This window comes from Canis lupus, chromosome 8 (assembly GCF_011100685.1).
Source record: "Canis lupus familiaris isolate Mischka breed German Shepherd chromosome 8, alternate assembly UU_Cfam_GSD_1.0, whole genome shotgun sequence".
Lineage (NCBI taxonomy): Eukaryota > Metazoa > Chordata > Mammalia > Carnivora > Canidae > Canis > Canis lupus.
The window spans coordinates 23,952,058-25,105,490 of record NC_049229.1 but is presented as its reverse complement, the minus strand read 5'-3'; the positions used below and the strand labels follow the sequence as shown (position 1 = coordinate 25,105,490).

Below are 1,153,433 nucleotides of genomic sequence, written 5' to 3'. Positions count from 1 at the left end.
TAATGTATTTTATTAAGATGGATGTGCTTTAGTTTGTTCAACCAGTCATGGTAAAATATTTGGCTAATGTTTTTATTGCAAACCATCTGTGTGGGCAGTAAGGTTGTCCAATAACACATGAAATGTCACTGTTTTGAATAGACATCTAATGAAGATTTAATCAAATGGATATTTTACATTAATTAAATGCCAGCTGATTAATGAAAACATATTTCTCTATTTAATAACTATGTAAAAATGGAACATGATTAGCTCAAAATTCCATGCATTATGCACAAAATGTAGACTTTCTCATGAATACATGCATGCAGAACTGTGTAATAGAATCTAGATGCATTTAAATAGCATTAAAATAAATGTCATCCTGCTATTTAAGAAATAGCAAGCACTATGTGTTTGGAAATGATTCTCTCTAATATCTGGATCTCTTTGACCCCTCTTTGTACTGTCATAAAGCGGCATATTTTTTCTCCACCACCAGGAAGAAATTTAAATGAACCCATTCCTACTGTGACAAATAATCAGTTCCATATACACAAACCCAGAAGCATTGCTAACTACCAAAATGATTGTAAGAATCACAGGAGAAAAAAATTAGGCAGATGTTTTGAAAACAAAACAACTTGCAGAAATTTAGCTTCTCTCAAAAAATATCAGAGAAACGAATCTGCTTCACTCTTCATTTTCTTTCCTAATCATTTTTCATCTTATCTCCCAGCAAAGCCGATGCTTTGGCGTGGGGGCGGGAGGGCGGGGGCGGGGGGGTGGAGGGGGCGTGGAGGGTGGGAGGGGGGGTGCGGGGGGGCGTTGGGGCTTTTCCTGCCTTCCTTCCTTCCTTCCTTCCTTCCTTCCTTCCGTCTTTCTTTCTTTCTTTCTTTCTTTCTTTCTTTCTTTCTTTCTTTCTTTCTTCTTTCTTTCTTTCTTTCTTTTTTCTTTTTTTCTTTCTTCTTTCTTCTTTCTTTCTTCTTTTTCTTACATTCTGGCTATATTTCACTACATCTACCTATCTCAGATTTATCCAAAATTCATTCTGTATTGCATTCTCCCATTTCCCTGAAATATGTTTCCTTACTTGACTCTGTAAGAAAAATTTGTTCAGAAGAGAGGACAGCTCTTACATACATTTCTTATCATTTATATCAGCAAAATTCACTTCTCCCCTCTTTGCTTATGTTTTCTCCCAAGATTAAAGATAAATCAAAGTATAAGATCAAGAATTGGATGACCCTCACACAAAATCCAGCGCAAGTCCATCCCTTCAGGGGATCCAGATTGCTAGTGACTCAGAGTACTCTTCCCGTCCAGGTAACACTAGGTAAAAGGTCATTTGGGGCTTTCATTCACATTTTAGCAACTGCAGACCCTGGTCATTAGTAAAACCATGAATAATGGGAAAGAAGTAATACATACCTGCACATCTGTCCCCATTTAATGTCTATATGGCCCTTGAGAACTAGGGCAGTTTATTTATTTTCTATCTCTAGTAACTAACACACTAAACCAAACTAACACTAAACCAAAGGCAGGTGCTCAACCACTGAGCAACCCAAGCGTCCCCACAATATTGTTTAAATATTCAAAATAATGGCAAACCTTGAGATTGACTTTCCTTTTCACAATAAGGGATACCTTATCCTAATCCTATTGGATTTCATAGATAATGCATTTGTTACTAATTGAAGGCTCGTGGCAACCCTGTATCAAGCAAGTCTATTGGCACCATTTTTCCAACAGAATTTGCCTACTTTTTGCCTCTGTGGCATATTTTGGTAATTCTCAAAATGCCTCAAAATTTTTCATTATTATTATATTTGTTAGGGAGATCTGCCATCAGTGGTCTTTGATGTTGTTACTATAATTGTTTTAGGTTACCATGAATTGTACCCATATAAGTTAGCATATTAATTGATAAATGGGTATGTTTGGATTGCTCCACTGACCAGTCCTTTCTCCATCTCCTTCTCCTCCGGTCTCTCTATTCCATGAGAAACGATTTTGAAATTAGGCCAGTTAATAACCCTTTTCTTTGGCAATATACCTGGTCACCTAAGAGCTTTGACAGAAATATACAATAAGAGCAATTTTGTTTTCATGGCTGCTAACACAAAACTCATTCTGCAGCCCATGAATCAATGAGTCATTTTGACTTTCAAACCTTATTATTTAAGAAATACATTTTGTACATCTGTAGCTACTATAGATAGTGATTCCTCTGATGGATCTGGGCAAAGTAAATTGAAAACCTTCTAGAGTTATCATTCCATATGCCATTAAGAACATTCATGATTCATGAGAAAAGATCAAAATATCAACATTAACAAGAGTTTAGAAAAAGTTTTTCCAAGCCTCATGGGTGACTTTGAAGGGTTCAAAACCTCAGTGAAGGGTGTAACTGCATATGTGGTGGAAATAGCAAGAGGACTAGAAGGAGAGTCTGAAGATGTAACTGAATTGCTGCAAACTCATGATGAAAATTGAAAACATGGTTTACAGTGAAGCATCACAACTGATATTCTGACATCTAGATATATGAACTCTTTTAATTCCTGTCTCTGAGGAATGAACATCATAGAAAAAACCTCCCCTACATAGAAGTATTTCATTATCTTTGGCAAAATAGATAATTAAGTTACAATAAAATTTTCATTTCAGGTATATAACACAGTGATTCACCAATTCTATACATTATGTTATGCTTACCACAGATGTTGTATGTCAACTCTATTCAAATAAAAATATTAAAATTGAAAATAATCAAAGAAGTATCATCAAAACTAAACAAAAATTTTTCTTTTCCTTTTTTTTTTTTTTTTTTTTTTAAGATGGGTCTGGGAAAAGGTACATTAAATTCAAGAAAAGCCTGTGTTAATGGGAAAGGCCTGGAGTTCATTCAGAAGACCTCTGTCCTTGATCCTGATGTTACCTATTTTATTAACTATGTGTATGATCTTGAATAAAGCTACTTGATCTTTAAAAGTAAATAGAATAGGGGCACCTGGCGGCCTTAGTTTGTTGAGCCTCTGACTCTTGATTTCAGCTCAGGTCATGATCTCAGGGTATGAGATCCAGCTCTGTGACTCTGGGAATCTATGCTAAGGAGGAGTCTGCTTCTCCCCTCTTCCTCTCTCTCTGCTCCTCCCCCACTGATGCTCAGGCTCTCTGTCTCTCTGTCTCTCTCTCCCCCTCTAAGATAAATAAATCTTAAAAAAATAAATAAAAGTAAATACAATATAATAAAATTTAGTACAGTGTACTATTGCTTACAGAATTCAAGTTGTTTTTTAAAATGTAAAAAGATCTATGATCCCTCTTTTTTTATACATTCCACCAGCATGGACACCAAAGAATCAAATCTCAACAACTGTATTTGCAGAGTGTCTTCTAGATGTCAGTCACATTGGCAGACTTTTTGTGCTCTGACACTGTAGTTTTTGCTCCAACAGGTAATTCATTTTGGCTAACAATTTCACAATTTCACCCTTCAGTTCTTTTAAAACTCTTGGGGAAATTCCATCATATCCTGGTGATTTATTTACATCCACTTTCCAGATTTTCTTGTGATTGTATTTCTTTTTAACTAATTATTTTCTCCTATTATGTTTTCTTAATATCTATTTATTGGGCAGCAATGTTAAAAAATAGATGATGATGGCATCAAAATAATAACTTACAAAAATAATGTTTGATAGCAGTATGAAACACTCCAAACTTAAGGTATATTACTAGTATGTTTTCAATTTTCGTATTTTTCAAGTGGAAATGGGAATTCATACATATTTTGTGGTAAAAAGATAATTATTTCCCATACATGCAGACCTGAACACACATAATAAATACACACAAATTCAAATCAGTTTTCTATAGAAAGTGTATAGTATAGATAGCATATTTGAAAGAGAGCAAAAGAAACGATTATAACTTTCTAATTTTTAAGAAATTTTCTACTTCTTATTCAATACTTTGAAACAAAAGACACATCAAAATTCACTTCTGTATTCAATCTAGAAAATTATTCTTAAAATGAAAGTTAAAAATAATTTTAATTGTTGGCCATTTCAGATTTAGAATGACTTTTGTTCTAAATTATTGATATTTACTTTAACAATTTCCCTTTAACTTTTTTAGTCTATAATTATTCCAACTATGTCATTTAAAGTAAGATTCTAAACTAATAAAGTTATGCTATATTTTAAAAAGTGTGAATAAGTTCAAAACTTAATACCATGGTATTAATGTTCATGGTATTGATAATCATTAATGTTAATGGTATTAACATTTTGATAAACAATACAATTTTCAAAATATTGACTTAGTATCTGTGTTAGGCTAATCATTTAATAATGTTCTATTAAATTATTTTCATTTTAATGTCATTAAATTTAGGGTATATATTTAATTTCAACAACCCACTAATTCTAGGTTATTTAATGTTAGTTTCATTTTACACATGAGGACACTAAAGTTGATAACTGATCATCATCACACAGCCACAAAGATCCGGAGTGTAGATCTGAATCTAGATGTGTCTAATGCTGAATTCCATAGTCTTTTCATCATGATGCATTGCCTCCCTCAATTAGCCTCACACTTCCTTTACAGCCATTTACTACATTAGAATCCCCACATATCCAGGTATTCATGGAACATGTAGAGCAAGAGGCATAAAGAAAATTAAAAATTATTTAAGATGGAGCTTTTTTTTTCCATAGAATTGAAACCATCAAAGTTGCTTTTAATTGTGTGTATTAGGATGGACAGTATAGGTACAGTGGAAAAAAAAACATTGAAAGACCTCTAACACAGTGAAATTCTTTAGAAAGGGAGACAAATTGGTAACTAGAAAGCACATCCAATCTCATCATCTCTTTCACTTTTCAATATATTTTGAACATTTTATTTCATGCATCATTTTCAATCCTGTGTTTCTGGTTATCAGATTCCCTCAAAAGATTAGAGCCAAGCAAAACTAAAAGATTGACGGCTTGCCTCTAGAAAATTTATTTTACTTATAGGATCCCCTTGAAATGTTAAACAAGAGGCTGTCATACAGAACCTGGTTAGATTATGCAAGTCATCAGCTGTGAAATTAGTGTATTTAGTTTAAATCACTCAATTCTCCTAAGAGGTTCTCTCCTCCACTCATGGAGATTTCTATAAAGTATTAATACATCACAAGTCTCTTACAGATCTAAATTGATTGGCTCTATTGGACCAGTGTAAGAAGTATCAGAACAACATTTCAGGAAAAAAAATATAAGATCTCAAACTAGAATTACTAGTTTGTTAAGTAACTAAGGGAAATGCTCTGTTTCTGAGTCATTGCTTTTCCTCCTCTTGTATTTTCCAACTCAGTGAATCACAAAATCATTCAGCTCACAAAAAATAAAAAATCTATGAATCTGATCTCATTTTCCCCATTGCTTTTCTTCCTACATTTAACCATTAAATCCAGTAGTTTAAATCTCATACTATTCCTCAAATCTCTACCATCTCCTACATTCTTTCAACTACTCCTGACTTGGTCTCTTACTTGGCTTTCTGCCATAGCATACCCAGTTTTGTCTTCACATAAAATCTAAACTACCGTTGACAGCCTGGTGTGAAAACTTTTAAATTATGTTACTGATAATATCAAATTCAAAATATTTTCATTGTTATACCCAAATAAAATATATCGTTATTTCTTCTTATGACTTTTTGGATAAATTACACGTTTCTTAACATTTCTCATGAAGTCTGACATGATCCAGTGCCATTATCTGGTGCCTGGCCTCATAAATCAGAACTTTACTTTCCCTTCCACTTCCCTTCAACCTCCACCCCATAGAATTTGCTAATTCATGAATCTGTGATGTGCCAAGTCTTCCTGTTAATTAGTGATAGAGCAAAGATTATGAAACAAAACACTATTTTTTTCAATTTAGAAGTCTGTCAAATGTACCACCCTGTTGCTGATTTTATCTGTACTGCCCATGCCATGAATTTCTATTGAGATATTCTATTCTACTTTTTATGTAAGATGCCAGTAACACAGCAGGTATACTCTTTAACTTTTATTGAACTTTAACACACATAAAGTATAAAATTCATAAGCATGTGGCTTAAATGATCAGAAAAGATACACTACTGCATTACTACCTTATATATCAGGATCACTTCAGTTATTAGCCCTAGTCTGTTCTCCATAGAAAACACTCTAAGCTGTAAAATTATACATTAGTTTTGACCTGATTTTGCACTTTATTTAAATGGAATAATAATATATTTTCTTTACAAAAAAAATGAAAACAAACTTCATGTACTCAGCACTATGTTGGTGAGGCTAATCCATGTATGTAGCTATATTTACTGATTTTAACTTACGTATAATATCCTACTTATATATCTATATCTACCACAATTTTTTTAATTCTATTATTAAAAGATATTTGAACTGTTTAAAGTATGGGGCTATTGTGTTTCACCATGATGAATAACTTGAATATCTTCTCCATGCTTTTGGAGAACATTGATCAATGCATGCATATAATGTGTATATTCATTTCTTTTTGTCTTTTGTTGTCTATTGAGAAGGCAAAAGTCAGTTTTAGTGTTTCTTTTGAACACATATACATAAATATGCTCAAATATGTAAAAAATAAATATAAACTAAGTATATATTTATTATAGTTGTATATATTATGTAATATATAATATATTCCTATAAACTTGTATATATTTATATAACTAAATATATATACATATATAAATTTATTACTAAATATATAGTACTAAACAGTTCTTCCATTAGAAGGAAAATAATCCCAGATAGAAGCACAAATATGAAAGATGAGATGAAAAGGTAAAATAAAAATAACTATGACACTGCAGATATAATCATTAGTTTTAGGCATGAAATGAAGAGAGAATTACTGCATGGTAAAATTGCATAAAACATGGGAGAACATACATGAATTTTTTTGAGAGATACCCTATTGTATTTTTATATAAGATGCCTAGTCTAAACACAGTAAATGGAAAACATCATTTTAGAGAAAAACAGTGTGTATTTTAAACATACACACATACTTGGGGTGCCTGGCTGGCTCAGTCAATAAAGTGTGCATCTCTTGATCTCAAGATTGTTACTCCAAGCTCCATATTGGCTGTGGAGAAGAAAGAAAGAAAGAAAGAAAGAAAGAAAGAAAGAAAGAAAGAAAGAAAGAAAGACATATACACACACATATATATAATTACATATATATATGAAATTATCTAGAAGTTGGTAACATAGTTGTGTTCACCTTTGATATTAAACTGTATGTTTCTGATTTTTATATTCTTCTGTATTTGTACTAAACTTGAATATATATATAGAAATAAATACACAATCAGTTCCACATCTGTTATAATATATATTATTGATTTCTTAAAGCATAGTGTAAATTTTGCTTTACTAATCTCAGTCAATATAAGGACTTTAAAATTTAATTCATACATGGTCTCCCAAATATTATGCAATTTTACCATGTAGTAATTCTCTCTCCATTTATACATATGAATACATTATCATACCCTGCAGCTTGTCATAAATTACTCCTTATCACATTTCCCCTTTTCATGCCTTTCTCATATTCTTGCTCCATCTGGAATTATTTTCCTTTTGATGATGGAAGTGTATAATATTCTCTTATTACCTTTATGTTGCTGATTATCTCATTTTGATATCAAAATTTCCTGATTTAACACTAATTTGTAGGATAATTTTGCTGGATATGGAATTCTAAATCTGTGATTTTGTTTTCTACCTTTGATGATGGCCATTTCATTTCTTCTGCCTTCTGGTCTGTTGAGAAGGCCAAAGTCAGTTTCCGAGTGCTTTGTGAACATGTATTTTTCTGTCTGACTTTAATGTTTAATACTGCTTTTGGTTTTCACAAGAGATATGTTTGATGTAGCTTTTTTTGCATTTATACTGAAGCTATGGCTTAACATAATTTTGAAATTTTTTCATCAATTATCTCTCCAAATATTGCTTCTGTCAAATTCATTCTCTTCCCTTCTCTGGATTTCCAACATATATATGTCAGAAATTTTCACTGTATTTTATATATTTCTTCATTCTATCTGTACTTTTCACTCTCTTCTCTAAATATTACGGTTAGGATTTTCTTCTAAGTTCTAGTTATTTTCTTTTTCTTTAGATTTTTCTACAGTATACAAAATAAAGTTTCAATTCGGGCAGCCCCGGTGGCACAGCAGGGCAGCCCCGGTGGCGCAGCGGTTTAGTGCCGCCTGCAGCCCAGGGCATGATTCTGGAGTCTCGGGATCGAGTCCCACGTGGGGCTCTCTGCATGGAGCCTGCTTCTCCCTCTGCCTGTGTCTCTGCCTCTCTCTCTCTCTCTCTCTCTCTGCATCTCTATGAATAAATAAATAAAATCTTAAAAAAAAATAAAGTTTCAATTCTTAGTTTCATTCATGGTATGTTTCAATTCTAGAATTTTCACTACATACATTTTTCATATTTTCCAATGGAAATTGTTCCGAGTGTTATCTAATTTCTTGAACTATTATTCTCAGTCATTCTATTATGGCTTATGTCATGACATTTTGTCTCTTAGCATTCTGATTGATTGTCATGTACATTGAATGAAAAGCCATAGAGACAATTTGTGCCTCTATTTGATATTATATTCCTCCAAAGAAGATTTTATTTTACTTTTGCTCACAAAACAAAAACACAAAAACAGACAGACCTTAATTTTATTCAAAGAATGGGAAATTAGCTCTATTTCAGTCCTTTAGAGGCTTATTTTCTGTTCCTCTTGTTTCTAGGATATAGGCCTTCACCTTTGCTGGAGTTCCCTGATAAAACTCTGGGGCATTAGCCACACGGATCCTACTCCTCGGTAGATTTTAAGAGTTCCATGCTCTTTTATCTAGGTCCTGTAAAATTACCAGCAGGTGTATTCTGCTGTTTAGCCTCCAATTCTGCTCAGCCTCTCTTCACAGTTTTCAAATCAACAGATATCTAAAGGTAGGGGGCAGGGGCTGTATTTAGCTACTATCTCTCAAGAGAAGCATTTACTTTTCCTTCTCTAAAGGATTACAGTCTTATGAGATTTGATTGCCTTAGAAATTCCCTGGTGTTTTAAAAACTATTTTTTGTTTGAGATTTTTCATGATGACATTGATAGAAAGGTTCGTCTGTGCAAAGCTTGCCTGTCACTACTGAAGAAGTAAGAAAATATATACATATATATATGTGTGTACATATATATGTACAAAACTATCATTTTCAATAGAAGTTATATTAACTTCGACAGAAGTAACATTTAGCTATAATAAATCACAAAGGTATTTAGTTGTTTATCATAAATTTACCATATAAACATAAATCTTTAGCATTAGGATTTTTCTTGAATATCTGTCCACTTGCTACTAAGTTGCTACTTGTAACTATAGAGATGATAGTTTTTTGTCCCCACAATCATGTTCTTGCAGAGATGATTTCTAAAAAGCAAGGTAAATATACACTGCTTATATATGACAAATACTCTTTTTTTTTTACAAATATTCTTTTATTCCAAGTTCTAACTGTTCTCTTTCCTACTTTTAACATCATCTATAGGATGAAAAGAACAACTAAATAATTTTTCTCAGGTCTGGAATACAGCCAATACATCATTTCCTTCTTGATTATTCCTAGAAATGACCAATGAATAAATGACAAGGGCCATTTTGAGAGATAAATTTCAGAGACTAATTCAAAAAAGGAAAGGATAGAAAGCCCCTGGTCAAGGGTTACAGATCTGCATTGTAATTCACTAAGCAAACACCAGCTCCTAAATTTAATTTTTTTTCTTGAACTCAAGAGCCAGGATATAGAACCCTCGATGTTAGGAAAGCTATGGAGAGAGATTTTTGAGACTCTTTGAAGTCTATTGAAATAGAGATTTTGTTTCTTTTTTTTTTTGTCAAACATAGCATTGCTTTTTCAGCAAATGCCTTGCTTGAGTTGCAAATGACTGAAATTATTTTTTTTTGACATTGACATATTGAAAGAAATTAGTTCATATGGTCAAGTGGTAAGTGAGGGAATATAAATCTAATAAGTCTGGGGCCTCATTCCTAAAATCTCGGCAGGAATTAGAAGACAGAATCTTTGTTTATTTGTTTATTGAGTACAGACTCTTCAAGTAGTTGTAATTAAATATAACAGGTCATAATGGATCATAAATTCTAGAGTGTGGAAGGTAGTCTCCTAATAGAACATGGAAGAGACAGTCCCCTTCACAATCTTTGTGTAGTATGATAGAAACTGACAGGTACGAGACCACAGTATACAACTAGAGGATTAGTAGGGGGATAATAGAAATTGTAGCTTCAGCTGCAGCTATAAACAACTCCTGATGCTATTTGTTGTATGACTATATGTGTATGTATGTGTAAATATGTCAACACACATGCAAACAAATACATGTATATCTCACATGTTTTTCTCTAAGCATATAGAACTATAAAGATGAGGAATCAGTCAGAGAGGTTAACAGTTTCCCTAAACCAATAGCCACCCATTAAACAGCTAAATATCAAAAGTGCCACGATTTTTTTTAAGATTTTATTTATTTAAGATTTTATTTATTTATTTATTCATAAGAGACACACACAGAGAGAGGCAGAGACAGAGAGATAAGCAGGCTCCCTGCAAGGAGCCCAATGTGGGACTTGATCCCGAACCCAGGGATCACACCCTGTGCCGAAAGCAGATAGATGTTCAACCGCTGAGCCACCCAGGCGTCCTCCAAAAGTGCCAGAATTTAACCCCACTTTTCACTGCCTCAGATCACTACTACTTCTATATTTAATACTTTACCTAGCATTTTGCTTCTTACAATATTTTACAAAAATTTTCTTTCCTACATATTATATTTTTCTTATTCTAGCTTTTCCTGAATTATTAATTCCCCCAGACTTTTTCTGGAATCAGTTCAACCCTTTTCTCTGTTTGGCTTTATTTTAGGCATTGTTGGGCCCTGATGGCCAGGATGATCCTCATGCAAGTGGAAAGCTGCCATTTCTCATTTGCCCCTGCTGTTTATCACAAAGCAGCTTCAAGGTTAAGCAATGTATACACGGATCACTAAGGTTTGTCCTTACTTTTTGCATTTGATGGAACATTATGAACATAGACCAAAGCTAGGCATTCACTATTATCTTACTATTCTAAAACACAGAAGAAGAAGAGCACAATTTAATGCAACAAATAAACTAATATATTTCAGATATCTAGGCCATGATACTCACAATCATATTTTATCAGTCGCTTCTAATTAGGAAATAAAGGACATTCCTGCATCTTTACAAAGAAAATCAGATTTGTTATAAATGCATTTGTAACCCTGATGTATTGAATATGTTACAGTTAAGCAGCCTATTTAATCAGGAGTGACAAAATATGTTAAGCCTTAGGGAATTAATATGATTGCCTCACAGGAAGGATGTTTATGGTGAAAAATAGGAAAGAGCAACAAATCTGGGATTACCACTTTAAATACATACAGAGGCCAAGTTGTTATCAATTATAAAAGACAAAGCCAGTTGTTTTAGGTCTATAATAGAAGTAGTGGAGGCTTGTCATGAGCTGAGGAACTCATACCCTCATTAATGTGGCAGTCACTGCTCATGACAAAATGTTGCTAGCATTGTAAAAACTCTAAATTTTGTAGAAAAACCCAGAAATTACTACTTCTGTCAAGTCTTCCCATTTTTGAATGTTGGAAGTAGATTCAGTTTCCTTTAGAAAAAGAGACCAACTGTGACATTAGTGACTTTTATACCAGAGTGTTTTGAGAGCATCAAAAAGTATAAAATATGGCCAGTTTCCTTTCAAAAATCCACAAATATCTACAGACACATTAGCCAAGGCTTCCATATTATATAAAGCTTGAAGTAAATTATAATGCATAGAATCATCTCTTATCTTCCTCATTGTAAAAATTTGTACAACAGGAGGTATAAACTGAAATATTAATTGTATACAGGGTAGACATAATGGAATATATTTTTTAGAGAAAATAGACACTTCTTCAAGAGACTTTGAACACTCAGAAATTAGAATTTAAGCACTTAAATATTAAAAGCAAATAATGCAACATGACCAGCAGAAAACTCAGGACAAAGGCAAAGATAAAAGACTCCAATATAAGGACCTTAGCTTTCCATTTAATATATGAAACTGTTACCTTAATGAACTAATATCATTAAAGTAATGTTTTGCGTTACATGGAAACTAATCTGAAATGATATACACCAATCATTCTCAATCTCTACATGTAGTGTTTGATGGGTGTATGCATTTGGTTATTTTTCTTATCTATATTTGCTATTTTTGTAGCCTCATTTCAAAGATTCTTAAACTTTTAAATTGCTTATTTTTTCTATTTTTATTCTGATTGTATATGTTTTAAAAGAGAGAGAGAGAAATGTCTGAAATCATATCAAGTGCTTCCAAACTCTGAAACTAAATACTTAGAAAGAGACAAAAAGGAAACCTTTTGGGAATTTGAGAGAATTTTTTTATTTTAAGTGGAGTGAATTATATAAACTGAAAGTTATACTGTATCATAAAAGATATTTCATAAATACTAAGGCAGAACTTAACATTCAGCATAAAAGGGAACTAAATTAAAGTCATGCATATGTAAGACAATTTATCAGAACTTTCAGGGTTCCAGAGATCACAGTAAAAATGGTAAGAAGAATTATATAGAAAATGTCTAAAGATCCAGACCCTCAGCTACAGCCAAGCTATGAGAAATTTCACAATTAAGACCTAGAAGGAAGGTATTATTGGTATGATTATAAAAGAATAGGACAGATGTTAAGCTATTTCCTTGCAGGGCAAGTAGCAAAGGCTGGGTTCTGCTATCAGCCACATTTTGAGAGCCCTCTCATGGTTATGGACCAGTGGTCAAAAGATGGAGTGGAGACCACTTTTCCATTAGTAATGGAATTCCAATGGAGTTCAGTAATTGTGAGAATCATCTGGAAAAGCATAGCAGCTCCACTTTTTTTCTCCTCAGATTCTAAATATGCTTTATAAGGAGGGAATACACTGCTTATATAGCATGCCCAATATCCATGGCCTTTTTATATTAAATGGATTTCAAGGCACAGAGACATTGAAGGGTAGATGATGTCAAAACACTGCAGACATTCAAGTAAGTTATCTATGCTGAGTGTATCATGAATCTTCAGAATAAAATAGCAAATAATCTGTGAAATAACTAGCAAATATTCTATGCAAACCGGGACATAGTACCTTATTTTTTTATTGTTTACTGGTTTGCATAGAGGTTTATTGCAGAGTCCTACACATAGAGCTACAGGGCTTAGATGGGATGGGGGCAAGTAGGCCTTTAAAATTAACTATCCCAGGACCCCTGGGTGGCTCAGTGGTCAATTGTCTGCCTTCAGCTCAGGGCGTGATCCTGGAGTACCAGGATTGAGTCCTATATCGGGCTCCCTGCATGGAGCCTGCTTCTCCCTCTGCCTCTCCCTCTTTCTCTCCCTCTGTATCTCTCATGAATACATAAATAAGTAAAATATTTTAAAAAATAAATGAATAAAAAATAAAATTAACCATCCCTAAAGCTCTGCTGACAAGATTTGTGTAAATTTTAATAAAACACTATTAAGTTCAAAAGTGCTTATAGTGAAAGATAAATGCTGTAAAATAAAACACAAAAGCAAAATCAATGGATAAAAATTAAAAACCGAAAATAAAGAATTAAAAAAAAAAAAAATACAGGACAGCCCCCGTGGCTCAGCGGTATAGCGCCGCCTTCAGTCCAGGGTGTGATCCTGGAGGCCCCGGATCGAGTCCCGCGTCGGGCTCCCTGCTTGGAGCCTGTTTCTCCCTCTGCCTGTGTCTCTGCCTCTCTTTCTCTCTCTCTCTCTTTCTCTCTCGCTCTCGCTGTGTGTCTCTAATAAATAAAATAATATATAAAAATATATAAAAAAATACAACAGCTCCCAAAGGAAGAATTAAATTTTCATCCAAAATAGTTAATGAGCATTTTTAAAGGAAAAGAGAAATGAAATGTTAATGTCACAAAAATAGATGAAAAAGTAAAGAAAACAGAATAAGTTATCAAGAATTAAAACTAAAATATTAAAACTAAAATATTTTAAAATAATTATTAAATGAAGAGTAAGGAAAAGTATAATAGTTTATAAACTTTAAGTGAGTGCTAGGAAAAACTATCACAAACTTAAAATCATGTGATTGTATAAAATAATGAGAAAGAATTTTTACCATATCATAAAATATATAATATCAGCTAACATTTATTGTTTGTTCATTTTCTGTCATGTATTGTAAGCATATTTCTATAGCTCCTGGCTAACAAAATCCTAGTGACATTCAAACTTTTTACCTATATGTTTTACATTTACCAATAGACTCAGACTGTTACCCCAGGTCAAAAGAATACATGGCATGGCCAATAGGTAGAGCCTGATCTCTCTTCCTCCTAAAACATGGACTCTTTCCACAAGAGTATAATAAAGATATTAAATAACAGCAGAGGGAGGGCTTGGCTATAAAGGAAACATTGATAATCCATATCAAACATACTGTATGTACATGAGGATGGCGTTGGTGATTAGCTATTTATATGTACTTAAGTTTCATAAAAAGTTTCATGTAAGTCAACTTCCTTTAATTTTCAATACTTATAAATTTCTGTGTAAGAACAATGCCATTATCATTGCAGACACTGTCTTGATGCCCTTTCTTCCTCATGGTCTTGACTGGCCCTCCAGATTCTTAGTCCATTCTTAGCACACCTAATTTCTATTGCAAACTTTCACAACATTTTTAACAATTTTGCTTTATTCATGTTTCTTACTCATTTGACAATGATCTTGAGGCTAATTCCACCCCTTTATCTGGCTCCTGCTTTCATTTTCATATGTTCTTCTTGTGTGTGTATGTGTGTGTGTGTATATATATAAATTATTTAATTATTTATATTAATTATTTATATATATATATATAAATTCACAGAAAGTCCCTACTCAGGTTTGTGCACATACATAAGGCAACCATTGAATCCACCTGCTCCTGCATTTCTAAAACCATCTCAAATTAGTTGGTGAAGAGAAACAACTCTTCCTATTCTGAGTAAGAAAAATGTAGCATCAGAGAGTACTATTCTTATATTTGTCTTCACAATAAGAAATATTTGAAATGGAATTCTATTTAGGAAATATTTGTTAATATTTATTAAATGATTTCTAAAGAGACTTGTATTAATTATAGCAGTGACAATACATTAGAAATACGGCACGAAAAAAAAAAAGAAATACGGCACGGCACTTTTCAATAGAGATGAATTCATATTGGGTTTTTTTTAGAGATTTTATTTATTTATTTTGAGAGAGACATCATGAGCAGAGAGGAAGGGCAGAGGGAGAGGGAGAAGCAAGCTCCCTGCTGAGCAGAGATCCTTTGCAGAACTTGATCCCAGGACCCTGAGACCATGACCTGAGTCCAGAGCAGACATTTAACCCACTGAGCCACCCAGGTGTTGGATGGATTTATTGTGGACCCCAAGGAAACAAGTTTTATCTATTAGCCCACAGTGGAAATATCAAAAAAATACAATTATTTATTAACAGCTTTGTAGCTCTGTTTGTGTCCAAGGAAACCAAAAGAAAGTTTTGTGAAAGTATCCAGCTTTCATGGATGTCATAGCTCCTAGAAGAAAAGAGATCTAGGGAGCCAGAGGAAACATGTTCACATGAGAATAGTCAAACCTCTTAAAGAGTCTAGAGCTGAACAAATGAAAAGTTGGGAGTTTTTGAACGCCTTTAGGTCTCCGGGTTGATGTTCTCTGCTTATTGTGGAGCATCAATATTGGCTTTCACATTAATGACTAGACATGTTTCTGAGCCATTTCTTTTCTTTTTTTAACTTAAGCTATTGTGTAGATTGTTGTCGTTTTTTGTTTTGTTTTTTTTTTTTTTTGACATGTTTCTTAGACCAGTGTTCAAACCAAAAGTGACGATTCACCCTTACATATCTGGCCTCTTTGATATTAGGATTATTAAATTTTGTTTTGTTTTCTCTTCTTATGATTTCAGTTTTGTAAAAGAAGGAAGCAAAATATTGGGACAAGAGCACCCCTTTTTACATTCGATAGAAATTTCTTCTATTTTTCTCCTAGCCTCTTTGCTGCACACACATATCTTTTTCTTTCTTTCTAAAGCTCAACTCTCTTTGCTCCTCTGTTCATTAATTCATTATCCATTGAATAACACAATAAATGTATTGCCCCCTACCGTGCTCTTCAATAAATAATGAAAGTAACCCGATAAAGGGCCTCAGCAACACCCCAGAGGAGTGAGGAGATGAGAATTCTTCGAAACCACAGGATTATTTCTTGAAAGTTTTTTTTTTTTTTTTTCTCACTTGTGCAGTGCTACAGCCTTGAGTTTCCTTATTTCTCCTCACGGATTCCATGAGCTTTTAGTTCTAAAGTTTTATTGAGAAGCACAACTGGGGACTTCTGAGGGATCCACACTGATCTTTTCAACTGACTGGGCTGTGAAAAAAAATTAGTGACGGAGGGATGACAGGAAGGTTGTCAGCAGCCAAAGTGTCAGCTGAAAACCAAGTGAACAGACATGTTTGAATTAAAGGAGTCATGTTCCTGACTAATACAGCCTTAGACTGCTTCCCTAATGTCTTATTCATAGAACTAAAACAAGACATAGGTGTTTATGTCAACTGGGTTCCATTTGCGATTTGTTCAGCAAGGGTGTCTGGTTGGTTGGTGAGCATCTCCACACTGGTTTATACTCTAATCACATCACTCTGGGATAATAAAATGAGATTGTAATTTGTACAGGCTTAATCAGAAGATATTCTCATGTGTTAAATTCCATACGTAAAAGACATAGTCATAGCATTTTACATCTCTAAAATTTCACCAGAAATTAAATACAAATGAATTAAATAACTTGATGGGAAATTTAAAAAGGAGCTTCTATATTTACAAATTCTCATCACTATGCACAACGTCTACTCACCTTTTTATGTTTTATTTATCATGTTTTATTCATCAAGAGATAAAAGGAAAAACACACTAGCAAATTTGAAGAATAAGGCTATAGGAGTTGCTAAGATGCACCTTTGTTTTGAAATAGGAATGCACTCAAAACTTACTGAGGGAAAAGACAGCTGCTCACTTCTGTTCTGAAAAATAAGCAAATTAAAGTACATCCCTTATTATTTTTTTTTGCTGCTTTTCTTAGCATCCTGCATCCCTTAAAATTATGATTTGTTTCCTGAAATGAACAAGTAATCTGATGAGTTAGATAAAGGAGCAATGTTTCTTGTCTTGGTTTTTGGTTGAATTAAAATAGCAACAAATACATAATACTTAGATTCCCATATACAATCAAGCCTTGGTAGTCCAGGTAGATCCCTCTGGGAGACTCATCACTACCACCACCATCACCTTCTATTCCCCACCCCTGTAAACTTGCACCTCTAATTTCCTTTGAAAGAGATTTCACCAAGAATAGAAGTCACAAATCAGTATAACCAAGGGGGTTTGGAAACTTTCTGGATATACAACATACTGAAATGTTGCCCAGAGAACTCTGCCCCAGTTTCTGATTAAAACTCAAATACTCATGCTAGAAAAGACTTGATTCATCTTAGTCTTGGCACTCGTTTTCCTAAATTGTTGTAGATGAGGAAAATATGGGATAAAGGAAGATAAAAGAGTGATAAGTCTGTAATTAAATTTGTTTTGTAGTTCACTTTTTTTTTAATTTTTTTAAGGTATTTATTTATTTATTTATGATAGTCACAGAGAGAGAGAGAGAGGCAGAGACACAGGCAGAGGGAGAAGCAGGCTCCATGCACCGGGAGCCCGATGTGGGATTCGATCCCGGGTCTCCAGGATCGCGCCCTGGGCCAAAGGCAGGCGCCAAACCGCTGCGCCATCCAGGGATCCCTGTAGTTCACTTTTAAGGTCATCTGAGCTTATGCAATGGTAGAACATGGGCTTTTAAGAATGATAACTTGAGTTTAAATTCAGCTTTGCTGTGTCCCTTGGGTAAATTACTTAAATTCCAAAGGGAGACAGAACGTAAAGACTGCTAACTCTGGGAAACGAACTAGGGGTGGTAGAAGGGGAGGAGGGCGGGGGGTGGAGTGAATGGGTGACGGGCACTGGGGGTTATTCTGTATGTTAGTAAATTGAACAACAATAAAAAATAAATTAAAAAAAATTAAAAATAGAAAAAAATTCCAAGTTTAAATTCCCATCAAATAAATAAAGCTAAATCCATCATCTTACATGTTTCCTTTTAGTATTAGGAGCAATTCATATCAAGTGCCTAGCACAGACCTTGCTGTCTAGTAAATGTTCAATAAATCGTAGCTAACATTATTATACATCTTCTTATGCCTTTAGAATATTATTAATTCACCTAATTTCAGCTACCAATCTGAAACACATAGAAACTTTTCTTTTTAAATATGAGCTCTAAAATTCTTTATTATATATGTATGCATTTTTGAAATTACTGAAACAGTGATTTCTTTATTCTTAAAACACCTGCCTCCATTACTGAGATTTTGTCAAATAGCATCTTACAAGAACAGAAGATACTTCTGTCTTCTTCAAGCATTTATTACATTTGTCCTTTTCAACATTTAGCCATAAAAGTGATTTGTGAGTTGAAAGTTAAAAGCGATAGCTTGATTTCTCAAAATTAAACAATCACTCAAATCTATGCAAATTGAAATGTCCAAATGTGATAGATGTAAAATGCTAACTGCAAGTAATATTAAAAAGGCTATTATTTTAATAAATTAAAGACCAATGTTATCAGCATTGTTAACAAAAGACATCAAAGAACAGATTCCTCTGTACTTCATTTATCTAATTCCAAGGAAGGTGTGACAGGGACTAGCCCACCTTTTGCTCTCCCTACCTTGCTTCAAATGGCAGTCACCAACATATGAAGAGATCCTATAAAAAATAACAAATGTTGCAACCATCTGTATATTTTTGTCTTTTTAAATAATATTTTAAATTTAGTCCTCTAGTTCTCATTTGTTCATGTATGTAACATATTTTCCATAATAGCATCATAATCACATTGTGCTAGAGACAGTTTTATCCATTTTAGTAGCTTGTACTGACACTCCTCTTAGAAAAAAAAAAGCCATTTTGATGGCTAATGTAAAAAAAATCACATATTGAATATGAACATATGAGCAGCTCAGAGCAACCTCTTTGTTATATTTGTCAGGAACTGAGAGTTGCAGTCGGAGCTCTTGGAGCTCAGGGCAGATGGAAATACGCAGTTTCTCTGTAAGAGAAGTCGTGAATATTCAAACCTGTAAAGGGTATTAAGAAACAATTCCAACTAAAATTTGGGCCATTTGTAGCAGAATTAGTTTTGATTTTTTTGAGCCTTGTCACCAAGGAAATGGGAATATTTTTCTTCTTAGAACCCTAAAGAAATTCATGAGAGAATACTAGAAAGATGTTTGAATTGTATATGTTAAATTTGTTTTTCCTTTTTCAGGGAAATTTTATAGCAACTAATCAGCAGATTCTTCAGACTTGTCAATAGCCTTAGACATAGAAACTGAGGATTCTTAGCAGAGACTTGCTATTTGAGATGAACTGTTACATTCTGCTTTATAGGGGCCTTTCTTACAACCAGAAAGTTCTAATTTCTTGACTAACTTGAATACAGTTCTGCATAATTTGGTCTAATGCAGAAGTCAGCCATGATGGAAAATGAGATATATGAGAATACACAAATACACACAATTCTGTGAATTAGAGTAATTCTTTTGGTGTATTTTTCTTTAATTCCTATCATCTACCTCAATGAAGGCATGGTCAAGCAGAATCTAGGAATTTTCCATCCTACTGTTAGTAATGCCTGAGATAAAGATTTCAAAGCTCTTCGGTGTATATGTATAAGAAAAACCACTGAAGTTAAAGTGACTTCATGAAAGTTAAAAATGCAAATGTTGGAAAAAATGCAAATGTTAGAGTTCTTCATTTGTTTTTATTTTTTTTAATTTTTTTTAATTTATTTTTTTTATTGGTGTTCAATTTACTAACATACAGAATAACACCCAGTGCCTGTCACCCATTCACTCCCACCCCCTGCCCTCCTCCCCTTCTACCACCCCTAGTTCGTTTCCCAGAGTTAGCAGTCTTTACGTTCTGTCTCCCTTTCTGATATTTCCCACACGTTTCTTCTCCCTTCCCTTATTTTCCCTTTCACTATTATTTATATTCCCCAAATGAATGAGAACATATAATGTTTGTCCTTCTCCGACTGACTTACTTCACTCAGCATAATACCCTCCAGTTCCATCCACGTTGAAGCAAATGGTGGGTATTTGTCATTTGTTTTTAAAAGTAAATTTTTTAAATGGTCAAAATAATTACAACAAAAATCCAAACTTGTATAGGCCAAATGCTATACAAAAAAATTCTAAATATATACAGGTCTTAATTTTCACAACCATCATTCATTTAAACATCTTTTGAAAGAATAATTGCCTAAAGACACAGACATATGAGAGTTTTCCCAGCCCACTGACAGAATATTGTAATAGTTCCATATATTTTCATAAAGAAACACTTAGCCACAATAAGACAGCCACTGAACCAAAGTTATAACTTAGCATATTGCACTAAGATATATTTTAAAATATGTTTTATATTCAAGTTTTAAAATAATTAAGATCTAGTAAAGAATTTCTGTTCATATTTAAGTTAACTGAAACTGCATTCCAACTTTACATAACTATAACATAATATGTTATTTGAAGAGATAATTTGGTGGGAGGGAAGGGGAAGGAAAGAAAGGAAAAAAAATAACATTATCTCCTAAGTATACATATGAATAAGAAACAAAAACGTGTATCAGGGGAAGAAAACCTTGGCTTTAGGCTTTACAAGATAATTAAAGGAAAAAAGAGACCTTGAATTCTGAAAAGGTATCTGACAAGATCTTACCTTTTAGCTTTCTACTGTATGTTTAAAAATGACATAGGAGTAAGAAAATAAATCTTTTTTATAACATTCTTTAAAATAGATACCTAAAAAAAAAAATAAAAAAAATAAAATAGATACCTAATATTTTTAAATCTGTGTATCCTACTATCTTCATCTAACCCAATTGCCAATAATTAATATTAAAATCATGTATTTCTCTCCTATTTCCCCATAATTATATATCGTTTCCATGAAATAAAACTAAAGATGCACGCAAACCAGCTGTGCTCTCTTTGTTAATAGCCCATATATTATACAACTTGGAGTTGATCCCGACAGGTTATTCATTGTTGGCTTTATTCCAAGGATAGAAAATAGTATAACAGTGTGAAAAAATTATATATAGAGAAAAGAATAATAAAGCAAAGACAAAAATTAAAAAAGATTGCAACCGTGCTACCTTTGTAAATGTGCGTGGAACATAATTTGCTAAAGTAAGCACAACACATACCAGATAATGATACCAGAAGTTTGTTGGAATTTATATTTTGAATTTTTTTAAAAAATGAAGTTTGGTTATAATAAAAATTATATTTATATTCTAATTATTTGGATTAAGTCAAGGAATTATTAATATCTTTATTTCAGTAAGTAGAATTATTCCCCATAGATTTAAGTAAACAGTTATTTGTTTCTCTCTAATTGAAATTTCAAAATAAATGCCTCGCCTATATATTTTTACTAATAGTCGATGAATAGCACAAATTATTTTTATTAAATCTGACTTTGCTTATTTAATCAATATTTTGCTTCTAACAGGCTAATCAGACTGAATGTTTTCTAGAGTTTCTATAGCCTGGTTTCTCAAACCTCCCGTAAACTTGGATTCCTGTCTGTCCTAGCTATTAAGGTGAAGAAAAATTGATATAGTAATTAGCAAATCAAGGAGAGCTTCAGATTATGCACATTCTTTTATCTTCTGCAGTTATTCTTCCCTACTTGTACTTTTAGATGAATATAATCATATGAATTCTTTGTGTCTTTTTTCTTCAAGAATTGTTACGTTTATGAAATTCAACTACTCTTTATCCTACATTGCTTATTAATTTTTTCTGCTTACTTTGCATTGAATGAATGAATATACCATATTGTATTTATTCACTTTACTGGTGAAATAGTGAAGTACTTATTATAATGCTGTTTACCTTTTTTTTTTTTAATGTAAACACTTCTTTTTTTTTAATTTTTTTTATTTATTTATTTATGATAGTCACAGAGAGAGAGAGAGAGGGAGGCAGAGACACAGGCAGAGGGAGAAGCAGGCCCCATGCACCGGGAGCCCGACGTGGGATTCAATCCCGGGTCTCCAGGATCGTGCCCTGGGCCAAAGGCAGGCGCCAAACCGCTGCGCCACCCAGGGATCCCTGTAAACACTTCTTACTTATTCTGGGGACTAGTTCATTGTCTATTATGTATTTAACAAGTATCTTTTTCCATTTGAAATCTTGTCTTTTTAAAGTTCTTTTGGCATTTCACATTTTTATTATGTTTTATTATTATTTTAATTTGTTTTTAGTGGTTTTCTCTTCTTCCTTCACATCTTTTTTACCTTAAAATATTGGAAATGACTTCCTATAGTACTCGCTAGAAAGATGTACAATTTTGGATATCAGACTCATGTATTTGATCTGACTAGATAAGACTTACTTTGCACGAGGTAGGGGTTCAATTTCACTTTTTTTTCTGGATGGATATCCACTTGGAGCTTTTTTTTTAATTTTTAATTAAAATGCTATGTTGGCCCTATGGTGTACTATAGCACCTCATCATATTTCAATTGTCTGTATATGTGTGGATCTATTTCTGAGCTATTATAAGCTATCAGTCTCTTTGTCTTAAAAAAAAACTATGTTGGCTTCATTACTGCAGATATATCTTTAGTGTTTATATCTGATAATGTGAGTAATCTTTGTTCTTCCTTATGACTGACTTGGCCTTTTTTCTCCATTGCATTTCATATGAATTTTAGAATCAGCTAGTCAATTCCACAAAAACATGTTGAGATTGTGGATAGTGCTCTAATAAATCTAGAATTAAATTATGGAGACTTGGAATTTTTAAAGATTGAAAATTCCATTTTGAAGATTAAAAATTCCAATATATAAACATGCTGTATCTTCCCACTTATTTTGCTCTTGTTTATCTCTATTGATTTTTTATTATACATTTTCTTTAAATTAATTCCTAGGTACTTTGTATATTGATATTAAAATGGTATTTTTAAAACTTAAACTCAAAGTTAACATATAAAATCTTAAATATCTAAAAATGAAGAAAATATAAAGGTCAATTTTTTTCTAGGACTCTCTCTCGCTCCTTCTGTCTCCCTCTCTCCCTCTCTGAATTTAAATTGATCTCCATAATAGAAAAGAAACTATTGTGTTATTCCAGTTCTTGAGCAATTCCATTTCTCAGTGCCTGAGTAAATTCTTTGAGATTTCTGGCTTAGTTTGAAAAATGGAGCTACAGTAATGTGAAAATAGTGACATAATCTAAGTGTAAAAATGAGTAATTTTGATTACAGTAGGGTTGATGGGATAATTTTAGTAGCTTCTAGAGCTGACAATTTAAATGCAGTCATATTAGTAACTTACAAACATTTTAATATTGCATATTTCATTGTCTATATAACAGATTTGCTGCAGCTGTTTGGTTAATTCTGAGCACCTAATTGCTAAAAATCAATTTACAATCTCAATATTTTATTCTTAATGCAGCATCCCATTAAACTCAATTATCTTTTATTTAATAAAATATGTTCTTTTATTGAAGTAGAAATTTCAGACACACATCTGAAACAAAAATTTAAAAAAAAACTAAGTATATTACAGCATGGTTTTTAAGGCATTGGACAGCATGCAACAAACGTCCGTGATCACTGAGACAAGGAACAAATGGATTAGACCTAAAAATGCCCCAGGTCCTGACTTGAAAATTTTACAGATCCTGGCACAGAGAAGGGGAACCAGGGTGGAGCCCAGCTCTCTCCTTAAATTGAGGAGATGGATGTTAGATTCCTCATAGACCAAGGTAGCTGGAATGATAAAACAGAGCACTAGAGAGGAGAGAACTACACACAGAATCTAATCTCTGCAGAGAGTATCTCTTGATTACACCTCATTGATCAGTATGTGAATATGAAGAAATTACCTGAGGCCAAGGACAGAATTATCCAAAAGGACCAGTAGAAATAGAACTCAGAGATCAAAAGAGACAAGAATAATATCTATTACCCCTAGCCAGTGTAGAAAATCTAAGATTTTAGTGTTGGGTCAAGTATTGAGAATGGTATTATTTCAGTGGCAGTGAATGTTTAACCTTAGCCTAAATGTTCTTTACTGCCTAACAAATTTTAAGGATATTGTAGCTGTTTATAAATAACTAAATAAAAATATCATACTGTTTCCAAATACTAAATTGTGTCCCAGAATAAAGCCCTAGAATGCTTATAGGAATACAAAAGTATGCAGCAAACAATGTAGAATTCACACTGTCTAGACCAATCAAAGATTTGAACACAAAAGAGCAGGACAATATATCCCAAAGTGAGAAGGAAATCAGTTGATGACATTGATGAGAAGTGAACACAAATATTAAATTGATAAAACAAGGACATTTAAGTAGTTATTAGAACTAAATTCCAATGCTCAAAAAGTTGGGTAAAGACATATACCAAAGATTCAAATCAAACTTTAGGCTTGAAAATACAATGTTTGTAATAAAGAATATACTGGATGAGATTAATTACAATTAGACATTACTTAATAAAAGATTAGTAGTTTTAAAATCAGGAACAACTAGCAAAAATTAAGGTTGAAAGGTACCCAAGTTTGATGAAAAGTATAAACTCAAGCTAAACAAAAATTAATCATGAGACATATGAATCACAGTCTAATTGCTCAAGCCATTTGCAGCAAGAAAAGCCATCAAACAGCAAAGGACAGACACATTATTTACAAAGGAATAAAGATATGGATGACAGCAGATTTCTCATTGGAAACAACGTAACTCAGAAGATATAGAGCCTCATCTTTAAGCGTTGCAAAGAAATTCAATTTGAGATTCCATGTCCAGAGAAAATATCTTTCAAAAATTTGAGGCAAAATAGACTTTTTCAGACATATGAAAGTTGAAAGAGTTCATCACCTACAACCAGCATTACAAAAAAATGCTAGTCTTTCAGGCAGAATGAGATGAGAGCAGATTGAAATATAAGATCTCCACAATGAAATAAAAGCACAAAAAAGGGTAACTATGTGAGAAATTTGTAGGGTTGCCTTATTTTCAATTAAGTCTTTAAAAAATAATTGACTTAAATTTTGATTTAAATATTTAAATATTGACTTAAAATATTAACACCTACTGAAGTTTATAATATATGTATAAGTAAAATATCAGACAACAGCAATGCCAAAAATCCTTATGGAATAGTATTATAAATACTACTTTTACCTTGCATATTCCCTGTAATTAAGAAACATGAGGAATCATTATTTCCTGAAATAATTTAGTATAAAGATGCTCATATATAATAAATTTATAGTAAATAAATGCTAATGATAATAAACCGATATGAACACATGCTCAGTGAAAACTTTATCCTATAATGATGTCGAAATGGAAACTTAAAATGGAAACTCATTAATGAAAATGAATATTAAACCATGTTACTGATTTCAAAGGTTTGTCAAACAAAAGTATAAATAAGTCAGAAGTTGACTGAAAAAATAACAAACATTCTTTGATATATCTATTGTGTTTTCTCTGTATGATGGGGAAATTATTCTACTATAGTTAAATATACATAAGCATAAGGTCCTAGTGAAGATGATAATGATGGTATTGTAAATGCAGGTGATAAGATCATTTTCGGGGATATAGTGAAAATGTGTATTCTGTTGCTCTTTTTGAACAACCTGAATTTTTTAGTAAGAGATTCATGACTATTTATTCAACTAGAGAGGGATTACTTGGAAAACCATGTGATTGGGCCAGAAAACAATGCTTTTAAAATCACTATTGTAGTGCCGTTTTATCTCTAAGAATCCTGTCTCGTTATTACAAGATGTCCAACTCCAGTTTGATGACAATGGCAATAATAATGCTTCATCTCCAATATTTTTAAATAATTATAATAAATGCATACTGCGTTAGTATGTACAGATAGAATGTGGTTTGAATCTATATAAATAAAAATGTACTGAAAATATTTCTTAAAAATACGTGTTCTAGGGATGCCTGGGTGGCTCACCGGTTGAGCATCTGCTTTCGGCTCCTGCTCCGGGGGTGATCCCAGGGTCCTGGGATGGAATCACGCATCCAGCTCCCCACAGGAAGCCTGCTTCTCCCTCTGCCTGTGTCTCTGCCTCTCTCTCTCTCTCTCTGTGTGTGACTATCATAAATAAATAAAAATTAAAAAAAAAACTTAAAAATAAATTTAAAAAAAACTTAAAAATAAAGCAAATGCTAAATCCTAAAACATATCTGGCCTGAAAGATCTCAAATATGACACTCAGAGGACTATAGTTTCCCTCATATGAGTGAAATGGTCCATCCTGGGCTTTCGTGTTTTCTTCTACTCTCTGGAATAATATATATATGGAAGAGGTTTTATATCCCCTGGGATTTTGATATTTTTTATCTGTAAGCATTTTGGAGGGTTCATTTCTACTAATTTACTGTTTTACTATCATTGTATCTACCAATGATACAATTTAATTATTGTAGATCTATAAACTTCCTTTGTTCCTCTAGAAATATTTGTGGTAATTTATAAATACTAGTTTATAAATTTATAAATACTATAAATAAAAAAATATTTATTCCACGTATCTTGTTTTAACTTAAATACATAAAGCTTTTATTCTGAGTTTTGTCCCCTTTCTCCCCTTTCTCTGTGTTTAATTTCTTAGAGAAAATACAGTCAAGTCCTTCCAATCAGACATATGTTGCCCTACCCATGTGTCTTCCATTTGTCTTAATCTTTCTTGACAATATTTCATCCCTTTATCTGATTCAGATGTTTTAAATAACTAATTTTCTCTTAAACAATGTCTAGCATTCTACACATTCATTATAATGGTGATTTTTCTCCAGAAATTTTGTCCTTTTTCCATGTAATTTCTTTTTCCCAAAATCCTGTTCTTTTTAAAACAGATAAATTACTATTATAAATTATTTATAAATTGTTTATGAACTATTATTTATAAGTAGGTATCGCTATTATTAAAAATAAAAATGGCAGATTTCTTTCTGTTCCATGACACAACAGCAGAGTTTAGGCAACTTCTGTTGCCTAATTCAATAATAGTTCTCCGACTGCCTACAACATTTAGGACATCCTTCATTTCTTTTCTGTATTGCTAAAACTGCAGCAGCCAACTGTCAAATTTACTTTCAATTTTGCTTTAATCAAGCCCATATTATTATACTGATTCTTGATGTCAGTTAATGTGATCATATTGAAGTAAATATCTTCTCAGTAAAGGTTTGGACATAGGGCATTTAGGATTTTACTTCCTAGCAACAGTAAATTTTTAGATTTGTAGAAATTAGATTCAAGCTCTTCAAAAATCTCCACAAACACTTTGCATCTACAGGACTTGTCCTGGTGGGCCAGCTGTTTACCAGTCAGGTTCTTTTACCTCTATGTGGGCATCACATAGACTACCCATATCTAAAATATCCTTCATTTTTAAATTCTTAGAAGCATATTAGATATCATCATAAGTTTAATCCTTCTTTTCCAAGAAAAATGATTTTAAAACAGAATACTTTGAATATGTGAAACTGAAATTGGATTCCAAATACATCTTTTTTAATGGGCGCTCTAAAGTGTCTTTAGGGTAATTTTGTTATGTGTATTTCTAATTATTTTGTCTCTTCTGATGGTGACATTTTTCTTATTTATTTCTTTTTATATTATAATTCTCTTTTTGAGCTTCTCTTCAGTATGGGATAAATACATACACATTTTTTTTTTTTTAAGAAAACTCATGTGCTCTTAACTGAAAATCTCTCTCTTGAAAAACTTTGCTATCGATTTTTCCACGGTCCCAGCAGACTACAAGGTCTTAGACAAGTTGCTTTTAATTTCTCAGTTTAATATTCCCATAGCACATAAACAATATAAATAGGGACAGTACACCAGCAGATGACAGGAGCTTGTTTTTTTTTTGTTTGTTGTTTGTTTGTTTGTTTGTTTACAAGTGATTTTTATTTTTCTTTCCACCCAAAGTTCAAGGAAGAAAACAGTCTACTCTACAATATACCTGAACAAGTGGGCAAAGATTTTCAACTTCTTTTCATAAGTTCAATAGCTTTTGAAGGTTCTTGATTTATGAAAACTTCTAATTCTAGCCCCATTTTGAGTAGATTCAGTTATATCTTATATTACTGTTCAGTCATATCTTATATTACTAGTTCCCTGCTGTAAGATCTTATATACTAATCTTCTCCCCACACCATCCTAGGCTAACACTCTATTTATTTGTGCATGAAGCACTCATATAAAAATCTCTCCCTTTTTGTGCATGTAAGGATATATCTTTTTTTCCCCCTTTGTTCACTTTGTAGCTACTGCGACGTTTCCTTACAAAGGCTAACAGGTCGGACTTTTGTGCAGTGTCTCTTGCTTAACTCTGAAACTGTGGCCCAATATATTTCTATTTTATGTGAGCTACCATTAAGCATTTCATGTTGACCCAGGATATTGTCTTGCCAGGCAGTCACATTCTTATTCTTCTATATCATAAATTTTCAATTTATCTTCTGTTCTTGTTTGGAAAAAGGAAAGATTAAAGGATGAGCTATTAGAAATCTTCTTGAAATAAAATCATTTCTTCTCATTATTCTCTTTTCTCTATTGTGTGTGCAGATGATTTTGGCTGCTTATCCACTACGTAACTAGCATTGCCCATTTCGTTCCTAATAGATGTTTTTTTTTAAAGACTGGATACAAAATGGTACACATGCTTTCTAACCTCCTCTTTTCTTTGGTAAAACTGAATGCGAACATATGAATCCTTTGCATTTTAATAATTCTGCTGGTTCCTACAAGAAGGAAACAAACAGGAATAGTAACACACACAAACACACACACACACACACACAAAAGCAAGAGAACTTGACAAAAGTTAATATACCCCAAATGTTCTTACAATCATGGTCTTGGAACTCTATTTGTCACTTCTTCTATAATCTCACTTCTACTCTTATTTATATATGTGGCACTGATATCACCAATCCTCATGAGTTGTCTGAGATTCCCTCTGCTAAATCTATAGCCCCAACATTTAAGCTTATTTAAAACAGCAATTTATCCCTTGCCTCAGTTGTGCAATTTCTTACTTTTAGAATTTCAAAACTAAATCTAAAATTGTATCACATATTAGGTATTATTGTCTCTCAACACTTCTTCAAAAGTTCATAGGAAGACTGAAAGATAAACCTGCCTGTACTATATCTTGCCTGTACTAACAAAAATTAAAACAAAACAAAACAAAACAAAAACAACCAACCAAACAAAACCTGTCAGTAAGGTGGTAGGTAAGCCACTTCAAAAGACACCATCACTTTTTGGAGTAGGCTAAATCCAACACCAGCATTTTCAGGAGAGATAAGTAAACCTATTATAAAACTCTTCCAAAATTCTGATCCACAATATGTTGATCTGCATAGCTCCCTCTGATAACATTCCGCAATTTGAAAAACTGTCAACAGTTAGTGATTGCCTATCACAAGCCTCAAGGCTTTAGTCAATCATATCCCCAGTCAAGAGGCACTTAAGAAGTCCTAGATGACACTTGGGTAACTGCATTAGAATATTTCTGATCCTAGTTTACCTTCATTACAAAGCTGTCTTTCGTTTTTTTCACACCCCTGTTATACTGCATTCAAAAAAGTTTTCGTATAGATTTGACTTTACCATCCCCTCTCTATCCTCAAAATACCTAAGTCAAGCTGAGAATACCTGATGTCATATCTTATTAAAGACCATGGTTTTGTCTGTTTACTTAGTCTCAAACTTCAATCTCCACTACTGTTTACTTTTACCTACAGCCACATCTCCTGACATAGGATAATTGATATATTGGGTTTCTGTGTATTTCTCTTTGCTTGACTTTGAAAGTACAGTCCCTTTATGTTCAGGATCTGGAAGCTGTCATGTATAACTAGATATCAACATAATAATAATAATTATGACAATAATAACTAAAATATACTGTGTCCATTATATGACAATAACCGTGCCAAATAGTTTGGAAGCCTTATCTTATTTAACCCTTATAAACCTATAATGTATATATTATGCTCATTCTATGAAGAAGCCAAGTTTCAGAGAATAAGTAATTTAACTAAGGTCATACAGCTAATAATTCTGGAAAACATGATTTCAATCTAGTTGTCTTGAACTCCAAATCTCAATCAAACTAATCACTTTTAAATATTTTCCTGATTGGATTTTCACCACAAATGATATTTTTAAAAACCCCTAGCTGTTAATCCTGACTCAAAACTTCACAATGTGGTTCTTACAGTATGTTGTGTACCAGATGTCTTATTTGTCAATTAGAGTTACCCTTGGCTTTTTTCAATTCTGGTGACCAATAGGGGAAAATGAAATAGCAGGACTAGAATCATTATCTTTATTGTTTTAAGTTGACTTCTAATTGGGTGGCTCAGCTGGTTAAACCTCTGACCTCGGCTCAGGTCATGATCTCGGGGTCCTGGGATGGAGCCCCACATAGGGCTCCTGCTCTGCAGGGAAGCCTGCTTCTCTCTCTTCCTCTGCCACTCCCCCTCCCCCTGCTTGTGCACTCTCTCTCAAATAAATAAATATAATCTTTAAAAAAAATTTTAAATTAAAAAAAATAAGGTGACTTCTCTTAGTCTAGTTACTGATTCTAGGGAATAAATGTAGTGAACCTACAGTATAAGCTCAATGTGATGATTAAAAATTATAGGTTCTTTGTACCAAGAGCAGCTTCCTGTATTTTCTGTGCCACTTTTAAATTTTCTTTTAATTTTTAACTTTTTAAAATTTTAGATCTTTTAAGTTTTGACTTTTCTCTTTGTGTCTTTCTTAATCCTGTGTTCTTGCTTGGTTCCTGGTCCCTGTCGCTGTACATTCTGCCATTCTCCCCACTCTTCCTTCCCTAATGCATCCAGAACTACCCCTGCCCTCTCTGTCAAATCAAAGTATCTTTAAGGAGTTTCTTTCATTATTATGTCAGTGGAGGCTCTACCAATCTGCATATTCCCAGATGGCTAAGAGATACTTTCAGATCATTTTAATCATCTGCTTTCCATATCCCAAATATTTTGATGCCTATAAGAGGAGTATCTCTCATGAATAGATTAGGTTAGAGAAGAAGCTGTTAAAATTACATTATTTCTTTCAACTGTTGTTATAACTATGGCTGCAATGAGAATAAAGTGATTTGTTTTTTTAGAGTTGATTCATGAAACCAAGTTAGGGAAGAGGTACGGCATTTCCCTTTCTGAAATGGAATGATGAAATATGGTCAAAATATGATCAATTCTTTGAGGCATGACTTCGCTTCTATAAACTCGGTCAGCAAGGCCATGGATGAATGTGATCCATAGCATTTACCTCTTGCTAAGACTCATAAACAAGGTTCCAATCTCAGATTATATATTCTATGATTTTAAATATGCAAATGGAATGATTTTAGCTCACAGTTTATGTGATAAATTGGCTAACTCAAGCATATGACATTACAAAGAAGATCAAGTAAAGACACACTTAATTTCCAAATTAGCCAAATTTCTAAAATAATAGAGATCATCATATTGCAACATATTATAAGTTTTGGTAGTGAGAGGATTGGAGGATCAAAAAACATTTAAAATAATAAATATGAGATTTTTTTCAATGGTCTGCAACACTACTAAATAGGACAACCAACAAAAAATTGTAGGAGAAAATTAATTTTATATACAGGCATACCTTGTTTTATTGCACATTGGTTTAATTGAAGGTTTGCCACAACCTTCCATTGAACAAGTCTATCAGTACCACACTCCAACAGCATTTGTTGTCTTATTGTTCTTTTGTCACATTTTGATAATTTGTGGAATATTTCAAACTTTTTCATCATTTTTATATTTGTTGTGCTGATTAGTAATCTTTGTTGTTACTATTAAAATTATTTTGGGGTGCCACAAATTTCATCCATATAAGACAATAAACTTAATCCATAAGTGTGTGTGTTCTGACAGCTTCATTGACTGGCTATTCCCCCATCTCTCTTCCTCTTCTTGGGCCTCTCTATGCCTGAGAAATAACAGTGTTGAACTGAGGCCAATTAATAATCCTACAATGGTCAAGTGAAAGGAAGAGTCACACATCTCTCATTTTAAATAAAAAAACTAGACATGATTAAACTCAATAAGGAAGGTATATTCAAAGCCAAAATAGGCTGAAAACAAGGCCTCTTGAGCCAAACACTTAGCAAATTATGAATCCAAAGGAAAGGTTCTTGAAGAAAATTAAAGTGCTACTCCAGTGAATACATGAATGATAAGTGAAAGAGCACTGTTGCTGATATGGAGAAAGATTTAGTGGTCTGGACAGATCAAACCAGCCACGACATTCCCTTAATCCAAAGACTAATCCACAGCTAGGCACTGAGAGAAGTGAGGAAGGTATAGAAGAAAACTTTGAAGCTAGCAGAAGTTGGTTCATGAGGTCTAAAGAAGGAAGCAATCTCAAAAATATAAAACTGCAAAGTGACACGGCAAGTGCTGATTAGAAGCTACAACAAATTTTCTAGAAGATCCAGCTAAGAAAATTAATGAATGTGGCTGCATTAAACAACAGAGTTTCAAAGTAGACAGTCTTCTCCTAGAAGAAGATCCTATGTAGGACTATCATAGCTGAAAAGAGAAGTCAATACTTGACTCCAAATCTTCAAAGGACAGGCTGATTCTCTTGCTAGAGGTTAATGCAGCTGGTGACTTTAAGTTGAAGCCAATGCTCATTGATCATTCCATAAATCATTCTAAAATCCTTAAAAATTATACCAAATCTACTCTGTCTATGCTCTATAAATGGAATAACAAAGCCTGGATGACAGCACATCTGTTCACAACATGGTTTATTGAATATTTTAAGCCCAGTGTTGAGACCTAATGCTCTGAAAAAAAAGATTCCTTTCAAAATATTACTGCTAATTGACAATGCACCCTGTCACTCAAAGCTCTGCTGGAGATGTACAATGAGATTAATGTTGTTTTCATGCCTGCTAACACATTCTGCAGTCCATGGGTCAAGAAGTCATTTTGACTTTTAAGCCTTATTAAGAAATACATTTTGTAGCTTCCATAGCAATTCCTCTGAGGAATCTAAGCAAAGTAAGTTGAAAGTTTTCTGGAAAGGATTCACCAATGCCATTAAGCATATTTGTATTTAATAGAGGTCAAAATATCAACATTAAAAGAATTTGGAAGAAGTTGATTTCAGCCTTCAGTAAAAGAAGTAACTGTAGATGTGGTAGAAATAGCAAGAGAAATAGAATTAGAAGTGGAGCCTGAAGATATAGTTGAATTGCTACAATCTCATGGTAAAACTTGAATGGATGAGGAGTTGATTCTTATGGATGAGCAAATAAAGTGGTTTCTTGAGTTGTAACCTACTTCTAGTGAAGATGCTGTGAAGATATGGAAATAACATAAAAGGAAGCAGAATATTCCATAAACTGGTTAATGAAGCAGTGGCAGGGTTTGACAAGGTTAACTCCAATTTGAAAGAAGCTCTACTGAAGGTAAAATGCTATCAAGCAGCCTTCCATACTACAGAGAAACCATCTATGAAGAGTCAGTGGATGTGGCAAATGTCATTTTTCCCTTGTTTTTTTCAAAGATGCCATACCCAGGCGTCCTTGGATGGCTCAGTTAGTTAAGTGTCTGACTCAATTTCAGCTCAGGTCATGGTCTCAGGTCATGAGATCAAGCCCTGAATTGGGTTCTGCACTGAGCATGGAGGCTGCTTAAGATTCTCTCTCTCCCTCTTCCTCTGGTCCTCCCAACCTCAAGCTCTTTCTCTCTCTAAAAAAAAAAGCTACATGGGATGCATGGGTGGCTCAGTGGTTGAGCATCTGCCTTTGGCTCAGTACCTGATCCCAGGGTCCGGGATTGAGTCCCACATCAGGCTCCTTGCAGGGAGCCTGCTTCTTTCCCTGCCTATGTCTCTGCCTTTCTCTCTGTGTCTCTCATGAATAAATAAATAAAATATTAAAAATAAATAAAATAAATAAAATTAAAAAATAAAAAAGCTACAGTTGCCCTAACCTTTAGCAACTGCCACCCTAATTAGTGAGCAGATATCAGCATTGAGCCAAAAGATTGAAACTTGTTGAAAGCTTAAATTATAGCAAATTTTAGCAATAAGAAGTTTTTAAAAAATTTATTCATTTATTTTTAGAGAGAGCATGTGAGTGGAGGAGGGGCAGAGGGAGAGAATCTTAAGCAGACTCCCTGCTGAGCACACTGGGCTCTGTCTCATGACCCTGAGATCATGACCTGAGCCAAACCAAGAGTCAGACTTTCAATCAACTGAACCATTCAGGTGCCCTAGTAATTGAGTATTTTCAAATTAAGGAATGTGCATTATTGTTTAGACTTAATGCTATTTCACACTTAATAGATTGTATTATAATATCAATAAAACTTTTAAGTATAGTGGGAAACCAAAATATTTATTTGACTTATTTTATTGATATTCACTTTGTTGCACTGATATGGGACTGAACCCACAGTATCTCTAAGATATGCGTTTCATTCCAGTGTTCAGTAGGAGTCATTTAATTAGGAATTTGTGTTACAATTTGAAAAAAAAAAAAAACCACTTAAAGTTGTTAGGTGTTTATGCCTCTGTCCTTTCAAAATTTAGATGTGTGACCCATAAGGAGAGAGAACAAACCGATGGCTATCAGAAGGAGGAAGGGTAGGGGCTGGGCAAAACGGGTGAAGGGGAGTGGGAGATATAGGCTTCCAGTTATGGAATGAATAAGTCATGAGGATAAAATGTATAGTATAGGGAAAATAGCTAAAGAGTAACACAATGTATCAAGAACTTGAATCACCATGTTGTACACCTAAAACTTATGTGTCATGGTGTATCAACTATACTTCATTTAAAAAAAAATTAAATGTAGGGGCACCTGAGTGGCTCAGTTGGTTAAGCATCTGACTCTTCATTTCAATTTAGGTCAGAATCTCAGGGTCATGAGATTAAGCCTGGAATTGGGCTTCACATTGGGCATGAGGCAAGCTTAAGATGTTCTCTCTCTCTCTATCCTTCTCCCCTAATCTTTCTCTCTCTCTCTTTCTCTCTCTCTCTAAAAAACAAAAATTAAATGTCTGAGCATTTTTATAGTTTTTTGAAATAAAACCACTAAAAAAAAAAAGAAATAAAACCACTAACCAAATTTCTATAAGGAAATAGCAAAATATATTTTAAAAATCCAGTTTCCATCTGGTATCTCATGGCTTGGCTTTTGTTTCAGAGTGATTTTTTGAAGTATATGCTACATAAAGATAGTATGGAATAATGATACAGAACTACATGTCGACTAATTTATGCCATAAACACTCGTTTGAGCAGGCAAGACAGAAACAAATCATTATTATGTTCACTTATTATAGAATCAAACTACTATTTAACACAGCATCCTGTCCATAGAGTTAAAACAACCAAAAAAAATGCTCATCCACTTTTTTAATGGAGATATGGAGAGTCAAATAAATCATATATTAGAAATTCTTAAAAAAAAAAAAAGAAATTCTTATATTTAGTAAGCTTTAGAAATTTATTATAACATGGCAAAATAGAAAAACATTATTAAATCAGCTATAAAAATCTAGAAATGCTGCCTTTCTTATGATCCTTTTAATCATGTATCTCATGTTATATATTTAATTTTATACACATATGCACAGATGTATATAATACGTCCATTGCATCATTTTATTTTCCATTTCATACACAAGGAAATTTTACATAGAAATCATCTCAAAATACAAGTATATAAACTTTATCTGCTACTTCTTTGAGTTAGTATATTCTAATTTAGAAGATATATCTTGCAGTATTTAAAGCTAAATGTGGTCACACAGTTTTTAAGTCATATATTATCTAAAAACTCCCAGATATTTTATAATCATCCTCCTTAATGTGAAATAAAGATGAGTAGAGTTTTTTCCTTTAATAAGTTAAAATGGCTATTCTTTACTTGAATACAGCAGTCAACAGCCAAAACAAGCTTATTATAAGCATCAAATTTTCAAAATATTTGCATAACGTGTTGATGTATTTTTCTCTCATTAAAAGCTAGGATCAAATTTAACAGGAAAATGTCCAACACTTTCCATACAATTAACAAAAAATTAAAGGTAACTAATACTCTAAACAAGCGAGCAAAATAGGGAGCAATAAATATGCATTCAAAGGCTTACCAATAATATTTTTTAAAGGGTGATATTTATAAGAACTATTAAAAGCAAAGGGATAAAATAGTCCACAAATAAAATTCACCCACAAATCATTAAGAAGTGCTAATTTTCCAACATACATGCACAAATCACATAAAGAAAAATGACACAAAAGATGAAAGAAATTAGTTTAAAAGCTATCAACTTTACGTTTAAGCAAATAAAAATGATATTCATAAATGAATTTTTTAAACTTTCAATGACTAAATATAAATATCATGTTTAAATATTTGTTAGAGAGTTTATGGTAGTGAAAAGTGAACAGTTTTGGAGGAAGTCATTTGGAACTGTAAATGAAGAGCCTTAAAACTATTTGTTCCTTTTATCCAGTAATTCAATATCTGAATAACTAGCTTAAGAAAAAAAATATATTTACCTCTGCAAAATTTAATGCACAAAGATGCTCAGTTCATTGTGAATAATTAAAAAGCACAAAGCCCTAATTGTCTAACATCTGGAGAACTGCTAAAGAAATCAAAGTGTTTTCTTCTTATTTTGACAACAGAAGAACCACAAAACTCACATCAACCAGGAACAAAAGAGGCTTTAATCCTTAATCCTTGGTGAGTGAAACTGTTGTTGTTCCTTCCCTATGCTCACATGTTCTCAAGAGGTGGTTATCTCCATTGGTGCCACTTTGGTTTTTTTGTTTTATTTTTTTGTTTTTTGTTTTGTAGGTGGAATTTATTGATGTTGAAAAAACCATCACCCGATCACATTTTCCCAGTGTCTCTGCAAGCTCACACATATGCACATCTTTATAAAACATGATTCTCAGGACCTTGAGTAAAGCTTCCAAGAGGAATGAGAACCTGCATTAAATAAAGGTGGAACCTACAACTCACCGCACCCATATCACTATGACCTCTCTCACAAACAGTATTGGAATTCAAGGAACCTCCTAAATCTCAAATCAATTGGCTATTCTCATTCTCCCTAGGAGAAAATCAATTTAATCTCTCTCAGTGAATTTAGACATATAAAAGAAGTCTCCTTGATGCCCAACTATACTAATGGAATTTATTGCTTTATCCTTAAATGACAACTCTCCAGCCAATGGTCTCAGATTTATGAACTTGAATGCAGAAAGAAAGATTATAATTCACTCAACAAATTTCTTTTTGTGGGTTGACAAGTATCAAGCACTACTTTAGACGTTGTAAATATAATGTTGAACCAAAAAAGTGTTTATTAAATGAGTTTATTCTAGTAAGGGAAGACATGTAATTAATAAGTAAATAAATGAGTAACATAGAGGAGCAGTGTTTTTCTTTCCCCTCTAATGAGTGTAGAGCTGAGAAAAATAAGACATTTACTTTCTCAAATGGTTATTATGGCTATATAAAATTCTGAAATAGTCTTCTTAGGAGTAAAATATTAAGGAGATCCCTGGGTGACTCAGCGGTTTAGTGCCTGCCTTTTGGCCCAGGGCGTGATCCTGGAGTCCTGGGATTGAGTCCCGCGTTGGGCTCCCTGCATGGAGCCTGCTTCTCTCTCTGCTTGCGTCTCTGCCTCTCTCTATATATATATGTCTACCATGAAAAATAAATAAAATATTTTTAAAAAGATTTAAGAGTAAAATATTAAGAATAAAAATGTGTGCACAATTTTTATAACTTAAAATTGTGGCAATATCTTCTCATTTAAAATCATATCTAGCATTTCCTGTATCAAATTCCAAATAAAATTATTTTAAAGACATAGAAGAAATTTAAAAATATACTGAGAATCATAGCTATAAGAAATCATAACAGCAAGAACAATGGAATAGAATGAAAAATTACAATCTAATTGCTGATATGCTCTTCAATCTAAAATGCAATCTGCCAGATAAAAGAAATGGAAGATATTTTTCTTCCTCTCTCTGCTGTTTGCACCATTGTTCAGAGAATCATTTATGTAACAACCAAAAAGCTAGACAGAAAACCTAAAAATGTGCATTTTGTATAAGAATGACTTTTGAGGTATCAATATGATTCCTTCTACAGACATTTTTAGACTAATATTTTTGAAAAACAACTGAAAGCTAAGTATGTGTGTGGTGGTAGGGGATGACTGATATAGAGGTCAGCTGGAGAAAAGGGGAATTACTATTACTAGCTTATTATATGAGGCATTTTCAGTTCACGTAAATTAAGCATTCAATATAGGACAAAAACAGGAAGAGCCTTGGCAGCATGCATTCTAACAACTGTCATTTTTGCATGCCCATCCAGTTTAGTATCATAGGATCTAGAATGAAGGTTAAGGAATAGCCCACTTCAACTCTTGTAAGCTATATGAACTGAGTCTCTGCTAGGTATGGGACATTGGAGAGAATATTGAAATACTACTTCACACTCTAATTCTATCTGTGAAAAGGATTTTTATCTAAACTAAAAATGGAAAATAAGCAGGGCAAATCACCTATTGGCAAACCCGTGGTCTGAATAAATCTATTTTCAACAGAGAATAATTAAGTAGAAGGACAAAAAAATGAAGATTTCATTGTTGAAAACTTACCACAGTGCATGGAAAATGGAATGGCCTCCTAATGTCTCAAAAGAAGATCTCAACAGAAAAAAAAAAAAAAAAAAAAACAGTGAAGGAGAAAAGGAACTTTACAAAACCTCTTTGAAATTCTCAACATGGAAACAACATGAGGTTCAAGAAAGATAATCAAAATCATAGCAAAAAGTGAGCTGAGGTTTATATATGCATATACATGGCAAATAAGTATTTCAAATTGAAAAATGTTTTAAGAAAATTAAATCCCAACTGCAGAATTCACTCTTTAGTAAAGTATGTTACTGGCATGGGGGAAAAGTTGAAAAAAATTTTTTTTCAAAATTCAAAGTAAAGGAACAGAGAAATGAAAATGATTTTTAAAATGTGGAAGATAGACACAGGGGACCATAAGAGAAATGAAAAATTAAGCAATTCTATCTAAAAATAAGAAGCCAGGAAAAAAAGTGATAGAAAAGCAAAAGTAAAGCCTTCTAAAACATCTGAAACTAGAGATCTGAATCTGTATCTGTTAAGAGGGTATTAGTGATTGCTAGATTAGAGACTGTTAAGAAAGTATCTAACTAGAAAATAAATCAAGATCATCTTATTTTTATGTGTAAAATTACTTTTTTATAAAGCCGTAGGTAAAGAAATTTGGGCATAGGAGTTGCTAAGCTCAAAACACTTCATGGGGTGCCTGGGTAGCTCATTGATTTAGCATCCAACTCTTAATTTTGACCCAGGTCATAATCTCAGGGTCCTGAGATTGAGCCCTAAATCAAGCTTGCATTGGATGTGGAGATTGCTTAAAATTCTCTCTCTCCCTCTCCCTCACCCCTCACCCTTCCACACATGCTCTCTCAATTTCTCTCTCTTTAAAGAACACTCCAGTTAAGACTTAATCAACCAATAATGACTATTTTATTTGTTTTCAAATAGTAAGTGTAACATTTGCTTCCAGGTATGATGGATTAGTTCGTGGCATATCAATGCTCCTTTTGAGAGCAACTATAATGGAAAAATATTCTAATGCATATCTTGACAGGCACTGGAGAGCTAATGAATCAACCTGGAGTAGAGGAGACAAAATTCTCCACAGAGAAGATTTATGAAAGATAAACTGAGATTCTGTAGCCTTTTTCCTTGAGGGATTTTCTGGCTCTGGCCACCAGGTAACTGAAAATCTGGACTTTGCCTGGGTAGAACTGTTGGGACGCAGAGATGGAATAGGGTATGGTCACGCAGAAGGTGGAAAAAGTCTTGAGAAATGACAAAGAGAGGAAAGAGAATTGAGTTTAATGAGAAGGAAAGGATAAGTGTTGAGCAATCACAAGCCTGTTTTCCCCTCAAAATTTGCTGAAAAGTAGAGGTACGTGGAGTGTGAAGATTAAAAACTAGTCTCTGGAAAGGAAAGCAGAGAGTTTAGTAGTCTCATCAAGTTAGGAGGAGGATTAGAATCTACAACCTTCCATGTGAAGAGGTCCTGGTAAAATTAGATGGAAGTCCTGCCATGTTTGGACCATAAGTGAAGACAAATCAGAAAAGACAATTGTGCACATTATGAGCAGAAGGGTAAGAGCAGTATTCAATGGTTGACATCCCTAGGGTGAAAATAGATGTGCAGTGTGCTACCATTTTACTTAAATTATAAATGACAAAAAACTTTTATAGGGACATTTGTTTGGCTTTATTTTTCCAAACCGAGGACTTGGATCGCCACAAGACAGAGTCAGAGGAGGGTGACTATACATTAGGAAAAGGAAATCTCCTGGACTTTTCAGAAATTACTGGACTTGGGAACTGACATTAATCCTTTGGAACCCAAAATGACATTCTGGTTTGCCACTCCAGTAAGAGCCAGTGGACTCAGTTTATTAATGAAGTTTTGGTTTAAGTCCATCTCATGATAGGGTCAATGAGTTTCTAAATGCACCTGTGGTTATTTCCTCACTTCTAGAAAGCAATATACGTATTCATAACTAGAAGAATCCCCTTACTGGCTCCATGACCTATGAAATAAGAACTATTATGATAAGATTTGCTAGGATAAACTCACTATTACTGCTTCTCTCTGTAAATAGTTTACATGAACAGACAAAAGATCCTGAACGGTAACACAATATTGAAGGAGAACAAAGATAACTGACACCACCTGATTTCAAGACTTAATATAAAGCTACAGTAAGAAGCTGTGGTGAAGAAACTGTGGTATTGGTGAAAGAATCAATAAATAAAGAGCTCAGAACAGATCTACATTAATATAGGCAGCTGGTCATTAACAAAAAAAGCAAAGACCATACAACAAAGATAGAGCTAGAACAATTGGATGTTCACGTGCAAAAAAATGAAATTAAACCAAAGCCTTATGTCCTTCCTAAAAATTAGCCCAAAATGGATCACAGACATACATGTAGAATGTAAAACTATGAAATTCCTAGAAAATAACATAGGAGAAAATCTAAATGCTTTTGGGTTTGGCAATGACTTTTAGATATAACACCAAAGCATGACCCACAAAAGAAAGAACTGATAAGCTGGACTTCACTGAAATTAAAATTTCCTAAAATATAAAATAAAATAAAATTTTATGCTCTGCAAAATACTCTGTCAAGTGAAAGAGAAGACAAGCATCAGAGAGAAAATACTTGTAAAAGATATATCTGATAAAGAACTGTCATCCAAATTATACAGAGAACTCTTAGTATTCAATAATAAGAAATCAAACAACCAGATTAAAAAATGGGCCAAAGATCTTAATAGACACCTCACCAAAGAAGATATACAGATGGCAAATAAGCATATGAAAAGATACACTACATCATATGTCATCAGGGAAATGTAATTTAAAACAATGAGATACCACTACACATCTATTAGGATTGCCAAAATCCACAACACTGACAACCAATCCTGCCAAGAGAATGGAGAGCAACAGCAAATTTCTTTCATTGCTGTGGGAATGCAAACTGGTTCACCCACTTTGAAAGACAGTTTAGTATGGTTTTACAAAATAAACATATTCTTATCATACGAGCCAGCAATCATAATCATTGTTAGTTACCCAAAGGAGTTTGAAACATACTCACACAAAAATTGGTACATGGATATTTATACTGACTTTGTTTATAATTACCAAAACTTGGAAGCAATGAAGATGTCCTCCATCAGGTGAATGGATAAATAAACTGTAGTACATACAGACAATGAAATAGTATTCCACACTAAAGAGAAATGAGCTATCAGGCCATGAAAAGACAGAAGATTTTTAAATGTATATTATTACTCTACATGAAAAAAAATTTGAAAAGTTTACATAATATATCATTCCAAGTATACAACATTCTGGAAAACGCAAAATTATGAAAGTGGTAAAATGATCAGTGGTTGTCAGAGGTAGGGTGGGTGACAGAGACAAATAGGTGAAGTACAGAAATTTTAAGTGCAGTGAAAATACTCTGATACTATCTATAATGATGAATATATGCCATTATACATCTGTCCAAACTCACAGAATATACAACACCAAGAGTGAATCCTAATGTAAACTATAGACTCCAGAGGATAAGGATGTGTTAATTTAGGTTCATCAATTGTAACAAATTACTACTCTGGTGGGAATATTGACAATGGGGGAGGCTAGGCATGCATTGGGGCAGAAGGTATATTTTAAAAAACTATACTTTCTATTCAATATTGCTGTGAACTTAAAGCTGCTCTAAAAATAAAGTCTTAAAATTTTTCAAAAAAGCTACTACAGGTTGTGAAAAAATATATTCAGCACTAAATTAACTTCATGAAGTCAGAGCTAGTAGACTTCCACGTAACCCCCATTCATGTGATATGTAACTCATGGAGCAGACTGTGAGGTCACCATGCCTAGATGATGATATTGCATCTGTCAAAGTCTCTATGTATGACAACCATGATCTCTTCAGAATAATGGTTTCTGCTTTACTTCTGGTTTCCAAATCATGAGAAAGTTACTTTTATTGGTAAACTCTAAGAGGATGCTAATGAAATATTTCCAACCTTGCCCATGGTAGTTGTACCAAATAGGCAACAATCCAGCATGCCCTTGTCTGCTCAGCGTCCATACACAGCCCTGCTGACTATGTGAATATAGAAAAAAAAAAGATTTTGCTTTTGCCTAGCCTGATATAACTACCCCTTATAAATGCACTAGAATTACATAAACAAAAAAGTAGCTCAAACAAATGTTCATTAGAAATCCAAAATAATTTATGGAGTGCCTCAAATGGTAGCAGTTGTAAGTAAATTTTCCTATCTTCGCTTGAGGTTTCTTACTATATTTGGAATTATTTTGTGTCTGCTTTAGTTTTAAAATAAACTAATAAAATTTAAAAAGCAACTGAGCAAATGCCTTGTGAAATTATTTTACTCTACTTGTTCATTCCTTTATAAATCTTCACTTTGTCAGAATGCTCATCTGAAAATACTAAAAATATTTTTGGTGCTTTTTTTATTGTTATTTTATTGTTTGAGTAATATGGCTTCCAAAGTGAACTGAGATGGATATTTTATAGTAGAAAATTCAAATAAGGGATCCCTGGGTGGCGCAGCGGTTTGGCGCCTGCCTTTGGCCCAGGGCGCGATCCTGGAGACCCGGGATCGAATCCCACATCGGGCTCCCGGTGCATGGAGCCTGCTTCTCCCTCTGCCTGTCTCTCTTTCTCTCCCTCTCTCTGTGACTATCATAAATAAAAAAATTAAAAAAAAAAATAAAAATAAACTGGTGAAATTTAAAAAAAAAAAAAAAAAAAGAAAATTCAAATAAGTATTTTGTAGGTGGTTTTCTCTGTCTTGTAGCTTACGATCCATCACTCACATCCCATTGCCTTCCTTATATAAAAATCTCCAAAGAGCCACACCTGATTTTTACCTTGCCCAGTGCCCCATTTGTAGTGGATATATTCTATGTTGGATTATGGATGGATAGATGGATGGATGGATGGATGGATGGATAAACTAATTGATAGATTGATGGATAAATTAAGATTGTTACATATTCTATTTATTTTTTACTTACTTCCTTTTGTTCCTTTAGTACTTTATAATATCATCTCTTTCCCCTTTCAAATATCTCACACATATATCAACTTCTCAATTATGAAGTTATATTAATGAATCTGATTGTTATAAGCTTCGTGCTTAAGACAAAAAAGCCCATAAAATTATGGATATCATCTTTTGGTGTAATATTACTGTTACATTTAAGAATAACTATTTTTAACAATTTTTTGAAGAACAGAATATGGCTAATCTTGTTTAACTCTGTTTTTTTGTTTGGTTCCCTAAACTTTTGGTGTAATAAAAATGCATTGAAAAGTTAGTGAGCACTAACCCATCAATCCTTCTCTCTTTACCCTGTGTTCTTGGTTCTATGTATGCATAATGCAATTATGCATATGAGAATGTTTTTGGCAGGTATTTTGACAATTCACTTGATACAGTTTACTTATATCACCTTACATTCTTCTAAATTATTCATTCTTCTCAATTAAAAATAAGTTCCTTTTTCCTTTTTTCTTTTGAGGTATCCCTTTTACCCTACTCCCTCTTTTTTTCTTTTCATTTTAGTAGAAATATTTCACTGTTTCACTTTCATGGAAGAGTCTTTTGTATGTATCCCTAGATTGTCTTATACTTGCATTATATACCATGCCCATTCAGTACTTACTTTTGTATATAATTTTTCTGAGCTCATACATAACTATTCCTCCAACTTAACCATCAATTGGCTATTAACGATTTCTGATAAACATTATAACTAGTTTGGGTTTTTTTTTCTAAGTACCCTCACTGCACAATATTTCTAACAATTTTAAATATTTCCAACTAAGTGGTTGGAATGTATACTTACTTACTCTATAGAAGGAGTCTATCTTTCTATCATTCTATCTTTTCATCAAAAACAACATTCTCTTCTTAAACCATTTCCAAAAGTAGGTGTTATCTTTTGGCCATATGTTGTCACTGTATAACAAATACTGGTCATAGACTGAAATGCTGTTTTTCTTTGTTGTATTTATAATTCAAAGATATCTATTTATAGATGATTCTGTTCTCTAAATCCACATAGCTATTTACTCTTGTGTTTCTATATTTGGCAATATACTAGGATAAACTAATTTTCACTAGTTTTAGGCATTAAGTATATGAAATGGAATAACAAGTAATATGTATCTAATGTGTCTACAGGATACCTAATATCAAGTATGTGAATAAATATGAAAGCATAAATTATAACAGACAACATGCTAAAGCAAAGTTGGCTAGTCATAATCCTTTGAGCAAACATCTGAAACATTTAATCACTGGTAGAAGGCTTGGTGAGTAGGCTAAGAATTTATTTTCTTCTAATCAAAATCAACTAGAACACCAACAGTTTCTACTCAATTGTTATTAGGGGGAAAATATTTCAGTAATGACGGACTTCATAAATATATTCTATAAAGAGATGTTACAAAACACTGTAGGTGTTATTGTTCTATTCTTTATTTGGTGTCTCTCTTCTTTATTTTGGGCTTAGGGGTGGTCAAAATATCTGTTTCTGGGGAATGAATGCTTTCCAGTTGACTTGCTCTCCATTTTGACGTATGGTTATAAATTAACTCCTCCAGCCTCCACAAGCTCTTTTTAAGTACCGAACAGTAATAGACCAACAGATTTGCTTCTTAGTTGGAGTTACAAACTCTTGTCCAATTACCTAGATGTATGTTTTCCCAAATCCTAGGTGACTTTCCAGATCCCTCAAGGCTTCACTTCTTTCCCATAAATTCCAGCTTTCTGCTGCCCTCTCCTGGCATACTATGGCATATAGCTATTTATAAATCTGAGTTTCACATTAGAAAGAAGTAAAATAATTATTTTAAAATTTAGTGTTTAACAAAATCTCCTGAGAAGTTTGTGAATAAAATTTACATTACAAAGCCTATCACCCAGAGATTACAATTTTATATATCTGAGGTAGTGGTCAAGGATGTTCGTCTTTAATAGACAGTGTTATTCTAATTCATGTGTACTATAAATACCACACTAAAAAACTCTGGAATAGGTAAATTTGACTCAAGATCTTAGCTACAATATTTTGATTTCAAGAACCAGCCTTGATGATATTAATTTGGCAAAGAAGTTTTTTGCATGTTTTTCCATTATTTAATTTTTAATATAATAGCTAAACAAAAACATTATTATTTTAGATTTATGTATTTGATATTCACAATTAGAGCAAAATTTAAAGGACTATAAATACCTAGGTACAAGTAGAAATAATGGCTTCTAACTTTTATATATTGGCTAACTCTTTATTCTCAAAACTATCTCCTCTGGCCCAATTTTTAATTTGGCTAGTCATGATGCTTTATCAGCTCTTTCTTGCTACAATCAAAAATTCTAATACACTTCATTGATCTTATCTGCACATATTGGGTCTTTAAAGATTGGATCTATCTACAAAATAAAATACATAAAAACTTCTCAAATGAGCAAGTAGGCACAATAAAATTCCCTTGTCACTGATGCCCTATAACAACATTTCTGTCTCAGTCTCTAAATTTGTGATTCATAACCTGAGTCGCATGTCAGAATTATCTGCGAACTTTAAGAGTATATCCATTCTTGGGTCCCCCTCCCAGAGATTCTGATTTGATTGATTTGAGAGAAGTGTATCAGGACTTTTGAGAGCTCCCTAGGGGTGGTTAATGTGCTCTAAAACTCCTTTTCACTTTGACTTTGGTCAAACACTGGTTGTTATTAATATGCTTTCCCAGGTTCTTGGGTACCTCCTATGCCTCACCTTCACTTAGTGTCATCCCTATCCTGGAAATACTGATAGAATATGCAATCTCTAAACATACAGTAAACCTGACTGGAAGATATTTATGATTTTGATAGCTTGTTGACTCAGCATTAAGGGGAAAAAATACCATTAAAGCAGTCTGTTATTCTTTTATCATCAATCATTAGAAGTCTGATATTTTCCAAAATATTGCTAGTCAAAGGATTCTTAAGTTCTTGATTTTTTTTTCTCAAATGCAGTTGAGAAAATAAAAAAGGTACTACAACTTTTTTTTTTTTTCTGTTTCCATTGCTTTTACTAATAGCATAAAGCTATCTCACTTTCCTAATTCTGATTCTGGAATTGAAATGTATTTTTTGTTAGTCCTTACTTGCATGGCAGATGCAACTTGCAACCATTCTGTATAAAGACTGGAAACAAATAGAACATCATTCTATAAAAAATGAAATTCTAAAATATTTATTATACAGCTAAAGTTTTGAACACATTGTCAATAGGAAGTAAAATGGCTTTATATCACATATGAACAAAGAAACTTTCAGAGTTTGGGCTCAGGAGTATGAATTTGTCTAGAATATGGATTTAGTATATTAGAATAAAATAGAACTTTAAATAGTCATCAGTCTCTAATGCTAGAATAAAGTTACAGTTTATTAACTAAACAAGTTAGTATATTTTTAGTACCCTTTATTACTAAGCAATAATAAAGTGCAATGCACATAATGTGAAAGATAATGCTTATCTGAATCTAAAACTTGGAAATATCACAGAAATGTTAAAATTCTGCATTAATTCTTTAAATTATATTGTGTAAGGGAGAAGAAAACTCTGGTTTTCAGGTTTGTACTTAAGTCTTTATTAAATGTACATTTTTAACTAGAAGAGATAAATTTAAGTAGAATTTTGGACTGCCTCTTAAAGTCAAAATGGCTGTGAGAAAGGCCCTTATCATAAAACCTGTGCCTAGTCCCTTCTAGAGATGAGAGTACACCCATGAGATACAAAAATTGCTATACTTAGTAATTTGCAAACCTTCTCTTTTAGAGATAATCCACATTTGTGGGAAAAGTTCTCAAAAAGCACTTTTATCTTGAGACTGTTGGAAAAATGGGATTGTTATCCCCAGAGAATCAGGGAGTCTATAGATAAAAAAATATATATTTTTATATATATTAAGGCTGAGTAAGAAGAAGCAGTGGAAGACCATTATTCCCAGGATATTATTACAGTCAGAAAAATTAGTGATGCAAGTAATCTTTTATGGAAAATAATAAAGCATCCGCTTATTTCCCACACACCCGTAGAGAGCAGAGTGGTGACAGAGGACTATATAGGCATGTTAAGTCTAGGCAATTCTCCAGAAATTACAGGGAGACCTCAAGATTCTCAAACATTACAAACTATGTTTAATTAGATTTCTAGATCACAAACAGGGTGCCAGTTTACAAGTAGTTTATTAACAAATTAACATAATATTTTTAGATTTGGTAAATTTCATTTACTTCTATTGTTTTGTTATGCGGCACTGCCACTGGTAATGTATATAGTCACTGAAAGCAATGCTTCCCCATATACACATGTTCTAAAGAAGTGTATTCCGAAAATGACCTTACCTTAAATGACCTTACCTTCCTGAAAACGGGGAGAGCTTAGAAACCAGAGTTTTGTTGAACCTCGATGTCTGCTGATGTGACACCACTAAATGCCAAAGCCTCTAGCTTAAACTAGTGAGCACAGAATGGAGTAGGGAGCCTGAACTGTGGGGGTCCAGACATGTGAATGTATATATAATATACATGAGATGTCTGGTTATCTATTCTATATCCATTTTATATTCACTTTCAGAAAACTCTTCCCTTTCTAGGCATATTTTATCTCTATCCTCCACATCTAATTTTCATAAAGGGCTATCTGTATTTAGTGTCCATTTACCTCTTTTCTTCAACACTGTAATTTTTTTCTACCCCATTATACCTTTAAAATATATTTTAGCAAAGTGATCAGTGATTACCAATGTGGCTAAATCAAACTGGATTTTTTTTAACTCATAAGGTTTTTCTTTTTTTAGGATTCTCTTTTCCATCTACTTTTCTGACACAACCCTTAATTAATTTTTTCTGCCTCCTCTCACTTCTATTTCTGCCTTACCAACTCATTTTCATTTATGTGATACAGTATTTAAGTTCAGGATCCTAGCTCATGGGTCAGCAAACTATGGCTCATGAATCAAATCCAACTTGCTTTCTGATGTTGTAAATAAAGTTTTCTTTTAGATCTTACTTATTTGAGAGAGAGAAAGAGATAGCAACAGAGATAGCAAGAGAAACCATGTGCAGGAAGGAGAAGAAGAAACAGGCTTATTGACATGGGGCTAGATTCCAGGACCCTGGGATCATGACCTGAACTGAAGGCAGACACTTAACTCCACCCCTGTAAATAAAGTTTTATCAGAACGAAGCCAGGTTCCTTCATATATATACTGTCTATGGCTAATTAGGCACAATAATGGCAAGATACATAATTGTGGCAGAGACCACATAGACTTCAAAGCCTAAAATATTTATTATTTACATAACCCTTCACAGAAAAAAATATGTTTGTCCCAGCCCTAGATATTGGACCTTACATTATTTTCTGGTAATTTTCTCATCATTTTGTTTTAAGATTTTATTTATTTATTCATGAGAGACACAGAGGGAGAGAGAGAGAGGCAGAGACACAGGCAGAGGGAGAAGCAGGCTCCATGCAGGGAGCCTGATGTCGGTCTCCAGGATCACACCCTGGGCCAAAGGCGACACTGAACCGCTGAGCCCTTGAGCCACCTAGGCTGCCCAATTTTCTAATCATTTTTATAAGATATCACATTGACTCCCTGCCTCCAATTGTATCTATAAACAGGATGGCTTTCAAATTTTTATCTTCAGTCTAGACAACACTTTAGAATTTCATATTTTTATATCTAGCTATATGTTTGCTAGTTCTAATGGAATGTCTCAAATTTAGGTTCAAAGCTGGATTTATAATCTCACACACACACACAAAGCTGACCTCAGCAGTTTCCTTTCTTAGTAATGGCAACACCATTGATTCAATATCTAAAATCAGAAGACTGCCATTCACAACACCTCAACTCTCTTCACCATGCCTAAGGCAGCCAGTACAAAGTCTAATCAGTTCTACTATTTAATATCTCTTAAAAGTATCTAATTGTACCCAAAACTCCATCTCCATATAAGCACCTCTAATCTTTCACCTGGACTATTGGGATGACCTCCTAATTCCTATGTGACCCTGAATTTACTGATATTTCTACTACTCTAACTCCTCTGTATAGAACAGAAGGATACTTTTTCCAAAATGTAAGCCTAAGTATTAACTTAGACTCTAAGATGTGATTATAGTTAACATATTTATGGTACTCCAATTTGATGGGGGTTTTTTGCTTTCACTATGGGGAAAACATATGGCTTATAGAACTGATTCTTAAGAAATATATTTTTGTTATTTTTTTCAATTTATATTTGTTATTGAAGTTCAATTTGCCAACATATAGTATAATACCCAGTGCTCATCCCGTCAATTGCCCCCCTCAGTGCCCATCACCCAGTCACCTCATCCCCCTGCCCACCTTCCGTTCCACTTCCCCTTGTTCCTTTCCCAGAGTTAGGAGTCTCTCATGTTTTGTCTCCCTCTCTAACTTTTCCCACTCATTTTGCCTCCTTTCCCCTATAATCCCTTTCACTATTTCTTATATTCCCTGCATGAGTGAAACCATATGATTGTCTTTCTCCTATTGACTTACTTCACTCAGCATAGTACCCTCCAGTTCTATCCACATTGAAGCAAATGGTGGGTATTCATCGTTTCTAATGGCTGAGTAATACTCCATCATATATATATATATATATATATATATATATATATATATATCTCACATCTTCTTTATCCATTCATCTGTCAATGGACATTGAGGCTCCTTCCACAGTTTGGCTATTGTGGACATTGCTGCTATAAACATTGGGGTGTAGGTGTCCTGCCATTTCACTGCATCTGTATCTACTGGGTATTTACCCCAAAGAAATATCTAAAATAATTGTGTACCTATAATAAAACTTTTAAACCACCATCTAAATACTCTAGTGGCATACAACTACATATTGAATGGTATGTTCTGCATATAGCTTACATTCCATTCATAGTAGAATGCTTTATTTATAAAGCCAAAATTCCACTGCAAACTATTTCTAGTAGGCATTATACATCTCCCAAATTAAACCTCTCTGGATTACCCTTAGCAATCCTACTCTTTCAGACTTGTATATTTGCAAAAAGCTATTAGATATGAAATATGAATTTAAAGGACTTAAAAAACCCCTGCCCAGAATTCTGTCCACAGTATCAGGCCTGAGTTTTAAGCACATCAAATCTGGTACTTGTCAAACCAACCACCCCCTCATTTCCCTGGATCCTGGTATATAACTTTATGTGTGTCAGCCCGTTCCTCAACTCCCACATCATTTTCAGAAAATGGCAGGTTCTAAATCACACACTGAAATCTGGCTGAGTATCTCCAATAATGCCACAGAATAACATTCCATTCTGTGTCTACAATGCAAAATAAGCAATTTGTCATTTATATAATGAGTTTAAACACTTATCCTTTGTGACCTACTATGCAGCACCACCTAACACTATCTCCCTTCTGTCTTTGTTTCCAAATTTATCTTAGGTCTCACTAGTTCCCCCAGAGACAAATTCTACACTTTTTAAATGGCACAAGACTATTCCTATGCCTCCAGGAATTAAGTCACCTGCCTCTCCAATTTTCTGAGTTAAACACATGCTTGATGTTTCGAAAATTTATAGTAGTACAAGAAATGGGTTGAGATCAATAAAGCCTACTATATCAATAGTGGATCTAAGCTCCTATATAAATTCAATTGATTAATTATTCATTCACTCATTTGGCATGAATGCTGAGTTCCATTTTGTGCCCATCACTTTTCTAAATTTGAGGAATAGATCAAGAAAACAAAATAGTGGGGCACCAGGATGGCTCAGTGCATTTGGCTCAGGGGGTGATCTCAGGGTCCTGGATAGAGTCCGCATTGGGCTCCCCACAATGAGCCTGCTTCTCAATTTGCCTCTCTCTCTGTGTCCCTAATGAATAAATAAATAAAATCTTTTTAAAAAGAAAAAGAAAACAAAATAGAGGTGGAAAATCCTTAATTTTATGATAGAAGGAAACAGGTGATACATAATGCATAAGTCAAACAAATAGCATGCACATTGTAATATTTGTTTTCAGAAAAACATAACAGGAATGAAAGGGCAAGGAGTGCTTATTCTTAAATGGTAAATGAAGGGGATAAGTGATGTTATTAGAAAGAAATATCTTGGTCAATCAAACATAGGTTGTGGGCACTTGGGTGTGTTCAGGAATATCATGAAGACTAGTGAGTTTAGAGCAGTTTGAACAAAGGAGAGAGTAAATAAAGCCATTATCAAAGGGAAACAGGGAGGATCGATTATGTAGGGCTCTATAGGGCATTATGGGGCCATTGGTTTTTCTTTTGAGTGAGAGGAGAAGTTATGAGTATTTTAAACAGAATATTTTTAATATTACATGTTTTTTTTTAAAGAATCACTCTAGATCCTATGTAGAGAAGAGTCTATAGAAAGATAAGAGTGAAAACAACAAAACCAGTTAAAAAGCTATCACAAAATTTCTATTGAGGAATGACAGTGCTTGTATCTCTTGCAGAAGTAGAAATGAAGTAAAGTATTCAAAGTCTGAAAAAACAAAACAAAGTCTACATAAATCTTGAAAGTTCGGTCAACAGGGTTTGCAACTGGAGTAGAAGTTAAGTACAAAATGAAGAAAAATCAAAGAAGTTGCTGGCATGAACAAATTGGAAAGATGCATTTGACAATAACTAGGAATAGAAAGATTGTGGGAGGGACAGATTTGGGGGAAAAGTAAAGAGTTTTATTTTGAACGTGTTAATTTTGAGACAACTATTAAATCTCCAGTAGAGTTGTTATGTGTGTTTTTGGATATGAGAATCTAAAATTCAGATGAAAGTGCCTATATGGAGATATAAATTGAAGAGTCATCAGAGTACAGATGGTGTCAGAGGCCATAAAACCAAATGAAATTGCTGAGGGAATTAGTATAGAGATGTAAGAGGTAGGAGGATTGAGGTCTGGGTCACTCAAATATTAGGAGGTTAGGGAATAAGGAAAACCAGCAAAGGAGACTGAGAAGACACAGCCAAGAAGGTAAGAGGAAAACGTGGAAAATGTGATACAAGTGAAGATCGTATTTCAAAAAGGAAAGAGTAACCAACTCATAATACAAGTGAAGATCGTATTTCAAATAGGAAAGAGTAACCAACTCTTAATTCCTCCTGATAGATCAAGTAAAGATTAGAATCACCATGAGAGGGGCAGTAGGTGGCTCAGTAGGTTGAAGAGCTGGATGTCTGACTCTTGATTTAAGCTCAGATCTGGTTCTCAGGATCAGGAGAGTGAGCCCCACACTGGGCTCAGCACTCAGCAAGAAGTCCCCTTATCCCTCTCGCTGCCTGGCTCCCCTCCCCTCCTTCTCTCCAATAAATAATTTTTTTTAAAGGATCACCATCATACTTAACAACATGGAAATCATCAATGATCTTGAGAAGCATATTTTTTGTAGAATGGTGAATTTAAAAGCCTGATTTAAATAGTTTGTGAGAAAGTACAAGCAACACTTTGGAGGAGTTTTTGTTGTAAAGTGGTAGATAATAAATCAATAACTGAAGGGATATGTGAAGTATTAAGAATGGGATTTTCTCATTAAATATGGAACCATGTTTCATTGCTAATAAAAATGCTTTTGTAGAGAAGACAAATTGATAATATGGAAATTAGAGAGAAAAATTGCCTTCAGATGGTGAGATGGGGCTAGAAGCGGTGAACCAGTAGAATATTGCATTAAATAGAAACACAAAAGCTTCTATATTAATAGGAGGAAAGGCAGTGTATAAGAGCATGAGACTAAACAGATGTGTAATATGTTTAATATAGTTGTGGATCGGGCGTTGCAAGTTCTCTTTTCAGTGGAACAGAAAGAAAAATGATTTACTGAGGGTAACACTGGGGGAGGATGCATTGAAGGCTCAAAGAGAAAAAGGATATGATATGAGATAGTTTTCTAAAAAGATAAGGGAATAAGAGATTAATAATATCTGGTGCCACTACAGCTCCACTGGTAACTGATATTTGGTTTTCTCTAAGGTTGTGTTTTTGCTGTATACATACAAAACAGGAAGAAAAAGGCAAGGGATTCCAATGATTGTGCATGGAAGTGATTAGTATGACAAACCATGGACCTAAGTTGTGCATGATGATGGGAACAATTCATTTTTGCTCAGCTATTACATCAAAGGTTAAGCTTAACAAATTTTATTTAGGCACTGTCATGGTATTTACACACTAGTAAGTTTCTAATACGAGAAGCAGATATTAAAAAAATAATCAAAAATGTAAAGTTGTTATGGTAATAAGTACTACAAAGGAAACATGCATACATATTCCTATGAAATAATATAGTAGGAGGATTTAAACATTTTGGAAGTCCAGGGCACTCTTGGTAGTCAGGTTGTGGTCTGAAGGACAAGGAGAAATTGTTTAGGCAAAAAAATAATAATAATAATAAAGGGAGAGATGGAGAGGCCAGGGTAATGGAGTCTTAGACATAGCAAACAATACAGGCAAATGCATTGTGGGAGGAGAGTGTGGCCGGTACCAAGGAATGAATAAAAACGGGAGCTATGAGAAGAAGGAGCCAATTTCAGGATGGGACTTAAGACATAGAAAGAGGCCAGACAATAAAAAGTCTTATAATTAGGGTAAGCATATAATTTATTGTCCAAACTATGTACCGCTCTGAACGAAAAGGGATGTGAATAAAACAATTACACACTCACATAGCATGTACAGGCCCTAATATTTTATACTAAGAGTAACAGAAAATCATTGAGCATTTTTAATGCAGAGAGGTAATGTAAACAGTCTCAAATTTACAAAGATCACTTTGTCCACAGTGTAGAGATTAAAACGGATAAAATGCAGATTGGCTTTTTAAAAGGTAATTTAAGCAGATCATACAGGAAATAATAGAAAAGTGTTGATACAAATAGAGAGAAAGAATCAATTCAAGATATCTTTTTAAAAATTTTATTTATTTATTTATTCATGAAAGACACAGAGAGAGAGAGAAGCAGAGACACGGGCAGGGGGAGAAACAGGCTCCATGCAGGGAGCCGGATGTGGGACTTGATCCCAGGACTCCAGGATCACGCCCTGGGACGAAGGCAGGCGCTAAACTGCTGAGCCACCCAGGGATCCCCAATTCAAGATATCTTTATGAGGCAAAATTGATCCAACTTTGGAAATGTATGGTGTCAGAGGGTGTTAAAACAGACGACTGTATTTATGGCTTCAATAACTGTATGGGTTGTAGAAATATTTCTTGAAATAGGCAACATTAAAGGAGAATAAAATTAAGAGAAAGGCTACAAGACTAATTTTGAAAATGTTGCTTTGGGGGTGTTCTTGAGGCATCCAGAAATAGATATTTAGTAGACCGTTGGATATATGTGTGTAGAAAATAAACTCAGATTTTACACTGTATTAATTTTATCTGCTTCTTACATCAAATTAATTTCCAATTCTAAAGAGTAGAGATTACCAAAATGCTAAGAAATTTAATCTCTAATAGTAGAGATTACCAAAATGCTAAGAAATTTAATCACTAATAGTAGAGATTACCAAAATGCTAAGAAATTTAATCTAATATTTCTGCCATTTTCCTTCATTACTGGGTTTTGCTGCCCTTTGCTTCAAATATTCAACCACCTTTACCCTCCACCTCCATCCATGCTCATCACACACACACACACACACACACACACACACACTCTGAACCCCTGCAATCATTTATTCCTTTTATGTCTCTATAATTTTGTCTTTAACAGACTATCACTAGAATGGAATTACAGAGTAGTTAACGCTTTCAGACAGGCCTCTTACCTACAAATATGCATTGAAGTATATCCATGTCTTTACATGGCTTAATACAGTTCATTTCTTTTATCACTAAATAATATTGCATTATTATGCTATACACATAATAATATATTATGTATTACAGTACAGATGCATCAAAAGTTGTTTATTCGCTCATCTATTGAAGGACATATTGTTTGCTTCCAATTTTCGGCCACTATTAACAAAGATTCTACAAATATTAACATGTAGGTTTCTGTGTTGAACATACATTTTCTAATCAGTTGGGTAAACTCCTGGGTGCACGATGGATGGATTGTATGATAAAACTATGTTTAATTTAGCCTCATAAGAAAATGCCAAGGAGTCTTCCAAAGCGGCTGTACCATTTTGCAATCCTACCAGTAATGAATGAATTTCTGCTGCTCTATATCATTATCAAGAATGAATTTGTCCATTTGGAGATTCTACCCTTTCTGAGATAGTTGGTTAGTTCTATCTCATCGTTGGTTCAACTTACATTACCCTAATTTCAAGTGATGTTGAGCTTCCTTGGTGAGGTCTCTATTCAGACTTTTGTACACTTTTAAAATTGGATTCTTTTCTTGTTGTTGAATTTTAAGAGATTTTTTTCAATACATCTGGGGTACATGTCCTTTATCAGTTAAGTGTTTTGCAAGTATTTTCTCCAAGTCTTTTCATTCTCTTCACAGTGCCTTTCAAAACATAGACCTTTTTTAAAAAGTCTGACTTCTCAGCTTATGTTTTCATGCACCATATTTTTGGTATTTAAAACCTCATCATCAAACCCAAGTCCTCCTTCTAGAAGTTCCATAGTTTGCATTTTATACTTAGGTCTATAATCTATTTTGATTTAAATTTTATGAAAGATGTAAGATCTGTGTCTAGGTTCAATTTTTGCAAATGGATATTCATTTGTCCCCAATGCTATTTGTTGAAAAGACTTTCTTTTCTCTAATTTTGAAAGAAATTTCAATTTCCTTGAATTGACTTATACTTCTTAAAGATCAGTTGAATATACTTATGCAGGTCTATCTCGTGTGTGTGTGTGTGTGTGTGTGTGTGTGTGTAGGTCTATTTCTGAGCTCTCTATTCTAGTGCATTGATCTATGCATTAATTATTTTGCCTGTACCACATTGTCTTAAATACTATAACTTCAAAAGAAGTCTTGAAATCAGATGGTGTGACTCCTTCGGCTTGTTTTTTTTTCACTACTGTGTAGACTATTTTAAGTCTTTTGCTTTCCATAAGGACTTTAAAATGTTTGTTATTGTCTACAAAATAATTTTCTGGGATTTTAATTAGAATTATATTGAATCGGGGATCCCTGGGTGGCGCAGCGGTTTGGCGCCTGCCTTTGGCCCAGGGCGCGATCCTGGAGACCCGGGATCGAATCCCACGTCGGGCTCCCGGTGCATGGAGCCTGCTTCTCCCTCTGCCTGTGTCTCTGCCTCTCTCTCTCTCTCTCTGTGACTATCATGAATAAATAAATAAAATCTTTAAAAAAAAAAAAAAGAATTATATTGAATCTATAGGTGAAATTAGGGAAAATGTTAATAATACTAATGACATTTAACCTTCAAAACCATCAGAATTATTTATTTGAATTTTTTTATTTCTTTCATCAGTATTTTGTAATTTTCCATATTTAGGTATTCAAGTCATGCACATATTTTGTAGATTTACACCATAGTATTTCCCTTTTGTTTTTTGGGGTTACTATGATAAGTGGTATTGCTTTTTTAAATGTAATTTCAAAGTGTAATCACCAGTGTTGGTATACAGGGGAAAAAAAATTCCAGGCTTGCATATGTGAATTAATCCCTTAATTATACACCAATTATCTATGCTGTATAATTTTTTAAATCATTGTTGGATTGAATTTGGTAATATTTTGCTGAGGTTTGTTGCATCTACAGTCATGAGAGATACTGGTTTATAGTTTTCCTTTCTTGTGATGTCTTTATTTGTTTTTGATATTATAACACTGACCTCATAGAATGGATTAGGACATGGTCCCCTAGGTTCTATTTTCTGAAAGAGATTGTGAAGAATTGGTATTTTTTTTCTATGAATGTTTGGAAATATACATAAGTGAAAGCATCTGGACCTAGAGCTTTCTTTGTTTGTAAGGTTATTAATTACTAATTCAATTTATTCAGTAATAATAAGGCAATTTATGTTATATATTCTGTGTTAGTTTGGATTCTTTGTTTCTTTCAAGGAATTGTTTTTTTTTTTTTAAGATTTCAGTTATTTATTCATGAGAGACACACAGAGAGGCAGAGACACAGGCAACGGGAGAAGCAGGCTCTACACAGGAAGCCCAACGTGGGACTCGATCCCACATCTTTAGGATCACACCCTAGGCCAAAGGTGGTGCTAAATGGCTGAGCCACTGGGGATACCCTCAAGGAATTGTTCTATTAAATCTAAGTTATCAAATTTGTGGGCTTAGAGGTATCCATTCTATTCCTTTATTATTCTTTTAATGTCCATGGGATCACTAGTGATGAACTTCTCTTTCATTTATGTTATTGGCAATTTGTGTATCATTTCTTTTTCATCTTATCATCAAGAATGAATTTGTCCATTTGGGGGATTTTACCCTTTCTCATAGTTGGTTAGGTCTATCTCATCGTTGGTTCAACTTGCATTATCCTAATTTCTAACTATAGGTCTACCAAGTTTATTGATCTTTTTATTTTTTATTGATCTTTTTAAATACCAGCTATTGGTATTGGTTTTGTTGATGCTCTTATGTCTTTGTTGTAAATTTCATTAATTTTTCTCAAATTTGTATTTTATTTCCTACTTCTGCTTAATTTACATTTTAATTTCTCTTCTTTTTCTATTTTCCTAAGACTAAAGGTTAGGTTATTTATTTTATATCTTTCTCTTTCTAATATATTCATTTAATGCTATGAATTTCCCTCTAAATATGGCTTTCTTGTATCCCAGAAACTTTAATAAGTTGTATTTTTGTATTGATACAGTTCCAATTTGTTTTAATTTCCTTTAAGACCCCTTCTTTGATCCATAAGCTATTTAGAAGTATGTTATTAATTTCCACATATCTGAGAATTTTCCAGCTATTTTATTGTTATCGATTTTTTGTTTAATTCCACTGTGGTCTGAGGACATATTTTGTACAAATTTTATTATTTTTTTAAGATTTTATTTATTTTAGAGAGAGAGAGGAAGAGCTTGAGTGAGGGGGAGGGGCATATAGAGAGAATTTCAAGCTGACTCCATGCTAAGCATGGAGCCTAACACAAGTCTCAACTTCATGATCCGAGCTGAAATCAAGAGTTGGATGCATAACTGACTGAGCTACCCAGGCACCTCACAACTTTCATTATTTTAAATGTATACTCGTGTTATAGCCCAGTCTATTATGGTGAATCTTCCAAGTGAGCTTAAGGATAAAGCATACTATGCTCTTATTTGATGGAGTATTCTATAAATGTCTCTTAGATCATATTAATTGACAGTGCTGCTAATGCCATCCATGTGCTTAGTAATTTTCTTCTGGCTTGATCTATCAATTACTGACAAGAATGTTGGAATCTCCAACCATAATTTGCCCACTTCTCCTTTCACTTCTATCAATTTTGCTTCATATATGTTGATGCATAGTTATTATATTCATTCACATTAAGGGTTGTTATTTCATTTTTTGAGAATTGACCCCTTTATGATTATCCTTGATAATATTCTATGATAAATCTACTTTGTTTCAAATTAATATAGCTAATCCAGCTTTCATTGATTAGTGTTATCATATTATATCTTTCTTCATCCCTTTGCTTTTAACTTATCTTTGTTCTATTATTAAATTAGGGATCATATAGACAACTTACAGTTGGGTCTTTTTTGTCTATTCTGATCATCTCTTTCAATTCATTTATTTATACTATTCTCATGTAAAATAATGGGTTACATATATTTTTAATTAATGTATATCATATTTGTTATTGCTTTCTATTTGTTCCATTTGGGGGTTTTTTTGTGTGTGTTTCTTTCTCCCTCTTTTTCTGCTGTCTCTAGTTTTAAGAGTATTTAAATAATTCTATTTTTCTCCTATTTGATCATATCATACTTCCTTTTGTAAAAAAACAGTGGCTTCCGTACAGTTTATAACACACATTTTAATCTAAGTCCACGTTCAACTAACACTATATCACTAGAGGTGTTGTATAGGTGCCTAATAAGATCTTTCATGTTTCTGTCACTCATCACTTGTAATAATGTTTACATTTATTTCACCTATTTATATGCTATAATCACCCAATAAATTGTTGCTGTCATTATATTAAAGTTACCTTATAGATCAAGATAAAGAAAATTCAAGGTTTTATTTTGCCTTTATGTAGGCCTTCTCCAATGTATTTATTCTCATTATAGATCCAGATTTCTGATCTTTGTCATTTTCTTCCTGCCTAAAAAGTTCTTCTAACATTCCTTTAAGAGAAGGTCTGCTGGCCATAAATTTCTTCTTTTTATCTGAGAAATATATATATTTGTTTTATTAGAAGATAATTATTCTAGCTCTAGAATTCTAAACTGCTTCTTAAAAAATGTTAAATATGTTACTCCATGTTCTTCTTCCTTGTGTTCTCATAAGAAGCTATGAGTCTTTTTCTTGTTCTTTTATTGGTTATATTCCCCTTCACTTTCCTTTCTGGCCTCTGACAAGATTTTTCTGTTTAAATATGAGTCTGAGTGTGGGGTCTTGGGTATTTATACTGCTTGGTCTTCTATGGTCTTCCTGTGGTTTTATGTCCTTCTTTGAGACCTCTTCACCATTATTACTTGAATATTTCTTCTGCTCCATTCTTTTTTCTTTCTGATATTCTGATTATATGTCTATTACATACTTTGAAATAAGCCTACAATTCTTGGGTGTTCCTTTCCTTCATTCTTTTTTTCTCTTACATTCCAGTTAAAAGTTTCTATTGGTGAAGTTCACAAATTCTTTTTTTAACCATGTTAAGTCTACTTATGAGCCTGTTGAAGGCATTTTTTCATCTCTCTTGTAATGTTTTTAATTTATAACGTTTCATTTTAATCTTTTCTTAGAATCTCTATCTCTCTGCTCACATTACCCATTTTTCCTGTATATTGTTTAGTCTTTCAATTAGAGCCCATTTGTTGACATTCATAAATGTTTCTCCAGTGATGTAGCCTTCTTCTCTATGTCCATACTCTTCCCTGACTGTATCATCCTTAATCTATTTCTTTGAATACCTGATATCTCTTAACTATCTTCCCCCTGCCACTTATTAAATGAGATAAAAAGGCTACAGGAGGCTGAAGTGGGAGGAATTTCCTTCCTCTTCCTCCAGTGAGCTAAGGTTCTAGCAAAGTCTTTTCTGCTGGACACTAGTCTTTTGTTAAGGACAAGGTTTGAGGGTATTTTATAGTGATTTCTCTTTCCCTCCATGAGGGGGTATTCTCGAATCTTCCTTATGAGGATCTGGTGAGGTTCTTTGAGAGAAAGTCTACAACAGCCTTGGGTCCACCAATAACTAAAGTCCACAGGATTTTCTCACTCTCATTCTCATCTACATGCAGTCTCCAGCAAGTCATTAATTAAAATTACCATTTAGTGCTAATATAAGTTTATGGCACCGGAGGTTTTATTCCATATAAACAGTTTTGGGCTGATTTCCTAGATGTGCCTGTCTTTCCAAATTCTGGAGTGGCAGTTTTATCTGAAAACCAAGCTCTCTTCTGGCTCAAAAAAATACATATTTCTTTTCATTTGTCCAGCTTTTTCTTGTAAGAATGGAAATGATGACTTTCAAGCTCTTTACATATAAGAACTGAAAGCAAATTTAAAAAATTTTAAATAATAATATTCGTCAAAATGTTAAGTAGTTCTGTAGTGATAGACCTTATGAATTATTATATTTTGTTATTTATATATTTTAACACATTTCCAACTTTGTTCGCTGAGCATCTAAAAGCATTAACAATAATGGGACAAATATTCCAAATTTATGAAAATAATTTGATATGGAAGTATCTCTGGGAAACTGTATTTGGAGCATATTAACACATAAAAATAATAGTATTCCTTTTAAAAGCAGGATGTTTTAACTTTTTATTATCTCATATAAAAATAATGGATTTTACATCTTAGTTTCATCTTAGTTACATCTACTTTTTGATAAAAGACTATTATCCAAGCATCTTCAGAAATTGTTTCTACCTTTTAACACATTGTTGCCCAATTAAGATGTTAGTCAGTTTTATGCATAGGTTTTGTTTCTTTTTAATTACTTTTCCTCAGGATATAAAAAGTTATTGTATAACTAGAGGTAAAGTTATTGTATATCTAACCAAGACACAATGGAAAATACAGAAGTACTGAGCAGAATGCAAAATACTTGTAAACTAACCTAAATACATTTGAGGTGTGACTATATGAATTTGCTTCTGATTACCACTTTTCCTTTACCATTGCCTTAGATCTTTTAATATATACAATCATAGCATTTCCATGTGAATATCTGATTCCAGACTTTACTAGGTATTTGAGAATTCTTTACTAGATTAATGACAGTATTTACTTTCCACTGGTGATAATATGACTGCCAACACTTCCCAATTACCAGTTCTTCACAGGGGTTCTTTTGAACCAGAAATGAAAAAATATAAACAAATAACTAGGATTTTTTGCATTAGATGTCATGAGCAGAATGAGCATTCCAGGTGTATGTTTTCTCATGTGGCCTGTAACCCAGATTATAAGGTTTTTCAGAGGAAAATTAGATTTCATATTGTGAAATCAATCATTTCCATGTCTCCAACACATATCCACAGTTCACAAAATAAAGTAATGATCTTAGATAAATCCAACCAAACATTTTATTATAAATTTTAATGAGGCAAATGCAAGAGACTGCTGAGTCAAGCACTATATTTTGTTTGTTTGTCATTGCTTCAGTTATCAGCAAAACAAGATTTTGTGAGTGAAGATTGTTCAAAGATTTAAAGCTTAACAGCAGTTTAACAAGGGATGTTATTAAAGATATATATGCAACAATAGGCATCATGGATTTCATATTTGTCCCAATAATTGCTGTAGATAAAAACCATACCACTTGTTCTTTCATTTAATAAATATTGATCATCTAGTAAGTACCATGCAATATACATGAAGGATTTAGCACTTGTAAAAACCAATATAACCTCTTCTATCATAATTTATAGTCCTGGTTGAAAATAAATAAAAAGGAAATAGGCAATTAAAATATAGTCTAAGTGCTCTTAAATAAGAGATAAAAGCTCACCTAAATATGTCTTTCATTTTATAAAATATTCCTAATGATAAAGACTACACAGAAAAATCACACAAAACTATAAGGAAAAATTTCTTTTTCATTTTCAAAAGTGAAAATATACATACAATACAAAGTATATGTTAGGAAGCCAACATAGATTAAAATGATATGTTATTCTAGTAGATCTTATTTAATTACATAGAAATGTCTTAAAAATCAAATGTTTTTTATGTCAAACACTGCACTTAATTTTACATGTTTAATGTTTGAACTCTATTTAGTGCACATTAATAAATCGTGAAAATAAACTTTAAAAATAGAAAAATATTTGAGATGTTTTGTGAGTCCTTAGATACTAAAAATATATATGTAACATAGATATAGGTTGTGATTACCAGATGGAAAGAAGTAAATATTGGGCCATAAAGAGAGAATGATGGGGATATATGGTTGCTTGAGGCTTCTCCACAGAAGCAAATTTTAAACAGAAATTTGAAGAATGAGAATAAACCTGTCATTGAGACAAATGATGTAACATATTAAAGAGCTTAATGCATTTCTCAGAACAAAAAAAAAAATCAAAGCGAATGGGAGAGTGAAAGGAGATGAGGTTGGAAAAGTACAGGAACTTCAAATCATGTAAGCAGTGTAGGGCACAGCAAGGAGTTCAGAATTTATTCTGAATAATAAAGAATGGAATTAGTTTAAGCAAAAGTATGTCATAATTGTATTCATATACTCAGACAAATGAGTGAAGAATAATGACAATGGGAGGTAGAGAGAAGAATAGAGGCAAGGAGACCAAAAATTCTTGGTGAGAGATGATGGTTGTTTGAAATTGGATGGTGTCCATAGGGACTGAAAAAAATGGTAAGAATTTTTAAATGTCTCTGGGAAAACTCATTTGTTTTTCACACTAGTAACTAGATAGGAGATGGTTCCATTAATTGAATTATGGAATCTTGGGGAATGGCTAGGTATGGAGATGAGAGAAAGAAATCTCAAGAATTTCAATTTGGGTATACTAAGTTTAAAATATTTGCGAGATGAGAGATCAGAATTCAAGTAGGCAAGTGTGCATCAAGTCTGCAGCTTGAGGGAGACATCAAGGCTAAAGATATTAAGTTGAAGTACTTAGCATATAACTAGCACTCAAACACTTGGGAATGGATGATAGTACCTAGAAAAGGAGAGTTAAAGTAGAGAAGAGCACCCATGAGCAAGACTTGATATGCTCCATTCAGAGGCTATGGGGGTAAAAGAGATTAAGAAGCAGTCAGTGAGCTGGAAGGAAAATTAGAATGAAGGATGTTCCAGAAACTGAGAAAAGAAAATATTTCAAGCACAAAGGAATGAACAAATAAAGTTTTTGGTTTAAAGCTTTTTTAGAAGAGATATTTCAAATTTTTTTTAATAAAGACTATGTAGGCTATTATACAAATGTTATCTTCCAATAGTAGTTTTAGGGGTAGATTAAGATAAAGAAATTGTAATTGAAATTTTTACATGACAAAAATTGTGAAAATATTAAGCTGTATTATCTCAAAATGAAGTATTTCCATTTTTTTTAAAGACTTATTTATTTATTCATGAGAGACACAGAGAGAGAGGCAGAGACATAGGCAATGGGAGAAGCAGGCTCCATGCAGGGAGCCGGATGTGGGACTCAGTCCCGATCTCGGGATCACGCCCTGAGCCAAAGACGCTCAACCGCTGAGCCACCCAGGCTCCTCGAAGTATTTCCATTTCTATATGAATTTCTGTTTAGAAGATTTGGTCATTCACTCAACAAATATTTATTGAGCATCGTGTGTGTGGGTGGGTGTGTGAACGCTGTTCTGGACAAAAGCAAATATACCACCAAAGAAACAAGCTAGATACCCTTACTACTCTCAAAAATTTGTATGTTTTAATATATAGGCCTGAAGGGAGTGAGATATGTGTAATTTTCAGTCTACTTCCCTAAATCACTAACACGCATAAATCTCTCAATTCTATAAAAATGCTATTAATCTGCAACGATAAAGAAGCTATGAGCCGGGTGCAAGAATTGACAGATCAATGGAACAGATTATTTAAGCAATTACCAATAAAAATGATCAAAGGAACAGTCTAAGTAGGCCATATAAAATCAACAAAAATACTTACATAAAAGTCAAATGCTATGAAGCAAACAAAGAAATTATGCAAAACTAAAAAAAAAGAGAGAGAGAGAATAATGTGTGGCTATGTCCCACAGAGAAAGCTATTTAAATTATGAATTTAGAAAGTAATTTTTAAAATGTTCTTTTTATTTACCTAATTAGAATATTACAATTTCATTTCCTATTGACCAAAGTGGAATTTCACAAATAGTTGAAAGAGTGCAATAATAATTACAACCCATAAAACCCATAAATTTATTTCTAAAAATATGCCTATGCCCAATTGGAAGGGGGAATATCCATAACTTCTCAACTACATGTATAAAAAAGAATGAGAACCAGAGGTTAACCCCAAGTTAAGCCCAACTTCATTATGTATTAGCATTGACTTGTGATTACCCATAGAGCAATTGCAACTGAAAGACATTCTGATAACTGCTTAGAGAATAGATGAATACACAGTTTAGTGTCAGTTCTGCAACTCATAACTCAAATTTGGAAACAAGTTTTTAAAAATTATTTTTGAAAAATCCGGGCATAGTTTGCATAACACTAATTTCCAGTACTCAATAAATGCAAGCATCCTTGCATTCATATAGTAATAGAATGTGTTGCTATATACACAAGGGGTTCAGTTATTTCCACAATATATCATAGGTATTTTAAAATTAGGACTCTAAATTGGTGTTAAATTCCAATAAAAAACTTAAAATTTTTTACTTGAACAAGACAAAATGACTTAAAATAAACCACCAAGGTAACAAAATGCTAATATATTTTTTTTATAAAGCAGGCAAGTAAACCATAAAAGTTAAAAATTCTTGAGTAATTACTGGGTACCAGACACTGTAATGAGATATCTTATTTCAATTAGTATGGCCTTACGTCTAGTGTGCCAGGCACACTCCTGGTTTATGCTGTTGCTCCAGCATAAGAGTAATAGTACCCCCAGACACTGTCAAAATGTCCCAGCTTAGATAATAAACTGTATCACAATCAATATTTAATCTCTATCAGATAGATACTGCTATAATCATTCTCTTTTTTATAATAAGAAATAACTGAGGCTTAGAGAAAACTTATCCAATGTTCACACGAAAGATAAAGCTAGGCTACAAACCCATGTAGAAGCAAATCTTCCCCAAGTTTCTCAGTGCTTCTGTAAAAAGCCCTAGCCTACTGAGATACTGAGATGTATATGAATAGAAACATGTGTCTACACTTCCTCTGGAAGTATTTTTTTTTCTTTAAGTATTTTGTTTTTAACATACTCTGAGGATTATAATGATCTGTAACCACTTGTTTAGTTAATTATGCTGATCAAAAACATAGTAAAATGGAGTACCTTGGTGGCTCAGTTGGTTGGCTGTCTTGATTTCAACTCAGGTCATGATCTCTGGGTTGTGAGATGGAGTCCTGAGTCAGGCTCCATGCTCAGCAAGGAATCTGCTTGAGATTCTCTCTCTCTTTCCCTCTGTCATTCCCTCTGCTCACTCGTACTTGCACACACACACACTCTCTTTAAATTAGATAAATATTTTTTAAAATGTAGTAAATTTTTTGTTCTCTCCCCAAAAAGTCCAAGTGGTTATAGGCTAGGCTTGACTCTTAAACTAATCTCTTAAGGGGCCACAAACATGGGGGCTCTATTTCCTTAGATATTTACATTTCAAAGAAGAATGAGGTCCAGAACCTTGGAAATATCTCTAGGTCATAAAAGTCAGAGACACTGGAACTTATCATGACCTTGGAAGGATGAATTTACATTCCAGAAGGTTAAAGTGGAAACCTAGGATCCTTCCCACCCTATCTCCAAAGATGAAAGGGGAGGAGGAGGCTGTTGCCTCTCATCCCTGTACATTACATGCAAAAAAAGAGAAAATCCATGTTTCTCCATCTTTTACCTATGGGGTAACTTTCACTCATGTAGGGGATTATTCCATCTGGCTTTCATCATGTCACCCTAGAAGTAAGGACCAGAACTAGGGAAAGCAACACAATTATTATTGTACATGTAATTATAATAACTAATATATATGTCTCCTATCCAGAACACCCTATGTGCACATTTAGGATAAAATTAATAAAGATGAATATTAAAAACTCAACAAATCCAAGCAGTGCAATTCAAGAATTTGTCAAACCACATTCTTTACTCATAAAACTAAAAATGCCATAAAGCCACAATAAAATAATTAATATATTAACAAAAAAGAGAGATTAATTGAACAAAACACATGAATAAGATATAGACATTAGCGTAAGAGAATTTTTAAAGGAATAATCCACTTTAAATTGATAGATATTTCCATTAATACCTTTGTATTAACTAACATTTTTTAAATATCAACTTAGACACTTATATATTGGATTTTTTTTATTTTGGATATTTTATAATAGCTTTTATGCATTAAGCCACAGAAAAAAATTAAAGGCAACTGGGTAAATTGTAATTAAATAGGAAGGAGTAAGTTATAGGTTTAGGAAGAATAAAATAAATTATAAAGCTAAAACATAAATTTTACAGCAAAAAATAATATATATGAAGAAAATAAAGATATATTAACATTTTACATTTGCCAAGTAAATGTGATAGTATTATTAAATAATATCTATGCAAAATAATATAAAAATACTTTAAAAGACAAAAACATAAACTTACAAAATGGTGAATTGTACTAGCCATATAATATGTGAATTAAAACAATAATGGAACAATACTATTGCATAGTAAACAAAAAGTGAGGGATCCCTAGGTGGCGCAGCGGTTTGGCGCCTGCCTTCGGCCTAGGGCGCGATCCTGGACCGGGATCGAATCCCACATCGGGCTCCCAGTGCATGGAGCTGCTTCTCCCTCTGCCTGTGTCTCTGCCTCTCTCTCTCTCTGTGTGACTATCATAAATAAATAAAAATTTAAAAAAAAAAAAGTAAACAAAAAGTGATAGAATCAATTTTTTAATTAACAGTAAAATTAGTACATTAATTCATAATTACAGAAATATGATCAGAATATTGTTTTTGAGAACAATATATACAATATTTAAAGACAAATAAAATATGTATAAAATTTAGACCAGAAATCTCATTTTTGTTATCCTAATAGAACAATAGATCTAAAATATCAAAACTTGAATTTTAAAATTATATGACCTATATCACTCAAGTTTGCTTGGTATTTATTGATGTTAACTTTGTGGTCTAATAGCCACTTTTTAAAACCATCACATGTGCTTTTGAAAAAGGATGTACATTCTCTACTTTGGGGCATAGAATTCTATGTCTACTGTCACATCAATGTCCTTATAGAATTCTATGTCTACTGTCACATCAATGTTCTTAATGTGTTACTCATTTCTCCCACATATTAATTATTTATCATTTTTTAGGGTTTTTTAAAGATTTTATTTATTTATTCATGAAAGACACAGAGAGAGAGAGAGAGGCAGAGACACAGGCAGAGGGAGAAGCAGGCTCCATGCAGAGAGCCCAATACAGGACTCGATCCCAGGTCTCCAGGATTGTGCACTGGGCCAAAGGCAGTGCTAAACTGTTGAGCCACTGGGCTGCCCCATTTTGTTAGTTTCTATCCATTTCTGACTTATATTAAATTCTTTTAGTTTGATTTTTTTTTAATTCTCCTTATAGGAGAATTCTTCTATGTTTTTCTTCTTTGGAGGATTCTTATTCTCAAATAGGAAATATACACTGTCATATGTATATGCCTATATATCATATATATTATACAAGCATTTTAGATGTTCTCATTACTCCTTGGTGTTCTGATATCTCAGTCAAGAATGTATTAATATTTTAATACTACTTAATACTTAAGGTTCTTATAATTCAAGTATGTGTCTTATTCAGTTTTAGGCACTTTTCCTCCATTGTGTCCTTGAGGTTTAACCTTATCTTCATTTCCTATTCTGTCTTTCTCAAAGTTCTTTTTACTAGATGTTATCAGTTTGGAAGCCATCTCTCCCATCCTTAACTTTTCTTCCATGCTTTCTATTTTACTCTTTCATTGTTGACTCAGTAAGAGTTTTTCCTATTGACATTACTGTTGATTAGTTTTCTCTTCATCTGTTCCAGTTGTGTTACTAAGCTATGTTACTGTTGCTGCTATTCAATTACAGTAAATGAGAATTATGAGACAGACCTGATGAAGCCACTGGAAGCATCCGTAAGATCCCTAGAATGTAACTCAGGAGAAAGTCAGAATTTCCTGGGATAGCATTAGAAAAAAAATTCCAGGATAATAAATGTACTATAAAACTGAAAGAAAGTAATTCAGGCAGAAAAAAATCGAGACTTCAAAAGGGAATATCTCCAAAGGAAAAAGAAAGAAGAAGACCTATTGTTATAGGGGTTGAACTGTGACACCTCCCTCTTCAAACATGTTAAAATTCTAACCTCCAACACCTCAGAATGTGACTTTATTTGGAAAGAGAAGTGTCTTAGTTGTATTTAGTTAAAATGAGGTCATACATAAGTACAGTGGGCTCTTAATCCAATATAGCAGATGCCATTATAAGAGGAAGAGAGACACTGGGATACACACAACAGGAGGTGGGGAAGGAAGGTTGCAAGAGGGTGGGAATAGAAAGCCATGGAAGGAAGTAGAGACTGAAGTGCTGCAGAGGCAAGCGATAAATAAAGATTGCCAGCAAACCGCCTAAAACTAGGAAGGGGCAAGGAAGATTCTCTCCTACAGGTTTCAGAGGGGGCATTGGCCCTGCTGACACCCTGATTTTGGAATTCTAGACACCATAATCATAGACAAGAAATGTATGTTTTAAGTCACTCAGTTTGTGATAAGCTGTTATGGCAGCTTCAGGAATCTAATACATCCCATCAATCACATAATTGGAATACAACATGAAGAGAAAAATATTTTAAGAAGGTACTGAAAGTTATAAAAAAGTTAACAGTGAATACAAAGAAAATTAAATGAATTATGAAATAAGGTGATTATTAGCTAAACCAATAGTATTAAAGAATTATATATACCACAGCACACAAAAATGTTTAGCTATAAATAATGTTTGAATTATATTAACATAAACATTCAATATAGATTTAACACAAACAATATAATTACAGTAAGATACTGGGGGGGAAATGCAAAAAGAATAGCACTGCCAAAGATCTAAATCCACATGTACCATAATAGGAATTTAAGAATATGAAAGTCATTGTATATATATACCACATCTTCTCTATCCATTCATCTATAGGTAGACACTTGATTTGCTTCCATTTCTTTCTACTATAAACAGTGATGCAATTAATATAAGGGTGCATATATCTTCTTAAATTAGTGTTTTAATATTCTTTGGGTAAATATTCAGTTGTGGAATTACTGGATCATATGATACTTCTATTTTTAATTTTCTGAGGCATTTAATTTTCAAGATATTTTTTGATTTCACCTTTGATTTTTTTCATTGACCCATTGATTGTTTAGTTATTATGTTATTTAATCTCCACATATTTGTGATTTTGCCAATTCCCTTCTTGAATTTGATTTCTAGCCACATAACATTGTAGTTGGAAAAGATACCCAATATGATTTCAGTTTTCCTAAGTTTATTGAAACTTTTTTGTGGACTAAAAAAGTCCACAAAAGTCTGCTGTTTTGGGATGGGACGTTTTATATGTATCTACTAAGTCCATCTGTTTTGATTTTTTTTTAATTTTTTAAAGATTTTATTTACTTACTCATAGAGACAGAGAGAGGCAGAGACACAGACAGAGGGAGAAGCAGGCTCCATGCAGAGAGCCTGACGTGGGACTCGATTCAGGGTCTCCAGGATCACGCCCTGGGCTGCAGGCGGCGCTAAACCGCTGCGCCACCGGGGCTACCCTAAATCCATCTGTTTTAATGTGTCATTTAAGTCTGAAGTTTCTTAATTGATTTGCCATTCCCTACAATATGATCCCTGTGAGCACATCAATAGCATCTAGATATGTGGCAAACCTGAAGTCTGTCCCTCAGTCTAAAGCTCCAGGACAAGTAAGTAGGACTTTTTCACAGAAAGACTGGTGGTGCATTTCAGTCTGCTGTCTGTGAAGTGATCCGGGGATGGTAGCCTGCCAGGAACTGTCTTTCCAATTGTTACATTCCCATGGAACCCAAGAACACAGGTTCCCCTGGCCACCCATGACAGGTGATCAAGAAGTAACCCCTGTGTGGACTGCACACAGCTGCTAGCTTTAGTATGGCAGTGAGAGAACATAGCGTCATGGCATGCTCAAAGGCTTTTGCAGGACAGCGGGCAAGCACAAAGCTATCAATATAGAGTAAGTCATATCAAGATAGAGGAAGAGCATAAAAATGGCACATGCCAGTGCTCTCATCCACGGAGAGATTCCCAACAGGTCCCTGCCTCTCGGGCAGATGCTTAAAGATCAACAAATGAATCTTCTTCACACATAGCCTAGATGCATTTCAAACTGCTGCTTTAGCACTGGTCCTCAGGGCAAATGAATCTGTCTACAAGCTCTCTAACAGAAGTTTCTCAGTTCCTTATAGCTCTTCAGGCCTTCTGGATATGAGCCCCAGCGGTTTTCAAAGGCAAATGTTTTGAAGGCTCATCTCCCTGTTGCAGATCCCAAGAGCTGAGGTGTCCATTGTGGAGCACTTCAACTCCTTGCTCCTCAGGGAGAAGCTCTGGTCTTATGGGATTCTTCGCAATTGTGGGTTTCCATGCCAGGAGTGGAGTTTTGGAGAAGACCATGTCTCTGCCTCTACTATTCATCTTCACTTGGCCCTTTCACCATTTGTGGGGAAGGAGCTGTTCAGCTCCTAACCATAAATTTGGTAGGTCCACGCTAAGAGGTGAGTTCAGAATCTTCCTATGCTGCCATCTTGAACTGCCTCCTCCCATTCCTTAATTTTAAAATCAGTGGTTCATCATCATTTGTATACATCTGAAAAGAACACATACATCATGGTTTTGGGTTTCAAAACTATAATACCCATGAGCTATTACTGAGGGAAAAATGTCACGAGAGATAGTATCACCTAAAAGAATCACATTTAGAGCCTTATTCTTTAGACTAAAATATTCTTTTTAAATTTTTCAGGTAATCTACACCAAACTCATTTTTGCTAATTATTCAGACTGTGCCAAATACCTTAGAATACATATAAGGCACATTATTATTGTCTTTTTAACTGACAATGATTAATATATATATATATATATTAACTTCCTTGAACAAAAAGATATGAAACAAGGATAATATTGTATTTTTGCCCTTCTGTCAAAGCTTTTTCAGTCTAGTATATCAGATTTAAATTCAGCTCAAGTTCTTAGAATGTCTGCTTGCCACCTGGGAATGGTATCCCTGGGGATTCTGCAGATACACTGAGAGATTGATATAATGATAAAGTGCTCTGAGCATCTCAGAAAAATATTCTTAGATGGAAATAAAAAGAAAAGGATAAGCAAATAAAACACTTTAAAAAAACAATATTGGGAATGCATTTACATCTAAGCATATAAATACACCCGATTACCTAGCACTCTTTTGAATCACTGTCTGAAGAGTTGAAAAATAACTCAGAAGTGAAGACTGAAAATTCAGAACTCCTTCTTCATTGATTGCTGTTTAATAGTTACATCCTCATTTACTTTAACACTCTGAAAACTTGGTGCTCCCATTCCAAACCGGTCCTTAATATGGACATAACATTTTAAGGGAAAAAAAAAAAAACACTTTGGAAACTGAATTTATTTTTCAATGATTTCATTTTCAGATTACTTCTATGAGAGGAAAAAACAAGGGTTTATTTACTTTCTTAATAAAATTGACTTTCTACAGATTTGTAAGTAATGTTGATGAACTAGATCTACATATTTAAGAGCATTATCTTCTAGATATTTTAATTCATGTTTTGAATATATTCAGGTGACACATTTGTTTCAAGGATAAGACATACACATGCTGCACTTCTTAAGATATATTTTATATATTTTATCAATTATTACTAATTTGCAATATAAAGAAAACTATACTATACCCCTTTATCTATGCCTAATAAATACTATGGGCCACAATTAATATGGAGATATTTTCCCAATTTAAACTGAATGGCAGCAAACAATTGTATAGCTACTTTTCAGGAAATTCTGGCTAAACCAAGTCAAGTTAAATCTTTTATATTTTTAGATTATCAGGGCCTATTACAGCTCTCTGTTAGTCATAGTTTATCTTATGTTTATTTTTTAAAAGCATCACAAAAAAATCAAGATTCTTAAATGTGTTTCTAGTCTTTATATATTTATCTGAAAGACAATGTGAAGTACAAATTGACTCCTTTAAATGAGCCACTTGGAAAGTAATAGGGACTAACTCCAAATAGTAAGAGGTCAAATTCTGTCCAGGAAATATGTTTACTATCTTATGTTTTTAAAACTCTTTTTAGAAAAGCCTGTTAGATTGGGACCCACGTTAAGTGACATGTCAAATGCAAAATGGGAGTTTCTGCCAGAGGCACAGTGGTGAACTGGAACATTAGCTAACTCCAGGTATAAAAGGAAACTGGCATTGCAACCTGTATCCTCTACCTTGACAGAATGTAACATTTTGAAAATGCCTAAGGGGCCCCTGGGTGACTCAGTTGGTTAAGCGTCTGCCTTCAGCTCAGGTCATGAACTGGGTCCTGGGATTGAGTACCACTTAAGGCTCACTGCTCAGCACGGAACCTGCCTCTCCCTCTCCCTCTGCCTGTTGCTCCCCCTGCTTGTGCTCTCTCTCTGTCAAATAAAATTTCCTAAAATGCCCAGTAAAACATTTGTATCAGTGAGAAATGTGGAATTATAGGAAAGCTCCATTTTCTTATTACTACTGGAATTCAGCTCAATGAGATTTTGCTTACCAGATTGAGTTAAAAAAACTCAAATTTAAAACTCATGTTCAGGGGATACCAGGGTTGCTCAGTGGTTTAGCACTTGCCTTCAGCCCAGGGCATGATCCTGGAGACCTGGGATAAAGTCCCACGTTGGGCTCCCTGCATGGAGCCTGCTTCTCCCTCTGCCTGTGTCTCTGCCATTCTCTCTGCATCTCTCATGAATAAATAAATAAAATCTTTAAAAAAATAAAAATAAAACTCATTTTCATTCATATTAACTGGTTAATTAATCTACAGCTAGGACAGTCCTCGTTTTTCAAACTCATTGTTATTTTGTTTTCACTGATTTTTCTTTCCTTAAGATCTAAAATGGTATAATGTTTTAACAAGTGTTTAGGAGTTAGTACCTAAAAGTGGTGTAACATTTTTAGGTATTTTTTTTTTAATTTTGTTATTTAAATTCCAGTTAGTTAACACACAGGGTAATATTCTTTTCTGATGTACAATAGAGAGATGGCATTTTAAGGCTGCAATCCAAATGGCAGCCATTTTTGCCATTTTCTCCTCTTTTTGAAAATTTATGACTGCAACACACCAGTGGGCTCTATTTAGGATGACATTCACTATCAGATAGATTTTTAATGTTATTTTGCTCTTTAGCCAGTTATTTTATTAATATTGATATTAACCAGGTCTCATCAAAACATAAATGCCTTTAGCAAAAAAGCAAATAACTGAGCAGTAATTGTTTGTGTTTGTACTCCCAAGACTTAACACCTATTTAATAGAGGCTATCTATTATCAAGACTGTGAAAGTGCTGGTTGATCAGAGTTCTTCTCCTCCTGTGAGATACACATCATGAGTCACCCAAATGTTCAGGCCTCATGAACCTGTGAATTAATATAAAGTCATGTTCCCATATTATAACACCTTAGTCCCCTCTCATAATCGTGGCATCTCAAACTTCTCAGCAAAACAGAAGACTCTCTCAGTTTTACTGGGAGCCTACAAAGGAAGGTGTCACTTGTTTTTACAGTGCCGCAGTCCCCCAGGAGTTGCAACTCAGGGTCTTCCTTTACTACTGATCCAGTTCCTCCTTCCTTCCCATGGCCTGTTGACCCTTAAATCACTCTAAAAAATAGCCTCATTCCAACTTCCAACAGAGTTTCTTAAGAAATAATTGGCAGAGGACCCATGAGCATCTGCCTTTTGCTTCAGAGTGTAATACTGGGGTCCTGGTATCAAGTCCAGCATCAGGCTCCCCACGGGGAGCCTGCTTCTCCCTTTGCCTATGTCTCTGACTCTCTCTGTGTGTCTCTCATGAATAAATAAATAAAATTTTTTTAAAAAGAAAAGAAATAATTGGCAGGGCCATGGTATGAAGATGAACATTCTGAATTCTGAATCCAGAAATAAGTAATGTCCTTGCCAGAGATGTTTCTCCTGAAACCCTGAAACTTCCCACTCTCTGTGATAGGAGAGAGTGCCAGGTTCTGAGTAGAGTTGGAAAAAAATGGCTACCTTCTCAACTCAGAACTAAAACTATTTGTATCCGTCTCAAACCACAATATTTGGGCCCAAAATCGCAAGAAATTTCTCCCAAAAGTGAGTCTTTCTGCCTCTTCTCTCAGCTTCTCAGCTTCTGCAAGGAACTCTCAAAGTTAAAAATCAACAACAAAAACCATTCATGAATAAAAATCAGCAACAAAAACCACACACTCACTACAGAAATAAAGATTCTCCATTCAACCACACACAAAAATGTCTTTCTCCTACCTTCCCACTCTACTTCATATAGAAATAACACACACTCCCTGAGACATGCAGCTCCAGCATATCTACACCTTACTCTGGTATACATGTTATCTTCTGATTATCTGTAACCCTAACAAGTGATTAAAGCTAGAGGCTATTCAGGTAATTTGCCTAAAATGAAGGGACACCCTGCTCCAGATATAAATTGAAATACCTACCTCTAGAGACAAAAGAAAATACAGCTTTCAAAGCTTCTTTTGTCTATCTGTATACCACAAATAATAGGTTACAATCTCATCCAATGTCCCACTACAGGTGGAATTCAAATGCCATTATTCAACTGAAGTAGTTTCATTGGTTATGACTCCACCTGGTTTAACTCGCAAAGTGTGCCAAATATTTGTTTATCCTTGCATTAATAAAACACTAGTTCAAATCATTCATTGTAAATTATTGTATTGGAATACAATATATCTAACAACTTGACTATTTTCAGGAGGACTGCACTAAAAATATAAACTAGAATTCATCAAATATTTAAGCATATGACAAACATTGTGCTAATAGCTTTCCAATATTATGAAAAATACATGAAAATCACCAAATGAAATGGTGATTTGTGGAACTTGAAATGCAGTGGGTATGAGAAATTGGAAGTCATCGGGACACCAGAAGTAGGAACAACAAACATAGGGCAGCACAGAAACCAACAGAAAACGGCATGAATGTCAGCTTGTTATTATTGCTTCTAACTTAATTGCATCATCAACAAACATGCTAAACTTATACGCTACAAACTTTTTGTGATTTTTTTTTTATTAGTCCAAACCACTTGCTACCCTTGAAGCACTATCTCACAGAGCTTCACCTTGGAAGACTGCTTTCCATTTGGCCACAGCTCACTGATGTTCTCTTTTGTTAAGTCTTCTTGCTCTGAATGTCTCATTTTAGATAGGTCTATTGCTGTTTCCTTTTATAGCGTTTTCTTCTACGATTTCTAATTTCTCATTAATTGCAATCAGTATATATTTCATCCCACTCATTGTAGTTTTTATTGCTTTTTAAGATTTTATTTACTTAGGGATGCCAAGTGGCTCAGAAGTTGAGAATTTGCCTTTGGCTCAGGTCATGATCCCATGATCCCATGTCCGACATCAGACTTCTCATGGGGAGCCTGCTTCTCCCTCTACCTATGTCTCTGCCTCTCTCTGTGTGTCTCTCTCTTCTCATGAGAGAAAGGGAGCAGGAGTAGAGGGGCAGAAGGAGAAGGAAATGGAAAAGTAGACCCCTTGCTGAGCATAGAGCCCCAGCAGAGCTCCCACGCAGGGCTCCAACCCAGGACCCTGAGCCAGTCAGATGCTTAACCAATTGAGCTACCCACACTTCCCAGTTTTTATCTTTAAAAATTCAATTCAATCTTCCATTTCTCTATTTAGCATATTGAATTACTCTCAGCCTTCCAGAACATATAAAATATAGTCATACTGTTTTAAAGATCTTTTCTACTAATGTTATCATTGTTATCAGTTTGGGCAGGTATTTCTCAAGTGAGGATTATAACTTTTTTCCCTTATTTTTTTCATGCCTGTAAATTTTCATTGCATGATAAATTTGGCTTTGTTAGGTGCTGGATATTTTTGTATTCCTTTAAAATTTTTGAAATTTATTCTGGAATATAGTTAAATTTCTTACTTGGAAATAATATAATCTTTTGGGGCTTTGTTTTTCAACTTTTTTTGGATGAGACCATAGCAGCATATATTTGAAGTCTCATTTTTTCCTACTACTACATACTCTAGAGTATGTCCCACGAATTATAAAGTTTCCCACTCTGACTTATAGACAAAGGCACTATTTCTGGTCATGTGTCAACTGTGGAGATTATTTCCTTTAACTGTTTTTGGCAATTACTTCCCAACTTTAGGTAGTTCCCTCACATGCATGCCTCCATCAGTGCTCAATAGAATACTCATGGGGTACTGGCATCTCTGTATTTCTGTCTCTGGGCAATTGTCCTTTTTGGTACTCTAGGCTGCAAACTCCAGCCATCTTGGCTTTTTCAAACTCCCAGTTTTATCCCTTATGCCCAAGGACACTAGCAGGCCCCATTTATTTACTTTTGCTGTGCCAACATCTGCTCTGTCTAAGCAGTAAACCAGAGCAATTGAAATGGCTAAAGGGTTAATCCTAAAAAGTTCGCCTCATTTGTTTTCCATCTTTTAAGAGATCATGGTCTTGCTGCCTATGCTCAGTGTCCTGAGAACCATTGTTTAATATATTTTTATTGTTTTTTACATTGTTTTAGACAGTTCTATAGACTGAATGTGCCCCTAAAATTCATATATTGAAGTCCTAAACCACAGTGTGGCTATTTCAGGACCTCGACCTCATAGGAAATTTTTAAGGTTAAATAAAGTCTTAAGAAGGGAGCCCTACTCTGACAGGATTCATGTCCTCATAAGAAGAAACACCAGGGGTTCCTGAGGGGCTCAGTCAGTTAAGTGTCTGACTCTTGGTTTCAGCGTGGGTCATGATCTCAGGATCATTAGATTCCTGTGTCTGACTCCACACTCAGCAGGGAGTCTGCTTGTCCCTCTCCCTTTATTCTCCTGGTTTTCACTCTCTCTCTCTCTCTTTCTCTTTCTCTCTCTCTCAAATAAATACAATCTTTTTAAATTTTTTCAAAAGAAGAAACACCAAAGCACTCTCTCTCTTTCTTTCTCCTCTATCTTTGTCTCTGTCTCTGTCTCTCTCTCTCTCTCTTTCTTTCTCTCTCCTTTCACAGGTGCAGAGAGGAAAGGCCATGTAAGGACACAGTGAAAAGACGGCTCTCTACAAGTCAGAAAGAGAGCTCTTACCAGAAACCAAATCTGGTAGCAACTTGATCTCAGACTTCTGGCCTCTAGAATTGTGAAAAAATAAGTCTCTGTTGCTTAAACCACACAGAATGTGATATTTTGCTGCAGTAGAGCAAGCAGAGTAATTCAGGAAGGTAAGTAAACCTGCTCCCTGTTACTCTATCTTGGCTGAAAGCAGAGATCACAGTTAGATAATCTAATCACATGCTCAAGACACAAAATATAGAAGCTATAGTGATAAAGAGAACATGGAAGTGAAAGCATGGATCTTGTATCAGCAAAGATCACTAATAGGAACACTAGTAACATTCATCAAGTTTTGAATCATGTATTCAACACAATGCTAAGTGCTAAGTGTTTTGCTTTCATTATATCACTTGTCTCTCTTCAAAAATCTATAGAGAAATCAAGAACTTCTACTCTAAATGAGACAAACTCTCCCTGGACCTCTAAACCACCACAGCAATAGTGAGAAGAGGTCTTGAGACTTTTGTGTGCCTCTGGTCCCGGCCAAGATCCATATGCTTGTTTTTATCTCTCATTCTTGACATTAAAATACTGCCTTGAGATATACAAATTAGTCTCTAAATAGCCAATTGCACCAAAAAATTGCAATTAATAAACTATAGTCAAGTAAATGTGTTAGAACTAAAGAAATGTTTTGAATTAGGAACTCAGCAGATAGAATTAACAGCAAATTAAATACAGCAAAATACAATTGACCCTTGGACAACATAAGTTTGAACTGCATCGGTCTTCTTATATGTGGATTTTTTTCAATGAATACAGTTCTGTACTGCAGTGTATTTGTACTGTAAATGTACTCTACAAATGTGTTTTCTGTTTCTTTTCTTGATAACATGTCTTTTTCTTGAGTTGAATTTATTATAAGAATATAGAATATAATACTATAACATACAAAATATGTATTAATCAACTATTTATGTTGTCAGCATGGCTTCTGGTCAACAGTGGGCTAATAGTTAAGTACTTGAGATGTCAAAATTTACATGGGAATTTTTGACAGCATAGAGGTCAATGCCCATAACCCATCTGGTTGTTCAACGGTCAACTGTAGCACATTTAAAAACGAAGTCAGAACAACAGAAAATATTGAAACAGCAATAAAAAAGAAAAAAGTATGGGATTAACATAAAAGTTATAGGATCTTGCTTCCATGTTCATGGCTGCTGACTGGTCAAGAATGGTAGTTGTCAAAGGCTGTGGTGATTGTTGCAATTTCTTAAAATAAGACAATAATGTTTGCCACATCCATTGGCTCTTCCTTTCATAAATGATCTCTCTGTAGCAGGGGATACTGTTTGATAACATTTTATTCACAGTAAAACTTTTTCCTAAATTGGAGTCAATCCTCTCAAAGTCTCCTGCTGCTTTATCAACTAAGTTTATGTCGTATTCTAAATCCTCTGCTGTCATTTACATAATATTCATGACATCTTCACCAGGAGTAGATTCCATCACAAGAAACCACTGTCTTTGTTCATCCTTTTGAAGCAACTCCTCATCTGTCCAACTCTTATCTTGAGATTGCAGTAATTCGGACCCATGTTCAGGCTCTACTTTTAATTCTAGTTCTCCCACTGTTTCTGCCTCTTCTGTAGTTCCTTCCTTCTCTGAAGTCTTGAACTCCTCACAGTCATCCATGAGGGCTGGGGTCAACTTCTTCCAAATTCTTTTAATGGTCATATTTGGACCTCCTCCAATGAATAATGGCATCTAGAATGGTGAATCATTTCCAGAATATTTTTAATTTACTTTGCCAGATCCAACAGAGGAATCATTACACTTAGCAGCTTTAGATTTAGATATATATATTTCATAAATAATAAGACTTGAAAACAAAATGATGGTTTTGCAAAATGGATGCTGTGTTTCTAGATATTAAAACAACATTAATTTCATTGTACATATTCAACAGAGCTCTTTGGTTTACTAGGTGCATTGTCAATGAACACTAATATTTTGAAAGGAATCTTTTATTCTGAGCAGTAGTCTCAACAGTGGGCTTAAAATATTCAGCAAAATTAGACTGAATTGTGTTTACTGTAGCCACCTTCCTTAATTATCTTAGCTAGATCTTTTAAATAATTTGCTACAGCTTCTATATCAGCTTGTGCTGCTTTACCTTGTTATAAAGACAGCTTCTTAAATGTCATGAACCAATCTCTGCTAGCTTCACATTTTTCTTCTTCAGGTTTTTCATTTCTCTTAGCCTTCATAGAATTCAAGAGAGTTGGAGCCTTGCTCTGGATTAAGCTTTGGCTTAAGGGAATGTTGTGGCTGGCTTGATCTATTCAGACCACTACAACTTTATTGCAGCAACAAGGCTTTTTCACTTTCTTATCATTTGTTTATTCCCTGGAATTTTTAATTTCCCTCAAGAATGTTCCCCTTGCATTCACAACTTGGCTGTTTCACACAAGAGGGTTAGCTATTGGCCTATTTTGTGCTTTTGACATGCCTTCTTCCACTAAGCATAATCATTTCTAGCTTTTGATTAAAAGTGAGAGACTTACAACTCTTCCTCTCACTGGAGCACTTAGAGGCTGTTGTACGGTTACTAATTGGCTTCATTTCAATTTTGTTGTTACTCAGGCAATAAAAAGGCCCAAGAAGAGGAGAGAGATGGGGAAAGGGCTGGTCAGCAGAGCTTTCAGAACACATATATTGATTGATTAATTTTACCATCTTATATGGGTGCAGTTTGTGGTGCCCTAAACAATTACAATGGATCATAGATCACCATAAAAATATAATAATGAAAAAGTTAAAAAAAATTGTGAGAATTACCAAAATGTTACAGAGACATGCTGTGAGCAATTGCTGTTGAAAAAGTTAATTTTTAAAAGACCTTTTTATTTGAGAGAGAGAAGGAAAGAGAGAGAGTGAGTGGGGGGAGGGGCAGAGGGACAGGGAGAGAATACCCAGCAGACTCCCCACTGAGTATAGACCCCAACAGGGGATCAATCCCACAATCCTAAGCTGAAACCAAGAGTCAGATGCATAACCAACTAAACCATCCAGATGCTTCTCGAAAAGTGACTCTTACAGACTTGCTCATCAACACGGGATTGATATAAACTTTCAATTTATAAAAAAAATACAATACCTGTGAAGTGCAATGAGGTAAGCACAAAGAATGAAGTATGCCTGTATTATCTTCAAAGAAACAAGATAGAAATAGAAAATATATCATAGAAATTTCTTAACAGAAATTATGACAGCCAAAAGATACTGGAGGGATCCCTGGGTGGCGCAGCGGTTTGGCGCCTGCCTTTGGCCCAGGGCGCGATCCTGGAGACTCGGGATCGAATCCCACGTCGGGCTCCCGGTGCATGGAGCCTGCTTCTCCCTCTGCCTGTGTCTCTGCCTCTCTCTCTCTCTGTGTGACTATCATAAATAAATAAAAATTAAAAAAATAAAAGATACTGGAATGACACTTTATAATGCAGAAAGAAAATAACTGTCAATCTAAAAAGGGCATGATCAATGGACTAATCCTTAAAATTATAGGTGAATTAATACATTTATGACAAACTAAACAAAGGAGAAAGTTTTTTTGTTTGTTTGTTTGTTTGTTTGTTTGTTTGTTTTTTTGCCAGAAAACTAGTACTAAAAAGTAACAGACAAAAACCCACTTACGTGAATTATGCGGGAAGGAAGCAATTGTCCAGAAGGAAAATAGGGAATGAAGGAAGGAATGCAGAACATAATGTTAGACGAGTAGGTATTAAAAAATCAGTAGGCATGTATTGGTCATATAGTGTATATGCATAGGACCATTCCTCCAATATGAGTGCCCATATAACAAACTTTTGTCTCAACATCTTAAGTCTAATATACATCTCAAACTTAATTTGTACAGAACTGAAATCATGGTCTTCCCTCCAAATGATGGCTTCTTCATAGTTGTCTGTATCTTAGCAAATGGAAACTCCATCTTGCCAATTAAATATCTTCAAATCAACTTTTACTCTTGTAATTTTTCTTTTACATCAATAATCCAAACTTTCAACAGATTCTACCTTCATACTATTGCCAAAATTGGATGATGTGACTTCCACTTTTACCATTCCAATTCATCTTTTATGTATCCCAGTAGCATTTTAAGTGGTATCTGTCTCTCCCTTTCCTCCAGTCTATTTTCTAAGCAAAAGCTAGAGACATTCTTTTCCAAACCTACATCAGACCTTGACCCTGCTTAAAACTTTTCAGTAAGTTTCCATTGCATTAGGAGCAGAAGTAGGGCAGCCCAGTTGGCTCAGCAGTTTAGCACTGCCTTCAGCCCAGGGCCTGATCCTGGAGACATGGGATTGAGTCCCACGTCAAACTCCCTGCATGGAGCCTGCTTCTCCCTCTGCCTGTGTCTCTGCCTCTCTCTCTCTCTCTCTCTCTATCTCTCTCTCTCTCTCTCTCTCTGCGTCTCATGAACAAATAAATAAAATCTTTAAAAAAAAAAAGGAGAAGTCACTTTTTTTTCAGTGGTATACAGCATTCTCTTAAATATACTTATTATTCCATTATCTATCTTGCCCTCTCTCATGAGGTATCTCTCTTTTGCCATCTCTGCTCCATTCACAATGTTCCCTAGCCTTAATGTTTCCCTGCTTTTTTTTTCTCAAAACTCCAAAACTGTGCTTGATTCAGAGCCTTTGCAAATGCTACTTCCTCTACCTGGAATGCTCCTCCCACAGGTATATGCACAACTACCTGTCTCTCCCCTTTCATCTCTTTCAAATCTGTCCTAGGATATCTTCTTTTTGGGCAAGTTTCCTCACCTCCCCATTTTTTTCTCACCACCCCATTTTTAACACCAACCATACCCAGCATTCCCTATCTTTCTTCCTTATCTTATTTATACCACAGGACTTACCACCATCTGAGGATCTATGTATTCTACTTCTTGTGCTATTGTTTTACCCAAATAAAACCTAAGTCCCATGTAGGCAGTTATTTGACATATATATTATTGCAACTAGTGTATCCACACCATGGTATTAAAGCCATGAATATTTTGGCACCCATCTATATTCTTTCAATTAAAAGAAAGTCTTAGTAGGGCCCTTGAGTGGCTCAGTAGTTGCGCATCTGCCTTTGGCTCAAGTCATGATCCTGAGGTCCTGGGATAGAGTCCCACAGCAGGCTCCCCACAGTAAGCCTGCTTCTACCTCTGCCTAGGTATCTGCTTCACTCTGTGTCCCTTGTGAATGAATGAATGAATGAATGAATGAATGAATAAATAAATAATCTAAGAAAAAAAAAGAAACCCTTAGCAATCCTAGAAAATAAGTATTATTTTTATAATATACATTTTACAAATCAGAACACAAAGAAAATGTTTTAGTTAGATTCACCAGAAAATAAGTACAGAAGCCACAAGTAATACTCAAAATACTATAATTCCTAGTCCTTTCTTTTTACCAGAATATAGTCTATACTATTTCTCCAAACCTCACTTCAAACTTTTGATAGGGAGACTTTAATCAGTCCTTACCAGCTGAAGAAAACCTGAAAGCTAGTGTACACAGGGGGATTTTAAGACAACGATGCGGTACCTATATGTTACTTTTAATCATTTTATCCCAGAGAGCTATTCTCTTAGAATATCTCTACTGAAATGAATCTGCTCATTAAGGTCTTTTGAGGAGAGAAACAATAAAAGGTATTTGAGGGACTTCCTAGTCTCAAGCTGAATTAATCAGAAAGTTTCACTGGGATTTTTGAATTTGACACATAGTTAATGGTGCCTAAAATTTTAAGTGATAAGCCTTGGGAGATATAGTAGCCATGTTTTCCACAAGAGAAGCTAAACGAAATGGCCTCCAGAACAAAAAACTAAAGGTGAAGCCGAATCAGAAGGGGTTGGGGGCACAGGAGAATCCTTGATTAAGTTTGAGATGTACTAGAACAAACAAGATGCTGAGACAAAAGTTTGATATATGGCACTCAAATTGGAAGAGAGACCCTATGCATATACAATATACTACCAATACATGCCTATTGATTTTTAATTTTACTCGTTGAACATTATTTACTAGAAATATTTCTAGCGTGCTTTTCTTATGCTTAGCAGTTCATAAAAATTTTCATCTCTAATATAACCTAAACATTTTTGAGGTTCTTTATATATTAAATTGGTGTTGGTTTGAAATCTCTTTATTTGCATGAAATATATATAATTTTATATATATGAAAGTCAATTGCCAAACTATCATTTATTAAATTGTTTATATTTTCACAATGATTTGATATTTAATCAAAACAATTTATGTAATAAAATAAGTTTTACACATTTTAGTATAATATACTTTCTAGATAAGAGCTGAGGTACTGGATAGAAAGAAGGATTTTTTGTTTGTTTTTCTTCTTTTTTATTCTTGGGCATACAGTGGTTGTTTTGTTGCCCCGAGAACTTTAAAAAACCTATGTTTCAAAGCAAAATATATTTTTAAATTATTGAACAATAATCTTGCACATTATAAAGGACAATATATTCTTATTTTTAAGCTGTTTAATGAATCTATTATATGATTAAATTTATCCATTGATAGAACTAGGTACATAATAAAATGAACAGTTTTTTTTTTTTTTAAGGTTTATCTATTTACTTGAGAAAGAGAGAGCACTGAGAGGAGGGCCAGAGGGAGAGAAGAGAGAGAGAATCTCAAGCAGACTCCCTGCTGAGCACAGAGACCAATGCAGGGCTCAATCTCAGGATTCTGAGATTGCAACCCTGATATCATGACCCTGAAATCATGACCTGATCCAAAATCAGGAGTCCAATGCTTAACCAACTGAGCCACCCAGGTACCCCTGAACATTTTATGTTAAATAAGCTTCACCATAACACTTATGCACTCAAAATAAAAAGGAAAAAACTTAAAGCTTATTAAAAATGTAGATTATTCCATAATTAAGTAGTGATAGGCCTGTTTCTATATGTGAACTTTATGATAAAATTCTTGTTTTCTATCACTGTAAAAAACTTTCTGATTTCTCATTAATGCAGATATGAAATTTTAAAAATGATAATCATAGAAGGAAATGGTAGTGAGTTGTATATTTCCACATTTTTAGCACATATCTTACATTACATCTTAAGAAAATATAATATAATTAAAATGTATATAATATTTACTTCTGTAATAATTATTCTCTATTTGGAATAGTATTTCTTATTGTTTAAAAAGAATATCATGCTACTATTATTTCCAGAAATAATATCATTTCCTATACATCATTCAAGAAAGTATTATCTGAATATATACCCAATAGTTAGATGATAACCAACCTGTAATACCAAATGGAATTTGACCTCTAAACGTTGGAGAGGTCTCTTATCTAGGTTTAGAGAAGGGGATGTATTTATGATTAATGCATTTTCAGTTCCCTCTGAAAATTTCCAGTAGCATTCAATCAATATTCATTAGGTTCATCAACCAAACAATTTTGTTTAATTTATACATTTCCTCATATCTCCTTAGCCATCTGTCTTCTCAAAGATATGTTTTATCAAAAACAAAAGTAGGTCTTTATTATCCTCTTTTAGAGATAAGATTTGTATGAATTTCTATTTGTTTTTTTCAGGTAGATGTTTCTACTTTAAATTACCAAAGAGAAGAAACACTGGTTATATTTGATCTACCTGTATTTGAATAACAATGCATGTAATCTTATGACAATATTGATTCAAAATTATACAATTGCTGAAATCCAAGTTAATGATGTTCATCCAGGTGTTGCCAAATACCTTTAAGACATAGAACACATTTTTCAAGTGAAATCAGGAATATCTCAAAATATTTAACAGAGAAAAAAATAGATTATCTCTCTGTGAAACAGACTAGGAGAATGCAGGTCTGGGAATTTTTCTCCATCTGTATCTCCAGACCTCCAGCACTTACCTCACAAACCCTAAGGCACCTCCAGAGAAATTTATATGGTGAGAAAATCAACTTTGTTTCTTGGGAAAGTGGGTATGGAGATGTATGGGTTAGAGATACACATTCAGAGGCAAATGTATCTCTAATTCACATTCAGAGGCAAATGACTGGCCTATGCCAAGTGTTAGTAGAATGGTGGTTAAACACACACACATACACACACACAGGCACACACTGGTTCTGGAAGTATTCTGTAGATACAGACCTGCTCCCAAGGAAGATTTTACTCTGCTAGCTATGATATGCCAAAGCACTTTTCTAATGGATTTAAAAATCTTCTTTGATAAATCCCATTTGTAATTAATTCCATATTGTGATTTACACACAGGACATATGAATCATTTTTGTGCTATACTTATTTTTCAACTGAATTTAATGTGTTCAACATGATAATAGGTTTCATATATCATTGGAATAAATCATTATTCTAAGGGTGCTTTATGAACAAAATTTATTTTCCTCATTTTTCAAGTAGCTGTACTAGAAAATCCTAAGCTAATACTTAAGTGAATCCAAATAAAGAAGTAAAGTACATAAGAAAAGGACATTTTTGAGAGAACTTCTCTGATATCTTTTGAAACTAGAAGCATGGAAAAGAATATAATTATTTTATTCTTTTTCTTTAAAAGAATTTTTGTAAGTAATCTCTACATCCAATGTAGGGCTCGAACTCAAAACTCTGAGATCAAGAGTTGCATGCTCTACTAGCCAGCCAGGCACCCCAAAATAATTCTTTATCAATGTAAAATTAGGAGATCCCTGGGTGGCTCAGGGGTTTACCACCTGCCTTTGGCCCAGGGTGTGATCCCAGAGTCCTGGGATCCAGTCCTTCATCGGGCTCCTCACAGGGAGCCTGCTTTTCTCTCTGCCTATGTCTCTGCCTCTCTCTGTGTCTCTCATGAATAAATAAATAAAATATTTTCTAAATGTAAAATTAAATAATAACTGTATTTATACAATGAGATTATATAAAAATATAGTTATTCTCATATATAAGTAAATGTGCATAGTTAATAAACAGTGGTTTAGAAATATGTTATCATTTTTAGGAACATGTCATCAATTTCTGGATTATGTAGCTTTGCAAACTTAGGTTGTTTGAAAAGTATATTACAACTTTCATTGAAAGTTAAGTACCACATACTTGGCAAACTAAAAATGTTCTATTACAACTCATGTCATTTTGTATGTTTTCTTTCCTGAACACTTGCTTATTATATTTGACAAAGCTTTGAAATTAGATGTATTCTCTATGTAAATGCACATATTTAGTTAATGACTTTAATTATTCAGGACGAAAGCTAATTTTTTTCCTCTTAACTGTAGTCATAGTTTGGAAGTGAAACAAACATAATTACTAGATTTAAGGTTTTTTGACAATATTGTTAAGTCTATAATATTAAGGTTTATTAGTCGGGGCCTCATTTAGGCCAGGGAAGACAGGCACCCACTGCCCTGGGGCCAGTGCTTTAGAAAGCCTGGATCTAGCTTTCCTTCACCCATGACTCTTACCATGTCCTTCTCTATAGTATAAAGAATCTTAAGTGTCAAGGATATGATATTCCCATCTGAAATCCTGGCCCCCTTTTATTTTTATTTATTTTTTTTTCTGGCCCCCTTTTAAATCCTCTCTATGGATTTACAGAAACCTAGAATTTCCTGTCTCAAGGACTGTTGCCAGTGCACTCTGACTACTGCAAAGCTGTGCATATCTCTTAATCTCAAAGTACCTAGGAGGCACCTGTTGGTGAGGGTAGAGTAATTGGAGGTGGAGAGTAAAGCCCTGGGAGTATAAAAGTAGCAGGAGCACAGTAGAAGGCCATAGGAATTTGTAGCAGTTCTTCCTTAGCATTAACTCTTTGGCATACAACCCTGAAAAGTTTCAAGCAGTATAAATTCAAGTCAGAACTTCCAGGTTTTTATGAAGATGTCTATCAAAGTTGAAGGATAATATATATATATATATATATATATATATATATATATATATATATATAATATTTTATATTGTAAATTGTTGCCTTAATTTATAACTTTCAAATATTTATGAATATAGTATGTGGGCCTCCATATGCACTCTGGCCCTAGGCACTCCAGTATTGGACATGAACCTGACAATGACGACAGTCTACAGAGCAAATAAAAGAAAGAAAACATTGAGAATAAAGCATCCTGACAATGAATTTGAATAATTTAGTCTCCAAATATTTATTTTTAGCTTTTTTCCTCTTTTTAGATGAACTTAATTGGAAGTCCACATGATCTAATATGGATGGATAATCTCTTGTTCTATTTCAGAATGGGTGACAATTAAATGAATAATATAAAATTATTCCTTATTCTTTTTAATTTTTATAATCATATATAAATATACATATATCTCATGATAGTTAATATATTTGAGGATCTAATGTATTTTAGAATGAATTTTTCATAAATTTTATAGTTTAAAAATCTGAATAAAATTATCTTGATCCAAATGGTAAATGTCACTGAGGAAAAAATCTCAATTTACATGAAGTCTTACATAAGAAAATAGAAGAATTATAAAAGATGATATTACTAATATATATCCTAGTAGATATTGAGTTACTCTTTAGAAAATAGGAATTTTAAAAATATTTTCTGAGAAATTATTCATGAGGTAATAATAATTTATTAATATAAGAATTCTGAATGATGATATAAATACTTCTAGTCTCAAAGTATATATATAATAATCAGATTTTGTTGATCATGAATCATATATGATTATATTTTCATGGATATTGCCAGAGCTCCAATTTCATGTATGATTGATCTTCAGAATGTGTTGAATGGAATACATTTTCAAGGTCCATTTATTCAAGATGAGGTTCAATTCACATAAAACATAATTTCTCATGAATTATAAAGACAATGGAGTCCCCTAAAACACCAGTTCATAAGGATTCCTATTAATAGAGTTCCTTTATTAAATGGTATAATATTTTTAACCAATTCTTTTTAAAAGTTAATACACATTTTTAAAAGTGTACTCTATAATCTGATTGTTTAACTTAGTTTCCTCAACCAGCATCCAAGAAACAATATTTGTTTCTCCTGAATCTTTCTGCACTGAATGAATATACCAAGGCTGCCCCATTTCATTCATTCATCTATTCATAGATCTATTCATTTACTGAACAAATTGTTAATTGAGACAAATTGTTAATTGTTAATACTGGACACTATTCTAGGTGCTGATATATAAACACATGTATACATATATGCACATGCACTAGGTTATTAAATAAGTTGAGAATGTAGAAAGATAGGTAAGTATTGTAGATTGTTAAACCTTTAAAAGAGGAATGACCCTATCCCCAACAATGTCTCTATCTGCTATAAGTAACCAAAGTAACCTCATCCTCTCTTCAACATGGACAATATTATGTCTTTCGGTATATTAAATTTACCTCGTGGTTGTATATATTCTATACTTATATTCTGAATTTACATGCACACACCACAACCGCAAAACAAATGAATCAACTGAAATTAACTGACTCAGATTTGACATACATGTTAAAAATTAACAAAGGACATAAAACAGTTATAACTATTTTCCATATTTTCAGAAATTTAGCATAGACATGAAAATTTTTTAAAAGATTCATTTATTTATTTTAGAGAGAGAGAGCATGAGCAAGGGGAGGAACTGAGAGCAGACTCCCACTGAGTGAGGAGCCCCATATGGGGCTTGATTTCACAACCTTGAGATCAATACCTGAACCAAAATCAAGAGTCAGACAACCAGCTGAGCCCCCCAGGCACTCCCATGGAAGATATTTTTAAAAGCCAAGCTTATAAAGATGAAAATTTCAATGTCTGTTATAAAAAAATACTAAGTGGGATTAATAGATTAGAAATTTCAGGAGAAAAGAATTAACTTGAAGACATAGTATCCAAAAGACAGAAAAAAATGCTGTCTTGTGTTTAATAGCATTTGTTAGTTCTGGGACAAATTTAAGTGGCCTAAAAATTATGTAATTGGAGTTCCTAAGGGAGAAAGTATGGGGAGAGGGATGTCAGAGAGGAAAATACATGAACAATCTTTTATTATGAAGAATATTATGTTTAAATATTTTTAAAAATCCAAGAATCCCCAAGCACAACAAATAGAAAGAAAACTATACCAAGGCACGTCTTAATCAAATTAGTCAAAACTAGTGATTTTGAGAAAATCTTATGGCAGGAAAAAAACATAAAGGACATACATAAAAACAAAGTTAAGAGTAGTGGCAGATTTCTTGTGGGAAACACTAAAATTGAAAAGAATTTGAAGTAGCATTTTTAAAATACTGAAACAATTTGCATAAACCGAGAATTCTATATCCAGTGCAAATATCTTTCAAAAACAAAGCTGAACTAAGGGACATTTTTGGATATTCCAAAGATAAAAGAATTAATCTCTAGCAGATCTGCACTATAAGAAATATTAAAGGAAGTTCTTTATGCAGAAATAAAGTTATACCACATGAAAATACAGATCAACATACAGGAATGAAGAATGCTGAAAATGGTAACTATGTAGCTAGAGATAGAAGGGTTTTTATTATTTTTTAACGTTAAGATGAGTATTTAACAAAAAATGATTTAACAATGCATCATGGGAGATTAACATATAAAGAACTAAATTGCATGATAACGAGCAAAAAGCTGGAAGAGAAGGAAGAGAAGTATACTGTTATAAGATTTTATAATATATATATAAAGTAGAATAATATATTTTAAAGGTTAATTGCAATAAGTTAAAGATACATACGGTATACCTTAAAGCAATCACAAAAATAACAAGAGCTATTGCTTATAAGCCAACAAAAAAGGTAGGCAGATGGAGTCATATTCAATTGATCCAGTAAAAAAAGGAAGCAAAGAATGTATAAGACGAATACAAAACAAATAGTAAGATTATACATTGACTTGTATAATTACTTTAAAGGAAAAGTGATCCATCTATCACATTTAAAAAGCAGATATGTTTAGATGAGATTAAAAAGTAAGGCCCATCTATATGCTGCCTAAGGAAAAAAAAACCATTAAATACACAATTATGTAAAAAAGTAAAAGTGATATATATTGTTGGCTCCCCTGAAGCTCAAATGTTTAATAAAACCTGCCTTGTTTTTTAACAATGAAGACAGAATCTGTGGTTTACCATAGAACCCATTCCCACAGGTAAACGTCAAGCACATAACTAGCAAGTAGGTAACATTGGCCCTTTACCTATTGTTCCAAGTAGACTTAAATGTATTTGTGCATATTCTGGGCTTGGCACTGAATATATCTAGTGACTGAAGTCAATGCTTGATATGCTATAAAGGACCGGAAATATTGAACCAATTTGAAACTCTTGGGTACCTTTCATCAGATCCAGGCACTTACTTCACTGCCTACTCAGTGCAACATGGGAGAAGAAATATCACATTCAATGGACTAATGATATTCTTTATTACCCTCAAAGCAATCAATTAGTAGGGAGATGGAATAGACTAGTGAAAATCTGCTATAAAGGTGGTGCTATAAAGGAGTAAGGGGAGACAAAGGATCAAAGAGCTGGCCTACAAACCTCCAGTGTTATATGTTACAATGTAATGTGAAAGCATCAACATCATATAAATTATTAGATGTACATTATATGAATTGTTAAGCTTCTATTGAAATTGGGGCACAGGGGATGAAAGATGATACAGGAATATAGTAGAAATCTTTCTTACCTTACCATAACTGTTTTTTCAATGCAGATCTAATATTCCTTGTACCCAGCTATCATTAAGGATCCCAAAGGCTAGCACTTTTTAAAAATAAGGGACTTGTTCATTAAGCTGAACTTCTAACACTCGAGTTTTATTTTTATTGATAAGGCAACTTTTTAAATTTTTGAATCTAAGTATACACAACACAATAAAACAATGCCAAGGGATCCCTGGGTGGCTCAGCGGTTTAGCGTCTGCCTTTGGCCCAGGGCGTGATCCTGGAGTCCCGGGATCGAGTCCCACGTCAGGCTCTGGGCATGGGCCTGCTTCTCCCTCCTCCTGTGTCTCTGCCTCTCTCTGTCTCTATGTCTATCATAAATAAATAAATCTTTAAAAAAAATAAAAAAAAAACAATGCCAAGTGAAGAAATATCAATCTATTTCACAAAACGTGTGACCTAGGTAATAACACTGAAAATCATATGGAAATCAATCTGTGCACATAACACAGATTAAGTATCTAATAAAGTAAAAGCACACGGACTTTGGAATGAGAGAAGCACTGGAGACAGACCCAAGTCCTTTGCTCAGTAACTCTTCATTCATCTGTAACAATTAAAATCATGATATTTTATTTAGTCACTTTCCAAATGCGGTTACAACAGAACTTCGTATTGCACATGCTCTTTGACAGGGTCTTTTCCAACTCTACCTTCAGGAGGTAGGTAGAGATTCATCCCTCTCCACTTGAATATGGGCCCACCCTAGTGACTTGCTTGTAACCAATATCATGCAACAGAAGTGATGCTATAAGATTCTTGGGACTGGGTCAGGAAGAGGCTTATGGCTTCTGCCTGGGTCCCATGGAATGTGGTTTCATGCTCATGAGAAGCCTGCCTCATGAAGAGGCCCCATGTGGGATCTCCAGTAGACAGCCCCAACTAGCTTAGACTTTTACTTACCCTGGCCCAGGAGCCAGACATTTGAGTGAAGCCCCCAGATGATTTGCCCCAGCAGTTAAAATCACTCCTGTTACTGAAGCAGAAAGCCTCAGAGGCCTCAAGTCATCAGAGAACAGGCACAAGCCCATATTCATGCCCTGTCTGAAATCTTGTTCCAGAGAATTTGTGAGTGTAATATAATAGTTGTGGTTTTATATTATCAAGTTGGAGGTAGTTTTGAGGATTGAAGAACTAAAGATAAATTTTAAAGATATCTAATTTATTAAACAGCCCAATGGTCAGCCTTGTTAAGGGTTAATCTCCTTTTACTTCCCCTTTGATCAAGAGCTTAGCCAAATTAGAGTTGGTAATACATTAAAAATGTGAAAAGTCCAAAAAAGAAATGATGACAAAATATACATCTATGGGTAAACTACTACATACATGAACGAGAAAAAGAAAAAAAAAACTACTGTTTTCTTAACAGCTAATAAGCTTGTTATTTTAAAGTATACAGAATGAATGAAATAAAAAAATCAGTTTAACCTACACTCAATTTTTCTATGTAGTTTTGCGCTCTCTCTCTCTCTCTCTCTCTCTCTCTCTTTTTTTTTTTTTTTGGAAAGACTGTTTTCTTTAGAATGTTAGAAGCCAGTAATAGCACCAACTTTGTTAGTTACACAGTTCAGGGAGTAGGCCTTGATTCATAGGAACAGTCACAAGCTAAGTTGGGAGCCTGCAATTTTCTCAGCGTGATCCTTGTATAGTGAACTCTTTGGGACAACATGCCATTTCATTAAATCATTTCTCTTCTAACCAGCTTAACTCCTATTTTCCCACACTGCTTTCCCTAAAAATGCAATCATTCTGTTACTTTCCATTGTATATACTTCTCAACATATAATGTTTGAATTTAAAAAAAAAAGTTAGGTGGCATCAGTTTTGTTCAGGATGGAAGACCAGTTCTAAGACCAACATGAACTGTCCTTTCTGTAAAACAGGACCTGACAGCCCACATTTACTCTACTTCTTATATTCTGGAGTCACAGTTAAGTTTATACTTCTTAAGAAAATGTTATAGCAGAATCTGAAATTATTGATGTTTATTGAATTTGAATATTAACATTTGTGCATGTTGGAAAAGACTCAAATTCCTAAACATAGGTAAAATGAAATGGTAAAAAATTAAAACTTACCTTGAATAAAAATAAAAAGAGAGAAAAGACTTTAATTAATATCAACTTTGGAAGTGGATACTTTCCTATAGTTTCTTTAGGTATCAAGTAATAATTTGTTAATATTATAAACAACTTTATGCTGGATAAATTCCAAATCTTTGATGACTTGGACAAATTTCTTGGAAGGCACAAATTAACTATGACTGTTCCAGAAAAGTCCAAAACTCTGAATAGCTCATATTAATCAAAAACCTTGGATTCATAATCAAAAACTTTCTCACAAACAAAACATGGATTTCTGTTCACACTGTTTCTATCCTGCTTTGTACTGAAGATGCTAGCAGAAACAACAGAGGAAACAAAAGGTGTGCAGAATGGGAAAGAAATAGTTAAAGTGTCTTCTTCACAGATCACATGATTGACTATATACCCCAAGGAATCTATAACAAAAGGCATGTGAGCCTCCAAATGAAAATACAAATATTGTTAAGGGAAATTAAAGAATATTTAAATGAATGGGAAGTTATACTTTGTCCATAAGTTGGAAGATTCAGTCATTAATATGTAGATTATCTGCAAAATTTTCTATAGTTTTGATATAATCTCAATTAAAATATCGACAAGTATATCTATAGACAAACTGATAAAAAAGAGTTGGTAGAGTTGATAAAAAAAAATGTCTATGGCTGTGAGAAGGACCTAGAATAACCAAAATAATCTTACAAAATAAAAATGTTGATAGACTTACACTATATCATTTTAAAATTTAATTAAAGCTAGAGTATTCAAAACAGTGTATGATATTGATGTAAAGATAGATGAATAGATCAAATGAACAGAATATAGAGCCCCTAAATGGACCTACTTATGTAAAGTAAGACAGATTCCAGAGCAATGCAGTGGGAAAGAAACTCTGTTCAACAAATGTTGTGGAACATCTGCATAAATGCAAGGTCATAAATTGCTTATCAAAAGTATTAAGGAAATGACAAAAAAAAATCTCACAGACTGAGAGAAATATTTACGATGCCTATAAATGACAAAATACTTTCATCTAACATGTAAAGAACTTCAGCAAATCACTTAAAAACTCCAATTAGGGGGGATATCTGGGTGGCTGGGGGATCCGTGGGTGGCTCCGCGGTTTAGCGCCTGCCTTCAGCCCAGGACGTCATCCTGGAGACCCCGGATCGAGTCCCACGTCAGGCTTCCTGCATGGAGCCTGTTTCTCCCTATGCCTGTCTCTGCTTCTCTGTGTGTGTGTGTCTCTCATGAATAAATAAATAAAATATTTTTTAAAAAACTCCAATTAGATTTGGGCAAAATAATTGAAAAGATATTTCACAAAGAGATATTTAAATGGGAAATAAGTATATGAAAAAGAGTTCTACATCTTCAGTCATCAGTGAAAAGACATTAAAAATACAATGACATAGCACTTCACACCTACTAGAAAAGTTAAAATTGAACGTCAACACCCATATTGGCAAAATTGTGGAGCAACTGGAGCATTCATACATTGCTGAAGCAATGTAAAATTGTAAAATCATTTTAGAAAATTGATGGTTTTTGAATCAAGCTAAACATGTATTTAGCTTATGACCCAGCAATTCTACTTGTTGGGCTTACCCAGCCTTCCCCAAAAACAAAACATATATAAGTAAAATAACTGCATAAAAAATATTCCATTCGTTTTATTATTTATTGCCAAAAAACAAATGTCAATCAACAAGAGAATGGATAAACAAATCCTGATATGTTCAGAGAATGAAATATTTAGAAAAAAAATGATCTGGTGAATCATGCACCATGTGTGAACCTCAACATTAGGTTAATATTATGTTGAGCATAGAAGCTTGCTACAAGAAAGTACACACAGCATGATTACATTATACAAATTTTGAGAATTGGCAAAATTCATGTGTTTTAATAGAATCTGTGTGATTGCTCATAGAAGTTGAGATTAAATTGTAGAGTCAAAAGGAAACGTCCTGGCATGATCGAAATACTCTATACTGTAAAATTCCTCAAATAGCATTAAATTATACAATTAAATATGTGTTATCACTCAAAGTTATCACACAAAGTTTCCCTCAAAAACATATGAAAAGTTCATGTGTTGGTGAAGAAGGTGAAAAACTGCATTTCTGTACATTGCTGGTGGGAGTGTAAACTGAAACAACCAGTTCCAGATACTCTTTGCCAGTATCTACCGAAATTAAACATACACAGACCCTATAATCTAGCATTCCCACACCTAATTATCCAAGAAATATGAATACATATGTCTCCCAAAAGAGATCTAAAAAATGTTCAGGAACGCCTGGGTGATTCAGCAGTTGAGGGTCTGCCTCCGGCTCAGGGCGATCCTGGAGTCCCGGGATCGAGTCCCACCCACATCCGGCTTTCTGCATGGAGCCTGCTTCTCCCTCTGCCTATGTTTCTGCCTCTCTCTCTTTCTCTCTCTCTCTCTCTGTCTCTCTCTGTCTCTCTTTCTCTCTCTCCTTCTCTGTGTCTCTCATGAATAAATAAAATCTTTTTTTAAAATATTCAAACTATTTCTTTATAATTGACATAAACAGGAAACAAGCCTAATATCCACCAAAGAAGACTAAAATTTCTCAAGAGTAGCAATATTGACATTGTAGATCAAATAGTTTTATGTTGTAGAAACTATCTTGTGTACTGTAAGATGTTTAAAAGTATCCTTGGCCTTTATCTATTAGGTATCATTAGTAACCTCACCGTTAGTGATAATCAAAAATATCTTCAGACATTGCCACATATACCCTGAGGGGGGAAACTTCCTTATTTGAAAACCTCTAAAATAAACAAAGATAGCATATTCACCCACTGGAATATTACTCAGCAATAAAAAGGAGTGTACTATTAATAAACATTTAACATGCATGGATGTAAAACAAAGTAGTATGTTGATAAAAGTTTAATAATTCCTCTCTGAGATAGGGTGAGGAGAGGCTGTGATGTAGCATTTGCCAAACTCTGTGGTTTCCACAACTATTCCGAAAACTAGCTTTTTTTAGTGGTATCAGATTTATGTTTTTAGGGAGAACATTTCTAATAATTAGGCTATCCAAAAATATTTGGAAAGGTGGCATACCTTCATTAGTGAGTTCACAGATACTGTGTGACAATCTACTGAGGATATTATATAAAAACATATGAATCCATAAACTTTGGAGTCTTCTAATTTTGAAATTTTATAATACTAACATTTGTTTGCAGTATCCACTGCTCGTTTTCTATTTATGAAACTAAATGGACTTAACTTTTACTGATTTATTTTTTTAATTTAAATTCAAACAGCCAACATATAGTTTCATTAGTTTCAAATGTAGAGTTCAATAATTCATCAGTTACACATAGGACTCAGTGCTCATCAAATCATGTACCCTCCTTAATGTCCATTGATTTATATTTTTAAACATGTTCTCTTTATTTGTAAATTGAATATGTATTCTTTTCTCTCAAAAGAAATTACTATATATTTTCATAAAAGACATTTATTTATTATATACGTGTATGTACGTAAAAGAGTCTTTTTGTACTTACAAGTAAGTAAAGGTCATAGGAGAAAGGGTCTTATTCAGAAGCCGAAGATAACATTGAGGCCATGGTAACTATTTTTTCTTGAGACTATGGTGCTGGGTTGCTAGTAATAAGGATATAAAATGTAACACCTGATTCTACTACTTAGAGATGCGCTAATAATAGTAAAAGGATTCAAGAATGGTGATATAGTTTTTGACTCTAAAACATCTGGCATCAATTTGTACCTCAAGTCCAAATGCCAATAATCCAATGAAAATTTTGTTATATGGGTATACTATTTAGATTTTAAGTAAATATCACATGTGGATTCTTAACATTTGTCTTTCATTTTCTATGTCCAGTTCACTACTTTTTTCCTCCACAAACTTAAGATAGATGCTGCTTACAAACTACGTTTAATAACTAAAGAATTATTTAGTAAATTATGGTATTTGAAAGGTTCCCAGGTAGAGTCTTTTAGTACCTACCTCATAAACAGTCAATGAAGCCACCAATGTTAATTTGCAAACTGAGGGTTATTTTGTTACATAACTCCACATCAATGTCATTCAGTAATGAGATGTGGGGGCGGGGGGAATCCCTCTCTATAAACTACATTCACTCACATAACACCATGTACAATTTCTTAGAAAACAAAGGAAATATTGGGGTCCACCCTTTTCTTCATATTAGTTGGAGAATATAAATTAATATTAGTAAAATAGACTTGTGAATAACATTTGAACATCTATGTTACAGTCTTCAATAGAATTAAAAATATTTAATTTCAAGAGTATTTTGTAAAAGTTCTTTAAATTTTCAATAATGGTTTAGGCAATAGTTGTGTATCTATTTTCAAATACCTTAAATTCCACTAACAGCCTCTACTGCCTCCTCAATTAAATTAGCCTCTTGTGCATTGAATAACAATGCACATGTTTTTATTTTTCTAATTTTAAATGTGTTTTTATAATTGTGAAATATTGTTTATAATTCACCAATAAGTCAAAATAAAACATAAGAAAAAGTCTGGTGATTTTGATTACACTGAAGTAAAGATATCTTTATTAGAGAAGACAGAGTAATCAGAATGAAAACTAGGAGGAAAAAACTGCAAAGCAAAAAATTCTCACAAATCTAATAGCAACTGGCCATAGCTACTTCCAAATTGGCTTTCAATTCTAATATTTCATTGTATACTCACCAATATTATATGAGAGCATATGTTTAAGTCCTCACATTATTGAATATTACCAAAGTTTAAAATTTTTGTCAATCCAGTAAATGTTAACAGACATTTTAAGTGTGCATAAAAATAAATATCTTTTCACCTTTTATTTGGCATCTATGCTGTATCTCTATGAACTGTTTGTTCACTTTGAGGTATTAACTTCATGATCTCTTCTGATGTAACTTTTGTTTCTAGATGGATAAAAAGCTATAATTTACAATGAAGCATATATTAAGGGGATAATTGTAAGCAAGATGCATAATTCAATGACCTAAGTATATCTTTGGGAAAATGTGTAGGATTTGAATTTTATCCGAATTAAAGGTAAATGATATTTTTTGCTGTTCTTTAATTCTTTTCTGTAACTTTGAAATGAATTTGAAATAAGTAGTAAAAAAAAAAAAAGGAAAGCAACAACACAAAATGTTTTTAAAAGGAAGGAAATTGACATTGGTCTGGAAGTAACACTTCACATAGGTATATGGATATTTAAGTGTCTTTATTAAGGCAAGGCTAAGTTTGTCATGAGAGTAAAGTGTGAGCCCCTTCCAAATAAGGGAACATAGATTATTACACCTGGTTATAGATGTAACAGCATGCACTTGATTTGTGTTCAGAGTACCATACTATAGCTATAGTGAGCAGATTGATTTCTTTGAAAAACTTAGTGCCAGGTGATTAAAAAATCTTATTTCGTGTAACTTTTTATGCATTGTAAATATTAATTTTCACCTTTGTCATTGCATGCATAACATAGTTACTTAGCATTTCTTAAAACTTTGTAAAACTCACAATATTAAAATAATTTCAAAACATTCTCAAAGATATGAAATGCATTAAACTTTCTTATAATTCAGACCTAAATGCAATTTGCTTTATTCGGGGTCTTTCTGCCTCAGTTCTTCAGAATATGACCACAATGTCCCATAATTATGAAGTATTTCATACATTGAGCAAGTTTTACAGCCCACTAAAAAGCTAATTAATGTTAAGTTCAAATTGGTTCTCTTACACTGACATTGCTATGAGTAGTTGGCTTGGCTCAAATATGAAGTGCACTTTCCTTTTTGACCTTATATAACTGAATGCAAGGGTAGCTCATTAAGAGAATTTTAGCATTCCTCTTGCATGGATATATTACTAATGCTTGGCTTTCAGAAGCAAAAAGGAAAGTGGGGACAGGGGTGCAAAATAGTGAAAGTTCAGACAAGGGCAAATACCACATGGAGTTTAATGTCTTTATAGTTTGCTCTTGACATTGGGCAGGAAGCAACTCTAGAAGTCAGATCTCATAAAGGAAAGTGCTTATGGTCTTCCCTGTGCCGATCTTTCTAATTTTGGTCTCAGAGCATTCAACCTAAGGTTATTTAACCTTACTGAGAATTTACACAAAGCAGTATTCTTACTGTGCCTTCTAAAGAAATGTCTTTAAATTATATATATATATATATATATATATATATATATATATATATATATATATATATATGATGCATCTGATGGCCCCTTCAAATCATCCTGGTCCCATCCTTCCTCCAGCCTATTCCTGCTTACCATTTGTTCGAAGACTCTGACCAGCTTTGTGAAGATAAAATGGAAAGAACTTTACCTCATGCTATTGCCCTGTATTTCTTCTGTTCTCCTCTCGGATGCATAGGTTACCTCGAACCCCGAGGAACTAACATTCATGAAACCACTCTACTTAATGAGAATAAATTATTCTCCTTTTCTTCTAGCTGCAGGGAGTTGTGCACTAATTTCATGAGACTCCTCAAGATGTCCACCTGGATAGAGCTCATGTGGCCAGTAGCAAATGCCAACTTAGTATTGCATCCTTGGATGATTTTCTCATTCCCCTGTTTTGTCTTGTTTTGTTTTGTTGTTTCCTTATCTTCTGTTCCCTGAAATCACTTACCACATAATCTGCATACATGCTAGAGTTTCTCTTGGTCATAGCTTTCAGGAATTACAGACAAGACATAGAGCAATGGACATATAGAGAGATTTTATTAAACATAATTATCTTGTGTTTTATTGTATGGCAAATATTCTGAGTGTAGTTTCTAAGGTTTTTTTTTTTAATTTCCTTGAATGGTAATCTTTCAAGTAAAGGATTAATATAGCCTTGTCAACATTTTTTAACAGGTATGGATATTTAAATATCTTCCTAAAACCCTAGATTCTAAAATTTTGCCTACATGTGAATCTAAGAAATGCCATTTGCTAGAGGTATGACTTTGGCAAGCTGTTAATGTCTCTGAGCCTCTGTTTCCTCATTTGTAAAATAGAGATAGTAATAGCATACTAGAAAGTTATATGATGGTGGTCTCCCCTTATCCACAGGGGGTATGTTTCAAGACCACTAGTGGATGTCTGTAACTGCAGATATTACCAAATTCTATATATGTTTTTTTTCAAACATTTATGCCTATGATAAGGTTTAACTTACAAATTAGGTTCAGTAAGAGATTGGCAATAATAACTAATAATAAACCAGAACAATTGTAACAATATATATAATAAAAGTTATGTGAATGTGGTCTCTCTCTCTCAAAATATCTTATTGTAGGGGCACCTGGATGGCTCACTGCAATAGAGCCCCACATCAGACTCTTTGCTCAGTGGTAAGCCTGCTTCTCCTTCTCCCTCTGCCATTTCCCCCACTTGTGCTCCGGTTCTCTCTCTCACTCTCAAACAAATAAAATATATTTTTAAATATCTTATTGTACTATATCCACTCTTCCTGTGATGATGTGAGGTAATAAAATGCTCAGGTGATGAGAAGTACGGTGAAGGGAGGTAAATGACTTAGGTGTCATGACAGAGTTAGGTTCCCACTGACCTCTGATGATACACCAGAGGAGGATCACCTGCTTCCAGATCGCTGTTGAAACCACAGAAAGCAAATCCACGGACAAGGGAGAACTGCTGCAGTGGCAAATAATGATGTATATTATATAGCCCCTGTTGCATAACAAACCACCCCAGACTAAGGGGCTTGAAAGAGTAACCATTCAGTTTGCTCAGGATTCAGCAAAATATTCCTTTTGCCCTCTCTCCTGGGATCATTCATATAGTTCATCATGTCATCATCAAGAAGTTGCAAAGCTAGGTACTTCAAGACGGTCAGACTCACATCTCTGGTGGTTATCTAGGGTACTTTGGTCCTCTCCCTGTGCCCCTTTGGAGGACCACTGGAGGCCCTTACATTGAGGTAAGCAGCATTTCAAGTGAGAGAGAGTAGAATCTATAAAAGCACCTTGAGGCTGAGGCTGGGAAGTAACAAAAATATTACTTCTGCCACTTTCTATTGGTCATAGCAAATCACAGAGATTTCAAGGAAAGAAAGTAAACTCCACATCTTAAAGAGAGAATCAACAAATCATATGTGGCCATTTTTTAAGATATTCACCTCCAGGCTAGTGTTTATAAAAAAGCTAAGAACAGTGCCTGGAACATAGGCTCTGGTATTTAAAAAAAAAAAAAAAAAAAACACAGCTATTTTCACTACTTAATTTTTTACTACTATTTTATAAAAGAGTGATTTATTTTATTAAAATACAGGCAATTCATTATCTAAAAATAAAGAATAATTCTTTATATTTAATAAATTTACTGAATATTGAGTATATTTCTTTTTCACATTTCATGCAAAATATTAAGTACATATTCATAGATACGTAGGTATATATGTATGTGCATACACGCACACACGCGCACACACACACACACACACACATACAATTAAGACTAGTCCCAGCACCAGTGTTTAGTAGTTACTGGTCAAAAGCATCATTTTTCCTTTTAAATCCAGTCACATGGAGACAAGTGTCCTAGTTTTTGAACAAAAGTTCTTATCACAACATGGCCATTCCCAGGATCCCCATATAATTTTCTGCCTCATCAGACCTATAGTATCCAAATATAAGAAGAGCACATCTATCCTGCTTGGGAATGGAAACAAATTACAGGGTTGGAGTTGTGTGTTTTTTTGTTCCACAAATGTTCCTGAGCTTCCTGTGTGAGTTCAGGCATTCACTTAATTCTGGTGATGAGCACGAGACACGTAAGCTTTTGCCTCAGAACACACAGTCAAGTGTCAAGCTCCATTCTTGTTCTGACTTCTTGCTTCTCTCCTCAATGTAAGAATAACATCTTCCTTGGGTGGTTTTAAATAATGGATGATAAAATTATCACAATGTGTGGTGTCTTTGAGAACATTTCATTGTATATGAAGTGATATATATAGATATCTGAATGTCAGCTATTTTTACTATGCAATAATAATACACTCCATGCCTGGTTGTGAGTTGCTGAGTTCTCAGACTATGACATGAGCTCTTGACTAAATGGGGAATGTTGGTTCACCCATGTTTCCCGTGGGCATTTGATTTCTGCATCACTTGGTTTGCCTAATTTCATACTTCATATTTGTAGCCCTGAGTGCCTGACCACACCTTCCTGTCATATAAACCTGATCACTAGCTTAGATAACCTGTTTTACCTGCTAGCTTCCCCTTGGTTAAGTTAAACACACCTTTTGCCCCGTCCACTCCTGCTGGATGACCTTGTATCATCTGTACGGCGGGAGGATTCCGGGGACTTTGGCACTCAGGGTGGATGACCTTGCCACTCCACTGATATCTGTTGTATGTAGTGTAGATAATAGGATTGGCTATGCAGAAGACTTACTATAAACAGCAATAAAAATCCACCAGACACTCTAGAAAAAAAAAATCCCCCAGACACTCTAATTCTTATCCTAACACTGTAAGTCTTGTGATCTTGGTGGAAATCAGTTAAAAATCTTCTATACTCTAAAGAACCCACCTTTCAATTATTTACAATTCAGAATTTTTCCAGGGCACCTGTATCTACCTTCCAAAACTGATATAAAGCTGATAACATGCAAACTCCAAATAATATGTGCCTATTCACCTGGTTCTTGCAAAACAAAACAAACAAACAAACAAACTGGAAGAGTCATATGACTCTAATTCCAAATCAGCCACGGTATTATCTAACTACATTTCACTTTTTGCTTTAAGTGCTTATTTAGTAGGACTTACTTATCCAGAAAGTTGGACTTTGTGAAAAGTGTTCAGAATTCCTACAGTTTTTTAATGACCCTTATTTTATCTGGTATATATTTTCAAAATAGAAAAGCAAATGGGTCAGGCTTTTCCAAGTGTAATTTATAAGGGGATTTTTTTTAACACTTAGGGAATTTTAATCAAATAATACTTTTTTACGTGTGTCTATGCAGAGGCAACGGGGAAAGAAATGAAAGAGCTAGCAATTCAAATCATTGAAGCACTCAGATTAAGAAATCTGGCTCTTTACAAATCATTCCTGGTTATCACTAGTAAGGCCTTACATGGGTTTTAGTTATTGAAAAAAATTGAAGCTTTGTATTATTTTTCAAACTTCATTACTAAGTTAGGGCAAATAATTTCTATCAGGAATAGTCACAAAGTCTTATGTAAGAAAGGTGAACAGATGTAAATGCAGGTGGATAGCAGAGAATTAAAAAGACAATTCACCACATTGGCATTTCTGTCTAACAACCTTTCAACTACTTATGTAAAGGTTCTTGGAACAGAAGGTGGTTTAAATTTGAGGAGGAAAAAAGCCACATGAGGACGGTTGCACAGATTTTGAGAGAATTTGTTTTCCTCACAGGGCTTACTCAGAAATAAAATGTTTCCTTCTAAATATTGAGGTTTTTAAAGGAAAAGAAAGGATCCTTTACAAGATGAATGGAAACAGAAAGTAAAATACCAGTACAAGAAGCAAAGTTATAGTGGGAGCAGATGACTGTGGATAGAAAAGCAAGGAATGAAAGTGAATTGTAGGTTGTATAGAAGAACAAGAAAGCAACCTGTAAGACAAAGTGCAGAAGAAGTGGAAATCAGGAAAAAATTAATCTGGAGGACTATGTTGCAGGTGTAAGAAAACCTTAGAAACTGTGGTGATAGTAGGACAGCGAGACATTTGTGGAAGCAGCATTTAAGCCTTCTGAAACAAGACAAGAGGAAAGACTACAGATAAATCAACACAGTTCTTGAGGGACCATTACTACAGTCCCAGTGAACAGCACTTGGAGGCCAAAATTTAACTCACCTCTGAGTACTGCTGTAATTGAATTTGGAATATTTGCGGTGATAAATAGTCTACTAAAAATATTGATTGGAAGAATGGTGCAAAATGGAAAGCCCTAGGAATGTGCAATATGACCCAAAAAACTGGGGCTTAAATTCCAGCTCCAGCTCTTAATAACAATGTGACCCTGGGCAAATTATTTCAATTTTATGCACCTCAATTTCCTTATCTATGAAATGACATTTTAAATGTTGCATTCTGTTGTGAGTAAAATTATTAAGTCTAGTAAATTGAAATAATTAGAGATGCCCTATCTGGGCACTGCTTGGAGGAGAAATACTTGAGAGAATAGAATATTCCTTCAAATCAGTACTGTGTTGTTCATCACTAGAGATTTCATCTTCCCTCGTGTTTCTTAAAATTAGGAAAGTTTAAATAAAAATGATGGAAGTGACTGAATCTAATATCATTATCATTAGAGTATTTAAATTTGTGGAATGATAATTATATTACAGAATTTAAAATAGATTTTTAGGAATGCTAGGCAATAAACTACTTAAGTCTTTATTCCTTTTATAGTTTAGCCTATAATACAGCAATTTGCTATTTTATTTTCTCTCTGTTTTATTCAGTATTCTTAAAAGACAAGTGAGCACAAAAAATCCTATTAAATAGTTGCATAATTAATTTTCAAAGGTTATATTTTACTTTCTACTGTAAAACTTTTAGAATCATAGTGACTTAAAATAATTAGAAAAAGACGTTTTTCTAAATTCATAAACCAAATGTTAACCTTATGAAGAGTTTCTTAGAGCTTTGCTTTTCTTTTGAGTCATCAGTATCAGATAATCAAACAGCCCAGAGATTTTTCCTATAAGAGAAGGTATTTTGTTTTTCTTTACTCACTGCCCATTCCGCAGCACTTCCAGTTGAGAAAGGAAGAAGTTTTAGAACAACCTCAATACTATTTATCCATCCATAATGGAATTTTGGTAATTCAGGAAAGGCACATGTGAAAATTATTGGGTTGTGACATGATCAGATCTATATTTTTGTACTGTCACTGTTGGTAATCCTCAGGATAAATTACACTGGTGTGAAGATGGGTAAAAAGGGGCCAGAAAAGAGATGATACACTAGTATAGGAAGGAGACAGACTAAATCATGAGATCATTCATAACATAAGCAGCATATTACTCAGCCTTGTATTTCCCTGTACAGAATCAATATAACAGTTCTTCCATTAATCTATTTAAAGACCGAACTAGAACTACGTGAGTGGGATTGCAAAGAATCTGAGGTTTAAGAAATGGTAGGATTCTTGCTAAGGAGCATCTGAAAAGATGCAGTGAAATGGCAGGACACCTGCACCCTAATGTTTATAGCAGCAATGTCTACAATAGCCAAACTGTGGAAGGAGCCTCAGTGTCCATCGAAAGATGAATGGATAAAGATGTGGTCTATGGATCAATGGAATATTACTCAGCCATTAGAAATGACAAATACCCACCATTTGCTTCGACGTGGATGGACCTGGAGGGTATTATGCTGAGTGAAATAAGTCAATCAGAGAAGGACAAACATTATATGGTCTCATTCATTTGGGGAATATAAAAAATAGTGAAAGGGAATAAAGGGGAAAGGAGAGAAAAAGAGTGGGAAATATCAGAGAGGGTGACAGAACATGAGAGACTCCTAACTCTGGGAAACGAACAAGGGGTGGTGGAAGGGGATGAGCACTGGGTGTTATATTATATGTTGGTGAATTGAACTCCAATAAAAAAAAATATATACAAAAAAAAAAGGAGCATCTGAAAAAATGGTTAGCTATAGGTTTCCTCATCAAATGGAAAAGACAGTTGATTATGAAGCTTCAGGAACATACAAGGAAAATCAAGTGAATGAAGAGACTAAGATTAAGAAAAAAAAAAAAAAGGAAAAGTAGAACCAAGAATGGGTATGGAGAATGAACTATTTTTACAGGTTGAATTTGAGACACCAAAATATTCAACAAAAGTGTCTAGCATGGAGTTGGGAAAAGGTTAAGACTAGGAACATCCTTACAAAGTTAATTTATCTAGAGCTAGTTAATGACCTAAACTCCTTTGATCTGACTCAATGCTCTCGAGCAATCTCCTCAAATGTCTTGGGACTACTTTCCCTGTTATCATGATTAACATCAGACTATCAGTTCTTAACAGAAAAGTTGAAAGGAAAATGAAAACTTATTCTCAAACAATGTAATATGTGGATGTCCCTAAGCCACAGAAATTTCCCTTCTGTCTTCTTCTCGTACCACATATAAAATATAAATACGATGTTTTTCTTTTTGGCACTTTTAATTGTCTCACTCAAATATAAAATACCCAACTTTACTGTATATTCCATTAATGACTTTTATGAACTCCAAAAGCTCCACTTTTCCTGTTTTGAATACACCTACTTCCTCAATCAATTACCCTTTATTAGTTAAAATAAATTATAGCGCAATATAATTCTCATGACTCCCCCTATTTTCTAAGATAACTTTTCTCTGAAAGATGAGTCATTTGTGGTTTCCTGCCTTGTTAATTTTCCCCATTCTCACTGGTGTGAGGTGGTACCACAAATGTTGGAGAGGATGCGGAGAAAAGGGGACCCTCTTACACTGTTGGTGGGAATGTGAACTGGTGCAGCCACTCTGGAAAACTGTGTGGAGGTTCCTCAAAGAGTTAAAAATAGACCTGCCCTACGACCCAGCAATTGCACTGTTGGGGATTTACCCCAAAGATACAGATGCAATGAAACGCCGGGACACCTGCACCCCAATGTTTATGGCAGCAATGGCCACGATAGGCAAACTGTGGAAGGAGCCTCGGTGTCCATCGAAAGATGAATGGATAAAGAAGATGTGGTTTATGTATACAATGGGATATTACTCAGCCATTAGAAACGACAAATACCCACCATTTGCTTCAACGTCGATGGAACTGGAGGGTATTATGCTGAGTGAAGTAAGTCAATCGGAGAAGGACAAACATTATATGTTCTCATTCATTTGTGGAATATAAATAATTGTGAAAGGGAATATAAGGGAAGGGAGAAGAAATGTGTGGGAAATATCAGAAAGGGAGACAGAACATAAAGACTCCTAACTCTGGGAAACAAACCAGGGGTGGTGAAAGGGGAGGAGGGCGAAGGGTGGGGGTGAATGGGTGACGGCCACTGAGGGGGGCACTTGACGGGATGAGCACTGGGTGTTATTCTGTATGTTGGTAAATTGAACACCAATAAAAAATAAATTTATTTTTAAAAAAAGATGAGTCATTTGATTTCTGCTTCTGCTAAGTGTAAACTCTACTAGACTCCTTATTGTGTAGTAGAGCATATTGTTTAAGACCATCGCCTTGGGAGCTAGATTGTCTGGGTTCCTTTGATCCCATCCTTTGCTTAGCAAGTTGGTGGTAGAAATTATACAACCTTCATTGTGGAGTCTTTTTTCTTCTTCTGTACCTGAATCTAACAATAATTCCCATTCCATAAAGTTTTGTGCTATGTATCTTATGTTTTCCCACCAGATTCCCCTCTCACATATCCCTAGCCTACTCTGTGCTTAGAAAGGCCTACTCATATGAACCAAATCATTGAATTCGCTTGCCTTCTACCTTAGACCAGAGATGGAGATGGTGGAGTGTGATGTGGGGACATTTCTCCTCCTCTCTTCTTTCCATGTAACTATAGATTGGCTACAGTCCCCTATCAAAAACCACAGTTTCTGGTTGGCAGCACTCTTTATATAGTTACATGTACTAGGTCCAAGTAACTCCATTTGCTCCTTCAGGTCTAAAGCTGGTAAAAATACCTTGCTATGCTAGCCCTATAAAATCCATATTCCTTAATAAGGTAGATTCAACTATCCTTACATTATGTTTCGAATCATGTTCCTGTTGGCAACTAGAAAGTAATTGAATGGATTAAATGAGGTAATATATGTCAAGTGCCTGGCACAGAGTAAGTTCTACAAAAAGTGTTACGTATTATCAATATTCCTGGGTATTTGAAGTACTTCTGACATAATTACAACTGTCATTTCTATAGAACAGGTAAGTTCTCAATGTTTAACATTAAATAAATATTTTAATACTATAACCCAATGAGGTAGCTTCTATTATTATATTTTACCAACAGGGAAACTCATTTAGAGATACAAAGATACTAAATCACTTGCCAAAGAACATACCTCTAGTAAGTGGGCAAACCAGAATTTAACTTGTGAATCAGACTTCAAAGTCAGTTCTCTTAACACTGCCTATTTTGTCTCATCTATATCCTCTATAGAGCCAGTAATTTCATCAAGATCAGAGTGCTGGTTATAGCAACCCCCTCCCCCTTTCCCAGTCACAATCAGATTCCTCATGGTCAAGCCCCAGAGAGTCCTCTGGAATTTCTGTGGAATGAGAATGGATTCAGAGCTCCCAAGAAGTAACCCACAACACTGGGGAAGCTGGATGTTTACCCTTGGCTCTCTTTTCCCACTGGAATACCTGTATGCTCAGAGAAGACCTCAGCCTGGGGTAGAGAAATGTCATCATGTGTAGCCACTCCTCTTACCTTTTTTTTTTTAATTTTTATTTATTTGAGAGAGATAGCACAAGCAGGGAGAGGGGCAAAGAGAGAAGAACAAGCAGACACCCTGTTGAGTGGAAAGCAAGATATGGGGCAACATGGGGCCAAATCCTAGGACTCCAAGATCATGATCAGACACTCCCTGATCTAAGATAGTTTGTCCTGGTCTTTGTAGCAGGAGGGTGTTTCAGCCTTACCCCTGGGTTCTAGGATTCTCTCAGTGGTGTCCATGTTCCTTGTCCTCCACCTAAAGAGGAGTCAATTCAGGAAAGAACTAGGTCTCCCACTATCTTGATGATACCACTGCCTTCTAAGCCAGTCATTTTGAAGTCTATTTTCACTCTGAGTGTCTTTAGTATTACTCTATTCCTATCTTCATTTATCTCCACAAAAAAATAAATAAAATATTTTTTTTTGTTTTCATGCACCCTTGGAGTTAATATGTGCGCTGATATAAAATTTATTGACCAAATTCTAAATTATTGTGCCTTCTAAAAAATCAGGTGATATGAATGTATTCATACATCCACAGTGCACCAAAGAATAGAAGCAAGATTAAGTATTGTAAGCTCATGTTTTAGTAATGGACCTTGAACATGAACAAAAAAAAAAAATCATATAACATTAAATGGTATTAGTACAGGAAAAAAAGAGTTACTGAGTTAATTCAAGCATCTTAGAGAAAAGTATTAGAAAGAAATTTCCAAGTGCAGAGAACTTCTTGCCATTTCAAAATATTAAACACCATAGCATGATCTTAGACATAATTCCAAAACTCAATTCTAATATCTTACTGTTTTGAAGTAAGGAATATCATTTAATTTTTATTGCATTTAGTTTAAGTAAGATATAGTTATCAAATAATAGCATATGTTTATGGTACATATTCAGCATGTTATTAATTCAAAAGTATAATTCTTTTATTTCCTAGGTTGATTTGTACTATATTTGTCTTAGTAATTGGTGCTTTTTGTGTTTTTCTCCAGTAGAATCAACTTCAGAATTTTAGACATGAAGGCATACTTGCTTTTATGAAATAATTCTTTACTTAAAATATAATTTTCTTTACCTTTAATTTAAGGTTTAACACACAAAGATTTATATAATTATTAATATTTAACAAAAATAAATGTCTTTTTTACATTTGTTTTTATTTAAGTATGATTTGCCAACACATAGTGTAACACCCAGTGCTCATCCCATGAAGTGCCCTCCTCAGTGAATTTAGTGTCACTAATTCTTGGAAGCTCTTTATCTCTCCTTCTATTCTGAATGAGAGTCTTGCTGGATAAAGTATTCTTGGCTGCATGTTCTTCTCATTTAGTACCCTGAGTATATCCTGCCAGCCCTTTCTGGCCTCCAGGTCTCTGTGGAGAGGTCTGCTATTAATCTTTCTCCCCATATAAGTTAGGGATCTCTTGTCTCTTGCAGCTTTAAGTATTTTCTCTTTATCTTTGAAACTTGCAAGTTTCACTATTAAATGTCGAGGTGTTGAATGGTTTTTATTGGTTTTGGGGAGGGATCCTGTCTATCTCTTGGATCTGAATGCCTGTTTCCCTCCCCAGATTTGGGAAGTTCTCAGCTATAATTTGTTCAAATATACTTTGTGGTCTCTCTCAGCCTCTCCTGGAATCCCAATTAGACATATATTCTTCCTTCTCAAGATATCATTTATTTCCCTAAGTCTTTTTTTTTTTTTTTGTGGGCTCTTAATCACTTTTCTCTTTTTTCCTCAGCTTTCTTTCTTACCATCAACTTGTCTTCTATGTCACTCACTCTTCCACCTCATTAACCCTAGCAGTTAGATCATCCAGTTTGGATTGCATCTCATTTCATCTATTTTTAATTTAAGCCTGATTAGATCTCAAATCCTCAGTAATGAAGTCTCTAGAATCATTTACACTTTTTTTCAGAGCCACCAGTAGCTATATAATTGTACTTCTGAATTGAATTTCTGACATATTTAAATCTAAATTCCGTAGCTCTGTGGCAGAGAGTATTGTTTCTGGTTCTTTCTTTTGTGATGAATTATTCCTTCTAGTCACTTTGTCCAGTGCAGAGTGGCTGTATGAGCGGGCTGAGTCAAAAATATCAACCATGACATAGTAAAATACATGCTAAATGATTCCAAAGAGGTCAGAGACCAGGAAAAAAAAAAGAAAGAAAGAAAGAAAGAAAGAAAGAAAGAAAGAAAGAAAGAAAGAAAGAAAGAAAGAAAGAAAGAAAGTAAAATAAGGGCAGCCCGGGTGGCTCAGCAGTTTAGCACCACCTTCCACCCGAGGTGTGATCCTGGAGACCCAGGATCGAGTCCCACATTGGGCTCTCTGTGTGGAGCCTGCTTCTCCCTCTGCCTGTGTCTCTGCTTCTCTCTCTCTCTCTCTCATGAATAAATAAATAAAATCCTAAAAAAAAAGAAAAAAGAAAAAGAACAGAACAAAATAAAGCAAAGGACCACTAAAGTGAAAAACAAATTTTAAAACAAAGTAGTAAAAGTAAAAAGCCAAAAACCAAAAACAAAGAAGAAGAAAAAAGTAAAGAAAAAAAATGGGGGGGGGGGATGGTGGTGGTGAGGAAGTCGTAGTGGAGAGAGTGTAGTCTACATGAGGGGTCCTAGAAGGTGATCCTCTTAGTTCTGAGTGTATTTTCTTCTGTGTGTTAGAAGATGCTCAATCCCAAATTTATATAAACCAGCAATACTTATATAAATCCCCAACATTGACCACAAAAACATAAAAAAAGATAAAAGATGGGGGGCAGAATGGGAAGGAAGAGAGAATATAATCTCACAGAATGAAGCAACATAGTGTTCTACTTGGTTCTGGGTATATTTTGGTCGTGGGTTAGAGGGTACTAACTTCCACCATTGTAAAACAAAGCGAAGAGAAAAAACAAAAAGCAAAAACAAATACCCACATCTTGTATTATCTACCAAAATTAAATTGAATACTTTGAAGGGAATACAGAAGTGAAAAATATATCTAAGACATATAATTGTAGAAATATTAAAGTCAAAAAGGAAAAAAAAAACTTAAAAATGAAGAGTTGGTAAAATATTGTAAGTAAGGTGAGAAAAGAGAAAAAAATATTGGATATTTTTAGTCTGATATAAAAATGAGTCATGGATCCCTGGGTGGCGCAGCGGTTTGGCGCCTGCCTTTGGCCCAGGGCACGATCCTGGAGACCCGGGATCGAATCCCACATCGGGCTCCCGGTGCATGGAGCCTGCTTCTCCCTCTGCCTGTGTCTCTGCCTCTCTCTCTCTCTGTGTGACTATCATGAATAAATAAATAAAATCTTTAAAAAAAAAAAAAAAAAAAAAAAAAAAAAAAAAAAAATGAGTCATAACGGAGGTCAAAGAGGAAAAAGAGGAAGACCCTGTACTTCTATATACTATTTTCCCTCAGTTCTGGAGCTTTCCAAAGCTACTTGTTCAGTAAACTTGCTCTTCCCTTGTTCTCCCAGCAGTTCTTCTGGGGGAGGGGGCCTGCTGTGCTGATTTTTAGGTGTCTGTGCCTGGGCAGAAATGCTCCACCCTTGCCAGGTGCGGGGCTCAGTATGAGCTATTTATCCTCTGAGGCCTCTGTTCCTTGGGGCCCCGCCTCTCCCAGGTACAAGGTGAAACAAAGAGGAAAAAAATGGCGGGGGCCAAATCCAGCTCTGGAGTCCAGCTCCCCGCAAGTACCTAACCAGAGTCTCCCAGTCCTCATTGGCCTAGATACTCCTGGGACCAGGCACAGGTGCACTAATCTGCACAGCTTGCAGGGCGCTCAGTGCAAGAGAGTTCTCACTTTCCTGTGCCCTCCCTGTTTCTGCCTGTCCCAGGGGGAATGGAGGATTGCCAGCCTTGCCGACGTGGGTACCCTGGTATCCAGGGCCTTGCGCAGCTGGACTCGCACTCCCAGGGACCGCCTCTCCTGAAGGGAACAGAGTAGCGCCACCTCTGTCCATTGCTGGTCTCTATTGTAAAGGCGGCTCCAGAGCCCACCCACCTAACTGACTGGCTTCTCCCAAATGCCCTAGAGGGCTGCGGCACTCCAGCCCTTTACCAATATCGGACCGCAGTTTGCGGTGATCTTTCCTTTGGGGGCCCCTTCTCTTATAGTGACTCCAGGAATCTTGAGGCTTCACTGCCCCTCCTGCGATTCTGTCCGATTTTCCTGCTAAGCACTTTTCCATCATGGAAAACTCTGGCCTGGATTTTTAAAGTTCCCACTTCTCCAGGGCTGGGCTTTTGTGCCGCAGAGGCTTTCATGGCTCAGCTTTAGCCCTGCTAGTCAGGGTTTCCGTCCCCCCATTTTATTCTTTTTTGTTTGTTTGTTTTTTACTGCCTTCCTACCTTGTTAAAAGCAAAAACTTAGGATGCTTGGATGACTCAGCAATTGAGTGTCTACCTTTGGCCCAGGGTGTGATCCTGGAGTCTCAGGATCAAGGCCCACACCCGGCTCCCTGTGTGGAGCCTTCTTCTCTCTCTCCCTATGTCTCTGCCTCTGTCTCTGTGTGTCTCTCATGAATTAATAAATAAAATCTCAAAAAAAAAAAAAAGGAGCAAAAAATTTTCCCTCTGTAGCATTCCAACTGTTCTCTCTTTAAATCTCAGGTTGAATTCGTAGGTGTTCAGGATGTTTTGAAAGTTATCGAGGTAAGTTTGTGGGACCAGATGAGTTGAGGACCCCTACTCTTCCACCATCCACCCTCCCTCCAAAATAAATGTCTATTAAAGGCCTACTATGTGCCAGGTATTTTGCTAGTTATGGTGGTAAGAACTAAAAATAAGATTAGGGGGGATCCCTGGGTGGCGCAGCGGTTTAGCGCCTGCCCTTGGCCCAGGGCGCGATCCTGGAGACCCGGGATCGAATCCCACGTCGGGCTCCCGGTGCATGGAGCCTGCTTCTCCCTCTGCCTGTGTCTCTGCCTCTCTCTCTCTCTCTCTCTGTGTGTGTGACTATCATAAATAAATAAATAAATAAATAAATAAATAAATAAATAAATAAATAAATAAAAAATTTAAAAAAAAGATTAGGGATCTGCTCCACAAAGCTTAACACCCAGTAGGGGAGATTAGATATAATAATAAAATATTTCAATAAAGGAAGAATGAAATACCCTGTGGGAAGCCCCAAAACGAGACACCTGAATAGTGACTGAAAATTATCCTGGAAGTTTAAAAGAATTGATCATTTGAGCTGTGGGGTTTTTCTTGTTGTTTTGTTTTGCTTTGCTTTGTTCTTAAAGATTTTATTTGTTGGGATGCCTGAGTAGTTCAGTGGTTGAGTGTCTGCCTTCAGCTCAGGGGATGATCTCGGAGTCCCAGGACTGAGTCCCACCTCAGGCTCCCTGCATGCAGCTTGCTTTCTCCCTCTGCTTATGTCTCTGCCTCTCTCTCTGTATATCTCTCATGGATAAATAAAATCTTTAAAAAATAATAAAGATTTTATTTATTTATTTGTTTATTTATTTGAGAGATAGACAGCATAAGCAGAGGAGAGAGAGCCAATCTCCAGAAGCCTCCCTGCTAGGCACAGAGCCTGACACAGGGCTCCATCCCAAGACCCTGAAATCATGATGTGAATCAGACCCAAAATCAAGAGTCAGATTCTTGACTGACTGAGCCATCCAGGTGCCCCTCATTTGAGCAGTCTTTAAAAGTTTAAAAAGATCTCAAAAGGAGAGAGCATGGGGATGACGAGAGAAGAACTATAGTTCTTCTATAGAGAGAGAGCTTAAAGCACAAGGACAGTGTCAGGGAAATTAAGGACACATTCAGCCTGACCAACCAAACTCACCTTCTTCTGAGGTTCATGGAATACTAAGTGGAAGAGTGGAGAGTAGTCCAGAACAGCGGTATAACTGACAAACCTTCTAGATTCTTGAATGCTAGCCAAGGGGCTTAAGTTTCCTTGTTGAAAAACTGACTGTTTCAGCTTTGGAAAATGTGTAACATCATTAGTATGTGGAATAAATTGAGGGTAGGAGAAAATAGTGGCAGAGATATTGGTAAGAAAGCCACTGCAATAAGCTCTTGAGTTCTTATAATGTCTTTGTGAATGTAAAGTAAGGGGAATGTGTAAGAAACATTAGTATGTCCTGTTCAAAGAGCCCATAAAGACTACATGGAATAAACTAGCAAAACTTCTCCCAATTAAGAAGTTTATTATTTGACTAGATGACTTTCTATTTTTCACTCAAGAACCCTGATGTGTAATTAGTTTGTATTTACTAAGGCAAAAGTGAAGAAAAACTGAGTAAGAAGTAGAGAGCAAAGTTCTGGGAATAAAATGATTTTAAGCAAAGGGGCAGGTATTACAAAGAATAACCATATGGACTTTACTCAAGAACTAAAGAGCTCCCTGAAGTGAAGCAAAGATGATGCTATAGGAGGGCCTGTGCATTTATGAATACTCACTCACTCTCAGGCACTAGAGCACAGTGGCTTGCTTGGATGTTGTCACTCAGACCCATTGTATTTCTGTAGGACCAGCGTTCACATTCTTTTTTGGTCTTTTTCTAAGATTTTATTTATTTATTCATGAGAGACACAGAGAGAGGAAGAGACATAGGCAGAGGGAAACAGCAGTTCTTACCTCTTAACAACCATTATGACCCTGAGCCCATGCCGTGCATGAGCCTCAGTGATTGGCTTCAGTACCCTAAGCCTGCTCTCAACACTTATCTAAAGTCATTTTTCTGGACATCCATTATCTTCCAGCACTTAAGGAATTGGGATTCTCATGATACCAGCAAATAGGGAGGTGAATGTCTTGCTCTAGGCAAGTCTTAAGACACTCAGAGCAAACCCACAACCCTTAAAATACAGAGAGCAGATAAAAATAGTCTTTAGTATGGTTAATGAACAAGTGCATTCTTTGCATTCAGACAAATTTTTATTTCTTAGGAGGAGAGTAAGCTTCGAGAGTTTAAAGACCTACTTTAAGAAAAAAAAAAAAAAAAACACCAAGCTGTAGTACTATTGTTTATTTTCCTATGGAAATTTTTAAAATCACCCACCATTTTAATGTTTATTGAAAATATGTTCTAATTTCTTTATATTCATAGTAATATGATGTATGCAGCTGTTTATTCATTAGAGACAGTTGGCTTATGATCAGTTTGTAAATAAATGTGAAAAAACATAGTTTTAACAACAATAATAGAAAAGAATATAACCTATAAATTAAATTTATGATTAATGCATACTATGGTTTCTCTTTTAAATAACTATTTTAATTAGTTGTTTATAATACCAAGAGTATTTAAATTCCCTTTATTATGGAAATAGATAATGAGAATATTTTCCATAATTTTGTAAATATTTAACTTATTTTTCTATCCAGTTGTTACTTTATTTTTTTATTTATTTTTAAACCATGGATTAATTTTTACATACGTTATGTTAGTTTCATGTGCACAGCATAGTGATTCAATGATTCTATACATTACTCAGTGCTCACCACAAGTGTAGTCACCATCTGTTGCCATATAATATTATTATAATATTGACTATATTCCTTATACTGTACTTTTTGTCTCCATAATTTATTTATTTCACAATAGGAAGTTTGTATCTTTTAATCCCCTTTACCTATTTTGCCCATTCTTCTAGTCCCTTAACTTCTTTTTTTTTTTTTTTAAGATTTTATTTATTTATTTGACAGAGAGAAAGAAAGAGCAGGCATAAGAAGGAGGAGCCACAGGGAGAGGGAGAGGAATAAGCAGACCCCCATGGATCAAGTAGCTCAATGTGGAGCTAGATCCCAGGATCCAGGGATCATGACATGAGCCAAAGGCAGACGTGCCTAACTGACTAAGCCACCCAGGTGCCCCATTAACTTCTTATTAATAAATAAAAGTTTGACTATTCCCAGTTGAGTTATTGTTCAAATACAGTTTACAATTCAAACACTCTAAAGATTACCCTATTTCTTAAAAATAGTTATGTTACTGTTATCACCATTATCAAACTTAATTGCATATATTAAGACAGATGAAAATAACATATGTCAAAAGACCACTCAAGTCAAAAAGTAGTCCCTCATTTGAAATGAAAAATCAAAGCAAAGATTTCTACCCACCAAAATGGATATGTTTGCTAAAATGATAGAAATGAAAGAGCAATAATTTTTACATTGATTTTCATTCACCATACTCAAATTTATAAGAATTTGAGAGTGGAAATGGAAAATAGAAATTGTATGTAAATAACATAGACATAAGAAAAAAGAATACAATATTTCCTAAAAAAGCTTATTTTACCTTACAGTAGAACCTACAATTTTCTTCATAATCTTAAGTACATCATACAAACATCCATAGCTAAATTAAAAACCTAAAAATAAAATGATTCCTCAAGACTAGTATACAAAAAAACTTCATATTTTATATTTCGAATTCTCCAATGACATATTTTAGGACACTGGGCTGTATATAAATAAATTTTATAAACATACATAATATACCTCACTAAAATTCTTTGAATATTTAAGGGGATCACATTATTACATAAAGGAGAACTCTTCAGTATGGCATTTTCAGGTGAAAGAGTTTATTTCCCACATTCTAATATAAGTATTCTGGGAAAATCTATCTATTAATTCAGTATTTTCAAAATCTCCTTGTATGAATTTGTCTAATGTATAAGATTTATGTGATATCACTTTCTAGAAATAAGCTAGGAAGGAAAAAGTAATATGATTTTACTTCTTAAGTGAAAAAAATAGAAAAAGTTAAATAATGATGTTTAAAAATATCATAATGTTGCCACTATTAGAGTATCTTACAAATTATGTGAGGATAAAGTAGAAAAGAAAGTTAATACTTACAGTCAGAGAGGAAATGCAAGAAAATCAAAAAGTCAAATATATAAAACAAAATGACAGTAGACCAAGAAGAGTTATAGCAATGAATGTAAATCTGAAATTATGACATGAGCTGAAGTCAGATACTTAATGGATTTAGGCACCCAAGTGCCCCAATACAGAATTATAATTATATCACTATGAAACAAGTGGAAATGAAATATCTGGTAAAATGTCTAATATCTAAAAAAAGGAATCCACCTCAAGATATAGTTACTAAAATCATGTCATTGAAGTAGATGTAAGTTATAGGAAAATTCCCAAAATATGACGAGTAAGAGTATCCTAATGTTATACATTATATTATATTATATTATATAGAGAGTTCAACTGTAATGTATATCTAGATACTGTAGATAGCTCAATATGCAGAGAGATATGGATATAAAGAGTATATATTTATATAACAAGGAAAGCAATAAAGACACACACCAAAATATTAATGGTCATCATATCTGAATAATAGTAGTCATCTTCCTCATAGTTTCCTAATTATACTTCCTGCAAAATTTTTTTTTTATGACAGACCAAAGGGTGAGGAAGGTACAAGTTTTCTTTGTTTCTTCTTTAAAAAGGGAAGAAAAAAAACCATAATCATTTAAAGAAAGAATTATACAGTTATATCCTGGACTCAAAATTTAGTGACACTACTTTGTTTTGTAGAAAAACGTAAGCCACTAGTGCTTAGCCACTAATGCTTAAAACAATTAAAGAGAAAGAAATTACATTTTATTTTGCCCAAATTTTCATTTGTTGATATTTGGGAATGTTAGATTTCATAATATAAGCTGCATTTTTCTATTGGTGACCGTAGACATGTCATAACATATTTCTACCATTACTGGTCCCCACTTACACAGATAATTGATAGAATCTTTGTTTCAAATTTACTGCTTATACCAAAAAAAATTTTCTTGCAGAAAAACATAGTATTTCAATCTAAAAAAAATCAAATTTAATTATGATAGTTAAAATATCATATATGTATTAAAGGATAATTTTGTAATGTATTATAATTTAGATCTCACCTTTAGTTTGAAAATAAGTAGAGTTATACTATATGTTGACTTATTGAATTTAAATAATTTTTTTAATGTAAAAAACATTCTTAACTTGCAAGTCCAACAAAAACAAGAGTGGGCCAGATTGGGTCCATGGGGCATTGTCTGCCAACTTTTGTTTTATATGACAGCACTTCACGTGTTTGGAGAAAATTGTAATAGACTTTCTATAATTTCCAGTTGCTAATAAATATTCTTTTTAAATAAAATGTTTTGAATTGGCATGGGTATCAAGTTAGCTGAGGTGACTTACTACACAGTTATATAAGCAACTGAACTATAAATAAAAATGTAAGTTCATGAGTATAAAAAAAGAAAAGAAGTGAAGTTATGTCCTTTCATAAATACCACTTTAAATCAGAATTTCCCGGGGACGCCTGGGTGGCTCAGCGGTTGGGCGCCTGCCTTTGGCTCCGGGCGTGATCCCCGGATCCGGGATCAAGTCCCGCATCGGGCTCCCTGCGAGGAGCCTGCTTCTCCCTCTGCCTATGTCTCTCTGCCTCTCCTCTCAATCTGGGTCTCTCATGAATAAATAAGTAAATCTTTAAATAAAAAAATAAATCAGAGTTTCTCGTTACTGACACTATTGACATTTTGGACTGAATAATTCTTTGTTGTGGGGTGCTGAGTTAAGGATAGAATGATAAGAATTAGAAAAGGTTTCTTAGATATAAAAGATTGTGGAAGAAGGATTTGAGAAGCAGTGATTCATATCATTTACTAAACCATGTAGATTTCAAGGTTTCTAGAAATCTAACAACCATGCTAGGGTTTGAATTTTGATTTAGTAGATTGATTTTACCAGGAAGATTCCTTCTGACTCCAGGCCGGGCTTCCATCTGATAGATCACCAAAGAAGCCTGTTAATAATACATTATTATTAATACATCCAAAAATACATCCAAAGTGTTTTTTAATAGAGACCATCTCCTTCAGAATTGCCTAGAGTGGAGGCAACCATCACACATAAACATTAATGTTTGAGAGCTGATACTTTAGAGTTCTCTCTCTAGGTATGCCAAGGAACACCATTTTATGCATGTGTCCTAAAATCATTTTAGAAACATGCAGAACACCTCACAGGACCACTAAATAGATTTGGAGATGAACCTCATGAAAAAATATAGATAACAAGAGTTCATATATATTTATTTCACTGCCAATATGAGTCATTTCGGTGATGTTGTGGTATTATTTTGAAAGCTCTTCTAGGATTTGCAACACCAATCAGCATATCGGTGATCCTGAATTTTTAACTTTGGAAGTTTACCCAAAATATAAAAAGTTCTCTGTGTCTACTTACATCTGTACCAGAGCACGATCACTGCAAATGAAGACATTTTATGACAAAGTATGGTAACAAGAGACCCTTCTAATAGTTCACCATCTATTATCTACCAAAAGTAAAGTCTCCTCGAGAATAGCAACATCACAAGAAGATAGGTCACATGGCTGTATACTCTAGAAAAGCTGAGAGGAATCACAACATACCTTTTGAATCTAACTCCCTTTTGAGTCTTCTATTTTCAAAGATTACAGAAAACTGATGTAAGCTTTTAGCTCCTTGCCCTGTGTCAGTCCTAAATATACAATGTAAATGAGAAGACATTGATAGGTCAAAGAATAAAATGTTTCTCAGGGTGTGTAAAAATGGGCAGCACAGAAAAGTTGGCTAGTTATCCCAGATAAAGAATACTTGGGTGGATCCTTCAGTTTTCCTTTCCCTATATTTGCTAGAGAAGTCACTGCCTTCTTTAAAAATGAGCAGGTGGTTGTGATGGCTAATTTTATGTGTCAACTTGGCTAGGCTAACAGTACCCAATTATTTAATTAAACGCTAATCTAGGTGTTGCTATGCAGGCATTTTGTAGATGTGGTTAACATCTATAATCAGTCAACATTAGTAGAGGACATTATCCTCGATAATGTGAAAGTTTCACCCAATCAGGTAAAAATCTTAAGAGGGAAAACTCAAGGTTTCCTTGACAAGAGATTCTGCCTCAATACTGTCGTATCAGCTCATGCCTCAGTTTCCAGCCTGCCAGCATGGCCCTACACTCGGACTGGCCAGCCCTCCCACACAACCTACAATGATGTGAGCCAATCTGCCCTCTCCCTCTGTGTTTGTTTCAGTGTTTGTGGTCTCTTGTGCCTGTGTGTGTAACTCCTATTGATTCTGTATCTTTGGAAAACCCTGACTGATACAAAATATGGTACCAAGAGTGATGTTTCTAGAAGAACAGAATCTTAAAGATGAGTTTTTCTTAATTGGTTCTGTGAATTTACAATTGGTTCTCATTCTGATTATATTTAAAGATACTAATGACTATGTTTCCAGTGGCAAAGAGGGCACTGACTCAATAGAGGCAGAGAGAGTTATAGAGAGATATCCTATTCATTCTGCTTCTCTGAGAACTCTGTCTTGATACGATAGCCTAATATTAAGATTGCAATCAGCTTTGTTGAGCTAGAAAATGGATAAAATGGTGCAGGCAGATTCAGTTGCCTTTGATCAGCCCTCCACAGCCCCCTCCAGGCTCAACAATCTGAAAGATTAAAAACCCTATGATAAAAGCCTTAGAGGAAAGAATTTTCAGAGAAGTTTCAAATGAGGAAATTCCGATTAGAGAGAGTGTCACGTGGATCGTGGAAAATGGAAGTATGCCTTTCTCTTCCAGACTCTCTTTTCGGGCCATGCCAGCAGCTGAAAACTCAAGAAGCAGCTGATACTACAGTATTGAGGGAAAATGTCTCCTTCTCAAGGAAACCTCAATTTTTCCTCTTAAGGCTTTCAACTGATTGAGTGAAATTTTTCCATATTATGAAGGAAACTCTCTAATTTCTAATGTCAACCGATTATAGATGTTAACTCTAATATGCCTTCTTCATTCACCATCTTCAACTCCAAACTTATGCAGAAATGTACCAACCACAGATCAAACTTTAATTCATCTTTGCTCTTTTCCTCAAAGAAATATAGTCTAACCAGGAAAACTAATGAGACCTCTGAAGAATAAAACCTCTACAGAAGACCATAAGCTGAGCAAAAATAAAAGGTGAAGAAAATCAATGAACCGGTAAGAATAAAAAGTTAAAATAAGCAAAATGAATATCCTCAAAGAGATCAAAAAAGTTATATTATCCTCAAAGAGATCAAAAAAGTTATAGTAACATGAAGCAAGGTCAGATATTTATCCAAATGGACAAAGTGTTATATATAAAACACATAATAGCTGAAGTGAAAATATCAAATATGAATTTAATAGCAGAATAATAGTTACGAAGTTAAAAGATCAGGTCAAGAAATTCTAGAAAATACCAGAAGTGGATAAAGATAAATAATGTAAAAAGGAAAAAGTTAAGGATATAAATGGTAGAAGTATAAGAAAAAAACATGAGAAAAATTTTAAATAATAAAACCTGATAATTTCTAAGAAATAAAGAAAGACTAAAACTTTAAAAAGACTCTCATACACAAACACAAATCAAGAGAAATTATAATGAAATTCAAAAATATCTAAAATAACATGACAATCCTCTGGGTTTCTAAAGAAAGTAGATGTGCCTTAAAGCAAGCATCAGATTGCCATAGCAAATTATTGACACAGTAGGAGAGAAAACAGTATTACATTATTCTTAAATTACTGGAGACAAATAAATTAATGCCATAATTTTATAATAGCAGATGCTCATTTAAAGAAACACACAAAATAAAAATGTTTTCTAATACACAAAGTTTCAAAGTTTTCAATATAAAAGAACCTACTTGAGGGAACCCTGGGTGGCACAGTGGTTTGGCGCCTGCCTTTGGCCCAGGGCGTGATCCTGAGACCCGGGATCGAATCCCACATCGGGCTCCCAGTGCATGGAGCCTGCTTCTCCCTCTGTCTGTGTCTCTGCCTCTCTCTCTCTCTCTGTGACTATCATAAATAAATAAAAATTAAAAAAAAAAGAACCTACTTGAAATTCTACATGGGAAAAATAGTCATAAAGGGTAGAAATAAATCCAGGAGGATGCTAATGCATAAGTGGTAAGGGTGAGTAATTAAATTACTGAACTGACTATTATCTATGTGCAGTAAACAAAAAACATTTAAAAGAACACATAATCAAACTCAAAATAGTACCAAAATTATGGTTTTGGATGTTGGGATAGAGAATGAGCAATCAGAAAATAAATTCATGCCAGGTATATAGAGAGGAAAGAAAATATTATAATGTCAAGAAAGTGATAGAGAGCATGCTTTTAAATGATCTTGATTAATTAGACACCAGATGAAGCACAAAAAAAGAGGAATTTATAAATTCTGCATACCTGCAAAAGAAAATTATATCTATTAACTTTTACACAATGAGGGGAGAGTGATGGATTTAAAAAGCTTATAGTAGGGGCACCTAGGTGGCTCATTCGTTTAGGCCTCCAACTCTTGATTCAGGTTCAGGTCATGATCTAATGGATACTGGAATTGAGCTCCATGTTGGGGGGGAGGGGACGGGTCCCTGCTCCTCAGGGTCCTTCTGCCCTTCTCGCCACTCTCTCTCTCTCACTAAAACAAATAAATAAATCTTTAAAAAAGCTTAATAGTAAAGGAATAGAGGAAGACATGCAAGGAGAGAGGAACCAATGGAAGGCAAGAGTAGAAATTTTAATAATAAACCCTCATTTTAAAAAAACCTAATAGTATAAGTAATCCTTAATATAAAGCTTCTGTAAATAAGCAAAGGAGGAATTTTTGGGACCTTCACTTTTTAAACTGTAACCATTTTCTTACAGGCCACAAAAATCATGAATCATTAAAGTAAAATCCAGACTATATAAACAATTCTTGCAATTCACTAATAAAAAGACAAATTCAATTAAAACACATGGGACAAAATCTTGAATGGACAATTCAAAAAAGAATGTATAAAAATGGCCAATAAGAATATGAAATATGCTCGACCTCATTAGAAATCAGGGAAATCAATTAAAACCTCAAAGATCTCTTTGTAAACATCTAGTAAAATGGCTAAAATTAAAAAGATTGACAGCACCAACTGTTGGCAAGGATTTGGAGCAACCAGACTCAAGTATAAACCATACAACTGCTCTGTAAAACTGTGGCGGTTAAACATCTATTATTTGACCAAGCAGGTTCACTCCTCGATATTTACACAAGAGAAAAGAAAGCATGAGCCAGAACACATCTAAAGGAGTTTCACAACAGCTTTATTCATATTTCTGTAATCTGAAAAGAGCCCAAACAATTGTCAACAGGACAATGGATGAGCAAATTATAGTATATTCATTTACTAGAACATTCTTCAGCAATAAAGGGGACAAATTACTAATACAAGCCAATGAAGATTTTCCTGCTGTTTTTATTGTGAAGATTTTAGTGGTTTTTTTTTAGCGTTCTTTCTTATTTTTTGATGATTCTCAAAAAGATTACACTGAATAACAAGACAGATACACTAAAGAACAAACGGTGTAATATCACTGTGTGTCAACTGCCTCAAGTGACAATTCCAGATGAGGCAGAAACGGCTTCACAAGAGGGGGAGTGGTTGCCTTTGCTGGCAAGAAACACTCACTGGACTTCTGACTGCAAGTACTAAGAAATATCTGAATCTACCAAAGTTCCCATTTCAATTCTTACACTCCTACTCATTTTCCACAAACACCCCAATTTTAAATAAGACCTTAAAGGAAGCTATGAATTCAACTTACTTTGGAACTCAGCAACCCAGAGGATTAGACTCTGTTTCTGGTTTTTTATATTACCATAAGTCTTCAAGGATAAGATTCTATCAGGAGGATAGAAGATCGCTCATCTTCTGATAATTCAGTGAGCAGAGATTTTAAAGCTTTAAGCTTATCCTTTTTTTTTCTAAGTCCTCTAAAGGAGCTAAAAATATCCAGCCCATCCAACACACAGTATTTATATTACTTAACAAGCACTTCATTCTAGATGATTCCGGCCCATGACATAAGTAAGTCATTCACAGTTATGTGCCATAAACTACCATTGCATTACTCTCTGATTTTAAATTCTGGAATCTAGAAGGATATTTACTATTTTAAAACTCTACCAGATCAGTTCAGCTATCTCAGCCTTCTATTTTCTTAAGAATCTGACCTCCAACATCTCCAGGTAATATTTACTCTCTCAGTCTGTATTTAGTACAAGAAAGAAGAATCCATTCTAAGTTATTTATATAAAAAGAGATTTATTGCAGGGTATTAAGTGGCTTAGAAAAATTTTGGAAGGGATTATAAGAACCAAGTTTGAGCTGGTAGGAGTGAGCCAAAAGCCATCTCAAAGAATTAGACCTCCAACCACTCCTTTAGCCAGGATCAGGTGGCTGCCTGTCAAAATGGAAGCTGCCACAATGTACCCTCTGCTATACTCTGTGTTTCCATTGCATGAATCTGCTTATATATTAGAGTTAAATTAGGTAATACAAAAAGTATAGTATAAAAAAAAAAGTATAGTATAAAAATTGCATTGGTTTACAAGAATTTTTCCCAGTTTATTAATCTTTTATACCAAACACCTGAAGGCCAAGTACTCTTAACAAGTCCAGTACAGCAAACACCAATAGGTGGCACTCTCTCCCTGAACATACTATTCACCCCATCTTCTTCCTCTTGAGCTCAGTTTGCTAGGTATTCTTGGAAGGCTCTAGTGTGGGATTTTCTCCTGTTTCTGTGTATGTTACCCTTACTTCAATAACATAGCATAACACAAAAGGTTTGAGGAACACATAGCCATTTTATATCAGAAAATCCTATTCAATAGCCTCTGTTAGAAGACACATTATTAAAGTGAATGCCATTACACCTATTATTCTATTCATTTTTTGCATGACACTTTGGATTGCTAGAACCTGAATCATATCCAGAGCACGAGAAATGAGACAGCTGAGCTACAGTCATTTTAGCCCTTTTGTTTGTTTGTTTTGTTTTGTTTTGTTTTTGCATATGAGAAAGCAGGGGAATGGTTGTTGAAGCAACCAACCTAAAATATCTATCAAACAGGGGGCTGTTGCCAGCTGGAACCAAAGAAATATAGAAAACCACAAGGAAAGAACTCTCAAAAAAAAACTAACTAAAATCTTCACAATAAAAAAAAAAAAACAGGAAAATCTGCATTTGTCTCACAAAAGAATCTGATGTCATATCACTACCATATTGGTTATTTTGAGATGTTTTCTGTCCCCTACTTCTCCATGACTTCCATCAATCCTGAAAGCCTTCAACTCCACCAAAAAAAAAAAAAAAAAAAAAGCACCTCACAAGTAAGAGAATGTGGGCAAGAAAGAGATGTCAAACATCAACTCCTCCTTATATTCCAGACTTCTATTTCTAGATAGGGTTTCCCTACTAAGGAGGGAGAAAGATTTGAATTATATAAACGGTAAGGTTACTATTTTAGATGTCATGTTGACCAAAAGAAGCATGGGATATATCTAATATTTCACCCAAAGCCAAGAAAAGTTTCTGCATATGGAAATCACAAAACTTGGAGGGGAAAACATCATCTTTTGCTTGGACCCTACTATGTACATCTCATTCAACAAATCTCTTATGTTACTTTAGATGATATTTATCTTAGATAACAGAGTGTTTTCAATTCTTTACATTTCTATGCTATAATCATGCAACTATGACCATGATATAGCTTCCTTATGGGTAAAGTATACTTGCCTTTATCTTGACATTGGATTTGGACACGGAATTCCTTTGGCAAATGGGATGTTAGTGGAAGGTATAGAAGTAGAGACTTGAAATATGATTGTGGAGTTTGGCTTGCCTTCCTTAACTCGGGTGATGAATCATGAAGTAAAATGACTTTAGCAAGCCATTTTCTTTCAAGCTGGATCACAGAACAGAATACATAGAGATATCCACATGCACTGAGTAATTGCTGGAGCCAGAACATTGAGCATCATGGGGAACAGACCTGAACCCAGTCTGTAGTCTGAGTTGGAATCCTGAAGCCTAGCTTCTGGAACACAGCCTAAACCAGCCATGTGTTGTCACTCAATGACTCATGAGTATGAAAATATTTTTTTCTTTTCTTTTTTTTTATCTTTAAACCATGGAGTGATGTGTTATAAAGCATTATTGCAGTAATAGCTGACTGATACACATCAGTATTTCAATTAAATAATTTTATTCCTTACCAAAATACATTGTGATGACTCATCTTAGTTTATAAAATCAACATAATATATTTGGGTAAGGAGGTATGTTAAAACCACTGTGAAAGAAATAAGTAGAAAATAATAACTTTTCATAAGTAAAAATGAGAGTAAGACCACCCCACGGTGAGTGTTTGTGATGGATGCCTAGGGCACTGCTGCCCTCAGGGGGACTTGCGCGGCTCCCAGACAGACCGTCCTGTCCCTGGCTGAGTGAGCAGCAGGGCCATGACCTCTCTAAAAAAAAAAAAAAAACTGACAATACATTTTCTAACCTTGCACAAATATTTCTTGCTTCTGCAGAGTATCTCTTTTTTGTTAGTTAGAAGATCAGGTGAAAATGTCTTCACAGAAAAAAAATCTGAACTAATAGTAATAAATGTATAGGGGGGATTTGTTGTTTGTGGGGTGAATTTTATCAAAAACTGTCTTTACATAGAACTTATATTAATTATGCCAATCATCAAATGCCATCGAATGAATGCCAATCATTCATTTATTTATGAGATAAAATATATGCAAATTTCATGTATACGTTAAATTTCATATATTTTTTCTTTTGATATTTTATTACAATGCTGAGAAATTCCTCTTTTAATAATGATTCCTTTTTCACAGACAGGAAGACTGAGGTTAAATATTTTTGCTAAAAATGTTAGTGAACAGGCGGGGGCGGGGCAAGATGGTGGAAGAGTAGGGTCCCCAAGTCACCTATTCCCACCAACTTACCTAGATACCTTTCAAATCATCCTGAAAACCTATGAATTTGGCCTGATATTTAAAGAAAGAACAGCTGGAATGCTACAGAGAGAAGAGTTTGTGCTTCTAACAAGGTAGGAAGATGGAAAAATAAATAAATAAAAAAGAATCAAGTGGCAGAGGGGCCCCCAGGAGGAGCCAGGCTAAGGCCAGGCCGCCAGAGCCTCCAGAAGAGGAAAGCCCAGTCCCGGAATGCAGAAACTTTAAAAATCTTCCCGGATGATAAGGCACTCACAGGGCTCGGGCAGGATCCCAGGAGGCACAGTGGAGTCCCCAAGTTCCCAGGGTCACTAACAGAGGAAGCGAGCCCCAGAGGAGAGCGCACCACACACCACAGGCCAAGAGCAGTAAAGGGCAGGAGCCTACTCCTGGCACAGCCCCAGAACAGCTCAGGTGGCAGCTCCACGCAAAGGGGGGTGCATGGCCCCAGGAGTGCGATTCCAGCAGCGCAGGCCCCAGATCCCAGGACGCCATGAAACACAGTCCAGGATTTTGTGCTCCCCTTGGGACAGGCGAAGGTGGGGAGGGCACAGGACAGCGAGGATGCTCCTGCTGCCAGGTGGCCCCGAGCTGAGCAGGTCAGCACCCCCCACCGCACCTGGGAGCATCCAGGCCAGTGCGGACTGGGAGCTGCGGTTGTTACTGCAGGAGCTGACTCTAGGGCTGGAGAGCTGGCCACTGCCACTTTTGTTGTTCTTCTAGGTGTCACCCTGTGCCTAGGACGGAGCTGGACCACCAGGAAGAGATGCCTCATGGGATAAACAACTCCCACTGAGCCTTGCACCTGACAGGGGCGGGGCAGCTCCCCCAGGTGCACACACCTGAGAATCAGTACAGCAGGCCCCTCCCACAGAAGACCAGCTGGAAGGACAGGGGAAGAGCAAGTCCTTGACCAAGCAGCACTGGAAAGCTCCAGGGGAAGTTAAGGGATTTACAATATATGGAACCAGAGGGTACCCCCTTCTAATTTTTTTCTTTTTTTCTTCCCTTTTCCAAAACAACTCGTTTTTATATCAGACTCTAAATTCCCAATTTTTTTCTCTTTTCCCACCTTAACTACAATAGTTTACCACCTCTTCATTTTTAAGATTCTTCCTTTTTGACTTTCATATTTCTACAATTACAGGTCCTAGATGTATTTTCTACTTCTAGATTCCCTTCAACATATTCAACTTAATTTTTGGAGATATACAAGATACTTTTGTTGTTGTTGTTGTTGTTTTGTTTTGTGTTGTGTTGTTTTCTATGCCTCACTGTGTTCTACAATGGCGGAAGTTAATTTCTAAAACATGACCAGCATGCACCCAGAACCAAGTGGTATACCGTGCTGGTTCATTCTGTGAGATTCCTCATTCCCATTCTACCCCTTCTTTTATCTCATTTATGTTTTGGTGGTCAATGTTGGGGCTTTCTACAAGTATTTCTGGTTTATATAAATTTGGGACTGAGCATCTTCTAACATACAGAACTTAATATACTCAGAACCAAGAGGATCACCCTCTAGAACTCCTCAGGTAGACTACGTTCTCCCTCTACTTCAACTTGTTCATGACCACCATCTCTCAGCCCTCCTCCCTTTATTCTTCTCCTTTTTTTTTCCTTTTTAACTCTTTATTCCTCTTTACTTTTACTTTTTTCTCTTCTTTTTTGTTTTCTCTTCTTCTTTGTGATTCTTGGCCTTTTATATTTTACTACTTTGTTTTAAATTTTATTTTTCACTTTAGTGGTCTGTTTTATTTTGTTCTGATCTTTGTTTTCAGTTTCTGGTCTCCGACTTCAGCAGAATCATCTAGGGTGAAGTTTACTTAGGTGATGGTTGATATTCTTGACTCAACCCGTTCATACAGCCACTCTTCACTGGACAAAATGACTGAAAGGAAGAACTCACCACAAAAGAAATAACCAGAAACAGTACTCTACGCCACAGGGTTACAGAATCTGGATTACAATCTGATGTCAGAAAGCCAATTCAGAAGCACACTTATAAAGCTACTGGTGGCTCTGGAAAAAAAGCATAAAGGATTCAAGGGACTTCATGACTGCAGAATTTAGATCTAATCAGGCCAAAATTGAAAATCCATTAAATGAGATGCAATCCAAACTGGAAGTCCTAACGATGAGGGTTAATGAGGTAGAAAAAAAGAGTGAGCGACAGAGAAGACAAGCTGATGGCAAAAAAGGAAGCTGAGGAAAAAAGAAAACAAAAGATCATGAGGAAAGGTTAAGGGAAATAAATGACAGCCTCAGAAGGAAAAATCTACATTTCATTGGGGTTCCAGAGGGCACTGAAAGGGACAGAGGACCTGAAAGTGTATTTGAACAAATCACAGCTGAGAACTTCCCTAATTGGGGAGGGAAACAGGCATTCAGATCCAGGAGATAGAGAGATCCATCCCTAAAATCAATAAAAAACGTTCAACACCCCACCTTTAATAATGAAACTTGCAAATTCCAAAGATAAAGAGAAGATTCTTAAAGCAGCAAGAGACAAGAGATCCCAAACCTTTATGGGGAGAAGTATTAGGTTAACAGCAGACCTCTCCACAGAGACCTGGCAGGCCAGAAAGGGCTGGCAGGATATATTCAGGGTCCTAAATGAGAAGAGCATGCAATCAAGAATACATTATCCAGCAAGGCTCTCATTCAGAATAGAAGGAGAGATAAAGAGCTTCCAAGATAGGCAGAAACTGAAAGAATATGTGACCACCAAACCAGCTCTGCAAAAAATATTAAGGGGGACTCTGTAAAAGAAAGGGGAAGTCCAAAGAAACAATCCACAAAACAGGGACTGAATGGGTATTTTGATGACACTAAATTCATATCTTTCAATAGTAACTCTGAATGGGCTTAATGATCCCATCAAAGGACACAGGGTTTCAGACTGGATAAAAAAGCAAGACCCATCTATTTTGTCAACAAGAGACTCATTTTAGACCTAAGGACACGTACAGCCTGAAAATAAAAGGTTGGAGAACAATTTACCATTCAAATGGTCCTCAAAAGAAAGTTGGGGTAGCAATCCTCATATCAGATAAATTAAAGTTTATCCCCAAAACTGTAGTAAGACATGAAGAGGGACACTATGTCATACTTAAAGGATCTATCCAACAAGAGGACCTACAATCTTGAATATTTATGCCCCTAATGTGGGAGCTGCCAAGTATATCAATCAATTAATAATCAAAGTTAAGACATACTTAGATAATAATACACTTATACTGGGAGACTTCAACACGGTGCTTTCTGTAAATGACAGATCTTCTAAGCACAACATCTCCAAAGAAACGAGAGCTTTAAATGATACACTGGACCAGATGGATTTCACAGATATTTACAGAACTTTACATCCAAACTCAACTGAATACACATTCTTCTCAAGTGCACATGGAACTTTCTCCAGATAGACCACATACTGGGTCACAAATCAGGTCTTAAATGATAGCAAAAGATTGGGATGTCACCTGAATATTTTCAGACCATTATGCTTTGAAACCAGAACTAAATCACAAGAAGAAATTTGGAACAAATTCAAACATGTGGAGGTTAAAGATCATCCTGCTAAAAGATGAAAGTGTCAACCAGGAAATTAGAGAAGAATTAAAAAGATTCATGGAAACTAATGAAAATGAAGATAGAACCATTCAAAATCTTTGGGATGCAGCAAAAGCAATCCCAGAAGGAAATATACTGTAATACAAGCATCCCTCAAAAATCTGGAAAAAACCTCAAATACAAAAGATAACCTTGCACCTAAAGGAACTGAAGAAAGAAGAGCAAATAAAACCTACACACAGCAGAAGAAGAGAGTTAATAAAGATTCGAGCAGAGCTCAATGAAATAGTGACCAGAAGAACTGTGGAACAGATCAACAAAACCAGGGGTTGAAAGAATTAATAAGATAGATAAACCATTAGCCAGCCTTATTAAAAAACAAAAAAGACTCAAATTAATAAAATCATGAATGAAAAAGGAGAGATCATCACCAATAACAAGTAAATACAAACAATGTTAAAAACATATTATGAGCAGCTATACACCGATAAATTAGGCAATCTAGAAGAAATGGTTTTCTGGAAAACCACAAACTACCAAAACTGGAACAGGAAGAAATAGGAAACCTGAACAGGCCAATAACCAGGGAGGAAATTGAAGCAGTCATCAAAAACCTCCCAAGACACAAAAGTCCAGGACCAGATGGCTTCCCAGGGGAATTCTATCAAACATTTAAAGAAAAAACAATACCTATTCTACTAAAGCTGTTCTGAAAGATAGAAAGAGATGGAATACATCCAAACTCATTCTCTGAGGCCAGCATCACCTTAATTCCAAAACCAGATGAAGACTCCACCAAAAAGGAGAATTATAGACCAATATCCCTGATGAACACTGATGCAAAAATTCTCACCAAGAGACTAGCCAATAGGATCCAACAGTACATTCAGAAGATTATTCACCATGACCAAAAGGAATTTCCTCCTGGGATGCAAGGCTGGTTCAAAACTTGTAAAGCAATCAATGTGATAGATCATATGAACAAGAGAAAAAACAAGAACCATATGATCCTCTCAATAGATGCAGAGAAAGCATTTGAAAAACTATAGCATCCATTCCTGATCAAAACTATTCAGAGTGTAGGGATAGAGGGAACATTCCTCAGCATCTTAAACGCTATCTGTGAAAAATAAAGCCATCTATGAAAAGCCCACAGCAAATATCATTCTCAATGGGGAAACACTGGGAGCCTTTCCCCTAAGATCAGGAACATGACAGGGATGTCCACTCTCACCACTGCTGTTCAACCTAGTACTAGAAGTCCTAGGCTCAGCAATCAGACAACCTAAAGAAATAAAAGGCATTCAAATTGACAACGAAGAAGTCAAACTCTCCCTCCAAGCAGATGACGTGACACTGTACATAGAAAACCCAAAAGACTCCACCCCAAGATTGCTAGAACTCATACAGCAATTTGGCAGTGTGGCAGGATACAAAATCAATGCCCAGAAATCACTAGCATTTCTAAACACTGAGACTGAAGAAAAAGAAATGAAGGAATCAATCCCATTTACAATTGCACCCAAAAGCATAAGATACCTAGGAATAAACCTAACCAAAGAGGTAAAGGATCTATACCCCTGAAAACTACAGAACACTTCTGAAAGAAATTGAGGAAGACACAAAGAGATGAAAAAAATATTCCATGCTCAGGAACTGGAAGAATTAATATTGTGAAAATGTCAATGCTACCAAGGGCAATTTACACATTCAATGCAATCGCTATCAAAATGCCATGAACTTTCTTCAGAGAGTTGGAACAAATTATTTTAAGATTTGTGTGGAATCAGAAAAGACCCCAAATAGTCAGGGGAATTTAAAAAAAAAGAAAACCATAGCTGGGGGCATCACAATGCCAGACTTCAGGTTGTACTACAAAGCTGTGATCCTCAGGACAGTGTGGTACTGCACAGAAACAGACACATAGATCAATGGAACAGAATAGAGAATCCAGAAATGGGCCCTCAATTCTATGGTCAACTAATATTCTACAAAGCAGGAAAGACTATCCACTTGAAAAAGGACAGTCTCTTCAATAAATGGTGCTGGGAACATTGGACATCCACATGCAGAAGAATGAAACTAGACCATCCTCTTACACCATACACAAAGATAAACTCAAAATGGATGAAAGATCCAAATGTGAGACAAGAATCCATCAAAATCCTAGAGAAGAACACAGGCAACACCCTTTTTGAACTTGGTCACAGCAACTTCTTGCAAGATACATCTATGAAGGCAAGGGAAATAAAAGCAAAAATGAGTTATTGGGACTTCATCAAGGTAAAAAGCTTCTTCACAGCAAAAGAACCAGTCAACAAAACTCAAAGACAACCTACAGAATGGGAGAAGATATTTGTAAATGACCTATCAGATAAAGGGCTAGTATCCAAGATCTATAAAGAACTTATTAAACTCAACAGCCATGAAACAAACAATCCAATCATGAAATGGGCAAGAAACATGAACAGAAATTTCACAGAGGAAGACATAGACATGGCCAACAAGCACGTGAGAAAATGCTCTGCATCACTGGCCATCAGGGAAATACAAATCAAAACAACAATGAGATACCAACCACCTCACACCAGTGAGAATGGGGAAAGTTAACAAGACAGGAAACCACAAATGTTGGAGAGTATGTGGAGAAAGGGGAACCCTCTTGCACTGTTGGTGGGAATGTGAACTGGTGCAGCCACTCTGGAAAACTGTGTGGAGGTTCCTCAAAGAGTTAAAAATAGACCTGCCCTATGACCCAGCAATTGCACTGCTGGGGATTTACCCCAAAGATACAGATGCAGTGAATCAGCAGGACACCTGCACCCCAATGTTTCTAGCAGCAATGTCCACAATAGCCAAACTGTGGAAGGAGCCTTGGTGTCCATTAAAAGATGAATGGATAAAGAAGCTGTGGTCTATGTATACAATGGAATATTACTCAGCCATTAGAAATGACAAATACCCACCATTTGCTTCAACGTGGATGGAACTGGAGGGTATTATGCTGAGTGAAATAAGTCAATCGGAGAAGGACAAACATTATATGGTCTCATTCATTTGAGGAATATAAAAAAATAGTGAAAGGGAATAAAGAGGAAAGGAGAGAAAATGAGTGGGTGACAGAGGGTGACAGAACTTGAGAGATTCCTATGTCTGGGAAACGATCAAGGGGTATTGGAAGCAGAGGTGGGCGCGGGGTTGGGGATGACTGGGTGATGGGCACTGAGGGGGACACTTGACAGGATGATCACTGGGTGATATGATATATGTTGGTAAATTAAACTCCAATAAAAAAATAATTAAAAATAAATAAATTAATTAAATTAAATTAAATCACACCAACCCTTAAAATAAAAATGTTAGTAAACAAAATTTATCTGTTTGCTACTTGGATAAAATATGCTCTTAATATGTTTAATAGATATAATTGAAAACATGTGAAGTTTTTTAAATTGTTAATATTATTTTCACCCTTTTAAAATCTATTTCAGCCATTTCCTAAACTTCAGTACTCCAGATGTATCAAGGTGATGATGGATAAAATATACTCTAAAATTTCTATCAAAGAAGTTCTTAGAAAAATTCTTCAAAGTAAGAATATAATGCCTATCTTTAAAATAAAAACAACAAAAAATAACCTAGAACTATTAGTTCCTTCAAAAACATGAGTGTTCTCCTCTGTAAGGCAAACATTTTAAGGAAATTAATACTGCTATCATCTTTACTTCTGTCCATGAAACTGACCCACGTGATCTAAAGAGAAAATATATTTAACTTAGAAATCTGTGAGCAAGTCATAAAGCCTAACAGGCAAATGGCTTCATGTGCTAAGAGCAAAGTGAAAGTAAAGGGATGTAAGAACGACAAGTTTTGGAGGACCAATGTAATTGGAGTGTGTATCTGAAAATAGTGAGGTTCTTTGCCTTTGAAATGTAACTACAGCCTTGTCATGCTCTAGTACTCCACAAGGCAGTAGAATGATTGGAGCCAATATTAACTTGGACAGTTCTGGGGAGTCTCTATTTAGCAACAGCTGTATGACTAACACAAACCTAATATTCTACAACCAGATAGATAGTGAAACAACACATAATCTTTTGGTCATAGGGCATTGTTACATAAAAGCATCTATGTTGTTCATTTGAGTTCTGCCAGCAATGGTTTATTAGATTAAAAATAAAGGGCCAGAGTAGAAACTACACAGCATGTGACTGTAATAATCTTCCCTTCCATCCTACACAGATGTGTTAGTGTAGAGCATCATCTGTCTGTTAAAAGCCCATTTTCTATTTCTTTGTGAGGTAGTGTATCAATGCTTAGGATCAAAGATTTGAGAAACTAAAGATCTGAGTGTGATTCTCAACTTAGCTATTTACTACTGATCTGACCTAAGACAAATACCAACTTCTTCAATCATAAAAGGGGAGAAACAATTATAGTTTCTTCAAAGAGTGTTTTGAGATATGTCAACTAATATGTTAAATCCTTAACATAGTAACTTAAACATAGTAAGTACTTGAATGTAGTTTTTCTCATCTTTTCATTCTCATACTATAATTAATCCTCTTTTTATGCTTTTCTCAGTATTTGAAGTCTTTCTCACTTCATGTTTTAGACCACTTAATTAGAAGACATTCTGATGTGCTCAGAAAAAAAAAATGTGAAATGGACAGAAATGATGTCAAGAGGAGAGAGAGAGAGAAGAATCAAAGAAAGAATGTCAGTGTAATAGCTGTAAGGTTTTTGCTATGTTCAGATTGGCACTGATGTAGTAGTTTAACAAATCTGGAAATCAATCAGTGATTCTCTCATTAAAACACAGTAAAACATGCCTTGTTCTTCCTGCCTCATACAGAAGAAAACCACCATTATTGTATTCACACAGATCAGTGGTTCCAAACCATATAACAAGTATTTTCTTAAGTTCCTTTATTGCCCAAAGACATTACCAGAAAACATAACCTAAAACTGCTCATTAGAATAATTAAAAGTCTCACATTATTGATGCAAAATCATACATTATATTGATTCTCCCGAATTTCCTAACTGTGAAGGAAAGAAAACATGATGTATAGTAAAATAATTGGCTGCAATATAAGCACCTAATGAAGTACTTACATTCCTATGCTTCTTTACAGCAAGTTTGGACTTTAAAGAAAGATTTTAATATAGTAAGTTCAGGGAAATAGAAGATCAGGGATGTGTGTGGATAGTAAAATAAGAACTATGTTAGGCTGACTAATAGTTGTTCATTGTTGGGATGCCTGGGTGGCTAAGTGGTTGAGTGCCTTCAGCCCAGGGCATGATCTCGGGGTTCTGGGATTGAGTCCCACATCCGGTTCCCTGCAGAAAGCCTGCTTCTCCCTCGGCCTGTCTTTGCCTCTCTCTTTATCTCTCTCTCTCTCTCTCTCTCTCTCTCTCTCTCACTCTCTCTCCAATGAATAAGTAAAATCTTTAAAAAATAGCTTTTCATTGTTGGTAAGAAAATGGATAATAGTAATAAACTAAAACTATAGACCAGTGATGTCCAATTTGGTGACCAATAGTCTTGAGTGACTATGGAGCCCTTGAAATATGGTCCAGTGTCTGAAGAACTGAATTTTGTATCAAGGTGAAACATTATTAATTTAAATTAGGCTTATATTAAAAAATAAATCAGTGAAAGTATTTCCATAATGTTTACATTGATTATAGGTTGAAACAATAATTAAGAGATGTAGTACATTAAACATAATATATAATTAAAATTAGATTCCCCAGGTTCTTTTTACTTATTATAATATAGCTACTAAAATTTTGTAAATATATATATTGTTCACATTTATGGCTTGCATTATGTTTCCGTGGCACAGTGTTGCTATACAAATGGAATGGTAAACCCTTGAGGGTAGTACAATGAACAATTAGAAATCTTTCTAATTTACTTCAAAATATAATTTCTATAACCAAGACACATCATTTCAATAATTATTTTCTACAACCTAAATTTATTTCCGCGTTACAAAAAGTAAATTACATATATATAATTTTAAAACAATTATTAATGAAATTCAGTGAGAACCCTGAATTTTATATATATTATTGAAGTTGTTCAAGGTGTGTTAAAAGGAATCTCATATTTCCTTTGTTCTATATACATATTGGTGATAACACTTTTGCCAGAATTACACTACAGCCTGACAGCCATTTTGACCCAATATGTTACTGAAAATCTTGAGTAATTTGCTTCCAAAGAGTGTGTATAAATTTTAGCAGCATCCAAAATCTTCATAATTAGATTGATTAAAGTGTGCCTTGGCCCCAACATTGGATTTCAGTTCAATTAAAATTTTCTGAAAAATTTTGGCTAACATGTTCTTCATCTGCTTCAAATGGATTAATTACTCTATCCAGTTTTGTAAATTAAACCAAATTCTTAAAAAAAAAAAAATCATCCTCTTTTAGTAGCCATTCAAATGAAAGCAACTTATTTACATTCATCTAACTTCCGCAAAGATAAAAGGTGTAAAAATGTTTGATGCAAAAAAATCTTAAATAATACATGTTTGTTGAAAACTCCTATGATAAAAAAAAAAGAAAACTCCTATGATTATTCTGTTCTCTCTGAGATTGATCTTAATTTCTAGCATCCTACAAAAGATCCCATTTAACTTTGCAAATTTATATCTGTAAGATAAGTCGTATCAATTAAAGATATTTGAATTATGATGCTTATTTTTTGTTGAATAATCAAAAATTCTTTGATTATTTTAAATAATAAAAAATTAAGACTGTACACTGAAAAGTCAGTTTAGTTTCTAGTACAAACTCTCTATATTACCAATTTCAATTTATTCTTAATTTTATTACTAACACTGAATACATTTACTGACTTTGGAGTATTTCTTTAGCATCCCTGATGTCAGTAAAAAAAAAAAAAATGAATTACTAAAGCACCTACAGCCGTTAATGTCAACTTTAAACTCCCATTTTAGACTCATCGTAGCTGCTATTGAAGCAGTGATATTCAGAAAGCTGATGTTTTCGCATGAGATATTTTTAAGGACATTGTTAGTTGACAATCACTGTGTGTCCATTCTCAGTAATTTTGAAAGCTACATTCTCTTCATGTTTTGACTTTTTACAAGCCCTACATATATATGAGCTATAATGATTCATTTTCACATAGGATACTTTTACATATTGTATGAAAATTTACTTGACTGCTGTTCATTACACAGCTGATTTTCAACATTTTCACAGTCTCATCAAGCCTTCTTGATAAAATGTCATTGCTCAGTAAAACACAAACATTTTTCTCATTTGAACTTCTTTCTATAAACAAAAATAAACTCTTAAACAGCTGTAAAGATTAATTTTCTTTAATTTTTTAAATTTTACATATCTTGTAATACATTGTGCTATTCTGTAAGAATTAATGAGATCTTTATTTTCTGATTAGGATATATTTAAAACAGTCTGGTTATAGTAATCCAGTTTTCGAACTTTTCCTATAAAGTTCATCAGTATGATATATCCTTGCTAATTTAATCAACATGTTCATGAAATTTGTATTAAATTTCACTAGTTTAAAGGCTTCCTTTTAAAATGTGTTGTTAATATTAAGATTATTGGGGTACCTGGGTGACTCAGTCAGTTAAGTGTCTGAGATCTGCACAGGTCATGATCCCAGAGTCCTGGGATCAAGGTGAGAATCAGGCTCCCTGCTCAGTGGAGGGTGGGCTTCTCCTTCTGCCCTTTTCTCCTGCTCATGCTCTCTCTCTCAAATAAATAATTAAGATATTTTAAAAATAAATAACTAAAAATTTAAAAAATGTGTTGTTAGATTAGTAATATGAGAAATTGTTACCTGATAAACTATAAAACCCAATGTTAAATGATCAACTGAATATCATTGATATTATTCAATATATATATTTATTGAATATATTTATATTGGCATTTTAAAATAAGAATTTTAAATAGTACATTTATCTTTATATAAGGAATTTCTATAAGAATAATAATTCTAAATATAAATTGACACAAGTATTTCACGTTGGTGACTCAAAATATTACAAGCAATATTATCTTGTAACCTAATTTCCCAAAATGGAGAGTGACTTCTGGCAAAATTTGAACAGGACAGTGGATAATGTCCCTTTAATTTATAATTTATAAATGAGTTCCAGAAAAAAAATGGTATATATAAAACCATGGAAAATATTTTGTATATTCAATGGAGTTAGATTTTAGGCAATGTGAGACATTCAAAATTTGTCCTCAAACTGAATTATTTTTAATTATGCAGGACTTCTCCAAGCTTTACAGTATAGCGATCTTGGTCTCTACCTACTAACACATCGGTACCTCCTAATAATTTAATAATTGAGGAAATGCCTCCAATAAATTTCCAAAATGACCACAAGGGGTGTACTTCTGCCAAGAGAGCACTAAGAAAGAAAACTGAAATCTGCTACCCGTATGCAAACTATTGCAAACCATGTCTTTTATCCGCTATTTAGTGTCCTTTTATATTTAATGAATAATATTTGGTAAATCTCAATCTGTTTCATAAAAGCAGGAGTCATTAAAAATTTAGCCTTTGAAAGAAACGTAGGGGTTTGTCACTGAAAGATGATATTGGGGGAACTTTTAACAAGTTCATGAAAATGAATTGTTTTTCTTAGATATCTTACATGAAATCTGTAGTGCCAGATTTATCTTTTTATACTGTTATACATAATGTATAGGTTCATCTTTATACATCTTTTAGACAAAGACAATAATTTTTAGCAAATGTTGCAATGATCACTGTGTGTTTTAACATGAGAAAAATCAACATGCCTTTCTCCTATGACACATATATAAAAAAGAATCATAGACTTGCTTCTGCAGGCAATATTTACATCTTTGCTTCAAACAGAGAAAGGAAAACTAACATTTAATGTGTACCTCATATTGACAAAAATTTAAAATACTTATTTAATTCTTACAATAGTCTCAGGTTGCTTTTTTTTTTAATGAAGAAATAAGTCTCTGGGAATTAAATTACTGTGATGAAGGCATAGTGAAAATCAAGTTTAGTTCAGCCTTTTTACTCTACCACCTTGTCTATCATCTTGAATCCTTATAAAGCACTCTAAACTTTTCCTTTTAAAAGATCCCCTTATACTTGTAAAAATACCAGAATTCTTTTTCCCAGAATATCAAAATGATTTGGGAAGTAGTATTTTAGTATATTCGGTGATGATGATCATGGTGACGATGATGATTTCCATGTTTTACCCCCTTTACTCATTGTCCTTCTATTTAAAGTGTCCCCTGGTGAAGTATCCTGCTATTCTTAATTATGTCCTCTTCAATATAATGAGCACTGAGGTTATGGGATAAATGATATATGCATATGCGCCCTAAAATATGTTTAGTATAGTCTATGGATTAACAATATGGATTTTGAAGATAGAGCTAAGGTTACTGTGTTTTCTATTTACATGTAAATATTGATTTTCCTTTAACAGGTAAATTTAAAAGTTGTACTACAATGGAAGAATTTTAAAGATCTTGATGATTTCATCATTAGAACTGTGGGGAAATTCCATTTGTGAAGGCTCATCACACCTCTTCAACAGTAAATCTCTTTACATCTTTTTAGACTCCTGCTTTTCAGTATTTTATTCTCCTGAGATCCCATCTACAGCCACAATTACTTTGGAATACCCATAAATCATCTATTCTATTTGCATTAGTCTCATTGACAAGCACATATATGATGGGATAATTTGGAAGGCTATTTCTCAACTTCCTGCGCTCACTCAGGCTTTTATCCCTTTCTTGTAGCCACATTTCTTCTTACCTTTATAGGGAAAGTTTCAGCCTAACCAGGCTATTCATTAGTCCCTGTATAAATTTGGGTTTTTAAGTACTTGCCTCTGTGAAGATTTATCCAATTTCTCTTGCAGTTTTATTCTGCTAATTGGTCCAGTCAATATTCCTTCCCACAGCCTCTTTCCCAATCATCTTCCCTTAAATTTCTCACCACAGAGTAATTTTCCAATGTTACAGAATAATAAGCAAGTCCTCCCTCTGATTCTGATTCTGCTGTCAGTTCCTTAATACCTAAAATACTCCACATTCTATTCCTAGGCAAAATTCTTATCCTTTAAAAAAGAACCAGTCAACAAAACTAAAAGACAACCTACAGAATGGGAGAAGATATTTGCAAATGACCTATCAGATAAAGGGCTAGTATCCAAGATCTGTAAAGAACTTATTAAACTCAACAGCCATGAAACAAACAATCCAATCATGAAATGGGCAAGAAACATGAACAGAAATTTCACAGAGGAAGACATAGACATGACCAACAAGCACGTGAGAAAATGCTCTGCATCACTGGCCATCAGGGAAACACAAATCAAAACCACAATGAGATACCATCTCACACCAGTGAAAATGGTGAAAGTTAACAAGACAGGAAACCACAAATGTTGGAGAGGATGTGGAGAAAGGGGAACCCTCTTGCACTGTTGGTGGGAATGTGAACTGGTGCAGCCACTCTGGAAAACTGTGTGGAGGTTCCTCAAAGAGTTAAAAATAGATCTGCCCTATGACCCAGCAATTGCACTGCTGGGGATTTACCCAAAGATACAGATGCAGTGAAATGCCGGAACACCTGCACCCCAATGTTTATAGCAGCAATGTCCGTAATAGCCAAACTGTGGAAGGAACCTCGGTGTCTATAAAAAGATGAATGGATAAAGAAGATGTGGTCTATGTATACAATAGAACGACAAATATCCACAATTTGCTTCGAAGTGAATGGAACTGGAGGGTATTATGCTGAGTGAAATAAGTCAATCGAAAAGGACCAACATTATATGGTCTCACTCATTTGGGGAATATAAAAATTAGTGAAAAGAAATAAAGGGAAAGGAGAGAAAATAAGTGAAAATATCAGTGAGGGTGACAAAACATGAGAGACACCTAACTCTGGGAAACGAACAAGGGGTAGTAGAAAGAGAAGTGGGCGGGGGGGAGTTGGGGTGACTGGGTGATGGGCACTGAGGGGGACACGATGGGATGAGCACTGGGTGTTATGCTAAATGTTGGCAAATTGAACTTCAATTAAAAAGATTTAAAAAAATAAATAAAAATTAAAAAGTAGACTTAGATCCATTTCTGAGGGAAATAAAAAGATAAACTATTCCTGGCCTGGGCATCCTGGAGTAAATATCTATGTTTGGTCGGAGTTTAAGATTGTCTTCAAGGGCTGACTGGCTAGCTCTGTCACTGGAGCATGTGACTCTTGATCTTGAGGTTGTGAGATACAGCCCCATGCTGGGTGGAGAGACTACTTAAGAAAGAATAAAGTCTTAAAAAAATTAAAAAGGTTGTCTTCAAGATAACTGATTATCTTCATTATCATGCTTTCTGGTTTCTCATTTTCCTCTCTTCCAAAAAGTTAACAATTTACCAGTCTCTCAAATCCATTGCGGGGGGGAAAAATGTCCTCTTTTTCCTCAGCCTCTTTTCCTCAGCCTAGTATTGATACGCTTAAGATTCTCTTTGTGCATGCAAGCATCATGAGGCTAGATAATTGCTTTTTTAAATTCTTTATATCTATAAAGCTCCTTTATTCAGTGCATAGTCCATATGTGTTTGATTTTTATTAAAAAAATTAATTAGAAAAAAAAATTAATTAGAACAAATACAAGTAAAATTACAAAACAGCTTCTATCATTTTCCACCTTAAAAATACTTATAAATTGGCTTCTGTGTGTATATTTTGGTTTATATGACATTGACTGATGAAAGAAGAGATGTGACAAGTAGAAATTGGAGGGGGAAAGGTAATTCCTGTGATTTTTAAGGATAAAAGGAGAAACTAATAAGGAAGGGAATTAATACAGCCTATTTTGTCCATAACACAAAGCAACTAGTGTGGTTAAAAAGGAGAAAAGAAGAAAAAGAAAATCATATTACTGACTTTATAAGTTAGGTATAATATCAAATTCTTTATAGGAACAAAAAGTCTCATTTAAGATATATAGCAGAAAGTAGGTATAGAACTCCTAAAATTAAACTCACATTTATAATTAAAATATAATGTAAGGTAACTAAAAGCAAGAATCAAGAAAATAACTATATATATATATATATACACACACATACTGTACAAGAGTAAAAAAGAAAAAGAAAAAAAAAGACCTGAAATGTCAATTCACTTTATGTTAGCAAACACATACATTGGGATACTTGTTTTCACATAATTAAAAGCAAGAACTGAAAGCAATTTTAAAACATTTTATGCTGCAAACAAAGGGCTGTTCATAATAAGAGGACAGTAGGAAAACAAACATTCCAGAACAGATCCTCCACAAATACACCTTTTACTAAACCATTTCCACTTCTTACTTATATTCACGTTCTCTGCAGTTTTCTTTGATTTCTGTGGAACAGAGAAAACATACATCTGCCTGTTAAGGTACGCTTCATTTCAATGACTTCTGGAATGAAATGTGCTTGGACAACCAAACCTATGCAATACATTCAAAATGTTTAACTTCATTAAAAAAAAAAAAAAAGAAAAAGATTAAATATCACTAAAATAGCAAAGATCTAAATGTTCAATATCACAAATAAACAAATACATGCACATTAAAACAATGAGATAACATCATACCCTATTAAATTAATTAAATTTAAAATACAATTTATTTAGATTTAAATGATTTATTTTATATATGATTCTAAATAATGTTTGTAAAATATTATAGCACAATATTGCCTTAAACATATATATTAAAATTGTCTATAGTATCAGAGTAAAAAAAAATTGTGTGAATCTCCAAAATTGATGCCAATAAAAATAAATGAGTAACCAAGGAGACCATGTGCTGTGGATGGTTTCTGAGTGGCTGTGGAGCACAGCCCCCTGATTATCCATTAGGAACATGTATCCTCAGAGAAAATTCAATGTAGCTTCCACACACTGAAATTGTGGGGTTATTTCCTATTATGACTCAGACTCCTGAAATGAGAGTTTGAAGCATATGTGGATATGTACTACTTCCTGAAGCTCTCCAACCAGAAGACCCTGTCCTTTCCTCTCAAATGAAAGAGCAGGACCTTACTGAGATCATTGCTATTTCCAAAGAGTTAAAGTTAGGATTAGTCGTAAATTTAGGGTTTAAATTAAGTCTTAGTTTAAGATTCTCACAACTTAATAGGCCCTCAGGGAACAACAACCTCAGAGGTACATACTTCTAAGTCTGAAGATAACATTAGGATATTGAAGAAAAATATACCTGAGTAGTTAGAAGGGTAAGTTTTGGAGTCAAGGAAATATGGATTTAACTATTTATCTCACCATGTATGAGCCTTGGCCGTGTGAACATGAACCTATTATAAAATATCTGCAATCTCACTCTGCTTACCTGGAAAATAGGGATAACAAATCTGTTCCCATGCAGCTGTTATTTAGGTTGAGTAAAGTAAAATAGGAAAGTGCTTGGCACAGGATCTAGTGTGTAATAAGAACAAGCAGTCATCATGTGCTTACTAAGTGCTCAATAAATAGGAAGTATTATCAACATACCTTGATTCTTCCACAGATTTTGTTCTATAACTCATATGTGTTGTAAAGAATTAGTTTTATTCTGCCTTTTCTCTTCTCCTTAGAAGTCTGAGAGAATATTAATTTTTATGTCATTCTAATTAATACTTTTACAGATTTCAGACTTGTATAATAAGATTATTACATGTTGGTAATTAAATATTTAATGTGGTCAAAGATTTCACAAAACTTAGCTATGATTTTGGCTATGAGTTTAACACAGTTTCTGGCCCATGGTAGGATTCAAAAAGGGTAGCTTTATAAACAAGTCAATGAATATTTTACTTGCAATTTTAACACATTAACTGAATAAATGGACATGATATCCTCTGGCTTTCATTATTCAGCATAACCTCAAGATCTCAGTCAAACAAAACAATAACCCTCTGGACTTCAAGTGGGGAGGTGGGGGGAGGGTTGAACCAAGCAGGAGTCCTTTTTGAGAAATGAGGTAAGTGAAAAAAATTCTAATTAGCAGATCTGTAATCTTGAATCATTTTCCTGTTTTGTCCAACAAACTTCTCTCACTGCCTGCCATTGAGCTGTGAGCTCCACTCCTCTTCTGAGACCTGCTTTACAACAAACTGAAAGTGTCTGGGTCACCTGTGTCTTTTCTCTACTGTCCCATTTATGACAATTTTCAATGATCCATCCATGTCACATTCTCTATATGTGACAAACTAGCACCTCTCACCTACAAAGCTATTTAAAGTCTCACATTATTCTAGAGTGTTATTTCACTTCCACAAAACACAACTCATATTTCAAATGGGATCACTGAAAGGCAAAAACACACAGTCACATTTTTTTTCCTTTTCTTTCTTTTTTTTTTTTTTTTTTACTATAAAATGTGTGCAGGTTCTAGATGGCAGTGTGTAGTCTCTTGAAAATCTGCTATGTTTTGGAGGAGTTTAATGTCAAATGATTTTGTCAACAGAATTTGGCACCGCCCTGGGCTGTGTTACATGTTTGTAGTGAAATACAGCTCTGAAACATTCCGGGAAAGCAATCACTTCTGTATTGTCTGGCCTGAGGAATCTACCCTTCTTGTTTCTCTAGCTCATCTCTTACCTGCTGATTGTCATTTCAAGAAGGACCTTGATTACAAGTGGCCTTCGCGGCAGGATAGCTCTGGAGATATATATTTTTCTGTTTCTGGTATATGTTTTCTATCTTCTAGTTTTTCTGTATACTTTGGATTCCTGGGGGAAAAAATGAATATACATGATATGCTGTTGGGAAGTTAAATTATCATGTTTACATGATCACCAAAAAAAAAAAAAAGTTTTACTTTTTGTTTTTTTTCCCAATCTCATAAAAACAATCTTATTTTGAATTCTCTTCAACTTGAGTTATTCCACTTCTCTTTTAATTCATTTAGGAATCACAAAGCTTTCCAAATCTCCCTTAACATTTTTTTTTTTTTTAAGATTTGTATGTAGGAAACATAGTCAACAATGTAGCAAGTAGGTCAGATGGAAACTCCCTGGAGGAAGTAGAAAACATATCTATCAGTTTCATATGCTTATTACCAGGAGCTCATCTGAAATCTTATTAGTGCTGAGTATGGGGATTTTTTATTTCCTTTTCCCTTTGGCTAATGACTTATTTACATACTGACTTATCCCATGGGATTCGGGAGGTGAAGGGGGGCATTAAATGGGTATTCGTCTGAAGAATATCACAGCATTCAAAAGTGTATTCTTCTTCTAAAATCCTGCTTTTGTTGCATTAACAACTTTGAAACGATCATTGTGTCATGAAATAATCACTAAATGACATATGGCTCCTTAATCAGCATTGTTCACTGCTGGCAGGATCATGGAGTCATTGGACTTGCAAATGCAGGTTTTGACTTATGGTGGCTTAGTGTAATGTATGAAAATCGGTGATGGGGTGTTTCAAACCAGGAAAATTCAACTCTGATTTTACATGCATGGATAGCACTGGCCTGCACAGCAAAATGAAATCCATTACCCATTTTATTGTTTTCTATTTTGTGTGAAGTTTGGTTCAAAATTTTTGTGTGAGATTTTATATGGAATGAAAGATATATATATATATATTTTTAATTCTGTATATTTGAAGGTAATGCTGCTAATAATATAGTTAACATCACCATAATGTTGATTCTCCAACCTACATACATTCTTCATATGATTTATAGAAATGCATTTCTTTCCAGGAAATATCAGCTCCCAACGTTGGTCTAAGGTTATCACAAATAGAAATACTGTTTTTGATTAAAGACATTATCTCCATAAAATCAAATTTTTACCTAGATACAGTAAATATTAGAATAAATTGAAATATTATCCATCTCTAATAACTTGATGCTAAATACAGGAGCATTATAGTTTTATTTTTAAATGGCAACTGTATTACTGATATCAATAGCTTTTACAAAAAGATATTATTGATATAAAAATATATTAAGGATTATTTCAGTAAAACAGCATTGCATATATATTTATAAGGTGAATAGAAACTGCCTAGCACAAAACATAAATTTTGCTTGTATTACAGATACAATAAACAAGGTGATAGCACAAACTAGAGGTTACCTCAAAGTTGCCTCGATTAATTTGCAAACATTTTTGAGATAAACCAGGCATTATGAACATATGCTTGTTTTAATGTATTTATCTTATTTAAATTTCAGTTAAAACACCCAGAAATACTTTGTTTTTAAGAAAAATAAACTTTCACCAAGGTTAAGTGACTTTCAGAAATTTATACAAGTAGTCAATGAAAGAGTGAACATTATCATCAGTTCTGTGTTCTTTTCTAGCACATTTTCCATGAGCCTATTGCAAATTGAAGGGAGTAAAATCAATCTACAATAAGAACACATCAACTATGTCTATAATAAACAAAACCTGTATTTCCATTAAAATCTCTAAGAAAAATATCTTTGTGTAATGAGACAAATTTTGGCTTGCTGGCTTCCTGGATTACTTTGTTGGAATGGATTTTAAGAACTCAGTTTATTGCCATAGTTTAGAGTAAATATCTGGACACATATGCTGCTCCCTGGATTTGTTTCAGGGCCACAATTTGGCAGCCTGAGGCCTAGCTGGGATTGGTAACAAATTAAGAATGCCGTTATGGTAAACTTTGTTTGTAAGCTTAGGGAGAAGAAAGAAATAAGAAGTCTGTGAATTCGTATCCTTATTATTCTGTTTATTTCTAACTAATAATCTCTGAGACACCGTGGTTCAAAAATATCTATCTTACCTCCAGTAGCATTTATGCACACAAATCATGGAGTACTGGTCATGAGCCACTTATAAAAACTTTCTTTTGATATGTCTTTCACCTTTTCAGACTATAAGCTTTTTGATATCACAACAGTATTTCATGACTTTTGCCATTCATAGTATACCTAAACAAAGACTTTTCACAGATTTTTAAATATTTCGTGATTTAATTTTTGATTATTTGATTTTTGGATTTGACTTAACTTATTTAACATTTAAAAATTTATCAACAGGGATCCCTGGGTGGCGCAGCGGTTTCGCGCCTGCCTTTGGCCCAGGGCGCGATCCTGGAGACCCGGGATCGAATCCCACATCAGGCTCCCGGTGCATGGAGCCTGCTTCTCCCTCTGCCTATGTCTCTGTCTCTCTGTCTCTCTCTCTCTCTCTCTGTGACTATCATAAATAAATAAAAATTAAAAAAAAAGATGTTGTTTAAAAATTTATCAACAGTTTGGAAACATTGTTATTTTATCATGTATATCCAGATAAAATTGTTTAAATCATATTGCCTAATTTTTCCAATGATAATTCTCTCCATTTGAACTAATTTCAATATTTCTTTATTTCCAATTTTGTTAATTTGGTAATAAAACTATAATTTATTATCCTTTGCTTCACTAGGACTCTATTCATGTAACTATAAGAAATGAGTACCGTTAATTTACCAAAATTTTATACATATCTTCCGAGATTCGATTTTAATTAAACAAGTCACTATTAACCTTTAAAATTATATTTTAGTGCATAATTTATATAGCATACTTATATATTTTCAAATCAGTATTCATATTTTCCTTCACTAAATTACTCCATGTTTATTTATAAACATTTCCTATAATTGTATCTTAGGCATAGCTTTGAACAATTTATATCTTTTGAGATCTATTGCCCTAGAAGGGCCTGTTATCCTGCTTCTGATTCTATTTTATAAAACAATGAGATAATTGATTTAAGGCAGCAAAATATCCAGTGATACTTTTGAGCTTCCACAAATAATGTTATAAAGATATTCTTCTTTTTATTCCTCAACAGGCTTTTACTTTTAGCTCTTGTGTTAGATTTGTTATTCAAATTCTATTAACTTGTGAATGTGCAATAAGACAGAAGTCAAGGTTCTTTTCTAAAAATATGTATGGATACACAGTTGTTCAGGCACAATTTGTTGAAAAGAGTTTTTGTTTCTACACTGACTTGCTTTGGCTACTGTTTTATTTGAAGGGCTTTTATGAAGGTATTTTTTTTAATTTTCTTCTATTTTATTCATTTATTCTTTCACCAGTATCACACGATCATGATTAGTATAGTGCTATAGTTAATCCTGAAATCAATTAAAGTAAGTCCTTAAATCTTCATTCTTCATGTCAAAATTATTTTGCCTCTTTTCTATATAAATTTTAGAAACAGCAAGTCAATATCTTCAACTGTGCTTGCTAAGATATTGATTGTAATGATATTAAATCTATATAGCAATCTGGGGAAAATTGAAGCGTTAAGATATAAACCCTTTCATCCATGTACATGGTATACCTTTCCATTTTATTAGGTCTTTTTTCATTTGTCTTCCATCCCTAAAATGCCCTTATTAGATATTGATTGTAATGATATTAAATCTGTATAGCAATCTGTGGAAATCAAAATATTAAAATATAAATCCTTTCATCCATGTACATGGTATATCTTTCCATTTTATTAGGTCGTTCATTTCTCTTTCATCTCTAAAATGCTTACTTCATGCTCTAAACAATGAGTTTTCAGGGAATAAGTTTGCATATCTTTCACTAAATGTACAATGAAATATTTTATGTTTGAATGTTACTATAAATGCTATTTGTAAAATGTGTTTTTAATAGATTATTACTAATAGTAGAAATTCAGTTGATTTATGGATATTGACTTAGTGACTTGAATTGCTGCTTGAATTCACTTACTACTTCTATTGGGTATTTTGCAGATTTCATTTTTTTCTAATTAACTGATTACATTAAAAGATAATTAACTTTTATGTATTCACACTATGCCCTTAAGCACTGGTAAATTCACTTTTAATTCTTCTAAGTATTTTTTTTATTGTTAGATTTTTCAGGATTTCCTATATATATAGCAATAGGTCATGCAAGAAAGTCAATTTATCCTTTCTTTTTAATCTCTATGTCTCGTTTCTTTTTCTTGCCTTATACTAGCCAGTATCTCCTTACAGTGTTGAATTTTAAATTGACAGAAAAATTATTTGTTATGTTTCCAATTGCAGGAGGAAAGCATTTACTATTTCTCATCAAGTATGATATTAGCCACAGAATTTTTTAATCATTTCATTTAAGGATATTTCCCCATATTTATAGTTTGGTGAGACATTTACCCAAGAGAAGATATTGAATTTTGCCACATTTTTTAATCAGCTGAAGTAACTATATGATACTTTTTCTTTTTTTAATTAATGTGATGGTTACATTAAAATATGTTTGAATACTTTTTTCATTAGATGAATCTTACATTCTTGGGCTGAACCACATTTCCTAGTAAAATATCTTCTCATGTATAATGTATCTTATTGCATTCAATTTGCTAATTTTTTAAAATAATGTTTGATTCTCAAAAAAAAAAGGTTGCTCTGTATTCAGGAGGGATATTTGTCAGTAATTTTTCTCTGTTGAACATCCTTTTCTGGTTTTTGAAAGCAAAGATATACTTGCCTGATAAATTCAAAATACTTTTCCTCCTCTATTTTCTAAAATTATTTATATAATGTTACCATTAATGTTTCCTTAAATCTTTGAAATTTACTAATTAAGCCTAATGGCCTAGAGTTATCTTAGTGGAGAACTTTCATAATTAAAATTTTTATGTCTTTAATATATTTAATGCCTTTGAGATTTTCAATATTTTATTTTGGCAATTATGTCTTTCATGAATTATTCCACATCATTCAAATTGTTTAATTTATTCACGCAAAATTGTTTATTACATTTTTTATTATCCCATTAGTATATGTAGTATCTGTTTTGGAATCCATAGTTTCATTCCTTATCTTGGTAATTTATGGCTTCTTGCTATTTAGAGGATTCCAAATTTTATTAATTTTTTAGAATCAGCTCTTCACTTGAATATTCTGTTTATTCAATTTTAGTTTCATTGATATCTACTCTTATCTTTATTTTTTGCCAGCTCATAAAATGCCAGCTCATAAACACAGTTCATAAATTTTACATGTTTTTAATTTTTAAACATAATTATTTAAAGCTTTAAATTACCCTGTAATGAATTTTTTGCTGCATTCCACAAATTTTGATATTTATGTTTTTACCACTATTCATATCTAAATATTTTCTAAATTTCCTTGTGATTTTTCTTTTATATAACACATGGGTCATTTAGAGGGTTTTATCTAATTCCCAACAAGTTGTAGTTTTTCAAAATATCTTTCAGTTACAGACTTCTATTTTAATTCCCATGTGGTCAGAGAGAACATATTGTGTTTATTTCTGCTCTTTATAACTTATGTTAACATATTTTGTTAGATTTACATCTGAGTGCCTCATTATTTGTACTTTTGCAAATTGTATTTCTTTTTCATTTCAAAGTACACAATGGTATCCATTTGTCAAAACTCATAGACCATTACAGCACAAAAGTAAACTTTAATATATGCAAATTTTAAAAAATTAGCCAGAAGACTATATCTAACACAACAAATACCTTGACAAAAAATTCTAACTGTACTACGAATTTATGCATATGCTCACTAAAATGGATAGGCAGAAAAGGAGCCAATCTAAGTAACTTTGGAAAATGGTGTTCGATTGGAAACTATAGGACTTAAGATAAAAGAAGCTGTATGTAAATGCTGTACTCCAGTTGTTTCTCTCAGGGACTTGGGTTAACTATTCTGAAAAAGCTGTATCTGTATAGTAGGTTTGAACAAATAAGGAAATAGATGGTGGATGCCATCTATTGGACAGGCAAGTTACACATAAGCAGAGGGAAGTGTGACTAGAATGAACCTTGTGGTAATGGATTTAGTGAGAGACTAATATGCTTAGCTTAATATAGATACAGAAATACAGAGTAATAATTGTATATATTTGTGTATACATGAGTCAGTGTACATACATATTTTTTCTGGTCCTGTCAGGTGAGAGGGCCTAGAAGCAACAATGCCCCAGAAGATTGAGCCTGATTCCCAGGTCTTGCTTTCTAAAACATTCTCCATGGGATCCCTGGGTGGCGCAGCGGTTTGGCGCCTGCCTTTGGCCCAGGGTGCGATCCTGAGACCGGGATCGAATCCCACGTCGGGCTCCCGGTGCATGGAGCCTGCTTCTCCCTCTGCCTATGTCTCTGCCTCTCTCTCTCTCTCTCTCTGTGTGACTATCATAAAAAAATTTTTAAAAAAATTAAAACATTCTCCAATAAAAGGTATCAGGATTCCTCAGAGAAATGGCCCAATCTAGGGATGGGGCAGGAAATATACAAAATGAACCTGGAGCATCTCATAGTGCTAGAAAGTGAAGAAATGATCAGAAAACCAAAAGGACTGGTACCTACAAAAGGGACACAGCTGCCAACATTAAAAGGCTCCCAGTGGCCAAAGCTGGAATAATTTGAGCAACAAAATAATGGCATAGTACTTTAATTAGATTGGGGATGGTAATACAAAGTATAAAATAAATATCCATGAGTCCATATTGATATAAATAAGTAATTTAATGAATGAATGGAGGATAAGACACAAATCTATTCAAACTAAGAACTCCAAATAATTTATGTTGATATTCCTCCCTCAAGGAGGTGCAGCTTAACTTCCCCACACCTCTTGAATGTGGGTTGTACCAAACAGTAACTTGCTTTTAATAAAGCAAAGTATGGAAGAAGAGAGAGTACTTTTATAGTGGAAAAACTTGCCAAACACTACCTTAATGAAGGTCAATACCATCAAGAATAAGTCACGTTACAGGCACCTGGGTGGCTCAGTGGTTGAGCGTCTGCCTTTGGCTCAGGTCATGATCCCAGGATGCTGGGATCAAGTTCCACTTCGTGCTTCCCATAGGGAGCCTGCTTCTCCCTCTGCCTATGTCTCTGCCTTTCTCTGTGTGTCTCTTATGAATAAATAAATAAAATCTTTAAAAAGAAAAAGTAAGTCATGTTGCATGTGCCCTTGTTATGATGCGAAGTAAATGATACTTCACAATCTGAAGCACTTTTTACTTAATTCCACTTCCTTTTATTTCTAGTTTTACTGGTATTAAACATATATTGGCAACATGAAGACCTTTCTTACTTACTCCTAATGACTCTCCCTTTTATTATTCACAGGTATTGCCATGAGTAAATATTTTGAGCCTCTAACTCTGTCTTGAGTAAATTTCCTGGAGGAACCAAATGACATTTACTTCTAATGTAATAATTGATATGTTTGTATTTAAGTCTACCAAATGGTATTTGTTTTCTATTTGCCTGTCTGCTCTTTCTTATTCTGTTCCTCTTTTCCTGCCATCTCTGGAGCGAATTGATATTTTTAGTATTCCAATTTACCTCCTCTGTTGACTTTTTAGTCATGTCTTTTTGTGTTATTTATTTTGTAGTTTCTCTTAATACATTTTTAATTTATCAAGTCCACCTTCAAATATAATCTACTACTTTACAAACAAAGCAAGAATCTTACAAATGTATCCTTCAAATCACCACCCTCCTGTTCTGTGTGCTTTCATTATGCATTTAATTCTACATATGCTATACATCTCACAATCTTTTTTACTTTAGAAAGTGGTATCTTACAGATATTTAAAGAGATAGATACAGGCATTAACACAAAGACATGGGCATATGTGTAGATATTTAGAAATATTTTTAAATATATGTTTTTTATATTTACTTATATATTTTCTTTTTCTGGTGTTCTTTATTGCTTCATTTTCTGTAGGTTGAAGAACTTCTTTTAGCATTTCTTATAGTGCAGATTTGTAGGTGATAAACTCCATGAGCTTTTGCTCATCTGAACAATTATTTATTTTACCTTTATTTCAAAAGGATATTATATTTGAAAGTAGAAATTTTTGTGCATAATATTTACTCTTCTGACACTGAAAGGATGCCATCCAACATCTGCCTTTAATCATGTCTGGTAAGAAATCAGAAATGCTCTTAATGTTGTTTCATTGTAATTTATTTTTCTCTATAGGTATTTTTACTTTTTTTTCTTTTCCTTTGGTTTTCAGAAGTTTGACTATCATATGTCCATGTATAGTTTCATCGTATCTATCATATATATTATGCTTAACTTTTGAAGTGAGGCCATGTCAATCTTGCAAAAATGTTTGCTATTATCGCTTTAAATTGTTTTTTCACTACATTCCTTTCTCCTGGTTGGGCTCCAAATAGAGGTGTTTAACCATTTTATATTCCTATAAAACTTGCAAGCTTTCTTCTCTCTTATTAACTCATTTTACTTTTGGGATTTCAATTTGGATACTTTCTACTGACCTATATTTAAGGACTCTGATTCACTGATTGTTTTCTCTGCTGTGCTCAGTCTGCTGATAAGCTCATCAGATGAATTGTTTCTGTTACCATATTTTTCATTTCTATTTTGACTCTATTTTTTAGTATCTTTCCCTCTGATGATATAACCAGTTTTTTCATGATTGTCATCTGCATTTTGCTCTAAATCCTTTCATATATTTATCATAGTTAATTTAGTATAGCTGGCCTTTTCCATAAGACCCTTTAACATTTTTATTAAGTTACTTGTAAATTGCTGATTGATAATCCCAACAGCTCTTGACTGCTTCTTTGTTGGTTGTGAGTCTCATATTCTTTTTTCTTCATTTGTCTAATAAATATTTAAAATATTTTTAATATTTTAATATTAAATATTTTAATAATTTAATAATTTAATAATTTAATAATTTAATAATTTAATATTAAATAATATTAAATATTAAATATAAAATATTTAAAATATTTAAAATATTTTTAAAGGTGTTTTTATTATAGCACCAGGACAGGACCTGTGGACAGAAAGAGCTGCCTAAAGGGGGAGAGATTTTGTTTTGCTTTGTTTTTCCCCTTAGTAGGCTCCATACTCAGCATGGAGCCAAATGCGGGATTTGAAATCAGGACCCTGAGATCAAGACCAGAGCTGAGATCAAGAGTCAGACACTTAACTGATTAAGCCACCCAGGCACCCCATGTCTAAAAAATGTATCTTAAATGCCAATTTTTGAAAAAAATATAGACATAATATTTACGTCTAGAGAAGAGCACTTCCATCCTCCTGAGTCAATCTTATCTGTTATTAAACTTCGTCTTGTTGCTTTAGTTAGATTTAGTTCACCGAGTCTCAAATCATTTGAGGGTAAGTTCAGAACCTTTCCTTTAATGGAGTTGGGATCAAAGTATCTGCCCTATTTCTCTACTTTCCTGTCCTGAGACTTCAGCAGGCCCCATGATCATGCAATGCTTATGTACTCTAGAGAGTTTCATTTCCTCGCTCTTTCCCATACCCAGCCACACTTGACTTTTGCCTCGTGCTCACTGTAAGACATAGATGGTCTATAGAGATCCCCTCCATTCTTCTGCATGGTCCTTAAACTGTAGAAATCTCTGTGCACCCGCACCTTAAAAGTTACTCCAGCTCTCCCCCAGGCAGAGACAGATATGGCTCCTGACTCAGTATAAGGCATGGAGGGGCTGGAGGCTCTTCCCCTGCCTTCACATGTTAGCAGGACCTTCTTATCACTGCACAAGGAATACCTGAAATACCTAAGGGTTTCTCACAGTTTGATCATCCTCCCCCTCTGACTTCAGCAGCCTCTATACACCTGAATTTCCTGTGAAATCTGTTTCAGAGCTCCTGTGTTATTCACAGTGTTTCCCATGAGGGCTCTGTGAAGCTTGTGCAAAAGAGTTGGCAGGTAGTTGCAGATTTTCTTTGTCTCTGCCTCCCTGGGATTCTAAACTGTCATACCAGCCCATTATCAGTCTTTAACTTATTATAAGTATAACTGTTTTCCCTTTAGTCACAGCTATGATGGCTTCTTCCTCCTCCTTTTGTTTCACAAGACATGAAAACAGCCATGGATCACTTCTCTTCTAGGAAAGGTTAACCACTTAATGGGTTATAATTCATATCTCTGATGTGCTTTAGAAACTATGATTTTAAGATTCTTATTACCAAGGTGGAGGGAAATTCTCTTGCAATTCTATGTATCCTATCTGGAAGCAGAAATCCTCATTTGTTTATTTGTTTGTTTGTTTTTAAGATTGTATTTATTTATTTGAGAGAGAGAGTGAGAGCACAAACAGAGGGAGGAGCAGAGGGAGAGGGAGAAGCTGACTCCCCACTGAGCAGGAAGCTGTGAAAGCAGGAAGCTCAGTAGAAGGCTTGACCCCAGGACCCCAAAATCATGACCTGAGCTAAAGGCCAATGCTTAACCACTGAGAGACCCAGGTGCCCCCCTCATTTGTTATTTTGAATGGACTAGTTTCTTGAATAATATCTTGAACAATGATTTAAAAAAGAGATTTTTTAAATATTAAAATATTTGTAATTAAAATATCTTACTCCTAGAAGTTTATTACTTTTAATTTCTCCAATAGCATTATTAAGATGTCCACCATTGGGATTTCTCAGAGAAATATACAATTTCTAGATCCTAGGTTTATGAAGCCTCAAATCATAAATCCAATATACACTAGCTGAGTAGCATACATAGCTAAATGCTGAGAGAATCCTTATGAGGGATATTCCCCTATATGTAAAACTAGAAAAAACTAGAAAAATATTGTTATGGAACTAAGAGAAGATTATGAATTCTGAAGTGTAAGTACAAAGGTTCAGGTGAGATTAAGGTAATTGTGGAGACGGTAAAAGTCTTGTTGAATACAAAGATTTATTTCTAAGTCTAATCCTAGGATAATAGAAAACCAGTGCAATTTATTGAAATAATAAAGGGCTCATTTCTTAGACCTCATATAAAGTGATGTATAAAGCTTAAGGGAAGCAAAACAATATGCTTGACATAACCTGAATATAAAATATTGTCTGCATTTTGAGATACAGTCACCTTGAATATAAGCTTGAACACTTAAAGTTGCTAAAAAATTAATAAATGGTTTGATCATCAAAATACATATTAAATGAATTCCAAAATGCATGAAATCACCCCAATATAATAACAAATTGATACTCCTGTATTTCAACATTGTTACTAGTTGTAAAGATATCTAACTGTTCAATCAAATCAGGAAAGTTCTGAGTTACAAATTAACAAGTTAATTCAGAAACAAAGCAAAGACAAATACTTGATTAAATATGAGTATAAATATACAACAAATGTTGACTGAAAATCACATTTGTTTTTTTAAGATTTTATTTATTTATTCATGAGAGATACACAGAGAAAGGCAGAGACATAGGCAGAGGGAGAAGCAGGCTCCCTGCTGGGAGTGCGAGGCAGGACTCGATCCCAGGACCCCAGGATCACACCCTGAGTGAAAGGCAGACCTTCCACCACTGAGCCACTCAGGTGCCCCAATTACATTTGTCCTTAAAAACCCCGATGAATGAGACCTTCAATACAAAAAGACTAATTACAGGGACTGCCTAGGTGGCTCAGCAGTTGAGCATCTGCCTTTGGCCCAGGGCATGATCCTGGGGTCCCAGGATTGGGTCCCACATCGGGCTCCCTGTGTGGAGCCTGCTTCTCTCTCTGCCTGTGTCTCTGCCCCTCTCCTGTGTCTCTCATGAATATATAAATAAAATCTAAAAAAAAAGACTAATTACAAATACAATAGGAGTAAAAGGGAAGTAAAATGTACTTACCTAAAGTGCATTTTATGGAACTTGTGGCTCAGAGGTCAGTGTCCTGGCTTAAGTTAAACACAAATAGGGCTTAGTTTCGAAATCAGGTGGGTATTGACTTTTAATTTCATGTCCTGAGAGAAAGAAATTTGGAGGTGATAGTATCAGAAAGAAAAGTAGAGAAGACCTAACTTCAAAAGTAGGAAGTTCCTATGAAACCACAGAAGGCATACATCAGAATGAGTAGAGCCATGTCGTACAGTACTATTCTCTCAGGTAGCATAAATCAAGTTTCGACCACAGAGAAAGCCGTACAATATCCTGGCAGCTCTATACACTGGTCATCTGAGAGTGAAACAGCTTGTGCAGGACTTCAAGTGTCACCAAATCACTGAGGGTTATGACCAGAAGCATCAGTCCAAAGGTGGCATAAAGAGGCCTCCTCGTTGGGTCTAGGGACTTTTGATAAAATAACGTTTGGTTAAAACACAGCTAGAAATGAGCAAATAGCTTGAATATCCTCCAGCAACACTCAAGGCAATTAAAGAGTTGACTATGTTCATATTCAAGCTTCAAGATGTCAGAGTAGTAGCAGTAAAGCTAGCAATTTAAAGACAGAATGACCCTGAAATACAAATCAGCTGGAAAAGAAAATGACCTTTTACTTTTCTGAATACTTGTCTTCCTCCTGCCACTTATTGCCTCCTGAACATTCTTTATGAAATTAATTAAAAGTTAACTTTATGCATATTGATTTTATCAACTCGGTTCACAAGCCATAATCTTTGTGATATACAAAGGCTCAAAAGAATGCTCTACATTTGGATCACAGATTTTATTGATGCCATTAAAATGTAGATGTTTGGGAAAAAATTAAGAGCTTTTTATCTGGCCCATATCATAGAACAAAAAGCATAAGTGACTAGAAATAGAATTTTGAATATCAGAATTCAAGCACATAGATAAATACACACATACATATGTAAAGTCAAGGACCAAATTAAAAGGAAGCTTTCCCATGATGCCAGAAAAATGCATAATATATCTAGGTTTATAACTCTCTCTGGAGCTTTCCTGGTGTAATCTGAAAATAGCCCCCACATGCTGAGGGCAAAGAGAGCCTAAAGAAAGAAGCAAGCCACTCCATGTTAGTAGGTGGCAGTTTCAATAACAGCAAAAGAGACTTACACACAAGGCTTGTCCTGGGCTACAATAAGATGATTAGATTTCCGTACCTGTCCTCCAAATCTTAAAAGCTTATAAAGAGGCCCTAACTGGGCTCAGTCATGTGTATGGCACAGGTGTTTCCAACACCACATCACCATCTCAAGTTCCTTGGAGCAGGCTCTGGGATCAGGAAAGGCAAGTGGAACCCACATTCCAAGGACAGAAGAGCAGGTGAGAAGCCTCTGAGTGCCCAGGTCTAGCTCATAGGTCAATCTATGGTCATGATTTCTTTGGTCATGTTCACCAACATGCTATAAAATATGGAAGTTTAAATACTATCTTGTAAGCAGGCTTATTCTCCTTAAAAGATTTGCCTGTAAAAATAGGCAAAATAAGTCAATAAGTTTGTTTTGAAGTATGGTTCAAAATGTATCACAGGAGAATCAAACCTACTAAGTTTTTGTCACAGTTCTTTTTCTCACAGAGACAGTTTGTTAATACAAATAATACTAATTATCAAAGTCTACGGACAGATCTGTGAAGATTTTTTATTTCTAACCATGGTAAATTATTTCCCTGCAAATAATAGAAAAAATAACCAAGATGCAAAACCATACTTATTTCACTTAGTAAAAAATTCCAGTTAAGCAGTTACTCTTTCCACGATGTGACAAAAGGATCAGAAATCTGAGTCAGCATCAGTATAAGCTAAGATTAGTTTGGATTTAAGGACAGAAAACCCAAAATAAAATGGGGGGTAAAAATACAGTACATCTTAAATACATAAAAACTCAGGTACATGGTCCTTGGCCAGGAAAGCTCTTATGGAATTGGAAATCTAAGCTCTTCCTGTCTTGTACCATTTTTTATATGGCTTTCCTTCCCAGTTCACCTTATAGAGGATTGTTTTGGCTGGCCATATAATCTGCATTCCAGACAACAATAGGAGAAAAAAGGGAGAAAGAAAACAATCAAAAGTTGCCAATCTTTAGTCAGAGTTTAATGGTGCAACAGTGACCAGCATCAAGAAAAGTTGGTAGATACAGCCTTTATTCCAAGCAGTCATGAACACAGCTAAAAGTCAGAAAGTCTGTTATAAAGAAAAGGTTGGAATAGCTGTTTTGACTACAATATTCCTGCATTTTTTCATGTTTTTCCCTGAAATGTTAAACGATTATTCCAGCAACCACATATGAACAAGACTTTACTCAATGGCAGGAGTCTGGAGAGGCAAGAGCTATCTGCACATACTTATCCCTCTATTCTCTAAAGGGTGAGGTTGTATCTATTATCCTTTCCCAGTGCCAATTGCACACAGCCAATTGCAACTCATTTGGACAGAACGAGGTCACATGTTCACCTGTACATTCAAGGACTTCTGGCAGAGCAAGGGTCTGTCTAGGAGAATGAGAGGGGCTTTTTTGAGCAAAAGCAGTAATAATCCCTTTAGACTCTGGAGTCAGAACAAAGTTAGAGTTTTGTTAGTAAACAAGACTGGAGAATGGCATTGGCTAAGTAAACCATAGCATTCACCATTATAACCTGGTGTTTTGTGTGTGCTGTTAAAAATTAAAGTAAAACTCAATACCAGTTAAGGTGATTGTTCTCAGATACTGTTAAAAATTCAATGACATAATAAAGCCAAGAATAAAAATATTCAGCACACATTTTCAGTTTTGGAAAATGGTATTAGAAAATGGAAAGGAAAAACATAAAGAAAGAAAATCAATTTTTTAAAGTTCTTCAAATTTGCTTGGATTAAATAGGAAATCAAACTGTATTGTAAACTATTAGAATTGAACAAAACTGGGAATACAGCATATAAAATTACTACATTTTTCAGAAGGAAAGTAAAAATCTTAAATGTTATTGGAAATTAAGAAAGAATGAAAAATAAACTAAACATTTCATTTTGGAAGTAATAAAAACAATGTATTGAATCAAATTTTTTAAAGATACACAAAGATGAAAGTGAAAATTAGTTACTTAGGGGATAAAATCCAAGAACGTTTTAGAACTAAACATCTATTAGCCTAATTTAATATATTATTAGGTCAAAAGATAAAAATATTGAAGATGTCTCTTGCTACAAGAGAATTTAAAACCATCAATATGCATTCTTGATCTTTTAAAAACAATTCTTTGAAAAAAAAAAACAATCCTTTGACAAACTAAGAAGAGAAAAATACGTTTAAGAGTATTATGAATCAATAGGAAAAACCTTAAGGGTGAACAAATAAAGCCTCAAATTATCAATTATTATTCACATTATTGTTCTAATAAATATAGTATAAAAATAAGAGAATTTAGTTATCTAGATAATGGAAAGTTAATAAAAATGATAATTGTTATTACCATTAACAATAGAAAATAGAGGTACATTATAGGATATAGTATCATATTTGGGATAATGCTTGTTTTTCTGGGTGTCATTCTTACAATTTCCTTTTTTTTTTTTCATTCTTACAATTTCTAAAGGTATAAACTTGTGTACCACATACTCATGCTTCCAGAGATCCTTGGGAGCCCAAGAAGCAGCCGAGAACATTCAGCTATCTGGTATCAAATCAAGTTCCACCTTAAGAACCTGAACTGTCAGCCAGTGCCTGGTTATAAATCGTAGATTTAAACTGAATATCTCTAGGTCTCCAGCTTTATTTTATACACCATTCTCAAACTTGAAATAAAATTCTAAACACTGAAACAACAGAAGAGTTTGATTAGCATAAAGTAGTCAAATTTACAAGAGAACTCAGAAAGATGCAAGACAAAAATACACCATACTCTATATTGTATCTTTGCTCTATACCATGGATCTCTAAAATTATGAGAAATAATCATTTTTTTATAAAGGTAATGTAGAAGTATTTTACTCACAATACAAATAAATAAGAGTAAAACAAACTCAACGTTAAGATACAACACTTCTATGAAGAAATAATAAATCTTTACTTTAAAACATACAACATGACCTTGAATAGAGAGATATCACATTTCTAGAAAAAAAAAAAGAATCAGCGTGGAAAAGATTTCACTTATCTTCAAATCTATGTAATTAAAGTACAATTAAGTCTTATCACCCAATAGGAAAGCTTATCACCCTAAAATATAAGCTTTACAGAGTTCCTAAAATTTAATTTGCAGATCCTGGGGAGCCCTCAATAAATAGCTGATCTGAGAAGCAACAAAAAACTTTGCAAGACTGCCAATTTCAAAAAAATGCATTAAAACATCATAGTTATGCAAAATAAGCCATGATTTCTATTATCACCACCACCCCTCTCCACTACCATCCTTGCATGCACAAAACACTGAAGACCACAAGTCCAATATTCATATATTGTAATAATTTGAGATATAGCTGCTGTTCACAGTAGCTGGCTCCATATTGAGAAGCCATAGGACTTATTTTCAATAGTGGGTGATAGTTCCACTGAGCCAAGCCAACTCAGTAAATAGTAAGTTTAACATAACACCAATGGCAATCTCAAGATAATTTTTTAAGTTGAAAAAATGATTCTAAAGTTACTCTGGAACTTGTATAAATGTATAAACTTTATAAATGTATAAAATATATACATTTTAAAGAACTTTATAAATGTATAAAATATATACATTTTAAAGAAAACTCACAATGGGCCATTTGCCCTACCTGTTAAATTCTATGAAGATACTGTAAATAAAAGGTTCAGTCACAATACCAGACAGTGGGACAAAACAGAAAGCACAGAAACAAATTCATAAGGAAATCTAGGATTTGATGAAGCATTGAAGTTAATGATATTTGTTCATAAAATAGTGTTGGAACAGACAATCACAAATTTGGGGAATAAAATCATTTATATCTGTTCTTCATATCATAACCAAAAATATAGTAAAGTAATAAACAGTTAAGAAACAAACAAAACACAGGCAAATTTTTAGAAAAAGTTATGCCAAATATTCTGATGGAAGTTTTTTCTAAGCATAGATGATCAGAGACAGCAAAGGGAAGACAACAAAAGAATATAAATTTCCAGACCCTTAACACTCTCTAAGAAAGCTCAAGATAAATCCTTACAGGAGATATCCCAACTTTTTTCTTTCCTAGAGCATGATAATTTGAAATTTTCATCAGCCCTTTAAAATACATATCAAATTATCTGATGAAACAAATATTTGGTGTTAGAAGTCAGTATAATGGTTTCCCATAGCAGAAGAATAGGAAAGAAAGAAAGAAAGAAAGAAAGAAAGAAAGAAAGAAAGAAAGAAAGAAAGAAAGAAAGAAAGAAAGAGAAAGAAAGAAGAAAGAAAGAAAGAAAGAAAGAAAGAAAGAAAGAAAGAAAGAAAGAAAGAGAAAGAAAGAAAAGAATCAGTAAGCTCTTCTTTAACATTTAGAAATCATTTTTCTTTTTTCATCCTGAACTCATATTTCCATTTTATTTCCACAACTAAATTGCAAGCTAATATCATTTTATGATTAAAGATTTTTTATTTCACCCCTTCTTAATTCTATCACAAAATATGTATATGCACTAAAATTTTACATTTTATTACAGAAATCTTTGCTAAACTGTATTTCTTCTGGATTAAGTTGCATTACAATTATTTGTAGTAAATAATTGATCTTAGTAAAAATATTACAGATTTATTATTTTAAGATTTTATTTATTTATTCATGAGAGATACAGAAAGAGAGAGTCAGAGACACAGGCAGCATGAGAAGCAGGCTCCATGCAGGGAGCCGATGCAGGACTCGATCCTGGAACCCCGGGATCACGCCCTTAATTGAAGGCAGACGCTCAACCGCTGAGCCACTCAGGCGTCCCTATTACAGATTTAAAAGTAATTTTAACATGAAATTAAATATTTTAGAATGCATATGAGATTAATAAAGTGATTTTTAATTACTGAACTTATCCATGGATATGTATGAATTATTGCTAGAATATGAGTGTTTACAATTAATCCTACTGATATTTTTCATTTTATTACTTGAAGTACTAAAGAAACTTTTATATGTATATTGATAAAAATGAAAAAGTTTGTAATAATGTCACCCAATTCTCTGAACTCTTCAGAATTACATGCCAAAATAAAATAATACTCTATGATCAAAATTGTTTTAATTATAAGTCAATTGGCAAATGGATTAGGTAATGCTTCTGATTTGTGGAAAGCAAAGGACATGAAACAACCTTAATTACATTTTTAACCCAGATATTTTTAAAAATATTTTATTTACTTATTCATGAGAGACACAGAGAGGCAGGGACACAGACAGAGAGAGAAGCAGGCTCCTCATGGAGACTCTGAGGCGGGACTCATCCCAGGATCCCGGGGTCACACACGACCTACACCAAAGGCAGACATTCAACTACTGAGTCACCCAAGTGCTTCTAACCCAACTATTAGTATCATTCTTATCTTGAGCTGAGGGAGGTATGATGCTTAATTTTAGGTATCAGCTTGACTGAGTTAAGGGATGCCCAGATAGCTGATAAAACATTATTTCTGGGTGTCTTTGAGGTGTTTTTAGAAGAGATTAGCATTTGAATTGGTAAAGATTGCCCTCAACATTGCAGGTGGGCATCACCCAATTCACTGAGGACCTTCATGAATAGAGCAAAAAGGCAGAGGAAGAGCCAAGTTTATTCCCTTTGCTTGAGCTGAAACATAACATCTCCTGCCCTCAGATAAAACTCCTCAGGTTGGGGGCACCTGGGTGGCTCAGTGGTTGGACATCTGCCTTTGGCTCAGGTCGTGATTCCTGGGTCCTGGGATCGAGTCCTTTGTAGGGCTCCCTGCAAGGAGCCTGCTTCTCCCTCTGCCTATGTCTCTGTGTCTCTCATAAATAAATAAAATCTTTTTTTTTTTTTTTTTAAGAAACTCTTTAGGTTCTGGGGCCATAAGAATTGGATTGGGACTTACACTATCAGCTCCCCTGGTTCTTAGGCCTTTAGCCTCTGGATTACACCACAGGCATTCCTGGTTCACCAGCCTGCAGACAGCAGAATGGGGGACTTCTCAGCCTCCATAATCATGGGTGCTAATGTCTATGATTAAACTCTTTTTACATATGTCTATGTATAAATTATTGACAATGCTTCTCTGGAGAACCCTAATACATCAATACAATAAAACCCTAGGTTTAAAATCATCATAAAATGAGGAGTGCCTGGGTAGCTCAGTTGGTTGAACATCCAACTCTTGGTTTGGCTCAGGTGGTAATCTCAGGATCATGAGACTGAGCCCTATATTGGGCTCCGTGCTCAGCGTGGGGTCTGCTTAAGATTCTCTCTCCCTCTCCTTCTGCCCCCTGACCCCACAAGTCTCCTCTCTGATAAATAAATTCTTTTTAAAAAATCATCATAAAATGCTTATGGTTTATGCACTTGGTTAAATTAGTCATGCACATTGGGTGAGTTAAGTGGGAGAACGATCAGGAAAACAACACCGGCCAACAGAAACAGTAACACAAAACTTTTATTAAGTTAGGAATTGTATATCCATTTGAAACCAACACTCAATGGCATTTTGAACTATGAAACACTAGGAGCATTCCAGTTAGAATCTGAAACATGGTATCACCAACATTTCTTAGTTTTATAACAGAAGTTCCTGCCAGTAGAATCTCACAAAAAGAGAAAAGTAGGGATGCATTACTAGAAAGAAGCAATTGATATTATTCTTGCAAGCTATATGATTCCTCCTTGCTGGTAAACTTAAGACAGGAAAGAAAGAAAAGAAAGAAAATAAAAGAAAGAGAGAAAGAGAGAGAGAGAGAGAGAGAAAGAAAGAAAGAAAGAAAGAAAGAAAGAAAGAAAGAAGAAAAGAAAAGAAAAAAGAAAAAAGAAAGAAAAGAAAAAAAAGAAAAAGAAAAAGAAAAAGAAAAAAGAAAAGAAAAAGAAAAAGAAAAGGAAAAGAAAAAGAAAAAGAAAAATAGACCTAGTAACTGATTTCAGCTGATTACCCAATAAAGTGATTTGCATCAGACTGAGTAAAGAAGATTACTCTCACCAATGCAAGTGGTCATCATCCAATCTATTGAGGACGTGAATAGAACCAAAAGGTCAGAGAAAGCATAAATTTGTTCTCTGCTCCAGCAGGGACATCCAACTTCTCCTGCCCTCATACTGAGTGTTCCTAGGTCTCAGTCCTCAATATTGGCCTGACACTTAAACAACTGGCTCCCCTGGTTCTCAGACTTTTTTTTTTTTTAAGATTTTATTTATTCATGAAAGACACACATGGGGGGCGGGTGGGGGGTGGGCAGAGAGAGAGGCAGAAGGAGAAGCAGGCTCCATGCAGGGAGCCCAACATGGGACTTGATCCCGGGTCTCCAGGATCATGCCCTAGATCGAAGGGTGGCAATAAACCGCTGAGCCACCCGGACTGCCCAAGGTTCTCAGACTTTAGCCTGGAACTACCCACCAGCTATTCTGGGCCATCTTGCCAACAATAGAATCTGAGACTTCTGAGACTCCACAGTCATGTGAGCCAACTCCTCATGATAAAACTCTTTCTATATATTTAAAAATAAACAGATAACCTATTGGTTTCTCTGAAGAACCCTCACTAATACAGGAAGGATACCCAAAAATGCTTTATCCCGATTTTGCAAAGCAATTCATTGTACCTGTTATTCTTTCCCTTAGATGCATCTTGTTGAACTTGATATATTAAGAAAGGCCTTCCATTAGGTAACTTCTGTGTACCTTCAAAATTTATTCTCTCCTCTTTGCTCTGCTCTCTGTTCAGTTGTACCAAGTAGTCAGTGGACTTACACACCTCTTAATTTCTTTCTGCTTTGGCTAATAGGAAGCCTTCACAAATTATCTAAAAGAGAAAAGTGAGTGAAGTTAGGGTGTTTATTCTCCAGGATTTTTCCCCTTCAAGGCTGCCCCGGACTATGTCCCTGACCAAAAGTCAGTGCTAACTTCCAAAAGGCCTTGTCTACAAGATTAACTCTCTTTCCAGGTTCCAATAAGCTCTCTCTTCTTTTGTCCCCTGGGCTAAGCGATGGCAACAGCTTCTCTGCTCCCTGGCTCTAGTTCCCATTTTACTCCATTGTTTCCTTTATAACCCCGCTTTTCCCTCTTTAATTAGTCCCTTTGTAAATGAACTCTCCTCAAAAAACTAAATTCTGTGTCATCTGTTGACATCTTGAATGATACAGAATTGGAACACTGAAGATATTTTAACTATATTACAATTTTATAAACCTAGCATTTTAAAATATTCTTGAACTTGAAAGATATTTTTGTCAAGATATATTGGAGCTGCAGATTAAGTTCATTTAATCTATTAAAAATATCCATAATACAACAGAATTAGCAAAGCCAATTCTCATTTCTAAGCCAAATATCCAAGTCTTTGTCACATAAAGTCTGATTTCACTTATCAATTTGCATAAATATGTTATATGTTTCAAGATATATTATTAACAATACTAAGAAACTAATAGTGGCACACATCTTGAAAGATAAGTTGGCAAATGCTGCGCACTCAAGATTGAAATGTTACATATATGATAAAAATTAGTTTATTCATTCATTAAAAATTATAAAAATTAGATAATATATCAACATACTATCATATATATACAACAAACATGCAATCCCTACCAAAATACCATGGACTTTCTTCAGAAAGTTGGAACAAATCATCTTAAGATTTGTGTGGAATCAGAAAAGACCCCGAATAGCCAGGGGAATATTAAAAAAGAAAACCAGAGCTGGGGGCATCACAATGCCAGATTTCAGGTTGTACTACAAAGCTGTGATCATCAAGACAGTGTGGTATTGGCACAAAAACAGACACATAGATCAATGGAACAGAATAGAGAATCCAGAAATGGGCCTTCAACTCCATGGTCAACTAATATCTGAAAGACTAGCCACTTGAAAAAAGACAGTCTCTTTAATAAATGGTGCTGGGAACATTGGACATCCACATGCAGAAGAATGAAACTAGACCACTCTCTTGCACCATACACAAAGATAAACTCAAAATGGATGAAAGATCTAAATGTGAGACAAGATTCCATCAAAATCCTAGAGGAGAACACAGACAACACCCTTTTTGAACTTGGCCACAGCAACTTCTTGCAAAATACATCCATTAGGGCAAGAGAAACAAAAGCAAAAATGAACTATTGGGACTTCATCAAGGTAAAAAGCTTCTGCACAGCAAACGAAACAGTCAACAAAACTAAAAGACAACCTACAGAATGAGAGAATTTATTTGCAAATGACCTATCAGATAAAGGGCTAGTTTCCAAGATCTATAAAGAACTTCTTAAACTCAACACCAAAGAAACAAACAATCCAATCATGAAATGGGCAAGAAACATGAACAGAAATCTCACAGAGGAAGACATAGAGATGACCAACAAGCACGTGAGAAAATGCTCCGCATCACTTGCCATCAGGGAAATACAAATCAAAACCACAATGAGATACCACCTCACACCAGTGAGAATGGTGAAAGTTAACAAGACAGGACACAACATATGTTGGAGAGGATGTGGAGAAAGGGGAACCCTCCTGACTGTTGGTGGGAATGTGAACTGGTGCAGCCACTCTGGAAAACTGTGTGGAGGTTCCTCAAAGAGTTAAAAATAGACCTGCCCTATGACCCAGCAATTGCACAGCTGGGGATTTACCCAAAGATACAGATGCAGTGAAATACGGGAACACCTGCACCACAATGTTTCTAGCAGCAATGTCCACAATAGCCAAACTGTGGAAGGAGCCTCGATGTCCATCGAAAGATGAATGGATAAAGAAGCTATTACTTACAACGGACTATTACTCAGCCATTAGAAATGACAAATACCCACCATTTGCTTCAACGTAGATGGAACTGGAGGATATTATGCTGAGTGAAATAAGTCAATCGAAAAGGACAAACATTATATGGTCTCATTCATTTGGGGAATATAAAAATTAGTGAAAAGGAATAAAAGGAAAGGAGAGAAAATGAGTGAAAATATCAGTGAGGGTGACAAAATATGAGACACCTAACTCTGGGAAACAACGATAGTGGAAAGGGAGGTGGGCGGGGGGTTGGGGTGACTGGGTGATGGGCACTGAGGAGGACACTTTGTGGGACGAGCACTGGGTGTTATGCTAAATGTTGGCAAATTGAACTCCAATAAAAAAATTAAAAATAAATAATAAAATAATAAAAATTAGATAATATATCAACATACTATCGTATATATACAACAAATATCATTTAACTTAAAATAAGGCTATGTAATATATGTAGCCAAAATGAGTCATTTATGAAGCAAAGAACATGATAAAATATATCATAGTATGAGTACATATATTTTTGGCTTTTAGAATGACTAAGAATTAAGAATAAAAAATAAGAAATAAACCCATTAAGTTTGTTATAATCAGGATCAAAATTTCTTATGTATTTAGTGAAAGAAACCACATCTATTGCTAAAGCTAATAGATCTGATAGCCAGAATATAATTTAATTTTTGCAAATTAGAGGTAAAAAATTAAATATTTTATAAGTAAGAATAAGATAAAAGTTACTTGTGATTGGAGATAGGGCTTTTGATATGGTTTAATAAAACAGATTTTAATTTCCTTATTAAATAATCTGAAACTACAAATCAGAAATCTCTCTCTCACACACACATACCACACACAACCACACACACACACACACACACGTTTACTTTAAGAACTTTTACCTTGAGAAATTTGTTGTACAACATTGCAGATTCATTTACATTGATTTTACAGTTTGATAGTGCTTTCATTATAAGGAAGAGTATTGAGAATAGCTTATAAAAATTGCTTATGTTTAAACACCTAGGGCCAGAGAGGATCGAAGATGTTGGTAGCATTCAGTAATTTATTTATGCTTTTTCTGTGCTCACAGAATTCTCCCTTAAGTATGATGAATTCCTTACTAGTAGCCAGTGGTCAGAAGAGGTGACGTTATTAAAGGAAATTTGTCATCATACAGACCACCCCATTCTACCAAATATCAGATTCATTACATTGTATCAGAGGTCAAATGTCCTCTCGCAATAAGCATGTTTTGTATGCTTCATATACTTCACTCTTAAAAGGTATATTTATGACAGAAGCAGACAGTAAGACCTTTGGGTTTGGGGTGTATTAATTAAATCATGAAAAGTAGTTATTTTTTTGTATCAAGTTTTTATTGAAATTCTGGTTAATTAACATAGAGTGCAATAGTGGTTTCAGGAGTAGAATTTAGTGATTAATCACTTACATGTAACACAACATTCAGTGCTCATCACGACAAGTGACCTCCTTAATACCCATTGCCAGGTATGCCTGGGTGGGTCAGTGGTTGAACATTTGCCTTCAGCTCAGGGCGTGATCCTGGGGTCCTGGGATGAGGTCCTGTATCGGGCTCCCTAATGGGAGCCTACCTCCCCCTCTGCCTATTTCTCTGCCTCTCTCATGAATAAATAAATTAAAATAATTTAAAAAATACCCATTGCCTCTTTAGCTCCTCCCCCACCTCCTCCCTCCATTAACCTTCGATTTGTTCTCTGTATCTAAGAGGCTCTTGTGGTTTGCCTAAAAGTCATCACTTCTGTTTGATGTCCTGAAGATTGTCAAATAATACATTTTTACAGTTAAGTAAATTCTCAAAACTATCTTGCCAGATTACATTTGAAATGTGTGTAATAAAGGGTTTAACTTTAACCTAAGAGAGGTTTGGCCTCTACCTTCAGCTATTGGGCAGTAGAAGGTGATCTACAGAACCTTAGAATGTCCTCCCTGATAAAAGCATCTTTATTTACTTGGAGATCTTTGGCACTAGACATCTAACAAAGTGAATTGTGATGAGGCCTTTGGGCCATATGGTATTCACTCTGCTTCCAAAAAGCTTGAGACTAAAATTTTGCTTCAGTAGAAACTCTGGATACCACCTCTCATATGAGCTTACCTGTTTGGCAATATTCTGGTTGTACTATTGCATGTTGATGCCAGGAGAGCAATATATCCTAAAGAAAATGAATGCTTCATGTTTAGAACCCTCTCTGACTCTGCCCTATCTCTTCCCTTAACTGATTGTAACCTATATTTTTTCCCTGGAATAAACCATACTGTGTGTATACCTTTGAGTAAGTTCTATGGGTCCTTCTAGTAGTATAGTAAACCTAAGAGTGGTCTTGGGAAACACCAAACTTGTGATTAGTTTTAGGTGTAAGAACAGTCTTGTGGACTGTGCTTCCTAGTTTCACAAAAAAATATCTTACAGATTCCCCCTCACAAGTGTTCCCTTTGATGACATTGTACTATAGGATATTTAATGCATGTAAATTCATGCCTAACATACATCCTTAGCATGTTGTTAAGAAAGTAATAATTTGAGGTGCCTGGGTGCCTCAGTTGGTTAGGCGTCCAACTCTTGATTTCAGCTCAGGTCAGGACTTTAGGATTATGAGATTGAGCCCTATGTTGGGTTCCACGCTAGGTGTGTCACATGCTTAAGGTTCTCTCTCTCTCTCTCTCTCTCTGCCCCTCTCCCATGTCTCTCTTCCTGTCCAAAAAAAAAGTAATAATAATAATATTGAGCTGTCCAGGTACCAAGAGATCATAAGGTGTAAAAAGATTTTCTTAAAGTCTTGTTCCAAAGGTACCAGTTACTAGAGGAAAGAGGAAACACTAGATCACAGAAGATACTGCTAGCAACTGCTATAACCTGTGCTGCTGGTATTTACTGACTGGGGCATCCACTGGGAAGACAACAAGCTAGAGAGACATTATTGACTGGAGGAGCCTGGTGACGTCCATCATCCCAAGGTATAAAACAATGAACATCCGGGGGAAAGGCTAAAGATGCCTGGGCTAAAAAAACATTGCTTCACAGAGGAAAGCTTCACCCTCCAGTAAGGTTGGCCTTGGGAGAATTGTACAAAATCACAGAAACAAGGTTGTAGCCTAATATTTAGGTTTTTAACAGATGATGTGGTCTACTAAAAGAACCCTGTAGTGCTATTTTCTAATTGGATTTCATATAAAATTAGAAATGCATTCATCTGGAAAATAATTTCCTCCTAAGAATTACAATGTACTTAACACCTTATAATTAAGTTAAAATTTAAAATTTACATACATGCATATATGAATATACAAGTGTTTAAAAATAATTCTAATAAATTAGTAATAATATTTAAGTAGCAATATGAGCTGTAATTTACATTTGGCAGAGTGGCTAAAAAGTCTAGACAAATCAATATAAGCTCAACTAAAAACAACAAAACTGAACTAAGTTCCCTTTGAATTACCTGACTTGTGTGACAGATGGTGAACATGTAGCATAGTCTTTGGTGGATCCTGTTTAATTGTTTCTGCAATGATGGGTTTTTACTAAGAAGAAATTTACTTTGGGCTTAACAGGGAAATCAAAATGCTGTGTCAACAATAAAAGATAGGGCTTTACTACTGTAAGGGAAGTTAAGGAAATAATGGGAGAAACATTTACTTTCAATAAAAGATAGGGTTTTACTACTGTAAGGGAAGTTAAAGAAATAATGGGAGAAACATTTATTAAAGTATGTGAATTTTTAAATATGTGATATTGACTCAGGCAACGCATATTTAACCAGGCAATGTTTAAAAATCCTATGACAGTGTATGTCTGAGTATTGTTTCCATATAGTAAGGTATAATTCAGTATTCCTAACAAACTACAAAAGTGAGGAAACCTATAGATGAATGTCATCTATCAACTTATTACCCAAGAATCCCCAGTACCGAGGCTGAGGGGAAAAAATTAGCCACTGAACGTGGTATTCAAAGAACCATTAGGAGAGGAAGAACTGGAAATACATTTGTAATATTTAGTAATAATTGATCTCTGATTATAAGTGCATTCCATGGGCTTCACACACACACACACACACACACACACACACACGCTATTAATAATGACATTTGATCGAACTGGTAAATTATATGGAGTACTAGTTAGTGGCACAATCTGACTCTCCCACTCTCCAGTGGCAAGAAGAGGGATAAGAAATTTGCATTTGCCATTTTGAGAGCTTTCAGGGAAAGTGATCTTTGTCTTTTGATAAAATTAAGAACTGTATAACTTCCTATTATGCTAGGGGTTGCGGCTATCTTTCTTGGACTTCTGGAAGTTGTCATTTTAATCGCAAGGTCATAACCAGGCATAATACATGTTTCTGAATGGGCATAGTAGATTTTTGCAATGTTCTCATACTTAGAGATATAAGGCCATGAATGACAGCAGAATGACAAGGGTTGCTAAGGAATAGCTCACCAAAAACCTTCAAGGCAATCAGCTACTGAAGAAATGTGATCCAATATTTCCACTGGGCTCTTAAATCATTGCATTTCGGCAGGAGACTGGGGAGAGAGGGAAAGAAGGAAGTGGAAAAAAAGAGCAATGACACAAAGACCAGAAATAATGAAGCTATAGGCATCTTAAGTGATTTTAAATAACTCCCTTTTATCAAATTTCACCTGTGTATGCAAGGCAATGTTGTCTAAGGTAACAGTTGAGAAGTAACTGTTTATTATTGATCGTCATTCAGGCTCTTTCAGAGGGAGGCAAATCTGAGCACTTCTCCAATGCAGCCTTATCTCTGTGAAGCAGCAGCCCTGAGAATATAGGCGCTCCATCTGTGTTATAGACTCTGATCTTTGCAGCTGAGAACAGCAGGTGATAGACTCTTAACCTCTGGGGAGCTGGAGCAATCAGACAGCAAAGAAATAAATACTCGGCACAAATAACTCATTGCATCATCACTGTTTACCTACCTAGAGCTCTTTAGAAATTATGCATTATCAGTTTCAAATCATACACCTTAAGTTGCCTGATGTTGTGGTGCTTGGCTGGTAGCCTGAATTTCAGTGGGTTATAGATTCCAAGTGTTTTATGAATATTGTGTCTTTGAGGCTTGTTTCATTTCATTATGAAGGACAACTCTCACATTATTTACTGCATTGCATTTTACACATTTGCCCCGTGTGACAAAATGTGATGTTTGGGTGAACATTTTTTGTAAAAGTAAAAGGAAGAATTGAAAAATAATTTTGGTTTTAAATTGCATATTATTATTTGTTCAGTTATTGTTGCTTTAATGAACTGTTTTGATTTTTGTCTTTGCTTTTTGCCTATTATTTGCTCTGTTTGATGAAGAGAGGAGCAGGTGTTTTTTTTTTTCCTTCACACATAAGTAGCCTGATAAAACATCCCAGCTGGATCAGGGAGAGAATATAGAATGCCTTGGGACTGAACAGTGGGTCTCTGTAATTATTTTAGGTACTCATTTTACTGATGTCTGTGACACAGAAATATATTGAATACTTTTTAAAGGGATACAGATTGCTATTTGTGATGTAAAAATTATGCTTTCTGGGTCATGAAAAATTAACAAAATGAGAAAGAGTAATTGTTAACTATGAGCTGGTGATAGTGAGTAAAGAATGTTTTAGTATGTTAGGACTGGTATGTCAAGCTTTTCCCTAGACAAGTGTTCATATCTCACTGGCTTCCCTCCATGCGCTAGCTCTGTGAACTTGGGCAAGTTCCATAATCTTTATGTTATCTCGCAGTTTCCTCATATGAAAAATATGCAAAAAGAGATTAAACAAGATTTTCATGAGGAGTAAATGAGATAACCCATGTTAACAGCCTACAATCATACCTGAGACATGGGGAGTGCTTAAAAAATGCTAGCTATTATCTCTGTCCAAATTCCCTTCCCCAGGTCACCAAGAAACTGATTTAACCAAATTATCAATCCAGTCATTCTAATTATTGGGATTTAGTAACAGGAAAATGTTCATTTTGTTCACTAAAGTCTTTTTTATTATGCTGTTCATAAAATTTGTATATAATACCTAGCATTCTATGTTCTTTCTAGTTTTTAATGACAATCATTCAGTTTTCAGGGAGTATAACATATCCATCGTGAGAGAATAAATTTTGTGTTTAAATTGGTAAACATTTGACATATGAAGAGATTTTTGAAGTTCTTTTGTAGTATTGGCACACATTGCCTATTTTGGATTTAATTAAAACTTCAAAAATGTAATTTTCTTAGAAGTGGTCTTCTGAATGTCCACTTCCAGATACATTATTTTTATAAGTAAAACTCTTGGCTTTGTAGGATAGCAGACTATGCCACCCTAAAATATGCCACACTGGCATAAGGATTATTTTGAGCACAAGACAATTGAGAAGCACATATAAGAAAAGCTCTCTGCCCTCCCACTATATGACCCAAAGCAGGCCATAAGCTTGCAAAGGTGCTCCCCTTTCCCTCTCCATCAGGAAAGACAGAAGTTAATTATCAGAGATAACTCTATGTAATTTCTGAGGAAACCAGTTACTGGAACAATCTGTTCTAGCTTCTAGTTCTGTCGGTGAGGGCGGGAGGACATGGAAGGAAGGAGGCGAGGCGGCTTAGTCCGGCAGGCCGGAATGAAGGAGGTCAGGCTGCTTCGTGGCTGTGAGTTCGGGATTTGTTCTGTCTTTTTCTTCTTTCTTTTTTATTTCTTTCTTTCTTTTTCGTTTTTTTCTTGTTCTTTCTTCGTTCTTTCTTTCTTTTCTTTCTTTCCTTTCATTCTAGTAATCTCTAAGCCCAAAGTGGGGCTTGAACTCACAAGATCAAGAGTTGCATGGTCTACTGACTGAGCCAGTCCCACATCCCTGTTAGAGACAACTCTCTACTCTTATCCACCTGAAGTTTGCACCAGGGGAATCTCCGTCACAAACTGACGGAGCCCTAATCTACCATTAGTTTTCTTTTTTTATACATTTGCCTTCCCACAATTTGACTCCCCAGAAATTCAAAGTCCTTTCCCTTTCTTTTCTCAGTTCTCTAAAAATATGTTATTCTTTTGTTAAAATGCTACCAAGCCCAAGTTCTAGCCATCCCTTAGAGTTACTCAACTCTGGCTATTCTCAGGTGTATGCATGATGCACATGCTAATAAACTTGTGTTTGTCTTTCCCTTGCTAATCTGTCTTTGGTTGGTTCCATTACAGAACCCTCACAAGAGATCTAATTGGGTAGAAGGGAGAAGAATGCTTTCCTCCTCTGCAGCTTTTTAGGAAAAGTCATTATGTGTTTATAGTTTGTTATATTCCCAAATTGACTTTGTGCAGAGTTCAAGAAAAGGTAGCTGTTACAAAATTTTAAAGGGTTACAGGAATTTATTAAAGGCTTTATATGTTCACCAACCAGCTGGCTTATACTTCAGATTTAATATTTAGGGTTTTATTTTTGCTAGCAAAACTTTAACATTTGTAAAACAGAAACTCTTTCTGTACAGAGTACATAAAGCCCACTCAGCTGACATAGACTGTTTATACTTCAGAGTGAATGAGTTTATTCCACAAATTTCTTCAATGTTTAAAGTTGATAAGAGAGTAAAGTACTATGAAAAAAAATGTGCATCAGTGAGTGGGAAAGGAGCATAATTAGGAAGTAAAGTGATATAAAGGAACATGATAGGAATCTGAAATACTATAAAACATCTCAGCCTAGTTCATAATTCCCCAGGTCTGCCCTTCTGTACTTTGAAGGTCAGGGGAAGGAGACCCCACTGGCTACTGCAGAGGGACAGTGCTGGGAGGGAATCAAATCTCATAAATTTAGGTCATTGTGGTATAAAGAAAAGACTGTGGATGTAGTCCAGGACTGGGAAATACCAGGGACAAGGAGAATATAACTCATCATCAGTGTCATGCTGAGCCATGCCTGTGCTTGACAGGCAAAAAGCAAGATGTGCTCCCTGATATGCACTCATCCAAAATATTAACAAATTCCACTTGTTAAACCAGTAAAAAAAGGCTCTACAATAAAAATTATAATTAGATACAAAGCCCTACATTGCCCAATGTGGTCCTATGATATTGTCAACCCTTATTAGCCCAATTCATGTGATGTGAGAGATCTGAAGCTCTGGTTGGAATTAGGGCTCATTAGAAACAACTTTTCCTCTTGCATAACACAGGGTGTTGAAGCAAACGATAGCCTGTCTTTATAATGTATTCACCATAGTTTTTTTCATTAACTTTTATTAATAAAATGTTGCATTAAAATATTATTTCTCTGCCAATTTTTTGGTTCACTCTTACATTTTAGGTCAAGTTGAGTGCTCCACCTGACTCACCCTAATCACGGCCCTGCTGCTCACATACAAGTTTCCAGACTAATAGAGGTAAGGGTAAGAGATTAGGACAAAACAATTACATAATTTGTGACTATTATACAACAAAGATATATCTATATCTTTATAACATGATTCATGTTTTTTTTTCCCATCAATACTTTTGTTTTTTTTATTCTTGTTTATTGTATTTCTGTAGTGATTAGGACTCCTATTACCATATTGATTTGAGGCTGACTTACTGCATCTTTGTCATATTCACAGTATTAATAAAATGTTTCTATTTTTCTTTTAAAGATTTTATTTATTTATTCATGAGAGACACAGAGAGAGGCAGAGACATAGGCAGAGAGAGAGAGGCAGGCTCCCTGCAAGGAGCCTAATGCGGACTCGATTCTTGGACTCCAGGATCACACTCTGGGCCTAAGGGAGACTCTCAACTGCTGAGTCATCCAGGAATCTCTAAAGAAATGTTTCTAATACCACTCACCATTAGAAATCATTATTACTGTAGGATATTGTTACTGTTTGTCAGGTTATGGAAGTCTACTCTTATTTAGCTAACAGTTTTCATCAGACATAAGTGCCAAATTTTATCGTTTTGCTTTTTATTTGGCTACTAAGTGATATTTCTCTTTAATTTATTTTATAATATAAATTACAATAATTGATCTTGTAATATTAAACAACCCTGTCACTGTTTTGAATCATGCTGATTAAATTTCCCTGTATTTTATTTAGGATTTATCCTTCTAATCAGCTTGTTATTTTATTTTCTCATACTCTCAGCTGATATTTATATCAATGTTACACTGTACTCAAAGGAGTTGGTAATGATGGGGTTTAGGGCAGGCTGCCCCAGAATGTTCCACTTTGGCATGCAGATTATTTCCAGCTGAAGACAATCAAATCACAAGGGAGTCAAGAAGAGCCTTTTACTTCTCCTTTAATTGCTTAAAAGAATTTAGATAGAGGGCCTTTACCAGGAAGAGGGCTATTACCAAAGATAAATTATTTTTTTTAACATCAAAAAGACTTCTCTCCATTGTTTGTTGCCCCCATCGTCCTGTGAGTTGTTCCCCTCCCTTTTAAAGTCCCAGACCTCCACTCCCTTCCCCTTAGCTCAGGGTGCCATATAAGCCTCATTTGCTTGCCCTGTGGTGGGTGTCTAAAGGGAAGAAGGCTTTCATTCATGCCAACCCCTTTGAGACTTTAAAAATAAATAAATAAATAAATAAATAAATAAATAAATAAATAAATAAATAAATAAATAAATAAATAAATAAATAAATAAATAAATAAATAAATAAATAAATAAATAAATAAATAAATGGAAGAAGGGAGAAGTTTTCCCTCCCTACAGAAAGCATTCTTTCATTTTCTGTCCTCTAGAATTTTGTATGCAATTTAAATGATTGATTCCTTAAAATTTTGGTAGAATTTACTATAAAACCATTGAGTCTCTTATTTTCTTTATGAACATATTTTTTAACATTCTGATTCTATTACTTAAAGTTATGTCTGTCTATGTATCATTTTTTCTGTTTTCAATTTTTTTTTTTTTTTTTTTTTTTTTTTTTTTTTTTATTTATGATAGGCTCACAGTGAGAGAAAGAGAGGCAGAGACACAGGCAGAGGGAGAAGCAGGCTCCATGCACCGGGAGCCTGACGTGGGATTCGATCCCGGGTCTCCAGGATCGCGCCCTGGGCCAAAGGCAGGCGCTAAACCATTGCGCCACCCAGGGATCCCTGTTTTCAATTTTTTTAGTGAAGTTCATTATGCTTCTATTTCTTTTAACATCTGTTTTGGTAAATTATGCTCTTCAAGAAGTATGTCCTTATCAAATTAAAAATTTTATTAGGATACAACTGTTCATAATACCCTCTTATTATACCTTTAACATTTTCAGGCTCTATAGTGATGTCCCCTAGTCAATTCCTGATACTTTAAATTTGTGTTTCTGTATTTGTTGGTCAGTCTTGTTAGAGGTCTATCATTTTGATTAATCATTTCAAAGAAAGGACTTGTTCCCTTGTTGATTCTCAACAAGAATGTTGTGTTGTGTCAAGTTTTGTTGTGTTTGTTGTCAAGTTTCGAAGTTGGGGATCATGGTCCCTGGAAAGCAGACTATATACAGGTGAAAGCACTAGAGGTTGACTGGGTAGTGTTTATAGAATTACCAGCTGCAGAAGGGAAAGGATTTAAAAACAAAGAAGTTGCATGCTGCTTCTTCCACAACAAAGACTTCAGTCAATCCCACAGAGAGTTCTGTGGATGGCTTTTAGAGTTCTGAGTTGATAAAACTGGGCCAGGATTTATATCCTGCTTTCCACAAATGTTGGATATGGTATGCTTTTGGGAAGGAGTAAAGACTTCCAGCAAGGCAGCTTTACCAGGCAGCAGGGCTCCAACAGCTCACAGAGTAAGAATCTTTTGGTAGACAGGTGATGAAGTACAATGTCCACTTTAGACTTTAGAATGTCTACGTTTAGAATTTATTCTTCTCTAATCTACCTCCACATGTATGTATGTTGGAAGCAGTAGCTTCTCCGTGGTTCTGGTGTGCTTTTGTTTTTGTTTGTTTGGGTTTTTTTTTTTTTTTTTTAATATTTACTTATTTGAGAGAGAGAGAGAGAGAGATCATGCAAGTACATGCATAGGAAGGGGAGAGAGGAGGGAGAGGGAAAGAATATCCAGGAAACCCCTTGCTGAGTAGGAGGCATATGGGGGCTTGACCTCAAGACCCTGAGATCTTGACCTGCACTAACATCAAGAATGCAGTCAGACCCTTAACCAACTGAGCCACCCAGGCCCCCCAGGTTATGTTCTTTTCTGTTGCAGATTCATAAGAGAAAGGCACCACAGCCATCAACTTCACAGCAGAGTCAGAGGCTACAGTTGATATTCAACATTACCTACCTTGTTATGGACTGAGCATTTGTGTCTCCCAAAATTCATGTTGAAGCCCTAACACCATGTGATGGCATTTGGTGGTGGGGCCTTTGGGAGATAATTAGTTTTAGATGAGGTAATGAGGGTAGGACCCTGTGATGGGGTTAGTGTCCTTATAATAGGGGGAATGCCAGAACTCACTGACATTCTTTCTCTCTCTCTTTTTCTCTTTCACTCATATTCTCTTTCTTCCACCATCATATGAGAACATAGCAAGAAGGCCTCTGTCTGCAAACTAGGAAGAGGACCCTCACCAGGAACCAAATCTGCCAGCACATTGACCTTGAACTTCTGGCTTCTAGAATTGTGAGAAATAAATATCTGTTGTTTAAGCTAGCCAGTCTAGGCCTTTTTTTTTTTTTTTTTTTTTTATAGCAGCCAGAACTGACAGGCACTCAACTCTCCATTTGCATTCCCTTCAGTCTTAAATAGCACCTCCTTTGGTCCAGATGGCCTAGCTTGGGATGACTCAGAACGTTATCCATGAGGGTAGTCCAGGTCGCTGTATCTTCTCAGGCCATGGCTGATGTATTATTACATTTACTCTTCTCTTATACAGGAGCTCTACTTTTTCCTGACATTCAGATCAATTAGCCTTATTAGTATGGGAATTCTCACCTGGCTCCTTGAAAAAAATTGCCTGAGAAGAGGCCATAGCTTAAGTTCATTAGCATTCTTGTAGGGTCCTGGGATCAATACATTTTATCTTTGTCAATCAGAACTTCTACACCATTCGAGCTCTAGGATTGTTCACCTGAAAGCTCCCAGTTTACTGAGTTTCTTCCATGGAAGTGCAATGTAGTATTTAGCAACATACTCAAGGGGACCCCTGTGTGTGATCCTGGAGCTCCTCCTTCAGATATTCTTTTTCTCTTTGGTTATCTGCCTTACACACTCCTCATTGCAGATATCTCAGCATTTCCTTATTCTGTAACTCAGTGTGATCATGCTAGGGATTATCCTTCTGCACCACTGTTTGGAAAATGCTTCCAAGCAGGTCATAGGGCTCACCTTGTTTGTTTCCTTTTCCCTTGGACTACAATTCTATGTTGCCTATTGTCTTGTTTCTGAAAGGACTTGACTCATACTTTTTCCATGTTTCCATATTTATAATTTTAGGAAAATTGTTATGCATCACAACCAGAGCAGAATTCTGTATCTTCTCATTCTCTATAACATTTTATAGTTCACTGATTTTTGTGATTTCACCCTTTGTTTGTTTCAACAGCTTATACATGGTCTTTTTGTGTTCTATTTGTGATCATTCCAATATCTGAAACCCTTAGGAATCTAAAGAGGTGTTTGTTGTTTCTACTGTTGCACTCACTTTGGCTTGATTTATTTAATTTCAATCTCTGGATATTCTAGGATCAACTTTTTCTCCAGGAATTGTTGGAAATGATTTATTCTGGAGACCTGGTCCCAGCTTACTAACATAATGCCAGGTTCCTAGACAGCTTCTTCAGGTTTAGTCTCTAGAACACAATGTTGATATCAACTTTTGTGTCGGGCTGGCTCCTTCTTCCCCTTTTATGTCTTGAAGGCAGTTCACTATTGATTCTTTCCCAGGATTAAGGTCATTTTCTGTATGTTTATTAGGTTATCTATTTTGTACGTTGATTAGGTTATCTAATTTTAGAGATCTATTTGTTTCTGTCTAAGCACAGCAATACACTGAAATGTAAATTTTATGAAAAATCTAACAGTTGTCCTCATGGGTGATTTATGTTGATTCTAAATATCTCCTTTATGTCTCGAGTGTTCTGGGTTTTCTACAATATATATGTGTGTGATTTTATTTATTTTATCTATGCTTCTCAAAGCTTAAGATTCACGCAACTTAACAATTTTGAAAAGATCATAATCTTTCTTTCACTTGTTGCATCTGTTCTATTTTAATCTGTTACTTTTTTTGTGTCTTTTCTCTCTCAAACTTGATTTAGTCTTTGTAAAACTTCTTGGCTCTTTTTTGCTAATGATCTCTTGTGAAGTGTCTTATGTGGTTTTTAACCATTGTGTCAGAGACACAATAGTCACATTCCCCTTTGTAGTAATGCAATTTCTACATAATTGAACACCTGCCTTGAGACATTTCCCAGCCTCAACTGCAACTACTTTATGGCCATAACAATGGGAAATAAGTAAAAATGATGTGCAAAACAAGAATCCTTCTGTTTTTCTCTACCACTCAGGTACAGTGGGGTGCAGATGCAATGGCAGGATGTGAAGCAACTTTGCTGGACACAGATGTAAAAGCTTAATGGGAATGTTACACACACACACACACACACACACAAACTGGTTTGTTTGATAATGTAGAAATGCCTTATCAGTCACAGGAGCCCTGAATTTCTTGCATTTATGAGAGAGAAATAAATATCAATCTTATTTGAATTACTGTTTATTATAGTTTCCTATACCCTGTTCAAAGTGTATATCTTACTATTACACCCATGTATTGGAAGATTCATGTTTATTTAATATATCTTTCATTTTTATAACTTCTATTTGGCCTCTTTTATGCCATCTTATCTCTTATAGTAATTGATTTCTTCTTTCCTGCTTCATTCAATTTAAAGACACTTATTTTATAGTCTCTGTGTCAGTCAGAGTTTGATCTGAAAAGCAAAACCACAAGATTTGGGTATAATAAGGGATTTATTATAAGTATTTGCCTTTACATATTCGTGGGAGTTGGTTAAACAATCTTTGTGAAGCTGTCATTCCTGTGTCTTGTGCTAAGCCTGAAGTCATTGGGACATACAGTGAGGAAGAAAAGATGGGTATGAAATGAGACAGCAGGGACAACCTACTACCTGCAGGAATAAGCCAGAATCCATCAGAACAGACTGGAGCCAGGTTAGTCTTTTACTGCTTCTAAGTCTCCAGCCTCAAATTTGGGGTAAATTGCAGGAGGCACTGATGCCAGTTAAAACACATGTCATTCTGAAGGCAGAGAAGTTTCAAGGGGGTATCTGGTAGGTGTGTTATTACTGTGAGCCCAGCTTATTCCACTTCAACAAGGTAAGACAGCACATAAAAAACAACCTGCTCCAATGGCAGTAGTGCCTCATTGATTTCTGAGAATAAAGGGAATATAGCTCCTGCTTCATTTCATCCTTCCAAATCTCAAACAAAATATCTCTCATGGCCCTCACCAATGCAGAACTATGCTGAGAGAGGAATTCTGGGGAAAAATTGAATATAATTTGGCATAATACAAAACTACCACAGTTTCTGGGTTTCCCCAATAGTCATTGCCTCTGAGTATTCACACCCTTGTGAAGTCCCCTTGCACATTTAATAGGACTGACCAAAGTCAGAGTGTGTGATTTACTAGCTTAGGTCATTAAATACATTATAAATTTCCTCTTGGTTTCATCTCTTAAACTGATCCTTCTGGGTTACAGCTAGCTACCACATCATGAGGACACTCAAGCAGCACTATAGAGAAGACCATATGGAGAAGAGCTCAAGTCTCTTGCCAACAAGAACATCAGTTTCCTAGCTTTGTAAGTGAACCATCTTGGAAGCCTCTCCTCTAGCCCCAGTTAAGTTGCTATGGTGTGTGAGTGTTTGTGTCCTCCCAAAATTCATATGTCAAAAACTTAAAGCCCAAAGTGATGAAATTCTAAGGTGGTGCCTTGGGAGGTGATTGGGTAATGCCTGTGGAACACTCACGAAGGGATTAGTGCTTTTATAAACAAGGCCTCACAGAGTTCCTTTGTCCTTTCTACCTAATATGAACAGAGGGAGAAAGTGCAATATAAGTGGGCCCTCACCCAACACTGAATCTGCTGGGACCACTGACTTCCAGCCTCCAGAACTGTGAAAAAGAAATTTCTGTTGTTTATGCACTATTCGGTCTATGATATTTTGTTGTAGTGGCCCAGACTAAGCAAGTCTTCAGGTGGTTCCAGGTGTTGAGCCCCCAAGGCTTCCAGCTGATACCACAAATGATTTAGAAGCGGAGACCAAGTGTCTCCTCTTCACTGTGTTTGTAACCTATAGAAATTGTGAAATCATATGCAACAATTAAATAATAATTATAATAAATAATAAGCAACAATTAAATAATAAAATCCTTAGGTCTCTATACTGCTTTGAATAAATCATATCTTTTCATGCTTTATAATTTTGTATTTTGAGGGGCTTTATCTGAAATGACCTTAGATGGCTTGGTTTGAGAGTGTTTACCACTAGAATGTTTTGCATCTTTTTCTGTCAGGTGAATGAAGGGATTCACTGATCTGATAGAATTTGACATTGACACTTAGCTTGAGAATTCACATGAGTTGCATATATTTGAACCCCAAATTTACATGAGGTGAAAATCCATTGTTTTAATTTTTATTTCTCTGAAAGCATTACTTAATACAATAACTTGTATATCAATGTCATATTTGGGAGGCAAATATCTAGGCAGTCAGATTGAAGGAGTAAAGACAATAAGGCAAGGAAGGATGTAATACCGGTAATGGGCATGCTAGTGAGTGACAGTGGTCCATGGAGGCAAGTCTTCGATCTTCCTGGAGGGGTGGTCTTCTAAGAAACAAGGTGGGATATTCCTCAGAATCTTCCCTTGGAAAGGAAGGAGTTGAGAAATGTTTTTCCTGGCTCTCCATCTATTGATTAAGGATGGCCAAACATGTGCTATGAACTTTAGAGAAAAGCTGGGGGTAGGGAGCAGTAATTTGAGGTGGGAAATCTGCTAAATGCATGGAAACTGAATAACACAGTTGAAGCTGAAATTGAAGACAGGCCCAAAGCATAAGATATAAAGCATCTGCTATATAGATGATTTCAAATTCTAAGGGGGATATTTTTTTTACTCTCCACCAGAGACCAATCATAACTTTAAAAGTTTTTGGATTATCTTATTGTGCCAGTCGGAAGATTGTTTTTCAATTCCATTATCTCATTGAAGATTTAGTACTTTATGGATCCCAGTTTTACATGGCAGACTTAGCTGCATTTCCACTACCATCGTCCCTACTTCATCTATTGTGATGTGGACACTGAGAACCAAGCTACTAAATAAAGTTCCTTTGTTCCCTGACAGTAAAGCTGCAACATTGGCCTATAAATTTACCACTCTAATATCTCATCCCATCATCAATCTGAACCATAGAGATGTTCTTTACTGAAAGTTCAGCTATACAGGTACAAGATTTGTTTTCCAATATTTTTATCCAGTATTTTAAGTGTTTTGCAATAGGAAGATATTCAATACATCTAGTCCAACACATTAGTAGAATGGAAAACCCCGGTCTTCTTGATTGATTGTAGTATTGAAATTGTCTGGGGAAAGAGATACTACTCTGTCAATAAATTCTAATCACTCTTCAGTGATGGGGAAGGCATTCTATAAATAAAAATCCTCATATTACCCATGAAATAAAATTTTGGTTAGCGGGGAAGTTGAGAGGGAATGGACAAAAGCTGTTTTGGCTGCAAAGTTACTTCTCTAATGTTTAGCCTAAGATTGAAACCATACACAATGTCAAACTAAATGAAGTAGAACATTGCAGTGATCATCTAAATAATTCATACCAAAATAATACATAAATATGTTTTACATATACTATCTATTTTTAGAAAGTCATGGCACGGAAAAAATTATCTCATTGCTCTAAATTTCTACAACTATATTCTGTAGTCATATTTTATATAGTTATAGTATTTAGTTATATAGTTATAGTCTACATAATCATACTCTATAATTATATTTTATTTCCTTCTATCAGGATATAAGTTGAAAAAAGCACTTACTTTTCTCCACTTCATTTTATATTTGCTCAAGGTTCTTAGCCAAGTGTCTATCTTCCCCTCTTCCTTCTGTAGCTAAGGAAGCTTAGATCTCTTTACTAGGTCTGAGAGGTTATCTTATCTAAATTGTTAATCACAGTTGAGGCTCTCCTTTGAAGAAATGCATATCCTTGATCCTATAAATTGATGCAAATCCACCTTTCAATATTTTTCTAGTTCTTACTTATTGCTTCTAAAGAAGTCCTAAAGCTCAAAAATGACCAGTGGTTCCCAAGACTGCCCATGCATTAAGTATCAGCCCAGGAAACCTTTTTAAAAATGAAGGATTCCCCACCTCTGATAGGAATTAGAATTTACAAGGAAGTGGATCAAGAACTGATAATTTTAACAAAACTTTCCAGGTGATACCTCTAATTTCCTGTTGGTCCTAATCCTCAGATTAGTAGTGAGAATCAATGAATTAAAACAGGTAACCTATTGTCCCTCAAGGATATAGACTAAATCAGGTAGGTATTCTAAAATCAGAGGTTTTATACAGACTTAAAATGTCCTAGTATAATGTATTCTTGAATGAACAAGGGAACTGTGGCTTAGAGGAAAAAGTCAGAATTATTAGTGTCAAAAAAGGGTCCAATCACTAAAAAGATTGTTTAAAAGAAAGCAATCATGGTCATTTTTAGATAGAGTAACTAATTTGCTGCTTTATTTCTCTCTATAGTGTTGAGACTTAAATCATATTAAATTATATGAAAACATAAAAAATATTCCCCCAGAGCAAAAAATTCAGGTCAATTTCAGTCATTATTATATGATCTAACTGGATTTATATGTGAGCACAACATATGCATTTTTAGAATTAAAAGGCTGATTTTTTCCTTCAATTTTGAGGTATAATTGATATATATCAACTGCATGTATTTATAGTTAAAATTTATTTTTAATTAAGTTTTTAATTTTAATTCCAGTACAGTTAACATACAGTGTTATATTAGTTTCAGGTGTACAATATAGTGATTCAACAATACTATTCAGTGTTCATCATAATATTGTACTCTTTAATCCCCATCTACTATTTCACCTATTCCCCTACCTGCCTCCTCTCTGGTAACCATCAGTTTGTTCTCTATGGTTAAAAGTCTATTTTGGGGGTTTATCTTTTTTCTTTGTTGGTTTGCTTCTTAAATTCCACATATAAATGAAATCATATGGTATTTGTCTCTTTCTGACTGACTTATTTTGCTTAGCATGATACTCTCTAGCTCCATCCATGTTGTTGCAAATGGCAAGATTTCATTCTTTTTTATGGCTGAATAATATTCCTGTGTGTGTGTGTATCCTCTTCTTTATTCATATTTCAATGGACACTTGGGCTGCTTCCATAATTTGGCTATTGTAAAGAATGCTGTAATAACCATAAGGGTGCATATATCCCCTTGAATTCATGTTTTTGTATTTTGGGGGCAAATGCCCTGTAGTATGATTACTGAATCACAGGGTAGTTCTATTTTTTAACTTTTTGAGGATCCTCCATACTGTTTTCCACAATGGCTGCACCAGTTTGCATTCCCACCAAAAGTGCACAAGGGTTTCTTTTACTCCACATTCTTGCCAACACCTATTGTTTCTCATGTTGTTGATTTTAGCCATTCTGACAGGTGATAGGTGATATTTCATTGTTGTTTTGATTTGCATTTCCCTGACAATGAGTGATGTTGAGCATCTTTTCATATGTCTGTTGGCCATCTGTATGTCTTCTTTGAAGTAATGTTTATTCGTGTTTTCTTCTCACGCTTTGATTGGTTTATTTGTTTTTTTTTATGGTGTTGATTTGTTTAAGCTCCTCATATATATTTGATACTAACCCCTCATTGGACCTGTCATTTACAAGTATCTTCTCCCAGTCAGTAGGTTGCCTTTTAGATTTTTTTACTGTTTCCTTCACTGTGCAAAGGCTTTTTATTTTGATGTAGTCCCAATAGTTTATTTTTGCTTTTATTTTCCTTGCCTTGGGAGACATATCTAGAAAAATGTTGCTATGGCCAATATCAGAAAAATTATTCTCTGTGCTCTCTTCTAGGATTTTTATGGTTTCAAGTCCCACATTTAGGCTTTTCATCCATTTTGAGCTTATTTTTGTGTATGGTGTAATAAAGTTCAGTTTCACTTTTTTTTTTTCTTTTAAGATTTTATTTATTCCTGAGAGAGACAGAGAGAGAGAGGCAGAGACACTGGCAGAGGGAGAAGCAGGCTCCATGAAGGGAGCCTGACATGGGACTCGATCCTAGGTCTCCAGGATCACACCCTGGGCTGAAGGCTGCGGTAAACCACTGAGCTGCCCTGGTTGCCCCAGTTTCACTCTTTTGCATGTAGCTATTTAGATTTCCCAGCACCATTTGATAAGGAGACTGTCTTTCTGCCATCATATAATCTTTCCATGTTAAAGATTTATTGGCCATATAATAGTGGGTTTATTTCTGGGTTTTCTATTTGTAGCATTGTTCTATATGTCTATTTTTATGCCAATACCAGACTGTTTTGTTTACTAAAGCTTTGTAATATAACTTGAAATCTAGAATTGTGGTTCCCTCCAGTTTTGTTTTTCTTTTTCAAGATTGCTTTGTCTATTCGGGGTCTTTTGTGGTTCCATACAAATTTTAGGATTGTTTGTTCTAATTCTATGAAAAATGCTGTTGGTATTTTGATAGAGATTGCATTAAATGTGTAGATTGCTGAGGGTAGGATAGACATTTTAATAATATTTGTTCTTCTAATCCACAAGTATGGAATATCTTTCCATTTCTTTGTGTTGTCTTCAATTTCTTTCATCAATGTTTTACAGTTTTTAGAGTTCTTCACCTCACATCTTTCAGCTCTTTAGTTAAGTTTATGCCTAGATATCTTATTGTTTTTTTTGTGCAATTATAAATGACATTGCTCTCTTAATTTCACTTTCTACTGCTTCATTATTGGTGAAATTATTAGTGAAATCTGTTGCATTGGAATGCAACATAGGATTTCTGTACACTGATTCTAGTTGTTCTTTGCTGGAGTCTTTAGGGTTTTCTAGTAAAATTTGAACTCCTTAAAAACTGAGATATATTTGGCATACATTATGTAAGTTTAAGTTATATAACATACTGATCTGATACATTTGTATTGAAATATGATTCCCTAATGGAAGCTCTAGTAAATGTGGATTAGACCACTATAAACCAGGAAATCTCACTTAAATATGTGCCTAATAAGTTTGGAAGGGCGACAGTAGAGAAAAGGCCAATATATTAGCACTGTAATGCCTCAACAGTATTAATTAATAACTATAGAAATTAGGAACATCCATCTATATTGGGTTGCTATGAGAAAATTTGGGAGAAAGCAAGCAGGGAAATGTGGAAAGGCTGACAGAAATGGATTTTAGAAGATTTAGAAGAACACGGAATTTGAAAATGGTCAGTAAGATTTTCTCCTTTCCTAATAAAGGGCTAAGGGGAAAAAAAGAAACTCCTCACAGTTTGGTTATCTAAACTATGTTATTTACAAAATTGCAGACTAGTTCAATTCCATTAGTAATTTACAAAGTATTGTCACATTTCCTTAGTTCATGTTAGCATCATAAGATTGTTTTGAGCTAGGAATATTCAAAATTACAAATCTGGCAGTAATTATAGGTTCACATAATCAATGATATCATGTTTCAATCTCACTTAGACACTTTAGAAATAATATTTTATTTCATTCAAACAAACTGAGCTGATTGGTTAGTAGGGAAAAAAATCCCTTCATCTGCTTAATTATTTGATAATCACTGTAATTATTCCCTTTAAATGTTAAGAAGGCTCTATAATGTGATTGATCCATTCTAACTAAACTTTTCATGTAGCAAATATTCAATATATTTCATGCCATTAAATTTATTCTTTCGTTTTTCTTTATATTCCATGTAATCATTTCATCTCTATTTATTTTTCCCAACATGTTTTTCTCATTAACAAATAGCCACATGGAGGGGCTTCTAGGTGGCTCAATCTGTTAAGTGTTCAACTCTTGGTTTCAGCTCAGGTTATAAACTCGGGTTGTAGGCAACCCCGGGTGGCTCAGTGGTTTAGCGCCGCCTTCCGCCCAGGGCGTGATCCTGGAGACACGAACGGGATCGAGTCCCATGTTGGGCTCTCTGCATGGAGCCTGCGTCTCCCTCTGCCTCTCTCTCTCTCTCTGTCTCTCTCTCTCTCTCTCTCTCTCTCTCTCTCTCTCTCTGTGTGTGTGTGTGTGTGTGTGTGTGTGTGTGTGTGTGTGATGAATAAATCAAACAAACTCGTGTTGTGAGATTAAGCCCTGTGTAGCGCTCTGTGCTCAGCAGAGATTCTACTGAAGATTCTTTCTCTCCTTCTCCTTTTGCCTCTATTCCTCTCAAATAAATGAAGAATAAATCTTTAAAAAGCCATATGGAAATCCAAATAATATTGAAAAATATAAGGAAGAATGTGAAATACATAAATATAAAGAATAATGCTAAAACTACCCAAAATTTCAAAATTGCAAAGTTTTTAATGATTTTTCTATACATATATAAACTCTGTCCAGAGCCAAACTATTTTCAAATAACGTGATCTTAGTACTAAGTATAGCTAAAAATGTTATGTCTTCTTTAGAGTAATTTTCTTCTTATAGGCCTCTTTGAGTTTTCCTTCACAGGTCATTATGATTCTACTTATCAAATATAATTTAGTATATTTGAACCTCTACTGGGATGCAGAAGAGTGTCCATTTGTAGTCCAGAAGTCTTTTAAACTTCACAGATGCAAAGACAGAAGAGGAGCACCTCCATACTTTGCATGGCAAGACCAAAACCACCAAACTCCACCTATAGAAAACATGTCTAAACTATGCCCTCAAAATGGTGGGGAGGAGCAAGCAATAGAATCAGTGTCCTTCTCCACTGCCTGTCTCCCTCTACTCCCCAATCTCTAAATTTCAGTCTCTTGGAGCATCTTTAATGATTTTTAGAGCAAATACATTTGTTGGTTGCAAATTTGGGGCTTACAGTTAACAAGCATTTTCCTAAAAGACACCACAGTGAAACAATCTTTATTTTCTTTTTTTTTAATCTTTATTTTCTTTAACTATCTTTGTATGGTAATTTCAAACATCAGGAAAAATAAGAAACTTTCTGTTTTGTTATCTAATCATAACCTGAAATTTTGGCCAATTTTTCCCCAAGAATGTTTATTTTCTTAGGAAAATAAAATTAAAGGGTCTTTCTTCTTGGCTATACACATAAAATCTGTTATTTAATTTATGTTGAATTTAATGAGGAATTAGCCAATGTGTTATAACATAGTCTGCTGTTAATGGGGAATGGCAGTTCTGTTTAATGATTATTACATAGCTTTATTGCCAAAATGCATCATTAATACACATTACTAAATTGGCATGGAATCTGAAACACAAACTGCATTAATCGTTTTCTTTTCATCTTCTCCATACTTTCCCTCTGCACCATTGCAAACAAGTGACACCTACAGAGAGCTGGTTGCAATGTCACCAGCTTTTTTGAAGCAGATGTCCGCCACAGCTTGGTAGGCACAATATCACTCAGGTTCACTCACATATCATATTCCAGAAATTAATCACAGAGGATGGGAAAGTAGATTATATGTTTTTTTTTTCTCTCTGGAAAATTTAAGTTCAAAAAGAGAGTTAATGCCAACATCATGCATCACCCTCCCAAAATAAGAAGAAAGGCTAATAACTAAATATAGTTTAGGAAAAGAGTTGATTCCGCCCTGCAGCATAACTGCTTGCAAGTAGCAGGAAACTATTTCCAAAATATGAGAGTCATGACAAAATGGAGTTGAAATACTAATTTTTTTCCTCTTGTTGCATTATTGGTACTCTGTTAGAATTCTCGGTATTTTTTCCCGGTGCTGTCATACTTCTGTAAAATGAAAGCAAATATGATTCAATCATTATAAAATAAGCACAACCACAGAGGGTAGCTAAAATGATATATCAGGGATGACATGGAAATGTGATTTAAGGAGAAAAAACTTACTTGCTTTTAAGCAGTCATTGTCGAATATATTGGTGAACAACGACAGCTTTCTAGTGTTTTCCAGGGCTTCCATTATAAACTTCATGTGAGCTCTCCAACACTCCCAGCAGGTTCCTTCCAGTTATTGTTACTTAGTGTTTTTATGGGACAGAAGGTTAAACACATACCATTCTTCACTTTTCACTAATATATAAAAATGCAATATAAAGCTGTCTTATCATTGTTGTGAAGCAAATAATATATTGAAAGTTGAGAAACATTTTCTTTGTGAATCTGGACCTGAAATCATAGGACAAAAACAGCATTCTAAACTTTATTGCCAGATAATAGTAAATTATGAAATATTTATACTTCTCTTTCCCTCTCTTTCTCTGTCTTCTCTCTGTGTCTGTGTGTGTGATGTATAAAATTGTTTATAGTTTTGCTTTCTTTTCATTTCCATATTTCCATTAAAATGAAGCGGTATTTCCCCAGAAGACTCTATAGTTTGTTAGGAACTCATAAAATTAGAGACTAGAAGAACTGAAAAAGAAATGAGGAGAACCACATTTAGCTTCTCTTTATTGCCTATAACAGCATCACATAATACCAGTGATGAAACAGCAGTTCTCATTTCAATCTTTTGAAGTCCTATATGTGTACTGTATCTCAGCTTTGGCAATCATAGTTGTGTTTGCTAAAGATTCATTATGTTCTTTTGAGTAAATAAATACTATAATTTGACCCAAAATTTTACTTTACTTGTATTCAACTCTTATTGTCTTCAGTGATATTCTATAGCAAAATGGAAAGCATATCTCTGGGTTTACTGATGCCCCAATGATAGTATAAAAAATGTTGGGTACATTTGGATGTGAAGTATAACTCAGTGATTATTATTACATTTCGGATTGTAGTACACCTTTTTCTACACCTTTTTGCAACTCATAAATGTAAACAGTTTGGATAACTGGATTAATGTCATTTTAGACCACAGGATGGAGATAGGTTTCTATCTAAAAAAAAAAAAAATATTTCCTGAATGATAGCAACTAACTATTATAAAATAGGAGGACAATTAAAGCACCCCTTTAGTTTAATAATGTAGATAAATGAGTTTGATATAGATACATAGATGATGGATGGATAGATAGATAGAATATATATAGACAAGTTTCTAATTCATTCCCTTAACTCAGTCACTCTACAACTACTTCCTAACTTTGTACCCAGGTTTAAGTAATCAACCAATATATTGAGATGAAATGCAATCCACTGTAGTTATCTCTTACCTGACCTGTCTGCTTTGTTTCTAATGTACCCATAGAGTGAGATCTTGCTTTGACACCAGAACTATACACTATCTTGAAAGTACAATTTCCATGAATGAGTACCCCAATGCCTGCTGCAAATCTCTTTTGCTTTAACATATGGCTTTCTGTTGTCAGGTCTGCTATGCTTTTCTCTGTCCATTTTAGGGACATGCTTCTTGCATACTGAATAATTTGACTAACTCTAACAGCTTTTCTCCTAGAGAAAAGTTCTAGACTTCTGTGTAATATTCATATAACCTTTGCTAATTAGCTGCCCTGGAGTTGATAAAAATTCTGTCTGGATTAGTTTTCAGAGACTTCTAAATCTTTTTCTTAGTTCCTGACTGAGCCTAAATTCGGTTTAACTACAATCATGCTTGTCATTATAGTCTTTTATCTTACAGAGATGTTTACCAAAATAGACAATGTTTATGTTAATAATAATAGCAAATGTTTATGTTAGCCCTTTTGTTTTAAATATAATTTATCATGGAAAAGAAGATTTTTTTTGGAAGTATTATCCCATTGCAGAAACCCTTTCTATATTATAATGTTTTGTCTCTACATTGTACTTCCCCAATTTAAATACAAACACTTTTAAGAAAGAGACTATAGTAGATGAATATGAAAAAAAAACATGTTTTGTATTGGGTCATATGGAAAGGCAGATTTCTGATCACATAAAAAGCGTTTTTTAATGGCTAGAGATACTTTAAATGGAATGAGATAGTTCAAGAACAAGTGGGCGAACTTGAGGAAATTAAAATATGGAATAGCCAATTACTAAATGATAATGCTATATGTGAGCCTTAAAATATTAGAGCGAAAATAGTTTAGGATATGATTTCTAAGAAAACTCTAATTTGATGATTATATAATATTGTGGAATGGTAAAAGTATAACCAAGATTACAAACCAAGTTTTTTCCACATGCTATATAGTTCTTTGCTCAATCTGCTAAGCTTTTCTGATCTTCCACACTCTCATGTGCAAAAATAATGCTTTCTTTCAGGGTTGTGGTGAAGATGAAAGAGTTTGTAAACTTCTCAGATACATTATTTGTAGGCAACATTATAACTTCATTATAATTGTTATTGAGTGTTTGAAGGTGTTTAAGGACCACCTAATTCAAATACTCCTTTAAGTACTTAAATTTTCTTTACAGCATTACTGCCAGATGATTATGTAATTCGGTAGCTGTAAAATTTTAAACCATAGATTTTTTTTTCTCTTTTAATCTTACAAAGGCTGGATACATAAAATATATAAATGTGGAATTGTTTTTATTGAGTTAGGGATGGAGGTCCCTTGTCCTAATAATTTGCCTCCTTAGTTCCATAATATTCTCTAAGCTTGAAATTATTAACTATTAATATATTTTCACAGCAGTATAACACTCACTACTTTTTAAGCTAGTCCTTTCCTTATTTGAATAGCAACCAGTATTACGCTTTTTCATGTGGTAAAAAAAAAAATCTGCCTCTCAGGCTCGTCCTCTTCATGATGGTGGCTCAATAATTTGGGGACAAACAGGACAAGTCTACATGTCCCTCCAGTGAGCATTCTCAAATGTTTGTAAACAAAAGTTAGTTTTCTCCCAAGTGTAATTTTCAATGGTAAAATTTCTCAGTATTAAGGAACATACTTCATACACATTTGTAAATGACCCTAAAGACTATCAACATTCTTTTATTTTGTTTTATTTATCTTATTGTTGTCACTCTAACACCTAGGACATTCTGGGACAAAGTATAATAAGACTATATCCTTTCTTATTCGCAAAATACAATGTAAATGTGTATTCTTTTTAGTAAGCATATACCATTATTGAGTAATTTTGAGTTTCTGTCAACTAAAAGTCCTAAGATTTTTTTATACACTGTGTGGCTAAGATTCACCTGTCTCATCCAGAATAGGCAGGTTATTTTATTCTTTTGACCCAAATCTACTTTATTTTTTTTAAATCTGTAACTAGGATAATAAATATGATAAACTCTTAACTCTAATTATTGATTAAAAGTGTAAAGACAGATGTAAATGCAAAGCTCACAGTGACAACCTCTGTCCGGGGTGACAATGAATGGTTCTGAATGTCATTGAACATGGTTATTTCAGCCACCCAAAGCATCCATGAGCATTCAGCTTTTATTTCTTCATCTTATGCATAAAGAACAAAAAAAGACATGTCCATAAGTTGATTAAAAAATGTTCATGTATTAAATTTGTTGTGCCTTCATCTACTTGTACTATGATTATTGATAATGACAAATGCAAAAGGTCAGCCCAAGTAAAATCTACTAACCATTTGTTAAATATTCACATCTTAGACTAACACAGAGTTAGAACATTTATTATGTGAGTAAAAAGCAAGGATGCTGAACTTTTGACATATATAGAATCTGAGACATGATCACTGGAGGATGATACAAATGCATATTTTGTATTCTAACACAACATTCGAGCTCAATCATTTATTATTATATTAATCGTTATGTATATCTATAATAAAAGCTTCATGTGAGATAATTGCCTTGTTAAAAAGATGTCTATAAAATAATTTCAATAATAAAAGTTTTTACCATTGCTACAGAATTAAAATTTATAGAGGATGGTCAATAGGTATACAAAAAAACCTTCAAGTTAACTCTAGTACTTAGGAAAATACTAGAAATATTGCATCTCTATTCCTGAGTAAGAAAATAGGCTGTGAGACCAATGGTCAATCATTTGAATTTAGATAAATAGACTAGTTCTGAAAACATCATAAACATGTAGAATATTTCTACAGAACATCATGCTTCACCTTTTGAATGATAAACATTCATTTTCTTCTTCTAGTGGAAGTAAAGCAAAGCATTTTTAAAGAAAATAGTTGTCAGGATGGAAATATAGGTGTCTGGGCTTATGCAAAAATGTATGTCAAAATCCAAGAAGAAAAATTGAAGATGTCTGATGCCCAAAAGGATATATGCTTTAAAATCACAAGTGAAGCCAATGGAGTTTATTTCCTCTGCATTAATGATGATCTTTATGCATAATTCATTTCAAAAGATCAAAATGTCAATCAAGCTTAGTATGTAGAAACTATTATTTCTAAAATTCAGAATGATAAAATTTTGTCATCTTTGAGTCTGTTTTTAAAAAGAATATGTCACAGGTTCTGAATGTAGTTTATCTGAATATAAAGAAAACATTTAAAATAGTTAGATCAACATTATTTTTAAATGTATTTATGTATAAATACATATATTTAATTTATTCTTGTTTCCTTTTCCAAAAATCTTTAAATGCAGGAGCAGCATTTTTTGAAGACATGAATAGTCTCTCAAAGTGCCTGATACCTTGATAAACAGTTTTTAATGATATAAGCTTCTGGAAAGTCTATTTTTAAAAATCATTGGCATTATTTCACTAAAATATATTAATTTCTTTAATTACAATTTAGAAATAGTAAACACCATAGAGACAATTTTTATGGTTGAATTAATACGGATTAATATGCATTAATTTATATTGTCAGTAATTTATTTTTTCTTATATTATTATGAAATTAGAAAAAGAGTTTATGCCATTTAAAAATTATGTGACTTCAATAACTGTTTATCTTCCTTTATTTAAATAATTTCTGAAATGGAATTTACTATTTTAATGGACTTCTGTAGAATTAGTTTTTAATAATCTATTTTTAACTATAACTGAAAAGATTTTATTTTTTAATAATCCACAAAACAGACAAAGTTTCAACATAGTAATTATTCATGTGGCATTTCATTATGTATTCCATTTTATAAGAACTGGCCATTTTATTCTGATGGGCTATTAACATTAGGGCAGATAAATTGAGTGTTATTACTAAATGTGTATATCTCCATGAAAATAGGGTAGATTAAGGAAAAAAATGTTATGACATGAATATTTGATATTTTTATGCAGTAGTTCCAAGCAAACTATTTTATAACCAAAGTGTTTAAGCTGCTCTATTTTGTCGTCTGTGTTCTTTAACCCTCTGAGTTACAATATAATATAATGGGACATAGAAAAACATTTGAATAGCAGAGTTTGCTTGTCTTGAAATCATTTATTGTTATATTAATTGTTTTATTTTAATAATCAAGAAGATTATATTTTGGGCAGCCCGGGTGGCTCCGCGGTTTAGTGCTGCCTTCGGCCCAGGGCTTGATCCTGGGGACTCGGGATCGAGTCCCACGTCGGGCTCCCGGTGCATGGATCCTGCTTCTCCCTCTGCCTGTGTCTCTGCCTCTCTCTCTCTCTCTCTTTCTGTGCCTCTCATTAATAAATAAATAAAATCTTAAAAAAAAAAGATATTGTAAATTCATTCAACAAATCTTACCACTAACTGCTATGTTTTTGGGATCTGGAGAAACCTCATGAATGAAACAATTGAAAACATTCCTGTCCTCAATCTTACATTCTAGTGTGTATGTTTGAATAAATGGGCAGGAAGTGTATGTCACCTTCCTTGTACACAATAAATATTTTGATGCTGTTGACAACTCCACTTTCTTGATAGAGTCTCTCTTGGATCTACTTTATTGCCAAGCCTCATTCATGGTTCTTCTTTTCAACCTACTTGATCTTAGTATTCTTTGCAAAGTCCTTCTTTCAGTATTGTAAATACTGGTGGTTCTAAAATTATGTCCCTTGGTACCTTTGCCCCTTTATACTCTTGCCCCAAACATTTCCATTTACTCCCAATACTTCATTTAACATCTTTTGCATGTGATGTACAATTCTAATCTCTTTTCTAACCTATGCTTTTTAATTCCAGATCATTGTTTTCCTGATCATATTCCCCTATGTATCCCAGAGTAAAGTTCAAGGCAAAAGCATGCTGTGAGGCAAATAGGGTAACTATAAGTGATAAATAGTAAATTTAAGAGAACCTTAAGTACCTAACAACATATCCTATGTAAAATACAAAAATTGACAAAAATATATGCATGTATTGAAAGGATAGCAATAAGTAGCCTTTAATATATCCCTCAATCTGTGATAGGCTATACTAATAAATGATCAGTACAATTACCAAACATCAGAATCCATTAATTAGGAGAAAGATATATATTTGTCAAATATTGTAATAAAAAGATACTAGATTTTTTCAAGAACTTGCAATGCCTTGACAAAATTTCAAATATAGAAAATGTGTTCCCATAAAAATCTGTAACTACAACAACAAAAACAGAAATTATATGTGAAAATTAATAACAAGATTCTGCTACATAAGAAGTTTTTTTTACAACAATTCCATTTCTTTTTTTTTTTCTTAAGATTTTATTTATTTATTCATGAGAGACAGAGAGAGAGAGAGAGGCAGACACATAAGCAGAAGGTGAAGCAGGCTCCATGCAGGGAGCCCAATGTGGCACTTGATCCCAGGACTCCAGGATCACACCCTGAGCCAAAGGCAGAGGGTTAACTGCTGAGCCACCCAGGCATCCCTACATGGGAAGTTTTAAATATTCTCTAAACAACATTTAAGTCATGGTTAGAAAACTAAAGCCCTTAATAATTAAAATTAAATACTAACAAATTTATCTCAAAAATGTTTTTTTTTAATTTTTATTTATTTATGATAGTCACAGAGAGAGAGAGAGAGACAGAGACATAGGCAGAGGGAGAAGCAGGCTCCACGTACCGGGAGCCCGACGTGGGATTCGATCCCGCGTCTCCAGGATCGCGCCCTGGGCCAAAGACAGGCGCTAAACCGCTGCGCCACCCAGGGATCCCACAAATTTATCTCAATAATGACTTAAAACACTAAGATATTAACAATTAGAATCCATTATTGAAGTTAAACAAATGTACTAGTGTTATTGATCATATCTATAGTGAAAGTAGAATAATAATTTTTTAAACATTAAACTTAAGTTTGATTAAATTTATCTATTCCTCATAAAACTCTTGACTGATTTAAAATAGAAGGTAGGGATCCCTGGGTGGCGCAGCGGTTTGGCGCCTGCCTTTGGCCCAGGGCGCGATCCTGGAGACCCGGGATCGAATCCCACGTCGGGCTCCTGGTGCATGGAGCCTGCTTCTCCCTCTGCCTGTGTCTCTGCCTCTCTCTCTCTCTGTGAGTGACTATCATAAATAAATAAAAATTAAAAAATAAAATAGAAGGTACTTCCATAATACATTAAGGAATAACATTTAAGACATGTAAGGAAGGCTTGTCTTCTCCTGCATCCCCAAAACTAGAACAGCGCCCAACCCAAAACAGGTTTGTAATAAAAATATACTGTGCTAGTCATTAATCAATATGTCTAGACACATCTCATCTCATAACTGGTTGGTGAAATCTCTAAAAGTTGATTTGTAGATCCACTGGTTGAAGGAATGTAATATCTAAGCCTGGGAAGAAAGAGTAGAGACTGGAGGAAAACTGGGTCTGTTTTGAAGACTACTCCCAGCTAGTCCTCACTTCTGCAGGAACCTTTAGGAGAGAGAAACTGAATGCTGCATCTGAGATCACTTTGGCCAGGAGGGACTCTGAAACACAGGCTTACGGATTGGTACTTCAATATTGTGGTGAAAATGTACGTGAGAGAAAGAGAGAAAGGAGTTGTCCATGTGTATGCAAAAAAAAAAAAAAAAATACCGTGTGTCCTTGGCAGATTGAGAACTCTCAGTATTTGAATATTGTTTATAGTGTCTTAGGCTTTTTAAATTTTTCAAGACGTAATAGACAACATACCTGGACTAGCTGTCGTTATCAAAGCGACTTTAGACAAAATAAGAATGAACGCATGTAGCAGGTAACAGCCATTAACAGCTTCTAGTGAGGTACACGTATAGCAAAGAATCCAGGAAAGCTGAAAAACACTATGCCAGATATTTTAAAAGTTATATGTGATTAACAAACTACTAGAAAAAGTTCAGTTAACAAACCACTTCAAAAACACATAGATAATTTGTATAGCCTATAACTATTAACAAAATAAGTTAGCAAGTTAAAGTCTTCCCACAATAACGCACCAAACTTACATGGTTTTATTTGTGAGTTCTACTAAATATTTAAAAAAAAAATAGATGATGAGTGGTGCCTGAGTGGCTCAGTGGTTGCGTGTCTGCCTTTGGCCCAGGGTGTAATCCTAGAGTCCCGGGATTGAGTCCCACATCGGACTGCATGGAGCCTGCTTCTCCCTCTGCTGGTGTCTCTGCCTCTCCCTCTCTCTGTGTCTCTCGTGAGTAAATTAAAAAAAAATTGTTAAAAAAATAGAGGATGAGGTTTTCCACAAAAAAGAAAAGGAGATATATGTCACAACTCATTTATGGTATTAGTATAATACTAATAACACAGATTGGGACACCATGAGAGAGAAAATTTTCAGATCAATCTCATTCTTGAATATAGATATAAAAATCCAAAAGGAAAATCAGCAAACAATAGAAAGCGTGATGAAGAATTTGAGGTTAACCCAGAATTTCAGGGTTGCTTTAACACAAAGAGTTTGTTAATGTAATTCACCACATTAAGAAACTAAAGGGAAAAATCTAATCATTTTGATAAATGCAGAGAGAAAACTGTAAAATACAAATCCCTTAACATAAGGGAAAAAAGAAACTTTCAAAGTATAATAATGAATATTTACCCTAAACTTACACAAAAATATATTTAAATAATTTATTCCAGATATTATAAATCCAGACTATGAACTTCCACTGTGAACAACAACTGAATCCCATCTTTTACAGAAGGTTCTGGCAGAGTAAGAGGAGAAAATAAAAAAAATAGTATGCAAGAATTTGAAAAGAAGAAACAAATATTCCAAAATGGGCACATTATGATACTTTCAATAAGAAACCAAAAATCTACAGATATTTATAATTAATATCCAATTCAAGGTATTGTCAGGAGAGCAAAGATGAGAGAGAGGGATTCAATGCCAGCAATTAAGTTACTAAATTGTTGGGTGGAGTATAGAAGCAATGGGAGTTTACACAGAATCAAGAAGAGACCAGGCAGGACAGGGAAGGAAATCAGGAACTATAGGAAGCAAGTACTACACCAGAAAGAGATATGATGATCTACCCCAGTGGTGGGCACTCCTGTAGGAGACTCCAGCCCTTTGCTACCAGCCCTGCCAAAGTCTACATTCTTCTGAGCCCAAGTGCCTCTGCCCCAAGATACTATCTAGTCACCACAGAACCAGAATTTGCTTCTAGTTACCACCACCACCTTTGCTAGAATCCACAGTTTCTTATTAAAGTCATTCATTGTTCCTATGGCTGTTGCCATTATGAAAGTTTGCAGTTGCCTGTGGAAGCCTGTGGCTTCTACTTTACCCCAGCCTCCTTCTGTCTCCTTTCCTGACAGCCTTGCCTTTGGCAGCACCTAATCATAGCCTGGTTCTCACAGCATTCTGGGAAATGCATTTTTCAAGCATCTAGCTCCAGCAGTAGAGTAAGTATAGAAAGGTGAGTGTGGGCCTAGAACCAACAGAAAATGACAGGTGGAGTTGATAAAAAAAGATGAGGACGTATGGCTAGATTAAAGTCACCATATGAAAATAAATAAAATTTTCATATAAATCATCAGAAATTAAGCACTAAAATAGTATTTATAATACTAATAAAAATAGCATAGCTATGGAAGATGCTAAAACATTTAAAATAATTGGACTAAAACTAAAATTATAAAACTTTATTATAAGACATTAAGGACTATCTAAATGAATTTCAAATTATGGCAAGATTAGGCTCATCACTATACCAGCTATTTTGTCCGGGTTTTTTATTTGTTTGTTATAACAACTCTAAAATTCATATGGAAGATCTAGGTCCAAGTCACACCTGGAATAGAATTGTGAAATTGTTCTGCTATATGTTGACATGAGATATACATAGATATAGATAGACATAGGTATACAGATATTAATTCAGACCAAGTTATATGTGTAACAGACTGCAACTAACTGCAACTCCAAATTTACAGATATATGCCAAATTGATATATTATAGAACTATCACTCCCAACCAATAGGAAAATTACAGACTATTAAAAATATGCTAGCAAGATTAGCTAACATTACTTTAAAAACTAATTGAGATTCCTATCTCACATACTATACAAAATCATTTCCATGAAGACCAAATACATAGCAAAATTAAAACTTTTAAAACGAAACATGAGGTAGAGAAAAAATGATGCCTGTTAATCAAAAGTCACTACCAGACAAAATGCAAGTTGAAAAAACAAATATTTTAACAACAGCTGACAAATATTGGTACCCAGAAACTACAGAGAATTTTTACATATTAAATACAAATAATTGATTCAATAGAAAATTTAAAAAAAGCATTTCATGAAAGAGAAAATACATCTGTTCTTATAAACACATGTGAAGACACTCAACCTAATTAGTCCTTGTAAAATGCCTCTTAGAGCCACAATGTAATACAATCTAATACCCACCAGACAGAAAGTATTTAAAAGTCTGACAATATTAAGTGTTTGTAAGGATGCAGAATGAATGTTGCTAAAATGTAATTTGACAAAATAACTTTGGAAAATGATTTGACATTATTTGGTAGAAATCAAAGATCCACATATCCCCTGACACCAATATTCAACTTCTAGAAATAAAGTCTTGAGAAACTCTTGCACATATACATAAAGAGACATCATACAGATGTTCATGGAGGTCTGGTTTGTCTTAGCAAAACCTGAAAACAACCAAAATGTTTATTGAAAGGAAAATGGTTAAGTAAATGTTTATACAGTTGATGTACTGGTTCACTATAAAGCATAGAAAATTAATGATGAATAAATTTTCCAGGAATCTAAGACACTAAAATGCAGGTGTAGAGAAAATATATTTTTCAGACAATGACAGCAGAAGTACATATGGTTAAAGAATAAACTTAGATTACTTTATCCTATGGTCTAGCCATGCCAGATAATTTTCCGCAACTCCTTCCCCCCCACATACTCACACCCTGATCCCATCCCAAAATGTACTTTTTCACTGGTGGCAGCAACAAACTCTACCTCAGTTTTCTTTTTTAATTTTTATTTATTTATGATAGTCACACAGAGAGAGAGGCAGAGACATAGGCAGAGGGAGAAGCAGGCTCCATGCACCGGGAGCCCAATGTGGGATTAGATCCCAGGTCTCCAGGATCGCGCCCTGGGCCAAAGGCAGGAGCTAAACCACCGCACCACCCAGGGATCCCTACCTCAGTTTTCAAAGGAAGACTACATTTACCAGTCTCTCTCCCAGGAGGGTTAGTGGCCATGTGAATACATTCTTGTCAAAGTCCTTACACTAATTTTCACAGCTGTACACATTCTAACCACCATCTATCTCTTTGGCTCTGATTTCAACTCTATTTCCTATTTAGCTTTTTCTGTTCTATATTACTCCTCGAACCCACTCGGCAAGCTGCCAGCTCAGGGCCTTTGAACTGGCTATTCCTTGTGGCTAAAAGCTATCCACAGGCTCGCTCTCTGACTTTATTAAGGGCTTTTCATCACCACAATAATGCTTCTTTGATTACCTGATATAAAGTTGTAACTATATCCTTCATCCTCAAGAGTCCGTATACCACGATCAATGCTCTATTTTTTTTTTAAATATTGCCAGTCAGCTTCTAACTTACACTTTTGTTTTCCTTTTTACCTATTTATTCATTGGGTCTCTCTTCCAATTACAATATATTTGTCATAAAGTCAGGGATATTTTTTTTTCCTCTTTGTGTAATGATGTATCCTTGCTCTACTTTAAAAAGTATCTTAATGTTGAATGAATGACTTATCAAATAGATATGATTATACCCTTATTAATTCTGGCTGTTACTATCAAGAAATGCCATCACTGTCCCTACTGCAATGAACAAATACAGCTATTCTTTATGTATATTTAATGTCACATTCCCATATTCTGGGATTATGCCAAATTACAAACTCAGTGAAGCTATTTTGCAATCAAAATTTGTTTGTTTCAGTCTTATCATGAATCACAAATCCTTTATCTGTAAAATTATCTGGCCCACAGATCTGGGCCAGAACATACTCCCCACTTGATGAACTTACTTGCATGCTTGTTGAAACACATAATGTTGGGCTACAATGCATTCTGTCCATGGGAAGCATTTATTCCAGTATAAGAAATAACTCTTCTGCTTACAATTTTTGAGATAATAGTTAGATTGCCACATGTCTATTTTCCCATGTATTGGAAAAAATCCTCCTAGGAGAAAAGTTCAATAAAACTTGCTCATCGCAGTAAAAAAAATAAATAAATAAATAAATAAATAAATAAATAAATAAATAAATAAATCCTTGGCTTTGTTTATTTTTTGTAGATAAGAGAAATGAAACCTATCTAAGTTATCAACAACAGAAGTGCTAGATGACAAGTTGAGAACAAAACTGTAATAAATCTGTGTCATAGGGTGGCATTTATCTGAGAGTTTTAAAGATTCTAAAGTACAAACACATGTGCCTCCTGGACATGGACTCCCCATCCATCACGGCCCGGGACACTGGCATCATCTGGACCATTGGACCAGCTTCCCGATCGGTGGAGACGTTGAAGGAGATGATTAAGTGACGGGCACTGGGTGTTATTCTGTATGTTAGTAAATTGAACACCAATAAAAAAAAAAAAAAAAAAAACTGAGAACTGATTTCCTCAGAGAAAAAAACTGTCCTGCTGACCTAAATCTAGCTCATTAGGAGTAAAATAAAAATTGGCTTTAGTAAGTTAGATTGAGAAAAAAAAAAAAAAAAGTTTGGAATGAATGTGGCTCGCCTGAGCTTCTCTCATGGGGAGCACGAGTACCACGCAGAGCCCATCAAGAAGGTGCGCGCAGCCACAGAGAGCTTCGCTTCTGACCCCATCCTCTACCGGCCAGTGGCTGTGGCCCTGGACACCAAAGGCCCTGAGATCTGAACCGACCTCATCAAAGGCAGCGGGACTGCAGAGGTAGAGCTGAAGAAAGGAGCCACTCTCAAGATCACCCTGGACAATGCCTACATGGAAAAATGTGGCGAGGACATCCTGTGGCTGGACTACAAGAACATCTGCAAGGTGGTGGAAGTGGGCAGCAAGGTCTACGTGGACGATGGGCTTATTTCTCTGCAGGTGAAGCAGAAAGGTGCTGACTTCCTGGTGACGGAGGTGGAGAAGGGCGGCTCCCTGGGGAGCAAGAAGGGTGTGAACCTCCCCGGGGCTGCTGTGGACCTGCCTGCTGTGTCGGAGGAGGACATCCAGGATCTGAAATTCGGGGTGCAGCAGGACGTACGTAGGGTGTTCGCGTCTTTCATCCGCAAGGCGGCTGATGTCCATGAGGTCAGGAAGGTCCTGGGAGAGAGAGGGAAGAACATCAAGATAATCAGCAAAATTGAGAATCATGAGGGAGTTCGGAGGTTTGATGAGATCCTGGAAGCCAGCGATGGCATCGTGGTGGCTCGAGGCGATCTAGGCATTGAGATCCCTGCAGAGAAGGTCTTCCTTGCCCAGAAGATGATGATTGGGCGGTGCAACCGAGCGGGCAAGCCGGTCATCTGTGCGCACAGATGCTGGAGAGCAAGATCAGGAGAGCCCGTCCCACCGGGCTGAGGGCAGTGATGTGGCCAGTGCAGTGCTGGATGGACTGACTGCGTCATGCCGTCTGGAGAGACCGCCGACGGGGATTACCCCTGGAGGCGGTTCGCAGGCAGCACCTGATTGCCCGTGAGGCAGAGGCCGCCATCTACCACTTGGCAATTATTTCAGAGACTCCGCTGCCTGGCGCCCATCACCAGGGACCCCGCAGAAGCCGCCGCCCTGGCGCCCTGGAGGCCTCCTGCAAGTGATGCAGCAGGGCCGTAATCGTGCTCACCGAGTGTGGCAGGTCTGCTCACCAGGTGGCTAGACACCGCCCCCGCGCCCCCATCATTGCTGGACCTGGAACCCCCAGACTGCTCGCCAGGCCCACCTGTACCGCGGCATCTTCCCTGTGGTGTGTAAGGACCCAGTGCAGGAGGCCTGGGCTGAGGACGGGACCTCCGGGTGAGCTTGGCCATGAATGTTGGCAAGGCCCAAGGCTTCTTCAAGAAGGGAGATGTGGTCATTGTGCTGACCGGGTGGCACCCTGGCTCCGGCTTCACCAATACCATGCGTGTGATGCCTGTGCCCTGGCGGCCGACAGTCCTTCCTCCAGCCCCTGCCCCACCCCCTTCTCCCAACCCATCCATTAGGTCAGCAATGCTTGTAGTGCTCACTCGGGGGTTGTCACGTGGCACTGGTGGGCTGGGATGCCAGGGAAGATGAATGCCTCTGTAAAACATGACTTTTTTAGGACCCTGTTCGGTGCAGGTGGCCCAGAGCTGGGCTGCACATCAGGTGACCTCACCCCAGCAACCAACGAGGGAAGGGTGCAAGACTGGAAGCCCCAGAGCTTTAACACGGAGGGCAACAGCTCCTGCTTCTCCTCCTCTGTGTACTCCATTCGGTTCCTGTAGAAAATGGATAAGCAGAGAACTCCCAGCCCTGGCCGGGTCTAGAGACAACCGGCAAGAATCGCAGCCCAGGGCAGTGGTTCCAGTTACACTGGCTCAGGCCCTTACTTGCTTCTCCATCCCCCTGTGTCCCCCACTCCCACCTGCCCTTCTGTTCCTATGCTCAGCTGTTGCTGCAGGCAAGAACACCACCCTCCATTTCCCCCCTCCTGCAGCTGCCTCCAGGCCTGTTGCTATAGAGCCTACCTGTGTGTCAATAAACAACAGTTGAAGCAAAAATAAATAAATAAATAAAAGAAAATAAATTTCATGATTTCTTAATGAAAATATGAGAAAATAATTAACCATGCACTATAGAAAGTCATTGATTAAATACTAACTGAGAGCTACAATACAAAACTAAAACCATCAACTAAACCCAAATTGGGAAAAAAAAATAGAATAGCATAGCAGTCATAGTCTCTATATTTGGGCTTCAATTCCTAAATATGAATTTAACACATGTATATATCTCTCCACCATGTATATTGAACCTTTAAACATATATGGTAATATTTGTTTAAGGACATTACATAAAATTATTTAGTTTCTCTCTTTTCTTAAAAGATTTTATTTATTTATTCATGAGAGACAGAGAGGCAGAGACATAGGCAGAGGGAGAAACAGGCTCCATGCAGAAGCCCGATGTGGGACTCGATCCAGGAACTCCGGGATCAAGCCCTGAGCCAAAGGCAGACGCTCAACTGCTGAGCCACCCAGGCGTCCCTAGTTTCTCTTTTATGCATTAAGATTATTGTATAGAATAGTGAAAATAACAAGTTTAAATAGTTCTTAAGTTCTTAGTATAGATAAGTGTGGTAAGCAACCTTTTAAGATGGCTCCCAAGGATTCCTGCCTCCTTATTCAAGTCCTTCTATAATTTCTCTCCTTGAGTAGGCTGGACCCAGTGACTTGATTCCAACCAATGGAATATTGCAAAAACAATGGGATATCACCCCTTCGATTAAGTTATAAGAGATTGCGACTTCTATCTTGCTAGCATATGTTCTCTCTCTATTGCCTTCTTGGCTTGTGCAGTTTGATGAAGCAAGATGCTATGATCAAAAGGTCCATGGGGGTAGTCCCAGGCCAACAAGCAGCAATAAACAGAAACTTTCAGTCCATCAACCTTTAAGGAGCTGATTCTTGCCAACAACCACCTAAGTAACATTGAAAGTAGCTCCTTTCCTAGTCAAGCCTATATGTAAGGACCCCTCCACCCACAGCTGACATTTTGATTGCAGATTTGTGAGAGAAGCAGAGAACCAATATAAGCTCTGTTGAGAATCTTGACCCATAGAAATTTAAGGTAGTAAATGAATTTCAAGGTAGTAAATTTTGAGGCAAGTTGTTATGTTCAACGGATAACTAATGCAATAAAAAATATTTATTTAACATTTATAATGTGCCAGGTATTTTTCTAAATGTTTACATCATTAAACTAATTTAATCTTTTAAACTCCCCTGTGAGATGGATACAGTTATTATCTCAAACATATGCTGAGACAAAGACACATAGATGAAACATCCTCAAAGTAGCATTCTCAGTTGTCAAGCAGAAGATAAAGAATGCAAACTCAGATTATCTTGGATAATCTGACTTTGTTCATTAAAAAAGACAGACATAAATATGTGGTCTTCACTATTCTATAGCACCATTCACTTCACTCTGACATCTGACATTTGTATATTTCCTTGTGAGAGATTAAATTATTTAGCTTATTTCATTCAATCCATGAAATAACTGAGTATTTTAAAAATCCAGTTTAAATTTTTTTTATTTATGATAGGCACACAGTGAGAGAGAGAGGCAGAGACATAGGCAGAGGGAGAAGCAGGCTCCATGCACCGGGAGCCCGACGTGGGATTCGATCCCGGGTCTCCAGGATCACGCCCTGGGACAAAGGCAGGCGCTAAACCGCTGCGCCACCCAGGGATCCCAAAAATCCAGTTTAAAGAAAGATGGAGGAGCTACCCTACCTGATTTCAAAGTTTAAGTTAACAGTAATCAAGATAATGTGGTAATGCTGAAAGGATAAATAGATCAATCAGAAAGAAAGAGTACAGAAAGGAATCCACAGGTATATGTTCAACTGATTTTTCACAAAGTCACCACATGAAGTCCATAGGTAAAGGAAAGTCTTTTCCACAGACACAAAATTCTTGAATAGATAGATAGCATTATAGAAAACAATTATCAATTCCTATTTCACACCATACCATACCTAAATATTAATTTGAAATGGACTATTGACTACCATGAAAGTCAAAACAATAAATCTTCTAAGAAAAAAAATAGTGAACAATGTCTTCACAACTATGGTAGGTAATGATTCCTTAGGTCACCACCAAAAGAAAAAGTAAATTGGATGTATTCATCATGAAATTTTGTGTTCATCAAGAGATACCACTAAGAAAATAAATAATAGAGCCGCAAACTAAGAGGAAAATACAACACACAGAAATGTCAAAGGATTTAGATCTATAACATAACCACTATAACTTATATCCCCCAAATAAAAACAACCCCCATTTAAAAGTGGGCAAAACCACCTCACACCATTGAGAATGGGGAAAATTAACAAAGCAGGAAACCACAAATGTTGGAGAGGCTGTGGAGAAAAGGGAACCCTCCTGCACTGTTGATGGGAATGTGAGCTGGTGCAGCCACTCTGGAAAACTGTGTGGAGGTTCCTCAAAGAGTTAAAATAGATCTGCCCTACAACCCAGCAATTGCACTGCTGGGGATTTACCCCAAAGATACAGATGCAGTGAAACACCGGAACACTTGCACCCCGATGTTTATAGAAGCAATGTCCACAATAGCCAAACTGTGGAAGGAGCCTCGGTGTCCATTGAAAGATGAATGGATAAAGAAGCTGTGGTGTATATATACAATGGAATATTACTCAGCCATTAGAAACGACAAATACCCACCATTTGCTTCAACGTGGATGGAACTGGAGGGTATTTTGCTGAGTGAAATAAGTCAATTGGAGAAGGACAAACATTATATGGTCTCATTCATTTGGGGAATATAAAAAGTAGTGAAAGGGAATAAAGGGGAAAGGAGAAAAAATGAGTGGGAAATATCAGAAGGGGAGACAGAACATGAAAGACTCCTAACTCTGGGAAACGAACTAAGGGTGGTGGAAGGGGAGGTGGGCGGGGGGTGGGGGTGACTGGGTGACAAGCACTGAGGTGGGCACTTGACGGGATGAGCACTGGATGTTATTCTATATGTTGGCAAATTGAACACCAATAAAAAATAAATGTATAAAAATAAAAAAATAATTTAAAAAGTGGGCAAAAGCTTTTGACAGAAACTTCACAATAAAAGGTGAACAAATGACTAACAAGCACATGAATAGAGACAGCATCATCAATAGTCAAGAAAATGTAAATTAAAAAAAACATTACAGAGTATCTTACAAATACTACATTAGCTAACTTTTTAAGTTTGAAAATACTGAATATTTCTGGGAACGTAAGCACCTTAAATCCTCATGTTTTTGATGAGAAAGTATAATGGTTTAACCACTTTTACAAAGTGTTTGGCAATTCCTTAGATATTTCCTACATCTCACCTGTGATCCTGCAATTCTGTTTCTAGATATATATCCAAGAGAAATGAGTGCAACTGCCTTCCAAAATAAAAAGGCTTGTGAAAGAATGCTTGTGGCAATTTGCTTCATAATATACCCAAACTGAAAATGTCCATCAAGCAGGAAAATGAATTAACAAATTATGATATATTTATACAATGAAACACAAAGAAAAGAAACAAACTACTAATCACACAGCATACATGAATTTCAAGCACCTGGAGCAAAAGATTATTTGCATAAACTATGTAAATATTGTATGATTTCATTTATATAATTTTCTTTTAAAAAAAGCAAACTAGTGTGCCTGGGTGGCTCAGTTAGTTGAGCATTTAACTCTTGATCTCAGATTAGGTCACCTAGCTCAATGTTGATTCTTCTTGAGATTCACTCTCCCTCTCCCTCTGCCTCTCCCCCTGCTCATGCTCTTTCTCTTTTTCTCTCAAATAAGTGAATATTAAAAAAAAAAAAAAAGCAAACTAGTCTATGTGATAGAGAGATAGAGGTAGCAGGTGGATGGGATTCACAAACAAAGTGTCATCAGGAAAGTTCTGGAGTAATGAAATTATTCTAATATTGATCAATATGGTAGTTGCATGATCCTAACACTTGTCAAAACTTAATAAAATATATACTTAAGATCTGTGCATTTTTTATGTGTTAATAACACACACAAAAAAAACAAATAAACAAAAAGCTTTTCATATATTAAAAAAAAAAGAAACTCTGATAGATTAAGTAATTTGCCCAGCATCATACTGCTAAAACATGGCAATGTCTGGCCTGTGTCCTAGGTCTGCTGTTTCTAATTTATTGATATTTCTTATTGCACCAGTTGTTTTCTAGTGTGTTTTAAAATAAACACTTTTCACATAGATCAATGGAACAGAATAGAGAACCCAGAAGTGGACCCTGAACTTTATGGCCAACTAATATTCGATAAAGGAGGAGAGACTCTCCATTGGAAGAAAGACAGTCTCTTCAATAAATGGTGCTGGGAAAATTGGACATCCACATGCAGAAGAATGAAACTAGACCATTCTCTTGACCATACACAAAGATAAACTCAAAATGGATGAAAGATCTAAATGTGAGACAAGATTCCATCAAAATCCTAGAGGAGAACACAGGCAACACCCTTTTTGAACTCGGCCACAGTAACTTCTTGCAAGATACATCCACGAAGGCAAAAGAAACAAAAGCAAAAATGAACTATTGGGACTTCATGAAGATAAGAAGCTTTTGCACAGCAAAGGATACAGTCAACAAAACTCAAAGACAACCTACAGAATGGGAGAAGATATTTGCAAATGACGTATCAGATAAAGGGCTAGTTTCCAAGATCTATAAAGAACTTCTTAAACTCAACACCAAAGAAACAAACAATCCAATCATGAAATTGGCAAAAGGCATGAAGAGAAATCTCACAGAGGAAGACATAGACATGGCCAACATGCACATGAGAAAATGCTCTGCATCACTTGCCATCAGGGAAATACAAATCAAAACCACAGTGAGATACCACCTCACACCAGTGAGAATGGGGGAAATTAACAAGGCAGGAAACCACAAATGTTGGAGAGGATGCGGAGAAAAGGGAACCCTCTTACACTGTTGGTGGGAATGTGAACTGGTGCAGCCACTCTGGAAAACTGTGTGGAGGTTCCTCAAAGAGTTAAAAATAGACCTGCCCTACGACCCAGCAATTGCACTGTTGGGGATTTACCCCAAAGATTCAGATGCAATGAAACACCGGGACACCTGCACCCCGATGTTTATAGCAGCAATGTCCACAATAGCCAAACTGTGGAAGGAGCCTCGGTGTCCATCGAAAGCTGAATGGATAAAGAAGATGTGGTCTATGTATACAATGGAATATTACTCAGCTATTAGAAATGACAAATACCCACCATTTGCTTCAACGTCGATGGAACTGGAGGGTATTATGCTGAGTGATGTAAGTCAATCGGAGATGGACAAACAGTGTATGTTCTCATTCATTTGGGGAATATAAATAATAGTGAAAGGGAATATAAGGGAAGGGAGAAGAAATGTGTGGGAAATATCAGAAAGGGAGACAGAACATAAAGACTCCTAACTCTGGGAAATGAACTAGGGGTGGTGGAAGGGGAGGAGGGCGGGGGGTGGGGGTGAGTGGGTGACGGGCATTGAGGGGGACACTTGACGGGATGAGCACTGGGTGTTATTCTGTATGTTGGTAAATTGAACACCAATAAAAAATTATTTTATTAAAAAATAAAATAAAATAAACACTTTTTTCCCAAATGAAATCTTATTTTAAGACTTCGGTCATATATAATTTTGAAGAGGAAAACACAGCTCTTACATGTGTGTATCTATGTGTGTGTGTATGTGCAATGTGTAAACTAGCATAAACTAGTAATTTATCATCTATATATGATGATAAAGAAATATCCCTGAGACACAATAAGTGAGAAAGCAGAGTGCTTAAGAATTTCTGTATGGCAACTGTATTCAACTGGATATATAAACACACGGGTATATGTAAATGCATAGAATACTTCTGAAAAGATACAGAGGTTATTAAGGGAAAAGAATGGAAGGAGGACTCATTTCCACTGGATGACTTTTGGCCTGTTAAATATTTTTTAACAGACTACGCATATTTTTCTTTTGCAACAACTAAAAGAACACTGAAAGTTTATCCCAGCCAGCTCATAAACAACGGTTTCTTTTCTGGGGGGAGGAGTGTGTTGAGGTGGGTCACGTTCATGAGAGCAAAGGAGTCTCTAACAGCCATATGACGTGTTCCTTTCAAAAGCAAATTGAAAATATGTTAAAGATTGATTATTCTAGATGATGAGAATAGGAGTGATTGACATTTAATATTCTATTGTCCTACAGTTTTTTCTCCAAACTCAGGAAGAGAAGGAATGAATAAAAGAAGAAGAAAGAGGATAAAGAGGGAGGTAAGAAAGAGAGGACAGAAGGAACTAAAGAGAGGGAGAGTGGAAGAGGCCTATCAATAAGGGAAGAAGACAACGTGAAAGGGAGGAAGAGAGAAAGAGGGGAAAGGATCTTATGTGGAACTCCATGCAAAACAGTACAGAGCATCACGGTTCTTATTGAAGCTAGGAGGAATTCAGATCCCCAGGCTCTTTATCTGGTTCTATTGCAGCCCCTATGGTATCTTTCAGAATTTCCACACTCTTCAAAGCACAGTAAATAACCTCTGTTCTGTACTGTAGCACCTCTGTGTTTGTAGTTAGCATTCAGTCACTGGACACGCTAATATGGATAGCACTGGGCGATCTCCAGTGATAGGAGACTTGTTTACATGCAAATTCTGATCTTGAGAGACCACATTGGAGTTGCTTACCCTCTGCATGTATTAAGTTTTCCATTGGAAAGTTAATAAGGTACGCAAGGTCACACATTCACCTCATAATACTGGGGCTGGGGGAGAGAGGGAATAGAATTAGATATAATAAAAATTATAAATTCTATAATATAACCTCTATGGGGAAAAATGGTTGCCTTTAGTTTGAAGGATATATAAGTTAGCATTTACTCATAATGGTCAATTTACAGGAGAAACCACAATCTGCTGAATTTTTAAACACTGGATAGTTGTAGAAAAGTAAAGAGAAAGAAATTTTATCTCAAGTAAGTGAGTTAACTGCTGACTTAGCTGGATCATAACCTGAATAATCCCCAGATTCAGCCATTTTTAGAACACTTTTAAAGAAAGCTTTCCTAGAGCCCATTTATATAAGAGTCTGAGAAACTTTCCTGAAAAGGAGTCATTCTATGGGAACATGAATTCAATTTGTACAACATCCTACAAGGTAAGTAGCTGGCCAGTACTGTGATGTTCTTGCTTGAGTTTTAGGGCAAAAAGTCTTCAATAAAAACACAGGCAGGGGCACCTAGGTGGCTCAATAGGTTAAGGGTCTGATTCTTGATTTTGGTTCAGGTCGTGATCTTAAGGTCCTGGGATCAAGCCCCACAACCAGCTGTATGCTGGGATGGGCATGTAGCCTGCTAGAGATTCTCTTTCTGTCTTTGTCCCTCTGCCCCTCCCCCACCTCCTCACCCTCACCCTCTCTCTCATGCACACATGCACGCTCCTTCTCTATTAAAACAAACAAACAAACAAACAAGTAAAACCTTTCTTACTCTGATATTGAGAAAGCAAAGAATACAACAAAAAATGGGTTCAAGCAGCTTCTCTGCAAGAAGTGGTAATGCTGGTAAAATTTGCTCTAAGGAACTGTGTCCAAAATAGCCAACAATAAGCCTCAGTTATAGACAGGCAGCAGGAGGGGGGCAAGATCAGTGATGGCAGCACCTTTGATGGGCTCTGGCAAGAATAGTTTCTTTGTTGCATCACTAGAAACAGGAAGTATCACTACAGAATGTTGGCATGAGAGAAGGATAAAATGGTATAGGTGCTAAAGGGAAAAATTAAAAGTTCACATCTGAAAGATTTAGTTTTAAGCACCATTCCATGGAGATTAACGATACATAAATAGAAATATATTTCCTTACTTCACATAATTAAATTAAAATTAGGGGAAGACTAGTATACAATAGATAACAAATATTAAAAATGAAGTGTTTGCATAATAATGTAAAAGAAATATTAGTTTACGGTGCATTGGAAATAATTTGTTGAAACTTGTAAGAGATAAAGCATCAATGAATGGTGGCATTTCATGGATATCTGATATCCTTTTCCAAACAGACAAGTTTTTTGCTTAATTTTATAGTTCCTAAGTCCCTGGTGTTTCCTCTTTACTCTTTCCGTAGGGAAATGCATCCATAGCCCTGCCTCATTTTCCATCTGTCCTATGACTTTAAAATGCATACCTTTACTGCAGGCCTCTCCTGTCTCTCCTCTGGAGCACTGTGGGCTCCAGACCCATAAAGCGAAATATCTATATTTCAGATACTAAAAAATATTGTAAGATGATATGTAGAATAATTAAGATCCTTCCCATACCTTGAAGATAGACATCTTCCAATGTTCCTTCCTTAAGTTGCTGATGTCGCTATATTTCCTGTGGTTTATGCTATAAACCTACAACCCACTTTTGGCCCCTCTATCATTGTTATCCATTGCAAACTCCCTCAGTACCTTTCTCTATCTCCTTAGTCTAAGCTAAATGTATCCCCTTAGTTTAAGCTAAAGTATCTCTCACCATGAATCTTTTTCCAGCCTCCTGATTCATCTGCCCTCATCCATCTTGGCCCCTCCCACCAATTTTTTTTTTCACAAATTGCAAAATATAGAATTATATTTTCAAAATTCAAGTATAACCATATTCCTGATATTTAAAACCCAACAGTAGCATCACATAATTTTTTGGATAAAGACCAAAATCCTTAACCTGGCATGACATGGCCTTGCATTGTCAGCTCCTGACGAGTTTTCAAGACTTACCAACACTTGCTAATCATCTGCTTGTTCCAGACGGTCTGGTGTTCTTTCAGAGCCTTAGATTCAACACTTTGCTCTCTACTGCAAGACCATTTCTCAGATTCCCTCTTCTGTTGGGAACATTCTCCCCTCCCCCAAGACCACCAGGCTTCTATTCCCAATTCACTCTAACTCCTCTATAAGATCATGGCATATAAAAAAAATATATATATATTCCTTGAGCTTTCCATTCTAAGCTAAATACTTTAATACATACTTTCAGAAGAAAACACAACTTTCCTCTCAAACATTTGTGCAAATGTGAATTATACATTAATCAATCTGACCATTGGTTTAACGTGTGCCTTCCCTATGAGACTGTAAGTTCTACAAGGGCAGAGATGTCCTCTGGTGTTTATATGAGCAGTAAATACCCACCATTGCCGAAAACAAGTCTTTATATAAGTTATAGATAGATATCATAGAAACTACTTTGTATTAGTCCTCATAGCTTCTAGAATAGTGTAGTAATATGAAATAGATCCTCTCTTTGTCTTTGAAACAGGGCCGTACACATAGTAAAGCATTCAGCACAATCCATTCCAATAGAACCTGGTGGCTTTCCTTTATTCCTCTCTGTGCACCAAATACATAGTTTTCTGTTTTGTGGATTTATATATTTCTTGAACCATTCAAAATTAGATATGCATAGAGGGTGATTCAAATGGTTTGCAGCAATTCTTAAAAGTCAGGCAGGTACTACCTCTGATGAACAATCCATAAGCAACATTCAGGCAACTGTTGATGATGACTGTCACTAGGCATAACCAGCACAGCTATCATGGCTTCTCAAAACAAGTGAAATATAGAACTAGCTTCCATGGCATTGGGCCATCTGCAGATGTCTTACAGATATCTCAACTTTTCTTAACTTCCCAATAGTACCAAACGAATGTAGAGACACTTCTCATTGCTGACTTTGTCTGCCTACATGGTCAATCAGATCCAATCCTTTGGGGTAGCCCAGAGGGCTCAGCGGTCAGCGCCACCTTCAGCCCAGGGCATGATCTTGGAGTCCCAGGATCCAAGTCCCGCATTGGTCTCCCTGCATGGAGCTTCTCCCTCTGCCTGTGTCTCTGCCTCTCTCTCTCTCTCTCTCTGTCTCTCTCTCTGTCTCTCATGAATAAATAAATAAAATCTTAAAAAAAAAAAGATTCAATCCCTTTATTGCTAGACCCACTGACCATATAGTCATTCTTGCCACTTCTCAGTCTAGATGATACTTACCTACTCTTCCTGGGGTCAATGCGATATTCATCTTATTCTATGCTAATTTCAAATCTATCAGATAATTTGACTTTTTTATTTTCAACAGCATTTTTCCCCTATATTCAAATACTTGTAGTTTTGTTTTGTTTTAGCGGTGGGGGGGGGGGGGGGCGGGCGGAGAAGCATGCATTTGTGCCGGTAGGGAGGAAGGAGGGGCAAAGGGAGAGGGAGAGATAGAATCTTAACCAGCTTAGCTCAGCTCAGCTTGGGGCTTAATTTCAGGACTCTGGAATCATGACCTGAACTGAAACCAAGAGTTAGACACTTAACTGACTGAGCCACCCAAGCATCCCTATATACCTGCTTTTTTTTTTTTTTTAATGAAGAGTTTCGACTTTCAGAATGATTATATTGATGTGGCTTCTGGAGCTTACTTTAGAATTTTAAAACAAAGTATTGACTGGATCTTTCTCTTCACATTCTTGCCATAACAATTTTATTCTCCTACATATGATTTAAGTATCTTTGCACAGAAAAGGAAAAGGTATTTGCAAGTATTATAGTGTATCATCTCACTACATATGTTCATTAAGCACCCTATGCCAGGGAAATGGGACATGAATCTCAGGAATTTCCTCTCAATGAGTTTGTTCTCCTTCACTCACATGGTCAGCAGGGTAATACTTATGTGAATGATTTTAAAACTGAAAGTAGCCAGCCTTCATTTGCCACATGTGTGACACTTACAGCATGAATAAATGGAATACATTAAAAGAATATTCCTCCAAAGAGAAATTTAAAGACCATTTAAGTTACCATAAACAGGAAGAACTGTAATCATCAAGAACATTACATTTAGATTATGAGGTGGCATGCTCTATTTTTTTATATTAGCTTCATTTTAGATTTCATTTTATGTTCCTACTTTTGTGTTTTCATATTTTTCCTGTCTCATAGATTTCTAAATTATGTTGTATATATTATGTGTGTATCTTATGTTGTATAGTCTCTGTATTATTATAAATTTTAGATTTCCTTTATATATTTTTGGAACAAGAGAGTATATAAGTAACTAGGCCTTTGATACATAAATAGCTTATTCCAGAAAAAGTTAAATATATACACATGTATGTTAAGAGTGGAGAAGCAGATGAGCAGCAAATCTAATTGAACAAATCTTTGGTATATCTTACCCAAGTAATTACTGTCCCTGGAGGGACAGTATCCTTTCATAAGGGTACTTTTTATTCTTTCATAAAGTGTACTCTCAACCAAAATTTCTCAGTATGCATGGGACACCTGGGTGGCTCAGGTGGTTAAGCATCCAACTTTTGATCTTGGTTCAGATCCTGATCTCAGAGTCATGAGATTGAGCCCCACATTGGGCTCCCAGCTCAGTGAGAAGTCTACTTGACATTCTCTCCCTCTGCCCTTCCTCTGCTTATGCTTTTCTCTCTTTCTATCTCTCTCTCTATCTCCCTCTGAATCTCTATCTCTCTCTCAAATAAACAAATCTTTTAAGAAAGTAGTTCTCAGTATGCATTAAAAGCAGATGCAGAGATGACTGGGTGGCTCAGTGATTGTCTGCCTTTGGCTCAAGTCATGATCCTGCGGCCCTGGGATGAAGTCCCATGTCAGGCTCCCCACAGGGAGGCTGCTTCTCCCTCTGCCTATGTCTCTGCTTCTTTCTCTGTGTCTCTCATGAATAAATGAGTAAAATCTTAAAAAAAAAAAAAAAGCAGATGTGGACAAATTCACATGGGCTGAAATATATGAAGTAAGTTGAGAAGAATGTCTCCACATTGGGAACCTGACAAGCATTGCAGCCAAGAGAATAACTATTTGACAGGAGTTTAGGTCACTGGAGAAAGTAAAAGAAATGTTGATATCAGATCATCAAGAAGAGAAACATCAATGTCGGACATATACGGAGATAACAAAAAGAGATTGCCAGACTGTTGGTCAGAATGATGCACACCATCAGAAAAAGTACAGAAAACAAAACAAAACAAAAAAGTAAAGAGAAGAATACAATTTCAATTTCTTTTTATTGGATTAAATGGTGACAGATACAGCACAGGGTTAAAGAAAGGAAAATGGAATAATAATTGAAAATATTTAAAACATGTCTTAGCTCAGACTGCTCTAACAAAATACTGTAGACTGAGTGACTTAAATGACAGACATTCATTTTTCACAGTTCTAAAGACTGGAAAGTCCAAAATCAAGGTGCTAACAAATTCAGTTCTTGGTAAGGACCATCTTCCTGGCTTGTAGAAGGCTGCCTTCTCATGTATCCTCATATGGCACAGGGAGGAAGCTCTGGTGTCTCTCTTCTTGTAAGGACACTAATCTGATAGGGGCTCCACCTACAGGATCTCATCTAACTCTAATTACCTTTCAAATCCTCACTTCCTAATGCAATAACATTGGGGATTGGGGTTTAAACTAATGATTAGGGACAGGATCCTTCAGTTCATCACAACAGAGCATGTTGCAAGAAAATGAGGTAAAGATAATGAATCAAGGCAAGAATCTTGGACACTTACAGAAAACATCATGGGAGAAATGCCAAAATGGGTAATGTTGTAGGATACTGACAGCATGTATCTTTCAAAGGATCAAAGGCCTGAGAACACAGTGAAGTCTTTCAGTTTGAACCTAGACTTCCAGAGAGCAGCAGAGCTGACTTTAGCAACAACAATTTCCCTGGAGTGATGCAGGAAGTAGCCAAATTGGGCAAAATTGTAACTGTGAAAGAAATTTAGCAACAGCGAGAAGGAAGATAGGAGTAGAGAGAAGTACTACTCACTAAGTAACATCTTTGCACCAAGTTCGTGCTCAATACTCTGCTTGTGCTTCTCAGTCATGTCTCAAATATTGTAGTCACTAAGAATATTGTAGTACTAAGGGGGTAGAATCAAACAAAAACATTTATAAACTAGGAGACAGTTGGAATGTCACCAATAAGAAAATGATCATTTATTTTTAATATTTAAAATAAATTATCAGTCAAACCAGGTTGAGGGTTCAAAAAACAACTGACCTAGAATCTTTAAAAATGCTAAGGTCGTAGAAGACAAAGACAGAGGAATGGTTCCAGATTAATGGAGACTAAGGAGACATGGCAGCTAATGGTCTCAGAGGGTTAAATAAAATACTGGAATTTTTCTAGTTTATGAGATCCTGGTAGTATTTTTAACTTTTTAAAATTTGTAATTTGTTATGATTTTTAAAATTTTGAAATAAATATACACTCACATATTTTTTTGTAATGCTGTATTCTTTTTCTTCTGTGGGGCCCCTAAAAATATCTGAGCTTCAAGCCCTCCACGGCCTTAATCTTCTCCTAGAAAAGGAATAAAAGAACATAATAAAAGGGGAAATGTTTGTATAGATAGTCATGTAGTGTAGTAAAGAAGAAAATGGGGGTGTTCATCCAAAACATGTGTTCATCTTCTGGCTAAAGTGATTCTAGACCTTGAGATGGGTATAGTAAATTCTAATCCTGAAGATCAATGCACAATATTTAAATGATCAGTTAATGTATACAGAGAATTTACAGATATAGTAGAGAACTATTTACCTATATTAGAGAATAGTTTTACAGAATGGCGCTTTCACTTAAGTGGAATGAATCATTAGGGCTCTACTGGAGTGTTTAAACTGTAACAGAAAAGAACTAATTTAAGGACTGCAGAAGTTAAAAATGCATAACTATAAAGTAGGATTACCCCAGATATTTGCATTTAATTTTCTAGGCTCTCTTTTCATCCTTTTCATCTTGTATTAGCCAATTCTATAAGGACCATGTGAGCATCTATACATATAGGCCCCACACAGAGGTTTAGTTACCCAATGCTTAAAAAATGAAAAATGTTCATCAGTGATTATAACTGTTAGCTTTCCTCTTTTATACAAGTAATCAAAAGAAGATCTGGCTTTCTTCTATTGTCAAATACTTTTTAAAAGTTAGCACACATGTTCTTTAACCATTTTAGTGCTAGTATTGCTCAGTAATCATTTTGTCCTTTTGGATTCTTGAGCTGTATCTTGGTGTTATTGTCCTAAAAACTAGGCAGCATTTATTCTTCATTGACAGAATTGCATATTACAGAATCTATAAAAGTTGATATATAATAGATTTTATTGAATTATATTTTTGTACACAGATTTCTGTGTTTTGCCCAAGTAAATGAATACTTTGAGTTTCAATAGCTTCTTCAGGGCTTTAAAATTACACGTGAGCCCCCAGAAGATATTCTTATACAATATTATGTCTTAGTCACCTGTAGGAGTGTTGGAAAGATTTGAGTATAGTTTCTAAGAAACAGTCACTCATTATCTTAAATATGTGGTGCTAAACTTTAAATTCATCAGCCACTCCATGAATGTTGTCTTGTTCAAAGAATGTCTTGTTCCTGGCTTTTCCCCTGAGTAAATACGATACCAGTAGGGTATTAGTACATTTGTTTGTGACATCAGCCATCAAACTCACCAACAAACTGTGACTCTGAAGGAAGAGATGGTCCTTTAGAAAAGAGCATTAAAAGCCTGTCAAAATTCCATTAAGTACTGATTCCTCTGGGAAGGCTGCCTTTTTAGCATCCACTCTCTGACATTGATTAGAAGCATGGGATCCAAGGGCAGCTCACTGTTAGTTAGCCCCAAAATTGCACTCTGGAAAGAGATACACAGCATCTGGCTGAATTCTGTCAGAAATTCTTTTAGAGCAGGGCCAGAAAGAAAGATTCTGTATCTTATTTCTGTGGCCAACACACTGCTAATTTCTAATCTGGTACAAAGATCTGATTAGTCAATGAACATATTTTGTTGATAAAAGTTCCAGAAAACAATTAAAATGCAAACTACTTTGTTTTGGAAACTATTGATGCTGTCTAAAAGACTTGCATCTGGCACCCTAAACATTTCAGCTTTCATCAGACTCCGCATGTCCCAGTTTTTTGGCTATCCCAGTTCATGATTATTCTCAAAATTTTTGGAAATAACCAAAGGACTAATTAGGTCATTTGTAGCTTGGCTGCAGTGCCAGGTCCAGGATCCCAGCTGGAAGTGAAGGCACTTAGGAGAGCAATCACCATGTCTAACACTGCCGCCTGGCTTTGGGGATGATTGACATTTCAAGAGCTGAACAAGCTTAACATTGAATGAAATGCATTGAGGCAGAGCTGACACTAGGAAATGAACACATTTGTTCTACAAATATTTGCCAGGCATTTGCTATGTGCTATCCATTGTTCTAGGTGCTGGAGATAGAAAGGTTAAAATGAAATACCCCTGCCCAAAAATAACATAGCTTATGGATTCAGACAAGTATGTGATTTGCAAGTTAGTATGATAAACGTCACAACTGAGGCAAAATGAAAAAAGGAGTGTGACCAGGATATAAAAGTAGGAGCGTAAAATTACTTTAAAGGGAAAAAAAAGAGGAGGGTTCTGTGGAGGGAGAAATATCATTAGGGGTAGGGGTTTGCTAGGAAGGAACAACACGTTTGTAAAGAAGTGTGACAATGGAAAACATGGCATCTTCTGGAGAATCAAACTGTTTATAGAGTATGGTGTACAAGCATCTTATCATGACTCTTAATGCTCTGCATTGTTCACCAGTTTCTCACATTTTTAGCATCCTTTAGCTGTTCACTATTCTTAAGTTGCTCAGGCCTTCCTGCAGATCCTCCAACACTTCATGCTCTTTGCCCACGTGGTTCTGCCATGACTGAGTCAATCTTATCATTCACCTCAGCTTATATATCACTCCTGCAAAAACATATTTAAGTAATAAAATCCCCCTTATGTTATTCTCCAGCATGACAACCTAAAGAATCCCCATAGTACCTGTATCTCATTTTGTAATTACTTCTTTTTGCATTTACTTATTACCTATTTAATGAAAATCTCTATCTGAAACTTGGCCTTGTTGCTTTCTCTCATACCTCTAATTTAGAGCAGTATTCAGATAAATTTTGAAGACTGACTTAATGGTCCCAGATGAAATGATCTACTGTTTTGTTATGTCCGATAGAGATGGCATTCTGGTTGTAAAGTTTACTTAATATAATGTACATTTCAGCATCCACTGTAACAAAAAATAGTGACAGGTTCCCTGAAACTATCAATTTTTAATATCTAGATAAGCAGAAGAGAAAGTTATAAGACTATATATAACTTTTAATCTCTTTTTTAGGATACATGTATATACCATGTAAGTGTGGTATATGACCAGAATTTCATAACAAGTTAGCAGTAGAGCTTAGGTTTGAAAGCATAATTCTTGTACATAGACTTTGGTTTGGTCTTAAACCAGGATTGGTTTCTCTTCATTTCTCTTTGCTTAGTATCTCCCAGATTCATCAGAAGAAAGAAAAATAAATGTGTCTCTCAAAGCCTTCCTTATTTAAAGAAGTTCTTTTTGCATTGCAGATCCTAAGTTTTTCATATGAGCATCTTGTAAGAGCTGGTGCCTAAATAAGCTGCATAGAACTATGTATTTATAAATCTCATTGTCTCATAAAAATTCAGAAGTCCTTAAGTGTGATTCAAAAACAACAAGTAATCAGGAAAGATACTTTTAAGTAAACAGTAAGAAAAAGTGATATAGCAAGTGACTAACAACAACAAAACAGTAAAATTTGACCTACCAAACTAAAGTAAGATAAAATCGAGAATATCTTAAAGATAACAATTTTAATAGCTTTTAATTGTTACAAATCTTCCATTAACAAAGGATATTCGCTCATTTTTTAATTTGTGCTTATATGATCCATAAAATTAGAATCTGCTTTCCATAAGCTAAAAAGAAGACATCAGGGCAAGAAAACATTATGACTATGCACTTTTGATGTTCTATGACCTTATTAGAATATTCTAATTCTGAAAGGCAATTTAGTTTTATTTACTGCTATTATTTATACATCATTGATTTCACTTGTCAAGATCAAGTTCATTGACAGAAATCTTTACAGGATGGCTAAGCACCTCCTAAGGAACACAACCTGAAAGTGTATCCTACAGTTCTAACACAGTGCAAACACAGAGAAGATTGGACCTAAATGTCTAAACGTCTTTTGTCAGGGACAAAATATCATAAGGCAGTTTTCCATGGAGACAAGAAAATGAGTTACTGAAGCAGTAAGTCAGCCATATCACCCTTCTTTACAGACACTCCATATTTTATTGTCTGTCCAGAAATCTATAGGAACAGTAACTTGAATTAGGGCTCATGATCTATTTTGTTGTTGCATTTACTTTCTGGCTTTTTATAGTAAAATACAGCTTTTAATTCCATTTAAAGAATAATAACCTTCTATCTATTTTTAAGAAAAATAAAATTTGCCAAAAATAATAAGCAAGAAAGTGGTTTTTATTGGATATTATTCCCACTTTTTGTTATATCATTGATTATTACATTTAAAAGACATTAAGAAAATCAATTAATAATACGGTTTAGGTGGGGGGAAGAGTTTCATACTGTTTCTAAAGCCTGTATCCTGAATTCATTTCTATGCCACAATAAAATGTTGTGATTGACTGAGTATTACAACTCTTAGGAGTGCAATCTAATGGGGCAGAGGGCAACAACTGGACAAGGGTCTTCCCTGTGAAGTCTAAACTCCACTCTTTTCCCTGGAAGAGAGGCAGAGTCAAACCACCACAGTGTTTCCTTTCTTGGAGAGTTCCCCCACCTAATAAAATAGAAAGATTGTAACAATATACCATAAGGAGAGTAATGTGAATGTGGTCTCTCTGTCTTCAAATATTCTACTGTACTCATCCTTCTTATTATTACGATGTGAGATGATAAAATGCCTACACAATGGGTTGGAATGAAGTAAATGGTATATAGTCATAGTGATATAGGGTTAGGCTGTTATTTACCTTCTGAAAATATGTCAGGAGAAGGATCATTTGCCTCTGGACCCTTAGTTGCTCCAGAGTAACCTAAAAGGCAGAAAGCAAAACTGTGGATAAGAGGGATAGCCACATTCTAGGGATTACTTCACCTTTCAGTTCCCAGCCAGCAGAGTACAATCAAACATATCTTTGCTGGCAAAGTTCTCAAGAAACAACTGATACAGTTCTACTACTTTAACAAATGCTGGGTTTAGATGGTGGAGTGTTTAGATGGAATACTGGTGAAATACACAGGTGCTTTCTTTTTAAACCAAAGGGAGCATTTAATACCATTGTTGATGTATTGTTTAATATGTATTCTTCTTTCCTCTCCCTCCATCACACTACCCACACCCCAACATACATACACCATTATTTGTGGCCCACCTCAGGTTCCATGAATCAGAATTTTGATAGATTCAACTGAAGGAATCTGACATTTTATTAAGGAAATAAAAATTTGAAAATCCACTGCTCCAAGCTTTTAGTAGACAATAGGCTATCTGCCTATGAATTTTAAGAATTTTTTTTAAAGATTTCATTCATTTATTCATGAGAGAGAGAGAGAGAGGCAGAGACAAAGTCAGAGGGAGAAGAAGGCTCCTTGCAGGGAGCCTGATGTAGGACTCGATCCCCGGACCCAGGATCACACAATGAGCTGAAGGCAGACACTCAACAGATGAGTCACCTAGGTGTCCTTCTTAAAGGTTAAATTACCACCAAACACAGAATGAAAGGATTATCTTACATCCCTAGTTAAGTTCTGAGAATATTATAAAATTTACATAATCAATGAATAACCACAATTTAAGCCATAACAGAACCAAATTTATTATATAATCTTAATGACAATACTACATATATTGACTTTATGTAAGTTTTCCCAAATAATAAGATGCAATCATGTAATCATAGTTCTTTAAGTTATCAGAAATGTGAACGCTTATGTCTATCCTATCCACTAACATCTAACAACTGATAAGTGTAGTCATTTTATTTTGCACATTTAAATGTGATCCCATCATTTTACTCATCCGTTGTCCACTATCAGTGCAGTACTCCTAAATGAGCAACCTTAAAATGTTCTTTTAAAAATTTTAACATCATGAAGTTCATTCTATTTATTACTACATATGTTTTGAGTGAGTATAAAAATGACTGCTAGCAGCTATTCAAGGTTTAATAAAACACAGAGCGATTGGGAAAATGGTTTAAAGTTCACTTGATTTGACTTGATTTAGATAAATGGGATAGATTAAAAAATTAAAAAGGTGATTTTTATGTTTATGTGAATTGGCAGGAGAGGTGAAAGGTAACTGACCTGTTTAACCTTTCTGTAATAGACTGATAACATGTTGTAGTTGAATTAATAATGGCAGGCACAGGAGGCTCATAAACACAGGATGATTTGAACCCTTAATATTAGAAAAGTAAATGGCACTGTAAAAACAAACTCTTTTCAACTTTTAAATTTAGAACATACAAACGATTAATAAATGAAAAACATGCATTATACATAAAGAGACCAAAACGTTGCATTAAGAAACAGTCTGCCTTGTGGAGGCGGGGCAAGATGGTGGAGGAGTAGGGGTCCTCAACTCACCTGGTTCCACCAGCTTACCTAGATAACTTTCAAACCATCCTGAACACCTACAAATTCGACTTGAGATTTAAAGAGAGAACAGCTAGAATGCTATAGAGAGAAGGGTTTTTTCACTTCTAATAAGACAGACACACCTGAGAATTAGCACAGCAACCCCTCTCCCAGAAGATCAGCTGGAAGAACAAGGGAATAGCAAGTTCTTGATCAAGCAGCACTGGAAAGCTCCATTGGAAGTTGAGGGATTTACAGTATATAGAACCAGAGGGTACCCCCTTCTATTTTTTTTCTTTTTTTCTTCCTTTTTCCAGTACAACTCGTTTTTATATCACACTCTAAATTCCCAATTTTTTTCTCTTTTCCCACCTTAACTACAATAGTTTACCACCTCTTCATTTTTAAGATTCTTCCTTTTTGACTTTCATATTTCTACAATTATAGGTCCTAGATATATTTTCCACTTCCAGATTCCCTTCAACATACTTAATTTTTGGAGATCAAGATATGTTTTTTTTTTTTTGTTTTGCTTTGTTTTGTGTTGTTTTCTCTACCTCACTGTGTTCTACAATGGCAGAAGTTAATACTTTCTAAAACATGACCAGCATGCACCCAGAACCAAGTGGTATATCATGCTGGTTCATTCTGTGAGATTCCTCATTCCCATTCTATCCTTTCTTTAATCTCATTTATGTTTTGATGGTCAATGTTGGGGCTTTCTACAAGTATTTCTGGTTTATATAAATTTGGGACTGAGCATCTTCTAACATACAGAACTTAATATACTCAGAACCAAGAGGATCACCCTCTAGAACTCCTCAGGTAGATTACATTCTCCCTTCACTACAACTTCGTCATGACCACCATCTCCCAGTACTCCCCTTTATTCTTCTCCTTTTTTTTCTTTTTTTCTCTTTATTCCTCTTTACTTTTACTTTTTTCTCTTCTTTTTTGTTTTCTCTTCTTTGGGATTCTTGGCCTTTTATATTTTACTACTTTGTTTTAAAATTTCTTTTTCACTTTAGTGGTCTGTTTTATTTTGTTCTGATCTTCGTTTTCAGTTTCTTGTCTCTGACTTCAGCAGAATCATCTAGGGTGAAATTTACATAGTTTGTGGTTGATATTCTTGACTCAGCCTGCTCATACAGCCACTCTGCACTGGACAAAATGACTAAAAGGAAGAACCCACCACAAAATAAATAACCAGAAATAGTATTCTCTGCCACAGAGTTACAGAATCTGGATTACAATCTGATGTCAGAAAGCCAATTCAGAAGCACACTTATAAAGCGACTGGTGGCTCTGGAAAAAAGCATAAAGGATTCAAGAGACTTCATGACTGCAGAATTTAGATCTAATCAGGCCAAAATTGAAAATCCATTAAATGAGATGCAATCCAAACTGGAGGTCCTAACGATGAGGGTTAATGAGGTAGAAGAAAGAGTGAGTGACATAGAAGACAAGCTGATAGCAAGGAAGGAGGCTGAGGAAAAAAAAAGAGAAAAAAAATGAAAAGACCATGAGGAAAGGTTAAGGGAAATAAATGATAGCCTCAAAAGGAAAAAAAACTATGTATAATTGGGGTTCCGGAGAGCACCGAGAGGGACAGAGGACCAGAAAGCATATTTGAACAAATTATAGCTGAGAACTTCACAAATTTGGGGAGGGAAACAGACATTCAGATCCAAGAGATAGACAGGATCCTTCCCCAAAATCAATAAAAACCAATAAACACCTCAAAATTTAATACTGAAACTTGCAAATTCCAAAGATAAAGAGAAAATCCTTAAAGCAGCAAGAGACAAGAGATCCCTAACTTATATGGGGAGAAATATTAGATTAACAGCAGACCTCTCCACAGAGCCCTGGCAGGCCAGAAAGGGCTGGAAGGATATACTCAGGGTACTAAATGAGAAGAACATGCAGCCAAGAATACTATATCCAGCAAGGCTCTCATTCAGAATAGGAGGAGAGATAAAGAGCTTCCAAGATAGGCAGAAACTGAAAGAATATGTGACCACCAAACCAGCTCTGCAAAAAATATTAAGGGGGACCCTGTAAAAGAAAGAGGAAGCCCAAAGAAATAATCCACAAAAACAGGGACTGAATAGGTATTATGATGACACTAAATTCACATCTTTCAATAGTTATTCTGAGCACGAATGGGCTAAATGATCCCATCAAAAGATGCAGGGTTTCAGACTGGATAAAAAAGCAAGAGCCATCTGTTTGTTGTCTACAAGAGACTCATTTTAGACCTAGGACACCTCTAGCCTGAAAATCAAAGGTGAGAGAACCATTTACCATTCAAATGGTCCTCAAAAAAAGCTGGGCTAGCAATCCTCATATCCGATAAATTAAATTTTATCCCAAAGACTGTAGTAAGAGATCAAGAGGGACGCTATAGCATACTTAAAGGGTCTATCCAACAAGAAGACTAACAATCATGAATATTTATGCCTTTAATGTGGGTGCTGCCAAGTGTATCAATCAATTAATAACTAAAGTAAAGACATACTTAGATAATAAAACACTAATAGTGGGAGACTTCAACACGGCACTTTCTGTAAATGACAGATCTTCGAAGCACAACATCTCCAAAGAAATAAGGGCTTTAAATGATACACTGGACGAGATGGATTTCACAGATATTTACAGAACTTTACATCCAAACTCAACTGAATACACATTCTTCTCAAGTGCACATGGAACTTTCTCCAGATAGACCACATACTGGGTCACAAATTAGGTCTCAGCTGATACCAAAAGATTGAGATTGTCCCCTGCATATTTTCAGACCATAGTGTTTTGGAACTAGAACTCAATCACAAGAAGAAATTTGGAAGAAATTCAAACACCTGGAGGTTAAAGACCATCCTGCTAAAAGATGAATGTGTCAGCCAGGTAATTAGAGAAGAATTAAAAGGATTCATTGAAACTAATGAAAATGAAAAAAGAACCATTCAAAATCTTTGGGATACAGCAAAAGCAGTCCTACAGGGAAATACATCACAATACAAGCATCCCTCAAAATATTGGAAAAAACTCAAACACACAAGTTAATCTTGCACCTAAAGGAGCTGGAGAAAGAACAACAAATAAAATCTACACCAAGCAGAAGAGAGTTAATAAAGATTTGAGCAGAACTCAATGAAATAGAAAGCAGAAGAACTGTAGAACAGATCAACAAAACCAGGAGTTGGTTCTTTGAAAGAATTAATAAGATAGATAAATCACTAGCCAGCCTTATTAAAAACAAAAGAGAAAAGATGCAATAAAATCACAAATGAAAAAGGAGAGATCACCACCAATACCAAGGAAATATAAACGATTTTAAAAACATATTATGAGCAGCTATACACCAATAAATTAGGCAATCTAGAAGAAATGGACGCATTTTTAGAAAACCACAAACTACCAAAACTTGAACAGGAAGAAATAGAAAACTTGAACAGACAAATAACCAGGGAGAGAATTGAAGCAGTCATCAAAAACCTCCCAAGACACAAAAGTCCAAGGCCTGATGGCTTCCCAGGGGAATTCTATCAAACGTTTAAAGAAGAAACAATACCTATTCTACTAAAGCTGTTCCGAAGGATAGAAAGGGATGGAATACTTCCAAACTCATTCTATGAGGCCAGCATTACCATAATTCCAAAACCAAAGACCTCACCAAAAAGCAGAATTATAGACCAATATCCCTCATGAACACTGATGCAAAAATTCTCAACAAGATACTAGCCAGTAGGATCCAAAAGTACATTAAGAAGATCATTCACCATGACCAAGTGGGATTTCCCCCTGGGATGCAAGGTTGGTTGTTTCAACACTTGTAAAGCAATCAATGTGATAGATCATATCAACAAGAGAAAAAACAAGAACCATATGATCCTCTCAATAGATGCAGAGAAAGCATTTGACAAGATAGAGCATCCATTCCTGATCAAAACTCTTCAGAGTGTAGGGATAGAGGGAACATTCCTCAGCATCTGAAAAGCCCCAGCAAATATCATTCTCAATGGGGAAACACTGGGAGCCTTTCCCCTAAGATGAGGAACATGACAGGGATGTCCACTCTCACCACTGTTGTTCTACATAGTACTAGAAGTCCTAGCCTCAGCAATAAGACAACCAAAAGAAATAAAAGACATTCAAATTGGCAACAAAGTAGTCAAACTCTCCCTCTTTGCAGATGACATGATACTGTACATAGAAAACCCTAAGGACTCCACCCCAAGATTGCTAGAAGTCATACAACAATTTGGCAGTGTGGTAGGATACAAAATCAATGCCCAGGAATCACTAGCATTTCTAAATACTGAGACTGAAGGAAGAGAAATTAAGGAGTCAATCCCATTTACAATTGCACCTCAAAGCATAAGATACCTAGGAATAAACCTAACCAAAGAGGTAAAGGATCTATACCCTAAAAACTAGAACACTTCTGAAGGAAATTGAGGAAGACACAAAGAGATGGAAAATATTCCATGCTAATGGATTGGAAGATTTAATATTGTGAAAATGTCAATGCTACCCAGGGCAATTTACACATTCAATGCAATCCTTATCAAAATACCAGGGATTCTCTTTAGAAAGTTGGAACAAATAATCTTAAGATTTGTATAGAATTAGAAAAGACCTCAAATAGCCAGGGGAATATTGAAAAAGAAAACCAGAGCCAGGGACATCACAATGTCAGATTCAAGTTTTACTACAAAGCTGTGATCATCAAGACATTGTGGTACTGGCACAAAAACAGACACATAGATCAATGGAACAGAATAGAGAATCCAGAAATGTCTCTCAACTCTATGGACAACTAATATTCAACAAAGCAGGAAAGACTACTCACTGGAAAAAGGACAATATCTTCAATAAATGGCACTGGGAAAATTGGACAGCCACATGCAAAGAATGAAACTAGACCATTCTTTTACACCATACACAAAGATAAACTCAAAATGGATGAAAGATCTAAATGTGAGACAAGAATCCATCAAAATCCTAGACAACACAGGCAACACCCTTTTTGAACTTGGCCACAGCAGCTTCTTGCAAGATATATCTATAAAGGCAAGGGAAACAAAAGCAAACATGAACTATTTGGACTTCATCAAGATAAAAAGCTTCTGCACAGCAAACGAAACAGTCAACAAAACTAAAAGACAATCTACAGAATGGGAGAAGATATTTGCAAATGACGTATCAGATAAAGGGCTGGTATCCAAGATCTATAAAAAACTGATTAAACTCAATACCCAAGAAACAAACAATCCAATCATGAAATGGGCAAAAGACATGAACAGAAATCTCACAGAGGAAGACATGGACATGGCCAATAAGCACATGAGAAAATTCTCCGCATCACTTGCCATCAGGGAAATACAAATCAAAACTACCAGGAGATACCACCTCACACCAGTGAGGATGGTGAAAATTAACAAGACAAGAAACCACAAATGTTGGAGAGGATGTGGAGAAAGGGGAACCCTCTTGCACTGTTGGTGGTAATGTGAACTGGTGCAGCCACTCTGGAAAACTGTGTGGAGGTTCCTCAAAGAGTTAAAAATACAGCTACCCTATGACCCAGCAATTTCACTACTGGAGATTTACACCAAAGATACAGATGCAGTGAATCAGCAGGACACCTGCACCTCAATGTTTATAGCAGCAATGGCCACAATAGGCAAACTGTGGAAGCAGCCTCAGTGCCCATTGACAGATGAATGGCTAAAGAAGATGTGGTCTATATGTACAATGGAATATTACTTAGCCATTAGAAATGATGAATACTCACCATTTGCTTCCACATGTATACAACTGGAGGGTATTAAGCTGAGTGAAGTAAGTTCATCAGATTAGGACAAACATTATATGGTTTCATTCATATGGGGAATATAAGGAATAGTGAAGGGGATTAGGGAGGAAAGTAGAGAAAATGAGTGGGAAATATCAGAGAGGGTGACAGAACATGAGAGACTCCTAACTCTGGGAAATGAACAAGGGGTAGTGGAAGGGGAGGTGGGTGAGGGGATGGGGTGACTGGGTGACAGACACTGAGGGAGGCACTTGATAGGATGAGCACTGGGTGTTATATTATATGTTGGCAAATCAAACTCCAATTAAAGTATATACAAAAAAAAAAAACAACAACAGAAACAGTCTGCTTCAAAGCAAATTAGGTAACCCTTTAAAAAAATCAAGATTAATAATGTTTATGAATTGTGGTGAGTCAAATAATGCTTTTTATATTTATATAATGTATTTTATATTTGTATAATGCTGATTGATTATATACATTTCATGTTAGTGAACCTGAACTATAAAAAAAATGTCATCTTACCACATTCACTATTGCTTCTTGCTTGTTTCTGTTTCCTGTTTACAAGACTGAGGAAGATGATTGAGCAAAATTAAGCCATTTAGAAATTCAGTAAAGGAACTAAGAATAGAATAGTCTTTACTTTTAGAGGGTTTTTTAAAAACTAATCCCTAAAAGAAGTCAAATTTTGAAAATTGTAATTTAATTATAAAAATTGAAGTTTTTGCCCTAAATTATAAAATATTAGGTATGACAACGATTAGCTGTGATGCATGGATTCCCACAAAATCAGGTGCTAAACAATTTTTGAGAAACTCTAAATATTTTTTTTAGAGAGAAAGAGACACAATGAATGTGAGTTAGGGGAATGGACAGAGGGAGAGAAAGAGACAAACTTAAACAGGCTCCGCACCCACCACGAGCCAGCCTGATGAGGGGTCTCAGTCTCACAACCCTGAGATCATAACCTTAATCAAGACCAAGAGTCTGACCGTTAACTGACTGAGCCACCCAGGCACCCCGAGAAGCTCTAAATTATAGCAAAACAAAATAGTCAACATGAGAATTATGTTTTGGCCTCAAGCCCAACAGCTTATGAAGATTTCCAATAATGATTCTCAGTAGTCATTTGATCAGCTCACTCTATTTTTGGAGGATATGCTTCAGTGTCATCAACTTTGATACCAAGATCTCATTCTCCTTTGAATGCAAAGTAAATCAGTCTTGTCATTGGTTCAGCCAACTTCAGCCCCTTTCCAGGAGACCCTCCCATTCTAGAAGCTATAGAGCATTGGATTATAGACCCAATGAATCATAAAATCATCAAGACCAAGGCTAGCTCCACTGAGTTGTTCTTCATACTCTGCAGAGCCCATTTCTCTGTCTCCTGTTTCTCACTTAGGTAACTATTCAGAGCACCATTCAGGCTAATGATCAGGTTGTTACTGATTTGCCCCCAGACAATGGCATAATCTCTGTTGCCTGAAAAAAGACAGTGAAATGTCCTCCTTATTTTTATTGTGAAATGTCTCCCTTATTTTTATTGTGTCTCCCTTATTTTTATTGTACAGGAAAGCCTCAAATACAGACTTGAAGAACATGGTTCTTTCAGAATTTCACACAGCAGCTTATACCCATGGCATATACCAGCTTCCAGAAAGTCTAGGTGAAGACTGCCTCAGACCATGTTGTTAAAGCTGCCTCATTGTGCAGTACCTCACACATTCCAAGATAGAATTCTCTCTGAAAACTCACAGTCTTGCCTCCGACCTCCATTCTTATGTCTCAACCTATTCACTTTATAAGTCTACACATACCACTTTTCTATGAGGCATTTCAACTTCCATGTAAATCAGAAGTAAACATAGTCTAGGTGTCAGGAAGATAGGTGAGAGCAAGTCATTACTCATTTCTATAAGCCATTCTTAACATTCAACTATCCCAGTGCAAAAGAACTTCGCTGCTACAATGTACAAAGAAATATTTACAAATGAGTGTTATCAACTTAACAAGGCTTGTGTTGTTGCATATACAATTTTTTAATCTCTTAGAAAAGAAAATACTTACCTTTCTCAAAAATTCACCTGGAAATTATTTTCATGGTACAATGTCATCATCATGATTTTTTTAAATTTATTTTTTATTGGTGTTCAATTTACTAACATACAGAATAACCCCCAGTGCCCGTCACCCATTCACTCCCACCCCCCGCCCTCCTCCCCTTCTACCACCCCTAGTTCGTTTCCCAGAGTTAGCAGTCTTTACGTTCTGTCTCCCTTTCTGATATTTCCCACACATTTCTTCTCCCTTCCCTTATATTCCCTTTCACTATTATTTATATTCCCCAAATGAATGAGAACATATAATGTTTGTCCTTCTCCGACTGACTTACTTCACTCAGCATAATACCCTCCAGTTCCATCCACGTTGAAGCAAATGGTGGGTATTTGTCATTTCTAATAGCTGAGTAATATTCCATTGTATACATAAACCACATCTTCTTTATCCATTCATCTTTCGTTGGACACCGAGGCTCCTTCCACAGTTTGGCTATCGTGGCCATTGCTGCTATAAACATCGGGGTGCAGGTGTCCCGGCGTTTCATTGCTTTTGATTATCTTCTCCAACAACATCAATGAGAAAAACAAGCTTTCTGGCTTATACTGTTCTTTCCTCCATGGTAATAACATTTCACATATATTTTAGGATGCTCTGCTTTGCAACATCCCATTTTCTGGAGCTAGGAACATATCTGGAGTAGAGTGGACATTCGCAGTAAATATTTTTGAAATAAATAAATGAATAAACTCTGTCAGTTAGCCAGGTGCACCATAATAAAATATTACAGACTAAGCAACAGAAATGTATTTTCTCACAGTTCTAGAAGCTAGAAGTCCCAGATCAAGATGTTGGCAGGTTTAGTTTCTCCTGGAGCTCTCTCTTCTTGGCTAGTAGATGGTAGCCTTCTTGCTGTGTGCTCACGTGGTCTGTTCTCTGTGCACACATCACTGATGTTCCTTTGGGTATCAAAATTTCTTCTTCTTATATCACTAGTCAGATTGGATTAGGGCCTACCCTACTAGCTTCATTTTAACTTAATCACTCCTTTCCAGGCCCTATCTCCAATTACAGTCACATTCTGAGATATCAACAGTTAGCACTGCAACATATGAGTTTTAGGACACAATTAAGCCCATAACATGAACTATCAACATTTATACCATCCACTCAAATGTTACGATTATAATATGAGAAGCAGATACTAACTTCCTAATTAATATAATTTCATTACTGTTTGGTCAATATGCAGGCATATTCTACAAGAAATATTAACTATTTCAACAGAGAAAAAATTCAGTAAATATAATGAAAATTTAGTCCAAATGCCAATGTGCATGCAAAGAAACCAGTTAATGGTTTTTAGCAGTTTTCATAAGAACCCTTTACAAGTATATTAAGAAAGTAATCCTGGGAGAAATTGTGAAGAATGAAGAATACTAGACAAAAGTGGAAAGTGAAAACAAAACTCTAGGGCATCTAAACCCAAGGCAACATTTATAGCTCAGAACTTAATTATGTGCATGGGTTTAGTAAAAAAAAAAAAAAAAAAAAATCCTGAAAGCATTGGGAAAGAGAAGCAAAATCCTGCAGTGCTTAAAAGCAGCCACAGGGGAGACAGCAGACCTGTGCCTGAATCCCTGACCTACCATACCTGGCTGTGATTTGGAGAGCTGTTTAATCTTTCTGAAACCATTTCCTTTTCCATAAAATAAACAATGATTGGAAATTAAGGAAAGAAGTTAAGGGAGGAGTTTGCATAGTGGCTAGAAAACTATGAATATTCAATGAATGACAGTGAAAAAGAATGGAATGTTTAGCATTCCATTTAACTTCTATCCATTACGCCATGCTAACATGATTATGGACATGTGGTTCATTTGACACATATGTAGCTCTGTAGCACAGGTACAGAGCCAGAGATATAACAGATTGAATCATTGTCTTCAGCAGCAGCAGCAACAACAATCTTTGTATGTGATTTATATGTATTGAAGATTTACTCTGTGACACAACATTCTTGAGGTTTTTACATGTTCTAATTTAATGCCATTTCTCTCTCTCTCTCTACACACACACACACACACACACACACACACACATACACACCCCTATGAGGTAGTTACTACCATCATCCACATGTTATAAATGAAGGAAAGCGATTTTCCCAATGTCATACACTTATCTGCAAATTAAGTCTTTATAATTACAGACCCCGAACTTTGGCTCAGCATAGTTACTGAACCAATATTCAGATTGAAGCATAATAAGCCAACCACAAAGTATATTAATCAGATTATTTAAAATGTCCAAGTTTAAAATATATCTAAATTATCTCTCTATTGGAAATTTTAAAAAAGTCAAATGTTTTCTCTTGTGTCATATTTTACAAAGAAAACATATCTCTCAGACAGAAGAGTTCACTTTGGACACATACTTAAGAAGGTAACTAATCTAAAGCTCTTTCACTGAATTGGAATGGGCTATGGGACAATCCTCCTAGAGGAACTGCCTTTGCTATTCACCTTGAATAGAACCTTTGCACTAATAAAGAGATAGCTAGTCAAAGAGAACCCACACCCTTTCTTCTTGCCATCCTTGGTCACTATTTGGAAAGACAAGATGCTCGGAGAGGCATGAATGAGCTTGTCAATTGTCACTATGATAGGTAAAGCCAAGAGCTTCTCAGAGGTGTTGAATTCAAAAACTCTGAAACAATAGGTATTAATTTAATTCCTAAATTAATTGTCCTTATTTTTTAGGCCAGGTTTAATTGAGTTTTCTCTTAAAGAGAGCTAAAAACTTCCCTGAATGACCCAAGTTTGCTTCTCTGTTCAAAAATATTGACTAATCAAATGCGAATTAATGGTGATAGCTCTGTATATTGATTGATTTTTCTCTCTAATTCACATACAAGCTTTCTATATTCCTTCCTGGGGAAAAGTAGATTATAATTTTAGAAAAGAGAATATGGAAAATTGTTCTTACACAAAAACTATTTTTATATATGATTAAATTAACAGAAAGGCCCTAGGCAAAAAATGAAAAATTTCAGCAAAAATAATTTCATAGATGATGTGAAAATTTTCCATGCAGCTCTAATTATGAGTATATTGCCCATAAAACAATTGTCATTTTCCTTTTTTAGGTCAATACCATGCCACAAAATAAAAAGCAAAGAATGCCTCTTGCCAATATTTTAGATAGTTTTGCTAGCAAGAAATTTAGTTTTGTATATACTGTCTCATCATCAATAATATAAGAATCCACTCTACCTTTCTGCAAAAATTGTCACACAATATATTCTCAGTGCAAACTGTTCAGAATTCGAAGGCTTGGTTGCCTATGAAACGTGTGTAATGATACTGCTGATATTCTCCGTGGCGCTTATTATCTCTGAAACACTTTCCGAAGTTTTCAAGCTATCATCACAGAATGACTCGACACCATGGCCTCTGCACCATCATTGAAATTTCTTCTAAGGGCAATAGAAAGAAGAGAAAACATTCAGAAGCCAAAAAGACATTCTTTTTCCCCTAAGAGGTTTAAAACTATCACAGATTCTCAAGCAGAACTGGGCACACGCAAATACATAAAAGTGGAAACGCATCACAGATTTGAAGTGTATATCACCCAAAAGCTAAATAGCTATTTTAATGCAAACATTTAATATACATTAGACACCCATGAGAATTTTCATAATTTACCACTTTCAAAAATGGTAGACTTTCTTTTTCCCCTCAAACCCTTCCCAAACTACATCCATGGTATACTGTAATATCCCTGAAGATAGGTAATGTGCTGTAATACAAAATAAAATGTTATGTGTTCACCTGTCTGCAACTGAGGTTTTAGACGTTTAGGATATATTCTTTTATAACTCTCTGAGTTTGACAACTCTTTATCAGGAGAGATTTTCCTTTATATTATGATTATATTTTCCTATTACATATTCAAACATAATTTCCTTTATGTTAATTATGGCAATACTAGCTGGCAGTTTGAGTGAATTGAGGCCTGCCAATAACCATGTGAATGAGATTGAAAGCTGATTCTTCAACCCTAGTCAAGTCTTGAGATGAATGCCTATCTAGTCGACAGCTTGACTATAACCTCATATGAGACCCTGAACCAGAATCTCTCAGCTAAATTGCTTTAGAATACTGGAACTTCAGCAGCTGTATGGGATAATAAATACATTAAGCTGCTAACTTTTGAGGAATTTGTTACACAGCAACAAATAACTTATACAGACAAAACAGGAACTATTTCCTTGGCCATATTACTTAAGAATAAATTAAAAAGGACTTGATGACTGATAATCACATTATAGCATTCACAGTTCATGGTGAATGGGTATTGGTAAAAAAAGTGTTTATTTTAGTCTTCAGATTTGATAAGAATCAACATGTCCTTTTGTCTTTGCACAACAAAGCCCCAAGGTAATAAGGTATTATATGTTTACTTTTCCATCTAGTTGGTTTTCTGCCTATTTATCTATCTACCATCTATTTTTTAATCTATCTATCCATCAACTGATCTAAATTTCTGTCTAGATATTTGGACCAAGTGAACCCTACCTGAATATTAGTCAGGATTATTGGGTCTAGAGAGGGAAAAATCTTTTTGCATTACTGATTCTATCTTCAAGAGTTTAAATTCTTAATGTGCTATTCATTATATAGTGATACTTTATGGTGTTAAGTGGCAAAATCATAGCATAATATCTTGGGCAAACAAAATGAAAAAAAAAACAGTTGAAGATCAAAAATATTCTAAGTAATAATAAAAATATGGCAAATACACCTGATCAGTCTTATTGAAGCAGGTATACTATGGGATCTTTGCTAACATAGAAGGTTTCCTTTAACCAAATCACATTTTATTTAAACTTTTCCTGTTTAAATAATATAAAATGATAATTTTAGATTCATTAATGTTAAAAATGCAGAAAACAAAGCCCTGAATTAATTTTTTCACTGCTAACATTAGCTCTCAATTGTATATTGCAGCATGGCAAGCCAACACAAAACTTAACAGCTTGAGGTACCTGGCTGGCTCAGGGGTTAAGCACCTGCTTTTGGCTCAAGTCATGATACCAGAGTCCCCGGATTGAGTATTGCATTGGTTTTCACTAGGGAGGCTGCTTCTTCCTCTGCCTATTTCTCTGTCTCTCTCTGTGTCTCTCATGAATAAATAAATAAAATCTTTTTAAAGAAACTTAACAGCTTAAAATACTAGCAATGTATATATTATTTCTCATGATTCTGCAACTAAGGCTGGGTATATCTGTTTTATTATTATTATTATTATTATTTTGTTTGTCTGTTTGTTTGTTTGTTTTGGTCCATAGTCATATGGTCTGACTTTTATCCAAGATGGCTTTACCACTTAGGATGGGCACAACAGCTAGGAATTGACAAGGCTTCTCTCTTTCATCATAGAGCCTCTAATATGCCTAACTTCTTCACTTAACAATGGTCTCCGTGCAAGATTTTTCACATTAGGGCTGACTTCCAAAAAAGAGGAAGCGGAAGCTGTCAGTCCTCTTCAAGGCTAGATGTGAAACTGATAGCTTCCTTTTTCATGAATTCTACTAGTCAAACCAGGCCAGATTCAAGGAGAAGGGTAACAAACTCCATCTCCTGATGTGAGGAGCAGTATGTACATGCAGAGAGGGAAGGAATCAATGGTAACCGTCTTCAGGGAACATCTACTGTAGTCCATCTGACCACACAATTCATAATCCTCCACATGCATAATGCATTCTTTGTATGTATATACAGAAGACATTCTAAGTCCTCCCAAACCTCAGTCCATTGTGGCATCAGGCTCAGATATGCTCAACCCAGCGTCTCATTATCCATGTTAAATGCAGAGACACAGAAATGCAATTCTTCAGGATCAGAGACCTGTGAAGTAAGATAAATTAGCTTTCATCCCTACCCAATATACAGTAGTAAAACAGTGTATTAGTTTCCAATGTCTTCTGTAACAAATTACCAGAAACTTAGCCGTTTAAAACAACATAAATATATTATCTTACCATTCTGGAGATGAGAAGTCCAAAAACAGTTTCATCAGTTTCATAAAATCAAGGTGTTGGGTGGCCTGCCTTCCTTCTGGAGGCTGTAGGAAAGAATCTACAGCTTTGAATCAAAGCTTTTTCCAGCTTTGAGAGCTACCTGCATTGACTGGCTAGTGGCCTTTCCCTCCATCTTTAAGCCAGCAATGTGATTAATTCAAATCTTTCTCTCCTTCCACTCCCTTCTCTCTCAAATCTCCCTCAAAACCCCTGCTTCCATTGTCACATTCTCTTTACTCTGGCTCTGACCTATTTGCATCCCTTTTAGAGTTTGGCTGACCTGATTAATCCAGGATAGTATTCACACTTTATGATCTTTAATCACATCTTCTAAGTCCCATCTGCTGTATAAGTGAACATAAGATGCCATATGTTGAATAGTTATGATAACTCCCATTTAAGAAGGGGAAAGGAGATGACTCATATCAGTCTCACTAGACCATAGCAATTCTGAAATCCTGCAGGGAATATTTCCCAAGTTTTCTCTGTTCCAGAGTCAGTATACAAGGTATTTCCTTGGCTGGGGTCTCTGTATGCTCTCTGCAAGGTTTTGCGTGGCTCTTTAGTTCTTCCTGCATGTTGTTGGTCCTACCCTCTGAGATATTTTTTTTTCTTTTTCCATATGAAATGGTTTGTGCTTTCAACTAAATAACTTTCTCAATCTGTTTCCCGCCCATAGAAGTTTTCAAGCCCAAAGATTTTTTTCCTTTTTTTCTGCCTCTATCTCTTTAAGTCCACATTTGTTGGCAATTTGACCAATAAAATTCTCTTGAAAACACTGTGGATATTCTATAAGTCTTAGTGGGTTTTATTTCACTAGATCAAAATTATACTCAGATCTTTTTTTGAGGCAAGATCTTTTATACTTCATTTTGTGAGATATGGTGCTGAAGATCTGTGACCTTAAGATGGTTAGAAATACCTTTCTCTAGATAAGAGGTTTTAATTCTAGGCACTGCCTTAAACTTTTCTGAGATCTTAACTCTCAGTTTGGAACTGATGCTGCCTGACTCCATGATTTACTACTAGCAGCATCTTGGATTGGGTCTTTGTTCTAAACTCATTTTTGATTTGAAAATCTTTTGCTGTCTGGAGAAGATGGTGATTTAACTCAGAAAATTCTTGCATAGTCTCCTTGACTACGGAAGTATACCTTCTTTATGTCATTTTTCTTCTGTAATATGCTATCATAGGCAGTTAAATGTGGCCAGGTTTAGTTGCAAAACTCTGCCTGGAAATATATGCGTCCAGATCCACAACTTCACCAGCCTCAATTTTTATTTTCCATATCACCAGAGATGACAGTCTCAGCAGGTGTTTCAATAATACCTAACATAGGTTTCCCTGCATTCCAGTTATGTCTTCCCTTCAAATCTCCAGTTTCTTTGCTGCCTTTCAGGCCAAAACTAATTCTATATGTTTCAGGGTTTTGTCATGACAGTATCCTACTTTTAGGTACCATTCTATCCCAGTTATCTAATACTGAATAAACAAACCCAAAACTTAGTTCATTTTAAAAAGCTCAATTTATTATTTCTCATGATTCTTCAATCTGACCTAAGCTCAGCTGTGCAGTAAGTCTGTTCCATATGGTATCTCATGGAGCTGGATCACAAAAGATGGTTTCTTCATTCTCAAGTCTCGTGCCTCAACTGGAAAGGATTGTATGGTTTGCAGTTGACCACTCATTTTTCTTTCCCTGTTTGGACTATTCAAATGTCTAGCTTAGGCTTTCTAAGAGTATAGTGATAACAGACTTCTCATATGGTGTAAGATTATGGAAATTGGGGCAGCCCTGGTGGCTCAGCCGTTTAGCGCTGTCTTCAGCCCAGGGCATGATCCTGGAGACCCAGGATCGAGTTCCTCTTCAGGTTCCCTGCAGGGAGCCTGCTTCTCCCTCTGTCTGTGTCTCTGCCTCTCTCTCTCTCTCTCTCTTTTAAATAAGATTATGGAAATTGAAGCAGCTGGTATTTTTAAAAGCTAGGTCCAGAACTGACACTATGTCACTTCCATCTCATTTGATTCCTCAAACAAGTCAAAGGCCAGCTTAGATTCAAAGGGAAGGGAAGTAGTATATATGACTCTTTCATTTTCTAGCTTCTCATTCGCTCAGATTTTATTTAAGAGAAATATATGTGGTGGATAAACAAAATTGTAAGGAAAACTAACCCCAAAATTCAATCCACCAAGTTTTAGAGAAAGTCCTATTTGCCATCATTCTATTTTACATAACTGCTTATGACAATCATTTTAATTGCTGCCCACTAGTATCTTTTATTTAACTAGAGTCTCGGAGAACACAGTTCTCGTGTATTGAAAATAAACCTGAGGGGCACCTGGCTGGCTCCTTAGAATCTGCAACTCTTGATCTAGGGGTTGTGAGTTCAAGACCCACATTGGGGGTAGAGTCTACTAAAATAATAATAATAATAATAAATACATCTAAGCAGTTGTTTTTCTTTTTACCTGTAATGTGAGTTTGTTGATTTTTTAAAATTAAGCAACAGCTAGACAGTCTTTCTATTTTATGTTAGTGTTCATGAGAAGCAGGGACTATGATCAATCAAATGTTTCCACTTGGGAGTTTGAATCTTGAAATTGTGAAGAAAGAAAAGAAAGAAAGAAAGAAAGAGAAAGAAAGAAAGAAAGAAAGAAAGAATCCTCAAAGAAAAGACCTTCCTCCTCCTCCTTCATCCGATACTACCGCCCTCCCTCCATCCCACTCCGCCCTCCCTCCCTCCTCCTCCCGCCCCCCCCCCTCCCTCCCCCCTCACTCCCCTCCCCTCCCTCCCCTCCCTCCCTCCCTCCTCCCCACCCACCCTCCCCCCAACGTACCTTTGTCCCCTAACTCTCCCCTTGGTCCGATAAGTCTCAAGTGGAAGTCATTTTGGTGACAATTCAATTCAAGGGCCAGTATGAAGAGTTTAATGGTATATGGCAGTAGTAATGTCCTAACCAATGATTTCCATGACAAGACCTTAAGCATGACCTATGCTACCAGTTTCCACTAGAATTGACCTAATTTCTGAACTTCCTACCTTCTTTTTCAGTTTTGCTGAACAACCCAATAATCTTCCAAATTATTTTCTGCTTGAGTTACTAAAGATAAGTTTTCTTAGCCTGCAACCAAGAAGCCTAACTAATACACATGCTTAATCACAGTTTAACCCAATTTTATGTATTAATACAAAACCAGAGTATATCCAAGATGTTTCCTTTAATAGCTACACATTGTTCTCCAAATATTATTAGTATATTCTCTAACCAGTACTCTATTGTACCAGCAGAGCCATTGCTAAACTGTGGTGAAGATTTTTTTTTTTACAAATCTCAACGGTTTTATTTATTTTCAAGTGTCCTTAGATGAAAAGACCTCAACAGCTATTATGAACTAGTGATCAGCAGTAAGATGTTAAAAAGAAGCTAACCTTTGGCAAGTCCTATAAACTCAAAAACAATAATGAAAAACCTTTGTTTATTTAGACATTCAGTAAATTAATTATTAAATTAGTAGAATTTTCTGGAAAGCTAAGTATGTATCCTTTCCCTTCAAAAGCCAAAATATTATTATTTTTATTATCATTATTACTTATCATTTATCTTGAAGTATTTGTTGAAAAGTACACCAGTCATAAGTATTTAGGTCAGTGAATTTTCACCAAATGATCACATCTTATAACCAGCACCAAAATAAACAAGCAGGCTGTTAGAACTTCACAGTAACCTTTGAGTAATCCTTGAATAATCCTTGGTTACTTTTTTGTGTCTGATTTTTATTTCTATGGTTGTTTATTCAATTTGTTTTCTTCTCTGCTTAACTATAATATATGTGAGAAAAGTAGTATTTTGCTCCCTCATTTTTTTTTCACTGTCAAATAGGACATGCTCAATAAATGATTAATGAATGAAATAATATGGTGGGGAGTGGATGGAGGTTATATGAATATTATAAATTCCCTATTACTATTCAAAGAATATTTGATTCCTGATTTTTACCTGAGTCTCTAATAACTAATTGCTATTTTAGTGTCTTATCTATTGGAAACCCTGTTTCTGTACTCATCATATAGTAGCAGTTGTTATTTGTAGACATATATATGTGTATGAACCTGTTGTCTTGTGGTCAGTAGAGACGACTTTTCCCCCCTCCAGGCCCCACTAAATCTGTGCACAGTGGGTGTATTTCAGTTAGTGCTTTTTAACCTTCCTCCAGCAAGTCATTATTTTCTTCAGGTTTCACGAAGTATCTGTTTCCTCCAAGGACTTTTTTTTTCCTTAATTCCTAAATTTTAAATTAAGTTGAAAAAAAGTAGAATGTAAGTTAGAAAGCATGCTTCATAGGAAACATTCTCATTGCAATAAGTGAGTAACAGAACCTCTTATTACTATTGTGATATTTTTTCTGATGCCGTATTATCTTTTCTGATTATTTCCAGTACTAATACATTCCATACTGGCAACACCAGGTAAATAGTCACATATGTCAAAAGTAAGAGGTGTACAAGTCACCATTTTATGCTGACTACAAAAATATTATATTGATTCTGTATCACTAAAGCCAAAATGTATCAAAATGCATTACCTCAAATCATTCAGGATTATATTATTCAATCGACTGATTATCTAATTACTCTCTTTGGTAATCAGAACAGATATCCTGGAACCATATTATGCAGTAATTAATATACACTCATGTTAATAACAAGTGTGGCTAACGATTTTTTCATACTTTGTTATTTGACTAATGAGCCCATACCTTAGAGATTTGAATAGAATTTGTTCAATATTTCTGTAAAAAGATTTCCAAAATAAACATATATGCATAGCAGGCATTTCAGTATCTGGGAAGCTGCTTAGTATCTGAGTCCTCTTCCTAATTTTTGGAGACTTCTCTATGAGTCTTGACTTGGTTATATTAATTAATTCTCAAATTCATTTATAGGTCTGTTGGACTTACCTTAGGATTTATTTTTTTTTTTAATTTTATTTATTTATGATAGTCACACACAGATAGAGAGAGAGAGAGGCAGAGACACAGGCAGAGGGAGAAGCAGGCTCCATGCACCAGGAGCCCGACGTGGGATTCGATCCTGGGTCTCCAGGATCGCGCCCTGGGCCAAAGGCAGGCGCCAAACCGCTGCGCCACCCAGGGATCCCACCTTAGGATTTATAAAGATAGATACCTAAGTATCTGTCTATCTACATATTTATTTATCTACCTATCTATATACTTTCACCTTCTCTATCATTCTATAAAGTTCATTGAAGGTTAACTCTTTAAGTCTTCAAAATATATATTATTTCTATAATTGACCATGACGAAATACCTATGAATTCATTCTCCCAAAACTATATTTTAAATTTCCTTTCCAACCTCAGGGAGTTTTGGTGCTTTACCTAGTAAGGTACATCAAATTGTCATTTCCGAAGGATCTGAGTACTTAATGGTTTTGACTTTTTGTTGTTTGTAGTCAGTGCTGTCATTTTCCATTAGCATTTATTTACCCGTGGTCATAGAAGCATTGAAAGTCCCCTCAGAGACTCCCCTGTTGTGTGGCAGCCAACTAATTTCTCTTTAATAATTAGGATCGATCCAATCACTCCACTCAGTGATATCAGAAACCTTAAAATGTGTGGTCTTCTCCTCAAAGTGAATGGAAGAATTATTGTGTTCCGTGGTGAAAATATTCTCTCTCTGGGAGCTAAGATCTCTAGTCCAGAAGATTTCAAGGTTTACAGGATAGGAAGCAAACATTCTGTGACTGGATTACTAGGTAAAATAGTTAGAGCCCCTTCCTACCTTTGATTGTTGGAGCCATGTACTCTGGCTATGGGGGAGACACAACCATATAATATTGTGTTTAACTCAAAGTATATTCTACATCCTATGAAACTATGTCACTTTAAACTGGTATCTTACAACTGCCACCATAAATGACTCCTCAGTAAGCCATTTCATCTTTGTATTAGGTCAACTGTGTCTAGGTGAGAGGGTAAGTAATAAGAACAATTAATTCCACAAGACAATTGTAGCTCATGCTGAGAAATTAGTTTCTTGATCAGAATCAATGCTGTGTAAAATCTCATGACAGTGATTAAGGTACTCGGTGAGTCTGCAGATGGTAGTACTAGAAGCATCATGGGTGTTGAAGGAAAATTCATATTCAGAATATATTTCTATACCAGTAAAGTTAAATCTTTCCTGCTTTCTCATGGTTAGGGTTCAATGTAATCAATCTACTTCCAAGTGGTAGATTCCCTATGTGAATGGTGCCATATAGAAAACTCAATGTTATCCTGTATAATGGGCAGATTGGGCACTCAGAAGTAGCACTATCAATATTAACCTTGGTAAAAGGAAGCCCATGTTGTTAAAGTTTATATTTCATCCCTACTGTCATGATTTCTTTGTTCATGGGCCCATTGAGTAAGCACTGGGTTAGCTGGGGAAGAGTTTACTGACATTCATAGAGTGAGTCATTTGTCTACCTTATTATTTTGAGTGTCCTCCAAAGAGTCTGCCTGTATAGGCATCCACAAGTAAAATAAAATATCTTCACAGTCTATGCCCTTTCAGAGAGTTCCACACATACTTCTTGACCCAAAAGCTCCTTCTTACCAATCATTCCTTCTTTTTTCTTCCAAGTTTGTATTCATCCAGCCAACCCATGAACAACCATTGACAACTATTGTATCAATGATATAATACATACCTCTGCTTATCTCTCAGTCTATGCAAAGTAAAATATATTGTTTAGAATTCTGTCTAGTGGGATGTTACACTTCACTACAGTCTTCCAGGGCCATTGTTGTGGTGACAGTAAATCTTAAGTGTTCATTTCCAGGTGACATGAGCATATTGTCCAGAATCATCTACAAAACAGTATAAAGAGATTTTTTTTCCCCTCTCAGTCTAAGAATCATAAAGAACTCCTCATTGGGACAAAAAAGTGATTGAAAGAGTAGATTGCAGTAGGAGTTGTTTCAAGTAAGTCTGAATCACCTACTCATATAACTCTTTTGTATCTTCGGGATCCACTTAAGCCCAGTCTCTTCTATACTATTTCCACTTGATAATATATTGTTTTTGTTCATGCCCAGCCTTTAGTTTTATAGATGAGAAAACAACAGTTCATGACTGAAAACCCAGACTCCATGGTCACCTGCTATCCCACGGTTAGTATTAAATCTCTACCAAAGCCAAGTAGCAAGTCAGAAGTTGTTTCTCATAAGAATAGTTATCTGCTAAATGCATGAGTTATGTCCAAAATACTTAAGGCTTATATTGCAATTATGCTCTGAATTCTTGCCAGATTCTCCATACAGCATTCTTAGTTGCCACAAATAATTTGAGTATCTTTGGATCTCCAGGATTATAAGGCCCAAGGGGAAAAGCAGATTGCATTGAAACCTGGACTTGTTTCAGAGCCTTCTTTGGGCCTGAAAGAGCAAATTTTCAGGTAATTTGTATATCGGTTAAAGCACAACACACAAATATATGTTTTTTTTTAATTCAAACATAATGCCTCTTTTGTGTGTGTGTGTCTGCGGTAGGTTGTATGAAATAAAGTAAACTGTGTTTCACCTTAAAGGATAAATCTTGTGTTCCAGGCCATTGGTCTTCCAAAAACTTCACTGAGGTGATAAGCTCCTGAAATTTTGTGGCATTTGTCTATGATGCTTTGACTCATATTTGTCTTATTAAGGCATCTAAATTATATACTACTTCCAGCTCATCCAAGCCAACCAGAATAATATCAATTTACAGAAACAATGTGATATTTTATAGAATGCCAACATGATTAAGATCTTTGCAGACTATGTTATGGCGAAAAGCAAAGGAGTAGACATCACTATAAAGTATAAAGTATACATACTATAAAGTATGACCCTGAGAATGTCCTAAAAAAAAAAAAAAAAGAAACTTTCTAGTGGTCCTTATAACTTTTTGTATGACAAAAGAATGGATTGGCCAGGTCTATATTTGCAAACCAAGTCCCAAAAGCTGTGTTAATTTCGGCCAGTCAAAATGCTATAGCTGTATTATTGGCTACAAACAGAGCCACCAAATTCATTCTCCAAGATCTATCCAACTTTTGCACAGGCCAAATAGTCAAATTAAGTAGGAATGCGATAAGTATAACCATTTTACATCTTTACAATCTTTGATGACAGTACAGATCTTTGCAATTCTTTCAATGATGTAGTACTGTTTCTGGTTTAATATCTGAGTAGAAAGGGAAAGGCACAAGGATTTACTCTCATCATGGCCTATATACCCATGGGTCACAAAGCTAATGTAGAGATTCTGCCAGTTGCAAAGTTGTAAATAATTTTTTTAATAATTCTAATTATATATTCATGAACCGGAAAAATTCCTTTAGGATTCATATGCTAACCATCTATGTGTCTATGGTGAGTTAAACTTGGGCTAAGAGTTGAGATTTCCCCTAACTACCATTAGCTTCTGATTTGACTGGTGAACCACAGTGGTATTTAGGATGGAGGAGAAATTTTCTACAGAGCGGGGGTTTCAGAAAAGCAATGAAAGTTGCTGCTATAGGATGGAAAAACTTCCCAGAAGGCATGGACTTCTAATCCATGAGAGCTGGTGCTATGGTGAATCATCCCAGGATCTTGCATACCAACTCAGTGGCTGCCATGTTGAATGTAGCACACTAGTAAAGGAAAAGAAGTCCCTTCCTCCTGCTCTGATCTGCAATGGCCTTCCAGTGCCCTCTATTGGAAAAGTCTAACATCAAGCCAACTGGCAAAGTAGAAATGTCCAGAAGGTCCAGCTCCAGGATCACAAAGCAAAGCAAAGAAAGGTGAATGTGAAACTGAGAAGTAAAAAATAAATGACTGGCACAGGTGGCAAGGTTAATTGAATGTAAATTGTGTGAATAGATCTCTCATAATAGATTTAGAAAGGAAGAATAGATATATCCCAGGTAAGTAATAACCCAAAGACTCTTATTGCAGTAATTATCAAGTACAGAAAGTAAGCTTCTGTGTGGATATCATTTGATCTCTCTCCCCTGCCAACATGATATTTTATGAAATTTTAGGGTTTTTTTGTGTAACACACACAAATGAAATATCTTTTTCAATCCTTTAACTTTCACCCTATTTTGTGTCTTTGTATCTAAAGTGAGTCACTTGTGGACAGCCTACAGTTGGATAGTTTTTTATAAAACCCATATCTGCTTTTAATTTGGAGGGTTTGCTAGACATTTAAGCTAATTACTGATAAACAAAATCTTATTTCTATCATTTTGCTATTTGTTTTCAATAAGATTTATATATTTTTATTTTTTCAATTCTTATTTTGCTTTCTTTTGGCTAAATGCCCTCTGGTATACCATTTCAATTTCCTTGTCATTCTTTTTACTATATTTAGTTATCTTCTTTAGTAATTGAACTGAGGATTACAAAAAAAATTAGTGATAAAGGAGTTTTTTAAAAATCACAAATTTGTGGAAATTAAACAACATACTCCTAAAAACCAATGAGTCAAAAAAAAATCAAAAGGAAAATTAGAAAATACTTTTATATGAAAGAAAACAAAACACAACAAACAAAAACATATGTAATTCTTCAAAGCCAGTACCCATAGGAAAATTTAGAGGTTAAATACATGCATTGAAAAAGAAGATCTCTAATTAATAACCTAATGTTCTACTTTGAGAAACTAGAAAAATGAAAGGCAAACTAAACTCAAAACATGAAGAAGGAGGGAAATAATAAAGATTAAAGACTTTACACTAAAATTTCTCAAACTCTTCAAAATTTTTTTTAAAAACAAAACAGAGAACGCTTTCTAATCATTCTATCAGGCCATATCACTCTGATACAAAAGCCAGATGAAGACAAGAAAAAAACCACAGACAAATACCTCTCATGATGATAATCCAAAAATCATCAATAAAATACAAGCAAACCAAATACAGCAATATATTAAAAGGAGTATACATCACAATCAAACAGCATTTATCCTAGGAATACTAGGATATATGAAAATAAACCATTGTAAAAAACCATGCTAATAGAATGAAGGACAAATCCACATGATCATCTAAATATATGCAGGAAAAGTATTTTACAAAATGTGACATCTTATCATGATAAAAAAAAAAAACATTCAACAAACTAGGAGTAGTAAGATGCTTCTTTCATTGGACAAAAGGCACCCAAGAACATATACTAACATCACACTTAACAGTGAAAAATTGAAATCTTCCCTCCCAAGATGAGGACAAGGATGTCTGCTATTGCCACTTCCAGTCATATTGTACTAAAAGTTCTAGCTAGAGAAATCAGGGAAGTAAATGAAATAAAAGACATCTAGATGTAAAGGGAGGGAAAAATCCTGGTTTGCATTAAACATGATCTTATACATTGAAAATTCTTAAGAATTCACACACACACACACACACACACAATTTAGAGCTAACAAACGAGTTCAGACAACTGGCAGGACACAGGATCAAAATATAGAAGTCAGCTGTATATCTACACAATTTATTTTTATTTATTTTTATTTTTTTATTTTTTTTATCTACACAATTTAATTGAACAATCTGAAAATGAAATTAAGAAAACAGTTCCATTTACAATAGCATCAAAAGAATAAAATGCCGAGAAAAGAATTGACCAAGGAAGTGCAAGACATACACCAAAAACTATAAAGCATTATTGGAAGAAATTAAAGAAAAAATAAACAGGTGGAAAGATATCCCACATTCCTGTACTGAAATATAACATTGTAAGTTGACAGTATTCCCCCAAATTGATCTCCAGATTCAATGCAACACTTACCAAAATCCCAATTGCTTTTTTTGAAGAAGTGCACAGACTGATCCTAAAAAAACATGTGAATCTTAAAGAGACACTAAGCAGTTAAAACATACTTGAAAAAAAGAACAAAGAGTCACACTTACAATTTCAAAATTCATGGGATCCCTGGGTGGCGCAGCGGTTTGGGGCCTGCCTTTGGCCCAGGGCGCGATCCTGGAGACCCGGGATGGAATCATGGAGCCTGCTTCTCCCTCTGCCTGTGTCTCTGCCTCTCTCTCTCTCTCTCTCTGTGACTATCATAAACAAATAAATAAATAAAAAATTTCAAAATTCACAAAGCTAAAATAACAAAAAGATGGTGATTCTGGTACAAAGACATATATATAGGTAATAGAATAGAATTGAGAGTATAGAAATAAACCTTTACTTATTTGGTTAATTGATTTTCAAGAAGGATGCTAACACCACTCTTTAGGAAATGAGGAAGAAACAATGGATATCTACATGGAAAAGAATTAATATGGATCCCTATCTAACACCACAAAAAGTAACTCAACATAAAGATTTAAATGTAAGATCAAAATAAAAAAATCTTAGAAGGAAACATAGGTGAAATCCTTACAACCTTGGATTAGGCAACAGTTTCTTAAATATGCATCCCTTCGCAATTTTTGCTTCTTCCAATATAGCTGAGGGACATTGCCTTCAAGTTTCCTAGAGGCCATAGTGTGATTGAGGGGACCTTTGATGAACCCCTTATCATTCAGAGTCATGTTGTGTGATCTATATACACAGTCATTGAGATCTTTTGATGTCTCTGATGTTTTAAAGGAGGACTTTAGGGTCATCCTTAGTATTTACTCTAGAGTATTCCCTGACAGCATATTTCTTAATTTTGACTTCCTTTGTTATCTTGGAGGACCCATAATTTTCCAAATTATCACTTTTGGGTTTTATTTGTTTAACCATTTTCTCAACTTATGTGTTCCCTCAAATTTTACTAGAAGCCTAAAATAAATGAGGCCACATTTTCAACACTTAGCTTGAAAATCTCCTCAGCTAAATATCAGACAAATACAATAGTTTATTCAATCAGTCCCTGTTAATGGATATTAAGTTTTTTTCTATTCTACTATTACAAATATTACTGCAGTAGAGTTTCTTGTACATACATTTTTTTATATATTTTGTCAGTAGGTATTTCAGATGGATTTCTAGAAGAATTTGTTGATAAAGGAAAATTGCATAAGTAGTTTTGCCAAATTATTTAATTTCCATCCATATTTTTTATGTGATTTTGTAGTACATGTTAGTACCTATTCCACAAGTCTTGCTTACAAAACATTTTCAAACTTCAATCAATGTTTGGCATTTATTTATTTATTTATTTATTTATTTATTTATTATAAGTAAAATATGAAAAGTTAGTGCAGTTTTATCTTGCATTTTGTGTTATTGTAAGAGTAAATATTTTTTTATTATCAAGATCTCTTCATTTCTCCATTTTTTAAGAGTATTTTCTCTGTGTATAGAATGGTTAACTTCTTTTGATACTTTGAAGATCTTATTTCCTCATGGTATGGCTTCAATTTTGTTTTTTCTGTTTCAGATATCTAGCTTCAATCTTATTGTGACTGTTTTGTGGGTACTTTTTTTTTCTGGATGCTTTTATCATTTGTCTGTCTTTTCATTGATTTCTTTTTTTAGCACATTTACCTTGTTATGTGTAGGTACACTTTCTTTACTTCTTTTTAATCTGAGGCTTTATATTACCATCAGTTTGTTAAGTTCTCAGCTATTATATACTCAAATATTTAATATTTTTCTTTCCCCTTGGATCCAGTTATATTTGTATAGATCTTTTTTCTTCTTATTCACTTGTTTCATATGATTTTTTCTGTATTTTCCATCTTTCTTACATTTTCATGCTTCATTCTAGATTTTTTTTCTGAACTTATATCCAGTTCGATTTTCCATGTCTATATCAAATATGTTATTACATTCATCTCTAAGTTCTTAGTATCAGTTTCTGAATTTTTCAATTGGCTCAGCATAATAATTTTTTTATTTTAGTTCTTTGAATATATTAAGTTTAATCTTTTTTTTAAGTAATGGCTGAAACTCTACTATCTAGACTCTAGATATACTGTAGATATTTCTGTCTTATATTGACTTTGATCATTGTAAGGGTGTGTGAGGGCTATCACAAGAAAATGTCATAGACTGGATGGTTTACAGAACAGAAATATATCACCTTATAGTCATCTAGAAGTCCAAGATTAAGACGTTGGCAGGTTTGCTTCTTTCTAAGCCTCTCTTCCTGGCTGGTGGATGACCATCTTCCTCTGGCATCTTCACATGCTCTTTCCTTTGTATGTGTTTACATCCTAATCTCTCTTTCTCATAAGGATAAGTTATATTGGATTAGGGCCTATCCAAATAACTGCATTTTACTTTAATTACCTCTTTACAGACCAGAACCTATCTATAAACTGTTATATTCCAAGGTACTAGAGATTAGGACTTCAAAATATGAATCTGCAGGGACACAACTCGGCCCATAATTATCTCTTTGTCTTATTCTTCATATCTTTATAGGACTTATTTGAGACCTAAGATGATAGTGCCTTTCTCCAGAGGATTTATAGTTGTCTCTGGCATGCAGCCTGTGCATTAGCAATTCTAGATCACCTAATCCAATATGTGTTGGAGTTGAGTCAAAGCTGTGATTTAGTGAGGGCTGTTCTATTTCGATTTCATCCTTACTCCTAACCTGCAGTCTTTTGGGGTTCCAATTCAAACCTGGTATTTTATCAGTCTCTATTTTTTGGTGGCCCAAATTCTGCCCCTTCTTGGTCCTTGAGTTTGTTGAAATTTTTGCTTAGCTTTTCAGTTTCTCAGCCACTTGTTTAGGAATATGTTATTCTTCAGGGAAAGTGGATACTAATGTTGGACTTGGCTACACTGGGTTACCATCTTTTCTCAGCTCTTGGCCTTGAATTCTCACTGTACTGCTAGTTCTCTGTTGTCTACATAGACAGACAGATAGATATAGATAAAGATATCAATATGCAGAAAGTCACATTTCAACTTCACTTCCACTGTCAGTGGAAGTACTGATTGAAATTACCTAGACTGCCATTGCCAGGAACAAATTTCTACCCCAGCAATATCACTTTTAAAAAAAAAATTATCTTATATTTTTCCAGCAATATCACTTAACAGGCTCAAAGTAGACATACAAAATGATTCTTAGAAAGAGCAAAAACATTTAAACATTAATTTTATTTTTCATTTATATATAATCCAGTGTTAAAATCATTATTTGAGAGCTAGAAGATTAATGCTAGGGACTTTTACCATATCACTCTTTTTTGTGTATAACATCCCTGGAGATGTATATTCTTAAATATTTTCTTCTTTGGTTGATTTAGATGGACAGATTGGATGTCTGTGAGTAAGTAAATTTGGTAGAGACATGTGTATATTTTAGATATTTGATAAGCTTAAAACAATAAATGGCAAGTATATGTTATCTGCAGAATAAACAAGGTAAATGAAAGAATTTTCAATCCTGTATGCTGAAAGTCTGTTTCTGAGAATGAAGTCCTTAGATAGTTTGAACGTTAAGATGAAAATAATAGTTACTATAAATTATTTTCAATAATTAATAAATCTTGTGTACTTTGTACTTATTAATTTTTAACAATGCGTAAGAAATCAATATTTTGTGTTTACTTGAATATTTTATTAACTAAAAATGATAATGGTATTAATTTAATAATGAGGAAATACATTTGTTCCATATAATTAAAGGAAGAAAATATGAAAATTTTATTATGGGCCTAGAATTTCCAAAAGGGTAATGATTAGTCAGATATGTTTTTATCAATTTCTTTTTGTTTTTTTTTAATTTTTTTAATTTTTATTTTTTTAATTTATTTTTTATTGGTGCTCAATTTACTAACATACAGAATAACCCCCAGTGCCCGTCACGCATTCACTCCCTCCCCCCGCCCTCCTCCCCTTCTACCACCCCTAGTTCGTTTCCCAGAGTTAGCAGTCTTTACGTTCTGTCTCCCTTTCTGATATTTCCCACACATTTCTTCTCCCTTCCCTTATATTCCCTTTCACTATTATTTATATTCCCCAAATGAATGAGAACATATAATGTTTGTCCTTCTCCGACTGACTTACTTCACTCAGCATAATACCCTCCAGTTCCGTCCACGTTGAAGCAAATGGTGGGTATTTGTCATTTCTAATAGCTGAGTAATATTCCAATGGCCACGATAGCCAAACTGTGGAAGGAGATTCGGTGTTTTTATCAATTTCTTATTTATAATTTAATTTTTCTTTTAAAAAATTACTAATTCAAGATGTAAAAGGAACATAAAAGTTGGGCATTATTCTGAAATGCCAATAAGTAGCTTGATAAAGTTTCCTATCAGTTTTTCATATCTGTATTAACAAGAAAGAAGTCTATATTTTATCAGAAAAGATAGTACACTGAGTCAGATGCTGTAATACTTGTTTCTTTTTGACATTTTTCCATAAGAGAGTACCGGGTGAATATGGAAATACTTTCTTGAAGAGAATGACTGCTACAGAAATGTAGTGCATTATGTTACTGTTAAAATTAATTACTTTGAGCTCTTCATAAATTTAAAACTAGTTTTTTAATCAACAGATGTATCCTAATAAAAAGGAAATTATCATTCTGAAATGCCTCTAGTCATCCTAAAATAAAACTGTCAACATAGATTATGACTTAAATCCAAATTAAACAATTACTTGCAAACCTAGGTTAAAGCTAGAATGTAATACTTCAATATTAGAAATTATTAATGAAAATAGCAAAATAATCCAGTTCAAGGTGGGAAGAGGTAGGGACTCTTAAAAAGTCTCTGAATTTATTGTATGACCTTTGAATATAAGACACAACTTCCCCACTTAGTTCAAACTCATAGAGTGAAAACATTTTTTTACTCACTTATATATCTCTCTTCAATTCACTAAATCCAGGTTTTAGTTCATTTCTAATTGAGGAACGCATACTCCGACGACATTTTTGGAAAAATTTTATTATGTTTATATGTAAAATTTGGTGGGGTGGGAAGCAGGTACATCTTTAGATTAGATTTAATAATATACAATAAAGCAGGAATGATATGAAGTTAAAATGACAGGATGTGTGTTACTTGTTTAAAAGACTCATGCAAGGCAGAGGAGTGTGTATCTTTGTTAGTCTGAGTAGTAACTGAAAAGGAATGTGTAAGTTGGGAGGGGGAATTGGGGGGTGCTAGTTCTATTTATTTTATCTGGGCACTGGTTCCACAAGTGTGTTCAATTTGAGAAAATTCATTCTGCTATATGCTTACAATACGTGCAGTTTTCTGTATGTATACTGCAACTCCATGAACATTTTAAAAAACAAATAGGATAAGATATGTAAATCAAGCCTGGTAAATATTGGTATTTATTGAAATTGGGTGACAGTTGCAGCATTATTCCCAATATCCAACAAATATCACAACCTAAATGTTTATCAACAGATGAATGGATAAAAATATTATTCAGGCTTAACAAAAAGGAGATGCTGCTACCTTTTGAAACAACATGGATGAATTTGGAGGACACTATGTGAAGTGGAAAAAGCCAGACACTGAAAGAAAAAAAAGAACTGGATATGTGGAATTTATATTTGCTTCACTTAAATGTGGAATCTATAAAAGTTGAATCTGTGAAAGCAGAGAATAGGAAGAACAGTGGTTAGTAGGGGCTAGGAGTGGAGGAGAAATGAAGAGATGTTTGTTAAAGGATACAAGGTTTCAGTTATTATGTAAGGTGAGTAAGTCTAGAGATCTAATGTAAGGTATGATGATTATAGTTTAATAAAACTCTACTGAATACTGTAAATATGCTTAGGGAGTAGTTATAGGTGCTCTCATTACCAAAAATAATGATAACTATGAGGAGATGATATTTTATTAGTTTGAGCGCAGTAATCATTTCATTGTATACATGTATATGAAATCATCATGTCGTACATCTTAAATATATTTAATTGTTATTAAAATAAGATAAAGACTAAAAAAGAATTGGATGATGGAATATGTATTTCTACTCTACATTTAGAATTTTAAAGTAGTATAGTTTTCAAAATAAAAAGATTGTTTGTTTATTTATTTATTTATTTATTTATTTATTTATTTATTTATTTATAAATTTTAAATAGGCTCCATGCTCAGCAGAGGGTCCAATGCAGTTCTGGAACTCCTGACCCTGAGATCAAGCCCTGAGCTGAGGTTAAGAGTTGGACACCTAACTGACTGAGGCACTAGGTGTCCCAAAATAAAAACTTTTAAATGACAAAAGGCAGGTAGCTGATTCAGCAACTGTTGTTGACTTCCTGGTGAGAAGCTTTTACATGGAAGATTAATACTACTGTAATTGTGTAAAACAATGACTTGGAAAGAGAAAAATAAAACATTTTTAAAAACAATGACTTGGGGGATCCCTGGGTGGCGCAGCGGTTTGGCGCCTGCCTTTGGCCCAGGGCGCGATCCTGGAGACCCGGGATCGAATCCCACGTCGGGCTCCCGGTGCATGGAGCCTGCTTCTCCCTCTGCCTGTGTCTCTGCCTCTCTCTCTCTCTCTCTGTGACTATCATAAATAAATAAATAAAATTTAAAAAAAAAAAACAATGACTTGGAATAAACATTTGGTAAAACACTTTATGCTTTGATTGATGCCTCCCCCTAGTATTTATTTGCTATCACATATGCTTCTTGGACTTTCCTCCCTTTTTTGGGTGGGGTTCCCCTAAAAGCAGTACTAGGAAGCACTTTTAGGAAACTGAGATTAGAAAGGAAAGAAAGTCAATAAGAAATGCATTCATGAATGGGCCCTGCTGTGGACAATTAGAACTCAGACTCACTAACTATTCACTGAGAGAATTTTCCCACCAAAGAGTGAAGAAGCCGAGGTATTTCTCTACCACCAAACATCCTTTATTGTTGGGAGGCTGCTTCTATGGTCATTAACTCCCCCACATCTCTGACCTGCTCCTTGGCAGAACTAATGTGCTTCTACAGCAATAGAAAGTCTTCAGCCTGAGGTGTTTGAAGTGGGAAGCCATTCATTCCTTCAATGAATTCTTCTTTATAACAGCAGGTGACCTCCAGAGTGGACCAAGAGCCTAAGGCCAGAGCCTTACACAAATATTACACTTTCCTATATATAGGTTTAATGAATGAGTATCACTCCCCATCCAATAACTTTTAATTCATGCTTTGTGGTTTTGATTCCTTTTCTTTAATACAAAGCTGATAAAAAATAAAATAAAAATTTAGAGCATATTAAGTACAGGGATTTTGCATGTCTTTATGGTTCTGAGTATTTTCTTCAAGAATTTGAAATAAGAATTCTCCCGCTTTCAAAGCTGATGACATGGACTGACTCCACCTCCATTTCATTTCTGTTGCTCAAGAGTCAGATTTGTATTCTAAAGGATTTCACTTGTGATTCCATCATTCTCTTTATAGGTCTCTTGTAAGCAATATGAATAGTTTAATTAACAGAATTCAAAATCACCTGAGGAGTAAAAACCAAGGAAAACTCTTTATGACTACCAAGTAACATTATGAAGAATGATACCAACTCATTCTAGGTTGCCTACAAAATGGAAGTACAGAAAATAACTTTAAGTGAAATAAGTTTAGAAAATTAAATGTGATAATCCCCATTTAAATAACATTTGGCTAATAGGCACTAATACAGCTTCCTTCCTATGGGAAAACATGCAGAAAAAGACAAAAATTAATAAGTAAGTAAAGCAGACACTTAACCTCAGGCTAGAATCTGGGAGAAACTGGCATACTTAAAATATAAATAGAAATAGTTGAGGGGGGAAAATGAAAGAAAGTAAGAAACTTACTGTGGATTTAATTCTTCATGTAAGTTAAGAGACTGACTGAAAGAAAGAAAAAAAGAACTAAGAAAGATGCTTTATCTGTTCCCTAACTAAATGGCACATTTCAGGAGCTATTTGGAGACAAAGCACCACAATATATGCATTTGGAAAGTATAGCTACTGCAAGCAAGCACTGAAGAGAGGACAAATATTAAAAAATCCTGTTGGGACTTATAATCTTTACCTATTTTTTTTTGGTTTAGAATCACAGAAGCAGATTACGCAGGCAGGAGAAAAATCCTTAAAGTAGTGGGGAATTGCATGACCTACTCCAGTAGTATGTCCTTTGCTATCACTCTCAGATGAGAATTCCACCATTACTCAAGTAGAAAGGGAGAAGGACCTAAGACAATCCCTATCTTCTGTGAAGAAAATTACATTCTGATGGATCTAAACTCATTTAAGAAAAATAATCATCATTGGGCTAATAAAAAATTACTGCAGCAAAAGAGAAAGGGAATAGAGCAAAGATGAGGACATCTCTGACAATTTATTGCAAGATCTAAAAGAAAATTACAATTACTTATATGAAAAGGCTTAGAGTCTCACCACTGTCAGGTGAAGACATGAGAACATAGGATGAAGAAAAGAAAGCTACAAATGAGTTATCAGAGGGCTTTAAGGACAATTATAAATTAGTGATAAAGGTAAAATTTCCATTTGACCCTGGTCTGGATATCCACTGCTGTGGAAAATCAAAGCAGTGATGTGGACCAGAAGCATGGGAAGTCTTCCCAGGACACAGAGAAAAATGACAGATTTGATGAAAGAAAGTGAATACTCATGTAATATACATATATCAAAATGAATGTATATGGAGAGAAAAAAGAGAATAAAGATAAAGCCAAGAGAAGTTGCTCCCCAAACAATATAACCAGTCTAAACAGAGAAGACATAAATAAGAGAAAATAGTTCAGAGGTGAGAAAGGACTTACTACATACAAGGTATAATTTCTGGGAAAAAAATCCTCATCCAGATACATTCTGATAAAACATATGAATCACGAACATAAAGTAAAAACACTGAAACCACCTAAGGAGGGAAATCAAATGTCTATAGCTAATAAAAAATCAAGTTCACCACAGACCTCTCCTCTACAGTAATGAATGACAAAATACATTGGTGCAACAGGCATCAAAATATTATTAAAATATAAAACATGTAAATAATCTAATTGAGAAGTTTGGTTCTATATATTTAAATGTAAAAACTTTGTGTCTTACATTTAAGATTACACAGTTATTTTCAGAGTCCATAAAATATTTACTTAGGAAAGATCTTCTAAATGGCCACAAGGAAAATTTCAACAAACATAAAAAAGTAGAAATTGTATAGTTCACATTGTCTTATTATGCAATAATTAACAGATATTTATGCAGATAATTAACAGATATTATGCAGATAATTAATCTCAGGCAAATATTTAAAAATTTTTCCTTGGCAGCTCTTTAGTCAACCAATATTTCAAGACTATAATTATTGCAATCTACATTGAAACTAACGAAAGAGGCAACATGGTATGTCAAAAACAGAATGAAACAGCAAATTCTATACTCAGGACAAAAGGTATAAATCTAAATACTCTCATCAGTAAATAGGTAAGAATAAACATAGATAAACCAATTATTCAGTCTAAGAAGCTAAAACTGATATGCCAAAGCCATCCTAACTAATTTGAGACATAGGAATAAGAACAGATGAAAACTAACACAAGACTTACTTAATTATAAAGCATACAATGATATGATTGACAAATCTGAAAACTACTAGACTGAAGGGACCAAAAAAAAAGGTGAAAACTCGAGAACTCACAAAACATATACAAGGATACACATACACACAAAGAAAAGTATAAGTTTTAAGAATAAAAAAGTCATATAAGCATAGATTTAGAAGAGCTATTTATTAAACTTTAAAACTGTGCTACTCATAAAATTATATTTTAGTAAAAATTAAAAAAGACATGACTTACTATGATGCCACAAATTGAACAGACTAACAGGGAGTTCCCTTCAAAAATACGCAGGTCCAGAGGACTAGCAGGTGAGCTTTTTGAATCTTTGTGTAATAATTTCTATGATATTCTGAAGCTCATAAAAATTATAAATTCCCAGTGAACCTAAAAAGGAAATTTCAAACAAGTTTGAAATGAGAATATAAATATGAGACAATTCTAAATAAAATTATTAGTAACTCTAGTACCTTATTAAAGTCTTAATACAGTATTACAAGTTGGGTTCCTTCCTGATACACAAAGATATTTCAATATAATAAGCCCTCTGTGCCTCAGTTTCCTCATCTATGAACTTAATAATGAGAGGTTTCTACCTTTATTGTGATTTCAAAGATTGAATGTATTAAGTTTAAATGGCTTAGATATTTTATATGTGTGTGTGTGTGTGTGTGTGTGTGTGTGTGTGTGTGTGTGTTCTGCTTCTCAGGAGAACCCTAACAAATAGATCATTACAAGAAACCTAAGTTTAAAATGATTAAAAAAATAATTATAACTTATACCAAAAAGGCATTTGCTTAAATTCATTAGTCATGTTGGGAGACAGCCTGGAAAAATCAAACCTAGAGCTAGAAACAATAGCACAAACCTTTTCATTAAACTAGGAATTGTATATCCATTTGAAACCAAGTCAATAGCATTCTGAACTATGAAACACTGGAAGCATTCCAATTAAAATCTGAAATATATAATCACTATTTTTTTTCAGTTTTATGACACAAGTTCCTGTTAATGAAATCACACAAAAAAGGAATGAGGACTCATGACTACTGAAGAAAAATCAATAAAAATTATCACTATTGGCAGATTGTTTCACTAACTAATAAACTCAAGAAAATTGAAGAAAACTATCAAAATTCTACTACTGAAATTAATATAACACTATAGTTAAGTAACTAGAATGTATTTATTTTTTAAAAGATTTTATTTATTTATTTATTTATCCATGAGAAACAGAGAGAGAGAGAGAGAGAGAGAGAGAGAGAGAGAGAGGCAGAGACACATGTAGAGGGAGAAGCAGGCTCCATGCAGGGAGCCTGATGCTGGACTTGATCCGTGACTCCAGACACCCTGAGCCAATGGCAGGCGCTAAACTGCTGAGCCACCTAGGGATCCCCAGTAACTAGAATTTAAACAAAAACTTGAAACAAACAAACAAAAGAAACTAAAATCATAAACTCTGAAGTTGACAATAAGTTTTATATGGCCAGTACCCAAACTGATTCATTCATCCATAACCATATCCAGTATACTTGTTGACTACAGGCTTTTTTCTGTCTTGGGATAATTCTCTTTCTCTTCTCTCTTTCTCAATCTCTTTCTCTTCATCTTCTCTTTGTTTCTCTGAGTTGTCTAGAGACTTTCCCCTGCATGGAGAATAAAACCTTCTTCATGAGTTCTCCATAGTTGGTCTCTAACTACTTCTCAGAAAGCTATCTTCCTATTCCTTCAATGCATTAGACTCCTCGAATCCTTGTTTTTCCCTGTGTCTGCAGATCTCTACTTGTATCAGGTCACTCTCAAAATCCATTTTCTGATGATATATCTAATATAATCCCCAATCTTTTCATACTCTATTACATCACCTTTTCAAAAAGTACTTCTTGCAATCTGCAATTTTCCTGTGGTTGGTTTGTTTGTCTGATTATTGGTTATTATCTGTCTCACCCTATTAGAATGTAAGCTTTTGAAACAAACCAAATGCTCAACCAAGGGAGCTTGGTTAGATGATTCCATTGCATTTACACTTTGGGATTATTGTTCAGTCATTAAAAATGTTGCTAAAGGGGCATCTGCGTTGCTTAGAAGGTTAAGTGTCTGACTCTTGATTTCAGCTCAGGTCATGATCTTAGGGTCCTGGGATTGAGCCTCAAGTCAGGCTCTGAACTCAGCGCAGAGTCCACATGAAATTCTTTCTCCTTCTCCCTCTGCCCCTCCCCTCATTCAGTCTCCTGCTCACTCTCTCTCTCTCTCTCTCTCAAATAAATAAATAAAGATTTTATTTATTATTTATTTAAAATGGTTTTATTTATTTATTCATGAGAGATAAGCAGAGGCATGGACAGAGGGAGAAACGGGCTCCTCACAGGGAGCCTGATGCAAGATTCAATCCCCAGACACCCTGAGCCAAAGGCAGACACTCAACCACTGAGCCACATAGGCATCCCTAAATAAAATCTTTAAAAATTCCTGCTAAGGATGATTGCTTATTACCAATGAAAGAAATGAAAAAGAAAGAATACAAAACAGGTAAAGAAGTATATCATTCAAAATATGTATCTTTAACAATGATCCCTTTTCCAAAGGCTAACCAATAAATTTTTTGTTTCAGGACATGAGAGATAGGATATATGCTCTTTTCAGAATTTTTCATTAGAAAGAGAAACTTTTTATTACCATCTTTAACAACATTTTTAAGCAACATTTCAGCATGTCAAAAAGACAGGCAATTTGCACTAAATATGCCGCGTTGCACATTAAAGAGTTATAGAATAAATTTAGTATGATTGGATCATACTTTTTAAAAATAAAATAATACAGAAAAGAAAGGAATTAAATAGAATAGAATATATCAAAATGTGTTGCTGCAAAGGGGAATTGTACTATGAGGAAAAAAGGTGGTCTGCATGTGTGTGTGTGTACTGAGTCAGGTTATAAAATATATTTATTATTGTGGGTTGAGGTAAATAAATGGCAAGAAAAGGAAGTTTGAAAGCTGCTGCTGTGAGTTTCACTTAAGGAGGGTTAGATGGGAAAAAGAGGGAAATTCTTCTCTTCTGGTTATGGGAGAGTAAGGAAAAGAGTGTGAAAGGGAATATGAAAGGTTTCCTCTATCCCGGGCTTTTGCTAAGTAGAGCGATAATGTTATTAGATACATGGAGAACAGAGGACAGAGCTACCCCTGCTTCTATTCTTTTCCAGGAGATCCCAGGCTTCCCACAAATATCTGGGAGTAGTTGCATCAGATTGAACTTGGAAAAGGAAGACTTCAAATCTAGTTTTCCTAGTTCTCTCTGGTTTCCTGAGAAAGGGCATAATCACCCACGTTTTACTAAGAACTATTCCATTTAGCTCTCACCAATATTATTATTATTCCTTCCTCTATCTTATTGTATTCTTCCTGGTTAGCCCTCCGACTACTTAGCCACATGTTTGGCTGGTCTTATTTTCTTTGCCACTTTGGTTGCAGGCTGGGATACTTGCTTGTTCAATCTCCTAGTTACCACTTTTCTGCCGACAGGGTTTTTTTTTTTTTTTTTTTTTTTCTTCCCTTCCTTCAAGGCACCTTTCATGAATTCCCCCTGGAAACCCCTAACCCTCCACTTCTTTGGATCTGCTCTCGAACTTTGAACTTGGCTAATAACGCTTTGCTTCCTTGAGCCCCCTGTAACAGGCAGGACCTGGTCGTACCTCCTTGCTGACCTATTTATAGAGGGTTGGGCTATACTAAGCTGTAAGTCATATTTTGAAGTATTATCTTATATTCAACTTGTTTCTGATTTCCTGTAATTCTTTCTACTCTAAGGTTCTACACTTATCGAAGCTGAGCATACCTTCAGGGAAAGGGCAGAAGCCAGGGAAAAAGAAGTGTCAGGCATTTGAAAGAAAAAAGATTTTTTTGGGAAGACCTAGGCTTTAAATTATTAAGCTCTAGCTTGGAGAATTCAGACCACAGCAGTTTTTCTATAAAGCAAAGAGTAAAGGAGAATGCAAGATTCAAATGACTTTCATTTTTTCCTTTGGAAGGATAGTCAACTTCCCTCTGGCCTGGTGGGAGGCTTATGCCCAGGGAGAACAGAAAGGGTCCTACAGAGAGGAAGGAAAAAGTTGGCAGAGTTGGAAGATAGGGATATGTATGTTCCTGAGGAAACTTCCCTGTCCTCTCTCATAACTGAAAGGGAAAAATAACCTTCATATACTTTAGGGATTCCATGATATAAAAAGCTTATTTTTTTAATCTTGCCTTAACTACTATTGGATGAAAATGCCTCAGAGTGCATATCAGGGAATCTACAAGGGAATATAAAGATCAACATGGTATATTCAGGTAAAGAGAGAATGAAGAATAATACGGGATGGTTTCCCAGTGTGAATGGTGTAGAGGAGATTCAGACTTTCTTTATGGCCTCAGAAAAGAACGAGAAAGTTTTTCAATGACAAGAAGGCTGGGAGAAGTCTGAGGTCAGAATGAGGCAGGCACTATGTTCTTATCACTGAATGCCATTCAGTGAAGAAATGAGCATTGGATGCAGTAGGGCAAGTGGCAGACACCCAAAGATCAAATGGAATACTACCAATGGAAGATAAAAGAAGATACCTCTCTCCAATATAAGGACAAAACATGAACCAACCATTCATGGGGTGAGGACAAAGAGACATGTATGTTAGAGAAACCCTGAAAAACCAGGTACTTAGATAAAAGGTATTATTGTTATTTTTTTTTAAGAGAGAGTGTGTATGTGTTAGTAGGGGAAGGGGGAGTGCAGAGGGAGAGGGAGCAAGAGAATCCCAAGCAGGCTTCATGCTCAGTGCAGAACCTGGCATGATCCCATGACCCTGAAATCATGACCTAAGCTGAAATTAAGAGTCAGACAGCCAACTGATTGAGCCACCCAGGTGCCCCAAAACGTGCTAAATTTTAAACCAGGAAAAGACTGTGCTTCCTTGGGTTTTTCCAAATACTAGCTGATATGGGCAGCTTGTTAACAGGTCGTGTTTAATTACAAGGTTTAAAATTTATGTGATGTTATGGCATATTATATTGTATTGATTGTATTGGTGTTGTGAATCCAAATTTTGAACCTACTACCTGATAATGACCCAAATTTCCTTTCCTTTATTTCCTATTACCTGTACATCTATAAATTGCTCCAAATATAGAATCATGGGGATAGTTTTAGTTCAACTCCCTTTTAGTCCTTTTTATCCTATCTATAGCTTAATCAAATCACTTCCTTGTCAGAAACAGTGAGGCTTTTTATATTTCACCACAAAATTGCTAATCCAACTTTGATGTTGATCTTTATTCTAGTCTACTGGGAACCTAGAAGTGTAAGCATTACTTCATACCAAATATGTTTTTAAAAGATTGTAAACCAAGAAAAATGATAAGAAGAAAGTTCTCTGTGTTAATATTTAAAGTGTGGAGTTTTCCAAAGAGACATCCATGTGGTACTTTCAAAAATAATCTTGAAGTAGAATTGTACTCGCAAATTTTCAAGTTTTCCGAAGATATCAAGCTATTCCTAAGTACCGAAATGCCAAACCACTACAGATAAATTGTAGAAAGACTTCAGAATTCAATGTGACTGGACAGAAATGGGACAGAGGAACTTTGAATGCAAGCAAGTGACATGATGCTTTTTAGAGAAAAACACTTAATCATACTTATGAAACTGAAGGTTCTGAGCTGTTAGCTAACCTCAAAATGGCAGAGATTCAAGTTACTGGCCCCATATACTAGTGATGCTCTCTAACAACCAACACATATTATCAACAAAAATATTAAGAGAAATACTGTATTATTTGAGCACTATGTGCCAGGTGCTATGTATCCTATGTGTATTACTTTAATTAAAACTCTCAATAAGCTCTTGCTCATTTTGTTTTATGAAATAAGGAAAATGTCAAGGTCAAACTGACGTCAGAGATACAAGCCCAAGGCAGTCTAGTCTGATGTCAAATATCAGACATTTACCTACTATGTGACACTGCCCTGAACTGAACATCTTCTACTCTGGAACAAATCTACATCTTTTCTGTTCCTGAAATAGTGTCAGAATCAAGGGAGACGTGCCAGAATAAGAATAGATCTAGGGCAGGGCTACTAAAATTGTCAAGGCTATGGTATAGGAGGGTAGGCTTTTTAAAAAATAATTATGAGTTCAAGATACAAACTATAGAAAACATGAGCAGTTCACAAAATCCTGGAGGTCTAGAACTACAGACTAGCCTGTATGTCTTAAAGAAAGAGGCTATATGAGAGAGAATTTTCTTTACCAAATCTCAGAGATTTGCTGCTTTTAAGCTGAAGATAGAATAGCAAGACTCTAAAGACCCTTGCCTCATGTTTTCTGCCTCTACCTCTACTTTCCTGAGTTTGTCAGGTACTCCTCACTTGCAGCCACAATGTATCTGAGACCTTAGCCCCATCATCTGGTAACAAATTACCTTGGCATCCTCTCAAATCAGCCTTTCCTGGGTACTTCCGTTTTTACTTAGACCCTGGATTTGCTACCTCTAGTGATTATCCTTTGGGTATTTTGCTACTTCCTCAAGCCATATATCTCTCCTTGACTTCTCTCAGTCCATACAATGGGGATTTGATGTGCGTCTTTATTTCTAATTTAGCAGTTGCCTTTCTCATTCCACTTTTTGTTCTCACTAAAGCCCTGTTGAGGGACAATCCTGTTTCCCAAAATGAAATCCTTGTCTCATACTTAACACCACCGTCTGAATTCTGCTGTTTATGAACAAGTGTCTCTGGCCTGCCTCCTAGAGTTGACTACATCGGCAATGCTATGCTTTGTCTCTCTGATAGTAAATCATGTCTCACTGACATCTGAAACAGTCAATTCTAGGTGACGCTGCTTAGGTTTTTTTTTTTTTTTTTCTAAGCTTATGTGTTGCGAAGCTATTACTAAGTAGGAGGAAATGAAACTAGGTGGACAGGTATTTGGCTAGAGAAAACTTATTAGGATAGAAAATTCTATACCCTACAAAAATGGTTCCACTTTAGGGTTTAATCAGACCCTGTTATAATCTGGGTTAGCTTTATTTATTTTTTTAATTTTTTTATTTATTTATGATAGTCACAGAGAGAGAGAGAGAGGCAGAGACACAGGCAGAGGGAGAAGCAGGCTCCATGCACCGGGAGCCCGACGTGGGATTCGATCCGGGGTCTCCAGGATCGCGCCCTGGGCCAAAGGCAGGCGCCAAACCGCTGCGCCACCCAGGGATCCCTGGGTTAGCTTTAAAGAGAACTGGTCCATTGGGCAGAAGTTGAGGAAGTCAAAGTTTGGGGTCCCAGATTCATGTGTGAGCCACAGAAAAATGGAGTTTGTCTTAGCTGATTTTGGAAATATCAGAAGTAGATTTAGACTCAAGATAAAAGGATTAAGCCAGGGGTCCATATACACAGACACCTGAGGTATGATTCAGGGTGGGTTATAGTCCCAGCAAGCTGTGATATAAACCAGGAATCTGTGGCCAAGAAGAATAAAGCAAGCACAAGGAAGTGTGGGGCAACAGGTTAGGATGTACAATTTCTGAGGGATTACCTATATACCTGATGACTTCTATATTCTTGTTTGGTTTTATAAAATGGACAGGGTATAGTGTATGTATGATTTAAAGGACCCAGAGGGGGGGAAAACAGGGAGGAACCATAAAAGTACACAAGACCTCGTATTTACTTTGTGGGAACAAGCTAGGTTAGAAAGAAAGGGCAGATTTGCCATTGATAGTCTGCCTTTGCCCTATCCAGCTGTATCTCCAGAGTTACTAGTTTTCCTCTTTCTGTCCCACTACCTTGGGTATATCTTGTACCAAGCCCTGACTCCCTCCATGACATTGCCTCCCTCTCATTACCTAGGTTGGAATGTCACACTCATACTGGAAGATGGGAGATAGACATTAAAGAGAAACCATAGTCAATAAAACAGGTTATTAAGATAATTAGGGTTGTCAGAGGAGAGCCCCTAAATTTTCATGGCCCTGTAATCACAAATGATAAAATGTTCATCGCTGCTCCTGTTAGAATACTCCTGAGTGGTGCCTGGCAATAATGCAATGTGGGGTTCCTTTGGGCTCTATGCAACATCCATATGCACATGCTAAATCCAAGAAGCTAGTGTTCCATAAAGTTATTTATACTGCTCCTATAGGAAACTATTCTAATTGGGCTACAGAGCATCTTGGGTTTGATTTCCTTGCAGCATTTGGATGTGTTTTCTAGAGCTCCTCTCCTTCTTGATAAACCATCTCCCTGCCAATCCTTAAGCCTCAGCTCAGGCTCACCACCTGGAGGCCTTTAACAGCTAGTGCTATAGGTGTGGCCGTATACATCATGCCTGGTTGGTCAGGGCAGGTAAAAAAGAAAATGTTGAATTTTAAGAAGAAGAAGGAAAAAAAAAACAAGAAACAAGAACCTTGATTGGTTGAACTGGCCATTTGTTTCCATAAGTTATCTATCCAATATTTTCATAGAAACAACAACGAAAACATATTAAATCCAGTGACATTTTTATTCTCATGTCTTGTTACACAATTAATGGCTGCATGTAAAATCTGCCACCCTATGCCCTGCGACTGTTTATTTATATAATACTCATAGTGTCAGCAGAAGTGCATGTGTTGACCAACCCACCCTGTCCACTACGAGTTTCTTAAAGGAAGGAATTCCATCTTATATACCTTTGCATGTCCAATATCCAGAATTAGGCCCGGCCCAGCACAGATACACCTGGTTGTTAGCTCAACTGAAATAAATTCTACAATGTCCGGGTTCTCTAAGCTCTCTCTAAGCTCCAAGTAGTTCATGCAGGAGCTCCTGAGGGTTCCATGGATTTATGGTCCTCCCCAAGGCAGAGACGTGCACTACGTGGAAAATAAAGGCCCTGGGTTCCTGAAGCTTAGATCCTAATATGGGAGGTTAAGGAAAATAATCCCCATTAGGGATAGTCACTTAGTCTGGATTCCTTTGTAAATGCGATACCCTGACATTCTGGGATAACAAGACATTTCAATCTAGAATCCTGCAAACACTCAAAGAGCCTATGATTCCATAAATACGAGTCCCCCTCCCCCCAAAAGGGACGGTGCCAAAATGCAGGTGAAGTACTATTTGCACAACACGAGCAGCTAAAATCTGGATGTGCCTCACCGACAATACGCATTGTGAGCTGCCATCTGAGAGTTGCGGCTTACTGTCCCTTAAAGCTGCTGTGTTGTACTATGCAGGAATGATTTACTTTTAAAAGACAGATCTTCAGAAACTTAAGACAATTCCTATCCCTCACCCTTCCTACACAAATGACTAGGGAGAACTCCTCCTCTTTTCTCTTCAGAAATGCTATATGTTGAGTTTTACTTCTAAAATGATAATTAATTCCATCCACGAAAGTGGCATTTCATAAAGGGGTCCTCAACACCATGTGAGGCATTCATCGAGACCCTCTCAACAACCTTGATTCCTCCTATCTTGGAAATCCAGAGGGTAAGCACTAGATCGCAGCCTATAAAGATAATATACATATTTCACTTAAGTGAGTTAAAGGACCTCGGTGGAGACAATGGGGACTATTCATTTTTCTGGTGCTTGGAGTTCCCTCCCCACAGCAGAAGTAGCAGGGGAGGGGAGAGGAAACTGCAGTGTGTTATGCTAATTTGTTATGGGAGCAGATAAATGAATACTATGCTCCAGGTTTTCCATAGCAATTGCTTTTGTTTCACATGTATAAACGCACATTTTTAGCTATTTTAATGACTCCCCTATCCGTATGCTGCTTGAATGGTGAAAAAAACATATTCAAGAAAGTGAATTGCACGCAGGAAGCACTAATAATTGTGGTCATAGGAACAAATCACAAACCACTACCATATTCCCAGTTTTTCCCTATCAAAATTTGGTTAACTATTTCTACTCTTGCTCCAGGATAAATCAAAGATGCCTCGAATCTTTGAATCCTTTCGTAACTGTGAATTTCTTAACGCTCAATAGCAGAGCCAGCCAGCTTTGCCCCAATGAGAGACGGTCTCTCACAAAAGAGAAAAGATTTCCAGAGCGGCTAACTTTAGGAGGAGCCACTGCATATTAAATAAACTAAGCTCTGAACTCCCAGTGTTTCTCCCTAGGGAGGAGAGACACCTCATTGCCACGATGCCCACATTTCCATTTAAAGGGACGGAAACGGGAAAGCAAGCCAGCCCCTCGCAGGTGCCGTGGCCTGTTCCGCGCGCTAGTCGAGCAGCACGGGTCCCGGGAGACCCTGGGCGCGGGGAGCGTGCGCGCTGTCATTACCCGGGCCTGGGGTGGCCGACGGCCTTCGGCGCGCGAGCGCACAGGCTCATCACCGGAGCGGGTCCGCCTCGCCGCGCCGCTCCCAGCGCCGGGGAGGGCCTCCGCGGGGGAGGCTGGAGGCCGGGTGCCGCCGGCCTCGCGGGGCCTCTCGGCGCCGTCCGTACAGCTGAGCCCCTCGGCCGCCGCGAGCAGGCGGGGCGCGGGCGGAGCGGAGCGGAGGCGGCCGACGAGGCGCGGAGGCAGGCGGCTGAGCCGCGCACCCGGCTTTGACGTCGCCCAGCTGCGGCTGGCAGCTCGCGCTCTCGGCACGTAGCGCACAACGTGACCACACACAGCCTCCCTCTCCGGCAGCCCGGCCGCCCGGCCGCCCGCTCTCCGCGTCGCCCTCCTCCTCCTCCTCCTCCTCCTCCGCGGCGCGCACCCCCGCGCACACCCAGGGATTCCGGCCGGCGTCGCCACCCGGGCGCTCGGCCGCCCGGCCCGGCACCGCTGCCGCAGCTGGGGCCCGAGCGGCGGCCACGCGGCCCGGCGTCCTCCTCCCGCGGCCGCTCCCGCGTCCACCTCCGGATGCCACCGCTACGTTAGTCCAGGCGGGGAACCCCGTCGGCGGCTCCCTCCTGCAAACTCGCGCCCGTCCCGACCGCCCCCGCCCCCCCACCCCTCCACTTGGCGGGGGCGGCGCGGAAGCGAAGAGGACGCGCGCGGTGCGGGTGGGCACGCGTGGACGCGTGTGCGGATCCGGTCTCTGCTTGGCGTTCTCGCTCTCTTGCGAGCGGCGGTGCCTGGACTCTGCTCTCGGCTCCCGGAGTCGGTGCGGCCGCCCGGAGCCCCCCTCGGCCGGCGGGGCGCTAGAGGCTATTTTGGAGAACGGCGGCGGCGGCGGCGGCGGGTGCCGGGGAGAGCTCCAGACGCGCACTCCGCTCCTCGTCGCTCCCTCTCCTCCTCCCTTCCCGTCCTCCCCACCCCCGTCCCCAAGCCCCACTCCTCCTCTTCCTCCTCCTCCTCCTCTTCCTCCGCTCCCCGCTCGGCGATGCGAGCCTGTATCGTGTAACGGGATTGGCGTTGCAATGGCAACTGATGGAATGGGGGAAGGCAAGACAGCAGGGCTGGGGGCTCCGGACTGCGGGCGGGCGGGCCGCTGCCGCCGCTTGACGCTGCTCCGGGGACCTTCGCGAGTTACTTTGTAAAGGCGAACCGAGGCGAGGAAGCCCCTGCTCGGTGCCCGGAGTCCGAGGCCACTTCCTGCTCCGCGGCTGCCCGCGTCAGGCTCGCAGCGCCCGCGCCCCGGCCCCCGGCCCGCGCCCGCCGCCGCCGCTGCGGAGACTCGAGCCCGCTGCCCTCCAGAACACTTGGGCTCGCGGCCGCTCCCCATCACGCCCCCCCGCGCCTCCCCGGCGTCTGCCATCCCCCGGCGCCCGGTGTGAGTGCGGCGTGCGTGTGAGTGTGTGTCAGGGCATTGTGTGTGTGTGTGTGTGCGTGTGCGCGTGTGTGCATGAGTGCGGGGCGTGCGGGGCTCCCGCGCTCCGCTCACGGCCGCCGCCGGGGAAGGACGGACGGACGGCGCCTTCCGCCTCGGCGAGCGGTGCCCCGGCACCTCGGCTCGGCCCGGGCGCGAGTGGGGCGCGCTCGGCCGGCCGCCGGCCTCCGGAAGGTCCCGCTGCGTGCCCCCCGGGCTGGATATGTTCATGTTCACGTGAAGATGGATTTAGTGTACGGTCTCGTGTGGCTGCTGACAGTCCTCCTGGAGGGGATCTCCGGCCAAGGAGTCTACGGTGAGTGGAATCGCGACGCTATCGTGACCTTGTGCTTCTTAGGCGATCCGGCTGGCGAGCGAAAACGCACGACTCGCGCCGCGCCGCGCCGCGGCCCCTCCCGGCGTGCGGTCAGATCTGCACCCTTGGCGGGGTGCGGAGCGGCGGGGAGGCGGCGAGCGCGCTGCGGATTGGGCTGCGAGCCGCTCCCCCAGCGCCTCGGCTCGGGCCGGGACTTGGGGCGAGCCGGCCACGTTGCGCTCCTGCGAACGAGCGGCTGGCACCGGATCTATCCCCGCCGGGGGCCGGAGCTCCAGCAGTCTTTGATTTAATAATGATTTGGCTCCTCGCGTCGCCGCCGAGTCGGTGCCGCGGTTTCCCCTGAAGGGAAGCCTCGAATGTGACCCCAGTGAGCTCCCCGTCCCTCTCCGTCTCCCGCCCGCTCGTCCTCTCCACCTTATCCTTTTCTTTTTCTTTTTTTCTTTCTTTCTATTATTATTATTATTATTTATTATTATTATTATTATTATTTTTTGACGAATGCCTATATGACTTGATTTTCCGGCCCAGGAAGTGGGGTGACAGTTGAGTTGCGTTCTGCATCAGCGTTGCCATGAATACTGACTCGGGGAGGGGAAGATAGCGGGCTAGATTCTCGGTGCCAGACACAATTAAGGGACACGTTTGTGTGAATGGATGAGCAAATGCATGAATGAACGGATGGCCAAGTCCGCGCGTCTCGGCTCCGGGGCAGGACACCAGCTCGCTGCAACAGGAACACAGCCTCAGTTCTCTGGAAAAACCCAGATCTGGGCAGGTCAGGACCGAGAGAAGGGCGAGCTTGTTAATTGGGAGATTTTTAAGTCCTCAAGAGCAGATCCAGGTTCCTCTGCCTGTCAGCAGTTGGCACCCTTGGCTTTCAGGACTGAAAGATACACACACACACACACACACACACACACACACACACACACACACAGGCTCTGGTTGAAATGTGCGCCTTTTCCTGGGTAGGACAAGCAGCCAGTGCCACAAAGGGAACATAACTTTTGTGATCTCAAAGGTATGGTAGCGAGGTTAGGAGAACGGCTCTTGAGGGTACAGCGGGCCGAGAATCTCCCACAGTTCCCCTATGTGTGCTGGAAGCACAACCTACTGCCTTTAGTATCTATGGCTGCTGGGTTTGGACCCCAGCCCTGCAGTAGTGCTAGGTCAATGGCTCCCCGGGGCAAAGGGCCTGAGCATTTGTGGAAATGTCAGAGCTTTCCCTGCAGACCCTAGAACTTACTGCAGAGAGGGTTGTGGGTGCAAGGGGACCTTGAATACTCAAACTCTGTGGGAGTGTGGAGTGTGTCCTGGGTAGGTTCTGGGAAAAAGATGTGGAAGATCTGACCAAACCTTCACTGTCTCCACTGTGTTCTTCCTGGGCTGAGCCAGTCGGAGGGGGTGGTAGGGAGGGGGTCTGGAGCATTGGCGTTCTGGTCCCTCCAGCAGCAAGCGGTCCATCTGCCACTCCTCTTTCCTGTCTTCCTAGTTCCCTTTTTGGCATGGGCCAGGAAAATTTCACTTTCTCCCACTTACACACATCTCAATTTCCTGTCTCTACCCACCCCCTCTTTGCCAGATGAAAGAGAACTTGCTTGATGGTGGTAGTGGTGGTGGTGGTGTGATGTAGAAAAGAGTGTTGAGACTCCAGCAGATCTTACTGCATGGCTGACAGGGGGAGGTGGGGCATTGAGGAAGGAAGGAATTCATTTAGTGCTCTTTTGACTTCTGCTGGACTCCGGTGTCCCTGAGCATCTGAGAGTGGCTGAGAGTCTAGGGAAGGAGGAATGCTGGCTATAGAGCCTTCTCCAGGAGCTATTCCTTAAGCATGAGGCAGTCTAGATTCCTTTTATCCCATGTCTAAGTCTTTTCTTTCTCTTCCATTTGTTCAGGCCATCCCAGCCAGAAGGATTAAAACCCCTACAAACTGTGTGTATGTATTTGTGTGTGTGTGTGTGTGAGAGAGAGAGAGACAGAGAGAGAGAGAGAGAATGAGAAGTTAGAAAGATGGGGGTGGGCAGGACGTGCTAGAACTGTCTGTATTAGAAAAGCATGGTACCATTTTCCTGTCACTTTTTGTCATTCAGATTATTGTCCTGGCAAGTTTCCTGTTGGGCAGTGGAAAAGGTAAGACCTAGGAGTGGAGATAGGAAACAGTTGCATTGAAATAATGACCCTGTTGCTTAACAAAGGGGGATGTGATGAAAGTGATGGTCTTTTTTCCCTGTTTTCTTTTGATATTGATGTGATATTAGGCACCTGGCTTGGAATAGAATGGGCTTTGTGTGAAAAATAATCAACATCCCTAGTCGTTACAAATGTCACAGCTAGGGGGTGGGTGAAAGAACATATTTATGTATTACTTTTTAAATATGTCTTAGCACAAGTTAGATTCTCACAGTATGAACCCCTACCCTTCAGCATCAGCATGGCTTGTTAGAAATGCAAATTCTTAAGCCCCTCCCAGACTTTCTAAATCAGAAATTCTGAATGTGAGACCCAGAAGTCTGTGTTCATTACCTTAGGCGATGACTGTGATTCTTGCTGAAGTCTGAGAATCACCAATATGGACTTCAAATTTCATTGCTTTGACTTTGTAAATCATGAGCTTTCTTAGTCTAAAGTAGTTTGAATTTTGTTTGGGAAAGTGTTTATAGTGAAGAGAACAGTTTTTTAATTTAGGTATAAAATATTGATGAATTATGAAAAGGATGTAGACATAAGATTAGTGTAAGGTTATAGATGTGTTTTGGACATTTTACTTGAAGAGCAATTATAATTAAAGCAGGGCAATTAAAAACAGAGACTTTAAAGACCTACATAGGAACTTGCTACCATAAAAATCTGTATCCCTTATCCCTTTGTCTGTATTTACAGATGTAAACTCATTCATGTTACACATAAAGTATTATTTCTTAATATTGTCTTCTAGTAGCCAAGTTAAAGGAGAAATAAAAATTATACATAAGCAAAGCAAAATTATTTCATTGTATCTTCAAATTAACGTCGTGATTTAGTAATTCAGTTTTTGTGTGTGTTTGTTTTTGCATTTAGGAACTGAGAATATTTGTTTTAGTACATGGGTTATAGTGTCTTGAGCTACTATGAATCTTCTTTCTCTTGTGCTCGGTCAGCTTGGTACTACTATGTGCAGTACTTATGTGTAAAAGCTTGTGCTATAGACCTAGGAATTTACTGTCATTTATCTTGGAATATTTTCTTAGCAAACTAACTGCACAATAGCTAAGATTTGCACATGTGTGGCATTTGGATAATGCCACCAATAATTCTAAGGTCATTTAAAAAAGACATTCAAAAACTGACTTTTTTCCTATATATTATTAAAAACTCCATATCAGAGATGGCATTACAGTGATATAAATTGTTTGAAAACACTCTGAAAGGAAGATTGCAAAAAAAAAAAAAAAAAAGAATTCTTTATAATAGAGAAGCATCAAAAAACTTCATGTGGACTTCCTAAAACAACTGTTAACCGATTTGATGGGTTATAGTCATTTGGAGATATCTGTATTTGTATAGGTTTTAAAATCCATTTTCTTCAGTTATAGTTTTGACTTTCTTGAATTTTAGAAAGTTACTTGTATTCAACATTTTTTTTCCTGAAAATACTCTTGGAATTTTAGTGTCATGTTTTAACTTTGAAAACCAAAGTCATTAAATGAACAACAAAAGATATACATTTTTGGCATTATTTTGTTGGACCTCCTTTGTATTAGGTTTAGGATAAGTGATTAAACATAGCCTCAAGGGTCATAATAAACCTCATCTATGTGTATAGTTAACTGTAATACCTAGAATCAAGTGATCCAAAACATTTTCCTAGTTTTGAAAATTTTCTTTGTAAGTTATTCTATAGTCATAAATTGGGCTATTTAACTATGTTTGCTTTTTTTTTTTTTTTAAAGATTTTATTTATTTCTTTAGCAGAGTTGGGAGAGGAGCAGAGAGACAGAGGGAGAGAGAATTTCATGCCAACTTCATACTGAACATGCAATAGGTTGTGAGGCTCGATCTCATGACCCTGAGATCCTGACCTGAGCCAAAATCAACAGTTGGATGCCTGACCTACTGAGCCACCCAGGCACTCCCTAACTGTATTTTCTAGAGGTCCTGTTGATAATGGCATCATATTGAGAATTGTATCTCCCATAAACTTCTGAGTTATTTTGCTAAAAAAAGAAAAAAACTGCTCCATTGCCACATACTGTATTTTTACTTCTGACCCATCATGCCCTTAATTTCCAAGGAGGCTCATAAAAGATTATAACTGCATTAGCACAAGACATATCTATAAATGAAAAAAAAAATTAAAGTCTAAGTCTGAATGATTTTTAATGGAAGCCAAATCAACCAATGACTAGGTATCCTGAAATGGTTAATGCACCCTCTCTATAAATAGCTCCCAGGATGTGCTGGAAGCAATAAATAGAGTGAGTTTATCAAACATATGTCTATGACAAACTAGCAAGTTATATTCAGTCAATTCCGGTAATATTAATTAATATCATGTAATTTAGGAATGACATCCCAGGCAGTAGCTATATAGAGAAGACTTGGTGGAATTGAGAATCAGGGAATAAGCCAGATAGGAAGGATCTGGAAGGTATTGCAGACTGTCTGTGGGTTGAATCTGAACGGACAGATCAACCCAGAAGGATAAGGGTGCTCTGGAATGTCTGTTGACCATTACATCCAATCCCAGGATGTTGCTGTCCTCATGGCAAGGTTATCCCAAGTGCACTGAATTGTGATTTTTTGCCCAGTTTGAATTTGGAGAGACCTGTTATCATATGCCGCTTTTGACTGATTTAGAGTTTCAGCCTATGGGAGGAGAGGGGGATATGACTTTAATAAATGTTATTGAAAAAATTGAATTGAAGCTGTACCACATATAGTCAGCTCTTTCTGTCTTTCCACTCCTCACCCCACTGTTCCTACATGCACCTGCACGTACACAGACTCATACTGTCACCACCTTGGCCACCATCACAAGGAAAAGTGGGATGTCTTTTTTATAAGGATTATTTTTGTCCAAAGTTGTCTCTGTTGGCCATGTTACTGAGAATTTGCATGGAAAATGGGCAGATGATTTTATATATGATATTACTTGCTCATGTCTTGTAAGTCCCTGGTAAAGTCCTTAAGTAGGCTATTAAGTATTTTAGATGGAGCAGGTTGTACATCAAGCCTAAGGAATAATTTTCTAGAAAATAAGTTGGAAAGGATACCAGGATTCAGGTAATTCAGAATCAGAAGTAAAAGTTCAGAGATGAAGTTCTGGTGAATAGATGTCACAAAATTGAATTGAAGGCACTTTTGATAATCTTGATTTCCTGGCCTAATTTTATTGTCTCTAGTTCTGACTCTTCATATTGATACTGTAGAATTACTTTTGTTTTTGTTTTATAAAGTGAACCACCTTCAGTCTTTTTTGAAAAGCAGGATACAAGCAAACTTTTCGAGAAAAAAAAATGCTCTGTATTATTTTAAACTGTACTGTTTTACTGTGGTTGTGGTAGGACTCACAGAGATGAGAGTTACCAGCATGAACCTTAGGAGTTTATGTCTTTTTAAGAGAGTGTTAGAAACTGTGGGCCTGGGTTGCCTTCCACTTGTAGAGGTGATTCGTCATTCACATCATCTGGCCTGGTCCTGGTGCTTTCGAAAGAGTCTTGAGAATTAGTTTTGCAGCTAAGGCTTGCAACCCAAAAAGGCAAAGGCAAAGAGCCAGATATACCCGCCTGGTCCTGGAACTGCTGCTCTTTGGCAGCTGCGGTAAACTAAGAGTATGTGCTATCAGCTCTGAGTTAAATTGGAGTGTGTCTTACTCTCCTTTTTGGTTATTTTGGAAAGACAAACAAAGTATTATATTGAGTGCAATTCACATATGAATAGGGTGAACATTTTCAGCTTCATTGTAATTGCCGTTAACTGAATAGTCGCACAAAATGAAATTTCATTTCTTTGTTTCAGTAACTGTCAGCGTAAATATGTAAATATACTGCTTATAGCAGACTGAAGAAATGATTGCATTCATAGAAAACTGTATCCTATTTTTATCTTCAAATCCAATTAATAAACTTTTAGGCCTATATAATCATAAAGTAGTAAATGAGAAGAGACTTTAAGATGTTGTTAAATCTTCCCACTAATTTAAGGTACAATATGGCGGTCAAATGGTGGTCCTATATAGTTGGTGAGATTTCTTTACAGAAAGAAATTTCACAACCTTTTTCCAGAATCCAGGCACATCCATTGGATGGATATTTTTTTCTCCAACTTATTAATAGAGTCCCTCATGCTCCCTTATTGGTGCTTGCACTTATCTTCCATTTTATACTAGTATAATTCCATTTCTTTCCTAACTATACCACCTTGCAACTGATCCCAGGTAAGATCTTCTTATAAAGGTTTCTTACTACTATTCAAAGATACTATGCCTTCTCTAATCTTTGTTTTAAAACACTTTATTTCCTTTTCTGTTGATACCATTGATTGAATTCAGTAAGAAGATGACTTGCATTTCAAAATCTAAATCATGTATTCCCTACAAGTTTATAATCACATAAAAGGATTTCAAATATTAGGAACATATTTTTGGTTTATTATACATTTACTATAAATATGTTAATTAAAGACATATTGGTAGGTAAGGAGCAAGGGTACTGAAAATTATGATATAATTATGATGTAACTGATATATCAGTTTCTTACTGTTCCCACTCAAAACTATACTAAAGATTACTGTGTGGTTGACAGATGGGGTCAAGCATGTATACATGTTACCATATCTACAAGTAGAATATTTTTTGTCTTGTTTTGGATGAGAATGGGAGGAATAAAAATAATTGAGTGATTCTGTGGAAAGGGAAACACATCTGTCTGAAAGAGGAAAAGTTGGTTCATAGCCAGGCCTCCCAGAGTCCTAAAGGACAGCACAATAGGCAGCTGAGATCTCAAAGAGGTAAGTAGAAAATAGGATGTCAGCTTGAAAATTCTGTTAGAAAAATGTATCTGCCCTTTAAACAAATCATTTTTTTTCAAGATTTTATTAATTTATTCATGAGAGACCCAGAGAGAGAGGCAGAGACACAGGCAGAGGGAGAAGCAGGCTCCATGCACTGGGAGCCCGATGTGGGACTCGATCCTGGGACTCCAGGATCATGCGCTAGGCTGAAGGCAGTTGCTAAACCACTGAACCACCCAGGCGTCCCTGCAAATCATTTTTTTTTTTTTCTACAGTAATCAGAACTTTGTTCATGTGTGTCAAACAGAAGAAGTAAAATGCTTGCTGTTTGACTGAAGGACATCTTCTGGGAGATTTTTCAAATCTGAAAGGAAAAGATGAGGAACTCTTAAATAGAGCCTGTGGTCCCTGTGGACCAGATTATCCTGCCTGCTAATTAATTGTATGACTAGGGTATATAAGGAGAGATAGGCACAGATGAAGGATCAGGGCATTCTATCGGTTGTTCTTAGTAGAACTGTGTACTGAGTCTTGTCTCAGGTAGATTTCCTCCTGAAGAGTAGGAGGCCCCTGTGAATATCCCAAGAAGAATAGAAAAATCTGAAGAAGATGTGCAACTTCTCAGAAACTATGGCCAGTGGGAATTCTGCACAGATTCTGGGCAGATGTAGGGTAAGTTCTGGTAATTCAGTCAACAAATTAAAGTATAACTGCTGTGGATGACACATGTTCAGCTGTGTAGTATGAGGGCTGTGAACTCAGAGTTTACAAGTTAATTGAGACAAAGCTAAATAGGAAAAAAAAATGAAGTAAGACTGTGAGAATTTTATAAGTTTGTGCCTAAAAAAGAGAGAGCAATTAAAATTTGGAGGAAACCTGGAAAAGCCAATACATCATAAGTCGAGCCTTGAAAGTGGATTGGCATGATATAGGTAAAGAAGAAAGAAAGGACACTGCTACAACATGGATCCCAGGTGTAGGAATAGTGGTGTAGAAGAAAAAATAACTCTAGAATGCATATCTAAGAAAGCCTGAGCTATTTCTCCGAAGTACAACCCAACTAGAAAGATGTTATCTGTCAAAAGTCTGTAAGTCCTGGAAATAAATTTCATTGTGTGATACTCTAGAACTTGCTCAGTTATTTAGGTCCACCAAGATTTTGGGTTTGTTTAGTTTGAAGCCAACTGACTACTCATTAAAAGATAAGACAGTTGTGTTTAAAGTTCCTGGGGAATACTAAGTCCTCCCCAATTCTAGGCAACCATGGAAAGCTTTGAACCTACACAGCCCTTCCTCTTGGACTTAAAGTCAAAAGACTTTCAAAGCCTTTTTAGAGTGTCTACTACTTAGAAGCAGAGGACTATGCATCCAAAATGACTTGAAATAGGGACCCCTGGGTGGCTCAGCAGTGGAGCATCTGCCTTTGGCTCAGGGCATGATCCCAGGATCCAGGATTGAGTCCCACGTTGCGCTCCCTGTCGGGAGCCTGTTTTCCTCCCTCTATGTCTCTGCCTGTCTCTCATGAATAAATAAATAAATCCTTAAAAAATGACTTGAAATATCATGTTGATTTTTATAAATGTATAGCCTGGTTGATGAATGCATTGCCCTTAGGAAAAGAGAGGTGTGTGCTTTCACTCTTGTTTTTTTTCATCATTTTGCAGAGCAGCATAATGTGGTTGAAAACTGTCAGGGAACTTGGGCTCACTTCTTGTTCAGCTATTGCTTTACTGGATGACCATGGACAAAAGTCTTAATCTCTCTATCCCTTAGTTCCTAGGGAAGGGAAGCTGAGCTGTTACATAAAAGAAAGCAAGAATAAAAATGTATGGTGGCTTTTTTATACCTGGGATAGAGGGAGAGTGCATGGAAAGTGATCCTCATCTTCTTTTTTAAAAATATTTTATTTATTTATTCATGAGAAACACACAGAGAGAGGCAGAGACATAGGCAGAGGGAGAAGCAGATTCCCTGTGGGGAGCCTGATGTGAGCTAGATCCCAGGCGCTCTGATCATGCCCTGAGCCAAAGGCAGACACTCAACTCCTGAGCTACCCAGGTTCCCTGTTCCCTATCTTCTTCTTAAGAAAGTATACTCAGGTGCTCTAGCAATTGGACCTCATAACAGGGTGGCCATTTGGTTCTTAGAACAGTGTAAGGGGCTAGAAAATAAGAGAGCAAGTAATTTTTTCTGGAAAAAAAATATTCCAGTGCATCAATCTAGTAGAAAATTAAGTGGTATATTTTAAAACAGTGTATCTAATATTAAGCTGTGCATGTAAATGCTACTTGATATTGCATCTCATATGCCATGTAGGGGTATTGCTCTTCAGGCTAACCTTCTTCCCAAGTCTGCATAACCCTGGAATTTCTTCTTCTCCTTCCTACTTGTGAGGGTGGCAGTGGGAAACTGCTATCCCTTCTCATGTAAGAGCTCCACTGAATATTAGTTTGACCTAAACTTTATGAGTTTATTTACATAATATGTGTTCAAATGTATATATAAATCTTTTTTTTATGTCAAGGAGCAAGCATATTTCTAATGTCCTGTCATTTTGAGTCTAATTGAAAATTAGCAGTTGATAAATGAAAACTATCCAAGTGGAAAAAAGTAGGAATTATTTGTAAAAATATAAATATTTGATAGTGTAGGGAAAATGAGAATAAATTATTAACTGAGGCTATCATACAATTATTGTGTGGCATCTAATTTTGATCCCAAAGTGACCAAAATTGCTGTTTCTCACCTACTCAATCATTAAAAAGTCTTCAGAATCAACTGAAAAGCTCGGGATCTTTTCAACATTAAACTATGACATATATAAATATATATATATGAAAACATTCATATATATATATAAAAACATTTTTCTACATAATGCATTTTAATTATACTTGGAAAACATTGTTTTTTGAGGGTGAAAGATAATTCACATCAGTAATCCCTATTCATATAACTAATTACATGGGAAAAATTAATTAGGCTAGTCATTTGAGTATAAGGATATTAGGTATTTCTTGGGAAAATCGGTCAGATATTTCTGTAACGAAACCAAAAGATCATATTTTCTCACGACTTTAAATAAACAACAAAATTATTAGTTTAGAATAATTTTCCCTCTTATGTGGAATGAACAATACTAACTTTGTGAAGGAAGGCACCATAAGTGTTTACATGCAGTAGGTTCAGTAATGTGCACAGATTTAACTGATGTGTAGTTCTGCATAGTTTTGGAGTTGTCAGTCTTTCCTCAGTATCTCAGAATTAGTGAAGTTATTGTCAACATGCAGTATAATTAATATTTTTATCCTGGTTCTGAACTTGCTCCTTGTTTTTCATGGTTATTCTACACTGTGCTGTGATTCTCCCCTTGTTCTTTTAGTCACTTCTATTTATCATTTGGTTCATCGTTCATACTGGACCATTCCACCTGTACCCTTTCCCTGTACAGAGCTGCTATATTAATTTTAAAGTTTTCAGTTTTATTTCACAATTAATCAAAGTGTCTTTGGCTAATTTTGTTCTCACTTTGTCATACATAGATTGATCTATGTATAATTGCATAAGGAGATGCAGCTCTCTTCCATTATGACCATTTCCTACAATATTGTAAGCTACATGATGACATCATCACTGTGAAAATTCGGGTTTAGAAACTTTCCATTCTTTATTTAAGACAAGAATATCTCCCAATGGGCTGCAGCTTTTTTACTCAGAGGCGACTTATTCTCTGATTATTTCCTGTGCTTCTCTACAAGCATCCCTCCTCTTGCAGCAGCTGGGATTGAAAGTGGCCTTCTTTCTGCTCACTGTGATTTCATAATTTTACTGTTGAACTCTATTCTAATTATATGTGATCTTGGTTAACATTTCTAAAAGCATTTAAGTTTTTAGTTTTCTGTCATCATTAAAAACTGGCTTATTAATGCCTCAATTCTTTAAGTTTACCTATGCAAAGAAGTACTTTGAAACCTTTATGCTTAACCACCAGTTTCAGAGAAAGGTTAAAAAGAGTTTTATCTATCAATCAATGTCTGTCTAGATATAAATAGTTATATAAACACTACAAATATATATTTATTTGTAGAGTATATATGTATGTGATCTAAAAATATATTCACATATATTAACTATATTTAAATATGTGTATATGTGTGAGTGTGTTTGTATATACACAGACTGGATGTCCTGGATTAGTAGTTACACTTTTTATTCAGCTGGGGTAATTGGATGGCTTTCCTGCTTCCCTCCAAAGGTGACTCTGATTCAGTATTGATAACAGGGCATGCAGTCTCTTACCTAACCAGGGTGCCTGGTGGTTCAGTCGGTTGAGCATCTGCCTTCAGCTCATGTCATGATCCCAAGGTCCTGGGTTAGAGCCCTGCGTCAGGCTCCCTGCTCAGTGGAGAGTCTGCTTTTCCCCCCGCCCTTCCCTCCTGCTTGTGATCTCTCTTTTTCATGGGCTTTTTCTCAAATAAAATCTTTAAAATAAATAAATATTCTTTTGTGATACTTTTATGTTCTTGTTGTTCACCAGTTTACAAGACTACCTCTAGGAACTTTATACAAGTTATATAAGAAGTTATACACTTCTCTTCACTCCTATTTTTTGCAATGGTTAGAAGAGAAATGTTTCTTAGCTACATTGCATGTGCAGCTTATTTTACTTGTGGTACAGTGATGAATACACTTGAAGCTCAGTGTCACTGGTATACTAAGAAGACCATCCCACTTGTTTGTTAGCCAAATTTTTATAGTAGGTCTTTTCCTCTTTTCTAGTGAGCTTTTAGAGCATCGGACATATCTATATTCAAATGAGGATGCTAAAATTCATGCATAAACTAAATTTAAGTAACTTGGATTATCTGCCTTCTTTTTCCATCTGTTATTGAGAAATAATAAAAAAGATATAGTAATTGTTTCATAAAATTATTGCTATTTATTAGGTGCCTACTATTGCTACACCTTGTACTAAGAGTTTTATATATATTGTGCTATGCTCTAATCCTTGAGATAAATGAGAAATTAACCATTGGTATAGTTACTGGTGGCTAAATTAGGAATCAGATATGAAGTATATGTAAAAATAAGTATTTGCATACATATGCGTATTATTAAAGTACATCACGTATCTGTGTGTTTATAACTTACTGTGATGAAAACATGCAGGTCAGGTCATGTTGTGCCATACATGAAACTTACCTCAGTGTATTTGGAATGCAAATTGGGTGGTAAATTCCAGCCTTTTGCCTGAGAAAAACATAGGTAGCTAATGTCAGCATTTTATATCATTCAGTTTTCTTAGAAAAGATAGGATTTATAAGTTGGGGTTTTTTTTTCCCCTTTCTCTTTAGAATCGAAATGCCCATACTGAGGGCTCTCTCTGGTATAATTTATTTTTGGACTGGTAGGATATTTTAAGTTTATTCATAATTAGTGACCTGTAAAAATGAAGACATGGTTCTGCTAGATATTCTGCAGAAGTAGTTCTTTTCTTCCATGTAAAATAGTAGGCATGTGCTTATAAAAAATAACCACTGTCAAGTGTACTACTTTATTTTCCCCCAGGCTGATTAACAATCACTGGCCTTGGTAAGATTGATAGTTAAATGTCGTATTTGGCCTGATTTTGCCTTGAGTTCCCTCCGGGTATTGCTTGGGCATTTTTCGCGCAGAGTTAATTGAGGAGACTATATCAGCGGGTTCCTTTTCTTAAAAATCTTGTTGTGCTCAAGAGGACAGTTGATTGCAAGCTCTGTCCTTCTCTTAGCTGCCAGTGAGTTCCTCAAACCTCAAAGCTTACAAATTAGTGCAGTTTAGCGATTTGTTTTAGGCTTTTAGCTACAGCATTTGCTTCCATAAAAGCCATTTTTTTCCTACGCTTTTTGAATGCAGTGATTGTGTCATATAGTATAACCCTGTACCATTCTGGCTATTGTGTGATTGATACAGAAACTGCTTCGATAGGAAACCATTTCAAGAGAGAACAGGAAAGGTATTATATTCGGCTGTAGTGCCATGCATTTCTAAGCAGCTGATGTTTTCTTTAACTGATAACCACCCCCTAAATTTTCAGAGGCAATTGAGCCTTTAGAACTTTAACTCTTAATTCATTCTGGCTGCAAAGAGCAATGCTCTGAAGTTCATTATACATTCATATTTCATTAATTCATTAACTCATTCTGTAGTATGACTTGTTGTATTTTCAAGTCAAACCTCTTAAAAAACATGCAGAAACATTAATTTAGTGAATTTTTCTCTAAACAGTGACTTCTTCATACCTGAGCCAAATGCTTGAAACTCTTGAGATACGACTTTTTGCACACGGAGAATTGTGATAATATTGTCAACTAGAGCGGGCCATCATATGTAGTCTTTCTTTAATTTTTTTTAAAGTAAACTCTATCGACAATATAGGGTTTGAACTCAGCTCCAAGATCCAGAGTCACATGCTCTACCAACTGACCTAGCCAGACACCCCATGTGTTTTGTAATCTAAGAATCTCAAATTAAACTGCAAACCTTTGTAAAGGCATAGAGTCAAAGATGAGTCAAATCAAATTTTGAAAGAGTTTAATCATAGATTTTATATTTTACTAACTCAAACATTTAACACTATATTTGGGAGTATTTACAGAAGATAGTACATCCTATTTTTTGTCTTTCTCCACTTAAGATTTTTGTATTTTGTGATCCCTTAGATACATACTTTATTGTGGATGAAGGTGGATAGTGTCTTAATGATTAAGATATAAAATTATATACCGAACATTTAAGTGCATCTGTATGTTACAGTTTATCATTTATTTCAATATTATATAATATTAGCAATTAATAACCATTCAGTTGAATGTCTAAAGAAACAGGAATAGAGATTATTAAATAAAATAAAGGCTGAAATATCTTCTGATTCAGAAAATGTCATTTAAATATCTTTGTTGTGACAAAAGTTAAAGTCTAGATATTTTCAAAGATTATTCTAAGATTGCTTTAACAATATTTTCTGGTGGCTTAACTATTGACTGCTCTCATTCACTGTACGTAGCTGTCCTCTTCCCAACAATTTTGATGACATTGCAGAGGTTTTCTCATTAGTAATGAAAGATTCAGCATTTCTACATATGGGAAGTTATTGATAAAGCAAATAAATGAAAGCCATTAATGCAAACTTCCAACATACTACTGCATGCTGCTCTAGGGGATTATGTTTCAACTTGCATGTGGAGAAGCAAGTATTTTAGACTGGTCACAGTGTTGGCCTAGATATAGGCAGAATGCACTGGAATAGATTTACTGTTATTACAAGAGATAGTTGGGCCAAGGTCATGGGAACTAGTAGGATGGATCAAGGCAAAATGAGGTGTTTACATATTAGAGACTGGTTTCCCTAGGAAATGAACACTGAGAGGAAGACTTACGTGCAGATATTTCGAGTGTTCTTGGAATAACCCCTGTGAGATAGGGAGGGAGCCTAGATTGAGTAGGAGAAGTTGAACTGTGATTCAGTTGCAACATAGTCCTAAATTGAGCTAATGGGACTCTGAAGCTGAGATTGACCTTCACAGATGTCCCAGATAGAGGAAAGGCCCTTTGTACCCACTTTTCTACCAGTTGTTGGATGTATGCTGCCTCTGGGTGAGGTGCTCCTTTTGGCTGAAGGCAAATCCTGGGAGGAACTCAACTGTAAGCAATCAGCAGGTAACACTCTCAGAAGCTGGGAGAATGAATCTTTTCATGCATGTAGAAGGGATGCTGAATGATGCATCACATTTTCTAGATGTCATTCTTTATGGTGTTTGTATTTGGTTGCTTATGGGAGTTCATTGCGTTGGGAAACTGGTCCTCTAGAAGCAAGTTTTTTTTTCTTAAGGAAACAGAAGAAAGAAGTTAGTGGAATGAATTTCAGCCGTTGCTGCTGTGCCAGATCTCAGAACCACTCCTGATGTTCATCACCCCTTTTTCTACCACCTCTTCTAGAACTCCCTCTACCCACAGCTAGCAACTCTGAAGTGACCAGGAAGGACCTGGGATCCTGGTCACGATGCCCATCTTGGGCTACTTCTACAGATAATGCATTAGTCATTTTGCTTTCAGAATCAGTAGGGGAGCATAAACAAATATTTAGGCGTGTTCCTGTGTACCAGCTATCATCCCCCCTGCCCCGTTGTGTTACAGCAGTTTTGCCTTTTCTTAATAGTCGGGGTTAATTATCTCTGTGTGAAAGGTGTCTCTTTTCTTGGCATATTTGTCTTTAGCCCATAGTGGCTAGGTGGCAGTAGTCACAGGAGTTCAGAGCTCTTGCTGTTGTCCCTGGGGGAAATGTTCCCTCTTTGGGAAACGGGGGAATTTAGAATTATGGGTATGGAAAGCACAGGTACCCCATGTAGGTTACTAGGAATGAAGTTAAATGAGGCTCTTGGATTTGTGTATTCTATTTACTAGGGATGCAGCTCCACATAATGCTCATTAATTTAGGGTTGTACCATATACTGGGCGAATGGTGCCCAGTTCACCCAGGGCATTGTCTTCAAGCTGCTATATCAGCTGCTCCTTCATAAGGCTGTTATATTATTCTTTCAGGCCAACAGCTTTTGAGTGGCACATGATGTAATATAGCCAGTGGCTTTTATGATCATATATTCATTGCTGCACATTTTTATCCTCTTCAGTGGATCCCTTTGTTCAGTGCAGTTTTATTAGGGCTCCTGTTTGGGTTGATCACGTATCCAGAAAGATCTTGGATTGAGGTGCTTGTAGAGACCCTTGAGGCAGTAGAGATAAACCCATACCCAGAATATGTGTCAATTCTAATCAGGATGACTCTGCTCCTTAATATATTAATGGCATCCAATGTAGTCAGTTACCACCAAATGGCTGGTGATTTTCCTTGAGGAATGGTGTATATTAGAGTCTGTCTTACTGCTTAGTTGGATACTTAGCAGTAGTTATAGCTAGGAGCTTATGTTGCACGGTATATGCCTGTTGCCCATACTTTTCTCTATGGCTGCTTCCTTCTTGCACCTATTGAACCAACACTGTGGTGACTGATGGCAAGCTGACTAATTTCAGCTGGTCAAGTCATTCTGTCTATTAGGCTGTTTATTGCTTTACCCTAATTACAATTGCTCTGTAAAAAGCCATCCTAACTTTAGTGGTATAAAACAGCTATTTCAGTATATTCATGGATTGTGTGGGCCAGGAATTCATACAAAGGACAGTCAGAATGGTTTATCTTCTCCCCATAGTTCTTGGGCTCTTACCTGGGAAGACTTGAAAGCAGAGAAAGTCTCCATCTGGAGACTGGAACCATTTGGAGACTTCATTCATGTGCGAGGTAGTTGGTTCTGGCTGGCAGCTGGGCCTCCCAGCTGGGTTGGCAAATTGGAATGTGTATAATTGACCTCTCCATATAAGCTCTCTCATAGTTTGAGTTTCATCACAAGAATGATGGCTGAATTTTAAGAGCATGTATCCCAGGAAGTTAGAAGTGATCTTTTGATTTTATTTGAGATGTCACATGCATCAGTTCCATGGTATTCACTGTTTAAGGCAGAGACAAAGGTCCACCGAGATCGAAAGGAGGGGACTGTAGATCCTACTACTTGATGGGAATAGTGGCATGTTCTCATTGGAACATTAGAGGGATTAGAGAAACTGTTATAGGCTTGATCTTGTATGATTTAACTGACAAAATAGCTTATAATAGACATTTTTGATTCTAAGGTCTCTTAAAAGCCTATGGTCAGGCATTCTGCCTAAATAAGGCCTAGGGGTACATCATAAAGTAATTTTCAAATGATTTATAATTCTCTATTGCAAACGGCATAGGCTTGCTCAAAAACCTTAGGTGTCTATGTTGTGATTCTCTTTCTGGGTCTTGCCATGAACTCTACATGGTAACTTCTCCCACCAAAAATACTTCTCATATCATGGAGTTTATGGGGTCTTATGGCCCAAGCTTCAGGATGTCTTCAGTGCAACGTATATCTCCTGTAAAGTCTTTGATTTGCCTAGACCGTATTCCTCGCCCAATTGTGGTTAGCATCCTTCTGTGGCATATGGTAAGTGGGTGAGAGTAGTATTTCTGGCATGGGATATGTCCCTCCTGAATCAAAAGAGTCCTGTTAGATATTTTGCTTCCTTCTTATTGATGAGCAATGTGAGATGCAATAATTTGTTCTTTGGAAGAGCTGTCCTTGCATTACTGAGGCTTAGATCCATAAAACTTTCACTGATAAGGTGTTTGTTTTCTATCCTCAGGTTGCATGTGTCTTACGAAAACCTGTAAGATACTTGCCACTTTTTGCTTATCTGGCCCCCTAAATAGGATTTTATTGAAAAAATGGATTACTGTAATATTTTACACCATGTTCAGTAAGTTCAAATACTTCCAGAATATATTATGGCAGAGGATGAAAAACTTATAGTTTGAGTCAGCATGATAGTTCACTGCTGTTTGCCCTATACTGGTTCTGGTTATCTGTTTGATAGAGATGAACAAAAATGCATTTGCTAGATCGAGTTGCCAAGTACCATAAAGTGGTATCAGTCTGCTTTAGGAACAATACCACAACTAGCCAAGCACTTACAATTGGGGCTTATGCTTGGTTGAATTTTTGGTGGTCCACTCTCATCTTCCAGGAACAATCTGGTGGTTGTATTGACCAGACTAGCAATTGAAATTAGGACATAATGCTTCCTTTTAGGGTTTTAAGAGTGGTAATACTATCTTCTATTCCTCCCAATAAATAATATATTTGTGATTTGCTATCTTGATATAGGGTGGGGATAATAGGCATTTTAGAGAACCCTCTCACCCTGGCTGCCAGTCTGCTGCTCTTATGACTAATGGTGCCAACATTGCTTCTGATGCTTAAGTGCTTCAAACTGACCCGTGTTATTTAGAGACCCTGTTGATCCTGCTGCCATGAGGATATCCAGTTCCTTTTTTTAAAAAAAGATTTTATTTATTTATTCATGAGGGAGACAGAGAGAGAGAGAGAGGGGCAGAGACATAGGCAGAGGGAGAAGCAGGCCCCATGCAGGAAGCTCCGTGTGGAACTTGATCCTGGGACCCTGGGATCACTCCCTAAGGCAAAGGTAGACGCTCAACCACTGAGCCACCCAGGTGTCCCAAGAGTATCCAGTTCTGTATGATACTTACTGGTGGTCATCACCTCAGCAAAGTGGAGACCCCCCTCACTAGTCTCTTACTAGTCAGCTGGTGAGTTGTCTGGCTTTAAGTAGAATATGTACTCAAACTTCACCACTTTCTCTTGATCTTTTAAAAATAGTCTTTCTTAGTCACTCTATGATAATAACAAATTGGTTGGTTTGTCCTATTTATAGAAATAAAACAATAATAAATATAAAAGTAATAAACTAATACTTTAAAGTATTAAAGTAATAAAACAATAATCATACCCCCTTTGCCCTCCTCAAATAGCCAGAAGTCTTGGTAAAGTTTTAAAATGTTTCATAGCCTTACACTATATTTCTACATCTGACCAATCATACTTTTGATTTCCAAGGGGGTTGTTGTGGACCAAATCATGTCCCCTCATTTCTTATGTGGAAGCCCTAACCCTCAATGTGACTGTATCTGGACATAAAGCCATTAAGGAAATAAAGTTAAATGAGGTCGTAAGGGTGGGACTCTCATCCAACTTGGGCTGATGTCCTTATAGGAAGAGGAAAGACACCAGGAAAGTGTTCACACAGAGATGAGGATACAGCAAGAAGTGGCCATGTGCAGGCTAAGAACAGAGGCCTCTGGAGAAGCCAACCCTGCCAACACCCTAATCTTGGATTTCCAGCCTCCAGAACTCTGAGAAAATAACTTTATAGGTCACCCAGTCTGTGGTATTTTGTTATGGTAACTCTTGCTAATACAGGGGGTCAGTAAAAGAAAGTGACTACAATTGCATAAAGCCATCCCCCTTATTAGGACTAAAACACACTCTGTCTTATGATCCCATTATACCATTGCCTGGATTTCTGTTTCACCACTTTCTGGATTTCGGTGACAGTGTCACTTGCAAGCCAAATTTGCAAGACTTTCCTACCAGTATCAATGCACCGTTTCCTGGGGTCCTCACAAGGATGTTAATAAATCCTTTATCCTGAGAGGATTCTCCCATATAAAAAAACTCTCCTTTATCCACCTTTTTATGCTTTCCCATCTTAATCCAGCATCCTCAGGATCCATTTTTGTACATATGCTCCCAACTCCTGCTACATTATGGGCTACATTCATTTCCTTCAGAGCATATGTCTTTTTTTTCCCCCCTTGGCAGCATTAACATGCCTCCATGGCTGGGCTGTGCAGTGTTTGAACCCTGGTTATTGGATTGGACACCAGTAGGGGATTTAGGAGTAGATGCTAAGGGAGAAAAGAGTTGTATCGCTAGGCAGAAGTCTCAATCAATGAACTCTCAGTTTTCCAACTTTATGTTCCATTCTCTGTTGCCAGCATCTTCACACTCAGTCCCAAAGTTACTCTACTGACTTCAAGGGAAGTGTTCCCTAGATCCTGGAGCTCTTGTTGGGCATTGCTTGTTTATTCCTTTGCAGGCTTAGCATGTCCCCAGCTAGGTGTGAGTGACTCCTAGGTTTTGGCCTGTTAGGCGGGAGAGGACATGGTGGCAAATCCTGAGTAGAGCTTGTGTTCTTTTGCAGAGAATTGTCATCTGAATTGTCTTTGAAGAGGTACCAGGAAGCACTAGCCTTGGAGAGGAGGGAGTGTACCACTTCTGTAGGCACATAGAGTCTAGGGGAGCCTGATAATAAGATTGTTGGGTGTATCAAACCCAATGTTCATTTCCCGAATTTCCAGGGCTCCATATTTTCCCAGTTAAGCCCTTTATTTTGGTGTAGCAGGCTTTTCAGATGAATTCAATTGTATCCAGAACTCCTAACCTTATAATTAAGTTCTGGACATGATCCTCAGGATTTTTTTTACTCTCTGTAGGAAATGAGATTGTTTTCATTTACTGACAATCATTAAACTGATGATTGTATTAGTTTTCTATTGCTGTTGTAATAACCAGGAACTTAGTACTTCAAAGCAATACAATTTTTCTTATAGATCTGTAGGTCAGAAGTCTGATATGGGTCTCACTGGCCTAAAATCAACGGGTCACTATCATTGATTCTAGAGGCTTTGATTGATTCTAGAGGCTTTAGGGGAGATTCTACTTCCTTGTCCTTCCCACCTTCTAGAGGCTTTAGGGGAGATTCTACTTCCTTGTCCTTCCCACCTTCTGGAGGCTTTAGGGGAGATTCTACTTCCTTGTCCTTCCCACCTTCTAGAGGCTGCCCTTATATCTTGGCTCATGGCTCATTTTATTTTTTTTTCATTTCTAAAGCTAGTACTGTTGCACCTCTCTGTTCCTTTCTTCCATAGTCACATCACCCTTTGATTACATTGGTCCAACCCTGATAATCCAGGATATTCTGTTTTAAGGTCAGCTAATTAGCAACCTTAATTACACCTGCAACCTTAATTTCCTTTTGTCATGCAACCTGATATAGTCATAGTTTCTGGGAATTATCAAGTGGACGTCTTTGGGGAGAGACAGTTTTCTGCCAAACACAGTAAAAAAAAAAAAAATAAATAAAGTCAGCTTCCCAGTGTCTTTCTCAAATGCATTGGTAGTCTTGAGAAATAATCATCTAATTCTGAACTCCCTGATAATTAACTACTTACCCTAACCTCTCAAGTACCTAAGACATTATACACCTTCCTCTGGTATATCATTTCAGTTCAGCTAGGTAAGACATAGATAAAATTTCGTGGAACTCAGGCAATCTCCATTGTAGATCTCAGCAAATCTCAGCAAAAGGCTATTGCTTCCACAGTGTTCACCTTTGTAAACAAATTTATTTTTTTGGGAAGTTAACTATTATCTTGTTTATATTTTTTGTGCTCTATAGAAAATGATTTTTTTTTTACTCTAAAGAACCTTAATTGTGGCAACTTCAGTTCTTATGGTAAGAATTTCTTTTTGTCCATTTAAGATTTTTACTGAATAATAAGAATCTGCCAGTATAGCACTCATTACCACCTGTAGCTCCATGAATTGGTTGTTAGAAGTTAGGGAGATGAAAATGGAGAGAAGATAGTCTGTCAGATAATACCTGTTTCTTCTCAGCCTAAATCTGGCTCAGACTTTCAGCTACTCTCTCTATGGTGTAGTGATATGTTGGCCACATGTGCCAACTCCTTAGGGATTTTTAAGATCCTTATTTCTGAGTTTGAGTCATAGTCCTTATTAATTTTAACTTTATTGAAAAAGTTAAAAGTGATATATTTTCTTTCCACTATCAATTAACAATTTCTGGAGGTGTGTATGTGTGTGTGTATTATGTGTGTGTATTATGTATGTGTGTGTGTATTATGAGAAAGATATTTGCATTTTTAAAAGTTATTTAAAAATTCCAAGATATTGTTTTCTTACCCAACCTCCATTTTTCTGGCTTGCTAGTATTTGACAGGACTTGTTTTCCCTCAAGAAATAATCATATGAATTTGAAACGATTTTAATGCCATCTTTACAAGCTTTACACTTACAAATCAGAGTTTAATTCTGTTTAAGAACATGTAAATATTATAAATGTTGAAGAAATTAATATGTGAAGATAAAGGAAAATCACTCAGTGAATTTCCCACCATTGGAGGTAGTCTTCTTTATATATAATTTAAGAACATTTATGTGTCATCTGATACTTTTATTGGTTGTTATGTATATATAATGAAAGTTCAGGTTTCTCTGTGAATAATTTATTATGTCTAATAGAACTTTTGATCTCAGGGATAATAGATGAGAAGAATATCAGCCATATTTAAGTTTTCTGTAAATAACTTTCCTTATTCCAAAGGAATTTGAGATGTCCTAATAGTACTTTATAGGAAAGGGAAATAATATTACTAACAAGAAATTCTTTCGTAGATAATGCTTCTCTGTATCTTTAGCTAGTTCTTCCTCTTCTTAATTGCAAGATATTGCTGATTCTCAGAGTTCTGTCCTTGTCCTCTTTTTCCTCCTCACTCTGTACCCTGTTGCCTTAGGCATTTTAAATACCATCTCTGTCTGATGACTTTCAGACTTGCACTCCATATCAGATCTTTGTTCTGGGCTCCAGACCAATATAGGTAATTGCCTTATTCACATTTCCACTTAGGTTGCTTAAAGGCATCAAAATTAATATGTCAAAAGTTGGACTCTTGATCTTTGCCTAAATCTTTTTCTTCAGCCTTCCTCTTCTCATTAAAGGTCACCTGTGTCTATACAGTTGTTCGTATCATCTACCTGGAAGTCATGCTTTTGACCTGGCTTCTCCTTTATGCCCTATAACTAGTCAGTCACCTTTGTTGTGGATCAGGCCTGCAAAACAGGTCTCAACTCTATCACTGTCACCACCCTGATCCATGCCATTTTTATATTTTGTCTCTGTAGATGCAGTGGTTTCTTAACTGATGTCTCCCAACCTCTGGACAACCTCCTGCCTACTCCATACACCTCCATACGGACATCACATCCATACATAAAGCCTGTATGATTTTTGAAAACATAAGTCAGATTATATCATTTCTCTACTTTAAAAACCATTCTACAGTTTTTCATTTTTCTGAAGATAAATCTGAAACTCTACTCTCATCCTTACACATTTAAGATGTGCCTACCTCTAGCCTCATCTTGAATTGCTTTCTTTCTCTATGAACTGTGCTGGAGACAGAATTGTTTTTATTTCATCCTGTAAAATAATTAACTCTTTCCTGCTTTACAGTCATTGTACATGCTTATCTCTTGCTCTTACATTTTCTCTCCTGTATTAGTCAGGGTTCTTCAGAGAAGCAGTCCCAAGAGAATGTCTGCATCAATATCTGTATCTGTATCTATATATCTGTATCTTTATCTATATTTTAAGAGATTATTATAAAAAGTTGGTTCATTTGATTATGGAGACTGACAGATCCTAAGATCTGCAGTTGGTAAGCTGGAGACTAAGAGAGCAGATGGTATACTTCAAGTCCAAAGGCCAGTAGCCTTGAGACCCAGAAACAACCAGTATTTCAGTTTGTATCTGACGGCAGGAAAAAAAAAAAAATGAAACTGATGTCCTCAAGGACAGTCGGACAGAAGGATTTCCCTCTTGTTTGGGGGAGAGTTAGCCCTTTTTTTATTTTTATGTGAAACTTTCAACTGATTGGATATGGCCCACCAATATTAGAGAGAACTCTCTGCTTTACTCATTTTATGAACTTAAATGTTAATATCACAGAAACACCCAACAGTGTTTTACCAAATAATTGGCCACCCAGTCAAGTTTACATATAGAATTAATCATCACATTTTCTTCCCCCCTCCCAGTCCTCTCTGCTTAATTCATTCTGATTTTTCAATTCTCAGTGTAAAAAGAGAGCAGCCTTCCATGACCATCTACTTGACTAAATTTAAGTCCACTGTTAAGCCTCTCATAGCTTTGTATATTTTATCTGAGTGCTTTTCATGGTTCATTTTCCTGTATTTATTTGTGAAATAATTTGTTTGATACGTATCTTCCCCACTAAATTGGGTGACCCAGAAGGACGGAGACTGCTCTGACTTATTCACCATTTATGCTACATAGAGCACTTTGTAGTTTGCCTGACACAACAGTTATTTTATTGGGGCTAGAGAATGAATGGATAGATATGAATGAATTCTAAATTTGTCATAGACATGGTCATCAAACAAACAGGAGGATAACAAACAGTAGGAAAGTTTTTCCTAGGTCAATGATTTTCTCCCTTATTCCTTAAGAACAAATTACCACATAGGTCTTTTAGTGAAAATTTAAAGTTACTCTGAATAACTAGGACTATAGTAATAATGATTAAGTCATCCAATGAATATACAAACATTTTGTAGAATTAATTTTAGAAATTTTCTAATGTATTAATATGTCTAAGGAATTAAGTGATCTAGATATAAAACATGAGGTTGGAAGACCTAGATAAATCATCTCTGTTAACATAGTGGCTCTAGAAATGACAACTGTTATTGGTATATTTTTAGGTAAAAATACAGTATCTTTCCTCCATGTCTGTTTGCATTCTAAAGAAAATTTGCCTAAGATGGTTTATTAAAGGAAATTGAGCACACATTAAAAAAACAGAACATTAGGAAACCTAATTTATGAAAACTTCATTTGGGTTGAAATACACTTTCCTAAATGTGTTCTGTGGAGATCACTCTGAATTTTATTTATCCAGTCTTATTCTGTCTGGAAAAGCTTCCACTTTCCAATCCTGGTCCCATCTACCATTGATCGTTCTCCGACTACACTATCCCACTTAGATCCCATCCTTTGAGCTTTTCTTGCATTTGTTTTTCAGTGCCTTATGGTTTAGCACTTAATTGTTCTCTATTTTTGGTTACAGTTGTTCACTGAGTAAATCATTACTAGACATAGTATGTTGCTTTCTAGACATACAGGAAAATGTTCTAAGACTAATAAGAATGATATTTGTCCTCTAAGAACACATACTCATATTGAAGAGGCAAAGAAGTTTATAATCATGCCCATAATAGTACCAATTATTGCAAATGAACTATGTGGTAGAAACTTTATTTTGTAACTTCTCAGAATACTTCTTTAATAGTATCCCAGAATTCAGAGGAAGAAGCTGAGTCTCAGACAGATTGTATAGTTTGTGAAAAGTTGTGCAGCTAATAAGTGCCAAAGCCCAGATTAGAAGCTGAAATGTCTAACTCTACAATCTGTATTCATATCTCTTTAACGGTGTGAAATAGCACATCATGACATAGGCAGAGAATCAGAGGATTCACATAAAACATAGTTGGAAATTGTGTTATGTGAGTGGGTATTTGAGGACACAATCTGACATGGTAGTCATAGCATATTGTTTTCTAGGCTTTTAAAAATGTGTCTATATTAATCATGTGATTACTTGAAAGAGTTGAAGAAAAAATAAAAGGATGACAAGGTTGCTGCAATGCATACAGCTGATTCTCTGTTTCATTATATTCCAAGTTTAATGTTCCAGAATTTTTAAAACTGCTTTAAAATATGTATTCACGACATGTAGATATTAAATTTCTATGTTATTTTATATTAATAGAAAAGAGGCAAGCCACCATATCACACCAATATTTTTCTACACATAGGATGGTATAATTAAGTGTCAAAATGGGTATATGGCTACCTTTGTCCACAAAAGGTGATCATTTGGTCTGCAGTGTTTATAAAAGATTAAAGTTTGTTACTCAAGTTCAGTTTTACTCATACAAAATGAGATATCTTATGATATCCAGTCCCTAAGTCAAATGGTAAAGTGGAATTGAAATAAATTGTGATTTTTTTAACCTTATTAGCTTGTATCCAGTGTTATTGCATACTATTATAGGGAAAAGCTATCCCAAAGATGACATTACAAAGATGCATGCAGTGCAATAAAACAAAGAATTCCATGAAAAAGGCCACATGTTACTATTGATCATCTAATATAATGCACTGAAATTAATAAGAAACCTTTGAGACAAATTTCATCAGGTGAGGCTTTAAATTACACATGCAGACTCAAAAGACACTTAAACAATTAAAAATAGACTTTTAAATCTTCCTGGTTTATGAGTGGCATGCATTTTGCCAAATGGATGTGACATTTATATATTCTTTTGAGATATTGGAATACCATATGTAATACTAGAGCTAGAGATTAATCCAAACAACATTTTCTATCAGCAGCCAAATTTCCCGTGAGAGGGCAATGCGTTTTATTAGAAATCTCTGATTTAGATATCCATGCAAAATTGTAGTGCAGTAGCATATTCCTAAATAGTTGAGTTAAACTTAGACCAATGGAAACATGAAATTCAAACATAATTCATCAGCTATATACACATTAGAGAATGTAGACGTAAGAAACTAGTAGATTCAAGCTTCAAATTTCAGATTCATGGCTCAGCTGTTGAGTGTCAGCCTTTGGCTCAGGTTGTGATTCGAGGGTTCTGGGATCCAGTCCCACATCGGGCTCCCCGCAGGGAGCCTGCTCCTCTCTCTGCTTATGTCTCTGCCTCTCTCTGTATGTCTCTCATGAATAAATAAATAAAATCTTAAAAAAAATTCAGATTCACGAACAATTCCTGCTCTGACACTTCTGCCTAATTCTTAGAGGAATCCTTGTGACTGTAGGATCCTTCCATTGCAAGATAATCCAGGATAATCTTTGCATCTCAAGATCTTTGAATTAATCACATCTGCAAAGTCTCTTTTGCTACATAAACTAACGTATTCATAGGTTTCAGGTGTTAGAATGTAGACATCTTTGGAGGACTTTATTCTGTCTACCACAGCCAGTTACTAAAATATAGACTAAATAATTGTTTTCATATAAAAACATATCTTTGTAATTCTTATTGCATGTGTATAGATGCTCTAATAAAGTAATTTAAAATTAGCCGTGAGAAAACTCACCTGCTCTACACTCTGATCTACTGAATGACCTTTTAATGGCTCATTTCCTCCTTTTCACTATGTAAATTATACCCAACAAGGAGAGTGCTTGGTAATGAGCTTTTAGTGATTACTGCATTAAAAAAAAAGACCCATTTAATCAGTTTCCCTCACATTTTTTTTTCTGTTTAAATAAAGAAGAATGGAGGATCAACCATTCCATTTATATTTTGCATAGAATTTTCTTTTATAGTAAAACAAAAATGTAAAAACATTTTTGGTGTTCTGTATAAGGAAACTGCCAGTCAAATTATGACTTCTTGATATTTTTATGTGTACAGCAGAGCTTTTAAGGAGAGATTAAGAGTTTCCATCAAGTATGCTTATGGTACCAGCTTACATCCCATATTTTGAATGGCTGGTGATAAAAAGATGCAAGGTTTTATTCCAGTAACTAGGATGCTATTCCCTTGCATATTAAACTACTTCTGAGCGATGAGTATTGAGGAATTATTGGGAAGAAATTGCCATTTCATATTTACATCATTAGCCTCTCTACAGTAAACCTGACAGGCTTAGAGAAATCAGTGATTTGCATATGCATGTAGAAAAATGGTGAATGCTGGTGATTTCTGCATCTTTTTTATAATGATTGACAAGAAGTACCAGAGATGCTAAAATAGTCTGCTCATTAAATATCTTTTCAACTCGATAGACATTTATTAAAATGGTATAATGTAGTACTTTAAAATATTTTCCTTTTTTTTTCCCTTTTGCTTCGTGAACAGAATTTAAAATAAATGAACATGCACAGAATCCATAATGTATTTGGCTGGATTTTTTACAAGTAGAATATGATTTCTGACCAACAAAAGGAAGGAATATAGTCATTGTGCTTTATGAAGAATAACAATCATGCTAATAACAAAAGCTCACTTAGCACTTGCTATTTGCCAGGTAATATTCCAAGTGCTTTATATACATACATCCATACATATGTACGTACATACGTTGTTATCCTCATTTTATATATGAGGAAGTGAGGCAAAGACAGGTTAAGTCCGAGTTTCATAACTAGTAAATAATGTAGCTAGCATTTGAACCCAATGTGTCTCAAGACTCTGAACTCATAAGAAAGTAAGTCATTATTATATTTTTTAAAAATATTGTTAAACAGTAATTCTGTAAGAGATTTTTAAAAAATATTTTATTTATTTATTCATGAGAGACACAGAGAGAGAGGCAGAGACACAGGCAGAGGGAGAAGCAGGCTCCATGCAGGGAGCCCGTTGTGGGACTGGGTCCTGGGACCCTGGGATCACAACCTGAGCGTAAGGCAGACGCTCAACAGCTGAGCCAACCAGGTGTCCTACTAAACAGTAATTCTAATGAATATGCAAGTAGTTCCCTCCATATAGAAATCTTCTCATTATTAGATTTACAAAGTTAACTTTATTTAGTTAGCAGAGGTGAGAGCATGGAATTTACAATGTTTATGGTACCATGCAGTTATTCAGGAACTGTGAGGAGCAGTGAAGGCTCCATGAATTCTATGTGGTAAAGGTGCAGGAACACTGGAAGGAAGGATATGTTGTGTTTGCCTAGCAATGTGTGTGAGGTTGAAAAGATCTTGATTTTTGATTTATCTGATGGATAATGAATGGGAACTAAATCTCTAAGCCCTCCTGCAGAATTGCTGCTGGATGTAGGTTCTTGCCTGTTTTTTATCTGTTGAAAGTCATGTTTTGAGCTCATTTTGTTATCTTAAAATGCATATATGTTTACTTAACACACATAGTTGTATAGTGCTCATTAAGTACCAGGGCTGTTCCAGTTGCCTTGAGAATATTGATTTATTTAATTCTCATAACATCCAATGAGATAAGTACAATAATAATCCCCATTTTACTGGCAACTGGGAGAAATTAAAATACTGCCCAGGGTTGTCTGGGAAGATCCAGGATTTGAGTCGAGGCAGTCTGCCTCCAGAGTCCATCCTCTCTTTATAAATAAAGTAGTCCAAATCTTGAGAATGATGAGTCCTTTTAGGAGAGGAGTCTTTCCCCTTCTGATTTTACCCCAGGTCACACTTTTTCCTACTTTACTGTCTCAACTGGAATGAGATAATTAAATACTATGGCACTCTTCACCCACTCTTTACTCCTTCCTTGGGTTCTACTGTTTAATGGTACTGATTCCTTTCTCTCTTTTCTTCTCCTTTTTCCCCTATCTTTGCCTCTCCTTTTCTCTTTCAAAAAAGTTGAAGAAACTAAGGGGCTGGTAAATGAATTTGTAAACAGTAAACAATTTTACAGTGGTGTTCTATGTAAGGTACCTGAGAAGCTTCACTAAAGTTGTTGCATGGGGATGAAGAATTACTGTAAAACTTTCTGTTTCCTGTCAGGTTTGTAGGGTTATCATAATACCAACTTAAATTGATTTGTAAGAGGATTAAATTCTTATGATGACAAGTAACTAGTTAGAGGACAGCCAGCTGCCCATCGGTCTTTCCATTGATCTCTTACTGAATGTGATCTGGACTTTTGAACTCTTAGTCATCCTTCAGCTTGCTATTCAAATGCTACTTCGTTTTGGTATCACTTTCCTCCTCTTGAGTTTCTCTCACAGTCCCCTTTTTCTCTAATACTTGATCCCTTGTTATAGTTTTTTCATTAATTTACCTACTTGAGTCACATTTGCCTTTGGGATCAAGTAAGTAGCAATAGTGAGGCATCCTTAGAACCTTAGAAGCATTCACTGACTCAGAGATTATACTCTCAGGGTGGGAAGAATTGATAATGTAAGTGAGGAAGTAATCTGTCATCTCTGGAATCAGACTTACCTATACTTGACAAAGGGACCTATTTTATTCTTTTTAAAAAAATATTTTATTTATTTATTCATGAGAGAGAGAGAGAGAGAGAGAGAGAGAGAGAGGCAGAGACACAGGCAGAGGGAGAAGTAAGCTCCATGCAGGGAGCCTGATGTGGGACTCGATCCCAAAACCCCAGGATCATGCCTTGGGCCAAAGGCAGGCACTGAAACGCTGAGCTACCCAGGGATTCTGGGACCTATTTTATTTTTTGCACCAGGCATGGTAATAAAGGAATCAAGGTAGTGATCCATATCTTTGATTATACTATGAACTTCTTGGCTTGACTTCAAGTATATCAAGATGAGACATACTTAATTTGCATTAGATGTACACATTTGTATAGGTGCATTCATCTACTTTTGCGATTTCTTAGTTGAATGAATTAAAAAGAATTGAATGCCTGCTTGTTTCATTCACTGGGAATAATGAAATGAGTATCTCGCCTTGAAGAGCTACTTGAAGAGAGATAGAAAAGTACAAAAAAAAATTGCAAATTTGTTTACTCAAGAAATGTTTGGTATATATTTTAGGGGTGCAAGTCATACTAAACTTTGTATATGTAGTTGAAACCAGGGAGATAGTACTCCTGCCTCTGTTGCACATATGCTGTGATTTTATGTCATATGTACAATAAAAGAAATGCACAATGGGATTGATGATAGCACAAGACAGGAAGGCTTTTTCTTTTTTTTTAAGATTATTTGAGAGAGAATGAACAAGCAAGCATGCACATCCAAGTGGGGGAGGGGCAGAGAGAGAAGGAGGAGAGAGGGAGTGAGAGAGAATCTCCAGCAGACTCTCTGCTGGCCTGAGATCATGACCCGAGCTGAAACCAAGAATTGAACACTTAACCAACTAACAGATCCATGTGCCCCTAGACAGGAAGACTTTTTAGAAGAAATGATGTTTGAGCGAGTGTTTCTAAAAGCATCAGTATTATTGAGTGGGGAGAATGTATTTCAGACAGAGGAACAGCATGTGTAGTAAGTTGGCCTTTGGGAGACTGTAAATGGGAAAACTACTGGGGAGTGGATGGATGTTGGTGATTGAGAGAGCAGGAAAGAGACATGGGAGATGGCTAAAGAAGAGGTGGGGCCCTTAGGATGTGGGGCTTTATGTTGTATGCTAAAATCAAACTAGAAGCATTTTAGGAGGATGTAGGAAACTTCACAGATTTTTTTAGCAAATAATATGACATAATTTTACCTTAAAAAATAGTAGCAACCACAACAACATAAAGAACAGCCAAGTGGAAGATGATTAGGGTATAACTAGAGTCAGGGAGGACGCTTAGTCATTGCATAAACCTGGTAATAAGTAATTAAGGCCGTGAATTGACATATTTGTGTCAATGTTAAATGAGGGAGGACTCACTGAAAAAGCAATCAGAAGAAAGAGCCTATTAGAAGTTGAAAACTGGGTATGCATAATTAGAGAAGAAAGGTGATTCTTCAGGGCTTGGTGTGTGTGGATTTCATTTCTCAAGATGTGGGATGTAGAACAAGGGTCCATTTGAGGTTAAACCTAAGGATGAAGGAAAAAAAGAGTTGGGTCAATATATAACTTATTTTTGAACATGTTGTGTCTTACATGTTCAAGAACATTCAAGGTAAAGTCAGAAGACCCAATCAGTAGGAGCTATGGCTCTGAAAATCAAGGGAGAAGTCTGGCTTTGAGTTATGTAAAATTAAGCTGAATAAATCTGAAATAGTCTGGGAGATCTGTGATTCCTACTCCTATATGGAGGATTGGGGATTGCAGGCATTAGAGAGCCTCACACATGGTAGGTATTTGATGAATGTTTGCATTAGATTCATTTTCACCATCAAGGAAGCCAGAAGAGAAAGTTCTGTTTAAGGTGCTAAGAATCACTCTAGGTACTGTTCCTTGTTGAATTCTCTCATAGCAGAATTGGATTTCTAAACTGTCATCTTCCTATGAATCCTCTCTGCCCCTCTCTCCTATTGCTCAAATTAAATTTATTTCGAATGATTTCAGCTGCACAATGGATTTTACATTGATATCTAAAAATTATGTCTGCACACACATCCGTATGCACAGACGTATTTTGTGGATGTGCATTGAGTTATTGGCACTAATTTCTTCACTACTGAGTATTTCTGCCTCTGGAAGTCAGGGGCTTCATCTAAATTCTTTGTGTTAAGCATCATTAGGCCAGCTTCTTTGACTCTGTTGTAGCTTTGAAGACCGTAATCACATGTTCAAAGCCTGGCAGGATTTGATTGAGAATGATGATGACAAAGGAGACAGTAAGCAAAAGAATCAGAGTTGTGTCATTTCATCTCCTTGGGTAACCGCATAGACATTTAATCTGAACGTGTTGCTGTTTGCTTTGCCAAAGGCAGTGTGGAACAGAACTATGCAATTAGCATGATAGTTCATTCAAGAAGAACAATGAAATGAGATCAGCTAGCATTTAGGATTATATATATCACGTCTGGAATCTGACATTTGCCCTATCTAAAACCATCTTGCAGTCAAAATTTGAATAACACTTTCTGTGGTGACTTTATACTAGTTTATATTTCATATAATCACTACATGAAGGCATTTTTATGCAGAGCTGCACATTTAAAATAACAGTATTTTGATTTCTTGGAGGTAGGAGTGGTGTGTCCTTTTTAGGGCATTTTTTGACTTTTAAAAGTTCTTTCCGTAAAGTCTTTACAAGGATATTATTCTTAGAAAAGTATTTAAAATTATTATTTATACTAGTTATTTTAAATGACCATTTTGACTATGTTATTCCAGCGGGGACTAAACAATAGAAGATGCCATTTTCTCTCAAGGTATTTTGATATGTCTCTCACATTCATTTTCTTTATTGACATTTATGCTGATCAGTTATTTTAAATAACTTGGTGCCCAAAGTTAGATAGTTTATCTCTAAATTAAGATTGTTTATACTGAATTTTTAACTATGAGCATCTTAATTACATAGACAAAATCAGCACTGCATACTGCATAGAGTTAGAAGTTCTGGGCTGTTTTATTTGGATTTGAATTTTCTTTGTACATTTAGCCAGCTTGGTGATCTTGGGTAAGTCATTCAACTCTGTGTTCTTATCTGTGTGTATGCATGTATTTTATGAGACTCTGTTCCCGTACTGTTTCTGTTCCCATATGGATAAAATGTGAATATAATACTAGATTTTATAATGTTGCCATGTAGACCGAAATGAAAACAATCATGATTCTTAGCACATTGCAGGTACTTGGGAATGTCTTCAGTTGTTTGAAGTTGTTGGGTTTACAGGTGTACACGTTCATTTATTAAGGCTGATTTGTGGGAAATAATACCTTCAAATTGTGTAGATGTCTCTAGCTTTACAATAATTTTAGTAGATTTTGCTCTGATGATTGATTCAAATTTAGAGGTCTCTAGAGGGAGCAAAAGCTCCCTCCCTAATTTGTATTCAGTGAAGGCAGATTGGGCTATGTTGTGGTTTCATATATTTTCTTTTCACTTTTACTTAGAAGTTGTTGCTTTTAATAGTAGGATTAATATTCTGTGTTATCTTTTTGTTGAAGTTCAAGTTATACCTTTAGGAGGATATCTTTGTTTTCGGAGTTTTTGAGTCTAGGGGAAACAAAGTACTTGAAAATACTGTATTACCATGAAAAGATCAGATGTAGTAATAAGATATCCATGTTGTAAGAAATTATTGTTCTTCGCTGGCGAACCTTATTCCCTCAGCAGCTTTTTGAAAAATATTTCTATGTATCATGCTTTCTCTTAGTTGCTCATGGAGAGTTTTAAAGTAAGCAGCTTTTCAAATGAAGATTTACTAGCACCTATGTTTTTTTTGTCAATAGAGTTTAACCTCTGACCTCCATTCCTTTAGATTGTGTATTGCATAAGCTGTGTCCGTTTTTTACCTTTTCTAAAGTGATACCTTTCCACAATTTTCTTGGATGTCTTATTCACTGCTTCGGATGAAACTTCTACCCTCTGGAAGGTAGCAACAAGACATGGATATTTTTCCTGACCAAAAAAAAAAAAAAAAAAACAACAACATTTAAGGCGCTTATTTTTCCTGAAAGTTTGAGTTGCCAGATTCCAAAAATTAACACTAGTGATTTCAAAGACCATTGAATTTTGAGGGCTAATTGTCTTCTGTAAAGATAGATTTAAATCAGATAATGATGACAGCCCTCTCTGTCCACCTATTGATATTTTTTTATATTCTTAAAGGAAAGTGTTCACACTCTGGCATCAGAGTACGTTAAATATGTAAGGGATAATGACAAGACAATTTGACTGCTTAAAAGTTTTTGAAAAAGTAAATTATATCCATGTCCCCTTGATAAACTATGCTTTTGCACATGTAAACCTCCTTTTAAAAATTATTATTTGCAAGCCATCTGTTCTCCATTAGAACCTATGCTAGGCCACATAAAATTTAAGAAAGAGTAGATTGATTACATTGCATTGACTTCTGTTATATGTCGTATTTAATCCTATCTGAAACTTATGATGTGGTATTTATCCCGTTTTATTAATGAGGAACCGGATTCTAAGTGACCTGCTTAGGTCAACTTTAAGATAAGTAGGGTTCTAGGGGTTTCTCTTTGTACAACAGCATAAAATTTATTTTTTGCTGTGTACTTTGTAGAATACTTTATTTTATTTTTTTTAAAATAAAGAAAATTTATGTTACTTACGATAGCCTGTTACTGTTCTAAGTGCTTTCCATCTAAAAACTATAGTTTTATTTTTTATTTTTATTTTTTTTAATTTTTTATTTATTTATGATAGTCACACAGAGAGAGAGAAAGAGAGAGAGAGAGAGAGAGAAGCAGGCTCCATGCACCGGGAGCCTGACGTGGAATTCGATCCTGGATCTCCAGGATCGCGCCCTGGGCCAAAGGCAGACGCTAAACCGCTGCGCCACCCAGGGATCCCTAAAAACTATAGTTTTAAACTATAGTTATTAAACTCTAGTTTAATAATGAGTAGGCATTATTATTATGCACAATAATAATCTGAACAAGTAATTTGAAACACAGAGATGTTAAGTAACTTGCCTAAACCTCACACAGTTTAATAAGTGAGCTGTGATAAAGTTTCAGAACCTGTTCTTTTTTTTTTTTAAGATTCTGTTTATTTGAGAGAGTGTATGAGTAGGGGGAACTGATGGGGGAGGGGATGGGCAGAGGGAGAAGAAGAGGGAGAAGCTGACTCCCCACTGAGCACAAAACCCAAAGCAGGAGCTAGATCCCAGGACCCTAAGATTAAGATCTAAGCTGAAGTCAGCCACTTAACTGAGCCATCAGGAGCGCCTCAGAGCCTGTTCTTAAATTTATTTTCTTTTCACATTAATGACTTCTTTTGAAAACAATTCAGTTAAAGGACAAGTACATAATAATGATTTTTATAGAAGATTCTGTGAACAGTGTGTCTTTTACCTAGGATCCTACATATTGTTCATTTTCACAAAATCAAAAAACAAAAATAGTTTACATGCTGTATAAACTGTGGCTGAATAACTCACAAAATTATATGAACTGATATTGAAATTAGCCTTCTTAGATGAATCAGTCTATGGTTTATTTATTTATTTATTTATTTATTTATTTATTTAAAGATTTATTTATTTATTCATGAGAGACACAGAGACAGAGAGGCAGAGACACAGGCAGAGGGAGAAGCAGGCCCCCTGCAGGGAGCCCTGTACTGGGACTCCATCCCGGATCTCTGGATCAGGCCCTGAGCTGAAGGCAGACACTCAACCAATGAACCACCCAGGTGTCCCGAAGTCTATGGTTTGGACATGAAATATAGCAGTGATCGTTTTATTTTACAAAATATGATTTCTAAAGCTAAAATAACCTTTTTTTTTTTTTTTTTTTTTTGCTGGAAACTAGGCTTACAAACTACTTTTTTTTTTTTTTTTTCAAAATAATCCTATAGGGCTGATTTTTACATTTGGGGAACTTTAAAAATGGACAGATATTATAACAAATATGCATATTTTATAGAATTTATTACAAATGGCTGTTCACAGTTATACAACTCTAATAAATTATTGCTATCCATATTCTCATCTGTTCCTCAAAATATATCATTTCCACATAATTGAGATCAGTATATTTAAAATATGCTTTCTAAAAAAAATATGCTTTCTATTTGAGAATACATAGCAACATAATGCTTATGATGTAGACATAATTTTAATTTTAAGGGCTGCATATTTTCTGTCATGATACAAAACTGTTTCCTCATTTTAAGTATAGTTTCTAGTTTTTTTCCCCATTTTTGATAAATACCAAAGTAAACTTCTTGATGCATTTGGCTTTTTATTGTTTCAGAATATTTCTTATTTTTTTAAAATTTTTATTTATGATTATGGTAGTTACACACACAGAGAGAGAGAGAGGCAGAGACATAGGCAGAGGGAGAAGCAGGCTCCATGCACCGGGAGCCCCACGTGGGATTCGATCCTAGGTCTCCAGGATCGTGCCCTGGGCCAAAGGCAGGTGCCAAACCGCTGCGCCACCCAGGGATCCCTCAGAATATTTCTTAATGTGAATTTCCTGAGGGAGGAGGACCGGGTCAGACTATACAAACATTTTCCAAGAAGACATGTACCTTATTTTCTTTCTAAAGGATCCATTTACTGGTTAGGTATACATTACTCTGTATTTCATCTTAGAAAAGGATAAACAAAATACAGAGTTTCTCATTTGAAATTCTCACCCAGTTAATATAGTTGGCACTATCCCTCAAATTACAAAAGCTCAGAGATCTTGTCTCTAACCTACAGGATGCATTATTAAAGGTGATTTGGGTAAGAATCCTAGGAAAAGGATCTGCTTTTACATTTCTTTACAAAGGACAACAGAACTGTCTTGCTCTGTGACCAACAGCAGTTACTTAATGTTTCCGTTTCAAATGTTGAATGGTCCTATAGGTGGGCAAACAGATTAAAACAGCTAGCAAAATCTTTAGAACATGGTAAATTCTCATAAATATAGGTTCTGTTCTTTGTATCCAAGTAGAAAAGAATCTTAGAAATGTGTTTTATTTCTAGTATCTGGCTGTTTCAGGTATTCAGGACATTAAGACAGCTATATTGAATGAAGGGAACAAATTCTGGATGTTCCTCCTCTCTTTAGTACTATTATAATAATCCATTTTCAGACTTACACAGCGCACATGTATGTATGACTTGTTTTGATGTTTGGCTATGTTTTTAATATTAGGCTCTTTAAAGTATAGATTTCTTCTTAGAAAGTCTCTGTATTGTATAGATAACTCCTTAAGCACAGAAAAAAAAAATGAGATTTTTACAAAACAAGAGTAGTTTGTGAGTAATCAACTTGTACTGTCATTGTATCCCATAACATTTGGCATACAAAATTTGATACACACATACACACCATACATATATATCCACATTTCATCTTGAAAAGAGTTTCTGCACTATGAAAATAAGCTCCTGAAGTTCTTAATTGTCCCATGTAATTCATACTTTTAAGACGTAAATTTTTGTGGTTTACATTAGAGAAGTGGTTTTCATTTAGTCCCCACTATTCATTAAGGCTGACTGGGTTTCTGGTGTATGCATTTTTTAAAAAGATTTTATTTATTTATTCATGAGAGACACAGAAAGAGAGAGACAGAGACATAGGCAGAGGGAGAAGCAGGTTCCCCACAAGGAGCCCCATGTAGGACTCAATCCAGGATCCTGGGATAAGGACCTGAGCCAAAGGCAGACGCTCAACCCTTGAGCCATCCAGGTGTCCCTGTTTTATAAATTACAGTTAAGTCGCTAAGTGACTTTTTTTTGATATATGCTTGTTGTGTATATGTGTAATTTTTTCCTTCAAAAAATGTTATGTATCCTTTTTTCCCCACTGAGCAGTATATCAGAAATACTGTCTTCACATTCTGTGATCCTTAGTCGCATGTTTTTGCATTTTTGTATACCCTGGCTTCTCCAATTATGGTCCAGAGACCAGCAGAATCAGGGTGTTTGTTAGAAATGCAAGCTCTCAGGTCTCACCACAAACCCCCTGAATTTGAATCTGCATTTTAATGAGATCCTTTGGGTGATTTGTGTGCACAATAAAGTTTGAGCAGCCCAATTGCCTCAAGGGAAACCTGTTCTTCCCAGGTAGACATTTTCTAATGAGTCGCAGAAGAAGAGTGTATATTCCTTTAGAAGAATATGTGCCTAATTTTAATTGCTTAACTACAGAATATGCATAATTAAGGTACAAAACAGAAAGTAATAAGAGTTAAATTTTAGCTTAGCTAGCTTGCAGAAAAACAACTGCCAAAGTCAGCTGGATAATTCTTTTATAATAATAAACACTTATATGTTTTTTCTTTTGTGTAAGGAATCCCTTCTTATTATGAAACTAGTTACATCTTTATCCCACCACATTTATGCCTTTATAAGGGTGACCTTTTATTTTCTGGAAAGGTAAACAAATCACTGTGGTATGGTACAAATATGGCATATTTATTCTCTGTTATTTCCTCTCTTGACATGAAACCATCTTCAAAAATGTATTTGTTCTCTTCAGGCAAATACAGACCTCAGTGCCTTAATATTAAAGAAATCTTGACAGTAATGTTAATATATCTGTAAACATCCATTCAGCTCAAATTAATCCAAATTGCTATTGATATCATGCTATTGAAAGAACTTAATGGTATCCTGCTAAGAGCTTTAAACATTCTTTAGTAATAATATATACATCTCCACAACACTGATATGCTACATGTTCTTTATCTACCATTTTTATCCATATAGAATGCTTATGTTTTTTCTTGTCACAAATGGGTTTGCTGTGAAGTAGACCTTGAAATGGAGTTCAGTATGCAGGATGTATGTATGTTTCACATGCCAAGGTAATGGTCCAAAGGGGCCTAAATGAGGATTCCATTTAATTATGATTCTAATAGAAATGTCTATGTGGATGAAGGTAAAGTCAGTTTGTACAAAACCAACTTACCCTGCATTTGAAAGCAGTTTCATATGGTGCCTGCCATGTTATCTACTTATTTCTATGTGGTACAGTCTTTGTTTTATCTGAAAAGCATTTATTAGGTGTAAAGAAGATAAGCAGAAGTGTTTATTTCCCAGTTTGAGATCAAAGGAACTAGATTGGGTTTTGACTTCCACCAGTTCAGTGTGACCTCAATTTTAATTTAAAATTAGAAGCATGTAGGAAAATTGTTTACCATCTATTTCATAGCCTGGAGCATTTTTCAACTGATTGGATATAGGAATATTCATTTATTTTCAGGTCCTGAAACCAACCCCTTAGTTCTATTTATATCCTTATAATTTGATAAGATGTATAGATTTTTTTTTCTTAAGGGAGAATAAAAAGATCTCTCAAGCAAAAGGAACAAAGATCTTGAACTTTACAGGTTGTAGACACATTTTTAAAAGTTTACGATGATGAAATTAAAACACTATTTGTCTCAGAAGGGTAGACATTAAGGCAAAATTAGTGCCTCAAAGAGGATGTTAAAACTGACATAGATTAATAACTTCCTGAAGATACAGTGTGTATGAACACATTTATCCCTGGAGTGACCAGAAGCCAGCCATTGGCCTGTGGTTTGGGATGTGTTTGAGGTGATGGGCAATTTCAGTTTATACTAGCTTTTTTTTTTTTTTCAAAGATTTTATTTATTTATTCACGAGAGACAGAGAGAGACACACACACACACACACACACAGGCAGAGGGAGAAGCAGACTCCACGCAGGGAGCCCGATGCAGGACCCCATCCTGGGTCTCTAGGATCACATCCCCGGCCGAAGGCGGCGCCAAACCGCTGGGCCATTGGGGCTGCCCAATACTAGGTTTTTGTCAAATGGTTAGTCTTCTGCACTTGAGTTTTCTCCAAAGATTTCTGCTTTGGGGGGCATGTATCAAGAGTAATAAGCTTGACTCATAATCTATCACAAACTTATCTTGGGAACTTAGGCAAGTTTTAAAATTTGCCTAAAGCTCAGTTTTTACAAGTTACAAAATGGAGATTTAATATTGCTCTTCCATTTCTCACAACACTGTAATGACAGTCGAATGAGGTATTTTCAATGAATGTTAAAGCACTTGAAATAAAGAGAAATGCTATGCAAGTAAAGTAATAATAGTCTCTTAGATCATCTAAGTCGTGCCTGTGTTTGATGGTTTACAGAGAGAAGTGTTTAACATATCCTGATGATACTGGTAGATAGCAATTCTGTTAGACAGTGTATGGAACCTGAATTAAAACAGAAAATCCATGCTTAAGCTTCACTGAGACCTCTGGTTCCTTGAAACCTCTACTTTTGCCATATCTAGGAGTAGAAATGCCTTTCTTAGTTTCCTGGCTTAAACGTCATGGTCCATAGCAGCAGCCACATTTGCCAGTCTCAACAATTCCACTTCCTTGTTGGCTTCAGTGCAACCATCTGGCATCAGAAGCTAGTCTGGCACAAGCCACCTGCCTGCTTCCCTGTGACTAAAACCAGTTTGAGTGCCACTTTCAAAAATCATACCACTCTGTAGATCAGTGCTGCTCTAATGCTATGCTTTCCAATAAACCAGCAACAGTGCCTAGAAAACTTCTCAGTCACCAGTCGCTTTCTCACTCATCACCTGTAATGGCAACCTCAGACCTTATGTATAATTTCTAGAAGATCAGCTTTATTTCCTCCACCCCTTTTAGTGACAACAGATGGTTTTCTCTGGGAAATAATAACCATCAACTTTGTTCTGCTTGAAACATTGTTTCCATATCCACATTTTCTCTCTTTCATCTCTCTATCTCCCATTTATTCTTGAGGCCACAACCTGAAGAAAACGTCCTTGATCCCTCTGTAGGTTTCTGAGTCACTGCTTTTCCACATGGAAGGACACATATAATTGCTGATTACTTTTTATTATTTTTGCATCTTAGTGAAGGCACCCTTGCCTCATTCACAGTTGTCTCCTTAATGCATATCACTGTATTTGACTCGTAGTTAAGTGTTCAACAAATATTTATTGAATAAAAAAGTGATGTCCACAGTCTTTCTTCCCTCCTGCCTCTAAATGTTATTCTTCCTACTGTGGCTCTCTTCGGGTTACCTTTTTTTTACTTTCTACTTTGACTTTATTTAATACGTATTTATTAAGTACCTGTCACTCTTCTAAGCATATCTGGAATTACTCTTTACACAACACAGTTCTCTTTGAAGAATGTGGAAAAATGAAACAGATACCTCTGGAACGTTGCCAACTTGACGATAGCTCACATATATTGAATATTTCTTGTGTCACCAGCATAGTGCTTATTACCATTTACATTATCACATTTAGTTATCACTATAAATCTATGCAGTAAGGTACGAGTTTCCTCTAAATTATTCTGTACTAACAGATAATCCCAAAATTTCAGGAGCTTACAACGACACAAGCTTATTTTTCACAGTACATGGTGAGTGTGGTTTGGCTGTGACTCTGCCCTGTGTTCTCTTCCCTTTGGAGACTAATTAGGAGGAGGAGCCCCTATTTGGGACATACCTTCCTTGTGCTCAGAGGTCAGTGGCTAAGGCAAGTCACACGGCCAAGTCTTGATACCTATGTTTCGATGTGTTGTACATGAAAATAAATACTGTTTGCTAGGGGGACAAGGTCGAGAAAATTTCAGGAAAAGAAGAAAGAATTTGTAATGAATAGGGGTTTGGCAGGATCCTCTGGGTATCTGAGTACTGAGAAGAGTAAGCTGGAAGAATGGAGAAGAATAATTGCTAAGGACTAGATTTTACACATATCTGTGGGGGATTATAGGGAATCTGTGAAGGGATTAAGAATAGTGAAAACGGGAAATTAAAGTTCAAATAATGAATGTTTAGGTCTGAATTGTGGGAAAGGAGAGTTGGAGTTAATGAGAATGGTAAGTAATGACAAACGTATGGATTCAGACATCAAGATTATTGAATTTAGCAAGTAGGAGGGTGGCCAGATTTTCAAATGATTTGCTCCATTTAATCTTCAAATATTTGTTACATTAAAGTATGCTAGAAATAAGTGACTGAACCTAATTCTCAATATTGGGGATGTTCAGTGATTATAGTTGTACTTAAATTTTAGGTGACAAATAGTGTGGACAGTTTTGCTGCACATACTTTTCATTGCCTTGATTAGGATGATGAAGCACCTCAACTAGCCTGACCCAGACAGAGTGAACACAAATATCCAACCATGAACTGCTGGGGGAAATTCATGTTTGCTATTCCAAAAGACTTGAAAGCTACTGCCTTTAATTATTTCATTCTCCCCTCAAAGCTTTATCCTGAATGCAAGCCATAAGGTTGTGATTTAATTCTTATATTCTTTACAAGTTTTGACACTTAAGAGCTAAATGTATATTTGCTAATCTTACATTTTAAGATAAGCATATACAAAATTTTAAATAAGTATATACAAAAATTCTGAGACAAAGTTTACAACACATTAGGCATAAAGCATTTAGGTTCATCTGCTCTCTTATCATTATTTGAAGGAGGAAAAGCAGTCATAAGCATGGAACATATACCTATAATTAAGTGAAATGTATGTACATAGAAGCAGATCTTTATGATTTACAAACTTAGAAGTCAAATTTAAGAAATTTAAAAAATTATTATTCATATAGAATCAGTAATCCTTTCTCCATTTCTTTTGAGAAAGAAGTATATACTGCATTGATTTAGTATGATACACTGGGAAAAAGGGGAACTAAATGTGTTACTTTTAAAATTCAGAGGCTTTAACTTCATGGAATAATTTAATTTGCATTTGCCTTTATATGCGTTAACATCATTATATAGTACACTATATATCATATTGTTCCATATGGCCTTGAATAGGCCACAGTATGTTAACTACTGTTGTTCTAATTCAGAAACTGAGAGCAATTAATATTTATCTCTCCAATCAGAAACAATGATTAATAGTTTGTTAAAACATTGATATTAGCTTCTTGATAATTCATTTATTTTTAAAAGTTGGCATTTATTTGGTGCCTTGATTGTCATGATATAGTACTGTCAGAGCTTACTTCGTTCCATTGTCTGTTATTTAACTCTGGGTCTCAATCATCAGCATTAAGACAAGGATTGTATATACATCCATCCCAGAGCTTCCTGGGAACCTTTTGTCAGGGCCTCATTCATGGCCAAGATATAAAGGAAGGTTGAAGGAAGCAGAATGAAGTAGATGGCTGTATGCTGTGATGAAGACAGCAACAGATCAATCTGTGTATCAATCATGTTCCACTGTGGAGAGTGGAGCATCTGTGGCTAACAAAGTAATAAGTGAAATTGCAATCACATTGAGTATCAGTGTTGAAAAACTCTTCAGATATTGACTGTGTGAGGAAGAGTGTCCAATCAGATGGCTGAATTTGTCATAGGAAAAAAAACATAAAATTGACAGTCTTTTTAAACGTCAGTACCAGGCTCAAAAAGGGCAATGTAGTTCCTTATGCTCAACCTGAGTACAAGGAAGTACCTACTCAGCTGTGAGTTGTGCTGTGTGGTTTCTTAAAAACCTTTCCAGTCATTCTGAGATTCTATCTCTTCCAACATAAAGCTTGAGCAGTGTTTCACTGTGTTCTTTATCTACCTCCTTATACACATTCCTACTGAATACACATCCCTGATTCATGACTACTTCCGCCTTTCACTTGATACGTAGTTTTAGAGAAGCCTTTGATTTACCTAAAATTACTAGTATTAGCTTTAATGTACTTCAAGCTCTTTGCTTACTCATTCAAAAAATCAATCACCCTGTTCTGTTAGCAGCCTACTTCATAGTGATGACAATGCACCTGATCACTATTCCATGAATAATACAGTTTTTATTAGTGTGACTTATATTTTGAATATTGTTATTATTAGGCACTAAAATTATTAGGTACTATTTATGAGTGTCTACTTAGAGTCTGACACAATGGTGGGCGTTTTACATATATTTTTTCAGCCATCTCAGTGCATTCCCAAAGTATTGCTATATATAATTAAAATTATTAATGTATCAAAAGTATCTAACTCAGATATTTCCATTTTTGGCTTTGTACTAAGACCTTAATTCTTTGAGCCTTTGAACATCAATAGAGAAGCCTGGGGAAGCCAGAGCCCCTGGATGGATCTCACTTGACTACCACAAAAGAGTTTTTTTATTACGTTCACTTGCTTTACAGATGTGGTCCTTCTCTATGAATGCCGTCAATAGAAAGTTTGTAAAGCTTCAAAACCTGCTAGGTTCTGGTACTGGAATTTCAGCTTAAGCCTGTCTAAATTCAAAGCTGCTTTATTTTGCCCTATCATGGCCAATTTTGTTTTTTGTTTTGAAACTCTAACTTTGTTTATGCTCTGAGTTTAGGACTCTGATTTTAAGGCTGATTAAAAGTCCTGGACCAGCCCTGTTTGTATACCAAAGCAATGAAAAGAAGAGACCCAAAGTAGTTAGAATATGTTCCAGGCATTCAGAAAGATTGCAAAGATGAGCAAGATAGGCTGCCTACTTACAACAGATTGCAAATGTATGATTTAGTACATGTTGTGTTAAGAAAGGTATAAAGGTTTAGAGTATTGAGAAAGGGTACATCACTTTTAGGGAAGGGATTGATTGGTGGAAGCATCTTGATTGATATCCAAACACATACATATCAACTTATATTAGAAACTGTTTACATTTAATGTTCTTTAGGCTCTTCCCCAATGGCGGCATTGTTTTGATATAAATTTTGCATTAATCCATTCATTTGTGTACAATGGATATGAAATGACCTGCTACTCCCTCCAGTTGAATTGTTGTTCTTCAGGCTGTTCCGAGCTCCATTCCTGTGTCTATATAGTATTTGGTGTGCACACACATGTTGTATGCAAATATGTAAGCATTATGCATCTTTTTAAAAAATATTGTGTTTATTTATTCATGAGAAACACAGAACGGCAGAGACAGAGGCAGGCTCCATATAGGGAGTCTGATGTGGGACTCGATCCTGGGAGCACGGGATCACTCTCTCTAAGCGAAAGGCAGATGATCAACTGCTGAGTCACCCAGGCATCCGAGCAATATGCATCTGATCTAAGAAACAGGCAATAACTATAAGTTAGTTTGCACCAAGCAATCCAGTAACATTTATATTTTTACAAGTCACCCATAAATTGTCTTAGGACAGAGACAACAAAGAACCTCTCTCTTTGCACCTCCACTCTCTTCGTATAAATATACATATATATATATATAGTAAAATCTATAGTACTTGTGATAACTATTGATAGAAGCATTCAAGTTTGCCATTTCTTCCTTTGAAATAAACTAATAAAATTTAAATTAGAAAATTAGAAATGCTTTAGTATTCACCTAGCTTGTCAGTTTATATCCACTCTTCCCTATATATAAGAATGTTAGATCATTTGGAGGCATAAGAGTTGAACTCCTTCAAGTCTGTCATTTAACAATTAGGTTATTCCAACAATTAGGTTAAAATCAGTGCTGTTGATTAGAACATATTTTGATGATGAGTGTTTTCTATGTATTTACTGTCCAATAGGATAGTTGCTAACCACACTTGGCTTTTGAGCACTTTAAATCAGGCCAATGCAACTGAGGAAGTGACTTTTAGACTTTATTTAATTTTACTTATTTATTTACTTATCAAAATTAAAAAAAATTACTTGAGAGAAAGCAAGAGAGAAAAGGAGAGAGAAAAGAGAGAGAGAAAAGAGAGAGAGAGAGCACTCAAGTGAAGGGAAGCGCTGAGGGAAAGGGAGAAGTGAACTTCCTGCTGAGTGGGGTCCTGATGCAGGGCTCAATCACAGTACCCCTGGGATTATGTCCTGAGCTAAAGGCAAACACTTAAGCGACTGAGGTACCCCTAAATTTTGTTGAGTTTTAATTACTTTAAATTTAAGAAGTCATTTGTAATTAGTGACTACCTAATGGATAGTGTAGCTTTAAAGTGATAGATAAGGTCATATTTATAAGGCTTTAGGACAAATGTGTGTACAAATGAGGAAACTTGCAGTCCATTTTCTTAAAATTGCTGTGTTTGTAGGTTCTGGTTACTTAGGTACAAATTTTAGAAAACCAGTGGGGTTTCATTTACTCATTTGTGTAACAACCTTCAAAGTAACAGAAGCCACTGTGTGGCCCATTATATTGTGCTTAAAGCAGACTCAGTAATTAGCAGGAGAAACATAGAGAAGAGTATTTGGAAACTCAAACATGCCTCAAGCAAAAAAGGTTTCTGAGTTAAAGTGGTATGAACCTCAAAACTACACTGGCAAGTGAGGAAGAAGGAATGAGTTTAATGGCATTATAAATTTAGAATTTTTTTTGGTCCTGTTAGTCCAATGTCTAGGTAAGTAATAAATCGCCTGTCTCAGAAATTTTATAAAGTAACCAATGCATAAGCAGATATTATTAAAACAAACCTTTTAAATAGCTAATGCAGAGTTTACTGCCAGGAACAAAGTAATCTGGGAATTTTAGCAGTACATCAAAGGAGGAGCAGAAAATGCACAGATACTCACTTTGATTCTTCCGTCAAATGTGACAGTAATGCCCCATCATATTTTATTGTCTGCTTCAAAAGTCAGAATCAAATGTGTTTTAGTGATAACATTTAAATGCATAATGCTTATTGGTCTTAGGCTGAGATTTTAGTGTCCTGATCGCTGCTCCTTCTCTCTCACTCCTCCCAGAAGAGATGGGGTGATTTCTCTTCTTGGTGAGATTTGAAGGAGAAACAAGGTTTATTCTTTTATGTTCTCAGGTCCTCCACTCTAATGTCAAAACCCAGCTCAGAGGGTGGAGGCCCAGACTGTTCCACTGATGTCAGTGTGGAGATGGTTAGCCTGTTCAGTTCTGGGGTCAGCCTCAGGAAGCCCATTTGCTGGCAGATCTCAGCTACATTTTTCAGTTTCAAATTTATCAATAGTAAAGATGAAGTTTGGTCTTACTTCTCAGTTCATAAGTCAGGTGGGAAAGAGAAGATATTTATTAGACTCCTTTGAAATCCAGTAGTTCTCACCTGTGCTAGGAAGGAATGAAGTTGAAGGTTGGAGATTGTCCATTAAAATCACTGGAGTTGCTTTTTCAAAGTGTATTTGTTCTCTTCCTTCTCTCCTCTTATCAACTAACCTCACTCCACTTCAGCCCCTGTACTGCCCCCATTGAGAACTGGCCTAGATATTGAGAAGACCCAGTTACAATTTTGCTTAGAGTAGATCTGCACACCCCACAATTCCTACTACACCAGGCTACTCTGCCATGAAACATCCTGTCTTGTTGGCTTGGGCTGGTCAAATATGTTAGGTTTACCTGGGCAGCCCCTCAGTACTTAACATAGCCATTGATCTAGGTAACTGGAATTATTGTTAAAATGTTCATGAATTTCAAATCCTACACTTATTTTAAATAACTAAGCATTATTATAGAATGGTTAAAATCATTATTTTGGTAGGAATTAAAAGCACCTCTAAGTCAAATACTATTCTTTTATATTCTTAATAGTATCATTTTATATTAATTCAGGGTCTATTCCTGAGGAAGTCAAGACAAATAAAATAAGTGCACTTGTCTTTTTGATGGCCATAAGTACATAAAAGAGAACCTAAAAAATAAAACAAGAAGTAACACACCAGGAAGATGGATCAACCTTGCTATAGGGTATTTTTCTAATGTATATAAATTTTTTTTCTAAATGAGTTTTTAGTAAGTTTTTAATCAGCCTACCAATTGGAGATTCCACTTTGTAACTACCAAATGATGATGATGATGATAATAATAATAATATTAAAGTCATGGGGAACCTATTGTGTACAAGATGTTGAGCCACCTTATAGAGACAATCTTTTAAAAATCCGAACCACACTTGAATTGAGTACTGCAATGGCAGTTTTATGGAAGAGAGACACAGAAGAACTTTGTCACGACTAAGCCTTTTAAACACATGAATGTTAACATCTTCCAGATGTTCTGAATGGATTGATATTTGAGATACATTAAAAAAAAAAAAAACTGCTACCCTTATGTACCATCTCCTTCTCCATTTGCTCTGACTAGGTTGTGTTTTAGATACTCGCTCTACTAGAAGGTTCTAAATCAGGAAGCTTGACATTTTTTCACCTTTGGTATTTCTGAGGATTATCACTTAATGGTGATCTAATTAATATGGAGTCATGAGAGGATATTATATTAGAATTAATCCATAATTGATCTGTTGACTGGCACAATGAGTATGAACATAAATAACAGGAATATGCATAACAAAGCCAGTATTGGCCTTAAGTATGCTTTCTGCTCTGTAAAATTGAGTGGAATGCATCTGAGGAAAACATTGATTTAAAAAGTGAATAACTGATTTCTGGCCATACTTATCCAAAATTTTATTATGGGGAAAAAAAGAATTTTTCATGGGTCAACTTTCATCAGTTTTGTTTGTATACTTTTTACTATATTAACAAGTTTGTATACTTCTGAATAACATATATATATATATGGATATGTATATATATCTATAGATATAGATATATTTCCTCTAGACTGGTACAAATTATGTTCTCAGTTGCTCCAATAAAGTTATAGAAGCTACATTTAACACAACTTCAAATATAGCAAAGATGCTTTAAATGTGTTCATATCTGATGAAAGGAATTTAAAATATTTCATATAAAAGTACAAGTAAAATAATCCTAATAAATGCATGAAGGTTTATTTTTAGTGTGATATGAGAAGTTAAACATATGAGATTGAGATCTTTTACTAATAAAGAAAATAATATTGTTAACTTGTGTGAAGAATATTGACCTGGCAGATATGTATTATTCACAAAGGAAATTAGGAAAGCTATGTATGAATAAATGTATGTGCAGGAAACATACAGTTGACTTATGAGCAATGTGGGGATTAGGTGCACCAATCCCCTTGTGCAGTGGGAAATTGGTTTATAACTTTTGACTTTCTCAAACCTTAACTACTAATAGTCAGTCTATTGTTGACCAGAAGCCTTACTGATAACACAAATGTGTATTTTATATGTTATATGTATTATGTACTATTCTTACAATAAAGGGAGCTAGAGAAAAAATGTTAAGAAAGTCATAGGGAAGAAAAGATACATTTACAGTGCTGTATTTATAGAAAAAAAAAGTTATGTATAAGTGGACTGCAGAGTTCAAACTCATGTTGTTCAAGGGTCAACTATAAATCCATATTCTAGAATGGTTGGATGATATTGACCCTAACAGTATGAAATGAATCCCTCTTTCATGATAAATAATACTGTAGCAAGTTCAGGATTTGCTTTTTGGTGTGTGGATGTTTTATGTGTGGGCATGCATACATGTGTAATAAATTAAAGTTGCCAGCAAAATGTGAATTGAGAACATCTCTTCCAAAATAAGTATCCTCATCTTCTGGTGAATGTTTGAAATTCTACCACACAGCCTGCTTTATTTCTTTAGTTTAAGACTGTCCTAAGTGACTAAAATGCAAAACTCATTGATTAGGAGACCCTTTAGGCAGTTTGCTATCTAATGAAAACAAGGCCATTAGGGTCAGATAGGCTGGCTGAATGGCCATAGGCAAATTATTTATTGTATAAAGCCTTTAATTTTCTCTAGGGAAATAAGGAGCAGTAGTTATTCAGATTTGGTGTGAAAAAGAAATGAAAAAAACTGTAACAGTAATCACTAGCTGGCATGTGGATGGTGCTTAAAACTCACTGTGAATGGCTGTCTGAAATTCTTGTGACTTGGTTTCAAAACTAGGTAATAAGGGAAAGAAAACATGGTATCAGGTTTTCAAAGGATGCTCAGAAAGAAATGTTAGCAAGGCCCTGGAAGGGGAAATCCTATAGTCAAATTTGGTCTACTTTTAAGTATGGTCAGGCAGATTTATAAGAATACATTTGCCTAACAAGTTGTGAACCAGCCCCATGCTTTAAACTAGATGTGAATCTTTGAATTTTTTTTTCCTGTGGAAATCGAGTATGTTAAAACTACACTTTATTTTCTGTGTATAACATATTTTCTGAGTCAGAAATGTTATTTTAACACCTTGTTTGGAAATGTTAACCTTAAAAATAAAACTCTCAATTATGTTACCTGCAGAAATGGGTTTATTTGGGAATAGGGACTCATAATTCTAGACAAGAAAGCTATGGTAAAACCCTAGGCAAGTCCAACAAACAAAGGAGAGCAACCTTATTTTACGGAGGAGGAGGAGAAAGCTGAGAGGGTTTTACTTTGAAGGAAAGTCCATTGGAGGAAATCAAGCTTTTGGGGTAATGATGTAGAGTTGCTGAGGTCATTGATTTCTTGTAGGAGATGCAATATACATCCTCTCCTGTTGTGACATGTAATTGATGATCCTCTCCAGTTGATCATTCTTTTGTTGTTTTCTGTAGCTGACAGTTCTTTTGTAATTGGCATTGGGTGGTAAGGCCCTTCTGGCCTTGGGACTCCACGATAGTGAGGTTTCCCTTTATTAATTTTCGCAGAAAAAAATACAATACAAATAGTGCTTAAAAGGCATAAAGAGTGGGAAATTGCTTGGAGAAGATTTAACACTTCACAAATAGAAGCACACTCAAATAGTTTTGCACAGCCGGTAGTGAAAATAATTGAATAGTAAACGCAGCCTAGGAAGCTTAAAGACAATTCACTCTTTGGTGTTAATAAAATGTAAAATTCACCTGTCAGCAGTTATAACCTTGGACATCTTGAAGTTTGAACAGCTTAGAAGAGTTATAGAGCCTGATTTTTTTTGTTGTTGTTATGACTTATATTTGATGAACGTTTCTATTTTAAAGTATTTCTTATATAAATTATTCTTTACACCTCTGATCTTTCTTCAAAGGTGTGTAACCTTTTAAATTACTTATGTGAAGTCTATGCAATAAGACTTTATCCTGCACTTAGTAGATGTTACATTGCATTCCAGAGACTGGCAACTAATAAAACACATAAAACAGGTACATAAACATATATTTAAAATATAAAATAGAGGGGTACCTGTGTGGCTCAGTCAATTAAGGATCTGCCTTTGGCTCAGGTCCTGGGATCAAGCCCAAGTTGGGTTCCCTGCTCAGTGGGGAGCCTGCTACTCCCTCTCCCTTCGCCCACACTCATGCTCCTTCTATCTCAACTAAATAAGTAAAATATTTAAAAATTAATTAAAAAATATATAATAGAATGTGGTGAGTGCAGTGCAAAAATAATATTGGTTTACAAATTAGAGGAACCATTATATCTTCGATTAAATATTCATTTTGAGACTTGGAAAATATTTCCAAGTAAGATAGCCAGAGTTTTTCCCTCTAAACGCTGTGAAGATACCCAAATAATGTTTTATATTGTCTGTTCTATGCTACCAGTGTCTTGTGAAGCACATGCTTCTACTCTTGGGAAGTAATAGGCTATGGTGTATCTCTCCTCACTGTAAAGGTACTATTTTACACGGGTGAGACACTGCTTGCTTTCCAAGATTGCTGAGAGCTAGCAGTTTTTGCCTGCTATGTTGGGTTTGTTGACCAAGAAGGAGAAGCTGTAAAACAACCAAAAGTGTTTATTTAGGGTTTTAGAGATTGCAATCTGGGAGATACAGAGTGGACAAAAATTGAAAATGTGCTCAAATGGCAAGTGAAGAGTATAGGCTTATAGAGGCAAAAAAACCCACAAAGTTACATAACTTGCTTTGCAGGAATTATGATTGGTGCTGACTACATGATTGACTATTTAGCTAATAGGTGTTACATTATCCTTATTTCACCCAGAGTACAAAGGTGTGTTCCAAAAGTGTGTTCCAAAAGGTGGTCATAGGTGCAACTTGCAAAAGTCAAAAGTCCAGGACATTATAAAAATTGAAACCGATGTTCATGGGTCTTCCCTAGTATCCTCCCAGCCCTATTTTGAATGAATTTCTTAGCATGCTTGCTTCACTTTGGAATCTTCTTTTGCAGGTTTTTGGCCAAACAACTTGAAATTAAATTGTTCTATTATTCCTGTGCCAATTAAAATTTAGGATGATTTGTTTATATTAGTGCATGTGTTTTGTTTTCTTTACTCAAGCTTCCTTGTGTTATAACCTCTCCCAACACATGACATTCTTCTTATTCATTAAACTGCTAATAAAATGCTGGAGTTTAAGCAGTAGGCAAAACTGGTGAATTATTTAAAAAACAAAAACTAATTCTCAGTGGTTCATGGAGCAAGGCAGTTTAAATTTGCACAAAATGTGTGCTTTCTGACTCATTCACAGCAACTCTTTTTGTCCTACAAACCGTTTCTTCCCAGTGGGAAACAAATCAGATCATACACCTTTGTAAGTGTATTGTGTGCTATAGGGAAAGGTGTTGTCTATTCACAGTGATGTGGGTGGATCTGCTGACACAAGGCAAATAATACCTTTAGTATTTAGCCTTAGATGTAAGGTGTGAGCTAAAGGCCATGATTCTGGTGTTGCTGTGTGCAGTTAGGTCTCAATTACTTCTGCAAATGGAGAGGGGCAGGGGTCTCATGCCTTGACACAGTGATTACTAAAATACATTTCAAATATACAAGGTGTATATTTAGTTTTTGGATTCAATTATGTCTTTTTCAGTAGATAACATTTAAAAATAGTTTTGTGGCCATGTCAAAATTTTGCTTTCTTTTCTGAATAGTGGTTAGATAGAAAAGGGAAGTGATTCCAAATGGTGTTATGTGGTAGAAACTACATGGAATTGATTTTAGCCTGGTTATGCAGCCGACTCTGTACTTCTTATGTAGTTCATTTACCCATTCATTCAATAAATGCATGTATTCTCAGCATTAAGGACATAGTAGGGAGCAAGTCTCTAATTTCATTAACTGTATCATTTAGTTGAAAATAAAGAGATAAAATAACAAAAATACAACATGATTTCAGTTAGTCATTTGTGCTTTTGTAAAATTTTATAACCAGATTAATATGTACAACACTAACTGGGAGTGGGGGCACCATTAGCTAGAGCAGTTGGAACTGGCTTCCTTGAGACAGCAGCATGAAGGAGGTTTAGAGGGTCTTCAGGAGACAGTGGTGCAAGTGGGCTGAGCATATCAGAGAAAGACCATGACCTTGAAAAAGAAGGGCAGAGTTGAAGGACAGCAGGAGAGAAGGGGAAGGAGCTAGCTTCCTTAAGGTGTGACATTATGGAATACATATGTACCATATAAATCACATAGCAATGGAGACTGTGGGAACCTACTGGAAAATCTGTTTTTCTTTGTACAGGGGATGCTTAGTCTTCAGTTTGTGAGAAGGAATTTCACAGATTCCCTCAGAATTCATGTTAAAGTTATTTTTGGGTATTCTGAAATTCATTTCTTTCATTGTAGTCATTATAAAACTTACCTAGGCTATGGGGACATTGCATATTATTCTAATTTTGTTTCCTTGAATATTTGGTGGATTGATTTGATATGGTTTTCCCCATTCTTGTAAATAATGTTCTATCTGTAATGAAAAATAAGAATAAGAAATAAGAAGGATACAACAGTTTCTAATACCTTTTCTATCAGGTGACTCATACAAACCTGTATATCCATATGCCCCTCCTATAGATAGAACTTCCTATGTTTTACATAAATTTCTTACAGCTATAAGCAAAAGTGCATGTGTGTATATGTGTACATAAACTCAAGCACACATGTTTTGCCACATAACTATTTTTGCATCTTATCTGTTAAGTGGAAAAGTAGTGATTGCTTTCATTCTATCTCAGTGAAGTTAAATGTATTGATGGGTTTATGATTAATGCTGTGCTACTCATTAAAAAATTATTTAGGGGATCCCTGGGTGGCTCAGCGGTTTAGCGCCTGCCTTTGGCCCAGGGCGCGATCCTGGAGTCCCGGGATCGAGTCCCACATCGGGCTCCCGGCATGGAGCCAGCTTCTCCCTCCTCCTGTGTCTCTGCCTCTCACTCTCTCTCTCTATGTCTATCATAAATAAATAAATAAATCTTTAAAAAAATTTATTTACCAAAAACAAAGAAATAAATGCAAGGACACTCTTGTGACTAGACACATGTCAATAACATTGGTAGCACAGGGCATTTTAAATCACAGAGGAATAAAAAGAGAGCAAGAATGAAAGAAAAGACAGAAATCAGAGTGTAGTAGTTGTATGTACCTCTGTAACAAACCACTCCCCAGTGCAGTGGCCTGAAAACAATTTATTACTACTCGTGACTTTGTGGATGGTGTGGTGGTTCTGCTGTTCTTGCCTGCATTCTGTTATGCACACGCATCAAGCAGGCTGGTCAACTGTGATGGTGGTCCTCTCTCTGTGTGGCCTTTCAGCCTCAAGTAAGCCCGACCAACCTTTTCAAGGCATAATAATCTCAGGATTGTGAGAGGATGAGGACGAGACCTTCTTGTAAATTGCAGGATATCATTTCCATGGAAGTCACAGAGATGGCCCAGATTCAGGGGTTGGGAAAATAGACTCCCCTTCTTAATGGAAGACTCAGCTAACTTTTTAATCTGAGAGAGCTTGAATGAGATCATGATTAAAGAAGAAAGAAGGAACATGGTGAGTAGTATGGGGTAGGGAGAAGAGGGAAGAAGGGGGTGGGAAAGAAGTGAGAAGGGTGACATTTAAAATACTAAAGTGAAAGTTGCAAATATTTCTTCCATGTTTCATCCTGATTTGGCTCAATTACATGTACAAAGTCTTCCAAGGGTTTGGAGACTGGACCTGGAGCAGAAAAAGGAAATGAGAAAGGGGGTAGTGGGCAGAGAGAGCAACAAAGGGAGAGAGTTACTGAGAGATGAGTAGGGGATCTAGAAATGAACCCACATCTAATTTTAGCTCAGTCCTTGGACAAAATCAAAGCATTTGCTAGGCAGCATATTATAGAATACAGATCTCTTGTTCAGAGGAGCAACCTGGCACAGGAACACTTTTCAGTGTGACATCAAATAGTACCCTTTTTTGAAGTAGCTTTTCTTTGAGCAGTGATGATTTTATGTCTACTGTACATAATTTGAGGATGGACTCTCATGCTTTGGGCTAATGCATCACTACATGGAACTGGTGCAAACTGATGTATTAGTTTGATAAAGCATTCAAATGGAATCTGATAGTTTCATTAATGTCTGAGAAAGGACTATAAAAGCAAAATCAATTAGTAGTGAGGCAGAGGAAAAATTAGGATCCTTTTATTTAAATCATTGAAGATGGAAAGAGTAAAAAATATTGCATGTCTCTGTTTGTATCTTGGCAGACAGACTGTATTGTTGCTTAGAGAGCAGTGGTCCTCATTCTCATTAGGGTAGATTATATAATAGACCCATTAATCCTAACCCTTAAATTGACCAGCTGAATCTGTGAAGATAAACAGGCTCCTATGGCTTTGCGTGGACAATCACTGGATGGAAGTCGTATTTGGATTCTATTTAACATATTACTTATCTTTTTTCTTTCTCATTTCTTTTTCTTTAAGCTTTCAGACTTACCAAGTACTTCACTTGGACTCCAGAGAACCAAGTTCAAAAGTCTTAGGCAGCATTCAACCTCACTTTCTGCACTCTGGGGCCACTTCTATGTAGCACAATATATTTCACAGTCCCTGAGTCCTGTGCAAGGGAAGTATGGTTGTTGGGTTGTTGTTGTTTTTCCTTCAAGGTCTGTTTTTCATCAGTTTTGCATACTACAGACAAACTGTTGGTAAGTTTTTCAACCATTGGAGATCTCAAAGCAAAAGTCCGATATGAGAACTTTGTCACTTTTGTCCCACAGGGACAAAAATAAATTCCTGTTTAAAGTCTTCTTTGCTGGAAATAGTTTTCCATAGAGATATGATAGGAAACTAAACATATACAAATTTCAACCTAGTAAGAGAGGAAATATAGGTAGTCACCTTTCCTCCAGCTACAATTCCTACTGGAGGAATTGTAATTGTTTGTATTTTATAGTGCTCCCGAGCTCTGAAACACCCGCAAAAAATAAAGTGGAATTATTCTATCGTTTTAATGAGTGGTTCATCTGATCAAGATGAGTGCTCACCCCTCTTGGCACTATCTGATCTAAAACCATGCAATATTTCATGCTTCCACTGCATTCACTCTGTATTGGGCTTCTTGGTCTCCACTATTCTTTTGGATTTGAAATAGCTGGTATTCACAAGACACCTTTGTGATTGGGCCTGTCAGTTTGTTGGCTGGTTGTATAACATGATCATTTCATTAAAAAAAAACATTAAATTGCTGATACAAGAGAGAAGCAAAACGTGTGCCACTTATTTAAAAAAATATTTTCTATTTAGATTTAAAATAGTCATAAAAAATAAAAATAAAATAGTCATAGGTCTCTACAGTCTTAGAGGAGCTTTTTTAGATTACATATATTAACATAATTATGGCATTCTTGTTCTTTCTAAATGAGTGAATTTCTTATCATTATAGGAAATTCAGACCTAAAACAGTAGTTGCTGAGTCCAGGAGAATAATCCCAAACTAAAACTCCAAAGCCACAGGAGAAAATATAATTTTTGTACATGCATGAATTGAAGAGATTTCAAGTTCAAGTTTTATTAAAGAGGGCTCAGACATACACAGGCTTGCTTTTATTCCCAGAACTACATATACACTGGGCTAACACATCCAAGCACTATTCATTGATGTTTCTGGATCATGACCTTTGACCTTGCCTTAGATGCCGCTGAAACTGGAACAAAAAAATCTTTTACTTTTATCCACACTTTAAGAACAAAATTTGAGTTTCATCTCAGCTATGCATGTAATTCTGATTGAGTACTTTCTTTTTTAAAGAAAGATTTTTTCATAAAGCCATTTAATTTTAATGTTAAATAATGGACAAGGAAATGAATATAGCTATTTTATTCTAGACAAGTAGCTTAGTAATAGAAAATAGGTTTATATGTAAGGACCCTTTATAATTTAAGGGCCATATCTTAAACTCTTGCTCCCTAACCTTTTATAATTTTCTTGGATAACAACTGCCCTGGATCAATACATTTATTTTTTCTTCTACCCAGGATGCAGAGAATTGTTGGGAAAGTCACAAGTGTTGATTTCTAGTACAGTAGACACATATTCTTCTCCTCAAGTTCTTGATCTTACTCTGTAACCAAACCAAAGCTGTTCAAAACAATGCCACCTGATTACTCTCTGCAGCTATGAGACACCTTCAGTGTTTTTTTAATGCCTTCTGTCTGACTCCTCAGATCTAGCTGATGGCGTCAACTAGTATTTACTCTGCAGAGTAAAAAGACATCAATATATAGCATTTTGGTGCTCAAAAATACGTGTTAAATTAAATGCTTAATATGCCTGTTTGAGTTGAAATCATGTATATGTCAGCCTGGACTCTCTTTGAAAATCTTACGAAGGCAGGCTTATCCTATTACTTTCTATAGCTATACAGTCTTATAAATTGTAGGTATTCAGTGGAATGTATCTCTGTATGTTTTAAGAAGATGCTAGTAATAACAGCATGTAAATTTGCTACCCCTAAGTTAAAATTTCTTGTTAAGGTTGCCCATTAAATCATGGAAGACTTACTGGCTAACATGACATTTTTCAGTGTTTGAAGATAGCTATCAGAAAGACCCTTAATTTAAAGGTATTTTTTTTTTTTTTTTTTAGCAGCCATAATGGATTTATACCAATTTGGTGCAGTCTTTCCTGCTCTTTTCTTTGAGGTGATGTACAGACATACATAGTGTGGTTTGCAAAGAGGACAATCATAGAAGCTGTGTATCCCCACTGATGGGTTTTGATGCATTTCTTTTGTCCCAAAAGTCTGAGACTTTAATGAGTCAACTACTGACAGCCCTAGAGAAGGTGTGGATAATAATTCCTATTATGTACAAAAGCAGATATATCATGAATTCATAAGAGCTATGTAAAGTATTAAACTATCTTTCTGGGGCAACTGTATACAATGTTAAAGAAGAGAGAACCCACCAAGCCATGTAGCCAATATGACCACAAATCGAATATATCTCATTTCCTTGTAAATTTGAATTGTAGCTCTTTATTCCCTGTTGTATAAACTAAAAGTTAAGTCAATTATTATTTTCTCTCTGTGGTAGTAATATTACTTACTCAGGATATTCAGAACATACAATAGGTTATCCACCTAAATTTATATTAAATTTTAACTTTTATTTGAATGTATTTTAATTTTTTTTTTTTATTTATGATAGTCACACAGAGAGAGAGACAGAGAGAGGCAGAGACACAGGCAGAGGGAGAAGCAGGCTCCATGCACCGGGAGCCCGACGTGGGATTCGATCCCGGGTCTCCAGGATCGCGCCCTGGGCCAAAGGCAGGCGCCAAACCGCTGTGCCACCCAGGGTTCCCTTGAATGTATTTTATATTTCAAACAGATTTATTCTTTATTTCAAAACACAATGAGGTGAGTTTAAAATGACACAGAATAATTCCTCAGTGACTTGATGCCTAACCTAGCTCTATCCTTATCTAGCTGGGTGATTTTGAGTATGTAATTAATCCTCTCCTGGCTTGATTTATATGTGAAAGGGGGTAGGAGCAAGCTTATCTCTTAAAATCCATTCCAATTATAAATTGATAGAATTTTAAAGCACAGGGTGTGAAGTGCATAAAGGAGGTATTATATTTTCCAGATGGGGAAATCAAGGCAAACAAAATCATTTTTTTATTTAAAGCCATTTTTTTTGGGTGTGTAGTAAACTCACTGATGGACTTAAATGGAAAAAAAAAAAAACCAAACTCATGACTCTTTATTCCAAGCACATGTCACTTTACTACTTCTTGGAAGAAATATTGAATGCAGTAAAGTACTCAATCTCAGCTGTGTGTAAGTGCTTTGAGTTCCGTGTATTGCCTTTTCTTTTTGTGCCTAAGTATACATCAGTAATTATCTTAATTTGATTTGCTGCCATTTGAATAAAATGGAAGAAACCAGCACTTGTCTTAGTTTCCAACTGACTTCATTCTTTCCTGCTAGCAGATTTTCTGTCTGGTTGTGTTTCAGATGGAATGACTTGACAGATTCCTTTTAAGTTAGAATCATTGACTCAATTATGGAATATCCTTCTTGTGCATAATGATGTTGTGAAGCATACTAGCAGAGGACAGACATGATGTCTTCACAAAATGATCATATTATCTAGTTTAGCAGATGAAACAGACGGGTAGGAAGCAAAGGCTGACACACTACTGGTGTAGCACCTCAGTTCTGTGCTTTGAACGGAGATTCCTTCTACTAACCTGCATTCTGTCCAGCTATTAAAAATAACTCTTCTCTCCAACGACAGCTCATTCTGAGTTTATTGTGTCTGTGGAGAAAGGCTCTGAACCACATTTGGGTAGAGAAGAGTCTGGAGCTGATTGTGTCTTTCTTTTTTAAAATTATTATTGTGGTAAAATTACATAACATACTATTTATCATTTTAACCAGTTATAAGTATACAAATTCAGTGGCATTAAATATATTCTCAGTGTTATATAACCATCACCACTATGTATACTAAAAACTTTATTGTCCCCAACATAAACTCTGTACCCATTAAACATTAACTCCCCTTCCTTTTCCTAGCCTCTGGAAACCTCTTCACTTTCTATCTCTATGAATTTGTCTATTTAGGTTCTTTATTTAAGTGAAATCATACAATATTTTCCCTTTTTATGTTTGGCTTATTTCACTAATTAAGCATGGTTAGACCTATTCATGCTAAGAATGTATCAAAATTTCATTCCTTTTCGTGGCAGAAAAATGCCTCATTGTGTGTGTGTGTGTGTGTGTGTGTGTGTGTGTGTGTGTGTCACATTTGTTTAACCATTCATCCGTGGACTGACACTTGGGTTATTTCTATATTTTACCTATAGTGAATAATGCTGCAATGAACATCAATATACAAATATTTGAATTCCTGCTTTCAGTTATTTTGTATATACCTAGGAATTACATTTTTGGGACATATAGTATTTCTGTGTTCAATATTTTGAGAAACTACCAAACTGTTTTCCACAGGGTCTGTACCATTTTACATTTCCACCATTAATATATGAGATTTGCAGTTTTTTAGCATCCTTGCCAACATTTTATATATATATATAAATGGCCTTCTTAGTAGGTGTGAGGCAGTATTTCATTGCGGCTTTGATTTATATTTCCCTAATGACTAATGATATTGAGTGCCTTTTTATGTGCTTATGAAAGCCTTTTTTTGTAGCATGTATAATAAAGCATACTTTGTGTTTATGTTATATAGATACATTACTTGATAAGCTTTATACACACTCTTGATGTCTTAATCAATCAATATCTGTCCTTTCCCTGGGCTTGGACAGTTCTATCTGGCAAGTCTAGACTCTGTGATTTTTTTTTTAAGAAATCTTCCATATATTTCATTTTCTTGTTGACTCTAATCTACTATATTGGAACCTGATGTGGGGCTTGATCCCAGAACCCAGGGATCAGTACATGAGCCAAAGGTAGAAGCTTAATCAACTGAGCCACTCAGGCGCCCCTACTATATTTTGTTAAAGAAAGCCATCTGTAGCAGCTCTTGAACCCAACCAAAGATATGTGAAAGCATTTTAAAGTTTTTGTAGTAATGATGGTTAGTGAGAAAGGTGTTAAGCAAGGGTCATTCATTTTGAATCAAATAACTATTAACCTGTCACATTTATGTTTATAAAATATCTCTTTGAAAGGGAGACATTATAAAATTATTTTTCCAGGTTTCAATATCTGAGATACAAAAATACAAGGTGAAGGCTAGTCATATAATAATTGGAATATTTTACCAACATTAATTATTTGTAGTTCATGTCGGAAAAGCGTGTTGGTGAATTTTTAGAAGAGAAAAAGAATGTGGGAAAGTTTCATCAAGGATATTTTTCCCCATTGATTTGAATTTTACTGAAGGAAAAATATACAATTAAAATATTCATTTTGTTTAAAAAATGGGCAGATAACTACATAGATATCATTTCTTGATAATGGAAACAGATAACTTTGATAAATCTATAAGGAATATCCTTAGTAATTTGTTTATTTTGATGGTTCCTTTAGTTTTTTTTTTTTAACTGACTACCTAGAAAATTTAACCTTATAGGGAAAGTTTATGACCTCAGTTTCATAGTGATAAGGTCTCCTGACTACTTGAGTACACCTGTCTCTCAGAAAACATTTACATTTTCTTTCGAAGACCTTGTGGGATTTTAAGTGTAGCTTTAGTGTAGTAACACAGTGAGACACTGACACATTAGCGTGAAGGCTTTATTTGGTATAGCTACCACTTAATGCAGAGTAGAGCTCTTATAGAATGGGCTTAGGCATCAGAACACTTTGGTTATGGATACAGGCTCTTGATTTGAAGTTGAATCAAGATTCCCTAACTTACTAAATTTTAGAAATTTGGGAAGTTGCTTAATCACTACGTAACTAGTTTCTTCATCTTTATAATAGGCATAACAAAAATACTGACTTTGGAGGGACATTTTGAAGATTAAATAAATGAATCCAAGTAGCAGAATGCCTGATAAATATGTGTTGAGGAAGCATTAGCTGCTAATGAAATAGTAATAATTTTGGTAGGGGTATAAAGAGAAGAAGAAAGGGTATAAAATGCAATTTCTAGGCACTTGCTATTCCTTCATTCCAGTTGGAGCCCTACAGACAAGACAGAAGAAATGGATTTCCTGGGAGGAGACGGTGTAGAAAGTTATGCTGGAGGTGGAGCTGAACGGTGGGCAAAAGCAGACTTCCCTGCTATAATAATTCACCACGGGCCTGAGTATATGAAACATTGAAAACCATACATAAGGAAAAACATCATAGAAAATGACTTTCCAAAATGAGTCAGAAATGCTTTCTGAAGATGATGAAGAAAAAATCCACATGTTTTTAGGTTTTGGTTCTTAGAGTGAATCATTTGCGTGAATTTCTCATCAAGTCCTGTTCCTTGAGTATAGAATTACAAGGACAGAACTGAAGGCCTTGTTTTTTTTTGTTTTTTTTTTCAACTTTAAAACAAATTTTGTTGAACTATAATTAATGCACAATTAAATCCAGCCCTCTTGTGAGGTACCTAGGTGGCTCCGTCAGTTAAGCACCTGACTCTGTTTTGGCTTAGGTCATGATCTCAGGGTTGTGAGATAGAGCCCCATGCACAGTATGGAGAGTCTACTTCAGATTCTCTCTTGCTCTCTCCCTCTACTCCTCCCCCTCATGCTGTCTTTGTCTCTCAAATAAATAAATGAATAAATAAATAAATAAATAAATAAATAAATAAATAAATCTTAAATAAATCTTATATATACCTGTGTAACCACTTCAACAATCAAGATATAGAAGTATACTTCTATTACTCCCCAAATTATCTGGTTTTACTTTGTAGCCAGTCCTCCCCACCATAGTTTCAGGCAATACCTGATCTACTTTTTGGAATTACAGACGAGATTGGATTTTTTGTTGTTCTAGAATTTTATTTAAATGGAATCCTATAGAATATACTCTTATATTTGGCTTATATCATTCAGCAAGGGAGTCCTATTAAAGTAAGTTTAAAAAAAATAAAGTAAGTTTTTTTCCTGTAGAAAAGGCATTGTACCTTATACAAATTCAAATTTTTAGCTAAGGCTTTAAAAACTACCAAACTGTGCAGGAAAATTGAAAATTAAAGGACAGAGATTACTATATGCCTGCATGGTTCTATGTAGCATGGGTATGGCCTTGGTGACTCATTCCAGGTGTTAAAATGCATGGCGGAGGGTGGCTTCTTCCAAGAGTATAATTAATGCCTCTCCCTCCATTATGCTGTCATGTCTAAGTAAATTCTTCACTTGAATTCAACTGGAAACATGGTAGGATGAGTTTCTGTGGTTTGCTTCTCTTTATTTCTTAGAGTTGATCAGTTTTGGTATTTCCCTTTGTGCTGGGATCAACAAGGGAAATGTCTAATCATCTTGAAATTCCCAATTATCATGTTGGGTTGTGTCCAAAATAATCAGTGCTCTACAGTATGCATAATTTTTTGTTAGGCACTTCAGTTACAGGCCTTGCTCTAGAAAAGCATGTATACATTGGGATGGGATTTGTGAAAGAAATTTAGGGATTTACCTAGACCTTAAAATTGATAATGTTTTAATTGTGACAAATAAGGAGGCATTCTTAGATGAGGGGGAAAAATAGCAATAAAAGCTAAAATGTTGGAAGGATATGGAAGAAATTGGCAAGACAGGTAATATATGATGTATACCATATAATCTGTTTTATCCATTGTACTGGAAGTAAATTGAGAATGGAGATGCTGCCTTCTTCCACTTTATTTGCAGCATTTAGCACAGTGCTAGGTACATAGTAGGTACGCAATAAACATTGTTTGAAGAAATGAAGGAGTGCATGGAATTTCATGGCAAGCACTGGGCCTAGTGGGGAGTAGCTCTGTCTTTACTGTGCCTATACAGTTAAGAACCAAGACCATAAGATACCTAGGAATAAACCTAACCAAAGATGTAAAGGATCTATACCCTCAAAACTATAGAACACTTCTGAAAGAAATTGAGGAAGACACAAAGAGATGGAAAAATATTCCATGCTCATGGATTGGCAGAATTAATATTGTGAAAATGTCAATGTTACCCACGGCAATATACACGTTTAATGCAATCCCTATCAAAATACCATGGACTTTCTTCAGAGAGTTAGAACAAATTATTTTAAGATTTGTGTGGAATCAGAAAAGACCCCGAATAGCCAGGGGAATTTAAAAAAAGAAAACCATATCTGGGGGCATCACAATGCCAGATTTCAGGTTGTACTACAAAGCTGTGGTCATCAAGACAGTGTGGTACTGGCACAAAAACAGACACATAGATCAGTGGAACAGAATAGAGAACCCAGAAGTGGACCCTGAACTTTATGGTCAACTAATATTCGATAAAGGAGGAAAGACTATCCATTGGAAGAAAGACAGTCTCTTCAATAAATGGTGCTGGGAAAATTGGACATCCACATGCAGAAGAATAAAACTAGACCACTCTCTTTCACCATACACAAAGATAAACTCAAAATGGATGAAAGATCTAAATGTGAGACAAGATTCCACCAAAATCCTAGAGAAGAACACAGGCAACACCCTTTTTGAACTCGGCCACAGTAACTTCTTGCAAGATACATCCACGAAGGCAAAAGAAACAAAAGCAAAAATGAACTATTGGGACTTCATCAAGATAAGAAGCTTTTGCACAGCAAAGGATACAGTCAACAAAACTCAAAGACAACCTACAGAATGGGAGAAGATATTTGCAAATGACATATCAGATAAAGGGCTAGTTTCCAAGATCTATAAAGAACTTATTCAACTCAACACCAAAGAAACAAACAATCCAATCATGAAATGGGCAAAAGACATGAACAGAAATCTCACAGAGGAAAACATAGACATGGCCAACACGCACATGAGAAAATGCTCCGCATCACTTGCCATCAGGGAAATACAAATCAAAACCACAGTGAGATACCACCTCACACCAGTGAGAATGGGGCAAATTAACAAGGCAGGAAACCACAAATGTTGGAGAGGATGCGGAGAAAAGGGAACCCTCATACCCTGTTGGTGGGAATGTGAACTGGTGCAGCCACTCTGGAAAACTGTGTGGAGGTTCCTCAAACAGTTAAAAATATACCTGCCCTACGACCCAGCAATTGCACTGTTGGGGATTTACCCCAGATACAAATGCAATGAAACGCCGGGACACCTGCACCCCGATGTTTCTAGCAGCAATGGCCACAATAGCCAAACTGTGGAAGGAGCCTCGGTGTCCATCAAAAGATGAATGGATAAAGAAGCTGTGGTCTATGTATACAATGGAATATTACTCAGCCATTAGAGAAACGACAAATACCCACTATTTGCTTCAACATGGATGGAACTGGAGGGTATTATGCTGAGTGAAGTAAGTCAGTCAGAGAAGGACAAACATTATATGTTCTCATTCATTTGGGGAATATAAATAATAGTGAAAGGGAATATAAGGGAAGGGAGAAGAAATGTGTGGGAAATATCAGAAAGGGAGACAGAACGTAAAGACTGCTAACTCTGGGAAACGAACTAGGGGTGGTGGAAGGGGAGGAGGGCGGGGGGTGGGAGTGAATGGGTGACGGGCACTGGGGGTTATTCTGTATGTTAGTAAATTGAACACCAATAAAAAATAAATTAAAAAAAAGAACCAAGACCAAGTCCTTGTTTCAATAATGAGCAGAATTGTATATGACTTCTCAGAATATGAAGACCATGTAGGAGGCAGCAATGCCCCCTCTAAACTCTGAGGAACGCTAAACCTAAAAACCTTATTTGAAAAAAATGACAGAGACCTACTTTTTTATTCAGCCTGAAACTTAATGTTTATATTAACATATACATTTCAATTGAAATAACTTTATGGGTCCTTCCCAGGAATCTCTGAAACAATCTATACTCCTATTGCAAAATTGAATTTATTTACGAGTTCTCAAGACTTAAAAAAAAAAAAATGAGCTCCACACCCAGCATGATGGAGCTCAACAAGGAGCTTGAACCCACGACTTGAGATCAAGACCTGAGCTAAAATCAAGAGTCAGACACTTAACCAGCTGAGCCACCTGTGTGTCCCTCTCAAGGCATTTTACTTTCCAACACTTTAAGAAAAAAAAAAATCAGAATAAGATCAGTCATCAGAAATAGTGAGTTATTGTAGAGAATAAGGTAAAATAGAGAAGAATATCCGTATCTGTGTCCTTACCATGTCCCAACAAGCTGGCTCTTTAAAAAATATGACCACTTAATTTAATGTTTATCCTAGACAAAACCATGAACTCCTTGAAAGGAAGCAAGCCTTAATTTAGGAGTTAATTATACTTTGTCCAATGACTATTGTTTCCAACCCACACTAAATCGGCATTTCTTACTAAGAGAGAAAAGTACAGTGATTAATTTATTTTGAAAAATTTGTAAGTTTCAGTTTAAAAAAACCTCCTGGCACTTCTATAATTTGACTACTGTTTTTAGTTTAATTATATATATATATTATATATTAAAGATTTTATATATATAATAATTTTATATATATAAAATGTATATTTATATATAATTTATATATAATTATTATTTAATTATATATTATATATATTAAAGGTTTTATTTATTTATTCATGAGAGAGAGAGAGAGAGGCAGAAGGAGAAGCAGGCTCCATGCATGGAGCCTGATGTGGGACTCGATCCCAGGTCTCCAGGATCAGGCCTTGGGCTGAAGGCAGTGCTAAACCGCTGAGCCACCCAGGGCCTCCCTAGTTTAATTATATTTTAAATGCCATTTAGGATGTGCATGTTACTGATAAAAGTCTCTCCTCTAGAAAGTATCTGGAGTTACTAAACACAAATAATGAAGCAAATGAAACAGAGTCTTTGGGGATCCCTGGGTGGCGCAGCGGTTTGGCGCCTGCCTTTGGCCCAGGGCGTGATCCTGGAGACCCGGGATCGAATCCCGCGTCGGGCTCCCTGCATGGAGCCTGCTTCTCCCTCTGCCTGTGTCTCTGCCTCTCTCTCTCTTTGTGTGACTGTCATGAATAAATAAATAAAATCTTAAAAAAAAAAAGAAACGGAGTCTTTTTTATTTTAAAATTTTTAATTTAAATTTTAGTTAACATATAGTATAATACTGGCTTCAGTATTCAGGAGTAGAATTTAGTGCAGGGTCTTAAATAAATTGCTGCCTTTACGTGAGACCGAGTGTTTAAAATTATTGAAATTAATCTCAAACTTTAGCAAATAAGTGTGAGAGCATCAATGGCAGATGCCCAATCCCAGCAGTAAAACCTGGGAATTTTCACATCAGAGATTATCAGTTTTCCTTTGCCATAAGGATGAGCAAAGAAAGAAATTTTCTTTTCTAAAACCGGCACTAAAATTTTATAAGATTTCCGTAGAAAAGAGTAATTTCTTATGACATATGAGAGTACTAATCATTCTAAGTATAAAGATGAAATGTCCTGTCCTATTCCAAAATTAGTTTGTAATTGGGTTAAATTTTCTTCAATAGTTCATCATTATTTGTTGGTTAATCATCATATTTCAAAAATATTTCTTTGTGAAGTCACTGGAAAAATTTCCTCGTCCTAACTGTGGCTGGTCAGTGAGCATATTATAAATATTGCTCAGTGCAGTATTGTCCCAGATACTGCATATGAAAATTACTTGGTTTAAGTAATCTGTACTATTTTCTTGGTATTTTATTTTATTTTATTTTATTTTATTTTATTTTATTTTTATTTTATTTTATTTTATTTTATTTTTTTTTTATTTTTTAGATTTTATTTATTTATTCATGAGAGACACACACACACACACACAGAGGCAGAGACACAGGCAGAGGGAAAAGCAGGCTCCCTGCAAGGAGCCCGATGTGGGACTCGATCCCAGGTCTCTAGGATCACACCCTGGGCTGCAGGCGGGGCTAAACCACTGCGCCACTGGGGCTGCCCTGTTCTTGGTATTTTAATAACCAAATTGAAATATTGAAGACAGACCTTCTTTTTCTCTGTTCTATAAAAAATTCAGATATACCTAGTGTTGTTCATAGTCATGCCCTATACCTTTCTCCCTAAATATCTTTGCTTACACTTTTGCCTCTGCCTAGAATGTACATTACCTTGTCAAAATCCTACTCATCTTTTAAGATCCATTCATATTCTTTTATTCTTACTAATAAGTGATAACTGCTCTCCTGAAACTTTAGTTATTTGCATTTTCTTTTGACAATTATTGCATTCTGCTTTTCATTTATTTGTATTGAACATCAGCTATTAACCATACCATGAACTAGGCCACTGCTGAGTTTATATTGTGATAGGAAGGGTGGTTAACTTAACATACTATTAAAATAAAGGATGATATCTGCTGTAACAGATATCTGCTGTTCTATTCAAAATTAGGGTCTAGCTGGAGCAGTTAGTCAAGAAAAAGAAATAAAAAGCATCCAGATTGGAACTGAAGAAGTGAAACCATCTTTATTTGCAAATGACATGAGTTTGTTTGTAGAAAACCCTAAGAGAGACGCCTGGGTTGCTCAGTGGTTGAGCGTCTGCCTTTGGCTCAAGACCGGATTCTGAGGTCCTGGGATTGAGTCCCACAATGGGCTCCCTGGGCAGAGCCTGCTTTTCCTCTGCCTATGTCTCTGCCTCTCTTTTTCTGTGTTTTTCATGAATGAATACATAAAATCTTAAAAAAAGAAAACCCTAAGAAATAGATGTATAAAAACTATTAAAACTAATAATTGTATTCAGCAAGGTCACAAAACACAAGGTCAACATACAAAAATTAATTGCATTTCTGTAAACTGGCAATGAACAATCTGAACATGAAATTAAGAAAGTAACTTCATTTATGACATCATAAAAAAGAATGAAGTATTTAGTAATAAATCTAACAAAAGAAATGAACACTTAACCACTGAAAGTTGTGAAACATATTTGAATTCCAGGTCATGCCTCAGCTGCTCAACTACCTGAAGGCCGACAGACTGGGCAAGAGTGTCGATTGGGGTGTCCTGGCTATCTTCACCTGTGCTGAAAGCTGTAGACTGGGGATTGGCTACACAGAGGAATTTGTTTGGGAGCAAAATATAACAGATATACCCTAAAGACCTAAAGACACTGTAAAGCCTCACAGATGCTCTTAATCTCTTAGACCTTGCAAGTCCATTTCTACACTTTATCCTAAGAGACAAAAGTACAAAGTTGTTGTTTTAGGCGATGTGTAAATATTAGTGAAACAATAGTGTCCAGTGACAGGTAATTAAATAAATGTTGGTGAATCCCTTAAAAAAATAGTGAATAAAAGACAAGTGAAATAGATGAGAAAATGTTTGATGTTCATGGATTAAAAGATTTGCTATTGTTAATATGATAGTCTGCAAATTGATCTACTGATTGAACACAATCCATCTCAAAACCTACACTGCCTTTTTGCAGAAATTGACAAGCTGATTCATAAACCCATATGGAAGTTTAAAGGAACCAGAATAGCCAAAACAGTCTTGAAAAGGGAGAACAAAATTGGATGACTCAATCTACTTGGTATCAGAACTCACTATAAAGCTACAGAAATCAATACAATGTGCTATAATATATTAGTATAGACCAAGGGAGTAGAGTCTGGCAATAAAACCTTATAGTTTTGGCAAATTGATTTTTGACAAAGGTGCTAGGACAATTTTTTGGGGGAAAGAATAATCTTTTGAACAAATGGTTCTGGAACAACTGGATATGTATATGCAAAAGAATGATGTTGAACCTTTCCTTCAGACCATATACAAAAATTAATTCCACATGAATTATAGACTTAAATATAAGAGCTAAAACTGTAAAACTCTTAGAGGAAAATATAGGCCTAAATCTTTGAGATCTTGGGTTAGGTAATGGTTTCTTACAAATGATACCAAGAGCACAAGTGACAAAAGAAAAAAAAAAATGTGGTAAGACATCTCCACAAAGATTTCGGTATTCACATCCCAAAACCTGTGGTTACCTCAACTCACATGATAAAAGAGACCTTAGAGATATGATTAATTTAAGGATCTCAGCATGGGGAAATTATCTTGGATTATCTGGGTGGACCCAATGTAAACACAAGGGTCCTTATGAAGGAAAAAAAGGATGCAAGAGAGTCAGAGGAGGTATTGTGAAGACAGCAGGGGAATTTCAAGTGATGTGGGACTATGAGCCAATAAATGTGTGCAATCTCTAGAGGTTGGAAGAAGCAAAGAAACAGATTCTCTCAGGAGCCTCTAGAAGTAATGTAACCCTGCCAACACCTTGATTTTTTACCCATTGAGGCTCATTTTGTACTTTTGATGTCTACAATTGTAACTCAATAATTTTATGTTGGTTTAAACCATTAAGTTTGTGGTAATTTGTTATAGCAGCAGTAGAAACTTAATACATAGATAAAATGGACTTAATTGAAAGTAATTTTTTGTGCTTCAAAGGACATCAAATAAGTGAAAGACAGCTTCCAAAATGGGAGAAAATATTTGCAAATCATATATCTAATGAATTGTATCCAGAAAATATGAAGGACTCTTACATTTAATCATAAAAGACAAATAACTCAATTACAAAATGAACAGAGGCTCTAAATACACATTTCTCCAAAGAAGATATAAAATAGTCAGTAAGCACATGAAAAAATTCTCAACATCATTAATCATTAAAGAAATGTAAAGGAAAACCACAACGAGATACCACTTCATAACCACTATAATGACTATAATAAAAAAGATGGGCAATAACAAATGTTGGTGAAGATGTAAGAAATCGAAACCCTAATACATTGTTGGTGGAAATGTAAAAATGAGTCAGGTATTTTGGAAAATGGTTATTTGTTCCTCAAAACGTTAAACATGGAATTACCTATGATCTACCAGTTCTGTTGTTATATACCCGAGAATTTAAAACCTATTTTTATACAAAAATGTGTACATGAATATTCACAACACTTTATTTGTTTAAGGCAGTACATATTTCTTTCCTTTTGTTTTGCTAAGTGGTTTGCTAAAATTGATGTAACCCTGGAACTATGGGATAAGAAAGACATATACAATGGAAAAGAATTGGAACAATGTACAAAGGGATATAATGAAGAGAAAAAGATGGCGAGGGGTAGGGAGAGGGAAACTGATTCTGAAAAAGAAAGAGAATTAATAAATTATGGCAACTTATTAGGCACTCTGTACTTCCTGGTAATAGGAACCAGTCAATCAATTCTTTTTGGCTTTTGTTTACATCAGTCTATGAATTGCTACTGAGAGTCCTAACTATCAAGTAGCTATCTTTCCTAAGCACCTACTGTGTGCCAAACTGTTTTCTTAGTACTGTGTATATATTCTCATTTAATCCTTAAGCAGCTTTGTGAGATATGTACTTTATATTCTCTATTCTGTTGATAAAAAGACAGGTTTAGAGATCAGTAGTTTGCTCAAGCTTAGAGAGCTGTTAGTGGTGGAAGTAGGCTATTAAACATAGAGTGCAAGTTCTTTCACTTGCATTTCACAGCATTGTTCTGGGATGAGTGGTGCTAATGCCTCACAGAGAATGTTGACAAACCTACATCTGGAGAGTTGGAGAAATGGCAGCCATCACAATTCATACATATTTTAGTTCTCTATAGTACCTGTATGCTGTCTTTCAAATAGTCATTTATTCTTCAACATATTGTCATTGAATGCCAGATTACCCATGTAGAAGAAAGATCCTAACTCCAACACATTTATTCAACCAGGAAGGGATATACTTGTGTGCATATATATTTAAATGTATGTTAGAGTCTGAGCATTGTGATTTAAATCCATATTAATGTTTATAAGGAGCATTCGGGAGGAAATACGTTTTTAATTGAGAAGGGAAATAGAATTCAGAAAAAAGCTTTATCAAATGGAGTCTTGATGTAAATAAATCTGTGGTATTCAGGGTGAAGAGGAAGACATTCCAAGGAGAGAAAGAGTAAGTGACAAAAGCATGAAGCCATGAAACAGAATTCACATTATGGGAACTGTAAGGTGTCAGCTTGGCTGAGTTGTGGGGCATTGATGGGATGTAGACAATGATTAATTCATGGAGGAATGTCTGTGTAATTCTAAGAAGTTTGAACTCTACTCAGTAGAAAAGAAGGAAGGATTAAAAATTTGTATTCACAAAGATGGCATACGGAGATAGACTTAACAATGGAAGGTGATTTTGGCTTAAGCAAGATGCTTGATGAAGAAGTCATTTAGAAGACTTTGTGATAATCCAGACAAGAGACTCAAAGTTTCTGAATCAACATTGTGGGAGAGGGAAGGAAAAGAGGGGATGAATGCAGATGTGAGGAATTTAACTGTGGGCTTTTATTTCTGAAATGTGGAATTTGGTTATCTGTACTGCAGTAGAACAAAGTTTTCCTCCATATACTTGTGAGTAAAGCTATATCATATTTGTGGTTCCAATACTAAGATTATATCTACATAGCAAAATATTATCAGTAAGCAAGTACTGACTGAACAACCATCCTGTGTCAGGTTAAAGGTTAATCTGCAGCAAACATTTAGATGGTTATTCACAGGTGTGATCATGTTTTACACTGTATAACATTACATTAAAAAAAAAATACAAACAGTGATTGCCAGAAGAGACTACATTTAGTTCACGTTTCTGTCAACAATGCTTAACAGTGTCTCTGGATAATAGACGCTTGTCCACTGAAAGAGAGATGAACAAAGTTTTTGAACTGCTGCATTAAAAAAAATGAAAAGTTTTATAAAAAATGGAGTGTTTGACTCTTTAAATAAACACCTATAAATTTCTTAAATATCCAGCCTGTTGTTATCAGGAAGGTAACTAGCTAAGGTGGTTACTTTCTATCCAGATACTTTGAAACTATGAAAATACAGACTAGGCTAATCAAGAATAAGTAATTCAATTGCCCAGTGCCTCAGTTTACTCATTAGAATAGTTGGGATAAGATTGTTTTCCCTCTACATTACTAAGATGTGTTGAGGATTATTTGGGTTTAAAGTAATTAAAAATAAGTCTGAATGGATGACTAAGCTCTTCAGAGAAAATACTGTTTACACACAAGGTAATCATCTCAATTTCTAAAGTTGTCTAATAAAGAATTTGTCTTAGAAAATAATCACATGTTATCTGGGGATCATATCTTGGCTTGAAAACAGATGCCGTTTTATACTATTTTAATCCAAGATCCAAATACAGGGATTTAAATAAGTAATAGGTAGCCATTAATAAACATATATTTAAAATCTCCCATTTTCTCCATCCTTCTGAGAGTTAAAGGCAGGTAATTTTGTTCTTGGGACCTAAAATTTTCATCAGTTTTTCAAGGTAGAGAGGATTCAACATATGTATTTGAAATACAAATATACAAATATGTTTCAATAAAATCTTGATTATTCAACACTCTAAAGGCTGGTACACTAAAGTCTCCAAAAATAAATTAGAAATCAATTATATAGTTTTAAAAAAGAATTGTCAAGATGAATCAGAAGCTCTAGTTCACATTTAAGCCAGGAGTTGTAAAACTGTCTGTTTCCACTGGATAGCTGAGCTGCTGCTTGTCATTCAGAGCTCAGTGTACATCTCACCTCCTGAGAGAGATGTTTTCCTCGGCCTTCTAATCTAATCTAGTTGCTCTCACAGCATTCTGTCTTAAGTTTCTACATCACACTACATTTATTCATTTATTTACTTGCACATCTGTTTCCCCTCAAGCTCTGTGAGACTGGAGACCTTGTCTGTCTTGCTTTACCTCTCTCTCCATTTCCCAAAACAGTGCATTGTGGGTTCTTGGTGAAGGTCTGTTGAGTTAATGAAATAGAATAAAAATCACAGCTTTGGATCTGTTGTCTTTAGAATAAATATCTTAAGTTTTCATAAGATGGTGTTATTTATCCACCAAAGAGAGTGCTGTGGCTAGTACAAGGAGATGCACAAGATGCTCAGTTGCCATAGTTAGAAGTTTATGGGAAACTGAGTTGAATAAGCCCAAGCAGCTGAAGTGGTGACTAATTCTAAATTAAGAGAAATATTTTGAATGATGCTATAGTATTAAAGGGTACTGATAAAATATAATTTTATTAATAATATAAAAGAACTTCAAAGAATACTGATTGATCCTTTGATTTACTAATTAGTTTGGGTTGAAAGATAGTCGTATGGTAGCAGAAGTCTAGCAACTATACATGCTGCACTCAACTTTCATCTAAGGTAAGCAAAGGAAAAGGTGTTATATAGAGTGTATATAGGAATGTAAGTTGTACCATCAGTTCTATAATCAGCATTGATGTCTCAAATTTATATTAAGATATAAATTATTGTAATTGCTAAAAATAAACTAAGACAGTCATGAAAAATGGTTAAAAACTTGAAATCCATATTCAAAGGAAAGGAGTTTAGCATATAATTAGAAACATTTCTATCAAAAGGATTAAAACTCAGTGGGAGAGAATTCATATTTAATCATATGTGAAAGTCATTTATTCCCAACATCACATTTTAAAAGTGCAAATTTGGGTGCCTGGGTGGCTCAGTCGGTTAAGCGTCTGCCTTTGGCTCAGGTCATGATCCCAGAGTCCTGGGACAGAGCCTTGCATCAGGCTCCCTCCTCAGTGGGGCGCCTGCTTCTCCCTCTCCTTCTGCCTGCCACTCTGCCTACTTGTGCCCTCTCTTTCTCTCTCTCTGTCAAATAAAAATAAAAAAAAATAAAAGTGCAAATTTATTATGATTCCTTTTTTGTTGCATTGTTTATGGAAAATCTTGAATGAAGTGTCCATTCTCATTGTATGGCCATGGAAGATTGGCCATTGGAAAGATGCCCAGCCCTTCCTTCCTCCTGCTTTCACTTCCCATTTCCTACCTAGGCCCTTATGCAGCTTGTGCCACACTAGTGTGTCAATAATTAAGACACAAGTAATTAAAAAAATAACAATACTGTACCTAACATTTTTTGGATGCCTACTGTATACCAAGCATTATACTGGAGACTCTATTATCCGACTTAGTCTTCACAATAATAATAATAACAATGAAATACATACTGTTATTATGCCAGTTTTACAATTGAATACATAGGTGTGCAGAAGTTAGCTTACTGAGGGTCCATCTTATTTCAGAGCTTGCATGCTTAACTGCTGTTGTTTTGCTTACTGGAATGAATGTAGCTCAAGGCAGAATGAGAGAAATGAATATGGAGAATAATTCTTGAAATACAATGTTTATTAGTCAATTTTATATAGTAATGGGCCCTGACTCACAACTTCAAAATTTCAGAGACTTATAAAAACAAGAATATTTATTTTCTCCTTATGGTCAAGTCCCTCCACATGTTTTTATTTGGGAACTGGTAGCTGCTGGGGCATACTCTTCCTGCGGAGGTGCAAAAGAGCAGAAGAATTTTATACTAACTGCAGCCTGTGGTTTAAATAGACAGACTGTCACTTCTGTTCAGATTCCAGTGATCAACACAAGTCATGTGACCAAGCCCAACATCAATGAGGCAAGAAAGTACACTTCCCCCACAGAGTGAGAACTGTGAATGGGGTGATGTCTTCTATGTATTTTCATATGGCAGAACCTTCTTTGTTCTCTCCACATTTCTCTGTTTTGTGGGTCCCATAAACCTTCTCATTCTTTTTAAAAGACTATTTGCACATATTCTCATAAAAATTTGATTGCTCACAATCCCCGATTCTCATCTCCTTCAGTAATCAAAATAGTGGTCCTCAACCAGGGGCTGGAAAATTGGAAATTTAAAGATTGAGCAAAAGTAGCAGGTGGAAGTGGTATGGAAATGCTGCTTCCACATCCTCCTCCTCCTCCAGATTTTGTTGAGTACGCTTTCTTAAAAAATACTACTTTTATCAAGTCAGGAAGTAGGTCCCAATGAAGAAAGTAGCATAGGATAGCTTAGAGACAGAGTTTTCTTTTTTATATGTCCATGGAGAAACACGGGTAGGGCTTTTATTAGCTTGAAAGCTGAATTAAGGGTCAAAGTCTTATGAAAAGCAAATTGCTGAAGAAATATGAAGCAAGGTGATAAGTTTTAAGTGCTTCCTGATTTCAGATGATCGAAATCTTGCTTTACCCAGTTAATGAGTCATCATGGCTTTAAATTTATTAGCAATCATTTTTCTTTTCTAAAACAATATGAATTAGAGAATTCTGCTAAGCCAGGCAGCTGTTGATGTGCCTCTTTGACCATTGTTGATAAGTTGGCTAAGAGGTAACAGGCAGCGTATTATGTAGCAGAAGCATTATTTCTCATAATTGCAAACCCATGGTGCAAGAAATCCAGGGCCTTGTTCTGACTTAAAACTTCAGGAAAATATAAATCTATATCGTTTCAAAGAAAAAAAGAATGGCTTCCCAGGAGCACATTGGCATTTTTCTTCTTTGTGCTTTCAAATATGTAGAAAACCCATATATTCTACTCTTTTCAGAGATTACTGGTAGGTGAATATTTTCTCTTTATATTCCTTTTCCACAATTTAATATTATTTCTTGATATGCTTTATAATAGTGTGTTGAGTGGAATCCTATTTATATGGTTACATTTTGTGCAAATGAACTCTCCAAAACTTGAATTTTGGAGAATAAAAGAAATATAAAATAAAATAAAAAATATAAATAAAATAAGTTAGAGCAAAATAAAATAAATATAAATATAAAATAGGGTAAAATAAACATAAATACAAATACAGTAGAAATGTGTTCATATAATTGCTCTATCATTTAATTTTGATGTGAATATAACAAAGAAAAGCAATTTCTTTGGATCTGCTTCCCCATCTGTTATATGAGAATTGTAATTTCTCCCTCTTGGACTTTACCTTATAAATGAAATAAAAGCATATTGCCTTATATATAGTGATAAGTGTCTAACTGTCTAACTTCTGTCTCTTCCTTAAAAAAAAAAAAAACTGTTTTAACTAGAAAATGAACATATAGGAAGAACTATCTATCCTCTGTATACCATTAGGGTCCATTGGATCCAATTTTAGATTTTAGTGCCTTTTAAGAGGAGTTCTAACTCTTTATAAGGATTGATATATCATTATTTTTACTGTTTCTGAGAGGTCTTCCAAAGGAAAAAGAGAACATTTACATTTTTTAATTAAAATAACACTCATCCTATCTTGTAATTATCATATGAATCCATTGAACCCTTTAAGATATATTATGGGGATTTAGTGATATTATTTTTTTCCATATCTTGAAACATTTTGCTATTTCATCATCCCAGGAATTATTTCACCATTCATCTTTTATTCTCAATAACTCCAAAAAAAGACTTAAAAATAAAATTAAAAGGGAAGATATTTCACAATTAAGTGAGTCAGAAGGTGAATGAAAAAAGAGTGTACTATAGGTTTTAATGATGTTGCTGAAATTTTTTATGTACGTGAAATCTCAGGGCATGAATCTTCAGATTATGATATTTTATGTAAAGTTTCTCCAAATCAAGAATAGGTGTATGAATAATTCATTTTTAAGGACACAAAAATGGCATTCTCACTTCATTAGCTATTCAACTGGAAGGACTTAATCATACAATACAACAAAAACATGATCCATCCCATTTCGATAAAAGTTTATTTTTTATAATATTTATATCCCAAAATTCTCTTAAGAGGTTGATATGTTTAAATTCTTGTTATAAGTTATAATAAATTTTTCACTATTTATGCTTCTGTAAATTATTCATAAAACTTAAAAATATATATTAAAAAATTGGATGCAGATGGTAAATGGTGATGACTAATTTTCCTGGCATGGTGAGGGTAAAATATTCATACAGTAGTGCCTGGGTAGCTCAGTCTTTTCAGGGTCTGATACTTTATTTCAGCTCAGGTCACGATCTCAGGGTTGTAAGATTGAGCCCTGAATTGGGTTCTGAACTGGTCATGGAACCTCTTAAGATTCTTTTTCTCCCTCTTCCTCTGCCCTTTCCCTCTAAAAAAAGGGTATTCATATACTTGGACCTAATATAGTACCCTCAGAAATTTGACCTGAGAAAATATTTCAAACCAAGCAAGAAGAAATTCACTGTGCCACAAAATGGAAACAAGTTAAATATATGACATAGAAAATGCTTTAATAAATTATGGTTTGCCACAGGATGGTACATCATGTAGTCTCCAACAATAATAATTATGAAGATCATGGAAATTTTAAAAAAATATTTATGATGCTAAAAATCCTACAGTATGTTAATGGATACAAAATTATTATAGATGGACTAAAAAGGCAAATATTAACCATGCTGTTCCAATTATGAAAAAGAAAGCAAATTATCAAAATTACCTAAGCTTAATTCTGCTCTTAATTATGTCTTACTATCATTGCGTGTTTGGGGAGCTGAACTCAGATTTTGAAAATTTCTACAAAGTAGAACTTCACCATATTTTTGGGACATTATTTATGGTTAAGTAGGTGATTCTACTCTTCACTTCTGTCTCCTCATTGACTTACTTCTTTCCAGAGATAGCACAGTAGCATGAGTTATTTTGCAAACTTTCTTCAAGAATACTCTGGCTTGGAAAAAAAAAAAAAGAAATAATCTGGTTAGGCAGTAATGTGGATGGACTTTCAAAGAAGGCCAGCATCTTTTTCTAAATTTGAGAACCTAAAGAATTTCATTTGATGCACAATAATGTATTCTGGCCTGTTTTTTTCTGCTTCCTAATTAGGTTATATGGTTTTTGAGGGTAGAGATGGTTTCCTGGTTCGTATATGACACATGATTAAAACACACACAAATATTTTTCAGATTGAATAAATGTTAATGCTTCTGAGACTATAAACCTAGTGTGATGAGAACAATACATCTTGAGACAAGGGAAAATGACTGAAGAAAACTGAGATGTCTTGAGTACTTGAAGTGAGCCAGCCATGAATATGAAAATTCTGTCTCTTCTTCCAGTAATCTTCACTAAAATTTGTAAAATACATATTTTCATCTATATTTTTAATAGATAAAGTTTTGGTTCAAAATGTTATATGTTAAATATCACACTGTTGTTAAGCTTCTGAGCCAAATTCCTAATACCAGTCTCTATGTTCCACACCGTGTACATACTATGCACTGCTCCATGCTGTGAAAAAGTAGAGAAACAAAAATATTGGTCACCATTCTCTAAAATTTTGGCTGTTCTCTAAGATTGAGGACACTTACACCATTAAACGTTAAGTTAGCTGTCATTTTTTAAAATAATGACAAAAACCTAGGAAATGTGCAATGAATTTGACTAGCCCGAGGTTGTAGAATTGGCCACTGCGGGTTTTAATTCCCAGTTTTATGTCCTATAGAATACTAGACTGTTTGATCTTATTAAACATACACATATACACACGCACAAACACACACAGGCCACTGTGATATCTTTACAGTGAACCATCTTGTTATTACTTAAAGCTGTTAAGCTGGATGTAGCAGCTCTATGGACATATGTTGTTCTGTGATAAAGTTCAAATAAGTGGGAATGAAAATAGGCTATAACTAGGTTACTACGACAAATGTTTTGGGACTTTTTTCCCCATTCTATTTTTATTTGGAAAACGTATAGCAGGTCATGGGTTTGTGTTAGCATTTTTACAGTCTGCACTCCAGAGAATCCAGTCACAAGTTTACAAAGCACTGACCTTGCAGTGGAGTCGGGAGTGCATTTATGGAATTTCACTTATAAAGAAAGGAAAAACTACGAATGTGGTGATTTGGAATAAATAAAAATTGGGAAATACTTCCAAGTTAGTTTTTCCTGACCTTACTACATATTATCTTCCTTTCCTTTTTTTTTTTTTTTTAAATCTCCCTTTCCTATTGGATTTAATACCGTTTCCCAATCTCCATTTGCCTACATAGAGCTTCTGGTTTGGGGAGAATCTCTGTGATATGAGCATTTTTTTCTCAAGACTATAATGCTGAGAAAGAGGAAAGATGAAACATACTGATGGAGAGACTGGAGTTAGCAACCATAATCTTGCATTCTTTGGAGTTGGCTGATAAGAGGTTATCAGTTAATTGAATATTTGGCCCACAGTAAGCTATTGGTGCTATTGCTATTATTGTCAGTACTAATATTTTATTTTCTTCCCACAATATCCATCCAGTGTATTTATGCAAGGCTCTCTTCTCATATTTGGTTGTCATTGGCTCCTTTTTGTTTGTAGTCTTTCCGTATTTCCAGGTTTACTTTGGGACTTAACACACTGGAACTATGGCTCTTGGGTTTTTATACTGATTGAAATGGTATTTGTACCATCAAGTATAATTTGATTTTGTGATAAGTATAAATAGATGAAGAGCCAAAGTTGCAAAAAAGAAGGATCCTTCTATTTTTAGTTCTTAAGCTCGTATCAGTTATTCATATTAAGAGTACATTATAACAGCAGTTCTTAAAATATTGATCTGTATTCTAGAAAGATAGATTATTTTTAGGGTAAACTTATTTTTGCATTTATTTATGTTAAGGGCATCCTGTTCATTAAAGCTCTGAAGCTGGTGTTAAAAAAAATGAGAATCTGTAAAATATAAAGATGCCAAATTAGAAGCATACGGATACTCTCTGTGATTGACACTCAGATTTTGTTCTTAGCTTCCAGAAAGCAGGAGTTTGGGTTTAGGAAAAAGCAAACGTGGTATAATTATGTAGTTTATGATACTGAACAGAAATTTATATACCTGTTCTTCAGAGAAAACACAGATTTCTTTAGGACTGAATTCCAAAATGTAACATGTGGGTTTTTAATATTCTTGGATATGAATTTATATAATAGAGCCCTGAATTATATTTTATGTAATATTCAATATTAAATTTCATATATATTTTATATGCCACTCAAAAAATTGTTAGGGTCACAATATTAAAATGTCTTTCAGGAAAGCTGATTCTGTGAGGGGCATAATGGATGTATGTCAAATATACATACTTACAGGAGCTAATTTTGATTTCTAATAAAATGTAAGGTACTGAAAAACAGATGACTTATACATCTTTTTCTTAAACATCACTTCTCATCCTTGAAGGTTTATTTCTGATGATAACCTATGATGCTGGCATGACAGAAGTAATTTTTTTCCTGGAAATACTTGAAAGTTTATATTAACAGTCACCATGTTCAGCCAGTTGATTAGTGGTTCCAAGTGGTCTGGTCCACTTCTCTGTGAGTCTGATTAGTTTTTAACAGAGACCAAATGATTTTAGATGTTTGCTGGAAATAATGCTTTTTCTTTTTGATGGGATTCATGTTGAGCTATTACCTCTTTAAATATTTCGATATTGAGACTATGTTCGTATTTTTCGCTACTTTATTTGAAAGACATCCATTATGATAAAAAGATAAAGCATAGCAGTATTCAAAAGTGTATGATTCTTCACTATGACAATTTTTACTGTTTTTTTAGTTACTTAACAAAATGTTTCTGTATCCTTTCATATACTACAGTGGTGTCCTCTACAAAGTTAATATATTGATTGCCTTTTGTATGTTGGACATGGTAATTAGAAATTATCTTAATCCACTTACTCAGAAAAATAACTTGGAATGGAAAAGTCAGAAGCCACTCTTACTGACAGAAATAGCTAGGGGTGTTCTACAAGAGAAGACTGTTAGCCCTGCACACACACACACACACATACACACACACTCATACACTCACGTACTTCTGTCCTACAGTGCCATGGCATAGCCTCAGTCCCTGCTGCAGTACAAGTAAAGAAGGAGTGGTGGATAGCCGTGCCACGTAGCAGCTGGAATGGAGTGGTGAAGAGCACACACACTGTGGCTAGACTTGCTGGATTCAAATTCAGCTCCGTGTGCCAACTGCATGACTTTAGGCAGGCTGTGTACTCTCCAGTGTGTCAGTTTCCTCACGTGTAAAAGGAGATGCCAGTAGCAACTACTTAGAGGATTAATGTCCAGATCCCATATTTAGCACATATATGTAAACTGTGTCGATCCACAGTAAGCATTCAGTAAATGTTAGCAGTTGTTTCTCTTAGTAGTAGTACTAGAAATGAAGGCAAAGAATATTGGTTATTTTAAGAGAAGAGTGTAGACAGTACAATTATGCTGTCATGCCTAGATTAACTAGAATTGGGTTACAGTTCATGATGAAAAAAAATCAAAGTAAATTGTTTAATTTTAAAAAGAATCATTGTAAGTTGTAATCAGGCCATCAAATTGGAGTCGTAAATACAAAATTGGGCTATAGGGATAAATGAAGTAGGCTGAGAGATCAGGGGAAAACAGGTGAAAAGTCCTGTTGCCTAACTAAGGACAATAACCCAGGGGAGCAGAGAGGTACTTCTGAAGCTGGCTGATGCACAGGATTTGGGCATGGGGATCTTATCTTAGGAAGGAACCTGGGAATACGAAGGAATAGGGAAGTATCACAACTTAGGCTCATGATATGGTAAGGCCACAGATGCCAGTCTTTAGCATCCTGAGTTCCTAATACATGCTTGGGTTTAATCCATTCTCCTCTTGATCTAACTCTAGTTTGCTAAAAAGCCACAGTGCACAGAATCCATCTTCTCCTCCCTAATAATTTACCCAGTGTCTTTGCTTGTACCAGTATACATCATCTGAATTTTATCAGCAGAACAAAGAAAAAAGAAACAGTGAAAAACCACAAATCATGTCAGTTTGGGTTCAAAAGCACTTTTGGTAGAACCCATGGAATTCCAAGTATTTTTTTCCTGTCAGTGTTAAAGCTTTACCCTCCACAAGGTGGTAAAGTTTCACCTTTCCGGAGTTTTAAAGATAGCAACATCATACAATGAAAACACTTCTTAATTTTTAAAACAATGTTAACAAATTCACGAGTTGTAAACACTCCTTCCATGTCATTTCCTCCAATCAGCTCTTCACATGCGTTTAGCTGATTTCCTACCGCTTATTAGGAGCAGCTGTGTTTAAGCAGCTGGCACACAAGTTGGCCAGTAAATGCATGCTATATAGATATTTAATGCCACTTAGTGCTTTATCAGGCTTTACAGCCTCTAATTAGTTAAACCACAGAACACCCGAGCACATTAAGTAATTATTACTTTCCTCCCATTTCACAGATAAGGAAACTGAGCATGAGAAAGATTTGCTTCCTACCAGATTCTAATAAATGAAGATGCACATAAGCCGCACATCGGGTTTGTGAAAAAATGTGGTGTCTAGTGAGATGGCAGTCCTTGGGGGCTCTAGCAATGAGAGGTATAATAACATGTCTCCTGCATTATCCAAGGATTTTAATGTGATTAATAACACATTACTTTTCCAGGGCTAGAAATAGTCTATGTCCATTATGCTCGATTCTCTACCCAACAGTTCATGCTTAACTGCTTGGAAAACACTCCCCCAAAAGAATAACGCTCATTTCTTCAGTGTTGTTATCTTAATTAAGTCTCATAGTATTTTATACTTGCATTGATAATTTGATGGAATTGATGTCTATTAATGTTTCCAGAGGTATAAAATAAAGAAGCATATTCCTTGATGAATATATTCAGTTATAGAATTATGTGTTAAATGAGAGAAATAACCAGTTGTAGAGGGGATTGGTGCCCTCTACAATCAATGGGTCATCATTTCAAGGGACCAACATGTTCAAGGAAACAAGATTATGGTAAATGAATTAAATTCTTGATTCTTAGCACTATTTCTGCTTTTAATTATAGCTTTGTACTGGAGACAATATGAAAATAATCAGGAGATAAAGAACGTTTGTATCAAAATGCTAATCAAAGTTGAGTAAACTTCTTTTTTTTTACTAAATTTATTTTTTATATAAAATTTAAAAGAACCTGTTGGTGTGGTTGATTTACACTATTGAGTAGTGCTGCTGAGACTAGAATGTCCAGTCCCATTTTTATATTGACAGGTTAATTTTCACTGAGGAAAAAAGAAAACTTTTCTGTTTCAGTAGTTTGTATCCCCAACTCCAGCTCTTCATCTTCCCAGGAACATGTCCTGAGCACGGAGGTGTTGAGATCCCCCAATGAAGAGGATTAAAAAAAAATGATATAGTGCCTATTACAGGTTGTACTGAAGTATGTTGTCACCTCAGCAAAAGCAAAGTATTCATTGGGGGAATACTACTAGTTCATCAGGTGAACAACTTAGTGAATGAGTCTAATGTTTTAATCAGGTCAGAATTTTAAAAATTTGTCCAACTAAAGCTGGAATCATATTCAGATGATCATTATAATTAATAAAATTATCACACATATTTCTAATTCAAGCAAAATATATGGCTAGAAATTATGAGGCTTTTACTGCATAAAGTATGGCTCATGATTTATATAGCTTAAAGTTTATATAGGGATGTTAAAACTATATAAGTGATTTTTATAAAGTAATGAGTGACATATAGAGGTCAGAATTATTGCTCATGGTGACTATCCATACACATGCTTTGTATTTAGTAGAGAAGGAACTAACAAAGTAATGAATTATAAATATCAGACACAGTGTAAGAATTCAGAGGAGCAAGGGACAGGCTTGGCTAGCCTAGGATTCTGTTTGAAACTTTCTAAAGTAGAAAGTGAAGTGAAAGGTGTGAGATGCAGAGGGAATAATCAGAGTAAATGGTGGAGGCCAAAAACCAGATACTGTATTATTGCTCCATTGCTTTTTAGATTTGACACATGAAAATGTATATGTGTATGCATAAGAATGTGCTATGTTAATGTGTGTGTGTGTTGATGTATGCTGTACATTTTTAAGAAAAGATGTGTTTTCTTTTGAAAGTTTGAAATAGAAATGTGGAAAAATACATTTTGTCTCATAAAGTGTGATATGTCATTTAATCTTCTAACAGAACTCCATAAAAGAGAGGATATAATCCTGATTTTACACGAGTATGCTGAGTTTGAAGCATTTTTTGTTCATTTTTTTTGTTTGTTTTGTGAGAGATAGAGAACCTATTCCCCAACTATGAAATGTAAATCCTCTCTTTTATGTGACTGGGCCAGATTAAAAAACAGTTGCCATGTTAATGCAGCACATTGGATAGCTCAGAGTAATCAAGATCCATTTCCAGGAGGCAGTGATGGAAAGGATATCTGAACAAAATTAGATTACAAAGAGGAAAACAATTATTAGATTTGGCTCTGAACACTACATATATGCATTTTTAAAAATCTGGTATCAGTGTTACTCTGATATCTACCCAGTTTTTCTATAGGATCTGTGATTGTGAAAGTTATTTTGAAAGGCAAATGTAGGCATTAACAACACAAGGAATACAGGATTAGGTTTTATTGTTTATTTCAATAATCAGCCAAGTTTATGTCAGGAATGGCAGTACTTTCATGTTTTAGATAAATGTGAGAGGAGAAACTTAGGTAGCAAAAAGAAGTAATAATCTCCAAATACTGGCTTAGTTCATGAGCATCAGTGCTATCTTGAAAGGTGTATTTCTTATAACCAATAAAGCAAGTGCCATCTAAAATTGATGATATAATAATTCTGCGTTTAAAAAAGTTTTTTGATTCCAGTAACAATTTCAAATATGCCAGGCTTTTCTTTTTACATACCATACCCATTGACAGAAAGACAATTTTACCAGTCTACAATTATTTCTTAACAGCAGTTATCTAAATGTTCTTCATCTTTATTCTTCCCAAAGAAAATAAGTTGAATAGTTTTGGGGGCAGTTTTTATGATATGGAAATTGGAATAAATGACCATATAAATAGACTTCCAGTGGTGTTACTCATCTATGTACCTTCTCCAAAGACACATTTTAGAGTTTTCCTTTTTTTTTTTTTTTTTTTTTTGCTAAAAATTGTTAGTCTATATCTTGTAGTGTCATATTCATTACGTAGAAGTGGTTGTCACAAGAAAAGGATTCACAAATAATTGCATTTGTTACATTGGAGTGATTCATTCAGTTTTATATTTTATTTTAAAATAACCAGAAATGACTGATGGTGAATACTTTAAGTGGACAGGAATAAAGGAAGTTGAACAGCCTTCGTACTCTGACTTGTAGTACCGGAGTAAAATTCCCTAGAACAGCAGTTGGTTGATGACTTTAGTCTATATAGATGGCATGAGGTCCATAAAATCCACATGTGATTTTTAAAACTTTTGACTTTAATGACCTTCCTTGTGTCATAACTCAGGCAGGCGGGAACATAATCCATACTGTTAGGGCCCCAGCAGTACTCACTAGTGAAGAAAGCAAGGGAACCAGGATCCTTTTTGGAAACATGGGAATGAGCCCAGGAAAATTGAGGGTTGGCTCTGTATGGGAGTAACCAGGAAAGCCCATAGTATCCAGGTATTTGGTGCTTGCCAACAAGCAGAGGGACAGGAAGTTTTAGTGAATCTGATAATTTAGAGCAGAATTCCAGTCAGATGTGGGAGTGCAGCAAATAAAATATACCTCACCGACAAAAGGGATTTCATTTGTTTATATATATGTGTGTGTAAATAAGTACTAAATATATTATATTTATATAATTAAATATGTTTATATTACACATCATATTTAACATCTAAATATATATATAAATAACATCTAAATACACACACACACACACACACACATATATATACATGTATATACCCATACACAGAAAACAAAAACAGAAACAAAGGTACAGTGTCAAGTTAAGTGGGCTGCTCTAGGATCAGACCTCCTGTCCCAGCTAGAATTAGAAGCCTAGGCATTCTTTGGGTCAATCAAGTGAAGATGGTAGCAGCTGCCTAAAGGGAATGTGTGACACTCAGTTCTCCCACCAGTGCTAATGCTGTGAGCACTGGATAGCATAAAGCAAGACTCTTAATGTCACCTTACCCATGAGTATTGACTGTAAAGGTGCTCCCAGTAGTGGTTGGGATGTGCTCAGAAAGTGGCTGAAATGTCACTTCTTGACAAGGAGTACTGATGCTTGGGCAAGCAGATGTTGAAGAGTTGCTAGAGTTTCACCATTTGCTGTCTCTGTGATAATATATAATATATGTTTGTTTCTCTAAGTTGATGTGTACCTCATTTTAGTAGTTATAGGTAAAGCTTACCATCTCATTCTACTGCAGACACTGATTCGGGACAGAATCTAACATAAGGATACATTGCAAATGCTTGTATGTGATGGATGTCTGAATTACCCTTTTAAATATTTTAAAATAGGGCTTTATTTTAACCTTTTATCTATAATCTTGGTCATTAACATTTAAAAATGCTTAAAAACTTGAAATATTTTGTGCAAAGCTTTTTTTTCAAAACTGTATATATACACATACATGTGTAGAACTTTTAAGAACATGAAGTAAGATTTACAAATTATAGCTGCCTATTTTACTCTCTTAAAAAGGATAATATCTCCAAGCAGGAAATTCTCTAATCAGTTTCCATGAAAAGTTCTATTATAACTGTCATTATGTAATGTATATTCCCAGTCTGCCCTAAGGGAAAGAGTAAATTTATATGCACTTATAAAAATGCAAGCATATTACCATTGACTGGCATGCAACACTTATTGTAACAGAGGCAGAAAACTCATCGAAATGGACAAAGATGTGCATATATATGTTGTCCCTGAAGACAGAGGCTAATTATAAAATTCACTATATAAGGGCCTCTTTTCTTTTGTTCACATCATTTATTCCTGAAACCCAGAGATGTTTACTCATTATTTTTGGAATCTTGACAGTTGTTCTTCATTTTGTTTAGGTACAAATAATGCACTCCCCCAGAAAACTGCATGGTGAGTCAGTCATTTTCAGTAAACATTACTTTTCTATTGAAAATATAACTTCCTCTAGATGCTGGGTTAAAATCAAAACTGGCATTATACCAGACTAGACCTAAAATTTGAGGATATCAGAGTGGACTTATTTTCCAACCCCTCTCCACCTCTACTGCAGATCTCTTTAAACCAGGATTGGAAGTTATTTCAAGAATAATGTTATTTTTGGAAAGCATTATACTTTTATCCCAGGCATAGAGGAGAATAGTCAGAATCTTTGCCCAGTTATTAATCTTGTTTTCTGGGGGTTCTGGAATCATGGTCTCATTTATTCATCTATTCTTCCTGGCCCTGCTCTCCACTTGTCTTCTTGTTCACTGTTAGCTATGCCATAGGATTCCTTTTTTAAAAATTCATGACAATTCCTCTTTTTTTTTTTTTTTTAGCAATTAGACCATTCTGATTGGTATCTTAATCATATAAGTGAAAAAAAATTAATGAAAATTGTGGACAATCCAGAAATCAATGTACTTAGCTTACAGATGTGTTTGTAATTCTTTTGATATGTGGAGAGGTGGGTTTTGCATGTATAAGCTATCAAAGTGAAGCCAAATCAAAATGGGTTATTTTTTTTAAAGATTTTATTTTTTATTTATTTATGAGAGACACAGAGCGAGAGAGAGAGGCAGAGACACAGGCAGAGGGAGAAGCAGGCCCCATGCAGGGAGCCCAATGTGGAGTCCCATCCCAGGACTCCAGGATCACACCCCGGGCTGCAGGTGGCAATAAACCGCTGCGCCACTGGGGCTGCCCTCAAAATGGGTTAAAGATCACTCCCCAACCACACACACACACACACACACACACACACACACACACCAATGGGTGGACCCTAGGGTAAAGCATACTGCTTCCTAACAAACAGATCTTTTGTTCACTGTTATAGCCATAGTGTCTGATACAGAATGGCACATGATAGGTATGTAGTAAAATTTTGTTGAATGGATGAATCATTTAACAGATTTAGTTGGACACAATATAACATTTGTGAAGAGTTGTCTCTGATTTGAAATTTTGAAAGAAGACTCAAGCTTCCTAGTATTATGTCTTTCTACCCTCCTCTGGTCCCCCACCCCAGCTTGCCCAGGAGCTGGAAATATAATCTCTCATTCTCTAGTTCTTAAAGGCCTATTGTACCAGCATCTTTTCTCACATTTGATTTGTGAGCCTGGACTATCAGGAAGTTTTATAGACCTAGGACCCCAGATTAGAGACCCTAAAACCAAATTTACCAGGTTTATAATGGATTACATACGAAAATGTGTCCATCCTCATTTTTTTAAATTTTACCTCCATTTCACTTCTATTTCTATTTGTAAATCTTACCTCAATCACAACGCTTTTTGTTCCTATTTTATCACTGAATAATAAGTAATTCATGAAATGTGTATTACGTACTTGCTTTGGACAAAACAATGAGCTATGTGCTCTGGGGAATAGAAAAATTTGGAAAACATGGTCTTTCCCTCTCAAGGAAGCTGTGCCATGGGGCAGAGTTTGTTGAGACAGGAGTCAGGGTGTGTAGTATTAATGAGGTATGTGTTTCTTTGCATCAGGCACTTGATCTCTTGGAATCTTAGTTTTACTTATTGGTGAAATGGAATAACTTGCAGATCACAGCTATTATATGGATAAAACTTTTTTAAAATTTGGAAATTTTCCCAACTATAAAATACCACATAAAGGTATTAAATGTCCTAGAAAAGCTTAGAAAAGGAGAAAAGTATTGTATACCCATTAACGTGTTTTATTTTTCTTATAGTAAAAGTATCTTAGAGATTTAATGTTAACAATAGCAAGTATTTATTAGACAAATGTTATATGCCAGACATTTTTATTTTAAACTCAGATTATCATTCCCAGAACTCTATGAAGTTGAGATTGTTACTATCTCTACTCTGCAGATTGGAAGATAGAGGCTAAAACAAATGACTTGACCAGTGTGTTCCAGCTGGTATTCTAGTGGACAAGCAGGGATTCAGACATAGATAGTGTAGTTCAATACTGTTTTGCTCAAGGTGGGAAGGTTTTGGTAAATGAGAGTTTCCTTCTGGGTGTACTCTGGAAAAGTGGCCTTTTGCAATCTAGCCTTGAAAAATGTATGGGATTCTAACAGTGGAGATGAAATTCTGACAAGGGTTTTCTCAACTCAGGGAATTGTACAAGGGAAGCTACAAGGTGGGAAAGCTTGGGCAGAGTTTGGAATCACTGAGGCAGTTGTCTGGAGAGAAGTAGGGAGGAAACAAGTCATAGGTCAGATTGTAGAGTCTTAAATGTCAGTGAATGGAATTTTGTTTGATTTAATGGGCAGCATGGTCCCATACACTGTGCTTTGTGGTACTTGCAATGACAGAACCAAGTTTGGAGCCAAAGATAGGGCACAACCTAATGACCAATACTGGGAAACGCAAGTGAGCCTACCCACTTGAATGCAGCCCTGGTGAAAGTAGAACTGGGAGTCAGATAACAGGTATTTGGATGGAAGTCATTCAGCAAGAGGAATTGTGAGAACCTGAGCCAAAGAGAGGCTTTGAATTCCAAAATGTCAGGATGCAAAGCAAAGGAGATCTTTGAAGTTAAGCAGCAATTTTATTAGGTTGCAGCCTGTTTGCTGAGCCAGTGCCTGCTCTCAGTGATGGGCGGGAAAATGGAGGACTTCTGGGGTTAAGAAATGGGGAGACATGGAAAGGAGGGTAAATGATAGAATTGTGTCTGTGGAAAAATTAACTAGATTATGAGATAGGAGACATTGAAGTCAGAAGGAGCAATTTAAAAGGTAACCTAGCTAAGTTTTGGCCAACTAAGTTATTTCATTGTGGTTGGTGGAGAAGATATCGTAACTCTCATTTTCATTGGCTCCCTCTTGCTCTCTTATTTTTGAGAAAAAAAAAGTGCCTTGCAGTATAGAAATAATCATTTAAAAAACTTAAAACATCACTGCAATGGATTATTACTTACACTTCTATACACTCCTATTTTTGAGTCTTCCTCCTGAAGATGTAGTCAAGTGTCCCAGCACACATATTGGTCAGAGTAAAAATGCTGTCCTTCCTAGAGTTAGGAGTATATATTCTTAGCTCCATTTCATACCTGATTTGAACAGTCTCTCTTAAATATAACTCACAAATTCTCCACAGCCCCACACCCCCAGTTTTCATGAGTATGAGAGTCTAGTGACTGAGAATGTCACAGTATTGATGAATGAAAAGTAATGGAATGTCAGGGTTTCTGGATTCTAATTCTAGTGCTAGTGCTGGCTAGTGTATGACCTTGGCTAAAAACATTTGCCTTAAGTTTGCCAGTTTAAGCCAGAGAAAGCATCAGTGATCCCTTTTCCCCCCCTGTGAGAACACACAAAATACTAAGCCTATCTCTTGTGGCCAGCCTGTGCTTGGACAAGGCCAACAGTCCTGCTGCAATAATCTTCTTCCCATAAGAGATATAGGACATAACTGAGCACTCAGAAAATTGCTTTTGGCTAGGTTGAACTTATTTATTTGTGTAGATTTGGCTTTATTCTGTAATTCTACTGGGGGAAATTAGAAAAGAGAAATATGAGAATAAGGAAAAGAGAGGTGAAATAGTGCCATGGCAGCGTGTGGAAATAACTTTTGGCCTCAGTTTTCACATCAATTAAAAAAGGAACTAGAGGTGATTGCTCAAGGTTACTCCCAAGTATAAAATTCTAATATTCTGTATTTGAATATAACAAAAGTGTCCTGAGAATAGTGGTTTGGGATACAAAGAGTCCAAGTTCAGTCACTGACTCAGGTAAAATGAAAAATGAATTTCTTTATTTTTAAAATTAGAAGATTGGATGAGCTTATTATTAAAACACCTACCATTTATAAAATTCTTTATAATGAATCCACTTAGGGAAACACAAATGTATTGAGAGTACTGGTAATAAATATAACCTACTCCTTGGAAAATTTTCCAAAGAATCATTATTAACTTCTCAGCCACCCAGTGTACCAGTATATGCACATCTTCATCCATCTGGGATAGTTTATTCTAATGTTGATGGGGTGGTCTGTAAAGACAAGATGATTTTCCAGATTTTTATTCCATTCTTCTGAGCTTATTTTTCCATTCTTATGTGCAAATATAGCCAAAACAAACATATATTTCAAAAATAAGTTATTTTTTTCCTAGCAGCAAAATTTCCATCCATATCTCTGTTTCCCTGTGAAATAAAATACAAACAAACTGCTAGGTGTGCGACATACTCATCAGACAGTCAGATGGCAAATGTAGAGTCTGGCTCAGAGAAAGGAACTCAGCTCAAATCAATAACACTCGTAATGGAACTCCCACACTGAAACACAGGACACAGGCATCCAGGGAATCAAATGCTCTTCCATAATGGACAGTGATTTCAGCAACTGAACCCTTACTGAAAGTAAATGGATTTCTTAAATGATAATAGAAAAAAAAAAGGAAAAAAAAATAAGAGGAAGGGTTAAAATAGCAAGACCCAAACTAAAGTGTATAGAACTGCCATAACTCTACCTGAAAATCAACAGAATGCTTGACTTCATTTTATCTGTGACTTTGATATTAGGAAAGCTTAGGGTGTTTTATGTTATGTTTATTACTAGTAAATATGTATTGAGTACTTAATATGTAGAAAACATTGGAAAGTTCTAGAGATGTAATAAAGTATAAAAAGGCCTGTAACTTCATATGCTATGAATAGGTAAATTATAGTTCTGGGAAGTCTTTGATGAATGATTCTAAGTGAATACAGACCAATTTGGAATGGTACAGTTAGCAAAATTATGTGGAAGGTAATTGGACTTGAACTGGTCTTTCAGATAGTGAACTTTCAGAAATGGTCTTTCAGATAACCTAAATTTCAACAATGTGAGATTGCCTAAATAAATTATGTCATTCAATGGACTTCAGTGGCAGTATTAAAATTCTTTTTTAGAAAAAAGATTTATTAATTTATTTCAGAGAGAACGTGAGCAGAGGGGCAGAGGGACAGAGAGAGAATTTTTAAACAGATTCTCCTTTAAACTTGGAGCCTGTCCTGTGGCTTCATCCCCAGACCCTGATATGACCTGAGCCAAAATCAAGAGTTGGCCACATATGCAACTGAGCCACCCAGACACCCCTATTAAAATGTTTTTGACAAATAGTTAAAGACCTGATAAGGTCTTTAAAATTCATTGTATTTTTCTTATTATGTATGAATTATATCTTACAGTATTGATGTAAGTATATAAGTATATTCACTTATATGTGTATGTGTGTGTATGTATATACATATATGCATGTGTAAGAGAAATAACAAATATTTCAAAGTATCAATAATATTAAGAGTGACATTATCTTTTTACCTTTTGCTATTTTCTAAAACTTTTTTTTAAAAGAATTTATTTATTTATTCATGAGAGACAGAGAGAGAGGCAGAGACATAGGCAGAGGGAGAATCAGGTTCAATGCAGGGAGCCTGATGCAAGACTCCATCCCAGGAGCCTGGGACCACGCCCCGAGCCAAAGGAAGATGCTCAACCATTGAGCCACCCAGGTGCCCCTCTAAAAACTTTCTAATGATCACATAGTTTGAAAAAAAGGAGCTATTTATAATTTTTTGAAGATTTTATTTATTTTGAGAGAGAAAGCTCTCATGGGTGAGTTCATCTGAGCAGGAAGAGGGAGGGACAGAGGGAGAAGGAGAGAATCCCAAGCAGACTCCCCACTGAGTGTAGAGCCCAACTTGGGGCTCAACCCCGCAACCCTGAGATCATGACTCAAGTGAAACTGAGATCCCACATTCAATGGACTGAGCCACCCAGGTGTCCCCTAAAAAAAGAGCTATTTAAAAATTAAATAATAAAAGTTGTATATATTTCAATATAACTTATATAATTATCTATTTCAGTCACATAATGATACAAATTGTTGAATATCTAGCAGTGGTTAAAAGTGGCTGACCATAATATACTTGTTGACTTCCAGATGTCTCCATGCCTCATCACCATAGTTTATTGGGCATCTCCTTTCTGTCAACCCCCCCCCCTTTTTTTTTTTCTGAGAAGCAATAATATAAATAACAAAATAGAATCCTTTGCCACCAAAAACTTCACATTCTAATGGAGAAAGTTAGGTACTGATAATTTAGAACACACAACAAAAAAGGCACATTAGATGATAAATATACTGACAAAGCAATAAAGTGGCACAGAGAGTGCCAGGAAAGAGGTCAGGACTGCACTTTAAAATAATGTGATAAGGGAAGGTCTCACTGAGAGGGTAATATTTCAACAAAGATCTGAATTGTTTGAAGGAGCCAGTCAGCCAGCATATAGCTGAGGGAGAAGAAATTCATAAAGGAAAGTGCAAAGATCCTGAGGCAAGAGCTTGCTTACTGTGTTTGATGTATGGAAAGGAGCCAAATGCAGAGTGAAGAAGACTAGGTTGAGAGTGGTAAGATTATCTAGTGTTTCATAAGAAACTTAAAGAATTTGACAGTTACTCTGAGTATAATAAGCCATTGGTGGACTTTGAGCAAAGGAGTGACATGATCTGCCTTTCTCTCCCTTTCTTTTTTTTATTCTTTAAAGGCTAGAAAGAGAAAAACCAGTTAAGTGACTATTGCAATAATATGGTGGGGAATGAGGTGGTGATTTTAGGGCTTGCGCCACTGTGGAAGTTGTGGGAATTAACAGATGTAATCAGATTCTGAATGTGTTTTGGTATAACATATAGGATTTGCTGAAGGATTGGATATAGGTCAGAACAACAGAGAGGACGTAGTTGTAATTTACAGAGGCCAGTGAAACTAGGGGAGAGCTCTTTCTTCCCTATTCTTTTTTTATTTTCTTCTCCCTTCCCTTCCCTTCCCTTCCCTTCCCTTCCCTTCCCTTCCCTTCCCTTCCCTTCCCTTCCCTTCCCTTCCCTTCCCTTCCCTTCCCCTCCCCTCCCCTCCCCTCCCCTCCCCTCCCCTCCCCTCCCCTTCCCCTCCCCTCCCCTCCCCTCCCCTTCCCTTCCCTTCCCTCCCCCTCCCCTCCCCTCCCCTCCCTTCCCCCTTTCCTCTTCCTTCCTCTTCCCTCTCTTCCTCCTTCCCTTCCCTTCTCCCTTCCCCTCCCACCATTGATGATATTTAAAGCTTAGAATCAAGATAAGATCTCTGGTAGAGTGAGTGCTTATCCAGTAGTAAAGAAGGTCAGGGCTGGTTATGGAAGCACTATAATCTATAGGGCCACTGAAATGAGACGAAAGCAAAGGAGACTAAGATGGAATGGCTGGGGCGGGTGGGGGGAGAAGAAAATAAGGAGAGTTGAAATTTTGAAATATTATTTTTAAACAAATGTAAAAATAAACTCCAAATGACTGTAAATCTTTTAATAAATGAAATATACTTTCTTATTGGAAAACAATAACTTGAGTCCTTTTGTAATTGCTGTTGTGGATGTTATTTTTGCTGCTGCTTCTCCCTTTCCTCCTACACATATAATAATTTCGTCCTACTGCTCCAGTAATATAAAGATAGATTATATTGGGAAAGGACAGATGATTTTTTACCTCATAAACATTCCATAAAACATAGAAATTTTTAAAAATATGCTTACAATTCCTTTTGAAGTTTTGTTTTCCACTATGTCAAGGAAGAGATGTGAACATGTTGTAATATTAAGATCTTGGGAAGACTGGATGTTGAATCTATTTCTATTATTTTCTATTTTGTGTCTTAATTCTTGAGAGATGCTAGATTGTAAATATAGAAAACATCTGATAATGCAGAAACCTCCTCATTGGAGTTTAGTAAGAATCAGATTGGGAGAATAGTTGGAATTCTTACAAAACAGTGTCAGGGATACCTTTAATTTAAATAAAATGCTGTCAAGGGATTTCAGGGCTACTCAGAGGAGGAATATGTATCTACTTAGTTGGAGTGTGAAGAAGTGAGAACATCATAGTATTCAGCCTGAACTGTAGCTGAATTCAGTAGAAATGTTTTAATAGAACAGAAAAACATAGAAAGCAAAAATGTGTATCCTCAGGCAAAGAGCAGGCTTAGCGATTTCTGAGCTGGTAATCAGAAATCACTCAGTAGATTAAAGGCTGGTTTGTGATAAAAAGTAAAATGAAAACCAGCCACGTATCTGGAGACAGGATTTAGAGGTATATGTATTTTGAAATATTTTTTGAGTCAAACACAGTCTCCTCTGCATTATATTGAATAATTATTATTTAGAAGATGTCATACTGTTTTAGTTTCTTTAGAAACTGGTTTTGATTTGTATCTTTATTGGAAATTTAACTAAATATATATTTTAATAATACATAGTTTAATAGAAAATGAATGTCTCTCATTAAAAAATAGCAAAAAATGAGTGAGACTGTACCTTAAAAGGACTGGGTTGGCTTTCCTCCTTGATACTTCATAGGCACCACTTGGGTGGCCCAGAGTTAGCTTGTAAAGGGAAAGAACCCCTCAGGGAGACTCTACTACTCTTTCAATGTGTACCTTGAGCCAATGTATGAGCTTTTTTAAATTTAATGAGAGAATGTTTCTTGATAAATGCAGAACAGGGTCTATTTACAAAGGAACAGTCTTATGAAGACTATAGTAAGGTAGGAATTTGGTCATATTTATTATGTGTTTTCAGAAAAAAGTTAAAAAGTGGAAAAGAGAATCAATAAATGAAGCATGTATTGACTTACATAGCAACTAAGGTTTGTTGTGATTTTTATTCTTCACCAAACTGTCAGTTTTACTGGTAGGTTGTTTGGAGGTGAATAGATACACATTTAATATTAAGTCCTCATATGCATTATTAGTGGTGGTGATCACAGTTTTTGCCTTTGTATGCTTGATGATATTGATTCTGAAGACAGTGGTGGAATTATTAACATATTGAGCTGTCTTGCCAAACACATCATACTGTATCTTATAGCCATAGCCTCCAACATGGGGGAGAGTGTGCTCATTTTTTTTACTAAGAAGTCACAAGAAAAAAAAAAGTGCTATGTAGCCTTTAATCCCCTTTTTTAGAAGTGGTCCAGTGGTCTCTGGAAAACATTTTTATAAAATCACCTCTGCTACAGTAGGAGTCTGGTTAGCTTAGAGTGAGAATCATTAGTAAAATTAGGAAAGGCAAGAAGAGTGCTGATTTACAGTTATCCGTTCTCGTTGGAACATGCTGAGATTATGAGACCAGAAGGACATGGAAGAAGTGATACCCAGCAAGAAGTTAAAAATATATGCTGGTAATTTACAAGTGAGTTTAGGAGCTGAGAAATAGATTTGGAAGATAGTTATATTCATCAGGTTGGGCTCCCAGAAAAAACTACCACAGACTAGGTGGCTTGTTTTCTCATAGTTCTGGAGGCTGGAAGTCTGACCTCAGGGTGCTAACATGGCCAATTTCTGGTGAGTTCTCTTCCTAGCTTGTAAATGATTGCTTCCTCCCTGTTGTGCTAATATGGCTTTTTTTTTGCACACACACACACGCATACATTTGTGTGTGTGTGTGTGTGCGCGTGTGTGTATGGAGAGAGCTCTCCATGGTGTTCCTTCATATTAGGACACTAGTCCTATTAGATTAGAATTCCGCTGTTATGTCTTCATTTAACCTTGGTTACATCCTTAGGGGCCCTGTCTCCTAATAACAGTTGCAATGGGAGTTAGGGCTTCAATATATGACTCTGAAGGGATGTAGTTCAATCTGTACCAGCCAAAGTCAGGGAGTAAGTGGAATCACTAATGTTTTATGTATAAAGAAGTAAGACCCAAAGAAAAAGTCTGATAGCCAAGTATACTGAAGACTAAAGAAAGCCATTGACTATAGATATTAAAGTGTCATCATGAAAGAAGCACTTTTAGAATGGCAAATAAGGACTACTCTACCCCCCCCCCCCACCACCACCAAAAACAAAACAAAACAAAATCCTCTGCTATTCTATTAAGGGAAAGAGAGAGTAAGAGATACACAGAGAGACACACAGAATAAATACTGGCAAAAACTGTCAGCCTGAACTTTTTCAGAATTTACAAATCAAAAAGTTGCAATAAACTGAGGAGTATTTATTCAAGAAAGATCATTGAATCTCTCTATGAATAGAGAGTTTTGTGGTTATTTTTTTTTTTTTTTACTTTTTCTGTATACATCCACCTCTCTGTAGCTCCACAAGAGTTATGAAAACCATCAGCTTCCCAAATGCAGTAGCTATGAGAACTAGCAGCCTATTAGCCACTGGAGGGGGAAGACCATTTTGGAGCCCCTCAAATGTTTCCATCCCTTAAAACAACAATGATATACTACTATACATCTATTAGGATGGCCAAAAACTGGAACATGACAACACCAAATACTGGTGAGGATCTGGTTCAGTGGAAACTCTCATACATTGCTGGTGGGAATGCAAAACGGTACGGCTAGTTTGGAAAACATTTTGGTTGTTTCTTACAAAATTAAATATACTCTTACCATATGATCAGCAGTAATGCTTCTTGGTATTTACCCAAAGGAGATGAAAACTTATGTCTACACACAAACCTTCACATCAGTGTTTATAGCAGCTTCATTCATAACTGCCAAAATTTGGAAGCACTAACATGTCCTTCAGTAGATGAACAGATAAATAAACATTGGTACATCCAGACAACAGAATGTTATTCAGTACTAAAATAAATGAGCTATCAAGCCATAAAAAGACATGAAGAACCTTAAAAGAATATTACTAGATTTTAAGAAGCCAATTTGAAAAGGCTACATACTGTATGATTTGAAATATATGAAATTCTGGAAAAGGCAAAACTATGGTGACAGTGAAAGTATCAGTGGTTGCCAGGGGTTGGGGAGGAGAGGGGAAAGAAGGATGAATAGATGGAGCTCAGAAGATTTTTAGGGCAGTGAAAATATTCTTCATGACACTATAATATTGGTTACATGTCATTATACATTTGTCCATACTCTTAGAATGTATAACACCAAGAATGAATCTTAAGGTAAACTGTGAATTTTTCATGATTATGTGTGTTATTGTTGGACCATCAGTTGCAACAAATATACCACTTTTGTGGGGGATATTGATAATAGGGGAGGGAATGCATGTGTGGGAGCAAGGGAGTATAAGTGATATTTCTGTACCTTCCTCTCAATTTTACTGTGAACTCAAAACTGCTCTAAAAAGTAATGTGGTTTTTGCTTTTGTTTTTGTTTTTGTTTTTGCTTTTTTTAAAGTTGTATCAGCACTGAATTGCCACTATCTGACCTGTCTGGTAGATTCCTTGAAAAAGTCCATTATACGGCCTGTCTTTTTTTTTTATTTTTTTTAAGAATCATTTATTTATTTTAGAGAGAGAGATAGAGTGTGTGCAAGAGTTCCAGGAGGGACAGAGGGAGAGAATTTTAAAGCCTGCTGAGCCCATAGCCCAATGTGGGGCTTGACTTGGGGCTGGGTCTCAGGACCCATGAAATCATGAACTGAGCCAAAACCAAAAGTCCAGTGCTTAACTGATTGAACCACCCAGGTACTCCAATAGGACCTGTCTTTATTTGACCTGATTCAGAAGTTCCTTGGTGAGGAAAACCCTATCACCAAGGAGTCCGTTGAAAAAAAAAAAATTCAACTGCACTTGTTAACAATTGAGATGATGATACTAGTTGGGTAAACCAAGAGGCTGACCAAAATCTATAGAGATAATCTGAGGAAGAAGAAGTCCATAGGGGATATGAAACTCTCTTACATACTTCTGGGCAACTAGAAGCTCACAACTATATGTAAGGCTGCATGTGTGCTGAGGAAGTAATTCAGGAGACCTTAATTTCTTACCTCTGGCTGATCTTTAGGCTTTGCATAAAGAAGTGAAGTCTAAGAAAGAGTTTAAAATTGCTGTAAATTTTTTTAAAAAAATTTATTTATTTGTTTCAGAGAGAAAGAGAGTGTGAGTTCAAGCAGAGGGAGGGCCAGATCAGGGAGAGGAGCAGACAGAGAGGAAGAGGGAAAAGCAGACTCCGCAAGGAGTCCGAAGTGTGACTTGATCCCAAAACCCTGGGATCATGACCTGAGTTGAAGGCAGACACTTAACTGACTGAGCCATCCAAACTGCTGCAGTTTTAAAGGCATTCCTCCAATGTACATACAAAGCCTATCTTCAAAGGTTTAGAAACTTTATTGGTTCAAGGCATTTAAAGAAATCTCTATTAAGTTGAAACTTCAATGGCTACATATGACAAGGAATACAGACTTCCAGAATTAGTTTAGGAGATTCATTAAACAAATAGCAACAATAAACTGTGGGAATGAGGGATCTGATTTCTTAAATAGTATAGTATAGTTTCAATAGCAATATGACATATAGTGGGAAAGCATGACCCATATACAAGTTAAAAAAAAAAAAGTTGAAAGAAACAGTCCCTGGGGCACCTGGTTGGCTTAGTCAGTAGAGCATGCAACTCGTGATCTTGGGGGTCATGAGTTCAAGCTCCATGTTGGGCAAAAGATTACTACCAAAAAAAAAAAGAAAAGAAAAAAAGAAACTGTCCCTGAAGAAGTTCAGATGATGGGCTCACTAGAAAGAAACTTTAAACCAACTATTATCAATACATTTATCAAACTAAAGGAAATCATGCCTAAAAAACTAAAGTATGAGAATGATGTTTCACTGAATAGAGAATATTCAGCAAAGAGATTAAACTTAAAAAATAACCAATTAGAAATTCTAGTGTTGAAAGTATAATCAACTAAATTGAAGAATTCATTGGGTGGGGTGGGGAGGTGGTGGTGATTGGCTCAACAGCAGATTTAAGTTTTCAGGAGAAATAATGTGCAAACTCAAGAGATAGGTGAATTGAGATTATTCATTCTGAGGAATAGAAGAAGAAAGAAACATGAACAGAGCCTCAGAAACCTGTGAAACACTATCAAGTATTCCAAGATACACATAGTGGAAATGCTATAAGGACAGGAGAACGGAATGTAAGAATATTTGACAAAATGATGGCCCAGAACTCGCCAAATTTGAGTAAAAGCAAAACAAAACATCAGTCTACACACCAACTCCAAGTAGGATAAACTCAAAGAAATTAATACCAATACACATTGTAATTAAACTGTTAAAAGCCAAAGACAAAGAATCCTAAACACTCCAGGAGAAAACATAACACACACAGAGGATTCTTAATAAGACTTTCAGGTGCTTTAATTAGGAACAATGGAGGCCAAAAGAGAAGGACATATTCAAAGTGCTAAAAGAAAAATATCAACCAAGAATTCTAAATCTTTAAAAAACTAAGGTGGAATTAAGAAATTTACAGAGAAGCAAATTGAGAGACTTTATCAAGAGTAGACATCCTACAAGAAAAACAGAATAAAGTCCTTTAGGCTGAAATGAAAGAACACTAGACAGTAACCCAAATCCATATGAAAAAATAATGAGCACAGAATAAGGTTAACTACATACATATAAAAGACAGTATGATTATATTTTTTTTGTTACTCTTCTGTTTGACTTAGAAGACAAATGAATAAGGCAATAGTTTTAAAACTGTGCTGATGGGTTTATACTATATTAAGTTGTAATTTGTATGACAATAATAGCACAAAGCCAGGAAGGAATCAGCTATCTTGGAGAAGAGTTTTTGCATACTGTAAAATTCAGCTGGTATTAATCCTGACTAGATGGTTTTAAGTTAAGACACTAATTGTAAACCCTAAGACAACCACTGAGAGAATTATTCAAAAATATAAAAAACACCAAGGGAATTATAATAGTCCACTTGCTAATGTCCATTTACCACCAAAGAAGAGAGTAATGTAAGAATAGAGGAAGACAAAAATATAAGATGTGTAAAAAGAAATAGCATGATGACAGATGTAACTTCAATCTTATTGATCATGACATTGAATGTAAATGGGTTAAAGATTCCAACCAAAAATAAAAATTGAAAAATGTAGCACAAAGGAAAATAGAAAATACCATGAGATGAATGAAATGAAGATAGAACATACCAAAATATACTGGATGCTCCTACAGTAGTACTTATACAGAAACTATAGATTTTTAGTTGTGAATACCTATATTAGAGAAAGAAAATATTGTCAAGTCAACAACCTTTCATCTTAAGGAAGCAGGTAAAGAAGAGCAGACTAAATGGAGAGCAAGCAGAAGGAAAGAGAAAGAAAGATTAAAATGGCCATTAGAAACGACAAATACCCACCATTTGCTTCAACATGGATGGAACTGGAGGGTATTATGCTGAGTGAAATAAGTCAATCGGAGAAGGACAAACATTATATGGTCTCATTCATTTGGGGAATATAAAAAATAGTGAAAGGGAATAAAGGGGAAAGGAGAAAAAATGAGTGGGAAATATCAGAAAGGGAGACAGAACATGAAAGACTCCTAACTCTGGGAAATGAATTAGGGGTGGTGGAAGGGGAGGTGGGCAGGGGGTGGGGGTGACTGTGTGGCGGGCACTGAGGTGGGCACTTGACAGGATGAGCACTGGGTGTTATTCTGTATGTTGGCAAATTGAACACCAATAAAAAATAAATTTATTAGAAAAAGATTAAAATGGAACTAAGTGAAACAGAGAATGGGAAAACACTAGAGAACTTCAACAAAACCAAAAGTGGTTTCTTTGAAAGATCAACAAAATTGGCAAACCTTTAACTAGACTGACCAATGGAACAACAATAACAACAACAACAACAACAACATAAAGGGGAAAAAAAAAGAGGAAACTCAAATTACTAAACCAGGAAATGGAAAAAAGAGATATCACTATCAACATTGTAGAAATTAAAAAGATTCTAAGGAATGCTTTGCATTGGGCATATTTGGTTGCTGATTCAAATTACCACAAATTTAGTGGCCAGGAAACAACAGAAATTTATTATCTTACAGTTCTGTAGTTCAGAAGTCTATAAGGAGTGTCACTTGGTTAAAGTCAAGGTATCTACCAGGCTGCATTTCTTTCTGGAAGTTTTAGGGAGAACTAGTTTCCTTGCTCTGTCCAGCTTCTACAGGGTACCTACATTTCCTTGCTTGTGGCCCTCTTCCATCATCTTGAAAGCCAGAAACAGCAGATGGAATTCTCATATCATAGCAGTCTGACTTCTTCTGCCTTCCTCTCACATTTATGTAATGTGGCATCACCCAGATAATCCAGGATACCTTCCCTAATTTTAAGGTCAGCTGATTAGCAACCTTAATTCCATCTGCTACCTAATCCACTTTGCCATGAAAGGTAAAATATTCACAGATTTCAAGGATTAGGACATGAACACCTTTAGAGGACCATTATAATGCCTACTAATTTTGTAAACAACCATATGCCAACAAATTACGTAACCTATATGAAATTGACAAATCTCTAGAAAGACAGAAACCACTGAAACTGACTTTAGAAGAAACAGAAAAACCTGAATAGTTATATAACAAATAGATTTTTACCTGTGGGAAGAATTTTTAAAATTCCCACAAAGAAAAGCCTGGGTACATATAGCTTCACTATGTATCTACTAGACTTTTAATTGATAATTATATTCCTTCACAAATTTCTTATCCTTCCAAAAAGAGTAGGAAATACTTAGAAACTGATTCTATGAAAACAGTATTATTGGTTACTAAAACCAGATAGATACCACAAGAGAACTAAAGGCAAAAATCGCTTATGAATGTGGATGAAAAAACCAACAAAATGCTAGCAAACCAAATCTAGAAACATTTATAAAAGATCAGATAGCATGACTAAGTGGGAATTATCATAGGAGTTCAAGGTTGATTCTGCTTCTGAAAATCAATCAATATTAGTAAACAACAAAAATTACATGATCATTTCAATAGGTAAATTCAACAGTCTAGGAATAGACATGAATTTCTTCAACCTGATAGAGAAGATCTACAAAACAAACAAACAAACAAACAAACAGAAAAGGAACTAACATTATACTTAATCATCAAAGATTGAACACTTTTCCTTTATAAACATAAGCAAGAATGTGTGTTCTCATCACTTCTATTCAACACTATTGAATAGGACTACAGGTCCTAGGCAGGGCAGTTAAGCAAGAAAAGGAAATAAAATACATTCATATTGGAAAGGAGGAAGTAAAACTATCTCTGCAGAGAACTTGATCTCATTTTTGGAAATGTGTAGGGAATTCTCAAAAATTTAGAGCTAGTAAATGAACTTAAGATTGTAGAGTACTAGATCAATGGAATATATGTAGATCAATGGAACAGTATTGAGAGTTGATATATTTTTTTAAATTTTTATTTATTTATGATAGTCACAGAGAGAGAGAGGCAGAGACATAGGCCGAGGGAGAAGCAGGCTCCATGCACCGGGAGCCTGATGTGGGATTCGATCCCAGGTCTCCAGGATTGCGCCCTGGGCCAAAGGCAGGCGCCAAACCGCTGCACCACCCAGGGATCCCGAGAGTTCAGATATTAACTTCTACCTTTATGGTCAATTGCTTTTCAGCAAAGATGTCAAGACAATTTTTTTGTGGGGTGGGGGAGAATAATCTTTATAAAAAATGATTCTGGGACATCTGAATACATGCTAAAGAATAAAGTAGGACCCTTACTTGACACCATATACAAATATGATTTCAGAATTGATCATAGATTTAAAAGCTAAAACCATTAACTCCTTAAAAGAAAGAAGTAGATTTTCTCAACTTTGAGTTAGACATTAGTTTCTTATAAACAACACTAAAAACAAAGCAACTTATTAGTAGGTACATTTGACGTAATTAAATTTGTGTGTGGGGGGCAGCCCTGGTGGCGCAGCGGTTTGGTGCCGCCTGTGGCCTGGGGTGTGATCCTGGACACCCGGGATCGAGTCTCGCATCGGGCTTCCTGCATGGGGCCTGCTTCTCCCTCTGCTTGTGTCTCTGCCTCTCTCTTGCTCTCTCTGAATGAATAAATAAATAAATCTTTAAAAAAAAAATTGTGTGTATGTTGTAAGCACAACATCAAAAAGAAAAAAAAAACATAGAATGGGAGAAGATATTTGCAAATCATATAGCTTACAAGGAAATTTATGTAGAAAAAATACATTCCTTACAATTCAAAAATAAAAAGAGAAATTATCCAATTTTCAGTGGGCAAGGGATTTGAATAGGTATTTGTCCAAGAAAATATATAAATGATTAATATACATGAAAAGATGCTGAAGAATTAAGTTCTCCGGGAAATTGAAATGAAAATCATGAGATACCACTTCACAACTGCTAGAATGGCTTATAAATTAAAAACGAAACAAAACAAAAACATAGAAAATAAACAATATTACTGAGAATGTGGAGAAACTCAGATCCTCATAAATTGTGAGTGGGAATGTAAAATGTTGCAGCCACCATGGAAAAGAATTTGGAAATTCCTCAAAATATTAATCAGTTATTGACCACATGACCTACAAATTCCACTCCTAGGAATATATCTCAGGAGAGTTAAAATGTATGTCCCCATAAAAATGTGTACACAAGTAGGCATAGCTCTGGTATTCATAACAGCCAAAAATTGAGAACAACCCAAATAGCTATTAACTTATAAACTGGTAAATAATATATAGTATACCAATACAATGGAATATTATTCAGCAGAAAAGCGAACGGAGTAATGATACTTGCCATAACATAAATGAATCTTGCCAATAATATGCTGAGGGAATGAAGCTAGTCACAGAAAACCACGTTTTATGATTCCATCTATGTGAAATGTCCTAAATACACAAATCCAGAGAGAAAGAAGTTCTATCAGTGATTGTCAGAAGCTTTGGGAAGGAGAGAATAGGGAGTGACTGAATGGGTATGGGATTGGTTTTGGGGGGTCATGAAATATTCTAAAATTAAATTTTTATGATATTTACACAATTCTGTAAAATTACTAAGAACTCAGTTGTACAATATAAAAGGGTGAATCTTATTGTATGTAAATTGTATCTTAAAAGCTTTCGGTTGAAAATGTCATCATAAGACATTTGGCTAAAAGGATGGTGAAGAGAAAAGGAAAATTGCAGAGAGGTTGAGATTGAACCAGAATAAAATATACTATCACCCTTTTAAGAATTTTCTCTGTAAACAAAGGAGAAAGAGGATGGTAAAGTTTAATGGAGAAAAGGAATCTTTGATAAGTTCTGTGGAGGCTGAAAAGTTTGCAGACAGAAGAGAAGAAACTAAGCAATGGAAAATGTAAGTGAGAGCGCATATTTTGATCATTTTATTTCATGTGAAAAAATCCCAACTTTCTTTAATACAGATACACTGCTTCTAATTATGATTGATTGCTGATGTTATCAAAGTAACTTATCTAATTATATAATTTATGCTTTTTTTCCCTAAAGTTTGCATGACATGTAACCCAAGCCAGATAGGTGAGCTAGGTCTATGCTGATGCTGTGATTAGAATATTTTAGAACTGAGTATTTTCAACCTTGACCCTCTGAGTCATGAGAGGTGGCCATGCCTGGTTAAAGTCTTCATGGTTTTCTCATCTTTCAGATATGCTGGTTCTTCAGCCTTTGTTGAATGGTTAACAGTTATAAAATGTTGAAAAAAGGAATATGTGAATTTCATTCATCTACTTCAACAATTTCATTGTTCACTTTAAAACTCCTATCCCAATGCTGTTATTTTTTGTAAATTCTAGGCAAAAAAAAATATATTAAGTATTTATTATCTTATTAGAGTGTGTGACCTTTGTATGTTTAGTCCCTGGTATCTACAAACCTAAAATTTCTTGAAATCCAAGAAAATATTTAGAGGTTTGTGGCTAGCTGTATTTTCAATATATCAAAAGGACTAATGGAAGCCTACATTTACCTCTCATAAAGCTACAAAGAATACCTAAGGAACCAAGATAATTTGTTTAAACTGGAAATATATCCATGCAATGTGGCAATGCAGTCCTGTGGTTACATTCTGCAGAATAGATGCCTTGATTGTGTGTCTAGCTATCTTTCTATCAATATATTTAAAATGGAAAGTTTGTATGTTATTTCAAAAACAAATAAGTTGGTTAAAAACCCCTTTAAATCATTTTTAAAAAGACAATATAGAAGTTATATGGGGTGCCTGGGTGGTATAGTTGGTTTTGGCTCAGGACATGACCTTAAGGTCCTGAGATGGAGTCCCATGTCAAGCCCCATGTAGCATTGAATTCCATGCTTAGGAGAGAGTCTACTTAAAGATTCTCTCCCTCTGTCCTTCCCACTTGTGCACACTCTAACTCAAAAGAAAAGGGAATATAGAAGTCATAAATGAGAAGCTTCAGATATTGCAGTGATATTGCAGTACCTACCTTTTTAGAATGGAGAAAATGTGGACAAGTGTATCAATATGTAAATCAGGTCTAATTTTTAAAGAAATGATTGGCAACCACTTTTAAAATTAATACATTTTTGACATAATGAGTTCATTAAATATTTCTGGAGTGTCATGGTAAATTTATAAATAATGCATCTCAACCAGTATTTTTGGTTTGCTTGTGAAGTTTTTCAGTTGTAGTATAGTTTCTGTTATCTATGTTTATTTATTTTTATTTTTATTTTTTAAATATTTTATTTATTTATTCATGAGAGACACAGAGACCGAGAGAGGCAGAGACACAGGGAGAGGGAGAAGCAGGCTCCATGCAGGATCACATCCTGGGCCGGAGGCGGCGCTAAACCACTGAGCCACCCAGGCTGCCCTGTTATCTATGTTTAATGATAATGAATAGTTAACAAAAATTGTTCTCCCCAAATCTGGAGAGATTATGTAAGTTTACAATAAAAGCAATAAGAGTTAGTTTATACTCACCAGACAACATTCTAAGCATTTTTCTTTCCTTGTTAGCTCAGAAAATCATGATAGCAACCCCATTATCAAATGAAACATGGAAGACCAGAGAGGTAAAGAAGTAGTGAAAAGCTTGCCACTAGTAAGTGGCTGAGGTGAGATTTGAATCCAGACAACCAGGTTCCGGTGCCTTCCTTCATAATCATTATTATGCATTGCCATTTTTTTCTTTGCTTTCATTAAAGCAAAATATTTTTCTCAATCCTCATTCCTCTCAACTTTACCAACATCCCCAAAGTAAATGCATTAAAAATATGTTAAAAGTGTGATTATGTATTCTTTTTATTCTTATAGGAAAAGTATTATCTAAATTTTATGGCATTAAAATTGTTGAGTTAGTCACATGATTTCATTTTATTTCTTGCCCAGTATAACACATGCACATTTAATGTTTAAATTACTCCAACAGATGAGCAAGTTCAGACCTTTTTTAGAAATACTGTGTGAAAGTGGGACTCAAATGTAAGAGATTCATTTTTCATTCTGCACATGAAAATCAATCTCATTATTAGCATGACTGTAGCAATAGTTGATTTTAAAGGACACCACTGATTATAGAAGTATATTTATATTTAACTTCTCTAAAGAATTAAATTTGACATAATTTTAAATTATAAAATAATTTTGTTCAAAGCTTGTTTAAAAATGACCATGCTCCTTTGAAACTCAAAACATTGTTATTCAAGGAAATGAGGGCATAACATTGGCACTATATTATTATCTCATTTTAAGGACAATGTGTGTATGTGTGTATTTTTAAAATTTAAATTTATTGAGCAGTTAAATGTTATGATTACTGTTAATCAGATATAAATTCTTATATTACTGGTAAGATTACAAATATGAATTTAGCTTTAGAAAATATACTATTAATAGTTTTTTAAAATATTTTATTTATTTGAGAGAGAGAGAGAGAATATGAGTGGGGGAGAGAGGCAGAGGGAGGGTGAGAAGCACTGACACAGGGCTTGACCCCTGAACCCTGAGATCATGACCTGAGCTGAAGGCAGCTGCTTAGCCTACTGAGCCACCCAGGTGCCCCTACTATTAACAGTTTTTATTCTGTATATTAAGATGGGACATTAAACAGTTTTCTAACATGAATAACCATTCTTTTAGATCTTGAAAACTATTGATAGCACTCATACATGTACCATAAAGTAAGTGAATTGCGGTTTCATTTTGTTTGTTTATTGGTTTTAACCCAAGTGCTTTTGCTCTCATCACATTTACTCTATGACACAAATTTCTGACCTTGGAACTAGGGACGTGGTTTATAACCAACAATTGAACACAGATTACTGGTCCATCTATTTATTTAACTGGTTTTCTTTTCATCATTGTTAAGTGTTACATAAATGTATTTTATTAAGAATCTGCCATAGAAGGGAGAAGAAATGGGTAGGAAATATCAGAAAGGGAGACAGAACATAAAGACTCCTAACTCTGGGAAACGAACTAGGGGTGGTGGAAGGTGAGGAGGGAAGGGGGTGGGGGTGAATGGGTGACGGGCACTGAGGGGGGCACTTGACAGGATGAGCACTGGGTGTTATTCTGTATGTTGGTAAATTGAACACCAATAAAAAATAAATTTATTATAAAAAAGTCTGCCATACATAAAATATAATATATAAGCTAAACTTTCATTGTCAGACATGAATCTTCATTTAATAACCACATAATTAATGTGTTATCCCTTTTTTTAAAGGTTTTATTTATTTATTTATTTATTTGAGACACGCAGAGAGAGAGAGGCAGAGACATAGGCAGAGGGAGAAGCAGGCTCCATACAGGGCGCCCGATGTGGGACTCGATCCGGAGTCTCCAGGATGATGCCCTGGGCCAAAGGCGAGCGCTAAACCGCCACAGTATGATTATATATTTATGTTAATGGACAATAATAGCAACAATATGTAATACATGGTGTTAGTGCATTCTCCTTCAGTGCTACGTATTTTAGATTAATCATGTTTAGGGATCCCTGGGTGGCGCAGCGGTTTAGCGCCTGCCTTTGGCCCAGGGCGCGATCCTGGAGACCCCGGATCGAATCCCACATCGGGCTCCCGGTGCATGGAGCCTGCTTCTCCCTCTGCCTATGTCTCTGCCTCTCTCTCTTTCTCTCTCTGTGTGACTATCATAAATAAATAAAAATTTAAAAAAAAAAAAGATTAATCATGTTTAATAACAGCATGTTTTTAAAAAAAAAAGATTTAATTTATTTATTCATGAGAGAGAGAGAGAGAGAGAAAAGCAGAGAGAGAGAAACAGAGGGAGAAGCAGGCTCCATGCAGGGAGCCCGATGTGGGATTCAATCCTGGGTCTCTAGGATCATGCCCTGGGCTGAAGGCGGCACTAAACCACTGAGCCACCCCAGCTGCTCAATAACAGCATGTTTAAAGTGAAGGATATGTCCATTTACAAATACTCAGCTGATGCTTTTAGAATTTAAGTAACTTGCTCACAATCCTACCAGGTGGAAATAGGGCTAGATTTTCTATCGAAGACTTCTTATTCCAGAACCTCTATGTTTAACTTTTTTAAACTTTAAACTTTGAAATAATTTACTAAAGCAGTAGCCAGCCTTCCTTCTTTCCCTTGGTTATACCTGGGAATGTCAAGTAGTTATGAAAATACCATTTCTCCCTCAGCCACAGCCAATTTATCTCCTGCTGTCACCTTACTTGGCATTCTGATTCCCAATTCCTACTCTCCCTTCTTCATTCTCTCTGTAGGCCAAATCCTGCATGGAAACTCGTAAGAACACCTGGGAAAAGAGGAAGATGAGGAATTTGAGGAGATGAAATTAGTTGAGTTTCCTCATTCACGTGTTGATTCTTTGGAGCACCAACACAGTGATAACAAGTGGAGGTAGTGGGATGCAATGACAAGGGGCAAGTGTTCAGGGGTTCCACAGTCTGTAATTATGTAGGCAGCAATTGTTGACTGCAGTTCTGTCCATGCTTTTTATTGCCTGCTTGCATAGCCCTGCCCCTGTTCGGTCCTGAAATGACTAGAATACACCGAGCCCAGTTTTTCCTCTGAAAAGTAGCTGAGTCTTCATTCATTCTTGAATATACAGAAGCCCATGACAAGAATTTTTGCATTATTTGACTTCCACTATCTTATTAATAAAGAAAGAAAAAAGTTAGGTTGGGATTAAACTGGAGCTCTTTTATTACAGAAGCTCTTTTAGTGATGTTTATGAGACACTCTCATGAAAAACCTAAGGACCTAAGTACATGCTTCAGGAGAATATGCCTTGGGAAGAATTTGTGAAAGCAGTCTGTGCAGTTCCTCTGTGAGTAATGAAGGATAAATAATTTTGTTTAATATAAAAGTGAGACCTTCAATATTAATTCATTCAGTTTACTTTTTTGTCTAAAATGAATTAGGTACTGTTCTAAGCACTAGTTCTTAAAGTGAGCAAATTAAAGTCTTTGACTGTTTGGGAGTCTGCTAAAGAAATGAAAGAGGATAACCCAGGAACCACAGGGATCAAAAAACACTTTTGAGGTTTCAAAGTAATAGAAGCCTCAGACACTTAGTCCCAATCCTAGAGCTGTCCATCCCTCCTCTGGGATGACTGGGTCCCTGGTGAAAACCAGAGGCATTTTCTATATGCCTTACTTTGGATAGTTTCCATTTCTGATGTACTTTAGGTAGAGTTGGAAACAGAGAAAAAGTTCTTCACTTGTATGGAATAAATGCTTGATGGTCCAAATAGGGCTTTGAATTTGTTTTCCCATAGAAATGTGATGGCTGTCTTCATATTCAATGTTCAGTGAATATTGGAGTCTACTTCAACAATGCTATGACTTTTAAGTAGATTCTAAGTGAAGAGCTCTGTGTGTATATATGTGTATGTATCTAAACCCACACACACGGACACAACCTTGAGTGTGTGTGTGTGTGTGTATCCACAAACTTTTATATGTTCTTGGGATCATATAGTCTGAAGAAAATAGCCCATAAAATCAGTCCCTATTATTGGTTGATGAATAATTGTGTGTTCTATGCCTTCCCCATTATGGCCACCTGATACTGTTCAGTGCTCTCTGCCAGGACTCTTCCCAGCATACATGGTTACATGCTGCTCTCAAGACTGTGCTTTATTAGTTTCCGTTTTTTGCCTTTGCTAAATTATCCCCCCATAGTTAATTAAACTATGTCATTTTGAATGAACCGTGTTTTCCAAGTTCCCATCGAAAGGAACTTTCTCCTTAAACTATTTCCCTCCACCATCTGTAACTCCTTTTCTTCTCAAGAATTATACAGTTTTGTTTGTATTTATTTCAGAGTAGTGCTCATATTCCATTTGATTAATACTTTTTTGTTCTTTTAGACTCCATGCATTTTTCTTCATTTCATCATCATACTGGTCATTTAAAAGGCAGGGATTGTGTTTTAGACATCTAAAATTCCCTCCAAGTGCCTAGCACAGCATTGTATACTTAAGTGAACACTTGAAACACAGCCTTTTCATAAACTGTGCTACGTTAATCCTAGGAAAATATCTCAGTCAGCTCACAGCATTCTTAAATCATTCACGTCAATGATGGACATGGCTGGCTTTCAAGTCTCCCCCAGAACTGTCGCCTTTATTTCTGTTTGTAGCATACTGTTGTACCTGAGACTGCTGCTGTTTTTTCTTATTCTTAGTTTTAAAGATGCATTGTAAGGATCCAAGCAGGGTTTTTTTTTCCACTTTGACCATGACAGAGTTGTTAAATGTCATTTATTGACACCGCAGATTTGAAATGTATTTTAAGGAAGAAAGCCTTGTTGGCAGAAAGTCACCTGTGTAAATAATATATCATAACTAGTACCCTGCATAGTTTTCATTGGCTTTTGGTGTGTACAGAACTTTAATCTATGGCTTTCATTCTTGTTTACAGGGTATACCAAATCATGAACCTATTCCTTTTTGAAAAATAAAGTGTTACCTAACACAGGATCTCTGCCCCCTCTCTAATCTTTTCTAATCTATAAAAACATAAGATGCTTTCAGACCAAATATTGAGTTTAGCTGACCACAAAATGGAGATTTCCTCTTTCAATAAAACTGTGTGTTGATGGATTTTATAGTGTGCAGTTTAAACTGCTTCCCAGCCATTAAATATGGACACTTAAATACATTTAGAGCTTAGCCATCAGCTTTTAGTGGTATCAGACTTCTTTTTTGTTCTTTTATTTGCGCAAATATTATTAAACACAGCCAACAGTGGCTTAGAATTAATTCATGGATATGAGACTCATTTTTTACAGAATTTGACAGATTTTCACAATACCAACACAAGGCCAAATTTTTTCACTTAAATATTGAACTTAACGTTTCATAGTTGAATAACAGAAATGATTCTTCTCTGGAAAAAATCAATTTTGGTTGGCAAAGATCATATAGATCATTATTATTATTTTTTCTAATAAATTTATGTTTTATTGGTGTTCAATTTGCCAACATACAGTGCTCATCCTGTCAAGTGCCCCCCTCAGTGCCCGTCACCCAGTCACCTCCACCTCCCTTCCACCTCCCCTTCCACCACCCCTAGTTAGTTTCCCAGAGTTAGGAGTCTTCCATGTTCTGTCTCCCTTTCTGATATTTCCCACTTATTTTTTCTCCTTTCCCCTTTATTCCCTTTCACTGTTTTTATATTCCGCAAATGTATGAAACCATATAATGTTTGTCCTTCTCCGATTGACTTACTTCACTCAGCATAATACCCTCCAGTTCCATCCACGTTGAAGCAAATGGTGGGTATTTGTCGTTTCTAATGGCTGAGTAATATTCCATTGTATACATAAACCACATCTTCTTTATCCATTCATCTTTCGATGGACACCGAGGCTCCTTCCACAGTTTGGCTATCGTGGCCATTGCTGCTATAAACATCAGGGAGCAGGTGTCCCGGCGTTTCATTGCACCTGAATCTTTGGGGTAAATCCCCAACAGTGCAATTGCTGGGTCGTAGGGCAGGTCTATTTTGAACTCTTTGAGGAACCTCCACACAGTTTTCCAGAGTGGCTGCACCAGTTCACATTCCCACCAACAGTGTAAGAGGGTTCCCTTTTCTCCTCATCCTCTCCAACATTTGTGGTTTCCTGCCTTGTTAATTTTCCCCATTCCCACTGGTGTGAGGTGGTATCTCATTGTGGTTTTGATATGTATTTCCCTGATGGCAAGTGATGCAGAGCATTTTCTCATATGCTTGTTGGCCATGTCTATGTCTTCCTCTGTGAGATTTCTGTTCATGTCTTTTGCCCATTTCATGATTGGATTGTTTGTTTCTTGGCTGTTGAGTTTAATAAGTTCTTTATAGATCTTGGAAACTAGCCCTTTATCTGATACGTCATTTGCAAATATCTTCTCCCATTCTGTAGGTTGTCTTTGAGTTTTGTTGACTGTATCCTGTGCTGTGCAAAAGCTTCTTATATAGATCATTGTTTTATACCCACCGCTCTTCATACCATTTTTTTTTTTGAAGAATTAATCCAAATTTAGAAAAACATTGGTCTACCTTTAAAAGTAAACCCAGCCTGAACCTACAGATCTCTGCTGATCTAAAGTAATTATAGGAATCACTTCTTTCATATTGGTCCTGGGATATGACTCTTACATTTATTTTTCTAGACAGGTTTGATTCCATTAGATAATCTTTGTATTCTCCAGTACAGATGGGCTGGAAGAACAGGACTGATTAGTTTTGCTAATTAGCTTCTTTCCTCTGGTGGGAAGGAAGAGTCCCTAAAGCCCAATACTTAGAAGATATTAGTCTGGGGATTTGGGATTTAGCGCACACCTCTGGACAGATAGTGACCATCCCTCTGTGAAACAAACAAACTAACAAATTAACAACAAAGCAAACACAAAGAAACCAAAAGCTCAGCACTAGATACAGTAGGAGGCAACTTAGTTGGGGGGAGATACTAGGTTTGGCAGACTTATGATTGATACATCCAGTGTACCCACTCATTCAGAAGTGGATTTGAGGTGGCTGTGATTATTTCATGTTATTTTTTTTTGGCTATGTAAAAAAAAAATCTGTGCAATTCAGGAAGCATGTATTTTATTATAGTGTGAGCCCATGACTACATGTTTGAAGTACACAAATCATGCATTTTACATCTAGAAAGCAGGTTAATAAATAAAGGCCATTCTAACCTGTTAATGCTTTTGTAAAAATCAGAGGTGCCTAAACACTTAGTTTTATAACTGGTTAAGCCAGTACATAATTACATTTTTGATTACTGTTATTTTCTCACTGGTGGTATTAACCCTGGCATTTAGTCTAGGACACATTTTCTATAATCTTTATATTTTAAATCTTTGGACATTAATTTGTTTGAATATATTTACTATTAGAACTTTATATGAACCAATTTCAGACCTTGAAGATATTCCTAAAGAGTAGTGAAAGCGTTTGGCTAAATGGTTCATGGTAAATATAATGGAAAATATACTGGATTAAGTAAGTGGTTTATCACATTTTCTCAGAGCCTTTTTATGTTAATGTACTTTGAGACTCTTGCAGGGTTAATAAACTGTCCCTGACTTCTCACCTTTTTTTTTTTTTTTCTTAGAAAATCTCACTGGACTATTCTGCAGTATTCACTTTGCTGAATGATATTTTAGTGCTTAATATCTTACATAGCATCTTTCAAACACATCTCTCTGGTGAATTATAGATTTTTATGAGTCTGGTAGCTAGATTAGATGATTTAAGACTATTAACTCTAACAGGCTGGATGAGAGAACTCAAGATACTTTTGAATTATCTGAATAAATTCTGAAGTGCCAGAATAAAGGTCATTAACTTATTAACCACAGGAGAAAATTGGAAAATTAATGGTGTCACCTGCTCAGAAGTTATATTCCATTCACTGTTTTGGACCATGTTTATGTCCTTAACTTCCTTAAATCAGAGCATTATCACCTTTACCAACTTTCTCCTGTTTCAGAGTTAATGCTTACTCTCTGCTTGACCATTTTAGGGCAGTAAAGTGTTAATTATAGTAACTCATGACACAGCTTTGTATCTGAGAGGATTTTCTTACACTTTTGTAATTGAAATTATTAATCATATTATTTTCAGCATCTTTTTAATGTTTTTCTACTTCTCATACTTTCTTTTTTAAAAGATTTTATTTATGTATATATTTATTTTTAAAACATTTTATTTATTTATTAATGAGGGGCAGACAGAGAGAGAGGCAGAGACATAGGCAGAGGGAGAAGCAGGCTCTTCACAAGGAGCCTGATGTGAGATTCGATCCCCAAACTGGGATCATGCCATGAGCTAAAAAGGCAGACACTCAACTGCTGCGCCACCCAGGCATCCCAAAAGATTTTATTTTTTTATTCATTAGAGACAGAGAGAGAAAGAAGCAGAGACATAGGCAGAGGGGCAGGCTTCCTGTGGTGAGCCTGATGTGGGACTTCATCCCAGGACCCTGGGATCATGACCTGAGCCAAAGGCAGATGCTCAACCACTGAGCCACCTAGGTACCCCCTTCCCATAATTTTTTTTAAGTGTGATGCATCACTTTTATAACCTGAAAAAGTGCTTTTATAAATCTATTTTTAAAGGTTTTATTTATTTACTTATTTGATAGTGAGAGCGGGAGCACAGGCACAAGTAGGGGAGTGGAAGAGGGAGAGGAAGAGGGAGAAGCAGGTTTCTCACTCAGGGAGCTTGATATGGGGCTTGATCCCAGGCCCTTGGGATCATGACCTGAGCTAAAGGCAGACACTTAACTACCTGAGCCACCCAGGCACTCTTATAAATTTGTTTTCTAATTCAACACTAAAAATGTCACATCTTTGCATTACCAGTTGTCAATATCCAGAAGTTAATAATATACAATATAAGAACATTTTTAATAGCAACACTTTAAAAATTCTGTCTCAAAAATATTTTAATTCTGTCTCAACTGCATTACCAGTTGTCAATATCCAGAAGTTAATAATATACAATATAAGAACATTTTTAATAGCAACACTTTAAAAATTCTGTCTCAAAAATATTTTAATTAGACTAAATATTTTAGTCTAATTGACTACAGATAGAGAACAATTTTTCTTAAACTTTTTTTTATCAACACAAACTTACTGTTGTTAAACAAACCCTAAATGATGTCCTTATGTTTTCCGCCTAGGCATGATTTTAAATCATGTCACTCTTGACTGTAGCTATACTAGTCAAAGGCTGTAATAAGTGTTGATTCTGAATTTAGCAGCAATAACATGAAATATCTCCAAGGTGAAAGGAAAGCTGAAAGAACATCAAATAGACCTGTTGTAATCAACCTCTGACTTCCCTTGTGTGCTAGCAGTCTAATCAAATTTGCTTCCCAGAGGTTTTTACAAAACCCATGGAGAATTTGCTACTTGCACATCTTTTCAGAAATAAACACAAGTTTTTAAATGTCTGTTAAATGCATAATAAACAAAAGATATTGTGAGTAGAATACCCTTTTCATGGACTCTAAAGGAGAAACAACTACTTTGTTGAAAATAAATATTTTGGCTCTATAAAATACTATTTCCTCTCAATTAGTTATTATGACCATGTATTCACAGAACCATGGAACACAAGTAGTGCTTTAACACCATGGAATCCATTCTTTTGCTTTTAAAAGGAGCTACTTTGTAAGAAAATAATTACTGATTTCTTCTCCCCCCCTTCTCTCTCTTTCCGGTCTGTCTAGTTGTCTTGTGTTAAGTGTTGAGGAAAGTAGATGATAATGAATTGAGAGAAGAGTTTGATAATTCTCAGTGTTAGTTGGTGGAATGGAGTTATAGTGCCAGATAGTTGACTTGTATAAGAGGACAAGCCTTCTGTGATTCTCTTATTAAGGAGAAATGGACTTAGGTTCCTCAGGGGAAGAGCAGACAGTGGCCTGGGGGAAAAACTAAAGGATTATATTGGGAAGTGATGGAAAAGCTTGAGAACAAAATGGCAAAGTTTCCAGGGGAATTCAAATACTGTGAGAATATTAAAGGTTGGACATAGAGAAATTTATCCAGGTTCTCATAACAATCAAGAGGTAGAGCTGTAATTCAATTTTTTTAATCCCAAATCCATGTTCCCTCTGAAAATTTACTAAGTGTAGGCTACTGGTAAAATAATACTGAAAGAATCAAGGATATAAAGAAGTCAGAGGGAGAAACAATGCTGTCTTTATAGGGGAAAAACTTATTTGATATGAGAGAGGGTTGAAACATTAAGAATTTGAGCATAAGTACAGAAAGAATGAATTTTGAAATCAAACATGGAATTTCCCTAATATATCAGTGAGAGAGAGACCTATGTGGTCTCCTGACTCTTGTGACTGCATTTTGCCTCCAGGTATATTTTGCTTATCTTTGAAGTGTTTAAGTTTTATTTTTGGTTTCTTTTGTTCTTAAATGTGTTTTTAAAAAGATTTTATTTTCATTTTTATGAGAGAGAGAGAGAGAGAGTGAGAGGGAGAGAGCCAGCACAAGCAGGGGAGGGGCAGAGGAAGAGGGAGAAGCAGACTCCCCACTAAGAAGGGAGCCAGGTGCCAGACTGGATCCCAGGATTCTAGAATCATGACCTGAACTGAAGGCAGATGCTTAATCAACTGAGTCATCCAGGTGCTCCTGTTCTTAAAATGAATTAGCACCTACTACATTTATAAGCCAAAAGATTATGCCTAAAAGTTCTTATTATTTCCTGCCTCTTTAGAAAAGTCTGAAAATGGCAAGACTTGGTTCTAATTCTTGTGTGGCTACAATTTCCAATAGATATGATGGATAGCTGCTCCCTTTGGACAGGATGTGCTATCCTCACTTTACCCAACTACTCACCTCAGCCAGTTCATCTATAGTACCTGTTTGGCATATGTACACATTTGGATTTTTTTTAACCTGTAAAGTAAGGAGTGAACAATAATATGTGCTTAGATTATAGAATAAAAGTCATTCCACATGTATTTATTGATTACCAAGCATTTGTTAGATACTAATCTGGTACCTGAAATACAGTGTAATGAAGACACCAGAAAAGTTCCTTATTGGAGGTTATATTCTAATGGGGGTGGCAAGCAATTCCCAAAATAGTCAACTAAAATATGTGGTGTGTTGGTGATATACGCCAAGGAGAAAAAAAAGAGCAGAAAAGGGGACAGTTGGTATCAATGGGTTGCTATTTTAAGTAGGGTAGTTTAGGAGTCTAATGAGAAGAGGACATTGCTCAGAACCTGAAGAAAGTGAGTGAACAATTCCTGTGGCTCTTTGAGAGGTGAGTGTTTCAGGCAAAGGGAAAAACCAAGTGTGGTGGTCCTGAATGGATTTCTTAGTGTGTTAAAGGAAACTTTAAGAGGCCATTGTGGGGGGCATGCAGTGAACCAGTGGGAGACTAACAAGGATTTGAATCTGATCAGGAATGTTGTATAGATGATTGTTAGTGTCCCACCTTTCACTCTGAATATGAACTAGATGACCATAAATAGTAGGCCCTAAAGGAAGTGAGTTTATGCCAAACCTGCTCTAAGCTACACCATGAAGCTGGACAGGATTTGCCTTATCTGAGTACCCCCAGTTCTCTCAAATACAAGTAAAAGTAACTTGTGCCCTTTCAACTACCTAGATACACCATTGCTATAGATTTGTTGGAATGCCAGTAGGTCCAAAAGATAAAAGATAAAAGAATCAAAATGATCTGGTGCTAATAAGAGGTTTTTGTTGAGGACAAAACCTCTGGTGTCTGGAATTCCTCTTTTGTTAGTGATGTTCCAGTTTTTGATTCATTACCTCTGCTTTCAAGTCCACCCTTAATCACCTGCTCTGCGATAGTGGAGTTAGACCCTATAAGTATTTTTTTTTTTCTTTCACAGTGATCTCAAAATTAAGCTTTGTCAGTAGAGGGCACTAGAGCAAAGTTGCAGAAGGAAGAGTGTTTCCTTTCTGGTTCTAGTATGAATCTGTTTTCTTCTATTACAAGAATGCCGGTTTAGGAATGTGCAGTGTTACTCTGCTTCAGCTACAAACCCAGAGCATGTGGTCTGATGTACCACTTTGCTGTGGCTCTCCCTGTGGGATACCATATATAGTGGTCTCCTGCTGATCTGCTGGTAAGCAGGCTTCTAGTGCTCTGACTCCATCTGTATGCCCAACTGCATACACCTCAAGAGATGTATCCTGCTTCCCTGTCAACTGTAGACCAGCTCCGGTCTGGACAACTCAGCAGATTTCACTATCTAACAGGTTGCTACCATAAGTACAGAAAGGTATGGTTGCAACCGAACCTTTTCCACTGAGATATGAATTCCAGACATGAGGAGTTCTCCTCACCTATACAAATTGTGCCTTCCTTGGGTACACTCCCTCAGCTTGAGAGTTTTCTTTAGCATTCTTGTGACACCTTTATAGTTAATTTATATTTAATAATTTTTATTTGATAATTTAAAAATTATTTAATTTTTCTTTGCTCTACAAGTAATTCTTTTACACTTTGCCTATTCAAATCATGTTATTTCTGACTCCTGATTAGATCCTGAATAATACAGATGGTAAGAGCAAAAAAATAATTCTGAAACTTACAGACACATTTTTATTTATTTATTTATTTATTTTAGTATTCTCAAGGGTGCATAAAGTTGAAAAACTCAGCCAAAGTGTTATTTGAGTTATAGTTATCAGAGAAGTGAAGAGTGAGACTAGCATGACAGGTAGAGTAAGAGAGGCAACTGACATAAATGCAAAGGACTCTTGACTAGCAAAATGTTGTGCACTTAATAAGGGATAGATAGAGGTGGTTTAATTCAAGACCGTGCACATTTATTGAACAATTTTTTATATGCAGAGCAACTGTGTCACTTGCTTTGAAATGTACAGTGATCCATTTATTCAATATACAGTTGACCCTTGAACTGTGTGGATCCACTTATACATGGCTTTTTTATAGTGTATACTAAAAATATGTTTCTGTTCTTTATGTTTTCTTAATAATATTTTCTCTATTGTAAGAGTATGGTATGTAATACATATAATATACCAATTATGTATTAATAGACTAATAGTATTAGTAAGGTCAACAGTAGGTTATTAATAAACTTTTGGGGAGTCAAATTATACATGGATTTTTGACTGCATGGGGGTGCCAGTATCCCTAACCCTTGTTATGGTTAAAAATCGACTATGTATTTATTGAGTGTCAAGTAAGTTCTGGCACTGGATAAGTACAGGGTAATTACTATGATAATCACACAGGGTAGATAGGGAATTTTTACCTTTCAAGTAACATAGAGTTCTATGGGGGGGGGGGAAGAGAGAGAGAGAGAGAGAGAGAGAAATAATCTCATCATAATATGATAAGTGATGATGGAGGTGACAGAGTAGAAATGTAATAGAAAGATCGTGTATGCCTGTTGCTAAGACTTAGAGATATTTTAAGTGCAAGCAACCCTTCCATTAATGACCCTAGTCTAGAGATACTGCATTGTCATCTTTACATGGTGTAACACTAAACTTCAGTGAGAAAGGTAATTTGTGAGACCACTTACAAGACTTGGACCTTTTGATGTACCACTCACTGTTCTAGAACAATAATTTACTGAACCACCTGGTAGTTGAATAAGAAGTCAACTTCTGGGATGCCTGGGTGGCTCAGCGGTCAAGCGTCTGCTATCAGCTCAGGGTAGGATCCTGGAGTCCTGGGATCCGCATCGGGCCCCCTGCATGGAGCCCATTTCTCCCTTTGCCAGTGTCTCTGCCTCTCTCTGTGTGTGTCTCTCATGAATAAATAAATAAAATCTTAAAAAAAAAAAAGAAGTCAATTTCTTAGATGCTACTCAACACACATTGACAATTTATGGTCCAGATTCTGCTAATTGGAGAAAAAGATTGATTCACAAATTTGAAATACCATGCCAATCAATCAGTCAAACTTGAATGAAACATGAGTGCAGGAGAAGCTTCTAATAATTTTGTTACACCAATAAAAAAAAAAAATTAAAAAAAAAATTAAAAAAAAATAATTTTGTTTCATCAATAAGCCATGTGTATCCAAGGCATACATTTGCTTATGGTTAAAGTATTCTAGCACTGACTCAGAATATCATATCTTTATTTAACTACTGTCTCTTTTAAATAATTAGTACATAAAACAGTCTAACATTGTAATTTAAATTGCAATTAGAAAAACACAGAGGACCTATTTATCTGAATCTGTATTGTTTTAAACATCAGTGCTGGTAACAGTGCTTTTCATTTAACAATATTTTTTCCTATCATATAAATAATACATTAGAATATAAAACTGCCCACCTGTGCTATACATGGTTATTATTCATTATGTTATCCTGGGAAGTGTGGTTCCTAAATATTTATTAGTATGAACTCATTGAGTTGTTTTAATCCTGAAGGAGTGTGTTGAAATCTTAATCCTGTTCTTTTAAGACTCAGCGAACCCTAGAATTAATGTGGTAGCCAAAATAGGGGGAAGTTTAAATTGCAGTTCTTTGGCACAGGATCAATGGATCTGTTCCATTGTAAACAAAGGTTGGTTTAGTCAAATCAGCCATCTGTCTCTGATGAATTTAAACAGTTATGTGACATATTTCAGTAGTGTTACAAGTTTTGCTTATTTTTATTTTTATTTTTTTATAGAGAGAAGGTATCAATGGATAACAGGGCCCAGGTTTCTTCTTCAGATTAATTCTTGAATTGCATAGTGGCATCCCTCTTCTATGTCAACAATTGGTGCAGTTTTTTATGGTTACATGTTTGAAGAAACTTCCATTTCTAGATTCTGCAGTCCTTAAATTATTTCAGTCACTTCTCTTTAGTCTTTTTTCTCTGTGGATTTAACCAGTTAAGTCTGCCATTCTTTCATGAAGTGGTCTATAAGCTTTAATTACATGCTTAGATTTTAGTGCCATATTAAACTTATGAATAAATAGCAAGAGCAAGAAGGTGTTTATTTACTTTGCTCAATGAATAACTTTGGGGCAAGAGCATATATTTAGAGAAATTAGACTATCGAAATACCATGATGGCCAAGATATAGGGAATAGCATACTGAGCTGTCAGTATTGTTGGTGCTTAAAGAAAAGCCTTTTACTTCTTATAAAGAAGTTAGTAGTAGTCGTGGTTTGTCTACTGGAGGATTTTCACTTTGTAATCAACTTTCAATTATATCTCACAATGATATGGATGTATTCTGCTATTTATTCTATTCCACTGTTTCAACTGGTATTATTGACTAGTGTGATTAATCAATGGAGTATTTGTAAAATCTCACTCTGAGTAATAGAACACTTGGAAACTCTCACGTGATCTAGAAATGTAGAACTCCCAGAAACTTTATACTTTAAAATAGACATATGTAAGACAATTATTACTTTGTGTGGTTAATGTTTACATTAGATTTGTGCATATAACACCCAAGGTTATAGCTGTGCTTTATAAATATTGGACTACCTGCTGGAGGAGAAACCTATGTTTTAGTTCATTTGGGGCTACTGTGGCAAAATACGGAAGATTGGGTGAATTTTATTTTATTTTTATTTTTTTTAAAGATTTTATTTACTTATTTGAGAGAGAAAGAGAGTGAGCCAGTGAGCCAGTGAGAGAGCACAAGCAGGGGGAGGGGCAGAGGAAGAGGGAGAAGTAGATTTCCCGTTGAGCAGGGAGCCCAATGTGGGCTTAGTTCCAGGACCCTGTGATCATGACCTGAGCTGAAGGCGACAGTTAACCCACTGAGCCATCCAGGGCACCCTGGGTGAATTTTAAACAACAGAAATTTATTTTTCACATTTCTGGAACAAGATCAAGGTGCCTGCAGATTTTGGTGTCTGGCAAGGACCCACTTTCTGGTTTATGGATACTTGTCTTTGGCTGTGTCCTCAGATGGCAAAAGGGGCATGGGAACTCTTTGGGTGTGTTTTATCAGACACTAAAACTATTTATGAAACCCACCCCTTAATGACCTAATCACTTTATAAAGGCCCCACCTCTAATTACTGTACATTGGGAATTAGAGTCAACATATGAATTTGTGCAAGTAGGGGAAACACATTTAGTGTAGAGCAACATTTGTATACCTTTTACTTGGTAATTTTCATTCATTTGACTATGTTTTTGTGGTAGATTAAATTATAGACCCTGATCCTTCCCTCTGTCCTATGTTGTCTGGTTCCTGGCCCTGAGATGATTAAGGAACAGGAATACTGTCTCCTGGGATTCAGTGGTCAGGTATAGGAGATATGGCTCTGAATTACCTTGCATATGGAAGGCATGCTCCTGGCTCAGCCTTTGCTGTTTCTAAGAAATGGCTAGCCCAGGAAGGGTCATTCTTTCCCCAGCCAGAAAGATTTTCAAAGACGTGAAACCATTATAATATATAGAGAGAAGAGAAAAAAGAACACACATACAAGGTACACTAGTTGTCAAGTCTTCAGGAATAAGAAGGTCTAGTTTTAGCATATCCTATTATATGAAAGAAATTGTGTAAGTGATATAAATGGAGTTTATATGACTACTTTTTAATTTTTTTTTCATTTTGCTAGACATAGCCTAAAATATAGCCTGAATCAATAGACAATACCTGGCAATTCTGATGATGACAAAGTAGATTCTAAAGAAACAACACTGAAAAAAACATGTTGTCATATTCATATGGTTATCTGGCACATGACTTTTCACAACTCAGTTTCTAATTTGGAGACACCAAGCTGTGTTTCCCTAGTTCTTACCTGAGTGGCATTCACAAAGGGCTACCATAAGAACAGCAATATTGTGTTTTTTGAGCTCTCTCCAAACTTATCCTTGAGACATCCAGGCACTTCAGTTTTTCTCCATATAGTTTGGGAGTTCCTGGGGAGATTCTACATGATGTGCTTCAGTGCAGTCCTCTAATCTATTAAATGTTGTTGTCTGACATTTTCTGCCTTTCCTGCTTTTGGTGCCCAATACATTCTCTAAAAGTCCACAGACCTGGTTCAGAGAGCCAGTGTTCTAACCAAGACAGACTGTGCCTAGGAAACTGCTGTGTTTGTTCTTGCCAAAGCTGTTGAACCCAAAGTCACCCCTTTTCATTGTTACTTGCTTTTTTATTGAAGCCACCAGCCTCCCAGTCGCCCGCACCTGCACTTTGGGATTTATGTGTGAATTCATGAAGAGTGGACTATAGATCAATTACAGAAACAGAATGTTTTCCCCAGTTTAAAGCACTCCAAACTCTTCAGCACTATCTCACTGCCCTTGAAACTCTTCTGAACCTCACATCTCCATTCATAAGATATTTTTTCCCTATTTTCTCAGTTCCATGAAGCTCTCTAGGCATATCCACACCCATTTGATTATTACGGTATAAGATTAGGCGGCTTAAACTAGGACCTCTTGTGAAATACAAAGAATATCTCCCAGGGATCAAGATTTTTGACCATTTCAGCTATATTTACTTGATTAATACAATGTCAAATGGTACTCTTTGCTTTTTGTCTTTACTAATTTAAAGAATAGAATAATAATTATTATTTAACAAATAGGTATTTGGGACTGATTATGCACCGTGTCTTCTGCTGAACTCTAGAGCTAACAAAATAACCAATAATACATGATTTATTCTTCTAAATATGTGTACTGTCTACTAAGGACACATGTACTAAGGATACATGTATGTATTTAAAATATATGGAAGTGATACAGTGGGTATCAGGGCATAGGCAATGTAATGAGGTCATAATTCTCAAAATTCCAAATTAGAACACAGGCATGATAGTATATACTGTTTTCAAATTATATTCTAGGCGTCCAATTGTGTTTTGAGCATCCTTCCTGTGTTTCTGGAGGTGGAAAAGATGGATGGACAGACATACACTCTTCAATTCTCTTGTTCCCCCAAGCATCTAACCTAGTCCTAGATGGATTTACATAAACCATTTGCTCCAAACATATCTATAGGTTGGATATTGTTCGATCCAGTAAATCCCGGCATATGTATTAAGAATCAAGTAATGGATGCTCTGCAGTATTGAATATTGTGGGAATGCAGAAGTTTATAGGAGGGAAGGTTAGGATTTATACATGACCTATGTTCAGAGTTTTTAATCTGATTGGTACGTCTCAGACATGTGTTGTCTTTTTTCCCAGTGCCTGTTTGCATTTCTTTCAACACAGTATCCAGATTTTCCTTTGAGGGCTCCATCTGTTTCCATTCTAAGCCTTGTGTTGTGGGGAAACTTGAAGCTGCTTCTGACTTAGTAGACCCGTCTCTGATCTCAGTGATTGATTAGGGGGTATACATGTGACCTAAATCAGACCAAGAGAGAAATAATCCTAGGATTTGTGTGGAGGCTGTCAAAAAAGGATGCAAAATTCTGCTGTGGGGAGTGTGATGTGGGAATTGGGGACTTACAGCTAATGCAGCCACATTGCTACCATGAGGAAGGGTGTGCTGTTGCTTTAGTAGCCACAGTATGAAGGCTCTGATGTAATTCATTCTGTGAAAGATAGAACAGGGAAGTGCAGTGAAATCAGATCCTTGATAACACTGCTTGAGGCACTGGATGAAACCTCAAACCAAATCAAATAATTTGCTTGAGCCAGTGAATTCACTTAGTAAAATGAGTTTGGATTGGTTCTACTGTTACTGGCAAGAGAAAAAATCTTAGCTCTCAGAAAGAAAATATATTCAGAGGTATAAATAGTAGATAAGAGCTTAATATCAGGAAAGTTAAAGAAGAGAGCACCCTGGAAAATACAAATTAATTCTAATGGGACGGTGCATGGAGATGAGTATGATGTAGTAGAAACAAACTAAAGAACATTTGCTCTGCCAGTCCCTGGAAATATAGGACTGGAGTAGGGATGATGGCAGGGCTAGAGATAAGGATTTGTGGGTAACAATTAGGATGATGCTTAAATTCATTAGAGATGAACTCATAGAAAAGAAACAGTAAAATGCAGTAGACTTCGAGAGGGGACTTCACTGCTAAGGCAAAACTGGAGGGTGAGAAGACCATGAAGGCAATAAAAAGAAGGAGGGAAAGAAGACAAAGTCAGGAACTGTCAAAGTTATAAAATTCAAGGAAGGAAGTTTTCATTTCCTGGTAAAACTGAACATTATAATGCCAGTTAAAAGGAATAGACCTAATGCATTTCTTTAAAACTATAGCTGTATTAGTAATTGACTTGGATAAAAACTGGATGATCTTCTTTGCCTTCAAATCAGTGCAGAGGGACTTGTAATCAATCCTAAGTGTGTCAGAATCAGAGGCTGCTGGGTGAGGTACAGTATAGGCTTCTATAGCTCCTCCTCCTCACTCATTGTGCTCTGTTAGCCTCAAATTATGTGAAAGGCTTCACAGCCTTGAAATCACCAGCTCTCTTCCCCAACCTCCATGTCCTACAGACTCCAGAAAGGGTGATTTGTATTGAATAACCCATAAAGTGGTCAATTTTCTACAACACTTATTTTGATCATAGAACTATAAGTGCTGGCCTTGTCTTCAAAAAATCACTTTCAGGATCTATCTCCCTTGATATGTCATTCTTCTGAATATTTATGCACACAATTTCCTGAACCACCTGGGGTATTTAACTTCAAACCTAAATGGTTTTTATCTAGATGGAGATAAGTACCACAGATAGGAAACCATTATTTCCTTAATTTCAAAGGGTAAATAAGTTCAGTGTTGCCATCAACATTTGACAAATCTTTACCAACGTGTCTTATGTATAAGCTCCCCAGTGTCCCAGTAAGATGAAGCAATACTGCTTAGTTTAATGCCTTAGAATAACAACACCAGGCATACTGTGTCCTCAGCACTGTTGTAAACGCTTCCTATACATTAATTCATTTAATCCTCATAACTGTTTTAGAAGGTGTATTATAATCCACTTTTTATAAGCAAGGGACTGAAGCTCAGATAGGTTAGGTCACACATCTCATAGTATTGTTTTTATCCAAAGGCAGCAAAAAATAGTTCAGATACTTCCCTTTGTCTTCTAATAGGAGTCTTTGTTCATACTGCCTTTGAAGGACAGTGTAACAGGTACACATTTTGTGATTATACATCTTGTATCATTTTGAAAGTGATCATGTTTGAAGTTTTGCTGAAAGAGAGGTATCAGACTCTGAGAGTGGCATCTTCTACCCTGGAATTCAGTGTAAATTTCATGGGCATTTTTTAACCTCCTTTGCAAAATTAATTTTAGTCTGGAAACTTGATAGAATATGGATTACATGGGCTTAATTAACATAACTTGGATAAGGAAACCTTTAAGGTGAATGCTATAAGAAAATTACTCTGTTTTATTTTAACTATTATTCTGACTGCTGCTCCAAATTTCTAAGCAGCAAAAATTCAAGCTAAGGAAAATATGATTCACATAACATGTATGGGAGATGCTTGGGATTGTCTGTTATAGCCATACATACCCTGCAACTTCTGTGCAACTGTACAATTGTTTTTTTTTAAGATTTTTATTTATTTATTTGAGAGAGATAGCACACAAGCAGGAGCAAGGGGAGGGGCAGAGGGAGAAGCAGTCTCCCCTCTGAGCAGGGATGCTTAACTGACTGAGCCACCCAGATACCCCTGTACAATTGTTTTTCATGACAAGATTTTCAAAATAGAAAAGTCTCCACCTGCATCTTGTATGACAATATTTAGTTAAATATAAGAAATGACTCCTACCTGCCAAAAAAGATTGCCCTTCTAAATGTAGCTCTCCTTGACCATTCTCAATATTTTTCATGAAAGAGAAGAATTCAGAAATTCAGGTAAGGAGTTCAGAATGCTGAAACAGAGCTCTTTATTGAAGGTCACTAAAAGTATGGAAATAATGAAAAAGAGGAATAACATTTTCCATTTTACCTTTAGAAAAATACTTTTTATTAATTAAATATCTTTTAAAAATGTAAATAATAAATATTCATGGTAGATTTTCTAAGAAAGGAGGCACCTGGGTGACTCAGTGATTGAGCGCCTGCCTTTGGCTCAGGTCATGACTGGGGTCCTGGGATATAGTCTCACATTGGGTTTCCTGCTGGGAGCCTACTTCTCCCTCTTCCTATGTCTCTGCCTCTCTCCCTGTGTCTCTCATGAATAAATAAATAAAATCTTTTTTAAAAAAAGAAAACTTAAAGATTTTCTAAGAAAGTATGGAGTTCATATTTTTGTCCGATTTGTAGTTTTTCTGGAATGATTATCCACGAGGGACTCTATGGCTGTACGGTAATAGCTGTGTTTCTGATGTAGTTTGTTATCGCTGATTTTAAAGGAGGTAATGCTAACGGCCCCTTGCTCAGAATCCTTTCTAAAACTTTTTCACGGAACACACATAGTTTGTCCCCAAGAATGGATGTTTAGATAGATTATTTTCTCTGTGTAGTAGAGAGGTTGTTTTACAAAATAAAAGCTATTGGTAATCCTTCTTCATAAGCTTTCCCATTAGATGCAAAAAGAGCATTTTATTTTAAGCTAGGTAAAATTATAAGAGCATTATTTGATTTGGCCAGTTCAGTCTAAAAACTAATGCATTTGAGAGAAAATAGATATTAACCTAATTGAACATTTCTATTACAAAAATCATTTAAAAAATCTGTAATTGTAACGTTTTAGACATTTGTGTCACTGAATAATAACTATGATTTTATTTTTCTAGTCTTATTACCTAAACATCTGCTGGAAACCTACTCTCAGGCAATGACAGAAGAGACCATAACTTCTTTCTATAATTGGAAGATGGAAAGTTGCTACTGGTTTCCACAGTCAGTGACTCAAGAGCTTCCATATTTTGGACATTCCTCAATATGGTGGTCTAATGGGAACATATGCCATTCTATAAGTGCTAGAAGGGCAGGAATGTGTCCATTTTGTCCATTACTAGATTCTGCATGCTAAGCATCACGCTCTGCTTCTAGGAAGCACTGATGAAATATTTCTTGAATGAAAGTACTAGTCGGGCAAGATGGTATTTAGCAATGCTGTGTCTAGTTACAAGAGAAAAAATGTGAACCTACTTAGGCACAGACAGATGGGGAAAGGCCTGATTTAGTAGCAGTTCTTCTGAAAAAGATGTGGTTTTATTTAGTGATAAGTTTGATGTGCACCTGCTCTGAAATGTGTATACCAAAATAAAACAAAACAAAAAGAGAGAATCATGTTCTCTATTATAACATCCAAAGAAAGGATCTTATTTGGTGAGCTTTGTGTTCTCTCTCATTCATTTTCAGTTTATGCCTTCTGATTGTTCCTTGTTTTCAATCTTTAAACATGCCCACGTCTCTCTTTCCAGAGTAAGAAGTAAAGAAGTGTTTGGGCTTTTACCCACTGCTTTGATCTCTTTCCTTTTTCTCAGGTCCAAATTATGAAGGGGAATCGTCAATGGTTGATGTCTTTTACTTCTCCTGTCTCATTTCTTCTTACTTTTCTCCAATCTAGCTTTGCCACCACTGCCCTGCTCAAAGTATTTCCATTTAAGCCTAACATTGGCATTTTGAGGGTCAAATACAGAGGGTATTTGTCAGCAGTTGTTACTATGCTGGAGTCTTCTGCTCATGTCCTCTTTCCTGAAATTACTGTCCTCTTGCTCACCAAGCACCTTCATAGTCTTCTCTATCTACTTCACCCTCACCACTCCCCAGGGTTTCCCAAGATTCTTCCCTGAGTTTCTCATGCACTTGTGCTTCAAAGATAATCCTCTCCACTGTGAGTATGTTCAGCACATCCTCTGTGCTTTTGGCTGCTCTTTTCTTCCTTCCATACCTCCTACCCTTTCTTTCTCTTTTCCTTCTGTCCTTCCTTTTGTTCTTTCCATGCATCTAGCTGTAAGAGTCTTGGTGCGTAGAGGATAAAACAGTGCCTATCTCCTAGTGGGAATTAAGAGGTGATTTCTAGTTTCTTTTTCCTAGTTTTATTCATTTTTCTGATACTTTCACAATGAATATGAATCACCATTTTATCAGAAAGAAAAACTAAAATTATTTCTAATTAGAAACAAACAAAAAAAGAGAATCTGCTCAAGAATAAATGCTTTTCTGGACTCACCAACAGTCGCCTCACACACTTAACCTTGCTCTCTCTCTGTTAAACAAAACGAAGAGTGGGTGGGGTCCATATTGTAATCATCTTTGTAGATTGTTCATTGCAATGCTTAGGAATTAGTAAATGTTCATTAGACATTTTCAAACTATGATAACCTCATTGCATGCTGCACAATTAAAATAACATTAAAATCTTGAAGACATGAGTAAAAACCCAAAGCAGATAGAACTTGGGCCAATATTCTAGAGAAGGGAGACCATCATGATGATCCCAACAATCGTCCTACTTTTCTCTCTCATAGAACCTGTAAATTTTCAGTAAAGAGAAGAGAGACCAAGGAGCAAGCCCCAGCCAAAGAATTGTAACAGATCTGCTGGTCTAGAGGGAGAATCTAGCTTTCAGGGCTACCAGAAAAATAGGACTTGATACAAGAAAGCGATCTCTGAAAACTGAACTGAAATGATGTTTGTGGTTTCCACTAAATGCATTTTCAGTTTTTAAGCTATATATTTGTAGGGTGAAGCTCCTAGAAATCAAGGATAAATCTGTTCCCAGGAGACCAGAGAGCTTCATAGGGATATTGACAGCCTGGTGGTCTTAGGGAGAAAACAGTGAGGTTAGGACCCAAGAAAGTGGAGCAGCCTTTGTAAATTCCACAGGCTTGCAGTCTTGATCCTAGAAGTACTATGACCTAAGAAATGAAGACAAACTGGAAAAAAGGTCAACCTCAACAAAACCCCAAACCCACACTTAGATGGACATGCCAGGATTCTTCTGTCCTTTCAGAATAAAATAATACTCTCCGGAAATTGTGCCATCCTTGAGCATTTACAATATTTTATATATATTTAAAGTTAGCTGGCACGTGCAAAAACAAGTCCAGATCACCGAAAGTGAAAACAAATTTCTATAGACAGAGTCCCAAAAGATGATTTAGATATTGGAGTTATCATATAGGAACCTCTAAATAACTATGATCAATAGGTTCAAGAAAATAAAGGGAAAAAATGTGAAATTTCCCAGAGTCCTAGAATCTGAAAGATGTAGTGCATAAGAATTAAGGATTCGGTGGATGGATTAATAGCAAATTTGAAATGTCAGAAGACGGGATTAATGAAGTGAAAGATAAATGACGAGAAATATCTAGATAAGATCCTAGAGGGGAAATGAGGAAGAATATAAAAACATATGTGATATGTGATGATATTTGGAAGTTTTGGGGTTTGTGAGTTAATGGCCAAGAAAGAATTCTTGAGACATTTTTGGTGGAAAGAGGTGATTTCATTATAGCATAGGGCAGGACCCATGGGTAGAAAGAGCTCCCCTGGGGTTGTGAGGAGTGACTGATTATATACTTTTTAATTAGTGGGGGGGGGGGAGTTAGGGACAGTGGAAGTCTCTAGAGAATTTGGAAGCAAGGTTTTCAGGACCCTGAGGGGCTAGCTGCTGTTAAGGTAAGGTTACTTTTAGTCTTTAGTAAAACATAAACATTAAGGCAATGAGGCAGCCAATGAGTTCCTTGAGGAAGGTCATGTTCTGCATGTTTCATGAAGTAAGCTATGAAGACACAGATTAAGACACAGATCCAAAACTCCTCAAACTCCAAGGGGTAGATACAATGAAAAACCACACCTAGATGCATTGTTTTAAAACTGCAAATGAAGAGGAGACTTTCCTTTTTTTTTTAACGACTTATTTATTTATACATGAGAGACACAGACTGAGAGAGAGAGGCAGAGCCATAAGCAGAGGGAGAAGCAGGCTCCTCGCAGGGAGCCCGATGCGGGACTCAATCCCAGGACTGCAGGATCATGACCTGAACTGAAGGCAGGCACCCAACCTCTGAGCTACCTAGGTGTCCCAAGAAGAGAACTTCTTAAAAGCAGTGAAACTACATTTTAATTTTGTTCATTTTTGAGCTCCACATTTATAAGTGATTGAAAAACTGGAGTGTATCCAGTGCCAAGTGAATATGGCAACTGTCCAGAAATCATAAAAGACGTAGAGACTGGACCTGGAGGAGAGAAAATAATAAAAAGGCGAGAGAGATAGGAATGTTAAAACCAGAAAGGAGTAAGAAAGACGATTTTGGGAGTCTTAAAAAATTTGAAGTGTTGTCAGGCTGAAAAGGCAATTTACTTGTTCTGTGTTATCCAGGGGACAGAGCTACGATGCAAGTTGAAATGAAGCAGTTTGTGAAGTTCCAGGGTGACTAAGTGTCTGCCTTGGGCTCAGGTCGTGATCTCAGGCTCCTGGGATTATCCCTCAGTGGGGAGTCCGCTTCTCCCTTTCCCTATGTCCCTCCCCTCTCCTACACTCATGCTCTTTCTTTCTGTCTCTCTCTCCCCCCTCTTTCTGTCTCTAATAAATAAATTCTCTTTTTGAAAAAAAAAAAAAAAGAGATGAAGCAGTTTTTGACTTAACAGATGAGAGTAATAAATAGACCTGAATGAAAATGGAACAGTGAACTCTCAATCATTGAGATTGTTAAACCGAGATTTAGATGACCCAGCTTCAGAGGGGAAGAAGGTATTCTTAAACTGAGTGTGAGTTTAATGTGCTCTCCTATAAGACTCTTGGTAACTCCAAGGTTAAATAATTCTGTAACGTGCATTCTGGTGAATGATGGTTGTATTTTCATGACTGCAACTGATTTAAGAAGCTGTTCATTTAATCATTAACTCGGCAGATGTTATTGACTATCCACATCATGTAAGGCCCTATCACAGACAGAGGAGCTACCAAGAGACATAAGACCCAGTCCCTGCCATCATCTTGATCGTGGCACATTGAGAAAAGCCAATTCTGGAGAGTTTATAACTTATTCAGGTCACTATAATATAACTTAGTACAAGGGAAGACAGGACATATATTATCAAAATGGAGCTGAATAGTGTAAAAGAATAATTCATCTCCACTAAATGGGTATTTTATTCCTTTTTACAGAGGAGATTACATACTGTTTGTCAAATTGAACACAACTGCTATAAATATAACCCTTTTCAGGACAACTAGATGATTTTAGCATACTATTGCTTCAATGCTCTAGAAGGCATGCTTGAAGCCTCAGTGTTGTTGAACCATCTTGTGTATTTTCAACAGTCCCTAGTTTCTGTGTCAGTTGTTAATGCAATGGTTCCAGTTCTCTGTCATGAAGTGATCAACTATGTCCTTAGGTAATGGTAGAAGAAAGATGTTATTAATAGTAATTTTTAAATGCATTTTCTGTGCTGTTAAATCAAAAGACACTGCAATGTTTTCAACCCCAAATATTTTCTCCTAAGTCTAATGGGATTGAGGGTCTTTGATCCTATCATTTTAATAACCCAGGCTGAGTGGTTGGCTTACACTGTAGTCTAAAAAGAGAATGACACATATCTTCAAAAACATTTCATACCAAATTCTGTCTTTAAAACTATCTTCATAGTAGAAAATATATTTTATGTTTTAAAAGCACCTTTTTAACTAGAAGGGGAAAATAGGTTGGAAATATCACATGCTTTAGGGCTTTTTTATCTGTCCTTGATTTGCCCTCAAGCATTACTGAAAAATATTGTCCGTTCCACTGCCTGAAGATTGTTTTCTGGGGAAAATAAATGTTTCAACTGTGACATTGTGTTCCCATTTGATACACCTTTCAACTTGTAAACTGCTGAAGAAAGAAATAGGGATATTTTGTTTCAGTCACAAACTAAGGCAAAGGCAGCCTTTGATATGATAGATAGCAAAATAAAAATGGAGATGTCCTTTTGTTGGAATCATGTGCTGAAGGCTTAATGAGCCTATGCATGGTCCAGCCATATGCCCGTGTGCAGGAGACATACAAACTAGGAATTCCTGTGGGACACAGCTCCACTGACAGGGTGTCTGGAGATCAGAGCAAAGGGGGCTCTTGCCTTCCCTTCCTTCTAAATGAGACTTTCCCGTAGTCATCTCTCTAAGTTCAGGGGAACCTTGGTCCAGAGCATCTGACAATTCTGTGGCCTAGTTACAGATGTAACCTTTGTGTGTTCCCATTTTAGTCTCTATCATCTCCATTTTCCACTGCAAATAGGAGATTATGCTAAAACTGTACTAACCTAAGGGCCTTTTCTAATACTTCAAATATTTAAAAAGTTAAAATAATAGCTGATAATTTAGGGTCAGTATCAATTAAATTATATTCCCTCATTGTTTGTGTTAACCCCCTATTGTATGTCCAAAATGATTTTGTTGATTCTGATGAATGTAGGTTTTACTTTAATAAAATTGTGTAATTTTGGAGTGCTTTGTCATTTCAAAACTCAATGAGCAAGATAAATAGACTTGATTATATTTTCATCATTTTTTTTTTGTCCTCCTTGGCCTTTGCTTAATTGGCATGCCCAGATAGGGAGGACAGGCTGTTTCCTATTTCAGGAGCCTGTTGTTAGTGTTTGATAACTATATAATGTACACAACAATACTGATGAGCCAATGAAATTAAGCTTTTCAAAGGGCAGCTTTAATTTGTTGATTTGGAGCTTGAAAATGTGGGTTATTTTATGATTGAATAACATTCTTGAATGTTTAATGCATGGCTCCATTTACCTTGATTAGCTCAGCAATTCCCTACGCATTATTTCCAAAGATGCTAATCAATTTTAAATCAAAATAGATTGAATTGCCTCTGAAATTGTGAAGATTGCCCGAAAGTGTCAATCTCTTTGGGAAATTGAAATTCTGGCATCTTAATGAATACAACCTAGTTATGGAAGTACTGTATAAGAATAATGGGTTTTGGAAATACTGTAAGCCAGGGATAAATTTCTGAACATAATAGTTAACAATAAGTATCGATTTCATTCCACTTGCAGGAAATACCTATGGTATTGTTGTAGATCTTAGTCCTTGTAATTGATAAAATATGAAATTTAGAATTGTCATCTCACTACTTATTTGTTACCTCATTCACTTCTTCTGGACTGTTTAAACTTTATGATTCTAAATATTCTCCTTTATCAAACATCAGTGACATTGCTCAAAATTGCACATTTAAAATTAAAGCAGAAAGAGGAGACAATTTCTTTAGTGAACATATCCAACTGTGAATATAGCATTTCTTTTTTTTAAAAGATTTTATTTATTTATTCACAAAAGACACACACAGAGAGAGAGAGAGAGAGAGAGGCAGAGACATAGGCAGAGGGAGAAGCCTGATGCAGAACTCGATCCCAGGACCCTGGGATCATGACTGGGGCCAAAGGCAGAAGCTCATCTGCTGAGCCACGCAGGTGCCCCTGAATATAGCACTTCTAGTTACAATTAAATATAGCATTTAACTGTTTGTACACATATATATGTATACATATGTATATGTAAATACACATATTAACATATTTGGGGCATTCAAATATGGGAAGACAACATCAAGCTTTTTTATTAATCTATTTAGCATCTTAAAGATAAACATTTATACTGCAAAAGAAAATAATTTACTTGTCTATAGAAAGAAATGGCAATGCAAAAGCTTCTGACCATGACCTTATATTAGTTCATGTGTTTATTTTAGTTTAGAATATTTAAAATAAGAAGGGAATGAAAAGAGAGAGTGTGTTCCCACTGAAGATTTATTCAGTGTCTACAATATTAAGAAGTGGAAGGACAGGTTTATCAATTTCTTGAAAGATTTTATTCTTAAGTAATCTCCACCCAGTGTGGAATTCTAACGCCCAAACTCAAGATCAAGAGCCACATAGTCCTCCGACCGAGCCAGCCAGACACTCCTTGCTTTTCTTAAGTTTGGAGGTATTCTGAAGAATGGTTGTAGCATTTTGGAGTTCCTAAAATCCCATTTTAATCTTGAGCTCCTCTCATTACTGTCTTTGTTGCTTTAGTCAAATTATCAAAATCTCTACACCTCATTTTTCTCACCTATAAAGACCAATTATAGTTCTGTATAGTTTGCATGTATGTGCATGATTTTTCTTTCACTTTTTTGCAAGAGAGAGGATAGTGGCAAGATCATGATTTAATACAGTATATGTAAAGAACTTAGCACTGTAGCTGTGTAGATGTTCTTCTAATAAGTGCCCTTAATGCATGAATGATGAGCCAGGGAACTTTGCAAAGTAGAGTGAGTAAGGTAGAAAAGAAAACGTGTGCGAGCATCCAAGAAATAATTCTCCAAATCCAGTTTCTGTGGTCTCATTCAATAATTGAATATTAGGAATAACAGTCATTGTGCCAATCATTAAGATTCTCTGGAAGGAGGAAGCAAGTCTTTTCATGAGAAGATTGAGAATAGATTTGAAGGAAGTGGGAAATCAATTTTGGTTTTTGTGTATGTATGTGCCTGCAGAGTGGAAGTTATTTTTGTTAATTATTATATCTATGGCAGGTTTTGCTATCCTTGAATTTAAGTCACTGACAAAGTATCAATGCTTATCAATAAACATTAGAAAACAAATTTCTGATGTGAATTACAGTTCATTCTGTATTAAATTTTCTTACAGATTATTTTTCCTTCTTTCTGGATGACATGATTTCTATACTTTAGGAATGGTTAATACTTTAACTTGGACTCATCTTTAATTTGGGGGAAATTTATTTGTACCTTTCATATAATGGATCCAATAGTTTGGAATCATATTTGAAGGAATGGTCACGGATTCCTTCAGTGTTCTGAAGTGTACATTCATTTCTAATGTGTCAAGTGCTTAATTTAAAACACTTATTGATTCTTGATTTTTGCTTGGCTGTGAGCTCATTTATTTTAATGGAGTTGTTAATAAAATGTCAACTTTCTCCTGTTCTGTGTTCTGTATCTATTTTCTGACTACACTTACTTGTGATCTGTCATAGAAAAAAAATGATTAATACAATTTCTCAGGGCTTGCAAACTACTTGCACTTTAATGTCCATCTTATAGATTTTTACATTAGAAAGTTCACATGGGTTCAGAACAGGCAGTTTTACTTATCATTGACATCAGCCTTTTACGGGAAATTAATCCCATGAGTAGCTTAGTGTGCTAATAGCCACTAAGGTTTTGGACAATTATTTTCATTTTTTTCAGATTTTAGACTTATTTATGTATTTATGTATGTATGTATTTATTTATTTTCAGGTATCCTTGAGTGCACTGTGTTTAGCAGGTTTCTGGAAGGGCAAACTCATTGAGTCTAAACATCATTAAAGACAGAATAGTCCTCAGTGCATGCAAATCCTTAAAGAATTCTTAGTGCTGAGAATAAGTGAAATAGGGTGATTCAGTGGAGTGGTACCTCACAAGGAGCATGGCTTAGCTATAGACCCTTCATAGATCTAGAGTCACCCTATCTATCAAGCCAAGTGCACAGACATAAACAGCCTTTGCCAAATCAGAAATGAATTTTTAAAAACTATTAGTTCTGGTATAGTGCTCTTCTTCTCACAGAGTGAGCTCAATTGTTTTAGTATCTGGCTTCATGGAGAGAGAGGGTGTGTTATCAACCAGAATGATGGCCTTCCAACTCGGTCAAGTGAAATAAATTTTAGAGAGATAGGGGGGAAATAGTTGGAGTTTTGAATTAGTTTAATTCCAGAAAAGAAGTAAAAAATAGTTCTTACTGAGTCAGAAGTCATTATCTCACCAACTATATAGCTGATTAGAGACCCAAAAGTAAAAATGCCTATAAATGGTATAAATTCATGATTTGTTTCCAGCTAACAAGCTGCCTTGAGAAGGTCCAGGCAAAGGGACTTGGAAGGTAATCAGAAAGATTAATGAGGGATAGAATACCTCCCCTGCTCTTCTGACAAAAGAGAAAATAAAAAACGTCAAGTGAAATCTTGGGAGAACTTAATCTTTGCTATTTCTGTACTTTTAACCACCCATTTTTCAAAGAAAAGAAGTTTTTCAATTAGGCATAGATGTAAAATCAAATTCTTTCTCTTAAAATGGAGTTGGAATTTATTTGTTCAAAACGAGGAGTATTTTTTTTAAGATTTTATTTTTTTATTCATGAGAGATACAGAAAGAGGCAGAGAGAGAGAGAGAGAAGCAGGCTCCATGCAGGGAGCCCTATGTGGGACTTGATCCCGGGTCTCCAGTATCTTACCCTGGGCTGAAGGCAGGTGCCAAACCGCTGAGCCACCCAGGCGTCCCAAAACAAGGAGTATTTTTAAACCATAAACATAAAGTTGCACTTGAGAAGAATTACGTGAGAAAACAAAACAAACAGGTGGCCCAAGGCATGTCCATCTCCTATTCTATGAAAACCTGTGGAGAAGACTGAATAAAAAAATCTAGATCAGCTCCTTAAAGTAGAATGTAGTTATACATGAAATACAAAGCTAAAAATAAAATTGAATAAAATATTTTTAATTTGAAGGAATTTTAAAACTACTAGAGTAATGATGTTCTATGGTTTTGAACATTCTACATAAAATAAAAAGGAATATTTCATAAAGATACTCACCAGTACTTGCTAAATATGAAGCAAAATAGCACTAAAACATTTGGGTCTAATAGCGTGTTTTTCAATTAAAAAAATAACATGTGACCACCAGAACAGGCAACAGCAAGTGAAAACAGTAAAAATGATGATGGCTTAGCACATGGCCTGTGTGTCTCCTGAACATGTGTTTGACAGCTTCCCCTATCACCAGACCTTATAGAAAGCAGATTGCTGCTGTAGGTGGCTTGGTAGTTTTAAGTAACTATTTGTCAAATTCCTTTAACTGTTTTTAACATGTTCTGCTTATTTTTGTAAAGAAACCTTTTCTATAGGGATATCTAATGTTGTAGAATATCAGATAGAAAAAGCATATAGGCAGTTGTAAGATATCAATTATGTTTTCTTGGCAAATGCACTTGCAAATTATGCACACTTTCACATCTGTTCTGGTGTGTGATGTGTAGATCAAAATAGAAAGTCTAAATAGTGTTTTGTTTTGTACTAAACAATTATTGTCATGAAACAGTTTGTACCTATTTTTATACCTATATAAACGTGTATCTATGTATATATATGTGTGTATATATATATATATATATATATATATAATTTCAGCATGCCTTTTCTCCAGAGATTGTCATGTAGATATGTTTAAAAAATTGTTGCTATTATTTTCTTTTTGTTCAAAGGGAATTAACCAAATCTTTTTTACCTTAGTATCTATGCAGATTGTTGACCTTACCACCACCAGCCCATCCTCCACAACCACAAATTTAATATGATTTTTGTAGGTAGAATATTCTAGAATTCTGGAGTACCATCAGTTGGTTGCTGGGGAAAGATTATTTCTTTGATCAAGAATTATTTCTTGGGGATCCCTGGGTGGCGCAGCGGTTTGGCGCCTGCCTTTGGCCCAGGGCGCGATCCTGGAGACCCAGGATCGAATCCCACATCGGGCTCCCGGTGCATGGAGCCTGCTTCTCCCTCTGCCTGTGTCTCTGCCTCTCTCTCTCTCTCTCTCTCTCTCTCTCTGTGACTATCATAAATAAATAAAAATTTAAAAAAATAGAATTATTTCTTGATAACATAAACAATAAAAATAATTTGACTTAAGTACCTACAAAATAAGTGATTTTACGGACTTTGACACAGTTTGATTTGAATGTTCTCAATGTCATCCTGACTTTGGCTTTGTTTCTCTGTGATTCTTTAGCTGTGTACACCCTGTCTGTAGGCATAATACCCAGGTTAGCTTCCCACATGGTGATACACAGAAGTCAGATTTCATAACTTCATAGTGAAGTCCAGAGAAGAGAAGTTTCCCCTAAAAAAAAAAAGGAGGAATATTGCTCTCCTGAGAGCCCCGGCAGATGCTTCCTTTATGGATCATTGGCTTATAGTCATTCCCAAACCAAAGTTTGCAACTCAGAGTATAGAATTTACTATCTGGGTGAAGCAGTGTGCCCTCCTGAACCTGTGACTCAAAAGGCTAGGGGCAAGGGCAAGGGAATTTGCCAAGTCTGCTGAGAGAAATGGGGCTTAGATACTGAGGAGGCGACTGACATGTGTGTGCTACAGGTCTATGTATAAAAGACTGTTTTATATCGCTGCTTGTGAAAACCAATCACTGATGCACTAATGGTTTTACTTGGTAAAGTGTAATGCAGAGGGAAGATAGGGTTCCAGTACAGGTATTATTAAGACTTCGTGAGTATGTAAATGGAAGCCTTCCACAGTCATAAGCATCCTCTACAGGATAAATCTCATTTCCAGTAAACTATGGATAAATTCAGTCAGTGTGTAGGAAAATATACTGAGTCTTTCAAATTGGGGTTGATGATTGAACTATGCTTCTTTTCCATTGACTCTAGCAATGAGGGGTTTCTAACTATGTTTCAGATAATTCTATTTAAGTTCCTAGCAGTGGAATTCATGCAGTCTTTGCCTTAGTAATTGGCTTTGATAACAAGATATATTTAGAGGTTCAGAACTTGTAATGAGTATGCCATTATTGATTCTGTACTATTTTCAGATGAGAAAACTGAGGTTCAGAAAACTTAGTGATTATGCCCAGGGTCACAAAGCTAGTAAGTGGCAGAAACAGTATTTACACCTGTGCAGTCTGTCCTGTTATTCAGCTGCATACACTGTCCTTCAAATGTAATGTGCTTTTCTCCTAAAAAAAATAGGTGGTACTTGATGATTCATATTTCCAGATTTGCCTGTGATGGCTTATTTATTTCTTCATAGTGCTAAAGCATGCTTGCTATTCTAAGACTTGAAATTAACCCTCCCCTCAATAAAGGAGACTCTCATATCTAAAGTATTTGTTGATATTTGGCACCTCGTTACTATCTATTTTATTTTTGCTGTGTCTGTGTGGATTCCAAAAAAGTCAGGAAGCATGCCCCACTGACCTCTGTGCAAAGACAGCAGGTATTTAATTTCCCTGTTTTCTATTTGCTGGAGTACCATTAGGTGAAGCAGCTTTGGCCCATCCACTGTGAATTTTGTATCTTGATTGTATGCAGGTTGTTCACAGGTTATCCCCGATATGGTGACTTAATTGAGAATCCGGCAGCACTGCTGTAAGTAACTGTATTGATGGTAGTGGCAGGGTCCTAAATATCCATTCCTGTGACATCACCTTTCTGTAAAATCAACTACGGAGCCCTCTTATCCAGGCCTAATTCTCTAGTCTTGTATGCAAGTCTTTGAGCCACCTGAAATCCTGAATTTCTTTCTGCTTCAGCTCATCATCGTTACTTTCAACTGGCAGAACCACTTTTTGTACTCCCTGTTCTTCAACTAACCTCTTTACGCAAGAAGCATCTATAAGTAAATAAAAAGTGAGAATATTTACATGGGTCAAACTTTGCATATATGAAGACATAAAGTATAGTTAGTCGATATTTCAGAGATAATTATATTTAGGTTATCTAGAGCATTTCATCACAAGAGATGGAATGAGCTACTGGTTTCTTGGGACACCAGAACAACTAGAGAAGTGAAAAAAAAGGAAGAACGTGGGAAGAATTTTTAACATTGTTTGGAGTCCTGATAATCACAAGTTTCTGCTGATAAAAGGTTTATCTGAGAGTTGCAGAGACGTAAATGGAGAGGAGAGGTGAAATAAGGAGAGGGAGACAGCTCTTCACTGGGACTGTTATTCTTAGGTGGCCATTCAGTCCTAAGGGAGAATTTACCTTATGCAAGTAGAGGTTAAGTACCAACCATATAAAATGTGCTGCAAGACATGGGATAGAACAGAAGATACTGATGATAGAATTACAAGGTATTCAGACCCAGTTCCTGGTGTTAATAGGTTTATAATTTGGAGCGGGGGGAGGAACATTTCATGAGTTTTCAGTGTTCTCATTTGTAAAACAGAGATCAGAGTCATCCATATAGATTCTTCCTTCTGGAAAACTCAGAAGAAAAACAGAATTCCAGAAGTTAATTTTAGCTTGGGAGGGCTTTGCATCTGAATTTGCTTGCTTTCTAAACCCACCAGAAGCTCACAAGTGAAGGCTGGCTTGTACATACCACCTTCCTCAGGAACTTGGGGACATTACCCATCTCTCCTTTAGACTTTGAAGAAGGCACGTTGTTAAAAGTGGGAAAATAGGTCAGGTGGAGTTTTTTTTCTTACCCTGCAGCTAGTAATGATAACAAATACCCTTCCACCTTTTGTGAAAATCAAAACAAAACAAAAACTTAGTAAACATATGTTAAGGTGCCCTGGCTAATATCGGAACTCCTTAAGTGTGCTCTTGGTTGCTTTGTTTCTGAGGTGCACTTCCCCATACCAGTGTCACTACATTCTAAACCACCAAGGTTTGTTGAGCATTTGCTGTATTTCAGATATTACACATTATCTCCGTATATCCTAATAGCATCGAGATAAAGAGGAAAATACATAATACAGGTATGCTGAATTGATTTACAAGTTTCTGTTTTAATTTGGACAAACCATATAAATATTATTTTTATAGCATTAGAAAGAGAGGTCAATTAATTCCTAACTGAGGACACAGGGAATGCTAACTTAATGTGCTTTTCAGTTCTTTGAATTTAAAACATTCCGTGGCTATCACTTAAGTATGGTTATTAGCCTTAGGGACAATATGTATTAGAGCTTACATGCTAGGAAATGTTTACATCATAATTGATTCTGCTCTCCATTACTGATGAAATGCTCACTTACCCATTGATTTTTTAGACCCCAAAATTGCCACTCTATTTTTCTTTGTGGGTAGAAAAAGGATCACTAAAGATACTAAGTGGGAAAGAGCTTCATAATTCAACATTTTTTATATCAGGAGCCACAGAACAAAAATATTAAATTATTTCATGAGGATATTATAATAATTGTTTTAGAATGTTTCCTTCCTTGGAAGCTCCATTAGTACATAAACTATACTATTGCTGTTTCGTTCACTGCTATATTGTGCATAGAGAAAATTCTCAAAAAACATTTGAAGAATTTGAGACACTAGTTCTCTTACATAATTTGTTGAATTTCCTACTTTCAATTAGCTAGCACGTTCTCCCATCGCAGGTTTTACTTTAGTAACACAGCTATCTAAGAAAACTATTTTTGTACAATTCTTGCAGTGTATTAGATTTGTTTCAAAGAAATGTATATACTACAAACATTGTATGAATGGATATATCAGGACAACATAATAGGGTTCTAACCAAGGTGTACATGACATAAATTATATAATAATTAGGTCTTGGAATATATAGTATTATTAAAATTTTCTTTGTGATGACATTTAGTCAAATTTTTCATGCCATGTATAGAAACGAAGCAGAGTTTCAATAGTCAGCTCTGAATTGTGGTGAGCTTTAGAAAAGAAGATACGTTAAGTCATTATAATAACATGGACCATATTTTCTCCCCATTCTTTCATCCAACTCAAAGATGGCAGACATCCTCACAGTGAGAGAAAGCCATGGATTTTGAGTGGCTGTACAGGAAATCTGCTGTATAAGAGACTGACATTAATAATTTCAACATTATGCTGTCATCTCTTAAGAAAATCATTGAACTGTGGATTTAAATTAGCATTTCACAGTTGAAGTACTGTTAACTATGGACCTTGGCATAGACTATGATAGATTTATGATGTCGATAGAACAAGGCATCTCTTCATAAGTCATTCAGATCTTTGGCACTTGAAAGGTTGATACCGTTTCAGTAAGTAAAGTGGATAATTTGATTTATGATTTTGTAGTCCTCTAATTTTGGAATCCCTTAGAATCTTTATGAACAATTTTGAACTATAGCCAGATTGAGGTCATAGTAAATGTTTATATCCAGTGAATTACTATGCATACCAAAATTTTTAGTGATGTTTCTAATGTAGAAAATCAGGAGGAAAAATCTACAAGAAGTAATATACAAATCTGCCTTTTTTTTTTCCAGTCTGACACTTGATTCAAATTTGAATCATTGTTGGGAGGTCAAAGTCAGATTTTGCACTTTAATATTTTTATGTGTCTGAGTATGTTACCTAAACTTAAAAAGGAAATATTAAACCAAGTAATATGCTGTGTTCACTGGGCAGTTTTTAGTAGGTCCCATGGTGTCCGATGAAACAGCAATGCATACTAGCTCTGTCTTTGGCCAGGACTTTACTAAGCCCAAGGTTTATTATTTGTGTGTTGTCCTCATGTATTCAAGATGGCTAGAACAGTATGGGGTATTGCAGGTGTTCATCATAAAAAAAAAAAAAAAAAAAAAAAAACCCAAGGAAATAGAAGAAAAAACCTTCTGTTTTACCGAGGAATAAATCTGATTTTGTGCACCCATAACTTGTTTAGCTGTAAACTTTATCATCATCCTTTTTCCTGATCTTCATGTTTTTCCTGCATACTCAGTACAATGAAGATATAGACTTGCTGCTTGAACTGGTTGCTTTCTCAGTTACATTGATATTTCTCATTTGGAAATAAGTCTGTATGTTTATGTGGAGTATGTGTGTCTTTCCTACCATTGCCTCCTCTCTCCCTATGCAATATCCAATAGTTACAAGTAAAAAATTGGTGGAAACATTTTTATTTTCAGGAAAATAAATGTCATGATTAGTTACACTAGAGTTGAAACAGTCAAGAAAGGGCAAATGAAAACAAAACCAAAGTCTTCTAATATTAACTGCTTGTACATCGAATATTTTTTAAAAGATTTAAATATGTAATAGATGATTCCTGTATTGTAAATTGTTAGATTTTTATACAGATATATTTGATACTCACTTTATGGTTGGTATAGTCTTTCAAAATTCAGTTTCCTTTTCTCCAGTAATGAGGTTTCCATTGGGCCGTAGTTATAAGTTGGCTTCACTTATTTTAAGCCATTTTTACATGATTTGTTTATGGAGGGCTTTCTACTTGTTCAGTACTACTCCAAAGTCTGGAAATATCCTAATGAATAAAACACAGTCCTTGACTTCATGGAGTTAATGTGTGTAGGTGGATTGCTAGACACAAATGAAATGAATAAAACTCAGGAAATTGTAGATGATGATTATATCTGCCATAAAGATTTTAAGATGGGGTACTGGAATAGAGAGTGACAACTTGTAGGGGGAAATCAACTTTGGCTAGGATTATTTGTGCCAAGAAAATAACATTTGAGCTGAGATCCAAACTATAGGAAGAAAGCATTCACATTCCAGACTGAATAAACAACAAGTGCAACATCCCTCAGGCAGGAATACGGTGAAGTATGCCAGGGACAGAAGAAAGGCATATTTGATGGAAGGTAAAATGTGATGAGATCAGAAAGGCAGGAGCCAGATAATGTAAGGACTTACGGACAACCACAAGGAGTTTGGATTTTATTGCAATAACAATGGGAAGACATTGGAGGGCTTCCCATTTGTCCTTACATCACTTGGATGACATCAGTCTTCAGTTCCAAAGAGAAAAGAGGAAGGAGGAGTAACTAAAGGAAACAAGATTGTTTGAGGAGGTGCTGATTATGTCAGATTTTTAAAAGAGACAGTGAGGTAGAAAATAAATAAAATTGCACAGAACTCTCAAGCTAACATCCATCAGAAAGGCTAAAGAGCAAAATAAGATGAGGTTCTTAAAACTGCTGACAAAAAGGGCTTTTTTTGAATCTTATTTATGCATTTATTTTTAAAAGATCTATTTAATTTATTAATGAGAGACACACAGAGAGAGGCAGAGACAGAGGCAGGGGGAGAAGCGGGCTCTCTGTGGGGAGCCCAATGCGGAACTTGGTCTGGGACTCCAAGATCACGCGTGGGCGGAAGGCAGGCACTTAACTGCTGAGCCACACAGGGATCCCCTTTCAAATCTTATTTGAAGCAACAAGCTAAACAAGGAGAACTTTGCCTCTTCTGTCTTTTTTCACTATCTGCCTCTCTTCCATATTTCATTGCCTTCCCACTTTTGAAATACAGGGACTACCCCAGCCTCTCTCTTCTGTGCACAACACTGCTTCCCTTGAATGAACTGATCCACTCTCATGGGTCACAATTGTTTATAATCCCCACACTGGTATCTTTACCTTATTCTCCTTTGTTACAGAAAAAGTATTCTAGGGGTGTTATTAGATATAGATATATCCACAGTCAGTCCCACCGTGTCTCAGAAAGCCTCTTCTAGCATTCTCTTCTCTGTGGTACATTTCTATTTAAGCACATTATATAACAAAATGGCTTTTGGATTAATTTGCTAATATGGAAAAATAATATCTGGATGACAGTGCATTAGGTTGATTTCATAAGTAGTTTGAATTGCTATACATGAGCTCTTATGAATGAATGTAGGTCTTCGGTGCTATCCTGGGTTTAAATTTCAATTTTGTTGTTCAAAAATTCTTGTTTATCATTTTGAAAGGAAGATTGTTAGCATAATGGTAAGATAGGCGGATAAAGCAGTAATGAATAATCTGGGTACAAGATTGGGGTCCACCTACTTTGTGAATAGTATGAAATCATTAGAATGAGTCATCAAGGTAAAATTGAATAAGAATAAATGTATTTTCCTTAGCTAAAAATTTAACTTTACACATACAGTCTAGCATCAGCATATGTTTTAAAGACCTGATAATTTAAAATGAGTATTTTCCTTGTGATGTTATTTGTTGTTATACAGGAAGAGCCCCTAGTAAGTTTTAAGGGTTGCGAAATATTGAGCTGGTTTTAGCATAATGGTTTGGTAAAATAATGATTCCTAACTGTCCACTGATCAAACTCTCTTTCAATATCTGAATTGTAGTCATGTTGAAAGAGAATTATTTTTTTACTGGGAACCTTCTATAGAGGATTGAAATGATTACCACTTACTCTATCAGGAAAACTTCCTAACAAATAGAGCCATTTGAAACTAGGATTCTCTTTCTCTGATGTCAGGAAGTGACTGGTGATATTTAGACAGAGGCAAGACTTATCAAGAGAGGTGTAGAGGGATTCAAGCATGAGGAGGAGTTGGACAACATTAGATTTACAATCACTATTTCAATCACTGCTTCAGTGATTGCAACATATTCTGTGTTGCAATGGAGTAAAGAGCAACCTAGGCAATAAACTTTAAGCCAAAAATTTAATTTTGTCAGTCACCGATGTAATCTTGGCAGCCACAAAAAATTTGTATGAATTATTTAGGCAGTTCTGACAATGAAGATAAGGCCTATGTGAGTATTATCTGGAAATAATCCTTTAGGTATAAAGAACACTGAGAGAATAATGCATTACCTTTATCACTAGGGAAAAGTTGAAATCACTATTCAGCACCTTTCCTCTGCTGTCTGATAATCTATAGCTAACATGTTACAGCTACTTGAAAGGAACTTAAAGTGAGAGGTTTATCAGCTCCTTTTTATTTAGGATCAGACATGGATAAGTGAAATCTTGTCCTCTTCCCTATTCAGATCTGGCCTGGCTTATATGCTGTTTATGTTTGGTTTTATACTAAGCTTATTTTCTCAGCTTATTTCTATGCAAAGGGTTTCTAAACTGACTTTTCAGTCCTACTTTGTTCTAGTTCCTCTTCTAATTTTTAAACTCACTATTGAAATTTTTCATGAACTATATTAATAATTCACTCTTTTAAGTCCTTTTCCCTATTCTGTTACCTAATCTGAAAGCAGCTGAATCTTTCTTATCTCCTAGGTTAAAATCCCAGCTAGATTGACCATGTGTTACAACCACAATTCTGAATCCCCTAGTTTCCTACTCTCTTCCTTCTTTTACACTCTCATCTGTGACATTAACTTAATTGATCTTGTAGTCTATCCTCACTTCACTTCATTAAATACACAACTGCCAACAAATGGTTTATCAAATTATAATGGAGTGCTAGGAAGAACACAGTGATGACACATTGTAAGGGTACAAAAAATAATTAACTACTTTGTTATTTCTTTTTCATCTACCTATTAAAAACTACAAAACAGAAAGAAGATCTAAACTTAGCCTGGCACATCAAGTCTGGATATCAGAGGTCTAACTTGGCTCCAGGGATCTTGGTTCCATTCTTCTCATGGCTCCATTATTTTAGAACATTTTTCTCACATATGTTCTTGAAGCCTATTCAGATGCCAGAAACTTCTAGCCGGTGAGAAAGAGAGAGTGAGAAAAACAAAATTTAGGGCAAGAATTTCATTTAAAGTAATGAAAAGGGATTTGCACATGATGATTGTATTTGTGTGCTATGAAAATAAGTTGGTCACATGGCCACATCCAGCTGCAGGTCAAGAAATATAGTTTCTAGATGGGTGGCCAAGGTAAACATATATTTTTCAGGGGACAGTTGACTGTGTGCTCTGTCCTTCATCAGTTCTATTTTCCATGTTTCTTTTAATGTTTATCTTATTCCAGTTCTATGTCTTTGGTCATTGTGATCAGTCTACTTGAATGTAGTCTCTGACATCCAAACTCTTATTTCCTAAGCACCTCAAACTGAATGCTACTTTCCCCACCAAGAATATGCTGATCATTGCAGACAATAGTAATCTTTTGAACTCCCCTGGTTCTTTATCTGTACTTTCTCACTACTAAAACCTTTTACGTTGTATTAGTTATTTATGTGCATATTTTCCCTTTCCTACAAGATGTTTGTTCAAAGATAATATAACCTTTGTCCTAGTAATAATTTTCTACTACTCCACTGAGAAGAGTATGCCATGTATATCATTTCTGCTCAATATTCGTTCAGGGAATACGTGAATAAGGTGACTTTTTTTTTTTTAAACATGGGTTCAACAGAAGGAAAAAAATAGTAAACAAGACACATAATAGAAATATACCGAGTAAAGGAAGACCTTTCTAGAGATTGGGAATTATTCTACAAATAAATAACTCTGGGTTCCAATTCCAATTATATACCAACATTAATTCTGAATAAGTGTCACAAAAGATTGTACTATATATAGGATGAAATTTGGAGTTTAACTGAAATAAGGGCAGGATTAGTCTGCATTTTGCAAATAATGGCATAAAAATCCCTAGCATTTTTTTACTAGAATGGATTATAATAACCTATATTATTCACTTGCAGGTTCATTAATTTATTCGTTCAACAATTATCGAGTTGATGATGCAACAGGCATTTTTTTAAGTGTAGTGATCTAGCATAAATAAGACAGATGCCATCTTTGAATTCTCCTTCTTAGATTATAATGTGATATAGTATGAGGGAGGATAGAGAAGATTGGCATTAGAGGATACATATATATATATATTTTTTTTCCACCTTAATGTTGTGAATGTTATCAGAATCAGTGAGTGTAGCAGTTTCTTAGTTCATAATCTAGTACTCAAAAATGATTTCTGTGTCCAAAGAATAATTTTGGGACTATCTACTAAAAAGACAACTTTCAGAATGCAATAGTGAAAAAATGAAATCACTAAACCAGTTAAAGCACCAAAATCTTGGAAGAGTTGATGTAGAATTTTTTTTTGAATGAGTTAACAGAAGTCCTTGGCCTCCCTCAGATATATTGGTTTTATTATAGAATAAACATTAAAGCACATCATAAAGTTGCTGTGTATACTATGTTATTAAGAACAATTTAGGGTTATACAATTTATGCATTTCTTCTTAGTGCCAGGCAGTATAAAGGATGAGAACCTTTATTTGGACACAAAACTTAAAACTAAGTATTCACAAATGGGACATAGGCTAACTCTATTTTAAAAGAGAGTCACAGGTAAGTATTGCAAAAGAAGGTGGTGAACAGGACATTAAATATCAGTATGACTCAGACATATTCCAGAGAACATGTATCGGTATTGACACCAGAGAGGGATGAAAAAAAAGCACTAAAACCCCAGAATGGGCTTGAGATAGTAGAAGGTAGAGTAGTGGGAAAGGGATGAATCAATTAATTTTGTTAATTACATTCCTTATATAAGACTGTTTTGGCTAAGCTACCTAAACGTGCCTTAAAAAAATGTTATCTAAGGCATTTTTTTTCTCTTTGACCCTTTGGTTGTCTTGAAACTTATTCTGAACATTCAACTCACTGCTATATTGTCAATAAAATTTTAAAACAGCATTATATTTCATATATATATATATATATATATATATATATATATATATATATATATGAAAAAAGAGGGAATGGTCTACCTCTTTTTAATGTAGTCTGTTACCACAGTGGAGAATTGTCAGGGAGCTCAGTATTCCTTTGTAAGTTGAACTTGAGTCTGTATATTTTTAAAATGTTTCTAGTTCCTCTGAAGCACTCCAGAATGTTCTTTATGAAATAAAATTTAATTAGAAAAGTGTCTTTCATATTTAGTGTTTTGTAATGGATTGATAAAATATCTAAATTTTTTTCATAGTATTTGTAAGAACTTTTTCAGAATGTGAGTTACTAGAGTCAGCTTACCAATATTATAAAACAAATGGATTTGATAAAAATTGTTGTTATAGAACTAACAAATGACACTTTTCTGGCTAAATTCTTTGGTTTTATGCTTTTATCCTATACACATGAATCCAAATGGAGTTCAGGAAGGAAGACTTAATTTCAGCTGTATTTTGATGTTTTATCCTTTGCTTTTTAAAATCTTTGTTATGGATCTTTTAAATCACACCAAATAAAACAATATAGTATAACTAATCTTATGTACCCATAACTCAGCTTCAATAATTAAGAAGTTTTCTTATTTCAGTTCTTCTCTCAGCACATGTTTGCCAGATTTTTAAAAATATTTATGTTTATCTGAGAGAGAGAGGGAGAGGAGGTGAGAGGAAGAGGGAGAGAGAGAATGGGGAGAGCAGAAGGAAAGGGAGAGAATCCCAAGCAGACACCCCACTGAGTGTGGAGCCCAACGCAAAGCTCCATCTCATGACCCTGGGAGGATTTGGGGAAATTTGTGCCACATGGTTTTTACCCTAAATTTAAAATGGTATGAACCTCAGACTTAATGTGTAATTTTACATATTTTCACGTGTATTTTGTCATGCTTTATGATTATCTGCAAATGATTTTTCAGTAGACTAGACTCACAGATAAACAACAAAAACAACAAAACTTTAAACACTTATAGTATTGGTGTATTTTCCAACACTGCCTACCACTAAATTTCACATTTTCTGTCATCTTTGCTTTAAATATAGGTGAGTATTTCCCTGTGGTTATCTGGGCAAAGATAAATGCCAAAACACAAAACCAGATAATGCACAGTTTTCATAGACTAAATTAGATCTGATTGAAAAAAATCTATTTGTAAATTCTGAAGCCTGGATATGTGGTGCCTATGAACTATCTTTTTTCAGAAGGCAGTTCTTGGCTGTCCCGATTAAGTAAATACAAAAACTCATCAAAAGATAAGTGTGGGTTCTGCTTCCATTGTCCCTCTCATTATCTTTGGAATAGCCAATCTGTGCTCATCTTTGTTGCTGGGAGCTATAGGGATATAGGCTACAGTGGTAGGGAGCTGTGGCACAACTGCACAGTTAAGATTTTAGTAAAGCACATTAAAATTGATTAATTATTTGCTCACAATTTGTAAAACATTTTCTTGGTCTAGAAGAATAGAGAGGAATAGTTTATGTATTCTGTAGGTATAGATAGAAGGGCATTCGTCTGACTGGTTATAACTGCATAAATAGGAGAAGGCAAAACTATCTTTGTATATTGGACCAGAAAAATAAGATAATTTGTCAATAATTTTTCAACAGTAAAAGATAGATATACAAGATCTACATATAAAGGACAAAGCTCCCCTTGATAGCTCCAATATTCTAGGATTTGCTATTATGGGTCTAAGATATCTCAATCTAGCAAGATCAACCAGTGGGAAGAGAGCCAGGCACTTTTATGCAACTTTATTCCATTATATTATGGACCAGCTCCAGCTGGAATGATTAGGAAGAAATATGCCTAAATAATGAACATACACCTTTGGTTTTAAAAATGGACTAAGATTAGTTATCCTGAAGAAATATGAACATATTAGCACATGATACAATGAAAAGAAATCTTACCCAAGAGAAAAAGTGCCAAATTGCTAAGTATTAAAATCCTGGGTGACTCCTTTCCTGCTACATGATTCAGAAACTGTGGTTTCATAAACTGTGGTTTCATAAACTGTGAATGGTGATGTCATGACAATGAATAAGAAAACTCTTTCTTTCTTTCTTTCTTTCTTTCTTTCTTTCTTTCTTTCTTTCTCTCTCTCTCTCTCTCTCTCTCTTTCTTTCTTTCTTTCTTTCAATTTCAGACCAAAATATGTGATGATACATAGGATATTTGTATGCCAAAACCACTGTACTGGAATCCTTCCCTTTATAACATTTTCTCATCTTCCAGTGCAAGTCTTGACATGTGTATTTCTTAGTATTTTTATTTTGCTAAACATTGGGCACTCTTATTTCATATTTCATTTGCTACCATGGAAATAGTAGTTCCATTGCATTTAATAATAATTTAAATAATGCTATTATTTTTTTCTGATTTAAGAATGTATTTTAAACAGATACTTTATTAGGGAACTCCTGATGGGAAGTTTTCCTCTGTTCCCTTTATGAAACACTGTTTCACTTGTATCTACTATGGTGGGAAAGGCATTGTTAGCTCATGTTTTTATTTTTATTTTTATTTTATATTTTATTTTTTTAGCTCATGTTTTTACTAACACTAGATTATAAGGATAAGAATTCCTTCCTAATAGTACAAATGTGACTAAATGAAGATCTTCTATATCTATATTTTTCTAGTAACAGTGTCACTATAAAAAGCTTTTGTTTGCTCTTTGCTCAGGATTTTATAGTAGGAGTATTAGCTAAATTAACAGGTTAGCAATACATAGAATTGATAAGAGGGGGTAATTGTCTCTAAATACTCCATGGAAATGCAACAAAAGTAGGTACATGTAGGTGATGCTGGTATCCAGATGTTGATATATAAGTCAGAGATTTACAATTACTGTATCAGTTATCCTGGTCCATGTCCTGTTTCATCTGTACTCCTTCTGTCATTTGTTGTTTTCTCCTAATGGAGCTTATTGGATAATTAAGTAACTTTTGGAAAGCACACTCCAAAGAGAATATTATAACTGATTCTTACTTAAGAGAATTTTTACCAAAAAAATAATATACAAAATGCATTACTGTGAATTACCTTGTATTTTTCTGTTGATCTACACCCATCAGACCTATTTGTTAGCATTTGTAATTTATCCTCAGTTTTAAGAGCCTCTGACCCTGTATTTTTATAGCTTCCCCAGATTTGCAAACATCAGAAATTAGTGGTAATAGATAGTTCTTAGACAATACATAATTGATTTAAAGAGATTATTCTGATAACGTAATCATAAAAGAAAAATAGTCACACTAGTAATTTTACACTAATATTTTTACTTTTTAAAAAAGATTTTATTTATTTATTTATTTATTTTTTAATTTTTTTTTTAAATTTATTTATGATAGTCACAGAGAGAGAGAGAGAGAGAGAGGCAGAGACACAGGCAGAGGGAGAAGCAGGCAGAGGGAGAAGCAGGCTCCATGCACCGGGAGCCCGATGTGGGATTCGATCCCAGGTCTCCAGGATCGCGCCCTGGGCCAAAGGCAGGCGCCAAACCGCTGCGCCACCCAGGGATCCCTATTTATTTATTTGACAGAGAGAGCGAGCATGCACAAGTAGAGCAGCAGGCAGAGGGAGAGAGAGAAGCAGACTCCCCGCTGAGCACAGAGCACCATATGGGGCTTGATCCCAAGACCCTGGGATCATGACCTGAACTGAAGGCAGATGCTACCAACTGAACCACCCATGTCCCCTAATATCTTTATTTTTAAATTTGAATTTTAATACCCTGTTGTTTTAAATGGAGCATATCCTATTCATAGAATATAAAATCAAATTTTAAGCCCTCTATTAAATTGAAGCACAAGTAAAGTCAGTGAATTATCCAGAATCCCTCACAAAGCCAATGAGTGGTAATGAGTGACTTGTTTTTTAATTGAATTTATGCATTTAGATACTTGATATTTAAAATTTCAAGAAGAGACAAATCTCATTCTCAATGAACAGTTTTTAGGGTTGCTAAATTTATGAAACAAAAATGACCTGTGGAAAGATAATTGAAGCAAATTTCAAGCTTTTCATGTTACTGAGATTATTATGCTTAATTAAAAGAGGATATGTCAGTGTATTTAATTTCTAATTAGAATGCAAATCAAATGTCTTCCTTTTAAAATGCCTTGCATAAATTTTCTCTTTACCTTTTCAAAACTAAAAGTTAGAATTTTGTAAAAAATAAGTAGGTAATAAGGATACCATTTGTTCCCTCTGCTTGTGATCCTAAAAATTCCTTACAGGCACACATTCATTCATTGGATCAAAAATGTTTGACTCAGGAAAGAAAAATGATGCCAATTATTAATATATTTAGTATATAAATACTAAAGATATATACCAATTAGTAAAGGTACCAAGTATATGAAATAACAATTTACCCCAAAATACAAATATTGAATAAAACCTTTGAAAAATTAGACATCTGACTAATTTTTCAAAGAGGTTACAATTAAAATTTTAAGTAAGTTTTCAACCACCAAATTAACAAATGTTTTAAAAAATATATAACTCAGGGCCCCCTGGGTAGCTCAGTCGGTTGAGCATGGGATTCTTGATTTCAGCTCTGGTCATGATCTCAGGGTCATTAGATTGAGCCCCACGGGGAGCCTGTATGGAGCCCCTCCTCGGGCTCTGTACTCAGTGATTAGTCTGCTTCTCTCTCCCCCTCCCTTGTCCCTTCCTGCTGTGCAAGCGTATGCACACTTTATTTCTCACAAATAAATAAAATATGTAACTTACTGATTCTGAAAGAACAATGAAATGGACATTTGTATACACTGTTACTGAGAATGCAAATTTGTTTCCTCTTTTGATAAACAACCTGGAAATATGGATCTAAAGTAATGATAATTTCTCTGTCCTATTGAATGATCACCATCCTTATCACGTGTACTGTAAAATAACTTGAGTAGTTACACAACTACTTGAGACATAAAATAATGTTTAATCATCACAAATGCCATTCCATGATAATAAGGATAGTAGCTCTATTCCATTTTGGGGATAGAAAACTGAAGCCATGAAGAGTAAGTAAAATTGTTCAAAAAAATGAAGATGATAAATAGGGAATACATGATTTGAAAATAGGGTTGTTTGATTCCAAATGTGGTTGCTATGGCTTACTAGGTAATTATATGTGGAGGACTTATAGATAAAATCAAAACAACCTGGTACCTAATTTACCATAGCAGTATTATCAACTGTCTTTCCTAAATTTTGTTCATGATCCTCTGAAATAATGTAACATTGGCCATCAGCTGTAATTTCAAAATAGTAGGATAATTACCCAACTATGATCATTATGGAATGAATTTTGGGGAAACTAAGTTTATATAACATCCCTTACATGGATTTATGTAAAACTCAATTATATGTTTCACAGTGATCCATACCTATACTTTTCTCTTGAATGGCTTTCTTTCTGAAGCCTTGCAGTTTATATTTAAAATGTTTAAATCACAAGTTCTATTGGATATGTCTCATGTATTAGTAATGACAAAAATAACCAGTAATGTAAGTGTTATTAATTAATCTATGGGATAGGAAAATATTCCAAGGTAGAATTTTAAAAATTCGAGAGTTACTTTTTGAATTATAATTTTAAACAGATTCTTAAAATCTATTGTAGATGAGTTTAATATATCAGTGTTCCAGATACATTTTAATATAAAAGTATTGTACATGTGTATTGAATGTCTGAGGTGGAGAAATAATTGGATAAATTGTAAGTACTCTATATTTGGCTTTCTTTAGAAGTCTTACCTGAAAGTATTGAAGTAATTCTATTAAATGTTTCATTGATAGTTTAAAATGTAGAATTAATGAATTAAGTTAGGAAGCCACATTCATGAGAGCTATCACTGTATTATCATGATTCTGGTGATAAAATGTTATTGTAAGAGGTACAGTGTTTCCAAAATTTGTTTTAAGAGTGTAAAAAGCAATTAAATGACAAATGTCTGCAGTTTTGAGAAAATTAGAAAGTGAAACACAATTTCTCTAGATTCATGTAAAATAAGTATTATGCAAGTGTTTTCAGTTTGATTCATTTAAGATAGTGCTAACTCACCTTGAATTATAAACTAAAAGACTATGTATTACATAAATCTCGTATCATGGAAATAATATTCTGTTATTACTGATATAATTCAATAGGGTTTTACATGGGGTTGAGAACATTTTTTAAAGTTTCTTATATGTTTTTGATAATCTACTTACAGAAGGAGTTGTATTCAATGCTTATTAAAAAATGACCACATTTTAACTTATATACAGTGATGACAAATCACTTAAAGGCTAACCTTTATTTAAATGAATGAACAAAGCCAACAAGCCATAAATGATCTTGGCTTCCATTGAAGTACCATTTTCTCTGAATCTCTTTTGTCCCTTTTCCATTCTCTGTTCCTGAATTACAGATTTGTATATATATATATATTGTGACCACTCTTATTATAAGCTTGTTGAGAGCATGATCTTTTGTCAGATTAATGCTTATATTGTATGGAGAACTGAGCTTGAATGTTGTATTTAAATGTGATTAAGGAGGTACCCTATTCCAACATGTGAAAGTGGGTAAAGTTTTCCATACAAAAGCAAGCCAATTCTTCAACATCAGCTGGTTGTCCTACAGTTTAACTCCATTCTGACACTCTCTAACTGGAGATAATGATAGATCCCACAGGTTAAGGGGTCCTACAAGACTTCCCCCTGCATTAAATGATAATTGCAACCCCAGATTGTTACTTGTGCTTCTGTATGATCGACTGGCTATAGACTGGAGGTTCTCATGAGTTTCTCTTTGGGTTTCAGATGCCAGTCAGAAGTCCTGGTTGTTACTTATACTTTGACTGACTGGCTATAAATCAGAGATTCCCATGACCCCTGCCTTGGGTTTGGTTAATTTGCTAAAGTAGCTCATGGAACCCAGAGAAATATTATATCTACTAAGTAATTGGTTTATTATTTTAAAAAAAATGTAACTTAGGAACAGCTAGATGGAAGACATGCATATGGCAAATAGGAGGGAAGTGCAAGGAGCTTCAATAATCTCTCCCAGAAAGCCATTCTCCCTTAAATCCCTACATTTTTACCACCTGGGAAGCTCTCCAGACTCCATCCTCTTACGCCTTTCTGGAGCTTCATTACAAAGGCATGATTGATTAACTCATTGATTCAACCATAGCCCCTCCTTTTCCCAGAAATCAGATAGTGGGACTGAAGATTCCAATTCTCTATTCATGGTAGGTTCTTCAGGAAACCAGCCCCCATCCTTTGGTGCTTTCCTAAAGTTACTTCATTAACATAAACCCAGTTGTGGTAGAAAGAGTCTTGTTATGAATAAGAAGTTAGTCATTTCATCTCTATGGCTCTGGAGGAATTTTAGAAACTAAGGACAAGAGGCCAAATATCCTAACGAAAGATGCTCTGCTCTTATTGCTCTCATCAGTCAGAAATTCCAAGAGTATTTGGGATCTATGAGCCAATAACTGTGGATGAATACCAAATAGATATGAGAAATATAATTTGATCATCTGAATGGCCAACTAGAAATATCTTATAAACCATAATATTTCAGAGATAGAGGATTAATACAATTTTTAAAATAGGTGAAGAAATAAACTATTTCCACCTTCTGTTCAGCTCTACATGTTAGCTTTGAGACCAGAGATAGCACATTTGATTGGCATCTTTGGTTCTTTATAATAAAATCAACATTATTAATATATTAATACTGAAATAATAAAAATTAAATGAAAGTTGGAGACAAATGTGCAATTACAAAAACTCATTTGGGTGTTCTTAGCATGAAGAAACATTAGAAGGAAAGAGGAATTTATGTTTTTGTATTATCTAGGTCAAAGTGTTTAAATGTTCTTGAATGGTCACAGATTGATAGAGACTCTGTGGACAAATCCACTTGCTGATCTAATGTAGCTTCTAAACAATGTCATTGCCATAAGTAGAACTATTTATTTATTTATTTATTTATTTATTTATTTATTTATTTATTTATCTATTTATTTATCCAATGAAGAATGGATATTACCAGGAATGCGAAAATCCTATCATCATTCTGTGGTCTACTGTGGTAACATTTTGTTAGATTTTCTGAAGTGAGACTACTGTAAACTTTGAAAATTAATAATAGCTTTAAGATTTCTTTAAATCAGATGTATTACATAGCAACTATAGTATACACATAAAATAATAATTGTTCAAAGTTACTATTTATTGACAACAGATTTATCACCTTGGTAGTATTCCTGGGGAGAAAACAGATCATTGTTTCTTAATCATTGCTATACATCTGGGTCACAGTTCATCTTAAAAAACAAAACAACAACATAAAAACAACTACATAGGGTGCCTGGGTAGCTCAGTGGTTGAGCATCTGCCTTTGACTCAGGTCGTGGTCCTGGGGTCCTGGGGTCCTGGGATCGAGTCCTGCATGGGATTCCCTGCAGGGAGCCTGTTTCTCCCTCTGCCTATGTCTCTGCCTCTCTCTCTGTGTCTTTCATGAATGAATAGATAAAATCTTAAAAAAAAAAAAAAAAAAAAAAACCAAACTACATCTTCTTAAGCCTTCATTTTGAATTGATCTCCATGTTTGTCATCATGAGGTCTGCCTTATTTAGGCTAAGAAGCAAGTCTCTTGCTTAAGTAGAGATTCTGGAAGATGAAGTGTTAGTCTCTCCTCTGCGTAAGCGCTTAATTTTCACGATTGATATATTGGTGTCCTTTCTCACCTTTTTGTAGCGGAAAGCTCCTCTCTTCCTTTTTTCCCAGAGTGAAAAGAAAATCTTTCTCTTTGTGAAACCTGCATTCGTCACAAGACATTCTAAGAAACTCTGGGGAAAAGTTGGTGCATTGGCATTTAGTGGTTGTTGGTCCAACTGTGCCCTCCTCAGTAAACTCAGTATGACATTTGGTCCTGACTGTTTGAGTTCTTGTGTAATCTTTAGAATGTAAACTAATTAATGACTTTCATTTTTAGCTAAATTTCATTTTCAGTCATAATTCTAGGGTGAGAGAAAAACTTTTCATCAGTATTCTGCTATAATTATTTCCTAAAAATCAGCCTTTATTTAGAAAGTGATATGAGGGACACCCGAATGGCCCAATCGGTTAAGTGTCTGCTTTGGCTCAGGTTATGATTCCGGTGTCCTGTGATTAAGCCCTGTGGTGGTGGTGGTGGGGCGGGGGCGACATGACGGGGGTGTCCCTGCTCATCAGGAAGTCTATTTCTCCCTCTTCCTCTGCTCTTCTCCTCCTCTCTCAAATAAATAAATAAGATCTTAAGAAAAAAGAAAGTGATCTGATTTGTTTATATAGCTATTCATCTATCTGTAAATTATCCTACTGTCAAAATACAAAGGGCCAGTTGTCCCAGTTTTTTTAACAGACAAATAAAAAACATGTAATTATTAGTCTCTAAACAAAGAGGATTTTCAACGTGAATCTTGTCACAGACCCTGTGAAATGTTTTTCTCTCTTATTGGATATTTCATTTTATCTCAGGAAGTGGCACCTGCACTAGACCTAACTAACTATCTGATTAGTATAGGAAAGGGAAACATTCTATCAATAGCAGAGAATTCTCTCAAAAGTGACAAGGTGATATTTTGCTTATTACATCTAATCTGACTTTCTTCATTGCCACCTAAGTCATATTTTTAGATTTTTGAGGTATTTCTTTTGTAAATTCTTATTCTATATTTCCTTTTACTTAAATTCTAACTCTACAGTGCAATAATTCCTCTCTTGTTCCTATTATAGCTTTTCAGCACCTCTTTCTTGTTCCCACAAGTACACATAACATTGTGAAAATGAGATTTGGCAATTGTTGAGTTAATAATGTGATCTGCATAGAAGAGATAGACTATTCTATCTGATTTGGTTTTAAAATGAATCTTCATTTAGTCCTCAAAGAGATATTATATGATGCTGTCAGTCACCAGTTATTGAACAGCGGCTTATTTTCTTGAAATGTATTCAAAATAAGATTCTTTCTCACAGCTTTTTGATTTTTTTAGGTTTCCTGATAGTATTTTCTTTAAATAAAATGTTTGCAAATCACGGAAAATAATTTCTCTCTATGTATAACGTATACTATTGTTATGGTAGTTACTTAGAGTTCAACTTTTCTGCAAATAGGGAAGTAATTTTGTATAAATAACAGTAACAAGTACAGAAAGCTGAAATTCAAAATATTTCATATTAGCTAACACCAAGAGTTAGAATTTATACACAGTTTATGGGCAAAAAGCGGCTCACTAGGTATTTGTCAGGGGAATAGATCTTATCCTGCTGTTGAGAATACTATTTCTCATTAAAGCAGCTATCAGAGTCTCATTTTCATTTTCCAAATTAAAAGTAGGTACACATAGTCATTCTTTGTTAAAATCCCTGTAGGAAACAACTTTATGCAGAAGTGTGTAAGAATGTGAAAACTGCTGAGTAATTTCTGATCTTCAAAGTTGTGTAGTTTTCAGATAGTAACCCATTAAGTTGTAAAGAACACCGACGATTAGCTTGAGCAATGTAAAACCCATCCCGATGAAAACTAAAAACTTACTGAAACTTGCTAAAATGTGCAGAGAACCAAGTGCTACCCAGCTCTTTCATTGAGTGCTTGTGTGACTTTGCCAGCCTTAGCTTTCTGTTTATTTTATTTTATTTTTTTAAAATTTTTATTTATTTATGATAGTCAGAGAGAGAGGGGGTGGGCAGAGACACAGGCAGAGGGAGAAGCAGGCTCCATGCACCGGGAGCCCGATGTGGGATTCGATCCCGGGTCTCCGGGATCGCGCCCTCGGCCAAAGGCAGGTGCTAAACCGCTGCACCACACAGGGATCCCCCAGCTTCCTGTTTATAAGATGGAAATAACTGTCCTGAATGCTTACAGACTTTTTAGTAGATAAACAGCATAAAAAACTAGAAAATTTTAAAATTATATTATGCAAATATTACATATGTAAAGTACTGTTTGGATTATCGTCTCATTGCCTCTCTTCTTCTGATGGTTTAGGCATTTCACCAACCACTGTGACCTCTCTGGGCAGAGAGTAAAAATGATAACCAAAAAGTAGCATTCACAAAATGTTTTGTCTGTTCTTGTCAACTAATTTACTTAGCTGTCATTTTTTTGGGTAAGATGCTCAAGGATGAAGCAAAAAGTGAAAGGCTTGTTCACTTTGTAAATGGGTGAATCCTTAAAGATATACCAAGAGAAGATGATTGTGCATTCATTATGTGACCTAATTTAATGAATCTAGAGAATAAAACATTTAAGATGTTTTGGTTTTATAAATACTAGCTTTTGTTAAAGTCATCATCCTAGATTTCTCTAGAGTTACAGAAGTGCTTGTTTCTCTCTCGATATTTGTTGTTAAATCCCATCAATCTCGAAATTGTTTTAGCATAACAAGGAACTTCAGCTGTCCATATCTCTAGATATAGTTTTAGCTAAACCCACATTAGAATAAATACCAGGACTGGTAAGCTTAACACAAACTACTCAGAAAATGCACAAGAAGAACCATATTTCCTAATTATATTGTTTGGTCAATTATGAGATCATAACTTTGTCTTGTCCCCTATGTGAGGGACACCTCTTAACAGCTAAGAAGAAATACTTTAATCATTTCTTTATGATATCTGTTTTTCATGGCATATTTTTTTATTTTTTCTAGTAAACCTGTGTCATGCAGAAGTGGATTAATTATCATCCTTGGTTCATTACATATTTTCAGTATTTTCAATGCATAGCTTGTATTTACTTATTTATTGTTTATTAACTTTCTTATTTACTTCTAAATCTTTTTTATAAGTGCTCACTAACTATACTTCAAATGAAAACTAGGACCTTGACCATGACCTACTTCTAGTTATGTGGTCCTCCATTATCCCATTCCTCCCGTATGTTTATTTTTCTCGTTCTTTTTCATGTAGTTTTAAATTCATTAATATGTATGCATTAAAAATCTATTTATGTCAATTGTTTTTAACTTCATAAAAGGAGTAGCATGCCTTTTCATGGTACATTAATCATAAGAAGTTTTCAGACTTGTTGCAAAGCACACCTGTAAAGCAGTAAAACCATAGGAGGCAGGATGTCAAGAGCATAATCATTTCTTTGAATTTAATCTATAAACAAAATGCACAGACCAGATGCTTCATTGGGAGAAAGAGCTAGCCAGTTTATGTCTCATGCTTTGGAAAAGATGGCTTTGCAAACAGATTTTACTTACTGTAGTTTTGAAATTCAGGGGGTTCTATTTCTTCTCTGGCCAAAGCATATTCTGTCTTGGCTTGAAATTTCACATGTCAACTCATGGCATCTGACTGACAAGACAGCTCATAGAGTGACCTACTGGATTCACTAAAATAAGCACTTATACTTAGAATACACAAGGGTCTAACTAAGGTAAAGAATGAGTGGCCTGGAGCATGAAGATAGCCCAGAGAGCTCCTAGGACTCTATAGCATTAAATAATTCCTACAAGGTGATATGGATAGTTGGTATTCAAACAGATGTTCCTAACCTACCAATAATTTTATTTTCCTGCTATAGAAATCAGTACCCCATGGATAAGAAAATCATTGCATGATATATGAAAGTAAGAGGTAATTTTAAATCTCATTCATTCTCTAAAGAGCAGTGCAAATTAGACTTTTATAATGGACATTTTTGAATTATTGCCAATACTAAGTAAAAGAAGAATTTTTAGTAAAGCTAGGAAAAATGGTTAGTTATGAATCCAGATTCATGAATCAGCAAATGTGAAGGGTTAAACATTTTCTATTTCTGGTACTGCTTCTAAATTTAGAAATAAGCCAACAATGCATTTGAAAAGTAACATTAAGGACTATTAGGATCAAATAATTGTGTGATGTTCTTTTCCATTATTCCACTCTTTGAAGAGGACATTTATTTTTTATTTATTTATTTTTTAAAAGATTTATTTATTTATTTATTTATTTATTTATTTATTTATTTATGATAGACACAGAGAGAGAGAGAGAGAGAGAGAGAGAGAGAGGCAGAGACACAGGCAGAGGGAAAAACAGGCTCCATGCCAGGAGCCCGACGTGGGACTCAACCCCGGGACTCCAGGATCGTGCCCTGGGCCAAAGGGCAGTACCAAACCACTAAGCCACCCAGGGATCCCCAAGGACATTTAGCTGACATAATAATGGAGCCAAAGTGCTACAAATAAAACAAAAACAAAAGCAAAAAAAACAAAGTGCTACAAATCTGTGAATATTAACCACCTGCGAATATTTAAGTAAGAGTGATAATAAAAGTTTTCATTTACCATTGAGTCTTTTCTGTGCCACACATTCTACTTAACTTACTTCATTCAAGCCATACAACTGTGTTGGTTATATTGTATAATTTTTGTTTCCCACATGAGGAAACTAAGGCTGAGAAATATTTAGTAAACCACCCAAGTTTTAAATTTTGATAATGTGTTACCCATATTCCTTTTTATGGAGAAAATGATGATCTCTTGAAAGTCAGACCTAAATGGTTATAGCCTTGTGTCTGATTGAATGTGATGTACTGTATCTCTCATGATCATCCACGGTAATGTTGCAATGCCTGAACATCTATTTGGGAGATTTAAGTAAAGCAGTATTGCATAAGGTACTTATGATCCTTGTTTTGAACAGACTCTGTGATACTGTTTGTTTTCTCAAGGTTTGCCTTAGGAAGACATGATTGAGATGAAATTAGCAATCATTCAAACTGAGCAGTTATTTTTCATAACATATTGTAAACACAGAGATTTTTGTGTTTCTAATGTTGTGAATTGATGATGAATGCATCAACATTCTTAAATACATTTACACATGAGAGTGAAAAAGGAAAACAACAACAACAGCAACAACAACCCGTAGTGTTAATTTGGTATTTTTATGTTAGTTTTATTTTATTTATTTTTAAATATTTTATTTATTCATGAGAGACACAGAGAGAAAGGCAGAGACACAGGCAGAGGGAGAAGCAGGCTCCCTGCGGGGAGCCCAACGTGGGACTGGATCCCAGGACTCTGGGATCACGCCCTGAGCCAAAGGCAGATGCTCAGCCCACTGAGCCACCCAGGTGCCCTCATGTTAGTTTTAAAGAGCTGACTTGGACTGCAGAAATAGCCATGAATTTAACAACAAACAGGAAAGCAAAATTATTAGATAGTATTACATCCATTGACAATTTGAAAAAAACTTTGTTTTTAAACACTCCTTAAAAAAATAGGAGGGCGGGGGATGGGAGTGAATGGGTGACGGGCACTGGGGGTTATTCTGTATGTTAGTAAATTGAACACCAATAAAAAATAAATTAAAAAAAATAGGCCTATCCACAGATTTTTAACATATCTTCCCTTTTCTTATTAAGCATTAGTTTATGAATCATTCCTTTTTCAAAAATATTTTACTTATTTATTCATGATAGAGAGAGAGAGAGAGAGAGAGAGAGAGAGGCAGAGACACAGGCAGAGGGAGAAGCAGGCTCCATGCCGGGAGCCTGACGTGGGACTTGATCCGGGGACTCCAGGATCACACCCTGGGCCAAAGGCAGGAGCTAAACCACTGAGCCACCCAGGGATCCCCCAAATCATTCCTTTTTATTAACCAGTTTCCATCAAAAGCTGCTCTACTGAATGGACTTGAATGCTGTACTTTATTTTGCAGCCATATACAATATACCTCTATAAATGTATGAAAACTGAAAACCAACATGCATTGTTTCACATCTACATGTATCTTTGGTAGTAAATATTTTGGAAGTATATAAATATCTGACCCATAATTTTTGTATCATATTTATGGTGGCTTGGTATGATAATGCCAGAATTTTGTTAAAAACAATGGCTAACTCCAAAATATTATAAAATGATAAATGTATGTAGACATATACTTTTCATTTTGAGGTTTCTCCCACTCATTTACCCTTGAACTTATAGTTTAAAGATTAAACTGAATTATTAAAACAGTTAAACAACATTTAATTTTAAAACTAATGAAATATAGGTGCAACAGCTGCTGAATAGAGGGAAATTGTACTCAAGGGTTTTGACACAACAAACATGTATACTTGTCATCAATTCTGAGCAGTTAAACAAAAAAGTTGCTGAGGAGTGGGAATACTTGAATCCTTCTTGGGGGCTAGGATATGTCCTTGGCACTTGTCTTTATAATATCACACTGTTTAGAAAGTGGAGACTCAAGAACTACTACATGATGAAAATAGATGCCAACCACGCACTGCCTGCTGAGATCTGCCAGTGTGAGTGGAAAGTAAGGAGGAGTACTTGTAGGAAAATGAGGTAAATATGAATATGTTAGCAGATGGAAAGCCACTGTTATTTTGACTTCCGTGATGTACTCACGAGCTTTCAGCTTTGTCTGTCGCCATCTGTACTTCTTGGTACATACATGGTAGACCTCAGTGCTCTGTGAGAGGAGATCTAGAGCAGCTTCGTGTTGCAAATGTTTGAAATGTGGTATCTCAGATAATTAGAATAATCCTTAAAATTGAAGCCTCTCAGAATTGAAAGTTGGCTTTGGATGTGAGAATTATGGGGTAGGAAGAGTTAAAAGAAATGAACAAAGCAGCTGTGGTGGTCATGATTATGATGATTGTGTGTGTCAGTTGGAGGGAGGCTCTTGTTCATCAGCATTTCTGATTGAGGGTTTGACAGAGGCAGAACAGTTGGTGTAAAGGGAAGAGGAAGAACAACATGGAACATACAGAGTACATGGTCATTGAAAGTAAATGCAATATGGAATATCAGTAATACAAGAGAGTTAAAAAAAATTTTGAGAAGTGTTTTAGAATTTGGAGAGGGAAAGATGGGGTCAGTAGAGAACCTGAAAATGATTGTTCTCTGGGGTTCCATCATGTAATGGTGAGCACTCTTGACTCTAAAAATGATGTTCTCATCCTTATGATTGCCATGATCTAAAAAATGTAAGTGAAAACCTTTTTAAAATGCTATTTTTTTTTTACTTTTTAAAACTTGAAAGTATGCCATGAATGTCAGTCAATTCAGTATTGCAAAAAAATACTGTCATCAATTTGTAAACCTGAAAAATAAATGTCTGTAGAAGAGGAAGGGTTGGGATTGTAGAAAGGGACATTGTGGTAATATCCTCTATTTCTTTCTTTCTTTTGTTACCCCACATTCGGTCCCTCAGCAAATCTTATTGGTTGTATGTATCTTCAGAATATCTCAAGAAGCTGACCACTTTCTCACCACCTCTGTTAGAACGTCCTACTGCAAGCATAGGGTTGCACTATATATAGCCTCTTATTAGGTCTCCCTGATCCCATCATGCTTCTTATAGGCTATCAACACAAAAGTCAGAAAGATAGTAGCAGGAAGTCAATACTATTGAATGAATGATTAAATGAATGAATGAAAGGAAAATGAAAAGAATGATATTATATCTTGTATCTTTGATATCTTTCTTTTGTTTCACAATGTAAAACTTAGTTTCAAATTAAGTTTTGTGGAACAAATTAGTGTTACTTTATATTTAAAAATGAGAGATATCTGGACTTTTCAGGATTGGGATGAACTCTAGTCCTATGCTCTCTGTGCTAAATGAGGAAGCTGAGGGCCATTGAAAGAGGTATATGTAATATGTACTATGTCATAGTTTTATTTTTATCATGGAACTAATATCCAGTCCAGTGTTCCAATATGTATAACCACTACCAATATGGAAATGAAAACTGTTGGTAAAAAACTGGTTGGTATCCTTCCTGTGTCATGCAAAATACTGCTTTTGTATATGGTTCTATTGTAGAACTGTAATCCTTTATATAGCTGTTTGTTTTTAAATCTTACGGAAACTTTTGTCTATTCCTTTTTTTTCTAAATGTCTGTCATTCCTGAGACCATGTAATTTTTTTCCAAACTTGGGAGTCAAAGTTTCCAGAGCCAAAGGCTCCTTTTTGGTTCTTACATAGGAAAAATAATGCCTTTAAGAACCAGCTGTGGATCTACATTTCACTCACTATTACAAACCCATGATAAATTCTAGCTGTAAAATCTAGGTTCACCCTACAGAATCTGTTAATTAATTATAATATTTTACTAAAATGATGTCATAATAAGGCCTACTTCTGTACTACAGTTCATGCATATCTATAACATTATGAAAGTGTGGGGTAACAATATTATCATTCTTAGTTTTTAACTGCTTACTTCTGACAGTTTATTATTATTCCTTCATATACAGTACATGTTGGATATTTTCTTTTTTTATTTCTTAGAAATAATCTATTGCACATAGATTAGTAAAAGTTCTACATTTTCTGTGATGTTTTATTTTTCATCAATGAAAAAAAAATAAGTGTGATGCAACATTTTCATTACAAAACTTCGGAGTCAAATGTAAATTATTTTTGAGCCATAGGTCTTTCTCTGTTATTGAAGGCTTTCTCCTTAGAATGGACAAAATAAGCAGAATTTATTTTATGAAATAATAAAAAGGACTTAAGCCATTTGGTGTGGTAAGTGATTATATAAATTGAGGATAATTTGGTTACTTTTGTCTGTAGGTAGACTGGTTATTTTTAAAGCAGAACTATTTTGCACGGTGTTAAGGCACAAAGGACACATACTCACAATTAAGGATATTAGTATCTGTTTGAACTCATTCCTCTTGGCTATTAATATTTTGGACAAATACCTTGCATCTCTAAACCTTCTTTTACACTATGGTCAGCCATATCATTTGCAAATTTCATTTCCTGTAAACTAGTGTATCATGTAAACACTGTCAAACAGAACCCTGATAGTCTGCTCAGTTAGATGTTGTTTTTAAAATTTCTAAGTTGAAACTGTTTTCTGCACCCTGGAAATAGTACTGGTTCCTTGCCAAGTCAGATTTCCTCCTACGCTTACCACTTTTTATGTGGCAAAGGGAGTAAAAGAGTAGGAGGAATAAGGCTGGTATCTTTTCTTAGCATCACATTAACTTAGGCAAGGAATTGGATCTACTTAACTCACATTTGCAATGGCAGTGTCATTACTTATGTACCTTTTAGGGATATTACTAGTTCTCAAATGTTAAGGTGTTCTTATATAAAGACTTAGAATATCTTGGTTTTTTTTTCCCCTTCTTTATCCATTACTGCCCTCATACAATGTGAAATTACCAATATAATAGTGAGATAATTATTGCTATTGGAACAATTCTCTGGGGTGCTTCTGCCTATCAGAGTAAAAGTGAATCATATAATCATCCTATAGTTTGAGAATTTTTACAATAACACGTTGCCCTAATTACTACAGTAGAATTTACAATATCTCATTCTTCTTAAAGATTCCTATTAGGGGAAAAAAAAGAGTCTTTCCTAGTTTTTCTTAAAACTAAATTTCAGAAGGCAAAATGAATGTTTGGGGACTACTTTTGGTGGACTAAGTTTATCTATCTCTTCCTGTTTTGTGAATGATAGTTAAACAACAAACAGCATCTTCATCAATTTTTTAAAAAAAATGAGAAAACAGTATTTTTTCCATTCTCTTAATATGAATATCATAGTAGACAATCCAAACTGTTTTTGATTTAAAACATGGATTACTAGGGGGCATCTGGGTGGCTCAGCCAGTTAAACATCTGCCTTCAGCTCAGATCACGATCCCAGGGTCCTGGGATTGAGCCCCACATTAGGCTTCCTGCTAGATGGGCAGCCTGCTTCTTCCTTTCCAATGCTTGTGCTCTCCTTCTCTCTCTCTTTCTCAAGTAAATAAAATCTTTTTAAAAATTGGATTATTAGTACTTGTTGCTTTAAAATGTTAATTCTTATCATTTTTACTAACTGATAACAGAACTGGGGACTAAATGTTAATGCTGTTGGCAAAAATCATTTATTGTAGATACACTATAGATATTACTTAGAACTATGGCTACTTAGGCTTAAAAGATGTGTGTCAAGATCATTAATTATTTGTTATATTAAAATAGTCATCCAATACTTAGGGTAAAGGCTACTAGAGGCTATTTTACCTGAACTCATACAGTTCCTAACTCAACTATAAACATTAATATGTTAGGTTCTTTTTTCTGGGAATGTTTGACTTTATGTACATGTTTACGAATTGATTTTTATATGTGTTGAAGTTTGGCTAATTTTTGAAGAGTTGTCCATTAGAAGTTTTTAAATAAATGTTAAGGAGGGAAATGCACTACATATGGTATAATTTCCAAATAATGAAAATATTTGAGCCTTTTATTCTGTAATGGGTCTGCATTTTTTACAATTTTTTATGCCTAATTGAACATACACAATTTAAAAGAGATGAGCCTGGATGGAGAGAGAACAGAAAGAATGTTACTGCATAACCTTTGGAAGATGAATTGTGAATCTGAACAGTGAAAAGGGCCGTAGAAGTGGAGCAGGTGTGATGTGATTTGAGAAATAGTGCAGGAATTTGGAAATACTGCAGAAATACTGCAGGTATAAACTGGCAGGTGTAGGAATAACTCTGAGGTTTTTGTGTGGTTAGCTGGAGGCGTGATACCATCACTGGGGGAAAGAATATAGGATATGTTACAAACAATTACTATCTGGAATAATTTTTTCTTAAGCTATGTGAAATTGTTTCCTTACTTGTGAGGTAGTGAATGTTTACAGTGGTTATTTAGAAAGAAATTTCACCAAAGATAGTGTTTATATCAGTAAAAATTTTATGTTGTATGTTTTGGACAAGAATTGCTTCTAGGAAATATGCCTGTAATTAAAATTAGATGCCAAGAGGAGGCAGAGGTCCTTCATTAGATTGGATAGCTTGCACTTTGGGTTTACAGGTGATAGCATTAAAAGTGTTGTCAAAGTGTTTTCTTACCTAGAAAAAGCTAGACCTAGCTTTTGAGTTGATTAGAGTTTCATTTGAAACTTTTACGTTTAGCATTACAAATTATTGTTTAACTTATCGTCATTCCATTCTATATCTCAAAGGAGATGTTATTAACTTTAAGCTATTTCTTAGTTCATATCAAGATCTAAAAAAAAGATGTGCAGAGCACTTTGAAATTCAGTTTAGTTGGTTAAAATCATATTTATAGGTATGCTACTATACAGATCATGTATATAGTTCCTACTGTTATTATTCTCAAAAAAAAAAAAAAAAAAAAAAAACAACCCAAAAACAATTGTTTTAAAGTGAGCAGTGTGGATATTTCTTTCAGATGGAGCAGGGTACAGGGAACGACTGCCAAATCTGACTTACCTAGAAAGAGCCAAAGGTGAGGCTCTTTAGAAATTAGTTGCCATTTCAAAGGCTTCAAGATGTCAAAAGATCTCCAACACTTCAAAGCCGTTTCTTTTCCTCATCTATTTAGCATGATCTGTCATCCCCTGGTGAAATATTCTCCACTGAGTTCCTAATTTATGAGAGATATTTCTTAATGTATTCTCTATCAGAAAAGTGTCCTTTGGGCAGCCTGGGTGGCTCAGCGGTTTAGTGCCACCTTCAGCCCAGGGTGTGATCCTGGAGACCCAGGATCGAGTCCCATGTCAGGCTCCCTGCGTGGAGCCTGCTTCTCCCTCTGCCTGTGTCTCTGCCTCTCTCTGCGTCTCTCATGAATAAATAAATAAAGTCTTTAAAAAAAAAAGAAAAGAAAAGTGTCCTTTGAGTTGATTGTTGCTAGAGAGGTACTACTCTTGGATATGAAGACATATAAAATAATATTTGTAAATACAATGGGATTTCAGCTAAAGTATCACTTAATACACTTTTTGATATTGCATAACTGTCTTTACTTTAGCCATCAATGTATCCATGTAGAATATATGCACTATATCTGTGTTTTGTTCTTTTTTTTAAGATTTTATTTATTTATTCATGAACACACACACAGAGAGGCACAGACACAGACAGAGGGAGAAACAAGCTCCCTGCAGGGAGCCTGATGTGGGACTCGATCCTGGGTCTCCAGGATCACACCCTGGGCTGCACGCAGCGCCAAACTGCTGAGCCACCTGGGCTGCCCTATATCTGTGTTTTGAAAGATACGCTTCCCACAAGAAAGTTCAGCAATGAATTTTGGTTTATTTAGTATATGCAAAGCAAAATTTCTACCAAGTAAACTGCAACTTTTTAAAGCAGAACTAAGTTTTATTTTCTTCAGAAAATATATATAGGGTTCTGCCTTAGGCATTGTGAACTAGAATACCAGAAGTCTTGTCCATTTTTAAAACAAAAGCAAAGAGTGTGAGTTATTTTTAAGTTGCTTAAAAGCAGAAAAAAAAAAAAAAGAAAAAGCAAGATATTGGGGGAAGTGCAATGGCCTGGGAATAAAAGGGCCTGAACTCAGATCTCTTACTAATTAGCTGTTTAACCACAGATAGGATGCTTTAAATTTAGGGGCCAAAGTTTTTTTTTTTTTTTTTTTTTTTTTTCTGTAAAAGAAACAGGTTGTGCTGGATGGTCTGTCAGGGTTCTTAGCCCTATATGTATGTTTCATATGTATGGAATACCATGGATATTTTTTTCTTTACTATAGCTAGGCAAGATCCTTCTAACACATAGAGTCTATTAGGAATTCTCTCTCTTTGCTTATACATGAATGAATGTCATTCTTCTATCTTAGAAGATTAGCGCAGAATGACAAAAGTTGCTACGATGGAGGGATGTTAGTCAAATATCACATGTGCTTCAGTGTACAAACTCCATGGTGGAAATCAAAGTTGAGATCCAGTAGTTACTTAAATCAAGTGAAGACAAAACCCTTGTGGAGTAAAAAATTCAGAGAGTCATTAATGAAAGTTTGGGTAAGAATCTGCAGAGTCAAAAGAATCAGGTTATGGATTTTGGCTAAGACATTATATGTGCCAGGAGCATGCTTTCCATATCATGTATTCATTTTTTTTCTTCCACTTAACAATTTTTTTTCCATTTAACAATTAATTACACTGTATTTGATACTTAATACTTCAGGATCCAGGGATTTTAAAATTATTAACATATTTCCTAACATCCGAAACTTATATTTCCTAACATATTTCCTAACATATTCGAAACATATTTTCCTAACATATTCGAAACATATTTCCTAACATCCGAAGCTCTTATAAATCAAGTGCCTAAAAACTGAACAAATATTTATTGAATAGTCAACTGTATGCCAGTCATTACCTCAAGCACTTTACATGTATTACCTCATTTAATATATATATGACTCTATAATATGGATGCTATTAGTATATTTTTTTAAACTGAGCTTTAAGTAGATTAAGAAGATTGTCGATGGTAAGACTCGCTCTCAGTGCCTGATTTGACTGTGTCCAAAGATCATGCTATTACGCCTTCAATAATATTTTGTCTATGATAAATTTATGTACACATGTCCACATTTATTATTAAGACTATAGAACAAAACATTAATTAGGGAAATCTTTCCTGCGCACACATTTATATATAATTTATGCATAAAAAACAAATGCCACTAGGTGTATTTTCTAATTTCCTTTCTTCACTTGAAAATATCTATTTTTATATGTCAATAAGAATTTATAAATTCAAGTTCAATATTAGTAAGCATTTATATTTTAATAAATATAATAAAGATATTATTTAGTAAGCTTTTCTAATAAAGTTCTAAGTATATTGCCTTTGTATTTAAACCTTTAATAACATCCTTATTTTACTGTTTAGGATACTTTAGATAAAGTTGCATGGTTACTTTTAAGAGCTTTGTTACATTTTGTCAAATTGTGCTAAGTATGACTGCCTCTTTCCTCATGTCCAACACTAGAGTTTTTATACATTCCATATTTATGCATTTTTGATAATATGCAATTTTTATGTTCATGGACCTTTGACTATTACTCAGGTTGAACATTTTTGTCAATGATTTTTTGTTACTCAGATTTTTTTAAATGAATTTTGTCCTTTAAGCTTATCCATTTTTCATTTTTTCCTTCATCTTTTTTCTTCCAGTTTTTTATTTAAATTCCAGTCAGTTAACATACAGTATAATATTAGTTGCACTTGTAGGATTTAGTTATTCATCACTTACATATAATACCCAGTGCACATCACAACAAATGTCCTCCTTAATGCTCATCACCCATTTAGGAATCCCTCACTCACCTCCCCCCAGCAACCCTCAGTTCTCTCTAGTTAAGAGTCTCTTTTATGGTTTGCCTCTCTCTTTTTTCCCCCTTATGCGTATCTGTTTTGTTTCTTAAACTCCACATATGAGAAAAATCATACAGTATTTGTCTCTCGCTGACATATTTTGCTTAGTTTAATACTCTCTAGCTCCATTGACATTGTTGCAAATGGCAAGATTTCATTCTTTTTGATGGCTGAGTATTATCTGTGTGTTTGTGTGTGTGTGTGTGTGTGTGTGTGTGTGTGTGAGTGTACCACCTCTTCTTTATCCATTCATTGTTGATGAACATTTGGGTACTTTCCATAATTTCAGAACGTTCCATAACATCAGAGTGCATATTTCCCTTTGAAACAGTATTTTTGTATCCTTTGGGTAAATACCTAGTAGTGCGATTGCTGAATCATGGGGTAGTTCTATTTTTTACTTTTTGAGGAATCACCATACTGTTTCCCGGAGTGGCTGCACGAGTTTGCATTCCCACCAACAATGTAAGGGGGTTCCCTTTTCTCTGCAGTTTGCCCATTTTTTCTATTGGAGTATTATATTGGAGCATTCATTTCAGAATTTGCTTTGTAAGTCTTTTTACATGTGATAATATTAACCCCTTGACACATTATATTCCAGTCCCCTCTCCCAGTTTGTCCTTATGCCTTTTAAATTGTCTTCATGATGCTCTTTTCAGGTGTGAAGGAAATCAAAAGTAATGTAGGCAAGTTTGCTGAGGCTTTCTTTGAAATTTCTGCCTTTGGTTTCTAAGAGTTTTATTTAAAATTTGAAAAGACTTGTTCTCTCAAAAAATTGTTCTAGAGGGATCCCTGGGTGGCGCAGCGGTTTAGCGCCTGCCTTTGGGCCCAGGGAGCGATCCTGGAGACCCGGGATCAAATCCCATGTCGGGCTCCCGGTGCATGGAGCCTGCTTCTCCCTCTGCCTGTGTCTCTGCCTCTCTCTCTCTCTCTCTGTGACTATCAAAAAAAAAAAAATAAATAAATAAATAAATAAATAAATAAATAAATAAATAAAATTGTTCTAGAATATACGCGTATTTTATTGGGCACTGGTAAGGCTATTATATATCCAACTTAAAAGTCTACAAAACTAGACAGTTGTTACATCCATGGTTTATTGTAAGAACTATCCCACTCCATGACTTGAAGAAAAATTCTGATGTCTTAACTCAGATGAACAGAATTAGGAGTGGCCAGCAGAGCTACCAGCTGACAGAACTGGTGGCCTTTGCCTGCTGTTACGGGTTTCTTGCTCTGATCACTCATCCTCCCTATTGGTAACTGCTCTATCATATCCTCCCATTTATTCTGCTGATCTCAAGGTGTGCCTTACGTTCAGGTGTCCTGTATTATGAGTGGGTTTTCCTCTCATGTAAATTTGCTTCTCCTCACATTTCCTGAAATGAACCTCCTGGTTTCTCATGCTCAGTCATAAAACCCTAGACGTGGCTCTTAAACTGACTGAAGAATACTACCAACAACAACAATGAACATTTTTGTTTGTTTGTTTAAAATGCTCTAGAGACTCCAGGAAGCACCCTTGATGAATAAACTTGTTCAGTCTCATGACCATTCAATGAAGTAGGTATTCTAAATTTATTTTCATTCCACAGTTGAAGAAATGAAGGCTTAGGGCTTTGAAGGTTGCCTGGCTGGTGAAAGAAGTCTTCCCCCAGCTTGTTGGCCTGAACATCTTTATTCCTTCTCCATATACTTATCCTGCATGAGGATCAGTTTACCCAAACCTTACCTTGCCCTTTGCTTCTGCTATTTCTAGGCCATCCCTGGTTAAAATACTAAATCCCCTTTAACCATCCCATCCTTCACTACCACTGACATTAACTGAACATATCCTACCTGTTAACGGCTGTATAACTAATGGTATACTTCCTTGCTTTTGTGGAATCAATTACATATGTGTTTTGAAGAATTTTGTCTTACAAATTATTTTACCGTCCACTGTCCCTAAAATTAAGCAGGCATTATATATATATAATATATATTATTATTATATATTATTATATTATATAATATATTATATATTATTATAATAATATATATTATAATAATATATATAATTGTGTGTATGTATATGTGTATATATATATATATATATATATACATACCAGGAAAAAGAATAAAAATCTGAGCATCTCTGACAGCCACAAAAATGTTAATGATAACATATGGTTTATGGCTACAAATAATCAAGGAACTATAATTGCGTAAACGTTGCATTAAATTATCATTATGCTTTTAAGCAATCTCATGTTTTAGTTAAACACTTATAGGCTAGTTATTTCATAGAGTAGTATGTAGCTATTATTAATGGCATTAGAACATGGAAAAGCAAATGAAATAAATATTAAGTGAAAAAAAACTCTAATATTGTATATATACTATTACTGTAGCTAGATATTTGCAGCTAAAATATAGGCATAGCTAAAAACTGAATAAGCAATAATAAAGCCATTGTATTGGTATAATAGGATTATCCCCCCATTTTCTGGATTATTATTTGTTTTGATATGTTACTTTTACAATTTTAAGGGGAAAAAAGGAATTATATTGTTTTTTATTTATTTCCTGTTCCTCAGTATAGCTTCCTACATTACCTTGAATAAAATGAATAACCTTGAAGAAAATATAAACATAAACATTTCACTTGTAGAAGTTTGGCCTGTGACAAGCTATAAGTTATTTGAAGAAAGATATAAATGTTTTCTAAGCTCTCATCTTCCAATTAAGTAAATGATTTTCTGATAGAAAATTAGAACTCATGGAACAAAAAATTATTGTACTTACCGAGCCTTTAAAGTTTTCTACATTCACAAAGTTTATTACGAGGTTAGTTCCCAAAGAATAAATATGCCACTAAAAATATTAAGGCAGTTTTAAAATTTGGAATTGCATGAACATTAACTGAACAAAATTATTTAATACTAGTTATTTTATTTTGATTTGAATAAATCAATTTAACTAAGATTAGGTGTTTCTAAATGAGAAGTAGAAAACATTTTGCCAGAGAAGATCATTCTAAAAACGGAGAAGAGCTGCCATGATATAACTATTTTTTTAATAAATCAGCATTTTGCTAAATTATATTTCTTAGACTTGTTCACACGATAATTTTTCCTCCTCATTTTGCCTTACGTGATTTTAAAACATGTTTTAACTAGTTTAGAGTAAAAATAAGGTGATACATCTTTAAATGTCAAGACAGTTTTACAACTTTCTAAAAGACAGAACGAAAATCCAAACAAGCAAACATGCAAACAAAAGATCTTTAGTTAATGTTATTAGTCACATGATATAAAAGAATGCTCAAGAATATCTCTCTCTTTGGGGGGCCTGACTGGTTCAGTTGGCTAAGCAGCTGACTCTTGGTTTTGGCTTAGGTCATGCATGGTCTCTTAGGGTCATGAGATCAAGTCTTGCATCTAACTCTGGGCTAAGATGGAGCCTGTTTGGGATTATCTCTCTTCATCTCCCTTTGCCCCTCCCCCTGCTTGTGTGCTTGCACTCTTTCTCTCAAATAAAAAAATCTTTAAAAAAAAAAAAAAGAAAGAAAAAAGAAAAAGAACATCTCTTTCCTTCTCTTGTATTCTATTCTGAGAGCTGTCCGGCTTTTACCTGGCAATATAAAACAAACAAACAAAATCCCCGAAAAGGGGGGATCCCTGGGTGGCTCAGCGGGTTAGCACCTGCCTTCGGCCCAGGGTGTGATTCTATAGAGTCCTGGGATCGAGTCCCACATCGGGCTCCCTGCATGGAGCCTGCTTCTCCCTCTGCCTGTGTCTCTGCCTCTCTCTTTCCCTCTCTCTCTCTCTCTGTGTCTCTCATGAATAAATACATTAAAAAATCTAAAAAAATAAAATAAAAAAATAAAATAAAAAAAATCCCGGAAAAGAACCCAACTTACTTGTTTCTCGCACTATTCACCCATAGTATTTGGGGATATTAAAACAGTGGTAAGAGTGATCTAGAGCTACCTCTCCAACACCACCCCAAGTAGGAAGGACAGTAATCTTCCCTCACTCTTCCCTCACCAACTTTGAGATGAGACATACTGCAAACAAATCCACTGTTGCTGGTTAATTCATAACACAGGAATTCACTCCATGAAAATTTCTATTACAAACTTTTGAGAAAAAATGCTTTCTCTTTAGCTAAGTATAAAATCAGCTTCATTTCTATGCTTTCATTGATGCCAATATGGCCACTAGATATGTCTACTCCTGGGAGAATTTTTCATTCTTAATCTTGACATACATACTGGCTAATCCTTTAGTGGATGTCCCCCCAAAAATGAAGAAACCAGTCCCATGAGAAGTCTCATAAAATCCACCAGCTGACACAATGATGGAACCAGACCTTAACAGTGAGCCTGGCTTTTGTTCACTGGATATTTTAATTTCATACAGAGAGGGGAGGAGAGTAGGAGGAAAGACTTTAACTACCTTTATAGACATTAATTTTTAGGTTGCCCTTCGAATATAACAAGAAGATGCTAACTTCTTCCCAAATCTAATTCAAAATAATGCTAAATAAGCCTGTTGAGATAGCAGTTTTTGAGTATTTATATCATGCTTTCATGTAGGTCATTGTATGTGATTTTCATATTTCTCTGGGGTATTTTACATATATAGCAATCAAATAGAATAGAATCATATTTATTTCTAGAGATCTCCTATGGGTGTAAAACCTGAAAAAGTTCTTTTTTCAAATTTCCAGTCCTCGGTGTGAAACAGATTTGACATTTCAAAGGCAATTTTAAGTGATTATTATTTGCATAGTAAATTCGCAAGATGCCCTATATGCTCAGACACTTTGCAATGAGCTGAAGTCGTTTGAAAAGGAATGCACCTGGCATTTATATCCAAAAGAGGTGCCAAATTTAACTAAAATATACTTTTAAAAATTTCCCCATTGGTTTAAGCTGGATTATGATATTTAAACTCTTTTGTTAAGGGAAACAGTTACCCCAAGAAATTCGATTTTTGAGGTCAGGAGAGCCTCTGCTGGGCATGGCTAAGGACTCCGGTCTACCTTTGTTTTATCTGATCAAGTATCATTTAGAATTGGATTAATTTTGGCCTCCGCTGCCAACCCTCATCACAATCAGTTGGTATCCACCTAAGTCTTTCCTTGAAGAGGTTTCAGGAAGAAAAACTACTTATTCCACTCAGCTGTGATTAAGAGTTTTCTAGCATATAGGGACAAATAATCAGTGTCAAGCTTTTCAGGTTAGAGAGAAGATGTAAGGGCAACAAAACCAATATGAGTGCCCATCTGCTTTGAAGCTACCGTAATTGTATTCAGTTTGTAATTTCCATAAAGAACACATAAAAAACAGGTCTGCTTATCTTTTGTGTCATTTTCTTTCAGACATCATTTGAAGATCACAAATAGGTAAGGGCTTTAAAAATTGGATCGGGTCTCATGACGTTAATTTGAGGCCATCCTATGACTGCATCCTAGGACTGCTTTTGTCACTTCTACCCGCCTAGAAGTGCTAGGATTTAGAGTTTTTGCAACATTCTCTTGATGGCTGTCACTCCTCAGCTATTTGCTTTCCTGTACCTAACTGATAGCAGTGTAAAAGCAACATTCCTTTCACTATGCCACCACTGTAAGCTACTAGCCCTCATGGATACCCTTATGGTGGGATCAGGTCCAGTTTTCTTAGCTGCTTATCTAGTGTTTCCCATTTTCTGCTCCATCTTTACATAAACATTTCATTATGTGAGAGATAGTGTGTTAGAATTTTCAACATCTTAGTCATCTATTAAGTATGGAGCTGAAATTTATTTTATATACATTATGTATAAGATGAATTAAGGTTGAAATACTAAATAATACTAAGTGATATATATATATATGTAAATAATGTTTAAGATGTATTAGGCTCTGTTCTAAATAGACACACACACATTCACTTGATCGTTAGAACAACCTCATTTATTCCTCATTCTGCAGATAAGAAAACTGAGGCAAGGAGGGCCAAATACCTTGCCCAAGGTCAAACAGCTGGTAAGTAGGAGAGTGTGGTTTCATACCAGCAGTATGGCTCTAAGAGACTCTCCATTTACTTACTGCATTATGCTGCCTCTTGGGCTACTTTTGAATATTTAAAACCATGCCAAGCCATCCAAACCTTTAAGTGATGCCCTCATTCATGCCATTGTAGGGCACATTGGTGGAGGAGGAGGATGAAAGAAGACAGTCTCCTTCCCTGGAGTTCTTATCCAGAACCTTTATTGCATGTCATGCTACAAAATTGGTGTCTCTCCACTCCCAGATTTCCTGTTGACACTTGATTGTGATATGTTTGCATTCCTGTAACACATGTACTTTGTCATTATTCTGATCACTCAGCTACCAACAGCCACTGACAAATACTAATGCTTAGTCTTTGAGGAGGGTAAAGGAAATCTTTCTCACATACTAAGAGGCTTCATTTTTTCCCCCTCTCTTCCAGCCTTATTTTGGCTTCTCCTTTTTACTGTTTTTGCAAGTGTTTATCATAAATCTTCGTGGCTTTTTGTTGAGAAAGTAGGAATTTATGATCATGGTGCCATTTTAAAGAATAGAATTACTTCCTTAGTGGCACCTTCACTATCTGTCTTTAGTATTAATTGCTTCAGTTCACACCCTCTGAGTTGTTGGCATGTCCCAAACATTTGGCTTTGTTCCTTCTAGAAGTGATTCAATTGCCCTTCCTCCTCCTCTGCAATTCTCTCTACTACTTACATTGTGCACAGTCAGGACTAAAGCTTTAAAGAGTGAAATTGAGGAAACCTATAGAATGAAGGAATGCATATGTGTGTATATGTATCATGTTATATGGTATTATGTTATTAATATACATTAGTAATATATTATTAATATATCAAATATATATACATCTCATGTACATGTGTATATGTACAGACTAACATATTTCAGAGGAAGATTTTGAGGACTTCGTGTTTTTAAGATTTTATTTATTTATTCATGAGAGACCCACAGAGAGAGAGAGAGAGAGAGAGAGAGAGAGAGAGAAGCAGGCTTCATGCAGGGAGCCTGATGTGGGACTCCAGGATCATACCCTGAGCCAAAGGCAGACACTTTCACTGCTGAGCCACCCAGGCATCCCTTGAGGACTTTGTTTTGAAATGACTTTTCTCTACAAGTATCTCTGTTATTCAAGGAACGGAATCCAGTCTTTCTAGCATAAGTTGAAAGATGACAGCAAGTTATCTCATGGACATCCACTTCCTGTAAGTACAGCGCAGACTTCTTAACAGAATGACTGAAACTGAAATTGGAAAATCAGAGAAGCCGACTCCTCCTTCTACCTCTTAAGGATAATAGCAGCACTCATTCTCTTTCTCTCTCTGTCATCTGCCTGTCTCATCTCTCTCCATCCTTCACTCTCTGTTTTCACACAGTCCCAAGTGACTATGTAAATCCCAGTCTGAGTATCCTAAGTCTGTGAGTATCAATTAAAGTAGCAAGAGAGAGAATTGGATTGATTTTTCCTAACCTCTGGGTTGTTTCCTCTTGGATGTCATGTCCACCTTTGGTCCATTGGTGGTCCAATGAACTGTGGCTCCTGTTTGCTGTCAACAGCAAAGCAACAGAAGCTGTGGTGGGTGCATATGCATAGTAAGTTAGAAATGAGTTTTAAACTAAACTACCCAGTTTATCTTGCAGTAAGTGTTCTAGGGAGAATTTGTAAGTATTGTTATAAAATTCTTATATTAGGTAGTTTGGGTGATCCGTCCTAGTGCAGTCCTCTCTTCAAGCATTTCGTTATTAAATTGAGCTATTAGGTACAGTATTATACTCGAAGTCATACCCATTATAGACTAAAAGTATATCATTAAATAAGGAATAATTGGAAGAACACTAGAGCTTCCATGCTATTGCACGAAAGGAGTCAAAACAGTAATATGAGGATTAAATGAGATGAAAATTACTTGGCACAATGCATGGCATTTAACTGGTGATCCAAAAAATAGAGCTATCATTTTAACAATGCTGTATGTATATATTCCTCTCCCTAGAAGTTTGCTTGACATTAAGAACTCTTAATTCCAGGGGCACTGGGTGTTGCAGTCCATTAAATGTCTGACTCTTGATTTCAGCTCAGGTCATGATCTCAGGGACCTGGGATGGAGCCCCACATCTGACTCTGGGCTCAGTGAGGTGTCTGCCTGAGGATTCTCTCCCTCTCCCTCTGCCCCTCACCAATCTCTCTCTCTCTCTCTCTCTCTCTCTCAAATAAGTAAATCTTTTTATAAGAAAGAATTCTTAATTCCAAAACATTCCTTATTCATCTGTTTGTGTATATGAATTTTCACAATTTTCAAAATTCACCTTTCCTATGTGAAGATTTAGCTGATCAGTAAGGCTCACATATGTGAAACTCCGTTCATTTTATTTTTCATTAGATGCCTCATTTGGATGATACGCAGTGTTTATATATTTAAACATAATATATAATATTCACTATAATTTGTTCGTATATAATTATTTGGAGTCTTGTGTTATCATTGACTGTTACTGTTATTTTAGTGTCTGGATATCTGTGCCTCCTTTTTCTCCACCTAAATTATGAACACCCTGAAAAAAAAAAAAAGCTACGGGATTCCCGGGTGGCTCAGCAGTTTAGCACCTGCCTTTGGCCCAGGCATGATCCTAGAGTCCATGGATTGAGTCCCACATCGGGCTCACTGCATGGAGCCTGCTTCTCCCTCTGCTTCTCTCTCTCTCTTTCTCTCTCTCTCTCTCATGGATAAATAAAATCTTAAAAAAAAAAGAAGAAAAAACAAAGCTAAAACCTATCCACACAGTATCCACCATTGCACCACTTGCTTGAAGCAAGCATTAACATGATTTCTTTCAGGAATTATACATAAATCATACTCAAAATATCACTAAAATGGGACAGAAAATATTAAAATAATTTTAATAGAAATTCAGTTTAAGATTCAATTGTTGAAAACTATTGTCTATGACATAATGTTTATTTTCATCAATTCTATGCTTAGTTTTTAAGGAATTATAAGTTTACTGAATTATTCATGATCTTTTTCATGTCGTAGAGTTTAATTTACTTTTTCAATACACACACAAACACACACATATGTATATTAGAAATTTCTTTTCTAAATCTATCATTAACTTACCTAGGATTTTTTTCTGTCAAACCACAGCTATGAATAAATGCTTTGATTTTACTAGTAAAGTCCAGTTTTGAAGTCTTACTCTATGTGCTCTGAGCATCTGGTGATATATTGCTAATATGTTTACTCATTTTAGTGTGGGAGGTGGGAAGGGGAGAAGCCAAAATAATCATTTAGTATGGAAATCTTCTAGGCCAAATTATAATTTACATTAGTTGATTATTTCCATTTAAAACATTACATTATTGGTATCAAGTAAATATTTCCAAAACTTCCATGTTGATGATACTTTCTTGGGGCCCTGAGCATTCAGCTTTTTGTCCCTTCCTGGAGGATTCTGAGTCAGTGTCTCTCTCAGATGGAAGTTGCAATTTTAACAAGAATTTGTATTTTTAACCATCATTTCTATTCTGGTAGAGTCTTATATTTTTAAAAATTACTTCAGGCAATTCTTATCATCCAGGAGGTTTAGAAAATCTCTGTATGAAGCAGTTATTCTCCTTGTCTGCTCCCCTTCATTCCTACCTACAAATCCTTGTAGACGTCATCTACCATAATCACTGGTTTTATTAGGAACATCTCTAGTGAGTTGGATTTAAAGGTGGCAAAGTGATTAGAATTTATTAAACTTCTTTTTATGGCAAAGACCTAAGAGTGCTATTAGCTGGTGAATTGTCTCATCACTTTTAATATTTTTTTTCTTTTTTTAAGATTTTATTTATTTACTCATGAGAGACACAGAGAGAGAGGCAGAGATCCAGGCAGAGGGAGAAGCAGGCCCTCCGTGGAGAGACCAATGTGGGACTCCATCCCAGGACCCCAGGATCATGAAATGAGCCAAAGGCAGACACTCAACCACTAAGCCACCCAGGCACCCACTTATGAGATATTTTTAATTAGAACAATTTACTGTCCTCCATAAAACACATAGGGATCCCATAGGTTTGAATTTAGGGACTGTTACTGAAAACACATTACTCACCTGTGAATTTCTTTTGTTCTTGTTGTTTCCGTCCTTTCAAAGAAGAACACTTTGAAATAACTTGAAATTGGGTTTCAGGAAAAGTGAATGGCTTTGAACTTCAGTAGTATCGTTCACTTCACATGACAATAAGAAAACCAGGATCATGTGGTATTCAAATCTCTTTTATATTAAGTATCCATCTTTGGTCTTTTTTTTCTTTTTTCTTTTTTGATGCCTTATCGTGGTTCAGTCTGTAGTCTACAATCATTACAGGTATTTGTGGGGCTTGAATATGTTTGAGCCTCCGAGCACAGAGTCTGTGAAGGAGGGAATGCTCACAGTGGGAAGCCACTTTCCTGAGAAATAACTGTACCACAGAAAATTTAAATTGCTTCTATTTTTTTTACTGTGCTATTCTGTTTATAAAACTAAGACATGCTCTCCGTTGTTATTTCCAGGTCTGAATTCCCCCTGTTCTAAGATTACAATTCTCTTTCTTATTTCTATTTTGAATAAGAAGTTTGACCAAATGTTCTTCCTGGCACAGCTGCCTAGACCCTGCTGGCTTTCTGCTTCCATCTCACACTGTAGATATTTTTTAACTTAAGGTGCAAGGAACAATAAAAGTACTTAATTTTGACTCTAAAGGAAATAATTAAGAAACTCTGGGGTTTTTCTGATTGGACTTCATGTTTAGACTCCTCCCTTCACCAACCTTAGCTAGAAATCGGGGTAGCAGAGCCAACTGTGCAGGGAGAGCTCTTCAAACCGAGGTGTAACTGATAAGCAGTTTTACGCTTGCATGACCAAGGTTTATTCCTTCAGATTTGGAAATATTTCCCCTCCCCCCTTTTTAAAAAATCAGATTGGAGGCATATCTTTGGTAGAATGTGAAGCTATGTGAAATGAATAACATTATACACACTCTTCTTATTTACATGTTTATAATTAATGTTTAGACAATTCTGGGGCTGCCTGAATTTCTACGGATGTGATTTGTGGACCGCTGTAGTTGGCTTGGGAGGTGTTCCTAGATGAGTAGATATGGATCAAGAATACTCACATTATCCTTTGTTCTAGACCATTTGACGGTCCCCATGTCAAACCAGTAGCTTCCTGGGCTCTGTGCTCAGTGCATCATGGCATGCCATTATCTAATAGTTCATCTTCTCACATGATTAATTATTAAACACTGCAATACAGTGCTTTTTTTTTGTATATGCTTTCAATTTTAGCACATTTTACTTCATTCCTGTTTTATTTTCAAACTATTTTGAAATAATTTCTAAGCTCCAAATTGCTTTTTCTTTCCTTACATATTCATATTTGCAGGCAGAACAGTGAAAGTATTAATTGCATATGATTCAGGATCATTTGGAGAATCAGACCCAAAACAGGAATGAGATGCCCTCAGAACATGTTCTGTATTAGGGATAGCTAAAATAGAATATTAAATCTCTTAGGAGTCAATTTTAATAATGACTGTGGATGAGAATGAAGAAAATGGCATTACCTTTTTTTCATAAAAGATTAGAATCAGATCAGGTAAAAATATTTCATTTTGTAATTTTGAAGTTCAAAATAAGAGATTCAAATTAATGTACACAGCGTCTACTATATTGAAAAATCTATTTTGGATGACACAATAATAAATTATCTGGGTTTGCAAATTATGAGCACATTCTTTTCCTTTTCCTATTTCTTCCCCCTACTCTGAAAATAATTCTTTTTCTTTGCATCTTTAACAAAACTTGGCAAGAGTAGCTACCATAAGACTTACATTAGTTCATCTTTGTATTAATTAACTTTCATAAAATTTTTGGTAAGATCAATAGAGTTTGAGACTTAGAAAATTATGAAATAAAATACATTTAGATTTCTTGGCATTTTCTTTTCAATGTATCATTTCAGTTTAAGATAATATACCCTTTCTACAAGTTTCTCCTACTGAGGAACACATACACATACACTAGAAAAGGAAAGAAAACAGGAAAGAAAAAGAAAGAAAGGTGATTGAGAGATAGATCTATGTCATAATTCTAGAAAACAAATGAAACTAATCATTGCACTGTTTGATAATGTACAGTGCCATAATCGAGGAGGAGTTCTTCACCTTTTATAAGATATTACACCTAGAGGTGCCTGGTGGCTCAGTTTGTTAAGCATCTGCCTTCAGCTTGGGACATGATCTTTGGGTCCTGAGATTGAGCCCAGCGTTGGGGGGAATCCCTGCTCAGTGAGAGGTCTGCTTCTCCCTCTCCCTCTGCCCTCCACTTTTGTGTTCTCTCTTTCTCCAATAAATAAATAAATAACATCTTTAAACATATGAAATAAATAAATAATATAAATAATAAAAATGATAAATAAATAATATCATTAACTAGTCCAGCCTAGTGCCACCAGCCTCCTGTAAGTAATTCTTCATGGGGATCCCTGGTGGCTCAGTGGTTTAGCTCCTGCCTTTGGCCCAGGGCATGATCCTAGAGACTTGGGAATCAAGTCCCCCATTGGGCTCCCTGCAGGGGGCCTGCTTCTCCCTCTGCTTGTGTCTCTGCCTCTCTTCCTCTCTCTCTCATGAATAAATAAATAAATCTTTAAAAAAAAGTAATTCCTCATTGGCAAGTCAGAGAAGTTTCCCCTTTACTCACAATCAATAACTGAACAATTCAGAGATATTACAGAGAATAATAGAGGGGGATTGATGACATCACTTTGCCTTCTGGAGGTATTTTTCCAGCAAGTTATGAACTACAGAACAGTAGAAATAGGCTGGGCCATGATGATTTAGACATTCTTCTGGTCAAAGAATATAGTCTGCCTTAAATTCACTAGGACATAAATATATCTCCTCCTAGTTAAAAAAACATCGGAAAGCAGAAGAAAATATACCTTCATTCCACAAAACCATACTAGTTGAATTCCTGGCCATTACTGGAAATTGAACTGGAAGCTCTGCATATCAACCCTGCCAAAAAGTGGAATATTCTTGCAGTCCCAGAGGACAGTGGATGTGAAAAGATTGATTCTGTTAGAAGACTTTCCGAATATCATTAACCCAGGATATCAGAGCAGGATAACAAAAGTTGAGTGGTGTGGTCTTATGGAAAAGAGAAAATGGTAAATATTAACTGCATAAAATGGTTAATATCTTCTTAACCACTTGGAAGAAGAATACACTTTGAAAATAATAATATAGTAAATCACTATAGTAACAGTGGGTGATTTTAGAAAATATCTGCCTGTGCCATTTGAAAAAAGAAACCAACAGAATTCAAATGAAAAGCAAAATAAAACAATAAAGATGACCATGTGACCTAAGAATAGGTGTAGCTATAATAAAAGATATATTTAAATATATATATATAAAAATATATAAAAATTATATTTAAAAAACATAGCTTGACTGAAGCTAATTTTTTTTAAGATTTTCTTTTATTTATTCATGAGAGACACACAGAGAGAGGCAGAGACACAGGCAGTGGGAGAATAAGGCTCCATGCAGGGAGCCTGATGGGGGGCTCAATCCTAGGACTCCAGGATCGTGCCCTGGGCCGGAGGCAGATGCTAAACCCCTGAGCCACTCAGGATCTCCTCAAGCTAATTTTTTTTTTTTTAAAGAAAAAAGCTAAATGTTTAAGGTAGCAGCAGAATTAAATTAAAACAGCATAACTAACTACAATTATGGGGCAAGGAACAGCACAGTTAACAGAGCAGAAAATCAAGGAAGTAATACAGAGGAATACCGTAAGAAGCTTTTCAGTCTTCTTCAGAGAAACTATTATCTTCTCCCTGTCCAATTTGTCCCCTAAGTTACTGTTTATAGCATTCCCAAACCACTTATCCCATGGCAGCTTGAATTGGAATTTCTCATTTTCATGTATTAATTCATTTCATGTATTAATTAAGCTATGGAAGGTAGTGAGTTTGCATCGGTTCATGTACTCTTCACTGCATTTATCAGATAGTTGCAGAAAGCTTGTCTTCTGAAATGCATGCTGATTACTAAAATATGATTAATACTTTCTCTTCTGGAAAACCACATACCAACAAAGAATGCTAAATTTTTTCAGTCTGAAATGGTTAAACATTTTAAAACATTTACAGTTAGTACAATTTATCTAACTTTACCAAGCAATCCAGTTCCTTTTGACTATATACCCCTTTGTTAATTCATGTATGCTTTATCAGAATATTCCTCATTCATCCCTGCAGCAATTAGATTCAGCCAGTTGTTGCAAGATATCCTATTTGGTTCTAAATATCTCATTATACTGGCTAATCCAGGACATCTGTAGTGCTGACATATTTTTATCCAGAGTCTACGCGTGGCATGACATTTTTTAGTATGTTTTAAGCTTTTCTTAAGTAAACTTGCTCAGTAAGGCCTAGTGCTGTTTTTAAAAAGAACACATCCATAAGCTGAGAGTCGTCATATTTCTACTGCTCCTGTATAAAACATTAACGAAAGAATGTCCTTGAAAATTTTCAGACATCATATTTCTTTCCTAAAAGAGGTTACTCCATTTAATCATTTGCATTTATTTATCTCTCACATAGGGACATTCTAACTTGCCATTTGTCTTCTGATTCATCCCTCACCCTATGGTTTCACATCTCTCTAACTCTTTAAAAATGTATACAACTTTCTTGCTAACGCTGACTCAATTGTCTATTTTAGTAGAAGCGTTAAAATATGTTCTTGAAAACTTTTCCATGAGCTCTTAATATTCTAAAATGTCATACCCTCTAAAACCTTGTAAAAAACATTTGAGCTTGAAGGCTTCTTCTTCCCTACTCATCTCCTTTCAGTTACAATATTTGATAAAAATCCATTCAAGCAACTTCATATTTTATTTACCAGAGCCCATTCTGACTCATATTCTAATATTTAACCATAAGAGTAAAATACAAAACAAAAAATCCTGTGTTTCTGTGGCATGTACTCAAGATCCTAACTTTGTGCATCAGAATTATTCAGTATATCATTTTATATTGTTTATATTTATATTATTTCTTCCCACTTTTTAGTGTAATGTGTACCTCTTTAATACACTTCTATTTCTATGAATTCTTAAAATCTAGAGAATATGTATCTATAAATACCTTCATAGTCATTTCATTATTTTATACTACAGAAATGTTACATCTTGCTCTGTCATTTTTGTTCTTACATATTGCCCATGCTTTACGTAGTCTAATGTTCATAGTTTTAAAAGGTGTTACATAATACTGTTTCCTCATCTTTTTAGATTGTTGAAAAAAATTGAACAAAATGTACCCATGCATCTTCAATCATATAATTTAGTTCACTTCTCCACTTCATTCTTAGTGTTCATTTGTTAGTGCTACCTCCCAAAGTTCTGCATTTCCAGGTGTTAATGTCTCCTGATTCTTCACATTATATCTTTTCTTGGTGAAGTGCAAAATTATCTTACTCAGAAGAGTGAATTCCAGATCTGAAGAGATCCTGAAAGATACCGTATTTTTTCTCATTCATTACTTAAGGCAGTCATTCAACACCCTTTCAGGTCCCCTAATTCCAGCTGTCATAATAGGTGCCCACTAGCCAGCTCCATATTTGAAATCTTTTTATCTAGACCCCACTATTGAAATGAGAAATGACTATATAGCTCAGAGGATCAGGCATATATGTAAAATCTTACTCTTACTGGGAATGAAAACTATATACACAGTTTAAAAAAATGGGAGAGTGAATAATAATTTTCATTGATCCCTTAAGGACATTAAGTATTATAGAGTTAGCTTTTGGATAGTTTTGGTACTACATTTTATATACTTTAAGTGTTAAAGAAATGCTGAGGTTATAAATATACTACAGACTACTCATTCTTTCTCAAAAGCAGAATGTAAAACTTCATGATTTATGATAAGCAATATTGCTTTTTTTCACCCAACTTCCCCTTCATCATAAATAAATGTTGATGCAGTTTGGAAGGGAAAATAAAGTCTGTCACATGAATTTCATTTGCTCTGTCAGACATCAAAAATTACAGAGTCTGCTGCCTACGACTCTCTCCCACCTCCCCGAATGAAATAGAAGCTTCAATCAATCATATGGATCAGCAATCTGAAGAACAAAGCAGCTACATTTATTAAGCTAAACCTCCCTATTGGGGCCTATTTCACAATTCTAGTAACAGAGGGAGTGTGTAGCCTATAATATGACAAATCAAAGATTTTCAAATACTCTATACTATAATTTCAGCATGACATTTAGCATCTGTTACCTCATCTTCTTAAATGTTCATCTATGTGGCTTGACTTTTCCATGGGATTAAAAGGCTGGCAGAAGTAGAGATAGTCTTTCTTCTACCATCAGCTAATAACACCTGTTTAGGGAGCTCACTGCACCTGTGGGGTGTCAGCTCCTGCGCATAGTAAGATCTTATCAGATGTTTCCAGCTCTTTCCAGCTCTTCAGGCTGTTTTATAAATTGGCTAGGGGTTGCACATTTATTTAGTGGTTACAGAAGTGTTTCAAACATACTATAACTCCATGATTTAAACAACTCTTATCAGGAGGTCTCTTCTAAAATTTAGTTAACTAATATTCCAAAGATTGTTACCCTTTTGGCTTGAAATTGTATGGGATTTCAAACCTTGCATTTTTCAATCTGGCCGATAGATGAAGGTAAGAGATGAATTTCCAATAGGGAGGGAAGAGAGTAGTAAGTATAGTGAGAAATACAAGTAGACAATTTAAAAAAAAAACACAAAAAATAAACAACTTCTAGAATATTCAAGATTTAAATTAAATACTTTGTACTTAATACATGAGGAAGATGCTGTAAAACTTGTTTCTTATCTTTCACTGAGTAACAAGTTACCCCAAATTTAATAATTTACAACACATTTTTATTATTTTCCAGAATTCTGCAGTTCAGATCTTGAATTTGTTAAAAACACAGCCCCCCAAAATATATTGAAACTCTACTGCATTCCTTTGTCAGGAAAATTTTTACTTTAAAACTAAGAAGGCAAAGACAAGGAAAATTAATATATAAGAAAGCTATAATGACCAAAAGCTAAACCCTAGCCTGGTCAATAGTTGACCATACTTGAAGAGGATAGATAGTTTTTACTTAAAATTACTCTTGACATTTCTTGCATTGGCATTATGGTGCACAGTAATAGAGTACCCAGTACATTGCAATATTATTAGAGCAAGCCTGTGTGAAATACTTTAAACTTTACTAAAGAAAGGAAAATTTTCTTGATTTCTATTACTCAAGGTGGACTGTTCTAACAAATAAACCCCAAAATGTGAGTGACATAACAGAAATGTATTTCTCATTAATGTAACAGTTACTATAAAATGCTTGTAAAGTTGGTGGCCTTCCACAATGCCTTCAGTTTTATGTCCCTACCATCCTCATAGTGTTGGAGTTTTTGCCTTTCTGCCAGAGGACAGGAAATAGGAGCATGGGGAGGGAAGGCATTCCAATTTCTTAGCCTTTCATTTTAGAATTGACATATATCACTTCTGTTAAAGTTCCATTAAAGAGAATTAGTTCGGGATCCCTGGGTGGCGCAGCGGTTTAGCGCCTGCCTTTGGCCCAGGGCGCGATCCTGGAGACCCGGGATCGAATCCCACGTCGGGCTGCCGGTGCATGGAACCTGCTTCTCCCTCTGCCTATGTCTCTGCCTCTCTCTCTCTCTCTGACTATCATAAATAAATAAATAAAATTTAAAAAAAATAAAGAGAATTAGTTCTATGATCCCATGTAGACACAGTGGGGCTGGGAAGTATGCCCTTGACTGAGTTGGTATTTTATAGCAACAGTTATTATGGTTTTTGGAAAGAAAACACAAATCTTTGTAAGACCCCTGTCATCACTGTTGCAGTATGATCAAATCTGTTTTAGGAAGGATCCTAAAGCCAATCTAATATAAGTCTGATACTTGAGTCCTTTATATGGAATTCAGTAAAGTGGTCACCTGTCTCAGAAGTTCTCAGTGAGCAGAACCTACTGGTGTATATCTATCTACCAGTCAGGACATAAGTTGAAATCAATGTTGTAAGTAAAAAAATAGTAAAGTACTGAAGTTTTCACAGGATTTACTTATGTTATAAAATTTACTTATGTTATAAAATGAGTGGATAGATTCATGGTTACTTTCACTCATATTTGTTCATGTTCTTTCTTTATTCATGTAACATGGTGGAGAGTCTACATAGTTTATAGGCTGCTTAATCTGTATGTTGGTTTCCTTCATCAAAGTCTGGGGAAGTTTGTGAGCATTTTGCAAATATCCATTTATATGTGTGTGGTTGAGGGAAACACTGAGAAACTTTTAACCTACCTATGGTAAATACCATACATGGTTGCGTACTTATTATCACTCAAGACTTTTTTTCCCCATTTTTAAGAAGATTATTTGAGGGGGTGGTGAAGGGGCAGAGGAAGAGGGAGAGAGAGAATCCCAAGCAGACTCCTTGTTGAGTGCAGAGCCTGATGTGGGGCTCAATCTCAGGACCCCGAGTTCATGACCTGAGCCAAAAATCAAGGATCAAATGTTTAAGTGACTGAGCCACCCAGGCACCTCTGTTTTTTTCCATCTTTAAAGGATTTTACTAGGTGACTGGGTGACAGGCACTGAGGGGGGCACTTGATGAGGTGAGCACTGGTTATGCTATATGTTGGCAAATTGAACTCCAATAAAAAGAAATTTTTTAAAAAGGATTTTACTAGAAAGTTATCTTAGTGATTAAAAGGCCTTTTTGAAGTCTTTGGCCCCAAATGTATACCATGTTTAAAACTTCTCCACTTTGGCCTTCTTCAGATATTTCCAAATAAATTATCTGTGTTCCTTCATCCTAATACATCTTATCCTCTGTCTTCATTATTTTCCTCTGAACCTTGGCCAGTCTTTCCAAGATCTTCTACTATTGCTCTATGTCTCTGTTTGGTTTTGTGTCAGTGTGAAAATGGCAAACATTTTATTATGTTATTCAGCCGTCATTTACATATGAAAGGATAAATAAAATCTATTGGCCAGGATCAAAATCTCATTACATTGAGCAGTGAACTGCCTAATGTATCAACTGTCACTTTTATTAGTTAACAAAGAATAGATGCATGGAGAAATCTGTGACTAAACTCTTTTTTATTCTAGGTTTTTGGCCTATTTTCTGCATCCATTTTCCCCTCCTGGTAGCCTGGTTGACGTATATGTTAGCATCACAGGTTCCTTTAGGTCAAGATTAGAAGGAGGTTTCATTGAGAGGTTCCATATTGCCTTTCCCCAGAACCAAACCTTGCTATTTCTGTGACTTTCAAATGCAGGGAAATGCAGGTGGACATTTTCTCAGTCTATGTGGTAACATCAGGTACCTATAGTGGAAATTATCAGAGTGATCAGAAAAAAAGAAGAGAAACCAAACCAAACCCAACCAAAACACAGAAAAATAATATATGCCGCAGTTGCGAATTATATGTTCCTTTATTACTCCCACAAAACCACTGTACTTTCTCCCTTTATCACTGTGGTCCACTTTGGGTGTTCTTAAAGAATTCTTGGTGGGCTTGGTCCTAATCAGGGGAGCTCCCTTCCTAGGTAGGAGAGTTTCAGCTTAAGGTTTCAAAGTGTGCTGTTCTAGCAGGTCTTTAGAATCTGCAGATAATAAGCATTATTGTCATATTTATGGAAGGGAATTTGGGATTTGGTGGAGTGATATGGTGAATAATCTCCTGAGGTACTTTCCTAAAGTGGCTATCATTTTAGATCCTTCTGTGGTAAGCTATGGTTACTGGCCAATGTATGTCTCTCTCATATTCCTGTGATGAATTAGGGAGTAAAAGAAGTTGAGAGCACCTGCACTATAAAAATGTTAATTCAGTAGTGCCTCAGCTAACTATGAATTTTGAATTTGAATTCTTAAGGTTATTTGAAAAGCAAGTCCTTAGGTTCTCTATTCCATTAACCTTTATTATAAATTCCAATAGCAATCACTTGAAAAAAATTATACTACTCACAATTTTGTGCAACAATTGCGCTTCCCTTCAGCTCGAAAATAAGCAGTCTTTATTCATATTCACTAATGCGACATTTCTTCCATTGTCATAAAAGCTATATGTAACTGCTCTGAATATTCTAATGCATCACACTGGAGTCTGTTCTCAAAAATGTCTTACTAAGTACTGGTAGATGAGATAAGAAAAATCCTAAATGACAGGCAATAAAAGATCGCATTATTTGACATTGGCATTTTTTAATTTTACCCTTACATTTATTCTGGAGGGTCTCTTCAATGGCTTTAATGGTGACAAATGATGTCCATGTAAATGTAACTGCTGGGAAGTTATTTCCCAATTTCTGGCCCAGCAACTCCCCTCTGCAGCTTACTTTAGGCTGGAAATACATGATGTTCCCTTAAGTCTGATCTGTGAGATAAACCCCTTCTCTACTTGCTTAGCTTGGAGGCAGTTAGTGTGTCTTTCAAAGGACTTTGCTCAGAGAAAGTAAAAGAAAAGTGCCAGAACCACAAAGCTATGTTTAAATACATTGAGAATCTAATATTTACTACCAAATATTAAGAAGCTCATATTTAAGTAAGGTGAGAGTAAACCTCAATAAAATGAAGAGCAATTTATTTTCAGATCTTAACAGGAAGATATGAATTAAGAGCATGTTGGTTGTCTTTCTGTCCATGAGGACTGCAAAAGCAGTATGAAGTGATTTGAATTTATGAAGTCCTGTTTAGACGGAGTAAATAGTTCTTGACATTTTTAGATAGTAATTGTTTTAAACCACTATTATTATTATTATTAATTTGCATAAGAAAAAACACATTTAACAGAGAACAACTTGGTGGTTCCCAGAGGGAGGTGGTTGGGGGCTAGCTGAAATAGGGTGAAGGGAATTAAGAGTACACTTATGGTGATAAGCTCTGACAAATGCTTAAAATTGTTGAATCACTATATTGTACATCTAAAATTAATATCATACTGTATGTCACTTATACTTGAATCTAAAAAAAGAAAAAAAAACACATTTATAGGAAGTTCTGATCGAGATCTTTTCACAAAGATGAAAGGAGTTGGTGTCAGTATCAGCCAGGAGCTTTGCTTCTGCTCTGCTGTTATGTATAATTAGAAATTTTGAAACTTAAAAAAAAAACAAAACAAAAAAAAACACAACTTTTTTCCACCCTTATTATTCTTTGGCTCTGTGATTGTTAATGACAAAATAATGTTATTGATCTTTCGAGTTTTCACTTTTTTAGGTAAATCTAAATTATTAGAGGAGGTAAACTAATTATTTCTAAGTTCACTTCCATTTCTAATCAAAAAGTTGTGTTCCTTTGAAACAACACACCCATGATGGGTCCCTTCTCATTTGTCCCTACCAAATGAAAAGAATTTGCTTGGCACAAAAATTAGTTAAGAGCTTGTCATAAACTTATTTGTAATAGGAAAGAATTTAACTGTATTTCTGTAGCAAAGGTCTCATGTATTCCTGCTTAAGACCATGTAATTTGGGATCCCTGGGTGGCGCAGCGGTTTGGTGCCTGCCTTTGGCCCAGGGCGTGATCCTGGAGACCCGGGATCGAATCCCACATCAGGCTCCCGATGCATGGAGCCTGCTTCTCCCTCTGCCTGTGTCTCTGCGCCTCTCTCTCTCTCTCTGTGACTATCATAAAAAAAAAAAAAAAGGCCATGTAATTTATAATATGAGTTTAAAATATGAAATACTCTTTCTTTGGTGTAATAGACTTTTTGGATATAAATAGGAGTGAGGTTCAGAATATAAAGAACAAAATAAGTTTCAAGTACCTCCACGTTATTAAGAACTGGACTGGACTGCTATTTCAGGACAGGCAAAGGCAGTGGCAAAATACCAGTTTTGTAAGTCTTCACTGCTCATCTTCTTCTGAGGTATATAAGAAGATGAAGAACCAAATAGAGTTAAGATCTCTTTGGAAAGAATTGGGGCAATGTTACCTTCTCACTCCCAATGAAATGAGAGGGTTTTTAAGGTATCTTTCATAGATCTTGCCATGGGTCACCTGGAATTTAGAGGAGCCCAAAGCCCTGATATTCTGTTTCTGACTGAGCAATTTGTAGGCAGTAGGTTCTGACTCTGGGTGCTGGCTTGACTGCCTCCCAAAGAGATTACTTATAGCATAAGAATGAAATCACTTCTACTAATGGTGGGAGCAAAACTCCTCATATTCTATGAACTATGGTGGAATACAGAGGAGGGGATCACTCCAAGGTGAATTTAAAAGGGATTTTTCTAGGAGTGCAGGCCGTAAGTACAGTTTCTGTGGAGTGAACTCCTGTATAGCCTAGTAGAATGATAAGGATTGATATCAGAAATGGCCAGCTGGTCAAGTACATTGCCGCATCTCCAGTCACAGTGGGGGATTTCCATGTGACCCACTTAAGCATCCAATAAGACTTGGTATTAGTACTGAGAAAGTACCTTGGAAGGGAGCCCCATCGCCTGGTGGTATGTGAGGCAGAGAAGGCCCCTCCTTTAGCCTTTTCCTTCCCTCAGTGTGACTCCCAAATAGATTCAGGGAGTAGAGGGAGGTAGTAGAGTAGGCATGAGAGAAGATTCTGACTTTTCCTTTGTCCTCAATGAAAAAGGCTAAGCAGTACCAAACTGAGATGGTGGAGATTTCAAGGGAAAGCCCTAAATTCTGTTGAGGAGAAATTAGGAGTTCCCTGGACTGGACATTGTTATTACTAAAATGGTGATATTTAGCATGTAAGAGCAGCATGGAAATATTTTATTATCTGGAAGTAAAAGGAAAATATTTCATCTGGGGGTTAGGGAAGCATGAGTCCGTGGATCAGGTTTAAGAGAAAAGTAAATGGTTTTCAGATTATGTTCCATGGAGTTCACCCCATTCTGTATAATGATTAAAGTCACTATAAAGATGCATGAGGTTCAGTCATGGTATGTAAATAGAATTCTGGTCTGCCATACTTATGTCTACAATAGAGGGGGATGAAATAAATGTGATGGATATTAACATCACGTACTGAAATTTGACTTTGGAAAGCAGCTCTCCTTCAATCTGATGCTCCCCCCTTTGTTTTTACTTCTCTATTTTGTATACCCATGTATCCTGGTTCAGGCTCTTTAATTTAACTTAATACTGGGTCAAAGATAAGGAGATGCAAAAGAAGAGCGTGGATGATATCATTGACAAGTGGGGAGAAACATCTTTTTGTAGGTTATATATATTTTATTTTACTACAGTCTTTCAGGTCTTCATGAAGTGAGAATGTTCTCTTTCCTTTTTTTTCCCTGACCACACTCTCTGCTTTCCTTTTTACAGAGAATTATCATTTAGGAGAAACTCCAATCAAAATGTTTCTATTTCCACTTCTTTTACTTGAGCCACACCCAAAATGGAGGGAAAGTTCACAGTATAGCTGCTTAGATAGAAAGCAGCAGCTTTCTATCCATATTGTGAGTTGTATGGAATTTGTATAAATTATGGATCATAAACACATTATTATTTTCCAGTAGCCACTGACTGCGTGATTTTCCACTCAGATTTCCTGTATAGTCTGCTCAACCATAATCACGAGAAATTTTTGCTTTGTTACAGCAAACCAGGTGTTCATACACATCTTCATATAAAGTTTCCTTGTTGGCAAACAATTTCCCTTAAAAGCTCCACACTGGGTTGACTCTGGTACGAGTTCTTTCTTTCTTTCTTTCTTTTTTTTTTTTTTTTTAAGGCAGTAAATATAAAATTGTGGCCAATGATTTTTATATATTATACTATTAACAAAATTTTTTTGAAAGTTGTAAATAATTACTTCCCCTTCTTTTGGCACATGGAAATAAACTCTGGGGCATGGAGAAGGTAACCTTGTGAGAGTTTCTTGAAAAAAAAATAACTAAGTGATTTTTCAGACTAAAACCACAAAGCTATGCATTTGTCACATGAACAAAGTATTGACTCACATTGCTTTCTGTGTCCTTACGAGGGTTATGAAAATAAATTATATTTTGCTTCATTGTGTTCCTTTCTTTTCTATTTTTGCTCCTTTCTTTCCTATTTGTCAGCCATCATGCCCTCTACTATTGTGGTATCAAGAAATGGAATTTCATTTCTGACTCATTGCTTTGCTTTTCCTATTTGTGCTTATCATTGTCCCAGACCATTTACAAAGGAACCACATGGCTTCCACTGAAGCTGGTGTGCAGCAATTTTGCTCTTTTCCTATCCTTCTCTCTTATCCCCCCAATAACTTCTTCATTTTCTTATTTTCTCTATTTCTTATTGCCATCTCCCTCTGGAATTTTTTTTTTAATTTTGTCTTATTATGTTTCATGATCTCAAAGGTTGAGAAAGAATGGGTAAGAATGCAAACTGAGAAATTAAAGTTCTGTTTTTTAATAATACTTTTCCATGAAGTTTTTCCTTGCCATCTAATAATAAAAAAATGAAGTTGGTGAAAATGAACTCAAATAATTAAAAAGAAAAAGTGTTCTTGTTACAATGTAAATAGAATTAGACTACACTAGGTGTGATTTGCAATCCTAATCATTACACCTTTTATTCTTTCAAATTGGGGGGGGGGTTATGAGGGGAAAAAATTTACTTTCAGAGCACATAGACTCTTATTACCTGAATGACATGCATACAGCAAAGGTAGCTATAGTCAAGTGATGGTGAGGTGGCCAAGAGCATATATTCTTTCATTGTCATTATGGAGCTTGACTGTGAGTACCAAATGCCCCAACCCCGAAATTCACTTATCTTCAGAAAGGGAAATCCAGTAACAGTGGAATGAAGAGATGAACAGAGCTATGCTTCTTCCCCTCAATTTTGTCCATCTGAACCCCAGATGCAGCACTTACTGACTTTCCTCCCTTCTTTCTCCATGCCTACCATATAAAGCAAATAACTCATTGTAGAGCAGATATAGTGAAGACTGTTTTATTCTTTGAAATATTCATCTTCTGGTAGCCAAACTAGGTATTATGACAATACTCAATGAAACTGTGATATATAATTATTTCAATGTGTAACTAGTACTTTAAATTTGAGAAAGGTGAGGCTTAGGTGATAAATCCAGTCTTAGTGACCCTTCCTGTAGTGTATGATTGCATACTGTTACAAGGTAAAACTATGAGGCTAAGTTCCTAGTGTATTTAAAACCTGCTGTCACCAAGTATGCTCTTCCTTTTGTCTGACAAGTCTGGTAAATAACCAAAGCTCCAATACAAGGAGACTCTTTGGAAAACTCACATGCATGCTTTACAGGCAATAAACCAAGAAGTTTTCATCTTCAGCAAGGAGATTCCAGGAAGGGAAGCTACCATCAAACGTAGATTGATCTCTTAAGGCAACTCGGTAGCTCAGTCAGTTAAGCATCCAATCTTGATTTAGGCTCAGGGTCATGAGATCGAGCCCTGCATTATGCTCTGTGCTCAGCATGGAGTATGCTTGAGATTCTCACTCTCCTTTCCCTCTGTCTTTGCTCTCTCTCTAAAATAAATAAATAAATAAATCCTTTTTTTTAAAGTAGGATGATCTGTCCTTTAGTAGATACTTCTTTGGTGTCTCTAATGTCACAGAACCTGTGCTATGGGTGGAAAAAACCTGCCATCACTGAGGTTGTGATCTAGTGAATATGTAATAGAAATGAAACAGAAAGGGTAACTCTAGAACCTATGTAGGGTGGAAAAGAAAGACTGCCAGGGAGAGCCTGGTACTGAAGAGTGTCCCCAGGTTTCCAAAACAGAGGACTTGGACCTTCTCTCTTACTACGTAGATATCTGAATTCCAACCTGTGCAGGAGACCCCCTCATCTGGGGCATCCCTAGTCAGTTGCAGGTGAAAGGTGTTTTCCCTTGCTGGGAATAATTTACTGGTATCACAGTTTTGACTCTGGATTTATTCTTCATCAAAACATTGTTGTATAACGCTGGTAGTTTCTATAGAATTTCCAAACCATGAAATAGTGAAATTTCATATTCCATATAATGAAATTTCAATACTGAAGTGTTTAGAGAAATAGAAACAGAGACAGAGAGTCTGAAAGAGAGAGACAGAGAAATGGAATCCTTTTCATTTTATGAGCCTGTTAACACTGCTATCATTTCCCAGTCTATTTTGAAGCTAAAAATCTCCTAATGCTTTATACACAGGCATGGTACCAACAAGGAGGTGGTGACTGTGGGGGTTAGGGCACATAGTCTTCACGCCATCCCCTGTGCCACTTATTTCATGTCTTTAAGCTTTTGTCCCAGTGGAAATATGTGATATAATAACACCTTTTGTACAGAATCATTGTGAGGATAAATACGTTAATGCTCAGCTCCTGCCTTCTCTACCGACTCATAGGCTACTCACTCTTCTTGCTCACAGCACCCCTGAGCACAGACCTTCAAATTGGCCTTTGGCCAGGTCAATGTGTCCCTTACTCCTGGCTTTCCCCCCTCCTCTTCCCTCTCAGAAATGCTGAGCCTTCAGCCTTCCTTCCTCTTTCATTTAGGTCTCTCTTTATATCTTCAGAATGGCCTCTCTTTGCCTCCGATTGACTCATTATTCTCTTATCCTACTCGATTTTACTTTCAGTGCACTTGTCATTGGAATGAAATTACATGCTTCCTCTTTTAAGTATTTCTCCCTCTCTCTCTACCACTAGAAAGTAAGCTCCAAAAGGACAGGAACTTTTTGCTGTTTATGCACCATTATATTTGCAGCATCTGTGACAGGGCCTGGCATTGAATAGACATTCAATAAATATCATTTCAATGAATAAAGGAATGAATGTTTAAGTATTCCTGAGCAGAATGCTTGTCATATAATTGGAACTCAAATTATGTTATCCATTACCTTTATTACCAGTATGATTATTACAAATTGATGCCAATCTATGATAAATCATATGATGAATCTTGTGTTTGATTCTCAACAATTTCTGCACATGCTCCTGTTTATCTTTACTATCTGGAGTTTTTTTTTTTTTTCTAAGTGAAAACTGGAATCAATATATTTGACTGGTTTATATATTTTCTGAAATCAAATAGAAAAATATTTATTCTGCTGCACAGAATGTGTGTATCTGACATTGTGAGTGTATACTGGGATAGACTGTGGCAGTTGCTTTGTTATTCTCAGCTTTGCACTTGTGGTATTGTGTCTCCTTGGTAGGTTTCATTTAAATTTCAGATACTGGTTTATATTTCCGTTAAGGCCATTCTGCCTATTAGCATAATAACCTGTATGCATATATATATGGTTTATCCACCGATTATTTATTTTGCTACTCTGCTAATTGTCATATGTTGTACCCATTATTAACCTGATTTTTGCAAAACTGTAAATTCTATGAGAAAAGGGAGTCTTTCTACATCAACAGTTGAACCCTAGTGTCTGTACTATAGGTGTTTAATATATGTTTGTTGACATAGTATTTGATGCTGATTGAGGTGTTTAAAACTAAATTATCCCTTAAGTTTTCTAATATATTCTTCAATGTAGCCAAAAAATGTCTTGCTTCAGTTGCTTATTTGACTATTTAAGAGATTTACATTATCAAATGATTTTCTGTGTTTTATGCAACTTTACTTTCCTCACGTTTGGAATTAGCTACCAAATGACTGTGGTATTAGTTATAGTTATAATTTCTCATCACATTTTAATTGTTTAAAATTGCTGTAATTTATAACTGATAATTATTTTGTTGGATCCACGAGTTTTTCCGTATGAAAAAAAAAAAATGGTTAATGTGAATTGCTAGTGTTTACTATTCTTCTCTTCTTCATCACAAGGAAGAGTACTTTATGTGTACATTTTGCTTTGTTATTCAATACAGTTTATGGCTATTGCAAATGCCTGGATGAAACTTTCAAAGTTTTAAGTGTGTAAAGTGTGTTTTAGGTTCCCCTGACTCTGTTTACTGCCTCACAATGGCCTAAGGAAGGAGTGACTTCATCAAATCCTTCCCTCTATCAAATCCAGCTGTGACTCAAAATATTTCAGAAATCATTCACTCTAAGATAAAAATCAGAGCTATGCTAAAATTACCCTTCTTTGCATTTGTAATAACCTAAGGTCAGTGGAATTCCAGTCACAGTGAAATTCAGCCAGGGAAGTCTTTAATGCATTCCTGAAAACTTACTACAGCTGCTGCCCTGACTCCAGTCTTGCTTAAACATTTTAAGCTGATGCTACCCACATCACCCATTCTGTCTCTGCTCTCAATATTTGCCTTCCCCCACCTGCTGCCCAGTTTCCATGCATCACATCATGTCATATTATTCTCACCTTGGATGCCCTCCTTGACTCATCTTGACCAAATCTCTTACATGAAAGGACTTGGAGAGCCATCTTGGCCATGTTGCTTTGCCTGACTACCCAGTTGTGAGTTCATCCATCTCACCTTTCAGTTCCCATAAGCATTTATTTGTGTTTCTCTGTGAGGTGTGTATTTTCTTCCTTGCTTTATAGTCACTGTGCACAAATCTGTCTTTCCTATTATACTGTAATACTGAAGGTAGGCAATGCTTTAGAATGTGAATGTGCAGTCCCCAAATGGAATCAGGGCTTGCCATACATATTCTGTTATTGGCTGTGACCTTGGATTTAATTCTACCTTTGGAAGAGATAAGGGGCTGAGATAGAAGAAGTGATGAATTTCTATAAAATAGTGCTTTGGATTCCAGGGAAAACAATCATATCTTTCCCTCATCTATGCATAGCTATGGAGGCAAAGGGCACCCTCAGAATGAGAGGAAGGTCTGTTTTCTTTCTTCCTTTCTTTCTTTCTTTTTTTTTTTTTTTCTTTGACACTTCTCTTCCCAGGGAGTCTCTAGAAGCCCACAGCAAAGGTAGAATCATGCTGAGTAAAATCATGGGGTTTATATTAGCTTTTCTTTTATGAATTGGGAGCTACCAAGATATACACTAGGATAGTCTATTCTTTTTCACTTTCCTCTAGAACAGAAGAGGATAAAATTGTCCAGTGATTCTTAGTTCTGCTAGGTCTTGGTGTAACACTCATGTGTATCTAAGTTTGCCTTAATTCTCCCCAGACGCAGACCCTAAGACAAGGTTTCATGAAAAAGGGAGTAAGAAATGGCAGAGAGATAGGAAGGTCAATAAGGAAAGATGTGAGATCAAACGGCCCCAGGACTGTGGAGGAGGGAGCCTAGACCCCTGTCTACTTGGCTCTCCTGCCTCCAGATGCTACTGAGCCTCATGGCCAGCTAGTCCATGACAAAGTCATCCTAAACTGGTGAATGTCTGCTTTGGTGCTCAAAGCTTAATAAATGTCTGTGGGCTGAAAAAAAAAAAAGTACCATGGAAAGTACCTTGGACTCAGGTCCCTCAGGGGGCTCTGGAGAGTGGAGATTACATTTCAGAGCTGTCCTTTCAGGGCATGGTATCTATATGTTCTCACTGAGATCTGCCCCCAAGGGTTTATCTCTTCCTGTGTGCAGGCAAAGCCAAGTCCATAGCTTGAGGCCATCTCTTCTATCAAGATCCACAGGTGCTTGCTGTTGGGAGTGAAAGCACATTGGAGCTGATGTACAGGACGGTAAAAGAATCCGTAGCAGTGTAGGTAGAGCAGTGGCATTGCCTAAAATACCCAGCCTGTCCCTGCTTTAGGTCTGTGCAGAGAATCCTGGCCCCAGGGGAGAGCTGATGGGAGCAGTGCACTCTAATGGGGCGGTGCAGGCAAGAAAGATGTACACTGTCAGTCAAGAATTTACAAACAAAAATAAAATAAAATAAAATAAAACTGGCCAACAGTCAGTCAGCTTTTTATTATCACCATGCACCAGCAGTTCCCAATACTTTAGCTGATAAACCATTTCCAATTTCCTTCTCCCCATCCCTCATACATTCTCTTGGTATGCCACTGTCCTGGCTTCCTATTAGGTACCCAGGGGTATCGAATGTGAATCCTGCCATGTTTAAAAATATTTGCATAAAATATCTCTTTAAAATTGTCACTCATTTAAAAAAGGTCAATAATTACCCCTATAGTTACAAATTATTTAGTATTCTTTTAAACCACATGAACAAAAGGAACATTTTCTTCTGTATTTCTGAAGTAAAATGTGTCTTCCCACTGCTGAATCATTGCAGGGATAGAGGGGGCAGGGGTAGCAGAGAGGGAGGACCTATTGACTATGTGGGAATGTTAACCTAGCATTTCAGTTCATCCATTTCACAAGTGTTTCTTGAGCAACTGCTGGGCAATTGCTGTGCACATTTGTTTTAAAAGATTATGTAAGTATAAATTATTGTATAGATGTGTATAGGACACACACAACATATATATGTACACCAATTATGCACATTTCCATCTGAACTGTGGTTCATTTCCTTATTTGACTTAACTCAATGCTGTGTCTCTCAATATAGCCTGCTATATTTATCTCCATCATACCAAAGTCTTCTAAAGAAAGACTCTTCTTGCCTTTGGAATAACTTTTCTCCTTTTTTTTTTTTTTTTTTTAATTAACCAGAGCACTACTGCAGTTCATTTCAGCATCCTGAGCAAGACAAAAGGACCTAATTCACTACAGAAACCTAATGCATAGTTAAATTCTGCAGATTATTTGCTAGTGAGTCAGCCTATTTACCAAGATAATTCAACTTGCAAATTAGTCATGTAGAAAGATTTAGTTGGCGAAGATAGAGTAGGCACATTTGCCCTAAAAATAGACACACTATGCTTGTTCCTAAAGCAGTACAGTAGCACCACACATAAGAGACAGTGAGGCAGCGAAAGACTTTTTTTTTTTTTTTTAGCTTATCTAAACGATCAATTCGTTTCCCTGATAGAGCTTGGAGCACATTGCCAAGCATTTGTGCCAGCTTTTCTCTACACTGGAAAATAACCCCTGGCCCATGCTAATGAATCAGGCACTAGCAGTACCAATTGGTCTGGTTCTTCTTTTGCTTTTTGCATTGCTGACATTTCCTTCTTCCAGCTTGTGAATCGCAGCTGCAGAGATAGAGACACAGCATATTCTCAACTCCTGTCTCTTGAAAATGGCATCATGGAGCTAGAGAAGTGAAGTAGCTATACTGGCTTAAATATCTCAGTGGTGGAAACTGTTTAGAGCCTGATTAGAAATATTTGAAATCCTTTGTAAAAATGTATTGTGCTGGGCTGTAAAGGTCAAAACACAGGGTGCCTCTACTGGGTTCTATCCAGTGGTATTTCTTTCAGGGTTGTGGAGTACATCTGAAGCTTCACGGACAAAGGTGCCAACTCTTCTTTCTGGAGCAGGACATTTGCTCCTGGTATGCTCTTGGCTCTTCTTCTCTGTGTCACTGCAAAAACTGTTTTTCTCATCTTGGAGATGAGCTAAAATATTTCCCTTTAGATTATTTTTTAGGCTTTAGGTTTGCAAATGTGGCAGGAAATTAAATCAATACACAAACAGCTAATAACAGAGTGCAGTTGGTAAATGGATAGGCTGTATGCATCCATCCATTGGTATGTCTGAGTCATGTCCAAATGTGGCCTGTAATGTAACAGTTCAGTTGAGGTACTTCAGGATGGGGTGCTGACACATGGCCCCATGTGTATTTGATAAGCCATCTATAATGGGAAACGATTCTTGACTAAAAAGACTGGTATTTTATGGGGAGAGACACTGTACGTAAGATATGACCTTATGTAGTACGCAGGAAAATGTTGCCTTTATTAGAGTATAGCATGACTGCTCAGAATAAACCAGTGCTAGAGCTCATTAATGAGGCTTCTTCAGTAAATTACTCCTACTGTGGATATGCTTGCATATTGCTGGACCAAAATATCAAAATTTGCATGTGTTTTTCCAGCTGTGCTTGTTTGTTTAATTTAAAAGATCAGCTGCAAAAGAAATTCTGATCATATTCTTAAATTACAAGAATGGTCTCAGTTCCCTGATCACATTTAAAGGCTGATTTGTTTCACTCAGTGCCTTCCTGTCATTTGTTGCCTCCACTTTACCCTGTACTCCATTTGAAATTTGGTGAATCCATTCTATGTACAAACTATGGATGTGTGTATGACTCTGATGAACACACAGAGGAGCATGAAAAACCCAGAGTAAGCCCTGTTCTCCTGGCAGGTGTAGATCAATGAGCTTGGATGGAGAATTCAGATCAGAGCCAATGCTTTCTTTAAGAGATGATCTGTCTGTGGGATACTTTGTATTGTTTCCCTGGAAACCTGAGGTATTACAAAGAAATGTGGAGGGTTGACCCATAAAGTATAGTATACTGTAGCAGATAGTGTATCCACTTTCCTGACTTTCTCCTTGCAACTCTACATATGAACTCCACTTGGGGGTTCCTTCTTTATAGATATTATATATAAATGTATATGTAGAATTAGGTATCTATGTATACAGTTTTATATTTTTTTTAAATACAATTTTTTATTTATTTATTTTTTATTTATTTATGATAGTCACACAGAGAGAGAGAGAGAGAGGCAGAGACACAGGCAGAGGGAGATGCAAGCTCCATGCACCAGGAGCCCGACATGGGATTCGATCCCGGGTCTCCAGGATCACGCCCTGGGCCAAAGGCAGGCGCCAAACCGCTGCGCCACCCAGGGATCCCCAGTTTTATATTTATATAGTTAAATTGTATAGTAATTCTTAATATACAATGTATAGTAAGAATTACAGTAAGAATTATATATAGCAATATACAGTGTAAGTAATATTGTATATGCTATACAAAAAAACAAACTGCCATCTGCTCTGTTTTTCCGGACTACTAGAAATAGGCTACAGTTCATACATAAGCATGAAGTGTATATAGTCCACATTAGACCTATTTCTAACCCCCCTTCCTCTCGAATGCCTGAAGTGTTCATCCAGGACTGAAACCTCCAGCCATTTTTTCAAACCTTATCTCTTATCTTTCATTTATCTATATGAGAAGAGCAAACTTTTAAGTAGAGAAAAGAGAAGGCTCTGGATATTAGAGATGTATTCATGGACGTCTTTTCTGTGAGATGACCCAGTTTAAAGAACACCATAAGCTATGTTCTTAATTTTTGAAGTAATGGGTGCTCAGAATGCAGAGTCAAGCTTGAGGAGTCCTTTCCTGACAAGGATAAGCTGTCAGACAGAAAGAGACCAGCTTAGGGAGAGAGAAAGAGAAAAAGTCTAGAAAATGGCTTTTGATAAGTCAGGTGGGAGCAGTGTAGATTTTCTAGAAGATGCTGAATGATACAAAAACTGTTTAATGGGCCATGTTCTGCTAAGTTCATAAGGAATGAATTTGAGAGGGGTGAGTCCAAAGCATAAAGCCTCAGGGAAGTTTTTTCAGTAACCTGGTCATGAGGGAATGTGGTCCTTTATCACTGCATAGGTGGCGGGGACATAAAGTCATGTGCTCCCCAGTGGAAGAGAGATTCAAGATGCCTAAATATGCCTTTGATATCTGCCAGTTGTTACCATGAATACAAATGGCAACTTATGGTGACCCTAGAAAGTTTTACAGAGCAAATTAAACATTATTAAGGCAATGGCAGCTTTACTTCATAGGTCACAGAAAATGCTAAGTCAGGTGGTTAAACGGACTAAAGAGTTTTGTGAGTGAAAATAATTTGATACTCAAGAAGGCTGATGACCAGGTGTGCTAAGACATGCTGGTCTACATGTCATAGCCCAAACTTTCACTAATGTGTGGGTCTAGTGAGGTGAAAATCTGCCCAGTTCCCCATTTAAGAAATGATGGAAGCTCTGGGGAGAAATAAGCAGCAGCCAATACTTGCATTTCAGAAATGCATTCAAGAAATGTCTGGCAATACACAAAGGAAATCTTGGCTAAAAATTAAGGGAATCTGGTATTTTTAGGAATGTGCAAACACTCTTCCTCGTGTGTGACACTCCTGCTAGAGCTAAGTATAGTAACTGAGTGCATTGCTGTCATAAAGTACAATTTTATAATGCAGGATTGGTTTTAATCAAAAATTGCTTTCCCTTTCTTACTGGGTGTTGATGTATTGATTGGGACCTAGAGTAAGTATAAAAAATTTATATATCCCATACTCAGATGTTGCTCTTCAAATACTTATCTGTGTATGTGCCATACATAAATAGATGATAGATAGATAGATAGATAGATAGATAGATAGATAGATAGATAGGTTTTACCTGTAATTAACACCAGATGATTACCTTGTCTTTTTCTTATCACTCATAAGTAAGTGGCTAGTCCTCTCTTTTATGAATGGGGAGTATATTTTTATGATTAGGCACTTTCTTTTCTGGTATTAAGATATATGGATCCCCTTTTCTGTACTTTTTTCTTCCAAATGACTCCTATATATATTTTTTTTTCTCCTTTCTCCACACTAACTTAAGTATACTCAATTAGCTATTTGTAATGACTCAGAAACTAGTATGTATTAATACTAGTACCCATGTACCAGATAGTAGCTTTACATGGATTGTTTATCTCATTTTAATATTCAGAGCAATTCATTTGACAGGTGAGGAAAGCGAAGCTCAGAATTTATAAGTCATTTGCCCAAGATAACACAGGTACTAATTGTCAGAGCCTTGATTTAAACTCCTCTCTCTCCCTCTCTCTTTTTCCTCTTCTCTCCTTCTCCATCTACTCGTCTTCCTCTGTCTTTCTCCCTCTTTTCCCTCCTTACTCCAATACATGTATATATGCTTTTCTGTCTTTCTCTTCTCTCTGTACTGTTCAACTTCAATATGGAGATTACATGGAAATGCAAAGTTAAGGATATATTCTTTGTATATGAAGATGCTTTATTTTCCTAAGTAGTTTTTAAAAGAGTCATATGGTAGAACTCAATATATTATTTTCTACTGAATTTTTTCAGTGACTGAGATTGTTAAAGCCAAATGTTATGTGTGTATATGTGTACACACATACGTACATACATGCATATACACATGTGTTCCAAGAATACTCAGTTTATCTCCTTTCACCAATTTAACCTTTATTTAATTTTAGGAGAGAATATAATTGAACTCTAGAAATATTATCCAGTTTTCCAGAGATCACTGAGTAAGTAGGTGGACACTTGAACCAAAGGCTCTTGACTTAAGTACTCTTTCTACTACCTAACTTCTCATGTGCATCAGGACTTTATCATCACTGAAACAATATAATTATATACATTAGAAACTGGAAGTACATCACTCCTAAGCCTTAAAATTGTGATCATGGTGATTATGATTATTACATAAGCAACTGGTGAAATTCTAGATGCTACATAGACTCTACAATAGTGTATAGTCAATGCAGTGTCGACCTACAGGCTCTTATACAAGAGCATTTCATATCTATGTGGTTTGGGTAACTGGTTTCTTCTTGTTTCTGTTTTCATAAGTTAATTAATTTCATGATTTCATAGACTAACCTGAAAGCTCACATCCTCCACTTGTCCATCCATTTCCCAGCTATCAATAATCCAGAGCAAACAACAACCAGTAATCTCATAGCTTTAATTTTTATAACTTTAAAGAAAACTGATGATGAAAAGGCATTATGTGTAGGTAAGTTGCAGGAGAAGCCAACCTGGAGTGTGAAGAAAGAGGTGGGGTATAAGAACATAGAGAGTTAGGGAATGCAGCAAAGAAGTAGCCCAAGTGTGATGGGAATTATAGCAGCTCCCAAGGTAGATCCTCAAACAGAAATTCTCATTTAAAGTTATCAGACGATTTAAATTTAGCTTATCTGATAAGTCTCTTAATCCCTTGTGTATTTCTGTAAATTTGCAAAATCCTTGTCCTTGAAAAATATGGTTCAATGTTAATGTCTTATTGGGAGAGGCTGCACCAACACTGACCTTCACATCACAAACTTCAGATTTGGGGATAGATCTTTTAGTACTACCTGAGAAAACTGGTTTCAAATAAATGTGTGCACATCTACACAATGAAAATAAGCAAATAAACCTTCACTTAATATTAGTAGGAAGTAAATGTAGAAAAAGTCACCTAAAAGGACAAAATAATAGTAAATTTCATTATAAAATCCTCAGAAGAGTTTCTAATGGGAACTGTTGAGAACTGGTCAATATCATGTCAATAAAATTTCTAGCAGTAAAGGCAATATCAAATACACACACAGAAATACCACAGAGGTGAGAAACTTCCAGGAACAGGAAGTAAAACTGTATAGGGAGGTAGAAGGATGTGAAGATATTTTTCACTAAACTGTTACTTTAAAAAGCCCACTTTCTTCAGAGGATTTAAGAAAAAATGTTCATTTTAGTGCAATTTTGACATAATATTCTGAGCCACTGTATATGTATATGTGTATGGATATGTATGTGCATGTATATATAAATTTTGACATGTTAGACTTCTAGAAGAGTTGAGAAATAGTGTAGTGTTCCCATATGCCCTCCACCCATGCCGCTTGCCCTTATGCTAACATTGCCCATAGCCACAGAATATTTATCAAAAATAAGAATATAAGCGTTACATGATACCAGTACTAGCTAACAAAATTATAGAACTTACAAAGATTTCACCTTTAAAAAAAAATAATGCCCTTTTTGTGTGCTAGAATACAATCCAGTATCCCACATTGAATTTAGCCATCACATCTTTGTCTCCTCCAGTCTTTGATGATTCCTTGTCTTTCATAGCCTTCGTACTTTCAGAATATTGCTATTTATTTTATAAGTATCAATTTTGGTGTGGCTGATGTTTTTTCGTGGTTAGATGTAAGGCTATGCATTATTAGAAGAATACCAGAGTGATAATATGTCCTTTTCATGACCTCATATCTGGGGGTGTACGGTGGTGGTGTGCCTTAATGACAATGTTAATCTGGATCAATTAGCTAATTTGCCAGGATTCTCCACTATACACTTTTTTTTTCCTTTTTGTAATTACTAAGTATATCTTGTTTTTAAGTCACTGCCATAATAGAGTACCACAAACAACTTAAAACAAGATACATTGATTGTCTTACAGTTTTTTAGTATTATACATAGGTCTCACTTGAATAAAATCAAGGTATCAATAGGACTGTGTACAGGCCCTAGAAGAGAATCTGCTTTCTTGCCTTTTTTAGCTTCTGTAAACCATCCATGTTTCCTTGTTTATGACCCCATAGCTTCCATCCTCAAAAGTGGTAAAAGTGGATCAAGACCTTTTTTTTTTTTTTTTTTTTTTAAGATTTTGTTTATTTATTTGAAAGGGAGAGAGAATGAGCAAGAAAGAGCACAAGAGCGGGGAGGGAGAAGCAGACTCTCCTGAGCAGGGAGCCCTATCTCAGGACCTGGGATCATGACCTGAGCCAAAGCAGATGCATAACCAACTGAGCCACCCAGGCACCCAATGAAGACCTTTTCACACTGCAACACTCTGACCTCTTCCATTTTCAAGGACTCTTGTGATTCCGTTGGGGCACACCCAGATAACTCAGTATAACCTCTTTAGTTTTAAGGTTAGCTAATTAGCAACTTCAATTTCATCTGCAGCCTTAATTCCTCTTTGTCATGGAGAATAACATATTCACAAGTCTCGCGATTAGGATGTGGATATCTTTGATGGATTCTGCTTAGTGCGCAGAGTACTTTTTAGATGTCCTGCCCACTAAATTCTTGCTCACTAATTTAACTTCCATCAAAAGATCAGGCCTATGGCACTTAATTACAATGGTGATATAATGATAATTTTTAAATTCTCCCATTTCTTCTACATTTTACTAATTGAAATTTTATTTAAGAAATAATTGTCATTTCTCTTCATTTATGTATTCAGCTTTTTATTGACATAAGTAGAGAATCATGGGTATTTATTTTATTCTTTGGGTTATAATCTAAAACCATCATTATTAATTTTCTTCATCAAGTTGTTTCAAATCTGATCAGTGGGATGTGTTTCAGGTTGGTTTCTGTGCCCTTTTGATATGCCCACACTTTACCTTTTTAGCACTTTTTTTCTTTGACCACTTTGTTACTTTTTGGCATCACAGGATCATCTAGATTTGAAGTCCTTTTAATACAATTATAGTGACCCTTTGAACTGTGAAATTGCTTAAAAATGGAAGTTTCTAGAGCTAAAATACAGAACCTAAAATTAGTTTCTATAAAGGCAATAGGTTAATACTTTGGAAAAATATATCTTTGAAAAAGTCTCTCTCTCTCTCTCTCTCTCTCTTTCTGCATATAAATTCTATGAACAATCTAAATGTCCAATAGAAGATTAACTAATTTATAGTATTTGATACATGTAGCCTTTAACTTATGATAAAGATCCATATTTACAGAGAAGAAGGACATTCATTACATGCTGTTTGGGTAAGAATAGCAAGCTCTGGAATTCTCTACCTATTGCAAATTATCCTGTTACTTTTGTAACTTAGAATAAAATGTCTGGAAGTAAACACACCAAAGTAATAATAGTAGACCATGGCTGGTGAATGTCAGCTCTTAAAACTGTGTGATAACTTAAATAAGAATGTTACTGAATTTGATTGTTTTTAGATTGGCAGTATTTAAATAAATCTGCTCTTAACAAACAACCTCCCCATAAACTGCCATCATGCCACCATTTGTCAATATAGTAAAATGTTATGAAAAGCTATTACTTTTTTTGTACTTTTACAGAATGTCTCAGATGTGTTCTCTGAAGGCAAAAAAGAAAATAGCACCTATTATTTCTCCCAAAAGAGACTGATATTGAGGGGAAAACAGAGAAAGGTTTAAAGAAAATGGCATTTTTGGTTACAGAATAGCAAGAGAGCGCTGAGGGGTGGTAGGTAAAGGGAGAGGGGGGGATTACTGTGATTTCCCAGGGTTAGGGTTTGCAGAAAATATTTGGAACGCTATTCTAAATACTCCTAGCTCTCACCAATTTGATAGGTGTAATAAGGAAAAAGAAGTCTTTGGACCTGCTTCTCCATGACACTTTGTTACTATCTGTCCAAACATAAATTCCAAACACACAATCTCCTCATTCTCTGAAGTCTTTCCTCTCCCCCCCGCCCCCCAATGTTCTCATTTTAAGCAAGACTTAATTGCAACTGAGTAATTGTCTCTAAACTAGGGGAAGAAACAGAGTCAGAAAAGCAGAACCATTTTTCTCTTTCCTGGGACTTAATGTGATGCCAGATACTTCCTCAAGTGGTGAATTTGTTTCAATTGTCTAGCAATTCTTTTCCTTAGATAGTGCCAATGAGCGGTGAGTTAGGGGGAGCTTCACACAGTTCTACTAAACATTTGATTCAGCGCAGATTGTGTGAGAGATGTTCTTCTCATTATTGAGAGATCTATCGTTGGAACATGCCAGGATTAAAATTTATCATGCAGTTACTCTAGATCTATGGATTAGCTGCACCTAAGAAAGAAATAAACTGGTGCTAAATGCCTAAGAAAGATAAATTATTCCTTGATTTGACTAAAGTAGATTTATTGATCTTGCCAGATTTTTCTTTCCTTTTTTTTTTGAATTGGTATTTTAATTTGATGATCAGTTCACAGAGAAGCTTTTTAAGGGATGTGTTGCATTGAAAACATATCATTCTATTTTGTGTGCCACTTCAAACTGAATCCTTAATTGGAAACTGAAGAGAAAAATTTAAAGAGCCCCCCGCCCCCGACACTTTGTTGTTTGTTATTACTTATGAGTTAGGATAATTGATCAGGAGAATACTATATCAGTATTATCTAGTCATTCTCATAGTTGAAAAGTTTAATGTGCAGTTCTAAAGTTTGTGTTTCACAGAAATTGTTGTTACGGATTGTTTTTAGTTTTCAGTGAGGTATTTTCTCCTTACATTAGACAAGTACAGAAATTTTCGTGATGAGTTATCATGCATTCTCACCCCCAAATTAGGAAATTCTGGTTAGCCTGTATAAAGATTAATTTTCAGAATCAAGTTTATAAAACCAGAAATCACCATCACTTCTGAATGTCTTGTTTTTTTTTTTTAAGATTTTATTTATTTATTCATGAGGGATACAGAGAGAGAGAGAGAGAGAGAGAGGCAGAGACACAGGCAGAGGGAGAAGCAGACTCCATATAGGGAGCCCGACGTGGGACTCGACGCGGGAGTCTGCTCCTCCCTCTGCCTATGTCTCTGCTTCTCTCTCTGTGTCTCTCATGAATAAATAAATAAAATCTTAAACCCAAAATAATAAAGGCTTTTTAGGCGTAACTCAAATCACAAATTGGAATAGGACCATCCATATGTTATTGTATAATATCATTGAGGAAATCATATAAATATAAAATACAAGGATGGATGTATATATAATGCATATATTTTTACATATATACCTACATATACACACAAATCTCTATATATATTATCTATTAGTCTCAGATAATGGTGAGATAATATAAAGAGATAATATAGAGGTCTTTAATGTTCATTTCTAATTCTTTCTCACTAAGGAAATTGTAAACATTTTTTGCAATTGTATGTCAAGGAATGATTTTGCATCTTCTGGATTTCTCCTTTATTCATGTGTAGCATTCTTTTCTAGGACATTCACATTTTAGAGTATTCTGTTCTGGAATGAGCTTACTCTTGTTATAAAGCATGCATCATCATCTGTGTCTGTGCATTATGGGTTATCAAATGCTCAAAATTCACTTTAGGTACAATCTTTCTAAATTAATTTGTGCAGACTTGCTTTTCCAGGCAAAATTATTAATGCAGTCTCATTTATTACTCACAAAATGGTGTATTCATTCATTGTGAGAATTTTTATTTCTTTCCTCAATTTCCCAGGCACCATTCTTCATACTGAGGATAAATCAGTGAACAAGAGAAACAATATTGATATCCAGTGGGAAAGATGGAGCATTAGCAAATAATTTCGCATAGCAATGAATCCTAAAAAGAAAAGAAGATAATGTGATAGACTGAGTAGCTAAGTGGGAAATGAAGGGTGGGTATATCACAGGATAATGTAGTCTGAGGCCTGAAGATTGATTGGTGACCTGAACATTAATAACAAGAAAGAGCATTCTGGAGGGAAAAGCAAGGACAACATCTCTGAGGTGGGAAAGCAATAAGGACATTATATCTAGAATTCTCCCATATGTGGGAGAATGGAGTAGAAGTAAGAGGAGGTAGGCAGGGTATAGATTCTGTGCCCTTTGTTGACTCTACTAAATATGGTTTGTATTTGACTCTAAAAAGATTTAATATAGTTTTAAGCAGAACAGTGACATGATCTGTGATACATTTGTAAAAGACTGTTATTCAGGGAGAAGCAGTTAGGAGATTGTGGCAGTAGTTTGGGTGATAATTCAGAGATATAAAGTGATTCAGAATATATTTGGAAGTAGAGCCATTAAAACATGATGACTAATTGAATCAGCATTCATAAACGAAGAAAGGAATCAATTTATTTATTTATTTATTTATTTATTTATTTATTTATTTAGTTTGAGCAAATGAGAGATGGTGGTACCATTTATTGAGATGGTGAAGACAATATCAAGTTTCCATCCTTGTCATTAGCCAAGTAGCATTCTGTGACCAGATTTGTCTTATCTTGCATATGATCTCTGCCGTGATCTGTGTTCCTTAATACTAGGCTGAAGAAAGTGCATATTTAGTTGATTAGAATGGGAAGCAACATTTTTATTGATGTTAGAATTTTTATTTTATTTTATTATTTTTGTTTTAAGATTTTATTTATTTATTCATGAGAGACATAGAGAGAGAGAGAGAGACAGAGATACAGGCAGAGGGAGAAGCAGGCTCCATGCAGGGAGCCTGACGTGGGTCTTGATCCCAGGTCTCTAGGATCAAGACCTAGGCGGTGCTAAACTGCTGAGCCACCAGGGCTGACCATGTTAGAATTTTTAGATATCTAAATAAAGGAGATTTATTCTCTCTGGGGATGAAAGTGAAAGCAGTATCATTATTTAAGGGAATCATGATTCAAAATCCTGCTCTAGACCACATAATAGAGCTACTCAAAACTCATTTCTGTTTAAAAATGTAAGATACTGTATAAGTGTTGAATGATACTCTTTAAGTTTAAAGTCTCATTCAAATGATGGTGTCCCATCCATTCAAATAGTGGCAGTGCACAAGATGACCAAGTGTGAGATTATCCAAATTCAAATCTTGGTATCACCATTCTAACTGTTCAGCCTCAGACACATTATTTCATTCTGTTTCACTTTCATCAAGTGTGAAGTGTTATCTGTCTCATAGGGTTGATTTGAACACTGCATCAGTGCACATATGTGAAGGGCTTATAATTATTCATAGAGTAGAAACTCATCAGGCATTTGCTGTTGCTATTATTGTTTTAATATTATTATCTGTTTTGATTTGAAACTGTCTGTGTACACACACACACAGATACACATGATCTCTAGTGCAAATAGATAGTCATTAAACAAACAGAGGCTAAAAATACCAACATATGCAGTGGCAACTCATTTAATCTTGAGTACTGATTCACAGTGTAAGTTGCTGTTTTTTGTAGATTTTATTTTTTTTACAGCAATTTTAGTTTCACAGCAAAATTGAGCAGAAGTTAAGCAATGTAAGTTTTAATTACCTGGTTTAAGGAGGAGGAGGAATAAAGTTACCATGCAAAATTTTCTAACTTTAGTAATAATATGCGTAAAAGACATTTATATATATATTATCTTATCAGTCAACATAAATATAGAGTTATGGTACCCATATCATATGTGTATTATGAGAATTTTATGTGGTGATACATAAAATGTTGATCTTAGTGTCTAGCACATTAGATTTCATTAAATATTATGTTTTTATTGTTGTTATAATGGAAAAAGCATAATATTAGAGTTAAGTTCAAGTCCTGGCTTTAGAACTAATTATCTCTTTTTTTTTTTTTTTTTTTTTTTTTTTTTTTTTTTAGAACTAATTATCTCTTAAAGAAATGTGATCCTAGGGGTGCCTGGGTGGCTCAGTCAGTTAAGCATCTGCCTTCAGCTCAGGTCATGTTCTCCAGATCATGCGATCAAGTCCCATGTCTGGCTTCCTGCTCAACAGGGAGCATGCTTCTCCCTCTCCTACTCACTTGCTATCTCTGACTCTCTCTCTCAAATAAATACATAAATAAAAATCTTTTAAAAATATTTGCCTAATGCAGCTTTCTACAACATACTTGACTAAACTCATCTATTTCAAATACTGTTGCTAACCTCCTGATCCATTACTACTTCAGGGAACAAAGAGGGAGATAAAAACATAGCTAGTACATTATTTATATCAACATTTTTTATCCAATGAAGATTAACATAAAGAGCCAGCTCTTGAAAGAGAATGTCCATTATGTCTAAATACTCTAAATAGTTTAGCCAGTCTATGGGTGTTTGTGCACATTTCTGTCTCTGACTTTTTAAAAAAGATTTTGTGGAATAATGGAGTTTCATATGGACATTTATACCTCATGATTTTGTGATAAAAGAAAATTATTAAAAGTCTATGACACAAAATAAAAGTGTATTTAATATTTAAAGTTGAACATATACTTGAATTAACTTCCATTTGTGATGATTGAGGAAATCTCACCCCTTATGTAAGGTCACAGTTCTTAAATTTTGCCCAGCAGTTGAAATGTCTCATATTATGTTGTCTCATGTATTTCTGCCAAATTATATTTATAAGCTCTTGGAATAACAATCTGTATATCCAAGTGATTTCAATGTGCACTTTCTGGCTCCTCCTCTTTCTCCATTATAGGAGGAAGGGATTTCTCCACAGTGTATCTGGCTGAAAATACATGCCAAAAATTGATAGGATCTCAGTTTACCAATATTTCCATTTTCACTTTATGAACAAAGGCCTTATGAACTACTTGATACTCTGTGTCTCTCTGAAAAAAAAAAATGAATGCTGTCTCAAATAAGAAATGTGAAGAGAAAAAAATAATATGAGTACTTTGAAAATTGCCCTCTCCGTCTCAGTATCACTAATATATGTACCAGTTAAATAAATCATATTCTAAATAATGGGTTTTTGGAGGAAGACATTTTGGAAGCTTTAGTTTAATAACTTATTTTATTTTGTCAGATGACTTAGGTAAATGCAGATAAGATTTTGAAAATTAATGATTATTGTGGGGGTTGTTTGCAGATCAGAAGGCAATTATTAACATAATTTTATTCATTCATTTCTTTCATATGTTTTGAGTACCTACCATGTGTCTGGAGTGGGGCCAGGTACTGGAATACAGAGATGAAGAGGAAGGACCCATTTTCTATTCTCTCAGGGAACTGTCCTCCTGGTTATGTGAGGAAGAAATGTACTAAGCCAGCGATTACAGATATAATTACTTTTTTCAAAAGGGAAAGGACAGGAAAGAACAGAGCAAGGAACTTGTAGAGCAAAAGTGTTTGAGGAGAGATATTAATTCGAGTAATTAAAAAGTGGTCACAGTGACAACAAACAGTTTTTCATTAAAAAGCACTTTGACAATATTAGACATAGAAAGCTTAAAATCATCAGAGATGCCTTTCTAAAAATAGATTCACCTCTTTATACCACGTGGTATCTTAGTCAAGACTGTCCTCTGGCAACATTAGACACCAATTGAGAAAGCAAGCGGCCTTCAACCTGATTGAATTTTTTAGAGAGTTTTCTTTCCCCCAACTAAATGCATAAGAAAATTCAGAAGACAAGAGGACTACAATAATTTAAAATCACTTTGAAAAATATTTATAAGTTATAAAATAATCAACATGACTATTGCCGGTTTTGAAGTAAGTAGCCTGATATCTTAATGGAGATATTCCCTAAAGCTTTACAAAACCTAACTCAGGACTGAAAAGACATTTGGAAAGCTATTCACTAAGGGCAATTAGAAATTCTGGATTCAAGACATCAGGGAATTGAAGTGTCATGGGGCCAGTGCTACCATTTACATTGTTATTCCATGAAAATGACATAAAGCTGTAGACTTGAATTGTAAGCACACTGAGAAAAATGAAATCATCATTTTGTTATTCAAAGCAGACAGAGCATTCTCTGCTATTTAAGTATCTCATCTGTTGTGCAGAAAACAAATGCATGTGCTAATTCAGGAATGTGTTGAAGTTTTACAGAGCATAGCCTGAGATATGGTCAATAAAACAGTTCTCAGACATTGTTGAAGTTTTGCATGTGTCTGAGAGCCATGGTGGACATATCAAAAATTAGCATCTGTACCCATGATTATTATTTTCAAGGTAATTTTGTACCACTGCTAAATAAAGGCAAAGTAAAATAAACGTATCTATTAAAAGATAAATAATAGACCTTTGGTACCTGAAGAGGAATCATGATATACAGAAGTCCCTATGCTAGCAAAAAAGGAGCTCCTTGGCTGTGAGACTGCTGTTAAGTTCCTCTATTTTAGGATCATTTAAGAACAACCTATCAGTGGGGCACCTGGGTGGCTCAGTCTGTTAAGCATCTGACTCTTGATTTCAGCTCAGGTCATAATCTCAGGGTCCTGAGATTGAGCCCAGTATGGGGCTCCATGCTGGATGTGGAGTCTGCTTAAGATTCTCTCTCTTTCTCGGGAATCCATGGGTGGCTCAGCGGTTTGGCGCCTGCCTTTGGCCCAGGGTGTGATCCTGGAGTCCCGGGATTGAGTCCCACGTCGGGCTCCCTGCATGGAGCCTGCTTCTCCCTCTGCCTGTGTTTCTGCCTCTCTCTCTCTCTGTCTCTCTCTCTCTCTCTCTCTCTGTGTGTGTGTCTCTCATGAAAATATAAATTAAAAATCTTAAAAAAAAAATATTTTCTCTCTCTCTCCCTTGCTCCTCCCTTCCCAAAGAACAACCTATCATTTATTGAATAGAAATATCCGTTTTTTCCTGCCAGATGGCTCCATTTTTTCTATCTTCAGTTTTGACCAAAGTTCAATTGTAACAATAGTATTCAGATACAGACTGCCTTGAAAATGTTACTTAAAACACCTTCCAGTAATTTGCCAGCTGTAGATGTCTTATGCTACTGGGACTATCACTGTTATCCTTTAATTTGCCTCAATAGTACAACACTACATTTTATAGGATGGAGATTATTTGTAGCATTATGAAACTCTCTTTTGAGTTCATAGATTTCCAATTGACTTTTCAGTTGGAATTTCAGTATATGGTTTATGCATTTATTAAATGTTTCATTTGCTAATTTTAGACTATCCACTTAGGTCACAGAGAAGGCAGTATATATCCTAAGTGTGCCAATCTGGATTTTTATATTTACTGCCTAAACAGTATTTTTCCCAGATAATGATAGTGTCTCCTAAGGATGGCAGGGATGTTCATTGAGCACACCACAAAGATATGTGGGAAATGGAGATATAGCCACTTGTGTTGGATAGGCTGATGTTCTTTCTATCTCCTAGACTCTTTCCTCCTGCGCATTGTAATTCAATCCTTATAAATGGCCTGACACAGAAAAGAGGCAGGAATTGTGGCTTTCATGGTGGTGGCATTTGAAAGGATCGGACTTATTTTTTATGCAAAATTTTTAGCTAAATGCTTTTAAACTTTATGTGTGGTGTAACCTGCTGAATGGAGACCTCGGAATATGAAAGTAGAGACTGAGAGAGATACAAAAAGTGTATCATAGAAGTTATAACATAAAAAGTTAGAAAACTTCAGGCCTAATATTTGAATGAGGGAAACAAACCTCTGCTCAATGTAAACATGCCTTGAAATAATTTGAGCTACTTTTTTGCTTGAGCCATACTTTTCAAAGTTCTTAAGATGCACTTCAGAAATATCCTGGCAGTGTTGTCATTTTTGGTGAGATATGTTCGTCTAACTCATTTTACCTTTGATAACCTGAAATCTGAAGAAGGGAAGTGAAGGTGGCCGGGAGACCAGAAAGGTCTGCCACATTTGCCTTGCTAATCGAAACCAATAGAAGACCTGGGTTTCACTAGTAAGAAAATTAATTGGACCATCAACATCACTCGTATATATATTTTTTTAGTCAACAGGAACTTTGCTTATGAGTAAACTCAAATCATGAAATTCATTGCTATTACAAAGTGCCTAGAACGCTTATTGTAATAGAGAGCATAAAATGTGAGTTTAGAGATAAAAATCAGAAAAATGCATGTCTGGAAATGTAGTAAACAGAAGAGAGAAGGTGAATATCTGTGCCATAGCACATGGAGGGAAACTTCTAAGTTTTACAAAGAGATGAATATTTTGTTTAGTGACACTACAACTTCAAAGGATAATGTAAAAGTTGTAAAACGCTTTATTACAGTCATCACACCTCCAAAATTGTCTGGTACGTGATTTCTTTTAACTCAGAAAGATGAATTGCAAAGTCACCACAATTTGCAGACAATTTAACACCAAAGCAAACACATAACAAAACACACATTCTGAAATATTTGACAAAATTAAGGATGTTTTGGAATAATCTGGTGTTTGCCATGGAAGTATTCAAAATGGTCTTCAGAGAAGATGCTCCATATATATTTCTTCTTTCCGGTGAAAGAAATAGTTTGTGCTCTTGTGACTTTATAATCTTTCATTTGTTTGTTTGTTTATAGACATTGCTTTTACACCTAAGGAAAAATAGGAGTCCTTATAAAATTAGTGCCTGATATTAAAAGTAAGGGCCCTTTTCACCTCTCAAAGCCTATCATCCCTGTGACTTCATGAAAAATGAGTTACAATGAAAAAGGATTCTTAAATGTTCATAGTCTTTGAATTCTTATGGCCATAAAGTTTACCTTTTAATCTGCTGTAAATGCTAGTGTCTTGTGTTTTATGACACCAAGAAGAAAGTGCCATTACATAATCAGATGACTCCTCTTCCATTTCCTTCCCATCCGTACCCCTCCCAGCCTCACTCCTCCCATGTCATCTCCCTTTTTTCTCTTTTCTATTATCCTAAGGTTCATTGAAAGACCTAAGGCACTTTTCATACTAATTCGTTATGTGATTTTATTCCAAAATACAGAATTTTTTTGAAATTGCAATATTGTCATGCTTACATAACATAGAATAGTGGGAGCTGTCTTAGACCTAGTCTGTTTCTTTTTATATTTGAACTTTTTATCATCCATCTTTATTTTTTTACATGGACAAGATTTATTTTTTGAAATGATTTATGTGAATGGATGAGTTGTTATTTGTCAAACTTGAATTCTTTATTGACTTTCTTTAATGATTAAAATAATCATTCTGTAAGTAATCTTTAAAAAATGGTTATAAATATATATTGTTACCATACATGTTGTATGTGAGTGCTGTACAGATAAAAATGGGCAACCTTTGGATTCTCTGATTACATATCTAGTACCTGTTTTGTTGCCCTTCCTTCTGTCCAACCCCACACTTACATAGTCTGTCCTGTTATCTTCCTTATAATCAGAGCTTGTCATCCTTTTAATACTTGAATCATTCCTTATACTAGCTTTTATTCACACTAGAAGGCTTTTTTTCTTATTACCTTTGTATAATTTTTGGATTATCCTTCTTCACATTTGAATGTTCTATGTGTTCCCTTACAGAGATTTCAGGCTTTAGTAAGTATGCATCCCAAAGAAATGGTCCTGATGGAAAAAAAATTTCTTATGCCTTATTGAATTATTAAATCAACTCTACATTTATCAATCTAAAATTTAAATTTAAATTCAAATTTAAATTTGAATATATGGTACATTTTGCTGAATAATAGACTTGATCTTGATCTTTCCTGTGCATATGGTATATTTTCTTTCCAAGATTTAAAAAAAATTAATTAAACAAATTCACTTGATGCTAGAATCATACTAAGCATATGTACATGAGCAGTGATCCTGTGTAAAGGATGTGTAAGGAAAGGCCAGGAGTAGTGGATATGAGAATATGAGTATTAAATTCAGTTAATCAAATCCATTCTTCTGTGCTCAGGTATGTTATTTAGAAAAGATACTTTAAAGAGATATCTCATACATTTTTCTTATGATTACTGAAAGCTTAAACATCTTTCTTTGCATTGTGTTGGTATTTCAACATCTAAATCCTTGATAGGACCAAGAGAGAGGACCCCATTTTGCTAAATCTGTCTCTCAAGTGAGCAATAATGATAACATAGGACAGTGGTATTTATTTATGGTCCTGTGCCTTTGCATTTAATACTTCAGCTTGGAATCCTCTTTCCCTTACAGATATATCTTTGGCAATCCCAGTAGTCTTTCATAGCATAGGGGTATTAACATAAATACGAATTCCAACACTGGCAGATGGATAACTGATATACCTATGTAGAGTGAATGACTTGCTTAAAGCTGTGCTTCCTAAAAATAAATTGGAATTACTTAGTTATGTGCCCGAATCTCTCTTTAATTTTAATTTCCCTTTAATATCTCTTTAATCCTTTTTAAATCTACAATCTCTCTATTTGGCAGAAAAGAAATATTACACTACTTTTTGTCACCAGAATTCATAGGGTGCTTAAAGTATAGTAACATGATTTTTATTGGACAACATTTCTGACCTAATACTCTTCCTGTTTTCTCAGACCTAGTTTCTGTTCCTCTAATACCAGCTAAATATAATGTGAAGTAGGAATGTTAATTGCAGTAAGATGTTAATAAAATACGTCGGAATATGTTTTTCTTATTAAAATTATGTTTGTTTTACTTTACCAGAAGTTGGGCTATTTAATTACAAGGGGTAAATCTCTACTGGTGAAATTTCAGATAGTCTGATAAACTGTCCATGAAGATAGTTTGATTAAATGAAACCTTCAACCTGGAAATTCTCCTATTTTTCCTCAAATTCAACCAGGATGGTGACAGCTTACTTCATTTGTGCATGGTACTTTTGGGATGTTTCAGTTTATGAAGGAAGTTCATTTTGCACAATGTCTTGAGTGTGTTCTGTTAAGATTTATACAATAATTCTTAAAGGGTTAGCAAGATTGGCATATCTGCAATGAAAGAAGAGTCTCATAGGTTTAGAAGAAAAGTTGAAAATAAGTCCTGAAGAGGGAAATATTTTAATTTACAGTATTTAGTAAGATTATATTTATATACATAATTATCTAAATTTTTTTACTTTTTTCTAAATTTTATACAATATATATATACACAACACATTTTAAACTAGATATTATGAGTAAAATTGACTAAATTGTAGAATATGTGAAGGTGTTTACTGTCTGTGACTATGAGGCAAATATAAATTACTGAGTTTGTCACTCGGAAGACAACTCTGCTGATTAATCCATATTTCTTCTTTATATGCTACAAACTAAGATCATATACACCCTAAAAAGATTATTGGTGTGTAGATTTCTCTGCACTTGGATCCACTGGGTTTTATCAACCCAAGATTTTCCAAAATAGGTTTCATCATGCCAGACTTTATGACATTAGTTAATTAGTTTTAAAGGGAATGCGTGAACTAAATAAGTCACACTAATAAAAATACTCTATATTATATGTAACTTTATACAAACATTTACATTTTAACCAAAGATTCTTTGAACAAAAATGAGTTCCTTTTTTTATTCATCATAGAATTGAATTTGAATCCTTACAGCCTTAGTAAAAATAATGATTGCATTAATCTTAATGATTATTCTTTTGACTTGCTTTTATCTCTTTTTCAATATCTGTTTTGTTGTATCTAAATTTTTGTTGGGTCCTTGTTACATGGTATGAATTTCAATCAGGATGGAACTTCATAAATCTTTATAATGGTCAAATGTTCAACATAGTAGTGATGCACACAATGAAATATGAATCTGAGAAAGTACTTTTGAAAACCCAAAGCTTGGCAGGGTTTATATCTACAAGTACAATGTGCATTAGCATTTTGCAATGCTATTTTTTTTCAGTTTTTACTTGAATTAATGTATTAGTAAGTATTTAATCTGGCTATAGTTATTTCCATTTTCTTGTGTTTCTGTATATATATCAAGAAATTTATTTCTAGGCACTGATTTGTAATTTGGCAAAGAACATTATCCTTGCTATTAGTAGCTAACATTTATTAAACACATTGATATATATAGGTATTATTTTTATGAATTATATAATTTAATTATAAAAATTAACCTATGGAGTATAAGTCTTATTATTCTCATACTATGTTGAAGATAACTAGTGTTAGAAAGGTTAAGTTATATGGCCAAGGATCCATCTTAAGGGATGGATCTTGAGTAATAACAAGATGTTATTTGTTGTTTGTCAGAGGTCTTGATTACCATGTTCATAAAGCTTATGGAGATGAAGAAATTTGATTCAGAATAAGCAGCTGATTATTACCCTAGGAACATAACTTCATTTCACAGCCCAAATCCACACTACCTTGTTTCACTGGGATTTCACCTTAATTCCTGTAATACAGCTTATCATTTTCACCTTTTGGCCTTTAAGAAATGCTACTTATCATTTGATAAATGCCATCTCCTGAATACTTTCAAGTCCTAGAGAGTCTGCATCATTTCTTCTTGTCTCCTTGGAACTTTAAAGAGTCTGGGATATAGGCCCTCTGTATTGTTAGTGATGCTGATAACACAACCAGAGCTTAACTTCTCTCTGTTCACCAAATTATTATTATTATTATTATTATTTTATTTTTTATTTTTTTGTTCACCAAATTCTAAAACACTGGTAAACTTGCTGTTGCCACAACCGACACACTTGCTCCGTCTCTATTCCCTTGTTTTCATAAAGTCCTTTTGCAGCATAGGTTTCTTTGAGCAGGTAATTTTGTTTTTAGTTCAAGCCCAATGAATTGGTATGATGCTTTGCTTTTTCAATTTTCATTTTTTTTAGTGTTTATTTTTTATTGACTATTGCTTGTAATAAATAGGCCCATCAATCAGGCTGACCAGTCTGTGTTATCATGTGTTTGTGGTTTCCTGGTAAGTGTTTGAATTGATCCAATTATTTTGAAGGCATTTTATAATCTTTATCGCATAGAATTGTTGAGAATATAGGCAATGGCTTTAATGATTTTTTCATTCCCTCTTTCCATGTAGCTTCTGTTGTTACCACTACTCTCCCCTTAGAAGCAGAGATGACATCTTTTCCATATATTCTCAAACACCTAATACAATGCATAAAACACTATAGGGGCTTCAGAATAATTTTCTGAGCTTAGCTTTGATAAAGGACATGTTCACAACCTCAGACATTTGGCAGGTACAGGTTCTAGCCTGTGTACCAAGAGTTTTAAGAATGTGCTTTCCTTGAGGTCTCATGTTTACTTCCAGTCAAATATTTTACAGTCTTGTGAAAACTTTTGTTGTTTGATAGATGTTTAGTATTGGCAGGCCAGGTTTAATAGCACCTAAAAACCCTGAAATACAGTTCAAATGTATAATCAGTGTGATGGAATGGTATTACTCACAGGGAGTAAAAAGGTTTTGACACAATACAATTTTCTGGACTAACACAAAAACAGTTCTGAAGAAGATCAAATGAAATTTTGATGAAATGTTGATAGTTTTCAAAAGCACATTAATAAATCTCTGGGAGATCAGTTTCCTTAAATTTCAATATTTCAACTTTTAAAGAACACATGGATGAAAATCTATGACTTATGATTAAGGATGAATGTAAAACTGTTTAGCTCAAAAAGCTTTTTTTCCCAAATCTCACCTTGAGATTGTGTGAGCAACATGTGGTTTGGTTTCTGTGTGCAGATCAACAGCAACTGGAAACCTTGGGTCCTCTTTCCCAAGGAAGTTTAGGAATCTGATATTGATGACAGCCTCGAGCACTACTTTCATTCCAGCCTGTCCTTCTTTAAGCAAATCTACTGTCAAAATAATTTATTTTACTGCATAATTTATACATTATCAGCAATCTACAACATTTCGAAAGTATTTTTGCACCTTCAAATATTTCCATTTCTATTTTGTTTATCTTCTAAATAATTGAAGAGCTTCCTGTCTCAGGCTTTCCCTGCCTCACATTATTCATCCTACTCCTTTCCCATGAAGATTGACAGACATATTATATCAGACAAACTGAAGATTATTGTGAATGCTTTGATGGTTGCATTTTCCTCCTTCCTTCAGAAAATATTAGCAAACTAATGGGAACTATATTGTATTGGGTTACTAGCTGTAGGACTTTAGGGAAGCTTCTTAATTTAGCTTTGAATTTCAGTTTCCCAATCTGTAAAATGGTAATACTGCTAATAAGGGTATTGCTAATAAGAGTACCTACTTCTTAGTGTGATTTAGTATGTGCAACAGTGCCTGGCACATAGCCATATTCTGTAGGCAACATGTCAGACCTTTAGAATTTTATCAAATGCCCTGGCATGATCAAGGCTCTGGTTCAAAGATAAGAGCCTATGTCTGAGGATCCATCCTAGAATATACATTGATAAGCAGAATGTACAAACATAAAAGAACAATAGAGCAGATGGCTGTGATCTTCCTGCTTTCCACATTGATTACTGTTGACATTTTTCTTACCTGCTCCTTCATGAGCCTCCCGCCAGTTAATATTTTTCATTTTCACATGCTTTATTTTCCTGTTTTCCAGTCTTCCATGAATTTTATTTTTTCAGATGTTGTTTCTTATTTCCTAAGACCAACTCTTATGGTCCCACAAAAGTAATGAAATTTAAATGTTAGCAATCAAAAGTTTGGATAAACTTATACTTAATCTTTTTAGGGCACACAACATGTGGCCACAGTCTTCCTACCCAAACTTAGAAGTAAATGGCCTTAATTCTCTCCATAATTATTTTATTGAGAGTTCCAGGGCATTCTGGAATCTTCCAATCCAATCCACATGTGCCTTTTACACATACTTTTGCTTTCTTTTTCCAAATAGCTTTATATTCTGTAGTGTACTTTCAAGGCTTAGGAGTAATTTTTGACCATTTCTGTCTAATCGCTATATATATACACACACATATATGCGTATACACATATGTGTACATAAACATGCATGCACACATCACATCTTCTTTATCCATTCATCAATCAAGACTAATTTGGGCTCTTTCCATAGTTTGGCTGCATATAATGCTGCTATAAACATTGGGGTGTATGTACCACTTCCAATCTCTATTTTTGTGTCCTTTGGGTAATAACCTAGTAGTGCAAATGCTGGGTCATAAGGTAGATCTATTTTTAACTTTTTGAGCAACCTACATACTATTTTCCAAAGTGTCTGTACCAGTTTGTAGTCCCACCAATAGTGCAAGAGGGTCCTCTTTCTCCACATCATGCCAACACCTGTTGTTTCTTGTGTTGTTAATTTTAGCCATTCTGACAGGTGTGAGGTGGTATCTCATTATGATTTTGATTTATTTCCCTGATGATGAGTGTTGCTGAGCATCTTTTCATGTGTCTATTAGCCATCTGGATGTCTTCTTTGGAGAAACATCTATTTATGTCTTCTGGCCATTTCTTAACAGGATTATTTGTTTTTGAGGTTTGAGTTTGGTAAGTTCTTTATTAATTTTGGATACTAACCCTTTATCAGCTATGTCTCAGGAAAAAAAAAAAAAAAACTCAAAACACAACCTAACAGTATACTTAAAGAATCTAGAAAAGGAACAGCAAATAAAGCCTAAAGCCAGCAGAAGAAAGTAAATAATAAAGATTAGAGAACAAATAAATGATATAGACACACACACACAAAAAGAAAACCCAGTAGAATAGATCAGCAATACTAAGAGCTGTTTCTTTGAAAGAATTAATGAAATTGATAACTTCTTAGACTTATCAAAAAGAAAAGTGAAAGGACTCAAATAAATAAAATCAGAAATGAAACAGGATGGATCACAACCAACATCACAGAAATACAAACAATCATAAAATAATATGACAAATTGTATGCCAACAAACTAGGCAATCTGGAAAAAAAACGGACAAATTCCTAGAAATATACAAACTACCAAAGCTGAAACAGGAAGAAATAGAAAACTTGAACAGACTCATAACCAGGAAAGAAATTGAATCAGTAATTAAACTCTGTCAACAAACTAAAGTCCAGGGCCAGATGGCTTCCCAGGGAAGTTCTATCAGATATTTAAAGAAGAGTTAGTACCTATTCTTCTCTAACTGTTCCAAAAAATGGAAATGAAAGGAAAAGCTTCCAGACTCGATTTCTAAAACCAGCATTATCTTGATTCCAAAACCAGACAAAGACCCCATTAAAAAGGAGAATTACAGGCCAATATCCCTGATGAGTGTGGGTGCAAAAATTCTCAACAAGATACTAGCAAATTGAATCCAATGGTATATTAAAAGAATTATTTACCAAGATCAAATGGCATTTATCTGGGCTGCAGGGGTGGTTCAGTATTTGCAAATCAATCACTGTGATACACCACATTAATAAAAGAAAGGATAAAAACCATACGATCTTCTCAATAGATGCAGAAAGAGCATTTTACAAAATATAGTATTCATTTTTTATAAATACCCTTAACAAAGTAGGGTTAGTGGGAACATACCTTAACATCATAAAGGCCATATATGAAAGACCCACAGCTAATATCATTCTTAATGGTGAAAAACTGAGAGCTTTTACCCTAGGGTCAGGAACAAGATAGGGATATCCACTCTCACCATTACTATTTAATATAGTACTGAAAGTCTTAGCTTCAGCAATCAGACAGCGAAAAGAAATAAAAGGCATCCAAATTGGTAGGGAGGAATGTCCATTTTTTTGATTACTCCCATTTCTGGAAGAGATTTGCTCTTTCTCCCTCATAAACTGATGCATCTCTGTCTACGGGGAAAAAACTTATACCCCACATATGAAGGAGCCCTAAACCAAGTTAGTCAATGATCTGCCAAATACATTATGGTGAACTTTCAAGCCCCATAGGACTTATATTTCACCCAGAGTTGAAAGCTTATTTACAGACTACTCTCAAATTAGAAAACTTGAGTTCATCAAAGGCAAGGCCTATATCTTAAACATATTTCGTTTAATTACTGGCATAGCTTGATGAATAGTAGTCATTGTATAAATACTTATTAGTTCAATGAAAAATAAGTAAATTCAATATTAAAGATTTTTTTTTTATTTTTATTTATTTATGATAGGCACACAGTGAGAGAGAGAGAGGCAGAGACACAGGCAGAGGGAGAAGCAGGCTCCATGCACTGGGAGCCCGACGTGGGATTCGATCCCCGGTCTCCAGGATCGCGCCCTGGGCCAAAGGCAGGCGCCAAACCGCTGCGCCACCCAGGGATCCCGTAAATTCAATATTAGACCAATTTTATGTATGCTTTCTAGTAAAAGCAATGTTTACTACATAGAAAAATCAGGAATGGAGACACTTTGCAAATATTTTAGAGTAATATGCTTTTGAAAGTTCTTGCTCTCTGAAATGCAAACTTTTTCTATCTCTTCACCCATGTAAAAACAAAAGGAAAACTAGTAAATTCCAGTATCAAATTAGTACAATAAAGATGAAAGAAAAGGATATGGATGTTTTCTTCATCTCTTTAAATGGCTTTTAACATTCTTGTTCATAAAATTTTCAAAGTAGTGATAATTTTCTTGTCTTTCTTTCCTTCTTCCTCTTTTCTTCTTTTTTTCTTTTCTTTTCTTTTCTTTCTTTTCTTTTCTTTTTTTTCTTTTCTTTTCTTTTTCTTTTCTTTCTTCTTTTCTTTTCTTTTCTTTTCTTTTCTTTTCTTTTCTTTCTTTTCTTTTCTTCTTTTCTTTTCTTTTCTTTTCTCTTCTTTTCTTTTCTTTCTTTTTTTCCTTTTTTTTTCTTTTCTTTCTCCCTACCTTCTCTCCCTATTTCTTTCTTTCTTTTCATATTTCATCTTCCTATTAAGTAAGCTATAAAAAAGACCAGCTCTGGATTAATGCTTCTCTGGGTACTACATGGTTATAGCTGTTAGTGCCGGACATTAATTTATAAGTATGTCTTCTAACCAGTGAGTAGAATGCAAAATAGTGCTTATTCACATCCTGACAAGCTTCCTGTTTGAAGATAACATAAATTAGTTGACTTTTGTTATTGTTAGATTATTGGCAGGGAAAAAAAAAGTTTGTAAAACAAAATGAAACCCATAGACTATGTTGCTTATGATTGAGCAGTAATCTGTTGTTACATGTATTTCAGAGACTTCAAACATTTTTTGTCCTTGACTCCTCAGGGCTAGGTAAACATTGTGCTACTGCCTACTTTTTTTGTTTGTTTGTTTTTCCCTCCTGGGCTTTTTCTTCAGAATGCTCCAATCCAAGGAGGAGAAAATAGTGAATTGAAATCAAGGAAGCAGTATCCCATTTGGACTCTCTACTGATGATTATACTAATCTTGAGGTTTTCTTCCCCCTAAAAACAAATCAAAATAATACGAACCTGGTTTTGATATCTAGGCTCCATCTAAGTTGTTTGCAATGATATAACTTATGAGAGAAGAGGCCTGGAGGACTTCTGGTGCGTCATAAAAGATCACTCTTCTCAGAGACCTGGGCTGTACCTACAGTACAGATTAAAAATAGAGATGGATGCATGCAGCTTTTTATTAGGCTCACCTGAAAATACACATTAGGCTTTTTAAGGGTCCAGTATGAAGTTAAGAAAGAAAGAATAAACAGGTAATTTTAGATCAGTGTGATATGTGCTATGATAATGGTGTGATGTGTTAGGATAATTAAGTAAAACTGTGTAGAGGTGTCATGGAGGCTTCCAGGAAAAAGAATCTCTTAAATGTTTTATGTAAATTTAAAAAATTATTTCCTGAGTGGGATCCGTTCTCATCTCCATTTTTACTACTTTAGTTTCAGCCATTGTTATCCTTTGTGTGGATTAGTGAAGTAACCTCTGAACAAATCTCCTGGCTTCTGCCTATCCTCTGTATAGAAGCTTGATTGTTCTAGAAACATTTAAGTTAGATCATATCACTCATCCACTCAAAATCTTTTATTAGCTTCCTATTTCACTCAGAGTAAAAGCTGAAAGTTTCCCAAAGCTGAGATGGCACATGATACTGGTTCTCCTACTTCTCTGGCCTCCTCTCCACCTACACTGTCTAGCCCTAACCCACCCTACTTCAGCCACACAAGACCCCTTACTGTTTTTGAGAGATACCAGGTCTGTATTAAAGTCTTTCTTTTAGCAGGTTCCTCTGCCTGGAAAGACTTTTCTCATATGTCCACTTGGCCAACATCCTTACCTCCTTTTCTCAAATTTCACCTTTTGTGAGGCCCAACCTGGCCACCTATTTAATGCTCCATCTGCCCACACAAGCAGTCCTGATCACTATGACCTTGCATTAATTTTAATTCTTCCTAGAGTATTTGATGCCTTCTAATATATTATCTAATTTACTTATTTTGTATTAGTTTTGCATCGCTGTCAGGAAAATTACCACAGGTGTAGTGATGGCTTCTAAGAATACCAATTTATTATCTTGCCATTTTGTAGGTCAGAGGTCTAGATTGGCATGTTCGTTTCTCTGCTCTGGAATGCATGAGACTGAAATCAAATTGTTCATCACCTGGGCTTTTTTCAGATGGCTCTGGGCAGAATAGACTTCCAAGCTCATTCAGGGTCTTGGCAGAATCCAGTACCATGTGTTTGATGGAACTGAGGTCTCATTGACCTTGCTAGCTACCTACTTGGGGCTACCCTTAGCTTCTAGAGTTCTTTCTCCAGTTCTCACAAGTGGTCCCCTACCTCTCAGAGCCAGTAATTGCTTATCAAATACTTCTAAGGTGTAGATTATCTCTGACTTTCCCTCTGCCTCATCTCTCTTCCACTCCCAACCAGAAAGTTCTTTTTTTTTTTTTTTTTTTTTTTTTTTTTTAGGGCTTATCTGGATCTGCCAGGTAAATCAAGATAAATTCTGTTTTAAGGTCCAAGACCTTAATTATATCTGCAATGTCCATTTTGCCATATAAAGTAACACATTCACAGGTTCTGGGGACTAGGTTATGGACCTCTCTGGGAAACTGTTATTGCCTACTAACCATGTTGGTTGTTGACTATCCCTACTAGAATGAAGCGAAAACTCAAGCAGACAAGAATCTCCATCTGTTTTGTTTATTGATGTACTTGAAGCACCTGGAAGGAGGTCTTTCACTTATTAGCTGCTTACTAAATACTATTGCATGCATGCATGGAGAATAATAACTATCATTTTTGCTATAATACTAAATTATTATGCAGTTGCTTAATGGTGAAAAGAAAGTTTTAATTAGCATATAGAACATTTAACCTTACTTTGAAAATATGTAGAATTTGATTACAGAAATGGTAATCTGATTACAGAAATCTGATTGGTAGAATCTGATTACAGAAATGCATTCTCATACTTTTGTCTAAGAAAAATTAATATAAGAAAATCTAATAAAAGCCAAAACACCTCTAGAAATCTTGTTTTTAAGGTTAAGAACTATTTTTGGTAACATTTGAAGATATCACTGTAATCTATAAAGAATTTACAAAAATTATAGTTGGAAAGGCAACATATGAATAAACAATCATAGAATTAAAAGATACCTAATAAAAATAAATGATTAACTGCATTATGAATTGAATGATTAAAAAAACAAAAGAGTTCAAGTATCAAAAGTAGTAAACAACTTGTAAATGATTCTACAAAATTTTGGTTATAGTGCAATGAATATATAACAAGTAGGAGTATAATTTGCTAGATTTTACAAGGAAATAAAAAGAATATACCCTGAACCTTTGAATGACTCCTAAGTTTAGCCTATAATGCACAATGGAGGAAACATACCTAATGGAACAGAAACTTGAACCAAAATTAGTATGCAGATCTATTCATTGCAGTGTTCCAAGAAATTAGAATCAGCCTACATCATGTTCTGTTAAGTGAATGAATGGCATATTACAAATAATGCAATAGTTTTAAGTGACTTGAGAAAATGTTCAGAATATAATGTTAAATTAAAAATATAGAATTAGGGATCCCTGGGTGGCTCAGCGGTTTGGCTCCTGCCTTTGGCCCTGGGCATGATCCTGGAGTCCCAGGATCGAGTCCCACGTTGGGCTCTGGCGTGGAGCCTGCTTCTCCCTCTGCCTGTGTCTCTCTCTCTCTCTCTCTCTCTCTCTCTCTCTCTCTGTCTCTCTCTCTCTCTGTCTATCATGAATAAATAAGTGAATCTTTAAAAAATATAGAATTAAAAGTGTATATATAGTATAGTGTATGTTCTTCTTATTTGTATATCATATGTAACAAACAACATCAAAATGTCAAACTGTGTGACTGTCTCCAGAGAGAAAGATTGTGAATGCTATTTATGTTCTTTTTACCATTATGAAACTTTGTCATTCTCTTCATTGAGAATGTATTAACTTAATATTCAGGGGGACGGATGTTATTTAAAATATCGACAGAGAATACATATTATCTTCAACATAGGATGGAAGATTTATTCATTTAACTACATATGTTTCATCAGCTAAGTGCAAAGAATAAACACAGAGGAAACAACAAAATTATTAAGTAAAATATTTTGTAGCTATTTCTGTATCTTCTGCTTAAGGAATGCATGGAAGAAGAGGAAAAAGAAATGTAACAGGATGCAGAGGCTAGAAATGTCATGTTTTCTCTTTGTTTCAGCCTTTCTCAGGTAACTTCTGTTCCTCAGACTTTTTGTTTTTGCTTCCATGTTACTGCCATTCTAGTAATAATCTAAGAAGGCTTTCTAGATTTGTGCCACAATTAATTAAATGGATACCATACTGTCAGTCATTTGCACCATATATAATCAACACTTATCATAGTTTCAAAAATTTATATTGTTTTCATAATTTTGCTATCTTAAAGGATGCAGTGATGAATTATTTAACTTATATATGAGTTTCTGATTATAGTTTTGCTAGGACAGATTTCTTAACTGGGTAAAATTTATTAGGTTTATTGAAAATTATTTCCAAATTTCTCCAAAATGAAATACTAATTTGCACTCCTCGTGCAGTGTGAGAATATAACTTTTTCATGTTTTTGTTAATTCTTACAATTACAATTAATTTCTTTCTTGATCTTGGCCATGTCTTGCATGAAACTACTTGTAGAGCATTTCCTCATGAAGAGATTAATGAATTTCAGTTCCTGTGGACCACATAACCCACGTTTGGAAATTTATACGTTATAGGAGACTGTTAGTTTGTACTGAAAACTGTTGAAAAGCTGTGCCCAAGTTTGAAGTTCTTAATTATTTTTCTTTTATTCAAATATGGACTGTATAGGTGCTGTTAAAGTTAAGTCATGCATGTTCATAGGTTAAGTTTTTAGGAAGCTTCTTTATAATGATAAATCTTTTGACTGAATTTATGTGATTACTCCATGTGTCGTTTATCCTCGCATAATTCAAACATTTTAAATCTCCCTCTCATTGTCTTCCTGCTCTAAGTGCTTGGAAGATTATGCAAAATGATGTGACAAAGGCAAAGATTCTAAAATTAGAATCTGTAACTGTCAAAGTGATTTTGCAGTTCATAATTCAGGAAAGGTGCTTGAAAGAGACTCTGAAATTGGACAAACTATTGCACCTTCAAATTCAAGTGTGTAGCTTTGTTTGGGGATTGATAGTTCCATTTTCTTCCACTGGTGAGGATAGCAATATTGCTTAACATTACTCCTCGCCTTATCTTTGAAAAACATGCAAAGCATAAAAGACATGTCAGGAAAGGGAAATAAATGATTAATTCTCAAATATTTTTTTAAAAAACAGCATGTAACCATTTTTTTCATAGTCCAAGACTTTGTGGAATTTATAGATATGATAGAATATTACACTCTAGCAGTAATGCATCAGAGTTCATATTCATCAGGAGAGAGCCAAGTGGAGAACACAGGATGAGGATAGGACTTAAATTTTATTTAGGAATTCAGTAAAGAACTGTAAGATGAAGGATGTGTTACAGTTCCTTGATTTAAAACGTAGTTTAATTAATTACTTTGTACCCTTGACAAAGCTGCATCGAAGCACACTTGTTATTAATCATTTTTACATAAACACAATACATGTATACATCAGAGAATAAATATATAAAATAAAAAGTTCTTTGAGGTAATTGCTTAGTGCTGTTTAATTAATGATTGCTATAAAGATCAGTCATTGCTCAGATTCCAAAACTTAGGAATTATTTTTACTATGTACAGAAACCAAGCTGAAGATTTTGTTTTTGTGGGTTTTTTTCCCCCATTATTGCTGTCTTGGTTAAAGACTTTATGACACAAACAGATTATGTAAGATTCATTTTGGGATAATATAACAAGTTTGCTTAAAATCCTTAAAAGATATATATCGTAATTGCTTTTGTCAAAATTTATGGGAAAGTTAAATAAACCAACAATTCCATAATAGATTAAAAATGGTGAAGGACCCAAATTCAAAATTCAATTTAGGAATTGAAAGCTTTGATAAGGATATGGCAGTTAAGCACAGGTCTCTGAACACAAGTAATGGAGAGGACGTTTCTCGTCTTGAAGACATGAGGAAGGAACATGACGCCCCAGGGGAGAAAGACGTTTAGGTGAGTTAGACTAATGATGGAGGAAACTAAAAAGAGAGAGAGAAAGAGAGAGAGAGAGAGAGAGGAATAAGACCTTAGAAAATTTGCTTGCTATTTTGAAGAGTTCATATCTTGATTGCCACATAAAGTCGGAAACTAGTCATTTTATTTGGATCTGCACAGAGGATAAATGAGTGGCATTGATGGTTGGTGGTGTTAGAGATGGTTGAGAAAAAGCAGGAAGAATGGTTAGCAAACCATATAGTGGTCCCAGTGATAGAGGGTGATCAACTGAGCTATGGCAATGGTAGTGGAAATAGGGCAAATTGCAATTTGAAGTGATTACCAGTAGAATGGATAGTCCCTGGTGATCAGTTGTTTGCAGTGGAGAAAGGGAGAGCAACCCGGACTTGAATGTGATTTAACTAACATTCATCTAGAAAGCAGAGATATGGGAGTTTGCAGAAGAGATTGATAAGGAGTGTCCAATGTGGGGGAAAGGTGAAGAGAGTGGTTTTCAGATTCTGGGATGGCAAATGAAAAAGAGTTAAAGGAGGACCGCATTAAATGAAGCAGAGCAATCAATGCGGATAAGAAATGAAAATGCAAAGTTGAATTAGCAGTTAGGGAAGCTTTGGATTTACCAAGAGTGCTTTGATAGAATCGGGAAGGGTGAAATGGAGTTGCAGATGAACATGTTCCAGCGTCGGGGGATGGTGACTGGAGGTGAATCCCAAAAAGTTCTGAAGGCAAGAAGGGAGCACATGGCATGATAGCTAGGGAGAGAGAGTTGAGAGGAAAGGTGTTCTTTTTTTAGCAAGCTTTAGAAAATGCTCGAGGATGATTTTGTATCGAGGAGAATAAAGCGTCAAGAGGGAAAAAGTACATATTGGAAGAGAATTAGATGGTGCCGAGTACCTAAAAAAGATAGAAAGGTGAATAATATTAACCCATAGGATTAGGAACTCTTTTTTTATAGAACAGAAGAGAATGAGTTTTGAAATTAGCTCTCATTCTTAATGGACACATTTTTAATATTCCTTGTGTTTTAGTCTCCTCATTTGTAATTTCCCTATTGCATTTAGTTTTTAAGGCCAAATGAAATGTGTTTATATAATATTTTATAAATTATATAATGCTATAGGAATGCAAAATACCATTTTTTAAAGATTTTTTATTTATTTATTCATAGAGACACAGAGAGAGAGAGAGAGAGGGGCAGAGACACAGGCAGAGGGAGAAGCAGGCTCCATGCAGAGAGCCTGACGTGGGACCCAATCCCGGGTCTCCAGGATCAGGCCCTGGGCTGCAGGCGGTGCTACACCACTGAGCCACCCGGGCTGCCCGCAAAATACCATTTTTAAGGGAAAACAATACATACTCTTCCTTCTAATTTTGTTTGTTCTTTTATTTTTTACAGTCTCCTCTGCCATTTCCTTTTCCCATGTTGTTCCAGAAGTATTATGGAATAAACATGCTTTGTAGTCAAAAAGAGAGATTCTGTATCTTTTATGGAATTGCATTGGAGGGATAATGTACTCCTTGGTGAGATGGAAATGTGGCACCTGAGGACAATTTTACACCCTCTGCTTGTAGCAAATAAAAAGGGTGTGTTAGTATAGCAAGCTTTTTTTTTTTTTTTCCCCTTCTTCTTTTCCTTTTGTCTGTAGGACTTATGTCCTAGCATAAACCGGTCATTTATTTTCGGGTTTGCAGAATTATAAATTTTGTGGGTTTGTGGAAACATAGTAGTAACAATACCACTCAGTTTGTGATTTAACTTTCTCCTGACTTTGGAAGTATACTGGAGGCCCCTTGAGACCTTGAACTCTTGTCTTTAGTCGCTTTTTAAGATATGCTGATGCTACCCAGTGCAGATCTGTGAATCTGGGTGTAGAAACAAAGTTTAATTTGCTGAATGAGAAGCAAACCATGGGAAAGGCTTAAGTACTTCTCCTGGCCCCTGTAAGATAGACATTGATAAAATACATGTTGTGATCACTTTTGACCAAAAACTGGAACGTGATGGCCATTGATTTTTCATACATTTATGCCATATCCTAAAGTCAGACTGTCACTTGTTCTGAGGAATTCGAATAGTGTTTGTTCACTGTCTCTCACCTGTCATTTCTTGGAGATTCATTGCATTAAGTCTGCTTCACAGTAAAAGAATTTTACCCCACAGCAGACATCATAATTTATTACTTAATTAAATCAAAGAGAATATGCAATCAGTGGCCCAGCCAGGCCTAACATTGGCTGTCATGGGTTTCCAGAATAAGATCTCTCAGATGACTGTGCTGGAGATGTGGCTTAGGAAGATGGACCTCAGGTTTCTGAGTGAATTGATCTAGTTGAGTACATAGAAAGGCCACTCAGCAACTGTGGGATATGATCTGTGGGTTATGGTCATTTGCTGCCATGTAGCCTGATACCTAACATGATCATGACCCAAACTCATAGTTTGATTCCATTTATTCATTTAATGTTGACATGTAAACATAACCAAACTATAGGAATTTATTGGTAAAAATCCAAGCATTTTAGTTAGTGAGTACCTAACACTAAGATTAATCATGCTGGTTGTAGATGATAGGCTGCCTTATTGCCTTTCTTTGGCAAGCAAACAAGACCTGGTTTGCGCGCTCTCTCTCTCTCTCTCTCTCTCTCTCTCCATAACTCCCATTTATCTTATGGCTCTTAATATACCCTAAGCTTTCCATGTCTATTTTAATTATACATATTCCTGCCTTCTTCAATAATAGGCTTTCACTGCTTCAAAGGCTGGAATTCCATTCTCTCTTTTTATTCCAATAGTCCTGTTGGAATAAATGGATATGAGAATTAATGATACCTAAAAGATGAAACAAAAATGAGCAATTGTTTTGTTATTCTATTTATTTGGCATGTTTTGATTCAGATTCTGCTATTTATTAGGCAAGGAGAGCACTCAGAGCAGTTACTGGGAACATAGAAAAATATTTGCCTTGCTATCCCACTTTAAAACTGATTTTTTGTTTTGTTTTTTTTTTTTTTTCCCCAATGTTCTGTCCATTGTTGTTTTCACCAATATAAACGTATAAGGTGTATTGTATTACTGGCTAAACAAATATCATTGGTAGATTTCCAGTTGGAGCCAAATACAAATGTAGAAATACAGGGGTACACACGGAAATCTAAAAGTCTATTCTGCAAGTGATGAGAGAGGAGTTGCAGAAAGTAATTTTAAACAGATAGTCATGAAAAGCAGAAAGTTAAACATTGAGTATAGTGTTGGATGAGTTTGGGGGAGAATTCAGATTAAATGGTAACTTTGGAAACCTGAAGCTAGGAGAATATATACTGCTGGAAAGTAAGATTTTTAACATTAAATTGTGCAAGAAGCAGGGGGGGAAAAGGCAGTATAAGAATATGAGTATTTCAATAGATTTTTTTTTGTGATAAATATGCATTTTTAAATGCTCTAGACTTTGACTTTTTTCCCCTGTATATGATTGTTCTGTCAACAAGATTATTTTTACCAGAGCATTATGCATTCAAACTGGCAGAACATGGTCAGGAAAAAAAGGAAGTAAATTGGAGATACATGCTATTCTTGTGCCATGGGTCAGGCTTTTAGGTGTCACAGCTTAATTATATATTCCTGGTACCACACTAAGAGACTTGAATGATGACCAGACCCACCTCCTTATGGATGCCTTCTTTGACCATGTCAGCTGACCCATGGTGATTTTCCTTTCCTCTGAATCCTAACGCTTACTATTTTTACATCCCTAATTTGATACTTGCCATATATTGTTACACAGCATTGTTTCCCTTCTAAATAGGACATAATTTGTTTCCTGAAGTCTGTATAAGCTCCTCCTGGAAGTAAAGAAACATTTCTTGAACATCTAGGCTTTACTGGGCACCTCTCCCTGTAACATGCTTGGTCAGTCTCCTCCAGCACCTAATTAATATGCTCTGTGTGCCCTTGGGGAGAGAAAGGCATTTCCCCTAGAGCTGGACGCTGCAGTGGTATCCAGCTGTGGTGTTCAAATGTTTTAGAATCAGAGTCAATCATATTAAGAGTTTTCTAAGGTCTCTAAACAGATGGAAATAGATCTACTTCTAAGATAACAGAGAAGCGGTTACTTATTTTGAGAACAAAAAGGCAAATGCTGGATTATTTATTATTCCCCATTCTCCCTCTTCCTGCAAGGCAGATAGACATTCCCAATCCCAGGTTTCTTTACCTGTTTCCCATTGTGTAATCTCTGTCATTCTTTTATCTTCTAATCCCCACATGGTTGTGTACGATGCAATTCCAAGTAACACCTGTTCTTCCTTCTGTTCCTGTCTCCTACTCCTTGCTTTCTCGTCATGGTCCTTCTTTATGCTACTCTTTAAAATGGATGCTTCTTTCCCTCTTTTGTCTTTCTTTTGACCTTTTTCTTTTGCGTGTCTGACTGAACATTTCCCTTCTGTGTTGCCCATGACATCTGAAACTATTTTCAATAACAAGATTCCTGGTGTAACCAGGTATTCCTTCTTGGCTGGAGGGGAAGGAATGTCTGGAGACGCAGAGGTCCAGTCAGATCAATTAAAGTAGACCCACACTGTTGGTGGAAAGAGTAAACATTGTTCTATAATAAAATATGGTAAAGTTACTTGTTGAGTATACAGGTACCGTTGTGTAGAGATATCAGTTATTTTTCCCTTAGGAAATTTGCAGTTTTATGGCAGAAGCAACACTATACAAAGCTGCAAATAACTTAAGTACTAAATTGTAACTTTATAAACTGTATATATTACATAAATATTCAAAATCAAGAAAAAGTGATAGGAAATTAAATAAATAAGGGAGAGAATGAAAAAGATGAAGTTTATAATTTGCACTGAAGGAATTTTTGAAGCCATGTGGTGCCCTACAAATAGCATGGAATATAGCATCAGAGAACCTGAATTCCAAACCCACAACTCCTACGTAAGAGCTGTGTGCTCTTAGGGAAATCCTTTAAGCTCTCTGGTCCTTGATTTTCTCATCTATAAATGGTAAAAATAATGATGGTTTAATAATAGCTATCATTTATAAAGTATTTAGTTCTGTGCCAGAAAATGTATATATAGTTTCTCTAATCTCCATAACAACCCTTCTAAGAACACATTTTCCCCATATAGTATAAAATGGTAAAATGAGGCTGAAGAAGGTTAATACATTTAGTTGGAGTAATATGCACGTCTGCTGGGTTTCATTCTGCCTCTTCTAAGACTGTGGGGAGAATAAATACAGATGAAACTGCACCTCTCAGAATAACTTCAATTTCTGTACTTCAGTAGTTCCTTAGTTATAAAAAAACTGGATACAGTATGTTTTTTTAAGTTTTTATTTATTCATGAGAGACACAGAGAGAGAGAAAGAGGCAGAGACAAAGGCGGAGGGAGAAGCAGGCTCCACGCAGGGATCCCGACGTGGGACTGGATCCTGGGTCTCCAGGATCAGGCCCTGGGCTGAGGGTGGCGCTAAACTGCTGAGCCACCCAGGCTGCCCTGGATACAGTATGTTTAAACTCTAGGTCTGTATCATGAAAAATTTGGGTGTAGACAGTTAATTGAGGGACAATATAGCATAATGGTAGAGAGCATGGACTCTGATGCCAAATCACTTACGGGTTTGATTCCTTACCAAGGACCTCAGTAATGTTGCTTAAATTAATAGTGCCTCAGGTCTTCTTTTGTAAAACTGAGATATTAGTGATACTGTTCTCAAAAGGGTGCTTAAGATAAAATGAGAAGATGTAAAAGTGCTTAGAGCAGTGCTCAGTAGATAGTGTTAGCTACTGGATACTACTAATTGTTGTAGCATCTAAATAATTGAGAAAGATGCCCATAACTGATAATAGGAACTACATTCTTTGTATTACACCTTCTTAAGCTGGGTCTCTTCAACCAGCTCCCAATGCTACATTGTTGCATTTGGAACAAAATTATACAACGTTGATTTTAAAAACAAGTGTGTGTGTGTTGTCTGCATTTCTATGAAAATATTTATCTACATTTGCATATACAAAATGAATACATATTTATATAAATATCTATTGAGATATTTATCTATTGATCTGTAGAGAGAAGAAACTCTTGATTTGCCTACTCTCTGTTTTATTTTGGCTTTTGAAAATCTTCTAGATAGTGTTGTAATTCAACGTTAGGTCTTAGTTCCATTACAGAATACATATAAAAGTCTTGTGAGTACAAATTGGATTACAATAATAAAAGCCTTCTGAAATATATAAAATATTAATAAAAAAAACCTTTAAAGTACCTTAACTTCGATTACCAGAAAATTTTTTAAGTGTTTAAAGAGGCCTAAATAAATGACAAGATATAACATTAAATTTTTTTCTTAACTTTGAAAATATACTTAAGAAAAGTTTGCATACTCACTTCAAGTTATAGGCTGTGTTTGGTACTGGAAATTGATTTGTGCACCCCTCTTACGAATATTAACATACAGTTTACTATCTCACCTCGATTTTATCCAACCTAACACTTATGAAACATGTAAGTTACCACATTAGTTGGAAGATATTTAAACTTTGCGTTTAGTTTCTTCCTTCCTTGCTCATTATACACAAAAATAAATATGGCAAGTGGTGTCAGAAATTGCTGCTTACCTCCCAGTTAGGAGAACAAGTCTTTTATTTATTTTGTAAGTAATATACGATTAAACATTCTGATTATTATAATGAATTTAACTTAAAATGGGTGACTATGCTGTTTTTATACATCAACATGGTTTAAAAGTTATGATTGTATGTAAGCTAATTTTTAAGTCTCAGAGAAAATCTACGCAGTGGGTATTGCTCACCTGATAATTTTTAATAAGTGAATTATTTTTTTTTATTTTTTTAAGTGAATTATTAATATATATATTGTCCATGATGTGGTCATGTTTAATGTGCTGTCATTCTGTATATTTTTAAATTGTCCTACAGTTTTCTCTGTAGTTTCTAAGAATTATATTCATATGGAATAATACCATTTTCTAATAACTCACTATTTATTTTAGACTAAAAAATTAACAATTATTGCTCACCAACACATTTAATATTGTATTTGTTAAGTATCTTAAAATAAGAAATTTAAGTGTATTACAGACAAAATGTTCTATGTAAATATATATTGTCATGTGACTCAGTGTTTACTGGTTCTATGCAGAACACTTCAGAGAAATACATGTACATCTGTACTTTGAGACAACTCCACTTTGGGAATTTATTTTCAAAACTGTTAGAAATTTTTTTTGTATATTTTTTTATTTGAGTTCGATTTGCCAACATATAGTCTTAACACCCAGTACTTATCCCGTCAAGTGCCCCTCTCAGTGCCCATCACCCAGTCACCCCATCCCCCCGCCCACCTCCCTTTCCACTACCCCTTGTTCAGTTCCCAGAGTTAGGAGTCTCTCATGTTCTGTCACCGTCTCTGATATTTCCCACTCATTTTCTTCCTTTCCCCTTTATTTCCTTTCACTATTTTTTATGTTCTCCAAATGAATGAGACCATATAATGTTTGTCCTTCTCCGATTGACTTAGTTCACTCAGCATAATACCCTCCAGTTCCATCCACGTCGAAGCAAATGGTGGGTATTTGTCGTTTCTAGTGGCTGAGTAATATTCCATTGTATACATAGACCACATCTTCTTTATCCATTCATCTTTCGATGGACACTGAGGCTCCTTCCACACAAAACTGTTATAAATAATTAAAAATATTCTTTTTATTCTGCACCAAGCTAATTTGATTAGGGGCCTTATTCATTAAGTCTGACATTTACGTTGCAATATATTAATATCTAGATATATCAGAAATTTTTTCAAGCCATTTATACATAACTTTACATTTGTAGTCAGTAATGTTTCATTTTAAACTTCTGATTAGTTGTGGTTTTCAGCATAATTTATGGTCATAATGTATTTTTGTTCTAATTGGCCACTTTATATTTTAATCATTTGAGTAAGTCCACACATTTTAATAGTTATGTGGTTATCAAATTCTCAAATAAAACTGTTATAATTTTTTAAGATTTTATTTATTTATTCATGAGAGACACAGAGAAAGGCAGAGACACAGGCAGAGGGAGAAATCCTATGTGGGCCTTCATCCCAGGACCCCCGGATCACGACCTAAGCCAAAGGCAGATGCTCAACCACTGAGCCATCCGGGGGCCCCAAACTGTTACAATTTTAAAGAGAGGGCAGCCCCGGTGGCGCAGCGGTTTAGCGCTGCCTGCAGCCCAGGGCGTGATCCTGGAGACCCCCATCAAGTCCCACATCAGGCTCCCTGTATGGTGCCTGCTTCTCCCTCTGCCTGTGTCTCTGCCTCTCTCTCTCTCAGTCTCTATGAATAAATAAATAAAATCTTTAAAAAATAATGATAATAATAATTTTAAAGAGAACCACTGAACACAAATAGGAAAACATGAGTATAAGGGATCCCTGAGTGGCTCAGCAGTTTAGTGCCTGCCTTCCATCCAGGGCGTGATCCTGGAGTCCTGGGGCCGAGTCCCACATCAGGCTCCCTGCATGGAGCCTGCTTCTCCCTCTGCCTGTGTCTCTGCCTCTTTCTCTCTGTGTGTCTCTCATAAATAAATAAATAAAATCTTAAGAAAAACATGAATGAGTATCAGAATGTATGAAGGGAAATAATATGTATTTTTTGCATTCAGTGTCACATGTATCCACTCAAATGGCAGTATAGAGCTTCTCTGGTTGGGGTTAATATATGCTTTGAGTTGTAATGAAATAACCATTCGATGTGAAATGTTTTCTGGTTTGGTTAAATGGCTAGCACAGTTGAGATTAACTTTACAATGATTTTTAACTGGTAAATATTTGGAGTTTAGGACATTTTCCAGGATGTATCAGATGACTTGTTGCTAATTTGTTGTGTTCAAGAAGCTTTGGTTCTGGTCCAGGCACTAATTAAGCATCATCCTTCAGTTGGTCATTCAAAGCCTCGATAATTTAGTTGCCTTAATATTAAAAACAAGTACAATGTATTGTTCCTACCTTGATAGATTGTTCATAAGCTCAAATTAATGAACAGATGTAAAAGCTATTAGAAAAAGAGTGTCAGATGCTAACAAATACATGTTTATTACAAATAAAGTTTGCTTTTTCTTATGATGTTAATTATCTTTGCAATGGAAGAAGTTGGGAGCTTACATTTTCATTCTCATGGTGGAGGGTGGTGGATAGAAGGCCAGAGAAAGGCAGGTTAACAACAGTTTGTTTTTGGAGAGCATGGCTAAACAGATTTAGTTTTCCTCTTTCTTCTTCCTAAACTTCTGCCCAGCCCAAAGGTGTAGTGACCAACTGGCCTAGTTTTTAGCACTGAATGGCTCTTTTCCTGAGAACACTCTCAGTCCGTGGGAAGGCAATAGAATGAGTCAGGGTGCGGATACATTTGTTCACTTCCTGTTCAAGCATAAATCACAGGAAATTCACTTTTGAAAGATAGACAAGTAGCAGAGGATCATATAGGTAGAATGTTAATTCATCACAAGTATCACATTCAGATTTTATTGGTCCCTGAAGCTTGCACAATTTTGAAGTTCAGAGGGAAAAGCTCCTGTAGAAATTGCATAAGGGCCTGTATAAATGAGGCATCTTAAGCTTAAGCTTCATGGAAAGTTTGCTTTTGTGGATAAATCCACATTTTTCCTCCTTCCATACACCCAGAATTTAAAGGAAATAGCTATTATTTGTGGTGTTTAATTTTTAAATATTTATTTTAGTATTTTAAAGATTCTGGTCTGAAGGTTACAGCGGTATTATTTAGAAGTAGATTGCATTGCTGCAACATGTATACAGATTCTTAAGGGGTAAAAGGAATGAATGCTTTGTATTTTGCAGTTAAAGCAACTCTAAAGTTACTTTTTTCCTCAAGCCTGTCAATTTAGAAAACAAAGTTTTTTGACACAGTTAGCTATTTGCATAACTTGTTGTAATTCTTTATTATTGTCTAGTCTATTTAGCTAGTAGCAATTTAAGGCTTATCTAACCAACACTTAAGTTTCTAAGACTTTGGAAGACCAATTTCCCATTTGCCACAAATGCTTTTTAGGTAACACTGGGCTCATCTGGTGTTTCTCTCCAGAATTTTCTTGGCTGATGAAGATATGAATAGTGAGACCCCCAAACTCACATTATTCCCATGCTCCTGAGACTTCATTTCTCTAATTTCATTTGCACAGGAACAGACTTGTGTTCTTTTTTTTTTTTTTTTAATTCAGAAGTCTCATTCATCAGATTTTTTTAAAATGTTTTTTGTTAAAAAAATATACCTGCTTCTGCATAGTAGGCTTATATTTAAGTGGAAATATAAGCTAAGCCAGGCCACCATGCATGGCTCCTCTTTCTCTGCTCTCATGAGATGCTCACAGATCTTCACTCTGGCACTTCTTGTGTGCCAAGTCGAATTGAAGGGCATATACAGCTCAAAAGGCCTCTCTGGACTTTTCGTCCTGAAAATCCACCTGCTTCTTAAAGGCAGGGTGGATTTTTATTATTACTTTATTTATTTTTATTATTACTTTTATTTTTACTATATTATCATTGTATTTTCCACTCAATGATGTTTATTGAAAGAACAAAGCTTTTTGTTGAAAGCTGGTCAGTGTTCAAAGGCCCAGTTCCATGAATCTATATTATAATGAAGGCAAGACACTCAATCACTGAGCCACCTAGGTGTCCCCGGGGGCGGGGGGGGGGGGTTCATAGAGCAGATAGGGAAGCAAAACACGGGAATTATTTGATTGGCTGTGGCTTGCTTAAAGGGGTTGCTTTAGTTGAGAAAGCCTTGTTGACTGTGACTTGCTGTTCTTAAATGTCATTGCCTCAGATTCCAGGGCATTGACACTGGCTTGGGTTTTGGTTGCTATCAAGGCATGAGAGCCACCTCAGTCTAATAACCTCTTGTTAATTACTTTAACATCACAAAAGTGGAAGGGAAAGAAAACAGTTTTAGTATCAAATAAGCATGAAACCAGAATGTGATGTACATCACAGGCAATCTGCTAAGAGATTGCAAAGACAGAAAGAAGTCACATACTTTTAGATGGCTCTTGCATACATGCTGTCAAGATAAACAATAACTGGTCCTTAAGTAAGAAGACTTGACAATCCCACTTGGCTCACACAGTTCATCCTAAATTCACTTGGTAATTGAGGTGACCATATGTTAAATGACTTGGCTCTATACAAAGGAAAAATAAATATTTCATTATGACTTCAGGAGTTTTGGTGCTAGGCACATGCCAAGGTTAGGCTTCTATCTGGCCAGAGACTAGGGGATAGGGATGCTATTTCCTTGATGATTACATTTCAAAGAGTTGATTCCCAGGTCCTTGAGAAAGACATTACTGGGTTGTAGAGCTGGCAAGAGGCTTATCTAGATTTAAAAAAGAGTTGCATACATTTCAAAGAACTTTGAATAAGAACTTAAAATACAAGTTTTCTAAAGAAAATACTCTAAGAATAAAGAGTGGGAAGCAGTGTCTTCCTTATATTCAATTGGGAGAATTAAGCCCTTAATTTATATTTGCCCTTAAGGGCAGGAGAAGGTATATAGTTGGTCAGCTACTTTTGGCTGATGTACAGAAATTTTAAAAATTGGGAGGGACAATAGAGAGACTCAGAGAGAGTCCTATTTCCAGTTCAAAAGAGGTCCATCCTTTGCTTCTGTGAGTATTGCATGAGCTTACTAAAAGAACCAGACTGCATTGTTTCTCTGTAAGAGCCAAAAAATTTACCACTAAATTAAATGGCTCTTTTTTTTTTGACTTTTTAAAAATCTTTTTAAAGTCATTTGGATTAATTCTTAAGATGTTATTTGTATTTGAGGGCATTATGTGGGAATCCTCTACCCTTAGGCATTTTGAAGTACTTGGCAGTGGCAACAATCTTTATTCACAACTCCCTGGGAAATTCTCTCCACCCCCCTTTTCCTTACCCTGAGGCCCAGGGATTGCAAAGTAGGGCAGAGATCTGCCTTATTTCTACATCTGCAGGGGGGGTGAGTAAGGCTGCTTTGCTGTCTGAAGGCTTTATTTTTTCCCCCAAAAGGGAAATCGTCAAGAACTTTGTAATTGTTCACACAGCATTTTATTTTTCATTTATTCCATTGTCTAAACACAGTCGTAGACAGCAGTTTTTTCAAGCCCCCATTACAGCATTAATGATATCAAAAAGACTCTCTATTTGGTTGAAATAATTATTTCTGTATGCCTTTAGAAATAACAAAAATTAGTAAGATCAAACTAAGAAACCTAAGCGGTGTATTATCACTTTTCTAGTCACTATACGTTAGTTTGGAGACTTTAAAAAATTATTTGTATAATACCTCCTCTCTTTTAGGGGTCAGAAAAACACAAATGGTTTTTTATGCAAAATTCCTATAACATCTATGTTTCCATTTCATCAATCAAATGTTAACCGTGAATATTAAAAGCTATTATGAAATAACAACTATTTGCTAGTACCATGATGTGTATATTGAGAAATAGAGAAAAGTAAAGACTTCATGTTGGTGGCAAAAGCTTATAATCTAATGGGTGAAATGTGACTACTAGATGTAGACTGTGCATAGCCCTGTATCATTAATACAGACTTTTGTGACTCAAAGCCTCTTTTGCAATGGAATTTCCAAGACTGAGGAATCAATAAGCGAAATCCAGGAAACTTCATACAAATGGTACCTATGACCTTTAGTTTGAATGATAGTCAGTGCCTATTTTGGGGTGCATGGTTATAACTAACAAGTTGACTCAGCAGGTTTAGGCAGAGTAGGTCTTTGTGTGACCTGAAGTGATGATTAGGCATCAGGAGCTAAGAACCAGTACAACTCTGCTCTGTCCTCTTTTACTCTGGGGCCACCTGGACTTTTCTATGAATACTCTTCCACTTTCTCTTTTTCCTGGAATCAGTTTTGTTGACTTTCTGCACATGTGGTAGATTACAACTCTCCTCTCATCCTGAGTTTTTGTATCCTCAGTTTAAGTGCCTATGCAAATGCTGACTGGCATCGCACACTTCTGATTTAGTATCCTGAGACAAACTGGGTGTGACTTGACCCAGCAAGGTCGAAGGGGCAACAAGACTGGGTGGATACTGATGTAGGAAAGACTTTACAGTTCAAAACCAACTGCCAAGAAAGAATTCTTGAGATGTCTTTGGTGCAAAATGGTGGTTTTATTTAAAGCACAAATACAGGACACGTGGGCAGAAAGACCTGTTCTGGGGTCATGAGGAGTGGCCTATTATAGACTTCCAGGCTGGAAGGGGGTTAGGGATAGTGTAAGCCTCCCAGGTTGTTTGGAAACAATGTTTCCAGGATCCTGAGGGGGCTAGCTGTTGGTAGGAAAGTCAGTTATTACTGTTTAGTAAAAACTCAGTCATGACACCCTTCAGATGTATATCAGTGGGCCATATGCTTGGGGATGTTTGCCAACATATATCTTGGGAGGTAGAGATAAAGGAAGTTTTCAAAGGAATTGTATATGTTAAAGTAGATTTACAAGATCCTGGGGGTTGGGCTAAGTAAGATTACCTTTTGCCCATAGCAAAGTATCAAGATGGAGGAGACAGTTTGAGCCTTAGAGGAATGTCACTCTGCCAGTTTCAAGGACTTGTCAGTGGGCTGTGAGTAGTAAGGAAAGTGAGGTAGGCAGGAGACAGAGCATTCTGGTAGAGATAGAAGTTGTGGGAGTGCAAACAAGCAGGAGGAACATTGATTGGGATGTGTGAGGGAACATAGCATTGTAAAACCCAGTATGCCTTTCTATGAAATGTACGAATCTTTCACAGAAGAATATCTTATTGAAAGTCTGTGGAATCTGACGATGTTCCAAGCTGAGAGACAAATAACAAAGTCCATTAAGGAACAAGGTGGTACAAGTCATCTCCACTATTGCCTCTCCCGAGGGCCTCTTAACACTGCCCCTTTGCCCCATTTAAGAGCAGAAGATACTGGATTGTTTGAGTCTAAAACTAGAGACCAGGCTCTGGGAGGGAATTGGGCTTTCTTGAGTATAAAACAAAACAGGGTCTAAGTCAAGGTTCCAAGCAGATTCAAAAGACTTAAAAGATAGATTTGAACTCAATAAATCAGGCTAGTCAGTGTGTGAAAATAATGGACTTAAAGTTACTAAGATCAGTAACCCATATGAGAAGTTTTGTCCATAAGGGAGATAATCCAGGTCAGGATTGAGCAGCCTTTTAAGTGTCCTCTGTTAACAGCAAGAGACGGTCTTCATGGCCTGAATGAATCATTGGCTCATGGTTTTCTTGGCTGTAGAATGAAAAGTAAAGGGATGAAAAGCAAGATATTTCCTGTTGGTTGGTAGAGCCTGATAATTCAATAGAGTTGAGAATCAGCATAAAGACAAGGGTTGAAATCATGAAGAGAAATAAAATATACATTATGAGTAGGGGCATGCAGAGCAAGAGGAATAAAAGATCTAGGATTAGCCTTGAGGAATGTTCATAGTTAACAGGGAAAAGAGGACACAAATCTTACAACAAAAAAGGGATTTGTCAAAATGTCAATGGAGAATCAGGATTTGAAACATCACACACACACAAAAATGTAATTCAAGGAAGAGGAGAATATATGTGTAATGCAGCAGAAAGATGAAGAAAATGAGATTGGAGTAAAGGCTATTGCATTTGGCAGTAAGGAGGCTGTTAGTGACCTTTGGGAGAGTAGAATCAGGAGACTGATTTGTTCAGAAACCAGGTTTCAACCTGGTTAAAATGGGTTAAAATGATGAATGGATGTGAAGAATGAAGGCAGCAAGTAAAAATCAATGGTTTCAGATACTTGTCAATGTAAGGAAAGAAATAGGGAGTAATAGACTTTTTTTTTTTTAAGTAGATGAAACAAATATTTGAAAAATGTGTCAACCTAGCTCCACCTTCCATAGTGTTCATTGTCAAATATCCTAGATTTCTCTAATAAATTGTTAGTAGTACAAAGAAGGTGGTTCCGACCTCTTTGTGCTACTTATTTCTCTACTGGTTTGTATGACCTCCATTTCTCCATTACTGATAAAACTTCAAAGTCAAATTACTAACCTATACATTTTTAGGAGGAGTTGGAACAAAGTTTCAAACAGTTGATTTAGTGCTACTAAGGAATTACCTGAGGATTCAATTTAATTTACTACTCTTAGCATGGAAAATTGTGTGTAGTAATTAATTTCAAACTAGATTTAGAGAAGAAATTCTCACTAAGGAATCATTTGTACCACTACTTATTACGTGTATCTCCATATCCAGTACAATTTCAACTAGCATTCTGGGAATACTTAATGGAAGAAAGGTAACAAAAAACAAATGACAGCAACAGACTCTCAAAGCATCTAATGATGAGTTCTCAGGATGAGAAAGGAAAATATGCTATTACTTACTCTAGTTTGTGGTCTGTCAATAACCAGATATTGAGAATAGGGGACACAAGCAGAGTGGATGTGGCAAATGTTCAAAATTATGGTTTATTGATCAAAAGGTGTGTCTGATCCACATGTTGTTTATCATTTTCCCTCATAGTAGAGACAGTAATGTGCTTGAGCCAACACTGAATGCAAACTGGTTTAGAAAGAGACAAGGAATCTGCTTATATATAAATATACCCTCAATCCAGAAAGATAGTAATATCAGTGACTTTCAGAGATGTCATATACATTCTACAGAGGGCCTGGGGTGTGTGACATAAGAGTACAGGGTGTGTTTGCCCTGACACAAAGATATTTGAAGTACAAATATGTTAATCAAAATTATGCCCACATGATGACTTTTGAACAAAGACATGTTTTCTGTTGCAAAAGTTTTTAAAACAATCGAACACCAAGATGAGTTTACTAAACTCAATTTAGAGCAACTTTTAATATTTTTCTTTTTAACATTTTATCTGGCTGAAATTATATCAAGAGAGTAAAAGAGAGTAATACAAAGAAAGTTTGGGTCAACATAAGACACAACTGGTAGACAGTGATGAGAGACAGGGAGAAACAGTGAGCTGCTCTGGTATATTGATTAGAAATGAGGCAATAAAATCAAAACATTCTTAGTTCCCACCTCCAGCCTCTAACCATTCCCCCAAATGGTGGCATGAGGTATGGAAAGCGGTGGTGGGGCCAAAGCAACCACTTTACTTGTTTGTCTTGGTCTCAAAGTATCTGTTCATGAATTGAGAAAGGAAGCCAACTACAGAATCAATTTGGCCTACAAAATTTCAAAATACCTATTAGAGAAATCCTTAATATTTCCTGAGGTTGTACAGTAATGAATTCCTAAAAAAGGAACTCTAAAAATAGTATCAAAAATGGCAAAGTTTGCCCTTGGAAGATGACTTTGAAGAACGGAACTTACAGAGACATATAGTCTGCTCATACATGTTTGGTTGTTGTTTTGAATTCATTATGTATTAAGAGATGTCATTTATTGAGTGTGCTTTTCATGCATCAAATATACTTTCTGACATTTAATCCTCATTTAAAACCCAGTGAAGTAGGTTTTAATGTCCTTATTTTGCAGATGAGGAAAGTAAGACACTTTCCAAGATCACATGGTTAGTGAGTGGGGAGCAGGATTAGAAGCCAGGCAGACTTCCTTGTGAGTTCATCCTTAGCACCACTTGTTTACACTGAGCCATTCCATGATTCATGTATAATCTCTGAATCATCTAGAGGCCATTGTGGATAACCTCAACAGGTATTGGTAGCGTTGGTACTTGACTGTTCATTTGTTTCTTTTCTCTTTACTTTTTCATTCTGCTTCTGCAGCTAATCAGTACCTTTCAGCAAGGTTCACATTTTATATTGTCATTTCCTAAGGACTCTTTCCCCTTGTAATTGTTACTTTTGTTGCTATTTTTTCTGAAATGATTACTACGTTCACATCTGTGAGGAATGGTGGCCATTTTATTGTGAAACTAATGGTGATGATTATCTCTTCGTTAACTGCATGTTATCAATCAATGGTTGCATTTTTTCCTTTGATAGAATCAACTATAATCAGTTCCTATGAAATCAGAATTATTGAAAAGATTATAAATGAAATCTATATTTTTTAAATTAAAAAAGTAACTGATGGATATAATATGGGTACCCTTATTTCATCATACTGTTCTGAATGATAATCTGCATTTATTATTTTCCCTGGGTCATGCATATGAATGAATGGATACAGCCCTGGGATTTATTGACATTATACAGATGAGGCAGCTGCTACCATTGTAATCATCACTGACTTTCTTTAGAACATCGTAGGGATAATTTGTTTCTTCACTGTGGTCACACAAAGCTCTCCATCTCTCCATTCCTTCTTTCTTCAAAAGAAAGCAAGTGTATGATTTCTCTGCTCCTAGTTTTTAGAGAGGGAAGGGGAGAGTATTGCTAATGGGCAAGTGAGGGGAGCATGAAGGAAGAGTCATTGATGGCCACTTGCCTTTCTTTTGAACTATCTAAAACACTGGAAAGAAAAAAAAATAGCTATTTAATTATCATTGTCTGTGTCTTAAGTTACCATATTATAGCCCTATCTTTGAAATGATGACCTAAGGTTCATTCTTAAAAATATTTCTTTAGGGATCCCTGGATGGTGCAGCGGTTTGGCGCCTGCCTTTGGCCGAGGGCGCCATCCTGGAGACCCAGGATCGAATCCCACATCGGGCTCCCGGGGCATGGAGCCTGCTTCTCCCTCTGCCTATGTCTCTGCCTCTCTCTCTCTCTCTCTGTTTGACTATCATAAAAAAAAAAAAAGAAAAAAGAAAAAAAATTCTTTAAAAATTTTTAAAACATTTTATTTTTTTTAAGATTTTATTTGTTTATTCATGAGACACACACACACACACACACACACACACACACACACACACAGAGGTGAGGGAAAAGCAGGCTCCATGCAGGGAGTCTGATCTGGGACTCGACCCCAGGTCTCCAGGGTCATGCCCTAGGCTGAAAGCGGCGCTAAACCGCTGAGCTACCCGGGCTGCCGCTAAAACATTTTATTTTTAAGCAATCTCTACACCCAAGGTGGGGCTCCAACCCACAACCCCTTCCAACAGGAGTTAAAGTATTCAGCTGACATGACCGTGAGTCAACACTCCACCAATTAAGCCTGCCAGGCACCTCTCTTGAAAATATTTCTGAATGTGTTTGAATTTTCATCTGATAAGTGCTTTCATTTGCAAAATGTATGCTGTTTAATGTTACTCAAAATCAATTACCCTTCTCACTTATTTAGAAATTCTTTTTCAACTTTTACTAAAAAACACCTTATACTGTCTAAGGGAATGAATAACAACTCCTAATCTCAGTGTATATGACCATTTTGTTTGGATCCAGAAACTATCAGTGACAGTGTAGGTATTTATATAGTTAAAATCCTTAGGTTTAACATGCAGCTTACTAATAATATTTATAAAAACTCTTAGAATTTAAAAGTGTAATTTTATACTTCTAATTGGTTCCCACAGAATACACGTGCATTATATATGTGAGATGGGTCAGTATTATCACCTCCTTGGACTCTGCAGATTGCTCAGTTACTTTGCCCGAGGTTGTACAAACAGCTAATAATATAGCTAGGACCTTAAATCATGTCTTTTCACATCAAGAACAGTATTTGCTCCCTTTTAGGAAACCCTGGCAAGACAGATTTGAAATAGCCAAAGGCATCAGAAGTGTTCATTGTACGGCTCCTCCATTGTTACAGGCTCAGCTATCTTTGTGTTCCCAGGTTACATAGTTTCCTGATTAGCTCTGCAGTGTTCTGTTCATCTGGTCCACCCCACTGGGCTTTAACACCCCCATTTGTTCAGTGACTTTCAATTTGTTTTGCAATATTTTCTCCTGCACTGGGGAGTCTCTAAGTGGGTTTAACAGGTGGGATGGAGCCACTGGGAGCTGTGTGGAAGTACTGTGGCACCCACCCCAGCAATCAAGAGCAGTGATTTTGATGGCAGTAGGTGGTAAACTCGCTCTCTCAGCCATACTGCAGAACATAAAAATATGAGATATTCTAGGTTGTAGAGGAGGGGATGCAAATAATGGTAAATCTGATTAGTAGTTACAAGTGTCATCACTACAATACCAGAGAGAAAATAGAAGGAGCAGGGGAGGAGAGGAAAAGTAACACAATCTAACAGTTCTATGAGAAATGATCTTAGAAAGTTAATTTGAAGAAAAATAAGAAAGAATGTCTACATTCAACTCTTTCTAGGTGTTAAGATTATGGAGTTTAAGATCATTATGAGTTTGCATTAAATGAATTAGAAAAGTGAAGGGAATTTACTTAGCTTTGGTACAACCTAACACAACTTCGGAGTTGTTTGGATATTAGAGCTCTTCTCATAGCTTGGCAGCAACTCTCGTAATATTCCATCCTCTTGACTCAGTCCCAATGCCTCTGTCAGAGATACCAAGTCTGAGGTCTCTACTTTCTTCACTGCTTCCTGAACTTTGCTGCTATGACTATAGGATTATCAGTTTCCATTTTGCTGTTATTTATAAGCCTCTGGGTATGTTTCTTATATTTAGATATCTGAGAGACTGATGGACTAGTAACTAACCAATAGAGCACACCGTATTATGTCTGTTAGTCTATGGAATACTATACAAGAGTACTTGCTGTTACGCTGCCTTTAACCACTGGGCAGTCCATAGATCACAGCGTTTTATCTGAGGCATGATCACAATCAGCTGATCATCCACCCAATGATAGAGTTACTTGTGCATAAGAAATTCTTAGCAATCTGTGTTCAGGAGGATGTGTTGTCAACCACGTTTCAAATAGAATTTTATTGTTTCCTTAAGTAATCACAAATTGCATGCAGTGGTGAGTTAATTCATAGACCTTATTAGACAAACATTTAATATGTACCACTAATTAACCTAGTATGTTCATCTTCAACTTTATCATCTTTGATCTTCTGAACTTTCTGCTTTCACCAATTAAATGTGTTATGCCCTAAATTTCAGTTTTCATATTCCTCCTCTCTACTTTTTATATACCTTCTCCCTCTAAATAGCCATCTCTTCCTTCCACAGAAAATCACAGCTTTTTTGTCATGTTAATTTATCTCATTAATTGCAGGGCTCACTACTCTAAAATTTCCCTCTTTAAAGCCAAAGAAACTAACCTTTTCTTTATCCAGTTCTTTATGTCATATTTCACCAATGCTCTTAATGAAAAATTATTCATGATGCTTATTAAAGACAATTTAAGACAGACTTTATCCAAGAGGCCCAGTACATGCAGTTTTGTGTTAGAGGACAGAGATTGGGCTCAACTCCAAATACAATAAGAGTAAGTGGGAATTACGCCAGAAAAGCAAGGCAGGGATCAGTGGATGGAAAAATCACTAAGAGGAAACATTAGGGGTAAAAGGTAGGGTGGATTCTGGCTAAATAACCTAATAGAATTCTTGCTAAAAAGCAGGCCAGGAAGACCAGACATCACCTGGAAGATGGTAGGGAATGAGGAACTTGTTCACATATTATAGATGGGGGATTCTGGTTGAACTGACTCAGCAGGATTCTTGCTAAAATTGAACAATGCAGAGCCAAATATGGAAGCTAAAAAGTCAGGGCCTAGTGGAAAAGAGAATGCAGAGGAGCCTAATTTGACCAGGGAGAGACTGAATTTTCATTGTTACTCTAGATATTAAAATGTTGGGTTTTTCAATTGCTTAAAATTAATCTTTAGGAAAGTCCACGTTTGCTTGCTTATTTTTTTTTGCCCCAGTTGAATTTGAAAGCTATTCAAGACTGTGCACTTTTATTTTTCTTGAATCCTACAGTACCTAAGTCCAGTTCCCTACACAGAGTGGCTGCTTAGTACTCTTGCTTTGGAAGTAATTACATGCTTTGCTGGAATGGCGTGGTATACACAACATGGCAACAAGGAAATGTACTGCCTTTTTTTTTTTTTTTTCAGTTTAACTCTTGGTATTATGCACATTGATAATCGAAACAAAATATGAGGGACACCTGGGTGGCTCAGTACTGTGGTTGAGAGTCTGCCTTTGGCTCAGGGAGTGATCCTGGGGTTCTGAGATCAAGTTCCACATGGGGCTCTTCCCCCCAACCCCCATGAAAGGAAGATGGGGAAGATGGAAGGGAGCCTGCTTCTCCCCTCTGCCTATATCTCTGCCTCTCTCTCTCTCTATTATGAATAAATAAATAAAATCTTTTAAAAAATGATGAAAACCCTAAAACTAATTAAAATGCAAGTAACATGAAATAAAATTGATGAACATGCTTTGAGATTGAGGCATTGGAATAAATTGTATTTGCTGTTCAAGTGAAATGTGCAAAATGCCTTTTCATCATTTTAAAGATATTTAACAGAATCTTCTCTGTCTTATAAAGTGAATGCAATGGAATTTTTTTTTTTTTTTTTGCTGGTCAGAAACATGCATTACCACTTCATCTGGCTTTGAACTGAAAGGAAAAAGACAAAGGAAGAGAAAATCAGGTTTTCCAAAAGGCCACTGAGCACAAAGTACTTTTTCTATGTGTGTTGTGCTTTGTGTCTGTGTGCGTATGAAAAACACAGGGAATCCCTGGGTGGCTCAGTGGTTTAGCGCCTGCCTTCGGCTCAGGGCATGATCCTGGAGTCCCGGGATCAAGTCCCACATCGGGCTCCCTGCATGGAGCCTGCTTCTCCTTCTGCCTGTGTTTCTGTCTCTGCCTCTCTCTCTCTCTCTCTCTCTGTCTCTGTCTCTCTCATGAATAAATAAATAAAATATTGAGAAAAAAGCACAAGAAGACACAAAAATGAAGAGAAACTATAGAAAGAAAATAACTTCTGAACACTTAATAATACAAAATTAACTTATGAACTCTAAAAACTACCATTTTAGAAGTTAGAAATAGAACATACGGCTTCTGGTTAGGATAATTAGGACGAGTTTTACAAAGTAGGTAAAACTTGCAATCTGGATAATTGTGATGATTGTTACAAGTAAAATGTCATTATATTGTTTAAGGGAAAATAAAATTGTAAAACATATGTAATCACAGAATTAGTGGTAAACAAATTAAAAGTTAATATTCCTTTTTTTAAAAGACTGACATTAGGAAAATGGCAGATTTAGGGGAGAACAGATTATCTCAAATATATATCAGTTTTACTGAAATGAAAGGAAGATGAAGCCAAATTAAGAAGGATCTTAAAGGTCAAGCTAAAGCATTTCCAGTTTATTTGGCAAGATAATCTTATAACCTGGCATTGAAGATTTTTGAGCAGTGAAGACATGAAGTATATTTTTAGAAAGATAAAACTCACAGTAGTATGTGGTATAGACTAAAATTAAGTCAAGTATAAGATTTGAGTAAGATGGAAATCACAGGCTAAGGACTTAAGAAAAAGAGAATTAACTACATTTGAGTGATTTTCTGGGGGAAGAGACACTGTATTAGACTTTTTTTTATTAATGGTGAGTAATTTAACCCCTTTGCAGAACTACAGAGTAGTTCTAAGATCCCTAGCAGATACCTGAGACCAATGGTAGTACTGAACCCTATGTATACTGTAGTTATTCCTATACATGCGTACCTGCGATACAGTTTAATTTATAAATTAAGCATGGTAAGAAATTAACAACAATAACATAATAAAATAGAAGAGTTGTAAAAATATATTGTAATAAGATTGATGTGAATGTGGTCTCTCTCTCAAAATCTTACTATAAAGCAACTCACTTGGGTCACCTGGGCGGCTCAGCGGTTGAGCATCTGCCTTTAGCTCAGGTCGTGATCCCAGGGTCCTGGGATCGAATTCCACACCAGGGAGCCTGCTTCTCCCTCTGCCCATGTCTCTGCCCCTCTCTGTGTGTCTCTCATGAATAAATAAATAAAATCTTAAAAAAAAGGCAACTCACCCTTCCACTTGTGATGACATGAGATGATGAAGTGCTTACGTGGTGAGATGAAGTGAGGTGAATGATGGACACGCTGTGATGTAGCGTTTGGTTTCGGTGTACCTAACAATATGTCAGAAGGAAGATCATCTGCTTCGGGACCACGGTTGACCGCAGGTAACTGAAACAAGAAAGTCATACTTTGGGTAAGGAAAGACTGCTGTAGTATCTTCTCCATTTTTATAATGAGGAAATACATTTGGGAACGTTAAGTAAGTGATCAAGTAAATGCTTGGATTCTAGCTGAGCTAGAATTCAAGAGAAACTCTATTGGACTTCAAAATTCAAGCTCTTACCACTAGAACACACTAAAAAAAATTTTTTTTGTGGAAATGTTGATAAATGATTAGTTATGGGGATAAGGTCAGGTTAAAAGAAAATTGAATTGAAGATGACTGTGCCTGGGAGGGGGCACACTGGGACAAGTAATAGGTTTTATATTTAATACGTCTGACTTCTAATAAATGAATAGGTATGTGTATACATTTTGGAAGACATACAACTGCAAGTACAAAATTGGAACAGAAAGGGTCACATACATCAAATTCTAAATAATAACTTACACCAGCTTGAGGAAGCAATGTGCAGGAAACCATAGAAGCAAATCCAGTGTGTGTTTTTTCCAGCACCTGCGACTTTTTCTTGCTCACGTATAACACCCCTAAATTGATCTGTCACAGATTTTGAAACCATTTTGATGTTTAGTTTGAAAATGTTAGTGGCTGAATTCATTGCTGAACAAACCATGTTTTGAAAGCTGCAGTCTGAAAGTAGATATCCTGACAATAATTTTAATCCCTCAAGAAGTAAAAATAGATACGAGTATTTTAGCAATTTCAATACCAGACAATATCAGGAGCCTTGCCCAGATTGAAAGTTGGGATACTATATTCCATTTTTCTTATCGTTTGACAACCTTACTTACACAAAGCAGAGAAGAACCACAATTTGAGGAAAATGACATCTGAATAATCAAAACTAATCACATAATATATTATGCATTTAAGGTCAGGTACATTATTTGTGGAAACTTGGGCTTTCTCTTAAATGAGATTTATTCTTTTACCCTTATTTAGATGTATATTTAATCAGCTCTACTATCAAAGAAAATTAGTGGGAAATCTTAGGGGAACTTTTTTTTGTAATCTTTATATTAATAGATAAATGATATATCTTTTATTTATATTAATATATAAATGATATATCTTTATTAGACATTGTTTAAGAAGTCAAGTAGGTTTATAACAAAGTTTCAAAATTTTCATAACTAAAATAATCTAAAATTGAAGAGAAAATATTTATATTTCAAGTGGAAGTGTTCAATCAACAAGAAATTTTACTTATATGGAGTACTTTATTCTTGTTTAATGTCAGTTATAGAGTATGTGGTTTAATGAGCATGAACATTTAAAACTTAATTTGTTACGAGACATTTTACATATTCATAAAAGGTTGTTATTTTTTCAGCTTTCTTTAGCTATCTTTTGAATATCATAGAATCCACCTACTAATGCGTACCTTTGAATGTTTTTTATATATTCACAAAATTGTGCAACCATCACCACAATCTAATTTTAGAACATTTTTATCATCATCAAAAGATACCCTCAACCTTTTAGCAGACTCTCACCATCCTCCTCTTGCCATCCTCCTCAGTCCTAGCCAAACACTAATCTACCTTCCTGTACCTATAGACATGTCTTTTCTGGACAGTTCACATAAATGGGATAATATACTATGTGAACTTTTGTGATGGGCTTATTTCACTTAGCATAATGTTCTCATGGTTCATCCATATTGAAGCGCGTATCAAAACGTTATTGCTTATTATTATTAAATGATACTCCATTATATGGATATGCCATAGTTTATTCGTCAAATTGATGGAAATATGGTCTACCTTCTGGCTGTTACAGATAATGATGTTATGAATGTTTACAAATTTTCATATGGATGTATACTTTCATTTCTCTTGGATATATAGCTAGGATCATAGATATTTTTGAACTGATATCCTGGGATTTATATACTTTATCTTTTACAGTCTTAATTTTAAAGGTGTCAAAATATTTTCCAAAGTCATTACATTGAATTAGTGTTGATACATATAAAGAAAAACAATAATCTCCCTCACTCTTCCTTTTCATCAGACCCTCCAAATAAGCAAAGGTAATTGCCTATTGTATGTCTATCCCATGCTGGTCTCACATGCTTACAAACATATAAAACAAATAAACTTATAAAAATACAAATTAATACATGCACACATATGAAGGGTTATTATATGACTTTTTAGAATGGGATAAAGATGGTGTTTGAATTACTCTGCAATGTAAATTGTTTTTCTCGTTTAAAAACATACCATGTGTATTCCTCCAAGCCAAAAAAAAAAAAATGTCATAATTCATTCTTAATAATGACACAATATTCCATAAAGTTGGTATAACAAAATTAATATAAACATTTGATAATCAAAAGTAGTTATTTCACCTCTTAATTTTTTGCAACTGTAAGCAAAGCTACAACAATTATTCTTGTACATATGCTCTTTATAAGTAATGTATATATTTCTATAGGCTAGACTCCCTGTTTCTCACAACTATAAACAAAGCTACACAATACTCATCCTTGTATATATGCTCTTTATAAGAATATATTAATTTCTATAGGCTAGATTCCTTAGAGCAGGGTTACTGAATCAATATTATCCTTAATTGTAATATATGTTGCTAAATTGATTTTCATGAAATAATTAAGTAATTCATACTCCCAACCAAGAGTTCACGAGAGTAACTGTTCCACAGTGTCTCTACCAACACTGGATTTAGTAAATTTTCTTAAGTTTGCCAATTTTATATGTATTTCACTGTTGACTTAATTTACATTTATTTCTCTGACTACAAATAAGAGGGAACATTTTTCATGTTTTTCATCTTTCATATGTTGATTAGCAATTTAAAAGACTTCTTTTGTGAATTGCTAATTCTTTTCCTTTGCTCTTTCCTATCAAGTTTGTTTGCTTTCTTCTTAAAACTTATTGGAGCTGTTTATATATTAAGGATATTAACATTTGCTTATCATTTGTGTTGCAAATATTTTATCATTTTTTTACTTTGTTTTGGTTGTCTTTTAACATATAAATCTTAATGTACTCAAATATATACCTATTTTTTTCTTTCAGTCATTGTAGTTTGATCTTCTACCCATTAATAATAGAAATATTTTCATGCTTTTTTTTTCTTAAATGCATTTCAGCTAACATTATGTTTAACAAAGGGCATGGGGATCCCTGGGTGGTGCAGCGGTTTGGCGCCTGCCTTTGGCCCAGGGCGCGATCCTGGAGACCTGGGATCGAATCCCACATCGGGCTTCCAGTGCATGGAGCCTGCTTCTCCCTCTGCCTGTGTCTCTGCCTCTTTCTCTCTGTGTGTGACTATCATAAATAAATAAATTAAAAAAAAAAAAAAGAAACAAACTAAAAAAAAAAAAAAAACAAAGGGCATAATGTTTCTAAGGTATTCACTAATTAGAGATAATGTAATCACCACCATTTTCTTCACAATTCTTTTCTAAGTATTGAATGCTTTATAAAATCTTAGAATATTTTGTAAAATGAAATTATATATTTTTATGTAAATTATATTCAAAATGAATAATGTAAATTTGCATCATATATTATAAATGTTAAATTCAAAAACCAGAGTACTTAAAATGTTATCAGACATAAAATAAAAAAAAAACAGACATTTTATCCAAAAAAGGAGAAATATGATTCTGTGATATAAAATAAAATATCAAGTTATAGACCTAGAAATTACCTTGGTTTATATTATTTTCTGTTACTCTTTCAATGAAAATGAGAATACATTGTTGTTATAATGTATTCTTAATGGTTGGAAAACCATTAAGGCTATGGAAAATTTAAAATTCAAATGCAGCCTCTCAATTAGCACATTTTGGGGATGAGGAAATTGCAGGAATATTACTATCTAGGCAACTACTTTTTGCATTATTATCCTCAAGCTATTTATCTGGTTCTGTGCTTCTCTTGGTTCTATTTAGAATATAAAAATGTGCCTGGGGCCAAAATGATTAATTACTATAATGTTAATATTTTATGAGAATATATTAAATTCTGCCTTGAATACAATTCATGGTTGGAGAGAGTCAGTACATTAATTTAGATGACTAAGAGAGATTGATATTTCCAAATAAGGAACTTGGGTGTGTGTTTGAGACTTTATGTACTAACTTTAGATTTTATAATTTTATACTATATTTTAGTAATTCATTGAATTAGAAAGGTCAGTATTTGAAAATGTCTTATGCATAATTTTAAAAGGTCATAATTGTACTCTAATAATACAATAAACTAAGTTTAATTAAACTAAACTTCCTGTAGGAAAAATCCAGTGTCATATCACTGACTTCTGGCTTACAATTTTGTTTGAGAGAAGAATAAAGGTATCTCCGACTTCCCAAGTTTATTTTAAATTGTAAAAATCATTTTTATTTTATGTGACTCCTTTTTCGCCTATTTTATTTTGGTGTCTTTTAAGGACTATTTCAAGTCAAGAGGTATTTTTTTTCCCAAGCCAAGACATATTTTTAAATTTCAGTTTTGCTGTCTACTAGATAAAGGTTATATCCCTAACTCTTGATGAATTTGTTATAAGGTTGGAGATAAAAAGCATACCCTCAGGAAGGTATTAACCAGAAAAACAGGAGACAAGATTTTATAAGTGTTTAGGTAGTATAAAATCAACTTAGTAAAATGGAAATACAGAAAAGTATGTACCATTTGAGGTTTGAGGTTTAAGTTTAACTGGAAACTTAAAGCAAGTATATGATTTTCATTAGTGTTTACATAAGGGGTGTCTTACACAGTGGGTATTGCCAGAGCAAAAGAAGAAAAGAAGAAATGATTAGCTACTATGCTGAGAAGTTGGAGTAGGTAGGATATTTGAGACTAGTAGTTTGCAAAATTGCAGACAGAATTCTATGAATTTAGCAATGGTGAATATTTCAATGACTAGAATTAGTTTGAATAATACACTATTCAAACTATTTTGTTGAGTAGCACATTATTTAAATTTATTTGAGGAGATTATTTAATACGGAATATGGTAACTAGTATATAAGTTTCCCTAGTGTTTGTACACAAAATTTTACACACATTTATACAGACATAAATAAGAAATAGACCTACAAAATATTTACCCAAATAGAGATCAGTGATCTAATCTAGATGGAAGAAGTATTTGATTTGTGAATGCATTTTGGTAAAGTCAGCATTCGCTAGGTCTGAAGCATCATTTATTCATCTCAGTTTCAGATTTTTTTTTCCAGTTTCAGATTAATGTGGCGTAACTTCCTTTTTTAAAGAGTGTGGGTAACATAGGGTAATTTACTTTGATCCTCAAGGGGAAAATAATAAATCTTACATTTCAAGAATATCTTACCTTCGCAAAGATATATTTTTATTTTCCCTAATAATAAGAATATCACCTTCGTAATTGACGGTCTTACTTAGAGTCATTAACCTGAAGTCAGGTTTGGAGAAATGCCAAAAGGAAGACTGGCCAAGCAAGGAAACTGAATTTCAGAAGGGGATTAGGAGGTCAAGATGCACATGCATGTAATTGTTGCTCTTGTTTAAATTAGATTTGTTTTGGTGTTAACAAACCGCAGAAGAAAAAGAATAACAATTTTTAGAGTGGTTCCCTCACAGAGGTCTGGTAGTTAGTTTATGACCTATCATTCTGTAGTTTTACTTTGCGAATGTGTTACCCACAACTAGAAAATCTACATTTGCTTACCTTAGAAATAGTATTTTTTTGGTAGTACTAGAATCAAATTAATTCTGTATGAAAAGTAGAAACTAATTATAACTTTAAGTTAAATGTTTTCCTGGCTAGTGAAAAGTTTGCTACACATTAGTCCTTTACAAGCATTTTGGTATCTGTCTTCTATTATTTACTGGAAAATGGTGGATTTCATGAAGAGTTTGTTTTGCTTTTGTTTTGTCTCTTAAATTTAATTCAAAAGCTAGTCTATTTTTCCAGAATGAGAAACTTAAAACACTTTTCTGCCCTTTCTGAATGTTGTTTAAGACGGAAAGTATTTTAGGACTTTATATTGAGTAGTATCTACTCCTAGTCAAAAAAGTGAGATAAAAATTGCTTCAGCAATTGACATCTGTGTACCTAAATTAAATGGGAGTCAAAAGCACATGATTTATGATTCAGAAGAGGTGGGTTGCAAATGGAGTAATACTGAATAAAATATTACTGGCTTGAAGACATTTTAAGAGACATACATCTGTAGGAAAGATATAAATGATTTTGAAAACTCTAGGCTTTATTATATGCTGAAGCAAAGATGGATGGGCTGTTATTGCAAAGACACGAAATTTAAGTTTATGTGAAATTACTCAAATAGTTAATGGATGAATTAATCCCACTGTGTTTCATCTGTTCCTGTAAAGTTAAGAACAATGAAGATAGCTCAGTTATGTTTGTATTCCTTGGTGATGTTAGCTCATCAACTCCAACTGAGTTCTTATTTACATCTCTCAGTCCTTCATTTGATGACAGATGATTAGATTCTGGAACTCATCTTTTATCACAGTTCTGATAGATTGAGGTTTCCGTATAGATTGAGGTTTCTGTTCATCAGTTCTTATTTTTACACACAGTTTGTTTTCTTCCTTTTTTTTTTCTTTTTTCCCCTTAGAAGCAAAACTAGTGGGCCAAAGTGAAACTGAAAATTATTGCAATATACCTAAATTTGGTAGAATACTCTATCACATATAATTTTTAAGGAGTTCAAATCTGCTTAGACAAAAGTATTGTTATGTGGATGGAGGTATATATAACATTTTTTAAAGCTCTGATGAAATAATATGTTCACTTTGCAAAGACAAATAATAATAATAATAATAATAATAATAACAACAAAAGACCTCAATCTGTATTGATTAAAGATAAATTAGCTGGAAGGTAAAATTTAAGTAATTATATATACTTTAAAAATATATTACATATGGGATACCTGGGTAGCTCAGTCGATTATGTGTCTGACTCTTGGTTTTGACTCTGGTTGTTCTGATCTCATGGGTTGTGGGATCCAGCCCAGTGTCAAGCTCCACACTCAGCACAAGTCTGCTTGGATAGTCTCTCTCTCTGACTCTTTCCCCAGCTGGGCTCGTTTTCTCTCAAATAAATATATAAAAATTTTAAAAAGGAAAATTTATAAAAAATAAAAAATGTATATTACGCAATATTTGTAACAGATGAACATGTTATATGGACCATTTTATTGGCTAATAAATAGACCACTTACTACCATATAACTTTCTGATATATAAGTAACCAGGTGAAGGATGAAGAGAATTAGGAAGGAATATCTATTTGACTGTTATTTTAGACTTTACTAAGAGAGACCATGGAAAACAGTTTCATCCTGGCCAATCCTGAGATGAGAAAGAACCACTCTCTCTAGGGAAACTCTGGAACAGATCCCTTTTTTCTTGGATATTTTGTGGACTAATAAATCATACCCAGAGTCCCTGGGGGCATTGTCATTTAACAACACCCTCTCTGCTGAAAAGATACTCTTACCCAGGAGGGATTGATACATGGGACTCTCCAATCCAGCACTCCCTAGTCGTTTTCCTTGCCTCCCTCATAGAGCCCTAAAGCCTTCAATGTGGGAAGTTCTCTGCTATGTGAAGGGACACTTGAATGCCCCTTGTGCTGCGGGAAGAAGAGGTTGTGTTGCAATGATTGCAGCTACTGGAAGTATGACTTTTAAGAATGGTTTGGAGCTGTTTTTTGTTTTTTTTTTTTTTTCCCTCCCCTTTTCTTTTTTCCTGCATGCATGGTTATTGAGATTGCCTTTGTGATTGAGTTTTTGGCACCTCAGCTCTAAAAAAGATTTAGATAAATTAAAAGAGCTTCCGAGAACAACCACAAAAATGATGAAAGAGTTGGAAGTATTGATTTATAAGGAAAGATTAAAGGAATGAATATGTTTTGGCTTGGCATCAAATTAGGCTGTGGTGGCATACTATATCTATAAATATTTGTAAACAGAAGGAGTAGGGAAACTTCTTTACAATGGGCCAGTGAAGCAATATGCTATGCAAGAAAGAGAAGGTTAAGACCATGTTTAATGCTCTTCCTTCTGGGTCTCCTTTCTACCATGGTCTGGTGATATTTCTACTTAGAGACAGAGTAAGTGACTACTTGCTATCTAGAATGACTGCCTTCTGTTGCTTAACGTGGGGGAAATAAGAGACTAAAACTGAAGAAATTACTATTTGAGTAGAAATGCTGAGCTTTCTTGACCTTTCCCAAGTTTCTGCCACCAGGGCTGGTCATGGCACCAAGCAGCTTAGCAGGAGCAAGGGGTCATGTGGTCAGCAGCATGGCTCTGGTGGTGCTGCCCATTCTAGCACAGTCAGCTCTATGCGTTTCATGGAGTGAAGAGCTTCACTCATTTTATTCTGGGCAAAGTTATCTCTCCCTCAACAGCTATGCATACTGCCAGCTACAGCTTCCATGGGTAAACCTGAGCAGACGGGAAAGGCAGGGCTGGGACACCAAGAGGCACATTTTCCAGCTGTGCTCACAAAGGCATGTCTTTCTTCTAATCCAGAAGGAAAAAAAAAAAAAAAGAAAGAGCTCCATCTTGTCTTTCAGAAATAATATACTATTGAGGAATGGATGGAGGTGAAGGAATTGAATTTTATTTGATTTCTATGATAATATACTTGAGCACCTGTTTAGTTGAGATCCCACTGAATAGTGTAGAAAACAAACTGCAGATTCCCCCAAAGGAACTTTATTGTGTTTACAGTTAGATTTTGTTCAGATTTTCTTAGTTGTTTCTTAGAATCCATGCATATTATGTCATGAAAGCTGTGTTATACATGCTAATTCAGTTTTTAGGTGAGACCATGAAATCCCATTTTACCTATAAACTACTAATAATTCCATTTTGACTTTACTAGGCAACTCTTCTCACACTGTTTATATAAAAAAGTAAAGTCCTAAGATCCAACTTAGAAATCAAGGAGGACATTTCTCTGGAGGGCTAGTACCCTCACTGAGGATTTGTGCAACTTAGATTAGCATCAGTCACATTTGCTTTAAGGGAGGACCTCATGTGGTTGTCACTCAATCAGAAAATTGTACTATTCTAATACAATTCAGGAATAGCAGAATAGTGGGTTTAGTATACATATATAGAATTATATATACCTACTCTTTAGAGATGATGCATCCATATTGTTGAAATAGAATTGATAAAACTCAGAGAGATCACCACAGTAATTATGTGAAATAAAGATTGCAAAGTCAAACACTTGGTATGTCCAGATTCTATTTGAACTTCATCTGTAATCAGGTAACTTGATATAGGTGATTTTTCTTTTTTCTTTTTTTCTTTAATTCAGAATTTTTAAGAAGCTCATTTTTGTTCAGGCAGCTACTGTTTTGAAATATGTGAATATTTAGGTCCTAGGTTTAGGTCCTTCCTTCCTTCCTTTCTTTTTTTCCCTCCTTCCTTCTCCTTCTGTTCCTCCTGTTTTCCTTTGTCTCTTTCTTCTTCTAGTGCCTGTTTATAAAGTAATTTAAGTGTTTACCATTTCATTTACCATGCTGTGTGAGTTTCTGTTATAATTTAATAAGCAGGAACTTTGAAACTCAGATCTGGAGTCAATATTTGGTGAGCATACAAATTCGATAAAACCCAGATACTAAAGCATTCTTAATAAAAGTGAAAACCGGGGATCCCTGGGTGGCGCAGCGGTTTAGCGCCTGCCTTTGGCCCAGGGCGCGATCCTGGAGACCCGGGATCGAATCCCATGTCGGGCTCCCGGTGCATGGAACCTGCTTCTCCCTCTGCCTATGTCTCTGCCCCTCTCTCTCTCTCTCTCTCTGTGACTATCAAAAATAAATAAAAATTAAAAAAAAAATAAAAATAAATAAAAGTGAAAACCTGAGAGTGTATATAAAAATATATGAAAATAAGGTACATACAAGTGGAAGAAGACATTCTTGCATAGCTTATCCCATCACCAAGATGATAAACAAAGACTGTAATATCTTTAGCTCCCACAGAGTTTTTCCTAAAGGAGAGAAAAGGAGGCTTTTTTTGTGATCATATGAAGTTGTGCTACTCTGATCAAATTTTTAACTGTTTTCAAAAGCTTTATTAATTGCTTTCACATCAGATGCATATATTTAATTCAAAATAAAAACTATCAGACAGTTTTAGTCCTAAGTGCTCTTCCAGAATGTGAGAATACTGTTTGTTAATGGTATTCAATCCATTAGTGCTATAGTCTTTGATGCACTTATTTTGAAGTAATTCAGAATAAGTAAAATAAAATAATACATATTTTCAAAACTTGAAAAAAACTTTTGAGAAAGCTTGCACCTTGAATATTTTAATAACAAACAAAATGTCATATTGATAGATAAAAAATATGAAAAATAGTTTTACTAAATATGATGAATTTTGGGGAATACTTAGCAGCTGATGACTTTTAACTTTTTACCCAACAATTTTATAACATTATAGAGTCAGATAAATCTTTTCAGAAGAAAAATACAAGGGAGGGAAAATCTGTGTAGGCAGGTCAAAAAACAAAAGTGAAAAGTAAATGCACCTAATGCAGTCAATAACTAGATTTTATTAAGCATATTAAAACTATCAATACTCGGGGATCCCTGGGTGGCGCAGCGGTTTGGCGCCTGCCTTTGGCCCAGGGCGCGATCCTGGAGACCCGGGATCGAATCCCACATCGGGCCCCTGGTGCATGGAGCCTGCTTCTCCCTCTGCCTGTGTCTCTGCCTCTCTCTCTCTCTCTGTGACTATCATGAATAAATAAATAAAAATCTTAAAAAAAAAAACAAAAAAAAAACAAAAAAAAAACTATCAATACTCAAATTATCATTTCTTATAATATACTTAGTATGACTAACCCAGGTACAGTAAAGATAATAAACACCATATAATCAATAATTTGATTGAAAAAGTAATAAATTACTATGTCATTGTGTATGTACACATTGAACATCTTCAAAAGTATTTGATTTTTATTATTTTAAAAGTCTATTTATAATTTCACTCTAACACATATGTGGAAAGGAGTCTTGCTTGAAGGACAGGAAAAATAAACTAAGGATACTTCAAAATTCAAGGAGATGTTAGTACTCTCTTTATGGGATTCAATTTAGTGATGCAAATGTCTTTGAATGAGCATGCATTAAATCCAAGGCCGCTTGGGACAGAAGGCCAAACCAGGCTTCTGGTTTAGGTCTAAGGACTATTGAATTTAATGGTAAAGTGATATATATGCAGATATATATTCTGTCTGTCCTGAGGTTTCATACTATTTATTTAGCTAAGTACGATGTTAAAAACAAAAACAAACCCTACTTATGTCCTTTCAAAGAAAGGACACATTTTATCAAAAAAAAAAAATTAAGTAAATAGAATTATAATATCTTGGAATAAACAAAAGTATTTCAAACTGTATTACTAGATTTTTAAAAAAACCTTGCAATATTCTTATTTTTGTCTAATTTTTCTGTATTCTGGTGAAAATCTTCCCAGAGAGGACGCCTGAGTGGCTCAGTCAAGTTAAGCGACCTACTCTTGGTTTCCACTCAGGCTGTGAACTCGGGGTCCTTGGATCGGGGTTCTGAGATCGAGTCCCTGGTCAGGCTCCCTGCTCAGTGGGGAGTTTGCTTCCACTCTCTCACCCTCTTTCCTTTCCCCTGCTCATTCTCTCTCTCTCTGAAGTAATAAATAAATCTTTAAAAGAAAAAGAAAATCTTCCCGTAAATGAGACCAGGTGTATAGATTAGTGATTCAGCCAAACTTTTACTTATCTGGTTCAAAATCAAAGGATTCAAGAATGGCAGCTTGTGTAAACAGTCTAAGAGACTCAACTGGTCTAATCTCTTAATTTTAAGAGTGAGGAAACATGTTCTGAAGCTCATTTAGAAGGCATTGGAGAACAGTCATGCTTTAAATCTGAATATGATGAATCACAGGTATGTGGGACAGAATTAGTTATTTTTGAATAAAGTCAACACGCCTTTTTTTTTTTTTTTTCCTAACCTGAAATCAGAAAGAACATTGAGAGTTTTAAATGAATTTACAACTTTCACTTCTTTTGGACATGGTATATTAGTTTGCTAAGGCTGCTATAACAAAATACCACACGTGAGGAAGTTGACAAAAATCTATTTCCTTATAGTTCTGGAGGCAGGAAGACCCAACATGAAGGTGCTGGCAGAGTTAGTTTCTTCTGAGGCCTCTCTCTTCTTGGCTTGTAGTTGGGCACCTTCTTGCTTCTCTTCACATGGTTGTCTCTTTCCCCAGATTAGTCCTTGATATCTCTCTGTGTGCCTTACTTTCCTCTCTTACAAGACTACCAGCAGTTTGGATGAGGATCCATAACAATGGCTTCATTTTAACTTAATCACTTCTTTAAAGACCTTATCTCCAAATATGATTACATTCTAAGGTACTCGGGGCTAGGACTTTTAACATATGAATTTGGGAGGGAAAGAATACAGCCCATAATACATGGTTTATATGATTATTTGCTAAAACATGAGGCATTGTAAAATAAAGGATTTCTCGAAAAGGGCTTTGAAATATTCACCACTCAGTATTAAAATTTAATGACAAAATGGGTGATATTAAAATGTAGGGAATAATATAGTTACTTTACTAAAAAGTCTCATTAATATCTGTTTAGTAATTTATAATCTACAAAGAGCTTTTATATACATAATCTCACCTATTCCTCACAATAATCCTGTGGGATAGGTAAGCTAAGTTACGGATATATATAAAAAATATGACATTTATTTTTTGAAATCACCGTGTCGGGCATTATGCTGGGCATTTTATAAATGTTATCCCGACTATCCTTTTTTTTTTTTTTTAAAGATTTTATTTATTTTTTTATGAGAGACACAGAGAGAGAGGCAGAGACACAGCCAGACGGAGAAGCAGGCTCCCCATGGGGAAGCCTGATATAGGACTTGACCCAGGGACCTGGGGATCATGCCCTGAGCCGAAGGCAGAAGCTCAACCACTGAGCCACCCAGGCATCCCATCTCAACTAATCCACTTAACTTCTTATCTCCACCTCCCATAATAAACCAAGACTGGAACACCTGGCTGACTCACATGCTCATGGAAGAACATGTGACTCTTGATCTCTGGGTCCTGAGTTTCAGACCATGTTGGGTGTGGAGATTACTTAAATCAATAAATAAACTTTAAAAAAAAGGAATAAACCAAGACTCAGGATAGCAAACAAATTTCTTTCCTAAAATATCATACTTTGAATTATAGGTCCTGTGGAATTATGTATTCATTTTAAGGGCATATAATATTGATAAGTCCTGTAATAAGAGGCTTTGTGTGGACATGATGAGGCTTACTAGTTACTGTTGTCATTTGTAGCTTCAAGTGTTTTGGAAACATCTGATTTCCCTAAAAGCTATGAAGTTATTTTCTTTGTAAGTCAGTTGGCAGTCCATCACAATTAAAGGAAAGCTCAACTTATTCTTAATATGAAACCTATGATGAAATGACATAAGCAATGAAGAGCTTTTCAGATACAAGATGGGGATGATGATTATACAAGAAATTCATCAATTTATTTATTTATTTTTTTAATTTTTTTTTTTTTTTTTTTTTTTTTTTTATTTATGATAGGCACACAGTGAGAGAGAGAGAGGCAGAGACACAGGCAGAGGGAGAAGCAGGCTCCATGCACCGGGAGCCCGACGTGGGATTCGATCCCGGGTCTCCAGGATCGCGCCCTGGGCCAAAGGCAGGCGCTAAACCGCTGCGCCACCCAGGGATCCCGAAATTCATCAATTTAAAGATGTCTATGAATCTAAGCAGATGATATTCAGCCATTTGTATCTCATTTAAAACTGTTTTTGAGCCTTAACCAAGTAAGGTTATAATCTTAAAGATATTGAATCCTTACCCTTGAGAAGTTTACAGTTCACTAAGGTGAAAGAACAAAAATCCAGTCATAATGATAGACTTTTTTTTTGGCACCTATCAGCTTGATACAGACTATGAAATTCAAGAATACCTGATCATATAATAGAAATCTACATGCATAGGGCATCACTCTTCTTTCTCTGATTCTCATTTTCCCACTACACTCTGAGAATTCCCTTATCTTCTATTGAAACCTCTGATTGAAATTTCTTCCTGCTCCCCAGACCCAGCAACCAAATGAAACCACTTAGGAACTTGAGAGCTACTGAAATGGAAATTCATTAAAATTATAGGGTTATGTGTCTTTACCTTAAAGACATATTCTCTTGGTAGGATTAGGGAATTCAGAAATTCTTTGGAAAGTTTTCTGAATGAAGGCTTTATGTATGTAGGTATGAGGAATGTCTATATAATATATATTACAAAAATGACCAATGCATTTTGAAAACATGCTCTATTTTATATATTTGGAATTTGATACATGACATGATGTTTAAATATGTAATTTTGCATAGTTCAAATGTTCCATCAATGTTCTGACTCCTTAGAGTCTTAATCTTCTCACCCTCTATTTCCAAATCTCTGCCTATCTTTCAGCCTAACTAGAGAGCTCTACTTAGTCTAGAAAATGCCCTGTTGGGACACCTGAGTTGCTCAGCGGTTGGGTGCCTACCTTGGACTCAGGTCGTGATCCTGGGATCTGGGATCCAGTCCTACATCGGGCTCGAGGAGCCTGCTTCTCCCTCTGCCTATGTCTTTGCCTCTCTCTCTCTCAGTCTGTGTCTCTCATGAATGAGTAGATAAATCTTAAAAAAGAAAAAAAAAAAAAAGAAGGAAAGAAAAGAAAAGAAAATGCCCTGTCTTCTTTGACTTTACTATTACTCTTGTTAGAAAAGGAGGGCCAGTAGATAGAAATCTTCACTTTTTTTACTGAACCAGAAAATGCACTAGTGCCCTTGAGTGGATTGCCATATAAACAGGGTTGCAAATCATGGGTCAGAGGGGCAGTGACAAGTGACTGTTTAAAAGAAGGCAGATTCAGGATCCCTGGGTGGTGCAGCGGTTTAGCTCCTGCCTTTGGCCCAGGGCGCGATCCTGGAGACCCGGGATTGAATCCCACGTCGGACTCCCGGTGCATGGAGCCTGCTTTTCCCTCTGCCTGTGTCTCTGCCTCTCTCTCTCTAATTGTGTGCCTATCATTAAAAAAAAAAAAAAAAAAAGGCAGATTCTTAGAGAAGTGATAAAGTTAACAAAAAAGATTTCCAGAATGGTATCAGAGCAGAAATAGAATAAAGTCAAGCACATATTCAGAGGTTCATATGGACACACAGTCATCTCTATGCTGACTTTAGGATATTAAGGTCTAGGTCCCAATATATAAAAAGAGGCTTAAATCAGGACAGGTGCTATCTTTGAGACATTGATATATCTAACATGATGTCAAAACAACAAGGAAACCATAGTAATTGCTTAAACAACCATGGCAAAAAAAAAAAAAAAAATAGCAAATGACCTCAGCAAGGTAGAACTATCTCTGTGGTGAAGAAGCTAGAAGTCTGTTGAGGATTAACATAGTTCTTCATGATGTCAGAGACCAAGAATTATTTCATCTATTCTCAAAGCCATTTGTTATCCACGGTAGCTGTGGGAACGCTGATCATTGTTACCTGTTTTTTAGTCATCAGGGTGGAGGAAATCATGAAGAAGGGCTTGCTTCCACCCCGTAAAGACTTTCTTGGAGGCTATATTTGTAACTGTTACTTATATTCCATTGGACAAACCTTAGTTATGCAGCAACAGATAGTTCTAAAGGAGATTGGGAGATGGAGTCTTTTGTCATATCTAGTCCAACATTTCTGTGGCAAGTTAAAAAATAAATATAAAATCTGAAGAGAAAAAGGATAGGAAATAATGAGACTAATTGGCAGTTGGTCACATGAATGAGATAGAAATCACCCTTCTAGAAATAAGATGAGGCTAACCTAAGGCTGAGTCATCTGGCTCAGTCATTTGGCTGATCTAGGTTTTTAAAATTTTCCCCGGTAATAAAGGACTAGTCTCAGAGCTTGAAACATACTGAATTTGTAATCGGAGATCAAATATCTATAACTGGAAAGTAGAGTTTTATGGAAACAAGAAATCAAATAACTCACTTCTAAGATCTTCCTCTGGGATTGGGATGATCAGAAATAGCAAAATCTTTTGGAAGAGGGATACTTAAGAGACCTACAAATTGGCATCTTTTATAAATAAATCTTAATGAATCGTTTGCTCTAGCCACATCTGTTGAATAGAATTTCACATTAAATTCTGCTTTTTATTCACCAAAATAGCAAGGATAGGCTTTCTGCCAGAAAACGATTAACGTTTAATAAGGTCTAGTTAAAAGGTCAGCATATTTTGCATACTTTCAGATGTGACCTAATGAGTTCCCTAAATCTAAATGGATAAAGCCACCCTTATGCAATATAGGGTCCCAGCAGAGTTTATTCTTTAGTGTCTGTCCCATCTTTCAGGGCTATCACAATGTTCTGACAGTCTAGACTTCTAAGATCATACCTCATAACTCAATTATCCAATAATAAAGCAACTGTTACCTCTTTTGTTGATTATTTACTACATCTAAAGAACAGGAGTGTGTATTGATAAGAATCTCAGCAAGAAACAGATGGAGCAAACAGGGTAATTTTAAAAAATTAATAAAAAGAGTCAAAATAAAGAGGGTGAAAGATAGCTGGCCCTGATAGGACAGGAGAAAGAAGTGGTTCTTGCCAGCGTGTGAGTGCCATAGCTGAAGGGGAGTACTGCCTAACAGGAGTTCTGGCCTTTGGTAGAGAAACCACAGCCAGTACAGAGGAAGCCAGGAGAATAAGTTCTTGGGTTTGCCTCTTCTCCTGCCCTCTCATATCCTGCCAGTACCTCCCACTGGCTGAGCAGAGCTAAAAGGCAGAGGAGAAGGGAGAGCCAGGTTGATGCCTGAACTGAAAGATCAGCCTTCTGGAAATACTGCACCACGTGAGATGGGGAAAAAACAGGCATGGAGAGGTCAATTGTTCTTTTATAGCTCAGAGAAAAACACAAAGAACTGATTTTATTACTCATTTTTCATTTCTAACAGTGCATAATTTATCTTTAGGTGATAAGACATCCCCCCCATTCCATTAGTCACCAAAATTAATGATCAAATCTCTTGGATTATCTCCTGGATTGCAGTTGATTTGTAAGAATCAGGATGCAAACAAAGCCCACATGTTTCATGCAGTTGATATTTCACTTAAGTCTCTTGTGATCTGTAAATGCCCCTTCTCTCTCTCTCTCTAAAAAAAAAAAAAAAAAAAATGTATTTGTGGGAGGACTTGGGGAAGTTACCTTCTAGATTACCCCTGTTCTACATTTTGTGTATTTCATGTGTGTGAAATTTAGCATGTCCTCTATCCTTTGTATTTCCTGTAGACAATAAGTTAGATCTATTGCCATGAATAGATTTAGGTTTATAATTTGCTGAAATTACTTCCTAGGGAGTGTTGTGAAGCAGTGATTCTATCACATCAGCAGTGAGATGACATCTGATTATGACTGAGCCTTTAATGGGAAATGTCTGGAGATGGTGGCATTCTCTGATCTCGAATTATGCCACATGGGTTACTTGCAGTTTTTTGCAGGAGCTCTTCCTCAGAAGTGGGCTATTAAAATGTTTGTTAAAAATGACTTTTGGGGACACCTAGGTGGTTCAGTGGTTGAGTGTTTGCCTTTGGCTCAGGGTGTGATCCCAATCTGGGGATCGAGTCCTGCATCAGGCACCCTGTGAGGAGCCTGCTTCTCCTTCTGCCTATGTCTCTGCCTCTCTGTGTCTCTCATAAATAAATAAATAAAATCTTTCAAAAAATTACTTTTGTTTAGGTAGATAACATGTCAAAGGTCAGATGTGTACATTTTCCTGAGTTAAAATCATGCCTTTGTATAGGCATTTCTCTTGCCAAATGCTTTCATATAGATCATCTGATCATCATAATTAGCAGATAGGGTGACAGAGAGTCTTACTTTGATGCTAATATCGTTTAATACAAATCTGCTCACTTGCTTGAGTCTTTTTAAAATACCATGTACCATATTTGACATATATTTTTATATATTTTCATAAAGAGGGATCTCTTTTATTTTGTAAACCTTTGGTACCACAAATCCTGAACTGGCTATTGTTGATGTGATGAAAGATGAACATGTTTGGTTACTCTCTAGAATCACTGAAAGTAAAAGAAGACTTCTTTACCTTAAGATTTCCTAGGTCTGGAAGGCATCCCTTTGAACCTAGTAGAAGATGGTTGTTGAGAGAACTTCACTTATGTTCTAAGAAAAATCTAATAGTCTTCTCTGATACCACTGTTTTCAAAAGACAGCTATCCTCCAGCCTTTGCAGCATCTGGTCTCCAACCCAGGCACTGTAGCCCTGACTAGTTGGCTTTGCCTTCTATACCTGCATTTTCACAAAAGCAGTGAAAAATGCCAATTGTCCTCGTCCCCCAAATGGGATTGCTTTTGTCATTGTTAAATTATAGTTCAGTCTGTAAGACCATGCTCATGCTGAAATTCTACCCTCCCTCCCTCCCCGCTGTCATGGCCATTGATGAGAATGTGGCTATTAGTGCTTTTTCCTTTCTCTCAGAATGCAGACATTGCAATTTTATCATTATGCTCTCACCACTTTCAACTGACTAAAGTCAGTATATTTTATTCTGCAATTCATGTTATTAAAAAAATAATTAAAAAAGAAACCGGGGATCCCTGGGTGGCTCAGTGGTTTAGTGCCTGCCTTCAGCCCAGGGCGTGATCCTAGAGTCCCAGAATCAAGTCCCATGTCGGACTCCCTGCATGGAGCTTGCTTCTCACTCTGCCTGTGTCTCTGCCTCTCTCTCTCTCTCTGTATCTCTCATGAATAAATAAATAAAATCTTCTTAAAAAATAAAAATAAACCAACAATCAAGTCATGACATTCTTCTAAAATAATGTTGAAGCCAAACAAGAAAAGTCTATTATTTTGAGGAGGTAGCATAATTTCACTGAATGGTTACATATGTTTTTCTAAGGAGGGAAGCTTATGTTCACTTAACTAGTTGGCATTTGGAGATACTTATTACATGGTTTCTATTAAAAACTTCCTTTTCATTGGGACATTTATGATGGTATTGACTTTGTCAGCAGCAGTAATGATGGTAATCTTTGTTGAATGTTTGTTGTATGTCAAGCACATAACTCTTACCTAATCCCTGTGTTGCAAAACTGTAGGGGCATTTTCCCATAAATTACATGTTATCTTACTTAATCTCATAACCACCTTATTAGATAAGAATTATCCGTCCCATTTTTCACACCAGAGAATTTACAGAAGTGTTAGTCCACTCTTGCAGGTCCAACAATTGGAAAGTGACAAGGAGGCTTTGAACTCATGTCTTTGTCAACCCAGCTCCAGTATACCTTACTGTGCTCTTATGGCCCTCTCCTGGTATTCCTTCTCTCCCTGTCCTCTTTAGATGTCTTGGTCTCTCACTTCAGGTAGGCTCTTGGAATACTTTCAGCTCCATTTCCTATTAAAAACATCTAAACATGTTAAGGATTCTACTGTCACAGCTGCTTGTCGATACCTGAACCTTAGATCAATTCAAGAACTTAGTTTCTTCACTTTTACACCATTAGTTCTGTATATAACCAGTGGGAGTCTAGTATACAAAAAATCTGATTTCTGTATGAGTTTATTTTCTCCACTTGTTCAATCTCAACCAAATTCTCAGTACATAGGAATTCTTTTGTATTTCTCAGTGATTTTCTCTCTTTCTTCTTGGGAGCTTTTTCAAACTTCTTCAACTTTTCTCTGCTTGCAAACTAGTTTCTTACTCTATCATTAAGTTCATGCCACCATATCTACAAAGATTTTTGTTTCTGTGCTCTTTTTCCCTCCCCCCACCTCCCTCCCGTTCTGTTAGAGTTGAGGAAGTGTTCTATTACTTTCTAAATCAAATCCATCAGCTGTACTATGGATTTTATCCTTTCTCTCTTTCTCCAGGGAACTCTCTCAAGAAATTATCTTGGACCTTTCATTCTCCTATTTCCCTAATTATCACTTAAACATGCTGAGGGATAGTCCTGTCTTAAACCCCCACAAACACACACACAGCAATAAAATGATTTCCTTTAATCCCAAATATTCCTACAACAATAAGAGCACAGTTTTTCTCTCCCATCACAGCCAGGCTTATTCAAAGTATGTTTACGTTCTAACTTTATTTTCTTACCTCTGAGTCCCTACTCAACCCTCATCAGTTCATGTCTTCACCTAAATCTCCACTCTTGCCTTTTTCCTAGGGACCTTTCTTTTTTTTTCTTTTTTTTTTGGGGGGGGGACCTTTCTTAATTCTTATTTTACTTGATCTCTTCCTAGCATTGGATACTGTTGAATATTTTCTTTTATCTTGGATTCCATAACATCACACTTTCCTCATTATATGCCTATGTATCAGACTATTTCTTCTCATTTTGTGGACTCTTTCCTTTGCCCATTCTATACATGTTGATGCTATTCATAATGATGTCTTTAACACTTTTTTCCTTTGCTTCATATACTGTCAATGAACCATTCGTTAAATTCCCATGACTAACTTCCACTGTATGCTGATGATTTTCAGTCTCTATCTTCAGTCCAAATCTCTAGCCTGTGCTTCAGGTTGAGGGGCTATATGCATCTTAAATGCAAGATATTGAAATTTGAACATATAATCTTCACCAAGCCTGTATTTCCTCTTCTGTTCTCTGTCTCAGTGAGTGAATGACAACACCATCCACCTAATAGTCTAATAAGCCAGACACCCTGGGATCATTTGTCCATTTGACTCATAACTGATTCTTCCCATCCCTTATGTCCTTTCCTACTCATAATAAATAATAATGTAGGTTCTTTAATACTACCATCATTTAAACATCTGTTAATATTTGTCCCTTTTATGAATTCACACTGCTACTTTTTCTGCTTTTTTTCTCTAATACCTACCACCCTCATTTCTTACTGGAGTTATTCCCATAGTTTCTTTTCTTTCTTTTTTTTTACTTTTATTTTTAAATAATCTCAACACCCAACATGGGACTCAAACTTGCAACATCACAATCAAGAGTCACATGCTTTACTGACTGAACCAGTCAGGGACCCCTGTTGCCATACTCTTAAATAGTGTCCTGACCTTCACTCTTACTGGCTTAACTTATTACCTACACTTGCTCTCAGAATGAGTCTTAAACTTGAAAATCTGACTCTGTCACTTATAACCTTAAAATTCATTGCTCTTAAAACAAAGGCCAAACTTTTTATTATGGCCACTGTGCTCTGTTTCGGTGGCTGCCTGCTTATTTCTGATAACTCCCCATTTCTTCTCTCTACACTTCAGAACCCACTGTGCAGACATCTCAGTTCCTCAAGTGTATAGTCTTATGCTCACTCTGGGCCTTTTATATTGAATGTTCTCTCTGCTTGTGGTGCACTCCCCCAACCCACTTCTCCCTCCACCAGGCTCATCATTCCATTCTCAGACATTAATTTCTTCTCAGCCTTCCTTGGGCTCAAAGACATGGAAAACTGCTCAAAGACATAGCAATACTGCTTTATAATTGCCTATTTTTGGTGTTTATCTTATTTGAATTGATTCTTTATGGATTATAAGCCTTGTGAGGGTGGAAAGTATGTCATTTTCATTCACCATTAAATTCCCAGCACTTAGAACCGTGCCAGGCACAATAAGTGCTTAATAAATATTTTTTGAATGAATTCATAAAAATAAGCTATGTGTCATAATCCAGTGGGAGGATTCATGTGTCATATGTAAAGTGTTTTATATACCTTATAACATGCATTCTTAAAAACAGCTTTCTGAATAGGAAAGACTGCTGTTTTACACGAGGACTTAGACTTTTAAAATGTTCACTGTCTTGCCTAAGGTCGAAAAGAAAGGGATTTAATAAAAGAAGAAGAATTAGAACTCCAGACTTCTGGTTTAGTGTTGTTTTGCTGTATCACACTGGCTGAAATTCTGAAAGTACAAAAGTTGAATACATTGTTCCTTTAGACAGATTTATATGATGCACAAAACTAGTGGGGCCAACTGATTACTGGTAACATTAAAATAAGAGTAATAGTTACCATTTATTGAATGTTTCCCATGTTACTTGCCAGTTGTTCTCTAATAGATGTCAGCTTAACTATTCGAATAGAATGACTTTCAACTTACTAAGTTAACTATATGCAAATGTATTTGTTTATATTGAGAAGAAGACAGACAACACACACTTCACTTCTGCAGAATATAAAACATCTAGTATTTGGGTTAGCTAATTTATGACTATTCTTTGAGCCTCATTGTAATTCATCTGTAGTCTTACAGTGGAAGAATTCTCATGCTGTGGAAATTGCCAGATCTCTATGGTTTTACAGTTTAACCAAGTAACTCTATTTGTTGGGAGATGGTGGTGGATGGGTGGGGTGGATTTACATTTGTAAGTTGTAAAGGTACTATATAGTTAAGAGTTGTCATCCAGAAATTACTAGAAGTGGGAATTCAAAAACATCTTTGAGATTTTTAAAAATCTTTTATCCTTGTGATACTTCACTTGCAAAGGGATAATGTAAGCTGTTGTTTGGGGAGATTTTTATTTGCATAATGACTATTGATTCAGTCCTTAAACTTATTGTTTTATAGACTGAGGTTGTAATTCTCACCTTCCTATTCATAGCACGTGTGGGAAGTATATTTTAATAGAAAAGGGACAGTCTGAAGACCATCTTTGTTTCCTGTTGGGGCATTTCCAGATTGGATGAAATTGAAGGAGAGCCATCTGTTGAATATTTAGTATTCAGAACAGTAGAACTACTCCTGGCATCTGGTTTTGCCAAGTCCTCGCTAAAAATAAGTATTAAATAGAACTTGCTTCCTTTTTTCATTGGTTTTGAACTCTTTTAGAAAAGGTTGTAAATTCCCAAAGGAAAGAAATGTAGACATTTAATTTTCATTTTTGTTTATAAAACATTAGGTTGAATTTTAGGATCAAATATGTTAAGACATTTCTACTTTCATTTCTCTATTTCTCCTGTGAGTTTTTTTATAAGTTGTTATGAAATAACGGTTACCAATTCATTGATACTGCATATATCACACTGACACACCTTTTCCATAGTCTTACATTAAATTGCAATTCCATGGTAATATAATAAATATTTCAAATTATGCTATTTTGCTGGTTTGGGGGAAAGTATTTTTCATATTTAACTCATGACCATTAGTTCATTGTCTTAACTACCATCTAACTTACATAAACCCCTTAAGACATTAAATAAAATGCTTTATTAATAGAAGTATCCCACTAGATGTGAAGTTACATATAAAAATAAGAGACAAACTGAAATAATGCATATGTTTATATAGGTTAGTAGATACTGAACTCCTTCTGTACAGAATAATAATCTTATATGCTGCAGAAAAATTAAGAAGTTTCATAGAAATTATCTGCTCTCAAGGAGCCAAGGAGATAATTTGTTTTTTAAAAAGTGGTACAAAAATATTTGTATTTTCCTGTTTTATACCAGACTGTATATAGTTTGTTGATATTAGACATCATATACCTTGAAAAATGTTCCCTCATATTGACTAGGGCTTTGATAATAGAATTAAAAGAGAAAGAGAGTGGCTCACTCTTCAGTCATCTTTCTAGGATACCAACTACTGTTTAAAGGAAGAATAAACTATTTCATAATTGGCTGTGGTTTTGCTAGGCAAAACATTGCATCAAGACTGATTGTTCTTGTATTATTGAGGGGAGGTTCTTTACACAAAATAATGTCATAGGCCCCATCCTCGCTAATCTTTAACAGTAGGGTGAGAGGCAAAACATTTGTCCTGACAATATGGCATTGTGAAAAATACTTGGCTTATGCTCATGCCAAAACTAAAAATGCTTTCCTCTTTATGAAATAAAGAATTTTCTTACTCCTCTGAAGAAATGTTTTTGATAAATGCCAAGGATAAAGAAGGCAGAAGGAGATTGGGAAGAACATGAGGGAAACAATTGTGGTTGAGCATGATTGTGTGGTAAATAATAATCAGCTGTTGGCACTCAGGGAGGCTAGCAATGACAGTTTAGTTAATTCAACAAGTGCAGAGGTACACACTCTTCTGATTTCTCCAAGAGTCAGGTTGTAAAGTAGTGGATTCCACTGTTGAGTTGAATACTGAAAAAGTTTGTTGAATTTTTAAATGCATATGGCTATTTTATTCTAAATTATTGCATATTATTATAACCATTTTAATGCATTTTAAAATGCATACAAGTCATATAATTCTGCAATACTTCAATACACAGGGGGTAAAACAAAAATAAAGACACAAAGCACTAGAGAAAGCTTTAACAAATCAATTAGCAAAACAATATGAAATTATCATAACCTAAATGCAAAACTTTTTTTTTTAGGAAGAGAAACAACTTTGCTGTTGTGTCATTATAGTTAGATAAGGAGTGAAAATGGCATTTTTGTTCCTTAGGGTCTGCCTTCTTTGTTATAGAAACTATTTTCATTCTGTGGCAGTTAATAATGCCATATCAATTCCAGATAAAACTAAAAAGAAATCGTCGTGAAAACATTAGGAGCAAAATGACACAAAGGAGAAAAGAATAGGAATGGTGGTTTCTAGATGAGACTGATAAGTGAAATCCACTGATGTTGATAGAATGGATGTATTATTTGGGTTTTAGAGTTGGGATTTTTTGCTCAAGGTTATGCCTTCCTTTGAAATGTGGACGCAAATTCATTTCATCACAAATTCACGTCTCTTTGGCTAATAATATATGGCTACTCATAATTTAGGTGACATTGCCTTCCTGATGTAATGCAGTGCCCAGGATTCATTAGTCTGTCCCTTAAGAATTAGACCATGTCTCCTTTTAGTATCCTAAGATGTTACCAGAAGGATTATCAGAAATAGTCCTTGTCAGAGTAACCTCAGTTATTTCATTAATCCATCCACAATATCTTGAGCACCTGTTCCCTGAGATGTGACCTTTCAGTTCAGTTAAGGATCCCTTCAGATCTGTCCTTCACCTGCTAGCCAAGCTGCCTGCTTTTCCCACTCTGTGGCAGGCTCCCCTGAGGGAGTGTTCTGCCAAACTGAGCTTTTCTTGCTCCAGCTACTCTGACTTCAGAGGAAAGGATGTGGCTTTTACTAATCTATATCAAGTATGAAAAAAAATCCTCCCCCCCCCACAACAGCAGAAAATAGCCTTTAAATCTTTCAGGAATTTTTAATGGATAATAGAAGTACAATATGGAAATGACCTTACTAGTACTGTTGTGAGTGGCTCCTTTCTGGCCACCTGAATCCAAACCCCTTTTCACAGTCTCTTAGGCTGCCCTTTTGCTCTGCTCATAAACTACTTCATGCTTAGGTTTAGGAACTTTTAGTTCCTCGAAGGAGGATAGCCTCAATCAAGTGACCATTCTCCAAACTGCAGGCCCTCCTGAAAAACATTGCTCCCTTTCTCCATGTCAATACTGTCACAAGACTCCACATGTTCTGTCCTTTGATAGACTTTTTCCTAGTAAAATAGGTAATGCTCTCTTGAGAGGAAAACCATCACCAGCTTCATCTTCAGATGAAAACAAAACAGTAATCTGAAAGGAGTACCTGTTTCTAATTCTGGGTTATTCAGTAAGAGGCACCAGAGAATGTAAGAATTTGATCTTGAAATACAAAGGTTTGTATTGAGCTCCCCTACTCACCAGCTATGAGCCTCATTTTCCTCATCTGTAGAAAGCTATTAATTATTATTCATTCCACACAGAAATACACATATAAAATATTTTGTCTGATGGGGCACCTGGGTGGCTCAGTGGTTGAGCATCTGCCTTCGGCTCAGGGTGTGATCCTGGCATGATCCTGGCATCCTGGATTGGTTGCAACATGGGGCTCCTCACGGGCAGTCTGCTTCTCCCTCTGCCTATGTATCTGTCTGTCTCTCTGTGTCTGTCATGTGTAAATAAAAAATTAAATTAAATTAAAATGTTTTATCTGAGCTAGGCATACATTTTCATGAACTGTCAGCAAATTTAAATAAGTAAAATCTCTAGGTGGGAACTCAGAGTGTTCTTATGAATCTCTAACTAAACCAGGTCCTGATCCTAGTCCCAGCCTCTCCTGCAGGGCCTCCATGCTGTTCTGTCCACTTCAGCTCTCCATCTTCTACACAGTGCTGCCCAAAGAATAACTACACAAGAAAAGTCCCTTACTTCTGGGGAAAGAGAAGAAACAAGTTAACACTTTTCCCCAGGGAAACATCAAAGCTTGCTGAGATAAAATTTTAAAACTCTTAAGGTAAGGCTGATTTGTCAGGTATATCCTAAGGTAATGAAATATGCATTATCAAAACTAACCTTATTTGCACTGAGGTATCTTCCCTTTTTCAGACTTTCCCAGAGAATTGAGTATATTTGTTGCATTTTTGTGATACAAAAAAAAAAAACCCACCCCAAAACAAAAAATGACAAAACAACAAAACAAAACAAACAAAAACTTGACTTATGATTTACTCCAAAGTAAAAAATTACATATCAAGGAACAGATATTTCTTATACTTTTAATATGATTTATTTTCCATTTCATGATTACCAGTGTTGAAAAAAATAGCATTAATGACTCCATGACATTTAAGGAAAAGGCTTATTTGGCCATATACTATTGTATCAAAAAGCTCAGAAACTTTGGATTTTTTTTATGGTAGATACTATACAAGTGAAACTTCACTTGTATTTCCTTAAAGATAGTTCCCCAGTCCAACCTATTATGCAGAATTCAACTGTTCCTTTGCAGATCATTAAATCGCGATGTTCCTTAAAAGGAAAATTTAGAATAAGATCAACGTGGGAGGAAGTGCAAGATTATGTGATAGCAGATGGTACTAAGTACATAGAAAGCAACAGTCAGCTGCCCCCCAAATTTGAAGATAAGACATTCATTGAAAATGAAGTTACAGAGTATTAAATATAGAGGGTGAGAACAACTATGTGTATAAGAGGAATCAATATTCTGTGAATGATGGGTCTGTAATCACAGAAACAACATACCACAAACTCGGAGGATTCCATGCCATTGAATCTTGGGTGTTTGAATACATAATGCATCTGAAACTGAACTCTAACTCTGGGATGACAATTAAATTTCAAAATGACGTTTATAATCAAATGATAGAGATTCCTTGCTACTGTGAGAGAGTCTAAGACTAAGTCCAGATTTATCAGAAAAGAAGGCTGTAATTAACATCTGCTATGCTATAGCATCAAAGAATGGCAGCAAACAATTAGCTTATCCTCTTGACTTTCTCTCTTATAAAGGTTAAGTTCACAAACTCAAGGAGATCAGTAAGATTTTGTAAGGCAATTTTGAGATGAATTATTGGTTGGATTCTAGTGCTAAAAAATGAAAATGCCATTACTATTAGAAACCCTCCTGGAAGGTTATATCCCTGTGATTAAAATGAATTCTACAAAATGGCATAACTAGATAGTACTAACTACTGATGTTATCTAATTACCTTGGGTCCTGAAATCATGATTAAAGTCAGTACTCTGGATATTTTTTATACCCCATATTGGTTTACTCAACGGGAAAGACCATTCTGATCAAGTATATATAATGAGTATTTAGTTCGTTTGACACTCATATTTCTCATAATACATTAATAAGTAGGAAATATATTTATACCTTGGTTCATGATGAGTGTCTTTAGAGTTTGGTTACCCAAAATCCTTCCAATTAAGTATACCCTGCTTGATCTCTGGTTATGTGACAAAATCATGATATCTATGAAACTGAGGACCCTAAGCTATGAGTATCCTGTCCAGATTGTCTCTGAAAAACCTCCACAAGTGGCCAGCCAGTGTCACTGCAATAATATCTTTATTTTCTCCTAATAAAATTCTAAAATCAAAAGCAATTCATTAACTGCCCATTTTTGGAAGGCATATGTTTGATGAATTCCATTATTACTATATAAATCATGGTATTTGTTTTACATAGTAGGCATCAGTAGGGAAAACATCTATGTGTATACAAACTTATTATTATATATGTACATGTACATCTGGTTGTGTAAATGTAAATTAGTCTCATAATCTTGTTTTCTCAGTTATAAAAGTTTTAATGTATACTATTTCCAAACTTTTATTAACTTATGTCCCCTCTTTATGAGAAACATGAAATCTCCTTTAATAATATTAACTTATTTGATATCTAATAAAAATACTAAAATAAAAACTATCCCCCAAATAGTGATTCATTTTCTTACTACTCATGCCAGTTCTCTCATTCTGTTACAACCCCTAAAGATGCTATACATACCCATGAACTGGATGATAACAAAAGAAGACATTATAGCCTATTTTAAATGGACTGTCCCTATAAAAGATATGGTGTTTTTTTTTTTTTGAGATTTTATTTACTTACTCATGAGAGACAGAGAGAGGCAGAGACATAAGCAGAGGGAGAAGCAGGCTCCCTGTGGGGAGCCTGAGGAGGGACTTGATCCCAGGATCTAGAGATCACAACTTGAGCCTAAGGCAGACACTCAATCACTAAGCCACCCAGGTGCCCCCAAAGATATGTTTATTACCAGTGATTAGTTTCAACCAGAATAAACTAGACATGATCACGATTTTTTTCCCCTAAAATACCTAATAGACTTATAGAAATTTTCAGAATATGCACCTCCTCGTGAAGGTAATGGCTGTGTTAATTAATTTAGAATTTTGTGAGCCAGTCATAAAGGACTGTACATATATGAACAACAGTGCTTCTCCTAATATTGCCTAACACCAAGTTTCAGGAATAAAATGCTTACTTTTGGGCTTCATATATTTGGAAATGTTTCAGAGTTAAGGATATCAATCATAGTATACCATAGATCGAAAAGCCTATGTCTTTCAAATTGCAATGCTTCTATGAAATGCCCTTATTTGAGTCAATAGATATCTTTTGTTTCTGCACAAAGAAACTGTCCTGTTGTAGGTAGAATTTTGAGGTATGCATGAACCTACAACTGCACCTCCACAGGGACTCTTGACTCAACAGATTGACCAAAATGGCCACTCCTGTTCACCAACTGGTTTGAACATTTTCCTAGACATGGTTCTTTGTTTAGGTGTTACGTGACCACTGCCTTATGTTGTTAATTCCAGCATACAACTGGGTTAATGATGTGCCCTTTTAAAGACAGAGACTAATATTTATGACTCTCAGAAAACAAAGAACTGGAGCTTTAGTAACATCATACTACTGTAGAGCAAAACCAATCTGCTAACGCAAAGAGGACAGCTTTTCATTTTCAGCTTTGAGCATGAGTCAGTGGATTTCTGAATGATAGCTAACACCACTACTATCAGAGTCTGTAGATGTGCATAAGCTGTTTAGGATGTAACCAAGATTTTTGCTATTTTCTTAAAACCAAAATCTAATAAATATGTCAAATCCATCTCCCTTGCAGTGCTTGAAAGCTTTACAAGCTCTGAAGCACTTAACAAATTTTATTCTTATTTAATTGCACTATAAATTTGCATAAATCATTGAGAGTGTGATCATTCTTTTATGCTCAGAATTGAATATCTGGAACACACACACACACACACACGAAGATGTTGTAGTTCACTTACATATATATTACTAGTGACTCTATTCAGATATACCTTTTGTCTTTTTAGCAACATGTTCCTTCCTCTGATGCCATCAAGCTCGTAAGAGAGTTCTTCAGAAACTGTATTTGATATATTCTATCTAAACAATAAAATTATTTCCATATACTTAAACTGCCTGTTTAAAGCAGACCAAGTGAAATACAATAAAATCTAATTTACTCTGGTCCTCATGATCTAGTTTGATGACATGCTAATTAAAAGGAACAAATACACCATTAGGGTATAACAGTTACTGAAAACTTGGCTTGTCTCTCCTAGATTATTTGGAAGAATAAAGTAAATATACAGATTATTTTAAGATACTTTAAGAACAAAATTGTTCTGTTACACCATAAAATTATTTAAGTAACTCCCAAAGGAAAAATCAGACTATGTAATAGAAACTACAGTATAGAGTTCTGGGTGTGTATATAATTTAAAAAATTGTATCATGGGGTCTGAGACATTTTAAAAATGAATGTTTATAGATCAGCTTATTTCAAATAATGGGGAATATAGTGACATATTTCTTGATATCTCCCAAAATATAATCATACAATAATATGTGAAATCTGATCATGTGCTATTGAATACTGTGTAATCCTAAATCTACAGCGTTCGATATCATAGATTATGACATTGGGGGAAAATTATTGATGGTACCTAGGCAATGGCTACCGTATGAACAATTTATTTTCTCCTTTTGTTTCTTTCTTTTTTTTTTTTTTTACTATTTCCCAGCTGTTTTATTTTTTATTTTTAAATTTTAAATCCAGTATAGTTAAGATGCAGTGTTATATTAGTTTCAGGTATACAAGATGGTGATTCAGTATTTCTATACATCACCCGGTGCTCATCACAAGTGTCCTCCTTAATGCCCATCACTACTTCACCCATCCTCTCCATCTTTCTCCCCACTGGTAACCATCAGTTTGTTCTGTATAGTTAAGAGTCTTTTTTTTTTTTTTTTTTGGTTTGTCTCTTTTTTGTTCCCCTTGTTCATTTGTTTTGTGAACATGGGGGAAAAAGTTTTACTGAAATCATATGGTATTTATCTTTCTCTGATTGACTGATTTCGCTCAACATTATACTCTCTAGCTCCATCTATGGTGTTGCAAATGGCAGGATTTCATTCTTTTTTATGGCCAAATAATATTCCATTGTATACTCCACATTTTCTTATCCATTCATGAGTCAGGCATTTGGGCTGCCTCCATATCTTTGCAATTGTAAATAATGCTGATATAAACATAGAGATGCATATATCCTTTTGAATTATTGTTTTCATATTCTTTGAGTAAATACCCAGTAATGCAATTACTGGATCATAGGGTAGTTCTCTTTTTAATTTTTGAGGATCCTCCATACTATGGAAAACAGTGGCTGCACCATTTTGCATTCCCACCAACAGCACATGAGGATTTCTTTTTTCCACATCCTCGCCAACATGTGCAGTTTCTTGCCCCCCTTTCCTTTTTATTATTTTTTCCTACCTCATCAAAGTTCTTTATGATTTTTCTCAATTTTATTTTTGCAGCTCCTTCCCCAGTAAACAGTATTGTATTATCAGTTGCTAGGGCTCATATGTTGAGAAATTTAAAAGTATCACTCCTCTTTCCCATTATTTTCTTTACATATTTTTCTATCTCTTTTTTACTTAATTTAATTGGCATGAGAGGTTGTTATTCTTGTCAACTTAGTCAGATAGATGGGAACTTCAATTTATAAGCAGATTTATGTCCACATTGGTCAGAAGGAAACATGGCCAATAAGGCAAGCTGGTACCTACTTTTCTTCTTTTTCTCATGATGTGAGCCTTTGTTTTTTGGTTTGTCAGTGGAACCCAAACCATGTTCTAACTGAAGACTCTCTATGTTGTAAATACTATAGGTGGAGAATGTGGGCAAGAGAACGATGAACAGCAAAATTAATTGTTTATTGTTTGGAGCTAATATAATTCTTTGGGCAGATGCTTCATAAGTAAATTCCTGTGAATAATTCTTATTGTGGCTGTATATGTAATATTGTTTAAAGTGTTATCATTACTGAAGTTCTAGAAAAATGAACTAATTTTAATGTCTGCATGTCTTAATTTAACATATTCTATTGACATTTCAAACATTTTTCATTTTTTTTGTACTTTTACTTTATTTCACTGGTTATTTTTTTGAGAAGCTGAGTGAATAATAACAGTTTGTATAAAAACATTATCACTATAATTTAATGTAATGTCACATTCACAACTAGTATTATTGTTTGAAATATAAATGAAATCAGATTTTAGAAGAGAACTAATAAAAATTTGTAATTATTTTTTCTGCTAAAGATAAGATAGGTATGTATTCCTTTTCTCTATATTGGCATGACTGTGTCTGGAGTGAATAAAGAAAAGTTATTAGTTATTCATTCAGTGAATGTTTACTGAGTATATACTAGCATAAGCATCGTGCTAGGTACTGTGAAAAAAAAATATGAGCAGGTCTGAAAAGATTCCTGAATTCATTTATATTTGGGAAACTAAGTAAATAAGCAAAAAATAAAGAAGTGAAATAGCTGTACATTTTCTCCAGTACTGCTACAGAAGTGTAGTCTATGATGTGGTGGAGTTTTGAGAGGGCCTACTCTTCTTTAAGGTGTGACATTTAAACTGAGTTCTTAAGTACCTACCGTTTTAAAGATTTTTATTTGACAGAGTGAGCAAGAGAACACAAGCAGGGGGAGCAGAGGGAGAGGAAGAAGCAGGGAGTTGGATGTGGGGCTGGATCAGGACCCTGGGATCATCACTGAAGCTGAAGGCAGAGCCACCCAGGCACCCCAAGCATCTACCATTTTTAAGCTATTGCATTAACATTAAAACTCTCTCCTCAAATCCTCACATGCTAAGACTCTAAATAATTTATCTAAGGTGGTGATTCAATGTAGCACTTTGCTTTTTTATTTTTATTTTTTAAAGATTGTAATTATTTATTTTGGCAGGGGGGAGGGGCAGCGGGAGAGAGAAAATCTCAAGCAGTCTCCATGATGAAAGCAGTGCCCCATGTGGGGCTCAATCTCACAACCCTGAGATCATGACCAGAGCAGAAACCAAAGGATGGACGCTTAACTGACTGAGCCAACCCACGTGCCCTTCAAAGTGGCAATTTAATTTAAATAAAATAATTTGTGGTTAGATACTGTTTCAACTTACTGGTTTTGTAATTTGGACCATGTTACTTGAACTTTGTCAGATAGGAAAAATAATGCCAACGTCAAAGGATTTTTATGAGCATGCAATTATTTCTTCTTCTCAGTGATACCTTTTCTACCATATTCTCCTTGTTCCCACTCTCCATTTTCTGTTTCTCTACTCAGCTAAATTCTTGAGCAGCTCTGTAGTTGCTGATGTTAATTTCTCTCATTCCTTTCTTTCTCAAAATCACCACGGCCAGGCTTTATCCCTCTCCACTAACATTATTCTGTTGAGGTCAGTTATGACTTCCATGTTAAATGTAAAGGTAAATTTTTAGTCATCATTTTATTAATTTATGAGAATCACTTAATATCATCAAGTCAATCATTGGCTTCTCTCTGGTTCTTGTTCACTTGACCTCCAGAACCCATGAGTCTGTGTTTCTTCAGTACTGCTCTTTATTATTATTTTTTCCTTTATTTCTTCTTTACTTTTGCTTCCTTTCCTCCCTCTCTCCCTTCTGTCCTTCTTCCAATATATGCCTACTTTAGTGATGCCCCCTCATTTACCCAGGATGCAATCCTCTGACCTCTTCCCTCCTCTGTCTGCATGCACTCCAGGTCTAAAGAGAATTGATACATGAATAACAAACATCTAAACACATTTCTTCAGCCTAGACTTCTCTTGGAACCCCTGAACCATAGATCTAGCTACTTCCTTGGCATCTCTCTGTGAACTCCAAAAGACATCACATCAATGCTGATGCATACTTACAGACCTTTCCCCTTACCCTGAACCTTCCTCTCCTACACTTTTTCTTATCGGTATTAATGGAAACTCCAAAACTTCATTGTTCAGGTAGAAACCTTGGCGTTATCCTTGAATTCTCTGAGACTGTTAACCTGTGCAGTCACACCAGGCTCCATGCTCAGAAAGTCTCTGTGCTTGGTTTAGTGTTCTGATATCACTGTATTAAAATGCTTCAATTTTTTTTTCAACAAAGACCTTACATTTTCATTTTTCACTGAGCCCCACAAATAGCTGTCTACTCCTCCTGCTTATACTCTATATTCAACCTATACATCCACTATCATGTCTTGTCTGGATAAAACTGACAGCATCCTAATTGGTCTTCCTGCCTCAAGTTTTGTCCCCCTCCAGTCTATTTTCAACAGAGCAGCCAAAGTGATCTTGCGTGTGTGAATCATATGTAATGATGCATATATAATGTGTGTTACGTGTGTGTATTACATCATCCCACTGTTTAAAATTATTTAATGACTGATGGTTTCCCATCGTGTGCAGAGTCAATGTGGTTAGCAGAGAGTCCTAAGTGACCTGATCTCCCATAACTGTTGGCTTCATTTGATATTACTCTCCTCTCAGCTGGCCTCATTCTATAAACACTCTCCACCTCAGGGTTTTTGCATTGCTGTTTCTGAAGCCTGTACGCTCTTCCCCTACATACCCATGTGGTGTACTCTTTCATCTACATTAAGACTAAGTTCAAATATCTTCTCTTCAGGAGAGTCTTCCATGATCACTCTATTTAAAATTGTAATCCCGGAACCTCCTGATATGCTTTTCTTTTTTTTTTTTTTTTTTTTTTTTTTGCCTTTCACAGTATGGATCATCACCAAATCATATAGCAGATATTTTATTTATTTGTTAGTTTGTTTAAGATGTCTGTCTCTGCAACTACAGTGTAGGAGTTATGAGGGCAAGGATATTGTCTGCTTTTTCACTGCTGCCCCTCACTATTATAAAGAGTAAGGAGTTCACACATGATGGATGTTCAGTAATAGCTTTGAATTAATGACATTAAATGAGGCAAGATACATAAAGGGCATGCTATTTGGTTTATAGTAAATATAATAATATATGACAATAATAATTTGATACTTTCTTTAAAAACATCCAATTTTAAAGCTAAATGTGATCAATTTTGGCAATTATGGAGCCCAACATTCCTAACAGTCTTCTATGTGGGAAAACCAAGTGTTAAAGATTTTAAGTGCTTATTTAATGGATATTGCTCACTCACTGCTGTCAGATCAGTTCTTGACTCTCCCTGTAGGAATCCTTTCACCACATCAGACTAGCTTTCTGAGCACTCACAATCCCTTGCCTTTGATTCTACTTGAATGATCAATCATGCCACAGCCTGAATTTTTCTGACCCTCAAAATATGCCATGGAAGACACTAGTACAATGTTTACAGAATTAGCAAAATATAAACAATTCAAATAAACATAATTTTCATTTGTTTTTAACATTGAGATAATGAAAAATATTGAGTAATGTATTTAAGTAAACCTGAAAATATAGCCACTATTCATGGTATGCAGTTCGAAGGGATTATCTCATTAATCCTATTAACTATTCTATAAGGTATCACTATTTCCCCACTAAAGCAGAAACGTGATACGTAGGGATGTTCAGTGACTTTCTTTTCTTTTTTTTTTTTTTCAGTGACTTTCCTGTGATTATTTAAGTAGTAAATAAAATTTGAACTTACAACCATGCTACCTTACTCCTTGCATTTTAAAAATGACATTAAACAAAACAGATTCAATCTATTTTAGATGCAGATTTCCTACTAAAAGGATTTTTAGAATGCATAATTTGTGTTTTATCATGGATGAGCCAAATTCGTTTGACCCAGAGTTTGAAAATCTCTGCTTGCTATATCTCAAATCTACATGATTTTTATATTTTTCCCCTTTTCTCCAATGAGTCTGTACTATAGAGCTTTCCCTCAAAAAAACAGGAAGATTTTTGCTTTGTTTTTATATGTCACCTGAAGATTTCAAACAGTTCTAGGTATCACCTTTTGAGTGTGATGAGTCATAACTCCATTATGGACTTATTTTTAGGTTGTTATTATCATCCCAGTTGAGAGCTGTGATTCCCTCAAATTCTGAACACCAGCATATTGCTAGAGGGAATATCTTAACCATAACTTAACCTACACAGGAATCCAGAAATTTTAATTATTTGTTAACCTGGAACTGAGAAATCCTTTCACATACAAACTATTACAACTAATATAATGAATATTTTAAAATGTGGGCTTAGGATACTCTTCTCATTCATTTGTCAGATCAAAACAGAATTGAATATATTTTTTGAAGATTTTATTTATTTATTCATGAGAGACATAGAGAGGGAGGCAGAGACATAGGCAGAGGGAGAAGCAGGCTTCCTGCAGGGAGCCTGATGTAGGACTCGATCCCAGGACTCAGGGATCAGGATCTGAGACAAAGGCTATCCAGTTAAAGGCTCAACCACTGAGCCACCAGGTGCCCCAACAGAACTGAATATAAACATTAACACATTTTGCTTCTTAAATAGATTTGGAATGATTATATCTGTGAAATCACTTTTTTAGGTTATATAATAGTGAATTATTGAATTTGTGTATGTGTGAACATCAAGGTTGAAGATGGAGATTGGGAGAAATGAAGGAGAAAGGTTATTTTTGTCATTTGATTTATCATTGATAGAAAAACTATAATTAAATTCAGTAACTCTAAAAGCTAATTCTGTGTTATATCACTAAATCAAAAATTCATATTGTTGAAATAAAAATTGTTAGATCATTGGATTCTAGTGATCAAGACATCATAGCCAAAATAAAGGATTTTTTTTTTCAAAATAAAGGATTATGATATTTGCTATACCTTGGAGATAAAGCACAAATCTTATTCTGTTTGAATTATCTGCTATGGTTATATATTAGAATGTAACTAAATTTAAAATTCTTGGAAAAAAATGAATCCTTTACTATTATGATACTTTGTGACACTTTATCTTCTTTTTTTTGTTTGTTGCTATCAAGTTTTTATTTAAATTCTAGTTAGTTAACATACAGTGTAATACTGGTTTCAGGAGTAGAATTTAGTGATTCATCACTTATATATAACACTCAGTGCTCCACATAGCAAGTGCCCTTCCCTTCTTAATACCGTCACTCATTTAGCCCATTCCCCACTCACCTACCCTCCATCAACCCTGAGTTTGTTCTTTATTATTTAGAGTCTGTTTCCTGGTTTGCCATTCTCTCTTTGTTTGAGGTGGGGGGTATTGAGTAGAGGCAGAGGAAGAGGGTGAAAGAGAATCTTAAGCAGGCTCCAAGCTGAGCATGAGCCCTGCACAGAGCTTGATCTCAAGACTCTGAGATCATGACCTGAGCCAAAATCAAGAGTAGAGCACTTAACCAACTGAGCCACCCAGGCGCCCCTGCCTCCTTCTCCTTTTTTTCCTCCTTTCTCCTGTGTTCATCTGTTTGGCATCTAAATTCCACATATGAGTGAAATCTTTGACTGACTTATTTCACTTACACTCTAGCTTCATCCATGTGGTTGCAAATGGCAAGATTTCATTCTTTCTGATGGCTGAGTAATGTTTCATTGTATGCATCAGTGTGCATGTGTGCGTTTATATGTGTATACACATGCACATCACCTCTTCATTATCTGGTCATCAATTGATGGACATTTAGGCTCTTTTCATTTGGCTATTGTTGGTAATGCTGCTATAAACATTGGGGTGCATGTATCCCTTCGAATCAATATTTATGTATTTTTAAAAATTTTATTATTTTGGGCAGCCCTGGTGGCTCAGTGGTTTAGTGCCGCCTTCTGCCCACAGTGTGATCCTAGAGACCCAGGATCGAGTCCCACATCAGGCTCCCTGCATGGAGACTGCTTCTCCCTCTGTCTGTGTCTCTGCCTCTCTCTCTCTCTCTTTCTCTGTGTGTCTCTCATGAATAAATAAATAAAATCTTTTAAAAATATATTTATTTATTCATGAGATAGACAGAGAGGCAGAGACATAGGCAGAGGGAGAAGCAGGCTCCTTGCAGGTAGCCCAATGCAGGACTTAATCCCTGGACCTCGATCACTCCCTGAGTCAAAGGCAGACTCTCAACCGCTGAGCCACCCAGACATCCTTGTATTTTTATGTCTTTGGGGCAAATGCCAATAGCACAATTGCTGAGTTGTAGGGTAATTCTATTTTTAACTTTTTGAGGAAACTCCATACTGTTTTCCAGGGTGGCTGCACCAGTTGTCATTCCCACCAACAGTATAAGAGGGTTCCCCTTTCTCCACATCTTTGTTACCTAGACATTCTGATAGGTATGAGGGTGTATCTCATTGTAGTTTTGGTTTGTATTTCCCTAATTATAGTGATGTATTTGTTGGCAATATGTATGCCTTCTTTGGGAAAATGTCTGTTTGTGTCTTCTCATTTCTTAACTGGATTATTTGTTTTTTGTGTGTTGAGTCTGATAAGTCTTTTATTGATTTTAGAACTTTAACTTCTTAAATTGGTTTTTAATTTAATTTTGACTTCAAATTTAAGACTGACAATGTTTTTCTTTTTTTAAGTTTTTTTTTTCTTTTAAATCTCTAAACTCAATGGTGGGTTTGAATTTATAAGCCTTATAAGCCCAAGATCAAGAGTCACATGTTCTACCAACTGAGCCAGCTAGGCAACCTCACAATGTTTTTCGAAAGAAATTTTACATTAGTGTTGAACTGGCTTTGTATTCAGTCTTGGATTCCTTTAAAGTACTTTACACCTTTTTCTTTGCATATGACTTGGTGAGGACCAAACTTCCCTCTCTTCTACATTGTAAGACATATGCTGTTCTTTTTCTTGACAGGGTCACATGTCTGAATTTTGATAATGTGTGCTTACATGCAGCTGCCAAGATTGACTGGAGTAAGGCCTATGTGGTTACTTGGCCAATTACTGAATACCATCTAATCACCGATTAACTGAATGTGAGAGTTTATGGAAGACTTCAGAGTTGTCTATGCTTCAGCCTTCCAAATGAGAAAACTGAGGCTTAGTGAATATAACCAGCTTGTAGAGAATCAACAGAGAGTTATTGGAGGAGTTTTGACTTAAATCTAGGATTTATGGGATGACCTAAATGGGCATAGGCAAACTTAATTATGTGCAGAAGACGTAGAAGATTTTATGACTAGTCATGAGAACAACTGGATTTTATTTCCTCTTATTCCATTATCTGTGTCTCCTTAGTTAAATTGTTTGACTTCTTTATGCCAAAATATCTCTTTATACTAAATGAGAGTTGGAAATTAAAGTTCACTAATGGACAGAATTAATCATTAGTGGAAAATTAATCATTAGTGGTGTCATTGATCCAGTTACTAAGTATATACAAAATAAAGCACTTATTAATGGTCTTTATTAATCCTATTATCAAATACTCTAATAAACATCTCCCTCTTATTATCCTAATAGACTAATTTGTTAGCAAAAATCAAGCAGTGTTAAGGAGACTCCCAGAAAAGTATTAAAATAACCCAGAATAATGTCAAGTGATTTGAGAAAAGTGAGGAAATATGTTTGCTTGAGGTATGAGATGAGAACATAAGAGAGTTTACAAGGTGTGTGTGTGTTTATCAAGAGGAACATTTTTGTGGAATAACTTTTTTTAGATATCTCTGTTTATAAAATAAACAGTATATGAGTAGATTAAATTTTAATTTCTACAGTATAAATTTTATTTTAGCGCCTTTTCATTTCTTGGCATAATGACATATAGAGTAATTTTTCTGTTGATTTTTCTTCCATGCTTCACACCAAGCTGCTCAGGGCTAAATACAGAAAATTACATTTTCTTTCTAATCTGAGTATTTGATTGAAGAATTATGTCATCTTATAAGAAGAGTGTTTTTTCATAAAATATGATTTCTTTTAATGTTGGAAACAGTTGCTTTTTAATTTTTAAAAGAATTTATATAAGTAATGCAGCTATGTATGTTCATCTTTAAAATAACATAACTTTTTGTCATTGATCTTTAATGAAATTTTTCATGGACTGGTACAGCAATTCACAAAACTTTCATTATAAAAAGAAAACTTTGATTAGTAAACTTATCCTGCATTAAGAAGAATTGGATTTTTAAAAGATTTCATTTATTTATTCATGAGAGACAGAGAGAGAGAGACAGAGACATAGGCAGAGGGAGAAGCAGACTCCCTGCAGGGGAGCCTGATGTGGTACCCAATCAAGGGCCGCAGATTATGACCTGAGCCGAAGGTAGACTCTCAACCACTGAGCCACCCAGGTGCCCCAAGAATTGGATTTTTAAACATCAATAAAAACAAGGTTGGCACATTTTTGAGGCCCCTTTCTGCCCTTCCTCACCTTCTCTCCTCCCTGTCAACCACCATTGTATTTTCTGCTTTTGTGAATTCGACTGTTTTAGATATCCCGTGTAAGTGAAATCACACTGTATTTGTCCTTCTGTGATTGGCTTATTTCACTCAGTATAATGTCCTACTGGTATATCCATTTTTTAAAGGCTAAATAGTATTTCATAATGTGTATATACCACATTTTGTTTATTCATTCATTTGTTGGTAGACACTTTGGTTGTTTCCATATCTTGGCTGTTGTGAATATTGCTGCAGTGAACATGGGAATGCAGATTTCTCTTTGAGATCTGATTTCAGTTCTTTGGGATATATATCCAGAAGTGGGACTGCTGGATCATATGGTGGCAGAAGGGAAATGGAGGGTCATTGTTCTGTGTGTATAAAGTGTCAGTTCTGCTATATGGATAAGTTCTAGTTCTGTTGACTATAGTTAACAATACAGTATTATACACTTCATAATATGGTATAAGAAGACATCAAATGGGGATCCCTGGGTGGCGCAGCAGTTTGGCGCCTGCCTTTGGCCCAGGATCCTGGAGACCCGGGATCGAATCCCACGTCAGGCTCCCGTTGCACGGAGCCTGCTTATCCCTCTGCCTGTGTCTCTGCCTCTCTCTCTGTGTGACTATCATAAATAAATAAAAAATTAAAAAAAAAGAAGACATCAAATGTTAAGTGGTCTTACCATATGCGCACCAAAAAAACAAAGGGACATAAGGAAACTCTGGAGGTGTTGGATATGTCTATTCTCTGAATTGTAGTGATGACATCATGGATATTTGCATTTTTCCAGATTCATCAAATTGTACACATTAAATATGTACATTTCTTTGTATATCAATTATATCTTGATAAAGTTGTTTAAAAAAATCCTCTAAAATTAGCCCAGTCTAAAGTTCAGTAATAATGGCCAAATATAGGTCTAAAACTCACAAATATATGCAGAGAGGTTACATAGTCCATAAATATATAATTCTTTCATAAAACCTGCCTTTCTGTCTTTCTTTTCTTTTTGAAAGATAGGAATTTAGATAGGAAAGAAATCTGGAAAATGTCCAGTAGAACTATTTGAGTTGTTTCCACATTTCACTCCTATATATTTTAAGTGTCACAGAGGAAATACATTCTACAGAATTATTTGAGAAATCATTTACATAGGTTTTTGGATCTAAGTATCATATCTTTGATTTTTTTCTGGTAGCTGCAGTGAAGTATGAATCATTATGATTTGGTTCTCTGCCTAATGTCAAGACTGAACTTGACCTGGGAATACAAGTTATTCTGATTATATCTTGTCGTAGATGGAGAAACACACATGGCACATTTAAACACCCTTTTCAAAAGCATAACTGCATTTCACTATCAGAGTTCTGCTTTTCCAATTTAAAATTTACCAAATGTGTGTGGATTATTCCCTTTGACGTTGTGTTGAATTATGAGGCATGTCACGTAAATACTGTTTGAAAGATATATCCTTCTTTCTCTGTATTTCATTGTATATTCCAGTTATTTAAAGCATAGTCACATACCTGAAACTATGGCAGTTAATGCTTCGAGTAGAAATTGCGTTGTAGACTAATGTATCACAAACAATAGAGGAATAATAGTGATTCCCAAAGTGTATATAAATTTAAATCTAGGTTTGTAAAAATAAATCAAATTGACGTATAAGGTACCTGATGTAAATTAAAATTTTGATTAGGTAACCTGTAACTTGTAAAAATGAGCGAAATTGAACCCATTTAAAATCACTATTAATGAAATATACATATAGATGTGGATATATTCATTTTACTATTCTTCCTTTCAAATTGCTCTGCCTTAGTATTTCTGGTCCAAGTGGTTTCCTGGCAGCTATTTCAAGAAAATAAAATAGAAAAATAGCAGTTTGAATAGTATTGAAACATTTGATTTGTGCATTAAAAGTATTTGTTTTTTTCTTCTCATTGTAAATATAGAGAAATTCTTTCACCTCCTATTTAGCATTTTGAACTTTTAAAGCCTATACTGTCAAGTCCAAAGGAGTGACTTTGGGCAAATCACTTAATTTTCTTTGCTTCAGTTTTCTCATTATGCGATGATTGCTAGACTTCTGTGATTCTTGATTTGATATTTGTTTCTGACTCTCCCTTGACAACAGGTTGTACATTGTCACTAGCAGCAATTAGTTCATAATTGTTAACACCCAGCATTTTTACTGTGATAATTTAAGAATGTACAATCCAGTATTCATGACTTGTATAGTTTTTGAAATTTCTTAGAGGTCACAAAAAAAAAAAGAACCTATTGAGTGACTATAAACACCTCTACTTTTGTATCTGGAAGAAAAGAAACCACCCATGAATCTTATAGACAAGCACTATGTTCATTATCGGGATGTTTTGAAGACCATCAACCTTGAGCAGCTTGTACGGAAGCACCTATTTTTCTATGCCAAGAACTATGTATAGAAGGTTCACTGGAGCCTTCTTCTAAGCAGATTGGCACCCTCACCTATGTTCTTATTCTCTTCTTTTTTCTCTTCCTCTTTTCCTCCCTCCCCTCTCTCCTTCCTTCCTTCCTTCCTTCCTTCCTTCCTTCCTTCCTTCCTTCCTTCCTTCCTTCCTTTCAAAATAAGCCATATTTAAGAAAATAAAACCCCCATGGGATGCAAGTGCTAGTCTAGCGATGCTGCACAGTTTGACTTTAGGAAGGTCTTACATGGAATAAAGAGTGCGAGAAATAATAACTGAGTCACCTTGAATCCAATAACAACAGCAAAATTTTGCTTACCTTAGACTGTAAATCATGTGAAGAATGGTTTGATCCAGTTACATAATTTGTTAACTCAAAGTGAAAATCAACCAACCAACCCACAACAGATTGTGGAGGTTTGTTACTGGAAGATAATCTGAAACCTAGAGATCTGAAATGGAGAAAGTTACCTTAAGAATCAAGAAACAGGGCCGCCCTGGTGGCGCAGTGGTTTAGCGCCGCCTGCAGCTCAAGGTGTGATCCTGGAGACCTGGGATCGAGTCCCATGTCAGGCTCCCTTTCACGGAGCCTGCTTCTCCCTCTGCCTGTGTCTCTGCCTCTCTCTCTCTCTGTCTCTCATGAATAAATAAATAAAATCTTAAAAAAAAAAATCAAGAAACAACCAAATGACAGAGAAGACAGTTGCAGACATAAGAATGATGTCTTTTATTTATAATTGAAGGCACAGCTGGGGGTCTGTGGACTATTGCCCACCTGCACATGTGTGTGGCTTAGAGTACTGAATACTTGTGTATAAAGTGTCTCAAACATTTTTGCATCAGTTGCCAATATTAAAATGGGAAGTTTCCCAAAGAATATGTATATATCTTTCTCTCTTCTTAAAAAAAAAAAAATCTGTTTCCTGCATTCCATCCATTCTGGTTCTCAGCAGAATCCATCTCTCTCTCCTTATTGTTTTTAATGCCTAGTCTCTTCCAGATGATACCTGATCTCTTCCCTTAGTCTTGTGAATTTTTCCTCTAGTTTAAATAATATACACCATTTTAAAAGTATTGATTAGTTTAATGGGCTATCACATATGTGGTATTTATCAAGCAAGCAATTAAGATCAAAACCAAAAATAAAGAAGTGTGTAACACCTCCTCTGTTTACTTTATCCAAAACGTGAGTTACCCATGTTGCCGTAATTCTTATCTTCTTTTTTTGGAGGACACAGCATGCTCCAAAACACTTCTATTCTTCACAATCTGAGTTGGTTAATGGGGCAGCAGGTCCTAAACAAATCCTTAACTTCTATTTCAAAAACACTGGAGTTGTATACTTGTAGTTTTTGTCATATATTTATAATGGGAAATGACTCCAGTAACATATTTTGTGCCAGGCTTCTTCTTTGATGATTGCTTGCTATCAATCACATCTGATACCTGGAAGAATAAAAACAAGGACAAATTTAAAAATATCAAAACCAGCTGCATACATACACATTGAGGACAGGGTTCTTTCAGATAGACCAATGAATTCACAGTTGCCACTTTGTTCCAGGAGGATAGGCAGTGAGAATGTAGTGTGAACAGCGGCTCTTCCAGGAGCACATAAAATGTGCACATTGTAAAAATTGAGTTGTATTACTTACCATCTTTAAAATGAAGCATGATATTAGCATATATTTAGATTGTAGACTCTAGAAGAAAAACAATAGATCCCCTCATACGTGATTATCCTCTCTTCACACTTTTTTCTACTGCATCAGCTGATCATTAAATTTTCCCCAGGTTGATGGAAATACTGGGTTTCACAGTGAGTGACCAACACAGGGTGGAGAAAATCTTTCCTTTTTATTTCCTCAGGAATTTCTGTCTAAATGCACATTGTCTTCCAGATGGTGATTTTGTTTATTTCTTTTTGCTATGGTGGAGTACTCAGATCAAAAAAATAAAAACATGTAAGGTGATGTTTAAATAATCACTTCAATCCTTTAATCATGAAAGAGATTTAAGAGAAGACTGAATTTGTTTTTGTTATCATAGGGTAAGCAGCATTTTTGTTTGTCTCAGAAAGAAAGGTATGATAGTACATTTCTCTATGTGATTCAGCAGTTATAGGTGGGAAAATGTTGTGACTAAGAATGCAACTTAGCATTAGGTTCCTGTGATTTGAACTCTAGCTTCCACCTTTTCCTGAACTTGTGAACTTTTTTTTTATTTGCTACCTTTCTTCAAGCATCAGGATTCTTCTGTGCTAACTATAGATGATATACATTATCCAGAGTTATATGAACAGTGAGTAATTTTATGTGAAATATATAACAGAGAGCTGGGTATATTTAAAAACATGAAAACATTCATGCACACACATATATGTACATATATTATATGTATATATAATATGTATATATAATATGTACATATATGTGTGTAATTATATTTACGTCTTGTGTAGTAGTTTATATTATACAGTGTGAATAAATTATCTCGGTAGCAATTCTAAGAGCCACTAGGGGTAAAGAAAGTGGTATTTCTGGAAGAGGAGTACACTAATCTGGTTTTGCTCTGCATTACGATTTATTTGTTGGCAGTAAGCATTTATACATGTCTCTACCTGCCAAAAATCCTTGATTTTTGTGTAGGTGAGAGGCAAGACGAGTCTAGCAGTAAGGCAAATGGGAAATGGAAGCCCAACAGGCCTTTCTATTGATGAGTGTCAGATGCTATGCTTGTTTCTTATATTCACATAGGCCTTAATTTACATTATTTATTTTTTTAATTTACATAATTTAATGTCAAGAACAAGACTGGTATATATCAAAAACAAATGGCTGGATATTCATCCATTAGTGACTCCATTCACACTCTCCACTGTTGTCTCCCTTCCTCTGTTCCTTGAGAAGCTGACCTGTGTGGGCTGACTCCAGTGGGCCCCCTTATCTTCCAGCTTCTAATTCCATTAGACTAGTGAGACCAAAGGGGATGAGATTGGTTTGTAGGAGACTAAGAATTTATTCACCTAGCTTACTCTCTGAGGAAGCCACAGTTTGTTAGTAGCTCCATTCCTCTGCCTTAACAATGGCCCTTGTTCTGGTGCCCTGTCTGGCCACTGGTCTAGCCAGGTGTAGATATCCTTGTATCTTCAGACCCCGGTTAGGGATTGGCTTCCCACTTTCACTAGTCCCACTCTTTTACTTCCTTGCTTTTTCCTTATCTTTGGCCTTTCCTTGGTAAACAGTCTCTTCATTAATACATCTTTAATCATGCTTTTTGAGAGCGGCATACGATTCCTGACAGGACCTTGACTGATAAAAATGTCCTCGGTGAAACAAAATTAATGATTTCTCTGTAGAAAGAAACGAATAATACATTATTCTACTCCAGGGATCGTTAACACTTAATATCTCTATTTTTAAAGCCAAGACAAGCTATAACCGATTTGCTTGAATTTCTCTCTGTGATTAAGAGTTTATCAGAATGCTACAATGGTGTGTGTATGTGTATACTATTGTATTCGCCTAAGGGCAGAGTAATGCTGCGGCTTGCATTTCAGAACAGCTGATGTAACCGCATAATGGAGAGTGGCTTGAGAAGGGATAAAAACTAAAGGCTGAACAGCTATTCAGAGACTGTTGTGTAGTTTAGGTAAGAGATGAGAGTAACTTTGACTAGGTCAGTGGTAGGAAAATGTAGTGGAAAGGAATACTTTAGAAGGTATTTAAGGCAAAGAATAGTACAGTGGTTACTTCTTACCAGCTCTGTGACCCTGGGCAGGTTCTTTTACTTTTCTGAATCTCTATTTCTTCTCTATCTGCAAATTGAGGAGAATAGTACCTCTATCAGAGAAGTAGTGTGAGGATTAAATTGATATGTATAATGTACATAGAACAGTTCCTAGCACATGGCAAGCATATAACATCCACTTTAAATATTACTAGTAGTATCTTTATGGATGCCGAATATGGGTGGAGAGAATGTGTCTGGATAATACAATTCAATGGAGTATGTGATTTTCGACATCATTCATCATTCTGCTGAATAGATGATTTAGCAGAAATTTGAGATCTTTAAGTTTTTCTGTTAATTCCACATAAATTTATTTTCAGATTCACATTGCTTCCATCTTGCATTACTGTCTGTTGCTGTCATCCCCATGCTTAACATATAGCTAAATAAAACCCACATTCCTTAGTCTAGAATTCCAAATGCATTTGAGGGATCTTCCACACCGCCTGTGTCTTTTAAAAAAAAAAAGATTTTATTTATTTGTCACAGGGAGAGAAAGAGAGAGCACAAGCAGGGGAAGAGAGAGGAGCAGAGAGAGAAGCAGGCTCCCCACAGAGCAGGGCGTCCTATGAAGGGCTCAATCCCAGGACCTTGGGATCTTAACCTGAGCCGAAGGCAGAGGATTAGCTGACTGAACCACCCAGGAATCCCTTGACCTGTGTCTTAACTGAGCCTTTTATCCCCAACAGAATCCCCCACAGTGGTCAAGGGCATTCTCTTGCAGTTCGTCTCACCTAAATTGGCCTCCTTATAACTTAATCTGATTTAGTCGTATGTATCCTCAGAAACCTTCTGTGGTTCCTTGTTTGTGCAGAGTATATGGTCTTAGATCCTGAATCCAGAATTCATAGCCCTCACTAGTTTGGCCTACCTGTCATATTGTTTGATTTTCTCATTCTCTTCCATTATTGGATATTTACATATCCTTCAGAGTTTTGATTTATTTTGTGGTAGCTATACCCTACACCTGATATCTATCCTCCTTTCCTGCACGTGCCCAATGAAGTTCTACTTGTCTTGAAAAGGTCAGCACAGTCCCAGTTTCTCAGAGAGATCACCTTCAGAATTCCTCCTGTTTTCATTGTGTTTCTTCCTCCCTTTTCCCTTTGCTATGCTAAGTGAAGATCTATTACAGTACTTTCCAAAGTGTTTTTGTATTAGGAAACAGATTCTCAGATTTTATTGTGAATGTCAGTCATTAATACAGCTTCTTGGGTCACCCGATCCAGAAGATAGACTCTTTAAGTCTGCAGGTTTAAAAAAAAAAAAAAAAAGTCTGCAGGTTTTAATGCAGATGCTTATCTTAGGATGATAAATGGTCAAAGAGAAAAAGGATTGACCCTGCCTGTCACCCAGCCCCACAGCTTCTTCTCATGGCATGAAGCCATGATTCTCATGATTGAGATGTCTGCTTTCTGGGATGAGTGAATGGTACAATCATCCCAGTGACAGATTCATGACTAAGCATTGCTGAATTCTCCATTTCAGTTTCTTAGTTAAGGGTAATTTGAGAAATCAAGTCAGATCCTGAGTGTCCAACCCCCAAATCAGAATCTGTGACCTGTCATGCCCATATCTTCCATGTGATTTCCCGATCTCATTCTTAGCACATTCTACTTCTTATTCTTTCCTATTCCCTCTGCTGCTTAGGCTCGCCTGTACTTCCAAAATTTTGCTGGGACACTGTTGTCATGCCCTGTTATTTAGTCTTGTAATAGTACTCTTCTGTTTTTTCTTAAGATACATGAGCCTATTTTTCCTTGCTCTGTCTCCCCCAAGTTTGCTTTGTCATATATGGAGCCTGCATCTTTTTTATTTAATTATTCTGAAGGCTGTGTAATTTCCCCTCCCTCCCTTCTCACTCTCCTCTCCTTCACTTCTTCATATGATGCTGAACATTGATAGCACTTTGCATCATTTCTTTTCTAACCAAGGTAAGATAACTAGTGAGCAGAAATCAAGACAAAACCCTTCACATTTTAAGAATTTCAAACAACTTCTAAAAGATGACAATTTAAACAACTTACAGAACTTACACAACTTAAACAACTTATATCTGAATCTAAATGAGGCAGACAGAGGTTCCTGGTGAAAAAATAAATGTGAATGAATTTCCTTTGCATAATCATCATATTTGTCAAGCAAACCAGAAAGGAAAAAGTCATGAAAAAATTTCTTGTAATAATTTTGGTAAAACAATGATTTGGTTCAACACTTCTTGGCCAGAAAGTCCACAGAAAATTCCAGGGTCTGTACTAATTTGCACTGAAGAAAGAAAATATTCTGACTTTCTCTAGATAAAAGGTAACTGTAATATTTTCTGAGTGAGGGATCCCTGGGTGGCGCAGTGGTTTGGTGCCTGCCTTTGGCCCAGGGCGCGGTCCTGGATATCCAGGATCAAATCCCACGTCAGGCTCCCGGTGCATGGAGCCTGCTTCTCCCTCTGCCTGTGTCTCTGCCTCTCTCTCTCTCACTGTGTGCCTATCATAAATAAATAAAAGTTAAAAAAAATATTTTCTGAGTGATTAATATAATGTCATTTTTAACATGCATTCCCAGTGATTCTGATACAGCTGGTCCATGGACAACAATAATGCATTTACTCTTCTTTCTTTTTAAATTTATTTTTTCTTTTTTAAAAGATTTTATTTAAATTCAAGTTAGTTAATATATGATGTATTAGTAATTTCAGGGGTAGAATTTCATGATTCATCAGTTGCATTTAACACCCAGTGCTCATTACATCACATGCCTTCCTAATGCCCATCACCCAGTTACCTCATATTTGTCTTTTCTAATTATATTTTGAGCTACAAGAGAAAATGTTTTATACAATTTTGTCTTATAGATCTTAATACATTTTGGATAAAGTATCTGCTCAATTAAGTATTTCCTACATTGAATTGAATGGAATTATTCGGCATTGAGTTTTTCTAATACCTATTTCTTTCATGCTATTTCATGCTCTTATTCTTACTACATTCCTTTCTAGTTAATTTTACATTCCCTCTGTTCCTATTCCCACCTCACTTATGCCAACCTCCACTTTCAAGACTGCATTTTAAGCTAATTCTAACTGAGGATGCCATTTCAGTTGAAAATGTTTAGCAATTCTTTTAAAGTTATAGGCAACGTTTTTTTCTTTGTCTTTTTTCTTTTTCTCCTATTTAGGGAATGAACTGTTTATTTTATCACATCTATTAATCAAGTCTAGGCAAAGGTCACTTCAGAATAACTATGATTGAGCCCTTTATTTTGAATCTTTGCATAAAGTCACTCAAAAGTGTTATATGGAAGTATATGCTGTATACTATATACACGACTTAACAAAATTCATTCCAAAACAGTGGCTGGAGTTAATCTTTGAATGAGGAGAAGAATCTTATACTACTCCAGAATTTGCCCCTATGCTTCTCTGACAGTCTTAAGGCTTTCTCTCATTTATTATTTGAGGCAACCACAAACTTCCTATTAATACTAAGCAGTTCCCAAGGGAGAGAGATGTATGTGTTTGTGAGAGCAAGTGAGAGTTGTGCTAGAAAGCATGGTGACGAGGAGTGGTGTGGGGAGCGGTTATGCTAATATAATCCAATGCTGGTAAAATATCTCATGTATTTGTATCATGGCTCACGGTGCTGAAAAAATATCAGATTTTAGTTAAATAAACAAAATTTAAAAAATAATGCTAGTCTACACTTCATAAAATCTAGAATTATTGTACTCTGTCAATCCAAATGGAGAATCTGAATACCCACAGATGATGCATAAAATCTGAGATATGGATATGGCATTGAAATTACTTTTTTTTATATGCAAGCCATGTTTTTTTTGGGTAGTGTTGCATTAAAAGCCCTGCCTCCAAAAAAAATTTAAAAAAAAAAAAAAAAAAAAAAAGCCCTGCCTCCTCTATTCCAGCCTGTTCCTGAAGGATAAAATCAGATTGAGTTGTTTCTCCAGGATCTGTATCTCCTTATCAGGTTGCTTGAGTTCATTAAATTTTAGCAGTAAGTTTTATTTTTCAGTCTGTTATTTTCTTTCTAGAGATCACTAATACTAAAATAATGATAATGATGATGATGATGATGATGGAGCAGTAACAAATTACATTGCAAACCTATTTCCCAAAACTGCTATCAGATGCTGACCTAATTTTGACACTTCAAAACATGTCAGTAAAGGAAGATTAAGGAAGAAAAAATATTATTTTATATGTAGGGCCCCTTGGCTCCTCCCCTTACAACTGGTTAGTCTGCCATTTATGGCAATTTCTGCTGCCTAAGTTTTTAAAAACACATGCTTTGTGACATATGGGCCCCTGTCTGATCAGTCTGTGTCTCTGATGACAGGGAATCAATCCAAATAGAACACTGTGAATAGAAATACTTTTCTTTATATAGAATATCTTGGAATCTCTCTATTTCTTTCCTTACTCACTTTACTATTACATGTGAAGTTCAGTATTTTGGAAAAAAGTCATTTTTAGCATTTTAATAACAAACAACCTAGCTATTTCTGTCTAAGTAAAATGCATCAGGCAGTTATAAAATCATAATTTCCAGAACTGAAAGGGGCCTGTTAAATCATTACAAAACAAATTATTAAACAATTGCTATTCTCTTTCTGAAAATAGTGATCAATAGCTATTAATGGCAGAGAAGATGAACAAAGGAGATATCAATTTTCCAGACTAAAATATTGTAGGAGCTTATTTTGGTAATGTAGTGTGACTACATCCTTATAAAGATCTTGTGTCCTTTTTTATAAGCATCTTTAACTTGTATAGCCAAACTGTTACTTGTTACATAGTATGGCAATTTTTCCTTTTTCTCTGGCTCAGATAAAATCATAGTAAGTTTAGTACCACAGAGTACTGGATAACTGTTAGTTAGCTTTAATAGTTCTTGCGAGATCTTTCTGTAGTACAGGAGGATCCACTCAAAAGGAGAAGATAACCTCATTCCCAGTTTGAGGACAACTGGCATTGAACACTGGCAAGGCCAGCAGCCTGATGTCGGGTTTCAGTTGACAGTCTTTAAGGCAACCAGGGTATGACAACTAGCAGTGGAATGCATCTTTTGGTCAAGACATTTCATTTGATAAATAAAATTTGTGGTAATTATTACATGTGATCTTAATGCTCTATTGAATACAAGCTATGTCAAAAAGCAATGAATTGAAAGACAAGTAAAAATACCAATAAACTATGTCCTAATTGCCATGACCTTGGTTAGTCCTGCCACCACACAAGAGAGAACCTCAACAGCCAATGTATAGGATTACCTAGAACTAATTGAAAATTCACCTTGGGGTTTGTGTGTGTTTGTGTAGGTGTGTGTGTTTGTGTAGGTGTGTGTGTTTCCACTCTCAAGCTAAGAAAGAAGAGCCAGCTAATCACTCAGAACCACAATCTACTCTATCTGCTTTCTTTCACCTTCAAATATGTCATTTTGAGACACATATGTGTTTTCTGTTTTTCCTGGAAAGGTGTAATCATTTCCATAGTATTCCATAGAGTGTTCTTAGAACTCCTCTGACAATGAAATCTGTGCTTATGTCCCCTTTGGCCTTTAACTCTTATAAGTTTTGGGTTAGTTTTATATGGGTTAAGTGTTTTACGAGTAAATGGCAGAGATAGATGGCTTTCTCCTAACTTTAGTATAAATACAGATACTCAAGTTAGTCTTAAATCTCTTAAATCCAGGCTATTCCCCTCCAGGAAAAATAGAGGAGAATTTATGTTTTTGATAAAATTTTTAGATTTTAACTATTTCTCCTTTATTCTTACTGCATTTAAGGATAAAATAATGGACTTCTCTACTCAGAAAACTCACGTTTCTTTTTTAATAGCATTCTTGGAGATTGAGACTGTGATATTCATCATGCTATCTAAAAGAAGGAAGGAAAGAAGGAAGGAGAGCAGAGAGAAAAAAAATAGCACAGGAGGGAAGGGAGAGTGGAAGAAAGAAGAAAAAAGAAGGGGACAGGGAGGAAGGAAAGATGAATGGATGTGTTGCTATCCCCTATCCATTTTGGTGACTGTATCATCACATTATCAGGGAAAATGCCAAGTTGTGAACATCTCACCTCTCCCATTAATTGTTCAGTAATGTATTAGTTTCCTAGGGCTGCCATAAGAAAGTACCACAAACTGGGTGGCGTGAGTAATAAGAAATTTATTGTATCACAGGTCTGAAGGCTAGAAGTTTGAGATAAAGGTATTGGCAGGATTGGTTCCTTCTGAGGGCTGTGAAGAAGAATCTGTTTAATACTTCTTCCCTAATTTCTGGTGGTTTGCCGGCGATCTTTGGTGTTTCTTGGCATGTCTGGATGCATCAATCACCTCAATCTCTGTCTTCCTATTCACATGGTGTTCTTCTGGTGTGTATGTCTGTGTCCAAATTTCGCCTTTTGATAAGGACATCAGTTACATGAATCAGGGCTCATTCTAATGACTTCATTTCAACTTGATTACCTCTGTTAATTTCTACCTCTAAATAAGGTCACATTCTGAAGTATCGGGGGTCAGGAATCCAACATATTTTGGAGGGGTTACGCATTCAGTCTATAATAAATAACATCTTTTTTGTTATAATACAACAACTTTGAAAGCATTTGAAGTATGATTCTTTTACTGCTGTCATAACCCAACATAATTCAAGGTAGTAGGCTATAATGTTACCTTATCCCCACCGCCCCCCCCCACATCAAAATTAGTAGTTTAAGACATCAGTGAATATATCCATCATTGAAAAATAAACCTCTGCTAATTTTTAGCAGGTCTACAGAAAATGTAGAGATGAACCTGAAGAGATGAAATATCCCTGACACCTTCTTTCTGAAAATTGGAGTTCAGTAGCATGTGCTGATTGAAAATGGGGTATACTTTCAATTTTTTAGTTTATAAGATATTGATGTACTAGAAGGACTGACATAAACTTAACAGGCTAATAAATATCTAACTCTAGGTAGAAACCATTTCATTATTTGAAAGCCGATAGAATTTTGTAGATTATAATAGATATTTTACAGTTTGTGTGCAAGTCGGAAATGTACCATTTCAAAGACTGATTGGGAAGAGATGGTTGATTTGAATTTTGTCAAGCTCAAGGATATTATTTATAAATGTCAGTATTTGTGCTTTGCCTTCATAAGGCAGATAGTCTGTTGTTCTAGTCCAGAATAACAGATGACTGAAGATCCACCAGCCAGTAAGAAGGATATTGTAATGTAACACTTAGTAAAGATATTATATTATAAATCACAATATGCATTTTAAGCAGCACATTCTAAGATATTTCATATGTAGAAATAGCCACATAATAAAGAGACTATGGGGAAGATAGCAAAAGGCTGTGCCTTCAGGCTAAGGAAAATTATGATGTAAATTATTTTATCAGGAAAGATATGAACCTAAATTAGTCCCATTTGTCAGAATGACAATCAGTGAGGAAAAGATAGAACTTTTGAAAATAATCATCTGAGTAATCTGTAAAATTATACTTCTAGAGTATGTATATAGTCAGGAATTATGTGTAGCTTTTTTGCAATGACCTTCATTCCTTCCTCCCTTTCCTCCCTCTTTTGTACTCTATGTCTTTCTATGCTGTTGTTTTTCACTGCATCATACATTTATTCAGTAAACATTTAAAGAAATGTATCATGTGCTAGACACAGTGGTAAGCATTTGGGATATAATGCTGAGTAAAATAAGTCACAGTTCCTGCTATTATGGAGTTTACTTCTAACTGGAGGAGACTCACATAATTAATAATAACCACATAATTACATTATGGAAGTGTATGTAGAATTGTATCTATGATGAGTGCTATGAAGAAGAGGCCCATGTTGTTCTGAGGGCCCATGAGTAAAGGATTTGATTTATTCAGAGGAGCCAGGGAACATGTTCCTGGGGTGAAAACACTGGAAGGAGTTGTAAACAATAACTAGCATAAGGTCAGAGGAAAGGACTTTGGAACCAGAGAGAACAATATGGGCAGAGGCTTTGGGCCAGGATGAAATCCGGCAAGTTCAGGGACTGGAAGGGAGATGAGGAGAGTTTGAATGCCATGTGGAAGCAGGGAAAGAATTATCAGGGTTTCCACAATCCTAGTCATAGCCATTTTATTTTAAAAGCATTAGGGAACCACTGAGGATTTTGTTTTGTTTTGTTTTTCTGAGGATTCTTAAGTAAGGAATTGATACAGTCATTTCAAAATACCACTAGTGTGTTGTCTGGAGATGCAATTGGAAAGGGGTCATCAGAATGATTTTGTAGTCGCCTGCATGACAGATGATAGTGGCTTGGGATGGTATGCTTGTGCTGAAACTGGAGCAAAAGAGTCAATTAAGAGGAAAAGTCAACAGCTCTTGGTAATGGTGTCAAGGGTGAGGTCTAGGTATCTAGTACAGGAAATTTTTCTGATGGTATTGCCATCCAATGACACAGAGAAAGCTGAAAGAAGACATCTTTTTTGAGTAGTGAGAGGTGTTGAGTTATGGCTATATTATATAATATAGGTAAATTAATTTAGGTAATACCTAAATTATAGGTATATATTATATATTTTGGATGTATTAGAATATATTAAGATATTCAAGAGAAACTGTCAAGTAGACAGTAAGATTTAGGGACCTGGAGGGCAAGACCACAGTCTATGTTGGCAGTTTGAATTTGTGAGCCATCATATAGATGATACCTTGGCCAAATCATAGGTTAATGCTTGTGTACTCTAGAATAAGAATAGATGAGAAGAGTCTAGAGTAGAACAGGCCTTACAGTGTTTGACACTTTTTCCTAGATAACCAAATTGAGACCCCTCCGCCTGTAAATGGCTTATGGAAAATAAGATTGTTCCAGGGGAAGACTTCCTCAGTGCTGACAAGCACTATAGGAAGCTTTTCTTGAGAAAATATAATTGGAAGCTTTAGACAAACTCTTTCAGAAAGTATAAAAGCCCTTACCTCCTCAGCATGCTGTTTAGCAGTCTCCATTTCAAGAATGTTAAAAGGTCACATATCTTAACCTGTCATCTTATATGAAGAAGAAAAAAATAGGGACAAACGTCACGCCAACCTGAATTTTTATTTGAGGTTCTCGTGGGCATATGTATACATATATCATATCAAAGACTTTGTACTTAGATCTCTCAAAATTATTTTTCATTTACTTAAAGAGAAAGTTTAGCCTCTGTACTAAACCCTAAGTAAAAAGAAAAAAAAAGATTCTGAGCATCTCTAAAAATATTTATTATATTCAATTTTTCTCTAATGTCTCATCAAATAGAGTTGAAGCAGAGGTATTCATGTTTCAATGCTATTGAGGTGCTCTTCTAAATGTTTGACTAGAGATTGTAATCTGAATTATTATTGTGTGAAGCCATTAATTTGCTGTCATATTTGATATACTAATGTAGGTCAGTGACAAAACACCACTTAAAGGTACTGGTAGCTAATAGGAACATATCGACATGAGAACCTGTCAAAAGGCCTTTAATTGGAAATTAAGGAACATTTGATATATGTCAAAATAGCTCTGGATTTAGACCCTCAGATCTCTTGTTCTAAGCCCTTATTTAAAATAGAGGCTTCATCTGCATAATAACATTTTTGGCTTGTGTCATTCCTCCATTATTCATTTTAGTTCTTGAAACCTCAGTATTGAAAATGTCATTTTATAATTGTTTGGTATGTCTTTGAAATTTTTGCAAATGTTTGTGGGTTTTTTTTAAGATTATCGTAGCAAAGCAAATGCATGCTTTGCACTTTGAGTATTAAAATATATTTCTAAGAATGCTGATTAGGTGATTAATTAGATAAAAGCCTATCTGAAATACTTCTCTGTAAATATACCTACTTGTTATTCACTAAGTTTTTTTTCATTTTTATTTATTTAAAAATGGTTTATGATACTAAGTCAATTTATTCTTGAAAAGCACCAGTTTCAGTTGAAATTTTCAGCTATAATTTTCATTTATTTACTTTATCAATGGGCCTCAAAAAGAGACGTTTAGATTTGTTGACAAATTTGATCATTTCATTATGTGGACAGTTTGTCTAAAGTTAGTATCATTTTTACAGATTTTTTTCATTTTGTTTTAGGTAAATTACTGGGAAGAAAATGTAATGATTTTACTAATTAGCAGTAATATTCCTTCAACGTTTGTTGCATACATGGAAATTTCAGGCTGCCAACAACTAAAACTTTGAATGCTTAGTGCTATGAGCCAGGTGCCAATGTAATCTTCAGATACACATTATCGAATATGATTGCTACAGCAGTGTGAAGTAAAAAGTTTTATTGTTCCCATTTTATACACAAGGAAGGCAAGACTACCCAAGATTTTATGCTAGTATTTCCAACGCAGGAAACCCAACTTCAAACCCAGTACTTTATTTATTTATTTTTAAAGATGTATTTATCAATTTATTTAGAAAGAGAGTGAGAAAGAGCATGCAGGCCTACACTTAGGCGGGGGGGGGTGGGGCAGAATGGGAGAGAGAGAGAGAGAGAGAATCTGAAGCAGAATCCAAGTGCAATGCCAATCCCAATGTGGTGCTCGATCTTACGACCCTGAGATCATTACCTGAGCTGAAATCAAGAGTCCTAACACTTAATTTACTGAGTCATCCAGTGTCTCCTATTTATTTATTTATTTTTTTGAGGTTGGGGGGAGAGAGAGAGAGAGAGAGAGAATGCACACATGCATGCAGGAGTAGAGGGGAAGAACAGAGAGAGAAGACAGAGAATCTTAAGCAGACTCCATGACCAACATGGAGCCTGACTTGGGGTTTGATCTCATGACCCTGAAGATCATGACCTGAGCTGAAATCAAGAGTCAGACATTCAACTGACTGAGCCACCCAAGTGCCCCCAAACCCAGTACTTTAAATTAGCAACATTAGAAAGATTAAACTTTTTTATCTCTAGGAACATTTTTTTTTTTAGATTTTATTTATTTATTCATGAAAGACAGACAGAGAGAGAGAGAGAGAGAGAGACATAGGCAGAGGGAGAAGTGGGCTCCATGCAGGAAGCACAATGCTGGATTTGATCCCGGGACTCCAGGATCACACCCTGAGCCAAAGGCAGACGCTCACCCGCTGAGCCACCTGGGCATCCCTAGATACTTTTCTTAATAAAGATTTTATTTATTAATTAATTATTAGAGAGATAGAGAACAAGCATAAGCAGGGGGCAGGGGCAGAGGGAGAGGGAGAGGCCTAGTATGGGTCTTGATCCCAGGACCCTGAGATCATGACCTGAGCCAGAGGCAGCCTCTTTACCTACTGAGTAACCCAGGCACCCGTGGAGACTTTTTAATTAAGGGGATACATACACATTCATTGTTTTTATTTACCAATAACGTTAAACAAGTGTGGGAGAAATTACTTGTGGCAGAAAATTGCTGTTGAAAGAATAAATTCCAGTTTTCTTTGCTTAAATCTTTGACAGTTTTAGTGATTTATTTAAATTATATTGATAATGTAAAATTATAATATTTGCCTTGGTAAGGTAAATCCCTAAGGAGAGTGGGCCAGTAAAAGTTGAGGTGTAAGATAATACATGAGTGATGATTCATTATAGGGCACCTGGAAAGGTGGACACAGCTAGTGATCTGAATCACAATTAGCTTCGTCATTCATTGGAATTTTATCTATCAAACGAACTTGGCAGGGCAGGGAAGACAGTGGGATATTTAAATCCAGAAACATAATTTAAGAAAAATCAGAAGACTCTAAATCAATTTTTTTAAATGGCCCTAAGTTCATGAGGAAAAAAAAAAAAAAAACAGATAAATAAGCGCCACCTTTATTCATTGAGATTAAGAAAATTAGTGCAATTGTGAAGTAGAAGCAAAGAATGTATGTTTTTGAGATTGCCAAAGCTTAAGATTTAAAGAAAAATATAAGGTGAATGATATTTACTAAGAATTGCTTATGTTTCACATTGCATGATTTAGACAGATGTTTTTACTTTGGCTCTTATGGTACCAAGTAATTTTTTTTTTAAGATTTATTTATTTATTCATGAGAGACAGAGAAAGAGAAGCAGAGACATAGGCAGATGGAGAAGCAGGCTCCTCAAAGAGAGCCCAATGTGGGCTCAATCCGGGATCCCGGGTTCCGGGATCATGCACTGAGCCAAAGGCAGACGCTCAACCACTGAGCCACCCAGGTGTCCTGGTACCAAGTAATTTAATAAAAATATGTTTTTCCTATCAGTATATACATGACTGATAATTTTATTTCTGTATTCCCTTCTTTCTTCCTAAATTCCAAAGATATAAAGGAATATCTGGCCTTTTAAAAATGAAGTTGCAGCATGGCAAAATGAAACAAAACAAAATTTGTTTTTTAGAGTAAAATTAAAAATAGACTTTGAAATTTACTAAGCCTCACTGTAAAGTGTCTCATTTTGTTAAATGGAAATAAAAAAATATATACATTTTTGAGTTAGAGAACTAGAGATTGTCAAAATCACATGTGTTACCCATGTTCTGGTGTTTGCTAAATTCTCAGTCCGGGAGAGTGGAGTCTGACTCATTCTTGCTTAGTGATAATCACTCTTCTGCTCTGTTTAGAAGGGGACTTTGGGTGTGGGTCACTGTCACACTGATTTCTGCATTCTGGGTTCTGAAAGGCATTTTTCTGACAGGCTGGGGACGTTGTCCTTCTTGGGGTTAGTCACAAGCAGTGGCAGTGATTTCTCAGTGGAGAGAAACATTGGGGAAATTGGCAGGCCAAATCCTAAAGATTCTCTGCCTGCCATTGCCACTCTGGAAGAAGCAAATTGAAGTTTTCATTTTTGGCATATTCTGTAGTAAATCTCATTTGTTTCCTTGATGAGCTAGACTGGAAGAAATAATGGCCATCTCTAAATACCCAATTTGTGATTAAGGTAACAGCACAATGATGAGATAAATTTCATTTTAGTTAGTATTTGCTGCATGTAGCTTTGTTAAGTTCTTTCCAAGAAAGCTGAAAAACTCTTAATTTCAGATAAGGACAAGTGTATTTAGGTATACATTTCAGCCTGAAGGGGTAAAAAATGATGTAATAATACCTGTAGTTTCAGGACTCCTGATCTCATAAGATGCAGTGATAATTCATAAGAGGCAAGGAAGATGTGGTTCAAAGAACCTTGGAGGGTTCACTGACTGCATGATACATGGCTTCTGACATTATTAGGAGGAAGCCATTTCACAAGTTTGATTTAGAGGGAAAAGACCTAATCAAAGGTTTTAAAGATTAAATGCTGCTCTCTCTTGCAGTGTTACAGTAGTTTCTGTCTCCTTCACTGTGCCCCCACACTGACTCAATGCCCATAAAGAACAGTGCCATCAAAGCAAGAGTGTGTTTATTTCAGATTTTTGTTTTTGTTGTTGATAGTCTAAGGCTTAGCCCTAGAAGTTTCTGGAGTAGTTATTTTTTATTTTTCTAAAATATACTATTTGGAGACATGATTCAACTTTTAGTCAGAAACCATTTGGGAAGTACCATAGGATCCAATAGAAAAGTTGTGTATAGAGTATCTCATTCATACCCTGGGGCTGGGGATGCAATTCCCCATAATATTTATCTTCAAGTTGAGGTACCCAGCTTAGTTCATACAAATCCCTGTGAGCAAATTATGAGATTAATGAAATGTTTGATGGGCTTTCAAATATTCCCACTGTGCAGATCAGCTGCCCCTGAGAAATACCAGGAAGAATATGGTGAAGGGTTGATGTGAGAATGTCCATGTAGATACAGGAGGGTGTAGATTACTGGTGGCTGACTCAGACTGGTTCCTCTCGGGCATACACACATACAAGAGGTCATCAGATGTTCTATTTTGAGAAAAAAAAATGTTAACAACCTTAGATTCAGTGAAATGTGTATTTTTTCCATCTATAAAACATACAAGAGTATTTAAGGTTTTAGCTGTAGATATTAGTAGATTATACTTCCAGGTGAAAACAATGAAAAGTATATCTGATGAACTTCAAAGTTGCAAATGTAGAAAGCTTCATGTAATAAAACTTCAAATTTTTATACTATTTCCCTTAAGAAAAATAGGACACAAAAATGTCATTTTGTGGAAGATATTTAGATTAATATTTTGCTGTTATGTGTTCAGTTTTCTATAAAGTTAAGACCTTGATTGGAGAATGACATTACAAGATCGTTCTTTTATACAAAAACATTATTGCTTTTACTGTTGTTTTAGCATTACATTTTAAATTGCACTTTGCATTACTGCTTTCTTTTTTTTCTGCATTACTGCTTTTTGTATTTAACTTCAAAGTTTCTTGTACATAATTATATTATTATTATTATTGAAGGTGATTTTCTTTTCTGTTCTTTTTTTGCTCTTCTTCATGTGTTTCACTGTTTTTCTACACACCCCACTCTGGCCCCCAGCAGTTTGTCCTCTGCATTTAAAAGTCTGGTTTTTTTGTCTCTTTTTTCTCTTTGTTCATTGTTTCTTTTTTTTAATTATTTTTAAAAAGATTTTATTTATTTATTCATGAGAGACACAGAGACAGAGAGAGAGGCAGAGACACAGGCAGAGGGAGAAGCAGGCCCCATGCAAAGAGCCCGACGTGAGACTTGATCCCTGGTCTCCAGGATCACACCCTGGACTGAAGGCGGTGCTAAACTACTGAGCCACTGGGGCTGCCCTCATTTATTTCTTAAATTCCACATATGAGTGAAATCTTATGGTATTTGTTTTTCTGTGGCTGACTTATTTCAGTTAGCATTTCACTCTGTAGGTCTATCTGTATTATTGCAAACAGCAAGATCTCACTCCTTTTTATGGCCAAGTAATATTCCTGTGTGTGTATATGTGTGTGTGTATGTGTGTGTATACCACCTCTTTACCCATTTCCATTTATCTAGGGATGAACACTTGGGCTGCTTCCATAGCTTTGTTGTTGTAAATGCTGCAGTCAACATAAGGGTGCATATATCTTTTCAAAGTGGTGTTTCCATTCTCTTTGGGTTAAGTATCCAGTAGTGACATCAGTGGATCATATGGTAGTGTTATTTTAAATTTTTGAAGAACCTTATTATTCTCTTCCACAGTGGATGCACCGATATGCATTCCCATCAACAGAGAACAAGGATTGCTTTTTCTCCACATCCTCACCAACACATATTATTTCTTGAATTTTTGATTTTAGTCATTCTGACAGGTGGACGGTGATATCTCATTATGACTTTGATTTGCATTCCCCTGATGATGAGTGATATTGAGCATCATTTCGTGCGTCTGTTGGGCATCTCTATGTTTTCCTTGGAAGAATATCTGTTTAGATCTTCTACCCATTTTTAATCAGATTATTTGTGCTTTTTTTATTTTGAAAGAGAGAAGGGAGGAAAAGAAGAGGGAAAGTGGGAGAGAAAATCATATGCAGGCTCCATGCCTAGCACAGAGCCTGATGGAGGGCTTGACTCTATAACCCTGAGGTGAGGAGCTGAGCCAAAATCAAGAGCCAGATGCTTAACTGACTGAGCCACCCAGTGCCCTATTTATGCTTATGTTTTTTGATGTCAAGTTGTATAAGTTCTTTATATATTTTGGTAAGTTCTTTATATTTTATAATCCCTTATCAGGTATAATATCATTTTCAAATATCTTCTTCCATTCAGCAAGTTATCTAGTTTTATTGTTTTCCTTCACTTTGCAAAAGCATCTTATTTTGGTGTAGCTCTAGTAGTTTAATTTTGCTTTTCTTTCCCTTACCTGAGAAGACATATCTAGAAAAGTGTTTTTATGGCTAATGTTAAAGAAATCATTGCCTTTGTTTTCTTCTAGGGTTTTTATAGTTTCAAGTCTCACATTTAGGTCTTTAGTCCATTTTGAATGTATTTTTATGTATGGTGTAGAAAAGTGGTCCAGTTTCATTCCTTTACACATAGCTGTCCAGTTTTCCCAGTATCATTTGTTGAAGAGACTGTCTTTTCTTCATTATATATTCTTGAACACTTTGTAATAGATTAACTGACCATATAGACTACGGTTCATTTATGTATTCTTTATTCTGTTCCATTTATCTATGTGACTGTTTTTGTGCTGAGGTACTATTTAGAGTAGTCTTATAGTATATCTTGAAATCTGGGATTGTGATACTTTCAACTTTCTTCTTCTTTTTTTTAAAAAGATTTATTTATTTATTTGTAGAGGTTGGGAGTTGAGGGACGGAGGGAGAGGGAGAGTGAATCTCAAGCAGATTCCCACTGAGCACAGAACCTGACATAGCACTTGATCCCACAGCCAGGTGATCATGACCTGAACTAAAGTCAAGAGTTGAAAACTTAACCAACAGACCCACCCAGGCTCCCCTAACTTTATTCTTCTTTCACAGATTACTTTGGCTATTCAGAGTCTTTTGTGGTTCAATACAAATTTTAGTAGTATTTGTTTTAGTTCTGTGAAAAATCTGTAATACAAATTTTAGTAGTATTTGTTTTAGTTCTGTGAAAAATCTGTTGGCATTTTAATTAGGGATTGCATTAAATCTGTAGGGTAGTATAGATATTTTAACAATACTGGCTTCTCTAATCTATGAATATGGAATATCTTTCCATTTGTTAGTGTCATCTTCAGTTTATGTCATTAGTGGTTTAATGTTTTCAGAGTACAGGTTTTTCACCTCCTTGGCTAGGTTTATTCCTGGTTATTTTATTATTTTTGCTGCATTTGTAAATGGGATTGTTTTCTTAATTTCTCTTTCTGCTACTTCATTATTCATGGATAGAAATGCAACAGATTTCTATATATTAGCTTTATATTCTTCAACTTTACTGAATTCATTTATCAGGTTTTGTAGTTTTTTGGTGGTCTTCAGGGTTTTCTGTATAGAATATCATGTCATCTGCAAATAGTGAGGATTTTACTCTTCCTTACTAATTTAGATGCCTTTCTTCCTTGTTCAAGTGCTGTGGCCAGGACTTCTAGTACTGTGTTGAATAAAAGTGGTGAGAGTGAACATCCTTGTCTTGTTGCTGATCTTAGAAGAAAAGCTCTGTTTTTCACCGTTGAGTCTGATGTTAGCTATGTTTTTTATAGATGGCCTTTGTTATGTTGAGGTATGTTCCTTTTCAACCTACTTTGTAGATGGTCTTTATTATGAATGGATGTTGTACTTTGGCAATTTTTTTTCTGTATATATTGAGATAGGCATATGGTTTTTTAACCATTTTCTTTTTTATGTGATAGATCACACTGACTGATTTGTGAATATTGAACCACTTTTGCATCCCTGGAATAAATCCCACTTAATTGTGGTGAACATTTTTTTAATACATTGTTGGATTTGTTTTGCTAATATTTTGTTGAGGACTTTTGCATCTGTGTTTTTCAGAGCTATTTCATATACATAATTACATTGTTATTGAAGGTTATTTTCTTTTGATGACAAACTTTCTTCCATCTTAAATAGTATCTATTGCATATAAACAGATAAGTTTAAATTTTTAATTCAAACTGCTTTAAATTCCTGGCTAACATTAACCTAAAAATATCAACACCTGTTATTTAGAAAACATTAATAGCTCCTTTCTAAAACTAAAGGCTTCAAGGTTTAATTTTCTTACCTTGGGCTTTGGAGTGTCTCTCAGGGAAGTTCAATTAATTTATAACAATGCTACTCAACATGCACTGAAGAAATGATGCAAATATTCAAAACTTTTCAAAATATTAAGAGTCTGTTACCAAAATCATATGAGATAGATGTGATATCTTTTAAAAAGATTTTATTTATTTATTTCAGAGAGAAAGAGAGAGCATGTATGCATGAGTGGGGGAGGTGCAAAGAGAGAGAGACAGAGAAAGGGTGAATCTTCAGCAGACTCTCCACTGATCATGGAGCCTGACATGGGGCTGAGTCCAGGATCCTGAGACCGTGACCCGAGCCAAAGTCAGCTGCTTAACCAGCTGAGCCACCCAGGCGTGCCTAGATATGATTTTCTTTTGAGTAAATCCAGCATAATCAATAGGATCTTAGTACTTTTATTTTATAGGTCATCAAATTAAATGTGAAAAATTATTTCTCTCTAATAATATGGGACTATTGTGTTAACCAAATATCAGGGTTGAGGGGAAAGAGGTAGGGAAATAAGTTCACATTGATGCTGAAATAGAAGCTAATTAAAAGTAACTGATGAATCAGACAACTCAAATGAGCTAAAAGGTAAATTATTTATTTTCTTGAGCTAAAAGCTGAGTAAAAATAATCTGTATGTTGTTTTTGTATCAAAATATTGCCCTATTTGGGGTTACTTAAATGACAATGACAGAAGGATTTTAACTATTTTTTGAGGACTATTAGAATATACATACAAATTGAACATTCTGTTTATGTGCATGTTTGGATGTGTGTTTATATTCATAAGTGTGGTAAGTATATTAGTGGGATGTAATAAGTTTATATTGTTTTGAAATGTAGAGTAAGAGTATAATTTCCTAAGATCTTTACAATTTCATGGAAGCAAAGGCAGATAAATTAAGATTGAAGGAGACACAAAAGATCAAAATAATGACAAAAAAATAGCACTTTACCATCTCCTCTTTTCCTGCCTTATTCTTTTATAAATACAAGCAAAAGACAGAATCCAAGCTGCTGTGGTCTGAGGATTGCAAAGCAGGTGCAGAAGGATGGCTTACAGAGTGTACCGTTATTTCTGATCACTAAACTGTAAAGGAAAGACAAGAGGAGGCTGCAGTGGGAGGAAAAAAAATGCTGTTGTTTTATCTCTATATTTAAAATATGGGTTCATGTAAGCATATTTATATGCTGGGGCAATTAACCTTGATTGTATTTTTATAGAAGGGATTCGATAGTTTTGCAAGAGATTTCTGCATATGTGGTACAAAAGTTGGCAAAGCTAAACCTGTACAAGAGGAAACAGGAAAAAAAAGGAAGGAAAAGAAAAAAAAAGATGGAATTTTAGGGAAGTTAATTTTAAAATAACGATGAACGACAGTAGAAAATAATATTGCAAAAATTGGGCCTGTGGGAAATACAAACATTATGGTTTTATTCTTACACTGTAAATTGTCTTTGTGATACTGAGATGGTGGTATAATATTGTTAAAGTATTCCATTTTATATTTGCCATTCTATTTTACACATAGGTAAAACTCAATAGAAGTTTTGCTTTTTTCCCCACACTTGGTGACCTACTAAGACTTTTCTCCTTCTCAATCAAACCTTATTATCTCATTTGTCTTTTGCTCCACTACTCTACCACCATATCTCACTCAAAATTCACAGACGCCATCCTAGCTGTCATAGGCAATGACCTTTTGCCTGTGATCTTCCTAATTTACAACTTTGTTGTGACAATTTTGGACAGTTCACCATGCTTCAGCTTCTCTTTATGTAACTGTTAAAGCCCTGCTTTTTCTTTGTTTTCCTTCTATTTCTGTGACTTTAGAAACATAAGTCTTTTTCTATCGCCTTTATTAAGAATTCATGCTACTCATGTTTCTATCATTATCCTCTTAATTTCTCATTCTACATTCTCTGTTTTAGAGATTTCTAGTATTCTCTTGTCAACCACCCACTATTATTTAGAAACTCTAAATTTTTGTGTCCAGAACTGATTTTTCGGCTAATAATCAGCTTATCATCAGCATCTTCACCTCCTCTCTCAGCTCTTCCTACTTTCTTCTTCCCTATCTGTGTTTGTGATATCAGAATATGTAATATAATGAGCCTAAGGAGAAGGATATTAAACAAAGGGTTATAAACAAGAAGAAGAATAATTATGGACTATGCCTATAGACACAATATTTAATTTAAAAGTTGAATTGGGAGATCTTTGTGAAAAAAGGTGGGAGGAGAAGACTTATCCAGTACCTTAAACTAGTAACTCGGGTAGGAAAGACAAAATAAGAAAGGAAAACATCATGTTTTTATTTTTAGAATTAGTATTCAAATGTACTATATTGGAGATTGTGAAATAAGCAGAAGAGTCCAATTATTGGCAATGTTCATTAGCTAAATGTAAGATATTGCAGAAAACTGAGAAGTGTTTTATGAAAGCAGGTAATCACTTAAATCAATAGAAGAATGGAAAGAAATTTGGTTATTGTTATGTTCACTTTAAAAGCATAACCGAATACTTGCTGAGAGAATGGTGTTAGTAACAGTGTCAACTGTATTATTTCTTGCCGCATGAAAGCAGTAAGGTGTGAGACATCCCCTGTGTCTCTCTGTCTCTGTGTCTCTGGGTTTCTGTCTCTTGACAGAAAGTGTGAAGGATGCTTGTGCAGAGTGGTTCACTGATGTCTTCTGACAGTGAGCATCCCTCTCTCTACACTGCCTATCCCAGGAGATCTGTGACCTATGTCAAAAATAAGCTGTCTTGACCTGGTGTTGAAGAGTGTCAAGATTATATTGGCAACTTGAATTCCCAGAGAGTTGTTGCATCAAGGATTTGAGGGATTTATCAAAGTACAAAGCTCTTACTTGGGGTTCTTAGATGAGAGGAAACTCCTAATACCAAACCTATTTACTGGCTATTAACAGTGTATCCTTCAGGAACAGTGCCTGCTGCCTGAAAAAGTGTTATCTTTCAAAAAAGCTCACCCTGATTTGGACTCAGAATTCCTCATCTCAAAATCACCCACTTGAGAATAATGTGGAGTCCGTAGTGATCAAGAGAGCATTTTCTTTCTTTCTTTTTCTTTCTTTTTAAGTGGGGTCTGAGCTCAACATGGGGCTCAAACACATGACCCTGAGATCAAGAGTTGCATATTCTACCAACGAGTCAGCCAGGTGCTCAAGAGAACATTTTTCTCTTAAAAACATGATCTTTTCGGGCATCTAGGTAGTGCAGTCAGATAGGCATCTGACTCTTGGTTTCGGCTCAGGTCATGGTCTCAGGGTTGTGAGATCGAGCCCTGCGTTGGACTCTGTGCTCAGTGTGGAGTCTGCCTGTGATTCCCTCTCCTGCTCCTCTCCCCTGATCTCTCTCTCTCTCTCAAAAAATGAATAAATCTTTTTAAAAAATCATCTTTCACCTAGTTAACTGAGGTATAAACTTCAGTGTCATCTTAACTCCTCTTCCTTCACCCCACTTCTGTTAACCTTCAATTCCTGTCTTACAAAACCTCTAAAGTAGGTCTCTGCCCTCATTTCCATTCCCAGAGCTATGCAGCATCTCTGCTATGTCTGGAGACATAATGGCAACTTGAGAGAGTGGCGCCAGTGTCAAAATTCAGAGTAAGTTATAAACTACATGGACCACATTTTAATGTAGTTATTTCCTAAACACTGCAGGCAGTCTCTTACAGACGTGCCGTGCCTTTGAACACACTGCTTCCTCTCTCTGGAATGCCCTTCCCCTTTGTTTCCAACCACATGTATCTTTCCAGTCCTATGTTACATGTCATTGACTCCGTGAAACAAGTTAGAACCCTCCAGGCAGATTTAGGCATCTTCTGTTTTGTCCTCTTACACTACTCTTCACTTCGTTCTGTTAAGTACATACCCCATTCAACTTCAATCTTCCTTCCTTCCTTCCTTCCTTCCTTCCTTCCTTCCTTCCTTCCTTCCTCCTTTTTTCCTTCCTTAGAAATTGTATAGACCCAATAGGCTGTAAGCTGCTAAAAGGTACAGCTCAAAGCATTAATTTTTATAGCCCCACAACATAGCCTCAGGCCTTGTCTATAGTTGTTCAGTAAATATATGCTTGAAAGTCTGTGTATGAGAATGAAAGCCTACAAGTGCTCCTGGTTGTTGCCATTGGAGAATAATTTATTTATTTGTGTTCTTTCTCTGACAGAATACAGACAGAATTTGGTTTAACTTTCGAAAGTATACACTAACAAGGTAAAAGAATATCTCTCTTTTGCCCTTTTAGGCTGACCTTTTGAACCCAAAGCCAATTCACTCGAATTAAGGGAGTTGATGTGATTAGTGTTAAGAAAGATTTTATGTAATGGGATTTGGTTTACTTCAAACAAATGTGGATGAATATGAGTCTCATGCAATATTTTAACATTTTAATTCATTGCTGAATCTATAGGGCAAAGGGGATCATAACCCTTAGTCCAATTGCAGGATGATGAATTGAGGCTTTTTTCAACAAAGCAGAGGATAAAAGATTACTTGCTTCGGTTATAGTACTGGAAATTGCATTTATATTTAGAGTAAGTAAATTCAGTATGTAATAGTTGATATGTTTCCTAAAATAGGATGTTGGTGTCATTATAGTGATATTTACTAAAATATAGATTACAAATTAATTATTAAATTAAATTATTAAATATAAACCTAGTCTGTGCTCTGAATCATGTGATATGAAGCAGATGCCTAAAGGGGTGCTCATCCTGGCAATGATGTGCTTAATATACAGTTAGAGCGTTAAGAAAAAGGAGAATAACTGGACAGTACCTATCTCCGGAAGACAAGAAAAGAGAATCATTGCTAAATAATCCAAGAAAGTGTCAGGAGCATTGATCTAAATATCAGTCTGGGAATTCTAGATGGGAGAATATTGTGAGTAAAGGCTCTCATGTCTTATGTATAGTAATTGCTCAAAAAATATATGTTTGGAAGTCTGTATATGAGATCAAAGGCTTGAAATCTCATTGCTTTTTACTTTCCCACTGATGTTGGGCTGATGTTACAGAAAAGTAGGATTTGGGTTCTATAGTCAGTTTGAGGACCTTTACAGAGCACCTAGAAGCATTAGACCTCTGGGAAGTGTCATAGAGAGACATCAGGAATCCTTAGGCAGGAAGAGGACATGATGAAAATAGGAATTAGAAAATATTTTGGCAGTTGTGAGATTTTGTGGGTTTGTCTGGGACTGGAGGCAGGATGGTGAATTGAAACAATGTTACATTGGTTGTTTGCAGCAATTATGATATTTATATTGCTCATCTACTTATGGTGCTCCAATGACATCATAAACAGTTTCTCAGTCTTTTTTTTTTTTTTATTATTCTCCTAGTCTATTGAATGTCTAGTTTAGGAGTTATTTAGAATCCTAATCTAACTATGTCAGACATTGTTTTAATAGCAAGAAGTAGTGCAAAAGAACAAAGGACCACTGGTTCTGCTCTCATTTAGGCCACAACTAGCTACAGGCCTGTGAGCAGGTCACTTGATGTTCTCAATTTGGAAATAAGAGCGTTGACCTGGATGAGCTAAGACCTTTTCAGTTGAGCTTTCTGCACACCAAAGGAGTCTTTGGAAGTTTCCAAAATATTCACCTTATCATTGAGCAGCGAAAAGTACTCAGCACATACTTAAATGCATACTAGGAAAAATGTATCTTCTACTCCTAAAATTTGGCAGAATATTCCATCCTCCCATAAGAGAGATGGTAGGTTCTTAATGATTACAATATATAGGCGATTCCCTTTCCAAGAATGTGTTAAAATATAGAAGAAAATAGCTGAAAATTAACCCTTCTAAATGAACACAATGTGCTTCCTGTATAATTTAAATGGTTTAAATAAAGCTACTTATTTGCATAATGATACTTTGGAAAGATGTATCTTAAAAATAACAATACTATTCGTTGATTTGAAATTAAAGCAAAGATAACATGTAAATTTATCTGGAAAAAAATGTGTGTCATGATACTCTATAATTAGAAGCATTAGTAAACATGTGCTATCACTTATGAAGCTAAATTTGGCATATTTCAAAGTAATGAATCTGTATTATCTATTTATATTTTGCAGATGTTTTGATTGTCATCAGTTTGTTAACCTCTATAATATGTATACAGTTTGTATGATAGATGTTTAAAAATAAGTAGCTCTCTAGTATTACTTATCTAAATTGAAGTTTAAATTTGATTACTGTAGGCAATGATTTATAGGAAACATTGTGTGAAATATATCAGAATGCTCAGAAAAACATTGCAGATAAGGATTTCTAAAGTCATAAAACTAAACAAATTATTAATGTCTAGACAGAGTCCAAAGACATGGTAAAAATTTATTTGATAAATAAGTTTTATAGACCAAACAAAACATTTGATTTGTTTGAGCATCATTTAATTTTTCAAACCAGTAAAATAATGCATAACATGAAGTTTAGTTACTTGAAAATATTAAAAGGAAAAGTATATTTTACCCCTTGGAGTATTTTCTTTAGTCAACAAATACTTACAAGATTTAGAAAATTATTCCTAGTATTCTGGTCTAAGCACTGGTATTGTTATCATTTTGGTGTTTGGCAAAAATGCAGATCCCTGGGTTTTTCTGTATATATATTTCTGGCCATGCCACTGAAATCTGTATTTTAAGCAAGTTTCGGGGGAGCTTTATGTGCATACTGAATGTAAAAACTACTAAATCCTCCTCTTATTCTTCTTCTGGAAATTTTTCCATCATTTGCTATGGAGCATTGGAGAATGGGATCCTGAATTTGAAAGTTGAAGAACAGAACTCTGCTTGGATATCCAAGAAAATCTTGAAATACCCAGTTGTTTTATTATCTATAAATAGGATTTTCTGCACTTCATTTCTGCTTGAAATTGAGAAGGATAATAAAATCTGTTCTTTTCAGTTGTTAAGTGCTATGAGTGTTCTATACATTTGGCTGCATAAAACAAAGCATTAGATATTGGAAACTTTCTTTTGTATTACTTACAGGATGCAGATTTTTCCAGTTTTCCCATAGCCTGTACTTTATATTCATTTTATTTCCTCCATAGAATCACCAAGTTTATCCAAATTCTGCAACATTCATGATCCTTTTAATGTTAAACAAAAAATTCCAAGTGTGTTCTCATTAATTTTTAAGCAACCATGGCCTCTGCTGACAAAAATGATGTTTAGGTTAAGATTGCTATAGGAAATTCTAGAGATTATTGTCCTTTACTTGTAGATCTAACCTTTCCACTAGCCTTTAATTAAAATAATCCTTTATTCTCCACTCCCAAATGTATTTTTTACAAACAAAATTGCTGAATTCACAAATGGGATGATATCCACTTTGAAGCTAATAACTGACAGTCATCCCTTGGGTGACAGGAAGCATATCCTATTATCTAATTGTTACTCCTGACCAAAAGAGTTTTCATATAGTGGATTTCCAATGACATGTAAATCACTGAATGCTCGTCAAGTTTTATTGGCCTTTGTGGTATTAAAAAAGGAGAATTATACTTAGGAATTTAGACAACTTCATGAAAACTAAATCTCTCCAATCACAATTTTATACTTGGGCATTAATGATTTATTGCCTTCTTCAGTGGCTTAATTCAATGATCATCTTTTGCTCATAGCAACACAGGAGCCTATAAATATTGAAAACTAAGTTGGCTTCAATTCCTACTATAACCAAATCTTCTCATTTGTTAGCTCCCTATTTGCATCATGAGACTTATTAAATGAATGGAAAACTGCCAATATCTTTCATTCAAATTCCTTTTTCCTTTCTAATAATCTTTTGAGTTTGCACTACCTAGATTTTGGACAGCATCCTTTACTATATTAAATTTGGGGTTTCAGAAATAAAAAGACCTGTCACATTTTAGCAGTCAGATTTTATCGTGTAGTCTTATAATGATGATGATTTCCTAAGTTACCAGTTTTCTCCCACCATCCTCTTCCCCTTTGCCATTTTCAGATTGCACTGGTGACTGTTAGATAAATTTGAAGCTTTCTGTACAGCAATATCTTTAATCCCGGGGGGTTGCTCAAAGTGTTAAGACTGATGGATCTGACTGTGGTAAAGTCTAATAAGAATTGCTCTTACAACCAGGGTGATTCATGGAAGGACGATTGACTTATTTTTTTAATGTATCTTGTCTCTCTTCTTCCTGACTCGACAGCTCCCCCAACGGTTCGTATCGTGCATTCAGGATTGGCCTGTAACATTGAGGAGGAGCGCTACTCGGAAAGGGTCTATACCATACGGGAAGGAGAAACCCTAGAACTGACCTGTCTGGTCACAGGACATCCACGTCCACAGGTGAGTCCCGAACCGTGTCATTAAGGGAAACTCTTTTTGACCTTTCTTGAAATCAGAAATGTATATTTTAGAAGATTTAGCTAATCGTGTGTGTGTGTGTGTGTGTGTGTGAGAGAGAGAGAGAGAGAGAGAGAGAGAAATTCAAGTAATTGTGTGTGTGCAATGCAGGATAAGGGTGGTGATATCTGAACATTCATGCTTGATCTACTCACTTGGATAAGATGAAGAAAGAAATTTTTGTTTTGGTATTGTGAGAAATTTGGGAGACACTTCTAAGGAAGCTGTTAAAAGACAACTACAAAAATATCTCAGTAAGATAACAATTCATATGGCAATGAGTTTATTTTAGAATGTGGAGCATGATTTCATGATGACATAATTGCAGCCAAGGAAGCATTTGTTCTGAAGAATGTGGTGCATGAGGTCACATGTACTTTCCTTACTCCTAGTCATTATATTCACAGAAAACTTTGAAAAATAAATGTTTGCAAGTGTATGCATTCAGGCTTTCAGAGTCATCTACTACAGCTTTCATAAGCTACGTTAGTAGCAGGAACAGAAATTGAGACTTTCAAAGAGCACTAAAATGATAAATAATAAGCAAAGTAAAAGTTTGTAGGAGTGAAAGAAAGGGTTAGGCAGAAGGTAATATAGTCTGTGTATTCATTATGTAAAAATTTAATTCCGATGTAGTACAGAATATTCAGGATATCTTAGTCATTAATTGGCAATTCTTATTGTTATATATTTAACCTGAGTAGTTCAAAATATACACAGATAATCAACACAAACACTATGATGGAAAAGAGGTCTCAATTGGTAGAGAAATTACATATTTTAAATATTAGTGTTGCAGGAAGAAAAAAAATCCAGCTAACACCACTACATAGAAGAAAATAAAGAGCAATATAGAGATTTTATGAACTCATTATTTTAATCTTGTGTTTTGCTCTTACCACCCTTAACTCTGATACTCAAAGATGTTTGACCTTACCATTTTGACAGAGCAACAAATAAAAACAAACATCTGGACTTCACAGAATGAAGCAATAGATTGATAGATAAGACTATGACTACAACTAAAAGGGTAAAATATATCTAATAAAACTTTACACTGTTGGTAAAAAGTAATATATAATAATATTAAAAATTAAAATTCACAGTGGCTGAGATTGCAAATTATACCATTTGCTTTTAACTAAAAATTGCTTAAAGAATAAAATTATTTTAACAAAATTGAGTTCTATAAAATTTGACCTATTATGATTAGATTATGTAGAAAAAATGATTGTAAAGCTAAACATATAAGGACAGAAACAATAGTTATTAAAATTTGATATAGATGAGTTGATATGTAAAGCATTTTTATTTTAACATTTATACAGGAAACAATGGAGTCCAGTGAAAATGATTTTACTTAAATTAAAAAAAAGTGATAGCATTAACTCAAGAATATTATCTCAAAGAAAAAATTTAGTGTTGTTAAGATTTTATTATAATTTTTCAATTCATATACATAGTGCAAAAATTCCAAGATCAAAAAAGGATTGTCCAAACAAACCTAAATGAAGCCACAGACTGCCATATGAGAGGCAGTTTATGTCAAGAGAAAACCCATTAATGCTTCTGTTATTCCTGCACTGAATGTGCCAAATTCAGCGTCTTCTAAACTACAAATTTTACTTTAAAATACCACTTTTTATCTATTTTAAGGTTGCCCCTGCTCTCCCTCATCTCCATCCTTATGTTCCCTTAATATTAGGAATTTCTTATTTTCTCCATACATTTTCTCTGTGATGATTCATTATCTGGAATGTAATCTCTGATGTCTGGCCAACTCAAAATAATTCTAAAACAAAGGAATAGGGATGCCTGGGTGGCTCAGCGATTGAACGTCCACCTTCAGCTCAGGGCGTAATCCTGATCCCAGGATCGAGTCCCACATTGGGCTTCCTGCATGGAGCCTGCTTCTCCCTCTGTCTGTGTCTCTGCCTCTCTGTGTGTCTCTCATAAATAAATATAAATCAATTTAATTAATTAATTAATTAATTAATTAATTAAAATAATACAAAGGAGTAGATTATTGCCCTATTTATTTTTTTCTAAGCAATTCCATTGCTGGAACCATTTCAGTGTGTTCTGATGCTAAGTAAAATTTATTTCAGTATTGTTATTTCTTCATTCCTAGAAGTAATTCAGGTATTTACAGGTGAATCAGTTTCAGTTTATATTGCCTGTTTGAAAAATTAACTGGGCCTCTTCTTTGTCAACAAACTGTATAAAGAAATCTGACAGAACAGCTGGGCCTGGCATCCTGGCCAAACACTAAAGGGCATGCAGGTGGCAGCTGGTCCTGAGGATGGGTTTTCTTGGCTGATATCATGAAGCTGGAATGCCTTTCTTGCTGCCTTGTCTAACCTGGATTTGATCATAGTTGGGGATGCAGTGGGAGAGAGAAGCTCCTCACTGCACTCTTCAGGAGATTTCTCAGTTTGTTGCCTATTCCTGTGGCAACAATAATTAAAGGTCTCCACTTCTAGAAGGATTCAAAGGCAGCATTTTTTTTTCTAGATTTAAAACATTTTTCTTCAGAAATACATCATCTGGCTATGTGTAATGGCCTGAAGATATTATTGTCTCCAAGGGAAATTAGAAGTTACGATGCAGTAGTTCATAGTGTGGCACTGGAACCAGACTGCCTGGATATAAACCTGGAAGCACTGGGCCTACTAGTGTGACTCTGGGAAAGGTCCCCAACCTCTCTGCTCTCTCTGCCTCAGTTTTCTTATCTATATAAAAGGTAATCATCATGCCTAGATCATAGACTCCTTTTGAGGGTTAAATGTATATTGTAAATATATAGGGGCATGTATTTTGTATATACGTACATATACATATGTACTTAGCATGTAATGAGCATTGTATTGACACATAATAAAACATATGTTGGCATTTTATTATTTCTAAGTAACTTATACCTAGACTCTAAGGTTTAGAATAGAATGTGCAAGTATGAAAATAAAATAAGTAGATTGAAAAAAATGGTTCTTAGCATTCTACTTTAAATTAGATGCATTTAAATAAATTTCAGTATTTTTGTATTGAAATAAAATACTGATTTTTAATACTCTTTAGAGCCTTTACATCTCTGTTAAAATTATCTTTTGTTTTAGCTTGCAAAGACTGCAACTATGTTCAGACTACTTCATTTAATGAGGGTTTATTATAAAGATAGATGGAGAGATAAGAAAGAAAGGAGGTAAAGATTTGTTATTTTTTTTAAACTTTTTTTTTTTTTAATTTTTATTTATTTATGATAGTCACACAGAGAGAGAGGGGCAGAGACACAGGCAGAGGGAGAAGCAGGCTCCATGCACCGGGACCCCGACGTGGGACTCGATCCCAGGTCTACAGGATCGCGCCCTGGGCCAAAGGCAGGCGCCAGACCGCTGTGCCACCCAGGGATCCCAAGATTTGTTATTATACCTACCAACCTAATAGTACCTCTCCATGCCCATAATTTCAGGATTCAGTTACCCATTCTCTTTCTCATCCTTTGTTTCTTTTCCCCCCTCCCTTTCTCCCTCTACTTTCTTTCCTTCTCTTCTTCCTCAATATTACCACTTCAACACCGAATGAATTGTGAATATAATTCTCTTGTAAATGATTTAAGCAATGAGATATTTAACCTGAATGTTCCCCATTACTCTCCCACCCACCTCCCAGAGGTTAATATTAAATAGTTTGATGTAATGTCTTGTAGTCCTTGTTCAGTGCATTTCTATAAATATGATTATATATGATTATATTTTATTTTAATTTTTTAAATTAGATAATGAAGAGTATTATTTATTATTCTGTGACTAGAATATTTCACTTTGCTATTTGTCCAAATCACCAAGTATGGATCCAGCCTACTGGTTCTCAATGTGTGATCCTTGGAGACAACTTGTTGGAAATAAAAGTCCTTATGCCCATCACATCAGGAACTCATGTGTTTGGGCCAGCAATCTGTTGTCACAAGCCCTTCAGGTGATTCTAATGTACACTAAAATTTGAGAGCCACTGACTTAGATAGTAGCATTATCCTCACAAGGGCTAAATTGTACTCTGTACGTGTGCAATAGGTATATGTAATTGCTGCTCTTTTGTTCAAAATTGAATTACTTACAGATATTTACTATTACAAATAATAATTCAGTGAACACTTCTGGAATATGAATGTGTTTATGCACATCTTTATTATACATATGACAGCATCATTATAGGATAGTTTTCTTCTTTAAAATGAAATTTAGCCAGGATCCCTAGGTGGCTCAGCCATTTAGTGCCTGCCTTAGGCCCAGGGCCTGATCCTGGAGTCCCAGGATCTAATCCATATCGGACTCCTTGCATGGAGCCTGCTTCTCCCTCTGCCTGTGTCTCTGCTTCTCTCCCTCTCTCCGTGTCTCTCATGAAGAAATAAATAAAAATACTAAAAAAATAAAATTAAATTAAAAAATAAAATGAAATTTAGGGCATTCCAGGTGGCTCAGGAGTTTAGGCACCGCCTTCAGCCCAGGGTATGATTCTGGAGACCCCGAATTGAGTCCTAGGTCAGGCTCCCTGCATGGAGCCTGCATGGAGCCTGCTTCTCCCGGTTGGCTGCTTGACTTCTTGAGGAACTGTGGGGACTTTCTAGGTACTATAAAGATAAATTCAGTATCTGCAAAATATGTTCCAAATTTTATCTATGAGGATATATTGGTCTTTTAATATTGTTTATATTACTTTAACCAGAGATTTTGTTTTTAAAAGATGAATCATTATGATTTTTCAACTTTAATTTCTAAATTTTGTACCTACTTTAGTAGATCTCTTTCATATCCATGTATCTTACATTTTATGCTTTTTTCCAATAACAGTTTATATAGTTGCTATATACTTGATAATTTAATCATTAGGAAACATATTGTCCATAATATGAATATTAGTCTAGTGTTCTCTCTCCTTCTTCTTCCCTCTGTTCTGATCCTGACAGGGTAGTCAGCATTCCATTTTACAGCTTTAAGGTGCTGTTTTTATTCACTTTTTTAAAAAATCGAGGTATAATTGACCTATGACATTATACTAGTATCAGGTATACGATGTAATGATTTGGTATTTGTAAACATTGAGAAATGACCACAGTTAAGTCTAGTTAACATTGGTCCCCAAATGTGGTTATAATTTTTTTTTCTTGTGATGAGAACTTTTAAAAACATTTTAACATTATATAATGTTTAATGTTAAATATTAAAACATTTTTAAAAGTTCTTAAAAACTCTATTTTTATCATTTACAAAATTGTGTTGTTCTTTCATTCTAGTTATTCCTTCTTATACCATACCATGCTATTTTAATTTCTATAACTTTATTTTATATTTTGCTATATAGGAAAACAAGTTACTCCTTTGTTGTTGTTTTCAGTATTTCCTTGCTTGGCCTCAAATGTTTTTCTCTTCTCCTTGATGTTGAAAATGAGCTTTTCATAACCCCCCACCCAAATAAATGTTGAAATTTTAATTACATTTCATTTATCTTGCTATGAAACCATGTGGTAGAAAGTATGGAAAATTTTACAAAGAACTTTTCAGTAGGACACTATTTCAGACTTCTCAAAAAGGAAGATAGTTTTATTATAATCAGTATAATATGAAGGTCTTTGAATTTGTTTTAATAACAAACATGGGTATGCATAGTTGGGAGGCTTTCTTTCTCTTTTTAAAAACAAAACAAAACAGAGAAGAAAATATGCATCTAACCAAAATAGCTCTGCATTTATATGTCTTGTATGTTGGCTTTCTGGGTAAGATTTCATTTGAATATTATTTTTCATCACTAAAATATTTTTGAAAATGATTCTTTAAAAAGTAATTATGTATATCCAAAATGTTAACCTAAGAAGCATTAAAATTGTCTACTAGTTTGTTACAGTTCATCTTTAGGGATTGTTAATTTTTTAGATTAAAAGTAATAAGGATAAGACCATTTCTCAATTTCAAAAAGGGGTAATATTCAGTCATTTGATTGTTTTATACATACATACATATATATATATATATATATATATATATATATATATATATATAATTCTTGACTATCAAGACTCTGCTGAGCTTTGGTGTTTTTATCCTTGTTAATTTTGTATGCATATTTTAAAGTGATAAACTTACCATAATGACAATCTTAGCAAACCTTGGTAACAGGTTCTTTCATTCAAAACCATTACTACCATCTGTGTGGTATACTTTGCAAATATTTTGTACATGATGTTTCATGTTTCTGTATATTTTTTCTAATTCAGTCTGTTAAATTTCTTACAATAATAGTAATGGATGCACATGAAAAATTGATGTATTAGATTTTTTTTATTTATGTCCAGTGAAATGGGCAGAATTGGAACTTGTTACCTAATCAGAAATCATCAAATATTACACTTATTCCTTCTCATGGTTTATGGAATTCAATACAATTTACTATTTTCATCTATAATAAATCTATCTAGACTGGATCTATCTGCTACATCATGTAAGAGACTCTCCAATTAAAACAACTAATATTTTTTCAGTGAATCTTTGGATAGGTTATAGGAAAGGCTTAAGGATTTATCGTATTCAAAAATAATCACAAATTCCATTATTAATAACCACCCACCTTCACAGTCTGTCCTACACATATACACACACCTCTTATTTTCTCCTGGCGATCTACATCTTCATCAAGTTCATGGTTACATGACTAAATGTACTCACCATAGCTCATTTAGGAGGAAGCACTTATAGTCTTTTTGATCGTTGAAGTCATACCTTCAAATAGTTTTGTTGACACTGATTTTTATACAGAATGTGGGAAATCTTTTTTGGTTCAATACTTTCTAAAACTGCTGATACCTTTTATTCCCAGTATATTAGCAGTAACCAATAATTTTTTTAAAAATTTAATGAAAAAATTTAATGAAAATAGTCATTACATGAGGATTACATTACAAATAGTCATTTTTGCTCCTTAAGACATCTGAGTCTGTTTACAGTTATTTCAGAATTCATCTTTTGTTTAATTCCATGGACAGTCTTTATACATATAAGAAACATTTATCATACGTTCTAGATGGTTACTAAAAAAGTGTTAGTTAATATACTTAATGAAAGCTCGAGGAGAATGTTAGCATAGATTTATTATATGAGATTTGTTTTAGAGTTCCCAAGGAATGCTCCTGTTACTATGAGAAATGCCCTGGTCAGATGAGCACTGGCATCTTTGAGAAGCTCAGGGGTGACAGTCCATGGGAGACCAAGGTTGCAGTAGGGGATGCTGCCATACAAGTAGGATCTCAAAAATTAGCAGAATAATAGGATTCTAGAGTGGCAGAGGTTGGGTGGTACACTTCACCAACAGACTCAATGTAGATATAAATAGTGTAATGAGCAGCAAGGTTGGAGTAGCAACCAGATGCCTTTATCTACAGGGCTTTGTGATGAATGATAGATTATGGTGGCTTTAGGGGTAAAATAGGGGTAGCTGACTAGAGTGGTACTTGACTCATAAACAGACAAAAAGGAGATGAGGAGGTTGATATTTTCCAGTGTAATAAAAAAAAAATCACAATCACTCATTCAGTTTCCAAATCTAAGTTAACTCACAGAGCCAACACTCATTGTTTGAAAGAGAAGCCAGGTTTCTTCGAGGAAAGATCTACACATATTACTACAAGCTTACACCAAAAATAGTATCTAAATACTTCCTTAAAGGGATTTGTGGCCATTTGTCATAGTAATTTACATTGGAGAAAGAGAAATATCAAGACTTCCTGAGGGCTTTTCAAAGTACAGAGATTGACCTGGCACTGAAATCAGTGGATTTGTAATACCCACATAGAGTAGAGGCTTCAGAAGCCAGATGATAAATGGAGTCCTGGCCCAGAGAAGTGCGTTTATGGTTATTTCTCAAGACTCCCAAATGCATAATTGGGAGGAACATATTTAACATCTGGCAGGATCCCCACATTGATTACCTGATCTGTGGAGTAAGTCAGAGTCATTATGGTAGGAAGGACCCAGTGGAATCCTATAAAATTGCCCCTCCCAAACCAAAATATTCTGCATCTCAGAAGAAACTTCAGAGCATAGGTACTGCCATCCAAGCTTTGACAAGGAAGGAGCAGTAGTCTCTATCATATTCTGATTTCTTTCACTTATAAGGTACCTAAAGAGCCAGGCAGATTATGGCAGATGATGATGGACTATGGTAAAGAATCAAAACACTGCTGCTATGCCAGATGTCGTGTCTTCATTGGAGCAAATGAGCTGGTATGCAGCTAGTCATCTGACAAATAGATGCTTTTCATTTCTCAACAAGAAGATTGTAAAGTTTGCTTTTATGTGGGATGGACAGCAATTCATATCTCTGCCCTGGGTCAAGATTAACTCTCTCACTCTATGTGACGTTATAGTGCACAGGGAACCTGACTGTCTTGGTAATCTACAGAACATTATATTGACCACGTCATGTCATTTTGACCTAAAAAGGAAGTAACAAGTACTTTGGATGCCTTAGTAAGATTGAAACATGCCAGAGGGTGAGAAATAAAGCATCCCAGATTTTACTGATCTGTCAAATTGGTTAAGATTTTTGTAGTCCAATGACGCATGCTAGGATCATTCCATCTAAAGTTATAAAAAAGTTATTGCTTCTCACAGCCGTACCACTAAGAAAGAGGCACAGCATATGGTGGGCTTGTTTGGATTTTAGAGTCTCCATATATTACTTTTAAAGTTATCCAAAACAGTGACTTGGAACAATATTTCCAAAAGTTACCAGTTTCAGAGCAAGATAGGGCTCTGCAGCAAGTCCAGGTTGTGGTGTAAACTGCCTTGCTGTTCAGACAATCCTACATTCTAGCAGATTTTGTTTTGGATGAGTATGCTTTGTGGATTCTTTAAGTCGTAAGAAGAGGTCACAGCTCACAACTTTAAATTCCGGAACAAGACTAAACTTTCTACAGCAGAGTATTAGTCCTCTTTGAAAAGCAGCTCTTCAGTCAATAGGGAGTAGGATTCAATTGATATGTTCCTTCTTGGTCAGGCAGTTCTGTGACACATTCTACATGGCTCCTCAGAGGGTCATGGTAGAATGGAGCCCCAGTCACTCTCAGCAAAGACTAACACAGCAGTTTGTTGTATGTTTTTTCTTCCTCCTCTGTGCCACTATTCACAATTCCAGAATTCTGTTTACTTTGTTTACCCAGAATTAATTGCAAAAATAAACTCTTTGTAATCGCTTATCTCAGACTTTCTTTCTCCCCGGGGCAATTCTACAGACAATACACATTTCCTGGACTCAAACCTAATGAGAAATGCATTTACTATCTAACCCTAGATTCTTCTTTGCTGCTAACTTTATTTGCTTAATTGTGATTCAGAATTATTGCACTTTCCCTGAAGACTTGCAAAAGAAAGCCACAAGTCATTAGCAAAGGTAGGATGTTCAGTCAAATTTTACTTTTATTTCTTAAGACTTTAATTAATATAATTAGCATGGATATAGACTATATCTTCATAATTTATTCTCCTAATCTTTAAAAAAAATGTATCTTTTACTTGAATTAAATCTAAGCAGTGAAAATTTGCAAGTCCCTGCATAAGGAATTTCATGTGATGGTGATTGACTATAAATGCAGACTGAGGACTTGTTTGGTTATGACAGCTTTACCTCTCATGGTCAAAATTTGATCTTCAGAGAGATCAGAAAATGGATCTCAAAACAGAGTCAAAATTTTAGGTGTATAAATCATATACAAGTTTGAAATTGGATATCTTCTTTTGAAATCTACATATTTAATGAAAATATTATAAGTAGTAGTGATAAAGCCATAATTGTTATTTTATTATTATATTTATGTCATTGACATAAAATAAGTATTTTTAAATTATCAGGGCACTTCCAGGAGATAGAAGGAACTCAATACTACCTATTAACATATAATTGAGAATCTGTTGGTTGGGTTGTTCATAGTTGAAATGTATCATTTTAAGGTAAACAGTTGCAGTTCTTTTACTGTAGAAGTTCTGAATAATTACATGGACATTGATGAATTGGATTTTATATGTTTATTATTAGAATAACACTCCTATTGGAATGTTTTCAGATAGTCTTATTTAGCTGGGGTGGTCTCCAAATGGTAGATATCTCACAGTAGTATTATTTTCCCCTCAGATTTTACAATCTTTTTTCCTAGTAGTTATTGAACTGTCAACAAATCTAAATTCACAAACCTTATATAATCTGAAGTGAAATTTTTTCATGGTGCAATAACTAATTTATCTATTTTTGGGTCTATATTAATTATATACATATGTATGTATATCTACACACACATACTCACTACATATATGTGTTGACATATATGTACAGATAAAGATAAATCTACAAAGTATGAGTCATTTGGGCATGTTCAACATGTTGTAAATAATCATTTATAGTTATATCTGACCCCTACTATTTTCAAAAGGTAGCATGTGGGATCCTTGGGTGGCGCAGCGGTTTGGCGCCTGCCTTTGGCCCAGGGCGCGATCCTGGAGACCCGGGATCGAATCCCACGTCGGGCTCCCGGTGCATGGAGCCTGCTTCTCCCTCTGCCTGTGTCTCTGCCTCTCTCTCTCTCTCTCTCTCTCTCTGTGTGTGACTATCATAAAAAAAAAAAAAGGTAGCATGTAAACAAATATAGTAGCTGTCTATGTGTGATCCTATTGAGTGAAATTTATTCTCTGCACTTATGGCTAGGACATTAATGATACCAATTAAGAGAATTGGATTTACTTAAATTTTCAAACTCCAATCTAATGGAGCATTCCTTAAATTGACTTTAAAATGTACAGGTTTCAGGGATCCCTGGGTGGCACAGTGGTTTGGCGCCTGCCTTTGGCCCAGGGCGCGATCCTGGAGACCTGGGATCGAATCCCACATCAGGCTCCTGGTGCATGGAGCCTGCTTCTCCCTCTGCCTATGTCTCTGCCTCTCTCTCTCTCTCTGTGACTATCATAAATAAATAAGAAATTTAAAAAAAATAAATAAAATGTACAGGTTTCAAATTTAAGTTTAATAATTTCAATAAAATAATAGAAAACACCCCCTATCTACTTCTATGCTAAAGAATAACCTGTCACTGGTAATTAATAATCTATATCACTGCTGGTTGTAAACATGACATATTTATTCTGAATTAGGCTCATCAGTGTTTTTCCTGAAATGCTCAGAGATGCTTCCAAAAAATCAATAAAGAATAAAAACCTTTCTGTGATCTGAAAAAGTTAACTGAAACTACACAAGGAAAGTGCTTGTAAAATATGTGTATTTCCAGGACTGAAAAATGAGAAAACAGTTATTAGGAATGACTCAATCAATTCTTTTTTTAGGAATTATTAATCTTTTATTTTTATTTTCTCTTGGTGCCAAAGTCTTAACAAAAACCTAAAAATAACATTTATTTTCCTGACAGTTTTATCTTTTCCCATCAGCAAACATTGATTTCTACCTTTTTCTGCTCCTCATGGTACACAAGGAAACATTATCCCATACAACCTGGCACCTTCTTGTTTTCTTACTTGCCTTTGGCAGAAATCATTAAATGATGTTGGATAAGCTTGAGCAGAGCAAAATCCTTAGTTAATTAGTACTTTTTCTGTTGAGTGTCTGTATTTTTTAAGATTAACTTTTAGTCATCCAGGTCTGCAGCATAGTGTCAAATCTAAGTGATCATTTGCATTGACACCATGTATAATTAGAACTGACCATTTTAAATAACTTTTCACAGTGCCATCAAGAAGATAGATTATGGCCAATCATTTTGGAAGGAGTTTTCTGAAATAGCACAGGATCTCTGCATGTTGTTATTATATAAAATGCATGTAAACACATTTTATGAGATCTATAAATTCTACATCAGCTAAATGCGTAATATGAGCCTAAACAGTCCCTAATTCCAAAATGGTACAAGTGCCTGAATTGCATGATTGTATATCTTTAGGTTTCTAAGGCTGCCATAACAAAGTACCACAAACTGGATGGCTTAAAACAACAGAAATTTATTCTCTCACAGTTTTGAAGGTTAGAATTCTAAAATCAAAGTGTCAGCCAGGCCATACCTCCCTCTGAGATTCTGCATAGAATCCTTCCTTGCCTCTTCTAGCTTTGGGTGGTGGCCATCAATCCTTGGTGTTCTTGTCTTTCACCTGTGTCATTCCAGTCCATGCCACTGTCATCGTGTGTGTCTGTCTTTGAATAAAGAAACTAGTCATATTGAGTTACAGACCCAACACTCTAGTATGACCTCATCTGAACTAATTACCTCTGCAACAACCCTATTACAAATAGCGTTACATTCGAGTTACTGGTTGTTAAGACTTCAGCATATCTTTTTGGGGCACACGATTCAACTCATGACATATGTTCTTTTAACTTAAATAGTTCATACCTTCACTGGGCATGTTTGGGGCTGCCTTTAAAGGGCACATTATCTATATAATGATTGCTGCATACCATTGATCTTGAAGAAAGCTGCAGTGTTTTGCCTACAGATTTTATATGTGTTGTGCCTTCCACTTGTCTGCACCCCTTGCTATTGACTAATTGAATAAATGACTTATTTGTCACCTCTTCCTGAAAGCCTCACTTGGTCTAAGAAACTTGCTTAAATGCCATTTCTATGTGGCCCCAGAATACCCAGCCATTTCTTACCATAATGAATGCATCATAGGATGCTGCTTCGGGAAGTGAATGAGATTTTAGGCTCCAAACGCAAACTGCATGGTTTTGAATGCCACTTTCTCCACTTTCTAGCCCTACGAATGAGAGTAATTTATTTAACCCCTCTTTCACTTATTTTCATCATGTATAGAATGATGACGATAGTAATGATACAGTAAGCTTCTTACTGTATCAAATAAAATCACACAAGGGAAGACTTTTAAAATATCTTGAAAAATGAAAAGGATTATAAATATAATAAAATAGAATAAGTGTATTGTTTTTGTATTTCCTATATTACTTAGTCAACTCCTAGAAATGAAGGACGGAGTCTTGCATTCTCATTTTCTATCATCTTATAGCGAACCTATGTTATGATTTGCCTGAGATGGTGCTATTTTATGGCTACTGTGCTGATACACTTACTAGTGTTATTCTCGTTCAATCCCTAAAAATGTCCTGTTGTGGAGAATAAAATGTATGGGACATTAAACATAAAAGCTTTACACATAGAGGATCTCAACTAGTTATCAAATGAGTGAATGTGGCAGGCATTATCACTTTGGGCTAATTCAATATTTCAATTAATTCTGTTCTCATTTAAAAAATACTAAGTTTTTTTTTGCCTGTACCTATGCCATTTACCTCTTAGTATTAGGCATTTAAGGAAACCTTCAGATTCATTTGTGTAGGCACCGTTGGAAACCATATACCTCAATACCTGCAGGAATGCATTAAACATTCTCTTGGTGGTCTTGAAGACTTAACATGTGTTCTTATTTTACTAGCCAGCAAGAATTTAAAGACACTTGGAAAATGGGACTCAATAATATGAAACTATTAAAGTCCTTCAGTAGGAGAAGATTCTAAGGTTAAACACTCCATGCCACTTTTGACAATGGTATACATATTTAATTACAGATGTTACAGTGCAACAATGGGATCTCACATGACTGGAGCAAACTCACAAAGTATAAGACAGAAATTCAATTCATTGCTTGGAATTTGTTGCTGAAAACCAAACTACAGAGTTGTAACCCTATATTTAAATAATATAAAGATGATAGATCCTAGTTTTCAGTAGAAAAAGGGAAAAATCAGTATCAATAGAAAGTAGAACAGAGTTTGAAAAAGTGTATGCTAAGACAGGTTCAACTTCATTTTCCCAACTAGTCAGAGTTAATTTTGCTAGAAGCTTTTCTTTTAGAGGGCAAGCAGAGGGAGGGGGAGAGAATAAGCAAGCAGGCTCTATGCCCAGCATGGAGCCCATTGTGGGGCTCCATCTCATAATCCTGGAATCATGACCTGAGCTGAAATAGAGAGTTGGATGATTAACCTACTAAGACACTCAGGCACTCCTAGTAGCTTTTGAGGAATATAGCCTCTGTTGTTCATTGGGGTCTAAACAGAAAGTCCAAGGATAGAGTTACATACTTCATAAGTGCAGGGAATCTGGATGCATGAAGTAAGATGGGTGATCTAGAGATTTTTTTTTCTCACATATCTTTGAATCCCCTGCCTGGAGGCCAGTTAACTTCCTTGGCCAATATGTTAATTAATCAAAGTGGTAAATGTCCCAATATTGTGATCATATCCTCTAATACCATGTTTATCAGTCTGAATATTGCCAAACATTTTAGACTAGCTCTCTAGTGATATAATATGCTTACAGATTAAACTAAAAACTTCATTTAGTTTGTTATTAGACATACACATAATCTAAGTCTGCCCTTACAGTCTTTCGTCTACTTGAGATTTTTTTAAAAGATATATATATATATATATATATATGTATATATATATATATAGAGAGAGAGAGAGAGAGAGAGGCAGAGACACAGGAGGAGGGAGAAGCAGGCTCCACACCAGGAGCCTGATGCGGGACTCGATCCCGGGACTCCAGGATTGCGCCCTGAGCCAAAGGCAGGTGCCAAACTGCTGAGCCACCCAGGGATCCCCCTACTTGAGATTTTGATTCTCTCTGACTATTCTTTGATCGCCACCATGAGCCACATACTTGGCTCTTGACTACTTAATGTGACTGTCTAGTATAATTTACCAAAAAGGTACAAACCAGAATTTCTACTGGTTTATATGATTTTATAATGAATCTCTATGTGTGTGTCCATGGTCACATGGGTTGCACAAGGAAAACAGAAACCATTCTGATTATTTAAAACTCTGAGTTTAGAACCGAATAAATTTAATGTAGGAAATGAGTTACATCAGGATAGCAGAGGCTGAGAAGTGGGAGACATATACTTGGCTTTCATTTTTCTGTCTTCGGGTTCCATGCTACTCCTAATTCATTGGTTAAAACCAGTGAGATTCTGGGGAACATAGTCTGCAAGTGTTTAGTCTTTCCCAATGATACATAGTAGAGCAGAGGAAGGTTTAAATGTTTAAAACATGGATTTGTGGGCAAACTGGCCACAACCAGCCCTTATAGCAGTGCAGAGAATACCACCTGGGGAACTCTGGGTTGCTTTCTAGGTAGTCATTCACAAAGGGACACTTTTGCCTTGGTAAGTAAGGCCATTCAGGTTTTAAAACTCATTTTGCAGGTTCATACACCTGATTTTGTTAGTATAATGAAAGCAGATTATGGATGACTTTGCATTTTTTAGGCTCATAAAGACTCTACATGTACAAACAATGCAAAAATCAGGTTAGACATTTGTAATGGGAAGTGTAATTGGAGATCCTAGCAGATTGTTCCACTTATAAATCAGTGTAGGTAAGCTATAAATAAGGCTAGATTATGATCAAAGTGCCCCTTTTTAAGCCTATAATGGCAAATTGATTGGATATTGCTCTTGTCTAACAGGTTCACTTCCCTGATAGGCAAGCCAATGAAGAAGCCAAATAAAAATCATGTTGGTGGGCAGCCCCTGTGGCGCAGCGGTTTAGCGCCGCCTGCAGCCTGGGGTGTGATCCTGGAGACCTGGGATTGAGTCCCACGTGGGGCTCTCTGCATGGAACGTGCTTCTCCCTCTGCCTGTGTCTCTGCCTCTCTCTGTCTCTATGAATAAATAAAATCTTTAAAAAATAAAAAAAATCATGTTGGTGAGCAAGGACATTCAACTGAGGTAGCTGAAGGCCATCTAATCTATTATGGAGTAGAAAACCATAAGGCTTGAGTCCAATAGTTATGATTTCCCTTTTTGGACAGTTCCCGAATAGTTATCACTTGCCAATTTATTCTCCTGAAAGCTTATTTTTCCGTTCCCAAGGCTGACCAATTCCTGTTTTGATTGGCACATTCTTTCTTTAGGTATATGAATATTAATACATTCAATCACATTATAGTCAATTCCCAGAGATGTGTTAACAATTTGCCTTCATTATGCTGACTTTGCATATCTCTATTCTGAATTGCTGTGCTTAATTAATTATAACTGCATTCTCCAGGGAGTCTTAGTTTCTATATTTCTAATTTCTTTAGAATGGGTGCACCTTATTATATTTTATTATAACCCTAAAACTCTGGTGAAACTTCGAATATCGCTTATCCTTTCTTCTGTAATGCACACATGTGCAGGTTGAGGCTGGAGAAGAGTGACTAAGCCCAGGCCCCCTGGATTGTTGGGGTTAGAGGCTGGATTACTAGGTGGTTGTCAAACCACTGACTTCATACACCTCCACTCTACCTGTCTGTGTTTTTGGAAACATCTGTACCCATTCTCTCCCCTTTTAGGAATTGCACACTTTTCAGCTTGGTAGCCTGAAAGTGATCTTACTTGATCATTACTTTGATCAGATTTTATTGGTACTCAACCTAAGTTATGGTGCCTGAGACAATGGTATCAGTATCATTTGGGAACTTGTTAGAAACACAAATTCTTGGGCCCCAACCCAGATTTACTGAATCAGAAACTCTAGTGGTGGGGCACAGCAATGTATATTTTAATAAGTCTTTGAGTGAATCTGATGCATTTTAAAGTTTGAGGGTCATTCATTTAATGGACTTTTATAGTGATGTATCCCAGAATATCTCCAGAGATGCTCATATGTATTATCAGAATACCCCTTAGACTACAGGTGTATACAGGCCCTAGATATTTACTTACCTTGTAAGAGTCACAGGGTGGTCACAGCTTGCATCGGTTCATTTCCACATGCGTGCCATTCCCCTGCAGTCAGGGATGGTCCTTCTGCTGCTAGAGATCAGCCCTTCACAGAGGTCCTCCTACTGAGCACACTCATTGGTCCTTTGGAGGCACTTCTCTTGCAGCGCACAGTTAATGCAGGATGACACTTCATAGATTGTTTCAGACTTACTCCCTTGCACATAGCAGAGTGCAGTGGTTCATTACAGGCTGTAGGGAAAGATAGATTTAGGTTCTAGTTTTTACTTTGCCTCTTAAAAGGTTTATATGAGGATTAAATTACATAATGTGCGTAGGAAATTTTAGCATAATTCCTGGCAAATGTTAGGCACTAATGTAGATGCTAATGTCATTACTGCTATTATTACTAATACTACACAGAGCGCATATTGCTACTGGAAACTACTGCTGTCTTTGACACCTATGCCTGCTTTTGCAGCTGAATCACGGAGATTATTTTTTCTTGTAGCCCCCAATGATGTTGCCTCAAAAACGTATTCTCTTATATATTTATTATGATCTCAATAAAAAAATTAACATGTTTTTTAAAATTAGGCAGGTTTATTCTAAAATATATGTGGAAATAAAGAAGAAAGCTAAAATGGCTAAACATTTCTTAAAAAGAAAACTAACTTGGGAGGATTTAACCTACCACTTTTTAAAACCATATAAATAATGATTAAATAACATGTTGGTCTGTTGCATGAATAGACAGACTGATAAGCAGATTATAAAATACTGGTAAAGAATTTTACATAGTAATGGAAAATAAAAGCAGCATTTCAAATGATTAGAGGAAAGTTCTATCATTTAATAAGTAGTTTGGGCATAAAATGCTATCTTTCTAAAAGAAAATACATTTGAATCTTTACCTCAAATTTTACACTACTGGATAAAATATGGTCCAACTATTTAGTGGAACTCTAAGCATCTATGAAAGAAATGAGGAAGATCTCCATATATTACAGTAGAGTGATCTCTTACTGAGATCTATCTATCAATCTATCATTGGTCTATCATTTATCTGTATTAATTTGTCTACCCAAGTTTTTTTATGTTTTTAGAAAAAAATAATACAAAAAAAAAAAAAACTAATGAAGATTGTTACCTTTAAGAAATAGAAGGGAACACGGTTGAAAGAGTAGAGATTAAGCTAGATACCTTTGAATGTATCTTATTTTATTTTATTTTTAAATTTTATTTATTTAGTTCAATGATAACACATAGTGTTATATTAATTTTAGGTATGCAATATAATGAGTAAAATATTCTATATATTACTCAGTTCTCATCATGATAAGTATACTTTTAATCCCCTCCATCTATTTTCACCCATCCTGCCACCTACCTCCCCTCTGGTAACTACTAGTTTGTTCTCTGTGGTCAGGAGTCCGTTAATTTTGGTTTGTCTCTTTTATCTTTGTTCATTTGTTTTGTTTCTTAAATTCCATATATGTATGGAATCATATGGTATTTATCTTTCTCTGACTGACTTATTTCACTTAGTATTCTACCCTCTAGATCTATCCATGTAGTTACAAATGGCAAGATCTCATTGTTTTTTTTTTATGGCTAAGTAATATTCTAGTGTGTATATTTGTATACACACAGACACACACACTACCTCCTCTTTATCTATTCATCTGTGGAAGGACCCTTGTGTTGCCTCCATGTTTTGACTTTTGTAAATAATGCTGCAATAAACATAGGTGTGCATGTATCTTTTTAAATTAGTGTTTTTATTTTCTTTGGGTAAATACCCAGGAGTGGAATTACTGGATCATATGTTAATTCTATTTTAAATTTTTTTAAGAAACTGCCATTCTGTTTTTCATAGTGGCTGCAGCAGCTTGCATTTTTACCAACAGGGCATGATGGTTCCTTTTTCTTCACAACCTTGCAAGCACTTGCTTTTTATTTTAGCCATTATGACTGTGTGAGGTGGTATGCAGATATGATTAAGTTAAGGGTCTTGAGATGGGAAAATACTCTGGATTATCTGGATGAGCCCCATGTAATCATAAGAATCCTTAAAAGAGGAGGTCAGAAAAAAGAGAAAATGTATGCTGCTGGCTGTGAAGATGGAGGAAGGTAGCCATTATCTAAATGATGTAGGCAATTGCTGGAAGCTGGAAATAGCAACAAGCAAACAAACAAAACAAGAAAAACCAGATTCTCCTCTGGAAACTTCAAAAAAAAAATCAGATTTGTAATTTATTTTTTCCCTCCAGAAATGTAAGATAATAAATTTGTGTGTATTTTAGCCTCCAAGTTTATGCTATTTTGTTACAGCAGCAATAGGAAACTAATACAATAGGCTGAAGAACATATAGAAGAGATATGTAAATATGTACCTAGGCAATTTAAATGGAAACTATGGTTTTAATTTTAATTGGCAATGTCAGTATGAACTCATTATTTTTCTTTTCTAAAATATATGCATTTCCTCACTCAGTCTAATGAAAAGTTCTAAAAGTAATGTAGTGAAGAATGCTCATGGCACCTGGATTTCAATCTCTAAATACAATTTTCCAGTAAATGGGACCAAGTCTCCTTGGAAAAGTGGTTGATTCCTTTCCTAGGGGAGAAAATATATAAGGTGAACCTTAGGTTTTTATTCCAACCATAAAACAAGGAAACAATCAAAGATGACTGCAGATCATTTCCAAAGAACACAAAAGCCTATTGGAAAGGGCTTCCACTGGTAAAATAAGAAATAATATGAATCTTAGAATGATTGTATTAATGCCAAAAGAAAAAAAAATCTTTGATATATAACGATACTGACATGCTGAAACAAGCAACAACAAAATGAAACAACTAAACCAACAAAAACTTAATGGTACATTCTGAATTTGCTAAGGCATACACATGTTTTTCTCAAAATTGAAAATAGTTGAGCATTTTTCTTGATTTTCTCTACAAACTGCATTTCAAAGTAAGCAAATACTTGTTGACAAAAATGTCTTCTTCAGAGATGAATTTCAGCTAATACATGCTGAAAAATGATAGAGTTCAAATATTACCATTTGCAACTGCCTCAAAAAATAATTGTATAGGCAGGGATCATTTACAATGGGTAACATCATTAGGTGAAATATGTTGAGGAAATTTAAAGTGGATGACTCAGTATAACAACACCTGCACTCTCTGATCAGTCTTAACCTAACTAAAAATAGGACAACAAATATTATATGCCTCTTGATGAGAAGGACTAGGAAGTACACAGTGCCATCTGTGAATTATTCTTGCTGTTTTCAAATAAATTACGAATGAACCTATATAAGGAAGCTTCTAGAACTAACTAGCAATTTCTAGAAAATATAGGGTTAGAGTGAACAATGCTAAATGACATCAGGATGCAGTCACCTAGATACAGAATATAGGAAAGTGTACAGGACAGATCACCTAGTAGACAATATGGGGTGGGGGGAGAGGGAGAAATGTTACTGATTAAGATAGCTAAGGGTCATATCATTCTTATGCAATATATAGACTTTTTCAGACTCTGACTGAAAAATACATATATTTAATATGACGTTTTGAGGAATTCAAGGAATATTTAATACAACCTAATTATTTTATATTCTATTAAGGATTTTTTGTTAATATTACAAGGTGTAATAAATGGTATTATGGTTATATTTTTAATGTGCTGTTTGATAGAGGTAATATGACATATTTCTAAAGAATATGATACATCTGAAATTTGCTCACTTCAAGAAAAAATTAGTGATTTTTTCTTTTTTTTAAGATTGTATTTATTTATTCATGAGAGACACACAGAGAGAGGCAGAGACATAGGCAGAAGGAGAAGCAGGCTCCCTGAAGGGAGTCTGATGTGGGACTCGATCCCAGGGCCCCAGGATCACACCCGAGCCAAAGGAAGGTGCTCAACCACTGAGCCACCCAGGTGCCCTTGATTGTTTCTTTAAATGAGAAGGATAGGAGAAACTGAATGGCAAACTATTGTTTGTTGAAGCTGTGTGATGGATATATACAGATTCGTTAGACCATTTTCTTCACTTTTGTGAAGGTTTAAAATTTTCTGAGATACGATAATAAGCATCAAAAGTAATATTGTATTGCCTCTAGTACACAGGTGACCAGAGACTGACCGTGCAGAGTCCTATAACTCGGAGCTTGGCAGTCAGAGTTTTAGCCTGGAAGACATTTTAAAGCAGAAAATGCCAAATATCTAGAACATTTTTTAAAATTGTGATATAATTGACATATAACATTGTGTACATTTAAGACGCACAGCGTATTGATTTGACATACGTATATATTGCAATATGATTTCATTCACAATGTTAGCCAACACCTCTATCACATCACATGATTAAATGAAAGTCCATCTTTTTTTTTTTTGTGGTAAAAATACTTTAAAATCTAGTTTCTTAGCAACTTTAAAGTGTATGATATAGTATCAATACAGTGACTACAATCACTGTGCTGTGTATTAGATCTGCAGAACGTATTTATCTTCTAGTTGCAAGCTTGCACCCTTTACTAACATCTTCCCAATTCCTCTACTTCCTCTACTACCTCTCTGGTAACCACTGTCCTGTTCCCATGAATTTGCTTTCTTTTTTAGATTCCTCTTGTTAGTGATACCATACAGTTTTTGTTTTGCTGTCTTTCTCTATCTATTCTGTCTCACATAGCTTAATGCCCTCAGGGTTCATCTATGATGTAGCAAATGGCAGGATTTCCTTCTTAATTCACCATGGGTGAATAACATTGGTAGATAGGGAGAAAGAAAGGGAGAGAGAGATAGATACCATATCTAGTGTATTTACTCTTCTCTTGATAAACACTTAGGTTGTTTCCATATCTTGGCTTTGGTAAATAATGCTGCAATAAACATGGAAGTGCAGGTAGCTTTTTTGATATCCTGTTTAGAAAATATTATTTTTAATCCCACTAAAACACTCATAACAGTTTTAACCTAAACATAGTAACTTCCTGTTACATTTATCATACAATGAATTATAAAATATTTAATAAATTATATGCAAGATTTGACTTGCTTTTTAGTAACTAGACAGGTGGATGTCTGAAAATATCTTTCGAAAAGTAATTAGGACTTTGGATTTAGAAATAATTATTCTCTAGTCAGTCCTTTTTATTACTAATAACTAAATAGCAAGAAGACCTTTTTGGTAAAGCCATATCTAGAGTCCAAGATAAACCATTTCATCTGAATTTTTAAAAAGGAGGTGTGTCTGTGTCTGTATGTGTATTCTGAAGCTATCTAAGAGCTAAACATAAAAAAAAAGAAAAAAAAAAAACGAGAGGAAACCAGGAGGTTTTTTAAAAAATCTCAGAATAGATTAAACACTGATAACATTAAACCCTGAAGCCATAAATAAAGACTGTTTAGTTTGAGTACACTAAATATGAAGATGATGATGGTAATAATAATACAAAGTAAGTTTGAGGGAAAATCCTAAATTAAATTAAAGGCAAATGTCAAACAGGAAAATATTACAATATTTACAATTTATATCCAAAATAATGTTTCAAAAAAAGAAAGTAAAAGCACAGCATATATAAGAAAAAGTACTACAGCTGAAGAGAAACATAGTCAAAAAAATGTGAATAGACAGAAAAAGAAAGACAAATGTCCCTTAAATAGACAAAATTAGTTTAGTCTGACATTTATATAATAAGGTTGATGAAAATTGAAAATAGAGACTTGAAAAAAATCCATTAGATTGACAAAGATAAAAATCTACATGATAATGCAATATCTGACAAAGATAAAAATCTACATGATAATGCAATAACTGCAATATGTGTGGGAATGAAGTCTATATTGCTGGTAGGAGCATAAATTGTTAAATTTGTGGTCAGTTTGGAAGTGTAAATAAAAATAATGCACCTAGATTTTGTCAGTTACTTCATTTCTATATATTCATCTTACAGACACACTCACATGTGTTTGTAATATTACATATTACATACATATATCTATCAAGGATATACATTACAACACTTTTGTAGTAGCAAAAACATGGAAACAACTTAAGTATGCAATAGAAAAGAACTAGATGAACAAATCTGTAACAACAACAACAACAAAACCCCACATATATAATGGAATACTATGCACTTATTAAAAAGAATGAGGTCTTCATATATATTTTGATTTCAAACTGTTGCAAGATACATTGTTAAATAGCTTGGTGGGAGGAGGAGGTCAGACATGTAGAAAAACAGTGCTGGCATTTGTTTGAAAAATTCATGAAATAGCCCCCAAAAAACAGAAAAACTAAAACAGTGTGTATTATCTTAAGCAGGAGAGCTGTGAGGCAGAGGATGCAAGGAAGAGTATTTATTTTTAACTGTATATATTTCTTGTTTCTTTTGAATTGTGTCTGTATGCATATATTAACTATATAATAAATTAAAAACAGGTAGTATTTCCAAAGGGGTTGCCGGGAATTAGAAAAAGAAAAAAAAAAATCTTATTCTAATATGACCTCCTTCAGTAAGATCACTACCTAGTGCAGGTCTTCAGAAGATTGGACCAATGTTTGGGGTCCCCTTTGAGATTTCATTGAGGATCCCAGGATGCTTGGCAAGTCTGAGTCTGTCTCTAGGCTACTATAGGCTACTACTATTTTTTTTTTTTTTTTTTTTTTAGGCTACTACTATTTGTGAGGGAAACTGGTCTCTTATATAGGACCTCTAGGGGGCAGTGTTTCCTAACACCGCTGCAAGGCCTAGGGTAGCAGATCTAGCCTTTTTTTTTTTTTTTTAAAGATTTATTTATTTTATTCAGAGAGAGAGAGAGACAGAGACAGAGGCTGAGAGGCAGAGAGAGAAGCAGGCTTCATGCAGGGAGCCCGACATGGGACTCGATCCTGAATCCCCAGGATCACACCCCAGGCTGCAGGCGCCAAACCGCTGCGCCACTGGGGCTGCCCCAGATCTGGCCTTCTCAAACAAAATATCTTCCAAGAGTCATATTTTCATTGTTACTACTATTATTTTGCATATATAAGTCATTCAGCTACTTCTCTGGTTTTCCACATTCATTCTTCTAGCTATGTAGATTTTAAACCTTAGTTGATTTTCTTTCCCTTCTCTAGCCTTTACCCACTTTGATAGCTTTGAGTTTTCCTTCTCAAACTCTGCTTTCCCCCTTTGTTAGCAGCTGCCTGTAACCTCCTTCCTCTTTTTCTTTCTCTTCGCTTCATCCCTGGGCCAGACCGGAGTGACTTCTCACTTTATCACACAGCAGCACAAATACAGATAATTTTTTTTTTATTTTTATTTATTTATTCATGATAGACACACACAGAGAGAGAGGCAGAGACACAGGCAGAGAGAGAAGCAGCCTCCCTGCAGGGAGCCCGACATGGGACTCCATCCTGGGTCTCCAGGATCAGGCCCTGGACTGAAGGCGGCGCTAGACCACTGAGCCACCCGGGCTGCCCGAAAAATTCTTTACTTAGGTTGAGGTTTAGAGTAATCAGCCTTTCCAGGAAAACGGGGTGATAAGATTGTCAGCATGCTCAAGGCTATCTAATTCCTGGTGCCAAAACATTCAGGAATGGTGCATGAACAATTTAGACTTCTCGAGTTTTGAATTCATCTTAGTCCACTTCCCACTGTTTCTTGCTCCTCTAATTTCTGGGGGAGAAACATTTCATAGTTCTGACAGATTAAGTCCGAGTGATCTGTATGCTTTACCATAATTGATACATTTAATTTCCACTAATTAGTATTAATCCTGCCTTCTGCAGTTAAATAGATTTCTTCTCTGAAATCCCTCTTGGTCAGTATTGCTCAATCAGAGGCATAGGGTGTAGTCATCGGGTATACATGTTTTATAATTGTACATGATTCTTCACCCCACACAGACTTATGGAGCATTTGCTAGTGTAGTGCTAGTTAAAGCAAGGGGATAGATGGCCTCATTGTGCAAAGAGTTCTCTAAGTCTAGCTTCCTTGAAAAATGTAAATCTGTCTTGTTTGTTGTGTATCTTCATGGGTGGATCGTGTTTCTATGTTTTTCCTCTATCATTTAAATTCCCTAAAAGCAATTCCCGAGGTGAGGTTTGGTGTGTAAGTGATTTGTTAAGGAAATGCTCTGAAGGAAGACTGGAATGGTGAAGCAGGGTGGGTGGGGGAGGAAACAACTCCAGCCTGTGATACCAGGCAAAGGCCCTTTAAAGGGTCGCTTTGCCGAGACCCTGAGGGGAGCTCTGCAGTGTAAGCTATGACTCCATTTCCCTGGCTCTTGTGGCATTCAATCTGACTTTGTGCCCTACACACAGTGATTTAGATCTTATAAATATTTATTTGTTAGATAAATGAATGGAAAATAGACATGCTAGGAAATATCAAGGAGCTTGGACTCTAATCAAAGGTTAAGATCAGGAGGAGTGTGATCAAAGCTGTAAGAGGAGGCCAAATAAATATTGGGTTCAGAGGTAGAACAGATGTCTTTTTCTTACCTACCATCTTTTTCATATAATGATGATATTTTTTAAAAGCTCTTAAGGTATACTTGTCAGTCTCCTAGATATAGTGCAGAATCCACAATTAAAACTAAAGATATGTAAACTGGGCTTCGCCTCTGGGCCTCCAAATTAGAGAACACAAATCTTTTAATTATTTGAAGAAATAGAAATATTTTTTTAAATGTTTACATTATGTCGACCTTCTTTCCACATGTCTTGTGGAAAAGACATTCACTCCTTGAATGAGTGGAACCTGCAGGTAGCAATAGGATAATGTCAATAATATCCTTCTGGGAACCACATTGTACATCCTAAAGCTGGTATATGGTGTGCCAAAGTTGCTCGGTATGGCTCTGTGGGACTCTCCTTTATTCTAAACAAACAGAAAAGGATTTCAGTGTATTGCTTGTTCTATTACCTCTCCCTGGAATGTGCTTCTACTATTCTTAATCTGATTCTTTCTTACTCATTATGCAAGGCCTAATCTCAGATATTTTCTTAGGACATCAAAACACAAGTAACAATAACAACAACAAAAAACATAAATGAGACTGTAGGAAAATTAGAAACTTGTGTGTTGTAAATAAGATCAAGAAAGTGAAATGACAACCCACAGAGCTGGAGAATATTTGTACAAATTATCTATCTGGAAAGGCTTTTGCATACCGAATCTATAAGTAATTCTTCTAGGGGCACCTGGGTAGCTCAGTCAGTTAGGCATCTGATTCAGTTTCAGGCTCTGGCTCAGGTCATGATCTTGCATTCCTGGAATCAAGCCACATGTGGGATCCCAGGACCCTGAAATTTTGACCCACGCTGAAATCAGGAATCTGCCACTAAACTGACTGTGACATCTAGTCTAGGTGCCCTGACACAGATGTTCTTAAAGTATTACTTATTTCCATCCCCCAAATGGAAACAACCCAAATTTCATTAATAGTTGAATGGTTGAATAAACTAGAGTATATCCATATGATGGGAAGTTATTCAACAATAAAATAGTAATAAAATACCACATGCTACAATGGGATGAACCTTAGAAACACTATGCTAAGTAAAAAACTCAGTAACAGAAGACACATAGTGTAGACTTCCATTTATATGTAATAGCAAATCCCTGGAAACAGAAATATTAGTAGGGGGTCAGGGCTGGTGGGGTGGGAGTGGAACCTGGTAGTATATAGGAAGAGATGATAAGTGACTGTTAGTGGCTGTTGGGTTTCTTTTAGAGGGACAGAAAAGTTCTAAAATTTGATTTTGGTGATGGTTACACAGCCATGGGAATATACTAAACATTGAATGGTAACTTTTAAATGAGTGGATTGTATAGTATGTGAATTATGCTGCAATAATATCTCATAGAGCTCTTAAAAAAAAAAAAAAAAAAAAACCTGAACCTTAAAGTATCCCCTAGAAAAAAGTTTTCTGAGGGGTGCCTGGCTCCTTCTCTTCTTCCTCCTTCTCCTCCTTCTACTATTGGTATATTTTCAGAGTCTAGAGTAGTTTCTCATGTATAGGAAACAAACAACAGAGTTTATATTATTCCTTACATTTGTACAGCCTTTTGAGGCTATTTTGTAGTATTAACACCAAGTTTAAAATGCTTGTAGACAGGAAAAATCCCTTCCTAAATGTTAGAAAACGCTATGTACAGTACTCCTTTTTCTTTCTTTGTTTCTTTCTTTTTTTTTTTAAATGGGGGAGCTTTTTGCCTTGAAATTGGTGATGATAAAGACAAATTACAAGAGTATATAATCAATATTTGCATACAAAAAGCACAGCATGTACTGGGCCATTAATATTATTTTATGAAGGACAAATCAGATCAGACTCATTTTACTTTCTTCTCATAATACATACCTTATAAATTAAAAAAAACTTATGATTATTTTATCTTGTTAAAGGACTATTAAGCTTTTTCAAACACTTATTTTGCTCTGACTTTGCCTTGTGTCAGTGTACTTCAGTGAAAGAGGCAGATCAAACCACTAAAACCTTGCTACTTAAATATTATTATATGGTTTTACTAAAGAGTTCATTGTCATCCTGGTTTCATTTAACACCAGAATATAATTTGATGGGAGCTTTGAAGACAGTGTTAAGTAACAACTATTAATTGGTTTTATATTCAAAATTATGTTTGGAGAAAATGAAAGTCCCTTACCTCAGTGATTTTCAAGATTTTTTGAACTGAACGGTTTCTTAGCCAAAATCTTACTCAAATTCTGGTATATAAATCATGTAGGAACAGAGTCACTCTGCTAATTAGAGATTGAAAAAGAGGGTCAAGAGACCCAACCTCTAGCTACAGTTGTTCCCTAGGGCACCTCCAAAGATTGCTTATGGCTCCTGAGAGTCAAAATCACTGCCTTAGTTAGGTGGAAAGTAGGTCTACGCATCTCCCTGCACCTGGGGAATTATATTTTTTATAGTAACCAATTACCTTGAACTAAGCTAAATTAATGGCATTTTGCTAACTGATTAGCAAACACTGGAACCTACCTCATATGCATATTGTTTAATATAGACTTTTTTTTAAGATTTTATTTATTTATTCATGAGAGACACACACAGAGAGAGGCAGAGACACAGGCAGAGGGAGAAGCAGGCTCCATGCAGGGAGCCCGACGTGAGACTCGATCCGAGGTCTCCAGGATCACACCCTGGGCTGAAGGCGGCGCTAAAACACTGAGCCACCCAGGCTGCCCTATATAGACTTTTAATAGAAAGGCAGTATTGGTTAACTCTATGGAACACACTGAGGTGATGGAAACAGCTATGAAATGGGTTAAATGTAATTAGTTACTACTAGTGATATTTAAAGTGCCAATTTTTGCAAATGGTTCACTTGAAAAAAAAGAAAATTCAAGGTTATTTCTATTAAAATTTTCATTCTTTTTATTTTCCTTCACTGAAAGCACTAATTGGAGAACAGAGAAAGAAGCAGAATAACAGCTGGCGTGGGAATTGCTTATAAGTTGAATATGAATTTGGAAGTGGGGGAAGGAAGTGAACAGTCCATCCTCTTCTTATCTTCATCTCCATCTCAATCTCTCTGTCTCTCTCTCTTTTCTCTTCTGGATCACATACATGGCTATCTGTGTAGGTCTCCCATTCACCCACAATGGAATCTTCAACAAGACTTAGCTTTCATTTCAGTTTTCTTCTCTAAGCAATTTATAATCATGTTGCCTTCCACTTGGGGGAGTGTAGGAACTATATTATAGTCCATGGAAAGCACTTAGTACAGTGTATGGCTTGTAATTGGGGTTCATTGAATAGTAATCATTCAATGGTTGCTTAGCTGCTTCCATTCCCTTTGTCCTCCCTTACTTCCCTAAATTTCACTTGAACATTTCTTTTACTTTATACTTACTAAAGAAAACAAAAGCACTAGGCATTTTTGTTTGACTCCTTAAAGTTTTGGTTTTGGTGTGTTTTAATTTGTAAAGAGAAAAATACAAAATTGTGTGCATGATTTATAAGAGAAGGACAAAGCATTGTTACTCATGAATGTCTAGATTATAAAAACTAGGAGAGCACAAAATAGTAAAATATCAACAGAGATTAACAAGTAGTGATTTTCAGTATACTGTGACTCATCTAAGAATTAGGTCCTAGATTAAACAGTTTTTATGGGAGTCCATCACTCTTAATGGAGCAAGAAAATTATTTCAGACATCCGGGGAAAAATAAGGAACAAATATTTGCTTGCAGGGGGAATCATTTATGAGCACAATTTTATTAATAATTAAATTATATATAATTCCAATATTTCTTTCATTTTTACACTTTTTATTTAAAGTTGTATATAGATTACTTTATCCCTACATCTCAATTGTTTCTTCCTTATATTTGCCCTTTTCCTCTCCTTCTTGATGGGATTTGGCTTTATGTTCAAAGATCTTTTTGTGATCTCTGTCCAGTTTTAGTCTAGTGATACCACTTTGCTGGAGTGAATGCCCACATGGTCAGTTGCACCATTTGCCTTCTCTCACTGTACTCATTCCTATAATCCTGGACTACTTTATACCAATTTGCTGACCTTTGTAGTGTCCTCACACTGTGTGTAGTTCTATCAATCTTTTGGATAGTCATGGATCAATGTTTCTTCTGTCTCAGCTTTTTGTAAAGGGAGGAAGACAACATATTACTGCAAATGTGGAAAGGTGCATTGAAATGCCTTTTATAGTTTTTGTTCCCATCAGAAAATCACCAAGGGATTGAACTTCACTTTGGCTACTGGCACTTCAGCGATGGTGGCAAAAAGAAAGAGAAATTTTAATAAGTTTTAAATAATTATCTTCTAATATTATTGGTGTTGCTGTTTCTAAAGTGAGAAAATAACGGTCTCTTCAGCTTCTGTGATTTATCCACAATCAGGAGATTGTGGAACCAGCCACAGGGCTGGGGAGGGAATTCTGACTTTATCATTTCCTGTACTACCTGATGCCTCTATACAAGGTGGTTCTTCTAGCATCTTCGCAAATTGCAGGCTCTGTGTTTTTCCAGGTTCTACTCGTACTCATTTCTCATCCTGTTCAGAGATGAAGCTCTTGCTAATATCAGTACAGTGAGGATTGAAAGGGGGGTTGAGCCAAGCCTTTGGGAGAAGGAGAAGGTTAATTGTGTAGATATTGATATTTGGAACCATTTTGAATTTTGATATCCTCTCTGATAGTGAGGATATCCAGATTTAGACTGACTCCTATCAGAAATATGACTTCACTTCTAAGGAGAGGAATCCCACATGGGAAAGAAAATGGGCAAGTATGACAGAAAAGGAGAAGTAACCTCATCTTCACCTCAAGAAAGCATTAATCCTGCTAAATATAGATTTTCTTCACACAATTATTGTAGTGGAAGTCACTTGAATAAACAAATCTCCAAATCTCTGGTTTTGAAAATCAAATCAAGTAACATATCTTCCCTAGATATCTCTATTATTTTGAGTGTATATTAACACACACTCTCACATACGCAGTCTGTCTCATGCATAATCAAATATATACTAGTTTACTAATTTGAAATATATATATCAAATATATATATATATATGATTTGTAGTGTTCTTGCTATGATGATTACCCTCTATAAAATATTTAATATTTAAGTAGCTTGGTGTTTTTCCATCACTAGATTTTGTCTTAAAAACACTGTCAAAAAACTTCATCAGATCTCACTTCTCATCCAAGGCTATCTTGTCATTTGAGTGACACATAAAAGAAGAATAGATGTAAAATAGTATCATAATTCCCTTTCCCTATTAACATTAATCTATATGCTTTGAATATATTTGACTTTTTTTTTTTTTTAATTTTGTACTTCCTGGGCCTGTTACATTACAGCATCTAAAGCTTTTTTTCTCTCTGGTTTCCTAAATGGCATGTGCCCATATTACCAAACATGAATATTAATGCTTCCCTTCTCAGTTCTGCCTCTTTAACATAACTAGTGTTCTCTAGTTTATGTAACCAGTTAGTCTGTTCTATAAGGCAAAATCTGGATTGCATATACATGTGATAGAAAATTCTCATCTTCTGGAATGAGAATAAAAAAAAATTACACAGCCTTTTTTTTACAGCACGAATAACCTCAATATAGTGTTTAAGTGTTTAATATTGCTTAATGGAAAAATCCATGGTACAGTTCAAACTAAATGAAATAATGATGTAAGTTAGGGTTCTCCTTCAAACAGCATCTTAAGTAGATACTTATGTACTTCTGAGTTCAACCACACAGCAGCCATGCAGCCTTAGAGCTTGTTATGGAATTTCATATTCCTTTAATGGAGATGGCCCCATGCCGGGCTTTTACTTTTCCAACTGTGGCAATAATAGTTAGTAATCAAGTCATAATGTAATAATCACAACTACAGGGAAATGCTGGCTGATGTAATAGGTTGCAAGACAAAAAAATATTGGTGTTTTTCCAGACCTTATCCCGTCTTTCTTTTTGTTGTGTGTTGAAAGAATCTAGGCTTGTAGGTGTAAACAGCCCCTCAAAAGTACCTACACAGATAAGACTATATCACTTGCATAATCCTAGTGAATTTTTTTTTTTTCATTTGTGTACTCACAAAGAGTCATACACATGGGGATTTTATGTTGAAATCTGAAGAGTCTGCTCTGAGCAACAGCCAGAACATTCAGAATTCTCAAGTCCCTTGCATATTTAACTGATATTCTAATGAAACAGTCATCAATAAAATATTTATAATCTGTATCTTGAAATCATCTGACTTTTATTAAAAACTGCTTTGATTCGTATAGAAAATTGCTACTTGTTGCTTAGAAAGAGTTATTACTACTGCTTCTTATATTCTGGTCCCCAAAATTATCTCAATGAAAGTACAAAGTCTTCTAACTTAGAAATGTTATTTGTGCATTCATTCTGTAAAAACTGCCTGGTCCATTCTTTTTTTTTTTTTTTTTTTTTTTGATAATGGCCCCTGGGAAGTTAAACTATCCTTGTGTTTACTTGCAGAGTGATACTAATGAATATGGTTAATTAGATCATCATAATGGATCATTTCAAATGGCTGATAGCTTCTCTCCTATAAGAACAAATATATGATATAATCTAGCTGAAGAAAATGTTTGTGCAAGGGTCCACTGAATTCCTGCCATATGTAGTGCTTGGCACCAGAAATTTTAGGTTCAAATTTCAATAATTAACCATATCAAAATGAAAGTGTCGGGGAAGGGTAGGAACAGAAGATTAGCCCCTCAGGTGAAGAATATTCTTGTTTAAAAGCCAGTTGGTAAGAGCTTGGCATCTTCCGAGAACTAGAAGGTGGTCACTATAGAAGAGGAAGTTGCAATATCAGAGCCTGAAGAGCATATCCTGAAGAGCTTGGAGAAATCCTTTTAAGGACTTTGGTCTTTGCTCCAGCCCTCCCTGAAATACTTTAATGAATATATTGACATAATCAGACTTTAATTTTAGAAAGATTATTCTAACTTCATGCTGAGAATGATTGAGCAAGAAGATGCAGGGGATTGTGGCAAGATGGAAGGAATGGAAACCAAGCAGAAGATTATGGTAGTTTGCTAGGCCAGAGAGGAGGGTGGCCTGGAACAGGATAGGAACAGTAGGGACAAATAAATTTGAGACCTATCTGGAAGTATAACATATTGGTTTTAGTGATTAAGTGTAAGAGACAAAAGACTACACAACATTAAAAAGTTTAGGGTTTCTAGTTTGAACACGGGGTGGAGTACAAATGAGATAAAGATCACAGGGTAGAATTAAGAAACATAGTGGAATTAAAGAAGTGCTTGGGAGTTAGGTAAGCCTGGGCTTGGGTTTCAGCTTTATTCCCAGCATTATTTAGTCTAATTATTTAATCTATGTAAACCTCACCTGTTTGCTCACCTTTACAATGAGGATGATAGGGAGTGCCTGGGTGGCTCAGTGAGTTGATCATCAGATTCTTGATTGTGGCTCAGGTCTTGATCTCAGGGTGGTAAAGATTGGCCCTGAATCGGGCTCAGTACTCAGTGTGGAGTCTGCTTGAGATTCTCTCTCCCTCTGCCCCTCTCCTGTGTTCTCTCTCAAATAAATAATAAATAAATAATAAATAAATAAATAAATAAATAAATAAATAAATAAATAAAATCTTTTAAAAAAAATCAGAGTAGCAGAAGTACCTCCTCCATGTGGTTATGAGGATTAAATGAGGTGCTATATATAATAGCCAAACCAGTGCTTAGCAACAGTGTTTGCTACTAATAGCATTAGTTGCAATAATTATAGTAAAGAATTTTGGAGTGTGAAGATTATGATTTCTGTATACTTTATGAGGAAGGTATTATGATTTGTGGCTTTCTTTTTAAAGCCTTGGAAAATGCCTGATTAGAAAGTACTGAACTTCTGTGCTAATAGGAACTTGAGCTCATTAGTTTAGTTTGTATTGACATCGAAGGCTTCTGAAGTGAGAAAAGATTATTCTGATCATCATTGATCCTCACAGTGGCATTGTGATTTTTCTGGGACTTTTCAGAGATTTTCCCAGCCAGTTTTATTTTTTTAACAACTTATCATATCATAAATCAGCCAAAGAGAATGTAATTTCTCAAACAAAATCAAACATTGACTTCCACAGTAATATCAAGTTCATGTCCTGCATTTAGTCTTTTCCTCCATGAACTTGAAAGAATATAGCAACATATTCTAACTATCATGAGTAGAAATATAGCAACCAATAAAAAAAGTGTATAGTATATTTAGATGAATGTTTAAAATATGGATTTTACTATCATGAAGAGAGTATAAGCTTAAATCTTGATTAACTGTCATAATAGAAGAAGTGGTGTACTGGAGCCAGCTCTTAATGGCTTGTGAAAGATGATTATTAAACACATACATTATTGAGAATTAAATATGATCTTACAATTAAATAAATTATATGAAAACGAAAGGTAATACATCTTCAAAATTAATCACTTATTAAATTATTTTATTACATCTTATCAACATTTTTGACATTATTTCTGTTGTACCTATATGGTAGAGATATCTCTTCCTAACTCTGCATTCAATATCATTATATTGGTAATTTGAAATCAGCTCTGTTGGAAGTATCTATACCACCGGAATTGGCAGATGTTATTAGGGAAGGCTTTATGTTTTATTGTGTTTGTTTTTGTTTGGAGAACTGGTTGTTAAACATTTACTAGCACACAACTGAACAAAGATAACCACTTGCAAATATAACCTGAAAGATAATAATTTGCCTTTTCCTTGAGGCAAGAAATGGAAAGGCACTAATCATGAAGAAAAAGTTGAAAAATTCTTTGGAGCTTCCTTAGAAGATAAAACTTAGAATGCAGAACACTTAGGTAAGTCTTGTGCTGTAGGTAAGATGGAGAATATATTGGACATCAAACATTTTTCAAAAGGTACCCTCTTGGGATCCCTGGGTGGCGCAGCGGTTTGGCGCCTGCCTTTGGCCCAGGGCGCGATCCTGGAGACCCGGGATCGAATCCCACGTCGGGCTCCCGGTGCATGGAGCCTGCTTCTCCCTCTGCCTGTGTCTCTGCCTCTCTCTCTCTCTGTGACTATCATAAATAAATAAAAATTAAAAAAAAAAAAAGGTACCCTCTTTCAGCAGTGCCAGAGGACGAAAATTTTATTGTGTTCAAACACTTCAAAAAATGTAAAAACTACAGTTAACCCATTATTAACCTACTTGGAAGAAAGAATTATGAATTTTAATAACAGTTACTTTATTGGTTTTCGTTCACCACCTTTTGATGGTGATTTCTATAAAGACATGACAATTTGCAGTGATTTGAAAGCAGAGAAGTGAAGATTTCTTTGTGAAGTCATTTTCAGCAAGACATGAGTTTTTTAGTGAGCACCATAGAGATGAGGCTCAGAAGTACAAATATAGGGGAGGTACTCAGAAATAGGACTGCTCTGCTCCTTGAAAGTAGTCATGGTTATTAAATTATTTATTAAATTATTCTCCAAGGATATCTTGACTTAAAGAGTTTGCTTCTTGATTTTTTTCACGGGTTCAAGGAATGGTAATAATGGTAAATTCTGTGAAATAAAAAGTACTTCGAGTATCACCGCTTTTAGATAAATCTGTTACAAAACGGAACATGACTTTGAGAGTTTACATAATGAATGCCACAGAGGCAGGCTGACTTAGTTACAAGTTAGTGTTTCTTAGGGTTTTTGAACTCAGGGTCATATTGTTATTTTTCTTTGTAAAAGAGAAAAAGAGACATCGTGACCAATGACAAATTATAAAACTTAGGATAAGGTGAATCTTTGTTGATTGTAATGTACGGATAGCTTACAACATAGGCTGTGAGTGGATGTTCAGACAACTGTAAGGCAAATGTGAATGCTTTTGCTGTGTTGTGATCGCTGCAATGATGTGAGGTCTGGAAGTTGGCCTAAGAGGGTCTGATACAGTACCAGTGACCTTGTTGGAGCTTTCTAGCTCCTTTCCATGTGATGACATCGTAGTAATAGTCCTAAATATAGAGCATCATCAGTCATTTTACTGTATGTGTTTTTAAAAGATATCTTTTTTTAAAATTTTTTTAAGAGATCTTTCTAATACAAAGGATGACCTCTCACAAGAAAGGATTTTCAGGGCCTTGAAAAATATTGTTCAATATCATTATTTAACCATGGCTGCCTATTTTTCTTTAGCTCTTACCACAATAAGATTATAAAACTGAAAAAGGAAAAATAAACTTTGTAATTTGAATCTACATACCTAAATAAATCTAGATTCCTTAAATTCTAAAGTTTGAAACTACAGAGTGTCAGTTCTCTACAATTCCACTTACAGGAATTTAAGGCAACTTAAGGTATCTTAGTAGCTAGGATGTCACCAGGAAGAGGCAGCCTGGTTGGTGAGCTGGCAAGTACCACTAGGAGGGATTACCCTGGCAAATTTGCCCCCACCAGGGAGGGGTTTGCCCCACAGCCTGCTAGGCCCTAAAACTCAAACTTTTCAGTGAATTTGGGAGACTGATTCATGCCCACAAAGATCACAATAATTTGAAGTTTATAAGCAGAGTGACATTAGATTTCAGAAATCTATTCTAGTCACATGTGTGAGTGAAGTCCAAGATACCAGGTACTGTCAGGACAAATATTAGCACCTTTTTGTCTTATCTTTCCTGGTCATTGCTTGAACAGGGATGGGCATCTTCATCTTTTGACTATCCTTTGTTCCCAGGTTAAACTGTCCCTCAGATTGTTGTCAAAGGTGGAGTTGTGCAAGCAAATTCAAATATTAGAATTTTCATTTGTGCTTATCTTCATTATGTACATAATATATAATGGTAATATAAATGGTTTACGGTGAACAGTATGTATTGGTCACTGTTCTAAGGACTTTAAATCCATTAGCTCATTCAGTATTTAGAATAGCTTTGTGAGAAAACATGCAGATGAAGCTCAGGTTAGTCACCTGTTTTGTCCAGAATAGAGATGCTCAGATTCAAATCCAGGTTGTCTGGCTCTACATTCCATGCTCTTAACCACTATACCATGCCACTATTCCAAGGTAGTCCCTAGGCATAATGTATACATGAATAATAAATCCAGATCCCTGGGTGGCGCAGCGGTTTGGCGCCTGCCTTTGGCCCAGGGCGCGATCCTGGAGACCCGGGATCGAATCCCATGTCGGGCTCCCGGTGCATGGAGCCTGCTTCTCCCTCTGCCTGGTCTCTGCCTCTGTCTGTGTGACTATCATAAATAAATAAAAATCAAAAAAATAAATAAATAAATAAATCCATATATGTTAGTGAATACTATTTATTGATAGGGCCATACAAGTGAATCATTCTATAAATCTCAGACTGTTCTTTCTGATTTGGGAGATTTTTTTCACATGTCTTTGCATTTACCATGCTTCGATCTGCTTGTTGTGTGCTGGTCTTGTAATAGAAATATCTGTGGGTGATCATAGCTCACTGCTCACACCCATTCCCATGTGTGTCCATGTTCTTGAAATGATTTCCTGGCATCACCTTTAATAATCTTAAGGTCACTCCAGCAACATTTACTGTCACAAGAGATAATGAATGTTTCTTTCTTCATAACTAATTCAAAGACCAGAGAATTCTCCAGTCAGCTTGTTTAATGTACAAAAAAATTCTCTGTAAGAGAATTCTACAGATAATTCTCTGTAGCACTTTCTTCTAGGTTGTGTGTTTAGTTTCCTCTTGTTTATCTCCATCACACAGGTAGGCTCATAAGATAAGGAGCTCTCATTCAAGGAGAGAGGTTAGTTTCTTTCATCTGAGCATGGCAAGTACCCAGATGCTTGAACATATGCAACAGACCAAGAGTAATTTAGAAAATAGCATCAAGTGTAAGGGGGAAAACCTTTTTCTGAAGTGAGATTCTTCCTAAAGGTATTTTTGCTGCTGTACTTGGCATCTTGTTAATAAAAATATTACTTGGGCTATTTTAGTTCTTGTTTCCATACTTATGTGATGTAGCACTGTGACTTAGGCCATCTGTTTTTAACATCTTATATCATTCTTTGCCACTTTTAGCAGATGAATTTTCCAAATAGCAGTTCATGAAACTTGATCCTTTCTTCTTTGTTGCATCACCTTTTTCTTTGTTAAAATCCTCTGGATATCCGAGAGCTAACTCTGTATTCCACCCTTGACCATGTGCGTGAAGATTAAAACAAGGAATAGTTAATAAGGTGAAGACCATAGAGTTCTAAAATATTTTAGCTAAGTATCAATTTTTTCCATTCCATTTTGACTATTTTACTTTGTTTTGTTTAAATTCTGAACTTAGATTTTTTTTTTTAAGATTTTATTTATTTATTCATGGCAGAGAAAGAGAGAGAGAGAGAGAGGCAGAGGGAGAAGAAGGCGCCATGCAGGGAACCCGACATGGGACTCGATCCCGGGTCTCCAGGATCACACCCCAGGCTGAAGGTGGCGCTAAACCGCTGAGCCACCGGGGCTGCCCTGAACTTAGAATTTTAATGAACATGAAGAATATGGTAGGCAGAAGACGTCAATAATATGCCATAGGTTTCTAGATCTACTGATTGATTTGTCCTTTTAACTATGTTTCTCCAAACCCTCTTAAGCCCACATGACTTTCACTGTCATTGCTATGTGACATGACATTGAAGTAATTTGCTTTGCTTAACTTTTATGCCATTCTTGTCCGTATTATTAACTCAGTGGGCTAGAATGCTAATAATGTTAAATAGCCCATTGGTTGTCATAGTAACTGATATTAAAGCTAAATATAAGTCTGTCTCTTGGATTTCACATTTAAACCATTACTGGGATTTGCATTCTTTAGGAACTCATTGGACTGACGAGAGGACTTTGTACAAAGGGGGCTTTGAAAATTTAGGTTTGAATTAGGAAATGATTCAGTGACATCTGTTTTCAGCCCAGTTTATGATTTGTTTAGACTCAGTCCAGTTCTATCAGATATATGTTCATAGAACCCTAAGAAGGATGCTCATCTAAATATTACAGGGGTTATATAGACAAAAGTGTTACTTTTCTAAATTGTTGCTATTCACTGTGGGTATTTTCCATGCTGTTTTTTTCTTTTATTTACCAGTGTGATGATTTCTATAATGTTCTTAAGCGATTTTTAAAATGACACTCTAAGAAGGGGCGCCTGGAAGGTGCAGCTGGTTAAGCATCTGACTCTTGGTTTCAGCTCAGGTCATGGTCTCAGAGTCATGAGATCAAGCCCCATGTTGGTCTCTACACTTAGTATGTGTCTGCTTAAGACTCCCTTTCCCTCTGCTCTTCCCTCCCCCTATTATCCCATCATACTCTGTCTCTCTAAAATAAATAAAAATAAGTCTTTAAAAAATAAAATAAAATCACAGTCTGAACACTGAGATGTTCGGTGTTTAGATGGCTGTTAGATGCAACCTATGCTTGTCTTGGGTGGTTTCTGTTCCTCCTATCTAGGGGCTTAGTAAAGATTTCACCTCTGGCTTAAAGCCTGACTGTCCTGTTTCACTTCTCTTGTGTCACTCTTTTCCCAAAAATATGTGCACTGCATTGAGCACACAAAATTTTGTTATAGTTCTAGGCAGTTTCTGAGAGAAAGCTGACTAGATATTAATTTATGTTGCATTAATTTAAATAAATCATTACTCTCATCCTGATTGTGTAATCTTTCTTTCCAGGTAGTTCACACATAGCATTATATTTTGGGCTGTGCTATCCTTTTTTTCCCCCCGAAATTAGCATTTTTTCCCCACCTAGCACCAGTTTGAGGCTGAATGAATTTTCTCCCTTAATCTCTGGAGATGCAGAGTTATTTTCTGTCTAGGTTCCCACCCCCAGCTTCCAGAAGAAAGAACACTCTGTTATCAGCAGCAGCTTATCTGCTGAATATGTATGAAGCATCCTAGATGTTGGACAGTCTTGTCAGTCTCTTATATAATAATTTGGTGGTGACATTGAATCTTCTCCCTTCCCCCATATTTCTTGAACTAACCCTTTTTCTGTTCTGAATATGCAATATCCTGTTCTGCTCCTGGGTCCCCATCTACTCTCTCAGATTTCTTAGTTGCCTGAACTCACTTTTCAGTGGCAGCAAGATCTTATTTTCTAAAATGTCAGGTTTTTTTTTTTTTTTTTCTCAAAGTTCCTATTTTACACACACACACAGACCCATGTCTTTCATTAGCAACGTCTAGCATACTGTTAAACATGTATCAATGGAATATTATATCTGTGGGTTGTCAAATCATGTTACGGGGGAAAAGGTTCTGTGTTCAAAAATGATTTAGAAAACCTGAGTTAAAAAAGGCAAACAGGTTTCCTCACCAGAGATCAATGAATATTATGAATCTCTTGAGAGGAGAAGAACAAAAGAATTTCTGAGACATGTCTACCTCATAAACATTTTAGGGCTTTGATTTCTGAGATTTCGTTTTCTTTCCTCTCTCTCTCTCCCTCTCTCTCTTTTATTGGAGCAATCTTCAAACAAGGGTCTGTGAGTAGAGGGATAGTTTTAAGGGAATCAGTGTTAATATTCTCAACTTCCCTAAAATTGCTATACTTCAGAGAGGATTGGTGGGATTTAAGTTTTCCCCCCTTACCACCCTTGATAATCACTCTTACCTTTTTATACAAAACAAACAGCAAAACAACACCTACATCAACAGAGTTAACAGCCTTAATCTTATTATGGGTGCATTACCTCAGGGTGAAAAAAAAATGGAAATTAGTTCTGGAGTTGAAAAGGTGTGTGCCTTCTGTTTGGTTATGATTCTTTTGCAGCTAAGATAGTTTCCAGTTTTTTTTTGCTTTCAACAAAATTGGAGGTGATCTTAATAAAGTTGTCAGTAGGCAGGCTACCAGAAATAATTTTTGATGGTGTAGCATGGCACTGTATGATATTCTTGCCAAAGCTAGAATTCCAAAGAGTTAAAATTCTTATATTCTTATTTATATGAGCACATTTCTCCCATGTGAATTAGGAGAATGAAAACTACAAATAAGAATGATGTTGAACATTTAGTTTAATTCTAGCCATAAGTGGTGATCATTTAGTATACGTGGATTAATTTGGAGAAAAAAAAAAGTAGCCCTGTTCATCAAATTAAGAGTTGTAGTTCCAATAAATACTTTTCAAAAAAGTAAAATATTTATATTGTTAGATCAATTATGTACTAGTATCATTTTAGTGATAATTCAAAGAACTTTAATCTCAACCTTAAAAAATATATTCCATTTCTCCCACAGGTAATATGAAACATTAATCAGTGAATGACTTTCAAGCACTTAAACATATTACTTCAAGATAAAATTATCTTGAGAAAAGTGGATTGAAACATGATTCAAGGAGAAAATGAAATGGTGTAAAATGTCTATTATGAAGACCATGTTTTCTTTTTGTATTTTAATAGATGATATTGAGCATCAAATGGTTATATATTCATGAATCCCTTTTATTTTTCCCAATAAGTCACAGCCTTTTATTGAGCAAAAAGTTGTTACAAAGCCTTTTTCATCTCATCTGGAAGAATAAGTCTTCCTAAATGTAAAATATCAAAGATGTTATTGTTAAAAGTGGTTGCTAAAAAAGGGAAAATAATGAAAACATAAATGTTCTCTTTTAGTTATGGGTGAATTTATTTAATCTCAAAGTCAGAACTAGCTTTATGTTGGCAGAATTTAGTTTGGAGGCAGGCCCAATGCATACTTGCTTACTTTGTCTTTTTTTATGTTAAAAAAATTGAAATTAATGTATATTTCATATTTCATAAAGTTCACCCTTTTAAAATGCAACAATTCAGTGGTTTTAATATCATCACAATCCATGGATCCCTTTAATTGAATGGTATGATCATTTTATTTTCAAATCTCAATAGTTAGAGTGCGTCTTTGCAACTAAGCTTATGATATAATGTTAGAAGTTAACCTGAAAATATGTGAGAGATACCTGGATTTTCAAGTCTTTTAAGAGACATGTGGGCAAAAAATGTTTGAAGGCCACAATTCTGCTCAAGATTTGGGAAGCATTGATCTGAGACTCCAGGTTATTGTTCTGGTTCTTAGGTTTTCCATGTCCTTCCACTCTTTTCAGGCTAAGTAACTGTTTCTTTGTAGAGCTCCTGAAGGACCATAATGGATTGATTATGCAGTTTATTTTTTTTAAGGTTTTATTTATTTTTTTGACAGAGAGAGAAAGAACACATAGGCAGAGTAGCAAACAGAGGGAAAGGGAAAAGCAGGACCCCTGCTGAGCAGAGAGCCCAATTTGGGGCTCCATCCTAGGATCCTGGGATCATGACCTAAGCCAAAGGCAGACACTTAATCGACTGAGCCACCCAGGTGCCCTGATTATGCAGTTTATATAACAGGTAATAGACGTAGGGTTCAACCATTACAAATATTTTATTAAGCAACCCAATGTATCAGGTACAGTTCTAGGCACTGGAAAAACCAGAAGTGAATAAAATGACATGAATCCCTGTTCTTAAGAATATTCTGATAAGGGGACACAGATAATGCACAAATACCTAAGGAAAGTATAAGAGTAGGAGTTGTGGAGAGCTGGAAGAGGTATATTTCAAGTTGCAATAAAATGTTTAGGGAAAGCCTCAGTGAAAAGCAGATTTTTGAGCAAATACTTGAAGGGAGGTATCAGGGTGTACCAAAACATTTTCAGAAGAGGACATAGCAAGGACACTATCCCTGAGATGAGATCACACCAACTGTTAATGAGGAAAAGGTCAGAGCGGCTGGACTGGTATGAGCTACCAGAGTGTAAGAGACAAGATCTGAGAGACAAGAAGGGCAGAAGCACAGGGTCGTATTGGCTGTTGAAAGGACACTGCTCTTTATTCTCAGCTAGGAAGTTATTTCGAGTGTTTTGAGCAGAGGAGTGTATATGCTGCAAGCCACAATGTCAATTATCACTAAATTTATTTTAAACCTGAGCTTTCTTATCCTAACACTATCTTTATATATGTCTTTTTCTCTCCCTGTCTTTACCTCTCTATCCTACTACTGTCTCCTTTATTTTTTCCACTTGTTCCCCCACTCTTTCTCTTTCCCTTTTTCACATCTCTGTCAATATGTAACCAAATTTTTAAAATTTATTACATTTAATAATATTTTGTGTCATTTTCTCCCACGTTAAACAGCCAATGACTTTGAAGCCAATCAAATATGAAAAAAAAAATACTCTATTTAAAATCACAATTAAGTAGAATCACTTCTTCCCCTAAGGTGTATCAGATTTCTCTTCTAGAGAAATGATCTTTGTGTAGCAATATTATCTTTCATAAGTATATAATATGGGCTCTTGCACGCCTGGTTTGGTTGGAAGGAAGAAGCAAATAGGTAAATTGTTCTACTAGAGAAATGCACTAAAATTTGCTAGTAAGGGAAGCCAGAGAAAAGGAGGAGGGGAGTCAGGTGATGAGGCAAAAGGAGAGAGCAAATAGAGACAGATGGGTCACTGAGCATCAAGGGAGAGGAGGGCAGTGTGGGTTAGTGACAGCTACTGATAAACTCCTGATTGGAATGGAGGGAAAGTAGCTGAAAGATTTTTGGAGCTATGAGTATTTAATATTTTATTTTCAGCTCTTTGCTTGGTAATCCTACAATGTAACCAGTGCCTCTTCTCCCAGTTATTCCAAAATTCAGTCTCCTCCACATGTTCTATATGAATCATTTTAACATCAAGGTAAAGGGAATGTATTATAGGTTGGTGTGGGGCATGTAGAAAAAAAAAAAAAAAAGGCCATGGGAGTGAGATATAAGTGAGATCAGGGGTTCAGAAAAACCTAGAAATTTGAATTAAAAAAACAAAAACAAAGAGCTAAAATAAACCAAGCCTTGAATTCATGGAAATCTGACAATGAGCCTCAAAATTCCCACTAAACATAGATGGAGGAGTGAGGAGACAGGGTAAGGGTCAATTTAATTTTATGTAAAACTCTTAGTGGGCAGAATGACCTCAGCTGGCATCTGGGCTACGTGTACAATATAGTAAGTACTTGCTTCCAGTTAACACCTATTCTCTAATCTCATGTACTAGACAAGCAGGATTAACATGAATATGATGCTCAGACACAAGAATAGTGCCCTGGGAACTTGATTTATGTTAGAAATGCATTGAATGAAACCAAGAAATGTGAATAGGAGAAGGTATAACTAGCAGATGCCAAAATGTGAGCCATACAACTATGAAACCAAATTGCTATTTTTAAGTAACAAGGAAAAGAAAAATCCAGTTTCAATGACATCTTGTCTTGTGAAAATTGGAGAAGTCAGCAAAAAAGTGATCATTAAAAAGAGGATAAAGAGGGTAGATTCTGGAAAAATTCCTTTTGGAGATGGTATTGCAAATACATTTTAAAAAGTTCCTGTAGATGATGGAGGTATAGGCCAGGTGGTTAAAGCTAAGTGCTAACAACCTGGACCTAGACACATATATACACTAAATAAACACACAGATCTCATGTCAATCCTTGCTTAACAGCACCTGTTGGACCCACACCTGTGGGTGACAACTCTTCCTTCATCCCTCATGACTCTGTGTTCCAATCAAACCCATTGCCAGGCTCTTCCTCTGACATCCAGTTTTCCTTCACAGTGCGGTATTTTGGCTAATATTTGGAATATTCTTCTTTGGCTATCTATAGCGTCTTTAACACCTTAGGTATTTAAACATTTTGAAATCTTTTGATGTTTTAATAATTTGGAAACTTCAATTATTTACTAATTTTCAAGGATCACAATATTTGAATTAAACTTTTTCTCCACCATTTACTAGCTGAAGACCAGAATCAAGTTACTCAACCTCTATAAATCTCTCAGTTCACCTAATTTCCTCCCTTACCAACTGCAGTGGCAAATTCAATTTTATATAATGTTGAGATAATTAAATGAGATAATATATATGAGGATCCACCAGAACAGTACTGAGAAAACAGTGCCTACTAAATAAATGTTTGTTTTCTTAAATTACTGAATTGCCATTTTTCAAAGATGACATACCATTGACCAACAAATATATGAAAAAATGCCTTATACCTCTAATCATCAGAGAAAGTCAAGTCAAAACCACAATGAGGTATCACCTCACACCTGCCAAAATGGTTAAAATAACAACTCAGGAAACAACAGATGTTGGCAAGGATGGGGAGAAAGGGGAACCCTTTTACACTATGGTTGGGAGTGCAGACTAGAAAACAGTATGGAAGTTCCTCAAAATGTAAAAAATTTAACTACCCTCTAATCTGGCAATTGCATGACTAGGTATTTATCCAAAGGATACAAAAATACTGATTTGAAGGAATACATGCACCCTGATGTTTATAGCAGCATTATCAACAATAGCCAAATTATGGAAAGAGCCCAAATGTCCATTGACTGATGAATGTATAAAGAAGAAGTGGTATGTATATATGTTTTATATACATATATATGTATAAATATATATATGTATATATATGTGTATATATATGTATATATGTATATATATAATGGGATATAACTCAGATATTAAAAATAATGAAATCTCACTATTGGCAATGACTGAGTAGAGCTAGAGAGTAGTATGCTAAGTGAAACAAGTCAGTCAGAGAAAGAGGAATACCATATGGTTTCACTTCTATGTGGTATTTAAGAAACAAGAGAGAAAGGGGAAGAAAAAAGACATGCAAATCATAAAACAGGCTCTTAACTATAGAGAACAAACTGAGGGGTGCTGCAGGAGAGGTGGGTGGAGGATGCACTAAATGGGTGATGGGTATTAAGGAGGGCACTTGTTGGGATGAGCACTGTATGCAAGTGATGAATTACTAAATTCCATACCTGTAACTAATATTACACTATGTGTTAACTAACTGGAATTTCAATAAAAATGTGAAACTAAGAAAAACAAAAACAAAAGAATAAACCTCACACTTATTTGGATGACTGCTACTTAAAATACAGAAAATAACAGGCATTAGTGTGGATGTGGAGAAATTGGAACCTTTGTGCACTGTTGATAGGAATGTAAAATGATGCAGCCTCTATGGAAAACAGAATGGAGATTGCTCTAAAAATTAAAAGTATAATTGCTATCTGATCAAACAATCCCACTTCTGAGTATATACCCATAATAATGAAAGCAGAATCTCAAAGTAGTATTCGCACATCTATGTTCATAGCAGCATTGCTCACAATAGCTTAGAAGTTGAAGAACCCAAGTGTCCAGCAACAGATGAATGGATAAACAAAATGTGTGGTATATACAGGGGGATATTATTCAGCCTTATAAAAGGAAGGAACACTTGCCACATGCTGCAATATGAATGAAACTTCAAGGCATTATGCTTAGTGAAATAAGCCAGTCACAAAAAAGGTTAATACTGTATGATTCCACTTATATGAGTAATCAAAATCTCAGGAACACAAAAAGGAACAGTGGTTGCCAGGGGCCAAGAGTAGGGATGAATGGAGAGTTGTTTAACAGATATGGAGATTCAGTTTTGCAAGGTAGAAAGGTTCTGGAGATCTGTTGCAACACAATGTGATTATGCTTAATAGCATTGAATTGGTAACACCTGGGTGGCTCTCTCTATCTCTCATGAAAAAATGAATAAAAATCTAAAATCTTCATTAAAAAATATCATTAAGCTGTACAATTAAAAATGGTTTAAAAAATTAGTCACCAAAAAATTGTTAGTTTTTCTACTATTTTGATTTCACTCTTACCTTGTCCTGTTCTAATCCCTTTGAAAACTCCTTCTTCTTTATTAGCAATTGTTCTTTTTTTTTTTTTTAAAGATTTTATTTATTCATGATAGACATGGAGGGAGAGAGAGACAGAGAGGCAGAGACACAGGCAGAGGGAGAAGCAGACTCCATGCTGGGAGCCCAACGCGGAACTTGATCCCGGGACTCCAGGATCACGCCCTGGGCCAAAGGCAGGCACTAAACCACTGAGCCACCCAGGGATCCCCTATTAGCAATTGTTCTTATGCATAATAATAACCTCTTTACCTATTGTATTTCTCACAAAAATCTAAGCTTCTTGAAGGTAGAATTCAAGTCCTATTTCCCCTTGCATTTCCATAGCTTAGAAATGAATGACTCATAATACATGCCTAGCATTATCTTGATGATAAGTGAATGGCAGTAAAGAATAAAATCATCAGCCATTTGCCATATCAACCGTCAACCCAGATTTTTTTGAGGATTTATTTATTTATTTGAGAAAGAGGGTAAGTGGGCCCTGTACTAACAAATGGAGATGTCCTAGGTAGACTTTTCTTTATATTCATTATATTTGTTGGCCTGAGGTTGTGTTTTGTTTTTATATGGAAATATTCTTTTGTCTTGAATGATATCCCTTTATTTCCAAACACCTTCAAACCTAGCCATAGACTTCTATGCAAATATGAAAGTCTTAATGGTTCACTGGTAACCTAAGCCTCTTGGGGTGCTTTGTGTGAAAACAATGAACAAGTGACATTTACTTATAGTCACCATGTGATAACAGTGCGAAATTTATATGATAGTTCACTTATTTTCAGAATAACAGTGCCCAAGGTATGGCATATATGCTTCAGGGCTAGTGAGTCATACTAGACAAAATACTGTGTTCCTTTTATTCATATAATTGGTATTATTGAGGGCACAGACAAAAGCTTACATTTTAGTTGAGGAGACAGTGGATAATGAACAAATACAGTAAGTCATAACTTGGAATGGTGCTAAGTAGAATAGAGTAAAAAAAGTAGGGGAATGAAGTAGAGAGGGATTGGGGAGTGGACAGGGGTACTACTCCAGATGGGAGGGCCAAAGAAGGCTTTCAGAGATGGTGATACCTTGCTGAGATCTAAGTGATGAGAAATTGCTGAGCCATGTGAAGATCTTGGTGAGGTATATGAGGCAAGAGATTGAAGGGAGACTTTCTAGATAGATGAGCTAGTAAGCAGAAAGGCCCTGAGACAGGGACTGGCATTAAGAATTCTAGGAACAGAAAAGCAAATATGTATGAAAACAAAAGGTGCTATAAGCACTTTAAAGCTCCATTACAGGTAGGAGTTATGGGAAGAGCGTAATAAACGTATCTTGGTAAGTATTTAACAGTGTTATTTTTCTTTCTTGGTGTGTGAAGAATGGAACACAGGGTGAATGAATTTTTAGAAGATCTTAGTTTTCAACCTAACCATTACTAGTTTATTGTGATCTTGAAAAACTCATTTAACTTTATCCTCCCCTCCCCCTGCAACATGGGGCTTGAACTCAGGATTCACATGCTCTACCTACTGAGCCAGCCAGGTGCCCCTCATAATAAAAATGATCAAAATATTTGAGAATAATAACATGAAGGAACTAATTGACTTTCTGTGCATTCTTTTGGATCCAGAGCCCAATCAGAAAACAGAATTATATCCAACTACAGCCAATCAGAGAACTCATGTCAATGATACAAATCCTTTTTGATTCTGATGGTCATGCATGAATATCTTACCAATGACCCTCAAAATAATTTATAATATTGGGGCAACTGGCTTAATCGGTTGAGCATCTGCCTTCAGCTCTGGTCAGGATCCCAGGGTCCTGGAATCGAGTCCTGCATCAGGCTCCTTGCTCAGCAGAGAGTCAGCTTCTCCCTCTCTCTCTCTGCCACTACCCCCTGCTTATGTGTGCTCTTCTCTCTCTCTCTCTCTCTCTCTCTCTCTCCCTCCCTCTCTCCATTGGGTAAGTATATAAAGTCTTTAAAAATACAATTATAATCTTATCAGTGGAATAGAACTTTGGGGTTTTAATCACTCATTCATTAGGGCAGTAAAGCAAATTTAGAAAGTGAATCTTAGCCCTGTCCATAGATTTCTCTGTTCGCTTTCTGGTAGAGGTGTTTTCCCCTTTCTTGAGACATAGACTTGCTATACTCCATAATTTTCCTTAAAGAATGTCAAACAATCTGTTGGCTTCTGTTGGATGTTAAAGGATATATGTTAAACCATATAGGAACATATTTAGTTTGCAATGTTAAATAGGTATACACTGGACCTTTGACAGGCAATAAAATTGAATTCACTGCTCCTTATCACCATCCAATGTATTTATCCAAAGATACATGAGAAAGCTTTGTTTTTTAAAGATTTTATTTATTTTGAGAGAGAAAAAGAGAGAGAGAAAGCATGTGAGGAGGGGGGAGGGGCAGAATCAGGGGGAGAGAGAATCTCGTGCAGACTCCATGCTAAGTGCATAGCCCTATGCAGGGCTCCATCTCATGACGCTGAGATCATGACCTGAGCCAAAATCAAGAGTCAGACACTTAAGTGACTGAGCCACCCAAGTGCCCCAAGAAAACTTTTTAAAGCCATTTTAAGGATTTGTTTTCAGTAATACATTTATTCCATTCTGTCAAAAAGTATATATTAAACAGGTATTCTGTGGAGACATTGTTCTAAATGTTGAGGGTATAGTAGCAAATAAGTTGGACATGACTAGGACGCTTGTGGAGTGTGGAGTCAATAAAGGAATGTAAGAACATAAGTGTCTCATGTTCCTGCATGTATTAAAAGCAGAGGCAGAGTGTCTGGGTGGCTCAGTCGATTGTGTCCAACTCTTGATTTCAGCTCAGATCATGATCTCAGGGGCTTAGGATCCAGTCCCGCATTAGGCTCTGTGTTCAGCAGAGTCTGCTTACGGATTCTCTCTTTCTCTCACTCTGCCCCCTCACCCCACTTGTGCATGCACTCTCTCTCTCAAATAAAGAAATAAGTCTTAAAAAAAAGCAGAGACATTGACACCTTTTGTTCCAGACTATCTTTTCAAAGGTTTTTATATAGCAAATAACCTTGAAAATGAGAAATAGTGTTTGTCTGAAATAATAGACAGACATGCTTACTATCTAGTATTAAAAATCTGGGTTCTTTGGGACAGGAAAATGATGTGGATCAGGGAATTTCTCCCCAAATTCTCATGGCCGGTTGTTCACCATATGGGTGAAACCTGGGGAAAATGTGATGTTTCTTCATGAGAACATTTATATGTGTCCAGTCCTCAAGTGCTCAGAAAGGCATCCTCTCAACCACTGGCCATTCGACCAACTCTCCTCTCCATGGGACTCCTACCAGGCCCCAAAGCACTAGATAAACTGATGGATAAACCCATAGGTAGCCTCACTGTGCCCGTTGGATAACTGATAGCATTTGTCTCAACATAGAAAATAAAAAGCATTTCATTAGGTGAAAAACAAACAAAAACCTGGACCTCCTTGTGCCATTGTCCTGTGGGAATAAATACTCAGGGAACTGAAGCAAATATGGGCACACTGATGACTGCTAATGCTGTAATAGCAATATTGGGCAATTAATTTCTTTGTCTCTTACCCAAGGGTAATAATGCCTTTTGTCTCTTATCCAGGAGCCTTTGTCTTCTGCCAGCATTTTTCAAAATGTAGCAGGCTAGTTTAGCTTGTCAGTTTGCAAGTAGGGTAAAATAGTAGCACTTCTACAGATCTTGATATCAATTAATAATACTGAAGAGTTTGTGCTATGCTACAGAAGAGAATAGGGAAGACCAAAGTTTGGGAAGGGCACTCGTGGAAAATAATATTAAAGTTGAGACATCAAGGATAGGGAGCCTAAGAATGATAGGGTCTTGATGACAGTAGTGGTTCCAGACAGAAGTAGGTAAGTAGATAGATAGATAGATAGATAGATAGATAGATAGATAGATAAATAAATAAATAAATAAATAAATAAATACAGTGCCATCCAGAATTCACTAATAGAAGTCCTGCTGCCTGAATCATGCATGGTCTGTTCCATGTTATCTGCCACAGATGTTGAGTACTCTGCCCCCTAAAAGTCAAGAGACTTGTCCTGTCAGCAATAGGGTGTTTTCATGGAAAGGTTCATGCAAGCTTTGCATTCTTTGCTATACCCTAGGTAGGAATCCATTGACTTGCTAATATAATATAAAATGTTGTGATGCTGCAGATACAGGTACAGTGTTAACAGTGATAGAGACACTGCCCTTCCACCCCAGAATTTCCCTACATAGCCCTGTGTCTCTGACACATCTTCCTGAGGAGTTTAAAAACATTTCTTAGGTCCTTTAGATATGACCATAGTAGACTGTGAGTATTCTCTTACAGCTCTCACAGTGTCAAAGTCTGTTTCCCTGCCAGAGAAGTGCCAGGTTATAGGTGAGTGTCTTGCAATACCTTGTCTAGTTAGCGATTCTCCAGGAACAGGATCTGCTACACAAAGGGAAATATAAAGATCAGTTTTTGAAAGTTTTTTTTTTTTTCTTCAAATAAGTGAATGTCTTATTCCTCAGCCCTTGAGCTGGTTCCTGTCCTACTTTTTACAGGAATATCTGGAGCTGTTTCTTTAAAAAAAAAAAAAAAAAAAAGCCTATGTTAATCCCTTTCTTGTCTTAACAAACTCTGGAGAAAGTAGAGTGACCACAAGATTTTGGTAGAAAAGATTAATTGAAACATAGATTTAACTTGAGTTTCAGACAATGGTTTTAACATCAAATATACTAATTTTTCTAAATTCTTGTAGCAGTGTTAATTGTAGTTAGTCTAACAGTGGTAGTTGAAATTATTTAGCTATTAGAGACATAAAAACAAGATTTTTTTATTTGATAAGTTTGATATTGTGTTGCTTTGAAGCAAACTATTTTGTTTTCCAGCCACTAAAAGCAAACATAAACAAAACGGAGACACTATTATTTTCCTGACACCAACTGGTTGCCAAATATAAGACTCATTTTGTTACTATGAAACTATATAACTTCAAAGGACATTAGGGATTTGTCACATAACTTTATAAACTGATGTTCTTTTTGGCATTTGTTTGTTCATGTTCTGAATGGGCTATAGAGTGGCAAGTGTATAGCAGTGTGGTGTAGTGGGTGAGCTTGGAGGGCTCTGGACTCTGAGCCCAAGTACCTTCGGCTAAAGCTCACCTCCACTCCTGTGACCTTGAACAACATACTTGATCTCCCTTTCCTCAGTTTCATCACCTGCAAAATAGAGGTTACAAAGACAACTACTCCATCGTGTTCTGAATATTAAACGAGTTAATATTATAAAGATGTTTAAAAAACACCCTTTCAGGGAATTATAGCTTTATAAATGATTGCCATTATTATTTTCTTTAGGAAAATGGTTGCATAGAAGGGCAGAACATGGTAATATTTGCTGGAACTGTTGAGTGGGTGATGAGCTATTTTAATGTTTCACAGAAGTATGATATTTTATATTGGAAGTAAGGATAAACTTAAAATCCTATATATTTACAAAAAAATATAACCCCTCTGTACCTACAGTTTTACAGCTTTTTTTTTTTTCATTTAAAATATATCTTTGACATTTTTCCATGTCAGAACATATAAAATTTTCTCTACTTTCATAGTAGTTTAGAGTTTGGAAGGAACTTTGAGATAATTTATTTTACCTTTCTCTCTCTGTATCATGGATTGATTGTACTTCTTGAAGGAACTACAGTTTTTCAGATTTTGTATTGCAATACGCAGTTTGCAATTCTCTTCAATGTGCCATAGTCAGCATTCGGTTCTTTCATTGTTTAGTGACTCCCCAGCCCCTCCCGAAGAAGAGAAAATGTCTGTTGTTATTAATAATACCCTGAGTTCTTTGTAGTGGATCAAGCCTAAGCCTGTGTAATCACCTGATATATTGCACACAGAGCAGTGGCAAAAGTTAATGTGGTGCAATATAATCTTTTAAAACCCGGTTAAAAATAATGGATTGAACACGTGCATTAAGACTGTTTTGTTAGAAGGTTATAAAAATGACAATCAGAATGAAGAAGGAGATTTCAGCAAACAAACCATTGGAATATAAACAACAGCTTGTCAGCAGAAAGAGGAAGCTAGAGCTGAACTCTGAGCCAGCAATGTTCAAACAGTAGGGAAATGTGATTTACATTACAATGTCCCTCCACACCATCAAAAGCTTACAGGAACTCAACTCACAGCACCCGGTACTTGTGAAAGTCGGAGATAGCAAGGCTACGAAACTGGGAGAAGGAGATAAAAATCTGTTGGAAAAGCCATTGGACCCTGATTCTCTCTCCTTGATTCTGTGTATTTGAATGATCACTCCTCTCATGCTCTGAAAGAAGATGAAGGTCTTATATTCTGGAAAAGGTAAAAGAGAAGATCTCTTTCTAGATAAATGAGAGGGGGCACTAAATTAAAATAGGGAGAGTAAGTGACCACTGAGGTGATGAAGTTGAAATACCTGGTGCCCTGCCCTATCCTCCTGCCACTTCACACCAGGATGCTGGAAACATGCATCCTTCAGGTATGAAACTGGAAGGTAGTTTCACTGGGAGTCTGAGGTGGGTGGGGAGAGAATCTGAAATATACTTACTGACATCAGAGATCCCCAAGCAAGTGGCCCAGGAAATCATCATATAATGAAGACCGTAGTTATTAAGTCCCATTCATGGGCATGAAATTTCCAGGCAGTTTTTTGGTGTTCTTCTCTTAATATGAACAAGCATAATGGATCACTACATATTTATGGAAGTCATCTGAGATGAAAAGTGGAAGCCAAAAACCCACAAACCCTCCCCCGCCAAAACCCAGAAACCCATGTGGGAAAAAAACATGCTAGAGAGTGAAGATATCTTCAAAACTTTTTTATTAGTAATCTTGAGTGATAAAACATATTATAGCATCCATAAAAATAAGAATAGTTTGCTATTAAAAGTAGTTATCGGGATCCCTGGGTGGCGCAGCGGTTTGGCGCCTGCCTTTGGCCCAGGGCGCGATCCTGGAGACCCAGGATCGAATCCCACATCAGGCTCCCGGTGCATGGAGCCTGCTTCTCCCTCTGCCTATGTCTCTGCCTCTCTCTCTCTCTCTGTGACTATCATAAATAAATAAAAATTTAAAAAAAAAAAATTTAAAAGTAGTTATCAAACATAAATGAGTTCTTGGCAATTAAAGATCAAATAGTTGTGAGGGAAGTCTCAGTAGGAGGTTTGGAAATTAAAGAAATCTCTCAGAAAGAGCAGATAATGAAATGGAAATTAAGAGACAAAAAAAATGGAAAATTTTTCTAAGAGGTCCATATCATTTGAATAACATGAGTCTCAGGAAAAAAAGTAAAAAATGAAGATGGAGAAAAAGTGATTATAAAGAAAGGGCAAGAGACCTTCCCAGAACATAAAGAAAGAACACAGGAGAGAAGCAAGTTGAAACTGATAATGGTAAAGAAATATCTAAGATTACAGCTGCTAAGCAGATTCAGAAAGCAACCCATGCAGACAAGAGACATAGACTCTTTTGGCAAGGATTTATTTCACAAGAAGAAATGAATGAAATACTTAATGTATTTATATATACTGAGACACATAAGTGCTCTGATGAGAGTTGAGAGTGAATTAATGATAACTGTATTTCAAAAAAGGGATCAAACAAATAGAATCACAATTATTTATTTCAAGGAAGACCAGAAGCGGTGCAAGAAAGAAGATATTTCATAGTATACTATATGGCTCAGCAGTGAATAGCATCACCCAGTCGCAATACTACAAATTCTGAGTAGTGATTAAAACTATGATATAACTACATTTGGGAACATAGGGGGATAAAGAAGTGCATTATGTGTACATCTGTGTATCTTTGTGGTGGGGTGGGTGAGACCGGACAGGATAGCAAAGTCCCCATTGTCCATAATGGAAAGCCAACACAGAATGCTCCAAACAGAAAAACCTAGAGGAAACAATATGAATATGTTGTATAGATTTATGGAGGCAAATATCATAAAAATATACTGAAAGAGTTTGAAGTTATTCCCTCTGGAATGCAGGAAATGAGTTTATAGGACTTTGGATGACATTCCAATTTTACAAACAAATAATGTAAAAATCATTTGATGTTAAATTGTATATATAATTTTGAAAAATAAAATTATAGGAGAGAAGTGGTTGGCTTTCTTCAACTTTATAATACAGATTCCTCATAATTAGATTGTAGGAACAAAATATGAAGGGGCCCTTCAAAAATTTTTTTCACTTATAAAAAAGGGCCTTCATTTTCTGCTGTCCTATTCAGGAATTTGAGGAAAATACCACAAGAAAAGATTATAAGAATTCTCTATCATCACTTACACCACTGTTGGTCCCAGAACTAATTTCTTTAGGAAGTGAGGGAGAGAAACTTAAATATATTTCTATAATGCATGGGAGAAACCCTGGCATAAATGTGGTACTAGTTTACCTGTCAACATATGTTTAAATCTGAGACTACCAATGGTAAATCTCTATAAAACTTAGTTACAAAATAGTAATTCATATCCAGCAGTCATTGTTCTCTGCTCCCTATTCCTCATCTTGATGATGAAGAGACTATTTGTGCTTAGTCTGTTTTTATTATTTCATAGTATTATTTTTAAGACACCAAGGGAACCAAAGACTGTTTGGGAAGTGTATATCAAAATATACAGAGAGCCCACATTTTCTTTTTTTTTTTTTAATTTTTTTTGAGCCCACATTTTCAATTGCTTTTTCACAAGATAGCATAGTCTACACCTTTAATCAAGATGTCATGTCACTGAAGAATGCCAGTTGGTCTGTGTGCTGTAAACTAAACAACACTTTTTGCCATAAAGACTTGACTCTATTTTATAGCAGCTTTGAAAAATCAGTATTGACATAGATACAGGAATCAAATCTGAAGGATAGAAGGAAAATGATCTTAAAGGATTATTATAATATTTGTACAGATGTAAATAAGATTTTTTTACTGAACATTCATTATTATATGTGGCCAAAAATCATGTTAGATACCAGAGGCCAAAAACAGGCTTTCAAGGAGCTAAGCAAGTCTAGTATAAAATATTGATATATAAATTACAGGAGTATAATATTATATATATAGTCTTATTTATTTTATTCCAGGAAATACATGACTTCTACTGAAAATAGATTGCATTATGGCAAGTAGAAGAAATAACAGCATTGAAATTAGTAGACTTGTATTCATCTTCTCTAATATGTTAGGTGTTTGTTCATTCATTAAACTATTTCTTTATAATTCTACAGGTAATTTTTAAGAACCTACTATGTGTCAGACAGTTTGTTGGCTGCTAAGGATAAAATATAATCAAGGAGAAAGTTAGGTTTCTTCCTATAAAGGCAGAATCACAAGGGAGAGACAAATAAAGAAGTGATTATCAGACTGTGGTAAATGCCATTAAGGGAAAGTCATCAGGATGGAAATGGATTCTTTATGGACCTTACATTTTTGAATTTTAAAGGTTATATAGAATTAGTGTATAGAACCATGGAATTGTAAAGAGCTGATGTGGTCATCTAATTTTTTACAGACCAGTAAAATGAAACCCAGAAAAAGTATAGCTAAACAATCACATACATGTTCTGATACCACTGTGATGTGGTCTCCAGTCACCACTTGGAATGGTTGGAATGTTTGGCTACATAAGAGTTTAATAACCGCTATGTAAGGCAATATTTTATCAAGCTATTCAATAATTACATAATTACTGAAAAACAATGGCAAGTATGTGTGGCAAGGGATTGCAGTTTGAATGAAATGTTAGCAGTAGTAATTATTAGAAGAAAGTGTGAGTTTTAGTTAAGTGCCAGGGAAACAGTAAAGATACTAAAGTGAATAAAAGTATGTCTTATTTTCATTTTCCATTCTCTATCTCATCTTTTTTTCTTCACAGTAGTCCTATGAGTCAAATATAATTGTCTCCATTTTACTGATGTGGAATGTGAAATTCTGGAGAATGGAAAAAAGAGTAATTTTCCCAGGATCACAAAGCAATTTCATGGTGGACAAGGGATTTCAATCATAATATTAGCAATGTTTTATTTTGTTTTGCTTGTTCCCCTGTTTAAAAAATGTGGGCACACATAACTTTGTTAATTTGAATACTGTGTATTGTGACCCCAATGGAAAAATCTTAGAATGTATGCTCTAAGGTATTATGATACAATGAAATATTCTGGAAAACAGGACAATTAGAGAAAAGAAGGTTGGAGGATGGGAGGTTTGAAGAAATCTTCATATTCCCTCCCTGTAGGATTTCATACAAATACTTTTGGCCACGGGCACCTGAGTGACTCGGTGGATGAACAACTGTCCCTGGCTCAGGTTGTGATCCTGGGGTCTTGGAATCAAGTCCCGCATCATGCTGCCCACAGGGAGCCTGCTTCTCCCTCTGCCTATGTCTCTGCCTCTCTCTGTGTGTCTCTCATGAATAAATAAATAAAATATTTAAAAACATACTTTGAGCCAAAAATAATTCACAGGATACCTAGTCTTTTAGTTCAAGGACTGATCAAGGACTGATCTTCAATAAAAAGAAACACCCTTTGTTAAAGACAAGCAACTAAGACCTTTTCCATCATTAACAAAAATCAATATTTGAAAAAAATCCTTTTTGTTTCTATTGACTTCAGAAGAATTGACATTTTAATGGAGAAGATAAGATTTTTCTGAAGCTAGATGGGAGTGTACCCAAGAAGACAGCCTGAGATAGTATGAAGATGTTTGGTGTGTATCAAAAAAAGAGATGAGAGGCTGAAGACGAGCAGTGGCTTTATTATTTTGCTTGTTGTAAGCCAAACACACTTGTTTTTGTTATCATCAACACACTACCCAACCCCCAATACATAGTAAAGGTCCCAATAGTTGAGTCACACCCGTTTTTAAGGAAGTATTAAAGTAGCATTTTAAATGCTTAATCCTGTGACATCCAATGACTCTGAATGCCCATCTCCTGGATTGGGCATCCAGTGATAAGCATTAGGTGAATAGAATTTGAAAACCCTCAATGATTATCACAATACCACACACACACACCTTTTCACACTCTCTATAGGTATAAAATTACCTGAAATCAGCTGATTCAGTGAATGTTCTGAAGAAAGCATCTGATTAAAGCAATTGGCAATAAAGTATGAATAATCAACTGACACCAGCCTCCTTAGCGGCATTTGCTTTCAAGAGGTTGGCTAAGTGCTCACTAACTGGTGGATCAGGAGAGAGCAACAGCAATTTAGCTGGCTGCTTCTGCTCTAAACTGTCCTTTCTGGATAGCGTGCTTTTATCTAAAACATCTCAGTTGTGTATCTTCTGAAACATGTACTACCTCCATAGCAATAATAGTTCATTCATTTTTGTCATAATTTTCATTTCTTTTCAAATATTTCTTTTTTTTTTTTTTTTTTTCCCACTGCCACACTGTGCTCCTTCTCATTTTCAATTTGTACCTTCTTCCACATGGGATATCCACAGAGACAGGCACATTTGATGGTTCGTTCCTTGACACTGCCAATGCACTATGCTTATTAAATCCTTCTAATTACCTACTCATTGTTGTGATGCTTATTTTATTGAGTATTCACTAACTGAACAGATTCTTATGACCTGAATTGAGAAACAGAACATAGCACATTATTCTCCTGAAAAATTTTTCTTATTAAGAATAGTGCCCATGCTCCCATTATTTTTGGTGAGATCACTTTGTGTTTTATCTGATATTTAATGACAAGATTAAAACAACTGAATGTGCCCAAAATGTTTCAAGAACTGAAATACTTAGGGAAAAAGATCACTATTGTACTTCAGAAAAAATAAATGTATACCCAAAAAACGGTAGTATAAAATTTTTGTATTAAGTCCATCGTTTCAAAAAGTGAGGATGTAGTAGCAATTGTGAATGTGCAAGGGAAAAAAAAACTAATAAAATGTTTGTTAAAATAGTGTCTTTTTAAGTAGATAATTTAATTTAGAATGATCTGATTTGTCAAGAATTGAAGCCTTTTTTCCATAAGGAAGACACATTTTCAATTTATTGCAAAGGTAGTAATAAAATAGCCATTTGACTTACAGCTGTTTTTGGTATGTGTTCCCTTGAAATGTTAAAAATTAAGAAAAATTGTCCTTAATTAAATTTGTATGCCTGGTACCTGCTTAATACGAAATAAGCCTTTTATGTTTCCCAGCAAGTTGATCAAAGCATATTGCCTGGCTTTTTCTAAGCAAACACATCTTTTTGAGAAGGCTGATTTTCTCATCTATATGACAGTTTATAGATCATTTTATAAAATGAAAGTGATTTACATTAGACATGTTAAAGTAGAAGCCTATACTGAAATATTTAGCACTAAAATATTGATATTTTCCCTTAACTCAGCATTACTAGTCCTTGAAACTAATGCTGTATGGCATAACTTGTCCATAACTTAATTGAGCACTTATCAGAGCCATTCTCTCATAAATTTGGGCTTTCTTATTGTTTATGGTCCTCAGGATCACAGAGGATTCTTGTTTCCCCGAGCTGGTCTGAACCTCTCATTAGGTCTTCAGTAAACCTTTGAGTGGTGGCAGTAGTTGCAACAAACTTGTGGCAGATCTTTGGTAGCAATCTAAAAATAGCCCAACTGTATTCATAAATGCTCATGATGGAATGTTTGGTAAAGAATAAACAGAAAATTGCAGAGCTGGTCAAATTAATTTACATAAAAATTATAGATTTTCTTACTTATTTTGGGCTTTCTATCTCTTCATCTTTTTATTAATTTAAAACTATTCTTCTAAATTATTCTGTATTATTTAGTGTCTCTAGGATTGGTCACATTTGGCTAAAAATATTGTTGTTGTTGTTTTAGTTTTGCCAAGTTTTATTTGTTTTTACATCATTAGTTGTGGAGAAGTTACTAGAATACATTTCTTTTTTGTTCCTAAACTTTCACTTTATTTTCTTCCTAAAACTGCTGAGTTTTAAAGTCTTTTCATAAAACTTCTTCTGTGAATAAAATGCCCTTCTGGGAATACGGTGTTTCTACATTTATTTGGAGAGGTCTATAGGGTAACTTAAACCACAAACATTTTAATTAATAATGTTGATGCTTTTATTATTGCTGAATGGGTAACCCCTTTTTCTTGCGAGCCTTTACAAAGTTGAGTTTTAAATAGAGTGCACATTTCTCTCAGAATTATACAAAGCATTAATGGGGTCATTTATACTTTCTAATGCTTACCCAGGGAGTTGTAAAAAAAAAAAAAAAAGGCAGCTGGATGCCATATGGAAGGAGTTGAGCATTAAGCATCTACTAAGTGTGAGGCACTATTTTGGTCTGGGGATATAGCAATGAACAAAACCTACCAGAGCCTAGCCCTCATGAAGATTATACTTTCTAGAGGGAAATGGGCAATAAACAGATATACATATATATTCTGATCTCTGCTACTGATTAATATCCTGAAGAAAATTAAGCTAGAGAAGATGACTGTGAATAACAAACCACTATTTTATTATATTAGGATGGTTAGGGAAGGCTATAGGGATAAAGGGGTATTTAAACAAAAACTTGAGTAAAGTAGAAAGAGGATAACAAAGGCAAAGGCCCTGAAACAAGAGGAATATTGATGTGTTTGAGGAGGGATTTCAGTGTGGCTGCAGGGCAATGACTGTGGGGCCATTGGAGATGAAAAAGGATACAAGGCCTGATGAAAAAGAATTGGGTGCCATCCTACTTGCACCCAATTTGGGAAGCCAAAGAAAGGTTTAAGCAGAAGCTAATACCTTGTGACTTATGTTTTAACAGGATCAATTTGACAGCAGCGGAGGGGGATAGATTAGAGGCATTGAGAGTAGAAGCTGGGTGCTCTAGTCAGAGAGAAATGATGGTGACATTGGCAATGGAGTTCATGTTGGAGGTCGTGAAAGAGAGTAGTCGATCAAATATATTTTGAGAGGTTTTGAGGATTGATTGGATATGAGAGTGAGAGGAGAGTCATCAAGAATTCAAGAATTTTAGTCTGAATGATAAGTACCATACATATAGATAAGGAGTTTTGGTTTACTATTTTTTAAAGGTTTTATTTATTTGAGAGAGAGAGAGAGAAAGCAGCCGAGGAAGAGGGAGAAGCAGACTCCCCACTGAGTAGGGAGCGTGACAGGGGCTCAATCCCTGGAATCATGACCTGAACCAAAGGCAGGTGCTTAACTGACTGAGCCACCCAGGTGCCACTTGATTTACTAATTTTTTGGCAATTAACTTGAAGGTCATCTACATCCATTATCAACAGAGATACTTGCATAACAAATTTTACTTTTCTAATACTTCTGTGCTATAAAGTAATAATCTGTGACTCGTTCCAGAAAGATTATTTTGGCTTTTGTTTCCATTTCACCCCAAATTGGTTTTTTTTTAAAGATTTTATTTATTTATTTTAGAGAGTGTGCATGCACACACTCATGCACAAACTCACAAGAGAACACAAGCAGGGGGGGCGGGCAGAAGGAGAGAGAGAAAGACAAGCAGACTCCCCAGTGAACTTGTTGCCTAATACAGGGCTTGATCTCAGGCCCCTGAGATCACGATCTGAAATAAAACCAACAGTTGACTCATAACCAGCTCTGTCACCTAGGCATCCCCCATTTCACCTCAAGTTTTAATAACTGAGGAGGAACATAATTTTTACCTATAAAATCAGGTGTAGAAGACCTACTCTTCATTCAGAATCATTTCTACTATGTTGTCTCAGGTGCTTTTGGAAATGTAAAGAACAGCTTGCATGAAAGGTAAAGCCTGGGAGACCTGCGTGTGAAATATATTTAGTGTGTATTGCAACTCAGTTGATTATGTCAGAAATTAGGTTTCTTAAATTTGCTTAATGTGACTTTAAATTTTTTTATTAGGAAATTAAGGTGTTTTAGATATCAGGACCTTACTTTATTCAATCAGACCCAAGGAGTAAGTGACTTCTTTCTTTGCAAAGCTCTCCTTTTTATGCACCAGATTTTCTGACATTCTGAATTAATAATAAGCATGTCTAAATTAGATTTAGGTTGTGGGAAAGGGAAAGCTTGCCTTACTCTAGGGGAGGCAATAGCTATTTTTACAGGAACCTGAATATTGTAAGTACTGCATAGTTAGGGTGTTTGCACTTGTAAGTTATATTAATAGGTGACTTGATATCAAATTTCTGAGAACTGGGTCAGAGAAAAATATTAAATTGGTGCCATGTAAGTTCTTCTAATAGCTTGGCTTATTTTGCAAGCAAAATTAAAGAGTGCATTTTCATGGAGGCTCTCCTTTATATTTTATGGCCTGGCTCAGGAAAAAGTTTCTTGAAATATTATTTTTTCCTTCCTCACTTTCTTCCTTTCTCCCTGCCTCCCACCTTCCCTTCCTTCCTTCTTTTCTTTCGATATTACATGTTAACGTGTTTTAACTATTTTTAAACAAGTAGATTCCACTAATGTGGAAAAAGTCACCATATCCTTTCATCCTCTCCCTGAAGTCATTGAGGAGGCCATTCACTCATTTCACCATCACTGAAGGGTGCTATAAGATGCCTGCAGTCATTGCATCATCAGTCCTTACCCAGCACCTAGGGGGGCATTTGGGAAGACATCAGTACTGAAGTCAGGTATTTGAATGTAAGCAGTTTGAAAGACCTTATTGTAAGTGATTTTTGAATCTTTTCTCTTTCAGGTGTTTAATAAATAACATGCACTCTTAAAATCAATAAGATGAAGATTTGATCATTTCAATATACTCTATAATTATATAATTAGATATTATAATTACATGTTCAAATGATTACATATATGAACCCCGATTTCTTAATTAAAGACAATTAAGCTGTGTAAATATACATTAATTGACTAAAGTGATAAAATCAAATAAATACATCCATCAAAAGAGTATTAAGGGAAAGTAAAAATACAGTCATTGAAAATACCTTTCAGTGGAATCTTTCTATTTATTAGAAGTTTGATGTGAACTGTATTCATTTTGCAGTGAGACTTGTAACAAGATGCATCATAACTGAAATTGCAAATGTATAAATTTATTAGAAGAGGCAAAAATCGTTTTCTTGAGGTGTCATAGTAGCATCTTGGAATGTGTGTCATATTGTTACCAAATACCAGATAAATTCAACATACATTTATCTCCTTTTGGTTTTGTGTCCTCCACATGTGCTATTGCCAGAATAGCAACATTCTATTCCTATTGGCATCATGGCACCAGGCATAGAAGTAACATTGGTGGATGCCTTTGTATATCTGAATAATGAGATCTTAGGTATTTAAAATTTTCTTTACTTAATAGAATATATGAAAACCACTGATAAAACTGAAGTATCAGATGTGTTCAAATCTTAATTGATATTGAGAACTAGTGTCTATAATTGGTCTCATATTGTTTTGTATGTTTTCAGGATTATACTAGAGGATGTATGATTATAGTTTTATATGTATGCATATATGCATGCCTACATATATTTATATATAGCATGAAATATAAATAAACATTTATAATGAGTATATGTTTATACACATGTATTACTGCAGCAATATTCATTAACTATGAAGAGGCTGGTTATTGTATCTGTCACTTACCATGTGACTTTAGTTTTGTTATCTAAATGTATAAAATGAATAAAAAAATAAATGTATAAAAAGGAATCAGTAAAAAGAAAAAGGTGTTTAAATACGATATTTTACATTGTGTGTACTGGTTTTAATTTGAATTAGCAAGATAGGAAAAAAAACCCAAACATTTTAAGGGTTACCCTTAATAGCTCAGGAAGCAATAGGCTGAACTAGTTTCATTTGTGTCACCTGTTTTCCTAAAGGACCTGAATTCAAAGTATGGGCTACAGGTGGCATTCTTTGGTAAGGGCCCTACTTCATGATTTCAGAAAGATTCAAATTCTCCCCCCGCCCTGAGGGTAGAAGTGAAATATTCTCAGAAATTTCTCGGTGTGAGTCTGAATTAAGTCATGTATGCTGTTAGGTTAATATTCTGTCTTTTGTTAGGGAATGTTGTATCATTCTTTAACAAACGTAAAGAAGTATAGTTTTCCTGTGCTTTGTATCACATTTTCTAGAGCAGCTTCTTGTTTCCATGTTCAGCAGTCTTTCATGTGTTTTCTCCACCTGCCGGGCTTTCTGTAATGCCTCCCTTCACATCCTACACGCCCAGACACTCGTATCACATATCACATGGAGAGTATTCAAACTCTGACATAGACTTAACAGAATGGCAAGCAAGGCCTAAAAGTGCAAAGTCTGTCTTTATTTATTTAAAAGTAAGGACAATACATTGATATGAATTAAATATATTTCCTTGCATTTGCTGGCTTGAAAAGTAAGTTTGTTTGCGGGGAGGGATGAACAAATCTTTATTGTAGGCATTGTGTTTTTGACCTACCTGGTGATAGTTTAACTTTGTCGTATTTTATTTCTATTTTACCTGAAATATAGTTTAGTTTTTCATGTGTAGTTGATTCCAAATATAGTGAAGTATATCTTAACTTATGTCAGGATTAATCTAAGTATTCATGAGGGTTTTTTTGTGTAGATATTGGTGTTAACTTCATATGGGTAGATGAACTTATAACATGATTTAGTATCAAATAGCAAACATTTATTTTTAAACTTCATAAAATAATTTATTGAAACGTAAATACAGTAATATTTTAAATACTGATTATGAAACTCTCTTAGAGTAGTGCTTAACTTCCATTGAAGACACACTTAAGTCTTTATGAATCATGCAGAGTAGCTTCTGTATATTTCCTGTAGCCCCAGGTACTGTTTCTATTTAGCAGAATATGACTTCTGACTGCTTACACTCTGTTGCAGGTGCCATTTTTTCTTTCACTTACCAGTGCCAACCTCTTCTCCTTCATTTCTTTCTCACTCATTAAAACTAGAAAATTGGAAAACATCACTTAAACTTGCAAATTGATAATATTTAGGCAGCCAAGAGTTTGTGTCAATATAGTAATTCCACTGGGTCCTTAGATTTTATGGTGCTTATTATATTTGTGAGATGTTGAAGTCTCTAGCAGATGCTAAGCCAGGTAATTCTAAGGAGTTGAGCATTCATCCTGGAGAATTGAGGCCCCTGAGAAGACATAGTGCTGACCTTATACTATTAACTCTGTGTGGCCTTGTTTGAAGGTAAACCTGATTGAGGACAAGTGATAATGAGGAGAAAGGAGGTGTATCAACCAAGGTTCAGTTATAAATAACAGAATCTGTTCTAGCTAGTTTAAGCATAAATGAATTAATCTAGATAAGTTCCTTACAAAACTAATTATAAGGGTTGCCGGTGAAGGCCATTAGGCTAGACCTGTAGGAATGATTCCTACAATTAACATCATAGGGTCTGCCCACCAACAGCACTGCTTCCTGCATGGGAATCACTGTATAGCTCTCCCAGCCCTTGACTTCAAGAGAGACATACCTTAGTTATGATCAAGGGATTGAGACATCTATTCCAGAACTGTTCACTGTTTCATAACCAGGTCTACTGTGATTCACACCTGTAAAAATTGATTCTCACAAAATACCTCTCTTCCCATTTAATTTGGTTTTCAGAATTATTATTGATAAAACTCAATTCTGTCCACAACCTTAGTGCAAGAGAATCTAGTTAATATATCTAGCTTTCTAACTTTTGAATTTAAGAAGGCATCCTACTCAAAAGTTGGAGGAGATAATAAGTGACCAATGAACTGTGTCCTGGTGGTCATATGGGACAGTTATATGGGGTAGTTTCCCATCCATCTATTCCCATAACCCATTTGATTTCTACTACATTTGGACAAAAGTCAAAATTTCTAACTTGCTATTGAAGACCTATCTTGAAGTTATTAAAATGTTGAAGATTATATCTTATCAATTGCCTATTGTGGACACCACTCTATTTTAGGACAGGCCTGTCTGTTTCTAACTTTAAAATTCCTAATCTTTCCCTTCTCCTCCCAGCATACAGATTCAAGTTCCTTTTCTTATTTCTTTTCCTGTCCCAGGAACATTAAGTCCTAAAAATCCTAGGTAGTAATATGATTTTCTGCTTTATTCTTCATTTCCATTTCAATTAGGAAACATATTCTAGTAGAAATATAAATACGTGCAGAAACTGTTACAATGGATGGGTAGTCAAATGTGTACTTTCTTTGCTACGAGTTAGAATAACTGTCTGGTTTCACTTGCTCTTGGAGGAAGGTTCTCAATCTGGCTTGAATTAAAGCCACCAGAGTTGTTTTCTGTCAACACATCAGAGTGAGACTAAAAGCAGATTCTGACTTTAGAAACAGGGAGACCCTTGTCCTAGTTCCTCCCATATATTAGCTATGGGATCCTGGGCAAATCATTTTACTGTCTTCAGCATCAGTTTTCTCAGCTGTAAAATGGAGATATAGTACCTAATTGATATGACAGTTATAAGGATTAAATGAGATACCTTCAGAAAGCATTTGGGAGAGTAACTCCTTAACATATATTGGCTATTTTTAGTAGAAATAAAGAGTCATACAGATGCTTGCTAAAATCCTGGAACTACTATTTACTAATTGCATGGTTTTAGGAAAATTAGTTAACCCTTTTGAACCTCAGTTTAGTTATCTGCAAATTGAAGATCACTGTATTTACCTATAGGGTTGTTATAAAGAGACAATAACCCAGATGTGCCTACTTACAGAATCTGAGGCAATACTACTTTCCATTTCTTCCCTTTCTAATGTTTATTCAAAACTGAAACAAGTTAAATATAAATACTTGCAATAGTTAACCCCAGAACTAATCTAGTAGGCTGAGATGTTTCACATGTATACAAGATTAAGTTTTTATGGGTCCTGAAAAGGGGCACTTGCATGAACATTTAAAATAGTCCATTTTCATAGATATTATTTTTGATGCCTCAGTTTAGTTCTGCATGCCTTCTTGTTGATAGCTTTCAACTGCCTGGCTGTCGAATGAGTTTAAGTTCCAAATTTGCAGCTATGAGTAAAGGTCCATTGCATCTGTGAATGTTGCAAGGTGTCCATAAAATGCATTATTGTTCTTGTGTTTTCCAAAAATTGCTCAAATATTTTAAGGAATAAGTGTGAGATAAGATTTTTCCATAAAATTGAAAATGTACCCATAGGAATTGTCCATTTCTCTTATCAATCAGTTCCAGGTGCCTAAAATAATTCAGAAAGACAGTTAATTCACTCTAAAACATTTTTTGGGCCAATTAAATGTAACTTTTGGGGGGTATTTTAGATGAATTATTAGAAAACATGAAATGGAATCACACTGAATTATTTATTTGGCACATCTGGCTGAATTTATCTGTTAGGGGAATCTAGAATACTGTAATTACAAATATCCTTGTCAAGTCTATATGCCAAAACACATTCTCATTTTTCTATAAGTGTGTGGGTGTTTTCTTAATGCCTTAAATGGCAAAGTTCATTTGGTTATCTTATGAATAAATTTAGTGATGGCTTCAGTAGAGCACTATACTGGAGTGAGTGGAACAGAGCAATTTATTTTTTATTACATTTCTAATACTCTGCAGTGTCTGCAATACTGTTAATTTAGATTATATTTTATTATAAAAATCATTAAGGAAATTACTGTTTCACTTTCAACAAGACTGAGAATGATGGTAAAAAAAAAAAAAATCCCATAAGAAACCCATAAGGAAGAAGATGGGAAGCTGTTCAATGGCAACAATTTAAAATAATCCTTAGTTAGTAAAATTTGTGGTCAAATAAATATTGATTATTAAGTATAAATGTGCTAAATTTAAATTAGGGAGCTCTTTTAAAAGTCCTGGAAGAAACATAGAGAAACTTAACTACCCTCCTCTATTTATTCACTCCGATTACAAAAAAAAAAAAAAAGAAAACACATGCTTTTGGGATATACTGTATGTCATTACAGCATCTCCCCCTTCATAAAAATGATGTATGGATGATTAAGTTGTAAAAGCCCAGTTTAATGATTTTATTTTTTAACCAATAGTCTATTCTCATGAATTGGCACTCAGATTTTTTAGATGCTTTAAATATGGCATTTCCAATGCATGCAATTTATTTCTTTGAGTACTTCTAGTTTCTTCAAGAGTATTACTTTCATTATTTCATATTTGAAAAATAGATCTTTTATCTATAGAGTCTACAGATGTACAGATGGATTTCCTATGTTTTGCTTAATTTTTTCATGGCAAAATGCGTTTGGCTGCTAATTGCTGAATGCAGAAATAATAGCTTAAATAAGATAAGCATCAATTCTGCCTAGAAAATAAATTTAGACATTGAGAATACTGAAATGGTATAATGGCATCATGGTGCCATAGGGACCCATCCTTTGCACATGACTTCTACCTTGGAGGTGGCCCACAATCTGAGATGGATCCTGGAGCTCCAGCTATCACATTGGAATCTAAGGTAACATGGAAGAAAAGGGGAAAAATAAATGAACCCATGCCATTCTCCCATAAGGCGCTTCTTCAGAAGTCCCACACAACATTTCTGGCACAAGGTTTATATGTATACAGAAAAGCTTAACCTAGCAGGCCTGAGAATACTATCCTCAGAAAGGCTGACTTGCAAGGTTGGCCCTTGGTTGTCATCTAAGAGCTAGGATTTCAGGAAGGGTCCCACCATTCTCTGATTAGAGTGGCTTACTGTGCCTAAATTGGTATCCAAACAGTAGGATGAATGCCTAACACTGGCTTTGCTTCTGAGGCTCTACATTTTGGTACATGCTAGGCAGAGGGTGCTTATGTGACCAGCCTTCTATAAAACTGAGACTCGAATGCACTTCTGTGGTAGACAGTTTACATGTGTTGTCATAATTTAATCCTGGGGGAATTAAGTGCCTCCTGTGTGACTCCCTGGAGAGGGGACTTGTAGCTTGTGCCTGTTTCTCTCTAAACTTCTCCCCATCTATCTTTCCTTTTGTTAATTTTGCTTTGTATCCTTTTACTATCTATCAATAGATCGTAGTCCTGACTATGTAATGGGTCTTGTAAGATTCCTGTGAATTATCAAAGCTAGGTGTGGTCTTGGGGACCCAGACAAAATGTGAAAATTTAGTAAATGGTTATTTTACAATTTCTCCAGGTATAAACCAAATTTTAAAGTTTATCAAAGGTCTGGTATGATTTTTTAACTAAAATTAATATGATTTTGTACTTTTATTCACTTCTTTTTTCATCAACATAACTGCAAATTGGGGGTCTGAATGACTGGAAGGAGGAAGTTGCTATTAACAGAAGTGGGAAAGACTGGGCGAGCTGGTTTTGTTGCAGGGGGCTGGTGGGGAGAACAAGAGCTCATTTTTGATATATTGTGGTGGAGATGGTGGACAGATGATGGTGGTAGGAGACTGGCCTGAACTACTAACACCAGCTTAGGAGTTAGCATCATGTAAGTGGTCTTTAAAGTACTGGAGGAGATGGCCTGGAAGTGAGTATAAATAGAAAAGGCCATGTTTTAAGGTACGCAACCGTTCAGAGGTCAGGAACATGAGTAGGAACTGCTAAAAAAAAGCCTAAGAAGGAGTGGCCAGGGTGGAAGCAGCTAAACAAATTTCTTACCATCTACCTTGTGAAACACTTGGAGAATATCATATACTTTTTTTCCTATTTTTCTACAGCATGTATGAAATGTAATCTTTAAACATTTAGATGATGGTAAAAAATGAAGTCAAAATTTTACATTTCAATCATTTTTTAATATATTTAGCAGAGTGTTTAATATTATACCAGCTGTATTGTACTACTGTTGGTTCACTTAGTAGTCTGTGTCTATTCTAAAACTTGAGTGTAGTGTTAAGATACACGATTTCATAACTCATGTCATCTATTTTTATTTTATTTTTGTATTATTTTTCTTCAATATTGCTGGTTCCCTTGAATAAATATATCTTTACAAATTCTTTTTTTTCCCCATCTATCCTACTTGATTTTTGTCCTGCGTAATATTGCTAATTGCTGTTCAATAATAGTTCAAATGCTAATTTGACACTAAAAAGGTATCATTTGATATCTTCCTCTAACTTCAACCACCCATGTACAAAATAAAATCCTAGGCTTATAAAAAGTAAAGGGCAAAATATTTAGACAAAATGATAGAAATTCATTAAAAATATAGATTAAATAAAAATACTTTGGTGTATTATTTCAAAATGAAAGTGGATGAGTAAACTCAGCTTACATTTGAAGTATGTATTAAAAGCACATCTCAGTTAACCGAAACTTACTATATTGTAAGTGCCTTGTGGAGTGGGATTTTTGTCTAATTTATGTTTGCCTTGTCAGCAGAATTATAGTGCTAGGAATTTATTCAAGCAACAGTGATTTTGTTAATGACTATTATGCCCCAGACTCTGTGCTTTGGGCAGAAGACCTCAAGATCAAGAACAATGGTTTAGGGCAGCCCGGGTGTCTCAGTGGTTTAGCGCCTGCCTTCGGCCCAGGGCGTGATCCTGGAGACCCGGGATTGAGTCCCACGTCGGGCTCCCTGCATGGAGCCTGCTTCTCCCTCTGCCTGTGTCTCTGCCTCTCTCTCTCTGTGTCTCTCATGAATAAATAAATAAAATATCAAAAAAAGAGAACAATGGTTTACAGTTTGTTAAAGGTAAAAGAATTGTGTCCTAGGTCTGGTTCTTTGGCAGTAGAGCTTGAGATAAGCATTCACATGCCAGTGATTTATTGAGGAAATGCTCTTAGGATAAACTGCTAATGGGGCAAGAAAGTGGGAGGAGAAAAGGAAGAAGGAGCGCAGGAGTGTGACTTTGGGCGATTAGGCTCAGCTGGATGCTGCAGCGGAACTCTGGAGGGCAAAAGATGCTTCTGAATCCATCCTAATCAGAGGCGGGTGTGCTGAGCTTTCATGTCCACTCCACTGTTTCATTGCTTAGAGCCACAGGATGAAGGTAAACTCTGAAGCTGCCTCTGAGAGCAAAGTGGCTCCGTAGCCCAAGGACCTTCTTGCATTAAAAACAGAGAATCCTAAGGAGGCACATATGAGGAGGATAAAGGGGCTCAGAGAATCAGGCAGAACCAGTTATCTGTGACAACATATAAATAATTTCTATAGCACGTGATGAATATACTCTCATAGAGGGAATTGCAAGGTGCTATGGCCACAGACAGATAAAATAGAGATTTCTGGGGGAGGGAAGGCTTTCTAATAAAATGATATCTAGATGATCAAAGGGAGTTAATAAGATTAATAATAGCAAGGAAAAGAACTTTCAGGTCAAAAGGAGCCCAGTGAACAAAGGCACAGAGTCATATGGTCCCAGAAGAGCTGGAGCTGTGAAATGGGGAGAAAAGATTTTCCTATCCTTTAAAGCCTGCCATGGGATTAAAATAATATGATCAAATATAAAAGCATTTTGTAACTAAAAAAAAAAAAAAAAATGGGGCTCCTGGGTGGCTTAGTGGTTGAGCATCTGCTTTTGGCTCAGGGCATGATTCCTGGGTCCTGGATGGAGTCCCACATCAGGCTCCTTGCTTTTCCAAACTCTGCTTATGTCTTTGCTTCTCTCTCTGTGTCTCTCATGAATAAATAAAATCTAAAAAAAAAATTAATTATTGCTTAAGTACTGTCTATAACCAACATAGGGCTTGAACTCACCACCCCAAGATCAAGGGCCATGTGTCTACCAACTGAGTCAGCTAGGTGCTCCTGTAAATTTTAAAGAAGTAAAGTTTTATTGCTGGTTGTTTGGAGTCCATGGTTAATATATTGGTTATGCTACAAAATAAAAACCCTTCCATGAAGCAATCTACATTAACCCCCAGCATTTTTTACTTATGAGCATGTATTTTTTTGCACCAAGATGTACTACCCTCTCTATCAACTTTGGTTTGAAATAATGCTTATAGGCCCTACTGTAGTGTGCTGTATACATTAGGAACCCTGGCATTGTCAAAGGTAAGCACTACATTTGTTCACTTTCTCTCATAGTTTAGTCACATAGGAGTAAGTTGTTGAAAGTTTAAGTCCAAAGAAAAGCCACAGCCAAAAAGAGTATCAGAAAATAGATCTTCAGCAATTGCACTGCTGGGGATTTACCCCAAAGATACAGATGCAATGAAACGCTGGGACACCTGCACCCCAATGTTTCTAGCAGCAATGACCACAATAGCCAAACTGTGGAAGGAGCCTTGGTGTCCATCGAAAGATGAATGGATAAAGAAGATGTGGTCTATGTATACAATGGAATATTACTCAGCCATTAGAAATGACAAATACCCACCATTTGCTTCAACGTGGATGGAACTGGAGGGTATTATGCTGAGTGAAGTAAGTCAGTCGGTGAAGGACAAACATTATATGTTCTCTTTCATTTGGGGAATATAAATAATAGTGAAAGGGAATAGAAGGGAAGAGAGAAGAAATGTGTGGGAAATATCAGAAAGGGAGACAGAACATGAGAGACCCCTAACTCTGGGAAACGAACAAGGGGTGGTAGAAGGGGACGTGGACTAGGGGGTGGGGGTGGAGGCGGGGGTTACTGGGTGATGGGTAGAACTTGATGGGATGAGCACTGGGTGTTATGCTATATGTTGGCAAATTGAACACCAATAAAAATAAATTTATTATTAAATATATATATATATATCTTCTCTTCTTTATAGCATATCAGTGTTCAGAAATATCTAAGTCCTCATCCCACGACTTTCCTTCCTTTTCCAGTGAGTTTACCATGATGATCCTTTCCCCACCCTCCTATTCACTGGTGGGTGAGAAGATCCCTCACTGATGCTCAGACTCATGTTTCCTTATTGCTTCTCTAAGCATATTTGCACTACTTACACTGAGAAATTCTTTCTTATCTCACTGTGAATAGTTATCAGTAACTCTAACACATAGAAATTTCTTAAAGATGTCTATTATGAAAAAAAAAGATGTCTATTATGTTGTTACTGTAGTAGTAATGCTGGTAGTAGTAGTGATCTCCAATATTCTGAGCATATGAGAATAATATGATGTTTTATGCAGAGTATAGAAGTTTTCAGGTTAAATTTTGTTGCTTTGTCAGACAATTGTAGTTCTTTTTATATAATTGAATTTAGAACAAGTATGACATTTTGCTATAATTTATGGTAGATGGATGTGACTTATTAAAAATTGAACCTATAAAAAAAATAAAATAAAATAAAATAAAAATTGAACCTATATGATCTGGAGTCTGTGCCACTCAGAATTCTATTTATTGTATTTAGTAATTCAAAGAGAACACATTTCCTCTGTAATTTTCCCTGATATTAATGCAAGATAATGCATATTTTTCAAATGTAATGAATACTGTCTGCTCATACCTACCATAGATATCCCTTTATGCTCCTTCAGGCTGATGCCCTGTAACCAGCTTTGTTTACTCCCAAAACCTTTGATGGCAAGCCACCAATATTTAAGGCAGATCAGATGATCTTTATCTTATTTTTTCTTTGGCTTCCTTTTATTGATGAGGGGTCATCTTTCAGAGTACAAATAAGGCTGGGACGAAGCTCAGATTTGTCTCTACAAGTTGACCTGAGTATATATATGCCCTAACTACTTGACTACTGTTAGAAAGTAACTTCATTTCACAAATCCTCATTCACTAGACCTTAATTAAAGAGAGGAGAAACCTACAAATCTGAGCATTATTAAAGTCTAAATCCTTATTGGGTTCATAGCATCTATGTAATATACTTTTTTAGGTTTATCCCGGTCTATCTTCAATCTATGCTTCAGGTTCTTAACATTTTCTCGAGTTATCTCAGTTCACACTGGTTTTATTTAAGGCTACATAAAAGCAATGATGTTCCAGAAATAGTCTACCAAAAAACAAAGTAGAAAATTCTTTTTTGGGGGGATCTCTGGGTGGCGCAGCGGTTTGGCGCCTGCCTTTGGCCCAGGGCGCGATCCTGGAGACCCGGGATCGAATCCCACATCGGGCTCCCGGTGCATGGAGCCTGCTTCTCCCTCTGCCTGTGTCTCTGCCTCTCTCTCTCTCACTGTGTGCCTATCATAAAAAAAAAAAAAAAAAAAAAAAAAAAAAAAAGAAAATTCTTTTTTGGGAGTTGGAAAACCCTAAGTTAAGGGTTATGTTCTGCAACCTAAGAGGATCTCCATGTTGTTTGTTCAGATTAGAGAGTTACAATAAACATATTTCCTAAATTGTAGTATCTTTCTTTTTTCTGTTCATGTTATTTTAAGGAAATGATTATTTAATGTTGTTACAGGATTTAAACATTAATGTCATCATTACAGGATTTAAACACAATCATATTTAATAATGCAGCTGATATGAACATTGGACATGTTTTATCCCCACTGTGGGAGCAGCAGTAGTCACAAATATTCTCCTTCCTCTTTTCCACAATTTTCGAACCATCAGATTATAGCAGAGAGTTGAGAGGGTAGAGTGCTATATAAGGTAAAGTATACATTTCCCAACCTTCCTTGTAGCTAGGGATAGGATACAACTATAATGATATTAGCAGAACTGTCATGAGGCAACATTCTAGAAACTTTTGTAAAGGACAAGTAGCAGGCACATTTTGTTCTTCCATCTTCCTTCTGCTGGGAATGGAAAATGAAAATTAAATGTCTGGCTACTATTTGAGGTCTTGAGCCCAAGCAACAGATGGTAGAGAGGTTCTAAAGAATCTGAGGCCCTGATAGGGCCATAAGTCAGCACTGGCTTGCCTCACTCCAGATATCTTTTACATGACAGAATTTAACTTTCATCATGTATAAATCACTGTTAGTTTTTCTGTCTTATGGCTGAACCTAATCCCCACCATTATATCTACCAATCTCTCAAGTTCAAACTAAAGACCCATATTTTCATTCAACATATCTGTATTAGTAGTAGTACTTGGAGCACTAGTACTAATCTACAGACTTTGTACCGAACTAATTCCTGGGGATGCAGAGTTGAATTATCCAGAAATCTTCCAGTGGTACTTCCTATTTTATTGTCTCCCCAATGACTCTCTGTAAATCTGTGCCAGGCTAGCTCTCAAGAATCTCTGGGAGAAGAAATTAAAAATGAAGATGAATTAGTTCTACTTGTATGGCTTAACAAGCAGTAAGTTAGAGTAGAGCCCAGCAACTTACATTAAATTAAAATAAATTAGATGAGTACTTGTTTTATTTATTATTTATTTATTCATTCATTCATTCTTAATATAGAGGTACTTTCAGTTTATATTTTCTTCTATGTTACTCCTTTCACTGCATTCACAGATTTTAGTGTGAGATGATTTCTGTTCGTTGACTTTTAGATTGCTAGCAATTCTCCTTTTAATTTTCTCTTTAACAATGACCAGATTTCCCTGTAGTAGTCATCTTTTGATAACTTATTTATAACTGTATTTAATTGAGACTAGAAAACATCACCTGTACTGTCTCTGCTTTTTTAATTAAGATTTTTTTCTGGTCTAACTACATGATCAATTTTTGTAAATGTTTAATGGACATAAGAAAAAAATTTGTTCTATGAATGAAAGATTTTGTTATATTTTATTAGTCATATCATACATGTTGATTATATTTTTCAGTTCCTCCTTGTCTTAGTTATTTTTCAAGTTAAGGAAAAAAAAATGTTTTACCTAGAACTGCCTAGTTTTCAGAGAGATGTATTGTAATTTCCCAGTGCAACTTCATGTTTCTCAAATTCTTCTGTTTCTAATTTTGTTTGTTATGTCTTTAGCTTCTCTGTGCTTTACTGCATACCAATTAATGATAGTATATATTTTAAAGACTTTATTCATTTGAGAGAGAGAGAGCACTTGTAAGGGGGGAGGAGCAGAGGGAGAAGGAGAAGCAGACTCCTCACTGAGTGGGAAACCTGACATAGCACTTTATCCCAGGACCCTGAAATCATGACTTGAGCGAAAGGCAGACACTTAACCCACTGAGCTACCCAGGTGTCCCGTGACAGTATATTTTCACTGTTAGTTATGACTTTTAATGTTACACAAAGTAATGACATTCTTTCCAGTTAGTGTTTTAAAGTGTTAATTTGTTCTTATTAACTTAACCTTATTGTGTATATTGTCACTTCTGATTGACCGGTTAATTGATTTTAGTTTACATATTCTTGTTACTACTTTGTCCATGCCTTCTTGGTTTCCACAGTTTGATTACCAATCTTTTATGGTCACTTTATCTGCGTGTATATATGTATACACACACACGTTTTATATATATCCCTAAGTCATTAAGTTTCATGTCCCCTTTGTGTCCTACACTCTCCTCAAACTCTAAGACTTTGCTGAGATATTACAAGTCCCCTTATTCTATGTTTTTTAGGTTTAACAAACTTTATTTAATACTTAAATTATTTATTACCTAGAAAAACTATACTTACCCATTAACTGGACATGTATGGACTGCTCACCACCAGATGCTTTTCTGTATCTTCTCTAAAACCAAACCCTCAGATCCAGTTTATTTGATGGGTGATTAGAGTATTGTTTCAAGTATTTTTGTCAAGTGGGATTATTAGAACCCTGAGGTTACTACATGTTTTTATATCACTGAATATTTTCTTTCACACTAGATGAATGAGATATTAATTGTTTGATATGGAGATAGAAACCTTCCCACCAGCTTTTTGAGTAAATTCTGGTGCTATTCCACTGTTTTCAAGCTGTCAACATTGGAAGTGAGATTCCAGAGGACAAGCTGACCTTCTGTACCACCCTAGGCTTATCAGTTAAATTTAAATTTGGCTGTAAGTTCCAGAAAATCTCCCTCAAAAGTATGATGTAAACAAGTATGAATTTTATTTCTCTCTCATGTAGAAGGCCAGGGCTATAAATAGTTCAGGGCAGGTAGGTGCAACTCCATGATGTCAGAGATTCAGATTTCTTCTGTTTTATTGCTTTGCTGCTGGACTTTCATTCCAAATCAACTTATAGTCCAAGATATGAGCCAGTGGAATGTGCAGAAATGAGCAACATGTAGATTGCTGCTTCCCCATGAGGACATTTCTGCTAGAAACACTCTGGCAAGAATATAGTTGAATAGATAGCAGAGGAATGTTGTCTTTGTCCTGGGCAGGCATGTGCCTGATTAATAATTTGGGGTTCCATTACTGTGGAAGAAGGAGAGAGTCAGCTTTAGGACGTGAGCAGGCTCTGACAAATTATAACAGTTTGTTCCTTCTACATGGAAGTCTATACAATTTTCTTTGTAGACTTTGAAGTTACAGCTTTAATGATAGTATATCTGGAGGTTTCTTTTCTCATCATTGAGATATATAACTTGGTAAGCCTTCTCAATGAGTAGATGTGTCTTTCTGGGGCTCAGTAGTATTTCCTTTTAGTATTTAGTTTTTTTTTTTTTAAATAAAGAAAAAGAAAAAACTTTTTCATAAGTGATTATTTCCTTTTTTCTCTATTCTTTTTTAGCTTCTCTTATTTCCTACATTTCACTACAGAATTATATTTCTTTTTTAAAAAAACTTATAATAAACACAGTATTTGTTCATGGTAAAATAAATTGTAAGTAAGAATTCTAAATAAGAATTTTAAAAAAGAAAACATTTCACTATCTTCTTTGTTCCAGCCACACACATAGTTAATCTTGTTAAATTTTGTGTTTCATTGTTAAATTTTGTGTTTCTGTGTATAATTCTAACAAACATATTAGTATATGTGTGTGTGTGCGCATGCACACATACTCTTTTTATACAGATGAGAATATTTTCTTTTGTTCCGTTTTTTATTTAATAATATATTTTGTATTTTAGTTCTTTTGATGACTACATTCAATTTAATTTTAGAATCAATTAATTTACAACTACTCCCCTATCATTTGATATTTATATTGTTCCCAGTGTTATACCATTATACATACAATTTTCCGCATTCTTATGGAAATGATAGTAAGGTAAATTTTAACAGATAGTTGCTAGATCGGAATGTGTTACCATTTTTTTGACAAAGTTTTCTTTCAAAAAGGAAGCTCCTTCCAATTTATCCTTCCAGTCCTTCTGACTATGAAACCTCAACAATACAAAGATATTATCAGTATTTGTGACAATTGCATCTAGAATTTATTTCAGTGTGATGGGTGGGTTGGAGAGTCAGCTATTTTTTTTTTTTTTATTATTTTAATGGATATACAGTCAGTGGCCCTGACACCATTTATTAAGCAATAAATGGCTAGAGATACAGATAGAGATATGGCTGTTTTTCTATTCTTAACAATCAATGTTTCTTGGAGTGATGCTGCTAGATCTCTAAGGGGACCTTGTGATCTTTACAGGAAGCTTAGGAAGAAAATGTTATTTTTTTCACTGTTGCATTGGCAGTGATGGTGCAAAGCAATGTTGGATAAAGCAGGCCGCACCTTCGCACAAAACAAAGCTACAGCCCGGAATTGTACTTGCAGTCTGTATCCTTCCCTACTTTTTTCACTAACATACCCTCACAGTGAAAAAACAAACAAAAGCAGTATCACTCAGAATATCTTCAATGAATCAGTAAAAATGATCACATTTTAACAACTTCAAACTTAAGTGCTGTGTTTTTAATATTTTGTATGACAAGATGAAGAAGTCCTGTAAAGCATTTCTGCTACTTCCCGAAGTGCAGAGTCTGTCTTAAGGTAAAGGACTTGTATAATTGAGTTTTGTACTGAACTTGCCACTCTTTTTCATAGAACATAAAAGGATGACTGTTATGCAAACTATGGTTATTCAGACTTGGGTATTTAACAAATATTTTCTTAAAAATCAGTGAAGTGAACCTGTCGTTCCAAAGAAAACACCTTAGCTATATTTCTTACTAAGTATATAATTCAGTTTTAAGAGAAAAATTCGAATTTTGGAAAATCTGCCCATATAAGCATGATGCCTTCCCAACACGTAACGACTCTCTCTTCTGAAGCGATTGGCAGTGAAATTCATAAAATATGCTCCTTTTCTGATATTACATAATGAAATGTGTCAATATTTGGAAGATCTGCATAACTCAGTAAATTCTTATTTTCAAATGACTGATGCATAATGTTACAAAATCATGTATGAGTAAAAGATCCAATCAAAGTGCAAGATAAACCAGTGAATTTTAATGTAACAGAATACAAAAAGCTCACTGATATAGTTTGAGAATTTACTTTGCAAACAAACATTAAGAAACTACCATTGGGGAGTTTTAGTGTAGTATCAAAGAAGATTATGCACAGTTATGTACTCCTCCCTTTCAAAATATCAGTGTGAGGCCAGATTTTCTTTATATTTGAAACAAAGCAACTTGTTGCAACAGATTGCATGTGGAAGCTGATATGATTATCTAATCTAGTTAGCTCTTTTTCATTAAACTGGATATTAGATTTGCAAAACTATAAAACAATGCCATTCTTTTTACTCAATTATTTTTTTGTTTTGGAAAATAGTTTTCTGACTAAAATTCTCCTTGTCAGATGTCATCAATTTATTAATTTAATTTTAAATGAGTTAATAATACATAGTCTAACATTGCCTCAGTTTTAATTTTTAATAAAATAATTATGAATGGAAATTATCAGTCTAAATAAACAAAAGTTATTTAGGGTTGCTCATAATTTTTAAGAGTAGAAAGGCATTTTAAGGCCAACAAGGTTAATAACTGCTGGTTTGCATCACAGTTTTTTCTCTCCCTGTTTTTCTCTCTGCCTTCCTCTCTGTCTCTCTGTTTCTGTCACACACACACACACACACACACACACACACACTTGCTTTCTCTATCCATAATTCCTGAATGATTTCTAGTACTGTACTAGTATAACTAAACTTAATCATTGTATCTTAGTAACATTTTTAATATCTAAAAGGACTAGGCCATTTCCAAAATTGTTTTTATTTTGAACTCCTTTTTATTATCTGATATGTATATTATTTAAAATCAATTTTAGTATTATATTATGATAGTCAAAGAAAACTTGATATCTTAATAGGAATTGTGTTTTACTGATCTCAGATTATATTCTAGAAATGATTATTGTAGAATTACTATCTGCCTATACAAGAACAAAAAAACCAATGCCCTGTTAAACGTTGTCTGTTTATGAGCATATTAATAACCAGCTTATAAATTGCCTGAAGTCAGGAGTCTTGCCATTTAGTCTTGTGTGTATTCCATGCACATGAAAGACGTTGAATAAATATTTGATATTTATTTTTGTGAATTAGTTCTAAGTAACATTTTCATTTCATTCACAATTAAGGACAGGCATGCTTATATTCATACTGATATTTTAATGATTGGAGAACTTTTGAAAGATACTTTTAATGTCATTAGATTATAAATTTTAATTAACATTATAGCATAGATGGCAGTATTATAGGATTTCAGTTTTTAAGAGTCAGCCTTTAGTTCATTTTTCCATGTATCTCTTATATGTTTGACCAAAGATTTCTATTAACCATTTCTCCATCCAAATATAAAAACAAACAAAAATAAACATTCTGTACAGCAGGGACAAGGAGAAAAGTAAAACCAAATCCTTTTTATTTCCTATTTTGTATCATTTTGAGTACCATTATGTGCCTTTTGTTCAGGTTTCATATACTAAGATACACAAAATTGGAGTTGAATGCCAGTCTTTATTGCTAGCCAAAACTAAGTCTATTGTACACAGCTGTGTTTAAGAGAATGTTATTGTTTATAATGAAATGTTTTAGATATTCCAAGTGTTTTGGCAGTTTAATAGAAATGCTCTCTTTGGAAAAGTTTGCACATTTTTTGAAAATAATTATTGATATAAAGTGAATTCTAATTATCAAAACAGACAAATCATTTGTGGACTTATTAAAGCAAAGCCATAAAGAAACCCACTTTTAACATCCAAGTATATATAATTACACATAATCTCAATAAGCTGTTATAGGGTTAGCATTCTTAAATTATCCAAATCAAATAGGAAATTTAAAGAAAAATAACAAAATATATCTGACAAGACATTAGGACCCTGTCTGCTCTAAATAAATATAAAGTACCTTAGGAGGGTTTGAAAAATATGAAAGAAAGATTTAAATTCTCAACAAAAAGAGAAACTAATCCATATTTTCAACATATTACATATACTTAATTCTAATTCCCTTTATATTTATATTGCCCCCCATAAAACTATTCATGAATTCTATGTAATTGAATTAGAATTACATACACAATACACTAATGACATCACATTCAAATTTTTATAATTCCATTGTGCATATAAATTTAAATTTTTTCCAGTATTTGCCAGGAATGACATATAGCATCTCCAAAAGCGAACTCTTTAAATGAGTAATGCCTATTTGATTTTTCTTTGAGAAAACCAACCTAAAGTAACAATCTTTGTTGATGCTTGCTCAGATCAGGTGGACCAAAACAGCAGGAAGTGCCTCTGACAGATTCCAAGACTCAAGTGTCTTCAATGAGACTTTGAGGATTACAAATATTCAGCGACACCAAGGAGGCCGGTATTACTGTAAAGCAGAGAATGGCTTGGGGTCCCCAGCGATAAAGTCAATCAGAGTGGATGTATACTGTAAGTAACTTTCCCAGAAAACTACAATTAAGTCTTCTATGGCTTTCTGTCCTACAACTTGAGATCTATTTTTTTGTTTATTGAGAAAAACTATGATTTGTTCCAAAACGTAGCATTCTGTTTAGTTGAGGATAAAAAGTATATAAGACAACTCTAGCTTATATAGTATATTTACTGAAGAAAGAATCTCTGATAAGAATTTTCATAATTTTTATGAGACAGTAATACATTTTCATCATAGAACCGGAGTCACAAGAAGACAATAAATATTATTGCTAATCCCACCAATGATCATTAGGGTTTGAACATATATACTTTCTTTCTTTATATAGAGGTATATAAGTGCATTTTTATAACTGCATAAAGAAAATATTAGGCTATACATACTGTAACTTGCTCTGTTAACTTTACCCCTATGTGAATTCAGCTGTTCTTGTTTTTGTAAAGGCATAAAATGTAAGAGGTATTATTTGAATTGGCTTGTGAATGACCCAAATCTCCAGGTAGAGTCTGTTTTTGATCTACCTCTGTTGAAAGTAATCAGTACCTTGGGCAATGCTGTGCCACCTAGAAAGTGTTTGTTGATTTATTTTGGTTCTTACTCTCATTTTTCCACTCTTTGCTGTTAGCAAATATACTTAAAATTTTCTTGGTCTCCTTACTTCTTCCCCACCAAAACAAATCAAGGGCCTATATTCAATTTGTTCTTTTGCACAGGTTTAATCCATCATCATACTGTCTTTTTATGAGAACTTGCCTTTTTTTTTTTTTTTTTTTTTTTTTAGTTCTCTACTGTTAGAATAAAAAGATTTTTTCTCTGCTCTAAGTAATTCAGACATAAGTAACAAATGAGGAGTTCCTGTTTTTCTACCTATCTTGCATTGGGTCCCTTTCTTTTGTTTTTCAATGTGGGACAAGTATTGCATGGTTAGGAAGGTGACTGGAATTGTACATGATCTATTGATTGCACCATTTGTTGGATCTCATTTAGTAGTTCAGGTGAATGGGAGGGCTGGAAAGGCCGCATTTCTGATTTACCTTGCACTCAGATGCTTGTTCCCTTCCTGGAAAGGATAAGAGAGAAGTCCGGTCCCATTCTATCTAACCTTTTCTAGTGCCTCAGGCGTCCCTTGGCATGACTCAGGCACCGTCAGCCTATGTGCTATACTCAGGGCATACAGGTTGGCCTTACCCATGCATCACCTCACTACAGTATAGCCTCTGACCCTTCTCCTGATCAAATATTCCCAGTTATGTATACTTAAAAACAACAACAGCAACAACAGTATTTTTACTAGTTTTGTTCATATGTATTACTTTAAAGGGGGTTTCTTTATTTATTTATTTGTGAGAGAGATAGAGAAAGCACAAACGAGGGGTGGAGGGCAGAGATAGAGGAAGAAGCAGACTCCCCACTGAGCAGGGAGCCCAATGCCAGACTCGATCTCAGGACTCTAGGATCATGACCTGAACAGAAGACAGATATTTAATGGACTGAGCCACCCAAGCACCCCTATTTTAAAGTTTTTATTTAAATTACAGTTAGTTAACCTAGAGTGTATTATTAGTTTCAGGTATACAATATAGTGATTCAACATTTTCATATATCACTCAGTGCTCATCATAACAAGTACCCTCGTTAAAACCCATTGTGTGTTTAATCCTCCACCTTCCTCCCCTCAGATGACCATCAGTTTGTTCTCTATAGTTAAGAATCTGTTTCTTGGTTTGACCCCCATTTTTCCCTTTGTTCATTTGTTTTGTTTCTTAAATTCACATATGAGTTACATTATATGGTATTTGCATTTCTCTGACTGATTTTGCCAACATAACACTCTTTAATTCTACCCATATCATTACAAATGGCAAGATTTCATTAAAATTATATGTGAACAGCCACTCTGGAAAACAGTATGGCTGTTCATATCTAATTTTTAATTAAACTGAATTTAATTTAAATAAATTACATATTTCTATAATAAAACTTTCTAGAATATGTAACTGCTTTTTTTTTTAAGATTTTATTTATTTATTCATGAGAGACACAGAGAGAGAGAGAGGCAGAGACACAGGCAGAGATAGAAGCAGTCTCCCTGCAGGGAGCCCGATGTGGGACTCGATCCTGGGTCTCCAGGATCACACCCTGGGTCTAAGGCAGGCACTAAACTGCTGAGCCACCCAGGCTGCCCTGTAACTGCTTTTTTGTTATTATAGTTTTGATCATTAAATTTAAAAAAACTTATTTATTTGAGAGAGAGTGAGCAAGAGTGAGTGAGAGAGAGAGCATGAGCACACAGGAGCAAGAGCTGGGGCAAGGGCAGAGAGAGAGGGAGAAGCAGATTCCCCTGCTAAGCAGGAAGCCTGACACAGGGCTTGATCCCATGACCCCAGGATCATGACCTGACCCTAAGGCAGATGCTTAACCAACTGAGCCACACAGGTGCCCTTTGGTCATGAAGTTTTAAAACACACAACTCCAATACCTTAAACACAATTCTAAAATCTAAAAAGTTCTGAAAATTGAATGAGCATATTTGCTACTTGCTTTGTTGGGCTTTATGGATAAATGTTTTCAGCAAAACCTGATGTGAACTAGTTTGGTGGCAACATCTGATTTTAAATTACTCAAATAGAAAAATAGAAAATACTTCATGTTCTTTATTTACCCTACTTTGTATGAATAATCATATGTTTTGCTTAGGAAATAATGTATCTGATTACACAGTATTGCCACAAAGCCTGCTGGGTATATTATGTAATACATGGTATATGTACTGTATTATCTTTTGAAAATCTGCAATATTCTGAAAAACATTTCCCAAAGGTTTTGTACAAAAGATTGTGACTTTCACTGCTGCCACAAAAGGTATGTTAATAATATATATAATATTATAATTATTATATATAAATATTATATAAATATATATATTATATATATAATTAAACAATTATATTGCTGGGTTAAAAATCAAATACAAAGGGGGAAAGGACATTTTTAAGGACTTTAAACAATACATTTTTTTCTCCTCCTCTTACTACAGAGTCATTTCTGTACTATTCTGCATTATACTCCTGCATTTCTATCTGTTCATATCTCCTGCTCTCCATCCTCTGTTGTACCCCAATATTTTAGTTTACATCGCACACTTTGGTAGAGATGATAGCACTGCTCCCTCCAGCACTCCGAAGCCTTGTTAATCTTTTAAGACTTGGGTTCTCCTCCAAGCAGCCAGGACTCAAGGCACTAACTTGTTTCCTTCTTCTTTGACTTCCTTTGGGATTTTTCCCTTACAACCAGGACTTACAGGGATTTTTTTTTTTTTTTCAGGGATTTTTCCCTTACAACCAGTCAAGTCCCTTACAACCAGGACTTGACAAACATCTTATTTTATGTTGTTTAAGTGAAATGTCACTGGGATACATGTTATAGTGAAGTAATATTTCCAGTACTTTTCTTTGTGCCCAAGATTTATTAGAAAGCTTTCTAAAATTATATTATTTGAGAAAATAACATGTATCAAATTATGGGCCCTATGAATAAATGTGACATTGCTCTAATCTAAATTTTCCATATAATGCCTTGCTTTCAGGAAAGAACTTTCTTATTGGGATCTAGACATGTGTTTCAAGTGGTTATGCCTATTACTAAAGGTTTGGAGAAATAAATTCCTCCAGATAGTAAATTGTTAAATGTTTGACTAATAAGAATACTTCATAGTAGAAACAGGTAGTCCTACTTGAGAAATCCATGGTTCCATATATAACTTTTATTGGAGATTACAGTTTTTAGGCTCAAGTGTGTGTTCTCTACAGGAATCTTTAGAACTTAAAACTTGTTCTGTCATTGTCAATAAAAACACAACTAGCATATAAGTGCTGCATTTAAATTTAGCAATTCCATTGTCTAAAATCATTATTGTCTTAAGATTCATCTGTGCTTGGATTTTGATTTGCTGTTGGACTACTTGATTGAATAGATACTCATTTTTATAAACCATAAACAAGTGAACAACTTTATTTCAGGTACTTTAACTATTTTAGAAAACGCTAAAATAACAGCACCAATTTTTCTGTTTGGAGCCATGGTATTTGAATCATCACCTAAACTGTAGATTTCTATTTCTTTTCGTAACTAGTTCCCTGAGTGGAACCTGTTATCAATATCAGTAGAACTTGGAACATAAGATGGGCAGAGAATACAAAATACAGAAAAATCAGCAGATGAAGATTATATTTGTAACAAGAAACTGAGGCTGATGATATCTTGAATTTAGCAAAAATCTTAATAAATAATATCGGAATTAAACCTTGAATCCCCTGTAATAGATTGTCTCTAAAATGTGCACCCAAAAGTATTACTTTTAAAGTCACCATTTTTATGGAAGTTTTCATTTCAGTGAAAATGTAGATCTCTCATTATCTAATCATAAATTTCTAGACCTTAGAGCTAAATCCTACCTAAGATAAAATTTAGTGATAGCCCATCATTATTTTCATGAGGAGATTTAGTTTCACAAGAAGCACCTGCCAAAATGATGACTGATATAAAATGAGGTGGTTTTTATTAGATATTTTGAAATATTTGTGACACTGTATTAACATTTTGATCAATTTGGGAAGATTTATTAATCTGAATTAGCAATTTTTCCCACAAAATTTTCTTAAATTTCATGTAGTAGAAAAATTGGACCATATAAGTTTTATAAAGCAACTACAAAATGTAGTTTTATTTATTTTTACTATTTCAATCAAGAATACTGTTTCCACTGTTACTATTTTGAGAAAATATAATGATGTTCTTTAACTTCTGTGACTTATCATTTGTTTTTTTAAGAGTTATAAAAACATTCCAAGGGTTCTAAGGGCTATAATTCTTAATAAAAGTATATTTTATACCGAGGCAGATTTCATGACCACATAATATTTTACTTTTTTTTCTAAAATCTGACCTATCATTTATACATTATTTCTGATCAAAAGCTAATTGATTGCAAGTCTTAGTTTGCTGGGATATGGCTTCTGAGAGTCTAAAACTAATAGTTGTATGCTTGACAGAAATACGTAGAATTAGTTCCACTTAAGCCACTGCTTTTTTTAAAAATAAATTTATTTTTTATTGGTGTTCAATTTGCCGACATACAGAATAACACCCAGTGCTCATCCCATCAAGTGCCCCCTCAGTGCCCATCACCGTCACTGCGTTCTTCTTGTCTTCTCCCAAGACCCACGCTAAAACTGGAGTAAAGGAATAAAACTACAACAACAAACCCAGGATAGAGACAATGGGAGAGGAGATGAAGGAAAAACCATTTTGAAGGAAGAGAATCAGATCAGGAAATGGCCATTGCTTAGCATACTAAAGAAAGCTTAAAGCCATCAGTTTAAAGAACATTGGCATTCTCATGCTGTGGAATCCTTAAAAAGCTCAGTAATTGGAGACACCACTTAATTCTGAAGTAGGAATGTATTTAGTGTAAAAACAGGAGAATTAACTAAAAGTCTGTGTGAGAAGAGTTACATACCCAGATGTCCTTCCACGTTTTTCACAATTGTGTGCCTTAACCACCTCCTTTTCCCTGCCAGCTTGCCAGTCAATTCCTACAAAAGACTAGAATTTTTTTTTTTTTTTTTTAATATGAGATGTTGAACTGGAGAGACTTTGAACTAAGAAACCAGGAGTCATCAAAAACAAGAGGCAACATACTGTAGTTAAATCATGGTTATTAAGTGAAAGTTTACATAGTCAACATGGTCCCTTCTCCAGTTTATTTCTGGGAATGCCTTCCAGGCATAATATTGGAGAATTCTTGTCTAGGAAAACTGATGAACTCCAGAGGAAAGGTTGTGGATCCTGAGAAATATGGGACTTGATGACAGCAGTCCAGCTAATACACTTAAAATAAAGCCTACTATTATTGATCAACAAAACTACTAGTAGTAAGCTCTTTCATAACTAATTCCTAAACGGGAATATACCATATACCTCAAAATTTGAGACAAGCTTCTAGTAAAAAAAGAAATAAAAAGAAATAGGAAAGGGGCACCTGGGTGGCTTGGTGATTGAGCATATGCCTTTGGCTCAGGTATGATCCAGGGATCCTGAGATTGAGCCCTGCATAGGGCTCCCCACAGGGAGCCTGTTTCTCTCTCTGCCTATGTCTCTGCTTCTCTCTTTGTGTCTCTTATGAATAAATAAATAAAATCTTAAAAAAAGGAAATAGGAAAAAAATTCAGAAAACAAGGATAAGTCAGGGGGCCAAAATACAAAATAAAACACAATTATTGATTATTTTAATTAGTTCTCTCAGAAAAAAAAAAAAACAACATTGCACACATGTAGCAAGAAACAAGGAATTTTCAGAAAACATCGAGGAACTCTTGGAATATTAAAAATGATAACAAAAATCAATAGAAGTTATGAAAGATAACATTGAAATCTTAGAGTAAAACAAAATTTAATAATCAAAGAGAACAAGAAAGAGAAGATAAGAAAATTAAAGAATTAGTCTAGCTGATCTAATATTTGAATAAAAATTCCAAACAGAGAAAATGGAGGTGAAGAAATTATTTTTTTAAAAAATAAGAAAATTTCCCATCATAGTTGAACAGATGTTTTCAAATACTAAGTGTCTAGTACAATGCAATAAACAAGATCCACACCAAAATATCAATATGCAATTCAGAACACTAGGAGGAAAGTTAAGATCTTAAAAGTTTCCAAAGAGTTTTTTTTTTTCCCCAGAATGATCACATGTAATAAATTAGGAATTAATATGGCACAAGTCTTCTCAAAGAAATGAGAAAGCTAATAAACAACTGAGTAAAAGCTTTTGAAATTTGGAAGAAAAATTATTTCCAACCTAGAATTTTTCACATGGCCAGACATTGTTTTTTTTTGTTGTTGTTCAAATATCAAAGATCTTTTTTAGGAGACATTTTTAGACCTTATAAAATTTTCATTTTTTTTTCCTGCCTTGTTCCCTTTCTCAGGCCACTGCTTTTATACATGTTGCACCAAAACTAGAAATTATATCAAAAAAGAGGAAGAGATATAATAGTAATAATAACTTTAAAAAGGAGATTGTGTATAGGAGAATATAGAGGGGAATCCCAGGATGATAATGAAGCAAGACACCACGATGATAGCTGTGTATTGGGTCTCAAGGACAACCAAGACAGACTGAAGCTGGAAGAGGCTCCATGAAAGATGTTTTCATAAACCAGACACAATTGGTGGGTTGCCTGGTTTTAGAGAAGAATTTTATGCTTTTCAGGGAAAGCTTAATAATGGGGTGATGATAGATAAATACACAACTAAGGAAACAAAATACGGGTGTTAATAATAGAAAGCAAAAAGAAAGTTGTGTAAAATGAAATGTAATTAAAATATATTACAAGGTTCAACTGTGAAGAATACTTGCATAGTGATCTATAACAACAGCACTTGACTTAAACAAAAGAATAATATAAGGAAGATGGGAGAAGATTAGCATAAAGGGGTTAGTATAGTTTGTAAAGGCTTCTCTTGAACAGGAAATAATCAACAAGACAATAGGAAAATGAAAAAAATGCAGTCTATAAATAAACATTTAGAAATATGAAGGCAAAACTAAGACTGGTTAAGTGATGAATTAGAAAAGCTTGCCTCTGGGTATTAGAAATACTTGAAGTTGTGTTTTTTATAATTATTTGGATTTATAAATGGTGTGCATGTATAATTTGTTGTAGATTTGAAGATTTTGAAGATTTTGCCTTGGAGGCCCTTGTTATTAAGTCTTTACAAGTCAAAACTGATTTCATTCCAAATTGTATCAGAAGGTTATTATCTTCTAAAACTTAAGATGAGATTTATATTCACACTTTTCTTTAATTCTTCAGAAGAATTGATACTCCTTGATTTTTGACACCAAATAGAATTGGCTGAAACGATATCTTAGATAGGCAATAACAAGGGACATTGATAGCACATTCTAACGAATTTTACCCCAGAACTTGATAGGTTAAAACTGGGGTTAATCCACTCTACCATTTATTTGCATGTTGTTTAGGATGAAACTTTAACAGTAAGTTTTGACTCTTCATTCAGCAAATGTTTAAGTGGCTGTTCAAAATATAATTCATTTAAATTTGTGAGGCTACAAAGAATTATCACATAATTTGTATCTTCATTGAGTTTAAACTGCTTAAAGAGACAACATGAAATATATAATTCATTTAAGTAGAATACAAATGTTAAGCAAGAAGATAAATAACATAAATTATACTACATAACATGGATGATGTGTCATATGGCACAGAAAATGTAGTTCTGGGAGTGAGAGGGTCCTATGGACTCTTAACCATAAAAAGAAGTGGGGTTTACATTGTAGTTTGAAGGATGAGATTTCAGAGAAGATTCGTCATGATATTTCTACATGTCTTTTGGCAGTTTTTGTTCTGAACTCTCTTTTCACAGATGTCTGTGTAGCAAACAGCCTCTGATATTAGAGATGATGTCTGTCTCCAGGGCAGAGGGCAATTTGTTTCCTGACCAGGATAATAAAGGCAATGTCTTCCTCAGGAGCAAAGATTGGGCAAGTTTGCTGGCAGGAACTTTTAAAATTGGAAGTCCTAAGCTCAGGATCCCTTAGCTGTGTCACAAACTGTATGTGCAGCATTCATCTGGACTGCCCCAGATCACTCCCCTGGAAATTGAGGGAGAAGAATCTATGAAAACAAGAAGCTCATATATCCATTGGAGACATGAGTCATAAAGTCCTTTGTCTCTGACCCGGATATCTAATGTCTTTGTAGAGCGTCCATGAAACTATGACAGGCTAACACGTTAGCCAGCAAAATTGGGAAAATAACCAAATTCTTTTCTTTTAAGGTTTTATTTATTCATTCATGAGAGAGACACACACAGAGAGAGAGAGAGAGAGAGAGGCAGAGACACAGGCAGAGAGAGAAGCAGGCTCCATGCAGGGAGCCCAATGTGGGACTCGATCCCGGAACTCCAGGATCAAGCCCTGGGCTGAAGGCAGGTGCTAAACCACTGAGCCACCCAGGGATCCCAATACCAAATTCTTAGGAGTCTTGACACAGAGTTTAAACAAGTAGAGGGGAAGTCCAGAGGTATTCCACAGTGAGTGAGCATTTTGATTAAAGACACAGAAGAGAGATGAAGTGAACTGTATTTTGAGGGGAATACTGACTAAAATGGGAGGATTAGAGGAGGAACGAGGGCCTAATTGAGAGATGGGCTGCCAGATTGTGTTGAAATCTTACTGCCAGTGTTTTAAGCCAAATGAATGATTCTCTGCCATGTATGCTGAGACCTAAAGAAATTATAATTTTAGAATTTCAGAATTACTAATGGGATTTAGCATTCTCCTAATACCAACACTGCTTCATTTGCCCTCTCTAAAAAGCAATGACCACTATTAGGAGCTCCATGACCCATTTTTGGAGGAACATAATAATTTATATTTATATAAATATATGTACACTATATATTATATATAACATATGTAATAATATGTATATATACACAATTAACATATATACCCAATTTATATATATAAATTATGCTTCTCTAAAATTATATAAATTATTTGGTATATACTTATATATAAATGTAAATATATAAATTTATATATATATTAATATAAGTATGTATATAAAGCAGGCTCATAGAATTTTGAAGAGTTTATACTGAAATATATTTGTTACTTTGAGATTCTTGAGGGCTTTAAAACAATTTTCTGAGAATGTGTTCCCCTAATTCTTCCACTTATTCTTAGCCATGACTATATTGCTCATAGGGTAATAGAGGTCATACAACTTTAAAGGTTAGGGTTTGATTAAAGATGATTTTTAATTCAAAAAGAAATTAGATTCACAGGCATTAGCTTAATAAGTTTTCATGTGTGCAGACACTGTTCACACATGAGACAAATCTTTTTCAATATCCATTAAACATTTTGTAAGCATTCTTATTCCTGAAACATTTCCCCACTTTAATTTCACTTAGGTAGATTGCTGCATTTCATTATGTTCAGACCAAGCAGTGACTTTTTTCTTTTTACCCTTGTCTGTTAGATTTATTTATTACATTTTTATCTGAGAAATTAGTAGGAAATTAGGATGACATGTAACCAATTTATTCCCCAAATACAATTTACCTGTGTTAGAAAGAATTATAAACTACATAGTTAAAAATTGATGATGAATTGTTTCAGTTTATTTTTATTAACCCATCAGCATGACTTGTGGATAACAAAGTTTATAAAGAGATCTAGAATGAAAAATGGTAAAATGGTAATTTTGGTACCAAGGCAAGAAAACTAATGCCTTAAATCAATCTCATTGGGATCCCTGAGTGGCTCAGTGATTTAGCGCCTGCCTTCGGTCCAGGGTGTGATCCTGGAGTGCTGGGGTCATGTCCCACATCAGGCTCCGAGCATGGAGCCTGCTTCTCCCCCTGCCTTTGTCTCTGCCTCTCTCTCTCTCTCTCTCTCTCTCGTCTCTCATGAATAAATAAAATCTTTAAAAATCAATCAATCTCATTAAGGATGATTTTCTCACTCACCACCCCTCCTCACAAAACATCATCCTTTGGGTTGGAAGGTCTTAATAGTGTTTGTTGTGGTAACTACAATGCTTATTAAAACGAGTTACTGTCATTATAATTACCCTATTAATAAATTTCAAGACAGAATTTCACAATATTTTATACACTGCAGGTGAAGAATACTTGCTTATCAGAGTTACTTGCTCATGGAGCACATGACCAATCTCATCCCAAATAGTGTTAGAGTTACTAATAAAAGAATTTAGTAAAAAATATCCTTCATTGAGCATGTAGAAACTCATCCCAAGGCAAGAACCATGTCAATATCATGCTGAGAAGGCTTGATTTCCTGTAATCTTATGTATGAACAGGCAGATAAAGATATATATTCCTTTAAATCCACCTAATTTCTTCTTCCCAGAAGCATATATATATGCATATATGCACATATCAATTATGTTTATAATTATGTTTATAATTATAATGTTCATATTATATAATATGTTTATGTTTATTATATAATATATAAGTATATGTTTATATATAAGTATATGTTTATATTACATATAATATGTTTATTATGTATAATATATGTTTGTGTATATGTGTGTATGTGTGTGTGTGTGTGTATATATATATATATATATATAATTGGTACGTAAATACCTCAGCTCCCTTGCTCCTTGAATAGGAAGACTCAGGCTGTTTCATGTCCCAGAATTCCTCAGGAAAATTAAATTTTTTATTCTCTATTATTAGTGAGTTTCATGTACTCTTGTCAAACTTAATGGAACAGATTCTGCAGCATGTCCTTGGGTCTATAGAAGACTTAGCTTTTCTTAGTTCCCCATAAACATTACCTATTTCATACCCAGTCACTGATTCTTGTTCAGAGAATATATTGGAAGAGTTGCTTTTAAATCAGTGTAGTCTTATCTTTATCAAGCTGATAATTATCTATTCACTACTGATGGAACATAGTAGTGATATTCATGGAGGACCTCCTGGAATTCTTCCCTCATTCCATAGGTACACAATCAGAATAGCTCCCAGCAGCTTCTCTCAGTTGCTCCGCACTGTTCCTAACTGCCTTTAGGTTGTTGTGCTTATTTAACCTGATTCTGAAAATCCCAAATGTTCTGTTCGCCTTCTGGATTGGAGGTCCCAGAAGACCATTTCCAATTAGAGTCTGTCAGTTTGCAATGTTAATTGAGAACTCACTATTGCAAAACATTCTGGTAGAAACTATGCTGAGAAATAAAACAAAAATACAAGGCCTTTGCCCTAAAAGAGTTTGTAATTAGTTGGAGATTTTTAAAAATAGACATAAAAACGAACTTAGTTAAGAAATAAACTGGTGAGTAAAATTAGTATGCATATTAAAAATACTAAAAGAAAAGTGATGCTATGACATTAATCAGAAAATACTACTAAGTATATTCAAGAACTCAAGAAAACATATCACTGCTATACTAATGTACATTTAATTTCTAGTTTGTTAGTTTTATAAAAACTATCAATTCTCGAATAAACTTATTCGACTGAAAAGTAGCAGTTTCACAAAAGATCATGACTATTCAGGCAAAAAAAATGTGCATCTAAATTCAGTAAAGAATCTCCCTCATACCTAAAAAATCACTTATAATTTTTATCTGTCATAGTAAAGTGGTAAATCCATTGATTAAACCAAGTAAAAGGCTCTTAAAGAAATAGACCATTAGGGATCCCTGGGTGGCTCAGTGGTTTAGTGCATGCCTTTCGCCCAGGGCACGATCCTGGAGACCCAGGATCAAGTCCCGCATCGGGCTCCTGGCATGGAGCCTGCTTCTCCCTCTGCCTCTCTCTCTCTCTATGTCTATCATGAATAAATAAATAAAATCTTAAAAAGAAAAAAAGAAACAGACTATGTAAGATAGTAAGGGCTATGTAAGATTCTTTAGTCAAAGTTTAATGGCAGGCAGATATTCCTGCTGACTCAGCTAGAGAATTGGAGTTGGCATTCAGTGTTGTGATTTCTAGTTAGTTCCGGAAGTGCCTGAATCCAGTTTTTTCCTTGAGGGCCAAGTCTGCTACTGTCAACTCTGTATTACGTACATATTTCATTAGAAAAAAAAAAAGGAGAACTGATATAATTTATACAAATACAGTGAGTTAATAAAATGATTTGTATCTGAAAAATGTGTAAGAAGACATTTAATTAAATTTATTTCATATGTTTTTAAATCTAGCAAATTCTGAGTCTCACTGAGAGGATAAAGTAAAAGTTTGAATAGTAAATTATTCCTCACATATATTTAGCACTTGAGGCGGTTATATGACTAATACTTCCTCTGAATGTATTCATAATGTATTATACTATCTAATTTAATTTTTTAAAGGATTTTATTTATTTATTCATGAGAGATACAGAGAGAGAGAGAGAGAAGCAGAGGGAGAAGCAGGCTCCATGCAGGGAGCCCGATGTTGGACTCAATCCGGAGTCTCCAGGATCATGCCCTGGGCTGAAGGCGGTGCTAAACCGCTGAGCCACCAGGACTGCCCTAATTTAAGTTTATAACAGGCCCAAGAAAACCTAGTGAACTTTGCTTCTGCAGTTCTGTCTATACCATGAGTCAGATGAAAAAACTTGACATATTAATTCTTGACTAGCTTTATAAGGACAGTGTGGAAAGACTCTAAGAGAGTAAAGAAAGCCATTAGATTTGTACAAGATAAGAGGCTCTTCAAAACTAAAATGATTTCTACCTCCAACTTTCAATGAGAGTTTATTTTATTATTTTTTTTTCCACTTGAAAACTGAAGAAAATGGTTCTTGTCAGTCTGGCAGAGGATATTAGAGAAGACATCTGGCCTTGTCCTAGTACTTTATATTTTCAAAATCTTAGCTCTGTTGTTTTAATACAAAGAGAAAAATGTAATTAACATTCTTTAGCATCTGAACTGTATTTGTATGACCGAATACCAAATATTGAAGTATCTGAAAAGTAGCGTACTTTCAAGTTCTTGGGTTGAAAGTGAAGTGAAAACATCTAAACTCTGATAGAAAACAGTGCAGTTTTTTGTTGTTTTTGTCTTTATTTATTTATTTATTTATTTTTGTTCGTGGCCACTTGAGTCTGTTCTCAGGCTTGGAATATAAAAATCCATGTGTCACGAGATAACTATGACATGCATTGAAGACATCCAGATGGCTGTGAATAAAGTAAATGAAGGGTTTGTTCATTTTCAGACATTTTCAGGTGTCCATCCCTAAGAGTTATATTCAGAATGTGGAGTGAACATGTAAAGTGAGGCTTTTAGAAATCCTTTTTAATTTTCAGAATGAGCTAAATTAGAGAGAGTAACAGATGCCATTTTCTAAGCCCACCTTCCACTGTTATTCTAGGCCCTGTCACCTCACACCTGGCTTCAGCAAAAAGTCTCCCAGCAGACTTCTCCTACAGTAATAGCACTCTCCTGAAATTTATTCCGCATATCATTGCCAGGTCAATCTCTTAAATTCAGAGCTCATCTCAGTGCTTAGCACTAAAAGTTCCACATTCATGGTTTACTTTTTACTAATTAAAACACAATTTCCTGTGCTTGTTTTTTTTTTTTTTCCTATTTTGTTGAAATTTAATCCCTCACCTCTCAAACCAATGTTTTCCTTGTCCTCCCCTCTCCTTCCCTGCCTTCCTCTTGCCCCTCTCAGCTACTCTAGTTGGCCTGGCCCTCTTCCTGCTGCCTTAAGAGCCTGGTCTTCCTTCCACCTCCACACTGCCCTGTCCTGTCTCCTACCACATCCTCATTTCTGTTGTGTCCAGTTGCCCCAGGTATCTTGCCTCTCCTTCAAGTTTCCTTGCTGACTGCTTGAGCTCTTGCTATATCTCCTCTCCTGGGGATTGTATCTTTTTTTTTTTTTATTTTTATGCCTCAAAAATGTAGTGTGATTGCTTGCCTCTTTATTTTACATGTCTACAATATATTTTGTGAAGCCTTGAGGCCATTTTAAGACTCAGAGCTTTTCAGATTTTAGAAAGTTTATTGTGAACATACAATAGTTTTTGTAACATTACAGTGAGACCTGGGGCACTTCATGATGAAAAATATTAATATTCTGTAGTTCTCTCTATATCCTGAGTCATGTCAATCATGAGATGGAATAAATGAACTTTATAAATATCCTCAAATCATTTGAAGGCAGCTTTTGTCATCAAAAGAACTCAGGTCATGTTCAGACTTTGCTTTCAAATGGCTTATGGAAACACTTTCCTTATTGAAAGCTTTATATACTTCAGAATCATGTAGAAGAAATTGTAGAATTGTATATAAGGTGCTGTACACCTATATTAAAAGTAACTGTGTATGTTGACAGGTATTACATAATGATTCGCACCTCTAAATTTTATTTTTCCAAAGGTCTTGTAGACCCCTGGAAAGCAGAGATCACCTTATGTCATTACTTAATATAGTCCTGTCCAAATGACGAGCTCTGTGACAAACCTAAGGCAGGGTATAAGAAACAGGTGTTTGTAGAGGGATAGATTAATTACTTAATGGCACCCAAAGATAGAATCAAACTCCTTGATCTTGATTCCTTCAGAATGTATATCTGAATTCATCCTTCCTTACACTTACTGCCTCTCTTTTATGACCTCTGCATTCTTAGAAATACCCTATAAATTTCCTCAAAGCAAAGACTCAGATGAAGAAATGATGGCAGGTGTCCATATTTCTACTGGGAAAAAAGATAAATGACTGGTGTTCTTAACGGAAAATCACTGAGAGTGCAGAATGCTATAGTTGGAAAACCCGGAGTTAGAATCTTACTACTTCTTTCCTTTTTTTTTTTTTTTTTCCTCTCTCTGTAAGTATTGAGCAATGTTTTTAATGAGAAGCTGACATCTGGAAAACAATCATTTTAAATAGTGCCCTCTGTGGGAGTGAAATTCTACTTCATATGTTGTTGTATATATTGAACAATTTAGTATTCATTCAACAAACAATTCTCAAATGACTTACGTGTGGCAGTGTCTGTGTGACTCAGTGTTAAGAACAGAGTGTTAAAACAAAAGCAACACAGTTCATATCATCAGAGAGAGTGTGATCCAGAGCAGCAGACTTAAGATACTTGCTGTAGTAGCTGAAATGCTGAGCTGAGATTGAGGAATCATGGTTCTTTTTCTTCTTATGCTAACCCTGAGACTTGTTAAATTATGACTTCAATAGAAAGACAATGTTTCTGGTTCTCAGTTTTTTTTTTTTCTTTTTTCTTTCTAAATGAATAGATTGAACTAGAGCATCCTTAATTACCATAAAAAATTTTAGATTCTTTGATTCTGAATTTCTTTTTTATTGAAAGGATTATTTAAATTAAACAAAAAAACAGAGTGGAGATTTTGAGTGTGTGCTGGGGCATGGAAAAGAAAAAATAAAATCTCTGATACACAAATATTTACTTTCCTTTTCTAATAAATAGTCTGAAAAATTATATGATCTATCAGTAAACATTTTCTGAAAACCTATTTGGCTTGAGGATATTTAGAAACATAAAGCATATTACCTGCCCACTAATAAGTTTTAGCCTCTTTTGGAAGTAAAAATAGATGTAAAATCATAAATAAAAACGTGTATTATAGAAGTTCAGGGGAGGAAATAGTCTGTAAAGATTGGCATGATTGGAGGAACGGCTTGAAGCTATAAAGAAAGAGTAGACTCGGGCCAAGGTGAGAGAGGGAGAATATTTTTGAATGGTAGAGTGGGACTGGCTCGGTGTGGGTAGGGAATTTTGTACGAAATTCTTAGGGGAGCATGATTCTAGTTTGTTGGCAGGAGAGACTGATTTTGTTAAGGGTTATAGGGCAAATGTTCTCTGAATATTTAGGCAGTGTCCCAGAATGCCAAGGACAGAAACTTCCTTTTTTCCCCCTTGTGATGTGGGTCACTCCTCTTTTAAATAGTTTATTTAAGGGGCACCTGGGTGGCTCAGTCAGTTAATCATCTGTCTTGGGCTCAGATAATGATCCCAGGGTCTTGGGGTTGAGCTCTGCATTGGGCTTCTTGCTCAGCAGGGAGCCTGCTTCTCTTCCCTCTGTCTGCCTCTCCCCCTTGCTTGTTCTTTCTCCCTCTCCCTCTCTCTGACTGTCAAATAAATAAATGAAATCTTTTAAATAATAAATAAATAGCTTAAGTCTTTATAGTATATTGGTGACATAGTAGGGATTAGAAATGAATCTGCTACCTGTGTGCCCATGGTATCACCATGAAATTGTCTTGGAATCAAATAATGTTGGTAGTAAAGAAACAGAAGTTTTCCTTGATAATGTGTTATTTTTCACGAACTCAGCAAAACACTGTGGACCTGAGCTGCTTGAACTATTGTTAATAAGCTTGTTCTTCAACTTAAAGAACACTACTAAGTGTGGAGAGGGTGTTGCAACTAATAGGGATTAGAAAGAAGAATGAGAGAGTATATTTGAAAGAACACAAATATAGTCGTCAGTGCAGTTTGGAAGAAAATGCAAAACCTACCTAAAATGAAGTAACATTATTATACAGTGTGCCAGTAAGTACGTGAGTAGGTGTGTGAAAAGAGGTAGCCTTGTTTGCTGTTTCTGTTTCATAATGTCCTTTCCTGATGAATTTGTGTGTTGTTTTATTTGAAGGCCACGTAAACACACACTACACATCCTCTGCATAACTTTCTAATGAAGGTCAATTTTAATTAATTGTTGATCTTGAATTTTCTCACTCCTCACTCATGACCATTTAGCTTTGTCTTCTATACACTTTTTCCTTGCAAGGTAAGCATGAAGTGTTGTGCTAAAACAGGAATGAATCACTATAATTGGTAGTTCTGACTAGAATTGATAGGAAAAAGTGAGGTGGAATTGACCACACTCAATATGCACAAAAGTTATTAATTAGTAAGCTTTTCATTAAAGATTGTATAATCCTTTGAAAATGTTCACTATGTATATACTTCTTTCTAATTCTTTTTTTTAATATCCCCATACTTTTCTACATATTATACTGTGCCAACTCTAATCTTTCCTGCTGGCACCTCTCAGGATTCACCCTCTCTGTAACCTTGTTTAAAAGCCTCAAATCTATTTGTCTGTTCCTTTGCAACCACAGTGTGTACTCAGGAAGTGTTGCAGAAACTTCTTTCTCCCAGCTCTAAAGCCAGTGTGGTTCTTATCTGTGGTTATATATCTAATCTCTTGTGGACACTTAAACAATTACAGATCCTTGGTCCAAGTCCAGGATATCATGCCTGATTCAGAACGAGGCATATGCTTCAACATCATGCCATTTTCATACTCTCTCAAAGTCCAAAGCTCTCCCTCAGGATTTCTGAGAATCGCTTTGGTTTATAAAGCCCTCTGCCTCTTGGGCTTCTCCTTTGTCTCTTTCACCGTGAAATCCTGTTTTGCCTAATTAGGAAGTGTGGTCCCTTGATTTCACACAAAACTCTGCAATCACAAACACTCCAGGAACATAGTAGAGTTTATTAAAACTTGTCCAGATGTGATGTGACGGAGGCCGATTTGTATCCAGCAATACAAATGGCCTTACCTGGACGGAGTGGAATTACTGATCTTGGTTTCTTGTGGCCCCTCAGTGCATCCAGATGTCTGTATCTTCCTGGTACCTTCTCTACATTCCTCTCTCCTTTTTCCTTTCTGGAGCAGTACAAGAGTCTCTCTCTCTCTCTCTCATGTGCCGTCAAGTCCTCTGTCATGAAAAATAACATTGCCCTCATTTGAAGCCTACTAGGATCTCCCTTTGGCCCTTCTGGTTTCACCTTACCTTAATGTATTTTTAAAAAGAGTAATCTTCTTGGGCGAATTGTTTTCAGATATTAGATCAATAAAATGTCTCTACCTCATTATAGTTACATAGAAGTATCTGGATATAGGTATAAGTATATGTTAAGACTATAAAGGCAAAACTTTAGCTTCAAATCACATATGGCAACTGAGAACTCTTTTCAAGTATTTAACCCTCCAGAACTGGATAGAAAAGTTGTTTTCTGGTATTTCAAAGATTTCTCTTAACTTTTTTTTTAACTTTTTATTTACTTATTTGAGAGAGAGAGAGAGAATGAGAGACATGGAGGGGCAGAGAGGAACAAGCAGACTCCCTGCTGAGTGGGGAACCCAACATAGGGCTCAATTCCAGGACACTGGGGTCATGACTTGAGCCGATGTCAGACACTGAACTGATGAGCCACCCAGGTGCCCCTCCTTAACTATTTATTTATTTATTTATTTATTTATTTATTTTATTTTTTAAAATTTATTCATGAGAAACACAGAGAGATCAAAAGAGAAATAGAGGGAGAAGCAGGCTCCCCGGGGGGAGCCCAATGTGGGGCTTGATCTCAGGACCCTGGGATCACGACCGGAGCCAAGGCAGATGCTCAACCACTGAGCCACCCAGGTGCCCCTGGTTACTTATTGTTATAGTGATTTTGGCACAAGCGTTTGTTCAACCACCGTGTATTGGATATCAATTAGGTGCCACTAATCTGGACATGAAGGTCAATAAGGTGTCATACTTATGAATACACACAGCCAAGCTACTGAGTTCCAGTCTTGGATTCATAACTTGTCAATTCTATAATTTCTGTAACCAAATGATCCACAGATTTTTACTCTCTGAACCTCATGCAACTAACTTTGCTCATTTAAAAAATGGAGATGATAATAATACTGGAATTATACAGTTGTGTAAGGATAAAATTAGTTGGAGCAGGTAAAGTTGCTACTGCTTCAATGGCTGACAAAAGTCAAAGTTCTGGAAGGTCATCTCCAGACTGCTACTGACAGTCAGTATGCTAGGGATATGGGACAATATGGAGTAGTTTCAAGAAGGATGGTCATCATTGTCAGTATTGTAAATTTTAGATCAATGGAAGCCTGAAATGAAATGATTTTAAAAAATCAGGAAGGTAGCATACTGCTGCCAAGGGTAGGGAATAAGTGAAATAGAGTCAACGAGTTAATTTAATCACAAGTGTCCATCTCTACCATTACTAGCTTTATGGCCTTGGGAAAATTGCTTAGCTCCTTTCTATTATTTATTTATTATTTATTTATTTATTTGTTTGTTTGTTTATTTATTTATTTATTTATTTTTGCTTAGCTCCTTTCTAAAGGGCTAATGATGATATCTAACAGATATCTAATTTATATAGGTGTTGTCATTATCTAGTGATCATAACTATATTTCCTAACCTTAATCAAGTGTCTGCTATTCACTTGGCAAAGTGTTAAGCCATTGTAAGGATTTTGTTATTTAATTCTTACAACTATAAAGGTTTAGAATGGTGATTGACATATTAAAAACTCAACAGAGGATGTCTAGAAGAAAAATGTGGGAAGGAAAAGAAGAGGCAGTGGACGTATCATTCTGATTTTATTTATGTGTAAGTACAAAAGACTGTATCAGGCATATAAAAGTAATTGTATCACTATCAATAGTATCACTACTTAACTAACAATAATAAAATACAACATTTCCTAGTACTCTGCATGTACCATACACTATGTCAAGCACTTCATGTGTGTTAAATTAATTAAATGTGCACCTGTTCCATCTCACAGATACTGAAACTGAGTACAAAGAAGACAAATGATGCAAGACAGCAGAGGTATTTGATGAGATTGAGATTATGAGGGAATAAAATCAAAAGCTCAGACAGATAATTTGGGGAAAGACTTTCTGCTTTGTAATAGCCAGGCAAGCAAGAAGGAGATAGGAAAAGATACAGATAAAGTAGCCTCACAGTGGCTGGGAAGCAAAGCAGTGCATATCTGTTGACCATTTCGGTCTACTAAAATATAAGGTCACCTTTGGTGAGAATGTGGGTAGAGTTTGGGTTAGACATATGAAGAAGATTTTGCATATCCGGAACAGATATGAGGATTGGGAAATTTCATTTATTTGGAAAAGAGGCTTGTGAAACAGCACGGAAGGCTCAGTTAGTTTAACCTGCAGATGCACAGTTAATGGGCATAGAAAATAGGAAGCCCATGTAGAAAGGAAACATCTGCACATTTACAGTGACAGAGACAGAATGCCTTTGTGGGATTTCACGATCTAGGTAATGATCTGAGAGGGTGGCTGAGCTGGAGTGCAAGTTATCATCCTTTAAGTAATGGGTAATTGGGGAATATCGAGCTAGTAAAGATGGATACAGTATTGATGTGGATATTGAAAGCACTGACTGAGATGGCAGGAATCATGGTGGAAAGTGAGGTTGTAAACTAGGTGCAAAAAAAGTTCCTCGAGAAGTTGATGGAGTGGACAGATTAGCAGATGATGTAGTAAGAATAGGAAGAGAGGAGAGACTGCACATATGAGTAATGAAAAACCAATCTGGTACATGAATTAATCAATTATTACTTTAGTACTTTCACTAAACCAAATCTGTTCTGTATAAGTTCTAAAAATATAATATCCTTTTCCATTGTACTTGGTGTGCTTTTATATATTCAACAGGGTTTTCTAATTATGTTTTGCTGTATTAGTTTTTGTAATTGATATTTTTTACTTTAGAGAAAATAAATTTAAAAAAACCTATGTAGTGACATTTGATGACATTTTTGTATTAAGGCACTCTCTACCATTCATATTCTTTCTTCTTCCTTTTCATCCCTTGCCCATATGTATTGTATGCACATTGTATATAGAAATATGTATATATATGCACATATATGTAACATAAAGGAAATATTTTAATAACCATTTTATATTTTTATTATAAATCAACATATTAATAATATATATCATGTTATATATTATATATGTATTGAACATCTATTCTGTTTTATTTATTACTCTACTTTTCATAGTATCTGTTCTCTTTGTTTATTTTTTAATTTCCTAATTTTCTCTCTCCTTTACCCCTAACCTTACTGGGTCCACATGCTAGTTTTAATATTATAAATACCATATGCATTTTTATACTACTAAGATCCATGGTATGGTTTTGTATTTTAAATTTATTGAAGAATCTGTTATAATTAACAATCCAGATTTTGCAGTGACAATTTGTTATACATTTTGGTCTTCTCATGCTTGTGAGTAACAAATTTATCTCTATTCTTAGAAACATTAGCAGCAATCTGAGAATACAGTGAGGGAAGAAACTGTCCTTATATAGCCTCTACTTAAATTATTTAACAGACACTTACATGCCTATTATGTATTTGTTTTTGTTTTTGTTTCCTATTATGTATTTGGCATAATATATGATCTTCGATATGCATGATATCAAAGAGTACCTTATTGGTAATCAGGAAGCTAGGCCTCATCCAACTATGTCATTACTTGTATGAATAAATTAGTAGTCACCATGAAATATGAAGAGTTGAGAGAAATATTCTAATATTCTAAGGTCCACTCTAGCACTAGCATGCTATTGCAGCTGGTCATTTCTGGTGAAAATACAGTTTTAAAGCAACAAATTAGTGAAATAAAAACATTTGTAGAAAATGAATATTTTACATAACTATTATATTTCTGCCAGAGATGCTTACTTTAACTTTTTCATAATGCTTTGTTAGATTGAGAGAATAGCACTACGTAAAAATCCATCTCTTTGTATTGTCACATGGCAAAGATTGGAGAGTGAGAGCAAGTTTTGGTGTCTTTTCTGATAAAGGCACCAATACCACTCATGAGGGCTCCATCCTCAAGACCTAATTACCTTCCAAAGGCTCCATCTCCTAATACCCTCATGCTGAGGGTTTATATTTCAACATAATAATTGGGAGATGAAGCATAAACATTCTGTCAGTAGCAGTAGTGAATCCTTATAAATATGTATTATAGAAATGCTCAAGTTGTGTATTATGACACAGGAATCCAAAGTTGAAAGGATACTTTTAAGGAATGAACATAATTTTTAATTGTTTAAATGTGAAGGTCTTATAAATGCTATTATATTTAGCTGTTTAATGTTATGCCACAAAGTCTGTGTCTATACTATATCTCCTGTGATATACTACCTAAAGTTATTGTACAGTGCAAAGTAGTTGCAAAAATAGAAGCTTGGGCAACAGATAGTATATTTTGAAATTCTGGCTCCAACACTTAGAAGCTATTTCATCTTAATTAAAGTATTGAAAACCACTGAACATCAGTTTTCTTATATAATAAATGGAAATAATGATTTCTGTATCTCAAGTTTCTTGAGAGGATTAAATAACAAAATGCAAACCAAACTTGACCTGATGTGTTAACATATAGTAAGTGATCAATCAATTAATACGATGCCATAGTATTAAAATAGGATTATCCCTCTCTGGGTTGAGTAGATTAAAGCAACAACAACAACTACTACTACTGCTACTATTATTGCTGTTTTTGCTTATACTACTATTATACTATTACTACTCCAACTATGTATTACATTTCTTGTAATATACTTAATGAGTAGTGAATGTTTTCACATGACAGGATTAAGTGTTTTACATAAATTTTTTATTTCAAGGGAAAATTTGTTTGGTAATCCTTCTCTGAAAAGGACTAATGAAAAGCGGAAAACATATTTTCTTTTTATGAATATAATATTGTTAGAAATTAAATAGCTTACAAAATAATTATGTAAAGATCTTATTTTAAAATTATTCCTTATAATAAGCATAATATTTAACTTGTGTCACATATATCATTATATAACTGTAAATATAAAACTATATATAAACTAGCTGTAGTTCTAAAGTTTGAATGTCTGGAATGTCCCAAAATAGAATATATAAGAAGAAATGATCATTAAATTAATATTAGTCTTAATATTAGAATGCTCAAAAAATCATAATTTGCCGATTTTTCTGTTTGTGCAGGCTTTAAGTGCAGTTTTTAATTTATTATTTTCCTTTGGTGGGCATAATTTTTAGATGACTGTTATAGTTATTTTCTGTAGGTCTCATGCATTTAAGGTGTCATCCACAGAATGAAGAAAATATACAATTTACTTAAAACTTCCTTAGCTCTCTTCTTGACACCCAGTTGTCAGTTACAGACTAAAGCAAGCTTTGAATTCTTGTTGCAATAGCATTTAAATACCTATCTGAGTTATATAACAAAAATCAATGAACTGTTAGAACTTCTCATTCTTAAATATTTTTTAAATCAGCAATTATTTCCTCATCTGAATATTAATAGGAGGTTAATATCTGAACCTAATATGAGGATAGTTAAACTTTGTAGATATAAGTTCCTGTTAATCATTTTCACATGGCACAATAAAACCAGTTTATCAAACACATCCTGCTGTGAGATGTAGTATAGATTCTAGGCCTTAATGTCTTCCACATTTCATTAATAGGTATTTTCAAAGACTGGAATTTTAAATTAATGTAAAAATTTTAAATATGTTCCTAGGGGGACATATTTCCTCTATTCCCTAGTTAAATGGTAATATTATTATCTTTGGATTATTAGGCCATAATTTTGTTGAAAGAGGATGCTTTTCATAGTAGCTCAATAAATGTAAAAACTAGTGCCAACATTGATGGAAATTTGAAGAATTAAATACAATAATTGAAACTCAAATTATAAGTAATGTGTGGATGAAAAGAGTGCATCTTGAAGTTGAAAGAATGAAAATTTTCACCCTACTGGTTTTAAATAGAATGCATACTATCTTTGCTTAACCAATATACTGAAGTCTGTGCTGAAATGTAGGAATTGCACTTTAATGCACAGGAGAGAAAAAGTTTAAAAAAATGAAAAAGATAAAAAAATGAGAGCTTGTGTGTTTTATCACATTCATATCCCAGTCATTCCAGAATACATAAAATAAGTAAAAAAGTGATAGGTTGTAATAGAAAACACAAGCAATACATTCATTGGTCCTGCCTCAGTGTTTTTGTTTTTTTTTTTTTTTTTTTTTTTTTTTTTGGTGTGCCTCAGGGTTTTTTAGCTAAATGGCTATAGAAAGTGTCTTTAAACTTGGATTTTTTATTGCTAAAAAATGAATAATGGTTATAACTTTGTACAGTTGTTGCAGAGAGAGACAGAAACAGAGATCCATCTATTTACCTAATTGCAATCCTAGTGTAACTTAAAAACATCTTTATCTATGTGTTGTCCCTTTATCTGAATCTTCAGTTCAAAACCAGAGTGTGTGTGTGTGTGTGTGTGTGTGTGTGTGTGTGTGTGGTTTCTTGGTTTTATTATGAGCTTGGTTTTATTTTTATTTCATCATACCCAACAACTTATCATGAAACTGCTTCCTAGAGAAGGCTTTAAGGGGCCAGTTAACTTAGTCCAATGAGAACTCTCTAGTACTCTTTCTCAAAATGGGATGATCCCAAGATAAGTTTTTTTTTTAAGATTTTATTTATTTATTCATGAGAGATAGAGAGAGGCAGAGACACAGACAGAGGGAGAAGCAGGCTCCCTGTGGGGAGTCCAATGTGGAACTCAGTCCCAGAACTCCAAGATCATGCCCGGAGCCAAAGGCAGAACCTCAACCACTGAGTCACCCAGGTGTCCCATCAAGATAAGTATTTTTAAAAGGCACAGAATACTGGTAAAATTCTTTTTGTTAAGGGCAGAAAGGAAAGAAAAATACTTAATAATTTGTATGCCATCATGATCATCTGGACATTATAAGACTAAAGGTTACACGTTGTCATACAGATATGGCAATCTCATAGAGATGTGTTCATTTTTTTATATAACCAAAGATAATATTTTAAGGACTGTGTCATTTCTGAGAACTTTGACCTTACATTCAAGTTGATCTGTGAAGCAAATTATTGAATTTGCTGATATTTATGTTTTTCCACGGGAGAGTCTGAGAAGAATTCCAAAGAACACACGCCTTGAAAACAGATGTGTTAATACAGTACAACATGTCTTAACTGCCTAATATTTCAGCCCAGAGGGACAGGCAGGCCTTCCCACCCATGTAATTGATTTGGACCTGGCTTGCTGTCCTGGGAGGCTGTGTATATTGCTGTCTGTGAGACTCATTACACATTCATGCTATTTTGCCACAGCAGCATTGCAAAGGGTCATTAGGTTCTGACTCCTAGATCAGCAAAGTGGTCATTTCCAGACATTACATGGAAACAAAAAGAAGATGCTGTGCATTTCAATTTGCACAGGATCAGCTCTAGCCTCATTTTAGATGTTGTGATAGGTCAAACTGATTTGAATTTATCAGAGCCCTGGTAAATAAGGAAGCCAGAAATCCAAGCACTACTGTAAGATGTTGCCACTACCCTATAGCAAGAGCAACAGATAAATGAGAGAAACAATGAGAGTTGGCAGACAAGTGAAATCCTGGAGAAGTAATTGAAAGAGTGATATTTTACTAAGGTGTTAGAACACAGCCTCATTATTTTTTTTTCTTGCTACACTGAGGTGGGTTTTCAGTGTTAATTATCACCATATCAGTGGGAAAGACCACTAGAAATGATCCCAGACTGCTAAGTCCATCTCCTACCTGACATGGTGATTGAAAGCTTAAGTCTGTTACTCTTCAAGAACCATGTATCTGAGCTCTGCCTCTCACATTAAGGGTTTAGATATAAATTGAAATGTAGTAGCTGTTTTCATGATTTAGGAAATAAATCTGGGTTTAAAATTAAATGATGCTTGTTTGCCCAATGGTACAGGCATTTTACAGTCATGATTAAAGCTAAAAAATCAGTGATGGCATTTTTGTTAAAGAGATGATTGAGAGGAAGAAAAGCGGATGGATTCAGACTACATGTTTTATGAGGAAGAGTAGAAATGACAGCAGCCAACTCAATGTCAGCAGCTGTGGTTACCAGAAATCATATTTTTGCCTATTCTTATGATTCTGGACAGCCATACGAGATGTAGTTGAGGCAAATCTATTCCATGACTCTTGGGGCAGTATCATCACCCAATGCTTTCTTGTCAATCATTCTTGGGGGAATATTTTTTACAAATATAATTTTACAATAAAAATTATTTTATTTTTCACAAAATATTTTACAAAATATTTAAAAATATTTTTTTTTATTTTTTACAAAGGAACAATCTATCTGATGGTTTTAACTCTGGTTAGAGTAGTAGCAACTGATAATCAATTGCTGATAAATTTTAATGTGTATTTGTGGGTGTGTATGTTGTGAGAGGGGGTGGGGAAGGAGAGATACAGACAGAAACAGAAACAGAGAGAGACAGAGAGACAGGGAATGTATGCCACAGAAGGACAGAGTCAGATCAGGAGTGCAAACTTAGAATAGCAGAGCTGCTGGCCCTCCTGCGTGCTTAATTTTCTCTGAAAACACGTCAGTCAAGCGAGCTGTCTCTAGCAACAGCTGTATAATGTGTTTCTAAGACTTGCTTCGACGTCCATGAAGATAGAACCTGGTTGGGGGTATGGGAGTAGCCACAAGCATAAACATCACAGATTCATGCTCTTCTTATCTAAAAGTTGAGTAATTATTGTGAATAAATATTTCTCAGTTTGTGGTATAGCCTCGATCAAAATTGACACAGGAGTTTTGGAATGTTTGTTGCCTTCTGGGGCAAGGATTTGAGGACTTGTGGATCTCCTTGCTCTGTAATGCTCGAAATTATCTCGGCTAATCATCTTTTTTAATTTTTTTTAATTTATTTATTTATTTATGATAGTCAGAGAGAGAGAGAGAGAGAGAGAGAGAGAGGCAGAGACACAGGCAGAGGGAGAAGCTGGCTCCATGCACCGGGAGCCCAATGTGGTATTCGATCCCGGGTCTTCAGGATCGCGCCCTGGGCCAAAGGCAGGCGCTAAACCGCTGCGCCACCCAGGGATCCCCATCTTTTTTATGATATTAAAAATATTTCATTTTTATTCTCTTTTACTGATAGAATTTTTTAAAAAAAATTTCATAGTCCAGTTTATGTTCTTTTCCTAAGTATAATGTGTTATTTATTGCTGAATAATATATTACCCCAAACCTACTAGCTTAAAATAACATTTACTATTTCATAGTTTATGTTTCTCAGGGATCCCATCATAGCTCAACTAGGTCATTGAGTTCAGAGCCTCTGGCTGTCACCAAATAGCCAGGACTGCAGTCATCTCAAGGTATTCTTGAGGGAAGATTCTCTTCAAAGCTTACTTATGATTCCTGGCAAGCTTCACATCCTCCCTGCCTGGACAAAAGTTCCTTGCCACATGACAGCTCACAATATTATAACCAGCTTCTCTTAGAGCAAGCAAGCAAAAGAATAAGAGTGAGCACCCGAGTAGAAAGCCATAGAATCCTTGTAACGTAATCTTTGAGGTGAAGTCCTATTACTTATGCTATATTCTGTTTGTCAGAAGTGAATTGTTAGATCTAGCCTACACCCAAAGGGAGAAGCTTACAGGAGGACATGCATACCAGAAGGAGGGAATCATGGGGGGTCATTTTAGAAGCTATTTACCACAGATTGTGACATGTAATCAACGGCTTTAATGAGAAATGACAGTTTACTAAATCATTTTTATGAAATCTCAAGTGGGAAGACATTTTTGTCCTTCAGATTATTCTTACCTTAAATTTTCACCTAACTTAACTTTTCAACTTTTTGTTAATTTGTTGGAATATTTTGGGAATATACAAAATGCAGAGATATAGGAGAACAAACGCACACTTACATGTATCCTGCCTTACTAACAAGGCCAGGGTAGTTAAAATCCCATTTGAACCCTTTCTTTCCTATGGACAATTGCTGTCTTGACTTTGGTATTTTAATTTTCAATATACTTATTTATATTTTTACTATATATATGTGCATTTTAAATTGTATATTATTATTTCACTTGTTTTAAAACCTCATAAGAATAGTACTTCTATTCTATATATTCATATGCTCCCAAGAATATATGTTAAAAGTTGTTGGAAAGAGCATTATTTGTAACAGCAAAACAAGAAAAAAAAGGAAGCACCTATGTATCCATTAACAGTAGAAAGGACATATAATTCATAGTATAGTCATAAAATTAAATATTATACACAGTGAAAATGGATGAACGGAAGTCATAAATTAACATGGATTCATTTCACAAGTCTTGACTTGAAGATACAAATTTTTTTAAGATACAAATTTTTAATCATACATATTTGCACTCAACTAATGTTTAAGTCATGCAGTGTTATTCTAAGTTACTTGTTTAAAATGAGCATAAAGGCATTTTTTATTAGTTGACTAAAAAAATTATGTTATCTAGTACCTTATTGTTCTTTACCAACTGGCTATGTGGGGTAATTAAACAGACATTTCTAAAAAATCCCATACGAGTATAAACTTTAAAAAATTACTAATTACAAGCCTGTCTTATGATTATGCTTATTATATTTGTTAGGTATTGATGGGATTTATGTAGGTCCATTCAATTTGAAGTTTGGTGCCCTGGAAGCAAATTATTCTTACTTGGTCTTTTTTTGTATTTTATTTTGAATGACTAGAGAGTTAATAGATGTATTTGTGCCCTCCTCTCCCTGCCTCATTTTTCTGTCTTACAATTGGGAAAATTGCAGCAGCTGTGGCTAACTATTTACATTGAAAATAATAACATGCGTAAATAGGATCTTTCTAACTCTTCGTTATTGGCAGCAGAAATAAGTGGGGATATTGGCCCAGCCTCATCAGAGAAACAGAGCCACATCCAGAGTGAAATAAAACAAATGATTATAAACTCATAGCAAAACAAGAGAACAAATTAACCAAAGAAGGCAGTAATAATGATAATCAACAATACGTAATAATCTGAGAAAATCCAGGCTCTCCAGCAGATACATTTCTTTTTGAGAGGATTGATTTCCATTTGTCAAATTATAAATTCTGAGTTATTTGAGCGACCAGAGGTCCCAATGACAATTAAAAGTCAACTTGTGTTTAGGGCACATTGAGATTCAGTAGAATATATGGTTAATAACATAAACTAGACTGTCTGGATTTAAAAATCAGCTCAGTCACTTAGCAGTAGTCACTTAGCAGTTATGTAACCTGGAGAAATTTCCTAAATGCTCCAGACCTGTTCCCTCACTTATAATCCTCATATGCCTCATATTATTTCTTCAGTGTTAAGTGTGTTAGAATTTATAAAGCTTGTAGAAAAGTAACTAGCCTATAGTAAGTTATAGGCTATGCCTATAACTGCCTATGTTAATTTTTATTATTAGTTAGAAGTCAAGAATGTGTGATTTTCTAATTATTTGAAAGCAGTTTATATATTGCTTTTAAAGCAAATAGTTATATTTCTATAATAATCCATTCACTACTTCTCTTGGATGTCAATACTTATGTATCTACAATATCTAGAATATTAAAATTAAATTTCTAATGAAAAATTATAATTAAACATTTTTGTTAAAATTTACTGCATTGGTCAAATGACATTTGACAGATTTTCGATGAGACAAAATTTTTGTTTTTGTTATCTGTGTTTTGATGTATTTGTCATATATTTTTGTGTGCAAAAATGATATATAGTATTTTTGTATTTTAATAGTTTCAGAAATATTATGAAACTATATGTATCCTTTTGCAACTTTATTTTTTCATTCCACATAAACTTTTTGGGTCTGTGCAAGTTAATACATGAAGATTTAGGGACGGCTCAGTGGTTGAGCATCTGCCTTCGGCTCATGGCATGATCCCGGGACCCGGGATCTAGTCCACATCGGGCTCCCTGCAGGGAGCTTGCTCCTTCCTCTGCCTATGTCTCTGCCTCTCTCTCTGTGTCAAATAAATAAATAAATAAATAAATAAATAAACAAATAAAATCTTTAAAAAAATACATGAGGATTTAGCCCCATTCATTGAATGGCAGTATAATACTCTAGTGAATGAATAATAATGTTAAAATATTTTTTCTAATTTTCTACCAGGAAATGATGGAAAATATATGTATATGCCTGTGTGTATATCTGTAATATTTTTCTCGATGTGTTCATTTAGAAGTAGAATGATGTGGTTTAACTCTTGACGTCTTTCTTCAGCTTTACTCAGTATTGTCAAAGTGCTTTTCAAAGCGGTCGTGTCAAATTATACTCTAATTAGAAGTGTATTAGAGTTTTTGTTTCCCAAGTCTTTACCAACAGTTGTTATTTTCGCCAATTATAAAGATTATTATTTTTTTTTACCAATTTTCTTCTTTTTGTCAGTCAAAAGAATCAAAGAACCTAAAATAGCATCTTATGATTTTCATTTGATATTTTAATTACTAGTCAGGACACAGGTATTTTTCATATTTATTAACACTCAAGCCTCCTTTTCATGTAAATCTGCCTTCCATCCAATTTCCCAATTATCTTTTTAGGCTGTTTGTTGTTGTTCAAGAAGCATCTAATATTCTTTTGACCTTACTCATTTTATATATATTACAAGTATTGTTTCTCAATCTGTGACCTTTAGTCTTTATCTTTGGATTTATAGATTTAAAATATTTTTCATAAAGTTAACCTGACCAATCTTCTTATCAGAGTTTGTGAATTTTATACTCATTTAAAAATATTTTTCTTTACCCTGACCTCATAAAATAACACTCTGTATGTTTTCTGAAGGCTTTAAAATCATGATTTTTGGGACGCCTGGGTGGCTCAGCAGTTGGTCACCTGCCTTTGGCTCAGGTGGTGATCCCGGGATCCAGGATCGAATCCTGCATCAGGCAACCTGTGGGGAGCCTGCTTCTCCCTCTGCCTATGTCTCTGTCTCTCTCTCTCTCTCTCTCTCTCAGTCTGTGTCTCTCATGAATAAAAAAATAAATCTTTTTTAAAAATCATGATTTTTATTTTTAGGGCTTTAATAGGTATCTATATTTTATAAAATGGTGAAATTTTGTAGCGATTGTTTAGGGCTGCATAATTAAGGGGACATGCAAATTTCTACAATGTGTATTCACATAATGTTTTAATAATTGTAGAAAACATGACACAATAATTGATAAAGCATTCACAACCTACCATAAAGATGGAAAACATTCAAGTGCTTCCCCCCAATGTAGTTCCTTGGTTGCACAAGATGTACTTTTCTTCAGATTATGAACCAACCAAGATATGTGCATGGAATCTTAGTCAAGTGCTGTGATCAATTAAACCAGGTGAAAATCATGACTACGTAATGCTGAACTATGTGGACAAGCTCATACATAGTGCTTCAAGGAGAATTTCAAGCTTTATTTTAATTTTATTTTATTAAGAGCACTTAACATGAGATTGAGACTCTTAATTTTTAAGTGTACAATACAGTATTATTAACATAAGGACAATATTGTATAGCATATCTCTAATGGAGACTTTATGTCCCCCACCTTTTTTTAATGTGGGGCTTGAACTCACAACTTTGAGGTCAAGACCTAGACTAAAATCAAGAGTCAGACGCTGTAGTGACTGAGCCACGCAGGTGCCCTGAGACTTTATGCCCTTTAATTAGCAACTGCGATTTCCTCTTACCCTCAGTCCCTGGCACCTGTCATTTTACTCTCTGATGGTATGATTTGATTATCTTAGATGCCCCATGTAAATGAAATTATGTAGTATTTATTTGTCCTTCTGTGACTGGCTTGGTTCACTTAGCATATGTCCTCTGTGCTCATCCATATTGTCCTATATGGTAAGATTATCCTTTTTTTTAAGGCTGATTGATATTCAATTATATGTATATGTATATACCATATTTTCTTTACTAATCTGTTGATGGACTTTAAGTTATATCCATATCTTGGCTATTGTGAATAATGCTGCACCAAACTTTGAAGTGCCAGTATCTTTTTGCAATTCTAATTTCAGTGCTTTTGGGTAAATATTGAGAGAGAAGGAGAGAATTTACCTTTCTCTCAGCTTCATTATCTGCAAAATGGGAATATTAGTAATCTTAGAGTGTTTTGTGGAGTGGTTATGGCAATGAATGTAATGTGCTTAAGAACACTAACTGGAATGTAATCTTCATTGTTTTCCTGAAAAAGTATTCTGTGTTATAGTGACACAATTTGTTGATGTTTTTTGCCTTATTTTAGTAATAATAGTGCTGCCATAATCTGGCTAATATTCATCTTTTCTCATTCACCTTTTTTTACGCAACTACTTTGTAACATTATGCTAACATGTTTATGTATGTCTTCTGTAAAGAGCTCATCATTAGATATTTTGAAAGGCATATTCTTGTCTTTTATTGTCAAGTTATATTAGTGTGATAAACTTATATTTGACATATTTCTAAGCTATTATTCATTGATTTCTGTTTTATTGAGTTTCTTTGCTTTGTATTATTTTTAATACCTTATATTTGATCGCTCTAGTTTTACATGTTCTTTTAATGTACTTTAAAATCGCAATTCTATTTTTATATTTTAATGGCTAAACCTAACTTTTGGCATACATATTTAACCTCCTACATTAAACATTAATCAGTATCTCTGTTCTTTTAATAATGCATGGGTTTTAGATATCTTGAACTCTGCAGTTCAATCTTCTATGTGCTACAGGTCCGTTGATATAATTTTAAAATTCTACATAGTGTTGTTAGTACTGAGAATTAAACAGAGAACATCATGCTCTAGTTTTCATAAAACATGTCTCTTACCTCGAGTATGGTCTAATTAATGGTATTTTTAAAGAAGTAGGAGGATACTGTCATAGAATGATCTTTACTCTGCAAAGCTCATATTGATATTAACTAACCTTCCTCTGAAATGCAAATTTTTCTAGTCTTATATATTAGAAAATATTGCAGCAACTTGTGAAGGAGGAAGGGAGGAAGGAGAAAAAGGAGAGAGCAGCAGAAGGAGAGGCAGAAACCGAGTCAGAGGGAAAGAGAAGAGAGAGGGAATGAATAAAAAGCTACATCTGCACCACATGACTATTTAATAAAGTAACCCAAATTTATACCATTATATGGGCTGATTTCTAATTAACTACATGGACAAAAAATGTTCTGAAATATCCCAATAGAGGTCTAATTTGCAGCTGTTTGATTGTTTTTCCCTACTATTATCTGCAAAGCAATTATGCATGAATAAAGACTTCTTGACTAGCTTTCAAGGAAATATTGACCACTAATACATTTTAATTAAGGAATATTGAAGCAGAAGAATTTAAATTAACAAAATAAACAATGTTATAACAGGGTGGAATTTCAACAATAAGCAATTCTAAAACCTATTAATTAATGTTTCTGTTTCACATTTGTAAATATATATGCATGTCTATATATATACACATACCTGTATATATACATATGTATATATATGCATGTAATTACAAATTTATTTCTATAGGATATGTATAATGAATGTATAATAAATATAGTGTCTTTGCCCTAAATCAAATAGGGGACTAAGTTATTATTTCTTGGTGTAGGTTCATTATCTTGGAAGATTCATTCATGGAATTGATGTCTGAGACCTTAGAAAACCAAAGGATAGATAGTGATGCTAAAAGGGGATGAAGATTTGTGGGTAAAGGGAAACGTATAAGCTATAGAGGCAGAGGATGCATGCGAATCAGTATAGCCTCATACATCAGTGTCCAGTAGAGTTAGATTTGAATTCTAGTGCTGAACTATTTTGGAGAGGTAATTTAAGTTAAGTAAATGGTAAGTCTGGTAAATTCCAGTGATAATATTTTCTATATCAAAATTATGTTTTGGAGATTTGACATGCTTGTGTATGTATGCCTTTCATGCGTTACTAGCCCAGAGTAAGTAATCAATAAATATGCTATCAGTAATTATCATCATCATCATCATCATCATCATCATCATCATCAGGTTTGCTGTAGCTATTACTGCTGCCCATTTAAGACACTAGAATTTTTATTATTTTAAGGCACTAGAATTATTTAAACAGAGTTTATCATGCTTCAAAAGATAGAGTAGTAAGAATTAGGATAAAAGAAAGAGGTAATCTGGGGCAAATTACCAGAAAATGGGACCCATTTTCTAAACCTCATCAGAACATTCAAACAGTATTTTGGGGCAAAAGGAAGCTATTGAAATAAGTGTTCAACCTGGAATATAGAAAGCTCTCCCCTGCTGTACAAAGAATGGATGCAGGGATGTGAGGAGTCTAGCTGGAGGGAGAAATGCTTATAAGTTAGAGATGATGTTTGCCTAAATATGGTAGGTGCTATAGAGATTGATAAAATCTGAGATATGCTTAGGGTGTAGGCATATGTTGGCTTAGAAATCTATTAAATTCAGCAATTAAATGATGAAGATAACTCTAATGTGATAAATCAGATCTATAATGATTCTATTCCCAGGAATGATAAACACAGAAGAATTAGCTCATGTGAAGGGGGAAGATAATGAGTCCAGTTTTGCACATGTGTAGGTACAGATGCTCAGAAAACAGCAAAAGCTATATGTCTAGCAAGTGTTTTGCTGAACTGGATTTGAGTTCTGGATATACATCAGCTGAAGATAAAGAATTAGAAATTATCATCTTAGATCAAAATTAAAGTCATGGTATGAATTAAATTGAATGGAGATACTGTAGAGTGAGAACAAGGGGCAACTGGGTGGCTCAGTCCAGTCAGTAAAGTGTCTGCCTTTGGCTCAGGTCATGATCCTGAGTCCTGGGATCAAGCCCTGCATGGACCCTGTTTCTCCCTCTCCCTCTGTTGCTCCCCTTGCTTATGCTCTCTCACTTTTTCTGTGTCAAATAAATAAATACAATATTTTTTTAAAAAATGAGAACATACTTGAGGAACATCTACCCACATTTAAATACCAGATGAGATAAAAAGAGCTCATAAAAATCTCCAAAAAAAGCTATTCTGACTTGTTTGAGAAGTGTAGACTTTTCTTTGAGTTTCATTAGGTAAGAGGAATATATAACCTGGATGAGTAATAGTTCTTCTAGTGTGTTGGTGTCATTTTCTACTACTTGGAAACACCTTCTGTGATTAAAACCATTCTCTTAATTTTACATTAAAGTGTACATCTTTGGTTACTCTCTTAGTCTACCTGGGGTGTTGCAATGGAATACCACAGACTATATGACTTGAACAATAGAAATTTATTATCTCAGAGTTCTAGAGGCTAGAATTCTAAGATTCAAGGTGCTGGCATGAATTGTTTCTGGTGAAGCCTCTCTTCCTGGCCTGCAGATGCCTATCTTCTCACTGTGTCCTCACAGGGTCTTTCCTCTACTTAAAAAGACACCAATCCTATTGGATTAGGGTCCTACTCTTATGACTTCATTTAACCTTAATAACTTCCTTAAAGGCCCTCTATCCAAATATAGTCACATTGGAGATTAGTGCTTCAATATATGAATTTTTGGGGAACACAATTCAGTTCATAATAGTTACAGTATCAAAATAAAATTTTGAATATTTGAATAAGCTGTATGATGAAAACTGCTTCAATCAACAAAAAAATAATCATAAGAAAATAATCTGTCCTTTGAGCTCTATTTAAAGAGATAACTATTTCGATGTCACAGATAAACAGAAGAATCAAGATATTATGAGAAGTGCCTCTCCCTCATGACATATACTTGGTAAAATTCCTGGCATAGATTAAGGTGTTAAATTACTGTTTTGAAAGAATGTTGAATGAAAAAGTGACATTGATTAGTTCCCCCCAAAATAAATGTAGGAATGTAGACAATGAGAGGTTTATATAATGAGATTAAGAAATCAGTTAGTTGCAACTTTTAATATAAATATGCTAAATTAAAATTCAGACAGGCTAGATGCTTTTTATACTGTCATAATTTTTAATAGTAAAAAATGAATCTAGAACTTAGTTTTTCTAATTTATATTTCACCACACCTAATCATGATATATGATGAAAATGGATATAATGATTTGAAAAGCAAAGTATGAAAATAGAAAATGGAGAAAAGAAAGAGAAAAGAGAAGACAAAGGGAAGTAATATTCACATATTAAATAAGAAAGAAAATTAAATAATTGAAAAAACAAAACTTAAATTGAGTCTCAACTAAAATGGGTTTTTATCTATGAATTGAAATAAGAAGTAGTAAGCTACCATCTGTAAAACCACAAGTCTTGGGATGCCTGGGTTGCTCAGTGGTTTGGCGCATGCCTTTGCCCTAGGGCGTGATCCTAGGGTCCTGGGATCGAGTCGCACATTGGACTACCTGCATGGAGCCTGCTTCTCCATCCGCCTGTGTCTCTGCTTCTCTCTCTCTCTGTCTCTCATGAATAAATAAATTTAAAAAAATAAATAAATAAAATAAAAATAAAAAATAAAACCACAAGTCAGGATGATCTTAATATAGTTACGATTAAGTAAAAAGCCAAGTGAAATAAGTTTAAGAAATGAAAAATAGGATAAGATAATCATACCATAAACAGAGATGACTAAAGTATCTTTTGGACAATTAAACCTTTTTTTTTTCATAACTGTTTGTTTAAAATTCTTCACCTGCCTTTGTGTTCCCCTAGAACCTACTTTACTTTTTAAATTAAAGATGCTATATATCCATAGTACTCTGTTAGAATATAAAATGAAAAACACATGTAATTTTATAAAGAAAACTCCCCAAACCTTTAATGGTCTAATAGGACTTGAATTAATATAGATGTGTATTATGAACATAGTCTAGGTGTCTTGAGTAGTATGGAGATGTCCACTTTTCACAAGTAGACAATAATTTATATGGAATAATAAGCAAATTTTATTTATTTATTATTTATAATAAGCAAATTTTAAAAAGACAAAGCAATATGAAAACAAAAGAGAATAGCTGGCCTCAGATATTTTTAAGCTACAGTGCAGATGTAAATAGAGGAAAAATAGTAAAAATTTCAAGTGATGGCAATCTATGAAATGAACTATAAATGAAAATATTGATGTTTTAAATTATTTTTAAACATTTTATTTATTTATTCATGAGACAGAGAGAGAGAGAGGCAGAGATACAGGCAGAGGGAGAAGCAGGCTCCATGCAGGGAGCCCGATGTGGGACTCGATCCCGGGACCCCAGAATCACAACCCAAGCCAAAGGCAGATGCTCAACCACTGAGCCACCCGGGTGGCCCTTGATGTTTTAAATTAGATATTAAACTTTATGCCTCCTGTTGATTTGGCTGCCCTCTTATATCATTGTGCACCTGTAATTATTAATTACTTATAATTATTTGTTTAATATTTGTCTTCCTCATGAGAACAGTCATTGCACTTGGTCATAATTGCTTCTCCATGGTCTAGCAAAAGGCCAGGCTCAGTAGAGACCCAATTAAAATTGCTTAAAAAGCAAGTTAACATTATAATATTTAGATATGTATTCATCATTTCCCAAAGGCTTTGGTGGATCTTCTTTGTAAGACCAGTACTCCTATGTGTTAACTGTAACAACTTTGAACTGTTTGTAATTTCCTCATGTACCTTGTTCCCTTATACTTCCAGGTGGTTACTGTTTACCAGAAACAGCTACTATTCACTTTTCCAGCCTCAGTTCAAGCTCCTTCTCTGTGTTTCCTCTTCAGGCAGGATTTGTTGCTCTTTCTGCCTGGGTCCCTGGGGTCCCTGCATAAATTTAAATAGGTTGTGTGATTATAGATCTATAATATGACTGCTCCTGATAGTTCCCAGAGGACTCACCACATGAAAGTGTTTATTTTTCTATAGTTTCTGTCTCACTGAATTGTGAGTTCTTCCAAGATAGAGATGTTCTAGTTTTGTATTTCTGTACCTAGCTCAGTATCTGGCACACAAATGGTAGACATGAAACATTTTTGTAGAGTAAATGAATTAACCGAATAATGCATTTTATAAAATTTCTTTGAGAAGAGGGAGAAGATATTCTCCAAGATCCCAAAGTTAGAAATAGAAGACAATATAGTCAAAATTTTACTGGCATAGTCCCAGGCTTAATATTCACTAGGAATAGTGAAAAAAAAAAGTTTGGTGTCAGTCTGGTAGCTCCGACTGAGTAGAGATATTTTGGAATAGTCTTTATTTATGAAGGGAAATAATAGCTTTAAAGAAGCCCTGGGGGATCCCTGGGTGGCGCAGCGGTTTGGCGCCTGCCTTTGGCCCAGGGCGCGATCCTGGAGATCCGGGATCGAATCCCACGTCAGGCTCCCGGTACATGGAGCCTGCTTCTCCCTCTGCCTGTGTCTCTGCCTCTCTCTCTCTCTCTCCTCTCTCTCTCTCTCTGTGACTATCATAAATAAATAAAAATGTAAAAAAAAAAAATTAAAGAAGCCCTGGAAATTTGATGGATTGCCAAATGTGCATTTCCAATGCTAAAGCAGAAAATGACACTCTCCTCTTGGTTACTTCAAAATAACATAGAGGTTTTGTAATTAATTTCAATACTATTTCATATCTTTTTTAAAGCCTCTGGGAGTCAAAATGGAGCTATTCATTGGGCTGTTTTTAGGTTACAGAGTCTATAATATCCACTCCCTTCAACATACTTCTTAAGCAATGGATCTCCAAGATACATTCCAAGGGGAATCTTGTTTGTAGCAGTATTAGCCATGGAGCAGAATTGGTTATAAAATTTTAGTATGTACTTTTGTATTTAATCTGCTAAGCATTTCTATTAACTATTCTTCCTAAACAATTCCCAAACAGAAAATTAGTAAAGCGGATCTTAAAAATATATTCATATATCCTAAGTTGACATAAAATTTCTGAAGGAAATTAGATTCAGAAATAATTACAGCACCTATCTGTAATAAGTATTGTCAGTGAAGAAATTATATCCCTTTGAACAATAGAAAATCACCTACTTTGGTCTTATTATTTGTCAATAATAAACACTGAAAGAAAATTTTGGAGAAATCGTAATACTTTCCATGTAAACTGACCTTTGTCTGAGGCCAAGAACATATGATAACTACTTTTTTCCAGTTGAAAAATCCTTTCCAAGGATTTCCTCAATAATCTCAATGAAAGCAATGTGATGTTATTTGACATAATGTATTATTTTTAATTATTTTTTCTAGTGTATCAAATTAAAAGGATTTATAACATAGTCATTATGCTTTGGACCATAGTATTATTGAAGTAAAGAAAAAATATTTTTGTACTCTTGGAGTTCTTTTATTGAACATTCATATTTAAACCTCTGGTACTTTTTAAAATCTCTTAAGAGATTATATGACTTTTAAGATTATGAAAACCATATTTTTTATAAAAATGAGAAATTCTCTAATAAGTTATGATGTCTTAAGAAATTGTTTTAATTAACTATGCAGGGGTTGTGAGCTTATGAGGGCTTACGAGAAGTATATAACTTTAGACTTTTATATGGAGATTTAAATTAAGCTGCATATATTAAGCCAGTATATAATATGTCAAACGTCACATCTTTTGATATTTTAATTTAAATATACATGCAGAATCTCAAAGCAAAAACACTTATAGGGTCACGACAGTTTAAAAATCAGATCCTTTTATTCACTTTTTGTTAGGATAAAAATCAATGGAACAAAAAATTATTTTGAAATTAATCTATAGAAATATGCATCTTATATAGACTTGTTAGAATTTTTTATAAAAATTTATAAAATGTTTTATCAACTTCCCATCTTAAACAATGTGATATCTGTATCCAATTGAATTTTACAAATTCTTAAAAATGCATTGAAACCCTATTGAAGTACAAAGTATGTAGGGTTTTTCCCCTCCAGACAAAATATCCATTGGGCTCCAGGTTTTCATTCTTGCAGAAAGAGCTTTCAAGCTCAGTAGACTTGTTCTTGAATCATTGTTCTGCAATCTTTGTCAAGTCACTCAACATCTCTAAGAAATTAAAAGTGAGTAGTTTCCCACCTGTAAACTGGCAATGATTATGCCTCCCTTGATGTAATCTTATAAAAATTGGATGAAAAGTCAAGTGTCTATACAGTGCCTAGTCCATTGTAGGTTCTAATAAATGATAGCAAATAATTTAGTTTTATTTAATATGGTTTATGATTTCTTTCTTCACTGTCAGTTTTTTAAATACCATTTCTTACTGTCATTGCATCATTTTTCCTCTTCCAATTTACTTTTGGTTAACTGAAGATTTAGCAGTTAAACCAAGAAGCAATTATGATTGAATATAGAAGCTTGGAGTTATGTTGGAGGAGGAAGTAAAGGTGTTCACCCTATGAGTAAAGGGTATGTGTTTCTTTCTGTTTGGTCAAATGTCCTTTGTCTTTATGTATATACACTAAAGTTTATTCTAGTGGTTGACAGTATAGACAAATTAACTCAAGATAATTGAAGTGTTATGATATTTATCTACTATTTGATATTTATTTAATAATACACTGCATTGCCTTGGCCTGACAGGAACATTGTGAATGTGGAGAAGGGGGGAAGGTCGTTCTATAATATACATAATTTATTTCTTTTAATTTCTAAATGACTTTATCAATATATTTGATTTGTAATTATTAGTATTTCATAGAATATCATCATTTAAAAGTCCCTTAATCAAGAAAGAATCAACTCAAGTTGAGGTGCAAAGCTATAAAAATGTTTGGATTCAATATAGAAAATCTTATGTGTTATAATTCTTGTCATTTCATCCTGTCAAGTAGAAAGACTCATTTTGTTTTATTAGTAAATATAAGGCTTATTAGTTCTTAAAATAGTATTATGTTTACTTCTTTCCAAATTAGTAATAAACTTTTGTTCATTTATTTAAGTAATAGTTTATTTCAATTTGGTAATCTTTGAAAATCCTTAGCAAAGCTATTGGTTACCAGTGAACATGAATCTTTTTATTAACATTTATAGGAAAATGAAAGCAACCAAATAAATTTTAAAAATTATAGATGCACTTTGATTATAACTATATAAATATCTGTGGGTGTTTTAGGAGCAAAGAGTGGAAGAAAGTTTTTTGAAAGGAAACTAGTTGTTAAATATAAGTTGCTGTGTGTTATTCTTGGTCATAGTGTTGAACCTGTAAGCTGAGTTTCAATATAATCTGCATGGCTATTTTGAAATATGTAAATATAGCAAACTAGCTTTTACTTATTTATTTAGCAGACTAGCTTTTAAGTTGTTTTCTGTCACCCCATTACACCCATTTGGAAGGAGAATTTTATTACCCGGGATTGATGGACTAAATAAATATATAAAATTAATTAATCTCCTTTTGTATCCCTTTGAATAAACCAAAAATCAGACCAATTAATTTTATAACCTAAAGGACAGTAAAAGAGTAGTGTTAAATATCATCTTATTTTACTTATATCCATAAACATCAGTTAAGTCTTAATGTTGCTGAGATTTAACACACTGAAATACTTTAGGTGAATCAGTTCTCAGTCAAAGGGAAACTGTTCTTAGGTACATGTAACTTTCATTGAATTAGTGTCTTGAAGGCAGAATTTCTTCCATTAGCTTTATTAGCATTTTATTACTTCGCTGTGAAATTCCAGCTTCTTAAATTTAATGTATAAATATAATTTGAGGTGAATTAATTTGAGTTTGAGGCAGTTCCTTAAAATTGAACTTGGTTGATAGCTTAATATTAGACTATAAAATTTAGCACATACATTTATTGAACTTTATTCTTTTCTAGAATTCAGTACGTTACTTAGTTGCAATATATTCTGAACTATATAATATAATGTTATTTTAAAATTTCTTTTTAGTGGTAATTTTAATTAATATTTTCTATCAACCACTAAATGAGAATACATGTAGTTTTGGGAAAAGAGGTCAAGCAAGAGAAAAACATAATTTATACCAGTTAAAGTAGCATACTCAACTTAAAGGAATCTAAAGGGTTGTGTATTGACTTGGCAGCAGTTTACCCAATTGTGATAAGGAAAGGATGAAAAATCATATGGAGTAGAGAATTTATTGCAAATCAAACAGAAACTTAATTATGATCAGGATGTTAAGCTTTTATGATGGGATTTTTCTCTAACATAAATAATGTATAGACTAGAAGACTTCCTTCACATACCTAGAATATCCCGCACACACATGGATGCATACATAAGCCTGATAGCTTCATTCTCAGACCCTTTCCTTTGTCCGTCTTGCCTTTGTAAGCAGAATCATGGCCCTGATTTCTAGTCCAAAGCAATATTGTGAAATATTCTTAAAAAAGGAAAAAAGAAATGTGATCATTTCCTTAAACAAATAAAGAAGAAAACCCTCTATTTTTTGGTAAAATAATACCAAATTTAAGCAATATCAGATGATATTACTCATTATTGAAAGTGAAAATTTTAATTTTCAGATTCTTTCCAGTGGTCTGAATTCTTGCTAATAGCTGACTTTGATATTATTTCCTTGCTAGGAATTATTTATAAACTAATATGGAGAGATTGTACCCTATTCTCACTAATTCATAAGTAAGTGACCATCAATCATTTGATTGACAGCCTCTGGTTACACTGAAACAATAAAGTTTACCAAAATCAATTACCTGAGTCCTCATGATCACCAAACTTAGATTCTTTTACCATTTCCAACAAGAGAACATACCTGACTTCCTTTTCTTGTATGTTTTGGGAAATTTGAATGGTGGATCTACAGACTATACTGCAGATAAAAGAAGGGGATTGGCATGAAGCAGGACAAGAACATTGTGAAGTCACTCTCAGTCTGGTTACATTTCTGATATTTATGATATTCCTGCTGAAATCTCCATTGTTTGGATGAATATCACTGTATCGCTCTTGTTAATTGGCAAGGGGTTGCTATTAGGCTGTTTAAAATTTTTTTTTCTTAGAAATCTCATAAAAGGAAAAGCAAACTGAAATGTCCAAGGAAGACAATTGCCAATCAAAGAGAGACAGAGCTAATCCCATAGTGTCCAGGCAAGTTACAGATGCATTGGTCTTACAGATGTCTAATATATTGAGGATGGTCAGTTGAGAATAGAGAAATAATAGGGACACTTATTTATAAACAACATACATGGTTAAATGCACTGGAGTTGTACATTTTGTCTAATTGAAATATGCAATAAAAATATATATGACCATGTTGGAAATGCAATTAAATTGTTCCTATGGGACATTACAAAGGCATCAGTCACACCCATTGTTCCAAAACTGGTCTACCAAGATTTTAAGGTTTTATTAGATTTTGAATATAAATAAAACAATTACATGTAGAATAAGCTCCCACTTTGTCCATATATATATACCACTCATTTGTTAAGCAGGGAACTTAAATCTCTTTCTAGGAAGTATCTTCCTAAATATTTCCGTAACTCCCTTAGATGCTTACATGTGTGGTTAGAAAATGTTTTAGCACATCTAATCTGATGTCCCAGAGATGTGTGACTTAATCACAGCTCCTCCTGTAGCTTGTAAATCCCTCAGTTCTGCTATTCCTGCTCCCCTGGGTTTCTACTATTTTCTCTCTTGTGAGAAGAATGCTCACTGCTACATATTTTCTCCTCCTGGTCAACTCCAGTGCTCTTCCCCCTCTTCCAGCCAAAAAATCCTTCGTGCTATTCACAATCAGCTGGCTGAAAGGTGCTTCCACAAGCAGAGCACATATAAAGTGAAGACGTGGTGCAGATAAAGCTTAAATAGATTGCCTTATATTGTAATATTAGTAAAGACCAGAGCAGAGATCTGGGTGATTACCCAGTTCTCTTCGTAACCTGCAAGTTAAATTGATTCTTATTCAACTTCAATTAGAATTAGTTTCGTCCAGTTACTTTTTAAATAGTTTTCAATGTCAGAAATAATAGTGGGTGGATTTTTATAAGTGGAGCATGCCAGCAGTGACTGGTCAGGGTCTACATTTGAGAGTACTGCTCATTTCTCCCAATTTTTGGAAAGCTCAGTCCAGACTGTTAGGGGATGACAGCTATAAGCAGAATCCAGTGTGTCGGATACTTGCTTGATTGCCTGATATATTCTAGACACAAATCATTTTGTCTGCCTGTGTGAAACCCCTGTTGATTAGTTTTTCAATTAATAATTAGAGTGAGGAGCATTTGGTATCAGTGGGAGGTACAAAGCTGGTTATTTATTTATTTATTTGTATCATCAAGTCAGCCCTGGACTTGTGTTTAAAACATTCTTTACCTCAGGTGAGGTTTTTCTCAAGTTGGTTCATAATTTTGATTTTGCTTTTAAAAAAATGACTTGTTGTTCCTTCAAAATTTTTCATCTAGAACAGGTACAGGTTACCCTCAGTTATTTCTCATTTTGAGATATCTTTCTTTTATTCTAACGACCCATTGTTACACAGTGTGCTACTAGAGCTATTTTTTTTAAAGTGCAATATAGAAGATGCTGATGCTTGTACTTAGGATGAAATAACTAGTGTTTAAAAAGAAGGAAAATGCACATTGTTGTATCCTATGAAAAGATGAAGAAATGAACAATTAGATATCTAGAAATACATGCTGTTGGAATGATGAGGTAAGTGTACTATATATGTGTTAGCTATAATTGAGATTACATCTTTCTAAAAAGTTTCTAAGGATAGATTAAAGATTAAAATAGTAAACAAGGTTGCTTATACAGCTGAAGAAATCAAAACTGAAAGCAGAAGGTGTTTACTGACCTACAAAAATGGAACTGTCTTAATATTTAGCCACCGACACTATTTTTAGATATGAAATCAAGTAGGATAAAAATGTGTGTTTTTATTGTGCCTATCAGTAAATAAGGGCCTCACTTTAGGAAAAAAAAAGTTTATTAGAAGGCCAAAAAGCTTTGTGTAAGGCCTCATAGTTGCAAGAGTAACAGAATGCTACTTTGCAATATTTCTTTATCAGTTTTGGCAGAGACCTAAAGGCTGATATCAACTTAAAATTTGCCAGGTGCTTCTGGCAAAGCGAATTGCTAGACCATCTATGCTGACAGGTGGAGTCCACTCCCCATCTCAGTTTTATAAGCAGGTGAGATTGGAACCTAGGGATGGAAGACAGGGAATTTTTTTTTAATTTTTTTTTTTTTTTTGCTAGGGCTTCAGTGTTCCTACAGGTGGATGAGAAGGTTATGCTTCTTTCTTTCCTCCAGCTGGATGAGGGAGTGTTTAATAGTTCTACCCTAAGATCTGCAGACTTTTTCCATCTACAGAAGAAAGGGCCCCATTTTCCCTGAACAATTCTCCTTTAGTCATCATCATGCCTATAATGCTGAAAAGACGAGCCCCCATGGCTATGAGAGTAGAAGGGAAGAATCAAAGAATAAAGTAGGCAGAAGGATAAAGGGGGTTAAGTAAGCCTTCCACTATCTATTATCCCCCCCCAAGCTTTCCAGATATCAAGCTTGAATGATGAGTACATTATTGGAGGGGATGGAGATCTAAATTAGAGCATTCATAAGTTTGTTTTTTTAATTATTGAACTGGACATTTTAATTACAGAATTGGAACTGTTCTTGGAAATTACTATAGGAAACCGGAAAAGCTGTGAAATATGCCCCAAATTTCATCCAATAGCAGTAAAAGCAATAGCCTATCAAGTAGGCTTTAAGGGCCAGTGGAAGAAAGAGCAAAGTGGATTTATAGCTACCTCCTCTTACACACTGCTATTTCAACAAACCATTGCATAGAAGCAGAAGAGTTCAACTCTGGCTAACTTTAACTAGATTAATGAATAAAATTAAATTTTGTAAGTTTGTTTTCAGGCTCCAGAATGAATTTAAAAAGCAATCAGGGGGACATCAGGTGGCTCAATGGTTGAGCATCTGCCTTTGGCTCAGGGTGTGAACCTGGGTCCGGGGATTGAGACCCACATCATCAAGCTCCCTGTGAGGAGCCTGCTTCTATCTCTGCCTGTGTCTCTGCATCTCTCTCTCTCTAATGAATAAATAAATAAATCTTTAAAAAAAAGCAATCAGGGACAAATGAGGCTAAACAACATGGAGCCCAACACCAATCCCACCACGAACCAGGGATGCCATCTCTGTGGCTACAATACATTGAGTTTCAAAAAAAAAAAAAATCAAAAAAAATACATTGAGATTCATAACATGTCCTACTGTTGCTAATGCAACATGGGCTGCTGTCACTAGCACAGTTACCCCTGCTGCCCAGGAAGCTCAATATTGTTGCTGCTACCTCTACCACCTGCCACTGGAATGGATCCTTCATGGTTCATACTTCTTTACATGAATAATTCCCAATTCAAGGCTTATGGTGGATGCATCTAATTGGATGACCTGTGTCATGTGATTATAGACTGGCTTCAAAGAGGTTGGGAGAGAAATTATCTAGGATTCCATCTTTTTTTTTTTTTTTAATGGGAGATGGGAAATACCCGAAAGATAAGTTTGAATATTATCTCCCATACTTGATGAAACCTAGCAATTTACTTGTTTTTTCAAAAATTTAAATATCTCAAATCTGAGAACCATAACATAAGAAACCCAATTTCTGAGGTCTTTGACCCTCAAAATTGTGCCCTCTTCTTTCCTAGTTAGTCCCAGCTCAGACTTCCTGTCAGGATTTGCATATTTGTCATTTGTAAAGCCTGTATTTTCATTACAAAGAATAAAGTCAAACGATATTAGGACAGTGTTTATTTATATTTCACTAGAATGTAAGTTTCCCAAGGGTAAGTGAATGCTGGTCTTTCTTTTTCTACCTTTCTTTCTTCCTTCGCTACGTCCCTCCTTCCTTCCCTTCTTTTAAAAACTCATTGCCTAGAGTAGTGCCTGGAACCATATTAGATGCTGATTAAATTGCAGTTGAATGAATGAATGAGGGAAAAATAGAGTGAACATTTATGAAAAATATATCATAAGGAAATGCTTAAGATATGTTATATGCAATATGGTTTTTGGACTGGAAGGAAATATATCCTAATTAACTAAAATTGGATTTATTTATGGATGTATTTTTACTTCCTTTCTTGTACTTTTCCTTATTTTTTCTGTTGTTTGATAGATAGCTGTTAAGGAGGAAAATGCATGTAAGGAAGGAGTTCATAGTATTTCATCAAAATTCATTATTACTTCCAAATGTTTTTTACCAAAAGAGTGTACAATTTTGAGTTGGATACGCCTGTCCCCTTTATGTAAGCTTAGTGAATTGAGGTACTTCTTCATTAATATTGCTTATAAATATCTGTCTTTGAGGACAAGAGTGCTATCTGGCCTATTTATTTTGTTGTTTATGTAAAACATATTGTCATATGGAAAATATATTTATGAAATTTTCCACACAATTCACTAATTATAATTTAAAATTTAATATATTATTGAAGTATACATTTTTAGACTCAAATCTTGTAAAGCTATATAATGGAGAAAGAATTATATAATGCTATATATTAGAATTTTGTTTTCCATAGACATTAGATTTATATTAGCACTAATGATTTTGTTAGCATAGGTGGTATAACTTATTGAAAATCATACTTAGAATACAAAACCATATTCATTAAGTAGAGGTATTTTCTTATAATCATTAAATTAAATTAGATATCCAATCTAGATATAAGGACAATTAACAAAATAAAGAGAGAATTATAGATGAATTTTATGGCAGTGAATGCAAAAATTTTAGATAAAATTTAACAAATAAATTAACCAGTAGAATAAAGGTGTAATAAATATTACCAAAAAAAGTCTATTAAAAGAATGCAAGGTGTCTTATTACCTGAAAATATATAAACATATTACCAATAGATGTTTAAAAAGCACTTAATACCTTTTTACAGCCCTTCCTAATTTAAAAAAAAAAGATTCTAGAAGAAGTAGAAATTACTCAAATCAAGAATATTTAATTTGAATTTTGCTTAAATGACAAAAAGAGAAAACTAAAATAATTTCAGTTAAAATTAGAATCTAAATATCTATGCTTATTTGCACTATTTTTATCAGAATGTCTTCAATTTCTAGCAAATGTTCTAAGAAATTAAAATAAAATTATTGATGTAAACTTAAAGAAAAAACTGATTTTGCAGATGAATTATAAAATATTTTAAAATATAAAATACTTATACTTTATATCCATATATCTATATCTATCTATCTATCTATCTATATATGTATCTGTATAATATGGACTAGGAAAAAAGTTCTAGAACATTTGGAAAGATGAGGAGGTGGAAAATTTATATTTAAAAATAATAACTTAAACTTGCCCAGTTTGGGGAATGAAACAAATCCAGATTCAGGGGCTCTAATAAAAATAATCCAACTAGGTCTACACTAAGACACATAATAATTAAGATGGCAAAAAATTAGTGATTAGACAATTTTTTTCATTTGTTTTTATTGAAGTTCAATTTGCCAACATATAACACCCAGCGCTCATCCCATCAAGTGCCCACCTCAGTGCCCATCACCCAGTTACCTCAACTCCTGACCCACCTCCCCTTCGGCAATCCTTGTTTCCCAGAGTTAGGGTCTCTCATGGTCCCTCTTTAATTTTTCCCACTCAGTTCCCCTCCTTTCCCTTATAATCCCGTTTACTATTTCTGATTAGAGAATTTTAAAAGCAACAAGAAAATAAAAGCATTTACATACAAGGGAAACTTCATAATGCTATCAGTTACTTTTTTCAGCAGAAACTTTTCAGGGCAGAAGGAAATGACATGATACATTCAAAGTGCTGAAAGGAAATGATCTATAACCAAAAATACTCTATCCAGCAAGGCTATCATTCAGAATAGAAGAACAGATGAATAGATAGTTTCCCAAATAAAAGCAAAAGGAATTCATAACCACTAAACCAGCCCTGCAAGAAATGTTAAATAGGACTCTGAGTGGAAAGACCATAAGCAAGAGTAGGGAAAGTAAGAAGCAGAAAAGCAGTAAAACTAAGTATATCTGTAAAAATCAGTGAAACGATTCACAAAATAAAAAGATATAAAGTATAACAGGATATATCTAAAATTAATGGAGGAGAGGAGTAACAAATGGGTTCAAACTCAAGTGGCCATCAACTTCCATATAGACTGTTGTATACAGATATTACATAGAAAGCAAGTGGTAATCCCAAATCAAAAACCAATAATATATATGAAGAAAATAATAAGAAAGGAATCCAAATATATAGTAAAGAAAGCCAAATAACTGTGAGAGAAGGGAGCAAGAGAAGAAAGGAATAGAGAAATCAAAACCATAAAACAAGTAACAAAATGGCAATAATATATACATATTAATAATTACTTTAAATGTAAATGAACTAAACACTCGAATCAAAAGACATAGGGTCACGAAACGGATTAAAAAAAAAAAAAAGACCTATTCTCTCTCTATATACTGCCTACAAGAGACTCACTTCAGACCTAAAGATGCATGTAGATTGAAAATGAAGAATTGGAAAAGCACTTGTCATGCAAGTGAATGTGTAAAGAAAGCCAAGATAGTAATAATTATACAGGACAAAGTAGACTTTAAAAGAGAGACTGTAACAAGAGACAAAGAAGGTACTATATAATCACGAAGGGGAAAATTGAACAAGATGTAACAGTCATATTTATGCATTCAACATGGGAGCAACTAAACACTTAAAGTAGTTAATAAGAAAAGTAAAGGAAGGGATCCATAGTATAATAATTGTAGGATACATTAACAGCCCACTTATATCAATAGGTAGAACATCCAAACAGAAAATCAGCAAGGAAACAGGGGGTTTGAATGACAAATTGGAGCAGATGGATTTAACAGATATATTTAGAACATTCCATCCTAAAACAGCAGAACACACATTCTTTTCAGGTACACAGAGAACATTCTCCAGAATGGATCACATATTAGGCCACAAAACAAGTCTCAACAAATTCAAAAAGATTGAAATCATCCCATGCATCTTTTCTGACTACATAGTGTGCTAGAAATCAACCACAAAACCTGAAAGGAACACAAATACATGCAAGTTAAATAACATACCTACTAAACAGTGAATGTGTCAACCAAGAAATCAGAGAGGAAATTTTAAAAATACACGGAGACAAATGAAAATGAAAACACAACAGTCCAAAATCTTTGGAATGCAATGCATAAAATCTGTTCTAAAAGGGAAGTTTATAGTAATACAAGCCTACCTAAAGAAGCAAGAAAAATCTCAAATAAACAACCTAACCTTACCCCTAATGGAGCTAGAAAACAAGTAAAACCCAAAACTAGTAGAAGGAAGGAAATAATGATTAGAGCAGAAATAAATGATACAGAAACTTAAAAAATATAAAAAACTCCACAGTACAACAGGTTAATAAAACTAGGAGCTTGTTCTTTAAAACTATCAACAAAATTGATAAACCTTTAGCCATCCAAAAGAGAGAGAGAGAGAGAGAGAGAGAGAGGACTGAAATAAAATCAGAAATGAGAGAGGAGCACCTGAGAGGCTCACTTGGTTAAGCATCTGCCTTTGGCTCAGGTCATGATCCCAGGTCCTGGGATTGAACTCCACATCAGGTTCTCTGCTCAGCAAGGAGTCTGCTTCTCTCTCTCTCCCTCTGCTTGCCACTCCCCCTGCTTGTGCTCACTCTGTCAAATAAATAAATAAATAAAATCTAAAAAAAAAAGAGGAGAAATAAAACTGACACCATAAAATACATTGGATTATAAAATAATATTGTGGAAAGTTATATGACAACATATTGGACTGCTTAAAAGAAATGGATAAATTCCTAGAAACATATAACATCACAAAATTGAATCAGGGAGAAATTGAAAATTTGAACAAACTAATTACCAGTAATGAAATTGAATCAGTAATCAAAAACTCCCAACAATCAAAAGTCCAGGACCAGATGGCTTCACAGGTGAATTCTATCAAACATTTGAATAAGAATTAGTACCTATTTTTCTTAAATTATTACAAAAAATAGAAGAGGAAGGAGAACTTCCAAAATTATTCTATTTAGCATGCATTACCCTGATACCAAATCCAGATAAAAACATTACAAAAAGAGAGAACTATAGATCAGTATCTCTGTTGAGTATAAATGCAAAAAATCTTCAATAAAATAGCACACTAAATCCAACAAAACATTAAAAAATCCTTCATCACAATCAAGTGAGATTCATTCCTGGGATGCAAGCATAGTCCAATATTTGCAAATTAATCAAGGTGATACATCACAATGAAAGAGAAAAGATAAGAACTATATGGTTATATCAATAGATATAGAAAAAAACATTTGACGAAGTACAATGTGCATTAATGATAAAAAAAACCTTCAACAAAGTAAGTTTAGAGGGAACAGACATTCACCTTATATAGGCCATATTTGGGATCTCTGGGTGGCTCAGTGGTTTAGCACCTGCCTTCAGCCCAGGGTTTGATCCTGGAGTCCCAGGATTGAGTCCAATGTCAGGCACCCTGCATGGAGCCTGCTTCTCCCTCTGCCTGTGTCTCTGCCTCTCTCTTTCTCTCTCAGTTTCTCTCATGAATAAATACATGAAATCTGAAAAAAAACGAATTAAAGGCTATATTTGAAAAGCCTACAGCTAATGTTATACTCTATGATGAAAAGCTGAGTGCTTTCTCCCTGAGATCAGGAACAAGAGAAGGTAGTCCACTCATACTAGTTTAATTCAATACGGTACTGGAAGTCGTAGCCATAGAAATTAGACAAGAAAAAGAAATAAATGGAATCCAAATTGGTAAGGAGGAAGTAAAACATTCACTATTTGGAGGTGAATGACACTATATATCGAAAAACCTGAGGACCACACACACACACACACACACACACACACACACACACACACACACAAAACCACCAGAACTGATAAATGAATTCAGTTAAGGTCACAGGATACAAAAATCAGTGTACAGAAATCCACTGTATTTTTATACACTAATAATGAAGCAACAGAAAGAGACATTAAGAAAGCAGAAACACAATTGCACCAAAACTAAAATATCTAGAAAAAAACATAACCAAGGAACTGAAAGACCTATACTCTGAAAACTGTAAAACACTGATGAAAGAAATTGAAGGTGACACAAATGGAAGGATATCCTATGCTCATAAATTGGAAGAACCAATATTGCTAAAATATCTATATTACCCAAAGCAATCTACAGATTTAATGCAATCCCTATTGAAATACCAATGTAATTTTTCACAGAACCAGAACAAATAATCCTAATATTTGTGTGGAACCACAAAAGATTCCAAATAGCCAAAACAATCTTAAAAAAAAAAAAAGAGGGATCCCTGGGTGGCGCAGCGGTTTGGCGCCTACCTTTGGCCCAGGGCGCGATCCTGGAGACCCAGGATCGAATCCCACGTCAGGCTCCCGGTGCATGGAGCCTGCTTCTCCCTCTGCCTGTGTCTCTGCCTCTCTCTCTCTCTGTGTGTGACTATCATAAATAAATAAAATTTAAAAAAAAATTAAAAAAAAAAAAGAAAGAGAAAGTTGGGGGTGTAAAAATTCCAGATTTCAAGTTTGCTACAAAGCTGTAGTAATAAAAAAAAGTTTGGTACTGGCAGAAAAATACATAGATCAGTGGAACAGGATAGAAAGCCCAAAAACAAACCCACAAATGGTCAATTAATCTTTGACAAAGGAGCCAAGAATATGCAATTGGAGAAAGAGTGTTCAACAAATGGTGTTGGGAAAACTGGACAGCTACATGCAAAAGAATGAAATTGAACCACTTTCTTACACCACACACAAAAATAAACTTAAAAAGGATTAAAGATCTAAATGTGAGACTTGAACCATTAAATTCTGGAAGAGAACACAGGTAGTATTTTTTCTGGAATTGGCCATAGTAACATTTTTTCTACATATATCTCCTGAGGCAAGGGAAATAAAAGCAAAAATAAACTATTGAGATTATAACAAAATAAAAATCTTCCACACAGTGAAGGAAACAATCAACAAAAGTAAAAAGCAACCTATTGAATGGGAGAAGATATTTGCAAATGACATATGTGATAAAGGGCTGGTATCTAAAATATATAAAGAAGTGATACAACTCAACACCTCCAAAAAATAAATAATTCAATTAAAAATGAGAAGACCTGAACAGACATTTCTCCAAAGAAGAAATACAGAAGATACTGATCTGTAGTTCCTTCTTTTTTTTTTTTTAAACACAATTATACTTTATTTATTTGAAAGATAGGGTGAATCCATCTGGTGACTGGAGCTCTGAGGCTTCACATTCTCCTACAGGAAGTGGGCTGAAATGGGGTGGGCTGCATTTGGTAGGGACTTTGGTGGTTTGAGATCTGCCTGGCTCCCCAGCTGGGTCTCAGGCCATTCTCCCCAGAGTAGATAATCAGTATAATTAAGGAAATGATGGCTGTGCTGGCATGTTAGGGAAGTCTGTACTGTCCGATCTGTCCCCTGCTCAACACCACTCATCATCCCAGAAATATTAAATTAAAACTAAAATGAGATATCACCTCACACCCATTAGAATGGCTAAAATAAAAAACACAAGATATAAGAAGTGTTGTCAAGGATGTGTAGAAAAAGGAACCCTTGTGCAGTGTTGGTGGTAATGCAAACTGTTACAGTCACTGAGGAAAAGAGTATGGAGGTGCCTCAAAAATTTAAAAATAGAACTATCTTGTGATACAGTAATCACACTACTGGATGATTACCCAAAAAATACAAAAACACTAATTCAAAGGGATACATGCACTCCTATGTTTATTATAGCATTACTTACAATAGCCAAATTATGAAAGCAACCCATATGTCCATCAGTAGACGAATGGGTAAAGAAGAGGTTACACACACACACACACACACACACACACACACACACACACATGATGGAATATTAGCCATAAAAAAAGAATGAAATTGTGCTGTTTGGAACAGCATGATTGGAGCTAGAGAATATAAGACTAAGCGAAATAAGTCAATCAAAGAAAGACAGAAACCGTATAATTTCACTCATGTGTAGAATTTAAGAAACAAAGCAAATAAAGGGAAAAAAGAGAGAAACAAACTAAGAAACAGATTTTTACCTATAGGGAACAAACTGGTGGTTATGTAGGGAAGGTGGGAGGGGAGATGGATGAAATAGGTGATGAGGATTAAAGAGTATACTTCATCATGATGAGCATTAAGCAATGTCTTAAACTGTTGAAACCCCATATTGTACACCTGAAACTAATACAGCACCATATGTTAACTATTCTGGAATTAAATTTAAAAACTTAATAAAATTTAAAAATTACAGAAGATTCAGTGTAATTTGTGTAAGTAGATCCATAAGAACAAAATTTCAGATAAGAATGAGAGAAAATATTATAGATAGCTTCCCTCTATAAATGTCCCATTTTTGAGAATTTGGTGTCAATTACTCATTTTTGTTTGTTTTCTTTTATGAGTTATCAGATAAAATTAGTCATTGTGTATGAAACATTATGTAGGAAAAGATATGAAACTCTTCTTGTGAATACATGCACAAAATATCTCATTGATTTATCTAAGAAAATGTTGCTTTTATATTAATACCTGCAGAAAGGGCTGCAAATCATGGACATTGATGCTTTGTTTATAGCGAAGTACCTTCTGCTTGATTACTGATATGTCTAATAATTATTTAATAAGTTTCTTTTTTGTATAACTTTAAGGCGACTTAATTTTATTCAGGTTAATTAACACTATTTATTATCCTGCACATTCATCCTATAATTATAATAGTGACATAAATTCATATCCAAAAAGTGAGAAACAGTATACATGATGAACTTTCATTCCTCTAAGAGTATTAAGTGATTATATTCCTTGAGAAAACATATTCAGATTTTTTTTTTAAGATTTCTAGAACTTCCCAGAGGGGAAGATGACATCCAGTACGGTATTTAGTATGTCTTTGCCATCTGGGTTTTCAGATTCATTTGGTTTAATTCAAAGATTAAAGAAAGAAAAATTGGACCAAATGGTGGAATAAAGCCCTGTGGAAAGCATGCCTCTGCTGTGATTATTTTTGAGATTAATTGATTCTTTAACTTGTAACTACGCCCCATGATTTTGGTTGCTGTTAATAAGTGATTTACCATAAGCACATAGATTAATTGTGCCTGTGCATGCTGGGAGATGAGTTAACTCTTTGAGGTCACTAGAATACCCTAGTTTAAGTGGAGAGTAGACTAAACAAATGCTCCCATGATTTAGTGAACCTTATCTCAAACAGGACTATTGAATATATAAGCACTAACTTTGGATTTTTTCAGGTAGAAAATCTATGTCTTTATTAAAAAAATAGAGGTCAAAAATAATTCCAAGTTTTGTAATCTAAAACATTGGAAGCTTGGGTGAACACCTCCTAAAACCAAGAATATACTACCGATAAGGTGAAAAATCCATGTAATTAGGGGTTCCTGGGTGCTCTTTCGGTTAAGTGTCTGCCTTCGCTCAGCTCATGATCCCCGGGTCCTGGGATCGAGCCCTACATCAGGCTCCCTGCTCAGTAGGGAGTTCTGCTTCTTCCTCTGCACCCCCCCTCCTTTCGCATGTACACACACACTCTCTCTCAAATAAAGGCATAAGATCTTTTAAAAATAATCCATGTAAGGTCAGCCCCGGTGACACAGTGGTTTAGTGCCGCCTGCAGCCCGGGGTGTGATCCTGGAAACCCAGGATTGAGTCCCACATCGGGCTTCCTGCATGGAGCCTGCTTCTCCCTCTGCCTGTGTCTCTGCCTCTCTCTTCGCTCTCTCTGAATGAATAGATAAATAAATCTTTAAAAAAAATAAAAAATTAAAAATAATCCATGTAATTATACCATTAAAATAGTTCACATATTGACCATTTTCGTAAAGATACTTACTATCTTATTTTTTTCATATAAATTCTTGGTTCTTCCTTATTTGGACTTAAATATATGTCTGTCAGCTTAAAGGAAAACAAAGCAAAGCAAACAGCAGGATTCCTATGATCACATGCTATCCTCTAGCTACTCTTCTAATTCTTTCTTGTCAGAACCAAGTTTCTTGTAAGGATTATATCTATGAATCTCTCCATATTTTCACTGGCTTTCACTGCTTTAAGGCACAGGAAAATGACTATTGGTTCTACTATTCCTCTGACAGAACTATGGTGAAGGCCACCAGTGACCTATTTCTTGCCAAGCTTAAAGTGATTTATCAGTTCTATTCTTACCTTGATCTCTTTTCAACATTTATTCTGGTTTCCAACTCCTTCATGGCAGTGGAATTACTTTTGAATTTATTTTGTTTCCTTTTGATTTGTTTTGTCTCTACCTTTTCATGAGTTTTTATTCATTTTTTTTTCCAATGGTTTCCCCTTCTTTTTTCCTCCACTTGCTGTTGCCCAGGGCTCTCTCCTTGGATCATCCCTCTCTTTGTTCTGCACATGCCTTGAATGGTCTCATCCCTCACACAGCATACTGATGACTCACAAATCCATATCTGTAGCCCAGACTTCTTATTCTGCCCAGTCTATGTACATTGTAACAAGGAGAGCAATATGTGCTTCAGCATGATTTAAACATTTAGCATGATTTAAACAAAAACATCTTCATCTTTCATAATCTCCCCTGTCTCCTCTGGCCAGAAAAAGGTTTACTTTACATTTCATATTCCTGTTAATGACTGTCTACCCATCTGCCCAAGCCAAGTCCTTCCTTAACTCCCACCTTTCTCCCAGTCCTGTAGTAATCAGTCACCCCGTTCAATTCATAAATTTTTCTAGGGTTAAAAATGTAGTTTATATCATCATAAATATGTATATGACTTTAATTTGGCAGTTCCTGAAATGTTTAATCAGCCGAAGAGAAAGTTTCTAGAAGATTATTTCAGTTAGACAGGAGTAGTTGTTCTATTAATTGGAAGAAACGAATTTTCCTTAGATTAACTTTATTGTATGTATGCGTAGCCTTGCTGAAAATTGACATTGATCATAATAGCTACAGATCAATCTTCTTTACATTTACTGTGTGGATACTTTATATCCACATAGTTATATTTTATATAAAGCCATGCTATGTTATTAAAATATATTCAAAGCAGATACTCATATATTAAATTATATATCAGTGATTTTTATTATTTCATGAATGTGAAGAGTTTTGGCCTCTCTTAAATAATAAAAATAATATTCTCTTTACTTCTAATAATATTTTGCATTTATCAATAGATATCATCTCTAGGTGTTTGAATTTCACATACTCAGCTTATTAAATTAAAAGAAATTTGTTTTAAAGAGAAGAAATAATTCCAGATAAAATATCAGCAATAATAGAAAATAGTAGAGTGTGGTTTTATAATATTATCAAAGCCATTTAGTATGAAAACTGAATATTAAATAAAGATCTTATATTATTTGAACTATATATAAAGACTGAAGAAAATTAGAAATGATAACTCAAGATCCTTGGATAAAACTGTATGTAGTTAGTATTCTGTCTAAATGCTGGGTGTGCTGAAAGATGTTAACTTTCAAGTGACTACCTCTCATAAAATTATCCTCACTTGGAAAGAGCTACCAAAGATCAAGTCTTCTCACCAGAGAAGCCCTAACAGTGATTTATCAGTGTCCTTTATAGAACAATCCTTTATAGAACATATAGGACAACTATGAAAGTTCATCCCAATTCTAGAGCTCCTTCTGGATCATCTGGAGACTTTGTAGTGATGCATCACAGTTTAACTCCTCCCACTGCCTAATATTTCCTACCTTTTTTTTTTTTTTTTTTTTTTTTTTTTTTTTTTTGCAATTTTGTAAACCAACACAAGAATTGGTCCTGAGGGCACTCCTCAGTAAGTTTCCTGAATGCATGTCTTCACCAAAGAATCATATTTTCAAGGAATCATTCTAAATGGTCTCAGATGTCGACTCTAAGATAGAATGTTACAAGTAGATGGGTAATCTACCCATCAGCCCCCAACTGGCTGATAGTGAGGACTCCATTTCTAGTAGTAGGTGAACCACTGATAGCTCTTGAATACTGTAATGGTGAAATTGTTAAAACCTTCACTGATGATGAACAAGGATAGGTACTAGTGGGAGGTAATGCACTATGAATTCAGTATCTTTGGCTTTTGAAGAATTCAAGGGAAAGTAATTATTATAATGATGATCAAATCTGTTTCTGCTGTTCTATTCATGCAGTGGAGAAAAAGAATGAAAGACTGAATGTGAATAATAATGAATTGAAGGTGATATGTGAGAATAAGATCTCTTTCATCGAATATAAAGAGACTCTCATCTTTAGTCAGAGATCATAAAAGCTGATAGTAAGTGAGGCTTAGGATGTATTTAAAAGCATAGCAGAGCTTTATAGAAATTTGAATCCTTACCCCCAACAAATCAGCTAAGCCAGTATCTTAAACCTGGTTGAGAACAAGTAGAACTCTGATTTGGAGTACATTTGAGTTTATCACTTAAGATAGCTTGAAATCCAATACTCCATAAACCTTCTGGGCCTGCAGAAGTGGTCTTTTCCTTCAAATTAAGGGCTATCATGACCACCTTGCTTAAAGATGATTCAGAAACTTCTTCCTTTTATGGTAATACCCCTCTGAAGATATACCTCCACCTCCATTCCTGGGCTCCAGTTCAATATATAGAGTCAATAGATGTCATCACATGGCCACAGAAATGCTGTAAGGTAGGAAAGGGTCTATACTTCAGATGAGTGGCAATATTTACTGGCAGGAGTTGGGAGAGTATATATGGAATTGGATCCTGAGGCTTCTGGATCAAGTGGGTTGGAGAATAAGATTGAGGATGGAGAAGATCAAATGGGGATAGAGAATAAGAGTTTATTTATATGATAGTATTCTCCCATGTTATAAAATTTGACAACTTGACAAGGATAGGAGAGAGTTGCTGCTGCTAGATAGCTGTTGGAAGCTTGAGGAAAGCAAGCTTTCCCAATAAAGGAAGTATAAATGTCAGAGCTGCTGTGCATACGGTAAAAAAATGTATCAAAAAACTCAGGTATCTAAATATGCTAAAGTGAATATACCCATGAGAGTCCAGAAAAGCCATTCACTATCTTCTTTGTAAAGTCTTTGAAGACATCCCTAAAGCATTAAGAATGTGCTGGTGACTGAGATTGAACAGCATTGAGAAGCTCAGAGGTGACTTGTTCTCTGTAGGCAAATGTTGATGGTATATGATGCTAATACAAAATTGAGATCCCTGATAGGAATGAGAATGTCAAGATCTCAACATAATAGAATCTAGATGTCAGTGCTTAGTTGTCACAAGCAAGGTTGGGCAGAGTTATCTTAATGAGTAGCTAGTGAAAATGCACCCAGCGCTATAGACAAACAGAGAGCTCTAAAGATGAACAATAAAACATAGCATCCTACAGGGAAAAATAAGTGGACAGCCAACAAGGGAATTATCCTGTCTACACTATTAAAGAAATCAGATGGATGATCAGGAGGCTGAATATGGTCACATATTTTTTTTGAATTATGCTATTCTTTGCCCAATTGCTGCACCTAAGGTAATTTTCATACTTTGAACTCTTTGACTGAAGGGGAGATTGAGTCACTAGAAGGAACCCAGCAACACCATTCCAAGTGTATATGGTAATGATTCTCCAAATTCTTTGTTTAAAGAATCTATATCTCCTTACTTGAATAACCATTTTCTAGGAAAAGCAAACTTGTGAAACATTTTGAGGACTATGATACACAGCATCTAAGTTGACCTTAATACCTGATATTCTACAGAATTTTCAAGCCCTTATATTATTAGAGTTGGACATATAGGTGCCAGGTAATAAATGGAATTGTGGCCTATGGTAGGCTCACATTGGATCTACCGATCCATAGATCCACCCTGTTGTCATTTATCTTGTCTCCAGTTGTGTAATTGGAATGGACATATTTGCTAGTTGTCAGAACCTCCATATTGATTTCTTGATATTTTGAGGTAGAGCTATCCTAGTGAGAAGGCCAAATTGAAGCCTCTGACACTTCCCCACTTTGAGCTGAGATTTATTGAACATAATATTATATCCCAAGGGAAATAGAGATTAATGCCACCCTTAACACCTTAAAAGATGTGCTGGTGGTAGTCCATATCATATTTCATTTATTGATAATGTTGTCTCCTGATGAAACCAGAGGGAACCTAGAGGAAGACAATGGACTATGACAAACTCATCCAAGTAGTGCCCTCATTGCAGCTTCTACCAGATCTCTATTTTTGCTAGAGTAGGATAACATGGCCTAGGTACATACTGTGTGTCCATTAATAACTGTTAATGTGTTTCTTTTCATTTCTGTTAGGAAAGAAGATTACAAATAATTTGCATTCACTTGAGATGGACAGTATCATATATTTGCCCTAAAGCTAAATTAACTCTCACACTCTTTCATAACATTCTGTTGAACTTGTTATTGGTCCACTATACCAAAGAGATCATGTTTATCAGTCCAGATAAACAAGAATTGGCAAGTACACTGAATATCTTGATAAGACATTGCATAATCCAGAGAATTGGAATAAGCCTATGAAGATTCAGGGGCCCACAGTATTAGTAAAATTGTACAGATTCTGTTGTATGTGCCTTGCCAGGTTATCCTCTCCAAAGTAAAGCACCAATTATTGCATCTCACAATTCCTACCTTCCGAAGGAAACACAGTGCCTGCTAAGTCTTTTTGGGTTCCACAGCACACTCCACACTTGGAAATACCATTTCAATCCATTTATCAGGTAATTCAGAAGGCTTCAACTATCAACTTCAACTATGTTTCACAGTAGGAAAGGGTTCTCTAGTTTGCCTATGCTGTGATGTAAGTGACCCTGGGGCCTGAGTCATATAACCTATCAGTGCTGGAAAAAATGTATGGTTTACAGCAATACTGATAGAATTATAAACTAAATTTATAGGATTATTGGTAAGACCTTGCTTTCTAAAGTCAAGAATAATTCCCCTTTCATAAAATAGCTCCTAGTGTACTACTGGGCATTGGTAGAGATGAAGTATCTGAATATGGAATATCAAATGACCATGTGGTCTGAACCACCAATCACACATTGGGCTTTGTCACATCTACCAACATCCAGCCATAAAATAGGTCAGATGATAGAATATGGCAGTGGGAAATTCAGGATAAGGTATGGCCAGGATCCAAGGACCCAAGTAAGTTGTACAAGAAGGTGCCCAGATCCTCATGGTATCTATCAGTGTTTTGCCAGTTCCTTCTTCTCAGGTCTTATCTGCCCACAGAGTGGGTTACTTAGAAGTTGATGGTGAAGAAAAAACGCTAGACTTTTTTATGATGGGTCACTCAGTATATGTATGCAAGCCAAAAACTGGACTGCTGCTTCAGTACTGCCTCTCTCTGGGTTGTTCCTGAGAGAACAAAGGGACATCTTTCCAGTGGGCAGAACTTTGGTTTAGGTAGTGTCCCTCATCACCTGCTTTGAATGGAAAGAGATGTGTTCGGGTATGCTGATGGATCTATGGGAGTGCATATTATTGAAGACCAAAAAGTATCCACCACAGAAGCACAAAAGGATGAAGCAGAATTGCACAAACAGTTGATAACAACCAACTTCTGTTACTGGCTTCTCATAAATAGCACAACAGGCTCATGAATAGAATTGCCATAATGGTAGGGATGGAGGTTATGCATAAGCTTGAACCATGGGTCCTCGTCCATGAAAGTTGATCTATCTACTGCCATTATTGAATATCTAACCAGGATGCAACGGAGACCAACACTTGACACAGTAAAAGTGCTATCCTTCAAATTTCCAACCTATCCCTTGGTAGCAAGTTGGTTATATTAGTTAGACCTCGTTTACCCTTGATGTGACTACATCATTTGGACTGGATTTGACATATATTCTGGGTATGGATGTTTATGCTGATGTCAGCAACAGCCCTATCCAAGGGCCTTTAGAATGTTTTATTCTTAACACAGGATCCCATCTAACTACTCATGGGATGAAAAGCACATCTTGCATAAGTGAAGATAGAGCATTGGAAACATTGCCATGGAATTCTCTGGTCATATATTCTCTATCACCTAAAAATTCCAATTTACTAGATTGATAGAATGGCCTTTGGAGGAGGCAACTGAGTCTCAGAGAGATAATGGCTGGTAAGCAAGGGGTCCTATTCTCCAAGATAAAGTGTGCATTCTAAATCAATGACTATTGTTATATAATGTGCTTTTTTAAAAAATATGGAATACCTAGGCTTAAAATCAAAGAGTGACCCACTTACTACTATCACATTCAATGATGCACTTGAGGAATCTCTGTTTCTCTTCCTGAAACTCTGAGCTCCACCAGTTTAGAAGTCCTAGTTCTCAGAAGAGGAAAAGCTTCTATTAAGCGATACATCAAGAGCCCCATCAATCTTCAAGCCATTGCTGCTACTCATTTACTTTAGGTTTTCTGTGTTAGGAAAAACAGATAAGAGGAATCACCTTTCTGGAGGGAGTTAACTGGTCCATATGACCAGCTGGAGGTAGGACTGCTGTTACACAGTGAGAGAGTATATAATATGTTGATACCCAGATAACCCACTGAATGATTTCTTGGTATTCTCTTGAGAAATTTTGGTGGTAAACAGATAAGTGCATCAGTAATGACTTGAGAAGAATGTAGTGACCTGAGGAGTAACCTACTTATGCCAAAGAATTTACTAGACCAGGATGGGAACAATTTAGAATGGTAATAGTAGAAAGAGATGAGGAATATCATCTCACCACAGTTGCTTGTGACAGTAAGTAACCTACTTATGCCAAATAATTTACTAGACCAGGATGGGAACAATTTAGAATGGTAATAGTAGAAAGAGATGAGGAATACCATCTCACCACAGTTGCTTGTGACAGTTTTCCCGGGACTAACCAGCATCTTGAAATAGCTTTTCCCAGATAGAGTGAATTATCATATCTAGAACATGTATCTAAGCAGATGCTATAGTGTACCAGCCAGACCCCTTCCTCAGTACTGAAGGACTCATTCCTCCAGCTGCTGAGAGTTTAAGCAGCTGATGGCTATCAGCTAAATCCTTCTTTAGAAATTGCCCTAAACCGGGATCCCTGGGTGGCGCAGCGGTTTGGCGCCTGCCTTTGGCCCAGGGCGCGATCCTGAGGACCCGGGATCGAATCCCATGTCGGGCTCCCGGAGCATGGAGCCTGCTTCTCCCTCTGCCTGTGTCTCTGCCTCTCTCTCTCTCTCTCTGTGACTATCATAAATAAATAAAAAAATTTAAAAAAAAAAAAAAAAAAAAAAAAAAAAAAAAGAAATTGCCCTAAACCAAACAGAGCTATCCCTCCTGAGGTCATGCACCCTAGGTGGGAATAGCACACAGTCAAGGGCTGGTTGATGGAGAGGGGATGGGGTCTAAGTCTTAGTTCCCTTGCCTTAGGGCAGGACAGCTCTGAGGAGATACTACAGCTCCATCACTTCTCTAGAGGTACAGAGATTTTTGTTGCAACTGTGCTGTAGCTCAGCTCTCCTCCTTGACAATCTTAAGTCGTTCACTCTGAGTGTTGATCAAGAAGGTACTTCCCAATACACGGGTACCTATATCTTAGAAACTCTTTTCCAAGAAACCTGACCTAAACAAATACACATATTCAGTAATACTGTGTAGAGTTTATATTAAATGTATATACTGTTTTAAGTGATGTATATGTATGTATATAAAACTACATATAAATGTATATGTGTGTACAAACCCACACACACAGAAAATGTATTTTTAGGCATGCCATTATTTGACTTTTCTAGAAGATATCTTGTTTTTGTCATGTTTGTTTTTTAGTCTAAAAAATATCATTTAGGAGTTTTGTGAAATAGAAATTCCTAAACATGGGTGAATCCAACAGATAGTTCTGCCAATACAATATTCAGTAAGCCATTGTCACAGGATTAGATTCTCAGAAGGCCAGTGATCCAAAACTTACAGAGATCAGAGAAGAGCATGTTTAAATGTTTGTTCGCGTTTGGTCTATTCCTGACTGAGTCCATTGACACCACCACCTAACAAAGAAAGAACTGGGTATATGCCAATAAATGGATGTTGTAAAGTACAATAATAGCTATTTGGAATCCAAGGAGAATCATCATTGTTACATTGATTACCATCCAATTCTGTTTTCTTCCTAAACTTGCTGGCTTCAGAATTTTGTTTTTACAACATAATACAGCTCATGTCTTCTGAAAATGAGACTATGACTAAAAGAAACTATGTTTTGAGTAAGAAAAAAAATAGTTTACAATCAACTCACAATACCTTTTTTTTTTTTTTCAAGTCTCTAAGACTGAATTCACCAAATCAATCTTCTTTAGGATTTGATTTTTATGTGAAGGACTAATCACCAAATAAGTGAATGTTTTGTAGATTTAAAAGGCCTTTAAACATTTCATGATAATGATGCTGGTATCCCTAAGTTCACTGATTATTAAAACCACATAACATACATCCCTGCACAGCTAATAGAATGAATTGAAACTGAAATTTCCTTAAACTTTACCAAAAAAGCAGCAGTCGGTCCGTAAATTTATACTACTATAATTAGAGGCCTTTGAGGTAGCTGTGAAAAGATTCTAATGTTGGGGGGAAAAAACTCAGAATGTTGCAAAACTAGAAATTTAAGTAGGACTGTCAAGCAATTCACATTTGGAAAAAACTTTTTTAAAACTGGGAAAATTTGGGATTCTGTTCTTTGATTCCTTAGGGCAGCTATTACTTCACTACTTTTGTTGGCTTTTATTATTTTAATGCATCATGAAGAATCTTTTCTAAAGAACAGTGCCTTTTAAATATTCAGGGTAGCATGTGCTCACACACCACTATTCTTATATTTATATAATATTGTAGCTTCTCTTCAGTGTTCACATGAAAGTATTGTCATGTAAAAAATCACTAGCCTGAACAAATGACAAAATATCACTTTTATCTATTTAAAATGAGAGTTGAGTGCATTATGAATTGGTGGATAAAGATAAGGAAACAACGTAAAATAAATGGAAGTCTAAATGAAACTCCAATAATGATGAGTAATAATAATAGCTAACTTTTATCGAGCATTTACTATGTGCTTAAGGCTTTAAGGACTAGCTCATTTAATTCTCTAACAGCCCTAATAGTATGGTACCATTATTATTCTCATTTATTGATGAGGAAGTCTAAGAGCACAAAGTAATCTTTGAATTACCAAGAGCACTAAGTAATCTTTCAGTTAGAAAGCCAAAAGGGGCAAAGCTGGATGAAATTAATATTTAAATACAGCAAATGTTTGCCTCATATTTAGTAAGTACATACTAGGTTAATAGTTGCACATGGAACCAAGAGCTTGTTATTGTTGTTATTGATTTATTTTTCCCCATTTTTTTGTTGAGGTATAATTAACATATAATATTATATTAGTTTCATGTATATATGATTGTATATTTGTACATATTGCAAAATGATCACCACAATAAGTTCAGTTAACATCTATCACCATGCATAGGTACAGATGTTTTGTTTTGCTTTTTTCCTGAGATGACAACTTTTAAGATCAATTCTCTTAGCAGCTTACAAATATACAACACAGTTGTTTTAAAGCAAGTTCATTTTTTAATCTCTTCTTCTTTTAATGAAAGAAACTGGAATATGGTAAATCAGGAGTTGGCAATCTTTGGCAGACTGTGGCCCATGAGCCAAATCTGGCTGAGGCATTTGCATTTGTAAATAGTTTTACTGGGACTCCGCAACATTCATCATCCACTCCTTTACTTAACTGTCTTTGTTTTCACACTACAATAGTAGGATAAGGTAGTAGAGAGAAAGACTCTATGAACCCAAGTTCATACAAAGCCCAAGATTGTATTGTTTGTTTTTTTTACCCCCAGAAAAGTTTACTAAATATTGTGGTATATATCCCTTCTTTAGAATACATGTAAGATGGCAAAAATTTAGTGCCCATCACCTGTAGTAGGAACATTAATGCTTTTAACACAACCTTTTATTAGCACATTTCAAATTAGCAAATATAATCTGGGAAATAAAATCTGAGATGAAGGAAAAACTTAACCCAGTGTAAGATCATATTTTCTTAATATAAGAATAATAATTTTTAAACATAATTCTTGATTGCTTTGAATATATTAGTTATAATTGTTTGGAAAAGAAGTGTATTAAGGGAAAGAGTCTGTTGAGCTGTTTGGTATTTATTTCCCTGTCACTGTGTTTCATTGTTTCGGCTAATCTCTTGAATTTAAAGGTCTTGGATTCCGATCTCTCTCATGGAGCTCTGTTGGAAATATGCAGTCATTTGCACTATCTCAGCAGGCAGAGCTCTTAGAAAGTAGCTATTGTCTTCTCTGCCTATCATCGGAACTTTCTCTAAATGAGTTCAATAAACTAAATTTTAAAAAAGTGAGTCTAATGATAAGCAATAAAATCCCTTATGAAAATGCACCTTTGGTCAGATTTTATATGTTTAATACCTATAAAAGCCGTGTAACTCATAATAGTGTCATTTGGTTGTTTTTATTTTTTTATTTATTTTTTTTAGATTTGGATGACCCAGTAGTAACTGTTCATCAAAGTATAGGTGAAGCTAAAGAACAATTTTACTATGAAAGAACAGTGTTCCTCCGGTGTGTTGCCAATTCCAATCCACCTGTTCGGTATAGCTGGAGACGTGGCCAGGAGGTATTACTCCAAGGATCTGATAAAGGAGTTGAGATTTACGAACCCTTCTTTACCCAGGTAGGAATTAAGGTATTTACACCCCATTCTGCTAAAATATATTCCTAATTCAGAGAGCATGCAATGTTACGTCTACTTGAAGAGTCTTTCCAAATCTGACCTTTGACTGAAAGATAATTCAAACAATAAAAGGCAATTTGTTATTTTTTATATGGTAATTAAATTTAAAATGTTAACATTTGAAAAAAAATTAATGTGTCCTAATTTGTATTTCTTTATAAATAGGTTCATCTAGGTTTCACTAAAGTACATAATTTTACATTTGCTGACTGCTTTGTTTTTTGTGGAAAATATTTCTTAAAGGGAGTGATTTTCATTTTCTTATTTGCAGTGGCAAATATATTTTAAAAGAATGAAGAAATCTACTTGAAATTCATTTAATTTTGATTTTAGGAAAAAGTGTCTTCCATTTCTTTTGTGCATTTTGGGTTTTAACTTAGTTTAAAAATAGATCCTACTCATGTAAAAACTAAAATATCTAATGAGTCATTAACTTATTTAATTAAAAAATTGAGTTAATTTTACATGGAGTGAATGTGATATGAAATATTCTTTTATAATATGTATCAAGTAGAGAATCAGTAATTCTCAAAGAAGACACTGAAATTTGTAAGAATATTTGAATGCCGTTATATTATAAAGCTTTTCTGGTGACTAGAAAGAAATACAAACCTAACAGACAAAGTAAAATATTTTTAATAAAAATGTCTATGGAAAATACTCAAAATATCTGTGACCATGAATAATAATTTTAAAAAGATATAGGCAATAAGATAAACAAGTATTTGACCACATTATCTGTAGCTTTGAGATTCTATGTGATTGTAACTAGGACAATATACAACTAAATTTTATATATTATGAATATTCTACTTTGAAATATTAAGGATAAATATGTTTCACTTCTCAACTCTGTAATAATAGAAGGTCATCCTGAATTTGTAAATTTCTCAGCATCTAATTTTTCACCATTAAATATATTTCCTTATATAATGAGCCGTTTACTTGTAATGTCTGAGTCCAGACCTCTATGATTAATATAATTGCCAATGTTTAGATATTAACTGTAAAAGAATGCATGATTATATAAAAACATCTGAACACATCATATATATTATTATATTGCTATTTGTAGTTATAGATTAGCTGGGACTTGCCAAGATATAAATATCTGAAAATCATTGTTACACATGTGTTACTACTGAGACTACCATGACACAGCCTGTTTTGATCTGACCCTCTCCTGACTCAGGACATTGCAGTATCAATAGCCTTCCGTCAACAAAGAGGATCAGGTTTTCCCCATACATTCTATGTACTATAATAATACATCCTTCAGTTTTTAGTAATATCATTTATTTTCTTAGAAAATTAACAAAATATTTGTTACCAGTATTTAGTTGCTTGGGTGCGTCTAAGGTTTTGAAATCAGATAAATTATCACCTACCATTTGTTTTTCTATTGTCAGTGTTTTTTTAGAATATGTATGTTGTTTTTTAAAAAGTTCTTATTTTAATTTCAGTTAACATACGATGTAATATTAGTTTCAGGTGTACAGTATAGTAATTTGATACTTCCATACATCACCTGGTGCTTATCACAAGTGCATTTCTTAATGCCCATCACTTTTTAACCCACTTCCCCAATACCCCCCTTTGGTAACCATCTGTTTGTTCTCTGTAATTAAGAGTCTGTTTCTTGGTTTTTCTGTTTTTTACCTATTGCTTGTTTAATTTCTTAAGTTCCACATATGAATGAAATCATAGTATTTGTTTTATTCTGACTGCCTTATTTCACTTAGCATACTCTGTAGCTCCACCCATGTCCTTGCAAATGGGAAGATTTCATGCTTTTTATAACTAAATAATATTCCATTGTCTTCTTCATCCACTCGTCAGTTGATGGACACTTGAGCTGCTTCTGTATCTTGGCTCTTGTAAATAATGCTGCTATAAACAAAGAGGGGGGGGCATACATATCCATTTGAATTAGTGTTTTTATATTTGGGGGAATACCCAGTAGTGTGATTGCTGGGTCATAAATTAGTTCTATTTTTGATTTTCTGAGGAACCTCCCTACTGTTTTCTACCATAGATGCACCAGTTTACATTTTCACCAACAGTGCATAATCTCCAACACCTGTTGTTTCTTGTGTTTTTGAATTTAGCCATTCTGATGGATGAGAGATATGGTTTTGATTTGCATTTCCCTGATGACATATGATAATGAGTATCTTTTCACATGTCCGTTGGCCATCTGTTTGTCTTCTTTGGAGAAATATCTGTTTATGTTTAATTGGATTACTTGGTTTTGGGGTGTTGAGTTTTATAAGTTCTTTATGTATTCTGGGTACTAACTCTTTATCAGATGTGTCATTTGCAATTTTTTTCTAATTCTGTAGGTTGCCTAAAATGTGTATGTTGTTAAAACTTAGAAAACAATTTTTCCTTTAGAATCTTGTGAAACGTGGTAGTTTTACAGATACTGAGGTAACACTGTATAGCCGTTTATTACCTGTAGGTGGGTCTGATCTCTTAGGCATATGTACACATGTGCCCTGTCCAAATTTTGGGGGGAGGGAATTATACTTTCAAAAATATTAGGTGGGGTGGGGCAAGATGGCAGAGGAATAGGGTCCCCAAGTGACTCGGCCCCACCAACTTACCTGGATTACTTTCAAATCATCCTGAAAACCTACGAATTGGACCTGAGATGTAATGAGAGAACAGCTAGAATGCTACAGAGAGAAGGGTTTGCGCTTCTAACAAGGTAGGAAGGCGGAAACAAATAAAAAAGACTCAAGTGGGTGGGGGACCTGCGAGGAACCGGGCTAAGGGGGACGGTGAGAACCTCGGGGACAGCAGAGCCCAGCCCCGGAGAAGCGGGAACTTTAAAAATCCGCGCCAGATTCTTCCTGGAGGGAAGGGCGCTCAGCAGGGAACTCGGGCAGGACCCAGGAGGGACAGTGGAGCCCCAGGTTCCCGGGGTCACTAACAGAGGAGGTGACCCCAGAGGAGAGCGCACCGCACACCACGGGCGGAGCTCAATAAAGGGCTGGAGCCGCCCGGCGGGGCCTCGGGGAGAAGCCGGTGGGTCAGGCGGGGGCTCCGGGCGAGGGGGCTGCGCCTGCTGCCTTCGGGAGCCCGCCCGGGGAGTGCGATTCCAGCGGTGAAGGCCCCAGAGCCCAGGGCGCCGGGGGACACAGCCCAGGATCCTGTGCTCCCCCCGGGACAGGCGGAGGTGGGGAGGGCACAGGACAGTGGGGACGCTCCTGCCCCCGGCACTTCGACTGTGCAGATCAGGACCCCCGCTGCCCTGGGAGCATCCAGATCTGTGCGGACTGGGAGCCGTGGTAGTTACTGCGGGAGCTGACTCCAGGGCTGGAGAGCTGGCCACCGCCAGTGGGGTTGTTCCTCCTGGTGTCACCCTGTGCCTGGGAGGGGCGGGGCCTCAGGGAACAGGGGTCTCACATGATAAACAGCTCCCACTGAGCCGTGCACCTGGCAGGGGGTGGGGCAGCTCCCCCAGGTGCACACACCTGAGAGTCAGCACAGCAGGCCCCTCCCCCAGAAGACCAGCTGGAAGGACAGGGGGAGAGCAAGTTCTTGACAGAGCAGTACTGGAAAGCTCCAGGGGAAGTTGAGGGATTTACAGTATACAGAACCAGAGGGTACCCCTCCTTTTTTTTTCTTCTGTACAACTCGTTTTTATATCAGACTGTACTTTCCTTTTTTTTTTTTTCTCTTTTCCCACCTTAACTACAATATTTTAGCACCTCTTCATTTTTAAGATTCTTCCTTTTTGTCTTTCATATTTCTACAATACAGGTCCTAGAAGTATTTCCCACTTCTAGATTCTTCAACGTACTCAACTTAATTTTGAGAGATATACAAGATATCTTTTTTTGTTTTGTGTTTTTTGTTTCCTCTGCCTCATTTTGTTCTACAATGATGGAAGTTAATACCTTCTAAAACATGACCAGCATGCACCCAGAACCAACTGGTATACTGTGCTGGTTCATTCTGTGAGATCCCTAATTCCCATTTTGTCCCCCTCTTTTATCTCATTTATGTTTTGGTGGTCAACGTTGGGGCCCTCTACAAGTATTTCTGCTTTATATAAATTTGGGACTATGTATCTTCTAATATACAGAACTTAATATACTGAGAAACAAGACGATCAGCCTCTAGGACACCTCAGGTAGACTACATTCTCCCTCCACTACAACTTCTTCACCTCTACCATCTTCCAGTCACCCCCTCCCCTTTTTCTCCTTTTTTTTTTCTTTTTTTTTTTTTCTCTTCTTCTTTAGGATCCTTAGTCTTTTATTTTATACTACTTTGTTTTAAAATTTGTTTTTCACTTCAGTGGTCCTTTTGTTTTATTTCGTTCTGATCATTGTTTTCAACTTCTGGTCTCTGACCTTGGCACAATCATCTAGGGTGAAATTTACCTAGATCGTGGTTTATATTCTTGACACTGCCCACTCATACAGCCACTCTGCACTGAGAAAAATGACTAGAAAGAAGAACTCACCACAAAAGAAAGAATCAGAAACAGTACTCTCTGCCATAGAGTTACAGAATTTGGATTACAATTCGACATCTGAAAACCAATTCAGAAGCACAATTATAAAGCTACTCGTGGCTCTGGAAAAAAGCATAAAGTATTCAAGAGATTTTATGCCTGAAGAATTTAGATCTAATCAGGCCGAAATTAAAAATCAATTAAATGAGATGCAATCCAAACTGGAGCTCCTAACGGCGAGGGTTAATTAGATAGAAGAAAGAGTGAGTGACATAGAAGACAACTTGATGGCAAGGAAGGAAGCTGAGGAAAAAAAGAGAAAAACAATTAAAAGACCATGAGGAAAGGTTAAGGGAAATAAATGACAGCCTCAGAAGGGAAAAATCTGCTTATAATTGGGGTTCCAGAGGGTGCCAAGAGGGCCAGAGGGCCAGAAAGCATATTTGAACAAATCATAGCTGAGAACTTCCATAATTTGGGGAGGGAAACAGGCATTCATATCCAAGAGATAGAGAGGTTCCCTCCCCTAAAAAAAAAAAAAAAAGTTCAAAACCTCAACATTTATAGTGAAACTTGCAAATTCCGAAGATAAAGAGAAGATCCTTAAAGCAGCAAGAGACAAGAGATGCCTAACTTATATGGGGAGAAATATTAGATTAACAGCAGACCTCTCCACAGAGCCCTGGCAGGCCAGAAAGGGCTGGCAGGATATATTCAGGGTCCTAAATGAGAAGAACCTGCAGCCAAGAATACTTTGTCTAGCAAGGATCTCATTCAGAATAGAAGGAGAGATAAAGAGCTTCCAAGATAGGCAGAAACTGAAAGAATATGTGACCACCAAACCAGCTCTGCAAGAAATATTAAGGGGAACTCTGTAAAAAAAAAAAAAGAAGAAGCCCAAAGTAATAATCCACAAAAACAGGGACTGAAGAGGTATTATGATGACACTAAATTCTTATCTTTGGATAGTTACTCTGAACGTGAATGGGCTTAATGATCCCATCAAAAGACACAGAGTTTCAGACTGGATAAAAGAGCAATACCCATCTATTTGCTGTCAACAAGAGACTCATTTTAGACCTAAGGACACCAGAAACCTGAAAATAAAGGGCTGGAGAACCATTTACCATTCAAATGGTCCTCAAAAGAAAGCAGGGGTAGCCATCCTCATATCAGATGAATTAAAGTTTATCCCAAAGATGTAGTAAGAGATGAAGAGGGACGCTATATCATACTTAAAGGAACTACCCAACAAGAGGACCTAACAATCATGAATATTTATGCCCCGAATGTGGGAGCTGCCAAGTATATCAATCAATTAATAACCAAAGTAAAGACATACTTAGATAATAATGCACTGATACTGGGAGACTTCAACACGGCGCTTTCTGGAAATGACAGATCTTCTGAGCACAACATCTCCAAAGAAACAAGAGCTTTAAATGATACACTGGACCAGATGGATTTCATAGATATTTACAGAGCTTTACATCCAAACGCAACTGAATACACATTATTCTCAAGTGCACATGGAACTTTCTCCAGAATAAACCACATTCAGGTCTCAACCAATACCAAAAGATTGAGATGTCCCCCTGCATATTTTCAGACCATAATGTTTTGAAACTTGAACTCAATCACAAGAAGAAATTTGGAAGATACTCAAACACATGGAGGTTAAGGAGGATCCTGCTAAAAATGAAAGGGTAAACCAGGAAATTAGAGAAGAATTAAAAAGACTCATGGAAACTAATGAAAATGAAGATAGAACCATTCAAAATCTTTGGGATACAGCAAAAGCAGTCCTAAGAAGGAAATATTTTGCAATACAAGCATCCATCAAAAAATTGGAAAAAAAGTCAAATACAGAAGCTAACCTTGCACCTAAATGAGCTGGAGAAAGAACAGCAAGTAAAACCTACACCAAGCAGAAGAAGAGAGATAATAAATATTTGGGCAGAACTCAATGAAATAGAGACCAGAAGAACTGTGGAACAGATCAACAAAACCAGGGGTTGGTTCTTTGAAAGAATTAATAAGATAGATAAACCATTAGCCAGCCTTTTTCAAAACAAAAGAGAAAAGACTCTAATTAATAAAATCATGAATGAAAAAGTAGAGAACACCACCAATACCAAGGAAATACAAAATATTTTAAAAACATATTATGAGCAGCTATACACCAATAAATTAGGCTATCTAATTTATTGATATATCAATATCTAAGAAATGGATGCATTTCTGGAAAACCACAAATTACCAAAACTGGAACAGGAAGAAATAGAAAACCTGAACAGACCAGTAACCAGGGAGGAAATGGAAGCAGCCATCAAAAACCTCCCAAGACAGAAAAGTCCAGGGCTAGATGGCTTCCCAGGAGAATTCTATCAAACATTTAAAGAAGAAACCATACCTATTCTACTAAAGCTGTTTGGAAAGATAGAAAGGGATGGAATACTTCTAAACTCGTTCTATGAGGCCAGCATCACCTTAATTCCAAAACCAGACAAAGACCCCACCAAAAAGGAGAATTGTAGACCAACATCCTTGATGAACACTGATGCAAAAATTCTCAGCAAGATACTAGCCAATGGGATCTAACATTACATTAAGAAGATTATTCACCATGACCAAGTGGGATTCATCCCCGGGATGCAAGGCTGGTTCAACAGTTGTAAAGCCATCAACGTATAGATCATATCAACAAAAGAAAAAACAAGAACCATAGGATCCTCTCAATAGATGGAGAGAAAGCATTTGACAAGATATAGCATCCATTCCTGATCAAACATCTTCAGAGTGTAGGGATAGAGGGAACATTCCTCAGCATCTTAAAAGCCATCAATGAAAAGCCCACAGGAATATCATTCTCAATGGGGAAACACTGGGAGCCTTTCCCCTAATGTCCACTCTCACCACTGCTATCCAACATAGTATAGAAGTCCTAGCCTCAGCAATCAGGTAAAACAAAAAAACAAAAAAAAAAAAAAAAAAAGAGAGAGAGAGAGAGAGAGAAAAGGGCATTCAAACTTGCAAAGAAGAAGTCAAACTCTCCCTCTTTGCAGATGACATGATACTATATATACATAAGCCAAAGAATCCACTCCAAGACTGCTAGAACTCATAGAGCAATTCCAGTGTGGCAGGATACATAATCAATGCCCAGAAATCAGTGGCATTTCTATACACTAACAATGAGACTGAAGAAAGAGAAGTTAAGGAGTCAATCCCATTTACAATTGCACCCAAAAGCATAAGATACCTAGGAATAAACCTAACCAAAGAAGTAAAGGATATATACCCTAAAAACTACAGAAAACTTCTGAAAGAAATTGAGGAAGACACAAAGAAATGGAAAAATATTCCATTCTCTTGGACTGGATGAATTAATATTGTGAAAATGTCAATGCTACCCAGGGCAATTTACACATTTTTTACATTTATTTTTAAGTTTTTTTTTTTTAAGATTTTATTTATTTATTCATAGAGACACACACAGAGAGAAAGGCAGAGACACAGGCAGAGGGAGAAGCAGGCTCCATGCAGAGAGCCCGACGTCGGACTCAATCCAGGGTCTCCAGGATCACGCCCTGGGCTGCAGGCGGCGCTAAACTGCTGCACCACCGGGGCCCTCCCAATTTACACATTTAATGCAATCCCTATCAAAATACCATGGACTTTCTTCAGAGAGCTGGAACAAATTATCTTAAGATTTGTGTGGAATCAGAAAAGACCCTGAATAGCCAGGGGAATATTGAAAAAGAAAACCAGAGCTGGGGCATCACAATGCCGGATTTCAAATTGTACTACAAAGCTGTGATCATCAAGACAGTGTGGTACTGGCACAAAACCAGACACATAGATCAATGGAACAGAATAGAGAATCCATAAATGGGCCCTCAATTCTATGGTCAAGTAATATTTGACAAAGCAGGAAAGATTATCCACGGGGAAAAGGACAGTCTCTTCAATAAATGGTGCTGGGAAAATTGGACATTTACATGCTGAAGAATGAAACTAGACCATTCTCTTATACTAGACACAAAAATAAACTCAAAATGGATGAAAGATCTAAATATGAGGGGAATCCATCAAAATCCTAGAGGAGAACACAGGCAACACCCTTTTGAACTTGACCACAGCAACTTCTTGCAAGATACATCTATAAAGGCCAGGGAAACAAAAGCAAAAATGAATTATTGGGACTTAATCAAGATAAAAAGCTTCTTCACAGCAAAAGAAACAGTCAACAAACTAAAACACAACCTACAGAATGGGAGAAGATATTTGCAAATGACCTATCAGATAAAGGGCTAGTATCCAAGTTCTATAAAGAAATTATTAAACTCAACAGGAAAGAAACAAACAATGCAATCATGGAATGGGCAAAAGACATGAACAAAAATTTCATCAAAGAAGACATAGACATGGCCAACAAGCACATGAGAAAATGTTCCGCATCACTTAACATCAGGGAAAGACAAATCAAAACCACAATGAGATACCACCTCACACCAGTGAGAATGGTGAAAATTAACAAGATGGGAAACAACAAATGTTGGAGAGGATGTGGAGAAAGGGGAACTCTCTTGCACTGTTAGTTGGAATATGAACTGGTGCAGCCACTCTGGAAAACTGTGTGGAGGTTCCTCAAAGAGTTAAAAATAGAGCTACCCTACAACCCAGCAATTGCACTGCTGGGGATTTACCCCAAAGATACAGATGCAATGAAACGCCGGGACACCTGCACCCCGATGTTTATAGCAGCAATGTCTACAATAGCCAAGCTGTGGAAGGAGCCTCGGTGTCGATCGAAAGATGAGTGGATAAAGAAGATGTGGTCTATGTATACAATGGAATATTACTCAGGCATATAGAAACGATGAATAACCACCATTTGCTTCGACGTGGATGGAACTGGAGGGTATTATGCTCAGTGAAGTGAGTCAATCGGAGAAGGACAAACATATGGTCTCATTCATTTGGGGAATATAAAAAATAGTGAAAGGGAATAAAGGGTAAAGGAGAGAAAATGAGTGGGAAATATTAGTGAGGGTGACAGAACATGAGAGACTCCTAACCCTGGGAAATGGACAAGGTGGTAGAGGAAGGGGAGGTGGGCAGGGGGATGGGGTTACTGGGTGACAGGCACTGAGGGGGGGCACTTGACGGGATGAGCACTGGGTATTATACTATATGTTGGCATATAGAACTCCAATAAAAAATATACAAAAGAAGATTATTAGGAATTTGTTTATTAAGCCAGCACTGTGAAACTTTTCATTTATTCCTTTGAATCTATTTCGTTTTTATGTTAGCTGTTCCAAAAAACCATCTTATGAGAACTTTCAAACTAATAGCTATTGATTCAGCCTTATAAAAGTAACTTTGTTTTCTTTTCCCTCTTTCTCTTTACCTCTTCTTTTATGAGGTAACAACACTTTTTTAATTTGAGCATTTCCTTACTGATACTTCCTTGTATATGAATATCAGCTTTTACTGTGCTATATAATGCAGGCTTTCTCTGGTGGATGTCCTCCTGACTCTGCAGCTTAGACCATCTGAATCAGTTCTCTTAAAAAATATTTAAGAAACAGACTTTTCTTGCAAATTCTGTCTTCTGGATTCACCTGCTGTAGTTGATAATGGCCAATAACATGCAATTTAGCTCCTTTTTAAAGATGTCTTTCCTGCTTTTGGTTACTTGACAGTGTTGCTTATCTCTCCTTCTGAAATAGCTATTATGTATTTGTATCTGTCCTAAAAATTCATGTTGCAGCAAGGAATGCTTCAATAATTCTATGTTATGTATGTACTCGATTTGTTAATATCAAATGTGTTATGTAGGCCAAACTGATACGAAATTTCAAGTAGCAGCACATGGAAAATTTAGTTCTTACAGCCATAGAGAAGCTTTTTCATAGATTAAATATTATCAGTGGTTGTACCTCATATCACAGGTGTATACTGCACATATGCCTGATATACACAAGTCCAACTATATCATAAAACTTTCATTATCTCTCTATGGAATTGTGGAATATTGGAATAACTGGCTGCCATGCTTTATAACCCCAAACAGGTGATTTATTATTTAAAAATGTAAATCTTGGACACCTTGGTGGCTCAGTTGTTTAAGCTTCTGACTCCTGGTTTCTGCTCAGGTCATGATCTCAGGGTCATTAGATGGAGTCTCGCACTGGGCTCTGCACTGGGCATGGAGCCTGCTTGGGATTCTTTCTCACTCCTCTCTTCCTGTCTGTTTGCCATCCCCCACCCAACACCTCATGCAAGCACACACATGCAGGTGCTCTCTCTCTCTCAAAAAATAAACAAACAAAAATGTAAATATAATCTTTTTTTTTTTTTGCTTTAATTCTCCCAGTGGCTTTCAAATACTTAGAATCAATCCAAATAATGTATTTTGACCTAGATCATGTTTGACTTTGTTCTGCTTCACTCTCACTTATTTAATCTATACTTCACTCACTCTTCTGGTCACATGATCCCTAGAAGCCAACCTTGTCTATGCCTAGGATCTTCATGTTATTAATTCTCCCTCATATTTACTTAGGTAATATGGCAGGGACTTCTTAACACTGAAGACTTACCACCTCAGAAACACTTCCCTGACAGATCTCTCAAGTAATATCCCTTCCCTTCCACAGTTACACTTTTCCAAAACTCAGTTTTATTTTATTTTTCGATAGCACTGAATCCATCAGATTATCTCATTTGTGTGTTTGGGCATAAACTCACTAATTATAGAGACTGTGTCTTTTCTAGAGCTCAAACAGTGCCTGACACGTGGAAGATTCTCAATAAAAATGTGTTAAAATTGAGCCAGTACTTCCATGGAGACATCTGGATTTCTGGCTATGGTACAAAAAAATAGTATAAAAAATACGTTACACAAAAATTTTTAAAGTCCAGGTTATTAGTAACTCTTGAGTCACTCTATAATTCCATCCTTCTTTATCCCCTAAAGAAGGCTTAGTGAAATGGGAAAGAGAATGGTGTTCTAAGTGGATGCATGTTGATGTATATAGTTTCCAAACTGTAATGATTTTCTAGTTACAGCTTTTAATTGATTTCTAGTCTAATTTCACTATGTCAGAAAGCATACTCTGAACAATTTTAACCTCCAGAAACTCGTTGAGACTTTCATTATGGTAAGCCTGTGATCTATTTTCATAAGTGATCAATGTGCACCACAAGAATATGCACTTCACATTTGTTTTGTTTCAAATAGGCTACATTTGTTAATTGTGTTGTTCAGATTTCCTTTGTATTTTCTGATTTTTGTGTCTGCTGTTTTAAAAACTATTTAAAGAAGTTAATATCTACTAATATGGCTGTAGATTTGTCTTGTCTTTATTTTTATCAATTCTTGCTTTATATATTCTGAGGTATATTATTAGTACTTACAGATATATAATTATTATAACTTCCTGATAATTATCTAAATATATTATCTTCTGTATATTATGTCTTCCTGGTAGATTATCATTAAGAACGTCCATTTTGGGATCCCTGGGTGGCGCAGCGGTTTGGCGCCTGCCTTGGCCCAGGGCACGATCCTGGAGACCCGGGATGGAATCCCACGTCGGGCTCCCGGTGCATGGAGCCTGCTTCTCCCTCTGCCTATGTCTCTGCCTCTCTCTCTCTCTCTCTCTCTGTGACTATCATAAAGAAATTAAAAAAAAAAAAAAGAACGTCCATTTTTACTTCTAAAATTGCTTCTTGCATTAAAGCCTGTTTTGTCTGTCATTTATTTAACTGCACAATTTTTTTGCAGTTTTTATTTAAATCCCAGTTAGTTAACATACAGTAATATTTGTTTCAGGTGTACAATAGAGTGATTCAACACTTCCATAAAATACCTGGTACTCATCACAAGTGCACTCTTTAATCCTCATTGCCTAGTTAACTCATCCTCCACCCACCTCCCCTCTGGTAACCATCAGTTTGTTCTCTATGGTTAAGGGTCTGTTTCTTGGTTTGTTTCTCTTTTGGTTAGTATTTGGTTTATTTGGAGGGTTGAGGGAAAATGGTAAATATTCACCTCTTTTTTTTTTTTAAAGATTTTTATTTATTTAATAGAGAGAGAGAGAGAGAGAAAGAGCGTGCACAAGTGGAGAGGAAGAGCAGGAGATAGAGAAGCAGACTCCCCATTCAGAAGAGAGCCCAAAAGGGGGCTCAATCCCAGGACCCTGGGATCATGACCTGAGAGCCCAAGTCTCAGCCACCCAAGTGCCTCCTCTCCTTTTTTATTTTTCTTTAAAATTTTTATTTATTTATCTGAGACAGAGAGAGTTTTAGTTTCAAATTTACATCTTTATAATATGTCACTTGCAATCAGTATATAGGTTTCGTTGTTTTAATCCAATGGGACAAACCTTAGTTTTTAGTATATTTAATTCTTTTTTGTCCACATGACCCACCTATTTTATTTTACTTATCTCTTTTCTTGCCTTCTTTTGGATTTATCAAATATTTTTAATTATTCCATTTATTACTCTATTTAAGGGTTTTAAATTATCTTAGTATCTTTTATTGGTTCCCTTAAGAATTACACCTTGCATCTTTGATTATTACTTCATCACTTACTTAATGATGATAGAAACTTAGAATATTTTAAGAATATTTACTCTTTTGTGGATCCCTGGGTGGCGCAGCGGTTTAATGCCTGCCTTTGGCCCAGAGCGTGATCCTGGAGTCCTGGGATCAAGTCCCACGTCAGGCTCCCTGCATGGAGCCTGCTTCTCCCTCTGCCTATGTCTCTGCCTCTCTCTCTCTGTGTGTCTCTCTCATGAATAAATAAATAAAATCTTAAAAAAAAAAGAATATTTACTCTTTTTGTATTTTATCTTATTTTTGTCTAGTATTTTAATTATAATTTAAAATCAACAACATATTATTTTGTTCTTTGGAACAGTCATTATTCACTTATATTTACCAACTTTTCTTTCCATTTTGAGTTAATTTTTCTTTATAGTGTGAGGGAATGCTTGAAGTTCATTTTATGCAGATAGATTTACATGTGTTCTACCACCATTTATTAAAAAGATCATTCATCACTGAATTTCTTTGACATTTAAATTGAAAATCAATTGACCCTGTATATTAGGGTCTATTTATGAACTATTTATTTTGTTCCATTGATTTATATGTCTGTCTTTATGCCAATACCACAGTGTCTTAATTATTGTGGCTTTATAGTAAATCTTGAAATCAGAAAGAATAAATCTCCCAACTATGTCCATTTTTTTCAAAACTGATTTTGATGTTTTAGCCTTATATTTCCACTTAAATTTTAGGATAATTTTGTCAATTCCTACCAAAAGTCTAATAAGATTTTGAATAAAGTTGTTTTGAATCTGTAGATGAGTTTAAGGAGATTGCTTTTGAACCGAGGATGATGGATATTGGCGATGTATTATAATAAATCAAAGAAAAACTTGATCCTCCTCATTTTTATTTTAGTGCTTTATCATGTGTAATATTGCTTTATGAACAATCTGAGAGCATATTTAAAATTTTTCAGTTAATTTTATTTAGTCATCAACTTGTGAGATACAATTTTTGAGTCTCTTTGTGCATATGTATTTTTATCGTAAGTGTATAGCAAGCTGGCCATTTACTTGAGAAATTCTGAAGAGTTTCTTATAAAGAAATTACATCTCATGGGCCAGGCAGCCATGTGTAGGTAGCCACCTGGAAGACCCAGGGTTTCTTTTTTAATGGGCATAATCGGTTTACTTTTGTGCAGGAAACAAATTCAAATGTTCACTGAGACTAATCTGGTAACATATATGTGTAAATCTTGTAATATGAAAATAAGAATTGATGAAGCTTGCTGTGCATGCCCACATCTTAGAAACCAATACAGTGCCCGTTGTTGCCAGAGATCTGTATTTGGCCCTCTGGGCTGCCATTTTGGAGTTCTGTTTAAATACACAATTTCTCCAGAAGGGATGCAGTTAGTACTTATGATAATATTACTACATGACTTCAAATATAGACAGCTAAAGAATGGGCAGAGTTTCTCTAAAAGTTCTGTTGAATGACAAATTTAGAATTAATAGATTGATAATTTCAGGGCTAGAATTTTTATAATACAGATGAACATGATGCAGGGCCTCCCCCCCCCCCCCCCCCCCCCCCCCCCCCCCCCCCGCCATGAATCTTCTTGATGGCAAACAACAACCTCTTTTTAGCTTCTTGCCACCTTGGAAATTTGGAAGGACTGTGAATTATGGTTGGCAGTAGAAAGCAGCAAAATGAACTTAGCTTGTGGTCTTTATTTTCACAATGATAAAATGTAATTTCTATGTAGGTTCTAATTTACAGTGTTACCATATGTAGTTGTTTTTCTCTACATTGGAAGATAAAGTCACACATTTCTAAGTAACTATCCAGAATTATGTTACTGAATTAAAGGCATTAATTGTTTAGTCTACATATCAAATTTGCTCTAGATTTAAAATTAATTTTGTGTTGTATCCTTGAAATAGTTCCCAAATAAAGAATTTGGTATTTGTAATGAGATAGGAATAGTATTTAATTTTCTTTTGCTTATTCTGCCTGTTTTTATATGTATTTATGTAAATTATAAAATTCTTAGCTGTTCTTGATTTCTTGGTTGGTTGTTCCCTATCAACTACCATGTGTACTTTATGTTGGAAAAACTTTCCATATTAGCACCATTTGTATTGTAGTACTTTAGTAATATTTTAAATTATTTCCATAGATCCTGTGGCCTGTGGCTTCAAAGTGTAAAGAAGATCCAGTTAAAATAACTTAGATCCATTATGTGTAAGATATGGAAAACTCTCTGCCAGAGATATAGAAGTTACTAGGCATGGCTCCTCCTCTGCTAACTTTGTTGATCTGTATGGGGAGGACTTAAAGTAAATAATCATTATGATACAAAGTAAAAATCATTGTCAACATAGAGGCACAGAATAATGCCACTGAGAGACCACTCAAGGTGGAAAACAATAGTACATAAAATAATGCAGAAGGAAGATAATATCTCTTAAGATAGGCTGTGTGTCTCTGGTTGGCTGGAACAACAATTGGTATAGATGGGAAACAGTGGACTGTAAAGCTGGGGCAGTATACTGGGACTATGTTATAGAATGATTCACATTACAGATCATAGTGTGCTTATTTTTTAACATTAGAAAGTTAATTTTTTAAGGATACTATGTTTTGCTCTTCAATAATAATGTCTTGTTTTTATTAAATAGAATTTTCCCATTCATATTAAGTTAATTACATCCATTTGAATCAAATATTTATTTGATCATTCTGTTGAGTGAGAAAATCTTATTTATACTTTTTTATATAGCTCATGTTTCTGAGGTGAAATTGGCCTGAGTTCCTAAGTCTGAGAGAATTTATAAGAATCTAATGTAATAAGGGGCACCTGGGCACCTCAATCAGTTAAGTGTCTGCCTTCTGCTCAGGTTGTGATCCCAGGTTCCTGGGATGGAGTTCTAGATCTGGCTGCTTGCCTAGCAGGAAGTCTGCTTTTTCCTCTACTCCCCACCCCTGTTCTCTCTCTCTCTCTCTCAAATAAATAAAATCTTTTTAAAAAGAATATAATGCAATAAGTTTAAGAGGAATAATTATGCATTTATACTTCCACTCAATATTGAAGATGTAAGCTAACATACAGTGTCAGTTTATAAGTTCGTAATAAATTAGCTGCTAGAGATAGAAAAATTATTGTGAACTAAAAGGTTTTAATTTTTTACTGATAGCTGAAAATAAATATTTGAAAAGTTCTAAGTTCTTTTATAAGGAAATTAGAACTCGTGCTTGAGACTGTGGGTATTATTTCACTATACAATGTCAACATTGGTAAGGGCCACAGACTAATACATAAAATGCCTTCTCTTTTTTATTTTATTTATAAAAAGTAGATTTAAAAGCTTAAATATAGGTGTTGCAAATAATTTGGTCAATATTAAAGAAATATTTACTTAAATATTACAAACTACACACATTTTTGCTATTTTTCTAGAACTTTCATAAAGATATTCATGACATCATCTTGTGTATTGTAATTACACCATCTAATTACAAGACTGAACATATTTACATCAATTACATAATTAGTTATAATTAGGCTAATTAGACTAATTATATAATTAGACAATAATCAACTGAAAATTCCTTTTTACAAATCATGGAAATTCACATGCAAAAAACCTTCTATCATCACAGAATATTAAATGTATATGAGCAAAAGAATAAAATTAATGTTATGTGATTAAACCAGTTAAAAGTAGTCGTCTAAATAATTATAAATGTATACATTCAAATATATATACATGCTATTTGATAGCATATATATGCACACATATATTGATATTTTATGTTTTATTATGCATTATGCTATACATTTTTTAAATATTATGGATTTTGGGAGCTGTTTCTTGAGGGGAACAGGGTCATCCTTAATGCCTTCATCATTTCCTGAATGTAGTGAATTAATTAAGTAGGTAAGGTTCAAATTCTCCCATAACTCTGCATGTTATTTTCTGTATTCCTTCAATAGGCTTTGTCAGTATTAGCTCTTTTCACTATGACATGCTGCCTAGGTTTACATATCTTGGTACTCTGTTTTCTGACTACTAGATATAAATTAAGTAACTTAGCTCACCCAGAGTAATTCTCCAATCCTATGATATCTAAATCCTTCGGATATCATGGATCTAGAGTGCACAGTAAAAGTTATTCTTTCTCTTTTGTCTTTTTTTCTCATGTGCCCATTTTGCTGTTCTTGTTCTGCATAAGAATTAACTAAAATATGCTGTGTGCAAACCATTATATTTATTGGGCCATACTTGTGGAAATCATCTCAAGGGGTAACATGAATTCTCTTTTTAAGCCTTAAAAATATTACTTCCTATTTGTATCGTTACTTTCAGATAATGTAAACACCAGGCACATACCTAACTACAGAACCATAGGTATACAAAACATTTCAAGAATACATCCAGTACTGGGGCACCTGGGTAGTTCAGTGGTTGAGCATCTGCCTTTGGCTCAGGTCATGATCCCGGGGTCCTGGGATTGAGTCCCACATCAGGCTTCCCCACAGGGAGCCTCCTTCTCCCTCTGCCTATGTCTCTGCCTCTCTCTGTGTGTCTCTCATGAATAAATAAATAAAATCTTTAAAAAAGTAAAGAATATGTCCACTACAGTAATGACCTCTATATTTTAATGACCAAAGTATCTTTGCTGTTGGTTCACATATATCTGATTGTTTTATATGTATTTTAATACCTAAAATATATCTTTTATGTATTTCCTTCCCTTGTGGCTTACTCCCCATTTACATTTCTAATTCATAACTGACTTTAATCCTGTGGGTGGCCCCTAACTCAGCTTTATAAATCTATGTTTCAGCCTCTCCTAATGTTAAGATTTTTTATTCCCCTAATGTTAAGAATTTATTACTATTTGAGTCAATATGGTTAAAAACTGTTTACTGAAAACTTATGTGCAAGACAATGAGTTGGCTCTATTTTTTTCTAGTCAGAAGTCTACTGAATTGACAACATGTACCGCACAAATGATAGAGGTGGAACTCAAAGGGAAGTTATCTTCCTGGAAAAGGCAGATCAATACAAATATATAATGCAGAAAAAAAGCAAAATAAAAGCTGTATACATATATGTTATATATATGTGTGTGTATATGTGTGTGTGTGTGTGTGTGTATACAGAAAACATATACAATTCGTCCCCGATTTAGGATGGTTCAATTTATGCTTTTTCAACTTTACAATGATGTGAAAGTGATACTCTTCAATAGAAACCGTACTTCAGATTTTGAAGTTTGATCTTTTCAGAACTAACAATATGCAGTTAGATACTCTCTTTGTGATCCTGGGCAGCATCAGTGAGCCACAGTGCCCAGTCAGCCACGTGATCACGAGAGTAAACAACTGATTCCCATATAGCCATGCTGCTTTTCATGTTAAGTATCATATTCAATAAATTACTCAAGATATTCAACACTTCATTATAAAATAGGCTTTATGTTAGATGAGTTTGCCCAAGTGTAGGCTGATGTAAGAGTTCTGGGCATGTTTAAAGTAGATTAGGCTAAGTTATGACATTTGGTATATTAAGTATATTAAATGCATTTTCAACTTATGATATTTTATTTAAATTCAGTTAATTAACATATAACTTATTATTAGTTGCAGAGGTAGAGTCAACCTATGATATTTTCAACTTAGGATGAGTTTATCAAAGATCATTGTCTCTTCGCGGCATTATATCAAGAAACAGAATTTCCAAGCACATCATTCCCTCTATGGTTGTAGTTAATTTTAAGTCAAGAAACTGGCTATTGCTTAATATTTGACAGACAGGAAGTACTGTCACCAGCATAACATTTAAAGGAATTGACTTTTTTTCATATAATTTTTATTTTTTACCAAGAACAGGGAGAAGCAGAAGAGTTGGCCGTGTATCTATTCTAATAGTCCAAGTGAAAATACTTCAATGTAGAAAAATTAGAGACAGAATCGGTATCTAATTGATTATTAATATGACAAGTTTTATAGAAACGGTAGAGAGGGACACCTGGGTGGCTCAGCAGTTGAGCATCTGTCTTTGGGTCAAGGCATGACCCCGGGACCAGGAATCAAGTCCCACATCAGGTTCCCCACAGGGAGCCTGCTTCTTCTTCTGCCTATGTCTCTGCTTCTCTCTCTTTTTGTGTCTCTCATGAATAAATAAATAAAGTATTTTAAAAAAGGGAATAGAGAAGTGAGAAAGTAATGAGGGTGATACAAGAAATATAGCAATCTAACCAAAGGACCAAGTGCTTAGAGAAAAAGAATGAAGTCTAATTTTTATAGATTTTATATTTTTGCCTTTTATTTTAGAAGTCATTATGATTATATATTATGACATTTCTTCTTGAAGGATATGATGGTTGGAAAAGACTAAACTTTAAATGCATTCTGTCAAACAACAGATATTTATTAAGCAATGGATATGAAAAGTTTCTTACTATGTATTGTTTGAGAAACAGGGTGACTATCTTAGGGGCCTTAAGATTCAGTTAAAGAACATAAGGTAATAATTAAATGGTAACTCATAAACAAACACTAAATAGCGATTTACAAATAGATGTCTTAGCATACAAATATAATAAAAGTTCCAAAGAAAATGAAAATTTACTTCTAATTGAGAAGGTCAGAAAAGACTATAGAATGTCTACAATTTTTTTTTTGAACCGCACTTCAGTTAAGACAGGAATGAAAAAGATGCATATTAGGGGGTAGGGTGTGTTCTCTCTCTCTCTCTCTCTCTCTCAAAGATTATTTATTTTAATGGGGAGAGGCTTAGGGAGAGGGAGAAAGAGAATCCTCTCAAGCAGCCCAATGCAGGGCTTGATCTCAGAACCCAGAGATCAGGACTTGAGCCAAAATCAAGAATAAGACACATCACCAACTGACCCACCCAGGTGCCCCAGGAGTGTTTTCTTAAAAGATGACAGAGTTGGATATTATAAAAAGATAGCTCAAAATAGTGATGAAACTAATTTGATGGGAATAAGGAGTTTGAGGAATAAGGAAAAACTAATTTTGCTTAGACTACATAGGGTCTCAAATGACATACTAGCATTTTTGCAATGGTATTTCAGATAAGAGCTGGTTAGAGTTTTCTAGCATGGACATGGTATGATGAACGCATGTCTGGTGGCAGCTATGGAATGATTAGAATGAAAGAGAGCTGCAGTTCTCCAGAGTAGACAGTATATTACCTTATCCAAAATGAACACTCAAGCACTGTTTGTTAAATCAATGATACATAAGGGTCTAAAGCAAATTTTATGCATAGGTTCGGAAAGGAAAGGTCATTTCATGAAAAGAAAATTAAAGAATAATCTAAAGCTCTCGACATCATCGAATGTGGGGTAATGAGAAACCTAAAAAAAATGAATAGTGACAGGACTTCTGAGTCTGGATTATGGGAGAATGATGGCAGCTGGCATTAAAAATAACAACATCAGAACAGAAAATAGGTAGTGCAGCCAGTATAATGGAGTATAATAGTGAATTCACTGAGTTTAATAGGACTTTGTATGCCTAACTGATGAAAATCTCTTATCAATAGGTTATCAAGAACATGAGCTGAGGCTAGAAGTCAGAGGTGTGATAGAGGAGAGGACATGCACAAAGAGGCCAGGGGCATACAAGAGAAAAAAAAAAATACAATCTTGAAATAGAAGAGGCAAGCCTAACTTGTTAGGCAAAGTATGAAGTGATTTCTTTTTGAAGGGGGGAAGGGTAATGCAGGAAAAATAGAAGTCAATACATGACATTAATAAATATGTAAAAAGGAATGTTCAAAAAGAATTAGAAAACCAGGAGAGATTATCTTAAGAGATCCAGAGTGAAGGAAAATACAAGTGCAAGATCATAATTACTAACAAACATTGCAATTAAAAGTACAGGAAAAAATTGGAGAAGTTAGATTTTATTAATTATAATATTATTGATGATTTTTTCAAGTGTATTTTTTCTGTTGTTTGTTTAGAGATTTATCAGGAACCTATACATTGACGCTAATAAAAACTATAATAATGGATCAGATTCCACTGGGAGTATATTAGTAGAAGATTGAAGACTAAAATTCATACAATGGATAAAAAATGAAATGGAAAACAACCAAGAAGTGACTAAATTATGAAATAATTACCTACACATGGGGCTGTCAGAGTAGCAAAGGCAATCTAAAGTGTTAGAAATAAACACGGAAGTATAGAAGCATACAAAAGAAAGATGTATTGAATTGTAACAAAGGAACATCAGTAATGACATTGGTAGGTACAATTACAGTGTAGTGTTGAAATATTATTTTTAAAACATGGATTAAAATAATTTATCAGTGGAAACAGAAACAAGTACTGGCAGAATTAATTAACTCTATGTGAATAAAGAGACTTTATCACTAAATATACATCTAAATGACACTGTTTCTCCTCTGTATATATTTGAGAATCATTATCACTGTATGATTGCTTTTAGAATATTGACTATACATATATTAACATCTATTGAATTCGTATTGGGCACTAAGCAGATAATAAATCCTGGAGAAATAAATATGTGCAAAGCAAAGTCTTGAATGGCAAAATATAGGTAGTTATAGCACTTTTAATTAAAAAAGTATTCATTTACAAACCATCTCTCCTATGCTAAGTCCTGTGCTAGATGCTTGGAACATAACACTGAGAGCAGGACAGACATCCTGCCCCCAGGTACTTACTGGCAAGAGGATGAGTCTGGCAGAAAATAAATCCATTACTGAAATAAATGGAAAAACGAGAATGTATTATGAAGAGGTAAAAGCACATCTCATGAAAAGAATTTCCCCTCTTCTAGAAAGTGAGGCAAAGTTACCTGTAGAAGTGAGGAGTATTGGGATCTAAGAATGAGATGAAATTGATAAGGCTAGAGAGATGAAGAGCCAAGCATGTGCAAAGGTTCTGTGGTAGAAGGAAGCTAGATGTAAGGCACTAAGAGAATGAGAGGAGACTGGTGAGGAAAGGAGAATGCAGATAATATACAGCTGACTGTCACGTTAATAGCTGTTGTGTTCATTTTAAGAACTATAGTTAAGTCATCCATGTGATTTAAGCAGAGAAATGGCATGATCAGATTTGTATATTAAAAGAATTTCTGGTTGCAGATCATTATGCTTCTGTGTGTTTGTGTGTGTGTGTGTGTGTGTTTTAAGATTGTATTTATTTTAGAGAAGGATGGAGAGGGAAGAAAAGAGGGAGAGAGAGAGAAAATCTTAAACAAGCTCCATGCCCAGTGGAGCCCTATCTGGATCTTGATCTCAAGACCCTGAGATTGTGACCCTGAGATCATGACCTGAGCTGAAACCAAGAGTCAGATGCTTAACTAACCGACTGAGACACCCAGGTACCCCGCTTGTTTGTGTTCTTAAATTATAATAAGCATCATCAAGAATTTATTAGCAGAATGTAGGGTCTAGAGCATTACATTTAAAAATAAAAAAGAATGGTCAAGAATGAACATGTTTCAAAAAAAAAAAAAGAATGAACATGTTTCAAAGTCAAATGAATCTGAGAGGGAGATACTGAATATATGAATAAGAAGTAATTGAAAGTCTAATAGTCTCATTATTAAAGAAGGAAGAGTAAATTTAGAGGAATAGATCTGAAGTTCATTTTAAGATGTTTTGGGTGTCTGTGAGACATCAAAATGTACATATTGAGGTGAAAATTTGGTCTGTGTAACTGAAACTTAAGGGAGAATTCTAGAATAGAGATAGAGACCTGAGGTGGGGCAGGAAGATAGGGCTTATAGTAGCAAGGAGAAGATCACCTCAGGAAATTTACCACTCAGAATTAGCTGTGGAACAAACAAGAGTTCCAGTGAATACCCACAGTTAAATGTTGAGAAGAGAAAGAAAATTGAAGAAATCTAAGTGGTGACAGTCACAGAGGTAGAAGGAGTAAGATATAGCAATAATCTCATTCAAAAATTATCTGAATCAACTGGTTCTTAGTATGACATTTTCTTTCAACCATGCTTTCTAACCAAACACGCACTTTTTTAGCCATTGTATTTAGTTAATATAAATGAGAATTCTGTAATACACCAAGAACATATTTTAAATTTAAGTTCTAAGGGAGTTCCTGGGTGCCACTGTAGTTGAAAGTCGGCCTTTGGCCGGGGCATGATCCCAGGGTCCAAGGATCAAGTCCTGCATCAGACTCCCTACGGGAAGCCTGTTTCTCCCTCTGCCTATGTCTCTGCCTCTCTGTGTCTCTCATGAATAAATAAAATTTAAAAAATCTTTAAATAGGGCAGTCCCGGTGGCGCAGCGGTTTAGCGCCGCCTGCAGCCCAGGGTGTGATCCTGGAGACCCAGGATCGAGTCCCACATCGGGCTCCTTGCATGGAGCCTGCTTCTCCCTCTGCCTGTGTCTGTGCCTCTCTCTGTGTGTGTCTCTCATGAATAAATAAATAAAGTCTTTAAAAAAAAATAAAAAATAAAAAAGCTTTAAATAAATAAGTAAAAGTTCTAGAAACACACACAGTGACTATGTATATTTGTGTGGGATGTATCTGCATTTGTTTATATAGAAATAATATGTCTTTCCTAAAGAAAAATTAAAAGATAGTTTCTTAGCCCACTGGGGAAAGTAACTGACTTAAGACCAGATTTTGACAGAGAACAAATGGAATTATGGCCACAGTGCACTTGCATACTGAATGAAGGAGAGATTCATTTGACACATTTGGAAAATGAAATGTGCAGGCCTATGTGTGAGCAAGCTTTTTAGCAAATGATCAGGCAAAGCCTTTGTTACTAAGTATACTGATCCTTCTAAAGAGTGTATGAAGAATTGCAATTTTTAGGATTTGAGTAATGTTACACATAGTACATATAGAAGTTATCTGGAAAAAAAAAACATTTTGCAAATTGCTATACCAGTATGATTTCACTGGGATACTGTTTACAGTTTTCATAATTAAGTTACTTATGAAGAGAACTATTTCGAAAAGATGCATTAATGACCTTAGAAAGTGATGAAATCTCTAAAGATCTATTTTAAATTGGGCAGTAGTTTTTTTTTTTTTTCCTTTGATTGTGGTTGTTTGTTCTGTTACTGTTTGAACAATTTCAGTGTTTTATGTGGTCTTTCCTGGCTCATCTAGAGTTTATAAGACATTACTGGCTACCTGCCTGATTTGAGTCTATCTACAGTTTTGCAGATTTACCTGGAAGATCTAGACCTTTAACTTCTGAAAACTAAAACAGCAAGAACGATAATGATTTAGAAACATTCATGAATGCTTCTTTAAGGCCGTTTTACATCTGTCATCTGTCATTGATATGTATCCACAAAATATTTATTTATTTTTTTTAATAAATTTATTTTTTATTGGTGTTCAATTTACCAACATACAGAATAACACCCAGTGCTCATCCTGTCAAGTGCCCCCCCCAGTGCCTGTCACCCATTCACCCCCACCCCCACCCTCCTCCCCTTCCACCACCACTAGTTCGTTTCCCAGAGTTAGGAGTCTTCATGATCTGTCTCCCTTTCTGATATTTCCCACACATTTCTTCTCCCTTCCCTTATATTCCCTTTCACTATTATTTATATTCCCCAAATGAGTGAGAACATATAATGTTTGTCCTTCTCCGATTGACTTACTTCACTCAGCATAATACCCTCCAGTTCCATCCACGTTGAAGCAAATGGTGGGTATTTGTCGTTTCTAATGGCTGAGGAATATTCCATTGTATACGTATATTACATCTTCTTTATCCATTCATCTTTCGATGGACACCGAGTCTCCTTCCACAGTTTGGCTATCGTGGCCATTGCTGCTATAAACATCGGGGTGCAGGTGTCCCGGCGTTTCATTGCATCTGTATCTTTGGGGTAAATCCCCAGCAGTGCAATTGCTGGGTCGTAGGGCAGGTCTATTTTTAACTCTTTGAGGAACCTCCACACAGTTTTCCAGAGTGGCTGCACCAGTTCACATTCCCACCAACAGTGTACGAGGGTTCCCTTTTCTCCACATCCTCTCCAACATTTGTTGTTTCCTGCCTTGTTAATTTTCCCCATTCTCACTGGTGTGAGGTGGTATCTCATTGTGGTTTTGATTTGTATTTCCCTGATGGCAAGTGATACGGAGCATTTTCTCATGTGCATGTTGGCCATGTCTATGTCTTCCTCTGTGAGATTTCTCTTCATGTCTTTTGCCCATTTCATGATTGGATTGTTTGTTTCTTTGGTGTTGAGTTGAATAAGTTCTTTATAGATCTTGGAAACTAGCCCTTTATCTGATACGTCATTTGCAAATATCTTCTCCCATTCTGTAGGTTGTCTTTTAGTTTTGTTGACTGTATCCTTTGCTGTGCAAAAGCTTCTTATTTTGATGAAGTCCCAATAGTTCATTTTGCTTTTGTTTCTTTTGACTTTGTGGATGTATCTTGCAAGAAGTTACTGTGGCCGAGTTCAAAAGGGTGTTGCCTGTGTTCTCTAGGATTTTGATGGAATCTTGTCTCACATTTAGATCTTTCATCCATTTTGAGTTTATCTTTGTGTATGGTGAAAGAGAGCGGTCTAGTTTCATTCTTCTGCATGTGGATGTCCAATTTTCCCAGCACCATTTATTGAAGAGACTGTCTTTCTTCCAATGGATAGTCTTTCCTCCTTTATCGAATATTAGTTGACCATAAAGTTGAGGGTCCACTTCTGGGTTCTCTATTCTGTTCCATTGATCTATGTGTCTGTTTCTGTGCCAGTACCACACTGTCTTGATGACCACAGCTTTGTAGTACAACCTGAAATCTGGCATTGTGATGCCCCCAGATATGGTTTTCTTTTTAGAATTCCCCTGGCTATTCGGGGTCTTTTCTGATTCCACACAAATCTTAAAATAATTTGTTCTAACTCTCTGAAGAAAGTCCATGGTATTTTGATAGGGATTGCATTAAACATGTAAATTGCCCTGGGTAACATTGACATTTTCACAATATTAATTCTGCCAATCCATGAGCATGGAATATTTTTCCATCTCTTTGTGTCTCCCTCAATTTCTTTCAGAAGTGTTCTATAATTTTTAGGGTATAGATACTTTACCTCTTTGGTTAGGTTTATTCCTAGGTATCTTATGCTTTTGGGTGCAATTGTAAATGGGACTGACTCCTTAATTTCTCTTTCTTCAGTCTCATTGTTAGTGTATAGAAATGCCACTGATTTCTGGGCACTGATCTTTGTATCCTGCCACGCTACCAAATGCTGTATGAGTTCTAGCAATCTTGGGGTGGAGACTTTTGGGTTTTCTAGGTAGGGTATCATGTCATTGGCGAAGAGGGAGAGTTTGACTTCTTCTTTGCCAATTTGAATGCCTTTAATGTCTTTTTGTTGTCTGAAAGCTGAGGCTAGGACTTCCAGTACCATGTTGAATAGCAGTGGTGAGAGTGGACATCCCTGTCTTGTTCCTGATCTTAGGGGAAAGGCTCCCAGTGCTTCCCCATTGAGAATGATATTTGCTGTGGGCTTTTCATAGATGGCTTTTAAGATGTTGAGGAATGTTCCCTCTATCCCTACACTCTGAAGAGTTTTGATCAGGAATGGGTGCTGTATTTTGTCAAATGCTTTCTCTGCATCTAATGAGAGGATCATATGGTTCTTGGTTTTTCTCTTGCTGATACGATGAATCACATTGATCGTTTTATGAGTGTTGAACCAGCCTTGTGTCCCGGGGATAAATCCTACTTGGTCATGGTGAATAATTTTCTTAATGTATTGTTGGATCCTATTGGCCAGTATCTTGTTGAGAATTTTTGCATCCATGTTCATCAGGGATATTGGTCTGTAATTCTCCTTTTTGGTGGGGTCTTTGTCTGGTTTTGGAATTAAGGTGATGCTGGCCTCATAGAGCAAATTTGGAAGTACTCCGTCTCTTTCTATCTTTCCAAACAGCTTTAGTAGAATAGGTATGGTTTCTTCTTTAAACGTTTGATAGAATTCCCCTGGGAAGCCATCTGGCCCTGGACTTTCGTGTCTTGGGAGGTTTTTGATGACTGCTTCAATTTCCTCCCTGGTTATTGGCCTGTTCAGGTATTCTATTTCTTCCTGTTCCAGTTTTGGTAGTTTGTGGCTTTCCAGGAATGTGTCCATTTCTTCTCGATTGCCTAATTTATTGGCGTATAGCTGTTCATAATATGTTTTTAAAATCGTTTGTATTTCCTTGGTGTTGGTAGTGATCTCTCCTTTCTCATTCATGATTTTATTAATTTGAGTCTCCTTTCTCTTCTTTTTAAAGGCTGGCTAATGGTTTATCTATCTTATTAATTCTTTCAAAGAACCAACTCCTGGTTCTGTTGATCTGTCCACAGTTCTTCTGTTCTCGATTCCGTTGAGTTCTGCTCGAATCTTTATTAACTCTCTTCTTCTCCTGGGTGTAGGATCTATTTGCTGTTTTTTTTCTCTAGCTCCTTTATGTGTAAGGTTAGCTTTTGTATTTGAGTTCTTTCCAGTTTTTGAATGGATGCTTGTATTGCGATGTATTTCCCCCTTAGGACTGCTTTTGCTGCATCCCAAAGATTTTGAACAGTTGTATTTTCATTCTCATTAGTTTCCATGATTCTTTTTAATTCTTCCTTAATTTCCTGGTTGACCCTTTCATCTTTTAGCAGGATGGTCCTTAATCTCCACGTGTTTGAGGTCCTTCCAGACTTCTTGTTGTGATTTAGTTCTAATTTCAAGGCATTATGGTCTGAGAATATGCAGGGGATGATCCCAGTCTTTTGGTATTGGTTCAGACCCGATTCGTGACCCAGTATGTGGTCTATTCTGGAGAAAGTTCCATGTGCACTTGAGAAGAATGTGTATTCAGTTGAGTTTGGATGTAAAGTTCTGTAGATATCTGTGAAATCCATCTGGTCCAGTGTATCATTTAAAGCTCTCATTTCTTTGGAGATGTTGTGCTTAGAAGACCTATCGAGGGTAGAAAGAGCTAGATTGAAGTCACCAAGTATAAGTGTATTATTATCTAAGTATTTCTTCACTTTGGTTATTAATTGATATATTTGGCAGCTCCCACATTCGGGGCATATATATTGAGGATTGTTAAGTCCTCTTGTTGTATAGATCTTTTAATTATGATATACTGTCCCTCTTCATCTCTCACTACAGTCTTCGGGGTAAATTTTAGTTTATCTGATATAAGGATGGCTACCCCTGCTTTCTTTTGAGGACCATTCGAATGGTAAATGGTTCTCCAACCTTTTATTTTCAGGCTGTAGGTGTCCTTCTGTCTAAAATGAGTCTCTTGTAGACAGCAAATAGATGGGTCCTGCTTTTTTATCCAGTCTGAAACCCTGCTTCTTTTGATGGGGTCATTAAGCCCGTTCACATTCAGAGTTACTATTGACAGATATGAGTTTAGTGTCACCATGATATCTATTCAGTCCTTGTTTTTGTGGATTGTTCCACTGAACTTCTTCTTAAAGGGGAATTTTAAGAGTCCCCCTTAAAATTTCTTGCAGAGCTGGTTTGGAGGTCACATATTCTTTCAGTTCCTGCCTGTCTTGGAAGCTCTTTATCTCTCCCTCCATTTTGAATGAGAGCCTTGCTGGATAAAGTATTCTTGGTTGCATGTTCTTCTCATTTAGGACCCTGAATATATCCTGCCAGCCCTTTCTGGCCTGCCAGGTGTCTGTGGAGAGGTCTGCTATTACCCTAATACTCCTCCCCATAAAAGTGAGGGATTTCTTGTCTCTTGTGGCTTTAAGGATCTTCTCTTTATCTTTGGAATTTGCAAGCTTCACTATTAAATGTCGAGGTGTTGAACAGATTTTATTGATTTTAGCGGGGGGGAATCTCCCTATTTTCTGGATCTGAATGCCTGTTTCTCTTCCCAGATTAGGAAAGTTTTCAGCTAGGATTTGTTCAAATACATATTCTGGCCCTCTGGCCCTTCCGGCACCCTCAGGAACCCCAATCAAACGTAGGTTTTTCTTCCTCAGGCTGTCGTTTATTTCCCTTAATCTGTCTTCATGGTCTTTTAATCGTCTGTCTCTTTTTTCCTCAGTTTCCCTCTTTGCCATCAACTTGTCTTCTATGTCACTCACTCGTTTTTCCACCTCGTTCACCCTCGTCGTTAGGACGTCTAGTTTGGATTGCATCTCATTCAATTGATTTTTAATTTCTGCCTGATTGGATCTAAATTCTGCAGTCATGAAGTCTCTTGAGTCCTTTATGCTTTTTTCTAGAGCCACCAGTAGCTGTATAATAGTGCTTCTGAACTGGCTTTCTGACATTGAATTGTAATCCAGATTTTGTAACTCTGTGGGAGAGAGGACTGTTTCTGATTCTTTCTTTTGAGGTGAGGTGTTTCTTCTAGTCATTTTGCTCAGTGCAGAGTGGCCAAAAGCAAGATGTATTGGGAAAAGGAGAAAAAGAGAGGAGAGAAAGAAGGAAAGAAAAGAGAAAAAGAAATAAGGAAGAAAAAAAGAAAAAAAGAAGAAAAAGAGAAAGAAAAAGAAAGGAAAAAAGGGTGGGGGAAGGAAACAAATCAAAAAGCAAAACAAAACAAAACAACACAAAACAAACAAACAAAAACAAATACGGGGGAGTATCTTCTGATTCTGTGTACTTTAAGTCCCTTGACTTCCCCTGGAACTTGTCCGCCTCGCTGGTCTTCTGGGGGAGGGGCCTGTTGTGCTGATTTTCAGGTGTTAGCACTTGGGGGAGCTGCTGTGCCCCTGCCTGGTGCAGGGCTCAGTGGGGGTTGTTTACCCTGTGAGGCCCCAGGAGGAACAGCCCCAGTGGCGGGGCCAGCTCTGCAGCCCTGGAGCCAGCTCCCGCAGCAACTACAGAGCTCTGGGTCTACAGGGCCTGGAGGCTCCGGGCGGGGCCGCTGATCTGCTCAGCTGGGGCAGGAGCGTCCTCGCTGTCCTGGGCCCTCCCGGCCTCTGCCTGTCCCAGGGGAGGCCGGATCCTGGGCTGTGTCCCGGCGCCCTGTGCTCCGGGGCCTGCGCTGTTGGATTCGTGCTCCCGCCCCGCAGCCCCCTCCGCGGAGCCGCCCCCGAGCCCCCCCGAGCTGCTCCGGGTCCCGCCGTGCACGCTGCAGCCCTTAGGGAGCTCGGCGCACTCTCCCGGGGCGCAGGTGTCTGTTAGTGTCCCCGGGAGCCCGAGGGCATCCCCGCCCCCCTGGGTCCTGCTCCACCTCCCCGCGAGCCCCTTTCCGCCGGGAAGGTCGGTGCAGCTCCTGCTCCTCCGGGACGGGGCTCTCCTGTCCTGGGGACACTCGCCCCGGCCTCAGCCGGGCTCCTCGCGGGCCCCTCCCCCTTGGAGGCCTTTTGTTTCTTTCTTTCTTTTTCCCCGTCTTCCTACCTTGATAGAAGCGCGAACTCTTCTCACTGTTGCATTCTAGGTGTTCTCTCTTTAATTCTCAGGCTGAATTCGTAGATTTTCAGGATGACTTATTTGAAGGTTATCTAGGTAATTTGGTGGGGACAGGTGACTTGGGGACCCTACTCTTCTGCCATCTTGCCCCTCCTCCCCAAAATATTTATGTATATAAAGTTAATTGCCTGTCATTAGATTGACTTTGATAACTTTGTTCTACCAACAGTGTTTCATTTATTGGCTCTTCTTCAGAATCCATTCCTTTGAAATCATTTCATGTGGAAGTCTGCATAGATTGCAGCATTTGTTGAATAAACTCCATTATTAAGTACACTGTTCTGATCTTTGCACAATAATTTGCATAACTACCACCAGAAATAGATTTCTCCCCCTAGGAAGCTGGTTTGCAAAGAAAACATTATGAATTTTCATTGTACTCTGTTAGTTTCTATCTCTGGGCACATTACAGTATTATTTTTAAATGCGTGTTTTTTTGTTTTTTTTTTTTTTTCTTTTTTTTTTTTTAGGGCATTTTCCTTAAAAAGATAAGACAGTCTGCCACATTTTGAAAAATACATGATTTAATACAAATTTAATGCCATTCATTCATTTTGGTTACCATTGACTTTTTCTAATGACCTTTTCTACATTTTCAGGGTGAAACCAAGATCTTAAAACTAAAGAATCTTCGACCTCAGGACTATGCTAATTATAGCTGCATTGCTTCAGTGAGGAATGTATGTAATATTCCTGATAAGATGGTGTCATTTAGACTTTCCAATAAAACAGGTATGGAGCGATCTCTCAATGTTTTATGTCTGTTATACACAACTAATGTTTAAAAAGGTTAAGCTTCATATAGACCAAATGATTTCTGTGGTATATGTGGGAACAAGTCATCTCTGCTCCCCACCCCCGAGAAGACTGTGATATCTAAAATGCTATTGGTAAATGCACACTGTAAAGTTTAATTGCAGTATGTTCCCATGTAGTGTTTGTTTATGTAACATACAAAATTATAGTTCCTTAAAATTGTGTATTCATAAATGTCATAGTCATGGCCATATCCTTTTTAAAGAACTTCTGAGAAATATTAAATTCTCCATATAAAAATTTATGGTCTAAATTGCTAAAAGTGTTTTGTGATTCCAAAGCTAAATAAAAGAATCTCTCTCTTACCCTGTTTCAAGTCAAGAAAGTTAATTGGTAATTTCAGGTAGGTGTTTTTAGGAAAGTATTTTTGTAGAAAATGTCAAAACATTAGCATGATTGTGACTTAAGTTAGTCTGTGTTTAGTAATAAAGACCTCAGAATAACTGCAAGCATATTAAGGAGGAATTGCTAAATGAAAGAGCAGAGAGAGAGCGTGGGAATGGATTGTCTTTTGCACGAGTGTGTGCAAAGAATCACCATAATAAATTAAAATTTGAGCTGGTTTTGAGAAACTTTCAGTGGCAATTAATGTAAATTTTTACTTTCAAATAATGTTATTAAAATAGTTTTAAAAATAATTTTCTTGTTAACAAAAATCTCGCAAAGTGTGGGTTTGGTGTGCCTAGGTATACGTTTTGATTCTGCTGCTTATTAGCTCATGGATCTTCTGGAGCAAATCGCTTCATACTTATTTGTCTTGGTTTCCTCACAAAATTATAACGTTGTAGGGAAGAGTTAATGAGTTAAGATACATAAAGCACATGGAACATAATTTGTCAATTTTCCAATAGAAGGAACTTTATTGGAAGACGGGACTTTATTGGAAGATGAAGAAAACATGTGCTCAAATGTTGATTCCTCAACATAAGTTCCATTGAGTTGTTAAAATTTTGAAAGATAATTTTTAAAATGTATTCATTCATGTATTCGTCAGAGACATATTGGGTTCCTATTATGGGTCTGCAATGATACTTGCTAAGATGTAAATTGCCTTATACTAGAGAAAAGCTTTAGTAAGAGAACGGGTAAAAGTCATTAGTGGAAGGTAAAAGAAGAATGTGGGAGATTAAAATAAACTTTATTAAGAAGGATGAGAAAGGCTTGCAGGAGAGGGCACCTGGGTGGCTCAGTGGTTGAATGTCCGCGGATCACGGGGTCCTGGGACTGAATCCCACATCAGGCTCCCCCCTGGGAGCCTGCTTTTCCCTCTGCCTATGCCTCTGCCTCTTCTTTGTGTCTCTCATGAATAAATAAGTAAAATCTTAAAAAAAAAAAAAAAAAGAGGGAAACCACGTTACAGGAAAAAGATACAAATATAAAATCTAAGTGGACCTAACACATGCAAGGTTAATAGTCTCATTTCACTTAAAAAAAGAAGAAATAGGATATTGAGAAATAAATATCAGAGGTTAACATAGAAGAAATGGGTGTAATTATGCTGTTGTTCTTGGCATGAAATACTTGGTGAATTATTATATTATAATAATTATATTATTATAATTTTGTTTTTCTCAGTTTCTTTAATGTATTTTTAAAATACACATGATCCAGAGAGAAAAATTAGAAATAAAATGGAAGTAGGTCCTATGGGATGGGTAAAGGTATTCCAGTAGAATAAGAACAAAGGGAATAGGTATATTATTACATATGTTACAACTTTGCCCTTGAGCTGTGCTTTATTACTTTCAAAAGTATTTCACATTTACTATCTCAGTTTATCTTTATAACTACTGGGCTGTAATCAGGTAGATTTTTTTTGTGTTTTGTTTGTCTCTTTTACCATGTCTTTATCATTCGACCTGTAACACACTGGCCTATATTGATTAAGGTATCCTCTTTAGATTGTTTTGAGAATGAACTAAATCAACTAGAAACAACATTTCTTTAAGGACTGGGAGGTACAATAAAATCATACTTAACATTTTTTCTGCTACAGGAATGTATATTTTTATTAATTGTCAAAGTCCCACAGCTACTAATGAGTGGGGACAAAATTTATCCCAATGATTGAAGAGTTATTTTAAATAGGAGACTGACTAGCTATTCAAGACTTTTGTGGAGCCAGAGAAAATGAACCTAAATCTCAGCTAGAGTTTTATTAGGAATAAATAAGCACTTCTTTTCCTAAAGCTGAAAGAAGATTACCAAGAGGTGATAGACTTTCCAATTCCTGAGCTCTTATAAAGCAGCTGGGTGACTTTATTTCTGAGGTGATTTTTTAACAATTGTCAGCTCAGAAAACAAAGACTCACTCCCTGTTCTCTGGAGAGAGTGCAGTAACTCTGTAATATAGATGTTTTAACTCTTCAGCTTTCTGTTCCATTCTTTATTTTTAGGCTAAAGTGTTGTATATCTAGACTGAACTAACAAAATAACCTATTATTTTTCTTATAAATTATCTCACAAAAGTTTTAGATTAACATTCACTGGAAATGAACATTTGGGTTATGGTAAGTAATTGGATTTAAAAATATAAGCTGGTCCCTTTTGTGACTCTTCAATAACTATAATCAAACATGTCATGTGCCTGGTGCTTTACATATTCAAACCAGGTTTGCTTCAGCATTTTTCCCATCTGGTTGTGCTCAAAGTTGGAAGAGTTGGTGCATTTCAAATAGGTAAAAATCATTGGGGTAACTCTTAAATTACAGCAGGAATAAATTAAGCTTTCACAATCTTCATGCAAACACGTCTGTAAACAGACAAGTGCATACCGGCTAGTCCATTGCTTTCTAACACTGGGAGAGTATCAGGAGTCACCATTGCCATAATCAGTGTGAGACACAGATACTTTTTATGGTCTCACTCTTGTGACTCTTTAAATAACATAAGGTCTTATTTTTAAATCTTGGTTTGCAAAATGTCAAGTAAAATGTTGAACATATTGAGAGGGAGAACATTCTATAATAAATATTGTGGTATGTTTGATTACTTTTTGTTAATTAGTATGTTGAAGGTAACTTTGGAAATAATTTTTGTAATGGAGATGAAATAATTGACTTAAATGTATTTTTGGTAAAAATAAAATTTTCTTTTAACATCTCTATAGTAAAGGAAATTTTAATTGTCATCAGTGTATTGACTTGATTTACACAATGCCCAAATGACATAGCATATGAAGATGGGAATAGTGTCTGCTGTAGATAAAGTTTTTTAAGAGTTTTGCAGCAGAACAATAGCATCATGGAATATAGTTTTCTGGGCCGTTCCCTGTACCTGCTGAATTAGACTTTCTGTGAATGACCTGCAATACATATACACTTTAAACCACCTTTAAACCACTGTAAATGATTACTTTGGAAACAGGTTTGTCTGCATTGTTAGGGTGTTCTCCACGAATCCATTCTACTTTGTGAATAGGAACTTTTTTTTTTTTTAAGGTCTATTTTGGTAGGTCTTGTGTGGTTCAGTCACTTAAGCATCTGCCTTCTGATCAGGTCATGATCCTGGGGTCCTGAGATCAAGCACCCTGTTGGGCTTCCTGCTCAGTGGGGAGTCTGCTTTTTCCTCTCCCTCTGCCCTCCCCTCTGCTTGTGCTCTGTCTCTCCCTCTCAAATAAATAAATACAATCTTTTTTTTTTTAAAGTCCACTTTTTTATAACTGCTCAGAGAAGCTCATGTTTAGATGTCATTTTAAAAGGCAATATCATCTGTAGGTTTACCAACATGTTTTCTTAACTTTCCTACTATGATTGACATTATAGTAGAGTTTAAAATTGTATGTCTACCATGGAGTATCCAATCCTTTGTTGCCTCCTGTTGATTACTTGGTATACTATGAAAAATTCTGTGTCACAGAAATGTCATGATTTATCATAGCTAATCTAGCTGTCTTAGAACTTATTATGATAATTCAAACAGTGTTATAAAACCAGAGGCGTTAGATTTATTTCTTTATCATCATAAATTTGTAGCAGGGTCCAAAGTTTGTTTGGTTATTTTTCTCCTCCCATTTGGAAGCAAAAGAATATTAGCTCTTGATTGATAAATTCTCAATGTGGCTGCATTTTTCTTCATTAAAACAGGACTTTGTTTTATTTGTAAATTTAGAATAAATTTGTAAATTTATAAATTTAGAATATTGATAAATATAAGTATATATTTTAAATTATCACAATTATGGTAAGTGAATATTATATATTAAAATTTCTCAGATTATATTTCTAACATCAGAGCGTATAGAAATTATGATAAAACAAATTTATTTTAATATATTTCAAGCACTTATATGTTGATGTCTCATGGTTTCAAAGGCAAATAAGAATTAAGTAGTTTACTTATATTAGGATAAAAAACATCTTTTATATCTGCTTGAGACATTATAATGCATTCGTTCTATAAAGAAATGGGACAGGTGGGGCTAATTTTACTTAATTACATAGGTCCTTTGATTCAGGATGCTCACACATAGCATTTGTAAAAATTATCTAATTATCTTTTTTTTTAAGATTTTATTTATTTATTCATGAGACACAGAGAGAGGAAGAGACATAGGCAGAGGGAGAAGCGGGCTCCCTGGGGGAAGCCTGATGCAGGACTTGATCCTGGACCCCGGGATCACGACCTAGCCAAAGGCAGATGCTCAACCACAGAGCCACCCAGGCACCCCGATAATTCAGATTTTCTAAAAAAACAGTATTAGTACTATTAGAAACACCAACAGAACACACGTATTGTTGATAAGCTGTCATTAGAGAATGTTTCCTCTAACTCTTTTGCATGAATTTTGAAATTCAGAAGCCTTAGATTCAAATTCTGATTTTCTGAACTTGGAGATGTTATTTAGCTTATCTAAATTTATTTTTCCCCTTCCTAAATGAGGATAAAATAAAGTTTCACCTTATTCGGTTTTGTAGGCTATCAATGCTATAAAATGAAAAACTTTTTATAAAAAGTATCTGGCACATAATAAGTATAATATATAGTAGCTATAATTGGGTTGTTAACCTAGATAATAGAAAGAAGGAATAAAATGGTACTATCAGTAATCATGGTGAGATGGTGACAACAATCTTAGATTTTTTGTTAAGACAAAATACAGCTTCAACCATTGATGACTAATCTTGAAATAAATTCATAACTTTTTATAAATTACTTTTAGCAGTAGGCAAATTATATTTCTCAGAAAAATCTATAGAAATGAATACATATTCTGGTATATTTCTATCTAAACTATTATTGGCAAAAATATTTAACAGAAATAAAAATGTTATTTTGTGAAATTAATAATGGTATATAAGGAAAATTGGAAAACTTTGCAATTGTGTTGATATGCAGCAGATTCTTAATCTGAGTGCTCATTATTTCCTAAGGTAATCAAACTGATATATGTCTTATTCTCATTAATGTATCTTCAGAAATGTGAAAATACAGATGATGACTAAGCAGTGTATCTGGGGATAGAAGCAGTGGTCATTATGGGGTTTCAACTTTGGTCTTCCTGAGACTGTTTCCACAGCAACAAGGTGACCCAGATTTTCCAAAATCCTATTACCATAGTAACAAGAAGTTTGCATGTTGTTGCGATCTCCCTCCACCTGTGTATTTTGTTGTCCTAACAATGCATTTTTCTGGTTAGTTATATCCAAAGTTATACTTGGACCATGAGTTCTTGTATAAAATATTCCTCATGAACTATCAACTCTCCCAGAAGGCATCATAACCCAGACACAGTAAATATCTAAAAACAGAACAAGAATAAAAAACACTTTTAATCAATGGAAAGGAAATGCTGTATATTCATTAAAATGTATGTAAGTTATTAGCATGCTATCTTCCAACTTAACACAAATACTTTGGAGCATATCAAATAGTTTGTGTTTTAGCAAACATCTAGAATAATTCATTGGTAAGATTTTTGTAACTTTAAGGAGTTGCTATTTTTCATATGCTATTATATTATAATTAAACTGAACAATTTGAAAATTACTCATAAGAATACAAAAGTTCAAACCATGTGTTTTATAAAATTTCCTTCAGCAAGTTGAGTGAAGATATGCTAAAATGAATAATAGGATTTTTATATACCTGAAAATAATTAATTTTTAATTTCAAACTGTTTCTAGATTATGGATTTGTAGACCATGGGTTAGTACTTTTCAAAACTCTCTTGTTCTATTGAAACTGCCCAAATCGCAATATTATAGGTACTAATTAAATTGGTATAAATGCATTTTAGACTTTTTCATGGTTTTTGATTTTACTACACATAACTTCTGATACGGAATATCTCCATGATCATATACCAAAAAATTGAATTTATAGATTATTGACTCTCATGATGAAGATACAATAATTTCCATTAGTGTGTGTACCTAATTCCATTATTTATTAACTTAATACTATAATTGATTATATCAAGTGGTGTCCTTTAAGGTAACCAACCATCCCTGTTTGCCTAGACTCCGTGAAAGTCCCATCCTAGAAAACTATAATCCCAGGCAAACCAGTGATCTAATTCAACGTACAGCCTGCCTCCATATAGGATACTAGTCTTCATTACAGTTGTTAATGCTGGTGCATATAGAGCTTTGAGCAAATCTATGTAAAAAAAACTTCAGTGAGAAGATCTGGGTGTGGACCCTGGCTCTCATCAATCTGAAGTGCTATGACCAATTCTTTCAACTGTTTGAACTTGCTTTTCTGCTCAGTCATGTTGTTAATGTGCTCTGAGATGGGTTTCAGTTGATGAGAAGACGAAAATTCACTCCAAAATGTTTCATTTTTATTTAGCAAGATAACATCAACAACAATGAAAACTTAGATGAAATGAGATGGCTGCAAAGAAGTAGAATGCAGCCTCTTTACAAACAGATACTCTTAAATCTGAAGGCCCATGCAAGAAAGGTTCAGGTTTACACAATTTAAGAATATTAATACATCATTATGCTGTTATGCTTTTATTTATGGGGCCTCCATTACTATTCAGGAAAAAGCGAAGCTAATAATCTCTGAACCTAGTGCACCTATTTGAAGGAATCTTAGCAAATATTGTGCTTCTAATATTTCCTGTACACAATTTAAAGGATTCACTGGCAGGGAGGCTTTAATGTTCATCAAGAGAAGATGCATCCCTGGCTATTGTCCTCCCTCAAGCTCTAAAGCATTTAAAATTATCAATTTTGTTTTTACCTTGTTATACATTTTGGTAAGTTTAAGTAAGATTAACCATATTACTCATAGGATTTAAGGCTCTGTGGTGTGGCTAAATTGTAGCCTTATGGTCACTTTTACTATCATGGAGTCATGGGAGCCACAAGTAGCCATAATTTAAAAAGTTCACATTGGTTCATAAAGACTTTTAGTTAAATTTGAAAGAAAGAGAGAGAGAGAGAGAGAGAGAGAGAGCCTGTAGTAATTTATACAGTAGTAAGGTATCTAGTGTATTGTTAAGAGGGACTGGAAGCTGAGAGGAGATTGGAAAATGGGAAATAACAGACAAGCTGAGCATCAGAAATGCATTAACATCAATCTTTTGATTTTAAGTCCAGACATAACATGTACTTTTGGTTTGCTATTGTGGCAGTTATTTCCAAAGCATCACAAAGATCTCAGCTGTTCCCTCAATTTCCATTTTCTGAAAGTCTGTTTTAAGAACTACTTTTTTTTCTGATAGTGACATACTTCTGTTGTTTTATTTGCTACTGTTGTATTCCCATAGAAAATAGGTATGTCCAATTGTTTACTAATATGCTTTAGTTTATCTTTTGAACAGCATTTCTTTCTGTCAGCTCCTCTTAGTCACTGTGCTTTTTGTTGCTGTATTGTTACTACTTGAGCATTTTATTGGCTGCATCTTTTAATCACACATGATCCAGTGTGTGATTAAATGTACAGGCAAGTCAGCAGCATTGATTTCTGATAGACACATTATGTAATAGGAATTTATTGATGATAGCTTTGGCCTCTTGTTTTATTAATGGCACCCAATATCCTGATTTGACAAGACTGGATGTTATCAAAAAAACAGAAGAATAGTTTTCATACAACTGTCACATCTTTTTACACCAAAGTTTTCACTTTGGTTTGGCAATCCAGCAAAGTGCTCAGCCAAGCAAGAGGCAGGGTTTTAGGTCAGCCAAGGAAAACACTACAAAGTAGTATTTTGTCTCTAGCAAAATCCAGCAACCCTAGTTTGCGTTAGTTCTAACATGGTGAGATATAGGCAATTTCAGATAGTTTGACGTAACAGGTAACAGGAGGTAAGAAATTCCTTCAAAATGATTGTCACATATTAAATGCAAATTTTAAAATATATTTCCAAAGTGAAGAGAAAAAAATTAAGCACAACAGGAAATTGAACAAACTACTAGGAAAATGAGCAGTGTAATATGTTCTTGTTAAATTTCTCTGGGATTAAATCGACTAAGACTCTTACTTAAAGGGAGCAAAAAGGGGGACAAGAAGATAAACTCCTCTTCTTATATCTTTCCAATTCACCTGATGATGTTGATCAGGAGTACTTAATAACTCAAGGCTTGCCTCATTGCATATTGTCTTTCAACTTTAAGTTTAGTTCAATCTGATAAAAATTGTAATATGTGTATCTTTTTCATTTTGGAACCATAAGTAAAAAGCAATATGGTGTGACATCCATATATTATGACACTATGGTTTGTAGAAAAATATGATACTACTTTTCAAGGAATCTGAAAATTCACTGGCTATATAGTGTCTTCATGTTAAACATTGTTTTGTGTGTTTAGGCAAAATGTTGAATATGAATATAGGCATAGAAAATATTATTATAGATATACTGATCCACAGTCAATGTAATATGGATTTAATTTTCTTTTTTTTTTTTTTGCCGGATTTAATTTTCAAGTTACTAAAGATTTAAATAGGCAAATCAATACATATCAATATTAGGAATTTGAAGAAAAACAAAAAAATCATTCAACATTGAAAACAAATGGCATTTGTATCTTCTGCAAAGACATTTCAGCAGTTCATAATTAATCATGTCAAATGGGAAAATGTGGATTTACTGAAATTTATAGTGAAAATATCAGAGCTAAAATGTAAAAGCTATGTTTCCAATAGCTTTGAGAAATAAAATACTGTCAGGACATTTTGTATGTACATTTCTTATGTGTAGAGAGGAATTGAATTCAGAGGCGATTCAGTCAATGTTTTATCTCTCATATTAAAATAGTATTAAAAAGGTTTTATTGGCTTTTAATCTTTCCTTAAGCAACATTCCATTTTGTGCAGCTTATTTAGTTCTTTACACATGCTACATTACATTATTATCTTATTCAAAAAATAAATACCTCCCTTATCATGTAGCAGCATTGTCCTAGAACATGGCAGCAATATATTTAAATATTCTCCAAGTGTCTGAAATCCCAAGATAAGAAGTGTAGCTTGTTTAATGGTTAGACTTGAATTGACTCTCATTGAAATTAGATCTGTAATGACAATGTTAAGCAGCAGGTACTGTTTACAGTATGTCAACATGATACCATAGTGACACCTCCTACAAGGTCTATAGTTTAAAATTGTCATTTTCTTCAGGGTAAACCCGAGTTGCATGGCTTTGTAATCCAGTCCAGTAAAATGGCTCCTGATCACACACAAAACTTGAAATTCAATTTTTCTACTTCACATTTATTTTTAACAAATTATGCTCTGATTCTTTAAGCCTTCCTTTTTCTTTTTTTTTAATTTAATTAACTATGGGGAAGGAATATCAATATAAACCTAATAGTAAGAAAAATACTTAATACATCTGCACTTGAAAGGGTCTCCTAAAAACACATTAGCCCTTTGTAAAAAAAAAATCTGAAAAATTCTAGGGTTTCCCAGGAAAGATTTTTTTTTTTAAGATTGTATTTATTTATTCATGAGAGATACAGAGAGAGAGGCAGAGACACAGGCAGAGAGAGAGGCAAAGAGAGAGAAGCAGGCTCCATGAAGGGAGCTCAACGTGGGACTCGATCCTGGGTCTCTAGGATACTCCCTGGGCCGGAGGCAGGCACCAAACCGCTGAGCCCCCCAAGTATCTCCCCAGGAAAGATCTTAATTTAATATTAAGGCATTCTTACCTACTATAATTAGATGCCTAATTCAGCATTTCCAAATGCTCACATGTCCATTGGAGGCTAGAGCAGAAATCTCAACTGCTAGGTTGGAAACAGATACTTGCTAAGGGCTGAGGAACTCATGACACTACTGATCTGGGTTGTGACCCAATTCAGGCAATCAAGATATGATATCCTATTCTGTAAAACCACTTCTAAAATCCAACCTAAATAACTGTTATAATATTCAAGTGTGTTAAGTACAGATATATGTATGATTTTCTTATTTTATTTTTTATTGTCCTTTGGTCTACTACTGTATTCAGCAAAATATGACCACTTTTGTCTTTCACAAAATAGTATTTCATAGCAAACTTTAGAAGCATCGGCAGAAATATTTCTCTCTCTCTCTCTCTCTGCATCTTATTACTAACATCTAAATATATGGATGTATTACTTCTTTTCTTGCTTTTTAAAATTATACCTTCCTATTCAAGCATTTTGGGGAGAATTGTTGAAATATATGGAGGCTTGGTTTATCTTTGTGACCACACTTACTATGCCATGTAATAATGCACTTATTTCTCTTTCTCTTTTCTTACTGGCAGATTGTCAACTATCACTGTCTTTCTTCATTTTTCTGTCTCATGAAGCCTTTCTGTGTTTAAGTTCCTCCCCCTATCCTCTTAAAATCTGAGAATTTAAATTAGCTGATTCCATAATAGTAATGTATAAGTTAGGAGTAAACACACCCTGAGCAATGGCCTAAGAGCCTTTTCCAAAGACTCTTAGGATTCAGGCTTTTTTTGTTTGTTTGTTTATTTGTTTTTTTGTTTTTTTTTTTTTTTGTTTTTTTTTTTTTGTTTTGTTTTGTTTTGATTCAGGCTTTTTAATTGTGACTTAGGTGGTTCACAAGTCCTTTTTGCCTTATTTTCTAATTGTAGACATTTCTAGAAGTCCAACTAGCAAACCACATTTGTTTTTGCCCTGCCCATGTTTTTATAATGTAATAATGGATGATACTAATATTACCTCTTCTTTTTGTTAAAGAGGCAGCACTAAGTCTTCCTCTGGCATAAATATCATCAAGAATTCAGTTAGAACTTAGAAATTATCAACCTCCTTTACTTCACTCTTGAGTTTATGAACAATGATTTATGTTCATCTCAAGTCAGACTGCCTAAATTAGAATCCTACCTCCCCCATTCACTACCTATATGACCTTGGGCAAGTTATCTAAACTATTTCTTAGATTGGTAATAATTAGAATGGATAATAATAGTACCCATCTCATACAATTAAGTGAGTCTATATAGGTAAAGGGTTTTGAAGAGGGTCTGGCACATATTAAAAGTTATAATCGTCTCCATCTAATCTTTGCTGTATCTTGGATCTAATTTAGTTGTTTGAATAAAGTGAGTAAGATGTGTCATAAGATTAAGAGACTGCATGTCCAGATTTTTTCATAATCAAGATTTTTTAATCAATCTAGGCAGTCTATTAAGAATTATTTATTAGAATTCCCAGGATGTTTAGAGAGGCAAACAGAGGCCTAGTAGGGTTAAATCTATTGAGCATTATTCTTTAAGATTAGCTATGAGCCAATCTTAGTCAAAAAAGCTAAAAAATAAAGTTATAGAATCATAAAATGATTCAAAATAGAGCACTATAATACAGTGTCTCTCAAGCTGGGTAATAAAAAGAAAAAAATTAATCTCTATCAGATCAGTAAGAGAATAACCAATAAGAGAGTGCTTTTTTTCATGGATCCCTCTGTGTTATATTCCTGGTTTTAGAAATACCAGCTGCCCTCATTTCAGCAGCTGTGGTAGCCAGAACAGAATTATTGTTTTGTTTGCTTTGCTGCTCTGGTAAGGCTTCAGTATTATAGCTGCAAGATCCACACCAGATGGTCTTAGAGGTGATGTCTTTATCTGTTCTGCTGCTACACTATATCACTCTTACAGAAAAGCCTTAAGTCCTGATTTTTTAAGCCCATATTGAATTATCTACAGACTATCTTCTTATGAAAAAGGCCATTCTCCCTTTATTTTAGTTTTAGGGATATAATTTAGCTTAATCACATAGTTTATTAATAATAATGTACATGTCATAACTGAGCAAAGACTTAAGTATAAAAAAGTATGGATAATATACTATATTCATTTCATATAAGTAGCATACTTAATTTTGATAGAGAAATTCCTTGTCATCACCTTGTTAGTAATGTAAAGCATGGTTAAATTTAGATAGATTGAACAATGAAAGAACTGGCAAGTCTTTAGAAGTAGTATTTTTCAATGAATGACTCATGAAATCCTGAATCATAATGTCACATTCTTTCATATTATTATCTTTTTGGGTTAAGTTTATAATGAATAGTTAGGGCTTCAGTGAAATTTCTGTTCTCTAATCTTTATTTTTTTTATTTTTTAAATTTTTTTTTAGATTTTTTTAAATTTTTATTTATTTATGATAGTCACACACAGAGAGAGAGAGAGGCAGAGACATAGGCAGAGGGAGAAGCAGGCTCCATGCACCGGGAGCCTGACGTGGGATTCGATCCCGGGTCTCCAGGATCGCGCCCTGGGCCAGAGGCAGGAGTTAAACCGCTGCGCCACCCAGGGATCCCTCTAATCTTTATTTTTATTGTTTTTTTTATTTGAGTACAATTGACACACAATGTTACATTAGTTTCAGATGTACAACATAACGATTTGACAAATTTATACATTACCACAAATCTAGCTACCATCTGTTATCATACATCACTACTATAATATCACTGACTACATTCCTTGTTCTGTGACTTTCATTCTTATGACTTATTCATTCCATAACTGGAAGCACATAACTTCCACTTCCCTTCACCTATATTGCCCATTCTTCCACCTGCTTCCCCTCTGGCAATTGTCATTTTGTTCTGTATATTTTGGGTCTGATTCTGCTTTTTGTTTGTTTATTTGCTTATTTGTTTTGTTTTGTTTTTAGATTCCATATATGAATGAAACCATATGGTTTTCAGTCAGACTTATCGTACTTAGCATGCTACACTCTAGGTGCGCCTGTGTTGTCTCAAATGGTACGATCTCATCCTTTTTATAACTGTGTAATATTCCATTAATATCACATCTTCCTTATCCATTTGTCTAATGATGTACACTTAGGTTGCTTCCATATTTTGACTATTATAAATAGTGGTACAATTAACATAGGGGTGCCTATATATTTTCAGATTAGTGTTTTCACTTTCTTTGGGCAAATAGCCAATAGTGGAACTTGGGGGTCGTATGGTGTTTCTATTTTTAGTTTTTTGAGGGACATCCATACTGTTTTCCATAAGAGCTCTGCCAATTTGTAATCCCACCAACAGCAATGTGAGAGTTCCTTTTCCTTCAGATCCTCGAAAATACTTGTAATTTCTTGTCTTTTTTTAATTTTAGCTCTCCTGACAGGTGTGACACAATATTTTATTGTGGTTTTGATTTGCATTTCCCTGGCAATTAGTGATGTTGAGCATCTTGTTCTCTAATCTCTAAATTTTTAAAATTATTTTTTAATTTAAATTCAATTTGCCAACATATAGTGTAATACCCAGTGCTCATCCCATCAAGTGCCCTCCTTAGTCCCCATCACTCAGCTACCCCATCCCCCCATCCACCTCCACTTCTGCAACCCTTTGTTTCCCAAAGTTTGGAGTCTCTCATGGTTTGTTTCCCTCTCAGTTTTTCCCACTCACTTTCTCTCCTTTCCCTTATGATTGCTTTCACTATTTCTTATATTCCACATATAAATGAAACCATATCATGATTGTCCTTCTCTGATTAACTATTTCACTCAGCATAATACCCTCCATTTCCATCCACATCAAAGCAAAAGGTGGTGATTTGTTCTTTCTGATAGCCCAGTAATATTTCATTGTTTATATAGCCCACATCTTCTTTATCCATTCATCTGTCGAAGGACATCATGGCTCCTTCCACAGTTTGACTATTGTGGACATTGCTGTTATAAACATTGGGGTGCAGGTGTCCCAGGATTTCACTACATCAGTATCTTTGGGGAAAATACCCAGTAGTGCAATTGCTGGATCATAGGGTAGCTCTATTTTTAATTTCTTGAGGAACCTCCACACTGGTTTCCAGAGTGGCTGTACCAGTTTGCATTCCCACTAACCATGCAAGAAGGTTCCCCTTTCTCTACATTCTCTAATCTTTAAATTGAAAATTCTTTCATTTAATGAAATATTATTGAGCAATTAATCTTTGTGAAATTATTTTCTGGGTGTTGTTGGTACGAACACAAAAAACATCACCCTTTTCACCCTGATATCCTATTCCTAAATATCTCACAGTGAAAGAGTTGAGGTAAATTCTCTAATTGTTGGAGTGGAGCTTCAGGGGTGGATGCTATAAACAGCTAAGGTCTTATAAAGGAGGAAGTAACTCTATTGGCTTAGACAAAAAAAAAAAAACAAAACAAAACAAAACAAAACAGAGGAATGCAGTGGAATTGATATTGATATTTGACCATGATAAAGTACTTGACCACTGGTTTACCAGGTGGATTAGCACTGGAAGAGAATTCCAGGAAGCTGATAATAGTAAATTCATTCTCTACTGATCTTGTGAAGAGCACATCTTTTCACACTAGCACTATTATTAACCATCTTCTATCTTCTATATGAACAGGAAAATTCCATGGACAACAAATTCCTTAGTTGGAAGTGTTTTTTAGCTTAGATTTCTCTTCATGAATGATAACCTTCTGGGATTTGGCTGTGGGAGATGAATGCTTCAATTCTTATAAACTTGAATGAAACCAAATTTTGCCAACATTTCACATTTTGGCAAGAATAGTTAGGGATTGTTGACCAAAGGGTGGAGATATGTGTGGTTTTTAAAGTTGTTTTTCATCACGATTCCGAAGGTTTATGAAGACATTTTAGGCCATTAAGTATTAGAATCCTAACTATTGACATAACTTATTGACTAAAATAAAGCTTTTGACTTTATTGTCTTTTGCTTACCTTAGAACACAAGCTCCATTTCTAATTTTTTCATTATCTTGTTCAGTGATTAGATTCAAATGTATATAACACTTGTTCTATTTTGTAAAGTTTCATTTTATTGAAGAATATATTTTGGAAAATTTCCTTCCTCATTTTGCTCATATGGCATAAGTATCTTGAACAGGGATCATAAATGCACATAACTTCAGAGAACAGGCAGGTGATGTAAATATATGAAGTTACCTAAGACAATAGGAGTGATGGGGAAGGGGCTGGTTCTCTTCCTGTTAGGATGTGAGCTTCTGAGTGCAGGGATTCTTTGCCTGTTTTTTCCACCAATAAATCTCAAGTGCCTGTTACAGGGACTAAATACATATTAGGTGGTCAGTAAATACTTATTGAATGGACAAATGTGTTGAAATCTGTTATACTAGGGAAAATAAGCAACACACCTAAAAACATTCCTTCCTAAAAACAGCAACAACAACAACAAAAGATATTATGCCAACCTGTTTTGTAACCCTGTTATTATGAGCTAAGTCTCTTCTAGGAGACTTTTCTGTAAATTTCCATGAAGGAATATACTTGCTCTGCCTTCTCAATGATTTCCAGATATATTCACTCTGTGAATATTAACATAATGAGAAATGCATGTTGGTTTCAATATCTGTAGCAAAGCCTCTCTCTTGAATTAGAGACTATTTATGAATACTGTTCTGAATATTGCCACATCCTAGAGCATTGTTTTAAACAGAATTTCTCAAAATGATATCATTCCTGGACTTCATGAGAACAAATCAATATGTCAACAATGATAATATTTGAAGGGTAACCCAATTAAATGAATAGATTATTTTCAGTCTTCAAATCAACTTCTAAAATATTCTTTTATTTTTACTATGTGAAATGTTCAACCTGTATTTCAATGAAATGTGTGTTGACAATGGATCCCAATGAAAAGACAGTGATTCCTGCATTTCAGTGAAGTGAGTAGTTCTTCTAAGAGAAACTTTTTTCTGTTCCTCGAATCTGTAAGCACAGCTTAAGCTGTATCTCACCACATAGAAAGAAGCTGGACTTGGTTTGTCTGTCATCTGTATTTTTTTTTTTTTAGTTTAAATAATGTAGGATCAGGGGATCCCTGGGTGGCGCAGTGGTTTGGCTCCTGCCTTTGGCCCAGGGCGCGATCCTGGAGACCTGGGATCGAATCCCACGTCGGGCTCCCGGTGCATGGAGCCTGCATCTCCCTCTGCCTATGTCTCTGCCTCTCTCTCTCTCTCTCTCTGTGACTATCATAAATAAATAAATAAATAAATAAATAAATAAATAAATAAATAATGTAGGATCATAGCACAGAAACAGGAAGTTAATCATATGCATTTTTAATCCCCTTCCTTCAATTCATACTGTATTTATTCTTTTTGTGCCTATACCCTAATGGATAAAAATGCCTCCAGTCACCACTCATTCATTTCTTAGTCTTTCTTTCTTCCTTCCTTTCTTCATCCTCCCTGCCTTCTTTTCACATTACCTTCATATAACCAGCTGTTGATTGCTGATACATGGAAGGATAGTCTAGCAGACAGTGTGTAAGCCCTGCCTTCTCATCTTAACAAGTTGTGGAGGTTACTACTATTTCTTTTGACAGGCTCCACATTCAGTATTCTTCTGTCTAAGGACTTTCTCTAGACTCAGTAATGTGTTCAGTCAATAATGAGGTTGGAAAGCTCAGAACCACAGAATAATCCTCATTAAGTAATGAGGTATGGGAGTTGGTAGACAAACACCCCACCCAGCCTTCTTGCTCTTCACCAGGAGAGCTCTGAGGTGTGTTCTACAGAGTCTATCAGAGAGATCCAAGTGGCAAGAGGTCAGGCTTCTCACAGTGATGGCCTGCTCATTAGTGCTTCTTTACTGGCTTTTTTCCCCATCACTAGTCCCCATTCTTACTTCCTTCAATATGATTCCTGGCCTCTGCACTCAGATTAACTATGTATATCAGAAACTATTTTGGGAAAGATTCAAACTAAGAAAACTACCATTCTAGCTGAGATCTCTCTGCTTCTTCCATTCCTTTGTAGGGCTAAAGACTAGTTCCCTTGAGTCACAGAGACTTTCCTGTGAGATTCCTACATCCTCATCTGTCTAGCCAGTCACACTTAGGGACCTAAAACCAGGAAGGGACACATAGCTATTCTCTGCTCTGAATATCCAACTACTTGGGATTTGGTGTGAGAGTGAACAGGCCAGTCCTCTCTGTCTGGAACCCATGGAAGTGTCTGTTGCTCAGCCCAAGAAAACTCTTCTTTTTGTTTACCAGGACAGGGGGAGCTGAAGGGAACATGGGAAGAATTCCCTTTCTCAGAGATATCTCCTAAAATATATTTTCCTTATTGCTGTTATTGAAGTTCTATTAAACATTTAGGATTTTGGAAAATAGAGACAGAAGACTGGCCTTTCCTCTCTCTTACTTCCTTTCCCTTTCCCTCTCTCTCTCTCTCTCTCTTTGTTGTCCTACTTCATCATATTTCTCCCAGGACCAATAATTTATCTATCTATCGATTGATTGACCAATCATATTCCTACTACAGAGTACGTCAGTCATGCTACAATGTTGGCATACTAATGTTAAAGAGGAGAGAGTCAAATCTCTGGAACAACTGCTATGGTGACCCATGCTTTCCATAATTAAGGAATGGCAAGATTGTCTTTCTGAAAATCTGATTGGCACCACAGTTATTTATAAGCCCTGCATACATAAAGAATGTTTATAGCTAGTGGTATGTGTATCTATGTATGTGCTATGTTAAAAGCTAACTTAGTTGGAATTGCTTTTATAATTTGAGGCACATTTTGGTAATAACTATAAAGCATGTTTCAAATAACCTATGAAATTTCACTTTATTTGGAAGATTTCCTTTATTTTTATGTATTTCATTTTTTTTTCTACTTTTGCTTTGATTTGATGAAGATCCCAAATAAAAATTATACTCTTTTCAGTGTTTCTTTTGTCCCTTTTTCAACCTTCATATTTAATTTCTTTATCACTTAACAATGAACTTAAAATAGTAATCTCTCTCTCACATGTTGCTGTGAAGAATGTATGGATGTCTAGATCCTGCAGTATGTTTTAGGACACTGCACTTTTCTCATAGTAAGAAGGAAACTGATGACATCTGGGGTCTTACATGTTTTATGCTGATAAAGTGAGGGAGTAATCTGGCCAACACATGCTCTAGGCATTTACTGAATACTCAGCTACCTACATGGTTTAATGTAATGAGATATATCTTTCCTATATACCTATTTAGGCGCTAAAGAGGACGCTTATAATGCAAACTCAGGATGGCTGGATGGTTTAAGAACACTGAAAAAAATAGCATTCATTTGCAAGGTAGATGATGAAATGGATATAATAGAGCTTTGAAAAGGCCTATGAGAATGTTGAATTTAGAAAAATGAGAACAAGTGAGGGAGGAGAAGAGGGTGAGAGAGAATCTCAAGCAGTCTCCATGTCCAATGCAGAGCCCATGTAGGGCTCATCTCATGACCTTGAGATCATAAGCTGAACCAAAATCGAGTCAAGCACTTTAACTAAGTCATCTGGGTGCCTCTGGGGTATTTTTGTCAGGGATAATATTAGAAAAATGAATGCCATCTTCAACAAAACTAAGTTGGACAATATTCTTTTTTCAATTCAGATTTGGAAAAGAGGGTTTTTAAAAATAAGATTGTGAATATGGTTCTGTATAATGCATTACAAGTAGAACAATGGTCTTGTTATATATGTATTATTTTTTGAACTTTAGGATTGGGGGGGTTTCTTTAAATATTATCTGTCTAATAGAAAAACAGCTCATCTTTGTACAAGTCTTTTTCAGAGGCAAGTAGTTCTTGAGTTAATGTCACCATTGTATGTTTCCATAGTCTAACATATGCTATTAATGGCTCCTAAGCTTTGGGACATTTAATTTTACTAAAATATGGTATAAAACAAATGAGCTTTGTTAATATGATATAAAAGTTGGAATCTCCAGAATTATATTTTAACTAATTACCTTTGTAAATTATACTATTTACTTCAAATTGGGCTATAGGGATTTCTTTTACTTTTTTGGCAATATATCAATAATTAATTGATATAATATTTAAATAGTAATATCAAAATATTTAAATAGTAATATCTCTTGTCAGCTTAACAACCTTAAGTAACTCTTGAGAAAATTTTCTTTCTACTTAACGATTGCTATGTACATTTTCTAATTTTAGTCATGAATCTTTATAATTTAACGTCAACAACTCACAAGGGCTATTAAGACACTTTGAAAACTTCCATATTGCTTAAAATGATGTTAGAAAAATCAACATGCAAAAATGATGTTTAAAAATGTCATCCAGGCAAACTGCCTATCCCAAACTGTGCCAATTCCATAATAATATGGAATTGTTTTCTTGCTCTCCTCTGTTTGTTTTGTTTTAATAAGGAAAACAAATATTAGGCTACACAAGAGTTTACCTTTTATTCTGAGAAAAACACTCCCCAAGTCTTAAATTGAAGTTAATAGCTTAAAAAAATCACATAGTACAATTGAACACTTTACGTGTAATATGGATTGATTTCAACACAGTTTTGACTTTGGCATAAAATATCTCTGAATATGTGAGATCAAACACTAGCATACTGCACCCCCCACCCCATTTTTATTTAGAGATGCATTGTTGTTGGCCAGCACTGCAGTGTAAGCAGAAAAGAAGTGCTGTATGTGAACATACATATTTTTGTGCTGTTTCTACTTTGAGTGTTTAATGAAAAGTCTAACACAGCATTTTTTTAATGGATATTTTATCTTTTTATTTTTTTAACCTGAAAGACTGCAAATGACTTATTTTCAATGGGGAGATTATTATAAACTAAACATTCGAGTGGTAGGAGGCATAGTTTGGTGACTATGTTTGAGCTCTCATTTCTTTGTTTTAAAGCAGTGCTTATGAAACTGTCTAGACCTTTTATGAATGGAGAGGTTAGAGATGAAGTATGGGGACTGCATTAGAATTAGATGATATCATTATTCCTTTCAAGATCAAAAATCAGGCCCACTGCTTGGTAAAAGACTGGAATGATCTGTGCCTTAATCTCTTACTCTATTGTGTTCAGGTGCAAAAATGTATCATTTCACCTCAGAATGATCCAAAAATTAAATAATTAACAATCTTCACCATGAAAATACAAGGACTAAACAGCTGCAATACTTATACCTGGAAGGACAAAAACAAATGGTGATTGTCAGCATTAAAAGGGAAAGGGATTTTTGTTTAAAAACTTTAATCCTTTTTATCATTCTAATTTTGGAACAGTAATCTCAGAATACACAAATTTTAATTCCTCTCTCTCTGTGTAAGGTACTTAGTACACTTCTACAAGTTTATGCCATGTAATTAAAATATGTAACCATTATGTCTGGTTTAAATTTGATTAATACAATGTGATTTTGGCAAAGGAAAAGAATATGTCCTTTAATTGTTTGAATAAATATAAAGCATGCTGTTGAATTCCAGTTGTAACAGATCTAAACAGTGCATTTTTTTGTTTGTTGGTTTATGTCTTTTAGCATCTCCGTCAATTAAACTCTTGGTGGATGACCCTATAGTTGTAAATCCTGGAGAGGCCATAACATTAGTGTGTGTTACAACAGGAGGAGAGCCTGCACCCACTCTCACTTGGGTCAGGTCCTTTGGGACTCTGCCTGAAAAGACTGTTTTGAATGGAGGAACGTTGACCATACCTGCCATCACCTCAGAAGATGCTGGTACTTACAGCTGCATTGCCAATAACAATGTAGGAAACCCTGCAAAAAAGTCCACCAACATCATTGTGAGAGGTAAGCTGGCCTAGAGAATGTTACCAAAAAAATTTCTGGATAAACCAGGTTATTGCAAAGCAAATAATGTTTGATATAAAAACATTTCCTCAAATATTGCATGCATGTGTAACATACATAGAAAATTCTTTATAATTGATGAATGATGTCTAATTATAAATGGAAACTAAAATTTCTGAATCTTAATAACCATACTTCATATTTGCATTGGATAGTTTTCATAACACATTCTTAATGATACTATGAAACTATTCCATTGAATACTTTTTATATGTTCTTAGTAAAAGAAATCATTAAAATGCAAATGTGGCATAGGGCATTAAACATTATTATACAGATTGTGTATTAGTTCAGGAATTTAGCAAATGTATCAATTTAATGTTTAATAAGCATTTATTGAGTCTCTATTACAAGCAGAGCTCTAAATTGTGGGATTATATAGAGATCTATAAAACATTACCTTGTACTCAAGGATTATACTGCGAAATAAAATATCTCAATTAACAGCCCTATAATACAGTGTTCAGGAGGTAAGCAAAAACTATAGACATGAAACTATAGACATGAAAAAAATTACAGTAACTACTGGCTGAAGTTATTAGGGAATATCTAATATCATTTTCATAAGGTTCTAGAGGCTGGGTAGATTTTTAACTGACTGAGATTAGGGAAAGACATGGAAAAGTCAGAGATCACGAAAGACAAAGTATATCTGAGGTATTGGCATAAAATATGGGTCACTAAATCAATAGTGGCACTGAAGTACTAGTGTGGATGCTGCCAGCTGGTGGGCTGGTACTACGTGGAAGAAATGTTATCCCTCCAGTTTGGAGGATGTAAAGTTATGGTTCAAGGAGTTTGTATTTCTTTATGTCTCACTTCACCTGGCATGGTCCTGGGTTGGGAGTGGGGGATGGACACCAATGGCTCTAAATTAAAATAGATATCCATTCTGCCCAAGAGGACACTTCTCATAGGCAAATGGAAGTTTTTTTGTGATGAAGGATTATAATGGAAACAAAACATAATTGAGTGTATTGAGATTATCATTTGTGATTTTGTGAACACGAATTATGCTGGTTTTGAAGCCTGTTCGTATCCAAACTCTTAGAAATATGCTACTTAACCAAAAATATGCTCTAATCAAAATATTGCAAGGTGTTAGATATAAATCAAGACACTTGGAAAAATACTCTCTATCTGCTGCAAAACTGTAGGCCATACAATATTTAGTAGTTGCAAGATATACCATTATTTTATGTATCACTACAAAGTAAAACATAATGCCAATTAAACTACCGTAGTGTTTTCTTATGAGATAGAATCTTATTGAAAGAAGTCTTTCAGATCTGTTTATGCGTAGGTTTTCTTTTAAGCCATATATCACCCATTAGTAGACATAAAAAGGAAAATAAAGAAAAATAAATTGCTTATTTTTCAAACTCCACACTTAGAACCAATCCAACTGCTTTAATCTCAGTCTTAGATGACTATGATTTTCTACACAGCATCTTTTTTTCTCATTAAGAACATTTACAATTCAGAATTACAGAGAAATATCGTCTCTGATTTTCTCCCAAGGCAGACCACCACTGCTGTGCCCTGTTGATAGCAACCGTAAAAGGATATTGAATGTGAGGTACATTCTGATTTTATGTGAGCGTAATAAGGATTTTGAAACCAATGAAATGTGATCTCTATCTCTGTTGTTTAATTTTAAAATTTTCTACTGGACAACTAATTATATTCTAATGAATTAGCAAATTTGTAAGGGATACATGAAGGTAACTACAAAGAGCAGTGTTCCTACCCTCAAATCCCTACCTTCAAAGGGTTTTACAATTCTGTAAGGAAGATAAGAACACAAAGGAATAATATATGGTAATAAATAAAAAGACATGGTCCCTGAATGGACGTATATTAACTTTTCTAACTTAGATATCAGTATTGGTAAAATGCAACTGCTCTAAGCCTTGTCTCAGTGACTAATCAGATTCTGTTCCTCAGCCACCACAATTTTCAAGAAAAAAAAAAAAAGGAAAGAAAAAACAAAACTGTACAAATCACCATGTTTATTATTTCTGATTTTTATCTGTTCACCTTTAAACACATACTTTCCCAAGTAGCCATGAAATAGTGCTACCAAATCTTGCAACAAAAATTGTGAGATTGATTAAAGCATTGCAAGACTATTTTTAAGACTCGTGGCTGCAGTGGGGGACCTTTCATTCCATTATTTAATCAAGGATAGGAACTCACTAGAGAAAAATAATGCCATTAGAACAGAGGATCATCTGCAACTACATTGAATTCCTACAAAATTGGCAGAATCTTTAGCATAAAATGTCTGTGTTGCTCAGGCACCCTCCAGAAGGGACTGACCATCCGCAGCCCATACATACTCAGGAAGTGATCTGCTCTTCCCTGTTCCATCTAGCGGGTTTCATCCAACTTCTTACAAAGGACAGTTTCCAACTTTGACAGGAATGGTCTAAAATAAATAGAGCCTAAAAATGTATTTCCCCAATTTATAATTTATTTTTAGGCCTTTAATTTATCTGAAGTACACATTTGCATCACCATATAATATTACCAGCGAGACCTCTCTGCAGTGGCATCCACATCATTCATAAAATCAAGTTTGTATAAAATCCTGCTGAATATAGAAATAGCCTTGGTTAGTGAGTCCTAGATTGCATGTGGGGAGAGAAATGGCTACAGTAATGTGAGACATCTGATATCTGCCACAAAGACCAAGAAATTCAGCTAAAGAAAATGGTTTTCTTTTTATTGTATCAAAGAAATCATTTTCAAGTCTTCTGAATTTGTAGACCTCTACAGTGTCCCAGATTAACTGTATCATGGATACAGTAAAACTAGAGTTCTCTATTTATTTTATTCTGTAATTAAATCAAGATTTATAGACCAGGTTTTCTGGGCAAGCACAGGGATATTTTGTGCACAGAATTTCCATTACCATTGGAGAATATTCATGGACAAAAAAAATACAAGCATAGGGTGCAGACAGGAATAAAACTCTAGAAACATTTCTGAATTTGTCTTTTGATATTTTTTAATAGGAAATACTTTAAATAATGTAGACAATACTTCAAGTAGAATGCAGGCTCAAAGCATCTCATATGTTTTAATATTGTGTTAGATATTTATAAATATAGCTGCTATGTCTTTTCTTATGATTCCTTAAGAAATTGTAGTGATTGAGCCATATTTCTCCCAAGTCAGGAGAGAAGCAGGGTGGCTTGGACTTGGTGCTCTCCAAACTCCTGTTCAGTATGTCATTTTCACATTTCTCATTTGTTATGAATTGAACCGCTGTGCTGAAAAAACATGGTTCATAACCTGACCAAGATATTATTGTATTTTAGTTTCCTGTGGTCTTTTTAAATTTTATTCAGTGGTGTGATCATCCCCTGTTTCCAGAAGAAAAGTCAGGCATACCCCATGATGCTTATGCTCATTATTAGAAATAGAGAATCTTACAATGCATTCAAATCACAAACACAAATTTAGTTCAATGTTTTCGGATGCATGATCCAAAATAGTAGAAAAACTCCAAACTTAATGCAAAAATTTCTCTCCTGCCTGGCTTGGGTCCACATGGGGCTGGGGACCTGCAATGGGAAAGCAAGAGAAGGTGGTATGGTTGGCTTCTTCCCCTTTGTCTGTCTGTCCTCCACCTCCTTGACAATGCATTCCAGCCCTGACCTGATTGCCAGGTTCTGAAGTCCCTGGCTTCGGGTGGGGTAGAGAAGTCTTCTCTATATAAAACATCTTTCTTTTTTATATGGCACAATAATGTACTCTTGGGAGATTACTCTGTCTAGAAGATCTATGTGGATCAAGGACTGAGCTCTAGTGATGGGATTTCCCAGGAGTCCCTTAAAAATACCACGTTCTCTGAGCACAAGCTCTTGTGAAGTATCCTTTCCTCTTTTCTGCTGAAGGCTTCTCTTTCCTCCAAGCATCCAACTAAACAGAGCCCAAGATAGGCCTGTACCACTTCTCCTTCCCTGTGACGCACATCTGTTTAGCTTACCAGTAAACTCTGTGAGAGCCCACAAATTCCAGTTTAGCCACCTCTTTCCTATTGCCACATGGGTTTTGGCTACCTCAGATAGATCAGGTACCTTTTCAGAGAGAATATTTCAGAGCTCTGACTGGTCTTATGAAAAGCTCCTCAGTAAGATTGAGATTCTCCTTCTGCCACCATTGTCCACATTGGTTCTGTCTTCAAACTATACCTGCATCTGGTCATGTCTCGCCACGTTCACTGTTACCACCTTTAAATAAACTATCAATATATCTCCTGTGGTTGATTAAAATAGTCTTTTCATCCAACTTTCTGCTCTGGCTCCACTTTTAGAAGCCCCTCCTTTATCCACTTAGATAAGGTAGACTAGGCTGTTAACAAACAGACCTATAGCTGTAATCACTTTAAACAAGAACACTTGAGATTTTTCTCATGAAAAAGTCCAGGCGTTTCCTAGTTGATAAGGCTAGTGATGGTGATGTATATATGATTGGTGTGTATAGAGGTGAAGAGCCTGCTCCATGCAGTCATTCAGATACCTAGATTGATGATGTTTCTGTCCTCATGCAAAAGCCAGAGTGATTGGAATTATGTCATCCTCCTGACAAAAACTCCAGTGGATTTCATCTCACCTAAAATGGAATTCAGATTCCTCATCATCATTTCATATACCTCTCTTCTTTACCTACTATACTTCAGACACATTCTTTTTCTTTTCCCACATAGGACTTAAATATTTGCTGTTCTTTGGCCTAGAATGTTAATTTTCAAATACCACCTTCTGGAAAGTGACTTGGGCTACCCTTTCTGAAATAACCCACCCCTAGTTCCCTTACATGATTTGTTGTTCCTTCTTATCACATAACTACCTAGAGTTATTTTATATGTATTTCCTTATTTATAGTCTCTCTCTTTTATGGGGACAGTGGGGACAAAAAAATTTATCCATTGTCCTATTCAGTGATGTATCCCTAGAACTTAGAAAACTACCCAACGTATAGTAGATGCTCAATAAATATATGTTGAGTAAATGGATCTCTTTTATAAGTTTACTGGCTTAAACATTTCTTACAGACATCTATCTCCCTTTGAAATTCTAATTATGTACTAAATGACATTAAGGTAAATTAGGAAACTTTATATACATATTAAATCATATGAAACATCTGTGTGATGTTTGAAAGGCATCATTGTTGTTATTATTTATTGCTGTGTAATAAGCCACCCCCAAAGAGTAGCTTAAAATAGTGCTGTCATTTGTTTTGCTCACAAATCTGGGGGTTGAGAGGCTCAGCTAAAAAATTAATGGTCTCAAATGATTGCACTCAGCAGCTTGGGCTGGAATCAACTTCAAGGCTTCTCATTTAGATATCTGTTGCTAAACTAAAAAGTTTGAACAGCTGAATTCTTTAGGTTAATCTCTGTCATTCACTCTCAGTAAACCCTTTACAGTTTCTCCATATGTCATACTTACAGTAGCTAGACTTCTACTGGATCACAGGGCAAAGAGCTGTATGGATTTTTTTTTTTAACCTGGGCTCTCAAGTCATGCATTGTCATATCTGCATTCTATTCAAGGCAGTGATAAAGCCTGGCCTGTTTCCAGAAGGGGATAAAAAGGAGGAATGTCAAATAATCTACAGGCTTGTTTTGTAAAAGGCAGCATGATATGTGGTGTACTCCACAAATCATATTCTTCCCCTCATGTTCCCATGCTTCCTCAAGCTCACTCATGCCTCTTATTTTGTTCCCATTTTCTCCTTAATTTCATCAGCCCCTCTCTTAAACCCCTGGCCTCTGCTAAGTGACATTGTAAACAGGTTTTTTTTTTTTTATTTTTAGAAATATTCCAGCCTATTTTTGTTGGCTATGATCTCAGATTTCTAATAAGGAGAGAGAGAAAAAGTTGTCAATATTGAAATAGATTTAACCTTTATGGAGGAAGTCAATATGTATTCAGTGAGGCATACATTTACAGTTCCCTAACTGCACAGAAATATTCTGTAACCTCCAGGAACATCATAACCCTCTGTTCTGAAAAGTGTTGATTTGCCTAACTCTAATGTATCCATGTGAAATAACTAAGTTCTCACTAATAATCTGAATTGTGATATTAAATATGTTTGTTCAGAACTCACTTAGTGGAGATACCTCAAATATTAGCACACCTAACATTTCAAAATGATCTTTAGGCTTAATACAAAAAAATATAATTCTAAAATTCTGGGAGAATAAAAATGTGAACAGTTGAGTGTATCAGTTCCACTTAGATAATAGTAATAGTAATAGTTATTATTTATTGAACACTTAACTATGTACCAGGCTACCAGAGAGACTGTGTACATTAACTTTTTAATCATTCCAAAATATTTATGAGGTAAAAAATATCATTATTCCCATTTTTTTTGAAAAAAATATAAGTGAAGAGGGAGCAATTAAGTAACTTCCCCCAGACAAGCCTAATTTCAGCAGCAAAGCTGAGATTAAAAATCCACACAGTATGATTCCAGGGCCACTATCTTAACCAAGGTACCATAGTGCCTTACAAAATTTAGCCAATTTTTTAAAAAATGTATAATCTACTCCTCATCCCCCAAATTGAACTGACTAATGTCCTTTATTATTTCCTTTATTCTTGCCTTGCTTAGAGACTTACTAGGGATTATTTCTTAAATATATACCCATTTGTGATTGGAAGAAGTTCTGTTTTTGTTACTCAGCACTTTTTTCTGTGGTAATGGTAGGCATACTTCAAGTTCTAACCAAGTGAGTGTTTATAGATTATGATTATCTAAATAATATTGCATTGTGAAGGACTTAGCATGACTTACCAGCTCTTACAAATTAATGTACAGGAATTTTAAGAATTTCTATTACTTAGAAGAGACCAGTTGAATCACAGAAGACAAAGACACAAAACAATTGCACAAATAAAGCATGGAATATAAACAAGGAAACAAATAAGTAACCTATACTTTAAAAAGTATGTTCATTGTTTTTGCCAGAAGGCATCTATTTCAAGCTATTGATTAGAAAGTCAGTCAGAATTGACAATTTTCCATAAATAACTGATTAAATTTAGCTTTCAGTGTTTCTAAAAGTAAATTATTTGTGAATTTCCAATAACAAGGTCATTGCACTTCCCAAGCATTTAGATTAATCAAATTAAATTTCCATTTATCATATTTTCTTTGATGATCTGTCATTAATAAAAACTACAAGGATAATAGCTGAAGTTGTAGAAAACCAATCTTTAACATTTTCCAAGAGCAAAGCTGTCTGCTGTGTGCAGGTGTCCCAATTATTCATGTAGATTAAATGCTTTATTTCTGTTTTCCCAATTTAATATTCTGTAGTAATTACATCTCCCCCAAACACCAGAGAGAATTTTATTATATTATGTTTTATAGCTCTGAAATGGTTTCATTATTATTTTTTAAGAAATTAATCTGGGCTATACAAAATATGAAAATTATCAAATTCAGTAGTTCTCATCTAAATATAGATAGCTCAGTTTCTTTTCATAAATAGGATATATCTAACTTATCTTTCTTCATTGAAATAATATATGAGGAATTATAAAATATAATTTCAAGTAAGAGAAGTTTGTATAGATATTGCCTATTCTTCTTGTTATTTTTAAAGATTTTATTTATTTGAGAGAGAGAAGGGGCAGAGACAGAGAGAGTGAAAAAGAGAGAACGCAAGAGTAGGGGAGGGGCAGTGGGACAAGCTGACTCCCTGCTGAGTACAGAGCCTTCCTCGGGGCTAGATCCCAAGACCCTGGGGTCATGATCTAAGCTAAAGTCAGACTTTGATTCAGTCACCCAAGCATGTTTACATCATGGTAACATGATGGGTAACAGCTTAGTTATACATGTTTATTTTATTAAAGCTTACATCATCCTCCTTGGTAGATGGTCTCTCGTGTTTAGTCAAAAAGAGATGCGCCAGTTTGTAGTAGTGCTTTGAAAGGAAATACTTGCTAATATCCAGAAAATAAGAGTCTTATTCAAATAACATTATTTTAAAAATATTTTAATCAGTTTCTTTGAAGGTGTTTTATGTATTTTGTTTTTTTTTTCTTCAGTTTTTGGTTTTGTTTTGTATACCCTAGAGTTGTAAAATAGATCCAAAACAATGATATTAATTTGAAAACATCTAATTCAGATGTTTTTATCCTATTATTTTTTTAACTATTTAATTTTTATTGAAATTTAATTTAGTTAATATATACTGTATTATTAGTTTCAGGGGTAGAGTTTAATGATTCATCAGTTGCATATAACACCCCGTGCTCATTGCATCCAGTGCCCTCCTTAATGCCCATCACCCAATTACCCTTTCACCCCACCCACCTACCCCTCCAGCAGCTCTGTTTATTTCTAAAAGTTAAGAGTCTCTTACAGTTTGCCTTCCTCTTTGTTTTCATCTTATTTTTATTTCTCCTTCCCTTCCCCTATATTCATCTCTTTTGTTTCTTAAATTCCACATATGAGAGCAATCATATGGTATTTATCCTTCTCTGACTTACTTTGCTTAGTATAATACCCTCTATGTCTATCCATATCATTACAAATGGCAAGACTTCATTCTTTTTGATGGCAGAATAATATTCCACATTATCTTTATCCATTCATCTGTTGATGGACATCTGGGATTTTTCTATAGTTTGGCTGTTGTGGACACTGCTGCTATAAACATTGAGGTGGTACCACTCCGAATCACTATCTTGTATCCTTTGGATAAATACCTTAGAAGTGCAGTTGCTAGGTCATATGGTAGTTCTATTTTTAACTTTTTGAGGAACTTCCATACTGTTTTCCAGAGTGGCTGCCAGTTTACATTCCCACCAACAATGTAAGAGGGTTCTCCTTTCTCTGCATCCTCACCAATATCTGTTGTTTCCTGAGTTGTTAATTTTAGCTATTCTGACTGGTGTGAGGTTATATCTCATGGTGGTTTTGATTTGTATTTATCTGATGCTGAATGATGTTGACCATTTTTTCATATGTCCGTTGTCCATCTGTATGTCTTCTTTGAAGAAATGTCTGATCATGGCTTCTGCCGATTTCTTGACTGGATTTTTTTGGTTTTGGGTATAGGTTGCCTTTTAGTTTTGTTGATTATTTCCTTTACTCCACAAAAGCTTTTTATCCTGATGAAGCCCCAATGGTTCATTTTTGTTTTGTCTTTGTTGTTATGGCAGGTACTTATTTCCCAAGCCTATTGACTCACCACACTGGGTTAGTGTGGGTTAAATGGTCTGTAGGCAGTAAGGTACCAGGAAAGAGATCTGTGATATGGTTCTGGCATCCCTTCAGTTAGCTATCAGATCATGAGTATGTAAATAGGCTTCTGCTTACTTTACAACTAAGATTTGTAGTAAATAAACTCTAAGATACTTTTATTCTAACCACCTATGATTCTATATTGTCAAAATGTACCTTAACCTAGGCCCATTTCTGGACTTCATCATTCTTTTTTTCTGTTTACAAACTTCCCCATGGAGATGCACAACTACAAACACATGGTCTGCAGATTTACACATCAACACAAATATTAAAGAACATTAAACTTTAAAACAAAATTCTATTTTCTATATTTTTAGTTACATACCTCAGGATATTAAACCAGGAAGATAAATTTGAATGATGCTTTCAACAGATATTTAGAAAATTTCTGTTCCATGCTGTACCTGCATCAGTTGCTATGAGGCACAAGAAGAGGAATGAGTGCAGTCCCTGAGCTCACAGTCTTACACTTGCATGGAAAAAAATATCAGGCAACTATTCCCTTCATAGGTCATAGGAAAACTATAACCATAATAGAAGCATAGGCATGAGCTGTTGGAACCTCAAATGAGGAAACAATTAATTCTGATTAGGGAGAAACAAGAAAATTCCGTAGAGGAAGGTGACATATGAACTGGTCTTTGAAAAGTGCGAATCTTTTCATATTTAGAAACCAAGTGTCTCTTTCCTATGCTATGTAGAATGGTGACATTAACTAGCTTTTTGAATTAACTTATTTTCTTATTCATGAAATATTAGAAATTGTTGATAGCCTTTCAAAGAAAAATCTATGTTTAACTTCCATCTTTTCTAATAGAATATTTTCAGGAATTAATTTATACATTTTATTTTATTTTTAAATGATGCTTAGAAGTTAATATTCTGGGGACACCTAGGTGGCTCAATGGTGGAGCATCTGCCTTCAGCTCAGGGCATGATCCCGTGGTTCTGGGATCGAGTCCCACATTGGGCTCCCTGCATGGAGCCTGCTTCTCCCTCTGCCTCTGTCTCTGCCTCTGTCTCTATGTCTCTCATGAATAAATAAAATCTAAAAAAAAAAAAAAGTTAATATTCTGCAGTCTTGACTTGTGTGAGATTTTATGTACAATTTTTAATTGAATTAGTCAACCTGTCAAATTTTGCTTGCTCTGTTTTTCTGTTTCTCTTTGAGTTCTGTCTAATATACTTCCAAATGAGTGTTCTCTTTAAATGCTTCAGGAAATTTCTAAGTAGAATCAATCAAACATAATTCTTAAATTATTCTTCTCTAGACTCCATAAGATGATATCTTAATTTTAGCTTTTAAAGAATCTTTTCTTGTTTTTTTCCTTTTTGCCTCAAATATACTTATCTGAAAAATTTGTATGCATGTAAATCATCAACACAGTAATTCAAACTCATCTTAACCAGAATTCATCTGTTAAGATTCAAGTGTTAATGACTAGTAAGTGAAAATTTATCCATGACAAGTCAATACATGTGTTCCAAACTATTTAATTAATTTTCAAAATCTCAAAGTTGGGAAAATACTTTACAAATGTTTTATTTATGGGCATCCCAGGTGGCTCAGTGGGTTAGCGCCGCCTTCAGCCCAGGGTATGATCCTGGAGTCCCGGGATCAAGTCCCATGTCGGGCTCCCTGCATGGATCCTACTTCTCCCTCTGCCTGTGTCTCTGCCTCTCTCTCTCTCTCTATGTCTCTCATGAATAAATAAATAACATATATTTTTAAAATATTTTATTTATTAATTATAGAACGCTTACATCATATAAACATTAGGATTAGTCTTTCCATGCTTTCTATAACTTATGCCCACATACCTTTTACTTACTTAACATTCACAGAGATAATACAATTCACATTCGAGTTTCAGCCATGATATAATGGATGATGTAAACCCATTGCAAAAAAAAAAAAAAAAAAAAGTAGAAGAAGAAGAAGGAGAGAGGTGGCATTTTATTTATCTGCTTAGGTTAGTTGTTCTCAACTGGAAGCAGTTTTTCCTTTTAGGGGATATTTGATAGTTTATTGAGACATTCTTGATTGTCATCACTGGAGGTGGTGGTGTTGTATGGATATCTAAAAGGTAGAAGCCAGGAATGCTGCTGAACACCCTACAATGCACTGGACAGCCTTCATGAAAAAAAATAATTATCTTGTCCAAAATGTCAGTAGTGTTCCTTTCAGGGTGCCTGGATGGCACAGTCAGTTAGGTGTCTGACTCTTGATTTTGTCTTGGGCCATAATCTCAGGGTTGTGAGATTGAGCTCCATGTGGAGCTCCAAGCTGGGCATGGAGCCTGCTTAGGATTCTCTGTCCCCTTCTCTCTCTTCCCTATTTTCTCTCTCTTTCTCTCTCTTTCTCTCCTCTCCCTCTTTAAAAACAAAACAAAACAAAATAGTACTGGTGTTTATAAACACTGCCTAAATAAAAGTTTCTTTTAAAGCCAATGTAAAAAGTGCATACACATGCACACACAACAAAATAAAAACAATTCTAAAAAAATCAATGTACATTTTGATACCATATTAATGTCAGATTGTATCATTTTTTGACATATGTCTTAGAGTTTCAGATGTCAGTACTTCTTTACCGAACACTCATAACTCTGTAGAGTTGTCTTGGGAAAAGGCTGTTGTCTGGCCTGTGTAGGGAGTGCTTACTGGGAACTTAGCCTCTTCCCTGTGGTCCATGTTCATCACCAGTTCCTATCTTCTGCATTATAATGATCTCTTTCTCTGTCTCAGTGGTTCACCTAATTCACATCCTAAGACTCTTTCTTCTGAAGTGCTGTACTCCATTTGATAACATTTCTCACCTCATTTATTAAAGTTTGTTGAGGTGCTTTCTAATTTTTGAAACCTAATTTTTACTATAATAGTAAGAGCTCTTTTTTTGGGCTTCTAAAAGATTCTCCCTCCCCCATGTCATCCACTGAGTGCCATGGAGTCAATGAACACAGTCAAATGGACATAATATTGCATTTATGATCCTCTCAATTCCTATAAAATCCTTATATTTCCTGGAGCACTAGAAGATATGCTGTCAGGCTTTCCAAGACCTGAAACTAGCATAATGGAAAATGAGATAATGGATATTTATGTTGCCTTTCTCAATTTCCTTCCTAAATTTTCTCCTAATTATTCTGGTGCATGTGCGTGTGCGTGTGTGTGTGTGTGTGTGTGTGTGTGTGTGTGTGTGTATTTGACCTAAAGAAGATGTAAAATGTCACATTACGGCTACTTCTTATTGTACAGGTTAAATGCAAACTTTCTTTACAGAAACTTGTTTTGAAGGATTGTTTCTAATGTAGCATATTTCCTTTCCTTTCATTGGCTATCAGTTTCTCTTAACAGAAGTAGAGAAAAACTCGAAAAAGAGGCATGTAACAAATTGCATTTGGCCTATTGATTTAGAAGTTGATTTAGTGTAAGTGCTCAGAGACATAAATGATGATATTCATTTGGATAGCAAGATTCTGGTTCAGTAATTTCTTCCTCTCACAGTATTAGAAGTCTAGACTCAGTGTCTCCATTAGTTCATTATTAGTTTTAATACCTGATCATCATATAATGCCCCCCTGCTTGCTGATGATATAATCTAAGCATATTAAAGGACTATCTTAAAAATGCAGTGTGAGATATTACTTCATTTTAACTTATTAAAATATAACAAATTGTGGAAGTTATAAGTATATAGCTTAATGAACTTTTCACTGTGAGCATGTGTGTCACCAGCACCCAAATTGAGAAGCAAAGAGTTAAGCATTCCTCATGAAGAATTAACTTTCCTCAAGAAGCTTTCCTCCCGCCCTTCTTCCTTAGGCCCACTGACATGTGACTTCTATTCTGACTTTGAACTTCTTTGATTAGTTTTGCTCTTTTAAACTTTATATAAAAGAAACTATACAATGCAATTTGCATCTAGATTTCTGTCCCAATATTATATTTGTAAGATTTCTATGCTGCTGTGTGTAGCAAGAGCCTTTTTATTTTCATTATAATGTTTCCCTGTATGCATATAACAAAATTTGTTTATTTGATTCTTTATGAACTCTTATTTCCAGTTTGACACCTTTATGTGAATAGTTATGCTCGGAATATTTTTGTACCAATCTTTTGGTGAACATACGAATGCATTTCTATTGGACATATACCTAAGCGTGAGTTATAGGGTAAGAAAATGTTGATATCTAATACCAAATTTTCCAATTTACACTTCTACAAGCATTTTTTTTGTTCCACGTCTTTGTCAACACTTGATATTGTCTGTATTTTTTGTTTTAACCATGCTATTGGTACTATGGAATCGTACTGTAATTTTAAATTTTTTTTTAAATTTTTATTTATTTATGATAGTCACAGAGAGAGAGAGAGGCAGAGACACAGGCAGAGGGAGAAGGAGGCTCCATGCACCGGGAGCCCGATGTGGGATTCGATTCCGGGTCTCCAGGATCGCGCCCTGGGCCAAAGGCAGGCGCCAAACCGCTGCGCCACCCAGGGATCCCTGTAATTTTAAATTACATTTGTCTTATCTGGATGAGTTGAGCAACTCTTCAAATGGTCAGACCATTTGATTATCTTTTCAACAATCACTTTTTCAAGTATCTGGCCCATCTTTGCCCGCACACACACACACCCCACACACCTTTTGGGTTGTAATTCTTTATTTGTAGAGTTCTTGGTGTATTTTGAAATACCATTTATTGAATATATTTATCAAAAAACATTTCTTCCTACTTTATGGCTTGCCTTCTCACAAACTTAATGTCCTATAATGCATAAAAGTCTTCATTTTGATGAGTCTAAACTATCAAACATTTTTAAGGTTAGTGCCTTTTGTATCCTACTTAAGAAATCTTTTCTAACCCCGGGTAATAAAAATATATGTTTTCTGCTAAAAGTTTGACTGTGTTACCTACAACATTTAATCTTTAATTCATTTCGAATTGATTTTATATGTAGTTTGTGGAAGGCATAAAGTATTTTTTTTCAATTTCAATATCTAGTTAACTCATCACCAACTATAGAATTGACCGTTCCTTCTCATTACACTGCAATATCACCTTTGTCATACATAAAAGTATCAAATATGTGTGGCTCTGTTTCTGGACCCATTTTGTTTCTGTTAGTTTTTGTTAATACTTATACTAATACTGCTGTATCTTAATTACTATAGCATTATATTGAACTTTAAATTCTGGTAGAGCAACTATTCTGGCTCCCCCCGCCCCCCGCTTTTTTTTAAAGATTGCTTTGGCTATTCTTGGCCAGTTGTGTTTCCACATACATTTTCTGAGCAGTTTGTTAATTTTTATTTCACCACTACCCCCAAAAAGCCTCTGAAACTTTTATTTGGATTGAATTGAATATGCAAGTATTATGATCTATCAACATTATCAATCCCTTCATTTACTTGTCATCTTTAATTTCTTTCAAAAAGTTCATGATTTTTCAGAGGAACGGTCTTACATCTATTAGATTCATTTTTAGTATTTGATAGTTTTGCTGTTCTTGTTGTTGGTAATGTAAATAGTATAATTTAAAAAATTTCACTACCTTTTTATTTTATGCTGGTATATAGCAATGGAAATGATTTTGTATATTGACCTTTTATCATTCAACCTTACTAAATTTACTTATTGATTATAATGATTTGTCTTAGATTCTTTAGCATTTTCTGTGTACAGAATCATGTTGGCTTCAAATAATGAAAGATATGTTTCTTCCTTTAATCTTTACATATTTTATATCTGTTTCTTGACTTGGTTTATCACCAAAGATGTCCAAATTACATTTTTAATAGAAGTGGAATATCATGTATCCTTCTTTTTTTCCCAATCCCCAGGAGCGAGTTTTAAGTAGTACACCATTAAGCACAATGTTTACTGCTGGCATTTTAATTATATTCTTCTACTCATAATTAGTTAAGAATTTTTAATGAGTGCTAAATGCTATCAAATAATTGATTCATGCTGATAAACACAAGAAAAGAGGAATAAGGGAAACAAAGAATACATGACACATAGAAATGAAACTCAAAGGAGCAGAAAGAAAATAACTTGAAAATGGCGTATGTCAATGAAATATAAAAAAGACAACAAAATAAAAAAAGCCAAAAATATGTTTTTGGTTAACATTAACAAAGTTGATAAGCTCTTAAAAGGACTGATCAAGAAAACAATAGATAAAATACAAGTTACTAACATCAGGAATGACATAAGGAATTTTTAAAAATTCATATTCATTATTCATGTTTGAAATATTCACCATTTCTAATTTTCTGAAAGAGAAAACATGGCCAGCTGACTTCACTAGTGAAATCTATTAAAGATATAGGAATAAATAATTCCAATCCTATACACACAAACAAAATTCATAAGGTCAAAAAGGAGAAAACACTTTCCAACTCCTATTACAAGCTGCCATAACCTGGTAGTAAAAGAAGGCAGTAATATATTACAAGAAATGAAAATTAAATGCTAGTAGCCTTCATAATCATAAACATAAAAATCCTACCAAAGTATTATCAAATCAATTCCACCAATACATTAACAAGATAATACAGAATTATCAAGTGGATTGTATCCAAGAGATGTATATTGATTTAACATTCAAATAGCAATTAATGCAATTACTGCATTAACAAATTAAAATGAAAAATAATATTTCAATTAATACAGAAAAACTTCTGGTAAAATTTAGCATCAATTTTAGAAATAGGAGACACTCAACCTAGTCAAACACAACTACAAAAACCACGAAAACCTACAGCTAAGATAATAGTAAAATACTTCCCTTCGTAATACTGGTAACTAGAGAATGATGTCTATTCTCACATCTATTCAACATTATACCTTCTGCAGTTTCCACTAGTGAAATAAGACAAGAAAAAATAAATAAAACCTTGTGGATTGTAAATGAAGTGAAACTGTCATTATTGTCTAATGAAATATTTATAATAAGTCTGTAAAAACAAAACTTACAATAAAAAGTTGAGTTTTATAAAATATTAAAAACTTTTGTTTATCAAAAGACACCTTAAGGAAATAAGCCAAAAATTGAGAGAAATTATTCTCATCATATAGTGTGTAGTTAACTTAAAACCTAATTGTATAAATAACTCCTGCAATTCAGTAATAAAACAAACTAATATTAAAAAATAGATTTGAACAGATATTAATATATGAATGGACAATAAGCATATGAAAAGTGTAAATTACACTTCAGTACCAAAAAGTAAAAAAAAAAAAGGCAGCAAACATTTCTTTTCCTTTTTGTTATCTTAAGTTTATGTAAAATCAGTGTTAATTACTCCTTAATTATTTAGAAAACAATTCTCAGGAGAAGCCTTCAGGGCTTATAGATTACTTCTGTACAGAGATTTTTTTTTTTAAATGTTTTATTTATTTATTTACGATAGTCACACAGAGAGAGAGAGAGAGAGGCAGAGACACAGGCAGAGAGAGAAGCAGGCTCCATGCACCGGGAGCCCGATGTGGGATTTGATCCCGGGTCTCCAGGATTGCGCCCTGAGCCAAAGGCAGGCGCCAAACCGCTGTGCCACCCAGGGATCCCCTGTACAGAGATTTTAAATTACAGTTTTAATTTCTTTGATAAATAAAATATTATTAAAATATTATTTTTAAGCCTTTTCCCCTAAGAAACTGAGTAGTTTTCCTTTTTAATTTTCAAGTTTATTGGTATAAAATTGCAATAATTAATGACACTATCTTTCTATCTTTTTAAGTTTATTTTTAGTTCAGTGGTGTGCTACTAAGCCAGTTTTCTGGGCAGGGGGGCAAGAAACAGTTTCATATATAAGACTTAAAATTTTCCGTGATGTGTACAATCAAACCATGGCCAATTTCAAGTTGTGTCGTTGGGAATGCATGCACACAGTTTGTTGTCATGCATGGGTATGAGGTAGTTCCAGCATACTGCTGTTGTAATCTGTAATGAAACCATGAAGTTGGTAATTTATTTCTTCTTTGTTTGATTTTCCTTGATTAGTTTTGCTTAAGGTTAGTCGATGTCATTAGTTATTTTAAAAAATCAATTTTTAATTTTTTGAATTTCTTTATTTTTTAGTTTTCTCTGTTGTGCAGATGTTTTCTGTTACAATAATTTCTGCCCTTGATTATTTCTTTCCTTTTGTATCTTTGGATTTAAAATGCTAGTTTCCAACTTCTTATACTATTGATTGGATTATTGATTTATCCTTTTCTCCTTTTCTGATATAAATTTTTAGGCTATAAAATCTTCCTTTAAAGATAGTATTAACTGTATCTCGAGAGTTTTGATATGTAATATTTTTGTTATCGTTCAGATTGAAATTCTTTCCAATTTCCCATGTGATTTTGTTTCTTTGATCCAGTGGTTCCTTAGAATTACATTGCACAAGTTCCAAACACCTGTGATTTTGAAGTTATGTTTTTATTATTGATTCTAAATTAACTTAATTATGATCAGAGTTCATATTCTTAAGCAATTTTATTTTTATCTTATGACTCAGTGTTATATTATTTTTGCTTTTTTTTTTTTTTTGGAGCTCCTGAATTTGGAGCTTACATAATTTACTTGAAGTTTAATATTTTCTATTGTATGCATTTCAATGGAATAAATTTACCTCTCAGCACTGCTAGCTGTGTCCCACGCATTTTGAAATGTTTTATTTTTATTTTCATTGAGCTCAATGTTTTTCTTCCATTTCCTTTGGTACGTATTCCTTGATCCATATTAGAAGTATGTTGCTTGGTTTCTAAGAGGTTGGAAATTTTCCTATTATCTTTCTTTTATTGATTTCCAGTTTGATTCTATGTGGTTTGTGAATTCACTCTGGATGGCTTCAATTCTTTTAAATATATTGAGGAAGACAAAGTAGACAAAGTAGTCTACTTAACATATTAAGTAGACAAAGCCTACTTTGTCTTCCTTAATATGTTCCTACTTCCTACTTTGTCTTCCTTAATATGTTTCACAGGCATTTAAGAAAAATGTCTATTATGCTTTTTGGTATAATGTTCTGCAAATGTCAATTAGATCCTCTTAAGTTCTTCAATATCCTTAATGATTTGCTTTCTAGTAGTTCTACCAATTTTAAGGAAGAAGTTTCATGGTTTAACTTATGTGTTTGTCTGTTCTTTCAGTGTTACCAGTTTTCACTTCACAAATTTGGCTGCTCCTTTTCTGTTTTGTTTTGTTTTAGGGTTTTGTTTGTTTGTTTGTTTGTTTTGCTGTATACACATTTAGAAATGCTATGTCTTCTTGGTGGTTGGATCCATTGGCAAAATATAATGTCTCTCTCTGAATTTGGCAATTTTCTTTGCTGTGAAGTGAAGTTAACTTTATTTGATATTGGTATAGCTTCTCTTGTTTACCTTTTATTTTTTTTTTTGTAAGATTTTATTATCTATTCATGAGAGGCACAGAGAGAGGCAGAGACACAGGCAGAGGGAGAAGCAGGCTCCCTACAGGAAGCCCGATGCGGGATTCTCCTCCCTCCTGTTTACCTTTGATTAAAGTTTGCATGGTAATTTTTTTTTTTTACTTTTAATCTACCTATATCATTATATTTAAGTGAGCTTCTCATAGACAAAAGATAGTTGAGTCACTTTTATTTAACTCACTGTGCCAGTCTGTGTTTTAATGGATGCACTCATACCATTTCTGTTGAAAGCAATTATTGAAATTTTAAAGTTGACCACTTATCTTCTGTTTTCTGTTTGTTCTGATATTTTTCTTTTTTATTAATTTATTTTTTTCCCTGCCTGCCTGTGGGTTACTTGAACATGAGAAACTTCTACGTCCTGGAATAGGGAGTAGATGTACTTTTCCCTGTTCTTTCCTTTAACTTTAACTCAGTTTTTAAAGCTTCCATTTAAATTTAATGAAATCTGTAGTGTTTTTTACTATATCTCTTTGTGTAGTTTTGTTTTGTTTTGTCTTCCTAACTGCTTTTCTTCTTTTAAAGATGTTTATTTATTTATTCATGAGAGACACAGAGGAGAGAGAGGCAGAGACATAGGCTGAGGTAGAAGCAGGCTCCATGCAGGGAGCCCGATGCGGGACTCGATTCCGGAATTCCAGGATCACGCCCTGAGTCAAAGGCAGATGCTCACCCAGGTGTCCCCTTACTGGTTTTCTAAAAGTTTTGTTTGTTTGTTTTATCTTTAGATATTTTAGGAGTTTTCCTACTATGTGCTTAGATGTGTTTTTTTTCTGCTTATCCTGCTTGAATTTCTCTGAACTTTCTGAATTTATAGGGTGTCTTTTTTTTCTTTCCTCTTCTCTCTCCTTCATTGATTTCATTTATACTGAATGTTAGACCTCTCACTGAGTTTCATGTATCTTTTATACTTTCTCCTATCTTTCCTTTTTTTCCCTCCGTGTTTCAAAATTTATTGTCCTATCTTTTAGTTCTCTAATCCCGTATTCTCTTGTTTCAAATCTACTATTAAACATATTTAATGTTCTTAATTTCATTTATTGCATTTTTCCTTTGTAATATTTACCTTTTACTTAGTTTTATAGATTCCATTTATCTGTTGAAACTTTCCATCTTTTTATTTAGCTTTCGCCAGTGTTTTTATATTATTCTGTTGAGCATTTGAATCATAACTATTTTAGTATATTTATCTAAGAACTCCAGTCTCTTGGTCACCTGTGATATGTTGTTATTTTGCTTATGTCCTGTCTCTTGACAAGCTTTATTTTCTTATTAGTTGCCAATTATTTGATATTAAAAATTGCCTTGAGATTATATTATATTTATTCAGAAATATTTCTTCCTTTTTTAAAATTATTGTTGTTTTTAGTTTTATTGCCTCAATTCAATCAGATGCTGAATAGATTCAAGGTGGGTTGGTAATGCTCTGTCCCCTATTTGCTGACACCTAGGGCATGGATTTTTCAGAGCTTCCAACGGAGTACTCTAGACTATCCAGCTTTTTGCCTGGATCTTCATTCAGGCTCCTGCTACAGAAAAATGACTTGAAAGAAAACTGGTTATTGTATGTTAGCTCACCTTCATTGTTTTTCTCTTCTTTGGGATTTTGACCCCTCAAAGTTCAGGTTTCCGGAGCTGATACTGATGCTTTCAAAAAGGACTTTTAAGAAATCTTACTGACTTTCCTAATTTTTCCCTGTGGGAGAGATGGTCATCTGCCAGTGACCCCAGTAAAGTAAGAAACAGAAACCTGATTTAATACACTTTTTTGAACAGTGTATTTATAGTAATATAGACTAACTTTGTATCTGAGTATTGGATGAATAAGGATGATAGAACACAGAAAACTCAAACATCATGGGCAAGGAAAATAGAAAATAACCAAGTAGCTTAGACTTTTCCACCATAAAGTTGATACTCTAATTTCCTACTCTTAAAGGAAGCATTTGTTACCTCTATTTTTAAGGAGCAAAACATGTAATAGAATACACTAAAAAAAAAAAAAAGTAGAATACACTAAGATTTGCAACCTGATGTATGTGCATGGTAAATAGTAGCACAATTTTACAATATAATGATCAGCGGTACAGGAACAATAATTGACTAATGGCTCCATCAACAAATAATGAAAAACTTAAATTGAGCAATAAATTCACAATTCTTTCTTCTCTAATTGGATATGTCTTAATTGCAGGCACTGTGCACCAAAAATAATATGTTAACAGATACGTGTTTTTTCCAGTGATTATTTAGGAACTGTTCATAGTTACCGGTTATTATGGTATAGCATTATGTGTAATTCAACCATTTTATTTAAGGAACACCTAATTTCCAAAAATAAACTCACAACGATAGTCCTGTGCTTAATAGACTTTAGTGTTTTGTTTTCCTGTGTGTTTTTTTTTTTCCCTGAAAGTACTTTGTGTCCAAACTCTCTATCTGATTTCCTGACTCTGCAGGAAAAATCCAAGTGCACAAATGATATTAAACTTAAAGATTGCATTAATGCTTGGATAACATTCTTTTATAACCATTTTGACAAAATAATATTTAAAATATTACTTGACTTGAAATTATTATTTTATTGTTTTAATGCTTACAGACATCTTTCAGTAAGTTGTTCTTTCTGTTTCATCATCTATAGATTAAAGCAATATAGTATACACAACCCAGAAATGTACCTTTGGAAATATATGCATTTGAGGGATACAACAATTTGTAAAAATTGAGAGAGTTGTGAGGTAAAAGGTGAACCAGAGACAAATATTGTTTCAAAAGCAAAACAACAACATTAACAGCAACAACAATAACAACAACAAATAGACTTCACAAATGATGGCATGGTCAACAGCCTAAGTGCAATATACCAGATGGTTAACAAGAATTGAAACTGGACAATGATGCCACTGGTGTACTGTGACCCACAAGAGGTGGAGCAGAAGCCAGATGTCAGCAGATTATGGGAGTACCTGGGTCTTGAGAAATAAATGTGGTGCAGATGGACTATTTGAAGAAGTTGACAGTGAGTAAGAGAAATAAGAATGAGTGGAAGATTCTTTTTAAGATGACAGTATGAATGACTGAACATTTGTGAAATCTCGACTAAGGTAATCAATTGCAAGGGGGTGTTGAAAATTGAAGAGAGAAACGGATGGACAAAAGGAGAACCAGAGCCAGAGAGATCCAGGCCCAGGCACAATCAGGGTAGCACATAGAAGGGATCATCCTGAGACAGAAGGTAAAGGGTAAGAAGAGGTGTAATCGTAGATAAGTTTTGTCTCGGTTTGGAATGCATCTCGGGCATTTGTACCTAATGCCATTTCTTTTTCTCACTGAAGAAAGAGGGCATACCTTCTGCTGAAACTGGGAGATGGGTTCAGGTAGAAGTTTGAGGATAATGATAACAGATTTTGGAGAATGGATAAGAACATGGGAAAAGATAGGAGCATCAGGCATTGCTGACCCACAGAGATTATAGCATTTTAAATAACCATGTTCCTAATTAGTGTTCATTAATAATAATCACAGTATCACTCAGAACTAACCTTTAATTTTTCATTATAACATGGCAGTGCTTGTTGATTCTACCTGTTTTTCTAAAATAATTGAATTTAACCAAAGTACTGGTTATTGAATTCTTGCAATATAATGACAAGATGTGCTTGGTGACCACAATTCCAAATGGAAAAATATCTCTACCTTTTAAGTAATGTGTTTGCATCCTATTTCTTTAAAAAAAAAATCAAGTCAGGGATCCCTGGGTGGCGCAGCGGTTTAGCGCCTGTCTTTGGCCCAGGGCGCGATCCTGGAGACCCGGGATCGAATCCCACGTCGGGCTCCCTGTGCATGGAGCCTGCTTCTCCCTCTGCCTGTGTCTCTGCCTCTCTCTCTCTCTCTCTCTCTGTGACTATCATAAATAAATAAAAATTTAAAAAAATCAAGTCAAATTGCAATAATACATTCAGTATGGCTCGGGGAAAATAAATAATAATATGAAAATAAGCTGTGTCTCCCACCAGATTTCATTTATAGAAAAAATATTTTTAAATTGATAGTTGCAAGTGGTTTTCTCATTGTAGTAAAACTTCCAGAGTTTCTGTAGAAGAAAAATAATCTGGTCCCTTGTCCCCAGATAAACTAGTGGTGGTATAAATAGAACAGACATCTCTTCAGCCGAAATCATTGAATTAAACATAAGTGCAATATAAATCAAGCTATTTTTACTACTCATGGTCTGTAGCATATTCAGTTTTGTTTTAGAATCATGTTTTCTTCCCCTGTATAATGACAGACCAGGTCCCTCTAATGACTAAATTATGTAAATGATACTCAGTAAGTATCTGTTTAATTGAATTAGACAGAATGTTAACCTTCACCTTTCTATAGTTCCTTTATTCTGTTTTATTTAATTCCAGGTGGACTGTAAATAGAAATTATGAGAAAAACAACTGACCCAAATTATACAGTATTTGACAGCATTTGACAGCATTCATTTTTTTTTGTCAACACACCTAAAACTACTTACTATCAGCATTTTTATGGACAGTTAGATCAAGTAAATGTTTCCTATAATAAAACCGAGTGCAAAGGGATAGATAGCTTGACTGTCTTTGTCATGAAACTTTATTATTAAAATAATGGTATAAGAAATTATCTATATTTTCATATATGATTTGCCTGCATTCCAATATTATTTTGTGCCAGCTCCTATCTCAAGTAATATTTGGCATGAAGCTATACTTAATAAAAACAGAATTCCATGTTGATACATTCTGCTGTCTAAAAGGTCGAAGTAATGAAATTTCATCAATGCTTGGATTCTTCTCAATTTAGCAAACAGAAGCTTAGTTTCTTAGAGAATTAGTAGCTGTTCATCTCTCAACCTATTAAGGACACCTTTTTTTTTTAATGATACCTTATCAATGTGATTTTTCCATCATTTATTTTACTAATTTGTGCCTTCTTTAAGTGGCAAAAAAAAAAAAAAAAAAAAAAAAAAGGCAATCAGCCAAACAATCTACACATTATGGAGGATCCTTCATTTAAGGACTTAGATGTCAAGTGAAGATTAAGTAACTGTCAGGAAGGTCTATTCATGGATGTCAAATGCTGATCAAATATTAGTGACTACTTGTGGAACTACCATTAGAACACCTAAATAAATGATTTTAAGGTGTTACCTAAACCGATTGAGAAGGATGGTTAAGGTTAAGGTATAATAATGGCCATAGATATATTAAGAAATAGGAATGCAGAAGTCATTTAATTGTCATGCTGAGTAATTAACATATTTTTTTCAAAACTTTACTTTTGAAAGATTGTTTTATTAATTTTATTTCTCCAGAAAAATTATGAGATAATATAACTTTTATTTTAATAATTTCCCCTCAAATCTGAGAAAGAATTAATGGTGTATAAGTTGTGGGTTGTGCTGTACTAACATTTAAATTAGATTTATATTTTAAATATTTGATATGGATGTTTTCCTCTTATATGTTGCCATTCTAAGGAGTTTGTGTCTTCAGTATTCAAAGCTAATTTAGGGTAAGCTTCTACTTATAAGTGAGCTTTACACTATACAGTTTCTGTGGGAGGTTCTCTTGGTTTGGCTGACTATTGAAGTATAGGACTCTGTAGTTAGCTGTCAGTATAGACTAGTTGCCTTGTGGTTACTTGTCAGGGATTGTGATCTCAAAGTTATTGCTGCTCCATACTTTCAGAATGGAGTATGAGTATTTAATTCAGAATATCAAATATATGAAGAAGTTCATGTAGGAGTGTTTTTCAACTATTTCATTAGGTCAGTAGTCCCCATCCATCTAATTCTCATGAATCAGACTCTTTGCTGTAGCCTGAAAATGCACATCCCCAAACTGTACCCTAAGGTAACTTATTTGGAATCACAGGTGGATGTACTTCGACACTGGGACTGTAATGTTTACTTTCAGTTAGGAACCACTGGCCTCACTGCACTCAAATCTGTCCCTATATTGACATATCCTATGTTGCCTCATCCCTCACATATTAAATCCCCTTTGCTGAATTCCCCTTGGCCTGGTGTTTTAAGCCTGTATAGAGCAATTTTTTGATAAATAGCCTTCCAAAATTGTTCCCTGATTGTTTCAAGAAAATGTTCAAAGATATTGTTCATTAACCTATACCCTTCATGTGATGATCATTCTGAGGAATAGTTATACTTTCCTTGTACAGCTGTTTTGTTTTTACTCGACAGAGACTATCAATTTTACAACTTGCCAAGTTTTCCTCATTGTTTTTGGCTGCTACAATGTTTAGTATATAATCTCTGGCTTGCTTCTATCAAATAAATATTAGAAGTTTATTGTATTTATTTTTCCTATCAGCTTCACTTTTGGCTTTGTCTTATTTTCTTAACTTGACTTTATCATTGCTTCTTGGGTTCTTATTGTTTTTACTGAAAGATGCAAAATATTAAAGATAAATGTTGCAAGCCTCTGAAATCCTTCTTAGAATATGGCAAGATATAAATAAATGAGCAGCTGCCTTTGACCACACATATATTGCAACCATACAAAGCCCCCCCAAAATGACTAAAAAATGAGAAACAACAAAAAAATGAAAAAATAACAAAATATAACTATGAAAAAGGGAGAATACAACTGTATATGATAAAGCCCATGTACATCTTTGATTAAAGGGGTAGAGTAGCAAATTAGGAAAGGAGTAAATTTATTTCACTAAGTCTAGGACTAGTGAGAATAAGAGCTGACATTTCTCAACAAAGAAAGTAACAAAACCAAAAAGAAGCTGATACAAATTGAGAGTACATGCTTCTCTATAGCCATTCATTGAAGAAAAAAGTCATCTTGTCATAAGCAGAAGATACCTCATGTCTACCTATGCAGTTCAGTAAAGTAAATTGGTGGTGATAGGTTCTCAGATTTTCAAGAAAATGCAAAACTATGTTCTAATTTTCTTTAAAAGGCAAAGATGTAAATGTAGTCACTGATACTGTAATAGCATTGTATGATGATGATGTTTGTGATCATTATAGCATAACGTATATAGAGAGATATTGAATCACTGTGTTGTACACCTGAAACTAATGTAACATTGCATGTCAATTCTAAAAAAATTAAAAAGCAGGAATATATGTACTACATTTTAGAGTAAACACTTTTAAATAGCTTAATCTTTTAAAGTTGTGGCCTTAAAATGATGTATTTTAAGTTCTAAAAAAATTTTTTTAATAAATCCAAAATGTCTTCTCTGAGTTTCCAATTGAGTGTATTTTAACTTTGCTGCAAGGAAAGGTGTTTATCTGTTTAAAAAGAAAAGTGAATAGAATTGCACAGGATGTCCTGATAAGGAAATGTTTTCCAGATCAGCTAAATTTCAATTAATACTCTATTTGAATGAAATAAAACATATGAAGCTAATGTCCTATATGATCATCCAGGTCTAAGGAATGGATTCAGGAGAATTAATTTTGAGACAGTCTTTGGAATCATAGTCTCATAAAATTCTCATTGATTTGTTTCATGTGGACCTCCAAATAAAGGTGCCTGGTCCATCCAGTATGCTCTTAAATATGTATTTCTCTTATTAGATCATATTTACAGATAAGAGGATAAAAGGGGAATCAGTAGTTAAAGATGTTTTAACATAGTGCTCATTGGTTAGCACATATAATATATATATATGCACATATGCATATATACATATACACACATACATGCATAGGTTGAAATTTGTCCTACTTTGATAAAACACGGCACCCTATTTCCAGCAGCCCCATTTATACATCTTCATCTGCTCTGAGATTTCAGAGTCATACATTGGCACATATGTGTGGGAAATGTAAGAAAAAAAATGTATCATTTTAATTTCAAATGACAAGGAATTATAGACACCAGTGAAAAATGTGGCATGTGTTCTATTTTAGATTATTCCACATTTTTAGATTTTTGTTTAATTTTTCCAAAATGTCTGGAGAATTACCAATACAGAGAATCAATAGTTTTCTTTCTTTCCCCTATTGTTTTTCAGAATGACGGATCAATTTGTTATAATTCAGTTAAGAAAATATTTGGCAACAAGATTTTGAGGATTAGATCACAAAAGGCATATATGTATCAGGTGCCATCACTAATTGGCACCTACTTGTATAAGAAGGATTAATCCATTTTCTGAAAAAATACTTTATTGATTAAAAGTTAGTTTCCTCACCTAATTTTATTTGCTAATTATGTCTTGTATTTTATATCGATATTTGATAATGATTTTTCCATTTTTGATGATTTTCAAAGGGTCATAATAATTCAATGTAGTTTAATATAAGAAGAGTAATCCAGAGATGTAAAACACAAATGACATTGTTGTCACTGGGGTTACCGATTTTAAATTTGTATGTATAAATAACAATAAATTAGTTGCTTTTTCAATTCATTTATCAAACAGCTTCTTAAAATAAAAAATAATTGACAAAATTAACTATATTTGTTCAGGTTAATATTAGGTAATATCAATTAATATGATAGCTACTTGGAAGTAGTCCCAGATATGTCTCCAATGGATGAAAAATTTTACATCTTTGTCTATCCGATTTGTTTCTTCCTATCACCAACCTAAGTCTAAGACTTGGAAGGTAGAATGCTTAGGAAGACAGCGATATCACATATGTCTGTGTTCTGGAAGATTGTACAGAGAATACAAATTATTATGAAAACAACTTTGTGGAAGAGGATTTTCTGACATATATAGAAGAGTGACAACTGTTGTGTATAATTGTATGAATCGGGGAAAGTATTATCAAAGTAATAACATTGGACCTGGGCTTCGGTGACTGGGTTAGACTTGTACGCATAGCATAGCAAAAATGCCCATACTAGATGAATGCAAGAGCGATGGCAAATTGTGGGAGCCTGCAGGCAGCAAAAGACAAAGGAGAAAACATAATTTCTATAGAAGAAGGTGTCATTAATTGGGGAAGGGGGAATGGTTTTCAGATATTCCTTAAAGCAATTAGTTTTAAAGGCACAAAAGCTCTGAAGTGCTGCATCACATAGAAATCCAGCAGGTGATAAGAAATAACCATAACTCAGAGCAGTTGGGCCAGGAGGTTTTCCTAAGATGGCATCTGTGCTAACTCAGAAACAATGGATGTAAGAACAGTTGTGAAGTGATAGTGTAGACGAGAAGAGAAATGAGGAGCCCAGATTCAGGACAGAGGAAGTAGGAATAGAGTCGGTCTGGGAGTTAGAAACAAAAGATCAGGACAAGTTATACATAGCAAATGCTGCAGGAGGGTGAGCTGAACTGCAGCTTCTGGGAACATACCTTCACTGGCAATTGTTAAAATTCTGGTACTGGTGGAAATCAAGACTAATTTGAAAGAGGTTAAGGGTGAATGATTTACATGTTAATGTTTTGACAATGAGAATGGGAAAGAAAGTAAACAAGAAGTGACTGCAGGGTATAAAGTTGAGGGAAGGCTTTCTGTATTATTTAGTTGTTGTTGCTTTGATTTAATTAATGAGGAGATTATGATCATGTTTATAGATACATGGGAAGGATCTTGTTATGAGAGAGAATTTAAGAGAAAAACAGAGGAGCAAACAGAAGGTGTGTGATAATCCGTACAGAGCTGGGGCTGTGATCAAGAGCACAATTTAAGATGTTCAGCTTGAAAGAAGGACCAGACTTGTAGCCTGAGAGACAGGAGGGGAATGGAAACGAATGGCTGAAATCACAAAGAAATACATTTTGTGGAATCAAAGTGATTTGCTAGAATTAATGAAAGCTGATTAGAAACAATTGTTGGTACAGTAAAAATCTCTGTTTCACATACTTATGATGGACTCCACTCTCTGAAATGACTTTTCAGCATCTTCAACCTTTCTTCTCTTTTTCCCTAATTCTCAGGCCCTCCCTGCTTTCTCCATGGTAACTAGTTGTTTTGTTTGTTTGTTTTCAAGTATTCCCCTGTGTAAGAGCTAGTACTCTAAATCCTTGTCTTTATGGCACTGTAAATAAAATTTATTTCTGTGCTTTTCTCCACCACTAGTCTCTTTGTCTTTGTACCTTTGGCCGCAAGCTTTGCAATAGATAGATTGTGAATCAGGAAACATCGAATAGAAAGCAGCTTGTATCTACTGTTTGCTGTTTCTGGGTTAGCATCACCATACTCAGAGCTTCATGGTTCAATTTTATTGTCTCTATTTTTTTCCAGACTAGGGAGACTGAGTTAATTGCAGAAGATCACCTTTAATAAGTGATAAATTAATATTAGAACCCAGACAATCTGACCCTGGAATACTTACTTACTCTGTACTCTTTATTGACTCTCCAAGAGGTCATTGACACTCAGCTGAAAGTTGATGGGCTATGAATTTCCCAATCCTAAATTATGAACATATTAATTCTTTTAGATTTTCTTTAAATGAGGTTTAGATTCACAACACTTTGAGAGTTAGAATTTCTTAGATAAAGAATGATGACCTTAAGGTACTGAATATTGGTCATTCTTAATATCTTTATTAGTTTGTGAAGACATCTGTAGATCACTGGTTTTGTGACACTTTCCTCAGGCTTTACCTATGTTGAAAGGAAGTAGTTACATGTAAAGTTGTGTGAGGTCAATTTAGATAATTTTGTTATCAATACTTACAGGAGGGGAATCCCTGGGTGGCGCAGCGGTTTGGCGCCTGCCTTTGGCCCAGGGCACGATCCTGGAGACCCGGGATCGAGTCCCACATCGGGGTCCCGGTGCATGGAGCCTGTTTCTCCTTCTGCCTGTGTCTCTGCCTCTCCCTCTCTCTGTGACTATCATAAATTAAAAAAAATAAAAAAAATAGAATAAAATACTTACAGGAGGGATGCCTGAGTGGCTCAGTGGTTGAGCATTGCCTTTGGCGTGGGTGGTGATCCTGGGGTCCTGGGTTTAAATCCTGCATCAGGCTCCCTTCAGGGTGCCTGCTTCTCCCTCTGCCTATATCTGCCTCTCTCTGTGTGTCTCTTATGAATGAAAATTAAAAAAAAAAAACCTTACAGGAACTGTATCTTAATAATATTTCAGGTGTTATAATCAGAATAAACACTCTCTTGAGGGTCTTGTAAAGTTAAAAAAAAAAAAAAAAAGAAAGAAAGAAAAAATTGAAAAAAATCCACTGTGGCCACTGTTAAGCATGTCCTTTAATAACTCAGTCTTTCTGAATGAGCTGATGACCCGCCCTTTTCTCTTCTGCCTTTGCATTTCTGGAGGGTGGAAAGATAACTGTTGTCTAAGACAGTAGCTCTTAAACTTGAATGTACATCAGAATCACACAATGTACTTGTTAAAATGCAGATGGCTGTGTCCTATCTCAGTAAGTGCAGATTTAGTGTGAAATGGAGCCTCACCCCAAGAAGTGTAGATTTAGTGTGAAGTGGAGTTTTACCTCAGTTACCATAGATTCAGTGTGAGGTGGGCCCCCACCCCTGGAAGTGTAGATCCAGTGTGAAGTGGAGACCTACCTCAGTTACTGTAGTTTCCATGTGAAGTAGAGTTCTACCCCAGGAAGTGTAGATTTAGTGTGAAGTGGGGCCTTACCGCAGTTACTGTAGATTCAGTGTGAGGTGGGGCCCTACCCCAGGGATTGTAAAGTCACTGTGAGATAGTACCCAAGAACTTGCATTTCCAATAGGTTCTCAAGTTATGCTATCATTGCTGGACTAGGGTCCATATTTGGAAAATTACTGTTCTAAACTACAGATGTCATATTTTCAATTTTCAATAGTAATAATAATTTTAATGGATTACTGACTTTATCATCTCAAAATTTCCTTTGAGAGTTCAGATCATCTCTTTCAACACAAAAGTCATTGTTTCTGGTAAATATATTCTAACACTGAACTGGTTTATATCCAACAACTTTGTAAGCAAGGCAACAGTTGATTTAACATGAGGATATATTGCGAAACCATTTTTTTTCTTAAAGTGCTTAGCATGTTTCATTCCTTAAAGGATTTTAACTGGATGTCAGTGCATGTAGCCCTCCCTATCTTGTCCTTCTCTTCAGGTATTCTGTTATCTACCTCTTCACAGAATCTGGCCCATCATTCAGCTTTTCTCCTTCCTAAGGTTATGTGAATCTTACTTCTATATCATTTAACACTTGAAGTATATATTTTCATATAAACCTGAACGTGTACTACCACCCCAACCACAATCTCCCTGGATCATTCTCATAGAATATATTAAGCTTGTATTCACTCCTGCTGAACAGTTACCAAGACAAATCTCTGGACTTTTCTTTGACTTTAACCTGAACCCTGTACATCTGGACTGTACTCCTTAGGTTCCTATATATAAAATTTCTGTAATTAAGTCACCTTGGGGGACAGACTGACAACTGGTCCTGTGAATTACATTGTTATGATCACCAAAGAATATGATTTAAAATTCTGCTTATTGTGAGTCTTGTTTATACAAGTTTGGAAGGTAAATTCCATTCATATCTTGAACCAGTAATCTTTTTTTTTTCTTTTTTTGTTTATTTAAGAGGTTGGAGTATTTTTTTTTAACTCACAGAAATTGTGCAATATGAAATTAGTATTTTCCTCCTTCCTTTTATTCCTGTAAAGAGCAGAGTCAATTTATAGACCAACTACCAACTGTATAGGCTGTAAAAACTTTTCTGCACCACCCTCAACATGATAGTGTGCCTCTTGCTTATATGCCACAATTTTCTCATTAAAAAGAGAATAAACTATAATATGTATTTCTAAAATGTGCTTTAAAAAATTCTAAAGCAAGTAAGAAGTACTTTTTAAAAAGTGGATGTTACACATTTCTCTTTATAACATATATTTGACTTAATTTAGTGCCTCATTCACACCTCATTTAGCATTCTTGTCATCTGCTAGTTAACCTGTAAATTCAGATACCTGTTCTATAGTCTAGTATCAGAAACTCTAGAACTACAGGGTATTGTAGATTAAACAGGGTTTACCACTTTGGAGAAAGCATACCTCTATAAAGGAATTAAATTAACTTCTGTAATCCTCAAATGCACTTGTACTCACATGACATTTCATCTTTGAAGAACATACCATGTGTGTTTGTGTGTGTGTTATAACCATAGCATTATTTTCTTGGTGTTTGAAACTTTGCAACAGTGACTTCTAAATTAATCCTACTTTCATCTGTTTCAGTAATGCTTGCAACTACATCTATTGGTCTGAAAGAAAAATTGCTTCAGACATGTTATAAAACAATAAGGAAGACTGTATTCAAGACTATTGGAACAGGGGGTCAAGACTACTAGAATAGAGGAGATAAATTAAACTCAACTCCACTGAAACAAAAGGTGGAAGGATTCTTAAATATTGGAGTAAACTACTGGAAAAGTACTGGAAGGTATTAGAAAGGAGGATGGTCAAAGGGATTAAAACATTTGTGCATCTAAGTGATCCTTTCAGTTTTCAAAGTTAGGCTCCCACCCTCCTATAGAGACTGGGAGATAGCTGCACTATCTTATTCAGTGATAACTGTTTAAAGAGATGGCTCCCAGAACTTTGAGAAGGACAAATGTCACAAGACATTCTGGCTTGTAGAAGATTTATGTCTCAAAGGGGCAGATAAAGAATTCACTACTGCAAGTTTTCTAAAAGTAAATGCTCTAAGAAAAGGGAAGTCAGGGGCCTAGAGTTTGGAAGAAACCTGTATAATAGTTGGTCATGCTGAGAGGAATGCTTAGTTGGTCTCATCAATGGTATTGACTCTTCAAATTCTCACAGGGCAGGAGAAGATAGTTTAGATAATTTATATTAATTCCTAGAGAAAACAGATACTTTTTTCATTTGGTCATTTGATATATCTAGGTTCTTTTTCTTGCTCTTTAACATTAAAATTAAAGAATATATGTAAATGGCTTAACCATTGTTTTAATTTAAATTGAAATGTGCATGCATCTGGTTGCAATATTTTGTGTATCAAGAAACAAAACAAACAATAATCTCATGTCACCAAACATGGGCAGCAAAATGGAAGGTAGACAATTAAGGAAAGCATCTGTGGTCTACAATTATGGCAAACCATGATATAAAAATTCTTTCGTTCTCAACAAAAACTGACTTTACAACTATATATTAATAATAAAATCCAAATGAACTAAAGAACTAGAGAATATGTCATGAAAAATGTGGTGCAGAGGAGCAAAGCCACCTGATTTATTTTCATAAATATTATCTCATATTTTACCAGTCATAGAAACCAATATAAAAGAAATTTTTGAGAGGGAAGAAAGAATCAATAATGTAAAGTTATATGAAGTACACAATGTAAGTGTTCTATAAAAATGGAAGAGAACTGGAAAAAGTCATCATGTTAATTGATTAAAGTTATTGCTAACCTTCGCGTCTTCAATGCAGTAATAGCATCAGTGAAAGCCAGTGTGAACTGGCCAGCTGAATGAGTGCAAGTTGAAACAGTGAGAGTAACTGATGTTTCATGTTTGTTTGTTTTTTAAGAAATATGTCACAAATAGTTTGAAAGACTATTGGGGTTAAGAGAAGTGTTCTAAATTTAGAGGTAACCTAAATAACTTTCTACTCAAAGAGTAAATAGCATACTGAAAGGAAACTATTGAAATTTCAAGAGCAAGTGGATAACCAAAAGAATACCAGGCATCAGGGTAGTGAGAGGGGTTGACAGATGGGCGGAATGAGTTTAGAAAGGAAAAAGGCCACAGCTTTGAGACAGGAAATAAGGAAAACCAGAAAAGTAAAGAAAGATTTTTAGTTTCAGTTAGTCTCATTATTTTCATACAGTTTTCACTGCTACGTGATCGAGTCCATAAATATTAAAGATGTACTATTTTCAAAAGGACTTCAAAGGAACTATATTTAGCACAGGCCTTTCAAAGCTGCAGTTCATGTTATAGCTGTTTCTAGTCCTGAGTCTTTAAAAAACTAACAAAAAATATAATTCACCCTGGACACATTCTTATTTCTCATAGCAAACAGGTATTATTAAATTGATAAGAAAGGCGAACTCGAACTACCTGCTAATTTGTGACATCATAGGGAGGTAAGTTGTGCTGCTTAATATTCTCCTATTCAGATAACGGGTGTGAAAACAGCGTGCCATGTCAAATACCATTTATATAGTAATAGCTATATTTTAAAAGTATTTGTGTTTATTTAGGACATTACATAGACATTTTGATAGTTTATTAATAATTTAGGGATTAAATGATAAGAATGACAAAATCATAACGATGATGATATTATTATTTTAGTCTCCTTCTTTCCCCTTTTCTCAAGGAAGTGTTTATACCAAAAAGCAGAATTTGTACCTGTCTAAAAGATCCTTTCTTATTTAATTCCTACCCAAAATACTTACCTGCAATAATTGTATTGAGCAAGGACATTTAAAAGACAATTAAAATTCAACCATACTTTGTGTAAACACTTATAATGATTAGCTATAATAATTAGTTTCGAGTAAATTCATAAAATAGAGCCTTGATACTTCATAATTAAATAGAACCCCAACTTCCTTCCACCATTTAATTTGGTATTCAAATGATCAGGGGTGCTATTTTAAAGTACTTTCAGAAAATGGGTGTAATGATTTTGTTGTTGTTCTTGCATTATGAACTTTCATTCAGACTACAGATTGGCAATTGGAGTTGTTAAATAAAGGGAAATGAGTATACGAATACTTAAAAATATATACAAAAATAAAGGTCTCCCCACTTCTATCCACCCTCTAGAAGCTTTACTTCTAATAACATTTAAGTGCTTTTTTATACCACTGTAAGGTGTAAATAATAAGTAAATATTGTTATTACCTCAGGCAACTGAGCTAGATCAAGTCATACTAATTTATACCAATAATTGCAAATTGTATAGAAGCTAATACACTTAATTCCTTTTTAATGCTATTTTCATATTCTAAAATGCGCATTTCCAAAATAGGAACAAACTGATATATTACTTTTTTTTTTTAAAAACACTAGTTGACTGGGAAAGGAAAGGGATGACACAATGCTGTTGGTGCAGATAGGTTTATGATATGGCTCTGAAATATGGTTTTTAACTTCAGTGTTCCATTAAATACATCTGAGTTCAAAGATATTTCCTTCCCTTTAGTTTTGCAGTTATAAGTTTTATTTTCACAAAGAGTCTAGTCTTGTCAATTATTTTGTGATGCTTTTAATGGAAATTCCTGAAACATCAAGAATGGAATCTAATTTTAGAGTCTTCTCAGTGATTCTCATCAATTGATAGATTCTCTTACTTTATTCTGTGAGATAATGGTTCTGAAAGATACTACACAAATAAAAGTTTTTAAAAATATGTATTATGAGCCCCTCTAGGGGTATTGCAGTGTGCGTGTTAACATGTTTAAAGCTCTGAAAAGTTCTGCAGGAAAGCACACTTTTATTCATATAGTCAGTCCCCAAATTTTATTTGTTCTGCTTTCTTTTAGCATGATCCCTTCTGATGTTTTTCTGAAATAAGTTTCGGCAAATACTTTTTCAGATTAATAAAACTGTGCTTAGATGTCAGTTTTTATCATTCTTTCATCTCTCCTTAGAAATGATCATCAACTGAGCTGTAAAGCATGTAAACAGGCCCTTTTGCATGAAATTCCTTACAAAGGAGGAATGAGTAACAGCTATTACATTTAATAGACTTCCCTGACACATTATATGATTAGGATACATAACTAGCTAGTCAGGGGACATGATGGAATGAGGTCTCCTGAGTCTTTCTGTACAGAATCCTCTTCCTTACATATATTTCTATATTAATACTGTTTATTCATCAAGTATTTTTCTGCTGCACAACAAAATCCCCGAACCTTAGAGGACATAAAATCTCTTCTTCTTTCTCTATCCTATTCCTCATGCCCCTATGCATCTCAGAACACGGGACTACCAAACAAAAAAGAGTTAACATGGACATAATGGACTGAATGGAAATGATTGGAATTTGTAAAGTTAATGCTTTGAAATGTCAACTTTAATTAAATTTGACAAAAGCTCTTGAATACCAACTCTACCAAGGAAGCAGCTTCAAAATTTGGGACAATAAAGAATGAGGCATGGCCTCATTCCCTAGGTGTTCACAGTCTCCTTGAAGAGAAAGACTGGCATCTAATTATATTTGGGCAAATTGTATATACTATCATTTACTATTTCTTAAGTTGCTTTGCTGATGTAATTTATTTCCAACTGTTTATTCAATTGACATTATGTGGGACTGGCAAATACTCGTTTTTACACTTAAATATTCTTATTGTCTTTAATAAATAGAAAATCAATTTTTTATTTGTCTACTATAAATGATCTCTAGATCCCTCTCTCTCAGCAAGATTTTGCCACTTTTTTTTGTTGTCCAGAATCCTACTGATATTATAAGAATTGATATACTTGGAGAGTTTTAGCTAATTTAACCACTTAGAAGAGTGGGCAGTGGTCACTCTGTCTCATCATCCTTCTAAAAGAGATTCTTAGCAAAGGTTAAAAAGCTGACACTTGATATTTCATATCTGCAAAAAGATGCTTCCTCATTAAAATTTAAAACATTTTTAATGCCATTTAACTTAATGTCACTTTGTTCTGTCTACAAATTGTATTTTGTTATGGAACTTCTGTGTGCCGTATACTTGTGGAACATTTGACAATCAATCAGTGTATTTCATAATTTTAAGTCTATAGTTACAGGCAAGATACAATCTCATAGCCTCCTCTTTGTCTTCATCTGCATTGCACTTATATTCCTGGGAGCCACAAGGCATAGACTTCTCCAAAGCCAGTAGTCTCTTACTCAAACATAAACTCAAGAAGTAATCTAATTTTAAATAATGGAAGTCTTCTTCAGAACTGTAGACATTTGTAGGTAAAAGTTCACTTTCACCTCTAGGGAGAGGTCAGCAGCAAGAACCACCCAGATCTCTGCAGTGGCCTTGCCTTTATATTCTGGTTTCATTCTATTCACAGAGCACCTACCTGTGAGTGCAATTAGAGTATCTATCCTCATGAGTAACTTGTCAAAAGTGAACATCAGCCAAGTTTGTATTCAGTTCTTAGAATATTAAAAAACCCTGGCTATGGGTTATATGGCAATGTTTCTAAACTGATTATCCAAAATAGAGGCCCAGCTTGATCCCAGTTCTTTACATGAACTGCCAGACGGAACAAGTACTTTTTGAGGTTCATCCATCACAATTTATGATACATTAAGCTAAATCTAATGTTCTCTCAGGCTGGTGTTAGGGGATTTTCAATAGTCAGACTAAGAAATTGCATTTGGGGAAAGGGATTTCTCCTTTCTTTTTCAGTAGAATTTCTTTAGTTCTATAGAGTCTTGTTATATCTATTGGATCCTTGTTATATTCTGGTACTAATCACAGATTGATTTTAAGCATTTGAAATCTTAACTGGTTAGCCGGAAATGACTTTAAATTAACATTGCCTGAACTACTGTAAATTGTTCACTGGAAAAGAGAGTGTTTAATTATAAACGAAGGAACCTGCTTCCCAGTCGATTAACTATATTAAACACTTTATATTTTCAAAGCTCTACTCTATTGCTAATAAGCTATTTCTCACAATGGGTCTCAGAGGGAGCCTAATACTATCACCTCGTATTTTTATAAATGATGCACTTGACCCATAAAAATTAGATTGCCTGTATTGGACTACATAGAAATGAAAAACTAGAATTAGTTTTCAAGATCTTAATGTACCTGTGCTTAGTTGACAGAGACATGCTTTTAGTTTTCTAAGCAGCCAGAGTTAGAAAATCAAATAAACTTAACTGTCCATTGTTACCAGAGATGAGCACACGTTACGGGCACGCGTGCACATTTGTGTGTGTGTGTGCTTACAGACACACAGTATTTCTTTTTCCTTAGAACGTTTCTGTTCTGTATGCAAAAGTAGGTATTCTGTTATGCTGTAACAAAACAAACTGAGTAGGCTTTCCAGCCAACTGATCCATGCTATTTCTTCTGATGTTCCTTAATTTTTAGCCCACTTGCTAGACTGACTTATCCGTCTTTTCCTTTTAGAATCTGTCATTTGCAAGACTAATGCGAATGATACTGGCCAAGTTGTAGAGGGTCTGATACTGAGAAAAACAAATATTTGTAGCAATGAGTTCATTTTAAAAGTTCACTTGATTATATTGTTTTTTATCAAAAAATATAGTTGTATATCATATTGAATTTTATTTATTGATTATTAGATTTATGATCTTTAACATTTTTTACATTGGATTTTAAATGTTATTTTCCATGAATAAAACAGTTTGTAACACAGAACATAAATTGTGATTTTATGTTTTTATTTTTAAAATCCATGGCTTTTGGATTATTTTGTTCTATCTAACTAATCTAATCAGTTTGTAGTTCTCTCAATGGCAATATCAGTTTAATATGTGACTATGCAGGGATCAGAACTAGACAACAGTAACTGCTTAGTAAATAAATGTCACTGAAACAGAATTTTTTGTTGTGTTTGTATAAGGCCACCAACATAATTCTGGAATGAAATTTATTCTAAATATACCTCCATATGAAGCTATTAATAATTATATACTTAAAAACTAGGGGCAGCCCAGGTGGCTCAGTGGTTTAGCGTCGCCTTCAGCCCAGGGCCTAATCTCAGAGACCCAGGATCAAGTCTCACGTCAGGCTCCCTGCATGGAGCCTGCTTCTCCCTCTGCCTGTCTGTCTGTCTCTCTCTCTCTCTCTCTCTGTGTCTCTCATGAATAGACAAAATTAAAAAAAAAAGAAACTGGGATCCCTGGCACAGCGGCTTGGCGCCTGCCTTTGGCCCAGGGTGCGATCCTGGAGACCCGGGATCGAATCCTACATCGGGCTCCCGGTGCATGGAGCCTGCTTCTCCCTCTGCCTGTGTCTCTGCGCCTCTCTCTCTCTCGGTGACTATCAAAATAAATAAAAATTAAAAAAAAAAGAAACTAAAATTAAGAATTGTCTGTTTAAAATTTTTATTTAGGCATAAATTTTTCTATAGAAACAGAGTGTGGTTACCCTAGACATGAGTATCATAAATGTCAGATGGATAAATTGGACTATAATCTATAAGTACACAATTTGCTGTACCAATACATGAAGGTAAGGGTTATGTCTGCTTTGTTCTTCTCATGTAATAAGAGCCACACCTAGTACCTAGTGGTGAATAGGAGCCCTATAAATTTTTTCTTGAAGAAATAAAAAGATATAAACATCATTTTTGATATTCATTTATCTCTTCTCACTAAGATGCAAACAAAAAAAGCAAACGAAAATACTTGCAGCTGACGAGTAAAAAATTAAAAGCAAAATTTTTAAGATTAAAACTGTATTAATCTCTAATGCATTCTTACACAGTTCTGCAGATCTCCATGGTATTTCCTGACCTTTATGAATGAGCTAGGGAAAACTCAGGGAAGGTTACCCAGAATGCAGTTAGAAGGCCTCCAATATTTGTGGGTCTTCTAAATTCACATCATTTTGCTGCTGTCGCTTATATATGGTTTAATGGTAAAAAGCGGATGGACAATATTTTATTCTGCTAATTATGTTGCAGTGCATATTCTACATATTGTCATACAGAGTTACAAAGTAATATTAAGAGAGAGGGAAATGGGTAGGATGTTAGTAAAGAGAAGAATGTGTGTATAAGAATCACTGCCAGAAAAAGGAGCAAACCCTATTCTTTATTGAATCCCACAGTATCATTCAAAGTTCAGAGGTGGAGCCCTTAGAAGACAGTAGCTGCTCCCCCAGAAGCCTCTGGTAGTCTTCACTACTGCGACAGGTTGTGAGAACAATCCTGACCTTGCACCCAGAAAGCTCTACTGTTAGGATACAAACACAGCATGTTTTCCAAACCATCTGCTGAGAGTTTCTTCTGGCCATCTGCAGGAGAGAGCCAGCAAACAGTTTCAACTGGAAACATCTATGTATGGTGAAATAGAACAGTCACAGCAAATGTTTTGAAAACAGTTTTCTTTTTCAATTCAGATTATTTCAGTATATAAAAATGCATTACGAATGTGAACCGACTCAATTCTTAACAAATTTTGATCAGCAGGTAGATACAATCTTAGAAGAATTTTCTTTAATCTAACATTTGTGCAATATTTGAGTTGTCTGGGAAATTGTTCCATAATTAAGGGATGGCATAGATATTGAATTGGGCTTAATGATCCACATTATTTTTAACTCTAATACCTAATGATGTTATATAAATAAGTTACATCATTTTTTCAAAATTCAATGGCAACCGATTTAAATATCACATATAGACTTAAAGCATCCTTTCTATCACTGGAAAATATTATCCAATTCATAAAAATCATGTTTAGTGTCTCTAACTGACTTAGGTCTTCAGATACTTCCAGATTATTTAAAAGAGGTTTACTAACATGTTAGCACAGCACTTGGAAATAATAAAGAAACATATATACATTTTATTTTATTTTGTTTTACTTTATTTCAGCTCAGAGATGATTACCTAAAGTGAATGAATCCTTAACATTATGGAAGTAACACTAACTATTTATGGAATTTTTATGTTTTAGCATTAAAAAAAGGACGATTTTGGATCACACCAGATCCTTATCACAAAGATGACAACATCCAGATTGGGCGTGAGGTGAAAATATCTTGCCAAGTAGAAGCTGTTCCTTCTGAGGAGTTAACATTTAGTTGGTTTAAAAATGGTCGTCCATTAAGAAGTTCTGAGAGAATGGTTATTACACAGACTGATCCTGATGTCTCTCCGGGAACGACAAACTTGGACATCATTGATTTAAAATTCACGGATTTTGGGACATACACATGTGTAGCGTCTCTGAAGGGAGGAGGAATATCTGATATCAGTATTGATGTTAATATATCCAGCAGCACAGGTAAGAAGCATGTTTGTGATGCAAAAGATGTTTGCATTGAGAATAATTTCTTAACGTTTAGCAAAAAAAGTCTTCAGCCAAGCTAAGGTCATTATTATTCTTAAAGTTTCATACAACCAAATCCTAACGTTCTGATTGCCCGATAAATATCATATTAAAAGACACTGTTATTTCTATTTGGATTTAGATTTACCTGAGGTTTTACAGAAATAGTGCAAATAAAATTGATACTTTGACTATGATAGGTATAGGCTCCCGGATTAAATGACAGATTTTTTAAATTGCTAGGAACCCTCTGTAGACTCTAAAATTATATTAATTCATAAAGTCAAGCAGCAAATGCCTAAAAAGCTAAGGCAAATTTTGGAAATGTTAAACAAATAAAATGTTTAGTTCTAAGAAGAAAATACTGAGAGATAATTTAAAAGTATTCAAGTATAAGATTTATAAGAAATGTATTTTCCAGCAATAAAGGTGTTAAATTTGTAATCATGTGATTTTTTTTTGAAGAATGTGATGATAGAATCTCTTCAGAGTGAGAATGGTTAAATGAAAAAGTATGTTGGAGTGAAATTCCTTCTTTTAAAGTTAGAAGTGAAAAATGTTATCTATTTTCCCTCAATGAAATATACATCTGTCGATGAGGTAAGTTCTAGGATATGGTATGGGATGACACACTGGCTTACCTCTTAGGATATTTTAAAATCCTGTGACCCATGAACTACAATCAGTATGCATCCGGACAACACCAAAGTAGCTTTATTTGTGATGCCAGCTTGTTACCGGACTGAATTTCAATTTAGGATTTTTATATAATTCTAGGGTGAATACTATGTGTTGAGAGCACAAATGTAGCTGGCAGACATACTTTTTTGAGAACACTTAAACTGCTTTTCCTTTCCTGTCAGGTGGCATTTTGACTCTCGTACGGTAACAGATTGACCTTTGATTTTGTGTTGTCTCATGATTCTAAATTGCAATGCACACTAGATTGATTTTACTCCATCAGGGATATAGGTCCATTCTTCAGGCTGACAAAATGTGCTTACTCTTCACCATTCTGCATTATTTCCAAGAGATGTTACATTTTTTATCAGCTACAGCTAATGTATAAGGAGATTAGAGTGATGAAAGTTACTTGTGTTTGGACAGACATCCCTTTCTAGGAAAAAATAACTATTTTAATAATAACTATCATCTAACCTTTATTTCCAAATTGGTTCTAGCACTAGGAGATAGATTCATTTTAGGACATCTAATGGAGAGCTGTTGATATGCGTGGTCATCATTAGTTGAATTTTTCATTCAGTCAACAAATACCCATTGGTTGCCTACAATAATGTGCTAGGTGACATCCAACAGTGATATTTCCTATAAGAGTGAGAACATTATCTGTCTTATTTATGAGTGACGATTTTCCAGAATTGTGAGCATTGCTTTTTTTTTGTTTGCATGTTTTTGTTTGCTTGTTGTTATTGTTTCAGAACCAGTAACACAAACCCAGATCCAAAGAATCCATGCTGCTTTCTAGACAGACTTGTCTAATAGTAGCACTATTCATACAACATTACACAAATGAAAGAGGGAGTGTGGAATGGGCAGAAGAAAGGAGCATTATATAATATCTACAAAATTAGTTCTAACATTTATTTTTAATTATACTACTTACCTATTTCAAACTATGTACTGTAAATGGCAGAGAAGATAACTAGCATTGATTCAAGAACTTTCTAAAAATCCTAAAAGAAAAATGCCAAACGATGATCAGAAAAGCAAAAAATATTCGAGAAATGCTTCTTAGTAATAAAAGTTTACTTATAATGAGTAAAATTTCTTAAGCAGTTATTATTTTGTCTGGTTACCAAAAGTAGGTAGAGATAAAGGAGATATATGAAGTCCTCTTTCAAAGCATTCCCGTTCACTGTCGCCCACCGTCACAGGCCGACTTGGTTATTCCATCTCCTCCTGGGAGTGGAAGCTCCCTGAAGGCTGGGTCTTTGTCAGTATTGCTCATTGTTGCAACCCCAGCATCTGAAACAATACAGAGTACTTTGCAGGTACTCAAAAAAATTGTTAAATAAAGAAATGAGCTAATTTGTTCACGTAGCTTCTAGGTTTTCTTTCCTCCCATTTCCTCTGAAAGATAGACATTTGATCTGTTTCTTCCCACTCTTGTAATTCCCTACTGACTTAAAGAAAAGTTATTCAGTACACCGATTTATACTGTGATTTAAGCTATTATCACTCTTAGGGGCAGGATGGCTCCATGATTTGTGGTGTCTGGTGAAAATATAAAGCAGATCCCTTGTTCAGAACTTGCAAAGAATTCCATGATCCCAACATTCAAGGCATTAATTTATGCACAGGGCCCTTTGAAGTGAGGCTGCACAGGTGGGGCATGGTCATGGGGCTGGGGATTGTATTTTGATAAAAAGGCCTGCAGAAGATGATGTTTAACTGAAGCATATTCTTTTTTTAAAAAAATATTTAATTTATTCATGAGAGACACAGAGAGAGAGAGAGAGAGAGGGGTAGAAACGCAGGCAGAGGAAAAAGCAGGCTCCATGCAGGGAGCCCGACGTGGGACTCGATCCCGGGACTCCAGGATCATGCCCTGGGCTGAAGGCAGGCATTAAACCACTGAGCCACCCAGGCGTCCCTAACCAAAGCATAATCTATCTTTATGCCAAAACCAGCTTTGATGTTCTATTTTGATTACAATAGAATGGAATACCAGATTACAGTATAAAGATTTATAGATCTGAGATTGTGCGATTCAATTGGTATCTAAAGAATTATTTTTATCCTCACATAGTAAAAGACTACACTAAAGCAGTGATTTAACATGAAATATATAGATATTCCTGGGGGTAGAGTTTGAGCAGTGAGAATGAACAAGCTATAGCATGTTTAAAATCTTAGACTGTATTAATTCTATGAACCACACAGGATTCAGAGGAAATTCCCTTAGATTGGGTGAGTAACGTCAAAGAGAAGGAGACTACTGTTAAGATATAAGTCAATATGTGGGGACCTCTTAGATTCTGGATTTTGCTAGTAATATTAGTAGTAGTTTGGGGAATTTAGGATTGTTCAAGTAGTCAGTGATTTTCTTGTGTGTTAGACATTTTCTATTATATTAAATGTAAGCTATTCAGTGTGACAATTTAAACTTAAATCACACCCTGAGCCAAAGACAGACGCTCAACCACTGAGTCACCCAGGCATCCCAGGAAACCATTTTTTTTAAATGATATTTTTTTTAGACCATTTTTTTTTTAAACCACATCTCTAAATATGCTTTTGAGGACGTTTAAAATAGAACTATAAAATATCGGGCAGCCTGGGTGGCTCAGCAGTTTAGTGCTGCCTTCGGCCCAGGGCGTGATCCTGGAGACCCAAGATCGAGTCCCACATGTGGCTCCCTGCATGGAGCCTGCTTTTCCCTCTGCCTGTGTCTCTGCCTCTCTCTCTCTCTCTCTGTGTCTCATGAATAAATAAATAAAATCTTAAAAAAAGAGAGATAGAAAATATCTCAGGAAGGTAAGTCCTAGTTTACAGAATTATTAATATTTTTAAAAGATAATGATTTGATTTTAGAAAAAATGAAGAGAAAAGCTACATGTATTTTGGAGTTCACCTCATGCATTTAATTGAATAATAAAAGCTATGGTACATGATGATAGATTATAACTTATTGTCACAATTCAACATTAGAAGCTTTTTTCTCACTCTATAAACATTCAGATTATTATAAGCATTTGTTGTTCTGTCTATTCAAAATCCATATTTCTGGCAGATTCTTCTACGGCATCATAGCTTTGTTTCTGGCTCCATGTCATGTGGTGACGGACGAACGAGTTTGCTCTTAAGGACCTTACTAAGTTTTCAAATTACCTAATTATCAGATTATTTAGAAAGTAGGCACAATATACAGTGGGAAGGAAGCTGTATTTACATTTAATCAGATTTGTTTAGGAATTCTGAATGCTTCCTCAATATTGGCCCAGGAACATTTCAGAGGAAAATGACATTTGAGTTAAATCTTGATGAACATAGCATTGTGACAGTGGCAGTGGAGGGAGGGTACAGTTGGCAAAATACACAGGATGAAGGAAGTCCCAGGAATCTTACATGATTCTCCATGTTCTGCTTTTACTATAGGATTAGTATTGATATTAATATAAGCAAGTTATGTTGGCTTATTTCAATTTTATTAGTATCATTACTGAGAATATATTTTATCTTGCTAGCCTGCAGAACTTTAAAAACCACATTGCAGAAACTGAAGATGACTACAGTAATTTAGTTTCAGTTAATTAATTAATTAACTTACAGTAACTTATCAGTTGTAAGTAAATATACTGAAGTTTTCATTGTTACAATTCAATTTTGTAAAATGAAAATCTTCCACATACTTGCCAGAAAATGCATGCGAATTTTAGCCTAAAATTTCAGCATCAGCTAAAATCAACCCTTAAAATATTCTCACTTGATTGTTACTCATTTGAACAACTATAATTGTTATCATAGATATTTAATTTTCAGAAGGTTTGCCGAAAAATATTCCATTGCTTCCTCCAGTGTTGCTCTGTGGCAGAGTCCTTGGCTTGCACGTACTCCTCTGCATGACCTGACAAACTTGTAGGTTTATAGGAAACTCAGAAGCATCTGCATCATGGTAGAAAATATAAACAGTGAGACTGGTGCTCTGTGGAATTTCTGAAATGAGACATCTGGTGGGCAAATAGAGCAGAAGATTCAATACAGATTTGATGATTTTTTTTCCTTCCTTGTTAGAATACAGAAGTATTTTGTATAGCAGAAAATTGAACTAGATTTAGGGGATTAAACCAGAAGAGGCAGCAACATAAACATAGGTGCTGAGAGGTGACCAATTGAGAAAATCAGTTTGAAATCTTAGCTTTGCTGCTGTGTACCTGACTGGTTACTATAATTATGATGGTTAGCAAATGTCTGTACAAGTATTTACATCGGTGAAATGAAAGTTCTCGTAGGGACATGATACACAACTAGTAAGAATAGTTAATGAGCTGGAAGGCAAAAGAAAAATGATTAAGTCTGGTTCACTGATTGCTTTTTTGCCCTTTTCCAGTTAAGGAAGAATAGCAACTCATAAAAATCTGCTGATTAAAACTGAAGTTCTGTAGGATGACTATAGTGAATGATAGATCCTTTTATGTAACAGGAAGCCGTAAGAAAGGCCAGCACATGTAAGATCTGACAGTACTTTGATCAGAGGAAGCTTCCATGCATTCAAGAGTTATGTAATTGCTTCCTAAGTTACTGGACCCAGAAAAATTCATTTTCTTCCTTGACTCCAAAATTATGAAGTTTAATCCATAACTTCTAAATTAATGGTGAAGAACAGAGGCCAGAAATCTTTTTCTGTGAAGGGCCAAATAGTAAATAGTTTTAGCTTTGTGGGCTATGTGGTTTCTCTTGCTCCTATTCTACTCCACTGGTACAGTGGGAAAGCTGCCACAGACAATAAAATGAATGAGCTTGATGGTATTCCAATAAAACTTTACAAAATCCAGTGGTGGGCTGTATTTTGTCCACCAGCCATTGTGTGCTAATATCTAACCTAGATTTTAGAATTCTGTTAAGAATTAGAATAATAACAAAACTGAACTCTGTGGACTTATTAGGAAACTAAGTTAAACCCACAAATAACTAATTGAGACAGAATCTCAGTCTCAATATTCCTCATTCATCTGTATATTTTGTTGGGTTCCTTGTTAAGCTAATCATTATCTGCTAGTGTGGTCCAAGCTCTAGAATTATACCTCAGGGTCTCCTGAGATTACCTGAAATTGCTCAAATCTCATTCCTAATATATAAGATTTTTCTGCTGCCATTCTATTCTGCTCGTGACCTCTCCCACCTATCTTTTATCTGTTTCTGGATTTAAAAAATGTTCTTTGGATAACTGAGGAGACAATGAAAAAAAAACAAAACACACCTTTAAAAAAATGAGTTACACTCTGAATTTCAGAGTCTCCTGATTATGAGGTCAGTTTGTATTTTTCTGAATGGCTGATAGGCTACTTTTCACACTGGCCTCCAGCAGGACTGGTTCTCTCAGTACTGAAACTTCCTCTCGCAGTTGACTCCTGTGCCCATTGGAAGGGGTATTATATCGTCCTTGATATAGGCCAGAAAGAAGCACTACATTGTAAGCAGTGTGTCAGTAGGGGAACTGTTGCTCTAAGAAGCAGTAAATTATCTCTTCTACAGCCTTTCCCACTTTCTTCTCATAGACTTTCCTCTTCACTTGCAGTATTGGGACTAGAACTAAATTTGGCTAGCATATATCTTTACTGTGGTACTTAGATCCTTCAGTTGCTGTTGCACTTAGTGAACTTTACAGAGAGACACTGAACTGCAACATACTGTTTTTAATCACTATGTACACAGAACGTTCTTTGGGAAATATTGGGCTACATTCATCTATACTCATAGAGATATCTAATTCTATTAATTTGTGCTTTTAGTAAAGGATGGTATTAATGGTAGCTTGTCTGGTGGGCATGGCTATATAAATTCATATTTAGATACAGTAAATTTTGCCAACAAGAATATTTTATGCTTAACATTACCTACTTGAAAATAAGTTTTAGGGATCCCTGGGTGGCGCAGTGGTTTGGCGCCTGCCTTTGGCCCAGGGCGCGATCCTGGAGACCCGGGATCGAATCCCATGTCGGGCTCCCGGTGCATGGAACCTGCTTCTCCCTCTGCCTGTGGCTCTGCCTCTTTCTCTCTCACTGTGTGCCTATCATAAAAAAAATAAATAAATATAAATAAAGAAAATAAGTTTTACTCCTTAAATTAAATGTTTTATTATAAAAAATTATTTAATAGTTTGGAACTATTTCTTCTATTCATTTATGTAAATCTTATATTGTTCAGTGGCTGATGCACATGTTCTACAAAGGAAATATGTAAATACAACAACCTAGAAGTGTTGGGAGTGGCTAGGTAACTTGTCTGGAATCTATGTTTCTATTAGCTATTATGGCTTTTATTTGGATTATTTAAAATAATAAAAGAAAGATAACAGAAATAGCAACATATTATACAGATGGTTACACTTGCTCTTAAATAAGTTTGAGAAAATATCAGTTGTCTATTTGCATTCTTCTTCCTATTGTCGTTTACTTTCAAGTAGAATTAATGGATATTGTGGCTCTGGAACTTATGTCCAGTTCTGTGTTACCTTTGATAACAATCATTCAAATAGTCAAATACCCACTCTTGAATGTTTTTAAAGATACCTTCAGAATGCTTACCGAGTACCATATAAAATGTGCTGAATGACCTATGAGAGAAATTGTGAAATTATACAAAATTAAGGCAAAGGCCTTTACAAAACCTTCTGAACTTCTGAAATTTTCTTAATGGAGATAGGAAAGCCACTACAAGAAGTGTACACAGTATTTATGGCTCACTTCATCAGTATTTTTTCCTTCCCATCTGGTATATCTGACCTTTATTTCAGTTTCTCAGCCCTAAAGAAACTGCCCTAAGTGGAGGAAGATTGAGGCTTGGAAATTTAAATTTGAGAGGCAAGGTCAGCTGACAGTGCGGGCAGGAATAAAGCAAGTATTCTAATACAGCAAAAGAAATTAAGTATAGCTGTCACCTGTAATTCTAGGATTAATTAATGAAACATAGTGCATATTCAATCCAAAAAAGTTTTATTCAACAACCAGTACAGGTAAGGAGATATAGGAAGAAATAAAAATGCACAGAATCTAATTCATAGTTGATTTGATATCCTAGTGAGAATACACTTGAAAAACATTAATAGCAAATGAAGTCTAGTATTGCTTTATGGACAATCAGACAAATATAGAAACGTGTAGGAAATTAATGAATCTGGTCAGCAAGAATTTCATAGAGCAGATGGCATCTGAGCTAGATTAAGAATAAGGATTATTTGTGGGGTGCCTGGGTGGCTCCCTTTAAGCGTCTGCCCACAGGTCAGGTCATGATCCCATCGTCCAGGGTCCTGAGATTGAGCCCTGCATTGGGAACCTGCTTATCCCTCTCCCTTCCACTCCCCCTGATTGTGCTCTCTCTCCCTGTCAAATAAATAAAATCTTAAAAAAAGAATAAGGAGGCACGCCTAGATGGCTCAGCGGTTGAGCGTCTGCCTTCGGCTCAGGGCGGATCCTGGAGACCTGGGATCGAGTCCCACATCGGGCTCCCTGCATGGAGCCTGCTTCTCCCTCTGCCTGTGTCTCTGCCTTTCTCTGTGTCTTTCATGAATAAATGAATAAAACCTTTAAAAAATAATAAGGATTATTTGTCACTAGATCTTAGAAGAAATGAATATAATTAGACCTCATACATTCAATCGAGAATGATGAAAGAGTTTTATCATGGGGGTGGTATGATCAGATTGGTGTTTAGAGGCCTACTCACTGGATTAATGTTAAGAGTTCCAAAATGATACAGAGGAAGAATGGTGGAGAAATAAAGCAGTTTCATTTAGAGATAATGTGAGAGAGAGCACAGAAAATTTTTGTGAGGAAGTGATAAGGCAGTGGGGATAGGCAATCCTTTATGTGGAGGTGTCATCAGAGAAGAAAAGATAACAGAAGGTTTAGCTAATAGAAAAAGCAGGAGCCTCACTCATGAACATCATCTGAGAAGTCAATAGACTTCTTGGCATCTTAGATTCTTTCTCTCTCCACTACAGCTTTGGAATATTTTTAAGGAAGAGTTTGAGGAAATAGAATGGAAAAGAAGGAACATTAAAAAAAAAAAAAAAGTAGAAATTGGAGAGGTGGCAGAAGGACTCCTATTCAGCTGAAGAGATTGATAGGAATCAGATGAAGCCCTGAGTAGCACTCATGATCTCTCCTGTCAAGAGGTGATTTAGTCAGTGGTCAGTGCTTTCAGGTGAGTTTAAGAGAGAGCCTGACTGTCATCAGGCAGTGTATGTAGTACAGAGCCACAGACTTAGGGTCAGACTTGTAATTACCACTTATTACCACTTAATAACTTTATTAACCTTGAGTCTGGACCTCATAATTTTTCATCTATAGAGTAAAGGGATCAACTGGGTAACTGATTTTTAAAGGGCATTTCGATGACAATTAAGAATTTGAGGGAAATATTTCCAAGGGCTACTGTACTGCAGAGGGATGGTAGCTAACCAGCTGAGAATTTATCCCCCTCCCCCACTTTTTTTCCCAAATTCATTCACATCTAAGCATCTCTCTCTATTAGGACTTCTATGTAAGATTATTTTTGGACAAATATTCTGACCCAGATTCATACACATCTTACAAATGGTATTAAACACACATAGTTGAAAACTACTTGCTTACGTAAGTTCTTCATCCCGTCCAAAGTATACTGTGCCTCTGTGATTCCAAAATGTTATATCCCAGTTGTTTAGAATATGGTAATGCCACCTTCTGAGTGAGAGATTTTAGGTTGTAGGAGAGGTTTGAAAGGACAAATCGATCTGGGACTATTTATAGCCAAGGGGTTGGTAAGACATCCTTGTATTTCTGGTGACCAATTTAAAAATCAAGTCTGATGACCAGGAGAAAGGTCATGAGTAAAACATGGATTTCGCAAGCAGTTGTATTAATTAGAACTGGATGAGCTAACCCAAGAAGAGAATATGAAGCAAAGATAAAATGGTGGGAAAAAGCAAAAACCATGAAGTAAATGAAAAAAAAAAAAGTAATCAGTGGAAATCGGGGGAAAAGAGTGCCTAGTTTGTGTGGAACTGGGGAATATCCAGGGGAAACCTTACATATTTACAGCATCTTTAGGACCTTTAATAACTCTTCATCAGTATGAAGAGGCATGTAAAAGAATATATTTGTCCCAGATGCTTTAATAATGATACATGGATTTTGATAATGGAGGCAGCTCTTATTTTCCTTCAAGTGAATTGTGAATTGAGAGAGGGAGAAAAGGAGAGTACAATGGAGGCGGGGGTGGGAGATAGAGATTTACAGAAAGTAACATTTACACTAATTCTCTTTGCAATGAGATCATTTAAAGGAGTTATGGGGAACATTTGAAATGATTTTAGTTGGCCTTATCAGTAAGTTAGAAGTTGCTTTCAGAAGCAAGAATTGTATCAATGTTTCTGCTACTTATCTTTTTGGGAGGGCATAAATGCAAAGATTTGCTGCATTGAATTAATTCTTTATTTTTATAATAGTCCAATAAACATTAATCATGTTTGTAATTAGAATTTTCTCACATAGAATTGAATGTCAGTAATTATGGAAATAAGATTGGATTCATAGTTTTCCTCCAATTATTCATCTTAAAAATGACTTTCTTTCCCCTAAATACCAAAACAAAATGTCTACCTTACAGGTTATAGTTTAACAGTAATTAATTAGCTATTGTATAATTACTATTCCTTGTGTTGAATATTTTTTTTTTATTTGGTAGAGCTAAACACTTTTTGAAATTTCTGGATTACATTATAATAAGAATGGGTCAATGAGAAATACAAAAGAATACCCAATTTATACTTCCTATACTCTTCATCATCCTTTTAAAATGCAAGCAATGAGGACATAGGAACTTTCTGAATTTTAAATAACTAAATATTTCTCTAATCTAATGAGGACTGAACACCGTTAGTTTCACAATTTTCATTTAAAACTGTAATACTTACCAATAATCTACTAGAGTTAAGACTTATGACAATATATTCATTAACTGATGGACAATAAATGTCTCCATCAAATTTTTACTTAAGAATGGAATATAAATTAGGTTATATTATTGAAAGCTATAACACCAAAACTCACTCTTGATCTTTTGCCTATAGGAGAAGAAAGTTGTGGGAAGTAACACTATAATGTACTATTTATGTAATTATGATTACACTTCAGAATTCTATGCTTGTAGATGACATTACCAATTTGCCATTATCAATGTAGGAACAGAGAAATGAATAGAAGTAGCCACAGAGACTAGGTCCATAGACTAAATAGTTTGGTCACCATTTTGCTCTTGTGGTAATAGAAACTTTCGAATCCTAGATCTTCTAGCATCAGAACAATCACTTTAGTGATTTAATTTATTTGCAGTATATGGGTTTCATTTTACAGTTTAGAATGTCTTAAATCAAAGCTATTTTTTTCAAGAGCTCCAAAATAGAGATTATAATTCCCATTAGTGCAAAGAACTTTCCCCAAAGAATATGCTTACGAATGAATACATTTTATTAGTAAAAGACTTCATTAATTTTCATAGTCTTAATTTTTCATCCTTCATTGTGGCATATCAGTGAGGTTAGGAAAGAGATTATAAATTTAGAAAATCATCACAACTGGAATTTTGGTGATGTAAATTTTGGGATGTTTATAAATTATGAACACCTATTTTTTAAATAAAAGATTATTGGGGCAGGTCCCCAAATACCTATGTTATAAAACATTTCAAAAAGATTTCTAAATGTCTCATTTATTGGCATAATTTTTAAATACTGAGGACACTTCTCAATAGGCCCCAAAGCTTAGCTACTTACTTACTTCCTCAAGTCGTATTCTGATTTAAGCTTAAAATCTCAGATTCAAAATCCACGATAGGAGCTTGCAGCATGCTGTAAAATGTTATATATCATAAGTGAATATTTCCTGCTACTATATCAGTGATTCTGAATTCAGTCACACTCTGTGACAAGGGATTTGCATGAAAGATCACTAAAGGCAGATCTTAAAATATTCCGGAAGGGATTCAGGTAACACTCTACTTGGATCATGTGGCCATGCCCTCTGTTGATGATGAAACATGACATCCTCCCCTACTCTGATAACACCACTCCAAAGAGTATTAGGATGTTACATTCCATTTACCAGTCTTATATTCCAGTCACAAAAGCAGAGCCGGCCCTACCCTATTCTAACTGAGGCACATAGCTTGAACAGTATTCATTTCACCAAAGAAGACCACTTTCAATGTTATGCTAGGTTAAAAATCCTCTTGTGCAGCTCAACATAGTTACACTTATCCTATCTGCCTGAGAAGAGTGGACCCACCCAGGGTTTGGGTCTTTATTTTTGTTTATTTATTTATTTTAAGATTTTATTTATTTGAGAGAGAGAGAGAGCATGAGATGGGGGAGGAACAGGGAGAGAGAGAGAAGCAGGGTGCCTGACAGGGGATCAGTCCCAGGATCCTGGGATAAAGACCTGAGCCAAAGGCAGACGCTTAACTGAATGAGCCACCCAGGAGCCCTGGGTTTGGGTCTTTAAAATACTACTTAACCGCATCTGGTATCAAAGTGGCATACTTTAAATATTAACAGTAACCCCTGAATATACATTAAAGCTTAAAGCACACAAACATAGATCACATTGTCTATAGTAAAGCACTTAAAAAAATTGCAGCATAACAAAAGCACAGACAAATGCATGAAATATAAGCATGTAGCCTAGAAAGTGAACACATGTTATATAACTACACAAAATTTAAGAAACAAAGCATTACCATATGCTGAAGATTCAAAGTAAATTATAGACTGCATAACATAACAATAATCTAAGATGTTTGGAATGTTTATTATATTCCAGTTGCTAGGCTAAGCATTTATTTTTTTAAGATTTTTATTTATTTATTTGGGAGAGAGAGAAAAAGAGGGAGAGATAGCATGAACAGGGGCAAAGGGTGAGAGACAAGCAGAGTTCCCACTGAGCTGAGCAGGGGAGCTCCCTCCCGGGCTTGACGTGGGGCTCAACACCAGGACCCTGAGTTCATGACCTAAGATGAAGTCAGACACTTAACCAACTGAGCCACCCAGGCACCCCTCAGCTAAACACTTTAAAATTAATACTTCACTGAATCTTCAAAACACTATTTGAAGTAGATACTACTGTGATTATACCCATTTTACAGATTAGAAATTTGAGCTTTAGAAAGCAAAAGTAACTATAGCAGGCCTCAGAGTTTCTGAGTAGAACAGTAACTTCTTGAACATAGGTCATTTCTGGCTGCAGAACTCTGGTCCTTTATAGAAAACACACAACCTCTCAGTGGAATGTACACTTGTAATGAGATTTCAGGCTCCCAAGGTAAACTGTGAGAAATGTATTTTTGATAAGTGAACTCATCTCAGAATTCTCAAATCATATCATGTCTGCTTTCATTTGAGGCCCAAGAAAACCTTTTGGGTGAAAGTCAGCCTATGAAGCAGCTTAGGACCAGGACTGAAATCTTTAGAAATGGAGGCGTGACAGTTGTTTGCAGGAACATTGTAGAACACTTCTGGACTGCCCTCACGTATGCAACAGGCAAATAAATCAGAATTTCCCAGATTCTAGAGATGTTCGATCAGTGGCAACTAGATTGAAAAGATGTGAAATGTGAAGCACATATCATTGCACTTTAAAGAAAGTTTCTATGCACAGTATGAAATGTACTGGTAATTTAAATATATGAAGTAGAAATAATAAAATGACAGGTAGCTCAAATGTCTGCATCTAAAAGGCACATAGTATGAATTACAGTCCACTATACATGAAATATAAGTAGTCCACTTTCACCAAGTCTGTCTAAATAATATTTGTAAACAAAAAAATACTTAGTTGACATTTAAGCAGAAATACCCTTGCTTAGGAATAAAATGCAACATAAAACCATATTAATAAAATTCCAATAAACTCTATTCACACTCATGTATTAGCCCAGAATGAGTTATGTATCATTCCAATCAATGGCATTATATGAGTTTTTATGTGGTTTTAAAATTAGGCTCATGTTTTTATTGTATCCTTCTATACTTCTACAGACTGACAGAAGGGATAATAAAATGCAATCATGCATTGGTAGAGTATTTGTTAATAAAGTGTTCATGTGTTATAAAAGAAAACCCTCCTCCTATTTTTTAATTGACCAGTTCATTTCCTACTAACAGATCTGTTAATTAAACCTCATTTGCCCTAAAGAACATGTGGCCTTGATCTGTTGATGGAACATTGTGTTCACTGGTTGTTTCATTTTGCTCTTGACAAAGCGTGAAACAGCCAGCCTCATTTTATGTCAAAATGTTTATTAAAATGGCAGTAGTGTCTATTTCCACAGGATAAGGCATATTCAGTGATACACAATCAGTGGCATAATTAGGGAATTCGTAAACCACAGGCATTGTCCAGAGTGATCATTTATAAAGGGCCTAACAATGTCACGTGGATTCTACAAGTAGACAAATGGCCTTTTTATTATAGAAGCAAATTGATTTTTCCAGCCATTCTGCATTGAAGAGTTTACCACTGTGAGCAACAGTTGCTCTAGAAAGTAAAATAAATTGTGGATTGCTTGAAAGCATCTCTCTTTTGCTATGCTTTCATAAAATGCATTTGATATATAATTTATAGCTTATCATATTCTTTCATCCACAGGAAAGCAATCACATAATTAACATGATGAGACAGCTCCTTTTTACTTACCGTTCCCTGGTTTTCACGGCAACACCCTGACCTTTGTGATAATGGATAGCACTGACATTTTGTCATCCTCAAAATGGAGGAATAGATGTATTTAGGAATGTCTAAACCTCTTTACTTGATAGAAGCAGAACGAGAGCTGGGATATCTGTATTATGTGCCATTTTAGGATAATATCCAAACACACATATCAAATTATTATGTCTAATGATAGAAATTGGCGACCTTCTTTCCTTAGATGGCAGTGGGGGATACTTGTATTCAAATTTTTAGAAGTTCATTCTTGTCCTTTCCAACATGTTATCATCTTCAAAAATGTTTTTGTCTGAAATGAATATATATCTGATGGTCTTGATCTTTTCCAGAAAAAAAATGCATGTATGTCTACAAAACAACTGACAATGGCAATGTGATTTATTTATACATTTGTAATTTATATATATATATATATATACATGTATATTATGTATATATACATATATAGTTTTATAATATTTCTTTAACCCTGGGTATACCCACTTTCAATACTTGAGACATCATGGGTATGGATAAAGCAAGACCTTTGCCTTCAGTAGAAATATATGTATAACAATAAAATACATTGATATTACACCAATGAAAGGCAATTATAAGAAATGTATTGTTTACTCAGTGCTAGACCTTGTGCTTAATACTTTATGTATGCTTTATTGTTTAGTCCTATGAAATGTGAAGCTACTACTATTATGCTCACTTTATATAGAGTAAACTGAGAAACCTAGGTTACAGAACTTTCCCAAGGTTATGCACCTACTAGATGGTAGAGCTGGGATCTAAATTTAGGCTGCTAGACATGAACTTTGCTCTCTATAAGTATATTACACAGTTCCAAGTGCAGAGGATATTCTAATGTGCATTATACTGTTGTATCTTTAAATTATCATTAAATTCTCCTTTTCATCAGCCTTGTATGCAGATTAAGGAAGCAGATTAAGGTGACATAAAATTGCACAGCTGGGAGATGGGCTCGGTTGAGCCCAAGTAAAATTTCTAATCTCTTACACTTACAACTCTTCTAGATTCTCTACGTCTATTAAAAAGGGCCTTCTGAATTAAAAATAATTATGTGCAATTACTGCTACAAATAATCCTCCCTATTTATCCATTTCCATAATCCATAGTGAATTTTTTGAAAGTAGTGAATGGCCTAATTTATCTCTTCTGCCCTTAGTCTTAAGGATATTTATCTATTGAAATGGCTCTAAAAGATGTGTTAAAATGAATCGGTGTTAGCTCTAAAACAACATGTAAGTTTTCATATATGCAGTCCTCCTTTTGTTATTCCCAGGATGTTTGCTACTGATTTAAGGGATAGTGCATTTACACACACATAGAAATGTATTTGGATAAATGATTTTAAGAGCAAGGAAGCAAGGACACAAATACGTTATTGAATATAAGTATTGCAGGAAATTGGTGATCTTTCTCTTCTGCTTATTATTTTTAGTTTCTATAATAGATGTTTAGAATGTAGTATTCAACTTTTAAAGTTATAATTCTTAATTGATTGCTTATACCCAAATAACTGTCATTTTCTAGCTTTACTCTGCATTATTTAAAAAAATACCTACGAAAAAATGAAATGGAATTTGAATAATAGAAAGTTAAATTAAAGAAGTAATTCCCTATTTCCCGGAAATGGTTATAGATTATCTCTTTATTAAATAACTTAGTCATATTTTAGCACTTTATTTGATATTTTAAATCTTATAGAATACCTCCCTTTGGGGATCCCTGGATGGCTCAGCGGTTTAGCGCCTGCCTTCAGCCCAGGGCGTGATCCTGGAGTCCATGGATCGAGTTCTGCGTCGGGCTCCCTGCGTGGAGCCTGCTTCTCCCTTTGCCTATGTCTCTGCCTCTCTCTCTCTCTCTGTGTCTCTCATGAATACATAAATAAAATCTTTAAAAAAAAAAAGGGAATACCTCCCTTCTTATTACATTAAAAATAAGTGCTTCTTTTGCAGTCCATATCTCTTCCAACATTCTCAGTCTGGTCCAGATTCCTAACTTGCTAAAATTTTAGCATTATTTGAATGACTAGCAAGCAGAACTATCTTACTTCTGTTTTTTTTTTTTTAATTATTTTTTTTAAAGTTTTCTATGTAAGAGACTTTTACGTACTTAATCAGTGACCAGTCATTTCTATATTTCAGTGCTTGAGAAACACATACTGTAAATCAGGGAAGGGAAGTTAAAAAAAAAAAAAAAAGAGATATGCTTTCATATCTTCTTCCAAAGAGGGGAGTAGAAAATTCTCTTTCTCTCTCCCTCTCTCTCTATCAGATTTTATTTATTTATTTGAAAGAGAATAAGCAGGAGGAGTGGTTGAGGGAAGTGGGAGAAACAGGCTCCTCATGTCTGAGAAGGGAGCCCAACTTGGGGCTTTTTTCCCAGGATCCTGGGATTCTGACCTGAGCCTGAGGTAGACACTTAACTGACTGAGCCACCCAGGAGCCCCCAAAATTCTCTTGATACAGACTTACCTTAATGATTCTAGAAGATATTTTATTATAAGCTCATGTTAGAAAAGCATATTACATGAAGATCCTAACAATGCAAGATACTTGAAAAAGTACATTTAACCAAATGCTACATAAGCAATCTTAACTTAAGTCCCCATTCACTTATGTATTTATGAGGCTGCAAGAATGGAACCTGTGTTTCTTTGCAACTGGCCTTGTAGCTTGTGTAGCAGGGAAAATATGAATGCCACTTAGAGAATGATTTTCTATTTTGTTCTTTCATCTTACACTTCGTGTTCTATTGAATCCCTCAGAGACTATTCTTGTGCCATAGCAACACCTGCTGGGAGAGGGAAGTTGGAACAGCCACACTGTTGCCTGCCAAAGTTGTTTTCCTGATTGAATGGCACTGCATGTCCTCCATCTTCCAATATTAAACCCTCCAGAGTTGCTACCCTCCAAGATCCTGCCTCTCCCCATATGTTTCAAATAACTAACATTGCCATTGTAACAAGATTTTCTACAAGTCTTTCAAAAATAAGTAATGTATATGTGTGACTGTATGCATGTACATTTCCCCTTAGAATTTCTAAATGCAAATGCCCTGGCATTTCAATCTCATGTCTGTTTTTAATATGTGTTTTTATTTCCTGTTCTATCGCTAGATTTGCAATATATTGTCAATTCTGTTTTATTTGCATCTCCTAACTTATAGGTGAGTCAGTAAAAAAAAAATTTGCATGTCAGTGCCCCCCCAAAAAAAGGAGTTTTATTTTATTTACAGTGTGTGATAGGGTAAGTATTTATACGTATTCATATCATGGACAAAAACAGTAGGCTTACCATCTGGTGTAAGGGAATGTTTAAAAATAAGTGTCTGTTTCATATATGATTTACCCACAAGACTATAAGTAATACAAGTCTCAGAATATGGGTCCCCATGGACATTCTGTTGTAGAGCCAAATAGCCTCTTCTTTACTGCTAATAAAGGAAAGCCATAGCATGGACAAATTACTCAGTACTACCAAATGCTTCTGATATTTTACTCCTTGTATCATTACTGTGACCAAATTAAAATCTAGTAGAATTTCTAACTTTATAGAAACCAATTGTTTTTTTGTGTGTGTGTGTGTGGTTTTTTAAATTAAAAATAGAAAGAGTTCACGTGTGAATAATGAGATTCATATACTTTATAATTAAGTCTTGGATAATCAAGAGGTGATTATTCATCAATAGTTTCCTTACTTTGTCTTCTTAATAAGTTCTTCCCATTTCTGAATTGGTGCTCCATTCATCAGTCAAGAATTTATCAAGCACTTTAAAACATCACATGATGTGTCAGCTACCAAAAAAGTAGATAAAACCTGGTGCTGGGCAGCCCAGGTGGCCCAGCGGTTTAGCGCCACCTTTGGACCAGGGTGTGACCCTGGAGACCTGGAATCAAGTCCCACGTCAGGCTCCTTGTGTGGAGCCTGCTTCTCGCTCTGCCTGTGTCTCTTCTGCCTCTCTCTCTCTCTCTCCTTCTCCCTCTCCCCCGCCCCTTGTCTGTCATAAATAAATAACATCTTTAAACTGTTGCTGACCTCAGGACACTTGAGCTATATTTGTAAAGGAGAGAGCATTTTATCTTGGTATCTGTAGAATAAATTAGATAATGCTGTGATCAGAGACATGGGGTATAAATAAAAGATACAGAATATGGGACACCTGAGTGACTCAGTGGTTGAGCGTCTGCCTGCCTTTGGTTTAGGGCATGATCCTGGTTAGGGGATCAAGTCCCACATCAGGCAACCTGTGAGGAGCCTGCTTCTCCCTCTGCCTATGTCTCTGCCTCTCTCTATGTCTCTCATGAATAAATAAATAAAATCTTTAAAAAAACAAGATGCAGAATTCAAAAAGACTTAAGGGAACTGGATAAATTAAATTGGGCCTTAAAACAATGGGTAATGATTGGATGGGTATTATGAAAGTAAAGTAATTTCTGGAGAGAAGGAAGGAAGGGAATGAGCCAAACATGTTAAGAGAACCCAAAGACCTGCCTCAATTGAGTAGAGAATTTTCACAGAAGCATTGTAGCCTAATAAAGTTTGGCAGATAAGGGGAAAACAAGCAATGGGATTTAGACCTCTAGCCTAGAACACAAAAACTATTTAAGATATTTGAATGGTGGAATGACAAGATTTTTACTAAAGATTAATGCAGAAATGGGAAGAACTTTTTAGGAGGAGAGACATTAATTAAATTTTAATAATTAATTTATAAGAGGGAATATAATCCAGAAAGAAGCACAACATTCAATATGTTTATATTGCATTACACATTATATTGACCTATGGTTCAGAGAAGTTCTGCATATTTTAAAACTACTATAAAAACATTGTATGTGCTTCCTATCACATAATTCACCCTATTATCTATCTCTATGATTTTACAAAATAGGAACTAAGAAGTATCTGTGGAGGATTTTTATTCCTTTCATGAGAAATGTGCTATAAAGTGTTGCTGTCTTTCATCAAACATTTTGTGTTAGCAGTCTTGGTCGCTCAAAGGAAGCAAATATCGGCAAGTCCATTCATAAGGGAGAAGTCTTTAGCATGCTGGATTTCCTTTGTCACCTTGGAAATCTTTTAAACACACCTTACTAAATATTTTAATTGACACCTATTAATTAAGAAAATGGGTCAAGCGTATTAGTTTAAAAAGTACTTTGGTGGCTTGGATTGAAATTATTTTTAAGTTGAAGGAAATTCTCAAATTTCCCTTATATAGTCATGTGAATATTCTAGTGGCCACAGAACATCGCGTTCTTATGTATTTCCTGTCTTAAGACAGTTATTCCCACTCCTTAGTTGTGTGTTATTATCAGATGTGAGGTTTAGATTAGATTAGAATTTTCAAATATTAATGCCTGGAATTCTTAAAATATGAGTAATGATATTATTCTCATTTATATTAAATATGCTTTTTTGAGTGGAGAGAAATGAGTAGTTACAATAAGCATGCTGACAAATTCACTAACCTAATGGTTCATCTTGCTTATCCATAAATCCATTATGAGAAATCATCACTGATATACAATCAATAATTATTGCAATCACCAACTATTTCATTCTTTACATCCATGTAAAGTTATTTTTTGTTTTTTTTTCAAAACTTCAAAATTTGGATATATCCTTGTGCCTGTCTCATGGTTACAAGAAGATAATCTGTGATGAGTCAGCAAAAAAGAGATTGCACTCAGGACCAGTCTATAGTAAATTTTTAATGTTCACATGTTATTTTTGAAGATTTGATTCATTTGAAGTAGCCATATCTACAAATTCAGTATTTACTCAAGTCTTACTCTTTTACATTTCTTTATATACATTTGGTCAGTTTGAGAATTACTGAATTCTGACCTCTAGGGGTCACTTTTATAAACACATTTTTTAAAGTCTATTATGTTTTAAATATAGTTTAAACAAATATAGATTAAACATCTTAATTTAAAACATACATTAGGGTTATAAACTGTTTCTCCCTAACATTCAAGTATAGGGCAGCCTGGGTGGCTCAGCAGTTTAGTGCCTGCCTTCAGCCCAGGGCGTGATCCTGGAGTCCCGGAATCGAGTCCCATGTCAGGCTCCCTGCATGGAACCTGCTTCTCTCTCTGCCTGTCTCTGCCTCTCTCTCTTTGTGTCTCTCATGAATAAACAAATAAAATCTTAAAAAAAATAAAAATAAAAAAATAAAATAAAATTCAAGTATAATTAAATTAATGCCATGCTTATTTTAGGATTCTTAAAAAATGGGAGTCTGGTTGTCCTTCTGGAGAAAACTCTACTTATTACTTAATTGTATTTTTTATGTTAAAAGAAATATATCTTTTATTTCAATATCTACGATTAAAGTACACTATAAATAGTCATGTGTCTTAAACCAATAAATCCATAATAAGCAGATTCTGATGCCTTTGTTCTAGACAGCATATTTTCTCATACAGTTCAGATGAGCTAACTTTCCCCTGAATTCTTTTGAGAAAAATAGGCCAGTAATTTTCTGAGTAATGACTAAAGATTAAATTTACTCAGCTTCCTTCTCAATGAAGAAATGAAAACATTTGAATTTTCTATATTTGTTTTATATCAGTCTGTGATACAATGGAAATGTTGACAGAAATCCAGTTTAAATTACTTGTCTATTTATGTTTGGAATGAGAAACTTTGGTGTCATATGGTTTTCAGGTTTCTCTGATTATAGCATCTTCTACAGTAGCATTTCAGATAAGAGAAATCAAAATAAAGGCATGTATAATCTATGTCATAAAATGTACCTTTGTGTTTTTACCAGGAGGAAATGTTTTCTACTGAGTACACTGTGGATAAATGTGGATCTCACAAGGTGCAGACATTTCAAATTTTTCTACTTAGTTTGATGCTTTCCCTGGAGACAATATTTCAAGAAAAAATAATTTATTTGATTAGAGAAAGGATTAAAAACATTATGACAAATGATAAATGGCATGTCCTCAAGCTGGCTCTTTCCTTTTTCTCTTTCCTTTTTTTTTTTCTTTTTTACAACTTATCTATTCCGATTTTTAAATGAAAGGCAAAAGAAAAGCTAGAAGACTCCGTGTTTGACTCTCAACTTTCTCACACACCCACATGCATTTCAAGATACACCGCATCTAAAATCTATACTAACAACCTATTTTGCAGAAGATTCTGCTACTTATATGGGCTACTAATTACAGAAGTACTATATCTCATTATTTATTGCTTTTGTTTTAAAATATTTATGATTTATGTCTATTATATTTATTTCTATTAATATTCACAGATTTTTATCTCACCTTCTTACTCTTTTCACCCTCTCTCCCTCCCTTCCTTCTTCAGTTATTTCATGACTTCCTGATTTGTGCTAAGCAGGGAAGCAGGGCACTGTGGACACAGAATGCTTCCATACAGTCTGAGGGACTGCTTTCAAGGAGATGTCCGGTTAGGGAAAAAGATGTGGGAGAAAATAGAGAGTAAACCAAAAGTACATGTCAAAAGAGTACACAGTGTAATATGTGGCCTGGACAAGTGAGCAACCAACCCAGCGTAGGTGTAGGCAGTTATGACAAAAGTGGTAGTATCTGAACTGAATCTCAACACATGAGGTAGGCAGGGGCTCCTAGAAGTCAGCAAGGGCCAAATCCGCTGAACATAGGACAGAAATGCGTATTCAAGAGCACTGAGGTTCACCAGTCAGTGAAACTGCAAGAATTAATGTTTTAAGAGTGAGCGTTTTTCAGACTATGTTGCCCAGATTACCATACCCAGGTGATACATTTGTGTTATTTGTGTTAAAAAATGGAGTTTTTATCAGAAGAGCTTTGGAAAATAGGTTGCATTAATATTTTAGGTTTCCCTAAGCTTCTGGGAGTCTGTAAGATGCTAATATACTTTGCATATATTGTAGAAGAGTGAAAGAGGAAGGGAAATGTACAAGGAATAAAATTCATCAATAATCCCACACTCTGAGAGAACCACTGTTAGTGTTTTGGTATAGTTCCTTCTGGATTTTCTTTTCCTCTAGATTTACCATATATGTATCTTGCTCTTCCCTTAATCAGTGCACAATTACCTTCTTGTCTTAATTTGTACATTCAGCATAACATGTTTTTCTACATTCCTATCACATGCAAAATAAAGTGCTGGATACTAACAATATAAAGTCTATGTTTTCTTCCCTTTAATAAATTCCTTTGTAACATTCATCGGCATGCCTTTTTTTTTAATATAAAAATTTGACACTATTGTTTAGAGTGCTTAGTAATATCTTTTACTCACTAAACCATGGTGGTTATAACTCTTCATACTATGCAGGAGGATGCTTTTCTAACAATATGAGCATCTTTATCAATAAATATAAAGTCTATTATATCATCATTCAAAAGGCTGCATCATATTTTATTGTGTAACTACACCAGGATTTATTTAATGAATCTGTCAGGCTGTTTTAAGTTCTTTCAAGTTAAAACAGTATTGTGATGAACACTCTCAATGAGTATTGTAATTTTCATAGTGGCATGGAGAAAAATTGTATTTAAGATGATGAATCTAATGACAGGGTAACAGGAAGGCTGGAACAATTAGGCTGGTGACAGGGACCACTTATTGTGGTGTCACAAGAAGAGAAAATGATTGATTTTACTGAGAACTCTACCTATAGCCATGAAAAGAAATAAGCAGATATGGGAGACATTTTTGATGGAGGAACCAATGCAGCTGATTGGAAGTGGTGAGCAAGAGGAAATGATAAAACAAAGAAAACAGTGGCTTTCAGTTAGCAGATGAAGTATGTTGAAAATTAACTACCAAACTAAGTCAAGAAATAAATAGCACTTAGGTTTGGGGATTTGAAAGACTTTTGGGATATAGAATTAAGCTGCAATCATAGACTGAAAGCCTTGGGATAAAGTTAGAATTTGTATTTTCAACATATAAAAGAGAGAAATCTATGAGAAAAAAATGAGATTTCTTAACAGGGAAATTTATAGTAATAATTAAGAGAGGTGACTGCAGAATTCTGGAGAATGAAAAATGTAATGAGGAGAGGGAGGGAGGAGCCTATCAAAACTTTGAGAAGTGATAAGGTCTTCTTCACCAAGAACATTGCAAAGAAAGATTAACTCTGATTCCAAGATTTTAAACGCCTCATAAAAGAGTTGGAAAATAAACTGTTTTTCAGTTGGACTTTGCTATTTAGCAAAAATTGGGCTAATTTATTTTAAAAATCTATTTTTATTTTAATCCAGATTAAAACTGAGGCTTACATTTCTGTAATTTTGATTATGTAGGAAAGAATGTTTCCTAGTAAATAACATAACATAAATTTATAAAGGGAGTTTTTGAACTTTGTAGCATGTAAAAGTCAAAAAGTTTATATAGCTGGTCCACTATCTTTTTTTTTTTTTTTTTTTTAGAATGGTCTAATGTATTTAGGTGAATATTCATCCTGTTTCCCTATTCAGAAAATAAACACTTTAATTTAGCACCATTCTGTCCTTCATGTTCTATTATTTGTTTTTACAGTCAGGACATTAATAGCCTTGGAGCTTATAAAGTACAAATTCTTAGTTTCAAAAATGAAGAAATTAATAGAGTAATTAAGCTTGGTCAAGGTCATATGGCTTGTTTTTGGAAAACATGAGGAAAAAAGATCTCAAACAAGAGCACTCCATTAAATAGTCTTTTATCATTTATTTTAATTTATTTCACAAAGATTCATCAGAATTTGGACATATATTTGGCTTGGGTATTTTATAAGCAATTTTGACATACATATGAAATATTCTAATATATATAGAAAAATATATTTAAGGTAAATTTTTTTTATATTTAAGGTAAATATAGATATATAAGATATAAGATAGATATGGTCATTTGCAAAATATGTGTAATTTATCCCTTCACATTTCTACCTGAGAATAAAAATCGGTCCAATTTATCCCTGGGAGCACAGCAGTCCTGAGCAGGAGGAGGGCGGTGTCCAGTGCTAACTCAAGCTATTCATTCCAGACACCATAGTTTACTGGAGACTGCTACAGAGGTCACGTTTCAACGTTGGCCACCTGGTATAAATTAGCTTCAATTTGACTTTTGTTTGAATCAAAGTATTTATCCTGTCTTATTCTCAATGTTCTCACTTGCTAAATTTTAATATTAAATATTCGATCCTTAGGATTCAAGGGAATGAAAATGTAAAACTTCTAATTATGCCTGGCACACAGTAGGGGCATAATTAATATTAAATGCAGAGGTTATTGCTGTCATTCTGTGTGCTTTCTAATAGAGGGTGAGTAAATATTACAGCTTCTTCTACATGGTACTGCTTAGAATTGCATCATTCCCTCATGGTTCATTTCAAAAAGAACAAATTACTTAACTAGATCATTTATTTTTTATATTTACAGAAGTTAGCTATTTAATCAAAATAGTTACCATGTAGGTTTTCTAAATGTTAGCATTTTAAAAAATATATTAATGCCAAATTCTGGAATGTATGTATCTACTTCAAGAAGGTGGTGGTTAATGTTTCATATTTTCTAATTTCTAAGATGTATGCATTACTTAACTAGTTTTAAAAAAATAAGAAGTAAGGAATTAAATGAAAAAATAGACATGAAGATACTTAAAGAGCCAGATAATTAACTCTCCTATCATTTTGGACTTGAATTTATTTTTTCCATGTGTAATAAGAGCAATAGCATTTCAATTAAGTTGAAAAATAATTTAAAAATTAATTATGTTTGGTTTTGTTCCTGGGCACTGGAACATAGTAATGCTAATAAGGAGAATAAAACAGTACTTTTTATCCATATACACAGTATTACCTCCAAAAGGAGCATATGGCATTTCTCAGAGGGATAGAATTATTCATATATTTCTTGTTATTCTGGCATTCAAAGTTAGCCATACTTTTTTGATAGATATTTTATTGCACAAATACAATGGATTTCATATATATTTGTATAACAAATAAAAGTCTTCAATGGGACAAGTGATATGGTTTGTAACAAAACACTTTGGATAGTAGTTGCCTTTTATTGGCTCATGCTTTTCACTAAACCCTAACATAAATGCATTCCAGCACAGTAAAGTAATTTCCAGTAAGATGACCCTCTCATAAACATGTTCAGTAAAATCAGAAATTAGCTTTACTTGAAAAAATTACAATATTTATATTGTTGAATATCTTTTGGAGTATTTACTTAAAATTAATTCTACAGAAATAGAGGCAAATTATGACAAACTATTTGCAATTATGTCAAAATGTCTTAAAAGGAAATTATATGAAATTCAAATGTTAAAAAAATATTAAAAGTCCAAGAAGAAGAATATCGTGAGTGGATTCTCAGAGTGTGGCCTTGTAAGTCATTTGTTCCATTCCATTTCCGTTAGGGAGAAAACAAACCGTAAACTTTAGCAATTCGGCAACAGTTTCTGTACCAGAGTCAAAACTTCTGGTTTTATGTCAGAGTTTCTTCTTTTTCCTTTTCCTATTATTTGGTATTTACTGTGCCAGCTAAGTTGATAATGTCTCTTATCCCTTTCCTATAGCATCCGTGGGAAAGAGATAACAGCATAGGAAACAAGACTGAAAAGCTGAATCCTACCTTCAGCAAGCAGGATCACTCTTCTGTGAAATGCAGATATTAAAAACCCAGTTAATGGCTGATAATGACAAGTCATTGAGTAGATTGTTCTATGTTGACCATTTATGTTCCAATTTAATGCTTTATCTATTTTGCTAATGTTTGAAGACCTCATTTGTGAGAGTTGTAGGAAAACAATTCAGAATTCTTTTAAGTGAGAGTATGTGCCACTTACTCCCAGGTCTCTATTGTTTTTGTCATCTGAATTGTCACACTTCTTCAACCAGCAGAAATTGTTTCCTTATGATTTTCTGTGTTTGAATATGCTTTACCAGTTTATACTAACCTTGAAAAATTTTCTTTTTCCCATTTCAAGTTCCACCCAATCTGACTGTTCCACAGGAAAAATCACCTCTGGTCACCAGAGAAGGGGACTCAATAGAACTGCAGTGTCAAGTAACTGGAAAACCTAAGCCCATCATCCTCTGGTCTAGAGCGGATAAAGAAGTGGCAATGCCTGATGGGTCAATGCAAATGGAGAGTTATGACGGAACACTGAGGATTGTGAATGTATCTAGAGAAATGTCAGGAATGTACAGATGTCAAACCAGCCAATACAATGGATTTAATGTGAAACCAAGAGAAGCCTTGGTGCAGCTCATTGTGCAGTGTAAGTATATTTTTTTTCTTTGTGTCCCATTAGGGGAAGGGAAGAAAAGATACAGTTATTCTGCTAGTGAAATGAAGTAGATTTTGTGATTGGGTTAGGGTAAAATGTTTCTATATTATCACTAGACAATTTAAGCTATAGTTTTTCCTAAATCTGCCTATTGCTTGAGCTGGTACTAATAGAAAAGAATAGTGTCGGTGTGTGTGTATGATGATTATGATGGTATTCTGTGGTTGGTTAATGCCAAAGAATCAACACATTTAATGGTTAAAAACTGGCTATGTGCAATGAACCAAAGTGGAGACTGGAAATAATTGCCAATTCAGATTACCCTAATATTTTGTTTTCACAGTTCTTATTTCCACTTCAGGCAAGTGCATGCCCTTTGCCCAAATTATCCACCTATTTCCAAGCATCCCTTCACTTAAATTGTAGAGACTTGATCATTGAAATGCTATGTTTGCATATCTGAAGTTGTAAGAGTAGGTTACATAATTATCTAGTAAAACAGAAATAATTCAAATATTCCGTACTGAATTTTTGCTTGATTTTATTAAGAGAAAATGGTTTAACTGTGAGAGTTAAATATAATAGATTTTAACTCTTTTTATTGAAATTACAGTTCTGACAAAAAATTGTAGATATCATGTGCTTTGAATTTGCTTTTAGAATTAAAAGTATCTAAATTCATAAATGTAAGAAAAAGTTTAATGATGTCCCTGGTGCTGGGTTATTAGAGGATGCTCTGGTAATTTGGAAGGCAGGTGGTACTGATAGTGCCAAAAGAGAGAAGTAAACTAAACACAATCTGCTCAAACTCCAATAGTGCTACTGGGAGTTTTAATTGATATATAATTTGTTAAATACATGGTGGCAAAGTCTTTAAGAATATGAATGAATTAGATGAAACTATACACTTCAGTAAACAATGATGTTGTTTCTTTTCTATGGCTCTGTAACTCAGAAAATGGAAAATAGAATTTAGTCCAAAAATGTCTCTTTTTATATTAGATTTAAGGATGTTGGCAGACTGAATTAACTGACTTTAAATCTGAAAGGATAATTGAAATATGAAAGGATTATGTTTGGAACTGATAATTAAGTTCATTTGCAATGAGTTATGTGAATTGTGGGGGGAAGAGCAAGGTTCTGGGCACTGCTTAACCATTCCTTGTCCCCATGCTATAGAAACACAGATTCTAGTTTGCTATCTGTGCTATAAATTTGCAAACTGATATTTGCCAAATACCTTGGCAATTGATTATGACTTTGTTTGTTTCCAAACAACACAGCTTTTAGATAGCAAGTTTTATTCAGCACTTTAGTATTGCTTTTTCCTACTGGTCTTTGTACTTATGACAAACTCATGGGTCGGAGGGTCGTGTGAAAACAGCTTCCAGACAGAAAAAAGAAAGAAAAGAAAAGAATTAAAAAAGAGAAACTTCTCTTCAATTCTCAAAAAACAAAAAAAGATACTTTCCAGTGACCTTAGAGGAAACTGATACAGTTTGGAATGCTTCCTCTGGATTAGGCACAAAGCTTCCAAGTTCCTAAAGCTATTAGGGCTACAAGTTTCACTCTGCTCACACCTTTTCAGGGAAGCTCCAATTCAAATCAAAGTTATGGAACCCATTGATTCTAGGGAATTTTGAATTAAAGCTGGATTCCAGCAGTCTTGCCAGTTTCAGGTGAGGATGCCATCATGTCTTTGAAGAAGCTCCCTTTCATGTATTCCCAGTTCTTGTGAAGAATTTGATTATGTGTCTGAGGGTTTGCCAGGTACAAATAAATGGTAACAACTCAAGATTATTCCTGAGTGAATCAAATGTTGACTTTCTAGGCACGTAATCCCTGCCAGCAAGTCCAACCTGCATGTCTAACTAAGGCTTATTCCTTCGTAATGAATAATGCAGGAATTCTGATTTTTAAAAAAATTATAAACATTTCAATTTTTATAGTGATTTCTTAAAATCATGAAGATAGGGGATCCCTGGGTGGCGCAGCGGTTTAGCGCCTGCCTTTGGCCCAGGGCGCGATCCTGGAGACCCAGGATCGAATCCCACGTCGGGCTCCCGGTGCATGGAGCCTGCTTCTCCCTCTGCCTGTGTCTCTGCCTCTCTCTCTCTCTCTGTGACTATCATAAATAAATAAAAATTAAAATAAATAAAAATAAAAATAAATAAAATCATGAAGATAATATGATAATTGTGCTTAACCTCAGTCATGCTAGGTGTGGGAAATATCCATATCAATATAAAATACTAAGTTATTTCATATACATGTGCACACACGTATGCATATATGTATGTGCATGTGTTTATATTATCTTCAGCAAATAGTTACATCACTGCAGCTACAAGCTTGGCTTTACATATATTTTGTATTCTCAGCATAACATATTTTGCATTTAGCTATCCATTAGCTCTATTGAGTAAATATAAGTGGTAACAAATGGAATGGTAATAAGTGGAGTAAGAATAAATATATTGCATACTCCTTCCTTATTACATGCCTGGTTTTTATTATTTAGATTTCACGAGTATTTGAGGACTTGTTGCATAGAGTATGACACCTAAAAGTGTTTGAGTGTATGAAGAAGATGTAAAAGTATTCTAACATTTATGAAACACCTTTTTCAGGACTTGAACTCTACACTTTATTATGATTTCTTTTCTTATAATATTTATTACATTGGCAAATTCTGGGACAGTCCACTTTACACACACATGCACTACATAATACATACATGTACTTATATTTAATTTTATGATCTGAAATGTAAAGAACGAAAAAGGTGATCATCATAGTAAATAAGAAACAAACAAAAACTTGGTGTTTCTAAGGCACGTATTTTTCCTTGTTTAGTTTTACTGTGTCCAATTAAACAATAGCTGATCAAAAGGAATAAAGGAGCTTAGAAGTAATTGTATATAGGACTTTAATGAGATTGTACATGCCTAAATATATATATATATTTATATATATATATATATATATATATCCATATTCCATAAGTGATGGAATACTCCATTTATTTTAATGTTCTAAATTACCAAATGAGATTTATTGTTACCTAATGTTTAATTAAAATTATAAAGCAGTCATTTTACTAAAACTTTTTGAATTATTTACTATCTGCAGTTAATTTGCTTCTTCTTAAAAGGTGTAGATAAAGAATGATTTAACAAGTTACAGAAGCTTCAAGGTATTTTACATCATTCTATATCCTATTAAGAGTAGCTAAATCACCAAAATGAAGTAATTCAAATTATTAAGTTCCTGTGCACATTGCTCATTCCTGGAAAGAAAAAAATATTATAATATTTTTAACTATGAAAATTGACAATTATCACAAATAATATGGGCCAGGATAGGTAGTTGCAAATATAATTATAAAAGTTTGAAAAATAGGGACGCCTGGATGGCTCAGTGGTTGAGCATCTGCCTTCAGCTCAGGGCACAATCCCAGGGTTCTGGAATTGAATCCTGCATCAAGCTGCCATTAGGGAGCCTGCTTCTCCCTCTGCATATGTCTCTGCCTCTCTGTGTCTCTCATGAATAAATAAATAAAATCTTTAAAAAAAAAAGTTTGAAAAATAGTGACAAAATTAATCTAAATTTTTAAAAAATTTCTAGGTGAAACTACGAAGTACAGTGTAGTTTTAATAACCGGCCATCAAATTTTCAACTATTATTTAATTTCATCTCTATGTTTTTGGAACTGTATATTAATTATTTTCACTTTCAAGTTCATTTTTATTTGAGGCATTTTTATTCTATTACAATAGATTCTTTGAAAATAAAAGTTATATGTGTTAATTGGTCTGTATCATTTAAAAATCATAGTATGTACAGAGCTTATTGAACAAAACTAGAACAATTTCCTAACAAAGTAACAGTAATAATATAATAAAAATTAAATAATGTTTCATTTACTCATTAGAGTACTGATCATTTGAATATTGAATATTATTTAAATAAAAATGCCATTGCATGAATATTTTCAAATACATATTTATGTATATTAAAAGATGAAACTAAGATATGCCTATTGTCTTCTTAAAGGAAATTGTTGTTTTCCTTTTTTCTTTTAAAGTTCACAAGCTTTATTGGTGTTTTTCTTATATTTGTATTATATAAGTCTATTTATTATGTACTATGAATTTAATTTCATAAACTAGAACATTTTATTTTAATAAAAGCTATTTTTTTAAATGGTTTCATCTCAAAAGCACTGGTAATATCTTCTAGTAAAATGAATATATTTTGAAATACACTTTCTTGAAAATCAGTTGGAGAAGATATATACTGCATTGAATGTCACTTTTATTATTAAAGCTTCATTATATATATGCACATTTGTTGTGCCTCCAATACAGATTAATAGGAGAAAATAAAATTTAATTTCATTTATACAGGGTATCCAACAGACATGGAAATTCCAGAGACACTCAGGCAAAATGAGGTACCTGTGTCATTCAGAATGAGAAGAAGGGGTTAGGAATGTGATACTCAAAAGAGAAGGGATGCAATTCACAGAAAGATGACAAAGAGTAAATGTTTGTTCAACAAATGTTTGTTAGATTACTGAGAAACAAGGGGACATATAGGACTTTGGTCAAACAGGCCTTGCTAGGTTCCTCCCTGCCTATCCTAGTCTAGTTTATAGCATAATGTAGTTATCCATGGTGATAGCTCTCTTCCTGGAGAAGGCTCTCTATCTAAATTCTTTGTAGGCAATTGACAGAGAAGGTCAAGAGTTTTTCCTGAATCTACTGGGTTTGGATTGCTTTTTAATTCAAAATAATCTTCATGCCAAAGTGACCCATCTTGGGGCGGTTTGTCCTTGGCCACTAACAAGAAGATCATGGACCTTATAAAAAAAGAAAAGAAACCTTAAATACAGATCAGAATGTACTGGAACCTACTTGCTTATTATTTGTAGACAACTGGAGTAATTTTCTATAGTATTAAGATATATAGAATGACTGTATTGAGTGACTCTAACTAATTTTTGGATTTTTTTAAAACAGCAAAATTGCTCTGAAAATAACAGTGTGACTAGAGATTAAAGCTAATACAAGAGAGAAAGTAACTATTAATAAAAGAAGAAACAAGGGAGCAATTTATCTTTACACAGCAAGATGTTAAAGGCTATTCAAAGGAATTTATAAATGAATGGACAAGAATTTTAATTTATTAGTAGAACAACAAAAGGGCTTCCTGCTCAGTAGCCTACTTACCCAGATGCCTTTCCTAATTTCATATTATTCAGTATATCCTTTCTCAGCCTATTATTAGACAAGATAATTCAGCATTGAGTCTTTAGGGATGCTCTTACTCCTCCCTTCTGTTCCCACCAATTCCTCAACTGTTTTTCACTATTCTAGTCCTGCCTAAGTCCCACCACTTTAGAAAGCCTCTTGGTATTTGAGAAGGGTCCTCCCTGGTAGTCTTATGTTCAGTCTACTCGAGACAGGTTAGGGGACGCCTGGGTGGCTCAGCCAGTTAAGCGCCTACTGTCAGCTCAGGTCATGATCTCTGGGTCCTGAGATCAAGCCCAGATTGGGCTCCCTGCTTGGCAGGGAGTGTGCTTGCTTTCCCTCTCATAAATAGATAGATAGATAGATAGATAGATAGATAGATAGATAGATATCTTTAAAAAAGGTTAGGACTTCAAAGTAAAACATTGTTTTGAACATATATATTAGATGATATACTTCTTTGAAAAGTATTGGTCATTATTTCATCATTGCCTTCCTCAAAAGTCACTTGTCAAATTGGTAGATTTTTTACTTCTGATCCATTTCTAGGGTTTCGATATATCCTTGGGAAAAGTTTAATGCTGAAACTCTACTTGGTAAGAAATTATTCACACCATCTTCTCACTGGGAGAATTTTTAATATACTCCATTAGCATGTGGGTTGGGGAAAACTTTTAAGTTTACTAAGAATATAATATTTTAAGCATTTGTTTTTCATATTTTAACATTAATGATTATTGAATAGAACTTAGCATTTATTTTCCAGTGCTGTTTTATTTGAATTAAATGGCTATGCTTTTTTGTTGTTTGCAGCAGTTATTAGAAATATTAATCAACTGAGCCCTAAGGTAATGCTAATATTCTAAAAACATTAATATTTATGCTACTTTCTCCCCCCCCTCCCCCCCCCGCCAAGGAAGTTAAGATCTTTTCTTTGGAAGAATGAAACAATAGTCTTAGGAGGTGGTGTACAATTTAAATTGTATAAAATAAAATTCTTGACTTTCTACTTCAAGTCAATATGTCATATAAATATATCTTACGTCATTTCCCAGTGGACTTAATGAGGAATTATAATGGAGCTGCCTTGAAAACAAATATGTTTAAACATTTTATTTTTATATTACTCTTGAATATATTGAAAATTGAGCTTCCCAAGTGGGTGAAGCCTTTTTAGAATGAATTTACTTTGGCTGAACTGCTTTTGCCATCTCAGGCAATCTGCTTGCTCCCTGTTTCCTCACTCTTCTAGAGAAGATAGCAGGGTAGATAACCATCTAAGGAAATTGTCAGAGAAAACTGAAAGTCTCTCTCTCACTAAAGAGCTTCTCAGTGTAGAACGCAGATGTGATGTCTTTATTGAGCAACTGAGTATAGATTGTCTGGAACAAGAGTAGGTTTATCCAGTAAGTACATAGATATGTAAAGAAGCTGAATTTATAATTTTTCCTTGTTGCATCTCTGGTGCTATCCTAATGTAGAGCCAAGCATAGTTTAATATTTAGAAAAACTTATCCATTAAAATTTTTGTTTTCAGTGCCTACACAAAGGAGACGGGGACCAGCCTGCATTAGTAGAGTGATTAAAAGCAGTCCAACTCTAATCCAGCCAAATCTTGTGTTTATTGATGTTATTATTTAAGTCCTCCTGTCCACTCTTGTAGTGCATAAATAGATTCAGGTGGATGATAACAGCATTTCCATAATACTGAAAAGACATTTTTTTCCCTGAAAACTTTTAGATATGTGATTAAATTAAGTGCATTTTGAATGAAGAAAGTTTATGCTGTCTCTTTTCCCAGGATCTTTTCCTCATTTCTCATTGTATGGAAGTATATTATCTAAGAAAGGTGAACATAAATACATATATAAGTATATATGTGTCACAATAAAAATTCTGTGACTTTTTTATTTCAGTTAAAATGGGATTTACCTCTCATCCAAAAATAAGTGTATTCTTCCCAAATATAGAATTCAGACATTTTCCAAATACCATGCTCTTCTCTCATGAAAATAAAAAGGTACTACTACTAATAATAATACATTCAAATAAATTGTGCACAGTTTACAATAATAAACCCCATGAACATGCCTGTGACTTTATCAATTTATTTTAAATAATAGATCACCAATAAAATGCTCAGTACACAGGAAAATATAAAGTGGGCAGAAGAGATGTGTCTCTGGTTAAGGAAAAAAAAAATTTCAAAAGTTAGGTAACAATGTAAGAAACAGAATGTCAAAAAGGCATTTAATCCATTTTACATAAAACCAATCAGGAACTGAGAAATCATAGGCCAGTATTGTGAGAAAAAGGCCTGATTTTGTATCCCTTCAGCAGAAGACACACATTTAAACCAGTATTTAGTCCACTTGCAAAAAATAGAATTGATATAGAATTTTAGATTGTCTATTGTTAACAATTTTGTCTTTAGTGATTATCAATTGTTTGATCCAACATCAGAGTTTGATATTTAATACCAGTCCCAGATTTTTTTTTGTCTTTGCATGCATTATGTTATTTTGGGTTATATTCTATTCTATTGTGTCAATAATTTTTTACCTAGTAGTAAACTCCTTTACTGTATAACTTACTGGAGGGTTTTCTAAGGTTCAATTATATTCAAGCTCATGGGACTACCAGGGGCAGATATGGCATAAAATTCACTTTACAGCGATAAGATTGGAACGACAGCTTGCCAGCATGTCCTCTCACTCCCTACTCCTAAGGACACTTGAACATTCTGAAAGCATGTTTGATTGTCATGATTGGAGAAGGTGGGATGCTCTTGGTATCTAGTGCACAGAGGCCAGGGATGTTGCTAAATGTCCCAAGGCACAGGATAAACTCCCAACGTAGAATTATTCTGCCTGAAATGTAATAATTTGTTGTATGTGGGGGTTATATTAATTTTCAGGTATTTTTAGACATTCCCAGCCTCTAATCTTGAGATGCCAGTAGCACATCTCTTCTCATGTCATAACATAAAAAAGAAATCTCTTTAAACATTGCCAAATGTCCCAGATGTTAATGGGTAACATTACCCCAGGTTAAGGCCCACTACCCATATAACGGTTCCTAAATATGAAGAGAAGAGCAATATAATTTGGGGATGGGAACTCGGGTGGAATCATCTGCCTCACAGGAACCAGTGTCTTTTGCTCAAAGTTATAGACACAACTCCCAGTCCCTGGAGTTACATTAACTACACTAAGCTCAAAGCTATGGCATCCTATTAGATATTATTCCTCTATTCCTATCCCTCTCAATCCAGAAGCAATTTAATACAGAAATGTTGCCTAAAATCATAGTTGACATTCTTCCCTTGTCAAGTTACCAGGGAAGCAGAGCAGAACTTTGAAGAAGGTCAGATTCTCATGCAGCAGGGGAAAAGGATTTTGTCATCCTTTCAAATGCATCTACTCTTCATCTGCCCTGTTAAACTTTCTTAGTAAATCTTCTACTTTAGTACTTTTCTTCATTTGATCATAATAATTACAGTTGTATGTATTGAGCAAGTATGTTTCCAACATACCTTACTTTTTTTTTTTTACCTTACTTTTTAAAAATTCTTTCGCTCATCTTCTGTGAACTGCTGTGCCTATATTCTTTCTCTGTAAGTTTTTTTTGGCTTTTTATCTGGGTTTGGAAGGGAGTAGCTGTATTTCATGCTGTTCCATCGGATCATTTGATCTTCTATGAATTCCTTTCTTCTGGCAAATGAGTATTTCCTTGAAGCCTTAAAGATTCTAGTAGGAAAAAGCAAAAGTTCTTCAAAAGAAAACTTTGAGACTTAAGCTGACTGTGCATTGTGAAATTGAAAGAAATTCTCCCTTGATTTTACACTTATTAGACTTATTTTATATGTGAAATTACTCTTTATTCTTAACTCCAAACTGTTTTCAAAGCAAAAGAAGGAAAAAACTTTCTTGAAAATTGGGAAATGGTGGATTTTGTTCTTTAATATTGTTTCTCAATGAAAGGAATAAAATGTTTTTCCTTGAGAAAGATTGTTATGTAGCTTGAGTAACATTTTTTTTTCAATTAAAGAGGGATTTAACTTTAAAAAATTAATCAATGGGATCCCTGGGTGGCGCAGCGGTTTGGCGCCTGCCTTTGGCCCAGGGCACGATCTTGGAGACCCGGGATCGAATCCCACATCGGGCTCCCGGTGCATGGAGCCTGCTTCTCCCTCTGCCTGTGTGTGTGTCTGCCTCTCTCTCTCTCACTGTGTGCCTATCATAAATAAATTAAAAAAAAAAAAAAATTATTTAAAAAAAAAAAATAAAAAAAATAAAAAATTAATCAAGTGTGGAAAATACTAAAAATTAATCAGGAATTGAAAATATTTAAGAAAAAATGAGATACAGTTTCTTAGCATTTTAACTATTTGCATGAAATGTATGAAATGATAGGGGCACCTCGGTGACTCAGTTAGGCAGCTGACTTGATTTCAGCTCAGGTCATGATCTGAGGGTCCTGGGATTGAGCTCCCTTAGGCCTTTGCGCTCAGTGGGGATTCTGCTTGAGGATTTCTCTCCCTCTGCCCCTCCCCCACCTCACATGCACTCTCTGTCTCTCTTTCTCAAGATCTTTTTATACAATGGAATATTACTCAGCTATTAGAAATGACAAATACCCACCATTTGCTTCAACGTGGATGGAACTGGAGGGTATTATGCTGAGTGAAGTAAGTCAGTCGGAGAAGGACAAACATTATATGTTCTCATTCATTTGGGGAATATAAATAATAGTGAAAGGGAATATAAGGGAAGGGAGAAGAAATGTGTGGGAAATATCAGAAAGGGAGACAGAACGTAAAGACTGCTAACTCTGGGAAATGAACTAGGGGTGGTGGAAGGGGAGGAGGGCGGGGGGTGGGAGTGAATGGGTGACGGGCACTGGGGGTTATTCTGTATGTTAGTAAATTGAACACCAATAAAAAATTTAAAAAAAATAAAAAAAAAATAAAAAATGTGTGAAATGGCAGAATTAATCTGATAGGCCTTCAGTTATTCTCAGTTTCACTATCAATGTCAACATTTTTCCAGTGGTTCTAGTATTTGAAGATAAATGCTGTTAAGCACAAGCTAAATGCTTTGTGTACAACATATATTGATAAATATAATACTTTATTTCTAAGTTAAAAGATTTAAGTAATCTGAGTATGTGAAGTTTTTACTGTAAGGAATGAATTGAAACCTTAAGGCACAAAGGTATGTAAATATTTAGAGATGTAAATGTGTATGATGCATGGCTGCCTGCCTATTATCTACCTTTCTATCCATCCATCCATTCATCCATCCATCTATCTCAATGTTGGCTTCATGCAAAATACATTAATAAGAATGAGCGTTCATGGAAATTGCATGTTTATTGAGTGAACACTCATCCTTAGTAATGAATTTTTCTTCTTTGCCTTTTCTGATGTGTATGTGCTAGCTCTGTTTGTATCTTCTGCTCATGTCTTTTTTGTTTATTTTAGAGAGGCAGAGTGTGAGAGCAGGGAGGAGCGTGGAAGGAGAGGGAGAGAGAGAATCTTAAGCAGGCTCCATGCTCAGCACAGAGCCCCACACGCAATTGTATCTCACGACTCTGAGATCATGACCTGAGCTGAAATCAAGAATTGGATGCTTAACTGACTGAGCCAACCAGGCACCCCACCACTCATGTCTTTATTTCTACTTATTCTTCCTTTCTCTGATCAGGTTTTGTTCCTGTTGTGCTATTGTTCTCTTACTCCACACTCCCTTGCATGACAATATAAGGGCTTAAGCCATGACTGTGTACAGATCTTCCCTGAATTTGTATCTGAGGCATTCATCCAGCTTCTGTGAACTTCAGCTTACTTTCCTGATTTATTCTAAACTCCAATGTGACTAAAATTAAACTTACAGTGATTCTTTATTTTTTTCTTCTACGTTCCTTGCCCTACCTGAAAAGATCTCTCTCCCCTCTGAGAGTTACCATTCTGTCTTCCTTTTTTCCCAAGTCGATTTGAAAATCAGGATATTGGATTCTGAGATTAGTGACCTGGTTTAAATTCCAGCTTTGCTACTTTAACTGTAATTTCTCTCAGTGTTCATTTTCTATATCTGCCATGATCATGATTTATTTTCATCAATTATATTACACAGGACTGAATTAAATGATGCCAAAAAGTGTTTAACCTAGTGTTTGACGCATAGATAGTACTTCCTAAAAATTAGCTCTTAGTTTTCAAGACCTTCTCAGAATCCATTCTTGCCTTTCCAGTTCCACTGTCATTTTCAAAGCTAGACCCTTTTATGACATGCAAGAAATTCCTACTGTTTTTCCCAGTGCTGGTCTTCCCTTTCCCCCTCAGAACATTGATGTCAGATGAACATTCCCCGATGAGCAGGAACACTTTCAGTTGCCAGTGACAGAAAATTCCTATCTGACTGTTGGGGACAATAAACTGTAGTAGGTTCCAGGAACTTAAACATTAGCATCTTCTCAACCATTAGCTTCAATTTCTTTTTGTCTATTTTTCTATTAGTGGTTCTCATTTTTTCCAGGTACACCTGGAAAAAATAAGTGTTTTTATTTGTCTCTCTCTCATCCAAGAATTGACTCCAGTGGGATATGATTCACTTGGCTTAGGTAGCTATTCTCTATAGCATAGGCATGACTGTAAGTATTCATTATTTCTCCTTTGTTTAGAAATTCTACATAACTGTTCATTACTCATGATTCAAAGTTCAGACTCCTAGACTGGCAAACAGAACCCTACACTGTACTCTGAGATCATATACCATATTCCAGTCAAGGTGAACAGTTCATTATCCTATGTACTTTTGAATTTGATGCTTTTTGTGATTTCATTTTTTTCCCTCATGAATATGCTTAAAGTCACCTCTCCTGAACCCACTCTACCGTTTTTAAGGCAACAGTTAAATGCCATTTTGCTCATAAAATTTCTGTCTGAAAAAAAAAAAAATTTCTGTCTGAAAACTCCAACTATATCTAATATTCTTATGTTCTAAACTGACATTTTTCTGAACTTAACAATTTAGAGTTCTACCCCTAAATTATATATATAGGAGATATTTATATAGGTATCTAGATAGATAGATATAGATATATTTTCTTTTTTCTCTTTTTTTCTCTCTGCCCCATAAGAGAATATAAGTTCTTCCTTTCGTGAGTCATAATTGTATCTTCCAAAAAGACCTAGGTCAGTAAATGAACAAACTAATGAATTACTTGAATTATGTACTTCCCGCTTTGGTCATGTTTTTTCAGCTGCTGTTTTGTTAATGAAAATATAACACTACATCACAGTTTTTACCATAACTATGAATATAGGTACAATTCTAGGGGAGAAATAGACTATAAATTATAGGATAGATTCTGATTCTGACACTGGTTCTAATGCTAGCTGTTTTTAATGTGTGACTAATATCTCTACCACCAATTTCCTTATGCAAATGAAGAATTTAGTACAATGATCTCTAAGTAATCATCAAGTTTAAAATTATTACCAACAAGTGTCTGATTTATAATTAATGCATATAGTACAGAGAACATATATTTTAGTAGCCATATCAGGAATCTAGAAACTGCATATTTGAATTAAAAATATACATGATGATATCTCCCAGCAATAAGTTCCCAATGTTAAATGTCTGTTCTAAGTAAAAGATGAGTAAAAAATAAAAAAGATAACTTGAAAAAATGTAGTACATTATTTATATCTGCTTTATATCTATCGCATCTAGAGAAAGTATGTTTGAAATCATGGGAAAAGCATTATTTTTTAAAAAATGATGTTATTTATTTATTCATGAGAGACACACAGAGAGAGGCAGAGACACAGGCCAACTCCCTGCGGGGAGACTGATGCAAGACTCTATCCCAGGATCGATTACAATCTGAGCCAAAGGCAGACGCTCAACCACTGAGCCACCCAGGTGCCCCTGATAAAGCATTCTTAGTATAGGTAATGACAAGATTTTTGTGCTGTTAATTAAATTTTTTAAGTTTACTAAACATCGTGTCCTTGTGAATTTTATCTGAATCCTTTCCTTTGGTTTATGATTAACTTCACTTTAGAATAGCAATGATCAGCGGGTACAATACTGAATCCATATACTGGTCCAAATATCATACGTATAAATATGTGTTATTTTGCAGTTACTTACTTTTAAAGACTGTGGATCTGCTGTCTTATTAAGGATACTGCTATTTGGTTCCTTCTTTAGAAAAAAAACATGATATTGTTCAAGCAACTTAAATTCTTTTAGTTTTGTTTGTATGTCTGTTTCTATGTAGATATCCTTTGCGACTTGTCTGTAAAGAAAATAAATTTTACAAAGCAATGGAAAGATATGATAGCTTGGAAATTAGTACTTTACTCTCAAACACCATTTCATCTAAAATGCCTAATTTAAAAATTAGATTGCCTGTTTGCTTTAGCAAGAAGCTTTTTCCAAAAAGTTTGAGTCTTTTTTTCTTCAGAGCAATCTGTTAAAAAGTTTTGCCTCCAATTTTTAAATATATTGTATCAGCTCATTTGGGTAAGAAAACCCAATTTGTTCAGCATACACATTAGTATTTATCTGGAGTTGAAAAAAAATTTAATTGAAATGGCCATTTTTGACCTTGGACAATATTAAAAGTAGCATTTAATAAATCATGTGACAGTCCTACAGTATGTATTTTGGTTCCCTTCAGAAGTCTTGGGAAAACATGATTATTTTCTGAGGCAGCTTTTGAACATTCTTTTTTTTTTTTTTAAGATTTTATTTATTTATTCATGAGATAGGCAGAGACACAGGCAGAGGGAGAAGCAGGCTCCATGCAGGGAACCCAATGCGGGACTCAATCCCAGGTCTCCAGGATCACGCCCTGGGCCAAAGGCGGCGCTAAACCGCTGAGCCACCCAGGCTGCCCTTAACATTCTTACCTTCAGAAAATCTCTCTTCCTTCCTCCCTCCTTCTTGCCCTCTCCCTCTCTTTCTACACACACACACACACACACTTTTAGGGAGTTATAATTTGAGTCTATTATTCCTTCTTTGAAGATAGAACTTACCTTGTCACTTGCCTGTTTTCAGCAGACTGGTTTTCTCTAGAATTCTACACGAGAAATTCATGATCTTTTCCCTTCTTCATAGTCCTGAAGATGAACACCATGCCATCCCATGCTATAGAGTACACTTTTTACATTGATGACTAAACAAACCAGTGTTTCTTAAGAATCTTATCTGACCTTACCCCGCAACTCTAAACTTCTCTAATATTTTCATATTTCATTAATTCATTTATAGAATGAATAGCACTAATGTGTTTATTTTTGTGATTGTTAGATAGAGAGGCTTCCACAAACGAAAAAAAAAATAAATTTGGCAATCTGTATATGTATATTCTTTTGTTGACATTCCATTTCAAGTTAGTGCCTTGAAATTTCAGGTTTCAAGGTGAGTGGGGGCCTGAAAGGTTGTGCTCAATCTATCCATAAAATTTGAATCAAGTTTCTATATTTATCTGTGTATACTAAAATTAATAGAAATAGAAATGCATATTATTTCCCTTTTAGCAATAGTAATGCCATATTAATTCAGTTTAGATATGTACATGTTTTCTAAAGTGTTACATTTCTTTCACCATTCAAATAATAATTTCCTTCATTTTTTCCATAAAAATGTGGATTGTTCCAAATGCCTTTCCACATTGTTAAAATAACATAGCAACAAAAGTGAACTGACTTAAAAAACAAAGCCAAATTACCAAAGAACATCTATTTGTAGTGTATTTTTTGTTTCACCATGATTCTTTTGTATACTTTCTTATTTTTTTCTAGTTTGGTCAAAATAGTGACTATTTTTCCTGCATTATAAGCTAAAAATATTTGTCTTGCTTTGATTCTTGGCATAGTTATGTTTAATTTATTGCTAAATGCTTCATTCTTTTCCAAAGTAATAAAACTATCTCCCCTGACCCCAAATTTGGCCATCTAACATGAAAACAGTATTTATAATCTTTTATTTCTGTTTTCCTTTCTTTACTTCATTCCCTTGTTTGACACTAGTTTCTTCCCTAGCATCTTGGTTGTTAAGCTAGAACTCCAAATGATCTCCATTGTTTGACCTACCTCCTCACACTGCTGTGAGCTCCTGTGCTTCTAATCTTGTGATGTTAGTTTATGGACCTTTGTTCTTTCTTCCCACCATTAACCACTGAGGAGTCCGTTGTTCTGGAGAGCCTTTCTTTTCTTTCTTTCTTTCCTTTTTTTTTTTTTTGAAAATGCATTATATTCAACTGTCAGTATATTTTAGTGTGTGCAGCATCATTAAGTCTATAAAATTGCTGAAACTATGCATGTGTATATTTTTATTTTTTAAAGATTTTATTTATTAATGAGAGAGAGAGAGAGAGGCAGAGACAAGGCAGAGGGAGAAGCAGGCTCCCAAACCCCAGGATCACACCCTGAGCTGAAGTCAGATGCTCAACAGGTGAGCCACCCAGGCATTCCACATGTGTATATTTTTAGCATACTTTTTTAAACAAAAGACATAGACAAAACTTGAATAGTTGGTGTAGTGTTTTCACTTATAAGGGTCTGTTCATGAAATATAACACTGAATAAGACCTTCTGGGCTTATGCATTTGCAGGTACTTTCTTTTTCTTTTTTTCTTTTTGTTTCAATTTTTAATTTAAATTCTAGTTAAGATATAGTATTGACTATTTTTTCATAAACAATTGCTTTTTCTTGTTGCTGCTTGGTAGGGCACTGCATTTATTTATTTATTTCATTCTAATGAGTATTCAAGTGGGAAAGCTTTAAATAATTTGGTCAATAAATATTTACTGATAGTCTACCAGTTTCTGTGATAGCGTAGGGGAAATTCAAATAAGAAAGAAAGATAGTCTATATGCTAGATATGATGTGGAACCAGACAAAAACTTTTAACACCAGTAACCAAACACATACTACATGAGCACAGAAGAAAGGGTGATAGTAGCTAATTATGCTTTGTCCTGAGAGTCGATGTTTGGTTTGGTTTTGGTATGTAGTTTTACATTCGAGTTCACCAATATTGACAGATATGGATATGAGGGTGTATTTTACACACACAGTTGGTTGTTTCAACTTAATCTTCTTTATAAAATGGCTTGAGCCCTAGAGTTAACTATGAGACCTTTTAGCCGTTCTTCCTCATATTTCTGGAGGACCTTGATTCTTTTGTGAATCTCTCACTCTGCATTTTTCCTGAGTGCTCAATATCCATTCCACTGTCATCCCTCCCTTAGCAAATTTTAATTTTCCCCACACGTAATTTCACTTTGCACTCACAGTCTCTTCTTCATAATTTCCCCAAAGCAGCCAGTATCAATCAAAGGCTGATAGGCAGAACAGATAACTGAAGATTTCCAGAAACTGGGGGAGGAGGCAGATTTGAGATGGAGATACTGAGAATGAACTGTCAGTATCTCCAGATAACCATCATTAGCAATTCTCTCTGATGGGTTTAGATCTTTCCTAAATTCCCATCTGGGTAAGATCTTCTCTCGCTAGACTTGAGCTACTAATAGAAAGCACAACTCATATATATCATACTTATGATATATAGTAATTTACTTTGTTTCATAGTAATGACCTCTTACTTAGACTCCCTGTCACAATCAGAAAGACTAGTAAAAGCGTTTCTTTTAAAGGGAAAAGAAAGCCAATTATCCCAGTAAAAATATATGATGTTTCCCAGGATCTATAAATCTAGCCTTCAAGACTACATTTTTTACCTTCCTTCTCTGTATGATGTATAAACAGTTGTTGCTGTGTATACTGGTGTGTACACATTTCTGTGTGTGTGTGTCTGCAGGTATACATATCAAAGATAAAGCAGACAGAGTACATTGAGGAAAGAACAGAGAATAAATGCCACAACTATTGAATCTAAAATTCAACATAGTGATAAAAAGGTAATACCAAAGCAAAGGTGACATTTTTCTTGGGTGTCCTCTCAAACAGCTTGACAACATGTAGGTCCTATTTTGTACAATGTTTTAAAAGGTGATTAGGAGCAATATTCAAATCTAAACGAACAGAAAATGGTTATATTAATTCACTTATGTAGAATCCTTCCCTTGAAATTTGAGAGTTTATATTCTTCCTGCATTCCAGAGCAAGTGGACAGATATTGTCTCTCTAATAAATGAGAACAAAAAATATTTCTAATAGTTTTATTTTTCAAGGTTACTGGAATTTTAAAGCCATTTTCTTAAGAAATCATATGAATATTTTCTTGTCTCTTTTTTTCTCTGAGTGTGGAAGATTGCATATATATAATATTATATTATATGTAATATATATATATATATATGTATAAATGTTTAAGCTCTGATTTTAGGATTTGATTAAATCCTGAGCCTGTCATGTTTCTTTCTCTGGTTTTCTTCACTTCTCTCTTTTTGTGTTGGTATCTCTTTTATATTCAATTGGACATGATATAGAATTAGAAAATATTTTACTACTCATTATATATTTTTTCTACTTGATTTAAAATACTGGTTAGTGGAATATTTTTTTCTCTCTCTCAAAAACAATGCAAAATATATTCATATAACTGTATTCTATATAACTAGATCTAAATTGTATTCCTTTTCTTTATGTGAACTTAGATTACTTCTTTTTGACCCTTTGGGTACAGTTTTTTAATGGAACTAGGTTTCCCTAGCTAGATTTAAAATAAAACCTGTCTCTTGGGATCCCTGGGTGGCTCAGCGGTTTAGCGCCTGCCTTCAGCCCAGGGTGTGATCCTGGAGTCCCGGGATCGAGTCCCACATCGGGCTCCCTGCATGGAGTCCTGCATCGGGCTCCCTGCTTCTCCCTCTTCCTGTGTCTCTGCCTCTCTCTCTCTCTCTGTGTCTCTCATGAATAAATAAAAAAATCTTTAAATAAAAAACTGTCTCTATGGGCAGCAAGAGAGCATGAAGTCAGGAAGTGTTTTCCTTTGATAAGCTTGAAAAGTCAATTTCAAGCATAAAGTACCTTGATAAAAGTGAATCCAACTAGATAAACACAAATGGAAAACAGGAGAAACAGAGACATAGATAAGTGGCTCCTTCTACTTCTCATAAATAAGAAAGGTGGTTACATATAAAATGCAGGTGTTTTGCAAGATGAAAACATTAAAAAAAAAAGAGACCTCCCAAAAAGGATAGAATGTGGACAAAAATAATACAAGCTACTACAAATGAGAATGATAACAATATTTAAAGCAAGTGTTCAGAGACATGTGTGAATTATGTAAAATTTCAATAATTCTGTATTGTTAATTTTGAACCCATCCTAGATGTATTAGCAAAGATGTCAGAAGTTTAGATTATTACTTGATTCCTTTAATTTTCAATTAGAAACATCTAATTAAGAAAAAACAGGGATCCCTGGGTGGCGCAGCGGTTTGGCGCCTGCGTTTGGCCCAGGGCGTGATCCTGGAGACCCAGGATCGAGTCCCACATCGGGCTCCCGGTGCATGGAGCCTGCTTCTCCCTCTGCCTGTGTCTCTGCCTCTCTCTCTCTCTCTCTCTGTGACTATCATAAATAAATAAAAATTAAAAAAAAAAAGAAAAAACATAATGATGATAAATCTTCATTTAAAAGGTACCCATGTTAGCAATAGTCTCCATGAATTTATGTGGTAAGACATTTTGCAGAGCTCCAAAAGTCCAATTGCAGACTCCACATAAATAGAGTAGTAATGGGAGTTTCAGGCTTTTTCTTTTTCCAGTGGAAGTTTTAAAAGATATTCAGAGTGAGTCACTGAAATGCATACAATCACAGCTTCTCTAGTGCATTTATTTTAATTTCATATTTAGAAACATTGTATATAAAATGATAAATCTATGTTGACTTACAAAGTGAAATGTGAAGAACGACTTTTATATAATAGAGAAATCAACTCACCTGGTGTGCTCTGTGAACCCTGAAAATCTGACAGATTTAAAGATGATAGATAATGATGGATTTTATATTATTTAAGAAAATATTTGTGATATTTTTAATAATATAATTTGGACTGTATGTTTTTAAAAAGACTTTCTGTTGTTCTTCAGAGTAATCTTGTGAGGAACACACACCTCATTTTTTTTTTTTTAATTACTAGGGAATTGCAAACTAGAGAAAGTAAATCTTTTACCTGAATTGGCAAATGTATCAAAGAAAGAGATGGATCCAAAGGACAATTTTCAGGCTTTTTCCACTATACCCCCTGCTGACTAGGTACTACTAAAATATATAATTAAAGTTATGAATTTTTTTAAAGTTTTAAATGGATTTCTGTCAACATCCTACTAGCAATGTTATGTCTCGACCAAACAAACCAGCACGCAGAGCTATTTAATGCTTTACTGGTGTCACGTTAGTGGTTAGTCTGTGAGACTCCTTTTTCTCCTTTGTCATCTTGCTTCTCCACATCACTTAATTTTCAAAAAATCCTGGTTTCTAAGATTTCTGTAATTCTGCATTTTGGTTGTTCATTCTTTTCCCTGTCTAGTTTTATAAGTATCTTCTCAGACTCCTCATCCCTGAAGTATATGCTACATTCTTTTTTTCACTTCCCACATCTTAAATTCAGACCCCCCCTTGCCCCTTGCCTACTCTTTCTTTAGTCTTGCCCTCAGTTCTGGGATTACAAACTCTTAGAGTCCCATATTTCTCATTACCTCATAAATTAATTACAAACCCTTTAATCTGGGTTTTTGGCCCTGTGTTGTTTGCCGCAAGCTTCTCAGATATTACTTTTCTACACATGCTCCTCATTGTGGACAACTCCATTTTCATAGCTCTTTTTTTCATGCTTCTACCTATTTCTCTTGTTAGTCCTTGTTTGACGAATACCTCTCCTTTGCTCTTTTACGTAATAGAATACTTGATAAAATACATGCCAACTCCTTCACAATACCTATACCAACACTCCCCGCTGAAATATGATCTCCTGACTCTAAACCCAAGTTAACAATGAAAACACCATTACTATTAATAGAAACCAACATCTGTCGAACACTCACTTAATGCTAAACACTGTAGTAAGTGATCTTTTTGCATTATTTAATTCAGTCTTTAAGTCACTCTCCAATGTATGTCATGCATTTTTATATTTGGTTGTGTGTTTGCTTGAGTCCATTATGTCCCTTTTCTGACCTAGAAGCTATAGGTGTATTTAAGCTTGTTAAAGGTAAAGCCATGATTGATTCATCTTTGTACTTTCTGCTATAGACATTTCGGTGTTAGGCACTAAATTGGTATTTGAAAAAAATTATATAAAATGATTAAATTATATGATAAATCAATGGACAATACCCACCTGAGAATTCAGGCTCTGAAGTCTATGTTTGAACTGATTTATCATTTGCATCATGAAAGTTGATATAATTGATCATTTTGATGACAAGCCAATTCATTTTATGTAGTTCCCTCTTACCACAAACAGCCATACTCAGCTTAGAGAGAAAAGATTTTCAGATGTGTAATAAATCTGTTCTCTATCTATGCCAATTTTTTATTTTTCACTACTTTGCTTTTATATTTTTTCTCTGACCTTACCATCTTACACCATTAATTTAACACAATCATGTATGTATACATGGGGATTGAAGAAAACATCAGTATCTTAATGTTAAAAAAAACATGCAAATGACTAAAAAACTAATGATAATATAGTTCAAGAAAGTGTTAGTGAAAATAGCATATAGTCAACTTAGAAAATTGGCAAATATAGAACTAAGAAAAATTATAAGTTATTGCATTGTTTCTACTTTTAAATGATCTACAAAATACATCCCATTGATAAAAGCAGCAACTTATAATTAATTGCAATTTACCCCAGGATTAAATTGTCACTGTTAAAACCAGTAAATGTTATTATTTTAACAGAATTAAGTTATGTGATGTTGATATTATTTACTCTTTTCCAGAACTCAGTTTTTATAACTGTTATATAGTATTAAAAATACATTGTTGGGGCACCTGGGTGGCTCAGTCAGTTAAGTGTCTGCCTTCAGCTCAGGTTATGATCTCAGGTCCTGGGATGGAGCCCTACGTCGGGCTCCCTGCTCACTGAGGAGTCTGTTTCTCTCTCTACTTCTGCTCCTCCCCTCCTTTCCCACATTCCCCTACTCATGCTGTCTCTCTCTCTAAAATAAATAAGTTAGAAAAAAATTTAAACAAATGCACTGTTAAAATACTACTTGCATATAGCAGAGACAATTGATTTTAAATATTATGCATTTTCAAACCAATGATTATTGTCAATGTGACATTTAAAAAATTCTAAAAAAACATGCTGGTGTAGAAGTAATGGACTACATATGTAGCTAGTGGATACTGGGAAAAAGCTCATCTCTTGAACTCCCAATACACTGCTTTGAAAATTTTGATGGAATAGTCTGTGGGCCAGATAAGATATGGAAGTTCAATAGAACCACAAAATAAAACTTCTTACTCCCTTCTCAACATAAAAAGAAAACACAGATTTATTGTTACTCTCTAAAAGTTCATTTATAAGGCAACTATTAAAATTTCAGAATATATGTCCTCAAAGAAATAATGTGATGAATGGTATATATATTCTTAAGATACTTTACAGACATATGTACTGTTCATGAACCATAGTAAGGGCCATGTTACTTCAAAGTCATGGTTCTAACATGTTATGTGGAAGTAAATGCTTTTTTCTTTTTTCTTTTTTTCCCCTGAGCATCAGTTCTGCGGTAGGGTAAGTTTTTCTTCCTTTTTTGGGGATTTTTCTATCTTCTTTTTGATTACCTTAGTCTAGCTCCAAATTCCTTTTTTCCTTGTGATGCTAAAAAGTTATCTATTACTTTTATCCTCCAAAATCAATTACCAATCACCAACTTCGAATACTGTCTCAAAATAAACAAAATGTAAATTATAAATTAATAAAATAAAACTCAACTTTCATAGTGTAAATGGATGTTACTAAGAAATTAGTATGATCAAATTGATTCATATGTCCATGACTTATATTCATTTAATTATAATGAAACACTTTCATTTCAAAACACCATGCTTAATTAACACACTATTTAGGTGGTGAACAAAAGGAAATTAAACATTCAAAGGATTGAGTGAGTTAAATGAAGGCATTTCTATACAATTCTTTATATTCAATGACTAGAAAAATTTAAATTTTGCATCATATTCATGTCATAAGGAATATATCCTATTCGTTGTCATTTTTTAAATTTAAATTAAATTTATTTATTTATTTATATAATAAATAAATAAATAAATAATAATTATAAATAATATAAATAATAATATAATTAATATATGTAATAAATAATATAAATAATAAAATAAATAATAAGTAAATAAATAATAATGCATTCATTTTATTATTTTATTTAAAGTACTGTGGATGGTAAAAATGGATTACTAAGATGTAGTTATGAATTGAGGTAATTAGTTCCACAATGTGCAGATTTAAAGAAAAAAATATTGATTTGTTTACTGAATATGTCAGAAAGGTGAATTCTGCCCTTATGTTAACCAAACAGGTGCTTCAGTATTCCAATTCAGAGTGTATACATTTAGCTTTAATTGGCTATAAATTTATATTATTTTTTCATATCTAATCTAATTTCCTTCTGAAGACGATTTCCAAACCTTATTTGATTAACCTATTTCTTTAGATCTGTTCAAAAAGCATATCTTGAGCATCTGCCATGTCAGCGATTGGACTCAGTGCTCAGAATACAAAGGTTATTAGAGTCTAATTCCTATCCTTAAGAATTTCCAGTGTAGCTGAGTGGTCAAACAGTCATGGATCATTTGCATGCTAGTCTTGCTTGAGAAGGGGAAGGATTCTACAGGGACTTGATCATCAATGGAGAACTTAAACAGAGATGCAATCTTGCCTAGTAGAAAGAGGGAATCAGAAATCTTTCCTTAAGGTGAAGAGTAAACTGGGTTTTTGAAGGATGTCCAGGACTTAATTGGTTGGGACATGTGTAAAGGGCAGCAAACCAGCATGAGTAAGGCTCAGAAAACTAGACACAGCTTGCGATATATGAGCAACAGGAGTTAGACTCGGTATTGAGAGAGTGAAAATTGAAGACAGAAGAGGCATTTCAGTGGCTAGAGAGATATGTGGGGATCGAGTCATGGTATGCTCTCTCTTTTGGCTTAGCTAAAGAGTTAACTGTTTCTTACTATTGCTTTTCTCTCCCTGGGAGACTGAATTCAGAATCCCCACTCACACCTGATCAAATTCAGTATGTCCAACAGGGAAAATTATATGCGCAGCTTACCAGGAAAAAAATGAGATAATAATTTAGTGCTATACAAATAATGCTTTTCATTTGTATCACATCGATCATAGCAAAAGAGTTCTGAAGTCCTAGTCACCATATGTCTTTTTTTTTTTTCTTTAACTTGGTACTACTGATAGAACTTAAAATGTCTGTCCATATGTACTTAGCTGGAGAAAAGTATATTACTGATAGATGTTAAAGATTGAGAAGCAACAAACCAGGGAGATCAGTTAACAAGTCAAAAGATTCCAGAATTACCAAAGGAGGCAGAAAAGATTCAGGTAATGTCACCCAAAAGGCACATTTGTAAAGGGTGGTCAAATTGAAATCAACTATGTTTGTGTTTTTTCTAATAGTGACCCTAAGAAAAACCACAGCATATTAGAACAACCAACTTTATTAGGACATCTAATCATTTTATTTGAACATTTGCATAATATGTGTTATTGCCCCAATGCTTATTCAAGAGAAAAGAATACTCTTATATATAAGTCAAAAAATGGTTGCAATGGCAACTCTATTTATGGTAATATAAACTCATCTGGAGGACTATTTGAGTTCTATAACATTCTATTTTATTTATTTATTAAATGAATGTTACATTAAATTGTATTGCCTGATTAAATAAACTTAACCTAGAGATATTTGCTAGGAAGTTTGATTTATGAGTTGGGTAATGGGAATATTTTCTTTAGTTCAATGTTATTAGATTGCAAATAGAAAGGTGTAGATATTAGTTTAATTTCCTAAATAAGATTGAATTATTAAAGAGCTAAAATGTGCTGAGGGAGAAATAAACCTTGGAATTAATTCTTAATTAGGATCTTAGATGTTTTTAAGCAATATAAATATTATTGCAAAAAAGAATAAAGACACTTTATTGAGGGCACTGTGAGATCGGATAGAATGATATACAGTTATAGTTATGGAGTGTTTTAATTTTTAAAAACTCCTTCAAGTACATTATTTTGTTTTATCCTTACTTAGAGAAGATATTTTATAGATAATGACATTGTAGTAAATCACACACCTGATTAGTGGTGGAAGTAGGGCCAGAATTTCTAGTCCAGTATCATTTTTTACCTCATGCTGCCAAATTCTGTATAAGATTTAAATGTGTAAATCTGTACCGGGCATAAATGTAAAATACGTCATGCTTTTTATTTTTTTATTTTTTAAAGATTTTGTTTATTTATTCATGAGAGACACAGAGAGAGGCAGAGACACGACAGAGGGAGTAGCAGGCTCCATGCAAGGAGCCTGATGTGGGACTCGATCCTGGGATCCCAGGATCACACCCTGGGCCAAAGGCAGGTGCTAAACTCCTGAGCCACCCAGGTGTCCTATGTATCATGCTTTTTTAACTGTAGAGCCCAAAGGATATGATAGAATGGGTATGCTCAGATCAGTTCTAGGAATACAAGAATGATTAGAAGGTGGCACAGGGTGTATTTGATGTCAAAAATGTACCCCCACATGCAAGATATAGAGGAGAGCTACCATTTTTCAGCTGCTTGCATGAGTAGTCAAATACAATAAAAATAACAATTAAACATTGGCAAATTTCTCCCACACTACCTGTTAGGAATCTTCTGATCCACCTTTAGCTTTGAAATTTTTATTTACACTATGTTTTTGTATATGAATATGTCCTTTGTATATGAATACATCCTTCATATATATCCAGGTACCCCTGAATTGTTTTTCTTCCTTAATAAACACATGTCTAAACCATAGGTCCCCTGCCTTTATAACATATGTATAGAATGAGACCTCAATACATTTATTCATTATGGAATATTCAAGGCATGATTATACAGTAGTTGTTTAATGTTTGCCATCTTATGCTAAATAACTTGAAATTTGAATTGTAGACACAAATAAAGGTCCCAAATAAAACAAACATATTTGGAAATAGGATGCTTTCCAAAATAATTTTCATAATGTTACAATTCAGCCTGTGCTTATTTTATTTCCTTAGATTATAATTGGAAATGAATATAATTGAATATTTTTAGAATTTGATTCACCTAAACTTTATAATATAATTCCAGCAGAGGAAACAACTCACAGTGTTAAAATCAGCATTACTTACACAATAGACAAAACAATCTGGTACATGTTTATATCAGTAAAAGTTTATACTCAATCAACAAGATAATTGAGCAATTGCTAGAATGTGGAAATCATTGAAAAGTATCAGTGCTCTTACATCCTGTTCCATTTCTCTCCCTGTTTTCTTTCATTGTCTAATGAGAGGAGAAACAAATAGACTTTCTACGGTCATGATGGTAACATTCTGAACCATCCATGTAACATTCTGAACTGTCTATGTAGTTTTATTCTTTACTTCTGAGAGTAGCAAGATGCTGTTCATTTTAAGCATCACCAGTAAGTGATTCATATTGCTTTCACATGTAACAAGAAGCCATGTAATCTTAATGTTGACTGAAATAATCTTTATGTGTAGATGTATGGCAAGCACTTTCCAACCACCAGATTCATTCTTGCCACCTTCACTTACCAAATCCTGTAGCAAATACATCATAATATAATAAAAACACAATATAATAAAATCTCAACTTTTGATTAAGATTGGCCTGAATAATGGTAGGACCAGCAATAATTTTTTATTGGATCTTTTTTCCAAAGCATTTGTGTTAGATGTTTATAATTCTGCTTGATCGACATATGTTGTTCATCATAAGACACTTCTTCTGTGCAGTAGTCCTTCCTTTCCGTAAATATCTTGATTTAGGAGTTAAATCTCTGAGACCAGAATTATCACCCCCATATGATACAGATCCTATAAGAAGTTCTCACTGGTCTTTCAATCTGTTTCCTTAGTGGAGGTTACCTGAGTCCATCACTTATCCAAAATGGTGACCTTTCTAAGAAAATGTTGCTCCCTAAAAATCTTTTGGTGTCAGTATAAATCTATGGAAATAGATGATTGCATTAAGAAAGAATATTGCCCTAATTGCCCCCCAAAAACCTTATCTACATCTCCAGGCTACTCCACTCCAAATGACAGTATATGATACTATTCTTCTAGAAGATTGCACACTTCCTCCTTTACATCTGCATAGCTAAAATGAGCTACCCAGGTGATTATTTTCAGATGTAGGAACTCTGCTTAAAGATGAGATTATGTATTCCTTTTAAAAGAAAGGAAAAAAATAGCAAATTTTAAATAACTATCTTCTAGTTTAAAAAAATAACAAAATAAAAATTCCCATTCCCAGGTCTCATTAGGTGATACTCTAAATAAGCCATTCCTGGGAAAGAGCTAAGTATTAGACACCATCAGTTTCCTTGACGATGGAGTAATTAAAACATTTTTATTTTCCTTTTCTATACTTACATCATTTAAATTCTCATGTGGTAGAACATTTGAATACTCAGAAATTCACATTTTGGATTCATATTGGAGTGATGTTCACTTTTAATCTTATTAATGATATTCTATGTTTGTAAGCATTTATATCATTTTTATCTTTATTATATATTGTAATGAGCCATTTTACACCATCATTCTGTTTGGAGTGTGTGTGTGTGTGTGTGTGTGTATGTGTGTGTGTGAAATGGAGATTGGGTGTTTATTTCAAATTTAGCTATTGTAAACATTAATACTCAAATATCCTGAAAATAATTTGGGCTGAAGTGAATTGCATCCTGATAGCTGAAATATAACTGAGATTAACTGACCAGAATAGTCCTCTCAATGCATGCTCAACCCTTAAAGATCTAATTATTATTAATAAGATACTATTTTTGAAGAGTTACTAGTCTTTCATTTCAAATTCATCAACATGAGTGAAAAAATTTGGATTTACTGTTATTTCCCAGAAACAGTCATATTTACTGATGAATAGTCATATTTACTGATGAATACTTTACAGGACTTTGGATAATTCAGCAGTTCTCAGAAAACATGTTGAATAGCATGGTCTTATAGCAATCAGTGTAAGTGCTGACAGCATCCATTTATTTAACTACAGAATATAATTTTATGGTTTTTAAAAATACCACATTATATTTATAAAACATATAACCAATGCATAAATATATAAAAATATAAACAAATCACCCTAATTCCTAATACCCAGCAATTTGTATCAAAATCATTAGATTGGCATATATGTATATATGCTGGGAGATGAAAAAGAGATAAATATATGTGTACAAAAATGTTTATCAAAATTATTTTATATATAAGTTCTCTCAGAAAACTTAAGGGTAGGGAATAATTCCCAACTCATTTTACAGTGCCAACATTACTCTGATACAAACAAACAAACAAACTTCTATAACCACACACACAAAAAAATCCACTACAGACTAATGTCTCTCATGAACATAAACACAAAAAATTATAGGCATAATTTTAGTAATTGAATCTAGTAATATATAAAAATTATAATACATTATGACGATAAGTGTTTTATCCTGAGAATGCATAGCTGCCTTAACACTCAAAAATCAATTAGTATAACTCACCACCTTAACAAACTAAGGAAAACTCATATGCTTCTTTCAATAAATGAAGAAACAGCATTTTTTGAAATCCAACAACTTTTCAAAACAAACAAGAAACCTCTTAGAAAACCAGCAACGAAGGGGAACTTCCAAACCCTGATAAAACCACATCATGCTTATAGTGAAAACACTAAATGATTCTAAGACAGAAAAAAACACCAGGATATCTTTCTTAAGAGGTCTATTCATTGTCAACTGGAAGTTCTAGCTAGTACAAGGCAGCAAGGCTAGGAAAATAAGTAAATGGCACCTATTTTGGAAAGGAAGAAATCAAACTGTCTTTATTGCAGATGATGTGATCATCTGCGTAAAGAATCTGATGGAATCTACAGAAGATACTAGAATAAGTGGCTTAGCAAGATTGTAGAATAAAATACCAACATACAAAATTAATAGTAATTCTATATATAATAGACAAACAGAAGGTGAAATTAGAAAAGAATCTTATTTACAATAACAATTAAAAATGTGGTGCTATATGATTATATGGAGGAAAAATTTTTTAAAAGATGTGAAAGATCTTCACTATAAAATATTGTTGAGAGAAATTAAAGACCTAAATAAATAGAAAGAGATATGGTATTCATAGATCTGGGAATCAATATTATTAAGGTTTTAATTTTCCCTGTTTGATCTATAGATTCAAACAAGCTCATGTGAAATTCTATAATTTTTTTGATAAAAATCACCAAGTTGATTCTAAAATTTATGTGGAAATACAAAGTAACTACAATAGCCAAAATAACTTTGAAAAAGAACCAAGTTAGGGACACCTGGATGGCTCAGCAGTTGAGTGTCTGCCTTCGGCTCAGGTCATGATTCTGCAATCTGGGATCGAGTCCCGCATCGGGCTTCCTGCTAGGAGCCTGCTTCTCCCTCTGCCTATGTCTCTGCCTCTCTCTCTCAGTCGGTGTCTCTCATGAATAAATAAATAAATCTTTTTTTTTTTAAAGAATAAGAACCAAGTTAGGTGCCTAACACTACCTGATCTTAGGGTTTATCATAAAGACAAAATGGGTATTCATGTAAAAATAGACTAAGAGATTGGTGGAAAAGAATATAGACAAGTCCACGTGTATATGAGACACCTTCTTATCGGCAAATGTGTAAAGGCAATTTAGTGGACAAAGGATAATCCTTTTAGCAAATTGTACATAACAACTGGACTTCTATACACTACAAAATAAACTTCAGTCCACCCTTTTATTGTTACATGAAAATTATCACAAAATGTCATTAATTTGCATTTTATTTATGAGAAATAATGTTGAATTCTTTTCATGTGATTATTTTCAGTCCATACATCTTCTTGGTGAAGTATCTATATCTTGTCCAAATTTTTATTAAGTTTTCTCATTATTGAGTTTTGAAAATTCTTTATATATTCTGGATATACATCTTTTATCAAATATAACATTTTCAAATGTTTTATAATAGCTGACCAGTCCTTTCATTCTTTTTGTTTATTTTCAATTTTGTTTCAACTTTTTATTTAAATTCTAGTTAGTGTATAGTGTTATAATACTTTCAGGTATAGAGTTTAGTGATTCATCACTTACATACAACACCCAATGCTCATGCCAACAAGTGCCCTTCTTAATGCTCATCACGGATTTTGCCCATTGCCCCACCCACTTCCTCTCCAACAATCCTCTTTGTTCTCCATAGTTAAGAATATGTTTTATGGTCTGCCTGTCTTTTTTCCCCACTATGTTCATCTGTTTCATTTCTTAAATTCCACTTATGAGTGAGATCATATGGTATCTGTCTTTCTCTGACTTATTTTGCTTAGCACAATATACTCTATCTCCATCCATGTCATTGCAAATGGCAAGATTTCGTTTTTGTCTTTCAACAAGTTTTTACGTTTGTTTGATTTAATTTTTATGATGATGGCTAATTTATCATTTCTTTTATGGATTGTGTATTGGGTATTGCATTTAAGAAATCTTTGCCTAACACAAGGTCAGAGCAATTTTCTTCTTTGTTTTCTTCTACAAGTTTTACAGTTTTGTGATTTCTTAGATACATAGTAAAAAAATTAAAGAAGTGATAAATTTGTTACTATATAGAAGAAAGCTTATGTTCTTTAAAAGACACTTATAAAAGAATGAAAAGAGAAGCCACAGAATGGAAGAAACCCTTTGCAAATCTAGGATATGTGAAGAATTCTCAACTCAATAATGAGAAAAAAATAATAAAATATGGTCAAAATTTGAAGACACTACACCAAAGCATTATATGGATGGCAAATAATTACATTACTATTTATTCAACATTATTGCTCATCAGGGAAATACAAAATAAAACCACAATAGGATATCAGTGTACAGTTATTATTAATGGCTAATATTAAAATGACAAAATACTGACAAATGTGAATAGGTGATGGAACTCACATACCCTTTGATGAGAATGTAAAGAGGCACAACTGTGGCAAACAGTTTGATAGATTTCTTTTTAAACACTAAACATTGACCTATCATGATCCCGTCATTCCAGATATAGATATTTACCAATGAGAAAATAAGCTATAAGACTACTCACAGACTTATGCACAAATATTCACAGCATCTTTGGTTATAATAGCCAAACACTGGAGACAAGCCAAATGTCCATGAATAGGCGAATGAACACACACACTGTGTTATGTTCGTAGAAGGAATAAACTATAGACACACAGCATGTATGAACCTCACGTAATTATTCTTAGTGAAATAGCCAGACAAAAAAAAAAGAGTACATAATACTTGATTCTGTTTCCACTGAACTCTAGAAAATGCAAGTTAATCTATAGTAACAGAAAGCAGACCATTTCTGTGGGAATAATGTGGGGAAGAAGGAGCACAAAGAAACAAATGGGTGATTGATATTCGTGGATTGTGGTGAGGGTTTCACAGGTTTATCAAAATATATGTCAGTACATGTCATATTATACACTTTAAATGTGTAAAGTTTATTTTTTGTCATTTACACCTCAATAAAACTGGTAAGGTAAGCTAACACAAATAATGCATATATTCATCTCAAAAAAAAGATCATGATAAATATGCTACACCAAATATACTAAAAAATAAATTAAAGATTATTCAATATAAAAATTAAAAAGTTATTAAACTGCTTAGTTTCTAAGATTGACTTCTTCACTACAACAGATTTTATATCCTAAAAGATTTCTTAAGTTTAAAAAAAGAAATTCCTGCATTAAAAAAAATAAATTCATACAATTAATTATGAGAAAAATAAAAAGACTGGAAACATATATTTTTAACAACATATAAAAAGTTCGGACCATACTCATGAATTTAAGCCTTTTTAATCCTCAATCTCCTTTTATTACCCTCCTTTTTATGTTATATTATAATTTTTATATTGTGAAAGTTTATGTAATTTATTTTGATTTATAATCATTATTTTTAAAATTGCATATTTGTCTAATATTTGTATCACATGAATTCAGTGCCCACCACCAATCCTTTTTACTTGGCTTCTCCATCTCCAATGTCATCATTTTGATCATCCCTCAACTGACTGAATTTTATCAATTAAGACCACTCCACAATATGAAGATAACAGGTATTATATATCCCAACTTTATATACATTTGAGAATCTTTTACTGTTGCTTTTATAATTTAAGGACATTTCTATTTGATATATATTGCATATGTAGATATATTGACTGTTAAAATGAAAATGTGTAGAACTTATTAACCAGTGCTGTTGCTGTCATTCTCCCCCAGGAAATTTATGCAGTCTTCTTGTTTTGCCCAAGAGCTATATCTTTTTGATTCTTTCAAATTCCAGTATAATTAACATATGGTGTTATATTAGTTTCAGGTGGTACAATATAGTAGTTCAACAGTTCTATACATCACTCAGTGCTCACCATGATAAGTGTACCCTTTAATTCCCGTCACCTATTTCATCTCCCTCCCTCTGGAACTGATCAATTTATTCTCTAGAATTAAGAGTTTGTTTGTTTTCTTAAATCCCACAAAGGACTGAAATCATATGGTATTTGTCTTTTTCTGACTTATTTTACATAGCATTATACTTTCTAGATCCATCATGTTGTTACAAATGGCAAGATTTCATTCTTTTTTATGGCTGATTAATATTCTATTATATATATGTTATGGCATATATCAGCTGTTCTTTATCCATTCATTCATTCACCAGATTTCCACAATTTCACTATCGTAAATAATGCAGAAATAAACATAGGGATTCATATATTCTTTTGAATTACTGTTTTTGTATTATAAATACACAGTAGTGTGATTACTGCATCATAGGGTACTTTTAATATTCTGGGGAACCTCCATACAGTCTTCCACAGTGCCCCACCAATTTGGATTCCTACCAACAATGCATGGGGGTTCCTCTTCTCCACATCTTCATCAACACTTGTTTCTTGAGGTTTTTATTTTAGCCATTCAGACATGTATGTGCCGATATCTCATTGTGGTTTGATTTGCATTTCCCTGATGATGAGAGTGATGATGAGTATCTTTTCTTGCGACTATTGGCCGTCTGTATGTCTTCTTTGGAAAAATGTCTGTTCATGTCATCTACCCATTTTTAATTGGATTATTTAGTTTTTTGGTGTTGAATTGTCTGAGTTCTTTATATATTTTGGATACTAACCTTTTATTATTGGATATGTCATTTGCAAATATCTTCTCCCAGAATGCTTTCTTTTTTATATTGGATAGTATTTGACATCCCCATTTATAGTTTCTTTCTGATTTGTAGTTTTCCTTTTTGCTACATACATGTACCCTAGTTACATTAAGTCTTTCCACTTTATGAGTTACTCATTTTTCAGCCACATGTATTTTGTTTCTGATTTATTTATTTTATTATTTTATTATTGCTTGTTTTCATCCTTATTTTGTTTCTATAGGGTTTAATTTCCCTTTTCATCCTGTCTTATGGTCTATAAATATTTTACAGAATTAAGTTTCTTAGTAAACTATTTTATCGATCACTTATATAAATTTTTTCTTTGGTTCCTGAAAGTATGCTTTGTTGTTGTTGTTGTTGTTGTTGTTGTTGTTGTTTTTCCCACTCAGCTGAGTTTCTTTTCCACATTTGCACACTCTTTCGTAATTTTTGCTTATACTCTGTATTCCTAATGTGGTTCTATAACTGGCTTCAAATTTTTTCCTACTTCTTCCTGATTTAGTAGGTTAGAATAGGCCATTTGTTGGCTCTGATATAGAGTGATTGGCTTCCAGACAAAATACATGCTATCTCTTCCCCTAGGCTAGTGTTCGAAACCTGAGTAATATTCTGTCCACATTGTGAACCGCTGGGCTGCTAAGATGGCACTTTGTTCTCTCTTAAAATACCTTGAAAAATTAACCTATTCTCTTTAGCTATCACATTGGAATAATATATATACTGTGCTTAGTTTTAAAACCAAACTATGCTTAGTTTAATAGTCAAAGGATAATTTAGAATTTAACTGTTATTCTTTTTTCTACCTGTTGATACTTGAAAGAAGATTATCCATGAAATTCAGATATTGAGGGTATGGTTTACTTTGGGATGTTAAAAAACATGGAATTAGAAATCTAATATATTCAGTTCTCTTCCATGATCTGCCACTACCTACTGGATATCAGATATTTCATTTAACTATTTTGTGTGTTATTTTTGAACTTATCGATTACAGTGGCCTAGGTGACCTTGAAAACTTCTGTATTGTTTCTGATTCTAAAACTCTGTAGTAATTCTATACTATTTCTTCGTGAATTTAGGGGTTAGAATAACTGCTCTTCCTTTTAAAAGCTTATATTTAAATTCCAGGCTATATCAGCTAACATCTCACAGTTAGCAATTTAATTTGCAAAGATCCTACACAATCTTTTTATTACATGTTCACAATTATATGGAAGGTAGGTAAAAATGATATTATTATCCTTAATAGCAGTTATGTGCTTTGAAGTCAGACTTTCTACCCTTCATCTTTGTGTATCAGATAGATGTCACAATATCTAACTTAGCATTGTTGTGAGATTTAAATATCCCTGACATACAGGTAAGTATCATATAAATGGCAACCATTAATATTAGTGTAACATTTTAGCTATAATAATTTTGCTATTCTTTTACATTTAACTGCAGTTATTTTTAGGCAGGGAAACTAAAAGTTGCAAAGGATAAATAACTTGTAAAATTTGTACAGCTAAGAAAGGAAAATGCTAGGATCTCAATCCAGGTATTTCATGTTAAACTTCATCATTATTGAATCCTATTCATTATGTTTAATGAGCATGTATCATTCTCATGAAGCCCAATGACCTAATCATGTGTGCAGATAAATGATCTGGCATGTCCTAGTTTTTTTTAGATATGTGTACCCTCCTAGGCAATCTCTTCATCAATTTAACTTGTCATGTAATTCAAATTTCAGAAGAGGAATTTGATGTCCACCAAGAATCTGAGTGGCAGAGGGTGAGGAGATTGCCATTTTTTGTGGTTTCCAAGCTGACAGAAGAGGGGAAGATATGACTTTCCTTATTTCCTTCAAAGTCCTCTGCCTTCTTCCATAGTCAATATTCTAAATATTTAAATAATGTTAGATTTAATAACAATAAGACATTTTTATGAGAATAAGTTTACCTCATTGTAAATATAACTATCAATAGTTTACAAAGTGGCATAGCAAGAAAAAAAGATTTTATGCAGGCCAATTATACTGTAGAAAACATTACTATTTTTTTGGGATGTTGCATCAGCTTTAGAATCAGGTAATTTTACGTCCGTGTGGGCTGTTAATGGTAAATCTGTAATTTTGAAAACTCTCTCTAAATGCTTGATTATAATGATTGTTTTTAAAAGATCAAACACCCTGTTATGTAACTACCTAGAAGTACTAGTGTTCCATTAATGCTTATGATTTCAATGACCAAAAAAATTGTTTATACTGAAGATATTGGTTATTACCTTTATTACCACTATCAGGCAAGATGGGGGACTGCGTTGCCACTTTTTTCTTACTGTGATAATGACAGAATTTTGGCCCTCTGATTCTACAACTTATTCTTTTTTCTTTTTTTTAAACTTATTCTTAAATTGTATTTCAAGTTGCCATTTTAAAAATTTGGCAAAAAAATTTCAAGAGTTTTACTTGAGCTAGGGAGTAAAAATAGTGATAATTATCTATGACTAAGATAATATTTTTCAATCATTACATCCATTAGGCACTTCTACTCCACTGTGTTTATTGATAGATATTTTGGTAAACAGTAGACTCTTTCCTCCTCAGAAGGTTAGGTTCCTGAAATGTCCCATGGTAGAACAATTTATAGTAGGAAAAACTTAAAATTATATGAGAAAAACAATAAAAGGAAGGTCAAGGTTATAAATGAAAATGTTAAACCCTTTGACCATTTTATAAGCCTTAAAATAATATAAAGTCAACTCCCAAGTTTAAAATCATAGAATTATAAAAAAATAATAAATATAAAATCATAGAAATACACACATTTAATTGCTAATGGTGTTAGTGGATAATTAGTGTCCACTTATTACTTACAATTGATAAAGTAAATCTCAAATTCTTCTCAGAATTTGAAAGAGTGCTTGAATTTATTTTATTTTTCAGACAATACTACAAGGAATTTTATATAAGCATCTGATCTTCTATGAGCCTTTCTCATTTTATAATTCACTGCTATTGGTTTCCACCTTCTGCTTCTTTTATTGGATTCAGAAATGCAGAAGAGCTTGATCATGCAGTTTTAAAGAGTGGATAGAGTTTATGTAACCTTTATTTAAGGTTACTCAGCTACTTGGCTTTATTAAACTTGTCGGGCAATCTATTTCTAAACCTTTCTCCAATACATGTTTACATAACCCTAGGTCTCCCAAGATAGCTTCATGAGCTCCACCTTTCTTACAGGTGGCTTTGTTTCCTTACTCTTCATACACAGAGAAGTGATTTTCTAAGCCTCATGTTATTTTACTTCATTTCCTTCTTTTTTTTTTCTTCCTGAGGGCTCTTTTAAAATAACTCTCTTTTTCTTCTCTGCCATCTGTTTCTCTTTGTCTAAATTTCTCATTCTTGGCTCTTATTTTTGTTATGATAATAGTCAATAGAGATTATTCACAATCTGCAAGTACCAAAACCATTATTTTTCCAATAAAAATATATGCTCAAAATATTTGCTTTGATAGACCTTTGAATTTGGAGTGTTCGCAACAGGGTTAATTTTTTAAGATACTGATATTTGTCACACCTAGGAATTATCCACCCTACTTCCTTCCCATTATCATGGAATTTCACAAGAGATACAAAGGACAAGCATTTTAAATTCCCTCTGCATTTTGAGTATGAGTAGTGGTAAGCCCATAGAGATTTAAAGCAATAATTCAAGAATGGAATATAATTTTCTATAAGCAGAAATTTGGTGTTAATTAGAAAGTAATGGCAGAACTTAGAGAATAAGAAGCTTTTATTGAAATTTATGAAAATAATACTATTATCTCATCATTCTTAAGACACCACTTAAGGACTTGACAACCTATTTTCCCACCCCCTTGACCAATGGTACAAATAGTTAAGACACTGACCACTGGTTTAGAAGTGAACAGATGCTAGCCATAGACCAGTTTTTTTCATCCCATTTTTTCCACTCAGCTGAATTAAATGCTTCACTTTTATAAGAAACATGTTAGAATTCAAGGAACTTGTTCTTTAACTTGCTCTAATCCCAAATTCTTACTCAGATTCGCATTATGTTATCATATGAATAATGTAAGGGATAGTTTTAAGTTAATGAATCAAATATAAATGTTTATTGTTACATTAAAAATGTTCCATGACAGGGGACCCCTGGGTGGCTCAGTGCTTTAGCGACTGCCATCGGCTCAGGGCGTGATCCTGGAGTCCCGGGATCGATTGCAGCATCTGGCTCTCCGCATGGATCCTGCTCCTCCCTCTGCCTGTGTCTCTGCCTCTCTCTCTCATTCTCTCTCTCTCTCTCTCTCTCCGTGTTTCTCATGAATAAATAAAATATTTTTAAAAATGTTCTATGACAGCTCCCTTATAATTATTTCTTCCTTATTTTAAAATAAATGAAGAGCTAAATTTTCATATTCATAAAATTATGTTGGAGATGTTTCTGCTGAACAAAACTGACTTAAATATTGTCAAATGAAACATTGAAACATTCAGAATGATTAGCAAGAGTTCATGTCTCATAACAAATTCAGCAAAAGTGCTGTTACATCAATTGCCACAGAAATATTTTGGACCCATATATTACCTGACAAAAATTACAAAAATTAAACTATCTTTGTTAATTAAATAGTATAGTGTTTACAATTTTTAATTCCTAGAATACAACTAATTTAAATTCCATAAACTTTATTTATTGCAAAGCAGTGTGCTAAGGTCCAGTTCTCAAGAAATTTTTAATTTAGTTGATCAGTAGTTCTTAAACTTTAACATTCAACAGAATAATTTAGGGAGCTTGTTAAAATGTAGAAACCCAGGATCCTACCCAATCTGCCAATTCAAATTATTTTAGGTTAGGATCTGGGCACCAAAAATCTCCCTCACTAGTTGTAATGGACACTGACTTGATAAGTCAATATAGTGGATGATGATTTAGTAGTATATAAATGAAAACAGAGTAAATGGAATTTTTAAAATTTTACTTTAAAATTTCAATTAGGGCAGCCCAGGTGGCTCAGCGGTTTAGCGCTGCCTTCCACCCAGGGCGTGATCCTGGAGTCCCGGGATCAAGTCCCACGTCAGGCTTCCTGCATGGAGCCTGCTTCTCCCTCTGCCTGTGTCTCTGTCTCTCTCTCTCTCTATCTCTCTGTGTCTCTCATGAATAAATAAAGAAATAAATCTAAAAAATATAAGTTAAAAAATAAAATTTCAATTATAATTTATCAATTATAATTCATCATTTAATGCTGTCCTGGATTCTTTTCATAAAATGATTTCATGGTCTATCATCTCTGACCAGAGAAGTATCAATCTACTCTGATGAAACTTAAGAAATATTGGTTTGCTCTGCACTACATAGGCTAAATTTGGAATTAGGAATTCCAAATACTTTTAATATTGGTATTGACAAATGTAGATGCACCCACAAGAATTAATACTGTAATGAGGCAAGGATTGAAAGTGATGTAATAAGAGAACTGATTAAAAGAAATACTCTTGTGTTGTTTTTTTCATAACATTTTTAAAAATAATTTTTAAGTTTTTTTTTTGTTTCAAGTTTTTATTTAAATTCTAGTTAGTTAACATGTAGCGTAATATTGGTTTTAGGAGTAGAATGCAGTGATTAGTCACTTACATACAACATCCAGTGCTCATCCCAGGTGCACTCCCTAATCCCCATCATCCATTTAGCCCATCCCCCATCGATCTCCCTTTCTGTTTAAAAAGAAAAATGGAAAGGTTACAGGGAGTTTTATTTAATTGCATTTTGCTACTATGCCATGTGGTTATTTTTGTATCAAGACATGAAATTAATGTCTTAATACTTTCAGTTCTAGAAGTTTTATATTTAAGGGTGTTTGTGCTCTTATGTCTAAGGTTGTTTTGCACTAACACTTAAGGTAGCTATTAAAATCCATTTATATTATCAAGAAGCATGAGAGGAAGCACACATGACACTGTGGCAGTAAGTTACTGAAATATATTTGTCGGTCCATTTTTATGTTTGGACTGAGTTTCTGGGTTATGTATTTGAGTGTGTGTGTGTGCGTGTGTGTGTGTGTGTGTGTGTATGAGGTTTTGTCTTTTAGTTGATGTATCATCTAAGCACTTCTGCCTGGGAGTTAGTCAAATTGTGAAGTTTGGGGACACAGATCTCTGCAGACTGTCCTCACTTTTGACACTGATTGCAGTGTTTGGTTCAGGGGTCTCCAAAACTACCCTTAAGTTGGACAGTTTGCTAGGACTCAGAAATGAAAGTAACTGTATTCAAAGTTGCAGTTTATTAAAGGGAAAAAGACAGATTAAAATCAGTCAGGAAAAGAGACATACAGGGCTCCAAATGTGAGGCCTCTATTGTCTTCCCCAAGGAACCAGGATGCTTTACCCTCCCAGCATTGATATGTGACAAGCTGCTACACGGGGTGTTGCCAGCGAGGGAAACTTATCCAAGCTTCAGTGTTTAGAGATTTTATTGAGGCTTCATTGGGTAGGTAGGAGTGGTTGATTGAGTAATTGTCCAATGGTTGAACTCAGTCTCCAGGTCAACCAATACTGTGTCACTGAAAGACCCCACTCTAGGTCACATGGTCTTTCTGGTGTGACCAACCTAGCATTATTTGCTGTAGCCTCCTCCCACTCTGAACAAAGACATTTCTGTGAGATATGGCTTACCTTCCAGAGCCTGAGGATGAAGGCCAGCCCTCTCTGAGAACACAGCTAAATTCCTCACTTTTACTATATAGGTTCTTAAAGTAGGAAGATAAAACGCTTGAATTAATTAGAGATAATCAACATGGACCCCAACATGTAAGAACAACTTAGGAAAAAAGTAATAATTGTGTAAAATTCATTTTAAGTACTATTTATTTATTTATTTATTATTTATTTATTTATTTTAAGTACTATTTATTAACAGTGATTTAAGTGCACAGAATTTGGAACTGATTATTCAATATGAAGTATTTGAAGCTAAGAACCTAACTAGGTAATGAAGGATAGTTCTGCAAATAAATGTTGATAGAAAGAGTGAATTTGTTTTCAGATGTTTTTAAATAATTCATATTCATTTATTAATAACTGGGATAAAGTTGAAAAACATGCTTAATAAACAATGTGATTTTATTGAAAGAATATGTTGCATCATCATACCACTAGAGAAATAAAAAATGTTTTCCTTTTTCTAATAATCAGTTAACATCCTTTTCATCAGAGGGGACTTTCCTAGTGTATGATAAAAAAAATATATATATATATAACTTGGGGTTGAATAATTCAGTTATTGGAGAAAGAAGTATTATAATATCAGGATATTTGGTTGAAAATGTTTTCATTTCACTCATCTCTCCTTGTCAGTTTTAAATATTCACATGATTAGGTTAGCCAAGGAATATTACCTTGTCATCAGTAAACTTCATGCATGGCTCAGGAATCATCAGGACAATTCTGGAAGCTATCTGGGTCTCACAATTCATTTCCTAGAGCTGAGCTCAAATTTAATTTCTCTGACTATACTCACTGCCAAATAGCTTTTAGTGAAGTACAAATAAGTATAAGATTACCTGTGGGTGCCTGGGTTACCCAGTTGGTTAAGTGTCCAACTCTTGATTTCAGCTCAGGTCATGACCTCAGGGCTGTGAGACTGAGCCCCACATCGTGCTGCACCCTGGGTATGGAGCCTCCTTAAGATTCTCTCTCTCTCCCCCTCCCTCTGCTCCTCCCTCTCTTCCTCTCTCCCACTCCAAAATAAATAAATAAATAAATAAATAAATAAATAAAAATTCCTGGAGAACCCGGGTCTCTATCTAGCTAGTGTAGAAATGTATCAGTATCAGAATGATATGACCAAATATTCTCCTCAAGAGTGAAAAACATTCTACAGGGGCAGCCCGGGTGGCTCAGCGGTTTAGTGTTGTGTTTGGCCCAGGGCGTGATCCTGGAGTCCCAGGATCGAGTCCCACATCAAGATCCCTGCATGGAGCCTGCTTCTCCCTCTGCCTGTGTCTCTGCCTGCTTCTCTCTCTATATCTCTCTCTCTGTGTGTGTGTGTGTGTGTGTGTGTGTCTCATGAATAAATAAATAAAAATCTAAAAAAAAAAGAAAGAAAAACATTCCACAAATAAAAATTACTATACTGCACTATTGTAAATGTGTAATAAATTTAAGGCATAAGCGATTACCACCAGTTACTATGGTATATACAAAATATTAGTTAAGTTGTTCTGTAGCAATTCATTGTAACAAATATGGAGCTATAGGTAATTATCTTCTCCTTGGAAGAAAATAATTGTGAGATTTTTCATCTTTGTTTAAAAACCTTGGCTAGGGGGCACCTGGGTGGCTCAAATGGTTAAGCCTCTGCCTTTGGCTTAGGTCATGATCCTGGGGTCCTGGGATCAAACCCTGCTCAGTGGGGTGCCTGCTTCTCCCTCTCCCTCTGCTGCTCCCCTTGCTTGTGTTTTCTCTCTCTGTCAAATAAATAAAATCTTTAAATAAATAAATAAATAAATAAATACTTGCATACATACATACCTTGGCTAATTAATTTAAATAGAAAATTGTCATGAATGTTCCAGTAATTTTGGTAGAATTTAAATTTCATCTATTCTTTAATAAAGATTTAATTTCACAGTGGAACTTTAATAACTTTCAGCCACCTTCAAATATGAAATTCTAAGTTAGATTTGCCATGGAATATCATTCTCCATTTATTTCTTTGCTCATGCTCACCCAGGGATTTGAACTATCTGGCAAATTTTAAATCATTGTCACTGAGAGAGTTTTGTTGTCATAGTGTATACCTCAACTGCTGATCGCAACTGTTGGTTTCACTTGTTAGACAGAATATATTTACAACTAGCTTTTCTCACCACGTCATGGAATCATGAGTTGAAAGCAATTAATTATACTATTTACATCAATTATGCAATTATACTTTTTTCTTTTCTTTTTTTTTTCTTTTGTCCATGGCAAAAAGCCAAGGTATAACAAGGTGTTTTTGTGTTTTTGTATTTCAACCTTCAGATGGGATCTAAGAGAGTCTGGTACTGAACTTTGTGATGTGACAGGTGATGATCTAGCAAAGTTAGTGTATTGAATGGACAAAGATACCTGAAAACTTAAGAATTTATTCTAAAACAGAGTCACATTAACTACTTCATTCTTGCAATCACAAGGAAAAATGACTGCCTTTTAGTTTCAGTGAATAAAGGAAGTTCACTTTTGTTGTTATTAGAAACATTCAAGCCTGAGGAGAAAAATTGATCAGATACTGCTATAAGCTATATGTTTGGAATTGCTCTCACAGACATCATTAAATTCTTTCATGAAAAAAATATCATTGCTGTTTTTGTTTGTACCACACAGTATATATAAAATTGCCAAATAATATAAATATTAAAGCCCTAAATTATTAAACTTTGCTGCTTCAAATCTTAGATACAAATGAAAAGAAAGGGGCATTAGGGACTATTAGGGTAAATTATTGAGTGATGACTGGTGTAGCCATTTGTCAGATGTTCTATTTGATAAATAGCCTAAGAAAGTCAATCATTGACCAAAAATATTGTTTTCTACGTATCAAAATGAGAATACTGATTATTTTCTTTCTGAAAACTATAAGATCTTCTTTACATTTCATTAGGGGTTTAAGTAATCCTCAAGAGATGACCTTTCTAAAGAAGATGTCTTTCCTATTATTATTCTGTATTCTGAAGTTTCTATTGAAGTATGTGACATTTCCACGGACCTTTAAATAGACATGTTAAAGGACAGAACAGGAAGTACGTTCATTATAATAAAAAATGTCTGGCCATATGACCCCAATAAAACAAGTTAAATATATTAACACTACTTATTTCATACAGAAGGACCAGATGGTAGCCAGAAAAAAATTACTGAGCAAAAAGCCAAATTCAGTGTATGTGCTGTGATACTTGTAGTCATAATCCCATAATCTTTTACGAAGATGAACAACCTTTTTCTCCTGTATTTTCTGCCTCTTTCTTTGTATTTGAGGCCATAAACGGAGACATATCAATAACTAGAATCTTGATTTTCTATATGTTCTCTAGCACTTAAATTGTTAAGCATATTACTATATATAACAAAGTAAAATTTGATGCATTTTACAAATAAAATTTATATTTAATTATCTATCTGATTCTAGTATCCTTACTAGAAATTATTTTAAATCTTTGATCTTACTTTTTTATATATAACCTTTCAAAGACACCATTTTCCAATGTGCATTGCATGCAACTCTAGACATTAGCAGAAATTCAAAAAAGGAGTGGTTAACATTTTTGGAAAATGATTAACAAAAATAGACAAGTTTTATTTACCACAGTTCTTATCCGTTAAAGCATATCATAGATTCCTAACAAGAGAGTAGAATCTATGGCATTTTCCAAACAAAATTTATTTTGAAAATTTTTACTTAAGAAATATTTAATGAGTTCTTGGACCACCATATTGAGTAAACTTGAACAAATCCTACTCTTGTGAGGGTTATTATGTTCTAATAAACTAGTCTCTCAGGACTAGTGCTCTATAGAACCTGTACAATAACTAGCAAAGAGGGGGGCAATGGAATACATTAAATGCTATACATATGCTATATCATTAATTGTTAAGACAGACCTATGAGTTAAGCACAGTTATTATCCTCATTTTACAGGTGTGAAAATTGAAGCCTCCGAGAAATTAAGTTCACATATTTTAAGGTCATATGTCTAGCAAGTGATAGGGTCTGGACTTGAACCTAGAGCTTTTAACTACACTGTGTTATATTAAGGACTGATCCTTTGTAAAAAAAAAAAGCCTGCCCTCCATGAGAGATGACAAAGCAAATGTTTATCATATATGTGAAATTTAGAGCTGTAATTTTAGTTTCATAATATGGATAAATTGAATAGTAGGACACAGTAACAGGAATTGGGGCATTAAGTGAGCTATGTTGTTGAACTGCTGATCTTTAATGTTTCTACCAACTCAGAATTCTGTGATTTCTAAAAAATATTCATGGCCTACTTGATGAGTCATGGTTTGTGGTCTCTACTACCTGGTTTGATCTGAGGTAGCTAATCATGTAGAGCATGTATAATGTCTGTATGTAGTTCCATCTCTGATAAAAATCTAAATGGAAGCTACTTTGAAAGAAAAACCAACCCGTTATTCATATTATCTGCACTTTTTACTCTCACATTGGCACAGCCACTCAGGAGTTAACTGGATGTGTTTTGAATAGCTACTGCCAACAGACTATTTAAGCTGATGTTATATTTAGTTTCTCCCATTAGTACTAACATTATGTAATTCTAGCCATGTTGAAAAAAAGATTAGTCACATACTGTCAACTACCAAGATTAAAAATATAAGCTTTCCACCTTGTATTTTTATTTACCTTTAGTTCATTCTCCAGTAAGAAATATTTTCCCCAAGCATGTCTATTCTATTTTCTTCACAAGTGTGCTTTTAGTTCACGGCAGCTATCCTATCTTGATATATCAGGGAAAGTTCCATTTCCCATCGTTTTCCTACAAGTATTCCTAACCAGTCTAGATATAACAAGCCACTATGAGCTGCTAGTAGAATTAGGGCAAACTATGTAACATAGAGAATTTGTAATGGTATTGGAATTCAGAGAGCTATATGGACAGATACAAAGAAAAGTAAAAATGGGACAGAGAATTATAGTAATTTCCTATTAGTATAAAGCACTGAAATTTATGCCTTTTGCTTGCTTTTTAAATATAAATGAAAAGAAATTAGAGCAAATTTAAGGCTGTGCCTTAGATATGCTTTCTCTAGGATAGAGTTAACAAATGCAGTATAAGAACTGCATATATTATGTAGCATTTTATAATTCCTGTCCCTAAGCTCATACTACATGGGATTGTGTTGTACATGAGAGTTTTCTCCAAGTATCGTGGTGGAGAAACAGTTGAAAATCATTCTTCTAAAAGGATCTGTTCTGAAATGGATCTTCTTTCTATTGGCAAGATTATTATGGAACACAAATTTCAGTTTTACCCAAGAAGAGACAGGTCAATTAGATCTTCAGCGATTTCTTCAAGTTCTGCTCCATCCATCTCTCTTCCCAGCTTATATGTGATATCCTTGCCAGTACATTTGAAGGCAGTACCTGTTCATTGTCTTCACTAGTATTTAGTTTTCTGTGAGTCCTTCTGCTACTTGTTAGCTTTTTCCTGTCCATACTATGCCTACTCCTGTGTCAGACTCCTACACTGGATCTTCTGAAACATTACTGTCACCACACACAGCATCAGCAGCCTTTCTATCAGCCAACATGTCAGAATCTAACCTTTGCTCTCCTGGTGTCTACATTTCTATTAAGTTGCTTATGTTCAAATTAGACTTTATGACAGCAGCTGTTTGAACTGTGGAGCTAGAATTATGCTACTTTACTTGGTTTTTTTCTTCCATCAGTTCCTTTTTCTTGTCCTGTAAGGTAAATATAAATCCTCAATTTTTCTGCTGCTTTTTATTTGACCCAGATTCTCATTCCTATTTCTCATAATTTATGAAATAATCAACACAACTCACCCACCATGAATGTGAGGACAGATTTATCAACCCTACAGAAAAAGGGCAAAGACAAGTCCTCTCCCACATACCTACATAGTTTTGCTAACTAGTACCATCTTAAAAACCCATCTTCACTATGACAGTAGTGAGAATATGTCATAAGAATTTGAGATGTAGTCTTTTTTTGAAGAGAAAGTTCATTAGAGATACAGTAAATCAGTTTATGTACTTTATAATGAAATAACATATTGCTTATGGCATTTTCAAGAATTATATTTACTGTTTTTATGCTTATTTGGAACCACTTCCACATTCCTTTTTCCTTTTATGCTAATACTGTCTTTATGCTGAAATTACAAATTTCATTGAGAAATTGGAAGGTGAGGGTTGTAAGAAAAAAAAATAAAGGAGAAGAAAAACACGGAACAATAGGAAATAGAGAGGGGGATAGGTATGAAGAAATTCAAAGTGGTGGACAAATAGAGGAGTGTAATCTGACAGGAATGGGGAGGGTATAGTGGCCAGGTGAGAGAGCAGAATGCCTTTTTGGGAGTGAGCTCTTTAGTTTGTCTTCTTTTGTATTCCTTCCTTCTACTTTCATGATTATGATCAGAGGAAGGAAGATGAAAGACAGAACAAGTGTTTAGAATAAGGAATGACAAAGACAGAAGACAGGGAGTGTTTAAATGAATGAGCTTATTGATTTGAAATATTGGGATTCTCAGCTTGCATCCTTTGAGCGTTTGATATCCCTTTGATGCCAATTTATGTCATAATTCTTTTCTGAAAAATGTTTGAGTATAGTTGACACACAATGTTACATTAGTTTCAGGTGCACAGTGCAGTGATTTAGTAAATGTATACATTATGCCATGCTCACTATAAATGTAGCTACCATCAGTCTCCATACAATCCTGCTCAAATACTATTAACTCTATTCCTTTGATGTGCTTTTTATTCCCATGAATTATTCATTCCATAACTGGAAGCTTGTATCTCTCACTCCTCTTTTACCCATTTTGTCCATCCCCACACACCCTCTCTCTCTGACACTTCCCTTCTGGCAACCATCAGTTTGTTCTCTGTATTTATAGGTCTGATTCGACTTTTTGTTAATTTGTGTATTCATTTTTTAGAGTCTACATATTAGTGAAATCATATTTTGAACTTTTAATAATCTGGGTTTTTTTTTCAAAATCTGTTTTGACATATATGATTGGTTTTTGGTGGTCATCACAACCTCTTTACTTCTTGGTTTTAAACTCTTGATAATAACCTTTTTCTTGACCAGAATGCTATGCTGACAGCATTTTCTCTGAAGGGCTACAAAGTATATTCTTAGTTTTTTTCCAGATGGTTGGAATGTTATGAGATTCTTCAAGAAATCCAATAGGTAGTTTATTGAAAAGATTCAGTCTGATTTCTACTTTTAAAGTAGAGACTTTCCTCTCAGACTTCTTTTCTAATCCATCTCCATGACTGGCAGGAACTCTTACATAATATCACAATTAATAGTTTCTAGTTTCTGTCTACTCTGGTCTTTACTTTTCCTCTCCTCAATGATACTGTCCACTTTTTATTATTGTTTTTATGATATATGACATGGTATTATGACTATTATTTATCTTTCCTTTCACCATCACATTCTGTAATCTATGGCATAAATAGCTAGCATACTTCTATAGTAAATACACACACACACACACACACACACACACACAAGAGCATTCTGTCTTGATACCCTTTGCCGTACTTACTTCCCTTACCTTGCAAGAAATAATGATTTATCAGTATGGAGGATGTCCTCTTTTGAGGCCCTAATGATGTTATATTACTGCGTTTAACTTCATTTAATCCAGGTTAAAATGTCAATTACATAGTAGGAATTTGGTAAATATCATTGGCACTCGTTTCCCCTGGGTACAAGGGTGCTAGTTCTAAAGGAAATGAGTACCATTTTTCTAATCTTTCTGTGAATTTTATGCATATTTAAGAGACTAATTAAAGAAAATCTTTCACATATGGTAGTATTGCTCTTTAAAATGATTTTCTTTTTTCAGATCATCAAGGTAAATTCATTCGCAGTTTATTGATATGGTGATTGTCACGTTGCTGCATTTTTACTCTGGAAGGCTTAGAAAATAGATTTTATGCTCATATGCATAGAGAGAATCTCTCTCTTTAAAGATTTTCTATTCCTTTAATTTACAGAATTCAGTAATTCCCCAATAATTACTAATTCACAGTGCTTTTCTATTGACATGTAGTTGAAATACAATGTTACTTTAGTTTCAGGTATATGACATAGTGGTTCAACAAATCTATATATGTTATGCTATGCTTACCACAAGTGTATTATGATACACAATGCAGTTATACCATTGACTACATTCCTTATGTTGTACCTTTTATTCCCATGGTTTATTGTTTCATAACTGGAAGCCTATACCTCCTGTTCCTCTTCACGTATTTTGTCTATCTCTCCACCCACTTCCCTCTGGCAACCACCAGTTTGTTCTCTGTATTTAGGGGTCTGTTTTGCTTTTATTTGTTTATTTGTTTTGTCTTTTAGATTCCACAAATAAGTGAAACCATATGGTACTTATCTTTCTTTGTCTGGTTTCTTTCACTTAGTATAATACCCTCCACTTCCACCCATGTTGTTGCAAGTGCAAAATCTCATTCTTTTCTATGGCTGAATAATATTCCATTGTATATATATCCCACATCTTCTTTATTCCTTCATGTATCCACTGACATGTGAGTTTGTATCCATATTTTGGCTATTGTAAATAATACTGCAATAAACATAGGGGTGCATATATCTTTTCAAATTAGTGCTTTTATTTTATTTAGGTAAATAGCCAGTAGTGGAACTACTGAATCGCGTGGTATTTTTATTTTTAATTTTTTGAGGAACTTCCATACTGTTTTCCACAGTGACCGCACCAATTTACATTTCTACCAACAGTGTGCAAGGGTGAAGAGAGAATATCTTAAACTGCTCCATGGTTCCTGATAAAGAATAAACCTTGTGGGTATCATAATTGCATGTGGATAATGATATTTTTTAACTTAGACATTTTTACGTCAAATTCTTAGTTATATTTTAGCAGAGCAGATCACAAAAACAATTTGTGACATTGCTCCAATAATAACGAAGTTGACTCATCACATAGACTTATAAATTAGCAATGAGAAATCTAGCCTTGTTTGTTTTGCCAGCCTTTTCCCAAAAATTCACCTTGAGCCTATTAATACTTTAATCAGTTACTTGAGAGAACTGTCTTTGAGAATGATACTACAGATAAGCTTTCTGTGAGTAAATTTCTTAAAATATGTTGAGATATCTCAACTTTTAAGAAATTTACTTCAACTATCATGAACTATTACGATAGATGATAGATAGATAGATAGATAGATAGATAGATAGATAGATAGATAAATGATAAACAAACAGGGACAGAATTGTGAAAATCAGTTTAATGGTTTAAAATCAAACTAAAGCTACTTTGAGTAAATGTGATCCATTGCCTTTAAGAGTCATAACATCCTCCTCCCAGAATGCTCCTGGAAAATCAAAGCATTCTGAGCCAAGGCTTCTAACTATTTTCTGATAGAAAATCAGAATTCTTGACAGATTATGCTAAGAAGTATAAAATAAGTTACTCAGTTCTACTGGCTTCAATAATTAAATTGGTCCTAGGCAGTCACTTAGGACCAGTTTACTGCTGATAATTTGGGACAGACAATTTGCCAGTATGTTTGTAAAAGAACTAAGATAGCACATTAAACATCTCGTTCTCGTGTCTTTTGGGTGGATGATGTCCATTGACTCTAATTTTCTTTTCTAAACACCCTGTTTAAGACTTCCTAGTTTCTAGCAAGTTAAACATGAATTTAATCAGCCTGTAGATGAAATCAGAAAATCTTACATCAATATTTTCAGGGAATGTGGTTGGGTATATTCTGGGATCAGTGTTGGCAGATGCTCAGGCTGTCAGCCTTCAATATTGTTCTTCCATTTTATGTGGTCATTAGTGTTGAGCAAAGCACCCCAGTGCTTTATAATTAAAGGGAGTAGCTTAACCTCAGAAAAAATCCCTAAAGAGGTTTTGTTGATACAAATAATAAAGGCACAGATGTAGAGGTAGCTGATAAAACTTCTTGTACAAAGGGCTTCTGTATCCATTTTTGCATAATTGAGTTCTGTATGTGACACTGTTCTTGAATGAAAAACAATTGATATCTGTGTGCCATCTGTTATTTTGTTTCTGTGCCAAGTGCCAACACCATAAGGTAAAAACAATAGTCTGTGAGCACTGCAGTGTGCTAATACTCACTTGGAACCTGATATTCCAGCAAGCTTCCCCAGGCTGTCAAAACTATCAAAATATAGTGATGCTTTTTAGTAGGCAAAGATAATATTCACGATATTATCTCTTGATGAATTACATGGATGGAGCAATCTGTGAAACCCAAGAAAGCCTGAAGTTTTATTTTTTTTCCCAGAAAAAAAAAAGGTCCCAACTGCAGATAGCTAATGGTTACTTGATAAGATGGAAACAGCAGTGTTAATGCAGTAGGATAAGTTGATAAGATCTGTGTTTCCTACATCATCTGTCTCCTGTTTCACTTGAATACCTGATTATTGAAATTATGTAAGGTTCATGGAGGTGTTCCTTGACTTCATCCTGTGTTATTTTTATGATCTGTATATGGTACCATCACAGAAAAATTGAAAGCAGATTTACTGATGCCCAATTCCTTTATTCAGGTCAAGAATGAACGATTCATGTAGAGGTTTGCACCATTGTCGGGAGAGATGTCATGTTCCATTTGCTTAACACTGAGTGTATTTACTCACTGTGGTCTATTTCTTTGGGGGGGGGTGGTGTTTGTTTATTCAATGATTTTCATTTGTTTGTTTGTTTTTTTGTAAATGTATAATATCCTTGTTGCCAGCACATGTTATTTCAGGTAGATGTTAAGTCCAAGAGGGGATGAGTATGCCCTCAAGAAAACTGCCCCACAGGGAGCCTGCTTCTCCCTCTACCTATGTCACTGCCTCTCTCTGTGTGTTTCTCATGAATAAATAAATAAAATCTTAAAAAAAATTTATCTGGCCTAACCATACTATAAATCCCTGTAACATGCTTACCAAGATTAAAACAAAGTAAAACATTAGCAGGAACTTACACAGGAAATGCAAGGTATTGATTTATCAATTTAGCCTTCCATGGGATCTAAAAACTTAAAAGCTAGATGTGTAATTACATATAAATGTATACCCCTTGAGGGTCAGTGCAGTTCTTTCAACAGATTTCTAGGAGAAAGACTTATATTCAAGGATCAGTACTGGATTTCTTAAACAAATCAAATAATCAGTAGAAACGTTGATAAATTATGTCCTGCCATATTATTTTTATATTTTTTGTTACTTCTTTTTAATTGCTTTCACATCTTAATTCATTTAATGTTCATGAGGACTCATTATTAAAGACAGAAAAGTTCTATACTTAAAATTCACAAAGTAAAGACTAGGAAAATGAATCTAATGGAAGGTCTGTGGCTTGGTCCCAGTCACCTAACCCATTAGCTTCAGCAACAGAAAGAGACTTCTGGTTCTTTGCAGCAATTTCTACACTATTCTTCTTCCCTCGTTCCTTTGTAAGTATCCTCAGAAGGCCCCAAAGGGGAAAATGAATGAGAAAAGAAAAGAAAATAAGCTAATGGGTATTAAAGAACAATTCCTACTTAAAATTTGAAGAGAAGCTCAGCAAATACCTACTTAGAGATTTTAGTATTAACTGTAATTTAGAAGGACTATTTTTAAGTCTGCTAAAGTTTTGCCAGTGAGTTGAGTATTAGGGATGAAAAAGCAAAATAGAAACTTCTGTTATGTATAAAGGTTGTACTTTTGTCAACAGAAACTTGGAACACTAAAAATAATTCTTAGTTCTTTTGCAAGTTGGCAATCACAACTATTTATCTATTGCAGTATTTTGATATGGTTGCCAAAGGAGATCCAGTTCAATACTTATGGAGAAACTGTAATGTTATTAATCAGCTGTGTAAGATTTTAGCTGGTGAATCAATGGACTATGTAAAGATTCTTGAAGAATGTGATGGGGATCATTGGGTACAAATATCCACTAGAAACCATTGTCTTGATTTGGATATAATGACATTGATTTGCTGGTTATAGATATGTGAGCAGGAGCCATTTATTTTCTATGTGAAAATATTATGGGTGATTTGATTACATTTTGTATATTTGTGTGATAAATAGGACCATTTCACTCAACAGTCTTAGAGGAGGGAACATATATGTAAAAAAGAGCAAAATCAACAGATGATATATTCCATAGTGCATAGACAAGCTTCAATGAGGCCATTCATTATAAATTAATCCAAAATCTGGGCCAAAGTTATTTTTGGAAGATCATTGTTAGGTAAAGGTGAAGCAAGAAATCTTGAGGAAACCTTGTGAAATGATTTATAAAACTTCATAAAAATAAATTAAAAGTGGAAATATGACTGTTAACACTTCCCAAGAGATTATCATTCCTGATTTTTATTTCCTTAGGAGTTGGAATACATGTTTGAGGAATTGGAGATGCATGCCAGATACTTAGTTTCACACCAGGGAAATTAAATACTGGGTATACTTTCTTGTTTTTGAGAAAATAAGTAAAGAAGGAAGGCTAAGGATGTGGAGGCTAGCTAGGAATACTTCCAAGAGTTGGAAGTCAGAGATTTGATTTGAAATGTTCAGTGGAATCATGAAAAATATTTTGATGTGTCTTATTACAATAATATACCTATATTGTTACTAATATATTTATAGCCTTCCTTATGTGTATACTTATTATTAGTGATACTCTTAGTTCTGTATTAATTATAAATTAATATTCAAACTAATTTTATTGAACACTTCAGTAGGTACTTTGAGGGCAGCATTTTGCTGGATGAAGAAGAGAATTAATCAAAACTCTCATCATCCCCCCCCACACACAAAAAAAAACTCTCATCATCTCTTCTCTGTTTTGAATGGCATGAATAACAAATATAATGTTAGTGAAAAGTACCATACAGCCACTAATTTTTTCAATGTGTGGAGTGCCAAAAACTTTGGCTTTTGAAACTTTCAGTACAGTGACGTTACTGAAAGTAAGGCCTGCAACCAGGAAAATATTGAAATTCATCCCTACACAGCAAAGGGAGACTGAACAAATGAAACAAACACTCGAATGTGTGACATTTAATTTTTAAATCTTTGGCACTTTAGGAAATCTCTGCTTTTGGTAGCAGTATTTTGATAGTGCTCCTTTGGAAGCACATTTAAAGAGACTATTTTCTTAATAGTAATCTGATTGACAGAGAAAAGTAAATTGAATATTACCTTAATTGAAATTTGTTGATCATAAAATGCAACTGTGATGTAAATTATAGGAAACTTTAGGAAAAATTCAAAATAAAAAGATCATATGGAGAAATACATTTATTAAATAAATATTAATGACAGATAAGTATTCAGTTAATTCCTAGGTATCTTATGCTTTTGGGTGCAATTGTAAATGGGATTGACTCCTTTATTTCTCTTTCTTCAGTCTCATTGTTAGTGTATAGAAATGCCACTGAATTCTGGGCATTGATTTTGTAACCAAAGAGGTAAAGGACCTATACCCTAAAAACTACAGAACACTTCTGAAAGAAATTGAGGAAGACACAAAGAGATGGAGAAATATCCCATGCTCATGGATTGGAAGAATTAATATTGTGAAAATGTCAATATTACCCAGGGCAATTTACACGTTTAATGCAATCCCTTTTTGAACTTGGCCACAGTAACTTCTTGCAAGATACATCCATGAAGGCAAGAGAAACAAAAGCAAAAATGAACTATTGGGACTTCATCAAGTTAAGAAGCTTTTGCACAGCAAAGGATACAGTCAACAAAACTAAAAGACAACCTACAGAATGGGAGAAGATATTTGCAAATGACATATCAGATAAAGGGCTAGTTTCCAAGATCTATAAAGAACTTATTAAACTCAACACCAAAGAAACAAACAATCCAATCATGAAATGGGCAAAAGACACGAAGAGAAATCTCACAGAGGAAGACATAGACATGGCCAACACGCACATGAGAAAATGCTCCGCATCCCTTGCCATCAGGGAAATACAAATCAAAACCACAATGAGTTACCACCTCACACCAGTGAGAATGGGGAAAACCAACAAGGCAGGAAGCCACAAATGTTGGAGAGGATGTGGAGAAAGGGGAACCCTCCTGCACTGTTGGTGGGAATGTGAACTGGTGCAGCCATTCTGGAAAACTGTGTGGAGGTTCCTCAAAGAGTTCAAAATAGATCTGCCCTACCACCCAGCAATTGCACTGCTGGGGATTTACCCCAAAGGTACAGATGCAATGAAATGCCGGGACACCTGCACCCCGATGTTTATAGCAGCAATGTCTACAATAGCCAAACTGTGGAAGGAGCTTCGGTGTCCACCGAAAGATGAATGGATAAAGAAGATGTGGTCTATGTATACAATGGAATATTCCTCAGCCATTAGAAACGACAAATACCCACCACTTGCTTCGACGTAGATGGAACTAGAGGGTATTATGCTGAGTGAAATAAGTCAATCGGAGAAGGACAAACATTATATGGTCTCATTCATTTGGGGAATATAAAGAATAGTGAAAGGGAATAAAGGGGAAAGGAGAAAAAATGAGTGGGAAATATCAGAAAGGGAGACAGACATGAGAGACTCCTAACTCTGGGAAACGAACTAGGTGTGGTGGAAGGGGAGGAGGGTGGGGGTGGGGGGTGACTGGGTGACAGGCACTGAGGGGGGCACTTGATGAGATGAGCACTGGGTGTTATTCTATATGTTGGCAAATTGACACCAATAAAAAAAATTTATAAAAAAATAAAAATAAATTGAAAATAAAAACGTATTCAGTTAAGAAATTAGATACATGATTATATACTCAAAATGATTATTCTGCTTATTTTAATATTTCTTTAATATAATATTAAAATGTCTTCAGGAATGCATATGGATATGTGTTATACTTTTAAAAATATTTTAATTAGTTTTAAAAGAAACTAAATTTTTATTCCATCAATATATTAAAACTAATTTGTAAGCCAATAATTACATATTTCAAAATTCATATAAATTTAATAATTTAGGGACCTCTTATGCAAGCTTTAGGAGATTAATTACATGGTTATGCACCTTGTCTCCATGCTAGCGCCTGTATGACACTGTGTCTTGCATTACAGTCACTACTGAGTATGTCTTATTCACTGAGGAAAACTGCAAGTGGGATCTGAGAGTGGGACTTGTGTCTGACATAACTCTGGAATACAATGCCCAAAGAAGATTTGATTTTTAAGTTATGTTCAAATACTTTGAATGATTGAATGCATGGATCTTGTTCGATACCTATCAAATATTACTCAACCTCTGACACTATGCTGCACTGAAAATCATACCGTCCTGACCATCACTGTAGTCAACATGCTTTTGGGATTGCCACCTCTCTAATTTTGTTGACAGAATCATTCACTTCTGTGGTCAATCCAAATCTTTGCATGAACTGAGACCCAGATATTTTAAGTAAAAGTTCAAGAAGGGTACAATGCCTGTATTTTCAGTCCCAGCATCTTTCCACAGTGTTACTTTTGTGCAATTTTCGTGGCTCCTTCCTCTCTGTTTACTCATAAGATTGTTTAAAAGCTACCTTATGAAAACTTAAATGATTCCATCCCCAGTGACGCTCTCCTTAAAGCATTAAATCTTTATACCATTTATTTCACACCCACCACTTGGCCTTTTTCAAGCTCTATTAAACTTATCCATTATGCTATTTAAATATTCATATATTTAAACCTTATCTTCTCCAACTAGACTATAAGCTCTATGAGGTAGGGACTTTTATTTCTCACAGTGTCTGACACACTGATTTGCATATAGCTGTATTAATAAGTATACATCCTTCTATTTTTCATTTTTTATCATCAGTTCAGATTCCAAGTCTTACATGGTGCTTCACATAATTCCTTTTATCAACAGATATTTATTTATTGACATGAATATGTGGGGGGCTTCAAGGAAAAATAATGAGGGCTTTTAAATTCAGAGATGGTCAGAATTTTTCAATCTGAAATACAGACATTTTACAAAGTCAAACACTAACACAAATGTGTTTACATCTCAATCAATGTATCTACCTACAGAAACTCTGGGAAAGGACCTATTTTGCAAATTCAGTATTTAATATAAATGTACAATTACCAAAAAACATTTCAAAGTGTGTGAATAGGGATATAAATACTGTTTTACATCTTTGAACCATTCTTTAAGAAAGATTTGGCACTTTTTAATGGGGCTTCTGTAACATTTCCCAATGTTTACAAATGCAGCAACTATCGCTTGGCAGAAGCAATGAAAGCATTTATCCCTCTGTTACCAACAATAATCACAGAAGCTGAAACTTCAGATGTATAGTTTTTTGATATACAAGAATTTGCAGCATATTAAAAAGAGCTTTGCTTCTTTTGTCATTACTACTATGTGAAATGCAGTGAAAAAATATGGAGTCTTTTTTAGGTCATTATTAACTATTTTGAAGTATATAGTATATCTTGAAAGCATTCACTAGAGATCCCTGTAATTTATGTCAATATTATAACTAGGGCTGTCTAAATCACTACCTATATCTCCCATTTCTACATGAATGATATTTAATGTACTTCTTGACTATTAGCATCTATAGTAGTGTTTCCTTATCCACAGGGGATACTTCCAAGATTCCCAGTGGTTGCCTGAAACCATAGATGATGCCAAACCCTATATTCTGATGCTTTTTTTCCTATATGTAGATACCTATGATAAAGTTTACCATAAAAATTGTAAATTCTAAAATTACAATTTAAAATTTAAAAATTTTAAATTTAAAAATTTTAAATTTAAAAATTACAATTTAAAAATTGTAAATTGTAAATAAGTTAACTAATAATAAAATAAAACAATTATAACAATATACTGTAATAAAAGCTATGTGAATGTGATTTCTCTCTCTTTTTCTGTTCTTCTTTCTGTTTCTCAAAAAGTATCATATTACATTGTACTCCCCTTCTTGTGATGATGTGAGATGAAGTGAGGTGAATGACACAGGCATTGTGATGTACCATTAGACTGCTATTGTCCTTCTGTCTGACTTTATGTCAGAAAGATCAGATCCTTCAGGGTTGGTGGTTGACTGCAGGTAACTGAAACTGGATTGTGAAAAACCACATATCAGAGGGGCCTATGGATTACTAAATATTTTTGTCAAATTATAGTAAATGAAGAAGCCATTTTTGATGCCCAAATTAGATTAGAATGCTATATTAATTTAAGTACTTTCTGGCTATGAGTGGTTCTTAACAATTTTTTTCATGAGAGTGTTTATCTTTGTTATGATAAGGCAGGCAAGTAAATTAAAACAATATATCTTATTTGCATATTGGAACTACAACTCTATTTGATGATACAGTTTTGTACCCACTGGAATTATAATCATTTTGGTTTTCTTATTTGTTTATTGTTTTTGTTGAAAATATTTTATGTATAAATACATGTACATAAAGAATGTTTTCAGCCTTGAAAGAAAGATAACTAAAGTATCTACTAAATATAAAAACACTATTTGAATGATATCATAAACCAAGAGCAAAAACTGAAAACTCTGCAACTTCTACTCTCTAACGTTTCAGTGTTGAAGTCCATTTTTTATAGTTCCTTTCTACCAAGACCATAGCAACACATCATACACTTTTAGCCTAGATTAGGCTTCATTATTTCATATCAAGATCTTCGAGGATAATTCTTTGTTGGGTCTCCCTCTTTATTTCTGAAAATTTCTTTATATACTCTGTTCACTATCGTGTTAATGATCTATGTTATCTATATATCTGATTTATAAAGGATAAATGAATTCATGTTTCATTTGTCAAAGCATACATCTGTTTTCAGAAGTAAAATCCTATGATTTAGCAAGAGCAATCAACATATGAAATAGCTAGACATAATGGGCTTCCAGATAGAAAATGCAACATTTTAAATATATTTTTGTTAGACCAACCGCTTTAATGATTTACTTAATTGGGGCTTTATCAAAACACCATTTCTCCTTCCTTAAAAATGCAGGACTTCTACTGTATTGAATGTCTTAACTTGCCTTTTGTTTCCTTTATTTTTGTATCAAATCTGTTTGTATGTACCATCCTCTCTTGCTTTGCCTTTACTTACTTCACTTTCCTACTCCCAATGTCATGTCTTCTTTTCTAAACATCCCCAATGCATGTGCTAGAGGAGCCTTCAAGTCATATCTATAAATCCACATCTTTTATTCCTGTATCCTATTTTCATACCAGAACCACAAGAATATTCAAAGATTTTTATTTTAAATTATTCAAAGTTTAATCTTCTATGTCAGAACCACTGCTGTATAGATCTTTCAATTTCCCTTTAATTCCATCAGAAACTGTAAATCCTCTTGGGAAAGAAAGAACTTCACTTCCTGAACTTAAAACTAAATATAAAATGTAAGCTCTTATCCAAAAGTTTTGAGAATTGGCATCATGATCATTGGTAAGCTACTGCAGCTTCTGAATGCAGATTCTTCTTTTATTATATACAAGTGAACATTAGACGGTTTCCTCAGTTTTTTCAGTCCTAAAACCTATTCTGAGGTGGTAGTTGAAGAAATGATTCTATTTATGTTCTGTTTTATTTTAAACTGAGCTAATTGTGAAACTGAACTTTTATAACATATATCAATTTTTAAATCACAAGGACAGTTGCATCACATCATAGTCTGTAGTCCAGATTCAAAACTTGTCCAATTTAGTCACTCTTTTTTTTTTCATTTACTATGAATTGTAAATCAGACATCAGCACAAATTGTGGATATTGCAATTTCATTTTCTGTGAAGGTTGTTCTGCTTAGGTTGACTTAGAATTAATTAAAAGGCTAGTTTTATTGAAATGATCCTTATTGCTTATGTTTCTGAAATATTCCTTGCATTAATGAATACAAAGGACAAAATGGGTTGAGGTTGTTTTTTTCTATCTTTTTTTTTTTTTTTTTGTATTTTTTGGGGGGTTGAGGTTTAAAGGATTTAGTTTCTTGCAGTTCTTCTGCTTCTTCCCTAAGAACTCAACCTCAGATATCGTTTTACTTTGTGGTTATGAGGCAATTTTCCAGGTTTTATGGAAGTATTTTAGCTTTGAAACCAGCTTATTGAGTTATATGGACACACAAGTAGGCTCTAAGAGGCTGTCAAGGAAAATCAGAGTAGATTTTAGGGCTGATTTCATCGATGAAAGTATCCAAATAAATAAATCAGTTGGATTATTAAAAACTTCCTTGGATTATCCAGAGTTGGTTTATTCTTCACTTTCTTTTAGGCCTAGAAACAGGATGGCTAAATAATAAATAGTATCTATTAATCTTATAAAGTAAAGCTTCCAGAAAACAGGAGTGCTGAGTATACTATCACTTTTGTTATGAGGAAGCAATTGCAGTGGTTCTATACATTATCCATTATCCATTATCCATTATGTGCCATTAATAATACAAATATACAAATATTTTCAATAGTGCAACTATTTAATGGTTCTACGCAGTAGCTTCAAAATTCTATCTTGATGAGACAACTGTTAAGGATGTGAAATAATTGTTACCAACAATCTCAAAATGTGGATAGAGGTGAACACTAATTTTGTAAAGTGTATCACCAAATCTTTGGTGTTGCTTTCTTGCCAACTGTTTACAAATGCTATAGACGATTTTGTTTCTAAACTACATTTCCCTATATTGCCAACTTCTGAGGTAGACTAACATTATACTAAAGACTAATTTGTAATTTGCTTTTGATACTGCTTCCTCAAGTTGCTGTGTTGGAAAGAACATGGACTTTGAAATCAAGCAGTTTCGGATCTAAAGTCTGTCACTCATAATGTGTGGGATGCTCAAGAATGTAACTTCCCCCATTTAGTTTCTTTATATGTAAAATGGAGATCATAATATAACTTTAAAAGATTACTGTAAGGGAGTGCCTGGGTGCCTTACTTGGATGAGTATCAGACTCTTGATTTTGACTTAGGTCATGATCTTAGGGCCCTGAGATCAAGCCCTGGGTAGGGCTCCATGCTCACTGGGGAGCCTGCTTAAGAGTCTCTCCTTCTTCTTCTGCCGTCCTCCTCTGCTCTTATACTCTCTATAAAAATAATTAAAAATAAATAATTAAGATAGTTGTAAGGATTAAATGAGGTCACATGAAATGTCCTTGCACAGCCATAGAGTAGATTAATACTATAAGTATTGTTTCAGTCCCCATTTTTTAATATACACTTAGCCAAACCCTATAAACTTCTTGATATATTTTTCTAAGTCCATCTTTTTTCATATCTTTCTCTGCTGAATAAATTGGACTTATCTTAAGACTTGGTTAGCAATTCTCTTGTTCTTTCTGACACCAAATAAGTAGTGTGTTTCCCAGCAGCAATTCTCTGATTCTTTGAAACCTCTAGGAGTCCAAAATTCAATTCAATTCCAACACTAACTGCCTGAAGTTAGTAAAGATCCCACAAGTTAAAGGGCTTAGTCCTGCAAGATTACCTGCATGTCAGACACCAGATACAATTCCCAATAGCCACCCATACCTCTAACCACCCAGGTATAGCTTTGAGAGTTCCCATGACCTCCTCCCCTTCCAAACTTGATAATTTGCTAAACACCTTATTGAACTCAGGAAAACACTTTCCTTAAATTTACCAGTTTATTATAAAGGAAGTAGCTCAGAAAAGGCCAAGTGAAAGAGGTGCATGTGAATTTTTATTCATACACTGGGTTAAAAGAAGTCATGGACTCCTCTCTGATCCCCTTATGAAGAAATAAACACAAATACACATTTCTATATAGTTTGGTGTTTTCATGGATTATTCTTTCCAATAAGTTAGACATTTATATATGGATTTAAAGATTTAGAACCAAACCCTACTTAGAACACTTGCCAGACAATCTGGAACCAGTAGATACAAGAATAGTAAATGCGAAAAACCTAATTGTGAGCACTTTCTACTTAATATTTTTATCTCAGTGAAAATCCTTAATAACTTTAAAGGGTTACACTTTTACTTCCAGATAGCTAATCTTCTACATGCCCTCATCATATACATTAATATATGTATAAGACAGAAATTTATTTACTTGAAGTGCTTTGTAACATACACTACATTTTGAATCTGGTTTGAAATCCATCATTAACAACATTTTTTCTTTAATCTAGCAGTTTTATTGCAACACTTTTCTACTTTCCATAAAACATGATTTCCATTTTTGACCTATGCAATTTATACATTCTAAATGATATTGTGAATAGACCAATGTCTATTTTATTTATTTATTTATTTATTTATTTATTTATTTATTTATTTATTTTTATAAATTTATTTTTTATTTTGTTCAATTTGCCAACATACAGAATATCACCCAGGGCTCATCCCATCAAGTGCCCACCTCAGTGCCTTTTACCAAGGTCTATTTTAATTGATAACTGTAATAACCAATGTTTTCAAAGGAAATATTGTGGGAAAGCACTAAATCATGAAAATTTGGTAGCATTGTAATTGAAAAGAATGAAGCACAGGTCATAGTTAAGAGCCTCGTCTCTGGAGTCAAGTTGACTTCTTTGAATCCTTATTCTGTTACTTTATAGCTTCATGACTTTGCTTAACTTGCCAGTGCTTCATTGTCTTCTTTAAAATGGTTACTATTATAAAAAGATAAATCATGTGACTAAATAACACAATACCTAGAACTTAGGAAATATTCAATATCAACATATATAATTATTATTTTTATTACCATTGCTCTTCAGTATATATGTAGGGAGATGGTTTGACAAGGAAACTTTTGAACCAGAAGTTGCTAATGTAAATGAATACAGTTGGTATAGTATAATGGTATATTTTTAGAATGTAATGGTATAATTTTAGAATCATTTGTTCAAATGAACAAAACATAATTACCTATTTATTTCTTCTAAAGAATCTTTCCTAAGTGGGGTTTTCCTCATAACATTTTTTTTTATTTACAGTTTCTTAATTAAATATTTCATAATACAGCATACTGAATAACTCTTGCACCATGAAACACTAATTTTATCAGAATAGTGAACTCTAACTTTTTTCACATCTAAAGCTTTCTTTCATCATATTTGAAGTCTTTATACCACACCATTTAATCCTAACTGTGAAGGTCTATTCTTCTCACTGGGTATTCCAAGGAATGAAATGCTGAGCTCATTAATACCTAGTTTGCTAAAGTGAGCCTTACATCACAGAAGTTTTCCATAGGCAGATGTAACTGTATTACATTGAGTGTGCTCAGTTTCACATTTTCTCGCTTATTTTGGGATTAAGGAACCACCCCAGAATCCAAGTAGTTTGGGCATTCTATTAAATAGCAGTAATGATTACTTTCATTTAGGGTTGTTTTCCAACTCAGTCTCTGTTGAAATTTTGAAAACACCCTGTGTTTGAAGATATTTAACCTAACACTAGCTTTTGTAGGCTGTTAATAAATGGGTGGACTGAATCTTCTAGATTTGGATGAATGACACATTCATGGTGCCAAAAAATCCATTATTTGAATAATCTAATAGGTCAGATACATTCAAAGAATTCCCACAGAAAATCATTCATACAAAAAGTAAATAGTATTTTAGGATATTACCCTGGTAAGTACAATTAATTACATTTTGACCTTTGTCGTTTAAAAACAAATTTATAAGAAGAAAGATAAGCAGTTGCACTGTTAGACAAATACAAATATAATGAGAGTAAATGTGTATTCACTTAACATATTTGCATTTGACTCTAGTATCATTAATCTCTCCTCCATTTCATCTTTCCATTTCAATGAGTATATCTCTGATCCTATAATCACTCCAAATTTCCCTACTTCTGAATTATTAAATTCCAGAAAATTTGGTTTATCAACTACAACTTTCTGGCCTCCAGACTCCATTGTTCTCAGTGTACTTGCTTTTCAGGTTTTCACCTATATCCTATATATCCTGGAAGACAAAGATGCCTTGCCTTGTCAATACTCATAGTGTTATTCACTTCTTTTATTTCTAACCTAGAATTATCTTTTTTGTCCTGCAATTTTGTTAATCAAAACTATTGGCAACTATTTAAATATCTGCCTACTGTGTTAGAAATAGGATTTTTTTCTCATTCATTTTTTAAAAAACTCTTAGCACTTACATAGAAAGAGCTCAAAAATCAGATTTTTGAATAAAATTAGAGTTAGTGGGAGACATAGTTGTTGAAGAAGCAAGAAGGGTAATTCAACAGATCGACAATGATAAGGGACAGCAAGAGTATAAAAGGTAGATGGAATAACATGTAAAGATTACCAGAAGGCACATTTGTTGTGGCAGTCCTAAGACATTTTAGCATTTTGATGGAAGGGATGCCAAATAGAGTTGTACAGCATTTATACTGCACAACTCAAGAGGGTGTCATACACATCTACTCAAGGATGCGATTGTGCTGTAAAGGGCAATACTGAGTTGTCACATAGTTTATATGATTAAATGAATCCCATCATTGCTGCCCAGGAAGTAATTGTTATTTATTTTAACTATTGAGAGTCATTATGAAAAGGATTATATTTTGCATATGCTACCTAATGAGAAGTATGTAACACTTTTTAGAAATCTTTCTGTCAAAACAAAAAGGTTAGGACCTAATATAGCAAGTTTTAATTATATGGAAAAAATCACAATTAAAACAGATAAGTGAGTCTTTGCAGTGACTTAGAAACCATGTCCACATGTGGTATAATTTGCAAATTTTGCTTAAGGTTTACACATGAATATTATGACTATTAGTCAAATAAGTTCAGACCAGATAGTTTAGGAAATACATTATATCCTTGGGTTACATATTCTATTAAATAATGGATATTCTGAAGCCAAACTGGGAATAGTTAGAATTCACTGACTTGAACCAATGGCTTTATCTGTTTCAAAGTCTCATGCTAGTTAGGTGACTACATTTCACACCTAGAGCATCATTTGGTTGCTGACAGTGTAAACCAAACATTATCAATATATTTTGTTCTGGGAAGTAGCTAGAAAGAAAAAATAAACTCTGCTACTTTCACCTGCAAATGCTTTTTTTAAAGTAATGAATCTCATTCACTGCCCACAGTCAGTGAATGATGCTTCCCATTTCCCATCCCAAGTTGAAATGCCGGCTATTGTTCTCCAACCACTTCTTACTCCTTCCCTGTTGCTAGATGTGTCTTAAAAATAACTTCTTGGCTTATTGCAAACCGTGTGTTTCATCTGTTGTAACCTGTCTTCTACAGATCCTCCTGCTGTAGAACCAGCATTCCTGGAGATCCGGCAAGGACAAGACCGAAGTGTTACTATGAGCTGCCGGGTCCTGAGAGCCTATCCAATACGGGTGCTGACCTATGAATGGCGCTTGGGCAATAAATTATTACGGACGGGTCAGTTTGACTCTCAAGAGTACACAGAGTACCCAGTGAAGAGTCTTTCCAATGAAAACTATGGGGTTTATAATTGTAGCATCATAAATGAGGCGGGAGCTGGGAGATGCAGCTTTCTTGTTACAGGTAAGATTCTAAATATTTCACCGTTTGTATATTTTTGATCAAGGGATCTTAGTCTTAATCAATATAAGAATTAAAGTGTACATATCCATGGAACATACTTTGAGTAGCTTGTCTGCTATAGTTAGAACTATTCATTTATTTTCAAGACAAAATTATTTAGTAGTTAAAACAGTTTATGTGCCTATAAAATTAGAAGTTTATGTGAATTCAAGAAGATTTGGTGAAGAGGTTGGTTATTTTGAGTGTTTAAGTAATAAAGTGACAAATCTTAACTAGCTTTTTAACATCAAATTGCAAATATTAATATTAATACGTATTTCTGTCTACAAAAATTGCTTGTTAACCAACACCTGCTTTGATTTTCTTAATAGCAGAAAGAGTGTTTTTTCTTCTTTGTATTTATTTACTAACTATATGTGTGGTTAAACTCAATTTTGTCTTTGGCTTACCATTGGTTTACAAATAGTCAAAGGAAAACAATAGACCTAGCATAAAATAAATTAGAAGTATAATCAATACTGATTGATTTTGATCAATCAATACTTGTCTTCCAATGTATCAAAAGAATATTAAGTTTGTATTAAATTTTGGGTAATCATGTAAATTATTTTATACCCTATATAATAAAGTAAATTTGTGTGATTTTTGAGCTAAGGTTAGACATACATTAAAAGGACATATTCCTTTTATTCCTTTTCAGTATTATTTCATTCTAGGTAAAGTTAGTTTAATAGTTGGAGTGTTCATGTTAGTAAAAGAAGAAACTGGACATTGTGAATTACCTAAAAAGCAATTGTAAATATTATGATTAAAATGTTTCAGACTTAATTAAAACTTGCTCATTGGTAATAAAAATTTTTATTCATAAGTTCTTATTTTAAAAGAAAATTTTGTTTTTGCTACCTGAAATGTGATATTAGATAAAATATAGTGAGCTAACTAAAGCATATGAAGATGTCATCTCTGCTGGATCTTACCACCTCTTGGTTTTGCAATCCATTTTATCAGCATTCAGGTGTACTTAAAGATTTCTACTTTGATTCCTAAAGTGAACTATTCAAACAAAACCAGAAGTCATAGGACAATACTACTTATATGGAGATCTCTCTGCTAATTTTTATCCCTAAGAATATTTACAAGGGAAAGAAGAATGTAGTGTACTATTCTATGGAGTAATTTAAATGGTATGATGTACTTTCACTTTTTGATTACCTATTATTGTCCCAAAGCAATAAGAATCTTTCAAAGGTAGTTGTTTCCTACTTATTGTTAGAAAGAGGTCATCTTTTTTTTTTTTTTAATTAGGCCCCCAAAACAAAAACACTCCATAAGATTAATTGCATCCTTTTCTTCAAAGTTTTGGGACTTAAACACTTCTAATTTTTGTTGTTGACATTGTTTTTTAACTTTAGGCTAGTTCAGACCATGCTGCCTCTGTAATATTTTCATTTGTTCTCTATTACTTGACCCAAATCCCATTTTCTGAACTAGAAAACAAGCTGAGACCAGAAGAAACACTTTTCCCAGAAGAAAACATTTTCCCATTCAAGATCCATGGGGTGTAGTAAGTAGATTTTGATAGCTCCAGAAAGGAATAAATCTGTTATGGGTGGCCCACAAAGGGAGAGAAAATATCCCCATGAATTGATTTGTTTCCAGTGTGCTTTTTCTATCTTCAGGCCAGCTTCATTGTTTCAAGATTTCCACATACAATCTAATATAGTTTTGAAGAAAAAAGGAAATAATTGAATTCCAAGTATTGTATGATCCAGGAAGATATACATTTGACCCTTGAACAGCACAGAAGTGTAACCACTCTCATATAGTGGTTTAGTCAAATTTGCATATAGTTTTTGACTCCCCCAAAATTTTACTAATAGCCTACTGTTGACGAGAAGCCTTACTGATAACAGTCTATTAACACATATTTTGTATGTTATATGTATTGTATACTTTATTTTTACAATAATTTAAGGTAGAGATGTTCTATATACTGTATTTTGATAATAAAGTAAGCTAGAGAAAAGAAAATATTCTTAAGAGAATCATAAGAAAGAGAAAATACATTTATAGTACTGTGCTGTTAAAAAAAACAAAAAACCTCCACATGAAAGTGAACTCACAAAGTTCAAATCTCTGTTGTTCAAGGATCAATTGTATAAAGAAATCAGATTCCATAGAATCCGAGGTCTGGAAGGAACTTCAAAAAAGTATTTATTTCATCTACTAAAACACATCACAATTAGTAATCTTTATGAATTGCCCATAATTCAAAACCTTTTGAAGCTATACTGAAGGGAACTAAGGAATAGGATATATAAAGAAGACATATATCCTTTATGCATATATTCTTTATACACAAAACAGATATTTGAAGACAATTCTATTTACTTCCTGACAAATTATGAACACTTTAAATTTTTATTATTATGAATATTTTACCAAATTCAAGATCACTCTTCCACTACTCATGAATGTTATACAGTCACCCGAAAGTGAACTTGATCTCACTATGCATCAAAATATACAAAGTTGAGCTAAAAGGCAATGACAGCCCTCACATTTATATTTACTTTAACTCCCAGGAAAACTAAAAAATTCACACTTCCTTTTCCCAGTTTTATCATGTGTATTTGATGTGTGTGGGAGTATGGAGGTAGTTGAGTGGGATTGTGTTTACTGAGAAATCAGAGTGTGAGAATATTCTCCTATAAAGGAAAAGAAGAAAGTAAGTGCAGATATTTTGGGAACAGTAACATCTAGCTTGTAGTGCACTGTCCACATAGAAAATATTAACTATAATACCAAAAAATACCATGTATTTTCATTTATTCTATTTACTAACATTGTTATGCTAAAGATAAGCATAGTTTTTTGTTGGTTGATTGGTTAGTTTTGTGGTTTAAGTGAGCATTGTGAACAATAGTAGGAATCCAAACCATTAATCGTGGTTTTCTTTTTGTGTGTGTGGTTTTCTATACAGAATTTTTACAAGAATATATATAGTTATATAAAATTTAGACTTAAAAACCATTTAAGAATTTGATCAACAGATAATTTGAGATTCTTTAAAATGAAACTTATTAAAGGAATGGTGTCTTCTTTAACAGCTAACAGTGTATATACTCTATAAGAATTTGTATTACATAACTACAAATTATAATTGAAAATAAAACAACCTACATGTATTGTCTCTTTACTGATGACAGTTTTGCAATCTGGAAAATATTTAGCAATTATTTATTGTGTAACTACTACTTGCCCAGTACTAGTATAGACACCAGAAATAGAACCATAAATACTGTCTCCCAGAAATCTTTCACCATCATGTCAGTTTCCAAGTCTTGTCGGTTTTATCTTTGTTTGGAGTTTTGAATCTATCATTTTATTTTATCCCTATTTTACCTGTAAAGCTTTATATTATCTTATCCAGAATACTATACTAAACTTTTATCTGATATCTGAATTTTCAGCCTCTTTCCCTTTCAGTCCATTTTCCATACTGTGGGACTTTATTTTCCTAGTAAATGTATCTTACTCTTCTCAGTGGAACACGTTGATGTTCTTCATGGCCTATAGGTGATATATAAATTCATTGCTATAGATTTTCAAATCTTTCATTAATATCCCAATTAGAATATATAGAATCATCTCTCCTTCATTACTACCAGTTACTCCAAACTCTAGTCAAATTAGATCGTGCTACCTCCCACTTAATCATTACACATTTTCAATACTCTCTGCCTTTGTTCACATATTACTTTATTCTTAAAAACTAGCCCTTTGAAAAAAAAAAAAACTAGCTCTTTGTGTGTTCCTCTACTAGGGTTATGGTGATCCTTGTGTGTGCATTTACTTGGGTCATTTTCACCTTTGCTCCATAGCCAACTAGATTTGTGTAGGTTGTAATACTATATTATTTCATAATTTACAAATTATGTTATTATTTTTCAAGTATCTGAAAATTATCAGTAAAACTGCAAGTAACTGTGGTTTGAACAAGACAAAATTATTACACTCAGGTTGAGTCTTGAAGAATCATCACAGAAACTAACATAATGGCCCTTCCACAAAATCTTTAGGGATTCAGGTTTCTTCCATCTTATTGCTCAGTCGTCATCAATACATGGCACATCTTATAGCCCTAATGGCTACTGAAGTCACAGCTATTACTTCTACATTTCAGTGAATTATCTTTTTTTAAGTAAACTTCCTTAAAAAGTAGTAGTTTTAGAATTTTTTTCTGTTTGAATCTCATTAGAGACATTCCTATTGGTATGTCTGCAATAAAGGCTATGGGGTATAGATTTTATTCTGAGATTATATCACACTTGTTCATATATATTTTAAATTGCCTTATTGAAAATTTTGCAATGCAATTAAATGGAAATCTACAAGGAAAATCTAGGGTTTTTTTCCCTGTATAACTTAATATCATTACTGATAGTCAACTTTTCAGGAGGCATGGCCACTCAAGTCTTAGAATAATTTGAAAAGACAAGAATAGGTTTAATCAGAGACCTCACAAGATATTTTTATTGATGAGCAATGGAGTTGAGGATACTGTGTTACTTACTGCCGCATAACCCATTACTACAAACTGAGCATCTCGAAACAGTGCACATTTATAATCTCACAACTTCTGTGTGTCAGGAGTCCAGGCATGGCTTAGCTAAACCTCTGTTCTGAGTCTCACAAGGCTGCAAAGAGTTGGCCGGAATGTTCTTATCTGGAAACTCATCTTCAGATAGGAAATTGAATCATGTCCAAAATTATTAAGGTCATCGAAATAATTAATTTCCTTTGGTTAAATAATAGAGGGCCCAAGTGTTTTTACTCATTATTGGCTGAAGCCACTTTCATGTTCTTGAAGATGCCTACATGTTCTGGCGACCTCCTGTAATTCTTTCTCATGTGGGCTGTCCCAAACATGGATATTTATTTGATCAAGTCAGCAAGAAGAATCTCTAGCTCTGGGCATCTCAGATGGAATATTTTATATTATAACATAATTACTGAAGTGACACCCCATCACCGTTTCTTTCCACTTTCAGTAAGAAAGAATTACACACAAAGATATGAAAACCAGATATAGTAATCACTGCAAGTCTGCTTAGGGTCTCTCTCTGCCATAAATATCAGCACTTTCTAAAAAAAAAAAAACAAAAAAAAAACAAAAAAAAAAAAAAAAAAAACAAAACAAAACAAAAAAAAAAAAATATCAGCACTTTCTCCCACAAAGAGTACTTTTTTAAAAAACAGCTTAGTAACTACTTTATCTATGGCAATATTTAAAGAGATCCTTCAAATTAATCTTTTTCAATAAACATGGCAAAGAGGGTTTTATCAAGCAAAACCTCTCCTGTAATTGTTACTTTTGCCTCTAGTTTGGAAATGTTTGTGCTAAGATTGTGCACAATTTTCCTTTTAATATAGTACAATATTCAGATTTACATATTAGAACTACTATTTTCACTTTGTTCAGCAATAGCAGATTAGACATAGAACTAAAATTAGATTCTAGAGAACAAGTAAGGCAAAGAAGAGACAATTTTATGAAATTTGGAGTACATGTTATCACTCAGTGAATGCAAAGAAATCCAGGTTGACTAGGAGCGGTAACATTGCCCAAGACAGGAGAAAATATTGTTGGAAGACTCTAGCATTGTTTGGTTTTGAAGAATGAAGAGGAAGAAATAACAACCAAGTCAGATTTGACTCAAAATATTTTGATATCAAAATATTTTATTCTTGTTTTCTAATGTCAAATTGAATTATATACTATTAGGTAGAAAATATGTTTTATGGGATGCCTGGGTGGCTCAGTGGTTGGGAGTCTACCTTTGGCTCAGGGCATTTCTCCGGGATCCGAGAGCAAGTCCCATGTCAGGCTTCCTGCATGGAGCCTGCTTCTCCCTCTGCCTGTGTCTGTTCCTCTCTCTCTGTGTCTTTCATGAATAAATAAATAAAATCTTAAAAAAAGTTTTATTCTTTGGCAATCCATATGTTTGTTCTATTCAGCCAGATACTTAATTTCTTGTGAATATCTAAAAATGAGCAACATAAGATTATAGACAAAGCATTAACAACTATCAGAAGTAAGAGCAAATGAAATAATGGGAAAATATCTAGTACAATTTCCTGTGATAACTTGGGGTGCCTGAGTGGCTAAGTGTCAGACTATTGGTTAAGTGTCAGGCTATTGGTTTCAGCTCAGATCATGATCTCAGGGTCTTGATATGGAGCCCTGCCTCTGGTGCTACTCTGCTTGAGATTCTCTCCCTCTACCTCCCTCTGTCACTTCCCCCCACACCTGTGTGCACCCATGTGCACGCACGCACACACACACACACACACTTTATTTCTCTCTTAAATAAATAATATTTTTAAGAAATTTCTGTAAAAATTCTAAAAGACAAGAAAACTGCTTATAAAATCAAATATTTTTTCAGGGAAAAGTTCTCCTAAATTTATTAGAACTTTATTTATCATAATAGATAAACTAGTAGATGCCAATGGTTCAGCCAGATTATAAATTATAGTTATTTTTTTAAATATAGAGCAGAAAATGCACCATACATTCTAACATCTCTTGATATATAGCATTCTATAGTGTATAAATTGATTCCACTTACATCTTTTTTATCTCAAGCAATCCTGCGAATTGTGAGGAGGAGGTGGTATCATCTTCCATTGACAGACTTGACTGACAAAGGCTCAGGGAGCCAAAAACTAAATGTGTGTCTTCTGATTGTAAATTCAAGCTCTTTTGACACACTTCAGTGACTCTTTTACTAATAGTCCTAAGGGAATTTTTTAATAATTAAACTAGATAAAATGTAGGTGAGTTCATGCTGAATCTGAAAAAGTAGAAATAAAAATGTAAATATTGATTAAGGAAATTAATGCTATCACTTAGAAAAAAATGTACCAAAATATTTACTTTAATCTTATCTAATGTACACAATATTTTATTTTTATTTTTTTAAGTTTTTTTTTAATTTTTATTTTTTTATGATAGTCACAGAGAGAGAGAGAGAGGCAGAGACATAGGCAGAGGGAGAAGCAGGCTCCATGCACCGGGAGCCTGATGTGGGATTCGATCTCGGGTCTCCAGGATCGCACCCTGGGCCAAAGGCAGGCGCTAAACCGCTGCGCCAGCCAGGGATCCCTGATGTACACAATATTTTAGACAAATTTTATTTTTTCCCTGTAGTTAACATTTTATGAGTAATCCATATTTCACATTATATCTTAAAATTTTCAGTTAAAAATTTGTTGTAGTTAATTTGATGTAGAAGTTTGATGGTTCCTTAAATTCTCTCATTACTCATTTTCCTCATTATAAAATGATTTGATTCCTCCAATGAAAGTTTCAAAGCAGTGTGAGCATCAGAAGCCTATTATGGACCCAAAAATAAAACATTGCAACATAAAAGAGCAATTTAAGATAGATTTCATGCCCTTATATTTCATTAATTAGAGATAGTTGAAAATGTAGAGAAGCTGAGAAAGTCAGGATTCTCATCTGATACACTAATTTCTGAATTACCCACTGTTATTCATTATAACATACTATCTGGTCTAATAGAGCAAAGAGAGAGAAAGTTCAAGTTAGGTTTGTTTTTTTAAGGGTATAAATAATTTTATAAGGATGGAAAGTAACTGAATTAAGTAAAATTAAAATAGATTTGAAAGAGTTAAATATCAAAATCATAAAATTTGGCCCTGGGAAGAGGGAGGGACGCATAGCTAAGAGATGGACCCACATAAAGTTGACCACATTTTGGAACCAGAAAAAGAAAGAAGTAAATATCTACATGCAACTAGGTGCAGAATATAAGACTCAAACTAGGGATGATTTGTGCTATAGACTGAACTGTTTCCCTCAAAAATGTGTTAAGTTGCAGTCTCTCTCCTCCAACACAAACACTGCCCCAATGTGATGGTATTTAGAGATGGGGACCTTGGGAGATGAGTAGGTTTAGATGAGGCCACAAGAGTGGAGTCCTCATAATGGTATTAGTACCCTCATGACAAGAGATTCCAGAGACATTGCTCTTTTCCTGTTTCATGCCACGTGAAAACATATCAAGAAGATGGCCATCCACAAGTTAGGAAGAGAGCAGTCACCAGAAACTGGCTATGCTGGTGCCCTGATTTTGGACTTCTATCCTCCAGAACTGTGAGAAAATAAATGACTAGTTAAGCTTTCCAGGTTATGCTATTTTGTTATGGCGGTGCATGCAGACTTAATATAGCCTGTCACAATCATAAGTGCCACACCATGTCAGAAATCACAGTATCAAATTATAGCAAGGAGCAAAGCAAGCAAACTTTCATGGTCTGCATGGAACTTTCTGGATAATGTTTTGTGAATGTAGCTGTCTTTCCTTCTTGATAACTATATAAAGATAGGTCTTGGTTGCCTGAAAGACGTTAACAATGTCTATCATTCAACTTTGTTTAGGCCATTGAATTCTTTCTGGTCATGGCCTCTTTATCTGTAGAACAAAGAACTGCTTCCCATAAAACATAATTTTAGATTACAAGTAAGCTATTGAATGCAAAAGCGTTTTAAAAGCAAAATAGTACAAACAAATTTTTGAAATGGACAGATTTTCAAAGTTAGCCATAAGTAAGCTAAGCCTTTCTGTCTCTGTAACACAATAATGAAAATGCCACTTAAAAAACTGGGGGAGGAAAGATGACTGATGGCAGAAATATTGTCAGTAATCAATACACACCTGAGCTCTGGTCAAGAGACAGATGTATGATGAAACAATCAAGCTGGTGTAGAAGACAGTGACATTTTGGAGCTAATCTGAGAGAGGACTTTGTATTATAGGTGAGTTTTTTTTTTCTTTGTATATTATTCTAGATGGATTAATACCTGACATTACCAGAGGGCAAGAAAGCAGACTCTGACTTGCAACACTAGAGGAAAAATTGAGAAAGAGAACTAGAGCCTGGCTAGGGTATATAGTATAAAGTGGTGAAGTCAGCCAATATGCCTGGCTCCTGCATTTCTTCTCTTCTTTCCCCTCCACCTCTTCAACAGACAACTCCCCAAAGATAGTACCTGGAATTGAGGTATTAGAAACTGGGGATACTGGAGGAAGAAAATCCCTGAAGAAGACCAGGATGGGAAGATGGAGAATTATGGGACTGATGCTGAAACCAGAATCTTTCTGTCCTAAAGCACCCTTTTCCTTTCCCTAGAGGAGCACAAACAAGCAACTAGGCTATCTCACCCTTAAAGACATTATCAGACAAGGAAGTTAGGGGTCTTCCAGGAAAAATGTGCATGATCAGAAACAAAATTATTATGAGAAAGAAAACAAAATAATCAATTTCATAATAGATAGGAGTAGTAAGAAACAATACTATTTTAAATACCACAAAACAACATTTTCAAAGAAAGGGATGATGTAAGAAATAGAAGAAAGGTAACTAGCAGTGAAGAAAAACCACTTGGTAATAGTGGATATGAAAAAATGTAATTGCTAAAATAAATAGTAAATGTAAATGACTAGCTTAAATATACAGAGTAGAAATAGCCAAAGATTGAGTAGGTTAGCTGGAATATCTGGTTTAGAAGCCTTCCCAAAAAGCAGCAATAACAAACACAAGTATAATGTGAAATTTTAAAAGGTGGGAGAACAGGAGCAAAAGTATAAATATAACTCCTAACCCAGCACCTGTAGGAGTTCTTGGCACAGCATACACTATTAATGAACATGTGTTGAATGAATGGATGAGGGAGGGAGTGAATAAAGTCATAGGAAGAGAAGAAAACATTTAAATTTCATATGTGAATTTTTATGCAAGTTAAATCAAACATATTACTTAAATCATAATTTAAAGTTTTTGGCCACTTTTTGTGGTTTATATGTTATAGAATATTTGTCAGCTTTTTTCTTTATACTAATTTTCTTTAATTTCTAATGTAAGCAGTATCGTATGGTTAACCATATGTTAACCATGTCTTTAAAAACTCCTTTATTTAATTCAGTCCCATGATTTCTGATAACTTAGTGGTGCATTAAATTGATTTACTTTTAATGAAATTATTGGTATAATTGGATAAAAGATTACTATCCTACTTTTTATTTTCTTCCATCAATATTTTTATTGTTCACATATTGCTCTTTTCCTGTGATATTTTATTCAAGTACATTTTAATAATAAATAAATAAAATCTTTAAAAAGTATTCACTCTTATTCTCCACAAATATTATCCTGCAGGCCCCTACCACTGCATTAACACAAGAAAAGTAAATAAAATGCATAAAAAAACAGAAAGTAAGAAGTAAAAATAATTCTATTCCCAGATCATACTTTTTTTTAAAATAGACAATCTGGGGCAGCCCCGGTGGCGCAGCGGTTTAGCGCCACCTGCAGCCCAGGGCGTGATCCTGAAGTCCTTGGATCGAGTCCCGCGTTGGGCTCTCTGCATGGAGCCTGCTTCTCTCTCTGCCTGTGTCTCTGCCTCTCTCTCTCTCTCTGCATCTCTATGAATAAATAAATAAAATCTTAAAAAAAAAATAGACAATCCTACTCAAATTAGCAGGATAATTTACCAATATTATAGGATACAAAATCAATCATATTTCTGTTTAAAATGCAATATGTAAAATCAATCATTTCTGTATAAGACATAAAAATTGGAAATTGAAATGTCAAAGACACCATTTCTGATGACATCAAAATATAAATAAATTTAATAAAACATGCAGAATATATACACTTCACAAATTTTTAGAAATTTTTAGAAATATACTACATTCATGGATTGGAAGATTCAATATTGTTTTGACCTTATTCTCTCTAAATTGATCTATATATTTAATGCAAACCCAACAAAATTCTCAGCATTTTATTTTTTTTAATAGAAAATGAAAATCTTACTCTAGTTTTTATTTGGAAAAATAAGGTCCAACAATATGTTACATCTCTGTTGGGGAAAAAGAATAAAGTTGAGACCTCGCACTACCTGATTTCAAGGCTTACTGTAAAACCACAGTAAGAAAGATAGTGTGGTTTTTGTATAAACACAAGGAAGGATCAATCAGACAAATAGAGAATGATGAAATAGACCTCTATGGTTATATATATGATACATGTAAAGTCAACTGAGTTTTTCAAAGTCACTGGCATAATCCATTGCAGAAACAATAGTTTTCTGAATAAATGGTGCTAGAACTGAATTTCCATATGGAAAAAATAAATCATAAATAACACCTTACACTGTTCACAAGATTAAGATAGACTACAGATGTAAATATAGGAAACTGAAACTATAAACTTCTAGAAGAAAACATAGAAGAAAATCTATACAAATCTGGACTAGGCAAGGATTTCATAGAAAGTAAACAAATAAAAACATAAGTCATTAAAGAATAATACATCAGAGATCATTAAACCTTTCTGCTCCTTGGGGCACCTGGGTGGCTCAGTGGTTGAGCATCTGCCTTTGGCTTATGTCATAATCCCGGGGTCCTGGGATCTAGTCTTGCATCAGGCTCCCTGCAGGGAGCTTCTCCCTCTGCCTATGTCTTTGCCTCTATTTCAGTGTCTCTCATGAATAAATAAATAAAAATCTTTAAAAAAATAATTAAAAAATAAAAATTTCTGATCCTCAGAAAACATCACTAAGAAATAAAAAGTAAAGACACAGTTTAGAATAAAATGTATGACAAAAGGTTTGTATTTGAAGTATATAAGTAATTCTTAAAATTCAATAATAAGACAAATAGTCCAATTAAAAATTGACAAAAAATTTGACTACATAAAAGAGCATATGATTGACCAATAATTGTGTAAAAACTGGATGCTATCATTAGTTACCAGGAAAATGACATTTAAATCACAATGAGATAACACTACATTCACATTATAATGGCTAAAGTTAAAAAGACTGACAATACCAAGTGTTGACGAGGTTGTAGAGTAACTGAAATTATCACACACTGCTCCTAGGAATGTAAAATGACATTACTTTTTGGAAAATAATTCATCTGCCTCTCAGATTTTAACATAAATTTACCAAGTAATCTGGCAATTAAATTCCTAGATGACTGTCCAACAGAAATGAAGGCATATGCCAGTATAAAAATAATTTATTTGTAATAGCCTCCAATTAAAAGCAATTCAAATATCCATCAATAAACAAATGAATAAACCACTTGCAATCCACTCATGAGATGGAATTATACTCAATCATAAAAATGGAAAAATGGAAAAATTACTGGTAAACACAATATATGGTTGGATAGATTTCAAAAACTCACCCAATATATCTTGTGTCAGAACGTGACACAAAAAGTGTATTATTCATTATTCCATCTATACAAATTCCCTGAATAGGCAAAACTAACCTTTAGTAAGAAAAACTAGATTGTTATTTGGCTGGGACTGAATGGAACTGATTGATTACAAAGGGGCAGGAAGTAACCTTCTGCAGTGATGGAAATCTTTATCTTGATTGGGATGATGATTACCCATTAGTACATATTTTTTCAAATTCATCAAAATCTGCACTTAAAATATATGCATTTTATTGTATCTAAATTATACCTCAATTAAATATTATCAAATAAATGATATTTGCCAACTAAGGTAGGGTTGCAAATAGGAGGTATTTTATAATATGAAGGTGCTTGTTCTATTTAATGTTAACATGTATATAATTTTCCTAATCCATATTATGTTAATATATTTAAGATAATCTAAAAAATTATTGTTTTTCAAGAATCCTTTGTTCCTTTTTCCTCCACCAACCTCTAAATTACTTCTTTAGATAGAGACACTAAACTGGTTATCTTCACAGCTTTCCCCTCCCCATGATAACCATTGGCATCTTTTCCTAATGATATCTCTTAACTGTTGAATTAAGGCTATAGACCACCTAATATGTTGACAATGAAGGTCATACATAGGAGTTTAATGAGAGAGCTATGAATCAGGTTTTGAGGTTTTTGGAGGATTACTATATTATAAGCAAGACTTTAACTGCTAAATAGAATGAAGAGAAGACAGAGATAGCCTAGCAAGGTAACTCATTGGATTCCAAAGCTATTTCTCACAGCTTCCTGATATTTTGGGCAGGCATTAGATCCAGTTTGTAGAAGATGAGAAACAGTCTGAAATCACAAATAGTTTCCCCTGAGAGAAAAGAGTTCTCATAATATTCATTGACAACCAGAGAAGAATCAAACAAAGAAACCCAAATGTAGAAATGCACACCTATATATATGAGTGTTATATGTTTAGTATTTTTATCACTAAGAAAATAATAGCCTTTAAGAAAGGATCTGTTTAGCACTTAGTACAGTTTAATTCTTTAGGAGCTATTGGGTGGTAATAAAACCAATCTTTAAAAGAATCAAAGAGGTTTTTAGTTCAGTGGAACCAAAGCCAACTCCCAAACTTCCAAGTGTCTGTTTAAGCACCTGGCCTCTGTTTATCACCCTGAAGGGATGATTAATGGATGAGAACAGTGCAAAACTTGTTCCAAAGGCATGCCAAAAACCAGACTTAAAGTGGTCAGGAGAGAGGCTCACAGATGATGGCTCACAATCTTATCCATCGTCTTTTCTCAAGGGAGATTTTGTGACGGAGCCTGAAATTGAAAAAGTCAATAGAGGTTTTATTTCTATAAATTCTTTTCAGGTTTTAGACCAGAGGATATAACCAAAGTCTTACAATCTTATATTGGTTAAGTAGCATAACTTAAGAAATCCCCTTCTTTCATCATTCTAATGAACTTTACCTATTCCAAAAGAACTTCAATATGACAGTTACTAGAAGCCTCAGAATCTGGCTGCTGGCAGAGAGCCGGTTTGCGGTCAGATCCAGACCAGTGCTTCTTAGCAATATGATAAAAACAGTTATTTGTGCTCTAATCTTTTTCTTATGCTAGGAGTCTTATTCACAGATCTTTTAGTTATTCTTAGAGAATCACAGTGATTCAGTTTCAATAACTAGTTTCCTTTATTGACATCTAAATCCATTTTATTAATTCAAGTTATATGTTTGGGAGAAAATAAATGTTCCTAGAAGATAAACAGCATACCTTCTGGGCTTCTCTCCAACTCACTTGAACACCTCTTGCTCCCTGCCTAAATGATATTCAGCACATTTATATTCAGCAATGGACCACCCACATGTGCAGCAACAGCACTTGCCAAGAAGTTAATGTGGTCTATAAGTACGCCATTGAACATTCAGCTGTCTCAGCCTGAGAGCCACTGGGTCAGTTCATCCATCTGTTCCCCCTCTGTGCGCACATCCCAACCAATGGTCCTATAAAAGAACACAAGGCTTTAAGATATTTGGAGCTGTTAAGTTTTTAGGGAATGTATAGCTTTAGGACAGAATGAATATGTTTGTTTGCAACTTATTGTATATTCATTATTCCTGAGTTAAATATTTAATAAAATATATGTAAGTTCTCATTCTAGAGATTTAATCAATCCCGTATTTTATGAAGTCCTGAGTTGATAATACTTACAGACAACAATATAGCATGGCAAATCTGGTTGAGTACCAAGGATAAATTGTAGTTTCAGTTTCTGTACTCACAATGGACAAAGTAGGAAAGCAGGGATACTTTTTAGATTAGTGGAAGTGACATCTTATCAGGAAACCCAGCAGCCTGACAGTACTTGTGTGTGAATTGGGGGAAAAGTCCCCTTTATTGAACAGATGTGGCTCATATACCACGCCAGAAGCAGTTGCAAGAGGAATAGGGCCTGAATTTCAGTCCCACTCACCATTTCAGTCAGGCACACTTGGTCATGAGTGACCATTTCCAGAGATATTGGATGTTACAACAAAAAAAAGGGCTTTGGATTGCATGGATTCAGAATGTAGCTGTGTTACTGGATGATTGCTTACTATAGGGCAAGCTGTTTAAGATTTCTAATCTCCATTCTAATCTTTTGTAGAAAGAAAATGATAAGAATATTCTCAACCTGCAGGGGATTGTGCATTTTAAAAAACATAATGTGTGCAAGTTGATTAGCATGGTGACTGACAAACAGTGAAACCTAACAACAGAAGTGCCTTAAGAAGTTATTTTTGCCTAGGAGAGATCAAGCATCAATTCTTCCTTAAGTGTAGAGAGAATGGTTTTATTCCCTAGATTAAGCTTTTTTTTTTTTTTTTTTTTTAAAGCTTTGGATGCCACAATTGAAATGTTTTCTGTTACCAGGTAGAAGAACACTACAAACAGGTTTATAGAGTTATGAATAGGAAGACGCCAGTGGGGTCTTCATGAGAAGTCACTTATCTAGATGTATTTGTGGTATATGAAGAGAATAAAAAAAATTCCTTCAGTGTCTGAAATTACAAGACTGAAGAAAAATATATAGAATCTCTAGTATTACACTGCCAGTGGGAATTTTATTCCCTTTTAGACATACTCCATTGCAAATTTTGTACATTGGTAGTTGCTTCACACAGTTTAGTTATATAATTCTGATTCAAATAAAACTTCCTAATACTATACACAACCTTAAGGGAACTGACTGTTTCTTTGAAGGAAGCTAGAATAAGAAAGGAAGGCAGGAAAGCCTAAAGTGATTGGCTTTTGGATTATATGTGAGAAGTCTTTTAGGGGTTTCCAGAAAAAGCAAGAGAAAAGTTTGGAGGCAGATAAAAATATGGGTGCTGGTATATAAACAGAATATACGGAATGTGGTTAGTATTTCTGCTTCCTTTCTGGACCATTTAAGAATTAGCAATTGACTTTGTAAATAAATGGTTGCTAGACACTTCACTGATTTGATTCTCCAGCAGTATTTCTTTGGTTAGGATGTATAGGATGAGCCAGGGAAATAAAATTGGCCAGAGAACAAGGATATACTCACTACAAAATAGAAAGTTTGTGTTTATCCCCAAGATTGGACACCATGCATATTTAACCATTTTCTATTTCTAAATCTTCTTTTGTGTTGTGAAATTTAATGACATCTATGTAATTTCTTCTGCAATCTCAATTATATCTCTGCCCCCTATGCCACCATACATGCATATCTATGCTAGATAGATAATGTCTAGCTCATTCATAGGCATTGTTGCAATATGAATTAACTGGTATAATTCTTGAAGGATTAGCTATAGACCTTCACCTACCAACAAAAGAGAAGTACAAAATCAGCCTACATCCATCATTGTGACATAGCCAAATATAGCATTCCAGATAGCTACCTTGACCTTGTGCTTCTCTCACCTGCTGACAGTTGACATGTACTATGTATCAATGAAATTTTTTAAATATAAAACAAAGCAAAATGATTTGATATTTTCTCTGCCTTGAGAGTATTTCCTGCAATGTTTCTAAAAAGAGAGATTTCTAATAATTTTCTAATAATGGTAGGATTTTTAATCCTACCATTCTTAAAATAATATACACTGAGGAAGGTAGTAATGAGATCCGCTGTTTGAAAACCAGCTTTCTCTGTACATTTAGGTGAATGATGTAACCCCCTCTTCCCTCTCACAAAATGTTCATTCAGATCTTTTTGAGTGATGATCTGCAAATTAGGCAAGGAAAGTAGTGTGCATTCGTTAAGTAGTTATGATGTTCAGATTAACTTACAAGATTTGCAGCTCAAGGATATTAGTAATATCCCTTTGCATATTTGTCCTTCTCAACCTCTGTGAAGATTAAAATAAGTTAATATCTGTGAAAGTACTTTGTAAACTCTGAATTCTTATATAAATTTGAGATCCAATTTTTGTCTCTTTTTTCTTCCTCCATGAGTCCATGGTTGTAATGGTAAATTATAGTAGAATAACTTTTAAATATCAGCCCCAGATGTACAATTTTCATATGTGTCTTAAATACTTGACAGGGTGGTGGGCAAGATCTATGGTATACAAAGGGAGTAACTGAAGCACAGAGCCTTTTCTTCTTCATACACATCTCTTCTCTACCAATAATCAGCCATTTTTATTTCAAAAGGACCTCTCCACATTATTTCTCTTTAGAACATGTGGTTTTTATACACATAACATTTACTTAGGTATTTCCTTGTAAAATATCAGTAGATTTATAAGTTTCATTTCCAAACTTTATCTAAACCGTAGGCAATTTCTGATTTACATACCAAATGTGAAAGCTAATGTTTTCATCAAATCCAAATCATCTTTTAAAATTTTGGACCAGATATAATCTAAACCTGTTTGGAAAAAAATCATATTATTCATATTTTGCATAATTTCTGCCAAAGTACTTTCAGAGTTTTAGACTTAAAGGGGTATTCATTTAAGTTGAAATATTACCTGGTATATACATATATTTATTTTATATTGCCCAAGAAAATATATCTTTGGCATGCAAGCCAATAACTACTTTGTATAAATATTTTGTTTTCTAGGTCAGAGGGTGACTTAATTGTGTTGAAATATTGCTTCATTTAAGTTTACAGAAAATAAATAGGCATTCATTTAAATTTGTCCAGTTGAGTTTTAAAATTTCTTCAATTTCCTGTGCATATACCATAACAATAAACCAAATATGGAACTCTTCCTAGAGAGTTTTATTTTACTTTTTTTTCTTTTCCTTTTTTTTCTGGAAAGGATACAGCAAGAAATTAATATTTATTTAAATCTATTTCCCCAGTGCTATGATAGGTATTTTATATAGACTATATCAAATTATATAAATAAAATAAATTGCATATGCAGATCCACTTGAATCCCCAGTGACAGCTTTCTAACCCAGCTAACTTCATAAAATAATTGCTGTTATTGAGAACTGAGAAACCTAATTGAAAGAGTCCTTGGCAGTAACTAAATAGATCTATTATTAGTAATAATTGCTGACTACACAGTATTTATTAATTTTTATTGTGTTAATAAAGAATTTTGACCTTGTGTTGCATATCCCTGCTCAAATGAAATTATGAACTCCTCTGAGAAGTGCCTTGAATTGGAGGAGAATACTTACAATATAAACATATCACATTACCTACTGATGTGGATATGTATGGCTTGAGCATTTAGTGGTTTAATTTGTTTTTTTTTTTTTGCTAGAAGTTATTAGTAAACCATGTTACTTCTGAAAACCCTATCTCGTTGCCTACCTATTTCAGTATGAGCGGGTTTTTTTTGTTTTTGTTTTTTGGTTTTTTTAAGATTTTATTTATTTATTCACGAGAGACACAGAGAGAGAAGCAGAGACGTAGGCAGAGAGAGAAGCAGCCTCCATGCAGGGAGCCTGATGTGGGACCCCATCCTGGGACTCCGGGTTCACGCCTTGAGCCAAAAGCAGACACTCCACTGCTGAGCCACCCAGCATCCCAAGTATGAGCGATTTCTTTCTTAATAAGCAACCACAGGATTCTTGGTAAATTACCGTCTTTGCTTCTGATCATCATTTTCATTTAGTAAATAGGCCTAGAAGCCATTTTCTTGGGCCATCATTTTAATGGCCTCTGCTTTCCTAGAGATTAAGGAAAAGGCTAAAGTATGGATACTTGAAGATGATTTTAGATTAATTTGTGAAATTGGGTCTTTTGTTCATTCTACATTTCAGATATTGAAGTAAACACATTTTATTTAGACAATTTGAACTCATGATAGTTAAATAATTTTCCAAGTAGATATTTTTATAAACATACTTCCTCTAGATATCTAATCAGTTAAAAACTATCTGTAAGGGGAAATTGAATTGTATGGTAGGATATTATATTCAAGTGAACTTATATTATTGAAGCAAACTATTAAAAAACTAAGTTAAAAGTTTGCACATATGTCTAAGTACTTTCCTTCACTAGACTTTTGTTCATTAAGAAAAGAATATTGGAATCTCCATAATTTTAATTACTTAATAACTCCTGTATTTTACTCTAACATATTTTAATAAAGGATATGAATTGTATGACGCTATAAGCATATCATGAGAATCCTGTCATATGGTGGGAGGGGGCAAAATAACTGATAGAGAGTGTCAGATACAGGTTTCCAGTTATGGAATGAATAAATCACGGGGATAAAAGGTACAGCATAGGTAATACAGTTTACAGTATTATAATAGGGTTGCATTGTGGTAAGAATAACAGAATGTATACACCTGTGCAATCACTGCATTGTACACCTGAAATTAATGTAGCATTGTGTGTCAACTGTTCTTCAATAAAAGTACTCATTAATTCAAGTCCTAAAAAATATTACTGAAAAAATAATGTCATAACAATGACTGATCTTTTGAAAATGTATTGACTGTCTCTAAGCAGGAAGACAAAGTATGAATAAACATTTCTCTGTCTCAAGTACAAAGGCATTTCACTTATTTCACTTAAATGATCTGGTTAGGTTATAAATTGTTACATGTCTTGCATTCTTTTTTTTTTTTTTTTACAAACTCTAAACAAATCATTAACTGAAAGATGTCATTGACTTTACAGCTGTATAATTTAGTTGTTACATTTTTGTTTCCAGCACATATATTGACAAGTTATCACTGTTGAAAAAACTCTTAACATTCAGTTATTGCTGCTGTAACATTCAGTTTAATTCAAACATAAACTGTTCTTTATTAGGTACAATAGTTTCTTTTGTCAGTATTACTTAGATATTTTCCATTTCTCATTCTTTCTTCGTATTAATTTACCACCTTTCTAGTCAAATGAGAATAGGCAGAAACCATCAATTCAGCAGTAATTCTTTTGTTACTTCTTTTTTAATAAGTCCTAATATTAAATATCAAATAGGTAACACAGATGAGTATACTGATTCTTTTTAAAAAAATTTTTCCTTTGACTTAACAGAATGAAACCTTTTTGGTCCTCTGAATACTACTTTGCCTCCACTTTCAAGATACTTTTATATACTTTTGAATCAAAACACTTAGCTTTCAGGAGAATAGGATACCAAGAGGTAATGGACTTTGTCCCTCATGCAGGATGAGATGCATACAGTATTTTCCATCTCAGTTAGAGACTTAGTGTCCATTCAATGTCTGATGACTGAAAATTTAGGAGTTTACCCACAGTGTCCAATCAGAGGATAACCGCTAATTGGATGTTTATTTGCAATGATTTTTTAGCTTCTTTGTTTCCCAAACCATGTTTTTTTTTTTTTTTTTTTTTTTTTTTTTGTCACGTTTTGTTTTAACATTATCTTCTTCTTCTTTTAAAGATTTTATTTATTTATTCATGAGAGACACAGAGAGAGAGAGAGGCAGAGACATGGGCAAAGGGAAAAGCAGGCTCCATGCAGGGAGGCTGATAGTGGACTCAATCCCAGGACCCCGGGATCATGACCTGAGCTGAAGGCAGATGCTCAACCACTGAGCCACTCAGGTGCCCCCATTAACAGTATCTTCTTACTGGTTTCCTGCCCAGGGCTTCTCAGTCATCCAGTCCACTTTTTTCTTTGCCTATCAGTTATTGTTGTAAACTATAAAGTGGATTTATATCATATTCCTGATTAAAAACTTAGAAAAATCCCCATTTCTATAGAAGCATTTCTTTGCTTTTCTTTTTAAAAGATTTATTTATTTATTTGATAGAGAGGGAAGGGCGGAGGGACAGGGAGAGGGAGAATCTCCAGCAGACTCCTCACTTAGCACAGAAACTGACACCAGGCTCCATCCCAGGACCCTGCGATCATGACCTGAGCCAAAATCAAGAGTCAGACACTTAACTGACATAGCCACCCAGGCACCCCATCTTTTCTTTTCTTTTTAATATGACTCAAGATTCATTAATTTGAAGAGAAAATATTTATGATGCCAATGATCGCATGTTCTTTCTTCTGTCCTGTGGAGGAGTGACAGAGCTGCATAGATTTTTGCCATATATCATGTCTCTTAGGTAACAATGAGTAATCTACTGCCTTAGCTGGCCTATGAGTCTGACTGAATACAGTGTGACTTTACTGTGTTTGTTAGCCTCTACTAAAAATGCATACAGGCACAGAGCTGTGATTCTTGTGATTTTTAGAAGTTTTTTTTTTTTTTTTTTTAATCAGTGCATCATCAGATTCCCATGGATTTCTGTGGCTACTCTTCTTGTGATAATAAATATACATTTGAAAAGTTTTAAATTGTTTTATTATTTTTGATACTTTGCAAGTGTATTTTCATGAATTCCTTGATTATTACCATTTTGATTATTAATTTAGTTCTCATTCAATTTGTTGATTTCACTGAGTTCACTCTGGGATGTGAGAATCAATAGAGAACACTATAAAATCTTTTCTCCTATTTAAGTGAGTACTGGTTAAAATAATTGGAGGGTAATTGGACTATATGGTAAGTAGCAAACATCTTTTTTTAAATTTTTTTTAATTATGATAGTCACAGAGAGAGAGAGAGAGAGAGGGAGAGAGAGAGAGAAGCAGAGACACGGGCAGAGGGAGAAGCAGGCTCCATGCACCGGGAGCCCGACGTGGGATTCGATCCTGGGTCTCCAGGATCGCGCCCTGGGCCAAAGGCAGGCGCCAAACTACTGCACCACTCAGGGATCCCAGTAGCAAACATCTTATATCAAGACTCTTCATAAGTTAGACTGACCTATCCTTCCTGTCTTATTCAAACACAGGAGTGTGTTAGCAGTTATACAAGAGCTGATAAGACATCCCTCTTTTTCAAAAGTGCAGAGTTTGGTAGGAAGGGTGGGCACTGCACGCTATAGTCATACAAGTTCCTGTGGTGGTTCTAAAATATTATCTATAATACATTCAGTGTTCTCCGCTAAAGACCATGCTTTATCTCCACTCTTCTTTATCCCTCCATGAGCCATCCCTGTCTATCTGAACAATTTCTTCTTTAAGAAATTGACATCTGTAAAGATGTCAGATATGTGTCCTGTGAAGCCTATCTTTGATCCCAGGAGAGTATAATTACTCTTTCATGGAAAGTCTTATATTATTTGTTTAACATTCTGTTATTGTATTTCTTCAGTGGTCTTGGGCATTTTTATTTATATATTCTATTTTATGTTTCTGTTATCTACAACTAATCCAGTTGTTCATTGGCTTTCTTAGTCATTCATAGTTGAACATTTTCTTGTGGGTTAGTTTTGTTGTATTCTGAATTCATATTCATTGAGGATTAATTAGGAGAAATTTCCTGTAGTCCAAATTGAGAGCATGTCTTTCATAAATAACTTGATATCATATTTATACAAGTGCTCCAGTGGTGTCACTGAGCAAGGATGATTTTTCTTGTTAATGTAAATATTTTTGACATCTTCCTATGCTGGTGAGGGGAAAGTTGTTTCTAGTTGACCCTATGTCTGAGATAGCTATTTGATCATATGTTGTGGCCTCACACCTTCTCATCTTGCATTGGCCCATTAATCACATCTCCTATGAAACTAAATTTCCATTTCCCAAGGGTACAATGACCAACAACACTCCTTTCCTCCTTAAACTCTTAATTCGGTGTCTGGTTTTCAGTTCTGTGCTTTTTGACCCTCACGGAATAAGTCCTTGCTTGCAGGCTTAGAGAAGCATCTAAGAAAGATTTTTATTATACTTTAATATTCTTAGACTTAAGAAAGTGACATGTCATAGCTTATCATATCTTGAACTTTTAGCTTATGCATAAAATTATATTTTGAAATCTCAATTTAATCACTTTTCAAAGCTATTTGCAAAATAGAATAAATGTATTTTATATAAATTCTATTTAAAATTTTGAACAATAAAATATTTATCCACATATATTTTAAGGTTATTTTAAAATCCAAGATCCATATACATAATGTATCTAAAAATTATCTGCTAGTTTAGATAATGAATGTAGTTCTAGGTCGTTTAGTCTAAAAAGATTTAAACTGGGACAATGTTGCATAAAAATGAAACTAGAATATAAAAGAGAAAGGATTTTCTTGGCATGCTTGTTGGAAGGAGGAAAAAAATGCCCAGAAGATAAAAAAGAAAAAATATATTATGATTTTTTTCCATGTTCAGCCAGCAGATGTCATGTTTGGTTGTCAAAGCCTAAGATTATTATAAGGGCTTTCCCTTACTACTACAGTGTGCTTCTTAACAAAATGGTTGTATAAATATTAAATATGATTGGTTCTGAAATCAGAGAAAAAACTGACGTACTTTTTTTTTACTTTTAAAAATTATTTCTTAAATAAAATTAGAAAATATTTTTTCTTTGGTAGTTAATCCAAAAGAAATTGAGTATACAATATGTTCTGAGACATAAGCAATAATATCTATATTTAACTGTAACTGATCAAGATTATGTCTTTATTTTTCAAAAGATTTTATTTATTATTAGAGCAGAAAGAAAGGGACAAGCAGACTCTATGCTGAGTATGGAACCAGACTCTGGGCTTGATCTCATGAGGCTGAGATCATGATATGAGCCAAAATGAAGAATCAGACACTTAACCAACTGAACCATCCAACTGCCTCAAAATTATATCTTATCAGTGATTATTTATTACTAGTTGATGTTACTCACAAAACATCTAAAAACTTTAAACCTTTAACTCTAAGGTGTTGCAATTCAACCAAAATTTAAAAATGGGGCACCTGAGTGGCTCAGTCAATTAAGTATTTGCCTTCAGCTCAGGTTGTGATCCTGGGGTCCTGGGGTCCTTGGGATCAAGCCCACATCTGGCTCTCTGCTCATTGAGGATCGTGCTTCTCCTCCCTCTGCCATTCCTTCTGCTGTTCCTCCTGCTTGTGCTCTCTCTGTCAAATAAATAAATAAAATCTTAAAAAATAAATGAAATGAAAAAAATTTAACTAAAATAAAACTTTCTCTATTAATCAAAGTCAAAATTTGTAATGAGGCCTGTTTCATTTGATTATGCATTAATATGAATTGTCATACATCATCACTATTTCTATTTTGTTCCTAAATTTATCTGCTATATAAGATGTTAAAACAGATCTTCTCTAAATTATTTTCTATACTGGTGTTCCATGAGAGATTATTATATTATATTACTTATAGTAATACAGATATATCAGTGCACATAAAATATTTTTAAAATATACTGGAAAAATATACTGGAAAGCCTTAATAAAAGGCTGCAATGAAATGTAAAGATGATGGAATTTTACTGAAATTTGATCTATTTGGAAAATTTAAATAAGGTTTAGATGACCTTGAAAATTGACTTGATAAACTCATTTTATTGACGAGTCATGAGGATTTTTTTTAACTTCGAGGTTAAACTGCTTCAATAAGCTTAAAAGTATTTATTTAGATAAACAATCACTTCTAGAATTATGGCAATTTGCATTTATGACAGGCAGCCAGTTTTACTCTCCTGATAGTCAACAAAAAGTAGGATTAGACTACAGGTAATAGAAACATGAAATGGAATTTATAAATTAGTATACTTAGTACAATTAAAGTAGTACAATAAACAGTAGGCAAATGTTTCATAGCACCCTATGGATTTGAGACGCAGAGGTGCTTTACTGGCCACCTTGTGGAAAGTCACCCATCTCAGCCCTGCTAAATGACTGGTAGGTAGAGACAAAAACCACTAATGAAGAGAAAATCATAGTCTCCTAGGTAGGTCATCATTCCATATTCAGAAAGGATTGGTAGAACCTTTCAACATCAAAATGCATTTCCTTTTAATGGTCATGCACTGAAATTCATCTTATTTCATAGACCAGTTAAAATTTGTCTGATTTTCTTCTCTACAATAAAATTTCAAATCTTAGAAAACTCCATCTGCCAAATAGATTTTTTTGTTCTTTTGTATGCTAAACAGCCACAGTTTGTGACTCTCCTCATTCCATTTGAATGCACGGTACCTTTTATGAACAAAGTGATGGCTTGGAACTATAAACTGTATTTCCCTCCTGGTTAAAATGAAAGCAACTCCCTCCCCATCCCCCACCTCGAAAACACCCACTGAGACTTTAACTCCTTTAATTCAATGTAGACACTAGGCTCTACTGAAAACGCCCTAGGTTTACATTAGTCACTTAGGCAACTCATTATTTCATTTATAGATTTTAGATGCTTTTTTTAAAAATGTTTTATTTATTTATTTTGAGAGAGAGCATACGAGCATGTATGCGTACACATGAGTGAGGGCAGCAGCAGAGGCAGAGGGAGACGGAGAATCCTAAGCAGACTCCATCTCAGAGGACCCTGAGATCTTGGTCTGAGCTGAAATCAAGAGTCAGGGGCTTTACCGACTAAGCTTATTTTTTTACCTTGGATGCTTATTTTTAATCAAAAGCCCTAGCTCTTTATCCAGGCTACTACTAAATGCACATCCTCAATAATATTTTGAGAAATTTGGTCTCAAATACAAGTTGTCCGTAACATTTGGGTATTGATTTCTTTGTTCAAAATATTCTTTTCCTCTCATCTAGATTTTGCTCTAGTGTTGTGAACATGAACTTGTGCCATCACTTAGTAATAAGTAAAAATACAATAAAAAGATAAAAGAGGCAATAAAGTGAATGTGATGGCTCTTTTCTAGAGATCTCCTTCTATGCAGGAGATCTTTTAATTCATTTTCAATTTAACTGAGTGAATATCCATAGAACATTTTTTTCAGTGTTGATGCAGGAGAAGTTCTCAAATGTTACTAAGATTCAGATATTTAATTCCATGTATTTATTTCCACTAATTAGTTTATTAAAAACCAAATTCAGTTCATCTGATATTATTTTTTTCTTCTCTATCTACTCACAGTTCCTCGGCGATCTCTTCAGTCTTACGGCTTTAAACTTAAAATCTATCTGTATGCTTATGGTCAACAAGATTATAACTCTAATCCTAGCCTTGCCTGAATTCTAGACTAGTATATGACTAGTCTGGACTATTCTAGTATATCTCACTTGATGTCTCTGTTTAGATTATTCAAATTGTTATAAAATAACTTTCTGAAGTTCTCCCCCAAATTTGATCCTCCCATAGTTTTTCATCTCATTTGATGGAAACTCCATTCTTTCAGTTCTTTAGACCAAAACACTTGGAGTTGTCCTTGATTCGTCTCTTCCTCTCGCACTGTTCATCTAATCAACCAAGAAATCTCTATTCTCAAAACTCTCCAGAAAATTGGTTAGATTTTAATAATATGACTTTTCAAATAGAAGAATTACTCATGAGACACATTCTAGAATGTGGTAAAAGGACCAAAAAGAATAAGCATGTTTGACTATCATATGTCATAATTCAAATTTAAGCACTCTTTCTATTTTTAGGAAAGGCCTATGCTCCAGAATTCTATTACGATACCTACAATCCTGTGTGGCAGAACAGACATCGTGTTTATTCTTACAGTCTTCAGTGGACACAAATGAATCCTGATGCAGTAGATCGGATTGTTGCATACCGGTTGGGTATTAGGCAGGTGAGAAATTTAATTGGTGCCTCTTTTTTCTCTTTGTGGTTCTCTGTGAAGACCTTGTTATTCTGATATGTTGATATAAATTTTTAATCATTTTGCATAAATCCCAGGATATATTTTCCCATATGGAAGATAATTGTGCTCTACATAAAAATGTTCTCAACTATCCACAAATGTTTGGAATTAAGGTTGGCATTTTCTATTGTGACAGGAGACATTTTAAAGTGTAATCCTTTGAGTCTTCTGAAATCCTTCATCGCAAGATATGCTATAGAAATTACGCTGTATTCTTGCTATGAAAGAAACTTATTAAAGATTTGTGCACAATTACCTAAGTTGCATAATTCTTTGTCTTGCTTCCTAAGAAGCTGGAAGTCTTACTTATTTTTACTTGGGGGGTTTCAAAGTATAGAGAGAGGATGTGTTAAGAGTGAATTTAATTATCTGAAGAATAGAAATATTTTACTAAAATGAGCAGAAACAATCAAGTACAATGTTTTCTTAAGATAGCTGAAGATCATGGGTTTTGTGAAGATAGATCTTTTCAAATGAATCATTGTTAAACCCTATATCATTTGTTGGCATAAATGGTATTTTTGAAATGTAAATGTAGGTCTTTATATTGTTTCCTGTCACAGAGTGTATTATCTTAAGTGACTGTTTCTGCATAAGAAAACATTTTCAAAATTATTTGATTACCATATAAGTATTAGCTTTCCCTCACAACTTCGTATTATCCACAGTTTTGTAAGGTGTTGTTTTCCACTTCCTTAATGAAATCACAGAACAGCATTTTGAATTTCCACAGTAAAAAGGACAAAATATGCTTGGAGAAACATCGATCAACCATCAGTAATCCACTCAGTTGTATTCTAACACTAGTGTTTTTCTACCATGTTCAGTAAGTTATAATAAAAGACTAGGTAAGATACATCATTCAAATTAAGATATTTGTCAGTTAGATGTTCTTGTCCATCTGTCTAATAACCAAAACGAAAGCAAACAAAAACAAAACAAGACAAAAGAATCCCTTTTCTAGTGAATACATCCTGGCATTTGATAATCACTACTTTCCTGGCTAAGTATTCACAGATCGCTGATAAAGCAGACAGGACTGGATCTTTGAGAAACATTCTTATTATCCCTCTTTTATTTCAGTTCCTAAGGAAATCTGAGTAAATCCCAAATCCATATCAAAATAGTTCTACTCATTCTAATTTGATGATAACTTCCCTGATAAAGAAAATATAAACAAGAAAGAACAGCATTCTTTTCTCTCAGCTGGTGGGCTCATCTTTTTTCTTTTCTTTCTTTCTTTCCTTCCTTCCTTCCTTCTTTCTTTCTTTCTTTCTTTCTTTCTTTCTTTCTTTCTTTCTTTCTTTCTTTCTTTTTCTTTCTTTCTTTCTTTCTTTCTTTCTTTCTTTCTTTTTCTTTCTTTCTTTCTTTCTTTCTTTCTTTCTTTCTTTCTTTCTTTCTTTCTTTCTCCTTTTTCTCTTTCTTTCTTTCTTTCTTTCTTTCTTTCTCCTTTTTCTTCTTTCTTTCTTTCTTTCTTTCTTTCTTTCTTTCTTTCTTTCTTTCTTTCTTTCTTCTTTTTACCTTAACACAGCTAACATTTTTAGATCTTTTATATTTGGAGCTTCTTAGAGCATTCTTGTCTTTGGACATATCAACTCATTTTCTAAGTCCTTACCATTTGATTTAGTCATTCATGTTCATCTTATATTACCTATATTTGAAAATACCTAAGAACCAAATACCAAATTGCTGTTTGTAAAATTAAATTCTTTCTCTTAAGTATCTTTTCCTTTTGTCTGGTTATAGCTTTATTTGCAATGAAACAGTCAGAATTTCATCTTTGGTTTCTCACTTTCTTCTTCAGTTATGTTTTTTAGAGTATCTTGGTAATGACCTATTGCTCCCTGTAAATAGAAGGACTGTTTTCTGTCTGCAGAATTTACCCAACTCTGCTCCTTAAAACTTTCAGTCCCAAAATCTCCACCTTCTCTCTAAGTCAAATTTAGTAGAAAAGTAGTTCCCATTAGAGTCCTCCCCCCAATACATTTTTAGTGAATCAGATTTCTTCCTAAGAGGGATCCAGCTAACCAAAGTCCTTCCTTCTCATCCACATCTTGTACCCATTATTAATAAACTACTTTCTGTATTATGTTTTGTTAGGATCGATACACTATTTTCCAAAGGCAGCTTTTCTTTTTTTTTTTTTAGATTTTCCTCTCTTACATTAGCATTTCCTGTAAATTCCTATCTTTATATTTCTGGATCATAAAACTAATATATAACTCTCTGATATGCAGTGACACTCACTTTTCAGTCACTGTGTTGTTCCTTGTGAACAAATTAGATAATTTCCCCTTACTCTGCTATTTTAGAATAAATTATATATGAGTGCATATGTGTGTATAAATTTTCCTGTGTTTTTCTAAAATTATGAATTCCAGACATACTTGGCTTCCAATTCTAGATGATATAGCCTCATCATTTTTTAGCTAGGTAACCTTGAGGTCGTTTCTGAACATACCTAAGCCTAGGCTCCTACCCTGTAAATTGAAGATAATGATACTTATTGGACAATTGCATGTGGAGTGGAATATGTTCTGCACTTGCCCCACAGGTCAGATTCCCTTGTGCAGGGCATTCCTTACATAAACATATGTGGCAGTTCTTGCACTCATCCACCAGAGTTGTATAAGCACTAAAAGAAAAAAAAAGTGCATTTCAAGACCATAACACATTTACTGTGGTTTTTTTGTTTGTTTGTTTGTTTGTTTGTTTGTTTTTTTTTTTCGTTTTATTCAGTATACCGTATATCCTAGGCCTAGGGATTATTCCAACCCAAGATTTTCACAAAATAACTTCTGGACATTTTTGTCACTATGTCTTATTTTCATTTCAAGCCTATTATCCTCCATAATATCCATTTTGTGGATTCACAATTTTCTTTTCCACCTTGAGTCTTAGTTTAAAGCCTTCTTGATCAGATCAGTAAGGCTGCTACTAATACTATTCTTTTCAAATTTGTGAGATTCATACCATCCACTAGAGGAAAACATACTTCTGGTGTAATAACCATGGTCTGGAAAACAATTCCTGCTTCTTTTACAATTTTTGAAGCTAACTCTTTCCTTGCCAAGCACTCTTTCTGGGCTCCTTTATTCTTAGGATTTTCTTCTATATTTAGAAAGAAGCATTATTTTTTCCTAGGGTGCTTTTTTATAATGCTCTATTGTAATTGATAATTTTACTCAGATTCTATGTCTTGCTATGGGAGAGAAAGTTTGATATACATTTTGGGGAGATCTCAATAAAGAGTAATGGCCCCATGCTGTTCTGCCAGGAATAAGAAGAGAACAGAAAGAGCCTGTATATCCACTTGTCTTTTCGCCACTACCATGTTCTTTACACTTAACCATTACATGAAAAATCTTTACATGCAAAATAGCCTCAAAAGACAACATTTCTTGTGAAGATCTCCATATACACTGAAGCTTAGGATGGTAAGGCAAAAGCATCCCAGATACTATGAAAATGATACAGTTATTTTAAAAATATCCCCTCTTAATAATAGGAAACAACAGTAATGTTGTTTGTAAATGTAATGTAAAATGAGGTTATTTCTTCTGTATTATCTTAGTAAATTAGATTGCTTCTTTCTCAGGCATGTACATTTAGGTAACATGTTTTATGACACAATTAGATACCAGCATTAAAAAAAAATCACTCTTGAATTCTGATCTGATGATCATTGTAATGAAGATTTTATATTACATACAAATGGCTTTTTTCATCGTCCAGCTATCTCAGAGTCTTGAATCAAGAGCTTTTGAATATAATCACTATAATTTGGATGATATTTAAATAAACAATGTTAGGAATACCATCAGAAACATGTTTAAAAAAGGGATGTTCTTTCATATATTTTTATTTTGAGCATACATATCAAGATAATTTCTTCTATATGCAAAATATGTAGGTTATCTAGTGCAGAGCACCTCCCCTTTTTATATTGAACATGGCTTTACCCATGCAATACATTTCTGTATTAGACAAAGTCTGAAAAACAAATTTGATTCTTTAAAATTAACAATGAATTCAATTCTAGGGAGCCCTATTTTGTTTTTAAGCCAGAAACTGTTAGAAACCTTGTTTATCTACTCTTAAATTAAGGTGATAAAATCACTGCTCTATTATTATAACACAGCTGGATGGAGTTGGTGGACTGAACCCAGCATTTCTTCAGGTTTCTGGTAAAATTGGTTGATTATTTCAATTAAACTATTTGGTCTATATTGAACTATGATGAGGAAAATTTTCTTCAGATTTGAGTATTGGCTTACATACTTTTCATAGATGTTGCAATGCATTAAAAAAAACACATATTCTGGAAGCACTGTTTTAAGAGACTTAAAAAGAGAACAAATATATCATGTGGAGTCAAAAATATTAATGTGTGGGAATAAAGTTTTCTCAAAATCTTAATATCTTTAATTCATACTTTCTAGGCTCAGCTAAGCAATTGTTTAATCTCCTTAGACAGCCACTAGTCTCCAATTATTTGCTTCATTTGTTGCTTAACAGGAAAGAAAAAAGGTTATTTGAATGTCTGCTTTCCTTGGTATCTAAGGAATTAAGAAACAAGCAAAACTGAAACAAGCAAAACTGTTTTTAACTCATCTGAATGTAGTATAAACAACATAAACATTATTTGGCTAACATTCGAAATATACACAAATATAGTTTCTAATAATAAAGAATTTTAGAGTTTTACATAGTTTCTTTTTTACATTCTGCCACAGACATGCACAATGAGTGTGGCTTTCTGACTGTCCTCTTTGGAAAGTAGGATGTTTTATTGTTAAAATAAAATTGCCACTGTTCCTGTCCTTTTGAATCATGACATATTAAAATTCTTAGGATTATATTCATTTGTTCACATTGTCAATAAAACTTTCAGTGAATTAATCCTACAATGATTACCAAGAGTTCAAAAAGGAAGCATTGCCCTTAGAGCCTTGTTAAAGCAAGTGCTGCAATAGGAATATATACAAAAGGCCAGAGAAACAAGTAGAGGAGCGTTACTACTGCAAGATAACAGGGGTTAAGAGATGTAATCACCAAGGTAGAGACTTGTTGGTTGGTTTTTATAGGTTTATACTCATTTGTTTCATAAATAGTAATCATTAATGATGACTAAGCAAGAAATCACCAATTGCAAATGTACTGTTTGGTATAATTATTAGATGAATTTATTATAAATTTCATTTTGGTCTTCATACATGTGACTATAGTGACTGAGCCATAGTTTATTTTCCCCTCCAGTTTATTTTCCCTTCCCTTTTTTGTTATTTATTAAATAATTTGTTACTTTTTTTTCACTAAAGACCTCATGTTATAGAGATCATAGTAATTAAAATGTATAGATTTATTATATACACAAATGACCATATATGTGACAATTGTGGTTATTAATATTGCTCAGTACCTAGATGAAAGTGTTTATAGCTAAAGCAGGAAAATTTAAGGAAGAGACAGTATATTTGGTTGGTCATGGGGGATGACTTTTTATGCTTTAGCAACCTGTATAAAGAAGTACTGGCAGTCTGCAAATGCTGAAGTAAGTGAGATTAGAGTAATGTACATGATTGACGTAAGCCAGCTGGACGGATTTCACTGAGAGAGATGTTTGGAGGAACCATTTGACATAGGGCATTTAGAGCCAGCCCAGGGAAATCTGTGGAGAATTATAGATAATCTGGATTCATTGTATAGTATTAAATCATGAATAAAATGACATCTTCCATATATTAACCTGATCATATCATATATAGTATATTAAATGATATTACAATAGAGGCAGAGAAAAAAATTAGGCACTTTTGAAGTAAGGTTGAGTAAGCTTTAAATTAGAGTCATGAAGGGGGAAAAAGGAAAATTGAATTAAGAAAATGTTGAAATAGGCAGAACTTGAATATTGATTTAATCTTTTAGAAACAATTTTTTAAAGTACAGTGAGCTTTGTTCTCTGCCATTTATTACAATCTCTTCAGTGAATGTTCTGAAAATCATCAAATACATAGATGAAGAAGAGAGCAGGTGATAGAGAGAAAGGTAGAGAAGCCATTTTGTTAATGGTCTTCTTGGCTCTGGAAAAGAAATAAGCCAGTTTATAAAAAAGTGGTTATCTCCATCTTCCAAATGAAGAACACTACACGTATACTCTTCATTCATTCCCATAAATACTAACTCCAGAGTGTATTTACTAGAAGGAATAAATACAATAAATTCAAGAGACCCACATGAGCCATGGGCCTTTGATGTGAAAGGTTTTGTGAAATAGGGGTACTTTTGTCTTAGAAAATTTCAACTACTTTCTGAAGAGTTTTTCTCAAATCTGTGGCTCTTTGTACATATTTAATTTTGTATAGTAATACTGCTCAGAAAAATTAATTAGTATTTTCCTATTTCTTGACTCTGAAAGTAGTGGAAAATGAACAACCTCAAAAAGACTTTTAGAGCAAAAGCATGTTAAATTATTGACAAAAGTAAGATATTGGCTCAAAGTTTGCAAGAATGTTCAGATTTTTATTTATTTTTTATTTTATTTATTTATTTATTTATTTATTTATTTATTTATTTATTTATTTTTTAATGCTCAGATTTTTAAATTGGAGTTGTTAAGTTTGAGTGATAGTGAACATAAGACAAAGGGAGCCTGGTTAGGAACATGCAACTAGAATTTGAGTGAACATTTACCTTTGATAATGTAAAGTTACAGGTCAGAAGCATTAGACAGAAGATCTAAAGGCAGCAAAAATGTAGAGACACAAATTTACTGCATGAAGATAGCAAGGATAAAAGTTCCAGTGAAAAAGAATAACTATGAGATAGAAAAATCTGCTGGGTCATGGAAACTAAGAAACAAATGTGTGAACATGTGCATGATATTTGTACTTTTACATAAATTTTAAGTTTATAAAGGCCTAAAGTTAAAAAATGCTGTCAAACCAGGGTCGCTTTTTTATTTAAGGTAATTAAGTTAAGAAGGCAATGGAAAAAAATGTATCTATATTTTTTAGGTTTAATATTATTACAAGGTCAACTGATTACAAATCTAATTAATTTGATGAGAGCCTATCCAGGATGTTCATTTGAATCACTATTTCATTAAGAAGAGAAGACTGATATATTTTTCTTTTTTTTATTTATTTATTCATGAGAGACAGAGAGAGAGAGAGAGAAAGAAAGAGAGAGGCAGAGACACAGGCAGAGGGAGAAGCAAGCTCCATGCAGGGAGCCAGACATGGGACTTGATCTCAGGTCTCCAGGATCAGGCCCTGGGCTGAAGGCGTTGCTAAACTGCTGAGATGGGCTGCCCTGATTGATATATTTCTTTGGATAAAAGAACACTTCTTAAATGTCTAAATTGTATATCTTACAGTCTGTAAATACATGGTTATTATGGATTCCAAGAATTTGCTCCAAGTCAAAGAAACTATTCAGTAGACATATGTGTATAATATACATAAACAATATACTATGTATGTTATATATAACATAATATATTCTGTGCTATTATATATATATTCAGTCTTAAATGACTAGGATTATAAAGTTCAGTGGAAAACAATCATTCATTCATCTACTGTTTTTTAAAAGATTTATTTCTTGTTGTCCGGGAATGGATAGCCAAGCAGGCAGTTACAGTACTGTTTGATAGGTATGACGATAGGTGTGGATGTAAGATATTGTGGGAAAACATTGAAGGGAAACCTAAGATAACTTTGGGATATGAGGAATGCTGACGGAAATAATAGCAAACTTACAGGGAAGGGTGAATAGAGAAGTTACCCAGATCAAGGGATATGGAGGGAGTTAACATGTGCTGGATACAAAGCCAGCATGATAAGTTTAGAGAACTGAAAATAAAGCAGTTTATCTGGACCATAGTGCAAGAGAGAAGGAAAAGAACAAGCTGGATGTATGAGGGAGCAAGGATACAAAGGGCCATATGAAGTGTTCCACAGGAGCTAGACTTCCCTTGAGAGAAATGGGGAGACTTGGAAAGATCCAAAACAGGAGTCAAATGATCACTGATGTGGTACAAAATTAAGAAGAGACAGCACAGAATGAGAGCTGTTACTTTATTTTAAATGATATCTAACAACCCAAATCAGTGCTGCTGCTCTGGTGATTGGAGAGAAATTGATGTGGCAACATCAGGAGGAATAGATGCTTAAATATAGGTTGGAGGAAAGAAGGGAGCAAAAAAACAGAAATGACAAAGACGCTCGCTACTTATATGCTTGTTGTCTTTTGAAAATCGTCTGTCAAAACATGGATATTTGTTTCTCATTTCAGTATGTTAAAAACTATTCTTAAATTTAATTGTTGATACTAAGAGGAAAATGAACTGCTCTTGAGATGAATGGCAGGCACATACTTAATGTAATGTTTTCAAGGAAATGTAAAATGACAAAATTTAAAAAACAAAATTTGAGAGAAGTTTCATGTTATAATGTAAAATAACTTTCATGTATCCCTGCAACTCTTTTTTTTAATGTTCTAAAATTTATTCTCAGAGACTCATACCTTAGCAAAATGACACACACAAAAAAACTCATAGGAAGTTGCCTTATATTTAATAAGCAGCTTTTCTGGTTAGGGAAGCTAATTTTGAACATATGTGTGTTTATGCTTATGGTATAAGGTGCTGCAATAATAGGTCCTAAAATGAGGAAAAAATTAGAAGAATAGTTACACTTAAAATATATACATATGTATATACATATATATGCAAATATATGTATTTTACTTTATACTGTCTTCTTTATAATTCTTATTATCTTTTCTTTAGAAAGCATCTTATTGTTCCACAGATACTGGCATACTAGGTTAAAGCTTCTATACATTAACACAAAATGATTTTTACAGTATCAGTTGTTTTCTGGAGAGAACATGTTGAAGCATGTACCAGCTCCCGAATCTTACTCTTGAAAGGGGCACATATCACTTCTGTTCATTTTTCCTTGACCAAAGCAAACCCTATGATTTGATCTGAAGTCAAAAGGGCAAACAAGTGCTATCCTCATGTACCTAAAAAGGTAAAAGAAAATACTTGTGAAAGGTGAATTACTACCCAGATTTACCTTTCTAGTCAGCAGTATTTGATTGAATATATTAGTAACACCATTTGATGTCCTGATAAAAATTTAACCTCAAAAGTTTACTTCTAGAATATTAAAAGAACGAGTATAGATTTTATTAGGAAATTGTACCATTTAGTTCAAATAGTGAAAGTGTAAAGAATTCAAAGGGGCTCAATAAATGTCTTTTGAGTGACGGAATCAATAAATAAATGTTGAAATAAATGCCCCTGTGTATATATACGATCTGTGTAAAGGAACGATAAAATCTGAAACATGGTCCTGTGTATAATTCATCAAAGCCTTAATATTTTTTTATTTTTCTTTTGTAATTAGATGTTACATGCTATTAGATATGCATGGGATAAGGAGTGAAGCAGACATAAAATGTCTATGAACTCATGAAGCTTATATTCTGATAAAGAGAAGACAAAAATATATAAATGGATAGAATAATTTCAGAAAGCAACTAATGCTATACAATAAATAAAGCAGAGATAGAGGAAAAACTGATATTATTAAAATTCATTCTGAATTCAGAGAATCTCATGAAAATCTGAGAAGGTAGCAAAAGTCTTGTCTTTACTTTTCCCACATGACATCAAATTTCAAATCATGCTGAAGTTCACCTAGGGGAAAGAAGGAATCTAATTTTAAATAATTAAGTACATTAACTAAAATGAAACAATAATACTTTCTGCATTCATTTGCCATTTAAGTTTTTCTTAAAACTAAATGAGGTAAGGTAAGTGACCCAAAAATTCAGTGGCAACATTCATAACTCTTAATTATATTCAGGGATATGAAATACATCTGAGTTGGAATATAGTTTAAATCTATGTATTTGGAGGACATATTGTGACTGGTCAGTCTGTAGAAACCTGTTAACAATATGCAAGATAGGAGGTCTCTTGCACAAAAACAAACTGCCAACTGAGGAATATATGACGTTCTAAGAGGCATTATCGAAAGGATAACTGAATTTTCTTGCTTATTTAAACATATAATTTATGGTACACTGAGTGGCTTAGTCAGTTAAGCATCCGACTCTTGATTTTGGCTCAGGTCATGATCTCAGGCTCCTGAGATCAAGCCCCGAGTCAGGCTTCATGTTGAATATGGAGCCTGCTTAAGATTCTCTCTCTCCCTCTGCCCTTCCCCGAAGGCACCCCCTCCCCTGTGCACTCTGCACTCTCTGTCTAAAAGAAAAAAATATATATATGTATTTGAATTTTGTATTCCAATATCACAGTTTCTAAGTTGAGATAGAATGTTCCTGAGTAGCTCCCAAAAGCTTGTTAGAGTTTCAAGTTGGTAAGAGGTAACAAAACAAGACTGAGAAGAGTTGCCCAGGACAGCATGTTTATGACTAAGAAATCAAGAACTAGAGCCTTAGCTGTTTGCCCCTTTAACACAGCTCTGTATTGTAATTGGACTTTTTATTTTTTAAGCATTTAGTTTCTGAAATTCTGGATGATGCATCCAGTGCTCTGAATTTCTAGCCCATATTTTTAGATAAGCACCAAAAATGGTAATGTTAAGGATAATTCTGGTTTTATTGGTAATAAATGGATAGATGGTATGTGTGGCTTTATTTCATAATTTGTTTTATTGCCAAGAATAGTATGATGATTAGGTATTGTTTGTGAGACCTTATGTCAATGTAATATGTTACCTGGAACTTTTTCTGTTCCCTTTAAATTGGTACCCAATACCTTACTAAAGATGTGCCTTCCACCCTGGGCTAATGAGAAGTCAAAAATAGCCCTAACACTATACTTAGGAAAAATTCCTTACCTTGTGAAACTCCTTTTATTTAGGAAGAAATCTGTATACAAATAAACAGCTATTATGATTTTAGGTAGAAAAAATTTGGGAAGAGTGGTGGAATGCAGATAATGGAGTAAACAGTGATCCTGGTGCTATAAGAAATAGTGTGGTCCAGGGAACTCCTTTCTTTGGGGTTGACATTTCAATATAGACATAATTGAGGTCAAGAGATAGGAGCCACAAGATGATTAAGCTAAGAGATTTAAGCACCTCATAAGTATATCAAAGGAAAATAAAAGCATGTATAAATTATACAGATTTTCTTTTTTACATTTAGTTTTGTGGGCACCAGATCTTTAAATGCCTATTAGACAAATAGAATATTACAAGAACAGTGGAGATCCAAATTAAAAAAAAATTAGTGTGAATCTGATCGTTATAATAATGCAAAGGCCAATAGAAAAGAATTGGGCATTTTGCTAATTAGAAGTGTGGTTAGCAGATATTTTCATATTGTTAGAATAAGGGAACTGATAAGACACTGGTTTTGTGGAACAAGACAATACAGATCCCACAGTGGATTTGCTAGAAAGTAGGACAAGCAAAGAATGAAACTTTGTTTGTAATTGGGATTGCTCAATGAGAGACAGTTGGTAATTAATATAGGTGTTGGGCTTGAGTTTTTATTAGCTATCTGTCAGTAAATCTAAGTAAAGGCACAACATTTTGCCAGGATGGGCAAAATGCCTTCCTCCTCATCTAGAAAATAAGACGTACCTTCCCACTGAGTAACCAGCTCAATAATGTTTACGCGTGAATTCAATAAATACTAGTCTGGAATGTGAGAATATTACAGTGACTCAATAAAAGAAAATCTGTTCCCTTTGTGGAGTTGAATTATAAAGAGTAAACTCATTGTCAGAGAGTTGCAAAGTTAACAAATAGCAAGTAGATATATACTGTAACTCACATCAAACCTAGAATAGTGAAATCTTTCTGATCCTAAACAGAACATGTATTCACAATGTAATAATCTTTTGTCATTGTTTTACAAAAAAAGGGCCATGACAGGTTCTATTTTACAAAATAGATGGTAATAGCAAGGTCCAACTTTTCTATCAATATCCAGATTCATTTAGCATTTATTAATTTGCTTTATCTCTCACAAAATGCAAGACTAACTTTGGTCCCAATTATTACTTCATTTTTTAGATATCCAGAGGCATATAAATTTAGAGGCACATAGTAAAGTATGCAGGAAGTATGAGTTGTTATTATTTTAAAAGAAAACTCATCTCATTTTAAGATAAGTGAATTTAAGCAGTCATTTTGTGGGAACAAACTGTTCTGCAGATTAAATGAATGAGGTTTTTTCAAAAGCAAGAAAAATGTTCTTTTCTGAACTACATTTCTCCTTTCACCTGCTGTTCTGCAGTGTATCTAGTTCAGGGTGGCCTAGACTAAATACCCGATACTTATCAATTACTTATGCCTATTTTATAGAATTGCCAGGAGGGAAAGTGGAATAGGAAGAAATCAGAGAGTGAGAAACCATAAGAGACTCTTAACTCTGGGCAAGAAACTGAGGGTTGTTGAAAGGGAGGTGGGTGAGTGGATGGGGTAACTGGTTGACAGGCATTAAGGAGAGCACATGATGTGATGAGCACTGGGAGTTATATGCAACTGATGAATTGCTGACTTCTACCTCTGAACCTAATGATGTACTATATGTTGAATAACCGAATTTAAAATTTTAAAATGCGGGCAGCCCGGGTGGCTGAGTGGTTTAGTGCAGCCTTCAGCCCAGGGCCTGATCCTGGAGATTCCGGATTGAATCCCACATCAGGCTCCCTGAATGGAGCCTGCCGCTCCCTCTGCCTGTGTCTGTGCCTCTCTCTCTCTCTCTCTCTTTCTCTCATGAATAAATAAATAAAATCTTTAATAAATAAATTGTGCTATTACTTAAAAATAAGAAAAGTTTCATGAATTATATTAATGAACATGTTATTTCATTTTTCAGCAATTTTGTTTATATATTTATGCATGCTTTCAGTGCCCATTATATGACTGTTGACTGTCAAGGATTTATGTCTACTCCAGTTATTTCTATAATCACCAATTTAGTTCACTATGGCTCCTGGCTAAAGAGAGGGCTTTGTTCTGTTTTGTTTTAGTTATCTAATTTTCAGAGAATTCAACAAACATGGCTTGTCTTCTTGTCATCCTCATGAATTGAACTGCATGCTTATGAGTGCTTCATTCTGTTTTTTTGTCCCTGGCTGATCAGTTATAGTATTAAAAGAACTATCAAGGGACATGTGGGTGGCTCAGTCAGTGAAGCATCTTCCTTCAGTTCAGGTCATGATCCCGAAGTCCTGGTATTGAGCCCCATGTCAGGCTCTCTGCCCTGTGGGGAGCCTACTTCTCCCTCTGCCTCTGTAGCTCCCCATGCTTGTGCTTGCTCTCTCTCTCTCTCTCTGTGCCTGTCAATAAATAAAATCTTTTTTAAAAAGCAACTATCAATAAAGGAATTGTAGTTTTGCTATATTTTAATGCCATTTTGTATAACCAGATAATAACTTGATAAATCTTAATGTTTCAGAAGTATTTCACATTCCTCTATTTCAATTTATTTTCATTTGCTTCTATATTCATTTTGTGTGTGGCTTAATGTGTATATGCATAATGACACAAACTGATTCCATTAATCATGAATGAGATAGTTTGCTTTCAACCTCGAAAAAAAAATAGAGATGAAGTGTAAAATGGAATTTGGAAAAATGAGTACATTTGCCAAGTGAAAAAATAAAATATGGTTTTATTTGTGCTTATGCAAATATTAGTACTAAGTACTTTGACATGGAATTTCAGACATCCCACCTGCTCAAAAACAGCTTTCTCAATCTTGAGGTTGCACCTCTGGGAATTGCTTTGAGTATCTGAAATGTTTTATGTCATTATTAGTCTTTTGTATAAAGTGAAGATGAAATTTTGGACTTTTCATCTAAGTTAAAGCAACTTATCTCATATTAATGAAATAGGAAATGGTCTTATGAGAATGAAATCAGATGAAGGATAATCACCTAGGTTTTGAGTCTTCTGAAAGATTAAAAATGTGTCTGATTGTTTTGCATAAAGCTGTCCCTGCATGTTTCATTAATTTTGTTTAATTAAAAAGCCATGACTTCTATATGCCACCTCATAGCTGCAAAGATCCACAGTTATTTCCAGTGGTTCTACATAGGTTACCCTAGTAATACCCCTTCAAAGACTAGAAGGTTGTCTTCCAAAGGTTCAAGTGTGAAATTTTTAAGAAGCAAGAATGCTGAGACTCTGAAGTTGGATATGTTGAAAGAAAACTTACCCGAGTCCAAAGTTTCTAGTTATTTCATGTTGTGAGTTTAAGAATTTTTAAAGAACTATATATATACAATTCTTTAATTATATAACCCTATTTATTTAAGAGAAAACATGCTGATGTGAACACTGAAACATGTTAGTATGTGTATCAGAGACATCAAAAAGATTTGATGAAAATAAATAGCTCTGATCTGAATTTTCTCAAATATTCTTCGCATGTTTGAAAACTCATGAATACTTCCATTTTGAGTTGTTCATCTGAGAATTAGATTAGGCTCAGAATAGTACTTAGTCTGCCTCATTGATGCTCTAGATGTCTATTCTTTTATAGATTAGACTGAAGTTTTTAAATTAACACTTTTTGTAATGATGCCATTGTCAAAAATAATAGCAATGTTGAGATCTTAAATAAAATAATTCCGGGGCACCTGGGTGACTCAGTCAGTTAAGCGTCTGCCTTTGGTTTTAGGTCATGATCCCAGGGTCCTGGGAGCCTTGCATCCATAGGGAGTCTGCTTCTAGTTGTCCCTTTGTTCCTACCCTCCACCTCCACTTATGTTCTCTTTCACTATCTCTCTCTCAAATAAATAAATAAATAAAATGCTTCAAAATAAAATATTTCAAAGAAGATTGTGTAGTTTTTATAATTTTTTTCTTTTTTGAAACCATTCTTGTTTATAAAGTGATTCTAATTGACTCAACACTATTTAAAATCTTATTCTTCCCTTTAAATTAACATAAAATTCCTTATAAGTTAATATTAAATTATTTTATATTGTGGTCTATATTTGATGATTCTAATTAGATGAACACAATAAAAAACAGTAGTCCAGAAATTGCTATATACAGAGGTATATTTAATATAATTTCAAATTAAAAAAACTGTTGCTTGGAAACTAGAACCATTGTAATAAATGATCAAGTACTGCTCAGTTAAAGAGCAAAGCCACAACCCAAGATAAAGCAGGAACTCTCTATGGTAGAGTGAGAAGAGCACTCCAATATGACATATAGTACAAATAATGTAATAGGCACATATTAGACTAACAATAAGTTCAACTAGGGTTTGTTGGAAATTTGCTCACATAGTGGCTGTATAATGGAAGTGAAGAAAGGAAATACTTTATTTGTTTGGAAACAGAAATAAGATTCCTGAGGTCAACCATAAAACTGGACATTTTGGTAAAGATTGGAAAATAAAACTTTGAAGTATGAAAATACAATTTATTGTTCTGGAGTAGTAAAAAGTTAAGGAATATAACCAACTATCAATTTTATCTGTAAAAGCTATACTAGCCTAACTCTGCCCCAACACTAAAATTAAGGGTATATCTTTTACATTAAAAAAACCCATAATTTTCATTCTTCTGGGGAAATTATTACAAAAGGGAAGTAAGGCTGTACAGCAAGAAGAGAAACACTGATTAATCTGTATATTTAGATAGAAACACTGATTAATCTGTATATTTAGATAGATCTGTGGATTCTTGGTGCCTTAGAGATTGCAGCAAATGAAGTACTACTGTACAAAGTAGTGTAAATCTTGAGAAAATGCATATTTTCTCTCCTATAAATTGCTAGATAACATTACCTTCAACATAAAGCAGATACTTAGTCATTATTAGTTGATAGTCTGAGGATATTATAGCCATATATTAAGCAATAAAGACAGACAAATAGTGAGAAGAAACCTTGTTTTAACTCTTCTGTATTTTCCATATCAACACAGTGCAGTTGTTTTGAAAACAACCAAACCAAACAAAACTCAGTGGTAGAACAATTCTATTAGCATAGCAAAAAACGCTAATATTTTGGAAGATACTTCCCACACACACACCAGTATAACTTCCATGTATATTTTTTTTGTTTTGTTTTGTTTTGTTTTTTTAACTTCCATATATTTAAACATGTGTTTGAAAAAAGTAGAAGTGTGTTTGGGAAAAGATAAATAGTACTTCCTGCATCCAGTTCTTCCGTGAAGATTGAGAGAGGAAAGAAGTGTATCTGGAAAGAGGTAGAAGGTGGAGTTCCATAAATCTGTAAAGTTTCATCCCTTTTTAAAGAGATATTGGAAGTAAAAAGTAATAATTCAAATATTAAAACTTTTTCAAAATCCAGATCCGGATGACACTTTAAAAAATGAACTAAAACTAATTTTAAAATAGAAATATCTATTTATATGAAGACAATATACTACTACATTTGCATATGGTTTACATAAAACTTTCTTGTAAGGTAAGGGGAGAAAGGGAAAATAATAAGTCGTGCTTATATATCCCATGAGAAAGGGAAATGGAAGAATGAAGCTCATCAGTGACTCTGGATTTGGACCATAATAGCAACTATATGCCTTATGAAATTATTGCTAAAAACTCCAGAAGCCCAAGCAACATTGCTCATGGCGATGAATGATGAAGATCATTGCATAAGCCACTATTATCTCTCTTTAAGTTTACTTCCAGGCTTAGCCATAGTTCTTCAGTTAGGATTACCATGCCAAGGTGGTCCAGGAAGCCTCCAGCTTTGGCCACAGGCTCGGTTCTCCATGTTTAAGCTCTAGCTGGGAGCCTGGGTCATTAAAGGAAAGGGAAGGTGTAAACATAGCTTTCTGAAGTGCTTGGGAAAGCTACAGACAATTACAGATTGTTGAAATAGCATTAACAATGGTATAAAAACATGGAATAAGAGATTTGGGTATATTTTATTCATTGTGTAATTCCCCAGTGCCTAGAACAATGGCACATAGTTGTACAGTACTAAATTATTCGGATTACAGTACGGACTCATTCATTGTACAATAATTTAGCTGGACAATAATTTTAGGACATCCCCCCCCTTTCTTTACAGTTTAAAAATACGGCTTCATTATCTTTTGTATGCAGTGGTGCTATTGAGAAGCATGATGTTAATGTGATTTACCAACTTTTATTGTTGAATAATCCCTGCTTGCTAGGAGCTTCCAATATTTTCTTTGATGTTTTTAAGTTTTACTATAACAAGTTAAAGTGTGCTTGTGTGTGTGTCTTTTTCCCATCCTTCTGTGTACCATTAGTAGTTTCGAAGTCTTTTCAATATGAATTTTTTAAAATTTTAATTAAAAAAACATTATTTTGAAATAATTATAAAATCATCAGAGGTGACACAGAAACACATAGGGAACTTCCGTGAACCACTCCTCCATCCCATTGCCAAGCCATAGTCTCACACAAATAGGGTATATTGTCAAAACCAAGAAATTGACATTGGTACAATCCATGGAGTTTAATGAAAATTCACCAGTTATGCAGGCACTCACTTGCCTCTCAGTGAAACCTATTTTACTCTTATTCTGGAAATGCTTTGTCATATGTCATTATTTTCTTAGAGAAAGAAGAATAGGGTGGAAAGAAAATACTTGGGTTACCTATCTGCCTGCAACTGTTGTTATCCATTCCCAACCTGTTGTACCTGGTGTGATTGATCTTTGGCTTTTCAGCAGAAAAAGCATGAAGAGTCATCAATCCATAACAATGATGGGGGTTGGGGGCAGGAGAGAAAATAAAATATGTGCTAAGATATCTCCTTTTTGTGACATGACCCTTCTTCCATTAGGGTCTGTTAATCAGGCCCTTTAATAAACCTCTTACTATCATGGTTTCTTGAGTGTTGGGTTTGATGAGAGGCAAAAATCCTGTTAAATTTCCTTTCTATGGAGAATCACATTAACTATTAAATGATACCTATGCTTATTTGACCTAAAATTTATACTGTGTTCTAATTTTTTGTTGATGCTATCTAATTAAAATGATTGGCATTCTTTGTCTGAATTACTCAGATGACCTTGATGTAACATTTCATTTTCCTGAAAAACCCCTATTCCCTAATCAGTCTTGCCATCTTACCCTACAGTATTTGTTTCTAATCTCTTTCTTTCTCAACTTCCATATATTTCCTTTAAAAGAGCCACCATACCGTATGTGGTTGCCATTACTTTACATTTTTTATCAAGGACCAAAGAACATGTCAGTAAATAATGTTCTTGGAGTTTGGATTTTACTTCCCTAGACCTACCCACTTTACTTCACTCAGCTGTTTTATTTGCCTCTTTAAGATAACATGTCTAAATCATGAACTATTCTGTCTCAAGCCAGGTCCCCATGACACTGAATAGTCTCATCATCCTTCCTATTGCTCAAGCCAGATAGAAATGGGGAATAATTATTGACTCTTATCTTTATTTCATTTCCCATATCCAGGCCATCCAATTTCTATCAATTTTATCTCTCAAATATCCCTCAAATCCTTTTACCTTTATCCAATTCTTCCATGATCATCAAGTCCAATTTCTTGCCAGAGAAATTACCAGAGACTTGCTGAATAAACTCTTGTCTCTTCCAAATTGTTTTCCAAAATTAACTATACATTTTTAATTGCTAAGATTTTTCCTTTTGATTATCCAAATTCTTCTGAATATATTAAGAATTCTTCATATACTCTACAAATATTCTTCCATAGGCTTATATTCTCATTTATATGTTATTTTTATTATGCATATTTTTAAAGTTTTTATACAATTGAATTTTTCCATCTTCTGGCTTCTGAACTAAAAGTCTTCGTGTAATAGTCTAGCACATTCAAAGATATAAACAAAATCTCAAATGTTTACCTCTAATACTTTTGTGGTTTCATTTTTTACTTTAAAATTAGGATCCACATTTGAGTGAAATCATATGGTATTTGTCTTTCTCTATTTCGCTTACCGTATTACTCTGTAGCTTCATCCACAGCATGGCAAATTAAAAAGCAAAACAGATAAAAATAAGATAAAAAAGAGAGAGGTGAACCATAAAAGAGACTCTTAACTGTAAGAGAACAAACTGAGAGTTGCTAGAGGGGAGGTAGGTGGGGGATGGGTTAAATGGCTGATGGATATTAAGGAAGGCACTTATGAGCACTGGGTGTTGTATGGAGGTGATGAATTACTGAATTCTACACTCGAAACTAGTATTACAGTGTATGTTAACTTACTGGAATTCAAATAAAAACTTGAAACAGAAAATAAAAATAAATAAAATTATGATCTAGCTGTAATTTATACAGGCAAATTTTCCAATTAAAGAAGATGGATAAAGATTATTACAATCCCCAAACTAAGCCAGATCCCCATGTTAATCATGTTATGCATCCCCAGTTTATTATTACACATTTTTCAGTGATAATTAAATTAATCTCTCTCTCACTGTACCTTTTCCACATACATACCACTTGCATCTCAATAATAGCAACACTAGTTGGAGGACTAGCAGATGTAATTATTATTACATTAGCTAACACATATATAAAGTTTACTTGGTTTTAAACATTGTTTTGAGTGCTTTACATGATTTAACTTTTTAAATCCCTACAACAACTCAATAAGCCAGTTACTAGTTTTGATTTTAAGTTGTATGAAGAACAAAGATTCTATCACTTTTGTTTGAGTAATAGGCTTTCAGTAGATGGCTTTGAATGAGAATTAATCAATAAAGTGTTATCAATGAACACTTTCCATTAAAATAAAATATAACTGACATTTTTTATTTTAAAATGTAGCTTCAAAATGTAAATGTCCTCAATATACACCTTTGCATAACATATTCTCTGATTTTTTCAAAAGTAATATTTTAAGAACACTGATGATTAAGACACTTTTCTGGAAATTGATAGGAATACAGGGCATAGATGTGAGGATGATATCAAGTGTAAATAATATTTAAGAACAGGCATATTTCAGTACTGGGCAGTGATATTAGATTTTATGTTTAATAAATGCAAATAAAATACATTGATAAGGAGTAATAATCTAAATAGGGATTTCCCATATAGAGATATGAGTTTTCTGGAAAAGACTTTAACTATACTTATTGTGTAATAAGACATCAATTGCTTCAATGATCAGTATATTTTGTGACATTTTGGGGAGCACATAAATAACATTTCTTTAAACAAAAGACTGCTGATAATCTGTCAATATTTACTAAGGACAAGCTATAGAACAATTTCAGTAATTGTCTTTTTGCTAAAATTGGAATCAGTTCTGTGTATAAAAAACGCATAGATATATATATATAGCTACTTAAAGTTCATGGCAATTTTTTAGAGTGAGGTACATGTTGGATTCTAAAAATGTTCATTTTAAGTGTGATATGTAAAAAGAAGTATAAAGATATGATTATATGGCAGTAGGACACATCTTTAGTTTAAGTTCTGAGACCTTACATATGTTGATACGTTCCTTTTATTAAGAAAACTTTGTTGCTGAACTATGTTATACATTCAAAGTTCTAATACAGCATTATAGTATATTAGATTAATATTCACTGAAAATTTATTTGTCCCCAATTCTGGTCTTTGGGAAGAGTATATCCTATAATCACAGATGTGGAACTTGGCTATGTGGTTTGCCTCTCTCATTGTGGAATATGTGTAGAAATGATAGATGCTAGTTCTAATTACAGACATTAAACTACCTTGCAAAATTCTACTTACCCTCCAAAACCATCTGACTTCATCAATGAGAAAACCGGTCTTAGGTAGCTTGGTGGTCCAAGAAGAATAAGAGACATGTGGAGCTGACCTGAATTCAATGCATTACTGCAGGCAAGTCCAGTTAGACCAAGATCTGAAACCCACCCAACCTATAGATGTACAAGCAAGAAATAAGTACTTATTGTTTTATGCTATTGAGAGTTTCTGGTTGTTACACAGCATTGTTGTACAATAGCTAGATAAAGATATTTTTATTTTGCCTTAATATATCTTACTTTGCAATTTTGCCAAGTGAATCTTTGTTAGAAACCAGTGCGAACAAACCTATACTCTAATTTATTAGAAATGTCCAGAAAATTCTATTTTACAGATTTTACATTGAGTAAACTCAACAGTCAGGGTTTTGTGGGGTTATTTGGGGCTTTATTTTGTTGTTGTTGTTGTTGTTGTTGTTTAACTTAAGGTATATGGAAAAAGAGTATATACTTAAGGAATATGGAAAAGATATTATGGTATCAATAGTAATTATGATTATGTGTAGCAGTATGCAATTGAAAAAGAGCAAAATAATAGGAACCTATATGATATATATGTTTATTTCTCTCACACAAAGACTCAGTTTGGATATCAGCAGTCCATGCGTTCTCCACAGTATCATTAAAGACCTAAGGTTATAGGTTTTTGGGTTTTTTTGTTTGATGTTTTGTTTTTTTTACTTAGAGGACATGACTTTCATGCTTGAGGTTATTCAGTGATCTAAGGTAGCTGCTACAATTTGAGACATCACAGCTGAATCACACTCCATAATCAAGTAAAGACAAAGATTTTCAAAAAATAAAATTCTTAAAAGACAACAAATGAATAAAAACCCTTCCTAGTTGATGAGGCTGTCTTCACTAACCTTCCCAGAAGCACCAAGCAGCATTTCCACTTCAATATCTTTGGCCAAGATGAGGTCATATGACCACATCTTGTTTGAAGGGAGGCCCAAAAATGTAGCAGCCCTAAAATCTGGGTTCTCTTGCAAAAGAGCAAGGGGACTGGAAATGAGTAGGAAAGTAGCAGTTCCAGTGACATTGCTCTATTTTTTTCACTAAGAAAAGTGTTCTATCTCATTGGCCATAAAATCACTAGAAAATAAGACTTTATATGTTAGAAAATTTTAAATCTAAATTTTCTAATACTCAGAAAAAAATGTCCACAGTTTGAAGTTATATTTAAACTGTTTTAATATGTTTTATTTGTTTTAAAAAAAGATTTTATTTATTCATGAGAGACACACACACACAGAGAGGCAGAGACATAGGCAGAGGGGTAAGCGAGCTCCATGCAGAGAGCCTGATGTGGGACTCGATCCTGGGACTCCAGGATCATGCCCTGAGCCAAAGGCTGACACCCAACTGCTGAGCCACCCAGGCATCCCATGTTTTAATATGTTTTATATAACACTTCAATATTGTTGTCCACTTATCCTTCCACTCTCAATTTAACACTGATACTATATAAAAAGAAACTGCTCAGCTGGGTTCCTCATTGTTATTGCTTTTTCATGCAACCTATTTAGGTGAGTTTGAATGAATAAATAAATGTATCAATTAAGTTGTGTAATGTTTTCTGTGAAAAGAGAATATTATCGACTTAAAATCCAAAATACAGTAAGAGATGCTAATCTCTATTTATACATCATATAAGCATTGCTTGCTTTTCTTGCTGTTTTTTCTTCTAAGGCTATAATTTGAGAACATTTTGATGATTAAGACTTTTATCATTGTCAATAATTGAATTAAAGCTATAATAACTAATACATTTATATTTATATATCATTAATTTAAAGTTTATGAAAACATATTAACCTGAGGCTTCTCCCTATGAGATATGTTAAATTGATTGCCCAAGTGGATATCTACTTAAGTCATATCAATATCAAGCTAAAATAGTCCAAGAAAACTTAGAATATATTTTGGAGACAGTATAGATTTCAACTAAGTTAAATCAAATAATTTGTCAAGTACATACTGAGTGCTCAATAATGTTAGCTATTATTTTAAATAATATTACAAAAAAGTGATCACTCAGCTCATTTAAGCAAGGAAATAAGATTCAATTACTTCATTGGCAATATGTAGGATAGGTAGAAATCAGAATTTACTGGAATCAAGGAATTCAGTTAAAAGGCTAGTAGAAGAAGTTGATGAGATATGGAAATCAGGTAGCATTTATAAGATCAAAATATTAAAAAGCTACTAGTAATAAACCAGAACATTGCAGAAGTAAAATATCTTATAGATGTCTAGCAGCATACCAGGTTATTCATAAAAATAATTGAAAAAGTGATTATTATCCCCCTGTATCAAAGAAATACCAAAATGAAATGCCAGAATCAAAACCCTAAATACTGATCTATTTGTACATTCTGGAAACAGTAACTTATGAAGAAAGATGCTGACTAAGCTGCTTAATTCCAGTTTATTAAGGTTGAACTCTATAATGAATCAATCTTTAGGCTGCAGTGTCCTTTCACCTGCTGATCCAGCATGGCAGGAAAATAATTAAACTTTGTTTTTCCAAACTTGATAGGAAACCGGTTTTTCTTCTATAATAATTTATCATTACCTGCTTAAGAATGATTATTTTTACTGTTATACATGGTCTTTTGGTGGTTCTCAATGTTGATGTTTTGTTTTAACAGATGAAAGTAATAAATTAATGGTGGAGGGGATATGCCAGTAATACATGCAAATTCTTTCCTAAGGCGATATGAAATACCCTGTCACTTAATGATTTATATAACAGTTATGATCACAGAACTCAGCCCAGCCAGAGCATACATTCACTGGAGTCCTGAAATAAAATTCAAAAGCAGAATGTGAATTCTCTTAAACTGTCAAGACGCAAAATCAAAAGCTTTTTGTATGACTAACGCTCCTCCTAAAGAGAAAGCTTCATTATCTTAAATCTGTCATGTGTTGCTATGTAATTCAGTTCAACATAATTAGGCCCTCCCTAGTGTAAAAGTCCTTTATCCCTTTTCTAAGGGAATGTGAACAAAAGTGCATGTTAGTCACAAAAACTTGTAAAAACAACACATTTAATATGATAATAGGAAGTGGAGAATAGTGATTAAGATTAGGAAAGTAGCCTTGAAATTGGACAATATTGGGTTTCTGTATCATCTCTTGCTACTCACCAGCTATGTGTCCTAGGAAAGTTTATCAGTTCTTTAAGTTTCAGTTGCCTTGACTGAAGAAATAAGGATACTAACCTCATTGGATTCTTATAAAAATTAAATTAAAAATAATGTGTAGAAAATTTAGTGCAATACCTGAAAAAAGAGTCCTCAAAAAGTTGATAGCTATTATTAATTTTTTTACTCTTCTTAGTAGACAAAAATACTTTGAGTATTCCCAACAGTCATTTCAAACTTTAATTCCATAAACTGTGGAAGATTAGTCAAATGCACTTTGGAAGGATTCAGCTTTCTTGGTGCCTGGTGGTTGAATTAAAGGATATACTATACAGAAGTCACCATGTTGGCACCCGACTGGCTGGGGTCACAATGAACAGGAGGAAGCCTATCTTGGTGATTTGTGCTAAAAATACAGAAGAGAATCTTTAACCTTATTTTTTCCAATTGTTTTCTTAATTTCTACATAAAGAACGTTGTAGTTGTCAGATTTCATCCTAGAAATTTAATTATAGTATTGAAATATGAATGTAATAAAACTACATTTTTATATTTAAAAATGAATATTGTGTCATGTTCCTTAAATGAAGTTTATATTTCATTCTTAACAAAGTCACAGTTTGTGTCTTGAAAATTCATGTTTCTCATAATAGGACACTTTCCCCCAGGTAGTCATATATTAGCGTGACTATGACCAAACTGACAACTTTTCTGAGTCAGAACCACCTGTATTCAGTTCTGCTACACATAACACATTTGCTTGTTTAAGTCTAGATAAGAACTTTTATCAAACAAATTTTGTTCTATCTTTACCTTAAAATTTTTTTATAATTCTACTATAAAGAAAAACAAGTCTCATTATCAAAAATGTCCAACAATCAGGGTATTCTTTAGGTGAAATTGTTTTGATGAAATTGCAGTTACTGGAATTATACATAAATTCTACTATTTAAACCAAAAGAACTTATTTTTTACAAACTGAAGAAAGATTATTTATTTATTTTTATTTTTTTAGAAAGATCATTTAATTATCACATCAATATTTATCTAAACCTGACCTTCATATATTTTATCCGTTATACATCAAGTCTTTTAAACTCTACCAAATCACACATCTAACCTATGTTATTCAATGTAGTTTACACCATCGTGATTATAATTCATAAATAAAGTTATTACTAAGTAACTCCATAAAACATAAAATAATACTTTCCTTCTTTTCCTTTTTTCTTTCTTTTTTATGAAGGCCTAGTTGACACATAATATTACACTAGTTTCAGGTGCTCAGCACAGTGTTTGGAAAACTCTATACATTATGCTATACGCATCACAGTTGTGGCTCCGCTCCCATCTGTCACTATACAGTGCGATTACAGTACCATTGACTGTATTCCCTGTGGTATACTTTTCATCCCTGTGATTTATCCATTCCAAAACTGGAGATCTGTGCCTCTCAATCCCCTTCACCTATTTTGCCCACCTATTTTTCCTTCTCACAACCACCAGTTTGTTCTCTGTATTTATGGGTCTATTTCTGTTTTGGGTTCAGAGAAAAAACATCTTTACTCATCAACCTAAGATAAATGTGTTCTGCAAAGTTTAAAAATAAAAATGTTTCCTTGAGCATTCCCTAAGCTACTAGCACTTACCTTTCAAATGCCACGTATGTTACAAAAGCTGCAAAATGTTCATGCAAGGGGTGGGAAAAGAAGAAAAACAAGACTCCCTTGAACATTCAGTCCCTTCTGTATGTCTTCTGGATATTACATTTATTCTTTCTTTCTCCTCGTTTATTTTACTTTTTGAGTTTTTATTTTTAGAAACAATAATTCTAAATATGTTAGTATGATAGGTGAAAATATAATAATAATGGATTTAAAGTTAAATGTAGAGTTATTTAGCTACCTCATCGAATAATTTGGGATTAAATTAAACAGTGACTACAATGTTTAGAACAGATAGTAGTTACTCAATAAATATTAGTCATTTAATAATATCCTCATGTAATTCTAATATATTTTAAAAGGTTACATTGGGAATGTAAAGTTAAGTCACATAAAAGATACATACTAATAGTTAAGACTGTGTAAAATGCTAGTATTTGTTTTCAACCCCTTCACTTAGTGTTTAGCTGTCACAGAAACTAAATTTTTTTCAGGGAGCTAAAAGACCTCCTTTTATTCAAAGTTGTATTCTAATATTTGTCTTATTTTTTCTGGGACTACATTTTTAACTGTAAGTCATAAAACCCTGAATATATTTAGAACGTTTTAGGCTAGATTTTTCTTCTCTTTCTTCCATTTCTGTGGTCACTGAGCAAGAATGTTTTGTTTAGTTGTCACTGAAGACTTTGTTCTATGTGCTAATGTTGAGTTCTTATTTTTTTTAAAATCATCCTTGATTTATGTTTACAAGGTCTTTCATTTATATACTGGTGATATTTTCCAGAGACTGCCAAATCTCCAGTTCACATCCCTACAGAGAGCAGTGGCTCATTCGGTAGATAAGAAAAGAAAACTTAGCAAACTGCATGAAAGACTAAAATTCACTGAGGCTGCGGACGCATTCAGTGCTGTCTTTACCTGAGAGTTGTTTTGTTCTTTTCTTGTTTTGTAATCAGGTAACTTATGATAAGGAATGTAAATTAGGAAAACTACAGAGAATAAATTTCAAGACATTCAAAGCTAAATGCAGTAGCTTTCTAATGCTCCTTCTTGATATTAGTTTACTGTGTAAATTACAAACTTTGATTGCAAAAGGACAGTTAGGAATTTGAAATATTAACAAGTGCATTTTTAAAATTGTTGTAATCTCTCTCTCTCTTTTTTTTTTTAATCAACTGCTCCATTATTATTTAAAGTTACAACAGAGGATGCTGAGGTTATGGTCCATGAATGTGAAGACAACCCCACAAACACGTACTAGCACAAAATTAAAAAGATGGCAAATAAGCTTTGAATCGGTTTTTTTAAAATCTAAGCAAAATGAATGTCCTTGGAAACCTAAGCTTTACATCAAATGGAGGTTGTAGTAGTGGAAGTGGGCAGGCAGAGGCGGTTGAGAGAGAAAAAGCACTGAGTTCCAAAGCCTTTATGTCAGGAATAAAAAACAGTGGAAGAAATTTCAATGCAAATACACAGAATCCCCCCACAGGAGGAATATTTTATAAGGTGAGAGAAGACCAAGAATAAGTCCTAAACATTCCTGAGAAAGGCACCTATAACCCAGGTGAGTAGAAAGGCTATGCTCACCTCTCAGTGTGGAGTCCAGGAAGTATGCAAGACCGGCCTGGAAGCTCTGGGTCCTGGCAGGGTGAGTCCTGCCATATTGTGAGTAACACAATATGCTAGAATGAGTCAGTGTTTCAGGTGCTGGAGTTTGGCTAGTCTCTTGCTTCACAGTGGCGCTCAAGAAGCAATTGGAATTTACCAAACCTCTGAAAATAGGGCAGACAGTGCTTAGACCCAAACAACCTGTGATTTGCCAAAGATGTAGCCTGAATAGAAATACTGACCCAGAGGCCAAGGCAGTTCTAAAGATATAAGCAAAGGATGCCAGCATAGGACAAGACACACCAAGTTTAATTGACTAAGTCTGAGAGAAGATCAATAGGAAACAGGATAATCTAAGCAATAGGCATCCTCTACTACCATGCCAGGAGCACTGAAACTAGGGAATGGGCTTAATTACTTCCCCACGTAGTACCCAATACTCCAAGTGATGGAGTTTAAAATCTGGGTTTATCAAGTTCAATTTTAGAAATATAAAGAACATTCAATTTCTAGGAAAAACAAGTTATGAAATCTTCAGTTTCTCTAATTGCTAGTGAATGTAACTTTCTAATACTCCTCAATTATATGCTGTAACACTACTCTGAACCACACCCTTTGGATTCAGATTTCCCAGATATTGTATAGTAGTTAGTTGTCCCCACATCATTTAATATAATATCAAAGGAATTTAAATCATTCCTACCTACCTAAGACAGCTGTTCTTATTTTGCACGACCTTTCAATGGATTTGTGTATTTTATACAGCCACAATCATATTGTTTACATTTTGCACTCTGCTACTTTAACTTTACATTATATCTTAGACATTTTCCATGTTTCTCCATAGTCTTACAAACTATAACATTCATCATATTGGTAAACCATAATTACTGAAATCAGGCTTTCCTAAAATAAGTTATTAACCAATTATTAACTGAGATCACTATTAAGTGGCACTTATTATTTTGTTTATAGATAAATTTGAAGTTAAAGTATACATGAATACATGCATTACCTATGTTAAATTATGAGAATATATTTGAAAGTCAAAAGATTTTAGCGTCATTATGGCTGTTAACGAATTTTACCAGATAAAATTACAATGAAATACAAGGCCATCCATACTGAAAGACAGCACTGCTGTAATTCCTCAATTCTATCTCCCAACTCCACCTTTCTAATGTTCCATATTTAGAATCCATTATATGGTGGTAATTAAAATGAACTTGCCAGCATTTAGACACTAGAGTAAGTTATTTAGCAAGTTATTTAGTAAGTTATTTAGGATAGACAATATTGTTTATCCAGATACAGACTTTGCTCTGTATGGATTTCTGTCAATCTGATTGTCACCACAGTTGGGTTATTGGCATTCTTTGAATACTGATTTAAACACAGATCTCTACATGCTTTCTAAAAAGCTTTTAATATTGCAACACGATCTACACTGAGAGACAAAAGATACTATGTACTTGGCAATGACCTATCCTTTTTGTAATAATGGAAATGCAATGAAAAGCAGTAGGCTTTGCCCACATACCTCAGAGGACAACACAAAATCTTCAGTCAGTAGATAATGATGCAGTTTGTTGAAAAAGTAGTTACAAATCAATCTGCCAAAAGCTTCAGGCTAGCTTTCAAGAAAAGCTTTGTAACTTTCTCGAAACATGATTCAATTAAGAAAAATTATACCAGCTTCCAAAGAGGAATGACACATAAAAAGTATTAAACAGCTGTATATCTAAAAAAATATATACTGTCACTTCCAAAGGCATTGATATCTTGAGCAAAGTCTGAAAAAAAAAAGGCTGTTGCAGAAATGTCTCTAATTCAGAAGATTTCATACTGAGTATGAAAAGAACAAGACTCAATTTTGTATTAATGAAGGAAGAAAGGGTATTAATTAAAAGATAAATATATACTATTATTAGTGGGAAATAGAAATAAGGTGAATATAATGCCATGTTATTTATTAACCCTTTATCCCCTAAGGAGTTAGTTATTAAAGTAATAATGCATCTTAAAAAGTCCATGTCACCCTTATTTGAGGTTATAAGACATCTGGATTTTAACCCATCAAAATGGTATCTAGTTTAGATTCTGTAGGATAATAATATATGATTTAGGGTCTATATAGTATGCCTGGGTTTTTAATATCAGCTGCTGTTTTTACCAGCAATGTACCTGGTAAACACGAATGGAAGTTTCTGATAAAATGAGTGTATCAGTATCTCTCTCTCTCTTTTTTTTAGATTTTCATTTATTTATTTGAGAGAGCACATGCATGCATGTGCTCACAAGAGGGGGGAGTGGCAGAGGGAGAGGGAGAAGCAGACTCCCTGCTGAGATCACACCCTGAGCCGATGACAGACACTTAATAAACAGCCTCCCAGGCACCCCTATCAGTATCTTTCTTATAGGTTACGTCAAAATAGATGGTATATGTCTTTCTTTTCTTTTTTTTAAGGTATTTTATTTATTTATTCATGAGAGACACAGAGAGAGAGAGGAGGCAGAGATACAGGCAGAGGCAGAAGCAGGCTCCATGCAGGGAGCTCAATGTGGGACTCCATCTCAGGACTCCAGGATCATGTATGGGCCAAAGGCAGGCACTTAACCACTGAGCTACCCAGGGATTCCCATAGGTGGTATATGTCTTATATTCAGTTAGTGTACTCTCTCTTCTCCTTTAGGTTCTTACTTACACAGTATCTTTCATTGGAGTTCTTTATCATGCTGAAAGAGGTTTATGTACAAAAAGAAAAGGAAAAGGTAGCAGCTTCCCCTCCCCCAACCACATTTCAGAGTCCATTGCAGACTTCTACTTAAAGGAGCTAATTTTATTCCTTTAAAAAAAAAAAAAAAAAGTGTTTTTTTCCCTCCTGAAACCTTTTCAATAATAGCCTTTTAGCTATCTTCTGTGGTAAAAACCATAAACCACAGCTTTTAATAAAATACTTCATTGTAGGGTATTTCTAGGTTTTAAGGCCACCCCCTAATTCATTTGAAAGGAATGTATCTCCTAGGAAAAGTAAAAGTTAAGTGGAAATTTTTTTTAAAAACTTGAAGTGGTAAGAATTTTTTAACACATTACTTTCATATGAACATGAGTATGGGGTACTCTCACAGTTGGGGTGCCACTTTCTCTGAGAATTTTATGGTATTACCTCCAAATAGCCAACTAATGTTGCTTTTTTTGTTTTGTTTTGTTTTTAATGTTGCATTTTCTTTTTTTTTAATTTATTTTTTATTGGTGTTCAATTTACTAACATACAGAATAACCCCCAGTGCCCGTCACCCATTCACTCCCACCCCCCGCCCTCCTCCCCTTCTACCACCCCTAGCTCGTTTCCCAGAGTTAGCAGTCTTTACGTTCTGTCTCCCTTTCTGATATTTCCCACACATTTCTTCTCCCTTCCCTTATATTCCCTTTCACTATTATTTATATTCCCCAAATGAATGAGAACATATAATGTTTGTCCTTCTCCGACTGACTTACTTCACTCAGCATAATACCCTCCAGTTCCATCCACGTTGAAGCAAATGGTGGGTATTTGTCATTTCTAATAGCTGAGTAATATTCCATTGTATACATAAACCACATCTTCTTTATCCATTCATCTTTCGTTGGACACCAAGGCTCCTTCCACAGTTTGGCTATCGTGGCCATTGCTGCTATAAACATCGGGGTGCAGGTGTCCCGGCGTTTCATTGCATTTATCTTTGGGGTAAATCCCCAACAGTGCAATTGCTGGGTCGTAGGGCAGGTATATTTTTAACTGTTTGAGGAACCTCCACACAGTTTTCCAGAGTGGCTGCACCAGTTCACATTCCCACCAACAGTGTACGAGGGTTCCCTTTTCTCCGCATCCTCTCCAACATTTGTTGTTTCCTGCCTTGTTAATTTTCCCCATTCTCACTGGTGTGAGGTGGTATCTCATTGTGGTTTTGATTTGTATTTCCCTGATGGCAAGTGATGCAGAGCATTTTCTCATATGCATGTTGGCCATATCTATGTCTTCCTCTGTGAGATTTCTGTTCATGTCTTTTGCCCATTTCATGATTGGATTGTTTGTTTCTTTGGTGTTGAGTTTAATAAGTTCTTTATAGATCTTGGAAACTAGCCCTTTATCTGATATGTCATTTGCAAATATCTTCTCCCATTCTGTAGGTTGTCTTTGAGTTTTGTTGACTGTATCCTTTGCTGTGCAAAAGCTTCTTATCTTGATGAAGTCCCAATAGTTCATTTTTGCTTTTGTTTCTTTTGCCTTCATGGATGTATCTTGCAAGAAGTTACTATGGCCGAGTTCAAAAAGGGTGTTGCCTGTGTTCTTCTCTAGGATTTTGATGGAATCTTGTCTTACATTTAGATCTTTCATCCATTTTGAGTTTATCTTTGTGTATGGTGAAAGAGAAGTGGTCTAGTTTCATTCTTCTGCATGTGGATGTCCAATTTTCCCAGCACCATTTATTGAACCATATGATCCTCTTATTGGATGCAGAGAAAGCATTTGACAAAATACAGCATCCATTCCTGATCAAAACTCTTCAGAGTGTAGGGATAGAGGGAACATTCCTCGACATCTTAAAAGCCATCTATGAAAAGCCCACAGCAAATATCATTCTCAATGGGGAAGCACTGGGAGCCTTTCCCCTAAGATCAGAAACAAGACAGGGGATGTCCACTCTCACCACTGCTATTCAACATAGTACTGGAAGTCCTAGCCTCAGCAATCAGACAAGAAAAAGACATTAAAGGCATTCAAATTGGCAAAGAAGAAGTCAAACTCTCCCTCTTCGCCGATGACATGATACTCTACATAGAAAACCCAAAAGTCTCCACCCCAAGATTGCTAGAACTCATACAGCAATTCGGTAGCGTGGCAGTATACAAAATCAATGCCCAGAAGTCAGTGGCATTTCTATACACTAACAATGAGACTGAAGAAAGAGAAATTAAGGAGTCAATCCCATTTACAATTGCACCCAAAAGCATAAGATACCTAGGAATAAACCTAACCAAAGATGTAAAGGATCTATACCCTCAAAACTATAGAACACTTCTGAAAGAAATTGAGGAAGACACAAAGAGATGGAAAAATATTCCATGCTCATGGATTGGCAGAATTAATATTGTGAAAATGTCAATGTTACCCAGGGCAATATACACGTTTAATGCAATCCCTATCAAAATACCATGGACTTTCTTCAGAGAGTTAGAACAAATTATTTTAAGATTTGTGTGGAATCAGAAAAGACCCCGAATAGCCAGGGGAATTTTAAAAAAGAAAACCATATCTGGGGGCATCACAATGCCAGATTTCAGGTTGTACTACAAAGCTGTGGTCATCAAGACAGTGTGGTACTGGCACAAAAACAGACACATAGATCAGTGGAACAGAATAGAGAACCCAGAAGTGGACCCTGAACTTTATGGGCAACTAATATTCGATAAAGGAGGAAAGACTATCCATTGGAAGAAAGACAGTCTCTGCATTTTCTTTTGTGTATATGCAAACACTGCTTTTAGTTTCACATTTTTATGTTTTGCACAGCTCACTGAGATACAATATGAAATATTTAATTGCTTATTCCTCAACTGCTGAAGTATATACTTTCATTACAGCTTTAAAATTAAAGACTTGGAATCAAAGTTATTGCTTTTTTAATACACATATGAAGTAATGTACTCTTGAGTTTGTAATAAGTAACAACATCACTGTATCTGCCAACTAAAATTACTTGAGTAGAGCATCTCATTATAACAACAGAATACCTACAATCCTCCCTTGTGATGTACTACAAATAGTGATTTTGAACTTATATTAACATCCAAAAAAGGATACATTGAAAAAAAAAAGGATACATTGATTAAACTTGCTTGTCTTTAAATAATAGTTAAATGTTAAATTATTCTGTATAGTATATATTTTTGTGAGTTTAAACTACTTTTATCTATATGATATGATATGATAGTACTTTGCTTTTAGCTTAAAATCTAAAAGCAGTGAAAGATTACATTCTATTATTTTTTAGAACACTTGGCCTCTAGAACTAATAGGAACTTTGTAGTGTCTAGTATCAACTATGCATGACTAAAATACTTTCTGTTCAATTAGGTCTTTTGTAAATTCAGTGACTGTTGTGGTATAGGTAAGTTGGATTGCCTACTGCACCCTTTGGAGGCCAGTTAAATATACAATGCATGCTAGAATTTAACCTGACCACATCTTTATCAAACTAATGACCAGACATTGCAGGTATAAAAATTATTAAGAAATTGTTTCTGGCTTGTAATCTATACACAAAAAAATACTATAAGTATATTGTAACTAAATAAAGGCTCTGGTGAAAAAAAAATAAAGAACAATAAATTCTGGAGAAGCAAGGAAAAAGTGATAAATGAAAGAGCTATTTTCGGTGTAACCAAATTTGCAGTTGCTACTCTCTGGCTACATGACCTTAGAAGAGTTACATTAAATTCTCTCTGCCTCATTTTCCTCATTTGTAAAACAAGCTCAGTATTAGTTCCTACTTACTGGGGTTGTGCTAGATTAAGTATAAGAAGTGCAATATAGTTAATATAGTGCTTGGTACATAGTAAGAACTGATAGATATAGTGGGGTTTTTGTTTTTATTATTTTTTTAACTTGACTTAAAGGTGCAAGTTAGGCAGTAATCAATGTAGAGGTGTTAGAAGAATCTACTAGTCTCAATAAGGTGGTCTGAGCTGTGCCTCACCAAATGTTATCATCAGCATTTACATTGCCCTGTAGGGGCACCTGGGTGTCTCAGTAGGTTAAGCATCTGACTCTTGGTTTTAGCTCAGGTCATGATCTCAGGGTGATGAGGTCGAGCCCTAATGGGGCTCCCCTTTTATGAATCTGCAGGAGATTCCCTCTCCCTCTGCCTCTCTCTCTCTCAAAATAAGTAAATCATAGAGTGCCTGTATGGTTTAGTCAGTTAAGCATCTGCCCTCAGCTCAGGTCAAGATCCCAGGGTCCTGGGATCAAACCCCACTGCCAGGCTCCCTGCTCAACAGGAAATCTGCTACTCCCTCTCCCTTTGCCCTTCCCTCTGCTCATGCTTTCTCTCTCAAATAAATAAATAAATAAAATATTTTTTAAAAATTTAAAATTAAAAAAAAATCTTTAAAAAATAACTAAATTGCCTTATAAAGGGAGAGGTAGTTTTTTGAAACTATATTTCTCAATCATATTAAAGCAGAAACACTGGTGCTTAAGACTTGGAATTTTGGTGGTTTTTAACAAGATTGTCCTGTGATTCTCCTGCATGTGAGAACAACTGACACAGAGTATCAAAAAACACAGCATATAAAGCTCTGGTGACCATCAACAATCAGGACTCAGGAAAAGAAAAAGCAGCTCAGCAAGAGGAGGAGAAGTAGCCACAGATGTAGATGTAGGAAATAACCCAAGACCACACTGCCTTAGAGTCTAAGGCAATTCACTATTGCCTGTCTCTAACTTTTATTTTACAGTCCTCTCTTTGAAAAACAAAGAGAAATATTTCAGGCATACAAAAAATTAATATAATCATGGGACACCTGGGTGGCTCAGGGCTGGGTGGCTGCCTTCGGTTTAGGTTGTGATCCTGGGATCCAGGTTCAAGTCCCACATCAGGCTCCTTCGAAGAGCCTGGTATTGTTTCTCCCTCTGCCTGTGTCTCTGCCTCTCTCTCTTTCTGTGTCTCTCATGAATAAATAAACAAATCTTTAAAAAATTATATCATCATAATTTGTATATCTATCACCAATCTAAAGAAACAAACAAAAAAATCATGAAAAAGAGTGAAGTCCTTTGTTTTCTTTCACTATTGCATCTTCTTTTAGTGCTCTCCTGACCCCCTGACCAGTATTTTGAACTTAGCATTTACTATTTTCTGCATTTCTTTATACTCAATACATAGCTGTGAATCCCTCTTCAAAATGCATACTTTAAATTTAATTTTTATGATATGCCTGTCTCAAAATTAAGTTTAGTTTAATATTACTTTTGTGAAATTCGTCCACGATGATGCATATAGCTTAGATTCATTTTTTCATACTATATTTTGTAGTACTTTTTATGAAGAGTCTACAATTTTATTATTTTTATCTCTTACTGAGATTTAGATCATTCTCTGTGTTTTCCATACCATGAATATTTGTTTCCATGTGTATAAATGCAAGAGTTTATCTATTCTCATTGTAATATTTTTTTTATTGCCAAATTGCTCTTCAGTACTCATCAAGACTATATTTTTAGAAGTCAATTTCCCACGGATGTCTTGCTTTTTTTTTGCATATCATGTGTGCAGAAGCACTGTCTTTTGATTCCATCCTACTTTTGACGGTCATTTGTATAGCAAGCATCCTTGGAAAACAGAGATATTATCTCCCTCTGGAGCAGAGGAAGGTCTGTTTAATGTCCAGTATAATAAATATAATGTTTCCTTTTTGGTAATGGCTGAGCAGATTTTGTTACTGTCAGTAATAAAATACTGAGGTTTATTTTTTTTTAAGTTTTTATTTAAATTCTAGTTAGTTAACATACAGCGTAATACTAGTTTCAGGTATATGATATAGTGATTCCACACTTTGATACAACACCCAATGCTCATCACAAGTGCCCTCCTTAAACCCATCCAACTAGTTAACACCCCCCCCCCAACAGGTAGCCATCAGTTTGCTGGTAGGCATCAGTTTGTTCTCTATATTAGGAGTCTATTTCTTGGTTTGAAGCTAGAGAGTATTATGCTAGGCGAAGTAAGTCAGTAAGAGAAAGACAAATACCATATAATATCTCTCATATATGGAATTTAAGAAACAAAACAAACAAGCAAAAGGGGAAAAAGAGAGAGAGGGACACTAAGCTCAGTCCCTCAGATGTGATACAAACCAAAGGCATGTGCAAAATCCACCTGGGTCCTTCTTCATCCTGAGACTCTGGAGACAAGGGAAACAATGTGAAGGTACAGCCTATGCTATATGGTATGTCCTGAGTCTTTCCCTTTGACCCAGTTGTCTCTAGTCTTCTGCTTGTATCTGTAATACGGTTGCAGGCTAACTTCTTAGCTTCTTAAGTGGAGTCAAATCTTAACCCATCCTTCCACTCCTCTCACCCTCTCTGTTCTTGACATGTATAAAAATTCTCATTGTTTTATATCTACACAAAACTTTAATATTATTATTTTATAAGTTTTTGTTTATCTGATAGTGGGAAATGGTGTTATGATTTTAATTTTCATTTTCTTGATACATGGTGATACTGAGCCTTTTCTTTAATTAGTTATTTGGATTTCTGCATCTATGAAATACCTGTTCTTATTAGTGTGAAATCAAAACCCAAGGTCAAGGGATCATCTCCACTTTAATCTGTGACACCAAAGCGTTTTATAGTGAAAGTAAAAGTGAACCATATTGCTGATGTGCTTAGGAGCATATCAAAACCAAAAGTATATCTCTTCTAAAGGAATATAACTATGTCTTACGTGGTAAAGACCCCTCCCCAGACTAAAAATCATGGTATTTTTGGTCACATGATCAACACATAGTTAATTAAACAAGAAAACAGAGAAGTGCCAAGAACAAAGATACTATAGACTTCACATATAAAAATATTATAAAGCAACTATACCTATACTTACACTACTTCTATGAATAAAAGAAAACTGAAGATGTATGCAAATAAAATAAAATTATGAAGTGGCTCAATACATTTTTTTAAAGATTTTATCCATTTTTTTCATGAGACACACACACACACACACACACACACACAGAGGCAGAGACACAGGCAGAGGGAGAAGCAGGCTCCATGCAGGGAGCCTGATATGGGACTCCATCACGGGACTCCAGGATCACACCATGGGCCGAAGGCAGGCACCAAACCACTGAACCACTCAGGAATCCCCAGGCTCAATACATTTTTTTAAAGACTTCATTTCCTTAGAGTAGTTGTAGGTTCATAGTAATACTGAGCAGAAAGTACAATGATTTCCCATAAACCCCCAGCTCCGGCACATGCATGGCCTCCACAAGTAACAACATTCCTAAACAAAGTGATCCATTTGTTACAATTGATGAACCTGCACTGATCCATCATTGTCAGCCAAAGTCCATAATTTACATTAGGGTTCACTCTTGGTGTTGTACATCCTGTGGGTTTATAATAACATGTATCCACCATTGTATCATCCTACAGAGTAGTTTCACTGTTCCAAAAGTCTCTGTGCTCAGCTTATGTATTTCTCCCTCCCCCCAACTCCTGGCAACCAATGATCTTTTTACTATCTCCAAAGTTTTACCTTTTTTGGAATGTCATATAGTTGGAATCATAGAGTATATAGCTTTTTCAGGCTGGTTTCTTTCACTTAGTGTATGCATTTAAGTTTCCTCTATTTCTTTTCGTGTTTTAATAGTTCATTTCTTTTTGGCACAGGTTTATTTGACCCATTGTCCTGTTTACTTGTCCATTCATCCACTAAAGGACAACTTGGTAGCTTTCAGGTTTTGCCCATTATGAATAAAGCTGCTATAGACATCCATTCACGGGCAGATTTTTGTGTCAACATAAGTTGTCAGGCCCCTTGAGTAAATACCAAGGGACACAGTTGCTTGAGTAGATGATAGTGATGTATTTAGTTTTGTAAATAAAAACAAACAAACAAAAAAAAAACAGCTTATCCTCCAAATTGGCTATACCATTTTGTATTTGCATTGGCAATGAATGAAAGAAACTTTTGCTCCACAACCTCAACATTTGGTATTGCCAGTGTTCTGGATTTTAACTATTTTAATAGATATGCAGTGACATCTTGTTGTTTTAAATGCATTTTTATGATGACATACAAGTGGAGCATCTTTCTGTCAAGTTCCATGGTTCATTTTTTAACTGGGTTCTTTGTTCTCTTATTGTTGAATTTTGAGAGATCTTTATATATTCTGGATGTGCCTTTTGCAAATATATTCTCCCAATCTGTGCTTCTCTTTCAATTGTCTTGAAATTTTTAATTCAAAGAAGTCCAGCTTATCAGTTATTTCTTTCATGGGTTATACTTTTGATATTGTATCTAAAAAGTCATTGCCAAGCCCCCAGTCATCTAGCTTTCCTTTTATGTTATCTTCTGGTAGTTTTGTAGTCTTATGTTCTACATGTAGGTCTGTGATCATTTCCAGTTAAGTGTCATGAGAAGTATAAAATTTGTATGTAGATTCAACATTTTCCATGTGGATGCATAGTATTTCATTGCAGTTTGCTGGAAATACTATTTTTGTTCCACTGTATTATCTTTTTTCATTTGTCAAAGATCAGTTGACTATAAAGAAGATATAAAGGTATATATACAATGGAATATTATTCAGCTATAAAAAAGAATGAACTCTTGCCATTTATAATGACATGGATGGAGATAAAGAATATTATGCTAAGCAAAATAAGTCAGTTAAAGAAAGACAAATACCCTATGATCTCATTCATATGGATTTTAAGAGCCAAAACAAATGAGCAAAGGGGTAAAAGAGAGAGGCAAACCAAGAAACAGACTCTTAAGTGTAGAGAACAAACTGATGGTTACCATGAAGAGGTGGGTGGGAGGATGGGTTAAATAGGCAGTGGGATAAAGGAGCACACTTCCTGTGATGAACACTGAGTAATGTATGGAAATGTTGAATTGCTATATTGTACATTTGTAACTAATATTACACTGTATGTTAACAAACCAGAATTTAAATAAAAACTTAAAAAAAAAAAGAATATCTGGGTGGCTCAGTGGTTGAGCATCTGCTTTTGGCTCAGGTTGTGATCCCGTGTTCCTGAGATTAAGTTCCATCGCCTGCTTCTCCCTTTGCCTATGTCTCTGCTTTTCTCTCTGTGTCCCTCATGAATAAATAAATAAAATCTTTAAAAAGTAAAAAAGTAGTTAAGCTTCTATCTTCACACAGAAAATTGAGACTGCAGTTCAAACTATTTTTTTAAAGAAACTATTGTTTTGTCCTCTATTAATATTAAATATTAATTAAATCTGTTTAAGCCAGCCAAACAAGTCTGTGATAATTTAATAATTATCTGCAACCATCTATAAAATTTGTTTGCTTATTTTAGAAACTTGAACTTTGATAAAATGTATTCATATAATACAATATCACTTTGTTACTGAATAAAATGTCAGAATGCTTTTTTGCCCATTTTGTTAGAAAACAGAAAGTATCACTGAAGAAAATATTGGGAATATTATCACATAATTCCTTTGATTTCAGGCTGGACAGCAGCGTTGGTGGGAACAAGAGATTAAAATAAATGGAAATATTCAAAAAGGAGAACTAATTACATATAACTTGACTGAGCTGATTAAACCAGAAGCCTATGAAGTCCGACTAACTCCTCTCACCAAATTTGGTGAAGGAGATTCAACAATTCGCGTTATTAAATACAGTGGTAAGTAGTCTTTTATTTTAAAGTATTTATTTGGATATTAAATGATCTGAAATATGTGCACTGCAATTATTTAATAAAGTTAGATAAAAGCTAAAATTCAAATTTAGCATAATGATCTTCTGGATCATCAGCCAAGACCAAAAAAAAAAAAAAAAAAAAAAAAAAAAAACCCAAAACAAACCCAGGAAACTTAATCATCGTCAATTGTAATATTTGCTGTAAATGTAAGATGTTTTAGTTAACATTGAATCTATGTCATAATGTCAACAATAAGTTGACATAAATTATGATACAGTAATTCTGCATTTCTTTTTTAAATTCTTGATGTCTTTAAAATTTATATGATTAAGAAGTTAGCAAATGTTATCAAAGCTTATTTTTTAATTGATAGACTTGATGTTCTTTTTTTTCTTTTTTTATTTAATTTAATTTAATTTAATTTTATTTTATTTTTTAATAAATTTATTTTTTATTGGTGTTCAATTTACCAACATACAGAATAACATCCAGTGCTCATCCCGTCAAGTGCCCCCCTCAGTGCCCGTCACCCATTCACCCCCACCCCCCGCCTTCCTCCCCTTCCACCACCCCTACGACAAATACCCACCATTTGCTTCAACGTGGTTGGAACTGGAGGGTATTATGCTGAGTGAAGTAAGTCAATCGGAGAAGGACAAACATTATATGTTCTCATTCATTTGGGGAATATAAATAATAGTGAAAGGTAATATAAGGGAAGGGAGAAGAAATGTGTGGGAAATATCAGATAGACTTGATGTTCTGAAACAGTTTTAGATTTACAAAAAATTGAGCAGCAAGTAGGAAGAGCTTCCATATATGTCCTTTCCCCTCAACACAGTTTCCCATATTATTAACATCTTTCTTTAGCAAAATTTCATGTAAAATATTGAATCTGAATACAAACGTTATGCATTTTATGATATTTACCTGAAAATTGATCACAGACCAAATTACAAAACATGAAACTACAAAACTACTAGAAGATAAGGAATATTGACATATTGTTATTAAAACAACTAGTTTACATTAGTGTTTATTACTGTGTTGTACAGTTATATGAATTGTGATAATTTGATAATATTACTTATTCACCACTACAGTAACATACAGAATAGTTTCATTGCCCTAAAAGTCCCCTGCTCCACTTATCCATTCCTATCTCCTCCAACCCTGACAACCATTGATCTTTTTATTTCTATAGTTTTGCTATTTCTAGAATATTGTACAGTTGGAATAATTCAACATATAGCTTTTTCAAACTAACTTACTTAATTTAGCAATATGCCTTTAAGGTTTTTCCACATCTGAGGCTTAATGGTGCGTTTTGTTTTTTTTTTTATTCTTTGATATCCTATTGCATGGATGTACTGCAACCTGTTGAAGTACACCTTAGTTTATTTTTTTCATCATTTTTTCTTTTGGATTGCTAATGTAAAAAATATCCAAATGTATGTGGGTGTGTTTGTGTGAATGTTAGTGAAAAAGATTAATATTTTATCAATTGAAATTTATGTAACTTTTTAGTTGAAATTTACGATATTCAGGAACTACTTCTAGAATTGTCAATATATTTTTCAGGTTGAATGGATCACTGGCAAAATATTTCATATTTATTTAATTACTTTAGTAAAATATTATTCTCTTTATCATGCATTACTAGGGCTTGAATTTAAAAAAATAATAGAATGTAGTTTTTGCGGTTGGAGTTCTCCAGTTTAGCATTAAGCCTGATTTTCCTACTTAAGAGGGAAACTGAATACTATAAAATAAAAAATACAGTGAAATATCAAAATCTCATTGCGGTCATTTTTCATATGAAATCATTTTTTCACTCTCTTCTCATCAATTAAATATATTCAATTTTCATTAACAAGAAAGTATACAATGTAGCATAGAATATCAATAGGAAATTATGGATGTAAAAGCATCAGAATAACTTTTTCTTGAATATGGTCCTTTAAAAATATACATTTTTAAAAACATTAGAATCACTGCACATCTTTTCTTGAAAGTGGTTCTGTAAAAATATCTTTTTTAATAATATAAATATTAATATTCAATAGCAATAAATAAAATTTAATGCAATGACAATTGTTATTCTGTAATTACTTCCATGATTCTATTGGGCACACAATTAGATAGCATCTCAATATATTTATTCTAAAGTTTTGGTTTTGTGTTTTATAAAATATGAATTATTATCTCCTTTTATCTAAGTTTTATGCTACCTGTCCCTAAGTTATATAGCTGTAGACAATTCAATATGAAGGAGCATTAGAAACAATGCACTAATATCCATTCATTTAAAAAAGGAGATATTAGGACCCAGAAAGTTTCAGTATCCTTCTGAGTTAAACAACTATGAAATGACTAACTCTGAAAAGAACTAAGGCTAGTTCACCATATCATGGCAGAGCATCCATGTTCCTTTGCTAAGTTTAGAAATTATATGACTTTTCTTAAAGAGAAATAGAGAAAAAATCTTTATAAGCTCAGTAGTTTTATTGAAAACTCTGAGGCAACAGAGTAAAATGAAAAATAATTATGGAAAATAGATGTTATGATAATTTCAACTTTAGCTTTATTCTTAGGCATACTTACTGAAATCTTAAATATTTTATTTTATTTCTAAAGATTTATTATTTATTTATTCATAAGAGACAGAGAGAGACAGAGAGAGAGGGAGAGGCAGAGACATAGGCAGAGAGAGAAGCAGGCTCCATGCAGGGAGCCCAATCCCAGGACTCCAGGATCACGCCCTGTTCCGAAGGTAAGTGCTCAACCACTGAGCCACCCAGGTGTCCCATATCTTAAATATTTTAGTTAAATTTTCTTTTTTATAATATAGATTTAGGTAAAGTTTATGTAAATGGTATCTAAATGTTTACAAAAAATACACACAAAACTTCATTTAATAAAAGGAAAAATGGGGATCCCAGGGTGGCTCAGTGGTTTAGTGCCTGCCTTCAGCCCAGGGTATAATCCTGGGGTCCTGGGATCGAGTCCCCACATCAGGCTCCCTGCATGGAGCCTGCTTCTCTCTCTGCCAGTGTCTCTGCCTCTCTCTGTGTGTGTGTGTGTCTCTCATGAAAAAATAAATAAAATCTTAAAAAAAAGAAAAAGGAAAAATGGGATCACTACAATATTTAGAATTTAGAACAGCAGATTTTCACAAGGTTAAATCTAATTATAGTGAATTTGATGACTAGTTATATTGTAGCAGAAGACTCAAGTAAAACTTAGTATGGACAGAGATTAACTGTTAGGTATGACATTCTTTTTTAGAACTAAGTCATAATTCAAAGATGCTTACTTCTTTGTGAGGTAATACATAGTCAATTTTATAATTTCATATGATTTTGATTATGAAATTATTTTCATTTTTACTAATTAATTTTCAAATTATAATATATTGATATCTTGCAAGAAAAAGAATTATTATTTTTTCTCCACTTCAATGGAACTTATAATATATAGTCCCTTTCTATTTACCTATTCATAATTTACAATAGGGAAACAGAATCAGGAAAAAAAATAGTAGATATAGTCTATCTTTCATACAAAATACTAAAAACATTTGATTGAGAAACTAACTCACTTCGTTAAAATTGGTTTCAATGTAATGATGTGACAATTATTATGAACATGCTTTGTACATGTGTATGCATTTTTTACCATCTACCATACTTTACTTGTAACATCCAAGTTTAACTAAAGTGGTTAATGGTAAACAGTAGGAATTAACAACAGACCAGAGAAACTTCTGCAAGTTAGATTAACCGCCTATTGCAATCTTGGGCGACTACAGCAATGCTTTACTTCATCCGGAATGAAATTTTCTCTCAAAGTGCGCAATAACTAATCAATATACACAGTTACCATTTTGTCCGTTAGATTAGATATATTTTGTAGTTGTTTCAGTAAAATGTGAAGTATTCATTCTGTTTCAGGTAGAAATCAATTGTCACTTGTAAATACGATTTGTTTTTTAGATAAATATGTCTCTGGTGCATAAAAAAATGTATTGCTGTTTATTTAATAACGATTTGTGTGTGTGTATGTGTGTGTGCGTGTGTGTTAATGTAATTAAAGCAGCACTAGTGCATATAATAATATGATATAAGGATTAGGATATAAGGATTGCTTTATTTTCATATACACCATGTTATTTTCACCAGAAGTAGATAATAGCAAAAAAACTTAGGTGTAATCTCTGTTGGATGATTGCTTTCAGTGTTAAAACATCTAGATTATAGGTTGGCCTACTGTCAGTTTGAGTTTTGATTTCTGGGGGGCTTTGCACTAGTTAAGATATAAAAGATCAGCAACTCCATTCGTTGGAAAATGAACAAATCCTACATGCTATTTAGCATTGATCTTTTGGTATTTTGAGACTGTTATTGCTGAACTCCAAAGTAGATTCTATTCAATCCTCTAGAACAGAATGGATTGCAGACATATTTCTCCATGGTCACAGTGGGGAAGATCATTAAGTTTTGATAAGGATCTATGAGACACTGATTAGACTTTTATTTATAAGAGACATTCAAACCATGCTAACATTATTTTTTGCTTTTCTTGTAGCTCCTGTTAATCCTCATTTGAGTAAGTATATTTTCATTTTAATAATGGTACAGCATTTCACAGTTAAGAAAAATAGAAAACTAATAGGCGTACTAAGATTATTTAGCAACTGTTCATATGTGGTTTTAAATGGAATAGCTTAGAAGCAGTAAAACTGGCATTAAATATGAATTGTGAATTTATACATTTTGATGAGTATGGGTACAAAGACAAACTATTTAATGTTGATCATTGGTTTTTTTAAGTTTTCCTAAGTATGGAGCCATTTCCTCCAACTTAACATTTGTTATTTAACTCTGGGATTATGTTTTTCTTTTGTGGCAATAAATATGTTTATGCTACTATTATGTGTTTCTTTAATATTCTTTTTAAACTTCTATATTCCAGTTACAAAAGACTATAGTTACTTAGAAAGTTGGCATGGTTTAATCAAGATTTTTCCTAGATCACTAGTCTATATCCTCATTTTTAGTGAAGAAAATGTACAGGTCTTTTTTTCTCATTTCACTGTGTTTCCTTTTCTACAATGGCCTTTCACTGATTATATAACCCAAGACCAAACTACATAACCTGTTGCTACCTTATTTTCTAGCAAAGATACATTTTTAAGTGCATTTCTGCATATCCAAATTATAATACTGAATACCTTTATAGATCTTTAACATTTTCATATTGCTTTCTTGCACAATCCATTTTATTCTCACCAGTTACCCTTTAATATGGATAGCCTCAACCCTTTGAGGTTTCACTTATAACGTTTAGCACAAGTGCTTCTTTCTTCACTAGGTATTTTCTCCATTTGATTTCCTATAACAGCTTGTACTCATATGTGATAAGCTATTTTTTATTTTGTCAAATTTTATAATAAGTTATAAAATACTGAAGAGCTGGACATATTTCTAATGTCTCCTACATCTCACTGTCTTTTGGTCTATCACAGCTGCTTATTGTTAGCAGGTGTTCAATGATCATTTGTTAAAAGAACAAATACACAACAGCTTTAAGATGAATTAATTGCACAAATCAGATTCTCCCTGGCTTCTACCCAGGGTACTATGCTACTTAATTATTATAGTGATTATAAGTCTTTTGAACCTACATTCTGACTATAATTTCAGTAGAAATGTTTAAAAAGAAATGTCACAGGAAGATTAAAACCTGATGCAGAAAAAAGTTAACAAAAATTTCAATTCAAGAAGAATTTTTGAGTAGTTTCAACCTACTGGGAAAATGCATATATAAAGAAATAATAGAGATATTGTTTGCTAACAGATGACTTCCATATAATGTAAAAAGTACTATTAATTTAATGGCAAGTGAAGTTTTATAGAAGACATGCTATTTGAACTGGGTCCTGAAAGTTGAGTAGAGGTCCCTTAGGTGAAGAAGGTGAGGAGGGGCACACCTGTCATCGAAAGGAAGGTCATGTTCCCATAATAACTGAACAAAGCTCAGTGTGTCTAGAGTATGATATTCAAACATTACAGAAGCCAGAAATGCACCCTGAAGCTGAACAACATTAATTAGAATTTGAGCGCTTGTTTTAAATGCTGTATATTTTAGGTCATAGTTACTGACTCCTCCAGCAAGGTTATTATTATTTTTTTTTTTGATAATCAAGCAATGAATTGGATTTTCTATTTTTAAAAATATTTCTATTATAACCATCTATTCTAAAGCTTTCCATTGACTGTACCTTTTAAATTTTTTTACGGGGATCCCTATGTGGCGCAGTGGTTTGGCGCCTGCCTTTGGCCCAGGGCGCGATCCTGGAGACCCGGGATTGAATCCCACGTCAGGCTCTCGGTGCATGGAGCCTGCTTCTCCCTCTGCCTGTGTCTCTGCCTCTCTCTCTCTCTCTGTGACTATCATAAATAAATTTTAAAAAAAAGTTAAAAAAATAAAAATAAATAAATAAATTTTTTACTAAGTGCTCAATATGGTAATAAAAGATTAGAATTGTTTAGAATAAAGACTTTTTAGTAAACATTATACAATGATTTTTCTATTATCGAGAGTAATTATTTTTATATTATTGACAATCACATACATTTCTCCCTTATTAATTGATTTCTTTAACCCTCTTAAAGAACCCTCCAGGTCCCAAAGACATAAAAAAAAAGTGTTATCAAGCAAATTCATCATTATACATTCAAGCTCTTAATAAATTAGCCAGACTTTATTCTATAAGAGGAAATAGGCCAACATGTAGAAGAAGGTCATCTTTTCTTTTAGATTTCTCCATGGAAACTTAAATTTTCTTTCCCTCAGTTAGACTACATTTGCCTGAAATCTTCTTAAGTGCTATTATGTCTTAAATTTTGTCATTGATTTTCAAAGCATAAAATTAACACTTTTTGCATACACTTCTCTAAGAAGTGTTGACCAATTCATACAGTTATATAACAATCACCACAAAGTTCCTTCATCTCTAACATTTTTGTTATTGCTTCCTTGTAGTTAAACCTTTTTGTATCCAGCCTCAGGCAAACTTGTTTTTAATTTCTATATTTTTGCTGTAATAGTTCAATTAGTTATAATATACTTAGTATTTATCCTGCACATTTCATTAAAACATACTTTCCCAGTAATGATATTAATGAAGTTGAAGAGAAAGTGAAAATTAAGGAGTTCAGAAAAAAAGTCAATGGTGAAAAAATGATATTAAAAGCATTAAGTACTTCTGATAGGATTCTAAGTGATTTCTTAAAATGAAGAAAATTCTGCCAAATCTTATGTTATTTATAATTATGTGTAATGAATTCTTATAATACCATTTAGTAATACTTCTTCTATAAAAGATTATTGTCTTGATAATAAAGTTCAAAAGTCATTTGAATATATGTTGGCTTAATTGTAAGTTATGGTTTACCTGAAACATCTTGATAGAAAAAATGTAGGACTATATTGGAATATATACTCTAATACAATACATGTGATATGAGACACATATTTTCAACAAATCAAACTAATCTTAAATCCTCTTTTGCATTTTAACAACTTATATAGTCTTTAAGTGAATTTACTTATCCTAAGTATCTACTTCCAATATATCTATAGAGAGTAAATCCATGAAATTTTGTCATAGTATGATTCCTCATTAGACTCAAAATACTTTTTTAAATTTAAAAGAGGAAAGCCTTTTATTTGTGTTTTTTTAAAAAAACTCTTTTGATTGAAATTTTAAACTGAAAAAAAGATGATTTGTTGTCAATAGAACCATATTCTACAGGCTCCAGTAAGCACCAGCAGTGTTAGTTGTCCTCATACATTGCTGATTTCCTCAGGAAGGGTACCCTTGGACAAAAGCTGAAGGTTAGTCTGTGATTGGACTATGTTAATTGACAAGAAAACAGAAAAATATTGAATCAGATTGAAATGAATTCTGAGATCTTTCAAGTATCGCAACAATGGAGTTGAAATTTTCTACTGTAAAGTAGAAAGTAGTTTTAAGTTTTTTGAAAATTGTATTTGATCTGATTTAGGTTCTGAAGTCTGTCAAATTGCTAAAATTCAGAACTTCGGAAAAGTTTTTTGGACTTCTGTTTTGTATTAGAGATTATAAGTACAAGAAGGTATATGTATATATGCAAGATATATAAAATATAAACATGTATAATATAATAATAATGCTTATGCATGACAATCTCACTATCTCTAGAAAAAAACTTAAAACTGAGAAGAAAGTTTGCCATAATAGCCCACTCTAAGATATAATCCAAAGTTAGAACTAATAAACAAATTAAGAAAAATGAAGTGACAAAATCAACATACAAAAAACAGTGACACTTCTGTACATTCACGATTACCCATCTGAAAAGGAAATTAAGAAAAAAATCCCATTCAAAATAACAACAAAGATAATAAAATACTTAGGAATAAACTTAACCAAAGAAGTGAAAGACTTCTACACCAAAATTATGACATTGTTGAAGGAAATTAGAGAAGACAGGTAAACAGACCCCCCAGGTTCATGAGTTAGAAGAATTAATAATATTAGAATACCCATACTTCCTCAATCTATGGATTCAGTGCAATCCCTAATGTCCCTATTCATGATGTTATTTACATAAATAGAAAAAATAGTCTTAAAATTCATACAGAACCATAAAAGGTCCCAAATACCTAATGTGATGTAAAAATAAAGCTGGAGGCATCACACTTCCTGATTTTAAAATATATCACAAATCTATAGTAATCAAAGGAGCATGGTACTGGCATAAAAACTGTCATTTAGACCAGTAGAACAAAATGGAGAGCTCACAAATAAATTCATGAATTTATAGTCAACTGATTTTTTATAAGAATACCAAGAACACACAACGGGAAAGGGGCAGTCTCTTTAATAAACCATTGCACATTGTTGGCGAGATTGTAAATTGCTACAGCCATTATAGAAAACAGTATGGAGATTCTTCAAAAATTAAAGATAGAATTACCAAACAATCCAGTGATCTTACTTCTAGGTAAATATCCAAAGGAAATAAAATCTCAATCTTTTTTTCTTAAAGATTTTATTTATTCATGAGACAGAGAGAGAGAGAGAGAGAGAGAGAAAGGCAGAGACACAGGCAGAGGGAGAAGCAGGCTCCATGCAGGGAGCCTGACGTGGGACTCGATCCTGCGTCTCCAGGATCAGGCCCTGGGCAGAAGGCTGCGCTAAACCGCTGAGCCACCCGGAATGCCCTAAAATCTCAATCTTGAAATACCAGTAATGTCAAGTTCATTACAGCATTATTCACAATAGCCAGGATATAGAAATAATCTAAACATCCATCAGTGGATTCATGGATAAAGAAAATGGAGAATGTTAGCTTTTAAAATGCTTATCCTGCCATTTGAGACAACATGGATGAATTTGGTTTATTATGCTACATGAAATAAGCCAGACACAGGTGGACAGATGCTGCATGATCTCATTTGCATGACATCTAAAATAGTCAAACTCAGAAGCAGAGTGTAGAATGACAGCTGCCAGGAGGGAGAAATGGGAAAATGTTGGCTGACAGGTATATATATATACTTTGAGTTATGTTAGAGGAGTGAGTTCTGGAGATCTCATGTACAGCATGGTGACTATGCTTAACAATACTGCAGTGTATACTTGAAATTTGCTAATAGAGTATATTTTAAGCATTCTTACCACCAAAAGAAAGAAGAAAAAAAGTGGAAAGAAAGAAAGAAGAAAGAAAGAAAGAAAGAAAGAAAGAAAGAAAGAAAGAAAGAAAGAAAGAAGAAAGAAAGAAAGAAAGAAAGAAAGAAAGAAAGAAAGAAAGAAAGAGAAAGAAAGAAAGAAAGATAGCTGTGTGATATGTGAAGTGATATTAATTTGCTTCATTGTGGTAATCATTTCAAAATGTGTATGAAAATATCAAATTATAGATCTTAAATATATATAATTTTTGTTTATCAATTACATTTCGGTAAACTTGAAAAAATAAAGAAATAAGATAGGTCAGTGCGAGAGGGAGTCGTTGGGCTAGAGGACTCTTGGGCATCAGGCTGCTTATACCCATGTTTTATTCTTTCTTTGCTATATTGAGAAGAATTGGGCTAAATAAAGCACAGTTTTGGAGACTGTGTAATACAGAATATTTCAAATATATTTCTTTATTTCCATGTAGCTTCTGAAACTACCAAGAGCAGTTAGAAAATCAGCAAAAAATTCAAGATCAAGTCAGTCTTCAGTTGCTTATCTTTGTGAGAATCCTAAACTGTATTACTTTCTTATTTTATGAGATCTTTTAATATTTAACATTACATAGACTTTTGATAAGTTTTTACAGACTGATGCATTTTCATTATCTATCAAGATAGCCCTTATTTCAATAAAATTTTTAGTGAATAGCCTTTTGCATAATTACCCTACATGTAATGACAGGATAATCATAAGATTATTATGGTTTAAAATGGGAGTTTTTTCCACTTTTATCTTCTACTTTTTATAAAATCTTTCCAGTAATAGGTTTCTTCACTGTAAAGATGAATGTCTACAGAAGTAATGAAGAACTATTAGGATTACTTATCTTTGTCGAATGTGAATTACTGGAGTTTTAAGTCTTCTTCACATTTATTGTAAACAATTTGCTCCATCTGTAAAATAACAGAATTATGAAAAATTTTAGATATATCTAAAATTATAAACATATCGTAGGTTCTCATAAGCTGTATTGTTGCTTAATTTTAATATGAGAGACTTAAATTTTCAGGTTTTAAAAACTCTTGTTTGTTTTCTGTAGGCAAGTTTTTTTTCAAATAAGGATAAATTACACAAAAGAAATTTAAATGGTCTTTAAAAATTCATTATATATAATTTTAAATGACATAAAAACTAAGATTTGGCAGCAGATTTATAAACAAATCCTCAATTTTTACGTTTGTCTTTTACATTTTCTGTGTGTCTACAATATGTAATCAAACAACTGAAAACATTTAAAATCAAGCATTGCTTTATCATGACTCCAAAGTAGCAGCTAAAGGAAATCTCCTATTGTGCCTACAAAGATATTTAAAGAAATATAGCCATGTGTATAGCTACACTGCTGTCACCAACATCAGATATGAACTGACAGTATCAAGCAGTCCTGTCTTCTTTAGTACAATATCTATGGCATAAATATGAGCTGGAAAATATTTTTTATGGAGTATTGTTCATCCAGAAATTACTAATTTAGAATTCACTAAATGCCTATATTCCCTGTAAATATTCATATTCATAGTATGAAATATAAATAAATATAAAGTGGTACAGTGAGTCTTCAATCTGAAAAAAACAAAACAAAACAAAAGTTTATTTCTTAAATTAAAAGGCAAAACCTTCTGTTTTATTTTTATACGTATATGTCAATGGTTTTCTTCCTACTTTCCCTCCCTTCCTTCCTTCCTTCCTTCCTTCCTTCCTTCCTTCCTTCCTTCCTTCCTCCCTTCCTTCCTTCCTTCTTCTTTCCTTCCGTTTCTCTCTCTCTTTTTTTTTTTTTTTGAATTGTGATCAGGACTCTTAATATGAGATCTACCTTCTTAATAATGTCTAAGTATATGATAGGGTATCCCAGCATAATGTTCTACAGCAGATCTCTAGAGCTGACTCATCTTACAGAACTGAAAATTTATACCTTTTGACCTATATCTCCCATTTCCATCTTGCTCCAGCCCCTGAAAATCACCATTCTACTCTGTTTCTATGTATTTGGATATATTAGATACCTCATAAGTGTAATCATGAAGGATTTTCTCTTCTAGGACTGGCTTAATATAATGTCCTTAGTTAATAATGTCCTCCAGGTTCAACAGTGTTGTCATATTTGGCAAGATTTTCTTCTTTAAAGCTGAATAATACTCCATTGTATGTATATCTTCTTTACCCATTCACCCATTGATGGACACTTAGGTTGCTTCCATATTTTGGCTATTGTGAAATATGCTGCAATGAGCATAGGAGTACGACTACCTCCGTGAGGTAATGTTTTTATTTTTTTTAAAGACTTATTTATTTATTCATGAGAGACACAGAGAGAGAGAGCCAGAGACACAGGCAGAGGAAGAAGCAGGCTCTCTGCAGGGAACCTAGTGCAGGACTCAATCCCGGATCCCAGGATCATGCCCTGAGCCAAAGGCAGACACTCAACTGATGAGCCACCCAGGTGTCCCTCAATTTTTTGGATAGATATCAATAAGATTGCTGGATTACACATTAGTTGTTTGTTTGCTTTTGTTTTATTTTTGTTTTTGTTTTAAGTAGACACCATACCCAGCATGGAGCCCAGCATGGGGCTTGAACTCACAACCCTGAGATCGAGACTTAAGCTGAGACCAAGAGTCAGATACTTAACTGACTGAACCATCCAGGTGCCCCTGGTTGTTCTGTTTTTAATTTTTGAGGAACTCTATACTGTTTTCCATACTAGCTGTACCATTTTACATTCCAATGGCAGTTTAGAAGTGTTCCAATTTTTCCACATGCTTGGCAATGCTTATTTTTTTAATTGCCATGCTGACAGGTGTGAAGTGATATCTCATTGTGGTTTTGATTTGCATTTCCCCGATGAGTAGCAGTGTTGAGCTACCATTCATATACTTGTTGGCCCCATATATATGTCCTTTGGGAGAAATCTTTATTCAAGTCCTTTGCCTATTTTTTAATAGGGTTATTTCTATTTTTACTATTGAGTTGTAAGAATTCCTTATAAAAAACATTCCCTTTTCACTCTGTTTTTTTTTTCTTTTACTGTGCAGAAGCTTTTTAGTTTGATGTAGTTCCACTTGTTTATTTTTGCTTTTGTAGCTTGTGTTTTTTGCTGTCATATCCAAAATATCATTACCAAGACCAGTATCATGAAGCTTTTTCCTACTTTTCTTCTTGGAGTTTAATAATCTTAGGTCTTACATTTAAGTATTTAATCCATTTAAGTTGTAAATTATACTTTACCCTCAAACTGCACAAATTTGAACTGTGCAAGTCCGCTTATAAGATGGATTTTTAAAATAAATATAGTACATATTGCAGATGCATTCTCTCTTTTTATGATTTTCTTAACATTTTTTCTCTAGCTTACGTTATTGTGAGAATAAGTAATTCTCACAATACATAATACATAACATAATACATATAACATGCAAAAGGTGTTGACTGTTTATGTTATTGATAACATAACATAACATACTGTATGTTCGTAATATACTTTAATAGTATTCAATGTGATGCCTCCAGCTTTGTTCCTACTCACAGCTCTTTTGGCAGTCCAAGGTCTTTTGTGGTTCCATATGAATTTTAGAAATATTTCTTCTACTTCTATAAAAAAAAAAGTGCTATTGGTATTTTCATAGGTATTGGATTAAATCTATAGATCATCTTAAATAATATGGACATTTTAACAATATTAATCTAATCTGTGAACACAATCTTTCCATGTTTTTGTGTCTTCTTTAATTTCGTTTATCAATGTTTTATAGTTTTCAATCCACATGTCTTTCATCTCTTTAGTTAAATTGGTTCCAAAGTATTATATTGTTTTTAATACTATTGCAAGTAGGATGATTTTCTTAATTCTTTTTTCAGATAGTTCATTGTTAGTGTATACTCTTAATACACAAAATAATTCAGGGGCATGATCTCAACTTCAAGGGCTCCACTCCCAAGGATGACTGTCTGATAAGTCTAATTCATTGCAGAGGGAAAAGTGAGACTCTGTCCTTTAGATATTTATCTCTCTATGAATTCCAGGAAATCTCAACTGGACTCTGAGTTTATCACTTACTAGCTAAACTTAGCCAAAGTTTTCTTTTCTGTGAGCCTCATAAGTCAGTATTTTGTGATTTCATAGAATTGCTATGGTTTTAAATGAAATACTAAAGCTATGTTTAATTTTTCTCTATTTAGATAATTTTAGTTTTGTGCCTAGTTGACATGATTATCCTCCTTATTTACTCCTATATTTCAAGGAGGGTATATCCTAGTAAGAAAACCCTTTGATATCTAGAAACATACTCCTACCCTCATTACAAGGACAGTTGAAAAAGGTTCTCTCTGAACTTCTGGTTTGGTCTGAACTCAGCATGAGGCAGGCATCCAAGAAATCTCAGTCCTTCTACAGTCTTAATAAAGGCTTTTCATCACTTTATTTCTAGTAGGTTTCAACCATACCCACATTAAAAAAAATTAAAGATAACTACTTTTTAAAATATTTTGCCATTATCTTTCCCTAAGTAAACTTCCAATTCTGCAAGTGGGTATACATAAAAACGTCTCTGGACATGGTGTGAAAAAGTATAACCTCAAGGTATATAGCTTTAAAGTGTTGTCAGAAAAAAATAAAATAAAATTAAATTAAATTAAAAAAAGTAAATAAAATAAAATAAAGTGTTGTCATGGAAATTAAGAAAGCTCATTTTGTAATTGACAGTTATGCTTTGTTTGGATTATTTCCATACTTGAAAAAAGTTCAGAAAAGTCATCAGCCATAATTCAAGTGTGAATTATATTATTTAATTTCAATTATTTGGATATTTCAGAGGAAAATGGTTTGGGTTCAAGTTATTAAACCAAGAGACTGATTTGTATATCAAGATTACTTTTCTTTTTTGTTAATACTTAAATAGTTTTATGTTTAGTCATAATCTTGTACACTATTATGGCTTTGGCGCCACTATTCCAATCTCATATTATTATTGCTATATAATGTTTTAAACATATTTAGAAGAATATTGCAGTGTTTATATTAATTTAATTAATATTAATTGCTTTAATAAAAATTTATTAACAGGAGAATTTCACTGTGGATTTGAAGATGGTAACATTTGTTTGTTTACCCAAGATGACACAGATAATTTTGACTGGACAAAGCAAAGTACTGCAACAAGAAACACAAAATATACTCCAAACACAGGACCTAATGCTGACCGTAGTGGCTCTAAAGAAGGTATGAGGGTATGAAATGTTGTGTTTATAACAATTATACTCCAGTCTTATACTTTTAGAAATTAATGCCATTAATGCCATTAATATGACATGCAACAGAATGCTATAGATTTGAAGGTTATGGATAAAACATTAAATTTTTATTGTGCAGTCAATAATTCAGATATTCACAAAGTTTGTAGACATTAATTTTCTCTCAGAAATCATTGGCATATATAGTTGAGAGATTCAAATTATTTTAATAATTCAAGTGTTAAATTCCAATTTTGTCTAAAATTTTTATACATTTTAAGCAATTTCATTCTTAATTATGTAAATCATTTACTTATTCTTTATATTATATATATGAAGATTTCAATGAGATCAAAATTCTCCTATGAATCTATAATTTACTTCATATAAAAACTCTAAAACTTCTTAATGGTTTCAAACTTCATATCACCTAATAATAATGTTTTTAAACATTTTATATTGTCTTTTTAAAGGTTTTTATATGTACATTGAGACATCTCGACCCAGGTTGGAAGGCGAAAAGGCTCGACTTCTCAGCCCTGTTTTCAGCATAGCTCCTAAAAACCCTTATGGCCCCACGAACACTGCATATTGTTTCAGCTTCTTTTATCACATGTATGGACAACATATAGGTGAGATGGCAAGAATTACTATGTTTCTTCTAGAGTAAATCATAATTAAGAAGAAGAAAGTTCACAAACATGAGCATGAAGTCGATTTTAGTCAAAGAATATCATCACTGACCTTTAAATGACTTAGTTTCAAATAGCAAAATAAGATGCTAAGACTGTTCCCCTGTCATATCTTAATTTCCAAATTTTGGATTAGAATTTGAATTTTGGAACATTACCTATCCCTTCTAGAATCCTAATTCAGGAAAATCATTAGTAGGTTAAATTCTTTATGATCTTTTTTCTGAAAGTAATACCAATATAACTCAGGCTGCTGCTTTCAAAGAAATTTGCATGAGTAACACTTCAATGTGTGTTAAAGACCACAAAAATGAGTATTGTCATACTTGCAAGGCAAATACTTTCAGCACTTTCTACACATTTGGAATACTGGTATCATATTTTCTTGTTTATAAAGTATGCCTAACACACTTCGTAAGATTTAAGGACATCCTTGGTCCTGGAGAACATGTAAAGATGAAGACACCCTCCCTGCCCTTATAGACCCTGTACAGGAATGGAGGCTAAGAGAAGTAATCATGCTGGATAAAATATTGCATATTCTTTAGAAAGAACCTAGCAGGGGTGCCTAAATGGCTCAGTTGGTTAAGCATCTGCCTTCGGTTCAGGTCATCATATGGGTCTTTATGCACAATTCTTAAATCAAACAAACTGAACACACAATTTTTGAACGTATTTGGCAATATATGCCAGCCTGATCTATGTGCCTTAGAATATAAACTTATTTATAGTCTTTATATATCAAAACAAATGTGAAAATATATACCATTTGTAGCAAAAATATTATTGTGCTTAATTACAAGATTCTGTTCCAGATCCTTCCAGAGACTGTCACATAATATACGAGATACACATTCTTTTACCTTTCTAAAATAAGACAAAATTCTAAATGGCGAAGCATCTAAACCCACAAAGCTTGGACCAGGGCCTGTGGATCTGTATCTAGCTGAACAATAAGGCAATGTTTAAGGATAAAGGAAAACGTTTCTCTATGAAAGATGAATACATTTTCATTCGACAGAGTTGAGCACAGGGAAGATTAAGCCACTGATAATGAGGAAGTAAAATGTGGGAAATTAGGAAGATATTAAGTGTTTTCATATAAATATATAATTATATAAACTACTAAAATTTTGCACGTGATATATTCCAGCTACTGCATTTTTTAAGCGAAGTAACCCCCTTGATCAGTTCATAAAAAAGAGCATTATTGTTTATCTTTTACAGTAAGAAAACTGAAGCTCAGAGCATTTGTATGAATTACAAGTAACTTGCTATGCTGGGGCATAACCTCACTGCCAGCACCATTAACCAGTACTTTTCACAGTGGAGTACTAGGTAACAAATCTAGAAGGACAAACTTGTACAGTAAAAAGTACCCTTAGAATGAAGTTAAGACCTGGGCTGGAACTTGGCTGTAGCACTCAGGCACTGCAGGAATTTCGAAAATTCACTTAAAGTGTCTGCATTATGGTGGTTTCCTCATCTGTAAAATAGGAATAATAATTCCTGTTTCAGAAATTTATAGTTCAAGTTAAATGAGATAACATATATAAAATTCCCCCATCAGATGGTAGACACTCATAATCTTAGGCTACTTTGACTCTCAAATAGCAGCAATTATGGCAACACTCAAGTAATAGCTAATGTTTATGGACCAGGTACTATTCCTAACATGTCATGGATTATTTCTTTTCATTTTCACGATAAACATTGTGCTCATTAAATCAATTATTTCATAGATAAACAAACTGATACAAAGAACTTCATTTTACTTGCCATATCATCATAGCCCATAAATAGCAAAGCCATGATACCAATCTGAGAAGCTAGACACAGAATATGCCTGCTTCTCCACTCTGCAAGAAGACTTATGAAGTGTCAAAAAAGTTTATCTAATTTGTTGGTTGAGGAGACATTACAGATTTTGTGCAGACAATGTGAGATTTTTGATTTGGGAAAGTAAATCTTAAGAGTGGGTAAAATCACTGAGAAACAGAATATAGACCAGAAAAGCAGTTAGGAAGTTATGACAGTAGTCATAGGTTCACTACAGCCTGACCTATGAAAAGAAATAAATTTCCACACCACTACCAAACCATCTTATTTATTGTGAGATTATGATCTTATTACAAAGGTATGATTAGCTCAACTCTAATATTGCCCATAGCTAATGATGTATGTTTTACTTATTTATTTCAAATATATTTCTCAGACTTCCTTTCTCTTTTCCCAGTATACCCTGGAATAGGCTTATTAAATAAGCCTATTTAAAATTGATTTTTAAATAAATTATTCCAAGATTAATATTTTGAACTACTTTAATGAATAAAATATGCAGTTACTATTTTTATGAGGCTATCCCCCTTTCAAAACTTCTGCATATTTATGTTGCTCCAAGATAGTTTTAATATACTTTTAACTTCACACTTGTTATTCTTTTTCTCTTGATTGTCAATGAATGTCCAGGTGACTTCTGCCAGGGTTATTCTGAATTGTTTGAGGAAGAAAGGCAATTCTCCATTTCTTCCATGTGCCCATACATTTGCCACTTTGATGCCTGTGCCATTTCTCTGTCTCATCATATGTTTGAAGTTTGCAGGTATCAGACCTGTCACTTGAGTCCCACTTGGCAGGATATAATCATGCTGCTTAATAAAATCTAGGCAAAAATGTTTGTTTCAGACATTGACTAATCAATGAGGACTAAATGAGTGAACCTCATTAGGGAGATTGCCTATAGCTGAAACCTTCCCTCTTTGCAAATATTATTCTAAGACACTCATTTATCTGAACACCCGGGGGGGGGGGGCATTTATAGCCACTGGCTTTACAAATAACATTCTCAGTTTGATGGATTCTCTTAGAAATCCAGATTAAAAAATGATTTTTCCTGGATTTCTAAGCCTAATTGTGGTTATTCCTTCTTGAGTAACTATAAATAATCTTTGCAGTCTAAACTATGACTAATGCTCAATATATTATTATAAAGAGTTGTAATTTTTTAAAACAAAAATGGGTGATCATTTATGCATTACTTAGAAAAGATTCCTCTTTAAAATAAAGTCAAATATGGCATATTACTTAATGATTACTGCATAAAAAAATTCCCCAAAATTTTGTGGCTTGAAACAACAAAACATTTACCTCTTAATGTCTGTGGGTCAGGAATATGGGTGCGGCTTGGCAGAGTGTCTGTGGCTCGAGGTCTCCCATGAGGTTGCAGACAAGCTGTCAGGCATGATTGCCCTCAAATTTGAAGACTCAACTTAGGGATGATATATTTTTAAGCCCGCTCATTTGGTTTTTGGCAGGCCTCACTCTATCATAGTATCAGACTAAGGACATTGATTTCTTGCTGGCTGTTAAATTCCTCTTAGTTCTCAGTTCCTCGGCATATGGACATCTGTCTGGGATTCTATCATGGCAGGGCAGCAGGCTTCCTCCAGAGCAAGCAATCCATGACAGAGAGCAAATACATGCTCAAGACTTTTAACTTCTGTCTTATTCTAACAACTGAGCTGATAATTACAACCCACACTTAATGGGAGGAAATTACAAAAGAATGTTAATGCTAGGAGGTGGAAATCATTGGGAGGCACCTTAGCGTTTATTTGCCACATTGGTACAAGTTCTTGTTAGTTTAATGTTTCATCAAAATTGATTGAAGAAGAAAAAATTGATTGAAGAAAAAAGTAAATGAAAACTACAATAAGCTAACTGTTGATTTATATGTACAGGATACAATATCTAGCTCTTGACAATAGTGTGATTATTTCAGCAATCCTGTAGGCATTTTGATTCATGATTAATCAGCTGGATTTCTAATGTTCGTGAGAGGAATTGAACTTCACATGAGGCCACATTTTGTTTTTGATACAACAAAAGCTTATTAAATTCAGTAAAAAATGAAATTCATTTATTTCTAGAAAGAATGTGAGTTATAAGCATCATCATATTATACCAGGAAATTAAGGATAAAATTACAAAATGCACTTATGAATACATCCATTGAACTTGATAAGTATGGTTCAATAAAGTTGTGACTCTAGAAACCCAATTTCACTGTGGAACAACTGGGAAGCAAAGAAAAAGAATCCATTAATGGGATCTATTGTTTCATGAATTTTGAGAGTGGGGAAGAAGTGATAAAGTAGAGATGTAGTGTTGTAGATGTGCCTATTTTAAGAGGAAAAAAATAATAGAAAGGCAAATTTATAGATACAAAAGTCAAAAGGAAGAAAGTTTCCTGAAGAAATGGAAATTGAGAGTTCTAGTAGAATTAGCCTTGAAGAAGGGAACTAATGTCACTTCCACTGAGGTGAGAAGAAAAGAATTAAGTAGGAATGTGGCTGTTGAGCCACTCCTAGATGCAAGAATGGCAAGCGGACCTAGGAGTTGCCTTTTTAACAATATCTATTTTCTTCTATAAAATAAATGCAGCTGTTGCATGTTCCAAGAGTATACCATTTGAGGAGAATGGTAAATGGAAGCAGAGACCAATCAGTGATACAGAGGAAGTTGAAGCAGGTGAAGATCAGGATATCAGTCTTCAGTGTCTTAAAATGTGTTTTAGGATATAATGCTCAGTTTCAATGCCAATTACTGAATTCCCCTGCTAACTGATTTCCTTGCTGTCTCTTGGGCCCATAGTTTCTGGGGTAAAGATCATGCTCTAAAACCAGTAACATAAGAACTTTAAGTATATATGTCCCTCTGGCTTCTCCTTAGGGCAGCTGCATAGTCTATACCAGCTAGTCAGGAAGTTCTCCAAATGGGCTGTCTTGTATCTGGGACCCTTTTCTAGGGTCTATCCTTGTTCTGCTGAACTACATGAAATTAGGCCTCTCCCCATTACATGGTGCCCTGCGAATGTAAATATTTATTTGCCCACTATATAAATATTTATTAAGCAAATGAATATTATTTTAAATCAGATGACAGAATAAATACTTTTGCCCTTCTTAAATCACCTAAGTAACTCACATTCTTCTTTCAAAAGCTAACTCAAGGACAGATGCTGAAATTTTCCCCCATACTCTTACTCCTTTTGTTCCTATGACAGCTGGTGCCCATCTCTATCATATTTGTCACTCTGACCTCTGAGAGACTGTAAGCCCCCGAGAGCAGTAATGATGATTGTTTTCTATTTGACCCTCTGAAACAACTAATGCTCAATAGATTTTTTAAGAAATAATATAAACTAGATATTTAAGCTTATGAGTGTGCTAGAAAAATAACAAAGCAAGGGAATTAAAAGTATTGGTGCAGATTGGAAACAGATCATTTCACCAAGACTTTATAGAATATGTTGGGGGAAAAAATAAATCATTCGGTTAGCTTGAATTTGAATCTAAGTGTTCTGGCAACTAAAGCACAGAGGAAAGCAAAAGTGTCACATATTTCTTAATGACTAATTCAAAGAGAAATTTATGTTTATAAAAGTACCCTTAGTAGTATAATGGGAAATGTCTTCACTCGGTACTTTTAGAAAGATATAAAACGGGTTCAAATAAAAATTTTATATACTGACAGGCCATAATACATTACAGTTCATGTTTTGGGTTGCAGTATCATGGTCCAGATATTTCATTTTGTGATTGACTAAGAGAATACAGAAATAGAATTTAACAAATCTGGAATTAACCTTTAATTAAATTTCTTTTAATAAGATATCTTATTTACCTTTTAGCGAGAGTGGATTAAAAACTCTCTCAGTGCTGGCAAAGTTTTTAAAATGGAGATTTCAGTGGTTTTATACAAGATAAGAAGGACAATGGTGACAATCTTTTGCATGATCCTAGAAGTCTGATTTTTATTCTCATTTTGGTTAAAGACCATATTTCTTCTGTTTGAGTAAAAAATAAAGATGCTTGCTTTTATCTCAAGTATGTTCCTCAAATAGGAAATTAGCTCACTTTTTTTTTCCACTTGGAGTTAAACATGATAGGAAAGAGAGTTTGAGCTTGTTTTCAGTAAAATTCTATTTGTATATAATACTAATAATGCCAAGGTCAATCAGTGTGAGAATAATGCTGTAGGTGGAAGACATTCATTGATTAAATTGTTTTCTTGAATTAAGACATATTTTTTCAAGTGGGGTTAGATAGAACGGAACTCTGATTTATAACCACTTGTAATTAAAATGTGTTATTACACACACTTGTCAACAGACTGTCTAATAAGACTGTATGTAATATCTAGTGCACTTATCTTTTAAGTCTGTGTTTTGAACCACCAACAACCCCTAAATTTATTCTCCTCCTATTTATTTCTCAAACAATGTGTAGTAGAAACTGAAATGTTTAAATAAAATTAATGATATGACTGAGAATGGCTGGTGTTTCAAAATATACAAGTCTAATTCTTAGTGTAATAAATAAAAAATAATATTTCATCAGTTGAATTGATAGTAAGTAAATGGGTTGACTTGCTTTTGTTTCTCACTCAATGTACCAAACTTTTTAAACTAACTTCACTGAAAGTATAGATTTATTGTGATGAGTATTTTTACCCTTCAATCTTGAATTTACTCATTTTTGTTCAACAGAATGAATTGCACATGCTATGTGCCTAGTAGTATATAGAGTTCTATAGAAAATAAGAAATAATTGTAGTGAAAGGTCCTTATCCTTCAAATAGTTTGTCATCACATTTAGGATAATAAATTACTGAATAAAATAAAAATCAGAAAGTAATATTCATCAAAATACATGACAAGCCTGTGTTGTGGGTGAACAAGGGAAAGGACACTGAAAGCAAAGTTAAAATAAAGTTTCTATGGAAGAGAAAAAATGTAAACCATCGTAACAAGTATTCTGCTGAAGGCAAAGGTTACAGGATGTAAGAAAAGAAGCCACATGTTGGAATGGAGAATAATGGTCTTACCATAGAGAAGGGGAAGTGGTATAGCCAGAGCGTCAGGGTCTACATAAGGGATGTGATACATATCAGAGAAATAGAAAGCCTGATGAAGGCTATGTTTGAGGAAAATTTATTGGACACTAATGTAGAGATTCAACTGGATACAAAGAGGCATGGTGATGACTGGAGAAAATGAACTGACATTTTTTTTAAGATATCATTGCAATTATATATTGAAAAAAATAATAGTAGATGCTTGCAGCCATTTATATTCAAGTAGAAAATGATTTTATAATTTCCCACTTTTGTCTGTGTGTATAAAACAAATGATACTAACAATTACCTATCAATATACATGGCTCTTGCCTGAAGCTAGATGATTGTGGCACATCCTCATCTTCCATGAAATGTGAAACACGAATTAATGTCTATATTACTGATTAAAATAAAAATGTGATTTATATGCAAGTGATCCCTAGGCCTTAGAGTAAACCAAATTACAAATTAATTTCTATGAACTCAGTAATTTCAAGTAGCTGTAGGAAATATGTATGCACATATATTTCAGTTGTTTATATAAAACATATAAAATACATATTTTTAGTAAATAGTTAAAAGTAAAATTATGATAATGACTTAGAGAAGAGAACTAGGTAATAATAATTATAGATAGCATTTATGCAAATTATATTTACACAGTAATTTCTATGAAATAGTATCAAAATAAGAATCATTCTATTTCACAATGCCATAAATAACTCCAAAACGTTGGTCAATGTTCATGAAATAATACAACACTTAGGTCATTTAGCCTTTCTGACCATAGTCCTTAATGTGAGGTCAGTTCTCGAGCTCTTGCACCTGACTCTAGAAGGGGTGGTGATCAAAAGATGAGAATTGAGGAACCAAAGAGAAGAAAAAGACAGTTAAATTTTGCTTAGCAACTTCAAACTTGTATCTTGGAACTAGGTAGCATTTGAAAATCCTTGGGGATGATTAAATTCTTACCTTTTGATACCTGGTGCCTACTCAAGCATAAACACAGTGCCTCTAAGGGCTTAAAATTACTTTTAAAGGGTATTAACACAATCCATCATATTCACTTTGGAATTTTCGTACTATAATAGTATAATAATGTGCTGAATCAGCTTTGCTGAATCTAACTTCTCTTGAATTGCTTTATTCTGTTTCACAAGTTCTAATTTCATTGACCTAGATGACCTGAACATAAGTTTAGATAACTATTGTCACTGAATTCTCTTTTGTAAACTTAAAAAACTGAAACTTGCTTGAAAAAAGTCCTAAAATTATTTATCTACTAATATTGCTGTTGTCTAAAATAAACCAGTGAATCAATAGTTTGGATTCATTGATTTGGATAATGGAGTATAATTAAGACTATGTGCATTAGAATATGATGCTTAAATTATAATATATTTTAAAGAATTTATATTACTCAGTTATACTTTTAGTGTCTTTTTAAATAAGTAATGCTTGCCTTTTAAAATAAAATCTGGGGCAGCCCAGATGGCTCAGCGGTTTAGTGCTGCCTTCAGCCCAGGGTGTGATCCTGGAGACCCGGGATCCAGTCCCACGTTGGGCTCCCTGCATGGAGCCTGCTTCTTCTTCTGCCTGTGTCTGTTGCTCTCTCTCTGTCTGTCTCTCTCTCATGAATAAATAAATAAAATATTTTAAAAAAAGTAAAATAAAATCTAGCCACAATTGACCGTAGCTCATATAATCTATTCAAAACCAAATTCAAATCTGAGATAATTCAGACCTGGCTTCTTTAGATCTAGAACAAATATTTTTCACATAATATTTATTCAGTAAACATAAATTGAAATAATTCAAGTTTGAATTTTTATTATATAGGTAAAAATATTAATTAAAAATATAAACATGATCACAAGGAAAGCATATTCCCTGAGAAAATATGTATTTGATCCTGATACAATAACTTATCACTATTGGTATAATAATGATAAGTTTTATATATATATAAATGTGTAAATTTTGTTAAAGTATGTATTTCTTTAAGTAAATTCTGAAAGACTTACAGTACATGTTACTTTTTTTGTCTAATTACAACAAATAAATCTAAAAAAGAATGTTAATTACAACAAATAAATCTAAAAAAGAATGTTATTTTATTAACATTTGACATAAATTTCCAAGTATTGATCCAATGATAGGACTGATTCCTGTCACTTGAATCAAAATAACTGGTCACGCTACTCAAGAGAAATAAGACTTAAACATAAAATGGTAATTCATTCATTTCCATATATTTACATTAGCACCTCACATTTACATTTACCTCACATCTACTGGTAACTTTTAAAGTATGGAAAAACTTGAACTGCCCTAATAGCTTAGAGAGTACATCCTTGATTCTTTCTATGCAAGATATTGAAGGCCTTCTATTAGAAAGAGAAGTTAGGTGTTACATTTAAGTAATTTAAAAAAAAGATAAATGATATTTTTCTTTCTGTAAAAGCAGTTCAATTAGCTAAGAGATCAGTAGAGAATACTACAGCTTAACCCAATCAGTTATCACTAATACAGCTGTAGGCTATAGCAGACAGAGGCCATGGAAGAGATGAGGAGCCCCTTTTCTATCTAATGCACATATAGACTGTTTCTTCAAATAATTCCTAAAGGTGTATGTTATATACCCACTTTGTAAGTCCAATGACAACTAAGAAATTCAAAAAGTATTATAACTTAATTTAATGTTTAACACAATTTATTTTTTTATTTCAGCTTGATTTCCTTGTAATCCCTCCTTGTTGTGGATTTATGTTAAAAATTAGAATTCAGTTACATCACACAGAAATATGTTCTGCAGTGTCTTTTCCTTTTGGCACAAGGTTGCCTTTCTGGTGTACAAGGTACCAGTACCAATGAACAAGGAAAATTGAGCCTCATTGAGTATCTAAAAAGGAAAATAGATGGATTCAGAAAGCTACTTTTTGCCACAAGGGATTACTGAGCACAGTGGGATAGTCCCCCAAATTCAATTCTTAAATAGCACAAAGACATAAGTGCCTTTCCATTATTCTCAGATTGCTGAATCTTGATGTAGTAGTGTATCTCACATTAACTGGCTCTGCTGCTTTAGATCTTACAGGAGAAGCAAACAAAATCCACACCTATCCTGTGGAGATAAAATAAGCTCCATAAATTTTGGGGGGGTTTAAGAATGAATAAAGAGGATTAAAATAAGAGAGAGAGAATGAGAGAGATTGAGAAAATAAAGCTCCAATGAAGATTCCACAGAAAAAAACAAAGCTAATATGCATATAGTAAAGGAAACACATATTGTTGAAAAAGACTTACAATTCAAGTGAAAGTACAATTTGTCCTGTATATGCTTTATAGATTTCAGTATATTCATAAGAACATGAACTTTATTAAACAATAAAAAATCACAATGACATAACAGTGGATGAATTTTTAAAAATGAACTGAATAAAAGACAGAAATAAAGGAGAGCTTTATGAGATCAGAAAGGAATGTAACATCATAAATTATAATAGCCAACAAAAGATGACATTGGAAACAAAAGAACAGAATCCATACAATGGAAATTAAAATCAGTACTATGGAGGACAAGCCTGAGATTCTTTTTTACATTGAAGGGGAAAAAACAAATAGTAGATTCTGGAGCAAACATGAACATGTGACAAGATAAAATAAAAAACAAAGCTGTGGAACATCATGTATACATATGCATGCATTATTCTTAAATATAATACTAACAAAAGGAAAAAATCATAATAAAAGAGTGGTAGTCCACTACCAACTAAAACTTATTCCTGTAATATAGTCGCAGTTCAACATTAAGAAGCGTACTAATACAATCTACTCTATCAATAGAGAACTAGAGAAATATTATTTGACTATCTTGAAGATAATAGTAAAACATAGTGAAGACTGTATGAAACGTAATATAGTTTAAATGCTTTAAGTCATTTTAATTCTCAACAAAAGCTTATGCTAGTTATTATTATCATTACTTACATGATGAGGAAATTGAAGCAGAGAGATTAAAATACTAAACCAAAGTCATCCAGCTGTGACAACTATGATGTAAGGAATGCAGAGGTTCTTGTTTAAAAAGTAGGTATTCATATTGATGGATTTTTGCATAATATGAATATGTGTGCTTATGTATAAAGAATTAAACAAAATTTATCTAAAAATCTGAAAGAAAAACTATAATGTAATTGTACACATATAGATAGATATATATTAAAAAAAAAAACAACTGAAGCAATATACACCAAAATATTAAGGAGGCTCCCTCTAAGAGATCAATTTAATGGTGATTTTTATATTGTCTTTTCTGCTTTGCAGTGTTTGTGTGCAATATTCACATAAACCAATGTATATATTATATGGAAAATAGATATAGATTTTAAGAAGAAAATGACTATTTGTAAAACTTATCAAAATGAAAGTATCTTGAAGTCACTGGCTCCAGATAAAGAGTTACCATAAACAACTATTAAAATGGGTGAAATAGATTAAGTAATGGTTTTCAGAAAATGGAATAGGCAGGGCAAGCCTGAGATCTATGGGGAAAAAAGAAACTAATGAGATCATTTCTACAGGAGCCATTTCTTTGCCTGAGAACAATTTCCTGGCCCTAACATAGAGTCTGGAACTCAAGCATAACATGAAAGTGTTACTGAGTTCAGGAGGTAGAGATGAGAGTTCTGGGCAGCTGAAGTAGTTAGAATCTGTGAATCAGAATAAAAGAAGGGAAGTGTGCAGAGTTGACTCTAGAAGTATATGTGGGGTTCCATGTAACTCTTTATCTGAAGGCTATTCTGTACTTATATAAGACTCATAAAACCCAAGGTTTATGGTATGGCAACCTAGAAGCTTTTATGGACTTGGCAATAGAACAGAGATGGGAAGGCCAAAGAGTCCTGGGAGAAGAGCAGTAGGGAATATTGAAGTTTAAGCTATTTTAGGGTGAGGAGATATCTTAATGGCCTCTGACACATGAAAAAACCAGACAGGCTCTCCCTTAGTAGTTAAGATGATTCCCTGGAGAACTGACCTCTCTATACCTTTCCTTAAAAAAACAAAATCTAAGCCCCAACAAGATCCACAGTAGAGACAGATTTGGAGGTTGATTCTCATAGAGTTAAGGGGTTTAGAGCAACAATTTGGGCTTTCAACAGATCAGTATTGTTACTGTAAACCAAGCCTATCTATGCAAATTTGACATTATGAGTCAGTAATTCAATGGTCTGCTGAAACAAAACCGCCTTCTGAGAAATATTATAAACCTAAGGCTCGGGATCCCTGGGTGGCGCAGCGGTTTGGCGCCTGCCTTTGGCCCAGGGCGCGATCCTGGAGATCCGGGATCGAGTCCCACGTCGGGCTCCCGGTGCATGGAGCTTGCTGTCTCTGCCTCTCTCTCTCTCTCTCTCTGTGACTATCATAAATAAATTAAAAAAAAAAAGATTTAAAAAAAAAAAAAAAAACCTAAGGCTCTATAACGTGATATTCACAATGCCCATTATTCAATGAAAATGATTAGATATACAAATAAACAAGAAATGTAATCCAAAGTAACTTAAAAAGTAAAAACCACTCCATAGAAATGAACCTGAAGAGGGCCAAACATTATACTTAGCAAATAAAAACTATAAAAAGGTCCAACAAATATGTTCAATGACATTTGAGTGAATATGTTAAAAGATTCACAGGAAATAGTCTTAATGATTGGACAGGTAGGTCTAGCAGGGAAAGAGTAACTATACAAAAGAGCTAAATAAGAATTATACTGGAAAGTAGTAGATAAGACATAAAAAATTCACTGGAGGAGCTTAAACAACACCGCAGAAAGAAAAGAAAAGCTAATCAACTTGAAGACAGACAAAATTTTCCAACCTGAGAAATGAAGGAGAAAGATTGAAGAATAATGAACACAGCCTCCGGTGACTGGTAGAAGAATCTTAAATTGCCTAATATATATATATATATATGCCTTATATTATATTATGCCACATATATTATGAATGTATATGACATAATATGCATTTTCCTTTCCTCTGAAAAGGAAAGGAAAGGGATGACACAAGGGAAAACCTTTATATATATATATATATATATATATATATAATTGGAGTCTGAAAAGTAGAGGAAAGGGATGAGGCAGAAATAAAGGAAAAGCCAAAAGAAGTTCAGCAAACTCTACATAAAGATGAATATGAAGAGAACTGTATTTAGGCTCATTATAATCAAATTACTGCAAAAGTAAAATAAGGGAAAATGCTCAAAAGCAACCTGAGGGAGAAAGAAAAACATACAAGGGAACAAAGATAAAATGATAGCTGACTTCACATTAGAAACTGTGCTATACAGAAGAAAATAGAACCACCTTAAAGTACTCGGGGAAAAAAAGTGGCAGAACTTAAAATCTCACAAAAACATTGGAGTGAAATGAAGTTGTTTTTATATAAACATATCTGAGAAACTTTATCTCCAGCAGATCACCACTACTACAAGTACTAAAGGATGTCCTTCAGGCCAAAGGGAAGTGGTGCTAGATTTTAACTCAGATCTACAGATAGAAAAAAGACTGTCAGAAATAGTAAATAAGGGGTTCCTGGGTGGCTCAGTCAGTTGAGCATCTGCCTTTGGTTCAAGTCATGATCCCAGGGTCCTGGGATAGAGTCCCACATTGGGGTGTTTGTTTCTCCTATCCCCCCTGGTTGCTTTGCATGCACTCTCTCTCTCTCTCTCTGCCAAATAAGTAAATAAAATCTTTAAAAAAAAATGGTAAATAAGTGGAAAATTTAAAAACTATGTTCTTATGATTTACATAAACTACATCTGACTATTCACAGTAAGGTGAGGTTTACAATTCAAACAAAGGTAAAAGATACAATTACTATTAAAAATAGAAAAAGGAGGGATCCCTGGGTGGCGCAGCGGTTTGGCGCCTGCCTTTGGCCCAGGGCGCGATCCTGGAGACCCGGGATCGAATCCCACATCGGGCTCCCGGTGTATGGAGCCTGCTTCTCCCTCGGCCTATGTCTCTGCCTCTCTCTCTCTCTCTCTCTGTGACTATCATAAATAAATAAAAATTGAAAAAAATATATTAAAAAAAATAGAAAAAGGATAAGTAAATTAATTATACTATTGTTAGGTTATTACATGTGTGAAGTAAGATATAGAGTATAAAGTATGAACTTTGAAATGAAAGGAGGAATGTAATAGTAAAACAAGTAAGGGAGGTAAAATGGATGAATTTTGAGCATGAAGAATAAAATATTGAAATAATTAGACTACGAAAGTTATGAGTACCTTTTGTAGCTCTGAAACAACACTAAAACACAATTTAAAAGGAAGATTTAAAAATCAGTAGAAGAAATAAATTGAAACCTAAAAAAATAAAATAATATCAACTGAAAAGAAAGAAGGGAAGGAGCTGCAAAGGACTAAAAAAAAAAAAAAAAAAAAAAAAAAAAAAAAAAAAAAAAAACAAGGGACAAGTGGAGAACAAATAAGATGATATACATAATTCCAAACATATCAAAAACTATAGTAACAATAAATGAACTAAAATTAGAAGACAAACGCAATAACATAGATAAATATAACAGAAGTTACGTTGAAGAAAAGTAGCGAGGCACACAAAAATATGCTTACTGCGTAATTTCAGTAATATGAAATTCTAGAAAAGGCAAAAATCATTAGTTAGTCAAGAAAGTCTTGTCAGTAGTTGCCTGGCAGAGGAACAAGGGCTACGAAGATTAACTGCAAAGGAAAGTGAGGGAGCTTTTTGGGAAGATGGAAATATTCCATATCTTGATGGAGTGGCGCTTACACTACAATACATATCAATCAAAAGTTATTGAGCTGTACATTTAAAAAGAGAGAATTTTATTGCATGTAACTTATATCTCAATAAAACTGTTTAAGTGTATCAAAATACTGATTGCTTAGTGATCAATATATCAGACTCTAATCTGTGGGTTCAAATTTTGCCTCTGCTATTTACTTACTGTAGGAACTGATCAAATAACCACTCTAAGTTTTCTCTATAGTTGTACTTCATAGGATTGTGGAGAGGATTAATTCCTTATCTGGAGTAAGTGTTTAACATATAGTGTGTTTTATTAGTATCATCAGCACCACTACTATTTTTACTATGTGCAGAACATGAAACTGTTGAAAGAAATATATCAAATCATGTAGCGAGCTTATTCTTATTTTATCTTCAAATAATTCTTTTAGAAGAAAATGAGACTTGGATGAAAAGTAAACTGAAAAAGAGATTATAATTGGTAATATAAGACAAGGCAATAAGAGTCAGACTTTGTGCAAGTCACTCAGTACATACACATCTGTTACAGCCATAACAAAGAAGTTACCATAAACTATATGGCTTAAAACAAGACAAATGCACTATCTTACAGTTCCAGAAGACAGAAATCCAAAACGAATATCATGGAGCTAAAAATCAAGGTGTCAACAGGGCTAGTTCCTCTAAAAGCTCTAGGGGAGAATAATCCCTAGCTTATAGAGCCTGCCTCTGTTTGGCTTGTGGCTTCTTCTTCCATCTTCAAAACCAGCCACGTAGTATCTTCTTTTTCGTTCACAAGACCTTCTTCTCTCCTGTATCAAATCTCCTTGCCTTCATCTTATAAAGATATATGGGATTACATTTAAGACCGACCAAGATAATCTAGAGTAATTTACCCATTTTAAGATCCTTAATTTGCTCACATTTGCAAAGCTGCTTTTATCATATAAAATAACACCACAGATTCAAGGGATTAGGACACAATAGTCTTTAGAGGCCTACCAAATGTCATAAAAGCAAGATTAGGAATGAAGAAAGGAGGAAAGACTAGTGTTCTGAGGAATTTTATTGTTAACAGTTTACAAGTGTTAGGTCAAGGAGGAACAAATGTGAAACAAAAATAAATATACAAAATAAAATGTCATTGTTATTTTTAGGTGTTCTAAATGTTTATCTGCGTTTGAAAGGGCAAACAACGATAGAGAATCCACTGTGGTCTTCAAGTGGGAATAAAGGTCAACGGTGGAATGAGGCTCATGTTAATATATATCCAATTACTTCATTTCAGGTAAGAAAAGAACCATCATTTCTGTGAAGAGACTGCTGCACATGAGCATAATTTTAAAGGCATACCTTGAGTAAACTTTGGGATATGAACATTCAGAAATTCTGTGATATGAGCATCACAAAAACGACAGTATTAAGTTTTTCTTTAGTTCTAAAAGCTGTTTTTACAGAGAAAATGCCCCCTTTTTATTAATACCTAGCAAATAACATGTTTGAATAATAGTCTTTCAAAATCCAAATGGTTTGCCTGGAGAAAGTATAATCCATTTCTATAAAATCACATGTGTATATTTTGTTTCCTGAAGATAAATAACACAGGTTCTTATAATAATGGAAGCTGGATAGTCAATTCTCAATTAATCTGTTTGAATTTTACTTGATGGAATTTTACATACTTTAACAAAATGTGTCTCTTTGAGATAATGCCGTTTTAGTAGTTTTAGTAATTTATCACTTTGATTATCAAAGTCAGAGAACTTTGAAGAAGCTATTTTTCTTTATTTTGAAAGAGAAGTAAGCTTACTTAGAGAAATAAGGCTTAATTGAATTAAGAAAGTTAGCTGAAAATATATGATAGACATTTCAATGACTATAAAAATGGCCATTATGGCTTGAGATAGTATTTCACAAAACAGTTTCAGTGAAGAAAATAATGTAGTTTAGTGATTTTATTTTTTTTTCTTTTTTTTTTTTAGTTTAGTGATTTTAATAACTATATATAATACATGTATTTTATGTACTCACCTTGAGTGTTTGTTTCAGATCAGTGATTTCTTCAAAGTACTTCAAGAGATATTTTTGCTTCCTATGTGACTGCCTCACTAACATAAACGTATACGTCTAATATATATACAATAAGTAAGAGAATAGTTATATTAATGTTTCCTTCAGGATACTCCTTTATTGCCATAGACATCGGTTTAATAATTGAGCACTTTCAATTTCACTATTGAGCACTTCTTTATTATCATAATGAACAGTTCAATAAATACTTTTTGAGCTACTCCTGTGTGCCAGGAACACTGCTAGGTTGAAGATCTAAAAATGATTGTTTACCTCAGGTTAGTAGAAATATACATGTAAACACTTACATCTCATACTATAAAAATTGCAGTAATGGAGGTATGTACAAGGTTCTGTGAGCACACCCAACCAACAAGAAGAGTATGGAAGAAAGTCAAGAAAAACTTACTGTATGAACTGAAGGCTGAACCAGGGAGAGGGATTGCAAAGCAGAGAAAAAGCTAACATTAGTATTGCAGCAGAGTTCAGAGTGAACAGAGAGAGACGTTGACATTGTATACCATACAATTTGTCAGGGAAGCAGAAAAACTTTTCTGGACTTTGATACATAAAGATAAATAAGACTGATGTTATTGGAGGTTAAGGAATCTATGGAGCTTGGGTAATGGGGGGGTCACTAGAAGATTTTACTCTGGGGATTACCTGGTATAGCAGTCATGTTGCTGGTTCAAAGAGGCAAAACTAGGTTGGCAAACCAATTACGACCTGTAAAATTCACATAAAAGATGTTGAAGGGACAAATTGGGGAAGTGGTATAAAAAAAAGGGATGATTTCTAGATATACTTAGGTGTGAAAGCTAGCAGAACAATTTTATGTTGGGAATTTGGGAAGCAGCCATAAATGACTAAGAAGTTTCTAACTTAGGAGTCTTGGGTAATGCTTGTGCTACACATTACCTTAAATAACAAAAAAAAGGAAAAGAGACAAGCTTCAGGGATGAATATGGTTGCTTCTATTTTAGACATGTTAATAAAAATGCCTATGAAGTAGCCTTTTAAAAGTGTGCAGGTTGCTGTACACGTTTATCTGAAGCTTTGGGGACATACACATTTGTGAGTCAACGGATTGTCTGTGGTACCTAGAAATATGGGAGTGGTTGATATTTCCAAGGGAAGGTGGACATATGTGAACAGTGATTAAATGATGGAACCATGCAGAACACTACCTAGTAATATCAACTGTGGGAGAAGACCTCAATCCTAAGTATTATTTTTTAGTATGTTTTAGAGTTAAAAGGAAGGAGATTTGGGAAAGTTTGATGCCCACAGAGTTTAAAGACAGTGATACTCAAATAAGAAGCAAGTTGAGTCCAGTGGGCTAGTCATTACAGAGAGTGCCTACCTTTGAGAGATCTGTGTGAGGTAGTTAGGAAATCAGGAAAACCAGCATCTTAACTAAGATTATTCACTACTCTAGGGGTATCTGGGTGGCTCAGTCACTTAAGCTTCTGCCTGCAGCTCAGGTCATGATCCCAGGGTCCTAGGATGGAGCCCCATGTCGGGTTCCCCACTCTATGGGGAGTTTGTTTCTCCCTCTGCCCTCTCTCCCTACTGCTTATGTTCTATTTTTCTCTCTCTTTCTCTCTCTAATAAGTAGGTAAAATCTTTTAAAAGATTAACTACTCAGATTTAATAAAATAACCTACAGATAGATATTAAATTGTCATATATATGCAAATAGTTATTTTATTCTATAATTGTTCATATTAGAGAAAGTATGAATTTTGTTTTATTTTGTTTTTTGTTGTTGTTGTTCTTGCAAGGGAATGTTTCTTCACTCAGGATGTAACAGCATGGAGAATCCAGAGGAAATGCCCCCCTGAATATAAGCAATGAGGGGAGTTTCATAGGGAAAGAAATGAGAGGCAGGGTCAGCCCCAGTTTGAGATTGCAATCTGAGAGAAAGGAATTGTTTTGCTTTGTGATTTGACCCATCTTACTCCACTGCATCTTGTTACCAGAATTATTGATTTAGAGAAAGGATTTCAAGACATGAATTAGTCTTTTGTTATCAGGAAAGATGTGGTCAGTGTAAATTCAGAGTAGAACATTTTTACAACTCACTACAAATGACAACCAATTTTCTGCAGCCTTGAGAATTTACATATTAAATTCACAAAAAGAGATCTATAAGAATGTTTAAAGCAGATGTTCAATAATGTTCAAATGAATAAAGCTTTTTTCACAATAGTCCAAACGTTGGAGAACTCTCTTCTCTATAATCTTCTCCTCATTCCAACTGAGAAATCGGACTGTGTTTGCATAGTTGGTGCTCAAAGTAGTTAACATTTCTGGTACTTTTTGTTCCTTTTTGTAGATGCATATTTCCATCTAGTATCAATTTTATTTTGCCTGAAGGACTTCTTTTAACATTTATTGTAGTGTGGGTCTGCTAAACATAAATTCTTTTCACCTTTTGTACTTCTGAAAAAGTCCATTTCATCTTCATTTTTTGAAAGATATTTCCTCTGAGTATAATATTCTAGTTTTTCCTTTTGGACTTTAAAGAGGCTCTGCTGCCTTTTTGTTTGCATTGTTTCTAAGAATAAATCTGCTCAAACTCTTATTTATCCTATATGTAATGTGACTAGTTGCTTTTAAGATTTTCTCTTTATAAAAAAAATGATTTTCTCTTTATCACTGGTTTTGAACAATTTAACTGTGACATGCTTTTAGGTAGTTTTCTTCATTTTTAATGTGTTTGTGGTTTATTGATCTCAGATCTGTGAGTTTATAGTTTCTATAAAATTTAAGCATTGTCTGGCTAATATTTCTTCAAATATTTTTGTTCCTCCTCCTCTCCTTTAAGACTCTAATCCAACACCTTATGTATTTATATAAGACTCCTTATTTATGTGCACATATGTAGTATTACACAACTCATGGATGCTTTTTTAGTGTTTTTAAATATATTTTTATTTGCCTTTCCCTTTGTATAGTTTCCATTTTGTCCTCACATTCACTAATCATTTCTTCTGCAATGTCTAATCTGTCTTCAGTCATATTCGGTGTATTTTCTATCTCAACAATTATATGTTTCACCTCTACAAGTTCAGCTTGAGTCTTTGAAAAAATATTTACCACATCTTTGGTTAATGTTTTGAGTATATGAAACCCAGACCATTGTAGGTGTTTTAATGTCACTGTGTACTAATGCTAACATCTGTGTCAGCTCTTGGTGGATTTTGACTGTTTTTTTTCCTCCTCATTACAAATCATTTTTCTGCTTTTTTTCATGTCTGGTAATCTGATTGGGTGTTAGACATTGGAATTTTACTTTGATAGCTAAAATCCTTATAGTTTTACAAAACACTTGGATATTTTTATACTTCTAAAAATATTCTTGAGCTTGTTTGGAATGTAGTTAAGTTATTTGGAGAGTTTGATCATTTTTGGTCTTGCTTTTAAGATTTGTTAGGAGAGACTGAAGTGGTGTTTAATATATGGCTAATTATTTCTCACTACCAAGGCAAGAGTCTTTTGAGTACTCTGTCCAATGCCCCATGAATTATGAGGTTTTCCAAGTCCGGGTGAGCTGGGTACTGTTACCTTAAATGCATCCCTCTGGTTCTTTCCCAATTGTTGGGTGGTTACTGCACATCCACGTTCTGATCACTACCTTGCTTAATACTCGAGGGAGACTCTCTGCAGATCTCTGAACTCTGTCCTTGCTTGTATTTTACCCTGCACACTCTAGCTGCCTTGGAGTCCTTAGACTCTCTGCTCTATCTCAACTGAGATTTTCTACCAAGCTCTATCTTTCTGCTTGCACCATGATTTATCAGTTCTATATAGGGCAGTCATAGGGCTCACTTTGTTTGATTCCTATCACTCATTGATCATTGTTCTTCATTACCTAATGTTTATTGTTTTATATATTTTATCCAGTTATTTGTCTTTTTCTGATGAGGAGATAGATTGAGTTCCTATTAAATCTGTCTTGGCTGGAAGCAAATGAAGAGTAGTAGTTTGTTTGTTTGTTTTAAGAATAGCAGTTTTTAATGAAGCATTGTAAAGCTATTTAAATTACCAGTCAAAAATAAGATACATAAAATCATATTCTTATTTTGGATTTCTACGTTCTTTTATTCTCTGACATAATTCTAGGTCTGTTGACTAAAGGTCTTAGGTCTGTTGACTAAAGTGTTATGACTATTGTGTCATTAGTCTTGATTTTTGAAGGAGACATGAAACACAACTACATCAGTCTACCCCATATTTTGCTTTTATTCTGTTTGGTTTTGAGTTTTTCATTGTTTTGAACTTTTTTTCAGACAAAGCATTTTTTACTCAAAAATCATTTGTAAACTGTCAAGCTTTTCAGAAATACTTGCTTTGGTATGTGATGCCTACCAGGAAAGCACAGTCAAAACTGTACAGAATATATTAACATATAAATTAAGTTCTGAGAAGTTTTAATATTACTCAAATGTAGCTTTGTGGCATTGTAGAATGTTTTTAATTCAAGTGGAAAGGATATCCCATACCTCTTGGAATTTTAAATGAAATATAAGTGATTTTGAGCCTCTGCGGCACTGACACTTAGGTTGTTTTATTTGTTTGGAGTTGCATGCGTTTAAATTATTTTGATTTATAAACCCTTTAAAAAACAACCACTTTGTTTGAATGTGTCCAATTAGTTTGCTTAGATGAAAATAAAATTATGTAGTACTTTTCAGGGTAAATAGAAGTTTTATCCTACTGAAATTCCCTTTGGGGCTCTTTGTCAAGAATTAATTTAGTATGATCAGTGCTTGTGATGAAAATATATTTTGCAGGATTTGGGAGGATTACAGCAAAATCTCCAAAAAAGTAAAATTGATACAGCGTTATCTTAGAATGTTGTTTATAATTTATGTTACACCAAGAAAAATATTTAACCATCCTCTTTAATGCTTTAATTCTTTTCATAGTATATTCCAAATGCTTTCCAGGGGGAAAATATAGAGACTTTCTGAAAACATAAAATACAGTCTTTATGTTTTCTTGTTATAGGTGAAAGGAATTCTGGATATCTTCTACTCTTATGCCCTCATTTAAAGATTTCAAAATGATTTTGAGACATTTTGACGTTTATCTTAAATCACATAAATCCTTAACATTAAATAGGGATTGAAAAGAGATTTTAGTTCTCTTATTACATTGTGCTGCCTTCATGCTTATCTAGCTAATAATGATAATGATCTGGAATATATTGTCCTCCTTACTACATAACACATAACATGTAGATATATATCTGGCATTCTGAGCCAAATTCCAGGGCCATTATATAGACATAGCAGTAGCTCCCAAAGTACCACTGGAAACATTTTCCAATGTTAATAGCTATTTTGGACTTTATTTGTATCCTGGAATTTTTGCAAGTGATGTACTCTGTCAGTTTTCAAACTGCATTCTTAGACTTTGTGCTTGCCTTAGCAGCAATAATCAGAAGCAATATATCTCTTGTCTTGAAGAAAATATGCTGTGAACATTTGCAGAAGGCATCATTAACATTGAAGTCACATCATCAGAAGTGCATCGTATTCTTTGACTCCCTGTCTTTCACTCATTAGTGTTGCATGGAGCTCTTCCTTCCTTACTGAGAACACAGTATTTTGGAACACAGCCTTTAATAGCATCATTTATATACATCTATACTGACATATGTATCCATAAGCTTTAAAGCACTATAATATATGTAAGAAATTGTCAATCAATGGATTAAAATAATTTTGTGTGGTGTCATTGTAATAACACAAGTCCACATATATTTTATTAACTTCTTATTTAAATGTTCCCATCAAGAGCTAATTTTCTGATCATGCAGTATTTCTTGCGTATTAAGTTTGCCGAATTGCAAGCACATACTGTGAAAACATATAAAATTTAAAACATGTCATTTCAGTTAAGGCAAACTATTTTAAATAATATCAGTGTGATTGTGTGACAGGTTTTGCATAAATTGAGCCCCCTCTTAGGAAACCTAAACTTTAACAGTTTCTCCCCAAGTATATAGATGCCATTAATTCCTTCTTCATGGCAATTAAACTAGATGCATTTCAGAAGTACTGAAGAAGAAAGGAACATAGTTTTATTCCTCTAATGTAATAGGAATCAGAATCATGATGGTACTTCTTAAAAATATGACAAAATTTAATCTATTAAACTAGAGAGCATTTTTCTAAATGAATAAAAATCAGATGGTTTTTCATTGCATACAGATTACAGCTTCCAAGTTGAGATATATCATAATGAATTGTTATGGTTTCTCCTTTTTATGACTGAGAAAGAGATGTTTGTCACCAAGTATTTATTTTTATAAACAATTGAAAGTTTGGCCAAGGTACATGTTTAAATTGAGTTTTGATGCATTTTATTTCTATTATCTACTTAACAATTAGAAATATAAGGGAAAAAGTATTCCTCTAGGACTTAGTCTAGAAGCCACTTATGGGTGTATTAGAATCTATAAAATTTTGTTATAATAATTCAAAGATATAGTTGGAATTGGAATTCAGAACATAAAAAGAACAACGCAATAAATATCTCTTTGTGAGAATTAGTAGGAGGTAAAAAAAAAAAAATCTGTATCTTCTTAAAAGCCAAACTGCTATGGAAATTAAAAGTAAACAAACATCCTGCACAGGATCTTTTTCTTCATGTTCAAATAGGACCCTGAGGAGGACTACAGTATTTCTCTCACATACCGAATTGGATTCCCTATCGTCACAAGATTACAAATAAATATTAAAAACACTAATTATGTAACTGTCTCAAGAGACTAATTGCCAGAAATTATTTTTATCATCCTACTAACTACTGTAATTCTCTGATTTATTTCCACACATAATATACAAAACATCTTTAATTTATTTCCACACATGATATATAAAACACCCGCTATGCTTATACAGAAAGTAATTCAGTTGCTTTACTCAGTGACAAACTGTATTATCCATAGTTGTACAGATGAATGTAAATAATAGGTCTACAAATCAGCCAACTTTTATTACTGTAACACTTAACTCATTCAGGATCAACAAGGGATGAAATATGCATAGAAGAGAATGTTCTAGATTTAGGCAGTCCTTTGGACACATGACAATTCAACTTTCTTTGATTTGTATTTTTCTTGTCCCACCAGCTACCCACTTACAGTAAATATATTGCAGGGAGGCAGCACACACATTAAATTGCATCAGTCCATCTACTCTGACATTTAACTCTTCCTCTCAAGAAAGTATAGCAGCATCCTTCACAACCTCTCTGCTTCAGGACTCTGTCTTCGACCTTGTGTTTAAGCACAAGGCTAGGTCTCACTTGCACAAGGAGGCAGGAGGAAGGGAGGGTAAATGGAAGTTAATGGGAAAAGGAAGCATGATTAATAATTTAAAGTCAGTGTAAGAAATTTTGAAATGCTTTGAGCAATGGCAGCATCATTCCAGGGCAAGAAGCTTTGAAAAGTTCAGAAAAAAATATGGTGATTTAAACCGTTTAGTTTTCATTGTTTTTAATAATCCCACCTTTTTTATGTTGACACCTACCTCCAGGTTACTAGAACTTGCTAAGTGAAAATAATTGTGTCCTTTAAATGACAAAAACTACTTGGATGGATAATTTTATCACTTATTCACCTCTACATACCCAAGATGGAAAATCCATGTATTCTTAAACCTGTTTCACCAGCGTTCTTTCCAATGAAAAGATTATGATTTCAACTTTTTCTGTTTAAATTTCAAGTGTGATCATGTGCAGAACATTCTCATCTACCTTATCCAGTCTCCTCACCAACACCTCACTTTCCATTGAAAGCATATGGGAATGCGGTCCTCTTCTTTGCTGTGGCTGCCTTGCAAACGCCTTAATGCACTCTACAAGTGAGGCTTACAACTGTCCCTACCCACACCATTTTTTAAAATTAAAACTCTTGTTTGCTGAGGAAGTTTCCTCTTGACCAAATCACATTTTCCAGACTAATGCATTCCTATTCCTGCTTCAGTCCAGGATTAAAACCTGACTAGGAGGCAAAAATCTATCCTTTATTCCATTTGATCCTTTATAATACCTGCAAAAAAGAAAGAATTGCAATAATAATGCTCCACTTTTATTCAATTAAGTATTAGCCAAGTGGCCAAAGTGGAGCATGTTGGATTTTATGGAATAAGACTCATATCAGCACGAATCTGTGAGTTCTGACTTTCTCCAAGATAAAACTCCATTCATGTTGTTATCTTCAGGAGAGAAGATTCAGCATCACATGATTAAAACTAAGAAGGGGGTGGGAATAACCACTGATTTACTCTAACATTGATTCTTGACCAGATAAGCAACACATATCCCAACAAGAATAAATACCTAATGGCTTAAAAAACCATGGTTGATAAAGGCAATAATGCTGATAGAGGCAGTTTATGATAATCTTAAAGAGCCATGCACTCTTAGAAAGTGTGTATATTAGTGTTTTTAAATGCATTCATCTTGGGGCATCTGGGTGGCTCCATCAGATAAGCATCTGACTCTGGATCTCAGTGCAGGTCTTGATCTCAGGGTCATGAGTTTGAGCTCACATTGGACTCCATGCTACACATGGAGTCGACTTAAAAATAATAATAAATTAAACAATATAAAATAAAATATAAAATGCATTCATCTTAGCCTTATTCAGAAAAGTTGAAAATAATTTTAATGTCTAACAATATCACTAGGGCAATGCTTAAATAAATTATATGATATCCATAACGTGCAGTATTCCACAGTCATTGAAATGACTTCCCCTTTTCTGATTTCAGTGCTCTTCAACTTTTATAGCATTGATTTGTTTTCTTTTAATTCTCATTTTTGGACCTTGTTATTTAAACAGTCCTCTGAGGATTTTTTAACTTTCCAGATAAGTTTCAGAACACTACCTAAGTCAGTGCAAATCTTTATTTACAGGCAGCCAAAGTAATGTTTCATTGCCAACTTTCTCTGAGGACTGAGAATCCATATACTGCTAACTTGATTCTATATCATATTTTAATTCTAGTCCACCATTTTATTTTGGCTTCAGTGATACATGACATTTTGGATGGTTTTTAAAGAAATGGCTTTTGGCAATCTCTATTAACTTATTTATCTCAACACAGATAAGCAAAAAACCCTTTCTATACAAATTAATAGTAATAAAAATTTCTTAAACTTTTTTTCCCTACCACATCATGAAAATTATTTTTGCTCATATGGACTATATTCAAGTGGGGGAAAGGAACTCAATACAAAAGTTGATAACTAATGCTTCTACGTACCACTTAGAGATTTCTATTGATAAAATTATGATAGCATATCAGAAAACAACAGATCTGGGATCCCTGGGTGGCGCAGCGGTTTGGCGCCTGCCTTTGGCCCAGGGTGTGATCCTGGAGACCCGGGATCGAATCCCACATCAGGTTCCCGGTGCTTGGAGCCTGCTTCTCCCTCTGCCTATGTCTCTGCCTCTCTCTCTCTCTCTGTGACTATCATAAATAATAATAATAAAAAAAAAGAAAACAACAGATCAATTTCTCAAAAGTAGCCTAAGTTTTCTGAGAATCTTCCTAAACTTGCCTATAAGGAGCCATATTAAGATACTTTTAAAGACAAAAAAATGAAAATAAATAAATAAATAAAGACAAAAAAATGAATCCAAAAATTTTGACATTGATAAAAATAGACTTTCCCTCTAATTTGTTGCAATGCAGTAAGGCTAGAAATTGTATGGAAATGCACACATCAGATTGATTTTGAAACACCTCTTCATTAAGCTAATTTTTCCTTGGAAAGACCAAACTAGATATTTCCTTTTGGCATGTAGAAATTTTTGTGAATACAATCACTAAATGCATAGGTTGCCTTTTCTTTTTTTTTCTTTTTTTTTCTTTTTATTTATTTATGATAGTCACACAGAGAGAGAGAAAGAGGCAGAGACACAGGCAGAGGGAGAAGCAGGCTCTATGCACCGGGAGCCCGACGTGGGATTCGATCCCGGGTCTTCAGGATCGTGCCCTGGGCCAAAGGCAGGCATCAAACCACTGCGCCACCCAGGGATCCCTAGGTTGCCTTTTCATATAAAAGGATTAAAAGGTTTTGCTAGAAGAAAGGAATAATTGTGGTGTTATAGAGAAAATTTTAAAGCAGTCTTATTTCTGTAAAAATGAAATAATAAAAATTTGCTAATTGTCCTTATATTGTCATTGAATTTAGAATTCAATTGAGTAATAAAAGGAGACTGATTTAACTAATCTATTCTTTCAACTTTCATGTATTAAACCTCAGTGCCAATCACTGTTCTAGATATTGGAAATGCAAAAGTCTGCCATTAAACACTCAACATAAGTAAACCCATAAATATCTTCAGGTGTTTAAATATAGAATGTGAAAAGTGAAATCATAGAGGTATATCATAACATAGGGGAAATATGAGAAACTTATTCACATTTTTTCAAGAGAGTAAACAAATTTCACAGAGATGGTAATCCCTTATTCTGGGCTTTGATAAACATACTACTGTTGTAAAGAATCCAGAACTGAGGGATCCCTGGGTGGCGCAGCGGTTTGGCGCCTGCCTTTGGCCCAGGGCGCGATCCTGGAGACCCGGGATCGAATCCCACGTCGGGCTCCCGGTGCATGGAGCCTGCTTCTCCCTCTGCCTATGTCTCTGCCTCTCTCTCTCTTTCTGTGACTATCATAAATAAATAAAAATTTAGAAAAAAAAAAAAAGAATCCAGAACTGATTCATTCCATAAAATATTTCTAGAAAACCAATGTTGTATGTGTAGACAAATTTGGAGGGCGTCTATTGCAGAGAAGTACTATTCAGATAAAAATTTTTCCCTAACCCTGAAAATGAAAAGAGCTAGGGGTTATAATAGTAGTAGTTTTTTATTATCCAGTTAAGTTTAGTTTTGTTTTAAAATCAACATGGAGCTTTTGATGTGAAAACTAGTTTTAAGGAATTAAAACTAGTTTTAATTAACAATCCTGTTAATTGGTTTTGTTAAGAACATTTTTTTTTTTTGTAAGTAACAATTATGAAGACTATTGATGATAAATGATGTCAGAATTGGTGTCAATTTTAGGTTTGGCTTTTCAATTTCTCAATAAGAATCCATCTACAAATCAAAGATCTACACTTAGGTTTGTTTCATTCATATTTGTAGCTCATTTTTGAAGGTATTCGAGGTCCTGGCATAGAAGGTGACATTGCCATTGATGATGTATCAATTGCAGAAGGAGAATGTGCAAAACAAGACCTAACGACTAAGAGTAAGTGTCTATTCTTAGATTGGTTTGATATGATGTTGAAGGAACATAGTAACTATTAAACTAAAATTGTCTATTTTTAAAACCCACTTATTTTTAGTTTGTTAATTTAGAAATTCTTTATATGTGAGACCCTACAATTTTGAAGACATCTTTAAAACAAGTATTAAATTTGATGGTAGGCATATTTGGTCTAAGATAAAATAAAAGTAATTTTGGTTTTGGTCTGTGTAAGGCAAGCACACTTTGATTTTTAATTAAGATTTTTAAAAAGTGTTTAATTTATATTATTATTTTCAGAGGACTTTTTTACTTTTATTAAAATATTTAGCTAAAAGAAAAATATTTGGCTGATCTATATACTCAGCATACATTTATATAGCCATAGCTGTTTTTATCCTCCCTCCCCCCATTTATGAACATATTTTCTAGGTCTGTCTTTTGCCAGTCATTTTAACAGATTCACTATTGTGAAGAGCCTAACTATATGCAATAAGTAATAGATAAGCACATTTTTTTCTGGTATTCTGGTATAATTCATCTATGTGCATCACAATCTCGTTTAGCAATTGGTTTCATTTTTTACTTTGGATTGAGTTTAACGATATCTTCAAATTTTATTTTGTCACCACAAATATGTTTTGGATAAGATATAAATTTAAGACTATAAATAATGCAAAGAAATATCAGAATTATGTGTTGTTTCCTAAAGTCTTCATCTCCGTATTATCCACGTGAACTTGAGAAAACTAAAATCGTGTCTTTTAAAGATCCTTCCACTTGAAGTATTTTCAAAGGCCCATCAGGAATCTTTAATTTTGTGGTACATAGAGGGGTATCAATTAAGCTAAATTTACACAAATAACTCATCAATTATTTAGTATGTATAAAAGAGCATGAAAATCCATTTTAAGTCTAGAGTAGACCAGAGTCTTTGTTGAGTATATTTAGTGAGAAATTAGTCTACATGTTAAGAGTTAATTTTCTGCAACTACCTACTGATTGTTCATGTGAACTGAACTGACTCCATTTTTAAGCATTGTAAAAAGACAAAACCTAAGATTGTGTATAACAATGAGCCACTTTGCTCAGTTTTCACCTTTTTGTCATTACACTTAGCGTTTCAGGTAACAAATTTAATAGAAATGTCTCCCCATGTCTGGCTAATTTTGCTTTAAAAAAACAGTAGCAATACCAAAATGAAGTAGGTTTGTCAAATGCACAGAAAAACATATATTCTCCTTGTTGGAGGAGAATGGGATTTCTTTTGGATTTCATAATGTGAATCAGTCACAATAACATTAAAGTAACTGACGGTAGTTACCATCTTACACAGAAATCTTACATTTAGATAATTTAATCACCAAACTATTACAAATTAAATTCAAATTTTGAATTAAACTTTCCAAATGAGGAATGCAAGAAAGAATATACTCCCTCGTGGAGAAAACAGAACTGCTAAGAGTAGCAGCAGGGAAATAATGATAAAACCCCAAAGGACCTTATTGTTACAGAGTAGAACACTTTCAAAATCAGATTTCATCTCCTCTAAAGTCAGAGAAATGTGTGGCTGTTCTAAATAAGAAATACCTGTACACATTGGAAGTATTTTTATTTAGCTTCTGTAAATCAGAGGAAACAACCCTAATTAAACAAAACCCTTCTCTTTGGCATGAGAAAGTATTCTATATCCGTTTAACTAGCATTTATTAAGCTCATTTTGACAATTAGCGTTTGGGGAATATTAAATTAATGTTAATTTCTAAGTACAAACCGGCTTGGCAGCCAAAAGCCTCTTCTTAACTGCTCAGGTTCCCATTTACTTCTCAGGCAGTAAACGGTACTAAGGCCCACACTATCAAAAGCTGAAGTTGTCTGTTGTCTTCAAAACCCAGCTTTCTCCTAGGTAAGAGCCATTTTGTGATTTAAGCCAGGTGAATGAATTATCGGGCTTGGCCATGTTAGCCCTCCAGGGCAAGGTATACATTCTAAGGAGGTATCACCTGGATGTAAAGCTCTACTTGAAACACCAATTATGATAGGACTCTTAAGGCAGAATGGTGGAAAGGATTTTTTAGTTAAATAGATGACATAGTGCTTCTAAAAAACATACTAAAGAGATAATTATTTATTCAATTTAAAGATATTGGATCATTCTAAGCATATATAATCCACGGTCCATTGTAGCTGATTTTTCTATCCATGACAATCCCTTCCTAGTTTTCATAAAAAGTAGTTTTTCACTCAAGTCGTTAATCTTAATCATTTCTGGAAGCTTGGAAAAAAAACTGAACTCAGGATTTCCAAGACTTTTCTATGTGAACATATTTCCCTCTTTATTTTTTTAGCAGAGCTTGCCAAATGCTTTATGTTTTTTACTTTTTAGATGTTAGATAATATTTTTTGTATATTTTTTATCGGAGTTCGATTTACCAACATATAGTATAACACCCAGTGCTCATCCTATCCAGTGCCCCCCTCAGTGCCCGTTACCCAGTCACCCCATCCCCCCCGCCCACCTCCCCTTATGTGTACATATTTCCATGTGGCATGCAGAACTCTGAGGTTGAGCTCAGCCACAAACACAAATACCTTCTGGATAAGTTTTCACAGTATATCATATCAACTTAAAATATTTTATTTTATCAAATTTCTAGCCACACATTTAAGTTATTTTCCTTTTCACATGTCTCGGAAATTGACTAATAAAACAAATTTAAAAAAGTATTTTCCAAAAATGTTTCCCATATACTACTATTGTTTTATTAGTTTATCAGAGTTGTATCGGTAGCTACGTGGAATATTTATTCTCTTTTTTTGTTGTTTGTTTCTTGGCATTATTTTCCTTGTCTTTAGATTCTGTTGATGGTGCTGTTGGAATTTTAGTACATCTATGGCTTTTTCCAGTCATCGTCCTCATCTCTATCTTAAGTCCTCGAAGGTGACCTTATCCTGGCAGAGGCTATAAAAGATTCACCAGGCACTGGCATGAAGAAAGAGTCTTTGTAAATGGACATTGAAAAAACAAACTACCAAAGATTCCTCCACTGACTACTGACTCAAAAATAAAATAATAAAAATGAATTTTTTAAGGCACTGGGGATAAAAAGACATCATGGAAGTATAACTTATTCCAAACTGCATATAAAAGATAATCTTGACCTGAGTAGAGAAGAGACCTTCAGGTGCTTTTGTGGCTAAAAAGATTACAGCGTCATCTGGTCATCTGGTTGAACTCTGGAAAAAAAAAAAAAAAAAAAAAAAAAAGCTATAGAAATCCTTGTCAAAGCACAAAGTCATGGCTGGTTTTGTTTCAAATGAATAGTTTGCTTGTTACCATGGAAACCTAATGGCCTGCCAACAAAAACCTCACTGTAAACAGGGTACGTGAAGAGCTGGCATTTATTTTCCTTTCAAGAAGGTTTTACGTAGAGAATTAAATAAATGTAGGCCCTTTTACCTTTGGTTGTTACCCTTCCTTGAAAATAACCCGAACTCAGAATTATTTAAAACATTCATGCTCCTTCCCAACTGTCCCCATCCCACCTTTATTGTTATTATTTGTTTTCCTCCCATGGCTAAGCTAGATAACTATATGCTGTCTCTTTTTGCATGCATTACTATCCAGGATGGTAAACCTGGGCTTACATATTACACAGGCTTATCGGAGTTTGCTTGCGGCCACTTGAACACCCAAACTAAGTCATCTGTTCCAATGAAGAAACCAAACCACCATCTTTTATAAATTGCCATGGAAACCAAGTGCCTTCAATGAAACAAGCCTGAATAATTTTCAACTCAGAAGCTTGCACTGCTGAGAGTGGTTTGTGTAAAACTATTTTATAAACAAACTACAGAGCCGAAATGTGCAAATTACAGGCAACCCAACAAAAGCCGCTTCTGAAGAAAGGACCGGAGCTGCTGCGTAAGCCCATGCAGACGAGATATTTGTTCTTTGACCTCCTAGACAGCCATGGCCTTTCAGCTTATTGTCCATTAGAAAATAACTTCCATTGAGACCAGACATGGGAGCAACACTTTTTTCTTCCAGGTTATTAAATGGGTCAACCAGAGCAAAAGGTTGTTAAGATAATACTTAGCGCAGAAGGTGGTAAAACACAAGAGTGATTTTTTACTCTAACCTCCATTTGAAATGAAATTGGCCCTAGCTTTAGAGGGAGCAAGAAAATGTTTGTGATTGCAGTGCATACAAACTCTACAGCGGAACTGGGCCTGAAAAATCTGGCTTTATTCTAAACACTGAGGGTAATATGCCTCTGCCCTTTAGTCAGACTCTGTGCAAATTGTGAAATATTATTTTATTATTTTACCAAGATTAAAAACACTTTTACAAAAAAACAAAAACCTGTAAAAATGATTTTGAGCTACCTGAGGACAAATCATACCTTTAACCAGCCAGTTTTCCAATGCATTGTAAATTTCACTTAAACCTGTTGGCTATGAAAATTTGAAGATCTTTTTCCTTAAATTATCTCAGCTTTTAACTTCATTTAAAAAGACTTTTGTCTAAAGAAGAAGATTATTATTATTATTATTAATTATTATTATTATTATTATTATATGTTCTTTCAACACCCCAGGATTAAAAAAACTGATTATGCAAGTAATTGGGATATAAGTATTAAATTATAACATTTGCAAATATTAATATAAAAAGCACAACAAAATGTAGTGGAAAAATGACAAAGCTTGATTTTTAAAAGAAAAAATTCTGTAGAAATGTTTGTGCAAATTCAGTAATTCAACTTAAAAGATAATTTTACAGCTATGTTCAATAAAGCCTCTTTCCAGGTAAGGTATGCAAAGCGGTATGTGTGTTTGTTGAGCAATGTTTACTTGTCACCAAAATGAGACTAGTTATACAATTTATTGGTTCTGTTACCATGGGATTAATCTTCAGGGCTTCATAAACTTTAATGTCTGCAGGATAGAATTTAATAGGAACCCCTGATGCATTCTTCCATATTTTTCATACATGTAACAACAACAAAAGTCAAACTTGTGAAAGTAAAATATGAAACAAATGTGAACTTGGAATTTAATGCATATTTTCATAGTTAAAGAGGGGACCAGTCGGAATATCTAGGCAGTGACAAAATCAAGTTAAACCAAGTCCTTTAAGTTAAACATACATAACTAGTAAGCTTTATAACTTATCTGAACAAATCAGATATATTGAAAATTTTCAAAATTACAGTCAACCATCTGTTTTATCGAACCAAAGAGATTAAACAATATTTGGGGCACTTAGCTAATTATTTACTAATTTTCCTTCACCTTGGCTTCCATTTTGTGTGGCACCTAACTTCTTCTCTACCCTCTTATTAGTGGATCATCCTTCCTAATTGATTTTCTACACACTCGTCGCTGGTAATATTAATAAAATTGTTTTCATCTAAAGAGAGGCTTAGTTCATTTCTGCCTTCTTCCCTTATCTTGAATTTGATTTGAGAGAGACTTTTGCAAAAAACTAAAAAGAAAATCTATATTTAGAATATTTGGATAGACATTTGTCGTTTCCAGGAAAATAATCCTTTTCTCCTTAGTAACCCTGCATACAGAAATTGTTGTAAGTGAAAGTTTTAATCCTCTACAAGACACTCATGAAACAATAAAGTCTTTCTATAACCTTTCACGCAGTAAGGAATACACAAGCTTCAGAAGTTCCTGAGAACTGGCTGGTACTTCAAAAATTAATTTTGATTAAATTTTTGAAAAATTGCAGATGAATGCCAAGAACAAAGGGGTAATCAGAGGAACAGCAAAACAATCAGATTTATTGATATGATAATAAATTAGAATAGCTGTCTCAAGTGGGTTCTGGATGACTTATATAAACCAACAATCTTAGAATCTGACTCAATGTTTTTCACTCCAGATCAAATGTTTAGTTGCTTTAATTTAATGAAAATGAATTTTGAAAAAAAAAAAGAAAGAAAATGAATTTTGAAAAGGGAAATTTTAAAAGGTTGGGGTAAGTGAAATGTAAACTGTGTTAAGTAATCTCCTGTTTAACATTAGTTATAATCATGATGACTTTCAAGGACTTATAACTGCCTTTCTTTTCCTAATATTTCTTGTATTTATTATGAGTTGAACTCACCAATATATTTCCCCTTTTCCTTTTTGATAACATTTTGAGTGTATTGATGCCCTTTTTACTGTTGTTGCTTTTCTTCATAGGAAGGCATCAGGCAATGGAGCTTTTAATTCTCTGGGAGAAAGATTATACCATGTAATCTCCTAGTGTCAGTAATTGATCCGATTAATTAGGAGCTTACTGTGTTACAAAGATGCTTATTCTTCCACATTTTAACATCTGTGCAACTGGACCTATTTTAATTCCAATTGGTAGCATTTCTGTGTAGTGATATATAAAATAAAAGTGCATATTAAAGCTGATGACATCTTAGATATGTTGAAATTCACCAAATTCACTAAAGTCTCCAGAAGAGCCAAATCGTGCCCAATATCATTCCTTTTCAACAATCTCAAAAGAGAAAATGATGCTTTATCATATTTGTAGGACACTTATATTAAATACTCATTGCCTATGCATTATTCAAAAATAACATAACTTCTATTTTGTGCTTTAAAAAAATCTGAGTCTTCTCTTACATACATTATATACATACCTAGCCCTGTTGTCATTTTTTTCCTGCTACCTATTTTTAGTTCCATCATGAATTACAATATGCTATATATCCCTGGTTTGAAATGTTTTCTTGTTTTGTATGATTCATAGTATTTAGTCAGAAGTTTGGCCTGCCATTAAATTTTCTTTAAGAGATTTGAAAGATGCATGGTACACTACAATGTCATACAATAGGCTAAATTAATGGTACTTCCTTTCACATATATCACAGAATTGACTTTGGCATGGCAATGAATTGTGATAATTATAATCAGAATTAAAAAGCAGCTAGTCAGTTACATCATGTTACAAATAGTAAAAATAATCCCACTCTTTTATATTTTAAAATATGACAAAATATGAATGACAACTGTACTAACTTTTGACCAAACATGCATTTTTATTTTAAGACTTTATAATAAACTTACTTGTCAAAATGCATAACTTGAAGAACAATTAATTAATTCAGTTCTATACCTAAGACTGTATGAAACTGGCTTTGGTATTTTTCATGACCTATTTTGTCTGATTTGATTAGTGATTTGAAAGATGATGACAGACTAAGATGATTTTGATAGAGTGATTTTCAAAGGATTCTTTTGAATGAGATTTATTTAACAACCACAAAACAAACGAAACTTTTTTTTAATGTGCCTTTCAAAGATCAGGGCCTCATAACAGCATTTAAACTGGAAAAAAATTCACTTCAAATTCATTTCCATCTTGGTTGATGCCTACTTTTTACAAATTGCTTTGCCTCCATCTCAACGAAGCAGAAAGTATATACTCTTCTTGCAACTGGGTAGTTGATATCAATGAGGAGTTACTGCATTTTCTGTGAAAACAATAAAATCATAGGGTTCAATCCCATGCTATTTCCTTTCATACAACATTCCTTTTGTGTCTACCAGTTTAATTCATTTTCTTAGTGCTTATTTTTAAAAAGCTGTCTCTGACACTTTTTTACTTTAACTTAGGAGAAAAGCTACCATGAATGAACAGAACTTTTTTTCAAATCTGATATTAAAAAGCTTTCTGCTGAGTATCCATAATATTTACAAATATACATTATTACATAGAAAAAGTAGGGCTCGAAGATTTGAAATTTTAATGGACCAATTGTCAGTTCACAATCAATCCATTACATGTTTGTGTCTGCTTAGGAACAACTAAAAGTTAGGGAGATTTAACTATTCCACATATTTCTATATGGACTACCTAATTGGCATTTTTAGAATAAAAGTTAATAAAATATGAGTCATGAGTTCACCACCCTGAACCCACATTGAGTATATTTAGATTAAGGGATTGGTATTCAAAATTTTGAGCCAGATAGAGGCTAAACTCTGGGTAGAAATGAAATAGTTTTCTTAAGAGAATATTTACAACTGAATGAATTTAATTTTGACTGTTCTAATTTTCCATGAGTTGAGTTAAAAAATATTCTTATTTTTCAATAAAGTGATGAGAAAGTCTATGAAATAGGGATTAGCTTGTTAGTTTCAGTTTGTTTTCGTATGGGTCTTCACTGTTGTCCTGGATTCCCAGGATATCATTTTTATTTCTTGAATCTCATCAGTATATTTAAATGTATAAGTTTAATCAAATATATGTTGTCTTGAATTTATATTGAATGTTAGTTACATTTTAGATCTCAAAGTTTAGATTTAACTTACTTTTCATTTTGATATTTTACTTCTGCTAACTAGTGTCAGATAGCTGTATGTCATTTTCCCTTGGATTTTCTTTCAATAAATGCAATTATGTTAAACAATCTATTAGTGTTTTGGGGAAATTTCTGCTGTCAATAAGCACTTAAGTTAGAAACAAAAAGCTATTTAGAATGGCAATTATATTTGCAAATTAAGATGAAAATGCCATCATTTCTTTCACTATTAAAAAGCTTTTATAGACTCAACACTGCAGTGAAGCACAATTAGCCCATTAAAGTTATGTGTTGATTCTTAACATCCTTTGTGAGGAATAATTTGTAAGAGACTGTGTTAAACAAGTAGGCATTAAAAAAGTCTTCCTGAATGAACTGTGATTTAAGAATTACAGTTCAATTTAGTAACTCTGGGCTTCGGCATGATAGGTTAAATATTGACCAAGGGTTACAGCGCTCATGTTCTCTAGGAAGATGGTTTCAGCCACATATTCCTTGGGGGCACTCTGTAGGCTTCATGTGTTTCTTCTGAGGGAAACGAATAATAGTGCTTGACAATGATTTGTGTGAACCAAAGTATAAATGGAATCCTAACAATTAACTTGCACAGCTTAATTTCCTCTCAACCTTTGGTATTGTATTTCTAAGTGTATCTATGAAATTTTAGAAAAGTGAATACAATTATCATTAGCAGACCCATTAATTGTCTTTAAAAGTCAACCCCTAACTGTGTATTAAAATACTGTTTATTCTTTATAAGCTATTTGGTTTAATAGCAAGTTAGGGATCTTACCCATCTTTTGTTTTCCTATGGTACTATGTTCCTTTAATGGATTCTTTAGTTGTCTGAATATCTGCTCCCCAACTGATATTGTAACCTACTCCAGGACAAGAACTGTGTCTTTTAACAAGTTTAAGTACTTCCAATTTATCTAGGTTCTATGGAGATTATTGGATTAATGATGATTGAATTAATCCACAATTTAGAGCTAAGTTTAGTATAAAACTTATTCAATGAACCTAGGAATTAAGCAACAGTGTCACCTTTCAGTGGTAAAATCAATGAAATTTCACAGACAGAAGAGGTCTCCTGTGTATGAGAAAAATGAGAAGTAAAGGCAACTGAAATACCAATGTAATTGCAACACAAATTCCTGGCACTTCTTAGTTTAACGGAAAGTGAATATATTTCTTAATAAAAGGGCAAATGTTGTCAGTGTTTTTGCAAACAAAATTACTATGTGGTTAAACTAAGGAAAATGAAATTAATTCTGCATGTTTTGTGTCACATGCCATCACTATACGTGAGACTAATACTACATAGGATCTCTGCTTTCAACCAAAATATATTAATTATACAATATTATGCTTAATTTTATATTAGATAGATCATGAGCTCTAGCTAAATTTAATAGCTCCTTTCTAGAGTTTGTTGCAGTATATGTTTCTTGAGATCCAATCATCCACTGAACTCAAATAAATTATATTTAAACAACCAAATATTTATAAGAATTATATGATAATTGAAATATAAGATAAAATTTTAAAGATAAGACATTTATTTAGTTCTGGGAATATTTTATGTAGCATCAGCTATATTCTTATATATGGAACAAGTAATGGTAAATTAATTTTCAAATTTGGGAATTGTGTTGAACAGAGGTAACTAATTTTTGTTATTTTAATTGTTTCTGTTTTGAATTATATGTTTTAATTTCCAAAATTAACACCATCCAATAGGCCAATGAGCCCCAAATAAAAGGTGATACAGTGTTAGTACATGGCAACTACATAATGATTGTTAAGTAAGTGACTGTATAATTTTTTAATGAAATAAACTTGCACCTTTCCTTTCTCATTGATTTAGTTTTTGACAATGTCATGTACAAGACTGGGATTTTGCATGTACTCAAAAAGCCTTTCCAATTCAGGGGTATTTGAGAGTACCAGAAGTGTATCCATTCTGAATCAACATCCTCTACTAGGGCCTGCCATTTCTCACCCAACAGTCTACTCCTTCACGCTTAGTATTGCTTAATCTTTTTTTTAAAACTATAACTACTCTCATTAAGGAAGCATATTAGAGTTCTCTAAAATTTGGAGATAACATTTTATTAGTTTACAGTTTTCAAATATTCTAGCAAAATAGGCTAAGAAAACACTGACCTACTGGGAGGGGCTAAGAAACAAGGAAAGGCATGTAAAGAGGAGAGGTATGGCGTTTCAAAAACTGTTCATTTCACAATTTTCCTGAGGACAGTTCTAGATTTCATATGTACTACATAAAATATAGACAGGGTGAACGGACTGTCAGCCAATTACATGTGAAGGCTCAAAGAACAGAATGATAAATCTTTTAGGACAGAAATATAAACAGTGAGGTCACCAGGAGGGGGACAAATGAACAGATAAGGAGAATGCATTGAAAAATTAGACTAATCAAACTAGAACCTTCAAGTTAACAGAAAGGAAAGTAAAATTACATAACAATGCATTTTGGAAAGTTATATAATCTAAAAAAATGGAACTAAAATATTTAGAAGAAGTAAATTTGAAAAAGAACCACAATAAATATATATGCCAACACTTTACCACACACTTTTCTCGCTTTCTCTTCTTTACCCTACTGGGACTATAGTTACAACTTGTCCTCTTTGTCCACTTTCTCCTTCCTGGGTATGTGGATACACAGTATGTAAGTTAGTCCAGAGTTGAGAATTGTTGTGTCTGTCGTACATGTGCCAGTTTGGCCGTGAGCATTTCCAAATTATTTCCACTTTCTGTAATAGTCTTACTTCAAGCCCACACATACATACACACTATTTATATAATGACTTATCATTTTCAAAGTATTTTCAGTTCATCTCTTCTAGCCCATAATGGTTAGTAAATCTCCATGGTACACATGAACCTATGTATAATGGATGTGTTCCGGTCTTCTTTCCATCACTCTATCTCTCATTGCATGTGGATGGTACCCTTTCACAGTGCAACCCAGGATTGACTAGAACAGTGTTTAACAGGCAAAGTATTTTGTATTTCATTATCAGTGAACCTCTATACTTTATCAAATCTAAAACAACATAATTTTACATACCACTGAATGAAAAAAAAATATTTTTATTGTGATTGTAAGACACCATTAGTTCTAACAGAAAATCCTATGTCAGAGATGTTAAATTGCAAAAATAATAATAATAATCTTTAGACTGATGAAATACAGCCTTATTTATGAGTATAGAGGATATTTCATTTGACAACCTCACAGGCAATCTTCACATGGTGTAATGCATTTGAACTCTGTAATGTGAATCAAAATTTCCTAGAACAGTTGCTGAAAACAGATTCCAGAATCTTGGCACCAGTGGTTTTGTTTCAGTTGATCTTGAGGGAAGAGAGAAGGGACAGGTTTTTAAAAAGCCACTTAAATAATCCTGATCTACATGATCAAAATAACCATAATTTGTTAAAGATTGGAGTGCTGGAAAGAACTAAAGTTCAAATCCTGATTTTACCACTAGGAGCGGTGTGACCTTGCATAGATGGTTTAAAATCTCTGTGCCTTAGTGCCCTTGGAGATACCATTGAAAAGTGTGGCATCAGACTACCAGGGTTCTTCATTGCATCATCTCCCTCAGTTCCCTTGGCTATAAAAGGAGGTTATGTTATTAATTAAGGAGCTAATATGTGTAAAAAATTTAGGACATTACTGGCATAAAACAAGCAATACATAAGTCTTGGCTCACCTGTAAAAATGGAATGGTAATAACAGTACCCACCTCATAACGCCATAATGATTAAATGAGGCAATGCAAATTAAGTATTTAGCAGAGACAGAAATTAGTTTTTTTTAACATACTAGTTTAATAAAGTAATGAATCTTTTAAAATAAGTTCTTTAAAACCTCTTCTAATAGCTAACCCTTATTTCCTTGTCCTGTTTTAACTTGAAGATAGGGAAGAAAGAGTTCCATAATATTTTAATGATTCAAGTATTTTAATGCTTTTATTTATCTGACAAGAAGTGTAATCGCCCCCAAATGAAATAAGCTCTCTGACATTACTTTAAAATGTAAATTATTTTTTGAATAATCATGCTATTTTAGGGTATAAAAAAGAAAAATGCTAGTAAGGAAGCATATGTTTGGCATTCTCCGAAAGTTACCATTGAGAATCACATATGTGTTTATATTCTAGACAGAAATGCTGCTCACTTTTTAAAAATAAACTTTTATTTTGAGATAATTCTAAATTCACCTGCATTTGTGAGAGATAACATAGAAAGATCCTGTATATATTTTGACCCGGATTCTCCCACTAATTACCTCTTGTAGTTATATATTTGTGTGTATTTAGCTCTGTGTATTTTAATCGCACCTGCAGGTTCAAGTACCCACCACCATGGTCAAGATACACAGTTCAATCACCTTTAGTGTTTGTTATCTTTTACTTTATATATTTCCCTTCTGCCTCCCCTCTTCCAACCCATTTTCTACCTATCCCATTTTCCTGTCAACAACTAATCTGATCTCTTTTCTACAATATTGTCATTTCAAGAATGTTACATTATGGTATCATACGCTATAGAAATTTTAGGGATTGGCTTTTTACTGGCAACAGAATTCCCTAGAGATTTATCCAAGTTGTGGCATGTAAGCAATAATTTGTAACTTTTTATTGCAGAGTATAGTTTTGTGTAGTAGTTTTGTAACCATTCACCCATTGAAGGACCTCTGAACTTTTGCCAGTGTAGGGCCATTACAAATAAAGCTGCTCTGAACATTCATGTATATACATTGTTGTGTGAACATCAATTTCCATTTCAGAAATAAATGTACAACATTATAAAAAACTGCCAAATTGTTTTCCACAGTGGGTGTACCATTTTTCACTTCCACCAGCAATGCATGAATGATCCAATTTCTACGCATTCTCACCAACATTTGGTATTGTCACTATCTGTTTTTATTTTAACCATTTAGATGGGTGTGTAATGTCTCATGACTTTAATTTTCCTTTTCCTAATGACTAATGAAGTTGAATACCTATTCATTTGCCATCTGAATATCACGATCTGTGAAATGTCTACCATAACTTTTGCCTATTTTCTTTTTTTTTTTTTTTTTTTTTTTTTTTTTGGAGGTACTTTTGCCTATTTTCTAAACGGTTTCTTTGTTTTCTTTTACTGTTGAGTTTTGGGAACTCTTTTAATATTTTACACATTAAGTCATTTGCTGGATTTACAGCATTCAAGTAGCTTCTTTCAGTCTGTACTTTGTCTTATCATCCTTTTCACATGGTATTTTGCAGAGCAAATGTTTTTAGTTTTGATGAATTTTATTGTTTTTCCATAAATCCATATGGATTATGCTTATAGTGTCAAGTCTAAGAACTCTGTAGCTCAAGGTACTAAAGATGTTTCTCAATTATTATTCTTTTATAATCAATGTTATCTTTATCTTAAGATGGAAAATTGGACAAATTATAAGTCCTATTATAATGTTAGGTACACTTATTTTAGTTCAAAATACTGACATTTTCTCATAGTAGTGATGGAAGTTATAAAATAAATAAATGGGGCTAACAATTTAGTTCTGGTGTTAAATCTAAATTTAGAATGTTACATTTAAAGTTACTTATATGATGTATGAGAATTCCACAAAAACTTTCATATAAGGACAAGGAAATTGCCTCTCTGCATCCCAGACATATCCAAAGATCACTATCCTTAATTTACAAATTCTTCTTTAATTCCACTTACCGGGATTGTCATAGAATATCAGACAAGCAAGCAAATAATCATGCATAAGGATATTATGGCAGTTTATAATGGTGAAAAAATCGGAAACAATATAAATGACCATCATTAAAGGAATAGCTAATTAAAGTATGGTTGTGTTCTTCCCATATCTATTCTAGCTTTAATAGGGTGGGCTTGAACTTCAACATATAAATATGTCTACAACATATTATTAGGTTAAAACACATCATGTTACATGTCATCTGATATATTTATAAAAATATGTATACCTCTAACTGCTAATATTATCCTGTCTGATAGATATGGTTTAGCAAAGTTTCATTTTCTGTTTTATTTTTAAAATTTTTTTAATGAAATATATACAAATTTTATAGCCAGAAAGAAAAAGAAATCCTGGAAAAAAAAAAAAAAAAACTTCGTGTATGGGAAGATTTTCTTTGGGATTTTATTGTTCAGAAATAGATACTGTCTACATCTGCATGGCCTAGAAAATAGGTGTGCAGCCACTTTACACGGATGTATAAGACAACAAGGAGAACCATGTCTGCCTGGTGAGTTCTCAAAGATGTGCTGGGATATCATAAAGAGGATAATTGTCAAGGGCAAGATACCACTTACTGTTGCCCACTGGCAGAGGAAATCAGGTAAGATTGTAGAGTTAAAATAAACTCTACTTAGTGAGGTATACTTGGTTCAAAGTTCAGTTGGGAAACATTAATCAGAAAAAAAAATGAAAATTTTGTATGTAAGTTAATGAAAATGATTAATTAATGATTCCTGATTTATGAAGAACAATGCAGAGTTCATGTGCCAGGAGAAATGTGCAGAATTTCTGTTTTATGATGTAATGTACATGTTCCTAAAGACTTTTTTCACTTTTATCTCTTCTTTCCTGTACACTAATTATTTGTCGATCTCAATTGTAGTCTCTCAACTGTATTTATTTGTTCTGGAAAATAGTACATAGGACATGAGAGTAATCTCCGTCACAATGAGCACATTTCTTTTCATCTTTTCTGGCCTGGTTAGCTCTGTTGATTTGGGCATGTGCTAATGAGGCCAATCCTGAAGATTCACACTCCGTCCTAATTAGCTCTTCCTAGAGAGATGTACTCCGTGGACACACACGGGTAGTCTCAGCCAACCACCTGACTAATGCTTGTTAGTGGTCAGAAATAAAACTACAGTTGTGTGGCTATACTGATGGTTTTCATTATTGCAGCTGAATAAAAATTTCAAAAACATGTTTTACATTGGTACATTAATAGATGCTGATTCTCCAGTAGTCCTCATATCTATAAGCAGCAGCAATCATAATATAAGCCAGAAACCTGAAGGCAACCTGGATGCCTCCTGAGTCTTTATCTTCATTTCCAATCCATCACCCACATCTTGTTGGTTTTTGCCTCTTGAGTATATCTGGAAACTATGTCCCTGCCAACATTCCTGATGTCACTACCCTCAAAAAAGTTACCATGAACTCTCACTAGGATACTGCTCTAGCTTCTCACTGTAGACTTCCACATTCAATACTGTAGTTTATATTCTCATTCTCCACTTGTAGCTTATATAATTATCTCTAAAAATGTATACAAATATGAGTTTACTCTCTTTCTTGCCAAATAAAGACTGAATACCTTAAAGTAGCATAAGAAATCTTCATGATCTGGCTTCCTCTCACCAATCCAGCCTTATCTTGGGTACTGACACTCCCCAGTACCTATCATACTACATACTCTGTAGTTGGCGCTTAACCAAACAAAGATGAAGAATGAACAACTCTCCTGCCAGTCTCACTCTTGCTCATGTTGCTTCAGAGACAGAGATTTTTTTGGTTTTTCCAATGCCGCCTCCATAACCAGGGCCTTGGTGTCAGCTGGTACTTGTCTCAAATACTCTAAGCCCTCCTTCCCTGTCACTTGGTTCATTCTCCACCTCATCTTATACAGGTGTTCATCTGGGAAACTTTTCTTCATCATTTAGATCAAATCAGTGTCTTCTATTATATGTTCCCTCTAATGTCTTTTAGAACACTTCTCAGATGTTTAATTAAATATTTGTGTATTTGGTTATTAGGAGCTTCCCTTACTGCACTGTAAGCTCTGGGAATCCAAAGGAAACATACTTATTTTCCTTAACATTTCTTTTGTATTTTATTTAAATTCAGTTTGCCAACATTATAACACCAAGTGCTCATCTCATCATCCTTCAGTTTTTAAAAGAAGATTCAGAGTAGTGTATCAACTATTTTATTAAGCAGCAATGAATGACTACATTTCCCCCACTCTGACCCTGTTGAAACTACTTTTAAAGACTTTCCCAAAGATTCATTCTCTTCAAGCAATTTATTGTTTTTAATACTGCTTATCACACTTTTTTGAAATTACCAACTTCTTTAAATTACCAACATTGGTATATGTTATCACATTTGCTAGCTTTTTCTCACTGTTTTGGATACTATCAATTGTCTCACATGCCATCTATCCTTCTATCTTTAACTTTTTCCAGTGGTCTAAGTTAATTTTTATTAGTTCTGTCCCATCTAATACAAGAACTACCCATTCATGGATGATGTCTGAATTGACCTCATTCTCTGGGTCTGCATCTTCTATATAGATTCAAGGTTTATGCTGAATACTACTCTTTATAGTCAAAATTAGTAATAAACTTCTTCATCTCTAAAAGTCAAATTCTTCTCCTGAATTCTTTATCCTATTAATTTGTCCACCATTATGCTACCATTTTTCTAGTGAACTATTTTCAACCATGTTCAAAACCTGTTGAGCCATCTTTGTCTCCATTTCCCTTGTGTCTTAAATGTAAACAGTCCTGCCTTCTCATTTTTGTCATTTTTAACCTTTTTTAAAATTCCATTCTGCTTCACAGAAATTAATATGAATTTTCTCCTGTCTACACAATGTAATAGCATCCTGACTCATGTCATTTCCCTTATGCCCCTGTTCCCAGATTAATCACAACTCTGTCAAATTGGTCTTCCTCCAAAGAGTCCCACTGTCTTAGAAGAATGTGGAGCCTCAAATATATTGATCCCCTGGCTCAGGGTTTCTTAGTGTCTACATTTTGTGTTCTGATTGAAGTACAAATGCCTAACCATATACCCACAACTTTCCTTAAATATATCTAATATACTCTGCCAGGTTACTGTACATTGCAATTTTACTAGAAAGCAAAACTTTCCTAGAACATATTCACCCTCTCTAAATTCTTTGAGTTTTAACTTACTATTTCACTTGACTGAAGTGATTTATGGGCTTGGGACAGAGAGTAAGAAGGAAGAGTCCTACCCATCCTTGAACATTCATGTCAAATGCTACCTTTTACCCTTCTTGAAATTCATAAACCTTTTCACACGTCTTTTATGGAACAGATATTTTGCTTTATATTATAACCTTTGGGCCCTTGTCTTGTTTCCTTAATAGAGACTGTAAGCTCCTTAAGAGCAGGCATTATTTCTTATTAATTTTATGTTCCCTGCAATGCCAATTTCAGAGATTGGCATATACTAGGTGCTCAATTAATATTTGTTGAATTAATCTAAATATGTAGGAAACCAAACTAATAAAAATGTATATATAGAGAAAAATACTCAAGAAATCATTGAAATTTGTACAACATAATGTATAGAATAAAAAATTATTGTTTCTTCTGTATCATTTGTTTTATTAAGATTTTATAATATTATTTATGTTTATAGGATTTAATTTTCTTCAGATTTCCTAATAAAGAATTAATGTGATGTTTTCAAATGTTTTGTTAGATAGAACACATATTCACATGCTCATTACATACATCAGGAAACTGGTACACAGAGGTTTTATAACTAACCTACTTAAGATTACATATAGACTGAGAAAACACCCAGAATTAAAATCAGGGTCTTTTGACCTTTGTCACCCTAATGTATTGCCTTTTAATCCCAGTCTTATTTATTTGCAGACATAAAGTGAATTAATATATTAATGTAACTTAATGGTTCCATTTCCAAGTTCCATTTCACCTAAAGTTAGAATATGTATAGAATACATTCTTCTGAATATTCCAAAAGATGATGGAAGATTGAAAAAACTCTTTAATACAAAAAGATAGAATGCCAGTAATTTGAATGTATTAGTTATTTGCAATTACATATAAATGCACACAGTTGACTGTATATGTGTATACATGTGTGTATCAGCATATATACATATATCATATCTGATTGAAAATTCTAGGCACATAATTATCTCTCCCAAACTCATGATTTTAGGATAAAGATTTTAGTGACTGTTTCTCAGAGGCCATATCCATCTCTTGACAAGGAAACATTAATCTTATACAGAAGTTCAAGAGAGACAAAATTGAGAAAGGATTTTATTCTCATCAAAATTTAATCATATTCACTTTAGGATGAAATTATCTGTATCGGATCAGCATAAAATAAGGTTCATATAACTGCAACCAGTTCCATTATTTTCGAGTTGTTTGTGTACAGTTGCCTGAACTGTACAGAAATAACCAGAACAAACCAGATTCAGATCTTCTATGACATTCTGCAATTTTGGACCCAAACTCCATTGGAAATTGGACAACGAAGACATAGTGTTTAAACTTCAATAGTCATCTTCATTCATCCATAGCACTAAATGCAGTCTCAGCAGAAGAACTGGAAATGCCATGGTGGTAACGTGAAATGTTCTTATATCAAAACATACATAAAACATTTTTTTTCTGACACATTCACACTGACACCTGGTGTGACTAAAAGATTTAAGTGCATGCAAGGGCATTGATGTTGATGAAGAAATGATATGACTTAGTAGGAAAAAAAATCCATTTTTGTTATTTCTCCTCCCACAAAAGAGCTTGAGAAGTACCATGGCTATTTACAGCTAGCTGTATCAGAAAAGGGATTTCAAGAATGTTAATTCTGTGCTGAAATTGAGAAGAGATCAATTTCATAAAGGTAGAATTTAAATAAGTCAAAGGTTTAGGGGAGATAAATGTTTATACTTATAATAAATAATCTAAGAAGAATGTCTCGTGTCTTTATAAAGATTTTCTAATTTTGCTACTGCTATTCCTTAATTAATTTATTTTCTGTCTTTAAGAATAAGATTAGAAAAATATTGATTTTTGCAATTCGAGAGTATAAGAGCAGTACCCTATATGAAATGTAATCCCTTCTTTTAGAAAGGAAAATATGGTTCTAAGGAATGTTTGCTTACAAGGGCAACATTTCAGTCTTTTAAAGGTAGTTTTAATTGATTTGTTAAATTTCCCAGAAAAAAAAATAGTGTTTTACTTTTGTATTTTTTTCTTTTAATTTGCGAGTTGGCTGGGTCTTTATTGTTGAGGGGAAGGTAAATAGATTGCCTTTATTAATTAGAGTATAAGCTTTAGAGCTTACTCATGTTGAGTTTATAACTATTCTTATGCTTCTTTTACTTTGTGATGCATTCCTTCAATCGTGCATTAACTCAACAGTTTTATGTAACCCATGCTGCTAGGATCCAAGCATAGTATTAAGATCTGGGAATGTGGTGTGAGCAACATGGATAACACTGCCTCTTCTCAAGTTAATATCATTAATTAAAATGGGCTTTTGCTCTTTTTTATTTTTAAGGTAATCTAGTCTCAGTCATCTGGGTGGGAAAAAGACAGTACTAAACCTTGAGTAAAAGATTGATGTGAATGCTTTAAGTAACTAGCTCTATTCAAGTCTCAGTAAATATCTTTTAAATATACCTCATCCACCTAGTATTACTTCATGTTGATTACACTCTTGTATTGCACTGCAAAACTTGTACAGATCACATTGGAAAATAGAATATCACTCTATCTCCACAGATAATACTTAGAAGAGCTCAAAGCATTTAGCCCATTAATCCAGCATCCCTTTATGCTGTGAAGCTACTGTAGTGGCCAAAATGGAGTAATCACAAAAGGCAGGAAGGCCATAGCTCTGAAGTAGGATGCTGGGGACTTTGTGAAGGTCATTTGCTCAAAGAGCCCTTTCATCTCTCAGTCCTGATCTTTTGCAAACTTATTAGAAAAAGTTATAAAGTAAATGCATTGGGATCCCTGGGTGGCGCAGCAGTTTGGTGCCTGCCTTTGGCCCAGGGCGCGATCCTGGAGACCCGGGATCAAATCCCACATCGGGCTCCCGGTGCATGGAGCCTGCTTCTCCCTCTGCCTGTGCCTCTGCCTCTCTCTCTCTCACTGTGTGCCTATCATAAATAAATAAAAAAAAATTAAAAAAAAAAAAAAAACTTTAAAAAAAAAAAAATAAATAAATAAAGTAAATGCATTAAAAATTCTAAAGATGTAGTAACATAAGCAAACTATCTTTTTGTAAAGTTAGCTCTGAATTGAAACTTACATTTAATTTTTTTTTAAAGGAATATACTTACCAGGAGTTTAATGAAATCTGCAATGCTGTGCAGTCAATTGAGAAAGAAGCTATCTTGAAAGAGTCTTTGGTTAAATATGTCCATTTCTAAAGAAGCTATTACTAGTCTAACTTTCCTTATCCTTAAGTAAAGTAATAGTTATCTGATTAGCTATTGCAAGCCAACCTTCCAGAATTGAGTTGCAAGTATAAAGAAAGAACAACCTAGAAATTAAATCATTGGATTTGAAGGACATTCTTTTTTTTGTTTCAAATATTTCTGCAAACGGTAAAAATTGCTATTAGTTTCAAGAACTTTGTTAAGTGATAGCTTTTAATAGTGACATTATAGTCAAAGTAGTTTAATTTCAATTTAATCAAATATTAAAATATAATGCATGTAATTAAATGTTAGAATGGTGGATACATGTATGCAACAACAAAATGAGTGATTTCTATGAGCCACATATTGACAGACAAAAATACTTACTCTTGGGGTACTTGGGTGGTTTAAGTGGTTATACCTCAGACTCCTGATTTTGGCTCAGGTAATGACTCAGGCTAACGGGATCAAGTCCCATGTTGGGCTCAGTGGGGAGTCTGCTTAAGATTTTCTCTCTCTACCTTTGTCCCTCCCCACCACACATGTTATCTCTCTCTCTTTCTCAAATAAATAAATAAAATCTTTAAAATAAATACCTAGTCTTATGGAGCTTATATTGTAGTGGAGCAGAAAACAATCATAATCCCATCATCACAAACAGCAACAAAGTAACAATAAAATAATAAAATAACTATATTATATGTTAAACAGTGCAAGTGTTACAGAAAAAGTAAATACAGCTGAAGTAAAGGAGTTGGAATTTTAGAATGCTATATTATTTGCCCTTAATATGTTTGAGAATGATTTAAGAAGTAAATTGATAATGATCCGTAAGAAAACAACAAAGAGAAAAAAAAATCCATTCTCTGTCAAACCACCAAAAGATGAAAATCACCTGAACACTTGTTTTTGTGGGGAACACAGTTGAGGGAGCAGAAAAAAATGAAAACCAAAGACTTCACATATCTAAAACTGATTAGAAATTAAATAGCTCTCAAAGGATTTTAAAAAGCTAGAATTTATTTTTAATAAATAGAAATTTAAAATCAAAAAAGTCTTGTTACTGAAATTTGTACTTCAGATATATAATCTCACATGCATCTATGATTATTGTACACATTTCCCTTCTGCTGTGTGTCACCCTTTTTTTAGAAGATGTATAAAATGGACCATTAAGCTCTGACTTTTTGGCCACAGAAAATTTAGAGATGCATTTAAGCCATATGAAACTTCTGATGTGTTAAACACATTTAGAGAGGAGAAAATAAGTAAAACAAAAATAAATTTCCTGCTTACTTATGATAAGTAGTTTAAACATTACATTTAATGTTTAAATGACTAGCTTACATTTAGAATGTTTTTATCATGGTAAATCTGCATTAGTTACTTGCAAATATAGCTCAACTAGTTGCTTCAACTACATATTGCATACCAATTCAAAGTCGGGTTTCTTAATGACTTTAAACCATCGTATAATGAGCAGGGCATGCATTACAATTTTACATATGGGTTGAAATGGAATATACATTTAAATATGCAATCATTTTTAGAATCAATATGAAGATGTGTAAATTTTTCTCATTTTGAATATAGTAATCATGTTTAAAATAAGATTTCTTTGAGGACTTTGATTTGCACACAGTATGATTTAACAGATATTTTTAATAAATGATAAATATTTAAGAAACATCTTGCAGGTAATGAATATTTTAAATCCTTTACCTTATTTAATATGCAATTTAGTTATTATTATAAAATAATAATGCTGTGAATTAAATATTATCGCTGTGTCCAATTTAAAATAAGTGTATTATATTAAATAAGGTATAGCCTGAGTATGAATCTCACCTCTACTATTAGTAGCTGCCTTACTCATTTATTTACTTACATATACCTTAATTTCCTGATCCGTAAAATGGGGATAATAATAGTATCTATCCCATGACTAATGTGACAAATGAATAGATTATAACATGTAAAACTCTCCAAACAATGTATTTGCATATTAATTACTCAGGATATGTTAACTACTACGGTGGTGGTAGTTAGTGTCATAGTAAGGACCTGAAGATTAAAGAGACGAATTTAGCATAACTAGAAAGCAATTGAACAAAGACACAAAATCAAGTCTCTTACCTTCAAATCTAGTATTTTTCCAAAGTTCTATGTGGCCCATTACAGTCTGGATGATTGAAAACTTGAGTTTCTCTGGATGTAGAAAAAAATATTCATAGGTATAGAATTGTCATCAGAGGCTTTGTAAAATCAAATCTCTATTTTCAAATGTAATTTTACTTGAAATTTTTCTCATCTTTTGAGAATAGGTCATTTGAAACTTTATCAGTTTAAGTTGCCTGTGCCTTTATTATATTCTTGTTTGAGAAAATGGATTCAAGAATGTAACATTTTAATAGAAAAAAAAAAGCACTCTCTATTAAATTAATCTTACATATTTTCCTAATTGATATAAATTAGAAATGAACCCTGAGCCCTAGAACTGGCTTTACATTAGTGTAATATATACTTTTCTTTGTGTGCTTCTATTTGATTTCATTTTTGGCACTATTTTGTGATAGGACATGTCCAAAAGAATACCTTACCAACAACTCATCATTACCAACAAGTACTCTGACCTTCAAAGGGTATGACTGAAGTAAAGGGACATAGGACACCACACAACTCTATTTCCACTTACCCATCCTTCTCTTCCACAAACTGATGACCTGACAAGCCTGCCTTAATTCCTTCTCTGTGCATTTTCCTGATCTTTATTATTGACCTTGACTTTATTGAGTTCTGGATCGCAAAAGTTGATAATAGACAACAGTTCTAGAAAAACAGGGATCTAGATGTACAATGTCCATCCTAGGAAGGTAGGTGAATTCCTGAAGATTTTACATTTCTTTTTTTTTTTTTTTTTTTTTTTTTTTTTTATGATAGGCACACAGTGAGAGAGAGAGAGGCAGAGACACAGGCAGAGGGAGAAGCAGGCTCCGTGCACCGGGAGCCTGACGTGGGATTCGATCCCAGATCTCCAGGATCGCGCCCTGGGCCAAAGGCAGGCGCTAAACCGCTGCACCACCCAGGGATCCCTACATCTCTTAATATGTCTCTTTTTACTAGTAATATCTAAAAAACTTCTACCTAGAACAGTCAGATAAGGCTACCCTCCACAGTCTCACAGATTTATTCGATAGGTAACAAAGGGCTTCTACCTGGATCCTCTTAAATGCATAAAGTTTTGACTCTAAGTCCCTTTATTTCATGAGGCCAATTTTTATTATACAGCAAACAGTGTTCTATTAAAGCGTGAAGAATGAGCTGTGATTTAAAAGTCATCAGTTGGGGGTATCTGGGTGGTACACTTGGTGAAGTGTCAGACTTGGTTTCTGGCTCAGGTTGTGAGTAGTCGTGAGATTTAAGTCCTGCATTAGGCTGATGCTCAGTGTGGAGTCTGCTTCAGATTCTTTCTCCCCCCACCCTCTCCACTTGTTCTCTCTCTCTCTCTCTTTTGCTCTCTCTCCAAAATAAATAAATCATTAAAATAAAAAAAATTATCACTTGATGATTTAGTAAAATCTTCAAATATAAATTAGATTCTATTATTTACTTAGTGACAAGTGTTTTTTGATGTTGTCTCTGCCAAGGCACATGAATGTGAAAAAGAAGGGACATAATTTTAACTCTGTATGACTTCTAAATATGTGTGTACATACATAAATACAGATATCTTTACCTTTAAACATTATCCAATCTATATTTCCAGATAAAGCATACAAAAATTTGGAGAAATTTCAACTCCAATTTTTTTTTGCCTCATTATGTCTCTATAAGTGAGCAACCTACCAATTCATTGTTCTTTTCACCATTTTGCATTACTGATTGTTATACTCCTTCTTTTGACTATATAATTTTATTCATGACATTTTCTTTTCTATATTTGTTTCTTTCTTTACAAAACGGCCTTATGCATACTTTTACTTCAACATTTGTCTTAACTATTGGTTTTTCAAGGAGTTGCCCTTCACTAACTGTTGCCCACTAAAATCACGTTCACTTGTCCATGTTCTCTCATCGTTCATGAGCACAGTTTATATTATTTTGTCTTGTTCTAACGATATTGCTTTTAATTTATTAGAATCTTGGCAAATGCTGGGCGTGCTATTGCTTACTACAGTGGAAAAATGAAGCCTTAGAATTCTATCCATCCTCTGACATGGGTGGGCTATGGGGAAGGTTGATATCCTTTTTTTTTTTAAGATTTTTTTCATGTTTTTATTTATGGGAGACACAGAGAAAGAAGTAGAGACATAAGCAGAGGGAGAAGCAGACTCCCTGTGGGAGGCCTGATGCAGGACTCGATCCCAGGACCTGAGCTAAAGGCAGACACTCAACCACTGAGCCACCCAGGTGCCCCAAAGGTTAATATTCTTGCAGAGATTGAAATCCCGTGTAGCAACTCAAAATTAACCACTCTTTAAAACCCAGTTTCATGTTTCCCTCTTCCATGATATATCTCCTCAGCTGAGTTAGTTTTAAATTTTAGTGTTCCCAAACTACAGTGTATTCACCTAAATTGTTTTGTAAGTATCTCTTTAGACATCTTACCCCCCTCTTGATTGTGGACTTCTTTTTCAAATTTGGCCTCCAAAACTTAGACAGTGTCAGGCATATATTTTTTTAACAATTAATAGGTTGTTGAACTAAATTCTATTGAGTTAAAACACAAATAAAGATCCAATTGGCAAGAATGTGAACTTGGTGACAAGATCCAAAATCCTGAATCAGAGTTCCTTGAGTCCTTCTGCCTAATACCAGTTTGAAATGGGCTGAGTTTAGAATTAGTTGTTTAGTTTTGAAGGGGAAAAACAAACAAACAAACAAACACTGTAGAGCAGGTTGCTTAAAAAATATGTGAAAAAAAAGGAAAAAAATTGGGAAAACATTGAGAACAGAGGGATAGAAAAAAGTAGTTTATCGTGTCTCAGAGAGAGGAATACATATGGAGAAACGCTGAGTCATATATATGATAGAACCTTGCAGATTCTGTTGCGTTATCCAGGAATCACAACTAGTGCTCAAAAAACCTGGCTCCAGGGCAGTCTCTGTGTTCCCATCAGTTTTCTTTTCTTTTTTTTTTTTTTTTTTTATTGTCCTTATTATAGCTCACATCCTTACAATAAAACATCCTTTAATTGAGGGATCCTTGGAGAGTTTCAACTTCTCCCAGCCAAAGACTGGGCTGAAAAAAGTGCTCATGTATTTAATCATTTGACAAATAGTGCTATATATTGTGTTAGACTGTGTGAAGGTCCCATAAGATGCGTGATGTGTTTCTAATACCTGTCTAGTAAGCCATAATTATTATTTGATTCTTCCTGTTCAAAAATATAGTATTTTATGTTACATAGGCTGATGAATAATAAGTTCTCTCCAAGTAAATAATGAGAGAGCCATTGATTTACTATTTTTTATAACCTTCTTTCTTCAAATATGACTTGAAGTAACTAAATAAAATATAATTGACTGGAGACTTTATTTGAAATATTTCTTAAATTAAAAAAATGAAATTATTTAGTACAGATCCTTTTAACCTACTGCATTATTATAAACCTGAGGGCAGAAGCATGTTTTTTTGTTGCTGATTTCCCCCCTTAAGCATTTCTTAAAGTCTGATTCAAAGATAATTTCACCAGAATCACATGGAGTGCTTGATAAGACATGTATTTGAGACTCCACAGTGAATGAATCAGAAATTTAGGAAAATGGAACCCAGGAATCTACATTTAACAGACACCCCAAGTTAAACTTACACATATTACAGTTTGCAAACTCTACCTAAAGATATTGCCCACAATGCTTTAAAAGGAGACAAGCAGAGGAGCACTCAGCTGCCAGGCTGTGGGGTGCCATTTCAGCCAAGATGACTTGATAACAAACACTGAGAGACAGGCTGCCTGAGACTGCCTCTCCAGTTTAGATTCCTGAAAAGTAGTGAAGACAGATCTCTGCTATTTCAAAGGCATCAAATTTGGGATATAAAGAGTAGATGAGATTTCTAGAGCTCTACTCTTCTGTAATGGGCCAAAGAGTGTTCACATAGAAGAATGCAATGTGAAGCCCCTGGATGGGAGCCAGTTGAAAGTTGTGGCCAAAGCCAAAAATAATCACCAATGGGAGACTATAAGTGAGTGCCTTCTCAGTGAGGTTTTTGCCTTTCTTATTGATTCTGTAAACCACAAAAAGATGAGCAATGATAACCATCATAAAAAAAATACCACAGCCTCACCACTTCCAAATGTGGCTGCCTGTGTTATGATGCAAGAGATCAGCTCAGTTGCCACGGGCACGCAAAATCAGTCTCTTTTCCCTCTTCCTTCTTGTCCCATCATCCCCTGGGAGTAAAGACACAGGAAAGACCAAATTCACCCACCTCATAATATGAGCTACTGGGGCCTCAATGAACCTACAAAGGGGGAAGGGCAAGAGCTTTAAGTCTACTACAGACCCTTGTTTTAAAACGTATAGGATAGACTCTCAGCAGCTAAATCAACAGTTTTAACCCAAGGTAAAAAGCAACATCTGAAATTAGACCACAATATCAAAAAGTAATCTTGATGCCCAGCAAAAATGACAGCAACTGAACAAAGTAGATAACAATTATAAAGAAAACCGTTTTCTTTTTATACCTTAGAGGAAACTCTTTACAGTGCACAGCAAAAAATTTACAGAAGCATAGCATAAATGAAGTGATTTCACTATCAGGCTTAAAAGCTGCCTCATGGGGATCCCTGGGTGGCGCAGCGGTTTGGCGCCTGCCTTTGGCCCAGGGCGTGATTCTGGAGACCTGGGATCGGATCCCACGTCGGGCTCCCGGTGCATGGAGCCTGCTTCTCCCTCTGCCTGTGTCTCTGCCTCTTTCTCTCTCTGTGTGTGTGACTATCATAAATAAATAAAAATTAAAAAAAAAAAGCTGCCTCATGATGCATATAGGCTACCCTCAATGACACCAGCATGATAGAGGAACACCAGATCTCTAAGGACAACAGCAGTTTCCAAGCAGTTCTAAACTCCGAATTAAACCAGCCCTTACCTCATTCCCCTCAGGATTACAGAGGCTGGTGGTTTACTTCTCACTGACTAATTAAGAAGTGAATACCAGGAAATTTGGATGCCTGAAAACACATGATAATTCTGCTGAGCTTTTAGAATTGGGATGTGGAGGGTGAATTGGATCTTGTGTAACATTAACATTTGCTTATGCTTGGGAAAGTGCATATCTTAAAGATGCTTCCTCTCAGATTGTTACATTGACAAAGGTGAATCATGACTGTAGTGAGAGATAATGGGTGGCTTTAAATGAGCCATAAAGCCAGTCTATTGACTAAAACTAATTACTTGGCACCAGTGGTTGCCTCTGATAACACAGTATTCATTTAGTACAACATAGAAAATTAGAATTATGTGATTATGCCTTCAATTCAGGTAAGAAACTAACCATTGTTTTTTTGTTAGAAAAATTGATACCTACTTTGACATTGTGGATTGAATTATGACCCATTAACCCCTTGCCAACCTAAATTGTTAAACACTTTACCGTGCCAATGTTCCAGGAGACTACAGGAGGTTTTTAAGGAGGTAATTTGGCTAAATATGAGAAGGAAATGAAATACTGCAACTCATGTATGTAGTTTCTCTTATTGAAGGGGGAATAAACTTCTTATTTTGAGAAGAACCAAAATCTTTGGCAACATCTTGTGAAACATCCATTATTTAATATTGGATGACAAAGGGGTTTATTATAAATTTAAGAGAGCCTACATAATTCTAATGGCTAACCATGTAATTCTTTGGGCACAAATTCTTTCTTTATAATCATTACTAAGAAAATCTGAAAGCAAATGTACTACCATCACTGGCAATTACAAGTGCCAAATTATTAAGTGCATTAACGATTTTAGGCAATTGGAGTCCCACTTAATGCACTGGAGTAGCAATTTACTAAATGGACTCAAGTGGCCTGAAAGATCTAATGCACCCCACAAGGGTAAGCACTCAATCACTTTATTTCCATTTGGATCATCCCTATATGCAAGAAGAGCAGTATTGTGGGAGTTAAAAATTACCACTGAGAAATGAAAAAGAGAAAAATATACCATAACATTTGCAATTCAGGAGTTGCTTCTTCTTGAGAAGTCAAAGATTTTAAAAGGCTTCTTTTTAGAATATTAAATTTATTAAATTTGATGTGACAAATTACTGTTAACAAAGTCGGGTCTTTTTGGGTAATAAAGATCCAAAGAATTATCTTCAAATCTTACCTGCAAATGATAAACACCGGAATGTTAAATTACGCAAAGGAATAAGAAAACAACCTCTCCTAAGTAGATAGCTAAATATTCAAGGTCATTCAATTAACAAGCAAAAAACACATTTGACCTTATAAACCTAACAGTTAACTTTTGTAAAAACATGCAGAATGCAAGAGTACAAAATAGTCTACATACTGACTATTTAAGAACATTTTTTATTAATTTGGTTTGTTTTAATTTGTATTTCAGTTCAGGCTTCAAAGATATATATATATATATATATATATATATATATATATATATATATAATCAGGTTAGGGTTAGGGTTAGGGTTAGGGGCGCTCAGTCAGCTGAGCCACCAGCTCTTGATTTTGGCTCAGGTCCTGATCTCAGGGTCATGAGATCAAGCCAAGCATCAGGCTTCGTGTTCAGTGGAGAATCTGCTGAGAACTCTCTCTTGCTCTCCCTCTATCCCTCTCCCCCACTCCTGTGTGTGTTATCTCTCTCTCTCCCTCCCTCTCAAAAATAAATAAATAAATAAATATTTTTAAAAAAATTACTGATATAGAATCCTGCAACTGGCTATGTTCATGCAAATCTATTTTGAAATGTGGTTTTAATTGATGAATGTCAATGAGTACATTTAAAATCAAGTCTCTTGCATGAATATTCCTTAATTATGGTTATATAAGTTCATCATATATTAAGTGGGGTCCAAAATTATTTCAAAGTAGATTTTATAAATGCTTCATTTCATAGTGTAGGAAATATGCTTGTATTTTTGCTAGACAATGGTGATCATAGGAAATAACTCACAGGATGTTACAGGTAATAGAGGGTAAGATTAAGGACATACATGGGTGTAAGAGATCCTGAATATCACACATATGTCTAAGAGGAACTTTTGTGTTACTGGAAACTAGAATTCTTTTTGGATCCAAGTCTTTACCAAGGTCCTGGGCAGCAGGACTTCAAGGATGTGCATGATAGTGCTCTGCATTTACAGTGGCTCAACTGTTCTGTGTCTGTTTCTTTCCTTTTTTTAAAAGATTTTATTTATTTATTCATGAGAGACACAGAGAAAGAGGTAGAGACACGGGCAGAGGGAGAAGCAGGCTCCATGCAGGGAGCCTGACGTGGGACTAGATCCCAGGTCTCCAGGATCACACCCTGGGCTGAAGTTGCCGCTAAACCGCTGGGCCACTGGGGCAGCCCTGTGTCTGTTTCTATATGAATCTGTCTTTGTCTCTTTCCATTACCAATTGGCTGCTTTATTCATGCAACAAATATTGATTGTCTACTATATTCCAGAATCTGTTCTTGGCACATATAAATATACTGGTTCAGACACAGTATAAAAGTGTATGAACATTGGTGAACCCAACAGATACACATCAGACATCCTTGAGTAGTTATGTAGTTGTGCAAATATTGAGAATAAATATCATATTTAAAGTAAATTATCTAGTATATTAGAAGATTATATACGTTATTAAAAAAAAGAGTATAAATACATCTTGGCAAACCAATAAGAAAATGTGGTTCTCCTTCCTTTGGCATGGATAGGTCGGTAGTTCAAGCCACATAATCCCTACATAAAGGAACTTATGTTCCACCTTTAACGCCAATAAAAGCCGAGACTCGACACTTTTCCTTGCGATCTCAAGCCATTTTCAGACATGTCTGGTCATCATGTTAGTAATCAAACTCTTTATATCCTTTTAGTGTGTGGTCATCAATCTTGATATCCTACCAATTTTGGAAGGGTTTCCATCTCTCTTCTGAGGAGTGAACACACACCCATGATCAGCTAGGGACATACTCATTTCTCTCATATTTATGGCTCACTTTCCTTTTCATTTCAGACAAATTAGACATTCTAGGTCCTTATGAATATCTGTGATGTTTCTTCTAGGCTACAAAACATGATCAGGACATTACTTTGATTATGTTTTGCTGAAATATATCCTATAAGAATTTATCTTCTACTCTTTGAACCGTCACAATTATATTTGGTAAAGTTATCAAACCAATTTCTTTAGAGATGACTAGAGAATGTGCCACAGAATATAAAACTTGCAATGGACACTGTGCCCCACTATATGCCCTACTCTTAAAAGCTATTAACATTTCAATGCCTTGCTTCCAAAGAGATATTAACATCACTATGATATTAATTAATATCAAATGACATTTGTAAAGTCATTTTCTTTCCCACTTTCATTTCAATCCCCTGAAATAGGAGAGAGAGCAAGAGGAATTTCTCAGATGCCTGATTAGAACTTAAGTTGTGTTTGGCTTTGTTGTTTGTTTTCTTTTTCACAGTGGCTGAGAAATGAGACAACTCCAAAGAGAACTGATACTGTCCCTTCAACATCTGCCAAGCTAGAATTATCAATCTTAAATTATTCCATGCATTTCAACATTCCAGATTTCCAAGGAGAAAATGATGCATAAGAATCTTTTATCAGTCCAGGATTATTGGCTTTAAAATATCATAATCAGATATACGGGTCAATGCCACTTACCACATGGAAATATTTTATAGCAATATGTAAATGTAAATTATTACTAATAGTAGTTTTTGTTATTAGTAGTAAATATTTTATTAATTTTATTTGGAAGGTTATTTTAGTTTTCTTTTTTTAAAAAAGATGTTATTTATTCATGAGAGAGAGAGAGAGAGAGAGAGAGAGAGGCAGATACACAGGTAGAGGGAGAAGCAGGCTCCATGCAGGGAGCCTGATGCGGGTTTCCATCCCAGGTCTCCAGGATCAGGCCCTGGGCTGAAGGTGGCGCTAAACCACTGAGCCACCCGGGCTGCCCCAATTTTATCTGGAAGTTACAAAAATACAGCTGAAGTGTCTACTCTTCCAAAAGACTCAAACTAGTAAATATAAGTCAGACAAGCTAAAGTCATGTATTTTAAAATACCACTTTAGGGGATGGCTGGCTAGTGCAAGTTGGTAGAACTTGTGATGCCTGATCTTGGGGTCATAAGTTCAAGCTCCATGTTAGACAGAGAAATTGCTTTAAAAAAAAAAAAAAAAAAAAAAAAAAAAACTTTGAAAAAAGTTAAAAATAAAAAATACCATTCTAGAATAGCTTTACAAGTTACCCTATTCCCAATATATAGGAATATAATAGCTAACAGATATTTGAGGAATTGAGTCAGCTCTGTTTTAAGAAACACTAGATTTTTTTTTCTTTTTTTATTGTTTCCCAAACTGATGAGTTCAATTTTTAAGGACACACACATTATTCAAACTTTTCCTCATTTTTGACAGTATCATATAATAAAAAATTCTTTCCTAACAATTATCAGATATGATAAGCCATTCTAACCACTTTAAAAAAAAAATCTATGCTTATGTAAAACAGAAAATATAGGTTTGGTCTTTGTCCCTGGCACACAGCTCCTAAAAGTCTTGGAATTTCCTGAGTAATAAGAGTGTCTTTGGTATGCTCATAAGAAAAATCTTAGTTGAGGGACTATCAATAATCTGGGAATTCCTCAATCTGATAAAGGACATCTACAAAAAAACTCTACAGCTAATAGTATACACAATGGTGAAAGTTTATTTCCTCTAAAGCAGTGAACAAGGAAGGGATGTCCTATCTCACTACTCCTATTCAACATGTGTTGGCAATCCTAGCCTGTGCAATAAGGCAAGAAAAAGCAATAAAATGCATAAGTTTGGGAAATAAAAGATATAAAATGGTTTTTATTCTGTGATAATATGATTACCTACATAGAGAAACCAAAAAAATCTACAAAAATAGTTGTTACAATGTTAAGTGAGCTTAATGAGATTAATATATGCAAGATTAATATACAAATATCAATTACATTACTACATAACAATAAAATTAGAAATTAAAATTTAAGAAACAATAAGATTTATAATAGCACCAAAAATATGAAATACTCTATAAATCTCAGAGAAGATATCTATATGCTGAAAAGTGCAAAACACTGGTAAAGGAATTACAAAAGGCTAAATAAATGGAAATATTTATAGGTTCAGGGATTGGAAGACAATATTTTGGGGATTTAAAAAGTCCCTAAATTGATCTGTAGATTTAATCCATCTCAGCCAGAATCCTAGTGAATTTTTTTTGTACAAATTGACAAGCTTATTCTATAATTTACATAAGAAATACAAAAGAACTATTCCAACACAATTTTAAAGTGAAGAGCAAAAATGAATAATACAGAACTCCTTGACTTATGAGAGGGTTACAACCCAATAAACCAATTATAAATTTAAAATATTGTAACTCTAAAATGCACATAATATATCTAACCTATTGAACATTATAACTTAGCTTAGCTAAAGTTAAATGTGCTCAGGCACTCACAATAGCCTACAGTTGGGCAAAATCATCTAATACAAATTCTATTTATAATAAAATGTTGAAAAATTCACATAATTTATTGAATACTGTACTGAAAGTGAAAACCAGAATGGCTGTATAAGTATAGAATTGTTTGAAGTGTTACTGGCTGTTTACCCTTGTGATCACATGGATGATTGAGAGCTATAGCTGCCACTGCCTGGCATACCTGTGTATGTATAGTACACATATTGCTAACCTAGGAAAAGATCAAAATTCAAGGTACAGCTTCTACTGAATGCATATCACTTTCAAACCACTGTGAAGTCAAAAAACCCTAAGTTGAACCATCACAAGTTGAGGACCATCTGTACACAGTATTTGAGTTTAAGACAATGTTAATTAAAAGAGTGTAGTATGGTGAAAACATGGGTACATAGATCAGTGTTAACAGAAAAGAGTATTCAGATATGCACCCACACATATAAGGTAAATTAATTTTTGACAAAAATGACAAGGTAATTTAATGAAGAAAAGACAAATCTTTTCAACATATGGTGCTGGTGTCTGATCATAAATTGTTTATAATCCTGTGGCATGCAAAATACTTCTTCCCCTTCCAAATTTGTCTAAAGTCTCACCTCATAATATAGTCAGCAAAAAATCCATAATTTGTTTTCTATATCAAATCCAGATGGACAGACCTCTCTCTCTCGCGCGCGCGCTCTCTCAATTTAGTTACTTTAGCTACTAAAGTGTAACCTAAGATATAAAGAGACATGCTGGCTGTCCACCCACACTCAACATACAGTTGTAGGACAGGCATACTGTCCTACAGGATTACAGGATTACTACTAAAAACATTACTGATCCATACTGATTCAGAAATCCATATGAATGAATGTCAAAAGTTCCTTGATGCCCATAGCTTCTTTAAAATCCTCCAATTTGTTTCAGAAGATTCATGAGATGATCTATTAAATTCTTCAGTTGGCCTTTTCTGTGAGGTACCACCATTAATATTTCTGATGCCCTATAAACAAGCATTTTGTATTTATATCCTTGGTTTCATATTTAGACAATGATTTCCTTGCAGTGCCCTCCTTGCATTGGATCTTGGAAGCCTTTGCTTAATTTTACCATTGTTTGTCTTCTGGAAAGCCTGAGAATTCTCAATGCTATAAAACTACTGATCATTCAAGTATAACAATGCCTCGATTGTTTGTTTCTTTCATATTTTACTGTAAACAGCAAGATACACCAAGGCTGAATTTTCATCATGTAGGTCAACAGCTTCCTTAGCTAGATCATTCATCTCATTAAGTATATTTTGTTATACTTTCACCATTACAAGTATCCACTTCCCTTCGATTTTCAGTAAGATTTTTCTCACTTTTTTTTTATTGGAGTTCAATTTGCCAACATATAGCATAACACCCAGTGCTCAACCCTCCAAATGCCCCCCTCAGTGCCCATCACCCAGTCACCCCAACCCCCCGCCCAACTCCCTTTCACTACCCCTTGTTCATTTCCCAGAGTTAGGAGACTCTCATGTTCTGTCACCCTCACTGATATTTTCACCCATTTTCTCTCCTTTCCCTTTATTCCTTTTCACTAATATTTATATTCCCCAAATAAGTGAAACCATATAATGTTTTTCCTTCTCTGATTGACTTATTTCACTCAGCATAATACCCTCCAGTTCCACCCACGTCGAAGTAAGTGGTGGGTATTTGTCATTTCTAATGGCTGAGTAATATTCCATTGTATACATAGACCACAGTTTCTTTATCCATTCATCTTTCAGTGGACACCAAGGCTCCTTCCACAGTTTGGCTATTGTGGCCATTGCTGCTATAAACATTGGGGTGCAGATGTCCCAGCGTTTCACTGCATCTGTATCTTTGGCGTAAATCCTCAGCAGTGCAATTGCTGGGTTGTAGGGCAGATCTATTTTTAACTCTCTGAGGAACCTCCACACAGTTTTCCAGAGTGGCTGCACCAGTTCACATTTCCACCAAGTGCAGGAGGGTTCCCCTTTCTCCACATCCTCTCCAACATTTGTTGTGTCCTGTCTTGTTAATTTTCCCCATTCTCACTGGTGTGAGGTGGTATCTCACTGTGGTTTTGATTTGTATTTCCTTGATGCCCAGTGATGCAGAGTATTTTCTCATGTGTTGTTGGCCATGTCTGTGTCTTCCTCTGTGAGATTTCTGTTCATGTCTTATGCCCATTTCAGGATTGGATTGTTTGTTTCTTTGCTGTTGAGTTTAATAAGTTCTTTATAGATCTTGGATACTAGTCCTTTATCTGATAGGTCATTTGCAAACATCTTCTGCCATTCTGTAGTTTGTCTTCTAGTTTTTTGACTGTTGCTTTTGCTGTGCAGAAGTTTTTTATCTTGATGACGTCCCAATAATTCATTGTTGCTTTTGTTTCTTTTGCCTTCATGAATGTATCTTGCAAGAAGTTGCTATTCAAAAAGGGTGTTGCCTGTGTTCTCCTCTAGGATTTTGATGGAACCTTGTCTCACATTTAGATCTTTCATCCATTTTGAGTTTATCTTTGTATATGGTGTAAGAGAATGGTCTAGTTTCATTCTTCTGCATGTGGCTGTCTACTTTTCCCAGCACCATTTATTGAAGCAACTGTCTTTTTTCCAGTGGATAGTCTTTCCTGCTTTGTTGAATATTAGTTGACCATAAAGTTGAGGGTCCACTTCTGGATTCTCTATTCTGTTCCATTGATCTATGTGTCTGTTTTTGTGCCAGTACCACACTGTCTTGATGACCACAGCTTTGTAGTACAACCTGAAATCTGGCATTGCGATGCCCCAGCTATGGTTTTCTTTTTTAATATTCTCCTGGCTATTCGGGGTCTTTTTTGATTCCACATAAATCTTAAGATGATTTGTTCCAACTCTCTGGAGAAAGTCCATGGTATTTTGATGGGAATTGCATTAAATGTGTAAATTGCCCTGGGTAACATTGACATTTTCACAATATTAATTCTTCTAATCCATGAGCATGGAATATTTTTCCATCTCTTCGTGTCTTCCTCAATTTCTTTCAGAAGTGTTCTGTAGTTTTTAGGGTATAGATCCTTTACCTCTTTGGTTAGGTTTAACCTAGGTATCCTATGCTTTTGGGTGCAATTGGAAATGGGATTGACTCCTTAATTCCTCTTTCTTCGGTCTCATTGTTAGTGTATAGAAATGCCACTGACTTCTGGGCATTGATTTTGTATCCTGCCACACTGTTGAATTGCTGTATGAGTTCTAGCAATCGTGGGGTGGAGTCTTTTGGGTTTTCTATGTACAGTATCATGTCGTCTGTGAAGAGGGAGTGTTTGACTTCTTTGCCAATTTGAATGCCTTTAATGTCTTTTTGTTGTCTGATTGCTGAGGCTAGGACTTCTAATACTATGTTGAATAGCAGTGGTGAGAGTGGACATCCCTGTCATGTTTCTGATCTTAGGGGAAAGGCTCCCAGTGTTTCCCCATTCAGAATGATATTTGCTGTGGGTTTTTCATAGATGGCTTTTAAGATGCTGAGGAATGTTCCCTCTATCCCTACACTCTGAAGAGTTTTGATCAGGAATGGATGCTGTATTTTGTCAAATGCTTTCTCTGCATCTATTGAGAGGATCATATGGTTTCTTGGTTTTTCTCTTGTTGATATGATCTATCACATTAATTGTTTTATGAGTGTTGAACCAGCCTTGCATCCCACTTGGTCATGGGGAATAATCCCAGTTGGTCATGGGGAATAATCTTAATGGACTGTTGGATCCTATTGGCTAGTATCTTGTTGAGAATATTTGCATCTGTATTGGTCTATAATTCTCCTTTTTGGTGGGTCTTTATCTGGTTTTGGAATTAAGGTGATGCTGGCCTCATAGAATGAGTTTGGAAATATTCCATCCATTTCTATCTTTGGGAACTGCTTTAGTAGAATAGGTATGGTTTCTTCTTTAAACGTTTGATAGAATTCCCCTGGGAAGCCATCTGGCCCTGGACTTTCGTGTCTTGGGAGGTTTCTGATGACTGCTTCAATTTGCTCCCTGGTTATTGGCCTGTTAAGGTTTTCTATTTCTTCTTGTTCCAGTTTTGGTAGTTTGTGGTTTTCTAGAAATGCGTCCATTTCTTCTAGATTGCTTAATTTATTGGCATATAGCTGCTCATAATAAGTTTTTAAAATCGTTTGTATTTCCTTGGTATTAGTGGTGATCTCTCCTTTCTCATTCATGATTTTATGAGTTTGAGTCTTTTCTCTCTTTTTTTTTAATAAGGCTGGCTAATGGTTTATCTATCTTATTAAGTCTTTCAAAGAACCAACTCCTGGTTATGTTGATCTGTTCCATAGTTTTTCTGGTCTCTATTTTATTGAATTCTGCTCAAAAATTTATTAACTGTCTTCTTCTGCTGGGTGAAGGTTTCATTTGCTGTTTTTTCTCCAGCTCCTTTAGGTGCAAGGTTAGCTTTTGTATTTGAGTTCTTTCCAGTTTTTGGATGGATGCTTGTATTGTGATGTATTTCCTCCTCAGAACTGCTTTTGCTGTATCCCAAAGATTTTCAACGGTTGTATCTTCATTCTCATTAGTTTCCATGAATCTTTTTAATTCTTCTCTAATTTCCTGGTTGACATTTTCATCTTTTAGCAGGATGGTCTTTAACCTCCATGTGTTTGAAATCCTTCCAAACTTCTTCTTGTGGTTTAGTTCTAGTTTCAAAGCATTATGGTCTGAAAATATGCAGAGGACAATCCCAATCTTTTGGTATCGGTTAAGACCTGATTTGTGACCCAGTATGTGGTCTATTCTGGAGAAAGTTCCATGTGCACTTGAGAAGAACGTATATTCAGTTGTGTTTGGATGTAAAGCTCTGTAAATATCTGTGAAATCCATCTGGTGTATCATTTAAAGCTCCTTTTTCTTTGGAGATATTGTGCTTAGAATACCTGTTGATTGTAGAAAGCGCCGTGTTCAAATCTCCATGTATAAGTGTATTATTATCTAAGTATGTCTTAACTTTGATTATTAATTGATATACTTGGCAGCTCCGCAATTGGGGGCATAAATATTCATGATTGTTAGTTCCTCTTGTTGTATAAATCCTTTAAGTATGATATAACGTCCCTCTTCATCTCTTACTGCAGTCTTTGGGATAAATTTTAACTTATCTGATATGAGGACGGCAACCCCTGCTCTCTTTTGAGGACCATTTGAATGGCAAATGGTTCTCCAACCTTTTATTTTCAGGCTGTAGGTATCCTTAGGTCTAAAATGATCTCTTGTAGAGAGCAAATAGATGGGTCTTGCTTTTTTTATCCAGTCTGAAACCCTGTGACTTTTGATGGGATCATTAAGCCCTTTCAGGTTCAGAGTTACTATTGAAAGATATGAATTTAGTGTCATCATAATACCTATTTAGTCCCTGTTTTCTGGATTGTTTTTTGGACCTCCTCTTTCTTTTACAGAGTCCCCCCTTAATATTTCTTGCAGAGCTGGTTTGGAGATCACATATTCTTTCAGTTTCTGCCTATCTTGGAAGCTCTTTAACTCTCCTTCTATTCTGAATGAGAGCCTTGCTGGATAGAGTATTCTTGGCTGCATGTTCTGCTCACTTAGGACTCTGAATATATCCTGCCTGCCCTTCCTGGCCTGCCAGGTCTCTGGAGAGGTCTGCTGTTAACCTAATACTTCTCCCCATAAGGTTAGGGTACTCTGGTCTCTTGCTGCTTTAAGGATCTTCTCTTTATCTTGGGAATTTGCAAGTTTCACTATTAGATGTTGGGATGCTGAATGGTTTTTATTGATTTTAGGGGAGGACCTCTCTATCTCCTGAATGCCAGTTTCCCTTCCCAAGTTAGGGAAGTTTCAGCTATGTTTTGTTCAAATACACTTTCTGGTTCTCTGTCCCTCTCAGCGCCCTCTTGAACCCCAATTAAATGTAGATTTCTCCTTCTGAGGCTGTCATTTATTTCCCTTAACCTTTCCTCATGATCTTTTAATTGTTTTTCTCTTTTTTCCTCAGCTTCCTTCCTTGCCATCAAATAGTCTTCTGTGTCACTCACTCGTTCTTCTACCTCGTTAGCCCTCATTGTTAGGACCTCTAGTTTGGATTGCATCTCATTTAATTGATTATTAATTTCGGCCTGATTAGATCTAAATTCTGCAATCATGAAGTCTCTTGAGTCCTTTATGCTTTTTTTCTAGAGCCACTAGTAGCTTTATAATTGTGCTTCTGAATTGGCTTTCTGTTGTTGAATTATAATCCAAATTCTGTAACTCTGTGGGAGAGAGTACTGTTTCTGATTCTTTCTTTTGTGGTGAGTTCTTCCTTCTAGTCATTTTGCTCAGTGCAGAGTGGCTAAAAACAAGTTGTACTGGAAAAAAGAAGGAAAAAGAGAAAAAAAGGGGAGAGGAACAAAAAAGAAACAAAAAAGGAGCAGTATCCTCAGATTCTATGTACAAAGTCTCTAGACTTCCCCTGGAACTTTCCAGCGCTGCTTAGTCAAGAACTTACTCTTCCCCTGTCCTTCCAGCTGTTCTTCTGGGGGAGGAGCCTGCTGTGTTGATTCTCAGGTGTGTTCACCTGGGGGAGCTGCCCCACACCCTGCCAGGTGCACAGCTCGGAACCATTTATCCTGTGAGGCCCCTGCTCCCTGGCAGCCCTGTTCAGTCCCAGGCACAAGGTGACACCAGGAGGAACAACAACAGTGGCAGCGGCCAGCTCTCCAGCCCTGGCGTCAGCTCCTGCAGTAACTACCGCAGTCTCCCAGACTGCAGGGGCCTGGATACTAGGGGGCAGAGGACGCTAATCTGCACAGCTCAGGGGCACCCCGCTAGGGGAGCCTCCTTTCTGTCCTGTGTTCTTCCGGCCTCCGCCTGTCCCAGGGGGAGTGCGGATCCTGGGCTGTGTCCCCCGGTACCCTGGGCTCCAGGGCCTGCACCGATGGAATCGCGCTCCCGGAGCCCCACAGCCCCCTCCACACACAGCCGCCACTGGAGTCTCCACCTGAGCTGCTCCCGGGCCCCGCTGGACACGCGCTGCAGCCCTTTAGGGAGCTGGGCCCAGGTGTGTGGTGGGGTCTCCCCGGGGATGCGCCTCCTCTCTTAGTGCCCCCGGGAGCCTGAGGGTATCACTGCCCCTCCTGGGATCCTGCCCGAGCTTCCTGCGTTTGCCTTTCCCTCCGGGAAGTTGGCTAAAGCTCCTGCTTCTCCGGGACTGGGCTTTCCTGTTCTGGGGGCTCTCGCTGCCCAGCCTTAGCCCAGCTACTCCTGGGGGTACCTCCCCCTTGGATGCTTTTTTATTTATTTATCTTCCTACCTTGATAGAAGCACAACTCTTCTCACTGTAGCATTCCAGCTGTTCTCTCTTTAAATCTCAGGCTGAATTCTTAGGTTTTCAGGATGATTTGAAAGTTATCTAGGTAAGTTGATGAGGACAGGTGACCTGGGGACCCTACTCTCTCGCCATCTTGCCCGCCTCCTTTTTTCCTTACTTTCTTTAAGTGTTCACCTATAGTTTCCTCAAAAGCCATGATGCTTCTCAAAGGATAATCATTACTATGATAGTTTTTAAAAATATCTACTAATTTTTGACTGTCCTGCAACAAATTTAGTAACTCTTCTCTTGAATAAAAATTGACTTCACCAATTGTTTTTAATGAATAGAATGCAGTATAATTGATGTTGCATGGCTTCTTGGGCCCGATTTTAAAGGTCAATGCAGTTTCTACCCAGCTCTGTTACAGGACTATCATTCTTGGAATTCCATCACTGGCGTAGGGAAAGCCCAGATCCATGGAGAAATTTCCAATAGATGTTCCAGTAGGTAGCCTCTGCTAACGTTGCACCTCATAGCCAACATCAATGGTCTTGCATGTGAATGAGGAAGACTGAGGAGAATCCAGCCCTGGTCACCATCTGCCTACAACCTAATGAAAGGCTGAGAGCAAAAAACACCCACCTGTGCCATCATCCTTTAGAACCTTAGAAATAAAAATGAAGGATTTCTTTTTTATTACAGCAGCCCTAAAATTAAGGTGGTTTGTTATGTAGCAATGGATTAAAAAAATCATTTAGTTCAAAAATCAATTAATCCTATGCACCACATTAATAGAATAAAGGAATATACTCATATGATCATTTGAGTAGACAAAGTGGTTCAAAATACAAGCATGTAACTAAAGCCAGAAAAAGAAACTTATTTCCATGGGTTTTGTTCAATGGTATCTGGGAGAAAAGAGGCCTTTTATCATTGATCACAAAGCTGTGAGTACGTGATATTAGAGTTGCAAAGTAAATGCATGTAGTTTTCTGATGAAATACAGTTGAAGAGAATAAAGCCAGAATACAGATGGATATAGAAATGAGATTTGGAGAGAGAGCCATGAATATATTTTAATCTGAAAGTCTGATCACCAGTGCTTTTCCTTTAATTTTCTCATGTGTACCAATAAACTATCTCCCTGACATTTTTTCATCAAAGATAGTTCAGGTTGAATCATTGCACTTGCAAACAAACCTCATTCTTTCCCATCACCCTCTTTATTTCTAATGTGTTATTTTATTAATAAATTTATTTTATATAAGGACAATGCAGGAGACTTAAAAAATGACAGCAATCATGATACTGTAAACTAATATTGTTGTAGAAGAAAAAGACAATATTAAAGGCTTAAGTAAATTTTGTACAGAGCAAAAGAACACAAACTGAGAGCCATTCTCCATTTTGTTTTCTTCTGACTTGAAGAAGGCAAGCCAGAGAAATGCTGGGCCCTGAAAAACATAAAACACTTAAGATTGCTTTTCTTGAGATATTTTTAAAAAATCCTATGTCACACTGGGGCCCAGAATGACTTTTAGTTCTTTTTCCCAAAAAGTAGCAAACACAGATTAAAGGATAATAATTCTGAGAGCATAATATTGAAAGAGGAGGGATGGCAAACACAACACAGAAGCAGAGGAAGAAATGGTGCTAAGGTTTTAAGAGTCTCACAAAAGTGCTGGAGGAAAGTTGGTAGATAGTACATCAATAGTTGCAGAAACCAGAGACCTCAAATGGACGTGTAACAGGATTTATACCCTAGAAGGAGGAAGAGTTGAGGAAGAACATTCTAAGTGTGAGGGATCTATAAAACCTATAGAATGAATTGCTTGTATATTGAAAGACAGATTTTCATATTTCTCTTTGCTTTTTGCAGTTTTTTTTTTCACTTAAAAAATATATATGACAGTGTCATTGATCCATTAGAAAATAAAAATAAAAATAAAAGCTGCAATGTAACATGCACCTTCTTCCTGGGCTAAGGCCCTTAGTATAGATTACAGTTCTTGAGTACTGGTTCCCTTCTATGTCTAAGGTTAGATTTTACTGATGATTTCTCCTGGAAGTAAAATTTTTAAATGTGGTTTTCCACATATGAAGATAGTAATTCAGGCCTGTGTCCTGTATCATACCATGTTTATAAGAAGAGGAACACTATGTGTGAGCTATGACTCCATTAGTCTTCAGAGTTAATTTGTGCAACAATAAAATGATAAAAACACCGGCAGTGACAGGCACCACAGAAATATGTGTTCAACTGCTCCTCAGAGATGCAGTCATGAGGTTGTGGGAACCAAGAGACAGCCATCCCTTATAAAATTGTGAAACACTGTAACCTAAGGAACCGTTAGATCTTAGTCAGAAGCAACTCAGATTGGCCCTGATCTTGCCTGCAAGGGACTGAATGGACTCCTTGTGGCATGCTCAGTAGCCTACATAGCTGACTGCGGCAGCAGAGGGTGCTTCTCTCTGGAAGCTGTTGTGCGAGTATCTGTTTCACGATGGTGTCTAGAATTTTTAATGGGAAAGAACTTAGCTGTCCCGTACTTGAGACCATCATAACCTTGAGATTTTTCTGAATATTGCCTTCCCTACTATTGTCACATTATACTTAATAATTTTCTTTGGACTCACTTTTTTTTTAACCTAAATGAATATATTGTAAAATAATATATTGTTATATCCAAAAACATTTTAAGATTTCCCTAACACTTGGGTGCCTGGGTGGCTCAGTTAGTTATTTGTGGAACTCTTAGTTTTGGCTCAGGTCATGATTTCAGGGTCATGAGATCAAGCCCCATGTTAGGCTCTGCACTGAGCATGGAGCCTGCTTAAGATTCTCTCTCCCCTTCTCCCTCTGCCCTTTCCTTCAACTCATGGTTACTCTCTTACCCAATCTCTCTATAAAAAAAATTCCCTAACATCCTACAATGCAAAGTTAAATAGCATTCCTTATACTTACTCACATCTTTATTTTTACTTATCATATTTCTTTGCCACTCATTTTACATGTCATTCTACTATATCTAATTGTGAGCTGCTTATGGACAGAACTGCCTCCTCTCTTACTTTCCCTCTCTCTTTCTTTTAATCTTTAAACTTCAGTGCCTGTTGAAACTTAACAGGTGCTTAATAACTATCAAAGAATTGTTCAGAAACAATTAATAAGACTGAATACTCTCAATGTACTCTATCAAAAATGGATAAAGACAATAACTTGGTATCCTAACAATGGAGTGTTAGGTGTTGGATTGCATATCTTTCTGAGGAATATCTAATTGAATATGATTGTGCATCTTTCATTTTTTTTTAACTAGGCTGTTTATGTTCTAAAGGATAAAACAACTTAGATTATAGAAAACTGATGGCAATGCAAATGCTTCTTGTATATAATAATGGAAATATTATGTCCAATAGACTATATATATGTTAAATTTTTATTTGAAGCCATACTGGTTTTCTCAATAACTAAGGAGACAAAATTTTTGACATGCATTATTTTTATTTTTGTATTAGAGTAATATTTATATCATTTTGAAAATAACACCTTATCAATTCACATAAGAGAAAACATCTCAATAAAAGCCACAACTCCAAACAGAGGCAAAATTACATCTTATTAAGGGAAAGCTCAAAATATTTTACAAGAAAAAGTGGCTGTTCTGTTTAGTCAAGTTTGTGACTGACAATTAGGATTGGTGACTTCACAGGAGTGTTATGTTGGCTGATTACTGACCTGCCCAACTCTTAAGGAGTGAATTCTCCATACATACTTTGTAGCAAAATCAAGTCAGAATAGTAAGCCAGACCAAGATGGAGTTCAACAGGATGGTTCAATACCTTTCTCTTAATTTGTCTTATATGAGCCATCATTATGTGACTCTCCTGTCATCATGGAAGACTGACGTAGGAGCAAAGAGTGTAGTTAGAACAACCGAAATTTTGAAATTTCAGCATAAAGAATATAGAAGGATAAATAATTATGTAAATACTTATCCCTTATTATTAATTATAAGGAGTTTGGGAATCCAGAGGATAGTTAGCACTTATATTTTTAGCCACGATTTTATGCAAAAGATAGACCTGAGTCTATAAAAATGGGATAGACAAAGTATAGGAGGCAGATTTTATGGGAAAAAAAACATAAGCAGGGTCACAACAACAAAGGATGAATGTGGCTTAGAATGGCAGAGTGAAGCTAGGAACCTGAGTGGTACTTTCAGACTTCCTGGGATGAATGAAAACCCTGAGGTGTTGGGATGGAGAATTTCACCTAGTAAAGCAATGGAAATTAGCTTGTTGTGTGGATACAAGGCAAAGAAGAAAAGGAGATGTTGGGAAAAGTGAAAAGCAGCCTGGACTGTTGATTGGAAGAGTAAGAGTCAAAAAGCCCAGGCATTAATTAATTAATTAATTAATTGATTGATTGTATGATTTTGAGAGCAGAGCATAGAGTTTTTGCATGAAAAATCTCTGAGACAGATCAAAGTAGAAAATCAAAACGAGTTGATACATCATAAAAGGAAATGGGAAGCAGTTTGCTAGGAAAGCAGCAACCATAAGAGTGGTCTGAGAACAACATGTTATTTTTTCATGTTGTTTGATATACAGAATGCACTTTTGAGAATAGGAAAAATATCCAGTCAATGGGAATAGAGTTTTGAATTTCTTAACACTTATTATAAGGATGGTAATACCTGCAAATACATTTTCAAATTTAAGTTAAATTAAGTCAAGTTTCTTTAAACAGTTTTCAAGATGATTGAAGGTGACTTGCTAATCTTTCAATCAAAATAAGTCACTAATAATGTTAATGGACACTTTTCTTCTAAATTATTTTTGGAAATGTTTGTATATTACTTTCTCTCATTTAAAGAACCAAAATAATGTAGTTTATCCTTGTTTTAAATACATATGCATTTATATAGAATGATAGAATGTATTTATCTGAAACCCAAGGGTCTAAAAATGAGAAGGAAAAGCAAAAATTTCTGAAATTAATATCTGGATGAGAAAACACTGACTTCAAAATTTTCTTTGATGTCCAAATATTATATTTGCATCAATGAATACAAGCTAGGGCTTCCCAAAGCTTTTAGCTGATTACTACTGCTTGTGATTGCCTCTTTTTATCTCTCACTTAAAAACCTATGAAAGTGTTAAAAAAAAATAAAATGACAAACAGATAAACAAATTGTGGAGGCCCCTTTCTCAAAGACACCTGTTCTAATTGTACAATGTATACTGAAAACACTTGAAGAGTCATAAGAGTCATACCACTTACCCTGAAGATCTGTTCTTGGGGCGGAACTACATTTCCTTTAAGTAAGCTGATAGAAGGCATCATCAGTTCTGGAACAAATTAGACACTCTGGCAGTTATTAGTTGAATGATAACATGAATTGCATGAATGAATGGTTGCATGGTTGAGGAAGACAAGCTATGACCTTAAAGAATCAGGGTTTTAAATTAAGGTCTTCCATTGGCTAACCAAAAGACCAGAGTATGAAATTTATGTAAAACATAATCCTTAGTTTCATCACTTGAAATATGAGTATAATTATACCAGTTTTGTAAAGTTCTTTTAACATTGCCATAGAATAATACATATAGATCATTCAGCACTGGTACTCAATGTTTACTACATCCAATTTCCAATGAATAGGAAGATAATTGCAAGTTAACATTAGCAAAGTGAAAAAAATCAATTTATGGAAATACCTACAATATATTTTAAAACAAAGAAAAAAATGAAGAAAAATTTCAGCCCTTAATGAGAACTCCCACAGGGAATGCATGAATATTGAGGGAAAAAAAATTTGTTTGTTCATAAGCAAATATAGGAAATATCAGTCATGAGTTTTAAAAAAGGACATGTTGAATATTGCTGTGAAACAATTAAAATAATCAATGGAACAAATAAATAAAGGAATTGGAGCTGCATAAAATTTGATTTATAGACAAGTATATTTTCTGAATGTGAAAAGTATTAAAAAAGAGAGAGAGAATCATTCCTTTATGTATGCTTTACAGAACTCTAGCCATTCTAAGAACGTTTTAATAATATTTGCAAATTTTGCTAATTTAATGAGTATTAAAAAAGAGAATATATACTTTTTATATGCTTTATAGAGTCTGACCATTCTAAAAACAAGTTTTAATATAATTTATATAATTTAATAATGAATGAAATTTATTAATTTTATGAATATAATAGTAGGTTAATATAATATTAGATTTCTTTTTTAAATATTTTATTTATTTATTCATGAGAGATAGATAGATAGAGAGAGAAAGAGAGAGAGGCAGAGATAAAACCAGAATGAGAAGCAAGCTCCCCATAAGAAGCGGACATGGGACTTGATCCCAGATCCCAGGATCAGGATCTGAGCCAAAGGCAGACACTCAACCACTGAGCCACACAGGTGTCCCAATAGTAGATTTCTATGTGATATTTATCCTATAACTCTGGAGTTAAAAACAGAAGTTGCTATAACTAAGTTTTATTTTATGTGAATGACTTTAAAAATAAATAAGAATAGAATTGTTGGTGAATGTTGTCTTATTTGCTCAATCATAATTTTTAAAACATAAGATCATGACTCTCAAATATAAAATAAAGATTCGTCAAAGATTTTTTTAGCTCATTATGTAATGAGGGACATAGTAACACTATTCACATGAGACTTGAAATTTATATTCTTTATCACATACAATTCTTTTTCATTGCTATGGATAGAATTGTTTGTACTACAATTAGATTTTTTTTCCTCTTTGTCTTTTTATTCCTACAACTAAAAGTCTATTTCTAATTATTTCATTTAATTTTCTGTAATTTTTACTTTTGACCCTACAGAATAGTAAAACAGCCTAGTTAATAGAAAGCTGTACAAAGCTGTATACTATGAGAAAATTACATAATTCCCTGATTTTCACTGAAACTATATCTGGTAAAGTCTTTTGCTAATTTCCAAGTCTTGAGAAAGTTTCATGAAGCATGCTAGCAATAAGTAATATTGTATCAATAAATAATGAGCTATTTGGGAAAAAAATAAGTCTGATTTATTTTTTTAAAGATTCATTTCAAATACCATTTTACTTTTCACATTTGATAATCATTTATCGAGCTATTTATAGAGCTAGAACAAATAATCCTAAAATTTGTATGGAACCAAAGCAATCTTGGAAAAGAAGAACAAAACTAGTAGTATTACAATCTCAGATTTCAAGATTTACTACAAAGCCATAGTAATAAAAAAAGTATGGTAGTGGCACAAAAATAGACACATAGTTTAATAGAACCAGAGAGAAAGCCCAGAAACAAGCTCACAAAAATATGGCCGATTAATCTTTGACAAAAAGAGGCAAGAATATGCAATGGGAAAAAGACAGTCCCTTCAACAAATGGTGTTGGGAAAACTGGAAAGCTACACGCAAAATAATGAAACTTGACCACTTTCTTACACCATACCCAAAAATAAATTCAAAATGGAGTAAGGACCTAAATGTGAGATCTGAAACCATAAAAGTCCTAGAAGAGATTACAGGCAGTAATTTCTTTGACATTAGCCATAGCAACATTTTTCTAGACATTTCTCCTGGGGCAAGGGAAATAAAATAAAAAATAAATTATTGGGACCATATCAAAATCAAAAACTTCTGTACAGCAAAGGAAACAATTAACAAAACTTAAAGACAACATACTGAATAAAAGAAGGTATTTGCAAATGACATATTTAATAAAGGGTTAGTATCCAAAATACATAAAGAATTTCTACAACTCAATACTCCCAAAACAAATAACCCAATTAATAAGTAAGTAGAGACATAAGCAGACATTTCTCCAGAAAAGACATACAGATGGCCAACAAGCACATGAAAAGATGTTCAACATCACTCATCATCAGAGAAACGTAAATCAAAATTACAATAAGATATCAATTCACACCTGTCAGAATGGCTGAAATAAAAAAACAGAAGAAGCAAATCTTGGCAAGGTTGTGGAGGAAAAAGAATCCTCATGCATTGTTGGTGGGAATGTAAACTGGTGCAGCCACTGTGGAAAACAGTATGGAGGTACCTCAAAAATATTAAAAATAGAACTACCCTATGAGCCAGGATTCACATTACTGGGTATATACCCAAAGAATACAAAAACACTCATTTGAAAGGGTATATGCATCCCTATATTTATTTCAGCTTATTCACAATAGCCAAATTATGGAAAGAGCTCAATGTATAAATGAATGGATAAAGAAAAGAAAATAAAAAAAGATATATAATAAAGATATATTATATATATATAAGAAAAGAAAGATAATATATACATTATATATAATATTTGTATATAATATATATAACAGAATATTAGCCATAATAAAGAATGAAATCTTGCTATTTGCAGCAATATGAATGGACCTAGAGGGTATAATGCTAAGAGAAATAAGTCAGAGAAAGACAAATACTATATTATTTCGCTCATATGTGGAATTTAAGAAACAAAATAAAAGAACAAAAGAGAAAAAAAAGAGGAAAACCAAAAAATGGACTCTTAACAATAAAGAACAAAAAGATTACCAGAGCTCAGTCCTTTACAACAAAAGATTACTGAAGCACTACTTTCTATGAGGAAAGGATACCTTCTCCAGAAGCATCCCTTTATAGATTTTTACATAGACTATGCCAAAAATCATAGACTTTCATTTTTTGTCCGGGTAGTTACATGGTCAAGCCTAACTGTAAGGTAGTAAATGTTTAATTATCCAACCTTTATAGTAAAAGAAAGAAATCAAGGAAGCAAGGAGTTGGGGTCAAGTCTCAACTAAGTCTGCCTTTGTTATATAATACAATGTCCCCGCTGTGTTTGTGAGTTTTGTCCTTCCCTACACTGGGGAACTCTGAGGAAAGAGTGAGTTATTCTATTACTCCTGTCCTCTAGCAAGCAACACTTGATGCTGAGAAATACTCAAATTCTCTTTGTGAGTCAACAAAATAAAAAGTATCATCTTAATTAAGTTCCAAATGCAAAACTAATCCATTAAAAATGATTATAAGATCTAGCTTATTTCACCACCTTCAGAAGTATATTCCAAGTCTGTGATCACATGCCTCTATTACCTGTGAAGAAATTCACTTAAAAAAAAAGACCTGTCCTAATAAAACTCTACTTAAGAAAAATTGATACTCCTTTATTCTAATTAATATAGAAAACTAAACATCATTTAATTTACTCTTTGCAGTTGTAAAGATGACAATGTCAGGTTACATTATTATCCAAAGAACCATTCACTAATTAATAACCTCAGAAATAAGTTATGTTAATGAAGGCCAAATTCATATTTGCTATTAAATGTCAGCTGCCCTTGAAACAACATTGCAATCTTCTCCAAAGCTGACTAGCCAGTTCTTCAATGTCCTAAAGGACCATAAATTCAGTCACTCTGTATTTAAAAAGAAACATATATTAATTTAGAAATGAGATAACCCTCAAACTCTAAGTACTTGATTATGAATAAATCATAAAAATATATTTATATCCCTGAGGGAAATAAGCGCCAAATCATTTAGACAAATAGAATCTTATTTGAGGCAAAGAAAAATTCTTTTTCTGTATATAAATTTTATATATGTTAAATTTTTAAGAGTGCTTTAACTCCTCCTTATATATATTTATCAAAGATTTATTTATTTGGGATAGAGAGAAAGAGATCACAAGTGGGAGGGGCAGGAAGACAGAAAGAGAATCTAAAGCAGACTCTGTGCTGAGCTCAGAGCCCAAAGCAGGTCTTGATCTCAAAACCCTGTGATTACAACCTGAGCCAAAACCAAGAGTGGGTCACTTAACCAACTTAGCCACACAAGTACCTGGAACCTACTGATCTCAACTTAGGTCTTGATAGCCAGATGTGAGTTCAGCCCCACATTGAAAAAAAAAAAATGGGATCTACATTTCTCTTTCTTATGAATTTACTCTACATATATATTCAACATTATATTATGGTGACATTTTTCAAACATATGAGATTGAAATGATTTAAGAATATCCATTTATCCTACCAAGGTTCTATCACTAATATTTTACTGTATTTGTTTTTTCAAAAATCTACCGTGTATCTATTCATCCTTTTATTCATTAGTGTACTTTCTGCTAAATATTTAAGCATGAATATCAACTTGTATTCAATATTTGCTTACAGATTTTTCTTGTGAGATCACATTTACATAACATGAAAAGTATAAATCTTAGGTGTACTTTTGTTGTATGCATGCATTAAAAAATTCATACACTGCGGTAATATAGAAACCCATCGAGACATAGAACTTCACCATAACTCTAGAAAATTCCCTCTTAAAACCTTGCTTAGTAAAACCCTACCCTGCTTTCCATAAAAAAATCATTGTTTTCATTTTTTTCACCACTGTCTTTTGCTATAAATCTTGACACAAAGAATATTATACCAAGATAAATGTATGTGTAACTTGTTTGGCACAGCTGATAGATAAATGATGATAGCTAGATAACTAGTTGATTAATAAATAGATAAAAAGATCTATCTATGTTGTTGCAGGTAGCAGTAGTTCATTCCTTTTTATCACTGAGTAGGATTTCATTGTATAGATGCTGTGCCACAATGTGTTTTTTCATTCTCTTATTGATGCACAGCTGGGCCTCTTCCAGTTTTTGCCTTTTGGGAATAAGATTGCTATAAACATTGTTTTTTTCAGATTTTTTTAGAACATTTGTTCCCATTTGTTTGGGTAAACATCTATGAATGGAATTGCTTGGGCTAAAGGGTATGTGTGTGCTAAGGTTATTTTGTGTTATCTCACAGTTTTATTGTACATTTTATATATGTTGAAATAAAAAAAAAAACTTCATAAAGTGTGAGTATGGAGAAAAAGTTAAATTACATATATAGTGATAACCACTGTTAACATTTTGACATATGTCTTTCAGAATTTCTTCTCTAAATATATATTAACATTAATACTGAGATTAACTTTTTAATTAAAAATCATCCAAAAAATATTCTTATAAACCAATTATATGCAGGGATACAGTAGAGAGTAAAACAGACTTTACGTGGGGCTTACAATTTACATGGCACTTGCAATAAAAATAATACTTAACTCTTATACAGATGAATGTCAAGTACAAGATTTGGTGTCCATTTGCTTGAATTAGCTCATTTGATCTCCACATCAACCCCATGAAGTAAAAATAATTTAAGTTTATGCAACTCAGATGTGGAGACAAAGGATAGGAAATAAAGAACCCAGGGAGCCTGGACCACTGAAGTGCCCCAGGATGCCTTTCACATTATATTGTATGTAAATTGTGCTTCTGGTTTGTACAAAGCAGTGATTCTCAGTGCCTTTTATACTAAGAATAGTGTATATATGTGTAATCTGCTCCCCCCTAATAATAAATAATGAATGAACATTTTAAAGTATTTCACTCTAATTTATTTTAAACATAAAATAAATTTATGTTTGACTTTTGAACATTTTAAAGTATTTCACTCTAATATAATGTATTTTAAAAATAACATTTTAGGACAGCCCGGGTGGCTCAAGGGTTTAGTGCCGCCTTCAGCACGTGATCTTGGGGACCCGGGATCGAGTCTCATGTAAAGCTTCCAGCATAGAGCCTGCTTCTCCCTTTGCCTGTGTCTCTGCCTCTCTATCTGTTTCTCGAATAAATAAATAAAATCTTAAAAACAAAAAAACATTTTAACAAATAAGCCCCCCTGTTAGAAATCATGCTTACTATACATGTTTGAACATATGTCTCTGTACTCATGTTCTGTTGCTTTTTTAGCATAAAATTTTGCGTGTAAAGTTGCTGGGTAGCTGGATATTCATATTGAAAATTTTCATTAATATTTTTGTTTTTTCCTCCCAAAATATGTCAATAAGCATTAGTTAATAGACTATTAAAGTGGCCATTTTACAAAACCTCTTTCAATACTGGATGTTATGAGTCCTTTTAATCTTTGTAAATCAAATATTTGAAATTTAGTTTTACTTAATGTACATTTCTTAAAGTTCTACCAGAGAGCTAATGTCTTCTTTTGTAAAGAAAGTGTTTGGGATACCTGGGTGGCTCAGCGGTTGAGCTTCTGCCTTCAGCTCAGGGCCCACTCCTGGAGTCCTGGGATAGAGTATCATATTGGGCTCCCTGCAGGGAGTCTGCTTCTCACTTTGCCTATGGGCTTTGCCTCTTTGTCTCTGTCTCTCAAGAATGAATGCAAATCTTAAAAAAAATGTTTGATGCTGGGCCCATTTTTAAATACACACACACACACACACACACACACACATGATTATCATTACTTAGTAAGTTATAAGCATGAAACAATTATTTTTAACACTTTATTCATGCATTATCAAGGAGCAGAAAGTAAAATAAAATGACTTACCATGAATTGTTCTAACTTCTGTTTATTGAAGTAATTCATTCATTTATATTTATTGAATGCCACTAAGAACCTGGCATTGTTTTGTTTTCAGTGTATATATCAATTAAAAAGAAAGTAAATAAAAAATTCCTGTCCAAAAGAGCTTACACTTTAGTGAGAGAAGATGGAGATTGAAGATGTTAAAGAAATAAATAATTTAGCAGCTCATAAAATGATAAATACTCCTGAGAAACAAAACAAAACAAAAGAACAGAGAAAGAAGAATGTGGAATCTCAATGGGAGATGGAATGGTGGTAGGGTTGTAGTTATAAATTAGGAATACCAGGGAGGGACTCACTAAGAATAATCTTCTAGCAACACTTGAAGTATATTATATGGTATGTTTATCAAGTAGTGATTTGGCTTATTAAGCTACCTGTCCAGGTCTTTTTTTATTTCCTTGGTATATGTGGGAGTGAGGTATGTCTCTAAGAGACAACATTTATTAAGTTTTTCTTTTAACTTTGCCTCTAGAGAGCAATGTAATACCTTTTAGATTTTCAAGATTCATAGAGAAAATGAAATAAATACATATTTGTGGGTAATATGCTATTAAAATAGTGTAAGTATATAAAACTCCAAAACATTTCCATACATTTTAAGGTACCACATTTGTAGAACAAGTATTGTTTTTTTTGTTTCAATGAAAACTTTTGTTTTATGTGAAACTCTATTATGGAATTCTTAGTAGAAATCTGTTTTTTATTTAAGAGTGTTCACAGTAGCATTCTGAGGAAGCAATTTGCTATGAATTCCCCTTTTCAAGCCAAATGGTAGTACATACTACCTGCAAATCCAAATGCTCCACTGCATACATTAAGACACTTAGCAAGCTCATGGGTAATTTTAAAAGAAATATATATTATTAAAAACATTCTACCATTTGTCTAGTATTTTTGAAACTCTATAACAATAGTGCATTTAACTCTTTCTGTATTTCCTGATTTTGGACTTCAAAGATAGTTATAAATAAAACTTGAAGAGAAATTCAAATTTTTACATATATTTTCAGTCCTTTGGAGTTCTGCTAGTGAAAATTGGTATTAAAAATCTAGTGTGAATAAAAGTCTAATCCACTTGTGCATCTCTGCAAAATTGCATAGGTTCATTCATAGTACATTGAGTATTCTGAAATGAAAATATAATTTCTATACACTTGAAAAGATATTTTTCTTGAACTCACAAATTGAAATTAGTTTATGCAAGTGCAACATACTGTTTTTTTCATGCTGCTATGCTGAAAAGGATGACAATTCCTCTGAAAAGGCAGAGTTGGTGTTTTTAGACAATTAAACACATGGAAAATAATCATTCCCCACTTCCATAAGAAATCTTTCAAAAATGATTAATTGATTTTTAACCTTAATTATTAAAAAAATATAAATTATATTCAACCTGACATCATGTGCTACTCGATGGAAGAACACATCACTGCCTATGAAGTAATCTTGCCAATGTTCCAATTTATAGAAAATGTAGAGACAGGAAAATCTATTAAATAACACCATGGGATTCAATCAACAGAATCCAGACATGTTGAAAAATATGCCGAACAAAAAAACAAGTTTTTTCATCAAATAATCTTCAAGAAAGAAAGTAGAGGGGGTAATGACAGATTAAAGAAAGACTTAACTCTATGTACTTTACATGGACCATGATTCAAATGAACAAACTTTCAGTAAAATGACATATGTGAGATATTTGGAAATTCGAACACTAACAGGATATTTGTTGAAATTATTTATTTTGGTAGCCATGAAAAACATAATGAAATCATATTAATTTTAAGAACTAGGAATTACATATTGAGATATTTACAGGTGGAGTTGTATGAAGTATGAGGAAATAGATCAGGATGTGCAAGTAAGATTGGCATAAGTTGACAATTACTGAAGTTAGGTGATTTGTTCATAGGGCTTAATATGATATTTTTTTCTTTGTTATACATTTAACATTTTCTATAATATTTTAATGTAAATTAATTAATGGAATTTGATAAACTCACCCAAGAATTTTGACTCTGCTATGTCACACACCCCATTGACAAACAAAAAGCAAAAAAAGCCATTCAGAAGTAAATGCATATTTAATGTACATTTATTGAAATTATTGGTTAAATGGAATTTCTCTTCAGGAGATTGTCAATAGGAAGCTGCATTTTAGGGCGGCCCTTGGGGGCTGAGCGGTTTAGTGCTGCCTTTGGCCCAGGGACAGAATCGAGTCCCAAATCAGGCTCCCTGCATGGAGCCTGCTTCTCCCTCTACCTGGGTCTCTGCCTCTCTCTCTCTCTGTGCCTCTCATGTCTCTATACATAGAGAGAGAAGATGGAAAGCAGAGGGGAGATAGAATGATTGACACAACAGAGCAAAGAACAGTGAGGGGCAAGCAAGTACAGAAGAGAAGCCCCTGAATGGCCAACTGCTTCACTCTCTAGAAACTGACTCAGAAATCCAAGCATAAGGAGCTAAAGTAGATCGGGGAGAGAGCAGAGCTGAAAACTGGGGAAGATGGTTTAAGACATTATAAGGAACAATTAGATTTCCAGTTTCTCTGTAATTCTGTGCAGATAGAAACCATCAAACTCCCACTTCAGGAAAAATTGAGGCTGAGACTTCGGAGCATGAGATGTTGAGGTATTTTACCCTAAGAATAGCAGTGATCTCTTCCCTCCAGTCCTGTCTTTGGCTCAGTTCCCAGCAACAAAGTAGTTAAATATGTAACTCTTTAGGTAACACATTACAGGATTCATCTCTGGAAAAACTTAAGAATCCTGGAGAGAAAAAAAAAAAACTATGCATAGTGAAACATTGTAATGTTCCAATGAAATATTTGCAAGCCACCCTGAATGCTCCTGTTATCCGCCCACCATGCATGCATGCAGGCTCTCTCTCTCTTTCTCACCCTCTCTCTGTTACACACACACACACACACACACACACACACACACACCACACCACACCACCTATTTCAATCATCTTTTTTAGAATCTCACTAAATGAGTAAGAAATGTGAAAGAAATCATGAAAGAGAAATAATAACATTAAAAAATGAAAGAAGGTCAAGTAAAACCAGGAGATTAGAATGATAAAGTATCTCATTCATGGGGCCCTTGGGTGTCTCAGTCAGTTAAGTAACTGTCTTTGGCTCAGGTCATAATCCCAGGACCCTGGGATTGCGTGACACTCCATATCGGGCACCCTGCTCAGTGGAGAGCCTGCTTCTCTCTCTCTCTGCCATTCTCCTTGTTTGTGCTTTCTTTCTCTCTTTATCAAATAAATAAATAAAATATTTTTTTAAAAAGTATCTCACTCATTGCAAATGTCTACACATGCTTACAAAAAAACAGGAAAGCTAAGGGTTTCTAACAGCTTAATTACTAATATGTGTCAGATCTGATTTTTTTTGCACAAAATAAGAACTCCTATTTATTTTATTTATTTATTTTTGGACTAACTCCATTTAAAGAGGAAAGTCACATGCATTATATCAGCCTAATGTTTCTATATTCTCCTGAGTAAACTGCTATTGTTGAGAATTATTTTGATAATTATTGAACTTCTTCATCCCCATATGGCAATTAAATGATCAACTTTCCAGAAGGACCATGAATAAACCAAGGTTTAAATTCCTACCACCGATTCCATATTGGTCATTGTTTCGTGGTACATTTTGTTACTTTTAGATTGGCAGGAACAGCTTAAAAATTTAACACAATAGTTTTCACAAAATGCAGTTATGCGATAGTAGATTGGACACTGAATGAATCAATAATTCTTTTTATGTGAATACTTACATTTGAAAAAAAAATTTCCCAAGAGATAGGACACATATTCAAAAGAGACGTTGTAAGACAAAAGTAGTTATAATTGTATTGCACCTCTTAAAGTAGTTGACTTTGGATATAAATCTTTCCTAAAAAAAAAATTAGTCTTTTCTATATTGGTTAGATATATAGTAATAAAATCCCACAGGATATAAATACTAGCAGTGTTTTTTGATCATTGTGGCTGATATCTTTGAAAAGAGAAAAAAATTTAAATGAAAGTGGTTTATTTCCTAAAGGAATGAAAATATAATTTGATCTATGCTAAATTGGAATCATTTAGTACATCCCATATAGGATGCTAGCCTGTAGTGATAAGATAAAATGTTTGTAATCCCAATGGATGATTTAAAAAAGAAAAGAAGCTTCTCTTACATGCAAATATGGCACTTTTTTATTTTGAAGCATTTATAAAACTAACACATATGTTCGGCAGAAATACAAGGTAATTTATAGATGTTGAGAATATTTAAAATGCATTTAAATGTGTAATTATCATTATGTAAAGGGAAAAAATGGACTTATGGGTGATATAAACATAAAGTTTGAAAAAAACTTCCATGTTTTTAAGAACATGCCTTTAACTTATATCTTGAAGATCTTTCTTCGTTGTCTAGTATAGCATAACTTTAATATTTAGTACATACTTACTAAATCATTACAGTTGACTTGAACAACATGGGCTTGAACTGTACAGTTCTACTTATATCGTCTTTTTAAATACATGCAGTAATTTTCTCTTCCTTATGATTTTCTGAATAACATTTTCTTTTCTCTACCTTACGTTTTTGTAAGACTACCATATTTAATACATATAACATATAAGACATGTGTTTAACAACTGTTGATGTTATGGTAAGGCTTCCTTCCAGTCAGCAGAGGCTATCAGTGGTTAAGTTTGGGGGTTTCCAAAGTTGTATATGGATTTTTGACTAATCAGCGTCCCTAACTCCTCATTGTTTAAGAGTCCATGTATAATGAAAACAAGTAGAAAATCTTTGACATTAACTTATCAGAGAGCATGGCCTGATTCTGAAATACATCAGTATTTTGGTAGAATAGTTTTTTCTAGGATTTAAAATTATATGCATTGGGCAATACACATACTTTCTATCTTGCTGCAATGCAAGATACTATTCCTTGTCTTATAGCCTTTTGCTTCACTCATTGTCTGTATTCACTGGTCTTCATAAGCATTTAAGTCTGTATTCTAAAGTATTTTGCACTTGCACATATAGCACTAACTTAGAGAATATTCACATCACGTCACAAAATCAAGTATTTTGTTTATAAATCTTGAGTGGCATCCATATACATGGTAGCAAAACAATTTTTATCAAATCAATATGATGCATTTATTTAATCGTCCTTGTATTTGAATAAATCATAGAAAAATTTCAAAATACATCTCATCATGTAAGTTCTATTCAGTTGTTCTATTTTCCCAGAAAAGCTCTCAGGCAAACACAGCCTTGTTTTATCACATCGGGAAACTTTCTCTACTCACTAAACAGCATAACAAAAAAAGCAAACTACTTCCCTCAAGAAGGAAAAAATCCAAGCACTTTCACCATATCAAACCCTTTCAGTGAACAGAATTAGGACTCATATGTATATGTATGTTCATACCTACTTTCATGTCTACACATACATGCATCAGAATTATTCAATATTGTTATGGGCTGAATTCTGTCCTCCCCAAATGCATATGAAGACCTAACCCTCAGTACCTCAGAATTTAATCATATTTAAAGATAATTAAGGTAAAATGAGGCTATTAGGGTGAGTCTTCATCCAATCTGACTACTTATAAAAACAGGAAATGTGGACACACTGAGAGACACCAGAGATGTGTGTGCACAAAGGAAAGATCCTGTGAAGACACAGAGAAATCTTTCTATGTTCAAGTCACGGAGTGGAAAGTCTAGTGTTAACAAATCGTTGACACCTTGATCTTGGACTTAGTTTCCAGAACTGCGAGAAAATTAGTTTTTGTTTTTTAAGTCTCCCAGTCTGAGATATTTTTAAAATGGCAGCCATAGCAAATTAATACAAATATAATACCACCGATTCTTATCCAGCGACACAGGGTTCATTCTCCCCATCCCTTTTCAATATTTATAACTCCTTTTTCTGACAGTGAGAAATCAGGCTCCCATCTTCTTTAACATATTTACATATCTGACAAATCCCCCCATGAAACCAATTTCTCATGTCTGCCTTTACACTTCCCACCTTCCACCTCACAGATGCTCTTCTCACTCTACTTAGACTCTAGGACATCACTACTGTGTGAGAGCATCTTCCTCACCCTGTTTGGGCTCTGATATTTCCTTGTAGGCATCTCAGCTGGGATCCTCTGCTAACCCTGCTCAGCTCTGATAACCCACAATATGTCATCTCTCTGCTGAGGTGTCCTCTTACATTTCCTGGGCTCTGATATAACAGGCCAGGCCCACCACATCCTTCTTACCCCATTTACTCTGTGACACTGTGCTAGAATCACCGTGGCTCTTCTCACAACCTCCCCTAGCCCAAATGGTCATAGGTGCCTTCTTTTCATTGCCTCATTTAATAGCTTTAATACATAATTATTCAATAAAGGAAAGCTACAGAAAGGAGAGGAAGAGCTACACCCCTGTTTTGGAGGGATTTATAATTTTCAATTTAAGAAGTAGATACAAATATTGAAGCAGGAAGTAAGTACAGAGATACATGTAATAAAAACCATCAAATCAGTAATTTCACTTTATTTCTTTTTCTGGCAGGTTCTGAGAAGGTGAGAATCTTAAAACAGAATAAATTTATGCCATTAATTCTTTTGGTGAAGAGTAGGCAAAACTTTTATCTGATTCTCTCCCATTACGTTGTGTAAGTAAGGGATTATAGAGATTTGAAAGGCTCATCAAGGAAAAAGATGACCATGAGATGGCAGTAGCACATAGAAGCTTTACTGGGTGATGATGCTTTGACAAGTTTGTATGTGGGGGAGGTCAAAGGGAAAGTCCCTCACAAGAGTCTGTCCAGAAGCTAGGGTACAGGGGTCTTTACTCAGAAGGGGAGGAGTGCAAGGAAACTCCTGGGAGAGAGGAGAATAGGAGAGAAGATCTGCACCCCTAAGTGATGTTACTCAGCAGAATGGGGGTGGAGGGGTCTCAGTCAGATTGCTCAGAAGGGCAGTACCTCCAAAAGGGCCTTATAACCACAGGGCTCTTCTAATTCATCATTGGTCAGCAGATGTTAGTTGATGTTTTGTGGAATATATAAAATCCAGAGGGTCTAAATAGTTAAGAAAGTACCTGCTTAGTTCAGGCTATTTAAAAAAAAATAATTGGATGTTGTGAGATAATAAATACAGATTTGTTCTCTGGATCTGGTTTCTGACACAGTTCTTAAAAAAAACCCATAATTGCTTGAGTGGTATGGATATTAGAAGCACCTTTTGTTCTACTACCATTGAGTCTTTGACCCCAGTTTCTTACACTAAGTTCCAAAAACCCTTGTAATCTTCTGAGTGATGAGAGATGGTAGGAGCATCTTACATTGAGTGCCTAAATCCCTTGGCATTTCCTGGGTGATAGGAGTATCTTTTGTTCTAATGAAGAAACTCTACATGGACACCTGGGTAGCTTCAGGATGGGGGCTGGTTACCAGCAAGACCAAATCATGATTAAAAGCTTAGAACTTTCAGCCTCAACCATTAAACTCCAGGAAAGGGTGAGAAATTGCAAAGTGAGCTAATACTTGATAATGCCTATGTGATGAAGCCTCCATAAAGTTTCCTAAACTATGGAGTTTGAAGAACTTCTGGATTGATGAAGATATCCATGTGCCTAGAGGGTGACACATCCTAACTCCATTCAGAAGCTACTGAGCTTGAAACCCTGCCAAATCTTGCCCCATGTACCTCTTTTCTGGCTGTTTATTTGTATCTTTTCTAATAATCTTTATAATAAACTAGTAAACATAAGTAGTGCTTCCCTGACTTCTGGGAGCTATTATAGCAATTGTCAAATCTTAGGAGAGGGTTATGAAAACTCTCAGTTTACAACTGGTTGGTTAGAAGTACAGACAACAACCTGGGCCTTGTGACTTATGTCTGAAATGGGGGCAGTCTTATGGGGCTGAGCCCTTAACCTGTGAGGTCTATGCTAACTCCAGGTAATTATTGTCAGAATTAAATTAAATTGTAGGATACCCAGTTTGTGTCTGGAGAGTTGGAAAACTGATTGAAAATCACACACATATGGTGTCAGAAGTGTTCTGTGGGTAGAGAAGCAGTTTTCCTCTAATGTGCAAAAGTTAGAGTTTGGAGCCAGTGGGCTTTTGGGTTAATGGGTCTCAGCCTGCAGTGAGGAAATAAGTTAGAGGCCAATACACAGTGTCCACCGTTAGTTCATTTATAAAACAAGTTCTAAGACTTGTGAGGGAGGGTATCATTTCTACTTTTGCTCACTGTTTTCTTCCTTCGAAGTGGTACTTAGTGGATGAATACTAATTTATTGAATGGGTAAATGATGTCAGGTCACTCATTTTTTAATATTAGAATTTTCCAGGTTATATTGTCATCTCCTTTTCTATTTGTGACAATTTGATTGATTTAAAACATAAATCATTCTCTTCAGGGGCAAGGTACTACAAGGCCTGCTATGTCTGAATGCTTATGCCTCCCTCCCCAATTAATACATTGAAAATATAATGACTAATTAGAAATGATCACATTGGAAGATAGGGTCAATGGGCAGATTTTAGGTCATGGGGGCAAAGCACCTATCCAGAGTAGGCTTAATGCCTCATAAAAGAGAGCTAGTTTATCCCTTCTACCATATGAGGATACAACCAGAAATCTGCAATGGGAAAGAGGGTCCATACCTCACCATGCTGGCACCTGGATTTTGGACTTCCAGTCTCTAGACTGTAAGAAATAAATTTCAGAGCCAATGTGAGGTATTTTGTTATAAGAGTCAAATTAACTAAGACAGAAAATTGGTACTGAGAAGTGGGGGTACTGTAATAACAAATTCCTAAAATGTGGAAGTAATTTTGGAAGTGAGGAAGGGGTAGACGTTGGGAGAGTTTGGAAGTACGTGCTATAAAAACACTACATTGCTGTGAATGAACCGCTAAAAGCAATTCTAACGAGAGCTTAGGAGAAGAGGAGAGCTGAAGAGAAAGCCTCAGTCTTCCCAGAGGATACCTAAGTGGTCGTGTACAGAATGTTGATAGAAATGTGGACAGCAAAGGCCATTTACATGAAGTCTCAGACATAAAGGAGGAACATGTTATTGGAAACTGGAGGAAAGACAATTTTTAATAGAAAGTGGCAAAGAGCTTGGCTGAATTGTGTTCATGTCCAAATGTTTTGTGGAAGTACTTGTGAGCAATGAAATTGGATATTTGTCTGAGAAAATATGTAAACAAAATGTTAAAGTAGCAACCCATGTCCTCCTGACTAGTCACAGTAAGATGTGAGAAGAGAGAAAAGATTTATTTTTTTAAAGATTTAATCTATTTACTCATAAGAGACACAGAGAGAGAGGCAGAAAAATAGGCAGAGGGACAACCAGGCTCCCTGCAGGGAGCCCTATTCGGAACTCAGTCCCAAGACCCTGGAATCACCACCTGAGTCAAAGGGAGACACTCATCCACTAAGCCACCCAGGCGCCCCAAGAGAGAAAAGATTTAAAAAGAGAATTACTAATAAAAAATGAAGCAGGGTTGAATCACTATGTTGCACACCTGAAACTAATATAACATTGTTATCAACTAAACTTCAATAATATTTTTTTAAGAAGCAAAACTCTAAAATTTGGAAAACTTTCAAACTATCCATTTCAAAAGAATCTAGGAACTATTCATGAAGATAATGGGATGACCCCACAGAGATTTAGGAGATCCTCAGAACTGCCTTTTCCATCACAGGCCAAGAGTAGGGCAGAAAGATGTCAAAGGAGGGGTCACTGCTGCCTGGCCAATTTGCAGGTGGTACCATGCTCCTTGATCACGTCAGTGAGCCATGATGCAGCTTTTGCTACATCCAGCAAAGACCAGTAGCGTGGCTAACTCTACCTAGATTTTTGTTTTTCCACCTAGATTTTGAAGGGTGGAGCAGCCTTGAGTGTTGGGCATGCAACCCAGGCAGAGGGCTGCTTCAGGAGTGCCAGCGGCAGATTCTTCACTAGGGTAATATGAGCAGAGCCACGGTCAGGGGCTATGGAGTGAGGTTGTGTCCCCACAACCTAGAACCATCTGTAGGCATCAAAGTGCAATCCAGCTAGGGAGATTTGTAGCATGGGCTGCTCCCAGCAAAGTTATGCAGATGGGGTCTCTGGAGCTTTGGGAACTTGACTCTTGTTCCAGTGTGTCCAGAGGTATGACTATAGCCCCTGTGGGTCCAGAAGGTAGGGCTAGCAGCTGAAGAGGAGTGGGATTTATTGTTATTTGCTCTGCTTGGTTTTGGATTTACCTTGGGCCTGTTGTTCCTTTTTTCTTTTCTATCTCTCCCTTTTTGAAATGGAAATATCTATTCTATGCCTATCTACCACTTGCTTTGGACATATATGATATGTTTTATTTCACAGGTTTACAGCTAGAGTCTCATCTATATCTAATTTAGATGATATTTAGATGAGACTTTTGTCTTAGACTTTTGAGCTGATGGCATGTGAGAAGGGCATAGATTTTGGGGCCAGCGGCAAAATGCTATGGTCTCAATGTTTGCATCCCTCCAAAATTTATATGTTGAAAACCTATCATCCAAGATGGCAAGGTCTTAGTACTGAGGAACCAGTAAATCAGAAACTTGCCCTTATTCTAAAAGAAGAAAAGGCCTTTCATTTCCCAAAGGTGGTATCTTTAGGGAAAACAGTGCTGTTATTTCCACCAGTGTAGATGAGGAAATGTTGCTGTTATGGCACCCTGCTCTACACTGGACATAGTGAAAATAAAGCATATGAACCTTGGCAGTTAGCCTTGTACATGACTGTCTTCTTTTGAGGTGTGCCAATTTAATTTTCTTAAAGATACCCTATGCATTATCACTATTTTTTAGTTATTTATTTACATCTATTCTTTTTCCTATGCAATGAGATCAGAATGCATGTCTTAGTCATTTCTACTTACCTGGTAAACTAGTTTCCTGATATGTGAATGAATGAATGAATGAATGAATGAAGTCTGACAGATGAGGCTTCTCCAGGATTAGAAAAGTGTTTGTAGAATTACTTAGTGAAACTTGACCACAAGATGATTAACATAGGCTAATATTTCATATAGTTCAGTGGCATGGAATAACATTTCTAACCAAAAGCATTATGATATTGTATAAGACTGTCAAAAACTCTATAATAACTAATCACATTTGCTAGAATTCCCTCACTTATCCTGCTAAGCTTCAATGTCATAGCATAGGGGTTTCATCTAGAACAAGACTTTGTCACTTGTAGTCACATAAAGGTTACAAAACTTGAATTGGATTTGAACTTTAGTTCAGATTATCAAAACTCCAGTTTATTTCAAGCTAAGTCAGTAACTTCATCAGTAAAAGAAGATGGCTTAAATGTATCTTATATAAATTTACAGCTCACTAATTACATGATTCTAGGCAGATCTCTTTCATTAATAGAAAATCCATTTACTTGACTATGTTCCTTAGAGAATGAAACTCAGAAATAATCTTATCACCATATATATAACATAGTTGTATAAGATGTTTAAAATTTTCCTTACAACAAAGTGGTCATGATACTGAGAAATTCACAAAATACATGATAGATTTTTTTCTTGACCAAAAAAAGTATTTTTACTGCTTAATAAAATTAACTGTAGCATAAAAAAGATATGAAATGGTAAATTATCAGCATATTAATACATGAAAATTAGAGGGAAAGCTAGCAGATTTTTTGATAAGACACTGTATGTTTTTACTATTAGTTAAATTCTATTATGCTTCTCATAAGACAGTGAAAAATTTGTATAAGATACATAATTGATGAGCTACTACATTCTTAAGCAATTTTATATTTCCAGCAAAGTGATATCTACATGAAAAAATGCAGCAAATATTAAATGAATTGCATGTCTCAGAAAACATTTTTTCATTAAAGTATTTATTATCTAATTCAAATTTAAACATCTGGGCATTCAGATATCATTGAAACATCCTTTAAAAAAAAATACAAATCCTACAGCTGATAGGCACACATGATATGCAAACCAAGATAAGAATATGCATGGTTGCAAAATTATATCAATTTAAATTGGAAAATGAAAGTTGTTGATATCACAACAGTTCAAAAAATATATGTCATTGAGTTTTGTAAAATCATTCCATTTAAAGGGGATATCACCTTAAGTGAAAAAGCTCACAGGTTAACCTTGTCTAAAACAGTTCATTTCCTGATTTTCCCAAAGAATTTGATTGTCATCATTCTATGTTACCTCCTGACATCCAAAATAGTTTGGCCCAGTAGCACACTTCCACCATTTGTTTAATATCAATCTAGACAATGTTTGAATTCCCACTTTTTAGCCTCAATTATGAAACTACCCCTGCAACTTGTTTGCCAACTTCTTTTTCTTGATGTTCTAGGAAAAATACACCCACTAAAATGATCTCAATGAGGTCAGGGCTTTTGAATTTTGCTCATTGCTCTATAACCACTACCAAGAACAGAGTCTTACACACAAGAAGCATTCAATAAATATTTGGTGAATATATTGTCTTAATAAATTATTTTCTGATGCAGCAAAGATTCAGGACTCTCAATTTCAATAGCACAAGTCCAAATTAGCTTAAGCTAATGAGACACAGGAATGTGAACATATAAACCATCGGGCAGTCCAAAGTTGGAACTACTTTCCAGCACAGCTGGATCCAATTGAAACGAGATTATCATGGCTTTCTTTCACTCTCTGTAGTTGTTTCTCCCTGGATACATTAACAGGTGAATCCTTATGCTCCACAGGATATGCACTTCCAAATTCTAGAAAATACTGTTCACATGGGCTATGAAGTGAATGCTAACTTCTAAAATTGTAAAGTACACAACCTACAAAAGCATACAAGATAGTCTAAGATTCTGAACTCATTCAGTCCTTCATTTAGCCAGGAAAATGGCTGTTAATATTGGTGGTAAGTGGTATTACTCAGTATCAGTAGAAAATATTCTGTGTGCATGGGTGTGTGTGCACATGTGCACATGCTTGCAAGCCTACATGCCTTCATGTATGGTGTATCTCAAGATAAGATTCTTATTATCCTTGACCATATGCAGTATTGTCCTCAAAGAAATGGAATAACTGGAGTTATTTTTCTACTGCTGTGGATGCAGTCAATAAAATATACGTCTAAAATAAGGGGAATGGGAGAAAAGTGATAGGCAACCACAGGTAATTGCTCTGTCCAGAGGAAAAATACTATCTCCTCTTACAAAAGATACCTGCTTCTGATTCTTAGCTGTGCAAATCTTTAAGGACTGAACTGCTTATTAAATAGACTGACTAGATAAAACAACATATCCCAGGCTGTTAGAAACATCATGCTAAATACAAAGTCAATGCAATTGGCTGTCTATATAGAATTGATTAAAAACATAGTTGTAGTAAATATGTATGTGTGTGTTCACTGAGCACGATTCTAGTTATCAAAAAGTTATAGTGATTTTAAGTATTATTATTGACAACTACATTATAAAAAACTGGTCTGGCAATAAAATTATGGATCTAAATAGAAGGACTGATATGATACTTCTCTCTTCTGTTTTTTTTTTTTTTTTACTTTTTGCCCCAATTAATATTTCTCTATTTTACGTTGCTTTTGATTCTTTTTCTTCTTAAACATAATCAACATTCTCCATTCTATTTCAGTTCTACTCTATTTCTGTTCTCGATTCTCATAGCCTATCCTACATTCTTTTCTAGAACTACATGCTTTTCCCTATCATATCAATTTATGTTAATTTAACCTCATTGTATATGTTGAGGATCCCCAAGTATATACCGGGTTAACTCCAAATTCTATCTGATTCACTTCTAATATGTTGCTAAGAACCTTCTCTTACCACTAGCTGTATTCCACATTCTCATCATTTCCTGCCTTAAATACTGAAATGGTTTTTAAATAATCACTGCTTTATTTGCTGCCTTCAGATTCACACTACTCTTATCCCTTCATGCTGTTGCAAATTAACTTTTCAAAAACAGAGATCAGGTCATATTATTTTTTTCTCACTAGGCTGGTTCCCTAAAGACTAGAGAATCAATACCTGATTTTTAACTGTAAAATTAAAGGATTTTCACAGTTTGGGCTTAACCTGCCTATCTAACTTCTTTTTCCATTTTTATCTTTCCTGTCCTCTACTCTGGAGTACTAGTCATTCCCTGATTCCATCATGACCCTCAGGCAGCCTCTTGGATGGGACTTGAGATGATGACCTTGTGCTAGCATGTGGGTCAAGACTTGAATCAATAGGGAATACTCTGAGATGTGTACCACACTCAGTTTGTTTTCAATGCAGCTATCAGGCTTATCTCCTGTTAAGTTGGAATCAGACCCTACTTCTATGAATCTGCTATGCTCAAAGAAAACATAGCAGTCATTTCAATGGTCTCTTTAAAGTCCCTCTCTCAATAGAGATAAAAAGAGAAATAAGATATCCCTGTGAATATCTGGGAGTAGGGGGGTTAGGGAGTAGGATGTGGAGGCAGATTTTCCTAGTTTTCCTTCCACAAATCCTTCATTAACCATATTTCATTGGACTTGAAAAGCCACTGATTATAAGATTCTTTAGTAATATATATCTCTGATAAGGAAGACTACATGCTGCCAAAAAAATATATGAAGTATTATTGATTTTAAGATATTCTATGATTTCAGAGATGTCAAAATAATCACCCACTCCTTTTTTGAGGGGGGAACATGGATGTTAAGGGTGAGACTCACGGTCCACTCTCTCTGGAGAATCATCTAATAGCTTTTCCTGGCCACCTGTTTTGGCTTCAGACAAAAATTATAACATTGCTACCTGTGCCATTTTACATAGCAATTTCTCCTACATCTTTTATGATTCAGGAGAAATAGAAATTTTTCTAGAAAGTATTTTCTGATTCTTATCTTCCAAACTCTTCTCACTGCCTGAGAGCATAAATCAGTTAAAAAAATTCTTACTGTAACTGTTTTTTGTTAATACCTGTTATGACTTCTTTTCTTTTCTTTTTTTTCTTTTTTTTTTTTTTTTTTTTTGAGGGAGCTAAGAACACTCAATAGGGAAAGGATGATCTTTCCAACAAATGTGGGAAAACTGGATAATCATTTTTAAAAAAGTGAAATTGGACCCCTATCTTGTACCACTCACACAAATTACTTAAAATGGATTAGAAATTTAAACATAAGACCCAATACAATAGCACTCCTATAACAAAGCTTACAGAAGAAATTCCTTGACATTGGCCTTGACAATGATTTTTTTTTTAATTTTTATTTATTTATGATAGTCACAGAGAGAGAGAGGCAGAGACATAGGCAGAGGGAGAAGCAGGCTCCATGCACCGGGAGCCCGACGTGGGATTCGATCCCGGGTCTCCAGGATCGCGCCCTGGGCCAAAGGCAGGCGCTAAACCGCTGCGCCACCCAGGGATCCCGACAATGATTTTTAAATATAAACCCAAAGTGCAAACAATAAAAGCAAACTAGACAAGTGGAGCTACATCAAACTAAAAAGTTTCTGGACAGACAAAAACAATCAACACAATGGAAAGACAATTTATAGAATGGGAGAAAATTTTTGCAAACTGTGTATCAGATAAGGGATTAATATTCAAAACATATAAAGTACTCCTACAACTCAATACCAAAAAAAAGAAAAAAAGAAAGGAAACTACCATATGATCCAGCAATTCCACTTCTGGGTATATCAAAAGGAAATGAAACCATGATATTGAAAAGATATCTGCACCCCCAAATTCATTGTAGCATTATTCACAATAGCCAAGATATGGAAACAACTGAGGCATCCATCAACAGATGAATGGATGAAGAAAATGTGTTGTGTGTGTGTGTGTGTGTGTGTGTGTGAGAGAGAGAGAGAGAGAGAGAGAGAGAGAGGCAGAGACACAGGCAGAGGGAGAAGCAGGCTCCACTCAGGGAGCCTGATGTGGGACTCAATCCTGGGACTCCAGGATCACACCCTGGGCCAAAGGCAAGTGCTAAACTGCTGAGTCATCTGGCTTCCCAACACAGGTTCTATATCTGTTGAAAAAGTGAATGCATCGAAAGTCATAAAATAGGAAGCCATCTGCTATTTCAGATATGACCTAGCAAGGTTTTAGTACTTTCCTGTGATACTTGCACATCTAGTCTTTACATGTTCAGTTTACAGTGTATTGATTTTACTAATACATTTGGAAGTAAATGGGCTTTGTGCCAATTGACATGCTAAATTAAATCTGATAGACTGATTTTTTATTCTTAAAATATATTCGATTATGCTGCTAAGTATAAAAGCCAAGTGGACAAAAACTTAACATAGCCTTGCCAGATTATTCCTTTACTTTTAAGGATCTCTACAAGGGAAACAAAATTACAACCAGATGTTTGCTAAGCATGTGCATTGTGAAAAACCATAACCAAAGTTGTAACAATAGCTCATCATATGGAAGTCTGGTAAACTCTCTGGTTAAATGTGTCAAGAGGAAAATGATAATGACCTTGTAAGCTGGACAAGGAGTTTTCTACTCTGAATCTTGCTGGAGAAGTATTATCACTTCTACCTAACTAGATTTTTGTTTATGCAGGTTAGTGGTCCTTTGCTTTGTCAAAATAACAGTTACCTGATTCATGTAGCTGACAGTTCTCTCAGTGACAATGTTTTCAGAAGCTCGCAGACTCAATAGAGATGACAAAACATTCTCATTAAGATTTGATTTAGGGGTGCCTGGGTGGCTCAGTTGGTTAAGCGGCTGCCTTTGGCTCAGGTTATGATCTCAGGGTCCTGAGATTCAGCTGCATCAGGCTCCCTACTCAGCAGGAAGTCTATTTCTCCCTTTCCCTGCTCATGCTCTCTAGAATACACTCTCTCTTTCAAATAAATAAATAAAATCTTTTTAAAAAATAATTGATTTAAAGATTATCTCTTAGATTGTGATAAAGCTGCAAATCACGGATATCTTTATGTGTTGATTTTTATAATTTTTGGTTGTAGAGGAAATCTTTACCTTAATATTTTTTTTATCTTAATGGGAAGAATACATAAAAATTGCAATGCAGGAACACTTAAAATTCTGCTCTACAAAGAGGAAAGAAAATGATTTACACTGTTAAGACAGAGTTGCAATGTAATTAGGTATATGGGGTAAAATGACTAAGTGCATATTTGGACTAGGTAATAGAATGTATTTCTTCAATAAGAAATTTATCGGATCATAGAATAATTTCTCTTGGGAATTTCTGTGGAAAAAAATGAGTTTATTTAGAGTATTGATTTTCTTTCTACCTAAGCAAGTGACTCATTGAATTCTATATTAAGAAAGAAGTAATCCAAGAAAAAGCTGTGATAAATCTAAAATTTGATTGCATTTATTATAAAAGCAAAGTGATTCACAAGAAAATAAGATAGACTCTGATAAAAAATTTTGGCCTAGTTTAGTTACAGACACTCAAATTTTTATTCAATAATCAACCAGATAGCCATTTCTAAACCAAGGTAGCTAGTTTTATATTTATTTTCCTATGAAAATATTCATTCTAATTTCAACAAATGTATCTCAAAAAAGTATATAGAAAGTTTACCAACAGTTTTCCTTGGATGATTGAGTTGATTTGTTTTGATATTTTAGTACATGAATCAAGTCATCAAATTAAGTTGTAGGTATTCTTATCAAAAGATAGCTACAGTACAATGCATATCTTTCCTCTTCTAGATAAAGAGGCAGCAATTTTTCATTTAGTTTTATATATATGTGCTGCTATACATTTTAGATTCACGTTACTTCTAAAAACTACTCTGAAAGTAAAAATGAGATCACTGCTGAGGTTTTTGAAAGGGAAGCTGTTTTATGTATGTTCTAAGTTAAAACTAACCATATGCTTCCAGCTAGAAAACATCTGTGGTCACAGCTAGACCTAATCCATTGGGTTATATTCCCCATATGGATAGTGAAATATCTTTTGATTTCCTCTGCATGAATTCTTTCTACTACTCCTACATTACAGATCGTTTTTTCTTAACTGACAGTAATTAAATATAATTTTTTAAAAGGAAGTTTCCACTATTTTGCTTTAAATGTTATCTCAGGAGAAATGATATTATTGAAAAATGGTAAACTAAATGTGAATAAACTACCATGACCTTAACATCTCTTTCTCTTCTTTCCCCAATGTTTTCATTGTAAATTATCACTGTTCTTACTCTACAGTGAAAAGTAATTTCTTCCACAAATGTTGTTGTTTTTTTCTCCGCCAAAATGTATTATTATTTCTAAAGATAAAAGGGATAAAAGATGAAAGACCAGTAATCTTGTTGGGAAAAAATATATATAACTCTCTCATATAGGTATCACCATTGAACTTGGTTCCTTTTATTGTGATGTAAAGATCTTTAAGCCAATTTTCTCTTTCTGTCCCTAGAATCACTATCTATAAATAAAATGGCCAATAGTCACCATATTTTACTATGACTACATAGGCTTTGTCTTTCATAAAAATCACTTCTTCTTGAAGGTCAACAACTGATCTGTTTTAATACAAAATACCACTGACATTTGTGGTCAGTTATAAAGAAATATACCCATTCCCAAAATGCTATACCTTTTAAATAGATATATTTTTATGTATCTAACATCTGTTTCTTTTCTATGAATAAAACTATTTAGTTTTCAGATTCATAGTATAGAAAAATAATTGTAAGACACCTTTTAGTCTTAAGAGATTACACTTAATTTAGTTCATTGTTGTATTTTTGCTGTCTTACTCTAAAAATGTCTTTTGTTCATATTGTTGTCATAAGAGGTGGAAAACTCCCAATTATAGACTTTTAAAATATGCATGAAATGTTGATTAAAAAGCATTGGGATTCCTCAGATTTCTATTATGTTAGATAGATGTGGCTGAAATTAAACCAAAATCTCAAAATCTAAAGTTGATACTTCAGGTTGTTCAGTCAATATATAAAATATTTCAAATGAGTTAAAGGGAGAAAAAATTAAGTAGGACATTTGGTAATCATGAACAAGAAGTAAGGTTATCTGAGTTCAATTTTTAATAAGCATACATTCATAGATCTTACACATAAGCTAGATAAAGTTATCTCTCAAATTTGTTAATCATAAACCAAAATAGGTTTAGATTTAGAATCACAAAGATTACCATTATTTGATCGGAAAGCATGTGCACTATGTGCATGTGCAATATTTGTTTCCTAATATTTGTTTCAGCACTTAGAGAAATTTCAGTACAAGAAAAATGTTGCTCTGATCTCATGCTCTGTATCCTCCAGAGAAGTAATGCTATTGATAGACCATGGCATTTTATTCAGACACTTTCTTATTTTTTACATTGTTTGATTGTTTGGGATAGCAGTATAAAATAGTGTCGGTAGAGGGACACTTAGATGGCTCAGTGGTTGAGCGTCTGCCCTTGTCTCAGGTCTTGATCCCAGTTCCTAGGATAGAGTTCCACATTAGGCTTCCCCCAGGAAGCCTACTTCCACCTCTGCCTATGTCTCTGCCTTTCTCTGTGTGTCTCTCATGAATAAATAAACAAAAATCTCTAAAGGAAAAAGAATAGTGGTAATATAAAGCAAAGAAGTTTTATGTCTACTTGAAAATGACATTTAACTTTGTTAAAATAGCTGAACTATACATTTAGAAAATTGCTTAACTTTTAAAGACATTTTCTAAATACACAGAATGCCTATCCTACAGAAGTCACTCAAAAGTTTTAAATGAATGAATGAATGAATGAATGAGTACAATTTCTATTGATGCTTTTCTAAAATTAGCATTTAGTATTGTGTTGGGGGTCCCTAAGACCACCCTCAAGTTCAGTATTTCACTTGGAGGACTTACAGGATACTATATATATACTTACAGGATAGTATGTGTGTGAATAGTATATATATACTATTCATGACTGTGGTTTAGTATAGGGACAGGATTCCCAGCTAAATCAGCAAAGGGAAAAGATGCATGGGGTAAAGTCCAGAGGAAATGAAGCACAAGCATACAAGAGTCCTCTCCCAGAGGAGTCCCACAGGGTGAGCTTAATTCCTCCATCAATTAGTTGTGATAACATATATATAGTGTTGTCTACAAAGGAGGCTCTCTTGGGTCTAGTATTCCAGGAATTGTATTGGGAGTTGGTCACATGATTGATCATAAACACTGAAACTCCAGTCTCCCAGAAAGAAAGCAAATACTCAGGGGTGCCTGGGTGGTTCCCCTGGTTAAGTATTAGACTCTTGATTTCAGCTCAGGTCATGATCTCAGGGTTGTCAGATGAAGCCCCACATCAGGCCGAGGACTAGGCATGGAGTCTATTTAAGATTTTCTTTCTTCCTCTTCTTCAGTCCCTCCCCCACCCCTCTAAAAAAGAAAAAGAAAGAAGAAAGAAAGAAAGAAAGAAAGAAAGAAAGAAAGAAAGAAGAAAGAGAAAGAAGAAAGAAAGAAGAAAGAAAGAAAGAAAGAAAGAAAGAAAGAAAGAAAGAGAAAGAAAGAAAGAAAGAAAGAAAGAAAGAAAGAAAGAAAGAAAGAAAAGAAGGAAGGAAGGAAGGAAGGAAGGAAGGAAGGGAGGGAGGGAGGGAGGGAGGGAGGGAGGGAGGAAGGAAAGAAGAAAAGAAAGAAAGAAAAGAAAAAAAGAAAAGAAAAGAGAAAAGAAAAGAAAAGAAAACGGCATAGCTCAGCATAAATTGCATTGCGTAGGTTAGGCACAATGAGCCATTCTCATCATTTAGCAAAATTTTTGGCTGTGAGAAAGTTTTTGCTAGCTAAGTTTCTAGACCAACGCCAAGGACCAATTTGACAAGCTGCTCTCTCTAAAGATAGCAGTATCAGGACTGCTATGTTGCTTTCTGTACTTGGATGAGAAAGAACAAGCGGATGTCAGCATCTGTATTAGATGTTTTATAATGAACATTGTTATGATTTTATTATCAAGGAAGAAAATTGAAATCAAATACTATGTTTAGAGCTTAGATAGTAGGTGTGCTGGATATCCACTTTCTTCTTCAGATTTACCCTCCACTTTGTGACTCAGAATCATCAATGGACTGCATCAACCAGCTGTCTGTCTCCTAGCTTCTACTTGGGTTTGGCACAATCTTTTGCAAAAGATTGGTAGGTGAGTGAGTTTATTAAATTTATGAATATTGCATCAAGTCCACAGAACTTCTGCCAGGGCTCTGACTGATGCAGTGGTAGGGAGCAAGAATGGCCCCAGGACAACCTCTCAGAAGGAGATTCTGGGATCCTTCTCTGAAAAGCACATCAGTAGCTTCCTATCTGAGAGATAATGGCATATTTGTATACCATGCCACATATTGAGACCATTATGACTCAAATTATCGCCAGTGGGGCCTGAGATAGCATATACATGGTGGGCAAAATATTGGGAGATAAAGTAGCTATGACAGTCAGTCACTATGGTGACAAAAATGAGTATAAATATTATAGCTTCCTCTGATAGCCCTAGAGAAGAAGCCCTAAGAAGGAGACATTTAAGGCTGTAAATATCCAACATAAAATACAAATGGAAAATCAGAAAACTTTGAAAGTAGCTTTAAAGAAGTACCTCATCTCCTACTGGAATAGGGCATCAAAAATGAAGAGTACACTCACACGTTGATTGTAAGTGTTGCAGAGTTGCAGCACTAATTAGATGTCCAACCATCCCAGATGTATGACACATGTCTGATTCTGACATGATAGGAGGCAGGGTGAGGGCTGAAATTCCTATGAACTTCTGCTGCTAGAAGCAGTTGGCTCTTCACATCTACTCTGTTGAAAAGACCAGCCTTCTTCTATATGAGACTTTTAATAACTACACTGACGTAATTGCCACACATGGAGGCTTATACTCACCATTGCACAATGGTTCTGTCCCTTTCTCTCAATGGACAGACACAACTAGTGGATAGGTGTGACTAATTATCTTACAATATTTAATTCCATCCTTTCAGCAAGAAATATACAGTCCTTTGTCAAACTCAAATTTTAGACTGTTTCCATAACTATACACAAAGGAAGGAACCACTAGAGATTGGGGGTGGGGGATGGGCAGGGGGATGGACATAAAAAAGGTCTTTGTTGACTACATTTCTTGAGCTTGAGTTTTCTATGTTTTTAGTTTCATGGAATTCATAGTATCTCTTTCCACCTGGGCACTCTGAAAATGCCTTCTCTCAGTGATTTATTTCCTGGAAATGTTATCTACTAAGCTAACACTGTGCTATTCTGTTCTCTGTCTCTCTTGGACATGTTTGTGCCCTTGGCCAGCTTCTTGTGAGTTCTGATAGAGTTGCATTATATCTTCCTCTTGACAGAAAGATTAAATTCCATGTTGGTCTTAACCTCTTAAGAATCCTTCTATGGTACAAAAACATGAATGCCATGTTACTTTCTGTGCAACACCATTAAATACTTCCTCGAACTATAGCAAAGTGCGACTTAACCCTGTAAACACTGTTTTATTAACTTGATTTCCCTTGCCTTGGGTAAATGTTTCCTTTTTAGACTTCACAACTGCTTGAAAATATCAAGGGCACAAATGAATATTCACCTGAATCTTTTCCCTTACTCTGACATGGGTTGGATTTAATTTATTCTAAGTGCCAGGAAACCATCTTCCCCTAAGAATAGTACTCCTAAAATAGTACCAGGATCATCTAGAGGGCTTGTTAACATATAGAGATTGCTGGGCCACACTCCCAGAGATTCTGATTCAATGAGTGTGTGGTGTGTTTAGGTCTGAGAATTAGAGCCTCTAGCAAGTTCTCTGATGATCCTGATGTATCGGTTGGGGATCTCCCTTAGAATATCACTGCTCTAGAGTGAGCCTCACTTCAGCCTGAATAACCTTATTGGACTCCATTCTTCCGGATGAAAGTGAGTTTCAAAATTAAAATAGGGTGCTGTCATCTTGACACAAAGGGATAGTTCAACTTGTGTGAAATATTGTTAAAATCTGAAAATTGGTCATGGGGGTGTTAATCATGCTATCGGGGCTCTCCTGAGGGGCACCAGTCATGAGGATGAAATGTACTGGATTTGTTTGAGAATTTGTATTGTATGTAATCATTCAGGGACTCCTAGTTCTCATTGAGAAAGAGAGTCTTGCAGTACTTAAAGTGTTTTCAATTAATAGGGACCAAGGGCAGTGCTCACCCAGAAGGTGCCACTTTGGTATGTTGATTATTTTAAATTAAAGTTATTAAGATACAGTCTGTGCAAGAAGGACACTGAGATCCTCCTCTGTCCCCTTGGAAGCAGGTTATAAAATCTTACCTGTGAAAGGAAGCCTTCTGGTACCAGGAGATAAAGAAATAGCCTTATTATCAGAGATGGGAAATGTAAAACTGAGAAGGCTGTATAAACAAACCTTGTAACTTTTCACTTATTTACCACCCCAGCCCAAATTCTGTTTAGAATCCCTTATTAATTGAAGCTACCAAACATAGGTTTTCTTTGTCCTGCCAGTTCCTCACAGATTCATTATCTCTGCCTAAAAAAGACTATGGAAAATTGGTCATTTCTTTGGGTTTCAATTTAATTATTGGACTCCCATGTGCATGTAAACTTTGGTTGAACAAGTTCAACTTTGCTTTTTTTCTCCTGTTAGTCTGACTCATGTTGATTTAATTCTTAGACCAGCTAGAGGAGACTTCAAGGGTAGAATAAAAATTTTCTTCTTCAACAAATTCAACAGAAGCTTGTAAAAGGCATATTCATGGTTAGACATAGGGACAATTGTGACACAAGCTGTTGAAGTTCAGCAATGCAATGTTTAGAGCAAGAAAGAAAGAATGTTTGCTTTTTTGCTGATGTGCTTGTTTTGTATGGGGAAAAATGATAACATATGAGACCAAAGGCTGTAGCTAGACTCAAGATATAGAACCAGGGGTATTTAGAAGTGGCAGGATTAAAGACCTCTGCCTCTCTTTTCCTCTGTCTCTCAAGTGGTTAAAAGAAATGAGGCAATCAAGAAAGTATAAATAGAATCAGATGTTGCTAACATTAGGTTTAAGACAATCTTTACCTGGGTCGTTCTTGCTGTAAAACTACGTATCTTCTATTCCATGGAATCTGCAGCAAAGAAAGCATCTTTTGTTTTCACCTGCAAGTGAGAAAAGAAATACCAGGATATTAATGGAATTTTGAAAATCATGGCCTAGAACAGTGTTTGTTTTTTTTTTTAATTGACTGCACACTCAAATAATCTGAAACAGAGAAAATTCCCATGCCCACCATACATCTCAGATCTGCATCTCCATGAATGGGAATCAGACATTCCTTTTTTTTTTTTTCTTTTTTGTTAGTCTCCCCAGGTGATTCTATCATACAGCTAAGATTAAGAACAAAACTGACTAAATTTCCAAATACTTAATCTTTGACAAAGTAAGCAACAGTACTTGCATGGTCTTCTGTTTTTCATGAAATTTAGTTTCAACCATTTGGGATATTTGTAGTAAAATAAAGAACTTAAAAGGCAAAGATATTTACATTACAACCCATTTGTAAGTAGGAAAGTTAAGGATAGAGATTAGTTCTGGGACTTCTATTCAAATGACTCTTTCCTTGTTTTCTTGAAGTACTCATTCAAACAACTTTTAATTTTTTTTTTTTTTAATTTATGATAGTCACACAGAGAGAGAGAGAGAGAGAGGCAGAGACACAGGCAGAGGGAGAAGCAGGCTCCATGCACCGGGAGCCCGACATGGGATTCGATCCCCGGCCTCCAGGATCGCACCCTCCAAAGGCAGGTGCCAAACCGCTGCGCCACCCAGGGATCCCCTCCAACAGCTTTTAATCCTTCCCAAAAGTGATCCCCTTCTATCAGCCTAGAGTTGATACATTTATGTTAGATGTAATTGGCTTTTCAAGACATTGAAAGCTGGCACACTTGAAAATGTGCTTTAACTAGCCAATTAACCCCAGGTATCAGATTTCTATATAACTCTTCAAAGCAACTTTTAGAATTACATTTTTTCTTTAACGTGTTTTACAATGAAAATTTACTGTTTAAAAACTAGAAAAATGGATGTACTTATCAGCAAATCATATCTGTACAATCTTTTTTTCAACCATTTGGAAATGTTACTTTGTTCTACTGGTAATGATGCGAAAGAAACTTAAAAACGTGGTAAGTGCTTCAGGAAATAAATAAAGCCTGTTATCTAACCCTAAAATATTCTGCTATTGCAAACCAGGGAATGGGTCATTTCTTTCACATATTATGTAACAAATATTTACTGCATATTTACTCTGTGCAAGGCACCCTGCCAAACATCACAGAATATTAAAAAATGATCCAGACACATTATCATCTGTTCATTTAGAGAAAGATGTACAGGAAAATGGTTTTTAACTACAAAATTCTATAGATTTGAAAGAAATTGAAAGAATGACTAAGCAGTCATTCACTAGTAAAATTACAATTGTTTTGCTGTCCATTTATTGGGAATAAGACTGGGATTCAGAATGCATATTTAAAAATAATTATAATTTGAATATTTTCTTGTACAAAAGATTGGTGTTAGGCTATCTCAGGCAAAATCACCTGAGTAAATAGTTTACCTTTATAAAGCTTTAAGAACCACAACCTAAAATGCCTTTAGGATTGTACTGGTAAGTTGAATGAAAATAGGTCAATAGGGAGTGAGGACTGTAGCAAAACTAAATCCACATGTAGTTATGAGAACATATATCCCATGAGTCTTCTAATTTTTAAGAAAAAGTAAAACATAGACATCCCATAAAAAATTTATTAATTTTAAAAACACTTTATAGATGAAACCATGGATATTGAATGGCAACATTTAGTGAGGCTAAGTTTATAAACTTTGGCTTAAAACAAATAAAAAACTTAGCAGGTTAATACAGACATCTGAGATGACTGTACTTTTATAACTAATCAGTGAAGAGCTAATACTTGCTGAGTCCTTGGAGCATCCTAGGCTCTAAGTACTAAGAGTTATATTCATTAATTGATTGATTCAACAGATAGGTGTTTTCCTGTAACAGAGGAAAAAGTAAATTCCATTTTGGAAGATTTGTGAATCAGAGCATCAACATGCTGGCAGTGCACTGGTTGCTTCCCTCCTTGACATTAACACTGACCTACTACTAATCTTTTCACTACTAATCTTTCACTAATCTTTTACTTGTCCTTCTTCCACTCTAGGAGGATAGAAAGACATTTTCATAGAAAGGACTGTATCAACTTTCTAATATTTTAGAATTTTTTCTCAGAACATTGCCATGAAAGAACAAATCATAAAATAGATGAGTACACTAAATCATGAAAATAGGATCATCAATTAAGAGGTGGTATGGTAGGCAGCCTGGGTGGCTCAGTGGTTTAGTGCCGCCTTCAGTCCAGGGCCTGATGCTGGAGACCTGGGGTCGAGTCCCACGTCAGGCTCCCTGCATGGAGCCTGCTTCTCCCTCTGCCTGTGTCTCTGCCTCTTGATCTCTTTCTCTCTGTGTGTCTCTTATGAATAAATAAATAAAATCTTAAAAAAAATTTTAAAAAGAGATGGTATGGTTTAAGAGATGAAATGAAGAAGTGGCATTACTGATGCTATTTATAACCATAAATAATCTATGTTTTCTAAGTGTTTAATGTTTGTCATCAAGGACACTGGCATGTAGTTGGTATTTAATATTCAGTGGTTTTCTTTTAATGAGATTATAGCTTTTTCAATGTACCTTACTATTTATTTCACGAGAAACCAATGTTTTTTGTGCCATAGAAGCCATTGAAAAATTATTAATTATATAACAAGTCATTTTATGTCTAATTTAAATAAATTTATTTTTCTAAATGTTTTGTTCCTATTTCTATTTCTCTTGTTAATATGAGCTAACTTAAACACCTCATATAATTCTTGAGATCTTAAACTTAGGAATTTATTAGTTCTCATTTGCTATTCTCTTGTACCACTCCAGAATATATATAAATTTATGTTTATAAAATATCTCAGATACTAACAATGCATTAACAGCATTTAAATCTTTCAGATAGGGCAGCCCGGGTGGCTCAGCGGTTTAGCGCTGCCTTCAGCCCAGGGCGTGATCCTGGAGACCGGGGATGGAGTCCCACGTCAGGCTCCCTGCATGGAGCCTGCTTCTCCCTCAGCCTGTGTCTCTGCCTCTCTCTCTCTCTCTCTCTCTCTCTCTCACTCTGTGTTTCTCATGAATAAATCAATAAAATCTTAAAAAAAAATCTTTCAAATATAGGGGTTTGATTACATCAAATGAAGAAAGAAGTATTCTATTAGGTTTTAAATTGAATGCATGATACATGGTTTTAAAAAATAAAGAACAGCAAAGTATCCTTTTTTTCTTCTATGCCCCTAAAGTGTTATATCACACTTAGTAAGCTATATCCTCTGTGTGAGTGTGTGTGTGTGTGTGTGTAAGAGAGAGAGAGAGAGAGAAAGAGAGAACTACAAATAATAGTAGCAGCTATTCTAGGAAGCAGAACATTGGCTTGCTTCATTGCACACATCCTATTTGAGGAATCTATCATGTTATGTGACTGGCCGCACAGTAATAGAAAGATTAAAAATTTTGGCATCAAGTTATTTTCCCTAAATTTCTATAGAATTTGGATAAATTATTCTCCATACTATTTACAAAAGTATTAATCATAAATCAAAGGCAAACTTTGATATTTCCTATTTTAATCTCATCTTCAGCCACTGCTGTTGTTAGATGATACTTAGATTATACTCAGTCTAGAGCCAAGTTAACTTGTTTAAACAAGATATTTTTGTCCATTATAACTTTTATCTCTAAGAAATGTTTTTTTCTGATAGAGAAATTGAGTTTTACATCTGTGGCCATGCTTGTACAAGAAACATACAATTTTTATCTAAACAGTAAAAAAACATACTTTCCAGTGTGTTTAAGATTCTTTCAGTTACAATAAACTGTTGGTTTAACAAATAACTATATTTTAATATATATGCATTTGGAATACAAAATACATATATGTTCAGCAAACTCTTAATAAAATATTAAACCTGCATCTCCAGAACATTAAAACTCCATAAATGTTATTTAAAAAAATGTTATAGAAAAAAAAGTTATAGCTAAAAAATTAATTTTAAATGGTAATTGGATATCATTTTCTGGATTTTTAGCTACTTTATCTCATAATGATTTATACCTAACTTAGTAATAATGTATTTCTACTAAATATAATATATATTAAAATTATAAGTACTTTATGTGACTTTTTAAAATATCATTTTGCATATCCACACAGAAATCTTGTGATAAATAAAATATAATATTAGGCTATGTCATTAAATACTATAAGTCATCATATATTGCTCTGAGAAATATAAGATTGGGTAGTATTTCATAATTTTAATTTTATTACTATATATCTCAATAGTTTTTTGCAACCTACTACATTGGCCCAAAATCATTTTAGCATGAACTAAGTCACCAGAATAATGAATATTTGGTGAACCCCAAGAACTTCAAATAGAAATACAATGAACTCATAAGTATTTAACTTGTTTTGATTTTATTTCTTTTTCTGGGCTTTTACAAGTTTTACAGTTTTCTCCACTGTTCACATTTTTAAAGCCATGCAAGTTAACGTCAAAAGAGGGAAAAACCTTCTCTATTTAAGGGACACAAGCTATATGCAGAAGATAAGAAGAATGGGTTGCCTTGGGTGCAGGTCAGTAAATATATTTATGCATATGATTCAAAGTATTTCAGATCTAGATTCTATTGTCTTTAAAGGCCTGATGTGGACCTCCTGCTTTACTTAGTTATGAAAGCTGGGTCAAAAGCAGTGTGTTTGTGTGTGCGCATGTGTAAATGTACATACGTGAGGATATTAAGGTGATAGTGGTATGATCAAAGACTGTACTATAGCAACAGTGTTGAAAGTTGATAAGGTCAGTAGAAGGAGATGTCAACAGTGGCTAAAGAAGTAAGGACATTATTGAAGGAGTTTGAACGTGCAGTAAAGTTTTGAGCTGAAATGGATATCAGAAATTTTAATAAGCAATGACAGAGAGAAATAACAAAGTGGAAATTTAAAGAAATGAGTGAAAAGTCCATAAGAGAAATTACAAAGAAGAATGGTAATGATTGACAGGTCCATACTAAAATTTTAAAATTTAATTGAATGATGGAATAATTTGTAGATATCACAAGTGAGGCAAGGAGGATTTTTAAAAAATATGTATTTTAATTTTGAACCAAACTCTTTTTATTCTTTTTTGATTCTGTCAGTACTATAATTTAACTTTTTATTTTGAACAATTTTGATTTTTGAACAATTTTAGAGATACAACCAAGTTACAAAGATAGTACAAAGTAACTAGTACAAAAGGATGCTTTTCACTTATCACTATATACTCTTGTCCTTTCTTCCATATTAACGTCTTATGAAACCATAGTATATTTCTTAAATATAATAAATAAATATTCATGCAATACTATTAACTAAACTGCCTTTATTTGGATTTTGTCAGTTTTCCCTACTAATGTCCCTTATCTACTCCCAGATCCAGTCTAGGACACCAAGATTGCATTTAGCAGTTAGATCTCCTTAGGGTTACTGCAAATTATTATTGTTTCTATTACCATTTTTTCTTACTTTTTATGAACTCATCATTTTGATTTATGTTGGCCAGTTGGTTTGTAGAATATCCCTCAATTTGGGTTTGTTTAATGTTTTTTAATGATCAGATCTAAATTATGGATTTAGGGAGTAAAACAGAGAAGAGACCTTCACAAAGCATTGGACCAGGAATGAAAGTACAGACATAACTAATTCTGATGATGCCAACCTTGCTCACTTGGGTAAAGTGATGTCTGCCCGGTTTCTCCACTGTAAAGTTACCACTTTTCCCATTCCTTAAATCTTGGTTAGAACTGAGTCTAGCTCAAAATCAAAGAGAGAGAGGTTAAGATCCTCTTTCTTTTAGTGACAGTATCTACATATGTTATTTGGAATTTGTCTATAAAAGAGATTTATCCTTTCTCCCTCATTTATTGGATTTGTCCAATCATTTATTATGTCAACATGGGCTTATGTATAAGGGGTTATAATTCAACACTATCACTATTTATTTTTTTCCCATATGTGACCACTAGGTGCTCTTATGTGTGATATTTTTTAGAACTATGTTTTAAAAGAAAACAAAATTGGAAAAACACACATAGCAAACACGTGGCTATTAATTAGCATAAGGTAACCATCCTTATAAACATCACTGGGAATAAAAAGTAGAATTGTGTTGGCTACCCCAGGACTCCCTCCTTCATCCCTGCTCCAGTCACAGCTTCTATTTTCTCCTGAAATAACCACTATCCTAACTAGTAATCTCTTCCCTGTGTTTCTTAATTGTTCTGTCATCAAATTATGCATTTCTGGACACTATACCTTTAGTTTTTCCCATTTTTTAACTTGGCATGTTCTATCTTTTTAATATTTTAATCTCTTTGTATGCTCAAGAACTTTTCTTTTCATTTAATTTTACCTATTAAGGAACTCAGGAGGTTACCTATACCTATATAACTCAGGATATTACTGTTAGAGTTTCTCAAAAACTGGACTTTGCTGATAGCATACTCATGATATAGCCCTGCATGTTCATGGATCCTTTGTATTTCCAGTAAATTGGCAGCTGGATTCAGACTTCATTAGTCTCATATTCCTTTCCTTTGGCAAGACTACAAACTTATGTTTTTCCACCCTCAGACACATAATCTGATTTTTTTTCTTTTTGTAATGTTGATAGTCTTTAATATTTATTGCCCAGATCCATTAATTAATGGGAGCTTGCAAAACTTTGATATTCTTATCCTTCAGACTGTTATCTGGAATAATTTTATAAGAAAAGATAGAAAAAATAACTGATTTTTTCATTTCATTTAAATAGTTTTCAAGATAGAAAAATTCATTTTCTGTCATTGAACCGTAGTTACCCTATTTTTGTTTTTGAATAGCAATATGAACTGAAGATTATAAACATATTTGATGGCAATCTATCCATTATTTTTCATATACCAATTGAATTGCAATTGTCCCGTCTTTGGCCAGTAGGATGCTCTTCAAATTGGCTCCTGAGTTCTATTAACATGACAATAGTGATCTTCTATGACTTCCTTGAGATCTCATTTGACAGATTTTGTATAATTCCTACCTCCTTTTATACATTTTCTGCTCCAGACCAGAACTTAGCATTATTACAAGAAGTCTTTGTTTCTTTTACTGGAACTTATATTTTAGGACTACAATTTGGATGCTTATAATATTAGGTTGGTCACATTTGTAGATCTGTAAATAATTGCAAAAATATATGCATTAAATATATATAGATGCATAATGGTAAAATGACTGTGAATCATACTAATATTTCCAGCTCAAATTCAAGGCTACTTCTTCATCATATTTGTACCTCCTTTATTCCACACCAAGAATTCTGATTTTTAAGGACACAGGTTATGAAAAAGAATTGCCCATAATTAAGCCTTTGCTTTATCTTACTATATATAGGGCAATTTTTTTGGAGTATGTTGTTATTGGGTTTTAGTTTTGCTATCTAGATGCTATTTTGTTTCTTTTTAATGTGGATACCTGAGAAGATAACAATCTATATTTTAACTGGGGCCACCTTTCTAGAATCTTCGCACTCATTTTTATTTTATTTTTTTTAATTTTTATTTATTTAATAGTCAGAGAGAGACAGAGAGAGAGAGAGAGAGAGAGAGGCAGAGACATAGGCAGAGGGAAAAGCAGGCTCCATGCCGGAGCCCGACGTGGGATTCGATCCCGGGTCTCCAGGATTGCGCCCTGGGCCAAAGGCAGGCGCTAAACCGCTGCGCCACCAAGGGATCCCTCATTTTTATTTTAAATGCAAACTTATGGTGAGACTATTAGTTAGTGATTAAGAGCTTACAAATAGGAGTGATCTTAGTGTCGAAGGGATGCTTTTCACTTATCACCCATATGACCTTGTGGAACTTATTCAACTTCCATTATGTCTCATTTCCCTATTTATTATGTGAGATCTATGTTGGTCTACATCTGACTGTGGCTGGGAAAACTTAAGAAGTTAATAAGAGTAGAGGTCATAGAATACTAAATAAAAGTGAGTGATGATGATGAGCACTGCTAGGCCCTTGAGAGATTATATACAGAAAGACAGAGAAAGGGACAAACATGGTTTCTGTCTTCAGATGCATGTCTGGAATAATTAAAACAAACAAACAAACAAACAAAAAACAGGAAATTACAGTTCAGTTGTATGCTAAGTCCTGTATATTATAGAGAAAGTGCATAATCTTAAAGATAAAATGCATCAGATAAATACGGAGATGGTTTTATTGAGGCCATTGCAGTAGGGAAACTGTCCATGAATGAGGAACAACTCAAAGAAAAGGAAGGGGATCTGGGGTCTTATAGAGGCAAGTAAACAAGGAAAGAGGAAGTGTGGCAGTAAGTGTTATCTGGGCATATGCCAGAGCATGATGGTCCTTTGCAGATAGCCATTTCTCAAAATGTAAAGAGTGAGAGTATTTCTCAAGCATCTCTGCTTTCTGTGATAATAGAGTCAGATAAATATCAACATTGTCCATAATGTAACAATACCAAATACAGTGATCGATCTAATCTAGACTTAGGAGGTCAGGAAAACTCCTTAGAGGACATGACATCATGTAAAATGTTAAGAGTTAGTAGAGATTAACTAGATGAAAGAGGGCAAAAACACTTAAAATTATGGGGGCTAGAGACTGTGGAGAGTTGGACAAATTAAAGCTTAGTATAGCTAGAAATTGTATGAGATGTGGAGGCAGGAAGGATGGGGTAGATCATATTGGTAAGGTAAGCGGGAATGAGAATGTTCAGGACTTTACTGAGCATTTTAAGGAGATCAAAACTTATTCACAGGGCAATAGATTTCAAAATTTAGAAAAATAAATTGATTAGATATGTGGTTCAAAAAGATCAACCCCATTCCCCATGAAAAGTAGGCAACTTTTCTTTTTTCACAAGGCTAACTAAATTTTTCCAGGGAAAACTCTGTATTTAATTATTGGATTTTTTAAACTTTATTTTAGAAAAAGAGAGAGAATGAGTGGAGGGAGGAGCAGATGGAGAAGGACAAGCAGACTCCCCACTGAGTGTGGAGCTCAACACAGGGTTAGATCCTAGGACCCTGAGATCACAATCTGAGCTGAAATCAAGAATCAGAGGCTCAACCGACTAAGCCATCCAGGTGTCCTGGGAAAATCCAATATTTAATTAGACTTTTAGGCATTACCAGGGTGTCTGGAATTTACATTTTGATTTGACAGTTGAAATAATTTTGTCTGATATGACTATATTCTCTACTCCTATGAGCTAATGATACTGACCAAACATATACTTGCTCACATTTCAGCCAGTCACCTTCCCAAGCTCTCACAGAACAATGCTAATGACTTCACATCCACCCTGTCAACGGCTTCACTCTGATGGAGGATCTAAAGTCTTGCCATAAAAATGTGTGGATCCTCTCCTGGTCAATGCAAATTTGGGATTTGCCCAATTTCACCAGGTCTGTGGTGAAAATCTAACTGAAGTGAACTCTGCTGCTACAACTTGTAAAGTATATGATGGTGGAGTTTTTCTTGGACCCATTATTTGGAAACATGTTAGTTACTGCCAATTACCACATTCAGGTGGTTATGCAAGTGAATGATATAACAGCTCATTGTTCAGGTTCTTGTTCTTTCCATACCTGAAGGGTAAACTCCCCAGGTCTACTCTGTTTGGTATTCCCTTGATAGTGACATTGACCTACTGGTTTATATTTCTGGAACTAGTTTTCTGGTAATTCCTAGGCTTTGTAGGGTATAGTGAACAAAATGAATTACAAAATTACTTTCTTGAACCAAACAAATGTTTGTCAGACCTGCTACTTATTGGAGTGCATCAGACCTAGAGGCTGGTGAGATACTCTGATCTTGTCATCAATGCCAGTAGAGAAAGACTCTTCCTAAACATGGAACCCAGACTGGATGCTGTGGTGTCTCCCTGAGCTGCAGAAGTTGGTAATCCAGGGAGGACCCTACATTGCTATTGCATCTGATGCTCTGTAGCTAAAATTCTTGCCCTATGTAAGAATCTAGTCCTGCCATGTAATAAATTCTGTATCTACTGTGAAAGAAATAAAGAAGGAAAGAAAGTTCATTCCAGTGGCAAGATGAGGAATAAATTGAATGCCTAAAATTACAGACACAGACCAGAGAGAAAGTTGTACATCCACGTGAGAAATAATGAGGAACGTAAGAGAGAAAAAGGTTTCATCACTGATATTGGTAATTCAGTTTTGCATATGTTGTTTTAAGGTGCCTCAGATAGTCACATGAAGAAATTCAATAAGTAATTGAGTACATATGTTTGAACAAAAGAAGAAAAACCTAGACTAGATCTATATATTTGGTCATTGTCAACATATAGAATGCTATAGAATGCTATGTCTTCTCTCATTTATATTCTCCTTAACTCTCTCTCTCTCTCTCTCTCTCTCACACACACACACACACACACACACACACACACACACAGACTTCTCTACAATTCTCACCTACTGACCTAATCAAGATCCACTGTGAAATCCTCCTATAGCTTCTTTCTCATTTGGAAACTAAATCCTAGAGACAAGTGATAAAAACTAGTGTAACTTGTCTCTTTGCTATAAGGATTTATTAATATTGATGGTAATATAAAATAGCATAAACAAATGTGTATGCCATGTTAACAAATCCTTAAAACTACATGTAAGAAGAAAAGTATATTGTAGAATTTTATTATCATCCCTGCTCTTCCTAGTTATCCTCTACCTACTGAGATGTTTTGTTTGTGTTCCTCTTATGCAATAGAGAATTTGATTTTTTAATCTTATGGGCTTACAAACTCATTTTCTCTGTTTCTCCTACTTAAACTGCATAATTCTTAAAATAAGCTATTTCCATTTTTAAAAAATATAGATTATATTTTAAATTGTAATCCAAGACTCTAGGAGAAAATTCCTGGAATAAATGAACCACACTGAAAGAAAGGCACACAGAATGAAGCAAGAAAGGGATGGAAAAGGAGAGGGACATGTGGGTAAAGAAATAAAACTGAAAACAGTAAGACATTAATGTTCCTGTTCCTCATTGTATGCTTTTATTACAAAGGAAGAAATAGGATTTCCTGGAAAAATAGAGAAAAGATTGTGGAGGTGAGCTTATCTCCTTTATAAAGGAAAGGAGAAAGTTATAATTCTCCAAAAGGTATAGCTGAATAATAGGTTGGTAGAATTTAAGGAGGATAAAACTAAGTGAAGGAGATAACAAATAGATGGATCTCAATTGCAAGGCAAAAGCACCAAACAAAGACATACCTTCATATAACTACCACCTAGATCAAGGAATGAAGCATTGCCAAGACCCTAGATTCCTACCATGTGTCCTTTCCCAGTTGCAATATCTTCATTTGCCTCTAGAATTGTTATTCTGAATTTTATGGTAATAATTTCCTTGGTTTTCTTTATCATTTTAATATCTACATATACATTTGTAGAAAATATGGCTTAGTTTTGATATATACATTTTTGTAAATTGAAGCATACTGTATTTACTCTCAGTGTCTTACTTCTTTATTTTAACATTATATTTTTGAAATTCATCCAGGCTATTTAAATGTAACTAAGGTTTATTCACTTCTACCCCTATTTATCCATTCTACATTTGAAGACTTTTGAGTTGTTTACTGGATTAACTTTCCATAAAATATTCTGCATACATTTTTATGGGTGAACTTTAAAAGTACTTAAAAATCTCAATAATTCCAAAACAACATCAAAGGGAGGCAGCAAGTGCAATTTTTTTGGTTTGTTTTCAGATAAGAAAAAAATGAGGAAGATAATATGAACAATGTTACTAGCACTTTACAAGTTGGCCAAGACATTAAAGTAACAGTCACATATCAGTATTGCTCTAGCTTGAATCGCTATTGATGTTTGAAGGGACTTGATAAATATTTCCTCTTTCCACACTCTTAAATTCTGAAGCAATTGAGAAGATGAAAGTAAGACAGAATGGGAGTTCAAAATATATTTTTATTACTGATGAACCTGAAACTAAAGAAACTGGCTCCTAGACACATGCAAACAATAATATATTTCTTAATATACTGGCTCTCAGAATTGGGAGGAACTACTGAGCCTGACAAGGGCTGTACCAGTAGACCCCAGGCCTCCTCACATGGTGATGTGTCTTTGAAAACATTTGGTGCAGGGAACATTACTGAAAGTCTGACTTCTGAGGGAGAAAGATGACAAGGAGAAGGGGATGAAAGAAGAGACTAGGCTTCATTCCTTTGTTTAATTCTTCATTCAACTTACTAATGGAAACTACTCTTCTCTCCCCTCACTCCTCACCCCTAAACAGGATGATGAGAGAGATGAGAAAAGGGCCAAAAATATTACATCAGTTGATGCCCTTCCCACAGAAATATAGAAGAGGAAAGGAACTTTCTCCTCCTGAAACCTCTACTTTATTAAAACACTAGAGTCCCTTCTTCAATTGTTGTGACATGAATCCAAGAGGGATAGCTGAAGGAATAATTCATATCTGTTTTTTTAATTGTCTTGGTTATCTCTGAGCATCCATGTTTTTATTCCCTCTCTGGGAGTATTTTTTGGTCTCTCAGATGAATGAACAGTAGACACTTAGCTGATTTAGCTCTGGTAGATTTTCAGACATGCCTGAATGCTACAGAACATTTCAGACATGCACACACCTTCAGCTCAAATGGAGTGTTCTCACAGGAGAATTCATAGATTTAACTCAGCCCCCTGGCTCCGGTTTGGTTCATGCTTTTCATTCAATTTAATTTAATGTATCCTTTTCTGAGTTCAAGATGTCTAAATCCTTCTTTTCTTTCCATATGAATCCCTGTGCAACTTCTCCTAGGATTTCCCTGAATTGAATAACTGGAGGTCTTAGAAGACAAAAACTCAGGGGCTGCTTGCATGGCTCAGTCGGTTAAATATCTGCCTTCAGCTTAGGTCATGATCTCAGGGTCCTGAGATTGAGCCCTGTATCAGGTTCCCTACTTTTCCCATTTCCTGGCTCATATATTCTTTCTCAAATCAATAAATAAAATCTTTAAAAAAAAAAGAAAACAAAAATTCAAAGTCTAGTGCAAACACACTTATGATGTTCAAAGTTTCTCTATGTTAATACCACCAAATTGTTGTACTGTTCACTTCAAAATAATTCCTTCTTTTAAAAGAAGCCTATACTTCTTTTGGATGACTTTGGAAGATATGTTTCTTATTTTAAGGTAAATTATGTGCTGTGATCTGGATGTTTGTGTCACTTCAAAGGTAATATGTTGAAATCCTAATTCCCAATGTGATGGTATTAAGAGGTGAGGTCTTTAGGAGGTGTTTAGGTCATGAAAGTGGAGCCCTCAGGAATGGGTTTAATGTTCTTATACAAGAAACCCCACAGAGCCCCCTTCCTTTCCACCATGTGAAGGTACAATGAGTGGTCTGTGACCTGGAAGAGAGCTTTCACCAGACCATGCTGGCACCCTGATCCTGGATCTCCAGCCTCTAGAACTGTGTAAAATAAATTTCTGCTGTTAATAAGCTACCTAGTCCATGGTATTTTGTTATGGCAGCCCAAACGGACTAAGACAGTATGACCTCCTATAATTTACATGTATTGGTTCTGTCTTAGTAACAGAGAACAAAGTATTTCCACTTTCAAATAACATATCCTCAAATGTTTAAATACAGTTGCCATAGTCCTAATTCTTTTAATTTTGTTTCATTTGACTTTTTTCCACTTCTATAGCTATTCTAATTTCTTTTATCTGAGCATACTACTCTTTATACCCTAATGTGATTTCTAGAACTAAGGTATTAACAGTCTGGTTATAGATTGGCCAGTGCAAGGTTATTCTTTTGAACTTCTAAACATTTCTCCTGTATCTATAGTAATACATAATGATGTCTCCATTATCTCTCCTTTCTAGTATATAAGCTTCTTTAAAAAAAGATTTTATTTATTCATTAGAGACACAGAGAGAGAGAGAGAGGCAGAGGCAGAGGGAGAAGCAGGCTCCATGCAGGGAGCCTGATGTGGGACTCCAACCTGGGACTCCAGGATCACCCTGAGCCTAAGGCAGATGCTTAACCCCTGAGCCACCCAGGCATCCCTAAGCTTCTAAATACAAAATCCAGGTCCTTTTAAACTATGGATCACCTAAAACATCAGTGCATTTAAAAAATTTGGTGCTTAGTAAAGATCAGAAAGACAGTGTGAGGTAGGCTGTATAACATTCCCCAAAGATGTTCATCCATGTCCTGATCCCTGGAACCTCTGAAGTATTACCTTATATGCAAAAGGGACTTTATAGATGTGATTAAACATCCTGAAATAAGAGTATTCTGGATTGTCTAGACCCACCCAGTGTAATGCAAAAGAGAGAATGTGGTATGAAAATGGATGCAGAGGCCAGAGTTATTCAAGACCACAAGCCAAGGAATGCAAGAAGCCTCTAGAAAACTAGAATAGGCAAGGGAATGTTTTTTTTCCCCCAGAAGAAAAAAAAATTGAGACTTCTGACCTCCAGAACTATAAAGTAATAAATGTGTATTGCTTCAAGCCACTAAATTTGTGGCAACTTGTTACAACAACAATAGGAAAATAATACAGAATGAAATAATAACTTTAAATATTCCAAGTTGAATATTGTTCCAAAATAATACTTTTAGAAAACAGATATTCATTTTGTGGGTTTAAAAAATGCACATCAATTAAGATGACCTCTAGAGTACCCATATTTGATTTGCATATGTAATTTTGTTTGTGTAATACAGAACTGAAAACCAACATTTTAAAGTATCAAAGATTATATAAATGTCTCTTAATATGACCTCTTCTCTTTTTAAAGGATCACTTTATTGAGAATATTTCATTTTCTGGTAAGAAATATAGTGAGTAGTGCTGAAACTCTAGGGTTCATCATCCTCAACTGTTAATTGAAAAATAATTGCAACCAAACGGAAACTAAAATCACCAAGGTTTTATTTTAAAAATAACTACACTAACAGATTATTATAATTCCAGCAACCTTTTCACTAATTACTTCCTCTGGAGATACAGACAGAAAGTGGTGTGTGATGTTCTCTAAGCTCATCAAATTGCTCCTGGAGTAGTAATTTCTCATTTGTAGTCTGAGTGCTTCGTTCAGTACAACATTTGTCAAATCTGACATACAGGTATGAAATCTAACAGCTTTCCACAAGGAGCTGAAAGGCAAGAGGAAACGTCATTCACCAACAGTCTGTTATGGTGCCAAAGTCTATAAAATTCCTTTAATTTGCTCATATTCACACTGAGTTACAATGGAAAATCGATTAAGGTTTTATTTTCTAATTTATAGTTAGCATTTTTACCATATGTTATTCAACCAGTTCTTTACTGTCTGAGACAATATTCATCAAAGATTTTTATAGTAATACCCGGAATTAATTTCAAAGTATGTAATCTGTAAACAATGACAGGCAAGAATTTACCAATGATCATCAATGCATGTGTTTACTCCTGGTAATGCCTTAACTCAGCAAAGAGTTCCAAACTTTCATGATATATTAAGCAGAAAGGGAAAATGAAGACATTATCTGGATAATTCATTGTTATCAAAGTTTCCCTCAAGGGTCAGATATAGTATACAAAATCATGTTGGGGATTCATAAATCAAAACATATCCACAACTCTGAAAAGATTTCTATGGCCTGAATTAGACTTTGTAACCTCAAAGGATCACATACCAAATATTATAATGCAGTAAAGACTGGATCTATATTATGGTTCATGTGATCACATCCAAACACTAAGTGAGGCAAGTTTTAGACAAGTAAAAACTGTATTTACTTTAATTTGAAATGTTCAGGTATCTGAAATTACTCTAAAGCTTCAGAGATGAAGAGACGTGAGTTTAACAATTTTCTAATTGTGTGAGTCAGAACAATTATTTAACTTCATAGCTATCATTTATTTGTAATATACTAAGTAACACTACCTATTTCATCTTGTACTGATGTTCAGATTAAACATAAACATCATAAGACCAGACTTTGTTGGTGTTGTTCTCTCTCTACCTGCAATGGCTAGCACAGTGCAAGTTATAATCCTCATTGTAATACTGTCGAATAAATGAAGGAGTAGAATATATGTCACCTGATATATATAGCTATTAATATTAGGTATATAACTTCAATTCTTCATCTCATTAAGTTCCATTCTGTCTTCAGAGATATCAGAAACCAGAGAAAAACACTTAAATTACCGTGACCTTTGCCCCTGTGTTCTACCAGGCTTTGCATGTGAATTTATTATTTATTTATTTATTTTTATTTATTTATTATTAAAAATATTTTATTTATTTATTCATAAGAGACACACAGAGAGGCAGAGACATAGGCAGAGAGAGAAGCAAATTCCCTGTGAAGAGCCTGATACAGGATTTGACCCCAGGACCCTGGAATCACGAGCTGAGCCAAAAGCAGATACTCAACCACTGAGTCCCCTCCATGTGAATTTAAAGAATGCATATGTGTTAATGTGTATTAGTTACAGTAACACTAGGTGCTGCAATCTGTTATCCCCAAAGTCACAGAGATTTAACGCAATAGAAATTCGAACTTGTTCTCTTGTAAAATCTAATCAGTGTGTGTGTGTGTGTGTGTGTGTGTGTGTGTGTGTGTCTGTATGTGCAGAGGTGATGGTAGGGGGGAGTATGGTTTGTGGTTGAAGAATGCTGTGCCTCCATCATCAAGGACTCAGGCTCCTTCCCTCTTGAGTCAGTCCTTCCATATACCCTTACATTGCTGTTCATTTGACAAGTGATTGAAGAAGTGCTATATATCTGTCTCATCCTCTTTCCATGTTCACAATTTCATTTATAGAAAGACCAAACCCCAAGAGAAGATAGGAAAAAGAGTGTGCCTCTGAGCTGGAAGGAAGAGGATCCAAGTTTAGTGAACAACTAAGTGTTCTCTATCATAGTCTGCCCTTGTGGTCACCCGTTATCAATTCATTTCTTGTCCCATACGTATGACACAAAACTTACTTCTTCTCCAAGCAAAAAACAACCCAAAGCCCCATGCAGTCACTATATCGATGAGAAATCCAGGCTCTTTTGACCTTACGTCATTCTTTCTATCAGGCCATGAGGTCTAGATGTACTTTAAGGCTGTAAGGACCAAGGACAGGCCGCCCCACAATGGACAGCATTGACAGAAAGATCATTTTGAGTTAAAAAGTAATCAAAACCCAGCAGATTCAGGAAAAGCTCTTTACTTTCCCTATCACTGCCTAAAAAGAATTTAGATGGAGGACCTGCTCTAGGAAATGAGTTATCATCATAGATAACCATATTATGCTACAAACTAACTAGGAATGGTATACAGGAAGGAACCTAGCAAGGCCTGTTTGATCAAAGTTCTCTATGTCACACTTTCTGAGCAACATTTACTTGCCATTTACTCTTTTTCATCTTCCTGTGAATTGCATTCCTTCCCTTTAAAATCCTTACCTCCTTTCTCTTTAACTCAGAATGACACATATATGCCTCATTTTGTGTGACTGTCTTTGGAATTGCTAAACCTATGTTGCTTCTCTATACCTACAAAGTTAAATTTGATTTCCTCCTGTTAATCTGTCTCATGTCAACCTTATTCTTAGTCTGACAAGGTCTGATGACTTATTAACTAAAAGATAAGCTATCTCTCTCCCCAATATCTGATATGGAATGGTGAAATAGGAATAGGAAAATTGCAATGAAATCTTGCACTTGGAAAGGAGATGAAGAGGAAGACCAAAGCAGTCACTGATCCCTATCAATTCCGATATTTTGCTGGGCAGACATTTGATGGGTCCTCTTCCCAGAGACTAGAGAATGTTCCTTGATTATACTCCAAATTTCTTTCTTTTTTGCCTGTTATCTCCCATGTACACATAAGAAGTGTAGGAGAATATGCCTTCCTAATGTATCCTAGGATTCACAGCTGATTTACTATTTAAACATGTTTGGACAATTGAAAGTAATTTTGAATTTCAAATAATCCAAGATATTTCATCTGTTTGTATGTGCATACATATTTGTGTGTTCTATGATCTGAATATTTGTGTCCCTCCAAATTCATATGTTGAAATCATAATGCTCAATGTGATGATATTAGGAAGTGGAGCATTTGGGAGATGCTTAGGTCATGAGGATGGAGTCCACATGAATAGGGTTAGTGCTCTTACAAAAAAGAAACCCCACAAAATGCCTTAGCCCCTTCTGCCATGATACAGTGTACAGGGAGTCTGTGACTCAGAAAAGGGCCATCATCCAACCAAATGTTGGCACCCTGATCTCAGACTTCCAGCCTCCAGAGCCATAAGAAATAAATTTCTATTGTTTACAAGCTACCCAGTTGTGATATTTTGTTTTCAGCTAGAATGGCCTCGTGTGTGTGTGTGTGTGTGTGTGTGTATACACTTGTACACACATTACATTTCCAAGGGCCAGTAACTGTTCCCAGTTTTTTCCTTGACATAATTGTCCTTGTTTTATTTCTTTAATTCCTCGCTTAGATCTTTTCTCTCACAACTTAAGGGGTTAATTTGAGATCATTTGGAATGGTACTTGACAAGAATGCAATACCTCTCATGCTGATCTTTACCTCATTGTAGTCTCTTTGTTCAGTTGGGAAGTCTTACTGTGACATTATGGCTCATATTTTTTTCATTTTATATTCTTACTACTTAACTTTCAGTAGCAGTTGGCTTTTTAAGCCTGCAAGGCCCACCTTCTTTCAACTCTTACTAATGTCTTTGTTCTCTGAAAACAAAGCAATTTCTACCTACACATATTCCTTTCATGAAGTGTATTTCTAAAGGTAGAGAGTAAAAGTCACACACCACACCCTTTGACTATTTCTAACCATATTCCCTAGCGTTGCAGGGTCAGTAAGCTAGGTTTGACTAACTAAATGTTTTGCACTGCTTAATGTAGGTCTCCTTCTTTACAATTTGCTGCAGTGTCTTTATGGCTTGAATTTATAAATCTGTATTAGTCAAAGTAGGATTATAAAAGACAACTCCAAAATCTCAGTGACTCTTAGTTCTTGACTAAAGTTTAGTCAGGGGAAAGGTGTATGAGTCATGCTCCATTCAGAAAAATCAACTCCTTTTCTAGTGTGAGTGCCTCTCGCCTGTGTATTTTTGGAGTTCTCACAACCAAAAAAGTATGGGTGAAGGAGGAAGAAGGGAAAATCATGAAGGTATTATCATGAGCCAATCTGGAAATACTTACATTACCTGTTTTCACATCTCAATGGTTAAAGACCACTAGACACAAATGACTGCAAGGTAAGCTGGGGAATTTGGTCTAGATGTGTGTCCAAAAGAAAATAAAAACTGGATTGATGAACAACTAGCCATTCTCTGCCCCCATGGTGTGTGTGTAATGTATATTTCTTTATGCTCTTTAAAGTCTGACAAGATAGAGCTCTGTGATAAGTTGTGACCATCTGGCTTCAGTCTAATAACAATTTTTTTCCAAGTCTCTGGAATCAAAATACAGTTATTATCAAAGAAAAACTGTTAAGCAATAAAATTTAAATTCTAAATTCTAACCAGCAAATGGAGTAGAAAAAGTCATGCTATTCTTACCTTGTTTTAAATTTTACTGTGAAGTACTTTATTACATTTATGAAAGTAATTGAGTGTATACCGATCTCTAATAGCAAAGAAAAAGAAAACTATCCATTTCTATACTGTTGGCTTGACCTGTGTTAATTTGATCCAGGCACTTTAAGAAACATCTGATAGTGTTGGCTAATTTTGGCAAGAAAGAATACCTTCTCATCAATGACACTACCATTTCCCTATATAAAATAGAAAGTATACCATTTAATAAGTCAATTTATTCTGTAACGTCACAATGTGCTTACTCATTTCCAATTCACCCGGTAAGCTCTTTAATATCATCTCTATTGAAAGTCTAACAGTCTACAAGGTCTTAGAGATTTTTCTTTTTTTGACTTACATGTACTTTGGTAAAATCAAATTTTAAAATCTCTTAAGCACCAAGGCATAAGTTTTACAACGTGGGGTTCAAACAACTGTTTTCATATCCTTGTTCATGTGTTTGAAAAGATAATTCTGTTTTTGAAATGAAGATTTAGTAAATCTTTGCTGGTAATGATGACCCACTTTTGGACACAATTCAGGTGGTATTCAGTATGCAGGGGGAAAAAACCTGAGCAAAATCTCATATTTTCACAGGAAAAATGTCAAATCGCCGCAAATCAACCTGACATAAAAGTTTAAATTTCTTATAATTAATCATAAACATTGTTTTCTGCTTTCACTTATTAAGGGGCTAGTGCAACAATCTCTTTTTTTTCTCTCACTAAAAACAACAATAAAAGTAGAAAAACATGAAAGAAAACAGTTTTCAGATGTCAGACAGCAGTGGATACACAAGGAAGATCCATGAGAGAAGGGAGAACACAAAAGAGGAATCTTATAAAGGCCAACTTTCTACTGAAATAAAATGTCTTATTCTTATAGGAAGGGAGAATATTGCTAAGAATCTAGAAGTCTTGATGAAGTTGAAGAGACAGATCAGAGTTTAGGGAGGCTAAGAAGACTGGAATTTGCAGAGCAGAGTACTAGAGACAAGGGAACTATGTTGAGAAAAAGCTTCGGAGATTCATATGATATTCCTTTTGAGTCTTAGACTACATACGAATCTGTACATAAATAGGATAAAACTCCATGAGGCCAAGAAAATAACAATTTCCAGGGATTTATAAACCAAAAAACTGTCTTAGTTACATAGACCAAGAAGCTGTTGAGATTTTCACCAGTCAGAGGAAAGGTATGCTGACTACCTGGGGCAATCAGTAAAAACCCAAAATCATACTGTAGGAGGAGACATGAATTAGCCCTAAAGTAAAGGCTATTTTAACTGATCCAAACAAACCAATCTACAAGTAACTATTTACAAAACAAACTTCAACACTCTTTAAAATAAATGAATAGGGGTGTCTGGGTGGCTTAGTTGGCTAAGCATCTGGTTTAGGTTTAGGTAATAATCTCTGGGTCCTGGGATTAGGCTCCCCACTGAGCAGGGAGCCTGCTTCCCTTTCTCTCTCTGCCCCTCATCTCTGCCCCTGCTTTTCCACTCTCTTAAATAAATAAATAAATAAATAAATAAATAAATAAATAAATAAATAAATAATCTTTAAAAAAAATAGATAATATGACATATAGCCAGGCAATAAAAATAGTTATAGGCATGACAGACAAGATAGCTAGGAAATTTTGTTAGATGGTTTAGGGATTATTTCTACCAACTCATTCACTATAAGTGCTTCTGTATCTATCTTTCTCATTTCATTTTTTTTATGATTTTATTGATTTTATTTTACACACACAGAGAGGCAGAGACATAGGCAGAGGGAGAAGCAGGCTCCATGCGGGGAGCCCCATATAGGACTCCATCCCGGGACTCCAGGATCACACCCTGGGTTGAAGGCAGACACTCAACCACTGAGCCACCTAGGCTCATTCATTTTTAACTGGTGATTGGCTTTTATAAAATGTAGTATTGTATATGTCATAATAAACAAATTAAATCAGTTTTAATGTTTAAGATATGTCCAGATCTATTTCTCAGAAAAGAATTAAGTGGGAAAATAATGTTTTTACAAGATGTTTTTTCTTATCAATAGGGTAACACTAGACGCTAGGGGTAGAAAGGAGTTTCATCTTGCATAATCACCAATTTAAGACTGATTATAAAACATATATTAACATTAATTTCCTCTGAGAAAAAGTTTAAAGTTTTAAAGTCATGTGAAAAAATTTTCATACCAAAGCAATATAGAATTCTCTGTACTATCATTTTTTTAAAATATTGAGTTTTAAGTTCTGAATGTTTTAAAATTAATTTCAGTTGATTAATAAGTTTTAATAAAGATAATTTTCCACTATTGAAAATGAGTTCTGTGGGTAGTTGAACACACTTAATTCTGAATTTAGCATCTGAGTAAATAGATATAAATTAGCTAATAATCCATATAAGTCCTACTATCTACAATAAAGTACTAGATATCAAGGAATTTATTGAAGGAATTAGTTACTTAATATTAGCATTTCTAGCATTAAAAAGAGTCTTTCAGAAATTGAACTGTAATTTGTATATGCAATCTGGTATCAGTGTAATTATTTATAAATGCCATTTTGGCATTTGGCTCATGTCCATGCATTAATGTTGCTAAATTGCTCATTTTTATAAATGTAAATTTAGGAAGGATTGCTCCCAAATAATTATTGCTCCTGATAAATGCATAAACAACCCACTGATGTATTTGCCAGGATTAATGACTATATTCAAGTTTATTTCTCAACTCATGTTAAATTTAAAAATATGATACTGAAAGGAACAAGAGCATTTGAAAATTATAAAAATTCTATGTAAAGTTTTCACTTATCAAAATGCCACAGAATATGGGAACATTGATATAATTGCACATAGTTGATGCAGTTTAAACACACGCACACACATGCACACACACACACACACACACACATACTCCTTTAGATACTGGAAAAGATAACAGAAAAAGTTCTTATTCTAAAATTGGATTTCACTTTAATTTAAGTATCACTTATCACTTTCCAGATGAAGTCAGGTACTTTGAAGCAGCATGTAATAGTAACTGTTTGAATTGTTATATAATTTTCTTGAAGGGTCGGTCCATTTTCAAGACCTTTATTAGCACATTTTTCTTAACAACATTTTAAAGTATTATAGGTCAAAATCAATTTCAAAATGTAATACTCACCAAAAATTTCTAGGGGAAAATGTTTTTAAGACTTGATAATGGTTTATTTTCCAAGGAGTGTAACAATTGAAAGGAAAAACCTTTAACTTTGTTTCAGTAGGATTTAATTTTTATTATTTGTTGCTAATAAGACCACATTTTTCAGTTGTTTAGGCCTTTTTTAGTCCTAGAGGAATGTAAAAAAAAAATCACCAGAAAAAAGTTTTGGAAAAACTAGACTTTTTTGTGAGATGTTTCCTAATTTGGAGTGTTATTATTTATTGACATAACCATGATAATAGCAATTTTTTAATATCCTTACTTAGGAAAGTATAAACTTTAATCCTGTAACAACTCCCTCATCCTTATTAAAACATCTTATGGATTCTTAATATCACAGAAATCCAATATCCAGAGAAGATATGAATTGAAATAAGGAGGGTAGAGTCAAGAAGATAATTTAGACAATGGCTCTAAAAGGGCATATCTAAGGTAAGATAGTAATTGTAGAGGAAAAGATATGTGAAGCATATTAAGTTTAATTTGGGAGAAAATCCAAAATATGAACAGTATGACTGATTAATCATATCTGATTCATTTTAGAACCAGATGATATCCTAGAGTTCACTTATCCAACCTCTTACATATTCACATGTGAGAAAAATGAGGAACAACTTAGCTGGAGAAACTTGCACAATATAATTTAGCTACTTAAAATCAGAACTGAAGTACCAATGGAGTCAAATGTCTAGTGAGAGTTCTAGACCTGGCACTCTTAGGATTCTCAATGTCAAACTTAATTTTTTATGTACATGAACATTTACTCACTTAAAATCATATTTTTTATGGCAGCCTGGGTGGCTCAGTGGTTTAGTGCTGCCTTCAGCCCAGAGCATGATCCTAGAGACCCAGGATCGAGTCCCATGTCAGGCTTCCTGCATAGAGCTTGCTTCTCCTTCTGCCTGTGTCTCTGCCTCTCTCTCTCTCTGTGTCTCATGAATAAATAAATAAAATATTTTTTTAAAAAAAATCATATTTTTAGTTTAATTCATCACTTTTTTAGATAGTATAAAGCATTACAGAATAAAAATGCTACACTAATAGGAATTTTGGGCTCCTACTCAGCTACTAGCCAATTGAGTGAACTTAACCTAGTAATAATAGTCTATCTCTTTTCATGCAAAAAACGAATTTGATGGATTTGCAAGTCCATAAATTATATGGAAGTGTGAGATTCCACTATATTTATCAAATTTGTACAAATAAAAGTATCTGTTATATAAATGCTCATTGTGCACTTTCTTCCTAAGAATATAACTTTCGTTTCTTAAAAAAATTTTATTTATTTATTCATGAGAGATGCAGAGAGAGAGGCAGAGACACAGGCAGAGGGAGAAGCAGGCTCCATGAAGGGAGACCAATGTGGGACTCAATCCAGGGACTCCAGGATCACATCCTGAGCCGAAGGAAGATGCTTAGCCACTGAGCCACCCAGGCATCCCAAGAATATAACTTTCTAGACACAGAGTATTTTTCTAGGAACCAATGCCTTCCTAAGTGTTATCACCAATAAATGATATCTCTGAGATAATACATATTAATTGTACAATGATAAAAATGATCCGCAATAGAAAAAATCATTACTTGTGTCATAATCTTTACATATGAGCAAATATTGTGTATTTTTTAAAGAAATAGATTGTTTTGCAAAAACAAGCAAATTGCCTCTGAAGAATAAAAAAAGCAGAATAATCCTTCATCTGATAAATGGTAAAATGTTGTGGGCAATGAGGGAATAAGTCAAATTTTTATCTTTTTTTTTCCTCAAGGTAAGTGAAAGAGATAATCTCAAACTGGCATGCATTTTCCCAATAATTAGAGTTCATGACTTTACTATTCCTTGAAGGATTAACATGCAACTCTTCTATGAATTTTTTTTTCCAAAACAAACACTATAACTGCTCAAACTAAAAAGGAGAAAAATGTAAAACAGAAACATTTCCTTTTTGTAGTGTTTGGTTCAATCACAAGGGATGCACACCTTAGATGAGGCATTTTCTGAGCAAAAATATTTCTACCAAACAGGTGAAAACTTCCTGTGGATATGGTGGAATCACTTATTCAGAAGTGCTAATGATAAAATCTAAGCTATGGTGTCCTTTACAACCAGGAGAAAAATGCCATTTTCCACATGCAATTTATCCCTAAAATTTTAAGTATTTCCAGGAAAACAAACAAACCAAAAATATGAAAAAAAAAGCAACTTGTCACCACAATGACAACAACTGCATGCCTTTTATTTTAGTTTTTTAGTAGATGATGATGATGATGAATAATAATATTGATATAGGTACCCATCCAGTAAGGAAAACCACCTTGAGGTTAGGAAGGCAGCTGAAAATAAGGCTAAAATTAATGCTTTATAATAATGAGTACCATTTTCCTCTGTCTACTCAGATATACATTTCACTAAAGAAACCTAAAGTCTGGGATTCCTGGGTGGCGCAGCGGTTTGGCGCCTACCTTTGGCCCGGGGCGCGATTCTGGAGACCTGGGATCGAATCCCACGTCGGGCTCCCTGCATGGAGCCTGCTTCTCCCTCTGCCTGTGTCTCTGCCTCTCTGTCTCTCTCTGTGTAACTATCATGAATAAATAAATAAAATCTTTAAAAAAAAAAACAAAAAGAAACCTAAAGTCTAACTGAAAGAATAAAAATGATAAATTTTGTCATTTTAAAAAACTTTTAAAAAAGATTTTATCAAGAGAGAGAGCTGGGGGAGTGGCAGAAGGAGAGAGAGAAGACTCCCCACTGAACGGAAAACCTAATGTGGGGATTCAATCCCAGGACCCTAGGATCATGTCTTGAGCTGAAATCAAGAGTTGATGCTTAATGGGCTGAGTCACCCAGTGTCCCAAATTTTGTCATTTTTACATGCATGAACTATCTACCATTAGTAGACTTTGTGTGTGATGGAGGAGATGTGATGAGGAACTATAATCCCCTTCAATCAATGCACCATCATTTGAATGTAACCTTCATACCTCCAAATACTTTTTACAGAGTAATTTCAGAGGCACTGGATTTCTGGAAAAACTGTAGGCTGTGCTACAACTGCATGGGTTGCAAATGGGTTGCAATATTTAAAACTAGGAATTGATGCTAATGAGGAAAAGGGAGATCAGCTGTATGCCAGAGTTTAAGGTCGATGACAGAGAAGGGAACCAGCAACCTGGGAATCTGAGCAGCTGGTACTCTGAAGTGGGAGTAGAGGACAGGAAACAGGAAAGAAGATGCCTAAGACACATAAAATTTCTAAGATTTTCCTCCTCAATAAGTGAATCCCAATCTCCTTAGCTTGATAGACATTCAAGGCTGTCTATAATCCTGGTCTTTTATATCCTTCCAATTAGCTTGGTCTACTTTACCTATAGTTCAGTCAAATGAGCTAATTTTATTTCCTAAACATGCATCTTTGCTCATGCCCTCTCTGCCACCAGAAATTGCTTTCTCTCAATACTGTGTGCTTCAATCCAGGATTGAAGACTTAGATCAACTGTTATCTTATCTACGATCTTTTCTTTTCTGTGACTAACTTCCGGCTCCCTTTCTTTCTCCTTGCCCTGCAGTGATCAAAAAATTATCCAGCAAGACCAATTTATGCCTTCCTTTAATTCCATAGCATTTCACTTACTTTTCTTAAGGCACTTTTACCTGTTCTCTCCTTAATGTCCACTTTAATATAGATAAATTAATAAAAGAATAACTTGATAGTAAAAGAAAGAAAAAATGACTTGGGAAGATAAAAAAAAAAAAAAAAAAGACAACTCCATAGAGGAGTTGTGTTTTGACCTAGGGTTTGAAAAATGAAAATAATTTGGACTAATGGAAATGAGAGAGAAGATTGGTCCAGATTAACAGAACAGAGTGAGCAAATCAGATATCAATGGAGTACTGCCTGGAGAGCCAAGAGATACAGCATTAAAATAAGAATTTAGGGCTACCCTATGACTCAGCAATTGCACTACTGGGTATTTACCCCAAAGATACTGATGTAGTGAAACACCAGACACCTGCACACCAATGTTCATAGCAGCAATGTCCACAATAACCAAATTGTGGAGGAGCCATGATGTCCTTTGACAAATGAATGGATGAAAAAGGTATATATATATATATATATACATATACAATGTAATATTACTCAGCCATCAGAAAGGACGAGTACCCACCATTTGCTTCAATGTGGATGGAACTGGAGGGTATTATGCTGAGTGAAGTAAATCAATCAGAGAAGGACAATCATCATATAGTTTCACTCGCATGTGGAATATAAGAAATAGTTAAAGGGACTAAAAGAGAAAGGAGGGAACCTGAATGGAGAAAAATTAGAGAGGAAGACAAACCATGAGAGACTCCTAACTCTAGGAAACAAACAAAAGGTTGCAGAAGGGGAGGAGGGTGAGGGGAGATGACTGGGTGATGGGCACTAAGGAGGGTGAGTGCTTGATGGGATGAGTACTGGGTGTTATACTACCGGTTGGCAAATTGAATTTAAATAAAAATAAAAAAAGAATTTGGGGCTAGATCTTGCTCTTTAGTAACAGAGCTGTATATTTTGTTCCAACTTGCTCACCCAGTGCTTTGCTTTGCTGTGCCCAAGATTGCGAATCCGAGAAACTATCAAGGAGCCAACACTAATGCAAGTACATGAGGATTTATTAGCAAGCTCAACCTTGGGTCCAAGTATACCCAACACAGCAGAGCAGGGACTGGAACCTGGGGTGGGTTCCAGCTGAGTTTTATGGGCTGGTCTAGGGGATTTCCAGAAGGGGTGGAGGAATTTCTCAAGTTCTGTTTACATTCTGATATGGGGCTTTCAAGGGCATTAAGCTCTGTTCTCACTCTTGATTTGGGACTTTCTGCCAGGGGCCTTGAGCTCTGTTCTCATTCTAATATGGGGCTTTCTGCCACTGGTGTTGACCTCTGTTCTCATTCTAATATGGGGCTTTCAAAGGCGTTAAGCTGTTTTTTTCCTGTAACTGAAGTAAGGTAAAGTTCAGCTCTTATTCACAGGGGCCTGAAATGGCTGTACTTGTGCTAACGCTGAACTTAAGGTGGAATGGCCCTAATTTTCTCGGCCTCCACAGCTTAACAGTGTTATTTGGTGTCTCTTATTTGCTCTCTCAGCACCCATTTTCCTGGAGATCTCTTTTTTGGCCCAGCCATGATCCATCTGAGAATGAGTGATTTTCTAAGACACAAAAATGACGATTTGGTTTCTCCTGTTTAAAACTCTTTAGTCTTTGTTGAAAGTTCCATTGTATCAATTTAACCCCAAATTCTTAAGTAGTGCACACCTTAAAATATTAGTTCATGCATGATTTTCCTGCTTACTTAGTGTTTCCCAAACTACTGGTTTTAGATACTTTGTTTGTTGTGCCCAAGATTGCGAATCCGAGAAACCACCAAGGAGCCGACACCGATGCAAGCCACGAGGGTTTACTAGCAAGCTCGAGCTTGGGTCCAAGTATACTCCACACAGCAGAGCAGGGACTTGGACCCCAAAGTGGGTTATATTTTATAGGCTGGTCTAGGGGATTTTCAGAAGGGGTGGAGGAATTTCTCAAGTTCTGTTTACATTCTGATATGGGGCTTAAGGGCATTGAGCTCTGTTCATTCTAATATGGGACTTTCTACCATGGGCATGGGCTCTGTTGTCTTTCTGATATGGGATTACCTGCCGAGGACATTGAGGCCATTCTGCAGTTTTTCCCATAAAATTCAGCTCTTATTCACAGGGGCCTAAGATGGCTGTACTTGTGCTAATGCTAAACTTTAGGTGGGATGGCCTTAATTTTTCTCGGCCTCCACATGTTTTTGAAGAGTCTCCCCCGCCAACATGTCTATAAAGGAAATCATATTGATTGTTCAAAATTCAATTCTTGCTTGTTTTTTTTTTTTTTTCTTTTTTTTTTTTTTTGTGAAGAAATTCCTGACACTTACCCTAGGAAACTGAGAGCCTTTAGGTGCTCCCATTTCTCTCTCTCAAAACCCTGCATATGCATCTGCTATTCAAAGTGTTAACACATTTTAGTACTTGTTTACTTAGGCTTTCTTCTTTTACATAACAATAGGTTGGTTTGGATAGTGTTTATTTTTGATGTTCTAGGATTTTGTACAGAGCAAAGGCTCAATACAATAATAAATGTTTGCAGAATTTTAAAAAAATTTCATAAAACTGACATGATAAATATTGAGCTTGAGGGAAATTTTCCTGGCAGGAGAAAATGGAGGCTTCTAGCCCAATTATAGTAGAGAGCAGAGAGTGTGGGATAATCATACTGATGAGCTATTCTTTTTTGCTACTTTGGGAAAATAGTCAGCATTATTAATATCATGTATATAAGAAAATTTTAGGTAGGGGAATTTTGAAAGGTTAAACAACTCGCTATGAATCTCCTAGATAGACATTTGTATATATTTCTTATAGCTAATTCTCAATGGCAATGAAAAACACTCAAAAACTCAAAAACTGTGAACAGTTAAATGCCAATAAATTAGGTAACCTAATAGAAATGGACAAATTCATAGAAACATGCAAACTACTGAAACTGAATCATGAAGAATTGGAATACCTGAACAGATCAATAATGAGTAAGGAGATTTAATCAGTAAACAAAAACTCCCAGCAACAAACCCTCCCCCACCCCAAGAACAGATGGTTTACTGTGAATTTTACCAGACTGAAAGAAAAATTAATATTAATCTTTCTCAAACTCTGCCAAGTAATTGAAGAAGAGGAAACACTCCCAAATTCATTTTAGAAGGCTTGCATTATCTTGATAACAACAGATAAAAATAGTAAAGGGAAAAAACCTCCAAAACTCTCAGACAGTATTCTAGTTCAATATAGATGTAAAAGACCTAAAAAAAAAAAAAAATACTAGCAAACTGAATTCAACAGCACTTTAAAAGTATTATACACCATGATCAAGTGGAATTTATCCCTGGGATGCAAGGAATGGTTCAGCACATGCAAATCGGTAATTGGGATACATCATGTATTTAGAATAAAGCATAAAAATCATATGATAATTTCAATAGATGAAGAAAAACATTTGAAAAACCCAACATCCTTTCATGAAAAAATTCTCAACAAACTGATTACAGAAGAATGAACCTTAATATGATAAAGGCCATATATGACAGACAACTCCATTGCTAGCATCATGTTGAATGGTGAAAAGTTGAAAGCTTTTCCTCTAAGATCAGGAGCAAGACAAGGTTACCTACTCTCACCACTCACATTAAATATGTTAGTAGAAATCCTGGC

General features: G+C 34.9%; 1 protein-coding gene, 2 long non-coding RNA genes and 1 pseudogene across 5 annotated transcripts; 2 read left to right on the top strand and 2 right to left on the bottom strand.

Moving 5' to 3' along the window:
- The first annotated feature begins 206,387 nt into the window (after positions 1 to 206,387).
- On the top strand, positions 206,388 to 208,081 carry LOC100684675 (annotated as a pseudogene).
- Positions 208,082 to 226,305: 18,224 nt separating this feature from the next.
- LOC102152571 lies at positions 226,306 to 241,882 on the bottom strand. The gene is made up of 3 exons (XR_005362853.1): positions 241,608 to 241,882; positions 239,073 to 239,275; positions 226,306 to 226,369 (listed from the first exon to the last, which is right to left on the bottom strand). It is a non-coding gene; the product is annotated as an uncharacterized LOC102152571 (long non-coding RNA).
- Positions 241,883 to 274,121: 32,239 nt separating this feature from the next.
- Positions 274,122 to 1,056,317, top strand: MDGA2 (MAM domain containing glycosylphosphatidylinositol anchor 2). 3 transcript variants are annotated; one of them, XR_005363220.1, is made up of 18 exons: positions 274,122 to 274,459; positions 604,737 to 604,876; positions 685,360 to 685,534; positions 752,341 to 752,537; positions 783,677 to 783,809; positions 804,596 to 804,865; positions 845,223 to 845,552; positions 872,008 to 872,301; positions 936,101 to 936,370; positions 962,534 to 962,682; positions 1,002,190 to 1,002,367; positions 1,006,973 to 1,006,993; positions 1,017,232 to 1,017,387; positions 1,017,872 to 1,018,030; positions 1,033,946 to 1,034,076; positions 1,046,036 to 1,046,141; positions 1,048,995 to 1,049,521; positions 1,049,798 to 1,056,317. XR_005363220.1 is itself a non-coding variant. In XM_038544626.1 (17 exons), exons 1-17 carry the CDS (start codon positions 274,180 to 274,182, stop codon positions 1,049,081 to 1,049,083), a joined length of 3,078 nt encoding a protein of 1,025 aa, XP_038400554.1. In that variant the 5' UTR covers positions 274,122 to 274,179; the 3' UTR covers positions 1,049,084 to 1,056,317. The 3 variants fall into 3 exon arrangements, 1 of the variants encoding a protein (XP_038400554.1); XR_005363219.1 differs by having other exon boundaries at positions 1,049,767 to 1,056,317; XM_038544626.1 differs by having other exon boundaries at positions 1,048,995 to 1,056,317.
- LOC119872854 lies at positions 578,220 to 605,197 on the bottom strand. The gene is made up of 5 exons (XR_005363221.1): positions 605,089 to 605,197; positions 604,846 to 604,921; positions 603,551 to 603,653; positions 578,910 to 578,967; positions 578,220 to 578,502 (listed from the first exon to the last, which is right to left on the bottom strand). It is a non-coding gene; the product is annotated as an uncharacterized LOC119872854 (long non-coding RNA).
- Positions 1,056,318 to 1,153,433: the final 97,116 nt, after the last annotated feature.

Coding starts and splice junctions, on each gene's coding strand:
- MDGA2 (XM_038544626.1), top strand. CDS start 274,180: ATGAGTGCGGGGCGTGCGGGGCTCCCGCGCTCCGCTCACGGCCGCCGC. Junction 1,002,368..1,006,972: donor TCGCGTTATTAAATACAGTG/GTAAGTAGTCTT, acceptor CTTTTCTTGTAG/CTCCTGTTAATCCTCATTTG. Junction 1,006,994..1,017,231: donor TCCTGTTAATCCTCATTTGA/GTAAGTATATTT, acceptor ATTTATTAACAG/GAGAATTTCACTGTGGATTT.